We start from the raw sequence: 1,153,433 nt of genomic DNA on the forward strand, positions 1-1,153,433 counted from the left end.
TGATAAAATGTTTTACTGAAGTCGTTTCTTCTTCTGCAAAAGTGGCCACGGAACAGACGAATATACATGCAAAGTCCCACAAGTACCTTCTTAGTCACATAGTAGAATATTTATTATTCTTGCTTCAAAAGGACATGAGCTTTAGTTGCGACAGCTAGTCAACTTCTTTTGGGAAACGAAACATGTTATGGTAAAAAAAAGCATTGCTTAATTGCTTTAATTTACGTGCAAAAATGATCGATTACGTAAACATATTTCGGATGCTACAATTTGAATTTAGAGAACAAAGTAAATACAGTACTATATTACCATGTTGTGAGTTATTCTTTGAGCTATGTAAATAAAATTGCAGTAACTTTGGTTGTACGAAGTATAAATGTTGCTATTCGTCATACATTTGTAAACATCACACTTTGTTTCGAAGACTGAGGCTTAATTTACCGTGAATTTGTGTATCAGAATAAGTTGGTATATTTACATGCATCTTATATATTTGATCTGTTTTCATACTGAAATTACGAGTACAATTTCCATCCTAAATAACTGCAAAATTACATTTATAACGTAAATTTTCTGCTTTTCAATTAATACTGAAAATTGTAAATATTATACTTAACTTACAAGTAAAGTATCTATCACATTCATAACTGTCATATTCACTTCTCTAACTCCGACTGTGAATCAACAGGAAAATGTATGTCCAACTCCAATATTAGATGCATAGTATGTCGTTTACTTATCACCAGCAGTTAATTTGAAGTAGGTAAATACCGGTCGAATGAATATAAAGTATATCACTTCCACAATGCTGATGACACTGGCTCCTAGAAACAGGGATATCACTCCCCCAAAGTATACTGTAAGAAGGATACAAAATACAGTAAAAAACACACGGAAATAATATTAACATTTTAAAATATTTCATTTGTATGCATAAATAAATTTAATAAATAGCGTTACAATAGTATGTTAACTTTTCACACGTACACACTCAACATTATGTGTTCGGTATGTGTACAATTTAATTGATACATGGCGTGATAAATATAGTAATATATCCTTAGCAATAGATGTTTTTGCTAAAAACACGTATTTTATCTATTTATCTATCTATCTTTTATATATTTAAGGAGAGAGCTATTACTGTTTGTCTATCTTAATTTAAATTTCCTTAGAACTCTATTAACCAATGTTATTTCGACGGGTTAAGAAATTGACACAAAAAATACTTGGAATATGGAATCTGTAAATGTCAAACTATCATCACCTGAAGAAGCGGCAAAATTATCCATCTTTTTAGAAGACGAAATACATAATTTGAACGGGTGTGTACTATTGAGTTGAGTTGAGTTAGTTTAACGTCCCGTTCAGCAGCGTGCCTATATGAGACGTGAATCTATTGATTAACGTGGAATCCGACAGAAGTGAGCTCCCGCCGAGAATCGAACCCGAGTCTCCTAAGCCAAAGGAACGTACGCAAACCGCTTAGCCACGGAGAAGCTCGGGCGTGTACTATCGAATGCATCCTTACAGTTTCTTATAGTTTTATACAAGAGTATAAGAGACGTTGTAGTATACATTCTGTGTTATTGCCCATTGTATACTAAAATGAATTTTACCGAAACACAAACAAGAATTGTGCGTGTTTTTCTTTAAAAAAATATACAGCAAATTATAAAATTTGGACAGTTACAAAAAAGACAAAAAAAAAAAAAAAACCGAAACAATTAGACTTTACTCGCGAATCAACTACCCTAGGAAATTATATAATTGGGAGTGTTGCTTCCTGCGAAACGTACGTATATACAGTAATTATTAACATAAACTGCCTTTGCTTTGTATATTTAGTGGCTTATTTCCATATAGTTATTTCCTTTCGTGTAACATGATTTATAGCTATGCATGTTAGGATAGCTACTGACATATGGTAACATTATTGTACAAATATATCATATTTCAATAAAGTATAAAATTCTCCCCCTTTTGTAAAATTCACTGTGCGTTTGCAACGTTCACGGAAAGACACCTAGAATTTGAAGATGAAAGTTTTGGAATCACTTTTTTTGTTAAGATTGATTTTTTCTATTATTTCTGAGTATATTTCGTTCTTTTCCTTCCTTTTGACGGAAGGAATAAGACGTGTGAAATTTCTTCCTATGAGAATGATATTTGCTTTCATTTATGCAATTTCTGAAGATATGCTACAACTACTTCTAACGGTAGTGGAAATGGAAAGAATGAAGTACAGCACTAATAGAGATTTTAATTTTCTTTACCACCGTAGAGAATAAGCATTTATCTGGAAGTATGCAGTTCAACATTTAATATTGTGATGCCATGTATATTGCTACAGCGTTAATATTTAGTTTTGTTTTTTATTAATTCTGCCATGTTTGAAGACAGAAACACCAGTGGTTAACAAAAAGCAGGAACAACACTAAAAAAAGGATTTGGGACTTTTTATAATAGGACCCTAATTATCGTTCAATCAACTAATATATTATAGCATTAGTGCCCGTTTTTCTTGTTAGTGTTAGATGCGAAACAGACCTAATAAAATCGGGGAAAATATAAGGTATGCGATAATGTTTGAAAGTGCATAGTCACCGCATATTTCATGTCCTGGCAAAGTAATAAAATCCAAAGGGACAGCTTCCAGGTACTCCAAGAAATAACCTGTGTGAAGTGTAAGCTAAAGAAAGTTGATAATGTTTTTCCAGTTCTCGAAAATAATTCCTGTTTTTAAAGATCAAAATATTCTAATTATTAGTCTCCTGGCGTAAGCATACGGGAGTTTATAGTTTTACTTCATGCTGCGTATATGTGTGTATATCTGTGAGTGTGTGTTGTTTTATTTCTTAGTAACTACTGGCCAATCTTAACCAAATTTGATCAGTAAATATAAAATAAAAACTTGCTCTACTCGGTAGACACGATTGGGTAGAAAGCTATTCGGCTTATTACTCGGTAACTCTCTGATAGATATGTACAAAAGGTGAACACATAGCCTATGCTGCAAAGAACAGAAATTGATCTATTTGATAACCAGTCTCGGCCATGGACAGGTTCGGCTTGTCTCGAGTCGACTTATGTGTGGCACTTTATTTCTCAATAACTACTGTCCGGATCTGAACCGCGTTTAGTAGGTAAATTGCCAATGATTAAGGGAAATAAATGTTGATATATTTAATCTAAGAAGTTGGTTACAGATGTGCTTGCACTGTATGCAGTACTTTGTTTTCCTTAACTACTGGAAAGATTTTAACCAAATTTTATGAACAAATACCACAGGGTCTAGGAAATAAAAAAATACTATAATATTGACAGCCGTGCTTTACTAGGGAGAAGCTCGGCTCAAGAACGGATGCTGAATTTCAAAATTTTCTAAGCCATGAGTTCCTGAGTTAGGTTCATTCCGGTTTTGAAGAAGGTGTACACACACACACACACACACACACACACACATATATATATATATATATATATATATATATATATATATATATATATATATATATATATATACATACATATGGGTGTGTATGATACTTCTTGGCCAGGTCACACTAAAGTTTAATGAGCGAATAGTCCATGGCTTTAATAAATATAAAGTGCTATATTTAATAACTGGGTTTTGGTTAGGACAAGTTGGATTTGGCTGGGGTTACCTTGTGTCAACTACTTTATTACTTGGTAACAAAGAGGCCGGGATTAAATAAAATTTTGTTGTAAAATTGTTTATTGCGAAGGGAATTCATAGCTAGCCTCAACTATAGATAGGCTATACTCGACTCGGATCTGAACCAAATTCAGTGGAAAGATGACACATGCAAATGACGTAAAAGCCTAGAAATTTGGTTTAAGGACAGAATTGCCTTCGTTACTCAATCGTTATATATCATATGAATATAATATTCGACAGTAACGTGCCTTGATTGTAAAAATTTCCTTCTAAAAGATGTTAGAAAATTTTCATATACACTTGACAATATTACGTATAACCTAAAAATGTGTAGCATAGTGTAGACTGGAAAGCATTGTAAAGTCATAACATATTGTATCAAGGATAGTAAGTTTATTGATATCTTTATTACTTACACCGTTAATTAGTAAGAATTTCCCTAAATTATATGTCATCATAATATAAAAGTTATTTCAATATCATCTTCTGTTAATATTTGAGTGAATCTCTTAAGCTTTCTTTGATTTAGAAATATACTGTATAAATACATTGTAGATTAGATTTGGTTCCAATTATTGTATGTAATGTTATATCATGCCATCTCAATAATAGTTGCAATACAAACACGAATATACTTTGAACACTGTTACAAGGAAATTTGATCAAGCGCAAATGAAGTTTCAAGGTTATGCGTGGCGCTTGCTCTAGTGTAACATTTTCGTGCGTTTCTTCGTAGCATGTGAATGGCTTTTAGTTGAGTAGGGTTTGTCGTAATCAGTCGGAGGAACAGTGGAGTGATTTTTGGTATTACAGTTATTAATTGTTTCTACTTGTTCAACTTAACTGATCTGTATTTAAATCTTACTCTTGGGTAAGGAAAAGTTAAATGCACATATACTGCAGTGTAATATACAAATGCCAAATATATAATAAATTATAAGCTTTGTTCTTGATGTGTAATATTCTATATTAGGAGCTATTTTTAAAAAGTAACATACAAAAGTAGATTGTTAACAATCTACGTAAAAACTCACATTTTCACTGCTCGACACTTTTATTTAACGAAGTAACTAGTTGTTTGAATTTTTAAAACTATTTAATATGAATTGAAAATAAGTGAATATAAAGTGAATTATGTATTGAATGAGATGCAGTACAAGATATTCTATAAATATACCGAAGAAATTATATTGTGTGCAAATATACGTATTTGCAAGATGTCAATTTATTAGTTATACAATATATTAGTTACAAATCTCGTTTGTATAATAAAAAATGCCTGTTTTATATATTACGTTACGATTTTACGGTTTAGGGCTCTTGGAATAGTCAACAGCAAAAGCCTCTCCCCCTAACTGCCTGAATTCCATTAGATGAGATCCACTAGTTTTGCTGGTGTTACAAATGCCCTGACAGATGACACTCAACTTATACGTAACTTTTTTAAGCTTTTGATAGGTCCCTTGCAAGCACTGAAACACGTTTGCTCTCCAGTTGATACATGAACAATATTTTACCCTAACATTAGAACTACGGTGAAACAGATTCTGTGAGAAGACAAGAAGGGACATTTTGACCCCTCTGTTTATAGAATCCGTAATTCAAACTAAATGTAATATTATTTTAGATATTCATAAAAACATGTATTACATAAATAAAATATACATTTCTCAGCTTTGTTACATAAGCAAATAAACTGTATAAGTTTCAAGGTCATACTGAAATTCTAAATATGATATGTTCAATCATCTATGCCAATAACAGAATGCAATTTTCTGACAAAATAGTTTTCTCTGAAATCAAGATTTTTACCAACAAGATATTAATTGGTTCACACGTTTAATGATTTACACAAGAGCCAGAGGCCATAATGGAGATAATATATCATGTATACATTCACGTCATATGTATGACACAATGTACTTTGGAACGACCCTTGTGGATGAATCGAAAACGAATTTACATCAAAAGCACAAATCCAGAGTTTTGTTTACCTTGCGCTTCTCGATCTGACCTTCTGTCTTTTTGCCCTACAAGTTGACTATCTTTCTTGTAAAATTTTCTATAAAATAGGTATACAGACCATCTTCTGACAGCAGTGTATCAGAGAATGCATATGTAATCTGTGGAGGGGACAAAAAATTCAAAACCAGCCAACCAAGGTTAAACATAGCACGAAAGTTATAAAAAAGGAAAATGACAATGTATTCCATATCATACACCACAGTTGTGAATCTCAAAATTGGTTTATCACTTCCTCTCCCAGTCTTCAATTATACGTATATAGAAGAGAACTTATTATTTTATTAATTCAAATCAACATAAAATTAATTCTAATTGGCAGGACTGTAACATTTTTCAATCAGATTATTTCTACACTTTCCGGCATACGAACAAGTATATTTAAGGTATGCCTTGAAGTTTGGATCCGTCTGGGTCCCCGAACTGAGAAGTATGTTGAACGACAAAATGTAGGCAACTAAAATTAGTTGTTTCTTAATGGAAATTTCTTTCAATTTCCGAATTCACAATTTCAAAAATTATTTGTATTATTCTAATTGATATACAAAAATAACCAAAAATGTTCTGTCACTTTTATGGAGGTATTTGTTCGATTGACCCTCACACCGTACGTTGAATGCGAGAGCAGGTAAGGAGAAGGTAAGTTGATGCTATGGGTATATCCAACATACTAATTGGTTGTGCTAGTTCAATTATACCTTACACTTGCGTAAGGACAAAGTAGACAAAGGACAAAGACTAGGACAAAGACAAGTAAGGACAAAGACTAGTTCAAACTGGGGCAAATGCCACTGCAGTGGATTGAAATATATGCCAGGCCTTTGGTGAGAGTATCGAGACTACGCGGATAGTTCAGCGGTAGTTTAAGAAGTTTAAGGACGGTGATGAAGCATTTGAAGACGCACGACGTGAAGGAACACCAACACATGTACAAAATGAAGATTTTCAGGAAGCAAATCTACCGATTTTCAGGAACCGGTTCTAAAACATCCGAAACAGCACTGTACCAGAAGAAGGTCCTCCTGTGTGTTTGGTGGACTGCTCGCCTCATCGTGCATTGGTAACTGTTGGTCGGAGAATCAATGTAACTGTGTACTGTCAGCAGTTGAACCATGTTCAAGAAAAACTCAAAACTCTGGAGCCAGCATTTCTGAATTACAAAGGGGTCCTTCTGTTACAGGATAATGACTAACCACACGCTCCTAGGATGACCCGGAACACCATTCCACGCCTTGGATGGGAAAAACTATTGCATTCTCCGGATATTGCAGCGTCCGATTATCACCTGTTCCATTCCGTGGAAATCACCTTAGAGGATACTAGTTCAAATCCCTAGTAGAAGTACAAAATGCACTTGATACCTTCTTCTCTTTACAGCGCACCAAGTTATACTGCGATGGAATCCATGGCTTCCTAGAACGTTGACAGAAGGTCGTCAATGCTGATGCGGACTACTTTTGATCTTCTAGGTACGTCTTAGGTGACATCTATGTTCGAAGGTGGAGGGTGAAAAAGTATCAGAACGTTCTTGGGTATCTTTATAATTTCTTGTGGTAAGTGCTTGAGCAATGTATAAATTTAGTTTTAACACAAGTGATATTTTATTTTACGCCACAATAACTAATGAAAAACTCTTTAAATACATGAAATGTTGAGGGTTGTAACAATCGTTAAGAATAATTAATAAAGAAGAATTAAAGAAAGCCGTAATGAGAAATACAACTAATGAGCGTCTCCTGACATTGTATCAGGTCTAGTCTTACATTAAATGTTCTCAACAAGCTAAGAATTTTTGTGTCAAATCAAGTAATTGATCGACATAGATAAGTAGTCACTTGATTTAGTTTCTATCTAGAAGTCCTGAGTTCAAATCTCCCATCAAAAATTTTGAGATTGTTCAATTTTAATATATCTTCGCTATGACATACAAGTTCTCTTGTCGAGAAGGAAAACGTTGTTCTAATTACGGTATTGATCGAAAATTGGGTTAGAGCCATGAATGGAGACTGACAGTCTTATTTTCTTAAATTTCTACAAATTTGATATTTTAAGTTAAATTCAACTATTTTATTTCCTAATCATGTATGATCAGTGTTTTTTATTTTACCTTTCTTCTCGGATACTGACACAGTGAATTAAAATGGCATTGTTATGTGGCATAGATAGAGGTCTGCACTCACCGGAAGTTTCAGGCCGGGCCCGGCCCGGCCCGTGGATTTATAATGTGAGGTCCGACCCGGGTACGAAATATGTTTTAGCATTTATGCTCGAGCGCGGCCCGAGCCCATGAGATAATCAAATAAGCCCGAAATAAGTCCGAATTCCAGAAATCGCAAAATTGTATTTCTATTTACAGCAATTAGAGGTTTAATTTTGCAGTTATGCTTTAAAAGTTCTCCAGAAAGAACGATCCTTCAAACATTGTACAGTATATTTACAAAGTTAGGCCCGAAAAGGCCCGAGAAATATGGTTGTATATTTAAAACTTTACGACCCGAGCCCGGCTCGGGCCATCTCAGAACTGATCTAAGCCTTGTAGGCCCGAGTCTGGCCCTCGGGTTCGGCCCGAGCCTATGCAGACCTCTAATGTGTAATTCATTCGACTATTCGTTCAAAGCAATACAAATTATTACAAAATCAAGAATTATATTCATGCATAAATTGGAGAGCGCAAGCATGTTTCAGTGCCTCATTGGCTTGAAAAGTAGGATTGCATCTTTGCAAGTGTTTCTAATACCAGCCAAATTACTGCAGTTGACCTAATGGAGTTACAGAAAAGATAGAAATAGAGACTTCTGTTATTGACTGAACCATTTCTGTATTTTCTATTATTCGAGAGTCACACACAAAGATAACAAAACATATAGTTAGATATAATTTGCTTTATTGCAGGTAGTTGCTAGAAAATAAGTAGTAGACTATTTAATAATGTAGTATTTGTTTATATGTTTTCAAGGAAAGATGATATTGCTGTAAATAATTAATAACTTTAAGTGTTTAATAGGAATCTCGTTTGGTTAACATGCATTACTACTAAAAAACGTAGCAAAATAGTAGTATACAGTAGTTCTCGTTTTAAGCTTTAGTTAAAATTAGTAATCTTTCATCATGTACCAATTTTCATAAAATGTGTGTTGGTGTCGCGACGCAAGAATGCAACTTTTATATATGAGAAACAAAAGTATAAATTTTGTGTTGCATTGACAGAATTCGATATGTAACGGTGTCCCTTGGTATTCGTTCTAATTTCTAAAGCAATCAGTTAGAAAAAATAGATACACATATTGCATATCCAACTTTATATTTTCCCAGGTGAAATATAAGAACTCCTTTATACGATAGGATAATAATGTCATATTCATCAGAAGTGGCTAGCCTTTAAAACGAATATATGTATTTTATTTTTAAAATATGTCATTTGATTGCTAATATTCCAAAATTGAAGTATAACATATTGGTTTATCTAATTTATACACTTATGAAAGGAGACGCATATTAACCACTACAAATTGTATTCTAAGTATAAGGTTGTGTGCGATAGCATGATAATTTGTGTATTTCGAAATATGTCCAATTTCATTACGCAAAATGACTGGAATATGTATTAATCAACTGAAATTTAGATGAATACTAAATGTCGTAGTAGTATAAAATTAAATTTTACCATGATATTTTGTACTTTTGTACTCGAGAAATTACACAAGAGTTTATACAATTGAAATACTTACCGAAAATATCAAGCTTGTCCTTCGTTACAGTTAGTGTCCTTTTGACTTTACTTACTTCGAAAGTGTACACATAGTGAGATGGCATTCTTGACTTGTGTCTTTTAACTCTAAACGAGAGAATATTCATTTCAAAATAAGTATATTCATTAAACTAGTACCTTAGTTGTAATATAACTATGTTTCTTACATTAAAGTTAACATAAGGTTCAAGTGAAGTGGACATGGATCGGACTACCACACAAAGCAAAATTCATATAAGACGATGTTAATACTTTACGATTTACAACGCCTTAGTTTATATATTACCTTAATATTTAATATTCTTGCAGCGTTTGGAAAGAAATGAAATGAAATCTTTAAATTTTACGTCCTACGTTTATGTCGACTAGGCTAAGGGAGATGGGAAATGAGTGAAATGATGGAATGAAGAAAGTGAGAGGAAATGGGAGAACCCCGGGGAAACCCCCACACACGGTGTTTGTCCACCATGAAGGCTCACTTGGACCGAGCTGGGATCGAACCAAAGAATCCATGCACCAAAGATGAGCGCTCTACCACTGAGCCACCTCGACTCCCAGCCTTCGAAACCAAATACAACACCATTATATGTGAAGTATCATCATCTCATTTCATATAATTAAAATTATAGTTTAGACAAACTCAATTAACTGAAGAAAATAAAGAATAGTGTGCTAGGGCCTATTTTCGTGCCACAGACACGTTCTGAAGTTGCTTTATTATTTTGTAAGAACTTCATGATGAGATAATTTTATATAGTTATGCTGTTAGTAATCACGGGTTAGATAGAAATGGAAGTTTATTTGATCTTAGGTAATCAAGATATCTCTAGTTTGTGTGAACACAGTGAGATTCAACTTAAGAATGGGTAGACCTAAATAAGTAGCAGGTTACGTTCATTAATATTAACAACTATGATTAGAAGGATGTATATGACCTAATACATACTGTGCACACAAAAGATAGGAATGCAATATTTCGTAACTAAATCTTAATTACGAAGATAGATACTTAAGCATTTTAATTCTGCAGATTTCTTAAGTACAATATTTAAAGTTCTCATTATTTTCTCTTCAACACTGTCTTTCGTAAAGTAGCCCTTCATATTTAGTCAGTTATACGTTAACAAACACGGTAAAAAGTGCAATGATAGGGTACCACTGCTTTCAGTTCAAGAGAGACGATACAGGCATTTCATCAATTTAATATTGAGTATCTATTGCTTCAGTTGTATAAATCTTCCACGAATCTTTCTCGAAACTCGTGGTTTGTAAAAAAGGGATTTTGTCCTAAGAAATGTTGTTTTTTGAAACATAACCCCAAGCCGATGCGAAGGAACATATAGTATATTATTTTACCTTTTGTTACATGTGGAAATATATTTTTCCACTAGATATAAAATTATCATTATTCTTATTAGTTAATTTACCAAATACTAAATGACATTAATATACTGTAAATTCGTGTATGTCTAATAATATGGCTTCCATGTCTTGTGCATTTACGGAACAGCAAGTAAGACAAAGGATTTCGTTTCGTTGTTGTGAAATTGGTTAGTTACATGAGATGCTACCACCAAGAGAATAGTATACTAGAAGCTTTCTTAAAGCCAAAGGTAGGATTTCCTTTCTTTCTTTAAGTGATCAAATGTTGCAAATGTACAGGGACCAAACTACGTATTTGTTCTTTACCTATAGGTACTAATAATAATATTTGATAAACTATCTTATTCAAGTACGTGTTCTAACTAATGTGACAGTGCTTACCCTTGTATTTGATGTAATACGACGATTACACTGGTCAATTCACTGGCCAGAATGTACCATCTGCTATGAGACCTGTATGCCACAGTGAGGAATTACCTATACCAGTGCCTCCAGAAAATGTGATAGTGAGTGACAACGAATGTGGTAACGAGCATGAAGAAGGTTCAGAAAATGGAGGATGCACTCATGCCAACCCAACATTTGATTTGCCCTGTGAATAAAATACCCCAGACATTTTGACACAAGGTGATCTCAACAATTTTGTTCGCGATATAAATTTGTCTAAGCAACAATCTGAGTTTTTAGTTTTGTGATTGAAATGATGGAATCTTCTTTCTTCTGATGCAAAAGTGTTTTCGTGGCCGCCATGCTGTTTTTTCTGAATATTTCTCGAAGGAGGGTGACGTGGATTTTGTAACAATATCGAATTCGTTATGGAGACTCTTGGTCATGCATACAGTGTGAAAGAGTGGCGTTTGTTCATAGATTCTAGTAAATTGAGTCTCTAAGTAGTTTTCCACAACGGGAACAAATTTCCTTCTGTTTTGATTGCTCGTGTAGTTAACCTTAAGGAGACTTATGAAACTTTTAAACTGCTCTCACTTTTATGCCATATGATAAATACAAATAGAATATTTATGGAGATCTAAAGATAATTGTTATTCTGTTTGGCATGCAGCCGGGTTACACAAAATACTGCTACTTTATATGTGAGCGGGACAGCAGGCACAGAAGAAATCACTATTGTGGAAAAAATGGCCTGCTTGCATTGAACTGCTCCCTGGACATAAAATGTGGCGAGTACTTCTATTGTTGACCCTAAAAATGTGTACTTACATCCGCTGCGCATTAAATTTGGACTTAAAATGTGAAAGATATGGAGAAAGCATCATGTGCATTCATGTACTTGCGACAGACGTTCCAAAAGATCAGTGATGATAAAATAAAGGAAGGAATATTTATAGGACAGCAAATTAGGAATTAATGAATGATGAGAATTTTGTTGACTTGTTGAGTAATGTTGAGAAAATGGCATAGCTGTTCTTCGTAATTGTGAGCAAGAACTTCTTAGGCAACCATAAGGCAAAGAATTATGGCGATATTGTATATACATCAACTAGTGAGATATCACCATATGGGATTTAACATGTCACTTAAACTGCTTTTCCTGAATGACCATTTGGATTTCTTCCCAGATAACCTTGATGTCATTAGTGACGAACGTGGTAAACGGTTTCACCTGGAGATTTCTCAAATGGAAAAGCGTTATTAAGGAAAGTGGGGTGAAGCAATGTAGTCTGACTATTACTGAACTTTACTACGGGACTTTTGTGAAGCAAAATTGCGCAGGAAATCGGGTAGAAAATATTTTTAGGTGTTTCTTAATTTTTACTTACTTCTATGCTGCTCATTCCTTTGATTCCTTTGTGTACTAATATTGATTTTTAAAACTTTATGTAAGAAACTGTTGTTGCGAGATATGTCTTTATGGCAAATACATATAATACATAAGCTGTCAAAGGCATGCATAAAAACACCTTCACATGAAAACTGTGGGCGATTAAGAAATTCTGCAATTTGATCTGGATTAAGGGCCAGATTATCTTCTAGAAACATTTTGTTTCCTTCTTGTGACAGAACCTTTGGTTTTTGTACAGCAGTGTCATAGATAAATCCTTCATAGTTAGCAAAGGAGACTATTCACAGAGAAAGTACGTACATGTATTCCACAAGTCAATTTGAGAAAGTGTTAATTTTAAAAATTTCTATGTTAAATTGTTGTTTGTATACTTAAAGATAAATTCGCAATAAAATTTAATCCCCTCCAACGTTTTGAACAATTCTATTGCTCTTCATCTTTACTTCGATTGATTTTGTTTTCTATGAAGACTCCATCTTTTGCACTATTTGGTTTTTCTCGTTAAACATTACATTTAACTTTTCCTCTGTGTTGTAAGATGACTATTGATACTTTTGATCGTTCTTCTGCCCAATGTATATATATAACAATATTAGGTGTTTCTAATATTATTTCTTCTATTTGCGGGCAATATGTGCTATTAAGATATGCACAAGCTAGCTAAAAGAAGAAGAAAATATAAAAAGATAATTAATTTATTTCCTTCAGATATTATTATTGATGTTTTGATGTTCTGTAACATAGCAATCTGACGATATGTGTTATTGGTCGTCAGAGCAACGAAAGGTATATGATATAAAAAAGGATCCATCTTGTATAATCTACATGTATGTTATTTAAATGGTGTAAATATTTCCTTCATTACGTATTATAATAAAATGTAATATCAAGATGGAGTATTGAACTGAACTTTGGTAAAATTGAAAATTACATACAAATATTCCAACTGTGGACTATAGTGTAACGCTGTATAAAATAGACAAAATTAGACAAAATAAGTTACATTGTATAAATTGGTGTTTTCCACCTCAGGATTTCTGGAGATTTGTGAGAAGATAAGTAAACAATCTCCTAATCAACTAACTTTAGATTGATTTTAAAATTACGTAGCAGTTTTATCAAATCCATCAAAACGGAATATACCTTGTTAAGGAGTGGAAGAAAAATTTACAGAAATATTAAAATTGGTGTTAATGAGAGTAAACATACACATGAAGCAAGTGATAATATAGAAATAAATGCATTTTCAGACCTAGTTGATTTTATCAGACACCTGAGTGAGCAAACGAATCAGCAGATTGGGCAAGTTAAGCAACAAATGGACAATATGAAGCAGCATATGACACAACAGTTATCACAACAGATAGAGCAATTGGATATTAAATGGGATACCCGAATTGAGCAGGCAAATCAATAGTTATCGCAAGATTTGTCACAACGGATTGAACTAAGTGATACCAAAATGGATCAGATTTTGCGTAGGTTCACCGATGTACAAAATTCCGTAAAAGTTGTTGAAGCTAAAGTTAATGAACATACAGAGCAGAGTGCAATGGATGAAAACAATGAGAATGCTGAGAACGATGGTTGTTCCCAAGACAGTCAGCACGAATCCGGAATTCGTCTCAGTTTTCTATCTAGTGACAGTTCACAGACAAACAATGACTCACATAGTAGTTCACAGACAAACAGTGACTCACAGTGCTTTGATTCTGTTCCTGTTTTGCAAATCCTTGAAGCAATTGAAAACAAACTACTTATTTCTGATAATGTTGTGAGGCTAACCATGGAAGGGAGCGATGATGAATACGACCGCAAGCGGAGAGATAAGTTCCAAGGAAAGAGGACGAGGTACAGAAATGGAAGTCAAAACGATCGGGGCAGAAAAGAGTGGGTTGACAGAAAAGAAAAGAAGTCAGAAATTATCCGTCTGACAGCGATGAGGCTATTTCTAAGAAACAAGACAGACACATCGTATGACCAGAGGAAGTTTCATGGAACAGAAACAGTGGTAGCACAAATTACCGTGATTATCGTGGAATGAACAAGTACAGCTCTGTTAGAAGACATGACATTTCGTCACCAGTAAAAGAATGAGAACTGAACCTAATTTTACCGGTAACGTAACCAAACCTAATCTTAGTAGCAACAGAAATAGTAATCGTGTAACCGAAGCTAATCTCAGTAGCAACAGTAATAGTAATCGTACTATACTTAAGAAGCATGTAATCATTAGATCTAGTTTCCTACGAATTGGATTTCGTAGAAATTTCATAGATGGCAAAAATTCTCAAAATAGAAAACAAAAAACTATAGAAAACTATAGAAGTAAATAACGCGCAAGACTGTATTTTGATTTATGACTTTCAATGCAATTTAAATGAATTCGTTGGTCATGTGGCTTGAGCAAAAGTTACGACATCCGAGACAAACGTATATAATTGATTCTTGTTTTATTTCACTGTAAATATCATTACGATTTTGTTTGTTATTTGTACTTAATTTGAATTCTATGAAGATCAACGGAACTATACTAATTTTTAATCGGTAAAAGTCCAGCGTATAAGACCATATTTATGTATCAAACAAATTAATCCTAAAGTTTTCGAACTAATGGACGTGAAAACTGGTAAACTTTTGGGTTTACGCAATATTGATGAACTTAAGTTATGGCCTCCTTAAAAATATACTAAAAGAAAATGTATGCAGTAAGTTAAGACATTGGTTCCTTCTGAAGTTGTATCCAAAGTTAAGATGAATGACATTTAATCTTTAAATTAATTCTTAATATGATAATGTCTTTATTTGTGTTAGTTTTTGTCATGATGTTGATTATCTTGTTTTGTTTTAAACATTGTCGATATTTCCTCTGTAATTTGAATGTTGTTTGAATATATAATGTATTTGATCCTTCGTCGTTCAAAAGAACAATTTTATGAATGTCATAATAATATATTTTTCAAAATTTTCTTAGTCTAAAAAATAATATAGATTATGTTAACTTCTGACTTGTGACAAGTATTAATGGCCTCGAAAGGACTTAAAATTAAAAAGTTTTATACCGTATTTTGAGTGTACCTTCACTTTGCGTCGACGAAACGTATAAATATGTAAAATAAAATTAATTTTGAGAATTAGAATAAATAAGAAAATGATATTAATATAAAGGAATATGATATATATTATATGAAATGTAATTTTTATATATATGAGGGTCATTCAAAAACTTATGTAATTAATATGGAACATCTAACGGTCCAGGATTCTTTTTTATTTATTGTAAAAAAGTCCTATTGTTCGGGCGACATTATATAATAATATTATGTATTTTTAATATTATTACTTGTATTTACGGGCAATACGTGCTATTAAAATATGCACAAGCTAGTTAAAAGAAGAAGAAAAAATATAAAACGAAAATGAATTAATTTCCTTCAGATATGATTATTGATGTTTTGACGTTCTGTTAACATAGCAACCTGACGATACGTGTCATTGGTCGTCATAGCAACGAAAGATATATGATATAACAAATGATCCATATTGTATAATCTACATGTATGTTATTTAAATGGTATAAATGTTCCCTTCATTACGTATTACAATAAAAGGTAATATCAAGATGGAGTGTTTAAGTGAATTTTGGTAAAATAGTAAATTAGATTACAAATATTCGAACTGTGGGCAATAGTGTCACGCACAGGATTTCCGCCGCAGGATTATATCTTATGAACCTTACATTATACGTAAATTGGTAGTTTCTGACACGAATTGAGTTACACACTTTCCTTGAAACGATTAAACTACTCAGTTTATCTCTTGATCATTTTAAAACATTTTATGTGCATCTTTTATTATTTATTTTCTTTCAATGTATGTTCTATGTTCATATATTATTTTTATCTATATAATAGTTTATTATTTATCTTCTTAATAATATAACAAGCCATTTTTAAAAATATTAATCACTAGAATCACTAGAATCTCTACAATCATCACATATTGCATTATATTTGTGCTACAATAGGCGAAATATCGCCCGTAATCAGAAGTTCTACTAGAACAAACTACAATTTAGCAGAGACACATAGAAATTCGATCCCATTATACCAGTAAACATTTAAATGCAGCAAGGGAATACCTTAGATGTTAACTATAACTGTCGGAATGTTCACAGACACATTTGGAGTGAGATTTGACACTTTGACAGGAATATAAAAAAGTGAACACAACACATTACCATTCCTGGTTTTGTGTCTATTTTGCTGGCGGAATGGAATAACACTGTGTCTTTGTGAATTAGCAATTAGCTCTTAAGTGATATATCAGTGCGTGGATGTTCTGAGCTATAGTCAGTTGTGTCACATTTAATGCCTGAGCCATGGCACTTTGGCGTCGTGAAGTATTTTGGCGTACGAATAAATGAATTCCAGGAATGATCTCAGTCGATGCTGTTGCACATATCATGAAAAGAATAACGTTTTTTTTTTTTTGTAGAATATTAGAGCTTTTGATTTTCTTAGACAACTATGTCCAACTATGTCTTTGTCTTTTGTTGGTTAAAGGTTTTTATAACACTGCATTGCTATTGCCACATTGACCGACAAAAGAGCTATACATGGACGTCGCAATAACTGTTCACTTTCAGCTGTATTTCTACCATGAAATAAAGAAATTTTGGCATCTGCTAGTTATGATTACACACTGATAAAGAAGCATATCTCGTGTTTTTGGACCAACTACGCAGGTAGTAGACGTGGAAATTCCGCCTGACATAAACCAAATATACGTTTATATATACATATATTTAAGTTTAGACCAGCTGACGACCACTAGGCAAGTTTTAACTTCCTAAAATCCGTCGTTCAAGACGCAAAGGAATCGAGTACATTTTTGGTCACTTAAAAATACTTATAAGAAATCTATCTGAATTTCTTTTTAGAGCTCAAACGATTAACATCATGATATTACAAAAAAAGATATATCGAGAGGTACAAAGAGGGACGTAGCAGCGGTGCTAGGAACTCTCCCCCCGGGAAAAGCTTTGGACGAAATCTTCCTTTTGTAATCACTCTCCTCTCACCAAACTCTCGCATTTGCTACTAGAAGAAGAATCAACCATTTTCATATATTTAAAATATTTAAAATGTAATTGGCCCTAACACCGTTTCTTGTGGCATTCACTTCGTAAGTTTCCAATTTTGGATAGTATATTTTATGTTACCTAAAGCTATATTCCTCAAGCTTATATAGCATAATTTTGGGTTATATTGTATCAAATAATAAATGTTACTATGGTAAATAAAAGAGTCCATAACTTGAAACCCAATCTTAACTTTCCCATGTATTTAGCCATGCCTTACAAATTTAATACCTTTTATATTCATAACTTTGGTGATTGGATTTGATTCCATTGCCTTCTGGACGCTCCAAACAATATTATAAAGATTTCTTGAATCATAGTTAGAATTATTTTAAGTATTATTTCAATTTAGATACTATGATTTACAGGGTGACTGGTAATTCGACGCATTCCTTGCAAGGGGATATTCTACAAGCACTTTGGAACATTTTTACCTATATGAACCAGGGGTGGCAAATCAATTCTGTTTGCCGGCTAACGAGAGGTGCGGGAGAATCTTTCACCCTGACCCACTTCCTTATATCGTAGAGCAATGATATTTTGCATGTTTAATACTGCATACGTATGTAGATCATGTGGTAACGTACAGCTCGTAACTCAGCACCATTGCTGTGTTATATGTCCAAACAGGAAGTAAGATGTAGAGGTCCAAAATCCACTACTACATCTCAGAAAACAGCGTTGTAACATCGTAGAAGTATTTGCTCCTAGGAAATGACTGCATGGTTGGGAAGAGGTGGAATGAAGAAGGTGTGCGGTGAAAAGAAAACATGAACTACGACGGGTTTCATACCCAGGGCCGTGCGTTTGTCTGGTCAACATTCGAGCGGTGAACGGGTGCGTTGTTCTCCAGGAGATGGACAACTTTTGTCAGCATGCTACGCTCTATTTCTATTTGTCACAAGCTTTTGTTAGTGCTACAGTGCTAAATGTATTATTTGGTTATGACTTCCCAAGATTTACATTTTTATCTTAGTAGAAAGCTTATAAGATTGGGTTAGTTCTCATTGTAGCAATTGGTACGGCAGTCATAATTTTGTTTTGAGTTATTAAAGCGATGTATTCTACTGCTATTTCTTTATTTATTTATTTATTCATGTATTTAGGCAAGGAAATGACTCTAGGAAGGGTTCGGACCTCCAACTCCAGATTACATCGGTCTTTTACGTGGGTCTAGGATTTGGGAAGGAGCTGACCCTTGCTTTCTAGAAGATACCATCCCTGCCTTCGCCTAGCAGGGAAAATCTAGTGAAATCAATGATAGCGTACCGACGCATCTCCACCAAAGTCCGTGTTTAACTCTGAGTGACCAAAGTGATGATCATTTTATTTGCGATTAGCATATGGTATTACTACTTGATTTCCAGGCAAAGAGTACCACAAATTACCAGGATATACTATGCCTCGTTGTTGCGTGCGTTCCGGGATTCTGTGATATCCCATAGCGTGGCATGTTGATAAATGGTGTCCGCCTCCTGGAGCCAGACAGATTTACGCTCCTTTGTACGAAATCCGTCATAGTTTGCGTTTTCTCTTCATCGCACACCACCTTCATTCCACCTTCTCCCAACCATGCAGTCATTTTCTAAGAGCAAGTACTTGTGCGATGTTGCCACGCTGCTTTCTGAAGTGCAGTATTGGATTTTGGACCACTACACCTTACTTCACGTTTGGACATATAAGACAGCAACGGTGCAGTCGATCTGTACGTTACCACATGACCTACATAGGTATGCAGGATTATACGTGCAAAATGTCATTGTTCTACGATATGTGGAAGTGTGTCAGGGTGAACGTTTCTCGCGCACCCCAGAAACTATTGATTTGAGAGCCCCGGTTTATATAGTTTAAAATGTCCCAAACTACTTGTAGAATATTCCCTTGCAAGGAATGCATTGAATTACCAGTCACCCTGTATAGACTGTACAAGAACCAGACATTATCAATTATGATATTATTATATTTATATACTTTATTTATACATTGGAAAGGTGATGAATCATTTTAGTTTATGGAAAAGTTAACACTTCGTTTAACATTATTAGTGTTTCTCCAATATCTATATATTAAAATTTGAGTACTAAAATGAGTTGCAGATAGAGCTCTTAAGCTTGCTCTAAATGGTCAAATATAGACTTCACTTCCTTTAGCATAGAAATATGCATGTAAAGAAGTAAATATTCGCCTTGTTACTAGAAATAAAATGAAATTTCCGTTTTACGTCCCACTTTTATGCCGGTGATGATGAGAAATGAACGCAATGGTGAAATGAAGAAAGTAAGAGGAACGAGAAAACCCCCGAGAAAACCCACGCACACGGCGTTTGTCCACCCAACGTTGACTTGGCGCGAGTTGGGATCGATTTGCGTACCCCACGTACCAGAGGTAAACGCTCTACCACTGAGCCACCGCGGCCATTCTCGTTGTTACCAGCAGCTAATCTATTCTTTACTATATTCGATGAATATTCAATTTATATCTTCCCTTTTTCTTCGCTAAGAGCAAAATTTTAAGATATATATATATATATATATATATATATATATTACATTTTCGAATGAAGCAACATTAAAATAACTCGACATAAAAATGCACACCATTAATTTTTGCTGCTATTACTTCTTCTATTTATTCATTATGTCTTTTGTGCTAACGCAGTCATAAAACTCGTAATTCGAATGAAATATCGTTACGCTAAATAGCAACCCCATGCGTACCATTGATATCCACATGGATGGCATGAAAATGTATCCCTTATTGAGGGTCGTATTAATCCTGGAGATGCTGAAATTAGTTAGTGGATGCAAGGCAAGACTTAGTTCTATTATTTCTCCTTAGGTGGCAGCACCTTACTGACAGAAAAGGTAATAAAATGTGTTGTCTCAGTAAATGGCAGACCTAAAGGAGCATTCAATTATAACACACATATATTGTTTTGACGATAAACAAGCATGGATTTCGAGATCAATTTCAAAATTGGAGGAGGAAAACCTATGTCTTTGATCTCCGGTCAGTATTGCCAACCTGAAACAGCACAAAATCCCTTCAGAACATTAGAATTTCCTTTGTTAGTCCAGATGTTCCACAATGCAAATAATTGTTTTTATCAGTAATGTGAATGCTCTCCTCACGCGCGTACAATAGCTATGTCATATATAACTATCTAGACAGTCTTTTAACAGTAAATGAAACCTGTATTACAGCAAGCACATAGCAAAATGACACCTCGAACGCAAGGGGTTAATTTCATAAGTAGTAATTGGGATTTTTGGATTTGAGCTTATGATGGTTCTTTTATGGATATAAAATTATTAAAAACAAATTCTTGATGATTTATTACGTTATGAATTAGTACAGGTTTATGAATGCTTTTTATTTTCGTTCCCTTTTATGGCATAAAATTTGGAGATTGTTATCTCTTTGATGAGATGGTATATAATTGGACTAACACTGGTGCAAATGAAATATTTAGTTTTACGTTCCACACTTATGCCGGTTAGGCTAAAGGAGACGGTGACGATAAGAAATGAATGATTTGGTGGAATGAAAGTGTGGGAGAAAATTCGAGTCTCCCGAGCATAATGTTGCCCACCACAAAACTATTTTCGCGGGGTTTGAACCAGGGACCCCATACAGCAGAGCTGAACGCTCTACCACTGAGCCACCGCGTCCCCTACTGGTGGGAATGAATTAGAGGTATTTGGTTCGAGCTAATGTGTTTGTTTGACGTCACTGAACTGGGATTTTTAGCTTCGAGGTTATGATGGCTAGTTTCGGTTCCTTTTATGGGTATAAAATTACTAAAACAAGGTCTTTGATCTCTTTCTTGATGATCTATTGCATTATGAATTAGTAGACCCAAGTAATAGTATGAATTAGTATTAGTATTAATATGAAACTCGAAAACTTTGGAGCTCCTCCATAGCTAAACGGTTAGCGTATGCGCTTTAACGTGGGAGACCAGGCTTCTATTCCCGGAGGGAGCTCATGCGGTTTGGATTCAACGTTAATTAGTATTGTTGCTGATCGGGATGTTAAACTTAAAATTAACTCAACTCGAAAACTTTGTGAGGAACACTTAACTTTTGGTTAAGGTTTAGTTTTTATTCACTGGACTTATGGGACTCGACCCGCGATATTTAATTGTCAAAAAGTGTGTCCAGGAAAGCATACATTTATTGAGACGCATAAAAGAGGGGGAGGGGCGATCTCGAACCTGGTTAACAATAATTTATATCGTTTGTATTTGTTTGTGGATTAAATAAAACTGTTGGAAAGATTTAAAAAGCTTATTTGTGTATTGACTTATAATCATATGTTTGAAAGGAAACGTCATCTATATCGAGTTACATATGTTTACGTATTCGTTGTGACAGTATCGTTTGCATTCTTTGTTCGAACAAATATGGTGTTTAATTGTCAAATAATGTGTAATGGTTTACTTTGAAAATATATATTCATTCTTTGAGAAGAAGAAAAGAGATGGGATTATTTGATTTTGGACCTAGTTAGTATCTCTTGTTTTCGTTTGTGAATTAAAATATATGACGTTACATTTATTTTTGCTTAAATCTGATTGGTTCATTATAATAACGATTAATCATACTTATGTAACGAGATAGCATTGAGGAGTTATTTTTTTATGATGAAACAAGAACATATAGGCCTATATGTAATTGTTTACTTTGAAACAATACATTTATTCCTTGTAAAGGTAAAAGAGGGAAATGATGAGCTGACTTCGAACCTAGTTACTACCTTTCGTTTTCGTTCGTGGATAAATAATAATGACGCCACATTTACTTTTTGCTTAAATCTGATTGGTTCATTGTAATAACTCTTACAATACATTGTTATTGGGTTGAGCGATTTAAACGTTTAGCCTTCCAGTGTTTAGTTTAATTAGTAAGGACTTAGCTGATGGAAAACTGTTCCGATAGCACTTGTTATATTCTTGTTATATGTTGTTTAGGTTCTTGAATAAAATGTTCTCAATATTGTGTGATATTTGTAAGCTTGATTGGTTCTTTATTACAGTATATGGATGAGTATAGGCTTTTATAGAGCAAGGCTACATGAACAAACGTGATTGGTATCAACGTTTTGTAGGTTAATTTGGCAGAACCAAAGTCATGGTCTCCAGAACTAATGTTAGTATTTGATCACCTAAAATTGCTAAAGATACAATTTGGGAAGGTGTCTAACCTCATGTATTCTCTTTATTACGTTATAGGCATGCACAGTCTACATTTGTACCGTGTCATGCGAAAACGAACTAAGCGCCACTTTCATACTTTTGAGAAAATTACGTTTAAGGGTTGATGTCCAACATTAATGTAGCCGTAATCAAAAGTGAAATTATGTTTCTTTTTTTGGAAAGGTGTTGGTTTCTCTCTCTTTTCGATTGTGCAAAACGTTCTAATGCTTATCAGGAACCAATCTTTGCATTTACGTGGATTTTCAAAATTTGGCGCTTAGTTCACTTTTGCATAACACGGTACATTTAGTCTTCGAAGTTTAGTTGTGTGAGCTTTTCAAAGAAGAGTTTGCTGTCACTTTATTTACATATAATGAGGATATGCGTACTTTAATGCACTCCTCTTAAGCTATTTGATAAGAGAGAACCACAATACATTAAGGTCACCTTCTTGGTCCTGGTGTTAGTTCGTATGATTTATATCTTAAATAACCTTGACAGTTTAGTTTAAATCAACATTTCAAAAATATTTTAGTATGTGTCAAAAATTTTCAGTCAGTTAAAATGGGGAATTGTGTCACGGTTAACTGCCAAAGGTTATCCGGTTTTAACTATTCGATTAAAAATAAACGGTTTTTAACTATTCGGTTAAGAAATAAACGGTTTCTAACTATTCAGAACGGTTTTTAAATTTTTGAGTCCACTAATTTCCAGTTATTACAAAAGTTCAAGTGAAAATTTGATATTAATTTTTTCGAACTAGAAACGTAAACTAAAATTTTCGAAACATGAAATCAAAATTTTCGAACCGAAAGAAGTTGAAACTCAATTTTAGAACTAGAAAGTTGAAACTAAAATTTTCGAACAAAAAATGAAATGAAGATTTTTCGAACGAAAAATTCCAACTGAAATTTTCGAATTAAAAGTTTCAATCTGTGTCAAACTAAAAATTTTATACCTTGAAATTTTCAATTCAAAATTTTCGAACCAAATGAAATTGAAACCAAAGTTTAGAACTAGGAAGTTGAAACTAAAATTTTCAAACATAAAGTTTAAATAAAATTTTTCGAATTCAAATTTTTGAAACGAAACAATTTCACACTGAAATTTTTGAAGTAAAATTTTAAGTTAAAATTTTCGAAAGAAATGGATTTAAAACTTTCGAACGAAAACATTTGAATCCAAATTTTAGAACTAGAAAGTTGAAATTAAAACTTTTCGAACAAGAAAAAATCAAGAGTTTTCAAACCATAACATTTTCAAAAATTTGTGGACCAGAAAATTTTTATCACGAAATTTTCAAATCATATTTTTGCACCTAAAATTTCAAACCAAAATTATCGAACTGAACGTTTAAAGTTTCGTACAAAAGAAATAATTCGAAATTTTCGAACAAGCTTTTGGAAAGAAATTAGCAGAGGTTCGAAAGTGATCACTTATACATATTACATCTATGAAATAAACGGTTTTCAACAAATAACCGTTTTCGACTAATCAAAGTGTAACGTTAATCAATGGATTTCAAGCTCTAACTAGGCGTTAGAGGTAGAGATTAATCAATTTTGGGCAAAAGTAACTTTTCAGCAATAACTATCCACTATTCAAGTATTATAGTCATAAAAGTTCATCATTTCAGATAAGGAGAAAACTACATAAAATTAAAAAATTGGCAATGATCTGTTTGGTCATTACACATTTCATAATTCACAACCATAACCGTTTACTGATTTTAAAATTTAAATTGTCGAGAAGAAATATTTGGGAGTAAGTTTTAAGACGATGAACCGTTTGGTAAGCCATAGCCGGACCGAGACATTGATATTGTTTGAAATGAAGGTTAATCAAGCTTTATTTCTTCAGACAGTAGTAACTTACGATCCGTTTTAGTGAACTGTAACCTTTATTTGTTTAAGATCAACGTCGATGTGATGGCCAGCCATAACCGGACTTTTTTCTTATCATCATGAAAGCACGCAGTTTTTTCTGGTCATAGCCGCTACGCTACGTGAAACCCGAATCCCTACCACAGAACAAATATAAACGCATATTTTCAAGACCTTGAATCGATCCTGAGACCATTTTAAGAGAAGGTAACTTACCACAGCGATTCCCATAATCCATTTACATGTATTCTCGCAGGACCTAGTGGGTGTGGAAAAACGTATTTTGTGAAGCGATTACTGCCCGTCTCCCAACCATGATGATTATGGAATTTCGTAAGATACACTGGTATTATGCAGAATGGCAAGACGTATATGCAACAATGCCAGTTCCAGTAGAATTTCACGGACTTCTAGGAATGAAAGATTTTCAACCTCAAGATGGACCACATTTGATTATTATTGATGACCATATGCGAGAAGTGAAAAGCGATGTTGTTGATATATTCCCGGAAGGTCATCCTATATATTCCCGCATCATCAAATATTAGTGTGATATTTATAACACAAAATGTATTTCATCAAAGTAAAGCAAATAGAAAGATGAGTTTAAATTGTTTGCATTTGGTGTTGTTTAAAAATCCGCGTGACATAAATCAAGCATATGAGTTGTCAAATCATGCCTGAGCATCCACTGTTTCTACAAGAAAGTTATGCAGACGCAACAAGAAATCCACATGGCTATTTACTGATGCATCTTAAACAAGATACACGCGATGAAATGCGATTTCGTACAACTATTTTTCCCGACGATTTGCATTACTTTACGTACCAACAAAACATATTTAAATTATTGTGCATGTGAAAAAAATGACTTAGTCTGTCACGATGTCTCGTACAGTGAAACACGTTGAACTGCTACGTGCTCTGCACAAAGATAAACCTAGATTGCGTAAAGCTGTTATTAATGCAGACGCTTCATTAATTCATAGTATTTGTGAATGTTGTTATAATGCCTTAAAAGGCAATGTTCCACTGACAAGATGAGTTTCCCTCACGGATTTCTCCTCCTCTGGCAATCATTGTAAATACAGATCCATCTACAAAACTAGTAACCCATTGGATTGCAATTTATATTGATAATCGCGGTGTTGGAGAATATTTTGACAGTTATGGCCTTCCTCCTTATGTACCAAAACATGCTGCATTCTTAAAACTTCATTGTATGTATTGTAAACATAATAATAGCCAAACGCAACGTCTTGGATCATCCGTATGTGGCTATTATGCTTATTTTTATTTGTGCTGTAAAGCCCAAGGAAAATCCCTGTGTGAAATTCAATACTTGTTCACAACAATACCCTCGATTAATGATCGTAGACTACTGCAATATACCTTTAAGGTATTTTTATCATATTTATTATTGAGAGTATATTTATTTTATCATTATCTATTTCTATACTAATCATCTTTTTCCTCGTTCTTTTTACAGAATTCACAATACGAAGCTTTGCAAACCTGTGCAATGCTGCAAAATAAGGAAACAAATCATCACAATCGAGAAGAGGAGGAGGTCTAATGAAGAAATCCAACTCAATATACAAACATTGCCAATACCTTAGTGCAACAAGAAAGAAAAAGAAGAAACCAGAAAAATGAATAAAATACAATTTGTGCTTATCTATGTGTTTCTATTTTTCATTCCATCAATATGGTATATACAACGTTATCAAATTCAAAGTAATATTCTCTGCGATATAAGACGAGAACTTTCGTCATGAATCTTGTTCAAAATTTCCACCTAACTCACAGAAAACATTCACCAGGGACCCTTCGTCGTATCAAAGACGCACGCATCAAAACCAACTCATCGATCACGTGACCGTACTAGCATTTGACACCCTAAGGGTCAGGGGATACCCGTCCATACTTATAACCCTATCAAAGAGGATAAATTGAATAAATAACTGAACACGTCGTTGTACTAAAAATTTGGCAATTTTGTACGCATGAAAGGACCACCGAAATTTATCATGATACATATTGACGTCTTAAAATGGTTAAATTCGACAATTTTCAAAATTGAAGAGGGGGTGGTCCTATGAACCCCTGCCAAAATTTAAAGGATGCACCAATGTACCTATGTTTTATGATAGGGAATGGACCCCTATAAATGAACATATAACCATATAAGGTAATAGGACCTCATCAAAAGGGGATAAAATGGACCAAAAACCAAAGACGTGGTATAACGTATTGCTTACGTTTATATTTTGGCAATTTTGTATCCCTAAAAGGGAAGGAGGTGGACTACCCAAATTTATAATGATACATACTAGGGTTCTGTACTATTACACCAAATATTTAAATTTGGCAATTTCTAAAATTTAAGGGTGGGCCAAGGTACCCCTCCCAAATTTTTGAAGGGTGAACTAATATACCCACGTCTTATGAAAGGGAATGGACCCCTGTATACGCCCAAATAACTATATAAGGTAATTAAACCTCATGAAAGGGGATAAATTAGGTCAAAACCTTCTGAAATTTGACTTTTTGGCAATTTTTTACCCATGAAAGGGAACGAGGTGGACCCCTAATACTGTTAGAGGTATGTACTATGGTCCTAGGCTACCATACCAAATTTTTAGATTTGGGAATTTCCAAAATTTAAGGGAGTGGTCCTATGTACACCTACCAAAATTTAGGGGGTGGGCCATGGCATCCCTGCGAAAATTTAGAGGGGATAGTCCTAAATACCCCTAGGTCATTGACCCCGGGCAAAGGTCATTGACCTTTGAGAGGTGAGTCATTCGGGCCTACTACTTCATATTTCTAAGTATTATTTATGTTACGTTATTAGGAATTCACCATGATATAAATTATTAAGGTAATACACCATGATATAAAACATTTAGGTAACTATTTTTCATGATTGGAATAATTGTCTCTAATGTGAAGTCCTTATACAATACAAATTTTATAAATGTTTCATTTACTGCGTACTCTAAGTACTCTATCCATAGTATTTTAAACACTTCCTAGCGAACATATTCACATCAATGTAAAGGATATTGAACAAACTTACTTTCTTGACTGATTAATACGCAGGTATTTTCTTTATAGCACATAATAGTTGTGCCAGTGTGTCGTGTGGTGCTCGGTACAAGTACGAAACATTTAATTGTCAACGAAACACGATAAAAATAATAAAAATATAGTATCATAACATAAAGACTTTGCAATATTGTTTATTTCATTCTCCGCTACATATTTGTTTTTGCTAACACATCGACTGCCCATGGTCATTTTTGAAGGTGGACTATGGCACCAACGTATGTCTGCCTTATGGTCTCCACCGGATCACGAAGCGATATTCAAATTATACGTAACTAGACACTTCAATATTCAATATTACAAGTTTTTGGAACCAGATCTGGTTCCTGGTGGAAAAACTGCGTAAGCCACATATGGCTTATGGGGCCTCAGAGGAAAACGTTACGTCTAGGCCCTGTGAGCCATATATGTCTCACATGAAAAACAAGGAAACTGACACCTTTTAAAATTAATAATGCATTGTTGCATACCATTAAAATTGTAAAAGAAATATATATTTAATAGTATGCAGCAATGTATTATTAATAAAAAAAGTGTCAATTACGTTGTTTTTCATGTGAGCCATATGCAGCAGACGTATATTGTCCAACCAGAGCCAGATCTGGTTCAAAACCTTGGAATATTGAATAATGAGGTCTCTAGGTAAGTATTATCTCAATATGCTACATTCTAAAATGCGAAGTCCAAGCTGAATAAAAGCCTAAACAAGTTGAATTTTCGCATTTTCAACAAGTTAACATTTTCACATATTTTCTGTGGATACGGATATAATTCGAAAAGCTAATGGGCATGCAATATAGCCACACACTTGATTCAATACATCGTATTGTAAAGAAACATAATTATTTTCATAGGGCCTCAGATAAGTGCCAAACGAAAATCAACGCGTGAGCCATATATGGCACACGGGGCCCCACGGTCAGTTTTAGTGTGAGCCATATATGGCTCACGGGGCCTCACGCAGCAGTTTAGTGTGAGCCATATGTGGCTCACATAGTTGTCAACGTGTTAATTCATAGAGAGACAATGATTATATTTTTTCAAGTGACAACTGCATCACTTGAAACCACGAAAGTGATTTAAATACTGTATAATATATACATTTCGAGTATATTAGAAGTAAAATAATTAAACAACGTACACTATAAGAATTCTCAAAAGGATAACACGTATGACAAAATAAATATATTTTAAATTCGATATTTTACTCGTTGATGTCATATTCAAATTAATACACTGCAGAAGAAACATAAATACATTTTGATCCATTAACCCTATTTAAATTATGGCTTTTTAAAGTAAATTACAGACTTTCAGTCAAGCAGCTACAGCAGCACTTCTATTTATCCTAGGATCATAGGTCGTACCTCATTCCCTTAAAACAAATATGAAAAATACTAAGGGATGTACTAAATGTATGTACAAAATTTCAAGATTCTATCTTGAATAGTATGGGGACACCTAGTTTAGTGATTAGTGCATTATGTTTACATGGTCTCAAGTTCAATTTCGGGCCGGTGATTTCCCAATTTTTGGCGTCAAAGCAGTATCGTGAGGCAAACTGGGAAGTCAGACGTGACGGCTACAAGGCCTAGGAATGCTCCCGATACGCTGGTTAGCGATAGGGCCGCTGACAACGTGTTCGTCGTTACGCTAGACGTAGTTCGACCAATCGCTAACAGGTGGCGTGGAGCGACTCAAGGTGCACAAATTGGCCCGTTACACCAAGTTGGTTTGGTCTTATCTTGAGCAGTAAGGGCGGGAAAATTTTTTACCAATGAGCTAAGAACACCTTATTCTAGGACTATGGTTCGTACGTCACTCTCTTCAGAATAGAACGAACTTTTAAAAGGTAAAAAATCGTGAAAAAAGGATATTTTGTTTAAAAATATCTTTTAGAAAGCATTTTACATCTCTGGAACTCCCTATTTTAACGTAGAGATCTGAAAACAAATCTGAAAAATACTAAGGGGTGCACTGAATGTGTGTATACAATTTCAATCTTTTAGATGCAAAAGGAAGGCCCCCACAATAATATCTCCACAATACCACAGATTCCCGTATAAAACAGGATTTCAGGCACAAATTTCTGGAGACATCCCTATTAATCCTAGGATCATGGTTCGTACATCGTTCTCTTCAGAATAGGACACTCTTTCAAACGTTGCCATCCCCTTGTCTCTATCACGTATCTGAGGCGGAGAAAGCGCAAAAAAGGATTTTTAAATATTTTTTTTTTTACCCTTTTGCCCCTGTGGACTCCCCTGTTTTAACTAAGATATATGAAAAATCTGAAAAATGCTAAAGGAGGCACTAAATGTGTGTACAAAATTTCAACCTTCTAGGTGCAAAAGTAAGCCCGCCAAAAATAATAAAAATAGGCATAACAAAAAAAAATACTTTTTGAAGTCATGACATCATCACGCTCTGTCTCGAAGCAGAAAGGTGTAAAAGCGCACGTAACGTGTCTTGCAATGCCTCCAGAGTTGAAACCAAAAACAAACAAACAAAGAAACAAAAAACCGAAGTAAAAACATTATTGGTACCTTTTTAAATCGAATAATGAAGATTGTACCCAATCACCAAAATATAGGTGATATAATTTAAAAGGGTTAGGATTGGTTATTCACACTAAGAACATATTTTAATCATGAAATAAATAATCAGACGTGGGTTATATAGGCTATATCCCAAGTTCACTTGGGATATACTTATGTAAAGCGATGAAGGTAAAATATGATAACTGGTATATGGTAATAATTATTTTCCACATTGACAATTCAGTACAACAACAAAACATTGATCACAACAATAAATAAAACATGTTCAAATTACATAGTTACAATATTATTCAAGAAAGAAAGGTTTTATGGAACGAAATTTTGAAGAATCATTATTATTTAAAAAGTGTATTTATACAAACTTCCAATTATAGTCATGAGGCGTATAAGACATGGCGCTGTAAACACTAACCGAGCTTTGCTCTCAGGTTTTATTCAATTTTTACTCTTTGCATTTCAATATTTTTGACAATTTTGTGATTGTTTCAATTTTAGTATACTGTGATTTAATTTCAGTATGTTGATGCGCCACTTATTCTTCTTTGTTATTAACAGTGTGATAAACAATCATATTTAAAACAGGCAAATTCGGCCATTTTGGCACATGCCACTTTAGTACATAATTTAAAACAAATTTAGTGAAGTAGGCCACAAGGCTATAAGGCTGGTATTTCCTTTATAAATCTCCCGTAAGGGAGAACACTGAAACTTAAACTATAATGATTTCAGAAATGTTTCAATAGACATTTTTAATTTTTTACTTAAACGCTATTTATTTACTTATTGACTTACGTGAAGTTTTACCATAAGGATCCATAGTATAAGTTGTAGTAGTAGTAGTAGTAGTAGTAGTAGTAGTAGTAGTAGTAGTAGGAGGAGGAGGAGGAGGAGGAGGAGGAGTAGCAGTAGCAGTAGGAACAGGTTAGAAGCTCCCCAGTGGTTCGTTAGGTTCTGTTCTCGACATAAAATGGCCACGTTTTCTCCATTTTTTCCGTACATTTTGCAATCTGTGGAGCCGTATAGTCAAACTGTACCTTTACTTATTTAATTTCTATTTAGTTCTTTATCTCCAGTGAGTTGTACGTATAATCCCAAGAAAATAATTTTCCCGATATGCATTATCATGAAAAATTTTAAACTTAATAAATCTCCAAACACTTATTTCTGCTTGTATTGAATCGATCAGCATCGATTTAGAACGCAGAACTGCGCATACTAAAATATCATTCGACAGTAGGATGCAGTTTTACTGTATGAATTAATGCTGCATATAAAGTTAACATACCTGTAAGTCTTCTTTTTTATATCAAACCAGGTCTTCATACATTCGGGCAAACAATTGCATTTTTCGATCGCATTTTGTGAAAATATTTCACCTAAAAGAAATGTAGTGAGAACATATTAATTAAAACATCTTAAAGTATTTTATGAACTCCTTGATAAATTGGCGTTCGTGTCTGAATAGTGGCACGAATCAAAAGAGAACATAGTGTGATACGAAACAACATAATGGCTTAAATGAAATTGCAAGAGATAACACTTGGAAAACAATAATCCCTTACCTACTTGGTCTACAACAACTTTTAATGTTCTAATGTTGAAATTTATCTGTTACTTAATAGTTAATACTGCTGTATGGATATTAACCACATTATCTGTAAAATGTTGCCTATGCATTAAATATACAATAATACACTATTAATTTGTTCGTAAATGTACAAAATTCTAGGGAGATACCATTATAAAATTTTTGAAAGTGATTCCGTATATCGAAGTAATGATTCTAAAAAAAAAGAAAAAAAGAAAAGATAAAGAAAAGAAAAGAAAACGATGAACAAATTATTTGGATACTCTTTCATAACTCGATTATTAATAATTCAAAATCTGTTCCTTTTCCAATATGTTTCAACAATCAATGATACTGTGTACATATATAATAAACATTATTTCAAATATTATACTATACCCAAATAATTCCTTCTATAATTCTACAATTCGTAGTTTGATATGCCATATTTCGTGCTATATTTGTTCAATAGTAACTGATATTCTCTAATGAAACATGGATAAGAAACCCGTTTTCTAATATACAAATAATAATGTCAAATTAAGTTCATAGAAATTTCAAAAGTATATAAAACGTATACTATTACTTATATACGAGAACACATACATACCTTTCTTTATCTTCAGACATATTTGTCCAGTTAGGTTACATCTAGGATACCTTTCGAAGAAATCTAAAATAAAATTTAATTTATCCTTTGTTTATATATTGATGATCTAATGATTACTCTTTGATAATATATACTTTATCATCAATATCATGCAACTTTCCTTGAACATTTTTATACTAATCATGACTACGAATCATTTCATATCCTTAGTAAATGTAAACTGTATTAGTGTGAGGGCATATGTTTTAGGAACACAAATTAGTCTGAAAAGTTACTATCTTAACGTATAGAATCTTTAATGTTAACGATTGCTCAGGATACCTGCAACAAAAGTATAAAAATAACCAGAAAAGTTCTTTCGCTTTTTGACCGTGAGTTGAATGTGAATGGAGGTAAGACAAAAATCAGTTGTTGGTGTAGGTATATCCAATATAATATCGGTTGTGGCAGTTCAGTTACGCCGTAAACTTGCGTCATTGTAGAGTGAACATGGTACCTTCACAGAGCCTTATAAGGGCGGGTATGTTGTACGAGTTCAAACTGGGATCAAACACCTTTGCAGCGAGGCGTAAGATATGCCAGGCCTTTGGTGAGGGTGTTGTGACTACGTGAACAGTGCAGCGCTGGTTTAACAAGCTTAAGGACGGTAACAAACACTCGAAGACGCAGCACGTGCTGGAAGACCAATGCATGTACAAAATGAAGATTTTCAGGCAGCAATTGAGGTGAACAGTGATCAGATATGTGAGGAACTGGGACTACAATTTAGTGTGAGTGGGGAAATCATTCATCAACTTGGAAAGCAATACAAGTTGGGTCGATGGGTCCCACACGATTTGAATCCGGGCCAGAAGGCAACGCGAACAGACACCTGTATTTTCTTGCTGTCTAGTTTGAGGAAAGAGCAATTTCTATATAGAGTTGTGACATGTGATGAGAAGCTGGACCTTTACGAAGCTCCACAGCGCCGTCATCATTGGGTAGCATCCGTTGAAGTGGTTCCAAAACAGCACTGCATCAGAAGGTGGTCTTCCTGTATGTTTGGTGGACTGCTCGCGGAACCATGCATCGGGATCTGCTATCAGCTGGTCAGAGCATCAATATAGCTCTGTACTGTCAGCAGTTAGCCGTGTTCAAGAAAACATCGTAACTCTGGAGCCAGTGATTCTGAATCGCAAAGAGGTCCTCCTGTTACAGGACAGTGCCTAGACTCACATGGCTAGGATAACCCGGGACACTAGGGCGTGTCAATTTTGAGGGTGAAATATACTTTTTTGCATTTTTCATGATGAGGGGTCTTAAAATTATGTTTTTAGGTATGAGAAATTCAAATCCGCACTTAGTTTTGTGATTAAAGAAATTCTAGCTAGGTAAATCAAGATTTGAAAATGGCACAAAAGCAGTTTTCAGAAATTCATACTGAAATACTTTCGAAAATGCCATGCGATGTTATAAAATAAATTATTTTTCCGTGAAACATTTTACTAATCACCAAAAATATTGATATAAGATACAGGTACATAAGGAAAAGTATGTAACCAATATTTTGAAAAAACACTCAATGAAATTTCTGTACACATAGACTTACGTATTGAAATACTGTATATAGTTTTTATACTATTGATTTACAGTTACTACGAGCGGAAAGAAAACATTATCTTGATTACAAACTATTATATTTTATGATTATTGTAGTAAAAATACCTAACATTCTCCATGCTTCAAATGTGTATCTTCTGTTACAAATCTTGAGAAACGTATTTTTCATGTATTTCATTTTTCGTTTCACAGTTCATACACTTCTTACTTGCTACTATACTATTACTACATACATGCTACAATTTGTGTTGTCTTCGGTGCGAGCGGTTCCGGGTTCGATTCCTGGTGGGGTCACTCCGTCGAAAAAGGGTAAGACGCCTTTTTAGGCCAGCCACCCTGAATGAGTTTTTCGTGGGTTTTCCTCATTCACACTAGACAAATGCCGGGGTGGTACTTACCTTATAAGTTCCAGGCCGCTTCCTTCCTTCTCCAATCCTTTCTTCCATTCTTTCCCTCTCTCAAATCATTACGGGCTAAATGGCCTTAGATGCCGAAAGCACATAAATCTAAAATCCTAAATCCTACATTTGTGTTAGTTACATTTTGTGATAAAGTTGTCCTTGTTTTACTTAATACAAATGTATTCAAGAAACAGTAATAATTAAGCAATATACTAATAAATCACAAGTTATTCACAAAACAAGTTTCACTAAGTCCAGATTTGATTCATTTTTGTACACCATCTGTCGACTTGCTTCTTGAACTCTGATGTACCCCTCACGTTTCTCATGCGTATAGACTTTTCCTGCTGCCTCTGTAACTTGCTTCACACACCTTTCTATAGATTGAGCGTGACATGGCCACTGTGGTACTTTCATCGGAACGTCTACAAACTTCTTGACGTCTGCTGTTGAAAGTTTACATATCAAGGGAGGTTCATAAACACTTTCAGACCAATCAATCATCTCTAGCAGGAAGCATTGGGGTTGATAGCAGATGTTTTCCTCGGACGTACGGAGAGATTTCCCTGTGCTGCCTCACCTCTCAAGTTACGTATCTTTTGAACACCAGCTTTTCTTACTTCAATGTCATCCAAGCATAGAAGTTTCTGGATTACAATTTCAATGAATGCATACTATGCTGAGCGCTGGATCGTTGGAAGTATAGCATCCACAACAATCTTCTTCTGCATTTTAAGTCGCTGCAGTTGAAACAAGATTGTGGCGTGGCCCTTCCACCCAGCAGTGCTTGACTTTGATGTTGAACCAACACGGGTAATAGACACCAACAATGTATTCCACTATCCGCCTAAGGTTCATGAGATCTTTGCCATTAAGCCCATGTTTAGAAACCCACAAACGACACAGTCTATTTGTTGTGGTCAACTATTTTGAATGACTGACTGGACCAATGTCAAGAAGCACCAGATCCCGTGGAAGTTTTCCAGAGTGAATGGCCTGTGTAATCCGACATCCGTATGCTTGATCTTTAGATAAATCTTTTACGATATTTTTACTCAGCGCAATAAGAGGCTCTCCAATTGGGAGTTTTTGGAATGAAGGATAGATTTCAAGTTCAGTAACTGCGTCTAGCATATTACCATTAGTGCATTTCCACTGATTGTTAGACAAAGTTCTGCCATCCAGTGTTGTGATTACAGTAAATGTCGCAAAGGTAACTCGTTAGTGTGAAGAGCACACACTAACTAATTCAGCTTATGACCGAGTTTCACTTCTACCCAATGCATAGTACCACCTTCCCAACCAGTGTTGACGTTAGTAGAATCACCTCCAATTTCTTGTAAGCTTTTATCAACGCCCTTTTCCTTCATAAAGTCTACAAGATTATCAGCAATAATTGAAGCTTCTTTTTTATTGTCACAATCTTTCTGAAGAGTGACATGATAAAAGTAGCGTCCACCTGGGTCGCTACAAACAGAATAGTGTTGTTCTCTTATAATCCCGGGGAACTGGTGATTTGAATTTTCTGCTACCAGCATAACGTTTGTATAATAACTTCACGACCGTCAAAAAGATGCAGTCGATTTTACCTTGCTGACAAAACTCATCAAATTCTTGGTCCACGGATTTCATTATTTTTTCTTGTGCTCTCTTCATTTTACTGTGATAAATCACAAGCCTTTGGTCTTTGTCGGTGATCAAGCCAGCATCCATAAGGGCCGCAGTTGATATGGCAGCTGTGGCACGCAAGCCGACACCATACCTAATGCTCAGCATGGCAACATTAGCTATTTGTAAAGTATTATATTTTGTTTTCTTCGTAGTGGAATGTGTGCTTCAATTTTGCAATTTGTTTTCATAATTTCCATCATCTCCATGTTGTGTTTCAAATGTTTGTTCCTCATTTTCACTCTCAGAGATTTCATTTTGTATTGTTGAAATGTTCCCTTTACTTCTATCTCCATATTCGCTAAATCGTCTCTTTTGGTCTTATAAGCGTTTCTGTTTCCTGCCTTGTCTCTTATTCTCAAGCACATCTGGTAAACCAATCTATTGAGGTCCAATAGAGCCAGTCTTTTCCCGTTGACCTTTAATGAAAAGAAGTTCTTTCACAGGAATTTTCACCTCTTTGGGACAAGTACAGTAAATGTGTATTTCTTTCCTGCAACCACCACGTTTGGAGCAACCGAGTTCAGAGCACACTTGCAATTGAGAATGTCAAAAAGTTTGTCAAATCTTGAAACAAAGGACTCTTTCATATCTAACTTTCCTCTCCCAAGAGGAATGTTTCTTGCCTGATCCCAACTTTACTGGATCTTATTTAAATTGGTAAGTCGTGAATTTATCACTGGGACAACGAAAGAACAGTTTGCTCTTTTCCACTTCTCAAGCACTTGGGGGTAAATGTCTTTGGCAAGACGGGCTAAAGAATAGTTTCGGTTGTCTTTAATGCTTTGTTCCCTTAGAAGTAAGCCATACCTGAGAACATTACGTAATGTTAGAAGCTCAGATGGTAACAATTCTCTGCCGGTTCTAATGAAATTACTTATATGCGTAAAAGTATTACGTCTTGTTTTCGTCTTAGAAGTCATTGTAATTAAAAAGTTTAAGACACTGATGGCACAATCACTGAAACAAAACAGATCTGCAAACATTGTCTAAAACTCTCTGATTTGATGCTCTCAATACCACTGAAATTATCAGGTAATAATTGTGAACACGTTGGCACCCGTTGAAGAAAATTGAAAATATCATATCTAATTTAATGATTGTAGAATATAAATTTGACACAATATTAAAACTGTAACTCGGAAAGATGCAAATAGATAAAACTAATCTTAAGAAGCATGTGTTTCTGCTCAATAAACGAAATACAACTCTAGCGCCATCTATGAACAACAAAAGTAAATTTGTAAAAAGAGCACGAAAATGACAAAAACTTTGGACTGACATTTACCTAACAAAACAACATTATATCGAATTTGTAAATATGTGCTTCGAAATACAAGGTCAGGTCTCAACTTTTTAGCACCCCTCATTTTAAGAATTCGAAAATTGAAAAAATCGACACGCCCTACCGGGACACTCTTCTACGCCATGGATGTGAAATACTACTGTATCCGCCATACTCCCCGGACATTGCGCCGCCCGATTATTACCTATTCCATTTCTTGGACAAGCACCTCAGAGGACGCCAGTTCAAATCCCTAGTAGAGGTAAAAATGCACTTCATACCTTCTTCGCTTCCCCACCAAGTTCTATCGCGATGGAATCTATGGTCTTCTGGAATGTTGTCAGAAGGTCGTCAGTGCTGATGGAGACTACTTTTGATATTCCAAGTATGTGTTAGGTAATATATCGATGTTCGAAAGTAGCGCGTGAAAAAGCGAGAGAACTTTCTTGGTTACCTTATAATTAATCAATTATATTTATTGATTGATTTATCACTTTTTAATAAATACGTTAGCAGAAAGAAAACTTATCTGTTTAAATGTAGTATAAATACATCACACTTTATACCTATTAAAAGTTAAATAAAAAGAAATAAAAGAAAGCTAACTGCAAAGTTTTCAAAACAGAACACTAAAAACCTTAAATCCGAATATAAGGCATGGGAAGTACGTATATAGAAGATATATATACAATGCATAGCTACAAAATAAGTAAAAAATACATAGCTATAATAAAAGAATATCTGCAAAAGGTATTAGAACGAAAATATCATATCATGGCAACAATTTGACTCTCATAAATGTTAATGAGGATAATATCACTAAAAACTGCCTGAGTAACTAAATCCAGGTTTTAAGATTTTTAGGCATTTTCAAGCACTTTTGAAGGTCTGAATGCTCTGAATTGTCAAAGAATAATGTCGCGAATATTTAGTTAGAATATACGGCCCGGGGTTTTACAATACTAAATACTATTTACTAAAGTCGATGACTAATATGCAACGACATTTGCCAATTGCCAATTTTTTATACTGAATGAAACGTATTTTCCTTTGCTTCTTTCTTAACTGCTTACAAGCGAGAGATCATACGTTATGAGAAATAACTACTAACGTTGAAGACGAGAGAGAGGGAGAAGTAAAGTACTACATCTGTCAATGTTAGGTTTCTGCATATCGTGAGAATAAACACATTTTCCTGAGTTCCGAAACATCGCGGTACCCAGCAGACAGTATTGATATAACCCAGGTGCATTAGCTAATAGCATCATCTCAAAAGTATCTTGAACTTAGGATATGTTTACTAGTATAATATTCCGCAAGGTTATTACAGCATTCTCTTTTATGTTAGTGATACTAAACTCATGACGAATCGAAAGTTTAAGTACATTACATACAGCAAAGTTAATCATTTTTAGTTTCAGAGTGTGTACTGGATAAAGGCGATTTAGTTAAGTGCTAAATTTTCCGATTTATAACCAGACAACCAACATAATTCTCTCTTATGAAATATATTCAAATATAAGGATACGGTTCTATTAACGATTCAAACATTTGTTGGTAATTTTGAGCATTAACGCGTAGTTTACTCTATGAAAGTAGTAATTGAAGATATAGGGTTGGTAGGGAGAATATGGCAAAAAATTATTCCATGTAGAAAACAAAGAGATAGACATTTAAATTCGTCAGTGGTGAGATCTTCGTAAGCACCAGCGTACAATGTAGGTCAAGAACACTACTGCATATTTGTTTTAAATCTAGCCTAAAACGAAGGAAAATGTTGGTCGGAAATACAAGGCACATTGGCTGTTTAAGTTTTGAAGCCTCTTTCAACAACATTCTCAGGGTAGTTTACTTGATTTTGTATGGTGAGTACAAACATCAATAGTGTGAAATGCCCTAGCTAGCTGAATGACAAGGTGATGGACAGTGTTAAATTGGTACCAGCAGAGAAGAAGAATAAATAAGAGGAGAGCCTTAGTATAAATTTGATAAAACTAGAGTATAGTGTAATCGTAGCAGAAGAATACGATCAGCATCCCCAGGTGCGGTAAGAAAGTACATGAAGAAGTACATAAACAGATTAATTTTATATTACGAACGTGTGGAAACCATGGAAAATATCAAAAGTCCAACTCCAAACAGCAACAGCTAAATGATCATGTTAACACTTTCGATCCTGGGCTAATCTGACCGTTTTTATTCAAATGTCCTCGGGGTTTTAGAGATTTTTTTTTAAAAAATATAACACATTGCGAAATAATAACGGAAGCACTAGAACATTGCAAACAAGATTTTGGACTTTAGATTTTATTATGAATATATAATTTGGTGATGTAAGAAGGGGTAGTTCGCTACTCTGCTGTTTGAAATATATACTTTTCGAACAAACGTAAAAATATTTTACAATACAAAAATAATATTCCCGCTGAGTGTAAAGTGTCAGCAGTGACAATAGTGTGTAATAAGGGGGGAGTGGGGGGTAATCTGCGGAAACTGACCGCTGAGTTCCGTTGTTGAGAAGCGACGTGTTGGAAGATGTTGCAGTAATAGGTGTCAGCTCATGCCAATGTAAAATTATTGTTAAAAGAAGAAAAAGAATGGTATAGAGTATTCTTTAATATATATATTGTGTTTTTGATATATATTACAGCGTTATAAAATGTGTTGGTTCTTATATCCAAATTTTATGTATACGTTGTAATTTATACCAGTTTACTTCGGAATACAAAATGGTATTAAAGTGCACGTCTGGTATTTGGTAATAGGTGTTAAATTATTTGCTATACATTATTTATATAGGATAAAGTTTAGCTGTTGTTAGGCTTAAAAAAGAAGCCTAACGATGTAAGTGAATGATACTGCATAAATTACATTTAGGAGCAGTAACTCATGATTTTTTAATACATGTAACACGACGATTCTGCATGATACTTTATCGAAAAATTGACCTCTTCCTGGGCTATTGTTCATGCACATTTTAGCGTCCTGCTGCAAATTATCTTCACCAGCAACACAATATCTGCTTGCTCATGACGTTAGGTCTACAGACCTGGCACAACTGACGACGTATTTTTAATCGGGGCTTTCCCCTGTGAATTGAAAATCTTTATAATTGCTCGCACTTCACACGCGGCGTGAACTGGAATAGGAAACCACTTCAATCTTCAACCGCTGCCACTGCACTTCTGAGAGCACTAGGAAAATTCTGCTGGAGCATGCGCCAAGCTAGGAGCTTACTCTCTCACGTCAATGCAGTCGCTGCGTGCCACATGCGGTTTCCTAGCTATGGAACGCGTGGAAATGTTATTTTCTGGATGGGCCTTGTACCAGAAAGTTGATCACAACAATCAACCTGCAATAGTTCGTTTACTCTTCGCTGGATGTCAGGTGAATAGTATTTATTCAAGAACTGAGTATCAGTAAGTATTTAATACCACCTCCGACAACCGACCGGAACGCATAATACGTTACATAGGGGCTATTAAGAAACAAAATAAAAAAACGAGTTGGACTTGGGCTCCGGCGTTTTGGAATAAGCAATCAAAACGAGTCTGACTCGGGCGTAGGATTGAAAGTGTTAATATAGGCAATGTTCAGAGCACATGCACTTTAAAATTAAGTTTATCCAGTAAGTTAGTTATAACTTATACATTGTGGTCATCAAATCCTTAGTCTACAGTTCGTCTGTAATACCGTAACGTTGATTAGTGTCCTGAACATTTTTCAAATCTAATACCAATAACAACAAGGTGCTGGTCATGGATGAAGATATGTCTTTTTCACACTGATACACTGACATACTGATACTGACATTTGAGACCATCAAGCTTGTCTGTAATGTATGAGAAGAAACGAAAACCGAATTGACATTTGTTCAACAAAAGGTATGTCTTTAAATGTCACGGAACGCACTTGTTTTCCGTGCAACCGAGAAGAATATATACCAATTCGTATGGGAACTAGATCAGTAGCTCGTGTCTGTTTTTATTGCTTTATCTGGATTTAACATGGGAAGAACGAGAGCCACAAGCCATTCTGTAGGAACATGTAATTGGATCAGATAGTTTAGAGCTTCAGCGATGCAACCTTCGATTTTGCTTTGAGGCGTTGCGCAACACCATAATTACACGAATAATACCTTAAGTAGTGTCTGACGACTCTCGTAAGCCAGACTAAATTCCGATAATACTGGAGAATACGGTATAAAACACAAAGTTATTGCTACGGAAATTTATAATATACGATACGAGCTCCAAGTGATTAAACTTGACCTAAGATTGATTATAGTTACAATTAGATGGAAAGTGTAGCCCCAACATGTTGACAATCCGTGTGCAGTTCCATTCCAAGGACAGGTATGATGATAAAGCAAGTACATTAGCTGTTGGAATACCGGAGATTTATGACGCAAATCTAATGACACACAGTATAGAAATTTGACGTTGACTAGCAATATTCAAAGCGTTACATAGTGTATGGAACTTTGGTACTTGACTAAATATCATGAGAGGGTACAAAAAATGCAAATTTGTTGAAAATAACCAGCACTTAGACGCCGATCAAAAGTTGGCAGGCTCACGTTGACGAGCTTTGATAGCTTCACATATTACTGCAGACAACTTGGAACTCGCAATTGCATGCCTCCGCTTCTCGATTCTGAAATATACCAATAGACAGGATCGAAGACGTCTTAAATTTAAAATTGATTTTCCCTAAAATATATTCATGGAAATACGCAGTCAGAAATGTTTCAAGGTATGTAAGGTCTTACTTTATGCATATTGTACTGAAAAAATAGACTTTAGGAGAAAGGAGGTGATCATTTAGAATTCATGATTTTCTCACGAGTAATGCAGTGTGAGGGAATTCCAAACTACCTTCATTTTTCGGAATTGAAGCCAACTGCAATTGTAAATTTCCGTGTGAATATTTCGTTAGTTCTGAACAATATAATTTAGTTGTTTTGACCGTTCAAAAGGTCTTTTCATAAGTGTTACAATTAAGAAAGAAAAATGACATACTGTGATGTTCAATCTCTGAGAGCCTTCAATGACTATTATAGCATTTTCGGCCCAGTAATTACGAACACTTTTGGTTAATTACAAGTTAACAAAGGCAATTGAAACTAACTATACTTATGATCTAAGTGCGTATACCGAAGAATAAATTGGATATATAGGCTGCCGAAAACATGTAAAAATGAACTTTAAAGATCCATAGCTCCAAAACTATTGGACCTACTGTAGTCGGGTGAAGACTGCACTTAGGAACTAGTATGTACCCTTATGTTACAAAATACATGTTTCAGAATCATAAGTTACTCACAAAACAATCTTCACAGAGGGAGTTCCGTTACGGGCATATAACTGGAAGTACTCAACAACTATCTGAATAATAAATGTTGCTGAAGTACCGCAGGATTTTGAAACTTGGATATTTGGATAGACCACATACTAGTTTCTATGTGAAGCCTTGACCCGACTACGGTAGATCCCATAGCTTTGGAGCTACGTTTCTTTAAAGTTCATGTTTTTATGTTTTCGGCAGACTATAATTCAGAAAAGGAGCATTTGTGTAGCCAGGTTGGTCTAATCTTGGTGCCACGAATCACCTTTCAAATTTATTCGGGGTTATTTTGAAACGGGTCCTATATATATATATATATATATATATATATATATATATATATATATATATATATATATATATATACATAAAACTTAGAATTCAGTAAAATTTCAAATTAGCCTGTTAGTTACCTAGAGATATTTGTTATGGTCAGCATGGTGTTATTTATTTAAACTATGATTTTGACTCAATTATCAGATATAAACAGTAAGATACATTCATATGAGGTATGCACGTCATTATGCCGTTTCATATTCATAAAAAATATTAAATTAGTTTAGCAGCAGGATTGAAAGTGTAAACGAATGTTTCTTAACTTCCTTCTGTTCACTTACAATAAGAATGCACGTTGTACAGATGGTTGAAAATGTTAAAGTCATTAAAAGAAGAATACATTTAGATCTTGTTTATGGAAGCAATTGTGCAGCTTTGTTGGAGTTAAACCGTTCACTACTGTGTATGGTATATATTTGAGAACACGACATACCCTTGATATGTTGCAAAACGTGCATTTCCACTCACAGTGTACGAACCTGCTTTCTCAAATCGTTGCAAATTTACTAAATTTTTAAGATAAGGGCCACTTACATAAGAAATAAATATTTGAAACTAGTAATGAAGAGTAAGGCATGATTTTACATGAGACGTTCCTGAAAGTAACGGTGATTCTAATATCTTGAAATGGTGTTGTTTGTCCTTACTAATCGGAACGCATACGACACTCGATTTCCCACATACTACAGGGAAATCCGAAGAGTAGAATAATTCTGAAGAGCCTTCGGGGACATTTTTACCTTTTTTCAAATTCCTTTTTACTTAACATACAATGTAACGTTGAAGCTGAAATTTTCTGACTTTTTCTAAAATACACTCAAGTATGCTGTGGCAAATTGTCTCTTTTATGTCTTAATTATTAAAATAGATAATCATACACCCTCCATTCCAAAAGAAACCGAACGTTTTAAAAAAACAAAAAAGCAATGTACATTTTGGAACAAATCATTTTTATTAATCAATGTATTCCCCTTCTGCATCGATACACATATTTGCACGCTCCAACAAGTTGTCAAACGACTTCTCCATGTCCTTTATTGGAATGGTCTTTAGGACGGCGGTTGTCGCCTTCTCAATGGCATCAATCGATGCGTGCCGCTTTCCTTTCATCGCCAAATGCAGTTTCGGGAACAGATAGAAATCGCACGGAGCGAGATCTGGTGAATAGGGCGGATGATGCAACCGAATAATATGATTTTTGACCAAAAATTCAGTTACAAGTCGCGAACGATGTGATGGTGCATTATCGTCCAAAAGAGTCCAACTGCCGATTTCGCGATATTCGGGCCGAATACGACGAATTCTTGCCAGGAAATGCTTCATGACGCCCAAGTAAAACTCTCCAGTGACTGTCTGGCCGGGCTGAACAAATTCTTTATGGATAATTCCTTTTGAATCGTAAAAACAAATCAGCATCACCTTAACTTTTGACTTCACCAAGCGACTTTTTTGGGTGTTCCTTCATCCGACGCTCTCCATTCAGCACTTTGCCGCTTTGTTTCGGGCTCATATTCAAAACACCACATCTCGTCACCAGTTACAATCGATTTCAAGAAGTTTCGATCCTGCCGAGCACTTTTAACGATGTCTTTGCAATGCGCAATTCGATCAACTTTTTGGTCTTCGGTGAGTTTGTGTGGTACAAACCGCGAATTAACCTTCTTAAGGCCCAAAACTTCGGTCAAAATGCGGTATGCGGTTGTTTGAGGAATGCCTAATTCCATTTCAATAACTTTCACCGACGATTTTTTGTTATGTTTGATGAATTCACGCACTTTTTCGATGTTTTCTTCCGATAATCCGGTCTGGGACGGCCTGATCTTTCGTCATCATCCAGCGTCTCTCTACCCCATTTGAATCGCCTGAACCAGTCGTAAACTTGCGTACGGGATAGACACTCATCACCATATGCAGTTTGTAGCATTTGGTGCGTTTCACTAAAAGTTTTACCCAGTTTAACACAAAACTCAGTTGCAGCTCGTTGTTCGAAACTCATTTTCCGACCGATGTACACAACACACTGACAGTTGAAACGCAATAACTTTGTTGCCGTGCATCCAAATGTCATGACATTTATACCAGTTGTCAATGAGGGACTACGCCATCTACCGGTAAAATATTACAACAGATGGCACTAGTGGTACTATTTGTTTTCAAAAGTTCGGTTTCTTTTGGAATGGAGGGTGTACATATGTCTAGAGCAGCCAATAGGACTCATTTTGACCCTCATAAGAAAAATGACCAATTTTCAAGTAAACGTATGTTTTTCGATTTCTAATGACTCATTATTGTTTCCTCGACACGACGAAACACGCATCCTTATTGTGATGATTCAGAGAAGAAGAAAAAACGTCACGTGGTCTTGTTTGATGACTCACAACGCCAGAAATTTCTACAGCAGTCCTCGTGCAGCTTTCGAACATTGTGCATCTTTTCGTGCAAACGATGCAGAAAAGATTGACTGTAGAGGAGTGCATAACCCTCTTTGAACAGTTAGATTCATGTGTTGACAATAACGATGAAGATTTTCGTGTTTCTAATGTGAACTTTCATCTTCTAAAAGTACTGAGAGTGATACCGAAGGAAATATGGCTTTTGGCAGTGTGACCTCCTTAGGTATACACGGAAAGGCTTCTACGCATTGTCGTAGTCATTGGCAAGGGCAAGGCAATTATATCGCCACTCAGCCTAGAGATAGTAGTGACAAAAAGTACACATCATCTAGTGTTATTGCTTGGACTCCGATAAATTTTAGCATCACCGCTTTCACTACAAGTCCCTCATCAGCTCTCAATATTGTGTCACTTGCAAATGGGCCAACGCCTTTTGCTCAACGAAACACTGATTCAAGTCTTACTTTAGCATGGCGTTTATTGGTGAATAAGTCAATGGTGAAACACATTCAAACATTTACTATTGCCGAAGCACGATGTAATCTTCGAAATGACAACTGAAATTTAACTCTGGAAGAACATGATGCGTTTTTTGCCCTAGGTGCACTAGGCCATTCAAAATTTTGTGGAACCAGAACACCCGTGTTCAAAGAAAGAATGTCACAGAATCATTTCCGTAAAATCGTGCGGTATATCAGATTTGATGTCTTAAGCAGCAAACCTGAGCGCCTCGCAACTAATAAATTTACTGTCGTGTCTGAGACTTGACCGTGTAACGTGGGCTCCTGTCACCACGGCATGGTGAGTCCTCAGGTTGCGGATTAGGAGAAGGCCTCTAGATATAGAGGTTAGCTGCGAATATACTGAATAAGCAGTCGCGAACAGACGACTAGGAGTGGTCCTCCAGCTTGGGGGTTTGGGTAAGGTTAACACCCTCATCCTGTAAAGAAAAGATACTTTTTCAGAAACATTCACAAAAGCCACGGACAAGGACTGATAACTTGGTACGACCTCAGCAAAAGAAAATGGACATGAAATTTGGAACATGGAATATTAGAAGTCTTTATAGGGCAGGCACGTTAAAATCCGTACGAGTAAGTTAGAGAAATACAGGATAAATCTAGTAGGAGTTCAGGAATTTAGGTGGGAAGGAAATGGATCTGTGATTTTCGGACATTTTATCTTCTTTTAAGGGGAAGGAAATAAAAATCACCAGTTAGGAACAGGGTTTTTCGTTTACAAACGAATATTGCCAGCAATTAAACGAGTTGAATTTGTTACTGACAGGATTTCTTTTATTACTCTTAAGGAAGGGTGTATGACATTATTGTTTTATATGTACATGCCCCAACGGAAGGTAAGGATGACAATATAAAGGACAGTTTTACAAAGAAGTGGAACGAATATTTGACTAACTCCCGTGATACCATATGAAAATTCTATTAGGGGATTTCAATGCGAAGGTAGGACGAGAGGATATTTTCAAACCAATTATAGGGAACGAAAGTCTGCATAAGGAATGTAATGACAACGGTGTTAGACTCGTGAACTTTGCAACATCCGAAAACCTAATCGTGAAGAGTACAAAATTCCCACATCGCGACGTTCATAAATACACTTGGACATCACCAGACGGAAAAACACATAATCAAATTGATCACGTTTTAGTAAATAGAAGAAAGCAATCTAGCATCTAATTGATGTCCGGTCGTTTAGAGGGGCTGATTGTGACACTGACCGCTACCTGGTAGCAGCGATAATGCGAGAGAGATTATCGTTGAATAAAGGTAATATTCAATGTCCGAAAACGGAGGGTTTTAATTTAAAGAAATTAGGAATACCAAATTGAAGTTTCGATTAGATTCTCGATTTTAAAAGATTTGGAGTGCACTAGTGTTGAAGATTCTTGGATTGAAACATTAAAAGTTCAGCAATACAAAAATTGGGACACGCGGAAATACGTAGGAACAACCATGGTTCGACCGGGAATGCATTAAACTAGCAGAGAAGAGAAAACAGGCAGATATCAGGCGGGAAATTTCCAAAACTTTTAGAACAAAGAAACGCGATTTTTTTAAAGCTAAAATTAAGGAACTCGAAGGTAATAGTAAGATTTAAAATATTCGGGACATGTATAAGGGGATCAGCGAATTTTAGAAATTCTATCAACCTCGTGCTTATATATTGAAGAAAGCTGGCGGAACAGATCTCACTGATACGAATACAGCATCTTAAATAGATGGAAAGTGTTCTTTGACGATTTGCTGAACAGCCATTCACAAATTAATGTGCGTGAAGAAAAGGAGATACACATTGCAGAACTGCATATTCCAGAACCCAACCGAACAGAAGTAGAAACCGCTATAAAGAAAATAAAGAATCACAAATCTCCGGGTGTAGATGAAATTCCGGTTGAGTTAATTTTAGCTGGAAGCGAAACATTGTGGAACAAGATACACAAACTCATTCTCCTCATCTGGAGCAAGGAAAAAGCGCCGCAAGACTGAAAAAAAAATCATTCAATGTTCTAAGAAAGGCGACAAAACTGACTGTAATAATTATCGAGGTATTTCTCTTCTCTCAACATCCTATAAAATCCTTTCAAATATTCTATTAGGAAGATTGACCCCATATGCAGTTGAAATTATTGGAGATTATCAGTCTGGATTTAGACGAAATCGATCAACTATCGATCAAATATTTACCATTCGCCAAATACTCGAAAAAAGTGGGAATACAATTCCCGGTACATCTATTATTTATTGATTTTAGAAAGGCATACGATTCGGTTAGGAGAGAAACACGGTAGAACGTTCTTACAGAACTTGGAATACCGAGAAAGCTAATTAGATAAATTAAGATATGTTTAAATGAATCCCAAAGTAAAGTCCGGGTAGGAACATTTTTGTCCAGAAGCTTTCACGTCGAAAATGGCCTGAAACAAGGAGATGCGTTGTCGCCATTATTATTTAACTTTGTGCTGGAATACGCCATAAGGAAAATCAAAGATAGCAACCAGGGCGTAGAGTTGAACGATATTCACCAGGTTATGGCATATGCTGATGATGTAAATTTAATAGGGGATGAGAGGAGAACAGTAGAAAGAAATGCAGAGATCTTATTAAACGCTTGCAGGGACATGGGTTTAGAAGTAAATGCAGAGAAAACTAAATACATGGAAGTGCGTTGGGACCGTAATACGGCAAATTGTGCAGGCGTTAAAATATTAAATAATGCTTTTGATAAAGTAAATACTTTGAAATGTCTAGGATCAATATTAAAAGAGGAAAATCATATTCACGAAGAAATTAATTGTCGACTAAAAGTAGAAAATTCATGTTACTATTCGGTTCAAAATCCCTAGTCGTCGCGAATTCTCTCTAGGAATTTGAAGCTTAAAATTTTTAAGACGATAATCATGCCTATTGTTCTGTATGGTTGCAACACATGGTCGCTTACTCTGAAGGAAGAACATAGACTGAAAGTATTTCAGAACAAGATCCTGAAAGGAATATTCGGACTTAAGAAGAACGGGAATGGGGAATGACGAAAACTTCATAACGAGGAACTACATAATTTATATGGTTTGCCAAACATTGTTAGAGTCGCCAAGTCTAGGAAGGTTACGTGGATAGGTCATATAGCTAGAATGGGATAAAGTAGAAACACTTTCAAAGTCTTGACTGCAACACCAATCGGAAAACGACCATTAGGAAGACCATGGCGCAGATGGGAGGACAATATTAAGATGGATCTCGCAAAAATAATGATACAAAGTAGAAAGTGCATGAAGTTAGCTAAGGATAGAAGTCAGTGGAGAGCTTTTGTGAACGCGGCATTGAACCCAGGCCCGTGCTGGGATGCTAACGAGGCCGGTGGACAAGTCTACCAAAAGGGCGCCCACACAAAGATGTATACGTATTATATATATATATATATAATGTGCGTGTGTGTGGTGTAATTTATTCAATATAGTAAACGCCGGGAGGTGATTTCTGTCCCCAACATAAAACTAAAACGAAAAGTATACACCAACCTGCGTGTAGAAATGCCTTAGAGCTATGACCACCCGAAAAGTTTCGAAAAAGTGCAAAAACAACCATCTGAAGAATAAAATGTCCGATCGAAATCGGGCAAAAGGGAATGTCCATTATTTTTAGCCTTAGATTGAATTCGTGTACAATCGGATGTAGTACAAAGGCGGTGCAAGGATGACTCCCAAAGATAGTGGAGTATTCCTTGGAGTATTTTATCAAACGTTGAATAAGGAAAATAAATAATAATTAAGTACAATATTTCAACAATCAAACATAATAGTTTATCGTTCAAATTAGAACATTTAGAATTCGAAAAAAAGAGATACACATGTGTGATTGATACACAGCAAAGAATAAACTCTCGGAAGAAGAATTTAAATAGAAAGAACTCTTTAACATATTACAGTTATATCTTCTAGGCTAATGGTAGCGGATGAAAAATGAACAGCTTCCTGTCCAAGTTAAGAGTGTGGAAAAATGAAAAAATAACTTTCATCCAGATTAGGTTTATAACGACTATGCAGAAGACAGTCAGATGGCAAATATCACGTATGGTGAGTGGGAGTACAAAGGATTCTTCACGTGACAACAGTGACTTCCAAAAATTATGTGAATACAATTTGGGCGAAAGTAAGTTGCATTAAAAGATTTCTACCTCGTAATACGCAGAGAAGCAATGGAACTTTGACGAAACACAAGCTGTTGCGCGAGTTGCACAATTTTACAAAGAAATGCAGTTTCAAACTACCGATTTATTTTGTTCCGTCCAAAGCAGGATAACTGTGAAATACTCAGAGGTACCTTGCAGTATTTGTGCAATGCAGTATGTGTACACGAGACAGCTGTGAGGAATAACAGTTCACAGTTTGATACTTTCGACGTTGACTGCATTGCAAACATGACATCCGCGAAGAAAATTTTTCCGTGTGCGGTCAAGCACACCTGTAATTTCGGTGATGACTACCGCAACTATATTAACTCGAGCAACAAGTTTTACGGCTGGCCTAGCTAAAAGTGTTTCATACTCCCCCCCAAAAAAATTAAGGGACGTGAGGTATGGTGAACGGAGTGATCATAACACAGGTCCTTCTCTCCCAATCCAACGATCTGGGAATGTTTCATTTAGATAGGTCTGCATATTCCTGTTAAAATGTGCAGGTATTCTATCATGCTGGAATCACATCTGATGTCTTATGTTCAAGGCCACGTGTTCTAACAATTTTGGGAGAACATTACGTTAAAATAAAAGATGGTTACTCCTACACAGACTCCTATTGTGGTAATAAATGCAGTCCTACCACAAAATTATCCACCATACCTCACCGCATGCTCACACTAAATCTTTGCTGCTGATCGTTCAATAGAGTGGCACGTGGATTTTTACACCCAACACATGGCTACCATTAGTTTCGGAGCCGTCTATGATCACTCCCAGTACCCTGTACTCAAATTCAACTGCCCACGTGGTGCGATTTCCTCGGATTTCAAGTAGGAGAAATTGAAGAGACTCTATCTCTCTGGAGGTGTGAAAAAATACAGGGAAAGTTACTCTTCTTTGAGGGCGACAGTTACGATATAAACGCGTCACCTATAGGCTACTTCCTCTTGTCTCTCCATAAATAAGATGTATATCGGCCAGCTCGTGGACAGGGTAATCTGCCATTGCTCAAGCATATATATATTAGTAATCAATTTTGCTTAAACACTGATGTCTACACTTTTACACGATCGTGATCGACACAACCCTTTACCATTTAACGCAACATTTCTTATCCTGTTATACAGCACTTCCATACGTAACACTAGAGCATCGGACTATGTTTATCACTCACAAGTTGCGTAGATGCCTACTACAACATAGTCACGCTAATTGATGCCATTCCACAACAAAACTGCAAGACAGCGTCTTGCAAGCCATTTGCAATTGGCACACAAGGGACGATATTTCCGTAGTGTGTGACCAAAGCATCATACCCTTAGTGAAAGTACTATGAGCTACGTAGTGCTGCTACATGTACGCAAAAGTGCCACATTCTCTTTCTTCCGTGTAGGTATTCCATCCAGCTCCAACGTACATTAGAGCATCGAAAAAAGATTTTACATCATTTTCTGAACGTAATTCCTACGAATTTTCTTCTAGGAAACTTCTCCAAGTAGTGACAAAATCAAAATGTAGGTGAGCTACACGAGGATGCTATTTCGGTATATTCACACTAGCAATGCATTTTTGCATAGTTTAGGGGTAAGGGGTGGTTTGCCAACTTCATGGGAGGGGAAAGCTCCTCGAAAGTATCTCTGGAAGATTTGTCTCACGGATAAATCAAATATAATGTCCCAGCGCATTTCTTTGTATCATTATGCAATGTGTCAACATGTCGTATTTTGTCCATTTCTGTTGCTTCTGTGCAGAGAACTACCCTATTCAACGGAATTACATATTACGGTGAGGAAACCCTCTATCGCAGCTTACTTTTGCCCAATATGTATTCACGGTATGTTTGGGAATCCCTGTGTCATATGGAGAATCCCTTGTACATTCGTTCATCACATATGATTTTTGCATTTTTGGATACTGCATGTTATGTTTCTTTACATGCTGCCTGGCTGTCCTATGCACAGTAGTTTTAAACCTAATCTGAATCAGAGTTATTTTCCCATTTTCACGCACTCGTAACTTGGACAGAAAGCCGTTCATTTATCATCCGTCATCATTAGCCTAGAAGATATACGTTAACCTGATACGTTAAAGACTTCGTTTCATTTAAATTCTTCCTCCGAGAGTTTTTTCTGCACTGAGACAAAATAGATCACTCACATATGTGTATCTCTCTTTCTTTCGAATTCTAAGTGTTGTTGTAACTTAAAAGATGTACTATTATTTCTGATTGTTGAAATCTTATACTTGATTGTTGTTCAATTCCCTCATTCAACGTTTCATAAAATACTCGAAGGAATATTCCATTTTCTTTGGGAGTCATCCTTTTGCCGCCACTGCACTATATCCGATTGAGCACTAATGGAATCTGTGGCTAAAAATTATGGATATTCTCTTTTACTCGATTTCGATCCGATGTTTTGTTCTCGAGTTATGGCTGTTTTTATACTTTTTCGGCAAATTTTCGGGTGATCAATGTGAGGAAAGGAGGCATTTTTACTCCCAGTTTGGTGTATACTTTTCGTTTTATCTCGCTGTCAGGAATCACCTCCCGACGTTTGTTATATTAATTAAGTTACACCCTGTATATATACGGGCCCCATTTTATGTATTAAATAGCTAAACTGTGAACATGTCTTTTCTAGACAAACATTTTCCAGTTCTTGTAATAATTATTTTGTCAAAGAAATTAAAGCTAAATATATACCAATAAATCACAAGAGCTATATTTTAGGAATACAATAGGCACTGAATATTCGAACACTGCTCTAAAACACACAGGAACAATGAAATTTGTAAATAAAGAGCTTTAAAAACTTGACTTGTTTAAACTGCGCTGTATCGATTGCGCCTAGCTTCTGAAAGTTTTTGGGCAATAAATGATAGCAGCATGAAAAACTCGTATATTATCTTACCAAATAGACCTACATGTTAATTGCTTTACTGGCTTTATACATATTTTTTGAAAAGTGATCGTAGTCTTTACCTTTTCTCTACCAATAGCAATTGTATGAATATATAATACAAAACTGATATACAGAAGAGTTTTTTTTTTAATATTTATAATGTGATATTTCGCAGTTCGTCTTTTATAAGGGCGCACTTTATCCTTTCAAGATTCTTTACCAACAGCCACTATATGAATTTACTATACAAACCTGGTATACGGAACAACTAAAACTACTTATTTATAATGTGATGTTTCGCAGGGCGCTCTACGCGCAGAGCACACTGTACCTTTCACGGGTTTTTTATCAACAGTAACAGTATTTATTTATTGTACAGAACTGTCCTATACAGAAGAATAAATAAAACCGTTTTACTCTGATGTGAGTTTGCAAGGGCGCCTTACGTAAAGGGCACACTGTACTCTTGACGGGTTCTTTACCAGCAGTAATACACTGTAGTACGTATTCATTGTACAGAACTGTGTCATACAGAAGAATAAATAAAAACCGTTTATCTTTGAAATTTGCAGATGAACTTTCTACGAAGAAAATCACGTTGTTGGAATAATGAGGTTCTACGAGAATTGCCTGCTATTACACATGACACTTCAATGCAACGATATTCGACTTTTGCACTGAGAAGTGAAGACAAAACACTAAAGTATATAAGAGCAAGAGCAAGGAGGATGTGGTGATACTTAGAACTATGCATCCTAAGACAGTATGTCTACAGACAACTGTCCGAAGAAGGAACCGAACACTGTCACTCACTACAATGGCAAAAAATGCGGCACAGATCTAGCGGACCATTTGCTGAGTGAAGTACAATGCAAGATGTGGAATTCACAGGTTGCCTGTTCACGTAATTAACATCGTCCTTGACATTAACGCACTCAATGCTTGGATACTTTTGAAGGAATCATCGGGCAATAGAATTTCACGACGAGGATTTATTCTTACGCTGGTGACAGGACTACGAACTGGTGCTTTGTGCAGGAAATGCCCTCCAGTTGTTCCACTACTCACCAAAAAGCGGAACAAGAGTGCTTATCAACTATGCAAGGGACAGAATAAATCTTCTGCTACTTGTGAGCGACGCCAGATTCCAATTTGTGGAAATACGTTGTGGTGACTCTTAAGCGTGCATATTGTTCAACTTGTACTGATGTCTAACGAATTTTAGAACATATTGTGATCATTCATAGTATGTTAATGTTTGTGTGTATCATACTTATTATGAAACATCTTGAGTTACCATTCGTAATGTGCTGTGTAACATCACATTGTTTTTTTCTTTTCTTAGTTTCTTACTCATGCAAAAGCACATTGTGAAGGAAGTTACATCTTACATATTGTCATTTTGCACCATTTATTAATTAAAACATAATTTCCTCTTAATAAGGTGTGAGTTTCTTATGGGGGTCAAATTGACCCCCAATGGTGGTTTTAAGTAAATACAAAACCCGACTCTTCTATTGTTAATTTAATTATAGGTGTGATATGAAATGATAATATCTGCGAAACAATATTCTAATAGAGGTAAATATAATAAACATATTTTGTTTCCTTTAGAACACATACCTTTAGAAAATCCAGCCTTAACATCCGTGCAATTGCACAACTCTAGTTTCCTTGAAACAAAACATTGGTATATACAGGCAAATTTAGTATAATACTTGAAAGCCCATAATTTGTCAATTTCATCTAGAAATCTACATTTCCTCAAACTTATGGGAAAAGAGGCTTTAACTTGGTAATCAGCAACATCTTCGTGAAAATTTATCAGATATTCAAGGCTTGGAGTTCCTATTACATCAAAATGCAGTTTTATCTCATTTGGAGTTAACGATAAACCTTGGTGTGCAAGAACCTAAAGATAAAAATATACTAATTATTACATTAAATATTTATTGATACATTTTTTATAGTATGCCTAATATATATTGGAGAAAACATTTAACTTCATACAAGAGACCAAAAGTAGAGTAATTTGTATTCTTCTGTTTCTTGATCGATTGCACTTACGTAGATAATATTTGGATTGCATTTACAGTGGTTCTATAAATACTACCTTGATCAAAAAGTTCCCGGAATGCACTCACAAAATTTAAAAAAATGGAAGTTTATTCCTGAAATTGATGTTGTCCCCTTCGAAGTAATCCCCATCGACAGCAACGAACTTAAGCCAGCGCTTAATTCAGTTCTCTAAACATTTGTGGTACTCGATTGTGCACAGATCCGTGCATGTGTGCATCAGATCCGTCTTCGATTATCGTATTATCTCCTCTCAGCTGCTAAAACGCTTTCCCCGTAATGATTTGCTGAGTCGATCAAACAGAAAAATGTTGCACGGAGTTAAATCGGATGACTTCGGTGGCTTCTGAATTGTATTTGTTACGCTTTTGGTGAGCAACTCTCGGATTCTGATAGCATTGTGTGACGCTGTGTTGTCATGGTGAAATAACTCCACAAGTTGTTTGTCCAGAGATCTCTTTTTTAGGTGAATTGCTATACGAAAATGCTTCATAATGTTGAAATATTACTTCTTGTTGACTGTCTGACTTTCTGGCAGAAAATCATCATGTACAATACCGTTATAATCCATGAAAACCGTGACCGTCACCATTTTCGATTAAAAACGACATATTTTACTTCGGTCATGGCTCATTGGGTGCTGGTCGCTCGTAAACCACTGTTTTTAGAGTATCATTACCAAAACACGTTTCTAACATTTCCAAGGTTTTTGCACCATTGAATCCGTCTCTAACGCACACACTCGTTGTTGCAAAATCAACTCCATTGCAAAAATCGAAACATGTGCCCAGATATACCCAACATTTCGTCACTTTCATAAATGACAAACTAGGATGTTGAAATTGGGAGGGAATATCGCTCAGAGTTGTGGCAACCCATAAAAAAGAAAATGTCAAATCAAGTGAATGAGAACGCAGCATGGTGGTGATTCCGAGGACATTTTTTATCAAGAGAGTATTAATCCTTTAATTGGCAAACGTTGACAGTTTCCTGTTAAAATATTTTAGTTGCTTTTAGTGACTGAAACACATCCTCCTGGCAATGATTTATAATTTTAAAAGTCTTTACTATTCCCAAAATAAGAACTTTCCAGGCAACATTGCTCTAAAATATCAAAGAATTTATTGCTAGTGCAGTAATATTGTCCATTACAATAAGGAATATATGTCAGTAAGAGTAATTAGTAGAGATTTAATGAAATATATTTCTAGAGACCACCAAACATTAGTTAAAAACAAACTTCCGTGGAACTTGAGATACAAAGAATCCGTAACAATAAATTTGACTGTCACCTGTTGATGACGATTAGAACTATCTAAACTTATAATCCCTCAAATTGCATATTTGAACAATTTATTAAAACACATATCCAAACTAAATGATCACAGATGCTATCATTCATATGCATAACTCAATAGAAAGCGATGTTGCTTTAACCAACATTGACTAATAAAGGGTTTAGTGCAATTTAATGCTAGATGTCATATTGACACTAGAGTGAAAATAACGTTATCGCTTTTTAAAATCTTTTCCACGTGTATGATTACACTGTTCAACAAATGTTGATCGAAAGTATGTAAATTCTTTGAAATTGCGATTTTTACATTCATTTAAGCATAATATGAAAGGAAATGATAATAGAAGAATTTTCTTAGCTCAAGTTGTAACAAAAAACGCTCTTGTAAACAGTAGCAGTATATATACAAATGTATTAATATTTATAGAATATTAAAGCAAAATCCTTGTAAAAGCCTACATTTCACCTTTTCTATCTATTTCACTGTGATGTGATAAGCTGGGGCTTAAGAAGTACCCTAACCTATAGCTTTCTATACCCTTGTACTTCCTTTTTCAAAATTGTGCAAATACCAGTTTCACAGAGATACAGAAAATAAAGTAACCGTGGGCAAGTTAAACATTAACAATTCCGTAATAAAAATCAGTATTAACATCAAAACATGAAAAATATGTACAAATACCTTTTTGTGCAAGAACTACACTGCAATGTAGACAAAAGTTTCAAGTGATCCCTTGTACAGGATTATGTGTATTTTATTTTGAGCGTCTTCACTTGCCTTGCCTTTTGTAGGTTACATCTGGATCATACCTTGCAATAGTCCAACAGTAGTCGGCCAATATGTTAGAACTCCACTTTCCCTCATATCTCTTCTCCATGGCTGCAATATCATGATGGAAATGCTCACTATGTTCGTCATTTACTGCTCCATAATCTTCGGGAAAGAAGTCTAGATGTGAATGAAGAAAGTGGAGTTTCAGAGACATATTGCAACCAAGATTTTCGTTGCACAATAACAACTTTGTTACCAGTTGTTTGTAATTTGTTGCTCGGTGTCTTCCCAAGAACTGTGAACAAACACTCTTCAAGCTTTCCCACGCAGCTTTCTCCTCACCTTGGAGAATTTCGTCGAACTTGTGATCTTTGAATAGTTGCCTAATTTGTGGCCCTATGATAACACCCTCTTTAACTTTGGCATCACTTAATCGAGGAAATTGTCCTCTTAGATACTTATAGGCCTCATCCTCTTGGTTCATGCTCTTAACAAAACTTTTCATAAGACCTAATTTAATATGTAGAGGGGGAAGCAAAATTCGGTTACGATCTACCAGTGGTTCATGCTGCACATTTTTCACTCCCGGCTGAAGAGTTTCTCTGGTACTCCAATCACTTTTGCGGTAATGAGACCCACGATCTCTACTGTCCCATTAACATATAAAGCAACAATACTTTGTATACCCTAACTGCATACCTAGCAACAGTGCTATTACTTTAAGGTCACCACAAATGAGCCACTGAAAATCGTAATATTTAATGGCTTGAAGTAAACGTTTCAAGTTTTCATAAGATTCTTTCATATGAACTGCATAACCTACAAGAATTGAAGGAAGTTCATTTCCAATATGTAAAAGCACTGCCTTGAACGAATATATAAAGAGCTTCCACTCCGTAGGTTCGTAATTAATTTTAAGTGCCTTCATGAGACCATTTACATCTGTACATGCCACAAGTGTGTCTTCCATAGCAAAAAAATGAAGTGAACATCTCCCTATTCCGATACACTGAAATATTTACTTTTTCCTGCATTAAATTCCATTGCTTTAAGCGTGACGCTAAAATTTCGGCTTTGCTTTTCAAGAGGTCCAAGTCTCTGATTAGATCACTTAGTTCCTCTTGAGTAAGTCGATGTGGTTCACATGGAGGTTCTTCTACAACAAACCTAGGGTCCTTCGAAGTACTTGATTCAGGAGCTTCAACTTCTTGATCATCATCAGAAAAAAGATCGTATTCTTTAGGTGGGTCAGGAACAGGTAGTCCTTCTCCATGTGGAACAGGGCGCATTGCAGAAGGAATAATAGGATAGATCAAGGCCGTCTTCTTCATGGAAATTCCCTTCTTGACGGAAGGAACCATACAAAAATAACAGTATCTAATGTGGTCGCTTGGCTCCCTCCAAATCATGGACACTGCAAAAGGCATTGAGCGCCCCTTCCCATTAATCCAATTTCTTAGATTGCTGGCACAAGTGTTACACATAATGTGGGGTGCCCAAGATTTATCTTGGTCTCCAATTTTACAACCAAAGTAATATTTATAGGCTTTTCTTATTAGCGGTGTTATAGTCTGCTTTTGTGAGGAAAATGTCACTTCCCCACACACGTAGCAGAAGCTATCCGCACTGTTTATGCAATTTCGCGGCATTTTTGTTTATTGAAATCCTCAAAATGTCACTGGAAATAGTTCCGACAACTATTTAAAAATATACATTCGAAATACCAGTATTTTTGCGTACTTGTAGTTGTATTTTTATGTCCTGCACTACACAAACGTCACACCCAAAACGCTGATAACTGCACTAAACCTGTCTTTTCTAATAATAGCAGAACACTACTGAGATAAGGAACACAATGAAACCAAGCGTTCATATAGTTTCTCCAGTGTTGCCGGATCAGTGTAACATTTTACCCCAAACGAAACGAATATATTGATTTTTAAAGCGTTATTATTAGACATGCCTGTAAAACAAAAAGTAGAGCTAATATTCGAAAATAACTTTCAAATTCGTGATCAGCACCACAAAATCAATAAGAATTAGCTGATTTTGTTCAATTTACATTTTCGTTGTTGAACAGTGTTATTTGCAAGTATTCTTATCACAAAGGTAACTAATGAAACTTTTCGATAGTTACTCATCCATTGAAGAAACCATAAATGTTTTGTTATGTTTAAATTTCTCATGTACTTACTACAGATATATGAATTCAACTAGCGAGTCATGTTGGTTATTGTTTTGCTCTGAACCTTATTTTAAAAGTCACACATGTTCTCTACTATTGTGATTATATATCTTTCCAGTTATTACGCGAAAATTAATATTCTCTCTGTGAATCCAGTGCTACAAAGTTTATGAGCACTTTCTGAATTTCAGACTACCTAGATTGATGTACGTATTATTGGTAAATTGTTATGTTATTTCAAAATATATAGTTCAAATCTGAGAGTTGTGTACTGCTCTTCTGGACGTGAACTATTGATTTCAAGCAGTACTACGAATGTCTAACATGCGCAATGTTCATATAAGCTTTTCTTTGTTTTCATTCCATTTATTTATTTCGTGCCATATTCTTTTCAACTCTTTATATCTACGAGTTAAACTTCGAATTGGAGCTTATTTTTTGAAACTATGATCACCTGCAAAATCTTATGGATTTTGAAAGCATATACTAACGTCGTACACTGTCTTATACAATTTTTATTATATAGCTTCTGCATATTAGGTCAATAAATCAGTTTCTTCTGGAACAGGGATTATACTGTAACGTCCGATAACATTAATGCGTATATATACCCACTAATACGAAAATAATAGAGCAGTCACCTAGCCAAAGTACTGGAGCTTCAACAAATACTTTTTATTCCAATATAAAATTTATACGCTTTATTGAGTGATTGTTAGGTTCTTGTTGCTGTTTTTTTTTTTTACCTAATATGCAAACATCAGATGTAAGTGAGTCTAGATGCATAATGCTTACAGATACACATCCTTATGCTCATGAATTAAACATACCCAGGACTAAAATCCATTATCTGGGAGTTGGCTATTCTATATTTCAATAAATTCTTTACTTTAATCGAAGGTGTGGAAATGGAAATGTCAATTCTTCAATTACTTCACTTATTCCTTTACAGGCTTCAGGACGGAATCAATGAAGGCGTTGCTTTTAACCTTATTCCTGTACATGTAAGCCACCCTCACAATTTATAAGTACAGAAACAATAAAGACATTTCTCTTCGTCATTAATTTCACTGAGGCACTTGCTTTCATACAAGTCATGCGCATAGCAAAAAGGAGTATTAAAATTGGTCTTGAAATCAACAAGGATACTCGGAAGGCGTTGCTCTCCAATATTAATACATTTCTTTAGTTTTGTTAGGGACGACTAATCCGAAGGGGTTTTAAACATATGGTTTTCTATTTATTTCCCCTAATTCGTTATATCTAAAGAAGCAAAGCTAAAAGTATCGACCTCCCTTGTACATTTCATTTTGGGTCAAATGGCATTGACAGGGCCATAATATTTCCCTTCATTACTGATTTCACTGATTTCTGTATTTTGATAAGTAATTGTATAAATTCTATTCTTTATAATGCAACGCTAAAGACATTGCTGCTGTTATGCATCTTACACATTATTTAACTTCCAGTGAACGCGTAAGAGTGTTATTGGCCGATATATGGATGGAGTAAAAGGAAGTTACTTTACGGATCATTAAAGTTACGCCTACAAAGAAATGTATATCTTAATACCGGAAGGAGTTTACATATTTTCCACAAACATATTTTCCAACACAAAGACAGGGCATTTCAGTTAGTAAATATACGTATATATTTAAAAAGTTATGGGTTAGTTAGTGAGTGAATAATCAACGCTATTACATAACTAGATAGGCATAAAATTAAAATTTCTCAGGACACATTTTTTGACATAATATCTCATTAAGAAGTGATATTTGGAAACTCTACCGGCAAAACAAGAAATAGAGTTGTATTTTGGTGTTCTCGTTTTACATTATACATGGGACAAAATTAATCGAAAAATGTGGTCTGAATTATATATCATGTATTCTATAAAGTCTTTCTAACAAGATAATTCGCACAATGTCCGCTTAGGATTCGTGCAAAATTGACTCAAATGCAAAGTTCTCTATGGGGTAATGTGTATTGTACTAATTTTAGCGGCCCATACCGGTAATTTGCATATTTATGGATCTTCATGTATATCTCGAATTCAATCATAAATGCTCGGACACAAAATTGCGTTTAGTTTCTTAGATGTAACTGTACATGAAGGCAGGCATATACAAAACAAATTGGATCAAATACTGATTCTCTAACACATGTTATCCACCCAGGCCGCCATCTTTGATCCGCCATCTTAGATTCAACTTTCGTTTTTCTCAAATGGGAATAGGTGCAAGTGATACTTCAAATTCAGGTAAAATTTTCCCGGAAATTCATTGGTGTAGTGAATTTTACCTTTTGGAAGGTATTGCATATCAAATCCCTCCAGGCACTTCGCAAATATACATTGCAGAGTATTATCAGTTACGCATACGTTTGTGATATTGATAAATCAAAACAATTTCTAACTGGAAAAATACTGTAGGTATAAACAAACTCTATACAACATTGGTGTCATAAACTTATTACATTTCTGTTAGTGTTTGTTATTACTTCCATGTTATACTATAACAAGGAAGTATTCTATTACGTTCAAAATGCCTAAAGTAAATCCAGATGCCACCAGATTTGGGAAAAGACCTACCACTTACGTATTGACATTTGTGTGCCTGTATGTATGTACGTACATTTAGAGAATATTTCGTCAACGATAAATCACTAAATTATTACATATACACACGGGAACCTGCACAACTTTCTATTTGGTCCAATATTCGTGAATTGCCTAACATTTAACATGCAATAACTTGCAAGCGGTACAAGCTACGGTAAAGTTCACTACGCCAATGAATTTCCGAGAAAATTGCACATGCTTTGATGTATCACTTGCATATATATATTCTCATTTGAAAAATCGGAAGTGGAATCCAATATAGTGGATCCAAGATGGAAGCCAAGGTGGGTAACTTGTGCCAGAGAAGCAGTACTTGATCCAATTTGTTTTGTATATGCCTACATTCATGTCCAGTTACATCTAAAGAAACTAAAATCAATTTTGTCTCCAAGCTTTATAGTGTATAATTGAATACACTATATATGAAGGCCCATACTATTGTCGAATATATGAAGGCCCATAAATATGTAAATTACCGGTATAGGACGCTGAAATTAGTACAATACACATTGATCTGAGAAGAACTTTCCGCTTGAATCAACACAAATCTCGAGGAAACACTTCGCGAATGTATCTTGTAAGAGACATGCAATAAAATAAGTAATCCATAATTTAAATTAGGTCATGAGAAGCAAATATAAACATTTTACATGTAAATTTTGAACTAATTTATATTGGAGTTGAATCATGGCATAATAGCCTGACGAGATTCTTACAATAATTGGTTGAGGTAAATCATAGTACGAAAGAGATTATAGGTACTGTTAAAACACACACACGAAAAAGAATTTGTATTGGCCAAACAAATGATATAAATACGACAAGGAACTATTAACTTGTGCGTAAATGTTGATGAAGTTAAGCACCAGATTGTTTTTAAATCATAAATAAATATTATTCGTTAAAGTAGGTTAATTCCGCCATTGCTGACGGAAGATGGTTGTAGTTCCAGAAATGATGGAAAGTGATGGAACTGAAAAATGAAAAATGAAATGAAATCTTTAAGTTTTACATGCCACGATTATGCCGGGTAGGCTAAAGGAGACGGTGAAGATGAGAAATGGGAACTGAAAGTAGCAACAGTGATACTGAAGCTGATGTTGGTGATGAGAAAGTTCCTAAAAAAGACGAAATAGGAGTGCCTTCCATGGTAGTAAAGAAAATGAAAAAAGGAAGATAACACAACATTTAACATAGAAATTTAGTTCAATTAATGAATAGTCCGAACATACAGTGATGCCTATGCATATATTCTAGGTTTCCTTATGAATGGCAATTGCAAGGAGTGCTTCAAAACTCGTATACTTATCAACAATATGCGAGTAGGAATAAAGTGCAGTAATTTTAGTAACTGTAACTTAAAACCTGCATATGGTAATTTTGAATTAATAGCCAAATTCGTTCATGGAGACGGGAGACTTATAACGGAGCAGAAAATGAGAGGCTATATTAGAAATATTAACACTAATATTAACTGAACACGATGTTAGAGAAATAAAACCTTCTTAACGTCCAAACTAGTAATCAAGATGCACATGGCCGTGCACTAAAATTCAACTACTTTTTATGTTTAGTTTATACTCATGTTAGTGTAAGTGGAAGTAAAATTTTGTACGATACTGGAAATTACTGTATTGTGTGAACACACTACTATTAATAGTGACTTCAGATTTTCTGTTCCAATACATTAGTTGGTTACCCCAAAAGAAGCTAAAATTCGTAAGTGTGCGATATGTGAATAAAATCCTCTAATACAAGTTTTTCTAATATACACACCCTTTAAGAAGCTCCATCACGGCGAAATTAAAATACCACTAATTTTACACTAATTATGTGACATCTTCAAAGAGATAAAATATAATAATCGAAAAGTGGAACAAGAGCTCACTAGACCAAGTTGTTTTACATGAGTAACCGTTATCACGACTCACTTATCTGCTTTCGATTTCCAATCATTTAGAAAATGGCATTTATTCTCGCGTTTCTAAATGGCTGCAAATGGAAAGCTACTAGGTGACTCGTGATAATGGTACCTCATGCAAAACAATATTGTCTATGGAGCTCTTCCCCCATTTTTCGATTATGTTTTATCTACTTGAAGATATCACATAATTAGTGTAAAATTAGCGGTATTTTAATTATTCAGTGACTAGGCCCCTTAAGATCTAGATATATTAATATAGTAACAATCAAATACAATAATATCCATGTAGTAAATTGATTACTTGAAGATGTGAAAGAAAAAAAACAAATTGCCACCATCAAATCAGCTTTTCTAAGTTTACCCTCTGACTATAGGATAATGAGTATTTGCACAAATCGTACATTCTTTAACATGAAATATGATGCGTTATATTACCAGAATACTCACCATATAAGGAACATGACTGATAAAAAATTCAAAACTTGTCTTGCCTTCAGTTGACAGTTCTACTGGATACGTGGGAACACTACAATAAAGCAAAATAATAATAATAATAATAATAATAATAATAATAATAATAATAATAATAATAATAATAATAATAATAATAATAAAACTCAGGTATAATAAAACATAAAATCAGTGTAATGCAAATTTATACTGTGCTATAAACACTGGTTTTCAATCACAAACTGTGTTGCACTAAATAACTAGTTCAATTTTAACCCTAGCACTACCCACTAAGGGAATGTACTTTGCGCCCACCTCATATTTATATGTAATTACTCTTCTCATCGTTGCTTTAAAATTGTAAAAAAATATACATGATTTTGCTCACCATGTTTAGCTAAAGCGTAAACGTTAGGATGGTGCAAATGTTAGTGTCTCTCATAAAATTTGCTATTATAAGTACCCTCTGTTGGTAGAAGATGTGACTGACATTTAGAATTGCCACTCCTAGATGGCAGCATAATAAATAGCTGTTATTCTTATCCTGTGTATTGTTCACATCAATTCCTCTAGATATTGGTGATCGTTTCTAATTTGTTTTTTTTTTTTTGCGAGATATATTTAGCCTTAACAGGTAGACACAATTTAACCCCCCTTTTTAGTCCGGGTTACAAAAAATATCTAGGTACTGCGAGGGTTAATGGAAAATACGATAATTAAGTAGCTAGTTATGTAATCCTGAAGATCCTGGAGTAACAATATAAAAATATGGAATAGAATATGTACATGCTGTTCCGTAAAGAATTATCGCACTCTTTATTGCTGTTTAGAGGCAGGAGTAACAATATAACATTATGGAACAGAATATGTACATGCTGTTCCATAAAGAATTATCGCACTCTTTATTGCTGTTTAGAGGCAGGAGTAACAATATAACATTATGGAACAGAATACGTACATGCTGTTCCATAAAGAATTATCGCACTCTTTATTGCTGTTTAGAGGCAGGAGTAACAATATAACATTATGGAACAGAATATGTACATGCTGTTCCGTAAAGAATTATCGCACTCTTTATTGCTGTTTAGAGGCAGGAGTAACAATATAACATTATGGAACAGAATATGTACATGCTGTTCCATAAAGAATTATCGCACTCTTTATTGCTGTTTAGAGGCAGGAGTAACAATATAACATTATGGAACAGAATACGTACATGCTGTTCCATAAAGAATTATCGCACTCTTTATTGCTGTTTAGAGGCAGGAGTAACAATATAACATTATGGAACAGAATATGTACATGCTGTTCCATAAAGAATTATCGCACTCTTTATTGCTGTTTAGAGGCAGGAGTAACAATATAACATTATGGAACAGAATATGTACATACTGTTCCATAAAGAATTATCGCACTCTTTATTGCTGTTTAGAGGCATTTTTTTCTAAGTCCAACTTCGGGTACTTTCGGAAAAAAGTAAACCAAATTGAAACCTCTAAGCCAACTTTTCCAATTGGGAAAAGTTGTGCAGATCTGATTTCCTTCTTTTAAACATAATGGGCCTTATGCAGAGTCGTTTTGATGTGTGATTAGTGACATGCTAAAGAGTTCGACTAACATATGTTTCCTGCAGTAGTTAGGCCTTTAGTATGACAGTAATCATATGTCAAAACGACTCTGCATAAGGCTCTGAATAAGACTTGTTACTAAGTATAGAAAAAAATGACATTGATTGAAATACTTAATGATACAATATTTCGAAACCATGTATTAATGTTGGCATATGTTTCTTTGTCATTTAGCTTCCCATACGTAAAAGAACATTTAATTATATAAAGATCCATGTATTTATGTAAGATCCACTCTTCTCAGTGCATTGTAGACAGCATCTTCTGAACACTGGTGCCTTTGTCTATCTTTTACTTTCAAGACCTTTATATTTCTTCTTTTTTCATTTGGTTTTAATGAAAAAAAGTTCAGGCTCTTTTCGATTTGATATTTGCAATTGTAGTAATAGCAATAGAAATTACGGCTTCGCTTTTGAGACGCAGCCTGTGAGTTTTTACAGGAGCTAACTACTGGAAAAATTGGTTTATTACAAGTTTAACCTCTTTAGTCAGTAGAGAGGATGGCGTGGGTCATGGATCAGGGTTAATAACGATGGGTTTTAGTGGGTCGGAGTCACAATGGTTCAGAGTGATTTATAGTTGTTGGTGGGTCATGAGGTCACGTTGGGTGGTGACTCTTGTGGGTCACGGTGGGTCGTTGTCAGTGTGTTGTGGATTAAGTTTTCATTCACCCACATCATTTCTGATTAACATTGTACTAAATGCTCCGAAGATGCGCATCGGCGATATTGCTCAAATTTTCACGTGGCCACGCGTAGCGCAGTCGCTAAGGCTCTCGCCTTCGGTGTAAGCAGTCCCGGGTTCGATTTTCGGTGGGGACACTTGATCGAAAAAGTGCAAAACTCATTTTCAGGCCAGCCACCCTGAATGAGGTTTTCCTGGGTTTTCCTCATTCACACCAGGCAAATGCCGGGGTAGTACTTAACTTATAGGTACCAGGCGGCTTCCTTCCTTCCCCAATCATTTCTTCCTTGCCTTTGCCAGGATAGTGCGCTCGCCGAGGGAAGTCATCCCTCAAACGTGACGGGCTAAATGATCTTAAACGCCGAAAGTCCAGAAATCTAATTCCTAAATCAAATTTTGCACATAGATAATACCCCACCAGAAAGCAATAAATCTGAAACGGTTCATGGTACCACCTCATAGAACTTGAGATAGAGGGGTTTGTTTGATTAGCTAAATTAAGACCTCAACAATTTACCCTTGTACAAGCGAGATTTTCTTCGTCGGTTCCGTGGTGAAGTCGAAAAAATACGCGGCTAGTAAACCTAAGGTTGAAGGTTCGCGCTCACCGCGGGGTACTTGCGTTTTTAGTGCTTTTCAGACTCACCTGAATATAAACAAATCAGCCATATAGGCGATTAAATACGTCTCTGATGCTGGTGGTTTAATTTTCAAAACGGAAATGGGGCCACCGCGGATCGTAGGTGCGGGCTCACCAATTTTTGGTAAGAGGTCGTTAGTTGCCCATCGGTGGTCCAGTGACGCTTACGGCATGGGGACTGGGGTTGTATCTGAAAACTAAGAGAATAAAGGAAAACGGTATCCATGAAATCCGTTCGCACCCCTAAAATCTGAAACGATGAAACAGATGTCTAAACCGGGAAACACGTATTTCATAATTTCAAAGATGCCCCGTATCGAGGTGAAAACATTACCTCAAGGTCCCCGAGGGTCTTAGGAGGGGTGCAACTCAATATTTGAAAATGGCAAGGGGAATCAAGTAGTATATCATTTTAAAGTATAGCTAAAATTAAAATAAAGATGGTAAGAGTCTCGAGTTTCAATGCTAAACTTGCGCGAGCGTTCGAGATGTTAATAAAACCTTCATTGAAAACTTCGTGGCCACCTCTACAATTGTGAAACTGTAAAACCGACATCAGAAGAGGTAAACACTTAAAAGTATAATTCACCAAGGTAGAACAAGAAGTGCCCCATTGTTGGTTTATTACATCACTAATATTGAACTCTACGTTGCATGGTTGTGTCTTTAGGTTAAAGACAGGGTGATTGTGAATTATGTAATTAATGCTAGAATACAGAAATGGAAGGAATACTGGGGTATCAATCATGCTAGGGCTAGCCCTTACGTAGCCAAGTTCTTGAAAAAGATAAAAGGAAAACAATCAGAAACAAATTGTGGATTTTCTCTAAGTCTATGCCGAACTGTCAATTTTACGGGTAAATAAAACTCAACTTGCACAGCATTCCTTCCATTTCTATATTATACCATTAATTTTATAATTCATAATCATTTGTCCTTTAGTCTAAAGGCGACAGCCATGGAAGGTAGAATTTAACATTAGCGATGTAATAAACCTACAATGGGGCAAATTTGGTCTACATTGGTGTATTATACTTTGCCATGATAAGACAAGTGTTTACCTCTTCTGATATGGTTTCGAAGTTTCACATTTCTAGAGGTGGCACGGAGTTTTCAATGCAGGATTTATTGCCATCTTGAATGCTCGCACAAGTTTAGCATAGAGACTTGAGGCTCTTAAAATTTTTCTTTCTTTTAGTAATACTTTTGAATTATATACTAGTTAATTCCCCTTGCCATTTTCAAAGTTTGAGTTATACCCTTCTCAGACCCTCCAGAGGGCCCTCGGGCAAATGTTTTTACCTCGACACGGGGTACCTTTGAAAAGATTAAATATGTGTTTTCCGGTTTTAACATCTATTTCACCGTTTCAGACTTTTACGGGTGCCAACAGACTTCATGGATACCATGTCGTAAGCGTTGACGTACCACTGATGGGCAACTAACGGCCTCTCGCCACTGGTTGTTAATCAAGGAACATTAAAATAAACCAAAAAAAAACATTAAAAAGTATCTCAGAGTGGGCGCGAACCATCAACGTTACGATTACTAGGTGCGTGTTCTTCTGACTTCGACACCGAAACGATTATAAAATGATTGCTTCTCGAGTTCTAGGAGGTGGTACCGTAAAAGGTTTCAGATTTATTGCTTTCTGATTGGGTACTATCTATATGCAAAATTGGAGCATAATCGCCGACGTGCATCTTAGGAGCCTTTCCTCTTTAGTACAATTTTTGGTGTGAGTCAATGAAAACTTGATCCGTGACCCACCGTAACCCACTGTGACCCACCACCCAAGTGATCTATTCACCCACTCTGACCCACCATCCACCGTAACTCACTCTGATCCACCCCTACTATGAACCACTCTGAACCAATGTGACCAACTCCGGCCCACCAAAACCCATCGTCATCAAGTCTGTCCCATTGTCCACGTAGTCCTCTCCATTGACTAAAAAGGTTACACTTGTAACAAAACAAGACTGTGAAATTATCACTTATCGGAGTTTGAATTTCTACGGTCAATCGATCAAGCCCCACTCTGTTACAATACCGGTGTACCGCGGAGGATCTAACTTTTACGATATACATTGGCAAAGTGTTTGTCATCTTCCAAATTAAGATGAATATAAATTTATCATATATAAATACTTCTTTGCTGGCTTAAAGATACATTTCAGTAGAAAATATAATGAAATTTGAAAGTCTCAAATTAAGGTAAAGTAGCCCAACGTAGAAAAAAAACTAGATTTACACAAAATTAAGCAACACGCATGATGTACTAATTTAAAATGCCCATGTAATTAAGCTTAGAGTACATATTTTATGGCCATTTTTCTCAACTTTATAGCTTGATTGCATTATACTTTAAACGCTCAATATATTAAACGCAAGCTTTAGCAGTTATTATAATAGAAACCAGTGGATATAAAATGTAAATAACTGTAGTTTTTGTTTATCAACTTGTTTCTCAACTAATATCAGTCGTTTACGATTATTTTTACAAGACAATATCATATCAATTTCCAATGTGTAGAAACTGTCTGACGCATAAAAGAAAATTTTAAAAAAATGTCAGGACATGTTCTGTTTATTTTTAATAAAGAGTTATATACTGAATTGCATCTCTCTAAGTTGAACAGCTTGTAAGATACTAAATTTTTCGCAAAAATTCGGACCCATATCCCTGTATTATAATGAAAGTGGTACGCTTATAATAACTCCCCAGTTGGGATTATGGCCTGATTATATACCAAACGTCATTTCATTCGACTTTGCTATTTGACCATGATGATCATACATACCTTCAAGACATACAGACATACTTACCTTCAAATTTTTATATAATAATTAATATATTAGAGGTGATTCAAAAATATTCTTTCTAGCTGTGAGCTGCTCTAAAAGCTCACAGGTTCCATTTCAAGATCCAACTATTACAATTGCTATTGCTATTGCAACTATTACAATTGCAAAGATCAAAATCCAAAAGTGTATGAACTTTTCTTAAATTAGAAACAAAAGAAGAAAAATTGAGGTCTTGAAAATAAAACGTAGAAAAACTCACCAGTGTTTAGAAGATGCTGTCTACAATGCACTAAACAGAATGAGTGGGTAGATCAGTGTGAGTCACGGTGAGTGGTGTTTCGCAGCAGGCCACATCCTTTTGACCCACGAACCACTAATCCACTCACAAATATTGACCTACTTCACCCATTGACCAACCGACCCATTCACCCACTCCATCTCTGATTTTAACGTCTTATTTCATTTAAAAGACGAAACATACATCCACATATTTTTTTCTGTATTGCAAAGGTTGGCTTGGTAACATATACTAGTTGAAATGGTCATTTCTTCTCACGGTAAGAAATTGATATGATTAAAAATCCCCTTTTGAAGTGGGTACAAATTACCTTCCAAAGTTATTTAGAAACGCTTTCTCAACCCCGAAAACTACGAATTCCACAAATATTTCAATAATATTTAGATTTTATTTTCAGCTCTCCCAGGCCCTCATCCTGTGAAGATGGAAATGAATTTGGATGTAAACGCCATTAGGATCATCACTATTCATTTCAGCGACCGACATAATTATGGATAACACACTGAGATCAGTCGTTTTACATGCCACACCTCCTAACTTCCATAACTTGGGGTATCATACTACCACAATATTTTTTTTTTAGATTGAAAGTATTATGTCTCCCACGTTTGGTAAACGCTGCCCCAGACAATCCTGAGTTACGCTGGAATATGCATTTATACAGAAACATTAAATATTTAGAACTGTGCGAGCAACGCCTCCGATGCTGCTCGTGTAAATTAAAAATCCGGCTGACATGTTTGTTCTGCGGTGTTGCTACTTGTCTCGGACTCTACACTAATATCAGTCGTTTTGAATCATTCCATATGTTACTCCCTTTGACTCTCTGTACTAGATGTGCTAGAGGATCTTACCCGTACTGGAAGTTGATATTAAAAATAAAGAGCATCAGAACTGCTCCCAATGAACTTGGGGACCCCAAAAGATATATATTCGACACTAACTGTGGTAATTTTCAATTACTTTTACATGTTACAATTCCACACATCGCTTCAGGATGCTTTTGGTGGCTTAACTTGCATGTCATCTGGAGTGTCACTCTTTTCTAAGTGAACCCCCAAATTATGGATTCGACGATAATATCGGTCTTTTTTTATTATTTTGATATCAGCCCCTTTCATTTCTCCTAGGATGTTGCCACCGCTAGGACGGATATTGTCACCTCTAGGACTGAATTTGATCTTAAATGGGATTAAAACTTCTACCAATTAATTTAGCGAAAATTGCTGCATTTAAAGGTTCGGTATACCTATTCATTTTTGCTCTCGTCGCCCCCCAAAATTACGTATTTCTTCATCCTTAACAATTTATTGCAGCTAAATACCACTCATTAGATACTAGAGCTACAACTACGTAACAAGAAATAACAAATGGAAAATATGTTCTGAATTATTTTTAGATTTCTTACGCTATCATTAAACATATTAGAATAGTAAAAGAGGATTGTTCATGAAATAGTATATTTACTCTTGATTTTTTTCACTTTTTTCATACTAGAAAATTAAAATATTATTTAATTTTTAAACGTGGCGCTCTTCAAATATGTTGACCTTTAGACATGAGCCTAGTTGGACTAATGGGAAATACGGCGCTGTTAGTGGCGCTAAAAACTTACGATTCGACTCTAATATCGGTTGATTTCGATATATTTACGTCCCCACGTAACTACCCTGGGTGCTAATGGGAGCTTAATTGGACTTAAGCGGAATTGAAAGTAGAAGTATTTACCTAAGCGACCTCGAAACTATGAACTCCATATTAATATCAATCCTTTCCTAGTATTTTTGATATGTATCCCGACAGTACTCTTTTCTAGACTGTAAGAAATATGGTTAAAATTGCTCTAGACATTTCAGAATTATATATATATATATATATATATATATATATATATATATATATATATATATATATATATATATATATAACAGCGAGCGAGCGAGAGAGAAAGAGAGAGAGAGAGAGCTACCCAAGGCATTGCCATTTACATGTTGCAAAAGCATATCAGGTATTGAATTTAAAATCTAAGTAAAGACTCTCCGCTGCGGCATGCTTCATAAGGACAGTTCCAGTCTGCTTACGTGACCTTTGGGGTTGAGGAATTTCTTGCAAGCGTTCCGACTTCGAATTATCTGTTTATACCCTCTGTTTATGCCTCGGATAATTTTTCAAGAACATAAATACTGAGACATGCAATGAGAATGTACAGGGATACTGTAATAAGAATGTTGAGAAGTAACCTCTATATGACAAACAGCTGCAAATACTCGTAAATACACTACATAACTCATTTATTACTATTATACGAATTTCTTCAATTGTATTTAACATTCAGATACATAATACCGACGTACTGTGAACACCTATCTCAGACGTTATGTTTTAAACGTAATAATTACTTATATTCTGCAATGATTACATATATATATACAACTTGTGTATTTTATTGTAAGTATTTTATAAATTTTTATGCGTTGCGGAATATAAAATTCCATTCAAGAAGAATTGACCCAGATGCGAATCGAACCCACGACCTTACGATTTGGAGTTTAACAATTTACCAGTGAGCCATCAATACGACTCTACGCTACCATCATCTAACGAAATATAACTCGATTTTAAGACAGTGATTTCAAGACAAAGACAACTCGATGTAGTTTTGAAACAATGAAACAACTCATTGAGATTGTTCACGTCTGGTATTTCTAAATTACGTCTGCTATTTGCCAGATCTCTTGTAGATTCAATGCCTGTAAGGAAGCTAACAATTCTTGCCTTGTTAGAGAAATATCTCAAATACGTCTTTAATAACTTGAAATAAAAAGTTTAAGTGTCAAAATGCTTAAACGTTTAAACCTGTCTTTTATTATTTTCTACAAAAAATTAAAAAGCGAATTTCACGTTTTTAACCTTAACGAATTTCAACATATGGCCGTCCTTTAAAAAATGTAGCCTCTCACGCTCTTTTCCTGCTTTTTTACTGTAGGGTTGGTATAAAAGGCCAAGTTGTTGGTGTCAAGTTGTAGGGTTGCAACAAACAACTTGGCCTTTTATGCCAACCCTATATTTACCTTCTAGGGCAAATATAAAAATGGCGAGATGCGTGTCTGATGAATTTGAATGAGAAGTCCATATATCAAATTTTAAGTCTCTAATTTAAAAAAAAAAACACAATATATATGGATAATTTATTACTATTAATTGTAATTCCCTCCATTATTTCTCAATCTTTTCTTTCTCCTGTTCTAGATCAAAAATAAAAAAGACTCTGAGAGATACTTCTTATTACTTTTAATGATAAGTCCCTATTTCAAATTTCGTGTGTCCAACATTCGAAGATATGATAACACATAGAAAAGAAATGCCTCTCTCTAATGCAATGTCTTACATGAGGAGCATGGACATTTTAAAACAATAATTTCACGTATATTTTCCTCTTCTGGAAAAACTGGTCATTATATGGACCAAGAAAAGTTGTCTTTCTTAGAACTAACGCAACAGGGCTTGGACGTTACAACTGGTCCGTAAAATGAATTTCCTGGCTACAACTAGAACAAACAGCAACAGTCATATTACACGACCTGCTGGTGTACAGAGAATACTGAGGTTCAACGCGGCGATGAATAGTGAGAATTTAGGAATATTGAGAAGTTTAGTTGATAATATCGATTTTTCACGACTTCAGGCAAACAGACAAAAAGTATGGGTCCTTGATTGATTAGCAACCAATAAAATTTTACTTCTCAATTTGTAAGTTAACTACATCTACGATATATTGATCAAATAATTGAGATTTTACCTATTTTTCATGGGTATTTAGGAGATCCACACATATAACCACTCCCTGATTGACATTCAGTAGAGGTAAGATTCTACTCATACATGAAACATTCCAATACCATCCAATTAACGTAACTTCGCGGTTTGTTTTTCACATGCCGTTCCTAACAGCGAAGTGTCACTTGGCAGTTTTGAAATAGTTAACCTGTACAAGTGGACACATGATAATTTACTTTGTAACAAAAGGGGACATCCCTTAATACTATGTCTTTTAGATTCAGCATTCTTAGTATCGCCACCATATTATAATTATATATGAATCAATTTCTTATCTTTTACACATTTATGCACTGTAACGAGCTTCGATGTTGCTAACAATAGGTTTTCGTTTTAATCTAGAGTTTGGGCAATAGCTGTAATTAACCATGATAAACTGTCTTCCAATATTTTCCATGATAAACCGACTTCCTTTTATAAGTGAAATATGTGTGAATCGCGCAACTACATTAAGGTGTCTATGAGGAAAACTAACCTACTTTCACAGTAACCTCATAAATAGATCCTCAAGAATAGATGCGCTTGGAACCAAAGTTGTCATAGAGAATAGGAGGAGCACCAAAGCAACATCATCATTGAAAAAAAACATGACCTTAGAATAATAATACTGAACATAAGATGGTTTTTGAAATGCCAATGAAACAGTGTGGATTTGTTAACAGTTTATAATGCATATGATTGTTTATATATTTATATCCCACAGAAAACTCCGACGGGATTGTATAAGAGTATATCTATTTCTGAGATAAGACGAAATCCACTATTCATCATTTATCAATACTCCAATCAACCACATTCGACTGAAAGGCAGGAAGGGAACATGGACATGATGACTAACCAAATGAATGATGTATGAAGTTGTCCTGCAAGTTTCACTCCTTCAACAATTGATATATTCTGTTCCATGAAGATCGTCAAGTTTAACACATTCTACTTTTTTTTAGAATTTGTTTAAAAATGATAAAAGAATTGCATTGACAACAAACGGGCTGATTTATATGTGCTAAAATCTATGAATTTATTGTTAGCTTGTGCTGCATATATACACTTCAGAAAAACAATATATGGACTGGCTATTTCTTTTAGCGCATTTTTCCACTCTTCGTAAAATCTTTTAGCTTTACGTCCCACGATTATCCTGGTTAGGCTAAAGGAGACGGTGATTATGAGAAATGAATAAAATGGTAGAATGAAGAAAGTGGGAGGAAACACAAGCATACGGTGTTTGTCCACCACAAAGTTCACTTGGCGGGGGCTGGGATCGACCCCGGGACCCCCCACTCTTCGTAGTACCCTCTAGTCCACTCAATAAAAACATTAGGATTGAGAAATGTGGTGAAATAAACAGTCTTCATTTAAGGAAGGTATGTTCTAAAATGGAAAACATCTTATGCCAAGGAAAATTTTTTTTCTGAAACTGAAGAAAGACTTTCGAACCTAAGCGATACGATAAACATGTTTTTGTATCTTACAGAAAATAATAGTTTCCAACATTATAACTGTAATCCAAAATTCTGAGAATGGCCACAAACCCACTATACTTTATTCTTAGTGTGGTAAAAAAATCACAGTCGAAAAAAAGGTGATATATTTTAAATATTTTCATACAGGTGGAAAACCAGAGATTGATTTATTTCTCTATGCTCATTGAGTTAGAAGAGACCAGAAGTCTCCACCTAACAGTAAAATTCTAAATATTGTTCTATGCTACGTGACTTCTGTAGGTGAGTGGGTCACAACAGAAATAGGTTAAGAGGAATTTAACCATAGTTACACGATTCATATAAAAGACTGCCGTAAATTTGCTTCGAGGCCCAGTTGGTACAGTGGAGAAGCAAGGCAGTTGTTTTGAAGAAGTCTCCATCGTTCGGAACATAGAGATCAATCTCTCCTGCCCATCAAAGATTGGATCTTCTGGTCTCTTCTGCTGAATAGTATTGTAAGTGACTATCCTTCTACTTATCCTATAATTTGGATAAATGTTGAATTGTAATTGATTACGCCCCCTTAATCGATTCTTAACCTCCTTGATTAAGAAGCGTCAGTTAACGTTTATTAAAGGCATAATAGGTGAGAAACAACATCATTTTTTCTTGGATACGGGAGCAGAATGTAATATAATACCTTTATCAGCTTTGCTACCAAACTCCCATTGTTTTAATTTATCCACAACTCTACATGGAATTTCTAATACGCCAGTTCGGTACTCAAAGCTATTACACTTCCTATCTTTATAGGAGATAAACAATTCACCATACTTTTTCGTGTTTCTCCATCAGCACAAATGCCTATAATAATAGGGAACCCGTTCTTAAACCAACATTCTGTTAAGTTAGATTATACTAAAAATGAGCTAATCTTGAAACGTTTTGGGAAAAAACCACCTTCGCAACACCATGACAATATTCAGGTTACGGTTTCTAAATTCGTTTCCGCTAACATTCCAGCCACCCGCAACTACCTTTTCGAAGTTGCCAGGCCAGTAGCGGTTCGTCCTCACAGCGTTTCTATTCTTGAACTAAGTCTACCTATGAAAGGTGATGTCAGAGAGTTTTACCTCAATTCTCCCATTCACAAAAATATGAAATCGTGTTACACTGTTCACACAGTAGTCGACGCTGCTTTCCCCGCTATTCCCCTTGTCAACCCCAGTGACCACGCCCAGCATTTTAAGAAGGGAACTGTTGTTGTCTCTGGCATTCCTTTCAATAGCGAATATCAAACTCAACAAGTTAATATTGTTACTAAATTGTATGATCTTACTCCAGATCAAATAGAGTCACAGAAAAAAGAAAGGTACGGAAAAATCAAACACCTTGTAGACCCCACCAAATTTAAAATAAATACTAAACTTAGTGACGATCAACAAAAACAAATACTAGATATCTTACTCAGTCATGCATGTGCTTTCAAATGGAGTAAAGAAGACTTTACAAAAATCACGAATTATTCTGCTTCACTGGATTTAGTAAACCGTTCCCCATTTCAGGTTGTACCATTTACGGTGCCTCACCGCCTTAGACCGAAAGTCAAACAGAAGGTCTTGGAGCTTCTCGACCAAGGCATATTAGAACCTGCCAATAGCCCTTATAGAAATAACGCGATTGCTGTGTTAAAACCGAATTCTAGGGATGATATACGGCTAGTCCTAGATTTGAGAAAATTGTCACAACACTGTGTATCTATAGCAGAACCGATCACTCCTATGAATGATGTTTTAGACCATCTTTCGAACTCGAGGTTCATGTGTTCAATTGATATGTCTTCATCTCTTTTCCAAATCGAGTTAGACGAAAAAGACAGAGATGCAACAGAATTTTTGCTTCGTGATATTGATTTGCCACATGCTCAGTTTCGCTTAAAACGCTATCCCCAGGGCCATGTAAATGCGTCCATAAGTTTGCAACGAATTTTAAAAGAAATTTTCAAAGACATCTCGCGAAATTGTCTTTTAATCTAAGTAGATGATTTTCTTCTTCACTCTGATTCCTTTAAAGAGCTTCTTGATACCTTAAAGCAAGTATTAGAAAAAGCTGAAGCTCACTCTGTTATTTTTAATTTGGAAAAATCAGAATCCGGTGTTACTTCTACCAAATTTTTGAGACATGTGGTCTCGAATGGTCAGATCAGACCGGATCCTGCTAAACTAGAGGTCATATTGGAAATCCCTAGGCCTACTACTGCATTCGAAACTGCACGTGAACTGTTAACAATAGAATCAGATTTAACAATATTTTCTACAGAAAACACATAACATTTACTCATGTGTGACATTTCAAGTATTGGAATCGGAAGCGTTCTGCTGCAAAAACGAGAAAATGAAAGTGATTGGCATGCCGTTCACTACATTAGCGCGCGTCACCCTACCCGCGTCAAACCTCTTCCTATTTTCAGTCAAGAGTTACTTGCCATATATTATTCGCTAGTGAAATTAAGAAAATACTTGTTAGGTGCTAAATTCACTATAGTAACCGATAATAAATCGTTATCGGCACTCCAGAATACAAAGAACCTCTCAGCAAAGCACATACGTTGGCTCGAGTATATTAATTCTTTCAACTTCTATATAGCACATGTAAAAAGTTCTCAAAATAGTATCAGTGAGCTGTTATCTCGTAACCCCCTACCCTTTAAAGATGAAGATCTTGAAATCGTTGAACCTGACGTTCACCCCTTAAGTCTGTTAGCATTGGACAGCAAAACAGACATTGCTAGTTTGCAAAGACAAGATTCGTATTTTTCAAAGGTCATAAACACTTTGCATGCATAGATTGTTAGTATGCGTACCACAAGTGTTAAGGAACACTGTTTTTCAAGAGGTACATGCTAATCAATTAACACATCCAGGGTACCTAAAGACATACTACATATTAAGACCTAAATACTTCATACGTATCATGAAAAATTGGTTGTATGAAAAGATACGAAGCTGCCCAGATTACGCCAAAAACAAAAGAAGCTACCAACAGAATAATCTTCACGTCCAAACTCACCAACCCACAAGTCTTTTTCACACCTTTGTACTTGATTCGTGTGGAAAATTTCCAAAAACAACTTCCGTAGACTATCAATACATATATGTTGCTGTTGATATGGCATCATCCTTTTGCATAACCCACCCGGTGAAAGATATGACGTCAGACACGTTCATATCTTTCCTAATGGAACAAATAATAATACCATATGGGGTACCTTCGGTAATTTTACTTGACAAATCGAGTAATCACACAAGTGCGAAGACGAAAGAATTTCTGCAGTCCATGAACATTTCAGTGAAATATTCCTTACCTTTAGGCCACTTTTCGCAAGGTGGAGTGGAACAGAAAATACAACAAGTTCAGAATGCGCTAAAATTCCTTTCAAGAAACAACAAGGAAGATTGGCACCTATTTTTACCCCAAGCCACTGCCACCGAGAATCAAACTCCCAATACTAAATTCTGTTCTAGTCCGTTTGAGCTTGTGTATGGCGTCCAACCTCGACTGATTATTGATAATTTATTAAGATTTCCCATTCAAGATACAGATAATTATGATCGCCTGTTACAACTAGACGAGCTACGATCATTAGTCAACTACCAGAGACATAAAGCTTTCACCGATCTAAAGGCTAAAATTGAATCAAAGTTCCAACCACGTATCAACCTAACCAAATGGTATTAGTAAAAAATATATATCGCAAACCAAATCAACCAGCTGCTTTCAGAGAGGATTATTTAGGTCCATTCCGTCTAATTTCGAAGATTGACAACAACTCCTACAATGTAGAAATGGATGGAAAGATACAACCAATCTCTAAGACTAGATTAAAGCACTATTTTCCTGACGTAGCTTCTGACGTACGATTTGAAACGAAATATAGGAACTTCTGGAAGCACAACACTCGTTAATACACCAAAAACTTTAACTCATAGAACTAACGACCTTGCCTCACGTTCCATGATTAAAAAAATGAACTTTCGACATATCACAATCAATCTTCCACTGCATTTAACAGGTTCACGACTTTCATTGCACAGGATACATATCTCACACGCACACTAATAAGGGGGAAACATCTTTTATTTTTAACCAATCCATCTCTTAAATGTTTACAGTAAACACTCCTGCATTACTGATAATAAGTATCTCACTGCGCTTAGACCCCGAAAAAACTTTCATATTTGCCAACCAATCACGAGCGAGTATTTTTCTTTTCATTTTTAATGAAAGAGTTGTCAAAACATCTGGTCTGGGGATTCCTTCCTCCCCCAAGCCCAAACACCTGGATTCCTTAGTTGTTTGCTGAATACACTGAAATACGGAAAAAGTGAAAGTTATTTCGTTCAAAATAGATTTCAATACTAAATCTTTGCCACTTGAATATATTGATGCAGTTCAAATATCATTGTTTCCATCAAGTAGGGCAACTAACTTTATTCTTAACAACTGTAGAATGTAACTAATTTTCGTATACCTTTCAGTGAAAATTTCATTGTACTACAGACTTATGTGATGCATAAAAACGTGTTGATACACATTTTTTTTTACAAATGTGTTTATTTTCAGAGGAACTTTTTAGGGCTTCTTATCTCCTTACCCATCTCTACAACTTGACCCATCCGCTGTTCTTATTTCAGTGGGAGCATAATTCTCCAAAATTCCTTCCGCAATCCCATTCTCCTTCCTGGTTTGTCCTTTCCAATTGCCAACCAGAGAAACAAATAAACTTGATCTTGATTGTTCTCCTACCAATAACACGAAATTTTGCCTACCACTTTTGAAAATATTACTTGCCTCAAATAACTTTTCTTCGGATCTTCTTCGGACCACATATAATTCAAAATTCGGCTTTGTTCCCCAGAATACGCGCTCAACACGCGCGCTTCTCCCATTTATCGGAGATATATTGCATTTCATAGGTGGTACTACAACTGATTCTCAATTAGGCCAATTTACAACGAACGAAAAAGAATTGAAAAATCATATCATTGATTTAGAGCATAAACAGTTATCTGTTCACTCAGAGATACGCAACATTTCTATCTCTCTTTCTCGTTTTGCTTCAGAAACAAGGGACAGTTTCAAAGACGTTCAACAACCATTTTCTCGTATAATACAGGATGAACAAAATATTCAAACTTCTCTCTTGACTGATCATAAGCTCTTAGTATCTTTCATACAGCTACTTCTTAACCTCGATCATATGCTCTTGAATAAACTACACCAAATTTTGGAAATGAATATTTTTAATGATATCTATTCGGCGTGTAATCCTAATCGAATTTCAAGTACTTTAATTCCTTATAACACTTTGAAGGATGATTTTCTTAAACTCAATAAGCGATTATTAACCAAAAACGTTCATATTAATCCCCTTTTTACTCCTCAGTTGGCCTATTCCATGAACATTGCTTCTTGTAGACTTACTCCTACTATGGCTTACATAACAATACAAGTACCGGTGTTACCCTTAAATATCTATTATTCATTGCAACGTATTCATTTCTTTCCTATTTCTACTGGTAACGAAACTTGTACCTTAAATATTAAATCAAATTTTGCTCTGTTTAATTCAACCCATACAATCCCGCTTTCAGACTATGATTTAATCCAGTGCTCATACTCCCCAAACTATTTTTTCTGCAAAATTCTAACCATAACTCCCCAATCTAAATCGACCTCTATTTGCCTCCATCACCTTCGATATCCTAAAGTTGCCGGACTATATATGCATATATGAAAATTTTCTTGTACTGAAGACCGTCCATTTACAATCACACAGATTTCTAATACATTCTACGTTCTTACAAATCCTACCCTACCCCTATACTTTCTATCGTCGAGCGGTATTAGATCTGAAATCCAGACACATATAGCTTTTACGATCAAGATATTACTTCCTTGTGAATATATACTACTATCTAACAATGGTATTCTTATACAGCAAACCACATTATGTGTTAGGACTAACGTAATCCCCAGACACCTCGTATTAGATCATGCATTGCTTATCAATGATAACTTATTTTCACTCCCGCCAGATCGTACTTTTAACTTTCAATTAAACTTCAGTAACTTACCTCTTAATTACAGTAAACGTATCTCCCCTATACAACCTATATATACTACGTTTGAAACCCTTTCTTGGTCAACATGGATCCCTCACGATTTTGTAATACCTGTTTAAACTACCCTAACTTCGTTACAGACATTATTAGCAATTTGTAATACTATTTGCATTATTATTCTCTTTCGGCAAATAAGAGCTCTAACCCCGAGACATTTTTCTAATGTTCCGGAAAGTATTCCTTTACACGACTCCACTTAATGTTTTTTCTCCAGCCTCTACACGGTGGCTATTTTCCTCTCCTTACCCCAGCCCGCCTATGCCTTTTCCTATTTTGACATTTCCCTAATTGTCGTTACTCCTCTCACACTACTATTATTAATAACACTAGGCCTACTCTGCTGCAAAAGATGGATTATTTATCGTACTTACAGACGTGTTATACGCGAACCCACTGTTCCCTTAACACCTATGCAAAATTCCGAAATCTTAACAATTTCACAGATGACAAACCTTCCGCGCCAACCCACACCCCCTTGTTCACCGAAGTATTTACCTGTAGCCCACCCACTCTTCAAGCAATCTTCTACTTCCGCATATTGATAACTGTAATCTCTTATGTCAGCTGTGTCCTTACTAAAGTTAAAATATTTTATGCTTTGTATATATTTTGATGGACAGATGCTCCTTTCGCATAATAAAATATGCCTTATATTTATAGTTTCGAATAGAATGTGTCTATTAATATATTCATTTATGGGAAATTATTAAGGGAAAACTTATTTTATTACTATCGACATAGTTTCATTTTCTCCTCATTCTCTCAGTAAAAGGGAATCTCTTTTGAGACATCATTATCATTATTTTATCCGTACTTAATTGACTATTGTCTCAGTAATATGATTATGTGGGAGCTTTTTCTATTGGTAATACGGATCATCATGCTATGAATTAACTATAACTGGCATGAAGAAAAACAACCTTTTCTCCCTTTCTTTACCGTTTATGACACACCTCCTTCATCCTATCTTAACTACCAAGACACCCGAAATACGTCACAAATCACAAGCAGAAGGACTTCTACCAGTGACATCCAGAAGCTGATCCTAGGACGACCTTATGAGAATCCTGCTGATCCAGTGCTGTTCCATGGAGACCTGCCTACAATCATCGGAGTTACTACCCAAAGCTGCATATCAATACTATATTGAAACCCAGTTTGGTTCTCCAACTGTCCTCAATATCTCCAGGAAACTGAATTAAAGCCTTTTGAACTGGAAATATCTTAGGCTTATAAGTGTGCTCCCCAAAGTACTTCACGACGTGATGCAGTGCCAGCTAACAGACTACGGGTTCTACAATGCTTTGCAGTGCATCTCACAGCTTCTAAGTCCATTGTTTTCATCCCGTGAAAATGTAGGACAAAGATCTTCGTAGCTCGGATACAAAGCCATGCAAATGTGTTATATTAATAACACTTCAATCTTAAGATTAAAAACACTGACCCATCTTATAAACACTCGTTGAGACTATGTTCTTACAATACGATTAATATATCAGTGTGACTAATAAGTATAAGTGACAAAAGTAAACGACGGAATAACATGGAGTGGACTTCGATAACTGACCACTAGAACTGTCGCCCCCTTTGTGCTTTAACCTTATCTACCAAGTGAACACTCGCTGGGATACTCAATCACGAAATGAATTTGCTGTGTGTGTGTTTTTTTTTTTTTAAGAAGAAGGCTCATTCATAATCAAATACGTCGAACTTTACACCCTATCCAAAGTAAAGTCAAAGAGACTGGTTAGTAAACAGTGTTTTTCTTTTCTCACAGAAAAATGTGCATTAAACGAACAGTGCATCAATTTGTGTTTAATTTTATTTTCTGTGTGTATAATAAGTGACTCCTTTAGGAATCAGTGAAAGTAACGCTATTTTTGCTTTAAACAAAAAAGAAAAAAACAGCACACAATCGAAAAAAACTAGTGATCACAACATACATTGAAAAGTAATGTGTGATGAATTTACTCTAGGAGGGGTAATGTGGTAAAAAAATCACAGTCGTAAAAAAAGTGATATATTTTAAATATTTTTCATACAGGTGGAAAAATCAGAGATTGATTTATTTCTCTATGCTCATTGAGTTAGAAGAGACCAGAAGTCTCCACCTAACAGTAAAATTCTAAATATTGTTCCAGGCTACGTTACTTCTGAAGGTGAGTGGGTTACAACAGAAATAGGTTACGAGGTATTTAACAACAGTTACACGATTCATATAAAAGACTGCCGTAAATTTGCTTCGGGGCCCAGTTGGTACAGTGGAGAAGCAAGGCAGTTGTTTTGAAGAAGTCTCCATCGTTCGGAACATAGAGATCAATCTCTCCTGCCCATCAAAGGTTAGATCTTCTGGTCTCTTCTGCCGAATAGTATTGTAAGTGACTATCCTTCTACTTATCCTATAATTTGGATAAATGTTGAATTGTAATTTTCAATAGGAAATGTTCAGAATTCTCACCATGTAATAGGAAATGTCTCCCATCTAATTCATAAATATTCAATTAACTTGCTTTCACTTTTTAATTAGTTATTAATTTTGTAACCACATTTAATTTGTCATCATTTTTCAATAAATCATTTTAAATGTACTAGCAACCCTTTTAACATCATTTAAATTTGTTTCCATAATAATTAAAGGTGTATCTTATTTAGTAGTGACAGGCATTTTGGTTAGCCAATGCTCTTACTAAGATATTTCAATTACATTTGCTAATGACGTTATGGCTAACAAAGTTAAATATCTCACCCCAAAAGAAAAGTACACCACATTAGGCTGTTTGGTTTAGATACCTGGTCAATTTTGAATTAAACATGTAGCATTTATCATCTTGTCTCTCGTAGATATCAACGTAAGAACAGCAATCTATAGGCTTAGAGTTTATCAGACACTTCTCCATCAAAATATTGCATGGTCTGTAAGACAATAGATGCTGTTAAAGCATATAAATAAAGTTAATAGTACACAAATCAATTTTATAATTACAAACCAAAATAAAAACAAAATTGTGTTAGGTGTAGAGGTTCATTGTGTGCATAAAATTCAATTCTCTCTTATATATATATATATATATATATATATATATATATATATTGCAAGTACTCAAAATAAAGGTTGATGATCGATAAACTTACACATTATATCTGATAGCGTCCCGCAAAATTTTAATGGTTCTTCATCGATTCTGATACATTTCAAGAAATACTGCTGAACCATTTTTCAATTAATAGTGTTTCATATGTTTTATATATTTGTCACCCGCACAAAACACCTTTTCAAACAAGAAATAAATAAGTAATAACGTGTTCCCCCATTATTATTATTATCATTGGAGCGTACATGTCTTATTCGATACTCAATATATTTCATACCGTTATTTGAGCACATTTGGTTTTAGGATTTATCCCAACCACTACATTGTTACATATTTATTCAGCATATACGTACCTGTTGAGCATTACAGTCAGGCTTCGTTTACATACATTTACATAACATGCCATTTACATGCCTTTGTTAGGCCTTTACATAACATGACATACAAAGACACAACAAGAAGCATGAATGTTCTAATGTTTTTCTCAAAACAACAAGTAACTACACCCACTACAGATAAACGTAAAGAATTGACTCTTTTTCTCTTAAAAAATAATCGTAATATTTACATATTGAAGTCGTAATACATACTAAAAAATAAGCGTAATACTAAAATGAAAATTGCATTTGCATTACAATTATTAATTTAATTGCAAATGATGGTCGCTTTTCTGAGGTATAGATATCAAGACGCATGTAAAGATCAAAGATACATATTATCTTAACTTATATTTTCCTAATATTGTGAATTAAAAACATTGCTTACAAGAAAGGATGGAGTTTCACTGTCGTTGCGCATTAGCACAGAATTTTACAATTCTTATCAGAATTATTTGGTTACAACACAGTGACACTTCTGGTGACATATCTGGTGTTACGATAATATCGAAAAAATGAATGAGTCTTCATAGGGGCAGAAAATAATAAAAGACATATACAGAGTTCGCCATGAAAATGTATACACTATTTATGAAGAAGCTATATATCATATTTCTTAATTACATTTAATTATTATTCCAACATGTGTTACAAACCTTCCAGTGAACATATGTTTACACTAAATGATCAAAATGCTGTCCATTGTCGACCAAACACCTAATAGAACGACGAGCGGTCATTGCAGCTACAGCATTCAATGTATCAATAGAGATCTGTGCACATGCCTCTGTAATCTTCTGGTAAAGGTTCTTGAGCGTGCTTTTTTCGGTACACTTTTCCCCATCTTTTACAGTTCTCCACTAGAAGAAGTCCACGGAGGTAAAATCTGGCAAACCGAGAGGGAACTCAATGGGCCTTCGTCGTCCAATCCAATGTCAAGCCTGCACCTGGAATTTTCTTATTATAACCGTGCTGGCAGTACCGACATCTGCTGAGCGAAAAAATGTACTACAACATAATTTTAACTGAAAACAATTGACAACGCCAACATCTGTTGGATGAAAAACCACACAACATACTTAAATTTCAGGACAATTGTCAATGCCAGTATCCCGGTACAGGATGACAAAGAGTGTATACATTTTTGTGACAGACTCTTATATTATACCTGAACTGCACAATGTTAAATATAAGTAACACTGTTTTAAAAATGGAACTGCATCGTGCAGGATTGCATCGTCAATTGGTCACTTTAATGAGGTCTGCTCCTCTGGCTAACGAAAAAAGAAATCAACCAGGGACGAACACATAGTAAAACATCATGTTTCTTCATTATTACTTTCAACTCATAAGATGAAAGGAAAGGCAAGATTCCTCTCTGTTTCGTTCCCGGAAAACGATGCATGGCTTCATGCTCTACCGTCATCTTCTGTTGGTCTACATCTAAGCAATGAAAGTTTTTGTGTAGTTTCAGCTCTGCGGTTAAGAGCGGATATTTGCGAAACGCACCAATGTCGTGCTTGTAATGCTCTCGTCGATAAGAGAAGCTTACACGGTTTATCATGGAAGAGCAGCGCAAGTAGACAATCACGGCACTCCAGCGTCAACGATGTCATTTTAAGAGCTCTCACATCTGCAGGTGTCCCATCAGTACGAGAACCAAACGGATGCAGTCGTTCAGACAGAAAAAGACCAGACGGAATTTGGGACTCTGCCTGCACAGATATTTATGCTCCTCCAATCTTTCACCTTTGTCATCACGCATAGGTCTCATAGCAGCTCATAAAGAGACGGACAAAAGAAATAATTATATTGATCTTGATAAATATTGGTTTGTTCCGATTGCCATAGAGTCAAATGGTACTTGGGGTAAAAGAAGGAGCTAATCTTATCAATAAAATAGGTCATCGTATATCACTTATATCGGGAGATATACGATCTAAACATTCCTTATTCAACGGATCAGTATCCTGGTTTAACGTGGGAACGTTTCACAGGCCCGTATCCAGGGGGTTTAGGGGAGCCGGGCCCCCTAAATTTTTGCTACCCCCCTAAAATTTTCACGGTAGGCTTGCAAATGAACTATATTATGGTGATGAGCTATAATATGGTAGGATATGGCCCTCCCTAATTTCAGCCGAGCTCTCCTACATTTTTGGGCTTGCTACCGGCCTGACGTTTCAGCCATTTCGGGTACGTTACTCACCGGTAAAGAATTTGAACGTACTTGTATTACGAGAACCAACGACGCTAATATATTTTTTGGCATTAATATAATATAAAACTAGATGTTGTAGTACTTAAAGAAATCTACACAAAACTTGTTTAACGTTTTCCACACTGCACATATCTCGTGATGAATTGTCTAGTATTTTAGGAGCTTCTTCTTGTTTCTTATTTATTAAACTTCCTTTGCTCTAAAGTAAGTATTACCATGCAAACAAATTATGCGTTAATTGTCAGGTAACAGTGTAATAAATATAAATTTTCTTTTATTTTGGTTACTTTCTTTTATGTTAAATATTCATTCTTTCCCTATTTTTATGAGACAATAATAGTAAGCAAAGCAACTCCTTAATCTATCTATATATATAAAAGAGAACGCACAAAATCCTTTGTCCGCTCATCACGCTAATACGGCTGAACCGATTTCTTTCATTTTTGGGGGGTTGTTAGGATTTGGACCCTAGATGGTTTTTATCATATCACTTTAATTTTCAATTACCAGTGTCTTGAGATAATTGACCAATCAGGTGTCAATACGTACAAAAAATCCTTTGTCCGCTCATCACGCTAATACGGCTGAACCGATTTCTTTCATTTTTGGGGGGTTGTTAGGATGTGGACCCTAGATGTTTTTTATCATATCACTTTAATTTTCAATTACCAGTGTCTTGAGATAATTGACCATTCAGGTGTCCATACGTACAAATCCTTTGTTATTAGTTCATCATAGGTATAAAAATAAACGTATTTATATGCAACCCGCATGACCCTGTGACTCGGCGGGTTAACATAACTGACAGGCGCTATAAATCACTTGAAAGCGAAAAAGTAAAAATTATCTAAGTAACAAAGTTTATTGCGTTCCGGGATGACCGCAGCGAAGCGGGGCGGGTTGGGGTGACCGCAGCGAAGCGGGGCGGGTTAACATAAATGACAGGCGATATAATGTTAACATTAGTGCAATCTTCTATGGTTTTTATCATATCACTTGAAAGCGAAAAAGTAAAAATTATCTAAGTAACAAAGTTTATTGCGTTCCGGGGTGACCGCAGCGAAGCGGGGTGAACGCTGCTAGTATTGAAATAAATATAAATATGTAGCAGTGAGTAGGATTGTACGGTGAGCAGCAAGAGTTGATCTTCCAATTACATATCAAATAATACTTTAAATCATCTCCTAAATTCCTAGTTTATTGCGAGATATAATTATAACCAATGTGGTTGATGGGTTATACTCAGTGGCGAAGGGTGATAGTTTCAAGAGGGTAGGCCCAATGTTCTACTACTACTACTAATAATAATAACGATAATAATGATAATAATAATAATAGTAAAATGAAACAGATTAGACAAATATTTTACTACAGAAATACAAGAAGACGAATTCACATAAATTTAATGCAATTCTAGTTCATCGAGAGCACTTATCCGATCCGGATCTCAATTTTCATAATGAAATTGACGTATGTGACTCAAAGCAATTAAATGGCATTATGGCGAATTAAGATTATCTATAATTGGAGTGATCGGGTGGGGAAGATGGATTATCGCAATTATCTGCGCTTCACAAGAAGCATATGCTGAAACAAAAACTGCTTGTAAAATTTTGTCTTTAATTATATCGTTCAAAACACATGACACGCATTCAATCGAGATATTTTGTGTGTCACTTAATTCCCCTTTAAAAACAGAATCAGACTTAAATATTTCCATACGCTGCTCTTTATTACAACAACCACACACACACACACACACACACACACGCATATATATATATATATATATATATATATATATATATATATATATATTAGGGATGGCCAAAATTTTCCGGAATCCGGATTCCGGAAATTTTGTTTTCCGGAATCGGAAAATTTACTTTCCGGAATACGGAAAAATTCCGGATTTCGGAAAAATTCCGGAATTCGGAAAAAATCCGGAATTCAGAAAAATTCCGGAATTCGGAAAAATTCCGGAATTCGGAAAAATTCCGGAATTCAGAAAAATTCCGGATTTCGGAAAAATTCCGGAATTCGGAAAAATTCCGGATTTCGGAAAAATTTCGACATTCGGAAAAAATCCGGAATTTAGAAAAATTCCGGAATTCGGAAAAATTCCGGAATTCAGAAAAATTCCGGAATTCAGAAAAATTCCGGAATTCAGAAAAATTCCGGATTTCGGAAAAATTCCGACATTCGGAAAAAATCCGTAATTTAGAAAAATTCCGGAATTCGGAAAAATTCCGGATTTCGGAAAAATTCCGGAATTCAGAAAAAATCCGGAATTTTTCCGAGATCCGGAATTTTTCCGATTTTACTTTCCGGATTCCGGAAAGTAAAAATTCTGGAATTATCCATCCTTAGCTAATAGCTGTTAAAAGAGAAACACAATAATGAATAGGCTATATATACTGTATTAATTTCTTGTAGTTGGATATGTCTTTATCATTTACGTAGACAATTGCTACTGCAGTTATTTACTACTTTATGAGAAAGGTCTTATTTTCACACACAAAAAAGTCGCCGGTATGTCTCAAACATTATCGCGTTCCCACCTGCAGCTGCTCCAAAGCACTGCAAACTACTTTTTAATCAGGCGAAAGGCAGTGAAGGAAAATAAATCTCAACAAATATTCTAATATAACAAATTGTCAACATACCTACAGTGAGCGCAGAAAGTGTTCGTACACCGTGCATAGTTTATATTGAAAACAGCTAGCATGAGAACGGGAGGTGGAAAAATATATATATAACCAGAATTAAGACTACACATTCATACATTTTATTTCTATATACAAGAGAAAGGCCAAACAAACACAATCACTGTTTTGTTCAGAAGAAAAGAGAGAATTCCTTTTTTGTAAACGCAAAAAGTCACCGTACACTTATGCTTGAATTAATGCTTATAAAGTATATTACGTTATTTAATATTTTGTGGGATTACCCTGTGCGTTAATGATTGTCTGTAATCTTCGTGGCATTGATTTCACCTGTAGTAGTTCGTAGTTCTGTAGCTTCGGGACTGATTATGTCCCATTCTTCTTGAATAGCTTTTCTTAGGCCTTCTTTAGTAGACAAGCTGTGCCTTCTGATTCTTGTCTCCAGAACAGATCATAGATGTTCTATGAGGTTCATGTCTGGGGATTGGGGAGGTGTGCGAAGCTGTTTCAAGGTATTATAGAGTCAGGGGCGGGTCCAGAGGGGGCAATCGCCCCCCCCCCACAAGAGGAAACTCTTATTTTATACATAAATAAACCCATCCATAACAAGTTTGGAGCTCTTAAAAGTAGCAGTATTACCGCCGACCGCCCCCCCCAGAAGTCCGTCCTGGATCCGCCCCTGGCAAACCTTGCAGACAGGCCTTGTTCAACAGTACAAACAATAATTGCGATGTATAATGTTTCTATCACTGTGCGAAACCATAAAAAAAATAATAAAAAAAGAACTCGAAGACCAAGAGTGTTGAGTGAACAAGTTAAACGTTACATTATTAGGGAAAGAAAAAAGGTTCCAAAAAGTAGTGCTGTGCAATTGGCAACGGATCTGGAAACACGCGGTGTTAAAGTATCAGCCAGTACAGTGCGGAATATTTGCAGGGTATCATGGTCGGATAGCCAGGAAAATGTTCTGGGTGAACAAGACAAATCGTATAAAGAGACTAAAGTTTGAAAAAGAGTATAAAGATAAGGGATCAGGCTTCTTTCTGGAATAGGGTCATATTTTCGGACGAAAATAAATTTAATTTTATCGAGTCCAATGGGAGGCGTATGGTATGGCGCAAGGTGAATACAGAGATGAATCCTCAAAATCTCGTCTCTAAAGTAAGACACGGAGGAGGGTCCGTGCTCGTCTGGGGTTGTATGAGTGCCTCAGGAGTGGGTCGTCTCCACCTTATCGATGGAGTGATGATCCACAAAGTGTATATTAACATATTAAAAGAATATCTCCATACTAGTGCGCAGAAGATGGTTCTTGAAAACAATTTATTGTTCAGCAAGACAACGACTCCAAACATACAGCGGAAAATACTCGATTGTGGCTACTCTATACAGGGGCGGATCCAGGACGGACTTCTGGGGAAGGGGCGGTCGGCAGTAATACTGCTACTTTTAAGAGCTCCAAACTTGTTATGGATGGGTTTATTTATATATAAAATAAGAAAGTTTCCTCATGTGGTGGGGGGCGATGGCCCCGATCGCCCCCCTCTGGATCTGCCCCTGAGGTTTGCTATCTTTCTCAAAGACTTACCCTTCTTATGCACTTTAATAATTACTTTTCTTGTCTCCTCATTTGTTTCTGTTCGGTTGCTTCCCATTTCGACAGCCCACCGTGCAGTTTTTTCACTCCTATTCACAACTAAACTCATTCTGTTACTCGTCATGCTATACAGAGGTGTATACTCAGGTGAATACTAGTGAACCCCAGTTGTGGTATCTTTGTTTCGTATTCGTACGTCAGGTGTACGATCATTTTTTGCGTCTACTCTATATATTTTCTACGGAATTTATTTACTTTCTGACCATTAAACTTGTCTTTGTGGTTCTTTATTGATATATTCATAAAGCTTAGTTTTCATTATTCATATTGTGTGTGTTATTACACTTCTTAAATTTTCTGTTTCTTTTTCGCAGGCATTCTCGTTTCAATAGCATAGGTGTACGAACACTTTCTGCGCTCACTGTATGTACAGTAAATACAAATTTATAATTTTTGACTTTACGAAGTATACAATGTAATTGTTCAATAATTAACATGAGCAGGCATTCATTAATTTATATTAATATAATAGTTAACAAAACTAATAAGCGGGTGATTGATGACTCAGTGGTAGAGTTTTCATCTATGGTATTCTAACCCAGGACATGTGGGTTTTCGATGGCTAATTTTGTGTTCGAAAATTTTCCCGGTGGTACTCTTGGTTCCCTTTCTTATATTTGTTCCATCATCACTCATTAACGAATTTAGTTTATCAAAACTCTATAGCCATATATTCATTCTGTCCGTCAGTGAAACAAACAGTCTCAAGAACTATCTGATGGATTACCAATCAATTTTGGCCATGATGTACAGAGTCAATAGTTAAGAATCGAGTTCCCTGATGAATGTAATATTCAAACCGGAAGCGGTACAAATCAACCATTTCCGGTTTTAACGTTAATCATTATATAGTAAATATGGTAATAGATAGCGAGAAGCGGTTTCCAGTAATCGACATATATAACATTCATGTAAATAGCATGTTACCCAGTTTGTGCATCTGCTGAAAATAATGAGCTTAGGTATTTAGAGAGCATTTTCCGCTTTAGAAAATGTGTGCTTGGTAAAGAATGTAGAGATTTAGCTGAGTCAGGCACGTAGCTAGAATATGGTAATAGGAAGGGGGGGGGGGGTCTGGAACGAAATACTATGGTTATTTACCAGGGGCTCAATCATTCTAAACTATTTTATTGGCAACATATATTGATTCGTTTAGCCAAGATTTCTAATGGGGGCATGATATGAAATACTGTGGTTACACACCAGAGGCTCGATCAATCTAAATATTTTACTGACAACATACCCATATTGATTGGTTAGGACAATAAAATGAGGATATATTAGTAAGTATTTTAATAAGAAGCTATGAAGAAATCTCGAGTAAAAGAATATAAAAAAAGTATTGAAAAAGATATCGTCTTCCGAGGTCATTCGAACGGTGTCGAGAATTTTGCGTCTGGGAAATTTGCGCCCTACCTCAAGAACAGGGAAAATTGCGCCTGCGATGTACCTCCACCGGGAAGTTTGAGACCTGCGAAATAAAAGAACCTATTGGAGCTTACGCATTTCCTCGGAGGGGCTGACATTACAGCATAAACAATCCTCCCCCCACAACCATGCCATTTGTGATTTATTTTCATTGTGGCTATATAAGGGGAGAATAAACTTCAATATAAGCCAAAAGAACACAACGGATCAACGCAATCACTGCTTCTTCCAGAGATGATTTTGGGGGAACACTGGCCTCCCCAGAGCTCTCAGAGTGCCCCCTCGGAGGAGACCAAAATAATACGTCTATAATATAATAATAAATAGAATAGTACCAGCAGTGACCCCCCTCCGGAATACTAAATGTGCCCCCCGGAACATTTTTCCTGAAAGAACGACTGAACGCAATTGTGTGTTTGAAGTGTAATTCCAGCAAGTAAACACACTGTACATAGTTTTCTTGATAATATTACTGAACTGATTTTACATTCACTTTACATTTTCTTTTCTATATTTTGTGTCCTGAAAAGCCAAACAACTCTCAAGGATTGTGAACAGAGATATCTGGGTAGAGCCAAACAGCCTTTTGTAGATTAAATTATACTCTTTGATTATATTAATAAATAATTATATATCAGTCATTTATACGTTTATTGTAAATTTTGTAGTATAATGAAAAATTGTATTTGTATGGATTGCCCTTTAGTGAACTAAAATTGTATTTATTTTCATTTGTTCGGAATATTATAACGGATGGAGTAACTCACTGAGACGATGAGAGGCAAGCCTAGTTCAAGTGCGAGTGGAAGTTACTTTACACAATACAATAATAAGTTGAATTGTAGGGCGCTAACATCCCAGTGCAAATATATAGCCGGCGCATTTTCCCCTCTTTTTGGGGTAGGGCGCAAACATTCCAGTGCAAATATATTGCGAGTGCATTTTTTCCTATTTTTGTGGTAAGGCGCAAAATTCTCGCATTCAAGGAAAATATAATGTCCGTGAAGTTGACAAGCCACTTATGTCAGACTCCAATTTCGACTTTAAACGTCGCTAGTGCTACGTTAGTGTTCGATAGTGACGCAAATCGTTAGTACTCCAACTGCATGCCAACACGCCCACTTCTAAGAATCATCTCAAAAGTGAGGTTAACCATTAGAGCAAGTAAGTGCTCATTGGTGCCATTAACATTAACGTTAAAGCCTCCATCGTACGGCCCTTTGAGTAATAATAACACCACGTTTTTTGCTAGTCTCAATGCGTCCCTATATTCTCGCGAATATTCTGACGTGCCCAAGTTAGTTACTTTTTTTTGGGACTATTGTTTATGTTATTGTTTATTGTTTATTGCTAGTCTGCAGAGTAGTCCTTACATTAATATGCCATTGTCCTTGATAATCATTGCGTATTTACAAGCAATTTGTTATTACTGTTAGAAGATATCAAAAAACAACAGATAAAATCTACTACTTAACGGTTCATATTTTTCTTTTACAGTACATAAACGATTAATAATAATAATAATAATAATAATAATAATAATAATAATAATAATAATAATAATATTAACAATAATAATAATAATAATAATAATAATAATAATAATAATAATAATAATAATAATAATAATAATAATAATAATAATAATAAGAAGAAGAAGAAGAAGAAGAAGAAGAAGACTATTCCAGCATAAAAGTTATCAATTGCATCACACTGGCAACAAGCGACGCATATTTTAACTTCATAAAAAATCGTTTCTCACGATTTTCTGGGGAAAACTACGTATGATAACATCTTCATTATGTCAAGTTGTTTATCTCAGTGTGATATGTCTTACATCTGGACAATATCACAGTAAAACGAAAATTAAATATTAGGAGTACATCGTACTTTTGGACTACATCTCATTAACCATGGGAAGATTGAGTAGTGTATACTTTAGGATGTAAGTTTCAGCTTAACTTGCATCATACATTCTTAGGATTACAAAAAGGAAATTTGTTCGTTTGCATTTGAACAAAATTCTTAGGATTACAAAAAGAAAAAATAATTTTTCCGAATTCCGGAATTTTTCCGAAATCCGGATTTTTTCCGAAATCCGGAATTTTTCCGAATTCCGGAATTTTTCCGAAATCCGGATTTTTTCCGAATTCCGGAATTTTTCCGAAATCCGGATTTTTTCCGAATTCCGGAATTTTTCCGAATTCCGGATTTTTCTGAATTCCGGAATTTTTCCGAATTCCGGAATTTTTCCGAAATCCGGAATTTCTCCGAATTCCGGAATTTTTCCGAATTCCGGAATTTTTCCGAAATACGGATTTTTTCCGAATTCCGGAATTTTTCCGAAATCCGGAATTTTTCCGAATTCCGGAATTTTTCCGAATTCCGGATTTTTTCTGAATCCCGGAATTTTTCCGAATTCCGGAATTTTTCCGAATTCCGGAATTTTTCCGAAATCCGGAATTTTTCCGAATTCCGGAATTTTTCTGAATTCCGGATTTTTTCCGAATTCCGGATTTTTTCCGAATTCCGGATTTTTTCCGAAATCCGGAATTTTTCCGAATTCCGGAATTTTTCCGAAATCCGGAATTTTCCGATTTTACTTTCCGGATTCCGGAAAGTAAAAATTCCGGAATTGGCCATCCCTAATATATATATATATATATATATATATATATATATATATATATATATATATTGTACCAATGCATGCAAAATTCTCGCCCTCTGTTTTATTTTCAACACAGGCGTTAGTCTTCGTTCGTTAATAACACATTAATTTTCAAAAGACCACTGACATAGAAGGTTGTTTAATAGCAATTATATTACGTATATTCACATTCTTCTTTTATTGACATTTTCTCTCATTCACTTTTGCAAATATAAGGAAAAAATCACTCATAATATTTCAAAAACACAAACTCTTTCTAATGAACTCAACGAGTCTAATTTCGTACAGGTTTGTTCCAACGCAACGGAATAAAGGGGCATTAGTTTGCGAAAATAGGCGTAGCGCCTTTAGAATTTCTTGTTCCAGTTTTTGCGTTGCGTTAGAGTCCGCAAAATTAAGCAAAGTTGGAATGGAATGGAGCCCACGTTATCTTGCTCTTTATTTGTTTGATATATCGAATCGAAATCGAAGGTCTCGAGAGAAACTAGTAGGTAGAAACGAAAGTCGATAAGCGCTGAGGCCGGTCTCTTTCGCAGATTATACGCTGGTGAAGAAAACGTCATTTCTAACATGTTCTCTCGCGGGATTTTCTGAGTAGCTTGGCGGTAGTTCTTCTGCCTCCTGAGAACGTCCATTTAGACAGCCCCCCCACCTTTTCAGATTTAATCGGAAATGGTCTCAATCATTTGTACATCGTTTGCACAGAAATGTGCAGGCAAAATTTTTGTTTGTACACAATTAGGGGCGCCGCCAGAACGAAACCAAAGAGGGGAGCTACCATTTAGACAGCCCCCAGCTTTTCAGATTCAATCGGAAATGGTCTCAGTCGTTTGTACATCGTTTGCACAGAAATGTGCAGGCAAAATTTTTGTTTGTACACAATTAGGGGCGCCGCCAGAACGAAACCAAAGTGGGGAGCTACCATTTAGACAGCCCCCAGCTTTTCAGATTCAATCGGAAATGGTCTCAGTCGTTTGTACATCGTTTGCACAGAAATGTGCAGGCAAAATTTTCATTTGTACACAATTAGGGGCGCCGCCACAACGAAAACAAAGTGGGGGGACTGTCTAAATGCTAGCCCCCACCTTTTCAGATTCAATCGGAAATGGTCTCAATCATTTGTACATCGTTTGCACAGAAATGTGCAGGCAAAATTTTTGTTTGTACACAATTAGGGGCGCCGCCAGAACGAAACCAAAGTGGGGAGCTACCATTTAGACAGCCCCCAGCTTTTCAGATTCAATCGGAAATGGTCTCAGTCGTTTGTACATCGTTTGTATAAAAATGTACAGGCGAAATTTTCGTTTGTGCACAATTAGGGGCGCCGCCAGAACGAAACCAAAGTGGGGGGCTACCATTTAGACAGTCCCCCACCTTTTCAGATTCAAGCGGAAATGGTCTCAATCGTTTGTACATCGTTTGTACAGAAATGTGCAGGCAAAAGTTTCGTTTTTCACAATTAGTGGCGCCGCCAGAACGAAAACAAACTGGAGGCTGCTTAAATGGTAGACCTCCCACCATGTCGAATTCAATGACAAACTGTCGCACTTGTTTGTACGTCTTTGTACAGAAATGTGCAGGCGTAATTTTCTTTTGAACACAATTAGGGGTGCCGCCAAAACGATAACAAAGTATATGCTGCCTAATTGGTAACCCCTCCCCACGTCCGATTCAAAAGAAAATTATCTCAGTTTTTTGTTCATCCTTTGTACAGTAATGCAAAGTCGAAAGTTTTGTTTCTACGCTATCAGGGGCGACGACAGAACGAACATACATGGGAGCTGTCTAAGTGGTAGCCCCACCATGTCCGATTGAACCACAAATTGTCGCGATCGTTTATACATCGTTTGTGCAAAAATGTGCAGGTAAAATTTTCGTTTGTACTAAATAATATACGGATGTGAGTATTTTTAATGTTTGACCTAGAATGGAAGGAAAGGAATGGGGATTGCAATTATTATAATTTTGTATATATCTCAGGATTTGCTCAAAGTTAGAGATATGAAAGTTGTTATTTCGACTTCTCATTTCAAATGTTAAACCAGTGTATCGTGTTTTAACGTTTTTTGATTTTTAGCCTAGAAAGTAAGAAAGAGGATTGGGCTACAGCTGTGTATTACTGTTTTTGCAGTTTAGCGATCAACGTTAACCGGTTGAATAACGATTGCTGAGATTGAAAATTGTACCTATTATGAGAACGCTAGATTGCAAAACACCAGTTCTCGCTATCTCCTATTCCGATAATCGTCAATATACTGTAAAGAGTGTATTATGTGGAGTGGGTGAAACACGTACGGACTTTAAAAATACCGTAGTTGGAAAGAGTAGAAGCTGAGGGATAGTCTGTGAACCGAACTCAGAAGCTCTCGATTTGCAAAGCGTGAAACACAAACTGTGTTGGTCCTTATTATTCCCATTTAAACATTAATTTGATTATTTCTATATGCCACTCTATGTCGATAACGGCTGAACTTGAACTTAAAACGGCATTGAATCTGTCACTATTCATCTCAGTCATCCTGGAAACTGTTCCTTCGACACTAATATTGTCTGTTTTGGATTATTCCTCCCTCTGAACCCCCATGACGGTGGAGGCTAAAATGGTATTTAAATGACATCAGAAGTATCACTATTCTTTTCAGACCCTCTGAACTATGGATCCGACACATTACTTTTACATGTAACCCCCATCACTCCTCGGAGGTCAGAGAGGGTTCGCAGAATATAGCGATCTTTATTAATTAGACGATAGGTTACCTAATCACCAAATTTGATTTAGATCTGAAATTACCAAGAAATAGAGTATCGCATACACACATATCAGCACCCATAGAAGGGTCAGAGGAAGTACCAAATATAGCTATATTCTATTGACTTGCTCACGAAATTTAGTTCAGATCCGATCAGTATTTACGGAGAAATAAAACATCACATTTAGACAGAGAGAAAGAGAGAGATAGACAAACCTACAAAACATCTGGTAGGAATCTATAAGCTCCCATATTCATACGGCGGGAGCTAAAAATTATTCTTAATATTTACGTCATTGCTTATCCATATCAATTTCTATCTATTTATTAAATTGTGTTCATATTGTACATCTATGAATGTAGTACATTCATTTAATCGAACATGGAGCAAAAATTCACTAAGACATTCTTTTAAGTTACAATAAATTTGAAGCAACCATTATTCAATTGAATATTATTTCCATATATTTTCCTACAGTTCCGTATATTTTCCTTCACATTATACCTTGTTATCATTTTTACTAAATTTCAAATTCAAGAATAAAAGTTACAGGGGATGGACAAAAATATGGATTCCCTTCATGCACATTACCTTCACTAAGAGCAAGTAGGACCGTGTGCAGAACGCCCTGTAGTCGATGGGGAATGGAGAAATACAGGTCGCGTATGGTTGTCAAAGAGACGTTATACCATTCTTCCGCCAAAGTAGCGGAACGTTGTTATAGAGAGGACGGTGGTGGGTAGGAGGTATCCAAAACTGACCACAAGGACCCGATGATATTAAGGTGTGGCGATTCTGGGGGCCATGGAAGTTGCGACACTTCATATTTGTGCTCATCGAACCAGTTCTGGACGATGTGAGCTGTATGTGCAGGGACTCTGTCATCTTGGAACATGGCATTACCATCTGGAAATAAGATTTGCATCGTGGAATGCAGCTGGTTACTCAAAATGGTTACTTGGTCCTTGGCAGTGACATGTTCATGCAAGGTGATAATGAGTCTGGCAGAATACCAGCATATGGCTGCCCAAATCATCACTGGACCACCAAAACTGCCGAAATCATCACTATTGGTAACAGAAGTCTGTATTGTACGCTTGTGCCGGCGTTTTCCACACGTAAACTCGACCAGCACTTGGAAACAATGTAAAGGAAGACTCATCCGACCAGATGCCAGTCTTCCACCTCTCCATTGTCCAGTTTTTATGGGCGTTGCACCACTGTCTCCATATAGCAGCATAGTCAATAGTGACGAGTGGTTTGGAAATGCAAAATCTGCCATAAATTCCTTACTTGTGGAGTCTCTTCTGACTGTTTTAACACTAACAGACTTTGTAAGCACAGTATTCAGCTCAGCATTGACTTTTCGCGCCATGGTGAACTGCTTCGTCACAATCCTACCCAATGTGCGTGTCTCTGTCACGCAACGCATACTTGCGCCCACGCTCGTGCTTCGCTGAAACGGTTTTTCCGAAACATTCGTAGGCAAACATGATCTTCGAGACTGTACCTCTTGATACACTAAAAATTTCCGCTACTTTCGTTACGGAAACTCCCACAATACGTACACAAATAATTTCCCCTCTTTGAAACTCTATCAGTTCAGACATGATTCACGATAACCTGCACGGACTGGTCGTTGAACTGTAATTGGCCCTTCTGTTCGATTGGCCAGGCTGTTTACCTCAAGGGATGTGCCAGTGACCACAGCGACACCATCATGTTCAGACTCAAATCGTGTTTGAAATGGCTCAATCTTTTATACCAGATGTTTCCACTCTTTTTGTATATTCCCTGTATTTGCATCCCATGTCTTGTTAGTAAATACTCCATAGTATATGACACATTTTTTAATGTTCCACTAACCAGTACTTGCAAAGTTAATTGCTTCTACTATATTATTATTATTATTATTATTATTATTATTATTGTCTTAGGACTAGCAGATGGTCCAACGTGCAACTGTGCGCAATATTTTGTCTTCATCCTGAGTCTTTAATATAGAATTAATCCAAAATCCAAAATCGCGAATTTCGTGAGCATTTTAGTGAACCCCCTTTCTTACATTTTAGGTTAAGTATCAGAAAACGTTAAACCATGATACACTGGTTTAACATTTGAAATGTGAAGTCGAAATAACAACTTTCATATCTCTAAATTTGAGCAATCCCGAGATATATACATAATTATAGTAATTGCAATCCCCAACCCTTTTCTTCAATTCTAGGTCAAATATTAAAAATACTCACATCCGTATATTATTTAGTACAAACGAAAATTTTACCTGCACATTTTTGCACAAACGATGTATAAACGATCGCGAAAATTTGTGGTTCAATCGAACATGGTGGGGCTACCACTTAGACAGCTCCCATGTGTGTTCGTTCTGTCGACGCCCCTGATAGCGTAGAAACAAGACTTTCGCCTGCGCATTACTGTACAAATGATGTACAAAAATTGAGATAATTTTCTTTTGAATCGGACGTGGGGAGGAACTACCAATTAGGCAGCATATACTTTATTATCGTTTTGGCGGCGCCCCATTTGTGTGCAAACGAAAATTTCGCCTTCACATTTCTGTACAAACGATTGAGACCATTTCGGATTGAATCTGAAAAGGTGGGGGGACTGTCTAAATAGTAGCCCCCAGTTTGTTTTCGTTCTGGCGGCGCCCCTAATTGTGTACAAACGAAAATTTCGCCTGCACATTTCTGTACAAACGATGTTCAAACGATTGAGACAATCTCCGATTGAATCTGAAAAGGTGCGGGAGCTACCATTTAGACAGCCACCTACTTTTTTTCGTTCTGGCGGCGCCCCTAATTGTGTACAAACGAAAATTTCGCCTGCACATTTCTGTACAAACGATGTACAAACGATTGAGATCATTTCCGATTGAATCTGAAAAGGTGGGGGGGCTACCGTTTAGACAGCCCCCACTTTGTTTTCGTTCTGGCGGCGCCCCTAATTGTGTACAAACGAAAATTTCGCCTGCACATTTCTGTACAAACGATGTACAAACGATTGAGACCATTTCCGATTGAATCTGAAAAGGTGGGGGCTACCATTTAGACAGCCCCCCACTTTGTTTTCGTTCTGGCGGCGCCCCTAATTGTGTACAAACGAAAATTTTGCCTGCACATTTCTGTACAAACGATGTTCAAACGATTGAGACAATCTCCGATTGAATCTGAAAAGGTTGGGGGGGGGCTACCATTTAGACAGCCACCTACTTTTTTCGTTCTGGCGGCGCCCCTAATTGTGTACAAACGAAAATTTCGCCTGCACATTTCTGTACAAACGATGTACAAACGATTGAGACCATTTCCGATTGAATCTGAAAAGGTGGGGGGCTACCATTTAGACAGCCCCCCCACTTTGTTTTCGTTCTGGCGGCGCCCCTAATTGTGTACAAACGAAAATTTCGCCTGCACGTTTCTGTACAAACGATGTACAAACGATTGAGACCATTTCCGATTGAATCTGCAAAGGTGGGGGGGCTACCATTTAGACAGCCCCCCACTTTGTTTTCGTTCTGGTGGCGCCCCTAACTGTGTACAAACGAAAATTTCGCCTGCACATTTCTGTACAAACGATGTACAAACGATTGAGACCATTTCTGATTGAATCTGAAAAGGTGGGGGGGCTGTCTAAATGGACGTCTCCTGAGACACTGCTCGGTGAGCCTCCCAGCAGTGGTGCCAACCACGATTTCTTTATGGGACTTTTTTTTCAACTTAGAAAATATCATGCATTCTGTGCAAGGAAAATGAATCAATTATAAATTATAATTTCTGAAAGTAAATGGGTAGGCCGGGCCTCAGGGCGTCTTACCACCCTTCGCCACTGGTTATACTGTGATGCTTAATCATTTCTATATTATAGTAACTGCTCAAAACTTGGTACAGCAAGTTTGATTCTTGCTTTAGGTACTGGACAAACTATTGCTTTAACAACTATGAAAAAAACAACTATCTGACATGAAACACGGGCGGATCCAGGACGGACTTCTGGGGGGGCGGTGGGTTGTAATACTGCTACTTAGAGCTACTTTTAAGAGCTCCAAACTATGGGATGGGTTTAATTTATATATAAAAAATAACGTTTCCTCTTCTGGAGGCGGGACAATTGCCCCGATCGCCCTCTTGGATCCGCCAAAGACATGAAAAACGAATACATTTTTGCCAAAAAAACTCAAAATGTATCAACTCTCGGACAAAATGTATCATCAAATATCGGACTTCCACTATAATTGTCAATATTTCTTATAAAGTAGGATTGTTTTAAATTCACTCTTATAAGATGAATTTTCTACAAAGCTCTGTAGACTATAACTGTAACGGAAAAGCAATGCTTTGGGTTTGCATAAATTACTAGAGGAAATTAGTGTAACAACTATCTCGACATATTAACTGAATAAAGCTTAACTATTGTCCCAAAACTGCATTTAATAACTTCCATCCTTTCGTTTGAAGAGAAAAGTACATGCTACGAGACATAATACCAGAAGTGTTTGGAAAGTTTTGTCTAATTACCTCTATTTCCTTTCTAGGTAAATGAAAACAACCTGATCATAAAGGTGAAGCATATTTAAGAAGATAGGCAAGATTTCAAGCAAAAATGTCAAGTGGCCGGATCAGCAGAGCCTCCAAAAGTGCACAAATTAAGCAAAACCCTGAAAACAGTAATTTAGAACAGACACATATGATTCGTATTTTCTTTTGTAAGGGCGTCAGTGTTAATGAAATACATAAAAACTTGGTAGAAGTGTATAATAATGATGCACTGTCGCATCGACAGGTGAGACGATGGATAAGCTCATTTAAATGTGCTAAAACAAACTTCGAAGATGACCCTAGAAGTGGTCGACCAAAAACAGCAACCTCACCTGAAGTCGTCAAAATTGTACACTCCGCATCAAAAAATTGCGACACCTAACGCCGTGCAGCTATCCCACCTAATATACACCTTCTTATCCCATAATCGTGTCTGGTAAACAGAGCCCCTCTCTCTCCTCCTTTCTTCTCTCCCATACTAAAATTAGCTAACAACATAAACGCAATTCTAATGTCAAACTACACATGTATTAGTATCGATAAAATGAAATAATAAAACCGAGACGAAACAAGATTCATAAGTTAATTTAGGGAGAAACTGAAACACACAATGAAAAATTGAAACCAATGAATGTCTATTACACAGAGGGTCAGATATGAGGCAGAGAGGAGAGAGAGAGAGACAGAGAGAGAGAAGGCGAGAGAAAAAGAAATTTGAAAAGGGAGAACAGATAAAAATGTGGAATTTTAAACTTAGTAAGAAAAGAACCTAACATTATAAAGTTCCGTTACCAGAAATCCAACAGTAATATAGAAATAACGTTTGTTTTATATATTTTATATACGAATCGATTTCTCATACTACACGTGCTATGCTTAAAAATGTGGAAGCAAACACCTTTATCGTGATAGAGACGATTTACGAATGTTGGTTGAGGAAGGTCAAGGGATTTACCAGGACATTCGAAACACTTCATTGATCTGCAGTAAACACTTTTCGTGTTATTGTTCACAGAAAAAAAATATTACAGCATTTGTTGAGCAAACTTTGGGTAAAGCAATCAGTGGTTTAGTGGTAAAGTACCAGACTTGCAAGCGGAAAATCTGGGATCGATTCCCCGTTAGGTAATATAACTTTTTCGCATAAAATAATGGCTGCAAACAAATTTATCTTCTGTTGGAGAACTTACAAAGCATCACTGGTGAGAATTCGAATAAACAGTGTGTGCGTTCTTCATCATACACTGTAATGATATGTATGTTTCATATTTATATTCGTCTCTCTCTCTCTCTTTCTTTCTTAACGTTTCCCTATCCTGTCGCTGCATCTTTCACTTCTCCCCTCTCTCTCACGCACTCCATGTGCGTGTGCACGTTCCAAAGTTAAAACGGAGCAAGAGACCGATAGACCTGGTCTGGAGAATGTAATTAACTGGCAACTTCAGCGTCGAGGTTTTCGTGCTTTGGGCATAACATCTCCATTCCTGTTTAACTCTGAAAGAAATACTGTTTAAATGCAACATAATAAGTAAAATATATATTTTATTATCTGGGTTACCGAGTCTCATTCGAATTACCAGGTCACTACGGGTTTGAATTTTGGATCCAGTGGTGGTCCATAAGCTAACCAACATCATCCTACTGACACTATGATTCGTTTGAGCTCTAGCGTGTTCATTCTATCTGTACAAATTACAACGTTATACTCGCAAGAGATGAAAGTGATGCTGGATGTTCGGAACAGAAAAATCTTCGGAAAAGACTAGAAAATGGCAACCTCTTTGCTTATTTAAAAACATTTTATTTATACTAGTTCGACACAAATTTGTTTCGACACAAATTTATTCACGATGACATTTGAAACATGCAAGGTCTACATCTATAAGGAACATCAAATTTTCCATTTGAACATTTGTAACTTTTCATTATGATACGGTTTGACTTTTAATATATGACATTGCTGATAAAAATTTACCAGTAAAATAACACTCATTCAATTTTATCTTTCTTTCTTTCTTTTTCTTTTCGTTTCTTTCTTTTTTCGTTTCCTTCTTCTTTTTTTGTTCACTTTCTATTAGTAGTCTTGAATAGAAGATATAACCTACGCTACCTACTGGGTTTAATAGAATGTAGTTTGCATCAGTACGTCCAATGAACACTACCGAATTTACAGCCGAACCACGCGAAAACAAAGCATGTGTTAAACTTTTGACATTATCTTAGACGTGTCTGTGAGATCTATAGTTCTACTGGAAATTAAGTATGCTATTCTTTTTGAAAGAGACTTAATGAATGTTTCAAGCATCCCCTATATATTCGAACAGTCCAGACAAAAATATATAAAAACAAACGTTATTTCTATATTACTGTTGGATTTCTGGTAACGGAACTTTATAATGTTAGGTTCTTTTCTTACTAAGTTTAAAATTCCACATTTTTATCTATTCCCCCTTTTCTAATTTCTTTTTCTCTCGCCTTCTCTCTCTCTCTCTCTCTCTCTCTCTCCTTTCTGTCTCATATCTGAACCTCTGTGTAATAGACATCCATTGGTTTCAATTTTTCATTGTGTGTGTTTCAGTTACTCTCTAAATCAACTTATGAATCTTGTTTCGTCTCGGTTTTGTTATTTCATTTTATCGATACTAATACATGTATAATTTGACACTGGAATTGCGTTCATGTTGTTAGCTAATTTTAGTAAGAAAGGAGGAGAGAGAGGGACTCTGTTTACCAGACATGATTATGGGATAAGAAGGTGTATATTAGGTGGGCTAGCTGCACGGCGTTAGGTGTCGCAATTTTTTTTTATGCGGAATGTACAAATATTGGTAATGTCCGATCGACGGGAAAAGATTAGAGAAATAGCGGAGGAAGTAAAGATTGATATTCATAGTGTTTGGAATATTCTACACCAACACCTTCGAGTCAGAAAGGTCTGACCCAGATTGGTTCTTCACAATTTGGACGCTTTTCAGAAGCAAAGTCTGGTGTTAGTGTGTCAGGAATATTTGGATTTTATGAAAGGAGATAACTACTTCTACCAGGATGTGACAGCGGAGGAAACATGGGCTCACAGGTATGATCCAGAATCTAAACAATAGCCCATGCAATGGAAGCATGAGGGTCACCAACTTTAAAAAAATCAGGGCAAAGAAATCCTCTGGCAAGTTTGTGGTAACTGTTTTGTAGGACAGGGAAGGAATTCTTTTGGTTGAAGCTATACCAAAGGAACATACCATCACAGGGACTTACGCCGAGCAGTTCAGAATAAATTACGAGGAGGTGCAAATCGTCGAATTTTTCTTCTTCATGACAACACGTCTGCATACAGATCCCATTTTGCGCAGGCTGCAATCACAGAACAGGCAATAACTCAACTTTTCCACTCACTCTAGAGTCCTGACCTAGCCCCAAGTTATTATTATCTGCTTCGTCATTTGGAAAAAAGTACCTCAGTGGCCAGCGATTTTCAAGCGGCGAGCAGGTAAGGGATGCTGTAATTCAGTTTGTTGACTCAAAGGAGACATCTTTTTATGTCGAAGGCATTGAGTCATTTGAAACAAAATGGAGAAGATGATTACATTGAAAAATAATAACAGTTTTCTTTTCTTAGATCATTGGTTTTCTTGTTAACCCGCTGTAGACATGACTTTAAGAATACCCCTTGCATTATTTGCTTGCAAAAACAAATACCTAAATATAAACAGAAGTATGACGTATATGATTTGTCATTTTTATTTTATATTTAAGAGAAATTACCATCCAACTTAATACATGATGGATATTACACACAGTTAACTGTTCTAAAATCTTTCACTATTAATGCAATTTTTAGTTCTACGAAATTTGGAAATCAATATAGTTCTATTTTGATTTAAGTACTTTTATTATGTGCACTTCAGCTTCTCTGCAAAAGGGGAAGTAATGAAATTAATGTATAATAATTTAGTATCCTTTCATGAATAATGATATGCTTTCCTTCTATCAGTAAGCTGTACACTAGATTATGAAGAAAAGTGTATTGTATAATATAAACACCTTCTTCCATGTTTATAGAGATTTTCACATTCATTTCCAACACTAATTTCCAAATATTTTCGAAACATATAATACTGCGAATACATGTGAGAGAGTCAGAAAAAGTCGACAAGACAGAATGAGTAACTGGTTAATTATTTTGTGTTCAACAAATGAAATGAGTTATTTTGACTGATTCAGTTCTTTTAGTGTTAATGCACTTTGCGAGTCTGTGTTTATGGAAGTAACTTTATATTGGGACAGAAAATACTAGGATACTTTCAACTTAAAGTGCCACATTTAGAGTCGGCACATTCAATTTAAAATATCATGATTTTATTCTAACACCATGTGTGAGAATGTAGCATGAGTTCCCGGCTTTTTACGTATTAATGATCATGCCAGAAATATTATGTATATATTTTAATTGTATTAATGTTACATTTATTTCGTATCATTTTAATATATCGTGAATACATGTGTTTAATCTAGGAAATACTTCTTTCCCTCTTTACTCTACCTCTTCTTTCCTCACTGTCCCAATGACACGTACCCGTTTTCAGAACACGTTATTCCTGTCATGTATAGTAAAACTTTATTTGGATCTGTAATACTCGAAATACAGTTTATACATATTTTTGGTTATTACAATAAAAATTCTTATCAATTATATCCCTAGTAGCAAAAACGCTTTCGGTCAGTTGGCGCGTGGTTGGCTTTTGGCTTTCTACGCTTGCACTTGAAACGCATGCTTCCATACAGCCTACGTTTTGTTGTACTTGCAAGCAATGCTTTTTAGACCCTGCTTAGCAGAGCGTTATAGCATGATTGGCCGCTCATTGGCTATAGACTTCATTTGCCTTGTAAAACGATTGCATCAAGCTTGAATAGAACACTGAATGAAAGATTGCCCCATGGAACTTCGTTACTGGAATCCAGCTTGCGGCTTGCTTGCACGTTTTCCAATCAAGTTGGATGCAAGCTTGGCAGACTTGCAATTCAAGTTTCAACAACCGGTTTGTAAGTTGTGTCTGCTACTAGGGATATGTTTATATGAAAGCGTTGCATGGTTTTCGCATAATATTCGATCAATATGTCTTTTGGAATCAATGACTCAAATACATTTATAAATAATAGAATAATCTAACACATTTAAGTTTTTATATTTTATGAAATAAAAATATATTCTTACGGTAGCCTCGTTACGTGTGTCATGATGTTGCAAATTGTAAAAGCAGGAGGAGTATAGTTCTCGTGAACTGTACTTATCTCTTCAATGAACACCATCGTATTATCCGTAAACTTTATCCACAAAGAATTCAAACAGATACCTCCAAGAACAGCAAATGTTAACAGCACAACTATCCAGAAAAATCTGAAACCAAAGTATATTTCACATAACGCAAATCAATCAATCAATATTACAATATTGGCAAAACGTTTTCACAAGATTTAAGTAAAATTTTGAACAATAATACACACACACACACACACACACACATCTATCTATCTATCTATCTATCGATCTATCTATATATATATATATCGTTTATGAATGCGTATCTTGTGAAATTGGTGAACTCTTGTTTCCGTATATTCTTAAACATATCTTTATTCCTTATCATTATCCAAAACCAGTCTATATTATGTTATATTATATCTCGAATTAAACTAATCTGTTAATGGTGAGGACTTTTATTCAAGAATGTACTTACAGTTTAAGAGTATTTTATAAATATAACGTATATCATAACTAAAATAATTTTTACATGACACAAATAAACGTCCGTCAAGCTGGCCCGCACAAATTTCATATTCAAACTAAAAGAGTACCAAAAATTTGTACCCAATTTGTACCAATTTGTACCACGAAAATTAGAATTTGTACCCCCACCAAATTTCGAAAAAAATGAACTTTTGATGACGTCAAGCTGGCCCGCACAATTTATTTTCCTTTCAAATTCGAAAAAAAAACGGTACCAAAAATTTGTATCCAATATGTAGCAACTTGTACCACTAAAATTAGAATTTGTACCCCCAGCAGTTTCGAGAAAATTGAAGTTCTGATGGCGGGCCAGCTTGACGTCTAACAGGCCCGCACAATTTACTTTTCTTTCCAGTTCGAACAAAAACGGTACCAAACATTTGTACCCAATATGTACCAATTTGTACCACTAAAATTAGAATTTGTACCCAGACCAATTTCGAAAAAATTAAATTTCTGATGGCGGGTCAGCTTGACGTCAAGCTTGCCCGCACAATTTATTTTTCTTTCCAATTCAAATAAAAAGGGTATCAAAAATTTGTACCCAATATGTACCAATTTGTACCACCAAACTTAGAATTTGTACCCCTACCAATTTCGAAAAAATTGAATTTCTGATGGCGGGTCAGCTTGACGTCAAGGTGGCCCGCATAATTTATTTTCCTTTCCAATTTGAACAAAAACGGTACCAAAAATTTATACCCAATATGTACCAATTTGTACCACTAAAATTAGAATTTGTACCCCCACCAATTTCGAAAAAAATTGAATTTTTGATTGTAATATGTATTGTAGAAATTAGAGTTTGTACACCCACCAATTTTGACAAACTTGAATTTTTTGGCGGGCAAGCTTCTGGACCGCACAATTTATTTTCTTTCCAATTCGAACAAAAACGTTATCAACAATTTGCACCCAATACGTACCAATTTGTACCACTAAAATTAGAATTTGTACCCCCACCAATTTTGACAAATTTGTATTTTGACAAATTCGAATTTTTGTCTTCAGTGGTTAAAAACAAAGCATTATTTATTCTATTTTTGTCAATTACTTGTTTAATTTTCCCATCCTGGATATAATTCCTCATCCGTTCAGTGTTCCATTGTTAGTTTAGAGCAGCGTTTCCCAACCTTTTTAACTTGCGGCACACTACAGGTGTAATTTGAATTCTCGCGGCACACCAGTATTATATATATATATATATATATATATATATATATATATAATTACGGTTATTATTTGTAAATATAAAATAACGTGGTGGTATTTTTCTGTGATTACTGATCTCCTTACAGAGAAGAAAGCTCAATCATTGGTTTTCCCCCGTTGTAAATCATTATGCTTATTTTTCAATTTAATTTTAAAATAGAAAACAATTGCAATGAAATATAGGACTCGGGTTTTTAAAAATCCACTTTCTCTTTCAAAAACTGTATCTAACCTTTCACTAAAAAGGAAGATCACTAAATAACGAACAAATAAACAAATCTCCTGTACCTTTAAAACACAAATGTAGGTAATTTGTATGCATGTTTGCTTGTTGAATTTACTGAATGATATGTTAAAATTTCAAGTTACGAAATAGCCTGCAATAATAAAGAAGCAATAATGGTCATGACAATGATAAATACGTTTTTCAACATTAAAAATGTACAGAAAACTAACACAGTATGAAACTTAAAATCGTAGATTTATACTAGAGGTTCATAGTAATGTGAAATACAAATATACATTTTCCTCTATGTCTTGCAATTTGGTTCCTATAGAATTAATAATTTGTTTCGATTTCCTCGCGGCACACCCGTGGCCCGTTCGCGGCACACCAGTGTGCCGCGGCACACCGGTTGGGAAACGCTGGTTTAGAGATACGGTTAAATTTTTTGATTGCTTCTATACATCACTTGACTTAGCAAGTGCGTACTTCATTCTCCTCCCTCTTGCCTTTAAAAAAAAAACTTGTATCCAGTATTGATGGGTCGAGGCAGTTCATTTGGTGGAGCTAGCTCATTCGCTCCGGCACCGATACGGGAGTCGTTCAAAGGTGCCAGTACCTTTTGGAACGGTTGGGAGTTGACGTTCGAAAAGGAGCCTGTTCTTTTTATGAATGGTTGGGAGTCGTCGTTCAAAGGTGCCAGTTCTTTGTTAACTGGTGTTGTGTCATTCAAAAGGTAACGACTACGTTCACTGAGTTCCCATGGTTCCTAACAGATGGAGGAACAGATGGACGTCTGCTTTGTAGCTTTTTCGCAGCCAAAGAGTTCCTCTGTCGAAAAAGACTGGTACTAACGACCAGCGAATCGTCACGTAACGCAGACCTGTTTTCAGATTATGAAGAACAAAAGTATTATCTACGTAGAGTTGCCATATTTCAAAAATGAAAATCCGGGTCGCTACTAAATTACGAGAATCTTTGAAATGCTTAAAATGAAAAGAAGTGTTATACACTAATTTACTTTCTTCCACTAGGTAGAGTTATTCAAGTATTACGTAATCACATTTTTAGTCCTTTTATTTTTCTTCTTGAATGGTCAGCGGAAAATTGCCAAAAATATCGGCCAGGGATTATTGATTAAAATATTTCAGAAGCAAGATGCAGATTGCAGGTAACAATAAGATTGAGCAGTAAAACCCATTCTGGGAAATTTGATATTGCTTAACAAACTCACGAATGAGAGAGAAAAACAAACTACTGTTGTGTATAGCTCGTGTCCTCGTGCCTCTGCAGTATTAGCAGACGACGCGACGCCTTGCGAGGAAAAAACAGACCCACCCGTACGCTTACTTTCAAAGGTAAACATGCCCGGTGCCCGCAACCCTGTATGCATTCTTATTGGCTTCTGGCTCTATCGGTGTCGGTAGGAGTGTGCAGTAGTTTTGTGCATTCTTATTGGCTGTTTCGGAGCGGAGTCGTCGTTACTTTGAACTGCTGGAATTGTGTAAGGTGCTCTCAATACTAAACTGCTGGTGTCGTCTGCGGAGCTGTCGTTACTTTGAACGGGCAGTTCCAAATGTATGAACTAGTTCCATACTAGTTCACATGAAGGTGTCGTTCAAAAGAGTCAGTTCGTTCATGAACGACCCATCGCTAGTATCCAGTTCTTATTTATGTTTAGAAGAATAGAAATAGATCAATCAAGAATTCATCATGCCACCAAAACGAGGCAAACCACCGTATATTGAGAAACGTTATATCGAAGAGGAAATCATGAAGTATAAGGAGGAGGTAGTTCAAGATAGTACGTATTCTCTTAATTAATAAAAACACCAACTTACTTACGAAAAGAGTTGTGTTTTGAAGACTCGCATCGTGAATTGTTCCTGTCAACTTAAAACCATTTAAATAAAAATGCATGTATACAATACTGTAATAATGAAGCAAATTCTATTATTTATCAAATATATATTATAAATTTGAGTAGATACACATATGAAAACGTAGAAATATGTAGAGGCGTATATGTAGAAGAGGAGTTAGGAATTGTCTGCTGGGGGGGGGGGACAGACCTACTGTAGAATCTCGCAAATTTTGACAGGACTTGGTAGATGGCCATCTTATAAGTGGCATTTTTACTTTTTGTAAAAAAGTTGGAGGGGCAATGCCTCCCGTGTCCCCATAGCTCCGCCCAGTAAATGAAACACAGAAAAGTCTCTGAATTAGCATAAGCAAGCTGAAAGAGGGAGCGAACCAGTTATATGGATCGTGCTGGCGTCGTAGGTAGGATAACCAACGTCGAGGGCAGTTTCCAGTGTGTAACGAGATGTTTATTTAGAGTTAAAAAAAAAAAAGTAAATCAGCTTCACATTATAACTGTTGTTGGAGGGAGTTGGAGTGAAGAGAAAATAACGTTGGCCTCTGAACATACTCTTTGTTAGCTTTTCAGTTCTGGGGAAAATGCATGGAGTTCACTACATTTCATATTACTGCGTTATATTTTTTGGTATTTTACCTAAAAATTTTGGGGGGACGCGTTCCCCATCACCTCCGCTAACAACTCCCATTATCTAAGTCTTATCATCATGGTTAAGTTGCAGGAGGGAAGTTGACTGACATAGTTTAACACTATAGAATTGAGAGTTGGAAAAATTTAAATTTAGTATAATATATCATAAAAAAAATCTATAACCGATCAACAGGCCTGACGAAATGGTTTCGAGGGCCGGATTTTGTCAGGGGCCCGACTGCTTTTAACCGTAATTAAAACCTAAAGTGTGTCTACAATAGTTGTAATAATTGTAACTAGATACTTAGTGTTCCCCGGAACTCTGATATGTTTTAGGGGCTGACATGTTTTTAGAGGCAAGTGTCCCCCGGAGCTCTGTGAGTCCCTCCGGAGGAGACCAGAATAATACGTCTATAACATAATAATAAATAGAACAGTACCATATGAAAATAATAAGTGCTTCTCCGAATACCGTTGAGCCTCCCCCAGGAACATTATTTTCTGAAATAAACACTGCTCAGTGTCTATTAGTATGTCCGAATGTTCTCACATAGACTGGTGTCTGTAATACTAATAATTATGTATTCTGTGTATACCTTCGCATGTTCTATTGAACGTATCATTTAACTTACTAAGTTAAAAATAATAATTTCGCTCTAATATAAAGCCAATCAGGAAAAAAGAAAGAAAATACATCGACCACGTCTAAACTACTGAACAGATTGATTAAAGAATGGAAGCAATACAAATCTCTGGGAGTAGACGAAATTCCTTCCGCGTTAATTTTAGCTAAGGGGGGAAGGATTGTGAAACGAGTTACAGAAACTCATTTTCCTCATCTGGAAAAAAAGGAGGAATGGCCACAAGATTAGAAGGGATCAATCATCGAAAAAATGAACGCGACGCTCGGCGAGGACACTTCTTCCCCCTTCTCAATTTCTTAACGGTTGTCTTTGGGGTGAAAGTTGGAAACTGGGACTGTTTAGAAAAAATGCATTGCAATGCCATCTTTGGGCCAAGAAAACACACTTTTTCTGAAGGGAAATAAGAAAATAGTAACAGGATGAATCATATATCCATCTCACTGCTGGTGGTCACACGGGCGAGCACTGCAGATGGTGATATTGATTGACTTTGTTCGTCAATGCTGGGAAAGTTTCCCTCGAGGCTTCATGGTTGTTACGGAATTCGAATACGAGTGTAAGTTGATGATATGCAAGGTGGACAAAAAAGTGAAGCTGAGTGCAAGATACTTTTAAGAATCCATTCTGACACCTATATATCGGAGACATCCCACAATTGTATGGAATTGACGCGAAGCAGGCAATGATCCATATGGACACGGCTTTGAGTCATACTGCCAGAACATCACTACGCTTTTATCAGGAAATGGCTGAGGAATTAGGAATTCGTGTTATTCCGTTTGAAGACTCCTATGAAAAGGCCAGAAGCCAGTCCAATGAATTTTTGCGCATTAGAAATGTTGAAACGACGTCTTCATCGCCAACCGCGCACCTTGAAAAAATCCCATTACTTAACCTTCTCAATGCTGGTTGATTTTCGGCGCCATTCGATAACACTCAAGCACCACGAGGTCAGACATCCCACTGATCCCGAAACAGACCAACAGTTCCAGCATGATAGGCCAGGTAGCAGTACCCAATCGAAATGATCTGCTATAAAGCGAACGACCTACCGTAAAATTCTTAGGCAAATATTATGACTGAAGATGGACGGGAATGAGGAATAGCGGAATCTTCACAACGAGAAGCTACATTTAACGTTTAGCAAACATTGTCAGTTTTATGAAAACCGGAAGGTTCAGGTGAGCAGGTCACATAACCAGAATGGAAGATAGTAAGTGTGTTTTAAAAATTTTAACTGGAAATCTAATTGAAAAAAAATACTAATGGGAAGACCCAGGTGCAGATCTGGGGACAATATGAAGATGTAACTCGCAGAAATAGGTATACAAAGTAGAAACTGGAACTGGATCCAGTTGACCAAAGTCAGAATTAAGTGGAGAGATTTTCTCAACGTAGAGTTGAACCTCCGGTTCACATAGGCTATATAGTTATTTCAAAACAATTAATTTAAATAAATTTCACAAAATACACTTACTTGCTCTACAGGAACTATAGTTTTTAAAATCCTTTTCCCATTGTTTTATGAATAGTTCTAGAATTCATTTAGAATTATTCAAAAGCTTTAAAATTTCGTTACAGAAAGATCAATTGTATTCTTTGGATAATACAAGGATACAGATTTTATTTTTATAAGAAATACACTTTATTGATCGGAACATCGAAAAGAGGAGAGTACTTGATTCGAAAACCCATTGTAATTTAAGCCTCCTGCAAAGTGAACTTAAAGCTTTGAAAGTTTAAAAAAAACGCTATAATTCTCTTGATGAATTATTGTTTCTTTATTCATTACCCAGGTAAGATTGCACCCAAGCGTTCTGATGTTTGGTTGAAAATAGTTCAAAATCTTCGAGACAACAACAGGGGAGAAACAACACCTGGAGCCGTAAGAATGCAAGTAGCAAGGAAGGGATCTTCCATTGCAGAGAGGCTTGGACTTTATTCAGAGGCTAAAGATACATCTCGCATTTCCTGCGAAAACGAAGATAGCACTGATGAAAAATCATCAGAAGGTAAAATTTTATTACAGTTCTAATATGTATTTTCAAATCGATTAAGAGGTTTTGAGAAGTCATTGCCTTAGGCTGTCATTTAAGATAACTAATGAGAAAATTTCAGATGAAATCTATGTACCGCCTCAGTTTAGTTACATCACAACACTTTGTTTTGTGAGTTCTAATTGTAACTACATTCAGTGGCCAAAAGTCACACGTAGGATTTCCCGATTTGAAGATGTTCCATATATGACTCCCGAATCTTGCCGTCAGTAGCAGCCTATGGTCCTATGGCGCGTTGAGCAGTTTCTTACAAACAGGTGTGTAGTAAACATGACAATACGTTGCGAGTTGTCTAAACTTTCAACATGGGATGATAATCGGTACAAGACGCATAAATTGGAAATTAAACAAGAATTTGGGTTAATAGTGTCAACAGGTGATCTCGCATATCGTAAAGAAAATGTTGCACTCGGCGCACAGAATGAGAATAAGTGTTTGATTAACGACTGTAATGTCATCTGATCTGATTAGAGCCATACGGGAGGATCCATCGGCTATTGTGAGTCAGATCTGCTTTACGATGGGGGAAAGCACTGTTACGGCCAAATGAAACGTGGTGCACTCATTGGGTCCCGAGCACAACCTTAGGAGAGGGAGGGCCCGGAAGCTGCAGGATCTGAAAAGCCGTTCTGAATCTGTCATGGGGACATGTGGTCCCTTCTTTCCTAATTGGACCCATGCACACCCAATCTCAAAGTGCACGTGGTACCTCAGCCATAACTTGAAGTAGCCAGAGTCAGGCTTTAAGCCCCAGTGGCGGCGTACGGTGAGGTTACCTCAAATGACCATTCCACTGACTTTTCAGAAGGGGGACCTAAGTTAACAGGAAGCCTGTCTCTACCAGGAGAAGACTGGGAGGATGATCGTCTGGGAGACGTGAGTGGGATCCTGTCCCGCTTCGCTATCGTCCGCAAATCAAATGTATCCTGATCGCTCACTCATCCACTGAGGAGGCTGTCACGGTTCTCTGTAATTTAGTAGGAAGGAGGGTTTTACTCTTGAAGCTTTGACAATTGCCGAAGAATGGGTGATGTTGAGGTCATAAGTAGTAAGGCACTCACCAAGAAATTGCCCTGCGGCGTTACTTCTGACTGCTACCGTAGGGGAAGGGATCTGTGTGCTGTGTGTGCTCATCTCTTCAGTCAAAGAGGTCTGTAGGTTCTAATGACCGTAAGGTGAGCCAAATCATTACCAATTTGAATATGAGGCATAAGGACTCCATTTCTACCAGGACTGTACAGAGACAAATGCATTCCAATGGCTTCAGTAACCAACGACCGATTCGTGTTCCTTTGCTGATACCTCGACACAGAGCTCAACGACTGGCGTGGCCCGCGAATAGCGTCAGTGGATCATGGAAGATTGGCGGCGTACAGTGGGTTGAAATCTCAAAAAGCTAAACAAAATATGGAAACATTGTTCAATTAGCAGGATATTATTACAATATAGGTATTCGAGGTCATTGATAACGATTGTGAAATCAAAAATAAAAATTTCAAAATGGCTACTTTAATATGGCAGTCATGTTTAGAAAATCTCCAAATAGGCCGAGAACTAGTTTCATTATATGTTTGAGGTCGTTGATAACGATTATGGAGTCAGAATTCTAAAATTTAAAATGGGTATTAATTTTTTAAAGTATCCAAAATAGGTTGAAAATTAGGTTTTTGTGTTAGATCGCTGATGACGATTATGGAGGCAGAATTCTAAATGTGACAATGGGAAGACATTCCTTTCTAACTTAATGCTTTTTTCCCTCTAATTTGATTATGTACAATTTTTTGGTACCCGGGCCCCCTTGAGGGAAATAACTGAATTACTTATTTCATCAGAAAAAGTTTTTAAAGAATATTATTCAACCACGTATTGTCAAATTTCTTCAATCATTTTATTAAGTATTTTAAGACCAGTGTGTAGCCTTACAATTGCTATTCTTGACATATGTTGGGAAAGACATGAATAAATTCTGCAAGGGCAATTATGGGCAGCAGCTGGTTCTTGTGAATTCCGGTATCTTGTAGAATTGTGTTTGCCGTAATATCAATGTGTCGATAGTATTATGTCCAACGGCGCCGACTTTCCAAACTTTATGTCAGGGCATATCAATGGCGAGGTATGTTAACCTATATGTGCAAAAATTTTGCAATATTACTGAATAAAATGTACAAAAAATAAACTTTACAATTTATAACCACAGACTTTTAGATGTAGTCATGAATTAATCAAAATATTCAAATCCTGTGATACAGGTGCAGGTGCTTTCCAAGATCAAACACTTTAATAGCTATGAAAATACAGTTAAAAGTTACAATATTATGAACAACATATAGGCTACCAATTTCAATTATTGTTCATGTACAGAACTTTGCAAAATTATGTAAGAAAGATTAAAAAATGTGTTATCATTTGGCACATAAACTTCGACAGATTAACAATTTCATACATAGCACATTCTTGTTAATCAATGAAATATACGTTATTAAATGATTAGTGAAGCTATTCAGTACAATATTCTACAATTAATTCACAATTCGAAAAGTTTCCCATATTTACGGTTTGATATCTAATCTCGTGGGTACAGTCAGCGACAAAAGTTCTTCCCGTTTGAGAAAATTAGTTTCATAATGAACTATTTAATATTTTAATATTTTATTACGTTCACAAGTTATACACGGTTAAATATTTTATCTTTAATTTAGAGGTGACCAAGTGTGCTCTAATTTATACATGTAAGGGGTTGAACGGTGGTCATAATCTTTTATTAGATTGCTTGTAAGGTGTTGAGAAAGTAGCGATAACTTTCCTTATGTAAACTCTATTATATTACAGGGATTGGAATATGTGTTCGTGATTTTTAATTTCTGCTGTGTTAAATAGGAATTACAAAAGTATACCGTAGTCTTATGAAATTTCTGCTGCTATGTTAAATAAAGGTGAAAGCCAAATAATATTCTTTTATAATCTTATATTTTAAAAGGCCACAGTCTTTTATAATTTCTGCTATGTTAAATGGAGATTTAAAAAAAAGGTATTATACTCTTTTTTATGTAATTTCTGCATGTGGTCATATCCATTCTAGACTGTGTATAATTTCTGCTATGTTAATAGGAGTTGGAATATGTGTTCATAGTTTTTAAGTATTTTCTTCTATATTAAAACCAATGCTTGTAGCTCTTCATATGTAATTTTTGCTATGTTAAATAGGGGTCGTAAAACTGAACGAGTACACTCTCCTTGGAACTAGAAGTGAATTAGTACCGAAATCTGAACCGGAAATGGAACTGGAACCGGAACTCTTTTTTAATTTTTGCTATGTTAAATAGGAATTGCGAAAATATACCGCAGCCTGCTGATGTGTTAAATAGGGTTTACAAAATTCTGCATGGGGTCATAGACTGATGTGTTACATAGAAGTTGGGAAAATGGGTCATATAAGAGAACGAGTTTTATATTACTTGGACTAAAAATTTCTGCTATGTTAAATAGGAGTTAGAAAAGGTGTTCATAGTCTCTCCTGCTATGTTTAATAGGAGTTGAAAAGAGGAGTCGTAACCTTTTACCAACATTTTTTTTAAAAAAAGGCCATAAAAGAGAACGCGTCCTAACCTTATTATGTTACATAGGGGTTGCGAAAATATGTCATACCCTGCTATGTTAAATAGAAGTTAAAAAGGCAGCAGTCTTTTATAATTTCTACTATGGTAAATAAGGGTTGAAACAGTAGTCCCAGTCTTTCTTGTATATGTTACATAGGTGATGAAACATATTTTCATAGTCTGCTCTTGTGCCGTAGCTTTTACGTAAATTAAAGTCTAAACTGTGTAATCTCTACTAGGTCTGTGTTAAATAGGGGTTGGAATAATCTGCTGTTGTGTTAAATAGGGAGTTGTAAAGGATAACGAGTTCACCCCCAGGATATGTGATCGGAACCGGAACTGAATTGGTACCGGAATCGGAACTGGAACCGGAGTCGTACTCGTAACCAGAACTGAAACTGGAGTCGGGACCGGAACTGTGATGCTGCTGCGCATGCACAAAAACAAGCCCAAAAGAGCCCACTCACTAGCGTTCTATCTTCAGTTTTTTCTGTTGGTCTTCGATTTCATTTCATTTTTACTTTTGTTCTTATAACAATTATATGCGTCTTAACTAGGCGGAAACTCGGACAGTATCTTAAAATGGGCCCTATCCACCTTTCTCCCATTTGTATTCCTAATGTTGTTATTCTTGTTAATTTGTTACTAGCTCTAGTGTAAAATGGAATCTGAGACTGTATCTAGTAGCATGTAATTAAATTATATTAAAAATTAATAGCATACTTATCAATGCTACAAGACTCACAAATGATATTTCGTCCATTATCGATGTCAATAGTGCTGTTTACCTTTTAATACCACACTTTATATATATGATGATCTATGAAATATACTTCACCGTTTACTAACATACTATTAACATGCTGACTTTACTTACAGATTTCAGTGAAGACAGCGAAACTTACTGGAACAATGAATTTGACACCGAAAAGAAAGAAACTTTTTCGGAACATGATTATATAGTGCGAATTGAGGACTCTGAATGGAGTAAAATTAAACCAGTGACCTATGTTTATAGGCTAAAAAATCAAGGTGATAGATGCTACAAGGCAGTGCCGAAGGGGTCGTGGACACATGTCGTGAATTTGTATCTCTGAAAAAAAAAACAAGAAAAGAGTGTACTTGGGTGTTTAAGCGGGCCACTGTTTCTAAAGACGGAGAGGTTATATATGGACGTGGAATTTGCAAACAGTGTCCATCTAAGGTTTTCTTTCAGATGCATAATGAAGATGATACCCATATTCTTCTATTAAAAGTCAGAGAACCAAAAGTTAAACATCAGCATAGTAAAAAAATGAAGAGGCCTATCTCCGGGGTGTACAGGAGAGAAATTGCTAGTGCACTGTTAAGCAAAGCCCCAAGCACATTTCAAAAAGAACTTGCATCAAAGCTAATAGACGAAGAAGGGAAGGAACCGTGTCATTTTCCATCTAGGCAAGTTTTACGACAAATCGTAAGTGAAAATAAAAATAAATCTCTTTTTGATTCAGATCCGGTGAAATCGCTCATCAAGGCCAAATATGACAGAACGTATTTTGGATCTATACAAGATATCAGCTTGGATCCATTTTTTGTTCGTTATTCTTCCCCTACTCAACTAGACAAATACAATATGATGTGCAGAAAAGAAAAATCCAGTATCATAGTTGACGCTACGGGCTCAGTATGCAAACCGCCATCACACCATCTACCCGAGAACGCTGTCTATGTAAAAAGGAGACCACTTTTCATCTATCAAATTATGCGTGCACCAATTGAAGGATCTTCATTTCCTGTTGCGCAAATGGTGAGTGAACGACATGACATATCTGCTATAAAAAATTGGTTTGATGATTGGCTTAAGAGTGGTGCTAAACATCCTCAAATCTTCATCTCAGACTTTTCCTTAGCTTTGATTGGAGCTGCTGCTAGAAGCTTTGGAAATTGTTCTGATATCACTGAATATTTAAGTAAATGTTTCGCAGTTTTACTGGGTAACGATGAGCAATTACCACCTACCTGGATACGGATTGATGTAGCACACTTTATGAAGCTTGTGGCAAGTCTTAAGTGTTTCAAAACTGGTGATAGAAGAGTGAAAACGTTTTTTTGTAAGTGCATTGGACTTCTTCTTCAAACTGAATCATTCCATACAGCAAAAAATCTTATTCAGGATATAGTATTCATTGCTTCCAGCAAATATGATGGTTGGGATAAATCTGGCGTTCTATCAAACTGTGAAAAAATAAAAGAAAAGGTAAAATATTCAATTGCTACTGGAGATTTATTAGAATATGATAAAGGTATGGAAGAAGAGCCGATAGAAAAAGAAATCCCATTTGATGTTGATACAGAGGAGCCTGATTTGATTACCAAACAAAACGTAAACGGACATGTAGCAAAATGGATCGACGAACTTATAGAAGATGCAAAGAGCAAAGCTACATCCACCGATAATGGGGATAGGGACAATCTTCTGTATCTCCCAAACTTTGTACATCAGTTAAGAAGATATTTAATGTACTTACCCATGTGGGGTGCTGTTTTGCGGCCACTATATAAAAGCGGAGCTCACAGACCATCAAGTGCCAGTGTAGAGAGTTATTTTAAAACTATTAAGAAACTTGTTTTGAAAAACGAATTCACACCCATGCGTGTTGATCGGTTTGTTTGTCTTCACTTAGATGATATCGAAGGGGAAATGAAATTGTGTTTTTCTGCAGAAAAGAATAAGCATGGTATTTCTGAAGATTGCAACCAGGGTCTAAATACATTCAGTAAGGAAAAAGAAGATATAGGTAATTACAAAGATGTAGATTCAGAAGGTGAAGTTCAAGATCCAAAATTTTTAGGAAACACAGATGAAGAGTTGCAATCAGCTAATGATTTCAGAATAGAAACTCATGATAAAGATAAAGAGGAAAACTGGAGAAACAAGAACATACCTCCTAAGAAAAGAGGAAGATTTTCTCACTTATGGCCTAGTAATGATTGGCTTACTATTGATCTATCGCATCCAAATGTTACTGGAGCATTGGGAATACTAAAAAAACGGTAATTTGTGTAACTCAGTGAAATTGGAGGGTCATTTGTATTTCTTCAGAAACACTTGCTCATTCGACTCGTTTATACAATGTCTCACATGTTTGTATTGTGACTGTGCAAATATTAGAGAGAAAAATGGATCGCGAAACGATTGAAAATGATGTCATAAAATCAGTAAAGCTCTTAAGCAAAAGTAAGGCAAGAAAACCAGCCTATGATTTGCAAGCCAAAATTCTCCTTCAACTATTCACACCTAAACCCTTAGAACATTCCATTACCGTGGTTGATTGTTCATCAGTTGTATCAAGAATTGTAAATAATGCATTGCCTAATTTCCTTGCTAGTGGGAAAGAAGAAAAATTCTGTACTTCAGAAAACTGCACATTTAAAAGGGAAAGCGTAATAAAATGCATATTTATGAACTCCGAATACGTTGCCAATAGGGTCGAATTTGAACAAGCACTTAACAAAAGATTTGAGATGTCGTATACGTCTTCGACATGCAGGGAAAAGCTGCAAAGTTCAAGCACATGTGATGGGTCTCTAGCTGGAAAGACTATAGTTTTAGGTGACCTTTTCTGGATTGAAACGGGAACACTTCTAAAGTTCACGGGTGAAGGAGCTATTTTACAAGAGGAACCTTTATTTCAAGTTGGAGAGCTCCTTCAAATGCTAGAAATTACTGGACGTCGTTTTACACTATAAGCAGTTCTTGACTTTATCCAGCCATCTACTTCTTCAAACATATCTCTGAACAGAGATTCAACCTTTTGTCACATAAACCTTGGACACTACCTAGCTCATGTTCGAAGAATGGATGGTACTTGGATCACCTACGATGACACTAGAAGCGTTGCCTTTCCTACGAAGAAGAAAGTGACACCTGGAATTTTGATGAAGGTTTCTCCATGTAGACTAAAATTCAATCTTTCCAAAAGGTTAAGTCATTTAGAAATTTTACCTTTTGTCATGTAAATATTGTATTGCTACATAACATTTAAAAACAAGTTTTTTTATTATCAAATTTTGTCTTTTGCTATTAGAATATTGTCAATATTGCTTGCTGAAACATTTTGTATCTTTGCAGTGAATATTTACTTTAGTGTACCATTTATACTACAATGTTCTCTGAAGTTAACTTAGTCAACTCGTCATTTCAAGATGTGAGCAGAATATTTAATGCACAGTATTACAGTTTTGTAATCAAATTTATTTACATTTTTTCTGTATCTTCCTTGTTGAAATGTTTTTCATAATGTGTGATAATTTCCACAGAAGTCTGCAATAAAGCAGGAGAGATTTATGAATAAACCTCGGCTAACGTATATTATTCCGATCATCTGATATAGAACTTTTTTCAACATAAATATGAATGTGTATTAAATGTGCCTAGTTTGAAGGCAGGGACGTACGCAGGAACTTATTTCGGGAGGGGTCTAAAGCGTTTCGGGGGGGTCCAAATACAATTTGAGGCTAAATTATATGAACATTTCTAAAATTGCCCCTAGAAGTAGACTACATTTACAAAAAAGTCGGGATTTCTGGGGGGTTCCGGACCCCCAGGACCCACCACCTGTGTACGCCCCTGTTTGAAGGTAAAGACTAAAAAGTTTTAAGAGGAAATTACGACTTCAATTGTGTTCATTATTAACAACGATTTAATATGTGCGAAGTATTTAGAAATCATCAATTAAAACGATTGTTATGAATATCATAGATTAGACAAAATAAGCTCATCTTCTTTTTCTCCTTAATCCAAAAGTTGGTGAGAAAATATGGAAGTTTTGTAGTTTCTTCCTCCGTATAGCCAGCTGTTTGGCATGGTGTTCCCTTTTTATTCCACTGAGATATTCTATATGAAGTCTTACTCTTCTCGCACTTCCTTCTATTTTTCCTTCCAGCAGTATTCTTATCCAGTAAGAGAGTGTCGGAAAGGGGTGGCCAATCACACTATTTCTTCTTGCTTCTATCGTTGATACAATTATCTTGTTCTTCCCAGCCTTTGTCAGTAATCCTTCGGTTTGCATTCTATCGGTCCAGAAAATCCGTAGCATTCTTCTCCAGCACCACATCTCAAACACTCCCAACTTCCCTTTCTTAGTATTTTCGAGCCGGATTATTGCTTCTTTTTTTACCATTATGGTGCATTTCAATGTGTCTGTTTTTTCATTCATCTTGCATTTTTCTTATAGGAGGCTGTTTAAAGCTGTTTCTAAGCCTTCCTCGTTTTCTGATAATGACGCTATGTCATTTGTAAAGCCGACAGTGCTGAAGAACTTTCCATTCACTCTAATTCCTTTTTCGTTGTTCTGATGGAATTCTTGCATGGCTTCCTCAATGTAGACATTAAATATGCATGGTGAATGCCCGCATTCTTGTCTTACAACTTTCTTTATACTCTTCTCTTTGTCTTCTTATAAGACCTGTTTGGTTTTCTAGTCCATGTACTACTCGTCTATCTCTCTAGTCTATTCCTTTCTTCTTTAGAACTTCATGCAGTGTGCTCCATTTCGCGTTATCAAATGTCTTTACACATCGATGAACGCTATTACAACCACTAAAGTTTACTCTTAGAGACTGTTCGATTATCAGTCGTATAGCCTCTCCTGTTCCTTTAACTGACGCCAAATAAGTCTTTGGACAGGTTCTCCTCTATTCTTTTTTCCACACGTCTTCGAAGTATTCTTATAAGTATTTTTGACACAAGTAATATCAAACACTATTGTTTTCACATTTAACGCTCAAAATCTTTCGGCACTTTACCTGTTACGTACATTTTGTTTATTAGTTTATACAAAACTCCTTTCACTCTTTATCCTAAATTCTTTATAATTTCAGCTGGTATTTCATTCGGTCCGGTTGCTGCATCTGACTTCAGTGTTTGCACTGTTTCTTCAAATTCCACTTTTAAAATTGATGGTCCCAAGTAATCTTCATGTACTTCTTCGTCTACCACCGTTTCTTCCCGGTTCAGTTTCTTTGTAAACTTCTACGCATTCCTTCCATCGATGTGTTCTATATTCTTCCTATATCTGAACGTTTCCGTCTTTGTCCTTTATTACATTTGTAGTGGTTCTTATGTGAGAAACTTAATTTTTCACATTCTTGTAAGCTTGTTCTATGTCTCCAGTCTTCATATTTTCATCAATTTCTTTGCATTTGCTAACCACCCTTTTCTTGCCTTTCTTGTTTCCCTGTTTATCAGGTTTCTGTATCGCTTGTATACTTCATCGTTCTTGTTTAGTTTGCAACTTCTTCGCTTTTCCACTAATTTCAATATTTCTTCAATTATCCATGCCTTGTAGTTCTTTTTTCCTGTTTTCCCATGTAATCATCACAGCTTTTGATTATTCCTGCCATTAAGCTCCTCTTACATAATATTTTTCGCAGTATCTGTTGTGGTAACTCATCTATCTGTTGCTCTCCAGAATTCTTTATGAGTCTTGACATTTTTCTTAGTTTGACTGAATTCCACTTGATGCACGGTTATAATATTCGCGTCATCTTATAGAGATCGATAACCAACACGAGCGAGTCATCTGTGCTCACATCTGCAGCTGAGAAACTTGTACAGAGCTTTATTTGATTTCTGAATCTGTTTCGAATTAGAATATTGTGTATTTGGTACTGTTCACTACCTCCTGGTTTGCCCAAGATAAGGTATAATTTAAAAAATTACATAAATTCAAATTTTTCGAAATGGGTGGAGGTACAAACTCTACTTTTCGTGTTAAAAATTGGTACATGTTTGATACAAGTTCTTGGTACAGTTTTCATTTGAATTGGAAAGAAAAATGTGTTGAGCAGGGCAGATTGACGTCAAGCTGGCACGCCATCAAAAAGTCATACTTTCGAAATCGGTAGGGGTACAAATTCTAATTTTGGTGGTACAAATTAGTACATATTGGATACAATTTTTTCGTGCCGATTTGTTCGAATAGGAAACAAAAATAAAGTGTGCGGGCCAGCTTCACGTCAAGCTGACCCGCCATCCAAAATTCATTTTTTTCGAAATTGGTGGAGGTACAAATTCTAATTTTAGTGGTACAAATTGGTACATATTGGGTACAAATTTTTGGTACCGTTTTAGTTCGAATTGGAAAGAAAAATAAATTGTGCGGGCTAGCTTGACGTCAAGCTCGTCCCCCATCAGAATTCAATTTTTTCGAAATTGGTGGGGGTACAAAATCTAATTTTAGTGGTACAAATTGGTACATATTGGGTACAAATTTTTGATACCGCTTTTGTTTGAATTCGAAAAAAATAAAATAAATTGTTCGGGCCAGCTAGACGTTACGTCAACCTGGCCCGCCATCAGAAATTCAAATTTTTCGAAATTGGTGGGGGTACAAATTCTAATTTTAGTGGTACCAATTGGTACATATTGGGTACAAATTTTTGGTACTGTTTTAGTTTGAATATGAAATTTGTGCGGTCCAGCGTGACGGGCGTAGCTGGCCCGCCATCAGAAATTCAATTTTCTCGAAATTGGTGGGGGTGCAAATTCGAGTTTTAGTGGTACAAATTGACACATATTGGATACACATTTTTGATACCGTTTTTGTTCGAATTGGAAAGGAAAATAAATTGTGCGGGCCAGCTTGACGTCAAGCTGACCGGCCATCAAAAATTCAATTTTTTCGAAATCGGTAGCGGTACAAATTCTAATTTTGGTGGTAAAAATTAGTACATATAGGGTACAAATTTTTGGTACGGTTTTTGTTCGAATCCGAAAGAAAAATGAATCGTGCGGGCAAGCTTGACGTCAAGCTGACCCGCCATCAGAAATTTTATTTTTTCGAAATCGGTAGCGGTACAAATTCTAATTTTAGTGGTACAAACTGGTACATATTGGGTATAAATTTTTGGTACCGTTTTTGTTTGAATTTGAAAGAAAAATCAATTGTGCGGGCTAGCTTGACGTCAAGCTGGCCCGCCATCAGAAATTCATTTTTTTCGAAATTGATGGGGGTACAAATTCTAATTTTAGTGGTACAAATTGGTACAAATTGGGTACAAATTTTTGGTACTGTTTTATTTTGAATATGAAATTTGTGCGGGTCAGCTTGACGGACGTCACAAATAATTCTCGTATTTATATACACACAGTACTGGAGAGGTTTTGAGGAAAGCCTTCGGGTCTCATCCTAAAAGAAGGGAAATTCGCAACCTACACCTTTTCGAGGGGGAAAGCGGGCAACGTCTTTGGTGGCTAATGTAGATGGAGACAGACCGACTCCTGGGATAAGGAGTCAGCTTCTACCAAGTGCCAACGGCCTTCTCGGAGGGCGGATGAGCGAGTGGAGGGCAGGGCACCTTCTTGTCCGTAGGAAAGGAAACTGTCCTAAAAGGCGCATGAACCACTAGATGGTCAACGGCATGGAGATGTGGAAAGGAAATGGGAATACTACCACAGAAGTGACGAAGGAGGAGAATATATAAATATGATGGTTCTTCCTTAGGCAGAAAGTTCCGAAGGAAAAATACTGTAGTCCCCCGTTCGGATTTCCGGATGTAGACTGCTCCGGGAAGAATCATCAGAGGAGAAAATAATAACAACTTTAATTTAAGCATAGGAACCTGGAACGTACGGACTCTACGACGTGAGGGAAAACTTGAAAACTTAAAAAAGTGAAAATGGACAAATGTAAAGTGGACATAGTGGGCTTGAGAGAAGTGAGATGGCCAGGGAAAGATGAGATAATATTGGGAAATTACAGAATATACTATTCGGGTGGCGATAAGAGCGAGAATGGTGTCGCGATAGCAATGAAGAATAAATAGCAAGTAGTGTAACCAAAGTGGAATACTGCAGGGACCGCTTGATGTTTGTAAAACAACATGCAATACCAGTGGATATTGTGATAATAAAAGTCTATATGCCAACAACCGGCCATGATTATAATGAAGTAGAAGTAAGGTATGATCAGATTAGTGATATCAGGAAGGAAGAGGAAAGGTCAACGTCGTAGTAATGGAACTTCAGCAGCGTAGTAGGAAGAGCTGAGAATAAGGTAGTGGGCCCGTTTGGACTAGGGAGAAGAAACGAACGAGGTCAAATGCTTATCGATTTCTGTAAGCAACATGATCTGGTGGTCATGAACATGTGGTTTAAGAAAAGAAGAAACAAGCTGTAAACGTGGAAAAGTCCAGGAGATAGGAAACGCTAGCAAATCGATTACATTTTTGTGAAGCAACGTTTCAGGAATAGTGTACGAGACGTGAAGACACTGCCAGGAGCGGACATTAAATCGGATCATAATATCCTGGTGGGGGAAGTGCAAACCTGGTTAAAGTCGATCAAGAAAAATGGGAAGAGAAATCTAAAATGGAACTTGGATCGACTAAGAAATATCGACGATGATGTGAAAGAAGAAATTGAAGAAAAAAATCTGTGTAATGGGTGATGTAGATGACAATATAGAGAATAGTTGGGGAAAAGTTAAACTGATTCTACTTGACACACTCCACAATAACATTGACAGGATGAAAAGATCACCGAGAAAACATGAATAACTGAAGCAATGCTTAAGAAGATGGAAGAACGCAGAAGGGCGAAAAACACGGACATCAAGGAATGCAGAAAGTTGAATAACGAATTGAGAAGAGAGACAGACAAAGCCAAAGAAAAGTACATGGAACAGATATGTGAAGAAATAATGGAACTTCAACGGCGCGGCAGATATGATCTGATGTACCAGAAAGCAAAAGAATTAGTAGGAAAAGCTAACAAAAGTATACGAACGTTCGGCATCGAAGATCAAAAAGGTAATGTAACCACTGACCATTAAAGAATCCTTAGAATTTGGGAGGAATACATAAAAGATCTGTATGATCAGAAGAACCACCCCAAAGATATTGCGTTCGAAGAAGAGGAAGAGGTGGATGATGATGAAAAAGGACCCAGTATATTGAAAAGTAAAGTAGTACAAGCAATCAAAGACATGTGAAGGAGAAAGGCCACTGGAGAAGACGATACCAGTAGATTTGCTCAAGGGATTAAGATACAACGCAATGAAAGTACTGACTTCACTTATTAACAAGATCTACCTTAGTGCAGAATGGCCAAAGGATTTTCTTGATGTTATAATCATTGCATTGCCCAAGAGAAACCAAGCAAAGAAGTGCAGCGATCACAGAACCATTAGCCTGATTGCCCATACTGTAAAGATCATTGCACGCATACTGAATAGGCGGCTGGAAAGTAAGATAGATGAGAGGTTAGAAGAAGATCAATTTGGATTCCGGAAAGGAAAAGGCACCAGAGATGCTATTGAATTCATCAGAATTATATCAGAAAGAATTATTGATGTAAAGGAAGAGTTGGTTTGTGCTTCATCGACTGGCGAAATGCTTTCGACCGAGTTAATTGGACGAAACTTCTGAAAATACTCAAAGAAATCGGAGTCAACTGGAGAGATCGACGACTCATTCAAAACCTGTACACAGGACAACGAGTGAAGCTGCGCTTGAATGAAGGAGAAACCAATAGTGTGAAGATTGGAAGAGGAGTCGGACAAGAATGTAGTTTGTCGCCCCAATTATTCAACACTTACAGTGAATGTTTAATGAAGGAAGCATTAATGGGAATTGAGATTTCAAGATTGGAGAGCAGATCATTAACAAGATCAGGTATGCAGATAATTATATACCTCTATAATCGGAAACACACTTAATTGTTTGCATACTTCCACAAAACATACAAACACCAAATTTTGCATACTTGTTCGTCATGGGATGTGAGTAATGGGAAAATTCCGATATCACGAAAAAGGCGACATTTTCCATGTAAATGAAGTGTCGAAATTTTTCGTCGTTTCGAAATGCTGGTTTTTAGAGTAGTTCCGCACACCATAGAAACGTCATATTTTGTCAGGCAGTGAAGCTAGGAACATAGTTTATGATAGAGAAAAGAGCATTAAAATTCGTTTTCGTTTCGCGGCGCTAATCGAAAAAATGTGAAATTTGTAATGGCTGTATGTAGGACGTTGAAATATCGAGGTGATGTTTATTCTGATGCGTAGTTTGCGAATCCGCCCTTAAACTTGAAAAAATAGTCATGTTCGGTGTAAGAAAGTGCTTGGAATGTTATAAGGGGGCGTCTAATTCTACACAACTTGTAGATATGGTGGAATCACGAAATTGCGTTCAAGTGTGTAGATTACAGGGCATGTGAGGGGAAAATCCGACATGTTGAAAAAGTCGCCATCTTCGATTCAAAATGGCGGCTCAAAAATTTGTAACCATGAAAATTGTAAGTTGTGCTCTTGGTAGGTAAGCCACGTTTCACTATGTTATTAAGGACGTAGTTCAGTTTAAGTGAAGAAACAAATCATTGGAGAAGTCGCCATCTTGAATGCAAAATTGCCATATTTTTGAATTGCCTTCATTTGGACTCTTATGTGGTATATTGAGGAGAATAAAACAAACAGAATTCAACGTAGTAAGTTAGCTCCGCGGTAAAGTGTCTGCTTTCTGAGTAGCAGGTCTGGGTTCGATTCCCCGTCAAACCCTCTTTTTTTCTTACGTTTTTTTCTTATCACGTTGCTTCGTTTTATCAAAATAGTTTCTGTTGGCATTGCGTGAACAAAATATTTTCGTTATTACAGACACAGACGAAAAGAATATATTTATACGCTAACTGTTGAGATGGTCTCGAAACTAGCAGTATGTTCGTGTAAAGTTTCGAGACGATACTGAAGTATTTAAAATCAAAAATATGTAGCTTTGGAAATAGACCATCACCGGTATCTCTATCGGAAGCAATGTTCGCGGGGTGGGGGGAGTGTTACCCCGAGGGCACTGCTGATAACATTCTATTTGTTATTGTATTATAAACGTATTATTTTGATCTTGCCACGGGCGCTCTGATGAGGCAGTGTCCCCCAAAAAGAGTCTGAAAGAAACATTGGGCATCATTTTCACGATATAGTGTCCATACAAGACAACAATACATTTTGTCTCGCAACAACAGTGTCTGCTTCAAACCGGAAACGATTACAAAATATCTCTCTCCCCTTTTATGGTCCTAGTTAAGATACATGCGTATGCCGTATTTGAAGTGAATACCACAAATGGAAAATATAAAATATTAATTTTAAGGAAATACACACCCACACAGGGACGTACGCCGGGGGTGGGTCCTGGGGGTCCGGACCACCCCCGAAATTCCAACTTTTGAGTAAATTTAGCCTAATTTTTGGGACAAGTTTAGCAATTTCAATACAAAATACACTGATATTATGTTTGGCCCCTCCCGAAATAAATTCCTTCGTATGCTACTGCACGCTCATACACACACACGCTCATACACACATACAAATAGGCACCTTTTGAAAATTGTCTCGTCGGCAGCGTACATAATTTTAATATATAAGATACGTGGAAAAGTGCCCTTTCGATTTAATAGTTTTAGTTGCGGGTCCGGTTGGAATGAAATGCCGTATATAATAAAGTCAAGCTTATTTTCAATCACCTATGCTATAAAAATAAACTTTCAAAGAAAGAAAAAGTGAGAGAAAAACTTGCTGGGAATCGAACCCAGGCCTTTTCCACAGTAGGCTCACGTCGTTCCCCTACACTACTCAATTCCTTAGATTTTGGACGTCCTACGTTGTGCTCACATAGTACTGGTACGTAGCGGGCCCGCGTCTGTGGAATTATATACCTCTATAATCAGAAACACACTTAATTGTTTGCATACTTCCACAAAACATACAAACACCAAATTTTGCATACTTGTTCGTCATGGAATGTGAGTAATGGAAAAATTCCGATATCACGAAAAAGGCGACATTTTCCATGTAAATAAAGTGTCGAAATTTTTCGTCGTTTCGAAATGCTGGTTTTTAGAGTAGTTCCGCACACCATAGAAACGTCATATTTTGTCAGGCAGTGAAGCTAGGAACATAGTTTATGATAGAGAAAAGAGCATTAAAATTCGTTTTCGTTTCGCGGCGCTAATCGAAAAAATGTGAAATTTGTAATGACTGTATGTAGGACGTTGAAATTTCGAGGTGATGTTTATTCTGATGCTTAGTTTGCGAATCCGCCCTTAAACTTGAAAAAATAGTCATGTTCGGTGTAAGAAAGTGCTAGGAATGTTATAAGGGGGCGTCTAATTCTACACAATTTGTAGATATGGTGGAATCACGAAATTGCGTTCAAGTGTGTAGATTACAGGGCATGTGAGGGGAAAAATCCGACATGTTGGAAAAGTCGCCATCTTCGATTCAAAATGGCGGCTCAAAAATTTGTAACCATGAAAATTGTAAGTTGTGCTCTTGGTAGGTAAGCCACGTTTCACTATGTTATTAAGGACGTAGTTCAGTTTAAGTGAAGAAACAAATCATTGGAGAAGTCGCCATCTTGAATGCAAAATTGCCATACTTTTGAATTGCCTTCATTTGGACTCTTATGTGGTATATTGAGGAGAATAAAACAAACAGAATTCAACGTAGTAAGTTAGCTCCGCGGTAAAGTGTCTGCTTTCTGAGTAGCAGGTCTGGGTTCGATTCCCCGTCAAACCCTCTTTTTTTCTTACTTTTTTTCTTATCACGTTGCTTCGTTTTATCAAAATAGTTTCTGTTGGCATTGCGTGAACAAAATATTTTCGTTATTAGAGACACAGACGAAAAGAATATATTTATACGCTAACTGTTGAGATGGTCTCGAAACTAGCAGTATGTTCGTGTAAAGTTTCGAGACGATACTGAAGTATTTAAAATCAAACATATGTAGCTTTGGAAATAGACCATCACCGGTATCTCTATCGGAAGCAATGTTCGCGGGGTGGGGGGAGTGTTACCCCGAGGGCACTGCTGATAACATTCTATTTGTTATTGTATTATAAACGTATTATTTTGATCTTGCCACGGGCGCTCTGATGAGGCAGTGTCCCCCAAAAAGAGTCTGAAAGAAACATTGGGCATCATTTTCACGATATAGTGTCCATACAAGACAACAATACATTTTGTCTCGCAACAACAGTGTCTGCTTCAAACCGGAAACGATTACAAAATATCTCTCTCCCCTTTTATGGTCCTAGTTAAGATACATGCGTATGCCGTATTTGAAGTGAATACCACAAATGGAAAATATAAAATATTAATTTTAAGGAAATACACACCCACACAGGGACGTACGCCGGGGGTGGGTCCTGGGGGTCCGGACCACCCCCGAAATTCCAACTTTTGAGTAAATTTAGCCTAATTTTTGGGACAAGTTTAGCAATTTCAATATAAAATACACTGATATTGTGTTTGGCCCCTCCCGAAATAAATTCCTGCGTATGCTACTGCACGCTCATACACACACACGCTCATACACACATACAAATAGGCACCTTTTGAAAATTGTCTCGTCGGCAGCGTACATAATTTTAATATATAAGATACGTGGAAAAGTGCCCTTTCGATTTAATAGTTTTAGTTGCGGATCCGGTTGGAATGAAATGCCGTATATAATAAAGTCAAGCTTATTTTCAATCACCTATGCTATAAAAATAAACTTTCAAAGAAAGAAAAAGTGAGAGAAAAACTTGCTGGGAATTGACCCCAGGCCTTTTCCACAGTAGGCTCACGTCGTTCCCCTACACTACTCAATTCCTTAGATTTTGGACTTCCTACGTAGTGCTCACATAGTACTGGTACGTAGCGGGCCCGCGTCTGTGGAATTATATACCTCTATAATCGGAAACACACTTAATTGTTTGCACACTTCCACAAAACATACAAACACCAAATTTTGCATACTTGTTCGTCATGGGATGTGAGTAATGGGAAAATTCCGATATCACGAAAAAGGCGACATTTTCCATGTAAATGAAGTGTCGAAATTTTTCGTCGTTTCGAAATGCTGGTTTTTAGAGTAGTTCCGCACACCATAGAAACGTCATATTTTGTCAGGCAGTGAAGCTAGGAACATAGTTTATGATAGAGAAAAGAGCATTAAAATTCGTTTTCGTTTCGCGGCGCTAATCGAAAAAATGTGAAATTGTAATGGCTGTATGTAGGACGTTGAAATTTCGAGGTGATGTTTATTCTGATGCGTAGTTTGCGAATCCGCCCTTTAACTTGAAAAAATAGTCATGTTCGATGTAAGAAAGTGCTAGGAATGTTATAAGGGGGCGTCTAATTCTACACAACTTGTAGATATGGTGGAATCACGAAATTGCGTTCAAGTGTGTAGATTACAGAGCATGTGAGGGGAAAATCCGACATGTTGGAAAAGTCGCCATCTTCGATTCAAAATGGCGGCTCAAAAATTTGTAACCATGAAAATTGTAAGTTGTGCTCTTGGTAGGTAAGCCACGTTTCACTATGTTATTAAGGACGTAGTTCAGTTTAAGTGAAGAAACAAATCATTGGAGAAGTCGCCATCTTGAATGCAAAATTGCCATATTTTTTAATTGCCTTCATTTGGACTCTTATGTGGTATATTGAGGAGAATAAAACAAACAGAATTCAACGTAGTAAGTTAGCTCCGCGGTAAAGTGTCTGCTTTCTGAGTAGCAGGTCTGGGTTCGATTCCCCGTCAAACCCTCTTTTTTTCTTACTTTTTTTCTTATCACGTTGCTTCGTTTTATCAAAATAGTTTCTGTTGGCATTGCGTGAACAAAATATTTTCGTTATTAGAGACACAGACGAAAAGAATATATTTATACGCTAACTGTTGAGATGGTCTCGAAACTAGCAGTATGTTCGTGTAAAGTTTCGAGACGATACTGAAGTATTTAAAATCAAACATATGTAGCTTTGGAAATAGACCATCACCGGTATCTCTATCGGAAGCAATGTTCGCGGGGTGGGGGGAGTGTTACCCCGAGGGCACTGCTGATAACATTCTATTTGTTATTGTATTATAAACGTATTATTTTGATCTTGCCACGGGCGCTCTGATGAGGCAGTGTCCCCCAAAAAGAGTCTGAAAGAAACATTGGGCATCATTTTCACGATATAGTGTCCATACAAGACAACAATACATTTTGTCTCGCAACAACAGTGTCTGCTTCAAACCGGAAACGATTACAAAATATCTCTCTCCCCTTTTATGGTCCTAGTTAAGATACATGCGTATGCCGTATTTGAAGTGAATACCACAAATGGAAAATATAAAATATTAATTTTAAGGAAATACACACCCACACAGGGACGTACGCCGGGGGTGGGTCCTGGGGGTCTGGACCACCCCCGAAATTCCAACTTTTGAGTAAATTTAGCCTAATTTTTGGGACAAGTTTAGCAATTTCAATATAAAATACACTGATATTGTGTTTGGCCCCTCCCGAAATAAATTCCTGCGTATGCTACTGCACGCTCATACACACACACGCTCATACACACATACAAATAGGCACCTTTTGAAAATTGTCTCGTCGGCAGCGTACATAATTTTAATATATAAGATACGTGGAAAAGTGCCCTTTCGATTTAATAGTTTTAGTTGCGGGTCCGGTTGGAATGAAATGCCGTATATAATAAAGTCAAGCTTATTTTCAATCACCTATGCTATAAAAATAAACTTTCAAAGAAAGAAAAAGTGAGAGAAAAACTTGCTGGGAATCGAACCCAGGCCTTTTCCACAGTAGGCTCACGTCGTTCCCCTACACTACTCAATTCCTTAGATTTTGGACGTCCTACGTTGTGCTCACATAGTACTGGTACGTAGCGGGCCCGCGTCTGTGGAATTATATACCTCTATAATCAGAAACACACTTAATTGTTTGCATACTTCCACAAAACATACAAACACCAAATTTTGCATACTTGTTCGTCATGGGATGTGAGTAATGGGAAAATTCCGATATCACGAAAAAGGCGACATTTTCCATGTAAATAAAGTGTCGAAATTTTTCGTCGTTTCGAAATGCTGGTTTTTAGAGTAGTTCCGCACACCATAGAAACGTCATATTTTGTCAGGCAGTGAAGCTAGGAACATAGTTTATGATAGAGAAAAGAGCATTAAAATTCGTTTTCGTTTCGCGGCGCTAATCGAAAAAATGTGAAATTTGTAATGACTGTATGTAGGACGTTGAAATTTCGAGGTGATGTTTATTCTGATGCTTAGTTTGCGAATCCGCCCTTAAACTTGAAAAAATAGTCATGTTCGGTGTAAGAAAGTGCTAGGAATGTTATAAGGGGGCGTCTAATTCTACACAACTTGTAGATATGGTGGAATCACGAAATTGCGTTCAAGTGTGTAGATTACAGGGCATGTGAGGGGAAAAATCCGACATGTTGGAAAAGTCGCCATCTTCGATTCAAAATGGCGGCTCAAAAATTTGTAACCATGAAAATTGTAAGTTGTGCTCTTGGTAGGTAAGCCACGTTTCACTATGTTATTAAGGACGTAGTTCAGTTTAAGTGAAGAAACAAATCATTGGAGAAGTCGCCATCTTGAATGCAAAATTGCCATATTTTTGAATTGCCTTTATTTGGACTCTTATGTGGTATATTGAGGAGAATAAAACAAACAAAATTCAACGTAGTAAGTTAGCTCCGCGGTAAAGTGTCTGCTTTCTGAGTAGCAGGTCTGGGTTCGATTCCCCGTCAAACCCTCTTTTTTTCTTACTTTTTTTTCTTATCACGTTGCTTCGTTTTATCAAAATAGTTTCTGTTGGCATTGCGTGAACAAAATATTTTCGTTATTACAGACACAGACGAAAAGAATATATTTATACGCTAACTGTTGAGATGGTCTCGAAACTAGCAGTATGTTCGTGTAAAGTTTCGAGACGATACTGAAGTATTTAAAATCAAACATATGTAGCTTTGGAAATAGACCATCACCGGTATCTCTATCGGAAGCAATGTTCGCGGGGTGGGGGGAGTGTTACCCCGAGGGCACTGCTGATAACATTCTATTTGTTATTGTATTATAAACGTATTATTTTGATCTTGCCACGGGCGCTCTGATGAGGCAGTGTCCCCCAAAAAGAGTCTGAAAGAAACATTGGGCATCATTTTCACGATATAGTGTCCATACAAGACAACAATACATTTTGTCTCGCAACAACAGTGTCTGCTTCAAACCGGAAACGATTACAAAATATCTCTCTCCCCTTTTATGGTCCTAGTTAAGATACATGCGTATGCCGTATTTGAAGTGAATACCACAAATAGAAAATATAAAATATTAATTTTAAGGAAATACACACCCACACAGGGACGTACGCCGGGGGTGGGTCCTGGGGGTCCGAACCACCCCCGAAATTCCAACTTTTGAGTAAATTTAGCCTAATTTTTGGGACAAGTTTAGCAATTTCAATATAAAATACACTGATATTGTGTTTGGCCCCTCCCGAAATAAATTCCTGCGTATGCTACTGCACGCTCATACACACACACGCTCATACACACATACAAATAGGCACCTTTTGAAAATTGTCTCGTCGGCAGCGTACATAATTTTAATATATAAGATACGTGGAAAAGTGCCCTTTCGATTTAATAGTTTTAGTTGCGGGTCCGGTTGGAATGAAATGCCGTATATAATAAAGTCAAGCTTATTTTCAATCACCTATGCTATAAAAATAAACTTTCAAAGAAAGAAAAAGTGAGAGAAAAACTTGCTGGGAATTGACCCCAGGCCTTTTCCACAGTAGGCTCACGTCGTTCCCCTACACTACTCAATTCCTTAGATTTTGGACTTCCTACGTAGTGCTCACATAGTACTGGTACGTAGCGGGCCCGCGTCTGTGGAATTACACCTCTAAAATCGGAATAGTAATCGTGTTATATATGTGTTTTTTAGGATGATTATGGAAATGATGTCTTGTTATTTGATTGTAATAGGAAATTAGAAAGACACGTTTTTAGTACAATGTTCTACAACAATGTAGAAAGTGGTGTTGTTTGAGTTGCTATAAACAATTTTTTTAAAAGCCTCCAATAATATTCATATTCTAAATTATCTAGTAAATAAACGTCTTCATTGAAAATATAAGAGTAAAGATACAGGAAGACTGTATGCAATTGTCCAGTATAAATAATCATTTCAACAAGTCCAGCTGCCCAGTAATTACTTTTGTACCAAAGGACAGCATTGTAATACAGTGTACTACGTTACTGTGCAAAAGCTGGTGTTCAATCAAATATTTTGAACTAATGTTTAAAAAGCCTTAACAAAATTCATATTTGTAAATTCGAACAAATTTATTCTTCATAAAAATACAAGACGAGAGATACAGGTAGACTGCAAAAAATTGTCCAGTAAATATGAAATATTTTAAAAAGTCTTGCTGCAGGTAATATGTACTACTATGCCGAAGGGTTCCATTATAAGGGACTTTTCTATATTACAGTGCAAAAGTAGTGTTCTCTCAAATGTTACCAACAAATGTTTAAAAAGCCTCCAACAATAATCATATTTGTAAATCACCTACAAATTGTAGTCTTCATTGAAAATACAAGAATAAATATACAGGGAGACTGCAAGAATTTGTGCAGTATATATGAAACTTTTCAAGAAGTCTATCTGTAGGTAATATGTACAACTATGCCCAAGGTTTCCATTATAATCCAGTGTACTACATTATAGTACAAAAGTAGTGTTCACTCAAATGCTATGAAAAAAATTTAAACAATCTCCAACAATATTCATATTTGTAAATTATCTAGTAAATTGTAGTCTTCATTGTAAATACAAGAATGAATGTGCAGGAAGACTGAAATATATTTCCACCCTTATATCACAGATATGAATTACTTTCCCTGCAGGTAATATGTACAATTAACTACAAGGACACTATTATAATACCTTGTACTAAATTACACTGCAAAACACATTATTAAAAAATGCTACGAATAAAAATTTGAAAGGTTGCAAAAATCATATTTGTAAACAGTGAGTGTTCTCGCAAAATGCAAGGTTTAATAGGTAGGCTATTGGAAGACAGTGTCCGCTGTTTATGTTTGAGAATATAAATTCTGTTATTGTCTCTAACATGTATAGGTGTGCGCAAAGTGTACATAATAAGCCATGCACATGATTGCCAGAGTAGAAGTAGTAATAGTGTTCTTTCTAATAAATTGTGTGTTTGCTTTTCAAAGTTACACGGAAGGAATAATACCGGTTGAATTGAAGTATGTGTTGGTAACAGGTGTCTGCTGTAAAGGGAAGTGAATTCCTGAAGGAATAGTTTTCTAGAACATGACACCTCATGGCAAAGGCCTGACCGGGGGCCTGGGGGCGGAGCCCCCAGCGAGCTTCAGCGAGTATGGTTATAATAGCTAAAACCGAAGGAGGACTACAGGAGATGATTGACAAAATAGTTGACACTGGAAAACTGAATGGAATGGAAATTATCATCGAAAAGTCGAAAGTCATGAGAATATCCCGTGGAAACACGCCATTACGGATCAGAGTAGAACAAAGACAACTTGCCGAGGTCGATAATTTCAAGTATCTTCGAAGTATTTTGACGAAAGACGCGTACTGCACCAAAGAGATCAGGTCAAGAATTGCCATTACTAAAGAAGCATTCAACAAGGAAAGATCAAGGACTTAACTGACAGGCTCAATATTAGACTTAAGAAGAAGTTGGTCAAGTGTTACATATGGAGCATTGGACTATATGGTTCAGAGACTTGGACATTGCGAAAATTAGAGAGGAAATATTTGGCGAGCTTCGAAATGTGGTGTTGGAAGAAGATGGAGAAGATAAAATGGACACAGAGAGCAACAAACGAAGATGTTTTAAAACGGATAGAAGAAAATAGGACACTTCTAGTCACCATCCTTAGTAGAAAGGCCAATTGGATTGGACAGATCTTGCGAAGAAATTGACTTCTTCACACCGCCATAGAAGGAAAGATGGAAGGGAAGCGAGGAATAGGAAGAAGAAGAAGATCACAGCTGATCGATGATTTGAAAGATATGAGAAAATATTGGGAATTAAAAGAGGAAGCTGAATATCGACAAAAGTGAAAGAAACATTTGCAGGCCAAAATCTAAAATTGAAAAAAAATCCTCATTAGTCCCAGGACCTGCCGAAAGGCAGAATACTTAATAATAATAATATACGCACAGATTGACCTCCTTAATTTCGCAGTGGACTTCAAATTTAAGGAATTAAATAACTTGTAATGTTATAATTTTAGGTTATAAATTGGAGTACTATCATATTTATCTAATATTCAATTATGTAAGAGTATAGTTGTGTCATAAACACCGTTAAAGAAAGAATATGTGCTCACCGCATCTACACAGGAAAGTACTAGAGATGTGATAGTGTTCATGTCGTAAGGAAACTGTCTATAAGTGAACTCCTGCAAGTTGTAAAATCAACCTCAGTGTGTAAAGTGGAGACAAGGAGAACAGAGTTGCTGTAATTGCCTTGCACAAGTGCAATAAAAACATCAAGGGCATATTCAACCCCTAGTAACAATTGAATTTAATGCTCCGACTTCTTTATCGTGTGATAGTAAAATTTCGTGAACTTGGCTATGTAAACGATCGGCCAAGATCCGAACGTCCAAGATCAACAGGGACACCAAGCGTAGTGAAATCAGCGCGACAACGCATATACGGAAATCCAGCCAGTAACAGAAAATTTTGGCCACATAGTTGCAGATTTCAACACAAATAATGTAGCGACTATTCTAAAATGATCCGCGTATGAGGGCCTATGTTCAGACCACATGCCATCGCTTAAATAATAGATCTAAGCCATCTTGGTTAGTGCGACTGCTCCAGTGGTATGCAAATAATGTTCACTCCTGTCGAAATTGATTGTCGCATATCTGTAACTGACTTCTTGTAAGAATATAATTTGATAATGATTTTACAGGATAATTTTAATACTGATACTATGTGTATAATCGGGAAATGATATTTGTGGTAAATTTCATAAGAAAAGAATTATAAATACGAAAATTAGAATGAGTAAAACAAAATGTTGCTAAATGGACAAGAAAGTTTTATTTTCATTTTATTGTTCTTATTTACTGCTCTTTTGACATGAAATTTGCTACATACATATCTTTGCCGATTATACACATACTAACATTATCAGAAATACCGGGCGAATTCGTTATCAAATTATATTCCTGCAACAACTTATTTATAGACATCCGACAATAATATTGGACATGAGTGTACATGAAAATACCCTTTACACTGACGAAATATTTTCACAGCGAGAGAAAAACAGCATTACCAAATCAATGCTAGCATGACGAACAGTACGACCAAATCTATGCAAGTACACCTTCAAAAGTGGAGGAGCGTACACCATCGGTACAGAGAGATCACAATTTAGTATCAGTTATAGTTTAGTGCAGTGTATCTTACCAGCGGATGACACTGCTTCATTTCTGTCCACAAGTGGTAAAAGCAAGGCCCAAGCTATGAACAGACTGTAATGGGTAATGCGAAACATCTTCCAAAACTTCTAATGAATGATTCAGATTTGTCAAGCCCTTACTTCAACTAATCGACTAATGATCTCCTTTGCAATCTATGCACGTATAATCACGAAAGAAAGTATTCTTCAGTCGCCTAAATTTCTTTTCCTAATAACTCAACAACAAATTGATCTTCAGAGTACCGATCTTGACAAGTTATGAAGTTATAACTATTCGAAGCATAGCAACAAAAAAATCCAAATTAATTCATTTCTCCCCGAGTTATAGACAAGTGAAAATTTATCAACTGTCATATACTTTCTTTCTCGTGTGTACGATTGGTTTTTAATCTTTAGAAAGAGCTTGCATGTAGGATAAATTTACAGGAAATATAATATATTTTCATTACATTAGGGTTAAGGATTCAGATTACATCAGGATTAAGCATACGTTTATATTTAAATCATAGAACTCGATGATTATAGAACCCATTAAGATTAGAACTATTTGTCACCGTTACATAACGACAATACTGAACATATAACTTTTGCAGAACACTAGAAAACTAAATAGAATGTTCAAAAATAAAGTTTTTTTAATTTCAAATTTACATAAGCTCAATAAGTAACATTAACATAAAGTATCTATATAATATAGAAAATAATATTAAAATGTCTAAAATATCCTATGAAAATGAACAAAACACTACAAAGAAATAAGTAAAACACTCCTGCGAATAGTAGGAAAACAAAAATGAATGCCTAAGTTTACGGTAAATGAAATGAAATATTTGAGTTTTACGTCCCACGGTTATGCCGGTGAGGCTAAAGGAGACGGTGATAATGAGAGATGAGTGAAATGGTGGAATGAAGAAAGTGGGAGGAAACGGGAGTACCCCGAGAAAACCCACGAGCACGGTGTTTGTCCACCACAAAGAAGTTTACGGTAACATTCAAACGTAAAAAACTAAGGCAAGAATGCTAACACCAGAAAACAATTAATTACAAAATACATGACTAATATTTGTAGAATTATTTCAGAATATTCTGTAACGGACCAAATTTCAAATTTGTTTCGTTACAGAGATGAATGAATCTCTGACATCTCTTTTAGTACCTACGTTCCGGAGAAACAAATAGTCAATTTTAATATTAGTTGTCATTGGTTATTTCGATGATAATAAGCATAATATGCAATCGAATTTAGTTAGATTTCATTAGAATTAAATAACCAATTTAATTTTAACTATCGTATTATACTTTTATTTACCATTAAAGAATATAAATGATTACTTATTCGCTGTAATCAAATGTTATCAAGATTCCTAACGAATGTTTTAAATTTATTATTTGTACCTGCGAGTCCAGTATCAAGTAAAATATAATTATTTCACTCCAAAAAAATAGATAGTCTCATTCATATTGATAATTTATGTGTAGATGAGTAACATGGCTAAAACTATGTTTGCGTAAATCAAGTTCAGGGACCCCAACTGCTTAAACCTCACGTCCTAATGGAACGTTATCCTCTTGTTTATTTCTACGTTTGCCTTTAATTAAAGATTCACAAGTCAATTAGTAAATAATATGCATTTATCAGAATCTTTATACGATGACGTTATTATTGAATTCTATTACCTCAACACTTCTGGAGGATTAAGGAATGGAAAGTATTAAAATAGAATCTGGCACTACCCAGGCTGATGTAGATATTAGTTCGTCACAATGATGTTTTAGAAGTACTCCGCCTTGAAGAGTATGAGTTCGGAGCTAAATGAGTGCTGAACCTTTTATATTTGAATATGGCGTTTGAATCCTTGTTAAAAGGTCACATCAGTGACCCAAGTTATTACCGTCCCCTGTGTTGTTAATATTAACAGATGTCCTTATATAAATGTGCCTACTTCTTCTCCATGTGTTAGAGTTTCTTCTACTTAATCTACGTTATCCACAGTTTTTTTTATACAGACACACAGGATAATACACTCCCTACTTGACATACAGGGGATCATATCAGGAGGGCCTGAAGAAGTGACATCCTGAACAGTGAAATAAAACAGTCTACAGTTCTATCGTAGTTTGAAGAAGAAGATGGGGATGTGTGGCGGCAATACCAATTCTAGGATTTAGTATTGGGGACATTCGCTCAAAAATCTTCAAAATAGTTACAGGGACGATTGAGTTATACTTTGTCGGCATTTATTTCGAAGTTGGTCGTCCGTCTAGTTTTCGGCTAAAAGCGTAATAATTGGTTCCTTTCTGTATCATCGTATAACATTTAATATACATAGTATTGCCGAGCGATCGTTAACGAGTGAAGGCGAGTTGGAGACCCGGAGAGCACGTTGTTTTCTGTCTTTATTACAGCTAAATGAGAAGATGGACCTGTGTTCTAGAACCATGCTGCCATATTGGCTGTGTAACTTACCATTACATTTGAAAGTTGGACTATAACCTAAAAGTTGGACTATAACCTTCTCCACGTTTCTTTACAGTTATTTGCTTACTGTAGTTTCTACATTTTACTTTTAGATTTCATAAATCAGGAATTTTACTTACTTTTAATACATTTTCCTGACTATCACCAGCCATGTTTGCAAAACAAATGCTCATTACATTCCCAGAATCCTACCATGAAGTAACCTTAAGCTAAGTAGTTCCTTCCGCTTGCCAAATAGTTCTGTGCCGTGTTTAGAACCGTTTATACAGTATAAGAAAATAAACAGCTTTCGCTCTCTTTTTATATTCTTAAGCACACAAACAAGCAAATTATTCATTTCTTCCCGGCAAAGTTTCAAAATTTTGCTAGAAACGAACGACCAACCTTGGAACTGAACCCCTTTTTTCTTACTCGACATGTGTAGAAGAGATGTAGAAACGTAAAGAACACCAATTTCTGAACAGACAAGAAAGCCTGTTATAAACAAGAACATAATATGGGCATACAGGAAAAGGGGGTCCTGTTTGTCATCCGTATATTTTAAACAATTGGTTCTCGAAGATTTATTATATGAGTTTACCATATGTTTACAGTCGGCATGATACTCGGGAGACTTTACCATAGCAATAATTATTATTGTGTACCCACAGTAATGAACTTAATTCTGCATGAAGCCCAGTCTGTTATTCTGAAGATTGATACAAATTACGGAACAAATTATTATTTAAAATTATCAAACTTTAAAATATATACTATGTATGTTTGCGTAAGTTGTGTAAAAGAACTGAAAATATTCGTAGTAGGTATTCTAAAGTAGAAAGTATTTAAATTCCTACATATTCCGCTTGTGCTATAAAGAACATACATTTCCAGCGACACAAACAAAGGAAATATGGATTTTACTGCAGAAGACCTGCATTGTTATTGGAAAAGGGTTATCTACTTACTAGGAACATACACGGGTCAGTTTATACACTTTTAATAGGTCTGCTCTTTTCTATCCTCCAGAGATGACGTAGGAAGAGATGGAGGATAAATTCCATAGGAGAAAAATATTTTTTTTTAGACATAAACTTTTTTCAAATCGGTAGCATGTGAACTCTAACTAAAGAATTACTGATTTGTAAATGTAGATAAACCCTCAGCAAACATTTTGAAATACAGTATTACGTGATGCGAGGAAAATTTCATTTTGCTCAAACTGCTAGTTATCAGAATAAAACATATTGAGGAAACCACAGAGGTTCACAGTAAGGGTTTCACAGTATGTTACCCCTTCAGAAGTCTCGTCCTAGTTTCGTAACTGAGAGGTCGCGCACGGTCTTTTGGACCTGCTGCTAAAACTAAACTTAAACGGAAACAATATATTGAAAATAATTTTTATATTACTTTGACATTATCTTTTAATGCACCAGTAATTACAGTTTCCAATAATACGTGAAGGAAACCACCGGTATTTTCTGTCATTTGTGGTATGGAGCACAGAAATGAAATTCAGTACTTATGAAATGTTTGTACGCGACTACTGTATTAATTTTCGTTAGCGTGTTGGACACTTGAGTGACCAATATTCTCAATAATAATGAGAATATTTTTTCAAAACACACGCACTTAAAATTGATTAGGTTATTTGAAAAGAAAGTCAATAATATAATGATTCCTTATTACTATTCCCTCAATAACACTGGCGCAAATCCCGGGGGGACGAGGGGGACATGTTCCCCCAATCTTGGACCTGGGGGGACTGTCTCCCCCAATAATCTGACTTAAAAAGTGCTTTTTGAGATAAGTGTGATGATTTGTGTCCGACTGTCACAAAGGAATGTGAGATGAAATTGATTTCTCTTGGCTTTTCCATTTCTTTTAAAAAGAATCGTATTCTGTAGTATTTCAAACTGAACTTTGTGCTGTAGTGCGTTTAGTAGTCTCATCAATATGTATTAATTGCACTCCCGCTACTTGGGCACAAATTGCAATAAATGCCAGAGGAGGATATGCTCCTCTCCTCATGCTGGAAAGTTGTCTCAGCTGTAAGTACGGGCACAAATTCCGGGGAAATGGGGAGACATGTCCCCCCAACATTGGAACTGGAGGCTGTCCCAATAATCCGATTTCAAAAGTGTTTTCTGCAGATAATTGTGATGATTTGTGTCCGACTGACACAAAGGAAAGTGAGATGAAATTGTTTTTTCTTGTTTTTTCATTTTTAATGAAAATGAAAGTGTGCAACTGAGTGTGACGTAACCTGATGTGAAATCTTAGGCACAATCTCCCCTAGGCCCTAGAACACGAAGAGTATATAGACTACCCAATGTCAGTAGAACCCATCTTTTCAGTAAATGTCCATTTCATCTATTTGTAGTATTAGCCTAGGTATCTACTCATGCTTTGTAAGCTAACTCTATGGCCTATGGAACCCGGAGGTTCAATGCCGCGTTCACAAAAGCTCTCCATTGACTTCTATCCTTAGCCAACTGGAAGAGTTTCTACTTTGCATTCCTATTTTTGCGAGATCCATCTTAATATTGTCTTCCCATCTGCGCCTAGGTCCTCCTAATGGTCGTTTTCCGATTGGTCTTCCAGTCAAGACTTTGAAAGCGTTTCTACTTTCTTCCATTCTAGCTACATGACCTGCCCATCTAAGCCTCCTAGACTTAACGACCCTAACAATGATGGGTAAACCATATAAATTATGTAGTTCCTCGTTATGAAGTTTCCGCCATTCCCCATTCCCGTTCCTCTTGGGTCCGAATATTCGTCTCAGGATCTTGTTTTCAAATGCTTTTAGTCTATGTTCTTCTCTCAGAGTAAGCGACCATGTTTCACAACCATATAGAACAACAAGCATGATTATCGTTTTATATATTTTAAGCTTCAAATTCCTCGACAGAATTCGCGACGACAAGAAATTTTGAACTGAATAATAACACGAATTCCCTGTTTTTAGTCGATATTTAATTTCTTCGTGAATAGGATTTTCGTCTGTTAATATTGATCCTAGATTTTTGAAAGTATCCACTTTATCAAACGTATTATTTAATATTTTAACGCATTCATAATTCGCCGTGTTACGGTCCCGACGTACTTCCATGTGCGTAGTTTTCTCTGCATTTCTTTATATTGTTCTCATATCATCCACTATTCAATTTACATCATCAGCATACGCATAACCTGGTGAACTCCGTTCAACTCTAGGCCCTGGTTGCTATCTTTGATTTTCCTTATAGCGTATTCCAGGGCAAAGTTGAATAATAATGGCGACAACGCATCTCCTTGTTTCAGGCCATTTTCGACGTGAAAGTTCGTGGTCAAAAATTTTCCTACCCGGACTTTACTTTGGGATTCATTTAAGCATGCCTTAATTAATCTAATTAGCTTTCTCGGTATTCCAAGCTCTGTAAGAACGTTGTATAATGTTTCTCTCCTAACCGAGTCGTAAGCCTTTCTAAAATCAATAAATAGTTGATGTATCGGGCTACTGTATTCCCACTTATTTCGAGTATTTGACGAATGGTAAATATTTGGTCGATATTTGATCGATTTCGTCTCAATCCACACTGATAATCTTCAATGATTTCATCTGAGTATGGGGTCAATCTTGCTAATAGAATGTTTGAAAGGATTTTGTAGGATGTTGACAGAAGAGAGATGCCTCGATAATTATTAGTCAGTTTTGCCGCCTTTCTTGTAGATTGGAACAATGATTGATTCTTTCCACTCTTGTGACAATTATTCTTTGTTGTAGATAAGGAGGATGAGTTTGTGTATCTTGTTTCACAATTTTTCGCCTCCAGCTAAAATTAACTTAGCCGGAATTTCGTTTACACCCGGAGATTTGTGTTTCTTTAATTTCTTTATAGCGATTTCTACTTCTATTCGATTGGGTTCTGGAATATACAGTTCTGCGGGGTTTATCTCCCTTTCTCCATGCATATTAGTTTTTTACTGCGTGTTAAGCAAATCGTCAAAGAAATCTTTCCATCTATTTAAAATGCTATCTGTGAGAACTCTTAAATCATCTTTCTTTAATATAAGCACGAGGTTGATAGCCTTTCTTAAATTCGTTGATCCCTTTATACATGTCCCGAATGTTTCTATTTTTACTATTATCTTCAAGTTCCTTAATTTTTGCTTTCAAAACATCGCGTTTCTTTGTCATAAAATTTTGGAAGTTTCCTGTTTGATGCCTATGAAATATTGTGTAGTTATTTCATTCGGGTTTTGTAGCAAAACGTAATTTTGCCTGTTTTCTTTTCTCTGCTAGTTCGAACCATGATTTGTTCCTACGTATTTCCGCATGTACCAATTTTTCTTTTGAGAGAGGGTGCTTCGTAAGCAAAGAAAAGAATTCAATTTTCTCCATAATCTTAAGGTTACATCTGTTAACTAAAGAGTATATGACATGCGTCAGTTTTCTGTAACGATTTCTGTAATGTTATTGAGATTATCACCGTTTTGCTCAAATACGAGTATTGTTGCGTCATACATAATTAATATTCGTTCTTCATAATTTTGGGGAAGTCATTATTTATATTATTATATTATAAAACAATTGTAACGTCGATCTTTGTGGATGCCTAATTAGAAACATACCAATTGTAAATATGCATGTATTCAGATTTCAGAATGTGTTCACGGCAGTGATATGTAATACTGATATGTACTACTACTTCATCTACATAGCCTAATATATAATATACTTTAGTAGAAATCAGATTCATCTACCGTAATATAAGTTTCGTCTCTCTTCTCTAGAATAAGCCTCAAATCTGCCCCCCATCCAATGTTGAAGACAACGAATGGCGTATTTAGGATTTTGTTTCGAGGAGCTATGTCCAACATAAGGAAGGAAGTGGGCAATTGCCCACCTGAGTTTGAGAATTAAATATAGCCTATTTTAATTTATGCATAAATTGAAGTTATAATGGCAAGAATTGCAGACCGATAAATCCTATATGATATGATACAAAAATTTAGGAGTGAATCTAACCCTGTATTCTATTTACTCACGAGAAAGAAAGCATCCTTTTGGTCTTCCTAATTTCCCGTGCTAATTATTTCCCCGTTTTGATTTTCTTTAATTCAAACATTTCCTTCTTTTAAAAATAACTAACCGATATAATTTTTCCTTTGTTATAATATCCAAAATCCTGTCATGTTGATATCCGCGCAAGTTGGTGTGGAACACCAGTTTCGCTTCTCAACTCCTCTTAGTTTTGGTGTTAATTATGACGGTCGACTTGAAACACAACTGACAACGGTCGATAAAGTATGATAAGCGAAATGAAAGAAAGTAACATCAAGAAAAAGAAACAGAGAAATAGAAGGGACGAAAGAAAGAACAAAAGGACGCAGTTCTTACATGGAATGAAATTTGACAAATACAATATTATTTCTGAACAAAGAGCATAAGAAAATGAAAAGTCAATGACATTCTTAGAAATGGTAAGAAGGATTATTGTTGTGCGTGGAATGCGAAAAACAAACAAATTTATTTCGGGGGAAGCTTGAGCCCAGTCCGATAACCCCCCTGAATACGCCACTGAAGACAATTCTGCTCCCCTGATCCTTCACAGCATTGTTTTTCAACTTCATAAATACTTTGAACATCGCGTTTATATATATATATATATATATATATATATATATATATATATATATATATATATGGGAACAGTCTTACTCGCCCCCCCCCCAATGTTGAAGACAGATTTCCGACGATGCTCAATAAACAAACAACAACTGAAGGGAAATTATAGGTCGCGGTGGTTCAGTGGTAACGTATTTAGCTCTAGCAAGTGGGCTCCTTGTTCCGATCTCAGCTCCTGGCAAAAGGGCTTTGTATTTGGAAAACTCGTGTGCTCGGATTCTCTCCAGTTTTTCTCGTTTTCTCCCACTTCCATGATTGCAACATTATTATTCATCTCATTATCACCACCTTCCTAAGTCTCGATGCATAATTGTAACATGTTAAACTCAGAACATTAATAAATAAATAATAGAAAGTGATAGTAAAAGCAAAAAAAGAAAAAAAACAGTTAGTAGTAGTGAATAGATATACTACATTTTGATCTTACCGTGGGACGTAAAACTCAAAGATTTCATTTCATTTTTACATTTTGATCTCAACTTAACATCTTGAATTTGGTTTTATTTCACTAGTGGTCAGTTTCAACTTCAGAATCAAGATTTTCAGACAGTTTTACTCGTTGTCACTGATGATGATTTCAGGGTTGGTTTGGCGGATTAAAGTCCCCAGGATCAGCGAAATTTACCCGAGATATGTTTACGATTGGATTCAAAGTAGATTTCCAGTACTTTTGTAGTGCTACTTTTATCCCAAGTTTATTCAAAGTCACTACCTGAGTAAATATTTTGAAATTACAATTGCACGTGGAGGTAGTGTGCTCTCTACAGATATACACACTGATGACAATTTGTCTTCGGTTTCCTGTTTTTCTTCCAGTCACAATGGCACCATTTTCCGGGAGCATTTCTGTGATTAGTGGGTGGTGGAGCAGTGTTAATTTCTGAACTCTGTTATTTTGAGAAGCTTATGTCTTGTGTTCAGATGATGTATTTCATTTAGATGTCGTCCCAAATATTCACCGTAAATTTTTTCAAGCTTTTCCACAAACTATTTATATTCCAGTTCACTATTCTGATCAAGCACAATAAACTATTCAGTCCAGTGTTCAGTAGACTAACAAAAATTGCATTGTCCATCGTTTCGATGTTCTACTCACTGAAAAACGTCCTTTGATCTCGTCTACAATGTCCACTGCTCCTTTAGTAGTATTTAAGCACAAAGTGTTTTCTCTGCCCTTCTGATTGTGGGTTGATATCCTCGGTAGACAACAACAATATTATTTTATAAATCCTTTGATTAGCATATGGGTCTATTTCATGCAGCATAGAGTTCGTAAGAAATACAGTACATGCCTCAAATAATGTATTTGCTGCATCTTCTCTCTATTTCACTACAGATAAACAACATGCTAAATTAGATTCGCTCGTCTTATGGGTTAGGGTAGGATAGCGTACGTTCATAACGTCTTGTTATCTTTTCCTTTATATTAGAACAGATAAACTCGGGTAACCTATTTCAATATTGTGTAGTCACCAACTAATTTAGCCATGATAACTTCTTCTACAATATCTTTTTCATCCTCCAACATAGAATCCAACATAGAATTGAGTTCTATTTAATACGGATCATTTAAATAATAATAATAATAATAATAATAATAATAATAATAATAATAATAATAATAATAATAATAATAATAATAATAACATCCTTGAAATCGGCCACACTTCTCTACAACGTACAGAAAATCCAGAATTTTGTTCACTTGAACCACCACTTTTACGGCATAAAACTTATTTGTCAACGCTATCTAAGTGGCTTGTATTCTTTTCTTCTTTGCCACCCATGTATTACGTCCATTCATCATTCAGAAATACCACTAAATTCAGAAAGAAGGCTGAAACACGTTAAAATAAACTAACAAGGTTAGAAAAGATTGTTCAAAAAAACAGTATTAATTTTATGTAATGTGAGAGATCGCTCACGGTGCTTTCGACCCGGTTACTTTACCTCGAGGAGTCGCGCACGGTAGAAAAGACCAGTTAGTGAACAAAAGCTTTATTACGTGGAACTTATTAGAGCTAAAGGCAAACAATAAGTTTATATATGTAGGGGACGAGTTCACATGAAGGTATAGAAGGTGATAGGTAAAGGGACACAGTGACCTCTAATCTATGCAACATAATTCTTCAGCACGGTCTTTAAGACCGTGACGCGACCTCTGAAGGGTTGACCATAAACATCTTTCAACCCAAAAGCAATATGATAATATTGTTCCGTTGAGGTGAACTTTTCCCAAGGTAGCAATTTTCTTTTATGAGTTTCGTGGTTTCTTTCTTCATCATACCCAAATATCTCACGGAGCACTTCATTGCGTCTTAGAGAGCCCCGGGAATCCGAGGAGCACAGTTTGAGAAACCCTGGTGTACAACGTTGCTCCACTGAGCGTTTCAAGAGCCTAAAAATCTTTGAAACAACGGGAACTTTTGGTGGTGTAATATTTGCTTGATAATAACCATCCGTCTCAAATTATAAGAGAGTAATGAATTAAAGACGAAACAATTACACTTAGTTTAAAGAAGTTTACCTGTCCTCTTTGTTATGGCCCTTGCGACTTACCCGAAGTGTATGACATCTAACTCTAATTTGTTGAATTAGTTACAGCCATTGACGTGACGTAAATATGAAGTTAGTCTCAAATTGATATTTAATAGACAATAAATTTCCGTTAAAATGTTAAATTATCCATTTGTTTTCAACTTGAATAACTTCTCTGTCTGTTTTATTTTGGAAGCTTTACTTAATAATGTCCAGTTTGCAGTTCTTGAGTGTCGTTAACCTGTCCACCAAATGCGTATTTAATAACTTTCTTAATAAGAAATAATCTGATATTTATACAAGACCTTAAGTACTAAAAGAGGGAGGTTCTTCAATAATATTTACCTTATCTTACCAACTGGCGCTACAGCTCTTTGTGTGCCTTGGCCTCCCTAACAATGTGCCTCCATGCTTTTCTATCCTTGGCAACCTCCCACCATCTCTTCACTTATAATCGTTTTAGGTCTTCCGTTACGCCGTCTATCTACCTTGTCATTGGTCCTCCTTTCCTTCTTACAGAATATATTTGCTCTTTCATTATTTTTCTTTGTATTCTCGATTCTGGCATTCTCTGTACGTGGCCTAGTCATCTTATTCTTTGAGATTTAATATACTTTACAATATCTTCATTTGTTTAATATATTGTTTACTTTTTCATTGCTCCTTATTCTCCATATATCATCATCTTTCACTGGGCCGTATATCTTGCATATTATTATTCTTTCGAATCTTCGTAGAGCTTGCTCTTCTGCCTTGTTTATGACAAATATTCCTGCTCCGTACGTTACGATTGACCTGATTAATGTTTTGTAGGTAGTAACCCTGGTTTTCCTGTTTATGAGTTTGCTTCTGATTAGTTGCATGTTTCCGTAGTAACCCTTGCTTCTCATGTTTATCCTATCTCTTATCGTTCTTTCCTTTTTGTTTTTTACGTTGATTAAAATACCTAAATATTTAAACGAGCTCACTTTTCCGAATTCTTTCCCATGTATAACTATGTTTTTCTTCTTAAATTTCTCTGGTTTCCTAATGACAATCACGTATTTTGTTTTGTTGACGTTTGTTTCTAATCGAAGTTTATTTGCTTTTTTCTTATCATTTGTCTATTTCCTGTACAGCTGCGTGCATTGCTATAATAAAGAACGTAGTGGATGGCCTTGCTTGACTTCTTTGTAAAACTGAAAGTTCCGTATCCGAAATGTTTTTCTATAATTTGATGTAGAACTAATAGCTGATCAGTCGTGCCTCTTCCAGGTCTAAATCTACACTGGTATCCTCCGATTTTAGTTTCTGTGTACTTTTTCATTCTTTTGTTAATAATGTTCGTTAATATTTTGTACACCGTGCTCAGTAACATTAGCTGCCTGTAATTGCCGCATTCTGTGCGGTCTCCTTTCTTGTGTATTGAGCAGATAAGTCCTCCTTGCCAATCCTTAGGCATTCGTTCTTCTTCAAAGATGCGCTCTAGATGCGCTTAAGGAGTTCATGAATTTCTCTCTCCATTGAACACCTGGTGCCTTTATTAATTCTATTGTTATCTCATCTTCGCCTGTGGCCTTATTTTTCTTCATTTGGTTTAAGATTGTTTCCACTTCTTCATATGTTGGCTGCTTTTCTGTGTCGTCCCTTGTATTCTTCCCTATGCTTGCAGTGGTTGTGAGTTCCAGCTCTTGCGTCTCTTCCTTTCCTAATTGTTCCTGGTAATATTAAGCCCACCTTTCTAGTATGCTATGTGTATCTCCTAATATTTCTCCATTTATGTCTTTGTAGCCAATTTCTTTTGGTTGATAGCTTTTATTTATCTTTTTGATGGCTGCGTACATCTTACTTGTCTCGTTCTTTTGTTTGCTCAGGTTATTTATCTCAATTATCTACTCCATAATCATCTCCTTCTTCTTTTTTCTGCATGCGTGGTTCGCTATTTTTCTCTTCTCTTTATAGTTATCAGCGTTACCTCTTATTTCCTTTTGTAGCATTTTCATCCTTGCCACATTTTTCTCTTTTCTCGCTCTCTCGCACTCTTCATCGAGCCATCTATTTCTCTTTATAGTCTGTATCTGTTCCCTTCTTATTTCTTTAGCCGATTTCTTCAGAGTTTCTTTTATTTTTCCCCAATGTGTATGCATTGTTTCTCTTTCCGTTTCCGTCCATCCTTCTATTTCTTGCTTTATACTTTCTTGATATCGTTGTCTATTTTCTGTTTTTCCAGTTCTTTTTTGCTCCACTTTGTTCTACCAAATCTATTTCTCGTATGTTTTCTTCTTTTCTCGTAGCTTTACTTTCAATAGGAAGTGATCGGAATTACACTTTGGTCCTCTGGAGCTTTTGGCGTCTATTATTGCTGATGCGTGCCTTTGACAGATCTATGCATGTTTCATTTGGCTGACTAAGTTTCCGCTTGGATTCTTCCAAGTTTCTAGTGTATACGTTTATGTGGAAAGCATGTATTTTTTATTATAAATTTCCGTCTGATTGCCAGCTGGCATAACAGATCACCATTACTGTTACTTTCTTCGTGTATTGTATGTTTTCCACTTACTCCTTTTATGCTATCGTAATCACCTATCTGGGCATTGAAATCTCCCATGATTATCTGTATGTCGTATTTAGGTGTTCTGTCCAGAGCTTCTTCTAACTTGTTGTAGAATTTTCCCTTTTCAGAGTCTTCCTTCTTTTCTGTCGGGGCGTGGACTGTTAAAATAGTTATATTTCTCTATTTACCTTTTAATCTGAGTGAGATTATTCTTTCGTTGATTGGTTTATATTGTAGGACGCTTCCTCTCACGTCTTATGAAACGATTAATCCTATTCCGTATTGGACAGTTCTTTGCTCCGTTCCACAGAAGAACATTGTGAAGTCTTTATCCTCTAATTTTTCTGTGCCTTGCCATCTTATATCTCGTAAAACCGCCACTTGTATTTCATACTTCAGTACCTCTTGCGCTACTTCATGCATCTTGCCTGGTCCTAACATAATTTTCATATTCCAAGTTGCCAGAATAATATCCATTTCCTATCGCCCCATCCTTCCGAGGCACACTTTCGGGTTTCTGAACGGTTATTTTTTTCTGGTGTGAGGTTGTTAGCCTCACGCCTAACCCCAACCTGGAGGACCGAGTGATTATTGTCAGGATTGTCTTCCCTTAGCCTTTATGGATCCCTCCTCGAACTGCAAGGAGTAGTGCTGGTTTTGGTCCACCCCGATTGACTCCGGTGTCTACTATATCTAGTAGACGTTCCCCTATCCACCACCTGGTGAGTCGCCTTTTAGGGGTCCAGCAACCCCTTGCCCGTTGGTAAAGGCTTCAGTAGAAATAATAGCCTAAAAATCTTAACACTAATATCTGCACCTTATATATGGTGGTATTTCTTAACCGTATACTATGGTGTTATCGATAATAACAGAAGCTAGCTTCTAGGTTTATGGCACAATACTGGGTTCAAAATGAAGTGGCAGTGGTAAAAGAGAATGAAATATCTATTAAATAATAATACTAATAAAAATATATAAAACCATGAAAGAGAAAACCAACTGTTCCTTTGAGGGAAAACAAGACATTTAAACATATTCTTAAAATATTCAATGACACACAATAATGTACAATATTCTATAAAATTATACATGGCGTATAACATCATAACAAACTTTCACTGCAGTTATATATTTATTAAAATCTTGCAGAAATTAAGGTTTATTGAAATCTTACGATAATAAAGATTTATTAAAATTAAGGATATCAATTATTTAATGAAATGCATTAAGAGACTGAAATCTAGTTCAAACCTGTGAAATACTCCAGGCGCCTTCAAAATATAATGTACGCAATCCAATGAGCAATGCATAATGTAAGTCTTAATAGCTTCAGCAAATGCACAACGAATAGATTGAGCTTTTCTAGTGCTTCGCACGCTGTTGTTTGAGGTAGGCTTTTCTCTTTCTCTGAAACAGAATGAATGAAGTTACAATTGAGGTGGAAAACTGAAACTGATCTATGAATTAATAATAATAAAAAAAACAGTGGCTGTTAAAGCAAAACAGTATAGATATGGTGCTACCAACCATGGTGCTACCAACTCAGACTGTTTTAACTTACTTTTGAAATATCAAGTTATGTATTATCATCCTAATAACAATACTTAAAAATTTAAAGATTTTACATTCGGTTGTGTGAAAAAAAAAGTTATTGTATTTAACTTGCACGTAAAGATTTTCAAGAAGTTTGACCATCAATACTGAGGTGAAATTAAAACTAGTAATAATAATACTGAAGTATGGTACCTAGGCGAATTATTTTCTCTGTTCAAACTAATCAATATGGATATATACTTAAATCTATTAATTTAGTACATGCATTAAAACTTACCTAAATATGCACAAAAAGCTTTAGGATATGCACTTAAAATTGTGAAATATGCATTAAAGAAAACATATAAGGTGAGCACATTGATAACAAAATCCACATCTATTTCAGCGTTTCAAATGCGCTGCACACAATACATTTTACTTTTGCACATTTGATCGTTTACGGTTGTGATAAATTACAATGTGTTTTTAAATATGTTTTGGGAGAAAACTTTTACGTTTGTCTTAAAACATGTTTTTATAACAGGGAAACGATCCTTCACTGTCACAAGTTGTAGTTGTTCAGAATTTTAGTGATGCTATTTCAACAGCAGAGTGTTCTTCAAAAACTTGAGTTGATACACTAATTAGTTCTCCATTTAGGCCTACATTTTTCAAGAATTTCAGTCCTGAGTTTCTTGTTATGACGATGATGTCTTTTTCTCAGATGTTTCTTCAACTTGCCCAGATGGAGTTTGTTTTACAACAGTATCAGAGAGCTCCAGTGATGTCGAAAGCCACAAATATTGCTCTTCTAAACGAGTGATCGCCTTGGGTAGTGACCGAAAACCAGCATTAATAAATCGCACTAGACCGGACTGAATATTGTCAGCGCTGCATGCATTCCTTGTTTCTAGTGTGCACATATCTTCTTGTGACTCAAATCAGTCTAGTACTCTTTTGACATCTTGTAAATGTTGGCTGTCTGGAGGTAATGGTATCCCAGGCAATATTTCTCTAAATGAAACCACTCTGGAAGGTGCTTTAACAATTTTACAGAAGAAATAAGTTGCTTAACATTTGAAAATTGATCTCGTATTTCTTCTACAATTTTATGAATTTCATGAACAATACAGGTACGTGTTACCTTATTCAGCGTAGGATGCAATACTTTTAATATACGTCTCCAGCTTTGAGAATGCAAGAAACTGATTCTGCTACTAATATCAGAAATGTTTTTTCTGGTTCTCACCATCTGACCACAGAATGAATACACAGACCATCACGAACAGCCTCTGGCAATAATTAATTTTTTTTAAAAAAAATTCTCTGCTCAAAATCAAGTGAGAAGATACTTGTTCATCTGGGTCTAGTTTTCCAATAACATTTGTGTTGTATCTATCACAGGAATCAGTAGTTTCGTCTACTGGCGTCTCGATTGAAGAAGTGCCTATATGAGCCTGAGAGCCTCAAAATAATGGTCGTCAACATCATTTTTCCTTAATGTTGATTCATCGTTTGTATTTTTAGCAATATTTTGTAGGAACTACTCGAAGTTCTGGATTGTTGAATTTTTAAAACGTATATTTGACGCAATAAATGCTTTGCACATATTTTTCTAAAATGGTTCTTGACGTCCTCCTTCAGTTTTATTTCTACTAAATGCTTTCTCTATTCTTTTGCTGCTTACATGTAGCACTGTGTTGTTGTTTATATAGATATCTATCTTAATATATTGCCCAACATAAAAGTTTTTCCCCAGAGTGTATTTCTCTGCTACATACTTCGGAGAGTCTATCCATCCGTGGACATGCTTGATGGAATTTTCTTTTAATGCATTGTATAAGACTGGAACCTAACAAGCATTTTTCTTTCGGCGTTCTTATTTAGGAACAATACTATACAACACAAGGTCTCAAAAAATCGTGAAGGTATGACCGATGACATTGAACTGTTTCTGCAAGTGAAGTGATTCATTCACCGAGAGGGAGCGAAATCTATGAGAAAAGAACTTCCCTTTTAGCTTTGTTTGCACATCCTTTGAAATTCCTCACTGATGTTTAAACCGATAAGAGTTATCTTCATTTCTTGAGTTTTCTAACCACCCATCAGAAAACTAAATATTATTTTTTACATTTAAAAACCTTCAGTCAAATAACTATACACTATTCTCTGTTCCACATAAGCTGATAGGAAAAAGAAGAAGTTTTCTCCCCCACCACGCTCAAGTACAGGTAAGTGTTAGTGTTCCGTCTTCCACCATCAGCCCCCGCACACGGAGGGATAGAGTGTATCTAAATATGTCTAGGCCTAAATAAAAATTACAACTTTCATAATAACACTGCGTATTTTAAAACACTTAATTACATTTACCTGCATTAGTGAGTAGGTAGCACATGTGTCATTTTAATGGAAATTTTATTGAACAGTTGTATTGTTTATTTTCCTTCTTTTTTGGCAGTCGGGGTTGTGACATAATGTTGGAATGGCAAGGGATGTCAGGGTTGGTAATTGAATTGGTATTTACTGCTTTAATACATTAATTTCATAATATAAAATCGGAAACCAAGTACAATATGTATGGATAAATTATCAGTGCATTAAGATTATAACAATAGAACCTGATAATAATAATAATAATAATAATAATAATAATAATAATAATAATAATAATAATAATAATAATAATAATAATAATAATAATAATAAGAAGAAGAAGAAGAAGCACTTCTTGTTTCCTCTCTTATGTACATGTGTTCTTACATTAAAAAGAACCAGAAGAAAAATGACCATATGTATACACACTGATAATAGTGAATAAATGCGTCTTGCCCCGGGCGCCTCAACTCAGGCAAATGTCCTGGTTTCTATTGATTATTTTTCAATGAAATCATTTTCCTACGTTTTTCTCTACGTACGTGCACCTTATGTGATGGTGGCAAAGTATCTTTTCTTTGTTTGTTGTTTATTAATACGCGGCGATAAATTTACGGTAAAGCATCATACATACAAGATTCATCAACATTGAAGTGCTGTGAGTTTATTAAGGGGGGAAATTGTTATGGTGGACTTAGAAGAACAATCCCAGATTGATTGAAGCCTGACACGAAGTAGTAACTACAGATGCTACGTAATTTGAACAAGCCCATGTCTGAGTCTGCCGTTTGCAAGCAAAATTATAGGCCTACTTATTGGAGCTTAACCATCATAGTGAATTTAATGCCCCTAAAATACCCTAAAATTTGGCGCCTTGTGCGGTTGCAATCCTCACCCGGCCCTTTCGTTGGTCTTGAGTTTAGCCAATTGATAATAGAGTAAATTGACTTTTGAATTGTTACTTGACTATTTTAATAAAAGCGGAGTTGTCAACAGTACTGACGACCGTTGAGGGAAAAGGAGAGTTTGGAAATGAAATTAAATCTTTGAGTTTTACGTATCGCAGTTATGCCGGATAGGTTAAAGGAGACTGTGATGACGAGAATGAATGAAACAGTGCAAAGAAAAAAGTAGGAGGAAACATGAGATCTCCGAGAAAATCTGCAAGAGCAGTGCTTGTCCACCACAAAGCCCATTAAGCACGAGCTGGGATCGAACTAGGGCCTTATGCCCCAAGGGTGAACGTTCTACTACGGAGCCACCACGGCCCCAACAAAAGTTTTTAGTTCTCATATAACTCTTGTCTGGAGGTCAATGCAGTTAATGGGTGCTTACTTGCATTGACTTCAAATCCTCTATAAACTCAACATATATAAATACACACTAAAGGACAAATAATAGCTAGGCTGAGTAAAATGTATTAGTTTCTGCTCTCCAGAGGTTCTGTATTGATACTTTGGTCACTCTCGCCAGAGTCGTCACTGTTGTCTCCAAGGTTAATAACGATTTTTCTGTAACTTCGTCAGTTATCCTGTCGAGTTTTCAGTATTTCATTTCTTCCATCTCCACTACATGTTGCACACAATCTTTCCACTTCTCACTTGTTACCATTTCTAACCCTTCCTCCAAAAGAGTTGTTGGGATATAACAGTACGTAGGTGAAAAGGGTTTTAAAATGTGACACTAGCCGTTGCTACGATAGTTATGGGTATGTGCAAACAGTAAGAAATAAGATGTAATGAAGTACTTGAGCCTACCAGCCTTCCTTTCTTCTTGCCATGGGGTGCGTCCACTTGTCTCCAATATTTTAAATAGTTCAGTTGACAACGTGGATATACATCACATGGATGAGGCTTTGGAAATTTGGAAGGGGATCTACAACAGTAAAATTCCTGAGACAAGAGAATTACAAAAAGTTGGGATGCAATATTATTACAGGAAGTAATAGATAATGAAGTAATTCCTGAAAGTATAATTACTGAGCGTATGAAAGCTTTACAGAAAAAAAGAGACCGGTGCTTGGTTGCAAGCCACGCCATATAAAACAATTGGAACCTTTTTATGTGTAGCTTTGCGTCTGGGGGTAAATATCTGCCATACATTTACTTGTACATGCCAAAGCAGAATGGATGAAAAAGGGTTACACGCACTAAGTTGTACTAAAAGTGGAGGAAGATTACGCCATGGTGAATTGAACAACATAATAAAACGAACACTGGCGATCATTGATTTTCCAAGCATTTTCGAACCACCAGGAATGTTTCAAGAAGATGGAAAGCGGCCAGATGGAATTACCCTAACTCCATGGAAAATGGGTCAACGCTTGATATGGGATGTCACATGCGTGGATACCTTTGCACCATCTTATTTGCCATCAACACAAAACGAAGCAGGTAGTGCAGCTGAAGTGGCCTGCAAGAGAAAACACTCCAAATATTCTAAACTGAAAGAAGAGCATCTTTTCGTTGCTTTTGCAACTGAAACTATGGGGGTTTTCAGCAAAGAAGCTCACAAATTTTTGAAAGAACTGGGTTCCAATTTGATTACTAGATCAGGCGACGCCAGGAACCAACAATTTTTAGTACAACGCATTAGCCTAGCTATACAAAGAGGCAATGCGATTAGTATCTTCAGCTTCTTCCCTTCACACAAATTAGAAGAAATCTTTTATCTTAATTAAACATAAATTTTTACTTATTAGTTTTCAAAAATAATTCATTTTAGCGGCTCATTCTTGAAAAATATTTGATATATAGAATATCCATTATTTAACGGATTCATAAGATCATAATGCATAAATAGCTTATATTTTTCATATCTGTAATTTCTTGCTCTGTATCTTTATAATATCATTGTGGAATTGGGGTTTTATATTTCCCATCTAAATGTACTAAAAGTCTTTCACCTGTAAAAAATTGTATTTGATTGTTGAAATTTATGTTTCTACTGCAATGCAAAATAAAGCATAAATGTAAAATGAATTATTAATAATGATATTTGAATGAAAGATGTAATGAAGATATGGATTATTGATGTTATGGTTTAAGGTTCAAGATTACAAAAGATATTACATTGATGAGAAATACGATTTAATTGGATTGAAGATACAAATGAGATTTATATGAACCTAGTATAAAGGTATAGATAAAGAATAAATAAGCTTTAAGTGGATATACGAAGTATTGATATGAGTAGGCTATTGTTGTAGTAAATTATATGCAACTAAATAATTTTAATCTAACAGATTTGGCGCAGTCGAATAGGATATAGATACATATAGATAGATATTCGAATAGAAGAACGAATAAATCAGTATGTCTTCGTTACCGAGTTTTCCGCCATTCAACAGTGACACTGATCATTTACAGGCATATTTAGATCGGTTTGAGAATTTGTGCATTGCCATACAAGTTCCCGAAAAACGGAAAGTATCAACCTTGTTTGCAGTGATTGGATCAGAAACCTATGAGCAAATATGCAATATTTCTTGGCCTGCTTCCCTTTCATATAAATCTTATGACGAAATTAAAACAGCGATAAAACATTTTATGCTGCCAAAGTTAATCTTATCTCGGAAAGATATCAATTTCATTCAATGAAACAGAAGCCGTACCAATCCATTACCAGTTTCATATTGAACCTTAAAAAGCAATCGTCATATTGTGGCTACACTTGTTGTTTAGAAGAAAACTTACGAGATCAGTTTGTATTCGGAATTGGTGATGAATCGATCACACGTAAACTATTGAACACCAAGGATCTGACATTTCAGTTAGCTACGGAAATCGCCCTCAATATGGAATGTACGGAACAACAGTTACTTTATATAAACCGAAGACATCAAGTGGGATTAATATGATGAACCCTACGAAGAAGCGTTTCTCAAAATGGAGTGACAGACAGGTGACTAGTAGCAGTGTATCATCGCCAAAATCGTCTTCTTCGACGCAATCGTCTCCCCAATCAGCAACTAGATGTCGTCTTTGTAGATTACGTCATAGGAAAGGAGAATGTCCCGCGTGGGGACAACAATGTTTCAAATGTGGTCGCCAGAATCATTTTGCTTTAGCCTGCCAGTATAGCACATTTCAAACCCAGGAGAATACCATTGTTCACAGTCTCAAATCACAACAGCAAGAATTGGTAGAGATGGCTAGCCACTTGAACATGGATCACATATATTGTGACAGTGTAGAGGAACCCTCGTCATCACATGAAGATTCACACCTAGGTTTATCGGATGTCTTATGGTTTGATCAGAAGACCAAAGAGTTAACCAAGGGCAAGGATGAAATGAGAGACAGCAAATTAGTATGGAAGAAGTACCCCAAGTGTATAGGTCGGATTCAAAGGAGGCAGAGTTACCTAACTACCTGGCATTGGGTATAGTGGAAGATAAGTCAACCAAGTCTAGTAAACATTTCAAACAGGTCTGGTCAATTTGGCTAAATGCTAGAAATAAGAAGTATGATTCTATGGAAGAGAAGAAGAATACGTCGGGAATATGCGGACTGCAAGAACAAGAACGAGATGAAGTTATTATTAAGTTGATCGAAAAACAACAGTGCATGCAGGCCCAGATTGATTTCCTGCTGGACAGGTGGTATGCTCAACAAAGAAGAGGGAAGAACAGAATATGGAAAGAAAAGGAAGTTAATTCGATTGAGTCGGAGAGTTCTTAAAGAGGATTAATATTTTTTGATGATTAGGGTCTGTTGTATGTTGGTAGATTAGATGTGTAATGTTAGGTTGGGTTATCAGTTATTAGATTAGATTACAAGTGATTAGATTGTGTTTAAAGATGTATAATTTCGTTTTTGTAAAGAGGGGAGAATGTTGGGATATAAGAGTACGTTGCTGAAAAGGGTTTTAAAATTTGACACTAACCGTTGCTAAGATAGTTATGAGTATGTGCAAACAGTAAGAAATAAGATGTAATGAAGATATGGATTATTGATGTTATGATTTAAGGCTCAAGATTACGAAAGATATTACATTGATGAGAAATGTGATTTAATTGGATTGAAGATACAAATGAAATTTATATGAAGCTAGTATAAAGGTATAGATAAAGAATAAACAAGCTTTAAGTGGATATACGAAGTATTGATTTGAGTAGACTACTGCTGTAGTAAACTATATGCAACTAAATAATTTTAATCTAACAAAAACCTTCACTTCACAGCGTAAAATATTTATTGTTTCGTGCCACATGTCCCTTTACTTGACTCCAAATCAGTTCAATTGGATTAAATGTACAGTAGTAGGGGGTATTCTGAAAACTTCCCAACCTGAAGAGGCCGTCATTTTGTCCACTTTATACTTGCAGGATTCACTTTTAGCTGCAGGAGGTATAAAACTAATTAATTCAGTTTTAACGAACGTGTCGTCATAAGAAATGCTTTTATTTTGAAGCCATTCTTTTATGATTTGCCCAAGACATGGTGGGAACCCGATCTACCTTTACACTGTGATAAGATGTGTTATCCATTACTATCACGCAATTGGTTCTAGATGTGGAAGTATGTTTTGAAACCAAGGTAACATTTTACTTTACTGGTAGGATTCTTAAGCCCAATGGAGAGTCCAGAAAGAAAGGCTTGTTTCATCGAACTAGAATTTACAGTTTCATCTACCATTACCCTTGACACTGTATGAGAAACATTTACCCGTGTCTAATCAAGATAGTAGATTTTCCTACCCTCTGCTCTGCACTTCTTAATTAAACGGAGATATTTTCTCCTCCATAATACTATGCCATCCCTATCAACTACAACAGACTTTTTATTGCGCTATACATACTTGAATTTCATTATTTTCAACGGTCTATGGAGAGTTGTGTGAGAAAAGCAGAGTAGTTCATAATCGGTATTTACAGAACTATATTTAACGTTGGCAATTCATTACGGGAAAAGACCTGATGTACCTTTGATCGAATTGCCGATTTCATGAAGTCGTCGTAGTTTTCCGAGAGGGGAAATACTTGTACGCGTAATATTGGGACTTCTTAATTTATTTCCATAAAATTTGCTTTTCCGGGCTCATGTTTTATAACAGAACTAGTGCAAGCATCATGAATTGTCGCTTCACAAAGCACTAAATACGCAATTATTTACTATTTAATATGCACTAAAATGTGTTTCAAATAAAATAAATTATACAAAATATAATGGATACAAAATACAATTTAATATGCACTAATTTCACACGACACTATATATAATATAGTTACCATACACGCTAAATTCATACAATATTTGCACAGGTCGATAGTCTGCGCACTCGATACTCAGGTAGCCAGATCACCTTCCTTGAAATTGTAAATAAAGACAGAATGTCGACAGGATTGGTTTGCTTTCTCTCCCGATTCTTAAGTGAAACGATGATGAAAATTAACTTTATAACGAATTAATTCTTACTTCTAGAAATGCAATTTAATAAATAGGACTAAAGCCAAAACTTTAGTACATAAATAGTAAGAAATATTTTCTTAAAGACAAAAATTAAAAACAGTAATTGTTTGTTACTCGGTTTTGACAAGTAAAAGAAACAGCAGTGCTTTATCAACATCAGAAGCCAGAGAATTGACGTACGAATTTAGAGTTTACACGATTCTGTTTATTAGAAAAGGTTCCCTCCCTGTGAATGTCAACGGCTTGCTTTCCCCTCAGAACTGGAGAGTGGTGGAAGGAAGGGGAGTTTCCTATCAGGTTGCCTGGAATAGATAATAATCATTTTCCCAAATATGCATATATATATATATATATATATATATATATATATATATATATATATATATATATATATATATATATATATATCAGGTATTCTAGAAATCGCGCTTACGGACCACAGAGCACTATTCTACAGGTGAAAATGAAGGGAAAATGTTATATGATGGAATGTCCTTAGGGACCTCCTTCAGCCGCTATCGAGAATCAAAATTTCACTATATGGCAACATCACATCTTAACTTGGAACCATTAGCATTGTTCTACAAATCCATCAAACAGTTACATCGATTGTTAAGGTAGTAAGTAGTGCTAGTGTCAACGTCTATTGACTTTAACTGTCATTAGGCAAGAAACAATGTAATTATTTGATGGATTGATAGACCTGATTTATGGTTTTCCCTCGAAAACAGCTTGGATCCGACGTGGAATGGACACATACAGCTAATGAATGGTGGTGTGTGGAATCCAATGTTATTCCAAAACATGCTCCAGTTTCGTAAGGGATGCTGGCGGAGGGTAATAATACCAAACACGCCTTTCTAACCTCTCAACGGCTCACTGATGTTCAAGTATGGTGATTGGTATAACCAAGAAAAGGTGTGATAGCTTCTGGCCATGCTCCTGAAACAATGATTTCACCATTTTTGTAGCGTGACAGTGTGTCAAATCATTTTGGTGGATGCCATCACCAAGAGAGAACAATATTTGGGCCATGGGTAGAACCTGTTCCCCAAAATGACCTCATACGCCTTAGACATTATAGATCATCATTCCATGCAGGACTATAATGAAACCTGCAGAAAATAACGATATCACTGCTCATACTGTAACAGAACCTCTCGCATGCTTTACAGTTGGAAGCAGATAGCCTGTATCATAGGCCTGCGACGGTGTACTCCATACGTACACACGACCGGTTGTTGGAAACAAGGTGAAGGTCGATTCATAGGACCAGATTACGTGTTTCCACTCCTCATGAGTCCACGCCTTGTGGTCCTTGCACCACTGGATATTCCTCTTCGCATTAACTGCTGTGACCAGGGGTTTGGCGATAGCGGCCCTGCCATGACTTTTCATTTTATGAAGCTCCCGTCGCACTGTTTTCGATGAAACCGGGTTTTGTAGGCCGGAATTGAGTTCAGACGTAATGCCCATTGCAATTGTCTTCTTTTTAGCTGCTACAATCCGTTTTGATGCCCTAAGGTCCCTATCTGACAGGATTGTCTTTCGACGACTCTTGTGCTTTGCAGACGTCGTTTGCACATGAATTGTGTATGCTCTCGTGACATTAGATACAGTGTTTTTCGATACCCCCTAAATGTTCGTCATTGTTACCACTGAAGCGTCAACCAGACGGGCACCAACACTCATGCTTTCTTGGAATTCTCTCAGGTCGCCCATTTTACCGCACCAGTTTCACATCACGGCACTCAGAGGTGAACTGGTTACTGGTTACTGCTGACATAAGAGGAAGATCCACATGACGCATTGAAAACAAAAAACGATCGACCACGCAACACGTGTTGTATAGTGGAGGGCAAAACTTACGCGTACTATATGAAGTGTCTGGTATCTTAACACTAAGAAAAAGAAAGCAGAATTAGTATTCTAAAACTGAACTTCCTGTGAGAATTTCCACTTAAATATCACACCTAGAGGCACGGTAGAACAACAAACGAACAGAGCATTCAATGAAGAACTGATCCTTGAAACTAAATTGAAGGAGAACAAAGCAAAGCACCAGCAATCTTTTCATCCCTCATCTTGGAGACGTAAATAAAATTTCTTTTACAATTCCTACTTGAAACTATATGCATTTGCAATATATATATATATGCAATAAGGTCCTTAGTATGCATTATTCATCTATTCATCAAAATATGCAATTATATGCACAATGAACCTTCTCGTTTAGACCCTAGACTCCTAAAACAAACATTAACCATGTAAGCATATCGATATCATATCAAAAAAAGAACATGCAAATATGCAAAATCCCGCGCTCTAGTTATAACATTCAATATTACAATATTGTAAGTATTCATAAAAAAGTCTTATTTGTAGTAAAGTTGATTTATTAAAACAATAAAGTCATACTTATTTTATTTCTATTTCCTTTCAGCCCAACTAAGAATTCAGACTATGTTAAAAGAATTTTTATTTTGTGTGGACTCGATTCTTTATATGTTTTTCTTAATCAGTAAAATTGCAGGTTGTTTCCTTTATACACATTGCGACAATTATCTTATTTGACGTTAATCTACACAACTTGCATTTCCATCATCTATGTAGCAATTGATTGAGTTGAAGTTTCAAAGACCGAGATCGCAGAACAAAACCGATAGAATGATGATGATAGGTGAGTATAATTTTAATGACTTTTTTGTTTATTACAAAACAAATACAAATATTATTTCAAAAACGGTTAACAAGGAGCCAAGATTACATAAGTTATCAATTACCTTTGAGGTTATTTTTCTAGTCGCTGTCTTAACCTAGATTTTTCAGTAATTTATATTCTGGTGACAACGTTATTTATATGGTTGGCAACACGGAAAATTTCTTTTCCGATTAGTATTTTCGGACGTAGAATAACATTATCTATAATTGTGATAAGTTAAATTTCATTATCTTTTTTCACTTACGAAGAACGGGCAAAAAATGGTTAGCTTTTGTATTATTGCTTTAGTAGTCTGCCCCCTTAATTAATTAATATACTTGTAATCATTTAAATAACATCAGTAATTTAATTATAAATGTTCTTTATAGAAGCAAACTATGTACGTCCCTCTGTATGAGAGTAATTTCCTTTGGTAAAATTTAAACAATTCGAAATCTACGTGAATTACGTTTTAAAACAATGGCATTTGGTCTTTCTAAGATGCAGTTCCTGAGGAAAAGATATTTATTTTACAAAGCGTCTAAGTATGAAAAACCATTATATTCAGGGATAAAAGTGCAAGGACCTCCAAAAATATGTTCTAGTTCCTAAAAATTTACAATTGGGAAAGATAGGCACGGGGACGGTGGGACATCATACCGCTACCTACCGCCCCCACTTTCCAGATCCACTTTTACCCCTGAATATATCTATTCATGAAGATGATTTAAAAGAGGAAATGGCTTTAGTGTAATATGGAAAACTTAAAAGTTTATTTCGTTCCATAATCACCAGCAGAATAATAATTGCAAGAAGCCTTTGATCGAAAAGGAACACCTGGTATGTTGATTGATAACTCAACCTCTGTATACTTATTATTACACTTAAATACATGTGTAACTATAGCTCTAATGCTTTGTAATTACTGATCAGTAAAACCGAGAAGTAAGTAATGCTAGAGTATTTTTTTCTGTACTATTAGCATGATTTTAGTACATGTGTAATCAGTTGAAAGAAAATATAAGGAAAATTAACAATTTATATATTTTACCTAGAAATACTGTAGCATTTCTTAAGAGTTCTACAGCCTGGAAAATTACAAAGTCCTTGCTCGTCTTTGTGAATCCATGTCTGATCCATTCTTCTTATTGGTATGTTAGTTTCCTTTTCCAAAGACTTCTTTTGGGACTGTTCAGTTGAGAATGAGTTGCTAGTGTACTGCCTAGATGTTGAGAATTTGCTATGATCACTAGGTACCAGATTATTAGAACTGTGAGTGGTTTTCCTTAGTGTTGGAAATAATTGCACCTTTAATCGTTCCAGATAAGACATTATAGGACACAGAATAAAATATATAACTTCCATGATTGATAGAAAGCTTCCACCAAAACATAATGAAAAAATTCCTCCAAATGAAACTGAAATTAAATGAAATGCTAATTTAGTAGTTAAGAAATGGAACTAGCAAAGCGATTACATAATTTTTAACTTGTCAAAAGAATATCATATGTGCTTTATTGATTATCTACTAACTGGGAAACAATAGTGAATTATAATTTATGAACACAAATTGTTTCTTATGATGACTTTGCGCCCATAAGTTGACTCACAGAACTATCTGTAAGGAGTAAAGGGAAAATATATATATTCCAGGAAAACGTAGGTGCTACTAATACTACTTTGACGTTCCATTAGAGTGAAACATAAGGTACCTTCTATGTTCGCATGAGTTGAGCAAATTAAGTGTCACGGATAATATATTTTTTATAAGTGATCAGTGAGAATAAAATGACCAATTTACCGTATTATTTTAATGTAGGATAAATTTAGAATACATTTAACTTGACACTAGTGAACAAGCTGAAATAAAGTAAGGGACAAAACAATTACGCAGAGAATATACAGAAATAAAATCTTTTAAAGTATCAGATTCATGTGTACAGTATATAGCAACGTAAAGTTCTCAGATTTCTTATTAGGTGGATTATACATTTTTCTCAACACAGGAACAACTTATTAGAAATGTAATAATAAATACTTGAAGTAATACGACTATTATTTCCCCAATCAAAGTCTTGATATTCAAAACAATGTAATGCACTTATTTTTTAGAATATAATTGTGTTTTTTTTATTTATTAAACACAGAATAACTAATTTTTATATAATACTTTGCTTTTTTGAAAATTCAACTGCTATTAAGAACGTAAGTATTATATTTAAAATCCAATACATATTTGTAAGCTTCAACAGATATAAATACTACTTTCTTCGTTCAGTGAAGGTTACAAATGCCCCTGGAACGTAAGTCAGACTTTGATAGAACATTCCTGTACCTTAAATTAGAACACGTCATGTTTTCATCTTAATTGAACATTTACTTTTTGTTTGGTTCCTGCTCCTCGTTCTCCAGTCTTACTAACATCCGAAAATTTATTAACATCATTCAATAACGACGTTGGTATATTTGAGCTCTCGAGTATTCCATTCTGAATTTCCTGAGTGATAAAGTGCTTTGTCAGGTATAATTAGCATGGTTCTCGAAGTCAGTCTGATAAAACCACTAGTCTGTATGTTTTGTAATATAGAAACAATTTTCATTTACTGTTTCCGCGTTAATAAAGTACAAAACCTTATGTGGAGCTATCTACTCGTTATCCGACATAGAGAATAACGGTAATATGGACGTAGTTTATTATAAGTACCTATGGTACCTTAAGTTTTGTTATACTGAAGTATGAAATCGACGACTAATTGTATAGGACTTACTAAGGAAAGTCGCGGGGCGTTACTCTCACTTCATATCGATACTATGCTCAACCGACTCAATTTTACATATGAAACAAAAATCCAAACACAAAAATCCTCGATCACAAACGTGTTTGAATTACGAGTGTTACTAGTTCAAAACTGAACAGATTTTGAAGAAGGTTTGAAGTAACTTCTTGAGCTGGACACTTCATTTTTGGTATCTGGAGTTAAATTGGGCTCCCAGTACAGTGATGAGGTCAACCCATACATAGTTTGCAAGATGAGAGCACTTATTGGGGAGGTGAGTGAAAGGTAATGACATCCTACATCAAGCAAATTGCCTCCTGTTTGGCACAGTTGGTCGATAAGCTAATAAAATGTATTTGCTACTCTATTTGACTGTATTGTCATTCAAATATAATTTTCCTGTGTGGACATCTTCAAATTGAGCAGTAACATTTGTCTTCGAAACGCCTTGCCAAACGTGCGAAATTCAATTAAGTACATGTTATTCACAATTAATCTTGTGATAATCTTATTGTAATTTCTTGCCTTTTGTAGCTAGAAGTGAGACAAATATTTTCTCAAAAGCTTCTGTCACCAATGCGTTGTTTTCCCCGGATCAGCTATACAGCAAATCGTTTACACTTTGGACACTACAAGGGCACAAATCAGTTTATTGTTAAAATGCAGTTAAACCAAATAAATTATCCACTGGCAGTCAATATGAATTTCACTTTACACCACCAGCATTTCATTTGTAATCAGTCGCACGGAATTGATACTACAAACAGATCGCGCAGCACCAGAACGGCCAGATGAAGAGCTATTGTGACCGGTACTCAGAACCTAGTCAGCCTATACTTAATAAGTACTTCAGAGAACCCTTATGTGGATTGTATTTTGGTTAAGAGCTCCACTTTTAGTAAAGTTTTCCATAAAGCATGCACTTTTCCGTTATCATTTTTTTACTTATTATTCTGCTAGAAGTATTGCTTGACAGTTTCGTATTCATATGTTATTCATTCTTGTTGGTGTTGGTAATGATATGAGAGATAATGGAAACAGAATCACTTTACTTAAATATGATGCATAAAACAGATAGCCTCTCAGCAATGTAGAAGATTACAGATGATATATATCGTCCTATTTTTGGACTTATCTTTGTCCACATCATTTAATTCTGTAACAACAATTTTGGGCCACTTTCCACTGATACTTATTCAACAAAAGTGGCAGTAGTTTCCTAAGCGTGTTTTCAACGCTTTATTCTGTTAATAGTTAACTTTCAGAACCAATTCAACGAATATCGTGAGGACTATGTGGACAATGAAGTGGTGGTTTAACAAGTTTAAGGACAAGGACGATACAATCGAAGACGTAACACGTGCCGGAAGACCAAACATGTACAAAATGAAGATCTTCAGGCAGCAATTGAGGTGAACAATGGCCAGACATGAAAGAAACTGAGGCTACAATTCAAGTGAGTGGACAAACCATTCGGATGCATCTCCATCAATTTGGGAAGCACTACAAGTTGGGTCGATGATTTCACTCCGAGTCAGAAGGCAATGCGAGCAGTCACCTGTGTTTCTTTGCTGTCTCGTCCAAGGTAGGAATCATTGCTGGATAGGGTGCTGACATGTGATGAGGAGTTGGTCCTGTACGAAGATCCACGGCGCCGTCATCATTGGCTAGCATCCCGTGAAACGGTTCCAAAACAGCCGAAATCAGCACTGTACCAGAAGAATGTTCTCCTGTGTGTTTGATGGAATGCTCAATGGATTGTGCATCGGGAACTGCTACCATCTGATCAAAGCATCAACGTCACTGTGTGTTGTTAGCAGTTGACGCAAGTTCAAGAAAAAAATCAAAACTCTGGATTTAACACCAGGGGATGAATTGCAAAGGGGTCCTCGTATTACAGGACAACGTTAAGTCCCACGTGGCTAGGATGACCCGGGACACTATTCTACGTTTTGGATGGGAAACACTTTGCATCCACAATACTTCCGGGACATTGCACCGTCCGATTATCACCTGTTTTATTCCCTCGATAGTCACCTTAGAGGGAATCAGTTCAAATCCGTAGTAGAGGTGCAAAATGCTATTGATAACTTTTCGCTTCACGGCGCACCACGTTCTACCACGATGGAACCCGTGGCTTCCCAGAGCGTTGGTAGAAGCTAGTCAATGCTAATGGAGACACTTTTGATCTTCAATGTGCATACCGATGTTTGAAGGTGGTGGGTGAAAAAGTGACAGAACGTTCTTGATTACTTTTATAATAAAATAAAAACCTAAATATTATGATGAACAGAGCAAACAAATTGTAACCTAGTAAATATTACTTTTGTTATTTGACATGAAGAAATAATTGTTAATTTTTTATCTCATAACTTGAATTAAACAAATGATTTGCATTCTTTATTTTTTAAGCTCACTTGTCATGGAGATGATCACGTACAAAATACTATATATATATATATATATATATATATATATATATATATATATATATATATATATATATATATATATATATATATATATATGCCAATAGCAAAACTCTTTTGTGACTGTGCTGAAAAAAATAATAAAATATTCTTTAAATAAATTTGAATGGAACAAGATAAAAATAAAGAGTTCTCTTCTGATTTCCAACTTGAAATTCTAAATTCAGTGCTGGTTCAGCACCGTCACTTGAATCATGCTTTAGTAAATTAAATAACGTTACTTAAGTAACAATTTATAAAAAAATGGTAAACAGTAAAACTGATTATAGAATTGATGAAATTATAATGTACGTATTACAGTTTTATGTAATGTAGTAATCATGGACATACTCGTTACTTTCATTGATTTGGTGTAAATGAAAAAATGGTTTATGTGAGCGTCAGAAGGAAATGGCTCGTACCTATCAATTACCAAATACCGAAGTACAGGGGCAAGATGTGAATAATCCTAGAAAATTTCTTTGGAATGCTTTTCTTGATCGAAAACAGACGGTCTTTCTTCTAGTTTCTAAATATTATTTGCAGGAGTACGTCCTGCGCCGGAATTATCCACCAAGAATGAACTATACAACCTAAAGTAAATTTTACAACGACTGTTAGTTTCATAGAAAGTGGCACGATTTACAACTTTTTTTTAGATTGTTGTTTGTGCTCAAACGATAAAGGTCACCATCTGGTTTGTAACTATTATCTGGGCAAGGCATTAACCCAAGTCGATATAACTCGTTAGGTATAGACATAAGTTTGCTAAAAATTGGAAACTTAATCATAGAAAAGAACACGATTTACACATTTTACAATGTCATTTTGGCGGACATTACGTTTAAAAGTCATCATTAAATTTTGCAGCTTTTATTTGGACAAGACATTAGTGTACATCACGAGTTTGAAATCAGCCCCCTAACATAATGTGAGTAATAGAATTGGTAATGAATGATGATTTCCCATATACCTCATTATAAAATTTGTAAAGGATTTTGCGGTCTTTACCGAAGTGGATTTTGCTGTCCTGAAATTTCTATTTTTTTTATTTTTATTTTTTTTTTTTTTTTTTTTTTTTGGAAGGAGTTGTCACTAAGCCTAAATGATAGCACCAATTTTTTGGAATGAAACCAAATGTAATTTTCCGCCAGAAAAGTATCAATGGATCCTTTGACATTGAAAGTTCAAGTACTTAATATCTTACACAGGAATGGAAATTAATTGATATATGTATTTTATATTCTTACCTAGTAATTCAAGTTTTCCAAACAGCAAATCACGGACATATACTATGGGAAGGACGTTATTTAAATCCAACAGAAGATCATTGGAATTTACATGTCTGAAATTGTATAAAATGTATTACTTATGCACTTAATTTACAGTGTAGTTTAATATGTATGGAAGGTAAGTAGTCAATGCTTATACACTGCATGTGAACAAACGTATTTATACAGTGTCTACTCTCCCGGAGTTTGGGATAGTAGAACTTTTGAACCTAAAGCGATACACAAATAATGGTTATATCAAAATGAAGCTTTGTTCATGCATATATTTTTAAACTAGGAAGCAACGATTGAAGTACACTAGGAACCACACAGTATTGCCAGATGTAACCGAAAGTGTAAATCAATATTTTGCAAAACCTGTAAATTGACTCATAACTCATACGTATGAATGTTTTGTCGTTAATTGTCAGTTTGTTTAGTTGGAGTAGTTTGGGAACTATGGATGTGATGCCGGGTGCATGTAAGTAAAAATTTTATCATGATAATTTCAAAGTTTCTTTTTCGTTGTTTTCAGGAATTGCATAATGTTCTTAGCACAACTTATAATGCACTGAAACATCAGCAGGGTTGCCAATTCAGAATGTTAATGTATGAAAACTATGATTTCTCTTACAAAGGCCTCATCCGATTAGTTATCGATGGAAATAAGAAATTCTTTTTTCTACCCCGTATTTTTAGAGGCTACTCCAAGTCAACAAGAAAATTAACTACTCCAAGAAAATTAACGACCAAACATCCATATGTATGAGCTTTGACTCAATTTACATGTTTTGCAAAAAATTGATTTACACCTTCGGTTACATTTGCCAACACTGTATGGTTCCTAATGTACTTCAATCGTTGCTTCCTAGTTTGAAAATATGTGCATGAACAAAACTTCATTTTCGTATAAACATTATTTTTGTATAACTTCAGGTTCAAACGTTCTACTATCCCAAACTCCTGGTTGCATTGTGTATTGGACACCCTGTAGTACATGTATAAATACACAAAGGAGATTGTTGAGGTAGATCGATGCTAAATACGTTTCCCGGCAGCTTCATCATTCATAATTATCTTAGGGTATGGTATCTATTTCAATATGAATGCTATTATATTTAATATAAAGATATTGTTATTTACTAATCCTTTCAGTTTTCTGATACCTAATTCAGACAGTATAAATACTTATCATCAACTAATGTTTAGAACGGATACATATTAGTATCCTTTGGCATAATTTAATTGTTGGTTTTTCTCTTGTTCCTATTCATTACTTCATTATATATTTTACATTCAATACAGTTGCATATATCCACTCTGTTCTACATTTATATTTTGATGCTTCTATTCGATTCAATGCATTTCTAATTGGTACCATACATTACCTGACACAAAACAGCTTAGAATTGTTTATGACCTTCATTGAGAATTTTACATTTCAAGGTCCATGAAGGTTCCGCTCGTCACACGTACATTTATATTTATTGCGACGTTAGTTAACTTTAGATATGGAAATTAATTTTCACCTGTAACGATTTCTCGTTAATCGAGCATATGGTAATGTAATTTATAAAAAAAGACAATTTATGTGGAGTGGGATCTATCTGACCTCCTTCATATAAATGTATTTTTTACGTATTTCGACATTATTGGAAAATCAGGGCTCTATACATGATAATATTACTGAGAGCGCCACTTGTTTTGGGTGGTGGAATGCTGATGTATTGGTGAAAAGGAAAAGCGCGCTGTAGTAGACACTGGCATAATAAGTGTCAAATTAATGCAATTCAATGCATAATAGGGTGTATAAAATTACATTATAGTAGACGTTCTGTGGAAAGTATTTCTTTAATTGAGTGATCATAGATATTGCCATTTTGACTTTCTGTTGGTAGCATGGAATTTGCCACGAGTGGACTGTTCGTGTGGGTGATTGAGCGGAAATGTATAAATCAAGTAAATTATTCGGAATTGTTTCTTCAACATGATTATATTCAACAATCTACAAGCAAAGTATTGTTAGTTATTTCCCACTTCGTGTACCTCCTATACTATTTTAATAAGCACCTAGGCTGAATTGTGGAGTCATATATAACAAGTAGTTGCTGTTCATAAATTAATCTAAAATCTATATTAGGTAAGTTCTTGATTTACTTTGTAATATTGTATATCATTTTCTTAATAAGAGAACTTCTATATTATTACGAGGCGCATTTCAAAAGAAAGGGTCGATATTTTATTATAACCGACTGGTAACATTTATCGGATCACGCTTGCGCAGTAACATCACTTGGTCCATTGGCTATCAGACATCCATAGTTTCGCCAGTCATCTGTTTGTTTTCGTGTGTGCTGGAGCGTGTTAAAATGTCTGTGCGCATACACAATTCCGCCAGGTGCGAGGTCCGCTCTGTGATTAGATTTCTTCATACCAAAGGACAAGGTGCTGCTGAAATTCATAGAGAATTGTGCAGTGTACGGCGTCAGTGTAATGAGTGAAGGAAACGTACGGCAATGGTGTCGTGCGTTCAAAGAAGGACGTACAAATATCCACGACGAAGAGAAAAGTGGAAGGCGAAGCACTCAGACTGACGACTTGGTGAAGCGAGTGAATGAAAAAGTTTTTTAAAAAATCATTGCTTCACCATTACCGCTCTACACATCGAATTTCCAGAGGTTTCACCAACAACATTCTTTCGAATAGTTACAGAAACATTAGGATATCAGAAATTGTGTGCCAGATGGGTCCCCAAAATGTTGACAGTCGTCCACAAACAGAACTGACTGACTGCAGCACGCGCATTTCTGGATCGCTACGACAGAGAGGGTGATGGATTTTTTACCCACATTGTTACAGGTGACGAAACATGGATTTATTACATCAATGTCGAGTCGAAACAACAATCGATGGAGTGGCTGAAGTGGCAGCGTTGACTTCAAACGGCAGTGTTGAAGTGGCTGAACTCCCAGGCGGCGAACTTTATTGCAGAGGGTATATAAGAAAACTTGTGCCAAGGTACAGAAATTGCTTGGAAAACAATTGCGACTCTGTTGAATAATAAAGTGGATATGTAGGCCTACTTGTTTTCACCCAGTAAAACAATGCTGCTAAACTTACTCACCTGTTTCCAATTAAATATCGTCCCTTTCTTTTGAAATGCGCCTCATATTTTGCCAAAATATTGAGCGTATGCTACATAGAAAGCAAATCCTTGTATGTTGTGAGTTCAGTTTGAAATCAAAAGACCTAACGTAAGAAAAATGGCTGAAATATAGTTTGGTTTTTCATAATTTTTCTATTTATGTTTTTTTCTTTCGATATTATTATTATTATTATTGGGAATTATTGTATATTGTTTGTATTCATTTGAGAAGATTCTACGTTATAAAGGGGATTGCTTTTAAATTCATAAGTTCTCATTTATGCCTGCCGTTTAATCCCAGTTTACTTATATAGTTTGAGAAATGTATAGGAAATAATTCGTATTCCTTACTTATATGGAAGTCTTTGATTTAACATAAAATTCAAACAACGTATATGGAGTAAAATATTGTACTAGAATTCCTCTCACCTTCTCATTTCACTTTTATTTGAATTAGTTAAACTACGCCTGAGAGTATTAATTAACAATTGTGTAATGGGCATTTGCGTGTTCGTTATGATTTGCTCATTTGGCCAGGATCAGAATTCGTCTAGTGATGAATTTTGTTACACATCTGATTTAAATAGCAAAATAAGAGGATGAATCCATACCATTGTTATCCTGCTGTAGTCCACCATATTCAGCTATATCCCAAATTGTAACCATATCCTGCTAATCTGTATTACACTTCAGGATTGACCGTTAGAGATTATGACAACTCAGCTATGGTATAACTAAGTTTCACAAAATTCTTGCACGCAAACTATATGACTTTGACAAAATTTACAAAGTACAGTTTGGAGTCGACTGAAATTTAGCATTTGTGAATCGATTTCTTATAGTCACAGTTCATATCTCTATGTTACGTGAATTATCATCGTTAACATTGTAACCATGTAAATCGAACATAACAATTTATGCTAACATTATTATGACGTTGCAAGTTATGATGGGAGGTCAATTTATATAGACAATCATGGTCAATATATTTTATAAACGTGGTTCTGTAGGTTGTGCTTAGTAAGTAGCTTCTATTTGCAGAACATAGAAATGATACTTTGTAACTAAATTATGTATGTATATTATAGTTTGATCGTATAAAGCTAGGGATTAAAATTAAAAGAAATAATATTATGTGTGGAAGTCATTTGTTACTTTTAGTCGTAACAGGAGGCTACTCTGGTAGTATAGAAAAATATTCCATAATTATAATGGTATTAATGCAAGCTGTAGGTATAGAGAAAAAGTTGCATCAAAGCAAATTCATTTCTGTTCAACATACTAACTGAAGATATTTCTGTGTTATATAAGAGCAGAGTAAAATTTGTAAGCCTGGAACATTTGAGGTGGGATATATAGGAATCTTACAAACTCTTAATTAGAAATATCGGTCGAATTTGTAAATTTACTTGCACGTTGAGCTCTGAGTGCCAGTTGGTGAAATATTTTTTGTGCAACAAATTTAATTTCTTAAATAATCTATTATAAGGTTGTCAAGAGATAAATTGAATTGCCAAACGTATGGAACATCTATAACTGAAGGTTAAGATTTTATTGCTCACGAATTGCAGGAGATGTGAATCTTCGCCAAACATTTTCTCTAATTGTAACGTATTGTTATTATAGATATAGTTCTTTATACAGTATAGGAGAGTTAACTATGCGATACTGTATAAAATCACTTGCTACTCTGCTTATGATACTCTGATTGAACGGCTGAATATAGTAATTTATGTAGGCGTGATGTAGTGTTTTATTGAACTGCTGTTTCATACTTATGATAAACATCTTTAAATTCTCTTTAACCAGCATAATATGACTTGCAATCTTATGTGCAGAAACGAAATTTTAAACAGGAATCAAAGTATTAAATGTTTTTGTGATATATAGTGTAAAATAAAACTATTCTTAGGAATAGAATATTTTGTCTGCATAATAAAGAATTGAGAGGTGCACCAGAAAACGCTGGAAACCAAAAGCAACTACATTATTGAATAAAAGTGCTTATGTTATAAATTTATGTATAAAATCGCATTTTAAACAATTTATAATTTACCTTCATTCAGAGATATTATTTGTTTAAATTGCTAGAACCAATTAAGATAGATTAACTATTTTAGGGAAGACGCGCCAGGAAATTACATGATTAAAACGTGATTTTGAATTATTTTTGATCAGAACCTCTATGTGTATAATATAGATGAGAACTTATTATTTAGCTTTGTGAAGTAATTTATACTACTCTGAATACAGTTTTTGTATCTATTATATTTGTGTGTACGTTTATGAAAATTGTAACTAATGAATTTACGTTAATATATACTAGATGCTATAATATTATCTGCTGTTTGAAATATTCATTTAATATAAAGAAATAAATAAACGTCATGTTACTTGTTTGATTCTGAAGTCCTGCTATAGTAGTAACTTTCAAACTGACAGTTCGGGAAACAATGACATTCTCGTAAGGACTTCATACTTGACTTCGAACCTATGGACGAGAGAAACAAATACAGCATTAGATTATTAAGTTATTTGTATAACCAGGTTCTAGATATATTATCGTATTTACGTTAGCTACTACATGATGAAAAAAATGAGATTTTGTTTGACAAATTTCAAAAGCTATCTATAGCTAATAGTTTGTAAGGAACTGCGATATTTTTGTGTTCTTACTCAAGCATATCGATTGAAATTACTAAAATTTATTGAACGTTTGTTTGTTTATCAGCATATTTTGATATGTTTCTGTACATTTAACTTTATACGCTGTAAAAATATTTACATTTTATATATTTAGTTTTGATAAGTTGAGTTATTACAAATTCGATAATATATAACTGTAGTTGTTACCAACAATATACGTTTCAAATTTCGTCATGGTAATATCAACCGAAGTACCTTGTACAACGTTTCAGCGCAATGTCATGTTGAAAGATATATCTATTTTAGAACACAAATATGCTCTTTATTTATTTATTCTTTATTTATTTCTCATTTTTTTGGGAAATTTATTAAATGAAAAGTACGGTTCTAAAATATCTTTAACTAATTTCCCTTTATTGTTCTTTGAAGATGTCAGGAGACTGACAAAAATCTTAGTAATTAAAAATATTTCAGCAATTATTATTTAAATTAATCAAGATTAAATGTATCCATTATTATCTACCCATGATCATCATCTAGACATTCTTTTAGGTTCTCATATAAAATCAAGTCATGCCAAATTTTAATTAGCCACTCAACTTGTACCATTTTGACCAAATGTCCAATTTTAGTTCTGGTAAAAACATTTTAAATACCTTGACTGTTTCTTCAATATTCTTGAGCTATGAACTTCAAATATATATATATATATATATATATATATATACTAGCAGCGTTCACCCCGCTTCGCTGCGGTCACCCCGGAACGCAATAAACTTTGTTACTTAGATAATTTTTACTTTTTCGCTTTCAAGTGATATGATAAAAACCATAGAAGATTGCAGTAAATCTTAACATTATATCGCCTGTCATTTATGTTAACCCGCCCCGCTTCGCTGCGGTCACCCCGGAAGTTTTCGCTTTCAAGTGATATGATAAAAACCATAGTAGATTGCAGTAAATGTTAACATTATATCGCCTGTCATTTATGTTAACCCGCCGAGTGACACGGTCATGCGGGTTGCATATAAATACGTTTATTTTTACCTATGATGAACTAACAAAGGATTTGTACGTTATGGACACTTGAATGGTCAATTATCTCAAGACACTGGTAATTAAAAATTAAAGTGATATGATAAAAACCATCTAGGGTCCAAATCCTAATAACCCCCCAAAAATAAAAGAAATTGGTTCAGCCGTATTAGCGTGATGAGGGAACAAAGGATTTGTGCGTTCTCTTTTATATAATAGATATATATATATATAGTGCATTCCGATGAGACATATCTTACTCGACCACAAATTAAACATAACTTTCTTACAAGGCTGTCTATATTTTTATTGTAAATTAACGAGAAATGTTATTTTATTTATAATAAAGAATATAGACAGCCTTGTAAGAAAGTTATGTTTAATTTGTGTTTAAGATGGACACAAGGCCTTTTTATAAAAACTTACTCGACCTGCATGCATCTGTTTTCTGATACTTGTGCATATAAAAATATCAGCGACGCAGCTCATATATAAAAATGGCTTAATTTCTGCCTCCTATTTGTATACCTGACTGCTGTAACATCACAATCTATAGCATTTGTTGTGACAAATGATTTTTAGTTCAATAATATTTGATATTGTTTGATTTCTGGCGAACCGTATACCAATGATTGTCCCTACAAGTGCACTATGTAATATAGTCCGAAAATCCCGTAACTCGAATTTTAGAGCATAAGAACTTTCCATCTAAACGAATGAGTTAAATAAAACTACCACAGAGAAAAGGCCGGCTTGTACAGATATTATTTTTAGATATAAAGCATGAGAAAGAGAGTCAGGAATTGTTCTCAGAATGTCAGAAACAAACAAAGGTCATTATTACTATTATTAATATTAATGAATCCTAAAAAGTCACGAATTCGAAACAGGCATCACATTGTTTGTGCCCAAACGAGAAGGCTAATGGGTAGGAACGTATCGGTCTAGAACAAGAACGACAGATTGAAACCAAGTGTAGCTTTTTTACAGAAGTGATAATGCTGTGCCTTAAAACAACTGTTTTCCAGTATTATAGAGTAATATAGCCGAAGGAGCGTAATTAACCCATATCTACGAATTATTAAAATAAGAAAAACTTTTATTTAAAAAAAGAGAACATGCATATTATTTTATTTTACATCTCAACACTTGATTTTGTATGATATGTGCAGTGTGGTATGTTTTGTACACTTATATTGATATCGTTCTGCTCTATTGTTAATGTAATAAATTTTCATTAATCATTTTAAACTGTATTTGGATAAACGTTTCAGAAATTATTTAACACATCTATTAAATAATCTTGTCAAAGAAAATTATATAGGCTTACGAATTCCTTTGAAGATAAATACTTTGTTTCGTATATTATTTTCATTTATATCCATTATTATTAAAAATGAGGAAAATTGAGATGTTTTAGCTTTTGCAACTTACTGTTAGTTTCAGCAAAATTTCCCGCAAATATTATTGCTAAATAATTAAGCATTCAACACCAGATATAGGATTAGTTGGAATGCGTAGAGGATTCCTGCAAGTGTTAAATACATACATTTGTCAGCCATTTATTTTCATATGTCTTGTTAATTATACACAGTTTTATCAGGAATAAATTCACTTACTTGCATATATATTCAGGGCTTCAATATAAGAAAGAGCATATCTTTGTCTTTGGTCGGAAACGCGTATTTTACGAGAAGGAACCAATTTCACGTAATTGGTCGTAGGGTGAATTTGGTCATTTTTTTTATTATTAGGCGTCTTACGAAGGAAAGGCGCGATGTCACTCAGAGATAATTGCACTAATTTGGTGTATGACTAGATAATGGGAACAGAAAAGAACGTTTGGCAGCATTCGTTTCGCAGGCGTTTGTAATCAGAAATAATGGGTCCTACAGTTCTGGAGAAGTATGACCTGTCAATCAGTTATTGATAGGACGGAGCCTTTGCTTGGTGTTGCGACCAATGAAGAAGAAGTTAATTAAAATAGCATGAAAACAGAAAAGATGAGCTTAACAGAAAATGCGCCAATGTCAGCTCTCAGTGGCACCAGGCGAATGCCGAGATACTAAATCTATCAACTGCCCTGTCCTTGCCGTTACCAATAGGGTATGTATCACTAGTTAGCTTAATGTAATTATATTTTAAAAATAAAGAAAATATATACAGAAATTATTCATGGGCGTCGCCAGAAGTTTTCCAGGGAAGGGGTCAATATCAGGTTGCTGTATTTCTTCACACTATAAGATGCTGTCAGTATGCAAGTGTTAAATGTTAGAACACTCCAATATTAATTGATTTCATTTGTACGGTGTTTGATATCTACGACGTGGCATCCACCAAAATTAAAGTATTGTGTGCTTGTGAGGCGAATTTAAATATATATATTTCGGGATTAAAGATGTTTTAAAAGGGGAACAGCCATAACGAAAATATCCGATTGAATACATAGAAGACTGTTCATGAACACAACTATGTTAACGCAAAAGATAAAGGGAATATTTGAATTTTGTCTACTCATCACTAGAAAGCAGCAAAATGTATGGGACAGAAACAGCTTTGTGAAACTGCGTTCAAGCATCCAAATATAACTCACACATGTTTCACACTGCACTTTAATAGTGCGAACACAAAATGAACATGAGCGCTTCTCTTCTGTTGCCTAGCACACATAAGACAGAACGTCTTCACTGTCTATACACACGCCATGTTCATAAAGTTAGCTTCCAAATTGGACGCAACAAGATTAGAAACTACCGTAATTAATCTTAAGAAAACTTACAGTGAGTTACATATTGCTTTGTGAAACAGTTGTTAAGAGAAGTATTAAACAATATAACCAGCACACATAGTATGAGGAATTGTATTCAAAAATAAATATACTGAAAAAAAAACAACACACGTTCACTCTTTAAAGGATGAAACTGCTTTTTTTTCTTTTTAAAAAATTTCAATTTCTCTTTATAGAGAAAAGGTGAGTAATAGCAAGGAAATTGATGATTTAGTATCCCGGCATTCGCCTGGTGGGGATGAGGGCGAACGTTGGAGCATTTTCGGCTCAGCTCATCTTTCCTGGTTTCACTCTATTTTATTTAACTTCTCCATTGGTCTCAACAGCGGGCAAACGCTCCGTCCCATCAATATCTGATTAACAGGCCATACTTTCCCAAACTGTAGGACCCATTATTTCTGATTCCGGACGCTGCAAAACGAATGCTTCCACACGTTTTTATCTATTCCCATTACCTGCTCCTACGCCAAATTTGGTGCAATTATTTCTGAGTGGCATCACACCCTTTCCTGGTTAGAGAAAAAGTCTGAGGCAAATGTTCTGAGCAGAAATCACAACTCCTTGAGTAATTTTAATTTTAAAAGATGAATAATTAAATATCCTTCGAGTAATTTTGTTCAGTGTAGTCAAATTACGACTAGCTCCTCTATTAACTCTGAAAGGTCCTCTCTCCGAAACTGGCTTTTTCCCGTTTAAAGCTTTTTATCTTCAATGAACATGTTTAAAAGATAGAATGTGTCGGCTTTTATTCCGAACACCCTGTAAGATGATTGATCTTACTCATTTTTGCTTTTAATATAGTACTTTATTGCTTATAATAATTTAATATATATTTATATTTTAATTATATAGTCATCCACATGCCTTCTTTCCTAAAATAGGACTTCCAAATACACCCATCTCTCTGGCAGGGAGTACAGTGGAATCATATAACTTGAAATATTGAATTTTATTTATTTTTTTCTGCAAAAAGTTTGATACTGTGAAAAAATCCATAGTCCTTCCTTCTCTTTCATTACTCTGAAATTGTGAAAGATACATACGATATTCCACCTTCAAATATGTTAAACATGGTATGTGTCGTGTTTCATACTATGAATGTTTTTTCTTTAATTCATACAGCACATTCTGCGCCACCATGTACACAATGACAATCTAGAGATTGATCCTAAACCATATAGAGAACTGCTCTCGACAAAGTACAAACTTAAAGACCTCTTAAGTTTCATCATTGCACTCTTAATTACAATCACTGAACTTTAAAATTTTCTTCCATTTAAAAAACTAATGGTTTTATTTTAAATTATACGTTTCTATTTTAAATTCAAACAATTTATAATTAATAGAAAATAGCAATGCATATCGTCATGAAAAATATTAAGTCACTTTGTCTGATATGACGATATTAATATAGTCTGATATGGTCTGATCAGATGTGGTGGTATTAATAACTGCTTTTTTTCCTTTAAAAGTCTTCACAACAACGAAATTAAACTACCGCTAATTTTAGAGTTTCTCTGTAATATCTTCAAAATAAATAAAAATATTCGAAAAACAGAAACGTAGTGAACTAGACAATACGATGTTTCCTGTACCTTTATCACAATTCACCTATCAGCTTTTGGTATCCTGCTATTTGCACAACCCGCAAAAATGCTAAATATTTCTACAATTGCAAATCGAAAGCAGATAGATGAATTGTGATTTTTTAAAGTAAATCTATCCATTTTAATTTAAGATTAACATATAATTTACTTCTGAAATTGTTCATGTATTTTGTGTAATCAAAATAACAACATTGAAATATGTGCTTTAGCTATTAGTCTATCAATAATGTTACTTTTCTCTCAAGAAAGTTACTATACTAATTATATTATTTCTGAGAAATTGGAAGTGTTTTCTTATGCAATACAAGAATTACATAGATAATGCATAAATATATTAACTTGACTTACCTAATACACGAGCATAGCAACCAATACCTTTCACGTTACATTCTGGGTAGTTTCCTTCAAAAAAGAACACGTTTAATTCAAGTATATGATTTTCATAAATGTAACAAATAAATTATAAATAACGTTCATATTTGAGACATGAATATCACATGATGCAAATCTTATATACCTGCACTATAAATTTACAGTTACATCAGCAATGTAGTACGTCCCATGAAATATTTTGATCCTTAAAACGGAGAGTCTAGCTTCATTTATCCAAAGTATATATACTACAAATTGTAACCTTCTTCTGTAGAATTTGAAAGCGCTAAGAAGTGTTAATCCATACTTAAGGATATTGTGACAGCTGAATGTCGTTTGGAACGTGTCAACATTAAATTTTCTTTTAAATTGAGTATAAACGAAATAGAGATGTATGACATCTCTCCAACTGTTCGATGTAGTAAAGAATTGAAGCCTAAATAACCTGTTTAAGTTTGTAATGCGCCGCTACTGTTGTTACATTACAAGTGTATAGATCAGTGAAGTTTATGTAAATTGGCGATATAGACATTGGCTAGCATCAAAAATAGAAGAAAAAGAGTTGACTAGGTTTAGAACTAGTGAAGAAAGAGCTGAAAAACAGTTTGTATTTAACGATATCAATAATTAACGTTGCGTTAATTCTAATTAAAGCTCTTCTAATTAATTTTAATTTTTGAGGGTCATATAATATAAAGATGTATCTGTAAAGTACAAAGACCTCGGATCGAACGTCTCATGCTAAGTAACCAACTGTATCGAAATTGCTACTCGGATGAAAACTCAAATTTTTAATTAATGTAGTAAGTTCTGACTGAGATTTCCAATTCTGTTTCGATGAGACATACATAATGCTTGTAAATATGAATCAAATAATTAAGATTATGTCAGGTTGTAGCTATTACGTCAACATTCTTTTGTCTAACTGATATGTAGAAGTTCAGAAATAGTCTACAATAACTAGTTAGTGACTTGAGTTTTGGATATGTTCAGAATTTAATCTAACGCTTTAAACAGTCCTCGACGTATGATAATATATTATAATGGGTTAAGTTTAGAGTTGCCCCAAAGTTTTTTAAAAATAAAAATTTGGAAAATTTACAGGAGAAATGGGGTAAGAAATAATGATTTTGGGATTTTATATGATGTTTAGTTGTATAATTTTGGCAGTAAAGTCATGTTTAATACGGATATAGAAATGGGTGCTATTTACAAGACGCGAAAGGTTTCAGAGATTCAGCAGATTTTTAGGAGAACCACGGATTTCTGAATTAAGTGATAATTGAAGCTTCTATAAGAACCGGTTTCAGTAAGTGTTCTAGTCTAACTAAAGTCTTACCGGTTAACCTAGCCTAACTTAAACTAACCTAACATAACAATGTTTAATGTTTTAATTGCTTTTTTGCAGCTTTGAAACTGGAGGGGTAACTCTAAACTTAAGCCAATATGATAATTTACAAATGATTTGAAGATAATAGGTGCATTCTGTGATTAGCTATGTGCGACGAATAAATGATGGTGATAATATGTCATAAATATGTTAGATGACTAACATACAATTTATTAAAAGGCTTCTGAAGGGTTTTAAAATGATTTTGATTAAAAGCTATATCAATATTCATACGTTTCTTTATGTATTAGTACTGTGTGATTGAGTTGATCGTTCTGTACACGTTCATCTAAGCTATCTACTCACATTTCTTTGACAATTGTTATTATTTAAATATCTACAATATCTTTCTCAATACGCCAAAAGAATTTGACGTATTCCAATGTGAAGTTGTTGTTTTTTAAATTTCTGTATAGATGTTACGAAGATTGAGTTACGTGCTTCAATGTGAGAGTTTCTACATCTGTGCACCGAGCATTCTTTTGTATGAAATCTGACCGAGCATTCTTTTCTCTTTAACTGTAATGTAACACTACTTTAAAAGTAATCGTACCACAAAATGGACACAGTAACTAGGTTATAAAATAATAAAGTGAAGCTAGAAGGTTCCCATTCGATTTGAAAAATATTACTTTGAAAGATAGTTGCTAACGCTGCTATCTAACATACATCTAACAAGATCTATTGCTTACACTATCTTTATTTATTTTCATCATTGTTCTTGCCCAAATACACTATACTTCAAAGATACTTGTAATAATTCTACGCGTGTTTCGAACTTATTCACATGGATTTGTACTTTACTAAAAGCCTACAATAATAAAGCTTATATATGTATAGTGAACAGCTCATCTATATTTATTTAACTCTATTTATCCTAACCTACAAAAATCATTACAAAGAGCTATTGACTACTACAATTCATGCATGCAGAGCAGAGACAACTACTGAAAACAGCTACATGAAAGCGGATGCCTATAGCGACAATATCTACAACTAAGGATGCTACAACATAATCCATCTTCGTCTATTACTATTGGAATACTAAATTGTATGACTACAGATATAAGATTTCTTCTTTGTAGGATGGAGTCTGGTCTGTATCGTAATCTATTGAATTCGACCCAATGTACACTGTAAAAAATCGTTGTCTTATTTCAACGGCATGCCTATGTGTTAGCACACTTGTGTTAACATGTGACACAAACAGGTGGTTAGAACAACTCTCTCTCCATTTGGAGTTGTGTGTCAAATGCCGGTAGTTGAAATGACACACAGCCTGGGTGTTAAATTAACACAAGTGTAGAATCTTCGGTGTTGTTTTCTGCGTGATTGCCAAATATGCTGGCCATCTAATTATAAACGCTTATGTACTGAAGCTACAGTCAAACGCAGTAGAAAGAAACACTTAAACAAATACTGGTATTCACAAAGTTTCAACGTGCAAACAGCGTGATGTGCTCTCAATTGTTTTACATAATATTTCTGAAGAAATATGTCAACAGCGAGAAACAACACCTTATTACTGTGTCACTTCTACGCTGCACTACAGCTCACCAGTCAACATCGGGAAAAACCAGTAGGAACACGAATAAGAGGCAAACATACTATAATGATATAGGTAAGAGTTTCCTACCATTCTTGAACAAGTTGTTGGTGAAGGTTGTGTTTCGAACCATCAAGTGTTCACAGTAAGTTTTGGGGAGAACGACAAAAAGTTTATGAATTTTCTAAATGAAGTGTTCTGTAGTTTAGTATTCTTATTTGAAAAGTAGAATCTTCGGTAATCGTAGGCATGCATACAATAAGCTTTTGTAACACAGAAAAATAGTTCCATCAACACCGCATATGGAATTATTTCAACATCAAAATAGGTGTCGTAGTAACACAGAGCTGGAGTTAAACTAACACCACAAACGGTCAATCTGGTGGTCTGATATTGAATTTTAACACAGAGAGTGTTGAATTAACACCAAAACGGTGTTACGTATACTGCTTTGACCTTGAATTATATCACAGATTAAGTGTTGAAATAATAAGAAAATGATGTTAAAATAACATAGGGACTGTGTTATATTAATACTTGACATGGTGTAATAGTAACTCAAAATAATTAACACATTACACACTGCGTTACTTTCTTCGTGTTGTGCAATACCACCACAAGTAACACTCAAAACTTTTCTCCACATCCTTTCCCATGTAACGTTTCTGGCTAACGTCTTTACTAGGCATATACGGTAGTGCCTAGTAAAGAATGTCTGTAGTTTATAAAGTCAACTTATCCTATGGTAGCACGGTCCAGATAAACACGGATAGTAGAGGCTCTAAGGCACTTTCAAAGATCGAATGGAACTACTAGTTCTCACTTGTGGTTCGAAACTACCTAATGTGGACCTTCGAAAATACGTAACAAAATTTACTGTCTTTGATGATAGTTTATAATGGTATATGGACTTACGCTCGCGTATCAGTCTTATGCTCTGTCTAGCCCAGTCAATAAAGGTTTTTGCAAGGAAAAAATTTGGGTAAAGCTGATTTTCTCCCAAGTGGTAGACCACTATGAGGAGAACATTTTCTCAAAAGTCCCCGCCCCTCCCCCTGGAGCTTCTCCCTCCACGCCCCCTCAAAGTTAAAAAATTGGCGTTTTAGAAAAAAGGCCATATCTTCAAAACTAATGGACATATTGACATGCTCCTTTTTTTCTCGTAATCTGTGAAATGTGCTCTACAATTTCGTATTCCTTAAAGTTTTTCATAAACCTAATGGTTTCTTGGCAATTTTAACCTAAAGAGTAAAAAATGAAAAAAATCGCCCACGCCATTTTGTTTTTCCTCTTGTATTTCCTTAGTGAGTTGTGATATGGAAAAATGTTTCAAATAAATCTTAAAGAACATAAAATTATCTTTCCAACGGTGTATATATTGTGGGGGTTAGTCTTAAAATTAGCCATGTAGCGAGGTAAGTTTGAAGACGAGCGGGCTCAAATTTTCGCCTCAAATATCAGTCGCTATGTTTCATTTCGGAAGAAAAAAAAGACAAAGCTTTTTGTTTTTCAAATAATAAACCACTGCATTGTTAGAAAAGCATTTTTGTTTAGTCCTGCCTCCCCTGTGAAGCTTTAACCCTTATTCTATCCCCATTATCATTCCAAATTTAAAAATAAGCGTTTCTGACAAAATGTATTATCTCCAAAACTATTCAACACACTGATAATTTTCACATTCTGTTTTATTCTTAAAAAGTGATAAAATTATTTTATTTTCTATTTTTTTATAAATCTAATAATTTCTAGATAAACAAATAAACTATAAAAATTTGAAATATTTTGTTTGCTCTTCCTTTCCCTGTTTTTTTGCCTTGGATCTCCTCAGTCAATTAGCATATGAAATTATATCTATAACATTTTTTATTATGTTTACATCTTAATTTTGAACATGTCCCCTATGCTTACTGCAGTACTTTCAACTTAATCTTCCGTAGCTATACAGTATACTATTTAATTTTCGGATGATGATTCTACAAGTTCTTCCTCGGAATAGAAATGTGAATTTAGGCAAGACAGCCCACTACAGTGCTCACACATTGCAGAGCAATCTATTTTAGTTATTTTACATTTACAGTATTGGCCACATCCTTACACGAACATGATATTATGTACAGAAGTTCGTCTGATGCAAATGGCTTGGATGTGGGAATAGGCTTCAATGTCTTTTTGGAGCGTTCGTTTTCTTTAATTAATTCTATCCTCCAACCCCATTCTATGTCAGGAAGTTTATTTCCTAATCATTTCTGTACTTGCAAAAATACTCTGAGCGGATGTTCATTACACGCTTTAGAAGTTGGAGGTAGTTTGGCCAGGTCAAAGTTAGATCTTAGTGAACTTTTCTTTGTCAAAGACAAAAATCTGTGGTATCGGGCTTCATTCAAATTTGAGTATTTTCCCAACCCATACAAAGCCAAAACTAATTTTTCACTGTAGATAATATTTCTCCTTTAGATTTTGAAATATCCAAAAACACTCTGGCCCAGTTTTGAAATTCCGGTGATTTGAGCATATCTATTACTTTTAATTTGCCCATACCATAAAAACACGATGTCGTGTCACATTCTGTAAACGCATGACAGAACAAAAGTAGTTGCCGGCAATCTCCAAACTTTTCAATCAATGTTTCGATCCTGAAGTACCGTGTGTTCGGAGTCACACCACCTTTCTCTTTACAGAAGTAAACAGAAGCACTTTCTTTCTCAGGAGACAAAGCAGTAAGACTACCAGGTCAGCATCAGATCCTACAACAATAACTTTTGAAGCAGTTTTCAACTGTTGAATGGCCGTCATTACAATGTCAACATCTGCGTCTTCCTCTGCTGTAATTACAGTCAATCCCCATTTCACGAGTTCAGACCCCAGAGCCAACGATAATCTCTTATTGTTTCTATTACCTAAGAACTCGTCTTTTTTCGTGGTACAGACTGTGTTTTGACAAAAAATTATGTCTTGTGAAGATTTTTTCGCCGCTCTCCTGTTTTGTTCTTCATTTTTCGTGGTAGGCTTACTAGGGTAACCATAAAAAACAACGATAGATTTTTGACCATATTTATTAAGAACATGTGTACAATAGTTCTCTAAGACAGCTCCAAAGGTACAATTTTTTGACCATGGCAGATGGTGAAGAAGAAACCCTCCGTCTACAATATATGTTGCATCCTTTACATCTAGTTCTTCGATGATTCCTTCTTCAAAAACTTTCATCAAGGATGATTTTGTACCTTTTCGAAGAGAAACTTCGTCAAACAGAGCTGGTGGGCGTACTGCCAATTCATATTCAAAATATGTCTTTAAACATTAGTAAACATTTAAACATTTAAAGACACATTTCAGAGATTAGTAAAACATTTAAGAGTCTCTGGAACAAGATTTTCCCCTCCACTTCTGATCTCATCAACACTTGGATATTTCTGAAAATCGTACATCATTTTCTGTATATCCTCTCTAATAATGTCTGCAGCTACTAACACTACGCTCTGTAGCAGGATCTGTGTCTCTATCTCTGTACCACTGATCAATCAGTTTGTTAGCTTTATCAGATAAACACAGAACATTTTGTTGTCCTTTTATATTTGACATGAATAAACGATTCTTAAAATGTTCCTTAAGAATGTTCTTCAAGTGTTTATCTGTGTACGTTTCCTGGAGACCGGAAAATTCCGTTAAAAGGTTCTGTAGTTCCTTTATTGTGTACTGGAATTCGTCACTATTCTCTATATGTTCACATAAACTAGAAAATGCTTCGTTCAACTCTGATTTTCGCCTACCAAGCGACCCGTGATCATGTTTGGTAGTTCTACAAAAATCTTTGTAACAGTATTTGTGATACCTTGCTTCAGGAGCTATAAGGTCGCTAACACTGAGAAGCCTGGCCTTTACTTTCTGTCCCCAGGTATCGTTTCTTTCTTCACACTTTTTCAGCATGTTTTCTCTTATTTCAGTTGTCGTTACAATGTGAATAGGTTTCCTTCGGTTTGAAGGTGCCTTTGTGTCAATTTCTGCTGGTTTTGCACAAAGAAAACAATCTTTTCTAAAGTCAAATTTCACTTCCGAACTACTCAAAACCGAAGATGCCATTGAAGATGGATTACTTTCGCATTTATCTGATTTTCTAATAGCAGTGTTAATACTCGAAGGTCGAGTATAATTTTGTCTGCATCTTTTATGAACTGTAATATTTTGTTTTCCTTCCAACTTTTCATGAAGCCCATCGTTGAGCTTTAAGCTACTTTCAATAATCGTTTTCAGCCCCTTTTCAACTATTACGGTATCTTCTTCCAATTCATCCCCACAAATAATACATGAGAAACTTGAACTGGCCATTGTTATCAAACAATTAGTATTTCACAGAGACGCTGAACACAACAACCTAGCTCACCAGTTGTTATGACTCAACTGACTCGTTTCCGTTTGTTCTTCACGAAGTCTGATAAAGATTGAGTGGAAGGGGCAGTGTTGCCAACAACGTGAACAATAATGTCGCTACACATACAGCCTACATAGTCTAAACATACTGCAAAAGTCAATAAAAACATTAATTTTAATAAAGTAATGCTCATTTAGTCATTTAACCACATTAAAACTACATTTTTTTATATTTTCTTATTAATAACAAAATCATATGACACAACTACAAAACTTATTTTGATGGATAACGCTCATTTTTAACTTTAGAATGGGAAGGGGGTAAGGCGGGAGATCCAGAGGAGAGAAGGGATATCACGAAAATGCTTTTCTAACAATGCAGTGGTTTATTATTTGAAAAACAAAAACCTTTGTCTTTTTTTTCTTCCGAAATGAAAAATAGTGACTGATATTTGAGGCGAAAATTTGAGCCCGCTCGTCTTCAGACGTACCTCACTACATGGCTAATTTTAAGAGTAACCCACACAATATATACACCGTTGGAAAGATAATTTTATGCTCTTTAAGATTTATTTGAAACATTTTTCCATATCACAACTAACTAAGGAAATACAAGAGGAAAAACAAAATGGCGCGGGCGATTTTTCCATTTTTTACTCTTTAGGTTAAAATTGCCAAGAAACCATTAGGTTTATGAAAAACTTTAAGGAATACGAAATTGTAGAGCACATTTCACAGATTACGAGAAAAAAAGGAGCATGTCAATATGTCCATTAGGTTTGAAGATATGGCCTTTTTTCTAAAACGCCAATTTTTTAACTTTGAGGGGGCGTGGAGGGAGAAGCTCCAGGGGGAGGGGCGGGGACTTTTGGGAAAATGTTCCTCTCATAGTGGTCTATCACTTGAGAGAAAATCAGCTTTACCCAAATTTTTTCTGAACTTTGATGTTTTTTGACCTTCATTGACTGGGCTAGTCATATTAAATGAGTGGATTGTGTGAAAAGAAATAAAATTTTCGTCCAACCCCACAATGCTCAAACCATACGTTTTTCCCAAGTTAAATTTGCACTAAATTAGATTACGTTATTAAAACATATGAAAGTATAGGTGGGCAAGTATTTCATTCTTTCTGATGGACATGAGTACCTTGATGCATTCCTTTCTAATGGAAGCTGTGTCTCTGGCCGTTTAAAAAGAGGAAGACTGCAGTTAGTTGAACCTGTTGTTTATTCTTTTATGAGAGGAAGATAGTTTCTTCAAATATATTTCTGGTATTATGAATATGCTATAACCTAGTGCATTGACGTACGAGCAATAGCGACAAAAGTTGATAAGATTTATAGTTCGTAAATAATAACACATAGCTTTTAACTTGTCATTTAGAATAGACAGTAGCTGACGGAATAATAAAAACAAAACGTTATGTGCAAAGAATGTTATGTTAACATTTGATTCAACACAGAAAAGAACGGAAATATTGTAAAATATTTTACAAGGTATTATTGGATACTGATTTTTTATAATAGTTTAGCTCATAATGAAGGGAAAATTGTTATATTTGAATAAACAGAGGAAAGAATGTAGATATCGTAAAATTGTTTACCATATTGTTTATATTATTTTACTCGAAATTTCTTCATAGCTTTTTATTAAAATACTTACCTACATATCCCCATTTTATTGTCCTGACAAACCAATATATATATATATATATGTTGCCAGTAAAATAATTTAGAATGCTCGAGCACTTGGTCTGATAACCACAATATTTCATGTCACGAACCCCCTGGCCTGAACAACATATTCAACATATTAATACGATGATCGAGTGAAATGAACAAACTAAACCATTAAATACTAATTATTTAACTTATATTTTATGAAAACCATCTACAAATTATTAGATTACATATCAAGTTTGCATACCTGGATTGTAAAATCCCGATAAAATGCATTTGCATGTGTCAATAGCTTTAATGTATTTACATTGTCTTCTACATGATTCATATGAGTAAAAGTTATTTATTTTCAGTTTCATTTCATACGTAAAAATACATTTCCTTTGACTGATTGTTACCTCTTTCAGTGCATTCGTACTAATAATTTTAAATGATTGAACAAAATACTGTATTGCAAAATATCTATCTCCTGTATTTGGGAATAATGCATAACTATCTGTTCTCCCTGGAAACTCGTATCTATTTTTCAGAAAAATCTGAAAAGAACATAGTACGTAAGGAATGGTTAATTGCTTATAACTCTACTAAATATGCAACAGTGTGTTATTAACATGATAATATTTTTAAATATAATAGCACGAGACTTTCTGTATATACAGGGTGTTCCAAAACAACACCGACAATGTTTAGGCGGTGATTCATGACACCAAGATAAGACAAAAATATAGACTAACCTGGGTGCACAAATGCTTCCTTTCGGAGTTATAGGCTGCCGAAAACATGAAAAAGTGAAGTTTCAATATTTATAGCTCCAATAATATAGGATCTACCGCAGTCGGGTCAAGATTTCACTGAGGAACTAATATGTGGGCTATCGAAAAATACATGTTTCGCAATTTTTATAGCGGGAATTTCGCTACAGGCATATAATTTGAAGTACTCACCAACTATCTCTATGAAAGTCGTTGCGGAAGTCGGCTGCGAATTCATAATACAGTACAGAGGTTTCAAGTAAACACTGAGCAAACAAGTAAACGCTACGGTAAAAATTTGAATTCAGTTTCAGCACAGTTTCTGAATTTTCATTTTAGAATGTTGGCATGCCAAGTTTAGTAATTTAGTTTAAATTTATTCAGACAATGCACAGCTCGCAGAGGGACACTAGGAAGTTCATGAGCTACATAATGGTAAAACGGAAAGGCAATCATCCATTACCTTTCAATTTCACACTGACTTACCTACTTCTTCCCTTGTAGGCAAACTCTAGCATTAAATTTCTTAGTGACTAACCTTCTTCTTTCTGTGGGGGTTAGTCCAGGCAAACTACATCTTTCAGGCTACATTATTCTCCTGTTAACTCATTTTCGACTCTTTCTTGACTTATCTTCTTTCTTCTCTGTGGTATTCAAATGTTATTGAACTAAATTATGCAAAGCTGTACGAATTTAAAGTACAAGGAAGTTTTCAGAATAAACTGAAAGATTATGTTAAATTTTCTTTTCTTTTCGTGGACATATGATGTCCTATGTAGAAACATGTTAATTGATTTTCTTTGATCATTAAAAGTAATCCTATTTCGAAACCAGTATTCTTATATCATTTATGAATTCTAGACTAATTCTGACCACAATATTGTCACAAAGTAAAATCATTATTTACGCACTCGGTTTTACAATATGTTATGGTTTGGTTTGCAATATATATATTAAGATTATATATTTGTGTTACACTTTCGGCTATCTAACATAGCCTTCCTCAGACACATTATGAAAGAAATATCCAATTGTGATAACTTATATATAGTCTGAATGCAAGACACGTCCACTTTTTCCTTACAAAACGTAAACTTTTAATTGAGTCTAAATTTATGAATTACATAGGGGAAACAGGAAATAGATTAAAACAAAGGATAATACAAGATAAGGACGATGCCAGACTAAAAAGAGAGAACAACGCAATATATAAACACATTAAAGTAACGAAACGTGAGATAGATTGGGAAGGAATAAAAGAATTAGAAAGGGAGAAAAGAAGTGTGATAAGAAAGAGGAAAGAAGCCCACTGGATGAAGAAATATGGGAAGAAGAAGTTGACGAATTGGTCTAGCGGACTTGTAATATATGAATAGTGGAAAAAATTATAGATACAATAGAAAGAAAGAATTAAAAGGGTCAATACGAGCTGTTAAAGCAGGTGTACAATGGAGAACAGCAGAAGGACAAGAATGAATAGAAAGCGTAAGTGGCAAACACCTAATTAAGAGTTTCACAACAGATGCGCAAAAAGAGAAAGTGACCATAGTAATTGAAAATTTACATTTTCAAGCCAATTAAAAGTTTAAGTTTTGTAAAGAGAAAGTGGGCGGATCTTGAATTTAGATTGTCTATAAGCTGTTAAATTGGATATTTCTCTCATAATGTGTCTGAGGAAGGCTAGGTTACATAGCCGAAACAGTAACACAAATATATAATCTTAAAATATATATACTGCTTTGGTCATTTGAGTTTTATTAGCAATCTTGAATTATCGAAAGCAGCAATCAATAATTTACAAGATGAATAAATTAATTTCTTTAAGTGTATTAATTCGATGAATACGTTCCTTATATTGTTATAATATTGCATATGAATAGTTATAATCTCACATGGTTGCTTATCACAGCATCAAGGTTTGTAATAGAGTTTCTTGTTTTCACTATTAATGTTCAGCGAAGAATGTGTGTAATCAATTCCAACTAATGAAACATCCTATTTCCGGTGAAACTCAACATACGTTGCAAGTTTGTAAAGAATGAAGTCCATGTATTTTCTGCAAAATAATTAATGATACTATTTCAGCGAAGTGTGACGTAAAAATCTTGATCGGTTTCCATTCTTCTTGAATGAAGCTGCAGGGATCCAAGACTTAAATAATATAGGGTATCTTTTCCAGTGAAAGAGATACTCCATTCTTCGATCTTTTGTTCTTGTACGCAATATTTTATTACTAAGAACATTGAGGGTTGAAGTACTGATTGTAATTATTACTTTAGAATATACCATCGCTGAATTAATGATTTAAATCCCTAGTCGATATACGTGTAGATATCCCGGCACATTAAAATTTACTTTAAATATTTCTCATGTTCAGTTATTGAGGTAGTTCTTGTCAATGACAAGTTCTGTTTTACTAATACAAAGAGATAAATTTGCATTTTGCTTTGAACGATAGTTGTTTTGTCGTATAAGTTTTATCACATCAACAGTAAATTTTCCAGAGAAACATCTGTAGGTGCCATTTTAATGCAAGAATATGGAATTTCACTGCATGCTTAAACAACCAATGACAGTACAGTACTTACGTGGTTGTTTATTTGATATTTGGTATAGTATTTGCACAAACGATGTTTCAACGTCTGATAAATCTTTCTGCGATTTTGGCTTTAACAAATGGATCCTTTGTTGTGTGTCATATGCTGTACGTAATTTGTCTTGAGAACCTTCTGTACTGTGTTGTTGGTAAATTAAGTTTCTTTATCACTACTTAGAAAATTGATTTACTGTCCTGGAAGATTATTTCAAATTCATTCATTACATTTTCGACTCCTTTTGATTTTAGTGTACAGTCCATCCGTACCGACTAAAATAGTTTTTGAAGTATTTTTAAATCATTGAAATCACAATCTCATTGATCATCAATATTATGGACAACATAAAAATCTCTACGGAAACAAAACCGTACTTGATATAACATATGTAGATTGTTCGTTTAACCAAACTTTTTCTTTGCTGAATGTATAGATTTGACTGTGACTTACCATAATTTCTTTGCAGTAGAAAATTATGCAGGATGTGCGGGAGTATGATAAATGGATTTTAGTATTTTATTCTTGGTTTATATAATGGCCATTAAGGCAAGATACGTTTCCTTTCTGGTCGCACTCCTAACAACATCATCATCTACTTGTATATCTTCTCAGGAAGAAAACTGTTTTGATTCTGCTACTTCAGTAAATGTTGTACTATTATGACTTCAAAATATTCGTGAATTACCATCTATTCATGCAGCGAGTTTGATTATGCAAGATAGCTGCAAAATAATTCCAAGCCTTGTGGATTTGTATGTTTCCTCGATTGATTCCTATCATAAATTAAATCTGCGACATTTCATTCTTCTAATTCGTTAAGGTTGATGTACAATATTCCTTATTTATCTCACTTTTTTCATTATTTTGTTGTTATAAACTATGCAATAATAATTCTGATTCGTTTCAATAGATTCGCGATATAGGGACTAAGATTTCTTGCTTGACACTATCGTCAGCAGTCGGATCGTCACCATCAGGTTTCATCGATGTAATTGTAAGTGATGTTGGCTCTTCTTGTTTTCGTATAACATAAGTTACCTATGTAATATTCTACTGACTGATTCCATTTTTCTTCACATGATGTATTTAACATTTCATGTTTCAGATTTCATTCATGTTTTTGCACTAACTTTAGATGATTTATCCACAAGTTGAAGAGTTTCTGGTTGACTAAAAATATTTTCTTTTTATATTCAATGATGATTATTATTTAAACAATATACTGAATAACGTACTTACTGCAACACGTGAAAGTATTGCTTTTAAGAGGGTTTTGTATCTCTAAATGCGTTTTCTTTCGATCCAATGATTGTGCATTGTCCACGAAAGATCCGAGCAAATTCTTGTAATATTTTAATGTAATCTTCTGCGCATTTGCTAGTGGAACATTGCTTTTTAAGACATTATAAGAACATTTTCAAATATTACGGATTAATGAAACGTCTGCATTGATAGTCATAGCTTTACGCAATCTCGGTTTGGCAGACCACATAGTAAATCAGAATGTTTCACTTTAGGAGAAATAATTATAGACTAAGTCATCATTTTAGCACACAATAATTTAAAGATATTTCGTCGGTACGCAAATGTAAGGATTTAAACCGTCAAGTAAACTATTTATACGAAATGACATTTCATTGAAAGTATCTTGTTTAAGATTCATCAGCATATATCCATGTAGATTCTTGCTGCATTTGCATAACTAGCTTGTATAAAAAGTGAATGTTGGTGTCATCCACTATTTGAGAACTTATATGGTAAATTTGTTACCTATCACGTGGATTTTTAAACAATACAAAGTACGAACAAATTAAGTTTGTATTTCTATTCGTTTTGTTCTAATGAAAAACATTTTGCATAATGAAAATCGCAAAATAATGTTTCGATAAAGCAATCCTTTAGTCAACAAATCAACAATATCACTTTTCGCTTCTCGCGTTTTTCACTACTTAGATGCTTCATTTTGTAAACGTTTCATCCATTGAAGCCATTCGTGAAAGTGTACTGGTACCGGCATCGTCGGTTTACATTTTCACTACTCTACACTGTGACAGTATATCGTTCGGAATTTTGTATATTTCGTACTTGAGAGATTAGACAGCAATAAATCCACAAGCTACGTTTTGCCACACCAACTAAATCCAGCAAGAATACATGTAAATGATTTTTTCTACTGCGCATACATATGAACACTTCATCTGTGCGAAAAAATAATACAAAATTTAAAAAAGAAACAAAGTTGTTATTGAATATCGATGGTTGGTTTAATGTTTCTTGTGTGAAAAGTGCTGTTTCAGATGTTTTGAATTAAAATTTTGAAACCAAATAGTGAAAAAATACGTTTTAATTTTCGTAATCTATAATTTTAAAAGAAAATCATTAACATTTCAGTATGAACATTTTCGTTTAATTTTTTGTACTGTGGTACATATGATTAAAGAATTGAAAACAATTTAATTATTAATCAAATAATTGAAAATTGCATACGCTTGGAAGCTTCACCATGAAACATGCAGCTGGTCGGGTAAGTAGTGAAAAGTTGTTCTGGATGCATTTTATTTGCCTGATAACTTTTTGTTCTTTACTTAACATTTCTAAAATATTTATTTTTTTCTACCACAGTTTCATTTTCAGATTTTCGTTTCACACTATCGGTTTAAGAATATTTAGATAATGTTTTTTTTTTTTCATTTCAAATTTTGGTTTTTAGAAAATAGTTTGAAATTTTTATTTTAAAAATTATGTTTGAAATTTTTATTTGAAATGTTTAGTTCATTTTCTATAAAATATATTTGATTGCAAAAAATTCGGTTAAAATGTTTAATGAGAAAATTCTTCCACTCACAAAAAACAAAATGTTTGTTTGAATGACATGAACTTTGATTACTTTATTCAAAATATTTACTTTACACAGGAAAGATAACTAATGCCAATTTTAGAAAAACATATATTTGATCCCTGGAGACGCTTTACCATCTGGATGTCTCATCACAATTCCATCAAACGAAACGTGAAACATCATTTCAAGAGCAGCTTGCGAAGATATTTGACAATGCTCACGATGAAGCACTTACACCGTACAAAGTAGATGAAAAGAGAAAGATTTTAACTGATCAAGTATAAAAAGAAATATGGTTATTTCATCAGAAGACAACAAATACAGCAAAAAAAGCAAGGATTATTGAAAGAAGATCGAAAGAACAAAAGAGTCTTGAAAAAGGAACAGACCCAAGTTTCTAGTCTCTGGCATCCCTAACCGTGACCATTTCATATTCAGAACACGATTCATCAGAAAAGTCTGATCCAGTCAAAGATAAATCAGAAGAAGACAGATATAGTACGTATAGGCTATCATCATATTTTTTTTAAAAAAGAAGGGGGGAAGCACGCACAGATTTGCAGTCTGAACCAATTGCAAAGATATCTTTAATTTCTACAGATGTGACTAGTGCCTTAGATCGCAATAAAGTTCCGGATAGGAAAGCTACAAGATTCATGGTCCCTATTGCAGTAGCACTAAGTCATAACCCCAGTTCATTGCTGTTGTCACGAAGCATTCAACCAAACAGAAAGAAGCAAGAAAAACTGTGTTTGAAGAAATAAAGGAATCGGTTTCTTTAGACGATCCAGTCATTGTTCATTGGGATGGGAAGGTTCTTCCTGAAATTTTAGGCACTGATAAAGTAGATCATTTGCCCGTCTTAGTATATTCAGATGGTAAAGATAAATTGCTTTCTGTCAAAACTTATAAGTGGTACTGGGCCAATGCAGCGAATCCGGTTTATAATAAGCTACCCGAATGGGGTTTGTGTAAGAAGATAGTAGGCATGTGTTTTGACACTACATCAGTTTATACAAGATTGAAGAATGAACCTCGTGTTTTGCTGGAACACAAAGTTGAAAAGAATTATTATAGCTAGCATGCAGACACCACTTTTAGAAATCGTTCTCAGTAAAATATTTAATTTCTGCTTTGGAGCTTCCAGTTCCCCTAATATACTTTTATTCAAAATATGCAAGGCAGCATGGCATTATATACACTAAGAAAATTATCCGAATTTGGGAAATATTCCTGGCAATGATGATTTTAAACTCTCTGCAGTCAATGTTTTATTAGTTGTCTAAGGAAGCAAGAACCAACCCAGAGATTACTATATAGGGTTAGTACAGCTCCCTTTACTTGCTCTGGACCATACTCAAGCAAAGTTCATTGGAGAGCTTCAGGTGCAGTACACCACTCGCCTTGGATGGCGAAGCTGTTATACACTATCAAAATATGTACGAAGACAACATATCACAAAAGATATTAGTCAAGAGAAAAAATAACATATATGTTATTTGCGTACTAACTTGATTTGCTTTGAGTGGTTTACAAATACACCGTAATCAGTACGTTTTCCACGTAATTTACGCTCTCGCTGTCCTGTTAATTATCAGAGTACATCATTGTACTTTATCAACACAATATGAAGAACGAAAATTAATTACACATGTCCAACTCTTATGCAAAATAATTGTTCAGGATACAAGACAATTCTGTCACAAATACAAAGAGTTTTGAATACAAGAAACATATGTAACTTTGTTTTCTAAATACTTTTCAAAACGTTTAGGTACCAATGATACAGAGGAGATTAAGTTGAAGACTTTTACTGTAGGCTATGGTTTAGTATTTAGTGGCCTATTCATACATATAAATATACATATCATGACCTTCATAAATTAACACACACACACTAACATTTGCTTCCGCTCTTCGTATACAAGAAAACATTTAGAAAATATTCTTTGCAAAAATACATCTTTTCCCCTTGAAATACACAATCAAATTGAAATAATAGAAACCCTAGTCGGTCAAATTGTTGTGTTCAAAAATAATTTCAAATGGGTCACCTTTATTGTCCCTTGGTGATTGGAGTAACTATCTGGAAGTCATTTTTATATACTGAAAACAAACAGTAAAGTACTCGTTTCTTGCCATAAAAGGGGAATTTTGGTAATGATTGTTGCATATTCTCAATTGATTTGATTAAGGAGTTTATATACTAAGTTTCATATCCCTAACATGTAAATAATCTTAAGGAATTTTGTGATATGGCAATATTATTTTAATAATTACAACTATCACTCTTTTGCCTCTTTTGCTTATCTTCTTTGAACAATATTAAACATAAAATAAACTTGTCTTTATTTTAAATGAAAAGTCTGAATACCAAACTTGACCTCTCAAACCCTAAGAAGTTTTAAGATACGTCCATTTTATTATAACAATAGTAAATTTGACTTCTCTTCCCATAGTTTTTCTTCCCTTCTATGGTAAACATCAAGAAAATCTAAAACATATCTACAAATATTTTTCACTTTGAGAATAAATACAACTTTCTATTTCTGTAATGTTAAGAGATTTCGAGATATGACAATCTCATTAAAAACAATTTTAACTCCGATTCCTTTTTCTTCCCACCTTTATTCTCTTGTAGGAAAAATGTATTTGAAAGAGGGGAAGCATTTGTTTAATTATTTTAAACTAAAACTCTATATGCTACTGACCCTAAGAAATTTCGAGATATTGGTATCTTATATTAACCATTGCAACTACATTCCATTCTTCTTTCTGCGTATATTATTTGTAAAGGAAATATTTAAAAAAACATGCTAAAAGACGTTTTTAATTATTTTATAGTACAATAAATACTTACTTTAAATCAAAACTGTAAGTATCATATCTCAGATTTTTAACCTTGAAGGATTTCGACATATCTTTACGTTCTTATAACAACAGTAACCCCAATCTTTTTATTTTGCTTCTTCCTCTTCCCTCCTGGGGGACATGTAATTAATCATAAACTATGCGTTTGATTTATTGAAGATAAGAAATGCATATAATAAATGCCATGTATCTGCCCATAATAGATTCAGAGATACGGCCAATCTATAATAATAATTGCTAACTTAATTTCCTCTAACCCGTCGAATTTCCAGGTACCTTTCTTTAGTAATACCTTACACGTTATAAATGTTATGCGCTGTCAAAAATTTAAGTTACTAGCTTTAGCAAATTAGCCGTGGGCGTTGATAAGTCTCTCACTCACTCAGGATTTCTTCATATATCTATATATATTGATAGATAGATAGATAGATAGATAGATAGATAGATAGATAGATAGATAGATAGATAGATAGATAGATAGATAGATAGATAGATAGATAGATAGATAGATAGATATACAGTAGATATAGATATCAAAGGCTATATAGTTCCTGCAAAAAGCGAAAACTTCCTTACACAAGAAACCAAATCATACCTTTGAATTCTTTATTGGGTTGCGTATTACGATATAACCTCTTATTGCATAAATTTTTTGATATACTTCGGCCCTCTTGTCACTGTGAATACAAAGAGAAAATGTTAATAATGAATAAATACATTCCAATCTGCGAAGAATGAAATATTAACACAACTTACTTTAACTACAATTTTCTAAAATGCAATTTCATTCCCATCCGAAGATGGGCGAGCTGCAGAAGGTAACGCCTTCTCTGGGGCAATGTGCATTCATTTATTGGTACTTTCATTGGGAGATGGGTATCAGGATTTATTTGTTTATTGATGCAATTATCTGGTTAGGAGTATAGAAGAAAGTGGCCTGATCATGTGTGAAATATGTACGACAAAGTAAAATGCAGGTAACAGAACACAAGCATATACTATGTAAAGCTTCTGGTCGAAGTCTACTCAGAGCGAGTTTATTTGTATTTGCATTTGTACCCTCAACAGAGTATAAAACTCCAGTTACAGAAGGTTAACATTAGTGTTTATGCCCAGTTAACCAGTTTAAATACACACAAAAATAAATTCACAATAACACAAGACAAATAAAATACATTAAGTGTACAAATAAGCCATGAATCATAGGATTTCCAAAAGTTCCTGAATCATAGGTTCCTGAAGTGACGCTCTTTGTTACTGAATATATCCAAAAACAAATTCTCTTTACTTATGGCATTGTAAGCAGCACTAATTCTCCAAGTAGGTGACATATACAGTATATTTGTTCTTGCTTTCCGGCAAAAGAATATTTTATTATTTTTTGCACGCGTTTTGAGGGACGGTGCTTGATTAAATAGATTTTGTAACAGCGCTGGACATTCAATTTTATTATGCAGAAGTCGAAAGAGAAAAATTAAGTCAGTTAGTGTTCTTCTTTGTTCTAACGTCCTGAATTTAAAATTATCAATAAAATTGGTATAGTGTTCAAATTTTGGATAAAGACCCTTTTGTAGGTAAAATATCTCAAGAATTTACTTTGTAATTGCTCAACTTTCTGGCATTCAGATTTTAAGTATGGATTCCAGATAACTGATACATATTCTAATTTAGCCCTAACATACGAAAAGTAAAGAGTCTTCAACGTCATCTCATTTCTAAGTTCATTACTCATTCGAATTACGAATCCGAGGTTCCTGTAGGCTTCATTGGTTATTTTATCTACATGTTGGTTGAATGTTAACTTATGATCAAATATTACTCCCAAATCTTTCACTGAGTTCGATTTATTTCAATTTGCCCCACCAATGAAATACCAATATTCGCAAGGAAACTCTTTTCTACTGAACGTCACAGATACACATTTATCTACATTCATCTGAAGTTTGTTTACCTTACACCAATTCATTACTTTATTTAGGTCTTGTTGTAATAAATAACAGTCTTCTTGTGTTTTGGTTTTGGCACATATTTTGAGATCGTCTGCAAACAGTAGTTTTTCTGAATTTGTAATACAACACGGAAGATCATTGATAAAAAAGTAAAAAGAGAAGAGGCCCCAAGTTCGATCCTTGCGGAACTCCTGAAATCATGTCGATTTTTTTAGAAAGAAATTCTTTATAGATAACGGACTGTTTACGGTTATGTAAATAAGAGGAAAAGAAATTGACAATCGCAGGATTAAAGTTAAATAAAGCTAATTTATGTAGTAAAACATGTTGTACGATGTCAAAAGCCTTACTGAAATCAGTATATATAATAACTACTTGACCATTGTTGTCCAAAGAAGAAGCTATAAAGTCTGTAATAATACCTAAATTTGTAACTGTCGATCTACTTTGTAAGAATCCATGTTGATATACCGAGATTACAGGGCGCACGTGATTTAGTATTCGAACATATAGGATACTTTCAAATATCTTGGCAAATACGGGTAAAATTGCAACAGGCCGAAAGTTTTCAATATTGTTTTTCTTTACTGATTTTGGAATTGGGCAAACTATTGAGTGTTTCCATTTGTCAGGTAAAACATTGTTTTTGATTGAAAAATTAAATATTATACTTAGAGGATATTTGAAAATATCAATACATGCTTTAACAATATATGGAGGAATGTTGTCATTTCCCATTGATTTATTAGATTTTAATTTTCGGATTGCCCTTTCAATCTCTTCTATGGTTATCTCCGATAAAAAAGAGCCGAACATAGTATTATTATTATCAATATTATCACCAAATGAATGACTACTACCGGTATCATCAGTTGATGACGCTAGTCGATATATAGACTGAAAATGGTGTGCGAAAGCATTTGCAATCTCATCATTTTTGCTCAGGCTACGTCCCTGGTACAACAGTGGTCCAGAAGAGAGATGTCGCGTTTTACTCTTAATATGGTTCCAAAATTGTTTTGGGTCTTCCTGTATGTTAATTTCCATTTCTAAAATAAATAATTTATACTTCCTTACTATTTCCTGTTTCACTTCCTTCCGCAATTTACAAAATTCATTGTAATGATATTGACAATTCCCCTTTCCCCTCAGCCAAAAAGCACGGTGGTACGATTTCTTTTTTATTTTTTCTATTATACTACTTGTAAACCAACATGGAAAAACTTTTGTGGACTGTTTCTCAAGGGAATACTTTTGCGAAAAGCGTCATAAATTATTTCGTAGAATTGGTCCATCATTCTATTTACATCCCGGTAAGTTCCCAGACTTAACCAGTTAATTTCATGTAGATCTTTGTAAAGTCGCAAAACTTTTCCCTTTCGAAAGTTGAAACCTAAAATATTTTTATGGGATTTCGATTTTATTGCCCGTTTACACAATATATTTATGAGAAGGCACGGATGGTGCATGCCCTCTTTTACGAGAGGATGCAGCTCTCTTTCTACAGTAACATTCTCAAGATTAGAGAATACGAGGTCCAACATTCGTCCTAAGCTGTTGCACACATTATTAAGGGATGTTAGGTCATAATACAATAGAAATTATATAAATGCTGATATTTGCCTGTCAAGTTAAGAAAAGAAAATTGCGTTCCATTTATTTGAGAATAGTTCATGTCCCCCACTATGAGAATAGTGCTGCCTACTTCACAATTGCCTTCAATAAATTGAAAGAAGTAGTCATATTGAGAGATACTGGAGTCCGGTTCAATATACACAACGCAAATGTAAACAGCCTTTGAATTAATTTTTACTTTCACAAGAATACCATCCATGTTCAGATCGGTATAGATAACCTGAATCACTTCTATGTTCTTAAATGCCAGGAGTACGCCTCCTCCACGTGTTTCATTGCATGCGCTATCTCTATCTTTCCGATAAACAGAATATCGAACATCAAAAACCTCATGATGAAAAAAAAAACTGTTATTTAACCAGGTTTCTGTTAATGCTACTATGTAATAGTCATTTGATAAAATATTAGGATAAAATTCAGTCCCTTCTTTCTAAGAGATCGCACATTCATATAGCGCATACGTAAATGTTCTATTATTTTACCACTTCCAAACACATTGGAGCACTCAGTTTTCAAAGTCTTACCTTGAAGGTCATTGAACGTTTCCAGCCAATTTCGAAAAGTCCCCGGAGGTCGTGCGCCTCCTCTTCTTCTTGTTTGTCGAAGGACAGAATATTCCTTTTCATTCACCCTTGCCGGTGCTGTTGTTTGTCCGACTGGAGCCAAAACTGAGGGAAGATCACCTTGCATTGTTGCTGGCTCCCTCTCGTTAGCACTAGTTTCATACTGCACTACCATACTGCACTTTCGAAGAAATCTCGTTGTTACTATTTTTCTTAAGATCTTCTAGCCGGAAAGGATTCTCATCGATGTACAGCTTACTATACTGAAGTCGTGCTTTCTGACTCCTCGACATTGCTTCGATCCAGTGAGTGTTTAGTTCCTTCCTAATGGCACGAGTAGCATAGGAAAAGTCTTCTTCTATTCTGACACTCGTTCCCTTGGCACGATAAGCACTTCTTAGTATTTCTTCCTTTCTTTTGTAATTCGCAAATTTCACTATTATGGGTCTATCCCTCCCCCTACACAATCTATTTGATCTATCAATGTCCATCGGATTAAGTTCAATTTGCAGTTTCTCCTCAACGAATTCCCTTATCAATTCCTCTGTTTCCTCCCATCTTTCTTTCTCCCCTTCCGCAATATTGTAGAAAACAAGATTATTGTGGCGGGAGTGGTCCTCAAGCTTATCAATCAACTTCTTTGTCACCTCCAACTGTCGCTTAAGTTCCTTATTTTCATTCTTGATAACACTTAATTCACCAGTCAAGTTCTCTATTTTTTTTTACCCAGGTCACAAGTGGTTGAGTACAACGATATTATTTTACTGTTCATGTCCCCAAGCTTGGATAACACATAATCTATTGTAGCTGGTCCAGGATTCAGTTCCACCCCACTAGCAACACAGCAATCACAATTCCCATGAAGTACATAGGAGACAAGCAAGTTGGTCACACTGAGTTTTTGGATATTTCATACACACTCCACCGCACCACATTCCTATTCTCACACGCCAGGTTTGAATTTCGATCCCCATGTTGTCACGGTTCACTGTTTCCTGGAACTTCGCACAAACACGTCCTTTCACTACGACAGTCTCTAGCGGATGAGCCCTGTTAGTTAGAAAACAAAAGAGTGCATTGAATGAAATTATGTTTAATGAATGAATAGATGGCGAGAATATACACGACGACAAGGGTTATAGTGAGCGGTGGCCTGATTATGTTCATGGATAGCAAGAAATTGATCTAATGGTGAATATGCGTAACGTGGTAGAACAGGAGTCTGGTCTAAGTTCATGACGAATCGGATGAGAGTCCACTATGCTGCGTTGATTGTAACGAGAGCGAAAAATGAAATCTTGAGTTTTACGTCCCACTGCTATGTCGGTTAGGCTAAAGAGGACGATGATGATGAGAAATGAACGAAATGGTGGAATGAAGAAAGTGGGAGGAAACGGGAGAACCCCGAGAAAACCCACGAGCACGTTGTTTGACCACCACACAGCCCACACGGTGCTAGCTGAGGTCGAACCAGGGATCCCAAGCACCGGAGGTGAACGCTCTACCACTGAGTCACCGCGCCCCCTATAAGAAAAGCGAAGACTATACAGAGGTGGTAAAAATGTTGGTACAGATATGCGACAGTAGACTTCTTGTGTTGGCGTCCATGATAGTAAGGAATAAGCAATGCATAAGATATGGCTTCCCACGACCAGTAGTTTATAATAAAATTTCTGTAGAAATGATATGCAGGAGAGATGTCCGTGCATAAAACCAGGATGAACAAAAACTTTGTTTGTGTAAAGAATAAGTTTTGTGCCAAGACCCCACAGGTGGGCGTTCCAAGAGAGAAGTTTGTGGAAAGTGATGCCAAAGTATTTCATTGTAATGGTAATGAAAAACCTAGTAACGTAAGATGCAAACGGTCTGGATTTCGTGCTAAACAGTAGTTGTTTCGTTACGTCCAAATAACGTGATTTGAGTTTTAGATATACTTATATAAGTTTAGATTTGATACACCAACCGACGACTTTATCAATTTCTGATTATAATAAAGCGTTTAATAGATTCACTGAAACACATAAAGCGAAATATAACGTATCATTAGCAAACTGAAATGCATAACTTGGTGGTTCTGGTCTAGACATATCATCAACATATTGGAAGTGTAATAGTGGTGACAATCAAAACCTTGAGGAACTTCGGCCTGTAGGATGAAGAGATTTGATTGTGTCTGATACCTTTGTACGAAAGCTGAATGATTATGAAGAATGTTGCCTATAAACCTAATGTACGACAATGCTAGACTGCGGAGTAATTTGAAGAGAAGTCCTTGGTGACAAACTGATTTGGTTACCTCTCTGAGTGCGGTATTTCAACCCCAAGACTATGAAAGTGTACGAACACTTTTTCCAACACATATAGAAGAGAAATTCAACATAGGAGAAATTACACAAGAACTTGTTTTCTTTAATAACCGCTAGTAACATGGCATAAATTTGAAACAACGATCGCCTTTTTTTGAATATAGTAGAAATTCCAACCCTATTTGGCATAGCAGGAATTAAAGACTATGAACACATATTCCAACACAGCAACATTTGTACCCCTATTTAACATACTAGAAATTATAAGCAATTATCCCGATCTTTTTTTCAACGCCTATTACCAAAGGCTACAAGCAATGTTTAAATCCCCCATTTAACATGGTAGAAATTACATACAGTTTAACCTAGGCCATAGCTGAAATTACCAACACCTTTCTTACGACCCTTATGGCTCATTTTTTTCAATTCCTATTTAACGTAGCAAAAAGGTTATTTTTGGTATGAGACAGAGTTTGCATAAATGGTTTACTAATATGTTCAACATGAATATTCGTTTATGTTGGATACGTCCTTTTAACCGTCGAACTTGCATAAAACTCTTGTATATAGGTGTTTTTGAACATGAAATCATGAATTTGTTTATTTGCTATATGCCCTTTTAACCAATTTGTAGGTATACATAAAGTAGGTATATAAAGGTTTCCAATCATGCTACGAAATAAAAAAACTCTGTCTACATTTTTCAACCTCATAGTTTCGCAATGAATACACTCTCACTCATAGGGAGGGCCAATGTAGCTCAGTGGTAGAATGTTTACCTCCGGTGGTTGGGGTACCGGTTCGATCCAAGCTCGCGCTAATTGAACTCTCGTGGACAAACACCGTGTGCGTGGATTTTCTCGGATTTCTCCCGTTTCCTCCCACTTTCTCTAGTCCGTCATTTTCTTTATTATTTCATCATCACCGTCTCTTTTAGCCTAGCCGGCATATTTGTGGGACGTAAAACTCAAAGATTTCAGTTTCATTTTTTGACACACAGGGTAAGAGGAGTTCAAAAAGTTTAATATTTCTTTATTACACTAAACTTCTCAATAGTGAATACATTATAACATCACTACTGTTATTATTAATATCGGGAAACATTAATAGAAACACAGAAAATGAATAACCTGAAGCCATAGAGGATAAATATAAAAAACATGTAGTAACCCTGTTTTGGTTACTCCATGTATGTATATTTATTTACTTGTGACATTCATTTTAACTTTTAGTTGCAGGTAAATATGATGCAAAAATAACAGTAAGTTTATATACTTATATTAATCCTTAAATAAGGACATTTCAGCATTCTTTGTTGGTGCTTGTTATTTAGCTTTCGTTGTCTTTTTCTTCTATTTGGTAATGGAGAATTGGCGCACGTTATTCTGTGCACTGATGGGAAGAAAATAAACGCAAAAGGAAGTTATTGTTCAAGTGCAAATTTTAATTTTGATTATGAACGTTTTTTTGTGTGTGACCATTATAGAATTGTTATATACAGTTTGTTTTTAAGCTGTAGTAATGGTGAAAGAATTGCTAAGTTGAAATTCTTGCGGCGTACTATAAAAATATTCCATTTGACATAGTTCACAACTTGGTCACGTGCGCATTGCATAATTTGGATAAAGGAAGAATATTATTCATTGAGAAAAGTAACATTTATAATTTGTACGAACTACTGTAGTACAAAGTATTGCTAGTATTTTGAAGTGAAGTATTTTGATTCTCAAATGGGATTATTCCAGAACCAGTTTATAGAAGCTGCTGTGTACGTTCGATGAACAAAGGAGATTGCTGGTGAACAGTTTGATTTTGTAAGTAAAATCGTGGAGTTGAATAGGTTGAATGACGTAAAGTAATAGTGGCTATTATCCAGAATAACTTGACACATGGAATAATACAAATTTTCATCCCTTGAACAGAGATTCATAGTGGTATTATCTACTACTTGCCAATGGTGAATTCCGGCACAGATGAAGTATAGTGGAGCATGTTATGTATAAGAGGACTAAATGCAGATTATCTTCGTATCGTACAGGTTTGCTAGTGCATGATTTACTGTCAACTTTGAGATAGTGAAACAGTTGCTACTTTTGGTATCTCCCATTCAATATATTAGTTAATTATGAAGCTATCTGTTGATTGGAATATCGAAGTACTTTCTAATCAAACAACATATGAAGTAAAGAGTGTCGTAGTGCTATAAAAAGGGAATTTTTCCTAGTCAACTATTTTACTCGTTTAGTAACTACCTTTTGATTATATTCATTGATTATGTTTAGTCATGTTAGTGTATTCCTTTCTTTTTCTTTCATAAATTTTGAATACTTATGTACAGGAACGATAATCTTCGCATGTATATGGTTATTTTAGTTTTATTATGTAAATGTAATATTTCGGGAGTAGCTCAACAGAATTCTCGCTGCTCGTTTTAAGAATTTGAACTGTACAAAGCATTTACAATCTCTTTTAACTAGCAACATTGTATTTTATCATTGTTTTATTTGGTGAAGTGATATAGTACTGGTAATTATTTCGTTGTTGATCTTAACAAGAAGGAAAGAAAGAAGATTAATATTATCAGTATTCAACATTTGAAGCTTGTAATCTTGGTATTATTGTGAATGTGTGTATTTTTTTTCTGAAAGCAAAGACCGTCACGACAAATAAATATGAAAGCAGTTGTAAAAGAAATCATATGTTGCTTTTTGTGGACGACACTCGTAACTCTAGACTGAGAAGTATTTCATGTAACTCTGCGTAATCTCAAAGAAGGTGAGTGAATATAGTATTCTAAAAACATCAAACGTGAATTTATGTATGATTATATCTATGTCTTGATATACAGTAATTACTTCAGACTAATAAACAGTTCAAATAAGAAATTTATTTGTATGATATCAAATATTTCTTGCTGTACTCCGTTCAAGGAATTTCGTACTCGGCTAAACGAGCTTGAACTATTGTCTTCTGATTATCTGTAGATAACATAGATACGTATAGAGAGTAGGAGCTACAGATTTTAATGGCGACCCAGCCAGCAGGATTTTGTCTTGTATGATATTAATTGATCGGAAGTAAAAAAAAAAAAAGATCGAATGTGTACATTGCTGTTCAAATCCGTAAGGTGAGCGTGAGAAAGTTGAGCTATTCACTGTTTTGAGTAATTTTATTTGGGAGTAAAATCCATATTTCATTAGTTCAGCATGCTTTTAGTTTGGTAAAAAAAAAACATGTCAGACATAGAAGAAACCGTTGACCTAGTAGATAGTAAATTCTCATGTTGTGATAAATCTACAGGTAGAGCTGTAGAGTGTAGTAAGTGTAAATTTTGGAGGCACTTAAAATGTGAAGGGTTAGCAGCAAGTGCTTATGCTACGCTAACCGAACCTTCTGTTGTTTTTGTGTGTAAGGAATGTCGTCAGGCGTCAGTGTCTTCAGTGATTAAAGATACTGGAAGCGAAACTACTAATATAATGTTGATCCTAGAGAAATTAGCTAGTTTTGAAAATACTATGCAAGGAAATTTAGATAGTTTGAATCAAAATATGAATCAAAGATTTAATGAGGTTACTAAAGAAAGTGCTGAACTTAAGGATCAGGTTAAACAAGTTGTTGGAACAACTAAACAGGCATTAAGTGAAATAATATTAAAAGTAGATTCACTTGAGAATAAAACTGAGGAGATGAATGTTAGTTTAAGAAAAGAAATAAATAATGTAGAGACTGATGTAGAACAAAGAATGTCAGGGTTGAATGATCGATTCGTGGAGATCGAGAATGAAATTCACTTGTGTAAGAGTAGAGAGAATTCTCTTGTAAGTGAAGTTGAGTCCATTCGTTCCGAATTAAGTTCAGTCCTAGAAAGCATTCGGGAACAGAATTCGGTAGTTAAGGAAACTAATAAAAGAGAAATTTTGGTCAATTCTTCGGCTAATACTTACCTAGGAACCGTACCGGTAACAGTTAGCTGTTGTTCCGTAGTTACTAGTAGCGTGGTTAATACTATAGCTGGAACATCGGTTTCCAATCAATTAATATCTTTCCCATTTCCCAGTAATTTGTCTCATAATTCAAACTTTTCGGTCAATAAAACCAGTAATACAGGTCTTACGTTCACTAGCACAAGCAAACCTATTGTTAGTTTTGATGATGCCGCTCACAGTGAGTTTTTGCCTGCATGTAAGCACGCATCACCTATTTCTTTGACTAATTTAATTAATGGAAAGCCGCAATTCCAAAATACGATCAAACCACTTGAAATGGTAGAAACAGAAAGTCCTTTGGAGCAAAATCACAATTTCAGCCACACAAATGTTGGTAAAGCATTGAAGCTTTCTGATTTACCTAATTTTCCTGAATTTACAGGTCAAATTCTAAACTATAGTGCCAAAAAGTTCTTGAAAGAAATAGAACAAGATTTTGAAATAGCAAGGATAAATGAAACAGATAAGCTAATAATTGTTGAAAAGAGACTTCGTGAGTCTGCTTTAGCTTGGTTTAATAGCGTGAAATTGCAGATACAAAACTACCAAGATTTTCGCATCCTGTTTCTCAAGCAGTATACCAATCCTCGAATCATTAGAGCTCAGTTGAAGCAGTTACAGTCTTTGAGATACAATAGTACGGAATACTCATCCATAGCAGACTTTGTGTGGTCGTTATATTACCAATATTCCAACTTAATAGAAAACCCGGATGAGGAAGAAGTTGTAAATCTTTGTTTAGACGCTATTCCTTCCTCGTATGCTAAATATCTGAGATTACTGCATTGTCGTACAGTAGGAAAATTAGTAGAGTGCATTACTGAAATGGAATTAGATTCGAATGTTCTTGAAGAAAAGAGTAAGTTGGGAATAGAGTTGAGTCACGGTTTTGGTAAAACACATAAGGTAAATTACGAAAGAGATAATAAAAGGAAATTTAATGTAAGGAATGTACAATTTGACTCTAGTAGAAAGCAGGATAGGAGTGATAACAATAATGAAAAGAATAATGGTACTATTGACAAACAAGTGATTAATTATTCAGATAAACATGCTAATACTGTTGCTGACAAGAAACATTTCAGTCAGAGTAGTACTGCTAGGCAAGGAAGATGTAACTGTAATTGTGAATACCATAATCAGAAGAAAAATTGGTATTTTAAGAAAAATCGTCGTCCGTATTATAATACCAATGCAGAGAAAAATAATCAAGAAATAAGTGATCAGCTTAACAACACGGAGCAAACTGAACACAAGAGCACGAGTTATGATGCAAATCATGGTAGGTTTAAGGGAAGAAATGCACAATCGCGTTCAGAGGTTGAAGTTTGTCAGGCTGAAGTGCATGCTGAAGACGATTCAGGTAATATTATAAACCACTGTCGGAGTTACTCATCTGCGCCAGTAAGGAGTAGTAATGAGGGAAACTTCTCACGCAGTCATCATCCAGGCCGCTGATTGGCTGCAGTGAACCAGGAGTAAGTCGGTCTGTTTTCCTGAATAGTTCAAGTATAGATGATAATCTTTTAAGTGTTAAGGAAACTATTTCAGTTAATCCCACTAATGAGAATTTGGAATTTCCGTCTAATAGCAAGCAATTTGATAGGCCAGTAGCCATACAAGTAAGGTTCGTAGTAGAAGAAGATTTACCTAATACCTGCGATTTAAATTCTGTTACCTATAGGTCCCCGACTATAGGAGGTTGCATTGCAGGCATGGAACTGAAATGTACTATAGATTCAGGAAGTGAGATAAATTTGTTAAACTACGAAGTGTGGTTAAAAATTAAAGATAAATTTCCCTCGGCAAAGCTTTTGCCTGCTACTAATATTTCACTTTCAGGTTTTGCTGGTCCTACTAACTATAGTGTAAAGGGAATGCAGATATTAAATTTAAACATTAATGGAACATTGTTTGAAATGCTTGTGTATGTAATTAAAAATTTAAAAACTGACATGCTTTTAGGTATGCCTTTCTTTCAGGAATACAAGGCTATTTTAAATTTAAGAGAGAATATTTTAGAAGTTGTAGATAAGCATGGTTGTCAAGTAAAAATAAATTTATCTCAGGTTAATGTTTGCCTTGCAGGTTTGCAAATTAATAGCTCTTCAGCTGATATTGATGAAAGATATTTAGTTTCTGAGACAGAAATTCATGACTTTGTAAATGCTAGGTCAGACTTGGATCCTGATGTCAGAGAACGTCTATTGAAGCTGTTATTAACATATCGAACTTTGTTTTCAGAGAAACCTCGTCTTCTCAATGTTTCTCCGTACAAGATCCAGTTGAGTGACGACAAACCTGTAGTAGGGAAAATTTATCCAGTGCCGTGTAGCATGAGAAAAGAATTAGAAGCCCATATCCAGAAGTGGTTGGATTGGGGCATAATAGTAGAGATGCCAAGTCCATACCGAAACTCTATGCACTGCGTAAAGAAACCAAATGGTGGTGTACGCCCTGTATTAGACTTAAGAGCTCTTAATGAGAAAGTAGAAGCGCCTCATATTCAGGTAGAACCTATTAATGACCTGTTGAACCGAGTTGCGGGAGCTTCTTACTTTTCTTCGTGTGATACCAAGGATGCTTATTATTCAGTGCCATTACATCCTGACTCTTATAAGTATACTTCTTTTGTGTTTGAAGGTAGACAGCTCTCCTTTCGTGTTTTACCAATGGGACTGAAATCTAGTTGTGCTATTAATCAAGACATAATGTATCAACTCTTCAGTTTGAACACTAGGAACTTTGTAATTATATATATTGATGATATATTGACCTTTTCAGAGAATTTAGATAATCATTTTGAACATTTAGAGCGAGTTTTCAGAACTCTCTTGAATGCAAATCTTTCCTTGAATCTAAAGAAGTGTAAATTCCTAATGAAAGAGATTACATTTCTAGGCCATGTTGTCAGTGGAAAACATGTTAAGGTTGACCCAAAAATGAATGAAGCAATTCGTAACTTCCCCGAACCACGTACGAAGAAGCACTTAAGAAAATTCTTAGGTATAGCTGTGTGGAGAAAAAAGTTCATAAATAACTTTACTAAAATTGCTAATCCATTGTTTGATCTCACAAAGAAGGAAGCGAAATTTGTGATGACCGAGAAAGCTTTGGAATCTTTCTACATTCTCAGAAGGTTGTTAAGTTCACCTCCCGCACTTTGTCAACCTAACTTTGAATTACCGTTCCATCTATTTACAGATGCAAATTCCGAGAGTTTAGCCGGATATGTTGCTCAAATCCCTGATGATGAAGATGATGTGAAAGTAATAGCATATGCCAGTCGCCGGATTAAGCCACACGAATTGTCATTGTCAATGTATCAATTGGAACTTCTTGCTGTTGTTTATTTATGTGAATATTTCGCTTGCTTTATTGCAGGTAGACCTACCGTAGTACATACAGATAACAAAGCCGTTACACATGCATTTACTGTTAAAAATTTAGATATACGTACTACTAAGTTACTTCTTAGATTACAGCATTTTGATTTGAAATTCGTTCACATTGACGGAAAGCTCAACTTTGTAGCAGACACTTTGTCAAGGTATCCTCCAGAAGAAACTGGACAAACAAAGGAATTCAATGTGAATTTTGTATTTCAGGAAAGTGAGTTATTTTTGGACCATGAAATTTGGAACATAGAACAGACTAAAGATCCATATTGTTTGTCATTAGCATGTAAAGTAAATTCAAACGAGAATTTGCAGGTATATAATGGTTTGATTTTCAGTAAATCATCAACCAGTAAACAAGTCCAGTGGCGTTTGGTAGTACCACAATCTTTAGTGAATGAAATAGTGTCTAAAATTCACAATCGAGCTCATTTTGGACTAATAAAATGTTATTCCCTTGCTAGGCAAATATTTTATTGGAAAGGCATGAAAAAGGACTTTGCTAAGTTCATAAATGATTGTATTGTTTGCGCTCGTATTAAACCTTCATCTAAATTAATCACCAGGCAAACCATACATATAGAAGCAACGAAGCCACACGAAAAGCTCAGTATTGACCTAATTGGTAAGCTACCTAGGAGTGACAAATATTACTATGTACTGTCAGTTTCGGATGTATATAGTCGTTATGTATGTCTTTACCCTTTACGTACTGCTAATACTAATGAAATTTTAGGTGTATTGGAGAAAAGATACTTTTATCATTACCCATATCCTTTATATGTCATCACTGATCAAGGAAGTCAATTTACCTCTAGGTTGTGGAAGAAGTTTTGCTCCAAGAAGGGTATCAAGCACATTTCTACTAGCAGTTACAATCCAAAGGCTAATCCAGTTGAACGGCAGCATAGATCAATAAATCAGCTTATTAGATGTTTTTGTAGTAAGGATCACACGAAATGGAGTACGAAGTTGCACGAAGTTCAAACTTTGTTAAATAATTCGCGATCTATCCCTACAGGATTCGCTCCGGCTGAGTTGTTCCTGAACTTCTCTGCCATTGATAATTTTAAGTCTAGGTATCCATGGCCTGAAGAACTTAAGATGTCACCACAGGAGAAACATCTGATGGTAGAGATGAATGTCACTAAAAATCAACGAAAGAATAAAATCAAGAAATCTCTAGCGGAATCTGAATTGCATGAACACGATCTGGTAATGGTTAAAACTCATTATCAAAGTTCTGCTTTGCATAAACGAATTGGTAAATACTTAGACTGTTACATTGGTCCGTATCTAGTCGAAAGAATATTCAGAAACAGTGCTCAATTAAGTACATTAGATGGTAAGCCAATAGGTACTCAAAACTTCTCTAATTTAAAGTTATTTAATTGTTCTAGGGAAAAGAAGGCAGAGCTATTAGAAAATTCAAGATAAAAAAAACTTCCGCTGACTCTTCAGTTTTTTTTTCGACCACACGGGAACTCTGTAGTAACCCTATTTTGGTTACTCCATGTATGTATATTTATTTACTTGTGACATTCATTTTAACTTTTAGTTGCAGGTAAATATGATGCAAAAATAACAGTAAGTTTATATACTTATATTAATCCTTAAATAAGGACATTTCAGCATTCTTTGTTGGTGCTAGTTATTTAGCTTTCGTTGTCTTTTTCTTCTATTTGGTAATGGAGAATTGGCGCACGTTATTCTGTGCACTGATGGGAAGAAAATAAACGCAAAAGGAAGTTATTGTTCAAGTGCAAATTTTAATTTTGATTATGAACGTTTTTTTGTGTGTGACCATTATAGAATTGTTATATACAGTTTGTTTTTAAGCTGTAGTAATGGTGAAAGAATTGCTAAGTTGAAATTCTTGCGGCGTACTATAAAAATATTCCATTTGACATAGTTCACAACTTGGTCACGTGCGCATTGCATAATTTGGATAAAGGAAGAATATTATTCATTGAGAAAAGTAACATTTATAATTTGTACGAACTACTGTAGTACAAAGTATTGCTAGTATTTTGAAGTGAAGTATTTTGATTCTCAAATGGGATTATTCCAGAACCAGTTTATAGAAGCTGCTGTGTACGTTCGATGAACAAAGGAGATTGCTGGTGAACAGTTTGATTTTGTAAGTAAAATCGTGGAGTTGAATAGGTTGAATGACGTAAAGTAATAGTGGCTATTATCCAGAATAACTTGACACATGGAATAATACAAATTTTCATCCCTTGAACAGAGATTCATAGTGGTATTATCTACTACTTGCCAATGGTGAATTCCGGCACAGATGAAGTATAGTGGAGCATGTTATGTATAAGAGGACTAAATGCAGATTATCTTCGTATCGTACAGGTTTGCTAGTGCATGATTTACTGTCAACTTTGAGATAGTGAAACAGTTGCTACTTTTGGTATCTCCCATTCAATATATTAGTTAATTATGAAGCTATCTGTTGATTGGAATATCGAAGTACTTTCTAATCAAACAACATATGAAGTAAAGAGTGTCGTAGTGCTATAAAAAGGGAATTTTTCCTAGTCAACTATTTTACTCGTTTAGTAACTACCTTTTGATTATATTCATTGATTATGTTTAGTCATGTTAGTGTATTCCTTTCTTTTTCTTTCATAAATTTTGAATACTTATGTACAGGAACGATAATCTTCGCATGTATATGGTTATTTTAGTTTTATTATGTAAATGTAATATTTCGGGAGTAGCTCAACAGAATTCTCGCTGCTCGTTTTAAGAATTTGAACTGTACAAAGCATTTACAATCTCTTTTAACTAGCAACATTGTATTTTATCATTGTTTTATTTGGTGAAGTGATATAGTACTGGTAATTATTTCGTTGTTGATCTTAACAAGAAGGAAAGAAAGAAGATTAATATTATCAGTATTCAACATTTGAAGCTTGTAATCTTGGTATTATTGTGAATGTGTGTATTTTTTTTCTGAAAGCAAAGACCGTCACGACAAATAAATATGAAAGCAGTTGTAAAAGAAATCATATGTTGCTTTTTGTGGACGACACTCGTAACTCTAGACTGAGAAGTATTTCATGTAACTCTGCGTAATCTCAAAGAAGGTGAGTGAATATAGTATTCTAAAAACATCAAACGTGAATTTATGTATGATTATATCTATGTCTTGATATACAGTAATTACTTCAGACTAATAAACAGTTCAAATAAGAAATTTATTTGTATGATATCAAATATTTCTTGCTGTACTCCGTTCAAGGAATTTCGTACTCGGCTAAACGAGCTTGAACTATTGTCTTCTGATTATCTGTAGATAACATAGATACGTATACAGAGTAGGAGCTACAAACAATAATGTCCACAAAATTGACATGAGTCACTCTGAATACGTCTAAGAACAGTTTCGTTTCATAAAATCGTATGGCATTGTATATAGTGCGGTAGCTCATTAGCTATCAAAAAAAATCTCACACATGCATATTAGATGTATAAATGACAATCCAATGTTTACAGGCTTATTACTAGTATCAGTATGTATAGTTTTGGGTGCATGACATGTATGAATAAACTGGGGTAGTTGGTCTGCAGCATTTACACCTATAAAATGACTTTTAGGGAAATTCTGTTGTAATTGCTAATAAAGTTCAAGGGTATTTAACATTTTATTTAATATATATTTTTCTCTGGAAATCGATTTCTAGTTCTGAGGATAATTCACCTGCTCTTACAGGAGATAGCAGTACTTGCTTAAATTGAACCTCTAATGGTACAGCTCCTTGGTGTTGGAGACTAGTACGAAATGCAGCACCAGCACTGAAATCGGGAGTTAAATTGAACACCAGTATTTTATACTATTATGATACCCAGTTAATGAAATATCATTATCTTGATTAGAATAATAAATACCAGACCCTGTAAATCATGTTGAATATGTTTGTATATATAACTTATTATCAAAATCTGGTTGTAAAGGTTTAGGTTGTACATGAGTTCAATCAGCATACAATGTAGAGAATGGCATACTGAAATGCTTAAAATTAGATGAATTTGTCATGTAAGTGCCATTGCATGCTGTATTACTAACAAATTCAATAATAACACGTTTAGGCACTATACCGGAAAACAGATATGGAGGAGTGGTGTCCATAATGACCTAGAGTAAAGTCTCTGTTTTATCTCCACCTTTGTTATAGGATATTTTATTCTAAATTTATGATTTTGTAATGCTTTATTTAGTGCTATTTTAACCTTTGGTGACACATACATTGTTTCCACAAAAAGTGTTGCCTCTCAGATTACAAATTTTCCCTCACAATCCGCTTCACCCATTACAGAAACTGCAGGTTTGGCTGGAATTATTTAAATACTCACTTGTAGAACATTCTGTAGAAATTTCTCGGGCTCGAAAATATCACCATGAACATAACCCAGGAATTCAAACGACTAGTTTAAAGTAGTGAGAAGAAAACGTTGTTTAAATTCTAAATTATTATGGACCACTCTGTCCACTGCTCTGCAGTATCTTTAAACAACATGGATGTTTTAAGATACGTCGATTTTGCATTGACATTATAGTACTTGTAATTTAGTAGTTTTTCAAAATGTTATCCATATGGATATGTATATGAGGAGTACGAAATAAATTGATTATTCAAATATATTTACATATAATAGGTTTAGTATGAAAGATTCTATACTAAGATTCTATATTATAATTTTAATATATTTTTGGCATACTGCAAGTTTTCATCCTTGCTCTTTATGACGTTTGGACAAACAAAAAAATATTTATATTTTTCTTTCGTCAAACACTAATACTTTGCATTCATGTAACTTTCTACGAAACTTTTGTGGTGTCACTAATCCTCATCATTCATTTTTTTAAATGTCAATCTTATTTCTACAATTTAAGTAGGATAATATTCAGTGGTTAAGGAGAATATATTGCAACTTGTTTAATATATACTTGTTTAAAATTATCATTTACAAGCTTCCATATCAACATAAAGTAGTACTTGTTTTTCAGGCCTTTTTAAATTGAAAGGAGTTGGGATTTCAGATGTACAGCTTTAATTTTTTTTTTCACATTAATAGTAAAATGCACAAATATTTTTGTTAAACTCATCTTTGTATTAAAATTAGTCATTTATTTTATATGTAAATGTTATTTTGCATACTTTATCATCTCGATATTCTTAATCTGGTTGAGGTATACTATTAATTAACAAATTATTGTTTTGATGTTTTTGGTTGTCTTAAACTATTTTACTATGAATACTTCATAAGAACCCTCAGATTATTGTCATGGGTTGGCAATGTTTATCTCACTTCAAAACAAGTGAAAACCAGCTTCAGTAACGAAATATAAATTTACGTTGGTCGATTGCTGCACGTATTTTGCGTTGTAAATTGCTTTAATCAAGCTATGCAATCTGATTTTTAAAAAAATTGCACACTGAGCAATTGGAACACACTAGAAAAAATACAATTTTTTACTGGAAATTCCATAAATGATAATCCGTCTCAGGAAAAAATTCGATTATTACTGAGATATGATCGACGTAACATTAATAATCTTCAGGCACTCGAAATGTTAACGCATCTATCATATTTTGTAAACATTACACTTTCGTATTCCATTTCTTTATTTTGTTCGAAAATCATCAGTGCGGAGGAAGGTTCAGTAGTCTCGAACACATGAGTCACTCTTTAGAATATATTAATGTTGCTCTGTGTTTTATGGACAGTCAACAATAATATATTTTGTAGAATGATAATATATTAAAAATATATTCTATATATTTCCTTATCAGTCAGGATCATAAATATTTGAGCTGATTTGCTAAACATAATGGTCTGACACATTTTCTATTTTTCGAGGATACTGGGGAATAGATTCAACACACATATGTAATTCAATGAAATGACAAGAACCAAACACGCTTCCCCTACACTCTACATGTACTTTTCCTAAATTAAACTACCTACATACTATTCCACGATTCAGTCAAAATTCATTCCCCGTAATACTCAATTTCACTGCAAGCGGCTCTTACAAGTATGTTTGTCCAACCCGATAGTATCTTGAGTGTTACGGTAGTGTAGTATTAAATATATAATTAAAACCTATATAAATTAATATTACCATTTCCATTGTTTCTTTTCCGTCAGTTTAAAAAAAAATATATAGTTCGTTTCTGTTATGTCATTCAACACTTCCTTAAGTGTTAACACGAACAACCTGTAGTGTCGTAAATATGTTGTATGAAGACAGTGTTCATAAATTAACAGGGACTAGATGTCTATTATTCATAGTTTAATATCTTAATACCATTATTAATAAATACGTCTGACCTGGTAGTGCTATTAAATCTGCTATTATATGCAGAACACATTCCTAATTCAGTGAAGTGAATCGAATGGAAACTCCAAGTACGTCCCATTATGTGTAGATAATGTCCTTTGAATTGATGAGACTGTAAATTAATAAACAATAAATCATTATCGGCAGAAAAATGAGGTTTAGTCATGATTTATTACATGTACTAAGCAAATTAATCAAATTAATTTATTTGCTCTGAGTAATCTCTGTCCAAAGCTCTTAGAAACTCGTTAGGATCCGTTCAGTTTGAAATTCATTTGGAATAATAAGGAAAACTAATTACTACTAGAGCTCGGATTTCCATGCATAAACAATGCAAATATGCACGAAAAATATATGCATTAAAATGAAATGAAATATTAAAGTTTTACGTCCCATGGTTATGCCGGTTAGGCTAAAGGAGACGGGGATTATGAGAAATGAATGAAATGGTGGAGTGAAGAAACTGGGAGGAAACGGGAGAACCCCGAGAAAACTAACCAGCAGGGTGTTTGTCCACCACGAAGTTCATACGGCGCGGGCTGGGTTCGAACCAAGGACAAGGACAAGCGGATATGAACGCTCTACCACTGAGCCACCGCGCCCGAAATATGCATTAAAATTTTTAACGTGTGCACTGAAATATACTAAGAAAATAAAATTTCAGTTTCTTATAAAACTATCTAATCTTAATGGCCTCTGTTGTTTGAACTATTAACGTCTTCCTTAGATTTTCTTCTGTAAACCCTCCGCGTTTGTCAGTGAAAAACGTTTTGTAGATTGAAAAGTTCCTTTCTACATCAACATAAGTCACTGATGTATGTGAAAAGCACCAAATGTCTTCCTGTGTTAGATCCTCTTTCAATTTCATGTTTTCACAATTAAGTATATTTGCAATGTCACAGACTGTTTTGTATCCAGGATTTTTTAACAATACTTGGAAAAGTTTATCTGATGGTATTTTTGCAACACCGTGAGTTTCACTGGATAAAGTCTGCCCTAATTTGCCCAACAAGGAGAGTGTATACAGCAAAGCATTGTTATGGCATTCCAACTGTTTGATAATTTAAGATATTCTCGAGAGGTGGTTCTGTATGTACTTAATTTTTTTCTCAATGCCACTTGTAGAGAAACATTCTTGTAGCATATAAATAGCGGCTGCATCATCGGTATTTAGTGAGTTTACAATTACCTTCACTTGATTATTTATGTTTTCTGCATAATACAACACAGCTTCTATTCATGAGCCCCATGAGTTTAAGCTGGTTGCGGAGGTATCTGATGATTTTTCTTAACTTCTCAAAAGATACGTACGCGCAAAGGAGCTTACACAAATACTTTCTTTATATTTGACACAAGCGCACCTACTTCCAGATATTGTCATTTGATTGTTTCTGCTACACGATGAAGACCGTGTGCAAGACAAGTCAGTGGACTCATGTTGGAAACAACACTTTATCTACATTTGCGTGTACAAAGTGATTCAGTTCACTTTCTTGTGATATGCTCTGAAATATACTAGTTTGCAGTAATAAAATTCGGAAATATGCAATATCCTGCAAAGTTTACGAAATATGTATTCACATTGAAATTTACTCAAAATATGCACTTATATGCGCTACCATATGCGTCTCAAACGAATCCTTACAAGTCTGTCGGAAAGAAAACTAAATTCCACACGTTCCTGCATGATACTATAAGCATGGATTTCGCATACAAATCCGGGCTGTACTAATTACTAGAAGTTACCTATCCCCTTCTTCCTTACATTATCTTTATTTACGAGTATTGTATTATATAACCATTGATGAAGTACAGAGTACAAACTTACCTGCAGAGTTTATAAGTTCTACTTTTACCACCTCATTCATAAGAAATGAATTGTTTAATCAAAATATAATATACTTTAGAACATTGATAAATTAAAATAAAACATAAATTGGAAAAAACCCAAGTGCATACCTTTTTGAGCATTTGAATCGTGAAATGAATACATGTTTATAATATGCAAAAAATAAATCGAAATTACTTTGCAATGTTGGCACGTAGAAGAAATGCCTTAAATAACTAACAATCATACCACTATAAACAGTGCGCACGGCAGGATAATTTTATAATTGTGCTTTTGATACAAGTAAAGGATACTGCTTATTCTATTGAAACTGCATTTAAACATAGGTAAGAGACGATTGTGTGTCCATTTACAATTCATTAGTACGTTTCCATTGTTTGAAATTATGTTACGTCTTTCATAAATATTTTCTTTAAAAAACTTCTAATTTAGTTATGTTTCTAAAATGTGTATAGAATAGAGCAAATGTTCTATTGTTTCCTTACGAATATAAATATTGTACCCAACTAAATTATTCCTTGTGATGAATTCCAAAGGTAGATTTATGTATTTATTTATTCATTGTCAACACAGCAGGCTATAGTCCAATTACAGTGTCTGATGAAGGATATGTCAGATATTAGAAATCGTCACACATTATAGTTTACAATATAGTGTGTGTTGAAGCTTTTTTCAGTGTTTATTTTGTTCCCATTACAATGTTGAGAATTACATAATTACATATTCATAACGGAACTTCTAAATTTCTTAGGCGACATATCACAGATATCCAATTCATTGCTTTTTACACACATTCTATTGTACAAAGCTGTTGTTCTCCAGATTGGTGATTTCATCAATATATTACTTTTTGATTTTTTACAGTATTATGGGCCAGTGCTTTTTCGTGTTTCAGATGATGGACCCTGAGAATTTAATGAAGAAAGTAAATCAGGACAGCCCAAAACATTTTGTGTTACTTTCTGAATGAATAATAAATCAATTATATGACGTCTTCGTTCAAATATTGGAAGGCGAAAGATCTCAAGCATGGTTTTATAGCTGTCGTAAGTAGGATAAATGTGAGTTTCTTTGTAGAATACAGGTCAAAAAGTTTACTTGTACTCTTTCTAATTACTTACGATTTTTACAATGAGAAGGATTCCAAATAGTTGATGCATATTCAACTTTGAACAAACATACGCATTGTACAACTTATGTAATGCTGGACAGTTCTTAAATCTTTTTCCTGTTCTAATTACAACTCCTATTAGCTCGAACACTTCATTTCTTATATTTGCAATGTGACTGTCAAACGTTAACTTATCATCAAACATAACACCAAGATCCTTAACTAAATCATGTCTGATTACTACATATTTATTAATTACATATTCAAAGCGACGAGGTGATTTCCTCCTAGTGAATGATAACTCCTCCTATGCACCTCTCCTCCTTTGCACTTGCTTGCATTGACTTCAAGTTGATTAGAAGGAAACCAGTTACTAATATGATCTAGACTTCGTTGTAGTTTTGTATTGTCTTTAATTTTAATTGAGTTCAAATCAGTACAATGCAATTTACCACATTTGATAGCTGAAACTGTGTGCTCAGCTAAAAATTCTGTACATGTACATAAAAAGAAAGATTTTCGGCTTCCAATTTGTTATATTAAAACTTATTGTAAAACTATTTTAGGCTTATAATAATTAAGATATTCTCAATACCAGAAATAAGTTACTAAACTTGTAAGTGTTCCGCGTTATAACTTTGGCCTGTGTATGAAGTATCTTTCTTTATACACAACTGTCTGAGTAAGAACTATGTGCTAGTCATCTAAATTGCTCTAAAACTTCAATTAATAGAAAGTGCAATTTACAACAGTATCATCTAGGATAAAGTAGAGATACATTTACTGCTCTTTCGTTTTACTAGTGTATCTTTACCCAGCAAATTAAATAACGATATCAATTAAATAGGCGAAGTCCTTTCACGACTGATATTATGAATGTATACGTGGGTTTGATTCTTAATCATTTTTAAATTTACAACATGTCCGAAAGGGTATACATATGATTACATCAGAGTAGAAGGGTATGATATGAAAGAATCGTTCTAATTATTCTGAACTTTATAACGAATAGTATTAATGTTGTGAATAAACTTAGGGTATTGTAAAGACTTTCCTATTTCCCAAAACAACAAGGAAGAATGTCTTTACTCAGCCCATCATGGCATATTCTTCTTGAAAGGTTATTGCATTGTAATGTAAACGTCATTTGACAGCTCGAGATACAGATGAATTAACTCATAAACTTGATTACGCTAGATGTTGGAGTATTAATATCATTTGAGAGAATTTATAACCGACCCCAGGTTATGGAAGTATTTTTTGTGGACGCTCTGTATATTTCGTAAAGACAGTGATTATTATTTTCGATTTATACTTTATTCTGCGACGCAAATAAGTTCTTTCTTCGGTGGAAATTGCTTCGTTCCAACACAACTGGACAAAGAAGTCTTTCATTGCTTTTTCACATATATATTTAAAACATTGCTTTTTGGTGAGTACGAATCTGACTTATTAATATGCACTGTATATATTCTGCTGTTATTTGGAACTGATTAAGTGCTTTCTTTAATCGCTTATGGAACTATTGCAGTAGTTTAGAGCAGGCTAGACCAGAACAGGTGTTCAAGTGACCGAATGGCCCCAGCCTCATCGCTTTTGCAGTTCCTTATCTGTACTTTCTCACGCCCGAGTTATCGCAATGTCTCTTGCATCGTGGCCAGTGGACTAAAATTAACATAAATTATTTTCCGTATTCTGTTTGTATATGCATACAGGTGAGTTAACTGAGTGGTTTTTGGAATGAAATGCCAACACTCTTTAGTCAACCATTGCAGCTCTCATCTTATCTTTTGAGCTCGAGCAGTTTAACTCCGGAATTGTGTGCAGCACGTTGAGTCGGGAATTAAGTATGATTTTGTGCTAAGGGGCACAAACTATTAGCCGGCGAAAGACGTTTTCTTACGGCTAGTCCCCAACTACTGAAGTCTCAAGTTCATATACCTTGTGCGCATTTGCCAGTCATAAACGCACTCTCTAACATTAGCATTCTACTTTGGAGACTTTTTTATTTGCTGAAGTCTCATCTTAACGCTTCAGGATTGTTTGGCGCAGCAACTGGATTTCTACGTGGGATTATTCAGACAACTTTTCCCCCAGTGCTAATCCCCCAAATGTGTCAATAGTGCGAGAGAAGCATTGATAGTGAAATTTCAGATATAATGTCCTATATGTTTAATGTGCTACAGTGCATTAAAAAGACAACGTGTAACTTTGCGATGAAGATTATTATACATATTCTGCTAAGTGTTGTGGTTATTCCTCTTCGTTATTTTTTAATATATTAGTATTCTAATAAATAAGTATAGTGTTATTTAATCCAGTGTGTTTTTGTTGTGTGTGTGAATGATGTTTGTGTGCGTTATGGTTGACCGTTTGATTGTCCGTGAGGTTTTCGAGACGAGACATCCGAACCTCTCGGCGCCTAATGCTCAGCTCATCATTGAGACCGACGAGCGATTTTGAAACTATTTGTAGCCCCTTCTTGCAGAGGTCCTTCATCGTCCTATCCAGGTAAGTTTAGGTCTCAGGAGTATACATATTGGCAGGACCAGGGAGGACAGAACCACGAACAGAGACCTCGAATTGGTTATAAATAAATGGCAGCCCGAACAGCGGCACGATCCCCGGAAGGTTAAAAGTAAATTGCCGCCCGAACAGAGAACACGAATTGATTACAAATTACCGCAAGAATTTCAAAATATATGTGATGACCGCAACTTTTATGTTGTATTGTAGAAATTATGAATGCGAAACTTCCATCCTTTATTAAATTAAAGTTATTGTTGTCTTGTTAACTGGACCACAATGACGAACTAGAAGATGTATTTATACTTCACTTGAAAAATACAATTATGCAACCACCACTGTTGGTTTGAGACGAAATCTGGAGGGACGATATGACATGAGAATAGCAACCCGATCGGAATGCCGTTACGTGCTGCGCCTGTCACCTTGGAATCTTTGATCTTTTGTTGAATTAGAGACTTGCGAGGATAACTGGACATTAGTCGATTGCATTAGTCGAACGCATTATTAGGGCTTATTTTACTCTGCGAGTTCAAATTGCGCACGTAAGGTACTGAAGAACCAAAAATGTTCGTCATTCGGAGAGGCTACAGTTAGCAAGCTAATCGCACGTGAGTGGTTTAAAACCTTTTCGATTGTTGATCATAGCAATGAAGGTAAACCTCGATCTGGGAGACTAAAATCACTCAATGCTGACCAGCTGAACACCTCTATTTCAAAATATTTGAGCCAGACATATCAAGAACTAGCCCAACAGGTTGGGGTAGGTGATGAAATTCTTCGTTTATGTTTACATCAGCGTGGACGATCAGGGAAGATGAGTAAGTTGGTCCAGCACGAGCTGCCTGTCACGAACAGACTCCAGCAGCTGGACATTTGTTCATCCTTGCTGAGTAGGAACAAAAATTGTCCAATTTTGGAGCAATAAAAGTAGTAGCGACACAAGTGGCGTATCGTGAATATTTCCAAAAGGAATCATCTACAAAATATAACATGGAAACAGGGGTTGGTTGTGCCTCCATTGAAACAAGTGCACAATGGGGGAAACGTCGAGAGGAAACACGTTGTCATATTTCTTTCTCGTTGGCAGCAACATGGTTGCATTACTAGGTGGAAGTCAGATGGTGCAAGGGTGTTCCCAGTCACACAAGGCGAATGCCGGGAGGGTACGTGCAAACCATGCCCTGGCAAACAACCGCCGACGCCTTTGCTGGATTAACTCGGGGCCTAAGCCAAAAGTAGCCCAGACTCACAATGACGTGGACGTGCGATGTATCTTCTGTGCGTACGTACAATATGAAATATCTCCCAAATCCGGTAGCATGTGTTGTTGGCTTGTTTGTCATTGTTTCCAGCAGCACACTCATTTATTGTAGCCAGTGATTGTATGGTGGTACTCTTGTAGATCCAGTAGCAAACACGTACATGACCTTGCTTAAGACATAGTCTATGCGGCCTCAAAGAGGCGATTGCTGCTATGTCAGACGGAGGGCAGGAGGATCGATGCTCTAGCGGGAAAATTATAGGGCTGCAGCTCAATTATACGCTGAACGCTATTCACAGTGACAAGCTATTTCCCAGAATCTGCTGCGGAGATTAGCAGCATGATTGCGGCAGACAGGCAACATGCGTGGTCGATATAGTGTCCGGAGAAGAATCGTACAAAATGAAGACGTTGCTATTGATGTACTTGCCGCTATTGCAGTAAATCCTCATGTATCTCCGCGGCTGATCGCACGAGATCGTGGTATCATTCAAGGTAGTTTCCTGCGTATTCTGTGGAAATCACATTTTCTCCCGTACAACCTCTCTCTGCATCAAGAACTAAGTGATGCGGACTGTAATTTACGGCCTCTCTTCTGCAACTGGATCGTCAATCTCGTAAGAGACCATCCAAATTTCATTCACTTCATTTTACGGCCTGATGAAGCGACATTCTGCAGTGATGGCAACGTGAATCTCCACAATACACATTACTGGGCAGCGAAGAACCCTCACTGGATGTGAGAAGTCAATCGGCAATACCGATGGCGCATTAATGTGTAGGGTGGCATTGTAGGGACTCAGGTCATTGAGCCATGATTTTTTGCTGGTCATTTCGCAGGTGCAATGTTTCGTGATTTCTTACCATGCACACCATCTACAATCACAATTGGAAAACGTATAGCTACATATACGTCAGACGCTGTGGTTTCAATTAGATGGCTGTCCAGCCCATAATGCTGCCATGTGTTGGGAAGAGCTAAATGTTCTGTTATCTCAACGCTGGATCGGAAGAAGTTCTATTCCACAGTTTCCTCCGCGGTCGCCCGACCTTACTTGTATGGAGTATTTTTCTTTCTGGGGCCGAATTAAAATCTTGTGTATGTCAACCGACCAACTACGATTTCCAACATGCAAGACTGTATTACAACCGAATTCCGGACCATCAACGTGGCCGAGTTAAAGCTCTTGCTCACAATTACGCACAGCAAATAAATCGCTGTATTGCTGTTCGGGGACACTACCTTGAACATTTCTAAAAGCCAAGGGGCGTCGACTACACTTCGCAGAAGGTAAGCTGATTCTTTAGCCTTTTACTCATCTGTCTCCAATGGCTTGATTGCAACGCGTAAGTTTTCTGTCCCCATGTTTTGTTCCATGCTTTGGCAACAGGACATTCTATTCGTCTTTCTTCGTTGCAACCAACAGTTTCTTCTTCCGTTTTGTTATAACATCGTACATTGTCCGTCATCATAATTCTCAACATCTAATGCGCTTCTGCCGCAGCTATACGGAAACCACTCTCTCCTAATATTGCGTACGTCATTGGTTCCCTATTTAGAGCTTCAATCAACACCAGCAATTATACCTCTGCTTACTGTTACAGTATGTACCGTCCCCCGTCGTGGTCTCTTGCTGACGCCATTGTTGTCGCCACTTACACGGTGTGATTCCGGGCTTGTAACACTCAGTTGAAACACTGCACTTTCCATCTGAATGGGAAACCATTTTCAGCGGCCATTTTGTAACCGGCTTGTCCGAAATCAAAACACATTTTGTACTAAGCTGTTTGATTTTCCATTATCTATCAAACAAGGTATCAGTTGACCTATATTTTCATTTGAAATTTTCAAGTTGTCCCGGGGTCCCATGTTGGGGGCCCTGGAGACACCGCGACAACACCATTCCACGTTGCCTATGGCGTTTACCTTTCTCATTTTTTGTTTTATCTTTTTCTTCTCAGCCATTTCTGATTTATAAATACTGGGAATTTTATCTGATACAGGACCACTTTTGGGAGTCATCTTGAAAACGGTGCCCCATATAAAAAAATTGTTTCCTACAAAAACTGTTCCATTTTCCAAGCAAGCTCTTTCAAATGAGATATCACTAGACCTATGTTTCCATTTGAAAACTTCACGTACCCGTCCCCCGATGCAAAGAACCATGGCTTTATTTATTTTATGAATTCTGTAAGAGACAGAACAGAAATTTATTGTTAATGTGACAACAGCAATGTACTTTTCAGCACTGAATGAATCCGGCATATCTTATACATAATTATAAAATATATGTGGTTACAGATTATATTCACACCACAATTTAGATATATTTACCTGCCTGTATAGTTCACTCATAGGAAATTGAAAGTTCTCGTAGCTTTCGTACTTTGTTAAATTATATATATTACTTCCATTAATGTTTGCAATCTGCTTCAACATTTGAAAATAATGCTTCCTCTTTCTCCTGGGTTCACTTGCAAACTTTCTATAAGGAATATAATAATAACAATAGTTAAACATTATATACTTTAATTACATGTATTAGAATAATCTTGTAATATATATATATATATATATATATATATATATATATATATATATATTAAGTCCCCAAATGACCTTAACTTTACAGCGGAGTGACATAATTTGATTAGGAATAAGGAAAGCAGAAATGCATCTATTACTTTATGGTCCCATCCTAGCGGCTACCCCGATGTTCACCAACTTGGATTCAGGTCAAGAAGTGTTAGCGGTAAGAGATTATGCCACACTTTTGGGGTATTTTTCACAACCAACAAATGCTTGACATTAATTCCAACTTGCCTTTAATAATGTAATAGTTATACCTTTCATAATATGTTTAACATTTCGTTCCTAACTAACAAGATGTATTTTTCCAACCGTATATTGTAAATACACTTAAAATTTGAAATCGATAGGACAAATTTAATATTATTATAATGAGGTAACTTCTCTTATGGGTTACTTTCATTATATTTAGAACCATTTTAGAGGGTAACTCTTGAACCGAGGTAAAACTTGACATGTAAAACTCAGAAGTTCAAACATTACAAGGTCGTATAAATAGAAGTGGCCTAAATTAAATGATTTAGCGTACTTTGTATGCAATCTTTCTATTAAATTTTACATGTGATCACATATTTATGTGGAAGATTGTTCTTGAGTTTAATTTGTTATCAAAACATGGTTTGCAGCCACTAGGGATTGTGCCTTTTAACATATGAATAATAGCAATAGCAAGAATAGCAAGAATACCGTAGAGAATAGCAAGCGTGATTATCCAGTAGTATATATGTATATATATATATATATATATATATATATATATATATATATATATATATATATATGAAGACAAAACTGAATAATATTACAGTTCACGTTTGATTAGCAAATTGCATGTGGATAGAAATAACGACCAGCAGTGTGTAAGTTTATATCAGGCATGATGGACGGTGAACGTACGAAATGCAGCCCACTCCGTAACAATTGTTGACAAAGCAACACAAAATTTTTGCAGTAAAAAAACACATATTAATTATAAGCAGTTTATACACGATTCACGCTGCGGTATGCTTCGAAATTTTTCCGAAGGTTGGTATAGAATAAGCATTGTAGAGTGCTGAAATTTTATTGTATGAAATGCTTGGTTTACTGTAAATTTATTTGCTCGTAATACTTAATTTCCTATTGGACGGTTTTCATTATACACTATTATACGTTTGTTGCTTATGTTGATGTGTATTACTTACCTCCTAAAAAAGTTCCTAAAATTCATATCAGTTGAAATATCTATTGGACACATGTATATAGCTAGCGTACGATAATTTGTTTGCTCTCTGTCGAAGAGTACTTTGCTATAAGTGATAGTAGGATTTTCCTGAAACCTGTTCCAACTATCCATTACAACCCAGATGGCAAAACACGATACTATTATCAGTAAAAAAGTCCACAATGTTCTCCGAAATGTCTCACCATTTGCAAGTAAAAAATTAACACCATGGATTGATGTGTCTTGAACATATTTTCGTAAATATAACATGATTTTATTTTTAAAATTGTCTGCTATTCGTAAGAAAAATTACCTGAAAGAAATCAAATTAAGGAATTAACCACGAAAAAAATTAATTATACACAATGTATCAGTTAATTAAATATTATATACATGTCATTAGCTGATAATTTGGGATATATCATATTTCAACATTACATTGAATCTACATAAAATACGCAATTTTTGTTTCTTATACAGGGATTTGAAAACGACACCAATAACGTTTAAGAGGTCATTCCTGACACCAAGATAAGGCCAAAGGTATAGACTAACGTGGATGCACAAATGCTTCCTTCCGGAGTTACTGGCTCCCGAAAACATGTAAAAATGAACTTTAAAGTTGTACAGCTCAAACACTATGGGACTTACCGTAGTCGGGTCAACACTTCACTTAGGATATAACGTGTGTGCTATCCAAAAATACGTGTTTCAGAATCCTAAGATAGTTACGCAACAATTTTTATACAGGCAGTTTGGCTACTTGCATATAATTTGAAGTACTCAACAACTACCTTTACGATAAAATTGTTCCGCAAATATTATAAAAAATATTGCGGAAGTACCGCAATATTCTGAAACATGGATACTTGGATAAGGCACATGTTAGTTTTCCTGACTGCGATAAGTCCCATAGTTTTGGAACTATGAACCTTTAAAATTATTTTTTTATGTTTTAGGCAACCTATAACTCCGAAAGCAAGCATTTGTGCAGTCACGTTGGTCTATATTTTCGTCTTATCTTGGTATCAGGAATCACCTCCCAAATGTTCTCGGCTGTATATATATATATATATATATATATATATATATATATATATGTGTGTGTGTGTGTGTGTGTGTATGTGTGCTTCACATTTTATAAACATGTATTTCGAAGCAAAATAGTATTTATGAATTATGCGGTTCATAAAATGAAATGAAATTTTTGAGTTTTACGTCCCACGGTTATGGCGGTTAGGCTAAAGGAGGCGGTGATGAGAGATGAATGAAAAAAGTGGGAGGAAACGGGAGAACCACGAGAAAAACTAAGCATAGGGTGTTTGTCCACCGCAAAGTTTACTTGGCGGGAGCAGGGTTTGAACCCGAGACCCCTAGCATCAGAGGTGAACGCTCTACCACTGACCCACCGCGGCCTCGTTATGTGAATCAATTATGGATTTAATTTTTACAGAAAATTTTTCCCTCCCAAACAGACAAGGATCCCTATTTTAATCCCTATTTTAATGAGGAGCATATTGACATATGTATTGCCTATTCAAATTTTCCTACATCAATAATGAAAAAGTAACTTTATTCCGTTGTTAATAAAATTTAAACTTATTAATTTCTGTTTAACACACACTGATGTGTGTTATAACTATTCGCATCAAAATTGGTACTTGGATTCATAAACGTGATATTTACTTTTTTTTAAAAAAAAAGCTTACTTAAGCAAGTAACACTAACCATTTCGTTTCTTTAAGTACATAAAAGATTTATTCAAATAGTATGATGAATAAAACAATAAAAAGAAAACACAACTTCGATCCCATACACTCTAGTAAGCAGTTTTTGCAATGCATCTTATTTGCTACAAGGCCACTTTTAAAGGAACATTTATTATACTTTTGAATGCTCGTAGCTAAGTCACTATTAGGCCACATACATGACACTGCAAGCAGGATACACGTAAACTCAGATAACACACATGCATTTTCAGTGAATATTTTTAAAATTATTTTTCATTCAAGATGCGCAGATTAGGAAAAAGAACTCAAACCCTAATTCCTTAATCGTTTATGATACCGCCTGAACGGCTTTCCATACGGTGTTGAACATATTTATTGGTCCACTAGACATAGACGGAATACTAATTATTTTCGTATATATCCCCTTAACATTTCACTTCAAATAAGAATATGCATAATATGCAGTAACCGTTTGTTCAGCTATGAGGAAGGCTATGTCGAATAAATCCAGCATTTGCGTAGAATCAATAGTAATTTCTGCCTGAAAATGCATACGTCACATATACATTTGAGAGATTTAAATTTTGATACCTATTATAGGAGACATTGAGTGCTGAAAATGTTAGCAATTCACTCTTTACGTACATTCGATATTACTATTATTTTTCTACCCTGAGCTGGGGTATGTTTGTCATTGTGTAACTTTGGTTGATTGATTAATGAATCAGGGTTATTAGTATCTTTCCGCACCAACTTTATATAAAAGATAATTTACATTAAATAATAATCGAGTTTAATAATCGAGTCACTCGAGTTTAAGCTCAACTACTTACCGAAATTTCAATATTATATTCAACAATATTTGCGTTATTCGTATTTTATTTACATTGTTCGTATTATATTGTTTACAGTCAGTGGAAACTAAGTTTGCTGCAAGTAATTTGTGATAACAACGCTAGCAATGCATAAGCGTTTATTTTTTCAATCGTATATTACTTGTCATAATATCTTATTCAAAGCAACCTAAATTTGTTTAATAAGTGAGATTGGAATTATCGAAAATATTTTCGTATTTACGAGTCTGGATTTGACAATGAATTTAATGTGAATATTTACGTAATTGGAGCATATATCATTTATTAATTGTTAATCCTGAAACGTAGATGATGCAAAATAAAGAACTAATTGTTGTATTCTTGGTCATGATGTTAGATAAACTGGGTATATTGGCAAAAAGTTGTAGAATATATGTAACTTCTTTGTCCTCTAGGAACATTAATATAACACATTCAAATTATGTCCATCTTCTATAATAATTTCATGTAATAAACAATACACTCCAAACATTGAAACACTTATTGATAATTAATTATGACTAGCGAATAAGTTCCTTCAAGTAAAATGTTTGTGAGTCGTTTATGTTCTATAATGCAGGTGACGTCGCTGTTTTGGGTAAATGTTTCCCTTACGTTACGTATTGTTAAATATTACTTTATGTTCCTACGGATTTCCCTTGTAGGTATCACAAAAAGAAAATACGATAATGTTAGTAGTTAACATAGGTGTACACTTAAAAATACAACCCAGAACTATTTTTCACAGATTTGTGTAATGCCAATGCTACCATTTTCATTTCTATAGTTGGTTCTAAAGTAAATGCAATAAATATTTGTAAGCAAAACTTACTACTACTAATAATAATCAATGGTTAAGTATTGTATTGATTTTCAAAAATGTGAGCACTAAAATACACTGATAAAACTAAAAGAAAAGTAATATTGAATAAATAATCACCAGATTTTATTTGTTTCATTAATTACGTGTGGTCTGATCCTATTAATTGTGTAAATACGGATTAGTTTTCGTTAATGATAACCTCAAAAGAAAACTGAATTTTATGGGGAAACATTCTTTACAGTTGGTAACTAGTTAATAGTTATTACGCAATTCACAAGATCCAATTATTTTCCACAAAAACTACGTTATTGCAGTTTGTGAACTCTGAATAACTATCATAATAGTGAAGTATGAGAACAAAGCATTAGATTCTGTCCCACTTATTAAAGAATCTGAAATGTTTTAAGTTATTTTTTTCATTAAAACAGTGTTTTGAAAATTATACATGTAAAAACTAATAGTTTATCATTTTGTCACATATATTTGTATCTTTCGCTCAACTGATACCTTGTCGACTAAAGCATAAATGTTCGTATTTCTTACGCAATTACTAAATTTCAGCGGTTTGAAGCAAAACATGATATTATCGTGTATTGCAAGAGCAACTTTAAAAATAGATATATACAAAATTACTATCCGGTAGTTGCTTCGCTACAAAATACATTTGTTACACCTGAATATTTCTGACATCATTTACACGTATATCGTAGAAGAAAACACGATTTTATACACGACAAAAATATTAAAATTTATAGGTCAAAGAAATAGCTAAACAATATCATTATGAATAGATGCCTTTTAAAAAACAGAAGGAAAATAACACTGTTTTAGGTGCATAAAATATATTTTAAAATTTAACATCCAGAAGGACATAACAAAAATATGAATACATCTTGCACCTTTCTTTGTGATCAGAGGTAAATTATCTAACTACTTATTCCCAGTCACATTCGTAAAATTTGTCTAGCTACAATGAATATTTCCATCTTCTTTTCTTTCTGCGGCGTGGGAGACCCGGGTTCAATTCCCGGCGGGAGCTCATGTGGTTCGGATTCCACGTTAATCAGTAGGTCCACGTCTCATATAGCCTCGCTGCTGAAAGGGACGCTAAACTAAAATCAACTCAACTCAACTTTTCTTTCTGCCTTAGATGATGTTAGTCATATAAAATAGAAGTGCTAAGACACTCACAAGCTGGAAATTTGAAAACAGTATTATAGTCACTAGAAAATAATTTTAGATAATAATGTGCGAAAAATTGTAATTGTTGCAAATTTTTGGTAAAATAAAATGTTTTTAAGATAGTATCCCCAATTGGTTATATAATTTTATTAAATATGCCACGTTCTTCGTTTTGAACTTTGCAATTAGGATTCCTTTCGATTAAAACCCATGAATGACGGGACTAAATTAATTTTGAAAAATAAAACTATCATTAAATTAACTATTTAATTGAAATTAGAGAGGTACTGATGAATATTTACGACGTAAGATCGGACAGTTATTTTCTCCTTATCCGTCTTCAAAAAACTGTGGAAAAAACCGGTAAAACAATACACCAGATTAATGAGAAATCCATCTGCACTCAATTTTAAGAAATCGCAACCAAAATCCTGAAAATGACATTATCAAATTGCTGGAATGAAATTGCAAGAACAGCAAATTAAGTGATCGAAAAGTAAGAAATCGTGCAGCACTAATGCACCAGTGACGTATAGTAATTGCAATGAATTCTAAAATTATTTTCGTTCTCTATCTCGGTGACAATGGTAACGTTATACCATTATTGCTGGTAACATAAAATCAGTTTGCCACCCTGAGTGCTTTGCCCGTCTTCGTACAGATCTTATCTTTCTTCTGTAGGCATTTATCACTAAATAATTCTGTCCACTAGATAATTTGAAACCAATAACGAAGTTCAGAGAAATGTTTCAGTTTAACATTGCACGATTATGCACTTTGGGCCAAGAGAAACGGATGATTATCCCAAATAATATGATGGAAGAATTGAAAAAAATAGAATGTGGGAGGCAAAGCCCGAGAAAGCCTACGAACACCACAAACACCACAAACTTACTTGGCCGGGGATGGAACCAGGCCTGAACAATAGTGAGCCAGAGACCTTGCCACCGAACAAAACGATTGGAACAATTTAAATCAACAACTCATCAACGTCGTATTTGATACGTCAGTAACGTTTGAAGATCAGTTTCATATATCGTTCACTTTTTACCCTTCATTTCTCTGTTCTTCGCCTACCTAGAGGTAAAAGTGAAGGAGGACGCAAGGGGATGCCGCTTACCCAGTTTCAAAAATCTCTATGGAGTTCCTCACTTCCTATAAAATTACAGTGGGCAAAGATAGACACGGAGAAGGGCGTGATGTCATGTCTTCCTCCTATCTTTTCAGATAAACTTTTACCCTTGCGTCTACCCTTTATCGCCGTGAATGTGACTGAAGAACATAAGATTATTTCTAGAAGTCTAGTAACAGAATGATTACTGGACTACTTCTTTTAATCACATACATGTGTTCTAATCCCAACTTTCAAATAAATCATAATGAAAAGAAATCTAAATATTATTTAAAGAAATGAAAAATATTTTGCAACTGTTAATGGTATTGTGTTGTTCAAAAATACATCTTTCGTTCATATATTATAACGTAAAATAAATATTCCTGTTCAAACGTTGTTGTGTTCACGTTTCGTGGAATAAGGAAAGTTTGTCTTACTCATTATTTTTTCTACTTTAAATCGAAAGTACAGCAGAATCCTTCTCGTCCGCCCTCGGCTGCTCTGCTACTCCGGTTCACCAGCTCGACCGTGCTCAAGCAGAACTTGTTCTGACTCGTCGGTGATTCACGAGGCACGTTGTCGTTTCTGCCGTCGCAGCATTGTTGATTACTTGCTGTTTCGGCATATCAGCTTCAGTGCTCCGTCATCTGTTGTATGCTTTCTGAACTGTAATATACATTTTTTAGTGCTTACTGTTCGTTTTAAGCTGTACAGAACAATACATTAATTTTTGAGTTCAGAGATTTTTCACTTTACTGTAAATCCATATTTTTCTACACTGTATGCCTTCTTTCTACACCTTCTTTCTGACAATCCAACCTTTTTCGCGTTCCGATCATAACCCAAGTCCCAAAGGTGACGGGTTAGAGGGGGCTCTACTGTACTACGTTTTGCGTATTCCTTTGAAAGTTGAATTCCAATATATTACGTTAAAATTTTGTAATATTTATTTTATGTGGCTTTTTGTAACCTCAGTTTTTCATACATTATTTTATCTTCAGGCCACTCTCAAATTAAAAAAAAATATATATTCTTTACATACATAGAGAACGAGAGGAACGTAACTCATTTTTGCAGGTTTAGAGGTGAGAGGACAAAAATGTTATTTGCTTAGAAAGGTGTGTTTTTAATAATATGGTCATCAGTGGCGAGGCTTGAGGGGAGACAGGGTAGACAGCGTCTACCCTTTAGAATTGTATATGTATTAAGCCATTAAGCCTAAATTACTAACTTAATTTTTTTTGTAATTTAAAGATTCTGAACTTAAAATTTCAAATAACTTATTCTGAGCTTTTTTTTTAAATGCTTCCAATTGAAAGACAGAAAGCAAAGTGTCTCGCAAAACCTTGAACATTATTTCTCTGCTGCGTCCATTTAACTTGCATCAACCTATAGAAGCATAGGAGAAAAGCCACGTGAGAAGTTAAAGACCAAAGACTCGCGCTGTGTAGTAGTACCTGCGAAAAAACATTTACTGTTTTGTCTACGTCTACAGGATTGCCTAGCTTGTTTATTTTAAGCTGGATTTGTAAGTGAAAGAAACAGACCGATATTTCTTCTTATTTGTTTTTATTTTAAATCATCTTTCGAGCTCCCTCTATAAAATGTTAAACTGTCATAACATACCCTTGAAGAACATTAGTATATATACAGCATATTGTCCCTATGTGTCTCCAACATCAGAATGAAAACAAAAAAAAAAAAAAAACACAACTAACGAAAAGTTGAGAGGTATTAGCAATTCTATCACTTTTATGTTTTTCGCGAGAGTGACAAGTACTTTTACATGTCTCGGAAAACGCCCTCTCCCTCTGAGACCACTTGGTTTGAATTTTTTAAAAAAATGTTTCGTCTTGGTCTGGGGTCTAGACCAAGGTACCAGTGACCAAATTTTTGGTAACTCGGTCCACTCACCTGATTCCCAGGCCGCACACATACACAAAGACAGACAAACACACAAACAAACTCAATTTTATTTATTTGAGAATCTTTGCTTAATAATTGTGCAGATGAAAGATTTGAAAAATACAAAAATCTGGTCATTGTAGAACTAATAAATTATAGAAAATTTAGTATATATCAACAAATTCTTCCATACGGCAAACTGAATGACTTGATATCCAGACTTCCTACTCTTTTTGCTCAGATCAGCTTAAGAATGAACTTATCAACTTATGTTCCGATAGTAAAGAAACACATTTCTCTTCCCAAATACTTGAAATATATTCTTAGTAATGAAATTCAAAGCGTATATCAGGGAGACAACAGAGCTGCTAAATATGGTATTGAGCATTCCATCAACTTTAGTTTTTGAAAACATTCATTGAGTGCCCTGAAAAAAGTGAAAACTTACTTAACGAACAGCACGACAAATTATGAACACTTCCTGAATTACGGCACTCTCTGAATTGCAGACACTTACAATAGCGAACTTGGTGTGGAAGCTTTGTAGGATACCCGGATCCAAAGAAAGAGTTATTAATATTTTCACCGAAATGAACAACAGGGTATGGAGTTCATTTATAAGACTATAAAGTATTGGGTAAGGTAGGCCATATTTGGTATTAGGTTAGGTGTTGTAAGATGTTTTACTTCTATCGTTTGTTTTTACTTTACAGCACATTTCTAAGGTATTTAGAAATGACTGTCACTAAAGAGGATACGGGGAACTAATGCCCCATTTCTAGCAAACGTCGTACCATTCAGAAATCTATACTTCGAAAAAAGAAATACTATACACCAAATTTCATTAATTATAAAATTTTGTACTTAAAGGAACAGAATAAACATTTGTTGGAAAGAATATTGAAAACCCAAACATCAATACTATATTTATGAATTATGAGGGGTCATCTTACTTAGAATAGTGATTAGTGTATATCAGCATCCTTTATACAGTACGAAATATCAGAACTAAAAACAGATGTAAAAAGCACATACCCTACAAATATATATATATATATATATATATATATATATATATATATATATATATATATATACAGTGAAACCTGTCTTCAGCGGAGCAAAAAATTCCGTTAATGACAGGTTTCCGCTTAATGGAGATAGACCTTTCCGTTAAAAAATATATATATGCTTATAACGGACATAATGAGAAAATATATTGATGTACGCAACTTGTTCAATTACAGTACTTTTTCCTTCTACGGATTAATACCCCCCAAAAAAACTTAAAATAAACACAAAATATGCTGTGCACACTTTCCTTTATTTTTCCCAATAGTCAAGCAGGATTTTTTGCATACATTGCTACTACTTGGCTGCGGTATACTTCAGGACACAGAAAAGCTTTCTCTGGAATTTTGAAAGTCCTCTGAACTCTTTCCTCCTTGCTTTCACGACACGTGATGGAGATATATAGCTTCTGCTTTACCTCAATTCCTTTTTTCCAGAACTTTGTTTTGTCACTTTTCTTCTCATTTTTGTTGCCTGTCGCTAGTTGCTACACAAGCGGAACACAAGTACGCCTACAAAGAAGACTGACAGCTGACATGCTACGTAGGACTAGCGAAAAATTGTGGGAGCTGAATATGAGTAGTGATTGACGAAGGTCAACACTGCCCATAAAGATTTAACAAAAGAACGAAGTATTTATCGCAGACAGTATATGTTTACCCTCTCACAGGATGTTTAAAAATTTTCTAAACGATGTAGGCTGAAACTCAGAATTTTCCGTTAAAGGTTTATTTTGCTTTCCGTTGTCCGCATAACACAGTATCCGCTTAATGAAGGGACTTTTACATGTCTTTTACTCCAAAATCTTCCAGGATGATAATGCACCCATTCACACAGCTGGCGTTGTTGCAGCGTGGTTTGAGGAACATCGGGATGAAGGTCAACACCTCCCCTGGCCCGCCCATTCCCCAGATCTCAACATGATTGAACATCTGTGGTCCGTCTTGGAAACACGACTCCTCCGACGATTTCCACCTCCATCCTCTCTCACAGAACTGGCCGATGCCCTGCACGAGGAATGGTGTAAAATTCCACTTGCTACCATTCACGACCTCTATGCCTCCATCCCACGTCGCATCAAGGCTGTTCTGAAGGCGAAGGGTGGCCCGACACCATATTAATCTGGTAAGTTGTAATTTCGTTCACCATTTTTCTGATCACCATCTGTATATATATATATATATATATATATATATATATATATATAGAGAGAGAGAGAGAGAGAGAGAGAGAGAGAGTCATATGTGTGAGTCTTTTCTTATGATTTATTCTCTAACATTGGTTCTGAAATAGAATATTTAAATTAATTTCATGATTGAAATATGTACTTCTTCATTTTTACTGGTTACTGAGGTGTCATCGTATAATATAAAGATTGGTTTCATAATGCAATCATGTTTTACCGGATTCAATTTCTATATGTATATATTGTAAGATATTCGCAAGTAGAAATTAGGAATGTCTCTTATTGTTCGTAAAGATTGTAAGCTATAAAGTAATTGTAAATGAAGACATGTAATGATTTTATCATAATGAAGAAAATAACAACAAATAAGTATATTAACGCTGATATTGACTTAACAAGTTTATATAAAAGATTTTGTTGGTGCAAACACAGATGATTCTACTATCTACCACAAGAACACTTTTATCTATAAGATTGTGTAACTACGTTTAATTGTATATAAGCAGAAATTATATCTAAACTTACACTTTTCTACAAACTAGGGCTTTAGAATGAAACACTATTTAAACAGTATTTACATAGTACTACAGTCAAGAAAAGTACAGTAAAGTCTTTTTCACAGTCTTAGAGGTAATAGCTGACAAACACCTCAGAACATATTTAAATACATATTGCTGTTTCATAGTGAGAACATTATACGAGCGACGCTGATGATTGTCATTCATAACTGTCTCCCCAATAGATACTTGTCATGCATCAAAATTACGAAACAAAAATTACAACAGCACAAAACTTATCGTTTTATGTAAGGTTGTTACACTTAGTGTTAAGTGAATACGCAACTCTTAATATGACATTACGCAGGCCATTTTCCAGAAAATATTAATTGTGGCTAGTTGCGAAACAAAACACATTTGTTATTCGTTCCCGCTCTTGACAGCATATATATAAAATATGAAACTAAGTTGCGGAATGAGATATTTTCTACCATATAAAATATGGGCAGGAATTATTTTGAAACATTCAGTTATTTCGTGAAAATAACACTTAAAATAAGCTAATCTATCTTGGACGAACTTAATAAACTAGTATAAAAAATTATTTTAAGTTGGATGAAAATAAACAAGAATTTTAGGAACGATAAACAAATGGATCTAAAGATTGCAATCTTGGCCAAGAATTTTAGGAATGATTTAAAAATTTATTTTAAAGACTGCAATCCTGGCCAATGATTAGTTTTTGGATCAGGACCTACACAAATTTTGAACGGCTCCCAAAACAAGTTTCTGTACTTTCTACGGAAGAAGCACATCATACTGAGTTAAGTGATAACTTGGGCTTGCTTACATTATATGTAGTTCTCCAGATATAAGGCATACAAGAAAACTTTTTGAATGAAACATATTGGATCTTGGATCAGGAGCCACAAAATTTTTAAACGGCTTCAAAATTTGGTTTTCGTATTTTCTGTCGAATAACCACATCATACTCAGTTAAGTGATAATTTGTGTTTGGCTACACTATATGTAGTTCTCCAGCTATAAGGCGTACAAAACAATTTTTGATTGAAATATATTGGATATTTTGTTCCAAAAATAGTTAACCCGGAGTAATTCACATTATGACAGAATATGCATTTTGCACGACAGTTTTCTCTATAGGTAGAGGTGTGCACGGGCCGGAATTTCTAGCCCAGGCCCGGCCCAGTCTGGCCCTGCCCGTGAATTTATAATGTGAGGGCCCAACTCGAGTCCGAAATGTTTTAACATTTAGGCCCGTGCCTGGCTCGAACTCATGTGATAATCAAATAAGCCCGAATTACAGAAATTTAATTAACGCAAAATTGCGTTTTTATTTACACCAATTAGAGTTTTAATTTTGCAGTTGTGCTTTAAATGTTCTCCAGGAAAATGGTCCAATAAATATCGTTGTACAATATATTTACAAAATTAGACCCGGAAAGGCACGAGAAATATGACTGTACAAAAATTTACGGCCCGAGCCCGACACGGGCCTGAAATGATACTTGTTGTGTGGGTCCCGGTACGGCCGAGCCCGTACAGACCTCTATCAATAGGAACATTAATAGACCTTATTAGAATTTATCTGGTATTCGCGATCACTTTGTTACAATATTTCGTTTAGTTAAATATTTCTAGTATAGTGTAGAAATAGTACAATAAATATGTCGAACGTGTCGCTAATGAGATCTCAAAGGAGTTCTTATTTTATGCAAAATCTATTGTACTATACGTATTACTGTGAATATACTGTGAATCTGCAAAGGTATATTACTGTAAATATTTGATTGGGCTTCAAATAACGAAATCGCAATAATGGTAAAATGATTTAGTCGACAATTTGTTAAAACATATCACACAATGTGATATTTAAAGTGTTTCCAATATTATTCGATTTCCTTGTTTTTCAAATATGAATTAACAAGTTTGTTTTGTGTTCAAACTTTTCGCCAAGAATAGTCACATTTACTCATGAGTAGAAAACTTTTTCCATAATAACTTCTGAAAAAAAGACGAATTCCATGAAGCGTTGTTGTTGTTCTTTCTTCTTGATCATCTAGAGACATTGTTCCTTCAACAGAATTTTCGATTTGGCAGAGATTTCTCAGAGGAAGAAAGAGTAAATTCATCCTAATTTTTAATTGTACAAAGTTCTTGTCATTCTTCACTTTTCGTAAATTGTTTCCTGTTCGTTTTTGCATTTTGGACTTTTCTCTTTCAGGTTGGATAGAACAACATAATATGTTTAATTTTAATTAATATAGGAATACTAGCAGCGTTCACCCCGCTTCGCTGCGGTCACCCCGGAACGCAATAAACTTTGTTACTTAGATAATTTTTACATTTTCGCTTTCAAGTGATATGATAAAAACCATAGAAGATTGCATTTAATGTTAACATTATATCGCCTGTCATTTATGTTAACCCGCCCCGCTTCGCTGCGGTCACCCCGGAAGTTTTCGCTTTCAAGTGATATGATAAAAACCATAGTAGATTGCAGTAAATGTTAACATTATATCGCCTGTCATTTATGTTAACCCGCCGAGTGACACGGTCATGCGGGTTGCATATAAATACGTTTATTTTTACCTATGATGAACTAACAAAGGATTTGTACGTTATGGACACTTGAATGGTCAATTATCTCAAGACACTGGTAATTAAAAATTAAAGTGATATGATAAAAACCATCTAGGGTCCAAATCCTAATAACCCCCCAAAAATAAAAGAAATTGGTTCAGCCGTATTAGCGTGATGAGGTAACAAAGGATTTGTGCGTTCTCTTTTATATATATAGATTATACTGAGAAAACATTTCGGCTAATTCGTTTATCTCACAAGTAAACCTTGCGTTTGGGTGAATAGAGTTGCTGATTGAGACACATATGAGAAAGTAGTACTAAATGTGGTCAGTATTTCAGTGAAGTTGTAGGTGCGAAGCTCCAAGGGTTTAGGAGATACAGCTACCAGAACATCAAATGGAAGTACAGAATAATCTTCATACAGTTGGAGGTAAAAGCTCTCTAAGACCTCTTGTAACGACAAAAGGTGAATAACAAATATATGTGTACACATTAGGACTAGGGAGAAGGCATATAGTAAGGGTATACCTGACGGCGGCCATCTTGAAAGCCGCCATTTTGAATTAAGGTTAAGTTTTTAAAATAGGAATAGGGTCATGTGATACATGATTTAAGGCGCAAATTTAATCAGAAGAACAATGGTGACGTTAATTTTGATTTACGCGCAATTGGTAAAAAGTTACAGGGAAATTAAATATTGTTGCAGCATAGGGTATATGTATTAGTCCTTTACCCCACCTTGTAAATTGTGTGTTAATGATAATAATTAAATAAAATCAGGTGGATAAATATTAGGTCTATGGTAAGAGTTGCTTTGATGGCGGCCATGTTTAAATCCGCCATTTTGAATCAGACAAAAGTTTTAAACAAAACGCATAACATTGACACCTTATTAATAGCAAATTTTACCATAAATCCAACGGTATAACTATTTTTGCTTTATCTTTAACCAGCACAAAATTAAATGGTAATAGAGTAATGCAATAGATGCCTTCGGGCTAGAAGTTAATCAGAAATACAATGGTGGCGTTACAATGTTAGTTGTTTGATGCTGTACTTGCATGCCATTTCGTTGTTTTCTTGTATCCTGTTCACATCTATTTTTCGCTCGCTCTTGTCCCTAATTTCCCTGTAACTTTTTACCAATTGCGCGTAAATCAAAATTAACGTCACCATTGTTCTTCTGATTAAATTTGCGCCTTAAATCATGTATCACATGACCCTATTCCTATTTTAAAAACTTAAACTTAATTCAAAATGGCGGAATGGCCACTGTCAGGTATACCCTTACTATATGACTTCCCCCTAGTCCTAATATGTACCCATATATTTGTTATTCACCCTTTGTCGTTACAAAAGGTCTTACAGGGCTGTTATCTCCAACTGTATGAAGACTATTCTGTACTTCCATGTGATGTTCTGCTAGTTGTATCTCCTAAACCCCTGGAGCTTCGCACCTACAACTTCACTGAAATACTGACCAAAAATAGTACTACTATCTCATATGTGTCTCAGTCGGCAACTCGATTCACCCAAACGTAAGGTTTACTTGTCAGTGACAGACGATGTATCACTGAAGACGCTTAACTGAGAAGGTTTATTTCTATAGACTAAAATAGTGATGCCGTCATTTCCTCTTCGTTACCATGGTGATCACCATGTTTTTTTTTCTAAACAAATGCATGAAGCGAAAGGTATGCTGTGGATCCTAATAATAGTAAGACAATTCAAGAGTATTTTGAAGGCAAAGTGAAGTTGGTAGGAAAAGATACAGATTAAGAATATGTAGAAAATTTAGAGTGAAATCTAGTAATTCAAAAAGTAATAGCTAAGGAAGCTTTTCCTTCGGAGACCACATCTCGAGGTAAACTGATAAGATAGAAATTGCATAAGTAATGCCAGTGCCATTACTACGTAAAGCATAATGAACAGAAAAGTAACTATATGCAATTTAAAAACTCTATCATACAAACTGACGAGCTGTCGGCACAATGAAAATAGAACACTATTTGTCTACAAGGAAAAAAAACATTGTCTACTTAGAGAATAATGTTAACTATATTGCCACATTTAGATTTCTTACTCCCACCTTTAAAATATAAGTACAAAACAAACAAAAAAGAAACAATAAAAAATCACTAAGCTTGTAACCATATGCCTGTTGAGAATTTTCAATCATAACCAATTTCTGGTCGCTTAATATGCATCACATCTTTCCTTACATTCCCCATTTGCTTTAAAAATATACACTGAAATACAACAAGAAAACATCCAATTATGAATGTTCCAGCATAATATTACAAACATTAATGTAATGTGTGATACTGATAATACTAAATGAAAATTTTCCGGAAATATTTAAATTTAATATCTGATAATAAGCAAGCCAAGTATACTTCAACCTTAATGTGACCTCCAAATGTTCAAGACAGGATCAAAAAGTAAGGTAGCAAGTGTCCTAAAAATGAACCACTATATGCTAATAACTATTTGTTTGGTAGGTATTGATGGGTAGTATCCCTGGTAAGCGCCAGAGGACAGCACGGTGACGCAGTTACAGATAATTGCAGTTCGAAGATGGCAGGGCTACTGGAAACATGGTCAAATGTTGAAGTGCGAAGTGTGATAAAGTTTCTGCATGCGAAGGGAAACAAACCAGCTGAGATCCATGGGGAACTTGCGGAGGTGTACAACGTGTTATCGAGGAAACAGATGTGGTATTAGCGTAGGTAATTTGATAAGGGGAGGACTGACATCATACTTCCGATCGATTCCTTAATCGATCATAATCAGCTGTGACGCACCAGACGTCAGAACAGCTGTTTTTTTAAATACCTTCCTGCTCCTCATTCTGGGTGCTTCTTCTCGCGATTTCTTCGAGCTCGCACGTCGTAGCCGGACCATCCGTTCGTGCCAAGAAGGCAGAACACGGACGGACTCTTGTGCTACAAATAGATGACAGCGGAAAAGCTCACAAGCATCCACAACTTCTGTTGTCTCTACCAGCTCAGTTCGATCTAGATTTCCTCAGGAGAAACAGAGCTATGCCGCTCGCCTCACTACTTTACCTCCATCAAAAAAAAGCAGCACTTTCATTCTGATTCAGATTCCGATACAGATGAAATGATCATCGCAGATCCAGTAAATGAAGAATCTTGTATTATTCCAAAATCGATTTACTCTATTCTTGTAACCTATTTCGATACTAAGTTTTCTAACTCTAAATTTGTTGCGCTTCAATTACGAAAATACCTACCACGTGCAGCTATCTCGGAAATAGTTCATACTAGCAATGACATCATTCTAAAAGCTACAGATTCATCTTAATTTTCAACTATCAGGAACAAGGTCCCTATAGACACTTTCGGAAATAATGCTCAATTAACATCACTACAGGACACCCTCGTAAACAGGCACCTCCTCCTAGGCATACGTCCTTGCTCTCAGTGGTCATGCGGGGAGTAGATCCTTCATATACTCATGAGGAGATCTTAGAGGAATTGAAATACGAAAGGCATACGATCAGAAAGACCATTAGAATCAAGAACGATCGAGGACCTACCTATATGGTTCGGGTATTGACCTCACACCAAGAGACGATTGATGACCTGCTTGCTAACGGAGCTGTTACATATCAGCACAAGCACAGGGTGGAACCATCACATTCCTCAACACCATTGCCAGTGCGATGCGAGAAATTTCAAGATTATAACACGCATCCTACTGCTGAATGTCGCAACAAACAAAAATGTGGTTATTGGTCTGGACCGCACCCTACACTTACTTGTGCAAATCTCAACTCCCCTCCGAAATTCCCCACTTGTCAAGAGCAACATCTTGCATACAGTTATAGATGTAAAGGCAAACCTGAACCACAAAAGGATCATCACGAGCTTGTAGTTCCACTTCGTACTCCTGAGCAACATATCACTAATTACCATGCATCAGACGCTCCAACCGCTCTCAATCAACTACTGACGTTCTTCACTTTGGCAATGCAAAACATTCAACCCTTTCAACGACCACACATACTTCAACAGATCATTCAAGCTGCCAAATCTACATTCAATATCAATTTTACTGCCACATATTCTGAAAACACAGTCCATTTTCGTACTTCCATACCTGACACTTCCAACCAACGCTCTGGTGTTCTTATACCTTAACATCCGTTCCCTTCGACAAAACAAAGTGCTCTTCGAAATGTTGCTCTGGGAAGAACACGCCAATGCTTTTCTGCTGAACGAAACATTTCTAATACCCTCTATAGCATGTCGCATACCTGGATATTCATTCTTACGCGATGACTTCAAATTCCCAGCTCAACATGCCCATGGTGGTACGGCCATAGGTTTTCTTCATATAATTCCTCACTGACGCCACATCTCCAATGCTCCTCAACTACCACAATCACATATCACTCTACTTTTTAAACCTCACCATTACTGTAGCAACAATATACATCCGACCTGGTTACCCATTACCTACTGCATTTGTTCAATTCATTTGCAACAACTTATACTATTATATCATTATGACAGACTTTAATATGCATAGTCGGACAGAGCAGGACGGAACTAACTTCAGAAATTTCCTCATTTCTCATACCACTGATATTTATTCACGATCTTCCCAAACCAACTCGCCCCATATCAAAAACAACGCCAGACATAGTCATCACGTCAGCAAATCTTGCCGTAGGGCGCAAAGTTCTCTCACTTACTGAGTGAACATAGAACCTCCATAGAACGTCATAACGGTGTGTGCGCTGTATGAGTTCAAACTGGGATCAAATGCCGCTGCCGCGGTGCCGGAGATATGCCATTCCTTTGGTAAGGTTGTAGTGACCACGTGGACAGTGCAGCGGTGTTTAACAAGTTTAAGGACGGCGACGAAAGATTCGAAGACGGCTACGTGCTGGAAGACCAACACATGTACAAAATAAAGATTTTCAGGCAGCAATTGAGACGAACAGTGGTCAGACATGTGAAAAACTAGGATTATAATTCAGTGTACGTGGACAAACCATTCGGCAATCCCTCCATCAACTTTGAAAGCACTACAAGTTGGGTTGATATGTCCCACACGATTTGGCTCCGGACCAGAAAGCAACGCGAACAGACACCCGTGTTTCTTTGCTGCCTCGTCCAAAGAAGGAACCAATGCTGGACAGAGCAATGACAAGTGGTGAAGAGTAGGTTCCTGTACGAAGCTCCAGAGCACCATCATCATTGGTTAGCATCCTATGAACTGCTTTCAAAACAACAGAAACCAGCACTGCAGCAGAAGAAGGTCCTTGTGTGTGCGTTTGGTGGACTGATAGCTGCATCGTGCATCGGGAATTGCTACCAGTTGGTTATAGCATCAATGCAACTGTGTATGGTTAACAGTTGAGCCGTGTTCAAGAAAAACTCAAAACTCTGGAGTGACACTTCTCATCGGAAAGGGGTCCTCCTGTTACAGGACAATGCTAAGCCCCACTTAGCAAAGATGACCCGGACACCATTCCACGCCTTAGATGGGAAACACTATTGCATCCGCCGTACTCCCCGGATATTGCGCCTTCCGATTATCACCTGTTCCATTCCTTGGGCAATCACCTTAGAGGACGATAGTTCAAATCCCTAGTAGAGTTGCAAAATGTACTTGATGCCTTCTTTGCTTCACGGCCCACCATGTTCTACTGCGATATAATTCATGGCCTTCTAGAACGTTGGCAAAAGGTCGTCAATGGTGATGGGGATTATTTTGATGTTTCAGCTACATCTTAGTTGGCATATTGATGTTGAAAAAGCGAGAAAACTTTATTGGCTACCTTATACCAACACCAGTTATATAAGAAAGTATTTTGGGGCGAATTCGGAGTGACGTTGATTGTTAACCTTTGGAATAAGCATATTTCTACCAAGTATATTATTTTCTTTAAGTTCAATATTATTATTCTTATGTTCTCACAACTTTTTATTTATTTACTGCGCTTAGACCATCAACCAATCAGTGTCATCATAAATATCAGAACTCCTGTGAAAAAGAGAGAGCGCAACCTTCTAATGGTTACGATTAGGAGCCCTATTTATATAATCACTCAATAATTATAGAAATAAATCAATGATTTTTTTTTAAAAAAAATCTTTCACTTCTTAACCCTTAACCTTCAATCATGGGAGAGATATATCGCTTTTCTGCTGTGTATAAATGGCTTGTCTACATAATATGCATGCTATATCAAATCGCACGTAACGAGCATACGTAGAGCGTTGATGTTATCTGATGGACGAACATAATAAACATATGCAAAGAACGTGTGTTTCAAACTTTTTACAATTACGCTGTGCACTGATAGTCAGTATGTGACCTCATTATTAATCCGTACATACGATCAGGACTAGATGTCATCCAAGTAAGTACTGTTACTGTAGATGACGTCATTACACTTATGCGGAAAGTACGTATGACAAATACGTTTTGATTTATTCTTTCGCAGCACGATGCAACATACGTGAGTCTGAATATGTCTTGGACATGTAACATATGTTTTCCCATATGAGCTGTACGTCCTCTTCTCCCAACGACAGTAAAGATGTAAAATGTGTTATCCAGCTTGTTCTAAAATTGTCAGTTTTTGACTCTAAGAGTATCACACAAGTGTTTCAATGAAGAATAACGATAACATAATTTGTCGTTTTGCTATTGATACCATGAAAGTGTGGCACGCGTTGAGCCCTTTTATTAGTGGATTCAAGAACGTTATCCAATTGTTCGATATTCCCGAAAATAGCCGCATCATAAACTGTATTTTTTCGTCAATATTACAATTCAATCGTTGAGTTCGAAAACCGGTCATCTCCATCGAAGCTAATTTGAGAGAAGCGACAAACAGAACTAAATTAGTCAATATATATCTGACATATACAGCTGTTTTCATTTTCGGACAGTACAACTGTCATTTTTCTACGGTCCAAAAATGAAAACAGCTGTATATATGTCAGATATATATTGACTAATTTAGTTCTGTTTGTCGCTCCTCTCAAATTAGCTTCAATGGAAATGACCGGTTTTCGAGCTCAACGATTCAATTATAAACTCCTTTGTACTCAGCAAAATAAACATAAGAGTTCAGTATTCTCTAGACTAACCTAGTTTTCATCTGCTGCTAGCAAGACACTTGATATCAGGTTTCTCTTATCGAAAACATAAACTAATATCTCTTAGTTTCCTTATCAATAAGAGAAGTGTATTCGAGGAGGTAAGGTTGAACAAACTTGTTGATCATATGTCAGCTACGGGTATAGGCGACACGACACACAAGAGAAAACTTAGGTATATTTACAAAGTACTGTGCAGGGGGCAAAAGAGGAAACTTTCTTATTTTGCATGTTAATAATACCAATCCCAGAGCTTGAAGCTCTTAAAAGTAGCTCTAACGAGGAAATGGTCTTAAGTGTAAACAACCGATTTGGCTGGGGTCCGGATATGTGTTACGGGAGACCAAAGTAGGAAACACGTATTCCGGCGTTTGGGCCCATACGCAGAAATTTCCGAAATACGGGGCCCGAAATTTGCCCTTCATGCTACGGGGCAAACCCGTAAGGACGTTACTTGTACACAACCGATTTGGCTGGGGTCCAGATATGTGTATTTCGGCTTACGCACTTTGGGGCCCCAGTGGCTTACGCACTTTGGGGCCCTGTATTTCGGAAATTTCTGCGTATGGGCCCAAACGCCAAAATACCTGTCTCCTAATTTGGTCTCCCGTAACACATATCCGGACCCCAGCGAAATCAGTTGTGTACTAGGGGCACTTTGGGGCCCCTATTTCGGAAATTTCTGCGTATGGGCCCAAACGTCAAAATACGTGTCTCCTACTTTGATCTCACGTAACAGATATCCGGACCCCAGCCAAATCGGTTGTTTACACTTGAGACCGTTTCCTCTTAAGTAGCAGTATTATAATCCAGCGCTCCCCTAGTAGTCCGACCAGGATCCGCCCCTGCTTCTGTGTATGGATTCATATTGCAAACAAGTCATGACAAGGAAAATGTGGTTATTAAATGTTACATCGTCTGATTATTGTTGGTTGTAAATACTTATATTATAATAAGTTCTTTGTCTGTTATCTATTTATCCGAAATCTTAATAAAACAGAAAATAGTGGATATTTTGTAGTGACATATTAAAACTAGTGAGTATTATAATTTCCACTCCCAAATTTTTTGCCCCATGATAAGTAGACGCTTCCTTTATAAGTTCAAAGCGTTTCACTTGACACATCTATGTTAGTTCCAAATAATCAATATTGTACCATTTCTAAAAAGAAATGTTTTGAGAAAGGGTTAAGTTTAGTTCCAAAACAACATTCACATCCATTTATCACTTTTTTATTCTACACTTACATTTATTTATTTATTTATTTATTTATTTATTTATTTATTTATTTATTTATTTAATTCTCCCCTTCCGAATGTTACACTAACAAAAAAGCGTATGTGGTGTACATAAAGTCGCATGTTAACTTTGTAAATCCTGTAGTTTTTGGACTTAACGGACAGTAAACTTAAAACTGAAAACTCATGTTTTATTATACTTTCCGTATAAGTGTTCCATCTATACGTACTTTCCGTATAGAACAACATAGACGGTCAAACTTTCACATACAAATAGACGTATAAAACATATAGCTGACGAAGGTAACATACATATATGAAGAAGGAAGACTGTTAGATATCAGACATCCTGCAACGGCATGATGTATCATCTAAGAGCAGTGCCTATGTAGCATACGGTTAACATTTGTTCCGTACTGATTTCTGTAGTAAGGAAGAGGTTTCCCTATATTTGTATATACTATATATCTCAGTCCGGAGAACGGAGTTTTCTCAGTGTATTTTTTGAAGTTTTGCCATACAAAAAAAGTAACAAAAAAAAGGAAACAAAATCGCTTTAAAAAAGACGCCAGTTTTATAAAAATGTATTGTTTTATTTAAAAAGAAAGGTTTTCTGTCATAGAGAGAAGCTCCCTAATCGGATTACCGAGCACATAATATTTCTTTTTTAAAGTTCTCTTAGAGTTAATCAATAAATGCAACCCACACAAAAGATCATAGTTTATTCTTCGTTAGTTTTCCTTAGTATTCTTCTACTTTGTGTACGCTGATTTCGACGTATTTTCAACCTCTTTCTTCAAACAAAGAAAGAGAGTAATATCTGAAACAAACCAACTGCAATACGTCTGATCATATCAAAAGCTAGACCATGCAACCACAACTAAAACTATCAGCGATTCTCCTTCGAAATACAGTCTACCAGACAAATGTATACACTCTTTGTCACCTTGTAGCAGAATACTGGCATTAAGGTGGATCATTACCCGGAAGTCAGTACATATTTTAGCTAATTCCCTTAACTACTGCGGAATGAAACGTTACATATTATAAATATTGTACTATAAGATTAAGTTATGTTTCAGCTACAACACATGACACTGATTCATTTGGTTGTGTCTCCTGATATCGAAAAAGGTAGCAAATAAAAGAAAATATTTGATTCGTTTTACAATGAGCACACAAGATAGCACTTACTGTTAGATCTTACTAGAAGTGCTCAATTTTATGGAATGTTTATTTGAATATGTAAAGTACTTTAAAGTAACGATCTTATTACAAAATAGATATTTTGTTTGACAGTTTTTCGTGTTATGATTCACATTTTATATAAATGTTAATTTACATTTAAGGAAATAGATTTTGAGAAGAAACTTGCACTGAACGCCATAATGCGTTGTTGCCAAATTTGTATTTTTAATTCTTGGATTCTAGCGTTGCAGTTCGAGAAGCGGAACTTAGCTGTGAATTGCAGTAAGGGTCGAAAACTAATTTCTCCAGTAAGTATCCAAACATAATTCCATGATTACTTCCTTTATTATCTGGCACCAGTAAATACTCGACACTACCTGGCAACGCCCCACTATTCAAGCAGTGTTTAGCATAGCACCGAGAACACCTAGTGATCTACCTTAACAGTTGTTCTGAAATTTAAGTATGTTGTAGCATCGTTTTTCGCCCAACAGATGTTGGCATTGTTTTTAGTTAAAAGTATGTTGTAGTACGATTTTTCGCTCAACAGATGTTGGTACTGTTAGCACGATTAATGAGATAATAAAATGGCAGGAGCACGCTTGACGTTCGAGTAGCGTACGTTTGATTGTTAGGCGGGTTGGTGGTTTAGTACCAAACTCCCCACTCCACTGACGCTGCACTTTCATGTGATTCCCAAACCTGATAAAACACTTTGAAATGTACTTACGCTGCTCGAACGTCAAGCGTGCTCCTGATATTTTCTTATCTCATTAATCGTGCTAACAGTACCGACATCTATTGGGCGAATATCCATACTGCAACATAATTAAATTTCAGAACAATTGTTAATACCGGTATCCTAATACAGAATAACAAAGAGTGTATACATTTTTTCTGTCGAACTCTGTATATTACATATAATCACAAAGAAGATTTAGCCTCAAGGTATGGCAGCATCCCTTCTCCTCCGAGTAATCAACGCTTTAGGCGACTCGCATTAAATTATTTTATTCATTTCAAGTATTGCATACGCCTGATTCTATTCTACTCCCGAGTTTCACCGTTGTCGCCAACTCGGGTTAAATTTTTTCAAACATTTCAACGAATGCAAACGCTTAACGGCCCTCAATTTCAAATCTGCTTACGGTTTTCTTATTCTTTTACTAGCTTGTTGAACTTATATTCTACAGGTGTAGAGTTTAGCTGAGTAAATTGCTTTAAATCATGTAGTTGAACTTCATGGATTGAAGTATTTTTTTTTTCTAAAGTCCCAATGAAGTTAGGAATCTGTAATTAAAGAATCTTTGTCCTGGATCACTTTTTATTTCACTGCTCTCAACACTTATAAAATGGAATCTTTCAGTTTAACGTCCCACAAGATGTCCACGACACATTTACTTGTGCGGGGATTGAACCAGGGACATGTACTAGAGGTAAGTGTTCAACCACATAACCACCGTGTCTCCCTCATCATTTATCATAACTTGAAAAATTGAAAGAGTCTCTGCAATGTACTTAGGGGTGGGTTTCATTGATTTTACTCTTGCACTGCACCTAGTTTTTGACTCGGATTTTAGAGCCATAGGAACAGTAGTTTTCAGTTTTGACAGCTCTGTGTTGAATAAGCTAAGAATGCAAACAGAAGTTAGATAATTTCAACAAACCTTACCATGAATGGGTTCTGTGTTTCTGCATGTTTGACTAGTAAGCTGACTGAATGACTGTTATAGTTTACAAGCATTTTTATTATTTTTCTCTGTAATTCTTTCATTAATGGCATTTGCTCATTTCTATGTCTTGCTATCACAGTAGCGTTGCCTTTAAACGGGAGCGTGCAATCTCATATGTCAATTTCATCACTTGTGATTGCTTCAAGATTACTTAAACCAAGCTTTCCGTATCCCTTGCTTTATCTATATATAAAAAACCAAGAAAAACTCCAACGCGTGTTATTTCCTCAAAATCAACTTGTACATTCCTCACTACTTCTCGTTTCTGCTCTCGATATGTCTGATGAGAAATGGAGGTAATCATGAAGCTATAGTATTTAACCTTATACCTGCCTCTCCCTTCCTCTAGTACTTAACTTTATGAAACCTCTGCCGAATAGTGGATGCCATTAGATATTTAATAGATGAATTCATTCTGAACACTAAATAAGATATCAATCCAGGATGTTCTTCTCCTTGAAATAGGTTTTCTTATAATATTGATTGAGAAAGGAAAACAGTTTCTATAAGTCTTGGAAATCACTTACTTGGAGTTGTGAGTCAAAAGTAATTCTCTATGTCACTTAGAGGCATTTTTTTTTTTTTTTTTTTTTTTTTTGGTATGACGAGGACTTTTACGCAGTGAAGTAATATATTCAATATATCACGCCAGTTTTGCAAATCACTTGAAGTCTGTTTTTCAAATTCTACATCAACAGCTCTCCTTCGGAAGGAAGCACGATGTGCCTTTTCAAGAACGTTCATCCTTTCAGTTGCTTTCCAATGATTAAATCCTGTTGCATGTTTTAATACATATTGGCGACATAAGACGAGCGAAACAGTTGACAGCAAAAACAAAATACCGACTTCAATCCTAAGCGAATTACATCAACGCGACGATTGTCGCCTAGCTTCTTTATAAACCAACTTTTGTTCATTGACTGATTATTTGTAAATATCAGAATTATTACGTTTTTAACATATGCCTCTCACTTTTATTATACGACAGGAATGAAACCTTGTAATATTGATTTCAGCAGAATATGTAGTGTTCAATATGTAGTTATCATTTATTGCATTTCTAAATTTACAATTGCAATCTGCCATAAAACAATAAAGAAAATTAAGCAAACATGTATGCACAGTAAAATTTACTAAGCGAGTGTGAATTGATTATGTAACTGTAAATGGCGTAATTACTTATAAACTGAAGGTACAAAATATTATTTACGAGGCAGTATTGAACAGGATTCATATAAATAACCATAAACCGTGTGTGTCTGCCATACACACACACACACACACACACACGGGGGGGAGCGGTGGCTCAGTGGTAGAGCGTTCACCTCCGGTGCTTGGGGTCCCTGGTTCGATTTCAGCTCGCGCCGTGTGGACTTTGTGGTGGACAAACACCGTGCTCGTGGGTTTTCTCGGGGTTCTCCCGTTTCCTCCCACTTTCTTCATTCCACAATTTCACTCATCGCTCATCCCCATCGTCTCCTTTAGCCTAACCGGCATAAGTGTGGGACGTAAAACTTAAAGGTTTCATTTCATTTCATACACACACACACACAGAAACTCATGCATATATATAGGCCTATCTACACTGACGAAGTAAATTTCATTTTAAGTAATATGTTGTATTGTAAAGTGTGTATATACTATTTTAAAATCTTTCCCCTATATTTTGTCATAAGATTGTTTATTTATTACTCTTACACATGTAATACTTTATGTGATGATATACGGACAAAACCCATAATATTTTTATAATGTAAAAGAACAATATTGAAATCATCTTTAAAGAATACTAGAAAACTTTCTGTATCTAATTTACTATGCCTCGTAAGTATTATATGAACGTTACTATAGCTGGTTTCATACCCTATGTTGCAGGTTATTCTATCTGCAAAATAGAATATATATGCGTATGCCACTATACAATACACATGCTACTATACTAAATTTTATATACACATTTTTTTTAATTTGGTATTGCTTCTAAGTGAACCATGTATAAACTTTGATGCAGCACTCTATCATGTTACATGTTTTTATCACTGACCTCATTTGTTCTCCTGAATGTAAAGATTATGCTCTTCTAACATGTTAATATATGTCTGAAATTTACAGGCAGTTGTACATTTCAGGTTGTTGCTAATACACTGACAACTAGAAGACCTACACTCTTTGATAAATTTGCACGACAGGAACTCTAAATTTCATCTGGAGTTGGAGGATCTTTCACTTACTTAATATGTAGCTGGTCATCTTCGAATAGCCATCCATGAAAATCTGGGCTGGAAATATTGAGATGCTTTTCGAGGCTTCTCTTTCAGATAGCTGCCTAGCGTGAAGGTATAGTGTATCCGTACATGGTGGGAACTGTCCAGATTAGATGTCACCTCTCTTCAGCCTAAAGAATTGGTACATGACCTCATTGACGTTGGTGATAAGTGAATTCGGTGCATACATCCTACATGTAAATTCATGTAGCTTCTGAAAGGGTTCTGGTGTAAGATGCCATTTTTTCCCCAAGAGCTACCATTGCTTTTTGATGTTCATTATCCGTATTTATAAATTTAAGGCATCCAATCTTCTTACGCCTACGATATTCACTGACTGAATCACAACCAGTGAACGAATGAAAACCAACATGACTTCTGCACGCATCTCTTCCCAATGAGGAGGCAACCCGTTTCACATTAATGCACTTTTCTCTGTTTTTAGTGCCACACTTTATTAATACATTACCAATATGCTCACTAAAAAGACTGAGAACAAGAACATCGGTGTCATTAGACACAATGATCACAGATTGATAAAAACACTTGCATGTTTTGATGCAGAAGAATTTGGGTGTCAGCTTCTTCCTGAGATATCTGAAGAGCTTAACAAATCATACTTTCTTTACAATTTATTCTTATGCATTCGTCTTTCAATGTGACGTAAACTGCTTATTATCAAGTTTCTGGAGATATGGGGAGATTTCCAGTTTTTAGCAAAGAAACTCTGTGAATGATGTTGAACTTGCAGAACAAGAAAGTAACTTTTTCCACTGTTTGATTTTTTTTTTAAATTAGACATTATGTTTTAGTACAGCAAACCAGAAATGGACCCTGAATTAATCCTATGTGCATTCTTTATGGATTTATCATCGTATACATCGAATACAACGTCAATCCTGTCGCAGTTCGATTCAGCTAGCAAAGTTGTTGTCAATATGCTCTTTGACACTTCTTCTAAAGTGTTTTGCTTTCCATTAATTTTGTGAACAAGACACATCCCATCAATTATACAGGCTGGCGTTTTCGGCGTGTTTTCTGCAGCAGAAACTTTTTTTCCTCAAGATGGCAGGAAGAGCGGCCTTATTTGTTTTCTTCATGGTCCTGTTACAGATTAGCCAAAGCCCATGGAAGTGGTCCTAATGGATATTGTAGAACTAATCTCATGTCCAGTTTTCTGTCCCAGCTACTAAGATCATAAGGCCAAATAACTTGTTATCAATTCTCAAAACAACATCCTGATTCGAAATTCCCACTTTCTTTGACATTTGCATATCACTGAAAGCTTTAAGCCTTAATTGTTGGAGGCGGTCATGGAATTTGGTGGATGACTCATTAGGTTTCATTCTGTCTTGTTTAAAACTGATAAAAGCATTTAGGAGATATTTTCTCTTTGGCGTTTAGGAGACCTTTTCCAATTTCAGTAGTAGCAACTATGTCAATCAATAATGACAAGTCTACTGGACCAAGGAAAAGATTTCCCGAACTGTTCTCGATTGTGAAAAGAAGCGACTGTACATTCTTTTCATCCTTCTCTATCCTAGAAGGTTCGAGGTCAGCATAAGACAAACCACATTTTTTCTTTTTTTATATCAGTCATCATTCTTAGATTCTTAAGGCACGCGCATCTGTACTCTGTTGTCCTGTAATACCTGGACACTGCCACTATACGAAGACTATATCCTTTAACTACACCGGCTGTTTGAGTGTCTTTGTTAACTCTGTTCTCTATTGCCTGGATCAAGAAATTTACACTATACAATTTTAATTTATATACATATTTATTTGAAATAAAATGTGACTTCATAAACGTTGAAATTTAGAGTACAAAATATTTATTTATATTCTTATGTAATACTACTAGACGATTATATTAGAAAGAAAACATAAAATGAAATACCCCGTTTCAACTCTAAGTGTTTGGGCGAAGTGGGAAAGCACATGCTGTTGGAAATCTTTCTCTCTCTCTCTTTTTTTTTTTTTTTTTTTTTTTTTTTTTGTTAAAATAACATATCACTAGTAATACACAGTTTGTCCAATGTCTTAGTAATACACATTTTGTCGAGGATTAATATAAAATACTGGAATAAAATTATCTCATTGTTCATGATTTGTCAATCTAGGCATAAATTCGTATTGTCTAAACGGTAACTTCCTAACATCATTTTGCACAAGCAAACTACAATTTACTAGCAGCATCTACACAGTATCCATAGCCTAAGTAACACATAAAATAATAATAAAGTAGTAGTACACTACAGCGGGTTTATAAATGTATTAGTACCGATTGGTAAGTATCAGTAGTACAGTGTGTTTTATAAAGCATTGCCTGTCACATGGAGACTAATGCCTAAATGATTATGGGACACCTCATTCAGAATTGAAGGATGCTGAAAAGATAATTAAAAAGATAAAAATGACAGAGATCACAAACTATCAGATTTGCAATTGAACCTACATATATTCCACACTCGTGTCCAAAATGATTGTGGCACATCTATAACTGTCTTCTTGTAAGAATATAATTTGATAATGATTTTGCAGGCTACCTGTAATATTGGTACTATGTGTGTAATCGGGAAATGTATATTTGTGGTAAATTTCATACAAGGAGAATTATAAATACGAAAATTAGGATGAGTAAAGCAAAATATTGCTAAATGGACAAGAAAGTTTTATTTTCGTTTTATTGTTCTTATATATACGTACCGCTCTTTTGACGCGAACTTGACACATATATGTCTTTGCCGATTATACACATACTAACATTATAAGAAATACCGGGCGAAATCGTTCTCAAATTATATTTCTACACCAACATATTTATAGACATGCGACACAATTTTGGATGTGAGTGTACATAATGTGAACGTTAACACTTCATATTTATACCAACAATTATTTGTGAAAGCTAATAGAGATTCAGACCGTCATACAATTACCATACAATCCAATAAAATAAGTGTTTGAGTCGAATGGATTCAGTGTCCAGGATGAACACTGGAATTAAAATGGTGCTTTGGTGTAAAAAAAAATCTAATTTTTTTATACTCGTAACAGCCCTTGTTTATTTTAAAGGTTTTTTACTTTTTGAAAATTTTGACAGTATAGTTTTGAGTTTTGGAAATTCAAATAATAGTTTTTGATAAATATTGTTGTTGTTATGTTTAAAAATATAAAATATTGATTATTTTTGCGTTTTGACCAGTTTCGGAAAATCCGTGTGCTATTTTTCACATCAGGTGCTTTTATGTTTTTAATTTTTCTTAAAGACAACAAATCACAGGTGCACATATCGAAGTCAGCTAAATGTTGGTGTTGTTGTAAAGTTTATTTTCCAGTTCACACATCTTTGCCTAGTGTTACTCCCACCTTTGACTCTTTTCATTATCATATGAAAATACTTGTGTTAAAAAGTGTAAGTTTAAATGTCCATTGCTTTCCCTTTTAATTATATAGAAAAAACTTTTTGCATTATAATAATAAATCACTTATTATATTATATAAAGAACTTTACACTGTATCCAGTTGGTAATGCTGTCAGATGTACAATCGTTGTGGCGTTCGCATATATATATTCACAGGATTCGTACACGTGTTCGGTTTCCTAATTATTTTCGGCACGATTTCAACTGAATCGCATATATCTTCCTGTTCTCAATTTTGCTGAAAGGTCAGTAACGATAAATACTCCTCATTCTTGCCTAGACTGTCTCCCTTTATCCGCTTGCATTGTCTCTGAACGAGGCGAAGGTAGAAATTGTTGATCCATCCATTTCTGCTTCCTTATCCTTCTGTTTAGTGTTTGGTGGCATTTCATGTTTGGTTACATCGGGAAGATTTATGACAACAATTATTTTTGTCTTCATGGTCAGTCAATTTAGTGGCTCTGAAGTCACCAATACCGTTTGGCCCTGTAGCAGTTTCCACACATTTGACTAATTAGGTAGCAGAGCTATGTGTTCGTTATTTTTCTGCACCGATGTTCCTGATTACCAAGGTTCCATTGCGCAATGTCTCATATGGAACATCCAGATTACATTCAACATTTCCAAGCGTTATCTGCACATTTTCAAGCTATACACGGTGCCGTGAGCAGTCCACCAAACACAGGAGGACCTTTTTTTGGTGAAGTCTGTTTTCAACTGTTTTGGAACCGGTTAGGGGATGCTAACCAATGATCACGGCGTCGTGGGGCTTCGTACAGGATTCAATCTTCATCACATGTCAACACCCTGTCTAGAAATAGCTCCTCCCTCAGACGAGACAGCAAAGATGCACAGGTGTTTGCTCCCGTTGCCTTCTTGCCCGGAATCAAATCATGATGGACCCACCGACCTAACTTGTAGTGTTCCCAAGTTGATGGAGGTGCTGCCGAATGGTTTCTCCACTCACACTGAATAGTCCCGGTTCCTCACATGTCTGACCACTGTTCACCTCAATTGCTACCTTTAAGATCTTCATTTTCTACATGTGTTTGTCGTCTGGCACGTGGTGAATCTTTGAGTGTTTTGTCACCATCCTTAGACTTGTAAAACCACTGCTGCACTGTCCACATAGTCAAGACACCCTCACCAAAGGCCTGGTATATCCGCTGCAGCGGCGTTTGACCCCAGTTTGAAATCGTACAGCATACACGCCCTTATGACGCTCTGTGGAGGTCCCATGTTCACAGTATAAGTAAACTGCCACATCCAGGTAGTATGCTGGATATACCCACACCAACAACTGACCTTCGCCTTATCTTCATTCGAATTCAACTCGCAGAGTGATGGCCAATGGAACACAGACCTCCACGAAAAGTGACAGAACTTTATTGGTTACTTATATATTTTTGTTAGCCACGTAATAACATGAATATTCTATTGCAACTTACAACCAGATTTTATCAACAGAGAAAGTGCGACATTAGCGGAGGGCAAAAGGAACTGCCCACTCTGAGTTTGAGAAATACATAGAGAAAGTGCAGGTATAGTGGACCCGGGCAGGTAAAGTAAACCCCTATTTTACTCCGGAATAAATAAGGTCAGCGACTTGGTAATATTGTCAGAAGGTGTCAATCTCGTCCTCAGTCATCTACGTAAACTTTCAGCACGAAGGCCCTTGAAGTCGGGTCAGGAGATGTGTGAAGATTCTAAAATTTTTCAAAGGTGTGCTTGTTTACGGTTTTCTTCTTGTAACCTATACATGTAGAATTATGTAAACAATGTTGTATCACGAATGAAATATGGCTGTATGTTACATTAGCTTGGCGTGACCTTAAAATGAATACCATGTAGTTTATTCAGGAAATATGTAACATCCTCGTTGGCAGCTAAAGTGAACCCCAATCTGGCGGTGTTACTGGAGTAGAGTTCAGTTTGTTCGTTCTTTTCAGTAAAGTGTTTTATTGTTTGTGTTACTATTTATTACACGAATAATGTAAAATTTATGAAGTTATTATCAGAAATGGCTATAAGTTCTGATGCCATATGCCAACCCTCCATGTCATCAAACTCCGGATTTCGAGATCCTCCTTCCCAAGTCTTGCTACTACCACCACCACCATGTCTTCTACCTGCAACATGTAGTGGACGTGTCAGATCTATGGGATCTGCATGTGTTGTTATGTCTAGCTCTTTCAGACAAGTTTTAGCTGCATCAACTAAACGTTTAATATCTCGTTGTTTAAATTTTGGACATAGTTCAGACGTAATGAAAGAAGCAAACACTCATTTCAAGCATGCAAATGATGATCAACTTGAGAGTAATGATGCCTCTTGCGTTCTTTGTGGTATAAAATTTAGCGAAGATTGTGGTGGTGAGAAGTGGGTCCGTGCGTGCAGTGTTTTCAGTGGTGGCATGAAGCATGCACTGAATTAGATATTGTTGAGCGTTATGTTTGTGAATTGTGTAAAGAATATATAACATATTGCTAAGCTCGGGATAGTTAAGTAGTGTTCAAGTAATTCTAAATTGTTAATTGTTCTGACATAAAAGTGAATGAAGAGCGCGTAGTACATTTTTATTTTAGTTATTGTTCGTCTATTTTTATTACTTATGTTTTTGTGATCCGGGGGTCTACTTTATCCGACCATTTTGCAAGCCGGTAAAACTCGCCATTTTTTATTTAACAAGGAATAACTGAAAACTTAATACAACGTAAGGGAAATTATTGTGCTCAAACATTGTACAAATAAAGAAAGAATTGTTTTCTTCTAATAGTATTCAATACATGTGTATATTTTCAAATTTCTCTTTAAACATTAAAATGGGGGTACAAATTACCCATACTTCCTCTATTATTTAACCAATTGTGTACTATTATACTAATACAAACGTGAAGTTCTTCTGCCGTGGAGAATCTAGCCCCTTTTACTCAAAATCTGAAGTGAAGTTGCTGCAACGAAGTATGTTGAGAATTTGAACGTTGTATTCCGAGCACTAATTAACATGTTCCTGTTTCTTCAGTGAAAAAAACGTTCAGAGATATTTTGACGCATGAGAAAATGATCACCGAAACTGTGTCCTGCAAAAGTCCGAAGGCTGTCGTAAGCTGTCTGAATTACGACACTAATTGATTATAACCATTTGAAAAATTAATATTCGTATTTAAAAATCGCCTCTACATTTCTCTAGATATAAAATATTTTCCATTGGATATGCATTTGACTCTAAAACACAGAAATCATTTAAGAAAACAAGAAACTTGTGTAACCAGGGTATTATTTACATATTGATGTTAAACTGTCGCCAATATAAATGAAGGGAAACTATACCCACTTCACCCTTTATTTAATATATTTTGGTTTTTGATAGTACTCTAATAAAACTCAATTTTAAGGTGTCAGCCAAGTAGATGTTTGATATATACATCGATACATATCATGCTGTACTGTAAAATGTCAAAACCAAAACTGCAAGAAATGCAGTACATAAATGTACGGTATGATTCACGAAACCACAACAGGGCCTTAACTCAGCTTCTAGTGCACAGGAATCTTTGAAACAAAAAATGTTAATACCATAGTGCATATAACAAACCACGTGGTGATGCTTCTGAAATCCGAGGCATCTCAGGAGTAGACTATCTCTCCGGGATCAACTTCAAAATTGTAAATGGAAATATTGATTGATTTTGCCGTCATTAAAACAATCGCTAAAGTTTAAAAAACTTTAAGAGGAAGCGCTTGCCCATATCTCTTACCGTTTGGTAGTTACTTGAGTCTATTATTAGGTAAAATGCGAGAATTTCTGCATGTGGTAACTCATAAGGAATAGCAAATAATTGTTTGAAACTAAAGAGAAGTACAAAAGTGCATATGCGAAAACAAACGCTGAAATTATCAAAAACAGTGGCGTTTCGGAAATACCTTTATTGAGTAGTGGCCAACTTCAAAATGTCAAATAGAAACAGGAATCGATTTTGCTACTACATTTTAATACATCCATTATATAGTGTACAGCTAGCACTGTCGAACTAACATATATTTAGGTCTCTGATAAACTCTCTGAATGTCGTTAAGTCACTTTCAAAGAGCTCTGTGAAAAACCACGTGTAAAAATTAAGTAGTATATTGAATTGAACTAGACAGAAAGCGAGAATAAGAAACACAACAACATAGAAGCTAGGGACAGAAATGCTTTCTGCAAGCAAAACGAAATTATACGCAGATGGAAAGAATGCACTGAGAACAATGAAAGTAAGAATCAACTTGATATTTTAAACACTAGAAAGGAAAGCAAATATATGAACAAGAATAAGGAATTGTAGTCTTGAAAGACAAGCTTTGAGAAAGTTGTTAGCCAAAATGAAAAAGAAATAACAACGTAGATATGCATATCTAGTTTATTAAGATTATTTAGAGAGAAGGAACAATGAAAATGTTCCGAGTTAATAACCAAACAAATGAAAATATAATTATCTTTGTGATAAGATTTTCTCTAGCTTGCTCTAAAAAAGGAAATTGAAGCCCTGACTTCCTTAACCGCACAAGTCCAGCTAAAGAAATATTGAGAAACTGAATATTTGTTGGAAATGTGGACTTGGAAATCAGACTTTTTATCATACTTAGTGACATTTCTTATTTAGAAAAGTGTGAAAAAAGTCTGGTTTCCAAGTTCACATTTCCACCAGATGGACTTGTGCGGTTATGGAAGTCAAGGCTTAGAATTACACGGGGAATATAGAACTATTAGTCTCACATCGCATACGAGAAAAATGAATCAGTTTCGATTATAGAAGAGATGATGTTATGAATAAGCAAATGAAAACTTAAAAGAAATCTTGGCCATCACATGTTTAGAGCCTGTAGGTTAAGGTAAAAGAAAAAAAATGAAATGAAATCTTCGAATTTTACGTCCCACGATTATGCCGGTTAGGCTCAAGGAGATGGTGATAATGAGTAATGAATGAAATGGTGGAATGAATAAGTGGGAGGAAACGGGAGAACCCGAGAAAACCCACGCACATGGTGTTTGCCCACCACAAAGTTCACATTGCGGGGGCTGGGATCGAACCCGGGATCCCAAGCACCAGAGGTGAACGCTCTACCACTGAGTAACCGCGGCCCCCCAAGGTAAAAGAGGCTGGTGACTAACCCTAGAGAGTTAGTCTATAAGAATACTAATAATACTTGTATACATCTGTATCTAAACAATAACTTAAGTTACCCTTTGTTCAATACTAATTTGATTCTGATTAAAGGCAAAAAAACGTAGTGTTTGTTTGCATTCTATTTTACAAAATGTCAATGTGAAATCCTCGGAAAACCGAACTTGCCGAATAAATTTTGAGTGGGAGGTGTTACACCGCATGCACACATAAAATCCAAGCAGTAGCCAGTGGCGTATCTAGAAGGTGAATACTGAGGGCAGCAAGAAGCAAGATTATGATAATTATATCATGAGTTTATGCAAATGAAATCTTTAAGTTTTACCTCGCACGCCTGTGCCGGCTAGGCTAAAGAAGACGGTGATGATGAGAAATGAATGAAATGGTGGAATAAAGAAAGTTGAAGGAAACGGGAAAACCCCGAGAAAACTCATGCAAAGGTGATCATTTTAATATGCAATACGTTTGTGTACTTTGTTAACAAGAACTAGGAATAAAAAAAAATGAATCATTCCTCTCACCAGTTACAGTTAGACATGACGTACGAATTAGCAATTAATAACTTGTAGGCATTTACAGGTACTATAGCTAAACAGATTAGTCTCAAAATATTGCACTTTATATGGCAAAAATAACTGTAATTAACGTTCATGAAACGTTCACGTTAGAAATTGTAGGAGAAAATATATGTTGGATACAGATATACAATTCACCATTACTAATGTTATTCTACAAGTGTCCAATAAAGATTAAAATTCAACGTTTACTATGAACTTTCAAAAATACATACGTAATAGCTTTAATTACACTTTCGCTCAAAAAACTGGGGACCCTAAGCCTTCGGTCTCGGGCTAGATACGTTACTGTCAGTAGCAAGTTAAATTCTTTTAATCTTACCTTTAATTACGTGGTGACAGTATTGCCAATTTAAAAGTATTGCTAACCTTGGATATATAGAGTGCATTTCCTGTAAGTTTTCATGGCAGTTTTTAAATTAGTAACACGTACCAATAAGGTAATTTGCAGCCTCCTATTACCATCATTAATGCTAATTACCTGTACTATTTGCAATAATGTTCATGTACAATTCATAGTGATGTTTCTTAAAACAGAATTTTGATACTGAATTCTACCATAAAATCTATGTTTTCAGTCACATAACATAAAATGGAATGATGAAACAAGAAGACCTTGGAAACATTTAAATTTACTGTCAAATTTATTTTATTGGGAAATAGGTTTACAAGTGGATTTTGCATTCTTTTTTATCACTTGAACGAAATTTAGATAAAATTAGACAGTCACATCTTATGGTATTCTAACTACAATTATTTCTTAAATAATATTTGTTTCTTTTAAAATTCGAAAGAGCAAAATATTTTTGGATCAAAAGATCCAATATATTTCAATCAAAATCTTTCTTGTATGCCTTATATCTGGAGAATAGTGTACCCAAACCCAAACTATCACTTAATTCAGTATAGTGTGTTTATTCCGTAGAAAATACGAAAACTCGATTTAAGGGGCCATTTAATAATTTTATGGCCCCTGATTCCAAAACTAGTTACTGGCCAAGATCGCAATATTTTGATACATTTTTTGGATCATTTCTTAAATTCTTGGCCAAGAGCGGAATCTTTTGATCCATTTTTGAACATTCCTAAAATATAATCAATCAAAATTTTTCTTGTACGTCTTGTATCTGGACAACTTCAAATAGTGTATCAAAATCTAAACTACCACTTAACTCAGTATGATGTGCTTATTCCGTTAAAAAAAAGAAAAAGAAAAAGAAAAAAGAAAAAACAACCGAAAACTCGATTTAGGGTCCGTTCAAACATCTTGTGGCCTCTGATTCAAAAAATAGTTACTTGCCAAGATCGAAATCTTTTGATCAATTTTTGAACATTCCTAAAATTCTTGATTTTGTATTAAAAAAATAGTTGCATTGATTTGTGATCAGGAATATCATATAGATTTTACAAAAAAAAAAATACCTATGATTATTTTATATATGGCAAAAATACTTTCCCCGTAATGATGAACAAGTATATGATGTTCATGTGAATGTAAGAGAACAGATTTTCTTTTTTAAAAAATCATATTTTAATTAAGTATACTCTGCTCAATGAGATATATTGAATGTACATATACAGTATGTCTCATTCTTACAAATTTGTAATTCGTTAAAATCGATAAAACTAATAATAATGCAGAATTGTATGCAATTAATGAAACATTTTTAGTGATACTAGCTGAAGAAATGTTAAAGTCATCTCAGTAACACAAGTTGTTAGGACATTTAGGAAAATTACCTTAAGTACATTCTTAAATTGTAGCCACGGAACACGTTATTTCACATAGTTTACTGGGAAATGCCATAAATTATGACGAAAGGCATCTTCATTGTATTGTACAGAATTTAATTTGGAGCAGTTGTACGAGAACAGAATCTATATATAAAAGAATACATGATCTCTCATATATTGCAAAACATAGCAACTACAGTAAGGCAGATATAGTGAAAGACAATAGAAATTAACATCATTCTAGTCTCTTGTTCCTTTATTGAAATTAACTGCATCTGCATGATTCACTGGACAAGAATGAAGTTTAGTTCGTCCTGGGGGATGTATCCGAGGAACAGCCACGTTCGAAGAATGTCAATTTCTCGGATATTATTACTTCAAGAACTGTGTTACTTTGGATGTATCTACGTATGATGTTAGTCTCTGCTACCATTAAGTGACTGCTTAATGTACTTCATATAACCTGCCTTACACACAATGGAACGAAAAGACAACTGAAACTATTTTGTACCCTTGTCTCTAAAACGGCTGAAGAGATTTGTGCCAAATTGTATTTTTGTAGAATAATATTGTGTTCAGTGGTGTATTTATAATTTTGTTTTCGGGAGGGGCTATGTACATCATGGGGAAACAGGGGGCAATTATCCAACTGAGTTTGAGAATTAAATATATTTTAATCGACTGTCTACTAACATCTAGAAAAAAAAACGTGAAACTCGTGTATCGGTGAGGATATCAGCTCGCCCCCACCAGGCAAATTTGAAATGACGCTCCTGCAAACACACGTTGAATATTCGTAATCTCATTTCAGCTTCATTTTAGAAAAAATGGAAGTATTCAATTTTATCTATGTAGAGTTTTACCTGAAAGAAAATATTGAGATAAGTTGGAGCTGAAATACAGTTATTGTAGATTTAATGGCAAGAATTACAGAATGATGAATCTTACGTGATATGATACACACAAAAATTAAGCAGTGGATTTAACCTTTTATTCTATTTATAGAAAAAAAAAGGATGCAGCCTCATTTGCCTACCTAATTTCCCGAGCTACTTATTTTCCCCCTCTTGATTTTAATGCGAGCATTTAACTTTCTTTGTAACTAAATGATGTAAATATTACTTTGCTATAATAACTGAGGTCCCGTTATGTTGATATCCGTGCAAGTTGGTGTGGAACACCAGTTTCGCTTATCAGCTCCTCTTAGTTTTGGTGTTACTGACGACATCCGACTTGAATCATGACTAACAACGGTGGAAACTATGTTAGAAGAAACGAAAGAAAGTAACAACAAAGAAGAAGAAACAGAAGAGTAGAATGGACGAAAGAAAAAAAAAGAGCAGAGTTCTTACATGGAATGGAATTTGACAAGTACAGTATTATTTCTGAACAAAGACCATAACAAAATGGAAAGGCAATAAAATTCTTAGAAATGCGAAGAAGGATTATTGCTGTATGTGGAATGCGAAAAACTAAGAAATTTATTTTGGGGGGCTTGAGCCCGATAGACTCACCTAAATATGCCACTGATTGTGTTTATTTGGAACTAAATTCTTATAACCCCTGCTAGTGTGAAAAAAATCTAAAAGTATGTTCTTTTTAAATTGGACTTAAGAAGAAATATATGTAAGGCTATTCAAGGGATGTGTGGTAAACAATTGCACAAGATTAACACAGAAATTGCACACGTTCTTTACGAAGTACTGTACATTTAACTTGAATTCCCTATTCTGCGTGCTTTTTTCAGTTATTTCAAATGGCGTTAGCTACATTATTTGGTCCTTAATGGAATAACATGGGGTGAGTATAGACATGTAATTAAGAAACGAGAGCAAATAAAATGTAGTGAACATATATAACAAGTGTTGTCAACCTTTTCCGGATTGAGAGAAACTTATCATTTCAGAAAAAAAAACTAAGGGTCTACTTATCTGTTTACTTGGCCGTTAGAGGAAAACATAGAGTAATTACAATGATAGGCACAGGCAGTTTAACAAAGACGACAGCGGGCTGTTTTACAATTTGCCAGTCGACTAGTAGACTGCGGTTCACACGTTGGCAATCCTTGATAAGGCTGATATACAAATTTATGCCTATATACAGCAATACTTGATTAATTACCGATAGGTCCGCCGTGTTTTCTGTACAATCTTATCTTGAATACATAATATACATTCACTTAAACTTAGTACTGTATCTACAATTAAACTTAGTACAGTAATACAATTTTTGTTACATAACGGACTACTATAAATTTCATAACTTCAATTACATCTCCATCAAAAGTATTTGAACGCCGATGTACAAAACTGTATTCAGATATGCACGATTGCATCTATTAGATTATACAAAAGAAATGCCCGCTTTGATGTCAGGTGGGAAACTCAACTCACGTCAACAACACAACACAGGGATAGATTGTGGTCACTAACTCTAGAGTGTTTTCAATATCTCGACTCATTGAAAATGATTGAAACCATATTGAAAACAAATCGTTTATGGGCATTGGACATACTTATGTTTTTAATATTATTATTTTCATTATTATAGGATTAAGTGGTTACCTAAAACGCGATAGAGAACTTATTATGTTAAAGATTGCTTAAGTGCTTAATATTACTTGCCTCAGATTATTGGAAATTATCACATGCCAAACAAAATAATTACTTAGTTTTTGAAAATCCTTATTCCTATGAAACTTTACTTATGTGTAGTTTTACGTGGGAGTTACATTTGCTTCTCAGGTTATAAATTAGGTGTCATTGATTTGAACTTCAATGTTTCTTTCCAGTGAACAGTGAGACAATCTAGCTGAAAAACAAATCGAATTTTGAAGTTGATCAAAACCATGAGAGAGGACACGTGTTTGATGGAGTAAGTTCGGAGGTACATTAACCCATGTTTGTTAGAACAATCACTGTCACAATGTGTATGAGAACAGGCACTAGAAAGTCATTGCTGTTTGTCGGCTGTGCATTACTTGTCTGTGGTCAAGTGATGTGGTGATTAATTCACGCGTCTAAAATCACGGTATGTAAAGATGACAAAAAAATAGTGACTTTACAGTGGTTTTTCTCATACACTGTGACAGTAACTGTTCTAACAAACATGAGTTAATATACCTCTGACCTTACACATGACCAACCTCATGGGCTGTCATGGTTTTGACCAACCTCAAATTTCAATTTTCTTTTTAATCTAAATTGGCGTTTTGTCCACTGTGCAGCGCCAAGATTATGTGAGATGTGGACTTATAGTTTAACATGGAATTCGATATATATATATATATATATATATATATATATATATATATATATATATATATATATATATATATATATTCATCCTCACGGCATTGTCAAGGCTCTATATTTGTATTTTACATTTATTATTGCAACCGGGTGTTACTGACTTCCGTATACGGTAGCCCGATCATCACCCTTGTTCTTCGCGCGCACAGTCATTCGAAGAACTGAAAACGTACTCTGTACACAAACAGTTTATGGTTGTGAACTCGGAAAGCCTGGTACTTCTGCTTGTCAAGGTCAAAAAGTGGGAGAAAAAAGGATGTGTAGAATGTAAAGAGGGTGCAACAGTGGCTGATGCTTGTAAGGGAACATATTCATTTGTAGTTCGTGCACATTCCGCCTGTAGCGCTACTGTGGCACGACGTATATTGTAACTGTATAACTCTTGTACACCGCTAGTAGGTCTATTCGCGTTAGTGACGACCGAAACTATGTTGTCAGCTCTGACTGCGATAAGGCACTGCCGTGCTGCTTTTCCTTCTCTTTTTTTCCCATTTTCCATTTGTGAGACGCCAAACATGTTGTTTTTGCTTGTTGCACGCGCTGAACGGGTTTCGGCGAGCGAAGTATTTAAGAAGTTGACTACATATTCTTGTTTGCGATAGTTTTAAATTGGTTAACTGTTGAAAAATATACGAAAATAAAGCTGTACTTGTTAAGGTATATTAGTCGAGAACGTAGCTACTGACAGTGTTGATTACAGATTTTCTCGAGGAAGAATTTAATTACAGTAGAGGTGAAAAGGAGACGTCCATTTAGACAGCCCCCCTCCCTTATCAGACTCAATCGGAAATGGTCTCAATCGTTTGTACACAAATGTGCAGACGAAATTTTCGTTTGTACACAATTAAGGGCGCCGTCAGAACGAAAACAAAGTGGGGGCTGTCTAAATGGTAGCCCCCCCAATAACATGTCCTATTCAAGCACAAATTGTCGCAATCATTTGTACATCGTTTCTACAGAAATGTGAAGGCGAAATTTTCGTTTGTACACAATTAGGGGCGCCGCCAGAACGAAAACAAAGTGGGGCTGTCTAAGTGATACCCCCACCATGTCCAATTCAATGACAAATTGTCGCAATCGTTCCTACATCGTTTCTACAGAAATGTGAAGACTAAATTGTCGTTTGTACACAATTAGAGGCGCCGCCAGAACGAAAACAAAGTCGGGGATGCCTAAGTGGTAGCCCCTCCCACCATGTCCAGTTGAATCACAAATTGTCGCAATCGTGTGTACTTCGTTTGTACAGAAATGTGCAGGCGAAATTTTCGTTTGTACACAATTAGGGGCGCCGCCAGAACAGAGAAAAATGGGGGCTGTCTAAGTGGTAGCCCCCCACCATGTCCAATTCAATCACAAATTGTCGCAATCGTTTCTACATCGTTTGTACAGAAATGTGCATGCAAAGTTTTCGTTTGTACATAATTAGGGGCGCCGCCAGGGCGAAAACAAAGTGGGGGGCTTTCTAAGTGATAGCCCAATCACCATGTTCAATTCAATCACAAATTGTCGCAATCGTTTGTACATCGTTTGTACAGAAATATGCAGGCAAAATTTTCGTTTGTACACAATTAGGGTCGAGCTCAGAACGAAAACAAAGGGGGGGGGTGTCTAAGTGGTAGCCCCCCACAATGTCCAATTCAATCACAAATTGTCACAATCGTTTCTATATCGTTTGTACAGAAATGTGCAGGCTAAATTATTGTTTGTACATAATTAAGGGCGCCGCCAGAACGAAAACAAAGTGGGGGCTGTTTAAGTGATAGTCCCCCACCATGTCCAATTCAATCACAAATTGTCGCAATCGTTTCTACATCGTTTGTACAGAAATGTGCATGTAAAGTTTTCGTTTGTACATAATTAGGGGCGCCGCCAGGGCGAAAACAAAGTGGGGGGGCTTTCTAAGTGATAGCCCAATCACCATGTTCAATTCAATCACAAATTGTCGCAATCGTTTGTACATCGTTTGTACAGAAATATGCAGGCAAAATTTTCGTTTGTACACAATTAGGGGCGACCTCAGAACGAAAACAAAGGGGGGCTGTCTAAATGGTAGCCCTCCCACCATGTGCAATTGAATCACAAATTGTCGCAATCGTTTGAATATAGTTATAAAGAAATGCGCAGGAGAGATTTTCGTTTGTACACAATTAGGGGCGCCGCCAGAACGAAAACAAAGTGGGGGGCTGTCTAAATGTTAGCCCTCCCACCATGTTTAATTCAACCACAAACTGTCGCACTTGTTTGTACGCCTTTGTACATAAATGTGCAGCTGAAATTTTCGTTTGCACATAAATGTGGCCCCGCCAAAACGATAACAAACTATGGGCTCTCTAATTGATAGGCCTCCCACCATGTCGAATTCAACCACAAACTGTCGCACTTGTTTGTTACGGTTTTGTACAGAAATTTGCAAGCGAAATTTTCGTTTGTACACAATTGCGGGCGCGCCAAAACGATAACAAAGTATAGGCTACCTAATTGGTAGCACCCCCTACGTCCGATTCAAAAGAAAATCATCTCAATTGTTTGCACATCGTTTGAGCAGTAATGCGCAGGCGAAATTTTTTTTTTAAGCTATCAGATGCGTGGACAGAACGAAAAAAAAGGGAGTTTTCTAAGAGCTAGCCCCACCATGTTCGATTGAACCACAAATTGTCGCGATCGTTTATACATCGTTTGTGCAGAAATGTGCAGGTAAAATTTTCGTTTGTATTAAATAATATACGGATGTGAGTATTTTTAATATCTGCGATCAACATTAACCGGTTTGAATAACGGTTGATGAGTTTGAAAATGGTTCCTATTGCACTAGTTGAAAAAAAAATTCTTTTTCTCTGGCACACGGAAGAAAATGCCTGATTCTAATAGAACTTTTCACGTAGAATTCGAATCTGCAATCAGTTTTTCTCCATCACCCTCAGTTTTCCCGTGACAGAGGTGTTTTCGGAAAATTTCCCCTCAAATTTCTGTTCTTTTTCTTTTTTTCTTTTTTTAAAACCATTTTCATACTTGTAGCTTGAGTACCTTAGGTATATAAACGCACAAATTATATTGTATGTTAGCCTGATTTATACTTAGTAAGCCCTCTAAGTTTCATAAGAATAGCATTATTCTATCTAGAGAAATAAACATATTTATAAAAAAAATATGCTATGTGTACTGTTCATTTTACAATATTCATTAGTGCAGATAAAATCACATATAACTTCCACGAAAATTACAATATAAGCACGGTTTATATCTTATTGGATTTGAAATAAAACATATTTTCAATGATGTATACACCGTGTCACCATTTTATATCTACTTAATAAATAATACAAAAGAAGTGAGTGGTATCTTCTTAATAAATGGACACTTACTTACCTCAACTAATATGTTTTAGTTGTCGACTTTCTTCTGTGTTTGGTTTCTGGAACATCTCTTTTAAGTGTCCAACAGTAATCAGCTAGCATTTTTGAACTACACTGTCACTGGTACCTCTTCTCCATGGAGGAAATGTCCTGATGAAAATGTTCCCCATACTCATCACTAACAGCACCAAGGTTTTCAGGAAAGAAATGCAGGTGGGAGTCTAGAAAGTGAACTTTAAGGGACGTGTTGCAACCCATTTCATTGAATGATTGCCGGAAATCACTCACAATTTCACGGTAATTTGGGGCTTTCTTGTTTCCTAAAAAAATCTCTGTTAAACATTTAAATGGACACCAAGCTGCTTTCTCAACCAGAGTTAAGAGATCCTCAAATTTTTGGTCACGAATCAAACATCTTATTTGGGGGTCTACAAAAATCCCTAGCGTCACTAACCCGAGGAATTTTTTCCTTGAGGTAACAAGATCCCGCATTACTTTTGTCCATTGTCCTAACAAAGTTTTTGAAGAGCCCCAACTTTATGTGAAGAGGAGGTAGAATTATCTAATCAGGGCTCACCAGTGAGGAATAAACAGCATTCTTCTGTCCAGGAGTTAATACATGCGTTGGCCATTCCTTCTTGATGTAATGTTCCGCTTTGTTCCTGCTGTCCTATTCACAGAGGAAACAACAATATTTCGTATAACCAAGCTGCAAAACCATTAACAAAGAAATGACTTGTAAATCACAGCAAACGGTCCACTTGTATTTCTCATACTGAATTTTTTCTAACACTATTTCGATGTTTTCATAGGTTTCCTTCATATTAGTCGCATAAGCCAAAGGCACTGAAGGAAATTTGTTGCTATTGTGCAAAAGGACAGCCTTAAAACTAGTTTTCAAAGAGTCAATAAGCAATCTCCACTCTGTACTTATATGTGCATGTCCAAGTCTATCCATCACAGCACAGACATTATTACAATACACTAAATCATTTTCTTGAGAATAGTAGTTTTGAAACTCTGTATGAAGGTTTCGAAAAATACACACTTTAGTGTCACGATGGAGCAAATTCCAGCCTTAAGTTTAGAATCAAGAAGTTCTGTCTGTGTATTGGAGAGTTTTAAATCCCGTATGAGGTCTTTTAGTTCACCCGGAGTTATCAGATGGGAATCCAATGTAGATGTGCTTCCTACATAAGTAGGATCATCATCTTCATTTGGAACTTCAATAGTTGCCTCAAGTACGTAATCCTCATTTACCGTAAGATGAGGAGGAGGTACCGGTACAGGTAATTCTGCACTGTGTGGAACTGGCCTAATTGCTGATGCAAATTAGGGTACTGTACTGTGTGGTTAGATTTACTGCTTATTTCTTTTATCTGTGTCATACAAAAGTAGCAGTCTGAAGAATGATCTTTTGGTTCCCTCCAGATCATCGGTACTGCGAAGTTCATGTTTCGTCCACCATTTGCCCACCCAGTCAGACGTTTCACGCAATTACAACAAATGTAGTGAGGAACCCAGTTCTTATCCTGGTCTCCTACACAGCAACCAAAATATAACTGATAACACTTCCTCACAAGTGGAGTAAAACATCGACGTTGTGATTTAAATATCAGCTCCCCACATACATAACAGAAATTGTCCGGTTTATTTACACACTTCCTCGACATCTTGTATCCTGTAAGGTATCACACACATACACACACACACACACACAGGAATCTACACTCCATCAAATTCCCACAAAATCCCTCTAGACATTCCCTCATACATAAATGGTGACATGGTGTACACATCATTGAAAACGTTTTATTGGAAGTCCAATGAGGTATAAACCGTGGTATATTGTAATTTTCGTGGAAATTATGTGTGTTGAAGACCGACCCGACCCCACCCGTGACCCAAATTGACTGACCCGACCCGACAACCCGACCCGAGCTGACCCGATTGGCCCGACCCAAAGTGACCCGAGTGAACCAACCCGAGGTGACTTAACCCGACAACCGACCCGAGTGACTTGACCTTACAATCTAACCAGTTTGAGAGAGCTAGAACTTTACAAAACTGCCACCAGAAAAAAAATGCTGACCAATTCTTATGCATAAACCATTGTTTCGGCTTTTTTTACTTGTAGTATAATTATCCTCCTCCTCCTCCTCAGTGTTCTCCCATTAATAAACAGGCCAGTTTCCGTGAATTAGGTAAGAAGCTTCCATTTTTGCGATTTCCCGCTAATATCTGCCTCGCAACCCAACATAAAGTACCACCCTCCTTATTACAATCTATCAATTCCAACCTTCTTACACACTCTCGCTCTCCTGATATCACCCCGTTTACTACATCCCTCAGAATGCAATCCCTTAGCAAGATCAAAACTTGTGATCCGTCCATTTTTCGCTTCCTTATATCGTCTAATATTGCTCTCGTCTCTTGCATTTTTTCAGCATTTCCTAATTCGTTTTCCTCTCTACCCTGCTAACCTTCTTTATTTTACTCCACATCCAAATTTCCAAGGTTAAAATTTAGGCAATCAAGTTCAAAAGTCAAAATAAAATTTGACTGAGTTCTGAAGACAAGTTCTGAAGGCTAAAAGAATAAAAGTTCTGAAGACAACATTATTTTCTAGTAAGTAATGTATATAGAACTTCTTTTAATATTTTTTGCTGTGTAACAAACAACAATTTCATCACGTTAACATTCCGATTTTTCTATTTAAAAACAGCGTTGCTGTCTGATAGAATCATAAGGAACTAATTGCACTGAAATATCATTCTGTAGGGAAATACCTTTTATTTTTTTCTTGATTAATTTATCTAGAAGATATTTGCAACGTTATATAAAATTAGCAAGTATTTTATTGCGGAGAAAGTCAAATCACTACCCCAGCAATAATAATGATAATAATAATAATAATAATAATAATAATAATAATAATAATAATAATAATCTGAAGGTGACCAAGAAAGTTCTGTCTCTTTGTGGAGGTCTGTGTTCAATTGGCCCTCACACCGTGAGTTGAATGCGAATGGATATAAGGTGAAGGTCAGTTGTTGGACGAGACGAGACGAGACAGAATTTTCATGAAAGGGTACGAGATGAGACAGAGCTCTTTCAATAGAAACATATGCACTTTTCCACACGAGACTACCTTCACGACACATTTTCGAAACGAGATTGCCCCAAACCAGGTCTCGTGAGCAACACTAGTAAGTATATCCAACATACTACTTGGTTGTGGCTGTTCAGATACACCGTGAACGTGCGTAAGGACTGAGTGAACATGGGGCCTTCACAGAGCGTCATAAGGGCTTGTTTGCTGTACGAGTTCAAATTGCTGCTCCGCGGAGCGGAAGATATGGCAGGCCTTTGGTGAGGGTGTCGTGACTACGCGGAGAGTGCAGTGGTATGACGGTTTAAGGACGGTGACGAAACACTCGAAGACGCACCACGTGCCGGAAGACAAACAGATGTTCAAAATAAAGATCTTCGGGCAGCAATTGAGGCGAAGACAGACATGTGAGGAACTGGTACTACCTTTCAGTGTAAGTGGAGAAACCATTCGGCACCACCACCATCAACTTGGGAAGCACTGCAAGTTGGGTTGATAGGTCCTACATGATTTGACTTGGAGCCAGAAAGCAACGCGAGCAGACACCTGTGTTTCTTTGGTGTCTCGTTTGAGGAAGGAGCAATTTCTGAACAGGGTGTTGACATGTGATGGGAAGTGGGTCCTGTACGAAGCTCCACGGCGCCGTCATTGTTGGTTAGCATCCCATGAACCGGTTCAAAAACAGCCCAAGCCAGCACTACGCCAGAATAAGGTTCTCCTGTGCATTTTGTGGACTGCTCGAGGCATCGTCCATCGGGAACTGCTACCAGCTGGTCAGATCATCAATGCAACTGTGTACTGTCACTGTGTACTGTCTGGATCCAGCAGTTCTGAATCGCAAAGGGGTCCTCTTGTTACAAGGCAACGCTAAGCCCCACGTGGCTAAAATGACCCAGTACATCATTCTACGCCTTGGATGGAAAACACTATTGGATCCGCCATACTCCACGGACATTGTACCGTCCGATTATCACCTGTTCCATTCCTTGGACAATCACCTTAGAGAACGCCAATTCAAACAGCTAGTAGAGGTTCAATATGCACTTGATACCTTCTTCACTTCACGTCCCACCAAGTTCGACTGCGATGGAATCCATGGCCTTCCAGAACGTTTTCAGAAGGTCGTCGAGGCTGATGGAGACGATTTTTGATATTCCAGGTACGTCTTAGGTTACATACCAATGTTCGAAGGTGTTGGTGAAAAGGCGGCGGAACTTTCTTGGGCACTCTTAAAGTTTAATAATAATAATAATAATAATAATATTAATAATAATAATAATAATAATAATAATAATAATAATAATAATAATAATAATGTGTCCTGCCCAAAGGCAGATGTTTGACCCGAAGGTCCATGGGTATTGATTCCAGCTCGTACCAAGTAAGTTTTATGGTGGACAAACCCCATGTGCATGGGTTTTCTCGGTGTTCTCCCATTTCCTCCCACTTTCTTCATTCAACCACTTCAATCATTTCTCATCATCACTGTCTCTCTTAGCGTTGGTATATAACGTGGGACATTAACTAGATATTTCCTTTCAATTTTACTTAATGTGACATTTAACTTGACATAGAAACGCAGAAAGGAAAAAAGTCAGTAGTAATATTAATTACAATTACAATACCAATTAGTTAATATAGGGTAAAATTAAAATTTTATTACTATTTCACCTTCAATTAGTCACATTTATCATTCATTCACCAACTTCGAATTGAATTCCACAACAAAGCTCTTTATAGTATTCCGTATAGAAAATAAGTGAAGAATGTGACGACCCGACCCGAGTGACCCGACACGAGCTAACCCGACTGACCCGACCCGACAACCCGACCCGTAACCCGACCCGTTTGAGAGCACTATCAGAGGGGTACTATTTACAGTACAATTTATTTTGTATGGTTTAGCATACTTTAAGGCTACCATACTTTTTGAAAACAGAAAAAACGGGACATCTTACAAATTAGTAGTAAATATTGCATTTTGTATTAATTTTATCTTTCGAATTTTACTACAGTATCGCACTAGTTATACAACTTAAAATAATGTATTAATATAGTCCATACTCAGTGGCGTATTTAGGGGGAGGGCTTCCGGGCTCAAGCCCCCCACCGAAATCTTACTTACTATAGTAAAGTATATGAAATATCTTGCAGAATTTTCATATTTTCAGGCAAAGCACCCCCGGAAGTTAGCAAAGCCCCTCCCGAAACAAAATCGTAAATACGCCACTGTCCATACTTAATCAACAGTGCTAAAAATTATTATAGAAGCTAGAAGCTGTTATACAATATAAACGCAATCAGTGAACATACAATATTTAGGCAAAAATTATATTTTCAATATTATTACGCATACCACCTTTACATGCTCTACATGTCTATAAGGAAAAATATCCAGATTTATGATGTTGTTTCAAAATTTCAATAGGCTGATTTATTTTTGTTAACCTAAAATGCGAACTAAAAGAAAGCAATTTGCATAATTGTTTTTCTGAAGCAGAAAAAAAAATGTGTTTTCGGGGCTGGTCTGCAACGTCACAAGAATTTGTTGCCACCTCGGGGTATACATTCTTACTTTTAGTGATAAGAGTGCTACTTACTAGGATTTAAACATTGCATGTTATATCCGGGGAAGCAGCGATTGCAATAATAATAAAGATTAGAATGAAATTGTTCCTATAGTATTGTCGGAATTGAAAGCAAAAGGAATAAGTCGATTTTATTATCTTTTCAGAAATTTTGATATGTAATTAATAATAATTATAAAGAAAAAAACAGGACAAGAAGGAAAATTTCTGCACACCGGGACAAATTTTAAGAAACCGGGGCGTATGGTAGCCTTACATACTTATTTGCATGCGGAGTGTCAGTACAACATAACAAAACCTCGTAAATAGGTTGCCAACTCAGGAAAACAAAATTACCGGCACACCCTCAAAATTCTCTGTACAAATGAGAAACTGAAGACTGTATTGATCGTTATTGTATTTACCAGCAATTGCCACTTGTTTAAAATTATCGAAACAGATGAATAATACTGGATATTAATCTTTATGTAACAATAGTTGATTCATAAAATGAAATTTATTCTATAAACTTCACTTCAAACAAAGGAAATTGCTTTAAAAGGTCATTTTCTACTCTCAATAAATGAATGGAATTCTTTTACAATAAAATATAAGTGTTATCAAATTTGTTATGTTAAATAAATAAAAAAACTGCCATACGTTAAAAAAATATCGATAATGTATAATACAACGGAAATTTGTGTTTGTAAAGGCACTGTTGAAAAATTTCGATGTTCAATGTTATATTCTGGATTGCAGATTCCAAAATACCGGTCAGAAGGGGTCTAATAAGAAGTTTGTACCGGTCACCGGCCTTAATCAAAATTACAGCAAATACCGGCCAGTTAGCAACTCTACTCGTAAATCAGAATGCTGAATGCACCAAAATACTTCACCATGCATTCTATAGTTTCTGCAAAATGAGTTTAATGAAGATGATCAAATAAAACAAAATACTGTGTTATAATTTTCCCTTTAACAGTCTACTTTGTGAATTTGTTATATCTTCCACTTATCAATTTCCTGTACGAGATGAGAATAACGGTTTCTGCGCAAGATAGAAAGAAAAAAAATACATTTTTCTCATAAGGATTCAGTTCACGTAAGAAATAATGAATAAGTTTAATAATAAGAGCCGAGGAGTGAAAAACTAACTCAGCAATAATGATTGTAAGTATAAATATAAATAAAAAAAGCAAAAAAAAAACATTTAATTCCATCATCGTTAGGATAAGATCAATATAGTGAATCACACGATAGTGTGAACAAAAAAACACACAATAGTGTGAACAAAGTCCTGTTAGAAAAATACTCCATAAATGTGACACATTTTTTTAATGCTTCTACCATTTATACAAACCCTCACATTGTTTTCGTTCTGGCGGCGCCCCTAATAGAGTACAAATGAAAATTTCGCCTGCACATTTCTGTGCAAATGATGTAAAAGCGATTGATATAATTTGTGATTGAATTGGATATGGTGGGGGCTACCATTTAGACAGCCCCACTTTGTTTTCGTTCTGGCGGCGCCATTAATTGTGTACAAACGAAAATTACGCATGCATATTTCTGTACAAACGATGTACAAACGATTACGAAAATTTGTGATTCAATTGGACATGTTGGTGGGAAGCTACCACTTAGAGAGCCCCCAGTTTGTTTTCGTTCTGGCGGCGCCCCTAATTGTGTACAAACGAAAATTTTGCCTGAACATTTCTGTAAAAACGACGTACAAACGATTGCGACACTTTGTGATTGAATTGGACATGGTCGGGGGCTACCACTTAGACAGCCCCACTTAGTTTTCGTTCTGGCGGCGCCCCTAATTGTGTACAAACAAACATTTCGCCTGCTCGTTTCTGTACAAACGAAGTACAAACGATTCCGACAATTTGTGATTCAATTGGACATGGTGGGGAGGTATTACTTAGAAAGCACCCTACTTTGTTTTCGTTCTGGCGGCGTCCCTAATTGTGTACAAACAAACATTTCGCCTGCACATTTATGTACAAACGACGTACAAACGAATGCGACTATTTCTGATTGAATTGGACATGGTCGGGGGCTACCACTTAGACAGACACCACTTTGTTTTGGTTCTGGCGGCGCCCCTAATTGTGAACAAACAAACATTTCGCCTGCCCGTTTCTGTACAAACGAAGTACAAACGATTGCGATAATTTGTGATTGAATTGGACATGGTGGGGGGGCTACCACTTAGACAGCCCCCTTTTTTCTTTCTGGCGGCGCCCCTAATTGTGTACAAACGAAACTTTTGCCTGCACATTTCTGTACACACGAAGTAGAAACGATTGCGATAATTTGTGATAGAATAGAACATGTTGGTGGGGGGCTACCAGTTAGACAGTCCCCCACTTTGTTTTCGTTCTAGCGGCGCCCCTAATTGTGTACGAACATACATTTTTCCTGCACATTTCTGTACAAACGAAGTACAAACGATTGTGACAATTTGTGATTCAATTGGACATGATGGGGGGGGGCTACCACTTAGACAGCCCCCACTTTGTTTTCGTTCTGGCGGCGCCCCTAAGTTTGTTCAAACAAACATTTCGCCTGCACATTTCTGTACAAACGATGCACAAACGAATGCGACAACTTGTGATTGAATTGGACATGGTGGGGGGGCTACCACTTAGACAGCCCCCATTTTTTTCTGTTCTGGCGGCGCCCTTAATTATGTACAAACGAAAATTTCGCGTGCACATTTCTGTACAAACGAAGTACAAACGATTGCGACAATTTGTGATTGAATAGGACATGGTCGGGGGCTACCACTTAGACAGCCCCCAATTTTTTCGTTCTGGCGGCGCCCCTAATTGCGTGCGAACATACATTTCGCCTGCACATTTTTGTACAAATGAAGTACAAACAATTGCGACAATTTGTGATTCAATTGGACATGGTGGGGGGCTACCACTTAGACAGCCCCCATTTTTTCTGTTCTGGCGGCGCCCCTAATTGTGTACAAACGAAAATTTCGCCTGCACATTTCTGTACAAACGAAGTACAAACGATTGCGATAATTAGTGATTGAATAGAACATGTTGGTGGGGGGGTACCAGTTAAACAGCCCCAATTTGTTTCGTTCTGGCGGCGCCCCTAATAGTGTACAAACGAAAATTTGGCCTGTACATTTTTTACAAACAATGTACAAACGATTGCGGCAATTTGTGATTTAATTGGACATGGTAGGGGCTACCATTTAGGGGAACTCCCTCGAGAGGAATCACTCTACTTATTTATTGCAAAAAGCAGAATTTAAAAATTCGCATTCGTCCAAAGTTATCGTGTGAAGTAACAGCCGTTTGTATGTACGTACTAATATTGATAAGTTCCACTACGCGATCCCAATTAATAGTTCATATACCCGCGCCACACACACAGACACTAGCATTTGTACACACGAAAGTATACCTGGTAGTATCCACATGCTTACGCCGGAAACTAGAAACAAAAAAAAACACACACACACACACAGAGAGAGAGAGAGAGAGAGAGAGAGAGAGAGAAAGAGAATATCTTGTTGTACCTTTATACTGAATGCACCATTACTCACAAAATCAGTTAAAAAAGAAAAAAGAAAAAAGTTGTAAATGAAACTTTCATAGATTGGTACCACTGCTGCGTGTCACACATGAGATTGTTCCATAATGATTGATTCGTAATATGATGTATATGGGTTTCTTAATGGTAGTATAACAAAATGCCTTCAAATTGACCACTAAATAAAAAGTGAAATTTATTTCTCAAATTTTGTAAAATCGAAGTCGGTGGGCATTATGGGAACAGTCTACAATAACAATATATGCAAATAAATATTAATATACTTCACGTTTTCCAGTGGGTGCAAGAAAGCTTCGAATAGTATTTGTTGCCAGAAGCATTAGCTGATGTAAATATATATATATATATATATATATATATATATATATATATATATATATATATATATATATATATGTGTGTGTGTGTGTGTGTGTGTGTGTGTGTGTGCGTGTGTGTGTGTGTGTGTGTATGAGCTATCACCTGAATAGAACCCAGGTCTTCCACATTGAACGTATGTACTCTAACTACATATCATTAAAGTGATTATAAATTTGGTTAGATTAGCTGGTAGGTTAAGTTGAACTATCAGCACCAAGGTTAAATGAGACCTACTTAATGTTTAAATTGCAAGGTTCTTGTACCAGAAATCGCATCCAGGATTCCGTATACCATAAAGGCGCAAGCTAACCAACAGATCAACGGGAAGGGAAAGTGTGGTTCAAATCCAACTTGAGACTATATAATTCGTATAAAAGTACACGTCTGACATAGTTTCTATGCTACAAACGAACGTTTAATTCGACCTCATCAACCGTAGTTCTTCCAGTGAGTTACTTGTTTCATAAATATTCTAACTTCTCTAACGAGCTGAGTTTCGAAACCTATTTATTTATGTTGGAAAGCGTACGTATAAGATCGGATGGGAGAAGTAACTTTAAAGAGGTAAAATAAAGAAGAAAACAGACTAAAACACGTGAACTTTCATTGCTAATCATTCTTGCATACCTTTAATTCTGCAAATCAAATCTTTGCAAGTCAACCTTGTATCAATTTAAGTTATTTCCAGAGTTAAAGTTCCTAGATACGAAACATCTCGTTTTACACTTCTTTTAATGTGGTTGCGGAAACATGTATTAAGTTCATCTCAAAGAAAGAAAATCAAACATGCAGCGCGGATATATATATATTTTAAAAAATAGTATGGTAAACTGAAACGGGATATGTTTTTTCTATTTGGTGTCTCCGTAATGCAAAAACTAAAACTACAATTTTCCTATCGTTTAAAAAAAGTAAAGTCTATGTTATAATCAAAAGTTATATTCTTAATAGTACCAACAGCATCCTAATTTATGAGTTCATTAATTAATGGAAAATAATCACTATTATTATTATTATTAGTAGTAGTAGTAGTAGTAATAGTAATAGTAATAGTATAGTATAGTAGTAGTAGTAGTAGTAGTACTAGTAGTAGTAGTTCTGAAATTAACTGAAGTACTAATTGCTGGGTACAGTATCCGTTTTTCGCGCGGAAAGGATAAGGTTTACGGAATACATCACCTTTGGAAGTAACGTAATAAATGAAATAAACAAATAAGAAAAAGCAATGCCTTCTTCGTTGCCCCTGTCAATATTAGTGAAATAAATAAGTAACGAAAAATAACGCCAAAAGCCTATCAATTTGAATGTAATTAATAAATAAATAACAAAGAACAACGCCGAAAGCCTATCAATTTGAATCTAATTAATAAATGAATAACAAAGAGCAACACTGAAAGCCTATCAATTTGAATGTAATTAATAAATAAATAGCAAAGAGCAACGCCGAAAGCCTATCAATATGAGTGTAATAAATAAAGAAAGAAAGATGAGTAACGCTAAAGGCTATCAATATGAATGGAAAAAATAAATAAATAAATAAATAAATAAGAGTAAGCTGAAGGCCTATCAATATGAGTGTAATAAATAAATAAATAACGGAAAGTAACGCCAAAGGCCTATCGATTACAAGTGTAATAAATAAATAAATAAACAACGAAAAATAACGCTGATGGCCTATAAATATGAGTATATTAAATATGTAAACAAGGAAGAGTAACGCCGAAGGTCTATCAACATGAATGTAATAAAAAAAATAAAAAATAAATAAGTAAATAAATAAATAACAAAGAGCAACGCCGAGAGTCTATCAATATGAATATAATAAATAAATAAATAACAAGAAGCAACGCCGAAAGCCTATCAATATGAATGTAATAAATAAATAAATAAATAACAAAGAGCAACAACGAAAGCCTATCAATATGAAAGTAATAAATAAACAAATAAGCAATGTGTTTGGCGTTGCCGCATCTATTCCCGGGCTACCAGGCATGCCCCTTATTGACGAAACTTGGACTTAAATGTCATCTGGACTATCACCAATCAGTTTAGCGATCTGAAAACTATGCATCCGATACTAATATCGGCAATTTTTTACATGTTATTCTTCACCCCTATTGCCAACTTAGATTTTAACAGCATAGGAAATGCCATTGTTCACCTCAGTGACTCCAAAAACTATAGATTTGTCTCTAATATCCTTTGAAAGCTTCCTCGCGTCTATATGGTCAGCGTTTACGCCCTTTGCATGTCAGACTCAGGTTCGATTGCAGGCAGGAACTCATGTGGTTCGGATACTCTATTAAGCAGTCATTCATGTCTCATATAGCCTCGCTACTGAAAGGGGCAATAAATTCTAACCCAATACCACTAATATTCATCGTCTCGGATATTTATCTTCACCTTTGATGTATACTTTCTTCACCTATTTTCCTAGCCAAAAATTGAAAAAAGCGCTTCCTAGGAGATTAGTACTGCTGAAGATCCATCTATATATATAAACTTTAGTGACTATAGGTCACTCTTTTCTATGGGAAAAACTGATGATAGACAGAAACACACAATTATTATTATTATTATTATTATTATTATTATTATTATTATTATTATTATTATTATTATTACTATTATTATTATTACTATTATTATTATTATTATTATTATTATTATTATTAAAGATGGTTTGCTGTTTCACTTATTTGTAATTCGTTTTTTTAAATTCAAATGAAGGGTACACAGGGAAAAGATTCTCATTGCAACTTTTGCCAAAAATCCGATATGGACACTACCTGTTGGTGCTAGTTTGTATTTATAAATGCACTACGAATGTTGTGAAAAAGTGACTCGTTGCAGAGAAACTTACACACGAAAAACAGCAAGACAAGGAAAGAAAGCGCCCATTAACTTTTTAAATTGCATCTCCTGACAAAAATGTAAAATGTCGATTAGCCTCTTCTTTCCGTGTACCCTTCAATATCATTGTTATATATATAAACTTAATATCATTGTTAATTAAATTTGAATATTAACATTAAATTTGAAAGTAACAAAATTTAATTTTTATAAAGTATCGTACATTTAAATAGATTTGAAGAACATATGAGAAATATGAAGCCATTAAAATTCTAGCTCATTTCGTGGAAACGGGAAACAAATAAATTGACTAGAAGAAAAATGGCGCAGATTTTCAAACAATAATGACCCAAATTAAATTTTCTTAATATAAGTTTCTTATGATTTTCTTGTAGGCAATTGAAAAAGTGCCATAATTTTACAAGGGCAATTTACTAGGTTGATAATTGTATCACAATGTAGTTTTACATCCCATGACATGGAACAAATCACTTTATCACTTTTGGCTTAAATGATTTCAAGTACTCGCAACTACCTCTATCGCAGGTACCACAGGTTCAGAAACACTTCTCTAAGTCGTTTCGAACTGTTCTCTTCGTGTCGTATGTCCAACTAATTGCATAGAGATTTATAATATGCGAGTAAATTGATGTGCCATGAAAACGACTTTCCATGCAAAAACACTTTCCAATATGTGCTTAAGTACAACAAAGTAGAGTAAAGTAGAGTTGGATAGGTTAAGAAAGTAGCTTAAAACGTTTCCTACGTTAAGATAGATTAGATTAGGTTAGGTTAATAAGAAGTAATCTAATATACTGCCATTTTTTAAGTATAACTTAATATTGGATAAGCAACATTGTTTATCGGGTAGTGTTTCACAGTTTATCAAATAATGTTCCCTTGTAAATCTTTTAATGTTACAAAATGTTATCAAATTTTATCCAAGTGTATATTTCTGTGTCTGTGTGTATAATGTTTCCTAAAAATATCCAAGTACACAAAATCACAACTGCATTTCGTTAGATATTAAGCCAGTCAATAAAAAAAATAGTTTCGCAATGAAATAAAATGTATTAATGTATTATGTAACCTTGTACGTCTTAGTTAATGGAAAATATGATTTCTATATTAGAATCCTGTCTTAATTATATCTGTATATCTGGAGTTAATATATCATAGCGACAATTATAAATAGGTCTGGGATTGGATTTCAGCAAATACATTTAACATTCGAGTGTGGGGCTTATTAGATTAGTGTCCATCAGATATTGATCTCTGAAAAATACAAATTTAATGAATCACGTTACAGCAAGTGACGACCCCAACATTGTTCTTATTTATAATTGCTTCATTGACTCCAATATTACATCGATCTTTCGAAATCTCTGTTTGTAGAAATCATATTTCAAAAATATTTTACTTCTTCACCAAAGGTTTAGCTATTAACCGCATCAGCTCCAAAATCATTTCCTTATTGTAATTTTCATGTAATAAAAAGAACAATTTTCTTTAAAAACTGTGCGTGAGAGCTTATTCTTAAGCATATAATTTAGTTCAGCTTAATAATATCAATTGATCACTGTATGACTCAGCTTCCGACAATTTTTCTCTATTATACATTAAGTCTACAATGTTTCTCTATTATACTCTAAGTCTACAATGCTTTTATTATAACCTAAGTCTATAATATTTCTCTCTTATATGCTAATTCTACAGCGTTTCTCCATTACACAACAATTCTACAATGTTTCTCTATTATACGCGAAGTCTACCATGTTTTTTTATTATACCATAGATCTACAATGTTTCTCTCTCATACGCTAATTCTACAACGTTTGTCTATTATACACTAATTCTACAATGTTTCCCTATTGTATGCCAAGTCTACAATGTTTCCCTATTATATGCTAAGTCTACAATATTTCTATATTATATGCTAAGTTTATAATATTTCTTTATTATACGTTAAGTCTCCAATGTTACTCTATTATACGCTAAGTCTACAACGTTTCTCTATTATTCAGTACGTCTAAAATGTTTCTCTCTCATACGCTAATTCTACTACGTTTCTCTATTATTCAGTAAATCTAAAATGTTTCTCTATTATACGCTAATCTACGATGCTTTTTTTATTATACCCTAATTCTACAACGTTTCTCTCTTATACGCTAATTCTACAACGTCTTTTCTATTATACACTAATTCTACAATGTTTCTCTATTATATGCTAAGCCTACAATGTTTCTATATTATATGCTAAGTCCATAAAATTTCTTTATCATACGCTAAGTCTCCAATGTTTTTCATTATAAGGTAGCTGCAGATATATACGCCAGTGCAATTAAATACGCCAATTTCTCAGTGCTGGGATGCTTCCCACGAAATCTGAAGGAATGCATCTCCAATATGCGCCACGGGCTCGGACAAGTCCGATTTGACGAATACTCCGAGAAACAGTGCTGAGACCGCCAGTGTTGTTTACTTCGGGAAGGTTCCGTGGAAGGACGTTATTATTTCAATAGAGGTACGAATCCGTTATTAGTACCGTACTAACTCAGAACACTGCGATTGTTTACAGCAATGTACGTCTTATTTCGTGTCTGTGTAGGAACACTTTGTTTTCTAAGTGTAGCTTCAGTATTTGTGATTCCATGGCTACTAAATTAATACAAAGTATGGTGCAGCGAACCTCGAAGGCTTGTGAAGGACTGCTAGCAGAAGACAAATATATTTTCACTTGTCCCACATGTTCCATGTAATATTGGTGTAGTTTATTTTTTTAAGTTACTGTACAGTGACACTGTTTGTTTTTCTTCGTGTGGACTAAAACTTTTCAGTTTGGAACTTCATTTTAACTTTGAAGATTATCATGCTTACATTTCATCATTTTTATCTTCATCTTGCACTTTGGTTATTCTATTTTTTGCTTCATACATGTTGCGTAGTAATATTTGAGTTCGTATAATACAGACGATGTAAGCAGTGTACACTAAGTCTACAATGTTTCTATATTATATGCTAAGTCTATAATGTTTTTTTATACGATAATTCGTACAATGTTTCTCTTCTACACGCTAATTTAACAAAATTTCTCTGTTATACGCTAATTCTACAATATTTCGCTAATATACGCTAATTCTTCAATGTTTCTATATTATACCCAAAGTCTACAATGATTTGCTATTTTGCACTAAGTTTGAGATGTTTCTCTATTATAAGCTAATTATATAATGTTTCTTTGTTATATGCTGTCTATGATGTTTCTCTATTATATGCTAAGTCTACAATACACCGCTATTATACGCTAGTTGTGCAATTTCGTTACCGTTTAACATACAACAAATGATGAAGGACTACATTAGTTGGTCCTAAAACTGGTTATTTTAGGTCAAAATGAATAAGTGCATATAGAATTTGATTCAGCGGATTATTTCTCCATAGTATACAAAAGGTGTATCTATGTTTACCAGCGTAGCGTTACTAGTATCAAACCATTACCAGTGCTATAGGAACTCGTATTACTATGGAAACTCAACTTGTGGTATAATAATACCCCGACTTAAGAGAAGTAATGCGGTTCTTGATATTTTTCGCTTAGTAACACAGCTGCTCGCTGTCTTTAGTGTTTCACATGCTGTGATACTCATTGAATACATTTGACGACATTAAATCTCCGGGTTCCATATGCCATAGAGTTAGTTTATATATATATATATTAGATTTTACCAGAAAACATGTTATATTAGAGATTAAACTGATGATAAACAAAAACAATACTCTATACCCTAAGTATCTGAGATTTTATCCTCATCAATATTTTCTAAGATTTAAGAAAAAAATTCATTTAACCCTTTAGCATCAGCTTAAACAATTGACCTCAACTTATGTTTCCGTATGTGGGATATGGATAGCCACTGTTACCCCTTAAGATGTTGACGAATTTACTTCGTTAATGAGCTCATTCGAGATAAATCGCACTAGTTATCTATTGCAAGGAGAAAAAGACGTGAAAAGTTAGCTTTCGTTCAAGAGTTATTGCGTGGAGTGAGTGAAGGATAGCCATAATTACAGAATGATCCGGACGACGGCGTACCCCTAATTCTTCGAAGACAATGTTAATGGACATTCTTACCTGGAAATGCTTAATGAGTGGTTGGTGGCTCAACTGGAAGATAATGATATCAAAGATACTGTTGTGATCTAGCAAGATGGAGCACCAGCGCACTTTGCAATTCATGTGCGCAATTACCTGAATCAGACGTTTCCTGGCCGCTGGATTGGAAGCGATTATACATCTTCACCAACTCCCTTTGCCTGGCCTCCAAGAAGTTTCGATCTGACGACATCAGGCAATCCTTTCTAGGGTTTCATAGAGCAACAAGTAAGAAACACTTGATATCACACAACGCAGGAATTACGAGCAGCTGTGGAACACGGCTTCACCCTCGTGATTCCGGAGTATCTCCGCAAAACATCTGCGAGAACTTGGCGCTGGATTCAGCTGTGTTACGACATGGATGGTGATCATACTGATGTTTATGACTCTTAAGACTTCAAGGTAATTGTTTACAGACATTCTACCATAACTGACACTATACTGTTGAAACTAAAGGGGGATACGCCCACTTCCGGACTTCCCTGTACATTACGACGTTATAAGAACTAGCGTAGAGTGACCAAACGGAAATGCAAAACGTGATGTATTTTTTAAAAAAACATAAACTGTCCAGTTTTAACGTAGTAACTAATGATTTCTTGTATGGACTTCAACGGTATTTTCAGCTCCCTTGTGGCTAACCGGGTAGCATACGCTCCTCTTGTGTGGAAGACCCAGGTTCAATTCCAGGAGGGAGCTCATGTCGTTTGGATTCTACATTAAACTGAAGGTTCACGTCATATATATCCTAAGTCGCTGCTGAAAGAGACGCTAAACTGAAAATCAAATCAAATCAATTCAACAGTATTTTGAAGTAGAGACCAACTTTTTACAATAAATGGTCATGAAAAGAACACCACCACCCAGTGAACAGTGTTGCCATCCCAGTATAAAGTTATATTTTTTCAAACGGCACTATGTCAGATTATTACATATTCCAAATCAACATGTTAAACGAAAACTTAAAATACTACATTTATTATTCAGTGTTGTAAAGTAAGGATGTTAAAGTATAACAAACATCCAAAATTTGGAAGTATCTATCACACATACAGGACAACGAAGATGGACAAGACAATGAACACCGAATTACCTTAGCGTTGGATACTATGGTCATGGAATGACTTGTTTTGAATGAATAGCAACGAACTTAAAAGGGCTTGAAAATTTGATTTTTAAGATGTTTATTTCGAAAACATGCTTAAATAAGTATCATATCTAGTTACTTGTGTAGTTTGCAATTGGCAATCAAATCATTTTGTCCTTTACAGCACTTCGATATCTTAAAGCATTCCGGAGATATGATAAACATTGATAAAGTTCGCAACACTGCTAAAAATGGCGTATTTCTGGACAATATTTAATCTGATTATTGTTTTCCTTCTCTTTTATAGCATTGCAGAAATAACTTTTAGTAAGCGTAGTTATAGAACAAGTCCTCGGAATTACATGAAACAAGCAGTGTTGCAAACTTCAGCAATATTTATCATATCTCCGCAACGGTTTGAAATATCGAAGTGCTGTAAACTGCAAAATAATTTACACATCCATTACAAACCATATAAGTAACTAGATATGATACTTATTCCAGCATTTTTTCGAAATTAAGCCTTTCAAAAAAATAAAATTTTCTAGCCCTTGTAACTTCGTTGCAATTCATTCAAAACAAGTCATACATGACCATAGTATCCAACGCTAAGATGCTTTCAATGTGCATTGTCTTGCGCAACTTCGTTGTGCTGTCTATGTGATAGAGGCTTCCAAACTTTGGATGTTTGTGATATTATAATATCCTTAGTTTGCAACACTGAATAAAAAATATTTTAAGTTTTCGTTTAACATGTTGATTTGAAATATGTAATAATCTGACGTAGTGCCATTTACAAAAAATATAACTTTTTACTGGAATGGCAACACTGTTCACTGAGTGGTGTTGTTTAATACGTAAAACGATGTCCCCCTCCTTATAGTTGTATCATGCAAAGCTTTACATTTCTCCCTCTTCTGGTTTCTCCGTTATCACGGATGTTCCAGATAAATTGTCCATCCTGTATATATATATTAAATTGGAATTATCTTAACTAAATAAAAAAAAAAACAAGTTATTTTGAAAAGGTAGAGTGTTCCTTCTCAAACAGACATGGATAATGACACAGTAACTGAAATTGTAAAATTATCACAATTTAAGGAGTGTCCTGCATATATATATATATATATATATATATATATATATATATATATATATATAATTTTCTAAGTTTTGTTCCCCTTCACTAAGGAGATGCTAATGGCTATGTTTGTTACATAAAGAGGATTTTAAAATCTCCAAAGCAGAGTGTTTCACGAAGAGTATTTCACTTTTAAATCCTCTATATTATCGCTATTTCATCTATGTCTGGGAAGAATAGTATTGGAAACAAATGAAACACCATGGAAACTACCTGGGAGCATGAGCTCCGTATAATAAGGATATATTAACATTGTTATATGTTTCACTAACCACTAAGTAAGATATAATTTTAGAGGGAAATAAGAAGATATACAACGTAATTATCGTCCCGAAAAGTCCAACTTCATTCTTGAAGCTCTCGTCCTTCATGAAACATTGTACTTTGAAAGCAGTCAAAGAGAACTTACTGCTAATTACGATAAGTTATTACCACATTATTATCTTATTGTTTTATTAACATGCTTTGTAGAAGTAGTAAAACTTGAGGGTATGTTCTTGCTTATCCATATGTTAATACTGAACAAACTACATGAATTCTTGTATTCATAAGTTTGTTTAAGCTAGAGGTAATAATTAGTAAAGTAAACAAGGGATTTCGTACGCAAGTGCTCGGAGCCAAGTTATTAACATGTAGCATGATACAGAACTTCCTTCTAGGTCTTCAACATTTGTCACAATACAGTAACGTCCGTTAATCTGGACCCCGATAAGCAGGACTTCACTTACTCCTAACAGAATTCAAGTTTTTGAATGTGGTTAAAACAATAACCCCTTACATCACAGTTTCGTGAGATTAAGAATACTGAAGTGTATTTATCTATTGTTATGGATATTATTGAAACGGTAAAAGTCAACATGAATAAATACCGTGCATTTCAAGTGACATTCCTGTAATGCTTATTATAACTACTTGAGATATCTTCGCGAATTATTAGCGAAGAAAATGCATTCAAACTGTACGAGAAAAATATAAACATTCAATAAAAGCAACTGCTGCAACAAAAGTATCAAGCAATGCAGGGCTACATTCGTCGGCCACATCATAATAAATGGTATAATGTACTTAGTGTATTATTTTACATTTTACTATATATTTAGGCCTATGCCTTTTAAATGCAGCGTAATAAACATATTTCGTTTCTATAAACAGTTTTAATCTACTTCCTATTTTTCTTTTAAGTTATTCTCAATCAGTGTTTATCTGAAGTTTATGAAGTTTTATCTGTACAAGAAAATATATCTGAGACGTAGTGCAGCTAAATTATCCATGACAATTAATTAATATCATTTTGGTGTCCTATAGAAGCAAGGGTTTTAATACGGAAACAATTTGTGCTCATGGCTGTCCCTCTGGTTTTTACTTGAATATTTGAGAACAAAATAAGACAATATTTTGGTGTATATTTACTATAATTTTATATTCGCCATTATTAATGTATTTATTTACAGATACTATTCACTATGAACAATCAACACTCAACCCAAGTTTTAAAGTTATTTATTTGTTTACAAATCTTCTGTATTGATCTTATCAATCATTAGTTAAATGACGTGAGACATACTATAAAACATCAATATATATATATATATATATATATATATATATATATATATATATATATATATATATATATATATATTATTTAGTCTTATTTTACATGGCGAAGTTAAGGACCTGCCTTGTCTCCCACTTGACCATGCAATACAATAGTATCATAATTAGTAATACAATAATAATAATAAAATATATAAAACACTCCCAATCATATAGTCAAATGATGTGTGACATGTATACACGACTCCCAAAGTGCATTACCACTTCTCCTTTCCCTGCAATAACAGGCAATCCAAAAAGCTCGGCGGTTGGGTCAATTTTGTCACAAAATATCAGTGTGGCAAACTTCAAATAAGACAAATTGTTAAAAATGACAATTTTATTATTGTGACGGAGTTGGATGACATCAAAAGTTACAAAATGACTTACTTAAGCAGTTCAAACAAGATGGATGGTAAGAAACAGATATAAGCAGAAAGCATTTCTCTCTTTCCCCACACACCCCAAAAAAAGAAACTCATAAAAAGAAAAAGTTATATAATATAAAGGTTTCATATAAAAGCCTAACAGCACAAAAACAAATAGCTAAACGAAACGAAGAAGAGACAAACACAGAATAGGGAACACCAGTGGCGTAGCAGACTTGCGACCCTGCCATGCAAGATAAAGAAATGAGACCCTAGTTGTAAACCCCATCGTTATAATAATAATAATAATAATAATAACAATAACAACAACAACAACAAAAACAATAATTATAATAATAATAATAATAATAATAATAATAATAATAATAATTATTATTATTATTATTATTATTATTATTATTATTATTATTATTATTATTATTATTATTATTATATTTATTAATAATAATAATAAAAAGTCGTTTCCTTTTCAAAATCTCTGACTCTGCCTAAGACCATGAATGCATATAGCTATCATGTGCGCACGTTTTGTCAATGAGCGGTCCCAAACGCCAAAAGGGGTGGAAATCTGCAAGAGAGAGAAATAAAATACTTTCTTTTGGTAAATTCTAGTTCAAAGCTCGAAGCACTTGCTTTTGCACGTGATTTTTTGTTTCTTTTTTCAGGGAACAGAAAAGTTCTGGTGCCTAAGAAATTATACCATATAATATTGCAAATTTGCAAGTGGATGTATTTACGTTGCAATTTGTGGTAATAAAGATATTATGATTAGAAAATAATATTGTAAAAAGTAAGTTTAATTTCTTCATTCATCGCAAGTCTTAAGGGTCCCTTATACCTCGACGCCCCCCGAATATTGATATCGAAAATTTAGAATGATATATTCATGTCCATATATTCGCGATATCAAATGTTGATATATGGTAGTATAGATATCGACGATAGCAATGTATGAACATATCACAGGCCCAGGTCCGAGAAGTGATGCTTGAAATATACTGGAATCAACAATCAAATTCTAAATAAGTTCTCCATTTCCGTATTCAATGTTGAGGGGGAAGGGTGTGAACCCGAATAGAAATTTTATGAAAAACAAATGTTAAGATAAAAGTAGGTTTTCCGTCTCTCCTTGAATACAAAAATTAACAGAAAACTATTACTGTAATTTACCTTTTACTTCTGTTTCTGATTGTTATCACAAATCAGCGACAGTACGCATACTTTACATACTATGTATACCAATACACTCTATAACTTTACACAACCAAGCAAGCCGGAAGATGAATTTCCTGTGATATTAAAGTAGAAAGTTCTACAAAATAGTCACAATTCATTGGCCATATTTCTATCAGTACTTTGGTACGGACTAAGAGCTACAAGACTAACAGAACTAGAAATTAGAAATTTCATTCCTTTTTTTCTCAGACTAAAGACCTTTGCATTTTCCAGAGATTTTCATTTTCTTAATATAAGTCCCCCATTCTGGGCTAATTCTGGCTACCGAGGTTTCGAGGTAATCGGTACATGAAAAAATAAAGTTTGTCGACTCTCAACTCTGGACAGTTTGTGAGAAGATAATTCACAGTTCATGTTGTTATTTCTAAACAACACTTACACGTTACAAAAACGCTTCTAGTTGACTCTATTCATGGTAAATTATTGAACTTATAAACATTTACAATTATTAAAAAATAATTATTATTTTTAAACATAAAAAGTCGTTTCAGTTCCGTAGAATGCAGTAGTAGATGGAAGTGAATGAAAATATTTTTTATTTTTTGAGATGTGCAAACTGAATGTGAATAATAAGTGTTTCTTATTCTGTTGTCCAGAGGCGGATTTACGATGGTATTCTGGGGGCTCGGTGGTCGATAATACTCCTACTTAGAGGTACTTCTAAGAGCTCCAAACTCTGGAATGGGTTTTATTTATATATAAAATAAGAAAGATTCCCTTTCTGGGACGCAATCGTCATGATCGCCCCCTGGATCGGCCCCTGCTCTTCTGTAGCAGACTTTGAAGACTTAGTTCGTGTATGGTTTCTGACGATGCTGATTAGGGATGGCCACATCTGGATAATTTTTTATTCTGATATCGGATAAAAACTTATCCCAATTTGTAATATCCGGTTGACGGATATCAAGACGGATGACGGATAAGGGATAATATCCGGATAACGGATGACGAATAATATCTGACTGACGGATAATATCCGGATAATGGATTTATCCGGGTAATTTATAAAATTAATAGAACTTTTGGATAGCTGATTACATCCGGATGACGAATAAAGGGAAATATCCGGATAACGTATATGGTTTAAAAAGAATTAATAGGAGAGGGACGTATCAGTCTTTTCTGCTCATGGATTTATTAAAAGAGGATCATCGGGCAGTGGTATTTACCATTGAAAAATATTGCTTCTAAAAATGTTTCCTAGTAACTTCCAATTTTCTTGTTCTTTTTGTGGAGCACGGTGGCTCAATGGTACACCGCTTACTCTGGTGCGTGGGGTCCTTATTGTTTCGATTCCCGGTCAAGTAAGTTTGCGGTGGACAAGATCGTATCCGTAGGTTCTCTCAGGGTACTCCCGCTTCTCGGCACTTTCATTCCATCAATTCTTCTGTTATCGTTGACTTGCTGTAATCATTGGGCGCGGTGGTTCAGTGGCAGAGCGCTTCCTCTGGTGCGAGGGGTCCTTATTGTTTCGATCTCCGGGGAAGTAAGTTTCTAGTGGACAAGATCGTATCCGTGGGTTTTCTCAGAGTACTCCCGCTTTTTCCACTGTTCATTCCAACAATTCCTCTATTATCATTGACTTGCTTTAATCATTGGGCGCGGTGGCTCAGTGGTAGAGCGCTTCCTCCGGTGCATGGTGTCCTTACAGTTTCAATCCCCTGTCTGAAAATTTGTGTTGGACAAGATCGTATCCGTGGGTTTTGTCGGGGTATTCCACCTTCCTCGAATATTTCATTCCACCAATTCCTCTTTTATCATTGATTTACCTTAATCATTGGGCGCGGTTGCTCAGTGATAGAGCCTTTCGTCTGGTGGGTCAAGTAACTTTGTGGTGGACGAGATCGTATCCGTGGGTTTCGAAAGGGCACCCCCGCTTCCTCGCACATTTCATTTCACCACTACTTCTATTATAATTCACTCTTCAATCATTGGCGCAGTGGCTCAGTGGTAGAGCATTTCTTCTGGTGGGCCAAGCAAGTTTTTGGTGTACAAGATCGTATCCGTGGGTTTTGTCAGGGTACTCCTCCTTCCTCCCACATTTCATTGCATCAATTCTATTATTATTGACTTATTTCAACCCTTGGGCGCAGTAGGTCAGTGGTAAAGCCTTTCCTCTGGTGGGCCAAGTAAGTTTGTGGTGGACAAGATCGTATCCGTAGGTTTTGTCAGGGTACTCCCGCTTCCTCCCACATTTCATTTCACCAATTCTTCTATTATTGTTGACTTCCTTCAATCCTTGGGCGCAGTGTCTCAGTGCTAAAGCCTTTCCTCTGGTGGCCCAAGTAAGTTTGTGGTGGACAAGATCGTATCCGTTGGTTTCATCATGGAACTCCCGCCTCCCCCCACATTTTATTCCACCAATTCTTCTATTATTGACTTGCTTCAATCCTTGGGCGCAGTTGCTCAGTGGTAAAGCCGTCCCTCCGGTGGGCCAAGTAAGTTTGTGCTGGTGAAGATCGTATCCATGGGTTTTGCAAGGGTATTCCAGCTTCCTCCCACATTTCACTCCACCAATTCTTCTATTATTATTGATTTGCTTCAATCCTTGGGCGCAGTGGCTCAGTGGTAAAGCTATTCTTCTCGTGGGCCAAATAAGTTTGTGGTGGAAAAGAACGTATCCGTGAGTTTTGTCAAGGCACTCCCGCTTCCTCCCATATTTCATTCCACCAATTCTTTTATTATTTTTGAGTTGCTTCAATTCTTAGGCGCAGTGGCTCAGTGGTAAAGCCTTTCGTCTGGTGCGCCAAGTAAGTTTGTGGTGGACAAGATCGTATCCGTGGGTTTTTGACAGGGCACTCCCGCTTCCTCGCACATTTCATTCCACCATTTTCATCTATTATCATTCACTCTCTTCAATCATTGAGCGCAGTGGCTCAGTAGTACAGCGCTCCCTCTGGTAGATTTAGTAAGTTTGTGTTGGACGAGATCGTATCCGTTGGTTTCTGACAAGGCACTCCCGCTTCCTCGCACATTTCATTCCACGAATTCTTCTATTATCATTCACTCTCTTTATTCATTGTGCGCAGTTGTTCAGTAGTCGAGCGTTTCTTCTGGTGGGCCAAGTAAGTTTGTGGTGTACAAGATCGTATCCGTGGGTTTTGTCAGGGTACTCCCGCTTCCAGCCACATTTCATTCCACCAATTCTTCTATTATCATTGACTTACTTCAATCATTGCGCGCAGAGGGTCAGTGGTAGGGTGTTTTTTCTGGTTGGCCAAGTAAGTTTTGTGGTGGACAAGATCGTATCCATGGATTTTCTCAGGGTGCTCCCGTTTCCTCCCACATTTCATTCCAGCAATTCTTCTATCATTGACTTACTTCAATAATTAGGCGCAGTGGCTCAGTGGTGGGGTGGTTTTCCTGGTTGGCCAAGTATGTTTGTGGTGGACAAGATCGTATCCATGGATTTTCTCAGGGTACTCCCGTTTCCTCCCACATTTCATTCCAGCAATTCTTCTATCATTGACTTACTTCAATAATTAGCGCAGTGGCTCAGTGGTAGGGTGGTTTTTCTGGTTGGCCAAGTATGTTTGTGGTGGACAAGATCGTATCCGTGGGTTTATGTCAGGGTACTCCCGCTTCCTCCCGCATTTCATTGCACCATTTCTTCTATTATCATTGACTTACTTCAATCATTGCGCGCAGAGGGTCAGTGGTAGGGTGTTTTTTCTGGTTGGCCAAGTAAGTTTGTGGTGGACAAGATCGTATCCATGGATTTTCTCAGGGTACTCCCGTTTCCTCCCACATTTCATTCCAGCAATTCTTCAATCATTGACTTACTTCAATAATTAGCGCAGTGGCTCAGTGGTAGGGTGGTTTTTCTGGTTGGCCAAGTATGTTTGTGGTGGACAAGATCGTATCCGTGGATTTTGTCAGGGTACTCCCGCTTCCTCCCGCATTTCATTGCACCATTTCTTCTATTATCATTGGCTTACAACAATCATTGCGCTCGGTGGCTCAGTGGTATGGTGGTTTTTTCTTGTTGGCCAAGTAAGTTTGTGGTGGACAAGATCGTATCCGTGGTACTCTCGCTTCCTCCCACATTTCATTCCCGCAATTCTTCTATTATTATTGACTTATTTCAATCTTTGGGCGCAGTAGCTCAATGATACAGCGCTTCTTCTGGTTGTCCAAGTAAATTTGTGGTGAACAAGATCTTATCCGTGGGTTTTCTCAGAGTAGTTCCGTTTCCTCCCACATTTCATTTCACCAATTCTTCTATTATCATTGACTTATTTCAATGATTGGGTGCAGTGGCTCAGTGATAGAGCGCTTCCTCTGGTGGGCCAAGAAAGTTTGTGGTGGACAAGATATTATCCGTGGGTTTTCTGAGGGTACTCCCGCTTCTTCCCACTTATTATTCCAGCAACTCCTCTATTATTACTGAATTGGTTTAATCATTGGGGCGCGGTGGCTCAGTGGTAGAGCGCTTTCTCTGGTTGGCCAAGTAAGTTTCTGGTTGACAAGATCGTATCTGTGGGTTTTGTCAGCGTATTTCTGGGTCCTCCAGCATTTCATTCAACAAATTCGTCTATTATTATTGACTTGCTTCAATCAAAGGTCGCAGTGGCTCAGTGGTAGAGCGCTTCCTCTGGTGGGCCAAGTAAATTTGTGATGGACAAGATCGTATCCGTGGGTTTTGTCACTGTACTCCCGCTTCCTCCAACATTTCATTCCACCAATTCTTCTATTATTATTGACTTGCTTCAAACCTTGGGCGCAGTGGCTCAGTGCTAAAGCCCTTCCTCTGGTGGGCCAAGTAAGTTTGTGGTGGACAAGATCGTATGCGTGGGTTTTGTCACTGTACTCCCGCTTCCTCCCACATTTTATTCCACCAATTCTTCTATTATTATTGATTTGCTTCAATCCTTGGGCGCAGTGGCTCAGTGGTAAAGCCTTTCCTCTGGTGGGCCAAGTAAGTTTGTAGTGGACAAAATCGTATCCGTGGGTTTTCTTTGAGTACTCTCGCTTCTTCCCACTTTTCATTCCACCAGTTCCTCTATTATCATTTACTTTCTTTAATCATTGGGAGAGGTGGCTCAGTGGTAGAACGCTTCCTCTGGTGCGTGGGGTCCTTATTGTTTCGATCCCCGATCAAGTAAGTTTGTGGTGGACAAGATCGTATCCGTGGGATTTCTCACGGTACTCCCGCTTCCTCGCCCATTCCATTCCACCAATTCCTCTATTATCATTAACGCTTTAATCATTGGGCACGGTAGCTCAGTGTTGGAGTTCTTTTTCTGGGGCATTGGGACCTTATTGTTTCGATTGCCGGCCTACTAAATTTGTGGTGGACAAGGTTGTATCCGTAGGTATTCTCAGGGTACTCCCGCTTCGTCCCACATTTCATTCAACCAATTCTTCTATCATCATTGACTTGCTTCAGTCATTGGAGAGGTCTTGGACCCTAGAGCATTGTGGTGATATCAGAAATCAGATTCGGTTCCAAGCATTTGGGTTGCGATGTAAACCTTTGCTGTGGCTCAATCTCAGTATTTTATTACGCGAGATGAAACCATCCATACAGCTATAAATGTTGTTCTATCTTCCGCAACCAGGTATCGAGGTTGAGCCAATTCGGATACTCATTTCTGGCGCTTTGTTGCCAGAACCAATTTTGGACATTACTCTGTCCTCCAACGACTAGGATCTTTCCAATGTTATCATCCGCGTCCAACAACCCCATGTTTAAAAGGGGAATAGAAAGGACCAGCGTCTAAAACTTCGGTACCCAGTTTCTTGATGTTCAATTCTAGGGATCGATTTCTGACATCACAATTGTGCTTAACGGATCAAAACCTTTCAAATGCCGCTAACGCCGTCCAACAACTTCATGTTTAATAGGTGAATAGAAGTGTCCCGAACCCATAACGTCAGGACCCCATTCCTTGAGCTTCGTCGCCTAGGCCTGATTTCTGACGTTAATACTGCACTCAGGGGACCCGGACCTTTCCAACGCTACCACTCGTGTCCACCAACCCCATGTGTAATATGGTCCCCCTGACGTAGGAGATTCGACTCCATGCTTTTTTCATAATTATTCTCCAATAGGATTTGTATACAAGGTAGCAGGTCTAAAATAAGCTTCTTCAGAGCGGCTCTTATTTGTTAAAGAATACATAACGATCACTTTTGGCTGTTGCGATGGTCTGTCCGAACGGCTTGGTAAAAAAAAATCAGCGTAACATAACAACAAAAATGTGTTTCTCTTATATGTTAAAAATAAAAGCACAGAAAGGAAAAGTCAAAGCTTGATAAGGTGAGTGTCGAAGAACGCCGAATTCTACTTTGCCCCGGGCAACGAAATTTCTAGGTACGGCTCTGAGCTCTAAGGCCTCTTTCACATTATCCTTCGATTTGCCGGATTCGTTTCCGGCTGTTTGCCGGATCCGGTTTCGGCCCCTTTCATATTATCCGGCATTTTGCCGTGGATGATAAATATGCGAGCAGGGTCGCTGTGCAACTGAAGAAACAAAGCTCTGTGACTCTTGTCGTGTTGTGGTGGTTGTAATGGACAGACGCAAAATGTGTCTTCTAGTCGCCTAGTTAAGAGTCAGGCAGAAAAAGAAACGTCAGAGACACATATGGGTTCACCCTTTTTTAGATAAGCGGTATCTTGAAGGAGATTTTTCTATACTGTTTCCACAATTAAGGGAAGACGAAGGAAAATTCTTTAATTATTTTTGTATGTCTATCGCACAGCTGCAGAGGCAGAATTCAAAATTTAGGTGCTGTATTCAACCTCCAGAAATGTTGGCTGTAACATTAAGGTAAGATAATTTGTATTTTTTATACACATAGATAACGTTAAATTTAATGTAATTGAATAGATGGTTGAAGAAAGGATCTGAGTCAATTTACAATATACGAGACGAAACACTCAACACAAGAAATTAATTCCTTTATCAATAGTACCTTACATACGACCTTACATCAATAGTACCAACAATATATTCGCAGCTGAATTTCCAAAGTGATGGATCCAGATACCTTCTGAAATCAATATAATAATGTAGCCAGTGGAGGATCTAGCGTGGGGCAAGGGGGCCTAGGCCTCCAGTTTTTTGAGTGCAAAAATAATTTAACATATTATGTATATATTTTTGTAAGTTTATAGTAAATCATGATATATCTATGATAGCCTGGGTTCTGGCATTCCCATGTTTTCCCTTCTAGATCCGCCACTGAATTTAGCCTAAATTAGTAATAAAAATAATAATGTATGGCTAGGCAGAGTATAAGATTTCTATAACATTTTTCTTGGGGTCCCTGTTTCCTTCTGATAATTTCGAATTCTAAGGGGGAGGGGAATAATTTCACGATAAAAAGTATTTTTTCAAAGACCATTGAAAAGGGGACCTTTTTTCTCAAAGACCTTTTTCTTGTCTTACAGCCGTAAATTGACCTTGAATATACTAATTCAAAACTTCGGGACCAATTCATCCAATTTGTTTTAATTCTAAATTTTTGATTTTGTTATTTTAATATTACTTTTTTTTTTAGATTGGTCAATATAATTTTCTCCCCAATTCGTATTTTTTTGAGTTAGAAATGTTAGGCTCGGTCATTTTGGATGCCTCCTGAGGGCAAAATAAGTTTACAATCGAAAAAGAATCCAAACTTGTTGAAAGTAAGCAAATACTACAGGTTCCTCACATTCGACCATAAATTGACCTGCAAAAGGCAGATTGGAAAGACGGGTAACAACCATTTTTTAAAAATATTTTCTTAGAAAGAACTTTTAACACATTTTAGGTCATATTTTTTCACCTACAATTCGTATTTTTGAGTCAGGACCGATTATCGCGACTAAGTTACGATGAAGGGGGTTATAAATTAAAATTTTACAATCCAAATCAAATATTTTGTCTTAAATATTGTCTCTTCTTCAATTCAGTACGTGAATAACTTTCGACGTAAATTCGTCGTGTCAAAAGAATTGTGAAGAAATAAGTTAATGTTAAATTGATTCACTTCAATAAAACGAGGGGGCTGTGGTGGGTAAGTGGCAGAGGATTCACCTCTGGTGCAGGGGTGCTTGGTTCGATCCCAGCTCGCACCAAGTGAACTTTGTGTTGGACAAGTAACGTTTATGTGGGTTTTCTCGGGGTTCTCCCGTTTCCTCCCACTTTCTTCATTCCATCATTTCATTCATTTCTCACCTTCACCGTCTCTTTTAGCCTAGCCATCAGAACCATAGGACGTAATACAAAATTTAGAACCTTATTACTAGAAAACTTAATTTAGTAGTTATATAAGTTTTTTTTTATGTATTTGAAACTACATCTTGATTGTGTGTTGTCATTTCATTTAAAGCTAATGCAAAATTAGTTCTTCAGTTCTAGTACTTCCTTTGCCAGTATAATACTGTGGAATTCTTCTTATGACAAGTAATAGGAATGACCAAATTTAGTGTGTGGTTCTAAAGATTTTCCGAAACCTGGAGTTTTTTCGAAATCCGAATACTTATGGTCATCCTTGTTATTATTATTAATAATATGTTCTTCATTATTGATATCGATACCGAAAATACCGATATATATCCATACCGATATACTTTGCCATATTGAGTATCTACAGGGAGTTTCAAAACAACACCGACAACGTTTGGGAGGTGATTCCTGACATCAAGATAAGATGAAAAGTATTGACCAACCTGGGTGCACAAATGCTTCCTTTTGGAGTTATAGGAAGTCGAAAACTTGAAAAAATGAACTTTCAAGGTCTTTAGCTCCAAAACTGTGGAACCTTCCGTAGTCAGGTCCAGACTCCACTGAGGAATTCATGTTTGCACTATACAAAAATAAATGTTTCAGAATCCTGCGGTACTCACGCAACAATTTTTACAGAGGGAGTTTAGCTACGGGCATATAATTCGAAGTACTCATCAACTACGTCTGTAAAAATTGTTGCGGAAGTACCGCAGGTTCGTGAAACTTGATATTTGGTTAGGACAAATACTGTCTCAAAATCCCTCCCCCCTGCCTCTGGTGACCCTCGTTCCGCATACAAATGGTGGCTGAAGTCATCGCTAATGGTAGTGTTACCATTGACCTCAGCGACCGCGAAAACTATGGATTTGACACTAATATCGGTCATTTTCTACTACTTTTACATGTCCTGGTAAACGCCCCCTGAGACCTCCTGGTTCGAATTTTGAAAAAAAAACTCATTGGCTTGATCTGGAGCCTAAACCAAGGTACCCGTAACCAAATTTTGGTAACTTTCGGTCCGGTCGTATGGTCCCCAGTCCGCACAAAGACAGACAGATAAACACATAAACTATTTTATTTATATTAGATTATTATTATTATTATTATTATTATTATTATTATTATTATTATTATTATTATTATACTATTTCGGGTTTATTTTTTTGTTTTAAGCGTTCCGACTATTGACTCAAGTCTCTTTAAAGCACTGCTCTAGTCCCTGAATTCAGAGGACTATTAAAGAAATGACAGCCAGATAATTATAAAATATATAAAGTATGGTATATTTATCAAATATCACATCATGGATTCTCTCTTGCTTTGTGTAGCAAAATAGTACATAAATATATAGCAAAAGACTGTATTGCTGAAATATTTGATAGTGTATATTTCAATTTGGGGTCACCACAAATTTATAGCAGTTCATTTTTGTCCAGTGTTACCCGGACATCTCCCAATCTTCTATTACATAGAAAAATAATAATTTATATAGATTTCGACACTTCGGTAGTATTCGTCATTTTCAATTAATTTTACATGTCATCTTTCCTCATATATTGTATGTACAGGTTTGGTTAATTACTCCAAATGTGCTGGGCTAGAACATAACCACATATACAAACACACTCCACACACAAAACCATATTACAGCAGCCACTTTATGCTCTTTCCTGGCCACGCTTGCTTCCTCCCCCAACAACGATGCGGTAGTTTGCCGCGTGTATGTGAAGAGCTTCATTGCTTGTAATGTCCCGCTTGGCTATACACGGCGATTTGCCGCGCCGGATTCTAGCAGGGAGATCCGGCTCCCTTTGCTCGCCGGATAAATGTCCGGCGACCGCCGCAGATATGTTAAGAGCTTCATTGCTTGCAATTTCTTTCTACCCCGTCCGGCAATTCGCCGGAAACGGATCCGGCAAATCGCCGGATAATGTGAAAGGGACATAACACTTATCGGTCTTTCAGAGTTTCATCCCTTACCTACAACAATGTAGTTTGATTAGCCTGTTATACAAAACGCTTGGAAAGAACCTGTGAATGTGACTTATTGATAGCTATGCAATATGTTTACAGAGTGCTAGTCTTCAGTTTAGCAAAGAAACTGCCCTTAGGCGAAATATCATGTTGCTCTCTACTTTTGTCTGTGCCTTGTAAATCGTAACATTGTGTTTAAAGGCAAACAGAAACAAGTTCAGTTGTTGGGTTCTTTGTAGAACTACTGATAACACGTTTGTGTCTTTTACACAAATACTTTTTGCCAGATTGCTGTTTGAAGCCTTTTTGCGTTGTACACTATAAAACAACATATCCAGATTCAGAGAAGCCCACAAAAATTTTAAAGAAGGGTGAGAAAATATCTGTATTATTCTGATCCTCTATTCTTCTTCTTATTATTATTATTATTATTTACCAGACTCTTTGTTGATAAAAATCGTAATTTGGCATTTATTAAGTGTAATATGACTGAGTCTAGAGGCAGAAGAAAGGGGGTCTTATAGCCAGATATAAAAATGAGAACTTTGCACCCTTCTAAAAGAAAAATTAGTATAATTAGTAAAAAAATGCATTCATTGAAAAACTCTGGAGTAATAAAGGATCACGTGCTAGCCACTAGATCAGCGGGGAGGATACCCATTCGCCCACATAGTTAGGTTAGTGATTTCAGACATTACCACTGCCCCTGAGTGCAGTAGTAATGTCAGATAACAGACCCAGGTCACCAAGTTCAAGGAATGGGGTCCTGACGTTATGGGTTCGGGACCCTTCTATTTACTTATTAAACATGAAGTTGTTGGACGGCGTTGGCGGCATTTGAAAGGTTTAGATCCGTTAGGTACAACTGTGATGTCAGAAATCAATCCCTAACGTTGAACCTCTAGAAACTGGGTCTCGAAATTTTAGATGCGGATCCTTTCTATTCCCCTTTTAAACATGGGGTTGCTGGACGCGGATGGTAATATTGGAAAGATCCTAGTCGTTTGAGGAGAGCATAATGTTCCTGGCCACAAAGCGCCAGAAATGAGCTTCCGAATTGGCTCAATCTCAATACCTGGTTGCGGAAGATAGAACAACATTTATACCTGTATGGATGGTTTTATCTCGCGTAATAAAATACTGAGAATGAACCACAGCATGGTATACATCACAACCCAAATGCTTGGAACCGAATCTGATATATCACATCACTGCAATGCTCAAAGGACCAAGACCTCTCCAATAATTAAAGGAAGTCAATGATAGAAGAATTGGTTGAATGAAATGTGGTAGGAAGCTGCAGTAATCTGAGAAAACCCACGGATACGATCTTGTCCACCACAAACGTATTTGGCTGGGGATCGAAACAATAAAGTCCCTTCGCACAACAGGAAGTGCTCTACCTCTGAGCCACCGTGCAAAATGATTAGATAAAGTCAGTGATAATAGAGGGATTGGTAGAATGAAATGTGAGAGGAAGCGGGGATACCCAGAGAAAACACACGGATACGATCCTGTCCACCACACAACTTACTTGGCTAGGGATCGAAACAATAAGGAACCATGCACGAGACGAAGCGCACTACCACTGAGACACCGCGCCCAATGATTTTAGCAAGTGAATGATAATAGAAAAATTGATGGAACGAAAAGTGGGAAGAAGCGGGAACACCGTGAGAAAACCCACGGATACGATTTTGTCCACCCCAAACTTACTTTGCCCACCAGAGGAAGCGCTCTACAACTGAGCAACCGCGCTCATTGATTAAACCAATTCAATGATAATAGAGGAGTTGCTGGAATGAAAAGTGGGAAGAATCGAGAGTACCACGAAAAAACCCACGGATACGATCTTGTCCATTACAAACTTACTTGGCACACCAGAAGAAGCTCTCTACCTCTGAGCCACCACATCCAATGATTGAAGCAAGTAAATAAGAGTAGAAAAGTTGGTGGAGTGAAATCTGCGAGGAAGCGGGAGTACCTTGTCAGAACCTACGGATACGATCTTGTCCACCACAAAGGTACTTGGCCCACCTGACGAAGCGCTCTACCACTGAGCCACCGCACTCAATGATTAAAGTAGGTCAATAATAATAGAGGAATTGGTTGAATGAAAAGTGGGAAGAATCAGGAGTACCCTGACAAAACCCACGTATACCTTCTTGCCCATTACAAACTTACTTGGCCCACCAAAGGAAGCGCTCTATCACTGAGCCGGCGCCCAATGATTAAACCAATTCAATGATAATAGATGAATTCCTGGAATGAAAAATGGAAAGAAACGGGAATACCGTGAGTAAACCCAAGGATACGATCTTGGCCACCACAAACTTAAAAAGCTCACCAGAGGAAGCGCTCTACCACTGAGCCACTGCGCTCAATGATTGAAGCAAGTCAATGATAATAAAGGAATTGGTGGAACGAAATCTTGGAGGAAGGGCAAGTAACCTGAGGAAAACCATGGATACAATCTTGTCCACTACAAAGTTAATTGGCCCAACAGAGGAAACGCTCTACCAGTGAGACTCCGCGCCCAATGATTAATGTAAGTCAATGGTAATAGAGGAATAAGTGGAATGAAAAGTTGGAAGAAGCGGAAGTACTCTCAGAACACCCACGTATACGATCTTGTCCATCACAAATTTACTTGCCCCACCAGAGGAAGCGCTTTACCACTGACCAACTGTGCCCAATGATTGAAGCAAGTCAATGATAATAGTAGAATTTGTGGAATGAAATGTGGAAGGGAGCGTGAGTACCCTGACAAAACCCACCGATATGATATTGTCCACCACAAATTTTTCAGGCGGGGGATCGAAAGAACAAGAATCCCACGCATCAGAGGAAGCGTTCTACCACTTAGCCACCCTGCCCAACGATTGAATCAAGTCAATGAAAAAAGAGGAATTAATGCAGTGAAAAGTGGGAAGAAACGGGAGTAACCTGAGCAAACCAACGGATACGACCTTCTCCACCACACACTTACTTGGCCTACCAGAGGAAGCGCTCTACCACTGAGCCAGTGCGCCCAATGATTCAAGCAAGTCAATGATAATAGAACAATTATTGAAATGAAATGTGAGAGAAAGCGGGAGTACCCTGATAAAACCCACGGATACGATCTTGTCCACCACAATTTTACTTGGCCCACCAGACGAAGTGCTGTACTGCTGAGCCACTGCGCCCAATTATTAAAGTAAGTCAATGATAATATAAGAATTGGTGGAATGAAATGTGGGAGGAAGCGAGAGTACCCTGACAAAACCCACGGATACAATCTTGAAAACCACAAACCTACCTGGCCCACTAGAGGAAGCGACCTACCACTTAGCCACCGCGCCCAATAATTGAAGCAAGTCAATAACAATAGAAGAATTAGTGGAATGAAATGCGGGAGGAAGCCGGAGTACTTTAACAAAACCCACGGATATGATCTTGTGCACCACAAAGGTACTTGGCCCGGCATCAAAACAATAAGGACCCCACGCACCAGCGGAAGCGCTCTACCACTGAGCCACCGTGCCTAATAATTAGATTAAGTCAGTGATAATAGAGGGATTGGTGGAATCAAATGTGGGAAGAAGGGGGAGTACTCTGAGAAAACACACGGATACGATCCTGTTGACCACATAATTCACTTGGTTTGAGATCGAAACAAATAGGACCCCACGCACGAGACGAAGCGCTCCACCAATTAGACACCGCGCACAATGATAACAACAAGTGAAGGATAATAGAAGAATTGATGGAATGAATAGTGGGAAGAAGCGGGAGTACCCTGAGAAAATCCACGGAAACGATCTTGTCCACCACAAACTTACTTGGCCAACCAGAAAAAAGATAAACTGCTGAGCCACTGCGCCCAATGATTAAAGCAACTGAATGATAAGAGAGGAATTGGTGGAATGAAGTGTGGGAGGATGAAGGAGTACCCTGACAAAACCCACGGATACCATCTTCACCACAAACTTACTTTGCCCAGCAGAGGAAGCGTTCTACCACTGAGCCATCGCGCCTAATGATGAAAGTAAGTGAATTATAATAGAGGAATTGGTGGAAAGAAATGTGGGAACAAACGGGAGTACCCCGAGAAAACCCACGGATACGTTCTTGTCCACCACAAACACACTTGGCCCACCAGAGGAAGCGCTACCACTGAGCCACTGCGCACAATGATTGAACCAATTCAATGATAATAGAAGAATTGGTGGACTGAAATGTGGGAATCCACGGATTCGATCCTGTCCACCACAAACTTAGTAGCCCCCGAATCGAAAGAGTAAGGACCCCACGCACCAAATGAAGCGTTCTACCACTGAGCAATCGTCCCAGTGATTGAAGCAAGTGACTGATAATAGAGGAATTGGTGGAATGGAAAGTGGGAGGAAGCTAGAGTACCCTGACAAAACACACGGATAAGATCTTGTCGCACACTAGGGGAAGCGCTTTACCACTGAGTCATTGCGCCCAATGATTAATGTAAGTCAATGATGATAAAGGAATTGCTGGAATGAAGATTGGTAAGAAGCGGAAGTATCCTCCAAAAATCCAAGGATACGATCTTGTTCATCACAAACTTACTTGGCGCACCAGAGAAAGCGCTCTACCACTAAGCCACTGCGCACAATGATTGAAGCAATTCAATAATAATATAGGAATTGGTGGGATGAAATATTGGAGGAAGCGGGAGTACTCTGACAAAACCCACAGATACGATCTTGTCCACCACAAACGTACTTGGCCCCCAATCAAAACAATAAGGACCACACGCACAAGAGGATGCGCTATACCACTTAGCTACCGTACCCAATGATTAGAGTAAATCAGTGATAATAAAGGGATTGGTGGAATGAAATGTTGAAAGAAGCGAGAGTACACTGAGGAAAACCAGGGATTTAATCTTGTCCAGTTCAAATTTACTGGCGTGGGGATCGAAAGAATCACGACCCCACGCACCAGAGGAAGCGCTCTATGACTGAGCCGCCCCAGCCAGTGATTAAAGCGTCATTCATAATAGAGGAATTGGTGGAATGAAGTGTGGGAGGAAGAGGGAGTACCCTAACAAAACCCACTGATACGATCTTGTCCATTACAAACTTACTTAGCCCACCAGAGGAAACGCTCTACCGCTGAGCCACCAAACCCAATTGTTAAACCAAGTCAATGATAATAGAGAAATTGGTGGAATGAAAAGTGGAAGAAGCGGGAATACCTTCATAAAACACACGGATACGATCTTGTCCACCACAAACTTATTTGGCCACTGATGGATACAAAAAAGTCAACACGAACCCGAGGAAGCGCTCTACCACTGAGCCACCGCGCCCAATGATTAAAGCAAGTATATGATAATAGAGGAATTGGTGGAATGAAATGTGGGAACAAGCAGGAGTATTCCGAGAAAACCCACGGATACGATCTTGTCCACCACATACTTACTTCGCCAGGGATGGAAACAATAAGGATCCTACGCACCAGAGAAAGCGTTCTACTAGTGATGCACTGTGACGAATGATTGAATCAAGTCAATGATAATACAGGAATTGGTGGAGTGAAATGTGGGAACAAACGGGTGTACCCTGACAAAACCCACAGATACTCTCTTGTCCATTACAAACTTACTTGGCACACCAGACAAAGCGCTCTACCACTAAGTTACCGCGTTCAATGATTAAAGTAAGTCAATGATAATAGAGGAATTGGTGGAATGAAACGTGGGAGGAAGGGAGAGTACTATGACAAAACGCAGGATACGATCCTGTCCACCACAATCTTACTTGGCCCACCAGAGGAAGCGCTCTACCACTGAGCCACCGCTTTCAATGGTAAAAGTAAGTCAATGATAGAAGAATTGGTGGAATGAAATGTGGGAGAAAGCGAGAGTACCATGAAGAATCTTACGGATACGATCTTATCCAGTTCAAATTTACTTGGGTGGTGATCGAAAGAAGAAGGACCCCACGCACGAGAGGAAGCGCTCTACCAGTGTGTCACCGCGCCCAATGATTACAGCAATTCATTGATAATAGAGGAATTAGTGGAATGAAAAGTGTGAAGAAGCTGGAGTACCCTGAGAAAAACCACAGATACGATAATTCCACCACAACCTTACTTGCCGGGGATGAAAACAATAAGGACCCCACGCACCAGAGTAAGCGGTCTACCATTGATCACCGCGACCTACAAGAACAAGAAAATAATAAATTACTAGGAAACATCTTAAGAAGCAATATCTTTCAATGGTAAAGACCACTGCCCGATGATCGTCTATTAATAACTCCATGAGCATAAAAGACTGATACGTCCTTCTCCTATTATGTATTTTTAAAACCATATACGTTATCCGGTTATTATCCTTTATTCGTCATCTGGATGTAATCAGTTATCCAAATGTTCTATTATCCAGTTATTATCCGTTATGTAAATTTTATAAATTATCCGGATAAATCCATTATCTGGATATTATCCTACATCCGGATATCATCCGATATCCAAATCTTATCCGTTATCCGGATATTATCCGTCAGCCGGATATTATCCGTTATCCGTCATCCGTTTTGTTATCCGGCAACCGGATATTGCAATTCCGGATAAGTTTCTATCCGATTCATTATAAAAATTTATCCAGACGTCGCCATCCCTAATCAGCATCGTCAGAAGCATAGACTAACTAAATGTCTTCAAAGTCTGCTACACAAGAGCAAGGTAGGATCCAGGGGCGATCATGGCGATTGCCCCCCAGAAAGGGAATCTTTCTTATTTTATATATAAATAAAACCCATTCCAGAGTTTGGAGCTCTTAGAAGTAGCTCTAAGTAGGAGTATTATCAACCACCGAGTCCCCAGAAGTCCAGCGTAGATCCGCCTCTGGATAAGAGAATGGAAAACCTTATTATTCACATTCAGTTTCCACATCTCAACAAACAAACAATATTTTCATTCACTTCCATCGACTACTGCATTTTACTGAACTGTAACGACTTTTTATGTTTAAAAATAATTATTCATTTTTCAATAATTGTAAATGTTTATAAGTTAAGTAATTTACCATGAAAAGAGTCAACTAGAAGTGTTTTTGTAAGGAAGAAATAACAACATGAACTGTGAAGTATCTTCTCACAAACTGTCGAGAGTTGAGAGTCGACAAACTTTACCTTTTCTTTTACCGATTACCTCGAAACCTCGGTAGCCAGAATTAGCCCAGAATAGGGGACTTATATTAAGAAAATAATCTCTGGAAAATGCAGAAGTCTTTTAGTCTGAGAAAAAAGGAATGAAATCTCTAATTTCTAGTTCTGTTAGTCTTGTAGCTCTTAGTTCGTACCAAAATACTGATAGAAATATGGCCAATGAATTATGACTATTTTGTAGAACATTTCACTTTAATATCACAGGAAATTCATCTTCCGGCTTGCTTGGTTGTGAAAGGTTATAGAGTGTATTGGTATACATACTATGTAAAGTATGTGTACTGTCGCTGACTTGTGATAACAATCAGAAACAGAAGTAAAAGGTAAATTACAGTAATAGTTTTCTGTTAATTTTTGTATTCAAGGAGAGACGGAAAACCTACTTTTATCTTAACATTTGTTTTTCTTTAAATTTCTTTTCGGGTTCACACTCTTCCCCCTCAACATTGAATACGGAAATGGAGAACTTATTTAGAATTTGATTGTTGATTCCAGTATATTTCAGCATCACTTCTCGGACCTGAGGGTTTGGGCACAAAACCTCGCGCCAGAACCTCGCTTCGACATCCTCGTCTACCAAAACCTCGTCTGACCACAACCTCTCCTCCCGTAACCTCGCGGCCCAAAATCTCGCCGGGCCGAAACCTCGCCTGGCCAAAACCTCGCGGAACAAAACCTCGCCTGGCGAAAACATCGCTACCCAAGTCTTCGCGGGCCAAAATCTCGCCGGGACAATACTTCGTCTTCCAAAACCTCGCGCCCCAAAATATAGCCCTACCCACTATGTATTACTGTATGTATATGTTTAGTAATAACACATAATTACATTAAAATAATGACAAGAAAAATTCTAATGTATGCTTTGGAAATCTATATATATAAAAATTAATTGACTATGTTCCATTATACCTCTTGAGAAATCCTACCGATCTCAAACAAATTTTTAACATAGATGAGGTTCGAGCCTAGGATGTCTTTTATAATTTCACTTTGTCGGCACAACAAAGAGGAGGGGGAGTAAGATATATATATATATATATATATATATATATATATATATATATATATATATATATATATACTTATAAGAAAAGCGGCAGATATTGTTATACTACACTGATTTTTGGGGGCGAGGTTTTGGCCCGGCGAGGTTTTGGCCCGGCGAGATTTTGTCCCGCGAGGTTTTGGCCGGCGAGATTTTGGGCGGCGATGTTTCGGCCGTGAGATTTTGTCCGTATCCCGACCTGGGCCTGTGATATGCTGATACATCGTAATCGTCTATATCTATATTATCATATATCAACATTCGATATCGCGAATATATGGACATGAATATATCCTTCTAAATTTTCGATATCGATATTCGGGGGACGGCGAGGTATAAGGGACCCCTAAGACTTGCAATGGATGAAGAAATTAAACTTACTTTTTACAATATTGTTTTCTAATCATAATATCTTTATTACCACAAATTGCAATGCAATACATCCACTTGCAAATTTGCAATATTATATGGTATAATTTCTTAGGCACCAGAACTTTTCTGTTCCCTGAAAAAAGAAACAAAAAATCACGTGCAAAAGCAAGTGCTTCGAACTTTGAACTAGAATTTACCAAAAGAAAGTATTTTATTTCTCTCTCTTGGAGATTTCCACCCCTTTTGGCGTTTGGGACCGCTCATTGACAAAACGTGCGCACATGATCGCTATATGCATTCATGGTCTTAGGCAGAGTCAGAGATTTTGAAAAGGAAACGACTTTTTAATAATAATAATAATAATAATAATAATAATAATAATAATTATTATTATTATTATTATTATTATTATAACAATGGGGTTTACAACTAGGTCCCTTTTCTTTATCTTGCATGGCAGGGCCGCAAGTCTGCTACGTCAGTGGTGTCCCCTATTCTGTGTTTGTCTCTTTTTCGTTTCGTTTAGCTATTTGTTTTTGTGCTTTTAGGCTTTTATATGAAACCTTTATATTATATAACTTTCTTTTTATGAGTTTCTTTTTTAGGGTGGGGAGGGGGAAAGAGAGAAATGCTTTCTTCATATATTTGTTTCTTACCATTCATCTTGTTTGAACTGCTTCAGTAAATCATTTTGTAACTTCTGATGTCATCCAACTCCGTCACAATAATAAAATTGTCATTTTTAACAATTTGTTTTATTGTCTTATTTGCAGTTTGCCATACTGATATATTAGTGGCAAAATTGAGGTATAGTCCAACGCCTTTCGAATTTGCAACCAACCCAACCGCCGAGCTTTTTGTGTTGCCTGTTATTGCAGGAAAGGGAGAATTGCAGGTAGTAATGCACTTTTTGAGTCGTGTATACAATAATCGGTTTTGAAACTATTTTTTATGTCGTCCTTAATTTTTAGACCTTTCGCACACTGCGACACTTCGTGTGTTGAAGACGCGCTACATTTTTTTCTGTCACAGGCTTGTCGCGGGATAATGGAATGCCATTTTTTACAATGGATGTGGCGCAGGCCCTTCGCACAATACGCGACAAGCGTCATACTGTAGCAGGCTTGTTGCCGGAACGTGCCACCTGACACAAGCTAAGTCCTTTCTATACTACGCGCCTTGGTGCGTCGAAGACGCTCGACAGCGCCACGATTTATCTTTTTTGCAACCAGATACTAATTCTGAAAGGTGAGCTCAATAAAAGCTTTCGATACAGACGCTTTCATTGTAGAAATTCAGACACAGCCTAGTATACGGAACTCCAGCAGTGATTCCTATAAAAACATAATTCAAAAGACGAAAGCACGGGAAAAAATGTGTTGTGCATTCTATAGAGGATTCATGGATATGCCATCGAAAGAGAAGAATCGTATCGGAAAGTACACTGACAATGTCATTTTGTTGTTTCTTACATTTTCCAAACCTCTGTACCAAACCAATGAACTATTGATGGAAATTGCAACATAAAACTACATTGTTTATCTCTTCACTTTACTATTTCAAATTAAACTCTCAAATATAGCAGAAATGACCAGATATTCTCAAATATATTTTACACATTTACAAACTTCGATCCCCCAGGCCAATATGTAATTTTATAACATTTCGTTATTTTTATGTTATGTGTATTTAATACGTATACTGTACGAAAATATAAAAAATAATGTTTTATAAGCACTTAGGCATAACAGTGATACCTCGTGGCACTCCATAATGAAATTTTTTGGCAGAGGCCGTGAGGCATGAAAGTAATACCTCATGTAGTCAGTTGCGGATTTAGCAATATACTGACTAAGCCCCAAATTTATTTCGTGGCTCAAGAGGGACCGCCAACTCCAGTTTACATACGTATTCCTTTTGGGAATGCTTGCATTTTGTCGTTAAAGAATATAACAGATTGTTTAGTATTACGACAATTTAAAAATTACATGCAAACTATGTAAAGTGGATTGTCTCCTTGTTCTGGCTAAAAAAATTGTTACATTCCGGCGACACTTGAAGTAAGATCTAGCGTCTGTCGCATCGCGGGGGCTGTCGAATATCAGTGACGAGACAACACAGCCTGTCGCGCGTCTTCGACACACGAAGTGTCGTAGTCTGTGAAGGGCCTTAAGGTGGATCACCACTCGGAAGTCAGTACATGTTTTAGCTCATTCCCTTAACTACTGTGTAATGAAATGCTACATATTATAAATATTGTGCTATAAGATAGAGTTATGCTCCAGCTACAACACAAGACACTGATTCATTTGGTTATGTCTTCTGATATTGAGATAGGTAACAAATAAAAGAAAATATTTGATTCGTTTTTACAATGAGCACACAAGATGGCACTTGCTGTTATATCTTACTAGAAGTGCTCAGTTTTATCCAAAGTTCATTTGTATGTTGTAAAGTATTTTAAAGCAACGGTCTTATTACGAAATAGATATATTGTTTGACCGTTTTTCGTGTTATGTTTCACATTTTATTTAAATATTAATTTACATTTAAGGAAATAGATTTTGATAAGAAACTTGCACAGAACGCCATAATGCGTTGTTGCCGAATTTGTACGTTTACTGTGTAGTATGACATATGACTGAGGTCGATAGACTATGGTTGGCGCGAAGCGTAATAAAATTTTTAAAAATAAACCCTGGTTTTCCTTGATTTGGAGCAATTTTTCCTTCAATTTTATATATATATCTTTTCTTTTTATTCCTTCCGAATTTTGCGCCCCCTTACTTCGGCAACCGAGACCGCCCCCCCCCCCCACGAACGGCACGAAAAATACATTGACGTAGTTGCCGGCTTACTGGGCTGTTGTTTACTGGTGACACCATATTGACGAATATAAAAATATCCGAAGATTTCTGCGTTTTAGAGATCCATATCGACGTGTTGTAACAAACCTTATGTATAGGCCTAAAGTTTGATCAGGGATGATCATACGTGGGCAAAAATATTTTACTTTTTAACAAAAATGAATTCGGCCCTTTTTGTTTCAATTTGGTACTATTTTTCAGCTCACTCCAGAGCTAGGACTGTGGGAACACCAAGGGCGCCGATCCTGGGGGACAGGAAGGCCCCCCTTCCGAAGCACATGTGGGTCCCCTTATTCTATTTGTGAATATTTAATATTTGGCATAATTTGAATGCAATTTGTCTTAAAATTCTCATATATATGCCGTCTGCATATGAATGGGCCCCCCAAATTTACAGAGAAATCGGCGCCCTTGGGCAACACTGGCGTGTATTGTTTTCGCTTAACACGAAAACCAAATTTAAACCGTTCCAAGTAGCTTCCAAATCTGCTGTGTGAAAAGATACGTTAAAGCATAACAAGTCATTAAAAATAGTACCCACATGTTTGGGAGCTTTACTCGAGAGGCAGTGGCGGCCTTCACATGGGCGAACCGCCGAGGGCCTGCATATGGAAGGGCACCTCTCGACTCTCTGAGTAATAAATCCGATTTTTTAAAACATTTATGGACAACAGATTATACGTCATTCAACAAAATTCTGAAACGTAGAAAATCTTGAATAGTCAAAACGATTACAATTCTGTAAGTAGCCCACCTGGAGAACACCAACATATGCAGCATGAATAAAAGTATTCCCATTATTCCTTCCACCTAAATGTTCAGTGTTAGTTACTTCCGTCGGCCTTCAATTCATCCTATAGTACACCCTCCATTCCAAAAGAAACCGAACGTTTTAAAAAAACAAAAAAGCAATGTACATTTTGGAACAAATCATTTTTATTAATCAATGTATTCCCCTTCTGCATCGATACACATATTTGCACGCTCCAACAAGTTGTCAAACGACTTCTCCATGTCCTTTATTGGAATGGTCTTTAGGACGGCGGTCGTCGCCTTCTCAATGGCATCAATCGATGCGTGCCACTTTCCTTTCATCGCCAAATGCAGTTTCGGGAACAGATAGAAATCGCACGGAGCGAGATCTGGTGAATAGGGCGGATGATGCAACCGAATAATGTGATTTTTGACCAAAAATTCAGTTACAAGTCGCGAACGATGTGATGGTGCATTATCGTCCAAAAGAGTCCAACTGCCGATTTCGCGATATTCGGGCCGAATACGACGAATTCTTGCCAGCAAACGCTTCATGACGCCCAAGTAAAACTCTCCAGTGACTGTCTGGCCGGGCTGAACAAATTCTTTGTGGATAATTCCTTTTGAATCGTAAAAACAAATCAGCATCACCTTAACTTTTGACTTCATCAAGCGACTTTTTTTGGGTGTTCCTTCATCCGGCGCTCTCCATTCAGCACTTTGCCGCTTTGTTTCGGGCTCATATTCAAAACACCACGTCTCGTCACCAGTTACAATCGATTTCAAGAAGTTTCGATCCTGCCGAGCACTTTTAACGATGTCTTTGCAATGCGCAATTCGATCAACTTTTTGGTTTTCGGTGAGTTTGTGTGGTACAAACCGCGAATTAACCTTCTTAAGACCCAAAACTTCGGTCAAAATGCGGTATGCGGTTCTTTGAGGAATGCCTAATTCCATTTCAATAACTTTCACCGACGATTTTTTATTATGTTTGACGAATTCACGCACTTTTTCGATGTTTTCTTCCGATAATCCGGTTCTGGGACGGCCTGATCTTTCGTCATCATCCAGCGTCTCTCTACCCGATTTGAAACGCCTGAACCACTCGTAAACTTGCGTACGGGATAGACACTCATCACCATATGCATTTTGTAGCATTTGGTGCGTTTCACTAAAAGTTTTACCCAGTTTAACACAAAACTCAATTGCAGTTCGTTGTTTGAAACTCATTTTTCGACCGATGTACACAACACACTGACAGTTGAAACGCAATAACTTTGTTGCCGTGCATCCAAATGTCATGACATTTATACCAGTTGTCAATGAGGGACTACACCATCTACGGGTAAAATATTACAACAGATGGCACTAGTGGTACTATTTGTTTTCAAAAGTTCGGTTTCTTTTCGAATGGAGGTGTAAATAACTTAAATGAGATTTCCAACGTGATTTATTATCAATATTTAAGCCAAAATACCTTTAGAGATGCAAATAACCACTCGCCCGAGGCCAATGGGTCATCGGTGCAGGCGAGTATTTAATATCATTAAGAAGGCATGTAAAAGATTGCTATTGTGGAATGTGGGCTAGTATCTATTTTGGGGGGCCAGTAAAATTTTGTTGCTTATTTGCATCCCTGCCTTATATGATTCTCAACAATTATTTTCTTTTCCAGAATTAATTACGGATTTTTTTTTTTTTAGTTAATATCCAAAACATTTTTATACACCAATTTGCAGAGGAGGATCAAGCCCGGGACCGGGCAGCCCAGGTCACCCTAGATTTTGAGTGACAAAAATAATTTAAGCAATTATATATATATATATTTGGAAATGTATAATAAACTCATGTTAATACCTATTATAGTCTGGGTTCTGACTGCTCTCCCCAGTTTTTATATTCTAGATTCGCCCCTACATCTACATCTATATACACATGTATATTACATGTCGACATGTCTATATATTACATGTCTACAGATCTACATGTATATTAAATAAAATGCGGCTAATTTGGTGCCTTATGGAAGGCTTAATGAAGTGTTACGTAATTCATTGTTACAGTGTTAATACAGGTGTATATAATTTTCTGTTAATAAAAGAGTTGTGAATAGAACGAATAATTTTACTTGGAATTTTAATTTGGAGAATTTTTTGAACAAGTAAATCAAATACCATTGAATCATATACTTCACCTATACCAATACAAGTAACAACTAAATACACTCTTGTGTAAAATGCTTTTTGAATATCTAAAATAATTGGTCCTAAGGTATTTTATGTTAAATGCTCTTCTCTAATTCAGTAATTTAGGAAGGAAAAAATTGTTTATTTATGATAACAGGATAACCTATTTACTGTTAAATTTTCGATAATTTTATAGGCACAAGGAACGAGTTAAATTGACTGGAAGTCCAAAGCTGCACCACAGTTTTTTTTTTCCTTTCTGTATAGGAATGTGATTGAGTTTTACTAATGGATCAAACTTAGTTATAATAAATAATACTGTACTGTCAGAAGATGTAGCAGTGCACCCAGAAGATTTTAAAGTACAGTAGAGCGTCGATTATCCGAACGTCGATCAACCGAACGACCGCTTAACCGAACTGTGTACTCGCTCGCACCTGTTACTCTCCCACCCTACCGTCCATCATCCCCCTCACTCCCAAACCAAGTTTCCCACAGTAGTCGCCGCACTGAGACACCGCTGGCGGAACATTGCTTCTAATGGGGCCTTTATAAGGCGCTGCTGACCGGCCAAGCCGCCAGTCGCTGTGTTTCAACAATCAGCACACTTCTGTCGGTTTGGCACTGACTGTAGAAGTACAGTCCAGTACAGTGCAGTACAGTACAGTACAGTTCGATTATCCGAACAAATCAGTTTTCCGAATACCCATGTCCCCCAATTACTTCGGATAATCGACGCTCTACTGTAATTATGTCTTATTCCATTTACTTCTGGAGTGGTCTTTTTTTTTTTTTTTAATTTGAAGTTCAAGAAAGGGTTGTACTTAATACAAAAGAGTAACTCTATTTCTTCAAATATTTAAACTTAAGAATTTTTTGAGGATAAGTTCATTTATTATTTAAGGAAGCAGGGGTATTACTGATGAAATTTATCAACCTAATGTAAGCCTATTAAATAATCAGTATGTTATCATCTGTTGCTTTCAGACGCTTTACAAAATTTCTAGATTTGATATTTTGATGCATTTTCTGACAACTTTTTACAAAATAATTCCCAACTGGCTTTTCTATTTTTTTTTAAATAACTACTTCAGATTTGACTCTATTACGTTGATATTTTTTAAAATATTTAATTTTATCTTACTAAAATATTCCAGAAGCTTGATCGACAAAAATTATCCCATTTCTGACATTCAGTGTTCCACTAGACAGGTTTCTTTTATTTTTATTATTATTATTATTATTATTATTATTATTATTATTATTATTATTATTATTATTATTATTATTATTATTATACTTTCTGATATGCCTGACCTTTTCATTTTCTACTTTTCTCTTACGTTCTTTTTATTTCTGTAATAATTTTTCTTATTAATATTCCATCAAACTTATCTTGATTAACATTTATTGGCTTCAACTTTATTTCTAAATCATTTCAATATTTTAACCAATCTGTATTAATAGAAAATTTTCAAGAGTTTAATTTTAAGAAGTTCGTCTTCGTTTTGTTTTCTATAAACATAGACGAGCATTGTTAGCAATTTAAAAAAAAAATATCAATCAATTGTGAAGCTGAAATTCATTCTTGCAGCTAGCTCTTGGTAACAGAACTGAGTTTTATTATCGTCTTCTAATCAACGATAACGTCTTAGAAAAAGCAAACCCTCTGTTTGAAAGGTAAGACTCTATGATTCAACTAATCATTTTGTACTAGGCCGTGTCAACTTAAAAGATTTAATTGTATAGCTACAGGTTTTTCATAGAATACGAAAGAAAAGAATTTATTTTTATGGTCTTTATATTATTCTTATTATTATTATTATTATTATTATTATTATTATTATTATTATTATTATTATTATTATTATTATTATTATTATTATTATGTTCTTTAATGCATATGTCCCAATCGAATAGTTACTAAAATAAGTAACACACTGAAAAGAAACAGGGACATTTTTTCATTAAAAAATTTCATGAGTTGATTGCTGCCACGAAAAGTACCTAGATGCAAGGGCGCCGATTTTTCTGTAAATTTGGGGGGAATCTTTCAGATGCAGAAGGTACCTAGGTATATATATGAGGATTTTAAGACAAATTGCATTCAAATTATGCCAAATATTGTATATTCGTAAATACAATAGGAGGGCCCGGGCCCCCGGCCCCTCAGGATCGGCGCCCTTGCCTAGATGTTGATGTGTTGATTTTGAGTTTAATGTCCCTTTCAGCAGCGAAGCTATATGAGACGGGACCTACTGATTGACGTGGAATCCAAACATGAGCTCCTGCCGGAAATCGAACCCGAGTCTCCCATGCAAAAGGCGCGTACGTTAACCGCTTAGCCACGAAGGAGCTCTTTCAGGAATCCTTCCGGGGTAAGGTTCCTCCCGAAGTTAGCCAACCGCTACCCCTTCCAGATTTTGAGTAGATCACATCTAGTTTTGTCCATGAGATAAGAAATAAGGATTTCTCGTGACTCGCGTAAATTTTTGGCGAATTTTCATCTAATCTGAATTCTCGAAAAATTTTGTTTCGTCTCGATTCTTTGGAAAGATTTTCTCATATCACTTTGTAAATTTATACTCAAAACTAGCAGCGTTCACCCCGCTTCGCTGGGGTCACCCCGGAACGCAATAAACTTTGTTACTTAGATAATTTTTACTTTTTCGCTTTCAAGTGATATGATAAAAACCATAGAAGATTGCAGTAAATGTTAACATTATATCGCCTGTCATTTATGTTAACCCGCCGAGTGACACGGTCATGTGGGTTGCATATAAATACGGTTAGATTTAGCTATGATGAGCTAACAAAGGATTTCTACGTTATGGACACTTGAATGGTCAATTATCTCAAGACACTGGTAATTGAAAATTAAAGTGATATGATAAAAACCATCTAGGGTCCAAATCTTAATAACCCCCCAAAAATGAAAGAAATTGGTTCAGCCGTATTAGCGTGATGAGCTAACAAAGGATTTGTACGTTCTCTTTTATATATATAGATTTATGTCCTGATTGTCTTCTCAATTTCATCCAGATATTACCAGAATCCTTCTGCGTCATGAGAGGTCCCTGTAGAGTGTGATGTAACAACATTAAACCATATTTATTATCGAAATATATTGGATAATGACTTGGGTACTTTTGAATGTTGTTAAATATTCTTCATTGTTTTCTCACAATTACTTTATCAATTTACAGGTTTATTTTTTATTTTTTTTAAAAAAAGAAAAACTGAATCATGTACGTAGCAATAAAGCAGCGCTTGGAATCTGAGCGAAGAAGTGTTGTACACGACACCCAAAAAAAATTCTCGTTTCGAAAACGAGAAGTGAATTGTCATATTTCTCGTCTTCTATTCAAGATTAGTCACATCCAGTGCTCGTAGTTTGAGGTAAATTTAGCAAAAAAGGGAAAAGGATATTGTTCGATAAAACGAGAAAATCCAGGGAAATTCTCGCGCTAATTTGTTGACCAATATAAATGGTTAAGTTTTTCTTTATTCTACAGAAATAAGCCAACATAATAGCAACATATTTGTGTGTTTGCATTTCTCTGTTCAAAGTAGCATCATTTGCATCCATTCTTGGCTGAGTATAGACTGTTTGTGTGTATTTTTATATAAAAAAAATAAAATAAAATAAATAGAACAGTGAAGGAGACCTAAAAAGCAAATAAATGAAACAAATATGGTTGGCACTTCTTTTAACATAGTTAAATTAATCTTATCACATAATATCTGTCATACACTAGGGAAAATTTGTTAAGAAAAGGGAAATTTTTTGTGATAGTCAAGAAAAGGGAATTTTTTTTGTGTTAGTCGAGGGAAATTTGTTTAAGGAAACCTACGAACAGTGGTCACATCCTACCTTTATATTTTAATTTTGCTGTCTCCCGGGCTAAATTTTCTGGAAGAGAGTCAGGTAACCCTATTATTGTCTTCGGGGCTTCAAGTTTCGCCTATTCAAGATTCGCCTAATACCTCCTAGCTATTCAAACGTCAATCAAAACGATGACGATTTTCTTATTAGGCAAAAGTTGAATTTTTCTTAAACCTTGGTTTAGCTCGCATATGTTGGTAGTCCTGCACCTCATTCATAATTTATAGTGTATAAATGACACAAAAAATTAACCAATCCTTGACACTGTGCACTATTGGGACATGAACGACACGGTTCGGTTGGATCAGACCCACTGCTGCTTCAGATGAAAAAGGTTTTATGTTTTAATATTTTCGGTTTCATATAATAAACTCTGCTTCTTTCAGAACAGGAAAGGTATCTATTACACCAAAAACTAAAAAGAATAACAAAGAAGGAACTTCAAAAGATTCATAAAAGTTATGTACAATTCGAGGGTAGTTCAACACTAAGATAATGCCAACATGTCACTTTCATCTTGTTATTTGATTCCCAAAATCTGACTTCCCTACAATTAATGCACATGTCTGAGTAAAACAATCTCGAACAAGAACAGTTGAACTAAGAGCATGAGGGTTTTACATTTACAATACAACAGCTTCAGAAAAGAACTTGATACTGCGGTATGTCCAAACAAGTAATTGGGTAGCATTCTTAATTTTTTTCCTCCGATCCCCAATCAATTGCTGAATATCTTACTCTAGCCGAGTTTGCTTCTAATAGTACATCTTCAATACGTGTCGTCTGCTCCCACGCTTTTTTTTGGGTAAGGCTGAGGGATGACTGACTGATGTGAAATAAGTCTTCTGTATGTGAAATACCGACAGAATGCCAGTGAATTACTATCATGCGATGCATAAAGGTGTAATTGGAAAAGTTATCCCACTTTTATGAGTTCTTCAGGATTCATAGTACATGCATCAACTGACCAAGCGCCATTTTGCGATTTTCGAGATTTTTACATCAATTAGTAGGAAACAATGTAAATAATTTTTAAAAATGGTTTGAAACCCTACATATTTGTATAAATGGTTCAGGAAACGCTATTCGACGAAGCGCCAAGTATTGGATTGTAATGGGAACGTTTCCATTTCCTTCAATATCTCACAAGGGATGAAGTGGAAGATGGCTTGTACACCAATCGAAAGCATTAATGACGAAATTGTAATAAAAGTTTTCCGAATACATATATTGTGCGAGTTATATTAATATACAGGCTGACCAGAAAATCCGTTTCCATCCTTAGAAATCGACATGAACCAGATGCTAAAACAGGAAAACACGTGTTTGATTATTTTAAAAGTACAACGTATTAAAGCTAAAGTGTTGTCCTAGGACCACCCGCAAGGTCCCAGAATGAGTCCAACTCAAAAATTGCAAATGGTGAGGGGGTCAAGTAGCATATCGTTGGAAACTTGTTGGAAAACAAAACGAAAGAAGACGGAACAAATCTTGGCTCTCTAGAATTATCCTGTGCAAAATGGCCACCGGTCAAAGGTTCGGCAAAAACGTCATTGTAAAGTGTATGTCCACCTTTAAAAAAAAGAAAAAAAGAACTGAAACGGTGAGACAAATGTCAAAACAGGAAAACACATGTGTAATCATTTCAAAAGTACAATGATTGAAAGTAAAAATATTTGTCCCAGGTCCTCCATAGGGTCTTAGACGGGGTCCTACTCAAAATTTTCAAATGGCAAGGGGGTTCAAGAAGGATATCGTTTGAATGCTGTTGTTAAATTAAAGCAGATGGAACAAGTGTGGACGCTCTACAATAACGCTGTGCAAGAATCTTGCATTTTAGTTCTTCTTTCTGTAGTCGGGTTTTAGTTTGTTTTCACTTCAATTCTTATACAACGAAAAGGAAGGAAATGCCTTTACTGTGAGATTTTGCATAGTAGAAAATGGTTGTGTTGATTCAACTCAATTTTAACACAGGGCAATGGTTCCAGCGTGACTACCACTATGCGATATTAGTTCAACATAGACCCCGTGGTGTTGGCATTTAACACAGGGGGTGTGTTACGTCTTTAACACACAGTGTTAAATTCAGATGTGTGTTAGTATTTTCGGTGTTGATTCGACATCATGTTAGGGTCGGTAGTGTGGAAAAAAGTGTTGGGTATTACTTGTGGGGGTGTTGCACCAACATCAAAAAAGTAACACAGTGTGTTAATTATTTTGTGTTAATGTTGCACAATGTCAAGTATTAATATAACACAGTCCCTGTGTTACTTCAACATCATTTTCTTATTATTTCAGCACACAATCTGTGTCATAATTCGAGGTCAAAGTCGTGTAAGTAACACCATTTTAGTGTTAATTCAACACTCCCTATGTTAAAATTCAAGGTCAGAGCACCAGATTAACACAGTTTTTGGCGTTAGTTCGACTAAACTTCTGTGTTACTACGACACCTATTTCGGTGTTGAAATAACTCCGTGCGTGGTGTTGATGTAACCATTTTTCTGGTTGGAAAACCATGTGGTGTGCATGCTTACGCTTACTGAAGATTCTAATTTTAAAACAAGAATAGTAAACTACAGAACACTTCATATAGAAAATCTTCATAAAAAATTTTGTCGTCTTCCCCCAACATTTATTGTGAAGTATTTCTTGATGGTGCGAAACACAACCTTCACCAACATCTTGTTCAAGAATGATAGGAAACTCTTACCTATATCCTTATAATATGTTTGCTTCTTAATCGTGATTCAACTTGTTTTCCGACATTTTTGTAGTACAATCCCCGGTGTTGACTGGTGAGCTCTAGTGCAGTGTAGAAGGGACAGTAATGCAATGTAGTTTCTCGCTGTTGACATATTTCTTCAGAAACATTATGTAAAACAATGGAAAACCCATCGCGCGGTTTACATGTTGAAATTTTGCGTATACCTGGATTTCTTTAAGTATTTCTTTCTACTGTGTTTGTTTGTAGCATCAATTCATAAGCCTTTATAATTAGATACCGAACATATTTGGTAATTACGCAGAAAACAACACCGAAGATTCTACACTTATGTTAACACACAGGCTGTGTGTCATTTCAACTACCGGCATTTGACACACAACTCCAAATGGAGAGTGAGTTGTTCTAACCACCTGTTTGTCTTATATTTTAACACAATCGTATTAACACATAGGTATGTCGTTGAAATACACAGCGATTTTTTACAGTGTGTTCTTTGAGCCCAGTAATATCTAAATAAATAAATAAATAAAGAAAGAAAGAAAGAAAAGAAAAGAAAATTAAGAAATAAAGAAAAGAAAAGAAATAACATTTGACTTATTTGAATATAGAACTGACTAGCTATACGATAATGTACGATAGTGGTACTTATGCTCGCTGTCTGGATTATCAAATGATTCAAACAAACAAAAAAAATTCTTGCACCAGGAACAGCGAATACATGCAATCGTGTCAGAATGACAACAAGTACCGATTGCTAAATGGAAAGCGAATGTACTTGGAGAATCGAGATGAGGATGTACATTTTGACCGGCCACCATTTTGCACAACATAGTTTTAGAGGGTCAAGACTTGTTCCGTCTTCTTTCATTTCCCAACAGGTTTCCAACGATATGCTACTTGATCTCCCTTGCCATTTGAAAATTTTGAGTAGGACTCCACCTGGAACCCTTTGGAGGACCCTGGGACGAATATTTTTACTTTCAATCATTATACTTTTGAAATGATAACATGAAATGTGTTTTCCTGTTTTGACATTTGTCTCACCGTTTCAGTTCTTTTTTCATTTTTAGTTCTTTTTTTCATTTTTTTTAAGGTGGACATACACTTTACAATGACGTTTTTGCTGACCCTTTGACCGGTGGCCATTTTGTACAGGATAATTCTAGAGAGTCGAAGCTTGTTCCATCTTCTTTCATTTTCCAACAAATTTCCAACGATATGCTTCTAGACCCCCTTACCATTTGCAATTTTTGAGTTGGACTCCGCCTGGGACCTTGCGGGTGGCCCTGGGACAACACTTTTTTTTTTTTTTGGTATCTTGTACTTTTAAAATTATCAACACGTGTTTCCCTGTTTTGGCATCTGGTTCACCGTTTGCGATTTCTAGGAGTGGAAACGGATTTTCTCTAGACACCCTGTATATTCATATAACTCTAACAGTATATGTATTCGGAAGATGTTTATTACAATTTCCTAATAGGCATCATTACCTATTGCGCCTTAGGTTTTTTATTTCTGAGGTTATCTCGCTGCATCGAAATTTTAACCTCCCATTTTTACAAGTAGTAGAAAATTTCCCCCCGCCCACCATCCCATTTTTAAGTAGTTTCGAATGTTTTTACATCTCTGACTTTTCTTTGCTTAAGTTCTTTATTTTATCTAATTTGGTTTAAATTTTTGCCTCCCACCTCTAAAGTTTGGTAAAATTTTACTTTAGTAAAACCCCACTCACCGCTCGACTCTAGGTTTCGATTATGGCGTTCTCAGTTCTATTGTATGTTTTGTATATAGGATTATTTTATTTGGATTTACTTAGTGTCAGTTATATGAGAAAGTTCAATTTGTTTCTTTTAAATTATTAGCATTAATAATACAGGGTGCGGCACGTAAAACCGGCCCGTAAAATGAACACATAAAATGAAATGTAATGTATTGAATATGATTAACTACAACACATAAATGAAATGTAATGTATTGAATATGACTACTCACCTTCACAGCAGCCTTCACAGCAGGTGCTGAAAGTGTCCTCCGCCACTTCAACACACATGTGAGCACGATTGAGGAGATTCATATATACCCTTGTCAGTTCCTGTGTTGTAATGCTATTGGTGACGTCCTGGATCCTGGTCTTGAGTTCTTCAATTGGAACCACGCCTCGTCACTCATGATGAGCATTAGTTGATCTAAGAAACCACTGGCAACATTGCTCAACAGCCATGAACAGAAATGCACCCTCTTCTGCAGGTCAGGCTCCTTCAGTTCTTGCACAACACTTATCCGGTACGGTTTTAACTTCAGTCTCCTTAAAACACGTCTGCAACTTCTCTCACTCGCATGAACCTGTTGACTCAATCTCCTGGTTGACTTTCGAGGACTTCTTGTCATTATCTCCTCCACCTGCATCTTTAATTCAGTGGTGCAGACAGATGGTCGTCTGTTCCTGGGAGCATTTTGAACCGATCCTGTACGCCGCCATTTTTCAATCAATTCCTGAATGGTGCTTTTTGCTGGCACAGAACGTCCTGGAAATTTCTCCCGAAACAAATTCTTTGGTTTCACAAAAGATCCAGTGAGAATGAACCCTTCAATAATGGCAACACGCTCGGGTATCGAATAAGGCATTATCATACACTGACACTCACCCGGCTTAACACAACGAGGCCTTTTTCTCAACTGGTTTCGACAAGTTTCACTGGCTGCGGCTGCACGTGACTGCTGCAGGTCACGTAAGTCGACCCGACCTCGACACGCCATCTCTTGGTAGGAAGGTAGATTATTTAAGTGTTGCCAAAAACACAATATACCAGAATATTACGACGGGCCGGTTTTACGTGCCGCACCCTGTATATAGTAGGAACGAAAACCGCCTATACTTGTTAAACTTCCACATTATGCTATGCATAAATGTCGGTTTTATAGAACAGGTCTTTTCGTGCGTACTCCATCTGTCGACAGGTGCCAGAGCCAAAGCGGTACGAGATATCGAGCAATTTCTTGCAATCGATTCAGCGTGTCAAGCTGAATCCATCTCCTCCATTAACCGTCTATTAAACCCATAAATGGTTCAAATTAACCATGTCAGGTTTCGACTTTTGTGGGCGCATAATGAAAGCAGTGACAAATAGCTAGAAGTGGATTTTGCAAACGATTCAGGGTCCCAAAAGAGTATATAATCGAAACCCACAACAGCGTGAGAAAACCGGAAATGGTTCAAATTTACTATTACTTCTCGTTTAAATACGGATTTTCACACAGTAAAAACGGTAGGCGATATCGAGATGCGGTGTACTGCAATCGATTCATTGTTCCAAAAGTAATTTCCGCTCCTTATGTTAAGGCTCTTTTCAAATCAGAAGTAGTTCAAATTAATCATTTTCGGTTTCAATACTTACCACCGTTGAACAAAAATGGTGGTAGACTTACTTTCTGAAATCAATTCAGTGTCTTAATAAGGCATATCATCACAACTCATAACAATCAAAACCAGAAATGGTTCAAATTTACTACTGCTTCCGGTCTAAATACTGATTTCCATAGAACAAAAACTGTAAGAGATATCGAGAAGTAGTTTTTTTTTTTTTGCAATCGATTCGAACCTACGATTTTGCAAGAATATTTTATATATTCTTCCTTAGCCCTCCATTCAAACCGGGAGTGGTTCAAAGTAACTACTTCAGATTTCAAATTTTATTTTTATAGAACAAAAAAAAGTAAGGGATAGCGATTAATGGCTTTTTGGTATGGATTGAGCGTCCGATGAACAGGTTTAACCTTATTAGTAGGGGCTTCATTTAGGGGGCAGGGGGAGCAATTGCCCCCCTGAGTTTGAGATTTATATAGATTTTTTCAATGGAATAGTAGTAAATCAGTGAAAAACGCGAAATTTTACTTATATCAAGGAGTTTTGCTTCCCCCCCCCACCCGAGCAAAATCTGAAATGAGACTCCTGCTTATTATTCAATAATTGTAGATGTACTATTGAATTCGCAGAAGTCTGAAGTTTTTGTTTCACATTGTGTTACTAGTTAATATTTTACATTTGAACAAACACAGGAATAAATATATTTCCCACAACAGAACCAATTCAGGGAATTCCTGTTCCAACTTTCAAGTCAGGGAAGACTGGCTTATGAAAACTAATACTCATTGAAGATGCCTTCGAATAAATCACCTGTTTACTATTCATGAAACTGTGGAATGAGAACAGAAAGTCTCAAATTGAAACATGCAACAATTTATTATGTTTTTAAGCGGTTGAGTGGCTTCGAATTCAGTAACGAACAAAAGTATGAATGGAAAATGATAATATTTTTCTCTAAATATTCACAAAATATATTCTTATTCTCTTATCATGTCCAAAATAATAATTTCGATTCCATTGTTATTCGGGAAACGTTAAATATAACACTATAGAAAATAGTAATACTAGAAATATGTCAGATACTATGAACTTACTGGTAACTTTGGAATAAACTAGACCTCATTTAGAAGTTAACTTGTTGATTTGATCATATGACGTTTGGAATCATTGTGCTGTTTACAAGTTTTTGCTTTTTTTATATAAACTACAACGACTTGTGTAAATTACATTTGTAACTTATAAGTTGTGAATAGTGTGAAGTAGTTTCGATTGATCGATTCTTGTATAATGGAAACGTCACCGGTAAAATTATATATTCCCGTCAGGAAAAGGCCAATAGCCGACACGTGTAAACAAAAGCAACTTCCAATATAAAAACAATGAACAAACGAATGACTACCAAATATAGATAAAAGGAAAGTAAACTTCGTTCAAATATAGAATAAAAATGAATTTAAAAAATATCAAATACAAAAATTCAACTAGTAAAGTTTCCTATAATAGGATAAAATTGTCCTTCATAGATTATTAATAAATCTTCAATATAAACACACACTGTACTTACTTCACGTAACAGGCTTGTTAAATCTAACCCCGAAAATTGATGACCAATATGTCGGACACCAAATGGCTGCGTTTAACCAAATTTCATAAATGTAGGTACATCTTTATAAGCTGAATATAAAGTTTCATGGTGTGGAAGCCCTTGTTCCTCAAGTTATTGACCACCAAATTTAGGGTTGGACTCAATTAGTCCAAATGAAATATCTGCACATCATATTTCATATACATACTAAGCACGTAACGATCTATCTTCATGCCAAATATGCTTGAGTAAATTTAGTGAACTTCTCGAATGAATTTCATCAATCACATCTAGTAAAGTTTTTTCTTTCTTTCTTTTCCTTTTCTCTTTTTCTTTTTGTGTGTGTGTGTGTGAAAATTTTGCTTCTTTCAAACTCTAAATTTGGTTCTTAATAACTCGGGAACCAAAGATCTAAACTTGACCCTATTTTTAATGATGGTAAATTTGAAGACCTTAGCAAGCATGCAGATTTATTTGTCATCGAAGTTGTCAAAAAAGAAACTCTAACTTTGATGGACAATAATTTGGGACCCAAACTCTACCACCATACCAATTTTGGTCAAAATCGGAGGAGTTCCATCAATGGCGTTTTAGTGAAATTTCTTGATTTCATTGATGAATAATACCAATGGTGGTCAAAACGTCCAGAACCAAAGATATGCACACCATAATATTTCGTGCCACAATTCATAATATTTCATACTGCTCACATATGTTCTAGACTAGTAAAAGTCTACTATACAAAGGTCAATATTGGATTGATTGTGTTTAGTGAATCTTCTTGATTTTACGGAATTAAAACCAAAATTTGATTACCAATAACTCGGGAACCAAAGATTCGTGCAACATAATACGTCATATGTTTGCTAAGCTCCTCGAGGTTTATCTTTATGTCAAAGAACTAAAGATCATATCACTAGTACAGACTGCCTACACTTGAATACATTTCTAAGTGCGCATTTTATACTAATTTGATTATGCTGCATCTGATAGAACTATTTTTAAATATAGTTGAATAGTTTTCTATACTGTAACGGATGAACGATACACATATAATCTTTAAATAGCCCCCACTACCCACAGTCCTGCGAGAACGGACGTCACCCCACTTCCCCCTTTAGAATATAAGAATTTTAAAAGGAGAGAGAAAGGAGAATTCCACTCCCCCACGGCTGAGAATAATGACGACGTGAAGAGTGAGGTTCAATACTGGAAAAGGCTTATACTGTATGCAAAAATATCACTATTAAGATAATCAGGAATTTGTCTACAACTACTTGAAAAATATAAAAAGTTTTCTAACAAAATGGAAAATTTTATTATAACAATCCGAAACGTGTTATATAAATAGTAATATAGAAAACATTCAACAATTTTAACAAGTAATAATATCATTAATCGAAATCGCCGTTAGCAAGTAACATTTTTCCCAAAAGGATTTTTTTTTTTCAAGTAACAAAATTTCTGAAGTAAATACTATAACCAATCGTAAATCCAAAATATAGAATTTAGAAACCTATATAACAATATCATTAAAATGTATGGAACTCGAAGTTACTGCAAAGTGGCTTTCTTTGGAATGAAAATGTGGGAGGAAATGATTCCTTAAATATGGGTCAAAATACATGAGTTACGAGCAACAGCTCATCTGTAACTCTATAGATTCCTCTTTTTTTCTTTCCTTTTCAAAGCGGACCAAAGACATAAATCATTCATTTGAATTCTCCACTAGCCTTAATATTTTCCGTAATTTCAATATATTAAACTTCCTGACCAGCGACTTTAGTTTTAACAAGGAAAAACAAGAATCAACATGTTTTAACTCAAGGCATAATCCTGCCTACACAAAACCAGTAACATGAACTATTCCATTAACTATTTTTACTTTCTTACTTTTCCTTTCGCAATGTTTTAGAAATAAGTGCTTCCAAAATATATTGAATAATAATAATGTCTTCTAAATAATAACCATAGTCAGGAACGGTTATAGATTTCAAAAGAAGTTAACTAAACTATACGATTATACGGAAAGAATATTAATTTTTAACGACCCATTTTTTTTCTTTCCTTCAGAGGACCTATCACTCTTACCTCATTTTATACACTGCGAAGCGCTTCAGTCTTAAAGCCAGAACCTCGGCTGCAACGTGACGTCATCCCGATCGACGACTCGCGCAAATCCAACCGAAGGTTAAGCAGTGCTTCCAACTCCAAGAGAAAGAACCAACTTAACAGTAAACTGGAGTTTCATCTCACAAAAATTTTCCTTTACAACGTTTCATTTTATTATGAAACTTGGGTGGGTTACATAATATCCGAGGGTCGGTCAAAAAAAATTCCTAACAATAACAAATCCCAAGTTGAATAATAAAATTTTTTCAATACATTACCAAATCTTCCATAAATATTCAAAATGCTAACGCCTTCTTTACAAACTGCTACAGTAAATTTTCCAATTCCTTACATAACATATACAAAGGATGATGATGAGGTATTTACAAAATGAAAAGGGTTGACCTCTCACTTTCTCGGACGAGGCATTCCTGCAGGAATAAAAAAAAATATACAAAACACAAAATTTGTTCGAACAAACATCCTAAAACATATAAATAAGTACAATATTAATAATTTACTTAACCTCAATTCTCAAATCAAATCATCATTTTTTTTCTGTGTTACCTTATGGGTTAGGTTGATTAACTTGTCTCGGTGGAAAATATTTCTTACAAAAACGAACATGACGTTTTATATGAACATATGGTCTTTCAATATTTTCTAGCCAAACTGTATTGGGTGTCGGTTTAGAAATAAGGCGATATGGGCCTTCCCACTGAGGGGCGATTTTTGGATTGAAATGTTTCTCTGCTGAAATTTTCATGAACCTTTTAACCAATACTAAATCATCAATATTTAAATTAACAGGATTATGTTTTTGACTATATACCTTCGCACTATGTTTCCAAGCGCGTTCAATGTTATTATTTATATTGACTAATTTTTGCTCTTTATCCTGGTCGTCGTCTAAAAGATCTAAATCCATCAACCATTTAACATCTAATGGATGGTAAAATTTCCGTCCCATATAAAGTTCACATGGACTGGTCCCAGTAGTTTCATTCATACTTATGTTAATATTAAAAGCAATTTTAGATAGTAATTGGGCCCAATTCTGTTGAGACTTATCAACATAAATACGAATTAAATTTTTAACCGATCTCACCGTACGTTCGGCTCTGTTCGATTGTGGGTTATATGGGGAGAATTTTACACTCTGTATACCATAGCTATACAAGAATTTCAAGAAGTAATCACTCACGAAATAAGAAGCGCCATCACTTAGGACTTTACCAGGAAAGCCGTATCGAAGAAATAATTCCTGTAACTTATTGCAGATGATTTTTGAGGTTAGTCGTCTTAAAGGTTCTAAAAAGACAAAACGACTATAGGCGTCAGTGACAATTAAAATATATTCAAATCCAGAACTACTAGGCAATTTCCCTGCAATATCAATAAACCAAGTATAATTTGGGTGCATTACCTTTTTTGTAAAATATTGACCCATAGGTTTTCGATTAGAATCTTTACAGGTTTGGCACAAATGACAAGATTGTATAAAATTCTTAATGTCAGAATATAAAGTAGGCCAGGTATATTTTTCAGCAACCTTAGCAATGGTTTTTCGATATCCCATATGCCCACCATGAATTATTGGACAATGAGAATACTCAATGATCGACTGAATTAAAGAATTAGGTATTACAATTCTAAATCCATTATTCCCTTTACCTTTGGTCTTTTTAAACAAGATCTTATTTCTTAATACATACGGAGGAACTTCTTCCTTTTGCTCTAACCTATCGATAATCTCTCTTAATTCAGGATCCTTCCTCTGGTGATCTGTAAGAGGTACATTAAACACAGGATTTTGCCAAAAATTAATGAAAGACAAATTTACTGTTTTATTATGATCTTTTATGACTTCCATTGTATTTTCATCTTTTGTATAGAATTCTAGATGGTTTCCAACCCTTGAAAGGAAATCGGCTATACTATTTATTTTTGATCTTACATGGACTATACGAAATTTAAACCTCGAGATTTTCTCTAACATAGTTCCATATCTCCTTTGTCTTTTATGGTTATTAAGTAACCAAGTTAAACTCTTACTATCAGTATATACTACAAAGGGATTTGCCAAATAATACTCGAATTTTTCCAAAGATAAAGAAAGAGCCTTAAGTTCTAATTCGTATATATTTTTACTCCAATCAGATTGTGGAATTGCCCGACTAAACATAGATACAGGTCTAAGATTCCCTTCCGAATCATATTGGCTGAGAACCCCAGAAAAATGACGCAAAGAGCTATCACAATGTATTACGAAGTTGGAATTCATATCTGGGACTTTCAAAATGACCTGACTACAAAAGGCATCCTTTAGTTTTTGTAGGGCTTCATCATGAACTTTAGTCCATTTAAAAGGCTTTTTTACAGATCTTAATTCTTGAAGGGGAGCAATTAACTCTGAATACCCATAAATAAATTTAGAATAGAACGAGAAAAATGAACATATTCTGTTCACTCCTTTTCTATTCTTTGGTTTTGGTATCTCCTGGATAGCTTTAATTCTCTCAGGGTCTATTGACATGTTGCCATTTTCAAAACGAAACCCTAAATATTTAATACTAGTTTGAAATAGACAGGACTTCTTTTCTGAAATAGTAATTCCCCAATTTCTTAGTCGAGATAATACCTCCTCTAATAGAGCTTTATGACTCTCAATATCTTTGCTAAATAAAATTATGTCATCAAAATATATCTCTAAATTCTTACCAATTAACCCTTCAAAGACTTTTGACATCAAATTACTTAAAACAAAAGGTGATAATACTGATCCCATTGGTACCGATTTATATCGATAGATTTTGTTTTTTGTCACAAAAGCAGTAATATTTCTACTCTCTTCAGACAGAGGAATTTGATGAAAACAGGATTTACAATCAAGTTTTGAAAAGATATTATTGTCCGAAATACTAGATATTACATTCTCCATGTTAGGAGAAGGATAGCTGTTTACCATCACCTTTTTGTTCACCTCTCCGTATGAAATTACAAGCCGCCTGCTTCCGTCTGAATTTGTTACTAGAAAGCAGGGTGACGTGTAGGGAGAATAATCTACTTCCTCTATAATATCGTCTTTTAAAAGCTGGGCAATAAAAGAATCTAATTCCTTTTGCTTATGCGTTGGAAGTTGATAAGGTTGCAATCGAATGGGAGTTTTATCGGCAAGTTCAATTTTGTAAGTGAAATTTTTTACTCTACCAATTTTGTTTCCAATAACATCAGAATATGAAGTTAACAAGTTATTAACATATTCCTGTAAATTAGAATCACATAGTAATAATTGATCAGGAACCGTATAATTACCTTGAGATTCCTCCGGTTTAGTCTCCGGTGGATGCAATATGGACTGATCAAAAACGAATTCCACTCCTGGGTCAAACGTGGTATTAACTCCGCTGTCTCTGGTTACTGATGTCGATGGAGTCAAACTCTGATTGAAATTACCAAAAGATCTAGGCTGAGGTGTAGCTTTCGGACAACCAAGGTCGCATAGCGGCTGCTTTCCACTCACCCCATTCCTAGAAGTATATGCAGAAGCGAGAGAAGTCTGGGCACACAAAAGTTCATCAGCTCGGATCATAGGAACCACTAACTTCCGAGCTTTTATATTATATAAATTACCAGCAATGTCTATCACGGAATTGTATTTTGTATGAAAGTCATTTCCAAGCAGAAGATCAAACTCATTAGAGTCCACGATGAAGAAAATTTCACTAAATTGGTGTCTTCCAATTTTAAAATATAGTCTTACTCTCATATCCACTGTTACTTGTACATTTCCTAAGCCAATCGTCTGAACGTTCACCTTTTCTGTTCTTATTTTACATTTTTTTCTAAGTTCATCATAAAGATGTCGAGCCAAATAAGAGTTCGTACTCCCAGTATCAATTAAGCACTTAAAACGCATGCCCGTAATGTAAACAGGAATCGCTAATAAATTTTCCAATTTACTACCATTTTGTTTTAAGTCTAAGTTATTTTGAGTTAAGTACTGAGATTCTAAATTATGATTATGAGAAAATTCCGCCTTATCAAAATTTTTATAGTTAGATGGTAAAGAATACATAGTTGGAGAAACTAAAGTTTTATGTAAATTTCTTGGTTCACGAGATTGCAACACTACTTGCTGTTTTGTGTTTTTCGCTCCGATAAAGGAAGATGATTTACGGGGTGGTACCAAGTCCCGTACGCTACTACCTTGATTACGTAATCGATAATAATCTTTCCTATATCTATGCAAAGCGTCATAATGTTCTGCAGCTAAATACAATTGATTTAAATCGATAGGCATACCTCTTTCAGCTAGAAATTGATGGGCAGAAGGCGTTACCATATTAGTAATTAAACTACAAATGGTGGCTTCATCAAAGGACATATCAAGTACGTGTATAATCGATAATTTATTATCTACGAACTCATATAATGATTGCTCCTCCCGCATGGGAACGTAGAAAAATAGTCGCATGAATTGTGTTCTACCAATAGTGGAAATAAATCGCACCACTAAATGTCTACAAACTGTTTGCCAAGGGGAAGCGTCCCCAATGAACGATTGTATAACTTCTTGCATTTCTCCTTTTGTACGAGAAAGACAAGCTACTAACACAAGATCTAAAGGCAAACCCTTACCTCTGACAATACTATCAAGTTTTAATAAAAACTGAAATGTAGACTCAGTATTGGTACCATCTATTATAGGTAGACTATTAATATCATGCAACAAAGACTTATAGATTCCTTCCGAAGCAAATTTCTCAAAATTTAAATTTAATGAAGCTGCCATATTAAATGGTTGAACTCTATACTTATTTTGAAAGCTCTGACTCCCTCCTGCTCTTAAATTAGGCGAGGAATTCGCAAACCGTGAACTGTGTCCCACATTACTTTGTGGATTCACGTTATAATTTTGATCCTGAAATGGTCTACTTTGACCACCTAGTAAAGGTTCGTGAGGATTCACTTGAATATGGGCTGAAGGCCTTAAATGATCAAACATAGGATTACTAAATTCATAAGAATATCCAAGAAATTCATCCCCACTAGAACTTGAAGAATCCGAAAATCTATACTTTACATGCGTCTCCTTTGATTGTGCCATCCTTACAAGCACACCACAAAATATTAAGCTCAAAGAAACCAAAAGAATAATTACTACTATTTTTACAACCTTATCAATAATTATCTGCTTATTACACAATGTCCTACTAAACCATAAATTTTGTATCCGACCCCGGCAACACTGTATTAAGTATTTTACGTTAACATTCATATACAACATTTATATTAACTCAACAAGAAAGGCATAGTATAATGAAAATATGTTATTTAATTTAGAGGTTAATTTGACCAAAGAAATACACATAAATTTTAGTTTATAAAGGGGAACACTTTTGCTGGACCTCCCCGAACCGGACCTCGAAGCAAGCATAAATTTGCCTTTCCAGGGCAGTGTATAAAAAATTTATTTTTATTTAAAAATTATAAATGTAACGGATGAACGATACACATATAATCTTTAAATAGCCCCCACTACCCACAGTCCTGCGAGAACGGACGTCACCCCACTTCCCCCTTTAGAATATAAGAATTTTAAAAGGAGAGAGAAAGGAGAATTCCACTCCCCCACGGCTGAGAATAATGACGACGTGAAGAGTGAGGTTCAATACTGGAAAAGGCTTATACTGTATGCAAAAATATCACTATTAAGATAATCAGGAATTTGTCTACAACTACTTGAAAAATATAAAAAGTTTTCTAACAAAATGGAAAATTTTATTATAACAATCCGAAACGTGTTATATAAATAGTAATATAGAAAACATTCAACAATTTTAACAAGTAATAATATCATTAATCGAAATCGCCGTTAGCAAGTAACATTTTTCCCAAAAGGATTTTTTTTTTTTTCAAGTAACAAAATTTCTGAAGTAAATACTATAACCAATCGTAAATCCAAAATATAGAATTTAGAAACCTATATAACAATATCATTAAAATGTATGGAACTCGAAGTTACTGCAAAGTGGCTTTCTTTGGAATGAAAATGTGGGAGGAAATGATTCCTTAAATATGGGTCAAAATACATGAGTTACGAGCAACAGCTCATCTGTAACTCTATAGATTCCTCTTTTTTTCTTTCCTTTTCAAAGCGGACCAAAGACATAAATCATTCATTTGAATTCTCCACTAGCCTTAATATTTTCCGTAATTTCAATATATTAAACTTCCTGACCAGCGACTTTAGTTTTAACAAGGAAAAACAAGAATCAACATGTTTTAACTCAAGGCATAATCCTGCCTACACAAAACCAGTAACATGAACTATTCCATTAACTATTTTTACTTTCTTACTTTTCCTTTCGCAATGTTTTAGAAATAAGTGCTTCCAAAATATATTGAATAATAATAATGTCTTCTAAATAATAACCATAGTCAGGAACGGTTATAGATTTCAAAAGAAGTTAACTAAACTATACGATTATACGGAAAGAATATTAATTTTTAACGACCCATTTTTTTTCTTTCCTTCAGAGGACCTATCACTCTTACCTCATTTTATACACTGCGAAGCGCTTCAGTCTTAAAGCCAGAACCTCGGCTGCAACGTGACGTCATCCCGATCGACGACTCGCGCAAATCCAACCGAAGGTTAAGCAGTGCTTCCAACTCCAAGAGAAAGAACCAACTTAACAGTAAACTGGAGTTTCATCTCACAAAAATTTTCCTTTACAACGTTTCATTTTATTATGAAACTTGGGTGGGTTACAATACCTAGGTAGCATTATTAAATAAGATATGAAATGTAAATGGTAACTAGAAAGTAACGGAATAACGGTGATGATTGTGAGGATAATGATAAGAAGCATACTCTGTGAATGCTGAATGAAGTACAAAAGTACTCAGATGAGTATTATAATGTAGGGAGTAGACGTGTGGAAGACAACAAGATGTACTTAAGTTCTCAGAATTTGTGATGACTAGAATGGAAAACTTATTTGATTAGAATGATAAACTAATGAGAGGCACTGGAAACGGTAAGAGTACAATCATATCATTGAAAATAATTAACAGATTAGGATTTAATGGTATAGAAATTACACTCTGATTGACTTCGCAGAAGGCAATTACACAGCCAGCTGAGTCGGCCAAGCTCAAGTCTTCTTCCCCACTAATACAGTGATGTCGCAAATGAATTCTGCTTATAGTCAGTACATCTATCACTTTTCTGAATTAAGAGGCAGCGAAATCCGAAGTTTTAAGAGCCGACACCCAGCAACACAGGAGATACAGAGAAAAGAAGAATCTACAATCATGTGAAGATAGCAAGATACACTGACACGCCAAAGAACTTCAAAACGATTAAAGTAATCAAAATGACATTTACCCAATACTATACTAAGCAAACATTGTACCAACAGACATGCTCAATAATATCATATGTAATGCAGTGTTGCCATTTGAGCACAAAATGAAGTTTTGTTAAATGCAACGGAACACAAATTAGAACATGTAGAAAATCTAATTATGAGTAGAACCATACTTGTGAAGTCATGATGTACAGTGTTGCCAACATTTGAACATAGGCCTATATGAATTTCTACATAAATCTCGGACGTAGAAGAGTACTTACAGTACCAACACACTGTGGAACGCTTTATCAACAGCAACACTGAAAAATTGACTAATAATAATGTGTGACGTGATACAATATAACGTACATCAGAAATATGAGCCTGCTAATCAATCCAAGAGTATGTATCATTTCAGTTTTGTGTGTTGTGTTTGATACTATTCTGATTTTCCACTTGGGAAACCTGCTTTGACGCTATGCTTCGTCCCTTATTTTCATACTTCAGTGATTATATTCTTGTTTGTGGTCTCATATTTTGGTTTCAACTAGTTTGAACGTGTACTGTATGTTCTTTTTACATCCGAGATTCATATTGGAATTTTGTATAGGCCTATCTTCAAACGTTGGCAACACTGTACATCATGACTTGACAGGCATGGTTCTACACATAATTAGATTTTATACGTGTTATAATTTGTGTTCCGTGCCATTTAATAAAACTTCATGTTGTGCTCAGTTCTCAACACTGCGTTACATATGTTGTTATTGAGCATGTCTTTGAGTACAATATTTGCTTACTATAGTTTTGAGTAAATGTCATTTTGTTTACTTTAATAGTTTTGAAGTTCTTTCTGTGTCAGTGTATCTTTGGCATTGCTATCTTCAGATGATTCTAGATCCTTCTTTCCTCTGTATTTCCTATGTTTTTGGGCGTCTGTTCGTGAAACTTTGAATTTCTCACTTTTCTTTATTCCTCTATCGATTGCACATTGTTTGATAGGGCAATGCTACTATCAAAATAAGATGTTCCCTTGTCAGTACGACGCTGTACGCCATTTGGCTTGCCATAACTCTTCAGAGTTAGTTTAGTGCTTCTATGAGTTAGCTATGCCATCAGTACTTCAATATCGTGAAAATAAAGAATTTGTTATCTATCTCTCCTGCAGTTCGCCTCACCTCTGTATACTGAAATAAAATATCAAACTTCGTGTCGCAAGAACCCATGAAGGACACTGGCCGGACACATGCCTTACATTTCAGCCAGTGACGTCTTTTCGATTGCCATATTTCTAACATTGACAGGCCATAGTAGCTTCTCAATAATTAGGCCATAGCAAATGTTTATTATTCCTCAAGGAGGGGTTTAAACCTAGAACCTGCTCGAGCAAAATATTATGAAAAAATAAACAGTTACTATATTGATATAGGTCTCTCTCTCTCTCTCTCTCTCTCTCTCTATATATATATATATATATATATATATATATATATATATATATATATATATATATATATATATATATGCATGCGTCCCCTTGCAACTGTCAAATTTAGTATGCCACAATGAATAAATATTTATAAAAAGTTCTTCCCCATTTTGTTCTCTCACAAATGGCATTTTGGGGATAATAGCATATTCTTAACATAGAAAGTACTGGACTGTACTTCATCAATGGTAGAGTGCGTGGGTCACTGGTTTGATCCCAGCTGTTGCCAAGTGAACATCGTGATTGACAAACACCATGTACGTGGGTTTTCTTGGAGTTTTCTTATTTTCCTCCTACTTCTTTCATTTCAGCTTATCATCCATCTCATTATCACTTCTGTCTTAGTGTCAATGCTTAACGTTTAAAGCTAAACTAAAAAATAATAATAGTAATAATAATAAAATTTAAATAAAAAGTATTAGCTGGTCAAACAATAGAAGTTTGTTTAAATTATAAATTTTTTAACTTACTTTATTTGTTGTAATAATTTATTTGTTACCATAAGCACATCAGATTAAATTGATTATAAGGAGAAATAGATGGACATGAGGTGAGTTGATATTTTTCTTGTAAAGATTTTGGTAGTTCATTTGCAAAATTTATATTAAAGTTTTCAGAATTGATTCTTATAGAATAAAAGCGCATATAGGATTTTCAATATATTATATTTTAGTTATTTCCACCACTTGCATGCAATCTGTCAAATATGAATGAAATGAGTTTCTTATTATTCCTCTTATTTCACATTTCTCTATTTTATATAAAAGTTCTCTATGAGGCACTAAGTCAAACGCTTTACTAAGGTCTGAAAACAATCCTACGCACTTATTTCTTTAGTTCGCTTACATAATTAAATATTGGTAAATAGCGGTTTCCGTTGATTTCCCTTCAATCAATGCATGATGTTCTTTTGAAATTGTTCCAGGACTTTGTAAATATTGTGTAACATGTTTGTTCATTACTAATTCTAATACCTAGGGCGGACGCAGGGGGTGGGTCTTGCGGGTACCGAAATCCCGACTTTTTTTGTAAATATAGTCTACTTTTAGGGGCAATTTTATAAATTTTCATATAATGTAGCCTCAAATTGTATTTGGACCCCCCCAAACGCTTTAGACCCCTTCCGAAATAAATTCCTGCGTACGTCCCTGTCTAATACTTTCGCGAATGTTGTAATGAGATAAATCGGTCTGTAGTTACCGGTATCCATTTTATCCCTTTATATATATATATATATATATATATATATATATATATATATATATATATATATATATATATATATATATATATAAATTGATTTAACTGTTAATTTATCAGGAAATACCCCTGTTTGGAAAGAAAGGTTTATTAAATAGCACAAAACTTCAGCTAGAGGGTTATTTACAACTTTGATAAGTGCAGACGGTATTTCATCAATATTTGCTAACCGTTTATTTTTCATTTGATTGATAATTTTAATTACGTCAGTCACATTTACAGAATATATGTACATTGAATTCAGATTATTGTTTATGTTTACTTTCCCAAATTGGTTGCTATTTTTGTATTTGTCGCATATTCTACATCAATTTGAATACAATAATGGTAATCAAGAAAGCTCTGTCGCTTTTTGTGGAGGTCTGTGTTCAATTGAGCCTCACACCATGAGTTGAATGCGAATGGAGATAAAGCGAAGGCCAGTTGTTGGTGTGGGTATATGCAACATACTACCTGGTTGTGGCAGTTTAGTTACAGCGTGAACTTGAGCAAGGAGAGTGAACATGGGACCTCCTCAGAGTGTCATAAGAGCGTGTATGCTGTACGAGTTCTAACTGGGGTCAAACGCCGCTGTAGCGAGGCGGAAGATATGCCAGATCTTTGGTGAGGGTGTCGTAACTACGCGGACAGTGCAACGGTGGTTTAACAGCGGTGATGAAAAATTCGAAGACGTATCACGTGCCAAAAGACCAACACACGTAAAAAATGAAGATCTTCAGGCAGCAATTGAGGAGAACACTGACCAGACATGTGAGGAACTGGGACATGTCAGACAGACATGTCAGAGCACCAATTCAGTGTGAGTGGAGAAACCATTCGGCAGTACCTCCATCAACTTGGGAAGCACTACAAGTTGGGTCGACGAGTCCCACATGATTTGACTCCTTGTCAGAAGGCAACACGAACAGACACCTGAGTTTCTTTGCAGTCTCGTCTCAGAAAGGAGCCATTTCTCGAGAGATTGTTGACATGTGATGAGAAATAGGTCCTGTACAAAGCTTCCGGGCACCGTCATTGGTTAGTATCCCACGAACCGCTTCCAAAACAGCTGAAACCAGCATTGAACTAGAAGAATGTCCTCCTGTGTATTTAGTGAACTGGTCGCGGTATCGTGCTTCGGATACTGATACCAGCTGGTCAGAGCATCAATTCAACAGTGTACTTTCAACAATTGTGCATTGTTGAAGAAAAACTTAAAACTCTGAAGCCAGCACTTCTGAATCGCAAAGGGTCCTTCTGTTACAGGACAACGCTAAGCCCCACGTGGCTATGATGACACCCTCCTTGATGTACACCATTCTATGCTTAGGATGGGAAACACTATTTCATCCGTCATACTCCCTAGACATTGCACCGTCCAATTATCACCTGTTCCATTCCTTGGACTATCACTTGAAAGGACATCAGTTCAAATCCCTAGTAGAGATGCAAAATGCACTTGATAATTTCTTCGCTTTACGCCCACCAAGTTCTTCCGCAATGGAATCCATGACCTTCCAAAACGTTGGCAGAAGGTCGTCGATGCTGATGGTGACATATCGATGTTCAAAGGTGGTGGTTGATAAAGTGACAGAACTTTCTTGATTATCTTTATAATAATTGAAAGTGTCTGAAATCATCTGTGGATTATAAATTACTTCATCATTATGTTTTAATTCAGTGATACAGTGGAGTCTCGTTAATTCGAACTTGGATAATTCGAAATATTGGATAATTCGAACAAAAGTCCATTCCCCTTGAAAACTATTGAAAACAATAGTAAAAAATCGTGGATAAATCGAAATTTTGAACCTATGTTTTGGATAATTCGAAGTAAATACAGTTGAAAATTTTTAATGTTGGACAGATGTAAACAGAGAAATACAGTTTTAACATGTTTTCAGTTATCCAGATGCAGCCATAGGGAAGAGTAATACAAAAGATAAATAGAAAATCTATGTAATGATAAAGATGAAGGTGAGTTGGGGAAATAGTAAAAATAGAGAACGTGTGCCAATCTCATCTTGTTTCAGAATTGGTTGAAAATTTAAGATGAATTATTGATAAAGTCAACGAAATGTTATTAATATCGTATTCCACGCAATACATGAAATTCAAGATTTATTGACCATGCAAAAACAATCAAATTTAAGCAAATGAGGTTTACGACTTTTTAAAAGTGAGAACAGAATATTCAAACTGTTACTGGTGTTTAATTATTTGGGCTATTCAATGTATGTTGTAGTGTTGTACGTAAATATATTTTCCATTGTACACGTAATTTGAATTATGTGGAGTCAATGTTGTTTGTTAGTTTGCGGTATTCGATCACGCAAATAATAAGCTGCTTTAAAGGTAAAGTCTACACCATATGAATATGTTTTTGATGCACAGTGCTTTGGTTTGTTTGTTGTTATATATGTGAAAATGAATGTTGTTGGATAATTGGAATTTTGGATAATTCGAAGATTTTTCGTGTCCTTTTGGACTTCGAATTAAAAAGAGTCCACTGTATTTTCTCTTGCTTTATTGATTTTTAGTTCATTATTAACTGATGTTCACATCGCTTTGGTCTTATTAGCTGAATGCTGTACTATTGTTTTGTTGTGCTATAATAACACGTTTTTATGTATTCTTAAATGTTGTATAATTGTTTTCGAATGTTTCTGTAGTATTTCCTTCCTTCCTGAACAAGTTTAGTGTTTTCATTTTTTGGTTGGAAATTTTTATGCCGTAAGTACACCGTTGTTTGGAAGTGTTTGTTTGTAAAATAACTTTATTTTTGGCGGGGGGGGGGGGGGAGCTACATTGAAATAGTAATTAAAGTTATCAAGAAAAACTACCAAGTTTTTCTTGATAACTTTATATTACTCTTCCAAATTTCATTTACGCCATTGTATAAAAATACTTCTTCCAAATTTTCATCTTTAATTAGCATTTTAAAATGCATAATATTATTTGTATTAAAATCCCGTCTATATATGTATATTTTTTCTTGTTCCCGTTTTAAAGACGTATTTTTGTTTATTGATACATCAATAGTAAAACGTTGACCAAGATGGTCAGAGAACCCAGTGTTTATTACCCTAGCAGAACTATTTAATGTTAGCTCATTTATCAGAAATTTATCTATTGCTGTTTTGCTATTTTCAGTTATTTTAGTAGGTGTTCTATTATTGCTTTTACACCATGTGTTTCTAACATGGAATTTAATTTGAAATCAACCTTTTAGGTTATCAAAAAGTCAACGTATATATCATTTATTACTGCCACGTTTTTAGTTCTTTCTTGGTAATATTTTACAATTTTTTCCAGTTTGTTTGTGAATAAGTCTATATTACCGTCAGGTGTTCTGTAATGGCAGGGCTTTGACTATAGAAACTTCTCTTTTCACTCTTCGGAGAAATTTTTCTATTTTGACAAGGGCTATTTTTCGAAAAGCCCCCTCAATTGATATTAAAAATAGATATTTTTAGTTAGATTGTAGACAGACTTAATCATCAGGATTATATACTGGCAGGCATACAAGATTATATATATATTAATCATCATTAGCTGCTAATATCTATCGTTTGTGAGAAGGTAACGCTTGCGCAGTTTCGTACACGACTGAATAAAGTCGCTTATAACTCAGGCACTATTAGTCCTACACTAATATAAGTATACATTTTTTTGAAAGACCATAAAATGACGAAAAACTTTTAGCGAAATTTTTTTCCGAATTCGATCTTGTAAAGAATCTGTTGCTAAAAAAAAACTGACGTCACACGCAATCAATACTGTCTAAAAATGAAAATAACAAGAAAGCCAATATATTTAGCTCAAAAATGCACTGCAATTAAATTGTAGAAGATAATAAGACAAACAAAATGAAAAAAGTTTGGATGCTCTAGCTCCAATGGTTACGGAGATATAGTAAATAATAGAAACGGTTAAAAGTTCGGCTTTCTCCTCCTCTCCCTCTCCTCACGTAAGGTGTTTTTTCTGGCATCCGGCATTTTTGTGATCAGTGATGGGCATATATCGGATGTCAAATTGTTACATGATTTACCCTTGGAACTCAATTTTTAAGCCCTGATGCCTAGACTATAATGGTTGTCGAGATCTCTCCCGCCGACGATAAGCGTCGTTTCAAAGAAAGCATCCCTTTCTCGCTTTCTGTGAACTTAGCTACTGTTGCAGTTACTTCTTGTAAATCTGTGGCAACCCAGATATCCGACGTTTCCACTCAAACATATCTCGTTTCCGACTAAAACCCCAGAAATTCTGACCCCAGTCACATCAACTAGCGAACCCCCTCAAACCCCACGTGTTTCTGTTAATATTCCTTCAAGTGGTCTTCGGCGAACTCCACTTCATCGCCGCTCACTTTACACGGCCGTCCTAAAACTTAGCCAGAATGTACGGCAACTTGATGATATGGTCGTTCCCTTGAGCAGAACAAAATCTCCACCTGTTCGTAAGACACCTTTTGTTTCCTTGAAATGTATATTTTAGAAAAAAACAAAAAACAAAAAAAAAAACGACCTGATGGATACTGAATATAAGGTAGTTGGCCCAAGGAACTTACACTGAGAAAACTCCGTTCTCCGGACAGCGGTATATTGTATATACAAATATATGGAATAGTGGAATACTCTTGCTTACTACAGAAATCAGTACGGAGTATGCGTTATCGGTATGCTACATAGGCACTGCTCTTAGATGTTACATCATACCATTGCAGGATGTCTGATATCTAACAGTCTTCCTTATATTACATACATATATCACCTTCGTCAGCTATATGTTATATACGTCCATTTGTATGTGAGATCCTGACCGCCGATATTGTTTCATACGAAAAGTACGTACAGATGGAACGCTTACACAAAAAGTATTATGAAACCTGCGTTTTCAGTTATACGTTTGCTGAACGTTAAGACCAAAAACTATACAGGATTTACAAATGTAAAATTCGATTTTTCGTGTGCCACATACATTTTTTTTCTCAGTGTAAGTGCAGGAACTGTTCATTTTACTATATACGTCGACTAATAAGGCAAAATTAAATTTAACTCCATTAAAAAGAAAACAAACAAACAAATAATGCTCTGAGCACACTATATGACCATTTTCCAGTGTTCTTTGTGCGATATAATTCAGATTATGAACTGTAATTATCCTGGGAAAAATATATTAAGGAAATCTTACTCTTTTATCAAAGTTGTGTACATTTTACATACAAATCATAGTTAAAAGAAAAAGCACAGAATTAGTACTAAATTCATAGTCTAGAGTCCAAGTGTTATTATGTGGTGCAGATAGAGAAACTATCGGCACTCTAAAAGCATTATGAAAATTATTTAACATTGCAAAATTATAAATTATAACACCATTTGACTAATTCAGGCAATAATTAAATAAAATTAACAAATAAAATTAATGAAAAGAAACTCTAACGAAATCAGGTCGCGTTACTGGTACATACACTAGTAACCAAATCTTCATTTTCTTTAAGTTATTGTTAAAATGAGGGGGCGCGGTGGCTCAGTGGTAGAGCGTTCACCTCCGGTGCTATGGGTCCCTGGCTCGATCCCAGCTCGCGCCGTGTGGACTTTGTGGTGGACAAACATCGTGTTCGTGGGTTTTCTCGGGGTTTTCCCGTTTCCTTCCACTTTCTTCATTCCACCATTTCATTCATTTCTCATCTTCACCGTCTCCTTTAGCCTAACATGCATAACCTTGGGACGTAAAACTTAAAAGATTTCTTTTCATTTTTTATTAAAATGAGACGATTGGAGAAATTATGAGTGCGACTACTATGATTTTCTACAGCAATTTAATCAAACATGATTTAAAATTTAAAGATGTCGAAATCGTTAAACAGTCATTTAAGATATCACTACAATTGGTTTTCTAGCTTTGGTTGTGTAAATTTCCAGGAATGTTAATAGTTCCGTGGTTATGCTTCAACTTGCTTCAATAGGATTTGAGGAAGTTGGGATAAAATAAGTTAAAGGTCTTAAGAAACTTCGAGATAATATATTTTAAAAAGTATAATTTATGCCAAGAAAGCGTGCTTTAGTTATATATGAGGAACAGCATCGTGGAACGACGGTTAACACAGAGCTCAGAGGATAGAGCATAGACAAGAAAACAGGAAAAATATGGACAAGTGTCACTATGTCTCATCGACGTTGGAGGACTCAATGCATTAATGTACTGTATTCGAATGGAGCGTCATGGTCTTCCTACGGAAAGAAAAGCTCATATACTGTGAAATTTGGCAAGTGCAAAGCATACCCCGAAAACAGTGATGCATGAGAGGAAACAGAAGATAATCATACGAAAAGACAATGAAGACAATCGCGACAAACATACGTGTCAAAGAAATCTCGTTAGAACATTTCTGCTGTTAAACCAGTGTACTGCAGTATAACATGGTATGTGACAAAGGATCCTTGTAAGACGCACGTTGAAAGTTCCATTGTATTTGCACAATACTTCATACTACACATAAATTGTGCTTTATCTTAAAATCAAGCTTATTTTTTAAGCTACACTAGCACCACCACCACCAAATTCACAGATTTATAAATTTCTGCTTTCGAAAGCTTAGCTAGCCGTAACCTTAGTCCGTTGGTTGTAATAACTATTTAAAAGCTATCAGTTACAATTCGGGCAGTCTTTATTATTCGGAGTTTTAAAAACAGTAAATAAATTGCTTTAAACTGCATGCCATTTATTTATTTATTTCATTTTAATTCCAGATTTTACTGAGGTATTCAGCCTACACATTTAAGGAATGTGCTTCCTTCAACTGGCGAGAGAATCTGTCTTGATCCGAGTGGGTCACGTGTGCTGCTTAGGCAACTTTGGTAAGCTCTTTATTAAGTAGAATAAAATAAGTGTGCTTCTTCTATTGACCTTTATTTGCAGATTAGCAGTGATCATGGCGCAAATCCCCGGGAAGATGAGGGGGACACGTTCCTTCCAATTTTGGAACTGGGTGGGACTGTTCCCCCAATAATCTAATTTGAAATGTGTTCTTTGGGGAAAAATGTGATAATTTGTGCCCGACTGCCACAAAGAAAAGTGAAATGAAATTGATGTTCCATGCTGTACGGTACAACATACAACAGGTTCACCTCAGAAACTAGATTCATCTACCTTAATATGAGTCTCATCTCGTTTCCCCCAGAACAAGCCTCCAAACTGCCAGCCTTCCAATGTTGAAAACAACTCTGCTCTCCTGGTTCTGAAAACTGCAAGCCTGCATTGTTTTTCAGCTTCATAAATATTTTGAACATCGCTTAATATATATATATATATATATATATATATATATATATATATATATATGGGAACGGTCTTATCCGCCCCTCCGCCTTCCAATTTGAAGACAAATTTGTGCTGCTGGCTGTGATGATGGCATTAAGGCATTATCTTACATTAGCAAATCGAAAACATGAAAACAAAATTTCAATTCACATGATTCTAACTAATAGAATTTATTTCTAGTTTAATGCCTCTTTTCAGCATTGAGTCTATATAAAGTCATGTACCGAGTTTGATGAAGTTCGAATCAGTGCAAAGCTCCGTGGTTATATGATTAGCGTACGCACTTTCAATATGAGAGAGTCGGTCGGAGACTGACTATCCGTGAAACTGTGGGGAAGTTAAATATTTCCATTGCTTCCAAATTTTATCACGCACGAAGACTTAGACGTATATTGGCGAAATGCATTGCCATATAGAACCAGAAGAACATTCATGTCACCATTAGTAGTCGCTACCCAAGAAAACGACGATTCTGACCAATATCAACATACAGGATGAATCATGGGTTTACAGGTACGGAAAATCGAGCTAATGTCATCCCATTGCATGTCACCTGGATCTACAAGACCCAAAAAGGCCAGACAAGCCCGATCCCGGTGAAAGTGCTGCTTTTTTTTTTTTTTTCGCTGTTCGGAATCGTACATCACAAATTTCTTCCATGTGCCCAAACTCTCAATAAGAAGGTCTACGCAGCTGTGTTACAATCGTTACGCTAGTCTGTTTGTCGTAAACGGCCGAACAAGTGGGCATGTGAATAGGGCATTAACATCATGCATATGTTCTGTGTCTCACTTAAGAGATTGTGTTCGACGTTTTCCTCAAATACATCATCCCTATCGAACATCATTGTCCCGGCTCCGTTTGTCGTTTTCCTTTTCCTTGCACTGAATTTCGCATTTAAAAGGAAACTATTCAACAATGTTCAGAACATCCAGAATAGTACGACAAGGAAACTCCAGCGCATTCCACAGTTTTACCAGGTCATTTTCTGAAAAAATATGAATATGCAATTAGGAATCTTGGTTTTAAAACTAGATATATTAACAAGATCATTACAGCAAATAGCGATCATTAAATCCAAAGTATTGTTCCTTTGTGTATCAAAGTTCACGTCCCTTGGTACAATCATTGCCCTATATATGTAGAAAACCAATTCTACAAAATAAGTGCATAATGAATTAAAATTATCTAGATTACATGTAGAAACAGTGGATGGAGTCTTAAATCAGACCCGTAGCAGGGGAGAGGCTATAGCGGGCACTGTCTGCTCTAAATTATTTCTTGCTCCTTTTGAAATAGAACTTGTAGAGAGCTTTTTAAAATGGCTCACAAGATATGAAATTCTTGCAATTTTATTTATCAACTTATATTCCGTTTAGTGCATTTTACTTACTTCGTGCTAAACTAGCAAATATCTCACATCAACCATCGTAGTCTTGGAGTTATATACCATAATATTTGTCATTTGTATATCACTCGTAAAAGGAGCTACAGCTCTTTGTTATAGATTTCATAAATAAAAAATTAATAAATAGTTTTGTGGGTTTCTTGATGTCTTTATCATTGTCCCCTCAGTGTTCACTTCTGCCTCCTCTAGGAAACAAGATTGACTACAGACCATCTTAAATATCTAGATATTTGCTTGTTACTTTAAGTTTTGTGCGGCAAGAAAAATAGTTCCAAATATCGAATACAGAAATTACTTTTATACACGAAAAACATGAATTACCTTCCGGTTAACTTGTTTTGATGCTGTGTATAATTATTTCATAAAATACAAATCATTCTTGGGAAAATGACTTCACTGGAAGAAGAAAGAACTGCCTAGAAATTTCAGGAGGATTGTAGGTGCAATGCCTCTGTCCCTAGCAACTTCTCCTACACATTATTTCGTCTTAGTCTAATCTGAGAATCTTTAGTAACGTTTTCATTGTATGGTTTTATTGTTTCCTTCTTTCGAAGTCTTACATTCCAATAATTTCATCAAACTCCTTTTGGAAAACTGAAGCAAGAGGGACTCCGAAGCAAAAGAAAATCTTTCCAACTTCACATTCAACATATGTTCACAAATAACAGCCTTCTATAATCTGCTCAAATTTAGTTTCAATTTGGGGAATCAATCTGCTACTGTACGCTCTAAAACAGTTTCTACTTCTGCGGAATTAGTATTGTAACTTTTGTTACACTTCTGTTATATTTTCCCAAGTGAGGCATACATATCTCTATTGTATATCTATTGTATATAGTATAAAGTAACTAGGAAATAGATATTATCGATAGACAAGAGCGCCTGCAGGACTTTTTCCGGGGAGGGGGGAGGCAAGAGACTGACACAAGCAAAGTCGCGAATATAAACACTTTGATGCATATGACATTTCATGTAAAACAATTATTATTGACGCACATTACATAGCTTTATTAAATACAGTAAATATATTAAATATTAAACTGTAAGTGTAAGGATATCTCATATATTTTTACATGTATTACGAAGAACCGAACCCCTTTCAAAAATCCAGAGGGGACAATTGTCCCCCGCTGCGGGTGCCCAGGCCAAGAGGAGGAATAAGCTTAGTTTTTTTCTATTTTTTCCATGCTACGTACTAGCGCAACTACAACACTGGGTGTCGTAACTTAAAGAAACTTTTATCCGACAACAAAGGTCTTAATCTCCTTTTAAAATTATGACACTAATATTTGTTTATAATTAATTAGTGTACTTGGATAACTTTCAATTTACTTCCGACTACTGTATTTGAATGCAAAAGATTTTTGGTGGGCGATTCTTGCTTTCTGTCTTGCTATCAGACATTTCGCACAACATTAATTACTAAATGTAAATTGTTGCTGCTGTTCGTTTTCATTAGATACTTAGCCTGAAATTATGAATATACAAAATAATTCAACCAAATGTTAATAAATTTTAGGAACTTGAATTTGTGAAGAGTTTCTCAAATATTAGCAGCAAGCGTGTTTTCTTGTCAAGGGGTATTCTAGATTAGAAAAATATCTCTGTTGCATAGTCATCGACAAAACCACGTTTATGTTATACTTATTAGTGAGCCATGTAATCTTAAGTATAATAAACAAAAGAATAACCCCAGCTAGTAACTCAGTTCCTTCCAAAATGTGATGATGGTACCATTGATTGATAGACAATAATTGAGATATCTAATATTTTAAGATGTGTAGGTTCTTTAAAGCTTTCTGTGTTTACAGGCAGATTCTCATTCGTCAGATCTACCAAGTAAAGGCCTTTGTTTTGATCCAAAAATAAATGAGAATTCTTTAAGGAATCAAGACGGAAGAAGAAGTTGCATGTGTTTTTAAGAAGTAATGGATCTAAACTTAACTTGATTACATTCTCAGTAGTATGGAATTTAAACAAAAGAAAACTGATATCCTTTGTGCCATGAGTACAAAACCTGCAGAGATGACTTGTGATTCAAAGGGAAACTGTGTACACATAGTCCTTAATTACGTCTTCAAGGAATACTTCGATTGGATTAAGGGATTAATACACAGTATAACTTCAAATTATTGGAAGAGTTTGGTATGAGACATTGAAAAATATAGTTCAATAAAGCAGACGTTTTCGACATGATCATGAATAATATAATGGACATATATGTGAAGTATAAGTAGATATAATAATTCCTCGCTTTTAGAATACAGTGATCTTATGTACTTACAATGTATTTTTTCTTTAATCTTGGTTCTATTTAAGACGACGTCCAGAAATTTTGTGATATGTTAATCAGAAGAAGATTGTAATGGAGCTAAATTTTGGAGAAAAGCATTCAATATAAAAGTATTATTCGCAAAAACAGTTGTTCCAGAGGAGTGTATTAGGTTTCAAATATACAGTAGTCAATCAAACTGTATAAAGTGATTCTATCACACATCAATACATTTTTTTTTTACCGAATCAAGTTTGTCAATAAATACCGGTACAAAGTGAGAAAAAAGTCAATACGTATAAATAACCAGAAGAATAGAAAGAAAATGATATTGAAAGAATATACAATTGATATAACCTTCGTCACCACAAAATGTTTCTTGGTTCTTCTATGGACATACATTGTTGAAGATGGAAAAATGTATGCTCAGTCAATTACAAATTATGTAAACAGCAAAATTCGAGATGAAAGGGTCATAACACGCTTACGTCAAGACACAAGATTTTGTACAAAATATTTTACGACTAGTTGAATGTGAACAGTGTACAACAGTGTACACACACACACACACAAAAAAAAAAAAGACTCAGAAATTATTAAGATTTAAAATGAGAAGCAACAAAGAACTTCAACTTTTAACTAGTACTCAGTGTTCTTCCAAAGAAGAGTGTAAAGTTCAAAGTTTCTTACTCAATGACTGTAGAGCCATCGAACAATTCCCACAGATTACTCCAAGAAGGAAACTATAATGTTTCAGCGCTTATGTTTTCTTATTCAACGCTTTTTAACCACATCAAGACTTAGTTACTCACTCTTGCTGGCGCATCTCAGATTATTACAGTCAATATTTCCGTGAAATAAGCAGCAGCCGCCATACCTGTTACTACATCTTCAAAGAGCCGAAACATCCAACGTCTGCAATGAATTATTGTGTTACTGATTGTCAACTTTATATCCAGCTTCTACGTTGGAACTGCTGTCCACGCCTTGTTTAAATCCAATGGACGTTAGTGAGTATAATGTTACATCTAAACATTACTTTGCAGTAGTATCTTTCTCTTTCTTTTCAGGACAACATGGAAGTTGAACATTACAAAAGTTGAACATTACATTTATCCATTTGACTTATGACTTAGGAAACTCGCTGAGTAAATTGAAATTTACCGCAGTTCCGAATTCTCACCAAATTCCTTCGAAATGATTTTTTTCCCAAAGTCAAGACATTGTTAAATCGATTTTTCTTGCTCGGAAAGTATGAATTCATCCCATTTGGTGCAAACTGTTAGGCAACCAAAAGAAAGAATTTAGGAGAAAAAAAAATTAAAAGTTATTAATCTCTTTGCACACATCTTGTATTCACCAGTAAAAGTTTCCTTAAAATCTGTCAACAATAGCACAGGCCAAAGCTATAACTTCTCTGATATACCGATTTCTGTGTGATCATCGCTGGATCTTGCCAGTAATTAGATGAGATGTTTGGAGAAGCAGATAGTATTTGCAATGTTGCTTTTATCTAGCGTTTACCCTCTCCCTGCGGGGGGCTTGGTCCTGGTGCAGTTCCACAGGATGGATGTTGTCGCCATAATATGCTGGTATTTCTCTGTGTAAATTGGAGATAGGATATGTTGATAATAAACAGCATTGATTTTGACTTTTGTTTCGCCCTTTACTCTATAGCAAAAGAAAATAACACTCAAAATACCTTTTGAAAAAGTTGTTTGCATTGACGCACCAAGTTACATAGTTCTCTCTTTGACGAATGCCTCTGTTGATGATGGCCGACCTTTTACACAGTCGTTTAGGTAAATCTCTATTTCCTGTATTGTCACAACAAATTTCCAGTTTTACCAGACAGGTGGCGCTCGTACAGCTTCCTCCCTTTGCAGGTCCGTAACCAGCCCAAAAATGTAAGGGAGGCGGTAGAAGTTAAGGGAGGGCCGATCCAACCATATAGTTCATCACCATATAGTTCATTTGCAAGCCTACAGTAAAATTTTGAGGGGACCAGTAAAAATTTAGTGGGGGGTACGGCCCTCCCAGATACCCATGGATACGGGTTTGTGCCCTTTCTCTTTCGTTTTGTAATGTTAATGCATTCACCTGACTTGCAGACAGATTACAGCCTCAATATGTGATGGATCGTACGACTCACTGTAATTGGGCCATATGTAAACTTAAAGATTTCATTTCATTTCATTTCCATTGAAAAAAAAATACTATAAAATACACAATGTTAAGCGCTAACCGTTGATTTCTAAATAGAACAGAGTGATCACAAAGTCTCATTACCACCTATGCATTACATAGATGTTAATGAATTGTAGGTTCTTATTGTGGCATATGCTGATATACATCTAAATCATGGCTGATGAGTCCACTTACATCATGGAGGAATGGACGGACGCACTTGGGCTCATGAACGACTCCAAACAGGAAAATTAATGAAAGATGTTCAGCATGATATCACTGTAAGGTGTCAGAACAATTTCCCTTCAAAACCAACAATTTCACGGTGGAAGAAAAAACTTTTTGCAAAAGGTTCCGTAAGAGATAGGCCCAACTAAGGGCGGCCACTAACACGACTGGAAATTTGTGTGGAGGCTGGAGCGTCTGTTCAAATTTTTGCCAGAAAAGTCCATTTGTAAGCGATCACAGAAATTAGTATTCCATACTCGACATTGCAAAAACATAAGACGAAGGATTTGCAGTGAAAGGATTTGATTCGTATACGAAATAAGTGATAGTGACATCCAAAAAAGTAAATAGCCTTGTGAGCGAATGCTTGATGTCTTTACAGCTCTTCTCTCAAAGGAAAAAATTGTTTTTCTCGGACGTGTGTGCAATATATCGCAGTGCAAAAGCCAGAAACGTTTATTTCTGGAGTAAAGAAAGCCCACATTTTTTAAATGAAGAACTTGAACACAAGCCATCACATATGATCTGGGCTGCAATGCCTGCAACTCACTTCATAGGTTCACATTTCTTTGACGGTGCTGTGAGTTGCATTGCGTATCTCACCATGTTACGTGATTGGTGTATTCCATATCTGCAAGATCGGGGGTTGCTCGGTCGTGTATAGTTCCAGCAGGATGGAGCACCAGCCCATTATGCGATTGCCGTTAGAGAATATATCAATTAGGTATTTCCTGATAAATGGATTGGATATAGTTCTGAACATTTGCCTGCACCCGTGTAGTGCCACCAGGAAGTCTTGATCTCTCATCTTAAGACAATTCATTACGGAAGTTCGTTAAACAAAAGGTTGATGCCACACATTAGGAGACAGTTGATGAACTTACGGACGCCATCTGAAATGCATTTACTGCCATCACACCAACAATGTTGAGGAGAATTTTACATCGTACATGGAGGAAAATCATACTCTGTTATGAAAAGGATGGTGTAGATACAGATATTCTGGAAAAAATAGTAAAGAATAGTCATACTACTTCGAAGTTGTCCTCTGCGATGATCCCACATGAATACAATGTGATCATCTATGAATATATGGACACGCGATAAGGGATAACGGGACTTTGTGATCTCTCTGTAGATATTGAGAATACTTAATTCCAACTTAAGTATTGATAATAAATAGATTAACTATCACACATAACGTAAACAATTGAAGTATATAACAATGAATCATGGATTAAAGTGAACAAAACTTTAACATTTTTCATTCTTTTCAAGTGTCAGAAATATTCTGCCAAACAAGAATCTATGGTTAAATCATCTGGCCAAGTATCTTGAAATTCTACATCAAGAAGAGCAAGATGTATCTCTTCCCTCTCAAGAAAGTAAGTTTTCTCTTTATTTTTGTATAATTATAGACATTCCTTCTACTCTCACTAAACGTGGAACCTTGTTTTCGATTACAAGGAGCATAATTTTTATGTATACTTTTAAAATAATACACATATTCTCGTAGATTTCAGTGTTTTATACAGTACAATTAACGATTTAGTAATTTGTCATACTCCCATCTAACCAAAGTGCCATCTCGCATGTACTTCATAAAATGTGGTCTCGGGTTCGATTCCTCGAATGCATAGAATTCTGGTATTTTCCCACCATCATGAAACAATTGGGGTCATTGGATTAAGCGGTAACGAACTCCATTCTATACAGAATGACAACAAAGAAGGGATGCGAAGAACTGGCCACACACCGACTAAAATCCATCTAGTTAGCCATAATACTTCGTGGGTTGAAACGTTAGAAAGAAAAAGTAGTGGTTAGAATCCATTTAGCTATATTATTAATTGGTTGCATTGGGGTTTAGCGTCTCTGCCAGCATCGTGGCTATATGAAGAATGGACCTGCAACTTAACTTGGAATTCGAACCACACGAGCCATCATATTCTACTTTCATTTCTTCTACCGACTACCGCCTCTTCCGGCATCTTGATCATTTCTTTGCAATGAACGTTCCTAATCACCGAGCAGTGCAACGTGCAGTGGAAAACTTCGCATCGTAGACTCCAGATTTGTCTCATCATCTCATCGAGAATGTGTTGCTGAAGCTAAAATCAACCTCTAACCAGGTATTTTTTTCCTTTGATAATTACACGTTAATGGATATTTCTATTGCACCAACCCAATACAAATATATGTAAATATATGTAAGTAGCTAGCCTATATTTCTCTCATGACATCTGGTAAGAATGAAGTATTTACATTTTAAATTTTATTTGTATCATCTTTAAAACAGCCTATTGGCGTTGTTTCCACATTTAAGTGGTTAAATATGATTTATAACATTGCAAAGAATTAACCTTGTTTGAAATTTTTTGGTTGATTGTAAAATAGGTTCTCATGTCTTAACAAATTTAGCTATAGGGAAACAAAAGAAATACAGATTTTGTAGTTTTAGTCAGTAATTAATTTTGCTTTATATTTAAAGTTCTAGTTTTTTCTTTCTTCCACATAATTGTGAGGATAGCATCTCGATGGTATAGTACTCTCTTCTGATTGGAAGCGTCGCACTTCAGTTTTGAGCCATATGTGTGAACGTTGATTACAGTATGCCAGTGGATTCTCCCATTTTCTTCTACTTTCTCACCACCTTTTTCCAAACTCATTCACTTCAATCTATCAGCATTTTTTTTTTATTTCATTTTCTTTCTAAAATACAGTTCGTCTAATGGAAAACATCTCGGGTAATATATTAAATGAATTATCATCTTAATATTCAATCAAATAATAGAAGTGGAGCAATCCATAATGCACAGTCGTCTACAAGTCTCTACAGTGTTTGCTGATTTGCAACTGGCATCCTCCTTTACCTAGTGTGTATACTGCAAGCTAGGTCTTTCCCTAGCATTTTTTCCGTCCGTAAGTTAGTCTAGCAACTTTTTTATTAGCTCATCATGACATAAGATACGAGGGCTGATAAACAAAGATTGAAACTGATTATTGTAATGCAGTTAACTTTGTTGCCGAATGCCAGCATGTTTGATAGTTGAAAGAGTTTGTTTCATGTATACCCTCACTAGGTGGCTGCATTGTCGTATCAGTATGTTAGGAGTAATTCGCTGTTTTAGACACTGCTTCTATTTCACCTCACAACGTGCTCTGTAAATGTATACAATGAGGTTGCACGAGAAGAACAGTATTGAGCAATAAAGTTTTGTTTTAGCTTGATAATATTCTTCTGAAATATACGAAAAGCTCAAGCTAGCTTGTTCCGGAGTGAATAGTCGTGATACCCAACGGGCACAAATACGAGACATATGGAGATGATCTTGCATTATTGAAAAAAAAAAAAATACTGCCACTTTCACCGTAAGCTTGTTTGAGCTTTTCATATGTTTCAGAAGCTGTATGGTTGAAGCGAAAACAAGACTTTATTACTGTTCTTCTTGTATAACCTCCATTGTATGTATGTACACAGCACGTTGTGAGGCGAAATGAAAGCAGTGTCTAAAACAAGCGGTAGTTACTCCCAACCTACCGATACAACAATGCTGCCACCTAGTGAAAGTATATATGAAACACAACTCTTTCAACTATCAAACGTGCCGGCATTCGGCAACAATAGAAACTGCGGCACAATAATAATTCTCAATCTTGGTTGATCAGCCCTCGTATGTTTACTCCATCCAAATATCTCTACTTTTTACAACACTTTTAACAAGAAAGTTGTTTTCTCTCTGATTATTTTCAGTACTTCTTGGTTGATTTCTTTGTCCAGATTTCAAAGGCAGTTATGCGTTTTTTTTTTTATTTATTTGTTTGGCCAGGCGTCTAGCTCTCGCTTCTAGACAAAGGTAGTTAGCAAACGCTTGCGAATCCTCGTATCAATATTATAGGAATAAGTATATTCCATTTGCTGTTGAAGGTGGCATTAGCTTGGTATATTCGATAGCAATCTCTCCTTAAATCTTCCATGCAGTGTTATCTTACAACCAAGGTACGTGAAAGTAGATACATTCTGTAACTTCTCCCCACCAATAAAATGTGTTGCCTTTGTTTTGTTCTTACTTGCTGCCATTAGAGCGATTGATCTTCATACTATACTTTTTGAGTACTAGATCCATTATATTAAGTGCGGCTTCCATCTCTCGCTCAGCTTCAACTAACTTTCCTCTTCTGAATCCGAATTGATCATATGTAAGGATTGATTCTACTTTTCCTGTGATTTTCCGTAGAAAGATTGCCTGAATTACTAAAATCGGAGTCCTATATCTTCAAATTGAAGGCTAACTTTTTTTTTTGTAACACACTTCTTAAAGTTGTCCATAAACTGTGCTATCTTATACACCCCTTGCACCGGGTTTAACAGCTCATTACGTATTTGAGAACCAGAGGACTTGATAAATTCTGCGGACCGTGTGATATAGAGTACATTCTGAGAACCACTTGAGTCAGAAAGAAGTTTCCTTTGTATAAAACATTCATTGAGTGCTGACAGAAAAGATAAAGGTTATTCCGAGCTGAGGCATTTTTCGTTTTGCTTTCCTTTTACCTTTAGTTTAATCACACCTTTGCATGTAAGTCAATATGTTAACTAATATTACTAAATACGTCCTAGCATACTTTTGTATACTGTGGTAGAAGTCATGAGTTCAATTCTGTAAAATATTACAGTTCATTTTATCATCATAATCGTAATTTTTCATCATCTTCTCTGTTCTAAAGGATTTAAACGTCAAAAAAGAAATAGATTCATAATACTGTATTACTACTGCCCCTGACTTCTGAAGTAGGTTTCCGTTGCTCTCAATTTACGAAATCTTCCCGTGAAAAGTCTGAATTCAAAATCCCAATTACGTGATAGTTCACTTTGATGAGCTGATCAACTTTGAACTAAATTAGATGCTTATATATATATATATATATATATATATATATATATATATATATATATATATATATATATATATATATATATATATATATCAAACATTGAAAACAAAATGTTAAAGCAAAATACGTATTAGAGAGTGCGAAAGAAATCGAGATGTAACGAAGAAGAGAATTACTCACATACACCAAATTTTATTTATTTATTTATTTATTTATTCCGCATATTTATTTCAAAGTTCAACGTCCTTAGGGCGTCGTTGTTTAATAACTCTTAAAAAAAATAAAAGATCTGACACACTTAAAATTGCTCTTTGTACTTATTACGTTTGAGTTATTTGAAAACATCAAAATTTCAAAATCTATGTTACTAAATACGTAATCATTATAAAGGGCAAGGTCTAGTGAATATAGTGAATTGCCCATGTATTGAAATTACAGATCTTATTAACCTCCTGTCATTTACTCTTCTAGTAGGAACAAGATTTGTTTGGCAAAAAAAAAAAGTTATCTTTCACTCTCACTTTTCTTACAACGAGTTTTAGTTTTCTCCAGCACGTTTTAACTACTACATTAGCATTAGTTCTTTGACCCTTCCTATGATAGTTTGTAATTGGTAACGAAATACCCTTGTTTTCAATTTTCAGATCACAAAGGGTATGCAGAATCGATTTTATGGTACGTAGCTTCATTTAAATGGGGTGGTTGGATCAATGGGTGGGTGGGGATAGTGTACCATCAATTTTCAGAGACTTCAAAGGGTCAAAGGTGAAGATTGATGGTGGTTGGATTAACAGACAGGGGAACAGGCAGTGGAAGGAGGGCGTTTGGGCCGCTGAGCAGACGGTTGGATGTAGTTACGTCTTTTTTTTTTAATCTGCACTTTACATATTGATCTTTTTTTTTTCTTGGGTGGCGTCGGATTGGGTGCGTGGGATGTCTTACAGAGTCAATGCCAGTCAAGTCTAGAGATATCCCAATTAAGAGGCAGAAAGGTTTTATTCTGAACACACACACATCTATACGTAGACATATACACGTACGACACCACTTCCATGCACGCATACACAACTACATACGTATAAATATATTAAATTACACACACACACACACACATAGATAGATAGATAGATAGATAGATTGATAGATAGTTAGATAGATAGATAGATATGATACATACACAATTTGGCGCGGGAGATGCGGATCCGATTCTCGACAGGAGCTCAAGTGATTTAAATCTAATGTTAAACTGTAGTCCACGTCTCACATAGTCTCGTTGCTCAAAGGGAAGCTTAAAACAAAAAATTAAAAAAAATCCAACACACACACACACACATTTGACACTGCGATATCCATTATGTCACTCGTAGATAACTACATTCACTGATAAAAATTAAAATTGTTAGAAGATACTTGTTAACTGATTCCTGAGGACTTCCAAATAAAATATCCTGATTTTTTTCCAAGAGTGTACCTTACATTTATTGCCAACAATTGTCGAACTTAAATATCATTTCAATCGTATCTACAAATAGTTAATATTACGAAGAAAATCTACTTCATTATCTCCGCATTTATTTTTCCACTCGACTTCTACCATTCCTAAAACGGTACAACGACATCAACCAATTTACACAACAGACAGAAATTGTGTAAATTATTCTCATTTCCATCCACCATATCCCACAAACCATGATTTACTTCGTAACCCATTTTGACCCTAATTTGAACTTTGGAAACATAGTGACAACCATAATTCCACTCGTCACCAAACTCACTGTGTTATTCCTATATTTTTAATGTTCAATTCTCCCCTTTTTAAATCATATACTTTATTATACAGTACCTATAATTATTTTCTTTACTCTCCTTTATCTACAACTTTCACCCCTAAAGAATTCGCTACTTGGTGTTGTCTTCTATTGTTTCACTTCTTTCCAAAATTGCTCTTCTATAATTTATTTCCCAGTTCTTATTATCCTCACTTTCTTTCCCGATCTTCATTCATTCCGAATGTTTTATTCGTTTCCTTTACTCCAATATTCACCATAATTCAGTAGTCGTATTGGAAATGAAGTACTGAAGATATGATTAAATTCATAAATATATCTTTAATATGCTTCATTGTGGAGCTTATTTTTAAATGTTTATAGCTACTATGATTTCTTTTTCTTTTTAATTTTTTTTTACCAATATACTGTACCGATTCATACCGCCCCCAAGTCGATCAATGCCTCAATCATCTCATATATCATTATTTTGACTTCAAATGTTTCTATACCTCTAATTGTGTACTACGCACATTGACTTTCCTTTCATGAACAAACGTTTGTGTTATATACATATAGAAGCATTTTATTGTTCTCATTTTTCTTTTCTTTCTTTCTTTAAATGACTGATACTATATGAAATGTGGGTCTATAGGTTAACAAAGAATCGGAATCATATGATCTCCCACCGATAACAGAACCGGAGTCTCTCGTACCAAACACACGAAAATATTATTCATACAGAGACACGTTTTCTACAGTTCATTTTTTTATTTATTATAATTTTTTTTTAGTTTAACATTCCATAATCATGCACCGAGGCTAACGGAGATGGTGATGATGAGACGGATGATAACGTTGGAATTGCGAAAATGACTGAAAACGGAAACAACCCGAGAAATCCATGCGCACGGTGTGTATCTATCACAACACTTATATGGCAGGATTTGGAATTGAACTAGGTACCCCTGCACATGAGGTGATCGTTCTACCACTGAGCCACACGGATCTTTTTTTAAAACATGCATTTACACAAATACATTACACTGATATTTCCAACTACGCGCACTCTAGCTCTTTAGATCGCAAGTAAGAGGGAATACCCAAACTATCCAGAATTGCAACACAATATATACGCGTTTTATAGTTATGGAACGCACGCCACTAGCCGAGTTGCGTCATCTCTGTGTGGAGCTGGAATTGTTTATTTTTGGTGCTGCTTTGTATGTGTTCCTGCTTATAGCGTCCAGTAATTATTACGATGTATAATTACGAGTAGTGAAGAGAGTGATTGAAATTTTACTTTTTTGTTGGAGAAAACTGCAGCCGAGCTGTGTTATCCAGTAAGCAGAATTCTTTGAATAAATCACAAGTTTGCAAGTGTTTCCCGGTTCAACTCAAGATTTCCCACAAATTGAGTTCTTTTTATGCCTGTATGAGCATCAGGACTCAACTGTGACTGACTCCCGTCTAATTCCGAAATTTTATGGAATTCGCTGGCAGGCACTCCATGGCAAATTTGTTCAGTAGTCCTTTGACTATCGTCTTAATAGCCTGTAGATTTTTTCAATGATCCTGTATTTCAGGATTACTAGATAGTGGCAGGTACGAGGTTTTGTTGAAAAAATATCCGTATTTTATTCATTGTGTATTCAGCGTAGTTCTCCTTGGGCTGCCAAATATTTCTCTCAACGGATCTTAACTTATTGGGAGCAGCGGTGTAACGCCTTTTCCGGGATTACGGGCAGGTTGTCCGTCACATCTTCCCTTGACAGTGACAGCCTTCTTTGTTCTTTTAATCTCTTTTCCCACTTATACGGGGTTGACACTTTTTATGATTCGCAACCATCTTGATCGATCCCAAACATATGCACTATTAACCTCTTTTCTTCCAAGTAGGTAGTCACATAGTTTGTCCATCTTTTTCGTCTTTCTCTTCCTCTTTTGCCTTCTACTTCCATCTTCCCCACACTCTTGCGAAATAATTATCCATCTTTCTCATAACATGACCATACTAGTTTTAATTTTCTCTCACACTTCCTTCGACACATCATTCAAATTAACGTTCTCTTATATTCTTTAGCTTCTAATCCAATCTGGTAACATCATACATCCATCTGAGCATTTTTAGTTTGTCCACGTCTAGTTTCTTATCTTCTTTTCTTCTTGATTTCCCTAGTTTGTACTCCGTACAGCATCCAGATTTCATTACTGTCGTTTAGGCTCTTCCTTTTCCTTTGACAGTTACTCTTTGATCACAAAGAAACCTAAGATCTATCATTTTATCCATCCCACCTTAATTCTGTGCTCTATTTGCGCATCTAAATTCCTATGCTTATTCATCATGGAACCTAAGTACTTAAATGTATTTACTTCCTTTATGCTCTGTCCTTCCATCAGTACGGTATCTTCTCCTCCAAAGTTCATATATTGAGTCTTCTTCCTACTAATTTATAATCCTGTTCCCCAAAGTCTCTCCGCTTTTCTAGTTTCTCATCTAACTCTTTTCTCTTGGTATTATACAAAACAATATCGTATACTAGAAACGGCATACACTAATGTGGTGTGTCCTTGATACTTTTCACAGAGGACATCCCTAACCAGATTGATTATGTATGGGCTGAAGGAAGATCCTTGATATAATTCGATTGACAGGTATCCAGTTCGTGTAGATTACGCTGCCCTTGATCCTTGTTCTAGCTTCTTCATATATATCAAGGGCGAGGCGATCATTTTTTTCCTGGTACGCTACTTCTCATGAGTCTTCGGTTCTTCTGACATGATACTTTGTCATAAGCTTTCTCCAGGTCGACAAACACTACATATATATCTATTTCTTCTTTTCTTGATATTTTCCCATTATTTATCTAATTGCAAAAATGGCATCTGTTGTTCCCCGACCTGGCATGAATCCGAAATTCGAATTGTTCCTTTCCTATTGATGTCTCCTTGCGAAGTCTTCTCTCAATGATTTTTTCCAAAATCTTCCTTGTATGGGACATTAACTCTATAATTATTGTTATCTTGGATATCCTCCTTCTTAAAATTAGTATTATTATATTATCTCTTCATTCTTTGGATATTCTTCCTTCGGCAAATAACTCTTGCATCAGAATTAACAATAGATCTATTCCTTCTTCGCCGAAGCATTTCCATAGTTCCAAAGGTATTTCATCCGGCCCAGTTGTTTTGCCTATTTTTCATTATGCTACCGTTAATATTCTATTACTTCTTTCTTTATGTTGTCTGTAACTCCTTGCTTTGATACTTTTCTTCTCTCTAACTTTTCTTCATTTAACAGCTTTCTAGAGTAGTTTTCCAAACATCTTTTGGTTTTATGCTCTTCATATAGTACTTCTCCTTTTTCGTATCTTATTTGCATCATATTGAAAGGAATATTTTATTGTTTGTCCCATGCTCTGATTATCTGTAAAAGTTTTCTCTCAGTTTTGCATTTTTAAAATCCCTTTCTTTTGCATTTAAAATCCTATTTTACTTTTGCATTTTTTTAAAAATCTCTTTCGAGTGTTGCCTTCTGGAGGGAGAAAATTTATTTAACTCTTCCTTGTTCGAATTTTATATGTAACTAACTGCTTTGTATTCGTACAGAAGAACGAGTTACAAAGCATAATCAAATGCCAATGCAGAATTTAATATTTTTTTCCAATTATCTATTATTTTCTCTGACATTCCAATCTTTCTGGAAACTTGAATACATATAATATAACTCCTACTCTATTATCATCATGCACGTTCAGATAACCACCCAGAATTCTCTTTCCTCTGTTGATATACTAATTAATTTTCTTCCCAAATCATCCGAGAGAGCGTCCTTTTCTTTCTTTTCGCATCCAACTTGCGGGAGTTAAACATTTCTTCAAGATACAATTTGACACTTATTGTTCTATCACTCCTTCTGTTTACACTGACTATATATCGAGTTATTCACTACTCAGGACGATTCGTATCCCATTCTACCTTGTTGATTTGTTTCACTATACAGTAGTTTATATCCACTTTCTAAGTTCTTCGCTTTATTTTCTCTCCACTTTATTTGCGAACATAATGGTTCTATTTAGCCATTCTTCTTGTTATTAGATGTATACCATTTGTTTTCTTTTCCAGTAATAGTCCCCACATTTAAGGTTCTGAATGATATCTGGACTATCTTCTGTAATAGAGATTGCCCATTACTCGATATCTTTCGCTCATTTCTCACAACGGGCCATTGCGTGTCCCTTACGGGAAACGCCCTAGCATTTTTCGAAGCAAAATTAAAGTATGCTATAATTATTTCTTTCCCAGCGGAAGCCCTTCCTGACGCTAACCCTCGCTATTTATCCGGACTTTGGACGGGCACTAAAGTGTGCTGGATTGCACCTCTGTTGGTTGACTTGATCATTCTTTCCATTCAACGATGGATTTCACCTAAGACACCTTCCGCTATCCAAAAGCACACAACATCCTGCTGCTGTTCTTTCGACGCCTCCATTACGCCTAGCTTTAAACAAGAAATGACGACACGGCTACTGTTCGGTTATCATCGTTTCTTATTCCTTGCTGGACACGTAACGCATTTTAGTGAGCGAAACGGAAGAATAGTTTAATAGTTTTCCTAACAACAGCAACCACTTGTCTGACTTGTCTCAATTTTTCTAAATACCTTAGTTTTTATGCAATATCTTCTGCCTCATTATTTATTGAGTGCTCCTTATATAACGAAAAAGAAATCAAATACTTTTCGAAGAAAACATGTATTCAATTCATATATTACCATTTTTGAAAGGGGAAAATCATGCTAAACTTGTGATGTACACAAAGAATTATTCTTAAGTGCTTACTGACGGATAACTGTAGTCTCGGCCGTAAATTTTTACCAACAAAAACTATTTCAGACATCCCCTTATTCCTTGTGGTCATACATCACAATAATCACAGGACACCACGAGTAGGAAGACACACAATGCAGCACTAAGCAGGAACCACTTGCAGGCTGACACCACTCCTGACATTGGCTAGGGAATTACAAGCTACAATGTCCAGTGGCACATTCTGTAATTACAAAACGTATCCATACTGTGTTGTAATTCCGGTTATTTTTGTGTACCCTCTCCTATCATGATAGTTATATGAACAATTACACTTACACGACACATACCTTACCTGGCTCTCCATATGTTATGTATATTTCTACATAGCTTATGGCATTTTTATCAGCGCCCTAACACTTGGTCCGATGCCTACATTTTCATCTGACCCGATGTCCTATGGCCCAGATGTCTCTCCTGAAGTTTTCGTGCTCCCTTGTCTGTTTTCCCCCCACCCAGCCATTCTTTCAGCCACCCCATTGAAGTTGGTGGACGAATAGTTTTATGGCTGGCCTAATGAAAAGGAATACTGGAAACAATAAAAAGAAGTAGTGGATGAAAATAAAAGGATCAGTGCTCAAGAAAGAAAATATCCTTCAATGAAGAAGATAAATCATGCTGGAAGAGATTCATAATTTAATGTCCAAGTTAAATGGTATCCAAAGAGAGGGAAGAGTATCAGAGAAGTACTAGTGAATGGAAAAGTGTATCATCAACAGAATCAGGAAGTCAAAATTTGGATTTCACGAACATCACCAATGCTCAAATATATACTTATATTTTAGAAATAAATGTCTTTGCCCTTAATTCAATAAATGTTTCTTTTAATTTCGTCAGTATGTTTCTGGCATATTTAATGATGTTTGAATACCCGCGCTGTCTGTTTTTAGTCCATCGATTTGTTTGTGGTTTATTTTCTTTGAAATGAAAGGAATTTTCAGCAGTTTGACTTAGATTCCCCTTCAAATATATTTGAATGTTTCTTTGTAAACTTGTATTTTGTAATTTAAGATTTAAATAGTTAATTATCAAATTTAATTTGAGTAATAATGTAACGCAAATTCAGTTTGAAGGAGCCAAAGGAACATTTCATTAGACTTAAAGAAGAAATCGGCAAAATTACATTCATTAAAACGTTGGTTTACTTGAAAGAAAATAGAAACGAATTCCTCAGATACAGTAAATCAATTGGCCAAAGAACAAAGATGGCGAAGGTGCTCAACATGGTTGACAACGACCTATTCAGTGGTTTTTACAGGGGATAAAGAATAGAATTTAACTGAGATCGCACATTTACATAAGTTTTAACAATAACACCATCTATGAATTAATTTGTTAAGTATCCAGAAACCATACAGTGCCCATCATCATTAATATTTATATTCACTCAGCTCTGTAATAATAATAATAATAATAATAATAATAATAATAATAATAATAATGCATTAAATCAAATCTTAAATTCTCAATATCTTGCAATTGTAAGAATTGTTTTGAACTGCAAAAGTTAATGTATACAGGGGGAAATGAATCGATTATAATTTTCTCGAACAAAACTGATAAGTAAAGTAAAATGAAAGTACCATAAAACAACGTTGACAATTCCTATAGATGGAAATAACTCTTCCTGCTGGTCTAGTGGCCAGTGCGCATGCCTTTCACGCACGGGATCCTGATTACGACTCCCGATTCGAAAGAATTGAAATTTGAATGAATTACGTTGGTTCGAATTTCATCTCCAATTGCAGGTCCACGTCTCACAGCTGAGAAGCATCAATGCTAAACTTCAACAACAGTAACAACAGATATTGATAAAACGTATTTAAAGATAGTAACAGTGATATGTGGATGTAATGTCAGTTTGATATCAGAAGGGTTCTTATAATCTTCAATAATAATGTTTTCCTTTTATAAAGTTCGCGAGAGAATTTCAGTCGAGTGTATAAAGTTGGGCATACCGAACATAGATAATTAATATTAATAAATATAAATAAACAAGTATAAAACTATTGAACTCACAAGTAAATTTTCTCTTCCAAGAATCGGGGATCCGGAAACTACGCATATATTTAGATAGAGGAGGACCACGAAGGAATACTGGTGAAGTATGCCGGGCCGACAGCAAAGGATAAATCCAATATGGCCGCCCGAAGGTCATGCCAATCGACTTTTGCAAGCAAGCTCTCATCCACTTCCCATGGGCAGATTGACTTAATGTTTTGCAAATTGATATATGTATGAACACTGATATATGTATGAACATTGGTTTGAAATTTCGCGGAAGTTGACGTATTGAACCCAATATGGCCGATCAAAATGTCAATGTGTCAACGACCTGTGTCGGGAAAACGAATTGTACTATGGAAGTACAGTGTCACTAGACGTGTACGATGTTACCTGTGTAGCCACAGTGCCAGTGTTGGCAAGGGCGATTTTTGTTATATACGACATGGTTTGCAAACTTTAAGACGCGTATTCTAGGACATTTGTAGGGTGTGACTTGTTTTAAGTGAATAGTAACAAAGTTACAAGGGCTTGAAACATTTTTTTCCCGAAAGATTTTATTTCGAAAGCATGCCTAGATAAGTATCATATCTAGTTACTAGTATGGTTAGCAATTGGCAACAAAGTCATCTTGCCGTTTACAGCATTTCAATATTTCAAACTATTCCGGAGATATGAAAAGCATTGCTGAATCATGCCGTTTGCAACACTGTTTAAATCATGTAATTGTGAGAACTTGTAATTACTGCTACTAAATGTTACTCCTGCAATGCTGTGAAAAAGGAGGAAAACAACAATGATTTTAAATATTTTCCTAGAAATACGCCATTTTCATTAGTGTTGCAAACTTTATCAATATTTATCATATCTTCGGAACGGTTTGAGATATCGAAGTGCTGTAAACGGCAAAATGATTTGTTTGCCAATTGCTAATCACACAAGTAAATAGATATGATACTTACCTAAGCATGTCTCGAAATAAAATATTTCGAAAAAATCAAGCCCATTTAACTTCCTTGCTATTCATTCAAACAAGTCATACAATAACCATAGTGTCCAATGCAAAGGTACTTCTGATGTGCATTGTCCTGTACATCTCCGTTGCGTTATACGTGCGATAAAGCCTTCCAAGTTTTGGATGTTTGTGAAACATCCTTAGTTTGCAACACTGAATAATAAATGTGGTATTTTAAGTTTTCGTTCAACGTGTTGATTTGAAATATTTAATATGGAATAATGTTATATATATATATATATATATATATATATATATATAGATAGATAGATAGATAGATAGATAGATAGATAGATAGATATAGATATAGATAGATAGATAGATAGATAGATAGATAGATAGATAGATAGATAGATATCGGGTATTGCAAAATAAGTGTTACAACTCTTGGGAGGTGAATCCTGCCACTGAGACAAGAAAAAAATTCTCTTGAACTTTCGGCTATCGGACATAGTTTCAGATCTACAGGGTGCGGCACGTAAAACTGGCCCGTAAAGTGAACACATAAAATGAAATGTAATGTATTGAATATGATTAACTACAACACATAAATGAAATGTAATGTATTGAATATAACTACTCACCTTCACAGCAGGTGCTGAAAGTGTCCTCCGCCCACTTCAACACACATGTGAGCACGATTGAGGAGTTTCATATATATCCTTGTCAGTTCTTGTGTTGTAATGCTATTGGTGACATCCTGGATCCTGGTCTTGAGTTCTTCAATTGTGTGTGGATTTGTTTCGTATACTCTTCCCTTTAACAGTCCCCATAAGTAAAAGTCACACGTGGACAAGTCTGGTAACCGAGGAGGCCATAAGCCTTTGCTGATTGTCCTCTCTGGTGTAAACATCTCATGCACAAGGGACAATGATGCAACTGATGTGTGGCATGTTGCACCGTCCTGCTGAAAGTAACATAACTGACGCTCCTCTTCGGTCAAGTGTGTATAAAACTCCTCCAGGATTCCCATATACACGTCACTGTTCACTGTCGTCTCAAAGAATATGGGCCCAATAACGCGTGTGGCGGAAATGGCACACCAAACACCAATATTCTCATCATGCAAGGGTACCTGGTGGATTGCGTGTGGATTTTATGTCGACCAATACCGGTTGTTTTGGGAATTTACGTACCCAGACAGGTGGAACCACGCCTCGTCACTCATGATGAGCATTAGTGGATGCAAGAAACCACTGGCAACATTGCTCAACAGCCATGAACAGAAATGCACACTCTTCTGCAGGTCAGGCTCCTTCAGTTCTTGCACAACACTTATCCGGTACGGTTTTAACTTCAGTCTCCTTAAAACACGTCTGCAACTTCTCTCACTCGCATGAACCTGTTGACTCAATCTCCTGGTTGACTTTCGAGGACTTCTTGTCATTATCTCATCCACCTGCATCTTTAATTCAGGTGTGCAGACTCAGATGGTCGTCTGTTCCTGGGAGCATTTTGAACCGATCCTGTACGCTGCCATTTTTCAATCAATTCCTGAATGGTGCTTTTTGCTGGCACAGAACGTCCTGGAAATTTCTCCCGAAACAAATTCTTTGTTTTCACAAAAGATCCAGTGAGAATGAACCCTTCAACAATGGCAACACGCTCCGGTATCGAATACGGCATTATCACACACTGACACTCACCCGGCTTAACACAACGAGGCCTTTTTTTCAACTGGTTTCGACAACTTTCACTGGCTGCGGCTGCACGTGACTGCTGCAGGTCACGTAAGTCGACCCGACCTCGACACGCCATCTCTTGGTAGGGAGGTAGATTATTCAAGTGTTGCCAAAAACACAATATACCAGAATATTACGACGGGCCGGTTTTACGTGCCGCACCCTGTACAAGGTGCCGAAAGCGTGGGAAAATGACCTTCGGACGCCAATAGTTCGGAAACTATCCAACTTAAAGAGGGCGGGTAAAAAATTCACTGAAGAAGTCATACCAGCTGTATTGAATTATGCGTGTTTCACAATCCTACCATGCACGCGCAAGAGATTCCCCAAAGGAACGTAAGGAGTCCCGAATAATCTGCTAAATGCAAATCGGTCTAAATGGATATGAATTGATGGGGTTTCTATCAGGTAACAATAATTCGTTTGTATTAAGTCGATATCTAGAACAAATACAAAATGCGGACACTTTGATGCATGTTGTGTGTGGTTGCATAATCGCCAGGTTCGGATGCTGGCCAACAGTGAAGTTCTGAGTATTAAGTTAGCGAATTTGTACTCAAATGCTCTAGAAAGACATCTGGAGTGTCGGTAGAGCGCAACACATGGAGCAGAGTGATTCACATGTGTGGAAACACGTAATGAAAAATGCCCAGAAATGCACTCATACTCAGTAATCGTGAGTTCAAAGCGTCGGAAATATAAGGATTTGCTTCAAGAACATGAAAGTCAATTCACCAATAATATTCCCTCAAACCGACGCAATATGATGTGCACGGTTGCATACCAATAAGGATGCAACAACTGAGGACAAGTTGAAATTGTGCAAGGGGACTCACTAAGAAACTGGGTAAGCTAAATGAATGTCTCTAGTGAGATCACATGATCGATATTGAAATGCGGACAATTTGTGTATTGATATCAATATGTAGCTAGTGGAGAAATATCAACATGTGCCACTACTGCTGGGACACCGTCCCACGTGGGAAAAATAGGAAAATAACTACTCGGGTCTTGAATCTGAGGCCGTGGGCTCCCAGTAGGATTGGAAACTGCGACCACGCGAGTGAAAGCGAGCGCTCTAGCCCCGAGGCTCGACGGAGCCTGAACATTTCTTTGAGGAGTACCCTATTTGTTTGGCAAGCGCTCTTGTACAGCCTCCCGACATGTTTGTGTGTTACATTTTCTTACCACTACTGCACAGTTGTAAACAGAGCTTTAAGACGTTTCTTCCTATTTCTCATGTCGTTTTATTTTCCATGTGTATGGTGTTCCAGCTGTAGTGTTACATGTGCCAAATTGGTTCATTTTCGTCTTTGTCTTGGCATGTGTACTGTATGTAAGATACATATTTCTGGAGGTATTTTATATCGAGTACGTCATATCTCCCAGAAGACGTCAGACATGATACAAGTTTGTAATTTTCACGCTCTATCACAATTTGAACCATGGATTAAGAGATTTCTTTTCATATGTGTCGACTGTGGGACAATGTCCAAAACAAAGTGGGACATTGATACAATCTTGTTCTAGTTACGTGCTACCAAAAAGTGCACCAGATGTAATAGCAGAATGTACAACGTTATTTTCCTAGTTTTCGCATGTGAGACGGTGTCCCAGCAGTGGTGGGACATGTTGACATTTGTCCATTAGCTACATGATGATATCAACACACACATTGGCCACATTTCAATATCGATCATGCGATCCCACTAGAGACATTCATTTAGTTTTCCCAGTGAATCACCCTGCTCCATCTGTTGTGCTCTACCGACACTCCAGATGTCTTTCTAGAGCATCTGAGTACAAATTCGCTACACTTAAAACTCAGAACTTCACTGTTGGACAGCATCCGTACCTGGCGATTATGGAACCACACACAACAGGCATCAAAGTGTTCGCCATTTTGTATTTGTTCCAGATATCGACTTAATACAAACGAATTATTGTTACTTGGTAGAAACCTCATCAATTCATATCCATTTAGACCGATTTGCATTTAGCAGATTATTCGGGACTCCCTACGTTCCTTTGGGGAATCCCTTGCGCGTGCATGGTAGGATTGTGAAACACGCAAAATTCAATACAGCAAGTATGACTTCTTCAGTGAATTTTTTACCCGCCCTCTTTACGTTGGATAGTTTCCAAACTATTCGCGTCCGAAAGTCATTTTCCCACGCTTTCGGCACCTTGTAGATCTAAAACTATGTCCGATAGCCGAAAGTTCAAGAGAACTTTTTTTCTTGTCTCAGTGGCAGGATTCACCTCCCAAGAGTTGTAACACTTATTTTGCAACACCCGATATATATATATATATATATATATATATATATGTATGTGTGGGGGGGGGGTGTACGTGTATGTATAACACTAAAGTACACATCTGCGCGACAATCTATACAATTCACAACTACAATGCAAGTTCTACTTCAAAAATAAAGAAAAATATATCTACAAATTCTTGTAATTGACACAAGTAATGAAAAATATACTAAGTAGTACATGTGATACTACTGTCTCAAAAAAAATCTCTAATATGTCACTCGCTATATCCTTCATACTTTGGTATGCTTTCACATTGTTGCAGTCTGTCACATTTTGGCGCAGTTTCCACATACTTTTCTTGAGCATTCCAGGCATAGGTGGTTCACACACTGAATACATTTGTATTGTGTTCTCCTCTTCTTTTCCTTTGGGCAAATTGTGCAGGTTTTTTTTTATTATTATTTTCAATCTTATCGTCCGTAACCACACCTTCGGTACAACAATGTGGAACATTACCATCTTCTCCCAGAAGCTTTGAAATCGTCAACCTGAGGTCTCTCTGCAGCAAGGGAATGGTTAGTCTTCTTCGCATAGTGATTTGATGAATTCTATACCGAGTTCTTTGACAAATTTGTATTGTGACCGATTTGTTGGGCTACTTGAGTAGCAAATGTACAGTATGGAGGCGTTGACACTACTGATGTTCAACATGGCAAAAAAGACGGCTAAGGGCGAACGGTGTGTTTTTCTGTTAGTGCCGTAAATTGAGTTTCTTATATCAAGGATATCACATTTTGTTTTATTGTAGTAAGTTACAATTTCTGGTTTCTTGACTTCCAATATAAGTAATACGGCTCTATTTTTCTTAGGCACATATGAAAGCAATGTCTTGTTTTCATTGAAACCGTACATTTGTTTCTGTTTCATCAGCAAGGAACTCCTTTGGTACTTCTTTCCTGTTCTTTTTCATAGTACCTATATAGGTAAGACCTTTAGACTTTAAAATACTTATCAGTTGTATATACAAAAACCAGTTGTCTCCTGTGACATTTTTATGTGTCTTTTCCATGTGTTTCGTCAGTCTGATGACACTCTGTGTACTTTTGAACAGTCGTTTCCCATCTTCACTCAAGACTTGCCCATCACTTCCCTTACCTGTATATATGTATGCATTACTGAAAAAGGAATTACCAGAATCGCACAGACACGTTACTGTGATTCCCTATTTAGCTGGCTTTTTTGGCATATACACTTTGAATGGGCACCGCCTCCGAAACGATATCAACATTTCATCAACTGTCACACAGTTGTTAGTAGAAAACAACTGCCTGCCATTGTCTATCAGTGTGTTGAAAAGATCAGACACTGCAGCTGCACGATCAGTCTTTTTACGTTCTGCGCGAGTTGTGGCATCATCAAAGCCCAGGCATGACATGAGGATTGCAAACGACTTACAGGACATAGTAGCAGCAAACACTGAGACCTTCAAGTAGAATCTTTAGAAAACAATGAGTTCATGTCTTCGTGACCAGATTTGAAAACTGAAGAACGAAGTAACAGACCAATGAGAGTTTTTATTTCTACCGAAGCACATTCTCTATAAGTATGTTCGATAGTGGAATCAGGATGTTTTTGTCTAACTATAGCAATTTTTTTCTTTACCTCCAAAACAACATCTATCATGGCATCTGTGAAAAGTAAGTAACACACCTCATTTTTTGAAGAATTTTCTCTGGGCACTCGAGCCTGAGCTGTCAAACCAGGGAATCCACCTCTAATGATGTTATGCTGCAAGGTCCTACGGTTCCTAGGAGGCTCTAGAGAAGACCACGTGTAACCATCCATGCCTACATAATTTGCCGTTTGAGAATCAATTTGTACTGGGTCAGGCGCTGGCAATCCTATCAGGCCTTCATCATCTTCTTCTCCTCCTGAATTATCTTCCTCCTCATCCTCCGACTCTTGCAACTGTATCTTCTCCACACCACTCGTATCGTTAGGATCGTAATCCTGGTCTGAGTCCGTATCATCAAACTCGCTAAAATTCTCACTAGAAACATCATTTTTAGTGAGATGATTTTCTCCACGACTAGTACAAGGTCTCTTCATTGCAAGAGAATGTCAATATATTAACAAAATGTTCATAGAAACATAGTTCATAAAAAACCAAACGCCAGACTTAAAACTTTTATACGCTTAATCATATGCCCCGTCACAGAAACTGGGGAAAAAGTAACAGTTCCTGTATGCTCCGTCTGTCAGACGGACTAACTCTCAACACTTCACCTACTACACAAAGATGCCGAGCTCGTACTGAATCGTGAAAATTCCGAGATACAGAATGAAAGGGGGAAGAGGTACTGTGGGGGGAGTTTCTAGCGCCTTCAGTGTTGCCACACCATAGAAAAAATACCTTCCCATCTCACAGACGTTGCATACGGTTTAAGTGCTAATAAAGGTGTGATGCAGGCGGAAGTGTGGAGTTTAGAACAAGACGGTACGTACACTTGATCTGAACTTCGTACATAAAAGATTTCCTTTAAACCAAACTCCTTTAAAAACCAAGGAAACTGTCTAATAATGCAAAGTGGAATATTTCGTAAATGTTGTGAGAGTACGTTACATTGTTGGTACTTACAAAGTAACTGTAACCCCTTGTTGGCAATACAAGAAAAAGGAGTGACATAGGCATAGCGTTCCTTTCCATGTTAAGAAACAGAAGGTCCCTACCATATTCTTTATGGTTCTGGATGTAGTTGTATCACTCATGCACCTAAGTCGCCCTCTTTGTTTCAGCTTTTATTTGAATTTGTGAGACATGTGTCAATATTATCTCTCGCTGAAGAGCAAGAGCACATTGCTCCTCAAACATTACTCCAAGAGTTCAGTTGAAATAGCTTTTTCTGAGGTTAATAAACAAGTTATTGAACTAGCCTGCAATTTAAAGTCAGCAGTTCTGCCTTTAATTAACCTGAATAACAATAATAAAGTCTGGTAAATACTGAGATACAAGAGCAATTTCTTCAACTAGTTTCATAAAGCAAATTGATAGAATCTGCTTTTGGACAGAACCCACTTACGTTAGGAAGTAAGAAATAGGAAGATAGAATAACTAATCTTATTGATTTATAGTTAGTTGGATTAGCATTTAGCTTTCCTTTAGTACTGGGGATATGTGAGACGTTGAAGTATAGTTTATGAATGGAATACGAACCACCAAAATTAGTTCGTATCTTTTAATAGGATCCCATCCAAGAATCGTAGCCAGAACTCCGTGCACCAAATTCATATGTGATAACTACTAGGTCTACGGTCAGAGCATGTTGATTTTGCAATCTGAATGAAAATCTTAGAACAGTTATTCTTAAACTCATTTGCGGTTTTTAAAGAAATCAGGGTTGGAAAAAGAACCGCTCTCTTTGTTCCAAAATAGGATCTGTACTGGTTCAGGAACCAAAAACCCATGGTAAAGTTAGGACCGGTTTCATTGTTTTGTTGAATTTAAGATCCGCGTTCAGAACTGGTTCTATTGTTTTGTTAACTTTAGAAACCGCTCCCAGAACCAGTTCAACATATTGCCTACATTTAAGAACCACTCTCAAAAACGGTTCTGCGTTTAGACCATGGTTCAGGAACCGGTTCAAGAACCTGTTTGGTTTATTACGAAGTGGTTGTGGAACCGGTTCTGAAATATGAAGAAAAGACAAGAACCGGTTATGAGATGTCAAGAAACTACAGAGACCGGTTCTTGTTTTAGTCTTTTATTTAAGGTAAAAGTGGACCCGCTTTTTAAATATAAGAAAAAATCTATAACCGGTTCTGATGCTCTTTCGGAGAAGTCAGAAGAAAGGACTGATGTTTGTACCAGATCTGACAAATGAAACAAAAGACCGGTGTTTGTACGGTGTAACGGCGCTTTCCAATAAAAGGACTAAACGACATGTTACGTTCTGTAGCATAAAGGCAGGCCTAGAGGTATAGCATGAGCTATGACCTTTGAGGATAGGAAGAATGTTAGCAGTTAGGAAGGTGGCTACGGAGAAAGAGAGTTCCTTTTTCGTAGAGTTTCTAACCCATCCGGATCCTAACGTTCAATATAAGTACAATTTAACAATAAATGGTAAACACTCAACGTAATTCATACATGCAGGTTGATATATTTAGGAAGGCCCAGTGCCTGTTATATCTTCTATTTCATCATTTCAATCTTCGGTTTCTTCTTTGCTTTATTCTCGAGATTCTAAGGATCGGATTAGTTTCTGAAAATAATAAAAATAATCTTTTCTCGAAGTACTTGCAACAATGCTTTTATTAAAGGTCATTGATTGTGAACGAATTCGACAAACAACACATTGTCAAAATCATCCAGTACGATTTTTGTTTTCATTTGTGCTCGCCTCTTATTCTCGTTCTTATTAATTTGATTTTTTTTTTTTTTTTTTTTGCATTCGTTTAAAATAAGTTTTAATGTACTTACTGAAATACCAGTAACTCTAGCCGCTTACGTACTGGTGCCTGTTTTACATTGCTTGGTTTTTAATAGCATCCTCTCTCTCTTCATAAAATCATTTTTAAGAAAAAGAAATCTGTTTTGGTTGTAATTCTTCTTTCCCTTCATGTGATAAAAAGGAAGCATATCAGCACAAAACACAAATTAAAACAGCATAGAACTATACAAAACGCTACGACACTCTACGGAACATACGCTGTTTAGTTCGGTCTCTATTGTGACCTTGAAGACCTCACCCTATCTAAGTTCCATAAATAAGTATCCCTGGAGGAAGAATACAAAAGAACCATTTTGTTTTACGAAAGAAAATGGCAAACTTTACTGGATAAGGAGAAAAGAAGTTGACAAGTCTGCAGAATACAGGGATTAAATACATTCTGCAGCGTCCCTCGATTATGCACCGAGACTAAGGAAGACGGGATGATATTGAAAAAAAAAATAATTGAATGAAGAAAATAGGACGAAACGGGAGAACCTCAAGAACAAAAATGCACATGGTGTTTGACTATCACCACTTGTGCGACCTGTGATTGAAGCACAAACCTCATGCACCAGCGGTGAGTTCTCTACCACTGAGCACCATAGCTTAAAATATAGATTGTGTCATGTGATGGAATTTTTACTTAATTTAAATTAATATACCCTCATCATACATTTAAAAAAGTAAAAGGTAACCATAAATCCACCTAATACATTTGAACATTTAGTTAAAAGAAATAAATGTTAAATACTAGGACAGACGAATATAAATGATCAGATCGTTTTAAATGAATGCCAGAAAAGTAAGCCTGGGGATGGATTCAAAGCGTGTTTATTATATCTTCCCAGTAATGACAAACATTGACAAATTCTAACACAATGCAGCGCTACTGGTAACACCAGTGTCTTTTAACCGTGTTGACTGCAGGTCTCAAGGACATAGCTCAAGCTATTCCTCTTGGCCTTATTTTTTATTGGCGGTGAATATTTGTTTCATGTGCAACCAAACAGATTGATCAATTGACTGCACACACTTGTCAAACATGCTTGTTATCAGAGGTAATCAGAGTCAATGCTATCTTGCGTTGTCTTTTCAACAAAACGTTGTATCCTCTGTACACAATGATGGACTGATTTATTTATTTATTTCGTTTAGTTGGGGGTCAGGACGGCTCAGTGGTACAGCGTTCACCTCTGATGCATGGGGTCCTTGATTCGATCCCAGCTAGCGCCAAGTGAACTTTCTGGTAACAAACACCGTGTACGTGGGTTTCCTCGAGGCTCTCCCGTTTCCTCCCACTTTCTCCATTGCACAATTTCATTCATTTCTCATCCCTTTAGCTTAACAGGCATATCCATGGGATGTAAAACTTAAAAATTTCCATTATTTAGTTTCTCCCTCAGTCTTAATTATTCCCTCAGTTGACCATATAAATCCAGTTCAGAAGGCGCACATTTTACCTTTACATACGAATGAATATATGACATATTTGTATGCAATAGGATAATATAATGGTTGTAATTAAAATGCATACATTAGTTAACTATATATTATATATGGTAGAATAGAATTAACGTTATAGAATAGAACAAACTAAGATTAGTGGAAAATAGATCAAATAATAAACAAATATTAGATTCACAATGCCACCGAAAAAAGTACAGTAATTTTGAAAAAGGGGAAATTTGTGATTAAGCTCTAATATAAGATCATGTCGAGATAATACATGAATATATAGTACAAAAAGAAAAAACGAAAGAAAGAAGGAATATGTAATAAAGCAAAGAATTGATTTTTAGATGCATAATATCAATATAAGACAAATTACATTCAGTGGAATATTAAAACTAAACGCTATCACTCAATAAACTTATACATACCGGCACAGGACACAAGAGACCCCCTACTCGACGTCCCGCTGCCTTCAATGATCGAAACCAGCGATATCTGGAAGGAATTTTCAACAGAGCAACAATGTAAGAAATCACTGCCAATTCAACACTCGCGGCACTAGGAATGTCTCCCAATGGACCATTCATCAAAACGTGTGTACCCTCGTGTATGGGTGCCTTTGCACTATACGGGTGCCACCTCTTGTCATCTGACAATCTGGCGTGCATTTGCCACCAATCACCGTCCAACAGTGGCGTAACGTCTATGGTGTGATGAGTCACGGTGTCAACTGTATCATCCGATGGGTGGCAACATGTGTTAGGTAGACCGCATGAAGCAATGGATCCCACATGGCTAGATGGCGTGGTCTATGGTGGTGAGGTATCAGTCATGGTGTGCGGGGCGCGATTTCCTGGCATGGATTGGCCAAGTGGTTGGTCTGGAAAACATCTTGACTAGTTTGAAGAATCTCCAGCTGCTCGGAGATCATCTTCAGCCGTTTGTGGCCAGTAAACATCCTAATGACAAAGTGATTTTTCAAGAGGACGTTGAGCGCCACATCGCTCCCATCGGTACATTTCTATCGTGAATGATTCAAATAGCATACAGGGTATGTCCAATGGCTAAAATGACCAAACCATAGCACTGATATGAATCCCATCGAGCATATCTGGGTTGGCGTTGAACTCAGGATCCGTGCATTGGATCCTGCGGCCCCACGAACAGGCCGCAATTTCTGTCACTGTCTAGACTATGTGGTCCCAACTGCCTTCGAAAGTGTACTAGGGACTTGCAAACTCAGTTACACACCGTATCGCTGCGCTCCGGCCCGGAGGGCCAGAGTGGTTCAACCAGTTATTAAGTTGGTATCCCATGCGTTTTGCTAAGTCAGTGTATCTTGCCATTTTTATGTTATAGAAATAAGTATTGAAACAGGAAGTACTAGGAAATTAAAACCACTTCTGATTTTAGTAAAGTATTGTGAGCGCTGGAAGTATGTTCCCTTGAAACGCTCAATCGATTGCAAGAAACCGTTTATAGTTAACTATTGTCGTTTTTGTTCTATGGTGAACAACGTTGAGACCCTAAGTAACTGATTCCTGCCACATCTGCTTTGAGTAGAGAATACTCATTGGAGGTTGAATCTATTCTTAGGGTATAAATCGATTGCACAAAACCGCTCTTTGATATTTATTATAGTTTTTGTTTTAAGGAAATCAATATTAAAACCGGAAGTACTATTAAATTCCAACCATTTCCGCTTTTGGTAGAGTGTCAGAGGGTAGAAATGACATGTTTCCTTGAGACGATGAATCGATTGTTATAAATCGCTTGTCACTATGTATTACCATTTCTGTTCTATGGCAATTCGCGTTGAAACCGGAAATGGTTTATGTCTACCACTTTCGGTTTGAATACAGGGTTAACAGAGAAGATGTAAATTATTTTTGGGACGCTGAATTCAGTGTAGGGAAACAACTTCTCGATATTTTTTACTGTTCTTGCTCTGTGGAAACCAGTGTGGAAACCCAAAGTATTAGCAAATTTCAACCACTTCAAGTTTTGGTAGTTTTGAAGGCTGTGACAAATTGTGAACGCTGAATCGAGTGCAAAAAGGATCTTTTAGCTATACATTACTACTTTTGTTCTATGAAGATAAATGTTGAAACCGGAGATGATTAATTCGAATCACTTCTGGTTTGAACACAGTGTTAACGGAGAAGATGGAACCTATACTTCGATTGCAAAAAAACAAAACACTTCTTGATATCTTTTTTGTTCTCTCTGATATCAGTCAAAAGACCGACAGGCGGAAAAACGAATCTAGAAATCCTATAAGACTTGACACCTACATAGTATAGTTTGGAAGTCTAATTCCGACAGTTATGTACAACATAGTTTGGAAGTATCAAAGTAATACTGGAAAAATTGTTTCAATTCTTTTATGCAATATAATCATTTTGTATCATACAAATAATAAAGAGTAAAACATAATTTCCAACCATCAAAACAATTAGGTTGTTCGTTTAGTTATAATTACAGTGAATTTTTTAGTGTTTGAATATTCACACTATTAAGGATGAAATTTCAAAATGAATTTCTCTTATTATCGCAGTAGTACATATTGTAATAACAAATGTACACTATTACAATATAACTCTCGGTACACTATATTTGAAAACGTAAACTTGTAACAGTTCCAATACTTTTGTATTATAAATTTATATTAGGAAACGTTGAAACAAAGGTTTACATTTTGTACGTTGAAGTGACGGGCAGCAAAGACCTTTTGCCTTAGGTGTGGCAAAACATTAAACAGGCCAAGTACACAGGAAAATCAATGGCGGACATCCAATGGATATTTTTCTACAAATGTTTAACAAGTCTTAACAGACAAACAAAAGATATTTCGATTAGGGAAAAAGCTTTTTCTAACAGGTTGCATCAAAGACAGACCCTGGCCAGAACAATCATCAACGAGAGAAGAAAAGTGTGCTGTGGTTGTTGTATCCATTAAACGAGTACCGAAAAATTAGTCCGAAAGCGATTCCAGAAAATTGAAGTGGCAATACGCAACGTAATGAACGCGCTTTGTCTCCACACTTAGCAGCACTTCTAAACTGGCCTCCCAAACGTCTCGATGTGTCATAGTGTATCAATGCATTGTAAAGTGTATGAAAGAGAAGTTGACAATGCTCTTTACTAAACAGCTGATGGACTTAAATAAAACGCTTAAAATGTATTTGCTATGATTTCTTTAGCAATGCTTCGCAGAATTACACAGAATGTACCCACAGAAAAATAATTCTTTGTTTTGAAAATGATGGACACACAGTCACTCTGCAATATTGTGTTCTCTAAAGCCTTCTCAGAACGTATTTCCTACTATCATGCTCTTCTCATATCCATCATAATCCATATTCGAAATATATCCAGACGGTAATTGGGCTCTCAGTCTACCCTCTTCATGGAAATCAATTAAATAATTAGCTCCTGTGTGCTTACTAGATCAACAGTTTGAACTAGATGCGATTAAATTTGTTTCAATGTGTGAGTACTACAAATTACTTTTTTCTTTCCCCAATTGGGAGAATGTCAATAAAAGTCCAATTATCAACCGTTTATTACTACTTTATACCGTCTATATACACTGCCAAACGTTTTTCTTAATTGGGAGCAAATAATAGTATATACATAACTAATTACCTATTAATCTGAACCCTGTTATGAAGTGTTTATCATATTTGAACATCTCCTTATAAACTAAAAATGAACGGCAAATAAACCAATCACCAATATAAAGAGGATAGTTGAACATCACTACAGTGGAATTCTTAAAGAGAAACAACTTACTAACATACATGAATATTAAACGCAGAATGGTTTGATAAATTTGTTTATTCTGAACCCATACTCAGTAAATGCTTCAATTAATTAGTGTTTTTCTGGCCAGAGTATATACTTACCTATTAAAATTAAAATAAGTCGTATCAGTTTCATTAATTTAATGTTATTTCCATCAGACGTTAATTGGCAGAAATATCATCATAACATTAAATTAATATTGTTGTATAATTTTAAATTATTTCATTTTATAATTTTAAATTTTTAATATGTAACAATCAATTATTGTTATAATTTACTGTTTCATAATAAATTTTTAGAATAACGGTTTTTTATCATCATTATTATTTTAACTTTTCTGTTTTATAATTATTACTTAAATAAATTATTTCAAATGTCAGTTAATTTTGGAATCAAACAATTAAAATTATACAACATTAATAATTAAATATTATAAAGACATTTCTGCCAGTTAACGTCTGATGAAGATAACGTTAAATTATTGATACTGTTACAGCTTACTTTAATTGTAAGAAATAAGTATATACAGTGGTCAGAAAAGTATTAAATTTTTGAGTAATAGTTCCAGAGTCAAGACGGATGATATAAATGCTTCACTCTCAAACGCTTATGGAAGAATATTATTGAATAGATTCATATATATGGAGGGGTAAGAGCTTTGGAATATGACATTATACTTCTGAAACTGACTAACTTTATGCCGGAACCATGAAAGTCTATCGCCATAGAAATAAATGACTAGTATTGGATATTATCCTTTACAAGAACAAGTCTAGTGCATAATTCATTTAGATTATTTCAAGTTTATACTCCAAGATTCTAGTATGTAAAACAATGTAAAATGTGGCTCAGATGTGGTTATTTTGAGCTACGTTACATCGGTAGCTTGCCAAATGTATCAATTCTTCAAAATTATCTTCTCATAAGGCGCCATTGTATTTCCTATAATTCGAAATTGAACCGACAACAGGTACGATCCCAGGGCGCATGAACATACAATAGATAATATTGTGTCTCTGGGATCCTTCAAGGTTCTCCCATTTTCTCCCACATTATTGTTTCACCATTTTTCCTTTTCATTCACTGACATGATTTTCAGTTAAACTTCCCACATTTATGCTCCAAGGCTAAGAGACAGTGATTATTATGATCCATGAACTAAAGGATGGGATGCAAAAAGAGGAGGAGAAGGAAAGATGTCGAGAAACCCCACGCACATGGTGTTTGCCGACCACAAATCCCACTGATACGAGCTGAAATCGAACGAAGGAACGTGAACTTGAAAGAATTTAACTCACCCTGTGTGTTCCAAACAATTAAAAAGAAAATAAAAATCCATGATCTATGTCGAGCTTGTGTGAGATATACTCAATTATATGGAAATACTTTGAAAGGAAAGTTCAACATACCAGATTAATTTAACATTAGACCTAGTTTCGCCCACTGAACAGCTCTAATGCAACGATGAACGGAATCATAGAGTTCGTGAATGGTTAATAGGTGGAATATTACCCATTGATTAGAATCTTTATTTTGGGTTCAATTGCAAGCTCACGACAACCTCTTTCGATTGCTATTATCAAATCAACCCCATTCTTACCTACTTCTCTGGCCGATTCTGGGTTAGTTTGTAGAAGGCGGTGTACGTTATTGTGACCAGAAAGCGTACAAATATAGCTGAAATATAAAGAGATATCAACGCAAAAATAAAAGATACGAGCTACCGCGCTAAACTTTCTCACTTCGATTCCTTAGAGTAAGTTCTATTAAGCTGAAGTTATTAACGACACACTTTTCAAAGTACGATTCAAATTATGGGGTGTTTTCGGAAAATTTCACCCCCAGAAAATTATCCCAAAATTAATTTACGCATTGTAGATTTTCCATAGGAAATTACTTATGTCATATGCAGGGTTATTAGTGAAGTATTTGATTACAAAATAGCAACAAAACATAATGAGTCGTATTTTACAAATCTACAAAAAAAAAAAAAAAAAAAGTCACTTCGGACAAGGAAACTTTTTTGGTGTCACACGAAATGTGGAACGAGACTATGGCGGGAAAATCCCTCGATCGCAACCGTTCCGTACTTAGGGGGAATAGAGGCACTGGCAACACAACACGCTGTAGATAATGAGACGAAATATGGCGCGAGTTCGATGAAAATATGCGTAGAAGCACAACATATACTACAGTGTAACATTATATTCAACAATACACTGACAAGTGAGGGCAAAGGCGTATCACATAAAGACAGAGGAGGGGCAGGTAAGCGCAAGTGAAAATGGTCATACAATTGAGAAAATCGGAGAAGCAAGACGTCAGAGGAATGGTACAGTAATAATACATGGTCAAGTAATCAATCACAAACTATAGACAACCTGTAGACGACACCGTGAAGCAGAAGTGGAAGAAAGAGCTATGGAGGGGATTGTCCGTAGGGTACGAACCTGTTTTCCTCGGACAATATATCACTATATATTGAAAGATCAGTTCAGGAAGTTGGAGGTCATTGCCCCCTTGCCTTTCTACTCTCCACCCATGTACTTAACCATGTCCATGGTATATTACTATACTATTCCCTTCAAATCCCGCTCGTATGTGTTCATACCTTCTATGGAACGTTTCTCCTATCCTATACTCAACGCTACCCGCCCTCCTCCTCTGTCGTTACGTACTACGTCTCTGTCCTCACTTGTCAGAGTATTATCGAATGTAGTGTCACATTGTAGTATGTGTTTAGCTGCGCTTCTATGCATATTTTCATCGAACTCGCGCCATATATCGTCTCATTATCCACAACGTGTTGTGTTGGCAGTGACCCTACTTTTCCCCCCATAAGTACGGAACGGTTGTGATCGAGGGTTTTTCCCGCTTATGGATTTTCCTGTTCACTAACACAAATCAATTGACTATAGTCTCTTTCCACATTTCGTGTGACACCAGAAAAAGTTTCCTTGTAAGACCAAACTGAATATTCTGATAGAAACGATTTATTAAGCTTTATGTGAATGTTCATGAAATATTTGTTTATGAGATATAAACAAAAGCTCTTGAGTAGTTCTCGACAAAGTACTCTGAAAAAACATATCCCCAACAATAAACTAGCACTTGTAAATAATTTCAAGGCAAATAACTTGCACCATATTATCAGATTATTAATGGAATACTCAATTACGAAATATGGTGCAAATAGCCTAAATCACTGAGAAAATCATCCGAGAAATCTCACCCCATAAGAATGAAATATCCCTAATATATTTCTTCACAGTAACGAGTTATGTCAAATTATCAGATGATTCATAAACTATTTATCATAATTATGAAATATAAACAAAATTGCTTACAGCTTACAAATCTGAGTCATTTTTGATAAACTTGTTCTCAAAGGACTCACCTCCCAAAATAAATTACCACACATTTTTTAAGACACGTGAGTCATGCCACGTTGTCAGGTAATTAATGACAAGTACAGGGTGAGGGTTAATCGAAAGAACACCGACAACGTTTGGGAGGTGATTCCTGACACCAAGATAAGACGAAAAGTATAGACCAATCAGGGTGCACAAATGCTTCCTTTCGGAGTTATAGGCTACCGAAAACATGAAAACTGAAATTTAAAGGTTCATAGATCCAAAACTATGAGACCTAACGTGGTCTGGTCAAGACTTCACTTAGGAACTTATATGTGCGCTATCCAAAAATACATGTTTCAAAATCCTAAGGTACTCACACAACAATTTTTTTATGGAGAAAGTTTGTCTACGGGCATATAATTTCAATAATTTACCAACTACCTCTATAAAAATTGTTGCATAAGTACCGCAGGATTCTGAAACATGAATATTTAGTTAGGGCACATATCGTCGACAGCGTCACAAAGTGTCGTATCTCAAAAAAATCGAAAATTGAGATATTTTACTATGTAGTTGCATACACTGACTTCTACAATTTCCCAAAACGACACACAGTAATGTGCGTTGTTTTGACGGTGGTGATGAGTTGTTGAATTTTAGTTTAGCGTCCCTTTTAGCAGCGAGGCTATGTGAGACGTGGACCTACTGATTAATGTGGAATCCGAACCACATGAGCCCCCGCCGGGAATGGAACCCGGGGATGGTGATGACGTCACTGTGTCGTATCTTAAGACGAAGCATATAACCCATTTTCACAGTCTTATCTTGAGTTACGACAGTTTGTGAGCAACAGATCTTTCGCAACTGGACAAATACGCCTATATTCAAAGTAATTTGTTTATATATACATAGTGGCCCAAAAGTAGGTATACAGTCCCGTACTGATAAACTCATTGCTTTTTATATCATTTCTTGTAGTTATCTATCAGGTTGACTTAGTTTCTTTATCATTTATTCCTAATGTATTTTTACTCATACCTTAAGCTCGGAAGAGCCGAAGCAAATAAACTTATAAGCTAGAATGTTATACTTGATCAATGTGGGGCTGTATACATATATATTTATACGGCATGGGTTGCGGATCGACATGACATGACATTTTTGAGTTTTTACGTCCCACGGTTATGTCGGTTAGGGTAAAGGAGACGGTGATTATGAGAAATGAATGAAATGTTGGAATGAAGAAAGTGGGAGGAAACGGAAGAACCCCGAGGAAATCCACGCACACGCTGTTTGTCCACCACACTTGGCGGGAGCAGGGTTGGAACCCGCGACCCCATGAACCACAGGTGAACGCTCTACTACTGAGCCACCGCGGTCCCAGGTTGCGGATCGAGGAGAAGGCGTTTAGATATAGAGGTTAGCTGCGAAGATACTGAATAAGCAGTCGCGGGCAGACAAGGAGTGGCCCTCTAGCTTGGGGGTTTGGGTGAGCCTAACAAACTCATCCTGTAATAGAAAAAAAAGACATTTTTCAGAAACAATCACAGAAGCTTCGGACCAAGACTGATAACTTGGCACGACATCAGCAAAAGAAAATAGAAATGAGATTTGGAACATGGAATATTAGAATTCTTTATAGGGAGAGGCGTTAAAATCCATAACGAATGAGTTAGAGAAATACAGGACGCACCTAGTAGGAATTCAGGTTGGTTGCTATGATGGGGTATACGGTGCAAACACGTAAGATCATCAGAGAAATTTCTCTCCGATTCTTTGAATCTAGGCATGGACAAAATGAGGGAGATTCAGTCCACAGTGCTATAAGCACATCTATTAAGCACTGTGGCAATAATTTTGTACCCTCGCAACTTGAACTGATTGTCAAACTGGCAAGGAAAAAGAATCCATACACCGTTCATTGTGTTGACAGAAGCGATGTATGAGACTAGATCTCTGTCCCAATGTCTTTGTATTCTGTCAGTTAGACGTTACGAAAATGGAGATCCAATCAATTGGACGGAAATGCGCGAAGTGAAAGTCAACAAAGACTATCCAAACTGAATTCAGTTTAAGACAAGTCATTTTGAGGACACTTACATAACTATTTCCCTGAAAAGAATGCAGATTGAATCCATCAGATAGAAGTTCTTACTTTGCAGACTTGCCAAAAAATTATCGCTCCAGAGAAATACGAGGACTCATTTTGATTGATTCATTGATTGATTTTTAACGTCCCTTTCAGCAGCGAGGCTATATGAGACGTGGACCTACTAATTAACGTGGAATCCGAACCACATAAGCTCCCGCCGGGAATCGAACCCGGGTCTCCCACGCTTACGAGGGCTCGTTATCATTGTGTCCAGGCCCAACTCCAATCATTCGAAACCCTGAACATGTTCAATTTTACAGAAACTTACCACATTAGCCATCCTTCTCAAGTGCAATATCAAAGCATGCAATTTGCAAATTACTTTGCTAGATTTTATATTCTGGCAATGACAACTTGATAGCATTATTTCATGTTATGGTTAGTATGCTCTTAATATTGTGTTTCTTGTGTGTTCTCAGGAATTTCGTGTTATCCTCAAGAATCTCAGAAAGCATTTGTTAAATTATTTTGTGTAATAAACACGAAGTTTTTCAATAAAAGTGCAATATATTCCGATTGTTCATCTATTAATGTAGTTCTCAGTATAAAAAATATGCGTCGTATCTTTCATACAAGAGAGGATTACCATCGTCACAAACTGTCGTATCTTTTCCCTCCAAATTTTCTACAAGCTTTTACAGGAAAATTCCCTAAAACTTTCTACACTGATTTCTTATGATTTAAGTTATAATTTGGTAAATTTTCTCTCCTTTTGGTAAAATAGATTTTGAGTTATGGCTGTTCAAAGTTGTGTGAAAACCTAAAAATCGCTCTCCTGAAAAGTTTAGAAAACTGAGATACGACAGTTTGTGACGCTGTCGACAATATTAGTTCCTAAAGTCTTGACCCTACTACAATAGGTCCCACAGTTTTGGAGCTATAGGCCTTTAGATTTCATTTTTTCATGTTTTCAGCAGCCAATAACTTCCTTTTTTCTTATCTTGGTGTCAGGAATCACCTCCCGGACGTTTCGGTGTTGTTTCGAAGCACGGTATATTTAAATTGGCAATTGATTTTATATGAAATGGGGCCAATATGATTTAAAATGCTCGTTTCCTTTTATTAGTTGAATAAATATGGTCCGTTCTTGGCAGAAAGACATGTATTACAGTACTTACGAAAATAGGTCGTTATTACAATTTTTAGCCCCCCTATTCGTATGCTCTATTAGCTGCATGAAATGTCCCTATATTTTGCTTTCAAACACGGCAACACGGATCATTTATAACCTTCTAATTTACGATGTTTAACCGTAACTTAATTTCTCATAAACTGAGTAGGTAGCAAATTATGAAGCAACAAACAAAATTGTATTGCATAAATTGTAATACTAATGTACTACATAATTTCAGTTCAGAAACCTAAATTATATCTTCCAAATCAAGAACTAAAAACGAAAGTTTAATTTCATATCTTCTGCGTATTGTATAAGTAATTTTCATACTTCCTTTGGTTGCCTCTTACAAATTCAACTCAATTGAAGAGAGTTTTAAAAAAATGTAAACTTAATGAAAGAGTTAAAATAAGTTTAGATGCTTCTATGTAAGCTTCAAATGTATTTAAAATTCAGTGCAGTAAATGTTAATGATATTTGCGTATTGTTCAATATTCAAAACACATTTCTTATTAAGATTCTGCTGAAGTTTGAAGACAATATTTACTGTGGAAAACGGGATGACGCAAACTGTTTTTTTTTTTCCAAACGTTAAATTGAGTTGTTATGTTCCGCCTTGGTGAATAATAAAGATAATTAAATTGTGACCAAAATTCTTTTAGCAGAAACAAGAACAAAATAATGTGACAATAACTTATTTCAGTTTCTTTATAAGACGTTCTGTAAGATATATATATATATATATATATATATATATATATATATATATATATATATATATATATATATATATATGGAGAGAGAGAGAGAGAGTCTAATAAAGTATTCCGCAAAATCAAAGCACTGAAAAGAACTTCGTGGCTAAGCGGTTAGCGTACGCGCCTTTGGTGTTGGAGACCCGGGTCCGATTCCTGGCGGGAGCCCATGTGGTTCGGATTCCACGCTAATCAGTAGGTACCGTCTCATATAGCCTCGCTGCTGAAAGGGACGTTAAACTCAAAATCAACAGAACTCAAAGCACTTAAATTTGCTGTAAAGAAATCAGCATTTTTCGAAGTTCACTTCAAGTTGTTGGGTATAAGTTACTTTACTGCAATGCACTAAACACGTTAGAATCCAATAACTATCCCACATCTTGCTGTCATTATTCCAAGTCTTAGAATCCAATAATGCTTCCAGAGTTGAAATATATGAATAGTGCATTGTGCAGGGTGTCCTAGAAGTCCCCAAACCCTTAAGTTTGAGTACTACAGATAACAAAATTAGTGTAATTTTAGTTGTGGTTGTGTAGTTCTAGTCAGACAACCATTAAATATACATCTTTATTTGTTGGATTAGAAGAATTAAATATACAGTGAAATTTAGAACTACCTAGATGTAGATTGATACCAGAACGTTAACTCACGTCGAATGAAAAATGTTCTGGGAAAACAAAGTAGTTTTTTTTTTCAGTAGATTTGTGGAAACATTAGTGATTGATATTACAACTCTGTCATCAGTTCTGCCTTTCAAAGTAGCTGCAGTAGCAAATTGGATCATTGTGGTATTGAAAGCAACGAAAAACTCCGTCACTAGTGTGCAACTATAGCAAATAAAAAAGTACCTGGAAGTTTATATAAGACTGGAGTGATAGTAAAGTAGTATACAGAGTGACCCAAAAGTAGGTATACAGTCCTTGTAGTATTTTCTGTGTTTTTATCTGAATAAGCTGGAAATAAAAATCATGTAAACATGTTAACACTTTATTTTAATTTTAATCAATAATTACACTAATATTTTTTTATTACAATATATTGCATATTTGTATATTTATTAGTGTTATTGTTTCTTCATCACAATATAATACTGTTTCTTCAACATTAAATAAAAATTAATACAGCATATTTGATTTTTCCTTTATATATATATATATATAAAAATCAAAAATTTACTATAAAAGAATTTGAACTGTAAACAGTAAGATTAAATAATAGAAACTCAATGCCAATAATGCGTTATTTTGTATACCCTGAAAAAGAAAAGTATAGATTAAGAGTACGTTATTTCTATAGAATGACAGCGCATACAATTTTAAACATATATATTAACTTGGGTTAGTATATTTCTTGAATTCCAAATTGAAATACTTTGGTATAGATATACCACATTTACTTGACACCTAGTCTTCCCTTTCAAGCGCTGCTATCGGCTGAAGGAATTGCACTCCCTTTCGTCATCCGTAGACCAATGCTCTCTCGCTTATCAACAGCTGAATCCTTATTGGCTCAACGCGTGGGTGTGTCGAGGCTGTGAGCTTTAGTTTGCACTTTTGCCACACGGATCAAGACATTTTGGCAGCACAATAGAATGTTTTATTTTCACTTCTTCTATCAGTAGATATATCTAATTTCTACAAGATACATGAGAAGTCAATTATTTCCCGGAATGTTGTTGTAGTTTTGACATATGTGATGCAATCGCAGTGAATCTTGTACAGTGCAGTAATTAAGTTGCATAGTTATGAATATGGCAAGTGCTGACAGGTCATAACAGTTAGTTTACTATAGTGCTGCCAAAATGTCTTGAGCCGTGGCAAAGATGCGAACTATTGTGTTTTTCAGATGTAAAGCATCACGGGCAGTAGCCAATGCTGTGCGATATTCCGCGCGGTGTTGCCGGATTTCGGACTCCCCTTTCCCTTCTCGCTCTTCCTCTAGTTGAGATTATTACACATACATTGGCAACATTATTCACAATGTAAATATACTATTCCAGCAAACTCAAAGATTTTGGCTGTGTATCCTAGAAGTATATATAGCAACTGAATAACCTACCTATTAACTTATTCCAGTGGAACTGCTAAACGTTCGTCTTCAACACTACTTTCACTATCGTCTATGTCAATTAATATTTCGCCATTGTCTGAATCTGACTCTTGTAAATTTTTTATTATGAGTTCCAAAAATTGTAAACACAAAAAATAATTCTTCGAGCTTCACTTCGTAGCACTTTAAAAAAAAAAAAAATTCCGCACTTGTACTCGGTTTCCTTAAAGACATTGTCAACTATAATTTTGGAGAACAAATGAACTACCACGAAAGAAAGCAACCTAGACACTGATGAATTCTGTTTATGCTAGAAGAAGAGAAGTTGCGTTCCTACACACACAATCAGCTCCTTTGCTTCCATGTAATAACATACTCTTATACTTGATGTAGGTCTCACAACAACAATCCATCTGATTCGTAAGCAACACGATATGGTAGAGTTTGTTTTGGGTTACAATAATTTATGACACCACTCAGACGCCTGGTGCTTTTGCGTCCCTGCTAGAGGAGTAAAGAAGGAGTACGTAATTGGCCACACATACGTAAGGTATTGAAACGAAGAAAAAAAAATCATACTGCGTTTCTTCTGTCGAATAAGGAAGAATCTTGCATGAAGGCAATTTCAAAACAATATTACGAATGTCCCATACCTTCTGTTCTTCCACATGAGCTCCCGCCGGGAATCGAATATATATATATATATATATATATATATATATATATATATATATATATGAATCAAATTGCAGAGGCTTGTTATTTAATTCGATCGCTTACTATTCTCAAGGGTGTAGAAACGGGGGAAAAGCGGGCCTTGACTTTCCAAACTATTTCCAGCCCCGAAATGAGGTTCATCTAGTATATGTTTAGTAAACTTATTTAATAATTAATGCAAATTAGGAACGTTTATAATAAAATAAGATTTTTAAAAAAAGAAAAAAGAAAACATCATCAATACAGTTTCTGTACCTAATTACAAGGACGCTGATTTCTCTGTAAATTGGGGGGGGGGTGCATTCAGATGCAGAAAGCATATATGATGATTTTAAGACAAATTGCATTCAAATTATGCCTAATATTGCACATTTACAAATAAAATGAGGGGCCCTGGCTCCCTCAGTCCCCCCAGGATCTCTCACTACTATATTATTGCATAATAATATCTGAGTTGATATTTTTTCGAGTTTTTTCCTTTTAGTATTTTAACCTACATAAACACAAAGTCGGATAAACAGACTGCTAGAAACAGCATTTGTTTTCTTATGAATAGCTTATTGATTTATCTCTTACAATCCGCTTTTCAACTTCAGTACTGTTAAGATCCGTCTTTTGTTAAGGTAGCATCGAGGAAACATAATATGTGTATAGTATACATGGTGAGTTAAAATGCTTTCATATTCTGAAAGAGGTCATTTGTTCTGTTTTTAATGTGTGAAAAGCTTTCCTCCCCCTGAAAGTAATGTTCCCCTAGAACAACCTGTTGGTTACACCCCTGATTATCCTTTAATAAAAGTTGAGTTCCATTTCCAAATCGAAGAAAAATCCACTGGAAATTAGACGGGACTCAACGCTCGTTTTACTAATTGTTTTATATGGAAACCTTTCAAAGCGTGTATCATGACAACCAGTTATCATAAAAAGATGTAGTTTTCACGTATGTGTTCGTAATTCTTTTCTCTACTTCGTAAAGTGAGCAGTTAATGTGCTAATACAATATTTCTAATAAGCGCCTCTGCTATTGTCAAGATTCGCAGTAGCGCGAGAAGTCAGCGTGCAGAACTGCTTGTCGCGAATTGTCAACACCGCTCAAAGCCAATTGGACGCCGCGTAAAGCCAACTCAAGGCCATGCCGCTTCTCATCTGAAATCTGTTGTAAAGCTCACACCCTCGACACATCCACGGTTCAGCCAATAAGAGTTCAGCTGTTGGTAAGCGAGACAGACAGCCTTAGCCAAAGGGAGTGGAATTCCTTCAGCCAATAGCAGCGCTCGGAATGGAAGACTAGGTGTCAAGTCAATGTGGTATATCTACAGTAGTATGGCTAAACGGAGGACTATGTGGTGAACGGTTGGTGTAATGTCGCGGTTCAAACAACGCACAAACATCAAGTTCATGAGCAAATTGTGGAAATCTGCTTCAGGTACTTACTTTGATAGCCTTAAAATCAGTATACCTGGTCGATACTTTAACGAAAACAGTACTGATACTTGTTTCGCTACCATAGAAGACTTCACTCACAACTAACGCGACGGCTAAACTTCGAGAGATATCAAAAGAGGACTTTTGTCGTTGTTTTCAGCAATGGCAGAGACAGTAGAGGAAGTGTGTACGCAAGAGCGCCGATCCTGGGGGGGGGGGGGGATGGGGCGTCCCGGGTCTCCCCAAAGCTCATGTTGCCCCCCGCATATTATTTATGATTGTAATGCAATTAGTCTTAAAATCCTTCATATGTGCATAGAGAAAAATCCGTTCTCCGGACAGCGGTATATTGTACAAATATACGGTATCCTCTTGCTTACTATAGAAATCAGTACGGAGCATATGTTATTCGTATGCTACATAGGCACTGCTTTTAGATGTTACATCATGCCGTTGCAGGATATCTGACATCTAAGAGTTTTCCGTATATCACATGCATATACTTGTGTTACCTTCGTCAGCTATATGTTATATGCATCCATTTGTATGTGAGATCCTGACCGCCTACATTATAACACGCGTTTTCAGTTATACGTCTGTTGTACGTTAAGTCCAAAAACTACAGGAATTACGCATGTAACCTATCTTTTTAAGTACGCCACCTATATTTTTTCTCAATGTGGCTTCTGCATCTGAATGAGCTCAACGAAATTTACAGAGAAATCGGCGCTCTTGTGTGTATGTCCCGAAAGTGTTTGCTTTGAAGGTGGTTAGGCAGATGTGCACTTATATTGTGGTAATAAAGAGACACAATGACATTTCGGGAACTTTGTGACTGCCCTTCGGATAGATAGTATAAGTAGACAGTACAAGAGACATTTTAATTTCATTCCTGTTAAATGTGTCAAGAATGGTGATTAGGAATGTAACATGGATGTTAGATACAAATATTATATGTGAAAGGTATGGTAACGGTGACATAACGTACCGTGTTCTAGCAATGTTCGTGCGTACTACAAAGTAAGATTCTATTTCTACTTATTAATGTACAAGAACGCAGTACCAAAACTAATATTTTAGAATAATGGAATAAGGATACCGTACAGTACACAATAAAGATTGTCCGAGAAGATTGTCATAAATGAAATATCGGAACAAAATGTACCGTATATTGGTCGAACAACCGGGGAAAACCGGTAACCGTGTCTTTAATTCGAGGTTATCCCGGTCAAAGCAAGAAGTTTGGTAACACTACATATAACGTATGTACTATTAAGAGCACAATAAGTTTTTCAGACATTAATGTTATTGCTATTTAGAAACAAGTATGACACGGTATGTTATTAACGTAAATTCTTAGGAAAGGAGTTCACTTGTATGCATGATAATAATTATCCTTAACGAACGGGAAACAAATTGCAATAGGAAAATGTGGCAAATTTGAATATTGATCTAGGGATGGTGAACATTTAAACATTCTACATTTGCTCACAAAAAAAAAAAAAAAATCACCGGAAATGGAACGCCATTATTTGGTATAATGAACTTATATTTTCATACTACAGTTATATTGTATGGGCGTAACATTTAACCACTTACAACAGAGAAGTATAGACTAAGATTTTCTACTAAGTAGATATATATATATATATAGTTGTTAAGATTATTGATATGTATGAGAAAAGTAATTCCAAAATTACGTCATTTAAATTTTAAAAAAAAAACTTGATAAAGACATCGCTTCTTGTAACCTTATAAAAGCAATTGAAATCACGCGCTCCATAACAGCACAAGTCCATTTTTTTTTATTTTTTTTTTTTTTTTGCATTGTACGAGTTCTGTATGTCGTTGTAATAATCTAGCTGAACTCTATCGTTTGAGATTCAAAACACAATTACTCGTATTTTCCGCATGTTACCTACGTGTTGAATTTCATTAGGACACAAGTCCATGGACCAATGTTGTTCTGGAAAGCAAACAGCAGACATGAATTTAGCGTGGCTGTGAATCATAACAGTACAACGTTCTACTAATTAAACATAAGCAAGATGTTATATGCACACCTGATGATTGCATGCATGAAGAAATATTAAGTGATTAACGTGGAAAAAAGTATGATTGAAGATTTTTAATGCTGATTTTTTTTTTAGTTAAAGTACTGTCTCCACTTAGTAAATAACAAGAAAAGGGGAAGGTGACATTTTATAAAATAATTGAACACAGATCGAAAACCATAACTGCAAGCAAATAATGACAGGAAAAACAAAAGATGACGAGAAAAACTTGGAGAGAGAGCATATAGAGCTGAAATACACCTACAGAGCAACATCCCTTTCAGAGACTTTTGGACCAGTATAGTAAAGATTAGACTCCCACTACTCATGAATCAGGAAGGAAGTGTGCGATTCTGATTAAGTGAAGAAAAAATATGAGTAAACTAAATGTGTTGTTTGTTGTATTACATTATTGTGAAAATAGAGACTGGGTTTATGCACAGTGACTGTTTGATGTTTCATTTCTAGATATTACTGCTCAAACATAGGTATATTGTTTTTCCACATCAGAGTTATAGTCATTGAAACCAATGTAACAGACTAATGAGTTCCATAACAACACAATACCAGTATTTTTATTGCCTGAAATACTCGTTATTTTAATGTTTACAAAGCAGGATACCCCGGTGTAACAGACCGATTGTGTTAAGATTGTACAGACATAGAGAACATCGAAAAACAAGAGACACGTATATTTTATCGGCCGACAAGCGCATTGAGAGGGTCAAATAGGGGCATAAAAATGGGGTCAAAATGAGATTATGTGGAATATACCGAGAACGAGAAAAGATATCGGAAAATTTTAAATGCACGAAGTACTATATCCATAATCGACGCAAAGCAATGAGGTAGATCGCATCCATGCAAAGAAATCAGAACATCCAGAAATGGACCAATGACGGATACAACATTGTCACAATGTGTTACGGAAATGAACTTAGAGGGTCGCAAGGAGCAGGAAGAAAAGAAACGAAAACGGAAAATATGTATTTTTGTTCTGGGTGCATATGTCGTCCGTATGCGAAAGAGATGCAGATTCATCTCAATGCACGAAGATGGGAGAACACGCAGGAAGGGTGCAAACGCTTCTCGTATAGGCAGCCAGCGAGACAGAATTACGCAGTGGGTTGCATATATCGCGTAATAGGAGCAACGATGAGATGGATGTTGGAAATGATGTGTGTAGGCAATAGTAACACAAAACAAAAATGTTACTATACTGTTATATTGTACGCGTATTTTCGTAGTGATGTAATGTTGATACTTATGCGTGGTACTGATATTACTGTTGCTGTTTATCTTCCGTATGTCGATCACCTGCAGTTACATTCTACTGTGTTATGCATAGTTGTTCCGATTATGCGATATATGCAATCCACTGCACAATACTGTCTCGCTGGCTGTATATACGAAAGGAGTTTGCACCCTTTCTCCGTGTTCTCCCATCTTCGTGCATTGAGATGAATCTGCGTATTTTTCGGCAATGTATGCACCCAAAGCAAAAATACGTATTTTCTGTTTTCGTTTCTTCTTTCTTCCTGCTCCTTACCACCCTTTTCGCTCATTTCCGTAACACATTGTGACAATGTTGTACACGTGATTGTCCCATTTCCGGATGTTCTGCTTCTTTCGCATGAGTGCATTCTACCTCATTGCCTTATATCGACTGTGGGTAGTATTTCGTACATTTAAAGTTTTCGGATATCTCTTCTCGTTCTTGCTATGTTCCACATAATATCATTTTGACCCCATTTTTATGCCCCTATTTGACTCTTTCAATCCGCTTGTTGGCAGATATAAACAAATATGTGTCACTTCTTTTTTCGATGTTTTTTATGTCTGTGCAATCTTATAACAATCGGTGTGTTACACCGGGGTACCTTGCCTTCTTAGTGACATTTGTAATTCAGCAAAGTGTAAATCTGATAAAATATGAGTAAAATATGAATAAAATCTGATTTTCAAATTCAAATTTCCAAGAAATATTCCGTTTTTATTGTATTTCATAAAATGTCTTCAGCTAGACTTGTGTGTTTATTACTTCAATTATATTCACATCCTGGAGAAGTTACAGACATCCTAAACATTCCTACTAAATATCAAACTGCAGGAAGTTCAAACCCTATGTCAAATAGTGGAGACCTGTTTGGCTGAGAGTTAGAAAGAATTTTCCAAAATATATTATTTTCGATTTTTTTGTAGGAGAGGAAAATGAACTACAACCTCTTTCCTTGGTATCTAAAGTGATTACGAAAACAAAGCAAAGCAAGCAGCATCGATAAAATGTTTTTTCTGGTCCTCTAGTTTTATTTGAATGCTTTAATTGGCTTGGAAGAAGAGAAGTTACTTCTGAAAATGAACTTGGTATCGAATGTCAGTGAGAATGTATATATTTTAAAGCATCTGTTTATTCCAAAGGTGTATATTTTCATATCTTATCAACTTATCTCTATGCCATGTGTCATTCTTATTGGAATCTTAAATTGACAGAATGGTTGCTTATTGGACCGTACTGTGTTAAAGACCATTGAGTGGTTCTTAACCTCCGGTTCGCAAAACTATCTTAAGATCTGCACTAGAAAACGTAAAGATTTCAATTACATTATCTTAGCATAAGCAGGAGTAAAAGTGAGGGAAAACGTGTGGAATCCCGTTACCCCAGGTTCAGAAACTATCTATGGTGTCCCTCCCCCAGTTCCTAATAAAATTACAATGGAGAAAGATGTGCATGGGGATCGGCGTGACATCATGTATCCTCCTACCTTTTCAGATCCACTTTTACCCCTGGGCATAAGTAAACAAATACCTCAAGATGAACAATTGTGATCTATAATTTCGCTTAAGGAAGAACATTAGTACCTGGCTGAGGTTTGAACCGGTGGCCTTTGGCTCTCTCAAATTCATCGGTTCATCTTCTTTATTATCTTCGTTATATATCCTCTGATTGATAGCGCTCTCTTCTTGTGGTGTCTAAAAATAATAGGAAAAATATGTAATTCTATTATGTCTCAATCTAATTTCCAGTGTTTACTTCTTTAGTCTATAATTATCGGATATTGCAAGTAATTTTACATTATTTTCACGACAGAAAAATATGATGAAATGTCTAAATGTTAAATCCGTACACTAGTGCCCATGTGCTCACCAGGATTGAAAAGTATTAACATCGAAGAAACATACATATCTTACGTAAAACAATCGAACACAGTACACTTATTAGTAATAATATAAGTGGGCTACTGCATTATGACCCAATGTGCAATGCAGAGAAACTATGACGTACATACCTCAATCTGAGATAATATTAAAGGAATCAAAAGGTAGCTGCTTAACGTAAATACAATCGTGAATGTCTTTAATGTAAAAGTTGTCTACTTCATAATAGGAAAGGCACTAGAATCGAAAGACTAGAGTTTCTTATTCGTGTTGTTTATAATGATACAGAGTTTGAAAGAGGAGTAAAGAAATAGCAACGATATTTCATTATCCTTGAAGACTGAGAAAATTATTAAATGATAAGTCCGTAATTTATTGCCAAGATTCTGAATCTCAGTGGAAAAACTGTTTAATCAGGGGAAGGCCTAGCTTACTTCATACGTTCTGTCTAAAAGTTTACATCTTATATAGAAAGCTGAGTTATGTTTGTCAGTATACAAATCCACATCATCGGTTTGGCAACCTTCTAAGCCACTGTAAGGAAGATACATACGCTATTTAGGATCTTTAACTGATAAGCAAGGGTTTTCAAATGTCACTCTCCGATTTACTTGAAAATCCTGCAGTGAATAAGGGACTTAAAAGTAGGACGTACATGTTTTTGTATATCGGCCACCGTGGGGGATGAAGGGGGTAAACACTCCCCTAAACTGCGAACGTAAAGCTATACAACACCCTTTTAGTTGTATATAACGCCAAAACTAGTTAAGTTTCCACATTGGCTAATGTTGGAAAACAGCACCGATATTTCGAAAACTAGATGATATTCCATTCTGTTTCTGTATACACACAAATAACAACAGTCCGCTAACCATTACCATGACATCCTGCGAGAGGACATATGAGTCCGGGACAGGACGTTTGGGCGCCGCCATTTGGGCGCGGACATTTTGGCGCTGCCGTTTGGGCGCCGGACGTTTGGGCGCAAAGCCGTTTAGGCGCCAGACGTTTGGGCGCGAGGTACTTAGTAAAAATCACAATTTACGACATATAAAGTAAGCTAGGCACTGAAAACTAAGCGCCAATCAAGATATATACATTTCCTACACTTCTATCTTTATCTTACCTCATTTATCTGTATATTTTCTATCTTATTTATTCATCTAAATTAAATAGTTTAATGCGTTTCTGGCATTGGTTGCCTAACCTCGTCATGGATTGATTTTTCGCTTGTTCACGATTCTTGTACTTCTGATCTAATGTTGATCTAATTTTTGTAATATATAAGAAAGCTAGGAAATGAAGGAATCAGACGAACTGTTAATAATTTTCTTAATGTTAAATAAAACATATTGCTTTAATTTTTGTATTTTTTTAAAGAAAGTTAATAATTACATATTTATGAATATTAAAATTTGTTTTCTTTCGTATTACGTTTGCCAAACTCTTCTCTTCCTTAAGTCCAATAAAGAACTACCAATAAAAGATTTCAGCGTAGTCGCTAACACTCTCGCCTTCGGTGCGATCGGTCCCGGGTTCGATTCCCGGTGGGGGCACTCGGTCGAAAAAGTGTAACACGCTCTTTCAGGCCAGCCACCCTGAATGAGGTTTTCCTGGGTTTTCTTCATTTACATCAGGCAAATGCCGGGGTGGTACCTAATTTATAGGTCCAGGCGCTTCCTTCCTTCCCTTTCCCCGGATAGTGTGCTCCCTCAAACGTGACGGGCTAAATGGTCTTAGATGCCGAGAGCCCAGAAATCTAAAAATCCTATATCCTAATCGAGTTGAGGGAAAGATATTTTGCATACATGGTGTCTAAGACATATTTCGCATACAGGATGTCTAACACATTGAGTTTAGGAATTGTAGTATGCCGTATTTCTGGTATCACTTTTTTTTATTAACATTCCAATATAAAAATCAAAACTTAACACACATTTTTTTCGTCCCATTGTAAGAATTTAATCTGCATTAAAGAAAGTGGCGAAAGGAAAAAAAACAAAACGATTTCAAAGTGAAAAATAATAGTTAAGTGTACATATATTGGTCATTTAGCCACTAGAAATGTGTTTGACATTCACACTTATCAGCGGCGTAGCATAAGGGAACGCCAGTACGCCCGGCATTCCCTGTTAAAAAAGTACGTATTTCATTATATATAAATTGTTTGCTTGTAATTATCACAATTATTTCCACTGCAATCTTCTGAATGCGCTCTCTCGCTTTACTTTGACAAGCGGAACCTACGCATGCGCGTCACTCAAATGCACATTTATTGTTTCCTCTTGTACGCTATGTTCCTTGGGCATCCAGGCCTACTACAAGAATTGGGGTTTTCGTCTGCTTTCTGTCGAATGCGCATGCTCAACTACTTGCTTTCTCACTCCTCTTCACCCCTCGCAACTCTACATTTTGCTTTAGATATAAGCTGGCATATTCTCAAGTATTTCCAACTCTATCTATTTTGAACTAAGCAACACAGAACGTACGAGTGCGAACTGCAAGGAAATAGAACAAAACAGAAATGGCTAGTTCAATGCCTTTTTGAAGCACGTCGGTTATGTAAATAATAGTATAAAAAGGGTTATGCTTTAGTCCTAATTAAATGCATCGTAATTGTAATCGTAATTAAATGCAAACTTTTAATCTTCATCACAAATACATAGTATGCCCAGTGACATAGCAAGAAACTCTGAGGGAGCTCACACACAAGCATAGATATAAAGCATTATGTAGAATTACGGTCACCGATCTGGTAGGCCAAGAGAGCCAGCACTCCCCGTTCCTCGCAAAGATTGTTTGGACCCTTCGAGTCTGGATATCTGACAGCAAAATAGACACACAGAAACAGGCCCCCTGAGTTGTTTTAAGTGCTTTCTACATCTTCAAATGATATAGTATACACTGAGTTCCGGACCCAAGATGACAAATTTCTAGGGGCGACATTATTTATATAACGAGATTGAGGGATGGTATGTGAAGAAAGAGAAAGAAGCTTCCCCCGAAAAAGAAATGAATGGAACGAAGTATACGGAAAACAATGTTCATTCAACAATGGGGCAAGTTTTCTCGTCACAACGGTAGTGGCAAGAAGAAGCTGAGACAATTGCTTGTTAGCTTCTAACGTAATCCACGCATTTGCTTCTGTATGCCCCACTAGGCTACCAATTAGGGTAGCCTGGCCCCGTAATTTTTTTATAATCCCATATTTCCTCGTTATCATATTTTTCCTCTCGTATTGCTGATTGCAGCAGTATTGTATCGCACAAGTGACTAACTTTGGCATCCCCATTTCGGAATACCACGCTACGCTACTGACACTTATTGCGTAACTACAGTATAAGGCCTGCTTTAACTTTTTTAATGGAATAGGCTCACTATGTATGTAATGCAGTCAATCATATGTAGTCTGGTCTACTTACATTTGGCTTGAAAAGTTATGAAATAAAAAGCACACTTAACTTTCGTTGAAACTTAAATTTACAAAATTTAATTGTTAATTCAGTTTTTATAATTTTGAAATTCCAGTATTTCTAGTATGTAAAACAAAATCCAGTATAATTCAAGGACTTCCACTACAGTAGACACCTTGTGATATCTTGATTCGAACTTAGTACTCAGCGCCTAACATAACGACATTTTAACTCGCGCCCAAACGTCTGGCGCCCAAATGGCTTCGCGCCCAAACGTCCAGTGCCCAAACGGCGGGGCCCAAACGTCCGCGCCCAAACGGCGGCGCCCAAACGTCACGTACCGTATGAGTCAAATGCGCAACTTAGTTCTCTGGACAGCAGAAGGTTTACCTGTCTTGTATTAAGCAAGAAATACGAACGTGGGTTAGTGCGTGAAGAATCTTTATTCACGAACGTGGCTAAGTCTTGGGACATATTGGAGAGGGTGATCAATTCAGGAAACACAGTCCTTGAATGTATCATATATATATATTCAAGATATAGTGTCTATACTCTTTATGTAAAAATACTTACGTATACAATTTATACAAAATATCATTCTACTGTTTTCTTTTATGTCATGTACATAGTTTTCACAGAAGTGGTAGTCATGGAAGAAATGCTGTAAGCACAATGATCGCTTGCACAAGGCACATGATAGCAACCAGTCCACGCGTATTATATGTTGGAGGCACATGCATGTTGAAACAGTAACCAACTGGTGTTTCAAAATGCGGTGTGTGGTCTGTAATATCCGGCTTTGTATCATGCATACTGCAAGGCATGATCAAATGGTGGAGACGAAAATTGGTCATGTATAAGTGATTGTAAACTTATAATGTTGTTTCGAGCATGCACATTTAAGACATATGATTCCAATACCATTCAATCTGCGAATAGTCGCACAAACTGCTTCGACATTCGAAAACTATATACATCGAGTGGTTGTAAGTGATCTACTAGTCCCTTTGGTATCATACGTAATATCATGTCTATTCCATCCGGCGTGACATCCAGCACAGTCTGCTCACAGCGTCCGGTCCACGAATCTAACAGAAGCACACAATTGTTTTTGTATGAAGAAACTGCACATTCTGCACCCACAGACAAAATTGTTCTTTGGTAACCTAACTTAAGTTTGACGTCACTACATACACATTTGCAGGACGGAACATAGTACACAGGGACCAAATTATCCACTGAGTTTCTCTAAGACCATGAATTAAGGCGAAAGTAACTCACTGTTTGCAGAGAACATCGGTTGAATGGTGTTACTCACATATTGTATAGCTTAGTCGGCACATTTTGAACCATGTAAAGCCAAAGTACGACCACTGTGTATCTCCAACTGAAAGCCGCTTTCATCTGAATTAAACACATGATTAGCACCAACGGCATCAATGACATTCTGTACAAATTGAATGAAGATGTGGGTGTGCTGTTTCATGTGGGGTGTGTCCGATTTGTGATTGTGCTATAAGTTTGGTCACTTTACGTGAAACAATACTGTGTGTCCGCTTAAAAGCCCACAAACACGTTTTTGAGTCCGTAAATGTAGCCAGGTTATGTTTCTGACTGGCCTTGAGAGACCACCGCTGCAGATCGACAACATCCACCGATAAATGTGCACATAAGGCAGTTTGAACGTTCTAAAGCACGGAATGCGATACCTCACACAATTTGTCTTTGCGTGTTCCGCCAGAAGAGGCTTGCTTTTCCCAACGGGACATTACCCTCTTGTAGTGTCGCATAACGGACTTTAACGACAACCTCTTTCGATTTCCCCTCTTCCAGAATTCAACGGCTTTCCTCTTTATTCCAAGTCCACAAACGCACTACTCAAATTACCGCAGGTCCCCAATACTCACCTTCGCACATAATCCTAGTAAGGTGCATCCAATTCTCCAGAGTCGGTGATGGTATTTGGTTCCATGACATCCTCATTCATGTTAAAATGTACAGAAACGACTTCGTTGTATATTGGCATGACTCCATCTACAACGTCATTGATTAGTTCTCGGAGGTAATTTATAAGACCTGGCTCTGCTCTGTTTGGAGGTGGTTCTGGCATGTTCACAACAGGAAAATAGGCTGCAAGTAGACGAATGATATTTAATGGGCTTACACCCATTTTGAATACGCTCTATAGCTTTGACTTATTACGGCTAATAAACATAATGTTAAGCATGCCTTACTGTGTACATCCAGTACGCACGCCATCAATGATGTATTGGGCACAAGGCTACGATGAACACATTGACCATTGTTCACTGATAACTTATCGGCACACTTGTACTTGACATGTTGCTTTGATAGACGCTTTACTCTGGTGTGATTGTCATTTTCTTAATACGAGATAATATTCCATTAGTAAAGACTTATCAAGGACAAAACGAATTCAATTTCCAATTGTGTTATGAATTGTTCGTAATTATCATTTAATTTCTAGTATAGTGTGATGTAACCATGTTCTAAACACTCAAGATATTTTTTTCTGAAACAGGTACAAGCGACAGTTCGAAATGTAGTAACGAATTCCAATCTTATTTGTCACCTTGGCCAATATCTATTCTTTTTCTTAAATCTCTCCATAGCTCCACATTCAAGACAATCAGACACGTGTATTTATCGCAAAGGACTTCATAACACTTGTCACATTGCAGATGATGATGCGATATTCGTAATTGATTTGCCGCTACAAAGACGTATAGACTAATATTCCAATTTTGTCTTCTTATTGCTCTTCCTTTATGAATTGTAAAACTGTCTAGCGAATATGTGTCCTGCTTTTGCGTCCTCCAAATGATTGTCTTTTTCAAAATAGTCCGTACCACATTTAGTACACATGTCCCAACGTTTCGCACAATCATCAAAGACATGCTGGATGCCATTTCTGGACAGATCTTTGTGTTTAATAGTAAACAATACCACTAATTAATTATTTAAATAATCTAATATACTATTTTGAAAGATATTGGTAAAAAATTTGTTTGTATTTTGATGAGTTTAAAATTTTGGCACTTAAATATTTTCTAAAATAAAATATAAGAAGAACAATAAAAGAAATTGAAAAACTTTATTAAAATCATGGCCCAACTGCAAACGGAAATTCGTTTTGCATGGCCCACATGTTCGTTATCGTACTTCCTAGTGGACTTTCAAAATTTTGCTGCATCTCTTTTATCGTAAGAGAACTTCATGAATGTTAACCCTTTGAAGACCAATGGAAGAAAGTTGGCGATAATAGTGGAGTGATCAGTGTTGGAGGGTCCTGTTTGTTTTTCAGTTCCCTAAAACAAACGTCTTGTCGAGCGTCTATGTAACCATATAGTCCAACTCATCGAATGTTATTTAAGAAAATTGTAACCTTTTAAATGAAACTCATATAAAAGCATTTCTAAGATTTTTTCCCCTCGCCAACAGACAAATATGCATATATGTGTGTCTGTGCATTGCGTCTGAGACGGAAGTCTTGGTGGACCCTCTCGCTTCCCAAAAATAAGGTGCTAGAATCTAGCGCAGAAAGAAAACTTCGTCTCCAAGCATTCCTGTCTATAGGCTCTCATGGTTAGTTTTAGCTCCGACAACAACAGGTTGCATTGCTAGCCTCTCCGCTGGGTAGAAGCACAAATATCCGCGGGGGGGACCAAGTTAGTCTGATTGGTGCAACGAATCTGACAACAACATGTAAATGTGAACGTAATAGTGTTTAGACCAACTAGCTCTAATGTACCAACCGTGCAACGATAATCAAATTAATAAGTTGTTCATGTCAATATACATAAATTAAAATAATCGTAAACTATTTTAAAATAATGTGCGACACTTAATAATAACTACAAATCGTTCAAGACGCAGCCTTCGGAACGTTCCTTTCATGTTAATTTCAAGATCGCCCAAAATAAGATAAAATGGATAGCAAGGAAATCTCACTTCCAAATTCAGGAGCATCTTCCTGGAATTGCCAGAAATCATCTTTCTTCCGCATCAGAGTGACTGACAAATGAAAGTGTGAACCAATTAAAAACATACAATATAGTGAAATTCAACTGGTAGCTGACGACTCCCGCGTCTTCCGCGATCGTAATGAAAATAATTGGGCCCATTGTAAAATCGAATTATCATATTTAATTATTTGAATCAAAGTGCCAGTGTATAATTTAATTTATGTTAGTGTAGTTTCAGTGTTGTTAATTAAAGTGAAAACGTAAAAGTCGTATATATCCTTCTACCAAAATAATCGCCATTATTTAAATTTATGTTTTAGAGTTTAAAAGAATCTAATCTACTTTGTCTTTCCAGCATCAATAATTTAATGCCTATACAACGTAATAATTTTCGCATTATTAAATTGTATCGGCATAGGAACACGATTAGAATCAGTCTTTATGTCAATTTTCCAGAATGTTCTGACCGGAACTCTGAACCGTGCTGTCCAGTGGTTAAATGGCCGGCTTTGGTAGAAGCTCGGAATCGCTATTAAAACCCAAAGGAGACGTCCAGGCCATAAAGGATCGAACCCAGGACACTCATAGATGTGTCATAAAGTGTCTTCCCAGAAACGGGACATAAAGGATCGGATCCCGGACTGTCATAAAACGCGTAAGCTTTCACAAGGACATTCAGAAAACGAACCAATACCCTCATAAACTTTTGACAATAAATGGTAGCATATCTCCCACTGAGTTAACAAAACTGTTTTCAGTGAAAATAAATTACATAGATGTATGATTGTAAAATTGTTAAAAAGTAAAACTATGTAGATATGTAATTTTGTTACTATTGTGTTACTATCAATTTTGTAATTTTTAACTCTCGGTTGGTGTACGTGTGAGCGCGGCGCTCACTTGCTGGAAAACTTGTTCATTTCTCTACTAACAGTAGCATCGTGAAATTATTTCTAGCTGTCTTTTGTACCTTCTGTTGTTAAAGGATGTAGCCACTGTGCCTACGCAACCAGATCATTTGAAGATCAAGCACTGTAAAAACTAGTATGTCACAAATGTGAGCGTGGCGCTCATACGTATACCAACGGCGAGAATAATTTTTTAGACTCATATTTTGTTATTCTTTATACACTTGAGTAATTTTACACTTTCGCGTGATACGAGTATTCAAAAGACAATCCTAGCATGGCTAGAAGAAATCAGTGAAGTTTAATGCGTCATTTTAAAGTAATGTGATTAAAGTAATGTGATTTAAACTAACATTTCTATATGTAATTTTTGTAATTGTACCTTAGTGAGTGAGTGCTCTGTTTTCTTCTATGTATCAGCGAAGCATTTGTTAACAGTGTTTAGGTATTTGTTAGATATTTGAACAAGGCACAAAGTGCTTGTAAATCAGGCACATACTGATATATATATTTGAGAAAGTAGGTTATAGCATGTGAAAATAAACAAGATATATATTAAGAAGAGATTATGAAGATTTAGGTTATGAAGATATTGATATAAGGTACTGTTTGAGGAAATACGAAAGGATTAATATACTTGTGAATAAATATTGTATTGAGTACAGAGTACTAAAAGGTACATATAAAGAATAAACGTTCACGGAAGAATTTAAGTGTATATTGTGTGTATACTTAACTTTGGGTTTCAATAATGGCGCAGTCGGTTTCAAGCAAAATCTAAGCTGGGTTTTAATAGTATTCACTGTGTTATACTACAAATTTGTCTAGTTCCTGATACAGAGAAAAGAATTTGGACAATATAACACAATTATTTCTGTCGTTAAAAAAGAACCTGAGTATATTCAATAAGAAAAACTATTATTTGGTTTAATCAAACAAAAATGTTGGTCCGGGGCTGCGGTGGCTCAGTGGTAGAGCGTTCAACTCTGGTGCATGGGGTCCCGGGTTAAACTAGGGATGGTCTTTTTTCAAAAAAATCTGTTTTCGATTTTTTTAAGTTTCAATTTTCGTTTTTTTCGTTTTACGATATTTCAAAAAAAATTTCGTTTTTTGAAAAAAATCCGTTTTTCGTTACTTAGAAAATTTTTCGTTTTTCGTTTTTCGAATTTTTTCCGTTTTTCGTTTATCGATGTTTTTTCCTTTCTCAAAAAGTTTTCGGGATTCGTGGAATGATAATGTGGGAGGAAATGGGAGTACCCCGGGAAAATCCATGGACACGATATTGTCTGCCACGAACTTACTTGACCTGGGATCCTATGCACAAAGAGTAAGTGCTCTAACACTGAGCTACCGTGCCTTTTGGATTTGGATTTAATGAAAGGGTAGTGTATAATGCCTACAGAAGGGTGGCGTCACCTGACACCCGGTAGCTGAAAAATCGCTTTTTTTCAGGGTCTCCTGAGAGCAAGGACTCAATTTTCCAGTGTAGCACGATACGCTATGACCCACGTACCGTCCAACCATGATCTTTTACGACCTCCATTATAGGGGTGTATTCATTCTCTTTTATGAGCACATGTTCGGGGTGTACTCGTTCTCTTTTATGAGCGTACTTTCCAACCCCTATCAGAAATTACACAAGACTACGAACACATAGCAGAGCAGAGAAAACATAAGACTACGAAAAATAGCAGGGGTGTATTCATTCCCTTTTATCAGCATTTTTCAACCCCTATTTTAACTATAAACATAGCAGACAATGAACACCTATGTAACATAGCAAAGGCGGTGTACATAAGACTACGAACACACAACTATTTAACATAGTAGGGCTGTATTCGTTCCACCCCTATTTAAACATAGCAGAACTGGTAAAAGAGTATGGCTTATTTTCCAAACTCTATTTAACATAACAGAAATTATATAAGACTACGAACACAAAGCAGAGCAGAGAATACATAAGACTACGAAACATAGCAGGGGTGTATTTATTCCCTTTTATGAGCATTTTTCAACCCCTATTTTAACTATAAACATAGCGGACAATGAATACCTATGTAACATAGCAAAGTCAAATGTCACAGAGAGTACATAAGATTACGAACACACAACTATTTAACATAGCAGGGCTGTATTCGTTTAACTCTCTATTTTAACATAGCAGAAATTTATGAACACATTCTACACCCCTATTTTAACGTAGCACAGATTTCGTCCCCAACCCCTAATTTAACATAGCTGAAATGACACAAGCATGTCACCAAACTACTGACCATCGTGAACAAAGGTCAAACTCGTAAACGAAGCAACATATCGAGGTGCTGTTCCCACATTTAGTAATTGATCATCAAAGAGCACATGTCCCAAAAGTGTTGACCATCGAGTTCAAAGGTCAAAATACTTAAAACCTAATAAATAGAAAACGGAGCCACATATTGAGGTGGTGTTTCCACATTTAGCAATTGGTCATCAACTACTACAAGTTCTAAAAATACTGACCATCGGGGTCAAAGGTCAAAATACTTAAAACCTAATAACTCTGAAACGGAGCAACATATTGAGGTGGTGTTTCTACATTTAATAATTGGTCATCAACTACTACAAGTTCCAAAAATACTGATCATCGAGGTCAAAGGTCAAAATACTTAAAACCTAATAACTCGAAAACGGAGCCACATATTTAGGTGGTGTTTCCACATTTAGCAATTGGTCATCAACAGCTACATGACCCAAAAGTTTTGACCATCGAGGTCAAAGGTCAAAATACTTAAAACCCAATAACTCCGAAACGGAGCCACATATTGAGGTGGTGTTTCCATATTTAGTAATTAGTCATCTACTACTACAAGTTCGAAAAATTATGACCATCGAGGTCAAATATCAAAATACTTAAAACCTAATAACTCGAGAACGGAGCCACGTATTGAGGTGGTATTTCGACATTTAGCAAATGGTCATCAACTACTACAAGTTCCAAAAATACTAACCATCGAGGTCAAAGGTCAAAATACTTAAAACCTAATAACTCGAAAACGGAGGCACGTATTGAGGTGCTGTTTCCACATTTAGTCAGAGAATACGTATCAATAGTAGGAGTGTATTCATTCCCTTTTATTAACCTCTATGTAAAATAGCAGAAATTATATAAACATTCATCTAGTACTACATGTCGTAAAAGTACTAACCATCGAGATGAGGGTCAAATAACTTGTAAACGGAGTCAAAATATTGAGGTGCTGTTTCCACATTTAGTAATAGGACATCAAGTACAACATGTCCCAAGAGTAATGACGATCGAGGTCAAAGGTCAAATAACTCGTAAACGGAGTCACATGTTGAGATGCTGTTTCCACATTTAGTGATAGGTCATCAAATACATGTCCCAAAAGTATTGACCATCGAGGTCACAGGTCAAATAACTCGTAAACGGAGCAACATATTGAGGTGCTGTTTCCACATTTAGTGATAAATCATCAAGTACTACATGTCCCAAAAGTACTGACTATCGAGGTCAAAGGTCGATGGTCAGTACTTTGGGACATGTAGTACCCAATGTTTAAGGGAACCCAATATCCCTTAAACGTAGCAATATATTGAGGTGCTGTTTCCACATTTAATATAGATTACCAACTACTATATGCCCCAAAGTACTGACTCAAAATTTATGTACTTTTGTACCACTCCAACAAACGAAAGAATAAATTGTTCTACGTTTTATGCCCACGAGAAAAGTGAATGTCCATTTTCTAGCTGTGTATAAGTAGCTGAGTATTTTTGTGCTACACAAAGGAACAGATGAATAAATTTGTATTAAGCAGAAAAAAGCGAAAAAGACTCAGTTTTTATGTACATTTTGTACTACTCAAATAAACGAAGGTATAAATTTGAGTCGCCCATTTAGGTTTGTACCAACCACGAAAAAAAGCGAAGAAGGTCTATTTTAACTAGCTCTATTTCTGTACTATTTTATGCTACTCAAATAAACGAAGGAATAAATTTGAGTGATCTATTCAATTTGGTACCAACGAAAAATGCCATTTTAACTAACTCAGTATTTTATATCTTTTTGTGTTATTTAAATAAACGAAGGAATAAGTTTGTACTAACCAGAAAAAGCGAAGGAGGGCCATTTTTAACTAACTCAGAATTTTATATCTTTTGTAGTACTGAAATAAACGAAGGAATAAATTTGTGTGATTTATTCAGTTTTGTAGCAATCAGAAAAAAAGGAAGTACCATTTTGTACTAATCAAATAAACGAAGGAATAAATTTGGGTAACTCATTTAGTTTTGTACCAACCACAAAAAGCGAAGAAGGTCTATTTTAACTAGCTCAATATTTCTGTACCATTTTGTGCTACTCAAATAAACGAAAGAATAAACTTGGGTGGCTCATTTTTCTTTGTACCAATCAGAAGAAAAGCAAAGAAGTTCCATTTTAACTAGCTCAGCATTTTATACCTTTCTGGGGGTTTCAAATAAACAAAAGAATAAGTTTAAGTGGTCTATTTAGTTGTGGTGCTAGATTTGGTATATTTTGTGTCACCAGAGAAAGGGCCACTTTAAAGTAGCATTGCTAAATAAAATTTAATTACCTCTCCCATCAATAAGGCTCATAATTATATGGTTAATAGACGTGCGTTTTGTGAATTAAGTCTTACATTTAGTATCGGTTGTCAAAATACTAACGCTGACACTGAAGTCTAAAGTTTTCCCGTCATTAACTACATATTTGAACGTAAGATTTAACCAACAACAGCTATCATTGGTTAGAGAGAAGAGTAGCGTCATACATTGATTTTTAGCTTAATTCTGTAGAGCAGACTCCATAGCAATTAGCTTTATTAAGGGATGAAGACGTACTAAAGAAAAAAGAAGAAACAGCATGCTTGGTCATTTTGGGTCACTCGCTGATAGAGGAAAAGGCAGAAAGGAAACCACACGAAGAAGAGATCATCTTCGGTTCGCAAAACTATCTTAGGATCCGCACTAGAAAAAATAAAGATTTCAATTACATTATCTTCGCCTAAGCAAGGGTAAAAGTGAGGGAATACGCGTGGAAATCCGTTACCCCAGTTTCAGAGACTATCTATGGTGTCCCCCCAGTTCTTAATAAAATTACAATGGAGAAAGATAGGCAAGGGGGACGGTGTGATATTATGCGTCCTCCTACCTTTTCAGATCCACTTTTACCCCTGGACATAAGTAAACAGATATTTCAAGATGAACAACTGTGATCTATAATTTCACTTAAGAAAGAACATTAGTACCTGGCCGAGGTTCGAATCGACGGCTTTTGGCTTTGTTAAATTCATCTGTTCATCTTCTTTATTATCTCCGATATATATCATCTGATTGATAGGCTCTTCTTGTGGTGTCTATAAATAATAGGAGAAATACGTAAATCTATTATGTCTACATTTAATTTCCAGTGTTTACTTCTTTAGTCTACAATTATCGGATATTACAAGTAATTTTACATTATTTTCACGACAGAAAAATATGATGAAATGTCTAAATGTTAAGTCCGTACGCTAGTGTCCATGTGCTCACAAAGAATGAAAAGTATTAACATCGAAGAAAAACATACATATCTTACGTAAAACAATCGAACACAGTACACTTATTAGTAATAATATAAATGGCCTACTGCATTATGACCCAATGTGCAATCCAGAGAAACTATGACGTACATATCTCAATCTGAGATAATATTAAACGAATCAAAAGATAGCTGCTAAACGTAAATAAAATCGTGAATGTCTTTAATGTAAAAGTTGTCTACTTCATAATAGGAAAGGAACTAGAATCGAAAGACTAGAGTTTCTTATTCGTGTTGTTTATAATGATACAGAGTTTAAAAGAGAAGTAAAGAAATAGCAACGATATTTATTTATTCTTAAAGACTGAGAAAATTATTAAATGATCACTAAGTAATTTATCGTCTAGATTTCGAATCTCAGTGAAAAAAATATTGTTTAATCACGGGAAAGCCTAGCTGACTTCATACGTTCTGTCTAAATGTTTACATCTTATATAGAAAGCTGAGTTACGTTTGTATGTACACAAATCCACATCATCGGTTCGGCAACCTTCTAAGCAACTGTAAGGAAGATACGATACGCTATTTAGGATCTTTAACAAGCAAGGGTTTTCAAATGTCACTCTCCGATTTGCTTGAAAATCCTGCAGTGAATAAGGGACCCAAAAGTAGGACGTACATGTTTTTGTATATCGGCCACAACACCCTTTTATCAAGGCTAAAACTAGTTACGCTTTAGAGATACACATAGGTTAATGTTGGAAAACGGCACCGATATTTCGAACACTAGATGATATCCCATTGTGTTTCTGTAAACACACAAATAACAACAGTCCGCTAACCATTAGCATGACATCCTGCGAGAGGACATATGAGTCAAATGTACAACTTTGTTCTTTGAAGTGCAGAAGGTTTATCTGTCTTGTATTAAGCAAGAAACACGAACGTAGGATAGTGTGTGAACAATCTTTATTCACGAATGTGGCCAAGTCTTGGGACATATTGCAGAGGGTGATCAATTCAGAAAACGCAGTTCTTGAATGTATCATATATATATATATATATATATATATATATATATATATATATATATATTCAAAATATAGTGTGTATACTCTTTATGTAATAAGACTTACGTATACAATTTATACAAAATATCTTTCTACTGTTTTGTTTTATGTCATGAACATAATTGTCACAAAAATGGTAGTCATGGATGAAATGCTGTAAGCACAATGATAGCTTGCACAAGGAACACCTGATGATAGCAACCAGTCCACGCGTATTATATGTTGGAGGCACATGCATGTTGAAACAGTAACCAACTGGTGTTTTAAAATGCGGTGTGTGGTCTGTAATATCTGGCTTTGTATCATGCATACTGCAAGGCATGATCAAATGGTGGAGACGAAAATTGGTCATGTATAAGTGATTGTAAACTTCTAATGTTGTTTCTAGCATGCACATTTAATCATATAATTCCAATATCATTCAATCTGCGAATCGTCGCACAAACTGCTTCGACATTCGAAAATTACATACATCGAGTGGTTGTAAGTGATCTGCGAGTCCCTTTGGTATCATACGTAATATCATGTCTATCCCATCCGGCGTGACATCCAGCACAATCTGCTCACAGCGTCCGGTCCACGAATCTAACAGAAGCACACAATTGTTTTTGTATGAAGAAACTGCATATTCTGCAGTCTGCACCCACAGACGAAAGTGTTCTTTGATAACCTTGCTTGGGTATGACACCTCTACATATACATTTGCAGGACGGAACATAGTACACGGGGACCAAATTATCGACAGAGTTTCTGTAAGACCATGAATTAAGGCGAAAGTAACTCACCTTGCAAAGAACTTCGGTTGAATGGTGTTACTGTGAGTTGTTGAACTCACAGGTTGTATAGCTTCCTCGGCACGTTTTGAACCATGTAAAGCCAAAGTACGACCACTGTGTATCTCCAACTGAAAGCCGCTTTGATCTGAATTAAACACATGATTAGCACCAACGGCATCAATGACATTCTGTACAAATTGAATGAAGATGTGGATGTGCTCTTTCATCTGGGGTGTGTCCGAGTCGTGACTGTGCTATAAGTTTGGTCACTTTACGTGAAACAATATTATGTGTCCGCTTAAAAGCCCACAAACACGTTTTTGTGGCCGTAAATGTAGCCATGTTATGCTCCTGACTGGCCTTGAGACACCACCGCTACAGATCTAGAACATGCACCGATAAATAGGCACATAAGACAGTTTGAACGTTCTAAAGCACGGCATGCGACACCTCACACAATTTGTCTTTGTATGTTCCGCCAGAAGAGTTTCCCCCTCTCGTTTTCCCCTCTTCCAGAATTCAACTGCTTTCTCTTCATTCCAAGTCCAAAGACGTACTACTCAAATTACCGCAGGTCCCCGATAATCACCTTCGCGCATATTCCTAGTAAGTTGCATCCACTTCTCCAGAGACGGTGATGGTATTTGGTTCCATTACATCCTCATTCATGTTAAAATGTACAGAAACGACTTCGTTGTATATTGGCATGACTCCATCTACAACGTCATTGATTAGTTCTCGGAGGTAATTTATAAGACCTGGCTCTGCTCTGTTTGGAGGTGGTTCTGGCATGTTCACAACAGGAAAATAGGCTGCAAGTAGACGAATGATATTTAATGGGCTTACACCCATTTTGAATACGCTCTATAGCTTTGACTTATTACGGCTAATAAACATAATGTTAAGCATGCCTTACTGTACATATAAATTATATACCGTTCCGTGCTTCCATCAATGATATATTGGACACAAGGCAACGATTAACACATTGATCACTGTTCACTGATAACTTATCGGCACATTTGTACTTGACATGTTGCTTTGATAGACGCTTTACTCTGGTGTGACTGTCATTTTCTTAAACGCGATAATATTCCATTAGTAAAGGCTTATCAAGGACAAAACGAATCCAATTTCCAATTGTGTTATAAATTGTTCGTAATTATCATTAAATTTTTAGTATAGTGTGATGTAAGCATGCTCTAAACACTCAAGATATTTTTTTCTGAAACAGGTACAAACGACAATTCAAACTATAGTAACGAATTCCAATCTTATTTGCCACCTTGGCCAATATCTATTCTTTTTCTTAAATCTCTCCATAACTCCACATTCAAGACAATCAGACAAGTGCATTTATCGCAAAGGACTTCATAACACTTGTCACATTGCAGATGATGATGCGATATTCGTAATTGTTTTGCCGCTACAAAGACGTATCGACTAATATTCCAATCTTGTCTTCTTATTGGTCTTCCTTTATGAATTGTAAAACTGTCTAGCGAATATGTGTCCTACTTTTGCGTCCTCCAAATGATGGTCTTTTTCAAGATTACATGCAAGGTCCCTATTACATGCAATGCACTTGTCTCAACGTTAATAGTAAACAATACCACTAATTAATTATTTAAATATTCAAATATACTATTTTCAAAGATATTAGTAACAACTTTGTTTGTATATTGATGTGTTTAAAATTTTGGCACTTAAATATTTTCTAAAGTAACAAATATGAAGATTAATAAAAGACATTTAAAAAAACTTTATTAAAATTATGGCCCAACCGTAATCCAAAATTCGTTTTGCATAGCCCAAGTGTTCGTTACCGTACTTCCGAATGGACTTTGAAAATTTTGCCACATCTCTTTTATCGTAAAAGAACTTCATGAATGTTAACCCTTTGAAGACCAATGGAAGAAACTTGTCGATAATAGTGGAGTGATCAGTGTTGCAGGGTTCTGTTTGTTTACAGTTCCCTCAAAACAAACGTCTTGTCGAGCTCCTATGCAACCATATAGTCCAACTCATCGAATGTTATTTAAGAAAATTTTAACATTTTAACTGAACCTCGTATAAAAGCACTTCTAAGAATTTTTCTCTCCGCAAACAGACGAATATGAATATTTGTGTGTGTGCGTCGTGTCTGCGACGAAAGTCTTGGTGGACCCTCTCGCTTCCCCTAAATAAGGTGCTAGGATCTAGTGTTGAAAGCAAACTTCGTTTCCAAGCATTCCTGTTTATAGGCTGTCATGGTTATTTTTAGCTCTGACATCAACAGGTTGCATTGCGAGCCTCTCCGCTGGGTAGAAGCACGGAGAGTTGGAGAGAAAAACCAAGTTAGTCTTACAGGTGCAACGAATCTGACAACAACATGTAAATGTGAACGTAATAGTGTTTAGACCAACTAGCACTAATGTGCCAACCGTGCAACGATAATCAAATTCATAAGTTTTTCATGTGAATATACATAAGTTAAAATAATCGTAAAGTATTTTAAAATAATGTACGACACTTAATAATAACCATAAGTCGTTCAAGACGGAGCCTTCGGAACGTTTCTTTCATGTCAATTTCAAGACCACCCGAAAGAAGATAAAATGGCTAGCAAGGAAATCTCATTTCCAACTTCAGGAGCATCTTCCTGGAATTGCCAGAAATCATCTTTCTCGCGCATCAAAGTGAGCGACAAATGAAAGTGTGAACCAATTAAAAACATACAATAATGTGAAATTCAACTGGTAACTGGCGACTCCCGCAACTTCCGCGATCGTAATCAAAATAATTGGGCCGAGTGTAAAATTGCATTATCTTATTTAATTATTTGAATCAAAGTGCCAGTGTATAATTTAATTTGTGTTAGTAGTTTCAGTGTTGTTAATTAAAGTGAACACGTAAAAGTCGTATATATCCTTCTACCAAAATAACTGCCATGATTTAAATTTGTTTTTTATAGTTTAAAATAATTTAATCTACTTTTTCTTTCCAGCATCAATAGTTTAATGCCTATACAACGTAATAACTTTCGCATTATTAAATTGTATCGGCATTAGGAACACGATTAGAATTAGTATTTTTGTCAAGTTCCCAGAATGTTCTGACCGGAACTCTGAACCGTGCTGTCCAGTGATTATATGGTCAGCTTTGGTAGAAGCTCCGAATCGCTATTAAAACCCAAAGGAGACGTCCAGGACAAAGGATCGAACCCAGGACACTCATAGATGTATCATAAAGTGTCTTCCCAGAAACGGGACATAGAGGATCGAATCTCGGACTGTCATAAAACGCCTAAACTCCACAGAGACATTCAGGAAACGAACCAATACCCTCATAAACTTTTGACAATAAATGGTAGCATATGTCCCACTGTTTTCAGTGAAAAAAAATTACATAGACGTATGATTGTAAAATTTGTTAAAAAGTAAAACTATGCAGATATGTAATTTTGTTACTATTGTGTTACTATCAATTTTGTAATTTTTAACCCTCGGTTGGTGTACGTGTGAGCGCGGCGCTCACTTGCTGGCAAACCTGTTCTTTCTCTACTAACAATAGCAACGTGAAATTATTTCTAGCTGTCTTTTGTACCTTCTGTTGTAAAAGGATGTAGTCACTGTACCTACGCAACCAGATCATTTGAAGATTAAGCACTGTAAAAACTCTTATCTCACAAATGTGAGCATGGCGATCACACGTATACCATCGGCAAGAATAATTTTTTAAAGACTCGTATTTCTTTTTACATTTCTGTAATTTTACACTTTTGCGTGATACGAGGAATCAAAAGACAATCCCAGCATGACTAGAAGAAGTCAGTGAAGTTTAATGCGTCATTTTTAACAGGATAAGGTAATGTGCTTTAAACTAAAATTTCTACATGTAATTGTACCTTAGTGAGTGAGTGTTCTGTTTTCTTCTATGTATCAGCGAAGCATTTGTTAACATTATTTAGGTATTCACTGTGTTATACTACAAATTTGTCTAATTCCTGATACAGAGAAAAGAATTTGGTCAATATAACGCAATTATTTCTGTCTTTAAAAAATAACCTGAAAAATTTTTCGTTTTCCGTTTTTCGATGATTTTTCGTTTCTCGAAAAGTTTTCGGGATTCCTGGAATGATAATGTGGGAGGAAATGGGAGTACCCGGGAAAATCTACGGACACGATGTTTGTCTGCCACGAACTTACTTGACCTGGGTTCCCATGCACAAAATGTAAGCGTTCTAACACTGAGCTACCGTGCCCCCCTTGCATTTGGATTTAATGAAAGGATAGTGTATAATGCCTACTATTGACGAAACTCTTCAACTCATGACCAAAATTAGTATGGTCATGGACTCGATGTATTTAGTACCCACGTTATATATTATGGTGCTTGGGACTTTGGGTCCAGAGTTATTGCTAATCAAATTTGTGGGCAAATTTTTACTTTGACTCCAACTGTGACTTCAACCGATTCATGTGATCCGGTTCCCGTAGCAGTTTAGGAATCATTCCTAAACTGCTCCCGGAACCCGATCACATGAATCGATTACAATTACTAACACAGTGAAAGTAATGTACGATGTTAAGAATTATACTATAAGTACAAGGGCCACAATGTTACTATACGATGTTAAGAATTATACTCTAAGTACAAGGGCCACAATGTTACTATACGAAGTTAAGAATTATACTATAAGTACAAGGGCCACAATGTTACTAAACATCAATTCAGGTGAAGCGGTTACTATGAATTTTGAGATCTAAATGGGGGGCTACCGCCCCCCAACCCCACCGGTCAAGTACCATAAAAACATCCAAAATAATAATAAATAATCACACCACTACTATAAAGCTAAGATAAGAAGGGAAAATTAAAAAAAAAAAAAACACTCGTCTCTAATCATAAATCAGTGCATGACAAAGAAAAAAAAATTACATCTCAACAAGACAATAGGACAAGCAGCAGCAAACCAAATACTTTGCCTAATACTCAAATGCAAAACAAATCAAGAATAAAAATAATATGAATTAAAAAAAGAAAACACTCACCATTTCGCCATAGGAGAAATCTCATGAATAATGAACTCATAACTGCTGATTCCACACACGAAAAAATAAGATACCAAGAACACATGCACAATACTCAACATTACTGAAAAACGTTCCTTTCCGCACACACGTCGTTTTATTAAACCGAGCACACTTGCTATTATTACAAACAAGAAACCAATAAACGTCCACTTTTAGAATACGTCGAAAATATCTTCAGTTTAGACCACAACTATGATAGGTTTTCTCTAACTCAATTCAACCAATTCAATTACGCGCTCCCGCATGCCACAAACAGCAGCACACACATACATGCACACAGAACATGTGACTACTAACCAACTACCATATGACTACACAGACACCTAGTGGGAAAAATATGAACTAAGCCGTCACACCAAAGGCACGAACAGTTCTAACAAGTGACTCACGCACAAACAGTTCCAGGAAGTAACTGAACCTATAAGAACCGATTAAAGTCACAGTTGGAGTCAAAGTAAAGACTTACCAATTTGTGTTGCAAGTTAGTGATAAAGAAATTTCACTAAGACACATTTGATTAAACTTAAATGATCTTGACGAAAGTTGGTAGGATCGTAAATATTGACGAGCTTGGTGTGCATGGAAGCTCAGTATGAAATATTATGGTGTACATACCTTTTGTTCTTGAGTTATTAGCTATCAATGTTAGGATTGGAATCGATGAAATCAAGAAATTTCATTACAGCGCGAAACATGGAACTCATTCAATTTATATTGGAGTGTGAATACAGCCTGATCTGCGTTTCTTCTGTGTTCTATTACCATTTCTACATGAAATACCATAAATTTTCTACGTAGTGCAATAGTAAGAAGTATCCATGTGCACAAGACATGCGATATGCGTTAAACACCCCCCCCCCCCCCCCACACACACACATAGTCATAGATAAAGTACAAGGGCACTACACATGCAGATATAAAGTACAGGTACGTTCTTTTTTATTTTCGTATCAGTCGATAAGTAAATAAAAGTCGCTTTGTTACCCCCTTGGTAAGTTTGTAGATACTCAATGAATAATCCCTAAAAGTATGAGCGTTCTGCTCCTTCGGGAACTGACGCAGCTTTACGTATACTATATCCAAAGGCTTTACTATTATGAATCCTATTCTAATTGCAGGTGCACAATCCAAGGACCGCATCACTAAAATTTACGTTACACGAAAACATAATTGTTTGTTTAGCCTTCATAGGGTATACACATTATCTATAACAGCCAAATAGCATATAACCAAAATCTGTATGATTTATATTAATGAGGCTCAGGTTCGAGATCCTCTCCCCACATGAAACTGGACTATCAATCAAATATCTTCTTAACGAGTTAAACCGCTTCGATACAGAATGAAGTGGATGCGAGAACATAACCAACACAAACATAAAAAACATTGACAAGGACAATCTAAACTTAATTATATTAATCAGTTACTCACCTCTCGTTTAACTGGTAAATTTTATCTTCAATCTCCGCCCAATGGTTATACTTTCACTCTTAATAATTTAGAAAAATAATTCAGGTGTAGTGAGATATACAGCAGTGAGATATACAGCTTTTCCACTCTGAAAAAGCACTAAATGTGCTATTCACCAAAAAAAGCGGACGTTAATTGATACAAACAAACGAAAATACTTCAAAAAGTTTCAACGTAAGCAACCTCACGAAGAAAGCTACTATTCAAATTCCAACATTTAAATTAACTGATTTTAACTTTCAAGAAAATTCTCTTTTGCAAATGAGTTTGAGTTTTACGTCCCACGGTTATGCTCTTTTGCAAATCTCAAAAATGGGAGGCTAAATGGAAATCAACCAACCGAGTTTTCTCCGAAAAAAAAAAAATAAGAAATACAAATCCCAAGAAGACTTTACTATAAGAAATTCCACCCTTTTAAATTCACTGATTTTTTTTTTTTTAAATGTAACTGTCCTTCATTCACTCACAAAGGACGACTCCTAAGGGAAGTCATCAATGGCAAAAATTAGCACACTTTAACTTAGATAATTCATATTTCATAAAGCAATATATCTTCACTTCACCCTTTTTATTCTTCCATTCACAATCCAACCCAAAATTTGACGGTTCAACAAATTATTCTATCAAAGAACGGACTGAAACAACGAAGTCCCACAGGTCTCCATTCACCACACGAATTCAACATCGGAGCGAAGAGGAAGCTGATTCACACCTCACCAAGGCTAGCGAATAATTCGCAGCCCAAAACACGTGGAGAAAACATGAAGACACAAGTAGAGTAGCCAAGTCCCGCCCGCTATGACCTTGACCTCTAACTTTAATGCAAAGGAATTTCTTTTATATTCGCTCAAACACTACAAGAATTACATCGCTTCGTTTTTTATTTTTTTTTTAATTTTTTTTAACAGAAAGAATCTCAAATTCAGCCATAACAATAAATTAATTACATCTATATTATTATTATTATTATTATTATTATTATTATTATTATTATTATTATTATTATTATTATTATTATTATTATTATTATTATTATTATTATTATTATTATTTTGGACGTAATAATCCAGTTTATCAGCTTCCTTGGTAACGGAATGTTACAGAGCTCAGCACGAAATATTGTGATGTACAGACTTTTGATTATCGGTTCTTGAGGAATATAAATTGGAAATAATAATTCACAAACGTAAACAGTGTAAAATTTATATTTTACAGAATATTAAAATATAATTATTTACTAATAGTGATTATCAATGCGTTATCGACAATATATTTTATAATGTAAAAAAAGTCTAATAAATTACGAAATAGAGGGATCCTGTATAAACTGATCGTGATAGTATCAGGTAACTCTGTAATAAATTGACTTCTAACAATTGGTTTTAACAAAATATGAAACATGAAGTGATTATATGTACTGATACTGATTCTAAAGACTCGTCGCTAAGATCCCCCATTCATTTCCCTTATTTTCTATAACTAAGTCAGTATCAAAAACAATTTGATTGGTTCCAAAAATAGGCAATGAAATATTAACAAAATACTATTGATGGCCACAAAGCTTGCTCCCGCCAAGTGAACTTTGTGGTCCCGAGTGCGTTTCATCAGGGTTCTTCCGTTTCTTTCCACTTTTTCATTCCACCATTTCATTCACTTCTCATCATCACCGTCTCCTTTAGCCTAGCCGGCATATGCGTGAGACGTAAAACTCAAAAATTTCATTTCATTTCAAAAATGTTGGTCCACTGTAATATATGTTGACTCATTTTGTTTTAGTGAGTATCTGCTGCTAAGTCAGTATAACAGTTTTTGAAAAATTAAGTGACTTTTTGATGTATGTGCCACTACTATTTCTCATAATTATGACATTAAAAAATAATATTGTTAAATTACGTTTTACTCGTATTATTAATGATTCTCATATCTTTAAGTAAATACCATGGCTGACAAAAGCTAAAAACAATTCTAAAAAGAACGAAAAACATATGTGAACGCGGTGCTCACACGTATACCAACGGTGAGACATCAGAGACATATAGTATACCAGTCCAGGGTTAAATTCATTATTTTAATAGTAAAAATAATAAACGATGTTAATAATAAATACTAAATTAACACATGAAGAGAAAGTAAGTAATTTCCTGCTTTGTTGGTTTCCAATATTTCTTCCTGTTTTGCCGATCAGCGAATATCAAAAGATTCAACAAAGAGAAACTAGTAGCAGAGAACACGTTTGTGATATACGTATATTTCCTCCTTTCTCTTCATCTGATACGTTCTGCTTATTGAAGCAAACTTGCAACAAATTTTTCGGTACAAATAAAGTCAAAAAGCCATATTAAACATAAGGAAGCAATTTAACCACAGTGGGTTACGCTAACGAAGGTGAAACTAAAGTATAGAGAAGCAGATATGTGGTGTATCATTGGTCAGATGGAGTAAGCAACTCTTCTTACCATTGGGAAATACCCATTCGAAAATACAGAAGGGGAATTTTCCTCGTACGATAGCATTCGCTACATATTAAGTGGACTACATAGCTATTGACCATGGTCCATTTTCTCTAAACCATTCGTTTTCTAATATCTTTTTCTCAAGTCGTAAACTGTTACGAAACAAAAACACTAGAATAATTTAAATACTCATGCTGATGTCTCTAATTTGTCATGATTTTATGTTATACTAGCTGAAATACCCGTTCTTCGCATGGACCAGATAAAATATCTATGTAAACAACCTACACAACTAAAGAAAAAAAATATCGGTCATTTTCTACTACTTTTACATGTCCCGGTAAACGCCCCCTGAGACACCCTGCTCCCCAGCCGATGGAGGCTGTACTTGGAAGTCAACGCCTGTAGGAGTATCACCATTTTTCTCAGAAACTACGAAAACTATGGATTTGACACTATTCTAAGACAGGTGTAACATCGTGTAAGTTGACGACAGTGTTGCGAACTGTCATAGCAACAAGAATCGAATTACTTTATGACGGGTTGAATCAGTTGATAAGTTGAAACATTTACAAACTAGAGGTTTAAAAATAATCGTACTTCACTTTACTTCTCAATGTTCCAGCACAACTTAGTTCCACCCCCACTAGGCCTAATGTTATTACCACAGTAATGAAAATTCTTTTTTTTTTTTCACTTATTGATACAACTCTGTCCTTTTGACAAGATTACTATGGAAATAGAAGAGAGGTTACACCGAGGATGTTATAAAATAGAGGATCTGCCCATACGTATCTTTATCATATGAACTCAATGAAGCCAAAAAAAAAAAAAAAAAAAAAAAAAAACAGCATCGTCTGAGCCGGCACATCTCATTGGCTATTCTCTCGTTTCCGCCATTATTGTTAGCTCGAAACATTGCGATCTTAGTGGCGCGGAGTGGGTAGAGTGGGTGTGGCGAAGCTGTGACGTATGGCTTCACAATTTTGTTGTATGGGGAGATCCTCTACTTTATAACATCTCTGGGTTACACGGAAGAACAACCGCTCCATCTTTCCCTGTCGCCGCAGAGAATAGGTTTTCGTCAAGTTAAAGCGAGGAGAGTGGCGACTGTGTATATGGCTCTTCTATAGTTCAAAGACAACGACCCTTGATTTGGAACGTCAAGCTGAAATTTGAAGGATTTCTAATGGTCTTTGTAGGAAATAGTTGATATCGAAAAATATATACATAGTCCACATATTACAGAAACCGTTATAATGAGCTTTTAATAAGGACTGATTTAGAAATTGAGTGGTTGGAAAGTAACGAACATGAACCAGCTATGTTTGTCTTTTCGTAGAAGATTTTTTATTTAACCAATATGTATGAAGGGGAGGATAGGTGTAGACCCACGAAAATACATTTGGAAACATTTGGTTGTCTCCATGATAACAATGTTGTTCCATTTATACCTACTCATTAGTGTGAAAGTTTTTCTGTTGTCAGGTTGTTTTAATTTTTTGTGCTATCATCGCAGTGCATTGGTGTGAATATTGTGGTATAATCGTTGCTTTTTTCATTTATCAGTGGAACATAGTTTGTATTCGTATCATTCATATATACCTAACATACAAATTTAGTACGTGTATGTGTGTGTGTGTTTGTGTTTAGAAACACAATGCCTGAAGTGTGTAAGAAGTGCGAAAAGGGGGTGCCCTTGACAAGGCAGGCACGGAAATTTGTGTTTTATCATAGGAAATATTTCGAATAAGAACGTAACGACGGTCCTTTATTGCCATTGAATAAAATGATTGAAAGAGTAGCTTCAGCTTTACACATTAGCCCTGCCACTGTGAAAAGAATCACGAAAGAGAAGTGTCCGAAAGACCTCGCTGTACCGACGGAAACTTTATCTACCCTAGAAAAAAAGCTTAGAATTTCTAGAGTAAATGGCATTAAACTGTCTACAATTGAAAGCCAATCTCTAACATATGTAGTTTTCATTTTTTAAAAAAGATATATCATTATGGGCCTTACACAGAGTCATTCTGACGCGTGTTTAGTTTCATACTAAAGATTTGAGTTGATTTTGTGTTAAACGTCCCTTTCAGCAGTGAAGCTATATGAGACGTAGACCTACTGATTAATGTGAAATCCGAACCACATGAGTTCCCGCCGAGAATCGAACCTGGGTGTCCGACGCCACAGGCTTATATTAACCGCTTAGCCACGAAAAAGCTCGATATCATACTAACGAGTTCGACTAACATATGTTTCCATGCAGTAGTCAGATTTTTAGTATGACACTAATTATATGTGAAAGTGACTCTGCATAAGGCTCTGTGTGTTTAAAAGTGACGATTGTTTTCTTTACGATTTTGTAACAATCTTAACGCAATACTATTTTTTTTTTGTTTCTTTTGACTGATCCTTTCGTCAGACATAATATTAAATAATATTTTTGTTGTAATACATAGGCGATTCTTTTCCCACAAAATGTGCCCCTTGTTACATTGTATTGTTACTGAAGATAAATGTGGCAACCGCGCTGGATTGCACGTGAGAGTTGTCAAAGCTCTTCTTAGCGCGGCCTCACTCTAATACCGGTCATTTTGGATTAGTTTTACACGTCTCGGTATCCCCCAGGGGCGTCATTTCAGATTTCGCTTGGGGGGGGCAAGAGCACCACCGACATAAGACTTTCATGTTTTGTAGTAGTATGTTAGTAGACAATCGATTAAAGTATATGTATTCCTCAAACTCTTGGGGGCCAATTGCCCCTCCTGCCCTCCCTAAATGACACCCTGGTATCCCCCTCCCCCGGTGATCCACAACCCGCAGCCGAACGGGGTGAATTTGGAAGTTAATGCGATCGGATTTTCACCATTGATCTCAGCGACCACGGAAACTATGAATTTGACACTAATATCGGTTATTTTCTACTACTTTTACATGTCCCAGTGAACGCCCACCCTGAGACCTCTCTGGTTCGAATTTTAAGAAAAGCCGCTTCGTCTTGGTCTGGGGCCTGGACCAAGGTACTCCTGATCAAAGTTTGGTAACTCTCGGTCCCCAAGCCACACACAGTCAGCCAGACACACAAACAAACTCTTTATTTTTTGTATATTAGATTAGATGTAATTGTAGAATGTTTCATTTACAAGACCAATAGGCTCGTTACGTTTCGACAACAAAGCAAGGGACAGTACTGTGAGCTATACAATAAACTGTTGTACCGAATATTTACTTCGGAACAAGCTAGACAAAGGCCTGAGATACACCGTCAATGAATTCAAACCTCTTATTTGATATCTTCTCCTGCCTCCTTCTGCTTCGACTTGGCTGTCCTGCTTCTAGTCAATATGCGGCCGGGGGATCACGGTGACTCAGTGCTAGAGCTTACCTCTGATGCGTGGAGTCCCTGGTTCGATTCCCTACAAAGTAAATTTTTGGTGGACAATATCGTGTCCGTGCGTTTTCATCAGGGTACTCTCGTTTCATCCCACTTTCTCATTTCATTAATTCTTTCATCATCACTGAGTTGTCTTAATCATCGTCTTCCTTAGCCTAACGGGCATAATCGTAGGACCTAGAAATTGAAAGATTTCATGTTGTTTTCAATGTGCAACCGCCTTTGTGAGCTAAGTATTCTTCGCAGAGTATGCGATTCTTAAATACACTCAATTCATTTTAAAGGCTAAACAGAGATGGCAGTGGTTTGATGTTTTCGATTCTCCATAAGTTCCTTCACAAGTCTATTGTGGGTAATATTCACAATTACACTATGAAAGAAAGAGGAATAACACAGTACTGCACTTTCAATAACAAAAAAAAAAAAAAAAAAACAATTTCATACTTTTTTTAAATACAGACTACAAGCACAACTGCCCTTCTTTGAAAACACTGGACAGTATGCAACCTGGAAAACAGTAGAGTACTTTAAATTGTCTAACATTAAGGTCTTCTAAGTTATACTTCTTCAGCCTCCAGAAAATGTGGCGACCCTAACCTCCCTAGAATCGAAAATCGAATAAAACGGATTAAATATTGTGGATATCAACCGACGCAAATACGCTAGTTGTCACCCGGGTCAAGAAGTCGCCTTAGCGCTCCCCTGACCAACCAAACCATACCGCTCCTCCAAATATTATGTATGGGACTCGAAAATCGGCCATGATCCAGCTAGTGTTCGGCAATGACAACTTTCGAATGCTGCTGTTTTGAGATGACATAAGTGCACCAAAGACGATCGAAAAAGAGTTGAAGACGAATCTCGAGCAAGGCGCCGGTCTACATGCAGAAGCGATGACAATGTGTAACGTCTGTGTGAAGTGTTGAACTTAGATTACCAGTTAAATGTTAGAATGATCACAGACTGCGTGGTTGAAAGCAGCATCCATTCGCCAGAAAATCTGGAATGACCAAGTTGAAAGCCAAGACCGTACTAATTTTCTCTTTGATGTCAAATGAGTATTCCGTCACTAATTTGTACCTTAGGGATAGACCATAATTTATTGTGAGGAATGTAATAGTGTTACGTGGCTATTTTTTGCTATTTTTCATTTGTTATGTGGCAACTTCTTCAAAGTATTAGCAGAAACAAAGAAGAGAGTTGGGTGAGGTCATTGGTCATCTTATGCAAGGAACTGGTTTGGAAGATTTGTTGTATGCAGAGTACGTAGGAGTTGTCAATATGATGTCTGGAAAGGCATGACCAAAAGCAATCAGTTGTCTGCATATGGTGGAGACGGTCCTTCTCGAGGATTTAATCAAAAGTGGAATTGGGGACGTGAATGCTCTTTAGATGCAACTTGAGAAAATCCGACAGAAACCCAAAGGTAGAGTGTGGGTAGACATGTCGATTATACCCGCCTCAATAAGGGTCTAGGTCAAAACCCCCACAGCCAAAACCCCCACACTCAAGAAATGTCAAAACGCCCACACGATCGGTCATAACTCCCACAGAAATGGACAAATCTCCCAAACGCACGAACGGTCAAAACCCCCACAGCCAAAACCCCCACACTCAAGAAATGTCAAAACGCCCACAAAATCGGTCAAAACTCCCACACAAATGGACAAAACAGCCACACATAGCAACGGTCATAATCCCCACATAAATGGACAAAACCCCCACACAAATGGTCAAAACTCCCACATGCAGAAATTGTCACAACTGCCACACAAATGGACAAAACCCCCACACAATCGAAAATATCCCCCACACTCTGAAATGATCGTGATTGCACGTCTTTGTTGCGGCTCTTTATGACGCCTACTTTAGTGTTTCTGTCATTAGAAAACAGTGCAAGAAGAATAGTTGCAACATCAGTGTAAGTAGAATAAAAAATGTTATTAAAAAGTACAAGGGCAAGACATGCAACCAGGATCATTTCAGACTGTGGGAGATTTGTCCGATTGTGTGGGGGTTTTGTCCATTTGTGTGGCAGTTGTGACAATTTCTGCATGTGGGAGTTTTGTCCATTTGTGTGGGGGTTTTGTCCATTTATGTGGGAATTGTGACCGTTGCTATGTGTGGCTGTTTTGTCCATTTGTGTGGGAGTTATGACCGTTGGAGGTTATGACCGATTACCAGTGTGGGGGTTTTGGCTGTGGGGGTTATGACCGTTCGTGTATTTGGGAGATTTGTCCATTTGTGTGGGGGTTATGACCGATCGTGTGGGCGTTTTGACATTTTTTGAGTGTGGGGGTTTTGGCTGTGGGGATTATGACCGTTCGTGTATTTGGGAGATTGGTCCATTTGTGTGGGGGTTATGACCGTTTGTGTGGACGTTTTGACATTTCTTGAGTGTGGGTGTTTTGGCTGTGGGGGTTTTGACCGGTTCCCCTCAAAAATAATAGGTCTACACTTATTCTTACAATTCTAGAAAGGAGGAGATTGATTACTCGAAATGTACTATCTGAAGCGCATGATACCGTATTTCTTTGCTGCAGAACACTGGAATTATGCAAGATAAATCACGTGGTACGTACTGGAGATGGAAAATGCCTTGCCTAGTAATGCAAGAACTCCACCAGAGAAGGGAGAGCATGTCTGTAGACACAAATCAGATGCCTGGAATGCTGTAAGCTTGACCAGTTTGGAGAGCAAACTTACATCCGGTATGACAAAACCAAAGATGGCCTTGTTGAGATGAGCCTTCTGTTTAGCAAGTACCAGGGAGGGTCCTTTCGAATCCTATCTGCAACAGATTGTCTGTGTTAATGGATACGATGTTCGAAACTTCATATTATGATGTGGAGTGTGGTACACATAAACAAGTCAGACTACGCAGACGAAACTTAGATGCTAATAGCCGGAAGAAAACAAAGCTAGGTCTCTTTTTTAATTACATAACCCGCTGCTAGTTCAAGAATAGGTGGGCGGAAAGCTGATAAAAAAAGTCAGTGTGTATGCTGCATTAGTAATTGGCGACAGAATGGACACTGCTTTTAAAAGCAAACTTCCAGATGGATCCTGTGATAGCATCTGCAAAGAAGTAATCACCATGGCATCAGTTAAAAAAATCTCTCAGGCTTGGAAAAAATAGTTATATGATGTAGAAGAGCTGTATGCGCGACTATTGGTTGTCTCTCAATACAGGAATATAGATCTTAATACTCTTCTTCAATATGAACCTTCTCCCATATCGTTCCCCTGTTTGATGAATATAGCAACATGCGAAAGGTAACAAAGCAATAGTGACAAATAAACTTACTATCATGGTTTCAACAGACTCAAGACCAGATATGCTGCTAGTGGATGGGAATGCTTTATTGTACACTCCGCATAAAAAAATTGCGACACCTAACGCCGTGCAGCTAGGCCACCCAATATACACCTTCTTATCCCATAATCGTGTCTGCTAGAGAGACTCCCTCCCTCTTCTCCTCTCTTCTCTCCCATACTAAAATTAGCTAACAACATGAACGCAATTCTAATTTCAAACTACACATGTATTAGTATAGGTAAAATGAAGTAACAAAACCGAGACGAAACAAGATTCATAAGTTAATTTAGGGAGAAACTGAAACACACACAATGAAAAATTGAAACCAATCAATGTCTATTACACAGAGCTTCAGAAATGAGGCAGAGAGAGAGAGAGACAAGGCGAGAGAGGAAGAAAAAGAAAAGGGAGAACAGATAAAAATGTGGAATTTTAAACTTAGCAAGAAAAGAACATAACATTATAAAGTTCCGTTACCAGAAATCCAACAGTTACATAGAAATAACGTTTGTTTTATATATTTTTCAGGACTATTCGAATATAGAGGATGCTTAAAAATTTCAGTAAGTCACTTTTAAAAAGGATAGCATACTCAATTTCCAGTAGAACTGTAGATCTCACGAGACACATCTAAGATAATGTCAACAGTTTAACACACATGCTTTGTTTCTGCGTGGTTCGGTTGTAAATTCGGTAGTATTCATTGGACGTACTGATGCAAACTACGTTCTAATAAACCCAGTAGGTAGCGTAGGTCATACCTTCCATTTCAGACTACTAATGCGAAGTGAACAAAAAAAAGGAAAAAGAAAAGAAAAGAAAAAAGAAGAAAGATGAGTGCTATTTTACTGGTAAAATTTTATCAGAAATATCCTATATTAAAAGTCAAACCGTATCATAATGAAAAGTTACAAATGTTCAAATGGAAAATTGGATGTTCCTTATAGATGTAGCAGACCTTGCATGTTCCAAATTTCAACGTGAATAAATCACATTGAATTACAAGATGGAAACAAATTTGTGTCGAACTAGTGTAAATAAATTTTTGTTTCCAAATAACCAAAGAGATTACCATTTTCTAGTGTTTTATTAAGATTTATCTGTACCGAACATCCAGCATCACTTTCATCTCTTTCGAATATAACGTTGTAATTTGCACAGAGAGAATGAAGACGCTAGAGCTAAAACGGATCATAGTGTCAGTCGGATGATGTTGGTTAGTTTATGGACCACCACTGAATCGAGGATTCAAACCCATTGTGACCCGGTAATTCGACTGAGATTCGGTAACCCAGATGATAAAAAAGATATTTTGCTTATTCTCTTGTGTTTAAACAGTATTTCTTTCAGAGATGACCAGAACTGGAGATGTTATGTCTAGAGCACGAAAAACTCGACGCTAAAGTTGCCAGTTAATTACATTCTCCAGACCAGGTCTATCGTTCTCTTGCTTCGTTTTAACTTTGGAACACGCACACGCAAATGAAGTGCGTGTGTACGTGAGAGAGGGGGGGAGAAGTGAAAGATGCAACGATAGGATAGGGAAACGTCAAAAAACAGAGAGAGAGTGAGAGAGAGAGAGACGAATATAAATAGGAACATAATTATCATTACAGTGTATGATAAAGAACGCACACACTGTTTATTCGAATTCTCGCCAGTGATGCTTTGTAAGTCCTCCAACAGAAGATAAATCTCTGTTTGCAGCCATTATTTTATGCAAAAAAGTTATACTACCTGGTGGGAAATCGAAGTCTGCTACTTTACCACTCCACCACTGATTGCTTTACCCAAACTTTGTTAAACAAATGCTGTAATATTTCTTTCTGAGAATAATAACACGAAAAGTGTTTACTGGAGATCAATGAAGTGTTTTGAATGTTCTGGTAAATACCTTGCCCTTTCCCAACCAACATTCGTAAATCGTCTCTATCATGAGAAAGGTGTTTGCTTCAACATTCTTAAGCATTGCACATATAAAATGAGAAATGAGATATGGATTCTTCATTATGACTTTGTAATAAAATTTGAAACCATGCTGAACACCTTTATTAATCGTAACTCCATTACGTTACCGCTACACTACCATGCCACCTGAAGCTAGAAGGCAAATATTACTTACTTTGGCATTGATTATGAACACGATCAAGCTTCTCCCTGTAAGGTTTTTTGCACCTAAGTGCACAAAGAAATTCATTTATTCGACGACCTAGAGAGAAATTAGTGCCCACTAATAAAGGAAACCACATTCAATCCAGGAAAAAATACAGAAATAAAAACATATTATGCAGTAATTTCGCCGAGCAAATTCAAAAGTACGCCAATAAATAAATAAATAAATAAATAAATGAATAAATAATAATAATAATAATAATAATAATAATAATAATAATAATAATAATAATAATAATAATAATAATAATAATAATAATAATAACCTATAATGTAAAATTGAAACGGACTGTGACTTATGAACCACCCTTCTCTTGAACCACCCGACCGATCTCGATCAAATATTCAACATTGATAATGTTCGTACCTGGGAGTATTTTTATCTATTCGTTTTGATAGTGTTACTTAGGGGAGGGGGAGGGTGGAAAAATATAAAAAATAACGAGAACAATAATTCTTGAATCAAACCACCGACGTGGATGAAATTTTCAACATAGATTACGTTTGTGCAGTGGAATGCTTTTAATCATTTCACTTTGATGGTGGAGTGTAAGGACGGGGAGTACGGGGAGATATACAAAAATCAATTTCAATTAAAATAAAAGTGACTATGTTAATGAGTTAATAAGTCTTGAACCACCGAACAGATTTGCATCAAATTTTCAACATGGATGAAGTTCGAGCCTGGAGTGGTTTTCATCATATCACTTTGACGGTAAAACTTAGAGAAGTGGAGGGTAGGGGAAAGATATATAAAAATTAATAAAACTTAATAAGTCTTGAAATACGCGACCTATCTCGATCATTTTTTTTTTCACATAGATGAGATTCGGGCCTAGTATGGTTTTCATTATTTCACTTTGACGCTAGAAATTAGAGAAGGGAAATGCAAAAGGGATATATATATATTTGGTCTAGGAATTAATTCGTGCGGTTGGTACGCACACATTGAAGCTGTAGTACAAACACAAAATACATACATAAATACCTTAAGAAAAATATTGTCCATCGCTAGCCACCACTTTCGCCCATCTGTCAGGCAATGTACGGATTCCGTGGCGAAAGAAGTCCTCATCCTTGGAAGCGATCCAGTCAGAGACCCATGTTTCGATATCTTCTGAAGAAGTAAACCGCTGTCCAATCAAATCCTTGTTCATGCAATCGAACAAGTAGTAGTCCGAAGGAGCAACGTCTGGTGAATACGGCGGGTGGGGTAAAACTTCCCATCCGACATTTTCTAAATAGGTTTTGACCGGTTTTGCGACATGTGGGCGAGCGTTATCATGTTGAACAATAAGTTTATCATGTCTGTTCTCCCATTCTGGTCGTGTTCTGGCCAGAGCTTGCTTCAAACGCATTAATTGTCGTCGATAACGTTCTCCATTCATAGTTTCACCCGGTTGCAGCAGCTCATAGTACACCACACCTTTCATATCCCACCATATGCACAGCATAACCTTTGCACAGTGCAGATCTCGTTTTGGTTGTGATGGACCTGGTTCACCTGGTTTCACCCAGGCCTTTTTTCGTTTAGGGTTCTCGTAATGGATCCACTTCTCATCACCCGTAATAATTCGATGCAGAAACCCCTTTCTGCTCTGTCGTTGAAGCAGCAATTCGCAAATGGTTTTTCGTCTTTCAACGTCTCTGTCTTTCAATTCATGTGGAACCCAATGTGACATCTTTTGAATCATTCCCATGGCTTTCAAGCGTTTGGAGACTGTTGTTTGATCAACGCCTAATGCTGCTGCAAGTTGTTTCTGCGTTTGACACGAATCCTGCTCGAGCAATGCTGTCAATTCTTCGTCTTGAAATTTTTATGGCTGTCCAGCTCGCTCTTGGTCTGCCAAGCCGAAATCACCACTTCTAAACCGTGCAAACCACTTCTGACACGTTCGCTCAGCTAGAGCATGGTCACCATACACTTCCACCAAAATACGATGACTTTCAGTCGCACTTTTCTGCTTGTTAAAGTAATGCAGCAGGACACCCCGCAAAAACACTTTATCAGGCACAAATTGCGCCATGTTCACTTAACTACAAACTGGTGTTGTTGACGCTTTAATCCACTGCCCTATCCTACGAACTATACGCGATGACAGGGGTTTGCAACACATGTGTGGATACACGGAACTGTGGGACGCTGCGTTCGTTGCGCCATCTCTTGTCCACCCGCACGAATTAATTCCTAGACCAAATATATAATTTAATAACTCTTGAACCACCGTACCAATCTCGATAAAATTTTCAACCTAGATGAAGTAAGAACCCGAGATGGATTTCCTCAGATCATTTTGATGGTGTAACTAATTGAAGGCGGAAGGATAACAACATTTAAAAGATAACGAAAAATGGCCGATATTAGTATCGAATCTATAATTTTTGCAGTCGCTGAGATGAACAGTGACACATCTGATGCCGTTTAAATCCAAATTCAGCCCGCAACATGGAGGAGGGGAAGACATATAAAATGATCAAAATAACCAATATCATTGTGGAATTCATAGTTTTCCGGGTGGCTGAGATGAACAATGGCACTGAAGATGCAGTGCTCCGCAGCATGGGAAGGTGAGGGGATATACAAAACTCACCGAAAATGACCGATATCAAAGAGCGCTTTAGTAATAGTAAAAAGTGACTGAATAATGAAGTATATTATTATTTTTTCTCAATTTAGCCCAGCAAAGCGGCCGATTGATGCTAATAATAATAATAATAATAATAATAATAATAATAATAATAATAATAATAATAATAATAATAATAATAATTATTATTATTATTATTATTATTATTATTATTATTATTATTATTATTATTATTATTGGCATACTTTTGAACTTGCACGGCGACATTAATTCATAATATGTTTTTATTTCTGTAATTTTTTCTGGATTGTATGTTGTATCCTTTATTAGTGGGCACTAATTTCTCTCTAAATGAATTTCGTTGTGCACTTCTGGTATGATAGTGTGGCGGTAACGTAATGGAGGTACGATTAATAAAGGTATCCATCATAGGTTCAAATCCTGTTCATGCCAAACTTGCACTGTTTACTATGTGATAGTGAAGAATTGATTTCTCATATTATACGTGCAATGGTTAAGAATGTGGAAGCAAACACCTTTGTCATGATAGAGACGATTTACGAATGTTGGTTGGGAAAGGGCAAGGGATTTACCAGGACATTCGAAACACTTCATTGATCTCCAGTAAACACTTTTCGTGTTATCGTTCTCAGAAAGAAATATTACAGCATTTGTTTAACAAAGTTTGGGTAAAGCAATCGGTGGTGTAGTGTTAAAGTACCAGACTTCCAAGCAGAAAATCTGGGTTCGATTCGAATTCTCGCCAATGATAGTGATGATAACGGTGAAAGCGTTTATGATTTGTCTAAAACTTTAGCTTTTGTTTCACCTGTAGAACAGCGAAAAATATATAATACTTTATATGTGAAAGAAAGAAGATTCTAATATATTTCATTTGTAGTGTTAGTTTTCGGTTATATTTTAAAAGAAGTTTTATTCCTGTTCATACCCTAAACGAATTTCTTTCAGCTTCTTTCGTAATACATGTAATACTGTGTTTTGTATAGCTGGACTTTTATAGTACTTCCTCAAGTTTAGCTCAATTTGGTAACATAATTTGTATTATATAAATTGGTAGAGTGGAAAATCTTTAAAATTTAGATGTCTGATTTTTGTGACATTATTGTGACGTCATTATACCACCTATTACCACCAGAATGACCCAAATTGTGAAATGGACAAGACACATTTTATACTGAAAATATCGCCTTAGTATTGTGCGCTGTTAGTGAATTAGAGAGTTCTCTTGTACGGATTACCGTTTGTTACGTAAGTTCGGCAGGTGCATAAGTGACGTCATAAATGATGTCATACTGACAATTGCCCAAAGGTGCCAGAGTGGCACCCATCGGAATCTGAGAGAGGACATCTGGATAAGCTTGCATATGTGCATTACTTTTATTCATATTAGTTTCATTTTTTGTATATAGTTTAGTAGTGTTAGTGAATTCTTTGTGATTCTTTTAGTGATTTTTCTAGTGAGTTTTAGTGAGTTGTGTTTTGCATTGGCTGGCAACAGTGCCTTCAGTGTGCTATTCAAGTGGGTCTGTGCATTCGACAATGTGCTTCGAAGTTCAACTAGACAAGCATATTCATTAATAGTTTCAGAAAAGCATATTTATTCATAGGTTTTAGAGAAATACTCATGTTCATTAATATACAAGATTCACATGTTCTTAACAGTGTTTTAGAGTGCTACTCAGTTTATGTGTGATCGAAGACAAAGTATGATGGTTAGCAAGCAACATGTGGTTTAGCTAGCAGCAAGCAACGATTACTGCAGAAAGATGTTAAGATAAGTAATTCATTGTACTAATATTTAAGTATTATATCAGTATATTAACATATGAACAAAGCATGTTATATTTATCATATTAACACATGTACCTTTAAATAAGAATTGAAGCAAGTAACATCTAAAATATTCGTCAAGTCTTATTTCTCGTTCCTTCATGATATCTGGGTGAATCAGTAATATGGGTTTAATCATACAGTTCATTAGTTTTGGATGTGATATGTGTGATTTGTAAATAAAGTACATAAACATATCACCCCTTCATACATCATCATTTTTTTGGTCCTCCGTCCACGGATATCAGAACGAGAAACGTGACTGCATTCTTTGTTCTCGTGTGTGTTTGTGTGGGTGCTGGCTGTCATAGGCAGGACAGAGCTGTTCATATCAGTATAGTGGTGTGTGTGCATTCAACCCAGCTGAATTCAAGGTTACACGTTTGTAGGTCACTCAGAAGTAAAAAAAAAAAAAAAAGAAAGAAAAAGAAAAGAAAAATTATTGTCAGCGGTTTGAGTAGTTAAAAAAAAAAAAAACAATGGCAGAAGTGCAGTTGGGTCAATTAATTAAGAAACGTGCTTCGGTCAAAGGTCAGGCAACAAGAATACAGACATTTCTTCAAAAACTACAGAATGAAAATAAACCTAGCATACAAGAAGCAAGAACAAGGCTAGTTGCACTTGAAGGGGTTTTTATTAAGTTTGATGAGATACAGTCAGAAATAGAGCTCTTGGATGAGACGGGTGAACAAGAAACGCACAGAATTACATTCGAGGAACTGTATTATGATTCAAAGGTTAAGTTACAAGAATTTATTGATAGTTTTGAACAAAAAACGGATTCAGGGGCAGCAAATAACAAAGCTGCAAATTGTGGTAGTAGTTCAGTACAATTGCCTAAAATTTCCTTGCCCACATTTTGCGGGAAATACGAGGAGTGGTCGCCCTTTAAGGACATTTTCATTTCCCTTATTCACAATAACGAATCATTAAGTACAATTTGTAAGTTTCAATATTTGCGCACATCGCTCAAAGGAGAAGCGTTTACATTAATAGCAAATCTGCCAACGGTAGAAGTAAATTACGAAATTGCATGGAAGCTTCTTGTTGAACGCTACGAAAACAAACGGTTGATAGCTTCGACATATGTACGAGGGTTGCTCAATATCAAGCCAGTAACGAAAGAAAACGCTAAAGACATTAGACAATTTGTAAATACTGCACGTAGTAATTTTCAAGCCCTTGAAGCATTGAATTTGGACAAACCTTTGCATGACGTACTCCTAACACAACATTTAGTAGAAAAATTTGATTCGACAAGCAAAAGGGAATGGGAAGCTGAGCAAAGTAGTGACTCCTTTCCATCGTTATCGGAATTATTTTCATTTTTAGAAGGTCGTTGTCAAATGTTAGAAAACATTCGTCCTACTCAATCTGAAGGTACTTATGACAACAAAAGTGTAGATTCCAAAGCAAAAAGAAAGAATAACAGTCAAGTGAATGCGTTTGTTACTGTGCTTCCAAATGCATGTAATATTTGCCGTAGCAAAGAAACGCATGCTGTTTTTCGCTGCCCAGAATTTCTGAGTGCTAACATTAATCAAAGAAAGGAGCTCGTGAAGCAAAATAAACTATGTTTTAATTGCTTAGGTAATAAACATCAAGTAAAGGCATGCAAATCAAGTACTTGTAAGAAATGTAATTTTAAGCACAATACACTGTTGCATGAAGATACTACTCAGGAGGCTACTAACAAAACAAGTTCAAGCAAAACAAATAACAATACTACTAACGTACCTAAAGTTAAGGAACAGAATCAGGTTAAGGTTCAACCACAGGACTCTTATTGCTCATTTAAGATTAATTATGGTCAGCAAGTCTTATTAGCAACAGCGTTAGTTAACGTAACAGACACTAAAGGTCGTTTTCAACAATGCAGAGTGTTATTAGATGCAGCGTCTCAATCGAATTTTGTAAGCGAAGCTTTAGTTCATAGATTAGGCCTCAAGAAAACGAAAAATCGTGTTCCCATTAGAGGTATCAATTCTGTAACCTCCGAAGCTCAGTACAGTGTTAAAGTTCATATTTATTCAAGAACATGTGATTTTAATGCAGTGGTCGATTGTTTAGTATTGCCAAACATTACAGGTTGCATACCTTCTAAGGATATTGATTACAGTAATTGGAACTTGCCAAAAGATATCTGTTTAGCCGATCCAAATTTTAATTGCTCGTCGTCAGTGGACATGCTTATAGGTGCGGGGTTATTCTACAGTCTCCTCGAGCCAGGCCAGAAGACTAGAAAAGGAAATTATCCAGTTTTGCAGGAAACGAAGCTAGGATACGTTGTCGTCGGAAATATGCCTTCAATACCCAAAGAAGCCAACCAGTCGGTAATTTCATGTTTTGCTCAGATGGAGACAGACTTGGATACACAATTGAGAAAATTCTGGGAACTCGAAGATCTTCAGACTAAGATTTACACGCCGGAAGAAGAAAATTGTGAGAAGCATTTTTTAAAGAATACAACCAGAAATGGAGACGGAAGATTTATTGTCAAATTACCAAAGAAGGAAGAGAATGCAGCTTTAGGAGAGTCTTACAACATGGCACTACAAAGATTTAAGCAGCTTGAAAGAAGATTGCTACAAAATCCTGAGTTTCATAAACAATATGCCGCCTTCATGGATGAGTATTTAAGTCTGGGTCACATACGAAAAGTTACAGAAGAAGACGTGAACAGCAGCAGCAGTTGTTATCTTCCACATCATCCTGTATTCAAGATGGACAGTACAACAACTAAATTAAGAGTGGTTTTTGATGCAAGTGCAAAAACGTCTAATGGCAAATCATTGAATGACATTCTTCAAGTTGGGCCAATTGTTCAAGATGACTTGTACTCCATTATTTTAAGGTTTCGGCTGTATCCAGTTGCATTTACAGCAGACTTAGAGAAAATGTATCGCCAAATATTAATTCATGATGAGGACAAGTGTTTACAACGCATCCTTTGGAGAAACTCAGTAGAAGAACCGATCCAGACGTATGAACTACAAACAGTGACGTACGGGACTTCGTCAGCATCCTTCTTGGCAACAAGATGTCTGAAGCAAATAGCGGAGGAAAATTCCAAGGAATTTCCAGAAGCGGCAGAAGTAATAAAACACAATTTCTACATTGATGATGTGTTAAAATCAGTACCAAACGTGTCAAAGGCCTTAGAACTACAGAAGGATCTTATTAATATTTTAAGCAGAGCAGGTTTCAAGCTTTGTAAATGGAGTTCTAACAAAGAAGAAGTACTTCAAGGAGTTCCTGAAGACTTCAGGGAAAAACAACAGCCAATCATACTTGGTCAGCAAGATGGTGTTAAAACTTTAGGAATAGCATGGATTCCATTAACAGACAAGCTTATAATTTCGAACAAAATTTGTAAAAATGGAACTGCAGTGGAAAGCAATGTTGCAATGACAAAAAGACAAGTCGTCAGCATAGTGTCATCTATCTTCGATCCATTAGGTCTAATCGCTCCAATTGTCATCAAATACAAGAATTTCTTACAGAAGTTGTGGAAGACAGGAATGGATTGGAATGACCCATTAGACACAGTCCTACAAGTTGAGTGGAATCAATTAATGTCTTGGTTACCTGCGATGGCGAAGATACAAATTACAAGAAACGTAATGTCTTCAGAGAACGTTAAGGAAATTCAATTACATGGGTTTTGCGATGCAAGTGAAGAAAATTTTGGAGCAGTAGTGTACATCAGGGCTACAGACGAACAAGGAAACATTGAAGTCAATTTACTTTGTTCAAAGTCGAAGGTTGCACCACTGAAGAAGCAAACTTTGCCTAGATTGGAATTATGTGGAGCACTGTTACTTTCGAAGCTAATAGACAAAACGCTATCCATATTGAATATAGAGGTCAGTGGTATACACCTGTGGACAGACTCGACGATAGTTTTGTCATGGATCAAATCACCTCCCAATCGTTGGAAGACATTTGTATCCAACAGGGTGGCTCAAATTCAGAGAATCACATCAATTAATCAATGGCACCACGTGCCCAGTAAAGAAAATGCGGCAGACATAGTTAGTCGAGGAGCGGATCCCAACACTCTTATTCAGTCTCGAGAGTGGTGGCATGGTCCAGAGTTTCTTCACACAGCAGAATGGCCATGTTAAGAACAAAATGAGCCGGCTAATATTCCAGAAGAGAAGAAAGTCATGATAAGTTTGGTGGCAGTTCATGAAACAAGCTTTATGAAAAGGTATTCATCGTTAAACAAAATGTTGAGAGTAGTAGCATATTGTTTGCGATTCAAACATAATTGTCTTTCCAAGAAATTAGAAAGAAAAACCGATAGTCTTGACGCTTCGGAACTTCGTTTAGCGTTACACAGATGTATCAAGATGGTACAACATACTACCTATCATCAAGAAATATTGAACTTGCAGCAACAAATGGAAGTTTCAACAAAGAGCCCAATCAAGGATCTTTTTCCATTTCTGGACACGGAAGGAATGCTAAGAGTAGGAGGAAGATTGGAACATTCAAACTTGGAGTACGACAACAAGCACCAATTCATCCTACCTGCAGGTCATCATTTCACCCACCTGATAGTCAAAGAAGAACATAAAAGGTTGCTTTATGCAGGACCACAGCTTCTTATTGCATCTTTGCGTACCAGATATTGGATTCCAAGAGCTAAGAAGATGGTCAAGGCAATAGTACACAATTGTTTGGTTTGTTTCAAGTGGAGATCAACAAGGTCATCACAGTTAATGGGACACTTACCCAAGGAAAGAGTAAATGAAGCAAGACCATTTGTACACGTGGGAGTGGACTACGCAGGATTCTTTTATGTCAAGCCCACAATTCGCAGCAAAATTCAAATGAAGGTATATGCAGCGTTGTTCATCTGTTTAGCCACTAGAGCAGTTCACATAGAAATAGTTTCAGACTTAAGTTCTCAAGCCTTCATCGCAGCATTGAAGAGATTTATTGCTAGGCGAGGAAAATGCTTATCTATCTGTAGCGACAATGGTTCAAACTTTGTTGGCGCCAATCGAGAATTGCAACAATTTTTTGAATCCAAGACTAACAGAAAGGACATCCTGGAACACTCAGCTCAAGAAGGTTTAGAATGGAAATTCATTCCTGCCAGATCTCCTAACATGGGGTCATGGGAAAGTTCAATAAAATCCATGAAGTAGCACCTAGGGCGTGTAGCAGGAACTGCAAGTCTGACATCCGAAGAGTTGAACACGTTACTTATTCAAATTGAAGCCATTCTAAATTCAAGACCATTGACAGCCATTTCCAACGATCCTACAGATCCAATGTATCTCAGTCCAGGACATTTTTTAATGGGAGCTACACTTCTCAGCCTTCCGGAACCAGATCTACTGGACGTACCTATCAACAGATTAGGAAGATGGCAACGGATTCAACAAATGAAGCAGCATATTTGGAAACGTTGGTCCAGAGATTACCTCAACCAGTTACAACAAAGAAGAAAATGGAAGTCAGCTCAGCCTAATCTACAACCGGGCATGGTCGTATTGTTAAAAGAAGACAATGTTCCTCCTCAAGTGTGGAAGTTAGGTGTGATTGAAGAAGTTCATCCGGGCAGTGATAACTTAGTGCGAGTGGCAACTGTGAAGTGTAAAAGTGGCATTTTTCGGCGTAGTGTTGCTAAGCTAATTCCTTTACCCCTAGAATATTAATTGATTGTGTCCAATCAAGGAGGGGGAGGATGGATAAGCTTGCATATGTGCATTACTTTTATTCATATTAGTTTCATTTTTTGTATATAGTTTAGTAGTGTTAGTGAATTCTTTGTGATTCTTTTAGTGATTTTTCTAGTGAGTTTTATTGAGTTGTGTTTTGCATTGGCTGGCAACAGTGCCTTCAGTGTGCTATTCAAGTGGGTCTGTGCATTCGACAATGTGCTTCGAAGTTCAACTAGACAAGCATATTCATTAATAGTTTCAGAAAAGCATATTTATTCATAGGTTTTAGAGAAATACTCATGTTCATTAATATACAAGATTCACATGTTCTTAACAGTGTTTTAGAGTGCTACTCAGTTTATGTGTGATCGAAGACAAAGTATGATGGTTAGCAAGCAACATGTGGTTTAGCTAGCAGCAAGCAACGATTACTGCAGAAAGATGTTAAGATAAGTAATTCATTGTACTAATATTTAAGTATTATATCAGTATATTAACATATGAACAAAGCATGTTATATTTATCATATTAACACATGTACCTTTAAATAAGAATTGAAGCAAGTAACATCTAAAATATTCGTCAAGTCTTATTTCTCGTTCCTTCATGATATCTGGGTGAATCAGTAATATGGGTTTAATCATACAGTTCATTAGTTTTGGATGTGATATGTGTGATTTGTAAATAAAGTACATAAACATATCACCCCTTCATACATCATCAACATCAAAATCCATAATTAACAGCAAAGAAAAAACTTTATACTCTGTGTTACGGTCCTCCCACCAACTCTGAACGACTATGAATTGCATTTTCATAATTTCCGCCACTTTCGAATTATTCTGTACAATTCTCATCAAGATTAGTTTCAGTGGGGGTTTTAGTGTGCTAATCATCACACTAAATAGCATGCGGCGAGACAATTTAGAACTTTCTTCGAATTTTTTTTAGGTCAAAAAATTGTATGAGTACATAATGATTGCATAAATGATTGCCTTGGCGTGGCAAATACCGACTTAAGTAACTGCTAAACTAGCAAAATATGATTTAAAAAATGAAAGAATGTAAATGACCAGTAACTGTATTGGAATATACTGTCCCGGTAACCCTGTTGGGGGATGGAGATGAGAGAAAAAGACATAAGTTCCGTTTAGAATGACAATGACAAATTGTAATATTGAATCTCAGGATCGTTCGATTACAAGGAGAAAATGCTTATACGGCAGTATGCCTACGCACACTTATTTCTGTCACTATTACAGCTGAATAGATTTATTTTATCCATCCTGAAATAACTCCCACAAATAATATACAAGTCAAGGTATTGGTTTTATGTACGCTGCATTACTCAGGAAAGAATAATGTCACTTTGAGAGTAATCCTGAAAATTATTTATCTCTATCATTTATCCGCGCGTTTGAGTGTAAAATGTGCTAGTAAATGTATTTATAAACTAACTGGATTAAAAATAGCTTTACAACACCGAGGGCAGAATCCTATACGTGCAATTGCAGCTATATAAATCTTCACCAAGGACGGTGTATGTGTATATGTTAGTGGCTATCTCACCGTTCAATACGCATTCTTGAATTCTTCCCGGCGTTTTGTCTGTGTGTTGAAATCTTCCAATGTAATTTATACCTTACAAATTTAATTGTCGAACTGACTAAAGGATGGTATAATTCTCAGTGGATTTTTCTTGTATACGAAATAACGATTAATGGCCTTAAATTCCATTCTCCGAGAATTTTCCAAAAATATGTGATACGTCAATACGACCGTAACTATAAGGTATTTGGTTGTGAAGCAAGGAATTAGCAACGAGAAATTTTACTTTAAATATACTGCATTACGAAATATGAATATTTAGAATTGTATATTATAGTGATTAATGTTACGTTAACACGTTCCTTGGTTCTTTCATATCCTCACTCAAAAGTGAAAAAACAGAACAGTATTTGATAATTTAAATATGGTTCATAATTTTTTTCTTCGTGCTGTTCATTTTGCAATGCAATGAAATGAAATCTTTAAGTTTTACGTTCCACGAATATGCCGGCTAGGCTAAAGAAGACGGTGATGATGAGAAATGAATGAAATTGTCGAATGAAGAAAGTTGGAGGAAACTGGAGAACCCTGTAAGAACCCACGCATATTGTATTTGCTCTGTACAAAGCTAACTTGGCGCGAGCTGCGATCAAACCAAGGACCTCATGCACCACGGATGAACGCTCTACCACTGTGCCACTGCCGTCCCACATTTTGCAATGTTACCAACAAAGTAACTTTATGCTTTACGGACCACAGAGGTTCAATATCACAAACACAGGAAACCAATCATATCATATACTAACTATATGTCCTATCACGATTATTATTACCTTAATCTTACGGATTTTGCTTTACATTATTTTCTCTTCTTGTCTGTAGGACTTATTTACTTATTTAACGTTTCTGGGCCCACTAAAAATTTTGTTTCTCTCCCTCCTGGAACAAGGCTGGATGCTCTGAAAAATAAAATTACCAGTACCCGTTCATAATCCCCAAAACAGATTAAGAATGATTGTTTGAAACCTTGAAATATATATGTAGTTAAGCCTGACAAAAATGTCAGTCAGTTAATAAAAAAGAGCCAGTTTAAAACCCTTCTTGAGCCCAAGAAAATTGTTTGGCCATTCTCCTTATTTACTCGTATTCAGTATAGGTTTAAACAACGGAGTTGCGTCCGAGTACATTGAGCCACCAGCAACGGAGTGTGGCATACAACAAACCAAGTGCATGGATTACGCTGACAGCTAAGAAGCAATAGCCTTATCTCCTTTAAAATTCTACTCATCCATGAAAAGTCTGGTTAGTCGATTTTCTAAGTTGTTATGAGCAAACCAGCAAAGTAACGTCAGTGTTTCCATTTCGATATTTGAGGCACCATATCAAGTAATTTCAGTAGAGGGCACTTCTTATGCAAAACGAGTCACCAATCCTAGGTTTATTCAACCTCTCTTGGGAAGATTTGTATTTTATTGCAGACGACAGAAGTACTCTGTAGAATTACAAGTTTAACTTCACTCTGTAGTGTAGTTTTTTTTTTAAAATAATATTGCTCAAAGAAATTTAGTATCAAGTGACACTATATTATGTAACTTCACTATACTAACGCAAATAACATTACACAGCAAAAAATGAGGTGTTGCAACAACACAAAATGACTACCACTTTGGCATGTTACTTGTGTGTCAATTCAATACCAAACTCATCGCCTTCAGAGCATATCAGAAATACCTCGTTACTGACTGTGAGTATCTGCATCGTTTTTTACTGTTTGGTATGAGCAAAGCTTTGCGAAATATATTTAGCATTTGTGACAAGTAACTAATAACATTCTATAGTTTCTGTAATCGGTCACAATAATATAGTTGTATACCTGTGAATCATCTACAACAGTTAAACAGATATCGATGTTTCCATCTATTTTCTTTATCTGTTATTCTTGTGTCTTAGCACTTATGAACAGGAGATGGCAATACTGTTGTAAGTGTTGTCAGAAGATCCCCAGGTTTACAACAATATTATTGTAACCGATTACAGAAAACATAGAACATTATTCGTTACTTGGCATAAGTGCCAAATATATTTCGCAAAGCTTTGCTCATATTAAACGATAAATACCAATGCAAATTCTCTTAGGTAGTAGAGTTATTGCTGATATGCTCGGAAGGAGACGTGCTTGGTGCTGAATTAACACACAAGCAACACGCTAAAGTGGTAGTCATTTTGTGTTGTTTTAACACCTCATTTTTTACAGTGTATGCTGAGTAACATCATACTAAGAATACACAGTATACCAAGTAACTTATATTAAGTAACATCCTCTATTTTATCGTTTGTTGCCTTCTTTTAACACGCAATAATTAATTTATTGAATATTTGATTGAAAGCATTTTCATCATAATTTCATCATCTCTAGTTTACATTAACTTTCATGATTACACAGTATGAGTTAAGAAGTTGTGCACACATACTTAATATGGTCCATATTGGTCACGACAGAAGATTTTGCTTCCAGTAGCAACAACCATTTCTTGCAGTTATTAAGTTGGTTCTAATGACGTTCCAGGTGTTTCATGCCCAAAGGCCAAGGAATATAATAAAGTAAAATAAAGTGAGAATTAACAATACCTGTCAATGAAAACAGTCACCGTCTAAAACCACATACTTTTGCCAACGTCAGGCAACGTTTAGACTCTGAAGTGAAAGATGTTTGGGGTTTGGGGTGCGAAAAAATGCTCAAACATCTCCATATTGCATCGGTCAAACACCATATAAATTATTCACTTCAAAGAAATTATTGAGATGCTGGAAGAACTGGATGTCAGTGCAATAGATATCGTGGATGCGTGAAGAAGGATTTTGTGTTCCAATTCATGATCAGCACCGTCGTCTGGTTGACATTTGAATATGCATGTTCGTGCAAGATGAGGATATAATATCTGCTGACATCTTTCGGATGCTTAATGACAAGTTTGAAGTGCACTTAATCGAGTGCAGCAGCATCATAATGATCCACAGTGTGTTTCTCTTCGATGAAGAGAGACATATTTTATCATCCCCACCACTGAACACTATAAAGCGTCATTTTATTTTCATGTATAAAATAGCATACATAGTTATTGAAGATAATATACGCTGTATAATCTTACGTTTATATATATATATATATATATATATATATATATATATATATATATATATATATATATATATATATATATACAGAGTCTTCCAAAAGTCCTGCAAAAAGTAAAAAGCTGTAACTTTGAAAGTACTACTTACAATTTTGTATATTGTTTGTAATGTTTAGTGGAAATGTTAAACTTCTTGTTGGCAATAATGAGCGGATGTAAACGTTGACGTCATAACCGCAAATCACGTGACAAAGATGGCGTCTACTCAAGAGAAAGCGAAGTGTGTGGCGTGGTTTTGTGAGTTAAAATCTAGTATTTTGGAAATTCCGATAAAAATATCAGAAACAACCACCTGCAGGTTCAGGTATCAAGAGATGGTACGATAAGCTCCTAGCTACCGGAAGTGTCTTGGACTTGCTTCGTAGCGCAAGGCCAATAACCAGTGTTGATATGATTCAGTCCATGCAGGAAAGCGTGTTGCGAAGTCCAAAGAAATCGTTGAAAAGCAGATCCTTGGAGCTGCGAGTGCCAATGGCAACGCTACACAATATCGTTCGTAAGAAAATGATACAGAAGTTTACAAGCAAAAACCGAAAGATGTTCAGGACCTCCTCCTTTCAAATATTCTATTAGCAAGACTGACCCCATACGCAGATGAAATTATTGGAGATTATCAGTGCGGATTTAGACGAAATCGATCAACTATCGACAAATATTTACCATTCGCCAAATACTCGAAAAAAAGTGGGAATACAATATCCCGGTACATCAAATATTTATTGACTTTAGAAAGGCGTACGACTCGGTTAGGAGAGAAACGTTATACAACGTTCTTACAGAACTTGGAATACCGAGAAAGCTAATTAGATTAATTAAGATATGTTTAAATGAATCCCAAAGTAAAGTCCGGGTAGGAAAATTTTTGTCCACGAGCTTCCACGTCGAAAAAGGCCTGAAACAAGGAGATGCGTTATCGCCATTATTATTTAACTTCGTTCTGGAATACGCTATAAGGAAAATCAAAGATAACAACCAGGGCCTAGAGTTGAACTGTATTCACCAAGTTATGGCATATGCTGATGATGTAAATTTAATAGGTGATGATAGGAGAACAATAGAAAGAAATGCAGAGATCTTATTAAACGCTTGCAGGGACATGGGTTTAGAAGTAAATGCAGAGAAAACTAAATACATGGAAGTGCGTCGGGACCGGAATACAGCAAATTATGGATGCGTTAAAATATTAAATAATACTTTTGATAAAGTGGATAATTTCAAATATCTAGGATCAATATTAACAGAGGAAAATCATATTCATGAAGAAATTAAATGTTGACTAAAAGCAGGGAATTCGTGTTGCTATTCGGTTCAAAATCTCTTGTCGTCGCGAATTCTGTCGAGGAATTTGAAGCTTAAAATATACAAAACGATAATCATGCCTGTTGTTCTGTATGGCTGCGAAACATGGTCACTTACTCTGAGAAGAGAACATAGACTGAAAGTATTTGAGAACAAGATCCTTAGACGAATATTCGGACCCAAGAGGAACGGAAATGGGGAATGGCGGATACTTCATAACGAGGAACTACATAATTTATATGGTTTACCCAACATTGTTAGGGTCGTCAAGTCTAGGAGGCTTAGATGGGCGAGTCATGTAGCTAGAATGGAAGGAAGTAGAAACGCTTTCAAAGTCTTGACTGGAAGACCAATCGGAAAACGACCATTAGGAAGACCTAGGCGCAGATGAGAGGACAATATTAAGATGGATCTCGCAGAGATTGGCATACAAAGTAGAAACTGGATGCAGTTAGCTAAGGATAGAAGTCAGTGGAGAGCTTTTGTGAACGCTGCATTGAACCTCCGAGTTCCATAGGCCATAGAGTTAGTTAGTTAGTTTTAGTTAGTTCAGGACCTCCGGAAGAAGATACGTGATGTGATTGGGAGTATTACGGATGAAGCGCGTCGAAATGCCATTCTTGGATTCCCGAAAAGACTGCAGCAATCTTTGGACGTAAATGGTGCTCAGCTGGAAGTTTGGCGTTGAAAAACTGCTTGGAAACAAAATTTCATACTTTGTTACAAGTCTATTAAAAGTTTAGTACAAATGCAATAAATGGTTACAAAGTTACAGCTTTTTACTTTTTTGCAGGACTTTTGGAAGACTCTGTATATTCTGTTTATCATCCATCATTTGGTTTTCGTTTGAAAAATCAATAATAAGGAGTAACGTATGCGAGCGATGGAACTCATCCAATAATACTTCATATGGTGGTAAATCTTGTCAATAGCTGGTATCCGTTATTTATCATAAACGTTGGGATTATAATTTCGTAAAATTTTCCCAAAAATATTATATAATTGGTAATTATTACAAAAATGCATGAAACAAATATGTTATTAAACTTCATTTTAAGACATAAGAAAATAAATTATGAGACGGCTGAATGGATCTGTTCTAAATACAGTGTTTTTTGTGTGTTTCTCTCTGTGTGTGTGTCTAAAGATTTGTTTCAAATATTCAACGAAGGACCCTCTTTGTGGGAAACTACTCGTAGTTTTAATTTATCTTCTTCTTGAGCTCTTTTTTTTTAATCTTTGTGATCCTCTTTGTACAAAGTTCGAGATATACCTATGAAGAACACGTTGAGAGATAACGAAACTTACAAATGAATTTGTGGTGGCGAATTGTTTGAAGACCTAGGTATTAAAGGTAAAATCCTACCATTTGCAAATAAGATCCTTTAACCTTAAGCTAACTGTAAGTTAAAGTAGAAGCTATATCCAATTAGCTAGGGATAGAAATCAATAGAAGTCTTGTGCGAACGCGCATAAAGTGAATTAGTTACTTAACCTTTAACTAACAGGGCCAGAGCTTCCTCGTGGCTATAGCGTGGAAGACCCGTTGGGAGGTCATATAGTTTGGATTCCACGTTAAGTTGTAAGTCCACGTATCATATAGCCTCGCTGTTGATCAACTAAAACTAAAAATCAAATCAAGCAATTCATACTAACAGTGCCAAATTTCAATGTACACGACTTGCTAACAAGCCAATTTTGAGGAAAGGAACATAGTTATTTTCAAATGACTGTAAGTCATAGGTTAATAGTCTGAAACACATAAACAAGCAGCGTTATAATAAGAATGAACCAGAGAATTATAATAAATATATATATATATATATATATATATATATATATATATATATATATATATATATATATATATATATTCAAAGATTTTCATACCCCTGAGACTGAAAACTTGTAAATTTATTACACTTTTGAAAAAAACGATTTGTCGTACTGTTCCCACTAATTTACGGTGAGTACTCAGCCAAATGAGCATTGAATTATTCTTTATAATGTTAGCAACAAATATCTATTTATAGTATTATCATCGAGATAATTCAGCGTAATATGAGTGTCTTAAAATAACAACAAGACTTCACTATAAGCGCCTTGCTGGGAAAACTGATTTTGAGAGAAAACACATGTAGAGTCATGTATTTTGAAATGACCGAGCGAGGGGTGTCACCAAGTAAAGGCAAATGGGAAACGAGGTGTAGGGTAACGGTAGATGGACTTGATGTTGAAAAGGGAAAGTAATGTTATACGATCTGCATCGGATCCAATTTAGGTATTAACTGACATAACGAACTCTTCTTCTCCCAACTACGAATCCAACCCATCTACTTCTTGAATTTCATCCGAACAGATTGATGAAAAGAAAGAATTGTCAACTAGCATTTTGTTCCTTCCTGATGCGATATAAACCTTAAAGATAACTTGCATTAAAGCAGATTTTCCTGCTAAAATTGCAACTTTCTCCTTTAGAATATAATCAGGTTCAACAAAAGTATACGTAGATATAAGCTTTAATGTCTTATTTGTTTTAAAAATAGTCTACTAGGAATCCCTATATTGTTGAACACATAAGAGAATAACATTTTAAATGAATCAGTATAAGAGTAATTTTTAGAAAGCTACTTCACCAACTCAGCCTTACCTGTTGGAGACTTTCGAAAGTTATTTCGCCCAATAAAAATAAATATTCTTAGCCAAGACAAACAGTCATTGGTTTAGAACGAAATCGAGATCTTCCAATTAAAGAGATTGACTTGGAACTTTTCATTTACGAAGGTTCACAATAGCGGAGGAAAGCTTAACAGATTAAGTGTCACATATCACAACAAAAGCATCTCCTATAGCCAGAATCTATTTTCTATATTTCTGGTTTCTGTATGTCCTAGGTAGTAAATTAAAATCATTTTAGGTCATCCTGTATTATCGGTACTATGTAGTATTGATACTTTTGTAATGCGTTAGTCTCACGTGGCACCAGATAGACTGTTAGCCGGAATAGACTTAGTGGCCGCGTGAGACCAACATGTCACCACGCAAATTTTAACCGATTGTGTCCGAATTTTCCTTGGAAAATGCAAACGCGTAAGTTTGTAACAACTTAGCGGCAACTTCTGTACGCTTTGTTGTACTTTCACTCCATGTGATTGTTGTATCGCCTCAGTTTTGAGTGACTTGAATAATACATAAACCACGATCTAATGTAGACGGTAATGTGGAAAGCACGATCTATTTTTGCCACTTTGGCTAGAGAAATGTGAGACCACGTTGGACTCACATTTCCACAGGCCAAGGCTGTTTTTCGTACTACCAGATCGACTACTATATAATGCAAGAGATTTTAATGTAAAAAGTGACATCAGTGTATCACCACGGGCCATAAGAAAAGAAGTTATGTGAGACCAACCTGGCACCACGTGGCCAGAAGACAAGATTTTATGTGAGACCAACGTGGTCTTACGCGGCACTTAACCTGTTAATGGAGATTCCTAATACATGGGAGTTTTACATATGTCTTGTGTTACTGCTATGATTTCTAGAAAATAGCTTGTCAGCCACACAAAAATCATGAATAACGTGCTTTCAGGTAAGTGATTTCTTGTTCCTTTCTTCAGTAACTAATTGTATTCCGTACTTACGCTTCCGTTGCATATATCCTTAAGAGATGTTACAACTAGAGCTTCCTCTAGCTGCAAAGCTGTAGTCATATCTCTGGCATAAAATACAACCGACGCCTCTTCCTCATTCATGATGAAACCATTGTCTGAGAAGCGCCCTTTGATTCCTCTTGCTTCCAACCAAACAAACAGAGCGATGGCGTCAGTTCTCAGCTGAATATGGAACACGCTTTTGTAAGGGTCTGATTCAGTTGTCACGAGAGATACACTCCTCACCTAAATACATATTAAGAAAACAAACATCAATTAGTTATTTAAACAGTTCGGTAAGAAAATTAGGCAGCTGGAAGTTGAAAGCTCAATAGTTACATTTGTTGAAAAAATTTGTAAAAAAAATCGAGGTAAATGTGGTAACTAGTGATAATGTTATAGCTTATTTTGCCGGTATGTACTGCAGCGGGAAGTCATAACTATAGAGTGACTGCAGAAATTCCTAATATGGCAATGTGGCTATCGTTGCTATTAAGTATAGTAATTTTGGAATTCAGTTCTCTGAAGTACTCTATATATCTAAGCAAATAGGTAATTTCTTCCTAATAACATTTAGTTGACTACATTTGATCTGTACCATACTATTTTTGAGTATTACTTTGTAATATAAAATAATATTCCTTGTTTACACAAACATATATACATATATATATAGGGTATCCTAAAAATAGCACGTATGGATCTCAGAATATTATTCTACAGCTCCAAAAAAAACAAAAAACGAAAGCACTGTATAATGGTATACCCTGTTGCTTTCATTCATGTATTAGGTACAACCAAAATTTGACGATATGGTAATATCGTAGGTAAACTTTGAACCATTAGTGACTTTGTTCTACAAATCAATTAAGCAGTAACATTCATTCTTGTTATACACCATCCATTCCAAAAGAAACTGAACTTTAGAAAACAAATAGTACCACTAGTGCCATCTGTTGTAATATTTTACCGGTAGATGGCGTAGTCCCTCATTGACAACTGGTATAAATGTCATGACATTTGGATGCACGGCAACAAAGTTATTGCGTTTCAACTGTCAATGTGTTGTGTACATCGGTCGGAAAATGAGTTTCAAACAACGAGCTGCAATTGAGTTTTCTGTTAAACTGGGTAAAACTTTTAGTGAAACGCACCAAATGCTACAAAATGCATATGGTGATGAGTGTCTATCTCGTACGCAAGTTTACGAGTGGTTCAGGCGATTCAAATCGGGTAAAGAGACGCTGGATGATGACGAAAGATCAGGCCGTCCCAGAACCGGATTATCGGAAGAAAACATCGAAAAAGTGCGTGAATTCATCAAACATAACAAAAAATCGTCGGTGAAAGTTATTGAAATGGAATTAGGCATTCCTCAAACAACAGCATACCGCATTTTGACCGAAGTTTTGGGCCTTAAGAAGGTTAATTCGCGGTTTGTACCACACAAACTCACCGAAGACCAAAAAGTTGATCGAATTGCGCATTGCAAAGACATCGTTAAAAGTGCTCGGCAGGATCGAAACTTCTTGAAATCGATTGTAACTGGTGACGAGACGTGATGTTTTGAATATGAGCCCGAAACAAAGCGGCAAAGTGCTGAATGGAGAGCGCCGGATGAAGGAACACCCAAAAAAAAGTCGCTTGGTGAAGTCAAAAGTTAAGGTGATGCTGATTTGTTTTTACGATTCAAAAGGAATTATCCACAAAGAATTTGTTCAGCCCGGCCAGACAGTCACTGGAGAGTTTTACTTGGGCGTCATGAAGCGTTTGCTGGCAAGAATTCGTCGTATTCGGCCCGAATATCGCGAAATCGGCAGTTGGACTCTTTTGGACGATAATGCACCATCACATCGTTCGCGACTTGTAACTGAATTTTTGGTCAAAAATCACATTATTCGGTTGCATCATCTGCCCTATTCACCAGATCTCGCTCCGTGCGATTTCTGTCTGTTCCCGAAACTGCATTTGGCGATGAAAGGAAAGTGGCACGCATCGATTGATGCCATTGAGAAGGCGACGACCGCCGTCCTAAAGACCATTCCAATAAAGGACATGGAGAAGTCGTTTGACAACTTGTTGGAGCGTGCGAATATGTGTATCGAAGCAGAAAGGGAATACATTGATTAATAAAAATGATTTGTTCCAAAATGTACATTGCTTTTTTGTTTTTTAAAACGTTCGGTTTCTTTTGGAATGGAGGGTGTATGTCAATTAAATCGTTCATGTTAACAATAACCCCATCTACCAACATGGCACAAATTATTATAATGATCCAAGAAAAATCTTATATTTAGCACTTTGCTTCAAAGGTGTTTGCTTACTCCTGTGTTAGCACATATCTGCGTTCGTTAATATTAATTTAAATAATTGTATAGATGCTAATAGATGAAGTTAATATCAACGTCTACATGCTTTAACTGTCATCTAAGTTGAATCGATAAAACTACTTTATAGATTCGTAGATCAATGCTATGGTCCAACATTTCTCTACGACATTGCAACATCTCCAAATTTGTTTTATCTGAATGGAGTCTCAGAGGTTTTACGACAATAGAACATTTGCGCTTTATTTTCACGTAACGAATAATATTTTTTCTGGTTCATGGTTGCCATTATTAGAACACCAGAACACCTTTGCTAATTATTTTCAAGAATATGTATTAAATCATATGCGTCATTTTGTCTTTACAAATTGTAAGGACCAAGCTCCAATGATATCGCTCTAAACACGTTAGTCACTCAGCCACAAAGAGTTAGTTATTATCTTTTTGTTTTAAAGCTAGTAAAACAGTATAAGCCTTGACGTTAAACTAAATATTTGATTGCATTTCATTGTACAAGCTTGAGTAAAATATTTCGTTGCTTGAGCTAACAATTTGATTGGTAAGTACTGTATGTATAGACAAGTCTCTTGCAATCTATTCTTTCGAAATTGTAAGGTTGATTTGTAAGGTTTATTGTATTGATTTCAGACATTAACAACAATAGCTTCTAATGTTTTTTAACTTATTAAAAGATAATGAAATCTGTAGTTTTAAATCCATGTGGGCTGAAAGAGACTCATGATTAATTAAAGTTAATACTTATGAAATAATTTATGGAATTAGAATGTGAGATGAAAATGGGAGAACCCCGAGAAAATCTAAGGGCATGAAATTGTCTATCACAAAATCATATACGCTGCGATCAAACCAGAGATCCATCGAAACCTACTTATCAATATTTGCTTTAGCTTACAAAGTATCAGAAGGGTTCCCATCGTCGTCCCAGTTCCCATCATCGCACATAAAAAACGGATATATTGTCCTAATATGATCCCTGGTAATAGTACTTCTAAAATTACTCAATAACTTTGAGTACAACATGTATGGTCGTGGTTATGTTCCTTCTTCTTAAATTAATCCCCAACTACCCACTTCGCTTCGCTAAATTAAGAAAAAAGAGTAATATGTTCCGTTACTCAGCCACTTTTTAATATTATTAAAGCGCTCTTTGATATTAATCATTCTCGATCATTTTTACATCTTTCCCTACCCTCTCTCAAGTTGCGGGGCTGAATTTGGATTTAAACGGCACTAGAAGTATTGCCGTTCATCTCAGCAATCCCAGAAACTATGGATTCGACATTAATATTGGTTATTATTGACCATTTTTAAATGTCTGCCCCTTCCCCAACCCTACGTTACATCCCATCTTTCAATCTCATCTACGTCGAAAATTCGATCGAGATCGGTCGGGTGGTTCAAGAGTTATTAAGTTTTATTTATTTTATACCTACCCTTCCCTCTCCCTCTCCTAAGTTCTACCGATAAAGTGAATAGATAGAAATATTTCCAGACCAGAACTCCATCCACGTTAAAAATTTGATCAAGGTCGGTGGGGTAGTTCAGAGATTAAGAGTCACAAACATAGTCACAACTTTCTCTGGTCACAACTTTCAATTTTATAATATAGATTTGGGTGATAAGTACCACTTTCCAACTAATTTCTTTGACAGTTCTAAAATTTAAAATTTATGATGGGTACCCTTGACGCGGAGTCTATTTAACGTAGAGTTCAACAAAATAGATAGTAATAAATCACTAAAAAACAGATGATTTCATATCTTTTCAACCCTGATAAAATTTAACCAAACCTTGTGATACATTAAGTGTGCTGAAAGTGGCAGATAGACAGGCATGAAGCAAATGCACGCCATTGTGATTTGGGTCTGAATACTGACGGACAATTACTTTTAGCATCTTCAGTACCTTTACACGTGCATGGGATATGCATAGTAAATCTTAGCATTAGCACACAATATAGAGGATTTTTTCCCCTAAAATACTTAGCTACTTCCATTCTCTATAGATAGTACCTCAATAGAACCAAAGTAATTTCTTGTGATTTTACCTGTATATTCGGGGGTTCCATTTTCATCGTGTTAATGTATGTTTGTTGAAGCACAAAATTGTCTGAACAGACCATTTCACCACTCAGATCCTCCAATGAAACTTGTATGAAAGAAATTGTGGAATTCGGGTTTGTTAATGGCAGCTCAGAAATATTTTTATTATATATCTCATAAGCACCAGCAGGCTTGACCTGTTGAAATAAAACATCTAGTGAGTATTTTGGATTTATGAGTAGTTTCAACATTTATTTTACAACTGTGAAGTTTATTCAAAGGTTGATTCAGTTATTTTAACCTTATATTATAGAGGTTTCGAATGTGATATTTAACCTAGAAAATGCCGTGTTTCCATTACAATTATTGTTCGATCTGCAGTCTACCTCTACTGACTATTTTCCGGGATTGTATTTTCAATTCAAAGAGACTGTGTTGCAGCTGTTCCATTGATATTGCATCCCACTCCACTTTATAGGATTTCCATAGGCCGGTGATGGTGCGGAATCGAAGATGGGCCAGGCACCGCCTTGCGGAGTCCGAAAGCTCAATAGTTCATTGAACTGACCCCTGGACTTTTGACAGGAATATCAGAGAAGTGAATTGCTAAAATTTCAGTTTTTTGTTGCATACGGCGACTGAATTCCAGTGATGTTTTTGCGGTGTAGTTGGATGTCTTGTCTTGGTGCAGTTCAACCTGGTTCATGTCTTATCCGTGCAATGCTGGGATTTGATGATATATTTCAGTCAGGACATGAGTCTAGCAGTACGCAGCATTGGTTTTGACGTTTTGCTCCACTTTTTGGAGACGCAGTTTTTCCTTCTGCGAGAAACTGACCACAATCCACTGACCACAAACCCTTTTGAGAAACAGTTCTAGCTGCTCTAGTTGGTGTGGTGGGTCCAGGACTCTGTGTTGCATATCTCCGTATAATATAATTTACAGCAGCACGACCTACACGGAAATTACGCACTTGAAACATTTCTACGCCGTTTGATGTCGTGAACTTAGCGTCGGAAAGAGTTACAATTAACACCTCTCGAAAATGTTCAGTTTCTGCGTCATAAGACTACGCTCGATCACATTGCTCTGCTACGTAACTAATGAGATACTGTTGCTTGCCTCGTGGCAGCTTCATGGCAATGAATTGTGGATACGCGGTACAGTTGCACATTGACTTCGGCTCAATATAACTGAAACAACCTCTTTATTTCCAGATAGTTGTGTGTACGAAAAGCAAGGGAAAGAAAGATCCCTATATTGCTTTCATAGCTTTTACATATCGCATTAAGTACACATAAACAGGTGTAATACATAATTTTTAAACTCTTGGCGACAGGACTAGCGTAGAGAAGAAATTTATCGAATTCGAGATTCAAATGATTTGCAAAACAGCTCTAGTACTTTCCTCAATATTTCATGAATAATATTGGACTCCATACACGTGATAGCGCCATGCAAGCGAGTTTAGAATGTATTGAACCACTGGAGTATGATGGCTCTGTGAAGTTGGAACATTGAAAATGTACTCAATAATAAAACATGAGTTAACACTGGCCAACGAAGATCACTGTTGAAAGAAATGGAGCTCTCTGAGTATACAGTAAGCGGGAAAATTTCTACCATTGGTTTGTCACTTTTGATTAAAATTGAACCTGCTTTGACAATTGTAAGTTGCCAGAACAGTGGTTGGATCGTGATCGACGTTAAGGACGGTTTCCAAAATTATTCCTGAACCAGCACTAGTTGTTGGTACTAGTATGGTGGTATGTGCTGAGGGGTGTCTCTATTATCTTTCTCGGTGGAGGCAAAGCTTGGTGATGAACCAGCGGATTGTCACAATCATGAAAGCACCGCAAACTTATCTGCAAGTATCCAGAAATGGTCAACAGATACAGTATTCATGTTGTACGACAATTCATCCATGACCACATATTGTTCTAAGAGTTGCTTACCCTCCTTGAGTTCAGTATGAAGCCCTTCTTCGCTCATCGTATTCTCTCACCGACTATAACCTCTTCTTTCCACATCTTAATCATTTCTTGGCAGAGGACATCTTTAATTATTCAGCAGTCCAACGTACAGTTGTTGATTTTTTTCTTACCACACACTCCAGATTTCTTTTATCTAACATCTTTCAAATGTTTACTGAACGACGGGAAAAGGGGTTGACCGCAGGGGAAGACAAGTGTGACTAACCAGAAATCGTACTTTTCTCTTCCTTTATTTTCATTGAAACTAATATACGTCAGTCGAACATTGGAATTGCACAAACCCAACGCAACACAAAATCATAAAAATGCATCCGAACTATGTATAGACTAAACTAAACAACGTTATGCATAGACTAAAGAATAATAATAGTAAAACGAAACAAGTAAAAGTTAAATAGAAACTCCGTGGAATGTTTACTATTTAAGTCGCAAGAACAAACTAAAGAATACTGTCACTAAAAGCAGGATTATCTGTCTCATATGACTATTATACTTAGATAATACTAAATGTTCTTTTAAGCCTGAGTATTCCAAACACTCTACAAGAATACGCTGAATAGGTGAGACAATACATTCCTCAAAGCGTGAACAATGTTATTCTTGTTCTAATACTTAGTATTGGAACTTCATAAAGGAGAATGAGATAGTAATAGGCTCTCATATTAGAATTTCAATGAGCACGGAAAGGTAAGAAGTAGCAAGAGGCTGTTTTATATATACTTTGTACATCTTTATGGTTGTTACTAGGTTTCACTACAGAAGGAAGCTGAGGATTCTTAAAGTTGAAAAAGATTCAAAATCAATTATGTTTATTACAAGAACATGTTCAATCCTCAGTTTACGCAGACGAAAGTCCAGCATTATATGCCAATGACACCCATTCTGCAACTGCATCAGGACAAAGTTCCAAGTCATGTGGCCAAGATATCAAGGTCTTTGTAAAAACGCATGTCAGCTGCAACTGATATCCATGCTACTCCAATCATGGACATTCCCATTATTAGATGAGGCGATAGTCTTACAGGATACTGTGCTTCTGGACTTTTCTAACGGCTCCTTTCATCACGTCGATTTGACACTGTAAATGGTCTCTGGAAAGCGTGTAAGGAGTGATACAATATAGCCCTGCGGCAGCTGTACCGAAGTTTCCTACAATGAAAACCGTTATGTCCATTCCAATGTCCATCACTCCAAGCGTGATGACTGGGTGGAACGAAAAACAACTTCAATTTGTTTGGATGGAAACAGGGAAACTGACCAGACTCTGAATATGTAATAATCAATAAGAGTTGTTGATTTTGAGTTTAACGTCCCTTTCAGCAGAGGAGTTATATGAGACGGGACCTACTGATTAAGTGGAATTCGAACCGCATGAACTCCCGCCGAAATCGAAACCGGGTCTCACACGCCAAAAGCGCATACTCTAACTGCTTAGCCACGAAGGAGCTTAACATTCAATAAAAATCGTGTCATAAACTAACAGACGTAATACAAAAGAGGAGATTACGCTACATTACCTTAACCTTAAGTTTCTCAACATATAGCGGCTCCAGAGACTTCCATCCATAGATTTTAACGTAAAGCGTAAGGTTCTTAAGTGGTTCTAAAAGATCGGAGACACTGTATACAATTAGAGTATTGTTAACCAGATAAGGGGACACAAGAATGGGGTTAAAGAAACGGATGGCGAAATAGTGCAACATCTTCCAACGTCCACCATATTCTGTTGAAAATAAAAATCGAAAATATTCATCAAAAAATCAATCCACAATAATTGTAACTGAATAGTTTCAACATTCAAGCCTAATAAATTATTACACAACATCTCCACCATTGTAAAATTAGAATTTTATGAAACTCACTGTATTTGAGATTTTACTAATCAGTATATTTTAACCCCTGACTGACGTGGGATTTTAGAGGGCAGCTTAACCGTACGAACGGAAGGGTTTTGTAACTTTGAACCCTTAATTCACTATTTAATATACTGTCTTTAAAACGAGAAACTCCAACCCGAACACGTTATGTAAATTGGAAGTTATTTCATTTCAAACATTGTGCTGGAAAAGTCAGTACAATGTATCGATGTCAGAAACACGTGTAGAAGGGAAGTTCATTATTACATAGGAAGGTCGGAAGCATGTGAAGAAGGGGAGTTCACTATCACGTAGGTAGGTCGGAAGCTTGTGAAGAAGAGTTCACTATCATGTAGGCAGGTTGGAAGCATGTGTAGAAGGAGATGTTACTATCTCGTAGGTACGTTGGAGGCATGTGAAGAAGAATTCACAGTTATGTAGGCAGGTTGGAAGCATGTGTATAAGGGGTGGTTACTATCTCGTAGTCAGGTTGGAGGCATGTGAAGAAGAGTTCAAATCATGTAGGCAGGTTGGAAGCATGGGTAGAAGGGAAGGTTACTATCTCGTAGCTAGGATGGAGGCATGTGAAGAAGAGTTCACTACCACCATGTATGCAGGTTGGAAGCATGTGTAGAATGGAAGGTTACTATCTTGTAGATAGGTTGGAAGCATGCGATGAACGGAATGTCACTTCAAGGTAGGTAGATCGGAAGCATGTGAAAAAGGAGAGGTTATTATCACATAGGTAGGTCGGAAGTATGCGAAAGGAAGATTAATATCACGTAAGTAGGTCGGATGCATGCAAAGAGAGGGGGTATGGTTTGCTGGAAATTTGAAATATAATTGAGTCAAGAAACACTGAAAATATTATTGGATACAAAAAGAAATAATTATAATTAAAAGAAAGTACATTTGATGTCATTGGAATCATGTTGGATTTAGATTAGATAAGAGGTGTTACTTTATCATAATTATGATTTTCATATTGCATGAAGTTAGATATTGTCTTAGTGTACTAACAAACACAGATAATATAATGCATTTATTTCTTTTAACTGTTTTGGGGCCTCACATGGGTACTGTTTTAATTTCTTAAGTTTTTGCCCTAAATGTTTGAGGATTTTAGTTTTCTGATGAAATAAAAAGCTCTTTTCTTGTCTATACATCATGCTATTTTGAGTACGATTGCAAAACTGTTATAAGAGGTCTGGCTAAAAAGAGCAACGGGACTGGTGTCAAAAGTATGGCTTATTTTCATAAACTTATAAATCAAAAGTTTCCCTTCCCCTTCAACATTTTCCCGTCTCCTCTCTTTAAAGATTTGTATATGGAGTTTCCATTGTTGGAAACAATTAAGGAGATCTTCAGGTGTCACTGTCTTGAGTACCACTGCTGATTTCTGCTTCGCCTCTTTTACAGTCTGAAAATGAGTTCCCTTCAAGGCGGATTTCACTTTCAGAAGAAAGGAATGTCACACGGTGCGAAGTTCGGCAAATAACGTGAGTGTCCCATTATTGTCATATTCTTAGCTATCGGAAACTGTTTAACGGTCAAAACAGTATGCGAAGGAGCATTGTATGATGCGTAATCAATTAATTGTTCTTCTACAAAAGTGGTCTTTTCTTTCTTATACGTTCTCACAGCTTCACCAAAACCTGTTGAAATACTGGTTATTCACTGTTTGACCTCATGGTTTGGATTCAATTAAAAATAGCCCATTGATATCAAAGAACACGATGTGTATGACCTTCACTATGGATTTGCTCTTGTGTGTCTTTTCCTTCTTCGAAAGTGAGGGAGTTTTTCAGTGCATAGATTGCCTTTTCGTTTCAGGATCACACTGAATAATTCACCTCTCGTCACTAGTGACAAGTTTCGTTAACAAGTCCTGCTCTGTTTCTAGGCGTTCCATTGTGTCACTGCATAGTGCTTTCGAAAGTCCATCTGCTGCTGCTTGAGGTTTTTCGGTACCATTTTTGCGCAAACTTTGCGGTACAATGATTTAAATACTTGAAGCAAAACATATTGAAACTAAAGAACATGAAGGATAGATTTGAAAGTGATCAGCCAATCAAATTCCACCAAGAATAAGTTTCCGACGATCAACCAATCAGATTGCACCAAGAATAACATTCCACTAATGGTCTTAGACTGTGAGTTATGAATAAAGTTAAGTATAAAACTGTTGTTTCAATTGGTGTTAATAATTATATATCAGATATCAAGTCTTAAATTTTTATACCTATAACCTTAGGCTATTGGTCGTAGTTACAACCCTATGATTCAAAGTGCGAAATTGTTATGTATATCAATACGTTACAATAATTACCTATCAGGTTTCAACTAAGTCCAAAATTTGGAGTTTGAAGGAGGAATCAACGAATCAAATTTCACTAAAGACAAATTTCTACCAATGACCTATAAGTAGAAACTTAAAGTCAAAGTGTGAAATTGTTATTGTTTCAAATCTGTCGGTTTTAATAATTACCTATTAAGTTGCAACTTCTAAATTTTTACATCAATTACCTTAGACTATTACCTGGTCCTAATTAGGTTAACATCCTTAAGTTTGAATTTTGGAACACATGAAAGGACACAAGTTAAACCATACATATTTACTCGAGTTTTAGAAAACAATTATGATTTTGTATTTATTTGACAAATCCTTAATTTATGGGTGGGCCAAATGTAATTTTGCTGAAATTTAAGAATTGTGTCTCGAGATATTCATGTAGAATGAAATACTGTAGGATGTTAAGTTCATGCATATCATCAGAGCTGGATTTCGGTTTGATGAGACCCTAAACTATTGCAGGTAATAGGGGCCCGTTATATGTCCAGTCCTGAACTGTATACTACGTACACATTGCCATGTAACCAATTCATGCAGGCACCCTATATACAGAATTAAGCAAACTAGAGATATTTTAGAAAGCTAGCAGGTGGGGCCCAATTACTTACATCATAGGTCCAATTTTCTGTCCTTTAAATTTTTGGGGACTGATAGAGAGGCCCTAAGCTATAGCTTATTTAGCTTACATGTAAATTCGCCACTGCATATGATCATATTACAATCTAACATTTGCATCTCATGCTAATTCAATTTTCTCGTCAAATTTAAAACTTTGACAAAATATAAAGTGTTTGTTAGTTTTGACAATACATATATCTATATCTATGTATCTATATCTATATCTATCTATATATATCACATTTTTGTGCTCATAGAAATGGAAATGAAATTTTGAGTTTTACGTCCCACGGTTATGCCGGTTAGGCTAAAGGAGACGGTGATAATGAGTAATGAATGAAATGGTGGAATGAAGAAAGTGGGAGGAAACGGGAGAACCCCGAGAAAACCCACGCACACGGTGTTTGTCCACCACAAAGTTCACTTGGCGGGAGCAGGGTTTGAACCCGAGACCCCTAGCACCAGAGGTGAACGCTCTACCACTGAGCCACCGCGGCCCCCTCATAGAAATGGAATAAGCCAGATCAACCAAATTTAGAGAAGAAGAGACATCCCATTTCCCCTATTTTCTTTTGACCACCATCTTGAAATGAAATGGTGCGACTGACAACTTTTGCCGTACCGGTTCTACTGTCTGTCGAAGTAACTTCGAGTGTATGCATAAGCTTATCGCTCTATCTGGTGCCGTTTGCATGACAAATACAAACACACACGGCGTGAACCGTCATATTAGCTTGTCCCTTCTAATAGGGCAGCTAAAAACGATAGAAAAAATGAGTGAGAAGGGACGGTTCGATGGCTTAACGTTTCAATCTCAACCATCCATTTTTTTGGAAAGCGATGTTAACATATAGCATTCAACCTCTCTCCTATGGGGCGATATTGATAAATTCTGAACATTTCAAATTACAGGTAAGTTATCAAGCATTAATAAACACTTTTCTCCTACATACTTGACAAATTATTAATTTACGCGTTCTTACCCACTTAAGCTTTCATGCCGACCTTCCTAGCAAAGGGGGTTAGCTTGCTGCATACCGAAGCTATGGGTCCTTGATTCGAATATCAGTCAGGCATATACATATTTTTGGACTCCATTAGCTTCGCGCATAAGAGGCGTTCCTAAACTCACCTCAAAAAAGAAATCATGATTGACAAATTTTGCTGGTATTCGAAAACTTTTGAACACTCGACGAATGAATTTTCGTAATGGTTCGACAACAACAAAAATATCAATACTATTGAAAGTTTGGATAATCCTCGAAATGTCGATAACATCCGAAGTTTCGAGAATACCAGAAAGTTTGTTAATGAACACTTATTCGAAGTTTCGAGTATACCCCAAATTTATGCAATAATTAGATACCTGAACTTTCGAATACCCGAAACGTCGATAATATTCGAACTTTTGATAATAGTCGAAACTTCCATAATTGTTGAATTTTTATAATACCCGAAACTTCGATAATACTCACAACTTTCGATAATATTCCGAGATTCGACACTATTCGAATTTTCGGCAATATTTGAAATTTTGATAATACACGAAACCTCGATAATTTCAAATACTCAAACGGTTTCGAGTAAACGATGACACCTCGATAAATTTTCACTCTTGAGTTTCGATAGATCCTCAACCTTATCGAACACCCATAATTCATCCAAAATACGTGGCTTTGTTTCAAGGCTAAACTAGAAATAACATTATTATCCTATTTCGTCGTACGGAAAGCATGGAAAATGCATCTCGTTTTATCGTTATACATCACAGGTATGAAACAAAGAAATCGATTTGAACCAAGCAAATAAGTGGATGATGATAATTGATTACACTGGTATACAAAGAGAAATTATGTTTATGTCACAGTAACAAAACAAGCTGTTTCTGGAAGATAATTTGGCCCTGAATCTAGATCAAATTGCAGAATTTCTAGATTGGCCTTAGTTTTCATGTGAAAGTGGTTTTTGTGCATGCCTATGGCAGATTACGTATTATATGTATTTGCCATAAAGAGATGGTCTTGCAGCAATAGTTTTTTACATAAAATTTTTAAAAGCCGGTATTAGTACACAAAGGATTCAAAGGAATGTGCAGCATAGAAGTAAAAATGTTTTCTACTCACTTTCCAGCGAAACTTTCAAAACTCCAGTCGTAAGGTCCAGCAATAGTCAAACAACATTCCTGCATTTTAATTTTCTTGATAACGCTTTTCCGTTTGAGAAATACCCCGATGGAAGCATTCACCATGTTCGTCACTAGTGTCGGGGGCCGCGGTGGCTCAGTGGTAGAGCGTTCACCTCTGGTGCGTGGGGTCTCGGGTTCAAACCCTGCTCCCGCCAAGTGAACTTTGTGGTGGACAAACACCGTGTGCGTGGGTTTTCTCGGAGTTCTCCCGTTTCCTCCCACTTTCTTCATTCTACTATTTCATTCATTTCTCATAATCACCGTCTCCTTTCGCCTAACCGGCATAACCGTGGGACGTAAAACTCAAAAATTTCATTTCATTTCCTTTTGTCACTAGTGGCATCAACGTTATCCGGGAAGAAGTCTAAATGGTTGTTTACGAAATGCAGTTTAAGAAACATGTTATGTGCCATACGGTGATATGATCTCAGTAGTCCATGTACAATATCATCGTAGTTCTCTGCCTTATGGTTGCCTAAAACGTTCTTGCACATACAAAGAAGAGCCATGTCATTTTCTCAACATCACTCAACAAGTCAACAAAATTCTCATCATTCATTAATTTCCTAATTTTCGGTCCTACAAATATTCCTTCTTTTTACTTTAGCATCACTGGTCTACGGAAACTTCTCTCGCAAGTAGATGGATGCACGAGATGTATGGTCCATACCTTTCACAAAGTTTTTGGTAAGTCCCAATTTAATGTGCAGTGGAGATAAATACGCATTTTTATGGTAAACAAGAGGAGTGTCCGCCACGTTTTTATGTTTAGGCAGCAGTTCATTGCGAGCAGGCCATTTTTCCCCACAATAATGACTTTTTGTCCCTGCTGTCCCACTCACATAGAAATCACCAGTACTTTGTGTACCCCGGTTGCATGCCAAGCAGAATAGCAATTACCTTTAGATCTCCTCAAATATTCCATTTATATTTGTCATATTGGATAAGAGTGAAAAGCAGTTTAAAAGTCTCATAAGTTTCCTTAAGATTAACTGCATGAGCAATCAGAACAGAAGTAAATTTATACCCTTGTGGAGAACTGCTTTGAGACTCTATTTACTAGAATCTATGAACAGATGTCACTCATTTACACTGTATGCATGGATAATGTAATAATGAATTCGATGTTATTACAAAAAAAAAAAAAAAAAAACATGCCACCATCCTTTGAGAAATATTCAGAAAAAAAAACAGCATGGCAGTCACGAAAAACACTCACTTGTGCATTAGGAAAAAGAAGATTCCGTCCTTTCAATCATGAAGTTAAAAGCTCAGCTTACTGCTTAGACCAATTTAAATTGCGACCAAGGCCGTTGAGATCATCTTGTGACAAAATGTGTGGGGTATTTGATACACAGGGCAGTTCAAATGTTGGAACGGCATGAATGGCTTCCCCATCTTCTGAACCTTGTTCATGCTCGTTACCAGATTTATCGATATTTATTATCACATTTTCTGGAGGCACTAGTACCGGTAATTCATCACTGTGGCATACAGGTCTCATAGTAGATGGTAATTTCGGGAATTGCATACTCTTCTTTGTTTTCGACGTGATTCCAGCTATTTTTGTTAGAGAAAATAACAGTGTGTTGTGTGATCCGTTGGTTCCCGCCAAATCATTGGAACAGTAAAAGGCATAGTCGTGAACCTTTTGCCCAGACAGTCAGGAGTCGAACACAAGTCAAGCACCATATGTAGGGCAACTATTTCTTGTCTTGTTTGCCAACCTTACACCCAAAATAAAGTTCGTAACACTTCTTTACGAGCGAGATCAATTGTCGTTTTTGCAACTTGAGAGTCAGCTCCCCACAGATATAAGAAAACGAATTTCCACTATTGACACAAGTATGAGGCGTTTTGTTCTTCTGAATGACCACAACATTCAAATTTCACTAACCTAGAACAACATGCAACCACTTCCCACGCCATCAGAACTCACAATGCTGCGATACAGGTTGCAAGAATCACAACGCATTCTCTGTGATTGAATATGACTTACCGGCAATGTTGCTAAACATTACTTATTTCCTGGATTATGTTCCTTGACCTCAGGGGCATGCAGCGGAATTCTTTGCATTTTTTCTCGATTTTATCTCACTTTGTCTGAACTTTATTTCAATCAATAAATCTGCAAGATACTTAAATTCAGCTATGGCAGAATAAACCATATCAGCGTTTTTATCGATTTTCAAGGATTTCAATGAGGTCGTAACATGTCACAAGAAAACTGAGTCCGATAGACAAAAACTGATTTTATTTTCGAATTTAGCACCCTTTACTTAGTTTAGAATACTATTCAGATTCTATGTGACAAAAATCTTGTTCACCAGGGTTATTCGTATGCGTGGCATACCAGGTATGCCAAAAATTTTAAAAGGGTAAAAAACAGTTTGGTAAGATTGGTGTAGAAGTTTTGTATAGAAATAACTTTTAAACGTATATTAAACAGAATTGTTAATCACTTTTGAATGTGGTAGTAATTATAGCAAATGTTAAAGTATAGCAATTGTCTGCATTTTCAAAATATCAAGGTAACACTCGTGAACGAGGGCCTTGCCAAGTGGTATGCACATGCCTTTAATATTACAACCACTAATAGTACTGCCATAATTTTTTTTTTTTTTTTTTTGAAGTTCTCATAAACTGTATACGAGGGCTGCTGGAAAAGTTTATGCAAACTATTACGTACAGAGACGCCAGCGTTCCTATATTATAAAACCCGGAAGAATATAATTTATATATTTAAATTTTATTTGATTGTTTGCTTATGTCTTATTCGTTTATTGTCCCTACCAGTTTGAAGAAGTATCACAGAAACCGCTCTTCGGAATGCATCAACAGCTGCTTCAGACTACATAAATTACTCACTACTCATCTTATTTTTCATGTGTGGAAACAGGCAAAAAGAAGTCGTTTAGGTGTTAAATCAGGTGAATAAGGACAATGAGCCATTAAATTGACATTTTCACTGAAGAAATCAACAGTTTAGGTTTATTAGTTCATTGAGCGACGATTTGGGTTTATTTTACGCAATTCACTGATAACCTCTCGCAAACAAATTGCAATCTACAATTCAGAACTTCTACTAATTCGATTCTCTAAAGTTACGATTATCTCATATTTTGTGTAACTGAAGAAGCAAGCAATCATTTCCTTCCAGCACTCCTCGAACGAACAACTTTTCTTAGTTTCGGTACACTATGAAACACCAAAACAAAAATGAAATGAAATCTTTGAGTTGATTATGTCTGTTAGGCTAAGAGAGACGATGATTAAAGCAAGTGAATGATTAAGGAAGAATTAGCGGAATGAGAAAGTGGGAGGAAACAGGAGGACAACGAGAAAATCCATGAGCACGATGTTGTCCACCACAAACTTCCTTGGTTATTGTCCCTGGTTCGAGATCCCACGCACCAGAGGGAACTTCTTTACCACTGAGCCATCGTGCCTACTTGAAACACTCAAACAGTATAGTGCTGTATAGTTTCGAGTACGTACGAATAGATCCAAATTTGTTGATTTATTTATTTATTTCACAATCACCAGATACAGCTCAGAGGCCATTTTACACTGGATATCTAACAATAACAATAACAATGGAAAGAATTTGGGAAGGTATCGGCTAGGGCCTGTTTAGTAGGTATCATAACGGCATTTGCCTGGTAGGACTGAGGAAACCCCTGGAAAACCACAATCAGGATGGTGGGCAGTGGAAATCGAACCCTCCACCTCCCAAATACGAAGCCAACGCTCTACCACTTGAGCTATTTCGCTTTCGTTCTTACAGCGATGTGGTATGCCAAATTTAACTCAACGGTTGAATTGTTTGAGTATTTCTTTACATCAATTGAGACGAGCCTGTTTTCGAGCTCCGGTCAACTTGTATAAAGTTTCCGTACGTTCAAGAGATATTGCAGAATCATATGTATTGCTTTTATGTCATGTTCGAAGATGCCTTAATCTCACGGTATGTCACCTACCAATCTCTCTCAATTATTTGACACACACAGGGATAGGACAAAATGTCGTGACCAAAACATCGCTGATCAAAATCTTATGGGATAAAAACCTTGCGTGGCCAAAACCTTGCCGCTCAAAACCTCGCTGACCAAAATCTTGCCTGGTCTAAACCTCACCGTCCAAATCCTCGCAGACCAAAATCTCGCTTAGCCAAAAACTTACAGAATGAAATCTTTCCTTAAAATTTACTCAATGAGTTCCTTAAAATGCAATTCCATATTATCATTATTATTATTATTATTATTATTATTATTATTATTATTATTATTATTATTATTATTATTATTATTATTAATATACAAAACATCGTGTGTATGGGCTTTCTTCTGGTATTCTCGTTTTTTCCCCACTTTCTTCATTCCATCATTTCCTTCATCCTCATCATTTACCTCTCCTTTAACCTACAAGACATAATAAGAGGGAAGTAAAAACTCAGATATTATTTCATACTTTCATAAATATTGTTCGATTTTGTTAGAATTTCCTAAGGTCACCGCCTAAATGAAATAAAAACCATCCCATCTATGTTGAAAACTTGAACGAGAAAATGTCGGTTGGTTCACGAGCTATTACGTCACAAAAGCAAGTACTTTAATTTTTGTGTATTTCCGTGTGTCTCCCTTCCTCTCCGCCAACCCGTCAAAGTAAAATGATAAAAGCCATCCCAAACGGTAGCCTGATCTGTGTGGCAAATTGGATCGAGATTGGACTCGTGGTTCAAGAGTCATTAAGTTTTAGTTATTTATATATATATATATATATATATATATATCCCCCTCCTCTTCGTTGTGCCGTCAAAGCGAAATTACAAAAGAGATTCCAGGCCCGAACCTCATCTCTGTTGAAAATTTGATCGCGATTGGTCGGGTGGCTCAAGAGGTATGATGTCACAAACATAGTCATTTTCATTTCTATATATATACAGATTTTCAAAACATGCGTTAGATTATTTTATTTTCATTATTTTAACGCAATTATGTGTTATACAAAATATATACATATAGCAATATATAGAGCATTCTCCATCGAAGAAATCGTCACGACTAGGTTTTATACTGACGACATTTCTTCCCAGGCGAGATTACTTTCCGCGTAGTTTAGACTAGATGAAATTTTGTCTCCCGATATGACAATCGCAATTTATGACCAGGCGAGAGTTTGGGTATGGGGAGATTTTGGGACCTGATATTTTAGCAAGGCGAGTTTTCGGCCTGGAAAGATTTTGGCCCGCGAGGTTTTGGACAGGTGAGGTTTTGGCCCAGCGAGATTTTGTCCCGCGAGGTTTTGGGCGGCGAAGTTTTGGGCAGGCGAGGATTTGGCCTGACGAGATTTTGTCCCGCGAGGTTTTGGGCGAAGATGTTTCAGTCCGCGAGGTTTTGTACGCAAACCACACACATAATCAATGTTACTGGCAACAAGAGACATGGACGTAAAGCTTGCACGAATTTATTGCTGAGGAATACGTGACCACGCTGGAATTCGGAAAACCCATTGTTATAAATCTACTGGATAATGCTTCGTTCCCAAAAGCAAAGTGAAACCTGTCGCTGTAATAACAGTCAGTCGGTGAGTGTTAAACTACATTTGATATCATAAAAACCCATTGTCCGAAAGCGTTCACGAAAAATTTCCCATTTGTCACTCCAAAATACTTCTTTAAACTGTTGTGAAAAATAAACGAATAGGCGTAAACAATCAATCAATACTATAGTTTAAGCATAGAAAGGCCTATTCTTCCGAATTTCATAATAACAGAATGCTAGCGCCACTGCAAGTAGTAGTTTTCAGTAACTTCTCCAGTAGCCCTTGTAATTAATTGCCTGTATATGTTTTACCTATTGAACTCCAAGAAGGCGCCGGCCAGATCTGATTGAGTTGCCAATAAAGAGCTCCCATTGTGTTTCCTATACCAGGTTCCATTATATTACGCATATTGCGCCGAAAAAACTCAGTTCCTGTTTTGATAGACATTGCTTGATCTATCTGCAATAAAAGGTTAAGTATTAGATAATTATTATCGATAATACTAGTCAATAAAAAATGTTTATCCATTAAATACAGAGCATGGTGGTCCTTACTAATTCGAGCTTACTGACTGCGAAAATGCAATTAGTTTCTCCATATCACCCACTATTTTTAAGTTACTGCGCTTCTAGAATAAGCATAACTGATAGCAAAAACATATTAGGAGTATACATTCCTACACTGAGCAGTTACACTGAATAAAAATTTGTAATTAAATTGCCAAATATCAATGTAAAATCATTTACGCTTCATTTTGTAAGTTGATATACATCTTCTTAGATTAAATTACTAAATGGCAAAATTTGTTGTTTTCCTTACAGTAAATTTATGAGAATATATGATATTTTTATTAATAAAAATGTAATTTTACACCATTTCAGATAAGTAATTTTACTTTATAGGTGTAAATTGATTTACATAGGGGCTTGGTAAACATATTGACCACCGTTTTTTATATATATATAAATTTACCTATGAAATTTTTTACAGTGTACAATATCACAACTTACCATAAAAGCACTTAGTATTATGCCCTCACTTCGATTTATACGATAATATACACAATATTCATTTACTAGATGACCGTGTAGAAGTATCATAATGATTCTCTCCTTTCATATGTAGATCCTTTTCGCTTAAAAATCTAATGAGCCATCCCATCTACCTTTATAGGCACCTTCCATTTGAAAATGCCCTAATGAAACATTTTTCCAAGGGACCCGTAAAGACAAGATTTTTGCTTGTTTCTTGTTGGAAAATCATAAATCATGAACTAGATCATTCAAAGTAAGTTGTTTTATTAAATATGGTATTTGATTTGGAAATTCTTTTATTTGTTTAAGTTTTGAGTCTCTTTCTAGTTATAAGGCTATATGAGACGTGAGCCTTAGAGTTTATAACGTTTAATGTTATATAATAGCCCTGAGTTTGTTATATTAAAATTATAGAAATATTTCAAAAGTAATTCATATACCAGCTGTTCAAATGATAACACAAGAAATCGAAATTATTTGAATTACTGTATTTTTCATGGATTTTCTGTATTTAACTTATTATTTTCATAATTAATCTCCTTTATAAACGAACTTAGGTCTACATACATCCACTATGGCTTCCTCTCATATTATATAAAGAACTATCCAATAATAAAAAGATTCTACATGTTTGGCCACAAAAAGGAGGAAATGATACCTTACAACACAGACCATAAGGAATGATATCATAAGATACGGACCATTATCCTTAATAACGTATACATATTTCTACAAGTTGTTACAAGTTTGAGGTGGAATCCGGATTACCGTAATGTGTTAAAATTTCAACATGAGAGAATGCTGAAATTTTAGTGCGTTGCATTGTTTCGGATTCCACTCAGTGGTGGATCTAGAGCTTTCTGGGTGAGGAAAAAAAATAAAGCTATTATTTGTATATTTTTGAAAGTTTATAGTACACTCTTGATATACCTATCATTGTTTGGGTTCTTGCTGCCCCATTTCCCCAGTTTTTACCTTCTAGATACGCATCTGATTCCACCTTACACTGTAGTTTCAAGTCTCATATTGACTTGGTGCTGAAAAGGTAGGCTAAACGTCAACAAATAAGTGAACCAAGGGAATGTCTTCCTACATGCATAAAGCAATGCATACTGTAAAGTGTTTCCCATAAAATACAGATCTAGTGCTGATGAGATGAAATTTTCAATAATCTTGATATTCTTGTTCAAATAGCCGGTAAGATTGACCAAACACACCTAGCTGTCGTCAACGTGTTTTTGGGCTCGGATCACATTATTGGTGTGCCAAATACACACTTTTTTAAAATTTTAAATTATAGCAAACCGCATAAATATTATGTTATTTGTAAACCTGGATGTTTAATCCCTATGGGGATTTTCTTAATACACAGCTCACTTCTCCATTTGATATAGTATTTAATTCAGCTTGCATACCTGTACCAAAACCAATGTGAACCAATGTAATTAATATATTTCTTAAAAGGGTGTTGTTACGATACTTTCTTACTTGCTTATTTGCTAGAGTAAAAAATCTTGGAAATTAAATTCTACCCATTTCCAAACCAACTATATCTCTAAAATTATGTACAGATAGGAAGGCAATATATGACCAATTTTAGAGGTAAAAATTGAGAATATAGTTATTGTTATTTGAAATTAACACTATGAAACCACATATTGCGTTCAATGATCCTCTTTCTTTATTCTGGCCAACCAGGGCCGTAACTTGTGGGGGGTTGGGGGCAACTTTCCCCAGGGAAGCTTCCCGCCGTTCGAGGAGGGCCCATTTTAAGACAAAATTTTCTTACTTCACATATGATACGACGAATATGAAATTATAAATGTAGCGTCAAACAAGTTGACTACATACATAATCAAAACAACATACAAAAGGTAAATAACACAAAAATGAATCGTGGGCCCATTTCAGTAAAAAATGTCTACTATTAGGGGCCCTAGGAATAATATTTATTTGTATGGCTTTGAGATTTATCAATATTGTCCCCTTAATTAATTTGTCATGTGTGGAACGGACTTAGGGCGTACTTAACGGCCCCACAGACCTTGCCGTGCGGGGAGGCATATGCTCCGGGACCCATAAAGAGTAAGAGAAAAATAGAAAGAGGGATCCCAAGAATTAGAAAAACAACTTTTTCTAGGGCCCAAATAAGCATATTAATACTCCCCCCCCCCCAGAAAAAATGTGAGTTACGGCTCAGCGTCAAACCCATAGTTCTCTCACTATAGAACGTTTGTGCTCAGAAAATTATGGCACGCGGTTTTCACAGGCCTCTTTGGAAATTAACCCAACACTATTTAACCCTTTCACTACCATTTTTTTTTTTTTTTTTTTTTTTTGAAGTGAGAAACATTAATATATGGTTACTTTAATTTGTTTTCAAACATAAATATAAAAACAACATTTTCCGCTGTTTCGTTTTTCGACGTGGGAAGGGCGGGCCATATGTATGTCACTGATATTTTTACGTGAGACCTATATGTCCCAGTGGTAGTGACATGAATGATCACCTTGTATTTTCAATTATGATACGTATATTGTCGGGAAAACAGTTGGGTCGTACTTATATTTTACATTTCGGTATCCTTTTCCAAATGACAGTACATGCAACCACTGCTTTATCACTAACACTTTGTTCTTCACTTTCATCTGTCCCATTATCGCCACGGTCACTTCCATTACTGTCTATTTGATAATGTTCATAAGAATTCTGTAAACCATTAGCAGGCTTCTCTTTACCAGTGCAACATGGATTTATTGCAGTAGCCTGTGGTAAATTACCACGGGTCCTCTGAGAATGTATCGTGGGACACATATGTCTCAGTGGTAGAGAAAGGGATAAGGGATTCCCCAGAATCAGAAACAAATTATAGTCTGACGATGCCAGGTCTGGGCTATACATGAGGGCATTAAACGGTTCAGCCAATTTCACTCCATTTCTGACGGGTCGTTAAATACGAATAAGGTCTGGTTTTGTCAATGTGATATACAAGACTCTTTCTTTTGACAATTGATCGTCTCTTTTCAATTGCTAGATAATCTCGCGCTATCGTTCTGCTTGGCGGCAGCAGCTTTATTATATACGATGTCCTAATTCCATCAAACAAACAGCATAACCGTGCTGGGCGCCAGTATAAGTTTTGCTACGAACTGTGGAGCGTCTCCGCGAAATTTCTCCCACATTTGCCGTAGATTATCCACGTCTCATTACTCGCGATCAACCCTTCAAAAATAGTTCGAGTTCGCTACATTTCAGTAGAGATTCACAGATGGAAATTCGATCGGGTAAATGTTTTTAAGTTAGATCATGTGGCACCCGAACGTCGAGTTTTTTTCTATAAGGATTTTCCTGCAAAACGATTTGACACTATTTAAATGTTTGGCTGTGTCATAACTGTTTCGTCTTCTTCTTCTAAGCTTTTTCCCAGTTAGCTGGGGTCAGCTTTTTGGATCGCTACCCAAAAATCTGTTTCTATCTTGTGTGATATCTGCTGTGACGCCACATTGCATTATATTTTTCTTAACATAATCTACCTACTTCTTGTTCGTCCAGTTGTATTCTAGTATTGTCGATTACATTTTTCCTGAAAGGACAATCTAAATATTCTTAGTTCTACTAATTCTAAGCCTTTTACACTCCAATGCTCCCTCTCCAGGCATTTAATTTCTCTTGCAGAGCTGCCTTGGTCTCACTCACCAGTAGTGCTCTCAACGGGTCGGGTCGGGTTGAAGACCGACCCGACCCGACCCGTGACCAGAATTGATTGACCGGACCGACCCGTGATCCGATCCGATTAACCTGACCGGACAACCCGACCCGAGCTGACCCGATTGAACCGACCCGAGTGACCCGACCCGAGCTGACCCGATTGACCCGACCCGAGTAGCCTGACTCGACAACTCGACCCGAGCTGATCAGACTGACCCGACCCGACAACCCGACCCGAGTTGACCCGACCCGACCGGTTTCAGAGCACTACTCACCAGCACGATGTCATCCGCAAATAGCTTATTCTACGGTGCTAACTCTGGGATATTCATTGTAAAGTTAATCCATCACAATTGCAAAAAGGTATGGGCTAAGACTACATCACTGATGAAGCCCCACTTGAGCTGCGAAATCTTTTGTTATTCCGCACGCGCTCTTCACTTCTGTCCTACACCCATTATACATATCTTTAATTGTACAGATGTATGAGTTTCGAACACCGACTTTTGCTAGAATATCATCTACTTTTTCTTTCATTGTTTGCCCACTATGAGGGGTCTTTTGGAGATGGGAATTTCTATAATGGTAGAGTCTGAACTACTTTCTGGCTGGTGCTTTTGATAACGTATCTTCCCCAGAAACAGCAAACAATTCTTCACGAGTTTGAGCAGTCTCTATTCATATAAAATTGTTTAATGTAGTGTAGTTTTGCAGGGAGTTCACTCATCTTCAGGGGCCAATACCTTACCTCTGATTATTATAGGAGTTTCACCACTTTTTGGACACATACTAGCTTCCACTGTCAGCTGTCAAAAGGCATTAGGCCCGTCGAAAGTTGTATACCTAGAGATTCAGATCACTAGTGTCATTTTATACGCAAAAGGCTAGATATATTTTAGACGATCATATATATATATGCACTGTACGTTACCATAAAATATAAGCTAAATATTTACCTATACTTACTTGTGACAAGTATGGAATTATCTCCATGTCATAAGACATATTTGATAGCCTGCACGAAAAATGATCCTTAATATTCATATATATAATATCATTTCCTAGCTCTTGATGTTGTCTCAATGTAATAAAACGCTCGACAGACTTAGAATTACTTGTATCTATGGCAGTTGATATTGTTTCCATGGATGGGTACGATTGAAAGCCAAATTCAGATATAAATCTGGCAGCTGGGTAAATCTGGAAATTCCAAGACATAGCACTGTACCGGTAGAAATGCGCTGCAAATAAACATTAAAAATAAGTTTTAAAAAAATACCAAAATCAATAAAATATTAAATAAACTTATATGATACTCATTTTGCGGAGAAGCAAAAAATGATCATTATAATCTTGTCCTTTTTTAGTGTATGTTTTACTGCTGACTCAACCAAAGATTTCGATCCCCATATTTTAAAAACATGTTAGGAAAATGTTGGCTGATACAGTGGTAGGTCTTGAGGGAAGTCACATTGGTAAAAATAAATAAATAAATAAATATTGTACATGTTATAGAAGAAAAAAAGTACCTACATCCTAATTCTTGAATATAAGCACTACAATGTTACATAAGCTTCCCTTCCTTAGCTTATAGTCATAAAAGTTTAATTTGCACCGATGTGACTACCCTAAGACACGCCACAGTCATATTAACAAAGCCCCAAAACAACTTTCAAAAAGAATAATTTCCACCAATATACGACGTGTGAAGAAAGCATTTCCAAAAGTTTCTGGCCTGTGGTAACAAAAAAAATTAGTGCATCAATTTCAACTGTCTAATTGGTTATTTCGTTGGAGGTAGTCATCTAAACCACTTGATGTGCGTTGAGCTTGCATACTCCATGACAATGCTCTAGTCAGGGGCGGATCCAGGACGGACTTCTGGGGGGCGGTGGATTGTAATACTGCTACTTAGGGCTACTTTTAAGAGCTTCAAACTCTGGGATGGATTTTTTATATATAAAATAAGAAAATTTGTTCTGGGAGCGGGACTATTGCCCCGATCGCTCCCCCCATTGGATCCGCCCCTGGCTCTAGTTCACAGAGCTGTTGATCTCAATGCTGCAGTGAAAGTCTGTGACTTTGACGCGATTCAGCACTCACCGTTCAACCCAAATTCAACAATAGTTGTGTGGACTGAATCATTATCATGAAATGTGTAAGCTCAGCACACGGTGTCTGATTCAAATGACTCTCTCCAACGAACTGACGGCCCGACGCAGCTAGATGGTTGAAGCTGATACATTATTTCTTCCATAGATGGCACTATATATGCAATGAACTGATCATTACCAGTGGCGCGACATTTCAGTATCAGAAAGGGAACTTCTGGAAATATCCTAGTAGTACGAGACGAGATAGTGGAATGGCATAAACAGATGATGGCAACATACGAGAATCCCTAGATCCATAAGTAACATGTCTCCAAAGCTATCGAATACTATATCAATTTTGTTCTTTTTCTCCCATCGCTACTGTTCCTCAACGCCAGGTTCTCTCCGTGTGGTTTGCTCACAACAGAAGTAGCAACCTGTAACGCCACTAAATCTCAAATTGAAAATGTCTGGTCTAAGAGACACGGAATGGTCACTGCGTCATATAATGCCGTTGTTTTGAATTAACGCCCAATGTCAATGTCTCTTGTCGTCGCGAATTCTGTCGAGGAATTTGAAGCTTAAAATATACAAAACGATAATAATGCCTGTTGTTCTGTATGGCTGCGAAACATGGTCACTTACTCTGAGGGAAGAACATAGATTGAAAGTATTTGAGAACAAGATACTGAGACGAATATTCGGACCTAAGAGGAACGGGAATGGGGAATGGCGGAAATTTCATAACGAGGAACTACATAATTTATATGGTTTACCCAACATTGTTAGACTCGTCAAGTCTAGGAGGCTTAGGTGGGCGGGTCATGTAGCTAGAATGGAAGGAAGTAGAAACGCTTTCAAAGTCTTGACTGGAAGACCAATCGGAAAACGACCATTAGGAAGACCTAGGCGCAGATGGGAGGACAATATTAAGATGGATCTCGCAGAGAATACAAAGTAGAAACTGCATGCAGTTACCTAAGGATAGAAGTCGGTGGAGAGCTTTTGTGAACGTGGCATTGAACCTCCGGGTTCCATAGGCCATAGAGTTAGTTAGTTATCTTAACACAAATCCGCCATCAACAGTATTCACGAACCCTAGGGTAAATTCGCCAACATATTGTTTACCCTTCTGTTTCCATTTTTGACTGTCGTAAAATCAAGAATGAATAATTTATTACAGCATGTTTTAATAAACTATCCTATCTTCTAATAGGGTTCGCACTGAAATTCGGATATTGATTTCCCTGGCTTTCTTTCAAATTCCATGTAAATTTTCCCTAATCCGGGGCATTGTGAACGCCGTCGGTTATGGTTAGGTTTGATTATTAAAAAAAAAAAAATCGGACTCCAGCATTCCCATAACCGTCCTGTCCTCTTTTTTTTATTTTCTATATACGATATAAGCTTACTTTCTTACTGTAAATACTTAGTTATGAGTGAAACTTCCTGAATTTGGAATACAATAATATACCAATTGAGAATGTTCCAAAAGCATTGCTAGAAAGAATGGAAAGATGGAGTGGGAAAGATAACTATGATTATTCCTACATATAAAATTAAATCTTTCTGTCCGCACCTTCTTCTCTTTCTCGCAAAAAATTGTTAAATATCATTTCTCTTTGAGCTACGGTTCCCGAGATATGACTCCTTAAATCTCCCGAAATCTATACTATTTTAGGCCCATATCTCGGGATCTGTAAGTCATAGAGAGATTATATTTGTTGATCAACACCAATATCATTTCTCTACAATGTTGCCACACTTGGTACAATTGTACCAAATTCATCCCTTTTTGTCATTCTTCGGCCCGTTGGTACTACGCTGGCATTTTCAGCCCCTTTTGTGGAAAAGTTGGTACAATTCTACCCAATTCGGCACCATTTAACAAATACTTGTCACATTTTCAAAAGTGTCAGTAAGACTTTTCCTACATCTCACGTTACTCATACTGTGTGTTGGATTCTTAAAAAATGCTGTTGAACATTCATTCTGTGACGCTGTACCACATAATACTACGAACTTTGTATGGAAAATTCGTAATTCGAAGTCTATCGGGAAACAAGTGAAGCTAGATGGGTGCATGAAGCGGACGAAAAAGAAGCAGTGTGGTGGACATTTTAGCTTGGAAAAAAGAAAAAAACGTTGAATTAAGTGTTCGATATTCTGGATTCTGGTTACTTTGAAATTGAGACGCGTTTGATTTCCTTACGAAACACACTAAAGATGATGACTGTTTTCCGTTTTAATTTGCGGCCTTTGCTAGATAATTTTCATCTACTTCCACGATTGTTCGGGGTCCTCCTATTTGAATGTTAATTTTTTTTTTATTAAAAAAATAGCACTTTCTTGATTGGAACTCTTGGAAGAGGGGGAGGGGGAGTGTTCTAGTACTTTACCTCGTTTAGTTTTAGAACTATGTATTACACTGGTATAAAATAATGAATTCAACCCTTTTTGTTTCAATTTGGTACTATTTTTCAGCCCACTTTAGAGCTAGGACTGTGGCAACACTGTTTCTCTATAAGTTACGGTTCCCAAGATATGGCTCCTTAAATCCGAAAATCGGCCATTTTTGGGCCAATATGTCTTGAATGGTAAGAGTGACGCGAAAAAATCCATCGCTTGCTCAGATAGTTTTTGTTGCTCTATCGAATGGAGGGCTCAACATTGAAAAAAAATGCAAATAACAGACAGACAGACACACAGACATAGAGAATTTAGTAACGTATTTGTTAAGTTCATTGGTCAGTACCAAATGAAAATTATATAGTAACGATATATTTAATATCTCGGTATTCCGAATACTCTCATAAACAAATAAGTATTAAACATATAACTTCCTCTATTTCTTTGATTATCTGCAACGAGCAATCCTAATTTGCTTTTTTTCTTTTTCCGTAACATTTGACTTTCTGATTTTGTTATTTTTCTTCTCAAAACTTGAAATTTTACCGCCTTTCGTAATTCCTCAAGCTTTTTTATTTCTACAGATAACTTTCATTTTTCAATCTTATTTGTGAGTCTGTCTTGACCCTTTAGAGGCTCCTTTATATCTTCTGTGAGCAGCTAAAATCAAATTCGTGACTCTTCTGTGAAATATAGAAGATTTGTATAACTGTCGCATATTTTGAAGAATTTCCGTAATTCACTTAAATATCCATGGCTTTCAAGGTTAGTGTGAACTAGTGCTCTGAAACGGGTCGGGTCGGGTCAACTCGGTTCGGGTTGTCGGGTCGGGTCAGTCGGATCAGCTCTGGTCGGGTTGTCGGGTCAGGCTACTCGGGTCGGGTTGTCGGGTCGGGTCAGTCGGGTCAGCTCGGGTCAGGTTGTCCAGTTGGGGTATTCGGATCGGGTTGCCGGGTCGGGACAATCGGGTCAGCTCGGGTCGGGTTATTCCGGTCGGGTCGGGTCAGCTCGGGTCGGGTTATCGGGTCAGATAGGGTCGGGTTGTCGGGTCGGGTCAGTCGGGTCAGTTCACTTTGGTCAACTGAGTTTAAGTTGAGTTTAAACTCGGCTGGAGTCGAAAGCTGCTGTTTTTCACTAGCTGCCTAATTAAAAATAGCAATTTTCAATTGATTTTATAGAAACCATAAATCTATTTTGAACACTTGCAGCTAGTGTTTTTATGGTAAATGCTTATTTTTGTACTTGTGTGTATTTTAATTTTTAAATGTGGAAGATTGATTTTACCAATCGACTGCAATATTAATATCTACGCCAATATGGAGTCTGGATTTAGAACAAAACTAGAAGTTGTTTAAGCAAGGCCAAAAGAAAGATTGGATATGGACGACCAAGCCCAAGCAGGGCCGCGGTGGCTCAGTGGTAGAGAATTAATGTCTGATGCATGGTGTCGATGGTTCGATCCCAGCTTTTGCTAAGTGGGCTTTGTGGTGGAAAAACGCCGTGTAGTGGGTTTTCTCGAGGTCCTCCTGTTTCCTCCCACTTTCTTCCTTCCACCATTGCATTCATTTCTCATGGTCACCATATCCCTCAGCCTCGGTGCAGAATCGAGGGACCTTAAACTGAATATTTCATGTTATTTCACCAAGCCCAAGAACATCGATACAAGAATAAGATAAAGATTGGATATGCAATACGAAGTGCATAGTAATCTTGCTCTTGGCCTTGTTTTGGTGATCACCAAGTAGCGATGAGCACATTTTCTTGCTTTCCGTATAGTACGAAAGACCATAATCAAAATCACACTTGGTCTTCATTTGCACCGATAAGGCGAGCATTCTTGGCTCTTGTATAGCATGAAAGAGCACCAAGACTACGAAATGCGAGACCAAGACTTGACAGTGCAAGACAAAGAATAAGACGCAGTATTGATGACCAAGACCCAGGGAGCGAATTGTTTGAATTTCATTTGTTGGGCTGAAAGTGACTAAGTAAAATTAGTACTTTATAATTAATTATCATACTGTATTTTTAAATTTTAAATTAAAAAATTCATATTATGTATCTTCTTACTTGCAACTATATATACTGTAAAATACGTTTTAATTACCAAGAAAGAAAATCAAAATGGCGCGGGTCCCGGAATCATAAGAACCTATTTTGTAATGAAAGTTGAAGCGTTGGAAAAAATCACAGGTGTTCTCCCGTTTCCTCAAACCTTATCATTGTAGTTAAACGATTTCCTTTTGTCTCCGCCAAGAGACTCTTGCTACTGGCTTCCGAGAAGACCCCCTGCCGTCCGAGCAGATGAGAACACCTGTGAAACACCGTTGAATAAAAGTTTCGTCACATAGAACTAAAGCAAAAATAAAGCCTGTCTCAGACGGGACTGAAGTAAGGCTGCGATTCACGCACGACCTTACTTAACGATCGTGTGAGAGGTAACTTGCCCTTAGTTCAGGTTGAAATTTTCTGCTGTCTCTATTTGGATCCTGACTTGTAAGAAATAGAAGCAGTTTCTATTTGCTTCTGGACTTCCATACAACTACCAATCAGAAAAGAGTAGCGCCTGACGACATTCAACTTTATTTCTTGCTCTCATTTCAAAAAACATGGCTACATGGACAAGGGAAGCTTCTATCGCATTAATCGAATCATATGAAAAATATGATTTATTGTACAATACAAAGCATGATTTGTATTATAAAAAAACTGCAAGAATTGAAGCTTTACAGAAGGTGTGCAGTGAAGTAAGGAGTGTCCGTCCGAACACTACAGGTATGAACAAATTAATTATATCTTTTAAAAGATGAAAAATAATCGACAATAAAGTATATTGTAGAATTTGTATACCAAACTATAATGTAATATGTTTAAAAAAAGAAACAAAGTTAATTGTCATCAGTGTTGTGTGGCCTTCGTGCAATTTTAGGAAACGGTTTTAGAATCGAGTGTAGTACACGAGAGATGCCTCCGGTTTACAAGTTTACTTTATGGGGTATGTGGGTAAAGACGTGAGCGGATACCTTCAGTACCTAAACTAGAAAATTGCTCGGATATAGTATACATGAAGCTGCATCAGTTTCCGAAGGAGCAGGACGCTCATACTTTTAGGGATTATTCATTGAGTGTGTACGAGCTTACAAAGGGGGTAAGAACGCGACTTTTATTTACTTATCGACTGATACGAAAATAAAAAAGAACGTACCTGTACTTTATATCTGCATGTGTACTAACCTTGTACTTTGTCTATGACTGTGTGTGTGGGGGGAGGATTTAATGCATATCGCATGTCTTGTGCACATGGGTGCTTCTTACTATAGCACTACGTAGAAAATTTATGGTATTTCATGTAGAAGTGGTAATAGAACACAGAAGAAACGCAGATCAGGGGGTTCTCATGTATACTATTACCACCTTGACATTTGTTACATTTTCAGGTTAGGTTAGTAGTTTGTATTTCTTTTAGCAGAGCATGTGCTAAATCAGGAGGGCTCAGTATAAATACACAGGGGACTCTTGGGATAGCTTTTCTGCTCTCATTTTTCCCAGGATACTTTGCGGTCGGTGACGTCACGTGGAAGTATCGCGGTATTTTTCAAAATAAGTGAAATTCTGCATAAACAATAACACTACTGTTTCAAGATGGGAAAAGTTATCTTACTTGTGCAGTAGCTCATTCTAATAATATAGGAAGCAATACAAACGAAATAATGTTTCATTGATTCCCTAAAAATTATGAAATTCGAAGAAGATTGATTTCCTGCTGTAAGCGAAAGAACACTTTTAATGTGGATAACGCACGAATATGTTCTGCTCATTTTTCACCAGAGGATTATCAAAGTATTGTAAAAGTTCATATCAGTGGATTACAAATTGAAGTGGAAAGTGTTTTGAGTTTATTTTTTAAGATATATTAGTGCAAATCTCTGCTCTTTCCGATGATGGCAGTTGGATTGCTGCATGAAAGTAACAACCAGAATCCCGATCAGTATGAATCGACAGTGAGATGTGTTGAATTTTTTTTAAAAAAATCAGATTTCAAGAAGTGCAAGTTTCTTCACAAATGAGGGAAAATTCTACAACTCGGTAGTTTTGTATCTTTTGTGAGAACCATGAAAGATATAGAATTTGAAACAAATCCGAAGACGTCTATTCGGAGATTTTACAATTCTTTGTTCAACAGACATGGAATAACCCATATGCAATTCCTAGAGACACGATTTTGTGGTAAATAAGAATTCGTAATTTTGTTATAAAAATATTTGTAAAGCGGGATAAAATCGGTGAATAAAAATTCAATGTAACAACACTATATTCTTTGGCATTTGCAATTAGTTACGTTTTATTTAACCTTAATTTCCTCTCGTCAATCATCATGACTATATTAAACAATTTTTGAGTTAATATATATATATATATATATATATATATATATATATATATATATATATATATATATATATATAACTAAGCATCCTCATTGAATAAAAGCATAATGTAAAGAAAGAAAGGAAAAACGCACACAGAGAACATTAATAGAAAAAGTAACTTAAGTGTTCACAGTTTACTTATACAAATAAAATGTAAGCATTGTTTCAATGTTTTCTGGTGTTAAATTTATTCTTTTCTCGATAACACAGAACATCTTTTTCTATGATTTTCGCTTCCATTCTGCTTCACACACGAATCGCGTCGCTTTCAGGCTAGTTTAATATTACAAAATTTACACATAACGACGTGCATCAAAAACGTAGTAAACATGTTCTTCAAATTCTTGTGTTTTATCGAAACATGTGATTTTTGGCATTGTACCGGTTGCTTTGCCTTTACTGAGGGTCAAGTATGCAGAAGGGAGAAATAATGGTACTGAATTCATCGTAAAACCGTCGAAAAATTCTCACTTTGGCGTAAATTTCGTGGAATATCGAGATTTGTTGCAAATTTCGCTAATTCGACATAATTTCGCGGTTAATCGCGAGCGTTATATGGCATAACAAATACTAAAAAGGATATATTTTAGGTACACATTTTCATACAAAACTGATACTTTTCGCGGTTTCGCATGTCACCAAAAAATCGTGTCTCCAGTAATTCCTGACAAGAATTCGCACAATAGATTCAGAATTCCGACATTTTGAAGCTAGATTTGATAAGAATGTATTGGGAACACATCAACGGCAGTAACTAGAAAAAACTTTTTAATACTTATTTACCTTCCTTTGTTGCCGTGTGCCAAAAGTAGTATTTTCATTGTTTTTATATAATATATACTTAAAAGCATGATTAGTAGTTGACCTGTATTTAATTCAGCAGTATCTTTTAAAGTGTATTTTTTACTTCAGTTTCAGAATGTAAAAACAAATTCGGTAACCTCCGTACACAGTTTGTCGCAGAGTGTCAGAAAATGAAAGGGATGCAGGTCAGTGGAGCTCCGGGCAATGACTACATCCCAAGCTTGTGGTGCTTCGAGAAATTGTTGTTTTTGAAGGATCACGTAATGCCAAGAAAGAGCACAAGCAATTTGACAATAGCTATACCAGATGATGATGATAACAGCCACATTGAAGAAGAGGACGTAAGTTCGGAAAATACTATGATGCAAAAGGACTTACTCCATTCATCTCTAGTACTCACTCATCATCAGGGAAAAAAATTAAAAACTTGCTCATTGTGTTTCATTTCGTCTAGTTTTTAGTATTAACTTTATGCATTTAAAGCTGTATTCCTAGGAAAGAGAAAAGTATTCGATTTTCAAAAATATGCGTACCATTACAGAAATATTTTTCTAAAATAGGTCAAATATATATGGGGTGTTAGAAAAATCGCGCATGCGCTCTATAGGAACTTACTGTATTCTAGAGGTGAAAAGAAGACAAAAATTTATTTGGCGTTCCTTCTTGCGGGGCCTTATTTCGACGCTAAGAACCCTTAAAGATTTCACATTTCAGGCTTTCCAATCCTCCTATAATTCCTATATTTTAATGAAACCTCCGATATTTTTTTTTTTTTTTTTTTTTTTTTGCATTCTTACTTCCACTTGTAAAAATAAGGATTTTCAGCTTCATAGAACTAAGTTGTAATAGCAGTATCGCATGGGCTTGTTCGCTATTTACATGAAAAATTGTTGTACGGTGTTACAACTTCTGGTAACTTCTTCTGTCTTGCTGTAGATGAAACTACAAACGCAGCAACAGATAAACAGTTTGATATTCATATTCGATATTTTTTCTTTAACCAATCGTGTTATTGTTCATCACCTGTACGGTATATTTTTGGGGCACGCTACATCTTCAGATCTTTTTCAAGCTATTGCGAAAACGATTAACACATCTAAGTTGCCGGACTTAATGTAAACGTGTCTCTTCGGCGAATGTTAAATGATTGATGCCAAGGTGAAGGGTTACCAAAGCTTCTCGACATTGGTTCTTGTACTTCGCACACAGTTTCTAATGCATTCCATGATTAGAATGGAGTAAAATCATTGTCGTGGGATATTGAAGATTTTCTTGTGGATATATTTCAGTGGTTCAGAATGTATGCGGCCCGACGAGACGACTATGCTCTTACCTAATTAGTATTGGATTTAGACAGCCATCTCTTTCTGCATCATGTTCCGATCCGATGGTTAACTTTGTCTCCTGTGTGCAAACGTATCGCGGAACAACTCCCAGGGCTACGTGAGTACTTTGTGGAGAATCTGCCAGCACAAGATAAAGCATATCATGAAAATAATCGTTACAGAATCATTAAACAATTTCTGAAAGGCGTATACTTACAACCATTGATTTTCTGCTGAAGAAGATCCTTTTTACGCTTTCTTTATGGTCGTTGCTTAGTACTGCTGGGCTACGTACGAAAACACTAACAAAGTCGTATAAAATTTTGCAACGAGGTAATTACCTATTTAGTTATATTTAGGGAAGAATGTATGTTCATATAACAATTTGTGTAATTTCCATGTAAGTGTATTCTTTTTTAATTTATACTTATTGGACAATTAAGATGTCCCTTTTTCATTAGCATTGGAAACCGTGACATTTGAATTTTATTTTTTGTATTTGGGTGGCTTCATGTGAACAGAAAAAAAATGTAGCATAATGGATATAAATCGAATAGCTCATATTCATAAAACATTATCTAATGGGACAGTTTAAATGCAAGCCTGTATCTGCGTACTGGAAGGCAAATAGTAGGATTTTACGAATAAAAGCTATTCGACTTATCTTCTATATCCTGCACCAATTTTTTTTCTCGTATTCACCCAAAAGCAAAAGTAAACATAGAATCAAATTTGGATTCTTTGAGAGGCACTAGCAATGAAATGAGGTCCGTAAGTACAATCCCAATCCTTTTTTTTCCCCATCTAGAATAAGTTCGTGTAGAAGATATGCGCGATTTTTCGAACACCGATATAATGGTCATGCGTGATTAGAGAAATAATTGATTATATAACGGGACAATTTTATTATTGATATTTTTTGGAAGAAACACGCAGATAATTTTTTATAATCACACGGAAGTTTTATTTTTATAACCTATTGCAATCACATGCATTTACCATTCGTACTACCAAGAAGTATAGACTACAAATGAAACTTATTCGTATTTATAATACTACTGGCTGCATTATTATGTATACCGACAATAGTTTTACATTGTTCTATTTGGAGGGTATTGTAGGCTGTTTCTGTGTGCATGAAGTCACATACTAGTTTAGTACACATTGTAAACTTTGATGTCCAGTTTACATGAACATGTAAGCAGAACAGTATTACCAGCAGTTGATTTGTATTGTCTGACTATTATCATACAATACAATTATGTTATAGTTCAATGTCACAATCTTTAGTCAGAAAATGCTTTTTGGCCAGGTTTTCTAGTACTTTTGACCACTCTGCATTGTAATGTAAAACTGTGAAATTTTCATATCGCGCGACTCGTTACGCATCATCAGTACTCTGTTATAAGCAATTTTTCGAAAGAATTGCAAATTTTAAGAAGCCAAGTTAGTTTTTCGAAAGTGTTACGCGAAATGAACATAATCCAAATTTCGATAACTGGAAGGGCTCTTTCTGCGTAAACCAAATACGCCTTTTGGACATAGGGCCACGAGAGAGAAGTATATATCTTTGAAAAATACTCCAAAATGCCGCCCTTTTAAAACTTTTTTTGTGCATTTTGTGGAAATTCTGCATTTTTGAACGGCCGTTATTTTGAATCTTTTCATTCGATCATTATTGCTAACAAAGTCATCCAACATATTGTTACAGCCAATTTTGGTTTGAATCTGCCGAAAATTGCGGTAGTTATCTTGTTTATAAGATACGTTATATAGCGTATGGAGATATATTTATATAGATGTACACATATTTGAAGTGAGGGTGGTTTTTGTGTCAGGGGGTTATATTCGGAAAAAACTGCATAAAACTTTTACGGAATTTCTGACCAGAGGGCCTCTGCAATAGGCAGGTTTTTACAGAAATATACCTAGTTTACAGAAAAATTCCAATACAATATTCCATTATCAATATTGTAGGCAACCAAAAATTTGGTCTTGGCACGTAAAATAAGGTCTAGTAAATAAATATGTAAAGCTTTTATCGAATGAAAATTCATTTATTTAAGTTATTTACAATTCAACTAGCATCCAGTGATTAAATTTCAAACACATAGTAAACAACATATAGTAAACAAATTTATATTCAGAAACAGATGCATAATCTCAAACAAATCACAATAATATCTAAGTATATGACAGGAATATATACACCATACCTATAGACCATTAAATAGGGCCTATATATCTTCCTCAATGACAAGCGAGGGTTTACGGAATAAGTCCCTTTCAGTAATTGTACTTCTTAATCGCCTCTTCTTGCCACTCAACTTGTCCCTCATTGTTAAAATAGTCTTGAAACTCGATGCGTGTTTCAAGCGCAGCTCTTGTAGCACAGTTGCTACCTTGAGGACTTATACCTCGAAAATTACCATCCGGTACCTCACCAGGAGCTTCATCGTCATCAGGTTGAGCTGCTGGTGCATCTGAATTTTCTTGCAGCAGAAAATTATGTAAAGCGCAGCACGCAAGAATAATTAGTTCCACTTTCTCTGGGGCTAGATTAATTTTTGTCAACAGAATTCTAAACCTATTGGCCAAAATTCCGAAGGCATTTTCGACAACCCTTCTTGCTCGACTCACTCGGTAGTTGAATATTTTTTGAGCCTTACTTAGGTTCCGAAAACGGAATGGCTTCATTATTCGTTTTTGAAGCTGGAAGGCATCATCTGCGACAAATACATACGGAACTGATTTATTTCTTCCGGGTAGAGCGCGATCAGGAGGGAAATCTAATAGATTGTAATTTATGGCACGAGCCAGAGAACTACTTTTAAACACTCCCCCATCACTTTGCCTGCCATTCTTCCCGGCATCAATATATATGAACTTATATGTAGCATCGACCGCGGCTAGTAATACAATACTGTCTGTGCCTTTGTAGTTACGGAATGTTGACCCTTCGCTTCTGGGAGGACGAAAATTGACATGCTTACCATCTAAGGCACCCAGACAATGTGGAAAGTTCCACTTTTCTTGAAACTGCTTGGCAATCGTTTCCCACTCATCACTAGTTTGAGGTACCTAGAAGAAGAAATACCTAAATGTAACAAATTTTCCTATCCAGATCAGTTTCTTATTTAACATTATAATATGCATTTGGAATATCCAACTAAACATTTTGAAATTTCTTTGCAGATGTTACCATATACAACCATTGTTGTAAACGAAAGCGATGAATTGGGAAGGACGTTGGATTCTCCTGTTGCATCAACGTCACGAAAGGCACCAAGGAAAAGTCCAAAAAGTCCTTCAGAAGAAATGTTGAAAAGTGCTACAGATGCCTTGCAGGTGATCGCGGAGAAGAGGAGAAAAACTGACGATAGCCTTTCAGCATTTGCAAAATATGTTGAATCGTCTCTTCGGAATATACGGAGCAAAAGGCTCCAATATCAACTAAAACATAAAATATTGGACGATATTAGAGAATTCGAGATTTTGGATAACCCGGACTTACTGTAAAGCTGATTAAAGTTACAAAATAAAATGATTTAAAATCATATTTACATGTAACTTTTAATATTAAACTGTAACCTATTTCATACATTACTGCGTTTGCTCCAAAACGGGAACACACATCTTGTGTGGTGGAAATAAAAAAAATCAACTGGCATTATAATATAATTGAGCAGTTTGGCATTTTTGGTTGAATGCAAACTTATCCAAAGAATCAAGCATGGTATTTGTGTGCAGCGCCTGGGCCCAGTCCGTTAAATTTGCGCAAGATATGGGGTTTTTAATACATAAACAATATCATTATTTTAAATTGGCACGATTTTGACATTTTCGATTGTATCATTATAAAATTCACTCATTCACGGTTACCAGTTCTTAAGCTACTTTTTTCGTGTGTGTGTGTGTGTTCATATTTCTGGGAAATATGAAAATTAAAATAATACGACTGGGTCGGATCATTGTGTGCAACGAGCTTAAAGTATTTAGAATAACCTTTTTGGCGCAGTTCGTTTCAAAAGCGTTAACCGTAACATTACCAGGGGGGGGGGGGAATCTCGAGGACCACAAATTTCTTATAAACTTTTTAAAAGATGTCCACCCAAAATATTGACTTTATTTCTAATGCTTGTATTTTACAAGTATAATAAATAAATGCATACGAGCCTCGGGGCCCCCTCCCCTTGGTAATTGTAAGTGAATATTAAATGATACTTCAAATGTTAATTTCATTTACTTTTCAACCAATCTTGGTAGGATAAGTCTGATTACATTAAGTCTGCTAATACATAGTTGCCAAAGTACAAAATGCTTGCCCTATCTACACAGGTCTCCAGAACTCTATAGAACCTGCGAAAAGGAAAACCTGACTAAATAACAAAACAAGATGAAAGGTTAAGTTAAGGTAAGAAATAAGTCTCTTTCATGAGACTATAAACTGGCCCGTGTTGTGGACCTTGCCCTAACCAAGTCTCTCTCTTCGAGACAATAAACTGGCCACCAAAACTAGGCCTTGCCCTAAATAAGGTCTCGCTCTAAAAGAGACCAGAAACTTATCTCTTTTTCAAGAGATAATCACTAACACAGGATTAGGATCAGGGAATCAAAAAGGAAAACAATAAACTTTAACTTGATAAACAAAGTTCTCATTCCAGAGGGACTCGAACCCAAAACCATTAGAGTTCGAAATTAGAATTCTTAAATAGACCTATCCAAGAGATTAAAACGTATCTTAAAATATAAAAACCTATTTAATAGATATTCCTACGTCATCGACGTGATTAAAATTAACCTATTAAACAAAAAAGAATTCTCCCCAGAAAACTATTCTTTAGTTATTTGCGAAAGAAAAACCTATTCCCTATCCTTGGTCATTCCGAGAGACCATCCTAACCTGCCAGCCTTGAACAGCATAGCTTAAAAAATAACTTGGTTGATCCAACAGACATTAGGACCGTCGGTCGAACGTAACCATGTGGTCCAGAGCGTCAGAAGAACCCCTACCAAGCGAAACAGCTCGGTGTATATACGATTCGGCTCTCACGTGGCAGCATCCAAAAACGAAAAGATCTCCAGCTAAAATAAAGAAAGTTCGTTGCAAATTTGAAAAAACCGACGCTACCAACGTCCCCCCTTGAAGTTCTAACAGTTAACAAGCACGTATCCGATCCTAAGACTATGGAAGCAAATGCAACAGTATATCTATCTAAGCAGAAAATCTCAAAAGGCAATCTCTCTAATGCTATATAAAAAAATATGATAAATATGATACAAATTATATACAGATAAGATACAAATTATATAAACATTATAAACTATATAAATATATAAGCACCTAAATAATTATCCAGGCCTGGAATTTAAAAACTATTAGATTATATATATCTATATTTAAACCAGATATTTTTACAGTTAATTTATTACAAGTAAGTGGATCGAAAATATCCACTTACAGTATCAGGGACTACCACTGAAGAAGCAGTGTTGTCAACCCAACAAAGTTCCTGTTTTCAATGGTACAACATCAAGTCACTCCATCTGTGAAATGCAAACCAGCTATGCAGTGTTAGTTTGCAACATAGAGACAAGCTTTTATTTGTTTGCTTTCATTTTACTTTTGCAGGTGGAATAAACATGATATTGTGTCTTTCTCAAAAAAGAAAGGCACAACTTATGTTGGGTTGGCAACACTGCTTCTACGGTATCATCACGCCATAGCTTCCAATGGTGATCCCTTACAGTATCCTCTGTATGCCCTTAAAGTAACAATTTGAAAATGCTTCACCGTTCGGAATATATCCGGGTGGATTCTATTACAGGTTCTCTGAATATACAGATGGTGATCAGAAAAATGGAAACACGTGTAGTTGGCAACACGTCAGATGTATGGGTTGGCAGTGGTGTCGTGACGCCCGCAGCGCCGGACCGCTGGTGGTGGTGTGTTAGGTCGGTCTCCATACTACGCCAGGCGCAGTGGAACAGCAGTGTCCAGTGGCTGCAGCAGACGGAGGTAGTGTAAAATGGGAGACCTCTCAGATTTTCAAAGAGGGCAAATTGTTGGTGCGCGGTTATGTGGAGTGAGTGTGACGGCAATGGCTACTGTGTTAGGTGTGTCGCGTGGTACAGTGTCGAAGGTGATGACGGCCTACACAACACACGGGAAAACCACATCGGGGAAGCGGAACAGTGAGCGGAAGAAAATCATGAGTGACAGGTCACGCCGGGTATTAAAGCGCATTGTCACGCAGAACCGTCGTGCCACTGCGGAGCAAGTGACGGAGAAACTCAATTAGCACCTCCCCTACCCTGTTTCGACAATCACAGTCCGCCGCGAATTACATGACATGAACTTACGGGGTCGTGTTGCACGGGCCAAACCGCTCATCAGGGACCATAACGCTTTCACACGCCGCAAATGGTGCCGCGACCATGCAACTTGGACCGTTGAGGACTGGAAACGTGTGATATGGTCGGATGAGTCATCCTTCACCCTATTCCCAACCACGGGCCGTGTTTATGTGGGGAGAACGCCCAAAGACGCTTATGATCTGCAGTGTCTCCGCCCAACTGTGAAACATGGCGGCGGCTCGGTGATGCTGTGGGCCGCAATATCATGGTTTTCATTGGGTCCTGTGGTCACACTTAGCGGACGAATCACTGCCAACGATTATGTCGCAATTTTAGGAGATCACTTACATCCTAGCTTAGATCCACTGAAATCTGGCATGAACCTGCTTTCGTCCATATACTTAATATATAAACTATAATTATCGGTTTACTGCATCACTTTCCATTTTTGACAATATCGTTTTGAGGAAACCTGTCACTTAAAGCTGCATTGGATATGGTTTGCAACACTGTACTCCGAGATATCGTAATAAACGAGAAGAGAATTATGTAATGTCTTAGGCACCTTAATATAAATAATTTTCCATGAGAAATAAACACTTTCTTTATGGAAATGAGAGCTCCTCCGTGGTAAGTAATTATACCGAATAATGCCTCGATGACATCACAATACAGAAAACACGTTGGGGGAAACGAAGAGAAACCCTTAATTTAAAAAAAAAGAACTAATTTAAATAGTTTTTATTACAGCGGTTAGGCGAAATAATGGTGTCCTAATACTTATTTTGAACGGACTTTGTAACAAATGAACAGCGCATCGTTTGGACTTATTAAAACCTGGGAAAAGGGCCCACACCTCACTTTGTATATCTGTGTGGGGGAGGGATGTGTGAAAATGATTCTGTGCTATTAAGTACTCCAATGGAAAAGTTGCAATAATAATGGAACATACCTTCAGATAATCCTTTTCTAGCACGTCATATATTGCTGCTAAGGTCTCCGGGATGATGACGCTAATAGTATTGTCTGGAATTCTTGAGGTAAACATTAAACTTGTGTATGCTTCACCCGTAGCCAAGAAACGTAGTGTAACGGCCAATCTAAAGAAGAAAAAACATATTCCTTACAAAAGGAAAATACTTCTAATACGAGGAGACATGAAGCGTATTTTCTTAATTATCTAACCCTATTGTTTGACAACACTTGCCGACCGGTGTGGATAATTCAGGGTTCCCACAAAAAGTGAAGATTGACTTCCCTGACACAAATTCTTGTTTTCCCTGACCTAAATTCTCGAATATAAATGGGAAGATATGGGGTAAGTTCTATCATACTCTTTTTTAACGGTCTCCTCCATACCCATACCCATCCAACACACTTCTTTAATTATCATTTACATATTTGTCATGTTCAACACGAGTAATTGTTATTGACACAAAATTTATCAATGATATAATAATAATGATACAGTATCACATATCTTAAAATTGCAAATTACTTTTGTTGTTGTTGTTGTTGTTTATAAAAACAATAAAAACCAATATAACACGCAGTCAAGAATATATTGCCAACTCTCCTTGAAACCTATTAGTATCAGTCCTAAAATGAAAAAAAAAGGAATATTTTATGTTTTACGTCCCACGGTTTTGCCGATTAGGCTAAAGAAGACGGTCATGATGAGAAATGGTGGAATAAAGGAAGTCGGAGCAAACGAGAGAACCACAAGAAAACCTACGCACACGAGTTCACCTGGCCCAAGCTGGAATCGAACCAAAGACCCCTTGAATCAGAGGTGAATGCTCTACCACTGAGCTACCGTGGCCCACTATCAGTCATGATATTACCAATTCTGAGACATGTTAATCCTCACATTAACATTTTAAAGCAGAATTTTGTTTTGCTTTCAGTTGTTGAATTTGTTCTACGAGAGCGTCTTGTTCTTGTTTGTAACATAATTCCATTTATTCCTTTTTTGCATCCAATTTCGTAACTTCAGCACTTAGTTTTCTTGTTTCATCTTTAATTTTACTTTCCTCTGCATTTTTGATTCGTTTCTATTTAAGGTATTCATCATGGCGTTTCCGAGATGAACGTACTAAGAGAAGCATTTTTCGATCAACAGGAACAGAACTAATCCATATTTTGTACCAACTAAACAGAAAAACAATGAAAATGGAGACTGATTTGTTTATAGTGATTTTAGTTAAAAGTTTGTTTGAAGGATGTTTTCTCTGTTACACAAGTCAAATGCATGACCTGCTTTCATTCTCGATGGGAGTACCGTTACTAAACGGTTAGTGTACACACTTTGACGCGGGAGATCTGTGTTTGATTCCCAATGTATGGAGAACTCCGCATTTTGACAGAAATAGGCCTGCGCTGTTTTTAAACTGGTTAGGTTTCCTTTGTCGTATACTTGCGCAAGGACTGCGAGAGTTCCGTAGAAGAAAGTGCAACTTTGCGGAAGTGTTTTCGAGAGCCGGAGTACTATTTCACTCATCTTTACTTAGTTGCCCTTCTATCAAACTCTTCAAGTCCTTGCAAAAGTACAAGGCACGGGGACGATTGATAAGTGCTCCTCCTCTAAAGCTATCACCCACCACCGTATATTTCTCCCACACTAAGAGTACAGGGGCATAAAGGCCTCTTGAGGAGCAGCTGTGTTAAAGACTAAAAATATGATTACGTATTTTATTTACATATACGATGGGGGAAGAACTAACTACCTAAAATCGGTTATATTTCTTCATAAAATCTGCATTAAAAGAAAAACTATTTTTATTGCTGTATAAACTAACCTAAGGTATGTGGTTAGGTTACATTACGTTGTTTTAGGTTAGATTAATAACCTAATTACATTCTATGAAGGAATATGGTGACAAATTTTAGAGTGTTTGCCCCCTATCCCCGCCGCCTCTTGAATTAACAAGATGAGTTTTTCATCGTCGACCCACGGGTATGGATCTTGCATATTTTGTCCCATTACTCTCATTCCTAGGTTAGACTAAGAGACGAAGCTGGTAAATAATTAGCAGAAGGGGTCCAAAAGGACGTAAAAAATGCAAAATTTACAGGAGAAATGGAAGATGCAATCATCCCCATAAGCAATTGTCGCCGCACATCGTCGGGCCGATCGCTACTATGGCGGTATATAAGCGGATTTCGAGCGGGAACGAGGCGGGGCATCGAGTCGGTTGAGTAACTGCAACCACTGGCGGTCCGATGACGGTTTTGTCAGGGTACCCGCGAACGCGGTACTGCGACGGTTGTAGTCTTCGGACCATACGCTGATCGTGGCGGTTGTCCCTGCTTACGGTCGTGTGGCGGGCACGGATTTGCTTTGCATTACCCACAATTCTTCACTCTTCGCGTGGTGAACGTCATTTGTTCTGGTTTTCATATGAACAGAAGAGAACCTGATAACGTCTGCAGACCTAGGATATAAGAGAAACAGGTGGAAGCACTGTACTCATGTAACTATTGTCACACGGTTCGTTGGCTTATAAAACTATTTTCGTGACCGGTTACAGCAGAACATGTTACATTATTTGTTACTTGGCAAAATGTAAAAAATACTGCCTAAAGCTTTGCTCATTGCAAACAATCAACTCCAAAATTACAATTCTCACTGACAATTACGAGATAGTAGTTCAGATATGCTTGGAAAGTATTGCGTTGTACAGCCCACCAATCTCCGGATGGGAATGGAATTCTTGAATAAAAATGGTGTTAAATCTTTGTATTTTAACCATGTATTGGTATAAAGGTTTCAGTGCTTAAGTGCCAATACATTCCCAAAATTGAGAGTAGATGATTAAAGGCGGCATGAAGAGAAATTTTTGGGAGCAATCCGCCGTGGTTTGCAGTAAATCCGATTACGTCTTGCATATGGGGGAAATACGTGGGGAGATTTCAGCGGCTGGATATCGGCTAAAGGCGGGGAGCAGCGCGATTATGGCGGATACCCCGCCGGCGGGACGAAGGCGTAATTAGTGTAATCGAGCAGGTGGCCCGGAGGCGGCGTCCGCCATTCGCACGTCGATGGGCCTACAGCGGCCCGCTGGCGGAATGCTTATGGGGATTTAGAGCTAATATAACCTAACCTAATAATAATAGAAATAAGCAAGATTCTATCATTTTTTCGAAACTTAGGCATTACTACTGTATCACCCAACCACATGAAACTCGAGAAAAAAGGAACATTATTTAATTTCTCCCCCAAAATTCTAAATTTTGACACTGGCTCACTTGGTAGTGATTATTGTTCGAAATACAGTGTCGACGTATGGCATAAAGACCAGTGCTAAAAACACGAAGCAACTTGTGCTAGGTGGCCACTAAAAAGCACAAATGCTACCTAACTAAATCGGGGTAGGGGCGCAGCAGGGGGGCCCGAGCGATAGAGGGACGCGTTAGCCAAAGGTGGGTATACGCATAAACAAAGATAGTGGGAAAACACTTTATATATAATAAAATGTATAGCATTAGTGTTGCACAGCTTTGGAGGAAATAGTAAGTGCCATCCAAAAAAGTACCAAAATGTACTAAATTAAGTTAGATTCGATAAACTGTTCACCATTTCCGCACTGCCTTTCATATATATCATAATAGGCCTAAGTGTACCTCTCCGCCAAATAATTCCTTCCGCCTTTACATATCGTGTCGTTTACATCAAAAAGAACAAGCAACTACAAGTATTTTCTTAATTTCAACTATTCCCCTCACCTGACTTTCACTCACGCTTCCTCACAAACCAAAATATATTCTCCAATTCATCTGGTAAATTTTCTAAAATTGGTCCGGAGATACAGCAGTTAATCCGAAAATTATGCCGGACTCTACACTAACGTAATAATAATCAAAGCTAACCTAAACTAGCTTAATGTGACCAGAAAATACCGAAATTGTAACATTTCCTAGAGAGAAAAAAAAATAGCTGGACCCCTTTTGCTAAACATTGTGTCCGAAGCTTAACCTAAAATACTTCAGTTATGTTCTAATTTGAAAATAAGTATATATATATATATATATATATATATATATATATATATATATATATATATATATATATATATATATATATATATATATATATATATATATATATATATATATATATATATATAATCAGAACATGATTTACCCATGATACTCATCTGCGGACCACTGATCTAGAACATTCCGAAAAGCTTTAAATTTTAACTGTACCAAGCCTATTTTCAGGCAAACTAATTCTGCATGAAATTGATTGTTCCTTGTACCCCCAAGTAGACTACATTTCTTTTACCTGATTCATGCAAGTATCTACAAACCTTTCTTCAGCTGATACAGACTCCCTCATGTTTGTATCTTTTTTCTGGATTTTCGGAGTTACTAATTCCAGCAGTGTATGGAAATCCGAATAGTTCATTCTGTAAAATTTTTTGAATGAACGTGGATCTTCTGAAAGAACTTCACTATTTACCATTGAAAATACGGTTCTTTCATGTGCGTTATTGCGGCGAAGAATCCACTCCCTGGCCCAGCAACTTCTGTTTTTTCTCCTTTTTTTCGATTTTTGTGCTACCAACATAGCTGATACCACTGCTATCGCTATATCATCATCTTCAGATGAACTCATATTGCGCAACTCAAGAAGTAATGTTTACAATTACGACAGCTGTTTAGCATGTACGTAAAACATTCTTCAAGTGTTTCTCGTGTTTAATACAGCGGCCACGAGAGGCTCTGCTGGTAAAACCTACTTAGTTTTAAGGATCGTGTGAGACCTCTACAATATCTCAGGATAAAAGAAATTGCATGGAAGTTGAGCTGTTCAAGTTGTAGCCTGAATCGCAGCCTTACTTCAGTCCCGTCTGAGACAGGCTTAAATAAATAAATAAATAAAAATAAAAAATAATAAATAAATTTCTCCCACGTCGGACATTGGTATCAGTTATAAAAAGAAATAATCAAATCTCAAAAGTGCCAAATATTCATTAAGATGCATATACAAATTCCCCGCTTGATCTAGCTAGTGGTTAACGTGTAAGACTGGTACACGTGGTCCGGGTTTAGTTCCCAATGGAAGTGCATTTTGGCGTTCACCCAGTGTCGTGACCATAGTGCTCTCAAACGGATCGGGTTGACCCGACCCGGCCCGTGACCCGACCCAACCCGACTCGGGTCGGGTCGGGTCGGGTCAGTCGGATCAGCTCGGGTTGGGTTGTCGGGTCAGGCTACTCGGGTCGGGTTATTCGGGTCGGGTCAATCAGGTCAGCTCGGGTCGGGTTGTCGGGTCGGGTCAATCGGGTCAGTTCGGGTCAGGTTATCGGGTCAGGTCAATCGGATCGGATCACGGGTCGGGTCGGGTCACGGGTCGGGTCGGGTCTGTCTTCAACCCGACCCGACCCGACCCGTTGAGAGCACTAGTGTGAACCCTGAATAGTTGAGGACTTATAATAACCAGTATAGTAAACTTGTTAAAGGAAATGCCGTGCTATACTATTGAGTGTACTTTAAAGGGATCAGCGAATATTTCAGTTGTTGATCATACATAGTCACAGTAGAACGCATAGTAGTGATTTTATATATCTGTAAGCCTTAAATAGTTATACAAATGATTTCACTATGTTATCGTATACTTTTGAATGCTACAGAAGGAAAGAGATACCCGTAGCAATTCTCATGAATTTAGTGTGGAAATAGCGATGTAACTTGGAAATCACTGCAAATTCCATTTCATACCACTGACAAACTCGACATTTTCTAAACTGTCAACGAATGGCACTGCTATTATGCAAAACGACACCATCAGCGACAGAAAATGTCTAGTACGTACCACTGGCGAAAATCTCAGGGGAATGGGGGACATGTCCCCTCAATCATGGAACTGACGGGGACTGTATCCCCGTTACTAATCCGATTTGAAATGTGTTTTGGGAAGAAGTGTGATGATTTGTGTCCGCTGCCACGAAGGAAAGTGAGATGAAATTGTAGTCCCTTGCTGTTTAATATTGTATAATATACAACAGATTCATCTCAGACATATATTCATCTACCGTAATATAAGACTTATCTCCCCCCCCCTCCCTCCCTAGAATAAGCCTCATATCTGTCGGCCTCCGAATATTGAAGACAACCCTGCTCCCCTGATCCTCCACAGCATTGTTTTTCAAATTCATAAATATTTTCAACATCGCTTAACCCCTTCAGTGTGGGTGGCGAGTTAAATCGTGTCTTCAAAACGCACCTGCTGTGCGGATGGCGTATATATACGCTTTAATTTTGCTTTGGCTATTTTGTATTGCGTATGGCGAAAATACTTGCCCATAGTATGGGTAATGTTATTCCCGACAATATTTAGCGAGTTTGCGCTCACCTAGGAACCGCAAGAGACCACACAGAAAAATTGGGCTTGACCTGTTGAGGCATTCCCAAATTTTGTGTAACCTTACCATATGATGATGATGATAACCATAAATACGACAATGACATGTTATAGTAGCTAATTAGAAGCAACAAAGATCATAGTGATTGCTTGAGAGGTTCAAGGGTTATTAAAAGGTAACAAATTCCAAAGTTCTAAAAAAAAACTACACTTTTTTACAGTGGTTCGCATCTGAAAATTACGCACTGAAGGTGTTAAAAAAAAGATTATGGGAGCTGCCTTACCCGCTCCGTCTACCCCCCCCTTCCCCATGTTGAAGACAGATTTGAGCTGATGATACGTACTCGAATACGCTAAGTAACCGTATATCCAATTCGGAGTTATATATAGGTAAAATTCAATGATGAAATATCATATTAAGGTGAGTGAAACCACTTAAGAAAACAGGCTCCTTCTGTAAAGGGAAGGAAACCACAAGCAAGCACGGGCTGGCAAGAACTTGATTAGACATCTGTTTCGTCACAAAACGTTCCCATACCGAAGATCTGTACGTACAATTATGTCCAAAATTATTGTCGCATGTCTATAAATACGTTGTTGTAGGAATATAATTTGATAACGAATTCGCCCGGTATTTCTTATAGTGTTAGTATGTGTATAATCGGCAGAGACATGTATGTGGCAAATTTCATGTCAAAAGAGCAGTAAACAGGAACAACAAAACTAAAATAAAACTTTCTTGTTCATTTAGCAACATTTTGTTTTACTCATTCTAATTTTCGAATTTACAATTCTTTTCCTATGACATTTACCACAAATATACATTTCCTGATTATACACATAGTATAAGTATTAAAAGTACCCTGCAAAATCATTATGAAATTATATTCTTACAAGAAGACAGTTATAGAAATGCGATCATCATTTTGGACATGAGTGTACATATATCTGTGGTTAAGTGTGATTGTGCAGCTTACTTTTCGTGTTTCACCGATACTTCCACAATATACTATTTACAGCAGTCATATGTAACTTATCCTTATGAATTGACCCATATTCCTGCAACGGAAGCAAACACAGAACACAGAGGTATTTATGGAGTGTCAAACTTATTTACATAATTAATCATTGTTTAACTCCACTACTCTCTCGCGTTGGTAAGTCTAATCTAGCATGGGAAGCATAGCACAACTCGTGAATCTCTGCTGTAACGCGAGCAAGTGAGTTTCGTTTCTCATTTAGAAACTAGAATAGAATTTCCAACTATACGAATTTGACACTGAAATCAGAAGTAGCAAGTCTATATCGCTCTGTTATAATCTAAAAGGAAAAGCCAGAGAAAGGACTTATAGAACTTGGGACGCTGATGCCATATCAAAAATCAGTTTGTCGATAACTCGCTAGATTAAAATAAATATTGAAGCAGAAATAGTGTAAGTAAAAGGCTAATAGTCACCGCAAGAAACAAACCTTATCTCTAGGAAGTACTTTCGAAGAACGTCGTCTTTTATCGTCAGCCTAGGCACACTTCAAAAAGGATTTAAACCATAAAAAGAATTTTTAAAATGTACGAAGTAAAAATCTTCTTGTCACTATAATTAGACATATGTTAATCTATATTAGAATTAATTATTAGACACTAGAATTAACATATGTCTAATTATAGTGACAAGAAGATTTTTACTTCGTACATTTTTAAAGTTCTTTTTATGGTTTAAATTCTTTTTGAAGTATGCCTAGGCTGATGATGAAGACGATGTTCTTCGAAAATACTTCCTAGAGATAAGGTTTGTTTCTTGCAGAGACTATTAGCCTTTTACTTACATTATTTCTAATCATTATCTCCGCTCGCAATATAATGATAATTGAAACAGAAAGCTATAATGGACTTCTACCGTTTCCAGTTTTAGTACAGAAATAAGGGTGGACATGAAAACTACTCTTGGTACGCTGAAACGACTGCAAAAAACCACTTCTAATTATGTATTCTCATCTTGCTCTATGGTGGTCAACATTAAAACTGAACGTCGTTCATTTATGCTACTTCTGGTTTGACTAAACGGCTAAAGGACGAAATGATATCTATCCTTGAGATGCTGATTCGATTCCAAAAAGACTGTGTTTTCCTGTATCAGACCATTTTTGCTCTGTTACTTGTCAACGGAGAGACAAACGGACATACAGGGTTTGTCCGGGAAGTAATAGGACTGATTTTATTCCGCCCACTGACGACTAGAAATTGCGGCGAGTGGAATTGTGCCAAGAAAATTTGAACATGTGTGAAAGTGACCCCCAATTTTTGAATAACGTAATCACAGGTGACGAATCATGGATCTTTGAGTATGATCCCGAGACAAAGATGCAATCTTCCGATTGGCACACGCCGGCGTCTCCTCGCCCAAAAAGGGAAGAATGAACAAATCCAAAGTGAAAACGATGCTCATTGTCTTTTTTGACATCAAAGGCATCGTCCATCATGAATTTGTTCCTCTTGACAAACGAAGTTTTACGTGGAAGTGCTCAAAAGACTCAAACGAAGGGTCAATCGGGTCCGACCAGACATCGGAGCCGACTGGAAGCTGCACCACGACAACGCCCCGGCTCACACCGCCTTTCTTGTGGACAGCTACCTGACCAAGGCCGTCATCCCAACGCTTCCGCAGCCGCCGCCCTACAGCCCAGATGTGACCCCCCGGACTTCTTTTTGTTTCCTTGCCTGAAACGCCCGATGAAAGGCAAGCATTTTGAGAAGACAGAGGGGATCCAAGCAGCTTGCACCGCGGCTCTCAAGGCTATTCCGGAGAATGACTTCCGTGACGCCTTCAATGCTTGGAAACCGCGCTGGCAGCGCTGCATCGACGCAGAAGGAGCCTATTTTGAAAGTTTTTAAAGAATTGTAACGATTGGCTCAATATTTTTTTTTTAATCGACCCAGTCCTATTACTTTCCGGACAAACCCTGTAGCTGTCTATAAAATTTCCCATATTGTTAATTGAGCCAAACTCTTCAAATGGTACCTGATTTTTTTCATACTGCCATTTTCTTGGCTGTTTTCAAGTTACTAATTCGATTGCACTCTTGAGGAAACGACTGAAACGTCATAGGCATAATTCTGTTGTATATCGTTTCCTTCCCTCTGCCTCACTGAAGTGCACATGAAAATCTTGGATGACAAATGGAATAGTTTCTGGTTTTTCCTACAGTGATTACAATAGAGGGTTACTACCTAATGTTTCCAATGGTATCTCTTGCATACAGCATTCTAATATTACCAGTGGCAGCTCTTTCGTCCAGTATTGACATTGGCTAGTTACTATTTAGACTACCATCGGCGTCAAAAAAATACGAGAGTGGACCATAACATCATCTAACAAAAATGCATTTTAGATGAATTGTTTACCAGCTACGTAATTATGAAATTATTACTAGTTAGGCTAGGAATGTAGGATACTTAAATGAAGTATTCAAAGTGTCCTTCATCATATTCTATGTACAAATTACATCTTTTAACCATAGAAGAATACATGTTACATCACTACCAAGGGATGATAATTTAACCAATTCAGAAGTAAAATCTCTTTTAAATTATGTAGATCAAGTGTTTTTTTATATAGGTATCTTTCATTATTCTCCAAATAGATCCGTTGTGGTTTTGTAACCATTTCTGTCAAATGTGAACACGCGTTCATCCTTTGGCGTACTCAAATGCAAATATAATACGGCTTAACTATTATAATGTGTTTACAAAGTTACTTCTTACAACATGTTATGGAGGAACCACACCTATCAAATTGTTTACGTCAATCAATCCACTATTCCAGTGAATTAAGAACTGAATAACTGCGAGTGTCCAGCGACTTACAGCAAACATTGTGTGTTGAAAGCAGAGTGAATCGGGTAGAAAGACCATCATTATTAGATGCTTCTAAACCAACAATTCAGTCAATATGGACTGAAAAATAAGTTCTGCGGTCTTGATGGAGTTTACTACTTTTATTTTCTAAACATTATTTAAATTTTGATAGGTTGTAATGATCCTTCCGTGTAATTGGTTAGAAACACATTGTACAATTGACGTTCATGTTGATCACAGCAGACAGTTATGTTGGACTTCATAAGTAGATTAGGTACTTCGCATATTTCTAACGAACTTAAAAAGTTCGTTACTGTATTCTCTATATATGTGTGTGTGTGTTTGTGTGTATGTGTGTTACTTGCGAAGTTTTCAATTTTGAGAATTGCATTCAAATACTATCTGAAAGAAGTGATGGAATTTTTCGCATCACTATTACCGTTCCCGAGATATTGGCCAAGAAAAAAAGTTCCGATTTCCAGAGATTTAAGAAGCCATATCTCAGAAACCGTTAAGTCATACAGAGATCATACTGGTGTTGATTAATACCTAAGAGAATGGTAAACAGTTTGGTACCAAATAGTAACCGGTGGCCACAGTTCCCCAGATATTGACCAAAAAGTTCGGATTTCGGGGGATTGAAGGAGTCATAGAACCGTAATTCATAGAGAGATATTTTGCGAGTTTTTTTCAATTTTTAGCCCTCCATGTTGAGCATGTATCTTCCTAAAACAACCTATCGTAGAACATTTTAACAGAACTCTTTAATAAAACATGTATATAAAATTAAGTACTCAAGAAAATTACAAATGGATAGATATATTACAAGAATTGTTTAATGAGTATAATAATAAAATACAAAGAACAATTGGTATAAAGCCTGTAGAAGTTAATAAGAAAAATTAATTCTTTTTAAGTTCGTTCTGGCAATGATCTTGGAACATTTTCAATTGGTTTCTTTCTTCCATGACTGTGAGATGTTTGTACTAAGGTATGGTAATGCAACGTAGTTCATTGATTCATTATTCTCATTTATTATGTCTTTTTTTTTAATTATACGTCCTTAACTTACATACTCTTAAATTATACGTTTCTTGTTCGACGAAGAAAGATACAAGATATGTCTAACAGGTACGATAAATATTCCGCTAACGGCAACATAGATCAGGCGTGCTTAAGTTCATTATAAAATTAGATTTCTAAACCTTAAGAAGAAAACAAATAAAATTATAAAAATCCTTCCGATAAATTTTTGAAAGCTTTAAATTAAACAAGAATAGTCCTTTCACTTCCTTTATATTAAATTTTAAATTAAACAAGAATAGTCCTTTCACTTCCTTTATATTAAATTTAAAATTAAACAAGAATACTCCTTTCACTTCCTTTATATTAAATTTTAAATTAAACAAGAATAGTCCTTTCACTACCTTTATATTAAATTTTAAATTAAACAAGAATAGTCCTTTCACTTCCTTTATATTCAATTTTAAATTAAACAAGAATAGTCCTTTCACTTCCTTTATATTAAATTTAAAATTAAACAAGAATACTCCTTTCACTTCCTTTATATTAAATTTTAAATTAAACAAGAATAGTCCTTTCACTACCTTTATATTAAATTTTAAATTAAACAAGAATCGTCCTTTCACTTCCTTTATATTCAATTTTAAATTAAACAAGAATGATCCTTTCACTCCCTTTATATTCAATTTTAAATTAAACAATAATAGTCCTTTCACATATCGTTAAAAAAATTCCTTTCACTTCCTTTATATTCAATTTTAACCTCAATTTTTAACTCTACTTTGGTCACGGACAGTAACACTGATTATTTTCATCAACCAACCAATATTATTAGTTCTGTAGAACAATATAAAAACACATAAAATATTATCAACACTTATATGTATGCACGAATCAACAGGTGTATATATGATATGTGCAGCAGATAAAATACCATATATATATATATATATATATATATATATATATATATATATATATATATATATATATATATATATATATATATATATATATATATATATATATCCACTTACTGTCTCCAGAATTGTCTCCATCAATATCTTTAAAGTAACCTATTTTATCTTTCTTGATTCCATTAGAGGGACTGGATGTAACAAAAGGCCGTGATTGGTCCAAGGAAAGTACAATCGTTTGAACCGTATCCACATATAGCTTTAGATAGTCGTTTTTATAATAATCCACATCTCCAAGCCTAAAATAATTTAGTTTGCTTTAGTCCTTTCGCCAGCAAAATGTTAATTAATCATTTATTACCAAGATTGGACTACAAGTTATAAATTCAGATACAATCGTTAGGGGAAAGTACTTAAATAGAGAATATTGTTTCGCTTTACGGGAACTGTAAATCATGAAATAAGTTCTTAACTAATGAATGTCATACAAGTAATTTCTACGAGTATACAGGGTGTCACATAAATATATCACAGTATTTTGGGAACACATTCCTAACATAAAAATAAGAAAAAAAGTTAATATGGATCTTTGCTCAAAACTGGGTAGTTTCGGAGTTATAGGGTCCCGAAAACGTGAAATAAGTTAACTTTATAAGTTCATAGCTCCACTACTATGGGACCGTCCTCCGGGTCGAGACATCACGGAGGAACGAGTACCGTATGTGAACTATCAAAATATCCATGTTTAAGAATGCTCCAGTACTTTCATACCAATTTTTTCGGGAGATAGTTGGAGAGTGATCAAATACCCCAAAGCAGCCTCCCTAAAACGATTGTGAAATATCTGTTCTCAAAATATTGTGTGACACATTTAATGAAATGAAATGAAATCTTTTATTTTACGTCCCACGGTTATGCCGGTTAGGCTAAAGGAGACGGTGATGATGAGAAATGAATGAAATGGTGGAATGAAGAAAGTGGGAGGAAACGGGAGAACCCCGAGAAAACCCACGAGCACGGTGGTGACACATTTAAGTAACACCCTGTATACGCTAGGAAAATGTTCCAATCTTCATCTCTTTTTAATATCAGGTTGTTTAAAATGTATTGAGCGTTTGAAGGTAACAATTGAGAATGTATTCATTGTTATTTGAAAGTACGAGGGCGAGTCAAAAATTATCCACATTTTTGTCATAACTTTTCTTACATTGCGCACTTTGTCTTCTGTCCTCGCATATTTTATTGTTATACTGTTGTGGTAATGCTGTAAAAGTGTGATCTTAATTCCTCCATTTTTCTTCATTCTGTTGCAGATATATCATGGCTGCTCCATTAGAAGTTTGCACCAAAGAGGAACAACGAGCAGTGATCCGATTCCTCTGGTCGGCGGGTGTCAAAGGGTCAGACATTCATCGCAGACTATCATCGCAATATGGGAGAAGTGCGCTATCACTTAAAACTGTGTTTTTGTGGCTCGAGAAGTTTAAAAGTGGTCGAACAAGTGTAACACATGAAGAGGGAACAAGACGGCCATCATCCTCCACTACAAATGACTATATTCAGCAAGCTCGAGAGATAGTTCCGGCGAAGAGGCGAATCACTCTCGATGAGGTAGCATCTGTTTTGAACATCAGTCATGGCTCTGCCCATTAAATGATCCACCACGAGCTTCGGTTGCCTCAGATTTAGACGTGCAAAATTCAGTGCAAAAGTGGATTCACGACCAACCGAAAACCTTTTATTTGGAAAGAATACGTAAGCTCATTGACCGTTGGGCCAACTGCATTGATAAGGAGAGAGAGATTACGTAGAAAAATGATATGCATAGTATAACCCTACATTCATGTAAATAAACTGTAGAATGAAGTGTAGATAATTTCTGACTCGCCCTCGTAACATGGAGCCACATGTGCACCATTTTAGTGGATGCCTTCTATCATTTTCCCAGCAAAACTACAATTCCGTCATTGTAGAACAATTGTGGTTCCTGATCAGAAAATTTTAACACGAGGTTTTCACAGACTTCTTTTCACACTAAATTAATACCATTCATAAAATTCTGCAGTGATCAACAAATGATAATCTAACGGTGCCAGGTCTGGGCTATATGGTGGATGAGTTAAAATTTTGTAGCCAAATTCTCTAAATTTCTGATGGATCGTTAAAAGCGTGTGTGGTCTGATGTCAGCGTTGTAAACGACATATTTTCTGTTGATCAGTTCCGGCCGTTTCTTTTGAATTTTTGGACTCGCGTTAATTGTCAAGAGTGCAGATCCGAGTAACGTCATTTAGGGAGATCTCGATTCTTTTAAGGTCTGGCAAAGCTAGTGATCGTAGACGCACGCGAGAAGAAACATTCAGTACGTGGAAGGTTAATGTCGATTTACATTGACAAGTTGCATAAGCAGAGAAGTTAATTTTGCCTGTTGCAAAAGGAAGCAGAAGCCTCTAAAAATAGGTACATAAAGCTTTATTTAAGAAACAATATCCATGTCATAACTTTCAGTAAGTTAAAAATAAGGTACGAGGATCACTACGAAAGTTTTGAGATACGCATTGTTGTGGCACAATATTTGAATTCCAACAATTGCGTTCGGTAGTGGTATCCAGAGCGAAGAAGCGAAGCAATTTTCAACTCGCCTCGCTTATCGGCGTGACCGTATCGCCTTCACTTGTTTGTTGATGTGAGCAGTATTCGGCTGTCTAGAATGGAGCTCGAAAGAGAACATTTTCGGGCAATGATCCTTTACGATTTCAAAAGTGGTTTGAACGAGACACAAAGCCTTGACGGTTTGCAGGGGCATTTGGGGACCTTGCTCCTTCCCGTGCTACAATTTTTCGGTGGTTTGGTGAATTCAGAAGAGGCGGGACATCACTTAAAGATTAAGAGAGAGCTGGACGTCCGGCAACAGCTGTGTCAGATGATAACATTGCCGCTGTGGAACAAATGATTCGAGAAAATTCTCGAACAACTTTCAAGGACATTGAATCTACAGTGAACATTGGATAGCCAGCAGTAACAAAAATTCTTCATGATCATCTTCGGCTCAGGAAGGTTTCATTTCGTTGGGTGCCTCACACTTTGACTGAACAGCAGAAGCGCATGCGTGTGGAATGGTGTGAAGGAATGCTTTCAAGATTTGATGGAAACAATTCTCGACGCGTTTCTGACATTGTTACTGGTGATGAGACTTGGATCTATCAATTTGATCCTAAAAATAAACGCCAGTCTACAGTTTGGATCTTTCCAGACGAAAATCCACCCACGAAAGTGAAGCGACCGCGAAGTGTGGGGAAGAAGATGGTCGCAACTTTCTTCACCAAATCTGGCCATGTTGCAACTGTTCCACTTGAAGAACAAAGGACTGTTACTGCTTAGTGGTACACCACTGTTTTCCTACCAAAGTGTTGCAGAAGCTTCGGGAACGGCGTCCAAGAACTGGATTGCGAGGGATGAGAACTGCTTCATCATGACAACGTGTCCGCACACACGGCCAACATCACAATCTACGGAGGTCAAACTTATTACTCATCCGCCGTATAGCCCTGACCTGGACCCGTGTGAATTTTTTTGTTCCCCAGGATCAAAGATTGCATGCGTGGGAAGGGATTTTGCAGCCCTGAAGAAGCTGTAGTGGCTTACGAGAATGAACCTTCAACACTTGAAGAAGAAGACTGGTAACTCTGCTTCCAAAAGTGGTTTTGGAGGATGCAAAAGTGTGTGCAGTGTAATGGTGAATACTTTGAGAAAACGTAAGTGTTAAATTCATTTTAAGTATGTAAGTTATTTCACATCTGAAAACTTTCGTAGTGACTCTCGTATACGGGTAATATATGTTGATCAAAGGATGCAAAGGATTTGTATTATGATAGAGTATACCCTCAGGATGACACACATTGCTTGTTACAGTGACAACTCGTACCAGCTTTTGTTGATCAATGCATTTATAGTCCAGTCAAATTAAGCAAAAAATTAGGTACACCCAGAAAAAATCGTAACAAGCTGAAATTTTGCACATGCCTTTGGGTAAAAGTTCTGAAATTTCCGGTGAAGGGTTGGACGCCATATTGGAAAATGTCCGCCAAACCGTGATTTTTGAAGCTAAAAACTGGTTCTCACTTTAATAGCTAGAACTCACGTTGTATTTGCACTATTGATGTTATACTTACTTCTTTCGAATAACAAAGGACTACGCTTACAGACCACGTATCACGCTTACTAGTTTACTCCACATGCGGGTAGTAACGGAGGGATTTCTTTTTAACAATCCCCTAAATTTCCTTCTTCCAATTAGTTTTCTTACACATTAACCCAGAAACAAACCATAACAAGCTGACATTTTGCACATATCTTTGAGAAAGTGTATGTAACAACATATTAAAGGTCCTGAAATATCTGGTGACGGGTTTGGCCGCCATATTGGAAAATGGCCGCCAAATTGTGGTGTTTAAAGGTAATAACTCGTTCTCTCTTTAATAGCTATAACTTACGTTGTATTTGCACTATTGATGTTATTTTTACTTCATTTAAATAACGAAGGACTACGTTTACTGATACTTACCAGTATACTGCATACATGGGGGAAGCAACAGAACAATTTTTTTAAAAGATCCCAAAATTTCCCTTCTTGCGATTACTTTTTTTTTTAAAATTAGTTGACATCCTTGTCCTCTGTGAGTAGCAATTAAACTTACATTAAATACACCATAATACACACAACATCAAAGTTACATTGAAATCTTAGCGATAGAATCTCAATACCAAATAAAACGTCACGAAGTACTGCTCCTTTACACCGGTAGAGCGAATAAGGCATTCTCTCAAGCTACATTCCCCAACTGTTATGTTTACTTCTTCAACGTCAGTTGTCACATTTCAAGAGAAGTTCCTTGCGAATCCGAAGAACAAGTCTAGATTTTTATAAATACTTTTCTAAACACTCACGGCTGCTGAGACCAGTGTCCTTCAAGCTGTGGAGATCCAGATACTCAGATTGTGCGTACAGCAATAGAACTCTCTGTCAAACACCCAGATCCAGTATCAATTATCGGGGGAGCTATTGGTCTGCTCATACTTTTGGCCTCATTAGCAAGTGAGGAAATAGATGTTACATTCATTAAATCTGGCAAAGGAGAAGTTGCATCTAAAGTCCTCGTTGATAGTTGGGTAGGGGGTGTCGTGTGACGTGGTCACAAACTTCCAATTCTGCGAATAAGGAATCAAAACAAATGTCCGAGTGTATTGTGAAAACATCTTGTAAGTAGCTGTAAAACCTTTAGGCAACACACTTTTTGCCAACAAGTCGTGGATCTTCCAGCAAGACTCTGCACCTGTCCATAAAGCTAAGATGAATCAAACATGGCTGGGAGCGAATGTGCCGGACTTCATTGCTACCAGTGATTGGTCCTCGGCCAGTCCAAATCTCAATTCTCAATACTATAAATAGTGGTCTCGATTAGAGGCCATGGCTTGCACCAACCACCACCAAAATTTGGAGTCCCTCAAACGTACCCTCACCAAAGCAATGGACAAGTTTCCGATGGACTATGTGCGTACAGCTATTGTTGACTGGTCACGCCGTTTAAGGGCTTGTGTCAAAGCCCATAATGGTCATCTTGAGTAACATCTCCACATTTTGTGTCTGTGGTATATGCACTTCTTGCAAGTAAATTTATTTCTCTGAATCTACTGTCTTTGCATTAGGACTGCACCTTCCCGTGACAGTATTTATGGCCAGACTAATTATAAGAGAAGTATGGAACGAAGAAGGAGTAAAAAGAAATATTGTGCTTGTAATATTTTGTACTCTAACTCTTAAGAAGTATATGTGCCAAAATACAGGGAAATGTCATTGATACTAGCTGTACTCTCTACGTCTTGCAGGTAACATGTGGGTCCGGTTGTGAAAATGGAGAAAGGTGAGGAGTAATCAAACACTTCCAGATGAATAACCTAACACAATACGATTAGAATGTTGGGTTACGGTGTTCCCTCCTAAAGTCAATTTGCGTGAGAAGTGATATTCGATCTATAAGAAGTAGCCTATACTCCAAACGCATTTTTTTCTGAAAAGCCAAAAAGCGTGTAAAGACTGAAGTACGTGTTCGTAAAATATCTTCAAAGGAAAATCTTCTCTGAAAGCAAAGAAGAAATGAGAAATTCTTGCTCGGCATTCTTTCATTTGTCAAAAACCCTTGACTAAGTTATGTTCTGTGGTCCAAACGTTTTGTCTCCGTACTGGATTTATTTATTTATATATTTGCAAGATCTTAGTCAAGGTGTTCGGCCCTAAGTTGGAAACCCAGGAGCACACGATTACGGAGTAGGCATAATACCACTTTAACATGACTATACAACTGTAAAAAACATAACTGGGTGAAGTACATTTCCGTAATGCGTGATTTTGTAGTGAAAAATAAAATTAGTTCTATATCAGAGACAATACACAGTCGCACACACAGAAAAGAAAAGTTCTGCTCAGCGGACTCATGGCAATGGTGCAATGTATTTTGATACCCAGAAACTAAATTTCGAAACCCCAGGACAATTGAATTTGCTAATTTTAATTTTATGGCCGATAAAGATGTGTGTTCCCTATCCAAAATCGGTCAAATTTTTCGGCCATGAAAAAATGACACGGTCAGTCGTGCTAGCGTTTCGAAAGTTGGATTCTGTGTAATAAAATACATCAAATCCACACCCTGAGACTCAGTGCACAGAACTTTTTTTGTTTTGTATGGCTGTGTTACATGTACCCTCCCTATCCAAAATTTCTCAAATTTTGAAACTCCAGAACAATTGACCTTGCCAGTTTTGTTTTATGGCCGATAAAGATGTGTGTTCCCTATCCAAAATCGGTCAAATTTTCTGGCCATGAAAAAATGACACGGCCAGTCGTGCTGGCGTTTCGAAAGTTGGATTCTGTGTAATAAAATACATCAAATCCATACCCTGAGACTCAGTGCACAGAACTTTTTTTGTTTTGTATGGCTGTGTTACATGTATCTCCCTATCCAAAATTTCTCAAATTTCGAAACTCCAGGACAATTGACCTTGCTAATTTTAATTTTATGGCCGATAAAGGTGTGTGTTCCCCATCCAAAATCGCTCAAATTTTTCGGCCATGAAAAAATTGACACGGTCAATCGTCCTGGAGTTTCAAAATTTGGATTATGTGTAACAAAATATCGTCGCTGCTCCTCGAAGAATCGCTGTGTGTTAAAACCAAAACTTTTGAGAAGAAGAAAAAAACATTCCAAACTTAAAATTTCGCCATACCTACACGAAAACACTTGGAAAATATAATAAAATTGGTTCTGCATAGAGGATTTGTATACATTAATCAATACGTAAATAATGAGAACCTGAAGCCCTTAATTTGAATCGAAATTTAAAGTATAATTTTATTAAAACTTTATAATGAAAGTAATATATATAGTTGAAAGTATATATAATGAAGTCAATATAAAACAATGTCCTTCAAATGCTGCTCATTGTTGGTGTGAACTTACTTTAATTTTGATCTTAGCGTCTAAGATTATCATAAAAATGGTGATAGTCTTTATGCATAAACATTTTCAAATCCTGCAGATTATCGTATTTGATTTTCTCAATTTTCAAAAGTTCATAATAAAGACTCAGTGGTTCCACTCAGCTATATTTCTGTCGCCTCTGAGGAAGAGTCTGCCACTCAACCGTATGATGAATCTTGTAGAATACTTCGTTATCCTTCTGCAACAGCCCTTTTATGCCATTGACATTATTATCTCCTTTCTTCTTTCCAAGTGTAATGGAAGGATAGTTTGACGGTACTTTGTCATAGTCCTTGAAAAACCTGTGATCCAAATAATGTATGTTGTAAGGTTGAGTTCTTCTGGCTTCTTCTATTTTGGATAGATAATGTGCAGGTAAATAAGTTGGTGGGTAAACATACGCTCCAACGTAGAATGGACAGTATCAACTTCCATCATAGTTTGCCCCTTTTCTAATATAATCTGTTCTATTTCGATATTTAGTTTGGTTGAAATATTTGACAAGGCACTAACTAAGACTTTGCTTTTATTCTGATATTGGTATCCATCAGAAATGAGAATAATCTTTTTCGGTGTTCCAGACTTCCGCAATCGATTATGCAGCTTGTGAATTCATTAGCCGAAACATTCCCTTCTCCTTCGTGCCAAAAATACAAATGGACATCTTTTGTATTTTTGACATAGATACTGAAGTTATGAATTTGAAGTTTCTGGCAGTAGTATTGTTTTGAAACCAACAGTTTGGGGCATAGCAATACACTTTGGACATCCATTGATATAAGAAGCGTGGTTGTTGACATGGAAGAATCAGCAAGTTCTTTGGCTCTTTGAGCTTCCTCCTTCTTTTGGATATAAATACTGAACTCATCTGCTGTTAAAGTACCTTCTTTGTATGCTGTACATGTATCACACTGATCTTTTCTAGGTTTGAAAACTAAGATCTTCTCTTGCTCCAGAATGTCGCAGAACTTTTTTTTTCTTTCTACGTGAGCAATATTATTTTGTTGACACCACTGTTTATATATTCCGTGCATGTTAGTAACTGATCGAAAATCAGGTTTTACGTAGACTAGATTACTGAAGATCGGCAATAGTGACTTGACACTTTCGGGATAATTGAAAGCCATTGTTTAACCGAATCCGATTTCAGCTTTTTTGAACTCCTTCTGCTGTTTTGAGGAAATCCTATTTTTCTTTTACGTGGGGATTTTTCCTCTTCGATACGAGTATGCATGTTGTGAGGTTTTATCCAATCTTCAAAAATATCTTCCTTTAAACTTGTACTAGCCAGAAAAAAAAAGTTTCTATAATATCTCGCCTTCTTTCCCTCTCAGAGCTCCCTCGTGGCTAAGCGGTTAGCGTACACGCCTTTGGCGTGGGAGACCCGGGTTCGATTCCCGGCGGGAGCTCATGTGGTTCGGATTCCACGTTAATCAGTAGGTCCACGTCTCATATAGCCTCGCTGCTGAACGGGACGCTAAAATCAACTCAACTCAATTCTTTCCCTCTTTTGTAGGTAAATAACAGTCATAACCGTTTTCTTAGAACATCTTCAATATTTTGAGTTCGCCTTCTCAAAATTGGACGATAATTCACTAATCCATTAATACGTATGTCTTCTTTTCATTCCACACAAATTAAAAACCCAAACCAATTCAAAGATCTTCCTTCACTTATTTTCATCAACCTTGTGACACATCTAGCTTCTCTCACGTGCTTTCTTTCCATCCTAGTGTGCACATTTTGCTGGAAGCATTTTTCGCTCTTCACGTTCCACCACAAAGTATGTGTTTCCTTCGCGCTTTTTACCTTGATATTTTCTCCCATGAAGTCTCAGGAATTTGTTTAGTTCATCTGAATTCCTCTTATGTAAAATTTCTTCTTTATAGTTCTGCTCTCCTGCTTGATTCTTTTCCACTGGAGGTTTGCTTGGAAAGTTATTAGTCTTATTCTTCGTGGTTTCTGTACTTTTATACTCTTCATCCACATTGCTTAAAACGGGGGAACGTAATAGCTCACTTGATTGTTCCTTTGCAAGAACGATCGTGGTACAAGGTACATCACTTGAAATGTTATTGGCTAACACAGTTTTCTCTTGTAGAAATCGTGCTTCATTTTCTTCCACGCCACAATTAAGTAAGGAATTGACATCCATAATGTCGTTCATCACTGTTTGAAAGGAGATATTGAGACTGGATCGTCGACACTACGTGGATTCACGTTCCATGAGTTATCTTCGACTGCAGAGCGTGAAGGCAAAGGATTGTAGCCATCCAGTTAACCTCTTCATTAGGCTTCGCAGACTCAATTGCCAGCCACAGAATCGTCTTTCCTCTACTATACATAATGACCAACTAGAAGGTAGTTCGTAAATTCAATTTTAGTAATCTTCAAAATAATTCATACGTTTTATCACTTTCTTAGCTGATTTTTAATAATTAACCATGAGAAGCGTACATAATCAACTTATGCATATTTAACAAGATGTCTACATACATACATACACACATTTATTTAATACGTTTCCATAACAACAACTCTTTTTCTAGTTAACGATTACAAAATAATTTCTCGATATCTCTGTGTGTCTTTCTTTTGTTTATACATAATACTGCTCCAATAATTCGCCTCTGATCCCCTTTTTATAAGCTGGCACAGATTGCAAATACTATATACAACGTTATCGTTGTACAACTACCTGGTTACTGCGCACGAATGTCCATAAGTAGCAAATAAAAGCGCTATGTGTTGTCAAAGGTACAAAGTAACTGAGCAATTATGTCAAGGAAAAACCGCTATGTGCTGCTAGAGTCAGTTAGCGGCAATAAAAGAGCAGTTCTCACGTTATTGTACATAGCGACTTTCATTTTTTCATTGTTGTGGCGAAACAATTGAATATTCACTTATCACATTATAAGGGACGCTGCCTGACAACTTTCAGGTTTATTTGCACAGCATAACTCATTTTCAACAAAATTGTCACATAGCGGTTCTTCGAGGCTCAGCGACGATATATCAAATCCTATCCTGGGGTCCGGTGCACAGAGCTTTTATTATATATATATATATATATATATATATATATATATATATATATATATATATATGTGTGTGTGTGTGTGTGTGTGTGTGTGTGTGGCTGTGTACTAATTGAACACTCCTCGTATTTTAAACCGCAAATAAAAGTATACTAATATATACTAATAAAAGCGTATATTACTTTACGCTATAAGAGTTAAAATACGTAATGATGAAAATTGTATCGTTTTAGCTTACCAACCGTTGGCGATGAGAAGTTCGTTTTCGTTGTTGCCAGACCAAATAGCTATGCATGGATGATGCTGTAACCTTCTCACTTGATGTGTCACTTCTTTTGTTACAGATGAAAGGAATTCATTATCAGCTGGATACAATGCACTAGCAAACATGAAATCTTGCCATACTAAAATACCATAACGATCAGCCAGCTGAAATAAACAAATAATATTAATTAAAAGTTTTAAGTTTACCAGAAACTCTTTTATACAGGGTGTTTCTAAACAATACCGACAACGTTTGGAAGGTGATTACTGTCACCAAGATAAGACAAAAAAAGTAGGGATCAACCTGGGTGCACAAATGCATCCTTTCGGAGTTATAGGCTGCCGAAAACATGAAAAAATGAACTTCAATGGTCCATAGCTCCAAAACTATGAGACTTACTGTAGTCGGGTCAAGACTTCATTTAGGAACTAATATATGCTCTATCCAAAAATCCATGTTTCAGAATCCTAAGGTACTCACGCAACAATTTCAAAAAAGGAGTTTGGCTACGGGCATATAATTTAAAATACTCACCAACCACTCTATAAAAATTGTTGCCAAGTACAGCAGGATTCTGAAACTTGAATATTTGGATAGGACACATACTAGTTCCTAAATGAAGTCTTAATCCGACTACGTTAGGTCCCATGAGTTTGAAGCTATGGACCTTTAAAGTCATTTTTTTATTTTTTCGGCAGACTGTAACACCGAAAGAAAGCATTTGTGCACCAAGGTTGGTCTATACTTTTTGTCTTATCTTGGTGTCAGGAATCAGTTCGCAAACGTTGTCGGTGTTGTTATGAAACACCCTGTATATTTGCTGCCTGTCTGACCCTTCGAGAGATATAGAATCTCAAGATCCACTTGATGAAATAGAATCAATTTTGGCCAGGATGTAAACATAAAAAGTTCAGAATCGCCCAAGATGATACGAGTACAGCTATGGAAGCGGTAGAAATCAACAGTTATTTCCGGATTTAAAACTGATCAATTATAATTTATGTTCTATAATTATAGAACAGAAATAGTACAAGAAGCGAGAAGCGGTTTCCTACAAGAATTAAGCGTCCCAAGAACATATTTTATTTCCACCTTTAACTCTATACTAAAACTGAGGTGATGGAATTTCATTTCAACTTCCGGTATCATCATTGTTCTTCATACAACGAAAGTGAAAAGACATTGTTTGAAGCCATTTTCAACGAAGTTCATTACTGAATTATCTATGCCTGTGAGTGTGTGTGTGTGTTTCTGTTATTTCAGATTTTTTTTTTAATTTTGAGTCCTCCATTCGATAAAGCATCAAAAACTACCTCAAAGAAGTGATGGAATTTATCGCGTCACTTTTTCCGTTACCGAGATATTGTCCAAAAATGTTCCGATTTCGGGAGATTTAAGGAGCTATGTCACAGAAACAGTAAGTCATAGAGAGATCACATTCTAGTTGATCATTAACTAAAAGGATGGTGAACATTTTGATATCAAATTGTAACCGGTGACTACTGCTCAACTGGGCACCGTTCCCCCAGGTATTGGCCAAAAAAGTTCCGACTTCACGAGATTTAAGGAGACATATCTCGGGAACCGTAAGTCATAGAGAGATGATATTTTCCGAATTTTTCAATTTTGAGCCTTCTATTTTGAGCATGTCTTCGCAAAATAACATATCGTAGAACCTTTTAATAGAACTCTTAAACAAAACACGTGAAAAAGAAATTTCGTACTCAAGCAAATTATAAGTGGATAGATATATTACAAGAATTGTTAATTGAGTATAATAATAAAGTGCATAGAGCAATTGGTATAAAACCTGTAGAAGTTAATAAGAAAATCTTAATTCTTTGTAAGTTCGTTCTGGCAACGCTCTTGGAGCATTCTCAACTGGTTTAAAAAATTGATTTAGATTTTAAAAATAGGAACCATCTTCTCGTTTAACCCCCTAATCAAACCGGAAGTAGCAGAAATCAACAATGTTCTATTTGAACGTTGATCGTTATAGAGTATGAATGTAACATATAGTGAGAAGCGGCTTTCTGCAATGAGTTAAGCATCGTAAGACATTGTGTACATGGTCTCAAACCAAATTCTTTCACTGTTACTTTTAGTACGTGTATACAACGTACAAAAATTGTTGTAATTAAGAAATACACGAAAGTATGGATAAGATTTTTTTTAAGATTTAAGATTTTATTTTATTACAACTTTTAAAAACCTTGCAATTATACAGCTTATCAAGCATACTACTAATTTAGATACCTTTCCTGTTTTCGATCTAAAAGCTCTGATCTACAAAACTGAAGCAAAACTGAATTTTACTGACCAGAAACGAAACGGTTCAGGCAATTCAATAAGATACACCTACCAAAACGAGACATCATTTTTTTCACAATACACTTCTCGAGACAACCTCGCAGCCTCCCTAAAGAACCAAGCCATAGACTCAAGAAGTTTCTACCTACTATGTGCTGTATACTGTATTATTATTAGTACTTTGTTGCCAGTTTACTTACCAAAGATTTGTATAATTTTACATGTGTACACCAAATATACGAGGCGTGTTTTTAAGCAAGGTCCGTTTTGTTGTAGATACTAGTAGTTCGCGCGCATACGGCAACGAGCGTGTGCGTCGTGTACCGGCATACCTCGGGAACAACTGTGCTCAGTTCCAGCTCTGTAGCTGACCTGTACGGTTGCGTTCTGTGCTTTCACAATGTTTAAGACTATCAAGTCGCCCGCCGCATGTGAAGTTCGCTCAGTGATACGGCTTTTGTCAGCAAGAAACCTGTCTGCTGCAGAAATTCATCGACAGATTTGCAAAGTGTACGGTGATACTGTTATGAGTGCAAGCAAAGTGCATAAGTGGGTACGAGAATTCAAAAATGGCCGTGACAACGTCCATGATGAGGACCACTCCGGTCGCCCTTCTTCGATTATAGACGATTTGATGGCTTGAGTTGAAGCGAGGGTTCGTGAGAACAGGCGCTTCACGTTAACAGGTCTCTCAAACGAATTTCCTGACGTGTCGAGATCAGTGCTTTACAAAATTGTGTCTGAACACCTAAAATTTAAGAATTGATGACGACGGTGTGAAAACGGCAGTGAACTCTTGGTTATCGGAGCAGGCGGCAAGTTTTTATGAAGAGGATATTTTGAAATTGGTTGAGAGGTATGATAAGTGTTTGAACAAACTTGGCAAGTATGTCGAAAAATAGAGTAAAGTATGTACTTCCTGAAAATACATTTACTTTTTTGAAATAACCTTTCGTTGTGTACTTATGTTCAAACGGACCTTACTTAAAAAACACGCCTCGTAATAATCTGCTTGAGAACATTTTCACTTTCTTTTCTCAAACGAATACCATCTTACTCAGCGAGTATTTTGAAATTGCACTCGTACAGTTATTTGTCATCCTCCTGTGTTGGTTTTTTGATTTGATAGCTTAACGTATTTTACTAAATATTGGTATACGTACATAATGAATGACCACAGCTCTGAACGTTATTTTGGTAAATCTCGTCAGATGGAGATTTGATGAACGTAGCTACTATACAAAAGTTCTGACTGGACACATTATGGGCGTAGCTACTATACGAAAGGTACTACTATTCTGACTGGGAACATTATGGGCGTAGCTACTTTACAAAAGTTAATATCTTCCTTTCACTAAGATAAGACAGAAAGTATGGATCAACCTGGGTGCACAAATACTTCCTTTCGGAGCTACAGGCTGCCGAGAACATGAAAAAATAAACTTTAATGGTCCGTAGATTCAAAACTATGAGACCTACCGTAGTCAGGTCAAGACTTCACTTAGGAACTAATATATGCTCTATCCAAAAATCCATGTTTCAGAATCCTAAGGCACTCACGCAACAATTTCTATAGAGGGAGTTTGGCTACGGGCATAAAATTTCGATTTTCTAGCAATTCATTCTAACCAGTCGCCTTATTCTGCGTATTTCTTTAGTGACTTACCAATGACGATCCCAGAAGAGAATAAATGGTCTAGTGCTCCCCGATATCCATCTCTCAACCAGGATCTACTACCCCAGAGACCTAAAATCTTCAACTATTTATATTGAATTTTGCTTCCCACTGTCATAGTCAGTTTCCTGGTCAGGCTATACAGTATTCGCCGCTTTTGCTTTCCGTTTACCGCCACCTCACCCTAGAAGATGCTCAAGCTGACATTATAATCAAGGGTGAAATTGGATATGAAAAGGTAGGGGGACGCATGACGTCACACCGCCCCCTGTGCATATCTTTGTTCATTGTTTTTCTTTTTTTAGAAAGTGGGGAGACGCGATGGAAATTTTCTGGAAGCGGTAGGACGGCGTCCCCCCTCACTTTTGCCTCTGATTACAACCGTGACATACGGGAAGTCACTGCTCCTAATTTTACTATCTTCCTTTTTCTTTTTTCTCTATCCCTCTGTTCGTTTTATCAGACCCCTGTTTCGTTTTTTCAACTTTAACAAAAACACTATCTAGTTAACTCTGTTTGTCCGTCCGGGAGAGAAGAACTAATAAGAATTATTTGATGTATCACCATGAATTTTGGCAAAGTTGTAGAGGGTGAAACGTTAGAAATGGAGTTCACTCATGGGGGTATTATTCAAACAGGAAGTGCTAGAAATCAACCATTTCCGTTTTTAACAGTGATCATATCGAGCAAAAACTGTCATAGATAGTGATAAGTAGTTTCATGCAATCGATTAAACGTCTCTAGAATATTATATCCATTCTGAATTCTCTATTAAAACTGGAAGTGTTAGAATTCCACTACAACTTCCTGTTTTGATACTGATTTGCGTAGACCAAAAATAATGAAAGATAGCGAGAATCGGTTTGTTTGGAATAGATTTAGCGTTCTAAGACTAGGTATCATTTTTTCCTCGTAACCCTCTATTCAAAACGGAAGTTGCATAAATCAACCACTTGTAGTACAAATGTTGATGGGCTGTAAATGGCTTAATGGTAAAGCGTTCACTTCAGGCACGCGAAGTTTCTAATACGATCACATATCTCACCAAGTGGAACAAACACCGTGTGCGTGCTGCGTGGGTATTCTCGGAGTGGTTCCGTTTTCTCCCACTATCGTCATTCCACTATTAAGTCGTGATTACCTTCTCCTATAGCCTCGGCGCAGAATCTTTGGATTTTAAACTCAAAATAATAATAATAATAATAATAAAACTGGAACTTGTTGAAATTTATTACCACTTCCGGTTTCAGTATTGATTAGGATTAGGTTTAGCAATTATATTTCTATGCTTTTGGCATCTATGAGCATGTTAGCAAATCAAGTTTCAAGGATAACGTCCCTCAATGATCGTACTATCCAAGGAAAGAGAAGGAAGAAAGGATTAGGGAAGGAAGAAAACGATCTGGGACCTGTTTGTTAGGTATTATCCCGCCATTTATGTAGTTTGAATGAAGAAAACCCAAGGAAACCTCACGCAGAATTGCTTTTATACTTTTTCTACCGAATGTCGCCAAAGGAAACCGAACCTGGGGCCGTTTGTACGAAAGATGAGACTATGAGACTATAGCATCACATCAATATTAGAGACAATATCATAGCATTAGAAAATCTTAAATATAATGAAAATTGGATGTTATAGCAATACTGAAGTTTTGAGTGTAGTATGCAGGGCAAAGGAAGATGCAATGTGAACCAATGAAAATTCAATTATCACATAGTTTGCTCAGTGCCAAAGTAAACTTCTTCGCTTATTGGATACTTTGACACTACCTCTTGGTTTCTTAAGCAGTAAATTTAAATGTGGCAAACAAAAATCATAAGGTAATAAATGTGAAATGTTTACACTAGCTGTTTATGAAACGTGTAGCAGAGAAGCGAGAATCTAGCAGATTGTCCAGAGGTTACTACCACATTACTAGCTCGAATATCTTAATTGTTCTTCTGGAATATAGTAAGTCAGGAATCTCCGACACTTTGGAAAAACTCATACAATGTAAGTGGACCAGACCTTTTTGTATGCGAGACACTATGCAATCACGGACCAGATATGTTCAATTCGCGACAGATTAAGGGAACTCAACAGCCTATGCAAGAACATTGCACATTGGTATTTAAATAGCACGGTATGCTTCTCTCCAATGAATCTTGCTACTATCCGTACTATTATGATGTCCTCGCGGTACTGTAGGAACAGACTGGGTAACGCCAAAGTTATATATCATCATAACGGTCCGGCAATTGATACGGAACGTTTAATAGTCACCAAAGGAACATCGTTGAGATTTGGAATCCCTTAGTCCATTACTAGAGACCCTGCATGAAACCATTTTCTAATAGGATAACGCCAGGCCGCAGGTGGGACAAAACGTAATACAAATTCCGAACTGTAACACTGTTTCAGTCAGAGAAAGGCAAAACAATGTTCGTTTTTCATATACACCAGATGACGTCCAACAACAAGTTTCAATTCCTATGCAAGTGTTTAAAATGTGGCTGTGTGATCCATCAGGCTCATGGGCTCAAAAAGTGTTCTCTAATTCATTGTATGATGTTGGTGTTTGGATCTATGCCGCATTGTGTGTTGTCTTTTTGAGGACACAGAGTCCATATTCGCATAATTCTGGTTATCCCTTCAGTCAAATACAGCATCAATGTCTCGAAAGACTAATCCTCACCAATATGTCATAACTCACAAGGAATAAAATAAAAGAGTATGCACTATAAAGATAACGTGAATTCATTTTACAAACAGTATCAGAGTACAGTGGAACTTCCACAACAGTCACCTATCGCCCGAGTAAGATCAATTGGTGGAAAAAGAGATCACATTCGAAGTATGGCATTGCACGCAATGATTAGGTAAGTCTGAAAGAAAAAGTGTAACTTTGGATAACGTCATGTGGAAACAAAACCAAGACGCTCATACAGTAACAAGCAAGACAAACTCGGTATATGGTAAACTTACAACGTATTGCTCTATTAATAACATGTAAGAAAATGCACATCCTTCAAAACAAAGGAGACTATATTAAATTAAACAATACCTCATAGAAATCGTCTGACTCATAGATTCCTCCACCCCAAACACGTATCATATTCATATGAGCCTCTTTCGCAGAATACAATAATTCACTTAAGTACGCTTTAGTTACTCGTTCTGGAAGAACATGTGCTGGTATCCAATTAGAACCCTTAGCAAAGAAAGGCCGTCCATTCACTTTGAAAAAGAATGTGAATCCGTCTGAAAAAGTAAAAACAGAGAAATGTGATACTGTAAAATGTATGAATTTGTAGGTAGCCATATTATAGAGATATGTTCAAACAATAACGAATCTTTTTCCCGTGTAAATATATGAGGTTCTGGCGCCGTTCGTCGATGGAGATGTATGCAAGGGACATTCATATGGATATGTGAATTTTCGTTCGCTCAAAGCGCCAGTCGCAAGCAGTTAACCTTTGAATGCGGACGTATAGTGAGCATCGGCATAATTTGTAATTTGTGTCAGGTGACGGAACAATTTGAGCAGTACAATATGCATCAAATATTGCCAAAAGTTTGGTGACACGCTAGTGTACACAATTCGTTAGATCCAATAGGCATTCAGGGACAATGCTATGAGCACATCCCACGGATCTAAAAGTAGTACAACTGATTATAACAGGGCCACACATTCATCTACATTGATTCTGAAAGTGAACAGTAAACCAAGCCGAATTAGGCCCTCAACAAACCGAAATGAAACTGTTATGGAGCAGGTAAGGACTTTGGTTTTGCAGAATCATCATTCCATAGTCCGAGAAGTTGCGATTGAGATGGGAGTACGGATATGATTACTACACCCAATTTTGACCGAGGATGGAAAAGGTTATCCGCTAAATTTGTGCCAAAACTGCTAACAACGGTGCAGAATAAACGCTGCGCCGATTGGAAATAGCACAAAGTATATTGGACAAAACACAAAATGTCCCCAACTTCCTTCATATCGTGATTACTGGTGATGATACGTGGATTTATGGGTATGAAACAGAAACAAATATGCAATCCTCGTAGTGGCAACATTCATGATCTCCGCGGCGAAAACAAGTACGGCAGGTCCATTGGAATAAGGTTGAACCTTCGACACCTATGAGGTTATGCATACCTATGTTGCGAACCACCGAAACTATGGGTAGCGACAATTTGGAAGGAACATTATGGTAACAATTCCGGGCGAAAAGTAGCATTCTTGTGGTTAGCTAAACCTCCTACTTCCTCGACATGGTGGCATGTGACCTTTGGCTCTTCCGAAGGTTGAAAATGTAGCTGAGGGGCAGCCAGAGTTAATTCCATAGAAGAATATTACGAAATTCGGTAGCCCATTTTAACACTATTTCAAAAGATATAATAGATCCAGAAATGTTTCCAGCAATGACTGCTGGGATAATTTGTTCATTTCCAAGGCGACTACTTTCGGAGAGATTAGAAGGACTATTATCTGAATACGTGTATTTTTGTCAACCAAAGGTAGCCTATGATACTTTTAGAAAAACACGCATCTTATTGTTATACGGACTGTGAATTCGGAGTGTTTAGGGATGTTGAGTTGTGACAAGAAAGAAGTAACAGAAATAAACTAAAATTGATTGATTTAAGTCCTTCATCAGCACTAAGGCTACATAGGACAATATATGTAATTGTAACAAACCTGTTTACTGCTCGTCAGAGATTCGTTGTAAATTATGTTCTGTTGTCTGCGATTGTTCGGAATTTATTCTTGAATTCTGAATACCGTATATATGAATATATATGAATTCTCTAGGCGATTCCCATCCGTCTTTCTATTCTTCAGAGAGCTGGATTTTAGAACCACGATACCTGTCCCGCACCGCTCATAAGCAACGTTGTATTTACGTTAGATCAAGAGGGTCCATGATCCTGGGCGACAAATCTTATTGGACCAGTGCTTACATACTCTTGATCTGAAAATTCCAAAAACATATTCTGCACGTGTGGCACTTTTTTTTTTATATAGATTTGTGAATATCCAAGTAAGAAGATATGAAATGAATTATTTCGACTTAACATCCCATGATTATGCCAAGAGACGGATGATTAAGACAATTGAACGATGATGGAAGAATTGATGGAATCAGAGGAAACAGTAGTACCCCAAGAAATTCCACGAACACGAAGTCCACCACAAACTTACTTGGTCAAGGATAGAACTCCAAGTGAGAAGAATATGTTTAGCTGGAAAGAGGTAATGAACTTTTCACTTATGAATGTATATTTATTTCTTTTCCCTTATTATTACGACTGTGCTGTTTAACCATAATTTCATTTTCTTTCATTGTTGATTAACCTCCAGGTTATCTACAGTTTTCAACCTTATCAATCCACCTGCCACAGCAAGAAATTTGTGTTTCATTATTGTGACAAACCAGACAGCGTTGCCAGATCTAGCATAATGATGCTAGATCTAGCATAATTTGCATGTCTTTAGCATCTAGCATCTTGCTTTTAGTATCCTGCCCAAATCTAGCATAATTTCAGCAAGTTTATCAAAAAGCCGTAAAACCTGGAGATCAGAAAGAAATTGGTCGTGGGAAGAAAAAGAACGGCAGAAATGTATCCTCTCCCATTGATTCATACAGGCAGTCTTATTTTCCGAAGTAAGTTAGAAACGGCTTTAGGCTTTTTTCTTTTTTCTTTTTTCTTTTTTTTTTTTTTTTTTTTTTTGTGGCTCCACCCAGGGTTTTCTAATCCTTTAACTGCGAGGGATGGGCGGAGCTATGGGGGATATTCTCCCCCCAATTTTTTGACAACTTCACCATTTTTATTTCTGACTTCATGACCATCTTTATTCCTGAAATGAAAGGTCCGAGACCAACCAAAAATCTGTCCCCCAGCAGACAACTCCCAACTCCGCTTATGCTGCGAGGTAATTTTCTTTCAAAATATGTAAACAAACACTTTGCATTCATTTATACGATATATACGCCATTGAGTCTGGGAACGACTGCACTAGTTTAGTTGAGTTAAAGCTTTGGTGCGTGAAGTATTGAGTTCTATCCACGCATTCTTGCGCTCTGCGTATTTTAAGTTACGTTACCGTATGTCAACTTCGTTTTTTTTTTCTTTTAGAACTCCTGAATTAGTAATTATGAGGATCTAGCATAATTTGACCGAATCTAGCACAATTTCGATCAGGTTTTGGAATAATTCCGTGCTATGAGTCTGGCAACGCTGAACCAGTAGCATCAATTCAGCTTTTGCTACGAAAGGGCAAGATTGTTCACCGACGTAAGTTTCAATTTTTTTATATGTTCATTAGCATATTAGTATACGCGTACAAGTTATTAAAAACATGATTTTTCAACTCTCTTGAGACATTTGAAATGCAGTTTTTGAACGTAGCACTTGAGCCAACATTGGCTTTTATCATTTCACTTTGTTTAAAATGCGCATTGGCAGAGCGAAAGAGGTTTACAATTTTCATGAAGAATAATGCCATAAACTTAGTTTTAGCATGATCCTTTGGGTCCGCGTACCACAAGCTGGGAAAGACTGTTCTACTTTATTATAAAGGTAACCAAGAAAGTTTTGTCGCTTTTTCACCCACCACCTTCGAACATCGTTATGTCGCCTAAAACGTACCTGGAACCCAAAAATAGTTCTCATCAGCATTGACGACCTTCTACCAACGTTATGGAAGGCCATAGATTCCATCGTGGTAGAACTTGATGAGCCGTGAAGCGAAGAAGGTATCAAGTGTATTTTGCACCTCTACTACGGATTTGAACTGGCGTCTTCTAAGGTGATTGTCCAAGGAACGGAACAGGTGATAATCGGACGGTGCAGTGTCCGGGAAGTATAGCGGATACAATAGTGTTTCCCATCCAAATTGTAAAATGGTGTCCCGCGTCATGCTAGCCACGTGGAGCTTAGCGTTCTCCTATAACAAGAAGACTCCTTTGCGATTCAGAAGTGATTTCTCGAGAATTTTTAGTTTTTCTTGAACACGGCTCAATTGCTGATAGTACACTGTTGATGTTCCGACTAGCTGGTAATAGTTCCCGATGCACGATGCCGCGAGCAGTCCACCAAATACACAGGAGGATCTTCTTCTGTTGCAGTGCTGGTTTCAGCTGGTTTGGAACCGGTCCAATGATGACCGAGCCATGGGGCTTCGTATAGGCCCACTTCTCATTACATATCAATATCTTGTCCGGAAATGGCTTCTTCTTCAGACGAGACACCAAAGAAACACATGTGTCTGCTCGCGTTGCCTTCTCGCTCGGCTCGGAGTCAAATCATTTGTGGCCATATCGACCCAACTTGTACTGCTTCCGAAGTTGATGGAGGTGCTACCGAATGGTTTCTCTACTCACACTGAATGGAGCTCTTCACATAGGAGGGTCTATCTGACCACTGTTCACCTCAATTGCTGCCTGAAGATCTTCATTTTGTACATGTGATGGTCTTCCGACACGTGATGCGTCTTCGAGTGTCTCGTCACCGTCCTTAAACTAGTTTACCACCGCTGTACTGTCTGCATAGTCGGCACCGTCACCAAAGCCCTGGCATATCCGCCCCGCTGCAGCGGTATTTGACCCCAGTTTGAACTCGTACAGCATACACGCTCTGTGGAGGTCCCATTTTTCTTACGCAAGTTCACAGTCATGGTGGAAAGACTACAAGGTGGATGCAATGCAGTGCTACATTCTTGTCGCTCTGGCGCATGACGTCATCTTGGTCTCAGACGTGGCCAGGGAGAGTCAGATGAACTTTTAACAAGCGCTTGCTCGCTGGTATCTTACACGCAAACTTCTCTTCTATTTATAGTGATCTTTTAAATTTTAGTACAAACAATAATCATATAAACGTAATGTAATCAATGCTTAAGCTAAGTGAATTCAAAGGAAGATATTTACAATAGCAAAAGAAACAGCAATATCAGTTCATATTAAACAACTTTGAAGCTTGAACAAGCCAATATTACTACATTTTCTGCTTTTTCTTTCTTTTCTTTCCTCTTTCTTTTCTTTTTTAAACATCTGAAGTAATACACTCGAGTATGTATAGGCCTGAAACACAATGTGTCGTTAATGCATTTCATTATTATATATTTATGTATGCTCAAGTATATTTTCGTAACACATTGATCGGTTTTGATTTATTATTATTATTATTTTGCTTGAAAGAGAATTCTTTACGGATGACCCCATATAAATTTTGAGAATATCTCAAGGGAGAATTCGTGATTTTCGTAAACAGAAATGCACGTACGTATATTTCCTTATTCTTGGACAGTTTTTTTTAAAAGAGGTTGCTCCCATGTAAGTTTCGTCAGAATCTCAGAGGAGGTTAAAAATTTTATTAAGCAGGGACGCACGAATTTAATATTTTAAACATCGTTTTTATTTTTGATTTATAAAAAAAAAAATCTTATTTGAAATCGCTGATCGCTTATTTATAGAATTTGTATCTGAATAAAAGGTTTGGTGAAACTGACAGTTCTCTGAATATTAGTGTCAAAATTTACGCCATAACAAGCTGTATTATTAAACATTTGTACGAAATAAAACGTTACATATACTATTGAGTTCTAAAAATATATAGAAATAAATATGTATATACAAAGCACCTCAAACAAAGAAATTGCAACATGACTATTTCAAGCAAGAAACAAAGTATTAGGCGTAGGTGAAGACGATGCAGGGGTTACAGCTAGACTAGAAAACATAAACCATAAAATTACATAATTTTCTTACTTGTCTTGATAAGTTTTCTCTTTTCTGTCCCGTGGACTAAAGGAGACAAAAGATAAATGCAAATGAATGATTATGTGGAATTTGGTGGAATGAGAATGCGGGAGCACCCCGAGAAACTCACGGACACGATGTTGTCCACCAGAAACTCACTTGACCGAGAAGCGGACCACTACCCCTTGCACTAGTGGTGAGCCTTCTGCCACAGCCACCGTGCTTCCTTGATTGGTTGAGAATCTACCATATTTTTAAATTTACTGCAGTCATTCTTAATTTTGTAATTCTGGAGGGAACCCCTAAATATGTATCCAAAGTTATGATTCAAATGAAAAAAAAATCAAAATCTGAGTGTACAAATGTCCCAACAATGTCGCCCTGACATGGTACGTGGATACTTTATTCTCTTGATCTAATACATTGTTATATATCTTTGTAACCGTTAATCGTTATTACGAACCTTCCATTCGTTACTTAATTTGAAGTGCAACGTCCCGTTTTAGCACCGAGGCTACAGAGAATGCAGACCTCCAGAATGAAATGGGACCTGGACTACTTTAACGCGTTCAATGCTCTCCATTTGCGTAACTCGAGGGAGGTAAGCCTCCTAGATCATCGTGCCTCCCTTCTCGAGTTACATGCCTCATGCCTGCCTCTGTGGGGAAAATTTTATGTCAGTATCTTATGTAGAAGGAAATGATAGAAATGATCACCTCTGTCGGTTCTCCTCCCTCATCATTTCGAATCCGGGTCTTGCCCCAAAGTTCGTTTTTTTAAATCATACTATTGGATTTTTGTATGCAGAATCAACACAAGCTACTGTAGCCTTATATACTATTATTACATACAATTAATACTAAAAAGAGACTATATAATGAAATCGCTTTTTTATAATTTCATTTAACATTGCATTTATTTATTACTTTTATGTAAAACTTACCATATTTTAGGTTTATTTTGTCCTGTCGCCTGCAAGCTAAAATCCATTTCTGGAGACATTCCCCCTCTTTTTGAGGAAATCTAAAGTATTTTATATTAGTTCCCTTAGTTTTTCTGTAATAATTACTACAGCCGTACACTGTACAGTTAGGCATTCTCGATATCATTTAAAAGAACAAAGTAACAAAGAATTTCCACTTGTGGTCACTTAAAGCAGCGCCGCTTCGTTGTCTCTTGCAAACCAGATGACGTCACAGCCACGACAGCGCTCCAGGCGACATGCGCATGCAACCACCTTGTAGTCTTTCCCCCATGTTCACAGTGTAACTGGACTGCCACAACCAGGTAGTATGTTGGATGTACCCACATCAACAACTGACCTCCGCCTTTCTCCATTCGCATTCAACTCACGGTGTGAGAGCCAATTGAACACGGATCTCCACAAAAAGCGTTAGAACTTTCTTGGTTACCTTTATAGTTTTTAGCATACAGGAAGCAAGGCAGATGTGACATAATTCTTTCAAGTGCAAGCGTAGATGAAAATACGGCAGAGATTAAGTGGAGTTGGATATAGAGATCAGTCTAACCTTAAATCAGGGAAAGAACAGAACTTATTTAATGGTACATAAGACGGGATATTTTTTTCCAAGTGGTGAAAAATGGTACAGGGGATCTTAATTTTAATAGACCAATATTCATTGATATTGAGAGGAAGCAATTTTAATGGCGTGAACGGCACAAATGTAGGTGGTAATATAGGCAGTGGATTGTCCAAGAACAACACCACTGTTAGTATAGGCCATAACTTCAAAAACGGAGAAATGGGTGGCAGAAAAGGAAGAGAGCTGGGTAGAATTTGTCTTATACAGAGATAAGCACATTTACAATGTGAAGGCAGCAGAAAAATAAATAAATGTATGAATCAGAAACGTCATTTCATGTTTTTCTTGGGGAGTGGATCATTTTTTTAACCAATTTAACTTCAAGTTCACGTTTTTCATTAGTACATTAATACACTACATTGATTAAAATATATATCTCAAATTCAATGGGCCAACTAATCCTGTAACCTAAATGACGCCCATGGTTACGATTTCAGAATTTTACAAAATGTAACTCAAGTATAGCCAAAAGATTTCTCGGAGAAGATAACGATCTAATTGGAAAATAGAATAAATTGAAAAATGTGTGAATTTAAAGGTATTAATTTCATATTACATATTATAAAAGTTGTGCTCTGAATATTAAACATCATGCTATGTTTCAAAGGAGCTGAAAAATTACAAGGTGTATCAAAAAGAACTTTACAATTTTGAAAACTCATATTGATCAATTCCTTTATCTTACAGACACGATTTTGGTGTCATTTTGTAGAAAAATACATCAAGTTATTTTACCTTATACCTAAAGAGGTTCAATGTGGCTTGCATTGGTGGTTCGGGACACATCCTATCTGAAGTTTCACTTGCTCTACAATGTCTTCAAACATACGGGGACGACCTGAAGATTTGTTGTGTCTTACCGAACATCCAGCTTGAATAAAGCACTTATGCCACGGATAAATAGTAGCCGTACTAGGAGGATCTTTACCATACTTTTTAACAAAATTATATTGCACAATTGTCGTAGAGTTGGATTCTTCAAACTAAAACACACAGCTAGCACGCTCGGAACCAGTACAGGCCGCCATCTTATACTGCAACTGCCGCTAGCGCTTGCAGTGGCTTGTTTCTGGACTAGTGTACTACGTGAGTCAAAACTTGATGTATTTTGCTACAAAACGACACCAAAACCATGTCTGTAAGATAAATGAATCAATGTAAGTTTTTAAAGTTGTAAAGTTTTGATACACCTTGTATAAAGACGCAGTTGAAGAAAGTTTAGAATTACTCGCTAAATGATTTAATAACTTCACTTCATGTTTTTAACTCCCTCTTTCGAAAAAGTTATGCTACCCATTCTCTTCTTTGTCGTATGACCTAATAACAAATTCTTTACCTGAAACTGGCTCCTGGACCAACTCTATTGTTCTGAACCCAAAGTCCACTGACTTGCAATGTCTTGTTCTGTTTGTAAAACAAACTTCCACAGAATATAGAGTCTGATTACCAAGGTCGTTTGGCCACCATTCTTCCACAGATGTACACTGTAGAAACATACACAAATATATAAATGAAATGAAATCTTTAAGTTTAACGTCCCACGGTTATGCCGGCTAGGCTAAAGGAGACGGTGATAATGAGAAATGAGTGAAATGGTGGAATGAAGAAAGTGGGAGGAAACGGGAGAACCCCGAGAAAACCCACGAGCACGGTGTTTGTCCACCACAAAGTCCACACGGCGCGAGCTGGGATCGAACCAGATACCCCAAGCACCGGAGGTGAACGCTCTACCACTGAGCCACCGCGCCCCCACATACACAAATAAAAGTTAGTTATATGAATCACATCCAAATACTGAAATATACAAAGAAACAAAATATTTATAGTAAAAATCTGACATCCGTTATCTACAAAACAAAGCTTATATTCCAACCTATTTTACGCAGGGCGTCAAAAGTGTAGGGATGCACACAAGGCGAGACAGAATTGTTGTGATAAAACACGTGATGAGACAGAATTTTCTCAGTAGAAACAGAAAATCTTTTCCAGACTAAATTGACTTTCAGAACACCTTTTGGAGACGAGACAACGCCAAGTCTCGTTTCTTGCGCAACCTAGAGAAACCTAGGGCAACTAATAACGTTCTTTCCACATTTATCAAAATTGATTCCTATATTATCTAATGACCTTCACAGAGAGCATACATAGTTTGTACCTTGAATCAACTATTGCTACTGTTCATCAAGATTTTTTTGAATTGAGTTTAATATTTCTTTCAGGAGTGATACATATGAGACATTAACTTAAAGCTTAAGCTGTCACAAAAGCCCCATGAGCTTCCACCGAAATCGAACTCGGATCTCCCGCTCCAAAAACTGTTCACGTAAACATTGTAAAGCTCAAGAATACCAAGAGAAAATTCATAAACAAATTATCAAGAAATTGAATTTCAAAACTTATAGTTTGATATAGTGAGTTTCTAGCAAATGATTACTTATATTTTAGTTCCATTTGGGTGAAAATTTATCCACAACAACGATTTTTTTTAAGTTTAACGTTCTACGATTATGCTTCGAGACTAGAACGTTGATGGCATTGATGATGATAATGGTGAAAAGAAGAAAGTAGGAAAACGGGAGAACGTCGAAAGAGAACACACGCACTCGGTATTGTCTAGTACAAAGCCTACTTAATGAAAGCTTTGGTCGAACCAGGGTCCCCAAGCACCAGAGATGATTCTTCTACCACTGAGCCACCATGGTCCGCATAACTAAATTCTTGACAGGTCCATCCATACTAAGAAGTGCCACCTGCGTTTCACTTAATAGGCCGATGTCTAAAAACGGCCGATATTTAAAGGAGGAAGAACAAATTGATACAAGAAGAAAATTATTTGGATTGATGACCAATACTGTACATACCTTGGCTATTTTACGACGTAGCCACCATGAATCCCCGGACATTTCTGGTAGCGTGGTACGTACAAGCTTTGGTATACCGTCTGTGTAAAAATCTGTCGGCTGAGAGTGCAACCAGTCTTGGACTGATGTTTTGAGCACTTCACTGTCGTTGAAAAGCTTCGATGCAAGCCACTTTTTCAGGTGAAGAACAAGAAAGAAATCGCTATGGTCTAGGTCCGGTCTGTAAGGGTAATGATTGATTAGTTTCCGTCTAAATCCCATCCTTTCTCGAAGACCTTGTATATAAATGTATCCCAATAATCATGTATGATTGCATCTTAAACTATTGCAATATGGAATGTGGTTGTTGGTTGATTGAAGCTTAGCATCTGTTCCGTCACCGAGCATGTACAGGATGTGGACTTAACGGAGGACGCAAACTACATCAGATCCCACCGGGAATCAAACTCGGGCCTCCTGCAGGAAAAGCGTGTACACTAACCATAATCTTTACTTTTCAATTTATATTTTACGGTTTTTTTAATAGGTCCCAACCGTAAACTTATTTCCACCATCATCTTGCAATATCCTACCTAGGTACAATCCAAAAGTCAGGGCCACGAATACAGAAATATTGAGAACAGTTATCGAATCCCTAATGGATTACGCCTCATGATCCGGAGATGAATGCTCAAGACTCACTCGGCCATTGTCATTGCTAACAGAAAGAAAGAAAATCTGAAATACGAAAATGTCAGGTTCACTAAACTTAAAAATAATGTCAAACAAAAGACAGAATTAATTAATCTGCTTTATTTTTTGTTATAATAGAAATGTTGACTTGTATAATTATATTTGAATAAAAATACACCATATTTCTGTAAAAGTTGGTTTTCCAATGTGGTTTAATTAATGAAAATGTTTCTCCAGTAAAAACAGAAAAATATATTTTCTGTAATTAGTTCGACGTTTTAGATTATTATTTCTCTGTTGATATTTATTTATTTTTATTTATTTCCAAAATCATATTGCAAACCAAACATTATGAACTAACATTAAAGTACACGTTATAAATTTACTTCCTAACTGCTAGCCACTAAAAGCATAGCGGTAGGTAAGATAATACACCGAAAAGCACGAGGATCTGATAGTAGACATGAAACTAAGAAAAAATATATAATAAATAGGTCGAAACTGACTCCCTTTGCACGTAAGAGGTACTGAAAATGCGACGAAGTCGTTAATATAGTGCCGAATGTTTTATGAACGTTTGTAAATATAACGCTTTGGAATGTAATTCTTTAATTATAGTTATTTACGAAATTTTGCACGAAACTCGCGTTGAACACTCACAACAACCGACAAACGTGATCTATTAGAATAGGACGAAAATACTCTATCTGCACCACAGGCAGTCACTCTGCCATCTGGAGGAATAATTTCGAACCACCTCAACTGTCCAAATAAAACTCTAGAATGCGGTACGGAATACAATTTTAATTATCGATAGAGTTTTAACGCTAATAGATCGATCTCTTACTCGTTCAATCATTTTGAAACACACTGTACAGAAAGCGAATTATTTAGTAAGGCGTTGAGTGTAGACCTTCTGAAAAACTGGTTGGGAAATTCGGTAATAATTAACTGTATTATTAGGGATGTGCTAGCTGGTATAATGGCAGGAAAGGGAGGCAGGGAGCGAAGGAAACAACAATTAATGGACGATATCAAAACAGAAAAATCGTATGTGAAAACGAAAAGGTTAGCAGAAGATCGTGGAGCATGGAAGCTTCTCAGTTGCGGCAAGTGACCTGCCAATACTGATAGAATACCTATGATAATGAGTTGCGTGTAATGTAGCATAGACCTAGATCTTGTACTCACATTTTCTGTCGATATACTTCCGTTAACCACTGCTTCCAAGTCCGAGTTTGGTGCTAATCTCATATTTTGTCTTATGGAAGTGCCACACGACAAATTAATTGTTACGTAACCATCTACACCAGTGGATTCTGCAATATCAAACACAGCTGAAACATCAACTGTCCACTTGCCATTCTCCTTCTGTTCCTTTTTTGGTGTCACCATGATGTACCTCACAAACGCTTCATCAAAACCTTCCAACTTAACATCTTTCCTTCAAATAGGAAGAAATAGAATAAAATGTAATTGTAATTTAAATTTAAAATAATGCTTACCATTTCTGTAGTAAACTTAGAAAGTCATAGAAGTAAATTTGGTAGATCCCTTAATATAAACTTTTCCAACCCGTGTATCGCGCAGCCTCATATGGGTGTGTCGCGAAATTTTGTAGTTCAGTAATAAATGTTACGCTGTTTAGGAGGCTAATAAGTCTAGAATATATATGGCACATTTTATTTTTGCCATGAAGCCGTTATCAATAAGGTGAAAGTAATATTGAGACACATTGTACCACATAACAGTAACAATGTTCAGCTATAATTAACTAAGCAACCTAAGCAATAGCGTCATTCCAGTGAGGCAAGGATAGGCAATATATGTAAATCAATAGTATAGTAATTTGCTATCCTAAGTGTACGCTATGGCATGAACATTTAATGAAGTGTATCGTCTTCAAAAAGATCGGGTAGCACTCCCTTAAATATATTACTTCTTCGTATTGAAAGGTTTCAGAATTTCTTTCAAAAACGCTTCAAGCAGCCAAGTTTATGTTGCTGATATTTTAAAAAATAAGAACAGTAATACGAGGATCGCTCAGAAAGTAAAGAACGTTTTGTCATTGCTAAATAAAAGCAAAAATGTCAACACAAAAATTTATTTACAAAGCCACAGGGCCTTACTCTACATTTCTGTGTAATCGCCATTGTTGGCAAGACACTTGTTATAAGGTGGACCAGTTTTTCTATGCCAATGTTATACTCATCTGCTGCCAACACATTTGAGCCAGGCTGTCGCTGCTTGCTTCACTTCCTCATCGTTTGCGAACTGTTTTCCTCAAAAAAAAAAAAAAATGTGTAACGTGGTCCAAGTGAAACGCCGTTTTTCCTGATTTTTTTCCTTTGTTTCCTTCAGTTCTTCCGTAACCAATGATAGCCTCCCACTCCGATCTTCGTCATGCACATTGGTCCTTCCTTGATTAAACATAATGCATCATTTCCTCACTGATGACTCATTCTTTGCACTATCACCATAAACATTCTCTATTTGTATATAACTTCAAAAAGTCTTATTTCTTTTTGCACGTTCAAAAAACCAATAACACTCCGTACTTCACATTTGGCGGGATTTTCGATTGACGCCGCCATTTTGAATCGCTGCAAAAACATGTAGCGTGACCCGCACAGCATTGAGATTGGGCTTACACTGAGGTGAAGGAAGGAGCTAATTGCCGCGAACGCAATACCAGTGATGGAGAGTCGGTGCCGCGCCCGATGCGAAATCATTCTTTATTTTCTGGATGGCATCCGTAGTATTTAAATTAACATAATTAAACAGATATATTTCTCTATAATGTATTTGCTCATCACTATTTTTACGTAATAATCATGTTTTGCTTATTAGCAAAATAGTTCAAACATAAACAAAACTAAAAGAATATACAAAAACTTATAATACCAATTACACTACAATTGAATTAATCCAGGTATTGTACTTATCCAAAAAGATTAAGATGTCATAATGTCGAATTCATACATTATCCAGTAATAGATCTATTACATTTCAATCTTTCCAACAGTATCAAACTCTTATGACTGAAACTAACTACAGCGCTTTTCAAATGAGAAACTACATGAGAAGTAAACAATGGGACGCGATGTTGCCATATTGCGGACTTTCCTTTGCTCTTCTCACTCTTTCTCTAGCGTTATAACAAATAGATAAGGAGCATTTGAATGATTTGACAGCATGAATGACAAATGTTTTCGTGATTATTTTATATGGGAACATTTAAAAAGCTATATTATGACAACTAGCTGACATAGAAAGACACGATTTGTACATATGTGCTCGTAATTCTTTATTCTACTTGCCAAAATGAGGAACTTATATGTTAATACAATATTTCTTCGCAGCATGTTTGGTATTGACAACATTCAGAATAGTGTGAAAGTTCGGTACACAGAAACACCTGTCGCTAGCTGACAACATTCGCAAGTCCAATTGAATTGAGTTGAATTGATTTTCAGCTTAGCGGCCCCTTCCGCAGCGAGGCTATATGAGACGGGAACTACTAATTAACGTGAAATCTGAAAAACATAATCTCCCGCCGCGAATCGAATCCGGGCCTCCCACTCCAAAGGCGCGTATGTTAACAGTTTAGCCACGAAGGAGCTCACAAATCCAACTGAACGGAGTAGAATAATACTCGCTTAAGAATATGTAACTTGTCATATGAAAAAAAAAAAGTATTTACAACCAGTATGTAAAGCTGTGACATCACATCCTTAACTGTCGAAATCGAAAAGTGAATGTTCACCTCTCTGACCTCTCCCAAATGGGAAGCGTTATTTACTGTTACACGTATCGTACGTACCGTAGTTTTGGATGGGCAAGGAATGTTTGCTTCGGCATGTTAATATTCTTAGAATCATTGTCGAAAGTCCATCAAAAAGAACGCACAATTCACTGTAGTTTGGTATTGGTAAGTACGACAATCAAAAATTTATAAGTAGAAGCATTGGTCCTTTGATCCTTTGCAAATGTCATTCAATATATGATTCATTTGCCTCTCTGCACTGCAACCCCAAAATATTGTCACCATCAATTTGTTGTATAACCTGACCAGTCGGGAACTCTTTTCATGTGGGAATCCTGAATGTATCAACTTTATCGACTGCCGTTTGCTCTCAGAATCAAAATGAAACAGCCAGGTTACATCACAGCTGATGACTCCTGCAAACATTCTTGACATTTCCAAAATAAATTCAGCAGATCGTCACATACATTTCTCTTGATTTAATCATTTCCCTGATGCACGTTTATCATCCGTGCTGGTTTACCTGTCACGATATGGAATAAAAATTAATCTATATCCATAAATTAATCCATGTCCATAATTAATCCATAAACTTACATCCTAAAAACTAACGTTTCTACATACAAAATTTCGTTTCTCAACTAATTCCAATTACCAAGCTACACTGAAGTGTTAGTTTTTTACTGAACATTTTATATTTTGATTAGCAGTGCAACACCAATCATTAAATAAACGTATTTACGTACTTCTCTCCTATGGAAACACCAGCACTCTCATATCCACGATACAAACATACTTACGTAATCGCTATCATATTGCTCTTCTATTAGAAACAAGAGTATTGTCATATCCACGATACAAACATACGTACTTCTCTCCTATGAAAACACCAGCACTCTCATATCCAAGATACAAACATACTTACGTAATCGCTATCATATTGCTCTTCTATTAGAAACAAGAGTATTGTCATATCCACGATACAAACATACGTACTTCTCTCCTATGAAAACACCAGCACTCTCATATCCATTATACAAACATACTTACGTAATCGCTATCATATTGCTCTTCTATTAAAAACAAGAGTATTGTCATATCCACGATACAAACATACGTACTTCTCTCCTATGAAAACACCAGCACTCTCATATCCACGATATAAACATACTTACGTAATCACTATTGTATTTGTCCGCTATTAGAAACAAAAGTGCTCTCATATTCATGATATAAACATTCTTCACTATCATATTTTCCTGCTATTAGTAACACAAATGTTTTCGTATTGTGCATGGTAATATGCTTATGTAATAACAATCGTATTTCTCTCATATTAAAAATGGAACTGCCCTCATATTATATTGTCAGCGCTGACACTGAGTATTTCCACTTCAGGACATGCGCACTATTATATTCATACTTCAAGATGGTATTTATCTAATATTTTTCTACAGTATCTTAGAAAAGTGGAGGTTAAAGCTATATAGCTTCTCTTATACAAGGCAGTGCATGATCGATTAGGTACGTCAAATTCTCGCTTTAGCATACCCTAGGATATCTAGCTCTTTAACCACTAGCATTCATGTTCAGGTTACAGCATCAAGTGCACAATAATCTAAACCAAAGCACGTATAGTTACCAAATTCCCATAGACGGAAAGGCAGGTCCCCAATCCCAGGAAAATGATGCCTGCATTTTTCTAATGTGGTTTACATGACATTCTCCATTCTGAACTGATTCATTCTGGTAGCAACCTGGAGGTACAGTGTAGTTATATTTAACATGGTGTTCCTGATATTTATTTTTCGAATATTCGACAGGAGATACGAATTTCACTTTAATTTCATTTGCTCCTTCCTAGAATAGAACAAAAAATATTAAAAAAAAAACACGTATAATATAAGTACATCAGAAAGATTTACTATTCATTTAAATACGATGTATGATTATTATTTTTGAACATAAAGTAATTAATAACAAGATGATGCGTAGATTTAGTATAGTTCTTTTTTTCACCAGGTAGGACATTTTCTAATTATCCTGTATGTGGAAAATAAGACGTTCCATCCTTGCTTTATTAAACACATTAATTGACAGGAATTGAAGACTTTGAGGCAAAAACCAGTCAAGTCCGAAAACTGAAAATATAACGGAGATAGCTTCACAAGGGTTTCTTCTCATCCGAAAATAAATCGAAATATATATTTTTGTTTCTTCCGGAAAACAGGTTAAAGGGGGAAAGGGGCCCCACTTCAAAACAGAGTCCTTGTCCCCTTGACTAAAAGAGCCACATTAAGGAAACGAAACTTTGCCGATGCAAAAATTACTTCACAGTACGAAATACGGGTTTTGTCGTTTTTGCAAGAAAAGAGTTTCAAGGGGCAATGGCTCTCTTCGAAATGACAAAAGACCCCGCACAATCCTTACGGAAATTCGATTTCGGGGGAATTGATTGAAATCGTTATATGTTGTAGATATTGTGTACCTGAGAAAAAGTCTCAATGGACACAACCAGAAATCACCAACCGTTTGGCCACTACAGGGCCACGTTTTGAAAACAGCCGAAGATAACGATATTCTGGATTTCGGTAAAAAAAAAAAATGACTGAAACCGTGATATCTTGTGATATTGTGATACTGAGAAAAAGTCTTAACGGACATAACCACCAATCACTAACCGCTTAGCCACTACAGGGCCACTCTTTTAAAATGAGTCCAAGGTAGTGATATTCTGGATTTTTATGATGAAAATGACTGAACTATGATATGTTATAGATATTGTGATCCCGAGAAAAAGACTGAATGGGCACAACCACCTATCACTGACCGTTTGACCACTTACGAAACACTTTTTTGACAACAGCAGAAGGTAGATATTCTAGATTTCGGTGGAATTGGTTGAAACCGCAATATAGATAGATAGATAGATAGATAGATAGATAGATAGATAGATAGATAGATAGATAGATAGATAGATAGATAGATAGATAGATAGATAGATAGATTGATTGATTCCGATCCTGAGAAAAAGTCTCAATGGACACAACGACCAATCACTGACCATTTGGCAACTACGGGACCACATTTCTTAAAGCAGCAGAAGGTAAGGATAATCTGGAATTTTGGGGAAATTGTATGAAGCCATGAAACGTCCTATTACATAACACGGAAAAGGGATGGGAAGAGTAGAGGATAACATCATTTAAGCATAGACAACATTCCTGTGTTTATCTTGAAGAACAAAGGAAAACCCTGGAAAGCCCTAGACAATTTTTCTCAGGATCATGACATCTACAGCGTATCACAATTTCATTCCTTTACACCATAATCAAAAATATCGTTATATCCGGCTGTTTTAAAAAATCTGGACCTGTAGTGGCCATACTGTCAACAATTGACGGTTGTGTTCATTAAGACTTTTTCTCACGATGAGAAGATCTACAACATATCACAAATTTACTCATTCATACAGAAATACAGAACATCGTTATACTTGGCTGTTTTCAAGAAAGTAACCCTGTGGTAACCAAACGATTAGTGACTTGTGATTGTGTCCATTGAGACTTATTCTCAGGATGACAATATCTACATCATATTACGGTTTCTGATATTTTGACTGAAATCCAGAATATCACTATCTGAGGCTCGGCTGCTTTCAAAAGAGCGGCTTCGTAGTGGCCAAACGGTCAGTGATTGGTGGTTTTGTCCATTAAGACGTTTTTTCTGAATCACAATATCTACAAAATATCGCGGTTTCAAGAAATACCACCGGAATCCAGAATACCGTTATCTTCTGCTCTTTTTATAAAAAGTGGCTCTGCAGTGGCCAAACAGTCAGTGATGGATGGTGGTACAAATTGTGACTTTTTCTCAGGATCACAATATCTACAACATATCACGGTTTCTTTCATTTTTACCGAATTCCAGAAAACTACGCAATATCTACAACATATCACGATTTCAAGCAATTCCATGGAAATCAAATTTCCTTAAAGATTGTACGGTATCCTTTGTCATTTAGAAGGGAGTCATTGCCCCTAAAACTCTTTTCTCGCAAAAACGACAAAACCGGTATTTCCTACTTTGAAGTCATCTTTGCATCGGCCGAGTTTCGTTTCTTTAATGTGACCATTTTAGTAAAGGTAACCGTTTATTGAAGTGGGGCCCTTTGCTCCCCTTAACCTATTTTCCGAAAGAAACAAAAAAATACGTGTCGAATTATTTTCGGTCTAGTATATATGTGATAAGTTTGAAGAAAATCGGACGACGAGAAACCCTTGTGAAGCTATCTCCTTTACAATTTCCCTTTTTGGACTTGACTGTTTTTTTTTTTTCGCAAAGTCTTTAATTAGTGGGGACGTCAGTAATGTTGTCATATAATCCGATCAAGATAATCCTAATAGATATATGCAAAGATAAGATTTCTAAAAGGAGGTGTTAGGACGTATATTTCTGGGCTTTCGGCTTCTATGACTACTTATCCCGTCACGTATGAAGGATAACGTCCCTCGGCGGACACACTATCCGGCGAAAGGGAAGGAAGGAAAGGCCTTGGACGTATAAGTTAAGTACCACCCCGACATTTGCATGGTATAAATGAGGAAAACCCAGGAAACCTCATTCAGGTTGCTGCCCTGAAAATGCTTCTTGCACTCTTTCGACCGACTGTCCCCACCGGGAATCGAACCCGGGACCGTTCGCACCGAAGGCGAAAGCGTTAGCGACTACGCTACGCGGGTAACAAGATTTCTAAAAGATATAAATCGAAAATAAGTTTGGTGGAATAGTGCAATAGAGCATATGTAATTTAGTAGATAAGACGTTGCACTCACTTCCACTTGGTTCCGGGTTCGATTCACAGCCAGTACACCTTAATTTTCGACGTCCATTCAGCGTCATGAGGGTCGAAGTCACGTGAATAAATACTTGACGGCTACTACATCCAGAATACTTCTGACGCCTGTTAGAAGCACGGTGGCACGACTCTCCGATCACGTGTTCGTCGCTAGGTAGTTCAACCAGTCGTTACCAGATGGCGTTGGAGGGTTGTTACGCCAGTGGTTCGTTGGATTTCGGATTAAGGGACAAAAGATTGCCGTAAAAATTAAAACAGATGTCTTGAAAAGGGTTAAAAGTAAACAATATACTAGGAAACCTTTAAATAAAAATACTCAAAATACACTAATAATAATAGCACATAACATGAAAAATATAAAACAAAAATATTAGAAAATCATAGGCGACTATCCTAGGCCTGAGGGGGTCGCAGCAACACAAAAGTTACTTCAGTCTCCCAGTATCTGTATAAATCATCAACCAACACCCAATACTATCACCAACTCTTCTAACAACTATTGGCAATTATCCATCAATCGCAGAGCCCGTAACGTGGTACAATGTTATGAAAGAACTCCTTAAACTGTGTGAAGAAGCTACGGGAAAGGTGGGTCAGGTGTACGCTATAACAACATTTTATCTAGGGGTATGTATGAAAACGCTTCCAATTATATGAAGCAATCTAGAAGAATTTAAAAATCATATAAATTAGTGTTTATTGGAGCCTTTTATACGATAATGAACTACTTAAATATGGCCGCAAGAAGGAAGGATCAGGTTATTCCGAAATAATGTTAGAAGCCAACCTAGTCTCTGCTAGCTGTCTGAGTGGTGTCCGTTATGTGGTGCTTGAAGATAGTCAATGAAGCATTGGAACCTCTATCTTTTGACGTATATCTGTCACAAAAAAGCGACCAAACTGATGAGATTTTGAACAGTCCTTTACTTAAAACTAGTAAAAACTTGCAATGCCTATAATCTTGACATAGCTCTCCAAGACCCTATTATCCAACGTCGTATGAAAGACTACATTTTCTTTGAAGAGAAGGTTAGAAATATGCAAACCCGCTAACGTCGGGTTAAGCTTCATGTACAATACTCGACTTGTGTTTATGTTGTTCTGTGCAGTTAAGACAAACAACTTTAGTCTTTTTCATAAATGCATGGGAGATATGGCCAATCTATTCTTCAGTTTTGTTGGCCACAATTGTGCCCGTTACCTTACATAGTTTGAAGTATTCCTACCAAACATCGACACTATACACCCAGCAGCATCTCAGATGTTAAATAAAGAAGCAATTTCAGTAGCTCGCTTATTCAATCCAGGTAACAGGTGTTCTATTGATAAGACTATGAAAGAAACATTCATGAGATTTGCTAAATCTCGTATTGGCTCTGGTGGAGCTGGACTCAGTGGCATCATAGTCAACTACAGTGCTTTCCAACTTTTACAGGTTCTGAAAGAAGCAAGTATTATGAAATGACACTGGAAATGACTGGTATGGTTCGCGGTGAAGACACTCTGGAAAACGACGAACATAGTGAACCTTCGTCATCAGAAATTTGTCGAAGCGAAGTTGCAGTTCAGCGTGAAATGGAAGCAATGGAAACACTACAGGCTTATGTTAATCCGTTTAGAGTTCTGATAAAGATAATTTGTACATAATTTCATCTGATACTCCTCTTCCTTCAGATATTGCATGCAATATTCTGGTGCTGAAGAAGCAGGGAAAAGAGAGAAAGAGATTTCTACAGTAAATGCTTCAGGTTGAAGAAGGTGAGGTTAAAACCAGGAAAAACTTCTTTGACAGGCTGCCACGACTTAATCTAAAATCCATGGCCCGCAAAAATAAATGATTAAGTTGAAAGCATCCGATGGGCTAGTTATAAAATATCAAGAACAGGATGGTGATGCTTTCAAAATACTTGTTAAATCTCAGCTTGAAGAACAAGTGAGCATCGATGAACTCATGACATATTGTATAACATCTGTTCCTCAGTCTGGGCACACCTAACTGATTCATGGCGTAAACAAACAAGAGCAAAATAGTGCAATACCTTACTAGAGTTGTCTTAGATGCTGCATATACCCCTCTTACAGAGGAAACCCTTTTCATAGAAGATGGCAATGCTCAGTTTCATGCAATGAAGGATTTGCCACCAACTTTTGGAGAAATTTGCCTCAAAATGCTGGACTCCCACAACCGTAAAGCACATGTAACATTCTCAAATAACATTTACGTGGAGTTCTATAAAGTATCAAGAATGTCTGTGCCGTGGATATAGTGAAGAACTATTACTCCAGCGACCTAAAGCTAGAAAACATTTTTCTGCAAAACAATGAAAATAAGAAGCAATTGGAGAACCTAATGCATCGTGCGTGGAAGAGTAACTCAGCAGCAACACGACTTGTTGGTAGAAACGTTACACTTGTTGTTGAAGGAAATGTTTTCCTTTTGACGTCAGATGGAAAATCAATTGAGGAGAAAGAGATTGAATCCCTTCATTCTACCCAAGAATAAACACATACTAGAGTAATATTGTTTCTCATGCACCGGAAAAAATAATTATAAGAATGTAGTGGTTCGACGCCCTGATAGTGACATATTTTTATTTTAGTTTATTATTCACCAATATATTTACGGTATCATAAGGAAATTTGGCCAAGGTTTTTGTGATGTTCTTTTGAGATTGCAATGCTTCACTGGTGGAGATTGCAACTGTGCTTTTAAGGGGAAGGTAAAGTGATATCTTTGAACAAAATGGAGAAGAACAAAACATTTCAAGACATTTTACTGCATTAGGAAACCAATGGGATGTTTTTGAAACATTAACAGTTCAATTAAATGAATTTACTTCCTTGATGTATGAACATACTTGCATGAAAGACGTTGATGAAGTCCGGATGTTTATGTTAAAGAAAAAGTGATGGTGGAGATAAACTGATAAGATGTTCTTTCAAAGTGCATTTCTACAAGTTGCCACCATGCAAACGTTCGCTACTTCGACGTATCACCCTTGTAAATTACACATGTGGTATATGGAAGCAATTACGTATACCAAATCCAGACTTTCCCAGCCCAATTCTACATGGTTGGCAAATTTGTGATTAGAACGTGTGATCAGAGAGTTGCGTTTTACCTGAAAATATAGGGAACATTTTGACTATGGATGGCAGTATTCATACTATAGTTGATGATGAAAATAAAGATAATATTGATCTCCTGTCAGTTGATAGCTTATCAGATATTTCAGATAATTCAGAAGATGAATGTGAAGTTTGATAGCCCATATTCCGATGGTAAATCTTAAACCATTCTTGGGAAGGGAACCATTCGTTTAGAAGTTTAAGTATATATGAATCATATACCATATTTCTTCCAATATAAGGCGCCATGGAAACTAAGGCGCACCTGAAATTTCACCTCATTTAAACTCATTTTTAAAGTGTCGAATCTAAGACGCAGAAATAGTGTACAAATACATTCCTATTTCGATAAGCATTTTCTTATCAGTAAAAGAAAACTGTTAATTGTTCGTGAGCAATTATCATCTCTGTGCAATCTGTCATTCTTGTAATACAACCAATTTTAAGCAAATTAATTGTAAATAAAAGTATTAAAGACTGCAGTAGATTTTACGTGCAATGAACAAATATGTGTATCCAAGACGTGAACAAATATGTGTGAACAAATATGTGTATATACATCGAATCCAAGACGCCATCGAATCTAAGGCGCACCTAAATTTTGGACGTCTAAAAGCTGACAAAAAGTCGAAGTCTTATATTCGAAGTCTTATATTCGAAGAAATACGATATATATATTGACTTAATTTAAGATAAACAAACTTTTTATAATATTACATTTTCTGTGAATTCATAAGATGTGAATGTGAATGAAAGAGACAATTCTTTGAAAATCTCGATATGTTTCAATCATGTATGTACTGTCTTGAAATGAAGATAAACGAACTATATTTTATAAAATATTTTATTCCTAATTTCAAGGGTTTCTCCAGTATTTGCTTTACTCCTATAAGTTTCTTATATCTTTAACTAATCAAGTGCTACTAATAGATTTTGATACATCGTCCGAGTATACATAACACAATATTTTGGTAATAAATTTGACTTCCAAGTGTCAGTGGCTCTGTAAGCGAAAAGAGAAATTCAGAGAAACCGGAAATATATATATAAATATATATACATATACATATATATATATATATATATATATATATATATATATATATATATATATATATATATATATATATATATATCTTATATTTCTTCTCTTTTTGTTCTAAACCTAAACAATATAGTGACAACAATAAATATTCTTAATTGCTTGTTATATACCAAACAAAAGAAGGAATGTTTTATAATTCTACTGTTGTTAATTTTCGTTCTGTAAAATTTAAAAAAAAAAAAAAAAAAAACAGTTATTTTATACGTAAATGATATGCGGCTGGCAGACGTCTTGAATTTTCACTTTTTGGAACACTTTTTGTTTCGTATTAACATCTTAAATCCGATTCACGGATGTTTGAAAACTCTGAAAATACTAGTTTAATTTAGCCCTGGGAGGAGGGTCCATTGGTAGCTAATCTAGCTGCTCCTCTAGTATGTGGGATCTCTGGTTCGATCTAAGCTTGCGCGAAATGAGTTTTGTGGTGAACGAGCACCGTGTGTGGGGGTATTCTCAAGGGTTTTCCCATTTTCCCCTACTTGCTTCACTCGACCATTTCATTCATTCTCATAATCCCCGTCTCCATTAGTCAAAACACGCATAACCGTGGGACGTAGATCTAAAAGATTTCATTTCAATTTTCCTCTTAAGGCCCAAGATCCATTTAGCACGATACATATACTAGTACATAGTAGATTCTTACCGTTAAATACTGCTTCACATCAAAGCTGTACCTGACAAACATGTTGTCAGAACTGCCAACAATTTTCCCATTCACAAATATAGTACTAACAGTATCTAATCCCTCGAAAGTTAGGAGAATTCTGTTGCTCTTCAAAAGTTTTGGTGTCACTACAAAAATAAATAGCTGTTAGTGAAACGATAGATTTTTTCTAATAGGTATTAGTTCATGTAATGTAGTATGACAATTCTATATAAATAATTACTTAAATTTATCACTTATTGCATCCAGCAGTAATCTACCTAAATACTTTCAGCAATCCCACTTATCAGCCTGAGTAGGATTGAGTTCTTACTGGGAAATCCCACATCTCAAAATGATACCTTGCATTTTTTTATGGAGAGAATTGAAGAAGAGTAGGGTCACAAAACTAACAGTCAAATTTTTCGCTCTTCACAAACTCTTCAAATATAGTACCAATTCTAGTAAAAATTTTGAAAACGAAAACTTTTTTTTAAGTACCATGTATTAGTCCCATACATTAAAAATAACAGCTATCACATGCGTTGTAACGCGATCTTTATTGAACAATCCATAAATTGTAGAAGCCTGTAACGCATTAATACGTAGTTTTTCCTTATTTTTTCTTTAATACATGGTTTTCTTTCAAAAATTACAAGAACGGAATGCATGATAGAGAAATTATTTGATCTTGACCAAACTTGGCGTTGAAATAAATCTTGACTGTAAAATATTTGTTCCTGTGTAGGTAGACCCAGGGCTAGATTAACCCATCTGGAGGTCCAGAGCTAGAAAAAAAATATGTGGCCCCTGCTGATTTCACCTTATACATTTATGTGGAAATACAGTAGGAAAGTTAAGGGGATATTTTTTCATATTTTTGGTAATATTTTATTTGATGGTGATGATTGTATCTTCATGATTGTTTTTAGATAGCCAGTTGAGATTTTGAACAGTGGGGAGGCTCCTGTTCACATGAAGGCCCGGGGCAATAGTCTCCCTAAACCCCTCTGTTAATCCGGCCAAAGGTAGACCCATTATTCTTGAATCATAATCTATTGACGTTAGAGTTTGAACTTGATTAAATTTCTGCCAAAGAGCCTATCCGGTTGCGATTATGTGAACCAACTTTGGGGGAGATGGCTGAATTTCAGTTCAAATATAGAAGAGACTATATAGGTTCTATATTCCAAAAGCAAATTGTTCTAAAATGGATGGAACATAGTACAAAAAATCAGAAAACATGAACATTGAAGTCAATAAAAAAGCAATAAGCAAACGAAAGTCGTCTACCAAAAAACTATAATAAGGGGATGGCTAATTGAAAGGTTATTTCAAAGACATAATATAGAGCTATAAAAAGTAACACGTAAAGTAAATATGGAGAGAACATTGTCAGAAGTCAAGATGTTTGAGTAAAATCAATAATAATGATAAAGTATATGATAAGTATATGGTAAAGTATATAAAGTACTTCGAATTACACAGGGCGCCCAACGCGGAGATTACGTGCTTGAAATATCTCAAATCTGAATTTATAATCTCCAAACTCGATTTAGCACGTAATATGACTTTTGACCTTATCACGTGACACAGTCTGGTCCTTATGGCAAACTGGATGGGCCCTTTCTCACTAACAACTACAACTTACAGAACTTATTCGATCTTTATCAAACTTGACATACAGGTAGACTTGTACCTGATTGGTAAGCTCGTGACAGTTTTTGGTATTCTCGCAAGAAGTGCCTTTGTCATTGGCTATGAGTATGAATTGTTTGATTTGCGTATTGGTGCAACTTCAACCAGGTGACTCACTGCGTTCTCGTTCCCCTCCTCTCCAAGTAATAGAAACAAATTAAATAAGTCTATGAAAGTGAAATGTACCATTTGGCAATTGGGTGTAGTGTCATCAAAATGACAGCCACTGTATTCTACCATGTAATTGCAATTGAGCAATTTGCATGAAAGTGTTTTAGAGGTCAAGCTTTAACACCCAATGAAAATAATCTACCAAGAGCAGTTAGTGTGATGATGAAATGATGGAACTTGTTAAGCAAAAACATGGAAAGTGAATGGACGGCATAAAGAGTACAGGAGTAGAAAAGAAATGCAAAAATAAGCAATGCTAAATATGTCAATCATTTTGTACAACAAATCATAATTTCATCAACATTCCTATTAAACACATCGTGTTTATCTCGACGTTGCGATTGGTCACCAGCTGGTGGTTCATTTCCCAACGGTGGTGGTGGATGCATATAAACACTAAGTCAAAATTCTTAAAATTTGTTAATTTATGTAGTGATATGTTTCTCGCCTACTTTAAGAATCAATTTCTCAGGTTTTGATTATGGCTTATGGGCGGTAAGTCAAAAAGTGGACAGTAGGTCATCCGCTGCAAGAATACTCATTTTTTTTCTGTGCAGATATTTGCTTTCTGAGTTGTGGATTTTCATTCGTCGCTGAGCCTCGAAGAACCGCTATGTGTTAAAAGCGCAACTTTTCAGAAGCAAAAAACATTCCGAGCACTTAAAATTTTGCCAGATACACGGAAACACTTTAAAAATATAATAAAATTGATTCTGCATATATTATGCACTGTACATTTTTGTATCTTGCTTCAGCAGTATTATATTACTATTTTTGTGTTTACATAGCACCTTTTGCGCCTTACAAGCACATAGAGAATTTGTATACATTAATCAATGCGTACGTGATGAGAACCAGAAACCTTTAATTTCAATTTATAATTTTTCATTGTTGTGGTGAAACAATTGAATATTAAATTATGATGTTATAAGGGACGCTGCCTGACAACTTTCTGGTTTATTTGTACGACATAACTCATTTTCGACAAAAACGTTACATAGCGGTTCTTCGAGACGCAGCGACGATATGGCGTTTGGACTTCGTCAAATGTTTGCGTTTCTCCCATTCGTAAGTCACTAGTGTTAGAAAGTAAACATGAAGAATATGGTTAATTTGTTTATGGGTCCGTACCAGCTGATATTAATATTAAAATATGTTATGATAGAGTTTGAATCTGTGATCATTATTAGTTGATTAGTTGTTTATTAGTTACAAGATGAATAAATGCTTTTGTGCATTATCATTATAGATTTATACTCTTAAATAAAATATATTTGAGATTATATCTGTAATTAATTATATTAAGGTTATAATGTGGAATTTAAACCTTAACAACTAGTAAAGTTATTCAGAAAAATTTCAGGGCGACATAGTCTACATGTAAGAACGACAATAATTTCAACTGAGTCTGACATCCTTTTCAGCTACCACAGTTTTCTATATAAACCTTTCGTTTGCAATGACAACGAGACACGAGGAGAAATTTTATGAGTAGCAGAACGAAGGAAAAATATTTAAAAGTCTAACTAAGCTTTATGTTTGTCCAACGAAGTGAATGGGTGCAGCTAGTTTCCAAATAACGAACAAACGAAAGCAAGCAGTGAGAAAATAAATGTTTAAAAAAAAGTCCAGGAGGAAATACAGGAAAAAGAAGTGTGGAAGCAAAACACTGAAAAGAGGAAGATACATTAGAGGTTAGAACGAATGACAGATATGCATCATAACAATATCCGACGCTGCAATTTCTTGTAGTCAAGAATCATATTTATGGCGTACAAGAAACCTTAAAAAGAGGAACGAATAAATTGATCCAACTTGAAAGGAAAGCATAAAGACATTTCTTTAGCCCTCTCATGCATGAATTATGAAAAAGTTATAAAATATGTTTTTTTTTCTTTTTTTGGTTTGATATTCTGATCAAGCTGATTCCTTAAAATAGATATCTGAAAAAAAATTTGTGGTTTGATAAGTGAGATATGACATGTCCTCATATGAGGACGCTATGCAGTAAAGGGAAAAATATTGTTTCAAAAGATGAATTTACTAGTGACATATAACAGATACAAAAGTGTGAAATATTGTTGAAAAACTACATAAAAAGGCGAAAATCTGTTGCAAAGCAGTTAAGATGAATCCTTGGAAAGTCAAAACAACGGAAGAGAACGTTTAGAACACCAATACAATAAAATAATCCGTATTACTTTTATGAAGCCTCAAAAAATTAACATAAATCCTTATTGCTTTGTTTGAAGCAACAAAATAATAAAAATGATACAAAAAAGTTTATATTAACTCCCTAAACAATGAGAACGATCATTTATTGGGCAGTATGAAACACTTCAAAGCACTCTGGATAAAATGTTACATCACACATACCACAAATGTATCGTGTCTTACTCTACATCTCAGATCACGACAATGATTTGCATATTTTGAGTCACCTTTCTTTGGGTAATGACCTCCTCCATCAAATCTTTTCTCCCTGGGTACGGTCAGAATTGCTTTCTTCTTTAGTGGAAGTGGCGAAGTCTCAGTGCTGAGTCTTCCTCTAGGTCTTGCAGGTGTGGAATTTCCTTTGAAAATAAGTCCCATAGCCAGACGACTTTTGAATTCAAGCAAATCCATATGCTCATCTTTTAAATGTTCATAGTATCCAAGCGTTTACCACAGTAACATTCAAGAAATGATAAAATATACGCATATACCACCTCTTATTTCTAACGAGCTACAAGCGAGTCCATCAAATCAATCCCTCCCATATGAAGATTGTACTTTGAGACTGCAAATGGACGTTGAATTTTGATAACTTTCTTCTCTTTTCTGGAGAATCTTGAGGCTTCGTCTTGAGGTTCTACTCCAGCATAACTTGATACCGTATGAGCTAAAGAATTGTCCAACCACCGCACAACTGTTACATCATCAGATGATATTACAATGAATGAACTCAAAAATTGCCATATTCATACAAATTGAATTATGGTTTTATATATGGTAACAGGTCAATCTTGTAAAGCAGTGGCTGTACACATTTCATTTCGTAATGGTGCTCTCAAAATATGATAAAAGAGATTCTAAAATACACAGACTTATATGATTTTAACCGTACTTCGTTTTATGCTACCAATTTTTACAATTTCGAATCATAAAGGCTGAAAATAAAGCATATAAGATGAAATATTTGCGTATCCAATATAATGACAATGAGAAAAGTTTTGAAACCTCAGCTGCATAACGTCCACAATTGAGGACACGTTTTTTGTCGCTATTACCTCGTTTCGTATAATACATTTAGTCAAAATAACAAGACAATCTCACAAAACTACACCAAATTAACAAACTAAAAAAATTTCACCTGAAAAAGTGATTCCAATCGCTGAAAAAATTATATTATTTACGAGCATGTGCTCAACATTCGTTAAGACACGTTTTCATATAGCAGTAGGGTGTTGTCACTTGGGGCAGTTTTTTTCCTACTGCGCATGCGCAAACCCTTGACGTTGATTGGCTGGCGTCGGCCACGCCCCTTCACGCTGATTGGTTGGCACCGGCCACGCCCCTTCACGCTGATTGGTTGACACCAGCCACGCTCTTTTATGACCTCCATTTTAGAAGTATCTACTGCGCTGACTGGCTGGCGCGGGACCCCCGCCAATTGGCTGGCGCAGGACCCTCCCGCCCCGTTCACGCCGATTGCCTGGCACCGGACCCCGCCCCCCTTGACGCTGATTGGCGGGACACGCGCACGGTCTTTTAGGAGTGCCGCGCTGATTGGCTGGCGCAGGACCCCGCGTACATGGCACATACCATAGCAGATAATACATAAGATTCGTTCCCTTTTATGAGCACTCTACGAACACATAGCAGAGCGATAACACAGCAGAGCTAAAGAAAGATCATGGAGACTACGAACACATAGCAGATCGATAACACATTCTCCATCCATCTATTTAACATAGCACATATAGCATAGCAGGGGTGTATTCGTTCCCTCTTATGAGCACTTTTAACATAGCAGATCGATAACACATTCTCCAACCGCCTATTTAACATAGCACCTATAACATAAGACTATATAACATAGCAGGGGTGCACTCGTTCCCTTTTATGAGCACTCTTTTTAAACATAGCAGAGAATAATGGGGGTGTATTCGCCCTCCATTTTGAGACCAATTTTTGACCTACTTCGCATATGCGCAAAACTGTTCCGATTCCGCATGGCAACATAATAGAGCAGAGATTAACAAAATAACAACTCACATACACACACACACACACAAACACACACACACACACAGCAGACCGCAGACTGTTCCAGTTTAGGAGCAGATTACGGCTATGCGCAGAAACATAAAATAAGACATAACACCCTCGTTCTCTTTTACGAGCACTTTATAGCAACATAATAGAGCAGAGAATAAAAAAATAATAACACACACACACTTGATTGCTTATTCGTAGTAAAATTAAATTTCCAATTAATTACACATTCCACGCATGCGCAGAAAAATTACAGTCACATAACAAACTGTTCCAGTTGCAGTGCCAGTTCCGGTTCAAGAGCCGATTACGCAAACAGTTACGATTCATGTTCCGATTCCCCCGGAGCAGACTACGTGCAACAAGTAGGCCGTAAAAGACTATGACCTATTATTCATTCCCTAAATAAAATAGTATACACCCATGCTTGGTTGCGTATGCCAAATCCAATCTAGTAGAAATAACACGCATGCGCAAAACATTTACATTTCCGATTTGGATGAAACTCGGCATATGGGGGTTTCCGACCATGCTGATTACCAATACAACACTTACTTTTACCTGGGTCTTATAGTTTATGTGGGATACGTCGTTTGTATGACACTTAAAACCTAATAACTCGTAAACGAAGCAACATATTGAGGTCGTGTTTCCACATTTAGTAATTGGTCATCAACTACTACAAGTTCCAAAATAATAACCATCGAGGTCAAAGGTCAACATACTTAAAACCTAATAACTCGAAAACGGATCCACATATTGAGATGGTGTTTCCAAATCTGGTAATTGGTCACCAGGTACTACAAGTTCCAAAATAATGACCATCGACGTCAAAGGTCAACATACTTAAAACCTAATAACTCGAAAACGTTCCACATATTGAGATGGTGTTTCCAAATCTAGTAATTGGTCATCAGGTACTACAAGTTCCAAAATAATGACCATCGAGGCCAAAGGTCAACATACTTAAAACCTAATCACTCGAAAACGGATAAACATATTGAGATGGTGTTTCCAAATCTAGTAATTGTTCATCAGGTACTACATGTTCCAAAATAATGACCATCGAGGTCAAAGGTCAACACATTTAAAACCTAATAACTCGTAAACGGATCCACATATTGAGATGGTGTCTCCAAATCTAGTAATTGGTCATCAGGTACTACATGTTCCAAAATAATGACCACCGGGGTCAAAGGTCAACATACTTAAAACCTAATGACTCGAAAATGGATTCACACATTGAGGTGCGGTTTCCAAATCTAGTAATAGGTCATCAAATAGTACATGTTAAAAACGTACTGACTTTCGAGGTCAAAGGTCAAATATTTAAGCTTTAATAATTCGTAAACGTAGCCAGCAAGAGATTTCTGTGACCTATTCATTTTTGTTCCAAGCAGAAAAAGTGAAGAATGAATAAATTTTAGTGACTTATTTGCTATTGTACTAGCGATAAATCTCATTTGTAACTAGCTCAGAATTTCTGTACATTTTGGGTTATTCAAAATAAACGAAAAAAATAATTTGGATGGACTAACGAAAAAGAAAGCAAAGATATGCCATTTTAGCTAGCTGAGAATTTAAAGAAACAAAGGGAACCTACTCAATTTTCTATCAACGAGTAATGCCAATTCAACTACCTCAGAATTTATGTGCCTTTTTGTGCTAAGGTATGTTTTAACTCATCTTGTACTATTTAAACAGACGAAAGGATAAATTTGTATGACCTATTCAATTTTGTACCAACGAGAAATGCCATTTTATCTAGCTCAGAATTTTATATCATTTTGTACTACTCAAATAAACGAAGAAATAGAATGTTTAGTTTTGTACCAACTAGAAAAAAAGAAGTGAAGAATGAATAAAATTTAGGTGGATTATTTTCTTTTGTACCAACTGGAAAAGAAAAGAAGAGCTACTTTAACTAGCTTAGAATTTTATATCATTATGTACTGTTTAAACAAACGAAAATTGACCATTTTAACTAGCTCAGAATTTATGTAAATTTTGAACTAGCTGAATATTTTATATCATCTTGTACTATTTAAACAAACGAAGGGATAAATTTGAGTGACCTATTCAATTTTGTACTATTGAGAAATGCCATTTTAACCATCTCAGAATTTGAGTGATCTATTTAGTTTTGTACCACCGAGAAAAACAAAGCAATTGCACAATTTTGGAGTATTCAAATAAACAAAGGACTTATAATTTGTATAAACTCAAAATCAATTAAGCGAAGTAATGCATTTGAGTGAGCTATTTAATTTGAAACACTGAAGCAGGATCATCTTAACTAGCTGAGTATTTTATACCATTTTGTATTATTTCAACAAACAAAGGACCATTTTAACTAGCGGCGAATTTTATATCATTTTAAACTAGTCTAATAAACGAAGGCATAAATATAAGTGAGCTATTAAATTTTGTAGAAACCACAGAAAAAACCGAAGGAGACCCATTTTAACTAGTTCAATATTTCTGTACAATTTTGTACCACCCCAAATTTTATTTTTGTACCAATCAGAAGAAAATCAGGGAAGGGCAATTTTATACTTTTTTGTACCATTAAAAACTGAGGATAACTTGAGTAGTCTAAGTTTTTGTACTCATTCGAAGAAAAGCAAAGAAGAACCATTTCATACCTAATGTTGCCATGGCTATAAGGGAAGGAATAAATAAATATGGGTGTCCTAACCATTTATATCAGGCTTAGATTTTTATGCCCTTTTTTGTAATATTTGTACCAAACAGAAAAAAGCTACACAAATAAACATAGGAATAAATTTTTAATAACCACAAAAAGCGGAGCTCAGCCTGATATACCATTTGAGTGGCTTATTGAATTTTGTACCAAGGAGAAATCTCATTTCCAGGCCATGTTTTACCATTTAAACAAACGAAGGACTAAATTTGAGAAAGCGAACATGGACTCAGAATTTTATACCATTTCATAATACGCAAATTTGGATGGATTATTTAGTTTTGTACCAAGCAGAAAAAGGAAACAAAGGTATAAATTTGTACTGACCGGAAAAGCCGAGAAGGATCGTTTTATACCAAACCGAAAAAAGCACGGAAATACCATTCAACTAAATAATAATTTTTGTGCTAACCAAAACAGCGAAGAAAGACCATTTTAACTAGCTCAGCATGTTATAACTTTTTGTGCTACACAATTGAGTGGTCTACCCAATTCCTTGACCATGTTGTACTATTTAAACAAACAAAGGAATAAATTTGTACTAACCAGACTCAAAATTTTATATCATTTTGTAATACTCGAATGGACGAAGGAATAAATTTGTGCGGCCTATTTAGTTTTGTAGCAAGCAGAAAAAGGAAAGAACTAACATTTTGTACTAATCAAATTTTGGGTGGCTTAAGCAAAGGTCAATTTGTACCTTTTTGTGCTATTACAATAAACGATGGGTTAAATTTGAGTGACCTATTCAATTTTGTACCAAGTAGAAAAAATGAAGAATGAATAAATTTTGTTTGCAATTAAAAAAGCGGAGAGAAGGTCTATTTTATGTACATTTTATACTACTCAAATTCTACTTTCTGTACCAACCAGAGAAAAACAAAGAAAGACCATATTCTGCTACTCAAACAAACGAAGGAATAAGCTCAGAATTTCTATGCCTTTTTGTGCTATTCAAATAAACGAAGGAATAAACCTATTCACTTTTATACCACCTTTTAGTTTTGTACCAACCACAAAAAAGGGAAGAAGGCCCATTATAACAAGCTCAGTATTTTTATACCATTTTGTATTACTCTAATAAATCTGGGTGGTCTATTTCATTTTTGTAACAATCGGAAGAAAAGTGAAGATGATACATTTTATACCTTTGTGACGGATTAAGAAAAACGAGTGGTTCATTTAGTTGTGGTGCTACATTTGTATATTTTTGTGTCATCCAGATCAGTTTATTTATTTCTTTTAAAGAAAACAATACATTACTCTTATTGACAATTCAGTTGCCAGAAAGTCAGTATTTTAGCTCTAACTGTTATTTACATGTGTTAGTTTAATGTTTGTAATCTATTAAATTCTTAATATTACAATACTACAAATTGATCCAGTGAACAGTTCAATTCGCTGTAACCCTTTGTAATTTTAGCACTAACATATTCGTCTAATTCATACACAATCAAATGCATATGCTACAGTGTCTCAGTGTTCATTTACAGAATTAAATAATTGTTTATCTTTTTCTAAAAACATTTCTACTATTTCTTTGAAGTAATAATCACACTCTGTAATGTATTCATATACCAGATTAATTTTTTTCTCCAAAGTATAAGTGTTCTTAATATTACAACCTTTAAAATGCTTCTTTAAATAAAGTTTATAGATTATCTCTCATTTCACGTTTAATTAAGATCGTCCACACCTTTTGTAATAATTCGTAATCATACTGCAGCAAACAGTTGTGATCTTTTTCATTTTTATTATGTTCAGAACATGCTTCACATAATAATACTGAATTTGGTGTATACTCATTAAATAATTGTATAACGCATGTATCACTAATACTTTCACTAGTACACCCGCACTCATTAGCTTCCACTTCAAAACAGGTAATATTTGAAACACTGTCATAATCACTTTTCGGGAGTATTTCATCATTATATCTACTATAGCGTCTAAAATAATACACTTCTTCTATTTCCTGTGTTGGAAATATGATTCTCACTTTATCACGTAATTCATCTGGCAAATCGGGGTCAGACGGGTGACTTAACAGTATAGGTTTTTCGTTTTCACGCTGAATTTCTTTTTCTCTAGGTGAAACATAAAGAATTTCCATGCTAGTCATTTTTCAGCTCTTCCGCAGAAACAAATCAAATAAATAGTTTTTTCAAGTGTGATACATCTATTTATATACCTACAATAAAAGCATTCTATGCATTCTCCTTGTTTAATAATATGTTTCAAGGCAATACAAAATAATTCGTTAATATAACATCATGACATACGTTCTATTATTTTCCAAATATACTCCATAAACATATATTCCATTATAATAAAATACATAAATGCAAAAATATATATTGGTCTTTTTGGACTTACTAAGTATCATATAATTTACCTTAGACGAGGAAAGAAAGTTTAAAAATAATTCCATTAATCAAATATAATTGAATCGTTGAGCAATAGGCAGTGCCTTAGAACCCTCACTATACTAGCAATACAAATGTTAGGTAACGCATTCGTAACGTTGCTTAAATATCTGCAGCAACAGAATGAATAATTCAGCACTTTTTATAGATGGTGTGCAACATGGAACTTTGAAAACTTTTAATTGGTGAGCTGATTTTTACTTTCATATGATTCCTTCAGCTGTGATCAAAAATAGCTAATCATGCTGTCATGATTTGTCGTCCTTCATCGGTTTTCTTTAGAACGCTAATTGCTATGGATTAAGTTATAATTGAATTATGACGCAACTCTGGTTTGTTAAATCTCACGTTCAAATATTTAGTTAGTGACCGGGAAACTGGACTTTACCCTCGCCGTTAGTATTTTGTAATCCTAATTCGCTAAACACACATCAATACCCATATAGTGACGGGAGAGACAATTTAAATTGTTCTCTGGATGACACAAAAATATACAAATGTAGCACCACAACTAAATGAACCACTCGTTTTTTTTAATCCGTCACAAAGGTATAAAATGTATCATCTTCACTTTTCTTCCGATTGCTACAAAAATGAAATAGACCACCCAGATTTATTAGAGTAATACAAAATGGTATAAAAATACTGAGCTTGTTATAATGGGCCTTCTTCCCTTTTTTGTGGTTGGTACAAAACTAAAAGGTGGTATAAAAGTGAATAGGTTTATTCCTTCGTTTATTTGAATAGCACAAAAGGCATAGAAATTCTGAGCTTATTCCTTCGTTTGTTTGAGTAGCAGAATATGGTCTTTCTTTGTTTTTCTCTGGTTGGTACAGAAAGTAGAATTTGAGTAGTATAAAATGTACATAAAATAGACCTTCTCTCCGCTTTTTTAATTGCAAACAAAATTTATTCATTCTTCATTTTTTTCTACTTGGTACAAAATTGAATAGGTCACTCAAATTTAACCCGTCGTTTATTGTAATAGCACAAAAAGGTACAAATTGACCTTTGCTTAAGCCACCCAAAATTTGATTAGTACAAAATATTAGTTCTTTCCTTTTTCTGCTTGCTACAAAACTAAATAGGCCGCACAAATTTATTCCTTCGTCCATTCGAGTATTACAAAATGATATAAAATTTTGAGTCTGGTTAGTACAAATTTATTCCTTTGTTTGTTTAAATAGTACAACATGGTCAAGAAATTGGGTAGACCACTCAATTGTGTAGCACAAAAAGTTATAACATGCTGAGCTAGTTAAAATGGTCTTTCTTCGCTGTTTTGGTTAGCACAAAAATTATTATTTAGTTGAATGGTATTTCCGTGCTTTTTTCGGTTTGGTATAAAACGATTCTTCTCGGCTTTTCCGGTCAGTACAAATTTATACCTTTGTTTCCTTTTTCTGCTTGGTACAAAACTAAATAATCCATCCAAATTTGCGTATTATGAAATGGTATAAAATTCTGAGTCCATGTTCGCTTTCTCAAATTTAGTCCTTCGTTTGTTTAAATGGTAAAACATAGCCTGGAAATGAGATTTCTCCTTGGTACAAAATTCAATAAGCCACTCAAATGGTATATCAGGCTGAGCTCCGCTTTTTGTGGTTATTAAAAATTTATTCCTATGTTTATTTGTGTAGCTTTTTTCTGTGTGGTACAAATATTACAAAAAAGGGCATAAAAATCTAAGCCTGATATAAATGGTTAGGACACCCATATTTATTTATTCCTTCCCTTACAGCCATGGCAACATTAGGTATGAAATGGTTCTTCTTTGCTTTTCTTCGAATGAGTACAAAAACTTAGACTACTCAAGTTATCCTCAGTTTTTTAATGGTACAAAAAAGTATAAAATTGCCCTTCCCTGATTTTCTTCTGATTGGTACAAAAATAAAATTTGGGGTGGTACAAAATTGTACAGAAATATTGAACTAGTTAAAATGGGTCTCCTTCGGTTTTTTCTGTGGTTTCTACAAAATTTAATAGCTCACTTATATTTATGCCTTCGTTTATTAGACTAGTTTAAAATGATATAAAATTCGCCGCTAGTTAAAATGGTCCTTTGTTTGTTGAAATAATACAAAATGGTATAAAATACTCAGCTAGTTAAGATGATCCTGCTTCGGTGTTTCAAATTAAATAGCTCACTCAAATGCATTACTTCGCTTAATTGATTTTGAGTTGACACAAATTATAAGTCCTTTGTTTATTTGAAACTCCAAAATTGTGCAATTGCTTTGTTTTTCTCGGTGGTACAAAACTAAATAGATCACTCAAATTCTGAGATGGTTAAAATGGCATTTCTCAATAGTACAAAATTGAATAGGTCACTCAAATTTATCCCTTCGTTTGTTTAAATAGTACAAGATGATATAAAATATTCAGCTAGTTCAAAAGTTACAATAATTCTGAGCTAGTTAAAATGGTCAATTTTCGTTTGTTTAAACAGTACATAATGATATAAAATTCTAAGCTAGTTAAAGTAGCTCGTGTTTTCTTTTCCAGTTGGTACAAAAGAAAATAATCCACCTAAATTTTATTCATTCTTCACTTCTTTTTTTCTAGTTGGTACAAAACTAAATATTCTATTTCTTCGTTTATTTGAGTAGTACAAAATGATATAAAATTCTGAGCTGGATAAAATGGCATTTCTCGTTGGTACAAAATTGAATAGGTCATACAAATTTATCCTTTCGTCTGTTGAAATAGTACAAGATAAGTTAAAACATACCTTAGCACAAAAAGGCACATAAATTCTGAGGTGGTTGAAATGGCATTTCTCGTTGATAGAAAATTGAGTAGGTTCCCTTTGTTTCTTTAAATTCTCAGCTAGCTAAAATGGCATATCTTTGCTTTCTTTTTCGTTAGTCCATCCAAATTATTTTTTTCGTTTATTTTGAATAACCCATAATGTACAGAAATTCTGAGCTAGTTACAAATGAGATTTCTCGTTAGTACAATAGCAAATAAGTCACTAAAATTTATTCATTCTTCACTTTTTCTGCTTGGAACAAAAAATGAATAGGTCACAGAAATCTCTTGCTGGCTACGTTTACGAGTTATTAAGGCTCTAATATTTGACCTTTGACCTCGAAAGTCAGTACGTTTTTAACATGTACTATTTGATGACCTATTACTAGATTTGGAAACCGCACCTCAATGTGTGAATCCATTTTCGAGTCATTAGGTTTTAAGTATGTTGACCTTTGACCTCGATGGTCATTATTTTGGAACTTGTAGTACCTGATGACCGATTACTAGATTTGGAGACACCATCTCAATATGTGGGTCCGTTTACGAGTTATTAGGTTTTAAGTGTGTTGACCTTTGACCTCGATGGTCATTATTTTGGAACATGTAGTAGCTGATGACCAATTACTAGATTTGGAAACACCATCTCAATATGTGGAACGTTTTCGAGTTATTAGGTTTAAAGTGTGTTGACCTTTGACCTCAATGGCCATTATTTTGGAACTTGTAGAACCTGATGACCGATTACTAGATTTGGAAACACCATCTCAATATGTGGGTACGTTTACGAGTTTTTAGGTTTTAAGCATGTTGACCTTTGACCTCGATGGCCATTATTTTGGAACATGTAGTACCTGATGACCAACTACTAAATGCGGAAACAACATCTCAATATGTGGATCCGTTTTCGAGTTATTAGGTTTTAAGTATGTTGACCTTTGACCTCGATGGTCATTATTTTGGAACTTGTAGTACCTGGTGACCAAGTACCAGATTTGGAAACACCATCTCAATATGTGGATCCGTTTTCGAGTTATTAGGTTTTAAGTATGTTGACCATTGACCTCGATGGTCATTATTTTGGAACTTGTAGTAGTTGATGACCAATTACTAAATGTGGAAACACGACCTCAATATGTTGCTTCGTTTACGAGTTATTAGGTTTTAAGTGTCATACAAACGACGTATCCCACATAAACTATAAGACCCAGGTAAAAGTAAGTGTGGTATTGGTAATCAGCATGGTCGGAAACCCCCATATGCCGAGTTTCATCCAATTCGGAAATGTAAATGTTTTGCGCATGCGTGTTATTTCTACTAAATTGGATTTGGCATACGCAACCAAGCATGGGTGTATACTACGTTATTTAGGGAATGAATAATAGGTCATAGTCTTTTACGGCCTACTTGTTGCACGTAGTCTGCTCCGGGGGATTCGGAACATGAATCGGAACTGTTTGCGTAATCGGCTCTTGAACCGGAACTGGCACTGCAACTGGAACAGTTTGTTATGTGACTGTAATTTTTCTGCGCATGCGTGGAATGTGTAATTAATTGGAAATTTAATTTTACTGCGAATAAGCAATCAAGTGTGTGTGTGTTATTATTTTTTTATTCTCTGCTTTATTATGTTGCTATAAAGTGCTCGTAAAAGAGAACGAGGGTGTTATGTCTTATTTTATGTTTCTGCGCATAGCCGTAATCTGCTCCTAAACTGGAACAGTCTGCGGTCTGCTGTGTGTGTGTGTGTGTTTGTGTGTGTGTGTGTGTATGTGAGTTGTTATTTTGTTAATCTCTGCTCTATTATGTTGCCATGCGGAATCGGAACAGTTTTGCGCATATGCGAAGTAGGTCAAAAATTGGTCTCAAAATGGAGGGCGAATACACCCCCATTATTCTCTGCTATGTTTAAAAAGAGTGCTCATAAAAGGGAACGAGTGCACCCCTGCTATGTTATATAGTCTTATGTTATAGGTGCTATGTTAAATAGGCGGTTGGAGAATGTGTTAACGATCTGCTATGTTAAAAGTGCTCATAAGAGGGAACGAATACACCCCTGCTATGCTATATGTGCTATGTTAAATAGATGGATGGAGAATGTGTTATCGATCTGCTATGTGTTCGTAGTCTCCATGATCTTTCTTTAGCTCTGCTGTGTTATCGCTCTGCTATGTGTACGTAGAGTGCTCATAAAAGGGAACGAATCTTATGTATTATTTGCTATGGTATGTGCCATGTACGCGGGGTCCTGCGCCAGCCAATCAGCGCGGCACTCCTAAAAGACCGTGCGCGTGTCCCGCCAATCAGCGTCAAGAGGGGCGGTGTCCGGTGCCAGCCAATCGGCGTCAAGGGGGCGTGGCAGGGGCGTGGCCGGTGCCAGCCAATCAGCGTCAAGGGGGCGTGGCCGACGCCAGCCAATCAGCGTCAAGGGGCGTGGCCCGAACCGGACAATCAGCGTGAAGGGGCGTGGCCGGGGGCGTGGCCATCCAATCAGCGTCAAGGGGCGTGGCCAAGGGGGCGGGGTCACGTGACCTGCGCCAGCCAATCAGCGTCAAGGGTTTGCGCATGCGCAGTAGGAAAAAAACTGCCCCAAGTGACAACACCCTACTCATATCTTCCTGCAACTGCAACAACAGAGCGAGAGGTGCTGCCACCTTCTGACATATCATCGATGTTTTCCTGTTTTTCTACAAGGCACTCGTGCACTTACAGAAAATTCCGCTTTGAATTGGATAAGGAAGGATGTCTTATATATGTGTCCTCATATGAGGCCAGTATGCATGAGAGGCTTAGTCCCATCCTTTCGAGAATAGCTGGCATGCCATTACTCATTTTTATACATAGTCTTTTTGTACCGAAATATAAGAATCCTATATGCGTTCAGAAACAGCTTTAACACTTACATTGGTTCTAGGTCAAAACCGCGCAAACAATAACAGCGATGAGCAAAAACAGTGTATGCAAATACAGCGTGGACAAAAACATCACATGAACAAAAACGCGCATGCACAAAAACAGTGCACGCAAATACAGCGTGGTCAAAAACAGCGTATCAACAAAAAACGCATAGACAAAAATTGCCCGTGCAAATACAGCTTGGACAAAACACGCACAGACATAAACAGTGCATGCATGCACATCCTTTCCCAAAGCAAACATTAAGGCTACAGTTGTGAGACTAATCTAGTAAAGTACACTAGCTCTTGCGGTGAACCCGAGCCTTTTCTGTATCGCGCTGACTTCCAGTATTTCAAACTTTACTATAGACCTCATCTTACTACTGATTCCTACCAGTGAGGACTAAACTAATTCACGTGTTATGCAAAACGGGACAAATAGAGCACCCAAGATGTCAATGCGAAGAAATAGGCACACTTGATCATCACGTATTATAGAGTCCATTACTGGAAGAACAGCTAGAGAAAAGAGATCAAATAAAAAGTAAAGAAATAAACGAAATTATAGCTAATGAGGTGGGATATAGGATATTAAGCAAAATAACAAGGGACTAATCAGAATTAAGAAGAGAACAATATACTGGAACAAATGATTAAAATTGTAAAGAAAACGAAGAAACACCGAAATAGGAATAAAGTTTATAATTGTGTAGCTGAATGAATGGAAGAGTATCTGTGAATCATTCTGGACCGGAGGACTCCTACAGGAACGTCGGCAATATGCGTGTTCCAGAAAGGAACTGTATGTATGGACTCAATATATGCCCGGGTAAAACTGGATACGAGTCCAGATATATCAGGAGTGTCTGTGGTTAATTGTTTTTTTCTTTTGTGTGTGTCGGGAAGTGTGTTTTGTGTAAATAGTAAATATATAAATACAGTCTCGGAACGGAAGCACAATCCAGTACCCGGATTGTCGTATTAAAATGACATGCGGATCTCACAAGGAACGGAGATGTACGTGTCATCCGGACATTCGAATCAAATCGAGTCCATTCGATAAACATATCAAATATATCTTCATGCACAAAATATTAGGTGCCATGGACGATGGAGTACGTCCCTGGAGCTTATTAACGCTGTTAATATTTAAAAAAAAAGTTGTAGACTTGCAATGAAAAACCTATTGCATCAAAACTGTTCATTGGAAAGTCATGGTTTATAGTTCATTCTCTTCAGCATGAAACAAGCTTTCCAGAAACTCTCTGTATTGACACCCATAACGTATTTACACACGAAAAATTGGAATATTGTCGGATAAAGTTCCCTCGAAAAATTCTTCCCATCAACTTTGGCGCCCTCTCGATTAGTCCTGAGTAAAACCACACAATCCAAATGTATTTCGCAAAATACTATAGGATTGAGAAATGAGTGTACAAACTTTCGTTCTGATAGACGGAATAGACATGAAGGGAAAGGTTGTATACCAACACGCACTGTACATACAAAACCGAACCTATAAAGATAATATAAAAAATATGAACTCAATACTATTTATCCTGATATCAAGAATTATGCCACATTCTCTGTAGAATGAAGCGAGCGTTTCAATACTTATCACACAAATTGTTCCGTGATATGTGGAGAGGAAAATTGGAAATACGTCGCAAAAACGCCTTCCAAAATAGCTCTATTGTAAAGTTGAGTGTCCTCTAAAGCGGCACTGAAGCCGGTAGGAGCCAGTGTGAGAATTAAAGGACATTTTACAGGGGTGATGAACTACACATCCGAGAAATTTAAGATGGTGAAATTCAAAACTTATGGGAGACATCAAATTCTTCGGAGGAAGTTTCCTCCTCATCCCCCTCATCCTCCCTCATCGTAAGTCGCACAGTGAGTAATGTACCTTGAAAAATAGTTGGTAGTATATGAACAGGAGGTATATTCTTAAAACAAGGGAGAAGATATAGTATGATACCGTAATAACGGAATAGAGAACAAAAGGGCAACGATGGGGATGTAGGTGGATAACGGGGTTTATAACAATAGAACTGTAGTACAGCTGCTGTTTAAAACGCTTTTTACAGAGAAAACGTACAAAGCTTGATATCAGGATAAATAGTACTGCATTTATACTTTTTATATTATGTTTTCTTTATAGGTCAGATCGTTAAGTTCGGTTTCGTATAGGCATCCTTTCCCCTCATACCTATTCTGAGCGTATTGTTATACAACCTTTCTCCTCATGTCTATTCCATCTATGAACAAGAAACTTAGCACAACCAGTTCCTAACCTCTATAGATAGTATCTTTCGAGATACATTTGGAATATCTGCTTTATCCTGGACAAATCCAGCGTTAGAAGTTTTCTTTTCGATGCATGATTTCACTATCAATTGAGGACAACCAATTTTCAGTGCTTCAAAATGTCAACACAAATTGTTGGTGTGTAGTCACAACGTTGTCTCGGAAATTACGCCAGTGCAAAAATAAATAAATAAATAAAAAATACAGAAAAGAAAGGAAAAGAATAAATGATAAAAAGAGGAAAATCTATTTTTACAACAGGGTAATTAAGGTCAAATTATCTACAGCATACTATATTTCTACATAACAGTTAATATTCAACATAATTCTGACTTCATACATTATCAAGAATTCAGAAATTTAATAGAAGTTAATACTGTACCCCCTATTCCTATTGTTTTACGTAGAATGAAGAAAGTGGGAGGAAACGGGAAAACCCCGAGGAAACCCACGCACACGGTGTTTGTCCACCACAAAGTTCCCTTGGCGGGGGCTGGAATCGAATCCGGGGCCCCAAGCACCAGAGGTGAACGCTCTACCACTGAGCCACCGCGGCCCCGAAGTTAATACTGTAATATGTGCCAAATGTTGGTGTTAATACACACTTTGAACGTTCCTTTAGTGTAATAATTTCAGGTAAACCTGCAAATACTTAAATGTAGGTAGCTCCTTACAGATTTTCTCTGTATTTATATGGTTAATTCTCTAATACACATATATACCAAATCTAGTTAGTTATATATCAAATTCGTACCTTGAAAATTTCTGTAGTATACCCAATTTCTTTTGGAGACCCATCTGTACTCAATGTCATTAGAGTCACTATAGACAGAAGATGTTATATTAAGCGCTTTTGATTTCTCCAGATCTGTGTAAATCCCACCAGGCACTGTTGCTTCGATGTCCAGACCTGCAAAAAAGAGATAAACATTAATCAGTGTTCACAATAGAAAAAAACTATTTGTATGGTACATTAGCAAGGTAATGTATTTCTGGATGGTAGTCGATTAAGCGAAAGAAATAGTGTAATCATCTATATTATTACACAAATGGAAAGTTATAAAATTTCCATTTTTGAAAAGGAGTTTAGTTCACTGTAAAGCCTTTATTCATTTACCTTGTTTGTCCATGTGTGTCCGTCCATTCAGAAAATGACACTCTTAAGAATTAGGTGGTTTGAGTCCTTGGTTCGATCCCAGCTCACGCCAAGTGAACTTTGTGGTGGACAAACACCGTGTGTGTGGGTTTTCTCCGAGTTCTCTCGTTTCCTTCCACTTTCTTCATTCCGCCATAGAGGGCCAAAAGAGGATATAGAGGGCCAAAAGTTAAGAATTACTTGATTGATCAATATTAATTTTGGCTAGGATATAGAGGGCCAAAAGTTAAGAATTACTTGATGGATCAATATTAATTTTGGCTAGGATATAGAGGGCCAAAAGTTAAGAATTACTTGATGGATCAATATTAATTTTGGCTAGGATATAGAGGGCCAAAAGTTAAGAATTACTTAATGGACCAATATCGATTTTTGCTAGGATATAGAGGGCCAAAAGTTAAGAATTACTTGATGGATCAATATCAATTCTAGCTAGGATATAGAGGGCCAAAAGTTAAGAATTACTTGATTGATCAATATCAATTCTAGCTAGGATATAGAGGGCCAAAAGTTAAGAATTACTTGATGGATCAATATCAATTCTAGCTAGGATATAGATTGCCAAAAGTTAGAAATGGATTTCGTTAATAGAAGTGATTGATCCACCGTAAGTGGTAGGAATCAATAATTTTAACGTTGATTACTATAAAGCAAAACCGGTCATAGATAGAAGCAGCAGATTCAAGTAATCAATAAAAATTTCCAAGAATACATTTTATCTTCATATTTAACTATCTATTATAACCGTAAATAAAACAAGCACACTTTCAATTTCCGCTTTTAATATTGATCTCTCCAGAGCAACAACATGAAAAAGTAAGAGATTCTGATCTCAATATATTGATCTTAATAGAGTAAGAGATAGTGAGAAATGATTTTTTTATATATATATCTCATTGTCCCAAGAAAGAATGAGTTTCTTCTCGACTTATATCCATATATTCCAATCGGAAGTAAACATCGTGAGTCCGTGTCTGGGTTGTTGGACTTCTCTCGTATCCTATTACTTATTTTTTTTTCTCATTTGCATTCATTATTATCATCACAATCTTCCTTAGTAGCTGAGTATAAACGTGAGCCGTTAACTCGTTTGGTGCCACTTGACGCCATATGGCGTCATTCATACTTATTGCTGTGTGCCATTGACACCATTGGGCGTCAAAAGGTAGTTCTCATTCTAGACATTCTCTTTAAAATGCCACGCAGGTATTTGAGGTTTGCACGGACTGGGTACGAGTCCTCGGGACGAATTCGGGCCTGCAAAGCATATATCATTTCTAGCCTGGGCGTACTCGGGCAGTAAATTTTTAAATATACAATATTTCTCGGGCCTAACTTTGTAAATACACTGTATAAGGATATTTATTGGACCATTCTGTCTGGAGAACTTTCGTTCTTTCCGGAGCACAACTGCAAAATTAAACTTTGTAACTGCTGTAAGTCAAAATACAATTTTCCGTTAATGATTACGTTTCTGTAATTCGGGCTTATTTCGTGCTCATTTGATTATCACACGAGCTCAGGTCGGGATCGGACCTAAATGCTAAAACTTATGTCGGACTCGGGTCGGGCCTCACATTATAAATTCATGAGCCGGGCCGGGGCCGGGTTAAAAATTCCGGAATATGCAGATGTCTAGCAGGTATACAGCTTTTATACTCTAGTGGCACACAATGTTGACCTGGTTATTTTCTGTAGTGTACTTGGTTTTTGGCTTGATGTGACTAGTTTGTTGCAAAACGCTAAATGTTGCAAAAGTGTAGATAGCACATTGGGTTGGAATACTGAAATCAAGCTGGCAGCAAAAGAGTTATATATAAACTGGAGGCTGAGGAAATCTGCTATTTTCGGTCTCAACACTGATCGCAATACTGAAACTTCTGTAATTGATATTTAGATGCACTTTCTTATATGGACTAAGTACCACATGGATAGGTAAATGAAAATGTTGCAGATTGTTCCTTTCAATTCGTTCAGTATTAACTGTATCTAGTGATAATACTCTGTACCCACTTTTCATCCAGTGTCGCATGGTCATTACGTTTAGTATTCCCTTACGTTTTAAGTCGTTTCCTTAAACTTCACAACTGACTGCTATCTTGACCTTCATTACTAAAACCAATACAAGTATCACATTCCGATTACAACAAAAGTAACCAACTACTTTACTAATTAATTAATTAAACTTCGTTTAAGCCTCAAGAAATGATGGCTAAAATGGAACAAGTTTTAAGAAGACGGGTTCATTAAAAAACAAAAATCAAATTATATTAAACCTTTATGTACGCTGTATTTATATAGACTGAATTTCATGGATCTATTCAATCTCCTACATACAAAACCTACTTGATGCTACCATAAATCTGAAGTAAAAGAAGATATGCATACCTTCAATAGACCATGCTCCATTTAAGCTGTATGTTACAACTTCACCTTTAACAACAGTAGCTACATATAATATAGTCATAAGAACCCAAGCAGTCTTTGTCACGCCAAACATCATTCTTTGAAAAGTGTCAAGTCTCTCTATCACTTTACTGAAACAAGAATTTAAAATTAATTCAGAAAAAAATAACATATAAACACTCATATTTATCACATTCGTATTGTAAAAAAAAAAAGTCACAAAGAATACAATCAGGTTCTGTTATGGAAGATGGATACAGAGAAGAATATAATAGCATCAGGGCCAGATCTAAAGGAAGTGCACCGGTGCACGTGCACCCTCCCTACCATGTAAATACGAGGCTGTCTGAAATGAGAAGGTAGTAGTGAAAATAGCAATACTTTTATAAGGCTTCTTAACGATACAAGCATCTATCATATTCTAAATGTCCATGATTAGGAAATTCCTAATCTGAAGCAGCAAGTTAATCATATACTGATAATTATACCGATACGAAGCAGCCGAGGCTCAATTGGTAAAGCATTGGTTTTGCATTCGGATAGCTGTTGGTTCGATTCCTGACACAGAAGGGTCTAACAAGTTGTCGCTAAAATCTGATTGCCACATAGCACATCTGATAAAGCATCATATGAAATGAAAATGGTCAAAATTTAAGGTGCTATGGACCAGAAGGATAGGAGTTACGGGGCTTCAAAATGTGAATATCCAAAAATTTATACCATGGAATTATGTACTTTAAAGTAAATATCTTCAAAACAGTTAAAGCAATCAAAACAAAAGTTGCACAATATAATGAGAATAAAATGCCCTATCGAAAACCATAAACAGTGTTGCCATAGTTGAAGCAACGTTGTCAACTCAGCATAAAAATATTTTGTTTGAAATACCAGCATATACAAGTGTGCACAGATTTAAAATGCACTATTATCACTAAACATAACAGTGAAGTGTAGTGGTACAGTGTTGCACACAATTGGAGCTGAGAGTGCTGAAGATGTACAATGGAGAAGTCTGATATGTGGGAACAGATGGTAATAAAGGAATCTGGTTCTCATACCATGAATTTAGTTAAAATGCGTAACACAGATAGTATAACATAATAAAATGTCAACTGTGCCACAAAAAATTGATGAATTTGAAAAACGAAATTGAATGATGCCATTTTTACGTCCTGTGTCAGCTTCGAATCTATATAGGAGTGTAAAGTGGGATCCGAATCACTATGAAAGAGAAAGATTACAATGAAATGTAATGTGAAAAGTACAACAAAAACATGTAGGAGGCGGGATTGGAACCCGCGATGTCTAGTATGTCGCTTGTCTAGCCTTCTAGACTACACGGCTATCCGGGCCGATTAGAAACGAAATGAGGTAGTAATAAAATAATTATATTTCCAATGTGAATATGGTAATATTACAGTGTACAAACATAATCATATGATATGTAGGAGAGGAAGTAAAAGAATATGTCATTTAACACGAAAGACAGAAACCTAGAAAGTACTCTTCCAAATATTCATAAGATAATCGAGAACCAATTTACAGAATTAGAAAACACGTGTTTCTTTCCTCGCGTGTATCATTTTTTTTTAGCGAGTTATCTGCTTATTCATCGGGGCTACAGAAGTATAATGCAAAATCCTCACTTGTTTCTACTGCATTCCTTATTACTCTTTGTTGCCACATATCAGACATCTCTTTTGTACATTTTCAGCACATGTAGCTCCAATAGTGGGCAACACTTACCACTACACTTCACTGTTATGTTTAGTGATAATAGTGCATTTTAAATCTGTGCACACTTGTATATGGTGCTATTTCAAATAATATATTTTTATGCTGGGTTGGCAAGACTGCTTCACCTATGGCAACACTGTTTATGGTTTTCGATAGGGCATTTTGTTCTCATTATATAGTGCAACTTTTCTTTTGATTGCTTTAACGGGTTTGAGGATATATACTTTAAACGTACATAATTCTATGGTATAATTTTTGGATATTCAAATTTTGAAGCCCCCTAGCTCCTATCCTTCTGGTCCATAGCACGTTAAATTTTGCTCATTTTCATTTCATATGATGCTCTGTCAGATGTGCTATGTGGCAATCAGATTTTAGCGACAACTTGTGGGACCCTCCCGTGTGAGACTAGACACTGAACATTTCGAGGGCAGTTCTTCATTTACACCACAGATACTTAAAGGCATTTTAAAAATTCATGTTTAACTCAAATGTATTGGTAGTTATTGTTGCACCCCCGGTCAGAAAATTCTGGATCCAGCCCTGAATAGCACAAGAAATAAAGATAGGAAAGGAAATTGTCGAGGAATTCGAAGCTTAAAATATATAACACGATAATTATGCCTGTTGTTCTGTATGGTTGCGAAACATGGTCGCTTACTCTGAGGGAAGAAGTAGTTGAGACTGATAATGTTTGAGAACAAACTTCTGAGACGAATATTCGGACCCAAGAGAAATAGGAATGGAGAATTGCTGAAACTTCATAACAAGGAACTACATAATTTATACGGTTTACCAAACATTGTTAGGGTCACCAAGCCTATTAGGCTCAAGTGGGCAGATCATGTAGCAAAGACAGAAAGTAGAAACGCTTTTAAAGTCTTGACTGGAAGGCCAATCGAAAAACGATCATTAGGAAGACCTGGGCACAGATGGGAGGACAATATTAAGATGGATCTCCCAGAAATAGGAGTACAAAGTAGGAACTGGACTCAGTTGGCTAAGGACATAAGCCAATAGAGAGCTTTTGTGTACGCGGCATTGAATCTCCGGGTCCCATAGGCCATAGAGTGTTAGGAAAATAAATTGGTTAGAACCCTACTAGGGAAAAACTTACATTCTGAGAGACATGATAGAAGTTATGATGGAAGAATAACAAGGGAGATAGTAATAATAAGAAAAAGATTTTTTTCTATTATGAAATTAGAAGAAAATCGCCTGAGTCTTTTGAGAAAATTGTCCGAAAACAACTCACATCCAAGAATAATCTACTACTTATACATTTATTAAAGACAAATGAGTTATTAATTAAATATTCAGTTATGAAATGTGAACAAACTCGCATGAGGCGTTTTTGATAAAATCGTCCCAAAAAACACCCCAGGAATAAATTATCTCTCGTTCATTTTTTCAGAATACGTCAAATTGGCTTTAACTCTGCAATTAAGCGTTCTGGACCAAAGTCCCAGATCAAGCTTCTCTTGAATTGAGGTCTTGAACACATATGTGAAGTTTGTCGGTTGATTCAGGGAACACTCTGTATATACACAGAGATAGGAAGATAGGTGGTATATAGATGAAATTCCTCCTTCTGGAAGTGTTCAATTCATACACTAGTTAGGGTTGATTTTCTGTATGATTGGTGCTCCCACCAACAGCACCGGATTCAACCCCAGTTGGGGTTTGAAGACCACGATAATACTAAGCCCCGTCCTTCGTAACTTAGGTATTACGTAAAGACACAAAAACACTCAAACTTTACCGAAAAAAATAGAAAGAACTTCTTTAGATATTGTTTTACATATTCTGGTATTAAACTAGTACAGTAAAGGAATCAAATGGTCAGATCTGTTCTGCATGGTACAGTACTTTATTAAATTTAAAATGAATATTTGTTCTCTAGATAATAATTAACGGAAAATTAAGTGCTTCCCTTTCCGTTAAATTAATCTGATTAATTTAAAATGTCAAACTACAACAGGAAAAAAATAACGAGCTTTCGTAAAACCGTTAAAATAAATTCTGAAATATAATCTAAAGAATGTGAGCAAAAAGTTCAAAAGCAGATTATAGTAAACATGATTCTCTCCCATCATTACAAACGTAACAGATAGTAGCAGTCATATAATAGGTAATTAGAATTGTTTCAAGTTGTGGAAAGGAGGGCACGTATTTACAATTTACTTGTATTATATGTTAATTTACAATCGAAGCGTAATGTTTAGAGAAGTTATTTATGTAGGGGGGGCAGGGGCGGATCCAGAACCGACTTTTGGGGGGCGGTGGGTTGTCATACTGCTACTTAGAACTACTTTTAACAGTTTCAAACTCTGGGAGGGTTTTATATATATATATATATATATATATATATATATATATATATATATATATATATATAATAAAAGTTTCCTCTTCTGGTGGGTGATCACCCCTACCGCCCCCCCCTGGATCCGCCACTGAGGCGGAGAAGGAAATCCTCCGCGACCATAGAAATTGTGACAGAAAGTGTGGTTCATTACTACGCTATTGCAGTACAAAAATAGCTTGTTATTACTTAGGTTGGTGCATATTTTTCACGGTTGTGTTCTTTTATGCGCATACCGGTACCTACCGATGCTGGCACTCCTGTTCCTATTGCATCTTTTGTGTTGCGTTAGTATGTACTCACGCGCGGGTTCTCCAGCTTCACCCTGCTTTGAACCAGAAAAGATGCAATACTAACTCTTAGTGACCAGATAGAGTAAGTTGGTGTGTTTTCCTCTGGAGCAACCGTTTTAATAGCGTATAAGTTTGCAGGATTATTTTAAACTTATACACAACTGGTGACAATACGCCAAGAAATTAAGAGTATAGAAGGCAATAAGATATACAATAGTTAGTTTTTAAAAAATGTAATTTTTAATTAATTATTTCTAATGGTGCCCCGAAACTTTACCTATTCTAAGTGGGATATCGACATGCACCAATAAAGAAGAATGAGAATACTGTTTTCTCGAATAAATTTGTGTTTCGCTCTTACATATGTTTGTCCCCTTATTCTTGATCTTTTCGCAGTGAAAACTTTGAAAGGGCATGACAGTTATATATTATGCCACACATGCTCTCCTTCCATTATTACATACGAACAAAGCCTATCTAATATTTTAATCACACAATAAGTAATTGGTTAATGTTTAGCAGAAGGGATCCAGAAGTAAGTAAAAAATAAAAAAATTGCAGGAGAAATGGAAGACGCAGGTACTTAGACCTAACCTAACAAACGAAGCAAACCAAACATAACCTAAACTAACCTACTATTAATAAAAATAAGCGGAATTCTATATTTTTTCGAAAATTATTCTGGAGTCCTACACTAACATAATCTAATATAATCTAACCTAACCTAACATAAACTAACCTAACTTAATGTGAACAGCAACTATTGAAATTGACATTAAAAAAAAAAGGAACTGGTTCCTTCTGCTAAACATTGTCCAAGTAATTAAAATTAGTGTTATTACCATTATAAACGAACTAAACTAGAAGCAGTACTTTCCAACCCATTATTAAGTGCAAACTAAAAGTTAACCTGGGTAATAGTATACATGAGAACCCCCTGATCTGCGTTTCTTCTGTGTTCTATTACCACTTCTACATGAAATACCATACATTTTCTACGTAGTGCAATAGTAATAAGTATACATGTGCATAAGACATGCGATATGCGTTAAATTGCCCCCTCCCCCGCCAAACACACACACATAGTCATAGATAAAGTACAAGGGCACTACACATGCAGATATAAAGTACAGGTACGTTCTTTTTTATTTTCGTATCAGTCGATAAGTAAATAAAAGTCGCTTCTTTACCCCCTTTACCCCCTTCGTACATACTCAATGAATAATCCCTAAAAGTATGAGCGTCCTGCTCCTTTGGGAACTGATGCAGCTTCATGTATACTATATCCTTAACGTGTTTGATATAAACTATATTAGGAGCATGTATTACGATCTTGTTATATGATAACAAAAGACATTTTGAATAAAATGATTTCTATGAGAATAAATAAGACATTACAAAAATGAGTTCTAAACTTATTTAGTAGTTTCAGCAAATTCAGCAAACTTTCGTTAAAAAATACCAATAGACTTATTTCTTCGCAAACATGGTTTACAAAACATTCATAACTAATAAAGTAATTTACTCTATAAACGAGCACTATAAATGTTAATCAAAATTGATAAAAACGATTCTCTTTTTATGCCTTTTTCTTCTTTCTCTGCATGTATTCGCATTCCTTGGCACATTTTTTTTATCATTATTCGCTTATGATCTCAATTCAAACAAGAGGCACAGAGTGAAAAGTTATATTACAGATTCACTTTAGGCTAGACTAATCTACAGAACTAGTCTGTAGACTAGTACCATGAAAAGGGCGGTGGTAGAGATATTAGAGAACGCTATTAAAAAGGGGGCGATGGTATTGACATTGGGATGGCATACTAATTGATCGGAAAAGTAAGTCATTTATGGATATCCGCATATATATATATATATATATATATATATATATATATATATATATATATATATATATATATATATATATATATATATATATGTGTGTGTGTGTGTGTGTGTGTGTGTGTGTGTGTGTGTGTGTGTGTGTGTGTGTGTTTCATATTAGTCCATGCCTATAACTTCATATTTTGTGCAGATATAGAGTCTGAGACCTACATGAATTAATGATACATTTACTTCTTTCTTCAGAAAATGTACTCTTAGGCCCCTTTTCACAATCTTTGCTTAAATAAGTAAGAAACAGAGTGAATCATGCTGTACATAAATATGTAGAATACTAGCAATTTCCCTTTTTCTTTATTAGCTTTTTCAAACTATATTAGGCATAAGTGTCGCCAGTCCTATAGAACGGCTTTATACGTCCGTCCGTCCATCGATAGGAATCACAGCTAAACAGTAGGAGATATCTGAATGCAGTTTTTGGTAATCTATACAGCGTCCCAGGTTCCATCTCCTCCGTTAACTCCCTATTCCAACCAGAAGTGGTTCAAATTAGTAATTTCCGGTTTCAACGTTTATCACCGTAAAATGAAAACGGTGATAGAAACGAGAAGCTATTTTTGTAAACGATTCAACATCTCAAAATAACATACCATGACTATCCACAACACTCGATACTGATAGTGTTCAAATGTACTACTACTTCCGGTTTCAATACTGATTTCCGTAGAGCAAACCTGTAAAAGTTATCAAGATGCGGATAACTGCAATCAATTCAGCGTTCCAAGAAAAGGTTCCGTCTTCTCGATTGACTCTCTATTCAAACCGGAAGTAGTTCAAATTATCTATTTGAGGTTTCCCGCTTTCTCGTCATAGAACGAAAACAGTAAAAGACAGCCAGAAGCTACTTTTTGCAAACAATTCAAAGCAAGACACTATGACTTCACATCAACAATACTATACCAAAACCGGAAGTGCCTCAAATTTACTACAACTTCCGGTATCAATACTGATTTTCATAGAGCTAAAACGGTAAAGAGATATCGAGATACGGTTTGTTGCAATTGATTCAGGGTCTCAAAAATAGGTTCCATCTCCTCTATTCAAACCGAAAATGGTTGAAATAAACTAATTATTGTTTCAACCTTTATCATAATAGAACGGAATCAGTATGCGTTAACATCCGAGGATTTTCTATAGGAATTTAGCGTCTGAGGAACAGTCTATCTCGGACTGCTCTATCTTGGATCTTATTACTTTATTTCTACCAGTACTTACAGATGCACTACTTCATGTTTGAGTATTGAGTATGAGTATGAATAGGGGAAGTAATGGGGACGTCAGCAACGAGGCTAGATGTCCCCGTCTTGAATAAGAACGTTGCTCAAGACTGCAAGAGTAAAAGAATTAAAGACTAAAACGAGTACAGGTCAACTGAACGAAAACGCTGCTGAAAAAAAGCTAAAATAATAAATAAGATAAAATATATAACGATAACAATATATATAAAAATCAGAGAAGATATAAAAATTTCGCAGCGATAAAACAGTAACAACAAACTAAAAGTACTCAGAGAGCGCGAGCAACTCCAGACACAAAAATAAACTGAAGTACCCGGTCAATAATCGTACTGGAATCCCCCAAGACACGGGTAATTAGAGAAGGCAGTCCGTAACGCTCTCTGAGATCTGAGTATTCAGGACAGTCAACAAGAATAGGCTGAATACTCAGGGGAACAATACACTCTTCACAATACGGACGGTTCACACCACGTAACAAATAGCTATGCGTGAAATGAGAGTGTCCGATACGCAGACGCGCCAGGAGCACTTCGGGAACAAGAAGACGTACGCCACTCACCTAGTACCGGCTTAACTGCAAGGTTTGAGTATTGAATTCACATACTTTAGAAGTCTTAGTTTCACACTGCGAAACGATACTTGCTTATTTAATTACAATTATATAGTATGAAATAGCGCACGATAACAACACTAGCTGATATTCCTGGTCTTCTCACAATAAGAGTAGATTTATGGAAAATGTTTGTAAGATTTAATTCAACTCTCTTTTTCTCACCCCTTAGGATGTATATTTGAATGGGAAAGCAATTGTAAAACTCAACCTGACCCAAGTGCAATATTCAAAAAAATCTTTCTAATTGGTGCATCTCGTAATTCTTTGGGAAAATCCCGCCTCGTTTTGGACAACTATTTCAAAGTGTAGTGAGTAAGGAGTGGGAGTTCATGACATAAAAAGTGTATATATATGACTTATAAAATGTATGTCCTAAAAGGCATGGAAGATTTACCTAACATTTGTAAAAAAAAAAAAAAAAAAAAAAAAAAAAAATTAAATTTCTAACTGTAACTTTAAACGAATACGTTAAACACTAAATGATGTGCATCAGATCGTCATCACTCACTTTTTTTATGAGTTGACATGCTGAGTTTAATTTCCTTAACTTGAGGGATTTCTGAGCTACTCTATATTCTATATGCTCTGTTGTACTAGCTTCGCCTATTAAATACCATAAGTAAATAATGTAATCGTTTAGCAAAGCAAAACAAATTAAATATAATATATTGTGACAGTTTCGATACATAAACACCTGGCTTAATCAGACAATAGATAATAGTTCTTAATAAAATTCGTTGGTTTTGCTCAGCTTATAGTTAATTTTTTAATGAATTTCTGGTGTACCGCGCATTTTAATCAAAATGGCATAATAATAATAATAATAATAATAATAATAATAATAATAATAATAATAATAATAATAATAATAATAATAATAATAATAATAATAATAATAATACTGAAGAACTACTAATTATTCTCGAAAGTTCTTCTTAAATGACTCAGGCGTTTTCTCAGCACGTGGCGGCATACAATGTTCTTATTCGTGTATTAATACAAACCATGAAAAATTATAGTCCCTCGGATGGCTTACGTTCAACTGAGTGATGCATGCATGCCCTGAGAAAAATCCGTTCTCGGGACAACGGTATATTGTACAAATATACGGTATCATCTTGCTTACTACATAAATCAGTACGGAGCATACGTTATCCGTGTGCTACATAGGCGCTGCCCTTAGATGTTACATCATGCCGTTGCAAGATGTCTGACATCTAACAGTTTTCCGTATATCACGTGCATATACTTATGTTACATTCCTCAGTTATATGTTACATACGTCCATTTGCATTTGAAATCCTGACCGCCTATATTGTTTCATACGAAAAGTACGTATAGATGGAACTTTTATTCGGAAAGTATTACAAAACATGCGTTTTCAGTTATACGTCTGGTGTACGTCAAGTCCAAAAACTACAGGAATTACGCATGTAACCTATCATTTTAAATATGCCACCTACATTTTTTTTCTCAGTGTGTTTAGATGTATTTCGTATGCGCACAGAAAATAAATAGACGAAAGTTTGTTTTTTTATTTCTAATTGTCCACAAATAATTTAATCCTACATTCAAAATAACTAAAGATGAAAGGAGTCACTTGAAATTTGAGACCAAATTGAATTGATGACTGGAGAAATGACCTGAGTCCATGTTGTGCAGCTTTGAAATATCGAAGAAAACGTACTGAAATTTAGGACTCCAGACTTTTCTTGCATTCAACCTATAGTTCAATTCTTCGTTTACACCACTGTAACACCTCCAACACCTACCCTTTCTATACACAAAGTTGTTTATACCCCTAGCGAATCGGAAAAATTCAAAAACAAAATTTTAGAAAAATCTGACTTAGATCCTTTCTGTAATAATTTATTTCATTATTCTATAAAATAAATTTACGACAAAAGAAAAATTTGGAAAGCAAACTGAACAATCAAATGCTGAAGAAACAAATAAGCTCTCCAAGGTGAACAAACTATTAAACTCTATGATTTCAAGTACGAATTGTAACAGAAATTCTATTTTTGTCTCGAAGATGGGAAATGAGACTATTGTTCGTGCTTTGCTTTGTTCTCCTTCAATTTAGTTTCAAGGATCAGTTCTTCACTGAATGCTCAGTATATTTACTGTGTCCCTAGATGTGACATTTAAATGGAAATTCTCACAGGAAATTCAGCTTTAGAATATTAATCCTACTTTCGTCATTTTAATGTTAAGATTCCATATATATATATATATATATATATATATATATATATATATATATAATCCGTTCCAGATGAAAAATAAACACCACGACATGTTAAGTAGGAGAATTTGAAATGATTTTCCCCTTTAATATATTTAGACTGTTTAATTTATGTAAGGTCAATCATCGCTGGCACCACAATGTCACGAATATCTTAGAAGTTTAAATAAAGTTTAGTTATGGTATAAAATGTTCGTTCGAAATTTATGAACACATGAAATACAGGGTGATTCAAATATAATGTTACCCTTATGAATTGTGTGGAATCGCGTAAAGTGTAAAGAAAGGGTGTGTGTGTTTGTGTGTGTGTGTGTGTGTGTGTGTGTGTGTGTGTGTGTGTGTGTGTGTGTGTGTGTGTGTGTGAAATGCATCATTTTCATCGCATAGGATACTTTGACAGTCAGAGTGATGTGAAATACACTGTAACATTGCTGGCGCTAACGATAACATGCGCGTTTAGTTCGTCCCTCGTGTTATTACATGTGTGGGCTACTTGCTCTTTGGGTTATCCTCATATCGCGTTATCGCTCGACGTAAGAATCCGTAATGTAGCATCCCTCTTTTTAACAAATTTCAACAAACATGGGCGTCAAATAGTCTTCGATCTACCAATTTTTCTGTACACTTCCCAACTCTTTAATCATCACATTTTGTACTCCCTATATCAGAATTGATTACCATCAATACGTCATACAAATGTCCATGAGTTCATTACAACCTAGTGCGTGGGATGGGTCAATCCTACGAGTTATAGCAAACCTAGTTAACAATGTGTCACAGATATAAGGACAGCGTAACCATGTCTTGCAGGCCTCCCGAAAGAACTGTAAACATCGTATGACGAAGTGTTCCCCGTCATTCAGCTGACCCAGCAGTTTAGAGAACATCATGACATGCACCTTCAGAAGATCTGGAGTTTTCCGCATTCCCGAAGGCAGAACCCGTATCCACGTCTGGTGAACAGCAACCAGAAATGTTCACGACACAATCCAAATTAATAATAATAATAATAATAATAATAATAATAATAATAATAATAATAATAATAATAATAATAATAATAATAATAATAATAATAATAATAATAAACTTCTTATAACTTAGAAAAAGGGGGCAGTTTCAGATCAGTTATAATCGGTTTGCTAATCAGTTGTAATCAGTCTGCAGTGTTTGTACAGGTTTGGACAATTCAATCAAGGCTGTGATAGAACAGACAGAAAGCCGTTAGGTGTTTTCGAAGATCAGCTTGGATTCCAGATAGGACCAAACAGCGATAAGTAATTTTTCGCATCAGACTTATCTACTTCCCCGAACTTAACCTACTCTACCACAGCTAAGTTCATTTATATTTTTTCATAAAATTGTATTTTACTCCAGAATTTCTAAATGAGCTACTGCGGTTACGGAAAAGTAAAATTCTGGTGTGCATTAAATTTCTTATGATCTCATTTGATTTATCAATTACGTCTGATATTCTGATTAATTTTAGAACCGTTTAAATAAAATGCACATTACACATTGATATTAGCGATATTGGTGTTTTTCAACAGTATACACTTATTTCCAAAGTCTCTAGTGCCAATGACACTACACATGTCGTAAGTGATCTATTGAACATTTCTGTTAAATTCTGATATCTAATAAACATTAATATTAAATTTTATTGTTAAGATGTTACTGTACTAAAATAACTAAGTAAACTTTTACATCTCAAGTCAGTGCTCGTAGTTTAAGAGAAATTCCTCTAATCTAGGGAAATTTCATAGGTAAATTTAACAAAAAAGGGAAAAAGGGAAATTTTCGATAAAACGTGAAAATCCAAGGAAATTCTCGCGCTGATTGACTGACCAATATAAAAGCTTAAATTTTTCTTTGTTCTTCAGAAATAAACCAATACAATAACAATTGTTTGTATGTGTGTTGAAAGTAACATAATTTACACCTATTGTTCGCTGGGTGCAGTGGCGAATCCAGGATTGATCAAGGGAGGGGTTAAACCATAGTTTACAGCTTTACCCAGTGTAAAGTAAGATTGAAGCTCATTTTATCCAGTGTATATCTGAGCGTCAAATGGGGGATATAGCCGCTACAGTCCCACGGATCCGCGCCTGGCTGGGTGTACTTGTGAGTATTTTTCTTTAAAAAAAACGTGACGGGAAAAGTAGAAAATAGAATAAAATGCAAATGAATAAAACAAATGTGGTTGGCACTTCCTTTACTATAGCCAAATTAATATTTCATACTGTATAACTTCTCTCATAGGTATTGGACACTCAACGAACGAGGCAAAATTTGATAAGAAAAGGGAGAACTATGTTCCAGTCGAGAGAAATTTTCTTAAGGAAACTTACCAACACTGCTCACAATGTCGCAGAAGGACTAACAAGAGGACGCCCCGAAGGTTTAATGTCCACAACCGAACTGGTTTTCTCAAATTTAAAAACCAGTTTCATCATAATCAACTTATTCAGTGTATTAGGTTGACCAAACATTCCACTGAATTTGGGAAGAGGCTCTACACCCCATTCACCACAAGTATGTTATAAAATAGAGGATCTGCCCATACTTGTTTTTATCCTATGAACTCAATGAAGAAAATAAACAACCGAGCATCGTCTGAGCTGACACGTCCGATTGGCTACTCTCCTTTCTGCCATTATTGTTGGCTCGAAACATCGCGATCTTAGTGGTGCGGAGCGGGCGTATGGCTTCACAATTTTGTGATATGGGCAGATCCTCTATTTTATAACATCCTTGATTCACCATAAGTTTTCACTATGATAACACGGTGTTCCGTGGCGGAAGCGCTCCATTTCTACCCATACAGATTATCATCATGAGCTATTCAGCCCTTTGTGACTACATACTAACCACAAGGACAACAGAGGAAAATTTTGTAACGATCAGTGCTGCCAACTTACTAGATGGGCAGAAACGGCGGGCACTTAAAAAGTTACGTTCTTTATTATTATTATTATTATTATTATTATTATTATTATTATTATTATTATTATTATTATTATTATTATTATTAATAATAATTATTTAGTATTCTGTCTCTGCCAGGTCCTGGAACTAATGAACTTTTTATTTATTTATTTATTTTTGTTTAGATTTAGGCCTAGTAATATATCTTCTACGTTTATCAATCTTCAGTTTTCTATTTTAACTCCAAATATTTTCTTTTATCCTTCAAATAATCGATAAGTTGTGTTCTTCTTCCCATTTCTCACTTTCATTCCATCTTTCTTCTAATAGCTGTCTGAAGAAGACAATATCTTTGCAAAACATCCAATCCAGTTGATCCAAAGCACAGTGAGTAAAAGCGTCCTCTTCTCTCCTATCTGTTTTAAAACATCTGCTTTTGTGCGGCATCCTTTATCTGAAGACATGAAGCACAGTCTGTCCTAAATAGTTTGTCTCTCTTTATTCATTTGTTACTTTGCTTCATTTTTATTAAGCAGTACACGTTCAACAAAAGTATTTTTAAATGATGTCTCACAGAGCTAATTTCAACAGCAAAAAGCGCCACACAAACAAACACACACACACACACACACATACAAACATATATATATATATATATATATATATATATATATATATATATATATATATATATATATACAAAGGGAGAAGCAGCAAAAAGTTCTTTCGGAATAAACAATAATTTCGCATTAAAACATTACTATGAAATGAAGCATTTACCTCTGGTGAGTGGAGTCCCTGCTTTGTTAAGTAAGTGTGTGGTGGACAACATCGTGCCCGTGGGTTTTCTCGGGATATTTATGCTTCCTCCCACTTTCTCATTCCACTAATGCTTCCATAATCATTCACTTGCTTAAATTATCGTCTATTATTAATAATTAGCTTACTATTATGAAATGAAGTGAAAAGAAAAAATGTTTACTGCGTACACTGAGAAAACTCCGTTCTCCGGACAGCGGTATATTGTACAAATTCACGGTATCCTCTTGCTTAGTACAGAAATCTGTACGAAGCATACGTTATCCGTATGCTACATAGGCACTGCCCTTAGATGTTACATCATGCCGTTGCAGGATGTCTGATATCTAACAGTCTTCCTTATATTACATACATATATATATGTAATATGTATTATTACATATATGTAATATGTAATATGTAATATATGTAATATATGTTACCTTCGTCAGCTATATGTTATATACGTCCATTTGTGAGATCCTAACCGCCTATATTGTTTCATACGGAAAGTACGTACAGATAAAACACTTATACAGAAAATATTATAAAACATGCATTTTAGTTATACGTTTGCTGTACGTTAAGTCCAAAAACTACAGGATTTACAAATATAACATACGATTTTACGCACGCCACATACATTTTTTCTCAGTGCAGTTGAAAACATAATAAGAAAGCGTTACATTAAAAACTAAATATCGTTTTTCATGTAATGACAAAAAATCAGTGAAAAAATAATGTTAGCAGTTCATTAATTTTTCAAAGTGATTTGCTCATATTGATTAGTCCAATCATAGTTGCTTGAAGTTCCTGTTGCATTCAATAAGTCAGGTTACTACTGTAAGTAAGAATCAATACCACTATACTTCCTAAAATTGAAGCATGTTAGCGATACAGTGTTCCTAGTAGTATACTTGTTCCCTAATCTGTCCACTTTGAATATATAACACTGAAAACTATCTATGTATTTGCTTTATATTTTTGTGGCCACATTGGACACTAACCTCTGGTACAGCGGGGGACACTTCTAAATGGTACAGCTTAGCCGTAAATCTCCATATGGCTGTACCATTTAGAAGTGTCCCCCGCTGTACCAGAGGTTAGTGTCCAATGTGGCCACAAAAATATAAAGCAAATACATAGATAGTTTTCAGTGTTATATATTCAAAGTGGACAGATTAGGGAACAAGTATACACACTTCTCCGTATGGTACAGCCATATGGAGATTTACGGCTAAGCTGTACCATTTAGAAGTGTCCCCCGCTGTACAACGATTTGCGTTCACCTTCGGTCCATGATACAGGGTTCAATTCTTGGTGGGAGAGCATTAACAAGTTGAACGTGTTACGATTGTTCTGATTTTACATTAAACCTTTAGGCTATGTCTTTTGTAGCTGAAAATGTAGGGTAAACTTAAACAATCAAACAAAGAAATGGCTGTAAGTACTCTACTATTAAGAGCTGAAAAGTCGTCTAATGATCATTTTACATTAATCTTGGTACTAAAGTAAATTATAAAGATTATACATGTTCTAAAAGAAACCGGGATAAAACGTGTTATAAAACGTGTTAAAACGTGTTGGCAGTTCATTATTTTTTTAAAGTGATTTGCTCATATTGATTATTCCAATCATATTTGCTTGAAGTTCCTGTTGCATTCAATAAGTCAGATTACTACTGCAAGTAAGAATCAATACCACTATACTTCCTAAAATTGAAGCATGTTAGCGATGCAGTATTCCTAGTAGTATGCATGTTCCCTAATCTGTCCACATTGAATATATAACACTGAAAACTATCTATGTATTTGCTTTATATTTGTGTGGCCACATTGGACACTAACCTCTGGTACAGCGGGGGACACTTCTAAATGGTACAGCCATATGGAGATTTACGGCTAAGCTGTACCATTTAGAAGTGTCCCCCGCTGTACAATGATTTGCGTTCACCTTCGGTCCATGATACAGGGTTCAATTCTTGGTGGGAGAGCATTAACAAGTTGAACGTGTTACGATAGTTCTGCTTTTACATTAAACCTTAAGGCTTTGTCTTTTGTAGCTGAAAATGTAGGGTAAACGTAAACAATCAAACAAATAAATGGCTGTAAGTATTCTACTATTAAGAGCTGAAAAGTCGTCTAATGATCATTTTACATTAATCTTGGTACTAAAGTAAATTATAAAGATTATACATGTTCTAAAAGAAACCGGGATAAAACGTGTTATTCTTTTTTTTAAAAAAAATCAAGACTACACAAAACGGGACAATCCCGATTAATCGGGATGCATGGTCACTCTAATTTCAGAGCACGATAATAACACTAGTTAACAAAGGTTTTGTTACATAAAAGGAAATACCTGTTCTTAAAGGAACTTTTTGCGCTGAATTCGAATATGCACTCGGTTTTTCTCCATCACGTACGATTTTCCCGTAACAGAGGGATTTTCGGGAAAATTCCTCAAAAATTTCCCTTTTCGTTTATTTTACACCCCAAGATCTTGTCCCCTTGCATATACTAACATAGAAATTATACCTAAGTATACTTTGATTCATATTTAACAAACCCTCCAAGTTTCGTAGTAATCGCTTTATTCTTTCTAGAGAAATAAATATGTTTGTATGTATACTGTGTGTACTGTTTATTGCACCTTATAGTAATGCTTTCAGATCTCTTAAGTTGAGGTAAAACGTTTTGCTTTATTACCACAAACACATATATAAAATATAATACAATATAATTTACAAGTGTGACAATTTACAATAAACAATAATACAAATGTACCAAAAGGTCATGAAAAGACAATCAAAACTATCACAATATATGAAACTTCCATTGCGTTACAAAAACGTACACTACTTCCTTCTTTTGTAAGAAATGTTGCATTCTCTAACAAGACCCCAACAATAGTCCCCCATCATTGAAGGATCCCATCGTCCCTGGTACCTTTTCTCCATTGCCATTATATCTTGGTGGAATCTTTCCCCCTGTTCGTCGCTGAGAGCACCTAGGTTAGCAGGAAAGAAGCTGAGGTGGGAGTGCAAAAAGTGGATTTTTAAAGACATCCTACAACCCAACTCTTTGTATTTCTGTATCATGTCCTGTACGATTTCTGTATAACTCTCAGCTTTGTTATTGCCCAGAAAGTTGCGCACAACACACTTAAATGCTGTCCAGGCAGCTAGCTCAGCACTGTTTAACTTGCTGTCAAAGCTATCATCAAGCATTAATTTCCTAATTTGGGGACCAATAAACACTCCCGCTGAAATCTTAGCATCACTCAGGTTAGGGAACTTATGTCGCAAATACTTGAAACCTTCACCAGATGTGTCCATGGCTTTGACAAAGTTTTTCATAAGTCCTAACTTGATATGAAGTGGCGGTAGTAATATCTTTTTAGGATCTACCAAAGGAGCGTATTTGACGTTGCATTCTCCAGGTACGTAATTCACTCTAGGTTCCCATTCCTTCACTTCATAATGTTTGTCATCAGCTCGGCTATCCCATAAACATAAAAAACATTGGTACTTCGTGTAACCGCACTGCAGTCCTAATAAAATACCAACTACCTTGAGATCACAACATATTTGCCAACAATGGTTCTTGTAATTTATAAGATTTAGCAAAGTTGACATGGTGTCAGGATTCCTTAATCTTCACTGAGTGCGCAAGTGGTATAGAAGGTTTTTTATTTCCATTATGTAAAAGGACAGCTTTAAGGCTGACCTTTGACGCGTCGATAAATAACCTCCATTCTTCTGGAACGTAAGGAATTCCTAGCTCCGCCATCAACCCATTTATATCCGTACATACGCACACATTATCTTGCATTGAGAAATAGCTTGAAAATTGAACATGCCTTTTCCTGTACACTGATATGTTCGTTTCTGCATCCAATAAGTTCCACTGCTGGAGCCTTGATCCCAGAAATTCCGCCTCTTGTTTTGTCAGGTGCAAATCACGGACTAGGTCATTAAGTTCACATTGCCGGATGAAATGTGGCTCGCGAACACAGTCAGGGATGAACATTGGATCCTTGGTTGTACATGTTGATGTCGATGGTTCATCAAGGTCATGATCATCATCAGAGTCTTTTGGCCATATCTCTTCCCAGTTGGTAGGGAGCTCGGGAAGTGGAAGTTCATCCCCGTGCGGAATAGGTCTAATTGCGGATTTAACGTTGGGATAACTTATTGTGTATTTGCTTTTTTTAGAATGTCCCTTAACTACTGTGAGACAAAAATAACAATCATCCAGATGGTTGGTGGGTTCTCTCCACACCATTGGTACAGCAAATTTTATGAACCTCCGTTTCCCTTTGGCCCATGCAAGTAAAGTGACGTAGCACGGCGCACAAATTATGTTGGGTGCTCAAGTTTTGTCCTGATCTCCCACACGACATCCGAAATATATATAATATGCTAGTTTCACCGCTGGCGTAATGGATCTACACTGTCCTTTAACTACAAACTGGCCACACACATAACAAAAACTATTTGGTGAGTTAACACAGGAACGCCGTCCTCTTGACGCCATTGTACTGATCACAAAATAAACTTCTGGTCTTAGTTGGGTATAATGCCGTTAAGATCAAACATGAAAGCACTCTTAGCAGCAAAGACAACTTTGAAAGTGAAGTAGTGTTAAACCACACGTCAATATAAAAATGTACAAAACTCCCTCACCAGGTGTCAAGAACACAAGAAAGAAAGAAATGCGCGGGGGGAGGGGGGAAACGATACCGTAGTGGAAAATTCAGACTGCATTAGTTCATTGTTGTCAACAATGAGTCTGTATTCCATTCTTTCTTTCTTTTGCATTCTGTTACATTTGATAACAAATATTGATAACCATTTCATGAACAAAACGAAAAAACTTGGAGAATTGTATATATATGTATTAAGATATACATATACTGTACGTTTAAAAAAAATATACGTTGGAAGTACATTCTATTTTTATACACGTTTCTAATTTACAGAGAGCAATACAAGTGTGTTGTTGTTGACTATTGTAAATATTCATTTTTATGTCTGTTTGTAGTAATAAAGCAAATCGTTTTTACCCCAACTCAGGAGATCTGAAAGCATTACTATCAGGTGCAATAAACAGTGCACACAGTATACATACAAATATATTTATTTCTCTAGAAAGAACAAAGCGATTTTTACGAAACTTTTAGGGTTTATTAAATATAAATCAAGGTATACTTAGGTATAATTTCTATGTTACTATATGTAAGGGGACAGGAGCTAGGGGAATAAACTATCTGAAAAGGGGAAATTTTTGAGAGAATTTCCCGAAAATCCCTTTGTTACGGGAAAACTGTACGTGATGGAGAGAAACCGAGTGCATATTCGAATTCAGCGCAAAAAGTTCCTTTAAGATCAGGTGATTTTTCTCATGTAAGAAACAAAAAGTTTAAATTTGTTAACTAGTGAAGTTGCAAAAAGCCAAAAATGTACTGTAGTTATTTTTTTTTAAATTTTATTTCATTTTATTTTAAAAGTAATGTAATTAAAAAAATTAAACACATCATTATCAATATCAAACTCGCATACTTGGAATTGAACAAACAATTTATCTATAGATACCTGTACTGTATATAAAAATGAAAGTTACTATGTTGGTGGATTCATAACTCTTGAACCATCTGACCAATTTAGATCAAATTTTCAACATAGGTGAGGTCCGGGCCTAGAATGGTTTTACCATTTCACTTTGACGGTGCAACTTAGAGAAGGTCGGGGTGAAAGAAATATATAGAAATGAAGGAAATTGACCGATATTAGTGTCGAATCAATAATTTCCGGGGACGCTGAGATGAACAGTAACACTTCCAATACCGTTTAAATCCAAATTCAGCTCATCAACTTGGAACAGGGAACAAAGAGGACGATATATATATATGTATATGTGTGTGTGTGTGTGCGTGTGTGTGTGTGTGTGTGTGTGTGTGTGTGTGTGTGTGTGTGTGTGTGTACAGGGTGTTTCAAAACAATCCTGACAACGTTTGAGAGGTGATTCCTGACAACATGATAACAAGATAAGACTGATTAGATATAGTCTGATTAGCAGGACTATTATATGAACTATACACCCAAGGTCGTCTTCTACATTTACTTTGTTCGTACCTCATTGGAAGTAAATTTCATGTGTCTGGTGACGGTGTCAAATCCACGTCTAGACCTGTCATAGCAGGTGTTCCACAGGGCGCCGTATTAACATCGCTTTTATATAATCTGAACATGGCAGATCTCCCGACCTTATAATCTTGCTTTTTCGCAATGTACGCTAATGATACTGCGTTTCACAAGACCAGTACCTCAGTTGCACAGTATTACAGCTACATGCATCGTCAGCTGAACGGTTTTCAGGAATAGGCAAGACGTTGGAGGATTAAAATCACTGCAGACAAAAGCTGTGCTGTCATTCACAGTCGAAGACGCATTCACGCTTCTCGAAATTTAATATATGAGAACACACGCATTCCTCATGTTACGCACGCCAAATACTTGAGTGTGACTTTTGGGGTCGCGGTGGCTCAGTGGTGGAGCGTTCACCTCTGGTGCTTGGGGTTCCGGGTTCGATCCCAGCCCCGGCCAAGTGAACTTTGTGGTGGACAAACACCGTGTGCGTGGGTTTTCTCGGGGTTCTCCCGTTTCCTCCCACTTTCTTCATTCCACCATTTCATTCATTACTCATCATCACCGTCTCCTTTAGCCTAACCGGCATAAGCGTGGGACGTAAAACTCAAAGAGTTCATTTCATTTCATTTTTTGGGTGTGACTTTAGATCGTGGTCTAACGTTCGCCGCACACATCAGAGACATAAAACAGAGAGCATTACAAAATATCTCAAGTTATACCCCATCTTTAGCTGCAGCTCCCTTTCTCATGAGGTCCGAGTTCACATCTTCAAGATGATAGTCCTGTCTACAATTTCTTATGCATGTCCTGCCTGACAACGTGCTTCACAGAGTCACATACAAATACTCGAAAGTGTATAAACTCGAGCTGGTCGTATAATCACTGGTCAGGACGGATATACACGAAACAGACAGATTCTGGAAGATTTAGAGCTACCTAATCTTCGACAAGTTTTACCTCATCTCCACAATAAGTTTTGACATACTTTACCCAGACATATCAATCCAACTATAGTTAGCATCGGCACCGAATGCGCTCTCCGGAACGTCCATCACACACCACGAATTTAACATCTTTCCAGAACTCGTAATGAAGTCATAATCAGGTACTCTGCTACAGCTGCAGATGTAGAATCCCATACATAACAAAACAATTGTAATATCCAACAAACCACCTTCACATCTGCATATATTTTTTATACCATCCCACTCATGGAGTCAGGGGCTCCGGTCCGCTACTCCATACAAAACTACAACATTACCGTGACCGTTGGTGTTGAATTGACACACAAATAACACGCTAAAGTGGTAGTCATTTTGTGTTATTTCAACGCCTACTTTTTTGCTGTGTAGTGTTAGAGTCGTAGCTAAAGATTTCTTAGTTTCAAAACGCTCCTGTGTACATTATAAGTGATTACTCGTTACCTTGTATATGACATCGTCATTAAAAGATCATATGTAATAACTTTCTTTAAATAATAAGTAAAAACATTCAAAACTTTGGGTTGCGAGCGAAGCGAGCAAGAAAATTTTTACCAAATCTATTTCTTTGCAAACAACAAAATTGATTTAATAGGTCGCCAATACATTTTGAGAGCGACGCGTCGTTACTCATTTCCAACTAAAACTTTTCTTTTCTTCTTGCTCGTTCGGCGCCCTCTTGCTACCAGCGCCCGGAACCACTGACCGCTCTCCCCGTAGCTACAACTCTGCGTAGTGTACATATATTTACATTTTCATTAGGTTTAATGTTTTTTTATTTTATTAAATTAAGTGGAGCGAAATTGTAACTTTGATAACCGTGAGTATGTTTAAGCTATACAAGGTGTTTCAAAACAACACCGACAACGTTTGGGAGGTGATTCCTGACAACAAGATAAGACGAAAAGTATAGACCATCTTGGGTGCAAAAATGCTTCTTTTCGGAGTTACAAACTGCCGAAAACATGAAAAAATGAACTTTAAAGGTTCATAACTCCAAAAGCAAGGGACCTACCGTAATCGCGTCAAGACTTCACTCAGGAACTAATATGTGCCCTACCCAAAATCCGTGTTTCAGAATCCTGCGGTACTCAAGCAACAATTTTTATAGAAATAGTTGGTGAGTGCTTCAAATTATATACAAGAAGCCAAACTCCCTCTATAAAAATTACCGAAGTACCGCAGGACTATGAAACATGGATATTTAGATAGGACACGTACTAGTTCCTAAGTGAAGTCTTGACCCGACTTCGGCAGGTCCCATAGTTTTGGAGCTATAGGCCTTTAAAGTTCATTTTTTCATCTTTTCGGCACCCTGTAACTCCGAAAAGAAGCATTTGTGCACCCAGGTTGGTCTATACTTTTTACTTATCTTAGTGTCAGAAATTAACTGCCAAATGTTGTCGTTGTTTTTTTATAACATCCAGGGCCGGATTTCCCAATAGGCTCGGTAGGTCCGGGCCTATGGGTGCAAGCTCCCAGGGGGCGCACGGCCGAGAGAAAAATAATTAAAAAATATCTAAAAATAAAAATAAATAGCCATAACTTAACATATTTTTTGAATTGATTTTAAAAAATCAGGCTAATAAAGCATTCTGATTTTGAAGTTCATTGGAACAAATAATTGTTGGTAAAGTTAAACTATTTTTCAACATTATGCATCAACTTTGTTACACCATTGATCTCAAACACGGGAGAACTGGCTGTTTTTTTACTTATTTACTTATTTTTTTACTACAGAGTTTTTTATTTATTTGCCCAAATGGCTAAATTGAACAAAACCAAAGTTATTCACCAATATTTTGTTAATACATTAACGGTATTTTGTGAAGTCATCTCCAAAGAAAGAGGAATTAAGATAGTTTCATTACAGACTGTTAGATGCAGAGACATGATATAACGTGTAACCGGGCAAGCATTTTGGATAACGTACGTTCGTAACTATTTTCGTAGTAGACATATGGATTCCATATATTTGTACAATATATTGCTGTTCAGATAACGGAATTTACTCAATGTACTTTAAAAGTTATGAGCTGTAAATAATGCCACGGACCACTAGGGGTTCGTTGACCACTAATTGGGGAATACTGCCGTAGAGCAAAAACAGGTGTTGGAGGAGACAGAAGGTGTTGTTTTCTGAGATGGTTTTAGAATTCAAAAATATATTATATATAATCTCTTTTTCTTCTACGACAATTAGAACTACTAAGAAACTGTACATTATTTGAGCATTGGTCCGAATATAGCAATATACGTAATACTACTTTTATAAGAGATAGTGAGGAATTGAGCATCTGAGGAATAAGTTTCATGTACGACCTTATCCCTCTATTGCAACAAGAAGATATACAACTAGAACTATATATACTACTTTCGGTCGAGTATTGAATTTGTGTTGGAGGAAAGGCTACCATAATGTGAAATTAAACTCACTTTTTTTTTTTTTTTTTTTTTGTTCACCATATACACAGAATAAATTTCCTTTTCTCTTTCTGTCTCTTTTTCAGTTGCAGTAGATACATCTTGATTTAAAGAAAAATACGTACTATACAACTTTCGTATGATCTTTCTCCTTGTTTTTTTAGAACTTTATGGATAGCACTTTATTAAAATATTAAAAAAAAAGGAAAGAACAGCATAATTAATGCATGAAGAACCATGACTTATAAGAGGATTATATTCTTCCATTTTGTTGCTTTTCCATCTCAGTTGATGCGACAGTAGTACTGTCAAAACATTGTATAAATACGCATAAAATATTTCTCTTCACTTTTCTTCCTTGAAACTTATTCTGACTGAAAGCATAGTTTCAAAAATATTAAGTACAATAATTTATTAAAATAATAATATTTCACATCGAATTAACCGTAAAATTTTAATTAGCAGTAAGTTTATTCTGTTGTGAAAAACTTGCTTTTCTTTTTCTTCTTCCTTTTTCTAAGTAAAGCAACCCTCCAATTATTTTTTATACCTTAAATTAACCCTTAATTACATTTTCTTCTATGTATTTTGTTGTCATGTATCAATTAGACATTAATTTTGAAGGAGTTTCACTACTCTATATTATTCAACGATTTTCAAAATTATTCCAACAATTTCAACTTTCTTTTTCTTTTTTCTTGTATTTTCTTTCTTTTTCTTTGTCTTTTTTTCTTTTTTTTTCTTTTTTCTTTCTTTTTTACTAACTATGCAAAGGACCTATCCGGTTGATGATGTGAATAGACTTTTGGGGAGATGGCTGAAATCCAGCTTAAATGTAGAAGAGACTGTGTAGATTCTATATTCCAAAAACAAATTGCACTGAAGTGGATGGAACATAATCAAAAAAAGCACGAAAAATTAAAATTAGCATCAATGGAAAATCAATGAAAGAACTGAAGTTATCCACATATCTCAGAAACTATAATAAAAAAAATAGTGACTTGAAAGCTTATTGCAGATATAATGAAGAGCTTAAAAACAATGCATAGCACGTGAGATAAATAGGGATAGAACATTGTCAAAAGTCAAGTTGTTTTAGTAAAATCAATAATAATGATAAAGTATATGCATCATCTGCGAATTACTCAGCGCACCCTACGCGCAGGTTACTTGCTTGAAATATCTCACATCTGGATTTGGAATATCGAGACTCGATTTAGCTCGTAATGTGACTTTTAACCTGATCACGTGACCCAGTCTGGTCTTTATGGCAAACCGGATAACTGTACTGTAAGTTTTAGTGATAATATATATATATATAGTGGTAGGATATATATATAAAGTAACTTATAAATACTCAATGTGAGCCACCTTTGTTATGTTTGCGGGGGCTCAGTGGTAGAGCGTTCATCTCCGGTGCTTGGGGTCCCTGGTTCGATTCCAGCTCGCGCCGTGTGGACTTTGTAGTGAACAAACATCGTGCTCGTGGGTTTTCTCGGGGTACTCCCGTTTCCTCCCACTTTCTTCATTTCATTCATTTCCCATCATCAACGTCTTCTTTAGTCTAACCGGCATAATCGTGGGGCATAAAACTCAAAGATTTTTCTTCTTTTTTTTTTTGTTATTTTGGGTACCTCAATTCGGTAATTATATTCTTCTCAGGTTCGTTTTGACATTTTTTTTTTTTTTTGAACAGTTTGCACTAAAGCAGTGATGTTCTCTGTAGTTCACGAACATCGTGGGAGTAGAGGTTGTTTGTATACGAGGGGGAAAATGTAAGAGAAAATTACTGCTGCAGTGCAAACTGTCGTTAAAAACATATTGAAACAGACCTGAGAGGAATAAGATTACCGAATTGATTGATGAATGCATGGTAATAAAGGGGACTCAAATTGAGCATTTGTAAATACTTTTTACATTCTTTTATCATTATAACTTAAACAGTAATTCAAATCCTTTTGTATTTATTCTTCTGTCCGAGACACGTACGATCTCAAGAACTAAAGCCTGTGACAAACATCTTGGCATTTCAGCTAAACGAATACAACGCAAGCTCTGACGCTACGTTGCCGAATGCTAAGGGGCGTGACTATGGCTAAGCAGACAAACTACAGCGAGATCAGGGGGCAGAGGACAGACGTGGATGTGTACAAAATAAACGTGGCAATACCCCGCTGGTATCTCATTTGCTAGCACCGCCCTCAAATGCCAAGATGTTTGTCACGCGTTTTTTTTTTTTTTTTAAAGTCGATGGATCACGGTGAAGAGCTAACAACTTTTTTTTTTTTTTTAAAAAAAGCATATTTATTTACTGCCTATAAACTTACATTTCTATTAAATATGAAATCAAACTATCCAAGTTAGCAAATGTCTAATATACACACGAAAAACATAACGGGCACAATGAAATCAAACTATCCAAGTTGGCAAATGTCTAATATACACACGAAAAACATAACGGGCACAATGAAATCAAACTACCCAAGTTAGCAAATGTCTAATATACACACGAAAAACATAACGGGCACAATGAAATCAAACTATCCAAGTTAGCAAATGTCTAATATACACACGAAAAACATAACGGGCACAATGAAATCAAACTATCCAAGTTAGCAAATGTCTAATATACACACGAAAAACATAACGGGCACAATGAAATCAAACCATCCAAGTTAGCAAATGTCTAATATACACACGAAAAACATAACGTGCACAACCCCATGCATATAAACTGTGAGATGAGGCTGACAATGACATGACAGTTGCGCGGGAGAAACAAGCAGTTGTTGCTGTCAGCGTACCCTGTCGTTAGCGTCAGCTCAGTGGAGAAATGAAGGTTAGCTGAACGGAGCGTTAACGCGATCTACGGAAAATGTCCCCGGGAACTACTAGTAGCTCGCGATCGTCGGTTTTGCGATCCCTATTGAAGAGAATCAAAAGTTAGAAGTCAAGTTAGTTAATAGAGGTCATCCTTCCAGTTAATCTCGTGATATGGACGATCAAACTTCGGTTCTGAACTTTTTTTTTTTTTTAAAGAAAATTAGAGATATTGTCCTTGCTTGATAGACTGTCTGCAGGGGAGATTAACGGGATAGTAGAATGCTCAGGATGTCAATACTGATCTGTCAACGAATACTGTAAAATGAAACTAAATGAGTTTCTTCTCAACAAATCTAAAAACATAAATATTTTCTGAGATCAAATATTCACTAATCTTACTAAACACTGCAAAAAATATAGAAACTACTTTTAGACACAGCAGGATACTGTACACGTTGCCGACAATATTTGAACACCTCCAGATGACACATATTTATCCCTTGGACATACCATGTTGTCCACGTATGTCCCAGATGTATATACAAATTGTGCAAAATGAATGTCATATCTTTGTTTTCGAACTGTTTGCCGAGAAGAAGTGTTCTAAGTACGTTCTAAATAAATAATGTTCATACTGCAGGATAAGAACTAACAACTCAAAGGCAACTGTTATAACCAAGGGTTATGCTTTAATGTATAAATGAAACTCAATTATTTCAAAAAAAATGAAATCTTTAAGTTTTACGTCCCACGATTATGCCGGTTAGGCTAAAGGAGACGGTGATGATGAGAGATGAGTGAAATGGTGGAATGAATAAAGTGGGAGGAAACGGGAGAACCCCGAGAAAACCCACGACAACGATGTTTGTCCACCACAAAGTTCACTTGGCGGGGCTGGGATCGAACCCGGGACCCCAAGCACCAGAGGTGGACGCTCTACCACTGAGCCACCGCGCCCCCCTCAACTATTTCAAATTGATAAAATAGCAACTACATCAGGTAGAAGCTAAAAGACGGAGAGAAGGGGTTAACTAAATGGATTCGAATGAGCACTTGCCTTAGCCATTTTGGTTCTTGATGACGTCGTAGTTATGGTCAATGATTAGTAGACTCTTCGAAGTACTGTTTCACTTCCTGGATGGCAATTGAATAAACCAAATAGACTTGACAACTTAATTCCTTATTCCGTCAAATTTGCCACTGGCGATGAATGGATTACTGGAGTGGTTAATGCTAATTGCTATGTGATGGCCTCGGTTTCCCTCATGGACTGTTTCTGCTGCGAGCCCTTCATGGTTCGGGATGGCCTGGAAACGGCATCTGCCTTCAATGGAAACTGAATTGTTCTATTGCTTCTATACATAATTCACTTCCAACCTTCGACTGCTCACTTGAGAAGTGTCTCCAATAGTTTTGTTGGAGACCATTCAACTAGATGAATCATGCAATCTAAAGAAATGTGAATACTAGTCTTTCATTTATTGGCTAATTTACACAATGGTGAAGCGAATATAATGATTCAACAAATATTTGTCAGACAATGTACATGCGTAGTCAAATATTTTATAAAGTTCAATTAATGAATTAAATAAAATTTAGAATAATTTGATTTAATAATGATTTAAATAATCCAATAAATTGTAATTGTAATAGCTTTAGGTTATTTTACAATAAAGCAGAATGTTGCAATCCATTGCAGGGTACAGTAATTGTTTTTATCTATCGGGACTGCATAGCCTACTGCTACAGCTGTAATCCTGATCATTACTCGGGTTTTCAACATGATTTTCCCCATAAAACTGCGAGTTCGTCTCAACATTTAATAATATCTTATTACCTTACATTCCCTGAATATAAAATTTTATCTGATCGAAAAAAACAACTCTTTCCAAGAAAATGTATTTATTTGGAGTCTGGTATTTAATACATAAATAAATAGGTATATATATATATATATATATATATATATATATATATATATATATATATATATATATATATATATATATATATATATATATATATATATATATATATATATATACAGGGTGTTAATGAACTATACCGACAAACTGTAAGAGGTGTGGGAAAAAGTGCATAGTTTCAGAGGTAGGGCTGTCCAAAGTGGCATAAAAGCCAAATTTCGATAGGCCCTATTTCGAATTCCAGAAGCTGTGGATGGTGGTCCTTATCAGCGTAAAGGAAGTCATTCATACGCAATCCTAAAATGCATTTTTCATTAATTTCCAGTGAATGTACAGAGTATTTCGATATAGGATGAAATACCCAGACATGCCATCAACCGAATTGTGAGATGTGTACTTACTTTATGATTGGTCTAAAGTAGGCAAACGATAAGCCTTGATAGCAGTGAACACAGAATCCTTTAGCTCGATGTCGGAAGTGTTAAGGATAGTCATCAGCAAGGTTTCTATGCTGGGTACTCGGGAAAACGCAAACTGCGATGTTTTCTTTCACACTTAGGCCTACCGCTTACTAGCGACAAAAAGTTGCGCAAGTATCTCGTCGCTGTCGCCTGGAGTCAGCAACTTCACAGAGATGAAACTGTTTTGTTGCCACACCCTCGCTCACTGCCAACGGCAACAGAAAAGTTGCGGAGCATTTGATATCATAATTTACATAGTCGGGAACCGGGACAGTTTAAATAATCTCTGGTTTGGGGCATTTAAAAAACTACCACACATTTCAATGGTTAAATAAATAAATAAAATAAGGTCCGCTTGAATAAATTTCTAAGTGCGCATGTTCTGCTAATTTCAAAACTCTTAATCCAATATAACTCATTTTCTTAACATGTTCATCCATGGAGTCTGGAGAAAAACAATCGCAGGACACTTATTTCCTGCTTTAAACTTTAACACACCCGAAAACCTGTGGACGCTTATTGCGAGTGTGAATTGACAAAGAATTATCTCTCATGACCATGATAAAGATGCCCACGCTAGGATACATATCTAATAGACCATTTGTACTAATTTGAGGACGCTCAATCCACTCAATTTTGAGATTGTTTTTCTTCAGACTCCATGGATGAACATGTTAAGAAAATGAGTTATATTGGATTAAGCGTCCTGAAATTAGTACAAAATGCGCACTTAGAAATTTATTCAAGCGGACCTTACTTTATTTATTTATTTAACCATTGAAATGTGTGGTAGTTTTTTAAATGCCCCAAACCAGAGATTATGTAAACGGTCCCGGTTCCCGACTACGTAAATTGTGATATCAAATGCTCCGCAACTTTTCTGTTGCCGTCGCCAGTGAGCGAGGGTGTGACAACAAAACAGTTTCATCTCTGTGAAGTTGCTGATTCCAGGCGGCAGCGACGAGATACTTGCGCAACTTTTTGTCGCTAGTGAGTGGTAGGCCTAAGTGTGAAAGAAAACATCGCAGCATGGGTTTTCCCGAGTACTAGAAACCGTGCTGATGACTATCCTTAACACTTCCGACATAGCGCCAAAGGATTCTGTGTTCACTGCTATCATGGCTTAACCTTTGCCTACTTTAGACCAATCATAAAGTCAGAACACATCTCACAATTCGGTTGATGGCATGTCGGTTGATGAAACTATGCACTTTTCCCCACAGATCCATATGAACTTTTTCTCTTATTTTGATGTAAGGAATCACCTCTTACAGTTTGTCGGTATAGTTCATTAACACCCTGTATATATATATATATATATTTAAATACCAGACTCCAAATAAATACATTTTCTTGGAAAGAGTTGAGTTTTTCGATCAGATAAAATTTTATATTCAGGGAATGTAAGGTAATAAGATATTATTAAATGTTGAGACGAACTCACAGTTTTATGGGGAAAATCATGTTGAAAACCCGAGTAATGATCAGGATTACAGCTGTAGCAGTAGGCTATGCAGTCCCGATAGATAAAAAAATTACTGTACCTTGCAATGGATTGCAACATTCTGCTTTATTGTAAAATAACCTAAAGCTATTACAATTACAATTTATTGGATTATTTAAATCATTATTAAATCAAATTATTCTAAATTTTATTTAATTCATTCATTGAGCTTTATAAAATATTTGACTACGGATGTACATTGTCTGACAAATATTTGTTGAATCATTATATTCGCTTCACCATTGTGTAAATTAGCCAATAAATGAAAGACTAGTATTTACATTTCTTTAGATTGCATGATCCATCTAGTTGAATGGTCTCCAACGTCATTGCCCCTTCTTAACAAAACTATTGGAGACACTTCTCAAGTGAGCAGTCGAAGGTTGGAAGTGAATTATGTATAGAAGCAATAGAACAGTTCAGTTTCTATTGAAGGCAGATGCCGTTTCCAGGCCATCCCGAACCATGAAGCGCTCACAGCAGAAACAGTCCATGAGGGAATCCGAGGCCATCACATAGCAATTAGCATTAACCACTCCAGTAATCCATTCATCGCCAGTGGCAAATTTGACGGAATAAGGAATTAAGTTGTCAAGTCTATTTGGTTTATTCAATTGCCATCCAGGAAGTGAAACAGTACTTCGAAGAGTCTACTAATCATTGACCATAACTACGACGTCATCAAGAACCAAGAATGGCTAAAATAAGTGCTCATTCGAATCCATTTAGTTAACCCCTTCTCTCCGTCTTTTACCTTCTACCTGATGTAGTTGCTATTTTATCAATTTGAAATAGTTGAGTTTCATTTATGCATTAAAGCATAACCCTTGATTATAACAGTTGCCTTTGAGTTGTCAGTTCTTATTCCCATATATATTCCTTTCATTGAGAAATTTATGATAATTTATTGATATATTATATACTAACATCTGAGCTAACAGAACTGACGAAAAAGCCCAAAAGGAAGTTAAAATTCAATGAAATAGTCATTCAGTTGTATCAATAAGAATTAGTACAAGAGAAGATACATATTTTAAAAGTCTAATTACTTCACAATGGAAATTAGTTGTCAAACTATTTCAGCGAAAATTTGTGACTGACAATAAGTGATATGTATTTGTTCTTTCTCTTTCTAAGCAAAAACAATTCAAACATATCGTGAACGAAATTAGCTGCTACGTGGAAAAGAAATAAAGTACCCAAATTTGGAAAAACCTTCTTATTGCTAGTACATAACAACTAATAGAAATTTAAATAAAAACGACCGCAAACCGCAAGCAAGGAGATCACTAAAGACTATGCTGCACAAACTCTAGAACGGAATGGTTTCGAGAAAATACTTTTTACTTGAAAAAAAAGAGAGAGAGAGAGCAATCTCAAGGTGACATTCGAATTATTCTATACGTTTACAACACATTATAAAAGATTTTTTCAAGTGTGCTGTAACGTTGCTAAATCCACTCCCAGTGTTCATTTATTAGCATTGTAATTTTTTCCGTCAATTTTCCACGAAATTGAAAGAAAAGACGAGGCTAGTTCTGAGATCAATGATCTGTGCTTTTATAACCGCTACCAGGATATAGAAGTACTTTTTGTGGACGCCCTGTATATTTCGTAAAGACAGTGATTATTATTTTCGATTTGTACTTTATTCTGCAACGCATATAAGTTCTTTCTGTCGGTGGGAATTGCTTCTTTCCCACACAATTGGACAAAGAAATATTTCGTTATTTTTTCATATATATATTTAAAACATTGCTTTTAGTGAGAACATTTCAGTGTTTCTCCCTGACTTATTATATGCACAGTATATATTCTATAGTTATTGGGAACTGAATTAAGTGCTTTCTTTAATCGCTTATGGAAATATTGCAGTAGTTTAGAGAAATACTGGCTGACCAGATGTTCAAGTGACCAAAATGACACCAATTGCGTTGCTTTGCAGTTCCTTATCTGTACTTTCTCACGCCCTAGTTATCTCAGTGTCTCGTGCATCGTAGCCAGTAGACTAAAATTAACATAAATTGTTTTCTGTATTCCGTTTGCATGTGCATACAGGTGATCTAACTGAATGGTTTTCGGAATGAACTGCCAACTCTTGAGTCGACCATTGCAGCCCGTACCTTGAGCTTTGGTGCTCAGGGAGTTTGACTCCGGTATTGTATGCAGCCACCACGCACGTTACGTTGGGAATCAAGTGTGATTTTGTGTTAAGGGGCACAAGCCATTAGCCGGCGAAGGACGTTTTCTTACGGCTAGTCCCAACTAGTGAAGTCCCAGGCTCAAAAACCTTGTGCGTTTAAAAGCTTATACACGCGCCCTCCAACATCAGCATTCTACTTCTTTTTTACTGAAGACTCACTCATCTTTACGCTTCAGGATTGTTTGGCGCGGCAACTGGATTCATACGTGAAATTGTCCCGACAACTTTTCCCCAGTGCTAATCCCCAAGTGCGTCAATGGTGTGAGAGAAGCATTTGCAGTGAAATCTGAATTATAATCTTATATATATATATATATATATATATATATATATATATATATATATATATATATAGAGGCTACAGTGCATTAGAAAGACAAAGTGCGATTTTAGTGATAAAAATCATTATCCATACTCTGTGTTAAGTGTTGTGATAATTTCTCTTCGTGTAAATAAGTATAGTGTTATTTAATCCAGTGTGTTTTCGTTGTTTGTGTGAGTGATGTTTGTGGTCTGGATGACCGTCTGATCTTCCGTGAGGTTTTCGAGACGAGACACCCGAACCACTCGGCGCATAATGCTCATCTCATCATTGAGACCGACGAGCGATTTGGAAACAATTTGTAATCCTTCTTGGAGAGGTCCTTCATCGTCCTATCCAGGTAAGTTCAGGTATCAGGAAAATACTTATTGATACGACCACGAACCTCGAACAACGACCAGATTAGACGAAGTGGCTACAAATAAATGCCCACCCAAACAGAGACCTCGAATTCGAATTGGTTACTAATAAATGGCAGCTCGAACATCGACCTGACACCTGGTTGGTTACAAATAAATGACGCCCGAACTACCGACCCGAATCGAGACCGTTGGTGCTCGAATACTCATAAAATCGATATTTTAATATACCATTTCTCTTTCAGCTTAGTACCAGAAATTTGAAAAAAAAATCTCTTTCAGGTGATTTTAATCATATTCTTTAGTGATAGTATATTTTATTGTACGTTTTAAGTTTATTCTTGTTCAAGATGCCATACACACAAGAAGAACTAGCTTTATTAAATTGGAAACTAGAGTTACTCTTACAAAAAATGGGTTTAACTAATGAGGATATTAACAAATACGTGGAAGAAAGGAGAAAGAACCGTAATCAATTGGTAGAAGTTAGGAATGAAAATAAAGAGAATTTTGTCGAGCCAAATAATGAATCAGGTGAGAGTTTAGACACCGTACCGAAAGAATGTTGCGAAAACGACTAGGAAATAGTAAATACTGAAAACAAAACACCGGAATGTGAACCCCAGTTACAGTCAGATGTTCTTACTGGATACGAAACACCGGAATTTGAGCCTGTTAGTGACTGATATTCCTAGTGTAAACAAAACATTGGAATCGGAACCTGAACTAAAAACTGATAACCCTAATGAACAGGAAGTGCCAGAATCAGAGTTCCAGATAGAGAGAGATATTTTGAATCAACCTCGTAATAGACATGGTAATGATTCTGTTTATTCAGAATCTAGTAATACCGCTAGTAGTAGTAATAGTAGTGAAAATGACGAACATATGATTGTAGACGACAGAGGTCGTAAGCGCACAAAAACAGCTGTCACAAACCAAAAAGTGAAAAAGCATAAACGAAGTTATAGCAATAGGCAAAGATACGGAGATCAGATCGTAACCAATACAAAATTTAAAGGGAATCAGAACCAAGATCGCACACGAAAGAATATCAGATACAAAAGGAGTCGTAAATCACGGCCACATAACCTGAGTTATCACAAACGAGAGAGGAACCGCAACTTGTGTGACAACATTAAACATAGATTTCTACATAGAGGTAACCGCTGTAGGAATAGACGAACAAACCGTAATTATCAAAGTAGAAATAGTAATCATAGGAAAAGAAGAAAAAGGACAACCAAGACTGTATGTTGATACAATTTTTTCTTCCAGGAATACCACGCATTTCTTTTAATCTTTCCTTCAACTGTTAGGTGATAAACATGTATTCATTTTTCTTCCTGTTTGCTTTTAGTTTTTGATCTGAACGCCTGGATACGAAAAGAAGAACTACGCATTTCTTTTAAAACTCCTTTTTGCTTCCAGTTTTTAACTGTTCAGCAAAGAGCAGATAACACGTTTTTCTTTCTTTATTTTGATAGGATAGCCGCTTCACTTTCGGCTACCTGTTTATGTCGACAAATAACGGACGACACAGCTGATTGATTTTTTTTTGTCTTTGCTCAGCGTTGTACTTTAAACATTCAACGGTGTATTAGTGTTGCAAACCTTATTAATAATTTCCTTTTACTTTAATGTTATTAATTTTTTTACATGTTTGAATTTTAGGATTTTTAGTTAAAACGCATTCTACATATGTAGAGAAATTGCATGATCCAAAAGCAATTTGAACTAGCAGCGCAGTTCCGTATCTCTAGCTAGTTGGAAGATATTTTGGCGTTATAATATATTTTATTGTGTTTTAAAATTTTTTAAAAATTCTTTTTAGAATCCCTTCCCACTTTCCAAATTCTCAATTACGTTACATACGTAGAGGAATCGTATTTAGCCAAAAACGGTTTGAAATTTTGGCAAAATTTCCGTACCTCAGTCAGTGGGAAGATATTTTGGCTTTGTATTATATTTTATTGTGTGTTTTAAATTTTAAAATTCTTTTTAGAATCCCTTTCCACTTTCCAAATTCTTAAACATGTTATCATACGTATGACTCACAATTAATGTTTGATTTTTTAGAGAAAAAGAGAGAATGTAATGAGATGCCCAGGATAAGAAAATTTTTAGATGTTAATTATATATACATTTGTAAACTTGTAAGTGAAAGTCAGTATGTAATCTTATGCGTAGAATATGAAATTCTACATTTATAATCAATCTCGAATTTCTTTTTCAGTGTTACTTTTAGATCTTCGTTTTCATTTTATGGTAACCCGTAACTAGGCATGTGTATTCTTAGGTTAGATTTTTTGAGTATATTTATCGTCTAGTGATATATCAGTAAATATTTTAGTGTTTATGAATCGTAATTTTATTAGGTGCATTTGTATACTAATGTGTTATAATGTTTAGTTTATACATTAATTTTCAGAAAATGATATTTTAGTCACAGTATGTCCCAAAACTATTTGGAATTTATTAGTAAATTGCTATCGTTATGGAGGATTTTTACAAATCAACATGGCCAAAGGTTTTGGAATACAAATCTTTAGGTTTCAGCCATACTACCAATGAGGGATTATTTTCTTCAAAAATCGACATGGCCCATTATTTATGACGTTTCAGCCGTCTTACAGATATCGATATAGATCCCGAAAAATAAATTTATGTTCTTTCTTTCCAACAGCATGAAGCCATAAAGTTTTATGAAAATTACTTTCTATCAATTATTTCATATGCTCGATGACTGAATTTTAATGTGTTAATAAAACCATTTTGAATATTTTTAACGGAGATGCCTAAGAAAGTTTAACTGTCGTGGTATGACATAACTCTTTAGTAGGGAATCTAATCTCGATATTTCGGACCGACCAGAAAGTCGTAATATCGTTGACTATATTGTTGTTTGTATCCCATGTTTTTGTTTTAATAGGTCTCATGTATTTTGTCTTGCAGAGACATATTTTACGATGCTACGAAAGCATTTGTATTTTATGTACTTACACATCTTTTCTAGGTGGAAGACGTACGTTATGTTCTAGGGAACATATGTGTATTTTACTGAATATAAATGTGTTTATGTTTCAGTTATGTATGGATACATTTTGTAAGTGCCTATGGTTGCAGGCCTTTTCTCGTTTCTAGTTTTGCCTCGCAGGTGTCGATGGCATATTTTGTGTGTAAGTACGTGTAGTATTACACATTTTCCCCACCTATGATTTTGGTCAATTCATGACGTAATGACCATTTATTTTCAGGAATGTTTGGACTAGTGAGTCAACTTCCTTGATTCAGACCTTTGAGAAACTTGTATCAATATTCTATAGTTTTCAACGCTTTATTAATATTTTTTTGCAGAAAATACCAACATGTTCTGGTAACCCTACAATGTTTACGTTTTAGGAAGTGAATAACAACTATGATTCTAGGCCTAAGCTAATAATGAATTAGTTTCAGAATAAAACCATTTGTTACATTGAGCATTATCGAACTAAAGTCTCAATTTTCACATGGCGAGCAGATGTCATTTTGATCTTATGGCGTGCCGAAATCACAATCTTTTCTTGATATATAGAATCATGCTTGTTTGTTGGAATTACTATGAACGTCATTTTTGACACTTAAGTTTATTTTTTATTTTGGAAAAAAAAGATTTTTCGTTCTTTTCGCTAAGCAACACATGGCATGATTAAAAAAGTCATAGAGGTGAAAGTCTTATTTTGTTTACATATTGTCAGTTTAGTATGTTTATATTTTCATTCATTTTACTTTTTCAATGATTTTCATATTTTTTCGAATATATCACAGTAATAGTGAAACTTTGACAATAATTTTAATATTTCAGTACGTTTAACATGTTTGCTATTTGCATATTATTCATATTATTATATTTTAAATACAGATATCAGTATATTTTAAAAAGAAGACGTTTACTAACTTTTATTGCCATGCTTGATAATTCTTTAAATCGATATTTTCATGAATAGCTACTGAGTGTATATATTTACTTCTTATTATATCAAATAAAGTGATCGAAACAGAATACTTATAACATTTTACAAAATGTATTTACAAATGTATAAAAAAGTGTTAATGAGTGTTTTAAAAAAGTAAGAAGTTTAATAGCCCTATAAACGCTTTTTTGCGCAGTTTCAGTGAAGTTATCATACAGGTGTTATAACCATACCTCGTTTCTCACACCAGTCCTAAAGAAAGAAGAAGAAAAGTCTCCCCTTCTCCCCTCATCAACTCATCGTTGGAGAACCATGGAGGATACTCAACACAGGAAGACAGCGTGGTTTCAACATGTGAAGAAACGGAAGATAAGGAAACCCAACTGCACCAATCGTTCAAGAGGATCTTATTACTTCATGGAACAGTTGGATTGGATACTGCTCATGCAGGAACCTCATCATGTTGTAGTGAGTGAACAAGCTTTTAACTATTTTAAATAGCCCTTTTCAGGTGAAAAACCATTCAACGTTTATGCACGTAAGTCTCACACCATATGACAGTGTTGCCAACTAACTGATTTTAAATTTTTTGGTAAAAAACCTAATTTTATTCATATCTCATTATACGGCCAAGGGATCTCAACCTGTCTACGTGTGCCCTTGACAGGTCGTTACGCGTCCCGGACGTCAAATCTATACCCGCTACCAGGATATAGAAGTACTTTTTGTGGACGCCCTGTATATTTCGTAAAGACAGTGATTATTATTTTCGATTTGTACTTTATTCTGCAACGCATATAAGTTCTTTCTTCGGTGGGAATTGCTTCTTTCCCACACAATTGGACAAAGAAGTCTTTCATTATTTTTTCATATATATATATTTAAAACATTGCTTTTAGTGAGAACATTTCAGTTAGTGATGAACCATTTCAGTGTTTCTCCCTGACTTATTATATGCACAGTATATATTCTATAGTTATTGGGAACTGAATTAAGTGCTTTCTTTAATCGCTTATGAAAATATTGCAGTAGTTTAGAGAAATACTGGCTGACCAGATGTTCAAGTGACCAAAGTGGCACCAATTGCGTTGCTTTGCAGTTCCTTATCTGTACTTTCTCACGCCCTAGTTATCGCAGTGTCTCGTGCATCGTAGCCAGTAGACTAAAATTAACATAAATTGTTTTCTGTATTCCGTTTGCATGTGCATACAGGTGATCTAACTGAGTGGTTTTTGGAATGAACTGCCAACACTCTTGAGTCGACCATTGCAGCCCGTACCTTGAGCTTTGGTGCTCAGGGAGTTTGGCTCCGGTATTGTATGCAGCCACCACGCACGTTACGTTGGGAATCAAGTGTGATTTTGTGTTAAGGGGCACAAGCCATTAGCCGGCGAAGGACGTTTTCTTACGGCTAGTCCCAACTAGTGAAGTCCCAGGTTCACAAACCTTGTGCGTTTAAAAGCTTATACACGCGCCCTCCAACATCAGCATTCTACTTTTTTTGCTGAAGACTCACTCATCTTTACACTTCAGGATTGTTTGGCGCAGCAACTGGATTCATACGTGGAATTGTCCCGACAACTTTTCCCCAGTGCTAATCCCCCAAGTGCGTCAATGGTGTGAGAGAAGCATTTGCAGTGAAATCTTAATTATAATCCTATATATATATATATATATATACAAATGGCTACAGTGCATTAGAAAGGCAAAGTGCGATTTTAATGATAAAAATCATTATCCATACTCTGTGTTAAGTGTTGTGTTCATTTCTCTTCGTTTTTTATATATATTAGTATTCTAATAAATAAGCATAGTGTTATTTAATCCCAGGTGTTTTCTTTGTGTGCTTTGTGGTCTTGATGACCGGGTGATCGTCTGTGAGGTTTTCGAGACGAGACACCCGAACCTCTCGGCGTCTAATACTCATCTCATCATTGAGACCGACGAGCGATTTGGAAACAATTTGTAATCCTTCTTGGAGAGGTCCTTCATCGTCCTATCCAGGTAAGTTCAGGTATCAGGAAAATACTTATTGGTAGGACCACGAGCAACGAACAGCGACCAGATTAGACGGAGTGGCTACAAATAAATATCCACCCAAAGAGAGACCTCGAACTCGAATTGGTTACACTTTATTATGCACGAAGTACCCACAGACTTGGAGTTACATAACTGCAGGGTGGAATAATTACGTATAATCATAGACTGAGAGGAAAATTCTTTTATTAATGAACATATATAGTTTAAGGGGAAGAGGAATGTAGAAATAATTCTTCTGCAATATTCTTTAGAAAGAGTTAGATACAGTGGTGCTATTCAAATTTTTTAACAACCGGTTATATATATATATATATATATATATATATATATATATATATATATATATATATATATATATATATATATATATATATTCTCTTGTGACGTGTAGCGACCTACACTAGTACAAGGTGTGAAATTATGTAGCACTTCGAATATGCAGTAAACTAATTGTCCAAGACAGATGGTTGACAAAAAATATTGGAAACACCATCCAGTCATTGTTAATAACCATCGAAACACCATCGATAATTGTTAATAATGCTATGTACCGATATTCATTTTAAATATAAATAACCCTCACTACTCTACTCATATGATCCCAGTTCTCATTCTTGATATCTGAGCATTTGAGTTTAAGAAATAAGTTGAGCTTATACCTTATTCTGGGAGGTCGTATGTTTAATCCTGTAGCCGTAAGAATTTCTATGAACAAAGACACTTATAATAAAATTTACCTTTCCCCGCCCTCCATTAATCTTCTAGTGTGTACAGACCAAAGTAATGTTCTTCAAATAGGTCAATTGTTTCTGACCGCGAAAAATTTTGTATTCTATCACCTCTCCCTTCCAGCTGAAATTTGCAATGCACACACTTGCTATGCTAATAGAAATACAAAAGATATAAAAATCTTAACTGCATGGTTTATTTGTGATTGCCGAAAATGGGTTCTCCTACGTGAAGTTGACACCACTCACTTTGTTTTTGGTTTAACCCTTTCACTGTGGAAGGCGACGGAAAAAAAATTCCCTAATCTGCGAATGTCGATTATAGTCGACGTGTTAAAATTTGTCTGTATCTTGGTTTTGTCGATTGTAGTCGCCAAAGGTTTTCTGTGTGATTTCTATTGTTCATCGAAAACAATAGAACACAAAAAAATGACCGGTACAACTTTGGCGACTACTCTCGACAAAGCCAAGATACGGACAAACAAATTTTAACACGTCGACTATAGTCGACATTTGCATGTTAAGGAAATTTTGTTTCTGTCGACAAAAGTCGACTTCCTCTGTGAAAGGGTTAAAGTATTTATAAATCGTGAACAAACGAAACTTTAATAAGAACAATCATGAATAAACGATCTGCATGGTTTATTTTCGATTTCTGAAAATGGGTTCTGCCAGGTTTATGCACATAATTTGTTTAGCTTCTTTCTTTCACGCTTGGATATATCATATGTGTGTTTATCTCAAAACGGTTCTGCGAACCTGAAATATTTTTACAACTGGTTGTAGCGAACCGGTGCGAACCGGCTGAATAGCACCACTGGTTAGATACCCAGGTCCTATCAAGTTATAATTTATGGCACGCACGATTCTATTCATTCAGTTTATAGTTCTTTTACAGTTCATTTTGAATTCCAACAGGTCAAGTATTCGTTTCAAGTGACGTAACTAGTGGGAGCAAACGTGGCTTGTGTCCCGTGCGCCGGATTAAAGGGTGAGTGCAAAAATGGACAAATATTTGTTTTCACTATAAGGCAAGGAGTTTTAGCAAAGTAAAGATCATTGAAAAGTTACCTCAGAAACTTAACAGAACAACTACGACTTACCAACCTTAGGATCGTATCCGTAGAGATCATAAGTTAGATTCGAAGTTATCTTTTGAGGGCATTGTAAAAACATTTGTAGCCAAGAGAACCTGCAAAGTTAAATTTTAGCTACAGCTTTTTGTGTTTTCATTTAACTTGCATCGAATTAAGAGATTTGTAAAATGTTCGAGTATAATATTCGAGACAACACATTGTTTGTCATAATTAAATATTATATTCTAAAGCAAACAGACTGTTGATTCATTCTATACATATACACATCCAGATATAATTCCAAAAACATTGTAATTTGAAGTAGTTGTAATAAAACGATAAGGGTGTCAAGCATGCTACTCTCAGATTGTTTGGCAAACAAATACTAATTAGGAGGGCATCCCAAAGGCAGAAAAAGCATAACAGCATTTTACACATATGGTTCGTAACTTCAACATGGTTGTGGTTGTCTAAAGGTCCAGAAGAAACTAATTTTAAAAGCATAATAAAGTATAATTTTGGAAAATAAAGCATAAAGCATAATTTAAAATATATAGCATAATTTTTGGAAAAATCTATTAGAACAATTCTTGGAAAATACTGTTTAACTGCAAGTTTAACATAATTACTGTATTAATATTATTTTAAAAAAACACAATATTTGCAGTGCAAAACCTTTGAGAACATAACAATGCAACAATGAAAAAGATATTTTTACTTCTGTAAACTTTTCGGTGTAACCCTTTGAAGTGGAGAAAAGAAAAAAGGAAAAGGAGAAAACTTTCCTCCAACAATGAAGAAGGGTACGGGGAAAAAACAAGGAATGTCCATGTATGTGCTTTTTCGGGTGCTTGGTCCTATCTGCTGGTTACTCTTGGTACTATTTGACTGTATATGCCATGCATGCGTAAATGTAGAAATGTAAATTGTAAAAAGGGGCAAAAGATTTAACTAACCCTATTCCTTTTACGCGGTTTTCAATGTTAAAACGCCGTTTTCTCGAAAATGTAGTTTTGTGACATTCCTTCGTTTTTCCCCTTACCCTTCAAATAGTAGTTATATTCTAACTACGCAGTTATGTATGATGATTCGAAATGTACAAAAAATGAACACTTGTGTACCTTTTGAACTTGAGCACTTTTGGTGGCATCTTTTACTTTCTCTTTCCCTCTAAGGCGCACACAAGAGATAGAAAAAACTGACTCGAGTGAAGCATATCTCTTTACAATGCATTAAGTAGAAAGATCATTAAATATGAAAGAAACTGGTCACATAAAAGATTAATCAATAGATCAAGATATTTAGAATATTTTAGGTATAGTAAATATTATTCATTATACACGATTTATATTAAACAATGATTGAAATTAACAATAAAGCATAATTTGGAAAAATATAAAGCAAAAAAATAAAGCATAATGTGGGTTGCTCTACTAATTAGTTTTGTGTTTTGTCTTGTGCATAAAATTAAATTATGTGCTGCAATTTTGAAATCAAGCTTTACCATTTGAAGAAACAATGGAATAGGAGAATTACTGTGTGAAGCCAATATCAGGTGTAGTCAAGGAGAATTTTGGCTTGGTTGGTCAGGGGGTGGGGCGCTAAAGTGAGCGGACGACAACTAGCCTATATATGTCGCTGTTTGTTTCTATATAATTCATTCATCAGTTTATTTGCTGCTAACCTGTACAGACGCTGCAGAATGATTGGTTATATAGTGATATTTTAATATAAACTTTTATAAATGTTTCTATGGTAACATGTAAAGTAAATAATCATAATCAAACGAACAGCACAAATTTTTTTCTTCGTTTCGTGGGATGCACTTCGAGAAGAATATTACATCGATTTATGAGGGTTTTTTTTTTTTTTTTTTTTTTTTTTTTTGATATGATGAAAGCACGTAACGTTGAAGTAACTGCATGTTTATTCGTGAAATATGCGATCCAAATTATGAATTTTTGTAATGTTGTCAACGAATACACTTGTGATTGTATCTTTGCATCCATGTTGAAGATAAATAAAGGTGCTCAAAAGTCAAAATACCAAATTTCATGTTTCTAACCATAAGAGATTCCGGGACATGGACATCTTATTGTCATAATTGCAACCCTCTTCCACGTCAAATTTATAAAAATGCTAAGTTAGTAGTACCTTAGGTCAAAAACCTTATGTACGGCCCGAATTTCAAGTTTCTAGGTTAACCGTTTGACCTAAGTATTGATCAGTAAGTCAGTCAGAAGTTCTTCTTTTATACAGAGTGCCTGTAAAGTCTGACCCCGGGAAATTCTCACTTCGAAGTTGGAGAATTGTGCTAACATGTACTATCTTTAGTGTCGAGGCCTCCTGTTTAAAGTATTCATAATAAGTGGGTGAACCTGGGGTACAGAGGATGCTCAAACATTATAAATAGAAATATATATTAAACTGGATGGAATCCGAAAGCTCGTAAGAAAAAACGACTGGTAACGTTCATCCCACATCTGTACTTTAAAAAAAATCATGGATGCTGCAAGGTCAAGGTACAAGTTCAGACTCTGCAGGCCCGTATTCACGGGGGGTCTGGGGCGCCGCCCCCCAAAAGTTTTCACAGTAGGCTTGCTAATGAATTATAATATGGTGAAGAACTATAATATGGTTGGATCGGGCCCCCTACCTTCTACCACCCCCTACATTTTTGGACTGGCTACCGGCCTGAATCTCTGTTGTTACGACTATATAAAATTTGATGTTCGACCATTTGCTTTGAAACGCTTCGGAGTTGGAGATTTCTGTTAACACTTATTACCCTTACTGTGTGAAATCTGATGTATGATATATCGGTTTTTGCATAGGTTCAATTATTATTTTTACATGCCAAGATCCGCCCTTTGGAGCACTAATGGGGGTTAAATTTGAATTTAAACTGCATCGGAAGTGTCACTGTTCGTCTCTGCGACTTCGAAAACTATGGTTTCAACTCGAATATCGATCATTTTCGATCATTTATATATATATATATATATATATATATATATATATATATATATATATATATATATATATATATATATATATATATATATATATATATATCTTCCCCCTCCTCCAAGTTGCACCGTCGAAGTGAAATGATAAAAACCATCTCAGACCCGAACCTCACTTATGTTGAAAATATGATCGAGATCGGTCGGATGATTCGAGAGTTATTATGTCACAAAAATAGTAACTTTCATTTCTAACTATCTGTATCTAACTATATATCCATCTATAGATAGATAGATAGATAGTATGATATAGGATCTAGGTTATACGTACGATTTAAATTGTCTCACTTTTCTTCAGGTATATAAATATAATTTGTTCTTCACTAGATATACTTGAAAAATAATTTTACATTATTGCGGAAAAATCACCGTTAGTACATTTCTCCATCATTGGCTGAATGTGAAGTGTTCCTACATTTTAATTTCGAAAGATGGTAATAGTCTCACAATCTCTTCATTAAAAATAATCAAGCATATGTTTCAGGTTTTTTTTTTTTAAATGGCGCTTCTGAAGATGAAAAATGTCTATAATTTTCCAATTTCCGGTTTAGTATAATGTTTATTACATCTTAGTGCTCTTGTACGAAGAAAGTCACTTTGTTAGTTATTACATATGCCGCTGATGTTGGAATTCATTTATATTTGTAATTTGCAATTCAGTACCTCATTTCACTTTACCTTAATTGATTAGTTACATTTCTTGAAATGACAGATCACATATTTGTTGCCGCGAAAAGTAGAGAAACAGGAAAATTGTTAAGAAAATTGAAAGTTAGAAAGTAATCATCGTTAATAAGCGTTCTTTGCTTACAAAAACACATATATACATATACATATATATAAATGCTATGTTGAAGGGAAATTGTGTATCACCATAGCAATAAACCAAGTCTCATACAATTCAGAAAAAAAAACACACGTTTGGTTTCTTAAACATTAAAATTAACCTGTGCTAACCTTGAAACCATAATGTCAATACCTTAGCAATGAACTTTAACGAGGGAAAAGTAGAATTATCCAATTTACAGGAGAAACAGCTTTTTTTTTTTTTTTTTAATACAGGAAAGTTTCTTAAAAAGCAAACAGAAGGTAAGTAATTTAAAATGAAGAAGATGAAGTTACTTAAAACTTTCTGAAATTTATTTGTGTTCTCGTTGTAATGATTTCATATTGGCACTAACGTAATTTCCAAGTTAGTAAATTACAACGTAAGGTGATATTGTTATGGAGAACGTAACAGGTAGGTTTATGCACATGTATCAATATTTTCATGGTATTTCTTTTTATGTCTTTATTTTCTCTTCTATATTTTTTTGCTCTTTCTTCTTTTTCGTTATCTCTCTCTTTTAAAAAAAAAAAAAAGCACCGGAGTTCTAACTTACGAACATTAATTCAACTTCCGTTTCTTGTTATTGTTCGCAACAAACAGAAAACTTTAGGCCTACATTACTATTATTACTAAAAGAAGTTATAGAAAGAAATGTTTCACATGTACTTATTTTGCTTACCATGCTATAGAAGTTATTTCTTGTTGCTAATAAGTTTTTTTTCGAACTACATATATATAGGCCTCGTCAATTTTTCTTCCAACTTACATGCCAGTTCTGAAAACCAGGTGCCACAACAATATACAGTAAATTTGATTCGGTAAATAGGTCCACCTACATGTTTTGACCTTAAATTATAGTTACAAGTATAAAAGTTACAAGTTTACATCAGACCATTACCTCTCCCTCAAAGACAAGAGCAATAGAAGGCAAAATAAGAGAAGTTTCACCTAGCAACCGTGAACGTTTCATGTTCGTCCACAGGTTGTTCTTGTTGATTGCGCACTGAAATACTTCTTGTGCACTTTTGTAGGTGAATCAAAATCATCTAATCATGGATCATTCATATTAACATTCAAAGGAAATTAAGATTTTGTTTTCAATCCATTCAAGCTCATGATTTATATTAGGATTTCTCTATAAAGATAACCAAGAAGGTTCTGTCCCTTTTTAGGGAGGACTGTGTTCAATTGGCCCTCACATCGTGAGTTGATTGCGAATGGAAATAAGGAGAAGGTCAGTTGTTGGGTTGTCAGATATATCCAATATACTATCTGATTGTGGCAGCTCACTTACACCGTAAACTTGCGTAAGAACAGAATGAACATGGGACCTCCACAGAGCGTCATAAGGGAGTGTATGCCATACGAATTCAAACTGGAGTCAAATTCCACTGCAGCGAGGCGGAAGATATGCCAAGCCTTTGGTGAGGGTGTCGTAACTACGCGGACAGTGGAGTGGTGGTTTAACAAGTTTCAGGACGGTAACGAAACACTCGAAAACGCACCACGTGCCGGAGACCAATACATGTACAAGATGAACATCTTCAGGCAGCAGTTAAGGCGAACAGTGACCAGACATGTGAGGAACTGGGACTACAATTCAGTGTGAGTGAGGAATCATTTGGCAGCAACTCCATCAAAATTGGGAAGCACTAAAAGTCGGGTTGATGGGTTTCACATGATTTGACTCTGAGCCAGAAGGCAACGCGAGCAGACATCTGTGTTTCTTTGCTGTCTCGTCTGAGGAAGGTGCCATTTCTAGACGGGGTGTTGACATGTGATGAGAAGTAGGTCCTGTACAAAGCTCCACGGTGCCGTCGTTATTGGTTAGCATCCCATGAACCGGTTCCAAAACAGGCGAAACCAGCACTGCACCGGAAGAAGGTTCTCCTGTATGTTTGATGGACTGCTAGCGGCATCGTGCATCGGGAACTACTACCAGCTGGTCAGAGCATCAATGCAACTGTATACTGTCAGCAGGTGAGCCGTGTTCAAGAAAAACTCAACTCTCAAGCCAACACTTCTAAATTGCAAAGGGGTCCTTCTCTCACATGACAACACTAAGCTCCACGCGACTAAGATGACCCGGGACATTGCACCGTCCGATTATCACCTGTTCCATTTCTTGGACAATCACCTTAGAGGGCGCCAATTTAAATCCCTAGTAGAGGCGCAAAATGCATTTGATACCTTCGCTTCACGGCCCACCAAGTTCTACCGCGATGGAATCCATGGCCTTTCAGAACGTTGGCCGAAGGTCGTCGATGCTGATGAGGACTATTTTTGATCTTCCAGGCACATTTTAGGTGTCATGTCGAAGTTTGAAGGTGGTGGGTGAAGAAGCGACAGAGCTTTCTTGGTTGCCTCTATAATATTATAAGGATTTGTCTTCAATACATTCAAGCTCATAAAAATCAGAATTTATCTAATATATAAAATTAAAAGCCACTATGTTTGTGTCTTAATAACTCTTTAACCACGCAACCGACCTCGATTAAATGTTCAGCATTGATGAGATTTGGGCCTGGGATGCTTTTTATACTTTCACTTTCACGATAGAAGTTAGGGGAGGGGAGAAATATAACAAATAAAACTTAGTAAGTCTTGAACTACCCAACCGATCTCGATCAAATTTTCAACATAGATTAGGTTCATGCCTGGTATATTTTCTATCATTTCAGTTTAATAGTGGTACTTAGGGGAGGGGAAGAAAGGAAGATATTTAAAAATGATCGAAAATGATCGATATTAGTGTCTAATCCATATTTTTCAGAGTCGGTGTAATGAACAGTGACACTTCCGATGCCAGTTAAATCCAAATTCGGCCTCACAACTTTGAGGAGGGATATATTAGATAAATGATCGAAAATGACCTATATTATTGGCGATTACATAGTTTTCGGGGTCACTGAGACGAACAGTAACACTTCCGTTACTGCCGTTTAAACTTAAACTCAGCCTCCATTGACTTTTATGTGTGAAATGGAAAGTGTTCTCCCAATGCAAAGAACGGGCAATTTGCTAGTAGTAAATAACATTTGGAAATACTAACATCAAATGAACGCTAGGCGTCACATTTGTATTTTCAGTCGCCATAGCGTCATGAAGTGGGAAATTTTCGAACTCTGTATATGTATATCCTGATACACACAAAGTATGGATTAAAGCAGTGGTAGTCAATCTGGGACACTCGGAAATTTGAAGGAATTCACTATAAAGGAATAATATCATTATAGGTACGCGCGAGAGAAAAGGTTTAATGGCAGTCCAGTGAAGGAGTCATTGGAAATTCGATTTGACATTACAATTTGCTGCTATTATTTTCAGTATTCTCAATAAACTACCAAGAATGGGAAATAATCAGACAGGAAACTTCACGCTGATAAACCCAGTAGTGACAAGGAAACAGAAACATCAGTGGTATATTTGATTCTTTTGTAAATACAGTACATTACTCCTGGATCAATCACTCACTACCTGCACATTGCTAATAATTGTTTAATCTGTTCTGCTGCTATACAATATGATTCCCCCTTTACTCTATCTAGTAGGGATGCGCACGAGACGAGTCGAGACAGGATTTTCCTGACAAAATTCGAGTCGAGACACGGCTCTTCCAATAGAGAAATATACATTTTTCGAGTTGAGACACCACTTTTACAGCACATTTTCGAGACGAGACAGCCACAAATCTTGTTTCGTGCGCCTCCCTACTAGCTAGTTCTTTTTAGTTTAACTTCTCAGAAATATGCACCAAGACTAATGGAGCCGGTGCTGAATATGGTGGAAAATCCAAGGCTCATGGTGTTTGTCCACCACAACATTCATTTAGTTTAAGCTGGGATTGAACCAGGGCTCCACTCTACCTACTCATTTTTCTTTATCAAATCTTAAAAACGTGCTCTTATACCATTAATGCCACGTGGATATGACAGGGGTAGATAAAGGTAATAATAGAAAAAACATGTGTACCAAAAAGTAACAGAAGGTAGGTTGGTAATTAACCATAAATCAATATATTACATAAACACAGGATATCTACATATTAATCTTATACCCGAGTCCCATTATTATTATTATTATTATTATTATTATTATTATTATTATTATTATTATTATTATATTCTGCCTTTCGGCAGGTCCTGAAACCAATGAGGATTTTTTTTCAATTTCAGATTTGAGCCTGAAAATGTTTCTTCCACGCTTCTCGATCTTCAGCTTGCTCTTTTAATGCCCAATATTTTCTCATAAGCAATGCCAATTATGGAAAAGTAACACAGAATTTGCCTCATCATTTGAAGATGTTTCCTTTACGACCACTTAAGACATCCACTCAGCCACATTGAGAGCGGTTTATGTCAAATGAAGTAGATTAATAATCTCAAATTTTTAAAACAGTAAGGAATTATAGCAATATTACATTTGAAAATTCTTCATAGAATATTTGTTACATTCTCCGCTAGTTTGGATAGAAACAATATATTGCCCTCGATGCTCTGCTCGCTAATCTAGTGGCTAACATGTGGTTCTTTGGTGCATGTGGTCCTTGATTTGATTCCCGTTTGAGACAGCATTAAAATTTAGACACATGACGGTGGTTTTTAATTCCATCTTCATCTGTAGGTTTACGCCACATGTAGCTTTGATACTGAAAAGGGGCGGTGAAGTCCAAATCAACAACAATATTTATCTCTATGTTTTATAAAATATTTTTATCGTAACTTCTTTACAGTGGCATATTTACGATTTTGTTTCGGGAGGTGCTTTGGTACCTATATTCCTGGAAATGTAAAAATTCTGCAAGATATTTCATTTACTTTAGAATAGTAAATAAAATTTCGGGGAGGGCTTAAGCCCGGAACCCCCCTTAAAAACGCCACTGCTTCTTTACGTTATATCATTCAATCTTTACTATTTGGTTGTTTGGAGATTGTTGAATGGTTATATAAATCTAGACTCTTAAGATGATAAGTATCTTGGCGTTTTTCTATTTCATAAATCGTTTCTGAAACTTTTGTATTATCACGATCAAAAATTCTTTACACTCCTCGCCTTGCAGAGTATGTGACCACTCTTACATACATGAAGACAGGTTGCATAATAATTAGTCATGGAATTGCTATTTTGACAAAAGAAATAAGAAATAAGTTCTTAGTTAAGGTTCTTAAGACTTTTAGAAGTAACTTAAGTCTAGCTAGTTAAGATTCAGATTTGAAGCATCAGTGCAATACCATCCCTGAAAAGATACGAATTCTCAGTTTCTCGGTCATATATGTTAATGTAAGCACCAGAATATGTATCAGTGACAGTATGGATATTGTTATTTTTGAAGATCGACTCCGTAGCTTATTTGTTAGAATATTTATCCTCAGTGACTAGGTAGAAAGAAAGAGTTATAATCGTCGTTTTCATTCAGTAAACAACTATACTCGAACAATCTGAATTTTTCTTTAAAAATAAACATCATAAGGAGGCAAAAATATTATTAAAATGGTCAATATAATAATGTAATTTCTCATTGCCTTGGCTTTAATATTCCCAAGTACGCTAACTCCGTCCAAGATTACTTGATAAAGGGGAATAATTTGAATATTTAAATCTTAAAATATATATATATATATATATATATATATATATATATATATATATATATTGTTTCCCGACCTGGATCCGAACCGAGAATATTTCCATTTTCAGTCCAATACTATTGCTAAGCCAACTACAATTCCCTTGCGACATTTCAAAAATTAGTATTCCTTGAATGTGTGTAATGCTCGCTTGTCAAATTTCATGTATTTATCTAGTAGCAAGATGACTCTCGATTGACAGTTGAGATTTTCTATGATTGAACACCCATTATTATTATCGGTTACAACTACAAATCTCCAAAGCTAATTAATAGTTTATTCTATAATATTTTACAACAATATTGTATATTTGTAAGTTACTTCCATTCTTGTTTTAACTATTTTGTTCAAAAGATGCTATTTAAAAGTACACAGGTTGTGATTACGAAGAAGGAGAATATATATATAATATGTTGGTGTTGTATGCTTTTTCACCGATGTTATTGTAACAACTGTTTTTGGGTTGCTATGAAAACCTGTTCTTATTGATTAGATGACTCAGAGAAGACAGTAATTAAAAAGTCGACATTGCTTAAAATTGATGTGTATTATTTCAGTATATTGCAATTGATATTTCTTGCGAAATATATAGATATAAAACTACAAATGTTTGATAGTGTTGTGTGACTGCATTTTAATCAAATATCATATGCATTTTACATCGAACTGGGTAATGTAACGAAAATAAGAAAATATCGTTATATTAACGTTCATCGCTATAGAATAACAAGGTAATAGATAGCGAGAAGTGATTTCCTGCAAACAATTAATCGTCCAAAGAATATTGTAATGTAATGCACCCTGCTTGTGTTTACAAACATTCTACACTTGCTCTTGTTTATAAACAACGACCACGTGTACCTTACGATGGAGTACTACCCCTACGTTGGAGCACTACAAGTTGCAGTCGACGAAGACATCAACGATACCTACAGTCACATAACGGCAAGGGAACAGCAGCGCCACCGTCTCCCGGAGCATCTATATAACGGAGAAGATTCTATGCACAGCTGCCAGTCTGCAATCGGTCACCCCTCCTTTAGCTTGCTTGGAGCTCTGAGAGATACCCACCCCAAAACCCTTTAGTTTGCTTCGGAACTCTATGCTTTTCCTTTCCTCACGCTTAGCTTGCTTCGGGATTCTGTCGGAATTTCCTCATCTCAGTCACTTAACTTGCTTCGGAGTTCCCTGACTTTCAAATCCCCTCTCTGCTTGCTTCGGAGCATTGGGGATTCCTAATCCACTCCGCCTAGCTTGCTGCGAAGCACTGTAGATATCCTGCTCGGCCCTTGGGCCACCCTTCTCTACCTTATATTAGAGAAATTACAATATTGTACTATTCTTATAGAATATTGTTTTAGTGGATTTTATAATAAAACCTGTACTGGGAAAAGATGTAGGACATACAATTATACTCTACCAAGCTCTACTTATCTCTTCACAGGGATACTTTTACAATATTTTCCTCCTCCACTCTAATCTTTTTACTAGAAACGGAAGATTTAGATACCTGTTACCATTTCCACTTTAAATATGATTTGAGAAAATAACACACTATAGAAACCAACACCTTCAAGTAGTGAACATTTGAGACTACCATTAGTTATAAACGAAAATCAAAGGGGAAGTGTGAGTGAAACATCCTGTACTATATTACTGATGTGCAAATTTTGTATAGAAAGTGCAACTAAATGTATTTACTTTTTCATTATTAACTACCTACAACAATTTTCGTCATTGTTTTTGTCTTCGGTTAGTTTCAGCCTATGATACTGAAGGCCACAAAAGTCTTTTTTTTTTTTCTTATCACAGATTCCTCTTCGTAAACTTTTCAAAAGGGAACAATTTAGACAAAGATTTCCGTCGTAGTATAGGATATGAGTCTACTAGAGATTTCACAGAAATTCCGTTCTGCACATCTTCAAGTGTAACATTTTCCCTTGAAAAAAATTGAACTGAAGCATGCGGCGTAATCATGAAAAATCCGTTGTCAGAGAATCGGCCTCGTATCCCATGTACTTCCAACCACACAAATGGAGAAATCTTGTCCGTAGTTATTGCAATGTCAAACACCGAATAGTAATGCTGAACTTTGACATTCACAAGTGACACGTTGGTTATCTGGAAAGAAAGAGAGCGAGAAAATTCATAACCAAAGCAACGAAGTTTTACATTTCTTTACATTTCATTTTTTTTTCATTTTTGTATAAATTCTAATCTTGCACTAGTTTTGGTTCACTATTCACTTAGTAACTATGACGGATTGAAATGTATTACTTCGAAATTACATTTAAAGGAAAACCATTCTCACATACATGGTCTTTTTCATGACAAAACTGAATCTATTCTACCTTATAATGGAAGAAATTTTAAGCAAGTAAAATGTTAACATAAAATTCGTTGCTAAACTTTAACCGTAACGTTTAACTACTATAAATGCGATATTTGATTTTTTTTTAAATTAAAAAAAATAGAATTTGTAGCTGCAGGCAATATTTAACTTGCTTTACTGTACTGTCTTACCCAGTGGCGTATTTACGATTTTGTTTCGGGGAGGCTTTGCTAACTTTCGGGGAGCTTTGCCTGAAAATGTGAAAATTCAGCAAGATATTTCATGTACTTTACTATAGTAAGATTTTGGGGGGGGGGCTTAAGCCCGGAAGCCCCCCTAAATACGCCACTGGTCTTACCGTCAGGGGCACAGCAATTCAATGGTAGAGAACTTTCCTCTGGTGCGTAGGATCGCTGCTTCGATTCTCGGCCAAGTAAGTTTGTGGTGGACAACATGTTTCCTCGGGGTACTCCCGTTTCCTCCCTCTTTTTCATTCCACAGGTTCTTCGATCATCATTCACTTGCTTTAATCGTCTTCTCCCTTAGCCTAAAGGGCACAATCGCGGAACGTTATATTGAAATATTTCGTTAACTATTAAATAAAGGTCAGTAAAAATTTAACGACGCAAATATTGATATAAGCAGACAATCTGCAATATCACTAGATTAACAGTGTTACTAACCCAATATAAAGTTATCCTATTTAAATGGCACTACATAACATCATTCCGTATTTCCATATTTCAAGTCTACATGTTAAGTAAAAATTTACTGTGCCATACCTAGGTATTGTTTAAACAGTGTTAGAAACTAAGAACGCAGCAAACAACAATATTTTGAAGCCTCCACAGCAGTAACAACGCAAGTGTGATTGAAGGGGGCAACGAACTTCAACAATACCTTAGTGTCAATTAGTATAATCATGATAAGGCGCATTTGCATAAAAAATATATATTAAAGTTTCTATTTTGTAACTTAATAACTCTTGAACCATCCGACCGATCTCGATCAAATTTTCGTCATAGATGAGGTTCGAATCTGGAAAGACTTTTATCATTTCAGTTTGACGATGCAACTTAAGGAATGGGGAGGGGATATATATATATATATATATATATATATATATATATATATATATATATATATATATATATATATATATATATATAAATGATTGAAAATGACCGATATTAGTGTCGAATCTATAGTTTTCGAGGTGAGAGTGTCAGGCAGGCTATACATAATAACCCAGTCGCTACGACTACTGAAAGTCTAATCCACAAAACGATCTGAACGTAAACTAGGTCGGAGGAGGGCAAAAGTTGCATTAGATGCTTGAAATTGGAAGCTTGTAATAGAGCATTTATTGTGCTTTGTCCCAATTCTTTTACCAGGTTTAACAATTGAGCACATGAAATGAAATTCAAACACTGGGTTGAAAACATGTTAATAAGAATTTTAAATCTGATTTTTCAATAATTAGAAAAGGTCAAGTAATTTAATAATAATTTAACTCCTGAATCGTAACCTAGCATGGAAATTGGAAAACTATTAAATTTAATTACTGGATAGAGAACAACCAAGCAAGTAATAGTCCAATAGAAAAGACTACGCTTAGTTTCATGGACCTTTTATTGTATGAATCTTTGTTGCTCTTTATTCATTTCAATTAGAAAAATCAATTCCAAATGTAATTAATATAGATGGACAATTTTTTAAAGTTCAGGTTTTAAATTTTAAGTGTAATACCTCAATTACCGGACTACAGGTAAGTACTTCCTCAATGCCAGACTGGACATAACTTACCCAATCCTCAATGCTAGACTATACAAAACAGCTTACCAATCTCTAGTAGAGTCATTGAATTCGGAGAAATGTATTTTTCTAGAATTTTAAGAAGATTCCTAAGGCTTTATTAGCAATTCAACGACACTGGTTGACCACAAATTTCCCACTGATTTTACTTCAGTGGCGGAAATTATAATTATTCAGTGGCGGATGTAGCCGGGGCCAGGGGGTCTAGGGCCTCCAGCTTTTGAGTGACAAAAATAATTTAAGCTATTACTTATATACTTTTGAAGCTTATAATAAACTCATGATATATATGGGTTTCAGCTGGCCCCTTCAGTTTTAACCTTCTGGATCCGCCCGTGTTATTATTAACTTAAAGCGCAAATCTTCGCGTGATGTAATGAGTTTTCAAACTTCACAAAAAGACTTGAATTATGAACAATATTTCTAGTAACTTTTAGAAAGAAAATTAATTAATTCACTATTATAAGAATTTGTAAGACGACTTTATATTCCATTATACTCACTTCATTAGTTTTTTTTTTTCTTTTCCTTTTTTGCAATGATTATAAGCATTGTTTCTTTTTAAACTTCGCACCGTAATATACTTTTTAATACGACCAGGTTTGATTACGAAGTTTAACACAGTCCTTTTAACAGCTTACACAGCCGATAACGGTGTTTTTGTCCCATTCACGCTTCCATTGTCAAACAAAAACCCCGATTCAGCGCTAACGTAAAGCGAAGATGAGACCTAGACCACGTTCTTTTTTTACAGATGTAGACTCGGTTATAGAGCTGCCAGCTATTAAAAAGCGTACTAAACTGATTTCCTTACCGAAGGACATCCATGATTACAGTTATATAAGGATAGAGGATCTTTTTTTTTTAAACTGATTTCAAAGAAAAATACTTAATTATTCTAATTGAGACCCTGCATACGAAATTAATTCAAATTTAAAACATCAATAACAACACTTTTCACCCAAGACAAAGAATAAACATAAAATCAGAAATACTTCTAACGAGTAAATGTTACAAGAACCGGGTTCGATTCCCAGCGGCAGCTCATTTAGTTTGGATCGCACGTTAGGCTATAGGGTCGTATCTCAAATAGCCTAAGTGCTGAAAGAGATACTAAAATTAAATTGGGAACACTGAAAACTTTGACGCTTTTTGAAAAAATAAAAATGACTTTATTTCGAAGAATATATTACATGAAATATTTAACTTTTAACGTTTCTCAATTATGCCCTTTAGACTAAGAGAGAAAGATGATTAAAACAAGTGAATGATAATGGAAAAAAATTGGTGGAATGAGAATATAGGAGGAAATTGGAGTATCCCGAGAAAACCCACAAACACGACATTGTCTACCACTTGAACGCGGATTGAACCAGGCATCCACGCAGAAGCTCTATCACTTAGATAAATACTTGTATAACATCTACAGATTTATGTGGTTTCCAATAGACGAAGAAATCATAACATCATTTACATGAATTTAAAATCTCAAAACACTCTGAGTACAATATAAACATTTTTAAAGTTTGTAACACTGCTTAAAATTATGGAATTGTAAGAATTTGTGGTAATTGGAAATATCAAGAACTCTTGCCGCAAAGGAAGCAAAAGGAAATTAACCATCATTTTTAAAATTTTCTATAAATACGCCATTGTGTGTTAGTCGTTAGGAGGCGCGCACATTGATTTTTTTTTTCAAAGCATCCCAGCTTTGGGAAGAATCAGTACTACAAGCCACTACATCTATGTAGTATTACAACGGGTATTACTCTACACCAGAAAAGACAATAAGTAATTGTAAAATACTTCCACCTATATTTTCAGAAAAAATTTCGAACTATCCCCATCAGGATTCAGCCGCCTACAGTCGGACAATTTGTCCATGCCGACCAGATGCCGCAGTCGGATTGTCGGTGCCAGACTCCGGCGTCTTTCAGTGAGGTTTTCGACCGCGACGAATAGTTGCCTTGTCGAGCAGTCGGCAAACAACCGTAAAGGCGCAGTAAATGTGCCGGCGCCGCCGTCGAAAACAGGCTGGCATAAGGAGTCGGCAGAGGGTCGGAAAGAGGCCTTTCCGACTGTTTTGCCGACTCTGACGGTCGGCAAAGAGTCGGCAAAGGGCATTTTATTTTACGATTTTCGACCGCTTGCCTTCTCGGCAAAAGGTCGGCAACTTTGAACAAGTAGATCGTCGTGCCTCCGCGGACGGGTGCCGCCTGCCTCCGGCGGCCCGCCCCCGTCGACGGTGGCAATCCCTCTTTCCGACCGCGACTTCCTGATGGAGATAATATTTTTATAAGAGAAAGATTACAGATGAAATGTAACAACAGAATATCATGCTACATCAATCATTTCTATGTTAAATAATTATCATTTTATTGACAAAGTATACAAATGCACGTTGAATTAGGAAGTCCGGACCCAGTGAACCCCTCGTAGGTGCGCATCTGGTCATTAGTATAGTAACTAATAAAAAATTTGGAACTCTATTTCAACCATTAACCAAAGTGAAAACGGCTAAGAAGTAAAAAACAAAGATAACACTTGTTGGAACTTTATGTTGTGATGTTAAAGTTGTAATTCAAGAAACTGTTTGCGAATTTAGAAAATCATGCCATCCTGCATCGTCTCTTGACATTACACGCAGTTTTCTTCTATAATATTGCCCATAAACAACCTCGTATAGATTTAAAGCGTGATGACTTAATTCTTATAACTTGTGCTAATTTCCCCTTTTTTATTTAATGTTCCAAAGCACTATCTTGCTTCAATCTTGCTAAGATAAAAAACAGATCTTTCCTCTAGTCTAGTTTCTAGCGTGTGCGGGTTTGATGTACGGAGTCCCTGGTTTAGTCCCTGGTAAGAGAGCATTTGAACGGTTTGTGATGTGTCGTTTTCCTACTAAGGCACAACCATGACAACCCATAGGGATTTTATTTTCATTTTTTTAAAAGAAATACTACCTGAACCTGCGCTATTTATACAGCGCATAGTTCTAATATGATCACGAATCTCCTTCCCACTTCTCGCTATATCTGTGCAATTCCCTTTACGAACACAAGTAAAAGACAGGAAGACTCTCAAACGGAGTGATTTGCTATAGACAAACATATAAATATAGTATTTTAATATATAGAATGTCTGGGTGAGTTCGTGGCAAACTTGGATAAGTAATAGATTATATCAAGTGCAAATAATTTTCTCTTACAATACCATATCCGAGTAGCTACGCCTCGTTGTGGGTCCACAAACCTTCGAAGTTGCCGGCTTGCAATATGTTTTCTCCTTTAGATTAAAGCAAACCGCCTAAACTGTCGATCAACCCACTATACGTAGCTCCTCTACTGGTTGCCTTTCACAGGGGTTAATAGGGCCAAAACGACGCCTAAAATGTGGAATAGAAAAATAAAGACAAGTTTTTTTTTTTTTTTAATTTGAATGAGAACTGGCAAATCTACCCCAAATTTGTAATCGACCAGCGAAAACAGGATGTTTCTAACACTTGTGGTTTTTCAGATTTCATTGTCGAAAGATTGGTCACAAACATTGAAACTCTTCTAGCATTTTAATATATAGACTAGCTGAACCTGCACTCTCTACACAGCGCATCATTCACGTATGAGCATGAATCTCCTTGTTATTCCTCACATCTGCACATGTCCCTTTACAGACACAAGTGAAAGACGTCTTGATAAAAATTGGCAAGAGATACCATAAAGGAGAGATTATTTTTCGATTACTTTTTCATTATCTCGCACCGTTTGCAAGATTTGAGCCTACTTCCGGTTGATTTTTTAATTCATGTATGATCAAATGAATTCTTGCAAACGGTGTTTTCTTTCTTCTTGAATGCAGTATGTATTAAGTAAATACATTACATACACAATTGTGAAGTAACTGTGTATTGGATATGAAGTGACGATGAGATAATTGCATAAACTCTAATTTAATTCACTAAATTCGATTATTTTATTAAATTACATTATTAACGAAAGAATCATAAACTTTTGAAAACTCATTGAAAGGAAACTTTGATTAGAACTGTACATGTTTAGACATCTGTTGTAAACACATTTTTGTCAATAAACTCGACTAGCTTCCTTCTTTCCTTTCCGCATACCTTCAAGCACAGCCTGATACTTCCCGATTCATTGGATTCTTAGGTCATCATTCTTGAGCTGGACAAAACTATGAGGAACACAACAACAAGGGGTATTCACCACGAAGTTGAGGAAGGTGCAGGATCATCGGAGACAAACAGATCCCACCATTGGAGGACGACCAGCTCCATAGTCAAGAATACCATTCTGCCGCTTCATCGCCGCAGACACTTTTGTCAGTTGAGATTAGTGGAATGAAAATGTAAAAGAACATCCTAAAGACGCATTATTGTAGAGAAGCATCACGGAGAGAGTTCGACGCCCCTAGCAGTCCAGCAGGATTGAGTTCCAGTTGTTGGCTGTTACCAGAAAATCCAGGTTCCTTCACGGCAAACAAACCCTTCATCGTTCCAGATGACCAGGACGACGCCAGTCTCGATGGATCTATCAGGCTAGTGCTCATCCTTTACCTTTCAATCATAACCTATTTCTCTCTCTCTCACCTTTTCCCTACTAGTCATCTTCAAAATTGAAACATTTGAATTTCATTTAAATTCAATTATAATTTCGTTGTTAAATACCGTGTTGTGCATCAGTTCCATCCTCTATTGTTACATTATTCTATGAGTATTTTTAGAGATTAATTATAATGTCAGTGATATATGGTGTTCATTGGACAAAACACTCCAAATAATAAGGATTCATTTTAGCCTGGGGAAACGATTATCTTTCGTTTTTCATTATAATTTGGCCAAGAAAACACGACTAAGAGATATACAACCCCTGTATACAACTATGTTGTGTTGGAATGTATAACAAGTAGGGTATGTTGCTTTACTTTTTTAAATTTCAACACTTCCTGTGTATCCCTAAAAAATGTAATAAAAAAATAATGCCAGATTTTTTTAAATATTCAATTAAAACTGAACAACCTCTACACAATTTGTAATCTACCAGCGAAAACGGCACGTTCCTAGCACTTGTGGTTTTCGAGATCTCATTGTCGAAAGGATTAAAAACTAACATATAAAGTTTTCTTTGGAGACAAACATATAAATCTAGCATTTTAATAGATAGATGAATTAAGTATGCCAGGATGCGCATGCGTGGAGACCGTTTCTCTTCATTTGTACTCTACGGAGTTTTCAGTTTATAAATATCCGCTTTTAGCACAATAAAAAATATTTTCGTCACAAGTACAATACCAAGACGAGAATAGTTGAAGGAGGAGAAAGATGTGTTTTAATGATGAAACAACAAACAATAAATCAACTGACAGAGAAACTGAATCAAGAATTAAGTTCATAAGAATGGAAACAGTTTCCACCATTATTCTGTGAACTGCGAAGACTGTTCCTAATGGCTCTTTAAACAAAATGGTTATCAGCCCGCTTGAATGAGATGAATCTTTGGAAGAGTCTATCACAATTCTAACTTCATCTCTTGTCAAAGCTCTTCGGAACGTCCTCTTGTTCTCTCTGTTTCGAGGACTTTCATTTCAGTTTTCACTGCACGCTCTATTTTAAAGAGAGGCCCTTCAATTCTCGTTTAGGAAGATCAACACACATTCAGAAACATTGGTTCAATTTTCAAACTTCTTGTGTGCACTATAAGTTCGTGTGTACTTACTGTTCGACTTTTATTTTATTTATTCATTTCTTTTATTAGTGTATCTTCGTTCTACTTTTTGAAGTCAATTTGCTAGATATCGTTAAGGTCAAAGCTTCTACCTCTCTAACCAGTGGCCGAATCGGAAATATCGTGTATATAGAGACCGGTTTTAGATGTACTTCTTTTGAGGAGTCGTTAAACAAGTTATACGTCTTCATTGCCCTTCTTTTGTCAAAATTACCGCGCTATTTTTTATAATTTATTTTTCACACGTGCAAAAATCTCGTATTACATGTAGCTGCAGAAGTGTCTAAAACAGGTGCGTTGTACGTAACATTATTGACGTGTTGAAAATTACGTTACATGAAGAGAACAATGTCATATATAGGTCGTTCAATAAAGATGTGGCCTGACTCATTTCCAGTTGAGATAGGTTATAGATATTCATAACATTGAATGGTACATATCTGTATAAAAATACTGCAAAATATCAGTCTTCTAATTTAAATCTTTTTTGTTTGTTTGTTTGTTTCAGATCCTAATCCATGACAAAGTTGACTAAGGACAAAGGTGAGACCAGAGCAGTGATTCATTACCTGACTTTTAGGGGGAAATTGCCCAAAGCGATTCACGAGGAGATGACCAATGTGTATGGTGATGTTGACTCATCCTACTGCATGATGAAACAAGTGGAGGCATTAATCCTAGAAGACAGATGAAAAACTATCCAGGAACTATCCCAAGAGGTCAAAATAAGTGTAGAGTCCATCGAAAGAATCATCCATGACCATCTACACCTGTCAAAATTGAGTGCCAGGTGAATTACAAGACTGCTGCAACCTTTCAGAAGTGACAACGCTTGCAAGCATCAACCCAATGTTTGGAATTGTGCAATCGTGACCCAAAGGACTTTTTCCCGTCTCCAAATATGGATCTATATGTTTGATCTCGAGACCAAAATGGAGTCCAAGCATTGGTATTACAAGGGTTCACTGCCCCCCTCCTAAAAAAAAAGCAAGTGTGGTGCCATCAGCTGGTAAGAAGATATGTGTTTTTTGGGGATTGTGTGGGCATAATCATGACCGATTACCTTACCAAGGGTGCCACAATTACTAGATAATACTACAGTGACCTGCTACAAAAGTTACGAGCAAAACTCAAAACATCTCGACGAAAAAAAACTGTTGACAAATGTGCTGCTGCTCCAGGACAATGCACCGTGCCACAATGCTGAAATTGCCAGGAGACAACCAGCTACTAAAGAGTACGAGATTTTGCCGCATTCCCCGTACTCGCCTGCTCATTTCTGCAACATTAGCATGGTTCAAAGAGCAACCTGCACAATTTTACAAGGATGGCATACATGCCTTGAAGCACCAGTGGGAAAAGTGTGTAGATTTGCGTGGCGGCTGTATGGAGAAGAAGTAAACTCCTTCCAAAACATAAAGCAGCTTTGTCAACTGAAAGTGAGTAGGACACATCTGTTAAGTAAGTTTACTAATAATTGAATTCAGCAGTGAAATTCAAACGAACAGGGAGAAAAACATGAGAGGGAGAGAGAGAAATCGCAAATAAATGAGTGTACGCCCTGAGAATTCCTTTGATATAGTAGACCTTGTTTTAAATGTTTTGCAGTTGTATAGTTTTTGGCAACTTATTTTACTACCGATATGTCGTACCGTTTTGTACCGGAACAATTCGACCACAATCTAAAACTATTTGTTTCTTGTTATTTTAACGTCCCTCCCAGAATTATACTTGAGGGTAAAAGGGTCGATAATGCTCGAGAATAAGCTTCGAGATTATGATAATAATGAACGAAATATTGAATTGAAGAAAGTGGGAGGAAACGGGCCCATGCCGTCGGTGAGCAACTAACGACCTCTCGCCAAAAATTGGCGGCCCTGCAGCGTCAATCCGCGGTGGCCCCACTACCGATTTGAAAATTGTGCCACCAGCGACAGACACGCCACGGAATACCAATGAATTACAAAATTACTCCCCTCAAAATATGTTAAATCTCCTATATGCGTGATTTGTTTACATTACGGTGAGTCTAAAAGCACTAAAAAAAGGAAGTACGCCGGGTTGGGCGCGAAGCATCGATCTTATGATTACTAGACTCATATTATTCCGACTTCGTCACGAAGGCGATGAAGAAAGCCTCGGTTGTAGAGGGATAAATCGTGAGCCAATCAGAATGCGCCTTTAACCGTGTATATTCGACGATAACCGTTTGGGATCAGGTAAAATGCGTTCACCATGTCATTTTATAACAAAATGACGCACGTCTACTTAACTTATTTCATAGTTCTCCCATATTCACTTTCTAATGATTGGCGACAGTTGCCATTTAAATTCCTACAATTATACGCCCTCATCTCAAGACTTTTCACTTTATGATGTAGAGGCAGGGGTTACTCTTGACCTCCGAAGCTCACTTTAGGAACAATTAGTCAGGAAAAAATAATATAAAATAATAACCATTCACATGACTGGTTAAACATGTGAATGGTTATTGTTTTGAATGGTGACATGACATGACATAAAATAATAACCATTCGATTCTCCACGACGAATCGAAGGATCGCGGATCAAACTGAAGTCCACGCTGCTATGCGGTTGTAACCCCTACTCTAGATATATATTTTAACTCGACGAAATCCTGCCGTCATGGCACACTAGCGACAACCCTTCGACGCGTCGTTATATCGACGATCGACATTTACAGGCAAGTGGGCCACTAGATGTTGGCCACGTTTATGGCATGGAGAGAAGAACCTCTAGAGGAACCACGCACACTACGTCTGTCCACCACAAAGTGTCCCATTCCATCACTGAGGTTATATGAGATAGGTAAATCTACAGATAAAGGTTGATTCCAAACCACCGTAATGCGTTCAAGTGCTCTCTCACCGGGAATCAATCCCAGGACCCCGTACATCGAACGCGCACACGTTAGAAACTAGACCAGAGGGAAGAACTCTGTTTCATCTTAACGAAGCTTGTAAAAAAAAAAAAAACTCTCGTGTAACTTTATCTTATAATTGGCGATTTGACATTTTACCTTGACCAACCCATTTTATTGAATGCCTTGTTATTTACTTAGCAAAGAAAATCTCTGTTGTTTATTGTTTATGCTTTTGAAATACCGCTTTGCTTCGCTGATTGAAAGAACATTCTTTTGGTAATTCAATGGTTTTCCACATATATGACAAGATAGGCGCTTTATTTAGTATAATTAATGTTATGTTTCCTTCCTGATAAAATATCACTACATAAGTATTCCAGATCCATAAATGAGGCAGAATGTTCTGTTATCAGCAGGTCTCTGTATGTTAATTTCCTGGTCATACTTCTTTGCGTTGTATTGGTACGTTCTGCTAGCTCCTTGACATATACCTACACACCATTGATTTTGGTTTAACTTATCAAGCAAGTAGCTTTTGATTCCTTACTATGCACTTTTTTTTAAAGTTTTATACCTTTAAAAAGTAATTTATCTATATTATCAAAATGAAGTTGATGTAATAAACACGATTTCCAATCACCTTACAATTCTCGATTACCTATTTAGTGGTTGCTTAGAGTCTAGAGAAGTGTCTCCCAAACTGGATTCTTCTTTATCTTGAGCATCTACCAGAAAGGAGACTTGTAAGATTTATGAAACCGGTATTTTCAAGTTTTGACATTTAGAGGGTTCGATATTGCACTTGCATTACGCGTTCTAACTCTTGATGTTCCTTTAAAACTTTCAAAGTATTATAAATGTTATGAATTGAAATTTGTTCAGAATATTATGTATTGTTCAGAAAGGTATTATGATTTCATAGGAAGAATTGAAAATCATCAATGCATATCTGTATTTAGTAATAAAATATAAAAGAGTAGGGTTGCCATATTTCAAAAATGAAAATCCGGGACGCTACTAAATTACAAGCATCTTTGAATTATTTAAAATTAAAAGAAGTGTTATATACTAATTTACTTTCTTCCATTAGACGGAGTTGTTCAAGTATTACTTAATCATATTTTTTGTCATTTAGTAGACCTTCTCTTCCCTAGTTAAGCAAACGTAAGCAGATTATTTAACTCCTCCTCCCTGGTGAGGATTTTTTAATTTATTTGGGTCTGTTGTAGTATTATATACCTAATCCTGTGAGAAAAGCAAACTACGATATTCCTTCTTTTCTTCTTCGCTGAAATCCGGGACATTTAAGCGTCCCGAGAAATATTATCGGGACGCAGATCTCGATTCCGTCCCTGATTTTCCGGGACGAATGGAAACCCTAAAAGAGCAAATTCCATAAAGAATTCAAATTGCAAACCATCAGGAGATACCGTGCATGTAACTAATTTACTTTTCTTTTTGTTTAAATGTAAAACTTCTACTTCATATCTGGAATCTATGTTCACCATCCAAGATACGATCCGTCCGCACTGTCACAACAAAGACTTTTCTGGGCAATCTAGGACAAAGCATCTGTGCGTTTTCATGAACCAAGTAGAGGGGAAGGGCTTAAATATCCACTGTAATATTGTATTCAAACGAACTGTAAATGTCCTCAATGCCAGATACAGGGCTTTAAATCTCACTTATAACTTATAGCTTCTTCTAGGTCACTTGCCTCTTCTCCATGGAAAGTAAAAGTTTAGATAACTAACTCACTCTATGGCCTATGGAACCCGAAAGTTCAATGCCAGGTCATAAAAGCTATCTATGGACTTTTATCCTTAGCTAGCTGGATCCAGTTTCTATTTTGTATTTCTGTTCCTACTTTGTATTCCTATTTATGCGAGATCCATTTTAATATTGTCCTCCAATCTGCATCTAGGTCTTCCTAATGGGCGTTTTCCGATTGGGATTCCATTTAAAACTTTGAAAGCGTTCCTATTTTCTTCCATTTTGGATACATGACTTGCTCACCTCAGTCTTCTAGACTTGATGACCCTGACAATATTTGGTAAACCGTATAAATGATGTAGTTCTTCGTTATGAAATTTACGCCACTTCCCATTCCTATTCCTCTTGGGTTCGAATATTCGTCTCAGGATCTTGTTCTAAAACATTTTCAGTTTACGTTTTTCCTTCAGAGTAAGCGAACACGTTTTACTACCATTCACAACAAGATGTATGATTATCGCTAAAACAAAGCAAAAATATGGAAAAGAGGGTCGCTAAACTTCAAGATGAAAAACATAAATTTTAAAATCATTTTATAATCCCCTCACCATTCGTCCGCTAGGGTTAATATAGAAAGAAGATATGTATAGAGCACTCTACGATAAGGGGAAGAAGAAAATAGTGCTAAATATTCATGGAGATTTCATTAAATTTTTTGGATAATTATGTCTTCATATAAATTGACTGCTGCTTTACTATAAGTATTCCTTTAAAAATTAAAACTAACCAAAATAACTCTTTTATTGCTGCCAACTGTTGGAGTGATCTCTTAGGCACAGACGCAGGTGGAGGCAGTCCAATCACGTATTTGTAAAAACTTTTTATAACACTCGGTATCAATGGAAGAGTTATTTGGGTTAGTTTTGATTTTTTTTTGAAAGGTTAATAAAATCAAATGCATACCGTATAATGTGACGAAAGGAAGATTTACCTGTATATTAGGACGTGAGAGTCCTATAACATCACTAAAGTTAGTGGTAAATAGTAGGAAATTCGGAGGACTAACATCGACTTTATTGACATCTGTCAGCGTAACCCAAACAAATGAATTACTCCTGTTTGCATTACTTATTTTCAGCAAGTCATCTACTCCAGATTGGTAACCATTTTCAACATCCTCACTTGGAGCCTGAAACAAAAAGGCCATGGACATAAATTTTCCTATCAAAAAACACTACTAGCAGTTCAACTTAATTTCCACTCGTCCTATCTCGTCCTAAAAGAGATGCGAGTATCAGTTTCTTAAATAAATGTAAATTATTGAATATTGTGATACATGTGTACGATTTACATATGATTTGAAAAACAACGGGTTGAATTTTAATAGCTTTTGAATCTAGTAAAATTAACAGTTCGAACTTGCGCGGGAATATTTACACAGAGGTTAATATTTACTTGCACTTGATATTTTCAGCACTAAAATTAATATTGCTGTATTTAACACTCGTAGACAAGCTTATTCAAAAGAATCAACTGTTGAGTTATGTGTTAAAATTCCAAAGCCAAGAATCCGTACATGGCAATATTACTACTTGTGGACTGTACCGCGTTATTAGTCTGTTAATGAATAAGCGTTACGTTGTAAGCACATAATCCACATGTCTTGGCGAAATCGAGCAGCTTTTGCACTTAACGAGTGATCTCGTCTTCTTGTAGCCTAAGAAGCTTCTCACAGTTCTGCACAAAAGTTCTGATTTCAATTACCCTTTCAGCAGCTCGTTGGTTGAAATTCAGTCTTTGTTGAATTAGGTTTTGTAGTAGTATCAACCAGATAACCTTCAATCTTTGGAAGTTTTAGCTGTTCTACTCAGTACTGACCACTCATATAACAGAACAAGAATATTAGAAACGATAAAAAATGGAACAAAAGATTGCGATCTTGGCCAAGAATTTTAAGAATGATCCCCAAAAAAGCATTAAAAGATTGCGATTTAGGCCAAGAATTTTAGGAATGATCCCCAAAAAATGCATTAAAAGATTGCGATCTAGGCCAAGAATTTTAGGAATGATCCCCAAAAATACATTAAAAGATTGCGATCTAGGCCAAGAATTTTAGGAATGATCCAAAAAATGCATCAAAAGATTGCGATCTAGGCCAAGAATTTTAGGAATGATCCAAAAGATGCATCGAAAGATTGCGATCTTGGCCAATAATTAGTTTTTGGATCAGGGGCCACAACATTTTTGAACGGCTCCTAAATCGAGTTTTCATATTTTCTAAGTAATAAGCACATCATACTGAGTTAACTGTTAGTTTGGGTTTGGCTACACTATATGTAGCTCCCCAGATTTACAAGAAATTTTTTGATTGAAATATCTTGAATCTTTTGATGCAAATACATATTTTGTTTCATGTTAGTGTTGTAATTGTCTTGAAAACAAGAAAGTTCGTTATTATTACCCGAGGTGAATAAACTCACTCAAACTATGTGTTGGTTGAGTGTCAGGCGTGAAAAAGTCTCGTTTTTTGGTTAAGCAATAATATTTATACCTTCGGTTGCTTGAAATGACGCTTCCCCATTCATTCTTGAAGTCCTTTCCTTCTCTGTGGTTGCCCTTGCATAGGGATGCACACGAGACGAGTCGAGACAGGATTTTTCGACAAAATTCGATTCGAGACACGGCTCTTGCAATAGAAAAATATATATTTTTCGAGTCGAGACATCACTTTTACAGTACATTTTCGAGACGAGACAGCCACAAATCTTGTCTCGTGCTCATCCCTACCCATGCAGGCCCGGAACCAGCCACAGAGGTTTGGGGGGGCTTGAATATATTAGGGGGGCAAGACGCCAAAAATTATCTTAGAAATATCTAAATTGCTTTTTTTTAATTGATAATAGAAATTTGTATTGAGGCCTGGGGGTCACGGACAGTTTAGGGGGCAGGCCCCCCTAGCCCCCTCTAGTTCCGGGCCTGTGCCCATGTAACAATTCGTCCACAGAATTGAAACTTTCTATGTAACTTTTAAATATATCCATTAAGAACGTATTCAAAGTTAAAGCAAAACTTTGAGAAGAATGAAAAACTACGGTTAAGATCTTATTCGACTGTTATTTTACCAGATTTGTTTCTAGGTATGTAATGTTTGTTGATAGATTCGCATCGAAAGAAGAAATACACACACCACGTAAATGTATAGAATAAATATATAGAAGACTAAACATTTATCTTTCTAAATATTCGTTTTTATTTTAATTCATTTTAATTTTCTTACATCCTGATAATTTTTTATATTAATTTAAACACGGAATGGCCAGTTTTACAATATAAATCTTTAGATGCTAAAATTTGACTTCATTTACCTGGTATTTGCATTAATAGGTTACTGGTATCACAATTATTCAGTCTCAGTACGTGATATATATATATATTACAACTACTAAAAGCTTCACTTGTAAAGAGTAAGAAAAATCTGACAATCTACATACTTGTATTCTTTATTATGTTTAGAAATGACAAGCTCAGGGCGTCACGCTAAATTCTAATAATAAACAGTCATAATACTAGATGTCACCACCTGCTCTATCGCTTGCATATATCTAGTGCCAATAGATGTCACTAGGGTGCTGGCAATTTCAAACTGTTGTAACCAAGGATGTTATAAAATAGAGGATCTGCCCTATACAACGAAATCGAGTCATACGTCACAGTTCCGCAAGCCCCCACTCTGTCCGCTTCACCCAATAACATCACAATGTTTTGAGCCAACATTCATTGTGAAAACAAGAGTAGCCAATCAGACTCGATACTGTCTTGCTCTGACAGATGTTCGGTTGTTCTTTTGGCTCCATTGAGTTAATAGGATGAAGATACGTAGGACAGATCCTCTATTTTATAACATTATTGGTTGTACGAATGTAATTGCAACTTAAACGTTATTCACCCAATTTAGTAATTTTAAAATGGATACTGATGATGATACCGAAAAAACGCTCTTTGCTATTTATTATCAAAACAAAGATTCTAACCTTATTTAGATTTGAGTATCAAATTCATGTAACCGCATGTAGGTTTAAACTTTAAAAAATAAATTTGCTAAATGTAAACCCCATCAGGAAGTCGCGGTCGGCAAGAGAGATGGCCGCCGTCGACGGTGGCAGGCCGTCGGTAGGCAGCCGGCACACGTCCGCGGCGGCACGACGATCTACTTGTTCAAAGTTGCCGACCTTATGCCGAGGCGGCAAGCGGTCGAAAATCGTATGCCGGCCTCTTTTCGACGGCGGCACCGGCGCATTCGCTGCGCCATTACGGCTGTTTGGCGACTGTTCGGCAAGGCAACTTTCCGAAGACGGCGCCGGCGCATTTAATGGTCATTTCCGGCTGTTTACCGACTGCTCAGAAAGGCTACCTTCTAGAGGCGGCGCCGGCGCATTTTATGCGCCTTTCCGGCTGTTTGCCGACTGCTCGAAAGGACCTCTTTTCCCGAATCTCCCACAGACGGCTTCCCGATTCTCCTTCTTAAGGTGGTAGTGTTCCTTAACTTGCATGGTAAGAGTCAAAAAAGTAAAATTGAGGTATTGTTTATTAACTACTGCTTGTATAATCTGTTCGCATACGAATGCAGCCTATTAAAATAAAAAGATAAGTGTCGGGGCATAAGACAAATAAGAAGGTAAGTCGGAAAATATGTTACCTCTCGCCCCAGTGGGTAAAGATGTTTATTATGACAAATAATATACTGAAAAAAATAAATACCAATACAACTTTCTTGTTTCTTATAAGAATTAAAGAGTTTTATGCATTTGACATAGAATATTTAGAAACTTGTTTTCTAATAAAATGCTTCTTGGGCACGACAAAAAAAAAAAAAAAAAAAAAACTCCTCCATAATTGTCTTCACTTCGTTATTGGTTCCAAGATGCCTTCCGCTGAGAGACTAATCAATGTCGGAAAGAAACCGAAGTCGCTGTGCACGAGGTCGGAACTGTACGACAGATATGCAACTACTCCAAACCAAACCGATTTGTTTCGTTGCCGCCACCCATATGATCTCGCCTTGACGTCCCAACCCTTTTGGAAGTTTTAAAGTACAGTCTAGACTTTCAGTCAAGCAGGAACTGCATCATCACTATTTACGCTAGGATCATGATTTGTACCTCATTCTCTTCAGAATAAAGCAACCTTCCAAAGGGTACTGTAGGACTGACCAGTAAAGAAAATCCAGCAGTAACAGATGTTGAATGAACGATTTAACCCTTTGGGGATTCTATGGTACAATTTGTACCATACGGGTGTTTCATGGTACATTACGTTATAACTTCTATTTAAGCCTTTTCGTCCGTTCTTTTTGTTTGTTTGTTTGTTTGTTTGTTTTTCAAGTCCAGAGGCATTGTAGAACACGTTACGTATGGTTTCACACCTTCCTCCGTCCAGACATACGAGGTGATGACGTCATAATTTTAAAATATATATTTTCTCTTATGAAGCCTATGTTCATTATTTTTTGGCGGGCTTATTTTTGCACGTAGAAGATTGAAATTTTGCACAAACATTCAGTCTACCGAGTAGTATTTACCAGATTTTTTTCAGATTTCTGCGTTAAAACAGGGGAATCCAGAGGGGCAAAGAGTTGAAAAAAGGGATATTTAGACCAAAAAAAATACAGTTTTTCGGGATTTTCCCGCTTTAGATACATTATGGAGACACGTGAGTCATACCGTCTGAAAGGCAGTTCTATTCTGAAGAGAATGATGGACGAAACATGACCCTAGGGTTATTAGGGATGTGTCAGGGAATTTTTATCAAAATATACTTCTGTATAGGGGAATATGGGACATTTTCAGTATTTTTTTTGCGGGCTCATTTTTGCGCCTAGAACATTGACATTGTGCATAAACATTCAGTCCACCGAGTAGTATATACCAGATCTTTTCAGTTTTCTGCGTTATAAAGGGGGGTCCAGAAGGGCTAAAAGTTGAAAAAAGGGATATTTCGACCAAAAATTCTTTTTTCGGGACTTTCCCGCCTTAGATACATGATGGACATGTGGATGGTACTGCCTGAAAGGCAGTTCTATTCTGAAGAGAATGATTGGCGGATTATAGTCCTAGGATAAATAGAGATGTCTCAGGAAATTTTTTACCTGAGATCATGGTGTTTTGTGGTAATTTGGGGCATTGTGGAGATTCTTGATAAAATTTCTGCCGCCCTTAGTATTCAAGATAGAAACTTGAAATTTGGCACACACATTTAATCTACCAAGTACTATTTATCGGAATTTTTTGAGATCTCTACGTTCACACAGGGCCGCTCCAGAGGGGCCCAAAGTGTGAAAAAAATTTCCCTCCGAAATTTTTCCTTTGACATCAATTTTCCCTCTTCTGGTATATGATATTGGCATGCAAGTGATACCATTTGAAAGCCAGCTTCATTCTAAAAAGAATGAGGTATGAACCATGATCCTAGGATAAATAGTGACGATGCAGTAGCTGCTTCACTGAAAGTCTAAAAAATACCCCAAAAAACCCGAATCTCCAAAGGGTTAAAACAGCACGCTATGATATATAAGACATACAGCCTCCTGCAAATTGCGCATTTCAGTCTTGTCAGTGCCGTACAGTAGCGCTGAGCATTGTTTGTTTCCATGCACAGAATAGACGGGTCGTCCGAGCTTTCTGTTTGCACTCGGACAGCACATTGATCATACTTTCATATCTGTAGACGATTCTTGCATTAAACTGAATTCTCTTTGCTCAACTGTCTTACGATTTCTCTACAGAAAATACAGAAGAACTTAAGTTGTCACTTCAACTCATATTAAATAGTTTGCTACGTTATCTGGAATAAATTCACATAATTAGCAGTAAATCAACGTAGTTGTTCATGCCAACATGCACGGCAGTGCATGGCAGCCAAGTTCCGCGAAGAATTTGAAAACTGGCTGCACTGCCGTAAGCATGTTTTAAACCAGAGTTTTGGATAAAATCGACGATTTCGAAGCTCTGTAAAAACGATTCTATTAACGGTAGAAACTTGAAATTTATAATCTAAGGAGATATCCCAGAGTTGTGCTCATGTACTAAATCTCACATTGCTACATACATCCATATTCGAAAACTGCACCCCTAAAATATGCAGTTTTTAGGATCACTGACTCACTCATCAAATTGATTAGGTACTTCCCATTGAGATAGAGACGTGAACTTTGCATAAATGTATCCCATAATGACTTGATATGCAAAAAGTCCGAAATGTGAGGAATGTGCAATAGGAATTTTTTTATGGGCAAGAAACTGTCCTTAGCCAAGCAAGAAATCGTTTCACTCACTCCCTCACTCATCAAATTGATTAGGTACTTCCCAAAGAGATAGAAACGTGAAACTCTGAATAAAGGTACCTTATAATGACTCGAGTATGGGAAAGGTGCGAAATGTGAGAAATGTCCTATGGGAATTTTTTATGGGCGAAAAACTGACCTTAGCCAAGCAAAGAATCGTTTCACTCACTCACTCATCAAATTGATTAGGTACTTCCCAAAGAGATAGAGACGTGAAACTCTGAATAAAAGTACCTTATAATGACTCGAGTATGAGAAAGGTGCGAAATGTGAGGAATGCCCTATGGGAATTTTTTATGGGCGAAAAACTTTTTAGCCAAGCAAAAATCGGTTCACTCACTCACTCATCATATTAATTTGGTACTTCCCAAAGAGATAAGACGTAAAACTCTGCATTTTTTATGGTCGAAAAGCTGTCTTTACCCGAACAGAGCCCGTTTCATTCACGCCCACGTCATTGATTAGGTGCTTCCTAATGAGATAGAAACGAGAAACTCTTCATAATTGTACCTATCTTACCTAATGACTTGAGTATGTAAAACTTTCCAAGTGTAAGGAATGAACTATGGGATATTTTTATGGGCGAAAAACTGCCGATAGCCATTACGCACTTCTTAATGAGGTAAAGGTGTGAAACTCTCCACGAAGGTACCTTATAACGGCTTGAGTGTAAAATTTGAGGCAGGGGGAGGATCCAGGACGGACTTCTGGAGGGGCGGTGGGTTCTAATACTGCTACTTTTAAGAGATCCAAAGTCTAGGATGGGTTTTGTTTATATATAAAATAAGGAATTTTCCTCTTCTGGGGGTCGCCTCCCTAGATTCACCCCTGATTTGAGGAATTTGTTATGGGAAATTTTTCATTGGCAAAAAAAAAAAAAAAAAAAAATAACTGTCCTTACAATCAGAAATCGGGAACGATTCCGTTATTCAACACATCATATGCATAGTGATAATGTTGTCAATCGTTCGAATGGTCGAGTGGGTGTCCTTCTCACTGCTGTATTGGCTATAACATGCGCCTTTGGTGTACGGGATCCGGAGTTCGATTCCCGGTGGAAGAGCCTTTGGAATCTTAACTTTCTCGATGTTTCTGTGTTCGTGTCCCTGTCGTTCTACCTTAATAGGAAAACGAGCTAGCTCACTGAGAAAAATCCGTTATCCGGACAGCGGTATATTGTACAAATATACGGAATCCTTATGTTTACTACAGAAATCAACACTTAGCATACGTTATCCATATGCTACATACGTACTGCATCTTTCCCGCTTAGATGTTACACTATGTCGTTGCAGAATGCCTGACATCTAAAAGTCTTTCGTAGATTACATACGTATACGTACGCGGCGTACGTCAGCTATAAGTTACATACGTCCATCTGTATGTGAGATCTTGACCACCTATATACAGTTCTTTCGTTCGTGCGAAAAGTACGTTTATTCGGAACACTTACACGGAAAGTATGTTTAAAATATGCTTTTTGGTTAATACGTTTAGTATACGTAAAGTCCAAAAACTACAGGATTTACACATGAAACCTATGTGTTTACGTACGCCACATATTTGTTTTTTTTTTTCTCAGTGTGCGAGTAAAACAAGTGAAACCTAGTAATAAGTAGTTAAGCAAGTTAGTGAGCCACGTACTGTGAATCAGTTAACTTTAAAAAAAAAATGTGAGCTAAGACACGTACATATTGCCATAAATTTCGTGGTTGGAAACCCAGACAAGGAAAGCTAATGTTTTCTTCCTTTTTTTCCTTTATTGCAGTCATTGATATTAAATAGATACTGAAATTAATTTGATAAGTAAGAGAATGTAGAGGTGGGGATATTTAGAATTAATGATTTTTTAATGATTTTTTTTAAAGAAATGAGAAATCCAATAGTTCGACTTTTATATGAGACTAGTAACAAAATGTAACCGATTCCGTAAATATATTGATACCACGAGTTACATTATGGTTACCACAGTCGTTATGTAAAAATGTTCTTGATGCTTCTTGTCTATATCTGTGAACAGTGTGCGAATCTCTTACGTATCAGCCTTTTCATCAACAGTGAATTTCGTGCATTTGCTCTCCATATTTCCTGAATTTGCCCAGCTGGAGGCTTAGCCTCTACACCCTCGCCTTTGCTCGGCCTACGGCCTCGCACCTCTTAAGCACACAATTGTACCGAATTTCAAGTTCCTTTTCCTATTTCAACTATCTGAACGATAAGATTTTGTATACCCCTATTTAAATAACATGGGGATTTTTTCATCCCCCTTTAGACTCCTTAAAAATTAAAAATATTCACATTTGGCAATTTTCTTGTAGGTTAGTCTCAGAAGCGCCTAAACATTTTGGGGCGAAGAAGACGTCCCATATAAATAACTTGTAAATGTTTTTCAGTTCCCCATAAAATCATTCTAAAGTTGGAAATTTGTGTTTTTACTGATTTACTTAGGTAATGCTAACGAAAACATACAAGCATACCGAATTTCACGTTTGTATTTCAAGTACCTAAAATGTGAGATTATAGGTAAAAAAAAGGCCTATTTAAATAACATGGGGAGTTTCTTCATCCTCCCTTCAGACTCCCTAAAAATTAAATATATTTACTTTTGCCATTTTTTCTGTCGGTTAGTCCCGAAAAGCTACAATCATGTCAAATTTAATAATTGTAGCCCTACAAGAAGTGCGCAATAATTTTGGGGTGCAAAACGTGTCCCCTATAAATAACATGGGGAAGATTTTTCAGTTCCTCATAAAAACACTCTAAAGTTGGAAATTTGTATTTGTACTAACTTACTTAGGTAATGCTAACGAAAACGTACAAGCATACAGAATTTCAAGTTTTTTTTTTTTTTTTTTTTTTTTTTTTTTTTTTTTTTTTTTTTTACAATTCCAAGTTCCTAAAACATGAGATTATAGGTTCAAAAAGAAAACACACATTAAATAACAGGGGAAATTATTCATCCCACCTTTAGACTCTAAAAATTCACCTTTGCAATTTTCATGTCGGTTAGTCCCAGAAAGCTATGCCAAATTTCAAGTTCCCACGTCAACCACAAGTACCCCTTTAATTTATGTCAGTTCATGTAGTTTTATATATAGTTTGGATATGTTGGTGGCAAATATAATTAAGATTACAAGCTATTTGAAAGGTGTATATAATTGGAACGAAACCACGAGGCAGTATGAAATTGTGCAACATGCTAATCATATAATGAACTCCGTAATTTTGCAATGTGGAAGGGTAGAGAACAACTAAGTATATTAAAACACCAGCCACGCCTAGTGATTTAGCATCGAGGATTCAGCATCAAGGGTTTGGAACCCTGTTAATACTCTTCGTATTTAGATAATGAAAAATAATATGTTAGTTATCGTGATTTTTTTAGCACGGGTAAATGAATTAGAATCTCGTTTGGACATAACTCTATGAAAGATATTTAATAAAAGAAATCCTCCTCTCTAGTCTAATGGCTAGCATGTGCACCTTTCTTGTACAGGGTGCTGGTTTTGATTCCAGTGGGACAGCCCTTGGAAACTAATGTTGAATGTGACACATTACGACTCCTTTAAAAATGTACAATTCTAAATTTAAATCCAGCAATATGCCACAATTGATAATCCCAATATACGATATTGACATGGCGAACTACAAAAAGAAGTGAAATCTGAACAAAAACACCAGAGGTGCAAAAAAGTGCAGCCAAGTTCGTCAGCCTCAAAAAGTGTTGAGATGAGGATAGATGAGCCAAGTTCCTTGGCCACTACATCTGAAACGAACACTGGAACTTGGCGCGAGGTGTCAAGGAAAATGATGTTAGCGATAGTGGTGATGAGCGTGGTGGGTTTGAGACCACCACCAACCTTAGGAATATCGACTTCGCTAAGACGCTAAGGCACATATACAGGATAATGCAGTAAGATTGGTGGTTCGAAATCCAGACAAGGAAAACTTATAATCCTCCACGAAGTGTCAAGGAAAATTATGTTGACGAGCCTTAGGGATGGTGTTTGTGAGCGTGGTGGATTTGGGTGTCACACCAGCCTTAGGGCTGAAATGTCCGGCCTGTGAAACTAGGGACAGACCTCTTGGCGTATTCGAATATGTTAAACACCTTGCGCCAAGTTCTAGTGTTCGTTTCAGGTGCAGTGGAATTTGACTCATCCATCCTCATCTCAATACTTTTTGAGGCTGATAAACTTGGCTGCATTTTTTTTACCTTTGGTGTTTTTGCTCAGATTACTCTTTCTTGAATCGATATTAATCTAGGTCCACACCCATACATAATTCTTAATGTTAGATATTAGTATCTTATACCTGAACGGCTACTTCTTCAGAGTACACGGGAATGAAACTGCTCCATTTGTACACTTCCAATCGAAGAGTAAGATTCTCTATTACTTTCCAAAGATCTGATAATATATATACTAAAATATCGTTATTCTCTAGGAACGGAGTGATAATAACTGGATAGTAAAACTTTGCAGCGTAGTAATGCAACATCTTCCATCTTCCTTCATGCTCTGCAACGAAAAGTTCAATTAAACTTTCATCAGATACCATTCAATATGCAGATGGTTATCAAAATAATTGAAACAACTAAAAAGAAGTGCAACTTACCACATTAAAAATGGCGTAAGACAACCTTTCGTCCTCAGAAGAGCTCTAATCTATATGGAATGGAGTCATACAGGTTGTGAAGTGGTAGCAGCTAAAATATTACATCATTCCGCGTGAAGTGCTTCAGTCAGTTTCGTGAAAGAGAATGCAGCGGAAATCTGCACCGAATTCATGTCTCTAAAAGTTAACTACAAATCGTCAACCAAGTTCAGGCCCGTGTGTCGGGTGGGCCATCGGAGTTCCACTTCATTACAATGTTCATCAAACCACGCTGCAACACCTTCAGTTGTGAGAATGGCCACATTATCATCCTGTAATATGGCGTCATTGTCTGGGAACAATATCTGATCCATATGATGCACATGGTCCCCTAAAATGGCGTCATAATCAGGGACTGTAATGCGACTGATAAGCGTCAATGTGGAACCCGCAGAAAATCAGGATATTACGACACATACCATCAGAAATCTGCTACCGTATTTCACACGTGGACATAGACATTGCGGATCACTCGCTTCTTTTATGTCACCCATGAACAGGGCCCATGGTTTGAAATAAAGTGAATGATGATCGACTGCATTTAACGGTTTCGGACATCTAGGGTCTCTGGTGCATGTTTGCGGCACCATCGGCGTCGTGCTAAGTTCATTACACACAGTCACCCTATTGTTCCTCATGTAGTATGGTGTTTGTTCTAACACACTATCACCAAGTACGCGACGCTGCAGATGCTGCCAGATCGTTGCCGCCCCAGATATCTGACGTATCTCTATTATTTTGATAACAATCTGCATTTCATTACATATAAATTGGATATTTTGGAATGGGTGGGATTTGTCTTGGGCCATTTTCCGCTAATGCTCTAGAACGCATTTGCATGTTCATTAATGATAATGGATTGAAGTTTAACTCCAACTTTAGCACCAAGGTTACGAATCTAGACCTACCTCTTAAAGCAGGGTTCAAATTATTGATCGAATTACATTCGAGGAAAGTACTTCTACCGAAGATCAATCCCGTGACCACGTACAATGAAAGGAAACGTTTTACCCATACTGTTACGAAGGAGAACAATGCTCAGTTTTTGTTTCAAGGCTAGAAGACACAACTGAAATGAACCCAAGACGATACCCACAAAAAGCACAGGTGTTATATACTTGGTAACCAAAGAACATTGTGTGCTGACTTAAAGAATTCATAACTGTTGTTGTCTTGCATGAACCGTCGATTTATATATACAGAATTAGAAAACACGGGTTTCCTTCCTCGCGTTTAAAATTTTGTTTTCGCGAGTTTTCTGCTTATTCACTGGAGTACGGAAGTGTAATGCAGATCCCTCACTTTTTTTAATGCACTCCTTTATTACCCTTTGTTGCTACATATCAGGTTTCTCTGTTATATATTTTAGCACACGTAGCTCCAACAGTGTCCATCACTGTACCACTACATTCCACTGTTATGTTTAGTGATGATAGTGCATTTTAAATCTGTGCACACTTGTATATGGTGCTATTTCAAACAAAATATTTTATGCTTAGTTGGCAACACTCCTTTCACTTATGGCAAACTGTTTGTGGTTTTCGATAAGGCATTTTGTTCTCATTATATTCTACCACTTTTGTTTTGATGGCATTAATGGTTTTCAAGATATTTACTTTAAACGTAAATAATTCCATGATATAATTTTTTGGATATTCAAATTTTAAAGCCCCGTACCTTTTATTCTCCTGGTACCATAGCACCTTAAATCTTGCTCATTTTCATTTCTCATGATGCTCTATCAGATGTGCTATGTGACAATTAGATTCGAGCAACAACTTGTGGGACCTTCCCTTGTAAGTATTTGGATGAGTTTATCATACGTTCAATAGTAATTATGCTTCCAGTACCATGTCCTGTTTTAAAAAAAACTGTTTTGGAAGATGATTTGAAGTTTGTTGGGCATGTTCAGATCTTAAGGATTCACTCTTGCTTCGCCTAATAACGTTTTTTACGTAACTCTACAAAAATAAAAAAAAAGTATCATCACTGAAAATCACCTTCTTCCATTCAGCAGCAGCCCATGGTTTATATATTTTGGTCCATGCTACACTTTTTTGCCATGATAGCAGCCAAATACGTATTATTTTTTCGTTGGTTTTCTAGTCTTCTGGATTGTTCCCGAAGTCTACGGTGTATTATCGAATCACTAACATCATAAAAACTAACCAACAACTCTCTCTGAACGTCATTTCTTGTTTTTCTAGATTAATTTTACTATTTGTGATTAGAATTTTATCGGTTCGGTTAAAACCACACAAAAATAACTAAGCAATAGTGATTTTAAAGCAGAATGAATTTGGACAAAACGCAAGCTCCGAGTACTGTGATGGAGAACTTATCTTTGAATGTTATACAACTTCGTTGCTCTCATATTTTTCTTAATTATAAACAGAAATAATAATTAAGAGGTTTGGAAGTGGTGATTATTATTCTCCAGAAACACGTTTTCTGATGAATTACTTAGTTCTGTGAAAGACTTCAGTCAGCGCTTTGTTTTTGAAGGAATATTTTACTCAGGAAATATATGCAGACGTCTCGTTGTCTGAAAAGCAAGTGTGAAACCACTAATGATGTGCTGTCGCAGCAGAACTAGAGGAAACTTTTGCAACGAAATGAAATGATTTGTGACATTCATTTGGTGTTGAATTATCCAAGCAATACTGGAAGATGTATTTACAACAGAAAACATAAATAGATCCTCGATTCCACCTCGAGCTTTTAGATGGACAAACACCAGGTTTTTGCAGGGTTCTCCCGTTTTCTCTTACCTTGTTTATTCCAATATTTCGTTCATTATCACAATCACTGTTTCTCTTTGCCTGAGTGCATAATCATGGGACGTGAAACTAATAAATAAATAAACAAAACTGCAGTAAAACTTGCTAACTTGATCATTTCTCTAAATTGGCCACTTCTTTAAATTGGCCACTTCCGTAATTTGTTCACGTTTTTATAAAATCCATATTTTCTCTTAAGACACATATTACTTATTATTCTTTAAGTTGGCCACCTGTCTATCATAAGAATTGGCCACATTGAACCAACGTTTGTCCTGTGCTGTTAATTTTCTTATGTAAGTTGGATATCTGTATCTGGATATTCGAGAGTAGGCCTATACGCAATCTTTTTCATTTCTTAGAAACCCTTGGCAACATCTTTTACCAGCGGCACAAATCTGTCTTCAACATTGGGGGGAAAGGTAAGACCTTACTTATATATATATATATATATATATATATATATATATATATATATATATATATATATATATATATATATATATATATATATATCGGGTGTTGCAAAATAAGTGTTACAACTCTTGGGAGGTGAATCCTGCCACTGAGACAAGAAAAAAAGTTCTCTTGAACTTTCGGCTATCGGACATAGTTTCAGATCTACACGGTGCCGAAAGCGTGGGAAAATGACTTTCGGACGCCAATAGTTCGGAAACTATCCAACGTAAAGAGGGCAGGTAAAAAATTCACTGAAGGAATCATACCTGCTCTGTTGAATTTTGCATGTTTCACAATCCTACCATGCACGCGCAAGGGATTCCCCAAAGAACGTAGGGAGTCCCGGATAATCTGCTAAATCAAAGTAGGTCTAAATGGATATGAATTGATGGGGTTTCTACCAGGTAACAATAATTCGTTTGTATTAAGTCGATATCTGGAAAAAATACAAAATAGCGGACACTTTCATTTTCGTTGTGTGTGGTTGCATAATCGCCAGGTACGCATGCTGGCCAACAGTGAAGTTCTGAGTATTAAGTGTAGCGAATTTGTACTCAGATGCTCTAGAAAGATATCTGGAGTGTCGGTAGAGCACAACAGATGGAGCAGGGTGATTCACATGTGTGGAAACACGTAACAAAAAATGCCTAGAAATGCACTCACACTCAGTAAACGTGAATTCAAAGCGTCGGAAATGTAAGGATTAGCGTCAAGAACATGAAAGTCAATTCACCAATAATATTCCCTCAAACCGACGCAATATGATGTGCACGGTTGCATACCAATAAGGATGCAACAACTGAGGCCAAGTTGAAATTGTGCAAAGGGACTCACTAAGAAACTGGGTAAACTAAATGAATGTCTCTAGTTGGATAATATGATCGATATTGAAATGCGGACAATTTGTATTAAATATGTTGATATCAATAGTGGAGAAATGTCAACATGTGCCACTACTGCTGGGACACCGTCCCACGTGGGAAAAATAGGAAAATAACTGCTCGGGTCTTGAATCTGAGGCCGTGGGCTCCCAGTAGGGTTGGAAACTGCGACCACGCGAGCGAAAGCGAGCGCTCTAGCCCTGAGGCTCGAGGGAGCCTGACTTTTCTGTATACATTTCTTTGAAGAGTACCCACTTTGTTTCGCAAGCGGTTTTGTACAGCCTCCCGACATGCTTGTGTGTTACATTTTGTTACTCCTACTGCACAGTTGTAAACAATCACAGCTTTAAGACGTTTCTTCCTATTTCTCATGCCGTTTTATTTTCCATTTGAATGGTGTTCCAGCTGTAGTGTTACATGTGCCAAATTGGTTCATTTTCATCTTTGTCTTGGGATGTACTGTGTGTAAGATTCATATTTCTGGAGGTATTTTGATATCGAGTACGTCATATGTCCCAGAAGACGTGAGACATGATACAAGTTTGTTATTTTCACGCTTTATCACAATTTGAACCATGGATTAAGAGATTTCTTTTTATATGTGTCGACTGTGGGACAATGTCCCAAACAAAGTGTGACATTGATACAATCTTGTTCTAGTTACGTTCTACCAAAAAGTGGACCAGATATAATAGCAGAATGTACAACGTTATCTTCCTAGTTTTCGCATGTGAGACGGTGTCCCAGCAGCAGTGGGACATGTTGACATTTGTCCATTAGCTACATGTCGATATCAACACACACATTGGCCACATTTCAATATCGATCATGCGATCCCACTAGAGACATTCATTTAGTTTACCCAGTTTCTTAGTGAGTCCCTTTGCACAATTTCAACTTGGTCTCAGTTGTTGCATCCTTATTGGTATGCAACCGTGCACATCATATTGCGTCGGTTTGAGGGAATATTATTGGTAAATTGGTTTTCATGTTCTTGACGCTAATCCTTACATTTCCGACGCTTTGAACTCACGTTTACTGAGTATGAGTGCATTTCTGGGCATTTTTCGTTACGTGTTTCCCACATGTGAATCACCCTGCTTCATCTGCTATGCTCTACCGACACTCCAGATATCTTTCTAGAGCATCTGAGTACAAATTCGCTACACTTAATACTCAGAACTTCACTGTTGGCCAGCATGCGTACCTGGCGATTATGCAACCACACACAACGAAAATGAAAGTGTCCGCCATTTTGTATTTTTTCCAGATATCGACTTAATACAAACGAATTATTGTTACCTGGTAGAAACCCCATCAATTCATATCCATTTAGACCTACTTTGATTTAGCAGATTATCCGGGACTCCCTTGCGCGTGCATGGTAGGATTGTGAAACATGCAAAATTCAATAGAGCAGGTATGATTCCTTCAGTGAATTTTTTACCTGCCCTCTTTACGTTGGATAGTTTCCGAACTATTGGCGTCCGAAAGTCATTTTCCCACGCTTTCGGCACCGTGTAGATCTGAAACTATGTCCGATAGCCGAAAGTTCAAGAGAACTTTTCTTCTTGTGTCAGTGGCAGAATTCACCTCCCAAGAGTTGTAACACTTATTTTGCAAGACCCGATATATATATATATATATATATATATAGTGATGTTTAAAATATTTATGACGTTGAACAACAATGCTGTAGAGGATCAGGGGAGCAGATTGGGCAGATTTGAGGCTTATTCTGGAGGATATCAATTCATCTCATTTTTCTTTGTGATAATCGGACACAAATCATATTTCTTCAAAAAAAAAAAAAAAAAAAACACCTTTCAAGTCGGATTATTAGAGGGGACAATCCATTCCATTTCCAAGATTGGAGGGGACATGTCCCCCTCATCCCACGAGATTGGTGCCAGTCTTTTTTTGTTTGTTTGTTTCAGGAAGATCAATGAATCCAAGAAAAAAGGCAGAAAAAACTTGTTCATTGAACATAATTTTTCCAGAAATACAAAAGGTAATGATAATGCCTTTTGCTTATATATGTTGTATATACAAAAAGATTATATATTGTTTATATGTGGTTGAAAGAATTCCTGTTTATATTTCACATTAGTCTAGTCCAGATGTATTTATTGAGTTACGGATGGATTTTGATTTCGTCACATGTCGAAGTCTTTGCCCTCTGGCAAACTTGGAGGATATTTTTGGATCAAAAGATCCAATATACTTCAAAGATTTTCTTGTACACCTTATATCTGGAGAACTACATGTAATGTAGCCAAATCCAAACTAACACTTGACTCAGCATGATGGACTTATTCCGTAGAAACTACGAAAACTCGATTTAGGGGCTGTTCAAAAATGTTGTGACTTGTGACCCAAAAATACATCAAAAGTTCCAATATACCATAGTTAATGAACTATACCGACAAACTTTACGAGGCAATTCCTCACATCAAAATAAGACAAAAAGCTCGTATGGACCTATGGCGAAAAGTGCATAGCTTCAGAGCTAGGGCTGTCCAAAATAGCGAAAAAGCCAAATTTCAAGAGGCCCTATTTCGAATTCCAGAGACTGAGGATGGTGGTCCTTATCAGCGTAAAGGAAGCCACACATACACAATCCAAAAGTGCATATTTCATCAATTGTCAATAGGTATAAAGGGTATTCCCTACAGGATGTAATTCTCAGATATGTTTTCAGATATACCCTAGTTTCAAGAAGAGTGCAAAGTAGGCAGGATGTAAACCTTGACAGCAATAGACGCCCAGTGTTCGGAGAGAAGACGAAAGTGTTAGGAACCAGCAGGTCCATGCTTCTTTGTGTTCGCAATAACGTGTGATGATACGTATTTCGTCACGGTATATTTCACGTTTTCCTCACTTATAAGCGAGAAAGAAAACATCGCACCATGCGTTTTCCCAAGTACGAGAGACCGTGCTGCTGACGATCCTTAACACTTCATACATAGCACTAAAAGATTCCGTGTTCACTGCTACCAAGGCTTATCGTTTGCCTACTTTGAACCAATCATAAATTCAGAGTATATTTCAAAATTTGATTGATGGCATGCCTGGGAATTTCACCCTGCAGGGAATAATCTAGGGAATAATAGGCCTAGAAGTTACATAAGTTACGTACATCAAGAAGAGGCGGAACCTTCGAGCTTTACTTCAACTACCACAGGGATCACAATATAAATGCCTTTCCATATTAACCTTTTCTCATAGTTTCAGATTCCTTGCTTCGTATCTCAAGCACAGCCTTTATACACGTTATAAGAGCAAGTAATGAAATTAGAACCTCTTTATCACTCAATTTTCAGTTTCCTGTTCTCTTCAATTCGTTTGTTCTTATCTCTGTGAGAAATCAGTCTAAGATTTAGATATACTGAAGACCTGTAATCAAGGGTTCGATTCTCAGTTTGGACTCCAGTATTTAGTATTCTTCACAGAATGACAATATGACGGGCCATTCGCGCCATATATCACCATACCAGCAACAGCACATTCTGTGCAGGAAAGGTGTTTAACCCTTTGGGGATCCTATGGTACAATTTGTACCATATGCACTTTTCAAGGTACATTGCGTTATTTCTCTTCTATTTGAGCTTTTTCGTCCGGGGTTTTTTTGTTTTCCAAGTCCAGAGGCCTTGTAGAAGACATTACGTATGGTTTCAGACATAGGAGGTGATGACGTCATAAATCAAAAATTTATTTTCTCATTTTCTAAACCTATGTTCAATATTTTTTGGCGGGCTTATTTTTCTACGTAGAAGATTAAAATTTTGCACAAACATTCAGTCCACCGAGTAGTATTTACCAGAATTTTTGTTCCGATGTCAGTGCTAAAACAGGGGGGAACCAGAGGGGCAAATGGGTAAAAATAGGGATTTTTTACTCCAAAAATCCCGTATTTCGTCATTTTCCCGCCAAAAAAACATGATAGGACCACGTGAGTCATACCGTCTGAAAGGCCGTTCCATTCTAAAGAGAACGACGGTCGAATTATTATTCTAGGGTAATTAGGGCCGTCTCAGTGAATTTTTATCCAAATATACTTCTGTATAGGGTAAAAGTGGGGCATGGTAGGGAAATTTTTTCTGGCGGGCCTATTTTTTCACTTTGAAGATTGAAATTTTGCACAAACATTCAGTCCACCGAGAAGTATTTACCAGAAGTTTTTTCCGATTTCTGCGTAAAAACAGGGGGGTCCAGAGGGGCAAAAGTTGAAAAAAGGGAAATTTTGCCCCAAAAATCCCCTTTTTCAGGAATTTCCCGCCTTAGATACATGATGGAGACATATGAATGGTACCGCCTGAAAGACAGTTCTATTCTGAACAGAATGATTGGCGGATTATAGTCCTAGGGTAATTAGGGATGTCTCAGGAATTTTTTTCCCTGAGATCATAGTGTTTTATGGTACTTTGGGGCACTGTGGGAATTTTTGATAAAAATTCTCCTGCCCTTACTATTCAAGATAGAACTTGAAATTGAAATTTGGCACACACATTCAGTATACCAAGTACTATCTCTCAGACTTTTTTTAGATGGCTACGATCACACAGGGGGGGTCCAGGGGGGGCCAAAGTTCGAGAAAAAAATTTTCCCTCCGAAATTTTCACTTTGACATTTTTTCCCGCTTCTGGTATATGGTATGAGCACGCAAGTGGTACCATTTGAAAACCAGCTCTATTCTGAAAAGAATGAGGTATGAACCATGATCCTAGGATAAATAGTGACGATGCAGTAGCTACTTGACTGAAAGTCTAAAAAATAGCCCAAAAAGCCAGGATCCCAAAAGGGTTAAGAAACATTTCTGGATGTTGATTACGATCCAATAATTCGCCAAATCGGTTTTGCTTGTCATAGCAGGTTTAGTTTTCATCTGAAGCAACAACCGGATGACTGTTATTCCTTACGCTTTGAGAAGTGCACATCTCCAGACAGTGATTCTTGTTGATCAGTGTGAACACATGCGATACTCATAAGTCCAACTTTTCACTTTACTGATTGCACCTAGCCTCGTAATGACAGTGGTATGGTGTATGCCTAACTCTTCTGCAATAACAGTTTTCCGAGGAACTGTGTACGGTGTTCCTGAGAAGCTCATGCAAACATGACATCAGCCGGTGCACATGAGGCTTGTTTTGCAATGCTGTGCCACCGGAAGGAAATTTGACTTAGTCATTTAATGTGCGCATGTACACTCACGAACATTAATAAATGGAGGCTGAAGTCATTATTTGTTATGGCTCCAACCTCCATTTATGAATGTTCGTGACTGTACATCCTTATCTCCCTATCATTCGTTCCCAGCTATTTACATTTCATCTCATATTTTCTTAAAAGGATTAAAATGAATTTAAAATAATTAACCTTTTAAATATATCTAATACCTTAATTTTAATTCTTTTATACCACATGTGATGCATCATGGTCTGGGGTCAACGAAAATTATGAGAGCCAACAAAAATTAAGAGGGCCTGACCCCTAGTCCCCTCTGGTTACGGACCTAGTGATTTGCATATTAATTCAACACAATTTAGAAACAATGAAAGATGGTAATATTGATATATTTAAACTTAACATAGTCTACTGTTTTTAAATTTGAAGTTAACCTTTTGTTATACCGCGTTGTTTCCGGTGATACTAACAGAAACTGTTTCTTTTTTCTCAGTAACGCAAAGAGGAAAACATCTCACATTGCGCACTGGGAATGTGGTCGTGACTTATCTTACGAAATGCTCGTAACTCACATTTACCTATCGACGAAAACTGGACAATGTTATCCGATCTCCTACGGATAATTTCATTTCCCCTCTCCTCGTCTTGCTTGGGGCTGGAGATGGTTGGTACTGTTTGGTTAACGGGTACTCCGTTTGATGCGGAGATGGTTGATACTGTTAGATCAACAGATACTACGTTTGATGCCCTGTCCTTTTGTAAGCAGCTGTTGTGTCAATACACCTTTGTAATCAAACAGAAAAATCTTACCTTGTATAATTCACAAGAAAAAAATGACATGAAATCTTCCAGTTTTACGTCCCACGATTATGCCGACTAGGCTAAAGGAGATGGTGTTGAAGAGAAATGAATGCAATGGTGGAATAAACAAAGTGGGAGGAAACGGGAGAACCCGAGAAAAACACACCCACCCCACCACAAAGACCCCTCGGCGCGAGCTGGGGTCGAATCAGGGGCCCCACGTAGCAGAGGTGAACGCTCTACCACTGAGCCACTGCGGTATCCGTAATTCACAAGAGTTATTTCTACTAGGGCGCAGAAAAGTCTGAATCGATCAAATGGATTTTTTTTCATTTTAATAAGGAATAAATAAGAAATTTTTGGTAGCGCTTCTTGAAATATCTGGATTAATTTCAGACGCAATTTCGAAAATCATCTTTAGTGGTGAAGTGGAATTGAAGTGCTCAAAGACTCAGTGAGACTCAGAGACTCACTGATCATGCTTTCAATAAATTTGTATTTTTGCGACGTCTCACTGGTTATTTCTTGGTCAAATATACAAATCGAACGGATTTTTATTCAAGTTAATCTCGTAAAAAAATGAAAACCAGAAATACACTAACTCCACAAACAATAAACTCAATTTTATGTACTTGTTCTGGAATGCGTACGTAGAAACAATATTGCTAAACAACGAAATTCTCGAAAAGATATTCTACAGATAATAATTGGTACGTCTACAGCATATGCATTGAAGAGAAACATTCCTTTTACTTCTTAACTTCGTCTGAAACTGTAGAGACAATGACAGATGAAGGGCTATTAGCATCGTTAAATATACTTCTCGATTTCAAGTTAAATAAGCAATTCAGTTTGCATCACCTAAAATGATATTTACAGTATGTATAATTCCGTATATAGTGAATATAATAGTAGACCAAAATTTCATTATGTACGAGAAATGTGCAGGTTTGCTTATGTGATGGAATTTCTGGTGACTTTGAAAACTTTTTAGAGGTATGCTAGTGGTTTTAAGTTTCTGATCCACTGGAAAAACATGGTAACCTGCTGGCAATACTGATTTCTTGTTTCCACATGTTGGTCGATTTGAAAAAGAATAAAATTGGTACCACGAAATACTGTTCCAATACAACGTACAAGAGGTTTCCCAAAGGGGTTTAATATACGTGATACTTCAAAATACCATCTGTAAATACAGTGCTGTTAGAAATTTAAACAATATGTTATACAAAATATTATAACTAACTTTCGCGTTTATACAAGTCGATAATTGCATGGATATGTAACATAAATTATGTTAGTTATAGTAATTATAACAAAGAGACTTATGTATACTAACCAATAGATGACCACGTAGGGGCCTGCCAAATATCGTTTAGCTGCCAATATAAAGTTCCCATGCAGTGACCTTGTCCCTTACGATTCAATATTGACCTATAACGTCGAAAATATTCCACTCCTGTTTTCACAGACATAGCTTGATTAATCTGGAAGAAAGATAATACATAGCTCTTAATTAAGAAACTTGAAGACATTTTATAAATGTATTTTCTGAACAAGAAAATGAAATATTCAGTCTTCTTCTAATATTGCTCAAGTAGAGTAAAGTTTTATCTGGACTAAGTGATAGTAATAGAATATCAGTGTGTATAATCATTGTCTACATACTCTAAACGGTGTTGAGTACCCAAGTTAGGTTTTCTTGATTTATGTATATAAAGATGTTTTTCTCCTATTTTGATTAAATGAACTAGAATTCTATTCATGCAATTTTACTGATTTTTTTCTTTAAATCTAGTCACATTTTAAAATCAATTTACTATTTATCTTTATATTAAAATGCTAGGTTTATATGTTTGTGGTCAATTCTTTTGATAATGATATCTCGGAAACTACAAGCTCTAGAAAGATGCAGTTTCCACTGATCGATTGAAAATTTTGTGTAGATTGTTTAGCCCTAATTTAATATTTAAAGAAACAGCCGTTAATTTCTTATTACATTTTTAAGGGTACACGGGAAACAGGGTTGCCAACCGTCCCGATTTTGTCGGGACTGTACCGATTTCTCACATTTGTCCCGCGTCCCGACCGGACACTCGACGGGACGCATATTGTCTCGATTTTCAATGCTAATTAATATTTTACTGGGTCATTTTTACAAAGCAATAAATTTTTCTTTTACACGCACAGTTTTATGTACAGAATCAATTAAACAAATTTGTGTCTTCATTTGACTCATGAAAAAAATAGCAGTTCGATTTTATTTATAGTTATTCCCTAATTGTTTTCAGTTGATAATCCAGCTGATGATGATGATAATATATTGCAGGTAGCGCTAGAAATATTGCTTTTGCAACCTCTACATAAAAGTGACTGCTACCGCAATGGCAGTAACACTAGCGCTCACTTCAGCGGGTGACCGCCGCGCTAGCTATACCGGGTACCGACCATCTGCCAGATCTGCCACTACCAGTGTCGGTGTATTCTGCTTCACTTTTGGTTTCGCGCGCAATCGCATTTTTTTACATTAACTTGTGCTGTGCAATATTATTCTATTCTTCGACGTTAAGTCATAGTTATTTTTTTTTTTACATACAATGATAGATGATAATGAAGACAACATCAATAATGAACCACCCATATCAAAACTCCCGGGGAGAAGGAGGCTCCAACACCGATTGTCCCGTCCCGATTTTTTCTTTTGAAAAGTTGGCAACCCTGACTGGAAGTGTTGGAATTTTAAAAAAGCAAATAATCATATCCTGTGAGTTATATATTCCAACACAACATAGTTCTATATGGTGTTTGTATATCTCCCGTTTGGCGTTTGTTTTATGGCCAAATAATAATGAAAAACGAAGGATAACCATTTCTCCAGTCTAACCAGTAAGATAAATCTTTATTGTTTGGAGTGTTTTGTCGAATGAACACCATATATCATTGACATTATAATTAATTGTGTGTGTAATGTATTTGCTAATTACATACTGCATGCAAGAAGAAAGGAAACACTGATCATAGATGAATTAGAAACTCAACCGGAACATAGATGAATTAGAACAATATTCTAATTTTGATCTAACATATTTAAAATAAAGTGTTGTAAACGTTGTCTAACTGAAGAGGTTTTGCCCTATTCTGTAAATTAAACCTAAGTTTGTATATGCGCTGTTTGTTATCATATCTATGTGCTGATTGAAATTTAGTTCAGGATAAAAAAAAAATAAAAAATAACGCCTAAATCTTTGTCAGTACTTGATTTAGACAATTTAGTTTCTTTCAGTATATAGTCAAAGGTGATGGGATTTCTTTTTCTCATAAAAGAAAGGGAATTTACACTTGGATACATTTATTACTAATTTGTTGTCATCACACCATGTTTGAACTCGCTGTAGGTATAGTTGTAGTTGCATGCAGTCTTCAATTGAATTAATTCTAGAATATAATTTGAGATCATCAACGAACAGGAGAATCTCACAGTTTTCAATAAAAAGTGGAATATCATTAATAAGTAGGAGAAATAGCACAGGAGCCAGATGAGATCCTTGAGGAACCCCAGACTGAGTAACAAACTTTTCAGTGACACACCCCTTGTATAGAATAGATTGTTTCCGGTTACATAAATACGATACAATATATTCTATAGCCGACTTTGAAAAGTTTAGGCTTGCTAATTTCGCCACTAGAACATCATGATCCACGACATCGAATGCCTAACTAAAGTCGGTATAAATAACGTCTACATTGCCGCCTTTGACTAACGCCTAAATCCGTTGCTATAAAATTTGTTACAACTGCTAGGTTTGTTGCAGTAGATCTGTTGTGTAAAAAACCATGTTGATGTATAGATATAACTGGCTTTACGTGATTCAGAATTCGTGTATATAAAATACTCTCAAGAATTTTGGTAAAAGGAGATAATATAGCTATAAGTCTGAAGTTTTGTATTTCGCTTTTATTTTCAGACTTTGGCACTGGACACACTAAACCTTCTTTCCATATGTCCGGAAAAGTGCATGTTCTTATGGACATATTGAATATAGTATGAAGCAAATGCTTGAATATACCAATTTTTTAATATATCAATTTAACTCATTTTCGAAAAAGAATATCATTTAGCAGGTTTTGGAAACAAGCTTCTCAATTGTTAAGAAGGAATTCAATCATGAGGGACGTGCTAGAGGGTATGACGGCAGGAAAGAGAGGAAGAGGGCGAAGGAGACTACAATTAATGAACGATATCAAAACAAAGAAATCGTACGTGAAGACGAAGAGGTTAGCGGAAGTGGCCTGCGACAAGTTACCTGCCAACAATGGTAGGATACCTGTGACGATGATATAGTGCAGGAATACAAAAGGTGAAATAAGAGCGAAATTAATTAAACATATAGGATAGGTGCAGCACGTGGCCAGATTAATTGTGATTGAATGGAAATTAGATGAAGTGCTAGCACGTCACAAACATATATGCATGATTCAGACAGATGCAAGGTTAAATCTTCTGTCCCGGGGCGACTTAGAACTAATTAACTCAACGTGAAACCCTTGTTAATTATGAAGATCTCTGTGCTAAGATGGAGAAAGATGAGGAATATGATTGGTAATGAAATAAAAAAAAAATGTCGTAGATTTCTCTCGTTCGTCATTGTTGATTTATTCTCTCTTTCGTTCATGCATTGTTGATATATAGGGATATAAATATGTATATTTAATGGTGAAAGCTTGTACCGATAGCTTGTAATGCTATAATTCGACATAAAGCTCGTATTTTTGTACTAATTTTTCAGGCTCTATAACCTGATGTGAGTAAATATGTTCATCCAACTAAATGCATGTAATGATTACAAATGTATTAACCTTTCGTTACGTGCATTTCAGAATTTCTTGTCTCATTCCGATTTTTGTAAAAGAAAATAGTTGTCATAACTTTTGCGGTAAATCTTGTAGTTTATACAAAGGAAGTAGTTTAATTTCACTTATTTTTTCTTTAAATTTATTTAAATGTTCAACTTGTTTCGTGAAACTTAAAAAAATGTATGATTTAATATTTAACTAGCTGAACCTGTGCTTTCTATTCAGCGCATCATTCACATATATATATATATATATATATATATATATATATATATATATATATATATATATATATATATATATATATATATATATATATTTCTCACCGTTTGCAAGATTGAGCCTACTTCCGGTTGAGTTTCTAATTCATCTATGATAAGTGTTTCCTTTCTTCTTGCATGCAGTATGTAATTAGCAAATACATTACACACACAATTAATTATAATGTCAATGATATATGGTGTTCATTCGACAAAACACTCCAAACAATAAAGATTTATCTTACTGGTTAGACTGGAGAAATGGTTATCCTTCGTTTTTCATTATTATTTGGCCATAAAACAAACGCCAAACGGGAGATATACAAACACCATATATAACTATGTTGTGTTGGAATGTATAACTCACAGGATATGATTCTCACAGAATATTGTTCTACTATATGGACCCCCAATAATAAAAAATACTCTCAAAAAATAGAAAACATCCAAACGAAATTCTTGAAAATGCTTACATACAAAAAGACTAATTATTATCCCAAATATTTTTCCTACAATGATCTAGTAAATAACTTTAATTTTCAACCTCTAGAAAAAGAAGATGGGTGTTGGACTTGTTATTCTTATATAAGTTATTGTATGGAGTTGATCTCGAAAATATCATTGCGGATTCCCACTTGCAAAGCCAGAGTAGAGAATACAGGGACATTTTATTGTGCGAAAGCCAGGAGCAATATATTAAATAAATCCCCTATGTGGAGAATGTGTAAATTATACAATGATATTGTAAATAAGCTTGATAAAGTGGATGTATTTAGTCTTTCAAAAAACAGGTTCAGATCATATGTGAAATAAGAAATTTTCTGTAGAAATAATTAAGAAATTTATATGTATAACATCTACTGTATGTACACAACACTGTAATTGGGCATTAAGCCTGTTGTGTTGTATATTAAATAAATAAATAAGTAAATAAGCACATCAATTTGTTCTTCATTGGCTCTAGATATAATTTTCAATATATTTTTGCTCCCAAAACATAATTTTACCTATGAAAGTAGAATCTAAAATTCGTGTTTTTTGCCAAAAGCCTCTATTTCCATTTACTGTTTATTTCCCAAACCTACTAATACAAGCTTATTTTCAAAACAGGCTAAAAAGAATATTTTTTGTTGATAACTCTATTTTCTATTTCCAAAACATGCTAAAATCGTATTAGAGAAATAGTATTTTATTTTTGGTGAGTAATTTTAACTAATTTCATTCGACTTAAAATATCTTTGTTTACAGACTAGTAAACCTAAGACTAACAACAAATTTCCTACAATTTATTTATTATGCGTTCATTTGTTTACATTTTCGACATTGTGAAACCCGCCAAAGATCGAGATCAATTCGTTTAATGGTGTGTTGTGTGACATACGTAGCATACATAATTTGAAAATTATTAGGCCTAATCGATTTCTAAAAAGCTTGTGAGTAACCAGAATGTTGGACAACAATCGATTTTGAAGTTTCTGAACAACATGTGGAAGCTGAAGATTAAAGCAAGGAAACGAAAACTGTGACTAGAGAATTGGAAGATAACTCACACTGAGAAAAATTCGTTCTCCGGACAGCGGTATATTGTACAAATATATGGAATCCTCTTGCTTTCTACAGAAATCAGTACGGAGCATACGTTATCCGTATGCTACATAGGCACTGCCCTTTGATGTTACATCATTCCGTTGCAGGATGTCTGATATCTTACAGTCTTTCTTATATTATATATATATATATGCAGAGTTTTATTTCTAAAAATAAAGGTGCAGGTACGTGGACCTCAGATTCATAATTGTAAAAAGTTGCATACCTTTCAGAATATTATTATTAACAATAATAATCATATTGTCCAGTAGCATATCACTGCAGTCTTGAAACTAAAAACTCTTACGTACATATATATATATATATAAAGACGCTTTAAGATGTCTGATTCTTGTATCTTAATTTTATAATACAATAAACGTAATGATAATTAATATTTCTTAGTGATTTGTTTCCTGCTTTTTTTTCCCTTTTTGAAAACGGTCGAAAGTAAAGTGCTATTGTTTGTTTTCAAAAGGCATCAGGAGTTCCATAAATACTAAAATTTCAATAAGAATACTCATACAATTCATTGTTCATATAATGTTCTTCAGAATACCAATCATGCTCCCAAAATGTTTTACAAATCTCTACGAAATTAATGGATAATTTTTGCGAAAAAAAATCTCGGTTATGTTTTTACTTGATCTTCATAAGAATGAATAAAAACAATTTACTGGATATATTAAAGTATGAACTGAGCGAAGGCTCCTCTGCGGAGAAAGTACAAAGGTGGAGTCCCAACAAGATTTTTGTACTGGCTTTCAATTTAGTCGAACTTCAGCAACAGATTATTTGGGGTTATTTCGTTGTCAGTCTTCTCAGAAAAAAAAAATCTGGTCAGTTCAGAGTTTTTATGGTTTATATTACCGTGCGAAAAAGGAATGAAAAATGCAGGCGCTAGGAGAGCCAATGAGCGAGAAAAAGAAGGGCCTAAATATTTCTAGTCCCTTAATACATTTAACTGACGTCAAAAAGAAACAAAGATTCGTAACTCTTTCTCGAGAAAGAAAAAAATGAAAACAATAAAATCTCTGATTTTCAATAAAACTATATATTTGCTATTTGGTATTTCGAAGTTTCTCATAAACCTCTTTTTTAAGATTTAAGAGGAAATACTATTTTGTCAGTCAAAGGTGCCGATACTACGTACCGTTGCGTACCGCCAGCAACAAAACACTGTATATATGTATGTTACTTTCGTTAGCTATATGTTATATACGTCCATTTGTATGTGAGATCCTGACCGCGTATATTGTTTCATACGGAAAGTACGTATAGATGAAACACTTATACACAAAGTATTATAAAATATGCGTTTTCAGTTACACGTTTGCTGTACGTTAAGACCAAAAACTACAGGATTTACGAATGTGACATACGATTTTACGTACGCCACATACACTTTTTTTAAAATGCAGGATAAAGTAAGAAAGCGCAACTCTAAAGACAAAGGTTATCACTAAGGCCCGGATTTTTATGTAGTACAAAGTATCGAAATATGTACATAAATATGTAACAAAAATCAATGAAATATGTAAGAAATATGTTAAAAATATGAAAATATGTAAAAATATTTTTTCGTGTGTATTTTGTGTCTGTGCTATTTTCTTAGCTAATAAATATACTGTAACATCTTTCTGTAATAACTTCCTACAGATATGTACAAATTTTCAAGAGAAACAAATAAAAATATGTATCAAGAAAGTAAAAAATCACATTATTGAACATAAGAAATATTGATTTTGTTTCTAGCTTCTCCCTAACATTTGCAATCCACCCGAAATTACTTGCAATGTACGCTAGTGAACATTGAACAACAGGATTTTTGAACGCACTTTGAGAATCACGTACTGCTGCACTGGACTCTGCAGGAAATGTGGTAACAACTGACTTTACAGCATCAAAATTTTCATTGTAGAACAGCCTGTATCCAGGTGCCCCACCGTGTCAGTACAGGCTGCGATGGTAGCGACATACTTGGTAGCATATTGTTGTAGCACTGCACACGACCAGGGGCTTTCACAAAAACTTTCTTAGTAGAAGACACAAGCTCATTGACTTCAGGGAAGTTGATCCGCACTTCCTCTGCTACACGATGTAATCCATGGACCAAACAGCACATATGAATGAGGTTTGGGTAGAACACTTTAAGCGCATCGGCAGCTCTTAACATGTACGCGGCGCATCGGCAGCATCAGAACACATCAGAAGCACTTTTTCTGCAGGAACACTTTCTGGCCACAACACTCTCAGTCCATCATTTACGAAACGTGCAACTGTGGAATGGTTTGTTTTGTCCAAAACTTTTGAACAAATCAGAAATGGTCGTGATGGAGAATCAGGGTCAATCTTTCCTACTACCAGATTGGCAACGAAACGTCCTAATACGTCTGTAGTTTCATCCACCGCAAACCATATATGCGAATCACCAATTTCAGCTCGAATGTGTTTGATAGTATCTTCATAGCACACATCCAAATAATTCTTGCGGATAGTAGATTCGTCAGGAATGTGTCTCTTGCAATATTTTTCCAAAAAGGACGCGAACTGTGGGACTTGCAATTTATACCACGGTATGTCTGCTGCTATGAACGCATTGGCAAGGTCTTTGTAAAATTAAGTTTTTGCTTTATGGCACGCTGTAACACCCTGTTTTTCATGTGAATAGCTGTTTTCGTGTTCTGGTCCAATTGCGACTTCATTGAACAGCCCACTTTCTTATCGAATACTTGACAAAATACAATTTTATCGTCTGTGGTATAAGCATCATCCATAGCTATCCACGATTCCAATTTTGACGCTAAAGAGGAAGTCATCATTGAAAACAAGAAACAAACTGACTCGGTCACAAGCTGCACACTAACAAACCGGTCGCGAAACGGAATCTTTTTTCCTTTTGTTTGACGGAAGAAGTGGCGAAGTAGCCATCGAGTCATACAAAAGCGATTTTTTATTCGATTTAAGAAACAAGTGATAAAACCTAGCCGCTCCAATCACCTACCTCTCACCGCCACCCCCACCCCCACCCCTAGAGGTTGCACATACAAAAAAAGTGAGAGAGCCAGTCAACGGTGTGCATTTTAGTTTGTTTTGTCGGCACACATCCGAGTGGCGTCTGCTTGCAAAGGCGATAAGCACAAAAATCCTTATATTGTTTTCTTTCTTTATATATAAAAACAGATTTTTTCAGGATTGGAAGCGATAACTGACGACGTTTCTTTGCATATTGTAGGGTGTACGATTTGTTTTAACCCAGCTTTCCCGCAATGCAAATCGGTTGAACAAAGTAAGAGAAAAAATACAGATGATTAAATAAAGTACTTTTTGAGTTATTGTTCCATATATAGGCCTATTTTTATTTGCGTATTACTTTAAAAAAATTAGCGAAAAGAAGCAAGGAAACTGAATTTATGTAAAAATATGTTCAGTAGACGGAAAATATGTAACAGACTTCAAAATATGTAAAAATATGTAACGTGATTTTGGTTTATATGGCTCTTTACTTCGTAATTTCCGAACATTTCATATTTTCACCAGCGTACATACAAAGGAAAAAATATGTAAAAACATAAAAATCCGGGCCTTAGTTATCACATTATATGCACTCACTAGAGCAAGGATAGCTTTTGTAAGATAGATACGGTAAGCATTCCATGATAAATTTTGGGGTCTTGGTAGTGCAGTTAAAGAAAGAATGTTTTCTAAAGGAACATTGTAGTGAAGTCGGTATTTCGAAGAAGCAGAAGTGGATCAGTGAATGCCACTGTCAGGAAGCGACAATGGTCTACAAATTATACCATCCGAACAAGTAATGGTACAGTAAAACATGCAAAGAATCATTCATGACTATCCTGTGTTGGAAGAGCAAAAGTTGAAAAGGATACTAGAGACATAATGCTACCTGATGAGACTATCAAAGAGGCAAGAGGTGAGGCTAGATACAGTGAAGTAAAAAGCGTTTTAAATGAAAAGCGTTTTAAATGAAAAAAACAGTATGGTAGAAACAACACTCCTGATCGGTGTCATCTTTCGAAACATTTGTCTGTAAAAAAAAAAAAAAAAAAAATGTGGCAGTTTTCTGCGGGAGAAATCAAAATAAGTGCAAATATAGTATATACTATAGAAATTTCCTGTCAAAATTCAATCCTAGTTTCGGATCCATGAAACAGATGTGCGCAGTGAATATGTGAGACTAACCAGCTGATTCTGAAACCATATTCAATATTCATATTAAATATCTTGATCTTATCATCGACAAACATCTTTCTTTGCGTCCTCTGTTCAAGACAGTGTTAACTAAAACTTATTATAGATAGAATCTCTTAAGATACTTAATTGGCACAACTTGAGGTCTAAAATCATCTATAGTGCTAAATACATGCAATGTTTTTATTACGGCCAGTAGGTATATTAGAATAAATAGTTTGTGCATTGAATTAACGCATCCTTCTTTTATTACAAGAAATTAAACATTCTTGAACATCTCGCAATACGTATTGCATTCCGCATCAAGCTACCCAGTTCTACATATGAACTCTATGAATTCCTGACATTTGCGCATAGCTTATGCCACTTTGAAACAATCCAACTCAGGTATATCACTAAATGTGTTGAGAAATAAAAAGCCCTGCTATTGGATACAATGAATTTTCAACTCATTCTCACTTTCGTCAAACATTACTTTCCATCTTATTTTCTTTATATCATTAGAGTCTACCTCTAATCATTCCAACATTCATTCTGCTACTGCTTATAAAGTCGACGATCATTCACCTCTCATATCTCCTTCTTACGTTGCACAAGAATCCGTTCGTTTTAACAGGATTCTCACTGTCTCTACCATGGCCCTCAGCACCCCAGGACCGGAAAATAAGATCACACCCCATGTGCTGATGTCCAATGTACACTCATGTCCAAAATTATTGTCGCATATCTATAAATATGTTTCTGTAGGAATATAATTTGATAACGAATTCGCCCGGTATTTCTTATAATGCTAGTATGTGTACAATCGGCAAAGATATATATGTGGCACATTTCATGTCAAAAGAGCAGTAAATAAGAACAATAACACGAAAATAAAACATTCTTGTCAATTTAGCAACATTTTGTTTTACTGATTCTAGTTTTCGTATTTATAATTCTTTTCCTATGAAATTTACGACAAATATACATTTCCCGATTATACCTATAGTATCAGTATTAAAAGTACCCTGCAAAATCATTATCAAATTATATTCTTACAAGAAGACAGTTATAAATATGCGTCAATCATTTTGGACATGAGTGTACTTCATCTTCATCTCATATGTTAACCTCATTTTATGATTATAGCATAAAAGCATAAAAGCTACTATGTCCCTCATCTGATCCCATACACGTTATTAATCTCTCTTCTTCTTTGCTGTCAAACGGATACAGCCCCAAAGCTATGCCAGCCTTTGACTTACTATCAACTCCACCCCATCCTTATGATTATGTAAGGGCTACCTTTGAAATCTTTGGCCCCAAGACAAAGTTATCAACCTTGACTACATCAACACGCAAAACTTCTCCTGAATCTCTCCATCTTCCGATGCAGCTAGTAGTCATATGCGGAGTAGAACCAGATCTTACACATAAATAACTTCTTGAGGAGCTACATCAAGAAGTCCTTCCTGTGAAACATTGGATCCGTATTAGGAACAATCAAGGCCTATCATGTCTCGAACGGGTTCTTACCGATCAACCAAAATTGATCAAAAAAGTTGCATATATATATATATATATATATATATATATATATATATATATATATATATATATATATATATATATATATATATATATATATATATAGGGGGAGAGAGAGAGAGAGAGAGATAGTTTCAAAACAACACCGACAACGTTTGGGAGGTGATTCCTGACACCAAGATAAGGCGAAAACTATATACCAACCTGGGTGCACAAATGCTTCGTTTCGGAGTTATAGGCTGCCTAAAATATGAAAAAATGAAATTCAAAGGTCCATAGCTCCAAAATTATGGGACCTACCGTAGTCGGGTCAAGACTTCACTTCAGAACTAGTATGTGCTGTATACAAATATTCTTGTTTTAGAATCCTGCGGTACTTCCACAACAATTTTTATAGAGGTAGTTGATCAGTGCTTCAAATTATTTACCTGTAAACAAAACCCCTCTATAAAAATTGTTGTGTGGGTACCTCAGGATTCTGAAACATGTATTTTGAGATAGCGGACATATTATTTCCTAAGTGCAGTTTTGACCGGACTACGGTAGATCAAACAGTATTGGAGCTATGGACCTTTAAAGTTCATTTTTTTATGTTTTCGGCAGCCTATAACTCCGAAAGGAAGCATTTGTGTATCCAGGCTGGCCTATAATTTTTGTCTTATTTTGGTGTCAAGAATCCCCTCCCAAACGCTGTCGGTGTTGTTTTGAAACACCCTGTATATGCATATTCAATTAAGGATTGCTCTAATGAAAAGCAACCCTTATTCCCACATCTAGTTACCGTTTTAAGGTCAAGCCGCAAGTGTAACCAAAAAACTGTGTTTATCGAAGCAATCCGTTCTGTCGACCTTCAACTCCACCAGCTAACTCCGTGTTACATCCACTCACTGCTGAGGATTTGCTCCAATTGTTCACAATTATGTAACAGAATATCCATAATTTTCTTCAAAATCATACTCTAGCTCAAACAATTCACGCAGCTGAAATCCCTTTAAACTTCAACTTCACATCACTTACTCAGGACCAACAGTTAATTTTCAATTCCATGCACCTGAAGCTTATTTTGTATAATGGAGGCTTTCAACAGCATTTTTGTTTCATCATAGCATTTTAATTTACTGTTTTTCAATATTCGTTCCTTACTGTTACATCAGACACTCTTCACTCTATTAATATAGGAAGACTTTTTGCACTGAACTAGACTTATCTTGTTCCGTACCTACATTGTTAAACTCCAAAATACAAGCTCAGCGTCAGGATGCTCTATCAGGATCACGTGTTTATGACGGTACTGATATTGGTATCAAGAATCGTCTTCCATATGGGACCACTACCGTCTCTCGTATGCTACGTCCACCAGGGGACACTCCCAGTACCATATACTTTCCAGATTGCACCATAACCTTTCGAACAATTGATTTCCGCCCAGACGAGGCTCTTAATCATGTTTTGTTTTCGTTTTATCAATACATAGCCAAGACATTACATAATAATGGCAGATCTGAACTTCTACCATAGCCGAATACAAGTAGGTAAACAACAGTTTCTTTGTACTAAAAGCCTGGAGAATATCATCATTTATCCAGTTATAGGACACCAGTTAACAACACATCTCTATGACCCCATTCTCTTTCTCTATCACCTTATCACTATTACTTTACTTGATTCCATAGGAAGAGAACATGTTTCTATCCAACTTGAACTGCAATGCACTACACGTACACCTCTAGGACCAGAATATTATAAATTTCCCATCTCTGCTTATCCACCTGGATTATCTTTGAATATGATATATTAACACATATTCAATCAACTCTGTTCATGGTAAAGGATATTCTGCAGTACAATGACACTCCTTCACGTTACACCATACTCTGCACTAATACTTTATGATTTTGCATCATTTCCAATAGAACCTTGAAAACTCTATATCCGGAAGTATTCGTCATTTATCAACTATGCAACCTAACCACTAGTAGTTATCCATCGTTTGTCACCCACAGTAAAACCAACTAACATGCGGGTTCTCTGTCTCCTTCAGTTAGCCCCATCAGGATTCTGCCGTCTACAGTCGGACAATTTGTTCATGCCGACCAGATGTCGCGCTCGAATTGCCGGCGCCGGACGCCGGCGTCTTTCCGCGTGATTTTCGACCGCGACGAATAGTTGCCTTGCCGAGCAGTCGGCAAACAGCCGGAAATGAGCATTAAATGCCTCGGCGCCGCCGTCAAAAAGAAGCCGGCATAAGAAATCGGCAGAGGGTCGGAAAGAGGCCTTTCCGACTGTTTTGCCAACTCTGACGGTCGGCAACAGTCAGCAAAAAGTCGGCGAAGGGCATTTTATTTTACGATTTTCGATCGCTTGCCGCCTCGGCATAAGGTCGGCAACTTTGAACAAATAGATCGTCGTGCCGCCGCGGATGGGTGCCGGCTGCCTCCGGCGGCGACAATCCCTCTTTCCGACCGCGACTTCCTGATGGGGAGTGAATTGCCGCAGTAATAAACGATAATCTCATTTGTCTCTTAACGAAATCTTGTAGTGTGGCGTCGCGTTCAGTACAATATCCTCATCTCGTTTATTATTCCTCTTCCCAGTCTTCTTATGTCCTGATACTCTTACTTGAATTTTTGACTTTTTGACCTCACCTTTGTTTCTTATTACACTTATTCATTTCTTGCAAATAACGCGCACTTGTTATTTATATTTGCACATTTTCAATCATACACGTTCTCCTCTTGTTTATTATTATTATTTGATGCATGTACGAGTAATTTTGCAATACATAATAAAAACCAACTTCCTTAGACACCCTTCTATTTCATGGCCTCTACAATTTAACAAAACCACTTACCCGAAGAAAGGGGAAATCATTTAACCGGGTCGACCGCACAAAACATTCACGTTTGAAATTACAATATCGATGTACCTGTCTGACACACAGAGATTTGAAATAGCTGTGAACTGTAGTTTCTAATATTAGTATATTAGTGATTTCTATTTACCGTACTAGCTTGGGTGTTACTAACAGCACATGGCATATATAGAAAGACCACGGTCGCTGGCTGTGAAATATAGCTTCTAATATTAGTACAGTAATGGTTTTTGTTTGTCGTGCTACCTTGGGTATCACAAACAGCACATGGTATACATAGAAAGATTATTGTTGCTGTTCGAGTGTGCGTTCCTTCGTTTACTCACCTAGTTCTGTAAGACCTCTTGAACACCATCTTTGTGTCAAATCGTAATATAGATCACGTGTCAACACCCAAGTCTGGACTTTTGGTATTGAAATAACGTGTAAAAGTCGTAGTCACGTTGGAACCACTGGCCTACGTTAATATTGTGTTCAATTAATACCTTCATTTGTTTATTTGTGTAAGCTCCTTAGTGGCTAAGCGGTTAGCGTTCATGTCTTTTACCTGGGACACCTGACTTCGATTCCCGGCGGTAGCTCATGTGGTTCGGATTCCACGTTAATCCCGTCTTATATAGCCCCGCTGCTGAAAGGTACGTTCAACTCAAAATCAACTCAACACTTTTTGTTGTGCATCACATAAGCAAATTGATTTGTTTACTTCTGATCTTTCAGTATTTGTTTTTACAAGGTAGATTTTTTAAAAGACAAAGCAGTGAACGGAAGCTCCGAATCCATGAGTGCCACATCGTAAATTTGGATACCTTTGTCCAGGGCACCTTTCCCAGTCGAGATAGAATCAACTTTTGTCTAGTAGACAACCCTACACAGTAAAAAAAAAAAAAAATGGTATTGAAATAGCCTAAGTTTAATGCAGGCTAGTGGACTTTAGCACGTTATTTCAACAGCAACGGTCCAGTTTCGCGGTTAACATAAGCCTGGTTTCATCGATTTGACATGATGTGTCATATACCACCTAGCTGAATGAATGTGAAAAAAGGAACAAAGCCCCCGTGTTCTTATATATATATATATATATATATATATATATATATATATATATATATATATATATATATATATATATACGATGTGTTGTTATTAACCCCCCAGTTAGTATGGTAAAGGCAGGCTTCTGACATATTATTGTTAACAATTGAATTATTCATGAGTGGACAGCGAAATCTTACATTTGCAAAGAACAAGACTTAGCATGACATAGCAAAGTTACCACAGCTGTCTCAAAATAAAGTATACAAGATATAGTAAATGCATATATACTGTAATTTTAAGAGAGTATACTGCCTTTCAAGAATGTCATAAACAACCAGTAACTGACGTTGTGAATTTGTATTAGCGTTTTTTTGTTATGTTTTTTTTTCTTTTTTCTTTTTTTTGGTATGAGCAAAGCTTTACGCGCTATTTTTACATTTATACTAACTAACGAACGAAGTATTACATTTCTGATAACCTTTCATTGAAATTGCTTTGCGAGAATATTAATTTTCTGACATTTAGATAAGTAAAAAGTGCTGCCATTTGTTGTTCTCCATAGCCACTTGTAAATAATTTGTACCATACGTTATTATTCCTCACAAGAGTCATATCTGTTTAATAACAAAGAAAATATTTTTAATATTTTTTTCAAAGTAGTTTGGCATACACTACTATATAAAACAATACCAATACTGTATTACTTAAATAATTTCTGATTATGTCAGGTAATTGATCCTTGCGCTGCCGTTTCAATACTTTACAATCTTTTTCATGTAGAAGGGAAGTGACGAGGTAGGGAAAGAAAATAAACAAAATGTCGGACCACTATGAGAGTAGTCTTGGATCCATGAATTGTGTCTGGGGGGGGGTTCCTGTCTATACGTTCTTTACTTAGAATGAGAGGCATGTGACGTCACAGAATATCCAATTGAAAATGACTGTTTTATACCGATATCTATTTCAGACCCTTAATATACAGCGTGTCCATAAAAAATACTCATAATTTAAAGTAATATTATGTAGCTTTGGTTAGTCGTATTTAAATGAAATTGGTCACATTTGAAAGAAAAACTCAAATATTTTTGTGCATGTCAACAATAATGATAGTACAACAAAGAAAAATAAATTCACTCGTATTTACTTTGTGATTAATCGATATAGGTTCGATTAATCGATATATCGATAATCGATATTGTTGGATATTTAGCAGGCACTTGCTGATTCTCCTGGATGTCACTTAGGAAGCTTTTATGTTTCTGTAGTGATATGCCGTAATATGCTAACGTAAATTTATTTCCTTTTGTTATGTTATGTTGTTATTAAAGAATGCGTTTTAAGGAGTTATGGCGACAGCCCAAAACCGATTAAGAATATCACAACACCCAGAATCTATTGCAGATTCAGCGTGCTTTAGGAGTTAAATAAAGGATTGTGTCTATGTACCGACATTGCCACAAAACCTGCAAGACATGCAAATTCGTATCAATACTGTAATCCAGTTCATTTCATCAGATATGTTGAAGCGTGTCTGGCGTGAAATGAGAATATTGTCTTGATTGCTGCATCGACACTCATGGGGGCCCACAGCCAATATCTATGAGGTACAGTAAAAAAAATGAGGTTTTCTTTCAAATGTGATCAATTTTATTTAAATACCATTATCCAAAGTGACGTAATACCACTTTAAAGTATGGTATATTTTTATGGACACCCTGTTTAACATTTTCCATATATGTAGAATTTAGATGTTAATACCTAAACAATTTTGAAAACAATCATGTAAATATAATGTACAAAACTTTAGATTACCTGTGACAGGTATATAAAGGTTTTAAAACCATTTGAAGTCGTCAACTCGAAGTCCGATAACGGTTCAAAGTGCATACTGACTTGCTTTAGAAGATTGTAATTTCCTCTCATCGAATGTTGACGTAAGAAGGTAAAATTGCTAAAGAAAGACCAGTCTTCTGATTCAGACACGGCTATTAGTGATTCCAAAGATGGGAAGGATTGAAAACCAAACTCAGATATAAATCTTCCTAAAGGGAAAATTTCCCAGTTCCAAGCGTCTTCAAAATTGTTGTAAAAGTGAACTGTAATTAAGAAATAAAGGTTGAAAAATTAGTTTTAATTTATTGTATTCTATAACAAAAAACCTTATTTCAGTTTTGAATGTATTCTATACTAAAAACATAATGACAAAAGAACAAACCGCTCCAAACTCCAAAAATATTTAAGTTCAAAGTGTACATAAGTCAGTACAGGGATAAAAGTGGATCTGAAAATGTAGGAGGACGCGTGACGTCACGCCTTCCCCGTGCCTATATTTGCCTATTGTAATTTTTTGCAAGTGAAGGGATGCCATAGATATTTTTGAAAGTAGGGAACGACGTTCCCGCACGTTCCCCCTCACTTTTACTCTGAGTCACGCTTCTTTTAAAATAAATAAAAAAACATTAAAAAACGTTTCGCATTGATATGACAGGTAGAGTGGGATTAGCGTAAATTCTAAATCAAAAATGACAAATCCTCGAGTGGGACACATACTCCTTAGTGTACCATACTGGTAACTAGTATTAGTAACTAGTATTTAAAAAATGAGTCCATACTACAATCTTACCAAATACGTACTTATAAAAAAGGAAAGGGAACATAAAGAAATGTAGTTGTAGATGGACACTTATTGTTTATTTTTCTGACATCTGACATATATATCTGACATCTTCCTCTATTACCTTTCGTGTATGTGGGGACATGCACCTCACACTGGCAATATTCAGAACAGAGGTCATGTAAATGTATGTTATTCTGGATTTCGCTGGGAGTTGTTCTTTGTCATTAGTGAAAAAGTTTGTAGAGCAAAGTGCTAGTGTTGCCCGAGGAGTAACGAATGTACTGAACAATACATCGTTTGTTAAGCATTAAAATATCATTACAGTTTTGTAATTACCTGATTATACAATTTTTTGTTTACTATTTTTGGGGCGGGAACTGAGCGACACAGCAAAATAAATCAAAGACCACATGTGTTCCGCAAGTTTAACATGCCTGCCCCAAAGTCACGAAGACCTTAGTAGCAGAAACAGAACTTAATTTTTATTTCATTTCATTTCATTTATTTGCCTGTTTCATTAGCTTACAAAGCATGAGAAATTCTCATGTAAGCATTACAGTTGTCAGAAAGAAAGAAAAAAAACATACAATATTGTCAAGTACCAGAAGTATACATCATGCAATCTTTCTAAAAATACAAAACCACATAATTAGGTAACTGTTTCTACCACACCAGGCATGTATTCTTGCGCTGGCAAGAGTGTAATACAGTATACGCGTAATAAAGCTCTAATTGATGAATCAATGTTGTTTCTTATTCTCTTGTTCTTTATTTATTGTAGATTTTCCTTCTTGAATAACAAACTCTTAAACAAATTTAAATTTAAATTATTGGAGTTTAGAACTTCAGTACAAAATTTTGAGCAACAAAGGAAAATATTTTTCTACGTAGTTTATGGAATATAATTAACTGGATCATACTAGCTATGCTATTTAAATAACTTACACTAAAAATAGAAATCTCTGAGGAAATCAACGTTTATTTTAAAAATAATAAATATGTGACAGTTTCGCCAACTAACTGAATACATTTGCTTCATCAGAACGTGTTAGATGAAGGCAATATGTTCATTTAGTTGACGAAATTGTTACATATTTATTAGTAAGCAAAGGCCCCGAAAGTTAGCAAAGATCTCCCCGAATCAAAATCGTAAATACGCCACTGATTACACTGAAAAACGAGTTGTGGATATCTCACATGATATTTACTTTTTCTAATACAATTTGTTACACGGAATTCAAATCTGAAAACCGTTTTGCTCTATCACCTCAGATCTTTAAGATATCGCCTAACTTTTATATTTCACGCTACACCCATTTTAAAATTCCAACCAGCCGTGCAGAAATATGTGGGCTTATGCGCTGAATAATGTAGAGGCAAGCTTGAATAAATGTTTTCTCCGAAACCAGTTCTTAATATGAACCTATAGGGCACATATTGTCAATTTGTATTCGTGTTAACAACGCATATCCAGTATCCAAATTACCACGGGAATATTGGGAAAATTCCCCTCTGTGGAACTGGGTCTCCCAAAAGTGTCTTCAATTACCCCATGTAAATTTTCTGAGACGTACACTTTATCCCCCTTGCAAAATGCCCTTTAATTCGCACACTGTGGATAGCAGACCTTTATCACATGTCATCAAGCAACATTGATGATTTAACAAAAAAAAAAAAAAAAACGCCAGTGTCTATTTTAATTCTTTGTGTACCAGCTTCAAGTGGGACTACGGAAATTTAAACTACTGTGCTGGCAACAGTAGTCACAGTTCTGACGATGAACTTAAGCTAAAAGTGAATTTGGATTCCGTGAAAATTGAATACTACAGATGTTGTTGTTGTAAAGAATTGAGTCAAACTTTTTCACCAAAGTTTTACACTATTACCAATTTATTATAAAAGAAGCAATCTTATGGTAAAAAAAGCACTAATTTTTTTGTGTTTTCTGTACTATATGTTGTAAAGAAATCTACATTAGTGTCTGTAGTTTTCCCACTAGCTGTAGTGAGACACTCTACTAACGCATACGTAAATGATGTGAAATTAGTAAATATTTCCCCACTAAAGTATATCCCAATTCCACAAGTTCTAGTGGTAAAATCCACATAGGAGAGAACACTGTAAATCTTTCCCAAATCCAGTTTTTAACTTCTTGTAATTTTACTGCTACTTTTAACTTAAAATTTAGGAGTACAATAGGAAGTGTTATGTAAATGTAGAATCGCTGAAACGTGGAAGAAAGTTGCAAGAACTTAAAAACACAATTTGTGCTATACTTAGGTGAAAAAGAAGACCAGCAAAGATTTTTCTTACACAATGTTCTCATCCTCTTTTAAATCATGGTTTTACATGGGATAGGAGCAGAGTTTCATACTTCCTATACATAAACAGTACCAAAATGTGTTGCTATATTTTAGAACATTTTACATTCGTTTTGTTGGATAACGTGAGTATACAAGCCACGCAGGTGGTCATTTTCAATTGTAGGAAATCTAGGTTTCTGAAAATGTTTTTGCATAGAATGAATTGTGCAGGCAGAGCCATCCAGCTTCAAATGTATTCTTATATATATATATATATATATATATATATATATATATATATATATATATATATATATATATAGGTTGGAATTATTTGTATTGTTTTATAGTTGGAATATGGGCACAGCTCATACTTCTATATATGTACGGTACATAAATGACTTTGTATATTTAAGAACAATTCACGTTCCTGTTGGTGGTAAGTAAGCAAACAGGTGATCATTTTTAACTGCAGGAAATTTAGGTTTATGATAAATCTGGGATGAGTTATGGAGACAGAGCAATCCGGCTTCAAATTTATACATTTTAAAGTATTTTTTCCTAGGCTGGAAACCGACCTTTGCATTCGTGGAATAAGGGAACAGTACAGGAATGTTATACTATATTTCATAACATTTTACATTAATGTTTAGTTAGATAAGTTGAATAATCACGTTTAATTAAAGGAAAAGTAGGACTTGTGAAAAATGTTAATACCTACGGTGTTTTATGCAGACAGTCAACCAAACAGCTTCAAAATTATTATTTTCAAACTTTGTTTCTTATTTAGGCTGAATTTAAATAAAACATTTCCTTGTATATATTTTTTGTATTCATTGAAACATACTGTATGATCGCTTTACTATAATTGCGTTTTGTTTCTTTTTTATTTTCAGTAACAGTGGATATTATAGCATCCAGAGATTGCACAATTTCACCAGTTTTATTTTGCTACGTATGCGGCTATTTCACTGACAAATCTCATCGGAAGATTTTTACACCGTTTCTGAAGAAAGCATATGAACTATACTTTGATTCCAATGTGGATAGTGGAAAGTCATGTGCACCACAGTACATCTGTTTGTCCTGTGCATGCAACTTGCGCGGTTGGATAAGGAAGGCAAAGAAGAACAACCATCTAGCATTCGGAGTTCCTATGATACGGCGTGAGTCAAAAGACCACATCACGGACTGTTATTTTTGTTTGGCAATCGTCAATGGATTCTCCTACAAAACTCGTGCATCTGTAAAATTCCAAACATTCCCTCAATTTCCAAACCAATTCCACATGACCCCCTCAGTGTTCCAATACCAACACCACCTGAAGAATACACAGTTGAAGAAGGAATGCAAGAGGAAAATTCTTTTTCATCTTCTAGCAATGATTCAGAATCTGATTACCAACCTGAGGAAGCTATTCATTTATTAAATAATGATGAACTTGGGGACCTTGTACGGGACCTGGCACAAACAAAACGTCATACTGAACTGCTCGGTTCACGTCTTAAAGAATATGGTTTGCTTGCACCGGGTACTGTGACTTATCGCTTTCGGCATAGACAAAAGGAAATCGAGAAGTTCTTCACAGTGAGTGACAATATTTGCTACTGTACGGACGTTAAAGGTCTTATGTCAAGTCTAGGTATGGAACACAACACTGAAGAATTGCGACTGTTCATAGACTCTTCAAAGACAAGTTTGAAGGCAGTTTTGTTATATAATGGAAATAGGTATGTGTCAGTGCCTATTGGATATTCTGCATACTTAAAAGAGACATACGAAACCATGTCGCTACTTCTTGAAGAAATACGCTATACTGAGCATAATTGGCGAATCTGTGGGGATATAAAAGTAATCATTATTCTCATGGGAATCCAGACAGGCTTCACCAAGTACTGCTGCTTCATCTGCGAGTGAAATAGCAGAGATAGGAATTATCATTATATAAACAAGAATTGGCCAATCATAGATAGAATGCAGCCAGGAAGCAAAAACATCCTTCGTGCGCCGTTGGTTAAGCGTGACAAGGTGACAAATTTTGTGAAGGCACCAGAGACCGAATCAGATGCTTTTTTGTACCTGTGCAACAAGTTTCCGGAGTTGAGTAATGCGAAAGTGGAAGAAGATGTGTTCATAGGTCCACAAATTAGAAAGACCGTGGCTGACAGCAACTTCCAAGACTTGCTAAGCGAAACTGAAAGAGATGCATGGGTGGCATTCAAGTCAGTCGTAGCAAGTTTCCTAGAGAATTGTAAATCTGATGACTATGTAAATGTTGTGCGAAGTGTATTAGTGCGTATAAACAGCTTGGTTTCAACGTCTCTCAAATTTCACCTCCTCTACTCATCTCCTCGACTTTTTCCCCGAGAAGCTAGGTTCAGTCAGCGATGAACATGGAGAAAAATTCCATCACGACATCTCTGTAATGGAGTCACGCTACCAGTGTCGATGAAGTGCAGCGATGCTAGCTGACTACTGCTGGACACTTCAGTGGGACATGCCAAATGCTCAGCACAAGCGCACGTCTAAAGCTAAGAAATTCAAACTACCTATAAACTTATAAAGGCATTCAGAATGCATGTATTTTATATCTATATTATATGTGTGTATTTGTATATTTTGTGTGTATTATACCTTTAAAAGAATGTTACAATATATTTAGGTTAAATGTGACGTTTTTACACTAGTTATTTAGATAAAGCCAACTTTTTATGCGCTGCAGGTGGCAATTAGTGTTCTAGTGAAACTACAATTTGTGAGTTATTTGCATTGATACAATATTGAAGATTTATAGATGATAACCCTATATATGAAAACCTTTGGGTGATAGAGATAACCAATTTTCATATTTGAAATCAGCACGCTCGGATTGTCTTAGAACGCGTGCTGGATACTCAAAAATCCACCGAAAATTTATTTTTGTTTTTCAGTAATATTTTAAAAATAAACGTTAACTTTTTCAGAGATTTGTATTTTTAGTGCATGAAATATAACTCTAACCAAATTTATAAATCCACTTATTATTATTATTATTATTATTATTATCATTATTTCGTATTTTACTATTTTACTTCTTCATGGAATAATTAAAAAGAGTTCATATATATATCAATGAACCAATACTATGCTAACGAAAAGTTAAGAAGAAAACGTAATATGGCGTTACATTTTAAAAAAAAGTCCTAATTTCATCATTCTACAGACTGTCTAAGCTGATAATTGGTCTTGAATCTACATAGACCCTTCTTCCTTTTCAAGTATTGAACACATGATGTCGCCACGAAGAGAATTAGAATTACGCAGCGCACGAAATCAAGTTTCATTTGCATGGTAAATCATATCTTAATTTCACGTTTTTTTTTTTTAAGTTTAAAGTCGCTATTCTATACACCGAGGCTAAGGAAGATGGTGCTGCTGCTGCTGCTGATGATGATGATGATGATGAAGAATGAAATGATGTAATGGCAAAAATTACAGGAAATAGTCCACAGCAAAAAATAAGGTGTTAAAGCAATATAAAATGACTACCACTTTAGGGTGTTACTTGTGTGTTTATTTAACATCAAGGACATCGCATTCCGAGCATATCAGAACTAAATAGGAATTGTCAGTGAGAATTTCAATTGGATTTTATTCTTTTCAATGGGCAAAGCTTTATGCAGTGTATTTGGCATTTATGTCAAATAACGAGTAACGTACAATATTTTCTATACTCGGTAACGAAAATAGTTTCGTAAGCCTATGAATTGTCTGACAACAGTGCTATGAATACCAGTGCTGCCATCAGTTGTTCTTGTATCCCAGTACATAATAAAAATAGATGCATGGAAAATATTGCTTGGTTTCAAACATTACATATATATATATATATATATATATATATATATATATATATATATATATATATAATAAAGGTAGTCAAGAAAGTTCTGTCGGTGGGTATCCAAATACTACCTGGTTGTGGCAGTTCAGTTACACCGTGAACTTGCATAAGGACAGAGTAAATACAGGACCTCCACACAGCGTCATAAATGGCGTGTATGCTGTACGAGTTCAAACTGGGGTCAAACTCCGCTGCAGTGGGGCGGAAGATATGCCAGGCCTTTGGTCAGGATGTCGTGACTACGCTGACAGTGAAGAGGTAGTTTAACAAGTTTAAGGACGGTGGCGAAACACTCGTAGATTTACCACGTGCCGGAAGACCAACGCATGTACAAAATGAAGATCTCCAAAAAGCAATTGAGTCGAACAGTGGCCAGACATGTAAGGAACTGGGACTACAATTTAGCGTGTTTGGAGAAACCATTCGGCATCACCTCTATCAACTTGGGAAGCACTACAAGTTGGGTCGATGGGTCCCACATGATATGACTAGGAGCCAGAAAGCAACGCGACAAGACACTTGTGTTTCTTTGCTCTTTCGCTTAAAGAAGAAGTCATTTCAGAACAGGGTGTTGACATGTGATGGAAAGTGGGTCCTGTACGATGCTTCACAGTGTCGCCATCATTGCTTAGCATCCCATGAACCGGCGAACTATGTACTGTCAGCAGTTAAGCTGTGTTCAAGAAAAACTCGAAAATCTGGAGCCAGCAATTCTGAATCGCAAAGGGGTCATCCTGTTACAGGACAACGCTAAGCCCCACCCGGGACACCATTCTACGCCTTAGATGGGAAATACTATTGCATCCGCCATACGATCCGGACATTGCACCGTCCGATTATCATCTGTTCCATAACTTTGACAATCACCTTAGAGAACACCAGTTCAACTCCCTAGTAGAGGTGCAGAATGCACTTGCTACCTTCTTCGCTTCACGGCTCACAAAGTTCTACCGCGATGGAATCCATGGTCTTCCAGAACGTTGGCAGAAAGTCATCGATGCTGATGGAGACTATTTTTGATCTTCCAGGTATATCTTAGGTGACATATCAATATTCGAAAGTAGTGGGTGAAAAAGCGACAGAACTTTCTTGGTTACCTTTATATATATATATCCGCTCGTATGTCCGGGTGTACAAAATATAATATTTTTTTTACCAATATATGAATGAGTATTCTGCTCGAAGGTACGTTCTAGCTGACCCGGACAGACGTGGCTACTAACTAGAGAAGTACTAGAAGTGGTACACGAGGATCTGCATGTGTCATATATCGATGGAAACGTCTCACCGAGTACACTTCCAATGTGAAATATCTCACTTGAATGGGTCCTGTAGGGTGCGTAGCGACCACTTGAAGATCACAACAAGGTACGCTCCGAAACACCAGAAAACGTAGACAAAATAGGAGGCTATGACGTAATTGTTTAAAGACCTGGTGTATTCAACACCGCGTATCATTTCACCAATTTTACAGGAGAGACAAAAAACCGTTTGAAAACTAGCTTTATCCTCATTATACGCGGTATTAGTTTTAAGGGAATAACAGAGCCATTTGTCGTGATATAGGTGTAATACTTAACCAGATTGTGCGCCATCATATGCTGATTCTAATGGTATCAAACACTCAAATTCACCAAAATTGGAGATACGCGGTGTTGAATCTCAGGTTACGAAAGTTTGAAAGATAACTCAATACCAATTTGACATCAAGTGTTTACAAGTCAAAATGGTGGATCCAACATGGCGGATAAAAATTACAAAAAGCAAGGTATAGATCTGAAATTAGGTATAAAGACATATTCGATATCGCTATGTATGAATCGGATACGAAAAGTGTAAAATTCAAAATGGCGGACAAAATGCAAAACACTGCTATGGAACTGAAACTGCTATGGTAGGTAAAGTGTTTCGTGGCCGCTGACTACAAATCCAGTGTTAGAAATGTAAAATGCAATATAACGAATCCAATGTGGCGGACTAAAGGCGCAAAGAATATGTACAAAACAGACATAACGTGATTCTTGCACATGTAATAGAAAGACATTTATAGTACGTAACGGGACAAGGAGGGACAGGTGATATTTTGTAATAAACAGGGAGCGAGTTTTATACATAATCATGCCAAAATTGAAGCACGGAATGCATGGTAGGTTTTGAGTTGAGATGATTTTGAGTTTAACGTCCCCTTTAGCAGCGAGGCTATGCGAGAAGGGACCTACTGATTAACGTGGAATCCGAACCACATGAACTCTCGCCGAGAACAGGGCAAGTTTTATAGCGCACATTAAAGTTTTATGATACGCACAGATTACAATCATAGACAATAATTATTTTCCTACCAGCTCCCTCCCCCTGACCCGAATAGATACGCAGGGATCGGCATGTGTTATATATCGTTGAAAAGCTCGCCTCGAGTACACTTTGCATTTGTAACATCTTGCTTGAATGGTGCCTGTAGGATACATTGCGATTATTTGCAGATATCATCTGAAGATCCAAACAATGACAGTGAAAAGTGCGCGTTGGAGTTTAAAACATAGTTATGCTTCCATAACTGTCTTTTCTGTTTCACATTATGCCACGTACACTTGTGAGCCATATGTATGACAAATGTCCGTTCTCATAAGTAGGGATAGTACAGACATCGAGACTAATCTCGGTCTCGTCTCTAATTTGAGATTGGGGGCCGCGGTGGCTCAGTGGTAGAGCGTTCACCTCTGGTGCTTGGGGTCCCGGGTTTGATCCCAGCCCCCGCCAACTGAACTTTGTGGTGGACAAACACAGTGTGCGTGGGTTTTCTCGGGGTTCTCCCGTTTCCTACCACTTATTTCATTCATCACTCATCATCACCGTCTCCTTTAGCCTAACCGGCATAATCGTGGGACGTAAAACTCTAATTTTTCTAATTTGAGATCGAGATGTGCTTTCCCAAATCGGGAAGAGATAGAGACGGGGACCAGGCTCGTCTCGATACACATATGCCCATTCTGTACTTTTGCACTTTTTGTCAGGCATTGGGTCCATTATATTCCAATTTGCAATTTTAACATTGGATTCATACTCTGCGACCACGAAAATCTGCTTAAAAGTTGATTGCATTTTGCCCGCCATCTTGGATCCTCCATCTTGAATTTTACACTTTTCGTATCCGATTCGTACATAACGACGTCGAATATCATTTTATACCTAATTTAGAACCATAGCTAGTTTTTTTGTAATTTTTGTCCGCCATGTTGGATCCGCCATTTTGATTTGTAAACATTTGATGTCAGATTTACATTCGCCTAAATTTTAAACCTATATATACCACGTCTAAAAACAATTACACAATAGCTTCCTATTTTGTCCATGTTTTCTAGTGTTTCGGAGAGTGCCTTGTTCGGATCTTCAAATGGTCGCCACGCCATCTACAGACCCCATTCAAGCGAGATATTTCACATGTGAAGTGTACGCGGTGTGAAACACATGCAGATCCCCGCGTACCACTTCAAGTACTTCCCTCGTAAGTCAGTTGGCCAAGGGTAGGAGGGCCAGTAACTTTTCTCTGTGTTCAAGAAAGCTTAGATAAACTGGATTACTAAGAATTATAGTTAACAAATAGGTTGAGAATTAGAATCAGAACTATACAATAATCGGTTAATTATGACTTCATTACACAGGTTGGCAGTCATACACCCAGTTAATACTCGTTCGCTATGACTATCTATAGTGTCAAGAAGTCAGAACCTTCATAATGCATTCTTGGCAAATGCAGCGAACCAATTTGGTGTATTATTTATGAATCTATCATTTTGGGTTCATTCATTAGTTTGTGCTGTGCTGTTCTTCACAGTCTGTTCCCAACTTTATTGGATATCTTTATGGAACAAACTCGGTTGTTCTGATACAAAGAAGTTATCAATAAAATTTTGCACTCGAGTGCACTCGACGAGGACTGAAAAATCGTAATCAGTAGAAACCCTATCTGGGAGATACACAGGATGCAGAAGAACCTCTCATTGAAGTTGCTGAATGGCAACAGTTGTCATATGTGTGCCACATGTGGTCTAGCGTTAATCATGTGATATCGCCAACACATAATAATGATAATGTCATGCCGATAATTCAGCTCTTTCTCTTGAAGTGCTTTATGAATACGTTGTAGTTGATCACAATATGATAGCAGTGAGGGTACGATTACAGGCTAGAAGTTCGAAAGAGTTTCCTGTGGATAATCCGTTCCACGTCTCACTAGACACGCAACATTGTTTGCTTGGGATGCAAATCCTTTTATGGACGTGGTGTTACTTTTCTGTTTGTGCTCACTTATTCCTTCAACACCTTAAAGTTCACGTTCAGGCAAAATTACTTATCTCCGGTAACAATACTGCTCATGATGGCGACAAGGAGAGAATCACATACAACAACACTCTGGTTTTTGTTGCCTGCAACTGAGTGAATGAAGCAACCATGAGCATAGTTTTTGAAACTTTCTCATACTTTGAAAGCGTCGCACAACAAATGCCTGTCCACTACCCATCTCTATGGCTGATTCTTTGGTGTTTTGACGTAGATTACGGTGGATCAAGTCCTTCAAATTATCCTTATCAAAATGGAGTGTGCGACTAGAACTTCGCACACTCCACTCAGAAAAAGAAGCTATGGATTCTTTTTAAAATTTCTTTTAAAATTTTACTGTAAAATTATCCAATAATGTAAATATCAACTTTGTTTCAGAACTGTAGTTCTATAATTCTTGAAGGAAAAGGAGACAAAAATTTTATCCTTGACATTTCCCTACGCCTACGAAAATAGTTTAAGATCAATTTTGATCAGAAGTCCGATCTATCACTATGGTAAATCTTGGTTTTAAAATGCTTCGCCTTCCCACTAGAAACAGGGTGTAACCAGTAATGATTTTAGATTACATTACACCTGGAAGTCCTTCAATACACGGGAGGTTGAAAAGTAGTACGGCAAAAGTGCTGTTGATCTATATTGCGCACTATTGCAGGTTTGGCTGTGGGCGAATTTTGTAGAAAGAGAGCGGGTAAAGGAAATCTATCCCTGCTGACCACCTTCTGAAATTAGCACTGCGTGTTACACTTCCCTTCGCTTTTTTTATTATTATTTTGAGTTTCCACTTCACCTTCTAGTTGACTTTCTATGGTCCCTCGTGAAACCTTCTCCAGCACTGTTCACTTGAGTTTATACCATTGCTTTTGCAGTAACATAAACAACACGTCTTCTGAAACTATGCAAATAGAGGTAGTTTGCACAGTTTAAGAAAACAAGTAATTTAGGTACGGGCAAGAACAATAGTCGTGCCTATGAATTAATCTACAAAATTGGTGGGAAACAGTGCATCGGCATGCTTTCTAATTTCTACTCACGCATTTAATTTTTTTAGAATAACCAAGAAGAGTCCAAGTAATAAGTAAACGTTAAAAAATGAAATACATGATGACGTAAGAGTCAATTTATTTAAAAAAAAAAAAGTGACATTTATAATATGATACAATTCCACTTCTTATTAAGAAGTATGGTTGAGTGATAGGGTTGGAAACATTGTCGTGTAATCTTACCGGTCTACTCATTGTAGATGTGTCAAGCATGACGTTCATCCACCAATACTTTAAGCATCATTTGTTTTCGGTGGGTTTCAAAGAAATGTGCTTCAAATGGAACTTACAATAAGCGACTCAAGCATGACGTACTTTTACCAGTACTTCCAGCATCATTTGTTCCCAGTGATTCCAAAGAAATGTTCTACACACTGAACTTAACAGCACAATAGTTATATTTTGTGTTGGCCAACAAACATTAGCATGAATGAAGTCGACGTTGTCTGTCACTGAAAAACTATTCAACCATTTGGAATGAATTGTTGAACATACATAATAACTGTCTTCAACTGTTGTATTTTAATCGTGTCGTTTTGATTAGATAGGAGGAAGAGGGGATTCAAACTCTATTCTAAAAATTAGAGTGTCTTACAAGTCCTTCAAGTTAGAGAAATAAAAGTCGGTATCGTGCGACCTCACTAAAAGTGAGTTGTCACGTGTTCCAGTGTTGTCAAAAATTCCGCTTCTAGGGGGAAGGAGTAATTTCTAAAATACAGGGTGAGCGTAAAGTCTTGCCCTGATTACAAAAATTTATTACAGAAGAACCGTTTGACATAATAATGTAAATAGTGGTCAGTTATATATTTTCGTATTACAAGTTTTTTTAAAGACCACTTACGTTAGACCACTTCAACATGTGCCCCCTTGGTAGCTCGGAGAATGTCTAAGCATTACGCTTTCTCCTGCTCCGATGTCATTTCGCCAACTAACTCGCGCGCGCCAAGTAACGTACTGCGTCACTCTTGGGTAGCACTAGTGCCATCTATTGGTCTTTTTAAAAAAAACTTGTAATCCTAACCTATGAAACGGACCAGAATTTACATTATTCTGTCGAACGGTTATTCCGTAATAAATGTTTATAATCAGGGCAGGACTTTATGCTCACGGTGTAGTTTAATTCCCCATTTTGTGTTTTAAAAAAAATGACTGAATGGAGATAACCGTTTAAAAATAATTTTTCAACATCGCTAGCACTTAGTTCGAACCAAGTTTCTATCAATCAAATTTGGTTGAAATGCGTATCATAAGATAGAAAATGTTTCGCAAAGAATATTGGGAGGCAATGTCGGAAATACATTTTTGAATACAGCACTTGGGTCAAGCTGAATTCTTATAATTTCATTTTAATTTAAATAGGTTTAGAAAGGAGGAAAGGACCTTAAATATACCTTTCAAATATAATATTTTCCATAAACCTAGTGTTTCCGTGCGAATAACGGCCATTTCAGTTAATTTTGTCTAAATGTACAAAACGAATGGGCTTTAAAGAAAACATAGATCAGAAGTTAAGCAAAGGTTATGCACGAGAATATGTGTTATATATATAGTGGCTTATGTTTTTTTTTTTTTTTTTTTTTTTTTTTTTTTTTTTTTTTTTTGTAACTGGCACCCATACTGTTGGAACTTATTCCCAGGTCCGTATCCACGGGCTTGCATGGCAGGCCGCCCTCCTAAATTTTTACTGACTCCCTATAATTTTCACGCTAGGCTTGCAAATAAACTATAATATGGTGATGAACTATAATATGTTTGAATCATTCCCCCCCTTAGCTTCTACCAGGACCCCTACATTTTGGGGCTGTTTACGGGACTGTTCTTGCCTTTTGTTCTTTTATTGTCACCAACAGTGACGAAATTACCTGAATCATCCATTTTTGTCGACAGCTGAGGAGTTTCAATGTAATTAAATTTGACTTTTGTGTACAGGTAAACTCACTTTTACTGCACGTTGTCTCATGAGATTCCCAGGAACTCACCTTCACATGACTTGTTACAGTATGACAATTACTTTGTCACTTTAGGCTTGAAGCTAGTAGATTTAGTAAGGAAGCTACACTTTTATACAACTTAATTTCAGCTATGCTAAGGAACTTCATGTATAGCGTTTGAAAATGGCAGTTCGCTCTCTGTAAACACTGTTACCAAATGAGTGTTCTGCAGTGTTGCCACATCTTATATCACCAGCTATCGTTCACGTTGTAGTTTATCAGCTTTAGCCACACCAATTTACGATACGGCACATCGTGCCGCAGCCTTCGTTTCAATCGCCTAACCTACACATTATCAATTATGTCCCAAGCTTTAGTACTGATACTAGAATCAGTGCTTTTATTTTTACGAGTGGATCTAATTTATGGAGTACTGGTAAATTACAAAATTTAAGTAGAGAAATTCATTAAATTAAAGTTCTGAAAGTACAATATACATATTATAGTAGTACTCTACTTACTGTCTCCGTGATAAGGACTCGAAGGATCTTGCGAAATATAACCATCCTCTTCGCTCTGTATCCCATTTGTTGGACTGGATAAAATAAAGTCTCGTGATGTGTCCAACTGCTCTACTAGTTTCTTGATAACACCAACATACAGCGTCATATAATCAGCTCTTAATCGACTTCCATAGGAGCTGCGTTTACAAGAAAAAAATTGTGCAAGTAAAAGAAATTAACGAATAGCAATATCAGAAGTACGTAGTATGTGGTTCACTGTTAGAATTAAGTGTGTTATTGGTACAAGTATACAGAATATATATATCGCATGTTTATCTCAAGAGTAACATAACTCAAAAATCGCCCTTATTGTCTTATGGGCAGAAAATGAAAGCTAATCTTGATGTCTATCTCTGGTAAAAGTTTTACAGATGTGCTTCCAAAACTGGGTGCTAGAGAACACTTTGTGTCGTTCTTGCACCCAGTTTTCTTTATTGGGTTTCGAAACTTTCAAACGCTTCTTCTGAAAAGTTAGGAATTTTGAATTATGACACTCTTGAAATAAACGAGCGATATACATATATCGTGTATTCTAAAAATGGTGCCCACGGACCAGTATTCTACAAGTCGAAATAAAGCGAAAAATATATATATTTGTATACTTTTCTGGTCCTTGTCTAGAAACGCGAATTGCACTATGTGGCAACGTCGCAGATAAATTGTCATAGAGTAGATCTATCGATCTTTTAAACAATTGCATCGATTCTCACTAGATGGATGTTAAAGTCGATAGACGTTCACACTAGCACCACTTATGACCTTAACGAGCGATGTAACCGTTTAATGGAATTGTAGGGCATTGTTAATGGTTCCAAGTTAATATACGATGTTGCCACATAATGAAATTTTGATTTCCCCATAGCGGCTGAAGGAGGCCCCGGAGGGCATTCCATCATATAATATTTTCGCTTTATTTTGACCTGTAGAATAATGCTTTGTGGTCCATGGGCGCCATTTTTAGAACACTCGATATATATATATATATATATATATATATATATATATATATATATATATATGTCACTGTTGTAAATATATGCATCACTGTTTGAATCATACCTATCACTGTTATAAATGTAGGTATGACTGTTAGTAGCATGTCTGTCACTGTTATAAATACATGTACTATTATTAGGGCATATCTATCACTGCTATTTATAATGTATTACTCATATAACGTAAATACTCATATCAACTTAATGCTTACAATGTCTCTCGTATGATAACAGATGATTTGCAACCTAAAAATAATATCAAGCTGATATACGTGTTTTAATCCAGAATTTATTATTATTATTATTAAATTTTAATGCAATATATTAATCCGCCCAAAATTTGTTTATGCTCTTTAATAAAAAAGTGGTACAAAGAGTAATAAAATATAAACGAAAGATATATAATGAATAAAAGGTTTATATATATATGAGTAAGAATATAAATGATACAATGAATAAGTATGATGATGATGAATATTTAAGACGAAAAGAGAAATATTATATATAATGTGGCGGAAAAGAATATTAGTTTTACAAATAATAATAATAATAATAATAATAATAATAATAAACATTATGGATGAGCTGGAATGTATATATATATATATATATATATATATATATATATATATATATATATATATATATATATATATATATATATATATATATAAGTCGTGAAAACTTTGAAGTATATGAGATTCTGTTATCATTTTATGTAGAGTATTTTGCAATGAACGATAACAGTTGCATATGTATCGCATTTTATTTGTTTTATGTTTGTCTTGAAATTTGAATTAGAATATAAGAATATTTTATGAATATGTATTCTCCATATATTCTAACGTCCAATAACCTCACATTATGGGTTTCATCAAAATTTGAATCTGAAGACCTTCTGATTAGATTTCCCAAGCCGTTATGCGCAAGGGTGGCGACTCCGTTGACAGGGCCAAACAAATTAATATTAATAGATGTTTGCATTAGACCAGAAGTATCGCCATATTTCTAATCGTCTCATAACAGTATTACAGTTTACGGCAAAATTTTGATTTCCACAAAGAAGAGCAGTTCAATCCGTTCTCGGGACAGCGGTATATTGTATAAATATACGGAAACCTCTTCCTTACTACAGAAATCAGCATGGATCATACGTTATCCATATACTACATACGCACTGCCTTTAGATGATACAGGCAGGATGTCTGACATCTAACAGTTTTCCGTATATTACATGCATATACTTACGTTACATTCCTCAAATACATGTTATATACTTCATTTCTATGTGAAATCTTGACAGCCTATATTGTTTCATACGCAAAGTACGTATAGATGGAATACTTATACGGAAGCCATTGTAAAACATACGTTTTCAGTTATACGTCTGCTGTACATTAGGACCAAAAACTACAGGAATTACGCATGTAACCTACCTTTTTAAGTAAGCCAGCTACATTTTTTTCTCAGTGCACTTTAAGGAGGCTATTGTGCTTAGAGAGATAGTGATTGAAGTGCATATTGGACGTGTACCATAATACTATTAGGAGAACATAAAGGATGTTGATTATTTTACTATAATAGCGAACAAAATTACATACATCATTTCTATTCATCAAATCGGGATAATATTCCAGCATGTATTACAGTCCTAAATCCATCGAACGATTTTGGACTTTTACAAATCCCAACAATCATGTCAGGATGGGATGCATTAGATAGAAAAAAACGGGTGATTTAAATTAATGAGTGTTGTACACACATCTGGCTTGATTGCAAGATGCCACAGATGCATACCCTATATGTATATTTACGTATATATAGGTACGCTTATTAACAAAATATTAATCACGTATTACACAACAGTAAGAAAACGTTAGGAACTTGTTTACAAACACCATTTAAGTCATTTTAATAGTTTTTTTCGCTTTCTATTCTATTTTTTCTTGTGAAGGCGAAGTTATATGTGTCTGACTGTGTCCACATTCAGAACTCACATAAATCATGTTGAAATTAAAAGAGAAAAGTTACATTTTTTCCAAAGTCCACTTGCTCATGACGGACTCTGGCAAAGCTACTGGACTACCTCTAGAATGCAGACACGGAGGTTTACCACCTGTTTTCACAACTCCCTCTGCTAGCTCCACGAAGGTGGAGAAGCGGAGAGAGCACAGCGAAAGACGCCGTCGAGCCTCAGAGCGCTCAACTACCTCAACAGTGTCAAATGCATCCAGTAGGCCACGATCTAGATCGCCACTGAGTCAGCCCACCTATGCCAGCAAAGCAAAATCTCCTCCTGCTAAGAAACAACATACCGCTAACGATTCAGAGTTATCCGACATGGACGCCGAAAATTCCACCTCCTCGCGCCGAGCATCAGCAACCAATATCTTGCCAAATCAACAATCTGCATCTTTTTATTGTTTCCTACTTCAGAAATACGATCCTAAGTATTCAAACGAAAAGTTTATTATCCTCCAACTTAGGAAATATTTGCCCAGCCTTCCACTCCAGGAAGTTGTAAAAACGCGAAACGGTTACATATTGAAGTCCACCGAGCCCGATTTCCTCACGACAGTAAGCAATAAAGCCTCTTTTGAAATCTTTGGTACCAACGCCATTATTACGTCTCTGACTTCTTCTCGACGGAAACAGCCACCTCCACCTAGGCGACCTCCAACGCTCTCTGTCGTGATTCGAGGAGTTGATCCCACGTACTCCGACGAGGAAATCCAAGAAGAACTGCAATATGAAGGGCATACCATTAACAAAGCCATTCGTATTCGCAATAACACCGGGCCAACCTACATGGTTAGAATTCTCACTTCCAGTCAGGACACTGTGAGCGGAGGACTGTGAGTTTGCATAATCTGAATAAATTACTAAAATCATTAATATGCAAAAATGCAAATGTGGGAGGAATCTTAATATTTAAACTGATATTTACTTTAAATTTAAGTACACCTGCTTTCTTTGAGTTTTTTTTTTCTCTGGGAAGCTTTCTCTGCCTCTATCCATGCAAACTAGCATATCAAAATACAAAATTCGCTATCTTCTTATACGTTAATATTAAATAATATCAAATTCTCATTGCTTCTCGCTTAAGTCCTGCCCTGTTGTTCATTACTATTCATTTACATAACACAATAAACCATAACTATACATAGAAATATTAATAAAAGTTATATGCTCCCGCTGGTAATTATTTAAATCTCAAAATTCTTTATATGCAAATTCCTAATTAAATTGAAATATTATTCATAATTTCACGAAAAATTTATATATGCAAATCATCTTATAACACAGATAATGTGACGTTCACAACACTATCGATACTCTTCTCACTCAAGGCGCCCTCATATACAAGCGACGACATAGGGTCGAACCTTCTCGTTCACCTGCACCCTTACCCCTTCGTTGTGAGCGGTACCAAACCTATAACAGCCACGCAACGGCTGACTGTAAAAATGCCTCTGTCTGTGGTTACTGTTCTGGCCCACATCATACGCGCCTTTGCCCTAACATGGAACTCCCGCCTAAGTGTCCCACCTGTCAAGATAGACACCCCGCCTACAGCTATAAATGCAAAAGCAAATAAAGCCTGATGAAACGCATCCAGAATTAGTTGCTCCTCTCCGTACCCAGTCTGCATCCACCAACACTGAGAAACATGTTGATGATCCAGTCACGGTAGGCAAACTATTAGAATTTCTTACCCTTGCACTCCAGAATATACATCCTTTTAATCGTCAACACGTTCTTCACCAGCTTACACTTGCAGCCAAATTAACCTTCAACGTCTCTCTGTATGCTACATATTCAAATAACTATGTTCATTTTCATACTACACGACATGAAACAACTGTTTAATCTGTGTATCATCATGGATCTGTCATTCTTATTCTTAAATATCCGATCTCTTCCTAAAAACAAAGTTCTTTTCCAGACTCTTTTACTTGAAGAGCATATTACAGCCTTCCTTCTGAACGAAACTTTCCTGACTAAGTCTGTCTCCTGCCGCATTCCTAACTATACTTTAATTCGTCATGATAATCCACTACCGGCATTGCGAGCTAACGGCGGAGCTGCTATAGGCTTCCGACACACCATCCCATTCAGGCAACAACAATGTCCCGTTTTACATTTACCAGAGCATGTCATTACCACTCTATATTTTAAAAACATCACGATCACTTTGGCTACGCTCTACATCCGACCAGGCAATCCAATTCCTCTGGATTTCTTCTCACATATCTTCACTACCTATCGCCACTATATAATGCTCGCAGACATCAACTTCCATAGTCGCTCCGCTCAAGACTGCACTCGTTTTACAGATTTCATCACGACTCACACTACAGGAGTTATTCTTGATCTTCCAGCTGCCACTCGCCCAATATCGAACACCACACCGGATATTGCAATTACTTCTAATACGCTCAGCACACGTTGCACTATCACCGTCCTTGATTTACTGGGTAGCGATCATGCCCCAATTAAACTGACATATCATACAAGTCTTGCTCATCAACAACACCAACTGCCAGCCCGTCTCTCACCCCGGTACGATAAAGCCGACTGGCCGAGTTACCGCTCTTATCTTTTCACCGCTATTGCATCTTATCAAGCGCCCAATACTTCAGACGAACTCACTACTCAAATTGACCATATTACCTCTGCTATTCAACAAGCCTCTGCTCTTTACATACCACAAAAAGAATCCATACCATACCGTCCAAAATTACCACCACAGTACCTTCCTCTGATCCGTCAGTCACGGCAAGCTTATCGTGAATACCTCCGTACACGAAACCCGGATGCACTTCATCACCACCATCAGCTACAAAGAACTGTTCGAAATTACCTCATAGCATATCGCCAAAGGCAGTGGGTGAAAACCTGCAACCACCTTGCTGACACAACTAATCCCACGGTGTATTGGAAGCGTTTTAACGCTTTGTGTGGTAAGTTTTCGAAAACCACGTATCCTCTTCTTGTCGATGGAAAACAGTGACACTCTGATTTGGACAAAGCAAACGCTTTTGCTGCACACCTTTAAGGCATATTTACGCCTCCTGCACAAGTTCATGTCTCCCGTTCTCATCATGTTACCAGCATAAATACGGACTTACACCACTTTCAGCCAGACGCCAATCATACTCTTCCACCGCACGTTCTAAATGTCCCCGTTCAGTCGGAAGAAATCACAGCTGTGGTTCAGCGTAAGCGAAACACTGCCTCAGGCTTCGATGGAATAACTTACCGGCATATCAAAGAAAGCTCTCTTGCACTACTTCATCTTCTAGCACTTATCTTTACGTTCATTCTTCGCAGTGGCTTCTACCCTACTGACTGGAAAGTTTCAAAATGTCTAATGTTTCCGAAACCTAACAAACCTCCAAGTGACGTTTCCTCTTACAGACCAATCCAACTAACGTCCACATTCAGCAAAATCTTTGAAAGGATCATCGTTAAAAGATTACAACCCTATTTAAACGATAGACATCTCATTCCTACCCATCAAGCTGGTTTCCGCCCTGGTTACTCTATTAATGACCAGTTGCTCCGTCTCACGACGCTCATCACCAAGCATTATAATCTGCTTCAACCATCCTGCTTTCTTCTGTTTGATCTCGAAAAGGCATTCGATAAAGTGTGGCATTTAGCGCTCATTTACAAGCTAGTCAGACTCCGACTTCCTATGACTTATATACGACTCATTTTCATTTTCTTGTTTGCCGTCTTACTTACGTTGCCATAAATTCTGAGCTTTCACATCCCATTTTTCTGTTCTCTGGCGTCCCACAGGGATCTGCTTTATCGCCTCTGTTATATCTACTTTTCGTTGCTTATTTTCCAGACCTACCACGCACTGTCCATCTGTTTCAATACGCCGACGATACGGCATTTCCTGCTCTCTGCCGCACCATTCCGCAAATCAATATCGCACTTCAGGAAGCTATCAATCGTTTTACACACTGGTGCCGAACATGGAACTTAACAATTAATGCCGGTAAAACGCAAGCGATAGTTTTCATCCCGCCTCGTAAACGCACAAAAGTACATCGAAATCCAACACTCCTTTCATTACATGTCAATGATATACCACTGCATCCTAGCAAAACTGTCACTTACCTTGGACTCATTTTCGACCATCGTCTCACTTGGCCCCCTCACCTCAACTCTGTTAAAACTAAGGCTTATAATAGACTAAATCTACTCAAGAGACTAACTGGAACTACTTGGGGTCTCTCTTCCCGGCTTGTTCTCAATACTTATAAAGTTTTCCTTCGGCCAGTACTTACTTACGGTTTTCCGGCCTGGATGTCCACACCACCATCCTATTATAACAAGCTTGCAGTTCTTGAGCGCCATGCTTTTCGCCTTGCCCATCGTATTTCATTACCTAGTCCCACCCATGATCTATACTCTCTCATTACATTTCCTATTCTTAAATTTCACTTAGAAACTTTACGCAGTAACTTTCTCACTGATCGCTACTCCCGTCACCACCCCCTGCTTCTCGACACTATGCACTACCTTTCACTGCACCCGTGCAGACCTCATTACTACTATACCCCTTTGCACCTTCTTTTCACGCTCTACTGCTACACATTACCCCCTAATCATCTTGACCTGGAACTCCTGGATGAATATCGTATTCATGCTCATCTCTCTCACATATTTCCTTCATATACTGCACAGTGATCTTCCTTTGTGACTAACAGGGCTCCCTCTGTCTTCATCAGCCTATCGTCGCCCTAGGCAGAAGATAACAGCATTTGTTCATTTAACTTTTCCCTCGTGTTGTGACGTGCTTGCACTTCATTCCATCCTCCATGCCCATCTCATCTATCAATATTTATAACTATCATACTTCATCGTCTTTGTTATGTATCTAGTACTATAAGTTTTTTTCTTCTTCTTTTGCTAATTTTCTTATTGTACCTTCAATATGTTTTCTTGTTTTGTTGTTATATGTTTATATTATTACCTTTTCATCCACCTGTATGTATGATTATGATCGCAAAGATCATAATGTCCGTTTATACTCATATGTATATTATGCTTTTAATAAATGATGCAACAAAATAATATAACTGTAGAAAATGTAACCTATACATCCCTTAGATCCTCTCCCAATATACGGCTTCCACCCTTTGCCTCAATATCCCATTCCTAAAAGAGGGCGTACCCCTCTAAGAGGTTGCTAGCTTCCGAGCTAGCTAAAAAAAAGTCCACCTAAGTCATTAAAAATGTTATTTCCACACTCCTCTTAACCCTGGATTACAAACCATTCGTAAATTTTACGAAGCAGCATGTCAAAAATTATTGAATTCACCGAACCGCGCATGCGCGGCCGCCTTCTTTCCCTTCCTACTTCTTACAGCACAAGCCAGTTTTGATTTAAGAGCCGTGTTATTCGGTCTTGGTTGTATCATGCGTATTTTGAAAGTCGAAAGGTGTGTAGCCACGTTAGTTTCTTTTACAAATTTTGACCAATCTACTTTCTTGTTTTTAACATTAAGTGAGTGTTTTTAGACTATAAACAGTGCAAAGAGTTGTGTCATAGTATTGTACCTATTTCTTGTCTTCGTTGGTGGATAAACTATGGGCGACAGTGAGGAAGAATGTGAAAATAATCAACTAGGAGGGTTGTTGGATGAGATATCTTCTGATGAAGACTCTAATGATACTGCTAATGAAGCGTATTCCCATCACTAACCCTGTGGCAAACCCGCCAAAAGGAACAAGAAACTTGCTTTTACTGTCCGCCAGTGAAATGAAGAATGACAACACACTTGTGCAAGCACTGGAGGAAGGTGATTTGTGCTTAACATAGAGCTGTGTGTTGTGTGGCGTGTGACGAAGAAAATTGAAGAACTTGGAAAGACCACTTTCAACTTTGCACCTAATTACTTTTTACGAAGTTTATATACAAAATGCTTTTTTTTTTTAGTTGCCTTGGTCTTTTTACTTTAGTTATCTATTGTTATAATATATATAAAACAATTTACCCACATAAATGTAACTACTTCTTCATGGCGTCATACTTGTAATTCAAGTATACAGCCAGCAACTTACCTGTATTATAGGCCTACATAACTTTTTATATGTATTTGTTTATTAAAGTATTCCAAAGGCATTTAATATTATTGTCGATATACAGTAGAGCGTCGATTATCCGAACGTCGGTTAACCGAACGACCGCTTAACCGAACTGTGTACTCGCTCGCACCTGTTACTCTCCCACCCTACCGTCCATCATCCCCCTCACTCCCAAACCAAGTTTCCCACAGTAGTCGCCGCACTGAGCCACCGCTGGCGGAACATTGCTTCTAATGGGGCCTTCATAAGGCGCTGCTGACCGACCACGCCGCCTGTCGCTGTGTTTCAACAATCAGCACACTTCCGTCGGTTTGGCACTGGCTGTAGAAGTACAGTACAGTACAGTACAGTTCGATTATCCGAACAAACCAGTTTTCCGAACACCCATGTCCCCCAATTACTTCGGATAATCGACGCTCTACTGTAATTCTATAAACAAGCCCATTTTCAGATTTAAAAAATAATAATATAGACAGAAATAATAAAAAAAAACTAAAATTGAATCGTTTGGTTTGTAACCACGTAGACACAAAATAAGGTTTGTAATCCAGGGTTAAGTCACGTCGCCATTTTTTGACTGACTTCAAAGCATAACTTTCGGTGGTTATTAAATCTCTGATTTGTTTATTGTTAAATTTTGAAGGGCTTACTGATTACAAAGTTCTTAAAACAAGTCATGCCTGAAGACAACACATCACTAGTGCCAAATGGAAAGTGATATAGAAACACGCATATAGGGCGAAACATTATAAGCATTGGTCGATGAACAATGTATTAAAATTTATGTTCATTATTGTGCAGTACATTGTTTTTGTAAAATATTATTACTTGAGGGGTTTCTTGAAGAAAATAAACATTTGTTACGTTGTTAAGCGTAAACCAAAAATCAGGTAATTTTTTACGGTTTTGCACGTTTTCGTGTATAACCATACATAACATATACCGATGAAACATGTTTCTTTAACGAAGGAACTATAGGAATACTAGTTTTTCGTTTCATGTAAAATTACAAGAAAAAAGTCTTAACTGTTTTTTCTAAATAACCTCGGCATATGATAAAATTACAAACATAATAATTAACAACATATAACTGAAAATATAGCTTATAATAACGAAATAGTTACAACACAAATTTATTATTGAATTTGTATTGCACGAGTACATTTTTTAAAAAAAAAATTAAAGGTAACGTATTTTTAATTGAAAATGTTCCGTAACTAAGCCATTATTGGGCAAATTCGAAGCAGTAAATTCAGTTAGCTCCAGCAATACGTAGATTATTCAGTTAGATATTGAAAAGAAAAATGACGTTTTTCAAGTAACAAAAAAATATTGGATAGTGTGAACGTAATTAGTAGAGCTATTCTCAATTTTAAATGCGAAAGAAACAAATATCGGAACTCAACATGGTGATTTGGCAGTGTTAGTGTTGCGTGTATTGTTTTTAAGTTCGATCCTAGCCATAGGAACTAAATACACCTTTCTGATTGGTTGCAGTTTGAGATTGTCCAAACCTTCTGGTATATGTATTGTGTATTATAGTAATAGAATAAAGTTGTCACTTTGTGTGTTAATGAAAATTAAAAGATAATTATATTTGGGGTACATTTCGAAGAACATTAGGCATATTTTTTTTCAGAGACTACCGTAACAAAATGCATTTTGGTCACACTGAAAAGGGTGAGTTCCGAAACTGGACCATCCGAGTGTGACGTAATGTCACGTGATTCTATCATGGTTCATAAAAATTTGAGACATATTTTTTCACGACCTACCCTTTAAAAAATATGCATTTTGGTCATTAGGAAGCGGGTGAGGTTCGAAGTTGGACTACCCGAGTGTGACGTAATGTCACGTGATATTATCATGGGGTAGAGGTGGAACAAACCGAGCCATGCAGATCTTCTAATCCCCTTCGTTCGCTGACGCTCGCTCAGCTGTTTCCTACCGTAAGTTAATTACTATTTACACATTATATTTTACGTACAAGAGCAAATGAGTATAATTGTTATAAAATTGTTACGAAAATTTGAAAAAAAAATAATGAAAACTTTCATTGAGCCGGGTTTGAACCCACACCAAAAGCGATTTCCATCAGTACCCCATTCGCTAGCACGCTCGGCCATGAGGACCATCACTAGCAGGCGTTTGGTTTGTGCTATGTATATGTTACGTGACGAGAAACGCATAACTTCAACCAATCAGAAGTGTGTATTTAGCTCGTATGACTAGGGTCAAGCGTAATTGAAATATATGCGTGTGGTGAGGATTCACTAGGGGAAGTAATGCTCCCGGAAGGATATTTGCGGATCCCAAACGTTTTAGGTATCTTCTTATCTTATTGGTCAATACAGACAAGACATCAAGAGTCATGACCTACATATAGCAGAACGCTAAATGGTGTCGGCCCTCGTAGCTGATCATACTACCGGAACGTACAAGTAATGAAAATCATTTTTGGCGTGGGATCAAACCCAATCCAAGGAAAGTATTTTCTATTTTTTTTTAAATTTTCATAACTTTTTCATTAAAATAAGATTGAAAACAATACTCCAAAAAAGTGATTTACCGATTATTTTTTAAATTTTCATAACACCATTTTCATTAAAATAAGTTCGCAGTTTACTATACGGATCCATAGTAAAAGAAGTAGTACTAGTAGTAGTAAAAATAGTGTTAGTAATAGTAATAGTAGTAGTAATAGTAATAGTAGTAGTAGTAATAGTAGTAGTAGCAGTAGTAATAGTAGTAGTGGTAGTAGTAGTAGTGATAGTAGTAGTAGCAGTAGTAATAGTAGTAGGTCAATCCATACGAAGTGGTCCAGAGGTGGTTGCTCGACTATCTCCGAAAATTCTAAAAATTTGAGTGTGATGAACCTTGTGTATGAGAAGATTAATAACATCATTCACGTTGTCGTATGTACGAGTGTTCCTGAATGGCGGCTATCTTTGTTGTCAGTGGAGTGCCAATATTTGCATTTGAAAGCGTTTACGAAAACTACAGTTGTTCAGGTTGTACGAATCAGACGGACACCAAACAAAAAGAATGTTTAGAAGAGAGACTGAGGTACACGAAGAATATAAATTTTTGCGTCTAAATAAATATGCATGGTTGCAAACCAATGAATGAAATCACCAGAAAAACTAGAGAAAATTACACATTTAAACTGGCTGATTTTGGAATGGCATATAGTGGGGGCTTCAGAAGTTTTGTGCTGATTACTATTGGATGTAAAATGCCTGTAGAAATATCCACAGTTATAATACTACTGCCATCGTAGTTTTATGGGGGTCCGAAAGCTGAAGTTTGTGAGTTTGATGCTATTTTGAATGAACTATTGCAGAAAAAAATCATGGCTGATATTACATGGAGAAAAAGTGAGGACGCGAACGGTAAAAACGCGAACAAAGCACCTGCGTGACGATGGTTGTAGCCCGGAAAAATTTAAATGTTTGGATATGTTTCATGCTACATCTGAAAAACTATGCATAGTGCAGCAATTAGACCCACTTTTGTTTGTGTTCAGTTGTGCAAAAGCCTGCGTGTGGCGTTTGTTCTATCTTTCTAGCTTCATGATCATTGCCACGTCTATATGTTAAGGAGGTTAGTCCCCCTTGCATACAGGACACAGATTGTCGAACTGGACCGCGGTATTAAAGCACTTAATGTATCAGCAAAGTGATATTGAAATCTAATCCCAGTTACGGAAGTTAATATGTTCGCAAGGTTGCATTATATAATATAGACTAGCATTTGGCTACCTGGGAACTCCACGACCAGATGCCTGTGTTTGCTCGGCTTACGGGTTTGAACTTCTAAAGTTTACAATTCTACCAAATTTTAAGTTTCTGTTCGTATTTCAACTATCTAAAAGATAAGATTTTGTATCACAAGAAAACAGCCATTAAATAACATAGAAATTACTTCATGCCCCCAATAGATATATTAAAACTATAAATATTCACTTTTGGCAATTTTCCTGTGAGTTAGTCTCCGAAGTCTACAATCATGCCAAATTTCATTAATCTAATCCTGCCGGAAGTGCCTAAATATTTTGGGGTGCAGATATCGCATATAAATAACATTGGAAGGACCTTTCAGTTCCCCATAAAACCCCTCAACGGTTGAAAATCTTTATTTTTGGTCATTTACTTAAGTAACGCTAAGGGAAACATACAAGCATACCGAATTTAAAATCTTTATTCCAATACCAAGTACCTATAATATGAGGTTATAAGTTAAAAAAAAATTAAAAAAAGGTCAATTTAAAAAGACATAGAGAATTTCTTCATCCTCCCTTTAGACCACCTAAAAATTAAAAATATTAACTGTTGGCAATTTTTCTGCGAGTAGGTACTCAAAAGCTACAATCATGCTAAATTTCGCCTTTTCACGTCAACCAGAAGTACCCTTATATTTTATGTCAATTCATGTAGTTTTATATTTAGTTATAATACATAGATGTAACGCAACATTGAGAACATATTAACTTCCGTAACTGGGATTAGACTTCAATATCACTTTGCTGATACATTAGTTGCCTTAATACCGCAGTCCAGTTCGACTATGTGTGTCCTGGATGCAAGGGGGACTAACTTCCTTACCATATAGACGTGGCAATGATCACAAAGCAAGAAAGATAGAACAAACGCCACTCGTAAGCTTTTGCACAACTGAACACAAACAAAAGTGGATCTAATTGCTGCACCATTGCTGCTTTTGAGATCTAGCATGAAACAAATCCACACATTTAAATTTTTCCGTGCTACGACCATCGTCACGCAGGTGCTTTGTTCGCGTTTTCACCATGTCCTCACTTTATTCTCCATGTAATATGTCATGATTTTTTTTTTTTTTTGCAATAGTTTATTCACATACAGAATTATTTTGTGGCATAAGCAGGAATTTTTAGCACTTTGCTCTCCTGAGATATTACGCCCCCAAAATGGCATCAAACTCACAAACTTCAACTTTCGGACCTCCATAAATGTACGGTGCCAGTAGCATCATAACTGTTGATATTTCTACAGACTCTTTACATCCAATAGTATTCAGCACAAAGCTTATTACACCCCCACTATATGCCATTCCAAAATACAGCCCGTTTAAAAGTGTAATATTCTCTATTTTTTCTGGTGATTTCATGTATTAGTTTTCAGCCCTGCATATTTATTTAGACGCAAAAGTTAATATTCTCCGTATACCTCAGTCTCTCTTCTAAACATTCGTTTTTGCTCGTGTTCGTCTGATTCGTACAACCTGAGCAACTATAGTTTTGTAAACGCTTTCAAATGCAAAAAATTGACACTCCACTAACAACAAAGATAGCCGCCATTCAGGAACACATGTACATACGACAACGTGAATGATGTTATTGGCCTTCTGGTGCACACGGTTCATCGTACTCAAATTTTTATAATTTTCGGAGATGGTCGAGCAACCATTTTCACAATTCTTGGACCACTTCAGATGGATTGATCTAGTAGTAGTAGTAGTAGTAGTAGTAATAGTAGTAGTAGTAGTAGTAGTAGTAGTAGTAGTAGTAGTGATAGTAGTAGTCGTAGTAGTAGTTGTAGTAGTAGTAACGGGTTTGAATTCCCGCATGGTTTGGGTAGGTTCTGTTTTCGACATGAAAAATGGGCAAATTAAAGACTTGCCGAAATTTTTCTCTACATTTTGCATGACCAGCTTAAAACAGCTGGCTAGGGTAGCGCGCGAAAATAATGCAGGATATCGCCCGAATACAGAAACGTTTGGGATCGGCAGAAATTCCTTCCGGAAATAAGAACTAAATACACGATTATGATTGGTTGGCGTTATCCGCTTCTTGGCTCCGACATTTGCGTTATAAAATCTGAGTTGTGTTCATTTAAAAAAATCGTTATATATTTTATAAATTATATTGTATCTTACAAATGTCGAAGTAGTTTTGTAGTAATAACAAGATTTTTTGTATAATAATTGAAATTATATTAAATTCAAAGTTAATTATATTTAATCAGTATGATAGTGATGTTAACATAAAAATTGTGCACTTCTGGAAAAAAGGTGAAACTTTCAGGAATACTTGTTTACACCCAACAGAAGAAATCTAGAGGTAGAGCCCAAAGTTTTGGCCGCCATATTGCAAAATGGCTCCATATTGAAAAATAGAGTTATTTTTCACAATATCCATTTTAAGTAGCTACTGCTTCAACACTATTCATCCGAATTTCATGGTTGATACATCATTCTCTTCAGAATAAAACGGGCTTTTAAATGCAACATAGCACATGTCCGTATGAAAAAAGGGAAATTTCCAGGAAATCGGGAATTTTTCTGTAAAAAATATCATTCTTGGAAGTTTGAATCCCCCTGGACCGCCTCAGGTGATAGCACGCGAGCCTAATATACCCTGAAATAATACAAAGGGGTTATGGCATCTCTTTGCCAAATAACATTCGTATATCCTATATAATGACATGAGGGAAAAAATATTTCCTAATCCCGTTTGAAAGTAGAAAATTTATACTAACAGGGAAAATTACGATCTAAAATTTCTGGATTAATTAATATTCAAAAGATTTCATGACTAACTCTTCATTTTATTTAAATTGATACAATGTTTCAATTGCAATGCTGTACATGGCCCTGTGAGGTAGGGGAAAAGGGAAATTTTGGGGGAAATTGGGAAATATAACTGAAAACCTTTTATTTAAAAAAAAAAAGTTTATTGCTCTGAAAAGATCCCGGGTGGAAGCACGTGACCTTAATGTACCCTGAAAAATACATTGGAGTATTGGTAATGTTTCTGCCAAATACCATTCTGATATCATACATAGGAACGTTGTAAGAAATAATTTCCCAGTCCTCTTAATTATACAATTGTGCATTAGGGTGGTTCTTTTAACTGAAACCTGGAGATATAAAGAGAAATTATTTATGAATTTCATTTGTTTGTGTTTCATTTAGTTTTGTATTATTGTCCTTCATCCTTTTTTTTTTTTTTTTTTTTTTTTTACTTTGACACAATAAACGCCTTTGCTCCTATCTGGCACGTTAGAATGAAAACGGGAAGAAATATTAGAGATTAAAAAGTTTTAAAATAAAGGTAAAACTAATATCATGTAACAAACCAATTTAAATGTCAGTCTCAACGTCATCAAAATCATCATCACTACTGTCAACAAAAATAGGAAGCTCGAATTGTTCACTTTCATTTTCATAGTCAGCACACTTGTAAAGCATTGTATACTGCATTCGTGAGCATTGTTCACTGCATTTTGTATATGTAACGAGGAGTGTTGCACTTTTTGCAAGAAGAACTTAATAATTCCCTACATTGTACAAACTACTTCAGGAAGACTTGTCCATGTTGGCTCCCAGTTCCCAGTTTCATTTCTGTGCCAACTCCAAAGGCCTGGTGGAGAAACACCGTGTGCGTGGGTTTTCTCGGGGTTCTCCCGTTTCCTCCCACTTTCTTCATTCCATTTCATTCATTACTCATCATCACCGTCTCCTTTAGCCTAACCGGCATAACCGTGGGACGTAAAACTCAAAGATTTCATTTCTTTTTCCAAAGGCCTGGATCTGGTAAGGTAGGTTGTTTAACCAAACACTGTCTCCAACAATAGCTAGTTTGAAAACACTCCTCAAGACATGTTAAAATAAAGCTGATTCGTTGGTGGCATTCTTTCCATGGAACGTCCTTTCTATGTAAAAAGTTCTTTCCTACACTCATTAACTGTGCTATGATATGAAGACTTATCTTACATCAAAACAACAAATTTGTCAACTTCATCCATAAAAATATGCATTTCTGCAGGTTGCCGAGACAAAATCTGGAAAGTCTGTGTGATCTTCGGGAGATTTCTGTGTCTTTCCCAAGCGTTTTTTCCATAACCAGTAAACGAGAAAGTTGTGTCGCAACCCGACAATGCATGGAAAAATACAAGGGAAGTAGTTTCTTCGACTCCAAGCTTGGCAAATATTAGGTGAATTGAGATGTACTCTGCATTATTTCTTGAATTCTTGCGATCCATAAGAAGTCTGGTTGTAGTTGATTAAGTTTTGACAAAGAAAGCACTACAACATTAGTGTCCACTGTCCGAATGATCATAGATTTGTGTCTAGCTTGACACGCCTCCTTAGCATAAAGCAAAATTCTTGTATCTGCTTCCTCTTGTCTGCATGGTTGGAGATCTTCATGGGTACATAATATTGTATTGCATAATATAGCTTCTCCTTTTGTAGTTAAGACTTCTTTCCCGACTCGAGATATGAGTGTAGTTGCAAGTAGATCGAAGAGTTCCTTCTTGTTATCAACATTGAACAAAACGCTTTTTCAAGTTCTAGGCACAGGCGTATTAGTAACAGATTTTCGTCTTATGCCAGCACCTCTAAACGTCCTGGTCTCAGTTTTCAAACTGTCAGGTTTGTAGTCATCTCAGACAATGTCAATTCTGTTTATACTGACCCATTCGTGAAGAACTATGCTGGCAAATCTCTGAATACACATCGAAAGTCTTGGCATCTCCAAGAGGTATCATATGGACCAGTAGCGTACGCAGGAATTTATTTCGGGGGGTCCAAACTCAATATGATTTTTTTAAATATTAAAATTCCTATATATGTCCCTAAAATTAGGCTAAATTTACACAAAAGTCGAAATTTCCGGGGGTCCGGATCCCCAGGACCACCCCCTGCGTACGTCCCTGATATGGACTAAGGCTGGGCCATCCAGTATGGTACATGATGCTGAAGGTATGTCGCTAGGATAGCCACAAACATTTCTGAAACACTGAAGAAGGTCAGATTTCAGATTTCTTAGATTTTCGAAGATGCCTACAGTCTGACAAAGAAGGTAGAAATGGCTGGCTTTCATGGCTAAAAACTTCGTCAAGATCAGAGCCTCGCTGCTGACACATAATATATAATTTTAAAGAGAGGTAGGCATCATTTCTTGTTCTTCTCAGCAGCAATTGAGGTGTGCTTTTAGTTGGAGGTTTTGTTTTGAATAACTTCATTTGATTGCGTTTGATCGGTTTCTCAATTGATACTACTTGCTGTTAAAGTCTGTTGTTGACAAATTCTTGAAATTGATGCATTCCAAGGTATCTTATTTCTCTTAAATCCACAATTCTTTTTTGAGAAACAATGACTTTATTATGCACATTTCGCAAGTCTTGGCTGCTGTCTTCAGATGGATTCCTTAAATCTTCAATACTGTTTTTCAAAGTTTTTACGTGTTCGAAAAATGAAGACTGTTTTTTTGATGAGCATTCATGCGGTTCCTTTCAGATTGTGTTAGGCTTTTAAACCCTTCTTCAAATTTTTGTATCTATCTTGTTACTTCAGGACCAGCTACCATCAATTACCTCAAAACATCTGGTTTTCTGTTTGTCCCACTGCACCTCCATTCCTCTTAACGTACGCATTGCAATGTTCATGCGCCTGGTCCAATGCCATTGCAGAAAATAATCTCACACTAATGTTGGCAGTAAACTTCCCAGCTAAAAACTTCTCATGAATTCTTGAGCGTATCTCTGGCAGACTTTTCATGTTACACTAATGCACTGGAAACTATGTGGCATAGTTTTGGTGGTTAAATAAAAATAACCAAGGAGCGCGTCTTGTCAAAGAATTCATATATAAATCAAAGTTGGAGCTTCAGATTGATGTCAAAAATTTCAGAAGCGAATTCTCTAGTTCCATCACTGTAGTCCAATATGCGAAACTTTGAATCCTTTCACAATTGTTTTTACACCATTCCTTAAACGAAAGAGGCTCAACAGTATCATCTTTTTCCTCATGATCATTAATATATTGAGTATGAGCTTGTTTTGACAAGGTAAACAGGGCACATAATGTTACTTGATGTGCATACCTTGCCTTGTAATATGAAGCACCTTGATACAAGACTGAGCACTACCCGAAGATGTTAACCCAGCCTTAATAATACATTCATCCCATCCAATAACATCTAAAAGATCTCTGAGTACACTCATGATAGCCTTCTCCAGATGTAGGGCTTCCATCATCACAACATATCTGTCTTCATCAAAGTTTTCAGGACATGTCCACTGATTACGTTTTACAATATCATACAGGGGAACCTCACAAGTAATACAGGGTGTTCGTTCTTCATTCAGATAATTTACAGCATCTACTACTACTGACATTGAATGTCTAATCATAGCAGGTGGATGTGCAACGTCTGGAAACCTAGGCAGTAATCCACAATGAGTTAAGCGTTTTTCTCTACTTAATGTCATAGTTAACTCTTATGATATACTGCTAAAAAGTGATATTTTGTCCTAGCAAACAAGATTGGGAAATCATATTTCACAACGTTACTATGTACGATATCGAAATAGTAATTGGCAGAAACATTACCAATACTCCAATGTATTTTCAGGGTAAGTTAAGGTCACGTGCTTTCACCCGGGATCATTCTAGGAGCAAGAAGTCTTTTTTAAAAAAGGTATTCAGATATATTTCCCGATTTCAGCAAAATTTTCCTTTTTCCGTATCTCATAGGGGCATGGACAGTATTGCAATTAAGAATTGTATAATTTTTAAGAAAATGAAGTGTTAGCCATGAAATTCTTTTGAATATTAATTTATCCAGAAATTTTAGATCGCAATTTCCCCTGTTAGTGGAAATTTCCTACTTTCAAACAGAATTAGGAAATATTCTTTCCTCATGTCATTATATAGGATATTCCAATGTTATTTGGCAAAGAGACACCATAACACCTTTGTATTATTTCAGGGTATATTAGGGTCGCGTACTCTCACCTGAGGCGGCTCCAGGGGGGTTCAAACTTCCAGAAACGGTATTTTTTAAAGAATACAATTCCAGAGGAACGCAATTCGCTAGAAGAACGCAATTTCCAGATTTCCTGCAAATTTCCCTTTTTCTGTACGCCATACGGGCATGTACTATGTTGCATTTACAAGCCTGTTTTATTCTGAAGAGAATGACGTTTCAACCATGAAATTCGGATGAATAGTGTTGAATCAGTAGCTACTTAAAATGGATATTGTGAAAAATAACCCTATTTTCAATATGGCAGCCATTTTCCAATATGGCGGCCAAAATCTTTGGGCCCTACCTCTAGATTTCTTCTGTTGGGTATAATCAAGTATTCCTGAAAGTTTCACCTTTTTTTCAGAAGTGCACAATTCTTATAGAATTGCCCACTTAACGTCCACACTAGTAATTGAGTTGACCGTCACTTGTTTGAATCATTACTATTTATGATTCTTTTTACACTTTTGCCGCAAATCATTATTGTATTGATTGTCTTTCCACAGATAATTGATTTAATGCCATTGTTGGTCCAAATAGAATAACTAAAGAGCTACTAAATAATTGTAAATGGTTCTAAAATTAATCACCCATCACAGACACTTCAGCTCACGCAGTCGCCATATTTCACACTTCTAAAATACTCTCCGCATACATATTTCAGAATTCCTATATTTTAGTTTGAACTCGTAAACAATATACATACCGAACAAAATCTTCGTTTTCATTGTTGCCAGCCCATAAAGCAATGCTTGGATGATGCTGTAATCTTCGTACTTGATGTATTACTTCTTTCGTGACTGTGTCGAGGAACCATTTTTTTGCAGGATACAACGAACACGCAAACATAAAGTCTTGCCAGATCATTATACCGTGTTTATCTGCAAGCTGAAAATAAATTCAGAAAGCTATATATCCTGAAATGTCTGCCTTCATCCGAAAAGAAAAGTAAGTGCCAACTAAGGAAAACTTTGTCTTATTAGGTATGAATTATACTGTGTAACTTTATATATCTTACGAATGAAACAGTTACTTCATGAAACAGGCCGGTAGCCAGAACAAAAATGTAGGGGGCGGTAGAATTTAGGGTGGGCCCGTTACAACCATATTACATTTCACCACCATACTATAGTTCATTTGCAAACCTACCGTGAAAATTTTAGGGCGCCAGTAAAAATTTAGGGGAGGCCGGTCCCCCTAAACCCCCTTGGATACGGACCTGTAATGAAATAGAATTCTTACCATATTATCCAGGTGAGGAAGTTGCAAACACAAAAATGATTCATATTCCCAAAAACAACGAATTTTTTTTTAAACTTAATTTCAATCAAAACCTTCAAATTTTGATGTGACCAAATTTTCCAATACCAAGGCTGACCAATCTCAATTCTATCCGAAACTTCCGCACCTTGATAGACCTATTTTTTCTATAATTAATCTCTCATTTGTAGTATTTTTCACACAATATCAGTACCAACTTACCTTATTGGTCTTATTGGTTAAGTGAGGCAAGCACGGTTTTAATGTAGTGTAATAGCATGATTATTAATATTCTTTAAAAATATCCTTTCATGTGTATAATTTTGTTTTAATGTGACTGTAACATTAATATCAAAATAGTATTCGGGAAAATAAACATCACTGTAGCTCTGCCCGGTGTTACAGTAGCTATCAGACGCACTTTTGGCTACCGAGTTCGATTCCCAGGGAGAGATTATTGAACGTATTACGGCGGTCCGAATTTCAGCTTAAACTGTACGTCCACATTTCATATATAGCCTTTATGATTAAAAAAGAAAAAGGAAAGGTAAAATTAAACAAACAAACACCGTCTCTTTTCGAAATTCAATGTGTCTAACCCATATGTGGGAATTGATTAAATCAAAACATATATTTTGCAAGTGGATATTCCCTATTTTTGAAGGCTTTGATCGAGTTAAGTCGTTAAAATGTTTCAGGTACACCACCATTATTTGTCCAAACATTAGGAAATAACAATGTTCTTGTAAAAACAAAGGTCCATATTGCCAAAATATCGTAGTTAAAATTATTTTCAAATTAATTTCAGTACGTACAATAAAATAATTATAAAAGAAAATCACAAAGAATAAAATTATGCAGGTTGAATTATTTGTCTTGAAATGTCCCCATAACTTTTTAACTAACTGAACAAAATCGATGATAGTTTGTAAAATTAATGTATCGGCAGGGGCACATGTATCGGCAGGGGCCTGATTAAAAGTGTCGCCAGTCCAATATGTATGCTGACATACTATATAACTTATTTCTTCCATTTGGACAGCTTTGATAAACAATATTTGTATCGATGCATAGATGTAAATATCATAGAATTCAGAAGAAGTGCGAATTACAAAGAAATTATAACAATACACTAAACAAAATAAAATAATCAATATCATAACAAGAATTAATACAAGTAAATAAATTATCATATGAATCAGCAAAGTTAGTGTGAGTTAAAATACAAATAGGGGCCTATCACATGTGTTATTTATTCAAGTATATCTATCTTAACTTCTACTAAACGATATTCGTATTCATATCACAACATGTTGAATCCATCATTTTTATTATTTGTATAAAATTCAAAGTACGAATGTCAAATAAAATTATAGTTGTATTCTAAGTGAAAATGAACAAAAACCCATTGAATATATTTTCTCGGACTCCAAAACTTTAGCTTAAGTTATATTACCAAAGAGTTCGGTTAGGTTGCATTAAATTACATAATCATGAATGTAGTACGGCGTGTCCTTTAATTCAACAGTACTTTGGTTCTTATTTCAAGAATTTCTTCCATCTAGGTAACCATTACGACATCCATTTCGATGGAACTTAGATCTACTGTTTGCCTGATTTCTAAATGTTGTGCGATTACTATTTCTGTTGCATCTCAAATTAGGTTCAATTTTATTACCGGTAAAATTAGGTTCAGTTCTCGTTCATTTTACTGGTGGCGAAATGTCGTGACTCCTAACAGGACTGTACTTGTTTCTTACACGATATTCACGATAGTCTGTCCTTCCACGGTTTCTGTTCCACGAAGACTCCCTCTGGGCATCCAATGTGTCAATGTCCTGTTTCTTAGAAGCAGCCTCATCGTCATCAGCCGGATAATTTTTATCTGACTTCTTTCCCTTTCTGTCAACCCACTCTTCTCTTCGCCGATCGCCTCGACGTCCATCTCTGTACTCCGTCCTCTTTCCTCGGAACTTATCTTTCCGCTTGCGATGATATTCATCGTCACTGTCTCCCATGATTAGCCTCGCAACCTTATCCGTCTTCTTATACAAAGCACTATCGTCTTGTTCTGAACATTCTTCAGGTGAATCATTACCCTCTACAGCTACTCTGGATTGATATGGTACACGTTCTATGTTGACGCTTGAACTGGATCAACATTTGCGATGTTTATCTCTTCTTGTAATTCCTTAATTTGACTACTGTGTTCGTTCACTATGGTTTCGACAACTTCTACAGAATTTTGCACATCCGTAAATCAGTACAAAATTTGCTCCATTTTAATATCGGTTCGTTCCAACTTACGATTTATTTGTTGATCTATTTGCTTAAACTTGGCATCCATATTTTGTTGTATTTGTTCCAGCTTGTTATCCATCTGCTTCTGTTGCTGCGACATTTGTTGACCCATTTGTTCCATTTGATGAGACATTTGTTCTAACTGGGTATCAATTTTTTGCTGTTGCTGTAATATTATTTTTGACCCATTTGCTCTAACTGGGTGTCCATTTCCTCTAGCTGAGTATCCATTTTTTTGCTGTTGCTGTGATATTTGCTGACCAAGCTGTCTTATAAGATAAGCTACGTTCGTTGAAGAATTCATGCCTGGTAACTCTATATTACCATTTTCTCCATTTGTATTTTCAATTTCAGGAACTCTCATTTTTAAGTTTCTATAGATTTTTTTCCACTTCTTAGTAAAGTAAATTCCGTGTTGAAAGTTAGTTGAGACAGCTTTACTTAACTTCAAACTAATCTCAAAAGTTACCGTGTTTTCGGCACCATTTAAAATATAACATCCATGTAATTCTTAAAATATATCAACACGATCAAATCACATAAAATCATACACGACAACTTATATCACTATTACTTTTTTATTGTCAAGACTCCATTAATTATTTCTTTTCTTTTTTCAGTTTTTATAATAATGTTTTTAAAACAAGCAAGTATATGATGTTATGACAACTATATATACAGATTACATCTATAAAACCAACATATATTTTTAACGACTGAGATTACATCTTATTTCTTTCTATTTAGAATCAACAACATATAATTTCTTTTTTTCTTCTTCTTCTACACGATAGATTGTGTATTTTTATGCAACGTAATCCCAAAATCAAAATATAAAAAAATGGAAGTAATCCAATGTACCAATGCAATGATACGAAGTACTGGGTCCTGAAACTTGATCACCGAGGTGGGCTTAATGAGACAAATCAAAATTTTGGGACCTACATTGCACTGTATCCAAAAATAAAATCTTACTGATGCAGGTCAATTGGGCATAAATGTTTTTTTTTTGTTCACTATTCCGCATTTTCTTTATTAGTGTGGCTAATAACTCCTAACCTTATTTATTTTTATATAAAAACTTAGATAGATATGTGTGCATAGTTTTCACGGAACACTCACGACTTTGTTCGGTAACACAGTCACTTGCACTATCACTCAATACAGATCCAAAGCGATTCCCAAGAATGATTTCACGATTTTATTTTTACAAGTAATATCTAGCTTTGTTCAATTTCTACGAGTCCTGACAACGATCTTAATTGATCTTGGCTAATCCATTGACCTCTGGACCAGGGTATACTGATTGCCCATACCTGTATCACCACTTTACAACAAACTGAACACAGCTTCCGAAAGAAGAAAGTATAATTGAAGTCGACGAACCTGCAGCTAACTATGAACTAACAGTTTGCCCCTTGAGTTTCTGTATTTACTTCCGCTAGTTGTCTCTCCAAAGTTGTAGACTCCCTCTACCTTCATTGTTTCTGGGGTTGTTGACCTTTTTCCTTTGTGATGTGCCACCAGCATTTGAGACGGCGTCATATGTACAAATTTTGTAAATAATTTAAAATTTACGTATTGTCACTCCACTTTCTTTATTCACCCATAAACTTGAAACATATTCTCATCCATCAGTGTGTTCCTTTTCCACAAACTTTATTTTAATTACCTCAAATCATAGTCTTTACAATTTGTTTATTTGCAGTAAATAGCGTAGATACAGTTAGGAAAAGCAGAAGCAGAAACTTTTTGGCCCTGATGGGTACCGCCTCTGGTGGCCGAATTCTAAACTACACTCAGTTGGCTACTACAGAAAAAAAATAAATGATATCTTTTAGTTTAACATCCCACGATTGTGCTCCTTATACCAAGGATGTTATAAAATAGAGGATCTACCCATACCTATCTTCATCATATGTACTCAATGAAGCCGGAAAACAACCGAGCATCGTCTGAGCCGACACGTCTGATTGGCTACTCTCGTTTCCGCCATGATTGTTGGCTAGAAACATTGCGATCTTACTGGCGCGGAGTGAGCAGAGTAGGTGTGGCGAAGCTGTGACGTACGGCTTCACGATTTTGTTGTATGGGCAGATCCTCTATTTTATAACATCCTTGCTTTAGACTAAGGGAGACGGATGATTAAGACAAGTGAATGGTGATGGAATAATTGGTGGAATGAGAATGTCGAAGTACCCCGAGAAAACCCAAAGACACGATATTGTCCATCTAAAACGTATTTGGAGGGGGATCGAACTAGGAATCTTACACACTAGAGGGAAGCCCTCTACCATTGGTCCATCGTGGCTCGCACATTGCTGAAGGAATGTTGTTGGGTTATTTTGAAACTAAAGATTTTGTTTATGTGTAAGTCACGGGAAAGTTTAAATTTACTTATTTTTTATTTACTTTTCGAGAAAGATATTTGTTGTGTAGCAAAGTATTATGAACATGTATTTTACAATGTGTAACACATATAATAACATGATAAAATAAATAACAGCAATTAGTAAATAAATTAGTAAATGAGTATTGTACTATGCTATTTTTAAAGAAAACGTTCATGTTCTGAAGCGCGATAGTTTTTTCCTCTTCTTTCTGTTTTGTTATTATTATTATTATTATTATTATTATTTTTAATAATAATAATAATAATAATAATAATAATAATAATAATAATAACAGAGAAGTGGAAAAGCAAAGCCAGAGACATGACGAGGCGTGTACGGTGAAAAACTTGAAACTAGCAAAAATGAAAAAAAATAATAATAATTCCTATGATTTGGGAAAGCTCGATACAAAGCAACAAAAGATTTCCTTCATATTATATGGATAAAGAAGGTAAAAGATCTTCAGATAAAACATAATATCAAAAGAAGATGGAAAGACTACTATAGAAAGCTGTTAAATGAACAGAACTCGAGAGTAATCTTGGAGAACGGTGAATAAAGCCAAGAAGTAATAAACAACAAAAGAAGTAATATTGCTGCCTAGCAAAATGAAAAATAGCATTTATATGTGTATGTATGTATATATTACACAATTGTTATTCCGCCTAAATCATATGAATAGCTTGGAAAACTCGGCCTAGAGCATATGAATAGCTTGGAAAACTTGTTGTCTAATAAGAAGATGGAAAATATTGGCAGGACATTCGTTAAACTGACTTAAAAATCAAACGAAGCTAAGCTGAAATTGATCCCTTTATTCTAAAACTACTAACATAATAATATAAATTAAGTGGGAATTTTCTTGTACTACTGCCCATCCAACCAGGTACATGCTAGGCATGTAACATTTAACTTCCATACCAATCGTTTACATACCAGGTACTTAAGGAATGTACATTTCATGTTCCCTGCATGTGTCGCTAGGTAATTACTCTTCGAGGAATTTCTGATACTTGAAAGATATTTTATATGCTTTACTGGAAAATGAGGAACGTGAATAGCACATACCTCATGTACCACGGTTTGGTCGCGCGTACGTTGCTTCGCATTGCAACACTCATTTGTCCATATCCGCGCAGATGCAGTTAGTCAAGAAGCAAGGCGGGTTTGAAAGAAGGCAGTAGTTCACCGTGAGGTGTGTAATGAATGCATTTAATTAATATAAAATAAATTAGAAAGATCGTCTACAACGTTTATGTTTCATCGAGATAAGTTACGTATGAAAGTCCAATGACTTGTTTTATATATTTGGCAATGTATGTACGTGACGTGTTTTCATTTCATATGATCTCCACACCACGTACACGTTGAAACTTTTGCACATTACAGCAGATGTTCACTAGAAGAAAATATAAAATTATGTATAATTGTACCTAGCTTAGCTTGGCTTTACTCTAGCTTCTGTAACAGCTGGTAGAGTCGCTGATACATGCCTTTAAAGTCCTGGCACATGTCAGTAAATGGGCCAAGTACATACCCGGTATGTGATATGCACATGGCAGGTACATCCCTCGATATATGTTAGTCACGTACTATAGGGCGGAAATAACCTTATTCCCTTCATATGAATTACGCATGATTTCTCTATTCAAGTAACTATAATGTATATTTTCATGTACCTCAAGGAAAATTCTTTACGCATGCCTAGCATGTACTTGTGTTGGGTGAGTGAGAACTTTACAAAACTGTCATTTACTAATTAGAAAGAAATTTACCTCATAGAATATCTCTGTTTCATATATTCCTCCTCCCCAGACTCGCAGCATGTTCATATTGGCTTCCTTTGCTGATACAATTAGTTCTTCAGTATGTTGTGGAGTAACCCGTTCCGGCAATACGTGTGCTGGAATCCAATTTGAGCCCTTTGCAAAGAATGGCCTGCCATTGATTTTAAAATAGAAGGACCTCCCTTTTGATAAATTAAATGATCTATTAATTACTTAGGCACTATTTGTATAAATATTTAGAAATATTAAATTCTAAAGAAGTAGTTATTATTTTAAACTGTACTTGCCAGACCACAACTTTTTCTTTCCCACAAGTGTTAAGTTTTCCTACCATGTATTACAACGTGAAACCATAAATGAATATTCAATATCACTAAAATTCTTCCGTTTTCTCTATAAAAAAAGTCTAGCAAACATATTTTAACTTTTTCCCCATGAAATAATTCTCTAAGTTTGCTGGATAGTCCAACATAATACATACAACAACGAGAATGCAGGAAAGAAATACAAGAAATATCACCTTCCTCGTGTATTGTTATTTACTTTTGGAATCTAGTTCTGTTTTCATGCAAGAACGGTCTCTTGGCACCTAAAGTTCTTCTCATGTAAAAAATAGTACTTTGACACGTAGTACTGTTTTTATGCAAGAACAGTACTTTGACACCTAATGTTGTTGTGATCTAAGAACAATTCTGTTTCATCTAATTCTATTTTTATGCAAGAACAATCTCTTGGCAACTAATGCTATCTTGTGCAAGAACAATCCTTTGACACTTCATGTTTTCATGCAAGAATGATCTCTTGGTATATGATGTTTTCATGCAAGAATCCTCTCTTAACCTCTAATGTTGCTTTCATGCAAGAACAATAACTTGACAGTATATGTTGTTTTCATGTAAAAACGTTCACTTAGCACCAGAGGTAAAAATGGATCTGAAAAGGTAGGACGACGTATGACGTACGCCGTACCCTGTGCCTACCTTTGTCCATTGTAATTTTCTTAGAAGGTGTAGGGGGGACGTCACAGATATTCTTACGAAGTGGTAGGACGGCGTTCCCCCTCACTTTTACCCCTGCCTGCTACTTAGTCATGTAAGAACAGTCTCCTGGCACCTAATTCTGTTTTCAAGCAAGAATGGTCTCTTACGCTTAATGCTTTTTACGTGCGAGAACACTCTCTTGGTTCCATAAGAAGTATCTGTTTTCATGTACGAACGGAATCTATTTTCATTGAAAGATCAATGAATATTTCTAGGGTATTATCTGGCATAATTTGATGCCGCAGTGTGTGAGAAGGTCAAGTATGTTCGTTTATCATGATATATTTTTAAAAGCACCTGAAATGTACTGTATATAAATAGTCTCGCACCTGTTATATCTTTGAAATGTATCCTGCAATTCACAGTTATAGCTAGCTGATTGTAGGGAGATTGTAATTTTTATATAATATTATACTTTAAGGTACTTTGGATCCGCATTACCCCACCCACCACACTTGCGTTATTACTGTTGGAAAACCCTCCTAAATTAGGTTGTTTTTTTTATGTTTGTGATGCTGTAGTGCAACTGCATGACAAGTATGCTGCTATAAATTTTGATATTATATGTTAAAATGATTACATATTTTAAGACAAAAACACTCCCGTTCGTTTTCGTTATAATAAACTATACTTCATAGGCTTCATCAAATTACAAAAGTATATAAATACACAACAAGTTCTTGGTAACGAAATATAAAAATATTAATGATGGTATGATTTTTTATATTAATAAATTGAATAGCTTTCTTCTTTGCCACAACTATATAAGTGTTATCGTTGTAATGTAGGTTTGAAATATTTAATAACATGACGTAGTGGCATTTGAAACACTTCAAATTTATGTTGGATTGACAACACTGTCAACCTTGTGGTATGACAGAATATTCCAAACATTGTCACCTTGACGATATTTGCATGTTTCAAAATTTCAGTGTTCAATGTCCGTTAGTTCAAAAGTTACAAGGTTCAGCCTGTATATATAGATTGGCGAATTTTCTGATATTTCATTCGGTGTAGTCCAGATGTGAAGTGATTAATTGCTAATATTTTTGGACTGATATTGCAATTTGTCTTCAGAGTGGACCATTTCCTTTCGTCTCACGCTTCATTATTTGGCAGACAAGGTATAATAGTTCCTATAAATATCACAGTGTTATGTAGTTTCTCTTTGCATTTGTTAGTATTTGGTTATTTTACCAATGAGAATGCATCCTCATTATCCAGGGATCTTAAATCTAGGCTCTATTCTCTCGAGCGAAATGCCGTAGTCTAATTCAATCAAAATTATGATTCTCACAAACAATCCTTGTTTTAGTGTCCACGCGGTTCTGTTGGTTTGCATGACGTTTTATTTATTTCCTATCACCGGTACAAATAATTCAAATTTTCTGCACCAATTTTTTTGACTTACCGCACTTCTGATTTTGAATGTTTGTGTTAATTTTCGTTTAAATTCCATAACGGTTACTTCAATTTTCAGATAAATTTTTCTTATAATAATTTTCGCACTGCTTTGATTCACTATAAAGCAAACACATATATGGGAAACCCAGAGAAAACCCACGAACACGACGTTCTGGGTGAAGTTACGCAACCAATATACAGTTTTAATGAGTAACCGGAAAAAAAACAGTACAAGGACAAAAACAGCGCATTGATAAAAACCACGCAAGAACAAAAACAGCGCATCAAATACCGCGTAGAAAAAAAAGCGCATGAACAAAAACCGCGCATGCAAAAACCGCGTGAACAAAAACAGCCTATGGATAAAAACCGTAGACGAACATTTGGCACTAGGCTGGCTCGCGCACGAGCTCACTTCTTGCAACCAGGCTCGCGCTCACTAGGGCTCGCAATCACTTACCTTAATTGGGATCTCGCTTCCGACCACTTCTCTTAACTGTTTTCGCAATCACTCGTGCTCGGGGTCGCCTGGGCTCACACTCACTTGTCTCGACTGGGCTCGTACTCGGGCTTGCACTCACACGAACGGGTCAAGATACGAATTAGGCTGAGAACCACTGCCACAGACTGTTTACAATTTTTATAGACATCATTAGGAAAGATGAGTCAGGAACAATTACAGCAGAAGTCCCTTAAGTTTGACATCCCAAATGTCTTTACTGTCTTTCAGGTTGCATAATTGGCAGGCACTCTTCCTAGTTAAACAGATATAAGGACAAAAACAGCGCATAGACAAAAAGCGCTCAATCACAAAAACAGTGCATGCAAATACTGCGTGAACAAAAACAGCGCATGGACAAAAACTACGCATTCAAACACCGCGTGGATAAAAACAGCGCATGAACAAAGACCGCGCAGGGACAAAAACAGTGCATTCAAATACCGTGTATACGAAAACAGCCCATAACAAAAACATAGATGAACATTTTGCCTAGGCTCGCTCGCTCTCGAGCCCACTTCTTTCAACGGGGCTCGCGCTTTCGACCACTTCCCTCAACCGTTCTCGCAATTACTCGCGCTCGCGGTCACTTGGGCTCGCACTCAACTCTCTCTACTGGGCTCATACTCACTCGAGCTTGCACTCACACGAGCGGGTCAAGAAAGGAATTAGGTTGAGAATCACTTCCACAGACTATTTACAATTTTTATAGACATCCTTAGGAAAATGAGTCAGAAACAGTTACAGCAGAAGTCCCTTAAATTTGACAACCCAAATGCCTTAAAGGTGTTTCAGGTCGCATAATTGACAGGCACTCTTCCCAGTTCAATAGATATAATAACAAAAACAGCGCATTGACATAAACCGCACAAGTACTAAAACAGCGCATGCAAATACCGCGTAAACAAAAACAGCGCATGGATAAAAACCGCGCAAGGACAAAAACAGCGCATTCAAATATCACGTGAACTAAAACAGCGTATGGACAGAAACCGCGACAAAAACAGCGCATGAACAAAAACCGCGCAGGTACAAAAACAGCGCATTCAAATACCGTGTGCGCGAAAACAGCCCATGGACAAAATCCATAGATGAACATTTTGCATTATGCTCGCTCGCGCTCAAGCCCACTTATTTCAACTGGGATCCCGCTCACTTACCTCAATTGGGCTCACGCCTCCGACCACTTCCCTCGATTATTCTCGCAAACACTCGTGCTCGCGATCTCTTGGGCTCGAAATCACTTCTCTCGACTGGGCTCTTATTCACTTCGGCTTACACTCACACGAGCGGGTCAAGATAGGAATTATGTTGAGAACCACTTCCACAGACTGTTTACAATTTTTATAGACATCCTTAGGAGGAACAATTACATCAGAAGTCCCTTAAGTTTGACAACCCAAATATCTTTACTGTGTTTCGGGTTGCATAATTGGCAGGTACTCTTCCTAGTTAAATAGATATAAGGACAAAAACAGCCCATGCAAATACAGCATGGACAAAAATCATAGATGAACATTTTCCACTAGGCTCGCTCGCGCTCAAGCCCACTTCTTTCAACTGGGATCCCGCTCACTTACCTCAATTGAGCTCACGCCTCCGACCACTTCCCTCGACTATTCTCGCAAACACTCGTGCTCGCGATCGCTTGGGCTCGAAATCACTTCTCTCGACTGGGCTCTTATTCACTTGGGCTTACACTCACACGAGCGGGTCAAAGACTTTTTACACTTTTTATAGACATCCTTAGGAGGAACAATTACATCAGAAGTCCCTTAAGTTTGACAACCCAATTATCTTTACTGTGTTTCGGGTTGCATAATTGGCAGGCACTCTTCCTAGTTAAATAGATATAAGAACAACAACAGCCCATGCAAATACAGCATGAACAAAAATCATAGATGAACATTTTGCACTAGGCTCGCTCGCGCTCGAGCTCACTTCTTTGAATTGGGCTCGCACTAACTCGGACTTGCACATCTTCACTCAACCGGTCTCGAGCTCGCGATCACTTCTCTCAACTAGGCTCGCGAACACTTCCCCAAACTGGACTCGCTCTCATACAGGCTCGCATTCAATTCTCTCGAATGGGCTCGCGCGCAGTAAGGCTTGCACTCACTAATCCTAAGTTGGCGATTGTTCACTCGGACTCACGCTCACTTCTTTCAAATGAGCTCGTGCTCACTCGGGCTTGCACTAACTTTTCTCGACCGGGCTCACGCTCACTTTCCTCAACTGGGCTCGAGCTCGCGATCACTTCTCTCAACTGGGCTCGCGATCACTTCCCCAAACTGGACTCGCTCTCAAACAGGTTTGCACTCAATTCTCTCGAATGTGCTCGCGCGCACTCGAGCTTGCGATCAATAATCCAAAGTGAGTTCGTGTTCACTCGACTCGCGCTCACTTTGGCCTGCGCTCACGTACCCTAAGTGGGCTCGCGTTCACTCGAACTCGCTCTCACTTCTCTCGACTAAGCTCGCGCTAGTGATCACTTCTCTAAGCTGGACTCGCGCTCACTCGGGCTCGCGATCACTTCCCCAAACTGTTCTCGCGCTCGCACTTACATCTCTTGACTGCCCTCACTCTCACTCGAACTCGCTCCCGCTTCTATAATTTATGCTCGGGCTCGGGCTCAATTATAGAGCCCGAGCCCAGCTGAGCACGTGTGCGGAGTTCGCGAGTGTCGGGCTCGTGATTTTGAACACTTATGACAAAAACAGCGCATGCATGACCCGCAATGCATATCCGTTCCCAAAGCAAACTTTGTACAATTCTCAATATCTCAATAAATAGTACTGCGTTTATACTTTTATATTGTGTTCTCTTTTTAAGATACTTTTGAATTGTGTGCTTTTATCTGGAGCCAGTCCAGAGGGGGAAATATTTGATGGGAGGTATTTTTGGAGGAAATTTTTCCCAACTTTCGATTTTCAAATACGTTATGGGTGACAATATATAGCACCTCTAGAACTTGTTTCATGCTTAATAGAATGAACTATAAAGCAATACTTTGCAATGAACAGTATTGATGCACTATCTTTTTCACTGCGAGGCTAAAATTTTTAACGCTAACAGGATTAATGGTCTCTAGGCACTTATTCCATTGTCCATGGCACATAACTTTTAGTGCATGAACATATTTTTGTTATGTTTATCGAATGGACTAGGTTTGATTCGGATGTCCGGAAGACACATTCATGTATGTTCCTTGTGAGATTCGCATGTCATTTGAATACAGCAATGCGGATACTGGATTGTGCTTCCGTTCCGAGGCATTTATACATTAAAGATATTTATAAATTTAATATTTACACAAAACACACTTTTCGACACCGTTCCTGACACACACATACACTCTCGATATTTCCTAAGTTCGTATCCGGATTTACTTGGAGATATATCGAGTGCAAGCATACAGTTTCTTTCTGGGACACGCGGAATGCCGACGTTCCTGGAGGAGTCCTTCGGCCCAAAAAGATTTACAGCCACTCTTCCATTCATTCAGCTACACAATTATAAACATCATTCCTATCTTGGTATTTCTCCGTTTTGTTTACAATTTTAATCATTTGTCCTAGTATATTGTCCTCTTATTACTTCTGATTAGTCATTTGTTATTTTACTTAATGTCATATAGTCCTCCTCAGTAGCATTCGTTTATTTATTTCCTTCTTATTTGATCTCTTCCCTCTAGCCGTTCTTCAAGTAATGGACACCATAATATGTGTTGTTCTGGTGTGCCTATTTCTTCGCATTGATATCTTGGATGCTCTATTTTTACCATTTTGCGTAACGCGTGACTTACAAGTAACACTTCCCAGTGTAACACTGTGATTTTGATCAAATTTGGCAGGTAGATACTACACATGAAATAAACGAATACGAGTTTTTTATTTTCTGCGGAAAAACGGTTTTAGGGGCAAAAGTCCCACCCAAAATTTTGAAATTTGATGCCCGAAATGCAAAAGGAAGTGGACCGAAGTGAACGAAATTGTACACAGATGTTGTAGACGTAAATTGAGGGAATACGTCTTTCGTATTTTCCTGGAACAAACGGTTGAGTTGGGCATGGACCCCTCCAAACCTTTGATCACGACTTCTCAAAAATGCTAATAACAGTTTGTCAGAAATACCTAAAGGACATGAAGAATTGGGACAAAACTTTTTGTAGGGACAATAAGCAAAAGATAAACGAATATGAGTTTTTTATTTTATGCAGAAAAACGGTTTTAAGGGCAAAAACCGCACCCAAAATTTTGAAATCTCTATCTCTATCTCTGAATAGATATCTCTAAGTGATATATGTACACTCACTTCTTATTTGCCAATGCTTCATCATAATACAGTACTTACGCAACTCTACAAACACAAATAAACATAAATTACAAACACTAAAATCATTCTGCACAACTCATTTCTTTTCATTTCATCACAAACAGAACGCTCATAAATACTGATATAAAAATTATCAATGTCTAGTGTTCTAAAAATGTTAGTTATTACTATAATTACAATATTTCTCGGATTCGTTTCGTTCTATGTTAATCATAGATAACTAATAGCATAATCGTAATGAGATCATTACAACGAATAATAGACATTGCAATCAAAGCATTGCCCTTTGGTACACTAAACCCAATAATTCCTTGATACAGCTGTTGCCTTATTCATAAACAAAACTCAATTCTAGAAAAGAAGCGGAACTATATATTAAAATGCTAGGTTTATATGTTTGTCTCCAAAGAAAAGTTGATATGTTTGTCTCCCATCCTTTCGACAATGAGATCTCGAAACCCTCAAGTGCTAGAAGCGTGCCATTTTTGCTGGTCGATACCAAATTTTGAGTAGATTGTCCAGTTCTAGTAGAAAATTTAAAGAACTGGTTATTTCTTTATTACATTTTAGGGATACACTGGAAGTGTTGATTTAAAAAAAAAAGTGAAGCATCATATCCTATGGGTACTACATTCCAACACAACATAGTTGTATATAGGGGTTGTATGTCCTACAGACTTTTGTTTCATGCCCAAATTATAATGAAAAACGAAGGAAAACCATTTCTCCAGTTTAAGATGAATCTTTATTGTTTGGAATGTGTTGGCCAATGAACACTATATATATCACTGACATTATAATTAATTGTGTATGCAATATATTTGCTTATTACATGTTGCATGCAAGAAGAAAGAAAACACTGATCATATATGAATTAGAAACTCCAACCGGAAGTAGGCTCAAATCTTGCAAACGGTGTGAGATATTGAAAAAATATTCGAAAAAATCCTCCCTTTGTAGTACCCCTTGCCGATTTTCATCAAGACGACTTTCACTTGTGCCTGTAAAGGGTCATGTACAGATGTTATAAGGAATGGCAAGTAGATTCATGCTCATTTGCGAATGATGCGCTGTGTAGAGAGCGCAGGTTCAGCTAGTAATGAATTAAATGTATCTAAATATAAAAGTAGAAGATAGACGTTTCAAATACATTGAAGAGTTTGTTTGCTATTTCCATGTACGTACAGCAAGTAAAATACGTAATTCCAACTGTCGAAAATAAAAATTACTTTTATACACGAAAAACGAAAATGGCCTTCTCGCTAACTTCCTTTATCGCCGTATGCAATTACTTCATGGTCGGTAAATCACTCTTGGAAAAATGACTACCAGAAGAAAGAAAAATGCCTAGGAAATTTAGTGGACTATCCTTGCCATCGCCATATCTCTTGGTGCAAACTGTCCCTTGATTAAACAATTCCCCAAGGGCTATAATAGACATATATCCACCTAAATTTCTCATGATCCAACTTTCACCTTATATTTACGAAACGAGGAGCGTATACGGGGATGGATTCATGGTATATATATTTTTCCAAACATTTGACCTTATACCTACCGATTATTCTAGCATTACATCACTTAACTATCCTTTAATAAAACAATAATTGCAAACGATACCTACCCGTTTCTCCAATAGGTTCTTGAACCAGTTCAATTGTTCTGAATCCAAAAGAAACTGATTTCGAGTGGCTTTCAGCATAACCGTGGAAAGTAACATTCACAGTGTAGAGGTTCTGTTCCCCAAGACCGTTTGGCCACCATTCTTTCACTTCTTCAGAACACTGAATAACAATAAATATTATATTAAATATATATACACAGGGCGTTACAAAATTTGTCACAATAATTTGAGAATAAATACCTCACTTCAAAATGAGAAGAAAGTTCACATGGACCTATGGTCGAAAGTGCATAGTTCCGTAGTTATAGGGTGCCGAAAACGTGAAAAATGAACTTTAAAATTTCATAGTTCCACTAGTATAGGACCGATTCTTTTGGGTCAAGACATCACTGAGGAACTAATACTTGCGCTATTCAAATATCCATCTTTCAGAACCTCCGGTACTTGCACATTGATTTTAAGAGAGGCTGTATGGGAGTACTTGATTACTCTCCTCCCATCTATCTAAAAACTATTATGCAAGTACTGGAGCATTCTGAAGCACGGATATTTAGATAGTGCACATACCAGTTCCTCAGTGATATCTTGACCCGACTACGATAGGTCCCATAGTAGTGGAGCTATGAACTTCTAAAGCTCACTTCTTTCTTCTTTCTCGTTTCCGGCACCGTATAACTACGAAAGTATGCACACAACCACAGATCCATGTGAACTTTTTTCTTATTTTGATATATATATATATATATATATATATATATATATATATATATATATATATATATATATATATATATAGAGAGAGAGAGAGAGAGAGAGAGAGAGAGAGAGAGACAGACAGACAAACAGATAGAAAACACGTGATACGTGAAGTTCACGTTCGTGTAGGCTTGAGTATCACAATAAGCAATCTTATTAATGTGGTCTTCGTTGCAGTTAAGCTACTCTTTTCCGAAGCGATTTACAGTAATTACAGACGTCGCAATTGACCGAGCGACAGCAGCACATCTTTTTCTCACGCGTCTTCTTACGTTCAATACATGGCCTGTTTGTGACACATTTTGGAAGCAATTACACGACTCTCCTAATCAAGCAGGATTTGCTTTACGACGTGGGTCCTTTAACAAAGCGAATTCTAAGCACAGTCATTACCGGTGTTATTGTTTGCCCCGTGTTTGATCGTTTCTTACACCCACACACACGCTACTGCCTTACAACAGCAAATACTCACATCTGCCACGGCTTCATAACTGAAATGTTCCATTTTACCTTGAACTTGAAAACAGGGAAATTTTAGATTTTGCACCCTAGTTTTTACTTAACATTCTCTGATTCAGTGCTGTTGTTTCTCGAAACTCCTCTTACTATTACCTACGTTACTGATCGCGTGTAGGTGTAATCATCTCTGAGCGTACGTATAAAACAAATTCTGATTTCTGAAAATACATTCTCACGTTAAAGTTGTATATTTAAAAATGCAGATACTGTTTGGTATTACAAATAATATTTAGTTAATTAGTCAGAATTATAAAATTGATAAGGTCTGTCTTTCTTTGAACATATAGTTTGTGTTCCGACGTAAGAACGGAGAAATTTGAACAGTAGGATAATGGATTGTCAATAAGGTTTATCTTCAGAAACATGTTACACAGCAAAAAGGTACACTTTTAAAGTATTATACAGGATTCTTTTCAAATTACCTGGTAAGTTATACATGCTTTTTGTGAAAAATACGAAATCAAATTAAATGAAGTTGAAAGGAGAAAAGTGCAAAAATAAACCAATGATAAAGAGTATATACCTAATGCGAATTATAACGTATAACAAGACACTGGCGTCATCAGCAGACAAACTTTGTTGAGGACAGGCTGCCGGGGGGACTGTAGAATGCGGGGTCGTCCCCCAGAAAATTCTTTGAAAAATACTCCCATTACATTGCATTTTAAACCATTTTTGACTTAAAAAGCAAACAAAAACTTAAAATGTTTGTGTTTTATTTTTAACTTTGGATAGTCTCTTTTTTCTTGGAAAAATGTGGTACTATTTAGTTCGTTCAATAATGATTGGCACTCTCCCTATAATTGGTGTCAAGTAGCAGTTTGAAATGTTTGTTGATGTATGCATTAAGATAGACTATAGTACTATCAAACCCCACTAAATGTTTTTTTTTTCGTAGGTAGCACGTTGTAGCAGCAGTTGTTCCAACTTGCCAGGACAGCGAAAAGACAGCATGGAAGCAGACACACATGGGCAACGGTGGACAGTTTGGTTTCTCTGGAGGGAAAGAGTGAATACTTCATACATCCACAACAGATTATTAGCCGTATGTTGGGACACAACACCAAGTCGCAGATCTGTGTTTAGTTGGGTATCCGAATTCAAACAAGGCAAAGACAGTGTTGCGAAAAACAAAAGCACTGGGCGTCTTGCAACTGCACGCAGACCAAACAATGTCGCGCGAGTGAATGATTTGATAATGGAGCACAGGAGAATCACGTTTGATGAACTAGAGAAAGAAACACGTTTGGTCAATAAATGGCTCCTGTGAAAACAAATTAATTGTAGTGCCAATCATTTCTGAAAGCCCCAAGTAAAAAACACGCACACGCACGCACACACACAGACACACACTTTGTAGTTTGTTTATTTAAACAGTAAAATTCAACCTTGTAAACTTAACTCGCTTTGCTGCTCGTTTTCTAAGCAAAAACTGTTTAGTACTTAGCGGTTTACTCCATCTTCTCCTTCATAGAACCAAGAACTGACTTGCTTTTGTACAATTGGAAGCAAACATTTGTATTCCCTTTTTTTTAATATTCACTTTGTCTCACATTGTTTTGTGAAGGTAGCAAACTGCTACATGGTTGAACCTCTTTGGGGTCATAATTGGACTAAGTTATTTGAAATGTTGGGGAGGGACGAAAACCGTTTCACAAATATTGAAGGGGACAAGCCAGCGGTGTCCTCGGTGGGATTGACTCCCGTGTAACAAGGAACGTGCGATGAGTAATTTCGTACGGAAACCCATAAAAATATTAGTATTTCGAGTGGCTTATTGAATGGTAAATGAGGTACATATTCAATGAGCCACATCTCTCATCAAAACTATGCGTTGTACACAATCTTTCATCTTCGGGTATATACAACTTCAGCATGTTGAATTATTTGTGTTAACCAGTGATTATTGCAGATTAAGAATTCAGGTACACCTTTTAATTGAAAATTACATGTAAGACATGATAGTTCAGAAAGGAAGAGTAATGTTTAAGGAACTTATTTATGTAGACGCAGAACATAGAAATAATGTAATAAATTACAAGGGGTGTCCAATAAATTATCTACCTAGACAGGGACTGCAGATAGGCTCACTGGTCATTACTGTTTTTCTAGGTAGTAGTCCCCGTGGAGGTCTATGCACCATCGCCACTTTGTGGGCAGCGAAGAAATACCAGAGACAAAATAGTCTTTGTCATGGCGTGCAAACGGCTGTGAAACAGCCTGTTGAACCTCGTTGTTCCTCAGGTGTTTCCACTGCATGGACACCTGCTTGCTTTCAGGATACCAATGATGGATCCAGGTTTCGTCCCCTGTCACCAGTTGAGCCAGAAATTTGTCCATTGTTCGCGGTGTTACACAAACGTTCGCTACGCATCTGAACAAAAACACTCTGTTCATGGCCACTGCATTGCTCCGACTGACCTCAAATTGCGCAGCGAGGTTCCGAGGTTCCTCACAATGGCCTTGGCTTGCTTGTCAGGCGTCATTATGCTCCGCCCCTCCCTTCCTGTCCAGACTTATTGGACGCCCCTCGTATTAATCAATACTATACAATTGTAATGCGAAACTAGCTTGTAGTGGTCATTTAGCACAGATTGGTGTGTGTTTATCGTAATTGTTTTACTTTTGTGTGCCTACTCTGAACGCACTCCAGCACGATTCAATCTGCCCTAAACGGAATGATTTCAAATATTGTTTGTAGTGGTTACTTAAAACTTGTGTTTACGTTATGCGGATACCCAATATTACTTTGTGCCTAACGGCTTCTTTCGGCACTGAATGGAATAGAGCGAAATGTTACTTGTAAGGTACGTTGCAAAATGATACGAACGATCCAAATATGTGGCATAACTTTAGTAAGTGCACGTCACGGATGGAATACGTGATATGTAGAGATGTATAAGGAGGATATGTTTACAGACCATGGATAGTTCATTCATTTCCACGGCTAACCAAATTGAAAACAAAAAACAATCAAAACAACATGATAATGACTGTTGCAAAATGATACGAACGCAATACAAAAGCTAGTTCTAACAGACAATAAATACCAGCTTGAACACTCGATTAAACATGATGTTTACCAGCGTTTGCAGCAGAGTCACATCAATTTGATTCCATGCAGCGATGATGGCATCCTGCAACTCACGAACATTGTTGTACTGGGTACCGATGGTGATCACTGAGCGACACAACATTTCCTCAAGATTTCCCATCTGGTTTTTGTCTGGGAAATTGAAAGGCCAATCAAGTACAATCACGTCATTTCCCGAAAGCAATCCTTGGTAGTTCCAACAACATGGACAGTAGCATTATCCTTTTGGAAGATCCACTCGGGACCAGCAATTCGCAAGGTAAATGACAATAAATTGTCTGCAAGTACTGTTTACTACGTGGTTGATGTCATATGAGATGTAAGAAATTCGTGATTTGTTGTACCATAACAACCGAAGCCCTCCCCCACACATAATTACCGACTGTCCTTGCTATCGCTTGGAGTACATCTGCTCCTACTTCCGCAGATCGTGTCAATAGTATCATCAGCCATCGGGACCATTCAAATTAAATTTCTTTTCGTCACTGAAGATGACACGACGCGTTCTGCTTCCAGGTCACATGTATTTTGGTCCAGATCACCCGTCGCTCCTTGTGCTGCGCGGTGAGTTGTGGCTGACGCTTACGCTTCTTATATCAGAGATATGATTACAGCGTTTCACAAGTCTTGATAGGGTAGACTTATCTACACGAATGTTAGGGTCTTGTGCCAACTGTGTAAGGGATATTCCAGCACAACTTAGCTTTCGAACAACCTGTCTTTGCGGTTGTGGCGTGAATTAACGCGGCCTTCCTGATGATTTCCTTACTTCATACCGCATCCCAAGTTTAAGAAAATTGTTCAGGACACAAGCACATTGCCCAATTCGACGTGCAATTTCATTAACAGATACACCTTCTTCTTTATATGCCATTATTTACAATTTTCGCACTCAGATAATACTTTGCCAGGGCCCATTATACTTCTCTTACTCGTCGCCTCACACAGATGTCCTCGCAGTAGTAAACTAGCCTACACTTCTATCACTCGTCTGCTATACATTTTGCCTTCTCGTCTAGCGCCCTCTATGTTCCTAGCAGAGACCTAGCTACATGTTATTACACTAAACATGTCATCGTTCGTATCATTTTGCAACACTTTTCTTGGGCTGATTTTTCATTTTTGTTTCTCCCTGTCCTCTATATGTGTATATTTCTACATTACCTGTGTTCGTGTAACATAAATACAACACTGTTTCATTCACCCTCACTTCTATTTTCCGTTTCCTCTCCGATCACATAATATGACGATATCTGGTATCGTTCGTATCATTTTGCAACGCACCTTAGTAGTCATCTAGCATAGGTTTGTGTGATTTCTTCTCACAAGTAATCATTTTAATTGCATAAGTACTTAGATATCAATTTGTAGCACGTAAGTGTGCAGGTATATCATAAATCACTTGACAGGTAGGCTTCAAGTAAGTAAGAGCCTAGAAGCCATTAGGGGATAATTAGTGAAAGCATTGTAATTAATGAACAATTATTTAGGTTGTGCTCCTCAACTTTACCTATTCTAAATGGGGTATAAGTATGTGTGAACAAATGAGAGTGTAGAAGGCCTTAGGATATTATATCCCCTAAGCAATGTGGGTTTCACAGTTCTATAAATTTCTTCTTAGTATTCTTAGTCTGTACAAGTTATTGATAGAAAAAGTTCTACCGTTCTCAAAAATATGGCATATACCTACCCTTATACCCACATTATATTCCTTGTTTAAAGTGAATATACGCCAAACTACAAAATATTAAGTAGAGATACCCTCCATTATATCCCTAATGTTAACCAAGCTTTGTCAGTTGCTTAATACGTCCAAACAAACAATACAATTCTTAGATATTTTACGTGCTCCTACATCTATTCATACTTCTTTCACGTTCATCAGTTGTCTATACACATTTTACGCGCTGAAATCTTGTTAGAAATTCTAATTCCAAGTATTACATTAATATCATACATTAATATCATATATTAATATCTTTTCGTCACTGAAGATGACACGACGCGTTCTGCTTCCAGGTCACATGTATTTTGGTCCAGATCACCCGTCGCTCCTTGTGCTGCGCGGTGAGTTGTGGCTGACGCTTACGCTTCTTATATCAGAGATATGATTACAGCGTTTCACAAGTCTTGATAGGGTAGACTTATCTACAGGAATGTTAGGGTCTTGTGCCAACTGTGTAAGGGATATTCCAGCACAACTTAGCTTTCGAACAACCTGTCTTTGCGGTTGTGGCGTGAATTAACGCGGCCTTCCTGATGATTTCCTTACTTCATACCGCATCCCAAGTTTAAGAAAATTGTTCAGGACACAAGCACATTGCCCAATTCGACGTGCAATTTCATTAACAGATACACCTTCTTCTTTATATGCCATTATTTACAATTTTCGCACTCAGATAATACTTTGCCAGGGCCCATTATACTTCTCTTACTCGTCGCCTCACACAGATGTCCTCGCAGTAGTAAACTAGCCTACACTTCTATCACTCGTCTGCTATACATTTTGCCTTCTCGTCTAGCGCCCTCTATGTTCCTAGCAGAGACCTAGCTACATGTTATTACACTAAACATGTCATCGTTCGTATCATTTTGCAACACTTTTCTTGGGCTGATTTTTCATTTTTGTTTCTCCCTGTCCTCTATATGTGTATATTTCTACATTACCTGTGTTCGTGTAACATAAATACAACACTGTTTCATTCACCCTCACTTCTATTTTCCGTTTCCTCTCCGATCACATAATATGACGATATCTGGTATCGTTCGTATCATTTTGCAACGCACCTTAGTAGTCATCTAGCATAGGTTTGTGTGATTTCTTCTCACAAGTAATCATTTTAATTGCATAAGTACTTAGATATCAATTTGTAGCACGTAAGTGTGCAGGTATATCATAAATCACTTGACAGGTAGGCTTCAAGTAAGTAAGAGCCTAGAAGCCATTAGGGGATAATTAGTGAAAGCATTGTAATTAATGAACAATTATTTAGGTTGTGCTCCTCAACTTTACCTATTCTAAATGGGGTATAAGTATGTGTGAACAAATGAGAGTGTAGAAGGCCTTAGGATATTATATCCCCTAAGCAATGTGGGTTTCACAGTTCTATAAATTTCTTCTTAGTATTCTTAGTCTGTACAAGTTATTGATAGAAAAAGTTCTACCGTTCTCAAAAATATGGCATATACCTACCCTTATACCCACATTATATTCCTTGTTTAAAGTGAATATACGCCAAACTACAAAATATTAAGTAGAGATACCCTCCATTATATCCCTAATGTTAACCAAGCTTTGTCAGTTGTTTAATACGTCCAAACAAACAATACAATTCTTAGATATTTTACGTGCTCCTACATCTATTCATACTTCTTTCACGTTCATCAGTTGTCTATACACATTTTACGCGCTGAAATCTTGTTAGAAATTCTAATTCCAAGTATTACATTAATATCATACAAAGGGAAGAAAGAAGAGTGAACCTCTAATATTTAAATCTAAACTTTAAAATTTTATTTAAAATGTCTTGATCCATTACACAGCACAAATCGTAACCCACATAGCATACGATGTCCCTAGGACGATCCATTTTGATCCCAATTGTCCCATATAGTTCCTAGGATATAGTATGGCTACACTGGCGATGGGAAGGTAACACGTATTCGTTTGTGCTCCGAAGTTTTTATGTAAATGTGATGGTTTTTCTGTGTTGTGATCTCAAGTGAAGTGAACTAGCATAAACAGTAAGTAATGTAGATTTGTTTGAATTACCTAAGACGTCATTTGTCTAGATTATCTACATTTAAACATTGAAAACCATGCTGCTGGTTAGCTGTGAGGTGTAAATGTAAACAAACAATTGATAGTTACTGACATAGTTGCCAGCACCGAGTTAATATATTCGGAGTGCGTCCTAATATCACTAGATTGTCGGTTGTAGAAGAAACAAAACACGATAATAAAATGAGTGCGTGTATTGAATGTGAAAAATCTATACCAAGACAAGAATCGTCCAAAGTTCAGTGTACAGACTGTTATAATCTATGCCATTTGAAATGTGCAAAATTAACCAATACTGATATTGAATGCATGAAATCTATGAATCAATCATGGAGGTGTAAAAATTGCTCAAAAAACAGACGCGCTAGTATGCACGCGGAAGTTGCTCAAGATCCCGATATTCCATCTTTGAGAGATATCTACAAATTGCTTAAGGATCTCAAAGACGAAATGACGAAATTAAAAAGCTCTAATAAAGAACTTGAACGTGAACTGGGAAAATCATTAGAATTTGCTCACCAGAAACTAGATGAAAGTACAGCCCTAATAAAAACTCAAACTGAGACAATAAATGAGTGTGTTGTTAAAATTGATCAACTAAAGGAAGAAAATTCACTTTTAAAGAAAGAACTAAACGAAACGCGGTTATTGCTTGATGATGTAGATCAATATAACAGGAGAAATACTATTGAAATATATGGAATTCCACAGTTACCGAATGAAAATACTTATGAAATTGTAAAAAGTGTCGGTCATGCTTTGGACTTAGATGTTAAAACGGAAGCAATTGATGTATGCCATAGGTTGAAACAGACTGCAAATCAGCCTGAAAGTGGTATTATTGTTAAGTTTGTTAGGAGGGTTGATAAAGAGGAATTCTTGCGAAAAAGGAAGGTTAAAAGAAATTGGAACACAATTCAAGTTGGCTTCAGTAAAGACCAACCCGTGTACATCAATCAAAGTCTAACTCGATATAGAAAGGATATCATGAGACAGGCTAGGAAAGTTGAACGGGAAAAGGGTTATGCTTATTTGTGGGTGGATGATGCAGGTACAATAAAACTGAGAAAAAGGGTAGATGATAGGAATGTATTTGTATTAAAAACACTTGAAGATGTTTTAAATATATAATAGATGGATTGTCATAATGGCATGACTGTTTATTATCAAAATGTAAATGGTTTGAATACTAAAATTAATGAGTTTTATCTGAATAGCTTGTCTTGTGAATATGACATTATTGTATTAACAGAAACATGGTTGCATGATGGAATTACAAATAATGAATTATTTACTGATTCTTACAAAGTTTATCGTACTGATAGATTAAACAAAAGAGGTGGTGGGGTGCTGATTGCAGTAAAAGAGGATATCAGCTCTTATAGAATTGATCTGGGTAATGAAAATGAAGTTATCTGTGTTAGAATAATTTTAAACCACCAAGTATATTACATTTTTGGAATTTATTTTTGCCCTGCATCTAAAATTGAAAGTTATATATCTTTTTATAATTTATTTGAAACAAATTACGAGTGGTTTAATGAAACTGTAATTATAATAGGAGATTTTAATCTTCCTTTAATCACTGATTCTAAGTATGATCTTACAACAGGAGGAACTTGTTACAAAACACTATCAGATATTTTGAATATTTCTGGTTTGTGTTCACTGAATAATATTAGGAATTGTAATTATAGAACTCTTGACCTAGTTTTATCGAATTTTGAAGAAAGAATTGAAATCTTCAAAGAAAATGACCCAATGGTTAAACCGGATAAACACCATCCTCCATTAATTATTATGATTAAACAAGAAAGAGTAATTAACTATATAAAAAAAGAATATATTATTGAACGAAATTTTAAAAGAGCGGATTTTATGCAATTATATAAACTCTTAAGTGAAGCTAACTTTAACGTTGTAAGTACCTCCTGTAATGTAGATGACGCAGTTTATAACTTTTATCAGATTTTGAACTCAATATTTGATGTAACTGTTCCCAGGAAAAGGATATATACTCAAAAGAAATATCCATGTTGGTTCACGAAGAATATTATAGATAAATTAAAATTAAAAGAATATTATAGAAAAAAGTCAAAATTTTCTGAATATAATAAATTTATGTTCGTACAGATCAGGAGAGAATTAAAGAAAATGATAAGTATTGCATACTCTGATTTTGTAAAACAAATTGAAAAAGACATTAAATGTGATATCCGTTCTTTTTGGAATTTAGTTCAAAATAAAAAGGGAAAAATGAGACATAATAATAGCATACTAAAATATCAAAATAATGTATTGGAAACTGGTAAAAGTATAGCTGATGGGTATGCCCAATTCTTTCAATCTGTATATGAAACCTCCCCCAATAACATGGATTGGCCCACTAGTGATAATATGTTTGTTTCTCATAGTTTAACTTTAAATAGTGTATCCATCAATGAATATAGAATTGCTATAAAGAAACTTAAACCAAAAAAGGCTGGTGGACCTGATGGATTACCTCCTTATATACTTAAGGCATGCTCTGAACTACTTATGAATCCACTTTGCTCCATCTTTAATATGATTATAAAAACTAGTTGTTTCCCTACATTATGGAAAACAACTCGAGTATGTCCTGTTTTGAAATCAGGAGATAGCAAAGTAATTGAAAATTATCGACCTATAGCAATATTATGTGCACCAGCAAAAATATTTGAACAAATTTTGTTTGATCGAATTCTAAAGCATGTCAAACCACATATTTCGGAATTTCAACATGGGTTTTACCCTGGCAGATCTACAATTACAAATTTAATTAATTATGTTCAATACATATATACTATTTTCCATAGGCGTTCATCTGTCCACTCAGTCTATTTTGACTTTTCCAAAGCATTTGACAAGATTGATCATACAATACTATTGGATAAACTTGATAAATTTGGATTATGTTCACAATATATAAAACTCTTCCGATCGTACCTTACGGATTGAGTGCAATATGTGATGTACAAACAATTTAAGTCCGTAGAATATAGATGTAATACTGGAGTACCTCAAGGATCCAACCTTGGACCTCTTCTTTTTATATTATATATTAATGATATATTTAATACTGTTAAATATGCCAACTGTCTAATGTACGCAGATGATATTAAATTATTTATCGAAGTAAATAATCAAAGAGATAGCCTATATCTACAACAGGACATTGATGAATTGTATAACTGGTCAGTAAGAAATAGACTTCAATTTAATGTTAAGAAATGTAATTATATTGTGTTTAGTAATATTAAGCACAGCCCGGAAGTTCAATATACAATTAATAAACAGTTAGTTCAGAGGGTAAATTATATTAAAGATTTGGGTGTAATATTAGATTCAAAACTTACGTTTAACAATCACCTGGATTATATAGTTAAATGTGCATACAAACAATTAGGTTTTATTATCAGAAACGCTGCAAACTTTAGAACTATTAATTCTAGTAAAGTTTTATTTAATAGTCTAGTAAGAAGTAAGTTGGAATACGGATCCTTAATATGGAAAACTTCTACATTCTCCCATTCCAATAAAATAGAAGCAGTTCAGAAACGTTTTCTACGTTATTTATATTTCCGGAAATACCACATCTCAGCTACAAGACATAGAATATCATACCAGCATTTGCTAAATGAATTTGATTATACTAAATTATCTAATAGACAAAAACTACATGAACAAATATTTTTATACAAACTGATTAAAGGTATATACGATAACAATTCGTTTCTGGGACTATTAAAATTTAACACAAAAATGGCTAATACTCGACAGAGGTGCTTATTATTATATGATACACCTAGAACGGAGCATTACAGCAGTTCACCATTGATCCGAAGGTGCAAAACATATAATATTATATCACAAAAATTGCCGTATTTAGATTTTAATATGTCATTTCGAACCTATTGTGAATTGTTGCGACAAAATGTTTTATGAATTCCTAAAAGCATATTCACATGTTTATGTATAAGCGTATTAATTTCATGTATTTCTGCTACTGTAGCTATTTCGCTTTTAAATAGTTTGTTACAAAATTAATTGTATATATTTATCTATATTCTTATTACTTTTTTTTATTATTTTGCTTTTAAATCTATTACAATAGTAAACTTGTAAAATATATTGTACAGGTCTTCTGTAATTTGGAGAATATATTCTCTGTTGAAGACAATAAATAAATAAATAAATAAATAAAGGATTATCGGGACAATAAGTTGACATCCCATGGGCGTCTTTCATGGGACATCCTAAAGGATTTCCACTTAGGATGTCCACGGACGTCCCGGATGGGACAGGAGATCGCCGGGAAATCCCACGCCAGACATAACTAGAACCACATTATCCCACAATTTATCAGTAGACATCCCTTTGAGGTCCCGTTGAATATCCTGTTTTCTGGAATATTAGCGGACATCTGGATATCTCGCAGTGGTCCTATGGATGTTCCGGGAGTAAATCGAATGATCTCGGGATGTCCATTGCGGGATTAGTCTCGGACGTCCGTGTACTATGAGGGACTCAATAATCTCAATATGATCATATATTCCAATATGATTAACTAGATAAATCACGAGCTATAGCGTTGTAGACGATAGTAGCTAGAGTTTCCCGACATAACACTAATCAATCAGAGAGTGTCAACTTTCGGAAAGTGAAAAACTAGGGTGCATTCTAAAATCTCGCCGACAGCGCTTGAACACGAGAATGCCAGAGGGTAGTTTATCTGACAATGATAGCAACGTTACTACTGTAATACCACAAATAAAATACACTGAGATTGCTCTCTATGATATTCAAATCTAGAAGAACGGTGACTTCTATGACAGCACGTAGAATACTCAAACGAATATTTACTTCCAATACGAGGTGGCTCGAAATTTCGGAACTGTTGAAATAAACAACGTTGAACAAAGCAGAATGCAGAATGGACAAGTAGGCTTACCGTATTTTTAAATTCAAAAAACGAGTGAGTTTTGAACAAAGTACTTTCATGACAGAGTTCTTTATGTTTTTTCCTCACTAGTAGCTCTTTTCAGGAAATCTGTCTTATTATTTTACACGATATTATCGTTATAACCTGTACAGGCCACGTGTTTCAGGTTATATTAATATATTAATATAAATCTTATCCTCATTTGCCCATTGAATATCTAACTCCTTTAACTTGAGAAGGAGAAGGAGTGCGCCACAGCGGTCGGAATATTGGTGTTCAATTTAACATGGGATCTCAACCATTTTTTAGCCAAATCAGGGTTTCATTTCGTTCTTTCGCAAAAATGTCTCAATAGCTCACTCAATATGATGCATCTCACTTTAAAGGTGCAATTTGAACTCTGTGCGTGATATTTTCTTCTTATAAATAAAGATAATTATAATCCAAATTCCCATAAGAAAATGATCAAAATTAGAGGGAAAGTCTTCTGTTTTTTTACAGTAAGGAAAAGAGCTAAAAGTTTCGGACTTTTTTGAGAATGGGGTGCTGTCTTTGTATTCGTGCGCTACTGTGCTATTTTTTCGCTGTTTCCAAATACATCCATTACACAATCGATAAGAAATTATATCCTTCATCATTGAATCTACAGAAATCAGATTTTTTCGTGTTCACGTACTTGGCCGTCTAACTGCTAGATGGCACTATAGCCATTCCTCATCCCACTTTCCTTCTCAGCGGGAGTCAGTCCTTTTGAAAACCTACTTTGAACTTCTTAACAGGGGCGAGAGTAAGGAAATTATTGTGAAGAACAGGAACTTCAAACACGAGGATTGGCAAAATTTATGACCTCTTTAGTTGATGGCTTCTGTTTCAGCAGTACAGTGTATTTGTAGATGGTTTCTATGAGAAGTAATTTGTGTTTGTATCGATGAAGTCAACCTTTCGACAAAGATTTGTGAAGGAGAATACGAACCAAAGTCTTCGTTTACCTATTCCAAGAAAGAAATGAAAACTTCCTGCAGGACTGAGAATATACATGCAAGAGAAAAGATAAGATCAGGGGCGTCATTTAGGGGGGCAAAGGAGGCAATTGCCCTCCCCCAAGAGTTTGAGGAATATATATACTTTAATCGGTTGTCTACTAATATACTAGTATAAAATGGGAAAGTCTTACGTCGGTGGTGCTCTTACCCCGCCCCAAGCGAAGTCCGAAATGACGCCCCTGGATAAGATACATTATTATAATCTTTAGGGTAGATTACTCCCCGAAATATTCTTTGTTTACCTGTCAAAAAATCAAGAATAATATAAAGCTCTTTCATCAGCTTCCATCGTACAACATACTAGACACACATATTATATACATACATACATACATATTATATATATATACAGTGGCGGATCCAGGATATGATCAAGGGAGGAGCTAAACCATAGTTTGCCTCTTTATCCAGAGTAAACAGAATTGAAGCTCATTTTATCCAGTGTATACCTGAGCGTCAAGCGGGGGGGGACTATAGACTCTATATCTACCCTTGGATCCGCGCCTGTACACTATTTACAGTGCCGGATTTACGTATAAGCTAAACAAGCTATAGCTTAGGGCCCCGCTCTCTTGGGGTCCCCAAAATCTAAAGAAAAACTGGATATACATTTCTAAAATATAAGAAAATTAAAAAATAAAATAAAATTTATATACGTAGCAACAGTGCTTCCTGCTGTGTAGCCTACGTTCATGTAATTAATGGGGCTCCTTTTGCTAGTCTGCTTCCTAAATTACTTCCTAGTTTCTTCATTTCTGTATGTAGGGTGCCTATGTTCATTTTGACACATAAAGGGCCCAATTACCTTCAACAGCTTGGGGCCCCACTAAACCTAAATTCGACTCTGACTATCTATTTATGCATGGTTGCTCCCTCTCTTTTCGAAGCAGTGTTTCTTTGATATTGCTTCCAATTTCGGAAGGTTTTACCAAGGGGGGAAGAGTCCTTACTCATTCCAGGCATTCAAACTAGGGACTGGACTACTTGCTTCCAACATTCTGTCCCCCATGTATCCCGGTCTGAATCAATTGTCTAAAGCCGATAAAACATTCAAATTCAAATGTAGATGTTGCTCATCAGTGTCGACACCTAAATATTTCTCAATCAACGGTAGGGGTTTTTGGTACCCTTAATCTGTCTCCCTCTTATGAGCGGAGAAACACTCTATAATCGCAATTCTGTAGTAATTCTTAAAAAGAAAGTGCTGTTTAATGTATGTAGTAACGCATAGGAAACTAAATTTTAATATACCCTAGTAGTATAGAAACGCACCATACGGTACCTTACGAAAATAAGCACCCTATGCCAAGGATGCAAACATTAACAATAATAAAAAAGATAATAATAAATATTTTAAAGACATTCTTTCATTAATCAAGTCGCACTTAAAAAACAATTTTGTTTATGCATGACAAAAAAAAAAGATGCGCTCTAATATAGGCTTACAGTTACTTTATAAATTCTTAAAATGACGCGCCCCATTCTTTTTATTTAGCCTTGCATAAACAAAATTATTTTTAACTTTTTAGTGTGAATTGATTAACAAAAGAATGTCTTTAAAAGGTGTTTTATCATTTTTTTTATTCGTTGGACACATTTTCCAGATCCTAAAGTGATATGCAACCAGAGAAACCAGGGCTGGTTAAAGGCTAGTATTTATTTTAGAATAAAGAAGTTGAAAATAAAAACATATTAAAATTTGCTTTTTAAAAAATAGATATATTGCAAAGTATGAAAGTAACAATGGAATATTGTATTGTCACCGGACTTGCGTCGCTCTGCAACAGTTCTTAGTTCTATGACGTCAGGAAATAAGTTCAATTTATACGAACACTTATTTAATGTTTGAAACAAACACCTGTTACGTCCTTGTACACTCATGTCCAAAATGATTATCGCATATCTATAACTGTCTTCTTGTAAGAATATAATGTAATAATGATTTTGCTGGGTACTTTTAATACTGATACTACGTGTACAATCGGGAAATGTATATGTGGTAAATTTCATAGGAAAATAATTATAAATACGAAAATTAGAATGAGTAAAACAAAATGTTGCTAAATGGAAACGAACGTTTTATTTTCGTTTTATTGTTCTTATTTACTGCTCTTTTGACATGAAATTTGCCACATACATGTCTTTGCCGATTGTACACATACTAATATCATAAGAAATACCTGGTGAATTCGTTATCAAATTATATTCCTACAACAACATATTTATAGACATGCGACAATAATTTTGGACATGAGTGTACCTTCCTGAAGAGGTGACATCTTTTAATTCTGTTGTTAATTAAGTGGTCTATTTCCCCAAATAAAAACCAACACCAAGCAGGGCATATGCCCCTGTCCTTCTAAGCCGGTCCCCAAGGCTGAATGTAACATTGGAACCCTTTCCTGTTGTAATAGGAAAAACTCAAGATGGTCAGCCACTGGTATCGAACCCAGGACCATTCGAATGTGAAGGCGAGAGAGAGGGTAAATCTGGTGGTCATATTTTGAAAAGAAAATAAGAAAATGGATTCCACTAAAAGAGAGTCACATTGTCAATACATTTTAGATCTTTGCCTGGGTTTTCTGAATTTCAATTCCAGGTTGTTTTTTTTTAACCACGAAGGCCCTAAATAAATTAGAATATCGACTCTCTCCTGTTTTTTTAAATATTGGCATGGTTCTTCATTTTATATCAGACTTTTCCCGCACTATTCTGTTATTTACCATAGGTGGAATCCTTTGAGAAAGAGATAAGCGACAAGTGCTTTAGTTCTCTATGATAATTACCGTTGTAGATATTTGAGTGGCTCTCTTGACACGGGGCTGTTATCATGTTGGTCCCTCTTATTTATTTTTTCTTCAGTTCTGTTTCTCTTTTAGGCAAAAGAAAGGAATTTCACTCTTCTGTCCCATTTACAGCCGTAACCATCCCTCTCCCACGCTGTCCAACTTTGACCACATGTAGGGGAAAACGAAGAAAAAGGAGGGGTGCCATTTGCTTTGACGGCATTTCAGCAACAACCTCATCTGTTGCCAAAATAAGGAAACACTTTGCACTGCAAAAAGAAACTGAGGAAGACTGATACCTTCGATTTGTCAAGGTCACTTGAGTCCCGCCGACTCTTAATATAAGTCCTTTGAACTTCCTTTCACAATTGTCTTTAGGATTAGTTAAAGTTCAATGTTCCAATGAAAACAGGAAGAATATTTTGTTAATACGAAAGGGACGAAATATCTTTATTCCACTATTAACAGTTACAGTACATACTCGTGTATCACATTTCATGACCAGAGGCATACTGTAGAACTGGAGAAATAACTATATGAACCAGCTAGTTGCAGATTGTCATTATCTGGAATAGAGGTGGAAAAATACGATACTTTATATAAACGTAAATAAGGTTATACTGAACTCCTGATTAATTTGATTATACCTAGGTAGGAACATCAGTTTCTGTGACCCCTCGCCTATTGCATCAAATATTCAGTTGGAGCAATTAATTCCTCATAAAGCAAATGTTTCTTATACCATATTTAGTAAGATATTTACAAATACATCAAACTTGTATTAACGAGTCTCAAGCTCGTATGTGTAATATAGGCTTGATCGTGTGGCATCCCCAAACCTTCGATGACCGATACTGACATTCTCGGTGTCTCGGTTCGTTTGGTTTCATTATTACTAACTTTAACTGTGTATATATATAACAAGCAAAAAGTTTAACATATACCTATTTTTATTCTTCTGTTTCTCCTTGCTCAAAAAAGTCAGATTTTTTAGTGTGGTCAGAAAAACGGATGATTAGCGTTTTATCGATTACTAAAGAGAGGAAGAAAAAGGTGCCTAAATAAAGATCGGTACCCAGCAAAAACGAATATTATGGTAATTGTGGGCACTACATCACAGACACCACTCGCATCGGATTTCCCTCTCTCATCAAGCGTTCCCTTGTTACTTTGAAATCTTTCTACCTTGATTAATAACAATTTATACGTAGAAGAGCTGACACGTTAGTGCGTCTCTTCTAGGATAGTACCAGATAATTGTCTTTCAATACATACATTTACACTAACTAACTAAATCTATGACTTAATGAACCCAAACATTTATTGTCACAGAAACAAAATATATTCACATGATTCTATCATGTTTCAAGCTAATCTAGTCTACATAATTACCTATTAAATATATTAAATTTTACTTATATCCGTAAATCCTCCTTTATACGACTTTACCTCCTTCGTTTTAACCTACTGAAAGATCTACAGGGTGGAGAAACCCAGAATACATTCACAAGGTATATTCGTCGTCCTAACCCCTTTCACTCAGATTCCCAACTGCTTCCACACAACGTGATTTCAGTTTTCTTTCCACGGTTCGAAACAGACCTGGAACCCATCCTTGGAAAATTCTGCTACAGGTGCCGTCGATTTGCGAAAGATGTCCTCTCTGGTATGAAAGAGTATTCCTTTCAGGTACCTTTTGATTTTCAGAAACAGACAGAAGTTGAAAGGGGCTATGTTCAATAAGTAGAGAGCTTGACAAACCAATGGAGTGTTGTACTGGGAAAACATTATCATATGACTCTATTATCCTGTCGCACTTTCCCGGACATTGAGTTTCCTAGATTTGGTCATTTTCATCGAAAAGTGTCATGTCACAGAAAACATCCAAAGTGAAGTCCTTTGCAGCTAAGCTTTCTCCCAGTACGTACTTACGATGGGAAATGTGGCGACAATTGAAGAATACAATCAATATTACTTTGTTTTATTGCGTAACTTGAAATTATTTTAAAGCCTCCGCAAGCATTTCGGAAGTTGGCGAGCTTGAATTCATCCCCTGGGTCGATTGTGACTTCGTTTTCGGAGTATACTCACTTCTTTATAAACGTAGACCCGTGCCAAAACCACAGAACATTACCCGACATAACTATTCCTCTACAACAACAGACACAAGTGAAAGTAACGGCATATATAGGCTAAACATATCATGGACTCCTTTTCTACCATGTGCAGCATGGCCAACTTGCATTATGTAGTTTTCCCCAAAAAAAGGGGTCTTATATTTTTCAGGTAGAAATTGTTTTCAGACCTTTACAACTGGCCGTTGTATGATATGAGCAAATTTTTACAATCAAACTATGACGTCAGAAAATATCCAATTGAAAATAACTGATGTATTCCTTCATACTTTCCCAACATGACCTTACACATTACACTGATATTTTCTGTTCGATATACATGTCATTTTCCTCACACCAGTCCAAATATCTTGACATTATTATTGGTATGATATTCGATAACTTGTATCTACCGTAATATGAAGCTACACATTGTAAAACTTTTGTCTCCCAAGTGAGAAAAAGACTGTCCCGTGTATTTTCTTAATACATTGTTCTCGGATTTTTTTTATCACTACTCCAACGACCAACTTCCACATCCATCTAATACGATAAACAATATTATATTTTTGTATTTTTAATTTCTTCGGTAGAATTAGTCGCAAACGACCGTATGTTTTGTTCAGAACAATAATATGCATTTCTTTACATCTATTTCCGTCTAGAATTCGTTCTTATCTGTTAGTACTTCGCGTAGATCACTCGTACGCCTCAAATTATAGATATGGGGTTGAGTTCAGATGAACGTGAGATCTACACCATAAGCAATCACTTTTCGTCGTTTCTACTAGGGATGGCCACAAAGTTCCGGTTCCGGCGGAACCGGTTCCACGAAGAACCGGTTCTCGGAGATCCGTTTTTCAGAACCGGTTCCGGACCTGGATCCGAAAATCCGGTTCCAGACCTGGATCCGAAAATCCGGTTCCAGACCTGTATCCGAAAAACCGGTTCTGGAACCGGATCTTCTAGTACCGGATCCGTTCAGACCCGAAAATCGGTTCCACCAGGAACCGGTTCTGGCCATCCCTAGTTTCTACAAGTCAGTTATCACCAGAAAACGATATCTATCTCTATAAATAAATAAATAAAAATGAAAATGACTGTTGGTGACTTAATAACTCCTCTTGAACCACCCGACCGATGTCGATCAAATTCCAACATAGATGAGGTTCGGACCTGGGGTGGTTTTTATAATTTAACTTTAAGATGAAACTTAAGGGTTGGGGGAGGAGGATATATATACATACAATATATATATATATATATATATATATATATATATATATATATATATATATATATATATATATATATATATATATATAAATAAATTATCGAAAATGATCGAGATTAGTGCCGAATCCATAGTTTTCGGGGTCGCTGAGATGAACAGTGACAGTTTCGAAGCTGTTTAAATCCAAATTCAGCCCCGCAACTTGGAAGAGAGGGAGGACGGAGATACCGTATATAAAAATGATCGAAAATGACCGATACCAGAGAGCGCTTCATTAATAGTAAAAAATGATTGAATAGTGGAACATATTACTGCTTTTTCTTATTTTAACCGAGCGAAGCGGGTAATTGACACTAGTAGTCATTAATATCAAACTCTTCTACACTGTAAACTTAATACATTTTTTACCTGTTAGCAGTTAATTATTTATATTAAAGATCACTTTATATCGGAATAAAAGAAAATATAAACAGTATTGCACATAAATTCCGCTAAAAACACAGTTTTACTTACACTCGGCCACTGATTTTCGCTTATACAAATCAAATTATTCGTTATAAAATAATAAAATTCCTTATAAGTATACCTAGGCGCATTAAGAAACATGCTGACATCATTGAAGGTGCTATATCATGTTACTATCTCGCAACATCCAACCCCACAACACAGTAAAAAGAGTCCATTATTATTATTATTGGTTACAGCAGTTAGTCAATGCACATCTTACTATATGTGATTTTCCTTAAATCCTTAACTATATTTGATTTTCCGGTTTTGAGCTGCTGAAACGCTTCACCTTGTGCACGAAACATCTCTTTATGATAAAAAAATGAAGTTTTGTACGATTTTATCAAGTTAAGGCGAGACACAACTTTTTGTGACGTAACATGGGTACAGTTGGATTCTTCCACGAGTTTATAAATCAGTTCGATAGCAAGCAACTCAGTAATGAGTAGTTTCAGCAGGATGACGTTACTTATGACACTTATGACACTACCATGCAACTAATCGTACCATTTAAAGATCGTGTTAGTATCAAGTAGTTTGACCATCCAGGTGGCCTCACCGTATCCCGTCCATTCTATTGCATGGAACATGTTGAAAAGTATACCACAATAAGCCACAAATTATCACAGAGCTGCAAGAAGTGTAATATGGAGAGGTGTATGCAAGTACAGCTCATAGATGACGAGAACCCTAAAACAGGGGTAGCGGGGAAAGGTCAACGACACGGTCAAGTCCATTTTCGGTTTTTGAGGTGTGCTCTATACTTAGATGTCGTCTGCTACTCCGGGTAGTTATCTGTGTGCTATTCCGTGGTGTCATTTGAGACCCCCATGCGAAAAGTGGGCGAGCCCATACCTACGTCACAGTACTTCTGCTAGGGTTCTTCTCGTCATATGTGAGCTGTATACGTTGATGCACTGATGACCACCTTCAACTGTTGCTGTACAGTTACCATGCTTTTCATACAACAAATTATGGCCTGTAGCACGTTTCACTATACAATGACCAATAGTTTGATTTTTACAAGCGAAACTCAGGGTGCGAGAACAAATGTAAAATAACTATTTTAAAAAATGATAATTTCACTTACACCTGATGTTGATAGTTTCTTGGTGATGTTTGCTTCCCTCTTGTTGTCAGGCTCTAAGTATACTGATTCGTACAAATATGCACCACAAGACAACTCAATTTTAATTTTACCTTTCGTTGCTTTTGTAGAAACCAAATCAAAAACAACTCCTATGACAACTTCCCAAGTGCCATCTTGGGTCTTCATTGGTGTCACCATAATATATCTCACATACACCTCGTTGAAGGCTTCTAACGTTACATTCTGCCTAGCAAAAAAAAAAACAGTTACGGAAATACATAGCACTATTTAATATGCAGTTTGTACTTTGTATACACTGACAAGCTAAAGCATTATGACCACCCGCTACTTCTGGTGCTTGTTCGTAGAATGGGAAAGGCCAACAAAATATATACAGTATATCAGAGTTTGACAGGGGACAGATTGCGATGGCCAGCCAACCGGAAACAGCGCGACCTGTTAGGTATTTGAGATCTGCTGGGTTAATGTCTTCCTTAGGTAACGGATAATGAAACCAACACCAAGCTCCAAGATATAGGGCAGCCACACATCATTAAAGATGTCGGACGTTGATGAATGTCGACATTGATACAACAGAATAGGTCAAAACTGAAGTATAATTAACAGCATTCTTTAACAGATTTTATAAGCGAATAAAGCACGAGTGTGACTGAGCACACTGTGTTCAGTACACTGTTAGATATGGGGTCTCTGTAGCCGACGTCTCACACACGAACCAATTTTAATAGCATGGCATCATCGATAACGACTGAAATGGGGAAGTGTCCATAGTCATTGCACAGCAAACCAATAACACAACGTATAATGATCCGATGAATCATGACATTGTTCTCGTCAAATCGATGGCCGAATCAGGGTCCGTCTTCTTTCAGAAGAGCATCTGCTTGAGATGTGCACATCATTACTTATGGATTCGGATGTGCGTGTGAAAGGCACCATGATGATTTTGCAGGTTATTGCTGGTTACGATTCATGTCGGCCATAGTTCCAGCTGAGAGTGGAATCTTTCAGCTGGACAACCTTCTTATCACAAGGCCAGCGTTGTGCTGCAGTGGGTCGAGAGCCACAGTAACGAATTTCGATTGCTACATGGTCCCCGAACTCATCCGATTTTAACCCAATTGAATGCCTTTGGGATGTCATTGAATGTCAAAATTCGAGTTCATCCACCCCTCCGTGGATTTTACAGGAATTCAGTGACTTATGTGTACAGATATGGTGCGCCATGCCTCCAGCCATACGCCAAGGTCTTATTGTCTCCATACCAAACCGCATTGCTGTTGTCTTGCAACCCAAAGGTAGACATATCAGATATCAAGTCGGTGGCCGTAATGATCTAGTTGGTCAGAGTATGTATCATGTATTTATGTATGTTACCTGATATGCGGACAATGTTAACAATGCCTAGAAAAATATGGTAAATACCTCTATAATTAGAAACAGTATTTGTGTCACTCTTTTGTGTGTGTGTGTTAAGAGAAAGGAAAAATAGTAAATATCTACAATACTATGCTACTTAGGAGAGATTTTTGCTTTATTTATTAAGTATATAACTAAATATTTGAAGTATTCCAGCATAATAAAAATCATCAGTTAATATTGATAATGAACAACATAGTTTTTAGCCTCATAAGAAGAAGTTTTTCAACATTTTCTCATAAACTATGGAACATAAAAATTTACCTTTGTTTCTATCTAAAGGAGGTTAATGTTCACGTATACTTAATATCTAAATTATGCGCGGTCAAGTTCAGAACAAAACTGTAATAAAGTTATAGCAACTTGTACTAATCCAATAACATATATTATATGTAAAAATATATTTTTTATTCCACTAAGGTCCAATATTCTCCTACAGGATCTCACTCTGGCTATTACACGACTATATTAACTTCTAAGTGAATCCCTGCAACAATAATTTCGATTATCTCGAAAGTCTATCTACTATATCTTTCAAAACTATAGCCTATCATATTATTACAATTTCGATCGTTCCTTAACCTGTTTACACATAATATATCTCCTTCTCATCCAAACAACAAAGCATATGCACTATAGTAAAATATAATCACTCTTAGTTCATATAATATAAATCTAGTTGGAACATGTCCCAATATTTTTTTTTTTTTTTGGAGAAATATAAAGAAACGTTTTCAATATTGTATACATCATTTTGCAGCTTGTACATTTATCTATTTTTCTGAAGAATCACTATTTCGGTCGATACATTTTTGTAAACACTGTGGCAGTTTCAGTATGCTCATGTCATACCAGCTCGCCACCATGACTTTGAAGAAGCGTTAAATCTCATCTTTTCCCTCGTTGTTATTGCTGAAGCGCGTTCCGGCCAAATGTTTCTTTAAACTTAGGAAACAGGAGCTAGTCACTGGTTTGCTCAAGTATCGCGACTGTCTGGTCGGAAACTGACGGTCTCCTGCTCCTTTCCCAGTGTTGCCAACAAGTTAATACAAAAAGTCGCTGAATTGGAAATGAAATGACTCCATTTTGGGTGAAAAGTCGCTAAAAATTTTTTGTGGAATTTTGCCTCTTTTATATATATATATATATATATATATATATATATATATATATATATATATATATATATATATAATGTCACTTTTATATATTTTTAACTTTATGATCAATTTTGCTCAACAAAATCAAAAATGAGTTTAGAAAAACGAGCAAAATTAAAGGTCTGGAAAAAAATCTTGGTCTAAAAGGTCTACTCACGCTTCTACAGATAATCTGTTTGCTATCGGTAATGTATTATTTGTGCCTCTAAACGGAACCTCTGTAAACTAAAGGACATTAAAAGCTGGAGTTCACCCCGTTAGAAGGTAAGAGATAACAGCAATCAAAGCGGGAATATAGAAATAAATGTTACGTACTTTCACAGCTCGTCAATATCTGCACTGATTCAAATAAGAAAAGGAAAATAAACATATATCTGAACTGATTCGAGTTAATAGTACTTATTTTATGACAAGTTGTTCGCAGCGCAAAAGTCGCTAGATTTGTAAGTCGCCAAATCGTCATTTCAAAATCACCACAAAAGTCGCTAATCGGAAAAATTATTTTTTGTCGCTATCCTAGAAGGCGAATTCCCTAGATTTAGCGACTTTCCCCAAATTGGCAACACTGTCCTTTCCACGTCGTGAATTTTACTACGACCAGCTGCAAACTCCCTACACCATCTACGAACGTCTTTGACATCTATGAACCATTCGACATACACTTCCGTCAATCGGCGATGAATTGCGATCAGTTTAATATCTTTTGCTTTCAGAAGCCGAATAAATGCGCGAACTTCTCATTTGGCGGTAGCGCCAAGCGAGAGTTTCATTTCAAAACGGCTTCTAAGCCAAGACTAAGAGTGTCAGCGAGGTGTTCGCAGGTTTGTTTGGGAGTTGAGGAAGCAACAACGCAACAATGTTACCAACAGTTTCTTGAGGCTAGCCACACACATTGAGTTTTTTCAACAGGCAAATGCCGGGAAAGTACCTAACATACAGATTCTAAGAACCATCCCTCCTTCCCCATGCCTTTCTTCCTTGTCTCCTTTCCCGGTAAGTGTAGCCTGGCAAGGGATGTCATCCTCGTACGTGGCAGGTTTATATGTGTAAATAAATAAATAAATAAATAAATAAATCACACTAAATGTATTCTTAATTTTGAGCTCCAAGGGCTCAATACCTGTTAGATAACCTGATCATACACTACTAAATTGAGGAGTGTTGTTGCATTACGACAAAGATCCTATTACATCCATACGTATGATTTATGTTTGACGTTAACTTTTATCAGTATATCCTTTTGTTTTGAAATTAATGCCTTCTTCAAAGTAATAAGAAAAGTCATTTACTACATTACTCTGAAAACAAGTGTTTTCTTGTCCGTGTTTATTACAATATTTCTTAGGGAAAGGCGTTGAACCTTTGAACACCTGTGCTTTTCTCGAATTCAGAGCTATCTAGGTGCAGCGATTAAAATTCATTTGAAAGATTAAATGAAAAAAAGCGCTACAACGCGTTTGGCTGTTGTTCACTGAGTGTTGTGCCGAGTAATGTTCCTTTTAATTTTTTCACCCCCAAAACGAAGATTTTTTGTAGTTACCTTTTGAGTTTTGTGCTCTTCGGTTTTCGCAACTTGTGATATTTATTTGTCCAAACTTGGGGTAGAATCATTGGTGAATACAGTAATATTTTTAGTTTTAACTTCTGTTCAATATTTAAGCTAGTGGACAACTTTTTTTCGTAATGGTGACCCTCTTGTACCTATAAACATTAATGCATCGTGTACCTTTGAACGATAAATAATACTGTTTAAAGCTACACAATGTAAGTAGTTAAAACAATTGATATATTTTATATAGGTTAGGTTAGGATATAAAGTTATTAATTATAATTTTAAGTAGTTTCTATATATTCACTTATTGCTCAACTTTATTGTTCACAAGTTTTTGTTAGAACTTCTCTTCAATTTTTAATTTAATTGATAAAATTTTAATTCTGGGGAGCTTTTTATAGCTAAACCTTTTATTGCAATTTACAACTGTTAATATTTGTGGTTTCTTTTTATATTATTGCCGGAGAAACATTGTAATTATCACTGTTCAAAGGTACAAGAGGGTCTGTTCAAAGGTACACGACCATAATGTACCTGTGAACAAAACGGATTTGTTCTTATTTTATATTATAAAAGCTATTGTAATTAGGTAACACGTTTAAAAATCATCCTATCTGATAGCAAAGAGATGATACTTCAAATGTACGACAAAAATCGGGGAAAAAGTGCTGAATATTAGCACCAAAATTTCGAAGACTCTAAAAGTGTTCACAGGTACAACGCCTTCCCGTATTCTTTTATTTGATTTTAGGAATTAATTCTTAAAAGTTATCTGAAATTCTCATTAGATATATATCTTACCATATTCCAACAGAAGGAAATGATGGTCCCCAGTCCCATGAGTAAGACGCTTGCATCTTCCGAATGTGATTTACATGGCATTCTCCCACATATTGACAGTCAGGAGGAACCATATATTCGGCTTTTTGTTCCTCAAACTTTGCATTTGAATAAGCAACAGGGGACATAAATTCTACTTTTATTTTGTTTTTACCTTCCTGAAAAAAAATAAAAAATGTTTATTTTCAGTAATAATCGCATGTATATTTAGATTAGGCAAAGACGCCCAAATAGAACTAAGAAAACACTGCCCTCTCCATATAATTTCGAAACAAAAACCATAGATATACTAGGGAGACGTAAAAAATCGAAAAACTACCGATATTATGATAGTATCAACTCAATAGTTCTCAGGGTCACTGATATAAATAGTGATATTCTCAATGCCGTTGAAGTTCAAGTGGAGCCCCCATCGGTATTGGGGTGCCATCCCTAGGCATAAGCATGAAAGGATGACATGTAAAAGTAATCGAAAACGACTGGTATTAGTGTCGAATAGGTCTACATAGTTTTGGTGGGGTCGCTGAAATGAATAGTGCATTCCTGTCCAAATTCAAAACCTGTCTGCATGAGGATGAGAAAGGATGAAAAATAATAATAAAAAAAATGTTCGATCTCATCACCAGAAAATCGCTAAACTAATTGAAACGAATTTTTGAACATAGTAAAAAAAACGTGTGCTTTCTCGTTTCACTTTGATTAGAGAACGCATCCTAACAGAATATAGGGGTTTAAATTTATACCAAAAATAGAATATTTTACGGATTTTAATATTACAATTTCATTGAAATATGTATCTAAAGGGGGAGGGGGTTTGAATACTTTCCATAAATCTATTTCTCCAGTGCGAAGAACAGGTATTTCAGCCAGTTTAATAGTATTTTCTTCAGAATGATCCTTTTTCGACTCACACATAGTTAAAATTAAGTGAAAAATGTTTTATTGAAAACAGACTTCTTCCTTTAGGTGCCTCTAAGAATTTCAATTACACTAATCAATCCACTATAGCACATTACTGGAGATTGGCCGTAAAATTGAAGACATCTTTATTCCACCTGAAACTAAAACACCTCAATGAAGAACCTACTGTGTGTTTCAGATGTAAAGCATCACGGGCAGTAGCCAATGGTGTGCGATATTCCGTGCGGTGTTGCCGGATTGCGGACTTCCCTTTTCCTTCTCGCTCTTTCTCCAGTTGAGATTATGACACATAGTGTACATTGGCAACATTATTCACAATGTAAATATATTATTCCAGCAAACTCAAGAATTTTGACTGAGCATCCTAGAAGTATATATAGCAACTAAATTACTTACTTGTTAACTTATTCCAGTGGAAATGCTAAACGCTCGTCTTCAACAATACTTTCACTATCGTCCATGTCAATTAATATTTCGTCATTGTCTGAATCTGAGTCTTGAAAATTATTATTATGAGTTCCAAAAATTGTAAACACAAAAAAATAATTCTTCGAGCTTGACTTCGTAGCACTTTTTTTTTAATTCCGCACTTGCACTCGGTTTGCTTAAAGACATTATCAACTATAATTTTGGAGAACAAACGAACTACCACGAAAGAAAGCAACCCAGAAACTGATGAATTCTGTTTATGCTAGACGAGAAGTTGCGTTCCCACACAACTAGCCCCTTTGTTTCCATAATATCTGTTCTTATAATAACATACTCTATACTCTTATACTTGGTGTAGGTCTCACAACAACAATCCATCTGATTCGTAAGCAACACGATATGGTCGAGTTTGTTTTGAGTTAAGATAATTTATGACACCATTCACACGCCTGGTGCTTTTGAATCCCTTCTACAGGAGAAAAGAGTGAATAAGTGTCGCTCATAATAAGGTTGTGAAACGTGACAGAAAAAAAAAGAAAAAGAAAACGTACTGCGTTTCTTCTGTTGAATAAGGAAGAATCTTTCTTGAAGTGAATTTCAAAACAATGTTACGAACTTCCCATACTATGTTCTTACGATGTTAGGCATAAATATATATATGAATCAGATTGCAAAGGCGTGTAGCCACGGGGGAAAAGGGGGCGCGTTCTTTCCAAACTATTTCCAGCCCCGAAATGAGGTTCGTCTGGTATACAGGGGTGCCCACAAGGGGGGGCTATGACGCAAACTGCGTCATTGAAATATTTGGGGGGGTTAAAAATCTATATAAATATGTTTGATGGGGGGGTAAAATTAATCGAAAAGAAGATTTTTTCATGGAAGAACACCTACGGATAGACAATTGGGGGGTGCGTCATGAACATAAGGGGGGTGGGCACCAGTGTGGTATATGTTTAATAAACTTGCTTAATGCAAATGAGGGACGTTTATAATATATGATTTTTTTAAAAAAAATCAAACATCATCAATACCGTTTCTGTACCTAATTAAAATAACTAAAATTAATCATATGCTTTATATTCTCATTTCCCTAACTAGATGCACTGTGAACTCACTACTATATTATTTCATAATAATATCTGAGTTGATATTTCTTTCGAGGTTTTTTTTTCCTTTTACTATTTTAACCCACATAAACACAAAATCAGATAAACAGACTCTATAAGCAGCATTTGATTTTTTTATGAATAGCTTATTGATTCATCTCTTACAATCCGATTTTCAACTTCAGTACTGTCAAGATAAGTCTTTTGATAAGGTAGTATCCTGAAAATATAATATGTGTATAGTATGTATGTATGTATGTATGGTAAGTTAAAATGCTTTCATATTCTGAATAAGGTCATTTGTTCTGTTTTTAATGTGTGAAAAGCTTGTATCCCCCTGAAAGTAATGTTCCCCTAGAACAACCTGCTGGCTACATCCCTGATTATCCTGTAATAAAACTTGATTTCTATTTCCAAATCAAAGAAAAATCCACTGGAAATGAGACGCAGGACTCAACGCTCGTTTTACTAATTGTTTTATATGGAAACCTTTAAAAGCGTGTATCATAAGAACCAGTTGACATAAAAAGATGTAGTTTTCACGTATATGTTCGTTATTCTTTTCTCTACTTCGTAAAGTGAGCATTTAATGTGCTAATACAATATTTCTAGTACATTTAATGTGCTAATACAATATTTGAGGGCCTCTGGTATTGTCAAGATACGCAGTAGCGCGAGAAGTCAGAGTGTGGAACTGCTTGTCGCGCATTGTCAACACCGCCCAAAGCCAATTGGACGATATGTGAAGCGAACTTAAGGCCATGCCGCTTGTCATCTGAAACACACAGTAAGCATAGTTTGATAAAATAATAATATGTGTTCTCATATTATGTGTTGTCTGTGTGTGTTATTCGTGTGCAGCAGTGTTCTGTAACACCGAATCCGAATTAGTAGGCTATTTTCCTAATACAAATAAACATTTATAAAATATGTTAGGCTACAACAGAAACACATTAGATTAACTCTACCTGTTAACAGAATAATAACTTGTTCAGAAACATTCACAAAAGCCTCGGACAAGGACTGATAACTTGGCACGACATCAGCAAAAGAAAATGGACATGAGATTTGGAACATGGAATATTAGAAGTCTTTATAGGGCAGGCGCGTTAAAATCTGTAACGAGTGACTTAGAGAAATACAGGATGGATTTAGTAGGAGTTCAGGAAGTTAGGTGGGAAGGAAATGGATCTGAGAATTCCGGAAATTTTACGTTCTTTTACGGGGAAGGAAATAAAAATCACCAGTTAGGAACAGGGTTTTTCGTTCACAAACGAATATTACCAGCAATTAAACGGGTTGAATTTGTTACTGACAGACTTTCTTTTATTACTCTTAAGGGACGGTGGTGTGATATTATTGTTTTAAATGCACATGCTCCAACTGAAGATAAGGGTGACGATATAAAAGATAGTTTTTACGAAGAAGTGGAACGGATATTTGACCAACTCCCGCGATACCATATGAAGATTCTATTAGGGGATTTCAATGCGAAGGGAGGACGAGAGGATATTTTCAAACCGATTATAGGGAACGAAAGTTTGCATAAGGAAAGTAATGACAACGGTGTTAGACTCGTGAACTTTGCAACATCCAAAAACCTAATCGTGAATAGTACAAAATTCCCACATCGCGACGTTCATAAATATACTTGGACATCACCAGACGGAAAAACACATAATCAAATTGATCACGTTTTAGTAGATAGAAGAAGACAATCTAGCATAATTGACGTCCGGTCGTTTAGAGGGGCTGATTGTGACACTGATCACTACCTGGTAGTAGCGATAATACGGGAGAGATTATCATTGAATAAAGGTAATATTCAATGTCCGAAAACGGAGATATTTAATTTAAAGAAATTAGAAGAGGTCAAGGTAAGAGAGGAATACCAGATTGAAGTTTCGAATAGATTCGCGGTTTTAGAAGACTCGGAGTGCATTAGTGTTGAGGATACTTGGATTGAAATTAGAGATAGCATTAAAAGTTCAGCAATAGAAAAATTGGGACACGCGGAAATACGTAGGAACAAACCATGGTTCGACCAAGAATGCATTAAACTAGCAGAGAAGAGAAAACAGGCAAAATTACGGTGGCTACAAAATCCGAATGAAACAACTACACAAAATTTCGCAGATATCAGGCGGGAAACTTCCAAAACTTTTAGAACAAAGAAACGGGATTTTTTGAAAGCTAAAATTAAGGAACTTGAAGATAATAGTAAAAATAAAAATATTTGGGACATGTATAAGGGGATCAGCGAATTTAAGAAAGGCTATCAACCTCGTGCTTATATATTAAAGAAATCTGACGGAACAGTTCTCACCGATACGGATAGCCTCTTAAATAGATGGAAAGATTTCTTTGACGATTTGCTGAACACGCAGCCAAAAACTAATGTGCGTGGAGAAAAGGAGATACACACCGCAGAACCGTATATTCCAGAACCCAATCGAATAGAAGTGGAAGCCGCTATAAAGAAATTGAAGAAACACAAATCTCCGGGTGTAGATGAAATTCCGGCTGAGTTAATTTTAGCTGGAGGCGAAAAATTGTGGAACAAGATACACAAACTCATTCTCCTTATCTGGAACAAGGAAGAATTGCCACAAGAGTGGAAAGAATCAATCATTGTTCCAATTCACAAGAAAGGCGACAAAACTGACTGTAATAATTATCGAGGCATTTCTCTTCTGTCAACATCCTATAAAATCCTTTCAAATATTCTGTTAGCAAGATTGACCCCATACGCAGATGAAATTATTGGAGATTATCAGTGCGGATTTAGACGAAATCGATCAACTATCGATCAAATATTTACCATTCGCCAAATACTCGAAAAGAAGTGGGAATACAATACCCCGGTACATCAACTATTTATTGATTTTAGAAAGGCTTACGACTCGGTTAGGAGAGAAACATTATACAACGTTCTTACAGAACTTGGAATACCGAGAAAGCTAATTAGATTAATTAAGATATGTTTAAGTGAATCCCAAAGTAAAGTCCGGGTAGGAAAATTTTTGTCCACGAGCTTCCACGTCGAAAATGGCCTGAAACAAGGAGATGCGTTGTCGCCATTATTATTTAAGTTTGTGCTAGAATACGCCATAAGGAAAATCAAAGATAGCAACCAGGGCCTAGAGTTGAACGGCATTCACCAGGTTATGGCATATGCTGATGATGTAAATTTAATAGGGGATGATAGGAGAACAGTAGAAATAAATGCAGAGATCTTATTAAACGCTTGCAGAGACATGGGTTTAGAAGTAAATGCAGAGAAAACTAAATACATGGAAGTGCGTCGGGACCGTAATACGGCAAATTGTGGAGGCGTTAAAATATTAAATAATGCTTTTGATAAAGTGGATACTTTCAAATATTTAGGATCAATATTAACAGACGAAAATCATATTCACGAAGAAATTAAATGTCGACTAAAAGCAGGAAATTCGTGTTACTATTCGGTTCAAAATCTCTTGTCGTCGCGAATTCTGTCGAGGAATTTGAAGCTTAAAATATATAAAACGATAATCATGCCTGTTGTTCTGTATGGTTGTGAAACATGGTCGCTTACTCTGAGGGAAGAACATAGACTGAAAGTATTTGAGAACAGGATCCTGAGAAGAATATTCGGACCCAAGACGAACGAGAATGGGGAATGGCGGAAGCTTCATAACGAGGAACTACATAGTTTATACGGTTTACCCAACATTGTTAGGGTCGTCAAGTCTAGGAGGCTTAGGTGGGCAGGTCATGTAGCTAGAATGGAAGAAAGTAGAAACGCTTTCAAAGTCTTGGCTGGTAGACCCATAGGAAAACGACCATTAGGAAGACCTAGGCGCAGATGGGAGGACAATATTAAGATGGATCTCGCAGAGATAGGAATACAAAGTAGAAACTGGATGCAATTAGCTAAGAATAGAAGTCAGTGGAGAGCTTTTGTGAACGCGGCACTGAACCTCCGGGTTCCATAGGCCATAGAGTTAGTTAGTTAGTTAGTTAACAGAATAATACTCAAAACTTCAAAGTTGTTACAATAACTCACAAAGTTCTTAAGAGGGCATGGTGTCTCAGGGGTAGATGAGGTGGGTTCCTGGTTCAATCTCCAGAAGAAAGTTTGTGTTGGACAAAATCGTGTATGTGGGTTTTCTCGGGGTACTCCTGTTCCCTCCCACATTCCCATTCCACCCTGTTCCATTATCACTCACCCTTAATCATCCGTCTTCCTTAGCCTAACGGGTGTACCAGGTCCACTAAGTCTTCAGGAATACATGAGTGCAGCTGTAAACTCCATTACTTCGGATACACTTCACGACACGTAGTTGAAGATGGATTATCATCTTCATGTTTTCCGCGTAACAGGTGACGTGCAGATCTGTGTTTGTAATTCCAATCAAAACAACAAACCTTTATGAGCTTATGTAACAACTACGAAACTTTGAGCAGAATAGTATCTTTGGCATTAAAGTTATACCTTTTCCGAACCAGAGACTGATATTTGAAATACTTTACCTCTAGTGCATGTTTGACATCGAATGAATATCTGACAAACATGTTATCGGAAGCTCCGACGGACCATCCGTTCACGTACACGTTGCTGACTGTGTCCAATCCTTCAAACGTTAATAGTATACGTTTCTTGTCGAGTAGATGAGGATTCACTAGAAAATTGGTTAGAACAGATATCAAAATCAGTCATTCAACATTAACTATAATTTTAACATATTACAGGGTGGACATAAAGTCTCTCTCTGATAACTTAATTACAAGAAAACTAAGAATGGTAAAAAGCATGCGGTATGTGGAAAACAATAGGAAAACTCAAAAAGCTTTTTACCTGATTTAGACAATTTTCACATGTACTCTATTAGTTTCCCTCAAGACATCCATGCGATGTCACCTACGAAACTTGCGCGTCGAGGATGATCTTCTTGTGTTAACATATGAAAAATCTACACCTTATATGCATATAATTTCAACCGTTTGTGTAAAAATTTTAACACGATTGACTTCGGGATGTCCAGTTCACGTGATGCGCAACGCAAGGATTTCCACGGGCTTCGAGTTAAAGCCACACGAACAGCTTCCACACGTTTCTTAAGCCTGTCTCAGACGGGACTAAAGTAAGGATGAAATTCACGATTAGAGCTCCTTCGTGGCTAAGCGGTTAGCGTACACGCCTTTGGCGTGGGAGACCCGGGTTCGATTCCCGGCGGGAGCTCATGTGGTTCGGATTCCACGTTAATCAGTAGGTCCACGTCTCATATAGCCTCGCTGCTGAACGGGACCTTAAACCCACAATCAACTCAACTCAACTCAAATTCTCGATCTAAAACTCAGTGCCTTCTTAATGATTGTGTGAGAAGTGACTCCAGGTCCTTACTCCAGATTGAAATCCTCTGCTGTCCTTATTTGAATCTTGACTTGGAAGAAATAGAATCAACTTCTTTTTTCTCCTGAACTTACATACAACCAGGCACGTAGCCAAGGGGTGGGTCCGGGGGGTCCGGACCCCCCTTTCGGAACCAGAAATATATAAGATCAAGGAAGTATGAAACAAAAAGAAACGAGAAAAAGAAGAATCAGAGTTAAAAATATGAAGCTACAGCAAGCGTTTGGTTATTTACTCTTTCTTATGAGTTGCTTTGTGTGGAGGAAACGGGCGTTAAGTTGAAAATGGATATTATTGTAACGGAGCATTCCAAATTCCATCTAGCTCCATGCTAATCCTATGGAGTACAAATGACGATCGATATTCCTGTTCGATCAGATAGACTCTCAGAAGAACTTAAGAAACTCGGAAGATATTATATCTTTTTCAATACTTTTTGTTATATTCTTTTACTCGAGATTCTTCATAGTTCGTTATTGAAATACAATTAGAATACCTATATTGGTTTGTTAGGGCAATAAAATGAAGATATTCTCGTAACAAACCAATGTAGGTATGTTGCCAGTAAAATAGTTTAGATTGATCGAGCCCCTGGTGTGTAATCAGAGTGTTTCATGTCATTTCCCCCCCATTACAAAATCCTGGCTAAACGAACCAATATAGGCCCTATGTTTCCAGTAAAATAATTTAGAATGATCGAGGCCCTGGTGTGATAACCGCAGTATTTAGTCACGGACCCCCCCTATTACGAAATTCTGGCTACGTGCCTGATACAACTACCAATCAGACCTGACGACATTCAACTTTATTTCTCGCTGTCATTTCAAAACAACGCTATCTGGACAAGAAAAGCATTAACGGTATTAATAGAGTTATACGATAATATAAAAATATGATTTTTTGTATAAAGTGAAGCATTATTAATTTTTAAAAACTGCAAGAATAGAAGCCTTAGAGAAGGTATGCAGTGAAGTAGTTAGTGTCCGCCCGAACACTACAGAAGTGAACGAATGTAGTTACATCTTTTAAAAGATTGAAAATACGTGATTTAAGTATATTGTCTAATTTGTGTACCAAAAGATAATGTAATATGTTTTTAAAAAAAGTAACAATGAGAGTTAATTGTCATTAGTGTTGTGTGGCCTTCGTGCAATTTTTGGGAACAGTTCTAGAATGCTGGCGCAATACAAAAGGTCTGGGTGTAGTGCATGAGAGGGGTCCCCAGCGCGGTATAAATTTACTTTATGGGGTATGTGGGTATCTTTTGTGGGTAGTGAGGTAAGCGGATACCGTCAGTACCTATACTAGAAAATTGCTTTCCTGTGCATTGTTGCGGTGTGCCAACAACAGAGCAGATATAGCTGCTATGGCTATTTCGGATGAACGCATATTGTGAAATAGAAAAACAATAATATTTACGATTACGACAGTTGATTGCCCTGTACGTAACACATTCTTCAATTGTTTTTCTTCTGTTTAATACAGCGGCCACGAGAGGCTCTGCTGGTAAAACCTACCTAGTTTTAATGATCCTCTTAGACCCCTACATCACCTCAGGATAAAAGAAATTGCATGGAAGTTTGAGTTAAGAAACACTGTCAAATTGTAACCTGGGTTTAGGCCTCACTTCAGGTCCATGTGAGAAAAGCTTTACTAACACTCTGTCTACGGCTTCTATTACAATCTAAGACACTTCCTGTTGCAATCAAGTTCCTGTACCATTCTTTTATGCTCTTAACATCTGGTAGCAGCTGTCCATACTCTCGTTTTAGTGTTGGTTGAACTCAGGGGTAAAAGTAGATCTGAAAAGGTAGGGAGACGCATGACGTCACGCCGATGCCATCCCCAGTGCCTATCTTTGCCCAATGTAATTTTTTTTAGAAAGTGGGAGACGCCACATATGTTTTCTGAAAGTGGGGCGACGGCATCCCTTGGTTGAACTGTGACAGGAGATTTTCTACCACGATACGACAAAACACTTTACTTTCTGCTGTGCTGATGCCACTTTAAAATGATTGTCGCGCTGCGATCAGCTGCAGAAGATGGCAGCACAGTCTATGGCAAAATCTTGAAGTACCTTAAAAATAATGTGTTCAGACCGCATGCATTCTTTGTTTTCTTCTTATTAATGTTTGTTATCAGGGAGAGACTTTTTACCTACCCTTTATCAGCTTTAACGAAATAATGTTCAAAGATAGGTCATACCAACTGATAGATCAAATTAAGCAGAACAAATACTACTGCGTCTAAATTTTTATGTATATCCGATTCATTTTCAACTTTCTATCATGTCGCATTACGTATATATATGTAAACAACTCCTTATCACATCCTGTCTTTATTCACTCGCGTTCCGCAGGGCTCAGCATTATCTCCACTTTTGTATCTGCTCTTCGTTGCCGATCTTCCTCCACTTCCTCCAAATGTACATCTCTTCCAGTTTGCAGACGACACAGCCTTTCTAGCTCTCGGCAAAACGATCCATCAATTGAACACAGCACTCCAATCTGCCATCGATATCTTTGTTAGTTGATGCTAAAAATGGCAATTACAACTAAATTCTGAAAAGACCCAAGCAGTAGTTTTTCTTAACCCTAAGCGATGGTTGCGCGTCCATAGAAACCCAACACGCCTGAACTTTTCTGTTCTTGATACTCCCATCAAACCTACAAAATACGTTAAGTACCTAGGTGTTATATTCGATACTCACCTCACATGGCGTACTCACTTAGATCAGATTATCACTAAAGCCTACAATAGACTGAATCTTCGCCGACTCACTGGCACAATCTGAGGCCTACAAGCAGATACCATTCTCACAACATATAAGGTGTTCCTACGACCCATCCTCACCTATGGGTTCACAGCTTGGGTCGCTGCACATTCAACCTTTTACAACAAGCTCAAGATCCTAGAAAGACATGCCCTGCATATTGCATATCGTATCAAGCTACCCAGCCCTACACAAGATCTGTATGATCGCATCTCCTTTCCTCACATCCTTTACCACATCGAAAAACTTCGACTTTCCTCCATCACCAATAGACTGGCTCAGAAGCATCCCCTTTTCCTTGATATTCTACACAGTGATATCGACTACGCTCCACAACATCCTGTCCGTCACCCGCCACTCTCCCTCCTCTTTACTTTATACCGTTATTCACTCCCACCAAATCATCCAGATCAAGACATCGCAGCTGCCTTTGCCATTCATTCAGATTCGCACTACATCTTCCCATTATACTCACAGTAATCCATCTCTTCTAACAGTGCTCATTGTGTCTCTCATCATGATCCTGAGCAGCCCCAGGATAGGAAGATAACATGCATTCGTCTAACTAATTCTTCCCTTTACTGTGTTGTGACCCTTTACTGCGTTCAGTGACCTCACCCTCATTTTCATCTCATCACCCATCCTAATGATTATGGCTAAAGACCATAATGTCTACTATGGTACTTCCATGTTATATAATTTCTAATCAATAAAGTTTATATAAATTATTAAATCACTTAAACCATCCCTGCTGGCTCCTTTCCATATTACTATTCCTTCTCTTCCCGAGAAAAGAGCGTAACTCAGTCTTCGCCTTCAGCCTTCGCACATGCCTTCAGCATGCTAGCTTTGGAAAAAAAATTCCTATGTGTAGTTTTCGATAAAATTGATAAAAACGAATGTTTTTAAACCTAAATAATACAATAACCACGTCTCTAGATGAAATTGATACTGAAGTATACACTAATCAATCTTTCTACTATCACAGCAGCACGACTAAATATATTGTATGGTTAATGAAATGTAGCCCAAAATTATGGTTAGCTCTCTTTTTTCTTTGTCTTAACTGAAACATTTACGAACCCAAAATCTTTTGTCTTCGTGAATCCTGTCTAAGTACTTGAAGCTTAAAACATGTATCAAACGATACATAATTATGCCTGTTGTACTGTACGGTTGTAAAACATGGTCTCTTACTTTAAGAGAAGCAAACAGACTGAAAATATTTGAAAATCAAATCCTAAGGCTTTGGGGATAGGTAAAACTTTATAACGATGAACTGCATAATTTATACTGTTTACCTAGGTGGACATGTCATTAAGCCAGAATGGAGGTAAGTAAGAACAGCTTCAAAATGTTTACAGGAAACCCAGTCAGTGAAGAATCATTAGGAAGATAGATGGGAAAACAATATTAAGATTAATATCGCAGAAACAGGAATGTATAGTAGAAACTGGATTCAGTTGGTTAAGGATAGAAGTCAATAAAGTGCTTTCATGAATGCGATATTGAACCTCCGGGTTCTATAAGTCATATAGAGAGTTATTTTAGTTAAGAGTCTTCATCCCGGCGAAATTAAAATACCGCTAATTTTACAGTAATTATGTGATACCTTCAAATAGATAAAAGATAATTGAAGTATGGAACAAGAGCGCCCTAGACAATATTATTTTGCGTGAGGTATCGTTATCACAAGTCATCTAGTGGCTTTCCGTTTTCAGCTGTTTAGAAACGCGAAAATAAATGCCGATTTTCAAAATGGCTCGAAAGTGAAAGCAGATAAGTGAGTCGTGATAACGGTTTCTTATATAACATAATATTGTCTAGGGCGCTCTTGTTCCACATTTCGATTATCTTTTATCTATTTGAAGATATGACATAATTACTGTAAAATTAGCGGTATTTTAATTTCGCCAGGATGAAGACTCACAACATATGAAGCGAAAAGAGCAAGGGAATCAAATCCAATTACCAAAGTTGTCATTTAAAAGAAAGAGACACAAAGCTTGTACTGTACAGAAGTATAGAAGTACAGAAAAACTTAATACTATTTATATATGCAAATACGACGTATTACCATAGCAAGATATTTTAGTGTCGGAGCCAAAACTTTCAGGATTAGGAATTAGATTTCTGGACTCTCGGCATCTAAGACCATGTTAGCCCGTCACGTATGAGGGATGATGTCCCTCGGCAATCACACTATCCGAGGAAAGGGTAGGAAGAAAGGATTAGGGAAGAAAGGAAGCGACCTGGGACCTGCATGTTAGGTACCATCCCAGCATTTGCCAGGTTTGAATGATGAAAACCCAGAAAAACTTCACTCAGGAAGGCTGGCTTCAAAAAGTTTTCACACTTTTCCGACTCAGTGTCCCGACCGGGAATAGAACCTGGGACAGCTCGCACCAAAGATGAAACTGTTAGCGACAATGCTACGGAGAACCACCCGAAAACTTTTCGAAACACCCTCGTATAATTAGTGTATTTACTGTAAACTGCATACAATTACCGCATGAACTGTAAATTCACTATCACTGACATCTCTCATTTACAAACAAATAACCATCTCTCATTGGTTTTCGTTATTCAAAAGTGTTACTTTCTAGAATTATTAAGTAAAATAATATTTTTACCTAATTAATAGACGTTAACATTTCTTACCTTCAAAATGCCTATAGTATGTCCAATTTTGGTGTGCTACCCATCGATACTCTTCATCGTTAAACCTATAATATATTGGGGTTTTCAGCACGTTTTTCTTCTCTAGATCAGTATAAATTCCTCCTGGCACAGTTGCATTTATAAGATAACCTACAAAGAAAGAAAGAAAGAAAGTTCTGCTCATAAATCTTATATACATATGTATATACAAAAGAAACTACCTACCCATTACCTGACTAGTAATTACTTACGAGACGAGAAACAAGGTTTATTGTCTCGTCTCGAAAATTTTATCAAATTCTCGTCTCGTGTCGATTCTCGGAAAAATTTTCCCGTCTTGTTTTGTAAATTTATGAACAAAATTCATGCCCTGATTTTTAACTTAATTTCATTTGTGTCAACAGAAGTTTTTAGAATCCCGCATCACGGGAGGCTCACGAAGAGTGTGATATAACAACATTTAAGCCATAATTATTATTGAAGTATATACTATGGGGGCACTGTGGTTACCTCTGGTGTGTGGGATCCCTGGTTCGAATCTCGGCCAAGTAAGTTTGTGGTGGAAAACATAGTGTTTTTGGGTTTTCTCAGGATATACTCCCGTTTCCTCCCGCTTTCTCATTCCACAAATTCTTCATATCATCATTCGCTTGCCTTAATCATCGTCTCCTTACCCTAAAGAGTATATTGTGGGACGTTAAACTGAAATATTTCTTGTTTTTTAGAGTAAATTAGAAATGACGTGTATCTTGAAATATTGATAAATGCTCTTTATTGTGTTTGTAAAATAACTTTATCAATTTATAGTTTTTAAACTATGAATTATGTAACAGTAAAAAAGTGTTTGACAAAAGACTTGTCTGAACTAGTGTTGTCCACGAAACACAAGAAATTTCTCGTCTCGTCTCGTCTCGAGTTTAAAAATGAGCTTTCCGTCCCATAAGGAACTTTAGTCCTGAGTAACTAACTGACTAATCAATGCTCAAACCATGATCTTAAGCTAGAAGCTTGTAATTTGCCGCGTAGTAGAAACAGGGCTGGCTTTAGGTGGGCGTGGCCCGAGTGTGTGTGTGTGTGTGTGTGTGTGTTGTGTGTGTACACTAGGGTGGAAGGAAAAATCAAACTTTTGAGTATCAAATTCTAATAAGGCTCAAAAGTTGCTTATTCGCGTGATAATCAATGGAAAAATAACGAAAAAAAATCACACTTTAGATTTTCAGATCGCGCAAACGGCCTAAAGTTTGGGGGAAAAAATAGAAAAATACCAATATTTACTTTTATGCAAAAAAAAAAAAAATTTCGAGTACCGAATTCTGATAAAGCTCAAAATTTGTGTATTCGCGTGCTAATCAATGGAAAAAAAACGAAAAATGTCACACTTTGGATTTTCAGTTCGTGCAAACGGTCTAAAATTGAAAAAAGATATAAAAAAACACCAAATTTTACCTTTACGCAAGAAAAATACAAGTTACTTTTTTTTTATTTCTGTAGCATCTGAGGTGAGATCATACTTGTTAATAATTCCTTAATATCAGTCATTTTATACATTTTATTTTCATAATGATTTTGCAGCTCCTCACCTATTTCTAAACGGGTTTCTTCATGAAATGGCCCAGAACTCACCACGAGGTGGTGGCTGCAATTTGAATTCCATCCACACTCTGCCTAACGACCCTACCAATTAGGGTGTGCTAAATTATGTTGATTTAGTCAAGGCTTAAGCTTTAAAATTAGATTTTTTAAAATCAAATTTTGGCATTGTGTACCTTGAGAGCAATGTTGTTTTAAATGTAGCCATCTATGTTTTCCTGTCTGCACACTTTTCGTCACAAAAATTTTTGCTGGCTCGGCTCGATATAGAGGGGCCCCTACTACTAACATAGGCACAAGGGGCCTTATACAGAGTCGTTCTGACGATCGATTAGTGTCATACTAAAGTGTTCTACTAACATACGTTTCCTGCAGTAGCCATGAATTTAGTATGACGCTGATCATACGTCAAAACGACTCTTGCATAAGGCGGAAGATGTCTTCTGTTTCAGTTTCTTATGAACGTTCAATAAGTGCTCCGAAAACAGCGAAAACCTATTTGAGAAACAGTATGACAAATAGACTTTTTTAAAAAAATAATAATAATAATCTCAATTAAGGACACTCGCCATAGAGAACTTACGTGGAAACTTAGTAGGACACCTAAATTCAAAGAATGGGCTAATAATGTTTTTTTGCCGAAATAAAGAACAGGCTCATGGAGCTCATTTACAAGACTATGATATAAGGTAATTTTTAATTTCTTTTTTTTTATTTTTACTCGGATAGTTTGCACTGTATAAAGGATATTTATATACATAAATCACTGCTTCAAGTATAGTAATTTCTGCTAATAATCCATAAACATATTTTATATTATTGAGTTTTCAATATTGTTTGCTATATATGTCTTTGTTCTGTTTCTTTTAGTTTACAATTAGTAGAATTTCTTTTCTATAAATCTCGATTCTCGAATAGTACAACATTGCTAGCAAAGTGTTGCATTACTTGCCAACACTGTCTGTAGGAATTTTCAAGTGTACTATATTGTGAATGTGTGTTTGTGTAGTGCTGCGTCTACCCAATATTTCACAATCCGCTTCGCCACTGAAAATGAACCTATACTTTTGCAGTCCCTTATAAAGTGTGTAATGTATCTTGTACAATTATCATGTTAATCAAACATTATCACCGAAAAAAATAAAAATTAAATCTTTCTGTTTTACGTCCCACGGTTATGTCGGCTAGGCTAACGGGAATGATGAGAAATCAATGCAATGAATAAAGTGAGAGGAAAGTGGAGAACCCCGAGGAGACCCATGAACACGGTGTTTGTCCACCACGAGACACACTTGGCCCAATCTAGGATCGAACCAGGAACCCCACGTACCAGAGCTGAACTCTCTACCACTGAGCCACCGCGCCACCGCCAAAAATGTATTTTAAAAAATAATTTAAAATCAAGTTATAAGTAACGTTGATTGTTAATATGGTATAGAATAATATCATGTTTCTCAAGCATTACCCCTATTTCTACACTTTCTATTTGTTGGGTTGTGAAATAAGCTGCTTTTCGATTACCATTAGAGAATCTCTGCGTCAGAAAATACTATTCACCTACGAAAAAGACGTTCCATTTGAAATGCATTTATCTTTACAGAAACAGTGAGGCGCACAATCGGAAGTTTAATTTTAACCTAAGGAAGTTTTGAAACGCACAGATGTGTAGTGTTTATCAGTTTTCATGATCTTCAAAGGCTTCCTTTCATTGCAAGAACTGCAATTTCCTTCAATTTTAACGAATGTCATATTTTATTATTTTTCTGTTTATTTTTTATTTTTATTTATTTATTTTTTTTTCCTATCTCTGAATGAACCTATTGGATGTGAGATGATGCTTCTTAGACTGAGCTTTTAAAACAGAAAAGCAGGTTTAAACCTTGTATGTTTGAAAAAAGAGAAAAATTCTCATTTATGCCATATTATTTCTTCCTGAAAAACAAAATTGATGAGCAGTTTCTGGTTTTGTGAGATTTCCAGTCTGTTTATGCTTATGTTCTTAAATGTTCGCGATTTACTTAACTGGTAATGGACTGTCTTCTAACAATGGAAACTTCCAATACTTGTTTTTAGTTTTTATTGTACCTTGCTAATCGCTGGTTTTCAACTAACACTTCAAACAAACCACAAAAGTACATATAATAACTGCACTGTGTTCATTGCACTTAAATAACAAACTGAACTTTAAAATTCTGGAAGAAATGTTCATGCCTCCTGCCTTATGCACCGTCTCTCTTCAACACTTTCCATCTTGAATAACAAATGAAATCTAAATTTCGTAGAAACAGTGTTTCCAGTTCTTAAAAAATATTACTACATAATATAAGACTTAACACAGTCGTTGAACAATTATAATTGTAAGAATACTTTGCAATAACCATAATTACGAAGCTACATTAAAGAATTATTTATTTCACAGTATTCCATAAAATAAGGGATCATTCTATCCACATAACAAGCAGTATATGCAAAATGAGTGTCAATGTTATCATTAGGAAATCCAAACGTTATTGAAAAAAGAGTTGGTTAACACTGTATTTTGTTGTAAATAAAAATTTCTTCCAGCAAAATAAAAACTGTTGATTATTATCGGCAATGATGGTTAAAACTGCATTTTGCTGTAAATAACAATTTCTTCCAGCAAAATAAAAACTGTTGATTATTATCGGCAATGATGGTTAAAACTGCATTTTGCTGTAAATAACAATTTCTTCCAGCAAAATAAAAACTGTTGATTATTATCGGCAATGATGGTTAACACTGCATTTTACTGTAAATAACAATTTCTTCCAGCAAAATAAAAACTGTTGATTATTGGCAATGATGGTTAACACTGCATTTTGCTGTAAATAACAATTTCTTCCAGCAAAATAGAAACTGTTGATTATTATTGGCAATAATGGTTAACACTGCATTTTGCTATAAATAACAATTCTTCCAGCAAAATAGAAACTGTTGATTATTATCGGCAATGATGGTTAAAACTGCATTTTGATGTAAATAACCATTTCTTCCAGCAAAATAGAAATTGTTGATTGTTATCGGCAATGATGGTTAACACTGTATTTTGATGTAAATAATAATTTCTTCCAGCAAAATAAAAACTGTTGATTATTATCGGCAATGATGGTTAACACTGTATTTTGCTGTAAATAATAATTTCTTCCAGCAAAATAAAAACTGTTGATTATTATTAGCAACGTGTGACATATGCCACAAAAATTTCTTCTTTCCATTTTCTTGAAGTTTACACATGAGAATTTACGTCAAACGTGTTATCTTTTTAGCTCAATGTGATTTATCGACTGATATACGAAGGCCATTATGAATAATACCACTGTTTGGTTATCAATGGCATACACTCGCAGATACAGAACTTTTATTATTCACATAACAAAAATACAACATTACATTACTTTTCAGTATGTTCACCATCCAAATTCAGGCACTTGTCATAACGTTTCACAAGGTTTAAAATTTTTTCCACATAAAATATTCCGCCTGGGAATGAAGCCACCCGATAACAGTATTGTGAGGTGCATTGTCATTCTCGAAGTGGTGCTACTCAAGCCATTCTTTCATTGTGCGTAAAGAGGAGCAGCCGAGTTCATTGCTGACTTACAGATGAGCGTCCAGTTCTTGCCGCATCGTGCACGTCAGGTCGTTCATCTTTAACATGCGACACCATTCACGCACGATACTTTCACTTATCACGTTTGATCTGTAAGTAACACACAGTTCGCAATGAATCGCAGCTGCTGAAAGTTTTTTTTCGCACTCAGAAATCGTATTACTGGACGCACTTGACATTTGGCGAGTTTTTTTATTGGAGCGTTCATTTCCAATTGTTAAAGCTTACGAGTAAACTGCAACACAACCTTCTCCTTCTACTGCTCACTTTCTACTGAAGTACTGCATACAGACAGTGCCACAGGACTGACCACAAAGTAATAATCTAGTGTAAGAGGTTTCAGTTGCTCTTCCTGCTGAAACTGTGGTGACTGTGGCGCTGCCATTCAAGGAAGTTGGATACTACGAACTACTAAAAGTAAGAACGAATCAAATTCATCGTGATCTGATCGTAATCTGATTGAATTAGCCAATGATGCGCTTAGATACTGCCAGTAGCAGACGATGAAGTTAGTTACAACTCTAGCCGCAGAGTCGCAGAGTCACTTTTGTTGCATTGTGGGAACGATTTGAATTTCCATTAGGAATATAGGGAGTGGTTAATCAGAGTAATTATTAGAACTGACGTCGCTCTTCCTGATCATTTCTCGTACATGCCCAAACGGAGTTTTTTTTTTTTTCGAATTGCCCTCATATTGTCGATGAAAGACAAAGACGGTTTTGCAAAGTATTTTTTCTCCATTTTTTGAATATTACGTACACGGATTTTTACACACACGAATGTAATTTTGTTCACCTCAATAAGACCTATTGATTAGTATGTGCTAAATCTTGGGGCTTTTTTTCTTTAAACGTAAATAATATTGTAAAATTGGTGTTATGTCAATTGTGGAATACGAAAGTAGAAGTTACTCAAGTAGCACATGTCCATAGGACGTCGTCTGGATGTCTTACAAGTCCCAGATCTGTTCCGAGGTATTCAGACTCACTATAGAAACTTTAAGGACAATGCAAATATCCATGGCATTTTCTTTGGATTTAGATGGGATGAGATTGTCACAGTAGTAAGTTTAAAGATAATGGAAATATTCATGGGATTTCTCTTGGATTTCAATGGGATTGTCTGTCACAGTAGAAACTTTAAGGATAATGGTAATGTTTATGGGATTGCTCTTAGATTTTGAATGGGATGTGTCTGTCACAGTAGAAACTTTAAAGATAGTGGATATATTCATGAAATTTCCCTTAGATTTCGATGGAATGTGCCTGTCACAGTAGATACTTTAATGATAATGGAAATATCCGTGGAACTTCCTTTCTATTTCAATGAGATGGGATTGTCACAGTAGAAACTTTGAAGATAATGGAAATATTGGGATTTCTCTTGAATTTCAATGGGACTGTCTGTCACAGTAGAAACTTTAAGGATAACAGATGTATTCATGGGATTGCTCTTGGATTTGAATGGGATGTGTCTGTTACAGGAGAAATAATGGATAATGGAAATATCCACGGAACTTCCCTTTAATTTCGAGGAGATGCTATTGTCGCAGTAGAAACTTTGAGATTAATGGAAATGACCTCAAAATTTCCCTTGAATTTTAATAGAATGTGTCTGTCATTTAAAACATAATGGAAATATACACGGGATTTTCCTTACATTTTAGTATAATGTGTCTGTCACAGTAGAAACTTAAAGAATAATGGAAATATCCATTGGATTTCAATGGAAGGTGTCTGTCACAGTAGAAACTTTAATTGTAATGAAAATTTTCACGGGATTATCCATTGGATCTTCATAGGATGTGTCTGTCAGGGTAGGAACTTTAAAATAATGAAAATATTCACGGGAATTTCCTTGCATTTCAGTGAGATGTGCCTGTTACAGTAAAAGCTTAAAGATAATGGAAATATCTCCGGGATTTCCTTTGGATTTCAATGGAATGTGTCTTAGATACTTTAAGGATAATACAGGGTGAGTCAAAAAGGACTTTACAAGTTTGGAAGTATATCAAAATGTATTTAAATAACTTAGAGAATCGGTATAGGTGTCAATTTGTAGCAAACCACTTCAAGTTTGACTCGAGTAGTGCCATAGTACCACATTCCGTCACCGCAAGCTCCACCGTAGTACATTCTTAAAATGGCTACTTTCATTGGTGCGAAACGTGCTCGGTATGTATGTTGTTCTTTCATGAAACGAACTTTGCAACAGCTGTTCAGTGTAGATTTAATACGAAACAAGGTAAGGAACCTCCAAGCAGACCTACAATTTACAGTTGGCACAGAACTTTGTTAAGACTGGTTGTTCTCTTCGTTATGTGAAATTATTATTGGGAACGAGCAACTTATTTTTAGTACGATAAAAGTGTGTATTCTCGGAAACTAATCAAAAAGATTTACCCTTAAGCATTTAGTTTTGTTACCTTGATATTGCATATCATTGTTCTTGTCGATATTATTGTTAGAAATCGAATCTTAAGATTTAATCATAATGTTTGGGCTATATCTCTTTACTATCATCTTACTAGTATTTTAGTGGAGAAATTGATGATACGCTTCAGTATCAGTAATTTTGTATCTGAACAAGTTGTATGTTTATCGTACAGCATCAATTTTTAGGTTTACAAGGAATCAATTTTCTCTATTTTCTGGAAAATAATATCATTTCCTTCAACTTGATTATATTTATCGATTGGTATATAATTCATCTTTGGTCATTTTTCAACATACTAATGGCACGAGATGTTTCAAAAAGAACAATCTGATTTAAAATGTAAATAGTACTCATAATATAGAACATAGATACTTCACATTAATTTTATATTACAAAGCTAATCATGAAGTTTTTCTTGTATTTACTTACTAAATCATAGGTACTCAACATGGATTCCTTAGGATGTTATATATCCATATCGTAGTCAAATTCGTTCCAAATTCTTGTGATTATTTTTGGAATCATTGTTTCTATGCTTGCTGTGACCACTGAATTTCCCTTTACACAAACAACTAGGGTTCCCAACCATCCGCTACTTTATCGGACAGTTCGTTTTTGACCTCCTTATTGGTGTCCGGTACAACCTTAAAACCGGACGTTAAGTGTCCGGTAACTTTCCTTCTTATTATCCCTATTCTTTGTTCTATTCAGATTTTTTTTTTTAATTCTGCGGAAAGGTGATTTAGTTGAATCTTGATTCTAAAATGAACCATTTGACAACCGGTTGATCACGGCCATAGCGCAATTCCATTCCACAACGAATTTGATCTTCTAATTTAAAGTGGGTTGACTTCTTTGCCAACGTGCAAGCTCCAAATCTGTTAAATATTGTACAACATGTGTACGCTATACCTCCAAGCAATTGCTATGTCGAACGCATATTCAGTGTTGTGAAGAATCTTTGGAATGACGAAAGGAATCGTTTGTCGAGAGCTTAAAATTCGCTTTGATATCTACCTGTCATACGCGGAATTTGCTGAAGAGCTGAAAGCAGGAAAATTTACTAAATTTATCAAAACTGCTAAAGGTCAATAAAAGTACATTTTCAAAGCTTTATCCTCAGCTACATCTTCGAATTAAATTATGCATCCTGATCCACTAAAACTATGTAACACTTATGTGACATTACCAGCCTCAGCGAAGCAGGTGAGACATAATTTTCAAGTATATTTTGCGCATGCCGTAGTTACATTGTCAAATATGTTTGCTTTTCTGTTTTAAATATGATGTATTATTGATGGTAGATTACAAAAATTACATGTGCTGACTCAACCAAAATTGAAATAAGTCAGTTTAATAAATGCTTCAAAAGTAACTAAAAAATAATTAAATTCAAACTCCGAATCGCTCATTTTTATGTGAAGTGATCATTTTCAGGTTGCTCATAGTTTTGCGAGCGGTGATGTCACAATCTTAAGAGTATACGTACTCCAGGAGGGAGTCCAGTATTTCCATTTCGAAAAGTTGGCAACCCTACAAACAACTCTTGTTTTGGAATTTTTTTACCATCACTATAATACTCTTACCTATAGGGCCTTCAACATCATGGTATTGTCAACAGAATACACACTGAACAGTTGTTATGAACTTGCATTTCGCAAAGTGTAGAACGCAATTTCTGTCAAACACTGAAGTGACTGGTAAAGGAAGCAATTATCTACTACCTACTGCAATCATAGAAAAATCTTTAAGTTTTACGTCCCATGATTATGCCGGTTAGGCTAAAGGAGACGGTGATAATGAGAAATGAGTGAAATGGTGGAATGAAGAAAGTGGGAGGAAACGGGAGAACCCCGAGAAAATCCACGAGCACGGTGTTGCAATCATAGAGTAATAATATAGCATAAGAGGTTTCAGCTGCTCTTTCCGCTGAAACTGTGGAGACTGTGGCGCCGCTACTCAAGGAAGTGTCGCCGACTCACTTTTGTTGCATTGTGGGAACGATTTGAATTTCCACTAGGAACATAGGGAGTGGTTCATCAGGGCAATCAGTGACTGCAATTTACCGGTACTAACGTCAAACTTGAGTATCCCTTCTTTCCGGTTATTCATTCACTGATCACCCTGATGAACCACTCCCTATATTCCTAATGGAAATTCAAATCGTTCCCACAATGCAACAAAAGTGACTCTGCGACACTACCGGCTAGAGTTGTAACTAACTGCATCGTCTGCTACTGGCAGTAGCTAAGTGTATCATTGGCTAATTCTATCAGGCTCACGCGCTCTGAATGATTTCATTCGTTCTTCCTTTTAGTTGTTCGTAGTACCCAACTTCCTTGAGTGGCGGCGCCACAGTCTCCACAGTTTCAGCGGAAAGAGCAGCTTAAACCATTTATACCATATTATTACTCTATGTATTTATTGTTGATTTGGAACGAATAAAAAACCTGCGTAGTTACGGTTGTTTTAAATATTGTCGTAGTATTTGAAACACCTTGCATTCTATAAACTGTTTATTATAGTTATTTGCTTTTTAATGACGTTTCTGGGAACTTCAACAATTATCAAAAGTAAACTAAAATATAAATAGTATTCATTTCCCAAGATTTCGCTGCAAGACAAGAGGTTTACTTAACAACTTATTTCTTCAACCAAATCTTTTAAAATATTCCGTTTATCCTTGATAGTGTCTTTCAAAGGAGATCCAAAAGGTAATTAATCTAATTAGTGCTCCTGAGTTCGAAGGGGAAAAGTAAATTTACTAACCTAAATGTTTAAATTAATATTCTAATAAAGCTACTGATTCATTGAACACACCCACTCTTAGCCAAAGACTTGACATTTGATAGTAAAAGTTAAAATGTTCAACCGTTAATTCTTTTCGTGTAGCTCTTCTGAAACATTTTCTTATTCTGGGTTGGGAAGGTAATAAGTAAACACATTCCTTCCAGGAACTACTAGTCTTGATTTGGTTCTTGAATAATTGGGATTTCCGTTCGTTCTATGCTCAAAGCAAAAGTGATATTAAGATTAATTCTCGTGAAAATGAAGTACTTTAATTAGTTGACAAATAATTAGTACCACTGATTATTCTAAGATAAGTGTCTTTCGAAAATACTGAGAGAAATCATGTTTTTAGTATGTGCACAAACAAAACAAATATTTTTATTTCTTGAAAATCAAGACCTACATGTGACATCATTCAAGGAAAGATAGGGTTGTCGTATGTTCGTACTTTGTACGGACTGTTTTGTATTTTGGGGTCTGTGTCCGTATCGTACAAAACATGAAATTTAAAAAGTCCGTATTTTACAGGCTTTTGAGCTGCCCGAAAATTTCCAAGTCGGGAATCGCTAAAATCTCGGGCGAAAGGAATTGTATTTTCATATTTAACTTATGGATCAATCCATCTGAAGTGGTCCAAAAATGGTGAAAATGGTTGCTCGACCATCTCCGAAAATTATAAAAATTTGAGTGTGACAAACCGTGTGTATGAGAAGATCAATAACATTATTCATGTTTGCGGAGGTGCAATTATTCCTAAATGGCGGCCATCTTTGTTGTCAGTGGAATGCCAATTTTTGCATTTACAAGCGTTTACGAAACTTACAGTTGCTCAGGACGTACGAATCAGACAAACACTAAACAAAAACTAACGTTTACAGAAGAGACTGAGGTACACGGAGAATATAAACTATTGCGCCCAAATAAATATGCAAGGTTGCAAACCAATATATGAAATTCCCAGAAAAACTACACAAAATTACACTTTTAAAGGAGCTGTATTTTGGAATGGCATAAAGTGGGGATTCATAAGATTTGTGCTGAATATTATTGCATGTAAATAGTTTGCAGAAATATCCACGGTTATGATACTACTGGCACCATAGATTTATGGGGATCCGAAAGTTGAAGTTTGTGATTTTGATGCCATGTTTGGGGCATCTCGGAGGGCAAAGTGCTAAAAATTGCTGCTTATGCCGCAAAGTAATGCTGTATGTGAATAAACTATTGCAAAAAAATCATGACTGATATTACACGGAGAAAAAAGTGAGGACATGGTAAAAATGCGGAGAAAGCACGTGCGTGATCATGGTTGTAACCCGGAAACATTTAAATGTTTGGATATGTTTTCTGCTAGATCTCGAAAACTATGCATGGTGCAGCAATTAGGCACGCTTTTGTTTGTGTTCAGTTGTGTAAAAGCTTGTAAGTGGTGTTTGTTCCATCTTTCTAGGTCCATGATCATTGCCACTTCTATATGGTAAGGGGGTTAGCTCCCCCTTGCACCCACGATACCCATCGTCAAACTGGACAGCGGTATTAAGACACTTAATGTATCAACAAAATGACATTCAAATCCAATCCCAGTTACGGAAGTTAATATGTTCAAAAGGCTGCGTTACATCTATCCTAACTATACGTAAAACTATATGAACTCACATAAAATAAAGGGGTATTTCCGGTTGACATGGAAAGTTGAAATTTAGCATGATTGTAGCTTTCGAGTACTAACCCACAGCAAAATTTTCAAAAGTTAATATTTTTAATTTTTAGGAGGTCTAAGGAGGGGATGAAGAAATTCTCTACGTTACTTAAATGAGCCCTTTTTTTGACTTATAATTTCATATTTTAGGTACTTGGAATTGAAATAAAAACTTGAAATTCGATATGCTTGTACGTTTCTCCTAGCGTTACTTAAGTAAATCACCAAAAAATTTTAAAAAAAAAAAAGTTCGGTCGTGGAGAGGTTTTATGGGGAACTGAAAAGTCTTCTCAATGTTATTTATATGGGACATCTACACCCCAAAATGTTTAGGCACTTCCGGCAGGATTAGAATGATGAAATTTGGCGCAATTGTGACTTCCTGGACTAACCCACAAGAAAATTGCCAAAAGTGAATATTTTTAGTTTTTAACGTATTTATTGAGGAGATGAAGTAAATCCCACGTTATTTAAATGGGTGTTTTCTTATGATACAAAATCTTATCTTTTAGATAGTTGAAACACAAAAAGAAACTTGAAATTTGGTAGAATTGTAGGTTTTAGAGATTCGAAGCCGTAGGCCTAGCAAACGCGCGAGTCTAGGGGCGGAGTCCCCAGCTAGCCAAAGACTAGTCTATCCTATATAACGCAACTTTGTGAACATATTAACTTTCGTAATTGGGATTGGATTTCAATGATATTTTGCTGATACATTAAGTGCCTTAATGTTGCGGTCCAGTTTGACGATGGATGTCGTGGCTGCAAAGAGGAGCTAACCCCCTTACCGTATAGGCGCGGTAATGATCATGGAGCTAGAAACATGAAACAAACGTCACTCGCAAGCTTTTACACAATAGAACACAAACAAAAGCGTGCCTAATTGCTGCGCCATGCATGTTTTTGAGATCTAGCATGAAACATATCCAAACATTTAATTTTTTCCAGGCTACAACCATCGTCACGCACGTGCTTTCTTTGCGTTTTTGCCATGTCCTCACTATTTTCTCCATGTAATATCAGTCATGATTTTTTTTTTTTTTTTGTAATAGTTTATTCACATGCAGAGTTACTTTGTGGCATAAGCAGCAATTTTTTAGCACTTTGCCCCGCCGAGATGCTCCAAAAATGCCATCAAAATCACAAACTTCAACTTTCGGATCCCCATAAATCTATGGTGCCAGTAGTATCATAACCGTGGATGTTTCTACAAACTATTTACATGCAATAGTATTCAGCACAAAACTTATGAATCCCCACTTTATGCCATTCCAAAATACAGTTCCTTTAAAAGTGTAATTTTGTGTAGTTTTTCTGGGGATTTCATGTACTGTATTGGTTTGCATCTCTATTTATTTAGACGTAAAAGTATATATTCTCCGTGTACCTCAGTCTCTTCTGTAAACATTAGTTTTTGTTTGGTGTTTGTCTGATTCGTACGTCCTGAGCAACTGCAATTTTCGTAAACGCTTGCAAATGCAAAAATTGGCATTCCACCGACAACAAAGATGGCCGCCATTCAGGAACAGTTTCGCATACGACAACGTGAATGATGTTATTGACCTTCTCATACACAAGGTTCATCACACTCAAATTTTTATAATTTTCGGAGATGGTCGAGTAACTACCGCTGGACCACTTCGTTTGGATTGACCCTTATATTTTAGTTACTTTTAATAAGTAGGTCATGTTTTTAAAATCTAATTTTTTTTATTCCAGGGTTCTTCTGGTTAGATTTAATATACGTAATTTAATTGCATGATTTATTATATTTGTGTTAATGAAAATAAAATAAACATAATAGTTTCCAATAATGTTTTAAGTATTACAGTAAACAATTGTGTGATAACCTAAAAAGATGATTTTTAGGTAAGAAATTTCAAAATATTTATTCAGTTTGGGCACCATATCTTTGATGGATCGTCATTTTAAGGCTTGTCCGTATTTTGGATCAAAAAATATGGCAACCGTAAGGAAAGAGACAGTGAATCTTATTGCGCCGCCAGCTGACAATGGCAAACAGCAAACTCTTTGTAATGGTGGTTACATTAATATTCTGCTTGTGCCGAAAAATTTTTACCAAAAGGGAATCGAACTCACGATTAGAAGTGTCGTGCTTTGTCACTTTAAAAGAAAACTTTCTGACTCTTACTGTCTCCCCTTACTAATGGACTCGATAGGGACACGAACACAGAAATTTCGAGGATAACTAAAATTCCTATCTTTGTCTTCAGAGGGACTCGAACCTTAATGGATTGCACCTCATGATCCGAAAACGAACGTCTGAGACCAGTCGACTATTGCCATAGGCAAGTCCTGAGTTAGCTGAATGTAGCTGCTAAGCTTCTTCTAAAGAAATATACCTGAATTCCCAAGACAATGGTATTCCTATCCCTTGCAATTTTTTTTCTCCTTTGTCTTTTTTATTCTACTCAGTGTTCGTAGGCTTCCATAAGAAAATTTCCCTCGACTGACAAAAAACGTTCCCTTCTCGTATCAAATTTTCCCTAGTTTGTTGAGTGCCCTGTGACAGAAGTTATGTGATAAGACTCATTTAACTTATTAATGAAAGTGCCAATCACATTTGAAGGGTACACAGGAAAAGGGGGCTCACTGCAATTTTTGCGGAAAAGCCAATATGGACACAACCTGTTTGTGCTAGTTTGTACTTCTAAATGTACTACGAATATTCTGAAAAAAGTGGCTCGTTGAAGACAGACAATTAAAACAGGGAATGAAGGCGCACGTCAAGATTTTAAATTGCTTCTCCTGACAAAAATGTAAAATATCAATTAGCCCCTTCTTTCCGTGTACCTTCATTTGTTTTTGTTTCTACTTTTAACTACTTCCTTCCTTTTTTAAACTAAAACTACATACAAATACGCTCAGCCAACAATGTGTTAATATTATGCTGCTTTGAATAGACGCACTCACACAATCATACACAAAGTATTGTTATTGTATTAGTTTATTTCTGAAGACCAAAAGAAAATTTAAGCATTTGTATTGTTAAGTCAGTCAGCGTGAGAACTTCCATGATTTTTCACGTTTTATCGAAAAATTTCCTCTTTCCCTTTTTGCTAAATTTACCTATGAAAGTTTCCTGGATTAGGGAAATTTCCCTCAAACTACAAACACTGATTCTACTATGGATGCGGGAACTATGTTCACTGTCTTACCGTTCATTAGAATTGTTCTGTTACGTATGGAAACGTAGGTGACAGAACCAGCATGTACTCAAATGTATACAGAGTTTCGGAATACTGTATCATTACGCATTTTAATAATACGTAATTTGAATACTATTTTTTTATATACTTAATAATATTTCAACATGTGTTATTATACTTAAAAGAAGAAAACACAGGAACAATTTTCCAGGATTGCGAAGTTTGGCTTAGGAGCTCGAACCTGGCATCTTTGGTTTACTGTTTCCGAAGACACCCGACGTTAGATTTAGAAAATGTTTGACTCAAAATAGCCCTAATTATTGCACTCATCCTTTCTGGAATAAGGTTACATCTTTCAAATCATCGATATCACTGTCCGTCATTGAATACAAAATTCACAGCCACTGTAGACTAACCAAGATCAACGAAGTTAAAAACCCCGAAGTTCGAGGCTAAACCTAATTCATCCATCACTTCATCGAGTCTTAAGATTTTAAGCTCGAAATAGCCAAAATCAATGTGGTCATCTTTTTTTGAAATAGGGTATTCATGATACGTTCGAATCAGTCCTCTGGCATGAACATACGATGTCTACAAAAATTCAAGAATGAGGGGTCATTCTCTTAGAAAGTAGCGCAATTTACATTCTTTTGCAATGTCATTTGTGTATAAACGAAGTTAATAATTATTTTGGAACTAGTATTTGCAGAGATTTTTGTATGTTATACACTGAAATCAGCCTCTATGTATGAATGTAAGTACCTAAAAAAAATTGCAATTAATAATGGCTTCCCCTATACCACATTAAAAATTTAAATGTCCGAAGGGGGTTGTTTTCAGACCTAAATGGCTGCACTCAATTTTGGAATTAAATTCAGATTACATTTTCTGCCAAAAATAGTCGAGAAGTCCTTCCAGACACTTCCGTGATGCCCGTAGATTTTGGTGGACTATGTGTGTGTGCCTACAAACAATAATTTCCAATTATGTATAAGTAGACGGGGGAAGTTTATGTCTAGTGGCTAGGGTAAGATGGTCTATTGAATAAAAACAGACGGAGGAGTAAGTTGGATAAATAGTACTCTTGCTGACATTTTTTTTAGAGGAGAAGGGATTATGAATGATAATAAGAAAGAAACTGGTTTTCATGTTAAGAAATGATTTAACAATATTTTAATTTGTGTAGAAAATTACGCTATTATAATCACCAGAAATATTTAATTATTCTGTTTTTGTTCTCCGTTTGTTTACTAACTACCTTTTTAGTTTCGTGGCTATACAGGGCGGAACGTTTAATGTTCTTCCTACAACAATTCGACGAGAAATTAAAGGGGCTGAATTTATTGGTGTCATCAACATAAGTTTGAATCCTGAAGATATGCCACAAGGAAAAGTTACAGACATTTCATATGAAGGGAATCCAGTTACCTTTCTTAAGTTCAGGGTTATTCTTTCCCTTTCAATGCAAGATTCGACAATACAAGTTACATAAATGTCAAATAGGTTAGCAAAGTCAGCGATCTTACTGGGCCAATGACATTTTCCTTTCTCTTGTGAGGTGCAGGTAGCTAGAGCCACAAAACTACTACCTAAGAACACCACCACAAAATAAAATAAAAATAAATGAAGTGGAGTGGCTGGGGATATTCAAATTTACCTAGAGATTTGAATAAAAAGCAAATTACACACATTTAACACTGATGTCTTCCCTCTTGGAGATAAAGGTTCTCTCCTGCAAGAGCCGCCACTCCATTAAATATGTCGGTAGAGCATAACAAAATTTAGAATAATGGAACAGCAGATCTCAGGGATAGCTGCATAACAACCATGGTCAATGATGCTACTATAGTGAGTCAGTTCAAATGTACCAAATAGGTTAAAAGAAAAAAAATTTAAACGTTAAAACTTACAGGTAGCAGCCTGTGTTTGAGCTCACTATACTCATGATTGTTATTATAGTTCCTAGGGCATTAAATTTCTCTCTGGGCTCCATGCCGAGAGCCAGTCAGCCATACACAAAACAAGGGAAAATGGTTCCTTGTATCACCCTCCTGAAAACAAAACATTCTCATTAGCAGTAGGTACTCACCCTGCAGCAATTGAGTTGAACACAGATTCTGGATAGAGATGATGGTTTTATTTCCAATATATAAACACATTAAAATGGAAGCTGTTGAGGTATACTCGCTCCAATAAACTCACACATTATTTCCTTTAGTAGTGCACCACTATTTACACTTACACAACTTTTATATATCATTATATATATATATATATATATATATATATATATATATATATATATATATATATATATATATATATATATATATATATATATATAGACACCATTCAACACTTCTTTTCCGTATTTAAAACAACAAAAGTGGGGAGGGTGATAGGTTGATAAAATAAGGTCTGGTTGACCTTTGAATTAAAATGAAAATAATAATATATATACAGATATCTTAACTCCTCATTTCTCGAAGAGTTTATAGTCTCTGAACTGTCTCAGAGGAGTTATCAATTTCACACAAAATTATGATATATATTTTTATCGAAATAATGGACGAGACACAAATCGCAAATTTGTAAATAGCATAGCTATTTTGTAGCACTGTTCCTGTAGTTAAAACAGATGTTTGACACACACACAGTTCTATATCCACGTCACAAGTCCTTCCACGTTCTTATTCCACCATGGAGGGTAAGTGTTCTTCACTACGTTAAATGACTGGATAATGCTGTATCCACTATAGGCATCTAGAATGTCCATGAAGCCATTCAAACTGATGCTGGTAGCCTTGTACATAAGTCCAAGGAAGGCTCTGTGTAATAGGCAATACAGGCCTTGTTAACAATCTCTACTAGAGATGTGCTAATTTTGTAGTGTCACTGGCATGATGAAAAAGAATAAAGCTTCCCCATATTTACTGGTGGGGTTTGGATAAGATATGCTCTTATCTGAACGTGACGGTTAGCACTTATTATGAAAAGTAAAAGTTATCGTAAGCGACGTTAATGGTTAAGCTCCATTAATAACAGCAGTTAAGTGTAAGTCTTCGATGCAAACACTGCAGTTAAATACTTTTGTGTAACACATTCTTATTAACACTCGAAGTGATATGTAGAATATAAGTTCACCACACACACGAGTTATAATATGGCTCACAGGAATCCACGGGGAACTATGTCCACACGCTCCTGGGTTAGACGCCACTGATAAAGTAAGAGACGCTAGCTTACATGTTAACACCACTGAATCTAAGAACGAACTCCCCCGTTTTCTCTCGAAAACAAGTATATCTATCGACAAAAACCAGGAAACGCAGAAACTCGCTTCGTCAAGAGTCTCTGACAAAGGTTTTTGTCCCTTCAGGCTATCTTACGGGTGGTCTTTTCTGCAAAACACCAGTTCAGCTGCTACTGGTGGCAAAACCAACCCTTCACCTCATTGACAGGTGCTGCTATATGCACCTGACGGATAAGTTTGAAACTTTCTGCACCTAGCAGAAATCTATGAGAGTTTATATAAACAAAATGTTTATCATACTTATTTCACACTTATGGAAAAGAAAATTACATATTAAAATACACAGAAATAAAGAACAATATTTAAACAATACATTGATATGTTATTCATACACTGTCATCTCTTCTAGAAGCAGAAGTCAGCCCAATTCCTGCGGCCGCCCTTCAAGCTGTCTGCTGCAATGGCAACCATGTTTACATGGAGAGAGATAGAGGAAACCTATTTATTTATTCTTACTTTTTGATAATTACAAGATCCAAACGTCTTGTACGAGTAGGGATCACGATGATAAAATAAATCAGGAATTTTGACGGTATTTCCAAGAACGTTTTTGAACTTAGTACGTAAATATTAATATTACACATAGAAAATAAGTCAAAACAAAGTAAACATTTTAAAATGGTGTTGCATCTTGGGAACAAGCTAAAGGTTCGCTGGCTGACGATTACCGGTCCTGGGTGAAGTGGGGGTGGAAGTGACGCTAGAGCTCGCTACATAGAAAATCACACCTATAGAAAACTAAAATTTCGCATGTAGAAGCGAAAAATTTTATGACTTTTGAAACAATACAAATGATGTGTTTCTACCGAGTGTATCCACTTCAGTGTGGTTCCATTAAGGAAGTTTGTAGGCTACTTCCTGTGTATAAGGAGTCTTACTTTTCCTTCTTCTGGTGATTTCTATACATGATGAGTTGTGTAGACCCTACATCTTGAAGTCTGGGCGACAAGAAGTCGGGAAAAAAAAAACTGCTGTCCATGCTAGCTCTGTCTTCCAACATACTAAAATGCATGCATGATTCCTATGGAATCTGCCAATTTCTTCTTTAATTTATCCATTGTATATGAATATTAATATAATTCTTCCTTCATCCCTTTTTTAATATACATTATACAAAGACTCGGTAATTAGATGCAAACCGTGAATACACTGTAAACAAGTCTATAAAGGAATAAACACAATTGAACAAATACAATATAATACAATATTGTATTAATATTTACGTACTATGTTCAGTGTTTTACATATCTTTACTCATAATAACTAATAAATATGCAATGAATATGCTACTAATAAGCAATTAATTTTACCACAAAATATATATATTTACATATCAATATGTAAATGTGCCCCTCATCTGCATTTCGATATGCAGATGATGGAGAAGGGCATGGGCCTTCTACACTCTCCAATGCAAGAACAGCTGACAAATTCATAACCTCGACATAATCGTTTCAACAAAATACTGTTGATGTACAATTCATTACCTTTAACAAGTTCATGATCGAAGAAGCTCAAAGCTAATGCCTCATCCTCAATTAAAAATTCTGCTTATGAGAAAAAGTGGTCATCAGTTTCCCTTGAGCTAACTTCTGATGATTATATTGGACAATTTCAAGCAAAGAATACATTGGAATCTGAGTGGCCCAAAAGTAGGTATACAGTCCCCCTACTGATCAGCTCACTGTATTTTATATCATTTCTTATTGTTATCGAACAAATCAGCCTTGTTTCTTTGTTATTTGTTCTTAACGTCCTTTTACTTATAACTTATTACCGGAACAGTCGAAACAAATAAAATTCACAAACTTGAAAGTTATACTTGACTAATGCAGGGGTGTATACCTACTTTTGGGCCACCCTGTATACAGCAATATCTCCAGTGCCAGCAATATCAAATTAAGACGGTATATTACAATTTATGTAAAAGATGTTGTCATGGCCCTAAAAATCAGCCGGACTGTATAAATGTATGTGTTAATATTGCTGTCATGAATAATGCTTTGGTGATCATTTGAAGACCAATTATGATGTATTGTTTCCTTAGGTTGTTAATAATTTCGCGTTCTTTCCTTGATTTCAAGTGGCCATCTTTTCACACATAAGGGATAACTTAGCGCCTTCGGTGTGTTATAAAGTAATATATTATTCTTGTTATTTATATCTACCACTCACTGTTCTGCGTAATAATTATGTACTAATGCATACCCTTTATAAATGCTTAAGTACTTGTAATTAGCTCATATATTCAATTGCTATCATTTAATTAATACGGTATGTCTTATGATGAGCCGTCTTTGTCTATACTATCCTGTGATGAATAATCTTACAGATATTCGCAGTTACTAGAATCTAGAATCTAGAACCGACAGAGTTCCCCTGTGTATATTAATGTGTATAGTTGGGTTCTTTGAACTCTCAAATTTTTTTCTAGTCCCCGTATATTTCTTGACTCAGTACACATTTGTTTGAAAGTAGCAGTTTACTTATCATCAGAAAGCATTGTTAGATTATAGTAATATTTGTAAGTTGATATTGAAAAATAATTTTCGACGCCATTTTGTTCATTGTTCTGTTGAGTCTGTGTACAAGTTGACAATGAATAGAAAGTTGTAAACAGAATAGAGTGTTTATCTCCTGTAGATGAGGCACCAGCAACATGATTCTTTATTTACCAAACAGTTTTCCTCCATTCAGGAAAAATGTTATATACACTTATATATATATATATATATATATATATATATATATATATATATATATATATATATATATATATATATATAAGTGAATAAAGTGAATATAAAGATCCGGAACGTTTATAAGAATGAGCAATGATGGAATTCTCAAATTTATTATCCAAGAATATTTGTGATCAGCTTAACAATCATAGTATTTAAAAAACACATGTAGTATATTAACCTACTTCATTACACCGGTTGAGGTGTTTCATAGTCTATAATCATATCATATAATCGAAGATTATAATTATAGCCTGACGAAATTTACATGAGACCACGAGGAAAGTATACTCTGAGTTGAGTTTGAGTTCAACGTTCCTTTCAGTAGCGAGGCTTTATAAGAGGGGACCTACTGATTAACGTGGAATCCGAACCACACGAGCTCCCACCGGGAATCGAATTCGGGTCTCACACGCCAAAGATGTGAACGCTAACCGCTTAGCCACGAAGAAGCGTTATAGAGCCATATGTCGCATGACCCCTTCCCCATGTGTTCTACTTGCACTAATTCCAATATGGCGGCTTTTCAGACGCCCTGCAGACTTAATTTCACCTTACACCTATTCAGTGGAGCTCTACATGCATTCCTCATAGCAAACATTTGACCTCAATCCCTCTACTCGTTTCAAAATTAACGTGGCATTTCTAGATATGTTTTACGTTCTGTCTTTGCACTTTGCCCTCGCTTATCTCCGACCCGGTATTAGATGTCTGCACGGGCTCGGGACGAGCCCGCAGGCCGGACTCGGGCCTGCAAAGCATGTATCACTTCGAGCCCGGGCCGGGCTCGGGAAGTGAAGTTTTAAATATAAAACAATATTTCTCGGGCCTTTCGGGCTTAACTTTGTAAATACACTGTACAACGATATTTATTGGTCTATTCTTTCTGGAGAACTTTTAAAGCACAACTGCAAAATTAAACCCGTAATTGCCGTAAATTAAAATACAATTTTGCGTTAATTATTAAGTTTCTGTATTCGAGCTTATTTGATTATTATATGAATTCGAGCCGGGCACGGGCTCGGGCCTAAATGCTAAAATATTTTTCGGACTAGGGTAGAGCCTCACATTATAGATTAACGGGCCGGGTAGGGCCCGGGCTAAAAATTTCGGACTGTGCAGACCTCTACCCTGTATACGGTCTGCCACTAAACACCCTCTTTTTCTCTGTTTCTTTTGTTGCTGAATCCAGTGCTAGCAATCATTTTCAGCAATTGACTTCACCAAATTGGAATGGTCCCTTATCAGTTTATTACGTCTTAAGGAACGTCAGTGCGTCCTTCTTTAAGAATCAGTTTCAGTTTAACAATGTTCGCAGAATGTGAACTATACTCTTTGTTTCCGAGATATACCCATAGATTCACCACAGAGAGAAATCGCCAACACTGACTTCAGGGGATCTTGGTGTCCCTAGGCTGTCACCGTTCTTATCAAATGCTTTCACAGCGATCACACCTTCCGCACAACTCCGCTTCTTCGTTATTACTAAATGGCACATTCTTCTTAATATTGTCTTATCGGCCTATATAGTGTTACTAATTCTAGATTCAAAACTTCCCATTTCCCTGGGCCACCCTGTCTAAACGGTAGAACTGAGAACCTCCTCTTTTTCTGAAATCAGGAATTAAGGTTGTTTCTTCTAACGTAAGTACTTGCACATAAATAGAAGATTTTTAGTGGAAAATAATGTTCACAAAGTGGAATAGGTATACAGGTGTTTGTACTTCAGACTTGTGCAGTACAGTGAGAGGAAAACTAGTTTAGGATTTTAAGGAGAATTCTTGGATAATATGCATTTTGGTGGGATCACCATGCCAAGACTGGAGTTGAGTTGAGTTGAGTTGAGTTTTACGTCCCGTTCAGCAGCGAGGCTATATGAGACGTGGACCTACTGATTAACGTGGAATCCGAACCACATGAGCTCCCGCCGGGAATCGAACCCGGGTCTCCCACGCCAAAGGCGCGTACGCTAACCGCTTAGCCACAAAGGAGCTCTAGCCAAGACTGGAGTGCAACATCCTCGGATGGTAGTGTCCTACTTAAATACGGGTGAAACAACCGTTTTTAAGGTGGTGGCATACGTTACAAGATACATGATACTCGGATATGTTGACATGCGGTACCATTTACGGACGGAAAGCTTTTTGAGGAGCTCAAGTTCAATATGAAGATAAATTATAATCTTTTTAAAATCACCCCTAAAATAGACTAAATTTATTAAAAATAATTTCTCGAGGGAGTTTGAACTTTCAGGACACCCCCTACCTACGTTCGTTCCTGTTTGTTTCTGTATATGATACTGAGATAGAACATTTGTCTCTTTGCAACACAAAATTTTGCTGTTTTTAATATGGCATAGCTTTTAAACAAACGTCCGCCTGATTTTCTTCTATCTAGCCATTTATTATACCAAGAACTGTTGGACAATAGGATGTTGATTTGGTGGCTTGGAGTTCAACCATTCAGCGTTAAGGCTATATGAAACACGGACCTACACTTAACTTGGGATCCAAACCACATAAGCTCCCATCGGGAATCGAACCCGGGTCTTCCACAATGAAGACAAGTACGCTGATATATAGCTACGAGGAAGGTGTTGGGCAATACAAGGGAAGTAGGAAATGGACTTTAGATTCAGACATAGGTGTAACTAGAGGAATCCCCCCCCCCTCCATAGAATACCATTGGAACACAAGTTGAAACTGTGGTCGTAGAAAGATTTCTTTTTAATTTTCGAAAGTAAAGAAACCACCCTTCACTATCAAATATCCTATAGTGCTGCCAAAATGTCTTGAGTCGTGGCAAAAATGCGAACTAAAACCCCACCCTCGACACACCCATGCGTTGAGCCAATAAGAGTTCAGCTGTTGCTAAATGAGAGAGCTGTAGCGAAAGGGAGTGGAATTCCTTCAGCCGATAGCAGCGCCTGGAAAGGAAGACTAGGTGTCAAGTCAGTGTGGTACATCTATAGTTATGTCAATGGATTCAAAATCCTAATTGTTTTTTGTCCCCTAAGTCTGACTAATATTCTACAGTAAGTTGCATCCATAAACCTGCACCAACGAAGTTTAACTATTTAATGAAATTCATAACCAAGTTCAATAAAGATCTTTGTTGCACTAACAACGTTCAACATTAACTCTCGATCAAGTGGTTGATGAACTACGTTTAGCTTTTAACTACCGATCTTCGTTGATCTTGGTTAATCTATACCGGCTGTGAATTTTGTATTCAATGACGATTTGAAAGATATACACTGCTTAGAATACGTTATTCGTTCACACTACGTAATAGAAGATCGCTGCAGTCCTTTTTCAATAAAGATTTCAGAAAGCAGTAGTTTTGATGTCATTGAGTAAAGTCTAATAAGAGCTGTTTTCCTACAAGAAGAAAGAAGTGTGTTTGAGCCTTTAAAATATTTTATAGTTTTGAAATAACATGCGCAATAAAATAAATAAAGGTTTTATACCAGAGGAACCTTTCGTCTTGTGATAGGTGTCTATTGATCTACGCTCACAAAAATACAAGTGCTATTGCTGGTCTGGCAGGTGATTATGTATTTCCAAGAACATAAATTGATAGTGAACGTATTGTGTCAGCATTTTAACGTTTTTCAGTATTCATGGTTTCCTGGTATAGTAGGTGCAATTGATTGTACCCACTTAGTGTTCTATAAATGTACAAACTGTGAATGGTACAGAGCTGCACATGAGAAATATTGTTACTCTGTAGTTTGACTTTGAACCATATTCCTTTATACGCTTCTTTTGAAACAGACGATATTTCAGATTTTTTATTTTTCGTTTCTTTTAGGTGACAGTGCGTAATTTCAGTACAAGAGATGATTCACGATTTTGGTGCTCTACATAAGAAGTTTGTCTGGAAAGTAATATCATATATTTTATTGTGAAGCAACTGTACGTTGCAGCGCGCGCTATCCGCCGGGGTCGATGGTAGTGTAAGTAAACTATCGAGCGACTGTTTGCTCAGTTGGCTCCGAGCACTCAAAGGTGAAGGACGAGCGATTTCTTAAACTTCTCTTACTTCTCTTGTACAAGTCGCGATGCAACATTCACTGGAACAAAGATACGCGATCAAGTTTTTCTTATACTCGGCAAGTTTGCAACGAAAAACTTTCCAATGGCTCAATAGGCCTTCGGTTATGGGTGTGTATCACAAAAAAAAAAAAAAAAAATTTACAGATGGCAAAAGGCGTTTCCGGAAGCTGTGAAGAGGTCGACAACGAAGCCTGCACTGCATGCCCGTAAACCTCCTCAAATGGCAAGAATATGACTCGTGTGATAGAACATTTGCAAACAGATAGTCGAGTGAATGTTCTTTTAATTGAAGATCTCGGTGCAAAAAGGGGACAACTCCAATTGTACATTGGGTTCAGTGTTGAAAGAAAAAGTGTTTTAAAAAATTAGTATTTGCACTTTAGCGCGCAAATCTTTTGTAAAGAAAGGTTTTACCCATATAGTAGTATCTCTCTTTGCAAAATCGTTTGGAGGGTAAAATGAAATAAGTTGAGTTCTGATCCATTGTTTTCCATCCTGAATCAAAATATACAATTGGAACTGGCCCATTTTTGCACCGAGCTCTTCAATTTCTAACATATTATTTTTTTCCGAAAACTATCGTCGTACGAGATTCTGACCAAGGCTTTGCACATGAGAAAAGTGTGCGCAATGCTTGTCTCAAGAATTTTGACCGACGACAAAAAAAAAAAAAAAAATTCCGCCCAGTGGAAATTTGTCAATATGTTTTGGGAATGTGTGAAAATGATCCTCACGTTATGGACAATGTTGTCACGAGCGATCAAACGTGGATATTCCAGTATGACCCTCAAACGAAGAGGTAAAGTGCCAAGTGGCACAACTTCCGCGTCCACTTGCCCCAAAAATAACAATTGAAGAGCGAAAGCAGCGTATGAAATAGCTTTAGACACACTTCCTGAACAGGCTTTTCAGGACGCGCCTTCACAAATTGGAAATCCAACTAGCAAAAATGTATCGATGCAGAGGGACAATATTTTGAAGACTTTTAACGTATATGTATTATTATTATTATTATTATTATTATTATTATTATTATTATTATTATTATTATTATTATTATTATTATTATTATTATTATTATTATGTAAATACAGTTTTTTTCCTACTTGTAAATTTAGGGACATTACTTTCCGAACAGACCTTGTACTGTCCATAATAGAGACCATAGTTTCCCAGCAATCGGTTATCGTGACACATTTTTCTGACTAACAATAACAAAAACAGCAGTAAATGTTTGTAATATACTTTTATAAGAGAGAAAATTAACGTAGTCATTTGAATATTGTTTTAGTACATTATTTACAGTGTGATCACAGTATAATGAGAGCAATTGGTTGTGTTCATATGTTGTTCATGTTCTTTAACACTGATTACTAGAAAGATGAAAATCAATTAGTGCACAGAGATGTAACAATTGTTGTTCATGACAGACATGATTCAATGTTTCGATTCACTGATCCGATTACAAGTGATTTGCATACGTAAAATATCTCGCAAATAAGTCACAAAAATGAGAATCGTGAATCGAAACAATCTAAAGCAGAGAACAATTGACTATTAATCAGTGTAAGTGCAGAATATGCGTATTCTTCAGAAAATATATTCATTTTTAAACAGTTTAATTGAAAAGTAGAAGTATGCCTACCTTCACCATAAGTGTAAAATGCAAGACATATTCCACGAGTCACTCTATTGTCTGCAAGATATGACTGTTACCTGTAAATGACTAATCTATACTAATAACCATTGTAATAAAAAAATTCTAGAAACCCTTTCTATAAAACAAACTTAGCTCAATAACGACAGAAATACTATCTTATTTGCTAAGAAAGTGCACAGATAGAAGGTCTAATGTAATCATTTTGCATTAGCAAGTCATTACGAAATTATTTAACGTACTTCGTGCGGTATCTTAGTAGAGTACAACAATGTTATTACAGGTTTATTGGGAGGAGAGATGACACTCCAATTTCAGTAGAGTTTCACTTTTTTAATTAGAACATAGTTAAATTATTTGTTAAATTGCATATACTTCTCAAGTCCATCACGATAATTGCTCTAATCGATCTAAATCTTTCAAAGAGGCAAACAGACTTACTTTACTCTCGTCTTCAAGAAAAAAATTTGCTTCAGCCAAACACTAAGATATCATTCCGTAAACGACAGCTTGGTCTTGCCACCTTTTTTGCAATGAGCGAGAGCCTGGTATATTGTAAGACATAAATGGGCTGTATGCAGAATTTCGATAATTCACAATCCAAAAGAATGGCGCTATCCATAGATTCCTCAAAACTAGCCTCAATGCTGTGTTCTTGCATAACGGAAACGAGAAACGTTCGATATCAGTGGTCCATTCCGTTCAGTTAAAAGAAACCTACGACAACATGAGACTACTTCTAAACTATATTGGCGATTCGAATTACAAATGGAAAGTCTGTGGTGTCAAAGTTCTGGGACTTGTGCTGGGAATGCAGATTGGTCACACGAAATATTGCTGTTTTTTGTGTCACTTGGACAGCAGAGCAAGGAAACACCATTTAATGGTCAAACATTGGCCTGATAGAGAAAGCTTCAATCCTGGTTTTAAAAAAAAGTGCCGCATGAACCCCTTGTTGACAAAGACAGTGTGCTGTTACCGCCCTTACATTTGAAATTGGGCTTCATGAAGAATTTTGGGAAAGTAATGTACACTAAGCACCAAAAAATTGCGACAGCTAACGCCCTGCAGTTAGGCCACCTAATATACACCTTCTTATCCCATAATCGTGTCAGGTAAATATACTCTACCTCTCTCCTCCTTTCTTCTCTCCTATACTAAATTAGCTAACAACATGAGGGGAATTCTTATTTCAAACTACACATGTATTATTTTCGATAAAATGAAATAACAAAACCGAAACGAAACAAGATTCATAGGTTGATGTAGGGAGAAACTGAAACACACAATGAAAAATTAAAACCAATGGATGCTATTACACAGAGATACATAAATGAGGCAGAGAGAAAGAAGAGGAGAGAAGAAGAAAAAGAAAAGAAGAACAAATAAAACTGTGGAATTCAAACGTATTAAGAAAAGAACCTCACATTATAAAGTTCCGTTTCCAGAAATCCAACAGTAATATAGAAATAACGTTTGTTTTTATACATTTTTCAGAACTATTAGAATATATAAGGATTCTTTAAACATTCATTATGTCACTTTCATAATGGATAGCATACTCAATTTCAAGTATCGTGGGTTTTCTCGGGATTACCCCGTTTCCTCCCACTTTCTTCATTCCACCATTTCACTCATCTCTCATCATTACCGTCTCATTTAGCATAACCGGCATAAACGTGGGACGTAAAACTTAAAGATTTTTTCAATTTCAAGAAGAACTGTAGATCTCCAAGACACATCTGGAATAATGTCAAAAGTTTAACACACATGCTTTGTTTCCGCGTGGTTCGATTGCAAATTCGGTAGTGTTCATTGGACATACTGTTCAAAAATACATTCTAATATACCCAGTAGATAGCATTGGTCATATCCTCCATTTCAGACTACTAATGCAAACTGAAAAAACAGCAGAAAAAAAGAAACGAAACAAAAAGAAAAGAGAAAGAAAGAAAGAAAAAATAGAAGAGTTCTATTTTACTGCTAAACTTCTATCAGAAATGTCCTGTATTAAAAGTCCAAACTGTATCGTAACGAAAAGTTACAAATGTTGGAAAGCAAAAGTATATTCCTCATAGATGTAGCATGTTTCAAATTTCAATGTGAAAAAAAAAACACATTGAATTATAGGATGGAAACAAATTTTGTGTCGAATTAGTATAAATAAAATTTTGTTTTCAAATAACCAAAGAGTTACCATTTTCTAGTCTTTTCCGAAGATTTATCTGTTCCGAATATCAAGCATTGATTTCATCTCTTCCGGATATAACTTATTTTCCACAGATAGAATGAACACGAGCTAAGAGCTCAAACGAATCATCGTGTCAGTCGGATGATGTTGGTTAGGTTATAGACCACCAGTGGGTCGAGGATTCAAACCCGTAATTACCCGTAATAATCCGGTAATTCGACTGAGACTCGGTAACCCAGAGGATAAAAAAGAGATTTTACTTATTCACTTGCGTTTCACTTCTGTCAGAGATGACCAGGACTGGAGATGTTATCCCCAGAGCACGAAAAGCACGACGCCGAAGTTAACAGTTAATTAGATTCTCCAGACCATGTATATCGGGCTTTTGCTCCGTTTCAACTTTGGAACATTAAGTGCGTGCGTGTGAGAGGGAGAGGGGTAGAAGTGAAAGATGCAAAGACAGGATAGGGAAACGTCAAGACAGAGAGAGAGAGAGGGGGACGAATATAAAATATGAAACATACTTATCATTACAGTGTATGATGTAGAACGCACACACTGTTTATTTAAATTATAGCCAGTGATGCCTTGTAAGTTTTCCATCAGATGATAAATCTCTGCAGTCATTATTTTATGCGACAAAATCATACGAACCTAGATTTTCCATTTGGAAGTCTGGCACGTTACCACTACACCACCGATTGCTTTAGTCAAACTTTATTTAACAAATGGTGTAGTGTTTCTTTCTGAGAACGATAACACGAAAAGTGTATACTGCAGATCAATGATGTCTTTGAAATGTTCTGGTAATTCCATTGCCCTTTCCCAACCAGCATTCCTAAATCGTCTCTATCATGATACAGGTGTTTGCTTCCACATTCTTATTTATTGCTTGTCCAGTATGATAAGCCGATTCTTCACAATCACTTTGTAAAACGTTTAACTTTGGCGTGAACAGGATTTGAACTTACGTTCGATAGCTCTCTTAATCATAATTCCATTACTTTACCCGTACACTATCACGCCATCTGAAATTACAACCCAAATATTACTTCCTTTAGCCCTGATCTCTGGAACTAACCTGTTTCTTCCTGTAACGTTATTTGCACCAAAGTGCACAACGATATTGATTTATTCGACGGCCTAGAGAGAAATTAGTGTGCACTGATAAAGGAAAAACATACAATCGAGGAAAAGATAAAGAAATAAAACATATTTTGCAGTAATTTCTCCATGCAAGTTCAAAAGTACGCAAATAATAATAATAACATATATTGTAATATTGTAAGCAACTATGTTTATGATTCCTAATCTCTTGAACCACCCGACCGATCTCTATCAAACTTTCAACATAGATAAGGTTCGGATCTGGGACGACTTTTGTCATTTCAATTTACAGGTGCAAAGTAGGAGCCGGAGAGAGGGAGATATATGTAAAAAAAAAAAAAAAAAGTGAAAATGAAAGTGGCTGTCTTTGTGACTTCTTCACTCGAACCACCCAACCGATCTCGATTAAATTTTCAAGATAGATGAAGTTCGGTCCTAAGATAGTATCTATTTATTTATTTACTTGGACGATATAACTTAGGGTTTGAGGGGAGAGAGGAGTTAAAAAGAATAAATAAAACTTGATAATTCGTGAAACAAAGGATCAATCACGATCAAATTTTTAACATAGGTGAGGTTTGGGCCTGGGTCTGAGATGATTTTTATCATTTCACTTTCACAGGAGAACTTGGAGGGGGGAATGGGAGCTGGAGATATATGAAATTAAATAAAACTTACTGGACTCTTGAACCACCAAACCAATCTCGATCAAATTTTCAACCTAGATGAAGTTTGAACCTGGGATGGTTTCTGTCATATCACTTTGACGGCGTAACTTAAGAGATGAGGAGGGGGAGCGACATTTAAAAAAGAACGAAAAATTACCGGTACAAGTGGCGAATCTATAATTTTCGGAGTCGATGAGATTAACAGTGACACATCTGATGTATGTTTTTCCTTTATTAGTGGACACTAATTTCTCTCTAGGCCGTCGAATAAGTCAATTTCGTTGTGCACTTTGGTTCATTCCAAAGATCAGGGCTAAAGGAAGTAATATTTGGGTTGTAATTTCAGATGGCGTGATAGTGTAGGGGTAACGTAATGGAATTATGATTAAGAGAGCTATCGAACGTAAGTTCAAATCCTGTTCACGCCAAAGTTAAACGTTTTACAAAGTGATTGTGAGGAATCGGCTTATCATACTGGACAAGCAATAAATAAGAATGTGGAAGCAAACACCTGTATCATGATAGAGACGATTTACAAATGCTGGTTGGAAAAGGGCAATGGAATTACCAGGACATTCCAAAGACATCATTGATCTGCAGTATACACTTTTCGTGTTATTGTTCTCAGAAAGAAACATTACACCATTTGTTAAATAAAGTTTGACTAAAGCAATCGGTGGTGTAGTGGTAACGTGCCAGACTTCCAAATGGAAAATCTAGGTTCGTATGATTTTGTCGCATAAAATAATGACTGCAGAGATTTATCTTCTGATGGAAAACTTACAAGGCATCACTGGCTATAATTTAAATAAACAGTGTGTGCGTTCTACATCATACACTGTAATGATAAGTATGTTTCATATTTTATATTCGTCCCCCTCTCTCTCTCTCTCTGTCTTGACGTTTCCCTATCCTGTCTTTGCATCTTTCACTTCTACCCCTCTCCCTCTCACACGCACGCACTTAATGTTCCAAAGTTGAAACGGAGCAAAAGCCCGATATACATGGTCTGGAGAATCTAATTAACTGTTAACTTCGGCGTCGTGCTTTTCGTGCTCTGGGGATAACATCTCCAGTCCTGGTCATCTCTGACAGAAGTGAAACGCAAGTGAATAAGTAAAATCTCTTTTTTATCCTCTGGGTTACCGAGTCTCAGTCGAATTACCGGATTATTACGGGTAATTACGGGTTTGAATCCTCGACCCACTGGTGGTCTATAACCTAACCAACATCATCCGACTGACACGATGATTCGTTTGAGCTCTTAGCTCGTGTTCATTCTATCTGTGGAAAATAAGTTATATCCGGAAGAGATGAAATCAATGCTTGATATTCGGAACAGATAAATCTTCGGAAAAGACTAGAAAATGGTAACTCTTTGGTTATTTGAAAACAAAATTTTATTTATACTAATTCGACACAAAATTTGTTTCCATCCTATAATTCAATGTGTTTTTTTTTTTTTCACATTGAAATTTGAAACATGCTACATCTATGAGGAATATACTTTTGCTTTCCAACATTTGTAACTTTTCGTTACGATACAGTTTGGACTTTTAATACAGGACATTTCTGATAGAAGTTTAGCAGTAAAATAGAACTCTTCTATTTTTTCTTTCTTTCTTTCTCTTTTCTTTTTGTTTCGTTTCTTTTTTTCTGCTGTTTTTTCAGTTTGTATTAGTAGTCTGAAATGGAGGATATGACCAATGCTATCTACTGGGTATATTAGAATGTATTTTTGAACAGTACGTCCAATGAACACTACCGAATTTGCAATCGAACCACGCGGAAACAAAGCATGTGTGTTAAACTTTTGATATTATCCCAGATGTGTCTCAGAGATCTACAGTTCTACTTGAAATTGAGTATGCTATCCTCTATATATTCGAATAGTTCTGAAAAAATGTATAAAAACAAACATTATTTCTATATTACTGTTGGATTTCTGGAAGCGGAACTTTATAATGTTAGGTTCTTTTCTTATTACGTTTGAATTCCACAGTTTTATCTGTTCTTCCTTTTGTTTTTCTTCTTCTCTACTCTTCTCTCTCTCTCTCTCTCTCTCTGATTCATTTATGTATCTATGTGTAATAGACATCTATTGGTTTCAATTTTTCAGTGTGTGTGTTTCAGTTTCTTCCTACATCAACCTATGAATCTTGTTTCGTCTCGGTTTTGTTAATTCATTTTATCAAAACTAATACATGTGTAGTTTGAAATAAGAATTGCCCTCATGTTGTTAGCTAATTTTAGTATATTAGAGAAGAAAGGAGAGGTAGAGTATATTTACCTGACACGATTATGGGATAAGAAGGTGTATATTGGGTGGCCTAACTGCAGGGCGTTAGCTGTCGCAATTTTTTTATGCGGAGTGTACAAAGATAGCAGAAGTATTCAATTTTTAATATCCAAATTTCTTGCGATTGGTGCAGCAAAAATTAAAGAAATTATTCCCATTGGGCCTCAGATTCGTGAACTGATGTAAATGATTGAAGATTTGTTAACAAATACTGAGAAGGCAGCTTGTCTTGCGTTCAACGATGTGTACAACAATTTCTTGGGTAATACCAGGTCTGAAAACTACAGAGAAGTAGAATACATGATGGATTGTTACAAATCTATGAGATGCGATATGCCCCTCAAAATACATTTCCCAAATTCGTAGTTGGATTTTATCCTTCCTAATCTCGGAGGTGTCAGTGATGAACATAGTGAGGGATTTCACCAAGATATCTTTGCAAGTGGAAATAAGATGTAAGGGAAAATGGTCACTAAACCTTTTGGCAGATTTGTATTGGACTCTCCTACAAGAAGTTTCACCATTCGCCACAAACGAGAAGTTTCCAGGAAACGTTTCTAACTTGTAAGTACATTTCATGCTGTTTTGTAGATTTCATGTTCATTTTTTCTTAATGTTTTGTAAGAGCAAATGAATTGTGGTGCATGACCTGTATGTCATTCATTTGTATGTTCCTTCTGTACTGCATTCGAGTCTTTTTCACGTGTCGGACACGTTGCTACTTTGTTTTGTGTGTGTGTGTGTGTGTGTGTGTGTGTGTGTATTACAATGTAACGCTAACTGTATGCAATATAGGCTAAGTGGTATATGTAACATATCTTATCCAGGAAAATTGGTACCTGATGGAGCATTTCTGATTTCATTTTCGTAATCAGCGTATGTGAATTAGTAAAGAACACCTTCTTTTATTTCCCGGCAAGACACAAAGTTCGAATTTATTGCTGTGTTATTATGTCAATCAATTATACTAGTACAGTCAATAAATTCGTGGACTGGTATCCAGAATATAGGCAACCAGTAGAACGCATGGTTGCTGTACTCGATGTGAACATACACACACACACACACACACACACACAGAGACAATTACACAGATTTACACTGACTTTCAAAATAGTTCAAGTATCATTTTTCTCTTCTCACATATCTTGTTTCGTGTTTTTGCGTTGAGAGATGATGATAATTTCCAGGTGGCTGTTTGTCTCGTTAGTTGTGGATCGTAGAGGAGACGCCATGCTTCATCTCCTGTTATTATACAATTCAGGAACGTTCCATCAGCGTCAGCACTTCTGATCGTTGGTCTTTTGTGTCAGAATGCATGGAACAGAGCAAGTCATCCGTCCGAATGTTGTGACACGTACCACGGCTGATCCGTACTGCTGCTGCAATGTCATTTACCAACTGGGAACGGTTAGCACGCACAACCATTGCAACCTCTTCGATCTTGCGTTCTGTTGGGACTGTTGTTGGCCGATCTACTTGTTTATAATTCTCTAAACTCTTTCCTTCGTAAGCCGTTAGTGTCACTTAAAAACTACACTGGGGCCCAGAGCGTTGTCACTCTACACTTGTCTGATCATTTGCAACGTTTCTGCAGCGGATTTGCCTAGTTTTTGTTAGAACTTTGTGTTTGCCCGTTGCTCAAAGTGTGATATTCTCCAAGTCCGCCGCGGAGCAATCATTTTCCTTTCACAAGAGAAACAGTACGTCTGTTTACCTCTATGAACAGACCTGCATCTTGCTAGATCGAGAGGTGAACTTCCACTGTTTCCTCCAGGTTATCACTTATCAGGTGTAGTATACAACTAGCTTCAACTAACTTCACACTGCATCCAGTCCACGAACTTATTGACTGTAGTAATAAGTCTAACTGCTATGTTTCTAAATCGCAAACTATAAATCAAATAAAATGTGTTGGTAATGCTGTTCTCATATCGGATGGATACGTCTGAACACTATAAAAGTTCCGTAAGTGATAAAGGAATGTGAAATGATTTGAAGCAGGGCGGTAAATTAGAGGAGGAAAGTGGAAGCGACTCAGAAGAATGAACATCGTGCGTGGATCAAGATTGAACTGATACGTGGGCGTGTCTAAAGTTAGCCACACCAACATCTCAAATACTACTAAAACTTTTCACATGGTTAGTGCTTCGTTAGTGCACATTAATGCACTAAGCACTAATGTTAGTGCTATTATAGTTTAGGAATTATTAGTGAATAACTCGGGTGGAGCTAACGTTAGATTTTTCAATTTTTACTCAATTTTGCACTAATTGTCAAACAGAAATGAGACAAACACCATCGGTTAGTGCATTATTAGCACTGACGTTAGACCTATCATAGTTTAGGAGTTATTAGTGAATAACTTGCGCGGGGCTAAATTTAAATTGATCGAATTTTACAATAATTGAGCCCAAGCATGGGATAAACGTCAAAGTTTAATGCGTCGTTAGTGCTTCCGGAAAAACCAAAGCACTAACGTGAGTGCTTTCAAAGTAAGTTAGCCCCGTCCGAGTTATTCATTAATTTAACTCCTAAACCACGACAACACTAACGTTAGTGCTCAGTGCACTAACGAAGTACTAACCATGTGAAAACTTTTAGTAGTATTTGAGATGTGGGCAAGGCTAACTTTAGACACGTGATTCGTGGGCGTAGTACACAAAAATGTTCTCAGTGACTTCCTGACGATCTTTTCAACAAAATGAAGGAAACATTTTATAGAAAGCACTATAACACAAAAGAAGCCATTCGTCATCTGTGTCATTCTTGCGGATTCGTGTCATTTTGTATGCCAATTAATGCGAGATATCGACAGAGATCGATATGCTGAGGGTGCACAACGTATTCAGCGCTTGATAGAGATGGGAGGCCATTACATTGAAGGAATGTGACAGGTATTCTTTTGTGTATAAAGTCAGGTAAAAATTATGATAATTTTGCGAGTACTTTTTATTTATCCCTTGTAAAACGCAGGTTTTGCGTTGCGTTACGTTGCGTTAGAACAAATCGTCTTAAACAAGATCCCTGGTCAGATTAAACAAAAAGTAGGGTACGTACAATAAAACAAAGATTCGTAAATACAGTGACTTAGGCACATGCAACACATCATCTAAAGAAGAAGGGAAAGAAATTGCCCCTCAAATGTGGTTCTTATCTTGTCCTGGCCCGTAATGTATAGTCTAAAATGTATATGGCCACAGGCCGGCCCAAGGCAATTTTCCATCCCGTGCAATGGCATCGTTTGCCGTCCCCTATTTCTCCAGAAAGAACAAATCTTAAAAGCCACGATTTTAGGGATGCTACCCCATCATGAACAATGAAGGAGAGAAAAAGTGAACTAGCACTCAGAAAGGCCTAAACACTACAAATACAAATCTTTGTGTGTTCTTTTCTTTAAATATTAATATATTATGTTAGTGAAAGATAAAGCAAACACAACTGCAGAGAAAAGATGGTAATCCTTTTTATATAATTCAATATCGAGCTTCAATCTCAATATATTAAATATTAGTTTGCAATTCCAATGCAACTACTGTAGGTCTTTTATAAGTATTTCTTGATTTTCCTTCTACATCTATTAAAGATTTTTAAAAAAACATCTTTGCACCTTCAATGATAAGGAACTTGTTTGTGACCTAAATGGAACAGGTGTTCGCTACTGTTCGAGAATTGAGTTCTTTTTTGACAATAACAAAGCAATGGACCATTTGCTTTAACACTTTCCATGTGACATTAAAACTAATGAAACCTTATTCTGATTTACACTGACGGAAACGGAAATCCCAACACCAGGAAACAGTTATGTTAGGTGAATGAAACTTACACAGAATAACGTACATGTGTTATTACATTGATTCAAGTTTGAAGTACAGAACTTACAGAACGCAGGTGCACCGCCAGACGAAAGTGGACGATATTTGTCTTTAGTAGTCACCGCCTTCTTGAATGCAGGCGTCCACACGAGCAGGCAATCGATCGTAGAGGTGTCGGATGTCATCTTGAGGGATTGCGTTCCTACTGCACCTATAAGATCAGATCGGCGATAGTTGTTGCTAGTTGAGGATGGGTCCGGAGGTGTCGTCCAATCATGTCCCACACATGTTCTATTGGAGACAGATCTGGAGATCTTGCAGGCCAAAGTAACACGGTAACGTCTTGAAGAGCACCTAAAGTTGCAACTGTGGTATGGGGACGAGCGTTATCTTCTTGAAACAGGCCACCTTCCATTGCGTTCATGAACGGAAGAACAACGGGTTCGATCACCATTGTAATGTAGACGTGCGCTGTCATGGTGTTAGGAATAATCGCTAGCGGGGTCCTGTGGTAATACGAAATCCCTCCCCATACCATAATGCTCAGGGTTGGACCGATATGATGACGACTAATGCAGCTTGGCAACAACGTGTACGTCCATCACTGATACCGAGGCAGAAACGGCTCTCGTCCGTGAATACCACAGAGTTCCATTCTGCACTGCAATGAGCTCTCTCACGACACTACTGTAGACGGTTTTGACGGTGGGTAGGAGTAAGCGGCAAACACTCCACAGGACGTCTAGAACGCCGATCCTCTCTTTCTCCGGTCGACCAAGAAGGCCCGGAACCTGGTCTTCTGGTAGTAGTGTCTTCCTAGGGCCATTGCTGCCAACAGTTGTATACCGTAGAGACGTCTCGACCGATTCTTGCTAGGATGTCACGAAATGAAAATACACCCTGTCGCAGCCCTACCACGCGGCCCGTTCGAACTGGGTTAACTGCCGATAAACAGTTAGTTGTCGACTTCGAGGCATTCTGTACACTCGGAGCACGCGTTACTGCAGACTGCCACTATAACACTACTGCTTCTTACCAGCGTTGCACGTGTCTAATGGCTCCACCCATTCCGCATTTACTTAGAAGTGCACGCGCGTTCTTAGAGTTGTGATACCTTGTAACTGGTATCACTGGAACAAAACATGTAGGTGAATATTCTGTGTAGGTTTCATTCACCTAGCATGATTCCCTTCTTGGGATTTCCATTTCCGTCAGTGTATGAATGTAGCATTCAAACTGAAGGTCAGCTTAGTAAATTTAACTACCATTATTATGAAGTCTGTTTCCAACCAGAAATATTTATTTTAAATAATATAGTTATAATAGATTTTGCCGCCCCGTGGATATGCACGCGTTGCATATATGGTGGAGCCGGCCCTGGTTGGCCATCACTGACTTAGTTATTATTTAATTGAAAGATTCAAAGGTTCAGCTAATCTTTATCCCCGAAACACGTTGTCCAGGATTTCTTCACTTTAATACACTTTATATTCTACAAAGAGACTTAATTGAATTAATTTTAAAAAAAATTAAAAGAAACTTCACTTCTGTACTGTATAAACTTACCGGCAAGTGTCCATATTCCATTAAGACTTTGTATTGCCACATGCTGCGGTTTCAGTGGCTTTAGTAATAACACCATCACTAGAATTGAGGCAGTAACGATAATTATAATCCATCTTAAAGTAATGACCTTTTTCCTACGCATTTTTATTGAGAACACCGTAATGCATTACATCACGGTAATATGTTTCATGTTTTCTATTTTTTTTCTTAAAGGCAATATTGAAGTCTAAACATGCATAAATTAAACGAGAAATGCACTGCTATTCAACTCTTAATCATAACTTTCTGAGCTTTGAAAAAAAACACTGAGCGTGAAACATTGTTTTACTGGTGATAAGAAAAAGTAAATGTTTTCATTAACCACACTCAAGTCTTTTATGAACATTAATTATTTATGTTTTGTTCTTCAAGAAAAGAACGCAATAGATGTTATACAGTCATTGTTCAGCAGTAGGTGGAAAGATATAAGGAGATTTATTTATTATTAAATGTTTCATTCTTTTAAAAAAAATCGATTAAATATGTGTTTTATAGCGGACTTTCCCAACCTGTATGTCGCGACATACTGGTCTGTGGTGCAGTCGGATGAGGTGTGTCCTGAAATTTTAAAATTAAAAGAAGTTGAGAACTAGTTGAATTCAATACTCAAACTTCAAGTAGTACATGTATAACTACTGGTTGCAATAGATTAATAAGATAAAAGATAGAACCCCTTCCTTGGACACTGAATCCATATCAAAAAGCCATTACTGGCTATGCCTTTCTGCTTTTGTTCTATGGCGATAAAGACTGAAGTAGGAACTACGTACATTTCGTCATTGGAAGAAGGTTGGTTGGTAGAGTAGGATAGGTTAGGTTAGGGCAGGTCCGTATCCAGGGTGGGTCTAGGGGGGGTCGGGGCCCCCTAAATTTTGGCTGGCCCCCTCTAAAATTTTCACGATAGGCTGGCAAAAATACTATAATATGGTGATGAACTATAATATGGTTAGATCGGGCCCCCCCTACATTTTTGGGCTGGCTACAGGCCTGGGTTAGGGTACGGTTGGTTATGTTATGAGTTATGCGTCTATAGAGAGCAGGCGTGTCAGCGTGCAGCCTCCTAACATAAGCTTACAGGGTCCATTCTGAAAGTATCCGAACTTATTTATTTACAAACAATTTATTGATGACAATTACAACTGCTCTCAATATTCTTCAACGTTAGGCACCTTGAGCGTCAATACAGCAAGTATAACGACTTTTCCACTGTTCGTAGCAGTCCTGGAAGTCCTTGACTGACACCTGCTTTAATGCTGCGGTCGTGGAGACTTGAACCTCTTGAATTGACGCAAACCGCTCCCCATTGAGTACCCTTCTTACCTTGGGAAACAAGAAGATTGGCTGTGCCAAGTCCGGGCTGTATGGGGATGATGCAGCGTTGCCACGCCTACTTTGACCAGAAACTCACCTACAAACAGCGCTGTGTGAGTGGTGCGTTGTCGTGGTAAAGCACCCACCTCTCAGCAATGTCAGAACGAATGTGCTACACTTTGTCGGAGACGTTCAAGCACTGTTTTGTAATAAGCTAACAGTTCTGTCGCCGTCCGCATGTTCTACAATTTCGCGGTATATTCGTACACGACACTGCATTTGATCATTAGTCAAAATCTTCAGAACCATATTTACAGAGATTTTTCGCATGTTCAAGTTTCCGGTAACAATTTCAAAAGCTTCCATTTTCGCCACTCTCATCTTCTCTGAAATCACCTGGAGTCCTAAACGCCTGTCTTTGTCTAAAAGACTTTCACACGGGTCACATTTTCCTTTGTTTTTTATATGGACGACATTCCTGACTGTTATTCGTCCTCGACCGCCTTCTATCGTTCGTAAAAAAACTTTTAGGAATGTGATATTGATAGGCGCCATCTTGAAACATGCCATTTTGAATTCACTTTCGCTTTCTTAAATAGAAACCATATATTGTGATACCTTGTTCTCAGCTAAAATTTTCTCAGGAATTCAATGTTTTGTTTGTTTTTGCTTTATCACTTATCGTAACGAAGTTATGACTGTCTTTTGTTTTTCACAACAGTCCTGTACCACACATTTCTCCTGATTAAAGGATGTGTTGTCTATTTCGTTGGATAGTCAGAGTTATTCTTTTTCCCATTCATCCAAAACTTGGCTCAAAATGCTTTCAGGTATACTTGTATGTTAGTTATGTATTCCTTTAGGTGGTCAATCTCCCGAATTTGCACTGAATATTCAATGAATTTGAGATAATCTGAAAGATAAAATCCTAGGGAAGTGAGGTCTGGGGAAAGTGGTGACCACTCCACAGCACCACGAGTTTGGAAACTACACATTCAAATGTTTACGAACACAATTTACATAAGGCGGAGTAGCGTCGTTGTGTTGGTAGAAGACAGGGAATGTCCCATCTTCAGATAAAAGAAATGTCAAAATATCTTTCTCAAACTTTCGACGATATTCGATTGCTGTTAAGGTACCATTGATAAAGAAAGAACTCATAACACGATCCCACACACACCAAATCATACCATCACTTTTCCAGAATTCCAGCAGGTGATTTACACCAATGGGGATTGATGTCCGACCAGTAGCAAACATTCTGTTTGTTCACCTCACAAAAAACGTAAAAGTTAGCTTCATATATCAATATGACGTTGTAGGGAAAACGACAATTTTGGTGTATTAGCTCTGTTGCCCATTCCGTGAATTCCAAACGCCAATCAGGTTTATCCTTACCACACTTATAGCTTGGAGGCGTGCCAGTTATGTAGGGACAAAACAAGCATGATGGATGTGCGTCTAACACAACTTTTCTGAGACCATGGACGAGTGCTTCGATTCGAACTCTTGGTAAATGCTGCCAACATTTCTATTGACGTTATTTCGTCAGTCACCGTGCATAGGCTGCCTGATTTTGGTTTGTTCGCCACGAACTATGTTTCCCTGAATTTCTTGATCAGTTTGTTTACGGCTGTAGGGCTTAATGGGTGCCCTATCTGCGTGATGGTTGTTAAAAGCAGCTTGTACTTCGCTCTCTTGATATCAAAATAATTTCAATGCGTTTTGGCTGCGTCATAGCCATATTACCTTATGTGGTCACCTGAAACGATACCAAGAAAACAAAAAAACAGTCATAACTTCGTTATAGAGTAATAAATCGAAACAAACACAGCATTGAATCTGTGAGAAAATTTCAGATGAGAATAAAGTATCACAACATATGATTTCTGTTTAAGGAAGTGAAAGGGAATTCAAAGTGGCGGATTTCAGATGGCAGCTATTGGTATCACATGACCTAAAAGTTTTTTCCCCACTTGTACTACTAACCTACAGTGTTACTTTTGCAGTTCTTTTAAAATCCTGCCTTTCATTTGGGTGTTTCTACGCTTTTGGACCACCCTGTAATTAGCCTGAAATAAATTGCTCATAATACTAAAACTAGCGTAAGTGACTAGATCAAGAACAAAGAGAATATATTTTAATTAAGCCACAGCTAAACACATAACAAAGTTGTTACGGTTTTAATGATGAACAAAGACTATCTGCATCGTTAATAATCTCATTTTCTACGTTGATACACAGAGCGGGTAATAATATAATCTCTATGAAGATTTCAAAAGCTCAAGTTAATAATAATGAGCTTCATTAGAAGCAGAAGTAAGTATGTGTGAATAAGACCTTGATTAAAAATGTTCAAGTTTAAAATTTTGTTTAAATATTCCCATATGTAATTACATGAAAAAATTTCGTGCTTCCCTATGATAATTATTCTCTTGTGTTTATCCTAAACTAATTTGTTTAACAACGGTATTATGTTCTTTGGTACTACTTTTTAATTCATTGACTTTCCTGCCTTGAATATGCATTTCATTCATCTTCAAATTCTAGATAGCACTTCCCGGCAGATTCTGATGTAAAGCATTACTCGTTACAAGATGAGCTTAAACACAAACACAAATACATCAGGCAGGCTTATATGGTTGTGCAACTGTCTATTTGCTACTGTAACCTCAACAAATGTTTTTGAAGTGTTTAACCCTGCGTTATAAAGGTAGAGTCGCGTACCACCACTGCAAAGATGGGGTGTATTACACCCTGTAAATAATACGGCTGGGGTATGGTACACCCCACCTTTGCGACGGAAGGTTAATGGCTGCTCTTTACAAGGAAAGTTGTTGGTAAAAGGTTAAATTTTGTCAGTACAAGCTTACCTATTGTAGAGATGACGTGGGTCCAACCACCCTTGACGAACTGACCTACCACCCACCGTGACTCTCGACCCACTGAACCCATGACCACGTGGCCCACTCTAACCCATGACCCACTACTCACAATGACTCACTCTAACCCACCAAAACCAATCGTCATTAACTTCAACCCGTTATTCACGCCCTTCTCTTCACTGACTAAAGAGTTTACACTTTAATAAAACTACGCTGTGAGACTATCACTAATCGGAGTTTGAGTTTCTACGGTCAAACCCTCGAACACCGCTCTGTTACAATACCGGTGGATCGGACCTTCACGATATAAAAAGGTACCGTGTTTGTCATGCACCACATTACGACGAATTTCAATTTAATTATCATATACAATTATTTCCTTGTTGAATTACAGATACTTTTCACTAGAAAATAGGATGTAATTTGAAAGTTTCAAATTAAAATAAAGTAGGTCAAAATAAAGAATAAACAGTGTAGAATTCTACTGTCTCGAAACCCGATTAGTACATGCTATTGTTATTATTGCAATTACAAATATCAATATCCAAAAGTGCTTGAAGTTCTTTATTCACTTAGGTATACTTATCTCAGGTAAGTAAACAGAAACAAATGAAAAAAAAGGAAGAAAAATGGAGACCTTGAAAGTAACTCGTAGACAAATTCACCAGTGTTCAGAATATGCTGTCTGCAATGCACTGAGTAGAGTGGGCTGTGGGTCAGAGTGGGTCATGGTGGATGGTGGATCACAGTGGGTCACGGTGGATGGTGGATCGCAGTGGGTCACGTCCTGTTGACCCACGGCCCACTCACACACTCTATCTCTGAATTGTTGTACACAGTATTCTGAAGTTTTGTGAAGGTTGTGTGACTCCACCGACATGTCCTTGTAGAGAATAGCATGAATGCTTTTGTCCGCCGCCGTCTGTATAACGGGATGTAAGTGATAAGAAGTCTTATCCTTATACACGATCAAGAAGGCCCGTGGAAGCACTAAGTCAGGCGAACATTGACAAAGTGCATGAAATCATCATGAATAATGGAAGAATAACCATCAGACACAGTGCTGAGATAGTGGAATTATCTACTGCAAGCCTTGGCCGAATTATTACCCAGCATCTGGGAATAAGGAAGGTTTCCGTGAGATGGGTAACAAAACTTTTGACATATGATCAAAAGCTCTCCAGATGTAACGCTTCAAAGAACAATCTTCATCTCTTCCGGACAAACCTAGATGCCTTTCGCACTCGATTCATGACAGTAGGCTTCGTCATTAATAACCAGAGTACACAGAAAGTTACAAGCAGTGGAAACAACCCCTATTTCCCCCTTCGAAGAAGGATAAGTCAGTGAAGTGATGTCTACAGCTAGAAAAGTGATGGCTATATTTTCTGGGATTCGAAAGGGATCTTCCAAACGGGAGAACAGTGACTGGAAAATGCTATGAAGGTTTTCTACGATAGCTGCATGATAATATTCGGCAGAAACGTCCTGGAAAACTGACAGCAGGTGTGCTTCTCCATCAAGACAAAGAGCCTCTAGCCACAAATAGGTCATCGTTCTGGCAGAAACTCAAGCTTGCGGCTATGAATCGGTCCCACCCACCCACCTTATTCACCTGATTTGGCACCTTCTGACTTTCATCTCTTTCGAAATCTAAAAAAGAAGTTGGAAGATACTAATTTTGACACTGATGATGATGTCATGCATACCATAGATGAAATTTTACACGCATTCGACAAATAATTTTTTACCAGCGGTATTAACGCACTTGAACATCGACAGGCAAAGTATGTTGACTTGTCAGGGGACTATGTTGAAAGTAACACCATCCATAAACTCTCTGCTGCTCCGTTCATAGGTAGCAGTAGTATTGGCCCCACCTGAGGACACTTTTTGGCCCCTGGGTCCCTGCCTCAGGACCCATGGTCCCTGGCCGGGGTCAATGACCGAGGGGTACATAGGACCACCCCCTCTAAATTTTGGCAGGGTACCATGGCCCACCCCCTAAATTTTGGCAGGGGTACATAGGACCACCCCCCTTAAATTTTGGAAATTGCCAAATCTAAAAATTTGGTGTGGTAGCCTAGGACCATAGTATGTACCTCTATCAGTATCGGGTGTCTATGTCGTTCCCTTTCATGGGTAAAAAATTGCCAAAAATTCAAATTTCGGGGGGTTTTGACCTAATTTATCCCCTTTGATGAGGTGTTATTACCTTATATAGTTATATGGGCGTATACAGGGGTCCATTACCTTTCATAAGACATGGGTACATTAATGCACCCCAGGAGGGGTACCTTGGCTCACCCCTTAAATTTTGGAAATTGCCCAATTTCAACATTGGGTATTATAGTATAGGACCCTAATATGTATTAGGTTAAATTTGGGTGGTCCACCTCATTCCCTTTTAGGGGTACAAAATTGCCAAAATATAAACGTAAGCATTACGTTATACCACGTGTTTGGTTTTTGGCCTAATTTATGTGCTTGGATGAGGTCCTATTACCTTATATAGTTATATGATCATGTATAGGGGTCTATTACCTATCATAAGACATAGATACATTTGTGCACCCCGGGAGGGGTACCTTGGCCCACCCCTTAAATTTTGGAAATTGACCAATTTAAACATTTGGTATTATAGTACAAGACCCTAATATGTATTATGATAAATTTGGGTGGTCCACCTTGTTCCCTTCTAGGGGTACAAAATTGCCAAAAATATAAACGTAAGCAATACGTTATACCACGTGTTTGGTTTTTGGTCGATTTTATTCCCTTTGATGAGGTGTTATTACCTTATATGTTTACATGAGCGTATACATGAGTCTATTACCTTTCATAAGACATGGGTATATTGATGCACCCCAGGAGGGGTACCTTGGCCCACCCCTTTAATTTTGGAAATTGCTTAATTTCAACATGTGGTGTCATAGTACTGGATTCTAATATGTATCATGATAAATTTTGGTGGTCCACCTCGTTCCCTTCTAGGGGTACAAAATTGCCAAAATATAAACGTAAGCAATACGTTGTACCACGTGTTTGGTTTTTCGACGTAATTTATCTCCTTGGATGAGGTCCTATTACCTTATATGGTTATATTGTAATGTATAGGTGTTCATTCCCTATCATAAGACATAGGTACATTGGTGCACCCCTTTCAATTTTTGGGAGAGGTACGTACCTTGGCCCGCCCCTTAAATTTTGGAAATTACCCATTTTATATATTCGGTATTATAGTACAGGACCTCAATATGTATCATGATAAATTTGGATGGTCCACATCGTTCACTTTCATGGGTACGAAATTGCCAAAATATAAACGTAAGCAATACGTTGTACCACGTGTTTGGTATTTTGGCCCAATTTATCCTCTTGGATGAGGTCCTATTACCTTATATGGTTAAATGGTTATGTATATTGGTCCATTCCCTATTATAAAACATGGGTATATTGATGCACCCCTTTAAAAATTGCGAGGGGTACTTTGGCCCACCCCCTTAAATTTTGGAAATTGCCCAATTTAAACATTGGGTATTATAGTACAGGGACCCTAATATGTATTATGATAAATTTGGGTGGTCCACCTCGTTCCCTTCTAGGGGTACAAAATTGCCAAAACATAAACGTAAGCAATACGTTATACCACGTGTTTGTTTTTTTGACCTAATTTATCTCCTTGGATGAAGTCCTATTACTTTATATAGTTACATGGTCATGTATAGGGGTCCATTCCCTATGATAAGACATAGGTACATTTGTGCACTCCTTTAAAATTTTGGAAGGGGTACCTTGGCCTACCCCTTTAATTTTGGAAATTGCTCAATTTAAACATTTGGTATTATAGTATAGGACGCTAATATGGATCACTATAAATTTGGATGGTCCACCTCGTTCCCTTTGTAGGTGTACAAAATTGCCTAAATATAAACATAAGCAATATGTTGTACCACGTGTTTGGTTTTTTCGACCTAATTTATCTCCTTGGATGAGGTCCTATCACCTTATATAGTTATATGGTCATGTATAGGTGTTCATTTCCTATCATAAGACATAGGTACATTGGTGCAACCCTTTAAATTTTTAGGAGGGGTACCCTGGCCCACCCCTTCACTTTTACAAATTCTCCAATTTAAGCATTTGGTATCATAGTACAGGACATCACTATGTATCATGATAAATTTAGATGGTCCATCTCGTTCCCTTTCATGGGTACGAAATTGCCAAGTTTGAGTACAACCACGTGTTTGGTTTTGGCCCAATTTCTTCCCTTTGATGAGGTTTTGATACCTTATATGATTATATGGTTATGTATAGGGATCCATTTCCTATCATAAGACATAGGTACATTTGTGCACCCCGGGAGGGGTACCTTGAACCACCCTTTAATTTTGGAAATTGTTCAATTTAAACATTTGGTATTACAGTATAGGACCCTAATATGGATCACTATAAATTTGGGTGGTCCACCTCGTTCCCTTTTAGGGGAACAAAATTGCCAAAATATAAACGTAAGCAATACGTTGTACCACGTGTTTGGTTTTTCGACGTAATTTATCTCCTTGAATGAGGTCCTATTACCTTATATGGTTATATTGTAATGTATAGCTGTTCATTCCCTATCATAAGACATAGGTACATTGGTGCACCCCTTTCAATTTTTGGGAGAGGTACGTACCTTGGCCCGCCCCTTAACCCCAATTTTATGTCGTGGGGTCTCACAGACCCCAGGGAATCATGCGGCTCGATTATTTCCTTATTTTGATAGTTAAAATACAGTACGTTTCTGACATCTTCAGAAATTCAATTTTGCAGTATATTTTATGACTATAACAAATTTTCTTTCGCCTAAGCCATAATTATCTGACTTATTTGTAAACAACCCAGCTTTTTCTGTCGTGGGGTCTGTGTGACCCCAACTGGGAGTCAGTTTGCTAATAGTTATGAAGTAATTTTAAAATATATTACTGAGACTTTCTGACAGTTAACCTAATGTAAAATGATTTCAAAATAGTTCATACTTGTTTGTTGATGGCAGTGGCGGATCTGGGCTGGGTGGCCCAGGTCTCTTCAAATTTTTGAACGTCAAAAACAATTGAAGCTACTATTTATATTTGTTTTTCATATTAAAATGGTTTGTGTAAGCTCATGATATACCTATCATAGACTGGAATCTGGTTCCCCCCCAATTTTACCCCCTAGATCCATCACTGGTTGATGGTGCTAAGAGACTAGAGCGAATTGTCTGTTGCAAGGGAGAACGTACTAGCAAAAGACAATTTATAAATTTGTGATTTTAACTTTTCTTTTACTCTAATAATCACAGAATGTTTCCAAATAAGGCTGATGGGAGAACGTTTGTCTTCTTTCAGCGTATTTATGTGTGTTAGTTTACCACCAAATCGACAAAGTGGCCGTACCTCAGTTAGGCAAGTTAGATATCTTCATCGGTAAATCCAAGGTATATTCATTTGTAGGTAGCACAGTCTTACTCTCTACATTATCACTGGAAAACTGCGGAGTGACGTAACTTTGTGTGACTCGCAAATTTATCATTGACAATCTAGAACATGGGACTGTGTTATCTACAAATTAATATACCTAGCATCCACTGGTGAAGTTATTTGATCGAATTAGGAATGCGCGCATCCAGAATTTGATGCATGCAAAGTAAACAGAAAGTTTGGTCGTATATAACAGAACTTAGTTGATTGCAATTTCTTCCAATCTGAGAAGAAAACAATAAGAATTTCTTCATTTGCCAGTGTGACCGCTGTTTTCGTCTCCTTGTAAGCAATCATTGTAGTGTAGTGTATGCCTAATTGGTTTTCCAAACAATTAGCTTTTCGGATGAAATTATTTGTTCTTCTTATTATGCCTGAACCTAAGAGACCTCGAACTGTTATAACAGACGAAAATATTAGCTCTGTACTGTGGAGGAAAATTTGGCTCAGAACCTTGTGATGAAACATTCAAAACATTTGTTCAAAAGAGGTAGGAAAATTAGTTTACAAGTGTTGAACTTGCTCAGTTCCTGCTAACTCAGAATCTCACTCTCGTTGGAACCATGAAGAACAAACGTGAAATTCCTGACATTATGCAACCTAGTAAATCTCGTAGTCCATTGACATCTGTCTTCGGATTCAACGGAGACCTAACGATCGTAAGTTATGCACCTAAGAGAAGCTAAGCTCAGAATTTACTCAGCACGCAGCATCATGATACCGCTGTATCTGACACAGGTAAGAAAAAGCCAGATATAACAAGATCAATGGGGCGGTGGATAAATAGACCAAATGGTGAGAGAATTCACAACAAAACGGCAAACAAGAAGGTGGCCATTAGCTGTGTTCTTCAATATGGTAGATGCTTCTGCGCTGAATGCATCTATAATGTTCAAAGTTCAAAATCCAGATTTATGCAATAAACCCAATCCGAGGCGTAAATTTTTAACCAGCCTTGTCGAGGACATAGTAAAGCCTCACATGCAGCGAAGATGCGAGATGTCAGCACGGTTACCAAAATCAGTGACTGAAGCAATGAAACACTTTGGAATCTCCAAAACTGAAAGGACTTCAACAATTTCAGCGTCATCTGCAAACAGAGGAAAGCGTTGTCATCTTTGTGATAGGAAGAAGGACAGAAAAGATAAACTAGTTTGTGAAAAATGCAACAAACATTTTGTGCAGAGCACCAAGCAATTATTTGTTGCAACATGTAAATAAACGGGAAAAAAATTAGTTCTCTTGTAATAATGGGAAATAGGTTGAAACGTACCAAATGTGAAATTGTATTTTGAGCATTAATAAAGATTAAATTGTAAAACACAAGAGAATTTGCTTTTTAAAGAAATATTAAGCGAAATAATAAATTGTTAGGTTAGGTTAGTGGTCATTGTAAATGGTAACAGTAAATTGGTAGTCGTGAGTTTCAATATAGATACAATCTACGATATTAGGTTAGGTTAGGTTAGTTGTGATTGTAAATTGTAATAGTAAATTGTTAGTAGTCATTTTCAATATAGATACAGTCTAAGATGGTCATTATAAATTGTAATATTAAATTGTTATTGGTAATTTTCAAAATAGATACAGTCTATAATATTGGGGTCTGTGAGACCCCACGACAAAAGAAAACAAAAAAATTTAGGACAAAAAATAGGGGTTAAATTTTGGAAATTACCCATTTTATGTATTCGGTATTATAGTACAGGACCTCAATATGTATCATGATAAATTTGGATGGTCCACATCGTTCACTTTCATGGGTACGAAATTGCCAAAATATAAACGTAAGCAATACGTTGTACCACGTGTTTGGTATTTTGGCCCAATTTATCCTCTTGGATGAGGTCCTATTACCTTATATGGTTAAATGGTTATGTATATTGGTCCATTCCCTATTATAAAACATGGGTATATTGATGCACCCCTTTAAAAATTGGGAGGGGTACTTTGGCCCACCCCCTTAAATTTTGGAAATTGCCCAATTTAAACATTTGGTATAATAGTATAAGACCCTAATATATATTACTATAAATTTGGGTGATCCATATCATTCCCTTTCATGGGTAAAGAACTACCAAAAAATCAAATTTCGGAGGTTATTGACCCCTATTTAGCATGTTATATGGGTATGTACAGAGGTTTTATTACCTTTATATGTTTATGTGCCCTTTTAAATTTGGGAATTATCAAATAACAAAATTCGGTAAACGTTTTTCTAGGACCCATTGGTGTTCCTCTTATAGCCAAATACTCAAATTTTGAAGTTTATTGACCTATATTTTTTGATACGGCTTTATTATTGAATAGCTACAGGATTTATTACTTTTTCATAATACACAGGCGTATTTGTGTACCAATCTTAAATTTTGGGAGGGGGACATTTCTTATTGTCATATCAATACTTGATAATTGTTCTTAAAATTGGATAGTATCTCATTCATTGGGTAAATCATTGTCAAATATGAGTATGATCACGTGATCATTTATTGACGTATGATGGGATTAGGTGTTCAGGACATTGGTACATTGAAACTTTGTAGGATTATTTGAGAATGCGTCATTGGTTTTGATTATTATAGCCAAATATAAACGTAACCAATACGATGTACCACGTGATTGACCTTGATGATGTAGTGTACAGGGATTCATTTCCTTTGTTGTGGTACTTCTTAAGTTTGAGTACACGTTTCTAGACAACAGTTGGTTCTGCTAAGATAAACAATTGACGGACATTATTGACCTTATTGAACATATAATGATATGATTAATTCTAAGACTTAGGTATATCAAGAGAAGTATTCTTTAAATTTGGGAATTGTGATAAACAGAATTTTAACATAAGGCGCGAAATTTGAAACAATACTTTGAACTTTAGTCACAGCTCATAGTCTAAGATCATTTGTGGTGATTGATTTGACCTTGAGCTTTAGAAATCTGATAGCTAACCTTATTGAATCTTATGACTCATAGTCTTAAGGGAATACATGCTACAACACTGGCAAAGTTATTGTTGATGCAATTTGATTGGTTGATCACTATCTCTCGTGTAATCTGATTGGTTGATGAGTTTCAAATCTTTGATGCATTCAGTTTTGTTTTTAACATTTAAAAAGTTTTTGAAAATTTTTTGTTTGAAACTTTGGTTTGAAATTTTTTCGTTTGAAATTTTTGTTTGAAAATTTTATTTGTAAATTTTGTTTGAATTTTTTTCGTTTGAAATTTTGTTTGAAAAATTTTTTGTTTGAAATTCTTGTTTCAAAATTTTTTGAAACTAGTTTGAATTTTTTTTCTTTGAAATTTTTAGTTTGAAAAACTTGTTTCGAAAGTTTTGTTTAAAAAATTTTTGAAATTTTTTTTCAAAATTTTTTGTTTGAAATTTTTTGTTTTGAAATTTTTGTTTCAAAATTTTGAAATTTTTTCGTTTGAAGTTTTTGTTTCAAAATTTTGTTTGAACATTTTTCAGTTGAAAATTTTTGTTTTGAAATCTTTTTTCATAATTTTGGTTTGATATTTTTTTTTAAGATTGTGCACTCATTAGTAAAGAACCGGAATTGTTTAGAACAAAAACCTCTGGCATCATTGTTTATCATGGTGCAATAGTACACGTCAGAACATGGTAATGCAATGTCATCCGTTTTGCATCATATATAAGTATCGTTCGCGTTAGTATTCATGATATCATCATGGCTACTTGTCTGCAGTTTCTAAACACACGTGATGTGATGAAATCATTTACCAAGATTACTGATTTACAACAGAATGTACCTTATAGAATCTTAGCTAGCCAAATGATCCCTGCAAAGTTTGGATTAAGAATCGTAGTGAAGCTTGAAAATGATAAGAATATAATTTTACCAGCAAGATATTTACCCATGGAAGCATCAAAGCAAGAAGAACTGTTACGTTTCTTAAATACTGGATCTGTATCTTTATGTTACAAAGGATTCTTGGGTCGAAGTCATCAAGTTATAACAAAATACTTTGGTTTGAGTAATATTTACCTGTACCTTGGGCAGAAAGTACTCATACATGTGCACTATACTTAGTAGAATGTTCATTTCATATTAACAAAAGAAGAATGTTTTTAATATATGTAAGTGATTATTATGGGATAGTTGTTGATATGGACATGTTTTATGGTTACCTAGTCAGTGAGTTTGTGTACTTAACAGTTTTAAGAAAAGGATATTATAAGTTATATCCAATAATAAACCAGTTTAGCACCGTTTATAGACGTTGTCATTTTTATTAAAAAGGTGAGATTAATGGTATTTAAATATCGAAGCTAATATTTTCATGCCAAAGAAATACTACCACTTCGGATTTTTATCTCAGCAAACGAACCAGGTTTACGACTATCATTTTGATAAGTCGTTATAAAAATTTTGGTTTACCTCACCCGGGACTTTGTAAATTCAATTCCCGAAGAAGAGTAAGGTTGAATTTACTTTTATACTACAGTTAATGAATACGAACTTAACCATATTGCGAAGTGGTAAAGTAATCATAAGAAAAATGGACAACGAAACAATGCAGCAGGAATCAAATACTAGTGACAAAGGTGAAACTAGTGTAACACCAGGATTGACATCGGAGGATCGAATCTTGTTAGCTTTACAGCGACAATTAATGCAAATGTCTACCGAGATAAAGCAGACCATAGAACAGAAGTTCAACGAATTTAACAAGACCATGGAACAGAAGTTCAACGAATCTAACCAGACCATGGAACAGAAATTCAACGGATCTAACAAGACCATGGAACAGAAGATAGAACTGAGGTTTGACGAAGCTAACAAGCAATATGAAGAAAGTTGTCCGAAGAGTACTGATGAGCGAAACATAGATGGTGTGACGACACAGCACGTCATGGATAAAAACTATCACTCAACAAGAACAAGGAATGAGAAAAAGAAGGTAAAGTTAAGTGTTAAGATGAGTGAAATTCGAGCTATGAGCAAATTCAATGGTAAGTGTAATGAAAATGACTTTTTGCTGGCAAATATAGATGCCACCCTGAGAAATCAACACTTCAATCCTCGATTGCATAAATCTGTTGTAGAGTTTGTTGTAAATGTCTACAACGAATTAAAGGTCGTTAATCCTTTGCAATCGGAATCGAGAATAATAGCATCGATTCGAAATTTGCTTCCATTTAAATTGCAACAGATCTTATTTTCCACACAGTGTATGAGTTTCAGCCATTTATTGATGCTTGTCCAATGCTACGAAACTCAATACCATGCCATGAATCCACAATCAGGAATGGGTAAAAATAAGAATAATTCAGATCATTTGGTGCCAGTTCGGAATTTAAATATCCGAAGTGTGAATGATATGAAACCTAACCTAAGCCGAGTATACTCTAGCAATCCAAGTGAGCAAAATAGGCAAAGTTATGTAGGGAATCCGCCTAATCTAACTAATCATGGTAATTATGATGTCAGATCACCCAACAGCAGTAGATATAAAAACAATCGAAGTACCGAGAGAAATTCCAGGAATACAGCGAACTATGTGGATAGACGTAATTGGAGATCAAGAGATGGCACTTCATATCAAAATCAAAATCACGATGAAAGACATGTACAACATAATGTAGAACCTAATCATGATTGTGCGGTACAATGCACTTTATTAGAATCGTATGCAAGTACGAATGTAACCTGATTACCGTCAATGAAATTTAGTTAGACTCATATCAGCTCTAGATTTTCATGAACATTTATTTTATTTTTATTCAATTTAATTCTCTTTAATTCTCATTAATCAATGATAATTTCCAAATGTTTTTAATATATGTAAGAATTATAATTCGATTTATAATTAATTAAAAGCAAAGATTATTTATATTAGATTGATTTGTGTTGAAAACTTAATTGTCAAAGATTATGTTAAGTAGAAGATCTATTCTATAAAACTAATTATTCAACGACTACCTTGAATGAAATTCTTCTTTATTATAACATCTTAGTGCTACGATGTATACCTTTAAATGCAACATCTGACTTATTTGTTATTTAATGCGCCCTTAAAGATTAATATTATTTGTAACCCACGTTTGCCCTTTACATTCCTTGAAATCGTACCTTTCATCGATTAATTAAATAAGCGACGATATTTTTAATAAGAAAATGTAATAATAATATAATGGATAATAATGAAATAAATATAATTAATGTAATTAAAGATAAATATTGATGAAATGAACGATTTGTTATGAATATATTTATATATATGTATATGTGAAATGTAATGAATAGATATACAAGGTGCGATCAAAATATGATGGACATATGTAATGTGAGAACACTAATGTAAACGGACCAGTGGTTCTTGAAGATAAAAGCCAAGCCAACTCATGACTTTTATATTCAGTCCCTTTGTCGAGCGACATTTTTATATAACAAAATACTTTGGTTTGAGTAATATTTACCTGTACCTTGGGCAGAAAGTACTCATACATGTGCACTATACTTAGTAGAATGTTCATTTCATATTAACAAAAGAAGAATGTTTTTAATATATGTAAGTGATTATTATGGGATAGTTGTTGATATGGACATGTTTTATGGTTACCTAGTCAGTGAGTTTGTGTACTTAACAGTTTTAAGAAAAGGATATTATAAGTTATATCCAATAATAAACCAGTTTAGCACCGTTTATAGACGTTGTCATTTTTATTAAAAAGGTGAGATTAATGGTATTTAAATATCGAAGCTAATATTTTCATGCCAAAGAAATACTACCACTTCGGATTTTTATCTCAGCAAACGAACCAGGTTTACGACTATCATTTTGATAAGTCGTTATAAACTTGAATTTAGTACACAGCCAGATTCGTCAGAAATTGTGATGAAATCATGAATTCAAACGTCAGCACATTCCTTTGACGTCAGACATAGTTGTATGAATTTGGTTGGTCGGCATGACGTCAGCAACTGTGATGAAATCATGAATTCAAACGTAAGCACATTCCTTACCAATGACGTCAGCAATAACTATAAATCAGCAAATAGAGTGTCATCCCACGAAATCATTTGAGCAAGTGCTTTTCAGGAGGAAAGATGTGTACTTCTAACGATAAAGAATTCATCTTCGCAAGCTATTATCCAATAAATATATTTCAAACAAAACATGTGATGATTGGTATCAGTGCTAGAACATTTGAACCAGTGATTCGATTGGGCAAAGCAGAACAATTGGTGTACAACTGACCTGTGAAGAATGGCAAATATTATGTTCACGAATCGACCAAATGAACGATTATTTTCATGATGAGCTAAATGTGACCATAGTCAAATCATTAGGCTCAAATCATGAAGTGGTGATGCGTACAGTCCTCGAAGAGAAGATGGTGCTGTTACGTAAAAAGAGTACATTTCATGTCCCTCGCAACATGGTGTATCTAACGGAAACAGAATGGAACAAATTTATCAACGTATTCCAGTGTGTTAAACATGCAGTGGAAGTGTGCAACAAAACTAGTATATTCCTGAAAAAGTACTATTTTGAAAAATGTGTTATGCATATTGTACAACATGTATCTAGATATTGTGATGGTTGTCAACATCATTCGTGGGTGCATACATGTCTTGATAAACAGTTTATTTGTGATCAAATGGACATTGACTTTCCAACAATTGATATTGCATTAGACCTTAAAAGACTTCAATTGGAATTAAAATTATATGCTAAAGGCAAACTAGTGCAAGAAGTTCAAAATACATTGTATCGACAATATCCAGAACCACTATCTGGTATGGATGTATGTGGAGTGTAATAAAATGATCCATTTCAATGAATTGTGTTTTTTTCATTTCAAGTACAACCCCATGTTCTGACGTGTACTATTGCACCACAATGTTGCCAGAGGTTTTAGTTCTAAACAGTTCCGGTTCTTTACTAATGAGTGCATAAACTTTAAAAATGTCAAACCAAACTTTGAAACAAAAATTTCAAACAAAAATCTTTGAAACAAAATTTTGAAACGAAAAAAATTCAAACAAAAAATTTCAAACGAAAAAAATTCAAACAAAATTTTGAAACGAAAAAAAAATTTCAAACAAAAAATTTTTAAACAAAAAAATTTTGAAACAAAAGTTGTCAAAAAAATTTCAAACAAAATTTTGAAACAAAAAATTCAAACAAAAATTTGAAAGCAAGAATTTTCAAAAAAGTTTCAAGCAAAAAAATTTCAAACTAAAAATTTTACGTTTCACGGTTAACCGTCAAACTTTATCCGGTTTTTAACTATTCGATTAACAAATAAACGGTTTTGATCATATTTATCAGTGAGTGCAAAATGTTGAACGAAACCAAGATTTTTAAATGTTAAACAAAACTTAAAACTGAATACAGCAAAGATTTGAAAATCATCAACCAATCAGATTGCACGAAAGATAGTGATCAACCAATCAGATTGCAGGAAAGATAGTGATCATCCAATCAAATTGCATTAACAATAACTTTGCTAGTGTCAGATTACATCACCTTATGATTAAATTTCAAACTGTTGTAGCATGTATTGCCTTTCGTCTATGAGTCATAAGATTCAATAAGGTTAGCTATCAGATTTCTAAAGCTCAAGGTCAAATCAATCACCACCAATGATCTTAGACTATGAGCTGTGACTAAAGTTCAATGTATTGTTTCAAATTTCGCACCTTATGTTAAAATTCTGTTTATCACCATTCCCAAATTTAAAGAATACTTCTCTTGATATACCTAAGTCTTAGAGTTAATCATATCATTATATGTTCAATAAGGTCAATAATGTCCGTCAATTGTTTACCTGAGTAGAACCAACTGTTTTTCTAGAAGTGTGTGTACTCAAACTTAAGAAGTACCACAACAAAGGAAATGAATCCCTGTACACTACCTCATCAAGGACAATCACGTGGTACAACGTCTTGCTTACGTTTATATTTGGCGGGAATAATCAAAACCAATGACGTAATTTCATTTGACAATTCTCAAATTATCCTACAAAGTTTCAATGTACCAATGTCCTGGACTCCTAATCCCATCATAGGTCAATAACCGATCACGTGATCATACTCATATTTGACAATGATTTACCCAATGAATGAGATACTATCCAATTTTAAGAACAATTACCAATTATTGATACGACAATAAGAAATGTACCCCTTCCAAAATTTAAGATTGGTACACAAATACACCTGTGTCTTATGAAAAAGTAATAAATCCTGTACTTATTCAATAATAAAGCCGGTCAATAACATTTAAATTTTGAATATTTGGCCATAAGAGGAACATCAACATCTACAATGGGTCCTAGAAAACGTTTACCGAATTTTGTTATTTGATAATTCCCAAATTTAAAAGGGAACATAAACATATAAAGGTAATAAACCTCTGTACATACCCATATAACGTGCTAAATAGGGGTCAATAACCTCCGAAATTTGATTTTTGGTAGTTCTTTACCTATGAAAAGGGAACGATGTGGACCATCCAAATTTATAGTGGTACATATTGAAAACCTGTACTATGATACCAAATGCTTATATTAAACAATTTCTAAAACCGAGTGGATGAGCCAAGATACCCCTCCCAAATTTTTAAAGGATGCATCAATGTACCCATATCTTATGATAGGAAATGAACCTATATACATGACCATATAACCATATAAGGTAATAAAACCTCATCAAAGGGGAGAAATTGGGCCAAAAACCAAACACATGGTACAACATATTGCTTATGTTTATATTTTAGCAATTTTGTACCCCTAAAAGAGAACGATGTGGACCACCCAAATTTATCATGATACATGTTGAGGCATGTACTATGATACCGAATCCCCTCCCGGGGTGCATCAATGTACCTATGTCTTATGATAGGGAATGGACCCCTATACATGACCATATAACTATATGATGTAATAGGACCTCATCAAGGAGATAAATTAGGTCAAAATCAAACACGTGGTATAACGTATTGCTTACGTTTATATTTTGGAAATTTTGTACCCCTAAAAGGGAACGAGGTGGACCACCCAAATTTATCATGATACATATTAGAATCCAGTACTATGACACCACATGTTGAAATTAAGCAATTTCCAAAATTAAAGGGTTGGGCCAAGGTACCCCTCCTGGGGTGCACAAATGTATCTATGTCTTATGATAGGTAATAGACCCCTATACATGATCATATAACTATATAAGGTATAACGACATAAGGTAATAGGACCCCATCCAAGCACATAAATTAGGCCGAAAACCAAACACGTGGTATAACGTACTGCTTACGTTTATATTTTTGGCAATTTTGTACCCCTAAAAGGGAATGAGGTGGACCACCCAAATTTATCATAATACATATTAGTGTCTTGTACTATAATACCAAATGTTTAAATTGGGCAATTTCCAAAATTTAAGGGGTGGGCCAAGGTACCCCTCCCTGGGTGCACAAATGTATCTATGTCTTATGATAGGTAATAGACCCCTATACATGATCATATAACTATATAAGGTATAACGACATAAGGTAATAGGACCCCATCCAAGCACATAAATTAGGTCGAAAACCAAACACGTGGTATAACGTTTATATTTTTGGCAATTTTGTATCCCTAAAAGGGAATGAGGTGGACCACCCAAATTTATCATAATACATATTAGGGTCCTGTACTATAATACCCAATGTTGAAATTGGACAATTTCCAAAATTTAAGGGGTGGGCCAGGGTACCCCTCCCAAATTTTTCAAGGGGTGCATTAATATACCCATGTCTTATGAAAGGTAATGGACCCCTGTATACGCCTATATAACTATATAAGGTAATAACACCTCACCAAAGGGGATAAATTAGGTCAAAAACCCCCGAAATTTGAATTTTTGGCAATTTTTTACCCATAAAAGGGAACGACATAGACACCCAATACTGATAGAGGTACATACTATGGTCCTGGGCTACCATACCAAATTTTTAGATTTGGCAATTTCCAAAATTTAAGGGGGGTGGTCCTATGTACCCCTGCCAAAATTTAGGGGGTGGGCCATGGTACCCCTGCCAAAATTTAGAGGGGGTGGTCCTATGTACCCCTCGGTCATTGACCCCGGCCAGGGACCATGGGTCCTGAGGCAGGGACCCAGGGGCCAAAAAGTGTCCTCAGGTGGGGCCAATACTACTGTAGAATTAGGACTTTTGTAACAACCCTCGTATTTTACAAGTATTGTGAGAGATGTTGCAAAAATAAAAGTGTTTAATCAATTGTCGGAATGTTTTAATAATATTATTTAGTAATGATTGCTATTGTTCAGTCTGGTTTTCGTAAGCACTTTACTGATAATGCAATGGTTTCAGTTAGACGAAAGCTTTTGATAGCTTTTGTTATCAAGTTACAATTATTTCTAGTATTTGTGATGTTTATACTATGTTATTATGTTCAATTTTCTAGTTTTCAATTTTTATATAACACGAAATAAGTGTTATTATCTAAGTTTTGTAAAAGTTTAAAAGATTTATGTAACATGTGACTCGATGAGATCAAAGACGCTGACATTGCAACTTTACGTAAAACAAATTGCTTCTTTACATAAATGTACTTGTAATATTTTAATCTTTCCACAATCCAAGATTTCGTAATCTGAAAATCTGAATGCATAATGACGCAACTGAAAATTGTGTCTAAATAGTTGTTATAGAAGTTACCAATTCAGTGTTTAATTCTATATTTAAAAAAAAAATCAAAATTAAAAATAGAGGAAAAAAGTAGTTAAGTCAAGCTGACGCATAGCGACGAAGGGTTGGATTTAATAGTACCTGAAATCGATTCCAGAGTTATGTTTGACAAATGTCAACTCGTGATTATTCTCCAGTAGTTATCTTCTACTAATACATATTAGTATGGCTCAAGCAAAATAAATACGCTACAGAGTGATCAACATAATACTCCAAAATTATAAGGAAAGAACCTGGTTGACCACCGTCAGTTATGAGACTTAAGCCGAGGAAAATAAGTTGGGCAATCAAAGGATTAGATTCTCAACTGTAACTAACTAGTGTGTACACGTTAGTGTTGCTTCTACCTATAAGCCCATTCCTATACTGTCCTACCTACCTGTGTATTGTCCACCAAGAATTCTCACTATTGTGTAACTGTGACACATACATAGAAGATCTTTCAGTTAACGTACCATGATTATGCCCTTTAGGCTAAGGGAGACGGATGATTAAGGCAAATGAATGATAGAAAAACCGGTAAAATCTGTGGGAGAATGTGGGAGGAAACGAAAGTATCCCGAAAATCCATGGTCACTTATCCGGGGATTGAACCAGGAAATCCACGCGCCAGAGCTAAGCCCTACCACTAAGTCACCATAGCTCCCACTCATATACAAAATACGTATTTAGTTATATACATTAAATACGGTATAACGTTATGTTAAATTGAAGTTTGTTTCTCGTATTTGTCACTTCTAGACACGTCAATAATGAACGAAGTTACCGACATTACGATAGTAATTGACTACTATTTGTGGTTCGAGCTCTTGTATTAGTTTAAGCTACATTCAATAGAGTACCTAAGACAAGGTTTCACCACTATTAATTGTTTTAATTTTACTTATCATGTTGACAGCAATAAGTGTGTCTTAGAACAGCATAGTAATCTAATCTGAACCCTTATTGGGGGCATGGTGACTCAGTGGTAGAGCTCTCGCCTTAGGTGCAAAGGATCCCTGGTTCAATCCCACTTGAGTTTGTGGTGGAGAGCATCGTATCCGTGTACTTTCTACAGGTTCTTCAGCAGCGGCGGTTCTAGTGTTTTGTAGTGAAGATAAACTAATGTTGTTATTTGTTTAAAATTGTCTTGAATATATATTTTGCACGAAGTTTAATGTTATCGATTCATGAACATGAAATGAAGTATACCATGATAAGCTTCTTCTATAAACATGAGGTGCGAGAAGGAGCACAGTGTATGTGAGAAACAGCATTTTGTCAAGTTTTAAACGATTTTTTAATTTCTTAGAACAAGTTTCAATAGATATTTTATTGTTTTTTGGTTAGGTAACACAGTATTTAAAAAACCCTTTCAGAAGTCTTCACTATCAACAACATTGTAACAAAGGGAAGACCACGTCATCTAAAAACTTAATTTATTGCTTATAGGCAATGCGGTGTTATTTCGAAATTATACCACCAGTAGCTTATACTGAAAACGGCAGAACACTAATCGTTGTCCGATTTACTTCTTACTATAAAAGTAATATAGGAAATTCAACTACGACCTACAAATAAAAAATAGAAATTTTTGTTGTTGGTTTTGATGTGATGCTATAGACGCATGTAATCATAGAAGTGGTTCCTTCCTTAATCTATCTTCGATTCATATTAATATGTTGCTGGTAGTTGCTTAATTGTCACGTTATATGAAAATAAAGGATTGCAGAAAAAATATTATCCTTCAAGAACCAAGACAGCAAAAGTATAATGATACATTTATTGAATGAACATATCCATCACCTAAGTTTAAATAATAGAAATAATGTAAACGCTATTTACAAATTTACAACATTGAATCTGACAGTATAATAGTTGAGGTCATTTATCAAGAAGTCTGTCCTTGATAACTCTCGTGTGTTCTCATGTGTTATGCAGTCCCTTCTACACTATAGTTCGTCATGCAATGATAACAAGCACTGAGCATACTCACAAACCATAGAGTCCCTCAATGTTTGTCGGCTTCAATGGAGACATCTTGCAGGTACTGGAAGAAGGCAGTTACCAATGAGGTAGATCGAATATTCACAAACTGCATTTCTAGTGAACGTCGATCGAATGATGATTTATCGTTCGAAATGCTAGTTTTTATACTGTTACGAAGATTATTTGGTTTTTTGGAAAGTACTTGTTTTACACTTGTTTTCGATATAGAGGAAAATATGTTTTCCTTTCTCCTTTAAAATGATCACCTTCAAATTGTTTATATAACATATTTTTTATTAGCCTATTATTGGAAATTCATTTACTTGTTGGTCATAGGACTTGTTTTGTGCTTGAATTAGTTTCTTGTTTTTGTTCTTGGGTCAGTTTTAAACATGTGTTCAGGGATGAAACATCTCAAAATTCACGTGAGTATTTATTTTATTTATTTACTTTTTTTTTTTTTTTTCATTTCTCATGTTCATGAGAACATGATAATATCTTCGCAAAGAAGCACAAGGGCTTTTTCCAGCATATTAACAAGTTAAAATTGGAACTGCATTTAGCTAACAATGTGTCTGCTAACGAAAGTAACCTGAAGAGCGTAAGTGTCATAGAGTTTTTCGTTCAGCTACAAATTATGAAAGTGGCTTTTCAGAATTGCTGATGTTTCTAAGGATTATTTTAACATTTCCTGTGCCATCTGCATCTGCTGAACGCAGTTTCTCTGTTATGAAGCGCGTCAAGCAATATTAGAGATCTACAATGTCAGCGAAAAGACTCTAATCTTGCCCTCATATTAATTGAGAGAGAGTTAAGTGGAACACTTTTATAGGATCCATCTGAAGTAGTGGATCAGTTTACAATATTAGAAACTGCAGAATCAATCTGTAGTTACTGATTACTCATAATATAGATACAAATTTCCTTGGTTATATTAAATATTATTCCATTTCTGGAAAGATATATATATATTCCATTGCTAGGCTCTACTTTAGTTGAGTTGATTGCAAATTTAAGGTCCCTTTCAGCAGAGAGACTATATGAGATGAGACCTACTGATTAATGTGGAATACGAACCACTTGAGTTCCCGCTGGGAATCGAACCCAGATCCTCCACGCCAAAGGCGCGTACGCTAACCTCTTACCCAAGAAGGAGCTCAGGCACTATTTTAGAGTAAACACAAAAAGAATATTTTCTCCAGGACTTCTAAGCTTCTGATTAGAAAAGAACCTATTTATAAACAATGGAAATCAAAAAAATAACTTATTGTCATTCTAAAGTAAAATTCAAGTAAAAACTGACATAGTATTTACTATTTTAAATTGGGAAAAATGTTTTACTTTGTAAAAATATAATGTAAGTGAATTTGAATTTATTTTGTGCCGTAAGTATTACATAGCACTACCTAAATCGTAAACTTTATTCCATTGAAACGTATTGTACACATTGCATATACCTAATATTTATTTGAATATCAAAATGTTCACCTTTTTTCTTCAACTAATTCGTTTTCTTACACTGAAAAAGGTTTTAAGCATACATATTTCCTTCATAGATATATCTAAGGTGAAGTAATATAGTACATTTTTTTAATGACTAAAATGACTAATGTGTGTCACACCGACCCACACAAACAAACATTTGTTGGGTCATTGTCTGAGAAGAGCTTGTACTGAAAAACGTATTGGAACAAATGGTGGGAATTCAAAAGAGGAAAGAAAGAGAATGCAGATTATGGACAGCATATAATATGTAACGTTGAGAGCTGTGCCCCCCTTCTCCCACCCACATCAAGTTTTTTTTCCTCTAGAACCGCCACTGTTCTTCACTTTCTTCAAATATTTTCATTTCGTCAATTCCTTCTCCAATCATTGACTTTTGCTGATCATTCGTCACGTTTAGCTCACAGAGCGTGATGTGACACGTAAAACAAGTGTTTCATTTAATTTCGGAGTACCTTAGTAATGACAACTGAGTGCCCCATAGATCTTATTTAGCTTCACTTATTTTCTATGTGTTGCTGGCTTCATTTGTTGCACATATGACACAAAATTCTTGACTACTTCGTCTATCATATAACGGTTCAACTTCTTCAATGATCTGATATGTGTATTTCACTTATGTAATAGCAACGACCTCATTATTGACCCCTCAAATGTTCATATAGTACCTAGGAATTCTAAAACAACTGAACAAAATTAATATGACTCCTGCGGTCCATTTTACTATTAGTCGGAAAAAATAAACACATTTTACCTGGTCTGAACACTAATAGTACCATGCAGTAAATGGACAATGAATTTAAAAAAAAAGTTATGAACGGGAAAAGCTTTTAAATACCAATTAGGCAAAACTAGCAATTTCCAAGCACATGTAAATAACGTTTAAAAATTATTTCGATACTCAGTCACTGGTCATAAATGAATAATGACTCTGAAATAACTTGTATTATCAGTAGTCTCGTTGCTTTATGATATAACGGAAGTATTTACAGAAGTGACTCCTCATATTTATAGTTAGAACACTCGAAACTCATACACTAAACATAGTGCAATTTTAAGTGATTTTCCCTTCTCTCTAACAAATTATCTCTTCCTCCTACAAATCTTTATATACCCTTGGAAGCAATTTATTACAATATCAATATATTATGAAGTTCTGCTTGTGCTTGTGTAGGTGGAGCATAGATAGAGCGAATTACAGTCTGGAATCGTTTCACACAACCGGTTTTTATTGAAAAAGCCACTGTAAACAGTATTTTACAGAAATATACAATAATGTAAATTCTATAAGATAAGGTAGAGAGAGGTGACCGAAGACCTGAGCAGTCTAGGGCAAGATCTCCACAGAACTCCGAAGCAAGCTAAAGGTAGTGGATTAGGAATCCCCAATGCTCCGAAGCAAGCAATGAGGGGATTAAGTGTCACAGAGCCCCGAAGCAAGCTAGGTGACTGAAGTTGGAAATCCCGACAGTGTTCCTAAGCAAATTAAGCGAGAAGAAGAGAAGCCTAGAGTACCGAATGAAACTAGAGGCTTTGGGTTCGGTATCTCCTAGCGCTCCGGAGCAAGCTAAAGGAGGGGTGACCAATCCCAGACTGGTGACTATCCTTGCAATTCTCTCGGCTATATCTACGCGCTAGGTAAGGTGGTGGGCTGCTGTTCCCTCGTCGTCATGTGACTAGTTGTGTCGTTGTTATCTCTGTTGCCTGCAGCTATCGTAATCCATAGTAAGATGCACATGATTGGTGTTTGTTAACACAAGCACATGTTGTGTGTTTGTAAACACAACTATACAGGATATTGCGATATCCTAATAATAAATGGCGAATATCTCAGTCTGTACGTCACACTAATCCTTATAATAGACAGTCTTGTCGCCATCTGCTCTAATGTGTCTTAAACTGTGCAGCCAATTTGACGATTTAGCACTATTATGACGGTTAAATTGCAACTTAAAAACTGTATTGGTTTCAATATAATTATTTGAAAAGTAGCAAAAGTGTCCGTTCTCCAACCGATTCAATAGTATGCAACGTGCAATACAGTAGAATATTTTGGGTTGTCTGTATTGAGGAGCTGCAGAGACACTCTTTATACTTTTTTTGAAATTTCATAATGTGTGAGCAACTTCCTTCAATAAACTTTCGAGTTAAAAATTTAAAAAAAGGCTTCGTATTTCATTAAAGCTCGTAAAGAGCTCTCCGTGTATACAAAATTTACGAAAATATTATGACAGATAGTAGAAATGCCATGTGTCAATGAAAAATTGACCCACGACCCACTCGCCCACCACCCACCGTGACTCATTCATGAGATACTAAATTTTTCGCAAAAATTCAAACCTCTACTCCCTCCTTAGGATATATATTGTAATGAAAGCGATATGATAACATTCCAGTTGGGATTGATGAGTAACTACATACCAAAAGTAATTTCATTTGGCTTTCACATTTGGCCATGATGATCATGCACACATAATTACATTTGGTTCTTATATAATAATAATTTATGTATTAGATGTGAATCAAAAATATTTTTTCAGTAGTCAACTCCTCTAAAACCGCACAGACTCTCTCGAAAACCAAGTAGCAAGTCTGATTGCTATTATTACAATTACAAATATCAATATCCAAACGTGCCTGAAGTTCTTTTTTTTTTCACTTACTATGTTAGATATACTCACCTTAGGTAAGTAAACAGAAACAAATGAAAAAAGAAGAAGAATTGAGGCCTTGTAAGTAAACGTAGACAAATTCACCAGTGTTCAGAAGATTCTATCTACAATGCACTGAGCAGAGTGGGTTGATAAGTCAGAATGGGTGGTGGGTCGGTATGTTAGAGTGAGTTAAAATGGATGATGGGTCACGTCCTGTTGACCCACAACCCACTGATCCACTCACATACCTTGACATACTTTACCCACGACCCACCGACCCACTACATCTCTAACAGATAGACACATATGCACACTCAGATAGACATACACATTTTTTCTAAATATATTGTAATGATAGGACAAGACTGTAAGCATATTTAGATTTGAGTGTTAATGTGATGTGGAGTTTCGGTTTGTTTGTGGGCGAACTAAAACCAAACTGTTAAATATGATAATTTGTTAGAATTTTTAATTAAAATTATTTTAATGCATAGTGTACAGTACATTAGGCCGATGGCACATTAACAACCAGCTAACAATAACAGAAATAATGCAGATTTTTTCCTTGCAAATTATTTTTTTATTATTATTATTTTAGTCACAATGATATAATAAACAATAAGAAGAACAAGACAATTCCTGAATTAGACTCCACGGAGCATCCGGATTCTCTGGAAACAACTTAAGATGGATATGCAGCCAAAAGAGATGTGACCTGAAGTTTCGATTGGAGTTCGTCTGCCGTAAGTTCATCCTTGGTATAGAACTGAACAGTTCTTTGTTCAGCGAAAAGAACAAAGCCATTGTCAGAGAATCTCCCTGGAAGTCCTTCTACTTCCAACCACACAAATGGTGCAATCGCATCTGTGCTCAACTCAACATCTAGTACGGTGGTATATGGCTCAACAGTGTCACTAGAGACTGATACTTGAGTAACCTAAGAAAGAAATAATAATAGGTTTAGTTTCATACACTTTTGTTGTTCTACCGTTCATTTTATAAATTGTTACCTAATATGTTACGCTGATGTTCATAGAAATTACTAATTCATTTCTTAAGAGATACTAACAGTAAGACGCTTGATACAAAAGTAATGCCTTCATGACTGTAAATTTATTTACTTGTTAAATGTTTTTCAAAATTCTTTTTGTGTCTGAGTTATGTTTGGCATCTATATAATGTACTTGTTTCCAAGAACTGCTGATGGCGTTGGTGTTTATAGTGACCAGCATGTAGATGAGGCTGAAGCAGCGAGCTTTTGAAACTTCTGCAATGCATTCTCACAGAAATGAATCATGATCCCATCATTTTGAGCCCAAGAACAAGAGACAATCGTTGGAATACCACCATTCTACACAAGGATGTAATAAAATAGAGGATCTGCCCATACAACAAAATCGTGAAGCCATACGTCACAGCTTCGCCACACCTACTCTGCCCACTCCGCGCCACTAAGATCGCGATGTTTCGAGCTAACAATGATGGCGGAAACGAGAGTAGCCAATCAGACGTGCTAGTTCAGACGATGCTCAGTTGTTTTTGGCTTCATTAAGTTCATAGGATGGGCAGATCCTCTATTTTATAACATCCTTGATACTACATCTCCACGTTCAAAGCTGCCATTCAACTCTGGTGTCGACAAATGCCACAGGAATTCTTCTCCGACAGGTTTGCCCATCTTGTCACGCGTTCGTACAAGTGCGTGGAAAGAGATTGGGACTATATCGTAAAGTGAGTAGATCATTACGTTCAACCTCACGTCCATGTTTGTCGCCATTTTCTTCGGTTATCAGCACAACAATTACACTTGGGAACAAACAAAATACATTACATTACATAAAGCACAAAGATAGCTATCAAGTACAAAACGAATTTGGAAAATCGATTTATAAATTTTAAAAAATTAGAGCCAGGGAGGCATTATTTTCAGTCAATTCTCATAATTTAAGCTTATTTCGTGTGGTGGGGTGGTCAACTAGTGCTCTTAAAAATGGAACAATATCATATCCAAATAAGATTCTCTTCGAATTTTGAATAAAAATTACTCAAGTAGTTGCTCTAACAATGTATTTAAATTATCAAATATCACAATTATTTGTCTAACTAATAATTGTTCAAATAACTGTTAGAATTATTATTGCTTAAATAATCACACAAATAATGAATACACGAAAAATTGGAGAAAAATATCCAAGATATTATCAAGTAACTTTAGCCCAGGGATGCAAATAATTACCCGCCCGGGGCGAGTGGTTCATCGGTGCGGGAGAGCTTTTAATATCACTATTACTTATTTCAAAGATAAGTAACTGATTTCTATTGTGGGATGTGGCCTAGTAGCTTTCTTTAGGGGGAGGCTAGTAAAATTTTGTTCCTCATTTGCATCCCTGCTTTAACTCAAATATTATTTTCCAATTGTATTCGTTTTCATTACTAACTCCTATTTGAGTTAGTAGTATCAAAAGCCGCCAAATCCAGTTTTTACCGAAATTGAGTTCTATATCGCTTGTTATATGTTTGATCTAAAGAAATTCCATGGAAACAGAATTTTGTTTAAAAGCTTAATATTTCATACTTTAAAAAAAAAAATAGTTCAAATATAGAACTTTGTCCGCGTGAATTCGTTACGGATTCGTTGCGAAAGTGAAATGGATATGGCGGATTTTGATACTAGGCGACATATTTAATTTTGCGCGTACAAGTAAACTTATTACAGATGTAGATTCTAGATTAATCTTTAACTATCTTCCAGTGAAATAAACTAAATAAGTTTAGCTTTCTTTCTTTCTCTCATTTAATGTAATTTTAATTATTATTAAGCTCTGAAAATACAAATTTTGAACAGAAAGATATTTCGATTTTACTGTTTTTTAATTACTCAGTTGAAATAATAACTTACGAACCTTATAAATGGTGATGATAATATCTGTTGTTGATAAGCCAATAATGAGATACGTGTATCTGAAATATCCTCAAAATAAAATCCAAAATATATTCGTGCTCGCATAATTGTTTATAATACTGGAGTATAATACTAATACTGACTCTGCATATAGATCTAATACTGAAAATTATTTTACTCTATAATCCATACATAAAGACGCGCGCTAGCGTATATATGTATGGATTTCTTTTAGAAAGTTCGTTGAAAATTGTATTGGCAGAAAGACAACTGTGATTTACTGTTCTATTTATTGTCACTCAAATCAATGTCCATTTCACATTTATAATCGCAGGTATTTGAACAGGCACTGCATATGCGGAGAGATATGCTAGCTAGAGAATTCGTAAGGCACTTGCAATTCCTTTGATGCATGAAACATTACATCCACATTTGGTAAGTTCAATGACACTTAATGGTGCTGGGGGGTAAATGACTTTACAGGTGCTAAAGAACCATCCTTAGTAGTTTTCCATCCATTTCCAGATAGATGTAGTAAAAGTGGTTTGGAACATTTATAGACTTTGGCAGTCGAAGAAATTACATTTGATTTGAGTATGTGTGGCTTCAGAGCTCCAACTGTTGTGTTAATTTATCTTCTTGTAGGTTTTTGGTAGAGAATAAGTATCATCCTAACTCGGAGACAGTGGTAAATTTGACTGTTTTACGCTTATGTCATACAGATGTAATTTTCAATTGCTTGCAAGCCACTTAATGGGTCAAAGCTTTCTTCACCAAGATGTTGAAAAGCTGTTATTATATCACTATCACTATCACTAACACTAGGAAGACTTAGGTAAACTTCAATCCACTTCTCATTCGAGATGAAAAAAAAAAACTTTCCTCCCCAGTCTCCTCCTGTGAATGCATGTAAGTCAAGACCTTTGGCTCTAGCATCACCAGTCGTAATGCACTTTTCCGAACATTGATTTTTCTACTCTTTTCCCAGTGAGAAAATAGATATCACCTTTGACTGAATAGTTGGAGGCTAAGTCCATGAGCAAAATAAAAACATCTGTGTCAGGTGAAAATACATTAACTTCTTTCTCAATATCATATTCCTGAGAAATAATTTTCTATTCAGTGGTATCAAAGTATTGTCTTCTTCATGTGTGTGCTCAGTTAAATTAAGGCTGAAGAGTTGAGTTGATTGTGAATTTAACGTCCCTTTCAACAGTGAGGCTATGTGAGACGATTAACATGATATCCGAACCATATGAGGAATTAAGGTTGGAGACCTGGCTTATTGCTGTATGTCTAGGTTCCATAGCCAACGACTATATTAAAATCACCAGCTGGAAAAGAATTTAATGCTTCTTTCCCAAAGTATTCTGTTAATTGAGCTTTCGTTTCATTGTGGGACAGCAAGGTTTTCATGGGAATTAGCTTTATTTTTGACTTGTATTTGATGAAAAATTTTATGGCCTTTAGCCTTTTCTTTAGAGTTTGTTCTTTTAATGAATTGTCAATGTATCTGTCAAAAATTAGCCTGCCTTCATCGTAACCAACTACCATATTTTGAAGGACTCCAACAAAATCCTTTGCAAGATTTGCACAAGTATTCATTAATATCGTTTTTCTTATAGACTACACTATAGTCATATCATCAATCATGCGTACTCTTTTGCTCTGTGTAGTAGCTGAAAAGTATTCTTGGTAATGTGATGGCGATGTTTCACCGATAACTCAACATGAGGTGTACTTTTCTATGGCAGAAATGAAAGAGCTCTTGTCAGACAGAATATGAAAACAAGACCGTAGAATAACTGAAAACTCTTAACTTCCTATTACATTTTTTATCTATGAAACAAAAAATGTGACGGTCATGTTGGACGCCATCTTGGGAAAAAGCACAAAATCATTAAAGAAAAATGGTACCCATATTATTTTTAAATTTGCATACTAAATACTGTATCTTGAAAAAATAAAATCACACTTACAAGGAAAGCTATCCAACTCCTCGATCAGTATCACATTGAAACTTACACAAGTGAAAGAATATATTGAAAGATGGAAATACAGGTATGCTTATTCTTACAATTCGCAACGTCATAGAACCGGAAGTAGAATGATCGCTCTCCCATAACCCCTGAAAGTTATGTACTCTGGTCATACATGCCAGAATGTGATACACTGGAACCTGTTTTCTCACGAAGACATATATTGAAAACTCAAGATAATAACAGTCGGTTGTGATTGGGATCTCTAGTGCGTCATTGATGAGAACCGATGTCAAATGGAGCACTATACGATAAACCGATCGTAAGTTCCAAACGAACACATTTACCCGGTGGAGTAATTTATCGAGTGTGAGTAATTTTCCTTTTTTAAAAAATATAAATTGCGTGTAAGATGTCTGCATATAGTATAACTTCCATCTTGATAAAATCATAATCTAGCGTAAAAATATAGTTGTTCAGATTCTAATTTTTTTGTGTGTTGTGCTAAGGAAATTTGTACCAAACCATCCAGCAAGCTTAATATCATTTTATCGTAAATCGTCAATTATTATTATTATTAAAAGTAACTATTGCTAAGGAATTTCCAAAGTCATGCTATTTCAAACAAGTTGTAGACAAATAAGTGTATGTCTTCTTATCACGTAATATCTTAAGAATTCCATAAATAATGTAAACAAGTTAAGACACTCGAGTAAAATTGTTTTCAGAGGTACCTATCTGAGCAACGAGCGCAGATGGGGTCCATAGCTATGGAGAAATATTATTTTTCTGCAAAAGAAGAAATCATTGAGATAATCAAAATTGTCGACAGTATATTTTTTTTAATTAATTGGCCAATAATAGTACTTTATTGTTTATGCATTATATTTGAGTATAATGCCTGTGTGTAGTTAGTTTTTGTGTGATAATTTTTATTTCATTTCATTATTTTCCTATTTTATGTGCATAAAGCTGTGTATTGATTGTGTAAAGGAAGTCATGAATCTTTTAACGTTAAATATAGCATACACTCACAAGAGTTAATTAGAGAGAAATGCACTAATTTTTCGCAAAGCATTCTATCACTCCTTACTTAATATATCTCCTACATAAGTCTTGCAAGCAAACAAAATTATTAATTCTTTCATTACTCAATCCGATTATTGAACTTATTTCCTTTTCTTTTCTTGTTGAAAAAGATGTTAATTATAAGTGACTTACATAATAACTGTTCGTGTCTAAGAGGAAAACAAACAATCATATAGCAAGTTAGGTTGCTAATTAATATTCAGTTTGATAGAAATTTTCTTCTGTAAAACTACGTTAACAGTAATTATAAAGTTTGGAATATTATCAACTCAATAAGCAGTATTAAATTGTTGCTATTTTTTTGTAAAATTGAATAACTTGCGTTCTTCAGCTAAAAAGGTGTTTAAGAGTAATCAGATCACTTTGTCAAAACAGTCGAAAATCTGATTCATTCTCAGCAAGTTTGATTCTTTCATTTCATGGCTTTCACATGTAATTTGAATTAGCTTTTCTTGTTTATTTTTGTAGAAAATAATCTTATTTATCGTTAAATTTATTAAAAGTCTATTTAATGTTAGCACAAAAACATTTCTGTGATTATCATTTCTAAAATATACCTGTTTCTTTAACCTGTACTTGCACTTGTATACCTAAAAGAAGTTACATCAAATTGCTCTGTATTTGGAAGTCAAAGACGGTTACATTGACCATCGGAAATCATGTTTTTTAATTAACTCAGTTCTTTTTAACTTTTAATTTTAGTTTCCCTTGTTTGTTGCTTTTAAATGATTTCTGCTTTATCCAAACATTTTGGTGTTAAGAGTGATAATCAGTGTAGCCAACTTGAGGAAAAACTCCAGTAGCGAAAAATCTTTCTTTCAGCATTGCAGCTTGTGAGATTCAACCGTATTATATTTGGATACGCTTGACAATTAACTACGCACCTGTTTTCCTAGCGCCTTGGAGATACCGTTATGGGGAAAACAGGATCGATTAAATTTAATTCTTTTTTTTTCAATGTCGGTATTATTTTTTTTAAAACTCAGAATTATTCAAAACTCGTACTTTAAACTTGGAAAACTGAAGTTCGAGCCCCGTGGAGTCAACTTCACTTATCCAAAACCCTAATTCATTTTCCTTCGGTTATTTTTGGTATAGGCAAATGAGTCACCACTCGTCTACATCATTCCCCTTTAAGTGGAATGTCAGGAGTTCATTTTTCTTATGCAGTATTAGAGTAATCAGTGATTGCATTAGTTATTCTTTCTATTTAGTATTAAATATGCAAATCAAAGTTAAGGAATCGAACTCTAAAATCAGTACGTTTCAAATTTCTCTCTTTGGAAATTTGACGCCCGAACACGTAACATTTGATTATTCGTAATCTAACGTCGTAATACTATCTGGCGATCCGAACCAGAGACTAAATTCTATTTACATTTACTATTTCTAAATACTATTTACATTTTGGCGTAACCGGGACTCGAACCCAAGCACCCCCTCCTTGTTACAACATATTGTCAAGAACAACAAAAATTGATCTACTAAACATTTTCAACAGGTGCAGAGTTGGTTAAAAATCAACTTAAATAAAAGAGATACGATATGAAACTAATGAGAACTACATATTGAAATACCAGAAGAATGCAAATGCACTTAATTTTTTTTATCACATGATCCAAAATTGAGGGAGTTATGAAGTTTTAAAATTTTGAAATGACCTCGAGTTTGAAACAGTATGACGGATCGGATTCAATGTTTGTAATATGAATGAACGCGCCAAATTTGGTTTTAATCCATTCGCTTTTAGTGAAGTTATTGTATCCACTCCACTATATACAAGAAATGAATTCTACTATTATACAAATAGATGGATATAGTGAGAACTCCGCAATAGGTAGGCCTATATTAAAAATCCGACACAGGCTTATTACAAGCCATAAATTATAAGGGGGTCTCTGGCAAGAGAATATGATAATATGGCGGTTGTGATCGGAATTCGGTTAAGAACACTGTTATAGGATTATTATTATTATTATTTCTTTGTCGACTACTTCGTGTTATTGCCGACCTCATGTTCGTGTGGGTTCAGGCATCAAGCCAGCGATTCAAGGGTCCCGGCTGGGGTATGGTTGTTTGTGGATTTTAAAACTTTTATTTCAGTGCTAGAAGACACTCAAGACGGGCCGAAGTCCTTTGTTACTTAACAGGCCCAACAATATAGCCTATTTGTTGTCCTCTTCTCATTATTATAATTTTTACTCATCATACTGCTCATATTAACAATGCAAATCATACTACTACTACTACTACTACTACTAATAATAATAATAATAATAATAATAATAATAATAATAATAATAATAATAATAATAATAATAATAATAATACAATAGTCATACTAATAACAATAATAATAATCATAGAAAGCCATTTTTGCGTTGTGGTTTCAGCGTGCCCCTTTTCTCCACCGGGTAAATGTGTTCGTTTTTAACTTACGATCGGTTTCGTATCGTGCTCCATTTGAAATCGGTTCTTATCAATGACATACTAGAGATCCCAATCACAACCGACTGTTATCATCTTGAGTTTTCAATATTTGTCTTCGTGAGAAAACAGATTCCAGTGTATCACATTCTGGCATGTATGACCAGAGTACATAACTTCCAGGGGCTATGGGAGAGCGATGATTCAACTTCCGGTTCTATGACGTCGCGAATCGTAAGAGTAAGCATATTTCCATCTTTCAATATGTTCTTTCACTTGGGCAAGTTTCAATGCGATACTCGTCGAGGAGTTGGATAGCTTACCTTGTTAGCACGCAAATTGAGCGGGAGAACATATGACACGATACTATTAATTTTGGTCTAACTATACTATTCTTCAAAGGTGTCAGGTATCAATTGATGGGTTACATTGAACAGGACTAAATTAGATACTAAAAAGTAAATTGTGATCGGTAAGTTTTCAAAAAATTAATTATAAGTAATTGTGTATGGTTAATAATAGTTTATATTCTGCTCAAAAAGAGATTGTTTATGTATTTATTTATTACATATGTTAAAAATATTCTTAAAACTAGTAGATTATATCAATTACTATTCCTACGGATACTTCTAACAGTAACCAAAGATGAGCATTTTTGCTAACCTCACTCACCATCATCCTCAATGAATTCCCTCACACTCACCCTCAGCCGCCCTCACCCTCAATCGACTCCCTCACTCACCCTCACCCTCATCTACCAAAATGAGATTTAGTGAGGGTGAGGGCGGCTCCATTGAGGACAAAAATGAGTGAGAGTGCCCATCTCTGACAGTAACGCTCATATTTGTAAATCATACTTATTCCATTGGAATCGTACGACGAGCTATGATCCCGCGAAGCATTTAAATCAGATGGTGACCACAAGCCGGTCAATGTAGTTGAAAATAATATGTTTCAATAATATACAAAAATCATAATCATACTTGTTGTACAGAATGGTTGCCAAACATGGTCGCTTACTGTGAGGCAAGAATGCAGACTGGAAGTAAATGAGAATAAAATCTTGAGACAAATATTCGAACCGAAGAGGAACGAGAAAGGGAAGTAATGGAAACTTCATAACGAGAAACGTAAAATTTATACCAAACATTGTTAGGATCATCAAGTCTAGGAGGCTCAGGTGGGCAAGTCACGTAGCCAGAATGAAAGAAAGTAGGAACGTTTTCAGTTTCAACTGGAAATCCCATCGGAAAACGACCATTAGGAAGACCCAGACGCACATGGGAAAAATAATAAAATGGATCTGGATGGAAGTAGAAACTGGATTCAGTTGACTATAGACAAAAGCCAGCAGAGGGCTTTTGTGAATGCGGACTGAACCTCCACATTCCATAAGCCATAGAGTTAGTTAATTAGATATATTTCTTGTTTATTTTTTTATGAACTTTTAAAATATTCATACAATGGAAACTCGAATGCGAAATTTAAATTTGATTTCTATGCTTAAAGCAGTGCACGTTTAAATTTGACTCCAATAGGTTAAGAAACATCAAGTTTATGAAAAAGAAAATTGATTTTTATTCAAATTTAGAATATAGAAAAATTCAAATTTTAAGCATTTTTTTAAAACTAGAAGTCAAGCCACAACTCTGTTCAGACTTATTTTACTTACCTCAACATTTGCTTTGCTTAATCCAACAGCATCTGCAAAACTACTTAAGAAGAGGACATTATCCGGACTAACATCGCCGTTAGAAGCATTAGTTAACGTAACCCGAATGAAGGCGCTTTCTTCAGTTGCACTGGCATTGTTCAAGAGGGCTGCCAAATCAGCTTCATAAACGCTTAGGGCACTCTCAGCTACAGCCTAAAACAATCATAAATCACAATAAATATTACGCTCATTAAATCACAATAAATTTAATGTGATAAATCACATTAAATCATAATAAATAGTTTTAGTCAATGCAACTTACGCTGTTCGTTAGTATACTCACCACACGCCATAGCACTTATCACATATATAATAAAATACTGCTACGGTAAAATTGTTTATATTCAACGTTAATATCTTTAATTAAAGAGTTCCACACGACAGAACTCATTTGAATAATGCACATAAAAATATCCACGAAGCGAACTTTAATATGTGTTAAAATTTACCTTCTTGGATTATTATAAATACTATGAATATAGTTTAGTAAATTTATTTAGTAAATGGTATTAAATACAGCTGGACCGGCTATATTCTATTCGATTGAAAACCCACAACCCAAATGTATACTTCTATTTTGTAAATCCAGAGATTTGTAAGTAACGATTATTTGCAGGTGCTTTCAATATCGACGTACGCCTTGCCTTCTGTAAGAAAAGCAATATCAACTATTTGACAAAGGGTCGTATCTCAAAATCTCACTTTTTCAGACATAAAAAAAGAAATAATAATTACGTAGACAGGAAAGCAGTTAAATATGTAATGTAATAACTTCTCACCTATTCCAGATAATAATTATGTGAAATTATCGATCAATTATTGCATATTTAACTTGTTCCTCCTTTGTGGAATTAAATTTCTTTCTTCGTGTCTGAAAAAGTGAGATTTTGAGATACGACCCTTCCTCAAATAATTGACGATTCGCTAAGATCAACCAGATTTCCTCATCATAATTATAAATAACTGTGTTTATATATATTAAAAATCCAGACTTAAGACTTTCTCGCGGAATAGTACTCTTGAGAAATCATTTCATTAGTTCAGGCTTTTCTAGAAACGATAACCGATTAAATTCGAAGGAAGGACTTCTGCCTGAAACTTTATTTTTGTTCTTCCTCCCGAAAAAAATTTATCGTCTTCACTTTGTCTTTTTCACGAGAATTATTGACGAAATCTAGAAGTGACTAGGCCTATGTAATATTTATGTATTAAATTGTGGCAAACAACTATAAATGACATTCCATATATATGTACTTTCCTAACTCATGACCAAGTGCTTCTGTATCACCGGATGTCTCTCGGTCAAATGAATTGATATGCACGTGCTAATGACACTTTCTCTCTCGGTATGTGAACACTAAGTTCTCTTTGAACAAACACGGAAAAAAAACAGAGGGCCTTTTGATATTCAAAATCCCTCAGTAACCTGGAGAAGAGGAGCAGAACTGGAGAAGACAGACCAGAGTTTTTACGTCATCTCTTTGTATCCTCGAAATCGTTCTTTAGTGTGGTCTCCGTGTTAGACCAAACAGCTAATGCTCTAGTAGAAGCCAGCCAAGATGGAAGCTTCTGCCGCAATTTGGACCAAACTAAAATATGAAGATCGATACAGGGCAAAACAGGTCTCTTTGTCTTTCCTAGAAATATTTCCAAATTTGTTATATTATTTATTTATAAAATCATATTATTAAGTGCAACTCTACCTTTAATAGCTAATAATTGAGGCGCCTAGTATATCAAAATCCGCCACATCCATTTCGCTTAGTTTCAAGTAATATCGCAAAACGTGCATTGAAGCTGCATATGCACGCATACAAAGTCGCATATTTGAAATGTCGCAATTTTTTTTAGTATGAAATATTAAGCTTTTAAACAAAAATGTTTCCGTGGAATTCCGTTAGATAGAACATATAATAAGCGATATATAACTAAATTTCGGTTTTAAAAAAATGATTTGGAGGCTTTTGATAGGAGGAGCCTCAATTCATCCTTTGCTACGAGTCTAATCTTTGTAGCAACCCGATCACTCTCTTTAAAAAGCTTTCTTACTTCCATTTTCTTCTCTAATATCTAGACTGGTAGAGGTAAAAGCCCAACTTTCAGCAGAAAGCCACGTAACTTAAAAGTATTTATCTGCCCTCTCCTTAATTTATTACGGGTTTATCAAAATCTTCTTTATATGTTTTCTCTGTCTTTTCGTGTGTCTGCCAGGCTCAGGGAGACATAATATCTCAAAAACTACTTTATGGACCAAAATCAATTTGGGCCAGAATGTAGAGGGCAGGGAATTAGGAATCAATTTCGTTGATTGACGTCATCCATCCACTTGATTCCAAGATATGGATTATCAAAGCTCGTTTCCTATGTATCCGTATGGGAGCAATTATGGATGTAATCCTAACGTAAAAGGGGAAGTGGGGGCATAATGAGCCCCAGGGGCAAGATGGTCACCCCGGTATATAACGGTGTTCTCCTGATGACAGAGAACTGGTACTACTGCACAAGCCGTAGTTAGTGTGACGCGAAGTGTTGAGAAAGTGAGACGTCGCTACCTTCAATAGCGTGTGAAATAAGTGGAGAAAACCATTTTTATGGTACTTCGATATAAGGTATGTAGTGAATATTCTACCTGTTGCTGAAAAAAGTAATTACTTGGCTAAAAAATATTACACACATAGATAGTGAGAAAGGTTTGCCCATCAAACAATCAGACATGATTTTCATGTGGAAGATGGCGGATGGCAGATAAAGGGTTTTGGAAAATCATATCGGTATTGGGGCAAAATGGCCCCTTAAAATTGTACAGGGGACCAAAATGTCTTCCTGATCTATCTTCGTCTTCCATTGATGTTCTTCCAATCTGGAAACGCAAATGCCAGTCAAGCTTGTCGGTCATATTGCAATCACAAAAGGGGTGACTCATGCAATCACAATAGCACGGAATACACAACTATCGATACACACAAAAGGCTATCTCTTAACACACTGACGTCAGTGCTCTCTGTGACAGAGCGTGTGTCCTTGTTCTGTCGTCTGTTGGCACGTTAGAGACCTAGTTTCAAATTTTTCTCTATTCCACTTTGTATTTTCTTTTTATTTTAGTTTTATTTTAGTATTATTTTCGTTTTTATAGTTTTTCGCGTATTGTTTCATAGTTGTAGCACTAATTATTTCATTAACATTTTCAATGAATAAGGAAACTAGTATTTCCTTATCGAAACATATATTTTTTTTAATATGTATATGCCGCAAGGATGGGACAATTTTACCATGGGGGTGGGGTAAACCGGTTTTTTACAATAGGTCAATATATTTGCACATAGAACTTGTTTGGTAAAACTTTCACGCCTTACGCCTCTTCACATTTGTGGAAGAAAGAAGAAAGAATATTGTACCGCAAAATAATCGAATTTCCATTCATAGCCACGTTGCTATTTCAATTTCAACCTTAAGGTCTCCATTATGCCTCCACCTCTCCTACACTACCCACAGTGCTGTCGAGATCAGTGGGTTAACGTAATTCTCAGGATGCAAACTATTAGTCTGTCCTTGGAATACAACGCTAAAATGAAAGTAAAACTAAATGATTCTTTACTTAAATTTAAAGACTTTTTATTTTATATTTCCTAATACTCATTCATGTCCCTAAAGGTTTTTGAACGGGGAATGCAGAGTGAGGGAAAATGCAAAAATTCAAACTTCAAGTTTCACATTGTGTACAATATAATAAACCAAAATCCTTAATGTGGTGTACACTGACACTACTACTTATTATCGTAAATACTTCTTAGAGTAAGCAGACCAAAAATGTTTCGTAAAATGAACTCACCTGTAAACAAAATTAGAGGACGATGTCCTTACCTGCATGCTTGAGGTGCAAATTCTCAGCTATTTGAAGGTGCTCCAAAGTTTCGAAGTTTCGTACGTGGATTACATTCATGTTTTGACTTGCGTTGTATACACACAGTATTAACGAGTATTGTAAAATTATCTTATTATCTTACGTACAAGAACAACTGAACGTAAGATAATTACGAATCCTCTATTCATCGAAAATAATGTAAGGTTGCTATGCAAGGTAATGTTTTGAAAAAAAAAACATTCATTGTTGAAAATGCGCCAACTGGAAATATTCATTGACAAAAATAATAAGAATAAGACAGCAAAACGTAATAATGACAAATAATACGCATATCTTATAAGCATCTTTTCTGTTTTGCATATGGTACACTCAGAAATTAAAGATATAAGCTGAGATTGTCTGAGAAAGAGTGAATAATGTGAACTAAAGAAAATACCTCGATTAATGAAGACGCCGTTAGGTTTGATCTGTGTTTTCTAATATGGGGCGCAAGCCCCAGTAGGACAAATTTGCTTTCATGTTATCCATTTTAGATCTACATACATGAGTTCATAGTTCTTTCAGCAGGAAATGCAATCCTAGTACCTTGTAAATTATTTCTTGTTCAAAGAATTAAATTTATGAATTCCCTCGAAGTAGATTTACTTTAGGAGACCTTACCCGTTATGGATATAAATACACCGTCCGAGCATATGACCAGTGGTGCTATTCTAATCTTTTAACAACCGGTCTCCCCCCCCCCCTCTCTCTCTCTCTCTCTCTCTCTCTCTCTCTCTCTCTATATATATATATATATATATATATATATATATATATATATATATATATATATATATATATATATATATATATATATATATATATATATATATATATATATGCTATATCGGGTGTCCCACCAGCTAAGTGCAATATTTTCAGGAATCGATCGATGAAAAGGCCACTTTATTTTGACACATTGCTTCGAAGGTACATTCATGTCCAAAATGATTGTCACATATCTATAACTGTCTTGTTGTAGAAATATAATTTGACAGCGAATTTGCAGGGTACTTCTAATATGTTACTATGTGTATAATAGGAAAATGTATATTTGTGGTAAATTTCATCGAAAAAAATTAAAATACAACAATTAAAATGAGTAAAACAAAATGTTGTTAAATCTACAAGAAAGTTTTTCATTGTATTGTTCTTATTTATGCTCTTTCGACATGAAATTTACCACATACATGTATTTGCCGATTACATACTAACATTATAAGATATACCGGACGAAATCCTTATCAAATTATATTCCTACAAGAGAACATTTAGATATGCGACAATCATTTTGGACATGACTGTACATATCTCGAGTCGAGAACTAATGAAGACATAGGAGTCATTCAAAAACTTGTTGTAGATAGGTAGCACACGTAATAGGCATTAGGGATTTTCACATATTACGTAACGCTGTTTTTGATCAATTTTACCCCTCCCTCTTCCTTGTACCACTTCGTAATGTAAGGCTGAACCCCTCCTTCTTTGTCACGTAACACTTTTTGTTTTGTTTTGTTTTTTCACAAATTTTGCTTATTTTGGAGATCATCACAATAAAAAAAAGAATAATTTTAATGGCAGAACTTTCCAATACAAAATGCTTGTATTTTGAATATATTTGTAGGGGTTTTTGCCAACAAATCAAAGTATTAGAAAATGTTAGTATCGTAATAATATTTTAATCCCATAAGGTTGTTTAATTAACCAGTCTTAATTCTTCGAAATTCCATATTGTCGTTTTCCCAAGGAGATCGCACCGAACCTCTCAGGTCACCGATGATTGGCAAGGAGGAAGTGATGCAGGAAGATGTAGATGAAACAGAATCTAGAGAATTAGCATTGACCTCTCTTTTCTGGAATCCAGGCTTCCTGTATTTGAAGTTTCTTAGTGTGGACGATACAAAGAAGTTTTCTTCCCCGTATATCACAGATTCGACGTGGCTGCACACGTGAAGGAGCAAGAACATCTCGTTTGTGAACAAGCTTTCGACCATCTTCTTTGAACTTCAGTTTACCCCTTTTCAAATTATTCTTGTTCTAAGTCAGTGTCAAAATGCAAATAAACTCGATTTCTCTTCGAAAATTCAAATCTAAAGATAAAAATTTAGTATGAGATGAATATCTGACGAATTTAGTTTTTAATATCTTATTTTGCTTGGATCATTCTGTCGCTGAAAATATTATTTCACGAAAAAGAGTTTCTTCTGTTTCACATGCAAAACCCCTTGGAAGAATCGAGTGGGTAATGATTCAAATCAAAAGTCTTAAATCTATTCTTAGAAATAGCGATACGAGTAGGAACGCGAGGGCATTTTCAAGGGTAGTTACGATCGCTAACAACTAAGTCCAGAAAAGCGTGTACCGTAAATACATTGCGGCGATAGCCACAAAACAACTTTATTGTAATTCACGCAGGTTCGTCACCAGTCATGTTGGTGTCTAGTAGCGTCTTCAAATCCCTGTTGCATGATTCAATTTATATAGGCTGTACATTCTCAATTTTCCAAAACAATACAAATATTTATTTATAAAAATGAAAAGAATTTAATAAAATTATTTGTTTAAAAGATTGCATATAAACATGATAATAAAAATGAAGATTACAGAAAAAGCACGTTAGGTAACGAAGACGTTAACCCGTTCCTCCCTTGTGTCATACTTTGTAACGCAATACCGAACACCCTCTCCCCCTTTGCCGAGTTACGTAATATGTGGACGGTCCCTTAGATACGTATCACATTCATTACACTCACAGATCCTAGTATCCCGGACAAAACCCCGGAATTCATATTCAAATTTCTATCAGCCTTTCAAGTTTGTGTCTGTCCATTGAATTGAAACAATTGAAAGTTGTTTTTACAAAAATACAAGCAAGCGGAAAAAGCACAGAGATGTTTTCACTAATTTGTTTCGTTTCTTTCTTTCACTCCCGCGTATATGTGTTTATGCCTGAGTATAACAAACGGTTCTGCAAACTCGAAATATTTAAACAACCAGTTCTAGCGAACCAGTGCAAACCAGCTGAATAGCACCACTCCATATGACATAAAAACTATAGTTTAAAAACAACCTATGTTAGATTCCCGCTGAAAGCACAAATGCTATTACTGAGTCAGCGCAGGAGTGCGTCCGTCCCTAGGGAGCATTCGCGTTAGTGACAATAGATGTATGCGTAAACGAGAATATCAAAAGAAAAAAATATACATATTTCTTCTGCAGATTTTAAAAACATAGGCTATAAGAAACAATTAACAAGGTACCATACAGTAACATTGCCTTCACACAGCACTTAAATTAGTCATTGATTTCTTGTGCAGTATTGTGTGGTTACAACCATACAGTTTGCATTATGATTTGTAACATTATTATATATGTCACATGTAACTTTTCATATATTTTGATTATTTGTACATTGCTCCTGTGAGAAAAGATTGCATATACCAGTATATCTTTCATAAACTTTCAAAATTTATGTGAATCTAAAGTAGGATAACATTTTGGTTTTTACGGCAAATTCCAGAATTTTAGTGCGTTAAATGTAAAAAAAAAGAAAAAAAGAAAAGAAAAGAAAGAGAAATTCGCTGCTTAAAAATTACAGAAAAAGAAACAATTTTACTTCTATTTTTCACAGAGATACGTAGATATTTACGGGCACATAACCGTTGAAGGGGTGCTGAAGAATAGTTTAATTTATGATTTTATAATCAGATTGGATTATTCTACTTAAAAATCGTTCTGCCATTAAAATAACATAGGGCCGCGGTGGTTCAGTGGTAGAGTGTTCGCCACTGGTGCATAGGATCCTTGGTTCAATCCCAGCTCGCGCCAAGTGAGCTTTGTGGTGGATAAACTCCGTGTGCGTGGGTTTCCTCGGGGTTCTCCCGTTTCCTCCCACTAGACTTTAACTCTGGAATATAATTTTGAGGCGTGCATAGTCCTGGTCCCCCCCACCATCACGCAGTTCTTCGAAACCAATTTCAATCGTTTGTACTTCGTTTGCTCCCATTTGCTCCGCAGTAGCTCCGTTTGATCCCTTACCGTTCCCGAGAAAATGGAATCTTAAAGTGGGGGGCCAGAACAACGTCGGTCCAGCCCCCCCACCCAACTAAAAATAATAGTTGGGGGGAACGGATGGTGGCATTCGTTTCTACTTCGTTTGCTCCCATTTGCTCCACAGTTTCTGCGTTTGATCCCCTACCGTTCCCGAAAAAATAGAAATATAAAGTGGGGGGGGGAGAACAACATGGTCCCAGCCCCCCACCCAATAGCAGAGAGAAAAGGATGGTGGCATTCGTTTGTACTTCGTTTGCTCCCATTTGCTGCGCAGTAGCTCCGTTTGCTCCCTTACCGTTCCCGAGAAAATAGAAATTTAAACTGAGAGGCCAGAAAAAGGTGGTCCCAGACCCTCGAATTAAAAACAGTCACAGAGAGGAACAGATGGTCGCATTCGTTGTAATTCGTTTGCTCCCATTTGCTCCGCAGTAGCTCCGTTTGCTCCTTTACCGTTAACGAGAAAATAGAACCTTAAAGTGGGGGGGCCAGAACAACGTCGTCCCAGCCCCCCACCCAACTAAAAATAATCGCTGAGCGGAACGGATGGTGGCATTCGTTTGTACTTCGTTTGCTCCCATTTGCTCCGCAGTAGCTTCGTTTGCTCCCTTACCGTTCCCGAGAAAATAGAAATTTAAACTGAGGGGCCAGAAAAAGTTGTTCCCAGACACTCGAATTAAAAAGTCACAGAGAGGAACAGATGGTCGCATTCGTTTGTAATTCGTTTGCTCCAATTTGCTCCGCAGTAGCTCCGTTTGCTCTCTTGTCGTTCCCGAGAAAATGGAACCTTAAAGTGGGGGGCCAGAACAACGTTGTTCCAGCCCCCCACAAAACTAAAAATAACCGCTAAGGGGAACGAATGGTGGCATTCGTTTGTACTTCGTTTGCTACCATTTGCTCCGCAGTAGCTCCGTTTGCTCCCTTACCGTTAACGAGAAAATAGAAATTTAAACTGAGGGGCCAGGAAAAGTTGGTCCCAGACACTCGAATTAAAAAGTCACATAGAGGAACAGATGGTCGCATTCGTTTGTACTTCGTTTGCTCCCATTTGCTCCGCAGTAGCTCCGTTTGCTCCCTTACCGTTCCCGAGAAAATAGAAATTTAAACTGAGGGGCCAGAAAAAGGTGGTCCCAGACCCTTGAATTAAAAACAGTCACAGAGATGAACAAATGGGCGCATTCGTTTGTACTTCGTTTGCTCCCATTTGCTCCGCAGTAGCTCCGTTTGCTCCTTTACCGTTAACAAGAAAATAGAACCCTAAAGTGGGGGGCCAGAACAACGTCGCTCCAGCCCCCCCACCCCACCCAACTAAAAATAATCGCTGAGCGGAACGGATGGTGGCATTCGTTTGTACTTCGTTTGCTTCCATTTGCTCCGCAGTAGCTCCGTTTGCTCCCTTACCGTTCCCGAGAAAATAGAAATTTAAACTGAGAGGCGAGAAAAAGGTGGTCCCAGACCCTCGAATTAAAAACAGTCACAGAGAGGAACAGATGGTCGCATTCGTTTGTACTTCGTTTGCTCCCATTTGCTCCGCAATAACTCCGTTTGCTCCGCTTACGTTCCCGAGAAAATGGAACATTAAATTGGGGGGCCAGAACAACGTCCTTCCAGCCCCTCACCCAACTATAAATAATCGCTGAGGGGAACGGATGGCGGCATTCGATTGTACTTCGTTTGCTCTCATTTGCTCCGCAGTTTCTACGTTTGCTCCCCTATCATTCCCGATAAAATAGAAATTTAAAGTACGGGGCCAAAATTACATGGTCCCAGCCCCCCAATCAATAGCAGATAGGAACGGATTGTGGCATTCGCTTGTACTTCATTTGCTCCCATTTGCTCCGCAGCTCCTAAGTTTGCATCCTTACCTTTCCCAAGAAAATGGAACTTTAAACTGTGAGGGGCCAGAAGAAAGGAACCCAGGAACTTCGAGGGGCCAGAAAAAACTGATCCCAGCCCCTCGAATTAAAAAAAATCACAGAGAGGAACAGATGGTCGCATTCGTTTGTATTTCCTTTGCTCTCATTTGCAACGCAATTTGTCCGTGAGTGAACATAGCGAATCAAACCAAGTACAAACGAATGCCGCCATCCGTTCCTCATTGAAATTATTTCAATTCGAGGTGCTGGGATACGCTTTTCTGGACCACCAGTTTAATGTTCCATTTTCTCGGGAACGGCAGGGGAGCAAATTGAGAAACTGCGGAGCAAATGGGAGCAAATGAAGTAGAAGCGCATGCCACCATCCGTTCCTCTCTACCATTGAGTGGGGGGCAAAAACCATGTTGTTCTGGAACCCCCAGTTTAAAATTCTACTTTCTCGCGAACGCCAGGGGAGCAACAGGACAAATTGCGGAGCAATTTAGAGCACAGGAAGTATAAACGATTGCGACCATCTGTTCCTCTCCGTGATTTTTTTTTAATTCGAGGGGCTGGGATCACTTTTTTCTGGCCCCTCGAAGTTCCCGGGCTCCTTTTTTCTGGCCCCTCACAGTTTAAAGTTCAATTTTATTGGGAACGGTAAGGATGCAAACTTAGGAGCTGCGGAGCAAATGGGAGCAAATGAAGTACAAGCGAATGACACAATCCGTTCCTCCCTGCTATTGTGTGGGGGGCTGGGACCATGTTGTTGTGGCCCCCACTTTAAATTTCTATTTTTTCGGGAACGGTAAAGGAGCAAACGCAGAAACTGCGGAGCAAACGAATTACAAACGAATGCGACCATCTGTTCCTCTCTGTGACTGTTTTTAATTCGAGGGTCTGGGACCACCTTTTTCTGGCCCCTCAATTTAAATATCTATTTTCTCGGGAACGGTAAGGGAGCAAACGGAGCTACTGCGGAGCAAATGGGAGAAAACGAAGTACAAACGAATGCCACCATCCGTTCCGCTCAGCGATTATTTTTAGTTGGGGGGGGGGCTGGAGCGACGTTGTTCTGGCCCCCTCATTTTAAGGTTCTATTTTCTCGTTAAAGGTAAGGGAGCAAACTTAGGAGCTACTGCGCAGCAAATGGGAGCAAACGAATTACAAACGAATGCGACCATCTGTTCCTCTCTGTGACTGTTTTTAATTCGAGGGTCTGGGACCACCTTTTTCTGGCCCCTCAGTTTAAATATCTATTTTCTCGGGAACGGTGAGGGAACAAACGGAGCTACTGCGGAGCAAATGGGAGCAAACGAAGTACAAACGAATGCTACCATCTGTTCCTCTCTGTGACTGTTTTTAATTCGAGGGTCTGGGACCACCTTTTTCTGGCCTCTCAGTTTAAATTTCTATTTTCTCGTTAACGGTAAGGGAGCAAACGGAGCTAGTGCAGAGCAAATGGGAGCAAACGAAGTACAAACGAATGCGACCATCTGTTCCTCTCTGTGACTGTTTTTAATTCGAGGGTCTGGGACCACCTTTTTCTGGCCTCTCAGTTTAAATTTCTATTTTCTCGGGAACGGTAGGGGAGCAAACGGAGCTACTGCGGAGCAAATGGGAGCAAACGAAGTACAAACGAATGCCACCAGCCTTTCCCCTCAACTATTACTTTTAGTTGGGTGGGGGGGCTGGAACGACGTTGTTCTGCCCCCCCCCCCCCACTTTAAGATTCCATTTTCTCGGGAACGGTAAGGGAGCAAACGGAGCTACTGCGGAGCAAATGGGAGCAAACGAAGTACAAACGATTGAAATTGTTTTCGAAGAACTGCGTGATGGTGGGGGGGCCAGGACTACGCACGCAATTTTGAGACTCTTCCACACATGAGTATCCTGCCCAAAAGATTCCATTTAACATAATTTTGGTCAACCTTACGTTTACACCATCAATCCGACATCATACTCACTCAACCTCAAGCTCATAACATAAATTCCACATTATGCTCAAGTAATGCAGTCTGATTTCACGCTCACATTTCGACATCGTGCTCATTCAACATTATGCTCACTTCGTAATGTTGAGGTCGAGTGGCCTTGAGTTTTGAACTCGTGAACGCCGACCTCGTGAATTTGGCACTTGTGATATTGCCGGTATTGCAACGCAAAAACAGGACTACGTAAACAGCGATACACGATAGATCGATGATATAAAACAGCCGTGAGCTATACTGTACAGGACTATTAACCTATCAGGCCAGAGTATGACACAAAAATATCTCATCTCTGTAGTTTAAAAGGTTATACATAAAACAAAATGAGAAAGTGGCATGCCAAGACACGCAAAGTACAATCTGAATTAAATATACTGTACCTGTATTGTCTTCGTTTCAGTGTGTGAAGGTGTGAAACTATCCCATCTGTACACTTCAACCGTCAATGTAAGATCATCCAATGTTGTCAGGAGATCAGATATCACATATATTATGAACTGATTATGGTCCAGTATTGGGGAAACCAAAACAGGAGAATAAAATCTTACTGCGTAGTAATGGAGCATTTTCCACCTTCCCCCATGCTCTGAAAATAAAGAAATTATAGATTCAGTAGAAATTCATGTATCTCGTCCAAAGTTTGTATACAAGGAGGTTGTGGTGATCCCAAAATGGTGACAGTGGAAGATCTTGAATATATTCTACTGGATGTTCAAAATAGTACTCATTATCAGTGTGTGGTTAAAGAAAGCTAGCGTTAAGGAAATTGGACAAAACACATTGTGCGTGTGGAGGCGCTCTTCCCAAACGCCCTGCAGCTATAAAGACAACAGCTCTTACGAGAATCTTAGAACATTTAACAAGTAATAATTCTTATGATAGGATGATTTGTAACATATTATTTTCAAGTAAGAAAAATAATAATTGTAAGTATATTTGACAAGATTCAACATTCAGGTACCGGTAACAGAATGATAGTGACCTTCGTTACCTAGACACATCATGAAAGAATACTGTAGTAATTGGAAAAGACTTCCGCTTCATTTTATTTACAGCTTGTACGGTTATCTGCTAGACGTTAGCTTTCTTTAATCGTACAATAATAACACGCATAGCCACACCAAATAGTCACACGAGCACTTATTCGAATAAATACTCGACCGACGTCACTCCTAGCATTTTAAAGAGGTTAATATCATAACAATATGGAAAATTTACGATGGTTAGCTAACTTCGAATAGAGGAATTTTGAAAAGTAAAAAAATTTTTTTTTCCACCTTAGAAGAAAAATATGTTTTTAGATTTAGTTATCATGATGGAACAAACGCACAGAAATTACATATAGAAACATCCAATTAAAGAAGAGCCTTAAGTACATTTGTCTTATATTGGACTAAGAAGTGATGTCATTCTTTAATTACTAACATAATCACGTATTACCAATGATTATACAAAGCGTAAGGATACTTCTGTAGTCGGACAAGTAATATTTTCGTAAGTTTGCTGTACTGTCTTATACTATCAGACTTCCACTTTTTCTCACACTACATGAAGTCTAAAGTAAGTACTGATAGTAACATATGTTTACAATGGCTGCATCAAATCTAAAGTGTGGTCCGTCATACATTTTCTCCGAGCTCAAGGTAAGCGTCCGGGAATAGTATTTACAAAGCATTTTTTCCTGTTTATGGGAACCTTAAAAAGACATCTTTCCTAGGCATCACTTCCATTATGAAGAAGAGATCAAGAACAAAGTTGAAATGTGGTTTCAGAACCAGGCACTACCTACGCGTCAAGCAAGTTGGCATTATGATCTTATTTCGACCAACACGGTTGCAGCGACGTTTAGTAATTTGAATGAAGTACCCGGTGGGCAAAATGAATATAGAAATGTGACTTTTCTGAGGTAAAACAAAAATCGAGAGTTGTAGGATATGTTACTCTGATATTGTTGAAGTAAGTATAATTCTAGTTTCATGTGTCTTTATGCTACAGCCATTTTAATTCCCTACTATTTGATGTAATGGTTATTGCTTCATTATGAAAGTTGATTTTACCAATTGGAGTTAATGTAAATAGTTTATTTTTTGAATCGCCTACATCTTTAAATGTTTATTGCGCATAGCGTTAGATGAGTTCTAAATCCAAGTAGTAAAATATTCAGACAATGATACAACTACAACTGTATAGTCAGATTCAACTCTATAGAGCTGGATAGTATAGTATTCTCACTATATGTCTGAATAGTGTACGCATGGTATTACATAATGTGCAGAATTATTCGAAGAATCTAATCTGAAACTCTGTTTTAAAATTACATTATTATTATTATTATAAGAATAGGCTATAACAGAGGTTCCTAAACTTTGTACCAAAAAGTCATGCAACACCACAAAATATTTTGTGTTGTTAGTGAAATGATTAATAGTTTTCAGGTACATTCTAAATTTAAATTGTTCATTTTCAAGTTATATTTACGTAACAACATTAATAAGAATAGAATCAAGAAACCTCAGCATTAGAGATGAGTGCTGTATCATTAGACTACTATATAGTCCGTATTAATATTTTAATAAGTGGTGCACAACACGTAATTGTTCCTTGTGCGATATTTCCTTTGTCTTGGGATAAAATAAATCAAAATGGTAGGACATTGGCCTTCAGTTCACAAGTTCTAACTTCGATCCTCGGACATCAACTAATCTAAAGTATATTTACGTAATTCAGTTGCTTGCCATGCGAGCATCCAAACTAAGCAACTACATATGTATTATTCTTACCACATTTATAACAGAAAATAACATTATTAATAAGACACATTTAATGATGAAATGATTAGTCATATTTTTGTATTGTTATAATATAGTGGATATCGTTAGTCACACAAGTATTTTTGCTACATGAAATATTCACCCGCTGAAAGCTAGATTTCTTGTAAGTGGTTTGGCAAAAGCGCACTAGAGGCTCATTGGTTGACACCAACCGCTAGTTCGGACAACGCAGATTATAGAATTCTGTGACTGAAATACAGAAGCTAGTATCTCGACTTAACATGCTTCGGCAATGGTGACAATATGTCGAAAAATAATCTCTGATTAACACTAAATACGTTGTAGAAGACGTCTTGTCAAATACACGTTGTTTTGTTTTGTCTTGTTTAATGAATATTACTAGCCAATGTAACTTTACTATCCGGGCCTGTCATTTAGTTGGTATTACCTATAGAAGCCCAAGTAGGAGCCTGCCAAATGTCATTCAACTGCCAGTACAATGAGCCCATTGTATAACCACGTCCATCTTCAGTCAATTGGGATCTTCCTCGACGATAAAATTCTGCTTCCGTTTTCGTGGACATGGCTTGATAAATCTGAATATTGAAAAGAATGGAGTTTATAATGAACACAACAGTAAGCACTACATGCGAAAGGAACTATATTATATAACGTGGGTGATTCAGGAAGTAATGCCTCCAAATCCACTACTTAGCCAATAGTACTGCAAACATTCTGAACTGTTTATTATTAATGCACTGATGTTTAAGGTATAGAATGTCACTTGTTTCACCTTTTTATCTCTTCTCATTCTGGAGTAATGCAGCAATCCATGGTATGCGGTGGTGATGTCCGTTTGAGACAGAGGGTTGTCACTGGATTTCTGACTGCGAAAAGTTGTGCCCCCCGGATCATTCATCGCCGGCGATGAGTCATGCATACATCATTACGACCAGGAAACAAAGCGTCAATCAATGGAGTACCGCGTCCTCTTCTCCGCCAAAAAAAATCTAAGTTGTGCCATCTGCTGGCGAAGTGTTGCTCACATTCTGACTCATCCTGCCTATAATCCGGATCTTACGCCCTGCGACTTTTGGCTCTTGCCCAAACTTAAGGATTACCTTAAGGGCCAACGCTACAGTTGTGACGCGGACGTGGGCGCAGGTGTTCGGCAATGGTGTCCCCAGCAGTCACCACAATTCTTCGCCGATGACAGGAAAAATCTTGTTCGGTGTTGGCACTAGTGTATTGCCCGTAATGGTATATTACGCTACCGTTATTTGTAGTTGACATTGCAAGCTTTCTACTGGTAGATGCTATCTATCAAACACAAATAAAGATATCTCCCTGGAGGCATTACTTTCTGAATCACCCTCGTAAAATAAGATATTGTGACACAAACGTAAGTAATTAAGAAGACGACAATTTTGACATAGAAATTACATGTAATGAGTAATAGACATTTCTATAATTGCTTTGAAATCATTAAAAATTAGGTGCATGTATACTGAACTCTAATACCTATTCGCCCGTTTTTATCTGAAATAAAAGACAGCAGCGCAAGTGTAGGATTGTGTAACTGACATATGGGAAAATTCGCATCGTTTATTTTCGTTTAAACCACGCTTCCCATAAGGAAAAGAATAATATATTGCCTCTCTCCAATTAAACCTGAAACTTACGCACGCAGCATTCTATATCCAAGAGTAAGTTTTTTCTTATCGACCTAAAGTTTCTATTTCAAAGAAAATACTTTATATATATATATAATCTTGTATTATTTAATATCGAATAATACTAACTGCTTCAATTCGTAAAAGATAATTGAATAGGATGTCCAAGAAATCCTCGTATACCTAGTTTGAGTATCATAAAGAACAAAGTCAATGTAATATTAGTTGTGGTATTGGTAATAATAAGTGCATCCATGGTCAGAGAGAGCAGTGTCTGCTATCCTTGCGTTCAAGATTCTGAAACCCCTGCATTGAGGAATTTTGTATTTACGCACGAACGACCACACACGTGGCAAATAATGACTGTTTAAAGATCACTTTACCAACCCTGTTTGAACGGAGAAACGTGCGTCGAAAGATATCTCCTAAGATGCTCTATAACATTTCAAGGAGAAGATCGGGATAATATCTGTATGTACAGCACGATGGAGAACAAACAGATCAATTGGATTCATAGTTGTTATACTGACATTGCTCTCTATGTTACTCAAAACTAAGGGTACAGGGATATCTCGAACACCCTGTATAAGAAATTATTTTATAGTAGAGCTGATAAATGATCAACAGAAAAAACTGTCATTAACTGATCTTTTAAGTGGGATTTACAGAGAGGTGAAAAAATATTTTTCATAGTTTATTCTAAGTTATTGAAATATATACAGGGTGGGCACAAAGTCTCGTCTCCTCTCTTGAAGTACTAAATATTCAAATTATAGAAACTTTAGTTATAACTATAGATATACATACGAGGTGTGGCAATTAAATAACGAGACTGCCCACCTCCTATCACGGAGGATCGTGGGGGGGAGGTAGCTAATGATGTGTTGTTGACCTTGAACCTTCATGAGCAGCCACTGTTTGTTTCATGATTCTGAAAGCTTTTCTTTTCTTTGCAGGCTTGCATGAAGAGGACAGTGTTCTGTAGTAGTGCCGGAATTATGGTGAACATGTTACGATCGTGCTTTCCACGAATCGTAACATTACACCCATCAATTGTTATTAAATGTATGTATTATCGTTAATTTTGCTTGAGTTTACTTTTAAAAATTATTCTTTTAAATACGGAGTTTATGTATATACAAGGATACATGTCTATAATATATTCGTTTTGTCTAAGTTTATATTGTAATTTCGGTTGTGTGTAGTAGTCCTTAATAAAAATTCATTTAAATAAGCATTGCTTAGTCATAAAATCGTGCTATTATTATGGTAAGTTATGTGCCATAATCATGCAGATTTCTACCATATTTGACATAAACACCAGTAATTATTAACAACATTACAATTTAGGAGGAATATGTCGTTTTCTTTTGCATGAGAACCGAAGTAGAACAATATAGAATGTTGTATAATATGACGGCAATTCAATGTGACGGATGTAAACAAACATTACATATTAGGCCTAAATCTGATATGTTTAATACAAGGATGTTATAAATAGAGGATCTGCCCATATGTATCGCCATCCTATTACATCGATGAAGCCAAAAAACAACCGAGCATCGGCACGTCTGATTGGCTACTCTCGTTTCCGCTATCGTCTGATTGGCTATTATCGTTTCCGCCATGATTGTTGGCTCAAAACTTTGTGATCCTATTGGGCGGAGTGGGCAGAGTAGGAGTGGCGAAACTGTGACGTATGGCTTCAAGATTTTATTGTAAGAGCAGATCCTCTATTTTATAAGATCCTTATATGTAAAAATTTTAGTCATTCAAGGCGGTAAAGCAGCGATTCTAAGAAATAACGGGCATAATAAATTTTTATTGTATTTTAGATGAATTACGAAAATAAACTGAATCAGTTTTGTAGTATTTTGGAACAGTGTTCCCTTAAAACTTTACCCTTCGGTTTATCGTACATAACTTCAATAAAAACAAGTCATGTTTATAATCAGATAACAGGATGGACTACGTGAGTGGAAAGAATAAATAATTCTACAAAATGAGAATTGTGTAATTAGAAACGAATATATAGAGGGTAGTTTTCTTTTAATGAGAAAAGAATTTAAGTATTAAAATTAATGGGATTAATATACTCCAAAATTTGTTTATATATGTAAACATTAGTCTGCTTCTGAGAGGGCAAGATATTTTACGGGATTGTACGATGTGAAGATTTGAAGAAATTTGTATCCTGCAATTAAGTGTCAACAAAAATAATTGAAATTGTAGCAGAAGAATCGACAATAGAATTGTAAAGTGGTAAAAAGTAGTTGCAGAAAATATATATACTGCGTTTTAGATGTACATAGTAAAGAGAACACGGGTAACGAGATTGACACTTCAAATAATTATCATCTACATTCGAACATAATAAAGGAGCCATATTATAGTAAATCCTGCTTCACCTGATCGATTATTATTCCCCAATGAACTAAATTATATGTTTTTTTATATATATATAATTGACTTTCAATATATCCGTTCTGATTAAATTGATGTTATAATGCATTATTATGAATAAATAATTTGTTTTCGTCCTGTCACACAAACACAGACAAGCTATGAGGAGGCATGTCCTAACTTGTTTTGCTTCAAATGTTGGGTCCATCTTTATTATTGAAATGTATAGTGGAATATTACTTCTTTTGGATTATTCGAATAGTTGGGTTAGAATGAATTATTTATTCACTCTATTGCAACTGATTATTTATTGCAAAATAATGATGTGAATATACGGTGAAAATTATAATTACTATAATAACGTCTGAAAATATTCAATGAGATATAATTGATCTGCATTAGCTACTGAAGACTAATAGCGTTTAAGTAATTAACAAAAACAATCATAGGCAGTTGTAATTAGTTGGAATCTAATAATAATAACACGATCAGTTAAATGAAATACGAGATTGAAAGTAAGAATATCTCATTTGCTACACTGTACTCAATCTGGATTATGCCTAAGCATTGATCCCTAAATATTATGCATATTTAATTGCCCTATTGTTATCAATGCTAACAAATACATCAATCATAGGATTAAGTTAGTTAGGTTAGAGTAGATAGTGTTAGATTAGGTTAAGTATTATTATTCTGTTATTGGTATTATGTGCTAATATGCTGAATTTTGTGGCTGAGTCCAATACTATAATTACTGAATAAACTTGCATAATGAAATGAACCTTGTAGTATACATAATAGTGAGATGTAATCCTCATTAATAAGTGAATATGATTAACCCCTTCGCCAGATAAATACAAATTTAAAATGGATATAGTATACCTTATTCAGATAAATGTGAAATATATATATATATATGTATACACGACTCCAAAAGTGCATTACCACCTGCAATTCTCGTTTTCCTGCAATAGCAGGCAACCCAAAAAGCTCGGCGGTTGGGTTGGTTCCGAATTCGAAAGGCGCTGGACCAAACCTCAATTTTGTAATAAATATATCAGTGTGGCAGACTGCAAATGAGGGAATAAAACAAATTGTTAAAAATGACAATAATATTATCATGACGGAGATAGATGACATCAAAAGTTACAAAATGATCTTACTTAAGCAGTTCAAAAAAGATGAATGGCAAAAGACACATATCAGAGGAAAACATTTCTCTCCTCACCTCCCTAAAAAAGAATCTCATAAAAAAGAAAAAGTTACATAAGTTTTAATATAAAAGCCCCACTCTATATTGTGAAAGTTGACACCCGAAAGGCAAGAACAACTGAACCAAAGTCAATAAAATTGTGCACAAATATTGTAGACGTAAAAGGAGGGAATACGAGTTTCGTATTTTCCTGGAAAAAACGGTTGGGTGGGGCACGGACCCCTCCAAACCTTTTATCACGAAATATCAAAACTGCTAGTAACAGTATGTCAGAAGTGCGTAAAAGACATGAATAATTGCAACGGAACATTTTGTATTGAAAATACGCAAAAACTAAAGGAATACGGCCTTTTTAAATTTTCTGCAGAAAAACGGATTTAGGGGCAAAAGCTCCCACCCAAAATTTTGAAACTTGATGTCCGAAAGGCAAGAAGTGAACCGAAGTGAACGAAATTAAGCGCAGATATTGCAAACGTAACATGAGGATACGAGTTTCGTATTTTCCTCGAAAAAAACGGTTAGGTGGGGCACGGAACGTGGCACGGAAAATCAAATGTGCTGGTAACAGCATGTCAGATGTGTGTAAAGGACATGAAGAATTTAATCAAACTGCGTCTATGGACAATACGCAAAAAATAAAGGAAAACATTTATTTAAATTTTCTGTGAAAAAAACAGTTTTAAGGGAAAAAAGCTCAAACCCAAAATTTTGAAAGTTGATGCCCGAAAGGCAAAAGGAAGTGAACCGAAGTGAATGAAATTGTGCACAGATATTGTAGATATAAAATAGGGGAATACGGTTTTAGTATTTTTCTGGAAGTAACGGTTCGGTGGGGCACTAACCCCTCCATACCTTTGATCACGGAATATCAAAAGTGCTAGTAACCGTATCTAAGATGTGTGTAAAGGACATGAAGAATTGCAACGAAACTTTGTGTGTGGACAAAAAAATAAATGAATATTGTTTTTTTTATTTTCCGCGGAAAAACGGTTTTAGAGGGAAAAATTCCCACACAAAATTTTGGAAGTTGACGCCCGAAAGGCAGAAGAAAAAATGAAATCTTTCAGTTTTACGTCTCACGGTTATGCCGGTTAGGCTAAAGGAGACAGACGTTGATGATGAGTAATGAATGAAATTGGAATGAAGAAAGTGGGAGGAAACGGAGAACCCCTAGAAAACCTACGCACACGGTGTTTGTCCACCACAAAGTTCACTTGGCGGGGGCTGGGATCGAACCCAGGACCCCAAGCACCAGAGGTGAATGCTCTACCACTGAGCAACGGCGGCCCCTGAAAAGCAGAAGTAAACCGAAGTGAATAAAAATTTTCACAGATATTGAATACGTAAAATGAGGATACGAATGTCGTATTTCCCTGGAAAAAACGGCCGCGTGGGGCACGGACCCCTTCAAACATTTGACCACGAAAAATAAAAGTTCTTGTAACAATATGTCAAATGTGTGTATAGGACATGAAAAATTTCAACGAAACTTTGTGTATGAACAATAGGCAAAAAATGAAAGAATACGTTTTCTTAATGTTCTGCAGGAAAACGGTCTTAGGGGGGGCAAATGAACCCACCCCAAAAGTTTGAAATTTGACGCCGAAAAAGCAAGAAGAAGTGAACCGAAGTGAATGAAATTTTTCACACATATTGTGAAAATAAAATGTGGGAATTCTAGTTCCGTATTTCCTGAAACAACTGTTAGGTGGGGCACGGACCACTCCAAACATTTGCTCAGGAAATATCAAAAGTGCTAGTAACAGTATATCAGATTGGTGTAAAGGACATGAAGAATTCCAATGAACCTTTATGTACGGGCAATACGCAAAAAAAAAATGGAGAATGGTTTTTCTGCGGAAAAACGGTTTTAGGGGCAAAAGCTCTCACACAAAATTATGAAAGTTGACGCCGGGAAGGCAAAAAGAAGTGAACCGAAGTGAATCAAATTGTGCACGGACATTGTAGACATAAAATGAGGGAATATGGGTTTGCTATTTTCCTGGAAAAAAGGAGTGGGTGCGGCACGGACCCTCCCTAACGTTTGATCACAAAATATCAAAAGTGCTAGTATGTCAGATGTGTGTCAAGGACATGAAAAATTGCAACATAACTTTGTGTATGAACAATACGCAAAAAGTAAACGAATACGGGTTTTTCTAAGTTCTGCGGGAAAACGGTTTTAGGGGGCAAAAGCTCCCACCCTAAATTTTGAAAGTTGAACTCGAAAGGCAAACAGAAGTGAATCGAAAAAAAATGAAATGAAATCTTTGAGTTTTACGTCCCACAGTTATGCCGGTTAGGCTAAAGGAGACGGTGATGATGAGTAATGAATGAAATGGTGGAATGAAGAAAGTGGGATGAAACGGGAGAACCCCGAGAAAACCCACGCACACGGTGTTTGTCCACCACAAAGTTCACTTGGCGGGGGCTGGGATCGAACCCGGGAGCCCAAGCCCCAGAGGTGAACGCTCTACCACTGAGCCACCGCGGCCCCAAGAAGTGGATCGAAATGAGTACAAATGTGAACATATATTGTAGACATAAAATAAGGATACGGGTTTCATATTTTCCTGGAGAAAATAGTCGTGTGGGGCACGGACTCCTCCAAACCTTTGATCACAAAAAATTAAAATGCTAATAACAGTATGTAGAAAGTGTATAAGGGACATGAAGAATTGCAATGAAATTTTTTGTATGGATAATACGCCAGAAATAAAGCAATATGGGTTCTTTTATGTTCTGTTGAAAAATGGTATTAGGGGGCAAAAGCTCCCACACAAAATTTTGAAAATTGACGCCCGAAAGGCAAAAAGAAGTGAACCGAAGTGAATGAATTTCTGCACAGATATTGTAGACATAAAAGGAGGGAATACGGTTTTTTATTTTCCTGGAAAACAGGGTTGGGTGCTGCATGGACCCCTCCAAACCTGTGATCACGAAATATTAAAAGTGCTACCAACAGTATGTCAGATGTGTGCAAACAACTTGAAGAATTCCAACATAACTTTGTGTATTAACAATACGCAGAAAAATGAATACTTTTTTTTTGTTCTGCGGAAAAACGGTTTCAGGGGCAAAAGACACCACCCGAAATTTTGAAAGTTGACGTCCGAAAGGCAAGAAGAGGTGAGCCGAAGTGAATGAAATTGTGCACAGATATTGCAGACGTGAAATGAGGGTACGAGTTTCGTAGTTTCCTGGGAAAAACAGTAGGGTGGTGCACAGACCCCTCCAAACCTTTGATCCCGAAAAATCAAAAGTAATAATAACAGTATGTCAGATGTGTGTAAAGGAAATAAAGAATTGCAACATAACTTTGTGTATGGACAATACGCAGAAAGTAAATGAATACGGGTTTTGTTATGTTCTGCGGGAAAACGGTTTTTGAGGGGCAAAACCTCCCAAACAAAATTTTGAATGTTGACTCCCGAAAGGCAAAAAGAAGTGAACCAAAGGGAGTGAATTTGTGCACAGATATTGTAGACATAAAGTGAGTGAATACGGGTTTCGTATTTTCCTTTAGAAATCGGTTGGGTGGGGCACCGACCCCTCCAATGCTTTGATCACAAAAAATGAAAAATGCTAGTAACAATATGTTAGATGTGTGTAAAAGACATGAAGAATTGCAACAAAACTTTCTGTGGACAAAAAATAAAGAATATGTTTTTTCTTTTTTGCGGAAAGACGGTTTTAGGGGCAAAAGAACCCAAAACCAAAATTTTGAAAGTTGACGCGCGAAAGGTAAGAAGAAGTGACCTGAAGTGAATGAAATATGGACAGATATTGTAGACACAAAATTAGGGAATAAGTTTCCTTATTTTCCTGGAAATAACGGCCAGGTGGAGCATGGATCCCTCCAAACCCTTCATCATGAAATATCAAAATATCTAGTAACAGTATATCAGATGCGTGTAACGGACATGAAGAATTGCATCAAACTGCGTGTATGGGTTGAGTTGAGTTGATTTTAGTTTAGCGTCCCTTTCAGCAGCGAGGCTATATGAGACGTGGACCTACTGATTAACGTGGAATCCGAACCACATGAGCTCCCGCCGGGAATCGAACCCGGGTCTCCCACGCCAAAGGCGCGTACGCTAACCGCTTAGCCACGGAGGAGCTCTGCGAGTATGGGCAATACGCAAAAAATAAACGAATACATTTTTTAATTTTGGTTGAAAACGGTTTTGGTTGTCAAAAGCCCCCGTCTACAATTTTGGAATTTGACCCCAAAAGACAAGAAGAAGTGGACCGAAGTGAATGAAATGTCCACTAATATTGTAGAGGTAAGGTGAGGGAATACGTGTTTCGTATTTTCCTGAAAGAAAGAAAATTGTGAGTGAACCGAGGCGTTGAGTCGCGGGAGAAGTGGACCGAAGCGAAAGCAATTGTATGTAGATATTGGATATGTAAAATATGGCCTCTCGTGTTTCACAAGTGTCGTGTCTCCATCCGATTTCTTCAAATTTGGCAGATCAAGTAACAGCAAACACAAACAGTATAGCGTATTTTATAGTATTTCAGGAGGCACCTTTAACCCTTGCAATGTTTTTTCAGCATAAAGAAAAACGTGTCGATTTATTTCCAGTTTGCTATTGGTATGCCAAATTTGAAGCAAAACGGATAGGAACACTTGAGAAACACGAGAGCCCTTATTTTACATATAATGTCTACACACAATTTGAATTGCTTGGGTCCACTCCTTTCTGAGCTATTACGGTAATATTTCCTTTTTGGGGGGGGGAATGGGATCTAGGCCCCAACACTGTTTTTCCGCAAAAATTAAAACACGTTTCATATACTGTTTTGCAAATAGTCCCTTTACGAAGTTTCGTTCCAATTCTCCATATTCTTTAGGAACTTTTGCGTATGCTTATTTGCACTTTTGACATTCCGTAATCAACGGTATAGAAGGTCCGTGCCTCACTCAACCGCTTTTCCCAGGAAAATACGAAACCCAATTATCTCGTTTTTCGTCTACAATATCTGCGCACAATTTCATTTAATTCGGTGCACTTATTCTTGCATTTTGGGCCTCAAATTTCAAAATTTGGGATGGGGGCTTTTGCCCCCTAAAACCGTTTTTCCGCAGAAAATAAAAGAAAAACCGTATTCGTTTATTTTTTGCGTATTGTCCCTACACAATGTGTCGTTCCAATTCGTCATGTCCTTCAAACACTTCTGTTATTAGCAGTTTTGATATTTCATGATCAAAGTTCTGGAGGTGTGTGTGTACCACCTAAACGTTTTTTTTTCTCAGGAAAATGAGAAAAACGTATTCCCTCATTTTATGTCGACAATATCTGTGCACAATTTCATTCAGTTCGGTTCACTTCCTCTGGCCTTCCGGGCCTTAACTTTCAAAATTTTGGGTGATAGCTTTTGCCCCCTGAAATCGTTTCTCAGCACAAAATAAAAAAACCGTGTGCCTTTATTTTTTGGTATGTTGTTCATACACAAAGTTTCGTTGCAATTCTTTGTGTCCTTTACACACATTTGTCATATTGCTATTATCACTTTCGATATTTCGTGATGAAAGTTTTGGAGGGATCCGGTCCCCACCTAACCGTTTTCTCCAGGAAAATACGAAACACTTGTTCCCTCATTTTATATCTGCAATATGTGTGTAAAATTTCGTTTACTTCGGTTTCCTTGGTTTTTGCCTTTGGGGCGTCAACTTTCAAAATTGTGGGTGGGGTCTCTTGCCCCTTAAACCCCTTTTCTCCGCAGAAAATAAGAAACATGTATTCGTTTATTTCATGTATAGTATCTACCTTCCAAATTTTATCAAGATCGGAGTGTTACACTTCAGAAGTGTTGCTTGTTAATAATAATATTTCTCTAAAATTTTATGAACAAATAGAGGGAATTAAAGCGAAAAATTGGGATCAATTGGAACTTCGGCTCCTACCAACATTGAAAGAAATGACAGCACAAGTATTTAGATGCAAGGTAGACATAAAATTTAGAACTGAGATTTAACTATATTTCTGTCATGATTTTAATGCAGACTTCGAAGTTCTTAAATGCTAATTAAGTCAGGATTTCACATCCAAATTAAGTTGCAACATAATAATTCTTGTTAGAAAACCGAATCGGCAATGCGAATTTAAGATTAGCCGATACTTTAGATAGCATGGGAAAAAGGTGAAGAGTGTAACCTAAGTGTGCTGCCAAGTGAGTTGCGAGGCGGTTTAATAAATTGGATGTCTTCTACTCGGCAGAGTCCACTTCAACCGTTTAATTTTGTTTTAAAACAAAACATTTTTGTCATGAGTTACATTTAGGGATGCGCAAGAGACGAATCGAGACAGGATTTTCCTGACAAAATTCGAGTCGAGACATGGCACTTCCAATAGAGAAATATACATTTTTCGAGTCGAGACATCACTTTTACAGCACATTTTCGAGACGAGACAGCCACAAATCTTGTCTCGTGCGCATCCCTAGTTATATTAGCACACACTACATGAGTGACAATTTATATTATGATAGAATATACTATGAGCTTTAATAGAAAAAGTGTAGACACTCGATAATTATTTTATGTAGTAAGATTTCAATAGATTCAGTGCTTGATCGTGCCGTGTATGAAGTTATGAAATATGAATTGGTTTCAACAGGCGCGGATCCAAGAGGAATTTTATAGGGGATAGGGATAGAGCCCCCCACCCATGACGCTCAGGTGTACACTGGATAGAGTGGGTTTCAATCCTATTTTATTTACACTGGGTAAAGTTGGAAACTATGGTTTAGTCCAGCGTTTCCCAACCTTTTTCAACTTGCGGCACACTTCAGGGTAACTTGAATTCTCGCGGCACACATATTATTATTATTATTATTATTATTATTATTATTATTATTATTATTATTATTATTATTATTATTATTATTTGAAAATATAAAATACTGTAGTATTTTTTTCTGATTACTGACATCCTTCTCACAGAGAAGAAAGCTAGACTACTGTTTTTTCCCCGTGGTAAATCATTATGCTTATTTTTCATTTTAATTTAAAAATAGAAAACAATTACAATCAGATATAGGGCTCAAGTTGTTAAAAATACACTTTTTTTTTCGAAAACTGTATCCAACCTTTCATTAAGAAGGAGGATCACTAAATAACGAACGAACAAACGAATCTCTTTTACTTTTAAAACACAAATATAGGTAATTCATATGCAAGTTTACTTTGCCGGAAGGATTGAATAATATTTTAAAATTTCAAGTTACGAAATAGTCTGCAACAATAAAGAAGCAATAATGGTCATAACAATGATAACAAATACTTTTTTTCAAACTTAGAAATGTACAGAAAAATGTTCTACAGAAAAGTAACACAGTATGAAACTTTAAATTTTAGATTCATAGTAGTAATTTGAAATACAAGTATACCTTTTTCTGTATGTCTTGCAATTTGATTGCTATAGAATTAATAATTTTGTTCCGATTTCCTCGCGGCACACCACTGTGCCGCGGCACACCGATTGGGAAACGCTGGTTTAGTCCATCCCTTGATCATATTCTGGTTCTGCGGTGTTAATATCTGGTCAGAACTTGCTGTTCTAGAAGCCTTAAGTTCATACGCGATAAAATAGTATTTCCGCATTATGCACCTTTTTAAACTATTTTCAATATTTGTATGTATCTTCAGATAAACCCTCCGTGAAAAGTTTTATTTATTGGATACTGTATTTCTGACGATGCTTCCATTATCAAATAGTGTATGTAGTTTTATTTAACATAGAATTGCATACGACAAAACAGTAGAAAACATTCTCATTGTTTTAACTTTTCTTGAGTTGATTTTGAACTTAACGTCCCTTTCAGCAGCGAAGCTATATAAAACGTGGACCTACTAATTAACGTCGAATCCGAATCACATGAACTCCCACCGGGAATCGAACCTGGGTCTTCCATGCGTTAACTTTACTTGAATTTGGACTCGAACGCTCTGCAGCAGATTTAAAACGGTGGACTTGCCACCCCTGAGTTTTTCAATGAATGTATTTCTTAGTAATTATTTTAATTTTACTTTTGAAAAGGTGTAAGCATTTTGCGTTTTAAAAAAATCCTTGAATTATACGTAGTCAGTGTTGAATACAGGTTTCATTTTTGTACGTGGCAATAGTAACTTCCATGGTCCTCTCTCTTCTACCTCTAGACTAGTGCTCTCAACGGGTCGGGTCGGGTCGGGTTGAAGACCGACCCGACCCGACCCGTGACCCGAATTGACTGACCCGACCCGACCCGACTGACCCGAACCGTGATCCGACCTGATTGACCCGACCCGACAACCCGACCCGATCTGACCCGACTGACCCGACCCGATAACCCGACCCGAGTGACCCGACTGACCCGACCCGACAACCCGACCCGAGTTGACCTGACCCAACCCGACCCGTAACCCGACCCGAGCTGACCCGATCCGAGTCGGGTCGGGTCGGGTCACGGGTCGGGTCGGGTCAACCCGATCCATTTGAGAGCACTATGGTCACAACACTGGGTGAACACCAAAATGCACTCCCATTGGGAATTGAACCCGGACCACGTGTACCGAAGTCTTACACGTTAACCACTAGCTAGATCAAGCGGGGATTTGTATATGCATCTTAATGAATATTTGGCACTTTTGAGGTTTGGTTATTTCTTTTTATAACTGATACCAATGTCCGACGTGGGAAAAATTTATTTTTATTTTTATTTTATTTTATTTATTTATTTATTTATTTTTATTTTATTTTTTTTTCTTTAGTTCTATGTGACGAAATTTTTCTTCAAGGTCAGTGTTCTCACCTGCTGGGACGGCAGGTCGTCTTCTCGGAAGGCAGTAGCAAGAGTCTATTGGCGGAGACAAAAGGAAATCATTTAACTACAATGATAAGGGTTGAGGAAACAGGAGAACACCTGTGGTTTTTTCCAACCCTTCAACTTTCATTCCAAAATAGGTTCTTATGATTCCGGGACCCGTACCACTTTGATTTTTCTTTCTCGGTAATTAAAACGTATTTTACAGTATATATAGTTGCACGTAAGAAGATACATAATATGAATTTAAAAATACAGGTTGATATTTAATTATAAAGCACTAATTTTATTTCATCACTTTCAGCCCAACAAATGAAATTCAAACAATTCGCTCCCTAGGTCTTGGTCATCAATACTGCGTCTTATTCTTTGTCTTGCAGTCAAGTCTTGGTCTTGCATTTCGTAGTCTTGGTGATCTTTCATGCTATACAAGAGCCAAGAATGCTCACCTCATCGGTACAAATGAAGACCAAGTGTGATTTTGATTATGGTATTTCATACTATACGGAAAGCTAGAAAATACGCTCATCGCTACTTGGTGATCACCAAAACAAGGCCAAGAGCAAGATTACTATGCAATTCGTCTTGCATATCCAATCTTTATCTTGTTCTTGTATCGATGTCCTTGGGCTTGGTGAAATAAAATGAAATATTCACTTTAAGAGGGGTGTAGCCAGCAGGTTCGTGTAGGAAGGGCCCGTCGTTTTTGAAGGGGCCGGCTACAATGTACAAAGCAAAAAATGTGTTGCTGCTAGTGTTTTTCAGGCCTAAAAGAAAGGAAAATTTTGGTTTCCTTCTGGAAAACTAAAAACACTATTTTATCTTATTTATTATTATTATTATTATTATTATTATTATTATTATTATTATTATTATTATTATTATTATTATTATTATTATTATTATCCATAAATTAGGTCTATATTCAAGATAGTTTTTATTATGCTTAATCAAGAACTACTGCCCGGGACCAAACGCTATACTTTTGTGCATAACTATAAAAATAACCAGAAAGTTCTGTCCCTTTTCGTGGAAGTCTGTGTTCAATTGGACCTCACACCGTGAGTTGAATGCGAGTGGAGATAAGGCGAACGTCAGTTGTTGGTGTGGGTATATCCAACATACTACCTGGTTGTGGCAATTCAGATACACAGTGAACTTGCGTAAAGACAGAGGGAACATGGGACATCCACAGAGCGTCATAAGAGCATGTATGCTGAACGAGTTCAAATGGAGGTCAAACGCCGCTGTAGCGGGACAGAAAATATGCCAGGCCTTTGTTGAGGGTGTCGTGACGACGCGGACAGTGCAGCGATGGTTTAACCAGTTTAAGAACGATGACCAAACACCTGAAAACACCACATGCCAGAAGACCAACACATGTACGTACAAAGAGGAACTGGGACTACAATTCAGTGTGTGAAGAAACCATTCGGCAGCACATGCATCAAGTTGGGAAGCACTACAAGTTGGGTCTCACATGTTTTGACTCCGGGCCAGAAGGCAACGCGGCAGTCCGAAACGTTTATTTACTGTTTCGGAGCCATTTCTGGACAGGGCGTTGACATGTGATAAAAAGTGGGTCCTATACGAAGCTCCACGGCGCCGTCATCATTGGTTAGCGTCCCATGAACCGATTTCAAAACAGCCGAAACCAGCACTGTACCAGAAGAAGGTCCTTCTGTGTGTTTGGTGCATCGTGCATCGGAAACTGCTACCAGCTGGTCAGAGTATCAATGCAACTGTGTAGTGTCAGCAGTTGAGCTGTGCTCAACAAAAACTCAAAACTCTGGAGCCATCACTTCTGAATTGCAAATGGGTCCTTGTTTACGGGACAACGCTAAGTCCCACGTGGCTAGGATGACTCAGGACACCATTCTCCGCCTTGGATGGGAAACAATATTGCAACCACTATATTCCCCGGGTATTGCACCGTCCGATTATTACCTGTTCCATTCTTTGGACAATCACCTTAGAGGCCGCCAATTCAAATCCCTAGTAAAAGTCCAAAATGCACCTGATACCTTCTTCGTTTCACGGCCCACCAACTTCTACCGCGATGAATTCCATGGCCTTCAGGAACGTTTTCAGAAGGTCGTCGATGTTGATGGGGACTATTTTTGATCTTCCAGGTTAGGTGACGTATCGATGTTCGAAGGTGGTGGGTGAAAAAGCAACAAAACTTTTCTTGGTTACCTTTTTATTTAAATTTAAGACCTTGTATACAGAACCTATGTACACAAGATTGATTTTCTTTAAATTTCACTTAATTTCTTTATAGTTTCCTGACAAAAATATTTATTTATTATTCGTGACTAAAAAAAACAATTATTTTATTACACTGAGTAGAAATAAAAGAGAGCGAATGAAATCCAAACTGAATAAAAACATTGTTTCTCACCAAATTTTCCATTCTCTGTCTTTTAAAATACTTGTTAAAGCATATAAAAATATAATGGACTTACAAATCAGTTTAGTACCTTTGTTTTATGGCTGTATTTATAATATCTTGTTAAAATGTTTGTCTTTAAACTGTCAAATATAAATCGCAGTAAATTGTGTAATCTGCTGTCACAAAAATGTATCCTATTTTTCGATCGGTATGGAAAAACAATATTTCTCCATACTATTTTACCGTATATTATTAATTGTCAATAACTTTGTTACTTTTAAATGAAGGAAGCGAGATAATTTTACTATGATGTTTTTAAAGCTGGTCATTTGGGGGGGGGCAGGAAACCATTTGGGGGGCCTGGACCCGATGGCCCCCCCTTAGCTACACCCCTGAGTTTAAGGTCCCTCGATTCTGCTTCGAGGCTAAGGGATATGGTGACCATGAGAAATGAATGAAATGGTGGAATGAAGAAAGTGGGAGGAAACAGGAGAACCCCGAGAAAACCCACTACACGGCGTTTCTCCACCACAAAGCCTACTTAACACAAGCTGGGATCGAACCATGGACACCATGCACCAGAGATGAATTCTCTACCACTGAGCTACCGCGGCCCTGCTTGGGCTTGGTCGTCCATATCCAATCTTTCTTTTGACCTTGCTTAAACAACTTCTAGTTTTGTTCTAAATCCAGACTCCATATTGGCGTAGATATTAATATTACAGTCGATTGGTAAAATCAATCTTCCACATTTAAAAATTAAAGTACATACAACTACAAAAATAAGCATTTACCATAAAAACACTAGCTGCAAGTGTTCAAAATACATTTATGGCTTCTATAAAATCAATTGAAAATTGCTATTTTTAATTACGCAGGTAGTGTAAAACAGCAGTTTTCGACTCCAGCCGAGTTTAAGCTCAACCTAAACTTAGTTGACCAAAGTGAACTGACCCGACTGACCCGACCCGACAACCCGACCCGACTGACCCGACAACCCGACCCGACTGACCCGACCCGATAACCCGACCCGAGTGACCCGACCCGATAACCCGACCCGAGTTGACCCGATTGACCCGACCCGACAACCCGACCCGAATAACCCGACCCGACAACCCGACCCGACCTGACCCGATTGACCCGACCCGACAACCCGACCCGAATAACCCGACCCGACAACCCGACCCGAGCTGACCCGACTGACCCGACCCGACAACCCGACCCGAGTGACCCGACCCGATAACCCGACCCGAGCTGACCCGACTGACCCGACCCGACAACCCGACCCGAGGGACCCGACCCGATAACCCGACCCGAGCTGACCCGACTGACCCGACCCGACAACCCGACCCGAGCTGACCTGACCCGACCCGTTTGAGAGCACTACTCTAGACACAGAAATTTTGTTTTTAATAACGCCAAATTACGATTTTTATCCATAAAGAGTGGCTGTCCTACTAACTCTTGTATCGATTTCCTGTTAAACAAAGATAAAGTGAATCTGAAAAGGTAGGGGAACTGTAGGTAGCGGCATCACATCACGCCGTCCCCCATGTCTATCTTTGCCCATTGTAATTTCTTAGGAACTGGGGGGACGACGTACACATTTTTTGGAGATGGGGGACGGCGTCCCCTGCATTCCCAAGCACTTTTACCTCTGCTGCTAAGTATTAATTGCTGTAAGGACTAACGAAAACTATTATGTGGTAATTCTACTACTACTACTACTACTACTACTACTACTACTATTACTACTACTACTACTACTACTAATAATAATAATAATAATAATAATAATAATAATAATAATAATAATAATAATAATAATAATAAATGATCTGAATGATAAAGATATTTTTTTAACTTTCTAATACAATCTCTGTGGGCTTTCGCGAATCTGGATATATTGTTTTTATGAGGAATAAAGAGGCTTCAAACAACGACGATTTGTATAAAAGTCTTATCAGGTGTCTGACAGCTGACGTTGTGTTTGTTTTTTTTAACACAATGTTACAAGGCACAGAAGCGTGCGGGCATTTTGCTTTTTTTTTTTGCCTGAGTGTAGTTTCAGTACTAAAATCAAGACTTTCGTTCTGTCGTTGGCACGTGTCGAAGCAGCTTGTTTGCTGTGCGATGTTTTGCCTTCAGGCGATCGACTAGATCGAAGAGTCAAGAAAGAAGGAAATAAACAAAACGATATGCTTGTTTCATGGAGATATGCTTGCTTCTTGGCAATAGTGTTTGAAAAACAAAACTGTTCTGAGTATCCATTTTGTTATGTCCATAATAAGTATAAAGGGAAATGTTAATTCTCATATATAGTAGGGGTAAAACTGAGGGGGAACGCGAGGGTAACGTTATATATATTAGGGATGGCCGGATCCGGATCTGGTCGGATTCGAAGATCCGGATCTGGATCCGGATCTCGGATCTGGATCCGGATCTCGAATCTGGGTCCGGATCTCGAATCTCGGATCTGGATTCGAAATTCGGATCTGGGTTCGAAATTCGGATCTCAGATCTTGATTCTTATTCAAACCCACATCCCACCCAAATTGTGATAAACTTGAATATCAAAAATTCGCCGAAAGAAATTTCACGAAGTCCTGACAGTGAAGAAGAAAACAGAAAATTAAGAAGAATACTGGCAAGTCTATTTGTCTCCTTCAATCTACACTAACGATTAAATGCTTGCCTAACTAAAAAATAATCTGATTTGATCCGGATTAGAGTTCGAATGTCGAATCTAAGTCCACCCGGTTGCAGGACCGAGATGAAATACATACATATTTATATTTGAAACCGGAATACAAAACACGAATATTTAAAATTCCTCAATACACCTATTTCATTGACAGTTAAGAAAACATAAACAGTTAAGATAAGTATTGACTAGTTTTTACGTATATTTATCTTGCTCAGTCTGCTCAAAATATCAAATGTATAACTTACAATTAGATTTAATAATTATTTAATAAATCACAATATGAGCACCGAGAATAAACTATGAATTTTGGTGCCCCTTATCAAGATTTGAAATTTCGGATTCATACATAGAATCAAGCTGAAAGATAAATATTTGAGATCTGGAAACCGAAACAAGTGCTAGTACCAAGATCGTAGCCGTTTGTACCTAGGTAGTGCGAGCGGAAGGCACTTGCACTAAGTCCGGGTGTACTTTGGGGAACACGAGAAACTAAAAACAGATATATATTCTTTTTTAGGGGCAAGTCGCGCTTTAACATGACTTTTCATGAGTGTTGTGTTTAAATACGAAAACTGTAATGGCGACTTGTTTGAAATAAATGCCATTTTTTAGCAAAAAAGTTAGGTACTTTCACATTGAATAAAAATTACCAAAGCACATTTCACTGATGAGAGTGCTGGTTCTTATGGAAGCTTTCACACTGAACCGAAGATTTCCTCATGTGGGTATCGGATTGCCACAATTCACCTTTCTGAAAGACGTGCTTTATCAGGAGGTCGGCCAAGATTGTTTTGGACTTAGCGTGTAGACTGCTTTTGGTCTCAATTATTCAAATATAGTAAGACTAACCGTATATAAAGTTGGTTCGAAATGATTTAAAATGAAGGGTGCGGTGGCTCCGTGGTAGAGCGTTCACCTCCGGTGATTGGGGTTCCTGGTTCGATCACAGCACGCGCCGTGTGGACTTTGTGGTGGACAAACATCGTGCTCGTGGGTATTCTCGGGGTTCTCCCGTTTCCTCCCACTTCCTTCATTCCCCCATTTCACTCATTTCTCATTATCACCGTCTCCTTTAGCCTAACCGGCATATGCGCGGGACGTTAAACTTAAAGATTTCATTTCATTTCATGGTTTAAAATATCACTAATTGACCTTAAGGGTATAATTGCGATTTAAATATTCGTAAATTAGAAGAGATGTAAAAATTAAGCGTTAAAAGAAATCCGATAATTCCTAATGCAACCTAATAATAGCAATAAAACTCTTTATGTAACATTTTCAAAGCTAAGATTAACAGTTATGTTCTTGAAGAGGGTTTATGGCTACATAGATTATAAATCCAATTATCATAAGTAGTACCTCTGACAGCCCCGCATTTCACATCACCATCGCCCTTCATCCTGACAATTCCGGACATCCGGGCAATTCACTTACCCACAATGACTTTTCAGGCGTTCCAGTGACATCAATATCTCAGTTTGGGTTTGGGTTCATGCTTCGGTGAACCTTGACTATCACCATCAGCAGCTATTAGAGAATCAGAACTTATTTCTGTATTAGATAATGTGGGTAACTATAGCTTTTCGTCTATAGAAGACTGAAAGCCTGCCTTCGGTGCCCGTGGTCATGGGTTCAATTTCCGGAGAGGCACTCAACAATTTCGATGTTGACCCAGCATCGTGGGGGAGTTATCTTAAGTAAGAGGTAGCGGACTCCGTCTAGAAAGCCGGCATAAGGACTTCGGGTGTCGATGCGTTGACTACACATCCCCACTTTGAACGTAAGGCCGCTGGTAGGAACCAAAGGACTGTCGTGCCAAGAATTTAGTTTGTTTTAATTATCATAAATGCCTTCTTTATTATTAAATTTTATCCAATATTTTCTTTTCAACTAGTTTGCGAAACTCGGAGCTAGCTACTTGTTTTCTTTTTAATTCATGTTCATAGTTAGAAGAACTAATCACTTAAGAAAAACAATCTTTTCAATAAAATTCGTCTCGCGTCTTTCGTAGCTCTAAGTTTAGTTATTTTTAGTTTTTTTTAAAGTTGAAGGGCGGTTTATCATTTCCCCTCGCTTTCCCTATTTTTTTTCTAGTTTTACCTATATTTCTTTTCACGGACATTGCACCTATACCCACGTGCTTAGTGTGTTCGTTTACAAAAGCCGGCCATTTTCCTGCCACTATAGAAAGTAAGAGTGCACTGTATCAGAGAAATATTAATTGACGTATGTAAGTGAATATATCTGTGACAAAGTCATAATTACTCAGTTTTTGCATCGTACATAGTTTCCTCATCCTCATTAATCTCTTTACCCCCGCTTCCTGAATTCCAGTTCTAGTATTCTTTCTTGATAGCGGACTGATGTCTCATGTAGACTTATTAACTATAACATCAGCAATAAGTAAAGTACGGTTTAATTTGCACTAATTTTAAAACATTACATTAATTAAATAATAATAATAAGAATACGGAGCGAGCTCAGGCTACTTGTTATGTTTCTTGCTTCGCAATTGGATAATACCGGATTCGAATTCGGAGACCAGCCATCCTGACTGAGGATTTTCCAGGGTTGTTTCTCAGTTATACTGGGCAAATGCTAGGTTAGTACCTTGATCTAAGGCTCTGGAGACCTTCCTTCCATTCCTTTTCCAATGTTTTCATCTGTTGATTACTACAGTGTAAAGTAGCCTCTGAGGATGTATCTGGTAGCTTAAAGTGAAAAAACAATAACGACGTAATATATCTTCACGAAACGTGTGGGTTAATTTAACTACAGCCTTATACTCCCAATATATAGCTAAAGTTTTAATATCAATTTCCTGACTTTTAAATACTATTTTCATATTGTTTCAGCTTTCAATTTTCTCATGTATGTTTCCACCGAGAGTTGAACCTGAGATCACATGAACAAATGCGAATATGTTAAATATTTTTGAACACTTTAATATACAAAACACAAAACGCTTCAATGATACGACGCATGGATATGTTTGGTTACGTCCTGCAATGTATGTGTAAAGAAACATGGAGGGTGAAGAAAAAATAATAGAAATCTCTTTTATATTTACTCCTTCAACAAACGACCGACCTCAGAATGGCAAGCCATAAGTTAGGTAATAAAGTCATACAACGAACACAACCATATCGCTCTCCTGAAATTCTCACGCCAACCAGTCTATATTTTTTGTTGTATATACCTTCGAAGTGAAAGATATTCATTATTACATTTGTTGATGGTTGGACTCTAGTGAGTCAGAAACTACTATTAATAAAGAGTTTGTTTTGTCTAGTATTCCTGCGATTCAGACGGCCTTATCTAAAAGATATTTCATTTGTATCTGAGAAAAGGAGAAAGTTTATTTTCTAAGAATAAAATAAATATTATCAATGTGAAGCTAACATTAAGTTTCGAAGAGGAGCTAAACAGAAGAATTTGTTACCATTTACATCAGTTTTCAGACAGTTCACTATACTCTGAAATGGGAAGAAATCAAACTTGGAAACATTTTACTAAAGCGACTTCGACAGAAAGTGCAACATGTAAATATTGCAAGGTTAAAATAAAATAAAGAACAAAGGTAGCACAAACGTGTTACGGAAACATTTAAAAGCACAGCAACCTACTATATCAGTGAATCCGAAAAAAGTTTTAACGAATTTTAGATATTCAATTTTATAAGATCACAATTTCAGATGTAGGTTTGGATACGAATCAAGATCTGAGATTCGAATTTCGGATCCAGATCCGAGATCCGGATCTCACTGGATCCGGGATATCCGGATCCGAAAATTTTTGGCCATCCCTAATATATATAATAACATAGCATATTTCTTTCCAAAATTTTATAAAAACTATTTATTTTATAGAGTTCAAAATTCGGCCAAATGTTTATTAGTATTAATATTGCATGTTCACTTTTGCTTTTTCTTGCTAAGGTAATATTATAGCGCGCTAATTAAAAATTAATTTTCTTCCATTTAAAAGCTGTTTAAGATATTGGCTGCATTTTGCAACAGTGCAGAACAGCAGATAGGAATCTAACCAGGTAGATTTCTTTCTCTCTCTTCCCTCGCTAGGTCACGTGCGTGAACTTAGGATTGTCCGCGGAGAAAAAGAAACCGATGGAATGCAGATTGACAGCAAATAAGAACAAAGTCTGTTTTCTTTCTCTTCATAGATCGTAAAGATTTCCTTGATTCTACGTAAACATCTCCGCGAATAATTACCTGTACAGGAATATTGCAGCTAACAACGTACGAAAGTTTCAGAAAATCTGTCTATGTTGTTTTCAAGTGTGGGGAGTCTGTTCATCTTATAAAATCTGTTTCGAAATGTAGAGCGTAGAACAAACTCACTTATTTTTTGCATCAACTGACAAAAGTTTACATGCAGATCAAAGAGAAGTCTTAGTGCGTTTGCACACGGCAACGATAATATCGGTGGAAGCATCAATAATGTAGGCGGTGAAATCGACTTCAATGTACTCAAATCGTAGCTTACACACGCCACCAATATTATCGGCCGATCCTCCGACACGCAGATGCTGTCGGCCAAGCCCCAGATAATGTCGGCGGTATCGCCGACACCGATTTTGTCGGTGGCAATGTTTTCTTATGATTGGATGCACATGTGGCCGATAATGTCGGCCGGCCAGTGGGTTAGATGAAGAGAGTGAGTGACAAGGCGCTGTATATTTTTGTTTCGTTTCTTGTCTTTGGAATTTTGTGGTTTCCATTTTTTTCTATTATAATTGTATAATAATATTATTATTATCTTGTCCTATAAACAACTTCGGAACAGCTTATTATTTTTTACTGTTTTGGAGTAGCTAATTCCCTTTATTAAATAAGTATAAAATGTGGGAAGTTTGAAGAGTACTGGTTTCCCTCTAAATAGCTATTACCAAATAGAAAATAGAAAATTTAGATAACCAAGTTCTTGATTATTTTCCACTAATTTTTATTTTTTGTTCTTTCTCTCTCTGTCTCTCTCTCTCTCTCTCTCACACACACACACTCTTTGATGGTATATTTTTTAATCTGTTAATGCATTTAAATTTCAATACATTCTGGAAATTAATTTAAGCGTAATTTTCAAATTTTGATACACTGTGAACATAAGCATATGGAAAAAATCCTGATTATTATTACTTCCTTTAATTTTCATTGGAATTGTGTGCAGATCACTTTTCCCGGTTCCACTCAATAAGCAGTGATTGAATACAATATTTTTTGACAAGTCAAAGAAGAATTATTATTTGGAAACGAAACCAACACAATCAAACACTCTTTCCCAAGCTCCAAGGACAAGTTACTCACTTGGCATTTTCTTGATTGTGATCTCAACAATAGGGATGTGACTTCATGCTTCACTTGTTACAGATTTTTTCTCTCACTTCCAAAACTATCCCAAATCTCCCATTTTAAAAAAATAATGTGTAGAATGGCAATTGAAAACAAAGACCAAAGCTATGTATCCAAGTTTTCCCTCTCCCCTTTGTACCGGGATCGACCCCCTGATAGAGTTCTGCATTTTAGCTACAGTGACTGGATCAAAAGGTTGTGGATTATTGCATTCTTACCTTTCTAGTTTTGCTTAGATTTTTAGAGATGGCAGGAATTTTTCCATTCGATATTTTAACCGTTATTGAACTTGTGGAATGTAGACTTTGCATATGGGATAAGATAACAGACTCTTTCAAGGACAGGATTGAAAAGCAAAAAGCACGGCGAGAAATTTATGCAAGCCTTGTCCAGGATTTTGAGTTCATTGACAAAAAGAAATCTGTCTTCAACATTAGGGGAGGGGGGGACGGGTAAGATCGTTCCCATATTATATATATACATATATAGCGATGTTCAAAATATTTCTGTAGCCGAGAAACAATGCTGTAGAGGATCAGGGGAGCAGAATTGTCTTCAACATTGGGAAGCGGGCAGATTTGAGGCTTATTCTGAGTGGACATTAATTTCATCTCACTTTCCTTTCTAGCGATCGGACACAAATAATCAAATTTCTCTCCCAAAAACACATTTCAAATCGGATTATTGGGGAGGACAATCTCCCCAGTTCCAACATTGGAGGGGACATGTCCCCTTCATCCCCCCGGGATTTGCTCCAGTGTATGTATGGAGCAATGTAAAACAGAATTACTAATTCGATTTTTATCATTTAATCTACTATGACATTAATGTTAACTACATGGAAAACAAAATAATATATATACATGTGTTTTCATTGGGAAGGCCGATGGGGGCTGAATTTGAACGTAAACACTATCGGGGTTGTCACTATACATCTGAGCAATCCCGATAAATATGGATTCGACACAAATATTGGTCATTTTCTACTACTTTTACATGTCCCGGTAAACGCCCCCTGAGACCCCCTTGGTTCGAATTGTGAAAAAATCGCCTCTGGCCTCCAGCCGATACCGCGAAAACTATGAATGTGACACTAAAATCTGCCATTTTCTACTACTTTTACATATTCCGATAAAAGCCCCTATGATCCTCTGGTTCCAATTTTGAAAAAAACCATGCCTCTGGCCAGCAGCCGATGGGAGCAGTATTTGGAAGTCAACGCCTGTGTGAGTATCACCTTCATCTCAGCGACAGTGAAAACTATTGATTTGAGACTCATATCGGTCATTTTCCATTATTTTTACATGTCTCGCAATTCTCCACCCCGGTGACTCCCGGCCCACATACAATGGTGGCTGAATTAGAAAATCATCGCTAATGAAAGTATCACCATTGATCTCAGCGACCGCGAAAACTATGAAATCGACACTAATATCGGTCATTTACTACTACTTTTACATGTCTGGGTTAACGCCCTCCTGAGACCCCCCTGGTTCGAATTTAGTCAAAAACGCTTCACCTTGGTCTGGGACGTGAACCAAGGTATCCGTGTCCAAAATTTGGTAACTCTCGGCCAACTTGTCTGGTTCCCAGGTCGGTCCCGGTTGAAAAAAAAAACTCTCCGTCTTGATCTGTGGCCTAGACCAAGCTACCCGCGACCAAATTTTAAAAACTTTCGTCCACTCGTCTGGTCCACGGGCCGCACACAGATAGAGAGACAGACACTCAGGCAAACTCTATTTTATTTATATTGGAAAGGTCAGATCCACCGTTATTGTAATAGAGCGGTGCTTGAGTGATTGATCGTAGAAATTTAAAATCCAATGAGTGATAATTTCATAGCCTTGTTTTATTACAAGTTTAAACTCTTTAGTCAGTAGAGAAGAGGGCATGATTCGTGGGTCAGAGTTGATGACAATGGGTTTCGGTGGGTCTTGGGTCACAGTGTGTGACAGTGGTTCATGGTGGGTGGTGGGACAGAGTGGGTCACGGTGGGTCATGGGTCACGATGGGTGGTGGGTCAGTTGGTCGTGGCTAAAGTTTTCATTGCCCCACACTCTCTCTGAACTACAGTGTTGAAAATTAATCAGTGAAAATCAATTGCAATTGATCAATCAATTGAAAGTAATTGCTGTGGAAATCAAAAATTGCAATTGAATTAATTGCTAATTAATTTCAATTGCAATTACTTTCAATCGATTGATTAATTGCAATTGATTCTCCTTTATTAATGGGCAACTGCAATTAACAATTAACCATTACTTACTTCCGTTGTCAATTGCAATTAACAATTAAATTTACAGATTAATTGTTAATTGTCAATTCAATTGAAATTTGCCCAACACTGCCACTCTTCTCTTCACTGTCTTAATCAAATTTGAAACATGGATGAGTTTTACGGCTGGGCTGGTTTTAGGCTATTCACTTTGATGGGACAACTTAGGGGGGGTGTAAAAATAAATAAAATTTAATAATTCCTGAACCACTCGGCCAATCTTGATCAAATTTTCAACATAGATGAGGCTCAGACCTGGGATCGTGTTATTTAAATTTGACGAAGTAACGTGGGGGCGGAGAAGGAGGAGATATATATATATATAAAAATCAATTTAAATAAGACTGAAAGCCACTATTTTTGTAACTTAATAACTCTTGAACTATATCTTGAATATCCGACCGATCGCAATCAAATTTTCAAGATGTATGAGGTTTGGATCTGGAAACATTTTTGTAATTTTACTTTAACGGTACATCCTAGGGGGGAGGGGGGAACGTATAAATAGAAACTAATAAAACCTAATAACTTTTGAACCACCCAACCAATCTCGATCTAATTTTCAACAAATATGAGGGTCGGGCCTTGGGTGTTTTTTTATCATTTCACTTTGACGAGCCAACGTAGGGGAGGGAGAGGGGGCAGATATATGTAAAAAAAAATAAAAATAAAAATAAAAATGCCCGTCTCTGTGACTTCATCACTCTTGAACCACCCGACCGATCTAAATCAAATTTTCAATATACATGAGTATAGGGGCAGGGATTACTTTGACTATTTACTTTTAGGCTATTTACTTTGACGAAACAACGTAGGGGAGGGCGAGAGGGAAAGAAATTTAAGTATGATCAAAAATGACCGATATTAATGTTGAATCCATAGTTTTCGGGCCCGATGAGACAAACAGTAACACTTCTGATGCTGTTTCAATCCAAGTTCAGCCCTAATAGTTGGGAAGGTGGAGGGTGCAATGGAGGAGAGGGGGATAAACGTTTAAAAATGATCGAAACTGAGTAATATTAGTGTCGAATCAATAGTTTTAGGAGTAGCTGAGATTAACAGTGACAATTCTGATTTCGTGTGCCGCAGCATGGGGGATGGGGAGCTATATATAATAATAATAATCGAAAATAACCAATATTAGTGCCTAATCCATAGTTTTCGGGATCATTCTGATGAACTGTGACATCTTCGATCCGTTTTAAATGCAAAATCAGCTCCGCCACTTGCGGGAAGGGGAGAAAGTGATATATAAAATGATCGATAATGGCCACTATCAGTGTCAAATTTATAGTTTTCTGGGTCGCTTAGATGAGCAGTGGTACTTTCGATCATGTTTAAATTCAAATTCAACCCCACAACTTGGGGGAAAGGGAGGAAGAGATATTTAAAGATAATGGAAAATGACCGTTAATTAGTGCTGAATCCACATTTGTGGGGTTCGCTGAGATGAACAGTGACACTTTCGTTGCCATGGCCCGCAACATAGGGGAGGAGGAAATATATATATAAATGACCGAAAATGACCATTATTGGTGTCGAATCCATGATTTTTAGGGTCGCCGAGTTGATCAATGATCTTTCCGATGCTGTTTAAATCGATGCCATTAAAAACGAAAACAGCATATTTCACGGGTACTAAACACATGAAATACGGAGTTGTGCTTTAAAATTTTCATTTTAACTTAGCAAAGCGGGTAATATATGCTAGTAATACTAATAAAGCTCAGGTATTGTCCTTTCTCTATTTCAAAACCACCTATTTTTTAAATCTCTTTGCTATAATATCTATTACTGGAGCTATCAGTATATTTTTGTTTTTCGTCTTTATACAACACCACGGTTATAAAGGAAGGTCTTTTATATGTGGGTTCGGAACTTGAATCTGATAGGTCGTTCCCAACCATACTATCTCGCCTCCAGAAAAACTGGATTACAGGGCAGAGTCTAAAGCAAGAAATTTCTCTCTCTTTTGCTAAAAAAAACTTTAGTTCGCATACTAGTCATAGCACATGTTTAGAGGTTTTTCAACGAATCTGTATGAGACGAGACCTGCAAATGACACAATACTGAAAGTTGAGCTTCCACCAGGAGTCGAATCTGGTATCATCCTAAAACAAAAAAAAATCCGAATGGCTGACTACTTTAATGCTCATAAAACATTCTAATGTCAAAATTTTTGGTGAGCCCGGCCCCCTAGACTCCCCGTGGATACGAGCATGTGTGACCTTCCACCCTCGAACACAATTTTCTGGAAGAAAGCCTCTATTCTTCCTTTTGTCTGTCTAGTTTACTGAAAACATGAAAAGCAAACTAGATCACAGAGCATAGAGTTGGAAATGATGGACATGTTGCATTGCAGACATATTTCGTACCGTTGGTGATTTTGGGAGGTTTTCCAGGGACAAAATTCTCCTATGGTGCTCAATATGAGTTGAATTGATTTTGTCGTCCCTTTCAGCAGCGAGGCTATATAAGACGGGACCTACTGATTAATTGACAAACCCGAACTACATGAGCTCTCACCGGAATCGAACCCAGGTCTCTCACGCCAAAGGACGTACGCTAACGACTTAGACACGAAGAAGCTCGGAGCTCATATTAGAAAAGAAGAAAGCACATTATGGGAATTTCAGTGCAGACAACTAAGTACGACGACTGTTAAAAGAATATTTGTATATATTCTTGAATATATTGTAATAATGGTCAATCTTATTCGATAATGTCATTTTTTTAAAAAAATAGCATTCTCTTTTCTTTAACTTACTACAGTATACAAGTTAAATTTCACACAGTGTGCAAAAGAGGGGAGGGATTACAACGTACGATGGGCTTCGTTCGCTTCCTATCCGATGGACAAAACCTTTCTTGTAAAATTCAGCGTTTCAAAGAACCTGTGTGGTTGCTGATAGCTACACACAAATTGACAGAATTTTAGTACTGAAGCTGCCTGAGGCAAAAAAGCAAGCACACCGCAGGCGTGGTGGCTTCTGTGCCTCGTAACATTGTGTTTAAAAAAACAGACACAAGGCAACTTGTCAGTTCTTGCAACTGATAAGGCTTTTTTTCTTTTATACAAATCATATTGTTGTTTGAAGCCTGTTTATTCCTTTCAAAAACAATATAACCAGATTCATGGGAACCCACAGCAATTGCAATAAAAGTTGAAAAAATATCTGTATCATTCAGATACTTTATTATTAACTAACTAACTCTATGGCCTATGGAACCCGGAGGTTCAGTGCCGCGTTCACAAAAGCTCTCCACTGACTTCTATCCTTAGCTAATTGCATCCAGTTTCTACTTTGTATTCCTATGTCTGCGAGATCCATCTTAATATTATCCTCCCATCTGCGCCTAGGTCTTCCTAATGGTCGTTTTCCTATGGGTCTACCAGTCAAGACTTTGAAAGCGTTTCTACTTTCTTCCATTCTAGCTACATGACCTGCCCACCTAAGCCTCCTAGACTTGACGACCCTAACAATGTTGGGTAAACCGTATAAACTATGTAGTTCCTCGTTATGAAGCTTCCGCCATTCCCCATTCTCGTTCCTCTTGGGTCCGAATATTCTTCTCAGAATCCTGTTCTCAAATACTTTCAGTCTATGTTCTTCCCTCAGAGTAAGCGACCATGTTTCGCAACCATACAGAACAACAGGCATGATTATCGTTTTATATATTTTAAGCTTCAAATTCCTCGACAGAATTCGCGACGACAAGAGATTTTGAACCGAGTAGTAACACGAATTCCCTGCTTTTAGTCGACATTTAATTTCTTCGTGAATATGATTTTCGTCTGTTAATATTGATCCTAAATATTTGAAAGTATCCACTTTATCAAAAGCATTATTTAATATTTTAACGCCTCCACAATTTGCCGTATTACGGTCCCGACGCACTTCCATGTATTTAGTTTTCTCTGCATTTACTTCTAAACCTATGTCCCTGCAAGCGTTTAATAAGATCTCTGCATTTATTTCTACTGTTCTCCTATCATGCCCTATTAAATTTACATCATCAGCATATGCCATAACCTGGTGAATGCCGTTCAAGTCTAGGCCCTGGTTGCTATCTTTGATTTTCCTTATGGCGTATTCCAGCACGAAGTTAAATAATAATGGCGACAACGCATCTCCTTGTTTCAGGCCATTTTCGACGTGGAAGCTCGTGGATAAAAATTTTCCTACCCGGACTTTACTTTGGGATTCACTTAAACATATCTTAATTAATCTAATTAGCTTTCTCGGTATTCCAAGTTCTGTAAGAACGTTGAATAATGTTTCTCTTCTAACCGAGTCGTAAGCCTTTCTAAAATCAATAAATAGTTGATGTACCGGGGTATTGTATTCCCACTTCTTTTCGAGTATTTGGCGAATAGTAAATATTTGGTCGATAGTTGATCGATTTCGTCTAAATCCGCATTGATAATCTCAAATAATTTCATCTGCGTATGGGGTCAATCTTGCTAACAGAATATTTGAAAGGATTTTATAGGATGTTGACAGAAGAGAGATGCCTCGATAATTATTACAGTCAGTTTTGTCGCCTTTCTTGTGAATTGGAACAATGATTGACTCTTTCCACTCTTGTGGCAATTCTTCCTTGTTCCAGATAAGGAGAATAAGTTTGTGTATCTTGTTCCACAATTTTTCGCCTCCAGCTAAAATTAATTCAGCCGGAATTTCATCTACACCCGGAGATTTGTGTTTCTTTAATTTCTTTATAGCGGCTTCCACTTCTATTCGATTGGGTTCTGGAATATACGGTTCTGCGGTGTGTATCTCCTTTTCTCCACGCACATTAGTTTTTGGCTGCGTGTTTAGCAAATCGTCAAAGAAATCTTTCCATCTATTTAAGAGGCTATCCGTATCAGTGAGAACTGTTCCGTCAGATTTCTTTAATATATAAGCACGAGGTTGATAGCCTTTCTTAAATTCGCTGATCCCCTTATACATGTCCCGAATATTTTTATTTTTACTATTATCTTCAAGTTCCTTAATTTTAGCTTTCAAAAAATCCCGTTTCTTTGTTCTAAAAGTTTTGGAAGTTTCCCGCCTGATATCTGCGAAATTTTGTGTAATTATTTCATTCGGATTTTGTAGCCACCGTAATTTTGCCTGTTTTCTCTTCTCTGCTAGTTTAATGCATTCTTGGTCGAACCATGGTTTGTTCCTACGTATTTCCGCGTGTCCCAGTTTTTCTATTGCTGAACTTTTAATGCTATCTCTAATTTCAATCCAAGTATCCTCAACACTAGTGCACTCCGAGTCTTCTAAGACCGAGAATCTATTCGAAACCTCAATCTGGTATTCCTCTCTTACCTGGCTCTCTTCTAATTTCTTTAAATTAAATCTCTCTGTTTTCGGACATTGAATATTACTTTTATTCAACGATAATCTCTCCCGTATTATCGCTACTACCAGGTAGTGATCAGTGTCACAATCAGCCCCTCTAAACGACCGGACGTCAATTATGCTAGATTGTCTTCTTCTATCTACTAAAACGTGATCAATTTGATTATGTGTTTTTCCGTCTGGTGATGTCCAAGTGTATTTATGAACGTCGCGATGTGGGAATTTTGTACTCTTCACGATTAGGTTTTTTGATGTTGCAAAGTTCACGAGTCTAACACCGTTGTCATTACTTTCCTTGTGCAAACTTTCGTTCCCTATAATCGGTTTGAAAATATCCTCTCGTCCTACCTTCGCATTGAAATCCCCTAATAGAATCTTCATATGGTATCGCGGGAGTTGGTCAAATATCCGTTCCACTTCTTCGTAAAAACTATCTTTTATATCGTCACCCTTATCTTCAGTTGGAGCATGTACATTTAAAACAATAATATCACACCACCGTCCCTTAAGAGTAATAAAAGAAAGTCTGTCAGAAAAAAATTCAACCCGTTTAATTGCTGGTAATATTCGTTTGTGAACGAAAAACCCTGTTCCTAACTGGTGATTTTTATTTCCTTCCCCGTAAAAGAACGTAAAATTTCCGGAATTCTCAGATCCATTTCCTTCCCACCTAACTTCCTGAACTCCTACTAAGTCCATCCTGTATTTCTCTAACTCACTCGTTACAGATTTTAACGCGCCTGCCCTATAGAGACTTCTAATATTCCATGTTCCAAATCTCATGTCCATTTTCTTTTGCTGATGTCGTGCCAAGTTATCAGTCCTTGTCCGAGGCTTTTGTGAATGTTTCTGAACAAGTACCTTTTTTTACAGGATGAGGGTGTTAGCCTTACCCAAACCCCCAAGCTGGAGGACCACTCCTGGTCGTCTGTCCGCGACTGCTTATTCAGTATATTCGCAGCTAACCTCTATATCTAGAGGCCTTCTCCTCGATCCGCAACCTGAGGACGCGCCATGCCGTGGTGACAGGAACCCACTTGACTTATTATTATTATTATTATTATTATTATTATTATTATTATTATTATTATTATTATTATTATTATTATTATTATTATTATTATTATTATTATCATCATCATCACATAATATTTTTCGTTAGTCCTCACAGCAATTAATACTTAGCAGCAGGGGTTAAAGTGCGTGGGAACGCGGGGGACCCTATCCTCACCTCCAAAAACTGTGTACGGCGTCCTCCCACTTCCTAAGCAATTACAATGGGCAAAGATAGGCATGGGGGACGGCGTGACGTCATGCCGCTACCTACCGTACCCCTACCTTTTCAGATGATTCAATCCCATCTAGCCTAATCCCACCTCGCCTAACGATTTATTAGCCACTTATATCTCCAAAATAAGAATGTCTGCCATTTTAGACGAGATGGGAATTTCCATCTTACTTAATCCCATCTCGCCTAAAATGGCGGTAGGATGCAAGGAGGGAATTTCTGTACTGAAGAGGGAATTCCTCTAATAGAATTTTAACCAGATATTTCAATCAATATTGGCAATCTCTGTCAATTACAATATAAATATATAATAAGTACTATACAAGAAGAAAGCATAGGGGGAAGGCGATTTAGTGAATTTAGTTCACTTTTGGTTTATTTTGGGAATACTGGAAATTGATTGGCAAAGAGAAGCTAATCAGAAACAGGATAGAAATATAGAGGGTGTTTTAAAACAACACTTACAACGTTTGAGAGCTCATTCCTGACACCGTGATAAGACAACCTGGGTGCACAATGCTTCCTTTTGGCGCTATGACCAGCCTAAAACCAGTCGGAAAAATGCCCAAAACAGCCGTAACTCGAGAACAAAATGTCGGATCGAAGTCGGGGGAAAGGAAATGTATATTATTTTTAGCCATGGCTTCCATTAATGCACAACCCGATATGGTACAGAGGCAGCACAAAGGTCACCTCAAATAAATTGAAGAATTATGGGGATATTTTATGAAAGGGGGTTATAGTCCCACACAAGTTACTGGCACACGCAAGGAGCATTAGAATATTAATTCTGTGACATTTGTGAAAAATCTGACGCTCACTGGCATTTCCGGAACAAAATTTTGAATTTTTATAAAGGTACATCATCTAATGCTTCGTCCCCTGTGCCCCCCCTAAGGCGGTGCGTTACCAAAATAGCATTCCATATTTCGAAAAAGCATATTCTTTTGCTACAATGACGCCAAATTTCACACTAATTAACAAAAACACCTTCTTCTCGTATGTCCCTACTAAGGATATTTCTGGTGATTTTCTTACTTTTGAAAGGGGTCTGTAGCCCCATTATCAGTCACTCTTACATGTAAGGAGCATTGGAGCATTAATTATGTGACATTCGTGATTAATCTGACGTTATGTCACTCCGAAAATAAATTTTGGGATTTGGTAACACATCACCCACCAGCTTTTTACGGCCCTTGCCCCCGAAGGGGGGCCTTCCCAAAATAATGTTTGAGACGGCTTTACTAGCTTTGTGAATGAGTGTTTTTGCATTTCGTAACAAATACAACTCATTTGCCCCAAAATCTTTACGAATAATTATTGGAGAAAACTGCTTCCAAAATTTAACATTGAACCTCCCATAAGGAAAATGAACTTCTGTGTTTACACTTCCAAAAGGGGGGCTAAACATTAATTTTCTTCTATTTCCTTTAGAAATTCGAAAAATTCAGATATTTCTCAATAAGAGTGCCAAATTTTATATTAATGGTGTGAAAACTTCATCTTCTCCCAGTGCTGTAGAAAATTACACGAATTGTATAACAGTCTGTATATATATATATATATATATATATATATATATATATATATATATATATATATATATATATATATATATAATTCAAAATCACGTTTTCAGTCAAAAGAAAAAAATAATATTTCATTTGTAATACCAATATTACTGTTACGCACACTTTGGAATACCAATATCTAATCTAAATGATCTAGACCCTCAAAAGTATTGTAATATTTATTTTGTATATTACTGTTACGCACACGCCTAAAATGCCATGATTGTTCTTTCATTTTAGTAGATATTTCTTTTAAAGTTATGTTTTTTAAGTAACATTCCGTATTTTGGAATGCAAAATATTGATGATAATGCTTCTACAATAACTTTGTTTTCCTTCTGTCGTATCTTCCTTTCTCACCTCGCAAAAGTCGATTTATGGTCAAAAATGGTTGGAAAATGAAAATAGGGATATTTCACCCTGTTTGACAAGTCTTGTTATAAAATACTGTACTTAGAAGGTAAATTCTGTACCACCAGACATGTCAACTCTGACGCGAAATCGTAGCAGTTATAGTAGTATTAACTGTGGTCGTAGTAGTAACAATAGAAGTAGTAGTAATATTAGTAGTATTACAGTACTTTGCAGTCTTGAATAAAGAGTCAGTTTCCCAAACACACTACGATTAACATAGACTGACAGTAAGACCGTACGAACACGGCAAAGGCAGGGGTAGTGGAGGACATTTAAGGGAAAAAATGACAACATTAGTTTCCAATCAGTCCTTGAGTGCCCGGTTCCAACCCGGAAATACGTGCGCCCGGTTCGGCCCTATAGCATTTCTGTCCGGGCCGAACAGGACACGCCAAGCCCGTGCAGGGCAGAGCCCTGCAAACCCAGGCCCGAAGACGGCCCGGCCCGGCCCGACCCGAATGGATCTGAATTCTGTGCCCGGCTCGACCCGGCCCGGCCCGGCCCGAATCTCGAGCCGGGCTCTAACTGGGCCGGGCACGAAACGGGCCGGGCACAAATCGGGCCGAAACGGGCCGAGCACAAATCGGGCCGAGCCGGGCCGGCCCGAACACTGTGAAAGACGGATCGGAAACTAATGTTGGCAGCCTGTGTTAATCGTAATGTGTTTGACATGGGCGGCGATTAGGAGGGGCAAAGGGGGCAGTTGCCCCCGCACATTTTTAAGTAACCAATTAATGTATATAGTTTCATTTGGAAATGTAACGAATTTTTATGTGTTACTGATTTATAGGAAAAAATGCTGCCATATAATATTTGCTGTTGCGTGAATACGTATTGGTTGTCTTCCCGTGGAGTAAAGAAAGCTACAGTAATTGCGTTTTAATCACCACAGAAAATAACCCCAAAAAATAACCTATTGGAGCACAATTTCAGCATACTTTCATTTCTTCTTACAAGGGCTCGATATGTTAGTGAGCCGCTTTGAAGCTAATCGAAAGAACATTATGCAAAAAAGTAGGGCCTATTTCACAAGTTATTCTTTAATTGCACAAAAATTGACAGTTCCTAAAATGTCTTTTCTTCTTTCTAAAGTAAGGAATATCGATTAAAAAGAGCGTGATAAGAAACAACTTCTACCTTTTCCATTGTTTTGTAGTGTAATATACGAGTGAAGTGTTGTGTTTAAGGATGTACGAGTGTATATACAATAAAATTTAGTAAATTGAACATAATTCTAGGTTTTAAGTTTATTTTGTATAAGTGAAGTGTGGATTGTAAGTATTGTTGTGTTTTGATGTGTTCCAAGAAAGTGAAATCTGCACCTAATGGCAACGAACATATTTCAAGAAGTTGCAAAAGCAAATATTTCTTTAAATGTCGTAGCATATGCTTGTAGTATTTACTGTCTTTCATTTTCTAAGAGTAATAACATACATTTAATATCATGTGTGGAATTAAATATTAAGTTTTTCATTAATCCTCAGTTTCAATATAACTTTTGCAAAACAAGCATCATTATTCATTACTATGATTAATATTATCCTTTCTATTTATTTGTTTTGCAAATTTATTAAATAATCTGATCACACAATTTTCCAGACAGAATTTTAAGATGTTCATGAGCAAGGAATCAAATCTCTTCTTACACTTTCGTTGTTTAAGAGTACAAAGGGCTAGTATCTACTTGCGTTGTTCTTCTCAATTTACTTAATAAACTATTATATACGATATACGGTATTTTAACTGAAAATATAGTATCCTATTAGTTATACAACCTTTCGTCAAACAAAATGTTAGAAACAACCAGGAAAACTAACATTTACATACAAATATTCAGATCATGTCTTGCCCCCTCACTTTTAACGTCCAACCGCCGCCACTGGTGTTTGGGAAATTAACTCTTTATTCAAGACTGTAAAGTACTGTACTTCTACTACTCTTATTACTACTACTACTGCTACTGCTATTATTATTATTATTATTATTATTATTATTATTATTATTATTATTATTATTATTATTATTACTTCTACTACTACAACTGCTACGAGCGTCAGAGTTGACATGTCTGGTGGTACATACTTTACAATCTAAGTACAGAAAAATCGAAGAAATACTAGTTATTATGGCCAGTCTGCGTAGTCTGGCCAGTAGAATGCATTCACATCTGGTGCTAGAGGTCGTCGGATCGATCCCTCCTCGTGTTATGTGAGCTTTGTTGTGGACAAAAATCGTGAGCGTGGGAGTTTTTGGATTAGACCGTTTTCGTCCACTGTCTTCATTCCACCAATTCATCCATCATCATTCATACGTCTTGAGCCGTAATTGCCTAAAGAACATATGAGAAAGTCAAGTCCTTGACCTACTAATTAGAATTTGTTCCGCTACATTAGACCACGGTGGCCGAAACCATGAACTGGCGTGTTCATAAGATTAGCGCAATTTGTAGTAATGTTCAATTAGCACGGCAGATACCAAATCATATTACATGTTCCTGTATTCTTTATAATTCGATGCTGCAATAATAATAACAAAAAACAATGATCAAATAAATCACCCAGACCCCAGGATCGATGAAGTGTTCCTGGAACGGTGCGTAACAAGTAAATAACAGAGCTATATGACGGAATGCGAGGCAGTAAATCAAAACAAAATCCACACATATCATTGTTGATCAAAAAATACCTCAAAAGTCCCCTGAATGAAAAATGTATAGATATCAGCTATCAAAAATGCCTCTTAACATCACATATAATAGATGAAATAGTGGAGTAAATAAAGTGAAAGGAAACAGGAGAACGCCGCGAACCCCCACACGGTGTTTGTCCACCACAAAGTTCACTTGGCGAGAGCTCGGATCAAACCAGGGACCCCATACACCAGAGGTGAACGCTCAACCACTGAGCCACCCTTCCAGGAACACCAAATCGACCCTGGCGATTTGGTGATTTATTTGATCATTATATTTTGTTATATTTGTAGCATCATACTATAAACAATACATGAACATGAAACACCGTTCGATATTTGCCTTGCTAATTGAACATTACTACAAATTGCACTGATCTTATGAGCACGCCAGTTTATGGTTTTGCCCTCCATGGTCCAATGGTAGCGTACCAAATTCTACTTACTAGGTCAAGTACTTGACTTTACCATACGTTCTTTAGGTAACTACGGCTCAGGCTGAATGGATGATGATGGGATGAATTGGTGGAAAGAAAACAGTGGGAGGAAGCGGGACCACCCCAGAAACTCCCATGCACACGATGTTTGTCCACAACAAAGCTCACATAGCATGAGCAGGGATTGATCCGACGACCTCTAGCACCAGATGTGAGTGTTTTTTTCTATTGAGCCACTATTCTCCCTCGTAGATCAAGCATCGGTTCACATTCTACGCAGACCGGCCATAATAACTAGTATTTCTCAATTTTATTCTGTACTTAGAAGGTAAATTCGGTACCATCAGACATGTCAACTCTGACGCGAAGTCGTAGCACTTGTAGTAGTATTAGCAGTGGTCGTAGTAGTAATAGTAGAAGTAGTAATAGTAGTAGTAAAAGTAGTAATAGTAATAGTATTACCAGTACATCACAGTCTTGAATAAAGAGTCAGTTTCCCAAACACATTACGATTAACATAGGCTGACAGTAAGACCGTACAAACACGGCAAAAATAGAGGTAGTGGAGGACATTAAAAAAACAAGTAGGCTGACAACATTAGTTTCCGAACCGTCTTTCAGACTATAGGGCCGAGCCGGGCCAGCCCGAAATGTGCCCGGCCCGGTTCGGCCCGAAATGTGCCCGGCCCGGTTAGGGCCCGGTCCAGTTTGATATTACTTGAAACGGGTCGGGCCGGGCCGGGCACCGGGCCGAATCGGGCGCGCCCAGACCGTGCAGGGCTCTGATTCATATCCACTGCAAACGCTGTTTTTGTTCCATTTTGACTTTTATTTTAGTACTCAGACGAGAATTGTGTTCTATGTCTTAATTTTCTGCATTCTTTCACATATGGAAAGATTCGTTTACGTATCTAAATGTTTCATTACGTATGGAGAGCTAAATGACAAACAGGCATGTGCTGATATTAATACAAAGTTTCGAAATATTGAATTATTAAGTATTTCAATCAATGTTGCTTTTTTATACAATTAATAACAAGTCTTATTATATTTAAAAGAAGAAAAACACATCTGCAAAATTTCTCACGATTGCAAAGGTTGACTTCGAGGTTCGAACCTGGTTTAATTTTTCCCGAAGATACCCGAAGCTGGACTTAGAAAATTTTTTCCTTAAAATAGCAATAAAGAATGCCCTCGACCTTTGAGACAACATGTACCTTTCGGGAGTCAACTTTCAAAAGTTTGGTGTGGGTTCTTTTGCCCCATAAAACTGTTTTTCTGCAGAAAATAAAAAAGCATTCCTTTATTTTTTTGCGTATTTGTCCATACAAAAAGTTTCGTTGGAATTCTTCGTGGCCTTTACACACATATGACATACTGTTACCAGCATTTTTTATATTTCGTGATCAAAGGTTTGGAGGGGTCCGAGCCCCCTAACCGTTTTTCTCAGAAAAATACGAAACCCGTTTGCCCTCAATTTAAACCTACAATATCTGTGCAATATTTGATTCAATTTGGTTCACTTCTTCGCGTCTTTCGGGCGTCAACTTTTAAAATTTTGGGTGGGTCTCTTGCCGCCTAAAACCGTTTTCCCGCAGATCATAAAAAACCCGTATTCCTTTATTTTTTGCGTATTGTCCATACAAAAGGTTGTGTTGCAATTCTTCATGTGCTTTACACACATCTGACATACTAGCACTTTTCATATTTCGTGATCAAAGGTTTGGAGGGGTCGGCGCCCCACGCTTCCGTTTTCCCCAGGAAAATACAAAACTCGTATTCCCTCATTTTATGTCTACAATATCTGTGCACAATTTAATTCACTTCGCCTCACTTCTTCTTGCCTTTCGGGCATCAACTTTCAAAACTTTGGGTGGGTTCTTTTGCCCCCTACAACTGTTTCTCCGCAGAAAATAAAAAAAACGTATTCCTTTATTTTTTGCGTATTGTCCATACAGAAAGTTTCTTTGGAATTCTTGGTGGGCTTCACACACACCTGACAATCTGTTATTAGCACTCTTGATATTTCGTGATCAAAGGTTCAGAAGAGTCCGGGCCCCAACTAACCGTTTTTTTTAGGTAAATACGAAACTCGTATTCCCTCGTTTTATGTCTACAGTATTTGTGCAAAATTTCATTCACTCCCGTTTACTTTTTCTTACTTTTTGTCGTCAAATTTCAAAATTTTGGGATGGGGTCTTTTGCCCCATATAACCGTTTTTCCGCAAAAATAAAAAACCCGTATTCCTTTGTTTTCAGTGCATTGTCCATACAAAAGTTTCGGTGCAATTCTTCATGTCCTTTACAGACATCTGACATACTGTTACTAGCGCTTTTGATATTTCGTGATCAAAGGTTTGGAGGGGTCGGTGCCTCACCCAACCTTTTTCTTCAGCAAAATACGAAACTCATATCCTCATTTTACGTCTGTAATATCTGTGCAGAATTTCATTTACCTCGGCTAATGTCTTTTTACCTTTCGGGCGTCAAATTTTAAAATTTTGGATGGGGTCTTTTGCCCCCTAGAACCGTTTCTCGCAGAACATTAGAAACTCATATTCCTTTATTTTTTGCGTATTGTCTATACAAAAAGTTATGTTGCAATTCTTCGTGTCCTTTACACATATCTCAAATACTGTTACTAGTACTTTTGATATTTCGTGATCAAAATGTTTGAAGGAGTCCGTGCCTCGCCCAACCTCTTTTTCCAGGAAAATACGAAACCCGTATTCCCTCGTTTTAAGCCTTCAATATCTGTGCAATATTTCACTCACTTCGGTTCACTTGTTCTGACCTTTCCAGCTTCAAATTTAAAATTTTGGGGTGGGTTGTTTTGCCCCATAAAACAGTCTTTCCGCAGAAAATAATAAACCCGTATTCCTTTATGGCGTGGGAGACCCGGGTTCGATTCCCGGCGGGAGCTCATGTGGTTCGGATTCCACGTTAATCAGTAGGTCCACGTCTCATATAGCCTCGCTGCTGAAAGGGACGCTAAACTAAAATCAACTCAACAACCGTATTCCTTTATTTTTTGCGTATTGTCCATACAAAAAGATATGTTGCAATTCTTCATGTCCTTTACACACATCTCAGATACTGTTACTAGTACTTTTGATATTTGGTGATCAAAGGTTTGGAGGGGTTGGCCCACTACGGAACCGTTTTCCCCAGGACAATACGAAACCCGTATCCTCATTTTACGTCTGCAGTATCTGTGCACAATTTAATTCACTTCGGCTCACTTCTTCTTGCCTTTCGGGCTTCAACTTTCAAAAGTTTGGGTGGGGCTATAGCCTTTAAAACCGTTTTCCCGCAGAACATAAAAAACCCGTATTCCTTTATTTTTTGCGTATTGTCGATACGAAATGTTTCTTTGGAATTCTTCATGTCCTTTACACACATCTGACATACTATTAATAGTACTTTCGATATTTCGTGATCAAAGGTTTGGAGGGGTCGGCACCCCACGCTTCCGTTTTCTCAAGGAAAATACGAAACCCATACTCCCCCATTTTATGCCTACAATATCTGTGCACAATTTCGTTCACTTCGGCTCAATTCTTCTTACCTTTCGGGCATCAACTTTCAAAATTTTGGGGTGGGTTCTTTTGCCCACAAAATAATTTTTCCGCATAAAATAAGAAACAAGTATTCATTTTCTTTTTGCGTATTCTCCATACACAATGTTTCGTTGCAATTCTTCATGTCCTTTACAGACATCTGACATACTGTTACTAGCGCTTATGAAATTTCGTGATCAAAGATTCGGAGGAGTCCGTGCCACACTTAACCAGTTTTTTTTAGGTAAATGCGAAACCCGTATACCCTCATTTTATGTCTACAATATCTGCGCAAACTTTTATTCACTTCGGTTCACTTTTTCTTCCCTTTCGGTGCCAAATTTCAAAATTTTGGGGTGGGGCCTTTTGCCCCATAAAACCATTTTTCCGCAAAAATGAAAAACCCGTATTGTTTTGTTTTCAGCACATTTCCCACACAAAAAGTTTCGTTGAAAGTCTTCATTTCCTTTACACACATCTCACATACTATTAATATTATTTTTGATTTTTAGTTATCAAACGTTTGGGAGGGTCGGCGCCCCACCTAACTGTTTTCTCTAAGAAAATATAAAACCCTTATCCTCATTTTACGTCTGCAGTACTTGTGCAAATTTCATTCACTTCGGCTCATTTCTTCTTGTCTTTCGGGTGTCAACTTTCAAAATTTTGGGTAGGAGCCTTTAACCCGTAAAACAGTTTTTTCGCAGGAAATAAGAAACTCGCATTGATTTATTTTATGGTTATTTTCCATACAAAATGTTTCGTTGCAATTCTTCATTTCCTTTACACACACCTCACTGTTACTAGTACTTTTGATATTTCGTGATCAAAACTTTCGAAGGGTTCGTGCCCTTTCCAACAGTTTTTTCCAGGAAAATACGAAACCCGTATTCACTCATTTTATGTTTACTATATGTGTGCACAAGTTCATTCATTTCGATTCACTTGTCCTTGCTTTTCGTTCGCCAACTTTCAAAATTTTGGGTGGGTGCTTTTCCCCGTAAAACCATTTTTACGCAGAAATAAAAAAAAACAGTATTCGTATGTTTTTCGCACATTATCCATACATTAAGTTTCGTTGCAATTCTTCATGTTCTTTAGACACATCTCACATACTGTTACTAGCACTTTTGATATTTCGTGATCAAATGTTTGGAGGGGTCCGTGCCTCACCGAACCTTTTTTTGCAGGAAAATACGAACCCGTATTTCCTCATTTTAAACCTACGACATCTTTGCAATATTTCACTCACTTCGGTTCACTTCTTCATATCTTTCTCGCGTCAACTTTAAAATTTTTGGGTGGGTTCTTTTACCCTATAAAACTGTCTTTCCGCAGAAAGTAAAAAAACGTATTCCTTTATTTTCTGCGTATTGTCTATACAAAAAGTTTCGTTGTAATACTCCATGTCCTTTACACCCATCTGACATTTGTTACTAGTACTTTTGATATTTCATGATCAAATGTTTGGAGGAGTCCGCGCCCTACCCAGCCGTTTTTTAAAGGAAAATAAGAAACCCGTATTCCCTCATTTTATGTTTATAATATCTGTGCAGAATTTCATTCAGTTCGCTTCACTTCTTCTTACCTTTCGGACGTCAAATTTCAAAATTTTTCGTGGGGGCTTTTGCCCCCAAAAACTGTTTTCCGCAGAACATTAAAACCTCGTATTTATTTATTTTTTACGTGTTGTCCATAGAAAAAGTTTCGTTACAATTCTTCATGTCCTTTACACACATCTGACATACTGTTACAAGCATTTTTGATATCTCGTGATCAAGGGTTTGGAGGGGTCCGTGCCCCACCCTACCGTTTTTTTTTTCAGGAAAATATGAAGCCTGTATTCCCACATTTTACGTCTGCAATATCTGTGCACAATTTTATTCACTTGGGTTCAGTTTTTGTTGCCTTTCGCGTGTCAATTTTCAAAATTTTGGGTGAGTCTTTTATATTAAACCTTTACTTTATGTAACTTTTTCTTTTTAAAAATTCTTTTTATGGGGGGGAGAAGGAGAGAAATGTTTTTTCTGATATGTGTCTTTTGCCATTCATATTTTTTGAACTGCTTAAGTAAGATCGTTTTGTAACTTTTGATGTCATCCAACTCCGTCACGATAATAAAATTGTCATTCTTAACAATTTGTTTTATTTCCTTATTTTTCAGTTTGCCACACTGATATATTTTTAACAAAATTGAGGTTTGGTCCAACGTCTTTCGAATTCAGAACCAACCCAACCGCCGAGCTTTTTGGGTTGCCTGCTATTGCAGGAAAACGAGAATTGCAGGTGGTAATGCACTTTTGGAGTCGTGTATACATGGAAATATGACTAGGTCATTGTATAATCCAATAAAAGAATAACAATAATGTTGAATTTACGTTTCAACCCTGTCACTATGAACTATATTAGTGATGGCATTACTCACAAAGAACATATGTAGTATGGAAAATTATTCATAAGGGACCTAGCACAAAGTAGAATTCATATGCTAGGAATTCGAAGAAAACATCCAGAGTAAGTAGTGTACTTACGTATTTTCTATCAATTGTCAACAAATTAATAAGGATAACCTTTATTAGCTTTATTGTATATAATTTAAATGTCATGAACTACTTTGTTACAAAAGATTGCAAGTTAATTTACAATGATTTAGCATATGTATACAGCACATAAAATACATAATAAATCTTAATCGTCATGTTATATGTTGTCCAAGTTTCAACAATTGTGACTTCCGTAATCCAGTTAACTTCAATAAAATTAATTTTCCAAAATCAATTTAATTTGTTTATATCATATTCTGTATAATCTTAGAGTTGCCATTGGAAGTGTCACTGCTTGATGTTCCTGGATAATTTAGAATGATACCGATACTGCTCTCTATTTAGAAACTAGCATATTTTCTTATCTTTTAAATTGATAATCGATATTGTTTTTTCTAACCCAGTGACGAAAGTTAGTAATGTACGATATAAATATACTTATTTAATTATTTATTTATCTATTAATTTATTTATTTTACAAATAGTAAAGTTGAGCAACGCATTAACATCAAATTTCTGGTGAAATTAAACAAAACATTGACGGAATGTTGTGCAATGTTAAAAGAGCTGTATGGTGATAATGTTATGTCACGTGCGTGAGGTTTCGAATGGCAAAAACGATTTTCAGAAGGTGGGGAGGAGGTTGAAGATGATGAATAACCCGATCGCCCTTTGAGTTCAAGAATGGACGAAAATGTTTTATAAAATAATGAACTTGTGCGGTAAGACAGACGTCTGAGCATTCAGATGATCGCAGACATAACAAACATTAATAAAGAGACAGTAAGACAAATTTTGCATGACAACTTAAACATGACAAAAGTTTGTGCACAAAAAATGCTCATCGTTTTTTTTTTTTTTTTTTTTTTTTCGATATCAGGGATATTATCATGACTGAAAGGGTGCATCAGGGTCAAATGGTGAATCAGACCTACTAAAAGAAGTCCTAATCAAGCTTAGGGAAAGAATAAGGAAGAAGGGACTGGATTTGTGAAAGAACGATGCATGGATCCTCCACCAAGACAATGCGCCTGCCCATAATGCGCTTTCTATGAATCAGTTTTTAGCAGCCAAGCGCATTCCTGTGCTCGACCATCCTCCGTATTCCCCAGACCTGGCTTTCTGAGACTTTTATCTATTCCCAAAAGTGAAAAGTGCATTGAAGGGAACACATTTTCAGTCTGTGGGAGAGGTGAAACGAAAAACGGCAGAGTTGTTGAACAGTGTGATATCTGATGACCTACAGCATTGCTTTGAACAATGGAAGGCACGTATGCACTGGTGTATAGATAGGGGAGGGGAGTATGTTGAAGAGGATAACAGTCAATTGTAACTTTCTTTGCAATACATCACACTTACGACACCAGTCTCGTTATTCAATTGCCATACAATTGATTGAGTTTTATGTGTAATAGACACCTGTTGATTTAATGTTTAAGTGCCCATCACTATGGGCTCCATCGTGCTCCAAACACAAAGTAATACGTCGGCAGGTTTTATGGCACATTCTTCTCAGTATTGCTGGAGTAACCCATCTGAAAGCAAATCTCACAGCTTCTTTCAATTTACCAATCGTAACATAACGTTGCGCTGCAACAATATTCTTGGTGAATTCCCAAAGCGAATTGTTATTAAATCCTGGATTTCAGGTGGTCAGTCAAGTGGACCGGCAATGAAGACGATCCGCGCCCAATCCAGCGCCCTGGAAACACATTGGCATATTTTCGGAGCGAAGTGCAAAATGATGAGGCACTCCATCTTGTTGAAACCAACATGTCTCCTTCACCTCTCAGGTTTCCAAAACGGGAATGAACCAGTTTCTTAGCATATCAAGATGTGGATGTTGGTTAACAGGTTCATCAAAAAAATATATGGACCGTAAGGTTTTTTTTTTTTTCAATCTTCTCATGAAAATAAGGATGGATGTTTCTTGCTCGGCAGCTTCAGTGTATGGCACATTCATAATTAAAAATCTGTTTTCAAGTTTCGAGATAGTGTCAAACACCTGCAGAAATGCGTCACATGCCTTCTTCCTTTGATTTAAATCATTGTTAGATAATTTTTGAACAAATTTTGGTTGATACGGGTGTAATTTTTAGTTTTGTTTCATGTATTTGTGCAAAGTTGACCAGGGTATACCAAGTTCCAGGAACCATTTACGAGGTGACTTCATCGGTGATCTCTTTTCTGATTCCTCCGATTTTTCTGCATTGTTCTTCTCTTGTTGATGGACAACCACTTCGTGTATTATCCTTAACACTACTAGCTTCAATAGCTTCTATTCACCTTTGCGTTCTTTTTGGAGAGGGCTGTCGTTCGTATCGTAGCTGGAAATCCAACGCACCTGGTCTGGGCCTCTCGTGAAACTAAGTTCTGACGATGTGTTCCTTAATAATATAGTCAGTTATATCAGCCATTGTTTACACCAGAAACAAAAATTAAATACATTCTAATTGTGCCCTATATATTAACAATTCATGTATACTTGCAGTATATATAATGACATTTTACATAGTTTGATTATTTTTCACTTAAAGGGGTTTAACGGGACTTGTGTCCACCCTGCAGAATTTTATAAAATTCAATTACAATATTAAAATTGAAATGTCTGTAAATAAAATTTTGTAACATAAATAAGAGTGGGACAATACAACTTTAAAATCAACGTTTATAGTCCTTGAGGAATAAATAAATGGATATAGTACGCTATTAATTATTTTGCTTCCGTTGAAGAATTCCGCTGAAATAAAATAATTTTGCGGAACTAACTTTAAACACAGTTAGCCCCGCTTAAATATTACACGAAACTGGAAATTTTAAATACGCATTCAGATAGGAACACAGTAGCTTTATATATTACTACTAAATTGTTTTACCTATGTAAAATACAGTATTGTCTTGAAACCATCGTTGGTTTTACATATTACCACTAAATTGTTTTACCTGTGTAAGATACAGCATTGTCTTGAAACCATCGACTGTTGCTAGTTGTTCTTCAGTCAGTGGTGTGAAGTGTTTCTTTGATTGAAGAATGAGTTCCGTGTTGCCTCCTGGATGATGTTGGCGTTTCTCAGTAAAGTTACTATAATATGACCAATCCTCTTCAATAGATACTTCAGCTATGGCTTGGAAGGAAGGGAAAGACTGATACCCAAACTCAGAACCAAATCGTGGCAAGGGAAAAGTTCTCCAATCCCAACCATCAGCCGCGTAGTTATAATAGTGCACTAAAGAAATAAAACTTAAGCTATATAATACATATTATATATTTACAATATCTTTTATCGAGATGTTTGTAATTCAAGAAATAAGAATTTTGGCACAGCACCCGTGTTTCGTTTTATTCTAACGTCTCAAAAGCATATGATTGCCATATCAACAGAGTTGTACTACTGTATAATTTAGAGAATTGTTGTATAATCGTTTTCGTATAATTTTGTTACATTATTATTTTATTTTTCAATATTTCTCAATATGTTTTCAATACATATTTAATATGTACTAATCAATTTCAATTTATTTTAAATTTATATTGACAATGATATATACATATATATTGTGCGCAATAATTAGTAGTTATTCTGAATACTCTATAAAAAAAATATTATTGATTTCAAGATGAAAACAGCGCCATAATATAAAGTATTTAATGAATTTTAAGATTGCTTGTTTCACTTAATTCAATCATTGATCGCTGAAAGCAAGGCATGCATTGTAAACAAATATGGCAGACTGGTTATCTGTTTATAAGCTAACTCAGATCGCTGCACTTGGCGAACTGTAGAACCGGTACAGAGATGGTTGCGTACCGTGAATGTGGTGAATGTTGCAATTCGTCCAGTGACAACTAAACACTAATATAAAGAGTGGCCGCCCATTCAAAGTAGTGGCTCGTGAAAGTGGATTATCATGGCCCAGAATACACGAGGTGCAAGTAAAACTGGTAAGAATTCTCCTTGTTGTTTGCCTAGTGTTTCTTTTTCTTATCCAATTATTTTGTACTGTCCACGATATAGGGAAGTGTGTTGTTGTAACGTTTCAATCTTGCTTTCTACTTCTTGTGAACATAATATTTAAGCCATCATAGTAACGTTCACAAATCCTATGTATTAATGAAGATATGTATTAATTAATTACATTATGCATTGGCAAACATAGCTTTACGCAATCTCGTTATAGCTTTTCTGCAGAGCATCATCGTCTTTCACTGAAGGAGATATCACGATAAAAGTAATCGTTTTAATATGCGCAATAATTTAAACACGTTTTGTCAGTACATAGATGTAATGATTTAAGTCATCGGAAAGAAACTGCGAATTTGCTTTTCATCTGGTGTATCATGTTTAAGATCCACCAAGAAGTAGCCATATGGATTTCTCGTTCCGTCCGGATAGATTTCTTGCAGAAACAGCGGATGTTCAGGCATGATTTGATACCTTATGTTTGATTTGTGACTTATCACATAGATTTTTAAACAACACCTAGCACGAACAGTTTAAACATATTTCTATTTGCTTTGCTTTGATAAAACGCATTTTGTGTAATGAAAATCACACTAATGCTTCGAAGATGTGATCCTTTGGTGAACAAATGAACAATATCACTAGTCACTTCATGTGTGATCATCAACAATAATCAGATGTTGTCTATCTTGTGGTTCGAAATCTTCCATTCGCGAAATTGTACAGAAATCGGCATCATTGTATTGCACTGAAATCGGCGTCTTACCATTCTATATAGTGTCAGTACATCTAATCAAATTTCGTATTCCTCATACTAGAGAGATCGAACAGTAATAATTTTATAAAATACATTTTGCTACACTCGCTTTGGAGAAGCAAGAATACATGGAATGAATGTTTCCACTTTGCATTCATGATGAACATTTATACCTTGTTTCACGTACCTGGATATATTTTTAATAGTTTTATTGCAAATTTTTAGTTTGAAATATTTTACACAGACTGGTTATTTTTCAGTTTACAAAATTTATTAGAAAATTTTTGAACTCACTGAGATAATTTTTGAAAATTTTGAAATTTAATTCTCATTTGAAAATTTTCCACTTACCAAAATTGTTTATTTATAAATATTTGTTTCAAAACGTTCTTAGTTTGAAATTTTTAACTACGATACTACTTATGTCGACCGTGGATTCAAATTCAGGTCGGATATGCCTATCGTGAATTCAAATTTATGTCAGACATGACTATTGCGTATTCAAATCCACATCGTATGTGAATATTCCTGAACGTTTTACTTCGTTATAATCAATTATTTCTTATCCTTTTCTTTAGTCTAAAGGGCAGATGTGTGGACGTAACGCGCGAAAACAGAAGAAAATAAGCAGTTTATGAATAAGAACGTCTGAACTTTAAAATGAGATAGAATGAAAACTAAAATAATAGTAAAATAAATTCATTTTATTGTGAAAAGAAATACTGGCATTATGGTTTAAAGATGGAGCTTTGCTTCGATGTGTAGAATAAATTCTGAAGGTCCAATTTTACACAATGTTTGCATATGTATTGCGTAGTTACTTCGTAGTGATGCATTCAACGTTCCCTTTCAGTTTGGCAGCTTACTCCCATAGACCTAAGACTAGAAAAATCCCTCTAAAATATAATCGAACGGAAGGAGATCACATAATTTGACTGATGAGAGGCATTTACATTACTACTTTTCCACAGAATGTGTACGGAGAAATGTTCATACAATAAGTCAGAGCTTATTCCATCGACCGAAACATTATCTTCGAAACACAATGCCACTCACTGCTTTCATTAATAAAAAAATCTATTATAATTTGTTCTCAAGTTCTGACTTCCTTGTTCTTAAAACGTATAAAAATTGTTCAATAAACTGGCGTAATGCTTATTTTCTTTAAGAGAAGATTCCTCGTATAATAGTAAATTATTTGAGAAAAAGGTCTTACCATCACCGTAAAGAGGACTTGATGGGTTGCTGGCAACATATCCTTCCTGCTCAGACTTGAAACCATTGGTTGGGCTAGATACCACAAAGTCCCGTGACTGGTCTTCTTGGAGTACAAGAGTTCGAATTGTGTCAACGTATAGTTTTACATAATCTGCCTTATATACTTCATAATTGTCATTAGTATTATACCTGCGAGTAAAGTATTGAATACAGCAATTATATTAAAACACATTAATAACAAGATTCTGGTATCGTCTCCGTTAGCCTGAAGGGCATGGTCGTAGGACATTAAACTGAAAGAATGAAAGAAAATTCTTCTAAGTAAACGTTACCTTTGGGTGAATCGAGTTTCTGAGCGATATATACTTGATAGAGTAGTACTAAATGTGCTCAATATGTCACGGAAGTTTTAGGAGCAAAGCTCAAAGGGTTTAGGAGATACAGCTACTAGAACGTCACATGGAGGTACATGTACATGTTATAGTCTATTTCAGTACGTGATCTTACGATCGCTGATGACATTCCAGCTATCAATGTCTTCAATGCGGATCAGAGTCGCTTCGAGAAGGAGTTGCATTCGTATCGGACGTTGAGTGAGAAAGGATCAGTGAAGAACAAAACAATAGTAGGATAGATACCTATTCGTTCCTACATGATAATGCCGGTTGTGTCCATGGAAGGAGAAGTTCTGCGTTTCATGTATGTTCTGGTGAGTGAACCAAACAGTAGGTTCCCAGCAGTAAAGTCAGCCGATCCGGCTAATATAATCTTAATCTCATTTGATGGTAAAACAGCGAACATAAACAAGCAAGATCTTAAGACCTTCTATTCGGATACCGTGTGAAAAAGCATTCCAAGTGATAGAAAGAGAGTCCTCCTGTTGCTAGATTCATGGTCTGCAAACAAAGACGACACTCTTTCGTCACAATGTGTGCCAGAATGTTTTGCATTGATCAAACGGTTGACACCTGGTGGATGTGGTGGCATGATTCGGCCTCTGAATGTTCACTTCTTCCGTCCATACAAAGTCTTTGTTCGTTTGAATGATACAGCAATTACAGGAAGTAAAATGAATATTTGGCATTGTGGTAGGTTCATACAACTTCGATCGTTCACAATTTACCAGTTCAGTGCTCCTCGTTTTCGCAACATGATTCTCTTCGCTTTCCATAAGCCTGAATACTTGAATAAGAAGCCGGAAAGTTGGATCGCTCCTTACGATTACTGCTTTGACGGAATTGCGAACAGCACATGTTTCAAGTGCGACTTGATTGCATTTGCCAGATGTACTCACTGTGCGAGTACACTTTGCCAGAGTATTTGTGCGAGGCATGCACTCTTTTCTGAACTGCATATTGATTGTAGTAATTCGTAACTTCTCTATGATAACAAAACTACTTCCGATTTACAAACCAAGCAACATTTTCTTTTGTTTCATCACTTAAATATGCGGAAACACGAATATAATCGTGGTTAGAGAAAATAGTAGGTATAAGGTTTCTCTCTATGTTTTGAACTATGTATTACGACTGTAACGTGTGCTTTCATGTGACGTTCTAGTAGCTGTATCTCCTAAACCCTTTGAGCGTTGCACCTAAAACTTCCCTGACACATGGAGCACCTTAGTACCAGAGCCCTGCAAACCCAGGCCCGAAGACGGCCCGGCCCGGCCCGGCCCGGCCCGGATGGATCTGAATTCTGTGCCCGGCTTGAGCCGGGCTCTAACCGGGCCGAGCCGGGCTGAATCGAGCCGGCCCTGCTCAGCCCGAACACTATAAAAGACGGATCGGAAACTAATGTTGGCAGCCTGTGTTAATCGTAATGTGTTTGGGAAAGTAACTCTTTATTCAAGACTGTAAAGTACTGTACTTCTACTACTCTTATTATTACTACTACTGCTACTGCTATTATTATTTTTATTATTACTAATACTATTACTATTTGGTCTAGGAATTAATTCGTGCGGTTGGTACGCACACATTGAAGCTGTAGTACAAACACAAAATACATAAATACCTTAAGAAAAATATTGTCCATCGCTAGCCACCACTTTCGCCCATCTGTCAGGCAATGTACGGATTCCGTGGCGAAAGAAGTCCTCATCCTTGGAAGCGATCCAGTCAGAGACCCATGTTTCGATATCTTCTGAAGAAGTAAACCGCTGTCCAATCAAATCGTTGTTCATGCAATCGAACAAGTAGTAGTCCGAAGGAGCAACGTCTGGTGAATACGGCGGGTGAGGTAAAACTTCCCATCCGACATTTTCTAAATAGGTTTTGACCGGTTTTGCGACATGTGGGCGAGCGTTATCATGTTGAACAATAAGTTTATCATGTCTGTTCTCCCATTCTGGTCGTGTTCTGGCCAGAGCTTGCTTCAAACGCATTAATTGTCGTCGATAACGTTCTCCATTCATAGTTTCACCCGGTTGCAGCAGCTCATAGTACACCACACCTTTCATATCCCACCATATGCACAGCATAACCTTTGCACAGTGAATATCTCGTTTTGGTTGTGATGGACCTGGTTCACCTGGTTTCACCCAGGCCTTTTTTCGTTTAGGGTTCTCGTAATGGATCCACTTCTCATCACCCGTAATAATTCGATGCAGAAACCCCTTTCTGCTCTGTCGTTGAAGCAGCAATTCGCAAATGGTTTTTCGTCTTTCAACGTCTCTGTCTTTCAATTCATGTGGAACCCAATGTGACATCTTTTGAATCATTCCCATGGCTTTCAAGCGTTTGGAGACTGTTGCTTGATCAACGCCTAATGCTGCTGCAAGTTGTTCCTGCGTTTGACACGAATCCTGCTCGAGCAATGCTGTCAATTCTTCGTCTTGAAATTTTTTTGGCTGTCCAGCTCGCTCTTGGTCTGCCAAGCCGAAATCACCACTTCTAAACCGTGCAAACCACTTCTGACACGTTCGCTCAGCTAGAGCATCGTCACCATACACTTCCACCAAAATACGATGACTTTTAGTCGCACTTTTCTGCATGTTAAAGTAATGCAGCAGGACACCCCGCAAAAACACTTTATCAGGCACAAATTGCGCCATGTTCACTTAACTACAAACTGGTGTTGTTGACGCTTTAATCCACTGCCCTATACTACGAACGATACGCGATGACAGGGGTTTGCAACACATGTGTGGATACACGGAACTGTGGGACGCTCCGTTCGTTGCGCCATCTCTTGTCCACCCGCACGAATTAATTCCTAGACCAAAATACTATTACTACTACTACTACTACTACTTCTACTACTACAACTGCTACGACTTCGCGTCAGAGTTGACATGTCTGGTGGTACATACTTTACAATCTAAGTACAGAAAAAATCGAAGAAATACTAGTTATTATGGCCGGTCTGCGTAGAATGCGAACCGATGCTTGACGAGGGGCAACGGTGGCTCAGTAGGTAAAGCACTCACATCTTGTGCTAGAGGTCGTCGGATCGATCCCTCGTCGTGTTATGTGAGCTTTGTGGTGGACAAATACCGTGCTCGTGGATTTCTTCGGATTCTCCCGTTTCCTTCTACTTTTTCATTCCACCATTTCATTCATTTCTCATCATCACCGTCTCCTTTAGCCTAACCGGCATAGCCATGGGACGTAAAACTGAAAGATTCCATTGTTTTCATTACTGTACTAATACGACAGTGAATACCACTACTGCTATTACTAGTAATACGAAAACAAAACAATGAAAATGAAATCTTGAGCTTTACGTCTCATAGTTATGCCGACTAGATTAAAGGAGACGGTGATGATGAGAAATAAATGAAATAGTGGAATGAATAAAGTGGGAGGAAAAAGGAGAACTCCGCGAACCCCCACACGGTGTTTGTCCACCACAAAGTTCACTTGGCGAGAGCTCGGATCGAACCAGGGATCCCATACACCAGAGGTGAACGCTCAACCACTGAGCCACCCTTCCAGGAACACCTAATCGACCCTGGGGACTTGGTGATTTTTTTTGATCATTATATTTTGTTATATTTGTAGCATCATACTATAAACCATACATGAACATGTAACACCATTCGATATTTGCCTTGCCAATTGAACATTACTACAAATTACACTGATCTTATGAGCACGCCAGTTCATGGTTTTGGCCTCCGTGGTCTAATGGTAGCGTACCAAATTCTACTTACTAGGTCAAGTACTTGACTTTATCATACGTTCTTTAGGTAACTACGGCTCAGGCTGTATGGATGATGATGGGATGAATTGGTGAAAAAAACAGTGGGAGGAAGCGGAACCACCCTAGAAACTCCCACGCACAGGGTGTTTGTCCACCACAAAGCTCACATAGCATGAGCAGGGATTGATCCGATGACCTCTAGCACCAGATGTGAGTGTTTTTTTTTTTCTACTGAGCCACTGTTGTCCCTCGTAGATCAAGCATCGGTTGACATTCTACGCAGACCGGCCATAATAACTAGCATTTCTCAATTTTATTCTGTACTTAGAAGGTAAATTCGGTACCACCAGACATGTCAACTCTGACGCGAAGTCGTAGCAGTTTTAGTAGTATTAGCAGTGGTCGTAGTAATAATAGTAGAAGTAGTAGTAGTAGTAGTAGAAGTAGTAATAGTAATAGTATTACCAGTACATCGCAGTCTTGAATAAAGTGTCAGTTTCCCAAACACATTACGATTAACATTGGCTGACACTAAGACCGTACGAACACGGCAAAGGTAGAGGTAGTGGAGGACATTAAAAAATAAATAGGCTGACAACATTAGTTTCCGAACCGTTTTGCAGAGTATTCGGGCCGGCCCGGTTTCGGCCCGATATGTACCCGGCCCGGTTCGGCCCGAAATGTGCCCGGCCCGGTTAGGGCCCGGTCCAGTTTGATATTACTTGAAACGAGTCGGGCCGGGCACCGGGCCGAACCGGGCGCGCCCGGCCCGTGCAGGGCTCTGCTGAGTACTACTCTACCACATGTCTCGGGCAGCAACTCGGTTCACCCAAACGTGACATTTACTTTGTAATAATGGTAAAGGAATCCAGGAAAGAATCGAGCAGCTCCAAAAACTTAAGAAATCACATTAGTGGCACTGCTGAGTGTGAAACGTCTATTTTGTTTGAAAATATTGAAAAACTAATATGAATATTACGTGAATAGTGTTTTCAAGGAGTCTTTCGGGGTAAATACATCTTCAGACAATGAATTCAAACTCCTATTAGAAATGCCACGATTATGCGATATGGGCTAAAGAAGGCGAGTGATTAATGTAAGTGAATGATTGTAAAAGATTTGGTGGAATGATAATGAGGGAGGGAACTTTTAAACCACAAACTCAAATGGCTGAGGATCGAACTAGGAACCACTCGGACCAGAGTTAACTTCTCTACCACTAAACCAACTGCTCTACCTTCTACTAAATGCATCTTGAGTAAACTAATTATTGAATAACTCAAATTCTGATAACATTATCTTTTTTGACGTTCTGTTCAATAATGAAGAATTTCCTGGTAATATAGTGAGACATGTAAATAAAGGACCCCAGTGGGATAGACTATTTGTCCGTGAGTGTCAGATGTCCGTTACAGAAAGTTTAAACAAATTTAGGTCACTTCCAGCTAATATGTTAATTGCATTATACAGAAAATACAGTGGTTACCGTCTTAAAAAATATATGCTAAAATAGAAATACTGAACATATTGTTCGAATTACTGGTAGTAATCTGTATGGGAGTGACTGTGGTCCTGGGGCGAATTACTCTAAAAACCAAAAATATCCCTGGGGGATGTGTTTATGTAAGCATGTATTTAATGATTGTGCAATAATTTTCTTTTCAAGTAGAAGTCGTATCTCTCTAAAAGTCCCTTAATTTACTTATTTACTGAATTAAAAATAACTGAATAAGAACATGCAGCTTGATTAATATTATTAATAAATACTGAAATTGTCGACAAAACAAACCAATCATGGATTATGAATCTCTTGGGAAAAGTTTCCAGTACGTCCTGTTATCCTAGACATGCTAGTCTATGATCGAAGTTTGCTCATAACTGCCGGATCAGTTAACGGGATCAATTCAAAATTTACGAGTGTTTTGAAGATGCAGAAAATATTTCCAATGTTAAATACGTTTGAGCTGATCCTCGTGACTGTATAAATAATGTACTTGAGTTTGGCGCGGAAGACCTGGTTTCAATTCCTGAAAGTCCTCATGTAGTTAATACCCCACAAAAAGGTGTAAGTCATTATCTCTTATATCCTCGATGCTGGAAGGATGCTAAATTCAATCCAACGAACCAATATACGAGCTGATAATAATACCATTCCGTTATGACTACTAAAACATTTATTTATTTTATTTATTGAAGAAGAACACAACAGGTAATTCTACCCAATTACAGTGTTCATACCAGAGCTACATAGAATAGCTGTAATATATTTGCGAAATCTATTCTGACTCATACTGTGTATATCCAGAACATTTTTACATTTACTCAGTTTGTTGTACACTGCACCCATCCTCCACGTTGGTGACTGTTTTGTTGCATTTGTTCGAGATTTCTTACAATAAAAGAAATTTCCATTGCCCACACTTGCGGTAAAAGAACACTGTACGTGTCCGTACCTGAGAGTGACCTTTGAAATAGAGTTTTCTCCCATAATAATACATATATTTTTGTTAAGACAAAAAAGTTTGTCCGTGTTATTGAGGTATCCGCTATTGTTCAAGAGAAGTTTTACTGCATTTGGTGGTCTGGTTAGGGTAATGTTCCATGATTCTCCATTTTACAACTTTGTAAGTAGATACATTTTCCTTTAAATTAAAATACAATACCATCCCGCTTTTTACAGTTTCTTCAGTTTTCCTATACTCAATGCGTTAAAATTCTCGTTTTTACGTTGGTGAAATGCTAATTTTCCCTTATTTTACACCACGTCATGACGATGCCTAACGTAAAAGCAAAACACATAATACAACCAGCCATAACAACGAAATCAACTAAGGTTTCTTACTTCTAGCTAGCGTGATGCGCCGTGATATTTGTGGTCTATTTGCTACCTATATTATTCCACTACATTTTAACGCATGAAAAAAAAAAGTTCACTTTCCAGTTCAGTTGTATTCTATATATACCTAATCTTTGATCAACGACTGAATATCTTTACCAATGAAGACATGATAATGTCAACATGATATGGCATCCAACAATCAACGACATACGACAATGTTGCTGAAGCCAATGATGTAAGTCAATTACTTACCAATTTTGGCGAAGAGCCGCTTCGTTCTCGTTGTTGCCAGCCCAAAGACCAATGCTTGCGTGATGCTGTAGGCGACGAACTTGATGGATCACTTCCCGCGACACGCTTTTCAGAAATTCTTCTGTCGCTGGATACATTGAACAGGCGAACATAAAGTCTTGCCAGATGATTATTCCGTGTTTGTCTGCCAACTGGAAATTAAAATACAAGAGCATTTAAAAATAGATAGTAAAACTATGAATGTCGATCAAACATTGTTAATTCAGTCATTTTCTACTGAATGTAACAGTTTACTGTTTCCCTTCTCAGTGCATCACACGGAGAAAGGAAAAAGGAGGTAAAGAACCTGACTTTGATAAAGCATAATGGTGATAGGCAAACGAGAACATCGGTAGCGTACTAGATGGTCTTGTCTTGCAGGCATGCTAGGATAGACACCTGTAATTTCCATTCCCCTACCGAATCCCTGCACCTTCTTTGAAAAAAAATGTTTCTTACCGATACGGATATTTCGAAAAAAAAAACAACTTTAAATTACTCAGCCAAATGATTACTTGGCTGACTAATTTCGGAAATCTGGTGACGAGTGAGTCAATAAGTGAATCAGTGTTTACTCTGTATTCTTCTCTAGACAAACAACAAAATGTAATAATGAAGACGATCTTATATACTTACATCATAGAAATCATCAAGTTCATATATTCCACCGCCCCAAACACGCAACATGTTCATATGTGCTTCTTTTGCTGATCTGAGGAGATCGTCGAGATATTCATAGGTTAGACGTTCAGGGAGCACATGAGCAGGGATCCAGTTGGCACCTTTAGCAAAGAACGGCTGGCCGTTTACTCGGAAATAGAAAGACAATCCCTCTGTAATATAACAACAGTAAAAAAATTGTACTCCATATAAAAGAATTTATTGAAAATACAACCTACTACATTTACTAAATATACATAGTAAAAAAAGGAAGATATACAAGGCGATATATACATGTACACTGGAAGGGATATACGTATAAAATGATTCACTTGGGAGGATAAGGTAAAGTAGAATCTTTGGGATGGAAGTAATAGCAATTTTTCGAGATTTCGAGTTGGTTTGGTGCAACGAGTCTTTGTAAACCTTAGAGTGTTTAAGCCAAGTTTACCTATGATTACCAGACGTGATCGCTACTATAGATTGCATATTGCTCAACAAAAAAAAATGTGTATTTGAGATGATAGAGTATACTATTTGAGTTAAAATAAAACGCAAGGCGATATTCATGATCTTTCAAAAATCAACATACAAAGTCTGAAAGAAGGAGAACGATTTACGTTGTATGAGAGATGCAACTATATCCAGTAACATTCAGGTTATGGCAGGAAGCTCTCCTATTTCTTAATATACTGTAGACAAACTGTATATTGTAGAAGACCTGATATCTTCACAGTACTTCTACAGAGAACTTACCTAAACTCAAGTATAAAAATATATACAAGGACTCAACAATTCTGCCAGAATGTAGAATTAACTTTCAGTAATCTTAGAAAGATATTCCGGACGGAATAATTTTAAAACTAATACAACAGATATCAAAATATTTCAGACATAAAAAACTTAAGAATATCACAGTGGATAAAACAAAATAATCATCAAGGAATCAGAGTAGGAAGGGAAAGTAACATTAAAATCACTAATATTAGTTGTGTTTACTAACATTCGACTTTTATGCTAATAGTGACAGTGGCAGTGTAGAGTTTGGATTTATAAATAAGTGTTTCTTTTTCGTTTTTTTATTACAAGATTAAAACCTCTCATCAAACAACGAATTCGTTAATAGAGTAATAGTCAACTTCAACAATAATATTGGCATAAAAGGGTGTAGCTTTCATAATACCATTCTGCGTAATACAATATATAAATCCGTTTGTCCTATGTATACAGTTGAACGTCTCATTTGAAGAAGGGAAACATTGTAATTTTTGCTAAACTCAAGTTTTTATATTCTATATCCCCATATTCAAAATATGAAATCTTTGAGTTTAATGTCCCACGATTATGCCTTTTATAGTAAGGGAGACAATGATTAAAGCAAGCGAATAAAGGTGAAAGAATTGGTAGAATGAGAAATTTGGAGGGAACGGGAGCACCTAGAAAACTCACGGGCACGATGTTGTCCACCACAAACTTACTTGGCCAGGGATGGAACCAGAGACCCCACGCACAAGAGGTAAGCGCTCTACCACTTTTTTGTTAAAAAAAAGTTAACTGACTCACCGAACGTGTCTCAGTAACTTACTTGAAGTGCTTATTAATAATTTTACTTGCTATACTCGTTTCAACTAGCTTTTCCAATCACATAGAACGACAGGGACACGAGCACAGAAACATTGAGGGCAGTTAAAATCACAAAGGGACTCCCACCAGGAATTGAACCCGGGACCCCGTACACTAAAGGCGCACGTGCTAGCCACTAGACCAGCGAGGAGGGCAACACTGAGCCACCGTACCCTCACATTCAAAAGAAGCATTCATTGCATTAAAGAATAAATAAATTTTATAATCACATGGTTTGACAAGTATCAATTGCTTAATAACACAAATGTTAAGAAGAAAAATATTTTGACCAGCAGGAAGGTTTTTTCTTCATTTTGTCAAAAATGGCTAAACGGAATGCTGCCCTCCTTCAAATGACACAATTAATAACGCATATATGTAAGTTTCCTCTTCTTTGTATGGACCATTATATGCTTACCTTTCTCAATGCAAAAATTTCATTGTATATACAGTACTGCCTTGTGTTTAGTTGTGCTTATAGAAAAAATAAATTTACCTTCTACTCCCTCAATAGGTTCCTGAATAAGTTCAATTGTCCTGAATCCAAAAGTAACAGCTTTGGAGTCGGACTCAGTTTCTCCGCCAACATAAACATTCACACTGTATAGGTTCTGTTCTCCCATTTCGTTTGGCCACCACTCCTGTACGTTGCCACACTGTAACAATAGTACAGTGAATAGCGTGAACCTTCATTGAAAACTTTTATCACTCTTAATTTGATTTCTCTAAATAAAAGAGAAAAATTAATCCATTACATAAACAGTATAATCGTACACAGTGTACAGACTTTATTTGATCTTCACCAAGCTTGGTACCTTGACTTACTTAGCATTCATATGAAATATTTTCATGTGTAGATCTTTGATTCCCGAGTTTGATTTTGGAATTAGTCAAATTTATGCCGAAAAAGAAAAAAACTAGCGAAAACAACGTTCTGGCGTGCTGTGAACTTTTGTATTCTCGGTTGAAGTAATGATTTATTAGTGTACTAATATGTTCTTGAACTGAACTTTTAGCAGGTTCTGCACGGTATATATTTAGTTTGAAATTTCCTGGCAATCCCAGCTCTGTATCGCTGAGTGTTGCAATTTTGTACTATCGGTTTGTGTTTTGCAAATTAAGCCGTTTTGGACCAAACTGATAGTGACTTTGAAAATGCTATGCATAATATTATTGTGATGTGAGTGATTGTGATAGTTTTCAAGACCTAAGTGAAGTTGAAAATAATGTCTAAGTAAATATGATCTTTTTCTTTTTTAAAACAGTTGAAATTGCTTTGATTTCATTTACGTAATCAATAGTTTAGAAGGCACACAGAAAGAAAAAGTAGTCATCTCTTCCGTAGACTTTAACTAATACCGGGCAACACCGTTTTTGGGCTGGATAACCGATTCGAGTTTGTTAGCAAGTAACATCATGAGGTGTTCCCAGTATGCCACATTAATGTAAATCACTTATCACTAATCATCAGTAAATCACTTATCTGCAACAAAGTATTAGAATTCCTATTTTTGCGTTTCAGTTACTGCTTGAAACAGAAGCATACGCAAGGGATGGTTCCTAACCTAACCCAAACCTCATCATTGAGCAAGATATTATGTAAAACTAAATATTTACCTTATTAAAATATGCACGTTGACACCTGAAATCGTATGTACCTCGATGCTTGAGTCTCCTTTCTCCTTCTTTGTGAAATTCTCTGTATGATACTGACTCCAAGTACTCTACAAATTTTCAATTGAATTTGAACCTGAGGAGTTGGCAGACAACACTTGTACACAGCAAAATGCCTAAATATTCCTTAAACCATGTGCAAATACTTTGAGACCTGTGAACAACTTTCATCTTGGAGGATGGAAGTATTCACTAAACACTTATTATGAAGATACTGATGAAATGACAACAGCTGGTTGCTGAGAATATCCAAATAAAGATGCTGGCTTATGTTCACACTACCTGAGTCATGGTATGTGAAGCATCCCACCCGTTGCCATTATCGAATCTCCTCCAGCTTGAACCACATACTGTACGGATGAAATTTTTCATTGCGCTTTCGCTGCACTCGATGACTTGCGCCATTAAAATACAGACTAAAAAAGACTCGTTGGACTACACTACGCGTTTTTAATCTGCTGCAATATAGTGTATATGTTCTCAAGCTCCTTGAAGACGTTCAGTTTTATGTGCTGCGGTCTCCTTTATAGTACTAATGTCCAAATCATTGCATAAAATTTCATTCTCAGTGTGCTTTATGAAATTCGTTGAGAAGGGTTTTGATTTTCCTTATTACGTTGCAGTAAATGACTTTCCTTGACCAGGCGAGTCGACTAGGATTCTTTGCGATCACCGTTTTGATGCCATTTCGCGTTTACAGTCATGTTAGACTATTAATTCTACATATGTTGGACAGTCTACTTTGATACAATAACAAATTCGGTAACTTCACGCATGGGCATGGCCAAACACAATGGTCTCGTTTACCAATTCTCCCTCATCATTGTTTCGATTCACATAACCAACTGACACGTTCGCTCCTGTTAATTTCAATGGTCATGCATCAGAGATAGTGAGTCACTTAGTCACTTGTTACCAATAAAGGTACTTGTAGAAACGGACCAATGTTAATTTTAGGCGGTTGACTAATTTCTTTACTGACGCGCTTATGTATATTGATCATATTCATTTATTATGTAGCCAAAATCCACTGGTGAAATCCTCACACCTAAACAATAAAAAAAAAGCCCACATGAACATAGGGAGAAAATGCGTTGTTTCAAAGTTACAAGAGCCAGCCTCGAAGTTACAATTTTCTCGATTTCGGCCTCTTGCAACTTTGAAACAATGTATTTTTTGCACTATGTTCATAGGGGCTTTTTTTATTGTTTAAATGTGAGGATTTCCCCAGTGGATTTTGGCTACATAATAAATGAACACCCTGTATATTTAAAATAAATTATACAGTATTATACGTAGATATTAGAGAAATTCAATATAAAATTCTTTATTCAATAAAGAAAGGTAATTCGCATAACATGAAGTTAAATAGACATACTTCGTTTCTCATTGTTTATATATATATATATATATATATATATATATATATATATATATATATATATATATATATTTTTTCTTATTCATAATAAATACTCCGGAGAGTACTCCATTTGTCAGCTTGCTTATTCGGATTATGCTACAAAGGCAAGTGTTTTTTTTTTTGTTTTTTGTTTTTTTTTTTGTTTTTGTTTTTGTTTTTTTTTTTTTTTTTGTTCCAATGGAGTTTTCAGGGCCGTGTCTTGGAAAATCAGCGCCCAGGGCGAGAGTATAAGACGATGCCCCCGTACATATGGCGCGAAGCGTAAGAACATTTTCAAAAATAAACTCTGCTTTTCCTTCATTTTCAGCTCTTATTATTACTTTTTTCCTGCCATTTTGTATATGTGCACATGTCTCTCTCTCTTTTCTTTCCTTCTTCTCTTTTCATGTTCCTCTTGAATTTTGCGCCCCCTTACTTCGACGCCTGGGACCGTCGCCCCGCCCCGCTTCGCAGTTTCATCCACTTTGCTTCAAAAAATACTTGAATAAGTTTGATTATTGAAGACAGAGAAAAACAAACGCTTATACTGCACTTCATTTGAGAAAGAGATCGCTTCAGATTCGAAAATTAAAAGTCACATTATTTATGAATCATGCTTATAAGTCAAGTTTCAAGATAGTGAAAATTTGTCACAGGAATTGATCGAGGGACGCAAATTCTGATTTTGTAGAGCAAACATCACTTCCCGCTCTTATTGTGACTATTGTCGATTTTATATGTGAGAGTATTTGCTAAATTCTTGGATTAAAGAATATTTTTGTATTAGACAAAGTAAATAAAGAATTTCACCATAAATACCACAAGAAGCTTCATAAACTATGAGAGTAACAGTTAAACACCAGATGGCACCACCAGCATTGGTTGAAGCTATTAAAACAAGAACCTCTGAGGTTCCAAACATAGAAGATGGAACCAACTTTCTCCCAGCATCACAACGTTTCAAAAAGATTTTTAAAAAATCCTTATTCAAAACTGTTTAATTAACAATACTAAGACCACGCTGGATATGTTTGTGCCTATTTCAGTGCTGACTGTTTTTCAAGTGCTCTGTTGTTTCAGGAATCAACAGTTTTTACATTAGTAGATTCCCCTTTCTCTCAGCCACAAGGTATATATCGCATATATACAGTAAGAACATACAGTGAGTGTAGTGCATACATATAACCGTTGTAATATGTATATGTCATAGATCTAAGCAGCACAGTGTTAATTTGACTCTCTTTTTCAACAATGTTAATCAATATATTAAATTTCTGAAGCTAAATTTCCTACATGCACTATGTGATCAAAAGGATCCGGACACTTGGCTGAAAATGACTTACAAGTTCGTGGCGCCTTCCATCGGTACCGCTGGAATTCAATATGATGTTGACCCACCCTTAACCTTGATGACAGCCCACATAGCACAATTACGTCCACGGGATGTCCGAGACTGAGCCCGCAACGCACGACGGGACATCCACATGTGCTTCTGGGACATCCACAGGATTTCCGCGGGAGATCCAGATGTCCGCTAATATCCCGGGATACGGGATATTAAACGGGACCACGAAGGGATGTCTATTGGTTTTCCCTCGGACCTTCTGTCCCATCTGGGACGTCCCGTGGACAATGCAGGACGTCCATGGGATGTCTTCTCATTGTCCCGATAATCCCGGGAACCGAATGGGATGATTGGGATCAAAATAGGACATCCCAGGGACGTAGTGTGCTATGTGGGAGCTTCCACTCTCGCAGGCATACTTTCAATCAGGTGCTGGAAGGTTTCTTGGGGAATGGCAGCCCATTCTTCACGGAATGCTGAACTGAGGAAAGGTATCGATGTGGGTCGGTGAAACCTGGCACGAAGTCGGCGTTCCAAAACATCCCAAAGGTCTTCTATAGGATTCAAGTCAGGACTCTGTGCAGACCAGTCCATTACAGGGATGTTATGATCGTGTAACCACTCCGCCACAGGCCGTGCAGTATGAACAGATGCTCGATCGTGTTGAAAGATGCAATCGCCATCCTCGAATTGCTCTTCAACAGTGGGAAGCAAGAAGGTGCTTAAAACATCAATGTAGGCCTGCGCTGTAAGAGTGCTACGCAAAACAACAAGGGGTGCAAGCCCCCTTTAAGAAAAACACGACCACACCATAACACCACCACTTCCGAATTTTACTGTTGGCACTACACACGCTGACAGATGACGTTCGCCGGGCATTCGCCATACCCACACCCTGCAATCGGATCGCCACATTGTGTACCGTCATTCGTCAGTCCACACAACGTTTTTCCACTATGCAATCGTCTAATGTTTACGTTCCTTACACCAAGCGAAGCGTCGTTTGGCATTTACCTGCGTGATGTGTGGCTTATGAGCAGCCACTCGACCATGAAATCCAAGTTTTCTCACCTCACGCCTAACTATTATAGTACTTGGAGTGGATCCTGATGCAGTTTGGAATTCCTGTGTGATGGTCTGGATAGGTGTCTACCTATTACACTTTATGACCCTCTTCAACTGTCGGTGGTCTCTGTCAGTCAACAGATGAAGTCGGCCTCTACGCTTTTGTGCTGTACGTGTCCCTTCACGTTTCCACTCCACTATCACATCAGACATACTGGACCTAGGGATGTTTAGGAGTATGGAAATCTCGCGCACAGAATTCTGACACAAGTGACATTCAATCACCTGACCACGTTCGAAGTCAGTGAGTTCCGCGGAGTGCTCCATTCTGCTTTCTCACGATGTCTAATGACTACTGAGGTCGCTGATAATGAGTACCTGGCAGTACGTGGCAGCACAATGCACCTAATATGAAAAATGTATGTTTTGGGGGTGTCCGGATACTTTTGATCACATAGTGTATATCTAAATGCACCAAACTTGAAAGATATTTCAGCACATACACTTTTAAGCAACTACTAGAAGATATTTGCTTTACTTCCAAATACAAATGTCTTAAATCCCCAACGATTAAGTTAATTAATTTTAAGAGACACCAAGTTCTGTAATTTTTCACAATCTCACAAATGGCATTAGTATAAGTAATCATATCGACATACGTAAGTTTGACTACACGGAGAGTACTAGAGTTGCCCTCGGAGCATGAAAAAGTGTGCGCTTGAAATAACCTCATGTAGAATATTATAGTCTACTTACATCATCTGCAGAGAGAGTTTCGTTGATGACTACTTGAAGATCTGGAGTTGGGGTAACACGTAAACCTGCTGATAGAGAAGCTCCACAGGATAAGGTGATGGCAACGTACCCTAGATTCACATCAGAAGTTGCAACGTCGAGTATTGCTCTTACATTCACTTCCCAGTCATTAGTTTCTGTTTTTCTTGGTGAAATGAGAACGTTTCTTATTATGGCCTCATCGAATGCTTCGAGTGTAACGTTGTGCCTACAATGCAAAGCAGTAGTTTTTAAACTTTGTGATTTCTATTACAACCTTTGATATGATGTGCATTTTGATGGATACTTAACCATATCTTTAATAGAAAGTAAGCAAATGAGTTGAGTTGATTTTGAGTTTAACGTCCCGTTCAGCAGCGAGGTTATATGAGACGTGGACCTACTGATTACGTGGAATCCGAACCACATGAGCTCCCGCCGGGAATCGAACCCTGACCTCAAAGTAAGCAAATGTTGTCATGTATATTATGTACTAATTTTTCACTATACAAATTGATATAATCGCAAACTTAGTGCTTACGTTACAAAGGTTGCCAAGCGTTATTTACAACTATTTTCGGAAGCAAAGAAATAATAGACAATAACACACATACACACACACATATATATACTATATATATACTATATACTATATATATATCGGGTGTTATAAAAATGACGCCCACGGACTACAAACCATTATTCTATGAGTCAAAATAAGGCTTAAAATATAAATATTTGTATACCTATCGCTTCTTCGACTGCAGAGTCAAATTGTACTATATGGCAACGTTGCAGATAAAGAACCATAAATAGATTCATAAATTCATCAAACAGTTACAGCAATTCTTTCCAGATGGCAGTTACAATCTATAGACATTGACATTAGCACCACCTATTAGCGTAATAATTGAAGTAACTGCTTGATGGATTCGTAGAGCAATGCTAATGGTTCCAAATTAATCTACAACGTTACCACATAGTGAAGTTGTTTTTATTCCTCATTGCAGCTAAAGGAGGCACCGGAAGGTATACCACTATATAGTATTTTCATTTTATTTTGTCCTGAAGAATAATTCAGGATAATTGTCAGAATACGTGTTCGGATAATTCATAACAGTTTATTTTGTCCTCTGTTGTCCGTGGGCGCCATTTTTAGAACATCCGTACTATTATTATTGTTGTCTATTATTATTATTATTATTATTATTATTTTTATTTTGCTGTTGTAGAAATTACCATGTAAACTTAAATTTGTTTTGTAGTCTAGTAAAAAGTAATAAATTTAAATAAAACTATCACATACACATATTTACGTCGCGTATGAATGTATTAATCTACTTATACTATTAGATAAAAGACTAAAAGTGACTCATATGACTAAAATGTATTTCAAACAGTTTCAGGCTTGACATTGAAATATCGCGCCACCCGCTCATAACATACGTACGTAAAATGTCTTCTTGGGAAAAATAATATATCAGTTTCATACCTCAGTGCGTCAGTTCGTTGGACATGGTCAATTGAATTAGTTCCTATGCATTAAGCTCACATAATTCATAACAAAGCTCCAGGCCATGCAACTGTTGTTGTCAATGCAGCAGGGCCAAATCTGGGCTGTATGTAAGAGCTAAATCTCCTTCACAGTCTGTTACTGCAGCCATGATAAAACAGCTGTGTGGGTTGGAGCATTGTCATGCAGTATGCAAGCTCAACACACAGCAGCTGATTCAAATGATTGCCTCCAACGAACTGACAGAGCTATACAGTTGAAACTAATATATTATCTCGTTTATAGATGTCCCTATATCATAAACTGCTTAGACCTGAAACTTCTGCTAATACCCTCTTATAACATGGGAAATATATAAATAACATTGGTAATTTCAGTAGATAGTATTTTTTAAGTATTAATGATTACACTGAAGGATTTTACTCATTCTTTGATTTTCGTAAACTTTGCAAAATATGAAGAAATGTTGGAGAACCGGATTAACATTCTAATGTCCAGCAACGCTTAAACAACTTAGCCGCAGGATACAAAGCTCTATTCCTTTGTCATGGCCACAATGCCTCAAACACATGAGTGTATTCTTGTTCTAATTTCTCATTACCTATACCAAAGGAAAAGTTCAAAAGATAATATTGTTTCGAAGCTATGCGAGATGCATACCAAAATTATGTATTGTTTGCCACAGCTCCCGCAGTTTTCGAGTTTCGAGTCGGGGCTGTTAATTTTCAGAATAATCTCAGTCCACCTCCACACACTGTATTCAACGATGAGGATTCCTCATAGGGACATGTTCTAGATAGATAAAGATGGCACTTTCGAAAGCATTTCTCTCAAAACGTCTGCTTTGCAATGAATCTTCAAGTTTTGTAACCAGCCACAAGTCACTGGGAGCTAGATCGGAAGAGTAAGGCGAGTGATAAGTCACTTCATAGTTCTGTTCTTCTAAAAGAAGCTAATGGAAATTTACGATCGGTGTAGGGGCGGACTCTCCCATGTAGCAGAAAACTTAACTGTCCAAAGTTTGGTCTATCTTGCTGCACTGCAGGAAGAAATTGCTTACCTGCATGTAAACAATGTACTGCAAAGTGTTCCTTGGTTTCTTTGGCGTAGGAGTAGTCATAATTAGTTCCGTTTTGTCGCAGAAGATGGCATAAAGAATGTTTTCATTCCTGGAAACCTGGCGAAATTCTTTGCGTGCGAGCGAAGCTGAGTGTTTCCACAGTTTCAATTACATTTTTATCTCGGGATTAGAGAGGAGAATAAATCTTAGTAGCAGATTCCAACAATTCCCAAGTAGTAGCACAGTTCGTTGTCAAGATACCACTGGCAATAGTCAAGTAAGAGGCATTCTCTTCATCCAGTTATTCAGGAATTTACCATGAACTGACTTTGGTCAACTTAAAGTGATCTGTCCTTCCATAATTTTACGCACACATTGCTGCACAGTACAGTTACCAAGGGATGTGTCGCAACGAAGTATCTTGAATTGTGATAAATAATGACAAATGTTTTGGCACGTGCAGATAAAACTTAATCATTGGACATTGGACATCTATAGTGAAAAGCCATCATTTCAGGTTAATGTTAAAACTAAATATTTTTTTCTCATACGTAAACCTGTTAAAAATAAACATGGTTACAAGCTTAAAATTTTTCACAGTCAAGTCTTACAGTAAAATCTAAAGTTTATTAGTGTATAATTATGTTAACCTAACCTTGCACTATGGCAAAATGGTCCGTAATTTTGGTATGCAACTCGTGCCTTTTGATTATTCATTACGCCAATAAATATTTATTAATAGTACTAACATATACATATATTTTCTTACCAGATACCAGAAGAAGGAAACGAAGGGCCCCAATCCCAGGAATAAGATGATTGCATTTTTCTGATGTGATTGGCATGGCATTCACCAGTATATTGGCAAGCTGGTGGAACAATATGATCAGCTGATTGCTCTTCGAATTTTCTGTCTGAATAATGAATAGGTGACTCAAATTCCAGTCTTATTTCATTATTTCCTTCCTACAATTTTAAACAAACACTTTAAGAGATGTGTCTATACAAACATCACTTTACTCTACAAGAAAAATGGAACAAAATTGAGTAGATCGCTAGTAGAGACCACTGTCTGAAAAACTAGCGAATTATTTCAATTTCACTCTAAACTCATTAGTTCCTCTCTAAAGTATTTTAGAATAGCTATTAATATAAAATAACTTACGCTATAAAGAACGACAAGAATGTTCACAAGGGCTTTGTCCAAGGCTTGTCCGCGCTCCACTAAGGCTCGGAGCCAACTGACGCGCGGTGCGTTGCTTTGCTCGGACCCCCCCCCCTACATCCTCCATCACCGACAAACCCGCTCCAGCGACACGCGCGCCGCGGCGCGGCGAGTCTCATTACTTATCATACAGACCTTGTATATTAAGCCAGTGGCGTACGCAGAGGAGGATTTCGTACTTTAAGCCCCTCCTCCAAAAATATATTACAGAAAAGTAAATGTATTGCATTATATATACATAAAAGTCGTGCATGTCCTGAAATGATATGAGCTTAGGTACTTTAACTCTCCCTCCATTTATTGATTAAATCCTGTGTACGCCACTGTATCGAGCAGAGCAGATACTTCATGCAATTTTCTGCCTGAGCAATGAAAAAGTTACTCAAACCAAGGCTTGTCTCGTTAAATTTCTTTCTAAAATTAAGAACAAACCACTTTAAAATTCTATATGATTCTGACTCTTTAGTTATTATATGCAAGGGTAAAACTTTCTTTCAAATTTTACCTAAGGTGCAAACAACTAGGTTGATTGAGAAACCTTTTAAGTTTTCGATAAATAAGTATCTATATTTTTTGCATACTGTTTTTCTCTCGTGTGTGATTCAGTCTTCCTGAAATATTAAGATAAATTATATTGTACATTATGCAATGAATAAACTTGTTTTCCAATTAAAGACATGTTTTATTGTTAAAAACAATGGCAGCTCTGGAGGGAAATCATCGCTATTAATAAAGATACAAAAAGTGGAGAGAATCATTTTTGGAAATATGTGGATTTCAATTTAAAATGGTCCAAATGTTCCGATCGTATCAACCGTTTCGCCTAAAAACTGGTAAGTATTACTATGTTAAATGAAAAAGCAATGCTATTAGTTTAATATGATGTCCCCTTGAGCCTTGGTTACATGGATTTAAGTTTAGGGTCCCTTTCAGCAGCGAGCCGATATGAGATCTGGACTTACAGCTTAACAAGAGTTCCGAATTTCGAACCACATTAGCCCCCTGCCGACAGCATTGTTGGGAAACGGATTCTCTCCACAACAATGTGAATGTTCCCCATATCATATTTCCCCGTGTCCTTATGTTCCATTCGAATGGCTTGCTGAACTAGAGACCTGCACGGGCCGAATTTTTCGGCCCGAGCCCAATCCAGCCCGAATGTGCCTAGGACCGGTCCAGCCCGGACCCGAAAAGTTTTGAAGATTTTCGGCCCGATAAGTTTTTAAAATTCTTGGCTCAAGCCCGGCCCGGGCCCGATAAATTTTAAAAGTTTCATTTTGTAACATTTTTCACGGGCACACTTCTTCAACGTTTGCCTTTATTCTAATTATCGTTTAACGAAAGTCAATAATTATTGCAATTAATCGGCCCCAGCCCGGCCCGACCTGAAGAGAAATCAGCCCGGCCCGGCCCAAAGAAATAACAGAGTCGGTCCGCCCAAGCCCGGCCCGCGGGCCGGGCCGGGTTTCGGGCCTCGGGCCAAGCCTGTCCCGTGCAGGTCTCTATTCTGAACTGGGAACATTGCTTTTTCAGTCACATAGCGAGCTAAATAGCTGAAGCCATTAAAAAAAACATTGTTTCGATTGAAAAAACACCTATTTCCAACAACATTTGAGAGGTCTAGTAAGAGAGGAAGCTATACCACTTCGACAAGAAAAGGAAATAAATTGAGTTTTCTAAAACATCGAGTTGCATCATAATTTGTATGATAAAGGGTTAACATTTTACTTCTTAACTTATTGTTAGGTAAATTATGCAAACGGAAAAATATGAATTTTAATGTAAATAGCATTTATTATGAAATGCATGGTATAATGTTTCTAGTATACCCATGTGGAGAAATCAATATAGCGCATCAAAGAGTTTTAACATGGCTTAAATACTTTTGCCTGAGTGTAAATCATGTTCACATTTTTACATATGAAGTACAGAAAGGCAGCATGTCTTCTGGAGTATCTTTATTGTCCATTGTTTCTGTAGATGTTAGTTTTTGTTAAACACCATGAAAAACTGGACGAGTAATGGCCGTGTGCACCAACGAAGTTCAACTGTTGAACGAAGGTCATAACCAAGTTCGGTTAAAATGTATGTTGCACCAACAACGTTCAATGTTAAGTCTCGCTCAAATAGTGAATAAACTTGGTTTTAGCTTGAACGGCCTAATTTGGGGATTTAAACTTGGTTGATCCAAGTCAGTCTGTTTACATTCAATAATGTTTTTAATTTTTCCACTTATGAAATTAAAATACATTTCTCGTGTTTGGAAACGTTTTTTACTCGTGGTTTCATTATTTTTTTCCAACACAATTACGATCACTAAAATTAGACTACTCACAATGCTATGCATCTCGAAAGTCGAAAAGACCAGCACGCGGTATGCTTTCCTCATTTGTTACTTTGTTAAACGAAGATTAGAGACAAAAGACGACAACCAATCAGAGTTGATTTTACAAATTGACCGAAGTTTACTTAAACGAAATGGACTGAACTTCGACTTTCAATGATGCAACAGAAGTCCTGGAACCACGTTTAAATTTGAAAGTTTAATGTTGAACGCGTTTGAGTGAACGCTCGTTTAAACTTCGTTGGTGCACACGACTGTATAAGGTATTATTGCCATGAGGGTTTTTTTTTTTTTTCAGGGCTGACATGGGTTCTCCATGTGAATAGAGTAGTGGTATCTCTTCAAGAAGTATAGTCACATAAGGATAATCAACCACAAGATCTCTTCTGGTTTTGGAGCGACGAAATAATATCTTCTCGAAGAGTTCAAAATAGGTACATTTGTAGAAGAGTATGAATGGTAGTGTTGTATCAAATTTCACAGCTGTTATTTTCGTGATATGAAAGCTAACACCGGATATTGCAATACTATTTTGTACTATTTTACTGCTCAACTGTTGGTACCTTCTCTATTGCTATACCAGACACCATCGGTAAGTGCCATAGCTCCTTTCTCACTCAAAATGCTGCTGAGGATGTGTTCATAAACTCAGAATATCTGGTGCAGAAAACGCGAAAGCTATGTTACATGGTTGTAGTTCACATGATAAATGACATATGATAGTAGAAGACCAAAAACGGCAAAAATTAAAATTTTCAAGATTTGTCGTATAGCTCCCTCTCTCATTAAACCCTTCATGTTTCTAATTTTTCATATCTCTACTCATAATGGAGTAGACCAATTCTTCCTACTTTTGATACACCCTGTATACCTGCATTTTAATAATAATAAAATAATAGTAATAATAATAATATGAAACAATATATTCAGGTTCCTTACTTGTAGTAAATCCTTAACGTCGAACGAATATCTGGCAAACATGTTATCTGAAAATCCAATTTGTTCTCCATTGAGGAAGATGTTGCTCACTGTATCTATTCCTTCGAAAGTTAAAAGAATTCGCCTTTTCGCTAATACATCAGAGGTTACTGCAAGAGAAAATGTCAACAACAAAATGAAAGAGTCAATAGTAGCAAAAGTGGATATACTTAAAAAAGAAAACATCTGCTCCTCAGAAGTTTCTTTGATTTATAAAACAGAAAGACTAATATATCTTGTTTCAACGTTTTCTTCGTTATCTCTTATATTTTTTCCAAGACTTTCCAAGGTAGAAATAAATTTCTATTATTGTTAGTATTTTCATTGCACGTGTTTTCTCTTTTCGGTCAAGTTTTTATATGGAGTATTCAGCAAACAAGTAAATCAAGTCAACAATTTTTTATTTGACATATTTCAAAATCTCTAACTGAAGTACCTTTCAGAGCTTAAAAGAATCATGTCCAGATATTGTAAAAAAAAAAAAAAAAAAATGTAACCAGGGGTAAAAGTTAGGGGGAACGCGACGGAATATCATTCCCCCACTTCAAAAAAATATGTAAGGCGTCCCTCTACTTCCCAAAAAGTTACAATGGACAGCGGGACGTCATGCGTTCCCCCGCCTTTTCAGATTCACTTTTACACCTGACTGTAACGTACAAACGTTATGTTTCTTTCTCTCACAACGTTGATGATTGGCCTCAATTTCCTCGTGCTCTGAACACTCCATATGTTTTACCGATCTGAGTTTATTTATAGTTTTGCATGTTATGTCCCTTCCTGATAACACTATACATAGTGGTCCATAAGCCAATTAGCAACATGATGTATTTAATCTATAAATGAAGTACAAACCAAAAGTAATACCGATAACATGTTTTATTTTTCAAAAAAATCGAAGTAGCATTCAAATATGCAAAATATGCTTCCGAAGAGGCTTAAAGATGATTTCGTTCTGTTGGATACGAAGGTCACATCTTCACAAAATGCAAACGCAAGTTTTATCTAGAAACTTGCAGAGTGTAAGTGTACGTATGATAAGAGTTTCCCTACCGACCTGATCTGTTCAAATCTTTAATTCGGCTTCCAAATCCCTCCACGAGATGACGGTGCAATATTTCGAAAACAATCTACAAATAATCCAACAACAGAACTGTAATTATTGTCATGTTTCTTCCACATCTGCAGTACAAAAACACGCTGTTCTAAAGATATTTTTTTATTTGTGCTTTTCAACTAACATCAACTACTAACTACTAAGAATAGATGGGCTCACATAAACAACTTTACTTCGCATGAGAGAGAGTCTTATCGCTGATAATGTCAATTAAATTATGAAAACTACTGTTCTAGTCAGTTAGCTACTATGGTACAAGGATGGTTTTCCATTAAGGCAGTGTTCTCAACAGTGAGTCTGTTATCATCATAGCAAAATTCACGATTGCGGTAGGCCTATCAAATTATTCTCCCGCCAATCTTGTTTGTACAAATTTGTCACCTTTTGACTCTTATCAGTTTTCAAATCTGGAAAAAGAAATTGGAAAATGATTTATTTTGGCGGTTATAATGACGTCAAGCGTGCAGTAGATAGCACTTAAACGTTGATGAACAAAGTTTTATTTTGAACTGTCGGGAGATTATGTTCAAAAGTAAATCTCTATTCGAACTCTCAGCTACTCCCTTGGATGCTTAGACCTATAAAGCTTTTGAAGCAACCCCTGTAATAAAGATCTGTGCCTTTCAGAAGTACACACAGGGCATTCGTTATTTGCTGCACTTCCTTCACTTTTGTTAAAAAAAAAAATTAATCTTGAGTACTACAAAATTGAATTCTGCATCACCTTGTATATCTTTTCCAAACTACAATCAAATATGCTACGACACATTGGGAAAAAGGATTCGCAACCAAGATCCAAGCGACGTTCTTTTTCATTAGGACCAAAAAATACTGAACACATCACCCCAGAAGAAATATTAAAAATGGTTAGATGCTCTTGCACAAAGGCAAAAACCTGCAGAAGAGAGGACTGCCAACTGTATGGGTTAAAGTGGTTCTCATAGAACAACAGGTACTAACTTCATTTTTTAAAGTTTTTTTTCTTCTAGTTTGTGCATTTACTTTACCCTCATGATGTGTAGAACACTTAGGTAGCATATTTGATTGTAGTTTGGAAAAGATATACAGGGTGATGCAGAATTCACAAGTGACAATGTAATTTTAAATGGCCTAATTTTCCCAATGATGATTATGAAGTGGTGGTCTGCCCGAAGGTAAGTATTTGACCCGAAGGCCTCTGGGTAAGGTGAACCCATGGTAGTTTGCCATTGCCTTCCATGGGGTGATGCAGGGACGCGTTGAGGATTAATTTTGGGTAGGCCCACTCCCTCGCTTATGGATACATTCACATTTGATTAATGACAGTAGGAAATTATTTTTACAATAGTGGTTGATGCTATTGGTTAAATAATTATTTACCATTAATGTAAATAGTGGAAAATATATTTACTCTTTATTGTATCTTTTAGCGTTTATATGTGTTTCAAAATGTTTGGGTAGGCACATGCCTACCCAGCCTACCTGCTAAAACCGCCAATGGGATGATGATGACGTACTATACTGCAATTGAGACTACTTGTCCTTTCTGAAAGCTCGCTAAGCGCACGTGGTGCTCAATTCTGTGTTGTCAGCCTTTTGCTTCGAATATTGAAACACGAAATTATTCACTACAAGTAAATCTGTTTTATAAAATTAAATGACACAAAAGAGAAAGTACTCAATACTCAATAACCAGCAGATTTACTGGAAGATTTGTACTTATTTGATATCAAATTTCACTGTTTTCTTAGCTTGTAGATATGTGTAACTTACATGTATTTTCGTGATAATCCAAACTTTCAACATATGGGTATCAGTCTCCTAGATTTTCGTAAACGGCTATAAAGATGATCTAAATCTTCCAAATAAGTACAAATAACGATCACTCAAGTTAATATTTGACTTTTTGAGAACATGCTGGCCCTAATTGATATATCACATGACTACCTTTCCATTTCAAAAAATATCACAATTTCAAAATGGCGAATTTCAAGATGGCGCCGGAGGTTCATGAGCTACTCTGTCCATTCTTATTTTGCCAATATGTGAAACTACCACCGTTTGTTTTGTCAATCTTTCACTATTTTCACGATTCAACGTTCATTTGATGTATTTCAATAACATAGCATAGGCCTTTTCCCACCAACTTTCAGCCCCTCCGTTTCTTATGGCGCTCAGCCGCTATAACTTTGCACATATACATATGTTCACATCCTCTGTCAGGCGCACTATGTTTCATCCCGCAACTCGGTTCATCCATTTGGACCCTTTACTTGTAAGAACAGCTCTGATGAGACATGGAATCATGCCACATAGGCCGTGATTGGTAGAAAGAGGAACATTACATTATACCGTGTGCAGCACATAATCCGTGAGTGAGAATGAATGTGGAAGTCTGGGCTGGATAAATGGCTCCGAAACAGATCCCAGATTTTCAATTGTGATCAGATCGAGGAATTAGATGAGCCGGGTAGGCGTTCAACTTCATCCCTCACACAGTTCCTTAAACCACGGCAACAACTCCAGCTGTGTGAATGGGTGCATTATCATCCCAAAATATGGCAATTTGCCAGAAAAAAAACATTTGGACCATATGATGCTAATGGTCTACTAAAATGGCGACATAATCATGGACAGTAACGCGAACGGTAAGCATCAGTAAAAACCCACTTAAAACCTGAATATTCTGGTCTACAGCCTCACAGAGCCACCGGCATTTTTCACGGTTGGACGAATATAGTAATAAGTGCAGCAGTTAGTCTCACTTTTGTGCCCCTGAATTCCTGGCTTAGAGGGCATACACCCTCACGAAGGGGTCATGTTCCGTGAGGGCGTAGGACCACTCCTCTAAATTTTGGCAGTGGATACGTTGGTCCACACCTTTTAATTTCAGGAGGATACATAGAACCACTTCTTAACTTTTGTAAATTGTCAGAAGTAAAGCTTTGATATGATAAGAAAGAGTATAGGTCCTGGGTATATATCTCCGTAAGTTTGGGCGATCCATCTTGTTTCCTTTTATGGGCAAACAATTGCCAAAAAAAAATGTAAACTTCATAGCTTTCTGATCTAGGTTTATCCCATTTGATGAGGTTTCATCATGTTATATGGTTGCATGTATGAGTATAGGGGTCCATTCTCTTTCATAAGACATTGGTACATTGACACACCTGTCTTAAATTTCAGGAGGGATACCAGTGGCGTAACTAAAGGCTTGGGTCCCTCCCGCAGACAGCGTGAAGCGGGGTCCCTTTTCTACATCCCACTTCATGATTTGATGCCCCCCGCAATCATTAGGCATAAACGACGAAGTAGTGATACGTACACAAATCTCCAATCTTAGGGGTAGGCCAATGTACCCCTACCGAAATTTGAGAGGTATAGTCAATGTATCCATATCTCATGAAAGAGAATAGAACTATTCACTCATCCATTTAACCATATTTCATTATTTAAAAAAAAATCATCAAAGAGGATAAAATACCTTAAAACCCTCCAAATTTGAATTTTTGGCAATTTTTACTCATAAAAGGGAACGATAAAGAGTACCCACACTCACAGAGGTACATATCCTGGTCTTATAATATCATATCAAATTTTTAGTTTTCTAAAATTTAAGAAGCGGTCATATGGACTTTATGAAGGGTGGGTCTACGTACCCATTGCCTAAATTTAGAGGAAGTAGTCGTACGTACCCCTGAAACAGAGACCTGAGTCCTAAGATAGGGCACATTTACAAGATTTTGCTTACGAGCAAGTATAAACTAGCCCATGCTACTGAGACATTGCGCCATACGCTACTTTCAGCCTCCGTTAAACATAAAAACGGCACGTGGTTTAAAATTAGGTGAACAGTGACTCATCCAACCATATCACACTTTTCCAGTCATCAGCGGTTCATTTTGTGTGTTCGCAGTACCATTTAGTAGAGTTAAAGCTTTATGGTCCCTTACCAGTAGTTTTTCCCTTACAACCCAATCCTATATGTCCATGTTATGTAACTGATGGCTGACTGTCATTGTCAGCATTGGTTGTGACAAGAACTGCTCAAGTTTCTTCGTCACTTTCAATGTAGTCGCATGAAGGTTCTGAGTGAAGGCTAGAGGTACCTCCTACTGAGAGTGTTCTTCCCCTATGTGGTTTTGCCGCGAATTCGTAAACCCTTATTACTTTGGCATTGTCCTTCGCAGTACACTCGCACACTTGCCACTTTCGTCACTCTCACATCACATAACCAGGCACCAACAATTTGTCACTTCGGAAACCAGAGAGATTACCCATGATACACCATCATTGTCTGCTCAGTATGCTGCATACTGCCATTCTATTGCTGTTCAAGTAGTACGGAGTTTACTCTAACAGACCACCTACAACAGATCAGGGTTGCGGTCGCAAGATTCTAATACAAGAGTCTATTAACTTTAGTAACCCTTATGTGGCTCAGTAGTTGAATTCTCATCTGTGGTGCGAGGGTTCTCTGGTTCGACACCATGCCATGAGGGATTGTGATAGATAACATGTCCGTGGATTTTCTTGCAATTTTCCGTTTCCTCCCACATTCTCATTCCATCACTTTCTTCATAATCATTGTTATTATTAGTCTCATTTATAAACGTGGAACATTCAATTAACAAGTAGAAGTGGCATGTGTACACACCATGAAGTAGATTGGTTAAATGGGGTCGATATTTTGTCAATCAGTATTGAAATATATTACCACTACCGGTATTAATAGACAGAGTGAAAATGGAATATATTTTTAGACTCATATCTATCGCCATTTTTCACTCTATGGCAATCAACGTTATAGTTTGTTTCTTTAGCGAAATGCAGTTCGTATATAAAGAACACTGCCTTCTACGTACGATGCCATAAATTAGTCATCGTCCGCGGGAACTTGTGAAAAACATCCTCTGATAACTAAATGGCCAACCAGAACCCTCATTTCAAACAATCGACAGCCATTTGTCATCTCCTCGTGGATTCTTAGTTGTCACAGTTCCAAATGCTGTTCTATCGATTTCTATCACTTCCATGGGTGCATCACCTCCACCAACGAACCCAATTCCTATCTTCTGACTCTATATCCTGGCCAAAATTAATGTTGGTCTATCAGGGAGTTCTTGAGATTTTTTTGTCTCCCGGACGGATGGACACGGACAAACAAGGTAAATACATAAAAGGAGCTTTACTAAGCCACATTTAAAAAAAATGTGTTTCATTTCTTTTCTTGTACCTTAGAAAAGAAGAATTCGTAATTAGGTATTGAGTGGACACATTTGTTCCAATCTCTTACATTCTGGCTTTCTATACCAAAATTTGCTATCCCTTCACTCAGATCCTCAAATATAATCATGATATTGAGTTAACACTAAAATTCTGTTTCTTGTAACGCGAATCGAAAACAGGATTGCTCGCACCCAAAGCAAGTACACCCGTTTTACAGGAGGACACATTATTTGTAGTAGGAGCATGCCAAAAGGAAAAGCCGATTATTTGTAGCGTGCTATTGGCTACAATGACGAAGCTGTGCGTGCGTGGAAGTTTACTCTAGTAGTCTGTGCCTGCAACAAATAACAGATATGTAATGTAATTGTCAGTGTTGAGGTGGATACGTGCGGAGTAGCAGAAAGTAAAATGGCTATCATCATAGAAAGTAACGCTAAATGTGAGATGAGGTCCCTGAAAGGATTTGCCAAAACAATAGAAAAGAGTGCAGGTGACATCCATCGATAACTTTATGTTGCATATTCGGATCAATAAGGTAAGGCAATGGTAGGTAGGCTTTCCTACGTAACGGTCTGCATTTTTTCTGATTCATGATAACGCCCACCCACATAAAGCTTTCCGTACTGTTGAGACAAGTGTGTCTTTCAGAAACTATGTTCCGGGGAGGGGCACTTTTCGTATTCCGGGGGGCACTGCTGGTTCTATTCTATTTATTATTATATTGTAGACCCATTATTTTGGTCTTCTCCGGGGGCACTCTTAGTGCTTCGGAGGGGAAGTGCTCCCCTAAAAGCATGTCTGAAAGAAACACTGGTTGAGACAATTGAAAAACCCGGATTGGAACTCCTTTATCACTCCGATATAGTTTCAACCTTGTCTCTAGCTGTTTTCTCTTTCTTTGATCTAAAAATGTTGCTTGATTCACAACAATGTCAGTGAAAAGTTACTAAAACATGAGTTTTTGACTGGGTAAGTTCCAGGGATATCTTTCTACAAAGAGGGTTTATGAAAGCATGCGCCATGCTACCAAAAGTGCTCGGAGGTTTGTGGTGACTATGTATAAAAATAGGCAAAGTATGCTCTTATATAAAATCAACAACAATTGATTTCTTACTATTTTTTCTTTACAATAACCAATGGCTTAAAAAAAAACATTCGACATTAGTAAATCTTACAGTAGCATAAGTTTCTTTTTGTTAGTTGTTTAAAACCACATAAAATTAGAAAAAATGTCTTACCTTCGAAGTTTCTATAGTAAGTCCAATTGGTTCTTCCTACCCATTGGTATTCTTCATCATTAAACCTGTAATACAACGGAGTCTCCAGAATTCCATTATTTTCCAGATCAGTGTAGATTCCTCCAGGAACATTGCCAGTTATATTATAATCTAAAAATTGAAGTATTAAATTATTGTAGTAATGAGTGAAATAGAGTTTACAAAGTCAATGAAACTTATATCAGGCACGTAGGGAGGGTTCGTGACGAAATACTGTGGTTATCACACCAGGGCTTCGATCATTCTAAACTATTTTACTGGCAACATATATTCGTACGTTTAGCCAGGATTTCGTAATGGGAGGGGGGCATGACATGAAATACTGTGGATACACACCAGGGGATCTATCAATCTAAACTATTTTACTGGCAATATACCCATATTGGTTTGTTAGGACAATAAAATGAAGTTAAGTTAGTAAGTATTTAAATGAAAAAACTATGAAGAAATCTTGAGTAAAAGGATATTAAAAAGTATTGAAAAAGATATAGTCTTCCCAAGTCATTTATACTCTGTTCTACTTGCCTTCTTTCTTCTTCTTTTTCTTATCTTCATTTAATGCCCTCAAGGATAGCAACGAGATCTCTTTCGGGAATAAAGACATCTTATAAAATGGATTAGTGCTGCCACGAAATTCAAAATAGCTCATATTATTGGTGATTCCGGGCATTTTTAAGTTCTACCTGAGAGTCTATGTTATCCATGGAGGTAGATGGAATCCGGTATGCTCCGTTACAATAATATCAATTATTAATTTGATCTTCCCCGTTTCCTCCACAAAAAACTCCTCATAACAAAGAGTAACCAAACACTTGCTGTAGCTTTATACTTTTGACGCTGACTCATCTTTTTTGTCTTATCATTCCTTAATGTTTTTCATTTCTGGATCCGAAGGGGGGAGGGTCCGGACCCCCCGGGCCCACCCCTTGGCTACGTGCCTGCCTATATGTATACAGAGTATTAAGTGTTTCCAGAGTCGTAACTTATGGGGGGTAGGGGATAACTGCTCCCCAGGAAAGCTTCTCGCCGTTCGAGAGGAGCCATTTTAAGACAAAATTTTCTTACACCATATACGATACAAACATGAAATTATAAATGAAGCTCCAAACAGGTTGACTCCATTACATAAACAAAACAGCACACAAAAGATAAATAAAACAAATATGAGTCGTGGGCCCATTTCAGTAAAAAAAAAATGTCTACTATTAGGGGTCCTAGAAATAATATTTATTCGTATGACTTTGAGATTTGTCAATATTGTCTCCTTAATTAACTTTTCATGTATGAAACGGGCCCAGGGGCGTAACTAACGGTCCCGCCGACCTTGCTATGAGAGAGGGGCCCATAAAGAGTAAAAGAAAGATGGAAAGAGAGGGCCCAAGAATTAGGAAACCAACTTTTCTATGGGGCCCAAATACACGTATTAATGCCCCCCCCCAGAAAAAAATTAAGTTATGGCGCCGAGTGTTCCATGCAAAGTTTACAAAGTAAGCATTTCTCAGTATTATCCTATCATACTTGGTTAAAAAACGATAACTTAAGTGAATTGAAATAAAATTATTATTCTCCTAAAATCTTTTGAGAACCTTGATAACTTGGCATCGTTGCTGCTAAAGTTGGTTTTACTTGTGCGACTGATTAATTTTACTTAACAACAACACTGTTGATAACTTTGAATGTTGAAAGCACTCTAACACACAGTCATTACAAAGCGCCCTTCAGAGAATCTTCTTAAGCTAAACTCTGTCTTTAACTATCCTATGCTTTATGTCTCCCGAGTTTGCAAAGCTCGAAACTTTCATGGAAGCAATTGCCTTTCTAGGTCAAGATTTCTATTAGTGCGGTGAACCTAGAGAAGAGGGATTTCGTACTTGTTGTTTGCAATGTCAATTAGGGAATATAAGAAACCATTTCTTATCTGTGTACAGCTCACAGATGACGAGAAGAACCCTAGCAGAAGTAGTGTGACGTAGGTATGGACTCTCCCACTTTTCGCATGGGGGTTTCAAATGACACCACGGAATAGCACACAGATAACTACCCTGAATACCAGACGACATGTAAGTATAGACCACACCTCAAAAACCGAAAATGGACTTGACTGTGTCGTTGACCTTTCCCCGCTACCCCTGTTGTAGGGTTCTTCTCGTCATCTGTGAGCTGTACTTAAACATTTTTTTTTCTTAGAAACAAAATTTAACGATTATCCAGTGTGACCACCGCTAGTACTTTCGTACTAGATCTAGTACCTTTTATAATATTTTAGTGTTCTACTAAGTTCACCAACAAATCTAGTACTTTTCCCCTCCTCTTCTTTTCTCATAAATACAATTAGGAAAGGAAAAATGAATCTCGAAAATTTGGCAATCGAAAATTTGGCAATGTACGAAAATTTCACTGTGCCTGGTAACTTTTTTCTTCCATTTTTTTCAACAGTGATATTTGAAAGATCAGAAGTGGGGCATAGGTGCCGTCCGGTCGCCTTCTTCAATGAGAAGGAATTCTGGCAGTGGTTACTTGTTCCTCGCTTGATAATTCATAGAGTTCGAGAAACGGGGTGATAGACCTAGTGTTTCTTTATAATTCGTGGTAAATGCTTTTGGGGTAAGTGTTAGGATGGAAGGTGGGGAGAAAATGAACCATGTAGCACTAATTAAAATCTTGAAAGGCGAGATGTCGCGGGCAACAATAATACAAAGAAACAGCACGGCAGATACCATCTGTAGATTGTCCTTGGGACGGGAAGAGAAGGGGGAGTACCATAGAGTTATAAAACTCTATGGGAAGTTGAAAGTTGTAGTGAGTGTACGGTTTGAATTGAAAGTGGTTTGCACGGTTTGTATCGAATTTTGACTGTAAAAAAAAATAAAATTGGGGTTCTTTCAAGTATGTGGGGGTCACTTCCCACTCACAGGTTAAGGGAGCTGCCTAAAACCTTCTAATAAGATATTAATATCGTAAAATGTCATGAATAGGGTGGAACGGGAGCAGATAAAATTTTAGTTCTTTCACCCCAGATCTAGTACTTTCTTTTCTGCATAGGTTAGTACGAAATGTTTTTGCTGGATGGTCACTCTGAGATTATCATTCATTCATAAGGAAAACAATAGTTTAATGTCTCGTTACGCTTTATACAATCTCCTCCACTTTCCTTCATTTTTCAGCACTAAGAATTTTAAACTACCTTTTCTAAGAAACTATGTCCTCTGTCCGCTGCTGCCGTGTGTTGTGGTGCTCCCTGTTAAGCATTAAACATAATTTATAGTAATGGACGGGAGAACGAGAAAAGACTCGTTTCATCTCGCAAAAATGCAAGATGAAACGCACGACGAGAAGTCATATTTATGTGATAAGAGAAGCGAGATAAAACTTCTTGTGTTCTTACAGAATTGTACACACAAACGCCTTGACTTCGAAGAATTAGTTGATGTAATTGGTAGACTACACTGAAATTGATAATACTTGTTCTTTCTGACAGCGCGCTGAGCGCACGTGGTGCTCAATGCTGTGTTGCCAGATTTTGTGTCGGCTTTTGAAACACAAAATTATTCACTGCAAGTAAATCTCAGTTCTATAAAATTAAATGACACAAAGGAGAACTAAAAATAATGCTCTCAATAACCATCAGGTGCACTACTCAAGTTGACATTCGACTAAAACAATGTGCATTTATTTGTATTCAAATTTGCAACATCCGGAAAGGGTGGAATGCTTACCATTGCAAAGCGAGATAAATGAGCCAATATAATTGGCTGAACGTGCTTTTGGCATAGAAACAGTTCTTCTTGTCTGATTGTTATGACCACGTACAGGAAGGGAAAAACAGAGGAAAGCAACTGTCAGAAGGGACAAGTTGTATCAAATGAAGTGTATATATATACAGGGGCGGATCCAGGATATGATCAAGGGAGGGGCTAAACCATATTTTGCCGTTTTATCCCCTGTAAAGCACGATTGAAGCTCATTTTATCCAGTGTATACCTGAGCGTCAAGGGGGGCTATAGCCCCTATAGCTCCCCCTTGGATTCGCCACTGTATATAGGTATATTTGAACTCTCATATCTGACACCACTGGTCGGCAGTCAAGTCTGTAAGAATATGAGTACAGTGCGCAGCGTAGTCCAGTGATGAAAATGTTATGTGAAAACGTTTGTAAGGATGGACAAGAACTCATCTAAGAAATGTAGAAAATGTTTGGATTTTGTTGGTGATGATTAGAAACTGGGTCTTAAATGCTCCCGAAATAGTTATTGCGCCCAATCGGCTCTGTTTGTTCCAGCACTCTCTTTGGAAACGAGAACGCCATTAGGGACAATACAGCCCCTGTTAAGAACACTTGTCTACGAGATCGCTGCTATATGCCAATGAAGTTTCATCGTATATTTGCAAATTAGTTAAGAATAGATGGGTCAAAGAGTAGCTGACCTAGCACGGGGCAGGGGGGCCTAGCCTCCAGTTCTTTTGAGTGACAAAAATAATTAAAGTATTATTCATTTATCTTTGAAAGTTTATAGTAAGCGTTGCTTTTTATTCTTTATTAGAAAATTTTTGAAACACTAGATATTCCTAGTTCCTGTTAACAAAGTGCCAAAATGGATTTCAAATTAAAATTAAAATTAAAATGATTTGGGTAAATTCATGATATATCTATCATAGTCTGGGTTCTAGCTGCTTCCCCCCAGTTTTTACATTCTAGATCCACCACTGCGGTCAAACTTCATCATTTCCTCTGTATAGTAGAAAAATAAATTAGGTTGTACTATTTATCTTTTATGTACATTTTTATTTCAGCTAGAGTTTAATAAATATTATAAAGTTTGGCTCACACAAATTGTGATAAATTCCAAAAATTTCATAAATTCCAAAACAAATTAAAGTGTGAAATTTTGGTATTTAAATGTATAAAAGAATAGGAAATAAGACAACAAAATCAGATCTTGAATTGCGAGGCTGTAAGACTAACACGAGAAGTCATGACGCGAAACGTGACACGAGAACTGAAGTCGACGAGACGAAAAAAAGTGAAACGGGAACTACTTTCGAAAATGTGACCCGAGAGGAAACAAAGTTATTAATTTCTCGTCTCTAGACCAACACTATTAGTTTATACAAATGTAGTTTCCTTCGATTTTTGGCTTTCCATCGATAATAAGGACATTTTAATAGTTTTTCTTTACCTACTGATACGATTTTGTTTCATTCTTTCTTTACTAATAGGGAACAAATACTCTTGCTGCAGACGTTCCTATTAAATATCCAATAAACAAACGAACAAAATTGTGTACTATTATAAGACATTGTCTTACCTAGTAAAAAATCAACTTGTCCTGTTTGGTTTGTAGTATTTCTTTTCATTCCTTATAGAATATATAATACATTATCATCTTTTACTTAGTAGAGCAACCCACATTATGCTCTATTTTTTCCTTAATTATGCTTTATATTTTTCCAAATTATGCTTTATTATGCTTAATTGTTAATTTCAATCATTGTTTAACATAAATCGGCTCAGATTACTCGAGCCAATTTTTTTTATTTATTTATTTATTTTTTTTTTTTAATCACTTGTGTATCCCTTAGAGGTGCATATATGCAGAAAGGGAAAGTAAAAGATGCCACCAAAAGTGCTTAAGTTCAAGAGGTGCACATGTGGAGTTCTTGCGCACTTTTTGTACATTTCGAATCATCATACATACACGTAACTGTGCAGTTACACTTAGAATAAAACTATTGTTTATTCATTGTTGGAGGAAAGTTTTCTTCTTGTTTTCCTTTTTTTCTTTTCTTCACTTTAAAGGATTACACCGAAAAGTTTACAGAAATGAAAACAAGATTTTCATTGTTGCATTGTTATGTTCTTAAAGGTTTTGCACTGTAAATATTATTTAAAAATACTTGCAGTTAAACAGAATTTTCCAAGAATTGTGCCATATACTGTATTTTAAATTATGCTTTATTTTCCAAAATTATGCTTTTAAAATTAGTTTCTTCTGGACAACCACAACCAAGTTAAAGGTACCAGCCATATGTGTAAATTGCTGTTATGCTTTTCATGCTTTTGGGTTGCCCTACTTATTAGCATAGGATCTAGAATAGACAGTATTAAACGAGCTTAAGGAAGTACGTTACTGAAATGTCATTCATATGGAATCATCTCCTTAAATTTGGGGAAGTTATTTATGAACACCCTGTATATTCAACCAAATTTTAAGATGTCGTGATATTACTACCTCTTTACTAATGAGTACGCTAATAGTGCACATCTGATCTATCTGAAAGCACATGCCTAATAAATAATATCAAGTATCTAATCATTGTTGTTATCATCTTAGCTATCATCTTTTAAACAAGCTGTGATAAAACGAAATATGTATGTGCGCAATATGTATATAACATACAAGTATATTTTCTTTTATTGATGGAAATGCATCTAACATACTGTTTCGTTTGTTATTTTTTAACCAAAGTTTTTGAAAGTTATCCTCTCGAGTATATTATGAAAGTCAACAACCTTGTCATAAGGTTTACATTGATTTCCTTAACCCTTCAAACACTAAGCTCGGGTCATTCTTAACCCCTGTATATGTCTTCTGACAAACAAATTAGTTTGTTTGTCAGAATAGGCGCACCGCTCAATTCACAATATTTTTGACGACATCTATCTACACAAATAAAAATCAAAGTGATTATGTTTGTGGCTTAGTAACTCTTGAACCACCCGACCGGATCTCGATCAAATTTTCAACATAGATGAGGTTCGAGCCTGGGATGGTTTTTATCATTTTACTTTAACAGTGGACCTTGGAGAGGAGGAGGGAGGAGATACATAAAAATCATCGAAAATTACCGATATTAATGTCGAATCCATAACTTTCGGGGTCGCTGACATGAGCAGTAACACTTCCGATACCATTTAAATCAAAATTCAGACCCGTAACTTGGGAAGGGAGAGGGAAAACATATATAAAGATGATCGATGTTACTGCCGAATCAATGGTTTACGGAGTCATTGAGATGAACAGTGATACTTCCGAAGCCGTTTAAATCTAAATTCAGCCCTTCAACTTAGGGAAGGGGACGGGGGAGATATATAAATGTGATTGAAAATGACCGATATTAGCGCAGAATCCATAGCTTTCGGAGTCGCTGAAATGGAGCAGTGCCACTTCCGATACTATTTAAATCAAAATTCAGATCCGTAACTTAGAAAGGGAAAAGGGGATATATATATATATATATATATATATATATATATATATATATATATATATATATATATATATATATATATATATATATATATATATATATATATATGTGTGTGTGTGTGTGTGTTTTTGTGTGTGTGTGTGTAAATGATCGAGGGGGAGATATATATATATAAACATGATCGATGTTAGTGCTGAATTCATGGTCTTCGGGGTCATTGAGATGAACAGTGACACTTCCGATGTCGTTTAAATCCAAATTTAGCCCCGCAATTTGGGAAAGAGGGGATATATATATATATATATATATATATATATATATATATATATATATATATATATATATATATGATCTGACATTTTTCCCATGGCAGTAATATTCCCTATGAAATATTCTAAAATAAAATTTGAAGTAATAATTACTCATTATTTTTTTAATTTTTATATAGACGTAGTAGTATATTAGACAAGAGACAACTTTATCCTCCGTTAATGTCAAAAGATGAAAGTTTAATTTTTACATATGTGACTTGTTTGAAGAGCGCCACAGCGATTCCACTGTGCCGGAAATGTACTTATTGCGACTAGTTCTTCGTTCATCAGGTTGAGTTCGTAATCTTGTATTTGCTTAACGAAAGAAACAAAGTACAGGGAAAAAAAATTACACTGACTAATTCACTTACTCTCAATTATCCATTCACCATTTAAACTTTGCAAAATGGGTCGTCTTTGAGCAGCACTAAATGTTACTGCAAACAACAGAACATATAATGCCGGTACACCACTGGTCACTACAAACATTGTGATTGTTGCTTTATGCGTAGCACTCATGTAGAACTAACCTTCTTACTCAAGAAAGAATTCATTTCCTCACAATTCTTACATAAAAGGATTTTATCTAAGATCTTCTGGTGCTGATGACCATTCAAACACTTAAGATTTTTTTTTCTTGTCTTCCATTGTTAGTGATTGCTTTTGTATGGTTGATAAATGTGTTATTCCTTTATTACGGAGTCAAGGACTTCGTAATCATAATTCACCTTGTTCAAGGTTAATGACGGCAAGCAAAAATGATTGACAGGTGAATTTTATTTTCATTCATTAAATGGGTGTGCTTGTTGTATGTTGTAAAAGTCCTTACACGCTGTTGGGCACAAAAGTGTCTCTACAGTGACATCCGTAGAAAACGTGCACACTGACTAGGAGATATACAAGAACCCACTTCCTAACAGAGATGGCATGGGTGAATGACCCACCCACCATGACTCACCATCAACCGTGACTCATTCTGACCCACCACCCACCAAGATCGTCATCGACTCTGACCCATGATCCACGCCCTCCTCCCCATTGGCTAAAGAGTTTACACTTGTAATAAAACAAGGCTGTGAAATTTATCGCTAATAGGTATTCGAATTTCTCCTGTCAATCGCTCAAGCACCGCTCTGTTATAATAGCGGTGGATTTGACTTTTATGATATAAAGGGGTAAAGTGCTTGTCATAGGCCATATTACGATTAATTTGAATTTAATTATTATATACATATATAATTATTTCCTTGTTGAAGTACAGATGCTTTTCAGTGGAAAATAGGATGAAATTTGAAACTTTCAAATCAAGGTAAAATAGGACAACGTAAAGGGAAAAAAAATGTAACTTTCGACGTTGTCCCGGAAGCCAAGTAGTAAGTCCTATTGCTATTATTACAATTACAAATATTAATATGCAAAAGAGTCTGAAGTTCTTATTTCACTTACCATTAGATATACTCATCTCAGGTAAGTAAATAGAAACAAATTAAAAGGGAAGAAAAGTGTAAGCCTTGAAAGTCAAACTTAGACAAATTCACCAGTGTTCAGAATATGCTGTCTACAATGCACCGAGCCGAGTAGGTCGGTTGGTCAGAGTAGGTCATGATGGGTTGATGGGTCAGAGTAGGTCAAGGTGGGTGGTAGGTCGCAGTGGATGACGACCTGTTGACCCACAACCCACTCACAAATCTTCACCGACGATCAACTGATGCACTCTATTTCTGCTTCCTACTTAGCCAATCTGTATAAGCAGGGTAAGGATATTTAGTGGTAGTTTTCAGAAGATCAACCTCACGCTTTTTTATAACCATTTAAATACTGCCTAACGAAAGTAGATAGCCCACTATTTTTAAATATTGTAAGTCTTGTTATTTAAGCGTAGATACAGAACTGTTCTGCCTGCAAATCACGAATCTCATCCTGTTGAAGAAGTTGGAGTGTCTTCGAAATTGTACCTAAGTTGTTAAGATCCAGAAAAAGTATAATTCTTTGATCTTGTTAAACTTCTTGCACAAAAAACAACACACCCAAGTCTCAAACACTGAGAAATTTGGAGTATTAGAAAGGTGGGAAAAAACATGGGTGAAAGGGGAAAACTACATTTGGGGAAGATTAAGGGGATAAAAAGATCAGAAAGGAATAAAAGAGGCAGGAAAATTGTCTCTATTCTCAACTGGAGACATTTGATACGTGATGTATTTTCGGAATGCTCGTCTTTGCTCTAAAAGAAAAAAATGAGTACCTTAAAAATATTAAACTTAATTATCATCATCTTCTCATATGTACATTCATGTTCAAAATTATTGTCGCATGTCTATAAATATGTTGTTGTAGGGATATAATTTGATCACGAATTCGTCCGGTATTTCTTATAATGTTACTATGTGTATATATGTCGCCGTCTTTGATTCGACATCTTGAAAAACTACCGTTCCGAGATGCCATCATAGTTTCTCGTGGTCCTCAGGCACCCCAAATTATACTCAAATTTTGTCGGGCCATAGACTAACACTGATACGTGGAATATGTGCTCCACGACAGAAGTGCCGAGTTGATATCTTTGAACTTTGGTTCATGACATTGGACACTCGTTTAATGTTTACTGTACTATGCGACGATCGAGGTCTTCCAAAGGATCTTTTTATTTTATTTTCGTTCACACTTGCAGTCACCCATTATCAAATTGTTTCTTAAAATTTAGCTTGTTCCTCTTCAGCACTGAGGCTATATAAAACAGGGATATAGTCTCATGTGAAGTCTGAGTCACCATCATGTGATTAATGCTCTCCATCAGGAAGCGAATCATGAACCTGTAACGTAAGGCGCATGCGAAAGCCAAAAGGACAAAGGAAGAACTATTCAATATCTAGGTTTTCTATAGTTACCATTCTTCCTGAAAAAGCTATGTACTCACAATATATACAGGGTAAACTAATTACAGTAGAATCCCTCTCGTCCGCCCTCGGTTGGTTCGCCACTCCGATTGATCCGATTGTGCTCGAGTCGAACTTGTTCTGACTCGTCGGTGGCTCACGAGGCCCATTGTCGTTTACTGCCGTCGCGGCATTGTTCTTTACTTGCTGTTACTGCTGTCCGCTTTAGTGCTCCGTCATCTCTTGTATCGTTCCTTTCGTTCTACGTGTTTTCTGTACTGTACTGTGCTGATTTTAGTGCTTACTGTTCGTTTGTTTCTACTGCAGAAAACAATACAGTCATTTTTGAGTTCAGAGACTATTTATTTTAGTGTAAATCCGTATTTCTCCGTATTTTCTGATAATCTGACCCTTTTTGCGTTCCGACCCTCAGTCCGAAAGGTGACCGGATTAGAGGGGTTCTACTGTAACTTCTAAATTAATTTATAAAATTCACTGAAATTTTATACAAGGCAAGTATCTAGAAGGGTAAGTCATTTAACTACTCTGTAACACCACTAGATTACCAGTGCTACCAACTCAACACTTTTTTTCAAATAGCACTATGTCAGATTGTTATACATTTCGAATCAATGGGTTAGACGAACACATACATTACCATATTTGTTACCAACTAAGAATGCTGCAGTACCACAACAATTATGTTGATTTGGAGGCCTTTACAACACTAATTACCAACTGCAACGAGCGGGATAATGCATATTCAAAGTAACTTATTGTTGGATACTATCACCATGATATGAGACATTTCGAAAGTTATAAGGGATTGAACAATTACTTTTGTCAAAACTTTATTCTGAAAAAGTGCTTAAATTACTGTCACATCTAAGCAGTTATGTGCTTGCCAATAGACAGTGGCGCATTTATGAAAGGCTCCGGGCTTAATCCCCCCCCCCCCGAAAGTTTGTTTACCATTTTAAACTAAATTAAATATCTTGCAGAATTTTAACATTTCCAGGAATAAAGTTAGCAAAGCCCCTCCTGAAACAAAATCGTAAATACGCCACTGAAAATAGATATAAATAAAATAATCTAGTCATTCAGGGGATTACCAACAGTTGAGGAATACCGACACTTCTAAACTTAAAGCGTTGTCAGTTCTTCCTGGAAGTGGAGTTGGCGTAATCAGTACTGAGTGAAACTGTGGGGTGTATGGAATGTATATCTGTAAAAGTTTAAAAATGAGAAGAATAATTTGACGAGAAAGGTTGTCGATCTAATGCCAAAACCGCGAATGTGCTAACTTTGACTTTGAGTTATAAGCATTTTAATATTCAACTTACTCCGAAAAATCAGTATATAGACTTAGGTACATGTTTTAGGAATTGACGATAAGTTTTAATACAGTATACTCATATTTCACAAATGGCACTCTGGTATTGGAATCTGTGTGCCCCAAATAACATGAAACTGCACTTAGGTGAAAATAGCAAAATTTGCACATTCGCGGTTTTGCTATTGGACCGACTGACAAGTGCAGGGTCACTGTAAAATTTGAGTATGTTTTGTTAAGCTCTTGTTTGGAAGTAAAAGTTGTATTGTTCAGCACTTATGGTGGACCATATACAGCTGAAAGTTGTGCAATCACATGTAGTTGGTTCATCAGTGTGCAGTGTTTCTAACTTGCAAAAAAATATAGTTAAGTGCAACATGTACACTCGTTGAACTTTCGAAACTCACACTTGGGGCACTTTCGACAGATGCTTTTTCCCGCCTTTCGTTGTGATTTTTAATAACTATATATCAAAAATACTACATTAGTATTAACATATAGAAAATAAAACATCTGCATCCTTTTTCCATTGCATGAGATGCTCCTGAAATTTGAACAAAATGTCAGTAGCCATAGAGGCCGTAAAGAATGCAATGCTACTTGCTACTGCTTTAAGAGCTTTTCAAGTCCCTCGAATACATTACGTGACAGGTAATTGAAAGTTAACTGCAAGAAACATTTTGGTGAACATGCAACATTTACTGAAGAAGATGAACACGCACTAGAAGAAAAGTTAATTATATTCGACGGGTATGGGTTCACCCAAGGAAATGAGATGTGGTACTGTAAAGCGAAAGACAATAGTACCAAACTCTTAACATCTGCACAGAAAAATAGTAAGATAGAAAAATCAAAAGGTAGTAATACATAAAAGAATGTACAGACATGAAAATGTTGCAAAACACAGCAACAAAAATGAGAAAACTCAGAAAGGAAATTATTGTGCTATCTGCCGAGGTTACTTTACGGCAAAAACAATTCCGCTAATTGAGTTCAATGTACAAAATATTTCATCGGTTTATCGAGGACTGTGTTCTTCATCCAGACGATCCCTTCTTTGTGTGTCAACAATGTGAAACCTCAGATAAATATGAGTACAATGTTTTCTCTTTCCTGTACATGAAGCTAACACTAATATTTTAATCTATAATCACATTTTTGGTAACATATGATTAACATAAATTAACAAATACTTTATCACGAAGTACAGAATTTTTGTGTTCTCTGCACTAGCTCACATTTAGTACATTATTTTTTTAAAGAAATTCTTGTTTCATATATTTCTTGTAACTGAACAAATTTTGTGATTATTCTTTCCCCCATTTGCAACTGTAACGCCCCCATCCGTAGCCTAGCAGACAAGGTGGGAAAAACCAATCCAGCCTGGCCTCAGAAGGGGCTTTACACGAGCAAGCATCCGGATAGCTCAGGCTGTTGTTTCAATTCGGAAATCCAGAGGAATGATAGTTCATAAATTAACAGTAAATATATATATATAAACAAATAACAACACAACCAATTCAAGAATAAATGTTTATTACAAATAAATTACAATAATTAATTTGTCTTCTCGCTGCCAAGTCAAAATCTGGATTCAATAATAATTATTTTATTTCTCAGTTTGAGAAAAGAAAAAATAAATTAATATAATTCCAAAGAATCGTTCGCTGAATCGTAAATCTTCAAATTGAATAATAAAGCAAATTCTCCAGTCAAGTCAGGAACCTCTAAAGTTTGACGCAAATATTCGAGGCCAGTCAAGGACCCCTCACACTTAACTCTAATATGAATACTCAAGGCCAGTCCAGGACCTCTCTTGTCTAGTACTAATATATTCCTTTCTTTAAAAATAAGAAATAAATTCGTACCTTTAATCGAGTGAAGATTTCCCTTTCTCTCAAACCGAAGAAAAAGTTTCATAAATTCTTATCATAAAAAGAAATTATTCTTATTAATTTGTCGCAATTTAGTTTGAAAATAGAAAATTCCCGACGAAAAACAACCGCAAACAACTTTGCTATACTCAATTGAATGCGTTCCAACATCGAAACATCTGAAACACAAACCGGTCAAACATACTCCAAACAGTACGAACAAGTCAAACGAAGTTGTCTTTTTTAAAGAAAAAAGAATCAAATTTTACTATCAATTCTTCAGAATTCAAAAACAGCATTAATAAGCCTTTCGGATTTTACTCTTTGAATCAAAAACATGAATTTCAAACCTGTAATAAACATAAGATGAATAGCACATTTCATAGGTTTCGGGTACAAATCCCTCCACCTTTGTTCCCCTGGATTTGCCGAGCTTATTCACGATAATTATTCCACTGAAAACCTAACCAAATGGAGCCAACAAGACAACCCACAGAATACACATAAAGACGTAGACAGACAATCTAATAGAAAAATTGAAAATTAACTCACCTCTGAAAATCCACGCTTTTACCTCAACTTTCTGTAGTTTCTCTGCCCTCAATCGTCTCGGACTCTCTTATCAAAACAAGAATATTCCACTGTAACGTGAGGTTATGCTCAGGATTCAATTTAAATGATCTCAATTCAATTAGAAACTCAATTGAGAAAATGGGACGTAGATCCACAATTTCCCACATTCACAAAATCGAGAAAAAATGCAGACACAATTACAATTACGTGATTCTGAATACTACTCATGCACCTTTCTGTAATTTGCTTGCTAATAGAAGCAGAGAGAACTAAACCAAGCCTCCCTTCCAACACTTTATCGAATTTCCAAGCAACACTATTTTCACTAATTTTTCAAAAATATGCAAATACACTAAATATTGCAGTAAATGAAATATCACTATAATCATAATCCTCACTTGTAATGGATATTCTTATTTCCTTCTATAACACACTCTTCTACAAACGAAGACTTCAATACAAGAAACGTGAACCAACACGAAACGTCCATTTAGATTCATAATCCATTCGAACAGCTTAATCCTTCCAGATGTTACCCGTTCATACTACACAGCCCAAGTCAGCTAGCCGAGGCCAGCTACTTACGGCCGCAAAGCCGTGACCATGCGCAGTCAACGACCAGCGCATAAGCCAAGACCTTGATATTTCTCGGTTACGAAAGGCAAAGGAAATCTTCTCACAAACATTATTTTTACATTTAATTCTTTCTCTCTTAATTTTTAAAAAAAATTCGCAGATGATTCTTTTATATAAGCTTATGTCTCTTGCTGTAACACATAATATTAAATACAATAATAGTAATTTTACCATTTTTCTTATCGAAGATTTTACATTTTTTATTTTTATAATTTCTTCTTTTTTTTTGTGACTTGTAACGGGCACGTTACAAACTCGCCGCCCTGGAAAAGAAAAATTCTCAAACCAAGAATTTTTCGACGTCTTCTTCTTGGCAAACTACGGAATACAAAAAGATTATAAGACACAAATTTTAAACAAACATATATAAACAACATATATAACAATCTACCAATAAAGTTTTTTATACACCCTACTCTATCTGATATCACGTCTTTATATTTTGCCTTTATAGAATCAATAAAAGAGATCACCTCTGGTTCATTGAATCTCCAAGAATCCCGATTATCATTTTGGTTTTTCAACTGTGTGCATTCCTGATTTTCCACCTGCATGGTAGTCTGATCATGTAAACTATCGGATGTACGAGGCTCGTCCGAAATAAACTTATTATTTCTCTGAATCAACTTGTGAAAGTTTTCAGCTTGATCGATATCAATATCCGATACCTCAGAGCCGCTGCTACCATCTAAAGAATTCAGCTTATCCACTTTATTCACTGGACCACTGCTATGACTAAGCTCCACTTTCTTTTCAGCTAAGTTTGTATCCTGAGTTACCACTAAAGTCTTATTCTTTGGTTCTTTTCTTCCTACGATTCCTACGCTTGCTTTTCTTTCCACTAGTCTTTGCATCAGGTTTCACAACACTATCTTGATCCTTATCTGGCAACCTAGCATTGTTCGCCGAATGTTCACTTCGACCCAGTTCAACATTCAAAACGGCAGATTTTAAATCAACAACCAAAGGTTGACTCGAATTTTCTCTTGAACTACTTTTACTTCCTAATTTGTCAATTAACTGAGAATTCGCAAAGCACTGTCCCGAATTCTCCAAGTTCATTTCGGATATTTCATTTGCACCACTCTGATTTCCATGAAAACTATAAATCACTGAGACACAACTGCCCCTTGAAGATGAATTATTATACTGAGTCCCAACTGGATTAGTAACTTCGGACCTTTCAATCGCACCACCCAGTGTTTTCCCAAAATTCGTACGACTTTCATCCTTCCAGATGGATTCAATGGAATCTTCGATTTTTCGAACGTCTCCAACTTCTGAATCAATCATAGATCTCAGATGATTCAGCTGGATAGCACTAGGCGCTGGAATTTCTAATAATTTGGATTCAAGGTCAAAATAATCCAAATCACACTGAATACTCGCATCTTTTTTCCGAAAATTAAATCCATCTTCACAAATAAAAATCGATACCATAGAGTTCGAAACAGAAGAAACATCATGTTTAGTAGAGTGATGATCAGTTATCATTACATCCCTTTGGCCAGACTCATCACCAGATTTAAATCCCCTAAGATGTTTGTTATGTTGAATCATCATCTTATAATTTAATCTAACCCGTTTCTTTCCACCGCGTAGAATCAAACAGTTTCTAGCATAATCTATAACTGAGTTTGTTGATCGTAAGAAAGGCGTTCCCAGAAGACACATGCAAGGCAACTGTTCCACTATCTTAAATGATATTCTCTCAAAATGACCTGAGAGATTCAAAGTCAATATTATCTCCCGATTTGTTGAAAAATTTAACCCGGACGGAGCATTCACCACCTTTTCAGGAGTCAATCTAATAAATTTTTCCAATCCACAAGACCGCACTAAGTCCAGTCGAACGATGTTAAAGCTTGAACCTCCATCCACACAAATGTCTGTTAAATAATTATGTATTTTACCAACCACAAATGAAGCGACGGTATTGTCCAATTCACTAGGAATTGTGTTAACTGAAGCATTAGATGCTTTGAATTGATCAGACCCTTCATTCGGAATCTTGTTCTTTCCATGAACCCGAGATTCTACTTTCAAGCGATTCTTTACATTAGTAGGGTAAGAATTATTTAATCCTTTATTCAAAGAAAAATTTTTATCACCCACTGGAAATTCTCTATTTTTAAAACCTTGATCAGGATTTAACATTACTAAATTAGTCTTTTTCCGAAAAGAACCCATCTCCCTATTATATTCCAATTGATTTCGAAAGTTTAATTCATGCTTATCAGCAATATCCATTAACTCGGATCGGGTAGCTGGGATGTAATAATTCAGCATTTTATATCTATGGTTTGGATTCATGCCACATACAATGATATTTACCATGTCTGACTCACTATCCATAAAATTTAATACATTCATTGCAATTACTATAGATCTTACATACTGAGTAACTGATTCAGTGAGGCGTTGACGTCTATAAATTCTCTCAGAAATAAGTGAATGTAATGCAACAGGCGTAATAAAATTGTTAACAAGCCTAGATTTTAACTCATTCCAAGCTATTTGATGATTTAATGCTAACAAAATTTCTTTTAATAATGAACCTTCACATTTCCCGACAAGAACAGAAAGTATCATACTCAAAGAGTAGCTAGTATCCATTAGAGTTTCCTCAATTTTAGCTAATATTTCAAAAACTTGCAAACTATTACTGCCATCAGTTATTTTAAATTCCTTAAATTTTAACTCTAGAAAATCAATAGTTCTTTTAAATGTATACTTCATCAGGAGATTATGCTCAACATTTGAAGATTCATTAGTACTATGCAAATTTCGCAACCCTGTTAACACATTTTCACCCATCTGAGTTCTCCTAGGTGTAGCACCATACCGCGGATGTAACGAAGTCTTGGGAGTGGAATTCCTAATTTGAGAAACCCTTGGGTAATAATCTCTAAGATTCAAGTACCTAGAAGGAACCTCATTCTTATCAGGACCTGAATTTCCAAAATTTATCGAATTCCTATCATTATTTGAACCAGAACTCATTAAAGGCTCATTGAAAGTAACTTGCCTCTGATCTCGAAACGATTCGTCCAAACTCCCAATATTAACAAATCTACTGAAATTATATTCATCCGCAGGTGACTGCGAACTACCTCCACATTCTAAATTATTAGCTCTCATAGATGGTTGTCTAATATGAAAACTCCCTTGAGTTGGCGGAGTCAGTGACATATTCAACTGTCCAAAATCAGATCTAGTATCTGTTTCAAAATTGCCGCTTCTATCTACCGTTATCAATTCGGAATATTGCTCCGGAATATCAATACTGACATACTCCATCGTATCACACATAAGTAATATTATAGAACAATACAAGTATAAATAGAACATAAATAATATAATTATAATACATACAAAATACAATACTAACTACGAACACTACTGCGACCCAGACTTTTTTTTTTTTTTTTTTTACCAAATGGAAATAATCCTAATAATACCTTGCTTCACCTTAATTCAATTTATCAAACATACTAGTAATTTATAAATGAACAATAAGTTATAATTATCAATCACGAATTTAATTCTGAAATGCAAAAGCAAATGCAAAATTCCAAAAATAATTATGAGTTTAATAAGTATATCAAAAGTAATAACAATCGGACTTGAAATACTTACAACAACAAAATTAATAACGGACATGAAATACTTACAATACAAACCCAAAAAAATTTTAGAAAAGGACTTACTTACAATGCAAACCCAAAAATTTTAGAAATGGACTTGGGCTGTGTTCAAATTTGTAACGCCCCCATCCGTAGCCTAGCAGACAAGGTGGGAAAAACCAATCCAGCCTGGCCTCAGAAGGGGCTTTACACGAGCAAGCATCCGGATAGCTCAGGCTGTTGTTTCAATTCGGAAATCCAGAGGAATGATAGTTCATAAATTAACAGTAAATATATATATATAAACAAATAACAACACAACCAATTCAAGAATAAATGTTTATTACAAATAAATTACAATAATTAATTTGTCTTCTCGCTGCCAAGTCAAAATCTGGATTCAATAATAATTATTTTATTTCACAGTTTGAGAAAAGAAAAAATAAATTAATATAATTCCAAAGAATCGTTCGCTGAATCGTAAATCTTCAAATTGAATAATAAAGCAAATTCTCCAGTCAAGTCAGGAACCTCTAAAGTTTGACGCAAATATTCGAGGCCAGTCAAGGACCCCTCACACTTAACTCTAATATGAATACTCAAGGCCAGTCCAGGACCTCTCTTGTCTAGTACTAATATATTCCTTTCTTTAAAAATAAGAAATAAATTCGTACCTTTAATCGAGTGAAGATTTCCCTTTCTCTCAAACCGAAGAAAAAGTTTCATAAATTCTTATCATAAAAAGAAATTATTCTTATTAATTTGTCGCAATTTAGTTTGAAAATAGAAAATTCCCGACGAAAAACAACCGCAAACAACTTTGCTATACTCAATTGAATGCGTTCCAACATCGAAACATCTGAAACACAAACCGGTCAAACATACTCCAAACAGTACGAACAAGTCAAACGAAGTTGTCTTTTTTAAAGAAAAAAGAATCAAATTTTACTATCAATTCTTCAGAATTCAAAAACAGCATTAATAAGCCTTTCGGATTTTACTCTTTGAATCAAAAACATGAATTTCAAACCTGTAATAAACATAAGATGAATAGCACATTTCATAGGTTTCGGGTACAAATCCCTCCACCTTTGTTCCCCTGGATTTGCCGAGCTTATTCACGATAATTATTCCACTGAAAACCTAACCAAATGGAGCCAACAAGACAACCCACAGAATACACATAAAGACGTAGACAGACAATCTAATAGAAAAATTGAAAATTAACTCACCTCTGAAAATCCACGCTTTTACCTCAACTTTCTGTAGTTTCTCTGCCCTCAATCGTCTCGGACTCTCTTATCAAAACAAGAATATTCCACTGTAACGTGAGGTTATGCTCAGGATTCAATTTAAATGATCTCAATTCAATTAGAAACTCAATTGAGAAAATGGGACGTAGATCCACAATTTCCCACATTCACAAAATCGAGAAAAAATGCAGACACAATTACAATTACGTGATTCTGAATACTACTCATGCACCTTTCTGTAATTTGCTTGCTAATAGAAGCAGAGAGAACTAAACCAAGCCTCCCTTCCAACACTTTATCGAATTTCCAAGCAACACTATTTTCACTAATTTTTCAAAAATATGCAAATACACTAAATATTGCAGTAAATGAAATATCACTATAATCATAATCCTCACTTGTAATGGATATTCTTATTTCCTTCTATAACACACTCTTCTACAAACGAAGACTTCAATACAAGAAACGTGAACCAACACGAAACGTCCATTTAGATTCATAATCCATTCGAACAGCTTAATCCTTCCAGATGTTACCCGTTCATACTACACAGCCCAAGTCAGCTAGCCGAGGCCAGCTACTTACGGCCGCAAAGCCGTGACCATGCGCAGTCAACGACCAGCGCATAAGCCAAGACCTTGATATTTCTCGGTTACGAAAGGCAAAGGAAATCTTCTCACAAACATTATTTTTACATTTAATTCTTTCTCTCTTAATTTTTAAAAAAAATTCGCAGATGATTCTTTTATATAAGCTTATGTCTCTTGCTGTAACACATAATATTAAATACAATAATAGTAATTTTACCATTTTTCTTATCGAAGATTTTACATTTTTTATTTTTATAATTTCTTCTTTTTTTTTGTGACTTGTAACGGGCACGTTACACAACTCAGTGACATTTTTAAAATGTTTTCCGGAGTTGTAAATAAAGGTATTCTACATTTCTAAGCTTATAGATTCTCGTGTTTGTTTAAAGTCCATGAACTACTTTACGAAGAGTAATATGCGTTGTGGAATTATTAGTGACACTATCATAGTACGTAAGGTTTTGATGTTGATGTCGGTATTACCCCAACAACTTGTAGGTCTTCCCCATAGAGTTGGGGAAGACCGACACTCCATCGTGCATTTCAAATGTGACTCCACAGCCACACATTGTTTTTGTGTAACATGTATTGTAGCTGTCAACTAGCTGAAATAATATACTTAATCATGGGCTAAAATTCGTTTCTTTAATAATTCATTACAATCTTGTAGTAGCATTAATGTCCTTAGGGTGTCGGTATTGCGCCAAATGACCATAATGCCATTTATACTGTGGCAATTGGATATCTTAAACCGTTCCGGAGATATGGAAATCATTGGTAGAGATTGCGGGAAATGTTTCTTTGCCTCTATAACATTATATCAGCAACCTTTGACAGTTGTAATTAGGCATGTACGCTGGAGTTTATTTAGGGAGTTGTCCAATGCTGTTGCGAGGTATTGGACCGCAAGGGCTTCCCTTCCGTATGTCTCTGGTTACAATAAACTCTTTCAATTACAGAATTTCAAGCAGTGTCGCGAACTTTTCCAAAGTAATTTGATATTTTTATTAGAGCTCTTACTAAACAACCCTCAAGCAAGCAAACAATAGTATAAATAAAATGGAATTGCGAATAGAATTTCTTTATATGCCACAAAATACAATTTCAAATATTACCCAGCTGACCTTGACTTAGCTTATACCATGATCAAGAAATATTGTAGTATAATCTTATTACTACACTTATAAATAAATAAAAAACATTAAATTGCAAAGTTATTTTATTTCAATAATTGACATCACAGAAAATATACTGTACAAAATAAAATTCGTATGATTAGTCTCCATATCAAGGCCAAAATTACTTAAGGATATGCAGCCAAAAGAGATGTGACCTGAAGTTTCGATTGGAGTTCGTCTGCCGTAAGTTCATCCTTGGTATAGAACTGAACAGTTCTTTGTTCAGCGAAAAGAACAAAGCCATTGTCAGAGAATCTCCCTGGAAGTCCTTCTACTTCCAACCACACAAATGGTGCAATCGCATCTGTGCTCAACTCAATATCTAGTACGGTGGTATATGGCTCAACAGTGTCACTAGAGACTGATACTTGAGTTACCTAGTATGATAAATGATACTAAATTAGTTTTGTACAAGGACCTTCTATAACTAAATTGTTTCAGTCAAAATCTTCAGCTTGAGCTAGACAAAGCAATATCTGATTTAACTCTTGCACCGTTATATCTATCCTATCTACAGGTGATTTGTACACTTTACCCCATTCTTTTTTACGAAAAAAAAAGTACTAGAATAACAACCAAATTAATCTAATACCTTGAGCCTACAACTTACTGGCGACAAAACAGTTGCGCAAATATCTCCTCGCTGTTCCCTACAGTCAGCAACTTCACGGACACTAAACTGTTTTTTTCTTTTGTCACATCCTTGCTCACTGGCGACGGCAACAGAAAATTTGCCGGACACTTTATATCACAATTTGGTGTGATTGGACACAGTACGGTGGACTTCGAAAAACGTGCTAATGCTGAATTTAAGAAGGAAAAAGAAGTAAAAGAAGTAACTAGGTGCCTTCTATATACAATGAGAGATTGCTGAAGGGAAACTTTTGCACACTATGTAGTGATTTACGCAATTACCCATCGAAGTTCATTCAAATTTCTTATATATAACAGCGAAACACACTTCCCCTCACAATTTATTCTTCAAATTTATAAATGAATATTCTTGTAAACTCTTTTTATATAACGCTGGGCGTTTCTCTATTACTTAATTAATTTTTCATTGTCTTCGTCGCTAATTAACGACATATTAATTTCCATTGCAAACACCTCTTTTCAGGCGCTGCATACGGCACGAACTGTTGTACGAAACAACTTGTAGAAACATTATTTCTTTTTATCTCCTTGCTTGGTGACAACTCGGCAACTTTTCTGTCGCCGTAGCCACAGTAAGCGGACTCCCATAAGACTGAATACATTTAGCCAGGGCAACAAGATAGTTGCCCGACAGAAAGTTGCCAGTAAGGAATAGGCCCTAGTTTTCTACAACAATCAGTTAATTATATATCAATAGAAATTGCATTTAGATTTTTGGCTTACATCATTAATTATACAAACCTAAACTACCTCATTGAAACTACTTCCAATGACATGGATCAAGTATAAGTAGGTAAACTCGTTAAATATAGTACACACATATCTCTCTGAGGTAAATTGCACATAATGTTGAAATTTGATTTGATTTGATTATGAGTTTAGCATCCCTTTCAGCAGCAAATTTATATGAGACGAACCGATGACAACAACCTACAGCTTAACGTGGGAGCAGAATCACATGATCTCGGAAGCCGGAAATCACATCCACCGGCAATCGAACTCGAGTCTCCTACGCCAAAGATGCGTATGCTAACCGCTTATTCACGAGGGAGTTTAGTGTTGAAATATAACACAATAGTCCTATGTTTGAGAATATCGAATGACTTGGAAAAAACGTTGTCATTGAATGCCACGACAATTCATTGCGGAAACACAAAACATTACGGAAAAGTGTTTTCTGTAGATTATTGGCTTGCTCAGAAGTCGAATGAGTTGTCCTATATTTATTTTACCAACCCAAGAAATCCTCTAAATTTGTACCTTACGTTAAAATTGTGACAGATATTGTCTTTCAATACAATCGAATGTCAGCGTGTGTTGAAAAAAGACGAAAAATATGATTACTAAATTTCATGTTTTCTCTATGTGGTCAAGACCAGTCCACCATATATGTTACCGATAAATATCAAAGATCAGGTAGGAAAGAAATATGGCAAGACGCAGTAACAACAGCGAGTTCGGATAGTGTTTACAGAAGACGGATTTTTAGCAAACATAAAGAACTTTGGCAAAAGTTTATCGAAATAAATTGAAATTATGTTGAATAATAATGAAGTTAAACTTTCTGTTAACAAAGAAGTTTCATTATTATTATTATCACCTCACAAGTAAAGTGAGGATGAAAAGAAATCGAGATTTCCCAAATTTAAATGCTATGGACTAGAGGGAGAGAAGCTAGGAAAGAGAAAATTTTGAATGTCGCCGAAATACGTAGAACGGCAGTAATGAGGGTGAAACTGAATATCTTGCAAAGAGTGAAAGTAAGCCAATTAAGAAAGGCCTACCAACAATAAGAAACACAAACAATTCAGTATAACCTGTTTTCAACGGAAAGTTACTTTGTCATGTTGACAAACATTGTTTATGGTCTTTTATACTTCTTATGTTCTTCTTATGGTTTGTTGGTTAATTTTGGTTTGCTTATTTTCGCTGTTTGTAAGATATATAACTATAATTACATATAACAACAATTCAACGTTCTGAAATTTTCAGTTGAAGGACAGTATCTGGACATCTACTGATAAAACACTCTTTTTAGAAATCAATACCGTATTATTGTTAACTCATTAACATGTTTTAAACTTAACTCCTGATAAAAACACCCTTAAAAATCTAGTGGCACTATTATTAATTAACTTATTAATAAGTTTTAAAAGTTGAAAATACTACCTCTATCTTGACTACCATTGAATGTATGAGACTTTTGTATTAACAATATGTGTTAATACAAATACATATGCAGCCAATATGTTGGTCTTAATATGCAGCCAAATTAAGCAGATGGCCAAATTACAAGTGCCAAGCAAGCAACGTAAAGGGCTATGCTGTCTGAGTGATTCAGCCCTGTGCTGCAGAACACTTAAGTCACTAATTGTACGCTACTAAAATTAAATATCTAACGAATGTTTCCCCTATCTGATACCCAATCCCTTAAATGATAATCTCACATATAATTATGTGGAATATACAGGTATTGTTCTTACTTGGACGTTTGCCTTGCTTAATCCAACAGCATCTGCAAAACTGCTCAAGAAAAGAATGTTATCTGGGCTGACATCAGCGTTAGAAGCATCCGTTAACGTAACACGAATAAAGGCGCTTTCTTCAGTTGCATTGGCGTTACTCAAAAGGGTGGCCAAGTCGGATTCATAGACGCTTAAGGCACTCTCAGCTACAGCCTGAAACGAAGATTTAGTGCAAATGATACTAGTGTGTTGATTTTTCTTTCCATTTCAAAACTGGGATGTTTAAAATGTTGAAACATGAATACGAAATTCGTAAATATTTTGGCTAACTTAGTACAATTTAATTCAGTTTAACAAATAACTATACTGAAAATGATGATTTTTTTAACATTTATGTGAAGTTTTCAATAATTTTATATTATAGACTCGTCTTAGTTTCATCTCCCCACATGGGCGTAGCTACGGGGTGTCCCGAGTGGCCTATACACACCCAACGTTGTCTGTAGTTCTTCAATTCATTGAAATAACATTGTATGTCATTTTAATAGTTAATACCCAAATATATGATCATGTCAAAATGTTAAAGTGAGAAAGTTAGTAAGCTTTGTATACACCCATTTGAAAAGTTCAATTTTAAGTATCTTTAGCAAGCAGCATTTAGGCCAAATGTTGCTTGGAAATAAACATCCTGCATTTTGTATCCAAAATGTAAAAATACTTTTAAAATTACGAAATCGTGTTCAGGAAGGCGTGCTTCAACCATATAAACAAACCATTTTTACCACAATTTCTCAATACTTGTCAATTAAAGGGTTAATTACCTTTGTGTGCATACACATACGAAAAGTTAAGCTTGAATTACCTTTGTGTACATCCATATGAAAAGTTGTGTTTTAATTACTTTTGTATACATCTCTATGAAAAGGTAACTTTGATTACTTTCTGCACATCCATGTGAAAAGTTATGCTTTAATTAACTTTGTGCATACCCACATGAAAAGTTATACTTTAATTACCTTTGTACATACCCATATAAAAAGGTGTGCTTTAATTAACTTTGTGCACACCGATATGAAAATTTATACTTTAATTACCTTTGAGCACATTCATAGGAAAAGTTATGCTGTAATTACCTTTATGCACACAAATATGAAAAATTGCTTTAATTGCCTTTGTGCACATTGATATGAAAAGCTATGCTTCAATTACCTTTGTGCACACCCTTAAGAAAAGTTATGGTTTAATTACCTTTGTGCACCTCCATATGAAAAGTATGTTTATTTAACTACCTTTGTGAACACCCATATGAAGAGTTATGCTTAAATTATCTTTGTACACACCCATATGAAAAGATATGCTCACCAGAACCAGTTTCTGTATCATGTGGCTGAACCTTGCCCATTTTAGACCTACAGAACATCTTTGTATAATTTTTACAGTTGTTACAGTGTTTTCTTTCAAAGATTAAAATTTTAGTTATTGTCTCCCTTATAAACTACATCTACCCTTATTTTGTGTATGTTAAAACCCAGTCATTTTACGCATTTTCATGTATTCTGATTATTTCTAGGAACGAATTTATTGCGTAATACGAGGGATAGTTTCACTTAAATACTACCATAAAGCACTTACTTGTACTGTCTTTAACTCAATGTATGGAGGAATAAAGGAATCCCACGTGTATACTTCTACAGATAAAACAAGATCTTCCAATGTTGTCAGAAGATCCGATATTACGTAAACTACTAACTGATCACGATCCAGGAAAGGTGAAACCAATACAGGAGAATACATTCTGACAGCATAGTAGTGAAGCATTTTCCACCTGCCTCCCTGCTCTGAAAATACAGAAAATAATACATAAATAAGTGGTTTTCGTACCACATTCTCAAGCTAATCAACAAGCAGTGGTCGTGTTGATACCGCTCAATTTTAACACAGTCCAGTGGTCTCAGCTTAACTACCATTTGAGTGTGTTATTTCAACACTTAGGGACCCGTATTACGGTTAACACAGGCCTGTTGTTACCGGTTAGACACAGAGTCGGAATTAAGATATTTTTGAATAGATTTCCAAGATATCTAGATATTTTTGAATAGATTGCCAATTTAGTCCGCCATTTGATAGCTAAATCTAGCAATGTTCATGCACTAAAATGGTTTAACAATTAGGAGCGATAATGTTGGCCAATTCTACAACCTTAATTGCCCATTTCTAGCCATTTGTTCTTAGCAGTGGTTGAATCTCTTCTCAAATCGAATACGCGGTGGCTCAATGATTGCCGGTGGGTGTGGCCGAGCAGTCTGAGGCGTTAGAATGATGATCGTGAGGTGAAACCTATTGGGGGCTCGAGTCCCTCTGAAGAACAAAAGTGGAATTTTAACTGTCCTCGATGTTTCTGTGTTCGTGTCCGTGTTGAGTCCACTAGTCCCGAAAAGTGGTTGAAGTAGAGAATAAGTCATGGAAAAAGGTGGTAATGTATTTACCTATGGTGTATGGGGTTCTTGGTTCGATCCCAGCTCGCGCCAAGTAAACTTTATGGTGGACAAACATCGTGTGCGTGGGTTTTCTCGGGGTTCTCCCGTTTTCTCCCACTTTGTTCATCCTACCATTTCCTTCATTTCTCATCATCACCGTCTCCTTTAACCTAGCCGGCATATGCGTGGGACGTAAAACTTAAAAGGTTTTCTTCAGAAACCAAAATATCTACTAGAAGAATATAAATTGAAGCGAAGTGTAGCTTGGTAATTTTGTAATCCTTCTTCTTCCAGCAGTACTTACATTGCTACATCAGAGTTGGTATTTTACTTGTATAACCTCCACCAATGTGTCACGATCTCTTGCTAAATCGGATTTCCAGGAACTATTGTCTCCCCATTAGTTAGTTGTGTATAATTTGTTCCGAGTGTACTTTTAACTTGGACTGTGTAATTTTACTGCTGTACTAATATCAGTACTGCCTTCAATATGTAGTCAGCATTTCCGCAAAACTTGGAAGCAAAGAAAAGAGTTCAAGAAATTTTAGTATTTCTAGTCAATGAGAAAGCAAAACGTACTGTTATATATTTTCAATGTTGAAGTTAAAAGTGTTTGATTTGAAAATAAAATAGAATAGAAAGAATATTACAGTACATTTTAAGCTAGTACACTAAAGCTGAGAGATGTTTTGCTTATTTTCTTCTTGAATTCTATTTGCTACAAATTTAGCAACAATTTCAGGTAAGTTCAGTCATTTTTAGCTGGATTCTGAGAGTCATTCAACTACTTTTTAAAGGAATCTATTGGCAACACAGTTGCGTTGTGAGATATAAAAGACCCGTAAGTATAAACAAAACACTCAAATAGCTACACATAGGAACCTTGCTTTGTTAATGGGAACTATTACCAACCGTAAATTAACCCATAGCTTGAAATTTCGAAACTGATTTGAACATACGCTGTAGTCGAAATCAACAGTAGAGTAGCTATTTCGAATTTATCGACAGATAAAAGCTATTTATCACCGTAATAAGATTATAATTGAAATTACCTATGGAAGCCCAAGTAGGAGCCTGCCAAATGTCATCCAGCTGCCAATAAAGTGATCCCATGGTGTGACCTCGGCCGTCTTCCGTCAACTGTGATCTTCCTCGTCTATAGAATTCAGCCTCAGTCTTTGTTGCCATAGCTTGATTAATCTGGAAAATGGGGTAAAACACTTGTAGAAGTGATGTCACAGTCAATATACGTAACAGTGCTTAATCGAATATAACTAATGTAAATTACTCTGATATTTAGGTCTACGTAAAATCTATGATGAAACCTAGATTATCACTCTTCTGATTATACAGCTGTAGTTTCCAAACTGGAAAGTACTTTGCCTGAGAGAGTGAGAGGAGCGAGCAGAGGGGACACGAATTGCTGACAGAAATAAACTGTGAAATTATGAACAGAACTTCACTCCTAATGACGATTTACAATTTAACTTTAGCATACTTCAGAGATGCTAGATGATTAATATTTTATCTTTCCTATTTCTCGTTACAAAATTATAATAAATGAGGATAAAATGCTATTGCGGTACACAACATGGACTTCAAAAATTTATCAAGTAAGAAAAAAAATTATTATTCTTATTGAAGATTTCAGACTTTAATGGTGCATCGAAGATCACTGAAATCAGCAACACGTCAGGATAAAAAAAAGCCAGAACACCGCAAAAGGCATCACCGGCTGATCATCACCAACCGTAAATCGCCTGGTCTTTGAGAGCTGCCCTTCCCTGGTCCTCATAATGACCTCACCACTCTCTAAGACACTTAGTGCTTGAGTTTTATCCTCCTCTCTAGAATGCTCGGTCTCTGAGAGGTCCTACATACAGTCCTTGACCACAAGAGCCTTGAATCATGTTACCTTAGAACGCTCGGTCTTTGGGTTCCTATAATCTCACCGTATTTCTTCCATATATGTTTTTTGGAGGGCACTGCCCTCCCGGTGCTCTGAGAATGCTCCCCGGAGGAGAGCAAAATAATACATCTATAATATAATAATAAATAGAATACTACCGTGTGAAAATAACATGTGCCCCTCCGAATACTAAATGTGCTCCCCGAACATTTTTTCTGAAAGAAACGCTGGGAGTCACCAACAAACTACCAAATATCAAAGAAAAACTCAGCATTTGAGACTGTAGTTATTACGTCTGAGACTGTCAAAAGATGAGTCATGTATGAAGCAATAGATCGCATTGACCTGAACTAAATGATATGCTTGAGGGTAAATTCTGATGTGCAGTTTCCGAGAAAGTCAACAAAAACATTTTTTATTGTGTGAAAACGTAATTCATTCGTTTCTAATAGCAATCGATAATTTGTATTCCTCAGAACAGATTGTTTGTTTATTTCTGTACTATAGGGGCCTATATGTAAAAAACTACATTGTTAAATAGGAATTATATCTATTCTTATTTGTCTTGTTCTAACGATGAAAACATACATACTTGCAGCAGTACCGCGTACATACTGCTAACAGTGAACTCATGTTCTTAACACTAATGCAAACTTTTAATTGTACTTTGAAATTACTCTTTCATTTAGTTTCTCGTTATTACCTGTGTAAGATAAAGCATTGCCTTGAAGCCGTCCACTGTACGTAATTGGTCTTCTGTTAAGGGTGTGAAATGCTGTTGTATCTGAAGAATGAGCTCTGAATTGCCGTTAGGATGATGTTGCCGACTCTCAGTGAAATTGCTATAGTACGACCAATCTTCTTCAATCGAAACCTCGGCAATTGCTTGGAATGAAGGGAACGACTGGTATCCGAACTCAGAACCAAATCGTGCAAGAGGGAAAGTTCTCCAATCCCAACCATCAGATACGTAATTGTAGAAGTGCACTGAACAAAAACAAACAAACAAAAAGTAAGTTATAATAAAGTATCCTAAGATACGTGAATGATTGAGCGTAAATTCCGAAGGTCCACAATATTAAGAAAAATATTTGGGCGTAATAGTACCTTAAAACATCGGCTACAACCCTGCCACGAGACAGTAACTTCACTTCCAGATATGTTAGCCGTTATATATCCTTAAATACATCTACTGATATGTTTGTACCTTTTCAATATTCTTGGAAACCTACATTCTTCAATCACCATCTTTTATGCCATTAAAATATCGAAGAAACATTGGAACATTTAAACTGATCAGTATATAATAGGACTGAATTTTTTACCGGCTTCTCTTTTATTACTGGAAGGCATACGCTTATCAATTTATTGAAGCAGACATCCCATCGTTTCACCAGATTTTTTACGCCCCTTTCCCAAAAGTCTTGTAAATAATTTTACCATTTAAAGACCGCTTCGTGCAATTTCTCCGAGACAAAGAGAATTCCACGTAGGGCATGTTTCAGCGCGGTAAATACATGAAAGTCAAGGGGAAAACTTAGGGTTGTTGGATGAAAGAGTTAATGTTCTCAACCCATTCTGCGATGTTATCTATAATGGGTCTAGCAACGTGGAGACATCCATTGTTTTCCAGTAGGTGACACCATGTGGCAATAGTTCGCGCCACTTTTCTTGATTTCAGGTCTCATTTCGTTTTCAAAGATGTGTGAGTACAGAATAGCATTAACTTTCTCACCTTGTCGGTTGAAGCGAGTCGGTTGTCGGTCGAACTCGGAGTCGAGTCGGTTGTCGGTCGAACTCATAGAGACTTCTTTGTTGCACCTAACACTCTGGAGGCCACTTTCACCCACACCATTTTTTTCACTTTCACCCACATGCTACCACTTAGCGAAGCGTCTAAAATGTCTCGGTAGCATACGGCGTAGTCGCACTTGATTACAAGTCCCATAGGTTTCATCACAGTGAAACTATAATGGGATGTTCATGCTATTTGGCTAATTATATATTGATCATATCAAAGAGTAAAATATGAAAATGGTAAATATTTAATTATATCGTGATTTGTTACAGATGTGTTGAACGTAAATGTCTTTATTACAACGTTACGGGAGTAGTTCTTTGTTTTCTTATCAATATTTTAAAAAAATCAAACACATGCTAAAAAAAAATTGATCCATTTCTGATTCACTTGTCGACGGTGGCAATCCGTCTTTTCAGCCGCGACTTCCTGATGGGGTCCGTTCGAATCTTTGGGTGGGAACTATTCCGGAAAGAATCATCAGATGAGAAAATAATAACTTTCATTTCATCATAGAAATAGGGAAAGTACGAACTTCACGACGTCTGGGTAAACTTGAAATTTAAAAGTGGAAGTGGATAAATGTACAGTGAAATGAGATAATCAGGGCTTAAGTGAAGTGAGATTATCAGTAGGCTTAAATGAAGTGAGAAGATCAGGAAAAGGTGAGATAGTATCGGGAAATTACATAATATTCTCTTCAGGTGGCGTTAAGGCCAATAATGATGCTGCAATAGCAATGAAGAACAAAGTAGCAATAAGTGTAACCAAAGTGGGATTCTGCAGTGACCGTTTGATGTTTGTAGAACTAATTGCAAAATCAGTGGACATTGTAATAATACAATATACATGCCAACAACCAATCATGATAATAACGTAGTGGAAGTAATATATGATTAGGTTAGTGATACATTGCATCAGGAGGGAAGAGGTAAGGTCAACACCATAGTAATGGGAGACTTCAGCAGCGTGGTAGAAGACGGAGCTGCGAATATGTTGGTGGGACTATTTGGATTAGGTAGAAGAAATGCAAGGGATCAAATATTTATCGACTTCCTATAGGCAACATGATATGATGGTGACGAATATGTGGTTTAAGAAAACAAAAACCAAGCTGTATACGTGAAAAAGTCCAGAGATAAGAAACGCTATCAAATCGATTACATTCATGTCAAACAACGTTTCAGGAATAGTGTACGAGACGTGAAGATATACCGGAAGCAGACATTGATTCGGATCAAGATCTCCTGGTGGCAGAAGTGCAAACCTGGTTAAAGTCAATCAAGAAAAATGGGAGGAGAAATCAAAAATGAAACTTAGACCTACTAAGAAGTATGAATAGTAAAGTGAAAATTATGTGCAATGAGCGATATGGTAGGCAATGTAGAAAATATTTGAAGAAAAGATAAACAGATTCTAATTGGCACACTCCATAATTGGCAGGATGGAAAAAGCAAAGAGAAAATCATGGATAACTGAAGTGATGCTTAAGAAGATGGAGGAACGTAGAATGGCGAAAACCATGGACATCAAAGAATACAGAAGGTTTAATAATGAATTGGAGAAAAGAGACAGACACAGCCAAAGAAAAGTACATGGAGGAAGAAATAATATAACTTCAACGGTGCGCCAGATATGATCTGATGTATCAGAAAGCTCAAGAATTTTGAGAGAAAGCTAACAAAGGTATACACACATTTGGAATTAAAGATCAAGGTCATGTAGTCACTGACCATCAAAGAATCCTTATTATTTGGGAGGAATACAAAAAAGATCTGTATGATCAGAAGAATCGACCCAATCTCTTTCATCAGTTAGGACTTACGCCTGCCATTCTTGTATAAGTAAAGTAATAGCATACATAGCATGACAGTCAGCATACACAGTCAGTCTGATCTGCGTTTAAGGGAGTGTGGCCAAAGCGTCGTAGCTTGAGGATACCGTAAATCTTCTTCTCCGACCTTATTTGAACACTTTGCAGCATTGTGTGTTTCAGGAAAATAACGCGCGTTCTTATTTGCCAGGGTAACCCAGTACAGTTTACGCTTTCTTAAGATGGAATGCTAGGTCTTCGGACCTAAAGTCTATCGAGTGTACGTGGAAGATGGTGGGTGGCTCCAAGCAGTCAATCAGTCTCCACCAATGACCATAACCAACCTACGCAAAGATATAATACGAGCGTAGATACCACACCACTATACATCGAGCATAAATACTATCAGCTTTTTACTTGAACAGCTGTTTCCGTGGCCGTTCGGAATGGTCACACTTACTAGGTGGACGGTTTTTAACACCTTGTATTAATACTAGAGATTCTCATGGACGGCATGTTAGAATTACTACCATTTACTTTGTATCCTCTACTTGGGTCAAGTTCGTAAATTCCTATCGGGTACTGAATGGGTTTCCATTAGCGTTCAATGTGATAAACATTGATGTCAGGTAACATTTAATGCATCACCAGATGCAACCTAACATTTAATACATCGCCAGATGCAACATGCACCTACTTGAGAAACGGACATTGAAGTTTTCACCCAATAACGCTGTATCACATATTTTGGAATGTGCTGAGCTACCAGTTGAATCAAATGCTACCTGGAACATGATTGACATATACTGAAAGTCTCGTTTCTCATTGCCCAAGTTATGACACTATTATGCCGATAAACTGGTTTTTGAGTGGAACGCCGATTTTTTGCGGAGTCACTAAAATGTGCCATACGGCATTATTCGGTGGAATGCTTCAATTCGTGAAACTGTTTTGAGCATAAAAACTTGTATTTTCTTGCCTATGGGTTTTCAGTATTTTTTGGTATTCTTATGATTTCTTTTGGGCATTTTAAATATAATATATCTGCTAGCACTATACATGTTTATATACATATTTGTAAATTTGGGAAAAGAACCTTACCATCGCCATAACGAGGGTCCGAAGGATTGACAGCAACATATCCTTCCTGCTCAGACTCTAATCCGTTGGTGGGACTCGATGTCACAAAACTCCGTGATTGGTCCTCTTGAAGGACAATAGTTCGAATCGTGTCAATATATAACTTAATGTAATCTGCTTTATATAAATCAAAATTGCTTGAAGTTCCGTACCTATAAAGAAGATCAAAGGAAATTGATTTGTGTTAATACAAGAAATCATATATTTTTGATTAGACAGTACAGTGGGGTTTAAAAGTTTCTAATTGAAACTTAAAAATAATGTAACGGATCACAGTAAATTTCCCTTTACTGGCCTGAGGCGGTGTGTATATTATTAAAGATATGCAGATAAGTTTATTACATTATTCAAGAATAGTAAAGTTAACTAGTTTTGTTACCAATATTATTACTTAAGTTCATTTTAAACTTTCAAAGTAAGCTATGCGTAAGTATGGGATTTCTTATAAAATAAATTTGTCTGTCCATCCGGGGAGTCAGGTATCAGAGCAACAGATACAGGTAAAATCAGAAAGAATGTAGACGAAGTCTTTCAACCGATATTCTTTCAAGTATTGTGGCTAATATGAGTATGAACTTCATTGGTCCATATGAATTTATATAGGCAGGATCCTAATCCGGCTTCGGAAAGAGCTATACGCATCAAGATTTCCACTCTTTATGATGGTTTGATCTCAATATAAAATTGTATATATCATAACAAGTGTCTACAAGATAATTCAAGAACCTTCTTTGATATATAGATATGTGACGTTGTCAAAATCTAGGACAAAATTTCGTTTGATTAGTAATAGATTCAATATCGATGCGATTACTTAAGTTCATTTTTATTGTACATTCGAAGTACAATTTCACTTCGCAGGTATGAGATATAGGGTCTATAGAAATTATTATAACTTACCAATTATCACGCAAAGCCGATTCATTTTCATTATTGCCAGCCCAAAGACCAATACTTGCATGATGTTGTAGACGCCGAACCTGGTGAAGCACTTCCCGTGACACGCTGGCCAGAAACTCGTCTGTCGCTTGATACATCGAACAGGCGAACATGAAGTCTTGCCAAATTATTATTCCGTATTTGTCTGCCAGCTGGAAATTGAAAGGAAAAACGTTGATTGGCATATGTAATGAAGTACATTTCTGCCAGAAGGCATGCTCTAGCTTATTTATCTTTCGTAGTCAGACGTGGGAGTCAGTAAAACAATGGTTATGTAGACAGTTTGCTTCTCTATCAAATTAAGAGTATATCAAAAGAATATATTAATTAAGGAGATGAAATGGATTTGTAAATGAAGAACTAATGTTAGGAATATTGTAAAAGAACTAAGCCATCATGGCTTCGTTATACAAATGTTTACTTGCTTATGTCAGTTAACCCTTTATACTCTTATCCCGGCTGTTCGTCCACTTTTGTGTCACTATGTTCCCGACACTGCAACTTGCTATCGTTTGCACTACGAAGACATACCTCGGACGACTTGTGAAAAAATATAGTACATTTATTTTATTTTTCCATAATATCTTGCGTAAGGGAGCTAAAACCCCAAAATCCCCTTTGCGTACACCATTGATAATAGACTAAGAAGGGGGCGCGGTGGCTCAGTGGTAGAGCGTTCACCTCCGGTGCTTGGGGTCCCTGGTTCGATCCCAGCTCGCGCCGTGTGGACTTTGTGGTGGACAAACACCGTGCTCGTGGGTTTTCTCGGGGTTCTCCCGTTTCCTCCCACTTTGTTCATTCCACCATTTCACTCATCTCTCATCATCACCGTCTCCTTTAGCCTCACCGGCATAACCGTGGGACGTAAAACTTAAAGATTTCATTTTCAATAGACTAAGAAATACTAACTCTAAGCCTAATTAGGCATTGTTTCTGCCGTTGGATGCATTGACTGGTATAAACTGTTTCACAATGCATTCTACTTCGCCCATTAAATTCTAAAATTTCACAAAACAACTGGGTGGAACCACTATCTACTGATGATTTTGGAAATATTTGCAAACCAGTTCTTTGCAATTTATTTTATATATCTAAAGGTTGATAATTTATGGAGCAATATGCAGGGACGCTGACTTCAGGAGTCGATCACCTCAAGAAGTGCTCAATTCCAACACAGGAAAAGAAGAAGAGAAAATAAAATGAAAAGAAGAAAGACCCAGTTGAGAATGCTCCAATAGCAGGCTTTATACCAACTATTCTATGTACTATATTATTTATTCATTAAACAAATCTTGTAATATATCTATCCATTTATAACTTCCTTAAATACTAGATTTTTCCACGTTTTGTTTCAGAGTTCTGTTAAAACATTTTACGATATGTTGTTTTACGACCACATGCTCAAAATGGAGGGTTTAAAATTGAAAAGTTCGCAAAATATCATCTCTCTATGACTTAAAGTTCCCGAGATTTTGCTCCTTAAATCTCCTGATATCCGAGCTTTTTGGCCAATATCTCCAGAATGGTGGCCACCGTTTACTATTTGGTTCCAAAATGTTTACCATCCTCTTAGGTATTGATCGATATCAATATCATCTCTCTATGACTTACGGTTCCCGACATATGCCTCCTCAACTCTCCCGAAAGCACACATTTTTGGCCAATATCTCGGGAACGTTAAAAGTGACGCGAAAATTCCATCACTTTCTCACACGGGAAGATCCCACAAGTTGTCGCTCAAATACTATTGCCACACAGAACATCTGATAGAGCATCATGAGAAACGCAAATGAGCAAAATTTAAGATGCTCTGGACCAGAAGGATGGGAGCTACCGGGCTTCAAAATGTGAATATCCAAAAAATTATATCATGGAATTATGTACGTTTAAAGTAAATATCTTGAAAACCGTCAAAGCAATCAAAACAAAAGTTACACAATATAATGAGAACAGAATGTCCTATCGAAAACCATAAACAGTGTTGCCATAGGTGAAGCAGTGTTGCCAACTCAGCATAAAATATTTTGTTTGAAATAGCACAATATACAAGTGTGCATAGATTTAAAGTGCACTATTATCACTAAACATAACAGTGAAGTGTAGTGGAACAGTGTTGCACACTGTTGGAGCTACGTGTGCTGAAAATGTACAATGGAAAAGTCTGATATGCGACAACAAATGGTAATAAAGAAATCTGGGTCTCACACTATGAATTTAGTTCAAATGCATACCAAAATGTCAGCAGTGTTACAAAATATTGACGCGTTTAAAAAATGAAATTGAGTGATGCCATTTTCAGTCTTGTCCCAGCTCCGAAGCTATATTAGACGGGACCTATAGTGTAAAGTGGAATCCGAACCACTATGAAAGAGAAAGATAACAATGAAATGTAAGGTGAAAAGTGCAACAAAAACATATAAAACGTGGGATTGGAACCCGCGAGCCCTAATATGTCGGTTGTCTAGCCTTCTAGACCACACGGCTATCCGTGCCGACTAAAAATGAAATGAGGTAGTAATAAAATAATTATATTTCCAATGTGAATAATGGTAATATTACAGTGTACATGTACAATAACATAATCATATGATGTGTGAAAGGGGAAGCAAAAGAATATGTCACTAAACACGAAAGACATAAACCAAGTAAGTACTCTTCCAAATATTGATAAGATAATGTGGAGAACCAGTTTACAGAATTAGAAAACACGTGTTTCTTTTCTCGCGTGTATTGTTTTGTTTTCGCGAGTTGTCTGGTTATTCACCGGGGCTACAGAAGTATAATGCAAAACCCTCACTCTTTTTCTAATGCATTCCTTTATTACCATCAGTCGCCACGTATCAGACTTCTCCATTGAACATTTTCAGCATACGTAGCTTCAACAGTATACAACAATGTACCACTACACTCCATTGTTATGTTTAGTGATAATAGTGAATTTTAAATCTGTACACGGTGCTATTTCAAATAAAATATTTTATGCTCAGTTGACAATACTGCTTTACCTATGGCAACACTGTTTGTGGTTTTCGATAGGATATTTTGTTCTCATTATATTGTGTAACTTTTGTTTTGATTGCTTTAACGGTTTCCAAGATATTTACTTTAAACTTACATAATTCAATTATATATTTTTTGTATATTAAAATTTTGAAGCCCCGCAGCTCCTATCGTTCTTGTCCATAGCACCTTAAATTTTGCCTATTTTCATTTCTCTTGATGCTCTATCAGATGTACTAGGTGGCAATAATATTTGAGCGACAACTTGTGGGATCTTCCCGTATCAGATAGTTTTTGATGCTTTATCGAATGGAAGGTTCAAAATTTAAAAAAATGCAAATAACAGACACATACATACACACACACACACACACATACACACACACACACACATATATATATATATATATATATATATATATATATATATATATATATATATATATATATATATATATATATAGAGAGAGAGAGAGAGAGAGAGAGAGAGACAGAGAGACAGAGACAGAGAGAGAGAATTCAGTAACCAACATTTTAAGTTCGTTGAAAAGAAGGAAATGTTAATATTTCGACGTATTTTTTAAATAATTGTGTGGTCCAATTTTTAAGGATGGGGGTATCAAGTTTGGGCAATGACTTTAACAGAAATGACAACACGCAAAATTTCTGAATTGTGGAACTGAGGATCAAAAGTGGCAAGAATCCTTTTCATTGTAATTTTTTCTCGGGTAGGCGGCGATTTCTTTTTAAATTAGAAACTGAATGAGCGTTTCTCCATGCTATTTTCAGCTAAAAATTTTCGCACTTCTTACCTGCAAAACACCATGACGCAAAGAAAATTGAAGAATAATGCTAACATGCATCTTGTCCACAAGCAAACTGTGCTGCACATTTTCATTAAATACTCGACTGTTCGACCGAACACTTTCTTTATGAATGAAAATTAGAAATTCCTCAGACTTTCAATTTTTGAACCAAAGACAAGCCATTCATTTCAATTTGCTGCGCTTGTATACATTAACACTATAGAAAAACGTGACCTTAAATTTTGTTCTATGTATTTAACTAACTTCATTTGCTTTCATTTCTTTGAAAAACTGTAAATCCAAAGATTAGCGTTCAGAATGACAAATCAAGAACTACGGTTAAGGGATTAAAATCATAGAACCTCTCTGCTTATCCCCCATGCTCTCATAGCAGATGGTTTTTCACCGTGGAAAAAAAATCATTCAAAAATACATAACACTGCATTTTAAGAGGATCAATCAAAATTTTCCGTGACAAGACCCTAGACCCTGCTGCTAAGTCTGATGGTATTCCATATGCCAGTCCCCGCAGTTGAATACTGTGAATTAGAATACCCGTACTGACTTTCAAAACCTGACGCCCCTCGGAGTGAGTCTTCGTAGAATTATACAATGCCTATGTTGTACAGCACATAATTTAATCAATTTGTATTGAACGTTCTAAATTTACAAAAGCAAGCTAATTGAATAACTGCATTAAATTTGTTTAGTAAATTAAAACGTGCTTTGTAAATAAATCGTCCAAGCAGACAGTAAAAAAGAAAAAATAATCAAATATTTGTAATCATTAATTAACGGATCCATTAAACATAATTAGAGTTTTACATACTTACATCATAAAAGTCCTCAAGTTCATATATTCCACCGCCCCAAACACGCAACATATTCATATGTGCTTCTTTCGCTGATCTGAGGAGATCGTCGAGATATTCATAGGTTAGACGTTCAGGGAGCACGTGAGCAGGGATCCAGTTGGCACCTTTAGCAAAGAATGGCTGGCCGTTTACTCGGAAATAGAAAGATAGCCCCACTATAATGTAAGGATAAAAATATTTTAAATTAAGAATCCGCCAATATATAAGAATCTGTTATGTATTATCAAGTTTCAATGGTAATCAACAAGTGAAGACCAAAAATAGTAATTTATTTATCAATAGTAACAAATTGTAATCGTCTGATGGAGGATGGCTTACATAAAAGTGGCCAGGAGTGATAATCCCGCATACCGGCCGAAAGAGTAGAGAAATGTGAATATTGGGTTACTTGCATGTCGCAAGAAATGATGCAAGTGGATTTCTGCACACGACACCGCCTGAGGTTGTTCACAGGTGATGCTACGGATAGTGTAGGTTATCTTATGCTACAGTTCGGTCAGGGTATTCGAGCGTTATTCGCATATACCTTCAGCTATGAGCTAATCACCAAAAATTAGAATCAGACGAGCACAAATCCGGGCAATGAAGAAGGGGCTTACTGTGCGACCTTCTGTAAACAGTTCGTCGATCTAAGCCAGCGATTGGTTTGATGCGTATCATATAGCTTGATCTTGTTATAAGTAGGAGTATAATCTTGTTTGTGATATCGTTAAACTGTTGCAACCGGTATCTTCAGCTTCCGGACACATGTTACTCGTATGGATTCAGTTTCAGAGATTCAACACACGTTGACACGTTGTTCATGACACATTGACTTGCAGGGATAGCTTCCAAATATACTTTTGCGGGCTTCGTGTTATCCGCTGCTGAATATCACGCACGACGTCCGGTGTTCCGACAATATTTTGTATCTGTCTACTCACATTCGCCACAGACCCAGTTTGACGCCATTTTTGCACCAGATTCTGAACACAGCGTTTTGCTAGTGGTTTTCTTTCTGACAATAAAAGTTTCTTGCGTGTTTTTAATCGGCCCCGTTCGTACATGTATTCCACTGTCTGAATTCGCTGCTGCACGTGAAACAACACCACTTTCTCGACGCGACTTCTTTACTACCAAAACTGAACAGGCAAGAAATTCCAGCTAAACAATTGCACATCTGGAGATACGCCGGTGCTACATTGCACCTTTAAACAGAAACAAAAAAGCTCACAAGATGCTAAACAACTGTGCATTGGACGACACACAACGTCAGAGAGAATTACTCAAAGTTACACACATTATTTACTCGTCTCTGGCATTACCCGGCCGGGCTACTTTTACGTCAGCCACTTTGTATTGGATTATTCATTTAAAATAAAAGAAAACGAAGTGAAATTTTTTGGTTAAGGGTATTGATAACTGCCTCATCTTTGCTTTTTAGTACATTACTTCTTCAGATTAAGGATATTGATAACTGCGTCATCTTTGCTTTCTAGTCCATTAATTCTTCAGATTAAAGATATTGATAACTGCGTCCATTAGTTTAAATGGAAACTTTTTCTAATAAGGAACGATTTTAATGGCTTGGTTGTATTAATTTAATCTTCAAATCTGGTTAAATTTTCCTTGCTTCGTCAATAATTCATATACGTTACAGGTAAATATAATATTAGTTAAATTAAATTTTATTTACAAATATTAAAATTTAATTCAGAGAATTTAATTTTCCAAAGCGAAAGACATTTAGATCAATTTGAAGAAGAAATTGCTAATATCAACCACTAACATGTCAATTCATTTCAAAGGAAAGTGGAAAATACTTTCCCATACAAATCAATGGACTAAAAGAACTAATATGGCGAAGGCACTTTACATCTTTAACGTTCCATGATTATGTCTTTTACACTGAAGAAGACGCGAATGATTAATGACAGTGAATAACAATGGAAGAATCCATTAAATGAGAACGGGACAAGGTACGGAGGAACCTCGAATAAACCCACGGACATAATAAATAAACACGCATTGGGAGCGAACCAGAACCACTCATATCAGAGCTCTATCACTTAAAAAAAAGGAAAATACTTTTTCTCTCTCTCTCTTTAATGTTCTCTTTCTTACACTTCTGACTACTACTAAAGATTCAACCATATCATGATCATAGAAATATTAAGGAAACTTTAAGACGCTCAGTGTCTTGAGAAGGACTCGAAACCCCAATGGTTTTTGCCTAACGATTGCCTCAGACCATTCGACTACCCCACTCACACCGAGTTCCACTAAGCCAACCACCATTCCCCACCAGTCATAAAGTATCTCCACTAAACTAGGCAATAAATTTAACTTGGTTTTTAATCTCAAATGCACATAGTTCTTCTTTAATGACAATAAAAGAATTATAACAAATATAACACGGTGTTATACAAGAACAAACTAAAAGATTTATCAGTGGTTGAAAAACAAAATGATATTACAAAATACATGTCAGTAGTTGTTGGCGAAGTTTCAGATCAAAACTGGGGGTGGTAAACACAATAGAATCCTTTTGTATTCATAACAGTGAAGCACCAGCGGGGCGCCCGGAGACAATAGGTAGAGAGTATAGTGCTATAGAAATACACTATTGTTTAAATGACATATGATGACAGATAATGGTTGTTGTACTATTGTATGTATAATAGTGACATAAAAGAGAATAATAAAAGATGTCAAAGTTGAAAAGATAAATGATTTTTAAAAAAACCTTGGAAACTTGTTAAACAATGCTAGCTTGTTATAAAGAATAATAAAAGAGAAACCTTGGGAAAAATTAATGAACAAGGGTGTTTTGTTATAAAGAATAATAAAAGAGAAACCTTACAGCTGTACGTAAAGAATAATAAAAGAGAAACCTTGGGAAAATCAATGAACAATGCTAGCTTGTTATAAAGAATAATAGAAGTATACAATACTTTGCAGGTGTATGTAAAGAATAATAAAAGAGAAACCTTGGGAAAATCAATGAACAATGCTAGATTGTTATAAAGAATAATAGAAGTATACAATACTTTGCAGGTGTATGAAAAGAATAATAAAAGAGAAACCTTGGGAAAATTGAAGAACAAGGGTATAAAGAATAATAAAAGAAACCTTGCAGGTGTATGTAAAGAGAAACCTTGCAGCTGTATGCGTTAAAGAATAATAATTTAGGTGCTGAACAATAGCGGATTGTTATAAAAAGACTTTTTAACCTGGCGGCGGCGGAAAGGCGGACGCGGCGCGGGAAGGTGCGGGGGCGCGAACGGTTGGGCGCGGATGGTAATAAAGTTGAAAATGAAGTAAAAGAGAGGACCTTGAACGTATATATGAAAAGAATTTTGGGATTTTTTTTTTGTTAGTGCAAAGAAAAGTTTTTATGTTTTTTGTATTGTGTTATTAACATGCTTAAATATTGTTTTGAAAAGGAATAGGTGACTTGTATGAACTTGATGGTATTAGAGGACGCCATCTTGTTTGTTGTAACTGTTTAAATACGAGAGTTTTGGAAAATGTCGTATGTATTTTAGCTATGGCTGCTATACAGAAAGAAGATTTTGTGTACGCGGATGAAGAGACGTTGTTTTCTCCGCCATCTGTGGAGCATAACCCGAATACCGAGAATAGCATTTTATCGGTAAACAGCAGAGCAGAGTCTCCAGACAGTGTAAAAACTATTTATTTATCATCTTCGGATGATGATGATGATAATAATATTGATAATGAAGAAGATGAAGAATTTGTGGGAGGATCACCATCCTTACTATCGAGGACATCAAGGTTTTGGAGGTTGAATTGCCGCTGCAGTAATTATAAAGTGGACATGAAGTGTATTGTGAAAGCGATTAAAGAGTGGGAAACAGATAAAATGTTAATTTGTAGCGGATGTTATGAAAGTGTTAACAATCAAATGGGCGATGAATGTTTATTCATGAGTGATGAAGAATTGATGGAACGTGCCATATCAACTTTAATAGATATAGAAGTTGAAGAACTGTTTTATACATATGCCAAATCGCATATAATAGGCATATGTACTCAAGAATTGTTTTATGAATTATACTATGATTTGGTTGAAGAAAGGGATGAGACATTTTTAAGTGATGTAATTGAAATTTTTAGAATGAAAGACAGAAAACATGTGTGAACTGAACTACAGATGAAAAGTGAACCTTATGTTTGTGTTTGTGTAAAGACAGAAAAAAGTGAAAGAAAGAATTAAATGTACTTAAGAATTGTTTTATGAACTATACTATGATTTGGTTGAAGAAAGGGATAAGACATTTTTAAGTGATGTAATTGAAATTTTTAGAATGAAAGACAGAAAACATGTGTGAACTGAACTACAGATGAAAAGTGAACCTTATGTTTGTGTAAAGACAGAAAAAAGTGAAAGAAAGAATTAAATTTTAAACTTTTAATTATATATGTATACATATTACGTATTTTGAAAATAATTTTTTGTGTATCGTATAGTGAACAACATATAACTGCATACTTATGTTTTAATAATAATATTTTTTGTGAACAATGTTTATTTTATTATGATATTGGAATTTTTTCTGTAGAATATTTATCCAATGATATAACTTTGAATGATTTATTTGAAGAACATGATAATGAAATTTTAAGTATAAACTTTACACGCGAAACGCGTGAACATCGAATTTGATGTTACGTTTTTTTGTTAGAAAACAAGATGCAACCTTTTATTGTAAAGGTGTAGAAAAATCACTTGAATTAAAAATATTTTATAACATTAATTATATTGTATACAAAGAAGAAATAATAATTATTATTATTTTATGTATTGAATGAAAATAACATCAAGTTTTTTTTTGTTAATGTAATTTTATTGTATTGTATTGTGATGAAAATATAAAGAAATAAACTTATGCATTATAATAATTTTTCTTGTTTTTCTTTTTAAAATGGTTAATGAAATAAATAATTAGAAAAATTTGAAAATGATTGCAAGTAACATTTGTTTGATATTTATTTTCTTTTGCATTTACTTATATTATTTTACAATTAGTATTGTTTCAAACGTTTGCATTTTTTTAATTTTTCATAATATTATTTTACATTTTAAGAAAATATTTAAAGATAAATAGAAATAATAATAATAAAATATATACGTATATAAAAGTTTAATACTTAAATAATTTATGTTGAAAACAAATGAATTTTGAAAATACTAAATTACTTGAACACTTTGTATTGCCGTGTTAAAAATTGCAAAGAAAACTTTACATTTGTATTTTATTGTTTGTTTTGGATAAACTTTTTTTTTGTATTATGTAGAAAATGTTTGGAGAATTTGTTTTACTAACTAATTTTTTATTTTTAAACTTACGTATTATTATCAGAATTGTTTTACGAAAAGTATTTATTTAACATTGCGTAATAAATTACACGACCATGTTCTGTGAACTAATAAAAAAAATGATTTGAAATAATAAAATGTGCAAAACATATATTAATATTTAATGTTTTGGATATACAACACAATTTTATTTTGTTTGATGAAAAATACATGTAAACATACATACATACCTGCATAATGAAAAGTAAAAAACATATGTTGCAGTTGGAAGCTCTGTTAGCCAATGGAAACTATTTTTACCAATGGAGAGTAAAATACTAACTTATAACACGCATGCGCATTTGTTAAAAGTTTATACGCATGCGCAAATTTATTTATGAAAAGGAAAACACATGTTGGAGTTGGAAGCTGTGGTATCCAATGGAAAGTAAATATAAGTTTGTAACACGCATGCGCATTCGTTAAAAGTTTATACGCATGCGCAAATTTATTTATGTATACACAGGAACAATACTTAAATAGTATAGTATTTGTGAAGATGTGTAGTAGAAAAGTATCCCATTCCGAGTATATTTCGCCACGAGAGAAAGAACTTAAACTTGTTAATAGGAAGAAAGTTATTTGTGAGCTGAAATTATTACGTTCTAATGAAGAACATTGTAATTCGTTTAGAAGATTTTATCGAAATGATGATGAAATACAATTTGAAAAAGTGTATCCTAATACAGATATTGAAATTCGTGAATTAGATATTATAAACTGTAAGTGCAATCGCTTTAAAGTAAGTAAGTTGTGCATAAAAGAACTTTTTGAAAATTATAAACTGAATGAACCACTACTTTGTTCTGCTTGTTCATTAAGAATACCAGATGAGCGCCTTCATTTATGTTTATTAGCATATAATAATCGATTGAAACGTTTTGTGTGGGAATTTGTAATTAAGAAGACAACTCGTGACATAGTGTTTAAACTGTATTTGAAGAAACATTGTTTACACGATAATTACAAACAAAACAAAACGCTTTTAAATAGATTTAATTTATCGTATGAATCACTCACATTTTGTGATAGTTATATTTCTGAGTTAGTGGAAGTGTTTTTAAAAAGTGACAAAAATGCCTACAGGAATCAGACCGTGTCTGTATAATTGCACTTCTTTTTTTGTGAATGAACAGTGCGTGTTGGATTGTATTTCAAGATGGAAACCAGAATATAAACTAGTATGTGAAGGATGTTTCGAAAACTCTCATATTATAGAACACCATGATTGTATTACTTGTGAATATGAAATGATGTGCTTTAATGCATGGCGTGTTATGGTACGAGGTCGTACTTTTGATGAACTGTATGAAATTTTTTCATCATATCATGATATTGAAATAGATGATTGGACCTTTGTTTATATGTTATATAATATTTTATTAAACAAAAATTATGTTGATTTAATTACAGAGGTTTTGTTAAAAAAAGATTTTGCTTACAATTTTTATAATTTTTTTTAATTTGTTTGATGTGTTAGTGAAATAAGTAAACGAAGTAAAAGTTATACATTGTAAATATAATAAATTTGAAAACAATACTTATTATAATTTTAGTATGATGAAATTGTTTTCATGTACATGAATTTAAAATTAAATTAGAATATAACATTACATATTTATTTATATGTAATCAGTTTAAATTATGTGAAAAATAAAAATATTATTTCTATAAAAGTATTTTTGTTATTTTTTATTTGTTTTAAATACCTAGTTTGTAATTTTTGTAGGCACAAATAGTCTGTAATGTTATGTGCAAACAGATTTAGTTGTAATTTTGCACGCATTGGAATTTATTTTACATACATGATTTTATTTTATATTTGTGCATAAAATTGAATTACATAATTATTTTAATATTATTAGGTAAATTATTAAAAAAAATGAAATAACATTTGTAAAGAAAAAAAAACTTTTCAAAGGTAAGTAGAAAAGAACTATTGTTTAAATTAATACTTTAATATGATAAGAAGAAATTTTTAACATCGAGTTTGTTTTTTAGTATACGTAAATATTATTAGCACAAGTTTTTTACAATAACTTTTTTATTACGCAAGAGAATAACTATTAATGAAAAAAATAAGACACAACGTTTACAAAAAGTTTACGAGAAATTATTATGAACGTTATTCGTTTATGCTATTGATATTTTCGTTAACAGTTTATTTTAATATTTCCCTAAAAGTATAACAGTAGGAATAAAAAAAAGATTTCTTAGTAAACATGTATTACAAATACTGCAACTTAAAAAGTTGAAATCGCATATTACATAGTAATAAAAATACTGAAAAAAAGTATTAATCATCTGATACCTAAAGATAGTTTTTATGGTGGAATGTTTTAATGCCTTGTACGATTGTATCAGCGAACAGTCTGTGTTATATTGTGATGTTACCAGTCTTTATCCGTGGGTGATGGTACGTAAACCTATAATATACAAGGGACATGACTTACCACAAGTGCAAAGTATTCATGGATTAGTGAAACGTAGTATCTTGCCTCCCAAAGACTTATATTTTCCAATTTTACCATATACATGTAATGATTGCCTTTTGTTTGGGTTATGGAACAAAATAACAACAATTGCATGCATAATGATGCCGAGCGTGTTCTTACTGGTACATACTGTACTCCTGAACTTCAGGTGGCTTTAGATCTCGGATACAAAATTGTACAAATTATTGAAATTTGGGAATTCAAATTATCCGATTCAGAAAATAATCTGTTTAAAGATTATGTCAATTCCTTCTTAAAAATGAAACAGGAGTCTTCAGGATTTCCTAGCTGGTGCAAAACTAAACAAGATCAAGAAAAATATATTACAGACTATTATGAACATGAATGCATTCAGTTAACGGAAAATAACATTGAATCAAATCCTGGTCTAAGATATATTTCCAAAATATTTCTCAATTCCTTGTATGGGAAATGGGGATAAAGAACAGATTTATCTCAATCTGTAATTGTAGATACTCCAGAAAAATTTTTGAGCACCACAATATGAGGTACAAACTGTATTGCCTATTGGAGAGCGACATCTCATTGTATCATATAAGAACATTGAAAACAAAAAACAAGCCATGGAAATTTTCCAATGTTGTCCTTGCAGCCTTCATCGCCTTTTGGGCGCGTCTAAAACTTTATGAGTTACTAACAGCTATAGATCCTGAGCGTGTATTGTACTGCGACACTGATAGTATTATGTTTGTGCAACAACGTAATGAAAAGCCTCCACTTTCTTTGGGTTCCTATTTAGGTCAGTTAACTAATGAAGTTGCTGATGGTTGGGAAATTGATGCCTTTATAGGCTTAGGACCAAAAAATTATGCCTATAGGATGAAAGAAGTTCAAACAGGAAAAGTAGATTATGTATTTAAAATTAGAGGAATTACTTTAAATCATCATACACGACAAGAAATTAACTTTGATCATTTTTATCAACTAGTTCAAGATAAAGCTGACAAAAAACAGTTACACAATCTAGGAAGAATTGTTCGTAAGCCTGGGTTTGTCATTGTATCCAAGTCTGAAAATAAAACACATCAAAAAGTTCAAAATAAAAGACGACGATTAAATCATAACAGTATTACTGACTATAGAACATTGCCATATGGTTATCAAAGTATTAAGTGCGTGAAATGATTGGTATTTTGTATATATGTAAATAGTAGACTGTCTAAAGGTATCATGATGTTCATAAGTTTTGCTATCTGTTGGTACTTGTACGTATATATAATGTAAATATCTTATTTAAATATGTATATCAATATTGGAAAATACAATAAAGCGTTACAATTTATAATAATATGTTTTATTTTTCCAAACAAATATTCATATAATACCAAGTATTTTTATTCTATATAAAATAAAGGAACAATACCTATGCTTCATATAAGGTTATTTATACGTATTTTATGTTCTTACAATAAATGATCGTAAGTTCGAAACCATATTGTGGTCATAATGTCTACTATACGATGAACAAGCATCTTAGAAGTAAGTACAAATATATGGCATTAAAATACTGTAGTGAAAAGATATCTATATGTAAATGGGTTATAACACAGTGATATCCTTTATGTTTAAAATATTCGTAGAACATCTATGGTATGCTCACATATTTAACATCGAGTTTCCAAAGGAAACGATGGAATAAAATATATGAGAGGTTAAATAAATAAGGAGTTTGCACAACAAACGAACCAATAAAAAATTAACACCGAAGTTTTTGCAGAACTGAATAATTGCATAACAAAAACATTAACTAGTTTAAACCGGTTTAATCACCTGCAGCAAAGCAAACGAAAGAATACAATAAAAAATACAAGAAGATAAATAAATAAAGAGTTTGCACAGCAAACGATCCAATAAAAATTAGGAGTTTGCACGTCAATTTAAATACGATCACACTCTATGAATGTTCTGTTAAAAAACTAACAAAACCAGTTTAAACCAGTTTAAACACCTGTAGCAAAGCAAACAAAACAAATTTCTAGCACTACTAACAAAGGAATTTTTAAACCCACTAACATAAGGTACAAATTACATCATATTGTGTAATATTGTTACTGTTACTAAATTTAAAATATGTTAAAGCACCTGCGTACGAGATTACAAAACCAAATGCTTTTGGGTACGAGACTACAAAACGAAATGCGTTTGGGTACGAGATTACAAACTGTGTTGTAGCCTATACAGGTAATAGTGTTATACTTCGTGTTAATATTATAATTATTATTTTGGACGGTAATTAAATTATATTTAATGCAAAGTATACGTATACTAAACGTGTACGGTAAATCATAATACATTTTTATGTTTATGTTCGATTAAGTCTGTGTAATACATGTACACAAATTGTAAATAAACTGTTATGTTCGTCAATGTTCGGGAAACTTCGGTTAAGTTCGCAACCATTCGTGTAGAACATTAACCAATATGTACAAAATTGTACATACATTTTTGTTTGTTCGGCAATGTTCGTAAAAGTTCGTGTTAACTTGTTTAAATTTTTAATTATTAATGTTTTAAAAATAATGTATACTAGATTAATGCAAAGAAAACACATTAAAATTTATCCGCCATGTTTGTTTCTTGAAAGAACGCCACCTGTACCATAACATTCACATTAGTGTGTATAAGACTGTGCGTGTGTGTACATGTGCCATAGCAAGTTACCGAGTGTTGTTTGTTTTTTATAACCGGCAATACCCCGCGCAGTTTACGGGCGGCAATATTTTACGCGTCCCGCGTCGCTAAAACCTTTTTCCGGGCGCAAATACCGCGCGGCGCGCACCGGTCGCGGTAAAAAACGCGCGGCGCGTACCGGTTGCGGTAAAAAACGCGCAAAAAAGGTATTTATTTTAGTAATATTATTCATTTTACCTATTCAAATAAAAATATATCTTTTAATAAACATATTTCCAAAGTTTGAAAAAAAATCGACGCCATATTGTTTATGCAAATTCATTAAATTTTTATTTTAAAGTTACATTGTTCTAATCTGTATAGTCGTGTTCCTTAGGTTCTAACGATTAAAAAAATATCTTTCTTTACTTTCTACGACCAATAGTTTGGCCAAAAAAGCGAAAAAATGAAAGAACTATACTTTTGAAACACCCTGTATATAAATTTCAAAAAAAATAAAAATTGTTCAAATGTATCATGTAGGGTCTTTCTATATAGATTTTGACCTGATAAATCGATTTCTGGTGTCCATTTTCTCCTACAAAGAACCGTTTAGGAGCTACGCATATTTAAAATTATTTTAAAGTTACATTGTTCTAATCTGTATAGTAGTGTTCGTTAGGTCCTAACGATTAAGAAAATACTTTTCTTTTGTTTCTACGACCAATAGTTTGGCCAAAAAAGCGAAAAAATAAAAGAACTATACTTTTGAAACACCCTGTATATAAATTTCAAAAAATAAAAATTGTTCAAATGTGTCATGTAGGGTGTCTTTCTATATAGATTTTGACCTGATAAATCGATTTCCGTTGTCCATTTTGTCATACGATCAACCGTTTAGGAGCTACGCATATTTAAAATTATTTTAAAGTTACAATGTTCTAATGTATATAGTAGTGTTCCTTAGGTTCTAACGATTAAGAAAATAGCTTTCTTTTGTTTCTACAACCAATAGTTGGCCCTAAAAAGCGAAAAATGTAATGTTAGAGCCATACATACTCAGCCGCCACTGTTAGCCCCCACAAAAAATTGTTCAATTTTATCATGTAAGGTGTCTTTCTATATAGATTTCGACCTGACAAATCGATTTCTGTAGTCCGTTTTATCGTATAATCAATCGTTTACGAGATATGAGCATTTAAAGTTATTATACGGAAAAAAATCTTAGTCTTTATGCATCAACGCCACCTATATACCAACACGTGTCAGTACCATTCATGCTTTTGTGCGGTTTACATCACATCGTATCGGCCTCGTCTTATTTGTACAACCGGGAATGCCTTATACGTTTACCGATAAAATCTTTTTGTCGTTTCCCGTCTTTTTTTTTCCGGCATATATTAGTGCTTCGTATGTGCTTCAAACATCAAACAAAACAATTTATCTTAGGTAAGTATCAACATTTTAACATTTCTATACTTTACATGTGGTTTCCCATACAGTATAATGTAACTTTACATAGGTATATCTATTCTTTCAAATGACACACATATTTTTTTAAAAAAAATAGTCACTTAGAATCTTAATAAACAGCGCGCATATATGCCACTGATATCAACAGATAAATTATTCGTTTTCGTTCATGTATTTGTTTTCTCTTGGCTTACACAAACTTGCAGTTTCTGTGTTCAAAATCACGGTTTTTCCCTACCTTTTAAAAGACCGTAAATTCCATTGCATTCAACTAGGAATAAAAAAAATGCCCTGAAGCAGGTTAACCCCGCGCCTTCCCCCTGTCTTCCGCTCACCAATACATGCATGCTTCGCTCTACCTCTCTTGCTCTTTTCGTCAAACTGCCCCGCACGTCTCCTCTCCTCTCACGCACCCAACGCATTTATCCAACCTTGCAAACATTCTCTCCCTATCTCCCTCTCTTGCTCTTTTCGCCAAACTAGAAGCAAAAACTCCCCTCGCCTCTCTATCGCTGTTTCCTTCAAACTACAAACACCAAAATCATCCCGCCCCGCCATACCTCCGGCCTGGTCGCTAGCCTACAATGAAGCAAACTTTTTTCTTTTTTTCCTCCCTCTCTTGGTCTCTTACGCTAGGTAAGCAATCTCTACACTTTGGGTTTCTTGGTGTTTTAAATATCCACAAAATACACAACATTTCTGGTTTGCGTATTTCAATCTTCACAAACAAGTCTCATAACAACGATTATATCTGACATTTGTCCAATAAATAAAAACAAACACAAGTCATTTTAATATTCCCATTGATTTTCGCTTATAGTTAATGAGCCATACTTTGCATTTAAGGAAGGACAAGAAACGCCATACTTTTAGGAATTATTCATTCATTATCTAGGATGTTAAAAAGTAGGTAATAGACTGAGTTCTTGCCCTTGTACTTAAAGTGTTCACGTAGTGCAACAGTAAAATGTATCCTCTTGCACGGGAAATGACAAGTAGCTGTTTTTTTTGTACATATAATGATTTTTTTGCTTTAAATATATATCTTTATCTAATAATAGAGTATTCTTAGATAATATACTTGGTATTGTCCATTCAATTAAAATTTGTATACAAAAGAAAGAGTAGAAATATCATTTCAGTTTCTTTTTTTATGACATATTTTTGAAATTAATCTATTAAAATGCAGGAATCAGAAAAAAATATAGAAATAATCCCATGGAAATTATGAGTTATATATCAAAATTTTAAGTAAATTTTGCAGTTAGAAAGAAATTGGTCTTGATTTTCAGTGTTCCTTCAATCAAGATCAAAATACTTTACCAATACATAAGTTATAAAGCTTCAATAGCATTTTTAAGGGGGACAAACAAAATTATTTTAAAAATCGGGTAACAGAAAAGAGGTGAATTTTATTTATCTTTTTTGTTCTTAATATTATTATTATTTTCATTGCATATAAAAATAACTAACTAAGTCTATGACCTATGGTTCACACAAGCTCTTCACTGACTTCTATCCGTACCCAATTGTATACAGTTTGTACTTTGTATTCCAATTTCTGCGAAATCCATTTGTGCATAGGTCTTTCTAATGTTCATTTTACTATTGGGTTTACCAGTTAAGACTTTGAAAACGTTCCATTAAACCTATATGACATGGTCATCTAAACCTTCTACACTTGACAACACTAAAATGTTGGGTAATTGTATAAAGTATGTACTTCCTCAATATCAAGCTTTTGCCAATCCCCATTGTCATTTCTCCTGGGTTCAAATATTTTTTCCTAGGATTCTGTTCTCAAATACTTTCCTCAGAGTAAGAGATCATGTGTGATAACAATTTCAATGCATATAGTTTACGAAAAATTGTCTTTTTTTCTTCATATAAGTATAAAAGGAAAAAGTAGAAGAAAAGTAATGGATAGGAAGAATAAGATAAGCATAATTTTAAAGAAACAGAGTCAAAATTATTTTCCAGGTCTGTCAAATGTATAATAATAATAATAATAATAATAATAATAATAATAATAATAATAATAATAATAATAATAATAATAAATATTTAGATAGCTGAGCTGGATTCCAGCTTGCACTACCTAAAATTTGTCTTTTAATCAAGTTCAAAAAAAAAAACCATCTTTAGTCAGTAACTGAAAATTATATTTTCAGCAGTCTTCTTCTTATAAGGTTTCTATAGATTTTTTTCCCTGTAATTTTAACACCAAAACATTCTTAAATCCGTGTAAAAATAATATCCTTCGCCGGGTCTTCCATAAAAAATATACAATACCTTACTCTACTCCATTTGTTAGCTGCAGTCTTTTTAAAATCCACCAGAAAACTGAAAGAAAAACCATAAAAAAAAATGTGGTCTCTATAAAGCCTTCCAACCACCCAAACAACCAAGTAACCTTAAAACCTGATTTTTCTCAGTTCAAATTACCTAAAGTAATCATACTGGAATTAATAAAACACACAACTTATAATGTCTAATCTAATTTTCTTTTTTTTCCTTTTTATTTCTTATATTTACATTTTTCTTTTTCTTTTTTTTTACATTTTTCGTTTTTTTAATTTTAATTTTTCTACTGCTTCTACTCTTTTTACAGCTAATATTAACAATTTAGCTGTTTCCTCATCCAAGGGAAACAGTTCCCATAGATCTTCTTCTTCTTTTTTCATTTTTTTTCTTTTTTCTTCTTCTTCTTCTTCTCTGCCCTTTCTTTTTTCAGAATTGTTCTTTTCATTTTCAGCTGATAATAACATTAGGTCTAATTCTTTAAATGTGGCAAAAACATCAAATGAAGTCGCCGGTTGTGATCGCTCCATTCTGCAACAAACAAAAATAAACACTTATAAATATCAAATAATACTATAAAATTTCAGATGTTATATTTAAGCAGACGTGCTGTTAAAAATATAACAAAATAAGTATCATCTTATTTTTTATGTCTTTCAATAATTCATTCAATCAATTATATAACTATCAGTAACAATTCACTGTTCTATTCTCAAAATAAATAGCTACTGTACATTGAATACTCAGTTATCACTCTTATACTTATTCGTTTAGCGCCTATAAGTTGATCTGTCAAAGTTATTTCATTATTTACATATCAGTTCTTAAAAGTTGAATCTTCAATACAAATAATGACTCTAATTATTTTTTTATTTGTTCTCTTCTAAACAAAGTGGTATTATTTATTTATTTTCCATCAGTAAAAAACTCTGGGGATCTAAGCTCCCTAAATTATGATTATAAGGCAATTTACCTATATTTCCAACAAAAGTAATATTTCATTCCTTCAAACATAAACAAACTAATTTTTTTCTACAATTTTTATCTTACTTTTAAAAGTAACCTACATATAAATGTGAACAAGGTCTTAAAAATCACCAGTTTCAAACATATTCTAACAAAATTACTTTGTAACCCTCCCAACAAAAAATTTCAATGTCTGTCTTTGCCTACATATTCAAAATATCAAATAACGTATGTCCTTATTACGAATGTATCAACATATTCGTATCATTTATATGAAATTCCACAAAAATTAAGCAAAAGTTTTTCCTAGGAAACATTCCTATTTACAATACTACCAAGATAATATTCAGTTATCATTACGTTTTTATTTTACTTTTCCTACACAAATCCTAAAGTAATTTCCTCTAGTACATTTGCTTCATAGTTCTATTTTCTGCTTAAGTCATTATTATAGATATTTTGCCTTTAATACCAAGTCACTTGCCACAGCTAACAAGTTTGTATGCACCACGGTCCTCCGCTAACCTTCTCGTTTTTGCGTATAATCTTTCTGTTTTAATATCAGTCATTAATTGTAGTGTTCTTCGCCCCCTCCCTTTCTTTCTTGTTAACATACACTCTAGAACATTCCTTAACAAGAGATTTGGTTAACTAATCTTATAGTAAACAATATTATGTTCATATTTTTTTTTTCGCAATGCTTCCGTTTCCTTCCACATCCGTAATTATCATCTTCTTTTACCCTAATTCGCATTACCGTGCAATATAAAGTGCTAAGTGCCATAAAAAACAATTCAATATTTTCAATAAATTAATATAAAAAAACAAAATACAGTTTTCCTAAAAACTATTGTCGTTCATAAGCTCCTACATGTCTAATCGGTTAGCGTACGCGCATTTCGCGTGGGTAACCAGCGTTCGGTTCCCGGGGCAAACTCATATGGTTCCCATTGCACGTAAAGTTGTAGGTCCACGTCTCATATTGCCTCGCTGCTCAAAGGTACGCTAAACTCATAATCAACTTAACCCGAGTAAAATCTTCTTTATACCTACATTTTAAATACGGTCATTTGATTTTTTCTATACTTATATTTCAATAATATAATTCATGAATTTACTTTCAGTCTGACTAAATATTTTAACCCCCAATGCTTTTATGTTTCCTGTATTTTTATTTTTTTATTCTTTCGGACATAAGGGCAGTTACATAAAGCTATGCAAGAGGTATAACGCAATATATATATTCCAAAAATAATAATAATAATATTTAAGTCGCAAGCACACTCCCTCAAATACTAATATTCCCAATAAAAAGTCCATATAGGTATTAATTTCAATTAAATTTAGGCATTAAAACATTTCTCTGCATGTTATTAGTTGAATCCATACTAATATTACACATGCATGGTTTTCCCAATTCTTTAACTAACAAATATAATTAGTTTAAGACACAATAAATTACTAATAATTCAATTATCTCTTTTGCAAAATAATTATGGTACACTTGCACCTACATTACCAATTTTCATGTTATAAATGTTGGTAAGTGTTTCCAATATTAAAAAACTGTCATCGCCAAACTGGTACATAATAACAGTACTTTAAATCCATGGAACTATTACGTAACCTTCTATCTACACGCAAAAATATATGGCAAACTACACTTTTCCAATTAAGCTAGCGGTGCCTTAAACGTAAAACAATTCAGTTCAATTCATCACATTCACTCAACTAATTTCAATTGCACATTATCTTACATAACATTGCTTTTGTTTTTTTCAATTCATGAATTAACTAAAAGTTTATATTTCATATCCTCTTTCTAATAATAAATTCCAATATTTGTTAAAGCCAGTTTGCGGTACCGCGCGCCTCCGGTGCTTCAAATCTCTCATACAATCCCAATCCGCAACAAGTCAAATTTATGCTGCGCAAACACCATATGTGTAGGTTTTGTCGGTGGTGTATGCAATTCCTCCTTCAATTTCCCGCAAATTAACTTTCTGTTAAACAACATTCTGTTAGTGGATTTTCCCGTTTTCTCTCACTTTCTCATTCCAACAATTGTTGAGTTATTATTTATTTGCCTTAATTACGCGTCAGTCTTAGCCTAACTGGTATAACCGTCGGACGTTAAACTTAAAAATTTCATTTTCTATGGCATTCATAAGATTTTATCTTTCCATCGTTTCCTCTACATATGTTTCAACGGTATCTCTGATGCGTAAGGTCTTTCATTTAATCCCTAGACATGTAACTTTTTAGTGGACAACATCGTGTTCGTGAGTTTACTCGGGGTACTTCCTTTTGCTCCTACTTTCTCATTCCACCAATTCTTCCAGCATCATTCACTTGCCTTAATGACACATCAGTTTTAGCCTAAAGGGCATAATCGTGGCACGATAAACTGAAATATTGCATTTTCTATGGCATTCATAAGCTTTTATCTTTCCATCGTTTCCTGCTTTCCTCTCAATAAAACTAGGCTACACATACTATACTCAAAATGTTCGCAACTAAAACTAATCTTTTCCAAAAAGTCAATTAAACATAATAAGCTCTACAGTTTTCCTCTCTTAAGTTTAAAAATAAATAAAATAATTTATTTCTTACCTCAAATGTAGAAATTCCTTCAAAAAATCTCTTCACAATCGATCCAGGAAAAAATCTAAAACAAAAATAACAAAAAATAATTTAGTATAAATTCTGCACCTCCTTCACAAACACATAATATCATTCTATATATATATATATATATATATATATATATATATATATATATATATATATATATATATATATATATATATATATATATATATTAAAAGTTTAATAAAAAAAATTACTTGGGTGGTTTAGAATTAAGTTCTATGCTGTTATATAAATTTAAAATTAATTCCACCATCAGCTTTTCAATATTTCTCATTTTATTTTTCTTAAAAGTCAATAAATAAAAATAAGCTCATGTTACAATTTACATTAAAAATAATATTATATTCTCACTTCAATTATCTATAAAAGTTAAGTTCTTTCGTTATTACTTTATAGAATAAATATAAAAAAACAAAATTCAACTTACCTTCCAAATATAGATATTTCCGGTCAGCTAAAAACTCCTTTCCTTAACTATTACACGCAAACGCAGTGTCACCAAGTAAACTCTAAACTACAAATAAGCGTGTTCTCCAAAACAACATATTTATATTTTTTCACAAATAAAAGATTCAAACTAACGCCAAACATTTTACGCTTTCTTTTTTTCAAATCTTAGCGTCCCCTGCAAACACTTACGTCCAATTACTGTGTGTCTTAAAGCAATTTTTTTCTCTGTAAAAGGCAAAATTCTTTTAAAAGGATGCCCCCTACAACTTCGCTTCAATACAACACAAAATTTACGCAAGTATCTCTCTACAAACAATAAATTCTCACATAAAAGAAACTCTTTCCCTTAAATACAGCTTGTAGCGTCTAGATACTTCACAATAGCCAAAAAAAAAAAAATACAATACACTTTTGTAGGATCTGCAAAACGAAAACTAAACCAAAGGTTTGCCTTTTTCAGTTTTATTATCTTATTCACCACTGGAAGAGTTCTTTTCCCTCTCTCTCTCTCTCTGTAAGTATGGCACCATACACTCACATTTTTAAAACTAAAAATCTAACTTACAGCCCTTTACAGCATACTCCTTCAATACTAAGGTGTTTAGCTTTCGTTCTTGAAGTCTCAACTTCAATCACAGTTTACAGCACATACATATTTTAATATACACCCAATATAATCATGTTCTTTCACTAATATATTACATATTTATACTTTACGTTATACAATAATCCATCTAGGGTACCAAAGGTTCAATCCCCCGCACAATCAATTCAACTTTATGGTAAACAAAGACCATGTTCGTGGGTTTTCTCGCAATTGTCACATTTCCACCATTTCATTCATCACTTATTATCGTTGTCTCCTTCACCCTAGCCGCACACATATCAAAGGTGTGCGCCCTAGTTACTACAGCAATATAAAAAAGCATCTAAGTACTCTCATCATGCATTTTCCTCTCACTTTCTCATTTCAACATTTTTACTCATCGTCTCCCTTAGCCTAATCGGTATATCCATGCAACGTAATCTTAAAAATTTCAATTTCAATATTCCATCTAACGTACCAAGGGTTCAATCCCGACCCAAACAATTCAACTTTATCATAAACAAACACCGTGCTCGTGGGTTTTCTCGGGGTTAACCCGTTTTCCAGCATTTCATTCATCACTTATTATCGTTGTCTCCTTCACCCTAGCCGCACACATATCAAAGGTATTTACCCTAACTAGCACTTCAGTGTAAAAAAACATCTAAGTACTTTCATCATGCATTTTCTCGCAATTCTTCCGTTTCCTCTCACTTTCTCATTTTACCATTTTTACTCATCCTCTCCCTTAGCCTAACCAAAATAACCATGCATCGTAAACTCAAATATTTCATTTTCAATATTCCAACTACAAAAATATAAGTTTGTAATCATCCGTATTATACCCTTATTATTCACTAGGTCCATGTCTCATATAGCTTCGCTGTTGAAACCAAATGCAAAACTACCATCAAGTCAAGTCAAAATCCATTCAGATCATATTGTGTTCCTTCGAATTCTCAAAGTATTTATGATTCTTCCCAAACAATATTAATCCCATCATTACATCACTAATAAAATATTTATCATTAATGTTTCACACATCTATGTTCCAATCCTCAGCTCACAGCATATATATTTTCTCACATTTTTAATCTATTTTTTTCTCAAGTATAATATATTATCGAACCAATCTTGTCTCTTCTCATCTGCATCTTTTCAACTATTTGGCATAAAAATTCAACTAAATTAAAACTTCAAACAAATCCATAACCCCAAAATATCTATATTTCTATTGCAAATATTATCTTATTTTCCACGTAAGTTTCTCACACTCCTTTTCAAAACTACAAAAATCCATTCATGATAGTATCCCTAACTTCAGCAATACTTTTTTTTCTTTTTTTTCTACCTCTGTTAAAGCATTAACATAATAGCAATCTCACAACCTGTCTGTTTTCGCCCTTTCGTTTTTTCACAAAAACAAGTACAATAGCTATTCTTTAAAGTTAACAAGAATCTTTTCCAGAAAAAGGACTTTTTCTTTCTTTCTTTTTTCATTCTATCAGGGCATGCTAAATGGAACATTTTTCTGTCTAAGTCAGAAAAATCTTTTTTTTTCTTTTCTAAAAAGAGTTACGTTCAACTCGAAATTACAGGGGGTCCCATCCGTCAACAATAAATGTCACATACGTTTTTCTCAAATAACTTTCTATATCCTAACAACTTAAAAGATCTTTTTTTTTCTTTCTTTTCTAAAAAGAGTTAGACATACAACTGGGTTAAAAGTATCATGGCGTTTTCTCATCCACACACAAAAAAAGTTTCGCTTTCTATTGTAGTAATTTTCTACATGCTAAGGTTCTTAACTATTCCCACGTTAATTTAAACTGGTCCTTTGGTCAAAAGGACACTACACTTTCCCTATGTAACATTTTCAAGGTATTTCTTACATTCTCTCTCCTTCAGTATACTCATTGCTCTTTCTCCATAGGGTGCAAGTTACACTGTCAATTAAGCAATGTCTTTTTATTCCATGGGCAGTACAGTTCGCTCCCCACCTCCAAAAAAAAAACCGTGGAACACACACATACAAGCAGATGTCTCCTATTTCTTTTTTTCACATATTTTTTCAGTTTCCATGCAGTAGAAATCACAGTCCCTCAATTAAGCATTGTCCAGAGCACAGTTCGCCCTCCAACTCCAAAAAAAAAAACTGGACCACCCAAAAATTACAGCACACCTGTGTATATGCTACGTTCGGTACTCCATATCAAAGGGTTTTCTCACTCCCTCCTACGCCATTCTTACCTAACATATAGCTATGCTTTATCCAGAGTTTCCCATGTTTTCTAAAAGTCATTTCACATGTTTTTTCTCACCTCCTACGGTTAGACTATTTTCAAACACCCATATCTCACTTTCAACTCGCACTTTCTTACTTCCTTAATTGACACAATGATGGAATTACGTGACACTTACAAGAACCTTCTCAATTTCAAATTCTATCCTTTTTCTTTCATGTTTCTCATGTTTCTAAAATTTATTTGACGTGTCTTTCTCACCTCCCACGGTTCAAGTATTGTGCAACATCCATATGTCACATTAAATTGACAATTTTCTTACTTCCTTAATTGACACAATGATGAACTTACGTGACAGCTTCAAAAGAAGCATCTGCTACGCTTACAAAAGCTTTCTATTGTAATTACCACCCCCATTTTTGATCTGAAACTTCGCCAACAACTACTCATGTCCATTTAATTCTATAAACTGCGGTATACGTTCTGACTCGCTATTGTTGAATTTAGTTCATGTTCCAAACCAGCTGTCCAATCTCTCTTTCTTTTAGGTCTTCGTAAGATATTGAGAATCGATATCTATGAAACTTCCCTCCCTCTTAGGAAACAAAGCTTTGAAGTCTCTTGTAGCTTTTCAACAAAGCTACGTTCTTTTCCCCTCTGTTACTAACAAAAGCCAAGCGTTCTTTATCTCGTTACGGAGATTTCTTTTCATTTTGATATGTCAACGAGAATTACTTGTAAATGTTGAAAATTATTACCTCTGTATTAGCTGAGTCTTGTCAATCTTTCTTGTAAACTGTTCTGCTTCATTTGCTTGATAACTCTGCCGAAGAGTTTCGTGAAACTATTACAAAAGTTTCGATTAATCTTGAGGTGTTTGTATTATGATTTAATATCTTGTTTCAGTGCCGATGTTTATGAAATATCCAGAATTCCCATGAGACGAGACGAAATTAGTGACATGAAACGACACAGAGCTCATCCAACATAAACAGATACACTTTCCGAGACTAAGCAGAGCTCTTTCAATAGAAGTAGATACACTTTTCGTAACGAGACAGAGCTCTTCCCATAGAAACACACTTTCTATAACTAGACAGAGTTTCTTCAATATAAATACTATACTTTCAGGAACGAGACAGAGCTCTTCCAATAGAAACAGAAACACTTTTAGGGACGAGACAGAGCTCTTCCAATAGAAACAGATACATTCTTAAGGATAAGACAGAGCTCTTTTAATAGAAGCAGATTAGCTTTCCGCAACGAGACAGGACTCTTTCAATAGAAACAGATACACTCTTAGGGACCAGACAGAGCATTTCCAATAGAAGCAGATAGCCTTTGCACAACGAGACAGAGCTTTTCCAACAGAAGAAAATACAGTTTCTACCACGAGACCTCTTTCAACAGAGGAAGATACACTTTACGCAATTAGACAGAGCTCTTCCAATAAAACAGATACACTTTCAGTGATGAGACAAAGCTGTTCCAGCAGAAGCAGACACATTCTCCGTACAGAGACAGAGCTCTTCGAATCGAAATAGCTACACTTTCAGAACAAGACACAACTCATGCAATAGAAAAGATACACTTTCAGCAACGAGACAGAGTTCTTCCAGTAGAAAAATGAATTGAAACAGAGCATTTCCAATAGAAGCACATATACTTTCTATAACGAGGTAGATGTCTTTTAATAGAAGCATTTACATTTTTTTTTAGGGACGAGACAGTGCTCTGTCAATGGATACACTTTTAGAGATGAGACAAAGCTTTTCCAATATAAACAGATATTTTTAGGGACGAGACAGTATTCTGCCAATGGAAATAGATACACTTCTAGAGACGAGACAAAGCTTTCCCAATATAAACAGATATTCTTTAGGGACGTGACAATATTCTGCCAATGGAAATTTATACACTTTTAGAGATGAGACAAAGCTTTTCCAATATAAACAGATATATTTTTAGGGACGAGACAGAGCACTTCTAGAAATACATTTTACGCATCAAGCTAAACAGATATACCTTCAGGGACAAGACAAAACTGTTCTAGTAGAAACAGATATATTTTCAGGAATGAGACAGAACTCTTCCAATGGAAGCAAATAAACTGTTTTAGCGAGACAGAGCTTTTCCAATAGAAACCAATACATTTTCCACAACGAGACAGAGCTTTTCCAATCGGAGAAAATACGCTATCCGCTACGAGACAGAGTTCTTCCAATAAAAGCTAATACACTTTACGCAATGAGACAGAGCTCTTCCGATACAAACAGAAACGCTTTTACTGAAGAGACTAAACTCTTTCAACAGAAGCAGATACACTTTCCGCAACGAGACAGAACTCTTCCAGTTGAAACAAATATACCTTGTGAGGCAAGATATCACTTTTACGACTCTTTTCAAGATAACACAGCCTCAATTGTTGTATCGTAGTCACTCTACAGCTGATCTGGTCACCTGAATCATTGTTTTTGTCCGGGTCACTCAGGTCTGGGTTTCGCTTTTCAGACAGATCCAGTAACCCGAACAACAATCGTCTCAACTCTTTGACTCTAAATTGTAAAATGTATGGTGGGTTAATGATGTTCCATCACTTGAGCTCAAGTATTAACGTGTTCGGTTCACGACATCGTTTCTTCACGACAATGAAATTAATCTAGTTGTCCGGAGTTTATCATCTTGCAGAAACGATTTCATTAAGAGCAAAGATATCAGCTTACCGTGACATACACTCTTACCAGGAATCAGATGAAAGTTTGCTATTCCCAAGGCAAGAATACAATCACGTTGTATGTTATCAGTTCATAAAAGTTAAATTCTACGAAACAATTGCTACGTAATGCTCATAGAGACTTGGACATTACGGAAGTTTAGGGAAGAAATATTTAAAGAACTTCGTAACGTGTTGTGGGAGGAGGATGAAGATGATAAAATTGAAAGAGAGAATACAAGCAAACATGTTTTAAAATGACTTTTTAAGATGTAGGAGAGAAAGAACACTTTTAAATAGCATCTTTCACAGGAAAGCCAATTGAATTGGACACATTCTGGAACTATATTGTCTTCATTTTACCGACATACGGGGAAAGATAGCGAGGAGTCGGAAGAGAAAGAACACAACTTGGCGATGATTTGAAAAATAGAAGACAGTATTCGGAGTTGAAAGAGAAAGCTGAAGAACGTGAAACGTGGAAGAAGCATTTTCAGAATCGAATTTAAAATAGAGAGAACTCCTATTAGTCCCAGGACCTGCCTACAGCAGAATACATAATAATAATAATAATAATAATAATAATAATAATAATAATAATAATAATAATAATAATAATAATAATAATAATAGTGTCCGAAGAAGGAAGAAAAATGATAGATTTAGTGAAAAGAGAAACACAGATAGAATCACACTCATTAGAATTAGCTTAGCAGATAAGCAGTTGTCCGTATGTATAACAAAGTTTCGTAGCCTCTGAATCTCCGTAACCCACTGGGACTGTCCGGATCATAGCGTTTTGTGAATCTGTCTACAAACTGGATCACAGATTTCTGGTAGTCACGGCTCAGAATCACGAGTTCCATGACCCATTCCATCACTGTTACTTACGAGGGTATTTCCAAATGTTCCCAGTCTAACACTCAAATATCGCACCATTGTTAATAAGCCATTCATGACACACAGCGCCATCTATAAAATAAACAATGTATCAGTTTCAATTGCCTAGCTACGTCAGTTTGTTGGAGGCAATCACATGAGTCAGACTCTGCCCGTTGAGATTGCATACTGCGCATACGTTGAGCTGCAGTCGACACGGTTGTTGTTGCCAGGGCCACAGTGCTTCGAGAGATTTATCACCCATCCTACATTACACAGCACTGGAGCCTTGGCAGCAATAGCCGTGTGGATTGGACTGTACTATATTCATGAATTGCTTATTATCAGTGCATTTCGGTGCAGGCACGAAACTTTTGAAAATACTCTCGAAACGCTAACTATTTAGCCATTAGGGTATCTACGAATATGTTTGATGTATTCTACACTGAAATAACAATTAGTTTTCAATCTTCTTTGAACCATACGAATAACGAACATTTTCCCAAATTGCATATAGATTCAGGTATAGCTAGCTAACTAATTAACTAATTAATGCTATGGCTTATGGAACCCGGAGGTTCAATGCCTCGTTCATAGAAGCTGTCCACTGAATTCTATCCTTAGTTAACTGTATTCATTTTCCACTTTGTATTCCTATTTCTGCGACCTCTATCTTAATATTGTCATCCCATGTGCGCCTAGGTCTTCTTAATGATCGTTTTCCGATTGGATTTCCAGTTAAAACCTTGAAAATGTTCCTATTCTCTTCCATTCTGGCTATATGACCAGCCCACCTAAGCCTCCTAGATTTGATGACCATAACAATGTTTGGTAAACCGTATAAATTATGCAGTTCCTCGTTATGAAGTTTCCGCCATTTCCCATTCCCGTTCCTCTTAGGTCCAACTATTCGTCTCAGAATTTTCAAATACTTTCAGCCTGCATTCTTCCCTCAGAGTAAGCGACCATGTTTCTAACCATACAGCACAACAGGTATAACTATCATTTTATGTAATTTAAGCTTCAAATTCTTCGACAAAATTCGCAACACCAAAGATTTTGAACTGAATAATAACACGAATTCATTGCTTTAAGTTGACATTTAATTTCTTCGTGAATAATTTTTTTTTTCGTTAATGTTAATCCTATATATTTGAATGTATCTACTTTATCAAAAATACTATTAAATACCCTGGAAATAAGTAGATAATGCATAGAATAATTCAAATATAAGAGATACTTGCCTTCTACGCCCTCAATAGGTTCTTGGATAAGCTCAATTGTTCTAAAACCAAATGTAACTGATTTTGAATGGGATTCGGTACTTCCAGTAAAGTTCACATTCACACTGTAAAGATTCTGTTCTCCCAGTCCATTTGGCCACCATTCTTGTACACTGTCACACTATAATAAGAATTTAAACTGATTAAAGTAATTTCAAAATCACTATTAGTGCATATGATATAACATACACTGTGAAATAAAAGTCCCGGAACACTTTAGAAAAATATATTGTAGCCAAAAGAGTAGCAATACAAAGTAACAAAGAACAATTTTAAACAGGAAAGTGGTATTTTTTTTAACAGCACTTACTTTACAAATATTCTATGCGGGAACCACGACTGACAAATACCAATAAGATAATCGAGCTCTTGCCACACGCTGCCCAACTTGTCCTCTGAGGCTATGCCTGTTACGTATCCAATTCTGTTCTTGAAATCTGATAATTTATTTAACAACTTCTCAGCAAGTATATTTAAGACAGAGAGCTATGCATACAAACACACTCGTAGTAATATTGTATGTTCCGAATTCAATCAGTGTTCGTAACTCTAGCCGATGTGCCGCAACACTTCGAGGTTCTACGAATGCTTTTATGCCACCAGAAGAGGGCCGTCTGAGATGGCGAAACGCAAATTAGTCAGGTCTGTTTACTGGAGACCAGACATCGTTCATATCAAAAGACAGATTCTGATGTCATCTTTAAGTTTTACGTCTCACCTTGTGCCAGGTAGGCTGAAGATGATGAAATGATGAGAAATGAATGAAATGGTGGAATGAAAAAGTGGAAGGAAACCAAGGACACCTGCACCAGAGGTGAACCCTCTACCACTGAGCCACCGCGGACCTCAATCATTATGGAGTAGCAACCATGAAACTGTATTAAGTGTAATCGAAGCGCCCGCCAAGTGTGAACTACATGATGTCATTCAATTTCTCCAGGCAGTTGCTGATCTTCCTGAATTTCCAAGATTAGACAGTTCACAATTCATATTTTACCCATTTCACGAACTACATGATTCATGTATTCATCAAGGTCGTCTTCCGCCGTACATATCCACCCTTGGATTCTCTTATTGCGTAAGTCGGTAAGTCTTTCTTTTAATTCTCTGTTGCACTTGTGCACACAACAATCACTTATAAAATTTCCTTAATCATTCTACGATAAATGGTAGTTGTATTGTGCCCTTCCGGCTCGAGAAATCGAACTACATCATGTAGTTCACACTTGGTGGGTGCTTCGGTTGCACTTGATATGGTTTCACGCTAACTAATGGACAATAACTGAACACCAGAGTCTATCTTTTGTTATGGAAGATGTACGATCTCCAATGAACAGATTCGACTAATTTGAGTTTCATCATCTCTCCTCTGGAGGACTACCGGAACTTGAAAATAAAACGAACCTCGTAGATCAGTGGTTTCCAACCCTATTCTTTAGCAACACTCTGGGAGTACACATATTTCTACGTGACACTAACTTACTGATATTAAAAGTATACGTATTAAAAATATAGATTAATCGCTAAACTATAATACAGTAAATGCCTTTTTCACATATAGGATTGAAAAATTGTATTTTTATATGCTGTTTCAATGACACATTGACTTGGTGAGTGTTAAAATATGGCAATCTCGCGGCTCGCTGGCGTTTCAAGACTTGAAGAGTCAATACATAAAGCGGTATATAGTCCCAATATACAGCATTATGAATAGACATATGTAGTACTATCGTTCAATAATACCTGCACAAAAATGTAGACATCAACATTTTGACTACGTAGTTAATACACTGAGCGAAAAGAAGGAGATTTAGAATTATGATATCATAAGTTGTTGATTCGTTTTATATTCCGAATTTATAACAAATATTCTCGTGGTACCTCAGGGTGTTGCGACTCCCAAGTTGGAAAACTCTATTCTAAATCAATGAAATGTAACGGTAGATCTTAAGAACTAAAAAAAAAGATTGGCAAATGCATCCAAATGTTTCACTTACAACAGCTGCAGAGACAGTTTCGTTTATGATTACTTCAAGATCTAAAGCACTAGTCGGAGACACATCTGCTGATAATGAAGCACCACAGGATAAAGAGATAGTGACGGACCCACTCTCAATAACTGCCGCATCGAGCACTGCTCTCACATTCACTTCCCAGTCACCTGATTCAGTTCTCCTTGGCGAAACGAGAATATCTCTTACGATGGCTTCGTCAAATGCTTCAAGTGTAACATTGTGCCTAAGATACAAAAAAAATATCTAAGACTCAGTTAATTAACATCACAACTATTAAATTTTACAATTATATTCGAATTATCTTCATCACACTTGAAGTAATTTACGTCTTAACGGATCTTCACCAATACATCGAAACCACTTATAAATATACTGGGGAGATCTCGTATTATAAGGGTTGCCAACTCTGGAAAATAAAATTACCGGCAACCCTTCAAAATTGCCTATGATTTAGGCCTAAATGTGAAGTATCTCTGTTCGGACCTATCCATGGGACTACCGTGGACAAAAATTGCATTAGGGCCTATATTCTACATGTTCTTAGTACACTCACTAATAAACTTAATAGATACATTGTGCTAAAACAGAAATTGAAGTCTTTTGACCTTTTCTTGTATTTTCCAGTAACTGCTACATCTTCAAAATTATCGAAACAGATTAACAAAAGTATTTTAATCCTTACGTGACAATTTTAGATTTACAAAAAGAAATTTACTCTTTAAACTTATACTGCAACTACAGGAAGAAGTCCTAAGGAAGGAAGTTAGAAGTTTAAGGAAAGTTGTTATATGCAGCACCTAGGGACGTGAAATTAAATAGTGCAACAAACATTGCACTTATGAAATGCCCAAAAGTTATTTGCCAAAAATCGATGGACAATTCAAATTTATCGCTATATTTATGCCGCACAATTATGGCAAATTATACACTTCTGTCTCTCTTGTTGAAAACAATGTTTCACAATAAAATCTAATTGTTATCAAATTTCTTATGCTAAATAAATTTTAAAACCCTGGCATAGATTAATAAAATATCGCTTAATCTTATATATAAAAGAGAACGCACAAATCCTTTGTTCCCTCATCACGCTAATACGGCTGAACCAATTTCTTTCATTTTGGGGGGGTTATTAGGATTTGGACCCTAGATGGTTTTTATCATATCACTTTAATTTTTAATTACCAGTGTCTTGAGATAATTGACCATTCAAGTGTCCATAACGTACAAATCCTTTGTTAGTTCATCATAGGTAAAAATAAACGTATTTATATGCAACCCGCATGACCGTGTCACTCGGCGGGTTAACATAAATGACAGGCGATATAATGTTAACATTTACTGCAATCTACTATGGTTTTTATCATATCACTTGAAAGCGAAAAAGTAAAAATTATCTAATTAACAAGGTTTATTGCGTTCCGGGGTGACCCCAGCGAAGCGGGGTGAACGCTGCTAGTGTATAATACAACGGAAATTAGTATTTGTAAAAACACTTTTGTATTTATAAAGGGATTTCGAAGTTCGATGTTTTATTCTGGATTACAGATTCTTAAATACTGGTAATGAAGTGTCAAAATAACAGCCATACTTCCGGCCAGGCTCGTTAACTACCGACTAATTGGCAACCCTATCTCGTAACCTTGCAAAGATGGTATATAACACCAAAACTAAATCCATGATTGAAAAAAAACACGGAAGTTGATCACAGCAGAAACAAAAATTTGCCATTAAATCCATATTAGTGAAAACTATCAGAATTTTATTATTAGACCTATATACTTTCCTAAGATTGTGTCAAGATTTTGGTTTTAAAGTTGCTCCAGAAGTTCAAAGACTCTTCCCAGAAAGCATTTTTCTATGGCTGGTCAATTCAAAGACGCTTCAAATAAACTGTCGCATGCAAAGTGCAATGACGATAGAGAAACATTAATATCGTACTACTGAAAGTCCTTGATTGCGAAATACGAAAATGTTGGAAAGTAGAGCAAGGTGTGCAGTTTGCGTATGTCATGCATCTTACACATATGTTTGCGTATGTCATGCGTCTTTTGTCGTTTCTGTTTGCTTGAGTGTGAATGACGAATATTTCTAAAGTAGAATAAGATGTGCATTTTAAATACTATAAATATTTTGCAAACATCATTTGTCGTTTGTACTTGCTTGAATATGTATGACTCCTATCTTCTAAAGTGGAGAAAGTTGTATAGTTTTTGTACCATAAATCTTTCGCACGCATTATTTGTCATTTGTCATTTGTGATTTGTCATTTGAATATGTATGGCGAATATCTGATTCTGTACCATAAATCTTTGGCATACATCATTTGTCGTTTGCGTTTGGTTGAATATGTACGGCGAATATCTTCTAAAGTAGAATAAAGTGTGTAGTTTCTGTACCACAAATATTTTGCACACATCATTTGTTATTTGTGTTCGGTTGAATATGCATGGCGAATATCTTCTAAAGTAGAGTAAGGGATATAGTTTCTGCACCACAAATGTTTTGCACATATCTACTCTTTGCGTTTTACACCAAAAAATGTCCTACGTTCTTTAGTGGCAATCCTTCTCAATACTCGGTGAAACCCGTCACTGAGATTTCGCTTCCATCCCGTATTGATCTTACATGATAGTTTGGAAAGAGTTATGTAAGATCTTGGGCACTATTTCCTATTGTTATGCCTAACAAACTGACCACATTAGAGATACTTGAGCCAACTAACCGTACACCCACAATTTGACCTCTTTCGAAGTCACAAGTCTTCATTCTGCATCACCACGCTCTGCCTGATTCAACAAATCCCCTCTGTTTTATCCTGCCTAACATGTTACAAAGAATCACCCCAACACACTGCTAACAACAACCAAGTCATGCACACGAATTTGCAGTGTTGCCATTTGACACGTCTTACGTGTTGCAAATTATACATGTTTCATTATTTTGATAATCATATGTATACAAAGTCCTATAATTTAACGTTGTTTAAGCTCAAATACGTAGTTGTTACAGACGTGTAACCCAAATTATTTATCTGTAACATGAAGTAATCCAGTGAGGAAAGAGTTAATAGTCCCCAGTTACTTTAATTATTCAGAAGTGGTTACGCATCATTGATCACACCATTAACAAACTATATTATTAGAATATTCGATATATATATATATATATATATATATATATATATATATATATATATAATCGCTCTACTTACCAAATACCAGACGAAGGAAAAGAAGGGCCCCAATCCCAGGAATAAGATGATTGCATTTTTCTGATATGATTTGCATGGCATTCTCCGAAATATTGGCAGGATGGCGGGACAATATAATCAGCTGATTGCTCCTCGAATTTTCTATCTGAATAATGGACTGGTGATTCAAATTCCAGTCTTATCTCGTTATCTCCTTCCTAGAAATGAAAGGTAAATAATTAGTACGAGTAAAGCATGAGTATTAAGCTTATTTTATTTTTCGTATTTCTTATAGAGTACCAGGTCATATAGATATCACATATTGATACTATATAACAAATATAAAAAATTAAATCAACTTGTTTCTCCTGTTTTTACTTGTATATAATTTCTCTCAATATACATTACCTTTAATAAACTTTACAAGTCAAGATTCTCTGCTTCAAACTCGACAGCTATGATTAAATCAATGCTAATAGCCAACAATAATGGTATCTAATGATCTTGATTCAACTTTGAGATGTATAAAATTAAATCCAATGACTCATTTATTTATTACTAGATCGCCATAACTTTCAAAAGTTGAACCTTGAAATTTTGCAGAAATAATCTCGATGCACTCAGATTGCATGTAAAATGGAAGTTTGTGAGATTTGAAAACTCGAGAAAAGAAGGCTTCAAAGTTTTCCTATCGTTCTCCACATCTCTGAAACTATTAGAAGCAGAACTTAGAAATTTTGAAGAAATTATATAATAACCTATATAGTAGATAAGATGGAGATTATACAAGATGAAACCTCTAAAGGAGGAAAAGGGGGTCTTAAAAGTTTTGTTGCTGTACTTCAAATCTCCCAAACTATTAGGCGCAGAACTTCGACATTTTTAAAAATATTCCCTATGCAACCTATAATAACGATAACATGGAGTTTTACGAAATGTGACCGCTAAATGATGAAACAGGGTGGGAGTTTAAGTAACTCATCTTGCATCAACACCAAAAGATGTGTACAGTTATATAGTTTCAAATACATTCCATAAATATTATTCCTTCTAAAGCAAATAACAGGCATTCCGTTAGTGGTTTTATAGTTGAAACTAATGTGAGGATAATTATGGAATGTACCAATTGTTCGTCCGGAATCAAAGTCCTCGTTTTTTCATCATTTACAACACTCTATAAGAAAGTGTTCCGTATTTTAGAACTTTCTAAATTATAATTGTAACACATCTAAGTCCATTTGGCTCTTTTTCTTTTTTTAAAAAAAAATCAATCTCATGTAGGGATGGGCACGAGTCGAGCTAAAACTCGACTCGACTAAAAACTCGAAGTGAATTCGAGTCGAGTTTCCAGTCGAGTCAGGTAATTTTCTCGAGTCGAGTTCCGTGCCGAATCACTGTTTTAAGGTCGAGTTTCGAGTCAAGTCGAGTCGAGTTTGATAAATGGCTCGCTCGTTTAGCTCGTTTTAACTCGTTTTGAAATCATGGCCTGATTATAGTGAGAAAAATCTGTTCTCCGGACAGCTGTATATCGTATAAATATACGGAATTCTTTTGCTTACTACAGAAATCTGTATGAAGTATACGTTATCTATATGCTACATACGCACTGCCCTTAACGTTACATCATGCCGTTGCAGAATGTCTGACATCTAACAATTTTCCGTATATCACATGTATATACTTATGTTACCTTCGTTAGTTATACGTTATATACGTCCATTTGTATGTGAGATCCTGACCGCCTACATTGTTTCATACGGAAAGTACGTATAGATGGAACACTTTTACGGAAAGCATTATAAAACATGCGTTTTCAGTTATACATCTGTTGTACGTTAAGCCCAAAAACTACAGAAATTACGCATGTAACCTACCTTTTTAAGTACGCTACCTACAATTTTTTCTCAGTGTGACTGGAAAGCGAAAACCATGAGAAATGTAAGCAGTAATGTGGAATATTTTTACTGTTGCTCACGAGATGGGACACTGCTCGCATCTCGTCTCGTCTCGATTAACAAGACGACAATGGATTTTTATAACGACTCAAATGTCCTGAGCACCAATATAAGTATGTACTGTAGTTCTTACTACCAAGGCTGAGATCTGCACGGTCGAAGTTTCGAGCCGAAGGAGAAACCTAACCCGGGTAGTGGTGTTAACCGGCTCAGCTCGATTCAACTGAGCGAACAGCTCGAGCCGGCTCGGTTGAGATGAGGCACCGACTGTAAAGACCTAGTGCGTACGTCATTTAAATTTTGATATGCAAATGATGCATCAGAATTTTTTGCATATCAAAATGGAAATTTTTGTAAATCATTAATCACTTTTATAATTATATCAAGTCATTTGAATATTTATGTCATGCTAATTTAAGAAAAAAATAGCCAACATTACTCATATTCTCTGTATTGAATGTATATATTTATTTCATGGGAAATGGATGGAAGAGTTTTCAAGCACTGCGTTTTTTTTTTCTGGAAGACGATTCAAAATTTTCAACCAACAGCTCAGCGAACTCGTAGCCTCCAGTGAAACACCCAAGTACTGCAGCTGAGAGAGTACAACTGTTTCCAGCTAACTACAATTTTCGAGACCAGAGATTGGATTATTTTAATATAGTTGAGCAGAGAAATAGTATTGTATATCCATGTCTAGTGGATGAGAGATGGGTTTGCTACTCTCAAACCTAGCGCCGTTCAGAGGTGAACAGTTCTTTTGTATCCAAGTCGCACATTGGTGCTGGTTTTTGGGAACAATACTGTGTCAAAAACGAAGTTGATGACGTATTCTAACACCTTACCCGCCTCCCTCGCCACCGCTAAGGGCGAACCTACTGCCAGCTACTCGCGGAGTAATATGATTTTAAAAATGTGAGTTGGCTTTAGGATAATTTGAATGTATTTAAAATTAAAAGGTTCTTGGATGCAACCGAATACAAATTATGTTTATTTATTACGGTATGTCCCACCTCCGAAAGTATAACGTACTCTTATAGTACGCTTGAATAGTACTATTTCCAGGCAGTTTCTTGAACCCGTTAAGCAGCTTCCGTCTGCAAAAATGGATGAATTGCATCAGCCACCAAGGCACTAGGAAGACAAAAATGTCAATTATCCCCACACAAGGTAATGACAGTTGTATATGATATTTCATTTATCAAGTAAATTGTGTATTGTTATTAATGTAATGTTTAATTTCGCTGAATATATGTTAAATAAGCAGGGGTGAGTGTAATTAAGTTAAATTTTGTATTGTGTTTACACCTCTCGCCAGACATTGTTTGTTTACAGATGGCACCACCTGTCACGTGAGTGCTTGATGGAATGGGGGAATGTGTATTTTTTTAATATGTTTTGTTTTCTTAATGATTTTGACGTCTTCCTGTGCATGGCATGTGTAGTGTTACATATCATTTTGTTTGTTAAAGTTCAAAGTATAAGGAGAGATAACTAAAACTCACCCAAGTGTAAATATAAACATAATATCTGTGTATAAAGTGGTGACCTACTTAGAAAAACTGAATCTACCGTATGTCAGGGAACCGTTGGCTCATAAGCCAGACAATAGACAAAAAGTGAGTCTATCTTTTTGTAGTTCCTGCGAGCCTAATATCTACGGTTGACAGAGAGGTCATAAGACACTTCGAGTCAGGTCATCGGATAGTTCGCTTCATGGCATAGGACACTTCGAGTCTTGTCATCGGACACTTCGCGTCAAGCATAGACACTTCGCTTCTCCGCGTCATAAGTTGGAGCTCGCTGTGTTACTCCATGTGCAAGTGTACATAACTATTCGATAATATGTATCTGCATACTTAGTTAGAAAGAGAGGGGAAACATCACCTATATATGACCCCATCGGGAGTGTGATTTTATCTATCAAATTTAGTTTTCTACATCACCGTAAGGTAGTTAGAGGTGTTATTACACACCACATTCGGCTAAGCATTTGTTATGTTTTTGGTACTCACCACTCGGCATGTGACCCTTGATGCTACCAGTAAGGAATTCCAGAACAAATCTGACGTGATGGTTAATTTTGATTACGTTTAATATATCTCCTTGAGAAAACAAGCTTTATACACTCTTCACAGAAACACTGTACACATTGAAAAAATAATAATTTTAACTCTTACGCAGTTGCTACTGTATTGCTATTTAACAGTTCAAGTCCACGCGTGTTATACTGAAGTGGTCTTCATAGTAATTGTCCTAACTGATCCAGGGTCTTCATTGTTGTATGGTGTCTCCTGTCCGCATGCCCTCTTCCCATACAGGGATGACATCCCTCTTCCCAATTGGGACGGTTTCTTGTATGCTCGGCCTCGAAAATCACGCCGATTCAGTCGTTCTCCTCATTAAAATTTCTCCCTTAATATGCAGAGAGTAACTGGAGTAGTTTCACAGTAAAGGTAACATTGGCGCGTCACGCATTACTGACTCCTTAGGTACGTGGTTCAAAAGTCCCACTATTCTAAAATATATTGGTTAATAAAAAAACTGTTTGTGGCGTGTTTACTTGACATGCACAGGTTAAAAAATAGTTCTTCGGATGAAATATTGAATAGGATCTCTTCACTGCTTACGAAAATGTTCTAGAAAGTGAAGGAAACTTGCAGGAAGTGCGTTCATTGTAAATGTGTGCCACATTATTGGTCCACTAACACACGTTTGTAATCCTCACCGACTGAGTACATTTTCAACAGGTGGACGTTGTTCGGTAGTTTCAGGGAACTCTACTGCTAATAGTATTCCTTTGTAATGTGTATTCTGTTGGTGTAACTAGACTCAGTCTCATGTTACATGAGCCACTACTAACCTTGTAGGTGATGAGTCATTCCGTGAAAAAATAAGCAAGGTAGGTTACATGAACTATGAGACCTGTGTAGATCTCAAAATCGGATCCGTCTTTAGACTATAAGATGTAGCATAGATCTATATAGGAACATTTTGAATTTTTCTATCCAATCAAATTGTGTTCAAATTAAAGAGTCTCAACATTTTTTTTTTCTCTTCAGTCTCTACCTCAAATAAGAAAAGTTCATAGTTCATGGGACCCACGATGACAGACAGTCTTACCTGGTGTAAAGTAAGACTGCTGTCAAATGAAGAGAGAGAGAGAGACCTCACCATCACTGGTACGCCTCCTTCTTCTCTCTCCAGGGCCTCAGCATAGTATACAAATTTTGGCACACCAGTACTCTTGGGGCGTATACATTTCGGCAACCAAGCCTGGGGCTCCCCCCGTCATATACACGACTCAGTTTACGTGAGCCATCGGGATTAGGTGAGATGCTAACTCGGCACGTTAGTGAATGAGCTCTGAGCGGTGCCACTCGAGCCGTTGAGAACCCTAAACCCGGGCCGAGCAGTTTTGAACATGTTTGGCTGGCGCTTTCTAACTTTTTTTTTATTTCGAACCCGGATACTTGTTTCCTCGGAACTCAAACCCAGAACCTCGTGAACGATGTTCTTGTCTCCTAGACTTCACGACTACCGAGGTCAGCAGTCAACTGGTTTTTAGTATTTATATACAAACCGCCTATCTTTCATGTTTATACACGGTAATGTTGTTATAATAATAATAATAATTTGTTGTAGTAGTAGTAAGTATCATTGATAATAATTATACTGTCCATGTAGGATACTTGAAGAAAGTACTTGAAACTACACACAGCATTTGGCTCGAGTCGACTCGAAACTCGAGTCGAGTTGGAGGAATTTTTTCGAGCCGAGCTCAAAGATGTCTGTTTCGAGTCGAGTCGAGTTTCAATGAAAACTCATACGTGCCCATCTCTAATCTCATGGACAGTATATACCGTACGCACTTTATACAATTAGTTCAATTTGGACTAAACTTGAGTCGGAGCTATTTCTTCACTTGCTAAATAAGCATGTAAAAATATTTTCTGTGCAAACCTTTGGTAACCGAAGAAACTTGTGATCCAAGTTGGAATTTGGATTTAATCAAATTTTCGCAAAAAAAAAAAAAAAATCACTAATTGCTATTGAGAACAAGAATTTGCAAAAATACATAAAATAACCTTGCTAAATGTTAAGTAAAATGCAGTCTATGTGTTTGTAACAAAGATTCACCGCTCTACTATTTATACATTTCTGGTTTCAACAAATACCATAAGAGATAAACTTGAACATAAGTAAATATACGTTTTGGCTAAAATTCAAATTGTTCCATGGTCCAATATTTAAACAACAGTCTAGTTGAATATATTTCGTCGTATATTCAGTTGAAATATAAATATCCGAATAATATAAAACGTTGGTATACTTATTCTAATAGTTTTAGCACATTAAAACTTATTTGTTACCTGTAATAAATCCTTAACATCGAACGAGTATCTGGCAAACATGTTATCTGAAGATCCAATTTGTTCTCCATTGAGGAAGATGTTGCTCACTGTATCTATTCCTTCGAACGTCAGAAGAATTCTTCTTTTACTCAAAACATCGGCAGTCACTATCAGAAAAACATCAATAATTAAAAATGTAAGAGTCAATATTCTCAAATTGTATTGTATTACATGGCACAGACAGTTAATACACAAGGTGACCAGAATTTCACTTCCGAAAACGGGACGCATACGAATCGGCTACCAGGGGGGGAGTATCTGACTTCCAGATTGCATTTTGGGACTCAGCAGTGTTCTCAATTTACAAAATACACAAGAAAGACTGATAACACACCGTTTCTAACTTTACGTGTGCCACACAACAAATAATGGTTCCCGATTGCAAGTTTTACCCAACAATTCTTTTAACTAGTTGAACACTCAGAATTTTCACTCAATTCCCACTTGAACCACGAACACTCAATTCCCATTTCAAAATTCAGAAGTTCTAGACACGGCTGAACCTTGGCAACGACTGTCGGTACGGAAGATAGTAGAATTTCCATTGATGATTTATGTTTTGAATAATAATTACGGAACACCTAGGTAATTTTTAGTTAAAAACGGGACATTTAGGCGTCCCGTTCGAGAATAAGAAAAAACGGGACAACGGTTGGAAAAAAGGGACTGTCCCGGCTAAAACGGGACGTCTGGTCACCTTGTTAATACAGGAACGGAAATACAGTAACAAAATACAACTTACCTTACTAAGCGCTTGCGTTGCAAGTGTCATTTTCCTATGTGCGTACTGAATACTGTTTGATTGATTGTTAAAAGACTGTCTACACCGTTATATAGGGCATAATTATTGTGCATGCGTGAGAACATTCACATTTCAGATAAAAGCAATTTATTTGCATGGTGGAGCATTTGGACTGAAAAAGGAAAATTCTGATGTTCTGAAGAGATTTTATGCTGCTCTAGGTTGGCAACACTGACTGGAGATCAAAGACACATGTTTTCCTTTTCCGATCTCGAAATAGATCTCGAAGTTGCTAATTGTTTATCTTCAAAATAAACAGATGTGTGTTGTAATTGAATGCTCTTTCAGGCTTGCCATCTACTGAGACAACACATTTTTGTCTTTTCTGTGAGTAAGGTGCTGTCACATAAGAAGAAGTAGTATAACTAAGTCTTGTCTTACATCCACTAACAAATTTCATCATCTCCAGGATTAATACGACCCTTAAAAAGGGATATATTTTCATGACATCCACATGGTCGCTGGTACCCAAGGAGTTAATACAGACTTGGGCTACCTTTAATCTGTTCGTCGATCATGTGAAGCATAGTGCAACACTGGAATCCATCGGAGATAGAGGATAACAAAATTACACAGAATTTCCTGTTCTAAAACTGAGCATAGACATTCAATAATGTTGAAATCGGGAAATTAATAGGGTAGCAAAAGTAGTGAAGTTTATTCTTATGTTCCTATATTCAAGCCTGAACAATGGACGAAAAATTGCGGAGTATTTTCTTTTTTTTTTTTTCAAAATTCAATAAAAGTAGACTAATAGCTTTTTCAGGAAACGCATATTTTTTTTAAAAAATATATTGTATTAAAACTAGTTTTAAATATGTAAAAAAACACCAAAGAGTAATCTTGTACATACTACTTTAATTCAGAACGATATGCGGAACTAGTAGGTTAATATTAATCCAAAACATTTTTTTAAAATTCGACACAACACGAAAAATAGAACAATTCTCACCTCGTTCTTGAGACGAGACGTTGTGGCCTTGCGTAGCGTACTCGCTAACGTTCTCGCCTTCGTGCGAGCAGTCCCGGGTTCGATTCCCGATGGGGCCACTCGGTCGAAAAAGTGCAAAACGCTTTCTCAGGCCAGCCACTCTGAATGAGGTTTTCCTGGGTTTTCCACATTCACACCAGGCAAATGCCAATGTGGTATCTAACTTATAGGTCCCAGGCACTTCCTTCCTTCCCTTTCCCCGGATAGTGTGCTCGCCGAGGGATGTCATCCCTCAAAACGTGACGGACTAAATGACCTTAGATGCCGAAAGCCCAGAAATCTAAATCCTAATCCTAATCGAGACGAGACTAGAAATTTCACGAATCTCGTGCGTAACACTAAAAATTGATAAAGTGATTTTAGGAATAAAATGAAGAGCGTTTATCAAACTGTTAAAAATATGCAAGTCATTATACAATATATTCCAACAATAAATATGGTTTAAACAGGGCCGTAAATTGTGGGGAGGCAGGAGGAGCAACTGCCCCCAGAAAGGCTCCCCGCAGTTCGAGGAGGGCCCATTTTAAGACAAAATTTCTTACTCCATACACGATACGAACATGAAATTATAAATGAAGCATCAAACCCGGTTCACTTCATTACATAAACAAAACAGCACACAAAACGTCAATAAAACAAAAATTAGTGGTGGCTTCATTTCAGTTTTTTTAAAAAAAAAGTCTACTATTAAGGGCCCTAGAAATAATATTTATTCGTATGGCTTTTGGATTTGTCAATATTGTCCCCTTAATTAAATTGTCATGTATGGAATGGGCCCAGGGGCGTAACTAACGGTCCCGCAGACCTTGCCGTAAGGGAAGACCCACAGGCTCCAGGGAGCCTATGAAGACTAAAAGAAAGATGGAAAGAGGGGGTCCTAGAATTAGAAAAAAACAATTTTTCTAGGGGGCCCAAATAGTCCTATTAATACTCCCCCCCCAGAAAAACATCAACGTAAGTTACGGCGCTGGATCTATTACTACGTGAAAGGATTCTAATAGCTTCTAGATGAAACTGAGATAAATTGAGGGCATAAATTTTGTACTTAATTTTGTACAATGTTTTCGAGAATCCAGACAAGAAGAGGCTTCTAGAAAAATTACAAGAAAATCTTATTTTTCGCCTCCTCTCGTGAGCAATACCACTTGTGTGTATTAGCGTATTGCCATCTTTGAAAACTGACTCCCTATTAGGAGACATGTCTACTATACGATACACTTAGTCTCCAGAAATGTCTAAGTAATAACTGGTAGGAATTAGTTCTTCGAGAATAGCAATAGGACCAAGAGAATACCATAAAATTACAACCCATACACAAAGTAAATGGGAGTTACTCGCGTAATGCCACATCAGCCATTTAGGGGTATCTGTGAATTGTTTCGGACGCAATCTTCAGAGCCTCTAGGGAAATGCAACGCTAGAACTTTTTTCTAAAGAGCAATCATGTTCTTATTTGTCTGTTTTGGTTTAAGCGTTAACCAAAAATCTACAACATAAAAATAGTAACTGAAAAGACTGTTTCTTTATGGGATAACCAAGAAAAGAAAAAGAGAATTGGCTCAAATAGTTAAATCTGTGATTTCCGTCCAATATTTTGCAGAAGGTGACATGAAAGCTCAATTTCGTTTTGAGATATTCCCGCTGTTTTATGTTCCTGAAAGCGAGGACAGATGACAGAATTGTAAGCTTTCGCTGAAAGGGAACCAGAGTGCGTACACCTAGTACGGAGCTTCTATTTAACATGGAGCATGAACACTTTTCATTATGCATATACACTGACCAGCCAAAATATTATGACCATCTACCTACTATCTGGTATGTCCACTTTCAGTTCGCAGCAATACGGTTTGACAACGAAGCAATTAGGCCTTAGTAGGTGGTTGAAGGAAAAGCCCACTACGTCTTCACACACAACGCACTTAATTTCTGTAAATTGCGCGATGAGCTCAGATCTGACGTTCAATGGCATCCCAAATGTATTCGATTGGATTAAGGGACGGTGAGTTTCGGGTTATTATAGTAATTCAAACTCTGCACTGTGCTCCTCGAACCAGTGCAGCACAACGTTGGTCTTGTGGCAAGGAGTGTTGTCCTGCTCAAAGATACTATTGCCAACTGGAAATATGGGCTAGAAGAATGAATGTAAATGATCAGCTTGAAGCTGTCATAGTGCATTCTAGACGCACTACTGGGCCCATTGATTACCGTGTCTTCAAATTATAATAGAGCCACCACTGTCCTGTCGTGGCCCTACTGTGCATTCCTCGAGCAGCTGTTCGCCTGGAAGACAACGGATTATGACCCGGCCATCGACAGCAGTATCGTGATTCATCGAACCATGTAATATTGTGCCATTGCTCGACGGTCCAATAACGATGGGAACGTACCCATTTCATCGTATTCGACAATGTCATGCGATGTCAGTTGTGGAATGTTGCCTGCGGAGCCCCATATCTAATAGTGTACGGTGAACTGATGCTCAGACTCAGTCGTGCTTTGTTCACTGTTAAAAAGCTGTTAATTGAGTCACAAATTGCGCTCAATCCTATTGTAACAACCTTGACGTCAATTACGTCCAAAATCTTTAATTAGATAGCCATCTCACACCTTATCGTTTGGTGTTAATTTCACTGTCCTATTCCCACTTTTAAAAGACACTAACCACGCTACCTCGCGAACACTCTACAATTCCCGGTATTTTTAATATGCTCGTTCAGCTGTCTGGCCATTACAATCTGGCTATCAAACTCTGATATATCAACATCCTTTTCCACTCTACGCACAAGTTCCACGCTGACTGATCGAGTGATAATACTGGTCGGCAAAATGATTTTTTTTCGCTCCCACGAATGAAAATAGGTGATTCCTATAGGTTTCGAGCTCCGGAGTTCGAATCCGTAACCCGTTTTTCTCCAGGATGTAACAGTTTTCAGGGAGGTGGGGGGGTTCAATATCCGCCCAAAGATGCTATTCTCCACCCATAATAATTTGCACGTTATAATTTAAATATCAATATAAATTATGCAGATAAAATTGCATAAAAAGTTAAAGTTTAACACTTACGTGTCACTTGGCTTTCCTACTCCTCTTGTAATTACTACAGGGTGTCTTGCGTGTCACATTCCAACAGAAGTCTGCCAACATATTCACACTCCATTTACCACTGTAGCGCCTCTCCATGGTAGCTATTTGCTGGTGAAACCTTTCCCCGTGTTCGTCAGAGACCTCCCCCAAGCTGCACATTTCAGGGAAGAAGTCCAGGTGGCAATGCAGGAAATGTAACTTTAAGGACATATTACATCCCATGTTACGAAATGAAGTGATTAACCTGCGCACAAAGTCTTTGTAATCAGGTGATATGATTTCCTAGAAAGTTAGTGCACACTTCTCGAAAGGCCTCCCAAGCCTCACTTTCCACTTCATTAAGCTTAGAAGAAAATGTAGTATCCTTAAAAACGTCTCTGATTTGAGGTCCCGTAAAAACACCTTCTTTCACCTTGGCCTTGCTGAGTCCTGGGAATAGTTTTCTGAGATGATTAATTGCTTCACCATCCCGGTTCAGGGCCTTGACGAAGATCTTCATGAGCCCTAATTTGATATGAAGGAGTGGTAAGAATATTTTCTCCGGATCCACAAGACGTTCATTAGCCACGTTCATCTCTCCTGGGACCAGCTGCTTCCTTGGCGGCCATTTTGTGATGGTGTACTGATCTTTGGCTCGACTATCCCAATGACACAAGAAGCAGCAGAGCTTTGTGTAACTTCCTTGTAAGCCGGTGAGGATGGCAATAACCTTAAGGTCAGCGCATACAGACCACTGGAACTGTTCGTACTTTATTTTCTGCAATAGGTTTCGCATGTTCTCGTATGTTTTTTTTTTTTTTTCATATGTACAGCATGAGCAATAGGGATGGCTGGCTTTTCATTGCCATTGTGTAGTAACACTGCCTTGAGACTTATCCTGAGGAATCTACGAATAGCCTCCAATCTTCAGTGTTGTAGTTCAACTTCAGTTGTCCCATAATCGATGGAATGTCACTGCAACACACCAAATCACCATCCTTTGTAAAATTAGGAACTAGGATCACCTCTTTTTTCCTATACAACGATATATTCACATCTTGGTTTAGCACTTAGACTTGGGAAGGTTTAAGTCTCTGATCAGATCATTCAGCTCTTCCTGACTTATCACATGTGGTTCATTAGTGTCAGGCACTGGAGCATAATTGGGATCTGACTGTGTACTCGAAGATTGTGCAACATCCTCACAAGCAGCAGGTTCTTCATCGGATGAAACACTGCACAGGGTGTTTCACAGGTCTCCTCGCGGAATCCAAGTTAGGATACTGCATTTAATTTTTTTTTTTTTTTTTTTTTTTTTTTTTTTTTTTTTTTGGAGAAACCTTTTATATTAGTCAGGCAGAAGTAACAGTCTGAAATATGATCACGGGGCTCGAGCCAAACCATAGGTACGGCGAACGGCATCGATTTATGTGTACATTTCACCATCCTGTGAGAGTACGCGCACACGAGTTACAACTTTGTTTCGGAGCCCAAACGCGATCCTGGTCGCCGATTTTACACCCGAAGTACAGGTGGTATAGGCTGTCTTCAGGAACGGTGACAATGGCCTACTTTGTCCCTTGAAAATCACTTCCCCACATATGTAGCAGAATGAATATGTCGAATTGTTGCAAGTTCTCGGCATGTTCGTTTAACACAAACGTCAATATTTCACGCAGAAATATTTTTCACCTACGGTATACACAGACACAACATAACACCACATTCTAACACGAAGATCAACTCGAAACTGAAATTTGTTTCACGCGACAACGTGCTGTATGTCTTGGCGCCTTTTTTCAACAATCTGTCTGTCGTCTAGACACAAGGGAGCCGACGAATGATCGCAAGTTGATTACGAAACCTTTCTCCGTCAATAACGCCTAGGTTTTAGTGTATGCAGTGTGGAACGACAATAAATGTTTGCAACCCAAGGGGAGAGGGTACGTTTCCGGGGGGTCGTGAGCTAGAGAAAAAAATGTTCCTGGGATATAGCCTATTAACAGTTCTTGGATTAAGATAAAAATTCAGAATTATACACTCCAAACACGGAAAATTCATATTAAATACGAAAAGTACGATTTTTCTGCCAATTATGGAAACCGCACCCCGCCAAAAAAAAAAAAAACTTACGTGCTGGAACTTTCTCGATGAGATATTCGTAATCAGCGTCTCGAAATCTATCCGGTACACCCTTTCACCGTCGTGGGAGGATTTTCATGCCGACCAGTGTAATCCCTGTCACCGTCCGATGTGTGAATCTGTTGTTCCCTGTGACTTTCATGTAAGCACAATCACTTCATTGAACAAGTACTTTAGTTGATGGTTATAATATTTTGGCTGGTAACTGTATATCAAATTTATGAAGTTTTTTTTTTCTTTTTTATATGAATGCTATGCATATAGTTCAATGTGGATGACACACATTAATGTAGCTAACCGGTAGAACTTCATATGACATATTCAATTTGTAGTTTATTATATGAATTAAGAAGGAAATCCACTTAACATTAATACTCTAACTTTATCTATTGGACATTCAGCAATTGACTCATATCATAATCAACATTTAGTCTTCTGTACACTAAACTTCAATTCCTTACAGGACCGTAACTTGTAGGGGGCAGAAGGGGCAACTGCCACAGGGAAGCTCCCAGCCGTTCGAGGGGGGCCTATTTTAAGACAAAATTTTCTTACTCCATATACGATACGAACATGAAATTATAAATGAAGCATCAAACAGATTCATTACATTACATATACAAAACAGAACACAAAAGATAAATAAAACAAAACTAAGTCGTGGTCCAATTTCAGTAAAAAATGTCTACTATTAGCGGCTCTAGAAATAATATTTACTCGTATGCCTTTGAGATATGTTAATATTGTCCCCTTAATTAATTTTTCATGTATGGAACGGGCCTAAGGGTGTAATTAACGGCCACGCAAACTTTGCTGTGCGGGAAGGCCCACAGGCTCCGGGGGCCGATAAAGAGTAAGAGAAAGATGGAAAGAGGGCCCAAGAATTAGAAAAACAACTTTTTCTAGGGGGCTCAAATACGCGCATTAATGCTTGCCCCCCCCCCCCTCCCAGAAAAATATATATTACGGCGCTGATTCCTTATACTTAGCATCAGTTACGTTACTAGAAGTTAGGGAGAACTTGTAATTGCGTAATTATGTAATTACAAAAACTTGTTGTGATTACAACTGCTATAGCATGAAAGGAAACCAAGAATCATTTCAACAATTTCCCACAATTACGTCATTTTCAGCTGTACAGTAATCTCTACCCATGTTTCCGGAGCAGTTTGACTTGAGAGTTGATATATCAAATTGCCGTAGCCAGGGATACCAGCAGAAGAGGGGCAAAGGAGGATTTCAGAGGGAGACAAAAGACCAATTTCAAGGGGGAAAAAGACCGATTCCGAGGGGGGGAAAGAACTGACACACAAGCACAATCAAAAATACACCTACACTTTGATGCACGCGTGTCCATAATACATCATATAATTAACAAGTATTTATGCACATCTTTATTGACTACTACTTGTCATTCTGCAAAGAATACTAAATAATGGAGTATAAACTGAGAATCGAACACTTCATTCTAAGTTCTCAATCTATCTAAATCTTAGGTTGATTTCTCATAGAATATTGTGGAAGATAGAGACAAACATGAACTGAAAAGAAAATGAAGCAGATAATTGAGTAATAAAGAGGTTTTAATTTCATTTCTTGCTCTTATAATGTGTAAAAAGGCTGTGCTTGAGATACGAAGCAAGGAATCTGAAACTATAAGAAAAGGTTAATATGAAAAGGGACTTACATTGTGAACCTTAAGATAGTTAAAGTAAAACCTCGAAGGCTCCGCCTCATCTTGACTTACGTAACTCGTAGACGAATGTCAAGTCTAAAGCTGTCGTGTAGACTTGAAGTCTGGGTTGAGTGAACGAAAGTGGTCCTTTTATATAGGGTGTTACAAAAATTTGTCACAATATTTTGGAAATAGATCCTCACTTCAAAATAACGGGATTGGACTGGACTGGGACAGTACTGGAGCATTCTTAAACATGGATATTTGGATAGTTCATATACCAGTTTCTCAGTGACGTCTTGACCCGACTACGATAGGTTCCATTGTATTGAAGCTATGAACTTTTAAAGTTCAGTTGTTTCACGTTTTCAGCACCCTATAACTCCGAAACTATCCACTTTTTAATACAGGTTTATATAAACTTTTCTTACACTAAAATACAAATTGCTTAGCAAAGCAACGTTTTTTTTTATAAAATAATAAATGTGTGACAGTTTCGCCAACTAACTGAACATATTGGCTTCATCAGATACTCTCTACATTGTGTCTGATGTCTGATGAAGCCAATATGTTCAGTTAGTTGGCGAAACTATCGCCAATATGACAGTGTCTGATGAAGCCAATATGTTCAGCTAATTGGCCAAACTATCGCCAATATGACAGTGTCTGATGAAGCCAATATGTTCAGTTAGTTGGCGAAACTGTCGCCAATATGACAGTGTCTGATGAAGCCAATATGTTCAGTTAGTTGGCGAAACTATCGCCAATATGACACTGTCTGATGAAGCCAATATGTTCAGTTAGTTGGCGAAACTATCGCCAATATGACAGTGTCTGATGAAGCCAATATGTTCAGCTAATTGGCCAAACTATCGCCAATATGACAGTGTCTGATGAAGCCAATATGTTCAGTTAGTTGGCGAAACTGTCGCCAATATGACAGTGTCTGATGAAGCCAATATGTTCAGTTAGTTGGCGAAACTGTCGCCAATATGACAGTGTCTGATGAAGCCAATATGTTCAGTTAGTTGGCGAAACTGTCACACATTTATTATTTTATAAAAAAACGTTGCTTTGCTCAGCAATTTGTGTTTTAGTGTAAGTTATTCAATACAGCAAAGCTAGTATGAATCAGTTGGTTATTGAACTTTTCTTTCTTATTTTGAAGTGAGGAATCTGTTTCCAAAATATTTTGACACATTTTTGAAATACCCTGTATAAAACTGCGGAATGCAATCCGTATGCCTTTCACATTTCCTTGTCTGGAAGTTCCACGTGTATGTCTAATAGAATAAAATAAGTTTGGGCTTATTTCAATAAACCGGATTAGATTTTGCAAATAGTCCTAACTTAATTAATTCAATTTAGACAGTTGGTATTTTGTGCTCAAGCCAGGCTTGAATTGTCTACATCTTTTGGCAAAAATTTCTGTTTTTTTTTTTTTTTTTTTTTTAAATTTGGTGTACTACAATATATTATGTAGTATAATATGTGAGAGCAAACTAGTATATTATGGCATGTATTTCCAAGAATTGGACACCATCCGAAAACCCAAAAGTAGGGCAACTGCCCCCTCCCTTAACCCCTGCTGGAGACGGCTGTAGTTGTACTGCAAGCAGCAGTATAATTTTTACGCCTATACGGAGAACATCTACGTTATTGGAAGAGATATTTATCTAAGTATAAAATAAAAGATAAATTCATTTATCAAATAACAGTACAGCTAATAAATAATAGCATTACAGTTTCTGCAAAGTATCTTTGCCTTCATCAGACACATGAAATACAATTCCTAAGACTAAAGCTTATATATATATATCATAAAAAATGAGAGGAGGTCATATCTAGGAGGCTATAAGATCCGTCCTTCCATTCTTAACAATTTTTAATGGATTACGTGTGCTGGAGCTGGAATGGATACAAAAGGAGGGAAGCGAGGAACTTATGAACTGGAATAGTGGACTAAATATACATGATGCATGGAGAAAAATATTGGATAGAGCAGAGAAGAAAGATGTAACACAAATATACTGAATAGTAGATAGCTAATTAAAAGTTTAAGGTTCTCAAAAGTGAAAGTTGTTCATTAAAATAACACAGGTGTGTCAATTAAAACTTTAGCTTTCAAGTGAAAGTTGTATCATTAAAAGTTACGTATACATGTAATCAATTAAAATGGTTGAAAATGAAAACATGGATCCTATAGGTTTCTACAAATGACCTCTCATTTTCTGAGGTATATAAATTGTAATCTTAGAAATTGTATTTCATAATGTGTCTGAAGAAGGCAGAGATACTTTGCCGAAACTGTAACACTATTATTTACTAGATAGTTCTGTATATGCTTTGATCAGAATTCATCTTTTATTTTATACAAGAAGTTCCAAAGTGGAATGAGTTGTATTTACCTAAGTATTTTTTTTTTAATAAAATTTTTGAAAAAAGTTAAATTTTCAATTCATTGAAACTTTGTTCCTAATTATTAAAAATCATATTATTATCATAGCATCTGGCACTAATGTAATTGGATGTGCATTGTACCGTCAGTTTCATTTTTCTTGTTACTGTTGCAGGCATAGGCGGAGCCAGGAATTGTCTGCTGGGGGCAGTGGGGAGCAGACCTTTTGGTCGGTGGTCATCTTACAGGTGGTATTTTTATTTTTTGTCAAAAAGTTGGCGGGAAATGCCTCCCATGCTCCCATAACTCCGCTCACGACTGTGAGGTGTCGTGCATTTTCGCACAGTGCGCAATTTCACACGGCACCCATTATCGAGTAATTTCGCACGGTCTTGTTTATCGGATTAATCATTATTCAGGTGTCGTGCATTTTCACACGGTCCACCTGTCAATCACATGATTCATACTGAAACTGCTTACACTCTAGGGAGAGAGGACACAGAACAAGTGTGAACTAATTTGGGAATAGAAAAAGAGCAAACTCAAGTTAAAATAAATATGAACAATTGGAAATAATACTAGAAAAGGCGAGTTTAGAAAATGTTTCATTTTGACAAAAAAGAATAATAAAGAAAATAACCGGAAATTAAAATAACTAAGAACAAGATACAGTACAAAAAATGAACAAACAAAAGTAATAGTAAAGAAAGAAGAGAAAAATTATAACATAAACGATGGGAAATTGAAACAAATAAGAGAAAAGTAATAACTAAAACTATGGCAAATTGAAATAATTGAAGGCAAGCAAAGTAGCAAATGAAAATAAATAAAATCAGGAAAAGAATAATCAAAAATTAAAATAATTAGCAATAGAAGATAGAACAATCACAAATTAAAATAAACAAAGAATAAAATAACCAGCACGTCAGAGAATTCAGTGAGGGACTTCAAAAATCAAAGAAAAATGTGCCGCTACAGGCATACAAAAACGTTGTGATTTGTGAAATATACATTGGCACCATTCTCCAAGACGGTTCTAAGAATAACATTGTCATCTCGTTATCTTCTGAGCGAACAGCATATTGTTAAGGTGGAACCTTCATATACACCGTCAATCAATTTTATACAATACATAGCTCATTAATCCAGTTTTGGAGATAGCTCAAATTTCTCAAGCATTTTTACGGTCTCCACCATTTCCGAGCTTCTCTAGGACTAATTGCAGTTGTTCGTCAAGACGGATGTAAGTTGATTTTCTACGCTTCTCCGGATTGCAACCCTGCTCTCAAAAGAATGAAAACTAGACGTCGCATCTGCTTTTAGCACACTTGCAGTGTTGCCAATTTGGGGAAAAGTCGCTAAATCTAGGGGATTCGCATTCCAGGATAGTGACAAAAAATAATTTTTCCATTAGCGACTTTTTTGGTGAATTTGGAATGACAATTTGGCCACTTACTTACAAACCTAACGACTTGTCCTGCGAACAACTTATCATAAAATAAGTACTATTAGCTCGAATGACTTCAGATATATATTTATTTTCCTTTTGCTTATTTGAATGAGTGCAGGTGTTGACGAGCTGGGAAAGTACATAAACATAACATTTATCTCTATATTCCCGCTTTGATCGCTGTTATCTCTTACCTTATAATGGGGACCAACTCAAGATTTTAATGTCTTTCAGTTTACAGAGCTTCCGTTTAGAGGCACAAATAATATATTAACGATAGCAAACAGATTATCTGTAGAAGCGTGAGTAGAAGTGAAGTAAGATTTTTTTTCTATACCTTCAGATTTCTAGACTTTTTGTTCGTTTTTCTAAACTCATTTCTGATTTCGTTGAAGCAGAATTGGTCATAAAGTTAAAACATATAAAAGTGAAATTATTGTTAGTTATATATGAGTCTTTCATATACGTTCTTTTAGCGTATATAGTACTATGGCTTGTATTGATCACGTATCTTATTTATTTATAATTATTGCAGTCATTTCATCTCCTATTTAGCGACTTTTTGTATCAACTTGTTGGCAACACTGCACACTTGTAAGCTTCGAGATACGTGGTGGTGACTCTTAGATATGCTGCAGTTTAACTTACCAGTTTAGTCAGCCCTCCACTGCGTTGTTTGTTCTGTGCCTTTGACCATTGTAGTTCCATATTTCTCTTGAAACGTTTGGATTGTCCAATTCAATGAAATAATCTTTGAACTCTTCTATTTTCTGGCCAGATGTTCAGCCCTCCATGACGATTAGCGAACCTTCATTGATCCTACTTGATTGTATTAATGCTAATGCATTACACATACGAACATGACGCCGTACGTCTTCATTATGGACGCGACCTATACTCTGAACCTTCCGCCAGATGCTCTGATTGAAGTGGTAATGGCAGCCGGAAACCTGTAAATTAGGAAACACTGGACGCAATGCATTGATTTCAGGAAGATCAAAATCCACTTTCAGCACTCGAGGTTCGTTCTGCCTAGATCACATTTTAAGAAATGTAAACAGTTGCTTGTATATCTTCGTTCTGTTTTATCTGGCAGCAGTGCATACAAGACTGGTATAACAAATATATTATCATGTGCACTTACTATACTTGCATATATGGTGTACAATTGCATCTCTTAAACTTTCCGTCAAGAAAAAAAAATGCTCGCTGTCCCTCATTACTGGTTTCAAACCCCACGTAACTAAAACATAGGATTATTGCTACGCATCTGCAGAGTGAACTAAGCAAGAACAGGAACAGTCACAAATCAAAAGTTTATTTAATTCATCTTCCTAATTTTTAAATAATGGGCTCCAATTTGACTAACAAAGTGTTTATTTTATTCTTTACTGTTGAGAATGGCTTTATTGTTGAAATACATTAATTTTCGAAAATACAACTTTTGAACAACTTACCCGCAGAATACCCTGAAACACGACCTGGAAAAACTATATCAATTTCCGAAAATACTGGAGTGTAAACGTGTTTAATGTGATGAATCACATGATTGATAGGTGGACCGTGTGAAAATGCACGACACCTGCAGAATGATTAATCCGATAGACAGGATCGTGTAAAATTGCTCGATAATGAGCGCCGTGTAAAAATGAACGAAATCTGCTGTAGGGTTCTTCAATATTGAAATATTTGGGATATTGTAGCGTTCTTAGGCCCGTTACACAGTCAAGCGGAGCTCCGCGCTCCGTCTTCCGCCCTCCGCACTACGCGTGTGTGCTTACACAGTCATCCGTAGCTACGCGCTACGTGTCACCTGATTATGTACAGGATTCTTCTCAGTCAGTGTTGCGAGTCAACATGAAAAGATCGAAACGATAATAGTGGCATCTTAATATTTCTGTAAGAAGAGAAAACGAAGAACACAAAAAAATAAATGTCTCAAGATTCATCCCTTAGTTTCTCAAAGAAGTCTGAAGGGAGCTTTTGTGTCTGTGTATATAGATTTGTGAGAAGACGAGAAGTACTTCAATAATTTCCGTACGTCAATTCAGTCGTTCGATGACCTAATTGAAAAAATTCCATCGAAATTATAAAAATGCAGTTTAAGTAGGATCCATATGCATGCTCTTAAAATACAGCACTTTTCTTTAAAGAAAAGAAACTGTTTTTTAAAAAAAACAGTGTTAAAAACTTAACAGATACTGTTTTTTAACAAATGAAAATAACGAATGACAACTATTTAATAATAGAGATAAATTATTTGCCTCAATTTATCTTTTTTTTTCATTGTCTATATCTTCATTTTTACAAAAAAAAAATCTTTTACATATCTCGTTCCATGCCTGTTCACGAATGTCACGCTTTTTGTGTTCCTCACAAGAGGGATCACATTAACATGGTGTTAAGTTAACCTCAGTGATAATTGAAACTGAAACTGAAATTTGAAATTTGTTGAAAGAAAGACGAAAAATTACAATAGTCACGTGATGTTAACAATGGTACATTAGAGGCACCACATGTACAGTTCCAATTAAGCAAAGGCATTAATATTGAAAGTTCCAATTAAACGAAGACATTATAGCTAAAGTAAAAAATAACGCTATAAAAATATGAAAATAGTATTATAGAACAGTATAAAATATTATTTAGCAACTCACTATCAAAAATAAGAAAAGAAATCTGGATCAATTTTCATTTTGCTTTTGCTACCATGCACGTTTCTTTTTAGATTTTAAAGAGAAGTGGCTGCTCCGCGCGCAGAGTTCCGCTTGACTATGTAAGCACCCATTTGCTCAATGGCCTTATCTACCTCGCGGAGCGCGGATAGGGCCACGCGGAGGCCTCCGCGTGACTATGTATGCACCCATAAGAATCAATAGAACAATCTTGCCACGCGGGACTCCGCGCGCGGAGCTCCGCGTGACTGTGTAACGGGCCTTAGTGTGTAACACTGATTAATAAATGTGATTTTAACTTTTTATTTAATGCGTAGTATTGAAATGGGTTATAACTATTTGAAAAAGATAAATTTAATGTTTGATTGGCAACACTGTTAATCTGTTGTAGAGTACATGAAATTATTTTCTCTATCGATATTTCGATTGTACAATATTCTAGCTTGTTTTATCTACTGTATTAGTTTCTAAAGGATACAAAGATATTTCAATGTTAATAGTCCACCCTATAAAATTAACCCTGCGTTACCCGCACTAAAAAAAAAGTTGCACTAATGCCCGCACACGAACTTTGAGACAGTGTTTTCTTTTTATTGCTAAAATTGGGTTATAATGAAAACCAAATGTTGTGGCGATTATATTTTTTTTTAGGTAATTATATGCCTACAATAATAGGCATACTTAAAAAATGTTTACTGAAATTTATAACTAAATATCTAATTACAAAAAAACTTTTTACTGGAAATAACTTATCAAAAAACATTGCTTTTTGGCCAGTATGCTCTCCACAGATGTATCTCTTGCATCTGACACTTGTAAATCTGTTCTCTTTTTTCTGTTTCCAGGAACAAAACGAACATCTTCCAGCATTACCTTAGACAGTTGTAGGTTGCTGATGATATGGAACCCCAGCAGCTCAGCTCTTCGAACCCTCACTTGCAGTTCACGAGGAAGGTTTGTCTTCGCTGCTCTGGGCTGGGAAGGAAAGAAACGGACGCTATACGGACTGGCCGCACGTGTTGCCAACTTATATCGATGTAATAAAAAAAAAAACTTTGTCCGTACTGTGAGAATGTGCGCGAGTAACGCAGGGTTGATCAACTTCTGTGATAAATTTTCAGTGGCGTACTAGTCTAATCGTGTTCTTTCATTTTCTTTGTATTTGGCGGCAAAGCATACTGAAAAAAAAAATATATATACCATTAAAGTTTTTCCAGGAACACGAACTTTGTGGCGCTCTCTAAAGAGGGCAATGCCATCGCGGACTGACCGCGCACTCTGTGGCGTTTTTGAAAAGTTTTTCAAAATGTCTTAGGAGTGAAAAGTTAAGCGTTGCAATCTTGACATCTTTGCACCAACACGGTCGAGTGTTGATCAATAACACATGCGGATTTCTGAAACAACATCTATTTCAAAGTAATTTGTTTTCCCACTCCCTCTCCCGTTGTTGGGAAGGAGAACCGGAACCGGTTTCTGGTTTCAAAGCATGTGGTGAAGAATAGGAAGACTGTGTGCGGTAAAAGTATACGAATGGCATGCGAATTGTTACGAACTTATGACTCTTGTAATGTTCCTGTGCCACCGCCCTAACGAGGAGGAGAGTGAGTGAGTCCAGCATGCTGTGTCCTGTTCAGAGAATGGTGGTGACTTCAGAATTCTTTTCCATTATAAAAGTCTTTCTTCGATGCATAGTGTCTGATAAACATAGAAAATTCGACTTGTAAAGGACAAAAAAAAATAAAAATAAAAAAAATAAAAAAATAAAAAAATAAAACAAGTGAATCAGCGACTATAGCGTCTGCACTAAAGAGCTTTTAGCTAGCAAAGAATGCTAGTACCCTAATAAAGCATTATGTACGTTGATCCCTTCTTTCTACCCTTCTATTGAACTGATATATGAATAAATAAAAAAAAAAGGAATAAATAAACAGTGATATTTTAGGAAGCAGGTTAGCAGACGGATCCCCATTACTTGCATCATAAGACCGTAGAATGTAAACAACACAATATACTTTGACTTTTTTTTTATATATATATTTTAATCTACACTCAGCTTTTTCCTATAAATTTCTCTTAGGTTATTAAAAAGAGTGAAACTTTTATTTTATTCATATTTTAATTCACATACGAGTACATTTTTCCTTTAAATTTCTTTGGAGCCCCAAGAAGTGAAACGTTTATATATATATATATTACCTGCATTCAGTCTTTTTCTTAGGTCCCCCAAGAGTATGAAGCGTTTACTCTGTTATTGATTATGATTAGAATTGGGAATGGGTACTTTATTCTTAAATTATAGCTCTGAAAATAGAGAATCTCACCAAGCAAGAAAAGGGTAGTCTTTACCTTCGAAACTTCTAGAGTAAGTCCAATTGGTTCTTCCTACCCATTTGTACTCTTGATCATTAAATCTGTAGTACAAGGGAGTTTCCAGAATTCCAGCATTCTCCAAATCAGTGTAGATTCCTCCAGGAACATTGCCAGTTATGTTGTAATCTATAAAGAATAAAATATATTTTATTTTTTATTAATCACTAATCAATTCGGAGTAAAAGTTTTGTTTATTTTTTAAAAGGGGTAATAATGCTATTCAGGGAGGCTGATGTTTAGTAAAAAAAAAAAAAATACGTGGCTAATCAGTTGGTGCTGTTTCCCATTAGAAAACAAATAATACTACTAATTATACTCAATGATACTATGATATTATGATTTGAGCTGTCTTGAACCAGAGTGCACTAACTATATCGTCGCCGACTTAAGAGTTTAAACATGAAATCATTTGAGTTTCGCGTATTTCACCCCGAACCTTATGCCACACAACAAACTAAGTGTAAAAGTGGACGCAACAGTCGTGTGCAGCCAATTTCCCAAGAACAGCACTGTTTCCATAAGATCCAATTTCCCACAGCACGAAGAAAATTAGCTGTAGTTCGGTCTGGTTTCAGACAGCTCAAATTACAAAATATTCTTCATAAACTTCAATTAGCTTAATAAAAGCTAATATGTATTTTTTTCTATTGGTAGAGAAAAGATATATACATGGAACGTATCAAGTCAAAAATTGCCATAGCCAAAGAAGCATTCAACAAAAAAAGATCACTCTTAAATAGAAGGCTTAATATTGAACGAAGGAGGAAGTTGGTCAAGTGCTATATATGGGGCATTGGACTGTATGGTTCAGGGAAATATTTAGAGAGCTTCGAAATGTGATGTTGGTTGAAGATGGAGAAGGTAAAATTGACAGAGAGAGCAACAAACGAAGATGTTTTAAAACGGATAGGAGAGAAGAGGACGCTTCTAGCCAGTATCCTTCGTAGGAAGCCCAATTGGATTGGACATATCATGCGAAGGAATTGTCTTCTTCATACCGCTATAGAAGGAAAGAAGGAAGGAAAGCGAGGAATAGAAAGAACACAACTGATCGACGATTTGAGAAACAGAAGAAAATATTGGGAGTTAAAAGAGGAAGCTGAAGATAGAGAAACATGGAAGAAACATTCCCAGGCCTAAATCTAAAATTGATAAAACTACGCAATTAGTCTCAGGACCTCCCAAAAGGCAGAATAATTAATAATAATAATAATAATAATTATTATTATTATTATTATTATTAGTAGTAGTAGTAGTAGTAGTAGTAGTAGTAGTAGTAGTAGTAGTAGTAGTAGTAGTAGTAGTAGTAGTAGTAGTAGTATTTCAAGGCAGAGAATCTTTCTCTTGAAAGCCGAAAATGACAGTGATTGAAGTTGATGTGCTGACCACATATAATTGAGTTAAAGGTTGGGTGAATGCTCTTCTTGGGCTGCAAAATCAGATGCAGGTAAATATATTTACTATTTTCTGTCAGAAGACAAATAAATTTTTCTGTCTTCTGTGATAGAGACAATGGATGATCTAACAAGGAACCCTAGGTATCTATCAGAGCCCGATTTTCGCGAAACTTTGTATATAAAGAGAGTACCTCGGGAAACTAGCACAGCCAAAATTGTAGCTGCAGAGTCCAAGACGTTGGGACACTAGGGCCCGAGAAAGATCAAAAGTGGAATGTCAGTACATCAAGGACATGGTGAGAAAATGCACGTTTTTCTTTAAAACTAATCATTGTAGCGACACGAAATGAGCATACATGGATACGAGATGGTCGATATGGTCAGTTGAAAGTTACGAAAAGAATATCCGCCATCTTGAAAGAGGCCATGTTGAAACTGGTGAGATTGGTGTAAATGAGAAGAAGTTCATGCGATGCATTAATTTGAACTAAATAGCCACAAAAAGCTGTTGGTGAAGTCTGTTGTGGGATTACATTATTCATGTGCTTCTGGTAGAGTGGTTTATTTATTTATTTATTTAACGGCAGAGTTAAGGCTATGTTTGCCTTTTCTTACACTCAACCAACTCAAATGTATACAAGATATACGTACTACCATTGACGTCAAATCCATAAAAATTATAATTGCTACATTAATGCATATGTATATACACACATAAATATCCCTACACACGAATATGCTCCCTTACATACCCCCTCCCCCGCCTTACCCTCACACTGTTTATCATAAAAACACATACATAAAAACAAGAAAACTATACAAGATGAGCAAAGTGTATCTCATGACACTCGAGCAGATGCAGATTATGGAGCGCTATGAGTGGGATCAGTGGAACTAGAAAACCGAGCGAAATATAATTTTAGCCCTACAACATTTGTGTCACAGTCAACATGTAATTGTTGTGAATATGCTGATATAATGGGTTCAATCTTCATAATAATGTCATGGTTGACATTAACTTTTAACTTTTTATTAGACTTAAATTAATTCGAACAGAAATCAGAACGTCATATTGGTCCACCTATAGCGCTCCATACTCTGCATCTGCTCGAGTGTCATGATATACACTTTACTCATCTTGTACCTAAACTACTCTACTAGAAGCACATGAATAATGTAATCCCACAACAGACTTCACCAACAGCTTTTTGTTGCTATTTACATTCAAATTAATGCATCGAATGAACCTCTTCTCATTTACACCAATCGCACCAGTTTCAACATGGCCTCTTTCAAGATGGCGGATATTCTTTTCATAACTTTTAACTGACCATATCGACCATCTCGTATCCATGTATGCTCATTTCGTGTCGCTACAATGATTAGTTTTAAAGAAAAACGTGCATTTTCTCACCATGTCCTTAATGTACTGACGTTCCACTTTTGATCTTTCTCGGGCCCTAGTGTCCCAACGTCTTGGACTCTGCAGCTACAATTTTGGCTGTGCTAGTTTCCCGAGGTACTCTCTCTATATACAAAGTTTCATGAAAATCGGGCTCTGATAGATACCTAGGGTTCCTTGTAAGAATACTTTGATATCTTCAATGCACTATCAAACCATAATGATATTTATTGCGTAATTATTGTATTCAAGATAGAATGGGAGGTCTGTCTGAACAATGTTACAAATAGATTCAATGCCAAATAATCTAATCTGATTTCGAGTATTATCTATATAGTTATTATTCTTTTGTAAAGTACTCACAACTAAGAAGTTCCATTATTTGTATTTACCTCTGTGTAAATTACAGAAATCAGATTACAGTAATCAGAGTACAGATTTCTTAACGTTTCCAAATCAGTATTCTACATCCCTTATCCGCGTTTTAGAAATGATTATTAAGCTATTCCTTGGTTTAAATGTTTGTTGTCTTGTCCAAATCGGTTTGGAGGCAGACCTTCTAAATAAGGCCATCTTGTCAAATGAGACTTGCTTCAAGTTGTTATGTCACGTGAGTAAGCATAAGTAAGTTCTATGCTGATAATAATCCTCATATTACCATCATTTCTCAATTGAAGGAGCCCGGTATCACAGTCTAGGTGCATTATGCACAGCAACTCAACAGCAGAGCTAGTTTCGGCAAACTGTAATTTTAGCAGGGGGCGCGGTGGTTCAGTGGTAGAGCGTTCACCTCTGGTGCTTGGGGTCCCTGGTTCGATCCCAGCTCGCGCTATGTGGGCTTTGTGCTGGACAAACACCGTACTCGTGGGTTTTCTCGGGGTTCTTCCGTTTCCTCCCACTTTCTTCATTCCACCATTTCACTCATCTCTCATCATCACTGTCTCCTTTAGCCTAACCGGCATAACCGTGGGACGTAAAACTTAAAAAGAGAATAGATGTAATTTTAGCAAGGTGGAGCACCTCCCCATTGTAAAGTATTTTGGCGGTATATAATTACGTTAATCAAGCCTTTCCACAGTGTTATTTCAGAATAAAGGGTCGCATCGAATGGCCACCACGTTTACTTATTTATTATTATTATTATTATTTATACCATTAGCAAGCAGTGGCGGATCCAGGACATGATCAAGGGAGTTGCTAAACCATAGTTTGCAGCTTTATCCCGTGTAAAGCGGGATTGAAGGTCATTTTATTCCGTGTATACCTGAGCGTCAAGGGGGGACTATAGCCCCTATATCTCCCCTTGGATCCGCGCCTGTGAACAAGGTTAACGAGAAAAGACTTTGGATTAATTAAAAGAGCACATATCAGAAACATTTATTGAAATTGATGCAGACAAGGTTTTGTATCATACTCTGCGTCATAGTGTTATGCAAAGATTTTAATCACGTTGCAATGCCGAAGGAGGTCAATTGAGCATTTAAGAGAAAAAACTGTATTTTAAAAGGTAAGTGAAGTGCTAAATAAATATAATGAACAGTATTTTGAACAAATATGATTGTAACAAATATATATAATGGTACTGCACAGTGCATACTTATTAAGTGTAAGGCTATTTTTGGTCCACTCTGTATGGCATTACTTAGGATAAACTAGGTTCCGTTTATAAATATTAAAAATATATTACACACAATTTTATTTTCACAAAATATGTTCAAAAATGATTATTGAAATAACACATAAAATGTTAGTTTCTTTATAAATAGGTGAGATCAGATATCTTATATCTATTAAAGCACCGAACGACGGTGGAATGTCGCCAAATCACTATGGAATCGCAGTGGAATTACCAACGCTAACCAAATGACAACAGCGCACAGTGAGATACCGTGGTTGAATATATTCAATGAAAGTTGTTAAGTATGATCGCGAATTTGAAAGCTGAAACACCTTATTAAGTTTATCTAAGTTTATCTAAGTTCTGTACTGTCATTGAACTTCGTCCCTCGCATGTACTTTAAACATTAAAGATAAGAAGTACGTTGTCACTAGGGGAGCTACACCAATCTTTCAATCCTATTGGTTTTCGAGGAAACATAGTAGAAGTTGATCAGTTTTAGTTACTGACCAAAGTTCCTTCTAGGTTCTTAAGTTTTTGCAGACCAGAAAGAGGCTATCCCTTTCCCTTTAGTATATAGATATCGAAAGTCGATTTTGCTTGCATTGAGAGTCGATGTTCCGTTTGTGATCCCCAATGTTATGATATTTTTTTTTAATAATTTATCACAAAAAGCAAGTACTATCAGTCAAGTCATTAAAAAAAACAGAAGCTCGTTTTTCAACTGGGCCCCCATATTTTTAGACTAATAAACTGGCACACGCTATGAAAATTTACAGGATAGTTTTGCACTTGGTTTCTACCGCAGGATCATAATTAAATCATAAATCAACAATCAACAAAAGTGATAGTAGATTATTCCTTGCAGTTGAGTTCCGATTATTAATACGTAAAAGTATTATTTTTTAAGTGTCACACAAATTATATTAACTTCTGTTTTGGTCCAAACTGGGACATTTCGAGTTTTGAACAATGTCAAAGGGCATAAATGACGTAAATCCAGGACTGTTACGATTAAACCATCTTGGGGCCTTGTAACATGTTGCATTCCTCATCTTTATAGAAATCATTCTCGCCAGTGATGCCAACCTGAAACGTTATAAAATCTCATCTTTAGACTCAAAAAATTCCATTTTGTATCTTGATTTCCCATCTACTACTACTACTACTACTACTACTACTACTACTAATAATAATAATAATAATAATAATAATAATAATAATAATAATAATAATAATAATAATAATATGAAAACGAAACTCTCCACGTCGTGTTACTTTTTTTTCAATTTTTGCTTGAAATATCAATAAATTTTGATCTTCCACAATTATCAAAAAATTTATGAACAACTTTTTTCCTTAATCGAGGACAAGTATATTTTGTTATGTTGTCAGAAATGCAGTCTGACACCTTGGTACACTCCGCATCAAAAAAATTGCGACAGCTTACGCCGTGCAGTTAGGCCACCCAATATACACCTTCTTATCCCATAATCGTGTCAGGTAAAGAGACCCCCTCTCTCTCCTTTCTTCTCTATCATACTAAAATTAGCTAACAACATGACCTAAATTCTAATTTCAACCTACACATGTATTAGTGTCGATAAAATGAAATAACAAAACCGAAACGAAACAAGATTCATAGGTTGATATAGGGAGAAACTGAAACACAATAAAAACTTGAAACCAATGAATGTCTATTTCACAGAGATTCAGAAATGAGACACAGAGAGAGAAGAGGAGAGAAGAAGAAAAAGAAAAGGAAGAACAGATAAAACTGTGAAATTCAAACGTAGTAAAAAAAAAAGAACCTAACATTATGAAGTTCCGTTTCAAGAAATCCAACAGTAATATAGAAATAATATTCGTTTCTACATATTTTTTTCAGAACTATTCGAATATATAGAGGATGCTTTAAACATTCATTATGTCACTGTCTTAATGAATAGCGTACTCAATTTCAAGTAAAACTGTACATTTCCGAGACACATCTAGGATAATGTCAAAAGTTTAACACACATGCTTTGTTTTCGCATGGTTCGATTGCAAATTCGGTAGTGTTCATTGGACGTACTGACCCAAAGTACATTCTAATATACCCAGTAGATAGCGTTGGTCATATCCTCCATATCAGACTACTAATGCAAACTGAACAAAAAAACGAACGAAAAGAAAAGAGAAAGAAAGAAAGAACAGAAAATTGAAGAGTGCTATTTCACTGCTAGATTTCTTTCAGAAATACCCTATATTAAAAGTCCAAACTGTATCGTCTCTTCCGGATATAACGTAATTTGCACAGATAAAATAAACACGTCAAAAGCTCAAACGGATCATCGTGTCAGTCGGATGATGTTGGTTAGGTTATAGACACCACTGGGTCGAGGATTCAAATCCGTAGTGACCCGGTAATTCGACTGAGACTCGGTAACTCAGAGGATAAAAAAGGAGATTTTACTTATTGCCTTGCGTTTCAACAGTATTTCTGACAGAGATGATCAGGACTGGAGATATTATCCCCAGAGCACGAAAAACACGACGCCGAAGTTAACAGTTAATTAGATTCTCCAGACCAGGTATATCGGGCTCTTGCTCCGTTTTAACTTTGGAACATAAAGTGCGTGTGTGTGTATTTGAGGGAGAGAGGTGGAGAAGTGAAAGACGCAAAGACAGGATAAGGAAACATGAAGAAAGAGAGGGACGGGACGAATATAAATATGAAAGATAATTATCATTGCACTGTATGATGTAGAACGTACACACTGTTTACTCATACTATCACAAGTGATGCCTTGTAAGTTCTCCTTCAGAAGATGAATCTGTGTTTGCAGCCATTATTTTATGCGAAAAAATCATAGTACCTGATGGGGAATCGAACCAACATTTTCCATTTGAAAGTCTGGCACATTACCACTACACCACCGGTTGCTTTAGCCAATCTTTGTTTAACGAATGGTATAGTGTTTCTTTCTGAGAACGATAACACAAAAAGTTCCATTCCAAACGACATTCCAAAGACATCATTGATCTTCTTTATACACTTTCCGTGTTATCGTGTTAGGATTTCGAATTAGGATTAGAAATTAGACTTCTAGGCTTTCGGCATGTATGTCAATGTTAGCCCGTCACACATATGAGGGATGACGTCCCTCGGCGATCACACTGTCCGATGAAAACGGAGGAAGAAAGGATTGGAAAAGAAAGAAAGTAGTTTGGGACCTGTATGTTAGGTACCATCCCAGCGTTTGCCTAGTGGAATGAGGGAAACCCAGAAAAAACGTACACAGGATGGCTGACCTGAAAAATCTTTTACACTTTTTCGACCGAGTGCCCCCACCGGGAATCGAGCCTGTGACCGGTTGCACCAAAGACAAAAGCGTTTTCGATTACGCTATGCAAGGCCACTCTACGCGTTACGGAATTATAGGTAAAAATAAAGACGGTATTAACATTATTAGCTATTGTAGGTTTTATGGTGTAGCTCCAAAAACTCTCATCACATCCTGATAAAATTTATATGGAACCAGCTAGAAAGTACACTCTTTAAAACTAAAAAAAAAGAATACATAATTGAAGTCGGTTAATTACTGCACATTGAGGTGCGTTTATAATTAGCTCCAAAGACAGTTAATACATCTTAATGAAATTCATATCAGCACCGGAATGTATACTCTTTCAGACAAACAAAAACAATCATTAAAAGTGGTGCAACAGGAGGAAGTCACACGTGAACATGTATAATATACAAAAGAGAAAGTAATCTTGTGTGGGGAAAAAATTACACCAAAGTGGCTCAACCATCTGAAATGAATTTTTGCATATAGTTATCAATTACTCTAAAATAGGTTTTAATCGTGTTACATTAATCCAAATGCCTATTCTAAAGGAGGATGGTGGTATCATAATTTTTGTAAAAAATTTAGGAAAATCTCACGAGCTCGTCAAGTTACGAAGATGAAACACAGTATACTGTATACAGTATGCTGTAAACTCCTCATTAAATATAAAAAGAAACATGTTTCAAGATTTTTGGGAGAATATTCGTTGACCATGCATCACCCAATTGAGAGAATACACCTGGCTAGCTTATATCGTTTTATGAACTATAGCGAAAGAGAGTTTACTATAGTAGTTCCTTCACTAGTAAATTTCATCTGTATTTCAAGACAGAGAATCTTGGTCTTAAAAGCCGAAAATGACAGTGATTGAAGTTGATGTGCTGACCACATATCATCCAATTAAAGGCTTGGTCAATGCTCTTCTTGGGCTGCAACGTCAGATGCTGGTAAATATATTTATTACAGATAAATTTTTCTGTCTTCTGTGATAGAGACAATGGATGATCTAAAAATTCTTTGACATCTTCAATGCAATATCAAACCACAACGATATTTATTGCGTAATTACTGTATTCAAGATAGAATGGGAGGTCTGTCTGAACAATGTTACAAATGGATTCAATGGCAAAGAATCTAATCTGATTTCGAGTATTATCTATATAGTTATTATTCCTTTGTAAAGTAGTAACAACTAAGAGGTTCCATTATTTGTATATAACTATGTACACACTATATAAATCAGAATACAGTAATTGCACTTCTTAACTAAATATTTTCTATTTTTTCGTAAAAGACAAACAGTAATATGGTAGAATTGGAAGATAATTTTTAAAAATATTATGAATAGTAACAACAGCATTTTACAGGTAGTATGTGTGTAAAAAGTGTGTGTGTCAATGTTAGGGGAACAAACAAGAATCTGCTACTTAACAGTGTTTTGCAACATATACAGTACGTAACTAACTAACTAATAATAAGCATGAAACCCGAAGATTCAATGCTGCGTTCATAAAAGCTCTCCACTGACTTCTATCCTTAGCCAAAAGGATCCAGTTTTTACTTTGTATTTCTATTTTTGCGAGATCCATCTTAAGGTTATCCTCCCATCTGCGTCTAGGTCTACCTAATGGTCGTTTCCGATTGGTCTTCCAATTAAGACTTTAAAAGCGTTCCTGCTTTCTCCCATTCTGGCTACATGACTTGTCCACCTGAGCCTCTTAGATTTGATGACCCTAACAATCTTTGGTAAACCGTATAAATTATGTAGTTCCTCTTTATGAAGTTTCCGCCATTCTCCATTCTCGTTCCTCTTGGGTCCGAATATTCGTCTCAGGATCTTGTTCTCAGATATTTTCAATCTAAGTTCTTCCGTCAGAGTAAGCGACTATGTTTCGCAACAACACAGAACAACAGGCATAATTAACGTTTTGTATATTTTAAGCTTCAAATTCCTCGACAGAATTCGGGACGACAAAAGATTTTGAACTGAATAATAACATAAATTTCCTGCTTTCAATTGACATTTAATTTCTTCGTAGATATGGTTTTTCGTCTATTAATATTGATTCTAGATATTTGAAAGTATCTACTTTATCAAAAAGGTATTAGTTGACAGTACATAAGTAAATAACAAAATCTTCCAGCAAAATAAAAATTATGAGTTATTATTATCAGCGGAACAGATACTTTCTAGCGTCACAAATGTTCGTTTTTTCTCGAAAATTACGCATGATAATTTACCCTCAAGCATGTTATCTTCTTCGACCCCGTATGATCTATCGATTTATATAGTTATATTTGTATAATATTTTACTTAAGCTAAAATTAAAATTTAAGGGGTAATGATCATTTTAGGCTATATCTTATTAATTGCTACTCATATGTACTACCGCATTGCTAGTGTTAACTCATATTAAAGAGCTTAATGAATATATAATTCAGTATCAGTTACACATGAATAAGGGGCATGGTTTAGTCAGGGGCGGATCCAGGACCGACTTCTGGGGGATTGGTGAGTTATCATACTGCTACTTTTAAGGGCTCCAAACTTTGGAATGGATTTTATTTATACATATATATATATATATATATATATATATATATATATATATATATATATATATATATATAATAAGAAAGTTTCCTCTTCTGGGGGGGCGATTGCCCCGATCGCCCCTCTCCTGGATCCGCCCCTGGTTCTAGTACAGAGCTAGATTTAGTTCTGGTGGGGTCCTAAGCTATTGAAGGTAATGGGGCCCTTTATGTGTCCTGATGAACGTAGGCGTTCTATATATATATCTACAGAAATGAAGAAGCTAGTGATATTTTAAAAATTAGGCTAACAGAAGGGAGGCCATTACTTACATCATAGGACTTAAACAACACGAAACACCGCACTGTCGCCATATGCAGATATTATCTTATTTACTGTTTCTCTTATATTTTGGGGCCGCGGTGGCTCAGTGGTAGAGCGTTCACTTCTGGTGCTTCGGGTCTCGGGTTCGATCCCAGCCCCCGTCAAGTGAACTTTGTGGTGGACAAACACCGTGTGCGTGGGTTTTCTCGGGGCTCTCCCGTTTCCTCCCACTTTCTTCATTCCACCATTTCATTCATTACTCATCATCACCGTCTCCTTTAGCCTAATCGGCATAATCGTGGGACGTAAATCTCAAAGATTTCATTTCATTTTTCTTATATTTTGGAAATGTAATTCCTTTTTTTCCTTTTTTGCGGCCCCCAGGAGAGTGGGGCCCTAAGGTATAGCTGGTTTAGCTTATACGTAAATCAGTCACTGTTCTAGTACAGTATCAATTTTTAGGTTAATGGTTTTATTCTCAATTTCAACACACTCGGTAGAAGAGATGTAACAATTTTTCAGATCAGCCATTCTGAGCGAGGTTTCCCTACGTTTTTCTAATTCACACCAAACAAATGCCGGGATGGTACCTAACATACAGGTTCTAGAGCACTTCCTTCCTTGCCCTTTTCTTTTTTCTTTTTTTCCTCCCTGTATAGTGTCTCCCCAAGGAATGCATTATACAGGGTGTTTCAAAACAACAACGACAACGTTTGGGAGGTGATTCCAAGATGAAAAGTATAGACCAACCTAGGTGCACAAATGCTTCCTTTTGCTGTTATAGGCTGCCGAAAACTTGAAAAACTGAAATTTAAAGGTCCATAGCTCCAATACAATGGGACCTACCGTAATCGGGTCAAGACTTCACTTAGGAACTAGTATGTGCCCTATCCAATTATCCATGTTTCAGAATCCTGCGGTACTTCCGCAACAATTTTTATAGAGGTAGTTTGGCTACGGGCATATAATTTGAAATGCTCATCAACTACCTCTATAAAAATGGGCTTCGATTCTACTTTCTTTAGTCTGCCGATAAAGAGGCAAACTATGGTTTAGCCCCTCTCTTGATCATATACTGGATCCGCGTGTATATATATGTATTTAATAAAGTTGTCGTAGGACTTGTTTTAGGGAGACTTTAGTACATGAGCGAATTTTGAGCCCTTATATATATATGATGTAATAAGTTTTGGTAATGTTTGTATGAAATGAAATTAACGCCTATATTTTTTTCTCTTCAAAATTTTGCACTTATAATTCCTAGCTCTAATTATTATAATTATTAGAAGAGAATTGTACTTACTCTCAATTGTCCATTCGCCATTTAAACTTTGCAGTATGGGGCTATTTTGAGCAATACAAAATGTTATTGTACACAGAAAAACAAAAAAGACACCGCTTGTCACTGAATGCATGGTTACGACTGTTGATGGGTAGCAACCAAGTAGAACGTAACCGTCACACCCAACAAAAGATCCATTTCATCACGAATCTTATATAATATGGCTCTTATCTAAGATGACCAAACAACCACTCAAGATTTTCTGTCGGAAAACAACTTCATTTCATATCTATTCTTCTATTGTCATGAATTGTCGTTACTTTTCTCTGTATTCAAGATGTGCATATATATATAAACATATCCGAATCAGTCTGCCATCACGGGAAGGCCACTTTGCAGCAAACTGAAAAGTTTCCATCAGTACTTTTCTTCATTATGTTCATCTTGGCTTACAAATTGTCATTTGTGAAGCTCGACCCTGCTTTTTAAGTCTTAATAAATAACCTAAACGATGAAGAATCAGAAATATAGCAAAAGAACCAGGTTTAAGTTTTAAAAGATAGTTGTGTTAATTCAACAAATTGGGTCTGTGTTGACCGAGATGTGTTAAACTTAAACACATGTCTGGTTTAATTCAATAAAATGGTTCTGTGTTAGCCGAGATGAGTTAAATTTTGACACAGGTCTGGTTTAATTCAATAAAATGGTTCTGTGTTGGCCGAGGTGTGTTAAATTTTGATATATGTCTAGTGTTACTTACCTTCAACTTCATCGAATTTTGGATAAAATTGTTAAAACGGTAGTGGTTAAATCAAGCACGTCACATATAAGAGTATGGAGTGATTTCATTAATACATCATTGATGTTCTTTTGTCCTATTTTGAATAGATTTTATCGGTAGAAGTATATTCGGAACAAGCGTGACAACGTCGAAAACAGATGGCAGCACTTCTGCTCATATAAATTTTGTCAGAAATTTGATACACACGCAAAGCAATTTTAGTGAAAGACTACACAATATAATATATTGTTCATTACTTGATGTAGGTGTCAAAAATACTGCGTAAAACTTTACTTATAGTTAAAAACAATTGATACAAATCCTAAACAACAGTAATTTACTAGCAGAATACTTGTTCTTCGCAAGGTGAGAATACATTTCATTTGGGATAAAAGGAGTGAATTTAGATTTAAACGGCATGGGAAGTGCCACTGTTCATCTCAGCGATCCCGAAGACTGTGGATCCGGACTTGACGGCCATCTTCGATTCGGAAATATTTAATCCTTCCACAGCCGTAAGTTGCACCATCAAGGTAAAATGATAAAAATCATCCCTGGCTCGAACCTCATCTATGTCGAAAATTTTATCGAAATTGGTCGAGTGGTTCAAGAGTCATTAAGCCACAAACGTAGCCACTTTCATTTTTAAGTATTTTTATATATCTTCCCCTCCCCTTCCCTAATATTTTTTAAATTCCCGAAACTAATCCGGATTTTTTTCCGAAATCATGAAAATAAACTTCCCTGAATCCAGATTTCGGAAAATTTTGGCCATCCCTAATTTAGACCATACCTCCTTACATTGTTATCTATATCAACCTTAATAGCTTTAACGTTGTTCATTTTGGTATCAATGGAGTTCGTTTCTGACTGTAGAATCCAATTCCTCACCTTTAAACGTTTAAGAAAATCAATGGTTCAAATTTAGAAAAATAATTAATCAGCCCGTCCACTTCTACTACCTCATCATAAGACAACCACATTGGCTTTGCGTATTTTGTGAAGCTATCATTACCTAGACTTACTGCTAGATTTTCTCAAATAAGCTTCACTGCCTCAATTCGTACATACTCCATCTTGTTTCAAAAAAAGGTTTTGAAGAGATCGTCCACCGGTGTATTTTAATTGTGTCTGCGGGCTTGAAAATAACCAAGTAACAACACAAATTTCACTAAATTATTATCAACGATGTAAATTGTTTTATTGTTACAAAGGGTGTTCCAGAACACTTTTACATCCATATATTTAATGTAATTTTGTTTAAGTTAATCTCTAGAAAAGTAATGAAAAATTAATAGAAAGATAATTTTATGACGCCTCTCTCTCTCCCAAAGATCCGCGATTCCGAGATTTGTTGCGATTCGCCCTCTCCCCCCCCCCCTCCCGCGTTATGGGTGGTCCTAGATTCAACGTTGGCTACACGTTCGAACACGAACTACGTCATGTTAATTTGGAAATCTATTTGGTGGGCTTCTAAGACCATAAATGATTACCTCGAGTGCTTGAACTCAATTGAGGAGTTTGATGCAATAAGGGCGTAAGTCTGAAACATACAGTTGGAGAAAAACGATGTTGAAAATTTAAGTAGTGCTTTTTTCTTACATAAAACAATGTAATATGCAGCATTTTATTCCGATATTGAATTGAAATGTTATCAGAAGGCTAAACAAACATAGCAAAAGCCACAAATGCGTTTGATGCAGAAAGGCTGTCTGTATGTATGCCGTACGCAGGGGGTGGGTCCTAAGATTCACTCCTTCCCCGAAATCCTGACTTTTCTGCAAATTTAGTCTAATTGTAGGGTATATTTTACAAATTTTAATTATAATTTATCCTGACATTGGATTTGAACCCCCGAAATAAATTTTTGCGTACGTCACTGTGAATTCCGTTTATAAATATAATGGATTTGATTGTTATGATATAATCATACGGTAATTCTTAGCTTAGGAGTCGATTTTGTTTTTGTGTTCACGATTTTAAAAAAACTATGATAAATCAGCAATTACAATACCATGGCAAACAATCAGCTGTCTTCAACATTGGGGGGGGGGGGGGACAAGTAAGACCGTTTCCTTTTTTTTAAGCTATGCTCAAAATATTTGTGAAGTTGGAAAACAATCCTGTGGGGTATCAGGGAGTAGAGTTGTCTCCAACATTGGGAGGCGGGCAGATTTAAGGCTTATTCTGGGGGACATCAACTTCATCTCACTTTCCTTTGTGGCAATCGGACACAAAGCATCACTTTCTTTTTTCAAAAACCACACTTCAAATCGGATTATTGGGAGGGACAGTCCCAACCAGTTCCAAGGTTGGAGGGGACATGTCCCACTCAAAATCGAGTTGTGGCAAATGACACCATGGCAAACTACACATAATCTTATCGTGGGACATAAAACGAGAAATTTCTTTTCATACTCAATATGCATAGATGTCACGGTAAGTCGTGAAATACCCGTGGTAAGTGGATAGTATTGATCATTCTTGTCTCCAAAACCTGACGAGAAGTACATTCCCTGACTCAAGACGGGACGAGAATTTTTTTCGAGTCTATTGGTCAATACAACACCCCGGTACATCAACTATTTATTGATTTTAGAAAGGCGTACGACTCGGTTAGGAGAGAAACATTATACAATCTCCTTACAGAACTTGGAATACCGAGAAAGCTAATTAGATTAATTAAGATATGTTTAAATGAATCCCAAAGTAAAGTTCGGGTAGGAATTTTTTTATCCACGAGCTTTCATGTCGAAAATGGCCTGAAACAAGGGTATGCGTTGTCGCCATTATTATTTAACTTTGTGTTGGAATACGCGATAAGGAAAATCAAAGATAGCAACCGGACCTAGAGTTGAACGGTATTCACCAGGTTACGGCATATGTTGATGATATACATTTAATAGAGAATGATAGGAGAACAATAGAAAGAAATGCAGAGATCTTATTAAACGCTTGGAGGGACATGGGTTTAGAAGTAAATGCAGAGAAAACTAAATAAATACATGCAAGTGCGTCGGGGCCGTAATACAGCAAATTATAGATGCGTTAAAATAGTAAATGATACTTTTCATAAAGTGGATAGTTTCAAATATCTAGGATCAATATTAACAGAGGAAAATCATTTTCACGAAGAAATTAAATGTCTACTAAAAGCAGGGAATTCGTGTTACTATTCGGTTCAAAATCTCTTGTCGTCGCGAACTCTGTCGAGGAATTTGAAGCTTAAAATATATAAAACGATAATCATGCCTGTTGTTCTGTATGGTTGCGAAACATGGTCACTTACTCTGAGGGAAGAACATAGACTGAAAGCATCTGAGAACAAGATCCTGAGACGAATATTCGGACCCAAGAGGAACGGGAATGGAGAATGGCGGAAACTTCATAACGAGGAACTACATAATTTATATGGTTTACCCAACATTGTTAGGGTCGTCAAGTCTAGGAGGCTTAGGTGAGCGGGTCATGTAGCTAGAATGAAGAAAGTAGAAACTCTTTCAAAGTCTTGACTGGAAGACCAATCGGAAAACGACCATTAGGAAGACCTAGGCGCAGATGGGAGGACAATATTAAGATGGATCTCGCAGAGATAGGAATACAAAGTAGAAACTGGATGCAGTTAGGTAAGGATAGAAGTCAGTGGAGAGCTTTTGTGAACGCGACATTGAACCTTCGGGTTCCATAGGCCATAGAGTTAGTTAGTTAGTTAGTTAGTGGCCAATACTAGTTCACTCAAAACTTAAAAGTCAAACACTGTTTTCGAGTTACATAATTTATCGTGTAAAAACTATACATTGATGAAGTAATTTTACGAACATAATGAAGAGGATTTGTCAATATTTGAAGATGAGGAACCAATTATAACTATGGTTCAAATTACCTTTCGTGGAGCTCTCATGACGCAGAAGAATTCTGATAACTTCCAGATGAAATTAAGAAAAATCAGGACAGATTTTGTGCATTAATTTACAAAACGAGTCGAGAAAATATTCGAGAGAAGACGAAACAAATTCTTAGAATCGAGACGAAATTCGAAAGAATTATTCGTGAAAAGAAACGAGACTTTATACACTTCAAGAGACGAGAAAACATTATTGCTCGTCTCATTGATGATTTTGAGTTTAACGTTCTTTCAATAGCGAGGCTATATGAGACGGGATCTACTGATTAACGAGGAATCCAAACCACATGAGCTCCCTCAGGGAATCGAACCCGGGTCTCCCACGTTAAAGGCGCGTACGCTAACCGCTTAGCCTGGAAGCTCTGTTCGTCTCGTCTCGTCGGCAACACTTGTAGTGAGTCATGGTAGTCGTGATGAGTGCTCGCATTGTGTAATGAGTCAAATTTTCATTCACCTACCACCTCTCAAGTCAGAAAGTCAGAATTGCCGTAAACTTGTACTTGACGATGTAAAGGTATTACTAAAGCTGAGTTTGATAGAGAGAGGTTCAAGTTAACTGATGTTTAAATGTCCTCTATAATTCTCCTCTGTTATTTATCCACTGATGAAGATATGATTATCTTTGTTTCACTTTTATTACAAGTTACGGATAACTGTTTTTCCTATTGCCTCATTAATCACATTGTCTTATTTCTTTCACAGAAGATTCGATTACAACCTATTCGCAAAATCAATAGAAACCAGTTTCTCAATTTTGGAGTGTAACGTTTGTTGTGTGTTCTTAGTTCCGAGTCACATTAAACCTTGGCACTGCTTCAAATCACTTCTTCCTCTCCTGTTTATCTGAAAGGTTACAAATTGTTTTGAGTAGATTTTCTTCTCAAGGCAGCTGAAGTTGCGTTGGAAAATTAATCTTCTCGGATTATAGCACTAGTTCCTTTTCACGTACAAAATTAGTTTCTATATTGATTACAAGCAAACAATTAATTATTTGTGACTCAGTTTATCTCTGTCTCAAGTTTAAATCCGTTTCATCCGTTTTAGATTTCCAAACTGCCATTTTTACTCGCGTAATAGTCGCATTTTTGTGTCAATTTTTTAATGCGAAATTCCAACTGCGACTATTACACGAGGACAGCTGTCATTCAATTATCGCTATGAGCAAAATACTTTGGAATTTTGATACATACAGCATTGTGTTAACATAAAATGGAGGGTGGAAGTAGGTAGCGTGATCTCTCTTGACATATGGGTCACGATATCAGTAAACACAAAAAGTTCTTTTGCTCGGATTCGCGCAAGATAAGCAATTTCGAAGGAAATCTGGTTTACAAAGACAAAAATTCCGTAGATACGGCTTTTATGCGGGGAACTTTTTTTGGCGAATATTTTCACTTCAAACTTAAGGTGCGACTAATATGCGAAGGCGACTATTATGCTAGTAAACACGGTATACTATCCATAAGTATTATGATTATTAAACATTCTAGCTGTCGATAGTTTCTGGGATTAATAGGATTTTTTTTTCTGTTAGGTTACGGCCTGGAAATGTTTCTTCCAGGTTTTCCTATCTTCATCTTCTTTTCAATTCTCAATATTTTCTTCTATTTTTCAAAGATTTGACCAGTTGTTTTACTCTTCTTCCTACTACTCGCTTTCGTTCCATCGTTCCCTTTGTGTCGGTATGGTCATTTCTTTACAAGAAATAATTCAATCCAATTGGCCTTTGTACTGTCAAAAGGATGCTGGTTAAAAGGGAAATATGGACTATAGATAGCTACCGTTAAAGTTGGAGGTATCCATTAATATGCCAATGGCTTTACTCAATTAACGAACTTGGTCGAAGTAATTGCCGTAGCTATCTGCTGCAAATAATAATAATAATAATAATAATAATAATAATAATAATAATAATAATAATAATAATAATAATAATAATAATAATAATAATAATAATAATAATAATAAAATAAATAAAAATAAAAAATCGCTTATATGTATGGGATATAGGTTTAAGTAGCCACCGTTAACCATTAATCCACCATTATCGCTGTTATCCATTAACCCGTTAACGGATTTACTTCATTAACGAACTTGACGATAATCACTCTAGCTATCTACTACGAAAAGAAAAAAACAATTAAAAAATCTGTTCGAGTTATAGTCCGGAGTAATTGAGTAACGAAAGAACAGATGTATTAACAACACAATATTGTCTTACCGCATGTGATTCTAATGAACTAAATGAACATTGGGTAGATAGGAGATTTCTAATAATTCGCGGTTACCCCACATGCACCATGTAGCGCTGTGCACAGTAAAACATCTTGTATTCTTCACTGCCATCTTGTGAATCAAATTGGAACTGTATTCACTGGCGTTCTTTACACAACTGAAGATAGCTGCTCAATCGAAGCCAGGTCAAAGAGTAGGTTTTCTTTCTCTCTCCCTCTCTCTCTCTCTTTTATATATTTCAACTTGTTGACATGACGTTACTTAGAAATCGTTGCAATATCAGATGTTATTACATAGATTGATTTTTTCCTTAACATTAAATTTTATTTCTAATTGGCAACAAGGTTCTTTATATAGAGTGGTTCAAACGTCTGGAGACACCTTTTTCTCCGAAATGGGTAAGGTTACAGCAGTTCTGACTTAATATCTCTGACTAAATCGAGTAAGGAGGCCTGTGATTTATTAATTTTGTTGCATCAATGTCAATTTTGTATATGGCTAGCAAGTTATGTGGGATATTAGTAAACAACACACACGAATTGCTTATAATCGTAATTCCATAATTTAGTTTATTAATTAATAGCTGTAACCAGTGGCGGCTAATGTTAGTGTTGCAGCGTTGCGCAACGACCAAAGTATTTCAAGAAAAAAAATATTATTATCAATAGTAGTAAAGAACAGAAAAAAATATTTTTAATACTCGCATATATACACTTTAAATAACATTTTTTTTTTTTTTTTTTTTTTTTTACTTCTGTAACTGTCCGTTCCGTTAATCCGTTTTAAAAAGCAAAAAATAATCCGTCACAGCCTCTAATTTATATTGTGTTGCAGCGAGCATACAACGACCAGATTCCTTCAGCGCGGGAATTGGAGCAAATGTTAAGTCTCATTTCCCCTATCTCAGAAGTTAAAGGGACTGGTCGTTGCAGTGCTTCTGCAACACAGCACGGTTTCCAGTGTACGAGAAGGTTTTTCGCGCTAAATAAGATTTCCGATTTTTTTTTTTTTCACTAGCAATTAACAAATGGAATTTGTTTTTATGCATTCATATTTTTAAATTACGGGACCATACTGAAGCAAATCAATATAATGACAATTAAAAAAAGTGATTGCAGAATTACAAAATAAGAAAGAAAATATCTAGTAGAGGAGAAAACAAATGAAAGTAGACCCGCATTTACAAGTTAATTCTTAGCTTATATTGATAATGAAGGCTTCTTCTACAGTAATTTGTGAATCAAATATTAATAAGTCAGTATGTAGAATCACTCCCCCCCCCCCTCTGTGGATAGTATTTTAGTATAAACATATTTCTTTTATAAAATAAGTATATTTTATACTCGTGATAATTTGCACATAAAACTGTATGATGGGGAACACCACATTGAATTTGGGACTATTTGGCAATGCTCAGGGGCGTAGCCACGAGGGGGGTCCACCGGGTCCGGACCTCCAAAAAATTTCGGAACCTGACTAACATTTGTAGACTTTCTTAACGAACTATACTTGTTTAACAGAGAAACGATTGATGTAGGCTAAATATTTTATTTTACGCCTCATCATGTACTCTTCTTTTCTTATAAAAATAATTGTTCTATCATTTTTTCTAAAATATAGGTGACAGTAAGTAAGAATTACTTATAATCTTTTCGGGTGCAGTATAAGACAGGTTCCATATTATGTAGACGTATTGGACCTCCCTCAAATACTTTGGATTCCTCCCAGTTAACATTTCTGGGGGTAGAACTGGCAGTGCTGTTTGTTTTGATGTTCTTTGATTTTTGGCTTCTGTTACAGGCTGATCCTTCATCTGGCGGGGTTCGAGATTTCTTTTCCAGAACATACCACATTGGTAAGCGTTGTTTCGCCTCATGTGGAAGTATATTGTGTTCATCGTGCATTGCGTAACAACCAAGACTAATGATTTGGAATGTAGTTTTTTCTTTTACGCACATGTGTGTGTGTTGATGTATGAATATGTGACATTCGGAATTCATATACCAGTGCCTCTTTTGTATCAGCTGGTTTGGTTTTTAATTATTAGGTTTAATTTTATTGTGTGTGCTTTAATTCTGTAAATAACCTACAAATTCTGAATGAATTATATACCATGACTTCTGTAAAAACTTACAAAAAACATTGACCAGCTTTCAACTGAGGAAAAATTTGCAATTAAGGTTTAGACAAAACAAGCAAAGGGCAATTCAGGAGAGTGTTTAAATCCAGTTTAAATCCAGTTAAAAATCCAGTTTAATTTACAGGATATCTTATGGCAGTAGTGTTGTTTGCACCAGATACATTTCCTCAATTTATTTTAAATTTTCCTGGATAAACTGTGAATAAAATGTGTTCAATGTACATTTTTTATAACACTAATCTCTGCTACGAACTCTCTTCAGTCAAAGCTGAAGAGGAATTCGGATCACTGTTAGGGACTGAGTTTGCTAGAATGAATCGTTCGCAATAATCTAGAAAAAATATTTAGTGAATCTGCAAAGCTTTTGAAATTAATATTAACTGAACCTATAGTGTCAGGAAAAGAAGAAAAGTTTTTTTCCACATGAGAAAGAATTGACACTTTCAAGGAATTGAATGTCCCAAGAAAGGTTATCACCGTTGGTTATGCTTTCCATCGAAAAAGACCTGACAATAAGAATACCAGAGTTCAACCAGCATGTATTAGACAGATTTGCTCCAATCAAAGAGAGAATAATGAACTTACTAATTAATTAAGGTGATTAATCGGATAAAATGTTCTGCATTTTTTATTTTTTAAAAACATAATTTTATTTAGCATGTCACATAGCATTTGCATCTAAAGGTATGCTGATTAGTCAATGAGTCAACTTTATATCTTCTGTCTCTTATCGTTCGTACTGCAACACCCGAAACCACAATCCACCGGCCGCCACTGGCTGTAACAGATCATAAGTTTTACATTTAAATCTCCACACCCTTTATAACTATACACAAATCGGATGTAAAAGATATCCAACACACTACACTGCCTCTTGCTCTCGGATATGTTAGTAACTCAGTAACAAAGATAGTCGCTGTTTTTCTTGAAGGAAACAAGTTGTACCAAGTAACCCCATAAAATGAAGTCTAGAGAGTGAAGTCGGGGGATCTGAGTGGCTTCCAATTAAGTGACCGGAAAGTTGCACACTCATTCCTTGCGTGTATTGCGTTGGTTTCCCATCGTGCTGAAAATAACTAGGGCAGGGCGCAAAATTTCAATGTCAGATGCACTCGCCAATCCAAAAATGATGGTCGCATATTTCTCTCACGTACAAATTATGAGGTCCCTTCCCCCCTCCGCGGCCTTTGGTTTGACAAAGAAAGAGATTACATCAGGGCATAAAATTTCAAAACCAGACAATTAGATTCAGGATAATCAATTTTGAATTGGACAATTCATATACGTTAAAAAATATATTTCCTTAAAAATATCTCACGTTTGTGGAACGCTTTTTCTCTGCACTGAAGTACCTGTTGCCGATTACAGTTTTCGGATCAGTTCGTAAGTGAAGAGACACTGATGGAAATTGTCAGCAAATCATCCAGTGTGTCAATCTTCAGTGAATTCCTGCAGGGATCTTAACTCTGTTTGAGACTGCTGTAGCCTCTCTCACAGGTAAAACTGCACAAAATGTGACAATTGGAAGCAAATTTGGGAATCTCGTAATGAAAGGAGGGGCGAATTACAACGTTGTGAAGACTTCACAGTCCGTGTTTTCTCTCGCTCAGTGACAATTATTTTCGTGCGAATCAGAAACTGCGCAGCCCTGTGAGTTTAGGCAGAAACCAATGCTACTGAACACCAGTCACCAGCTCTACATTTCTAGTCGCCAATGGCGACCTGGCGACCAGAAATTTTGCGCCCTGAACTAGGGAAACCTGTGAGAAGGGGCAGAATCCTGAAGTTACTTGAGGTAGCGTGAAAAAAATAGTTGAGTTGAGTTGAGTTTATTTTGAGTCTAACAGTCCCTTTCAGTGAATTAGTATTGATGGACATAGTTAATGGCATGCCCCATTTTCAATACCATGTATTTTTAACTTTGGATCAATTATTTCTTACGATGCATCTAATCAATGGAAGTTTGTGTCACTCCGGTGCTTTGTGGCCTTGATGGTTTATTTCTCATTTACGTGGAAACCAAAATGCTGAGTACTAAAAAGTAATTCCATTTGTGTCGGCGTTAGGTCATTCTCTGCTAGTTCGTGATGCATTTGCACTTAATCAATCCTTCTGGTTTTCCGGAACCAGAATAATATCCGTCTGACTGACACCACTCTGTTGATAGATTTGATTGGATTTGAGGTTCACATTTCTTTCAGCAGCTATCCTATACAGGGTGTTTCAAAACAATACCGACAACGTTTGGGAGGTGATTCCTGACATTAAGATAAGATGAAAAGTATAGACCAACTTGGGTGCACAAATGCTTCATTTCGGAGTTTATAGGCTGCCAAAAGAATGAAAAAATGAACGTGAATGAACGTGAAAATGAATACTATGGGACCTACCGTAGTAGGGTCAATACTTTATTTTAAAAAAACACTAGTATGTGCCCTATCCAAATATTCATGTTTCAGAATCCTGTAGTAATTCCGCCGTGTAAGACATGTAGCTTAGCGTGTGATCCGGATCCCGTGAGCTCCCGCACCGAAAACATGTACGCTAACCATATAGCGACGGAGGACCGATAGATGACGTTGCACTCTTCTTGTAGGATATTTTTGCAAAAGTTGTCAGTACTATGCTAGCGTTTCCTCCTGGACGTTCATGTCCTTTACATTACTATTTCACGAAACTTGGCGATTAAAGTAGACACGACAGTGCCATGGGACTTTAGATATCTCTCGCTGCATCTGTTTCGCAGAACCAGGATTACTTCAATCAATCGCCTCTTGAGCTACTAGGATCGTTACCTGAGATATACATAGTGTCAAATTTAAATACAAATAAACGTTGAACTGTTACAGTTATCAAGAAATGAATATATCAAATTACATTTAATACATTGCTGTGATGTCTTTTTTTTTTTTTTTATGATACTATTCTTTCGTTTGATACGCCACATGATTCTATGGAATTTACAAAATATGTGGTTGAAGCAATATGGCAGTTTTATGATGGCGGTCATGATTCGGAAGTATTCTCAAACAGTAGAGCGCGTATATCAGAAGTAGGTCCCGTAGCTACCTAATCCGCTTCGGAACATTTTAGCATTTCATTACTAGTTTATATTTTAGTATTCCCAGAAACAACTGATATATACTTTTTAAGGAGTTTGGGGGGGCACGGGGTTCAGTGATGGAGCGCTTAGGTCTGGTGCCTGGATATCCAGGTTCGATCCCCGACCAAGAAAGTTTGTGGTGGACAACAGGACCGGATTTAGGGGGGTGCACCGGAGCACATGCACCCGCTTCACTGTAAATATAAACTATCTAAAAATGAGAACCTAGCAGTGAAAGAGCAACATTTTCCGAAACTTTCTGCTGTAATGTGTCCATTTGAGGCTTTAAAAAAAGCTTAGTTTTGGAAAAGCAATAGTTTGAGTTGATTTCCTGAAGGTTGAAGGAAAAGGATTCACTAAACAAAGTAACATTCCTCATTCACATCACAAATTAAAACATTGGAGGCATTTAAAAACTTAAAAATTTAAATCAAATGTAATGGTAGTTATTGGTGCATCCCCCTTCAACAAATCCTGAATCCGCCCCTGGTATACAACATCGTACCCGTAGGTTTTCTCGGGATACTCCCGTTTCCTCCCACATTCTCATTCCACTGATTGCTCCATCGTCATTCACTTGTCTTAATCATCCGTCTCCTTTAGCCGGGAGACAAAAACTCTCAACAACTACTTGATGAAGGACCATCTATTTTGTCGAGGATGTAGAAAGTCAAAAGCTGGTAATCTAATTTATTGATGGTGATTATCCCACGAAAATGGTAGAAATCAACCATTACAGGTTTTCACATTGATTACTATATAAAGAAAACGGTAATACGAGGAGTGATCAGAAAGTAAGATTGCAAAGCTGGCAGTGAAACTGGATATATTATTTCATGCAGCCAAATATACCCTATAGATTAGGGATGCGGACGAGACGAGTCAAAACAGGATTTTCCTGACAAAATTCAACTCGAGACACGGATCTTCCAATAGAAAAATATACATTTTTCGAGTCGAGACTAGGGGTGCGCACGAGACAAGATTTGTGGCTGTCTCGTCTTGAAAATGTGCTGTAAAAGTGATGTCTCGACTCGAAAAACGTACATTTTTCTATTGGAAAAGCCGTGTCTAGACTTGAATTTTGTCAGGAAATTACTGTCTCGACTCGTCCCGTGCGCATCTCTAGTCGAGACATCACTTTCACAGCATATTTTCGAGACGAGACAGCCACAAATCTTGTCTCGTGCGCATCCCTACTATAGATAGTACCTACATTAGGTTAGTTCTCGACACTCTCCATATCGGTTGAGGCACTTGTCGCATCATGGGATAAGTTTGTAGATTCCCTCCTGCTAAAAATCCTGTCCTTACCTGTTCAGCCACATTGTCTGTCCACTAACTGCTTCACTCCGAAAGTAACGAACGCTTCCGAACGATATTCCAATTCTGCCATTAGATACCGTAACGTGATCCTCCTGTTGTCCTGAATCTGAATCAGCTCCTTCACGCGAGATGTGTTCAAATCTGTTGATGCCGTGCTAGGTCGGCCACTCCGCTCCTCGTCGGTGACGTTTTCTCTGCCAGTTGCAAAGTTTCGGTACCATTCTGCGACATACTGACGAGACATTACAGTCTCTCCGTAAATCTCTATCAGTTGCAGGTGAATTTCAGCAGCGGCTCCATGTTTCGTCCACAAAAATCGAGTGGACTTCTTCGCGAGATCAGTTTTCCAAACGAGTCGCCATTTATGTTTACCTACAACAAACACCGTAAGTGACCGGTGGCTGAAATTCCGCGCAGTTGCCAAGTCCATATATTAGAATTACCCACACTGAGAAAAATCCGTTCTCTGGACAGCTGTATATTGTACAAATATACGGAATCGTCTTGCTTACTACAGAAATCAGTATGGAGCACACGTTATCCATATGCTATATACGCACTGCTGTTAGATGTTTCATCATGCCGTTGCAGGATGTCTGACATCTAACAGTTTTCAGTATAACATATGCATATACTTATGTTACATTCCTCAGCTACACTATGTGATCAAAAGTATCCGGACACCTGGCTGAAAATGACTTACAAGTTCGTGGCGCCCTACATCGGTAATGCTGGAATTCAATATGGTGTTGGCCAACCCTTAGCCTTGATGACAGGCAGACATACTTTTCTCTCTCCACTCTCGCAGGCATACTTTCAATCAGGTGCTGGAAAGTTTCTTCGGGAATTGCAGCCCATTCTTCACGAAGTGTTGAACTGAGAAAAGGTATCGATGTAGGTCGGTGAGGCCTGGCACGAAGTCGGCGTACCAAAACACCCCAAAGGTGTTCTATAGGATTAAAGTCAGGACTCTGTGCAGGCCAGTCCATTACAGAGATGCTATAGTCGTGTAACCACTCCGCCACAGGCCGTGCAGTATGAACAGGTGCTCGATCGTGTTGAAAGATGCAATCGCCATCCCCGAATTGCTCTTCAACAGTGGGAAGCAAGAAGGTGCTTAAAACATCAATGTAGGTCTACGCTGTGAGAGTGATACGCAAAACAACAAGGGATGCAAGTCCCCTCTAAGAAAAACACCACCACCTCCGAATTTTACTGTTGGCACTACACACGCTGACAGATGACGTTCACCGGGCATTCGCCATACCCATACCCTGCCATCGGATCGCCACATTGTGTTCCGTGTTTCGTCACGCTACACAACGTTTTTCCAGTGTTCAATCGTCCAATGTTTACGCTCCTTACACCAAGCGAGGCGTCGTTTGGCATTTACCTGCGTGATGTATGGCTTATGAGCAGCCGCTCGACCATGAAATCCAAGTTTTCTCACCTCACGCCTAACTGTCATTGTACTTGGATTGGATTCTGATTCAGTTTGGAATTCCTGTGTGATGGTCTGGATACATGTCTGCCTATTACACTTTACGACCCTCTTCCACTGTCGGCGGTCTGTGTCAGTCAACAGACGAGGTCGGCTTGTAAGCTTTTGTGTTGTACGTGTCCCTTCACATTTCCATTTCACTATCACATCAGACACAGTGGACCTAGGGATGTTTAGGAGTGTGGAAATCTCGCGTACAGACTTCTGACACAAGTGACACGCAATCACCTGACCACAGTCGAAGTCCGTGAGTTCCGCGGAGCGCCCCATTCTGTTTTCTCACGATGTCCAATGACTACTGAGGTCGCTGATAGTGAGTACCTGGTAGTAGGTGGCAGTACAATGCACCTAATATGAAAAACGTATGTTTTAGGGATGTCCGGATACTTTTGATCACATGGTGTATACGTTATACAGGGTGGCCCATTTTAATCTTTGCACGGAAATATCTCGAAAATGGTTGAACATAAATGAACTGAACAAAAACTCAAATAGGAAATACAATCGCTCAAATCGAATGGTGGTTTCACGGTGCCACCCAGGGCCGCTCTTCAAGGGGGCCCGGAGCCCAACTTTAAAATTTTAAATGGAAACATGGGACGAGTGACACCTCGTCAATAGATCTTTAAAAACTAAAAGCGATGTGGCAAAAGATTTGTCATATCGATCACCCGTATTCAAAATGGCCGCCAAGATATGTTACCTGTATCAAATAAACGTCCAGTATCACTATTATGAAACAGTTGAACATAAGTAAACCAAACAAATACTCAAATAGAAAATCCATGGGACAAATCGAACGATGTTTTCAAGGTGCCCCCTGGGCCGCCTTTCATAGGGGTCCAGGCCGAAATTAAAAATTTTAAACGAAAATATGGGTCAAGTGATACCTCGTTCGATAGATTTGCATACCCTAAACAGCGTTGTGGCTAAACAGCGTATTTTTCATATGGGTCACCGTTTTCAAAATTGCTGCCAAGACATGATGCCTGTATCAGATAAAGCGTCCAGTACCACTAATATGAAAACGGTTGAAGATAATAACGGATGAACAGAATAAAAATCCTATGGGAAATCACAGAGGGGATTTATCATTCCACTTCTCGAAAACGTTGCAACAGAGATGATTAGGGTAAAAGTGCCATAGTGCAAAGGAGGAAATCTAATTCCTAGAAAATCATCGTTCCAACGTCCTCTGTAAGTGAGTGAAGCGGGACGGGAAGGAACGGTGAAATTACAAATGAGACCCTTAGTTTTTATCAAATTGTATCTAAACAACAAAATTATCTGAAAGGTGTTTTATTAGAGATAGATGTCTGTAATGGGAAAAAGTAGGTAAAATTCTTGTTAAATGGCACCTTCCATTTTGATTACAGACAATAATTTGTGCAAAAATGAAACAACTGCAATGCGAAACCAATTTGTCGAAAAATGCAATTTTAGAACAATGTGTACAAACATTTAGGGATGCGCACGAGTCGAGACATGTCTTGAACCTCGACTCGACTCGACTCGAATTCGAGTCGAGACCCACGTTGTAAAATTCGAGACGAGTCGAGACGAACGTATTTCTCGACTCGAATTTTCGAGTCGAGTCGAGACAGCTCCTAAAAATCTCGACTCGACTCGAATATCTCGAAAATCTTTCTATAACTTTTAATATTATTTTGAAGAAAGTACTCATTCAGAAACACTCGGCACGAGAATTTCGGAATCTGCAGGACTTGTCAGGTGTTCGAGGAGTGTTGTGGTGATTGTCTGCAACAAGTGGCGAAACTAAGGGTAAACGACGTCCAAACGTCGAGGGGTTGGGCGCGCCCCACCTCATTACATTTGTCCGACGTCGTAGGCTGGGCAGACTGGTAAAACAGGACAGGTAGCGAACTGCGTCGGAACCAACATCTGAGTTTAATGATGGGCAAAGTACAAGTGTGTTTCAACTAGTGTTGTAAAAGTTACGGAAATTTTGAACATGTTGGTAAAAAGCCGTTTTTTTTTCGATTTCTTTCTGGAAAAATTGAAAAATAAAATATTTGTATTAGGTTAATTTAGTAGTAATCATATCTTATTTCTTCAAACGCGTGAAAAATATAACTTCAAAAATTTCAATATTGCAAATATTAAAAAATAGCACTCGAAAATAAAACTATTCCAATCATTATCTATATATTAAAATACTAGATTTACACGTATATGTTTGTCCCCACAGAAAAGTTTATATGTTTGTCTCCAGTCCTTTCGACAATGAGATCTTGAACCCACGTGTGCTAGAAACGTGCCGTTTTCATAAGTCGATTCCAAATTTTGTTTAAATTTGTCCAGTTCTAATTGAACATTTAAAAAAAAAAAAAACATGGCCATTAGTTCTTTATTACATTTTTAGGGGTACATTGGAAGTACTGAAATTTTTTAAAAAGTAAAGCATCATACCCCATGCGTTATATATTCCAACATCGCAAAGTTATATAGAGGGGTTGTATATCTCTCAGGTGTTGTTTAATGGCCAAATTATAAGAAAACGAAGTATAACCATTTCTCCAGTCTAAGATGAATCTTCATTGTATGGGGAGGTTTTTTTTCACAATGAACTCCGTATATCTCTGACATAATTAATTGTGTGTGTAATTTATTTACTTATTACATAATGCATGCAAAAAGAAAGGAAACACTGGTCATATATGAATTAGAAATTCCAACTACAAGTGGGCTCAAATCTTGCAATCGGTGCGAAATATTGAAAAACAAATAATTGAAAAAAAAATCCCGTTTATGATACCCCTTGCCGATTTTTACTAAGACGTCTTTCAGTTGTGTCTGTAAAGGGACATGTACAGATGTGAGGAATGACAAGGAGATTCATGCTCATATGTGAATGATGCGCTGTGTTGAGAGCGCAGGTTCAGCTAGCTGAAAATTAATAGTCTGCACTTATTTCTGTTGTGTCCTTTATTCGTGGATGTGCATTAATTACAGAACTTTTACAGTTACATACAAGCCTACCAACACGAAGTGTTTCTGTTGCAACAAATAGGTCTCTTGAATGAAACTGAGTTCTTAATATGCTCTTTGATCTAGTGCAGTTTTGTTATTTTTAACCAAATCTCTTCTTAAGAGAAAGAGCAGTACGCAAATTTCACTAATACTCATGCACTAAAACATATAATTACTATTATTTAATATTTTAATATAGACACTTATATAAACTTTATGTACAAAATCCTGTATGTAAACAAACACATGTTTTCTAGTGCGACAGATTATCTATTACATTCAAAATGAAAGTGACTATATTTCTAACTTAATAACTCCTGAATCATCAGACCGACCTCGATAAAATTTTCAACATAGATGAGGTTCGGGATGATTTTTATCATTTCACTTTGAAGGTGCAACTTGAGGGAAGGGGAGAGGGGAAAATGACAGATATTAGTGTCAAATCCATAATTTTCGGGGTCGCTAAAATGAACAAGACAATTCCGGTGCCGTTTCAATCAAAATTCGGCCCCACAACTTGGAGGAGGGAGAAGATATATAAAAATTATTGAAAATGACCGATATTAGTGTCGAATCCATAGTTTTCGGGGTCGCTGAGATGAACAGTGACACTTCCGGCTGTTTAAATCCAAATTCAGTCCTATTAGTACTCTAAGGGGGGATGGTGACATGTAAAGATAATTGAAAATTACCGGTATTAATGTCGAATTCATAGTTTTGGGGATCCATAAGTTCATTGGTGACAGTTTTGTGCCCTTTGTGTCCAAAATGAAACGTATTCTACCCTTGCGAAGAACGGATATTCTGCTAGTCTGTAATAATAACGAACGGAAGTGTCACATATTCAGCCCTTTAATATATTTCTCGCTTCTCAAATTCACTCACTTGTGCGGTATATGTGTGTATGTATAAATAAGATCATTTCTCTTTTTGAGTTAATCGAAAAAAATAAAAAGAATAAAGAGGGATTTTACTAGAAATCAGAAAACTAAAAAGAAGAATTAAAACCTGTTGCTTTAAGTATTTTTCCGTTAGCGAAATACATTGTATATATAGAGTAGGACGTCGATAATCCGAACGTCAAAAATCCGAACCCGGTCCCTAGAAGCTTTTTACATTTTGTCTTAACGCTACCTATAAACAAACAATAGTGTGTCCGTCGACTTTGTGTGAAGTCAGTGTTTTTACAGAAGTACATTCATATGTAATTGTTTGTCATACATATTTTTATTTTTATTTTCTCTTAGGTCTATAAGTTTTAAGTGTGACGTACAAGATCAGTTAATTTAGTGTACGAGTAGGTTCTTCAGAAACATTAAATGTAAGTAGCCTTACGTATGGTATTGTAATTACTGTATGTACTGAATAACTACTGTATCGATTGAAGAACATACCGTACAGTATATGTAAGCCTAAATGGCACATTTTGCCATTTTAGAAAATCAGAACTACCTATGGTTCCAATTAGTTCGGATTTTCGACTTCTTACTGTATATGCTGCAGACATGTTACAGCAAGGAAGATCAAGCCAAGAAATATTTTTTTAAACTATATTTTGCTGTTTTTGCCAATATTTCCGAACAAATTATTTTATTTTCTAATGGATTCAAAATTCCCGGAAATTTTACATAGAACAAGGAAGATATCTCTATAAAATATATGTTTGATTTAACATATTAAATAAAATTATTCTGGCCCCGTTATTTTAACACTTCCCTGCCATCAAGGAAAGACTTCATAATATTGATCAAGATAATTTTAATGCGTCTATACTAGTGCAATTAAGCTAAATAGGATTATATCAGTTTCTTTTACCTCCATAACTCCATTCTAACAAGGGGCTAATTTTGAAGTGTTTGGACGAGCTGTGCACAAAAGTTACCTATTCTAATACAAGAAACATAAGTACTCAGTTATCTTAACTCTAAACTAGTAAATACAAAACACTTTTAATTTTGAAAGCATAATATAAAATATTCGAAACTTTCAATTTTTTTTAAGCTCGGGAGAACCGTAAAAAATTGTTTTTTTTAAACGCAAAATTTCCAGTTTTTCCCACAACACTAGTCTGAACACACATTGCACCGAACACTCCTAACGATGGACCTCCGCAGTCGATGATCCATTCATGTGCGGATGTTAACACCACGACATCGGCAACTACGACTGAAATGAACACGCGACCATCGCCACTGGACCTTGGCACAGTGTCAGAGCGTTGCATTGTCTGATGAATCCCGATACGTTCTTCATCATAACGATGAGAGGGTGCGAATCCGTCGTATTCCAAGGGAACAGCTCCTTGACACCTGTACTACGAGACGGAGACGAGCTGGCTGCGGCTTAATTACTATCTGGGCAACATTCACGTGAGCATCCATGTGTCTAGTGGAGCTCGAGCAAGGCACTATGACGGCCGAGGCGTATCGCACACTGCTTGCAGACTACGAACACCCCTTCATGACGATCATGTTTCCCAACGGTAGTAGGATTTTTCGACAAGATAATGCACCATTTCACAAGGCCAGGAATGTGACGGAGTGGTTCGAGGAATACAGGAACGAGTTCCAAGTGATGTGCTGCCCCCCTGACTCGCAGGATCTAAATCCAATCGAACATGTCTTGAATGTGACGTCAGGGCGCATCGCCCCCTCCCCGGAATCTACGGGAATTAAGTGACCTGTGTGTGCATATGTTGTGTCCACTCTCTCCGGCGACCTACCAAAGATCATTGCGTCCATGCCAAGACACGTCGCCGTTGTTATCCGTGCCAAAGGTCGACATACTGACAATTAGATAGGTAGTTATAATGGTCTGGCTGATGTGTGCGTATATTTTAACTCGTACATTTTGTCTCGACTAGAATTTCGAGACGTCTCGACTCGAGTCGAGACAGAGACTGTCGAGTCGAGACACGAGTCAAGACAGAAAGATGTTTCCGAGTCGAGACAACATTTTCTCGAGACGAGTCGAGACAGGCTTAAATCTCGACTCGACTCGACTCGTGCGTATCCCTACAAACATTGGTTTTGCTCAAAAGTCGTCTGTACAATATTGGTTCATTATAGTATCAGTCACTTGTACACCCAAGTGTTTTGGGACAAACCATACCTATTGCAAGTAAAAGTGGGATTTTCATTTAGGGATGCGCACGAGACAAGATTTGTGGCTGTCTCGTCTCGAAAATGTGCTGTAAAAGTGATGGGCTCGAGCCGTGTCTAGACTCGAATTTTGTCAGGAAAATCGTGTCTCGACTCGTCTCGTACGCATCCCTACTTTCGGCACAATACGGGAACAGTGTCTTGACGAGACCATTTCTTTGAATTTTCCAATCCATTTGTAGACACTCCGTTGCGCCAAGACACTGTTCCCGTATTGTGCCGAAAGTCTTGGATGGATTGCGGCCTCTGATACACCTTCCGAACACAAAACCCGGATCACTGCTCGTTGCTCCTCTTTGGTGCAAACTTCTAATGGAGCGGACATGATCTATCTGCAACAAAAGGAAGATAAGTAGAGGGATTAGGATCAAACTTTAATAACATGACCACAACAGCATAACAATAAAATAAACGATCATAGAGGTCAGTACGAACAATGTCAGAAAAGTTATAGCTATATTGAGGATAATTTTTGATTTCCCCTCGTAGATGATTTTTTTAAATCAGGGTATACATTTTGTACTTAAATTTAGAAAACGAGACGAGACACGAAGACATTTTCTGAATATCTAGACCAGCGTTTCCCAACCGATGTGCCGCGGCACACTGGTGTCCCGTGAATGGGTCGCTGGTGTGCTGCGAGGAAATCGAAACAAATTATTAATTATATAGGAACCAAATTGCAAGACATGGGGAAAATTTATATTTGTATTTCACATTACTATGAACCTCTACTATAAATCTATAATTTTAAGTTTCATACTGTGTTACTTTTCCGTACATTTTTAATGTTGAAAAACGTATTTATCATTGTCATGACCATTATTGCTTCTTTATTGTTGCAGACTATTTCGTAACTTGAAATTTTAACATATCTTTCAATAAATTCAACAAAACAAACATACATACAAATTACCTACATTTGTGTTTACATTTGTCTATTTGCTCGTTATTTAGTGATCTTCCTTTTTAGTGAAAGGTTAGATACAGTTAGATACATCGAAAGAGAAAGTGGATTATTATACCGCGGTATATTATATTTACAAATTATATATATATATATATATATATATATATATATATATATATATATATATATATATATATATATATATATATATATATATATATATATATATATATATATATATATATAATGGGTGTGCCGCGAGAATTCAAGTTACACCTGTAGTGTGCCGCAAGTTGAAAAGGGTTGGGAAACGCTGATCTAGACGAAACGAAACTACTGGAAAATTTAAGAGGTGATTCGAGTAAACCTTATTTCTCATCTCGTCTCGTGTGCAACACTAACTGCAACATTAAGGAATAATGAGCTTAGTTCGTTAAAAAAAAAAAAAAAAAAGTCAGAAGAAAGTAAGCTATGACCTATATTTACACATGTTGTATTGACATTGACCTTATAAAATGGTGGAGGGAAAACCAGGAGAAGGTTATCAATCAATAACTCGAAGAAGACGCCTACGAAGTTTAAACCCGTAGAGTTTCCTTATTATGAAGCGAGAACACAAAACGATTCATCCACATTCATACGGTAAAATTATTCTAATAATGCCTCTATTTTTCTAAAGTCGTACATTGTGATATACAATAATTGTTAGATTTAGAAATGTACTATCCTTGAATCAAAGTTGCCAGTGTTAGCTAGCTATAGGGTTACCATCGAAAGGAAAACATAGAAATATGGAGACTTATTCCCAATGATGTAACGCTAGAATTTTTGGTAAGTATAAGCTTAACCGCTTTCAAAAATGTATGTCCATCCCCATTTATGCTCTTATTTTTTTTCTCGGAAATTTAAGATGGGTTTACGCTAAACTATAAAAATATTATGCGAATATACGCTGTATACTACCGTATATGCCCTATTATACATGGGTGATTCAGAAAGTAATTGCTGCCAAGGTGATACTTTTATTTGTGTTTGACAAATAGCACCGATAGAGGTATCAGTGGGAAGATTGAAATGTCAGATACAAATTGTGGCATCATTTCTCAACATTGTTCCCATTACCGCCAACGGGAAACAAGGTTTTTCATGCTACGTCGGCGAAGAATTGTGGTAGGTACTAGAAACAGCATTGCCGATCTGCTGCTTCCACTTCCGCATCAAAACTGTAGCGTTGGCCCTTAAAAGTCTTCATCCCGGCGAAATTAAAATACCGCTAATTTTACAGTAATTATGTGATATCTTCAAATAGATAAAAGATAATTGAAATATGGAACAAAAGCGCCCTAGACAATATTATTTTGCGTGAGGTACCGTTATCACAAGTCACCTAGTGGCTTTCCGTTTACAGCTGTTTAGAAACGCGAAAATAAATGCCGATTTTCAAAATGGCTCGAAATCGAAACCAGATAAGCGAGTCGTGATAACGGTATCTCATGTAAAATAATATTGTCTAGGGCGCTCTTGTTACACATTTCGATTATCTTTTATCTATTTGAAGATATCACATAATTGCTGTAAAATTAGCGGTATTTTAATTTCGCCGGGATAAAGAGTCTTAAGGTGATCCTTAAGTTCGGAGAAGAGCCAAAAGTCGCAGAGCGCAAGATCTGGACTATAGGGAGGATGAGGCAGAATGTCAAAAACAGTTTGCCAGTAGATGAGACAACTGTAAATTGTGTGGCTGTACTCCATCGACTGACGCTTCGTTTCTGAGTCGTAGTGGTGTATCCACGACTCGTCGCCGGAGATGAATGTTCCTAGGTGCACAACCTTCCGCAGTCACAAATTCAATGACAGTCCGCTGTTTCAACCGGACGTCACCACTGGATACCATAGATTGCTCCATTGCTCTGGAACGAGAAGAGATAGGAAGGTGAAACAAGTGACATTCTATAACTTAATCATCACTGCATTGATAATAAACAGTTCAGAATGTTTGCAGTACTATTGGCCAAGTAGTGGGCGTGAGGCATTACATTCTGAATCACCAAACATTCCATATGAAGAAAAAAAAAAGCGTAAATCATGAGTGGGAAAGGGGAGTCGCTATATATGAAATCTTCAATCAGGTAATTTAGTAAATATGAAATAAAAAATGGATGAATTTCGGAATTTTATTTTGCTTATATGTATATTTCGTTATTGGTTAATTAATATCGCACTTCCGAATAGAAACATCAAAGGAATTTAATGACCGTGTCTATAGCGACGACTCCCAGTCACGACCCCTCTTCAGTTTTATTAGAAATAGGAAAAGGAAGAGTGAGAAAAAAGAGAATAGGGTAGAGAGAAAGAAGGAAGAGGAAGAAGGAAAGAAGAAGGAAGAAGGAACTAGAGATGAAGAATTACTGGATAATGATGGGAATATGGTAAAGAAACTTGAATTGTTATTGGAAAGATAATTCATACCCGAATATTATTACTTGAGAATCACTCCTGAAGTGATTCCGAAGAGACACATGTTCCCTCATACTACCCTGACCTGGATCAAGGCAACTGCACAAGTGGGAGTTGCCCTGACCCAGCCCAGGTGATGATAAATATTAATTTTATCATTTGTCTGCTACTTCCAAATTTAAATAAACTTTATCCAGTATCTGAATTTCCATAGTAGAGATCGAACACACAGTTGAGTAAGCCAAGGAAAGGAAAAAATCCAAGTGATATACACATTTTAAACAAATAGAAATTTCGAGATTCCTGAAAAGACTGTCGTTATCAACGCTCATCCTGTTGTTTTGGCTTTCCTCCCAGAGCCGATTTAGAGTAATTTAGTTATCTTTCATGACCTCGGTCATTCACCAATACATATAATATAGTATTACACGCATATTATAAACACTATCGTCGTAAATCAATATTAAAGGCTACCACTTAAAACTAAATTTGTCATTCAGTCACGCACACACACATACATACAGGACAATGCATTGATATAGGTGATTCAGTTTAAAAAGAAACTATTATCTAACTACAGTTGGTCAACATTTATTACATATATTAAGAGTTTAAAACATAAAGAAAATATTTATACCATGCAATTGAATACACATATAAAAGTATCATTCCACATAGAATCTTGGATTATTTCAATATGGATTTAATCTTACAAGGAACCCTAGGTATCTATCAGAGCCCGATTTTCACGAAACTTTGTATATAGAGAGAGTACCTCGGGAAACTAACACAGCCAAAATTGTAGCTGCAGAGTCCAAGACGTTGGGACACTAGGGCCCGAGAAAGATCAAAAGTGGAACGTCAGTACATTAAGGACATGGTGAGAAAATGCACGTTTTTCTTTAAAACTAATCATTGTAGCGACACGAAATGAGCATACATGAATACGAGAGGTCGATATGGTCAGTTGAAAGTTACGAAAAGAATATCCGCCATCTTGAAAGAGGCCATGTCGTATACTCTCGCCGTGTCGTTGGGGCGAGAGTATACGACAGCACCCCCGAACATATGAGTGAGGTCGACAGACCAGCTGCGAAAAGTGAGAAAATTTTAAAAAGTAAACCCTGCTTTTCCTTTTTTTGAGCACTTTTTATTACTTTTTTCCTTTCATTTTATATATGTGCACCTGTGTTTCATTCCTCTCTTTTTCTTTCCTTCTTTTGTTTTCTTTTTCCCTCCCAATCATGTGTCCCTTACTTCGGTGTCCGGGGCCATCGCCCCGCTTGCCCCTCCTTCGTCACCTTCATTAGCAATCATTCACTTATATACTACTATTATATTGATAAATTCTGTATAAATCTCTAACCCAGGAGGGATAACTGTCCCTCCCTGATTCCTCTAAATGACGCCCTCTGAATCTCACCCTTTAACTGACTTATTTTTAGTTAAAGAAAGGTGTTTACTTTAACAATCGTAAAGCACATTTAGGGCTGTTACATCCCATGCGAGAAATGGGATTTAGGCGCCCTATTTCAAATAATGCGAGAACGGTATATTTTCAAGAACTGAAGTCTGCTGACATCAGAGATCATATGGAATGATCGAAAGATCTTGCCTATCTTTCCTTTCCTATCTCAATCTGTGCTAGTGCTACCTACTAATATATAATATAGGGCGAGAGTATAGTACCTACTAAAATACAAACCTTTCTTCAACAGTTGACAATTTCATGTTCTGCCAAACTCGGTCATAGCGTTAAGAAATGCAGGTTTTATTGACTATTTTGATATTTTTATAAAAAGGCCTTGTGTCCATCTTAAACATAAATTAAAGATAACTTTCTTACAAGGCTGTCTAATTCTTTATTATAAATTAACGAGAAATGTAAGTTTCGGAAGTATATCACTTCCTTCTTCAGACTACTATTTCAACTGAAATCATCTATGATGTTATGTTATCTATGATTTCAGTTGAAATAGTAGTCTGAAGAAGGAAGTAATATACTTCCGAAACTGTTACATTTCTCGTTAATTTATAATAAAGAATACAGACTAGAAAGTTATAAGAAAGTTATGTTTAATTTTTGACTATTTTGGTATTCTATCTTTGATGTTACATTTTTAATATTTATATAGAATGGGTCTGCGTCATTTATATGTATATTGAGAGATCGGATTTCGGCTGCATGTGCACGGAAAGAAAAACAAATAATTGGGTGAAGTAATTTCTACATTTTGTGACTGAAGTTTGAGAGTTTCTCCGGGGGGGAATGAATTTTCTTCGGGGGGGAGATTCCCCCGGGCTACCCCCTGAATTCATCCCTGGTTACGGTACGGAATTACTATGAATTTGCGTGGCGAATTAACTTTCCCATTTAAACTGACCAAAAGAAATGAATAATTGATTAGCAACAATACTCTGTCCTTAAATAGATTAAGTTTACATGTACACACACATCACGACTACTAAACACATACTAAATTACACATGTCAAACATCAACTAAGAAAGTTACACATACTAAGACATATCACTAAACATATAAATAGTAATCCATATTATCACACAAATTCACTATATGCACACTTTATAAATCACTGTTTTCACCATTCTAAACCGGCTCTATGAACTGGGAAAAGGAAACGGAATAATCAGTGCCCAATTACCCTTCTATTAACTAAATCATGTTTTCCAATTACTATTAATAAAAGAAAAAGTTAGGTCCCTTTCCTGATGGGAAAAGAACCCCTATGAATTATTGACTTAGCCCATTATTGTTCGAAGTTGTGATCAACTCAGGAATAGGTTAGAATCCCCATGCAAACTTACACTGACATTATGAAATTTAACTTAACTATAAAGAAACCTACGAATACCACCATGTTAATAATTAAAAAATCACATATATTACATATACAGGACAGGCCTATCGTAACCTAATCTGGGAGGGTGAAAGGAAATATTTTAAACCTTTTAAATCATTGACTCTTAAATTTTGAGATTCACAATACCTAAAATCAATGCACTTTGATGCTACTCCTGTCCACAACTATTAACGTTTACCAACATGGCGTCTGCTGAGTTGAATTCCATATTTCACCAATTTTCTGACTGTTTTAACCCTTTCACAGAGGAAGTCGACTTTTGTCGACAAAACCAAATTTCCTTAACATGCGAATGTCGACGATAGTCGACGTGTTAAAATTTGTTTGTCCGTATCTTGGCTTTGTCGAGAGTAGTCGCCAAAGTTGTACCGTTCATTTTGTTTTGTGTTCTATTGTTTTCGATAAACAATAGAAATCACACAGAAAACCTTTGGCGACTACAATCGACAAACCCAAGATACAGACAAATTTTAACACGTCGACTATAATCGACATTCGCAGGTTAGGGAATTTTTTTTCCGTCGCCTTCCACAGTGAAAGGGTTAAAATAATATTTCAATACGTTGAGACTCTCAAAATGTTTCCTCACTATTTATTCCTTAATTGAAGCTAATTTTACCTGCTTTTTGCTGATTTATTCTGCCAAAATTTAAATTTTACAGTCCAGGTATCGAAGCAGTTTGTCCCCCGCCGATCATATTACAAAGAATGAGGAAGGAACGCGCCAGAATACTACGGTGGAATATAGTTCCCAATCAGAGCAAAGAATTTTGGCGGTGGAAAAATATAAAACAAATAGAAAATAGTAAAAACTGGATGAAACTGGATTTTGAGAGGATATGGGTGTCTCAGAGGGACGAAGGGGGTCTAAATTATTCTGACAAACATCAGATTGGTGGACAATCTCAAAAATTTCTGTCCAATTGCTGACCTATGTTTTTGTATCGTATTAAAATGTATAATTCCAGTAATCATCCATTTAAAATGCCCATATACAGAGTTTACAATGAAATAATATATAAATAAAGAAATGATTCCCCGAAATATATTCTTATTTGATTATTCCGAAGCTCCCACATTAATTCTGGTTTGAGTAAAGAACAAATGAATTTAATATATAGACCGAAAATTATGTGTTGAAAAATTTACAGTACGCAGTAAGTTCGCAAAGTATGGGTCCCCCCAAACAAAAAATTCATTACCTTGACTGTAATGGTACATTACACATACTTGTCTTCGCGAAAATTGCGGAGCGTAACGTAATGCAAAACATGCAGCAATTAAGTATGCATGTATAACTGTATAACTGTTATGCCTATTATCGCAAACTTGAACGCAGATTTTGTGTTGCGTTAACGCAAACCCATACGGAATGAGACTCCTAGACTCAATTTCCTGTGGGAGTACTGCTTCAGCTCTAATGCTAAACTGTAAGTTCACATCTCATAGTATTTCTACTCAAAAGAAATACGAATAAACAGTGGATGTTCTTGAGGGAAATCACATCGGTAAGAAATACACTGTTGTTACAATCTAAAGAAAGAAAACTATTCAACAATTAGAACAGTTCGTAAGTTTTCTTCTCTCCTTAGCTTCTAGATATGATGTTTTTTCCCAATGTAACTTTCCTTAAGAGCTGCCACTGTGAATAAATCTCCATTTGCCATTGTGCATTATGTCTGCATTATTCTTTCGAGTATTTAAAAAAAAAAAAAAAAACTGTATACAACGTTTGAAGAGATGTTAACTAATGAGATGTTAACTAATGAATAACTAATAAACAGTTATCGTATTTCTCGATGCAGCACTTTTTTCTTTCACTTTTTTTAACGAATACAAATATAACTGAAAATTTAAAAGCAACAAGACGCCATAAAACAATAAGTCACGATTGGAATGCAGTTATGTACATATTGCTGCGTAAGGCAAAATCGTTTGAAATGTAAATTATGTTTCTTATGATTAATATGTAAGGAAGCCGTGGAATGGTATGTTGTAACAAGCATTTAGAAGCAGATTATGGTTGCCAACTGGCCGGTTTTTCACCGGCTTGGCCGGAAATATTGTTGTTATTTTGATTAAAGCCGGTGACCCGTACAAACTTCATACCTGCTCCTTTATGAGTTTTTTTTTTTTTTTTTTTTTTTTAATTTGTATCTAGTTCGAAGCAATCTCATCTAGTTCGAAGTATAGATTTAAAAAGTAATTTCCATTCTGTAAATCCAAAACTATCAACTTTCACCATCTATCAACGATTAATATATTTTGCTCATGTGTTTAAATAATTTTAAAGAGATGACAGGGACTGTATCAAAGAAAATTTCAAATTTACTTGTAAGGAATTTTATACATTTATTGAGAGTGCAAAAGGACTTCTCAAAGCAACTTTCTCCAGTTGAAGCATAAGTTTAAAGAATAAATTTAATTTTCCAAATCCAGAATTGTTACGTAAAAATTAATATACTTTTGTTAATCTGTTCCAATAATTTTAAAGAAGTGGCAGTTACTGGTAAATACAATAAAATGTTCAATGTCAATTTTAGTTTCTCACTTATAGTACAATGTACCCTATCTATTAAGCTTATTAGTGAATGTACTAAGATATGCAGAGTACAGGTGTTAATGCACTTTTGTTTATGATAGTACATTTGCTTCCAATGGATGGGTCCGAACAGAAATACTTCACACTTAGATCTATATCATAGAGAATTATGAAGGGGTGCCGGTTTTTTTTAATTTTCCAGAGTTGGCAACCCTAAAGCAGACGAGGAGGGAGGGATAGTGTTTTTGTCTTTATGATAGGCAGCTAGCAACTGTAGAATTCTTAAATTATTCACACAGCGACTTCTACGGAAACTATCGACCTGGTTGTCAGTTTGATGTTCTTTCTTTCTAGCGATATACTGATTAGTTCTGCGTCTTTTTTTTTTTTTTTTTTTTTTTTCATGATATCTCAAATCACTCGTAAATATTGTATCATTTTCTAAAGTAGTATTACGTAAGCTGTTTGGCAAATGTTCAGAAGCGTTTATTTCAAAAGAAACATGCATACAGTACATTTAAGAAAACATTTTGCATTGCAGACACAGTCTTCTTGAATGCTTTCATAAACACTTTGAAATGAGTCAAGACATATAGGCTATGATAGCAGGTTAGCATTGAAACAGTGGCGGCTCTTAAGTTCTGCAGAAAGTCACATCGGCAATGGCGGTAGACTTTGCACTACACCCCTTCGTCGCAAAACCATTCCCGAGTGAGACCTCCAGTGATATCTTATTTTAAGGTATTCTTTAAAGTTTGATATTAGATCAGGAGTAAAAGTGAGAGGGAACGCGAGAGGACGCCATTCCACCACTTCCCAAAGTATCTATCGTGTCCCTTTACTTCCTAAAAAAACAATGGGTTAAGATAGGCACGGGGGACGGATGCCGTCCCCCTACCTTCTCAGATCCACTTTTACCTCTGTATTAGATACAAATATTGCTGAAAGAAATTGCCATTGTGTAGCCATATATCCAGTACACTATGTCTTATATACAGAATTATTTAGGTAACTTTACTTACTTTACTCCCAGTGGCGTATTTACGATTTTCTTTCGGGGGGGGCTTTGCTAACTTTCGGGGAGGGCTTTGCCTAAAAATGTGAAAATTCTGCAAGATATTTCATATACTTTACTATAGTAAGTAAGATTTCGGGGGGATTAAGCCCGGAAGCCCCCCCCCTAAATACGCCACTTCAGCACATAATCCAGGCTATTCAAGAAGTGAAAATATCACTACTCAACAAATTTCTTCAATTAAATTTGGAGCTCGTGTGGTTCTCAATCGATTCTTGAAATGAACTGAAATATCTAGTTTTACAATTCATGACTAAAGAAGACGGATGAATTAATGAAAGTGAATTTGGTGGAATGAGTATGTAGGAGCAAATGGGAGAACACCGATAAAACCTACGGACAGGATCCACAGTTGCTGGTACAGGGGGAAAACTGCAAAACCAAAACAGATCTTTTAACAAAATTCAGACGATCACGCATAGGTGTTCAGTATAAAAATGAATTTTACAAAATGAATTAGAAGTCGATGTTGTTTGTTTTTCATGATATTTTCAATGATAAACTACAACATTTAAAATTTTCGAATGATACTCCAGTGACTCATGGAAAGGGTCCTGTGGACCAAGTAATAAGCTCTATTCAATGCGCCTTATCGGCCGTTTGTGACTGATAAGCACTAGACTGTGCAGGAACTTACATTTGCACGGTGGCCATTTCATAATTGGTGACCACCTTACACAAAAAATATAAAATGTGTTTATTTATTCATGTTCGTTTTCAATGATATACAGGGTGGCCCAAAAGTAGGTATACACCCCTGCATTGATCAAGTATAACATTCTAGTTTATGGATTTATTTGCTTCGACTGTTCCGGGCTTAAGTTATAAGTAAAAAGACGTTAAGAACAAATAATAAAGAAACTAGGTCTACCTGTTTGATAACAATACGAAATGATATAACATACAGTACGGGTCTGTACACCTACATTTGGGCCACCCTATATATTAAATGACCCTTAGCCAATCATGTTCTCTTTTGGCTCATTGTTAGAACGTTGCTCGGGTAAGGGTTTAATAAAATCACTTTGTACCCAAACGTACCCATTTAGTCAGTGTTGCCAACGAATTGTAAATAGAATGTGGCAGATGATTTCTCTACCACTGGATGTAAATCCATGTAACGTGGCATAAACGTCATTCGTTATTAGAGAAACCATACTGTGGACGTATTCCTCTCTCAAGGACCCCAGTTTGCCAGTATTGCTAATCAGTCGTAAAAATGAGAAGGTGTAGAACAGATTCGTACGAGACGTTTATACACCAAGCTTGGCAGAAACATTACACGACACTATAGCAAAAAGACGTTCAATATGACCATTTCCCAATCATTCTAGGTTGTCAGTGTTGCCAATCAAGTGTAAATATCACAGTGTTGCCAATCGCGTGCTTGCAATTGAACGAATATATAACGAAGGTGGCATAAGCAACATTGGACAATGGAAAACTTAACATGGACACAGTTTAATTATGTCTGCCAATGCTGTAGACATTATACAAAAATTTTGAATGTTCGCATTGGATGGCAACAATGCTAAAGTGGAGTGCTTGGAAGACGGGGACACTCACACCATGTTTTCCACTGTCCAATGCTGCTTATGTCACAATTGCTATAGATCCTTTCAATAGCACGCACACAATTTGCAACATTGTGATGTTTTCACTTGGTTGGCAACACTGACAACCTAGAATAGTTGGTAGATGGACCCACTCAACGTCTTTTTGCTATAGTGTCGTGTAATGTTTCTGCCAAGCTTGGTGTATAAACGTCTCATCGTACGAACCTGTTCTACACCTTCTCATTTTTACGATTGATTGGCAACACTGACAAACTGGGGTCCTTGAGAGAGGAATACGTCCACAGTATATTTTCTCTAATAACGAATGACGTTTATGCCACGTTACATGGATTTACATCCAATGGTAGAGAAATTATCTGCCACATTGTATTTACAATTCGTTGGCAACACTGACCAAATATGTATGTTTGGGTGCAAAGGGATTTATGAAACCCTTGCCCGAGCCACGTTCTAACCATGGTGGGTTCTAACAATGAGCCAAAAGAGAACATGATGGGCAGGCGCTTACGCGTGATGCATCGCAACATTCATTCTTAATTGTGTCGAATATGACATACATATAGTCAGAAACACTAACAAACTGGCCCCTTATAAGGTCAGGTTGCGGGTTTGCCCCTTGATTTGAAACCGGTTTCATACATGCTATGGCAAGAGCTTTCAGACGATATATAGATTTTATCAAGGTACTTGGTCCCGGTATGGAATCATCCCTAGTTAGACAAATTCACGAATGTTCAGAAGATGTGTCTACAATACACTGAGCAGAATGGATCAGTAGATCGTAGTGGTTGGGTGGGTCAGAATGTCTCATTTTGTGTCAGAGAGTTAGAGTGGGTCAATTGGTCAGAGTGGATCACGGGAAATAATACTGCAGGTCAAAGTGGATCACGTGTCGATCTACGACCCACAGACCTACTCAGAAATTTTGACCCACTTGCTCTACTACCCATTGACCACTCCATTTCTGGTTGTGTCCACTGTCAAGCATCACTCTACAACTATACAATAAGTATACTATAGTGCTAATTATACAATAAGCAGGATTTTCTACTTGTATTCTATAGAAAAGATCGAAAAAATAGGATTCAGACCAAGTTAAATGGAATTTAAAAAAAAAAAAGTTATAGAGAAACAAAACAGAATTCATAACTTAGCACGCTTGACTACTAACTCAAATGCAGTTTAGTTTGGTGTACCCAGTTCTAGTAGTGCTGTACCCACGGGGGAGGGAGGAAATTAAGAACCCAGCCCCCAATAGGATTCCGCGTCCTCCCTCAACGAAGTTAGCCTATAATATGTTTTTGAAGAATGTTTCTAATATGAAAGAAAAAGAATTTTAGGAATGATGCAAAAATAGATAAAAAGATTGCGATCTTCGACAAGAATTTTAGAAATGATCCAAAAAAAAAATGCATCACAAGATTGCGACCTTGGCCAATAATTAGTTTTTGGATCAGGAGCCACAAAAGTTTGAAACGGCTCCTAAATCGAGTTTTCGTATTTTGTATGGAATAAGCACATCATACTGAGTAAATTGGTAGTTTTGGTTTGGCTATACTATATGTACTTCTCAAAATATGGGGCGAACAAGAAAACGTTTGATTGAATGAAATGCATTGAATTTTATGGATCAGGGATCACAAAATTTTTGAACTGCCCCTAAATCGACTTTTCATATTTTTTACGGAATTAGCGCATCATACTGAGTAAATTGTTAGTTTTGGTTTGGCTACACTATATGTAGTTCTATAAATATGGAGCGTACAAATAAATGTTTGATTGTATGATATATATTGAATTTTGTGAATCATTGGCCACAAAATTTTTGAACGGTCCCTAAATCAGGGTTTCGTTTTTATTTATTTATTTATTTATTTATTTTTAATAAGCACATCATACTGAGTAAATTGTTAGTTTTGGTTCGGCTACACTGTATGTAGTTCTCCAGATATATGGCCTACAAGGAAATTTTTCGTTCAAAAAGTCTCTATACACCTGAATTGTAAAATATTCAAAGCAACGAGAAAATTATTTTACTCAAAATTTATTATAGTTTTTGGCATAAAAGCACTATGTACAGGGCGTAGCATATACACACACATTTTAACACATTTTCACAGCAAATGTTGGAAATGTCCCCCATGAGCCTCCAAATATGCTTGCATACGTTTCTTCTTGTTCTCAAATACTCTCACAAGTTGTTCATGTGGAATGCTATGAGCAAAATCTCGAATAGCTGTTTCGAGTTCTTGTAGCGTGTGGGGGTTCCCTTTATAAACAGAATTCTTTGCATAACCCCAGAAGTAAAAATCCGGAGGAGACAAGTCAGGATACCGAGGTGGCCACAATCCCTTTGAAATTATTCGATCTCCAAAATCCTCTTGCAGTAATCTCATGGATTTGCGAGCTGTATGTGCTGTAGCACCATCTTGTTGTATCCAAGCATTACGAATTTCGTCTTCCGTTAGTTCTCCCATGAACTAGTGAATAATTTCACAATAACGAGTTGAATGTATTGTTTGTCTGAAAAATATGGGACCGGCTATCCTTCTTCTGGATATTGCAATCCACATCCCTACCTTCTGGTCATGCAGAGGACTTCATGTATGACATGTGGATTTTCTGTAGGGATGGTACCGAGACCGAGACTAGTCTCGGTCTCGTCTCGGTCTCGTCTCGAATTATCGAGACGAGACCGAGACCGAGACGGACTTTTTTATACCGAGACGAGACCGAGACCGAGACGGACTTTTAAAAACCGAGACGAGACCGAGACCGAGACAGACCTCTATAAATCGAGACGAGACCGAGACGAGACTTAGGTCAGTCTCGAAAGTCTCGGTCTCGTCTCGAATATTGATATTGATAGATACTAAAATTGCCTTCACTCAAAATTTGTTTCGTTGCTGTGTTAGATAATATGAGAGCGGTCGACTGATGTACATTGGCGTATTTAGGGGGTGGTTATCGGGCTCAAACCCCTCCCGAAATAAATTTGTGATAATTTTTTGCATTGCACGTACAACGCAAATGTTTCTTACTGGTTCCTCAAGCCTCTCCAGAAACTAAATCCACTGCTGATGCAAATAGAATTCTCTCTCTCTCTCTCTCTCTCTCTATATATATATATATATATATATATATATATATATATATATATATATATATATATATATATATATATATATATATATATATATATATATATATATATATATATGGTCGCGGTGCCGCCCAGGTCCGCCCTGCATAGGTTCCCGGGGCCCAACTTTAATTTTAAATGGAAGCAAGGGGTGAGTGGTACCTCGTTCGATAGATCTTGAAAAACTAAAAAGCGTTGTGGTAAAAGATCTTTCATATCGGGCACTGTATTCAAAATGGCTGACAAGACATGTTGCCTCTATCAGATACAGTTAAAACGTGCTGTACCACTAATATGAAAACGGTTGAACATAAATGAACCGAACAAAAACTCAAATAGAAAATGTCATGTGGCACATCGATTGATATTGTCGCGGAGGCTTCCAGGGCCACCCTTCGTGGGGGCCCAGGGCGCAACCTCAAAATTGTAAATGGAAACATGGGGTGAGTGATACCTCGTTCAACATATCTTTAAAAACTGAATAAAGATTTTTCAGAGCTGTTGCAAAAGATTTTTCATATGGGTCACCGTTTTCAAAATGACCACCAAGACATGGTACCTGCATCAGGTAAAACGTCCAGTATCACTAATATGAAAACACCAGAACAAATATTCGAATAGGAAATCACAGAGGGTATTTATCATTCTATAGCTCGGGAATGTTGCAACAGCCGAAAAGATGATTAGAGTGAAAGTGCCATAATGGAAAGGAAGAAATTTAACTCCTAGAAATTTATCCTAACCTCACTCCGTAAGTGAGTGAAGCGGGATGGATCGGTGAAATTGCAAATGAGAGCCTTAGTTTTTGCAAATTGTATCTACGAAACAAAGGTATTTGAAATGTGTTTTAATAAGAGATAAATGTCTCTGTAATGGGATAAAGTATGTAAAATTCTTGTTAAATGGTACCTTCCATCTTGATTGCAGGCAATGGTTTGATGCAAAAATGAATCAACTGAAATGCGAAACCAATTTGTCGAACAATGCAATTTTAGAACAATGTTTACAAACGTTGGTTTTGTTCAACAGTCGTCTGCACATGATATTGGTTCGCTTCTTTTCCTTTATGTCTTCTTGCATGTGATAGAATATGAATTTCACTGAGATGTCCACAGTTACATTCCGAATAACTTTCAACGGTAATTTCAGTTGTGATCCTTAGTAACGAAACGGTACATACTGATGCAGATATGTTCCAAAAATCTTGCACGCATTGCGTTAAATTATCAGGGGCGAAGGGGCGGGCAAAATGTTGTTAAACTTGAATTTCGCCTTATTTTTTTCACCTTATTTCACTTTATTTTTATTCATTATAGTACCAGTCATTTGTACACACAAGTGCTTCAGACAAACCATATCTATTGCAAATAAAAGTGAGGTTCTCATTTGAGATTTTACCATTCATTCCCGCTTCACCCACTTACGGACAGAGATCGGAAAGATAATTTTCTATCATTTCCTCTTTTGCATAATGTTAATTATACTTCAATAATCTTTTTCTCCGTTGCATTATACTCGAGCCGTGGAATGGTAAATACCCTCTTTCCTATACGAGTTTTATTCTGTTCATTTATCTCCAACTATTTTCATATTAGGGGGCTAGTGGTACTGGACGTTTTATCTGATACAGACCGACTTTTGAAAACGGTGACTCATATGAAAAATCTTTTGATACAATACTGTTTACTGTTTCAAAATTTATCCAACAACGTATCACTTGACCCATATTTCGGTTCAAAATTTCTAAGTTTGGCCCCCTTGAAAGGCAGCCGTGGAGCACTGCGAGAACATTAATCGACGCGCCCCATGCCTTTCCTCTTTCACTTTCTGACTGTTCGTTTACCTCCAACTGTTTTCATATTAGTGGTACTGGACGTTTTATCAGATACAGACACCATATCATATTGGCCATCTTGAATACGGTGACCAATATGAAAAATCTTTTACCACAACGCTTTTTACTTTTTAAAGATCTATGGAACGAGGTATTACTCGCCCCATGTTTCCATTTAAAATTTTAAAGTTTGGCCCTGGTACCCCATGAAGGGTGGCCCCGGGAGGCGCCGCGACAACACCATTCGGTGTGCCCCATGGCATTTCCTATTTGAGTTTTTCTTCGGTTCATTTATGTTCAACCGTTTTCGAATATCTCCGTGGAAAGATTAAATATATACATATATCCGTGGACCCAGTATATGATCAAGGGAAGGGCTAAACCATGGTTTGCCGCTTTATCCAGTGTAAAGGAAGTAGGATTGAAACTCATTTTATCCAGTGTATACCTGAGCGTTAAGGGGAGCTATAGTCCCTATAGCCCTCCCGTATGATCTGCGAAATATATATATATATACTAAAAATGCTGAAATTTTGTACCAAGTTGGGAAATTCTTCTAGATACTCTGCAATATCACTAGATAAACAATGTTGCTAAAAGCAAAATAAAGTTGTATTTTCTCAAATTGCGCTACGTAAAGTATTACATATTTCTAATTTAGTTATTTAACAAAACCACAATAGCCCATACATTATTTAGTGTAACAAAGGACAACACAGTATCATTAACATCAACATTTTGGAAATCTCTAATAAATGGCATGGACGGTGCAATGCGCATCAACTGTATCTTAGCTTCAAATACTGTGATCATGGTATAATATATTTCGAATGAATGAGGGAACAAAGTTACAAGAAACGAAAAATTTAAATGTTTCTAAAGACTTTACTTCGAAAACGCGCTGACATATCACGTCTCATCATGCAGATGCTTCCAAAAGACTTAAATGCTTATAACGCCATTTACAACAATTGTTATTTCAAATCGTTTCAGAGATACCAAACACATTGGTAGTGATTGTTATACTGCTTAAAATGACGTATTTGTATTAAATTTTTATAATGATTATTGCTTTCCTTTGCTTCTATAACATTACAACAATAGTTTTTGGTGGTTTTAATTACAACAAGTCGCAGTTACATTATTTTAAGCAGCGTTGCCCACTTAAATAAATTGCTAAATATTATTCTAAATATGTACAAATAACGTAGATGAACTGCAAGATATTTTAAAATTACTCGTAGTTTGTTTTATGGTGCAAGAATGCTTTCAAGAGAAGACGTGTTTCATAGTCTTTGGGCTACTTATAATGTTAATGTTTAAGTCTTCGTTCCAGCAATACAAGTAAATGCAAATTGTAACTGAAATTAAATGTAACTGATACATTTTCAGTAACACTAGTTGTTTCCCCTAAGCCTTAGGCCTGGTGTACACTTCAGATTAAGACCGTGTTTAATTAAAAGTTCTAATTACACACTAAATACATTTCACTTGCTTTAGTTTGACCACCGATACATCAAACTCGACCCATACCACATAGCTATATGCAATTATTTAAGGACTTACAGTTAGTAATACACAGTGTTCACTTTTGTTTTGTTTTGTTTTAGTTTAACGTCCCACAGTTATGCTAGGGCGGCTAAAGGAGACGTGGAGCTAATGATTATAAGTGGAATCCGAACCACTTCGGTCGTTCAACTTTACCCCTACCGGAAATCGAACTCGAGACCACGCGAACCGAAATCAAGAGTGCTAGCCGCTAGACCAAATGGGGGTTCTCACATTATGTTGATTTAAATCATTCAGTCAGTGTTGCCAGATTCGAAGATTAAAAAGTAGCGTGTCTGTACTCCGAAAGTAGCGAATTCAAACTATTTGTAGCCTAAATATATAGATATGAATACTGATGATGCTAATGAAATAATTTAATATGAGCTGGAAAATGTGCTGGACGTATTGCAAGAAGAAATTATGATCGACGGACGAAAACAATTCTAGACTGGACACCACAAGACAAAAACAGCCTAGGAAACCCTCGCATACAAGAAGGTGTGACGAAATCAAGAGCCACTGAGGAGTAACCTGGAAAAGAATTGCCCAAGTTAGATAGTTGTGAAGACTTGGAAAGACCTTCATCCAGCAATGGATTGATAATGGTTGATTATGATGGTGGTGATGATTTTATTATATCTAAACCTCGGAGGTAAACTAAACCAAGTCATAATTTCGTGATTTTACAGAAGCGAAAAACTGGTTCCTCAACTAAGACTATCTATATAACTTTTACTAGGTAAGGTAGGGTAAAAATGGATCCAAAATTTAATGAAAGTCGTAGAACGAAAAAAAGTATTTTTGACTATTCAATCCATCATGTTGCAGCAAAACTACGAAAATTAACACAAAAGTAAACTAGAAAGTTAAGAATCACTTGTTTTGGCGAGTGAGAAAAAAATAGATACAGATAACTCGAATTACCTATATACTTATATAATATGTATGTCCATGTTTCGCAAGTAATTTTTAATCAATATAAAATTTCAACTTAAGGAAAGCAAGATTAGTTTTCTCGAATAAAGATTGCATGCACCATTGAGAGCTCAGGAATAAGATTATTCTATGTTACGGCACTGGATATGTGCTTACGTAATGCATTACGACCTTATGAACTTGTATAATAAACAGAATGCACTTAAAATGAGACGCGAATTATGCGAAACATCGGACTTTGAATCTAACTTGTTTTGTGATCCAACTCGAGACCTCACATAGCAAAGATGAGTGTAATAGCTCCCACCACAAGGTTCAGGCCGTTCGTGTTATAAAGTGTCAATTAAACACGGAGAAATGAAATGGTAATAAAGCATTTCATCAATTTCAAACAAAATACGTATATTGTACTAATAATTTACCCTATTTGTTAAGATAATGAACGTTATATTCTGTTTTTAAAATGACAGTCAAAGCAGAATGTATTGAATAATAAATGAGAAATTGTAAAGTTTCAATTTCGGTTCGATTAAATACATTCGTGCTGCTATGTGTTACGTTATCCGTTAGGAGGTATTGAACAATTCTGATTCAAAGGAAGGAAATAAACTACTGTATAGTACTGGAGTTAATTTAATAGAGTTTAATTGTATAGGCAGTTCTGACGCTATATGAGACAAAGTCTATTGCTGAAAGTGAAATATGGGTTCTATTAGGGTTTTAGGGTGATATACCCACTGATCGTGGAACCTGGAATACGCGCATGGAAAGCATTAGCACTAGCAAATTAGCTATGAAGAGGTACACCATATCATAATTCTAAGTCAAAATGAAAGGAAAAAATAAGCGGAAACGACAGACTGTACGAGAATAATACTTTCACTATTTTAATTTCACACTATTTATTTCGAGACTTTCGAGACTTTCGAGACGAGACCGAGACTTGGTATTCGAGACCGAGACCGAGATCGAGACAAGCATCTGTTGACCGAGACGAGACCGAGACCGAGACGGTGATTTTTTACTCGAGACGAGACCGAGACCGAGACCGTTATTTATCAACCGAGACGAGACCGAGACTGTACAAAGTCTCGTCTCGTCTCGTCTCGATACCATCCCTAATTTTCTGCATACCACAAACGTGAGTTCTGGGCATTGACGTAACCTGATAAATGGAACTAGGCCTCATCAGTAAAAAAAAAAAATATCCAAAACATCGTCAGACTTGTCCATAACAAACAGTGTAAACCATTCACAATACTGCACTCGTTTTACACTGTCGGGAGGAAGTAACTGCTGCACCGCTCTCACCTTATACGGGATAAGACGCAGTTTCTTACGAACCGCCTTTTGTGCCGTACCAACACTTATTGCTTCTTCCTGGGCAAGGTTTCGAAGTGGTATATGGGGGCTACGTTGCATCCGATATGTGAATCTTTTTTTTTTTTTTTTTTTTTTTCAACGAGCACTGACGGTCTACCACTTCGATCATAGTCCATTACCGTTCCAATGTCTCTAAATTTATCGATCAGTGCCCTTACAGTGTGATGATTCGGAACAGGTGTATCCGGAAACCTAGCTGCAAACTTATCTTTGACTGTCTGTTTGTACTCACCTTGTTCACGGAACACATGTTCAACCAGAAATATTCGTTGTTCCAAAGTTAACACCATTGTTTCAGAGACCGCTAACTAGATGCAACAATCACTTCAACGTCACTTTGCCGACTGGAATCTAAGAAAGGAACTTCACGCAAAGCGATAATATAGCAGTGTTGCAAACCTTCGCATAAAATTTTATTTCATGTGACTTTGAATGCGACTTTGACTTGCCACGATTCAGGTGTATAGAGACTTTTTGAACGCTCTGTAGAAAATTTTAAATCGTATAAATACGTGAAAATAATTAAAATATCTTAAATTAATCGCTCACTTCGTTACTCCCACCTGCGTAACTAGATGCATACATTTACTAATTTATGACTGCTATTACACAAGGGGCGGCGATTAGGGGGGCAAGAGGACAGTTGCCCCTAGTTTTTTCTTAAAGTGACCCCTTAATGTATATGGTTTCATTTGGAAATGGAAGGTTTCTTTTGTATGTGTTACTGGTTCATTGGGAAAAAATAGTGCCATATAATATTTGTCGTTGAGTGAGAACGTATTGGTTGGTTGTCTTCCAGTCTAGCTAAGAAAGCTACATGAATTGCGTTTTATTTGCAATTCAAAGCAATTAATGTTACAATTGCGTATTTCTTTACATATCGTAGCATATGTTTGTAGCATTTACTTTCATTTTCTAAGAGAAATAATATACATTTAATGGCATATGTGGAATTAAAAATATAAGTTGTTCATTAATTCCCAGTTTCAATATTACTTTTGATAAACAAGTCTCATTATTCATTACTGTGTTTAATATTATCATTTCTATTTATTTGATTTGCAAATTTGTTATTAAATAATTTGATCACACAACTTTCCAGACAGAATTTTAAGATCTTCATGAGCAAGAATCAAATCTCTTCTTACACTTTCGTTGTTTAAGAGTACCTACTTGCGTTGCTCTTGTCAATTTACTTAAAAAAATATGAAATACGATATACAGTATTTTAACTAAAACAAGATAGCACCCTATTAGTTATACAAGTTTTCGTCAAATAAAGTGTTAGAAAAACAACCAGGAAAACTAACATTTGACATATAAATATTCAGATAATGTCTTGCCCCCCACTTTTAACGTCAAATCGCCGCCACTGCTATTACATAATAGAATTTTTCTTCGAATATACAATACATTCATATAAATGCAACGTTAAAGAGATATGGATTTCCATAAACAATTTTTTGTTTTCATATGAATAATTTATTGGTACATTTCCCACAACTCACTTCACTCTGACTAACTGACTAACTTCACGCCATGACGCAAATATAGCCACGCTGCTGATGTACCCATGAAACTCCCCAGTAATCGATTAATCAATTTTACTTCACATACTTCAAAAAATGTTCCAACAAGGAAGCATACAGAAAATATAATAATAATAATAATAATAATAATAATAATAATAATAATAATAATAATAATAATAATAATAATAATAATAATAATAATAATAATAATAATAATAACGTAGGTACATATGATGAATTATAATATCCTGGAAGAAGAGTTTTTGGTTTGCTTTTAGTATGTAAAAAGTATGGCTTCCCTGAGAAACTTATGATTCCCCTTTCCGTAGAACTGGGTTCCTCAACCTGGGGGTCGTGACCCCTAGGGGGTTACAGGAGGGTATCATGGGACTCGCGAAGATAAGCGGAAAAGATAAATATAATTAGAATTTAATACCGGAACATATTTTTAAATGTTATTTTGAATTTTGTTCTGATAGATATATTTTTAATTTTATACATACTGTTAAGAACAACAAAAAGTAAGTCTACTAAACATTTTCAACAGGTGCAGAGTTGTTTAAAAACCAATTTAAATTAAAGAGATACGATACGAAACTAATGAAAACTGTATATTGACATATCAGAAAAATACAAATGCAAGAAAACCTGCATATTGAAATACAATTAAAATTGAAAGGTAATGAGATCCCTGAGCATGGTGTGATTTCACTAATGCGGCAATGTCCGGTTCAATCTTCGTGACGCACATTATCAAGTCATTTAAAATACTCAATAACTTTCTAACAACTGTCCAAGTTTTTTTTTAAAACCAAAATTAAAAATCACTTTATTTTCATCATATGGCCCAAAATTAAGAAAGTTAGGTAGTTTTAAAAAAAATTTGGAACGGCCTCCATTTTAAAACAGTTTGAGCGATCGGATTCGATATTTGTAATATGAATGAACTGACCAAACTTGGTTTTAATCCATTCGTTTTTACGGAAGTTACTGTATCCACTATATATAAGAAATGGATTCTACTATTATAGAAATAGATGGATATCGTGAGATCTCCGCAATAGGTATATTAAAACTCCAACACAAGTTTATTACAGACCAGAAATTATAAGGGGATCGCTGGCAAGAGGATGTGATAAAATGGATGCCGTGATAGGAATTAGGTTGAGAACCACTGCACTAGAACGACTTGCTGGCTACACTGCTGAGTTTTAGCCTGCAGTAATATCGAAAGAAAAAGATGACTCAGTAAAAACTACTGAATACTTTAAAAACAGAAGGAAAGGATGAGAAAAATCGATGAAATTGTTTGTGAAAAGTAATAAAACTTCCTTTGAAGAACGTTGCGGTAGGTCGGTCTACGATGATAAGTATGAAATTAACAAATAAATTAAGCCTAAGCATCGTAATTATTACTGACACATATGTAACTAATATTCTCAAAGAGATGATAAGATAAATGTTGCATGACGAATTGAATATCAGCAAGGTCTGTGCACGTTTTCTTCCCGGAAGGATGTGTGTAAAACATTGTCTCAGTGAAATAATTTGTACAGTATGCATATATGTTTTTTTTTTTCCTACTTCATCTTGTGCTTCAACATCAACTTTCATTTCGGTACTAGATTCGCAAGATTCATTTTCAGTTTTCTGTTAGGATTTTACGGTATTTACGTAATATAGAAACAGAGTTGATTTTAAGTTTTAGAGTCCGTTTCAACAGCACGGTTATATGAGACGCGGACCTACAGTTTCACGTGGGATCCAAACCACATGAGCTCCCGTTGGGAATCGAAGCCGGGTCTCCCACGTCAAAGGCGTGTATGCTAACCGCTTAGCAATCATGGAGCTCAATATAGAAGCAAAGAAACCGGTGCAGTTGGCGGCAGTTTCTTTCAAGTATTATTTTAGGCGAGGATAGTTTCTCTGTAATATCTCTTTTGTTGTTAGTAAATGAAAGGTTATATAGTAAAACAAGAAGCAGTCCACTCAGAAGTACACCACGTGAAGGAGTTTGGTTTGTATGGCGCGATCTTTTCTTAATTAATATCGAAACCGGAAATGGTGGAAGATTTCTACCCCTTCTGGTTTTAGTAGAAAGATTAGAAGAGAGGTTAAATATTTCTTGGGACGATAAATTGGTTGCAGAAAGCCGCTTCCCTATCTATTATCGTTTTTGCTCTATAGTTATCAACGTAAAACCGGAAGTGATTTATTTATTCCACTTCTGGTTCGAATATAAAATTAAGATAGAAGATAACACCTATTCTCAGAATGCTAAATCGATTCCGAAAAAAAGCTCTTCTCGATATCATTTATCGTTTTTGCTCCATGTACATGAATATTAAAACCGGAAGTGGTAGATTTCAACAACTTCCGGTTCTAGTAGAGAGAGAAAAATAGAGATGGAATATATTCTTGAGACGCTTAATTGATTGAAAGAAACCGCTTCTCGCTATCTATTACCGTCATTGCTCTAAAGTGATCAACCTAAACACCGGAAATGGTTGACTTTTACCACTTCCGGTTTGAATATCACCGTCTACAAACTTGATTCTTAACTTTTGAGCTTCTACTTCCTCGTCAAAATTGATAGTGATCTATCAAGTGGTTCTTTAGATTTTTTTTTCCCGGACAGACGAACGAACACACAGACAGATAGGGTAAATAAACGAATGAATTTTCATTAAGCTGCTTAGATGTTTACCCTTCTTAGAACCCTGTAGCTCAATGTTAGAGTTCACTTCTAGAGTGTGGGATCCCATTTTCGATTCCTTTTCGCGGCAAAGTGGGTTTTGTGGTAAACAAACATGGTATTCGTTTGGTCTTTTCCTGTTTTTCTTCCATTTTCTTCATCATACCACATTCTTCATTCTCATCATCACCATCTCCTTTGGCCTATACAACATAACTATGGAACGTAAAACTGAATGAAATCTTTTTCTTTTATACTTCTTACCGTAAATGCACGTTTTAACTACATCTTATAAATGTTAAACGCGTCATCTTCGTTGTTACGCTTTGCACAGAACACTGTCTAATGTAATATGTGCATCACAACTGTATCTTTGATTAATCGCAGACGCGTTACATAATCTAGAGACAGATGTTATGCAACGACCATGAGATGGCAATAATCCTGTTATTATTAGGGTCTACTCTAAACCAGCACCCAACGAAAGTTATTAAAGAAAATGTAATACTTGGCCTATTATTCCGAAACAAATTATGTTATTAGATAGCCACATAATAGTGTAACTAAATAAGCAAATGATACCGTGAAACTACAGCACAGTGCATGGATTACACAGGATGTATTGACAAATGTGGTTTGACTCACTATAATAATATTTTGTGATAAATTCGCTTTCTTCCTGTTTGTTATCAGCAGTGATGTAATGCTAGAACTTTCGGTAGATATACGCTCGACCGTCTTCAAAAATATCGCGTGCATCCAACTAGACTCGTAAGTACGGGGTGGCCAGGGGGCCTGAGCCTGCCTGCGACCACCTTCAGGCCCCCTGGAACTTTTAGTTATTTGTTAGTACGAGGATCGTTCAATAACCTTTAAATTAAAAAAAAAAAACAATCATTTTGGGTAGATTTTTCTTTTATTTCTCAACATAATCTCCTTTTGATTAGGTAGAGACATTTTTCCCAGCGTTTCTCCAATTTTTTAAGCCGTCCAAAAAGTACGACTTCGGGAGGTCCTCAAAATAGGCATCTGCTGGGGCGATGTCCTCCTGGTTCAACGTGAATCGTTTCCCGCCGAGCCATTTTTTTAAGTTTGAAAATTAAAAGAAAAGTCACTGGGGTTAAGTCTGGTGAATACGATGGATCTCGTAATAAGTCTAAAGTATTTTGCCTCCTCCGCATATGGATTAAAATTTTCATTATTTTTTTTCTTTTGTATATTTTACAGGATGTCTCAAAAGAAAGTGGCAATATTTTTAGAAATTGTAGTGTGGATGAATTAAAGCGAATAAGTTCATATGAACAGGGTATTATTATCAACGGTTTTGAGAGCTATAGATTGTGAACCATTTTGATCTTATTTTTTGCTTATTGCTCATCCCACGATGGCTTAGTAGCAGAGTGCTTACCTCTAGTGCATGGGTTTCTTAATTCGATCCCTGGGCAAAGTAAGTTTGTGATGGACTACAACGTGTCAATGGGTAATTCTTGCTGTATTCCCGCTTTCTTCTATGGTCTCATTTCACCAATTCTTCCATTATCATTCATGTACTTTAAATATCCGTTTCTGGATAGTCGTCGAACCTACGAATGTAAAATGAATTCAAGTTACCCCCCAAAAATGATCTCATCCCCCCTGTCGTCATGTTTTGACTATAGGACTGCACTTATCCCTGCATATGCTGTTTTTTTTTTTTTTTCGTAAATTTAAGGTGAGTACACGCCGGACTATAAAATATTAGGTGACTATACGCCAGATACACCCCATTACATTTCTGGTTATCAGGGAAATTTAGTTCCAGTATACTTCAACTGGAACATTTTTTCCTTTGGAATTGTTTCAACGTCCCATTTTAGCATCGAGGCTTTACAGGGTGTACAGAAACAACACCAAAAAGCTTTGTGGAATGACTCCTCAAACGAAACCATGAAAAAGTAAATAAATAAAACAGACCTACGTAGGTGTACAAATGTGTTATTTCGGAGTTACAGCCACGAGCAACAATCCTAGCCTGGCAGGCTCTCCTCCATATATGTATGAAAATTCTCATTGATTTTTTTTAGTATATTTTACAGGATGTCTCAAAAGAAAGTGGCAATACTTTGGGAAATTGTACCGGGTAATTTTAAGCGAACAAATTCATACGAGCGTGAGTATTACCTAGGTATTCTCAACACTTTGAGAGCTACAGATTGTGCACCACTTTTGACCTTACGTTCCTTGTTACTCACCCGGTAGTTGTTCTACAGAGGTGACAAAACATATGAAAGGCAGTTGAACCGCCTTTCCAATGATATGCAACATGTGGTAGTGCTGTCTTTAGAAGGGAAGTTATTGAGGGAAATTTGGGAATCAGTGTTGCCATCCAGTCCCCTTAAATAATCTTTACTTTCCCACTACTTGTAGGTTCCATTAATATCCCACTGGATGAGGAGTAGCGACAGGGTTAGCATCGAAGCATAGAAGAAAGTACATAACTCTTATACAAACGAAAAATTGTAAATTAGAATTTTTAGAACCGGTTCATATCTATTGGCTATATTATTTTATCATTAGAGCTCCTTCGTGGCAAAGCGATTAGCGTGTGCGCCTTTGGCGTGCGAGAATCGGGTTCGATTCTCGGCAGGAGCTAATGTGGTTCGGATTCCACGTTAATTAGTAGATCGAAATCTCATATAGGCATGCTGATGAAAGGGACACTAAACTCAAACTCAAGTAGGTATGTTATCACTCCTCCTAATTTCAAGCGGATTCCAATTCCGAAATGACGCACTTGTGGACACTCATTGGTCGCTATAGGGTGCGGTAGCTATTTGAGAACACATAGTATAAGTGACACAGTATCCTGTATGTCATTGTAACACATCTCTTTTTGTTGCAGGTAAACATGGCAAACCCTACGCTAACCCAGGAAATGAAGAGGCATGCATGCAGTCATCATCTCCTTTGCTGCAGGACACACTGATTCCAAGATCGCTGCCTTCGTGAATGTCGCCTGGTCATTCGTCTTCAAAGTTCGTAGAAAACTGGAGGCCGCCAGTGGTGATGTGGAAACAGTTTCCCACAGGAAACGACATTGTCAGCGCTCGGACAGGATCAGGACGCCCGAATTCACGGCTTCCGTGCAAACTGTTGTCGAAGCGGACCCAGGGAAGTCCGTGAGGGCACTCGCAACAGAGAAACAGGTTGACGAAGCCACCATTCGACATGTGGTGTAGGAAGACCTGAGTTACAAGTCGTACGTGATGCGGAGAGGACAGTTCATGTACGTGAGAACCAGGGAGAATATAGTGACCCGCGCCAGTCGCCTTTTGAACAAGCTGAAACATCCCGAGCAGCCAGAAATGCTCTGGTTCTTCTCGGATGAGAAAATATTCATCCAGGACTAGAAGGCAAATCGAAGAAATGATCGGTGGCTATGTAAAACACCCGAGGAGGTTCCGACCGTCATGCATACCAAGTTCCCCTCCTCCGTTATGGTTCTGGGGGTCGTGAGCAGTGAACACGACGTGATGCCTCCACATTTCTTTAGTCAAGGTGCCAGAGTCAATTCAATTGTTTACGCCTGTGTGTTGAAGATAGTTGTGCAGCCCTGGATTACTGGTATAGCACGTGGCAGGTCATTTGTTTTTTTAGCAGGACTCCGCTCCTGTCCATACTGCCCATTTAACCCAAGAGTGGTTGGCCACGAATTTTCACGACCATGTCACCCCATACATGTGGCCCCCTAGCTCCCCTGATGTCAACCCTTTGGACTATTACTTTGGACTTTACGTCTGGGGCGTGATTGAGAGGGCCCCTAATAAGCATCCATACAACACCGTTGCGGCTCCCAGGGCTACCATTGTGGATGCCATGACAAACATTCCCAGGACCCACCTCAATCATGCCTGCCGACAGTTTCAACATCGTTCAGAGGCTGTTATTGCAGCAGATGGCGATTTCATAGAATGATATCCTATATTGGTGTCTGTCTTCACGTGTACTTAATGCTCAATGGTCATTAAATGCTCTATTTTCCGTCTGTCCTCCTTTTTCCACGGATGTTATTTTGTTCTCAAATAGCTGCGTATGTATGTGTATGGGAGTGGTAGGTGGGTGTGCGGTATCATGTTTTTGTGTGAGGATTCATTTCCAAAGTTTGTTAGTGTTTGTGTCGAAAACCTTGTATTACACGTAAACCTACAGCTTAACGTGAAATTCCAACCATTTGAGCTCTTACCAGGAATCGAACAACGGCTACTATCTTTCCTAATCAAATAATCCTTCATTCAGAAATAATAGAAATTGAGTAATGTTTGTGCCACGAACACACCTATCGATTTGAATTTGATTTGATTCGAGTGTAGCGTCCCATTCAGCAGCGAGGCTATATGAGACATGGATCTACAGTTTAAGGTGAGATCCAAGCCGGGTTTTCACACATTAATGGTTTTGGTGGGATATCTTTTCGTGAAGAAACAGTCCCAAATCTAATCTCATAGGCAACATTAACACATTTCATGTATATGCCTTGTTTCGTCGTCTCCGGGTCATTGGTGGTCTGATAAGTCCCGAGCCACCGCGTGGGTATGGAACGAGTCATGAAGTTCGTGACCTGTACCATAATTAGCTCCTACAGCTTTTATTGTCCAAAATTCACCAAGTGGATATTTTATAGAGTCTGAGTGATCCCCTTTAGAACGATTTTGACGAGGTAGAACGGAGAAAAAATTCCGACTTCACTGAGAATCGAACCGAGGTCGTACGGCTCTCTTATATCAATACTGTATTTATGTATATGCGTCATTCAAGTTTTGATTTGTGGAGCATCAATCAAGATGTTGTTATTGCCAATTCTGTCCAAGGCAACAGATTTGATTGAGTACCTGAAGGAAAACGACATACATATTATAATTGAGTCCTCTTATGGATGAAAGACTAGGGAAATGTAGATCGTTTGTTTACGTCCTGAAAGTACAGGATATCGATTACTTTGACCCATTTGGCCATAAACACAAACACACACACACACACACACACACACATATATATATATATATATATATATATATATATATATATATATATATATATTACACAGAGGCAGACAGAATATGAGAAATACCTCCTAGCTGTAGATCATTATTCAATAACCAGTGGTTTACCACTGGTTAAAACTTTTGCAATACGAATTAAGTTATTTCTAAACTGTGTACGTACGTATATGATCCTTTTACCAACATATTTTTAGTTGTTTTTTATAATCAATAGCATGGCTGACTTCCGTTAAAGAAGACGCAACGTGATCGCGTAATGGGAACAACGATAAGATGCATGTTGGAAACGAAAATGTATGTAGGAAATAGTAATACAAAAACTATTACTATTACTGTTACGTTGTACGCGTATTTTCCTAGTGATGTAATGTTGGTACTTTCGTATTGACATCACAGTTGCTGTTTATCTTCCGTATGTGGAGCTATTACATTCTTGTTCGCATTTTTTTTTTTGCTCCCATTACGCGATATATGACACCCACTGTGCAGTACTGCCTCGCTAGCTGCCTATACGAACGGCGTTTGCATTCTTCCTGCGTGTTCTCCCATCTTCGTGCATTGAGATGAATCTGCGTCTCTTTCGCACACGTGCGACATATTGCACCCAAAGCAAAAACACTTAATTTTTGTTTTCGTTTCTTCTTTCTTCCTGCTCCTTACCACCCTTTTCGCTCATTTCCGTAACACATTGTGTCAATGTTGCACACGTTATTGGTCCATTTCCGGATGTTCTGTTCCCATCCTTCCCATGGGTTTGTTCATTCTTTGCCTTGTTTCGCCTATGGGTAGTATTTCGTACATTTAACCTTTTCCGACATCTTTTCTCGTTATATTTCACATAATCTCATTTTGACTCCATTTTTATGCCCCTATTTGGCCCTTACAATGCGCTTGTTGCCCGATATATATATATATATATATATATATATATATATATATATATATATATATATATATATATATATATATATATTTGTCACTTCTTTTTCGATGTTCTCTATGTCTGTGCAATCTTATCACAATCGGCGTGTTAGAATCACATTCGTAAGCACGTGCGTACCGCAGTCGCTAACGCTCTCGCCTTCGGTGCGAGCGATCCCAGGTTCGATTCCCAGTAGGGGCACTCGGTCTAAAAAAATTTTCAAGCCAGCCATCCTGAATGAGATTTTCCTGGGTTTTCCCCATTCACACCAGGTAAATGCCGGGTAGTACCTAACTTTTAGGTCCCAGGCCGCTTCCTTCTTTCCCCAATTCTTTCTTCCTTCCCTTTTCCCGGATGGTGTGGTCGCCGAGGGGCGTCATCCCTCATACGTGAAGGGCTAAGCATGGCGAACATACACAGATGCCGAAAGACCGGAAATCTAAATTCTGAATCCTAATCGTAAGCACGGTTATCTGAACGTGCAATCAGAGGTAAAAGTGAGGGAGAACGGGGGACGTCGTTCCCCCACTTTCAAAAATATATATGGTGTCCCCCCACTTTCTAAAAAATTACAATAGTCAAAGATGGGCAAGGGGGTCGGCTTAACGTTATGCGTCCCTCTACTTTTTTTAATTCACTTTCACCCCTATTAAGCCTGTAAGCTGGTAGTGTTTAAATGAACTGAGTTTGCGGTTCTGAGTCTGGGTTCCCAATAAAAGTGTTAAAAGTGTTAACTCGAATTGAGGGAAATTCTGTTCTTTGAAATTAATTACGCGTTAGGCTTAAATAGTTGGACCCTCACATCTTACCATATCGTACTTCACCCAACGACATTTGATTTACAAAGCTAAAGCCCAGCAGAAGCTAAGCTAAACGTAAACTGCCATGTTTATGGAATTCCATACACACGGCTCTCCCGTGCAACATCGTGTGCATGATTTTCCGTACACAAACAATATATTGCACTTTCGTCGCGTTCGTTCTATAGGTGTGTATGCAATTACACTCTTATGGCGTAGAAGTGAAAATTTAATGTCCATACCGCGTATATGGAAAACCATACAGAAAGAAAATTGTACATTTATGCCCTAAAACAAAGGCGAAAACAAGATATTACAGGCGGACTGTTGCTCGTGGCGCACATGTAATAACAGTCAACAGATATGGTAGCAGTCAAGGTGTTAAAAGTTGAAACTCATTTGGGAGTAGAATCAACATAAATTTACACTTCTCCTGACGGTGACACTATAGTCTACTTTAAACAGTGACACGCATACTATTTGTAAACGTTAAAGCCAATTGCTTTTTCAACCGAAATTCAAGATACATTTCCAAATACATTTACAAACTTCAAATCGTAACTACAGAATCAAAGGATTGAGGGTTCAGAGAAGATTCAGATATTCAAATGCTACATTTTAGGCCAAGTAAAATAACTTTTCATATCGAGAGAAGTTTGCTAATGTTATTATTGCAAGAAAAGTGCTCTTCTGCAGAACTCACCTGTGTTGCATCAGTAGATTTTTTTTTAATATATAGTTTCTGTACTATTAAAAGCAATTACATTTAATCCCGGTTGCGTCATCACTAGAGACGCTATATCATCAATCTTGCCGTGGTTTGTATGTTCCAAGGTCTCTCTCTCTCTCTTCAAGGTCGTTTTACTGTGTTTATTTGACAAATTCGAGTAACAATAAAAGTAAATCTTATGCAAAATATGAAGGGAAGTTTTCATAATGATACTTTTCTCTAATCTTTCTTTTTATTTACTCTTGTATTTTTTGGGGGGTAAATGACTTCTAACCGTGTTTCCTTTTCTCTTGTCCAAACTCTGTATAATAAAGAAAATTGGTTTACCAACAACTCTTTTTTTTTTTTTTTTTTTTTTATCTATTTACTCTGTCCATCCAGGGGACAAGAAATCTCAAGAACTAGCGAATTGGTGGATTACGTCAATTTTGGACACGAAGTGCGGGGTTAAAAGTTACCCACATAGCACAAGTACGTCCACAGGATGTCCGAGACTGAGCCCGCAACGGACAACGGGACATCCCGGGATTATCCGAATGTGCTCCCGGGACATTCACAGGATTTCCGCGGGAGATCCAGATGTCCGCTAATATCCCGGGATACGGGATATTCAATGGGACCACGAAGGGATGTCTATTGGTTTTCCCTCGGACCTCCTGTCCCATCTGGGACGTCCCGTGGACATCCTACATGAGAATCCTTTAGAATGTCCCATGCAGGACGTCCATGGGATGTCTTCTCATTGTCCCGATAATCCCGGGAATCGAATGGGATGATTGGGGTCAAAATGGGACATCCCAGGGACGTAGTGTGCTATGTGGGTAGAAACCGAGTTCGTTAATGAAGATTATTCATTCACCGGAAGTGATAGAAATCCATTTTCCGTTTTAACGTTGATCACTATACATGAGGGCCCAAAAGTATGTATACAGTCCCGTACTGATCAACTCATTTCTTTTTATATCGTTTCATCCATCAGGTAGACTTAGTTTCTTTACTATTTGTTATTAACGTCTTCTTACTTATATCTTAAGCTCAGAACAGCCGAAGCAAATAAATCTATCAGCTAGAATGTTAAACTTAATCAATGCAGGGGAGGATACCTACTTTTGGGTCACCCTGTAGAGTAAAAACGGTAACAGATAGCAAGAAACGGTTTCCACAATCAATTGAGCATCCCAAGAATATATTCCATTTCCACTCCAACACTTCTACTGCAATCAGAAGTGGTAGCAATCTACTACAATGTCCGGCTTCATTTAAAAATATCACGCCAAAGCTTTCATGGCTAAAATATCATGGCAATACTGAAGATTTTGGGTTGGAATGAAAGGGGAGAGGAAATGTATTGAGAGTAGACTAGATCAAAGGTGCCCGAACTCGTGAAATCGATGCTCATGATTTCGGAACTCACGATCACTCGATTCAGCTTCACGAAGTGAGCCTGAGGTTGAGTGAGCGCGAGTTCCAAATCATGAGGTTGAGTGAACGGGAGTTCCAAATCATAAGGTGAGCGTGATGTCGGAATGATGTTGTGGCATTTATGGCCATGTTAGCACGTTACGTATGAGGGATGACGTCCCTCGGCGAGCACATTATCCGATGAAAGGGAAGGAAGAAAGGATTGGGTAAGGAAGGAAGCGGCCTGGGACCTACATGTTAGGTACCATCCTGGCATTTGCCTGGTATGGATGAGAAAAACCCAGGAAAACCGCATTCAGGATGGCTGGCCTAAAAAAGCTTTTACACTTTTCGATCGAATGTCTCCACCTGGAATCGAACCCGAGACTGCTTGCTCCAAAGACGAGAGCTTTAGCGACTACGCTACGCGGGGCCACCTCGGCAGTATTTAGTAGCGACACATCAAGAATATATTAAATATTATTTTTAGCCCTGCATCCATTAATAAACTTAGAATGGTTGTAGTAACTAAATCATATCTGTAGCAAATACATGTAATTAGTTAGTAGGTGATGGAGCATGTGGTTATACAAATATTAATGCTCAAATTGCAATATCTTTACGGTTTTTGTCCTATTTTGAAGTAATTTAACTGAAACAATAGACAGTTTTTAAATTGTAATTACAATAAATCGTCACAGTAGTTTTTAAATAAGCAACTTGCCCGCATAATTTTACACTCAACAGCGCACGTAGCGACATCTATTACAGTGACTCTTTACTATGAGAATTAGCATGACGCATAAACTGAGATGTTGGTAGTTCATTATTTCGATATGCATAACTGTGAAGAGTGTCACTGTTAAGTGTATTTGTGTCACTGTTAAGAGTATTGGTGTCGCTGTTAAGAGTATTTGTGTCACTGTTAAGAGTATTTGTGTCACTGTTAGGAGTATTTGTGTCACTGCTAGGAGTATATGTGTCGCTGTTAAGAGTATTTGTGTCACTGTTAGGAGTATTGTGTCACTGCTAGGTGTATTTGTGTCACTGTTAGGAGTATTTGTGTCACTGTTAGAAGTATTTGTGTCACTGTTAGGAGTATTTGTGTCACTGCTAGGAGTATATGTGTCACTGTTAGGAATATATGTGTCACTGTTAAGAGTATTTGTGTCACTGCTAGGAGTATTTGTGTCACTGCTAGGAGTATATGTGTCACTGTTAGGAATATATGTGTCACTGTTAGGAGTATTTTTGTCACTGCTAGGAGTATATGTGTCACTGTTAGGAATATATGTGTCACTGTTAGGAGTATTTGTGTCACTGCTAGGAGTATTTGTGTCACTGCTAGGAGTATATGTGTCATTGTTAGGAATATATGTGTCACTGTTAGGAGTATTTTTGTCACTGTTAGGAGTATGTGTCACTGTTAGGAGTATTTGTGTCACTGTTAGGAGTCTATGTGTCACTGTTAGGAGTATTTGTGTCACTGTTAGGAGTATTTGTGTCACTGTTAGGGGTATGTGTGTCACTGTTAGGAGTATTTGTCTCACTGTTAGGAGTATTTGTGTCACTGTTCGGAGTATTTGTGTCACTGTTAGAAGTATTTGTGTCACTGTTAAGAGTATGTGTTCCCTGTTAATAAAAGATAAACAAATAATAGACAATTTCCTAGTTAACAGTGTACTTTTTGCGTGTAGTATATAAATAAATATGAGGGCTATCTAGAAAGTAACTCAACTATTGGAGTAAAAAGAAGACAAGTGAGAGTCGATATTTTTATTATATATATATATATATATATATATATATATATATATTGAAGCGACACTCTTAGACTACTGTTGAACATAGTCGCCATACAAGTTAGGCATTTACCATAGCGATCAAAAAGCTTACAAATTACATTGTCATAAAAGTTACCGTCTGTGACTTCAGTCATGAAGACCTGTGTCAACAAAGTGCTACGTTGTTGGCAACGAATTCATGTGAAGGAAATAAATGGAAGCCAGTCGCGCATGGTGCGAAATCCGGGCCAAAATGTAGACAGTTGAAAACCTCCCAAAGAAAGGCATCTTAGAGTTGCTGAGTCCGCCTGTCCAAGTTTGAGCGGGCTTTGCGGTTGTCGTGAAACAGCATTACTTTTGTACTCAGCGTTTGGTTTGAAGTACACTTCGCAACTTCTGTAATGTTTCATAATATTTTCAACTCTAATAGTTGCACCATATACCAAAAAGTAGATATAGTACCCAGGGTTGTCAAATAAAAATAATCAAAATAAGGGATACGGGAAAGTATTATGGGAAAGGTTTCGATAAACATGATCTAGTGGTAGAAAATGATCCAGACATGAAATAAAAAGAGTAATCATTTAGTCGGAAAGAAATAGAAAAGTATGAACTAATACAAAGAGTTACTATTAAAAAAAAAAAAAATAGATAAATCTTACTTTTAAAACATTGGATTTAGATTACTTAAATTTTCTTCAAAAAATCATACTTCACGCTTGTCTTAACTACACTTATAATCTTTTTGAAGTTCGAATTTTTCTTTATGCTGTCGAAAAACTCATTGCAACTTAAAGTCAAAGAATTGATTGCTATTATAAGTTCAGCTTTCATTAATTGGGCATTACACATTTCTTGTGTTAGTCCATTTCAAATTCATATGCGAGAAAACTTTTTCCACAAATGAATTTAACGGTGGGATACTTAGGAAACAGGAGACGACCTTAAATAAATTTGGCAACTCAGAGCTTTTCTGCAATAGCATTTGCCATTTACTGCCTACACGATTCATTAAAAATTGCGGGCTTTAAATTCGTTGTCTGAGCTAAATTTGTCATTTGGGCGAAATACGAGACTTTTGCCGTTCCATACCGAAGCTCCCCGAGACGCGGGACAGTCATAAAATAAGGGGTTGTCCCTTAAAATCCGGGAGATTTGGGAACCCTGATAGTACCCGCCATCCCAAACAAGTAGCCATAAATTTTCTTGCAGACATGGTTTGCATTTTTTTTTTTTTTTTTTCAACTGTGTCACCACTCCATGGACTGTTTTCATTTTCACAAATTGACGTGCTTAAACCTAGTCTCAATCCCAGTAACGATAAGATCAATAAAGGCATTGCCATCTTTGTTATAGGCCTCAACAAATTTCAAGCCCGCTGCCTTCCGTTGAGTTTTCATTGTCTGTCAAAATTTTTTGAACTGATCTTGCACAGAATTTATGGTAGCCCAACTTTTGGGTTATAATTTCATGCAGCAAACTCCGTGGAATTTGCGGAAACTGAAACGATAGCTCTGTCGTCGTAAACGGGAGATTTTCACGAATCTTGTCATGGGTTTTCGTGACCAGTTCATCTGCCACTATATTCGGTCGCCCACGTTTGTGCAGCTTCTTTACACATAAGGCACCAACACCTCACTCTACTTTTACTCATCACTAGGGCTCGGAAGTTGAAGACCTTCTTCCACAAACTGAAGTACAAACTAAAATAAGAAAAATTTCCCACCCTCACTCCCCCTTGCTGAGGACATTGTTACGCCTCCTTATCTGACTTGTGATTGTTGTAGATCTGGTCTTATCAGTCCAGTCGTTGAAGAATGTCTTATCTTTTGAATTTTCTTTACTAAAGAAAAGATCTTTAAGAAGTGGTGGTGATTCGAGTTAACGGCCAGTAATTTTATTGTCGAAAGATGAAGTAAAAAAAAAGACGTTAAGACCTATGAAAAGCTTAAAGAAGACCAATAAAAAAAAACACCGAAAAAGGCGAAAAAGGACAAATAAAATCCACCATTTTCTGGCGTACAATGACCCAAAATGAACACATATTATGTTAAGCCTCGTCTTCGGGCACTCGTAAAAAAGAGGATTTTTCCTCAACTTCCGGGCCCTACTCATCACATCTTTACCGAAAACTTCACACAGTTGTCGATGAATGTCAATCGGTTTAGTGTGTGTGTGTGGTGTGTGTGTGGGGGGGGGGGTATGTGTGTTTTCGCTTACTAAAATCGTATGACTGACCTCCCTTCACAACTGGTGGGAATTTTAACCGGAGCATTTATGCTAATAGTGTATTATAAACAGAACAGAAGCAACACTAACTTTACACGTCCAGAGTTGGATGCACACTGAACATACGCCCCTAATTGCAGCCTGCCGATGCCGAAATGTAGGTCCGTATCCACTAATTGCACGGGGTGCCGGGCCCCACAAAATTTTTACTGGCCCCCTAAAATTTTCAAGGTAGGCTGGCAAATGAACTAACAAATGGAAAGATCGGGCCCACTAACTTCTACTGCCCCCATACATTTTTGGGCTGGCTACGTGGTTGCCGAAATGTGAGTCTTTTTGGATAGCCTGAACCCCATCAAAATAAAAAGTATTAATTATAGCAACGTACGACATATTTTCTAACGCCATAAATTTCGTTTGATTGCTTTATTAATTTTCTCGGAGATTATGCATAAGAATTTGTCCTTAAGCAGTGTTTCTTTCAGAAAATACATTCCGGGGGGACATACTTAGTATTCAGAAGGGCACGCTGGTACTATTCTACTTATTATTATATTATAGAGTATTATTTTGGTCTCTTTCGGGGGGGGGGCACTGCTCCCCCCACAACCATGTCTTGAAGAAACACTGCCCTTCAGTGGTCAGTTTTATATCATCTAGTGATTTACAAATATTTTCTTCTTGGAATGCTGATACATTTAATTTGTCATGATTTCGTGGATTTCATATTAGTTATATAATATTGCTTTTGAAATTTTTTTACACTAATATTGCAAGACTACTGGTTTTGAGAAATGGGTCCCTCATTACCATATTTTCTCTCGGTCCTCAAGTTTGAAGCTTTACCGTCTCAATCAAGGTTAAAGCTGAACACACACAGAGTATTCTGTGCTCCGGACATAGCCGTCACAGAATCAACTTTTACGTAAGGCTGCGTGATCTGTCCTTTTACTGCAGTAGTATACAATTGGAGATCAAATGAAATTAGTGTGATTGATGTTAATTCATGCATGAAACTAAATAATCAGTAATTGATGTATTTCGCCCACAACACAGAGGAAATTCCTCCCACGTAGTAGCGTGAATAATATGAGAAGACTAAAACGACAATATCTACGGTACTTATTGCATTCCAGAAATAACCTAAATTCATAACCCTATATACAAGAAGCTATTTTATTGATAAAATCAGAGTATTATACTGAGCGGAGAAGAAACATGTACAAAACAGATTAAATACGATTGAGATCTGAGACAGATAAACTCGGTTAGACAGTTTCAATAACTGATATAAAACTGAATATTTGGTTTAATTTGTTTGTACTTCAAATACACACTGTTGAATAGTTTGAAACGAACTTTTGGGCATGGTTAGTACCTACCTCGAGCTGGGTTTTTACTTTGATTAAAATAGGTATCATGAGGAAGAAGAGAGATTTAAAAAAAATGATAAAAATAGTTTATCAACACCATCATTGTTTGCTGTAGAGCCGCGGTGGGTTAGTAGTAGAATATTCACCTCTGATGCATTGGGTTCTTGGTTCGATCCCAGCTCGCGCCAAGTGAACTTTGTGGTGGACAACCAACGTGCGTGTGGGTTTTCTCGGGGTACTCCCGTTTCCTCCCACTTTCTTCATCCCACCATTTCATCCATTTGTCATCATCATCTCTTTTAGCCTAACCGGCATAACCGTGAGACGTCAAACTTAAAGATTTCTTTTGTTTGTTTGTTCGCTGTATACTTTACCCTATAAATTCAATCCTTAGCAGAAAGGAGCCCATATTGCAGCATGTAAAAAGGGAAAGAGAGAGATCCATATTTTGATTTCGACATCATCTTTTCTTTTATTTCCATACATCATTCATACCAATAACTGTTGCAGAAATCAGGAAGGTTTATTATTATTATTATGATTATTATTATTATTATTATTATTATTATTATTAGTAGTAGTAGTAGTAGTAGTAGTAGTAGTAGTAGTAGTAGTAGTTGTTGTTGTTGTTGTTGTTGTTGTTGTTGTTGTTGTACTAGTAGTAGTATCTTGCTTCTTTATAAATGTCGTGATAGCGTGAAAAACATTACTGGTTTGCAAAATAATAATAATAATAATAATAATAATAATAATAATAATAATAATAATAATAATAATAATAATAATAATAATACCTGTGTTAACTCGACACTGGCTTAGTGTTACCCGAGATCTGTTAAATTTTGGCACACGCTTGGTGCTACCTCGACTCTGTCGGATTTTAGAGTAAACTGTTAAAATGTAAGTGGTTAAGTATACTACTTGACATGACCTACTCTTAGGATGGAATCATTTCACTTACACACCAATGGTGTTGTTATGATGAGTAACTCTGTTGTCCTCATTATTTCAGCAGCCGCTATATTATTAAGCATGACATTCATCTTTTGCCGAAAGAAAAGTCTATTTTAATATTAACATCATATCATTTTAATACAGGGATGCAAATAACCACTCGCCCACTAGCCCGGGGTGATTGGTTCATCGGTGCGGGCGAGTATTTAATATTACTATTATTTATTTCAAAGGTAAGTAAATGATTTTTTTGTGGAATGTGGGCTAGTAGATTTTTTCTTGAGCTAGTGAAATTTTGTGGCTTATTTGCATCACTGTTTTAATGCTATTTTCGAACTATATACGAAAACAGTATTTAAAAATGCTGAACAAAATTATTACGCAAAAAGAACTATTCCTGTTTGTCGTTTGTAAAAGAAAAAACAACAAACCAACTACAGGTTGTGAACTACACACGAGACTCTAACATATATACATATTAAGTTTATTTCTCAGTAAATTCAATATTATGCATATATGTAGAACTTCATTCTCAGAGGTGCCAGTGTGGGGCTTCAGTTATTATTACCAAGACCCATGGCAAGTGGGTTCATTGTTATCCCAGATCCCCGTATCTGGGTCCCTGCAGAGCCTCTAACTAGGCCTCGAACTCACGACCCTGAGGTCTGCAGAGAATGACCAAGGTGAATACTGACCTGGAAAAAAATAACAGACAACAGTACAACAATTGGATCACTTACCTTACAGATGTTGTAAGAAATGAAACTATGCAAGTGAGCATATCCTTGTATTTTTCTATATTTAGTATTATTTATCACACTATAAGAAACACACACACTTATAATTTCGTGGAGTGATCACTTCCTTGAATTATAGAAACAAACACTATTAGACTAGTAGACTAACGAATTCATAGTTTAGATTCTGTAATTTGGTGATTTAGATATCACATGTGTCTGGGTTCTTCTGTTTGGATCCACTTTATTTTCGGATCCAAAACGAGAATCCATCACTTCTCATTGCACAACACACACAGAATAAAGTATTGGGTAGTTGTGGTAATGCCAGCCGATAGTTCAGTCCTCACTGTTCCCTTGGTAATTTCACTTTCTCACTCTGCATCACAGCACTGTGCACTGTTCAACAAAAATATCATGGATAAGATATTAAGTAATAACTTAGCTTTTTTTTTTTTTTTTTTTTTTTTTTACTTCGAGTGAATCATGTTGCATTCAATATCTGGTGTAACATTTTATGATCTAACATGTAGTTGGCAGTTCAACAACACTGAACATACTATGTTTTTTTTTTTTTCGATATCACACACTGTCACTTTGACATACTTTCTTAAATCACTATTTCACACCGTATGACCACTTGATACGAAGCAAGTATTAATATCAAGTAGTTCTGCTTCTATTCGTAATATTTCATGATATGTATCTAAAACAAAGTACTACACTGTACTCCAAACAGTATAGCTTAAATACTCTATATCTTTTCGGCCATCGAACACTGAGACCATGTGCCTTTGATTCCGCTTAACTATCAACTAACTCCCTGTTTGGCGCTGGATAGTTTTCTTTATCCAGAAGTAACGATACTTTTCGGAGATTAGCTTCTCCGTTCCGGCTTTTCTGATGTACCCAACGGGTTTCCTTTCTTAGCCAAAACAAACAATGACAGTTTTGGATATTTAACGATTATCATTGCTAGACACGATGACATGAAATACACTTACATACTATGTACGCTAGGATAAATTGCTGACTTTTCAAAACAACGATATCAAAATTCCATTGATTCAGAACGCCAAAAGAAAGAGAGAGAAAAAAAAAAAACATCTTGGATTGGATATGTTTTCATTCCGCGTATATTGACCTTCACGTGATCGGTGGTGCCGCCCTGTAGCGACTTTCCTAAAGCCTCACAGTGTGGCGGTTGCTACAACAAAACCATTGTTTACATCACAATACAAATAAACGAATAATATTGGCAATTACATACACAGGTATATATGCTCCTTTAACCTCATTTTAATTTGTTACATACTGAAAAAGAGATGTCATGCTATATACATGAAATAACATATGTTTGTGTCATAACCGTCTGCTATCGGTAGGCAGTAACCCACGTGTAGTCCAGTATTGTCTGCTTGTACACTCCGCGTCAAAAAAAAATTGCGACAGCTAACGCCCTGCAGTTAGGCCACCCAATATATACCTTATCCCATAATCGTGTCAGGTAAAGAGACCCCCTCTCTCTCCTCCTTTTTTCTCTCCTATACTAAAGTTAGCTAACAACATGAGCGCAATTCTTATTTCAAACTACACAGGTAATAGTTTCGATAAAATGAAATAACAAAACCGAGACGAAAAGGGATTCATAGGTTAATGTGGGGAGAAACGGAAACACACACAATGAAAAATTGAAACCTATTACACAGAGATTCATAAATGAGGCAGATAGAGAGAAGAGGAGAGAAGAAGAAAAAGAAAAGGGAAAAGAGAAAACTGTGGAATTGATACGTAGTAAGAAAAGAACCTAACATTATGAAGTTCCGTTTCCAGAAATCCAACAGTAATATAGAAATAACGTTTTTTTTTTGTTTTTTTTTTTTTTACATATTTTTTCAGAACTATTCGAATATATAGAGAATGCTTTAAACATTTATTATGTCACTTTCCTAATGGATAGCATACTCAATTTCAAGTAGAACTGTAGAACTCCGAGACACATCTGCAGGGCCGGCGCGAGGGGGGTCGAGCCGTGCCACCGCCCAGGGCGGCACGTTTAGTGGGCGGCAAAATTTGAAAAAGAAAAGAATACTATTAAAATATAAGGCTTCGTAATAGTATCACATGGAAAAATAAAATTGTGTTCCCTGAGAATGTAATTAAACTTACTTCACTCACATTCAGGAAAATACTCACTCAGAAATTTCAGAGCATTCTCCCTCATTTCCAATTATCAAACTACTAGCCACAGGTATCTCGTTCAAGATTTCCCTTGCAGCGGCGTAGATAAGATTTTTATCTAGGGCGGATAAGATTGTCAAGTGTCTTTTATATTTTTTCTATTCAGCAATATTCTAACGCTCCACTCCAAGTACGCAAAATGTACACTCCCATTTGAGACAGGCCTACAGCCTACAGCATCTAGAGACATTTAGGTTCTAGCAGCGAGTTTTTAACCCATTTACAAATTGTTTATTATCGTATCTTATCAACTATATATATATATTTATATATATAATGGTTTCCATATTTAAGCAATACAAGTTTGACAGCGTCATAGCCGAACACATTAAAAGAACCATGGGAGGACAAAATAAATACCACCATTAGTAAGGAAAAGTTGTCCACAAAAATTTTGTTCCAATTCTTAGTATGTAAATTGAAAGTAAAACACTTTTTTGTTGAGAGCTGGAACATATTATACTATAATGCTAGACTGTACACCAGATATTTCTGGTACAGAGCAAAGGATCGTTCATTTTGTATAAATTACATACAGGAATGGAGAATGGCTTGTAAAAATTTCCGAACACTTTCTTGGTTTCGTACCAGTAAAAGACATCACTGGTCTAGAGCTGACAGAAGTAATAATTAAACAGCTAAAAGAAATGAACTTCTATCGAAGACATGAAGGGCCAAAGGTGTGACAATAGTTCCAATATCAAAAGCAAAAATAAATTCCCAAGTCTTCTATGTTCCTTTACTAAACTTTGTCGTTAACGATGCTGTCACATCATCTCAGTCCACCGTTTCATTTTTTTTTTTTTTTTTGTATAGTTAAAAAAACTTTATGCCTTTTTTTTCTGTGTTAGTTGAACGTTGGGACATACTAAAGAAACATATTAGCAGCCTCACTTTAAAACCATTCAGCACCACAAGATTGGAGAGCCGAGTTAATGCTCTGACTCCACTTAGATATCAAATAGAAGTTTATGATACCTTACTTTAAATAAGTAACAACAATAGAATAGATAGAATGACCGCCCATGATGCTCTGTGTATAGCTAACCAGCTGCGTGGCTTTACTTACCTTTGCTCACTCGTAATCTGGTATGACTTTTCACTCCACATAAACATAGTAAACAAAAGTCTCCAAAGCTTTGATTCGCATGTGTTAGACGCAGTCGGGTTTCTTCAAAACATATCTAAGTACTTTGAGAGGAGAAGAAATTATGTAAAGTTCAACTTTACTTAGTTGGTGTGATGGAGTTGGCATCAGCATCAGATATGGATGACCCACGGATAGGTAATGCAGTGCAAGCTCGAAGTCGAAAGAAGAGGAGACGATTTCAGTACGAGCAGAGGATGAAGCCATTGAAGATCCACATAACAAAATACAAGATCAATTTTTATTACAAACTTCTAGACGTGATTGTGTTAGCTTTAAGAAAAAGGTTTGAGCACTTAAACATCACTGCGAGTATTTCGATTTTCTTTACGATATAAGTAATCTGAAAGATATGCCACCTGAATTTTTGTCTGAAAAGTGCCTGCATTTTAATACGCGAAGAATCGAAAGATATTAAACCCCAGTGATTTGAAAGACAAACTGAAACAATTAACCGCTATAATTAAGCCTAAACGTTCACCAAAAGAGACTAAAATTAATTAAGGAATATGACTTTGCTCCCTATGTCAGTGTTGCAGTTATGATTTTGTTTACCTTACCAGTAGCTGTGGCAAGTTGAGAAAGAAATTTTTCGAAACTTATTCTAAGCTTATTAAAAACTATCCACGTTCTTCCATATCTCAAACACGTTTAAGTGGTATAGTGATAATATCAATGGATTAATTGGCTGAAACATTGGACTACGCGAATGTGATAAAGGAATTTGCTCATACCAAAGCAAGAAAAGTTTTTTTCAGTTAAAGTATGTTAAATTTGTGTATTTCTATTGCGTTTTAGTACATTATAAGTTTAAGCTAATTACTCTTGCCGTAATATTTGATTCACTATATTATCTTTTTGCTCTATGCTATATTGGAAACACTTTTGATATAAAATAAGCTTAAAAATTAAAACTCTTAGTCGGACTAAAGTATATATTTTTTTAAAAAAATCTATATGCCCTGCTGTATATCACGTACAGCGAAATCGATCATACTGAATATTGTGTCATGTATGGAGTCATTTAGTCATTTAAATATTACGTAAGCATTCGAGAGAGATAGTCAATTTTTTGTTTAATTTTCCTTTTCATACATGTTTTTAAATATAGTATCTTACTTTTCTTAATACCTGAACGTCTTCTGTCAAAATAAGGTTTGCAGATTAAAGAGGCGGCATTTGAAAGTACTGCCCAGGGCGGCAAAACTGCTAGCGCCGGCCCTGCACATCTGGGATAATGTCAAAAGTTTAACACACATGCTTTGTTTCCGCGTGGTTCGATTGCAAATTCGGTAGTGTTCATTGAAGGTACTGTTCCAAAATACATTCTAATAAACCCAGGAGATACCTTGGTCATATCCTCCATTTCAGATTACTAATGCAAATTGAACAAAAAAACAAAAAAAAAAGAAAAGAAAGACAGAAACGAAAAAAGAAAACAGAAAGAAAGAAAGAGAAAATAAAAGGCAGTTCTATTTTACTATTAAATTTCTATCAGAAATACCCTATATTAAAAGTTCAAACTGTATCGTAACGAATAGTTAAAATGTTGGAAAGGAAAATTTTATATTCATCATAGATTTAGCATGTTTCAAATTTCAAAGTGAAAAAAAAAACATTGAATTATAGGATGGGATCAAATTTTGTGTTGAACTAGTATAAATAAAATTTTGTTTTCAAATAACCAAAGAGTTACCATTTTCTCGTCTTTTCCGAAGATTTATATGTTCCGAACATCCAACATTGATTTCATCTCTTCCGGATATAACGTAATTTGCAGAGATAGAATGAACACGCTGAGCTCAAACGGATCATCGTGCCAGTCGGAGGATGTTGGTTAGGTTATAGACCACCACTGGGTCGAGGATTCAAATCTGTAGTGACCCGGTAATTCGACTGAGACTTGGTAACCCAGAGAATAAAAAAGAGATTTTACTTATTCCCTTGCGTTTAAACAGTATTTCTGTCAGAGATGACCAGGACTGGAGATGTTATCCCCAGAGCACGAAAAACACCGACGCCGAAGTTAACAGTTAATTAGATTCTCCAGACCATGTATATCGGGATCTTGCTCCGTTTTAACTTTGGAACACGAAGTGCGTATGTGTGAGAGAGGGAGAGAAGGGGAGAAGTGAAAGATGCAAAGTCAGGATAGGGAAACGTAAAGACAGAGAGAGGGGGACAAATATAAATATGAAACATACTTATCATTAGAGTGTATGTTATAGAAGGCACACACTGTTTATTTGAATTATCGCCAGTGATGTCTTGTAAGTTCTCCATCAGAAGATAAATCTCTGCAGCCATTATTTTATGCGAAAAAATCATACTACCTGATGGGGACTCGAACCTAGATTTTCCATTTGGAAGTCTGGCACGTTACCACTACACCACCGATTGCTTTAGCCAAACTTTTTTTTTAACAAATGGTGTAGTGTTTCTTTCTGAGAACGATAACACGAAAAGTGTATACTGCAGATCAATGATGTCTTTGAAATGTCCTGGTAATTCCCTTGCCCTTTCCCAACTAGCATTCGTAAATCGTCTCAATCATAATACAGGTGTTTGCTTCCACATTCTTATATATTGCTTGTCCAGTATGATGTCTATTCTTCACAATCACTTTGTAAAAAGTTTAACTTTGGCATGAACTTTGGCATGAACACTCATTGAACGGGATCTGAACTTACGTTCGATAGCTCTATTATTCATAAGGCCATTATGTTACCCCTACACTATCACGCCATCTAAAATTACAAGCCAAATATTATTTACTTTAGCCCTGATCTTTGGAACGAACTGGCTTCTTCATGTAACGTTATATGCACCAAAGTGCACAACGAAATTGATTTATTCGACGGCCTAGAGAGAAATTTGTGTCCACTGATAAAGGAAAAACATACACTCGAGGAAAAATAAAGAAATAAAACATATTTTGCAGTAATTTCGCCATGCAAGTTCAAAAGTACGCAAATAAATAAATAAATAAATAAATAAATAATAATAATAATAAATAATCACATTCACAGTATAGTAGTCTATTATTATTTTATATTATTATTATTATTATTATTATTATTATTATTATTATTATTATTATTATTATTATTATTATTATTATTATTACTCAGTCACTGTTTAGGATTACTAAAGCGCTCTTTGATATTGGTCATTTTCGATGTGTTTTATATATCCCCTCCCCACCCTATGTTGTGGAGCACGGCATCTGCAGTGTCATTGTTGATCTCAGCGAGTCGGAAAACTATGAATTCGACACTGATATTGGTTATTTCGATGATTTTTATATGTATCCCCCTCCTCCAAGTTGAGGAGCTGAATTTGGATTCAAACAGCATGAGATGTGTCACTGTTAATCTCAGTGACTCCGAAAATTATAAATTTGCCACTTATACTGGTAATTTTTCGTTCTTTTTTAAATGTCGCTCCCCCTCCCTATCTCTTAAGTTACACCGTCAAAGTGACATGACAGAAACCATCTCAGGTTTGAACTTCATCTAGGTTGAAAATTTGATCGACATTGGTTTGGTGGTTCAAGAGTCCAGTAAATTTTATTTTGTTGTATATATATATATATATATATATATATATATATATATATATATATATGTGTGTGTGTGTGTGTGTGTGTGTGTGTGTGTGTTTGTGTTTGTGCATCGCCGGCTACGATCTCTTAGCGCCTTCCCAAATAGCTCAGAGAAGCGAACATGGCCTAGTTCCTATAGGAGCCGCTGTGGCGCTAGTTACGTGCACCAATATTTTCTCTGTGTAGCAGGGAAATGAAATAGCTAGCTATAACAGTAAAAGTTCCTCCCCCCCCTCACATAGTATCACAAAAACTAAACTGTTTTTAAAATTGAATACAATTAGTATCGATTAATTAAGAATAAAAGATAATACAAACACACCGGGAAGAAATCCTTTACAAATTACAAACGAAATACTTCCCCAGATAATGGCTTGGCATTTAGAAATTTTGCATGTTCAAAACATCCTGTTTTAACATCTGCTATGTTCTTCAGCAACACTGGAACTATTACATCGCAATTTTTTACATTTAATTTGAATGAATGATTGTCCGAAAAGAGGCACTGCAAATACTAAACGTGTTGCAGAAAGGAAACAATATAGGCGGAAAGAGTTTCCGAAATTCGGATGTTCACAAACCGATGGGCCTTTTCAACAACGTGAATCACCCATACTAGTTCTTTTGTAGGATAGCGCATTACGTTTCTACTGTCTTGTTTATATATCAAGTTCATAAGCGTGGAATTGCATTTGTCCTGACTGATAAGTTTGTGACATGAGGCACAATCTATACTTTGAATAATTTTCCGATCTACAAAACTTCCTAAGAAAGCAGTAGAAGCTAATTTCACTGTTCCTAATAAAATGTCTGAAAAGAAAACCATAAATGGGAACATTAAAGTACTATACAAATTGTGACAATAGTAGTAAACAATAGGCTAAAATGTTATGAATTGACTAATTTCTTAAACATGTTATGAGTTGACTTATTTCTTATTGTGCATATAGTGTGTACAGACTGAATTGTTAAGGATTGGATTTCATTTGCGTTATGATTTAACTGAATTTCACTTTTAGTTTACACTTTAATGAATGTGACTATTTTTCTCCTAGTGCAAAATGGTTATATTTTTTTTCCTGGCATTATCATATTAGTAGGTTTCATATGGTAGATTGTCAGAAAAACATAAATATCTTCCTAAAACATGGGATCTTTGTATATTATTATTATCTGTTTTAGCAAGATGTAAATAGGACTCTACTAATATATTACTACGACATTTCACAAAATAAATAAAATCATTTTATCTATTGTAGATAAATATTGGGGAAATTTGGGGTTACCACTGGCACACCAAATACTGGGATAGTATCTGAAATATAGGCTCTGGGTTCTTCTTCTATCCCATTAGCAAGGGCATCAATTTTGGGAAGTTTGTAGGCCGGGCCCCTCGAAGTTGAAATTGGCTCCCCTAAGGTGGGGGGAATGCTAAGTTGAAGTAGGTTCTTCAATTTCTACAGTACATGGTAATTCCTTTCCCTGTTCTACTAAAGCGTATCTCCCATAGGGCTCCCCCAAAGTTACACAGAAATCGGCACTCTTGGACATAAGTTAAAGGTTTTACGTCTGTTTTTTTTCTTTTCTTTTCTTTTTTTTTCATTTCTTTTTTTTTAAGAAAAGTACTAACCTACGCATAGATCCCATTACTAATCAGAAACATAAATAAATAAAATTAATTACACAAGCAAAAAACAACACTTACTAGGATCAGTATGAAGACCAGTTAACAATTATGTAACTGTATCTGGTATGGAAATATATGCTTCAGAATCAGGAAAGTGATCGGGAATATTTTCCTTTGAAATAGTAGTAGAATTTGCAGTGGAAGGCAGCGATTGTAATCCAGTTTTCAAAATTCGATTTATTGTATATACAATGGCTCTGCTAACAACATATCGTTGCTCCCTGACAAAATGATAAACAACAATATACCATAATTAAAACAATAAAAGAAAAACATTTTTGTGTTGCTAATTTTACCACATAAAGGTATTGCAAGTATTATGCAATTATAGTGCCTACACACGCCACGTGACTTTTTCTTTTAGCGATGAGAAAAATCACGTAAAACACCACACTCAGGGTTCCCAAATGTCCCGGATTTTAAGGGACAGTACCTCATTTTGTGATTTTGTTTCGCGTCCCAGGGAGCTTCGATACGGGGCAGCAAAAGTCCCATATTTTGCCCAAATGACAAATTTACCTCAGACAACGACTTTAAAGCCCGCAATTTTTAATGAGTCGTAATGAGTGTGGCCGGTAAATGACAAATGCTATTTCAGAAAAGCTTCGAGTTGCCAAATTTATTTAAAGTCGTCTCCTTTTGCCTAAGGATCGCACCGTCAAATTCATTTGTGGAAAGTTTTCGCACATATGAATTTGAAATGGACTGACACAGAAATATGTGTTTCTGTCCAGTTGATGACAGCTGAGTTTTTCGACAGCCTAAAGAAAAATTCAAACTTGAAAAAGATTAGAAATACAGTTAAGTCAAGCGTGAAGTAGGATTTTTGAAATAGTTTAGATGACGTAAATCCAATGTTTTAAAAGTAAGATTTACCTATTTTTTCTTAGATCTATATTAACTCTTTGTATTAGTTTATACTTTTGTATTTCTTTCAGTCTAAAATGATTACTTTTTTATGTGATGCATGGTTCATTTTCTACCACTAGATCATGTTTATTAAAACCTTCCCGTTAATACTCATTGAAACTCGTCAACCCATCCCTTATTTAGACTATTTTTATTTGGCAATCCTGACCACACTACACTTGTCTAAATCCACTCAGACTTACGTGAACAGACAACCTGTCCTTCTGTTTAGTGCACGTTAGTAGCGCCACAACGGCCGAAAGGTCAACTATGCCCTGTACGCTAAATCTCATGTTACGAGAGGGATATGGTAAGGCGCTAAGGGATCGTAGCCGGCGATGGTTTGTGTGTGTCCCTCTCCCATTCCCCTCCCCAAGTTCTCCCGTGAAAGTGAAATGATAAAAATCATCTCCAGTCCGAACCTCACCTATGTTAAAAATTTGATCGTGATTGATCCTTTGTTTCACGAGTTATCAAGTGTTATTTATTCTTTTTAACTCCTCCCTCCCCTCAAACCCTAAGTTTTATCGACAAAGTAAATAAATACCATCTTTAGGCCCGAACCTCATCTATATTGAAAATTTAATCGAGACTGGTCGGGTGGTTCAAGAGTGATGAAGTCACAAAAACAATCATTTTCATTTTTTTTACATATATATCTCCCTCTCCGACCCCTACGTTGCACCGGTAAACTGAAATGATAAAAGTTGTCCCAGGTCAGAACCTTATCTATGTTGAAAGTTTGATAGACATCGGTCTGGTGGTTCAAGAGTTATTACGTTTCATCCATTTTTATATATCAACCTCCTCCTAAGTTTTACCGTTAAAATGAAATGATAAAGAAGCTTCCGAGGCCCGAACCTTTTCAATGTTGAAAATTTGATCGAGATCGGTCGGGCGGTTCAAGATATTAGGACTCACAAACATAGTTACTTTCAATGTTATATTTATTATTATTATTATTATTATTATTATTATTATTATTATTATTATTATTATTTGCGTACTTTTGAACTTGCATGGCGAAATTACTGCAAAATATGTTTTATTTCTTTATTTTTCCTCGAGTGTATGTTTTTCCTTTATCAGTGGACACAAATTTCTCTCTAGGCCGTCGAATAAATCAATTTCGTTGTGCACTTTGGTGCACATAACGTTACAGGAAGAAGCCAGTTCGTTCCAAAAATCAAGGCTAAAGTAAATAATATTTGGCTTATAATTTTAGATGGCGTGATAGTGTAGGGGTAACATAATGGCCTTATGAATAATAGAGCTATCGAACGTAAGTTCAGATCCTGTTCACACCAAAGTTAAACTTTCTACAAAGTGATTGTGAAGAATAGACTTATCATACTGGACAAGCAATACATAAGAATGTGGAAGCAAACACCTGTATCATGATTGAGACGATTTACGAATGCTGGTTGGGAAAGGGCAAGGGAATTACCAGGACATTTCAAAGACATCATTGATCTGCAGTATACACTTTTCGTGTTATCGTTCTCAGAAAGAAACACTACACCATTTGTTAAAAAAAGTTTGGCTAAAGCAATCGGTGGTGTAGTGGTAACGTGCCAGACTTCCAAATGGAAAATCTAGGTTCGAGTCCCCATCAGGTAGTATGATTTTTTTCGCATAAAATAATGGCTGCAGAGATTTATCTTCTGATGGAGAACTTACAAGATATCACTGGCGATAATTCAAATAAACAGTGTGTGCCTTCTATATCATACACTGTAATGATAAGTATGTTTCATATTTATATTTGTCCCCCTCTCTCTGTCTTTACGTTTCCCTATCCTGACTTTGCATCCTTCACTTCTCCCCTTCTCTCCCTCTCTCACACAAAACGCACTTCATGTTCCAAAGTTAAAACGGAGCAAGATCCCGATATACATGGTCTGGAGAATCTAATTAACTGTTAACTTCGGCGTCGGTGTTTTTTGTGCTCTGGGGATAACATCTCCAGTCCTGGTCATCTCTGACAGAAATACTGTTTAAACGCAAGGGAATAAGTAAAATCTCTTTTTTATTCTCTGGGTTACCGAGTCTCAGTCGAATTACCGGGTCACTACAGATTTGAATCCTCGACCCAGTGGTGGTCTATAACCTAACCAACATCCTCCGACTGGCACGATGATCCGTTTGAGCTCAGCGTGTTCATTCTATCTCTGCAAATTACGTTATATCCGGAAGAGATGAAATCAATGTTGGATGTTCGGAACATATAAATCTTCGGAAAAGACGAGAAAATGGTAACTCTTTGGTTATTTGAAAACAAAATTTTATTTATACTAGTTCAACACAAAATTTGATCCCATCCTATAATTCAATGTTTTTTTTTTCACTTTGAAATTTGAAACATGCTAAATCTATGATGAATATAAAATTTTCCTTTCCAACATTTTAACTATTCGTTACGATACAGTTTGAACTTTTAATATAGGGTATTTCTGATAGAAATTTAATAGTAAAATAGAACTGCCTTTTATTTTCTCTTTCTTTCTTTCTGTTTTCTTTTTTCGTTTCTGTCTTTCTTTTCTTTTTTTTGTTTTTTTGTTCAATTAGCATTAGTAATCTGAAATGGAGGATATGACCAAGGTATCTCCTGGGTTTATTAGAATGTATTTTGGAACAGTACCTCCAATGAACAATACCGAATTTGCAATCGAACCACGCGGAAACAAAGCATGTGTGTCAAACTTGAAAAAAAATGAAATCTGTAAGTTTTACGTCCCACGGTTATGCCGGTTAGGCTAAAGGAGACGGTGATAATGAGAGATGAGTGAAATGGTGGAATGAAGAAAGTGGGAGGAAACGGGAGAACCCCGAGAAAACCCACGAGCATGGTGTTTGTCCACCACAAAGTTCACTTGGCGGGGGCTGGGATCGAACCCGGGACCCCAAGCACCAGAGGTGAACGCTCTACCACAATTAGTATTTATTTTGAATACTTTTGAAAGATAGCGTTGCTTGGGGTAGTTTCGCTAGGCAATTTCACTCTATGTATATATATGTAAGTGAAAAGTCCTTGGACACCTGCATAAGTTTGAACATGGACGGGAAAAGTAAAAAGTGATGATGGGAACAGAGGTTTGATGAGGGGCCGCAACTTTTGGAGTGTATGTCATTCATGGCCGCCATCTTGAAATCCTCCATTTTGGATTCTAGTCAATTTTGTTAAATGGGAATGGGGGTGTATGACACATCAAATAACACTAGCTTGAGCTCAGGAATTTAGTGGTGTATTTTTTTTCGATCTTGTACAGTACAAAATAGCGGATTTCAAAATGGCGGCCATGAATGATATACACTCCATACATGACTTATTAAGGATCGTATGAATTTCACAGCTATTATATTGAACTTCCAGAAACAGAATCTTGTCTCCAAGTACAGCTTAGCAAACCCAATAATTTTCCTAGTCTTTCGGTAACTCCTAATGTTATAACTAGAGACCGGATGTTAGGCAAAATACCTATTCTTTAATATTAAAGATATGATCAAAAATAACGTTTTAAAGTTTATATGGTGGGTTATAGTTTCGATTTAAGCCAATTTTATTTTGCCTATTTTGCCTATTTCGACCTTTACTGCCTAAATAATTGCTTTGGTGCCTAATGTTGCCTATTCTATGCATTTTCTTCAAATTAAGCCTTCATTGAGAACAATGTAATTTTTATAACATAAATATTACACACATATATGTGTATATTAGGTGTTTGTAAACACAAGCACGTGGTACTTTGCAATATATATACAGAGTGAACTTCAAAGATGTGCACATACTTCGGAAAGTGATTAGTGATATCAAAAGAAGACAAGCAGTCCTCGTGTATTTTGTCTAATTCCGTGTCATGTACAAGTGACAGGGTGCCAACTTGGAATCGAAAATCAAATCCTGACAATTGGAACAGAACCAAAAGATGTGCGCATACTTCGAGAGGAGATTCGTGACATGAAAAGAAGACAAAAAGTCCTCTTGAATGTCACGAATCACCTTCCGAAGTATGTGCACACCTTTATGTCTCGTTCCAATTGTCAGGATTTGATTTTGGATTCCACTTCGCCCCCTTGTCACTCCTACATGACGTGGAATTCGACAACATGCAAAACGACTTTTTGTCTTCTTTTCATGTCATGAATCACCTCTTGACGTATGTTCAACTCTTTCAGGTTCTCTCAGTATATATGGAATGCATAACAAGCTTCGTTTTTATATATGCAATAAAAGAAGATATTAACAAAGAAGTATGTTTCTATATTTTTTGAACATTATCTATGACTTGAATCTATTTTTTTAAATTATATTGAGTATTTATCTTCATTATTTCGAGTTACATTTTAGTGCCTATTTTACTGCCTATATTTTAAATTTTAGTGCCTATTTGCCTGCCTATTTTCCAGTTTTTTAGTGCCTAAACATCCGGTCTCTAGTTATAACCTTCTTTAAAAAACAAAAAAAAAACTTGATTTTTATGCTTTACTGTACTATCAAGTATGCAACATTGCTACAATAGACATCTGTGTCCGCAGCTGAGTAGCTAATATTTCCTCAAGAATTTTAACTTTGTGAGTTAAAAAATGACTTCTAAACTATACTTAATATTACAATAACATTTGATATATTTGTTTATTTAACTAAGTACCAGTAAATAAGATATGCTAAATATAATGAACACACTTTGAATATACTAAATTTCAAACTTTCTAAAGCTAAATATTCATGGATATAATTAATACAATAAACAGAAAATGAGAAAATATAATGAATATTTGAGTTTTATGCAAATAATAAATATTCAATAACATGGAAATAAGGAGGGGTACAACTGTCCTTCTACAAGATCCAAAATGTATTACTGAAAATAACTTACCCTCTTGAGATGGTAAAGTATGAAGCCACCTACCATAGACACTAACAAGAACAGGCAGAAGTTCAACTTAAAAGCCGCAGCCGAAAGAAATCAAGGTGCTGCTTTAGTTTTGATGTTTTCTTACGGAAGACAGCTACAGCGCCCCGATGACAAAACTGTAATTTCAGGCTAGTCCACATTGCACACAGCTTTACTTATATTATTAATAAACATTCACGACATACACAAATTATTTTGTGATTATTCTATTATTTCACTAGCTGCAATACCTGTTCTTCGCATGGGAAGAATAGGTATATATATATGGGAAATATTTCAATCCAGGCCCGTATCCAGGGGGTCTACGGGGGCCACCCCCCTAAATTTTTGCTGCCCCCTAAAATTTTCAAGGTAGGCTAGCAAATGAACTATAATATGGTGATAAACTATAATATTGTTGGATCGCCCCCCCCCAACCTCAGCCAGGCCCCCTACATTTTTGGGCTGGCTACCGGCCTGTTTCAATCCCCTCCCCCCCTAGGATACCCATTTCAATGAAATTATAATGATAATAATAATCCATTGGATATTCTTCTTTTGGTATAAATTTTGAAACACCGTGCCCGCATAGAATACTAACTTTGATCGTAGAGAAGGGACGTGGAGGCTCAGTCATAGAGCGGTTATCTCATTCGCGTAGGCCCCTGGCTCGATTCCGACCAAGTAAATTTATGGTAGGCAACTTTGTGTCCTTGAGTTTTCTCGAGGCTCTCCCGTTTCCTCTCACATTTTATTTCACTACTTTTTCCATTATCACTGACTTACCTTAATCATCCGTCTCCTTTATCCTAATGGACATAATCGTGGAATGTTAAGCTGAAAGATTTCATATTTTAATCGAGGTAATGTGATAAAAACTCAGTTTGAGGAAGATACTAACTGTATTTCAAAAGTTATTTCAAACAGGTCTGTGGTTTACTTGACCTCGAAAATTATGGACTCGATACTATTCTCGATTATTTCAGATCTTTTTTTAAATTTTTCACCCCCCTCTCACCTATCATCCGATATGGGCTGAACGTGGACTTTTAAACATCTTCAGGAGTGTCAATATTCATCTTAGCGATTTCGATGAATCGACACTAATATAGGACGTTTACCATTATATTTACATGTTATCCTCTTCCGGAGCGGCGCGTCCTCAGGTTGCGGATCGACGAGAAGGCCTCTAGATATAGAGGTTAGCTTTGAATGTATTGAATAAGCAGTCGCGGACAGACGACTAGGAGTGGTCCTCCAGCTTGGGGGTTTGGGTAAGGCTAACACCCTCATCCTGTAAAAAAAGGTACTTGTTCAGAAACATTCACAAAAGCCTCAAACAAGGACTGATAACTTAGCACGACCTCAGCGAAAGAAAATGGACATGAGATTTGGAACATGGAATATTAGAAGTCTTTATACGGCAGGCGCGTTAAAATCCGTAACGAGTGAGTTAGAGAAATGGAGGATGGACATAGTAGGAGTTCAGGAAGTTAGGTGGGAAGGAAATGGATCAGTGAATTCCGGAAATTTTACGTTCTTTTACGGGGAAGGAAATAAAAATCACCAGTTAGGAACAGGGTTTTTCCTTCACAAACGAATATTACCAGCAATTAAACGGGTTGAATTTGTCACTGGCAGACTTTCTTTTATTACTCTTAAGGGACGGTGGTGTGATATTATTGTTTTAAATGTACATGCCCCAACTGAAAATAAGGATGACGATATAAAAGACAGTTTTTACGAAGAAGTGGAACGGATATTTGACCAACTCCCGCGATACCATATGAAAATTCTACTAGGGGATTTCAATTCGAAGGTAGGACGAGAGGGTATTTTCAAACCGATTATAGGGAACGAAAGTCTGCATAAGGAAAGTAATGACAAGTTGACAATTATCGTTGAGATTATCGTTGAATAAAGCTAATATTCAATGTTCGAAAACGGAGAGATTTAATTTAAAGAAGTTAAAAGAGAGCCAGGTAAGAGAGGAATGCCAGATTGAAGTTTCGAATAGATGCTCGGTTTTAGAAGATTCGGAGTGCACTAGTGTTGAGGATACTTGGATTGAAATTAGAGATAGCATTAAAAGTTCAGAAAAATAAAAATTGGAACACGCGGAAATACGTAGGAACACACCATGGTTCGACCAGGAATGCATTAAACTAGCAGAGAAGAGAAAACAGACAAAATTACGCTGGCTACAAAATCCGAATGAAATAACTGCACAAAATTTCGCAGATATCAGGCGGGAAACTTCCAAAGCTTTTAGAACAAAGAAACGCGATTTTTTGAAAGCTAAAATTAAGGAACTTGAAGATAATAGTAAAAATAAAAATATTCGGGGGCATGTATAAGGAGATCAGCGAATTTAGGAAAGGCTATCAACCTCGTGCTTATATATTAAAGAAAGCTGATGGGACAGTTCTCACTGATACGGATAACATCTTAAATAGATGGAAAGATTTCTTTGGCGATTTGCTTAACACGCAGCCAAAAACTAATGTGCGTTGAGGAAAGGAGGTACACACCACAGAACCGTGTATTCCAGAACCCAACCGAATAGAAGTAGAAACCGCTATAAAGAAATTAAAGAAACACAAATCTCCGGGTGTAGATGAAATTTCGGCTGAGTTAATCTTAGCTGGAGGCGAAAAATTGAGAAACAAGATACACAAACTCATTCTCCTTATCTGGAACAAGGAAGAATTGCCACAAGAGTGGAAAGAATCCATCATTGTTCCAATTCACAAGAAAGGCCACAAAACTGATTGTAATAATTATCGAGGCATTTCTCCCCTGTCAACATCCTATAAAATCCTTTCAAATATTCTACTAGCAAGATTGACCCCATACGCAGATGAAATTATTGGAAATTATCAGTGCGGATTTAGACGAAATCGATCAACTATCGACCAAATATTTACCATTCGCCAAATACTCGAAAAAAGTGGGAATACAGTACCCCGATACATCAACTATTTATTGATTTTAGAAAGGCGTCGACTCGGTTAGGAGAGAAACATTATACAACGTTCTTACGGAACTTGGAATACCGAGAAAGCTAATTAGATTAATTAAGATGTGTTTAAATGAATCCCAAAGTAAAGTCCGAGTAGGAAAATTTTTGTCCACGAGCTTTCACTTCGAAAATGGCCTGAAACAAGGAGATGCGTTGTCGCCATTATTATTTAACTTTGTGCTGGAATACGCTACAAAAAAAAATCAAAGATAGAAACCAGGGCCTAGAGTTGAACGGTATTCAGAAGGTTATGGCATATGCTGATGTAAATTTAATAGGGGATGATAGGAGAACAATAAAAAGAATGCAGAGATCTTATTAAACGATTGGAGGGACATGGGTTTAGAAGTAAATGCAGATAAAACTAAATACATAGAGGCACGTCGAGACCGTAATACGGCAAATTATGGATGCGTTAAAATATTAAATAATACTTTTGATAAAGTGGATACTTTCAAATATTTAAGATCAATATTAACAGACGAAAATCATATTCACGAAGAAATTAAATTTCGACTAAAAACAGGGAATTCATGTTACTATTCGGTTCAAAATCTCTTGTCGTCGCGAATTCTGTCGAGGAATTTGAAGCTTAAAATATATAAAACGATAATCATGCCTGTTGTTCTGTATGGTTGCGAAACATGGTCGCTTACTCTGAGGCAAGAACATAGACTGAAAGTATTTGAGAACAAGATCCTGATATGAATATTCGGACCCAAGAGAAACGGGAATGGGGAATGGCGGAAACTTCATAACGAGGAACTACAAAATTTATACGGTTTACCCAACGTTGTTAGGGTCGTCAAGTCTAGAAGGCTTAGGTGGGCAGGTCATGTAGCTAGAATGGAAGAAAGTAGAAACGCTTTCAAAGTCTTGACTGGAAGACCAATCGGAAAACGACCATTAGGAAGACCTAGGCGCAGATGGAATGACAATATTAAGATGGATCTGGCAGAGATAGGAATACAAAGTACAAACTGGATCCAATTGGCAAAGGATAGAAGTCAGTGGAGAGCTTTTGTGAAAGCGGCATTGAACCTCCGGGTTCCATAGGCCATAGAGTTAGTTAGTTAGTCAGTTGTCTTCTTCCGAGCACACCCTGAGGATGCTAAGGGCATCTTACTACCCACACTAGCGGCTGACACTGGACTTAACGGTGTCAAGAATATCAGTATTCATATTTGTGACACCGAAAACTATGAATTCGACATTAATATCATTTGTTTTCGATTATGTTTACTTGGCACCCCTTTCTGCCCCTGTGGAACATGCGTTCACACACACACACACGTTGCAGAATCTGAAAAGAAAATCAATAAGATGTTAGAAAACCTGAGGAAGGGCTTTGAGCAATATGGGATGGAAATAAATGTTAGAAAGACAAAAGTCATGGTAATTGGAACAAAGCGGTCTGTATCAAATATAAAAGTAGGGGGGAGAAAATAGAACATGTGAATAGTCTTCGTTATCTGGGTAGTATTTTTAATAATGGCATGAATGTGAACGTGAAATAAAAGCAAGGATAGGAATGGCGAAAGAAGCCTTTAGGAGGAAGAAAAGTCTGTTTTGTGGGACTTTGAATAAAGAGTTAAAAAAAAAACTCATAACATGCTTCGTGTGGAGTGTTGTACTGTATGGGACGGAAACATGTACATTACGTAAAAGTGATATAAAACAACTGGAAGCCTTAGAAATGTGGGCGTGAAGAAGAATGAAAAGAATTAGTTGAGTCGAATGAGAGGGTGTTAGAAATGGTGGGGGAGAAAAGAACACTTCTAGATATTATTGAGAAGAGAAAGAGAAACGGGTTGGGACGTTGCCTAAGAAGAAATTGTATCATGAGGGACTTCCTAGAGGGTATCGTGGCGGGAAGGAGAGGGAGTGGGCGAAGGAGACTAAAATTAATGGATGATACAAAAACAGAAAGATCATGCATGAAGACAAAGAGGTTAGCGGAGGACCGTGGAGCATGCAAGCTTCTCAGCTGCTGCATATATATATATATATATATATATATATATATATATATATATATATATATATATATATTACCCTATGACTATTATTTTTTTTTACCCTATACCGATACCGATGGTGCTAATTTTACTTAAACGCGTCGGAAGTGTCACGATTCACCTCAGCGACGCCAAAACTACGGATTTAACACTAATATCGGTAATTTTTATAATTATTTTAATTCATTCCCTATTACTCTGAAGTATGTTAGAGGGTCTTACCCCCACTGGGAGTTGAGCTCGGACTAAAAGGGTACCAAACTGTCACCAATCAACTTAGGAACCCTGAAAACTATGGGTTTAATACTATCATCGATTGTTTTCGAGTTTTTTTTTTTTTTTTTTGTACATGTAGCTATTTCATCCTCCCCAAAAAGGTGCTAATGAGAGTTGAACCTGCAGGGTTGAACAACATCGAGATTGTCACTATTCATCTCAGTGACTCCGAAAACTATAGATTCGACACTAATATCGATCATATTCGATCATTTTTATATGTCTTCCCCTTGCACTCCCTCCAAAGTTTTTTACGGTGGTCTTCCCCGCACAGTATTTTTTTTTTTCGGATTGAGTAGTATGTGCACCAGGTTTGGTTAAAGTTATTCCAGATGTTCCAGAGGTATACTGGAATAAACGTACATTGTTTTTGTATTATTATAGAAAATAATAAAAAATATGTATTTCAGGGAAATTTATTCGTTTTATTTTTGTTATTAAATAAGTGTTTTCGAACGCTATAAAGGAGTATAGGACGTTTGGTTGCCCAGCGGGCTAATGCGTCCATGCTTACCAATAACCGTTCGCGTTTAGTGGAATTTCACACGACATTCGGGCACAGTGATAATGACACCGATTTCGTCTTTCTGGCGCAAGTACACAGTTGAGAACAGCATCTGGAGTGTACGCCATATGTCGAAAATAAATCGACAACATTCTATATAAGGTAATTTTCCGCAAGAAATGACTAATGCGTGCTTTCTGTGTAACTAGTCACGAATTGTATTCCCAATTGGAGCACTCGGCGTTGGGTATAAGCCAAGTTAGTGATTCGAGTCCCACTTTTATCTGTAGGTCCCCTCTCATATCTCCCCAGTACTGAATAGTTGATTAACGACTTGATTTGAAGTTTACCGTTCTGTTCAGCATCAAAGCTATATAAGACGTAAACCTACAGCTTAACATAGGATGAGAACCACATGAGCTCTTACCGGGAATTTAACCCGACCATCCCGCGTTGAAGTCGCATATACTATAACCATATAGCGACGAGGGAGTTCCCCACTGCTGAATACGGATGTTCAACTGGTATAAATCTAATCAAGACAAAATATGAAAGACACAAGAAGCTGTGTAATACTTTGTAAACATACAAAATTGTCTGACATTTGACACTGAGACTAAAGTAGTTCAAATAAACAAATTTTATTATTTTCCTCAATGTGGACACAGTTTTAAAACGAATAAATAAACAGAAATTATTTGGGCGTTGATGAGAAAAGGAGGCAAGATATATTGACAGTATTAAGTGAAGCATGACACGAATAGGTTATAGGGCTACTTCCTCGTTGGCATCAGGCCACGAGAGTTGAAAAGAAAGTGCGTTACGTGAAACACACAACTGAATTTCGCTTCTTATTGTGCAATTACGGAACACTTCCAAACTGTACTGCTTCAATATTGAAACCAAAATTGGCAGATCTATCATTATTCCGATCAATAAAAGGATAAAATAGAAAATGGAACCAGCTCATGAAACGCAGAATTTATATCAAAAACATTTCTCATAAGTTAATACAGTGGTGCCCACCCCCCTCATGTCCATGACGCACCCCCCTCAATCCGTAGGTGTTCTCCATGAAAAAAACAACTTTTCGATTAATTTTTACACCCCCTCAAACATATTCATATAGATTTTTACCCCCCCTAATATTTCAATGACGCAGTTTGCGTCATAGCCCCCCCTTGTGGGCACCCCTGGTTAATACCGCTTTTGCTGTACGAGAATCAATATTGAAACTGAAAATAGTAATAGATATTTACCACTTCCGGTTTTACTAAGGAGATAAAAGAGGGATCATTCCGTACCAGTCTTCATCAAGTCTACGTACAGCAAACCTAACTCAAAAATGCAGAATAGGGATGGGCACGAGGGAGTTCGAGCGAGTTTTCATTGAAAGTCGACTCGACTTGAAACATACATCATTGAGCTCGACACGAGAACTCGGCTCAAAAAATTTCCTCCAACTCGACTCGAGTTTCGAGTCGAGTCGAGTCAAAACTTGCCAAATCGAACCAAATGCTGTGTGTAGTTTCAAGTACTTCCTTCAAGTATCCTACATAGACAAAATAATTATTATCAATGATACTTACTATTACTACAACTTATATTATTATTATTATTATTATTATTATTATTATTATTATTATTATTATTATTATTATTATTATTATTATTATTATTATTATTATTATAACAACACCGTGTATAAACATGAATCATAGGCGGTTTGTATCTGAATACTAGAAAGTAGTTGACTGCTGACCTCGGAAAAGGTGAACTCAAGGAGGCAAGGACATCGTTCACAAGGTTCTGGGTTTGAGTTCCGAAGGAGCAAGTATCCAGGCTTGAACCAAAAATAGTTAAAAGTTAGATTGCGTCATCTAAACATATTCAAACCTGCTCGGCTTGGGTTCTCAACGGCTCTAGCTCATTTACTATCGACCCGAGCCAACAGCTCATCCAACCAAGCCGACTCGAGCCGATGGTCTCGTGCAGGTCTCAGCCTTTGTGGTAAGGACTACAGTATATACCGGTATTTACATTGGTGCTCATATTTGAGGCTGTCTCGTTATAAAAATCCATTGTCGTCTTGTTAATCGAGACGAGACGAGATACGAGCAGTGTCCCATCTTATGAGCAACACCAAAAATGTTCCATATTACTGCTTACATTTCTCATGACTTTCGCTTTCCAGTCTAATCAGGTAATGAATTATTTCAAAACGAGTTAAAACGAGCTAAACGAGAGAGCCGTTTATCAAACTCGACTCGACTCTAAACTCGACCTCAAAACAGTGACTCGGCTCGAAACTCGACTCGAGAAAATTACCTTTGACTTGACTCGAATTTGCTTCGAGTTTCGAGTCGAGTCGAGTTTTAGCTCGACTCGTGCCCATCCCTAATGCAGAAGGTGCTATGCCAATTATCGCAAACTAAATAGCAATTTTCGAAAGTCGGGGATAGAACCTATTCTTGCAACAATGAATCAATATTCTAAAACTTTTTCTCGCTACTTATAACCGTTTCTTTCTAGAGTGATTAGAAGTTGAAACTGGAAATTGTAGATTTCCATTATTTGCAGTTTGTATAAAGAATAAGTGTGGAGACGTAACCTATTGTTGGGACGCCATCAATCCGACATCACATTCGCTCGCCTCACACTCACAGTTATTTCAAGGATGTTATAAATAGAGGATCTGTCCATATGTATCTTCATCCTATTAAATCGATGAAGCCAGAAAAACAACCGAGTATCGGCACGTCTGATTGGCTACTATCGTTTCTGCTATCATCAGATTAGCTACATTCGTTTCTACCATGATTGTTGGCTCAAAACATTGCGATTCTAATGGGCGGAGTGGGCAGAGTAGGGGTGGCGAAACTGTGACGTATGACTTCAAGTTTTTGTTGTAAGAGCAGATCCTCTATTTTATAAGATCCTTGGTATATTTCGACTTTATGCTCACTTGAAGGGTCGTGGTAGCTCAGTAGTAGGGTGACCAGACATACTCTTTTTAAGAGTATTATACTCTTTTCGAGGTTCATATACTCTATACTCTTTTTTCTTCCCAAAAATATCGAATTATACTCTTTTGTGGTATTTTCAATTTCATTTAACGTTTAATGCATTTTCCCATTGAAAATCGCATTTTTTTTCTTGTAAAAACTTGGACGTTGAAAACACTGTTTAGTACTTCGTAGTAGCAGACCCGCTGCGCTGTGCTGCGTTTTTCGTCCTCGTTGCATTGTAGGGTTGCCAGATTTTCTTTTTGCAAAAGAAAAATAATGATAATATAACTAAACTGTTTTTATTAGTTAGTACTAACACTATAGTAAAGACGGCAAAATTAAAGTGATAGATTTACCCAAACTTTCAACGTTTTAATTATTAAATTGTTAATTAAATTGATTGAGTACGTGGAATGATTTATATTTTCGTAATTTATATCTGGTATTCCTACAGTTCATAGCACGGGGTTTTGTTTTCCCTTCAAAGTGAGTGTTCTTGGTAGTGATAATCGCGCAGTGATTATTATTCTAATTAACGTGGATACGTACACTCAATCAATTATATTATTCGAGGATTGGAAGGATTTATTTTATTAACAATGTCACGAGGAAAATGTCAGTATAATCAAGCGTTTGAAATAAGCTATCCTTGCATTAAAAGGGCCCGCAGTAATGATGTTTACAAAGCATGGTTCACGGTATGAAAGAAGGAGTTCTGTATAAAAAATAAAGGGAAACATGATATAGAACAACATATAAAATCTAAGTCGCACACTGAATGCCCATCAACTTCCGAAACAGGTAATTTGGATAGTTTTTTCACCACAGAATCTTCAGAAGTGCTAGATTTAATTCGACTAGAACTTGTCTAGTCATACCATAATGATAAACATAACCACTCTTTTAGAAGCATGAACTACACTAGCAAACTTTTGAAATCAACAGTGAATAAAAATTTTGCATGTGCGAGAACGAAAACGGAGGCTTTGTTAACAAGAGTGTGGTCAGAAAATATTTTAAGCAATAGTGATAAAAAGGCTCCTTTCGCAGTTGTTGCTTGTGATGCTTCCAACCGTAAAGCGACCAAACTCATGCCTGTTTTAGTGCGGTACCGTGAAGTAGATACTGATATTAATGTAAAAACATGTCTTCTAAAAATTCATAGCATATCAAATGAAACCTCGGAAACTGTCGAACGTATTAATGGGAACATTACGTCAGTTTTGTTTGGAAAATAAGGTAATCGGTTTTGTAGCTGATAATGCACCAGTAAATTTTGGAAGCATAAAAAATAAAGCAACAGGAAATGTGCATAGCGAACTAGAGTGCAGGTTGAAGAAAAATGTTTTGCCTATCGGGTGTGGGGCTCATATCCTTCACAATGGAATTTCTGTGGCGTGTTCGAGAGTAATACCGATCGATGTTGAGAAGTTGGTTTTTAAAATATACAACCATTTCAGTATTTTTACTGTAAGGACAGCAAATTTGAAAAACTTTTGTGAGCTCATTGCCTGTCATTATGAGGATCTTCTGTATTACTCGAAGACGAGATTCTTGTCTCTGCTTCCGTATGTAGAAAAAATTATACGTCAGTATGAACCACTTAAGGGGTACTTTTTGAGTGATGAAAATGCTCCAATAGCTATAGTCAATTTCTTTCGGGACGAAACAAGTGAGTTGTGGCTGTATTTCTTGCATGCTCAGTTAATCTTGTTCACTGAAACAATTACAAAAATTGAGAGGGAGGATATAACAGTGACTGAAGTTTCTGTTGGATATTTTGAACTTCTGAGGAAATACAAAGATAGAATTGAACAAAACTTTTTTCCCGTTTTCTGCTAGAAATGTACTTACGAAACTTGTAAAAGAAGGGAATATAAAATAGGAATATGCCTACTCAGTGTCAAGAAGGTTTTACTTTGAAGTGATAACATACTTAGAGATGTGGTCACATCGTTTTTTCGGAGAAGTAAACAAGATGAAACATTTACTACTTGACACATCAGTTACCTATGAAGAATTTCAGGAGTCGTTTGCATATTTCTATGAGCAGGTAAAACATGTAGACAGTTCGTTGATATTCAGTGATAATGATATTTTTGACACTTACTGTGCAATATCCAGATGTGTTATAGAACACCTTGAACAATGGGGAGAGAAAAGAGAGACAATGATGGGCAAATGGAAAATAGTGTATAAAGATTTAGTGCGGGCTGGGTCAAATTTAAAAGTGATTTGCCACTCGTGCAATTCTTGTTTACTTTACCGGACACTAATGTTGATTGTGAGAGGATCTTCAGTGCTATTAACACTTACTGAAGCGAGGAAAAAAGTCAACTCACAGTGTCGACACTAGAACAAGTGATGAAAGTGAAGTTCAATGTAAGCATGACCTGTGAAGAGTTCAGACTGGCAATAGAGGATAACATTAACTTACTCAAGAAAGCAAGATCGTCGCAGAAGTATGAATGGTGGTGAGTAAAACTGTTTTAAGTATTTAACTCATTTGCATGCGTATTGGATAAAATACTGTAATTCATCTTGTCTTCATACTTACTGTCATTTTTTTTTTTTTTTTTTTTTGGATATACTCTTTTGGATTTTAAAAAATCTGGTCACCCTACTCAGTAGTACTCTCCCGGCTGGTCAAGTGACTAGAGTTTGCCTTTCCTATACAGTGTCCTGGATTCAATTTCCAGTGGGAGAGCCTTGAAACTTTTGAAAGCATCACGGTGGTTCTGATTTTACTTTGAACTGTACTTCCACGTCTCATATAGCCATGATGTTCAATGGGGCACTAAACTAAAATTCAACGCACCAACATCACGCTCTATCTTTTAGATATCATGCTTAATTCTTGTTTAAAACTCGTTAGCGCCGATCTCGTGAGTTCAGAGACTTTTGCTGGAAACCAGGATTTCTTCCAGATTTTTTTTCTTTTTCGGGAGAACAAAATCAAAATCGGAGAGGATTCACTAGAACACTATTTCCTACAATAAAGTGACACGTCATTTCAATATAATTTACGTTGGCTCCAAAAGATCAGTTTTCTAAGTAAACCTGGAAGAAGCACTGCTAACGACACCGAATTTAAAGTTTTGAACCAATGTCGTAAAGCAATTAGGAAACTTGAATTAACAGTAAGGCTAAAGAGTACGGTAGCTCAGTGGTAGAATGCTTTACTTTGGTGCGTGGAGTCCCTGGTTCGATCCCAGATCAAGTAAGTTTGTGGTGAGCATATTGCCCGTGAGTTTTATTGGAGTATTCCCGTTTCCTTCCACTTTCCCATTTCACCAATAATTCCATATTCACCTGTTTTAATCATCGTCTCCCTTAGTCTAAAGGAAATAAAAATGGAACGTAAAATTGAAAGATTTCATTCCATTTTTTTTAACAGTAAGGCTATGCAATATCCGGATTTGCATATCGAAAATATATATCCAACCTGATCGATATCTCGACAAATATGGAAATATAAAACAATGTCGAATCCCGAAATATCGAAAAGTATCGAATATAAAACTAAAAAATAATGAAATATCGGATATAGAAGATACCGATCAGAACATTTTTCATATTGGTATGTCGATCTTTAAACATATCGATTGATCGACACACATCGAAATATCGCAAAACTCCAAATAAGAGGCGGTGTAGAGACAATGATCCCAATCCGTAGAAAAATTCCCTTTTTGTGGGTTTTTTATGACATTAATTGTTTGAATAGGGATAAAGGAAATTTTCGACAAAATTGGCACCACATATGAGACTTTTTTCATATTTAATTTCATTGTCGCCAGCAAATCATTTTATGAGCCTAGAATAGGCTAATGACGTTTAAATAAACATGAAATCACTGATAATTATCAAAATTTGTTATTGTAAAATGCATCTTAGTGTGCGAGTGATTTATGAAGGAACTTGTGTGTGAATATTGAAAAACAAGCAACAAGGAATGTAAGTTGTTCTTACCATATTTTTTTTTTTTTTTTTCAAATTATGAACAGAAGAAAGTAAATTACCAAACGAGAAATAGCTAATTTCTGAAACATTCCACGCGGAATAATAGAAGAATTAATTTTGTCTAATTTCATTACGTTCAGTAGAACATTATAGCCCAAAAGCGTGATGCAGATGCCAAATTCTGACAACAAACTATGTTTATTTTCATCAACGATTTCACTAATATCCTTTAATTTAGAAAATTACTTATTAGGAATTTAAAATATCGGAATTTACGAGTGTCACCCAAATTTTGAAAAAAAAAAAAAAGTGAGTGACATGCAGTAATTTCAGTTTTCACATTTTATAAATTTTTGAAAATTTTGTAATCAGTATGGACTGTCGGAAATTTAGGAGCGAAATGGGAATTCTGCGTTTCAAGATGAGATTTTATAAGATTGTATTCTGGTATCACTGTGTATAGAAAGCAAGAGATAGCAATGTGTCAATAGCAGATGTACAGTTACAGACCACATATCATCCAACTATAAGCCTTTTAGTCTACTTCCTTCCTTTCGTTGGCTATAAGACCAGAGTTAATAGTTTTTCTTACGTACACCAGGCACCATTCATTTTCGAAATCAATAATCAGACGATGAAAGAAAGAAGAAAAAACAACATGGCTGCGACATGACAATAGAAAACATTGCATGATTAGTGTGTGTCTACACATTTTAATGGTTGTTTACGTCGCTACACGATTCATATTGCTCGATATAGACAAGCCTTTTTACTTTCGGCGCACAAAATACTCTGCAATAAAAAGAAAAAGAAAGAAATAATAAATGATATAAGCATGCAAGAATGTATGAAAACATGCGTAGGTGGTTTTGTTTGTATCCGAAAGAGAGAAACAATGAATATCGACCTGTTTACATCATTACTACGAAATGCGACAAATTCGTAGATCAATTTATGGACATATTTGTTTACTTCCAACGGTCACGAACCGGTATTCCATTCTTTTCTTTCTTTCTTTCTTTTATTTTCTTTTTTTCTTTTCCTTTCCCTTATTTTGTTGTTGAACTACTCATTCTACATATTCTGCCTTCACTCCTCAACTTCCCGCTGGCCTTTTGTATCAAATCAACATGTTATGTTTTCAAGAGTTTATATTATTCCCGGAAACGTTACGTCATTTGTAGGTGATGTAGCACCCAATAAAAACATTGGTATTGATTTTCTTGGAGACAAGTAGTGCACTAATCTATAACGTTTCATTTTTCTTCTTCTTCTGTAAGGAAATGAAACATAAGCACACTGTATGCATACAATAATGGTGGTATTTCATAGATATTTATGTATATACAGGGTGCACTAAGTCTGGGGCCGTAGGTAAGGTGACCAGACGTCCCGTTTTAGCCGGGACAGTCTCTTTTTTTCAACCGTCCCGATTTTTTTAATTCTCAAACGGGACGCCTAAACGTCCCATTTTTAAGCAAAAATGATCCAGGTGGCCCGTAATTATTATTCAAAATATAAATGGTCAATGCAAATTGTACACTGTTCCGTACCACACTCATTAGAAAGGATCAGTCGTGGCTGGAACTTCTGAATGTTCAAGTGGGAATTGAGTGTTCTGTTGTTCAAGTGGAATTGAGTGGAAATTCTGAGTGTTCAAGTAGTTAAAAGTATTGTTGGGTAGTACTTAAGTTAGAAACGCTGTGTTATCACTCTTACTTGTGTATTTTGTAAATTGAAAACACTGCTGAGTCCCAAAAAGCAATCTGGAAGTCAGATATTTATTCCCCCACCCCCCAAGGCCAATTCGTGTGCATAGAGTAATGGTATAGTATAAGAGGTTTCAGCTGCTCCCCGCTGAAACTGAGGAGACTGGTGGCGCCGCTACTCAAGAGAGTTGGCTACCACGAACTATTAAAAGAACAAATAAAATCATTTAGAGCTCGTGGGTCTGATAGAATTAGCCAATGATACGCTTAGCTACTGCCAGTAGCAGACGATGCAGTTAGTTACAACTCTAGCCGGTAGTGTCGCAGAATTACTTTCGTTTCATTGTGGGAACGATTTGAATTTCCATTAGGAATATAGGGAGTGGTTCATCAGGGTTCGTATGCGTCCCGTTTTTGCAAGTAAAAAACCTGATCACCTTGGCCATAGGGCCATTTCGTTATGAGTAACGATGCGTAAAAATAGAAAAAGGGAAAAAATGTTGGGAATAGAAGGTTTTTCAATCTAAACTGGCAGAATTTCTCCAATCGGATCAGCCATTTGGGCTCCACTATAGTAAGGCACTAGGTTAAAAGGGAGTTACCGTGGCCCAGTATTTTTCTAATTTTTGTGGTTTAAATGTAGATTTCGATTAGCTGTATTCAATGGTACTACTTTTTGATTTCTGGAACGGATGACTTTAAGGTCAAATTAGGGAGTCAAAAATAATGGGATTATTTGGGCAATGAGAATCAGTGACTGATTAGGACGAAATGGGTGTCATTCGATTTATATCCACACGTACATAATAACTGATATGCCATTTTTTCGAAAATTCCATTTTGATCCGGAAAATTAACGAAAATCCAAGATTCAAAATTTCAAATTTTCGTTAATTTTCTGGGTCAAAATAGAAATTTCGGAAAAATGGAATATCAATTCTTCATGTACGAGTTGAATGACACTCATTTCGTCCCAGTCAGTCACACGTCCGCATTGCCCAAAATCCCGAATTTCGTTAATTTTCGGGGTCAAAGTAAAATTTTCAGGAAAATGGCATATCAATTATTCATGTGTGTGTGAATATGAATCGAATGACACTTCCTTCGTCCCAGTCGGTCAGTGGTCCTCGTTACCCAAATGATCCCACTTTTTCTTTGGGAACCCTAATTTGACCTTGAAGCGGTCGGTTCCAGAAATTAAAAGTGGTGCCATTGGACACAGCTCATCGAAATCCCACGTCTCCAGTTCAACATACAGTTCGGATGGAACGTACAAGCACACAAAAAAGATGCGGGAAACGTGCACATGGTTGTCTGAGGGAAACTCGAATCCATTTCCCAATAATACTGTTTTGTTAGTTTGGTTATGGCCAAAGGAACAGCCTGCTGAAGTGGCAACATTGTTTTCTCATTTAACGCAGAGTCCCTTACCAGAATGGGGACGGAACGACTAGTGCAACTGTAAAAATTCCATTTTAGATTGTAAACTAACAACTACTTCCAATAACTTTTCTCTCTTTCATTTTTTTTTTTTTTTTACTCAACAAAGTTGGCCTTCAGCCCCAGACTTTCGATACACCCTGTATATACTTATTCTATACTCTCGCTTACACGGACGTTTCTCCTACATAAGGAAGCCGAATTAGCAAAACCGCCGGAGTACTGAGAGCGTTTAAAATCTATGAATTTAAAGACCATGTTATGAATTATTTACTTGACACAGCACAGATTTAGTCACAAATGTCATACAATCTAGTTTAATATATAAAATTGAAAGTGACTATGTTTGAGAACCACTCGGCCGATCTTGATCAAATTTTCAACATAAATGAGGTTAGGGCCTGGGATGCTTTTTATTATTTCACTTTGACGGTAGAACTTAGAGGAGGGGAGGGAGGGGTATATATATATATATATATATATATATATATATATATATATATATATATATATATATATATATATATATATACAGGGTGATTCAATAAGAACGTACCAGGCCTATATCGCAGCTAATGCTGCACGTAGAGCCTTCAAACAAAAAATTGCATTACCAAATCGTATGCAATAAAAATAGTAGCGAGACCAGTGGCGTCTCATGAATACCTCCAACGGGGAGCAATTCAAAATTTGAAATGGAAAGTAGTATAACTGTTGGAATCGTTCGAAAGGACATTAAATGTCATGCAACTTTTAGAAGACAAACTTTGTCATATCCTTTCCCATTTAGTCGCTAGAGGTGTTGTTGCAGACTTCCCCGTAGCAGGCCTTCATCTCAGCTAATAATGCACATAGAGCCGTCAAAGAAACAATTGAAATACCAAATCGTATGTGTAGAATGCAATAAAAATAGTAGCGACATCAGAGGCGTATCGTGAATATCTCCAACGGCGGTCATCTGCAAAATTTGACATGGAAACAGGGGTTGGTTGTGCCTCCATTGAAACAAGCGCACAATGGGAGAAACGTCGAGAGGAAACACGTTGGCATATTTCTTCCTCTGTGGCTGCAACACGGTCGCATTACTAGGTGAAAGTCAGATGATATATATAAATGATCGAAAATGACTGATATTAGTGTTGAATCTATAGTTTTCGAGGTCGCTGAGACGAACAGTGACACTTTCGATGCCGTTTAATATGAAACGTATTTTACGTCCAAAATGAAACGTATTTTCCCGTGCGAAGAACGGGAAATCTGTGGATAACAATATAAATTGAATACAAGTACTTCTATAATACGATTACCTGTATACATAAAATTTTGCAATCTTTGTTCAGTACGGGCACTTTGGAAACAAGTCACTAATTTCTCTTTGTTTTAGTGAAAATGCTCGTTGTGCTTCTTTGCTCGTGGTCTCGGTATCGATTCCTGATTGTATACCTTCTTGAGATAAAACTGTCTAGATATTTTGTTTTCAATAGTCTCTCTAGAACACAATCAAAAGAAAGAAATACACGTTCTCTTCCTACCTTACATGAACAGAAGCTTCGTTATTAGGGACAGCAGCTGATCCAGTTTGAGGATACGATATCCTCACGGATTCCGGATTAGCAAGTGACTCCCTCAAACCTTTAAATAATAAAAATAAGAATAAAGAGAAAATGAAATGAAATCTTAAGTTTTACGTCCCACGCTTATGCCGGTTAAGCTAAAGGAGACGGTGATTATGAGAAATGAGTGAAATGGTGGAATGAAGAAAGTGGGAGGAAACGGGAGAACCCCAAGAAAACCCACACACACGGTGTTTGTCCACCACAAAGTTCACTTGGCAGGAGCAGGGTTTGAACCCAGGAGCCCATGCACCAGAGGTGAACGTTCTACCAGTGAGCCACCGCGGCTCCAAGAATAAAGAGAGTCATAGAGAACTGTAAGGACAGATTGCAGATATTCATACCTTTTTTAAAAAATCGATAAACAAGGAGATAGTTAAATCTAGACCGGATATGGACAGTATATGGATTTTTTGGAACCATTTGAGAAACATCAATTTGATTTGATTTTAACTTTAGTGTCCCTTTCAGCGGCGAGGCTATATGAAACGTGGACCTACAGCTTACCATGAGATCCGAATAATATGAGCTCCCGCCGGGAATCGAATCCAAGTTTCCCACACGAAAGGCGCGTACATTATCCGCTTAGTCACGAGGGATTGAGAAAAACACAGAGTGGTAGTTAGAAATGGACAGGAAAACTACGGTGAAGAACAATGCAGGGGGTTATTGACAATATATTTATGAATGAAAATTGGAGAATGATTATGTACAACCTAGGTGTAGAGTGTGTTGCGGATGAGGATAAAAGACGTGGAAATTATGGACAAGGCAAAGGGAGAAAAGAAAATGAGAAAAATGAGATATTTCACTTTAACATCTCATGATTATGCCCTTTAGTCTAAGGGAAGCAATGATTGAGGCAAGTGAATGATGATGCAATAATTGGTGGAATGAGAATGTGGGTGGAATCGAGAGTACCAGGAGAAAACTCACGAACACAACGTTGTTCCACCACACTTACTTAACCTACAATCGAACCAGAGACCGCACGACCTAGATATAAGCGCTCTATCACTGAAGCATCGTGCCCTTCAACAGGAAAGGAGAGTGAAATAAAATAAAAGCTCTGGAGCGAGTATTGAAAAATGGCTATTGCTGTATAGAAGATAAATCATAGAGAAGAAAATAGAAGAAAGACTTCAAGTTTCGTTTGAGTTCAGATTTAGCAAATGTGATAAATGAATGGAAAAAAAATATTTCAAGATGTTTATGAAGAAAGTAGAAAATAAAGAGAAAAAGAAATAAAACTGAACAGTGAAATAGAAGAAAACACCAGAATCAACTTCCTCGATGTAATAATAATAATAATAATAATAATAATAATAATAATAATAATAATAATAATAATAATAATAATAATAATAATAATAATAATACGAGGGTTACTACAAAAGTCATAGTAACTTTTTTTAAATAAAAATGGGAATGAAACAAGAAATTCTGATATATAAAAATGGAAGATTAGTACATATGTAAACGTTACACATGAGTGGGTTGGACATATATATCATATATATCCTCACCAGGAAGTAGTACGAGAAAAATGAGTACAACGAATTCCGAAGTATGGACAATTTAAGATAATAAGTATCATCTCTCTATGTCACTCCCCCTCTTCCCCGTCGAATTTTTGGAAATCCTTCTTTATTTTGGGACTTTACGTCACAAATCCTATGCACTGTCAAAATTTCAAGTTTCTAGTTTAAAGGGTTTTTCCCGGATATTGATCACTACGTTACTTACTCACTCACTCAGGACATCTTTTATATACAGAGGTTAAATGTTTCAAGAAATATCTCATTTGTCCTGAAAACAAGGATAAAAGTGACGTTGAATGCAGGGGAACGTCGTCCCCTCACTTCCAAAAGTTACCTATGGCGTCCCTTCACTTCCTAAAAAAATTATAATGGGCAAAGATAGGTACGGGGGTGGCGTGACGTCATCCGTCCCTTACCTTGTCAGATCCCTGTCTTACCCCTGCCTGAAAGAATCCAGAACGGGTAGTTTATATTAGGGGTTAGTTTTTTTAAACTATTTTCTCAAATACGACTCAGAGGATTTTGCTCATATTTCTTAAATAAATTTCCACTATTAATCTGACAATATGCCGTAACGCATTTGAAGTGAAAAAAATATACAAGAAATAGTTTGCTTTTCAGGCGACTTTTTTTATTATTTTATTTATTACAATTTTCTCAAAAACAACTCAGGCCATTTTGTTCATATTTCATTTATAAACTTCATTGAGAAAAAAAAAATGTATGTGACGTACATAAAATCATATGTTACATTTGTAAATCCTGTAGTTTTTGGACAACATACAGCAAACGTATAAGTGAAAATGCATGTTTTATAATACTTTCTAAATACGTGTTCCATTTGTACGTACTTTCGATATAAAACAATATAGGCGGGCATTATCTTACTTACAAATGGACGTATATAATATATAGCTGGCGAAGGTAACTTACATATATGTATGTAATATAAGAAAGACTGTTAGTATCAGACATCCTGCAACGGCATGATGTAACATATAAGGGCAGTACCTATGTAACATACGGATAACGTATGCTCCGTACTGATTTCTGTAGTAAGCAAGAATATTCCGTATATTTGTACAATATATCACTGTCCGCAGAACGGATTTTTCTCACAAGTAAACCTTACGTTTGGGTGAATCGAGTTGCTGACTGAGACACATATGAGAAAGTAGTACTAAATGTGGTCAGTATTTCAGTGAAGTTGTAGGTGCGAAGCTCCAGGGGTTTAGGAGATACAGCTACCAGAACATCACATGGAAGTACAGAATAGTCTTTATACAGTTGGAGATAAAAGCTCTGTAAGACCTCTTGTAACGACAAAAGGTGAATAACAAATATATGGGTACATATTAAGACTAGGGGAAGTCATATAGTAAGGGTATACTTGACGGCGGCCATCTTGAAATCCGCCATTTTGAATTAAGGTTAAGTTTTTAAAATAGGAATAGGGTCATGTGATACATGATTTAAGGCGCAAATTTAATCAGAAGAACAATGGTGACGTTAATTTTGATTTACGCGCAATTGGTAAAAAGTTACAGGGAAATTAAATATTGTTGCAGCATATGTATTAGTCCTTTACCCCACCTTGTAAATTTTGTGTTAATGATAATAATTAAATAAAAAGCAGGTGCATAAATGGTAAGAGTTGCCTTGATGGCGGCCAATTTCAAATCCGCCATTTTGAATCAGACATAAGTTTTAAACAAAACGAATAACATTGACACCTTATTAATAGCAAATTTTACCATAAATCCAACGGTATAACCATATTTGCTTTATCATTAACCAGCACAAAATTAAATGGAAATAGAGTAATGCAATAGATGACTTCGGGCTCACAGACAAGGTGAGCAATAGTACAGTGAGGACAAGAGCGAGCGAGAAACAGATGTGAATAGGATACAAGAAAAACAACGAAATGGCGTGCAAGTACAGCATCAAAACAACTAACATTGTAACGCCACCATTGTATTTCTGATTAACTTCTAGCCCGAAGTCATCTATTGCATTACTATATTCCCATTTAATTTTGTGCTGGTTAATGATAAAGCAAAAATGGCTATACCGTTGGATTTATCATAAAATTTGCTATTAATAAGGTGTCAATGTTATGCGTTTTGTTTAAAACT

The 1,153,433-nt window shown here is 36.2% G+C and overlaps 10 protein-coding genes across 10 annotated transcripts; 3 read left to right on the plus strand and 7 right to left on the minus strand.

The window, feature by feature from the left end:
* Positions 1-628: 628 nt before the first annotated feature.
* On the minus strand, positions 629-430,278 carry LOC145669677 (uncharacterized). The gene is made up of 16 exons (XM_081737933.1): positions 430,236-430,278; positions 204,895-204,976; positions 195,491-195,779; positions 186,237-186,290; positions 180,207-180,303; positions 174,647-174,741; positions 169,203-169,569; positions 156,383-156,538; positions 108,788-108,970; positions 84,953-85,075; positions 64,656-64,734; positions 54,958-55,246; positions 32,709-32,771; positions 31,817-31,907; positions 9,433-9,539; positions 629-857 (listed from the first exon to the last, which is right to left on the minus strand). Exons 3-16 carry the CDS (start codon positions 195,600-195,602, stop codon positions 733-735), a joined length of 1,941 nt encoding a protein of 646 aa, XP_081594059.1. The 5' UTR covers positions 195,603-195,779; positions 204,895-204,976; positions 430,236-430,278; the 3' UTR covers positions 629-732.
* Positions 339,392-343,895, minus strand: LOC145669674 (uncharacterized). The gene is made up of 2 exons (XM_081737931.1): positions 342,823-343,895; positions 339,392-339,938 (listed from the first exon to the last, which is right to left on the minus strand). The coding sequence occupies exons 1-2, from the start codon at positions 343,892-343,894 to the stop codon at positions 339,916-339,918; spliced, it is 1,095 nt and encodes a 364-aa protein (XP_081594057.1). The 5' UTR covers position 343,895; the 3' UTR covers positions 339,392-339,915.
* Positions 399,660-586,642, minus strand: LOC145669676 (beta-mannosidase-like). The gene is made up of 18 exons (XM_081737932.1): positions 586,522-586,642; positions 580,647-580,795; positions 577,857-578,012; positions 557,892-558,040; positions 549,799-550,016; positions 545,582-545,834; positions 542,194-542,341; positions 533,553-533,749; positions 526,497-526,687; positions 515,808-515,986; positions 486,074-486,348; positions 480,676-480,823; positions 469,326-469,531; positions 465,819-466,010; positions 461,415-461,669; positions 421,612-421,719; positions 407,738-407,848; positions 399,660-399,886 (listed from the first exon to the last, which is right to left on the minus strand). The coding sequence occupies exons 2-18, from the start codon at positions 580,759-580,761 to the stop codon at positions 399,809-399,811; spliced, it is 2,979 nt and encodes a 992-aa protein (XP_081594058.1). The 5' UTR covers positions 580,762-580,795; positions 586,522-586,642; the 3' UTR covers positions 399,660-399,808.
* Positions 448,598-450,178, plus strand: LOC145669831 (uncharacterized). The gene is made up of 2 exons (XM_081738176.1): positions 448,598-449,146; positions 449,810-450,178. The coding sequence occupies exons 1-2, from the start codon at positions 448,598-448,600 to the stop codon at positions 450,176-450,178; spliced, it is 918 nt and encodes a 305-aa protein (XP_081594302.1).
* On the plus strand, positions 450,518-451,210 carry LOC145669832 (uncharacterized). The gene has a single exon (XM_081738177.1). The coding sequence runs from the start codon at positions 450,518-450,520 to the stop codon at positions 451,208-451,210; it is 693 nt and encodes a 230-aa protein (XP_081594303.1).
* On the plus strand, positions 492,219-499,814 carry LOC145670622 (uncharacterized). The gene is made up of 3 exons (XM_081739414.1): positions 492,219-492,384; positions 494,952-495,184; positions 499,364-499,814. Exons 1-3 carry the CDS (start codon positions 492,219-492,221, stop codon positions 499,685-499,687), a joined length of 723 nt encoding a protein of 240 aa, XP_081595540.1. The 3' UTR covers positions 499,688-499,814.
* Positions 586,643-632,888: 46,246 nt separating the features above from the next.
* Positions 632,889-652,402, minus strand: LOC145669833 (beta-mannosidase-like). The gene is made up of 3 exons (XM_081738178.1): positions 652,280-652,402; positions 646,694-646,891; positions 632,889-633,341 (listed from the first exon to the last, which is right to left on the minus strand). Exons 1-3 carry the CDS (start codon positions 652,400-652,402, stop codon positions 633,027-633,029), a joined length of 636 nt encoding a protein of 211 aa, XP_081594304.1. The 3' UTR covers positions 632,889-633,026.
* Positions 652,403-652,405: 3 nt separating this feature from the next.
* On the minus strand, positions 652,406-816,512 carry LOC145669834 (beta-mannosidase-like). Its single transcript, XM_081738179.1, has 13 exons — positions 816,256-816,512; positions 777,528-777,677; positions 771,214-771,362; positions 764,204-764,400; positions 759,251-759,497; positions 737,364-737,523; positions 728,450-728,643; positions 721,427-721,608; positions 700,783-700,961; positions 685,959-686,242; positions 669,142-669,289; positions 657,356-657,561; positions 652,406-652,477 (listed from the first exon to the last, which is right to left on the minus strand). The coding sequence occupies exons 1-13, from the start codon at positions 816,395-816,397 to the stop codon at positions 652,406-652,408; spliced, it is 2,310 nt and encodes a 769-aa protein (XP_081594305.1). The 5' UTR covers positions 816,398-816,512.
* Positions 816,513-844,522: 28,010 nt separating this feature from the next.
* On the minus strand, positions 844,523-950,357 carry LOC145669835 (beta-mannosidase-like). The gene is made up of 14 exons (XM_081738180.1): positions 950,213-950,357; positions 949,649-949,798; positions 942,050-942,198; positions 938,311-938,507; positions 934,951-935,197; positions 929,205-929,364; positions 927,062-927,258; positions 926,387-926,577; positions 919,148-919,338; positions 916,156-916,439; positions 868,969-869,116; positions 866,130-866,335; positions 853,910-854,104; positions 844,523-844,777 (listed from the first exon to the last, which is right to left on the minus strand). The coding sequence occupies exons 1-14, from the start codon at positions 950,355-950,357 to the stop codon at positions 844,523-844,525; spliced, it is 2,715 nt and encodes a 904-aa protein (XP_081594306.1).
* A 20,809-nt stretch (positions 950,358-971,166) lies between these two features.
* On the minus strand, positions 971,167-1,056,283 carry LOC145669678 (beta-mannosidase-like). Its single transcript, XM_081737934.1, has 14 exons — positions 1,056,107-1,056,283; positions 1,044,171-1,044,320; positions 1,026,587-1,026,735; positions 1,020,280-1,020,476; positions 1,017,051-1,017,291; positions 1,015,015-1,015,174; positions 988,978-989,174; positions 984,300-984,490; positions 983,361-983,551; positions 979,352-979,635; positions 977,792-977,939; positions 975,895-976,100; positions 974,281-974,475; positions 971,167-971,520 (listed from the first exon to the last, which is right to left on the minus strand). The coding sequence occupies exons 1-14, from the start codon at positions 1,056,216-1,056,218 to the stop codon at positions 971,269-971,271; spliced, it is 2,673 nt and encodes an 890-aa protein (XP_081594060.1). The 5' UTR covers positions 1,056,219-1,056,283; the 3' UTR covers positions 971,167-971,268.
* Positions 1,056,284-1,153,433: the final 97,150 nt, after the last annotated feature.

Source organism: Thermobia domestica, chromosome 14 (assembly GCF_964235325.1).
Source record: "Thermobia domestica chromosome 14, izTheDome1.hap1.1, whole genome shotgun sequence".
Classification (NCBI taxonomy): Eukaryota; Metazoa; Arthropoda; class Insecta; order Zygentoma; family Lepismatidae; genus Thermobia; species Thermobia domestica.

Coding starts and splice junctions, on each gene's coding strand:
- LOC145669677 (XM_081737933.1), bottom strand. CDS start 195,602: ATGAAACTGAAAATAAATAACTTTTACTCATATGAATCATGTAGAAGA. Junction 180,304..186,236: donor TTGCTATGCTCGTGTATTAG/GTAAGTCAAGTT, acceptor TCTCGTCCATAG/GTTCGAAGTCAAGTATGAAG. Junction 31,908..32,708: donor ATGTCTGAAGATAAAGAAAG/GTATGTATGTGT, acceptor CATTTCTTTTAG/GTGAAATATTTTCACAAAAT.
- LOC145669674 (XM_081737931.1), bottom strand. CDS start 343,894: ATGTCCTTTGATGAAGCCACCATTTGTAGTTTAATTACTAATATGGTA. Junction 339,939..342,822: donor TAAACCGGAGGAATCTCAAG/GTAATTATACGG, acceptor TTATTCCTGCAG/GAATGCCTCGTCCGAGAAAG.
- LOC145669831 (XM_081738176.1), top strand. CDS start 448,598: ATGGCACTACAAAGATTTAAGCAGCTTGAAAGAAGATTGCTACAAAAT. Junction 449,147..449,809: donor AATTTCCAGAAGCGGCAGAA/GTAATAAAACAC, acceptor CTTTGTTCAAAG/TCGAAGGTTGCACCACTGAA.
- LOC145669832 (XM_081738177.1), top strand. CDS start 450,518: ATGCTAAGAGTAGGAGGAAGATTGGAACATTCAAACTTGGAGTACGAC.
- LOC145670622 (XM_081739414.1), top strand. CDS start 492,219: ATGGCTACATGGACAAGGGAAGCTTCTATCGCATTAATCGAATCATAT. Junction 492,385..494,951: donor TGTCCGTCCGAACACTACAG/GTATGAACAAAT, acceptor TTTTTACTTCAG/TTTCAGAATGTAAAAACAAA. Junction 495,185..499,363: donor GCCACATTGAAGAAGAGGAC/GTAAGTTCGGAA, acceptor ATTTCTTTGCAG/ATGTTACCATATACAACCAT.
- LOC145669676 (XM_081737932.1), bottom strand. CDS start 580,761: ATGATGTTTGGCGTGACAAAGACTGCTTGGGTTCTTATGACTATATTA. Junction 578,013..580,646: donor TGGAGCATGGTCTATTGAAG/GTATGCATATCT, acceptor TCTTTTTTGCAG/GTCTGGACATCGAAGCAACA. Junction 469,532..480,675: donor GCCTTCTTGGAGTTCAATAG/GTAAAACATATA, acceptor TATTTTCAACAG/AATATGGTGGACGTTGGAAG.
- LOC145669833 (XM_081738178.1), bottom strand. CDS start 652,402: ATGTGCTGTCCGAGTGCAAACAGAAAGCTCGGACGACCCGTCTATTCT. Junction 646,892..652,279: donor TGCGCAATTTGCAGGAGGCT/GTATGTCTTATA, acceptor TTTTTGTTTCAG/GCTCCAAGTGAGGATGTTGA. Junction 633,342..646,693: donor TCTCACGTCCTAATATACAG/GTAAATCTTCCT, acceptor CTTTCTTTCCAG/ATAACCAACGTGTCACTTGT.
- LOC145669834 (XM_081738179.1), bottom strand. CDS start 816,397: ATGCGTAGGAAAAAGGTCATTACTTTAAGATGGATTATAATTATCGTT. Junction 721,609..728,449: donor AAACAGAGATATTCTATGAG/GTAAATTTCTTT, acceptor ATTTATTTTCAG/CTTGCAGATAAACACGGTAT. Junction 652,478..657,355: donor CTGAAGAAGTAGCCGTTCAG/GTATAAGATACT, acceptor TATTTTCTGTAG/AGAAATCGTAAGACAGTTGA.
- LOC145669835 (XM_081738180.1), bottom strand. CDS start 950,357: ATGCCCGGAATCACCAATAATATGAGCTATTTTGAATTTCGTGGCAGC. Junction 929,365..934,950: donor AAACTCTCTCTGCAGATGAT/GTAAGTAGACTA, acceptor CTATTGTTACAG/TGTGGCAACGTACAGGAGTG. Junction 854,105..866,129: donor CTGAAACGAAGACAATACAG/GTACAGTATATT, acceptor TGATTGTTTTAG/GCTGTAGCTGAGAGTGCCCT.
- LOC145669678 (XM_081737934.1), bottom strand. CDS start 1,056,218: ATGCATTCAGTGACAAGCGGTGTCTTTTTTGTTTTTCTGTGTACAATA. Junction 1,015,175..1,017,050: donor AAACTGTCTCTGCAGCTGTT/GTAAGTGAAACA, acceptor TTCTTATTATAG/TGTGACAGTGTACAAGAATG. Junction 976,101..977,791: donor TCCTACTTGGGCTTCCATAG/GTAATTTCAATT, acceptor CTGTATTTTCAG/AGCAGGGAGGCAGGTGGAAA.